Below are 917,097 nucleotides of genomic sequence, written 5' to 3'. Positions count from 1 at the left end.
TAGCTCTCCATTGCATGTTCCTATAAACTGCACAACCATAGCTGATATACAAACCACTTTCTGTCTGTTGGTCAGTTTACTGTTTCTCTGTGTGTGTTGTTGCCATCTTCTTTCTGTCTGTGTCTGCGCTTGTCATGCAGATGGGCAAACTTAGGTATTTGTCAAGGTGACTAGCTGGCACATTGTGATCAAGGTAAGGTTTCCGTTTTACACTTAAGTTAAGATTGATAACTACTAAAACTTTTTTTAGATATTAAAAAATAAACATCAAGGTAATAGTTTGTTTTGCAGGCACGTTATAGCTAATTGCTACTGATTAAAATTCTAACCACAATGAGGAATCTGCAGTCGGTGTACGTTCTGAAGCCCAGGTTTACACAGATCTGCACTAGAGCTTGCTGTACCATAAACATTGGATGCTTTGTATGCAATTAAAAAAATATGCGACTTTCATACTGCTTGAGAATGGTAGCAAAGCATTATCCTTTTTCATAAAGACGGATTGTGTTTGAACAATTCAGTTATGCTCAATTAAGTACAAACTATTTTGTAAAATCTTAATGAGATGCTCATAAAGAACAAGATCTGCTATACTGTAACTTGTATTTCAAAATGCTCTTGTAGACACATTGCTATGATCTGCTTTCACTAGGATTACTTGGTATCTAATACCAGATGTTAAACCATATTTAACATATCAGCCACAGATTTCACGTTCTATGTCAATTTTATTTTTTATTTACTTTTTTAAAATGGTATTGGGTTTGAAGAACAGTTTACAAGGTAAAACACAATCCAGTCAAAAATACAATCAATACAATGTTTCCAAAATGAATTGCATTTTTTAAATCATAATCCTCAGTCTTGCCTGATCTCAGAAGCTAAGCAGGGTCCGACTTGGTTGGGTCTTGTATGGTAGACCAAGTGCTGGCTTGTGGCCGTATCACTCTGAATGCGCTGTCAGTGTTGGTTGGTGATATTGTTTAGAATCTGACATTTTCATCTGAGTTAGACATGAACAGGATTGATGTGTTTTCCCTTTTACTCTGTTAATCTATCAGCATTTCAATATCTGTACCTCTTATTCAAATTTTAAATTTGATTTTTAATTTTCTTAAGTAGTGTTATTTTTTCTTACATACAAAGCACATTTAATTATAATGTTTAGAAACAAAGTTGACGGCTCGCCATTATGTTATGCTAAGTTTGGTCAAATCAGATACCTTAATGACTTTGTTAAAATTTCTAAGAATTCATTAAATTCAAGAAGAACCCGAGGAGAATTTGTCAACCCAGACCCTAAATTGTAAACATTTTAGCTCCGCACATGACCCAGCATATGAACTGATACATTCCTTGACTCTCCACAGGCTCCAGAGCCTGTGATGCACAATGACTGCCACTGCCAACTATTGCCACAGACCTGCATGACCAGGGTGCATGCACAGTTTTTTTGATATGGCCTTAACACTGCCACTTTTTAATGTCTGTGCCCATGCAGTGAGTCTAACGTGAACATGTCTTTGTTCTCTTAGCAAAGATTGCATATTTGTTTTTTATGTAATGAATTGTTTTCACAAAAAAAAGTAACTGTTATTAATTAACAATAAAAGCCATCAGTATTATTAATGTAAACTTTGGAATGAAACTTGACTTGTCATGCAGTATGAATAAGAAATTAAAGAAGTTTAATAAATAAAATCTTGCTTTTGCGCATGCATTTGTTTTTGTCTACACATTATGACTTTATCTTACTTGTATCCACCTAAGTCAGTTCAACGCTACTTGAATTTTGACCTTGCTTTAATGGTGTTTAATATGATGGTGCCTTTCTGGCCTGAAAATTACAGAATTACAACATTACATCTTGCCTGAAGCAGGGGCCTGAGTTGCCTCAAAAGCTTGCATATTGTAATCTTTTTAGTTAGCCAATAAAAGGTGTCATTTTGCTTAACTTCTCATTATTGCCTGAGAATCAAAATGGAATGTGTCAAAACAAAATGAAGCAACCAAGTGTGCCCCGGTCATGACTAAGGGAATTAAACCTGTTAAATCTTCAGCGGAGGTAGTTACATATGGACTTAATGTAGATGTCGATCTGGCAGAATTTATTCAGTTAAAGTAAATCATATACTTAAAGGTGAAATTTAGTAGGAAGTGCATTTAAGAATGAAGCTATAAAGCACTTCTTCACACAAAGGAAGTCTAGAAGATACTGCCAAGACATATCTTGCCTAGTTTTAGAAATCATCTGGAAGCGATGCTGGGGCAGCTTCTCTATCAGTTAACCAAATGTGCTTCCCTGATTGTGTGGTCTCCTTCTGCTTGTCAAATATCTAGGGCCTCATGTATAACGGCGTGCGTAGAATTCACACTATAACATGATGTACGGACAAAAGCAGAAATGTGCTTACTCACAAAAAAATTAAGATGCAAAAATCTGTGTGTAAGCTAACTTCCACACTCCACACTTCCACACTCTTCTGCTACATAAATCCCGGTCAGTGTGAAAAGTAACGCACGTGCACGCGCCTGTTGTCCCGCCCCAACTCCTCTCAGAATTATACCTCTTTGAATATGCAAATCAATATAAATAGCCCTTAAGCTCAGCCTTATGTGAAAGACAATGGCAAAAGCACGGGGGAAAATAGAAGAATTTCAGCGAATACCAAGTGGAGGCAAAGAAAAACGTACTATTTGTTGGTTTAAACAGTGATATAATCAACAAAAGGAAGTTGATCGAGTGACATAGCTTGTCGGAGAACTCGAAAGCTCAAGTTCACAAAGTCGCACAGTACCCAAAATAAAAAAGAAGTTGTCACATACCAAAGTCGCTGTGAAAAGGCGAGTTGTAGCCCACCATCTGAGTGTCATATGAAAGCTTATTAGGGTACAGAGGAAAAAAAAAAGGCACACAGTGGGGAAAAAAGCACGAAATGTCAACTTTAATCTCGAAATTTCCACTTTAATCACATAGTTTATTTTGTCATTAAAGTACAACATTATAAACTTCATCTTAAAATCATTTAATTTACTAGTTTCTCAAATCCCATCATAACTAAAGTAGCACATTAAATGCTTTGTTTTGTATTTGATCTTCTATGTGCTCTATGTGTGAATCACTGTGTGCTTCCGGGCTTTCTCTTCCTCCGACAGGGCACAGAATCCATTACATTCATAATATTACAGCTCTCTGAATAATTAAAATACTGAGATGTATATGTGATATCATTTTTATGATGATAGGAGTTAAAGCATGTTATTAAACATGGGAACACGGTGGCGCAGTGATTGTTCATGTCTCACGCAAGATGTTTGCTGTGCCATGCGCGACCTCTGATGAAATACTTTATTGTAGCAGTACTGTCTCTTTCAAACGTACTATTCCCCAATTCCTGTCCTTACTTTTCTTTCTCCAAATACCCAATCGCCACACAATCAGCTGTGTAATAAACGTTAAGCCATCTGTAAGCTTAGAACGCCTGTTCTTCAAAACTTTTAAGGAACATTGAAATCGCGTTAGACCCAGCAAGAAAACAGCGCGAGGCAGGAAAAATCCATGAATGGAGTGCCAGATCCTTGCTAGCACAGCGATACCGTGTTCTCATATGTTCAATTATTAACAATATAGATTATTTAAATGAAGTTAAAGTTTTATCTGTAAAATATAATAAACATATTGTGCTGCATTTCATCTTAAAAATGATATCGTCATCATATGTAAATACGTGCTTTATAAAGTGGCTCAGGTTGTGCAATATTATAATTGTATCGCAAGTTTACAGTGAGATAATTGTACTTATAAGTACAAACAGTTCTACAAGGAGCACTTGATGGACTGATTGAGTGCGTTTATAGTTCTTGGGATGAAACTTTTTCTGAACCGTGAGGTCCGTACAGGAAAGGCTTTGAAGCATTTGCCATGTGAGAGCAGTTCAAATAGGCAGCATAGCTGAGGCAGCATGTGCTTGATGCTGTATACCGATAATTCTCTGCTGTAGATCTGTGATTCCCAACTCAGATATAGTGATATAAATACTCTGAGTGGTGCAGTGAGAGTAATATGGAAAAAGATGATCCACTGTGGCAACCCCTAATGGGAGCAGCTGAAAGAAGAAAAAGAAGATGCAGTGAGAGTAACAACGCTAAAGCAGCTATGGTATTTTGAATAGTTTGGCTATTCCCTGGACCATTGTATTGTTACAGGTTAATTACAATCAGATGCATTACACTAATAAACAATATGCAGTTTAATTCAAAAACTAATAAACAATACGCAGTGTATATGATAAAGCCGTGTCAGGGATGTGGATCTAAAAAAGTAAGGGTAACCACACAGGAACAGTAGAACTGCTTTGACACTGGGTGCCGCCAGTCTGCAAAACCGTGCGGAGAACTTGCATACGCCAGGGTTGGAGCTACCGTGGAAATGTGCGTGGCTTTACGCCAAGTTTAGATTTTATACATCGTGATTTGAGCATGGAAACGTTCGTATGCAACATTTTTGTGCATACGCACCGTTTATATATGAGGCCCCTGGTCATCCTGTTATCGCTAAAGGCGAAACTAACAAACTCTTTGCCTTCTTACACTCTTGGAGTCATTTTTGGCCCAGCTTTAAGATTGCGAAAGTAAATAATCTGTTCTCAGTAGTAATTTCTTCAATGTTAGAACTCAGGCTAATTCAAACTATTTCTTTCTTTGAAGGACCTACAAATAGTTTTGTATGCTTTTATTATCTTGACTATCATAACTTGGCACAATGGAGTTAGTCAATCCTCTGTCTCTGTCCTACAACTTGTTCAAAGTGCAGCTGACACCCTTTTTATTCACACTAAGACGACAGATGGTGTTTTCCACATACTGGTCTCTCTTTACTGGTTTCCTGCTATGTAAAGAATCCATTTTATGATCCGTCTGTTTGTTTTCAAAACACTACATGGGCTCACCCCACTTTACATCTCAGATATCATGTCTTTATCTCCAAAGCTCTTGAGTGTTCTGATCAGATGTTCTTGTCAGTCCTCATTAAAACGTAACACTGATGGTAGCTTTTCCGTTGCTGCTTCTAAACTGTGGATAATTATGTTCCCTTTGTCCCTTTGAGCCTCTAAAATCATAACTCAGGCATCTTTGTGGCCGGCAAAACCAATATCAGCATTTTCACCAAACTCAAAAGTAGGCTTTCACCTAAACATACTGTGAAGGGGGAAAAAACCTAAGGGATATGCCAAATATCATAAGGGAAGAGGGGCTACAAAAGCAAAACAAAGTTCCAGTCTATAAAGAAAATTATTTATCCAAAGTAGACAATAACCAAAGCGAAAGTGAATGAAAAAGGCAAGCCAGAGCACACAAAACCCTTCCAGATCTAATAATCATAAACCTTTAAACAGAAGTCAAAGTACAAAAACCAGAAATAGTTGAAGCAAAGATAAATCCAATCCAGAAGCAAAAACATTTCCACAAATGTCAATCCCACAAAGACATCCCTGCTTAGAATTCCTACACAACGATGGCTCAAGACTCTTCTTTATTTACTAAGTACTTTCCACAGCAACTAGCATTGAGTGTGCAGGAAAATCTTACAACCTCTCTGCTGCCAGTTGTCGAAAGATCGACCAGCGTCACAGACTTGTCTGGTATTCACAAACCACTGACTCCATTCGTGCTGAGGTTTCCAGCTTCTGTTGTCATCAGTAAGATGGGCAGTTTTGCAGCTTATTAGTATAACAAAAGCAGTACTTGGCAGGAATGCGAGATATTTAATATGTGCAGACATCTTGGTGATAACCCCTTTGACGACAGTTTTCACTCGTAAATTCAGAGCCTGGAAGTGCACACATCTGGCATGTTCAGAACCTGAGTTGTGTAAAACCTGCTTTATAAATACACACATAAGGAACACCATAAATAGTACTCAATCAGTTTGCTGTTATATTACTGGTCAAACTTGTAATTATGTGGGCATTTGTGCCTTGCATTCGACTGGTATCCCATACGTATTATCAAAAGGTAGGCAGTCAGGTTATCTTCACCATTTGTAAATGCGTAACAGTTAACATTAATAAAAGTGCATTCAAATTAGGCAAGCAAAAAGACCCAAACTTTTTACTTTGATATCTCTGGACTTCTTAAGTGATATATATATATATATATATATATATATATATATATATATATATTTATTTATTTATTTATTTATATATATTTTTTTTTTTAATGAATACATATTTAACAATAATACAGATAACATTAGGCCTTCCTGAGCCAAAGTCAAGATCATCCTATCAATGAAGACATGCCAGTGAATTTTGTCAATTTCCCCTTGGGATTAATAAAGTATCTATCTATCTATCTATCTATCTATCTATCTATCTATCTATCTATCTATCTATCTATCTATCTATCTATCTATCTATCTATATTTGGATTTATTCACTACATTTCACATCCATTCTGTGATGTACAGCTTTTATATTTACTGAGTTAACCAACAGCCTGTAATTTACACATAAAACTTTCCTAATTTGGGTAGACATCAATTATCACATAACCAGTAACGGCTCACTGCACGATAACATACAGTGAATACACTTGACTTATAGTTTTCATACTCTTTCTCTGTACGTTTAGCATTTGTTTGCTCAGAGGTTGATGCGCTTGCTGCTTCCTGAGTAGCTCTTCTTTTATCCACCCTAGCGGCCCACTTCTTCTTTTCTATCGTTGACATCTTTTCACATTAAAACTGATTAAGTCAGTGTTTGTGTTGCAATTACTTAGTAGGTTTTCTTTAATTCTTCACTTAAGCTGGCACAAGTCTTCAATCTGCCCCAAGAATGATTTAAGATATGAAGAGGTTGGGGAAGTGACAGCGAAGGTGGTGGGGATGAGAACTTTGCTTGTACACATGTGTGTCACGGCCGGCCTGCTGGCCGCTGCTGAGATTTGATTCTACAATAAAATAAACATAAAAAGAGGGATAACCTTGGAGGTCAATCATCACCCTGAAAGCGGACAGTAGACGTCATGTAGTATATGTGTACCAAATTTCAGGTCAATAGGTCAAACAGCTTGTGAGCTGTAGGTGATTTAAAATCCTGGACAGACGGACAGCCACGGTAGCATATTATATAAGAATAAAGTAGATGACATTTCACAATAAAGAAAAATAAATCTTCATACTTGTATTATCTAGAACTACAGTAGGGCAGCACTGTGGCACAGTAAGTAGAACAGGGTTCACGGCCCGGGTCTTCGTCTGTGTGGAGTGTGGCTGTTTTCCTCATGTCTGTGAGAGTTTCCATGCGGTGCTTCAGTTTCCTCCCACAGTCCAAAGACATGCAGGTTAGGTGGATTGGCAATACTAAATTGTCTCTAGTGTATGTTTGGATTAAAGGCCAAAAGTCCACAAGACCATCATCATCAAGTTCTTCCATGTGAAGCCTGAAAACCATGAGCACTGATTGAGATCATTTATGTTAGGTAGAATGCCTAAAGGGGGCTGGGCGGTCTCGTTGCCTCGGAACCCCTGCAGATTTTGTTTTTTTTCTCTAGCCATCTGGAGTTTTTTTTTAAATAAATTTATTCTTTATATTTTGTCTTATTTCTCTTTCTTCATCCTGTAAAGCACTTTTGAGCTTCATCATTTGTATGAAAATGTGATATATAAATAAATATTGTTGTTGTTGGAGTGTGTGAGTGTTGGCACTGCGATGGACTGGCGCCCTGTCCAAGGTCTGTTTCTGCCTTGCACCCTATTCTAGCTGGAATAGCCTAAACCACCACCCCACCATCCACCAACCCTCCACAATGCTGTACAGGACTAAGCAGGTTAGCAAATGACTGACTGACAGAGATGCAGTACAATACAATACAATTTATTTTTGTATAGCCCAAAATCATACAAGGTGTGCTGCAATGGTCTTAAAAAAACCCTTGTAGGGAAAAAAAATTGAAGAAATCTTGGAAAGGCATTTCAGAGAGAGACCCCTTTCCAGGTAGGTTGAGCGTGCAGTGGGTGTCAAAAAATCAGGTAAATACAATACAATATACAGAACAGAACACACGTAATCCTCAATATAATACAATAGAATAGTAATAGTACAAGAACAGAGGAAAATTCAAGAGTAGATGATATCACATAAGGGAATTCCGATTTGTTCAGAGTCCTGGAGAGCTCGGCCAATAAGCTGCCTCCCCCACTGAGTCAGCGCGGGGCCAGCCAATCTGATGAGAGGACCCGATGATTCCAGTGCTCCTATATCAGAGATGACTTTTCCTTAGACTGGCAAACAACTTGGCATTAGAGCAATGGCACCAAGTGCCACATGTGAGTACCAAGAAGAGAAACAGAATAAATTAGGGTTAGTAACAAATTATAACTATTTCTGTTCCTTGGGTCCACTGTCCATCACTTCATCCAACTCACTCCAGAAATCTTCTTTCTCATCCATCGCACACCCAATTTGCGGGGCATATGCCCTAACAACATTCCTCATCACATCTCCAGTTTCCAGCTTCATAATCATTACTCTGTCTGACACTCTTTTCACCTCAAACACTCTTGACATACTGTACTGTTCCTTTAGAATAACCCCTACGCCATTTCTTCTCCCATCCACACCATGATAGAACAATTTGAATCCACTTCCGATCCACCTGGCCTTACTCCCCTTCCATTTAGTCTCTTGCACGCACAATATATCAACCATCCTTCTCTCCATCATATCTGCTAACTGTCTCCCCTTACCAGTCATACTGCCAACATTCAAAGTTCCTACCCTCAGTTCCACTCTCTTTACCTTCTTCCTCTGCTCCTGCCTCCAGAGACGTCTCCCCCTTCTTCTTCTCCTTCTTAGGCCAACAGTAGCCCAATTTCCGCCAGCACCCTGTTGCCCAACAGTACTAGTGGCGGTCGTTGTTAACCTGAGGCTCGACCGATCCGGTATGGAAATCAGTATTATTGTCCGCATATTGATTTGGCAAAATTTTATACCAGATGCCCTTCCTAATGTAACCCTCTCCATTTATCCGAGCTTGGGACCACCATGAAAAAATATACTGCTTTGTAAATCCCCTGTGGCTGGGTTAGAAGGCTGCTTCCCTATTAAGGATCAAAAATAAAAAAATAACATCAGATTCATAATTGCTGACCTTGAAATAGTCTAAAACAATACCCCACGTGCTTATAGTTGAAATTTGTCATTTTTAATCTTCTGGGAGTGACTCCTAAAGGGCTTGGGCCACCGGTAAAGAACCAAATATCAAAAATATCATATTCATGATCAGCAAATTCGTAATGTCATAAAATGACACTCCTTATGTCTATATTACTGATCCCCATTTTTTCAATGTTTTATGAAAAGGAGTTACTTTGACACCTCATATCGCATTAGGGGATCGGTTGATGTGGCATACACAACTTCACGTCCTTATGATCATTTTTGCTAAAGACATCCATTAGCTTACTCTTTATCATAAGAGTATTATTTCCTGGTATAGGAATGGCCTAAAATTAGGGGGTTTTGGGTCTACAGCGCCAAAAATAGTGGAGGAACCCCCAGAAAGCTCAATGTCCCTGCATAACTAGCCATTGAGACAAGTCGACGGTACATCGGTTTACTCATAGCGGGGATTGTGGGAATTGAATTGGTTCAAAAATGTGACACTCACTGAGCTGTCTAATTGTTCCCACCCACTGGTAAGCACTTTAATTCACTCCTGGTTGTCTCCAGAAGTATATTTTATATGTCTGCCTCCGCAAGACTAGAGGTTTAGTGTGATCCATCCACTTCTTTTCTGTTCAAAAAGAGTTACTGATTTTTGTTTTAGAATGAGCATTATTCATCCAGTAGTGTGAAAATGGAGGTGCCAACATCTGTGCATTTGTATCTTTAATTGAATTCTTCAGCTTCCTAGCACCCGGAGGCCGAGTTCAGATCCCAGCCACTTGCTACTCTGACTTTCCTCCTGCATTTGTCAGGCTGACTGGTGACTGTAAATTGGTATTTTGTGGGTAAAGCCCTCCAGTGTTGCTAAGCTGATGCTGCCAGGGTGGATTCCAGACCCCCATGACCCTGGGCTAAGTGGGGTTGTGAATGTGATGCTATATGTTTGATCATTTGGAGGAGAAAGTAGTGGTTGGTTTGACTTGAGCTGGTCTGATGCTGCAGTAATGACTCCCACTTAATGTGCTTTGTGGCAGCATGGCCTGTCCTCCGGGCGTCCAAGGGGCTGGATGAGAGAAGGATAATGAGCCCATATATCGAATTATCACCAACCATGCAAAAAAAAAAAAAAATAATAAAAATAGATTGCAATTTCAGAATAGTAAGTGGCCGCTGGAGTCTGGCCGTGAATGGCATTACTATGGGCAACAGATTAAATTTCTCTTTGAAGGAAGGCATTGGCGTCACAGAAACACTCAATGCATTAGCAGCTTAATGAAAAGCCATATTTTTTGAGAGTGCCAATACAGACATAAAAATTCCCCAGATAACAGGAGTGCAGGAGAGTATGATTGAACTCACCTCCCCAGAGTGAGCAAGACCTGAAATCCACACTGCCACAGCATTGAACAGGAAGCTGAGACCTGGGAAGCGGGCACTTAATTTATCAGATTGAATTACTGTTTGAAGTTCACATGAACAGAGAACCTGCACAGATCTAGAATGTGAGCCTGATCTGTAACCGACTGGGACGCCATTAAGGAAACCGGGAGGAATCAATCAGCAAGTGGACTTCAATTTATTTTGCTGAAAGGTCCAAAATCTCTGGAAAACCTCAAGTTGTATTCTTCAAGCACAGTAAAGACCGGTCATTTTTACTTCCTTGTCTTCCATGATTTTTTTTTTTTTTTTTTTTAATTTTTTCGAAGGACACTCCTTCATTCAGCACCTCAGTGTGCAGCTTATACAAGACATGAGGCCAAAAATCCAAATGTAGCTGCAAAGTGTTTATTAAGATCACACAGGAGTCACAAGTCTATCACATTTTAACAGAGCCCCCCCCCCACGGCTGCATTTCAGCACACTTTCCCCAGGGTCACTTTAGTGTTTTCTGCTGTAGCTTCAGGAGCAAATTGTTCTATTTCTTTTTTCGGCTGTTTGTCAAGTCACGTATTCACTGAAGCTACGTAAGGCGTACAGGACTGAGGTCAGCTTTTGGCTGCTTTTCTCATTCTTCAGCAATTACTCTCACGTTGATGAGAATCAGCCCACCAACAGCTTCAGCGATCCTTATAGTGTCCATCATCGCGTCAGGGCCTGTTTATTCTGTGTTTAACATTTCTTTTGTACGGCCTTCCCACTCCTTCAACTTTATATATACACACTGACTTTACAATTGAAGACACGCTTAATTAGCCCTTTTTTTATACTTTTATATTTTTATTTTTGGGAGGGAAAACATTCTACTGGTTATCCAAAACAATGGTGTAATGGTGTAATTAGAGTTTCTGTGGTGTCCAAATTGAAAACCAAACCAACCTTACCTGACTTTTTTCTGTCTGATGATGCATGGAGGGTAAAATGGATCGAAGCCATCAAAAGAGTCCAAGGTCCAGAGCTTGTTGTGGCACTACGCATGTTTGTAGCCATCACTTCTTGTTTGATTAATAAATTTGGTTTATGTGCTGCCTTCAAATTGATGTTGTGCTGAGACTTTCTAGCTAGAACAACTCTGGTGTCCTACAAACACAGAAATCATCTTTTGAATGAGTGTTCATGTGCGAGAGTTTGCACATAAATAAATAAATAAAAGATACCATAATTTTTTTTATTCTTCATTTAATTGGTGGCAGCATGTCAAAGTGGTGCAGGAAATACTATTGTTATCTTACTGCTTCAGTGTCTGATCTTGGCCTGATTGCTGTCAGTGTGGAGAAACAGCAACTTGAACACAGGGAGAACTTGTACATTCCAGGAAAAATGTCCACAGCTCTTCTCCAGACCACAAACATGTTTTGTTTGTGTATTTGTTGTTCTTGTTTTCTCCTGTCAACTGAGTGTGCCAGTGGTGGATTGACCATCGTCAAAGGAATACTCCACCTAAAAATGCTACTTACCTTGAGTAGTTTGTAGTGATACCTGAGGAAATAACTCAATCTCATGTTTTTATGCAGCTCAGAGATAACGGTTTGATATATCAGGCGTCTGTGGTGACCATCGCTGGACATCAGCAAACAATATCAATCTCTCATTCCTCATGTCGTATAATCCGCTTGTGAAGTCATCTAATCGCATGCTCACAGTGCCCCAAACACACATATTCCTCCTTATTCTTAAATAAACCACATCTGCTTTTGAGAATGAAAATGAAGTGCGCTTAAACATGCTCCAGTATTTCAATTTTGGTCCAGCCCAGTAACGGCTTATTCATTGAATAACACTGCTCATCATGTGATGTCAGCAAAAGTGTGCACTGGGAGAGGAGCAACAAATACAGATCAAATGTGAAAGAAAAGCGAGTGCAGACATTATGAGGAAGACAATGTGCCTCGTATTTGTGCGTATCTAAGATGCCTCAACAAGCAGGAGGTTGACTCACCCGTGCAGTTTCAAAGCCTGATCCCAAGGCACTGCAGTTGTCGGTATGAATGTGGACATAGCGATGGAATGCTAGTCTATACTTGTTCATGTCCAAGCACCTTCCAGTTTTCTTCATGAGAACATCTTCCGGGGGTTGTTTAAGTTAAAATGCATGTGTTTTGCACATTGTGAGCATATGACTGGACTTGAAGAACATGTGACATGAGTAATGTAAGATGTTTTCCTTGGACTTTTTGAAAGTGTTTGCTGTTGTCCAGTATTGGTCACCATAGACTTATATTGCATGAAAACATGAGATTAACATTTTTTTTGGCCATCACTGGTGGTAAAAAATATTACTGTAGATACTCACGTATAAATCGGGTCTTGAAACCCAAAAAATCGATCATAAATTCAAACCCCGACTTATACATCCATTCAAAAATACAACACTTCATTTTTGTTTTTTTTACATCTTCTTGCCTTCTCCAATCTCACATTAGTTTCTCAGACGCATTGAACTTTGTTACAGCAGCACATTTACCAATTTCTTTCACCACTTCAATGACTTTTAATTTAAAACCAGCTTCATATTTTCTTCTGATCAAACGTTCCATTGTAGAAAAGGGATGCTCTTACAATAAAGGTGTGAGACACACAAAACAGTGCAAACGTTGCTTCAGAATAGTTTGGGTATTACCATATGGTCACGTAGGCACAATATATATAAAAAAAGGATTGTTCGCCATGGTTACTCTCTCAGGTGGGGGTTAGCATATCATAGTCCCTTGGACCAATAGCGTGAGTTTTCCGCATTCGACTTATACGACCGACATTATAAAATACCAAAAATTATACAGTAAAATCAAGCCTCGATTTATCCGCGGGAGAATATAAACGCGAGTATATATAGCATATTCCTTTAAGTGGATTTGTTCATTGATGGATCATATAAGTAGAGTTTAACAATGTGTGTATATTTTTTACTGCAAGCAGTCAATGGAGCCTTTAATTAACATGTGCAACAATGATTATGTTCTGGCAGCCATCACCATCAATCATTTATTTAATCAGTTAGCAATCTGAGCACATTAACAAGAATGTTTATGGCCTTTGACACCTAACATGTGTTTGATTCAGATGTGGGCTAACAAATTAAATTGGCTCAAATAGACATTAAAACGCCTGTCATTGTGTAGATGTCAAGAAAGCTCAAACAGATCCCGGGTATCAAGATGGTGCACTAGTCAGTGTAACTGCAGAGTCGGCCCATTCACTCACTCTGGACTTTCCATGTTCTCCCAGCATGCACTCCTTCCCGGCCTCCAGGCTGATGCAGACTACTGTAAGCTGAATGGAGGAGTCTTAGGCTAACTGTGTAAGTGCCCTGAGCGCATACACATGTCAAAATGGATGGATTGGGAATTTCTCTACGCTGTTGACCACCCCTCAAGTAAATTAGTTACCAGCCAGGGTCAGCTTAGCAACATCATAGGCCCCCTGGGCAAAATAATGCACTGGTCCCCCCGTTTTGAAAGCAAAGCAAAAACGTACAAAGGCATCAGAAACATTGGGGGGCCCCTATGCTCCTAGAGCCCTTGGCCAGTGCCCATTGTGCCAATACATTAAGATGGCCCTGTAATGACAGCAGTTCACTTTACTTTGTAATTGTCCACCTAATGGCACTTATGTGTTGGACACCACATGACTATAAAACTTGGGAGTCAGTGGTGGTGTTACAGCGTCTCAGCTCCACAGTCCTACGTTCAAATACCAGTCTGGCCATTGTCTGTCTGCCTGCAGCTTTTATGTTCACCATGCGTCAGTGTGAATCGTCTGTGTCCCATAACATCCCAAGGACTCATAGATTTGACTGAATGACCCACTAGACAAAGATGAGGAGTATCCCATCTTGGACTGGTTCCTGTTGTATGCTCAGTGCTGCCAAGACAGGCCCTGGTCCTCCTGACCATGAACTATCTGAGATGAGCTCAAGCTCGGTGCTGTCAGGTCGTCTCTGAAAGCCGATAAACAGCAAGACCATCAGACCTTGCACATTCAGCAGCCCGGGTTCAAATCCCACACCCATGTTGAGTTTGCATAGTCTCCTCAGGTCCTTTTCTATCTCCAAAGACGTCCATGTTAGTTTATTTGGTTAATTAAATTGTCCAGAGCTGCCCACCACTGCCAGGACAGACTTTAGTCCCCTCCAATCCTGAATTGGAATATGCAGGTTTGAGAATGTTACATTAGGTTACAAAAGAGTAATAAAAAAAGCAGCAAATGTTAGAGGCTATCTTACCCTGCCTGTACAGGGTAAGCCTCTCCCTGTCACACATTTAGGCAGGTTTGTATCTTCTTTGTCATATCTTGTCTTCTGACTCACCAGCCACCTCCAGACTACACACTCAGTGGGTCGGTAGAAGGAGCTTCTAAGCCCCACTTCTGAAGAGCAGCTTTCAAAACATTTCCAGGGTCAACAATGCGCTCTTGAAACACCTAGTGGGGTCCTTGTAAAATTCGATGTGGAACGCCTAGATGTACCTGCAGTCACATATAAGGTGACTTTCTTGCCACTGGTTGGATGAGTTCAAAGCCCCCAAAGGTCTTGTCCCAGGGCTATTTACTCCAGGAGCATCCTTTGCTGCCCCCAGTGCTGGTAAACTATTGGGACAGTGGGATATGTCATTCAAAGCGTTCAAAGTGTTTCCTAACGTTGTCCTTGTTCAACATATTGATGCATGTCCGCTCCTTAAGTCGCTGTTCTCTACACTGCTGGCTACAGGGAAATCCTGAAGAAAACTGCAGCGTGACAGTCTGATTATAATACACATCATGCCTGTGTCAGCATTTACTGTACGCCCCCCTGCCCTCCCCCAACCATGAATGTGCCACAGACAATGTTGTGCTGTTTTATTTCACAAACAGCCCAAGTGACACCTGCAAATAAATCAGTGCAGCTCGGCATGAGGCACACGTCTGAATTAGAGTTATTAATGAAGAGAAACAGGCCGGGTGGCACGGAAGGGGGCAACGCCGCATACGGTTACAGGGGAGAGCGAGCCTTTGTTCAGTAGGGGAAAAGCATAACATAACGTAACATTTCTGAAGCGGCTTGCTCCAGGAGTTGCAAATTGAATTTTAAAAGGCAAGCCTCTGAAGAGACGCTGGAATGTGGGAGGCTGCATATGACTGGCAAATTAATGATTCATCTTGAAAGCCAACCAGGGCATTTATGTCAATCCATTTAGAGCAGGAGAACTTAAAGACGATGGAAGACAATCTCTGAAGAAAGCTGCTTTAAAGTTTGGTATCAGTCGAATGAAAATATTTAGAATGTCATTTGAAATTAATTTATTTTAAATGAGTTTATATGCACTCAGTGACCACATTATTGAGCGCAACTGCCCGTTAATGCAAATAGCCTGCTCATCCGAACAGCCACACCTGTGGGCTGTAACCCGGTATGTGCCGCAAGCCGACGGAGGCAAGGGGTTTGGGTGTTGCTTAACAAGACATGTGAGCTACGCCAGTTTAAGCATAGAATGACTGGGGCGTAGGGGGTCTACGGCTCTCTTGGGATATTAGTGCTTCACAGTAAAAAAGTGAGATCAGACAAGAAGGGCCATACTCAGTCAAAACTAGTCAAACGACAACACTTTATAACAATGGGGGGCAGACGGGCATCTCTGTATTTATTTATTTAAAGAGCTTCTGTAAAAGATCTATCTATCTATCTCTGAATGCACAATGTGTTAGGCCTTGACGTGCACGATGGGCTACACTAGCAGAGTAGCATACCGGGTTCACTCCCGTTGGCTAAGATCCACAATATGAGGCTATAGAGGGCGAGTAATCACCAAAACTGGACAACTGAAGGATGGGAGAAACACTGTCTGGTATGACAAATGTCAGATTCTGCTGTTACATGCAGAAATTGGAGTAAGCAGCTTCAATCCTTGTATCCATCTTGACTTTTGTGAGTGGTACAGGCTGCTGGTGATAAGAGTTTTACATTTATTTGCTTAGCAGACGCTTTTATCCAAAGTGACTTACAAAAGAGGTCAACATAATCGAGTAAACATCAGCCTTAGGGGACTGTTTGGGAACAAGTGTTAAAGGACAAGGTTACAGAATTGATCATCAGAAGTGAAGAACTCAAAGCAAAATACAAGTGAGTTACAATTCCTAAGTTATAAATACCAAACAGGTTGGTTACGCAGAAATTCACCAAAAAAGAGAGTCTTCAGATGCTTCTTAAACACATTGATGGAGTCAGAATTCTGAGGAGCTACCCATGAAAAGAGTTTGGACCGAGATTTGATATCATGCAGAGGTAGCGTCACCAGACACTGTTCATCAGCAGACCAGAGTTGTTGAGAAGGAGTGAAGAACCTCACAAGTGTTTCCATATATATAGGTTTTGATCCATGACTACTCTGTAGGCAAGCATCAAGGATTTGAACTTAACACATGCCGCTACAGGTAGCCAATGTAGTGGTCTGGCGAGAGGAGTGACATGTGCACACCTCATTTTAAATCTGCAGATAGTTACAGCAGCCAAGATATGTCAAGACCAAAGCCTGGACCAGGAGTTGTGCTTCAATCTTTGTCAGATATGGTCTGGTCTTGCAGAAATTGTGCAGAGTGAATCTGGAAGTCCAAGATCACTAGCAACATGATCACTGGAGGACAGCTGGTCATCAATCACCATCCCAAGGTTGTGTACCATGTTGACAATAATAAACCAAGTTGAACAGAGTTGGTGTGTTGAAAGGACAGGTGAGCTGTGATAACAAGCATAGTTAAAATTCAAAGATAGTGTTCCTTCATCCATGTTTTGATATCAGTGAGACATGAGGAGATGCTAGCTATTACCGTGTGGTCCTCTGGAGGGGACTACAGGTGCACCTGCATATTATGGGGTGGAGGATGTAATGGGGAAACCAAGAGAATATGAGGTTGGCTGCATGGAAACGTGGCATAATTGCATAATGCTGTCATTCCTAAGGAATGTTTCTTGCACCTTCTTGACGCAATGCTTTGAACAATTCATGTGGCTCTGAAGGGAAGCAGGGACCCTTTGGATATTATATATGTAGGTGTGTCAAATAAAGTGGTGGACACTGACATTTCAAGAAAGTATATATACTGCATATATACCACTTGTTACAAATTTTAGAGCACTCCCTTAATTGAAATGTAAGCAGTTCAAGTTGTCCAGTGTCACAAAAAAGACATCAAAAAAAGGTTTGGGGAACCACCCATAAAATATGCCCTGGCTACAAATGGGTAAATCTTTGTGAGATGTTCAGAAGTCAGAGTCCAAAATAGAACTGATGCTGGTTAACAAAGATGGCGACTTTATGTGCTGAGACTGGAGGCCCCAACACCCACTACCCAAACAAATCCCCCAAAACGCCGTCACACACACATCCCCTGGGACTGGAAGTGACATCATCAGAGGCGCCGGAACATTGCGGGATTTCCCATGGATGGTCTGCAAGGCATTGAGAAAGAAAGTCAGTGCACCTCACCGCCCCCTGATCCGGCATGGAATTACTATTATTCAGGCCCTTTAGCTGTCTCCCAATCGCACGTGTGTGACACCAGTAAACTCCTTGAAATGGTATAAAGGTAAGCAGTAAAGGTTAAAAAATAAATGTTTAGATTACCTAAAACTGAAAAATAATGCAATTTGTAGTTATACAAAAAGTTTTTATCGAGAAGCAACCAATGGGTCAACAACTTACAGCTTTTCTGCAGCAATGGAAGTTAATGAAGTCTTGACAGTTGACAGAAACCATTCCTCTGAGTGTCCTGACTTGTTGATTACTTACAAACCCTCTGTCTGCATAAAGTAGAGTTGGAATACACTGTGTGACTACACTCTCTGAAGTATAATTTGGACAATATTGCACAGTATATTGCCATGATAATGGCAACAAAAAAGCAATTAACAAAGGAAGACAGAGAGACCATCACAACCCATAAAAGTGCAGGTCTTTTCTTTAGAGGGATTGCAAAGAAAGCCAACATGTCTTAGGACGGTTTCCTACACCAGCAAAAGGAACACAGAAATTGGAGGAGCAGATCTGGCAGACCCAGAAGACAAGTATCTGAGAGTCAACAGCCTCACCTCACAAACCCTGATCATTTTATAATATACTAGTTCTGTAAGCGTGTGCTGGTCCTAGAAACTATTAAAATTGTCAGAAAAAAAAACTGAAATGTAGAGATGTCCGGTAATTGAAAGGAACTGCTGTGGGTGTCTCTTTCCTAGGAGGATTCATTTTGCCAATGTGCTCGCATCGCTTGTGTATTAGCGGCGGGAGGAAAAATAAAAGGGGTACCGCTTTGTCAATATGCTCACCTCGCTTCTGTATTAGCGGCTAAGCGAGTGACTCTTTCTTCGGAGGTTTCGTGTTACCGACATGCTGGCCTTGCTTGGGTATCCTCGGAGGTGGAGCCCTGACTTCACCTCTCACTTCCGGGCCTGACAGACAGACACTCACACTTCCACACGTAGACATTTATACATACGACTAGCTGCTCCACCCATGTAGTAGTAAAACAGGACAAACTTTAAAAATCAATAAACAACAAGGTAACACTAGCTAAGCGGAGGCAAGTTATGCTCCAAAACACAAAGGCAGACTGACTCCCTACTCCTGACATCACACTTCTCCCTCCCCTCAGCCTGCTGCATGTTTCTCGGATTTGCGTAAATAAACTGGTACCACAAGCGGACTATGATACTTAGTGTGATGAGAGAGGTCACAAAATCAACCGGAATGTTCAAGAAAATTATAGTAAAAAACCCGTTCTAAATCTGTTAAGTCATTCTCTCTTGAAATGCGGACAGAAAGACAGACAGACATTGGATTTTATATATATAGAGAATATAGATTTGAACTAGGCTAGTGTGACATCGGAGAATGTTCATCAAATGAGCAAATGAGTGCTTCGGAACGGTTTGGCCAAATTGCATCTTCTCAAAAGGGACTCGCCTGAGCTGAGTTCATTTTGCTTAGCACCCAAGGGGCCTCTATGGAGGTGTTGCCTGGAGGGGTAAAGGGGATTTCCTAGTCTGAATGGCCGTGACTGACCTGGAGCGGGAGGTAACCCTTTCAGTTATAATAACAAATGGGGGGCAGGTTAGAGATGTGGAGCTGGCTGATATTTATGTGTAAAATTTGTAATACCTCGTTTGTTCATTGGGTAGCACATCTGCCGGAGACTGCGTTCAAATCCCATGCCTGACCACTGCTTGTGTGGAGTTTTCACATTCTGCCCCTCTCCCACCACATCTCAAGGACACGTGTGTCTGAGTGTGAATGAGTGTGCCTTGTGGGGGGGATTGGTGCTCAGGCGGGGTTAATCTCTGTTCTTTCACCAATCAAACAAACATGTTTTACTTCTTACAGCTCCTTGCTATCAGGCAGCATGGTGACACAGTGATTAGCCATGCTGTTTTTAATATTTCCTGCACGTCCCCCCTGCATCCGTTTCTCTGGGTATTCCAGTACTCTTCCTGGCTGACGTATGCATCAATTCTTCGTATCTGACTGTACCATGCAACAGACTGCCACCATCCCCACAGTTTGCTCCTGTCTAGTGCCTGATTTTGATTCCAAACCTGTGATGGCTGCACTCGAGCAGAAGCCCCTTGTTTTTAATACACTTTGTCATCTTCACCTTCCTTGTATGTTGCTTCCTACCTGTAGTGTTGCACCCCATATTCAGATAAGGTCGAACGAAAAAGTAGCACTGTTAGGTCCCCTCACAGCCATCGAGTGGCACCCAGTCCTGGCAGGAGACCCTCCTTTGTCTCTTTCGAGCAGGGATGTGTGGTCAGGGGAGGCAGAGCCCTGTCATCATGAAAAGTACAAAAACTAATAATGACAACATAAATTTGTCCACTGGTCTGTGCTATAAATTTGTTTTCTTTATGATTCCAATAATTTTGATCATTTTTATGGTCAAAATCACTGAACTGGAGCATTTTCTTTTCAAACATGGAGGAGAAACACGAGGTGCGGTAGCAATGAGATGAGCCTCACCTCGGACTGCGCTCTCCCTCGGACACATGCAGTTGGCGCTGCCTGCTGCTGTCTCTCTGTATGTCGCCAATATACTATTTGCAGACACATTTATTATACACCCTGCCTTTCCACAGTCTGGCTAATATCTTTAATGAATGTTTAGTCTTGTTGATCGGACATAAAATCGCAGTGAACAGGCACACGGTGAGGCAGCCAGTTCCGTGCCGTCCCGAAGAGGGCGCCTGTGAGCCCAACAGGTGCGCCTTGCTGCTGTTCTTCTATGAAGACACGCCATTAAGTTGGAGATATCAGAAAGTTAAGTGCACTGCAGTGGTCCATTCATTTTTATTTTTTGTTTCGACTGACTGCCAAAATGGAAGATTAAGATTTTTAAAACTAAAGGAAAATAAAGAGGACTTTTACAAGAAAGTGATGGACATTGTCGTGGAGAAGGATATGCGCATGGACTTCATTTACAAATAAAGTGTAAGACCATAAACGGTTTTCAATTTTATAAAAAAATGGGATCAGACTAAGAAAAAAACAATCCAATATTTAAAAACTAAAATTTGACCTTAAATAAAATATTCTTTTGTTTTTCTCGTTATTCTTTTGTTGAACAGTCTGTATTAAAATTGATTAAAGCATCAGAATTAAAAGCTTTTAAAAACAACTAAATTTTTCAATTAAGGTCAAAATTGAAATCCGTTTTTTTTTCTACACCACTCTATTCTTTCATTTGTATTGAATGAGTATGAATTATGGAATTGCAACGGCAAATTTAGAACACATGGAGGGTGCGGAGAGAATGTGTTCTCTCTGATCTCTCTCGCCGCTATAAATGTAACGTCCTTTCTTAACCAAATATGTACCTTACCTACTGTATGTGTGTGTGTGTAAAGAATGATGATGAGAAGTGAAACATAACCAGTAGACAATGTGCATGCTGGCTGCCAACTCAATAGTGAATTAGCTACCCTTTGGGGTTCATGTATTTGTAAATCTGACTCTAAAGGAGTCCGTGCCTCATCAGCCACGAACATCACACACGTCACTGCTTTCGAGCCGTTAAGGATGAAGACCTGATGGATGACCTCTAGTTTTTCGTGAACACCTGGCTGGAGGGGAGTGTGCTTTTCTGTTTCCTCTCTCTGAAAATCCCCCCCAGCTCATGTGCTTCTATCGGCCGCCACGTCATTCTCACCCTGCCGTTGTATGGTGCTGTGGACTCCGCTCAGTGCTCTGATAGTCAGTGCTGCTTGGCTTATTTTGACGTTCACTACACGACTCCGTTTTTGTTGACATGACAGCATGCATTCCGTTTCTTTTTTTCTTTTTTTGCAAAGGGCTGTAAAACAAGCTTCGAAAAGCAAAGCCTATTAAAAAGCAAGTTAGTGCCTTTGTGCAGCGGAGTGCATCCCTGTGATCACAGCTGAAGGATGCGGAATTTGGAAAATACAGCACTGAAAATCTGAGCATTCAATGTGTTGAATATTAATTATACAACACTGGCACGGAATTGATGAATTAGGCTCCCGCTGCACAAAGACAAGCGGAGAGTGGAGAGCAGCGTCTGCTGAATCCAAGCAACCAGACCATCTGATCTGGAAAAGGAGGAGACGAGTGTTTGGCGCACAATTATAATAATAATAACCTCGTCAAGTCCTTGATTTATTACATGCCGCACTCTCTTATTTTAAGTTAAAAACTGCAAGGCGCTCATCAGACACCGGCAGTTTCTTTACAGAGATTATTTTCCCTTTTTTTCGCACTGTAAGTGGTGTGTCACCCCAAAAGCAATCACGCTGCCAGCTCCAGGCCACAATTAGCCATCGTCTGGCTATAAAACGAAACCCGGAGCACATAGAAGACGAACAGACATGGCAAACTGGCACCATCGGGCTTGTGATTCAACACCGTCTCCCCATTCATGCGACACAGAGAAGGCTGGCACATGCAGCTGCTTACTCAGAGTAAATGTGCTCTGACAACTGCGGCTCACACCGACAGAGAGCACCTATAGATGTCTGCCAGCCATGTCTGGTGGAAGCTTATAAGCACCGCGAAAGTGACTCACGTGTGACGCAGCTGTAGAAAGAAATTCATGGCAGGCAGTCAGCAGTGAAATGAAACACTCATTCAAAAAATCAAACGAGAACAGGCTTTTTATTGGCACATGCGTAGCAAGTACTGTGTTGCCAATGCTTTTTTCTCAATCACTAGACAGCAAAGGAGACATTTAGGTATTGGAAAGTAACTGTTCTGGATTTTCCACCCACATCTCAAAGATTAATTGGCACTTCTAAACTGGCCCGATGTGAACAAACTGGGGTGTGCACACGAGTCTGCCATGACACGGACTGGCACCACATCCAGGCTTGGCTCCTGCATTGCACTTAAAGCTGCCAAGACCTCCTCCTTCAATACCCCCTGACCCTGTAATGCGGAGGCGTCCGATAAACGTGAGTTCTCCTGACACTTGTTCATGGATGGTTCACAGGTGTCCCCTAAGCATTTGTGCTTAAAACCAGTACTGGAAAAGTTCCAACGCCATCTGGCAGCAACTTGGCATTACTTAGAGCCCACCCTAAATCCACAGGGAGAGAGCAGATTGGATAGTTCCGGCGTTAGCCTCAGTTAAAATGCCTGCTAATCAACGATAGTAAGGCCAGGCCACAATGTGCCAGTTCAAAAACACGACTGATCTTTTTTACATTAGAATACTAGGGGGCTCTGCCCCCTGCTCGCTTCGCTCACCAACCCCCGTGCAGGCCCTACGCGCTTAGTCATTTCACGGATGTGCCGCTTGTGACGATTCGTGCCCTGCTTTTGGATAAACGCGAATATCAACTCTGTCTTTGATATCTCAGTCTTTCAAAACTATTATCGCTGATAATTCGTCACGTTTGTTTTATTATATATGCAAGTGTGATCTTTCAGATTCATATAGAAATCCAAGAAAACTTCTTTGTCCGTGTTTTTCAGATAAATTTCATGTAAAGTGCTTATACTTTTGGACGTATGGATTTGTATCCATTATTGGCTGTAGAATTTCTAATATGTCCGATCGTTTAACTCTTTTGATTCTATGTTACATCACTTCTCCGTGATCATAAATATACACCTGACTGAATTGTGGTTTCTTTGAAATTAAACTTGTAGTAGCTTTAATTGTTGTGGGACCACAGATTCTCATAGCTTATGGTCCTGAATTGTGTAAATCTACGTTTTGAGCACTGAATGATCTGAACGTGAACAGATTATTGTAGATTCGGATATTGTGCCTGTAGTGTTTGTGGTTTTCACTTTCACCAAATAACAAATCTTTTATTTCTTGTGGATACGCCTCTTCATTGGGAAGAAACATTATTTTTCCCTGATGGCAACATGAATTAGACGATCTACAAGTTTTCAAACAATATCTACATACTTCTGTCTTTCACCTATGTCCATATATTTGATCTCTTTTCGCTGTTCCATTATTTCACTGACTAATAATTTTCGTTTATTAACGCTAATGCAATCTTACTATCAGTTTTCTGAGACTTTCGAATTTTAGTACTTTCATAATCTCTAACCTGCTCTGCATGTGTATTGCACCAAAGTTTTTGAACCTCTTTACGATGTTCTACTTTGTTTTCTATTCTTTGTCTTTTATTTCCGACACCCGCTTAGACCTGTTAAGTTTTCAATTCCACTTGTTCTGGACTGATTATAACTTTCCTTATTTTCCGAATTTGCACTTAGATTATTATTGTTCTTTTTTTGGGCCTCTTTTCGATGCACTGCCCTTTCTTCTTCGCTTAGTCGTTGACATTTCATCTAGAACATATAAAATTATTGTCCAGAAAAAGACTACATCGCAGGAAACAAATAGATTGTATGTCTTGTATTAAAATGAGAAAAACATAACAATTTATAAGAGCTGAGAGCACAGGAACTGTGTCTGACAAAAGCATTCACACAAATGAGAGGTGAGTGGACCATGGGCGTGATTAAATCTCCTGGCACAAAGTCTCATCTCGCGGGACTTGAAATTATCTCTCTGAAAAAGTCTTGTCTCGTCCCAGGATTTTTTTATATAATAGAGATAAGAACAGGTCATTCAGGGTAACATGCTTGTCCATCCTATTCTCAGTAGTGGTGGGGTGTTTCATTGACTAACTAAAAAGATGAAATGATTTGCTAACAACCTGAGGAAGGGGCTGAGTTGTCTTGAAAGCCTGCATATTGTAATCTGTTCAGTTAGCCAATAAAAGGTGTCATTTTGCTTGACTTCTATTCACATGAATTCTCTAAAACAACATTTCTTTAATAATTTTTTTAACTGTTACTCTCCACAGTGGAAAACTGTTACAGGGTTTGTTGTCCCACATGCAGTTTGACTCAAGTGGGGCGCTATATGGTGTCTCTGCTCAGCTGCTCAATTTGAGTCCCAGCCGTCAGATTACAGAATGGCCTTTTCTGTCAGCCTTCCTAGGAGACGTAGCCAGTCAGGCTTCTAACTGTGAGACTGACCAGGTTCTTCAGTAACAATACAGGGGCACAACTGTCAGTTTGTTAGGGATAAATTTCATAAAAAACATTGCAAAGTTTTTCTTTACACAAAGGACCACAAACATATACTAATTAACTACTGTCTGTAAGATGCATCTTCCAGATGTCCTGGGACCCATCTTCAGTGATGGTCATGGTGATGGTCTTTCAACATCAGAGACCCTCACCCAGGTGACCAAGCTGGGGTTGACCCGACTTGCATCCCAGCAGCAGACACCCACAGATCAGCCCTCTTAATCCAAACCCTCCTGGTGGCTTTCTCTACGGCTTCACTCACAGATTTAATGGCCTTCCTCTTTGCCTCTCCTATAATGCCCAGTTGATTGAGAACTTTGCGGAGTGAACGTCCTGCAAAACCTACACAGCAAATTTCTATGAGCTCAGAGAGAGTCATTCAGCCTCTGGCCTGGCCTACTCCACCAGTTCCTGGTACTTTACACATTTTTTTTGTTTGTTTCTTCCATACACTCTTCTCAGGGCACTGTGAGTTCCAGCATGATCAAGTGTTTTGTCACCTCAGAGATGATGATCCTGTCTGGCCAGAGTGATGTCATGACAATATGTTGTGGAACTCTTCAGTTGTTTGGTTGTGGGCAGGGTTTCTCTCCAGCTTTCACAAAGGAGATCTTTATTTCGTGATGGTACTAGCTGGACCTGATCACAGTGATTATACTCTCAGCAACTGCCCTGAGCACCTGGTCATGGCACCATCAGTAGTGACCTTCCCCAAGGGCCTTTGGGCAGCTACTGAGAAAATGTTCTAAGGAATCTTTTCCAAAGCACAGAGGACAGGAACGTGTCTTGCTTTTGCCTCAGAAATGTAACTTTGCTGGGGCTAATTATGGCATTGTAGACAGCTTGCACAAGGGACTGGACATGATGGAAGTCTTCACACATGTTGTTAGACCAGTGTAAGTGTCACACAGGTTGGATGGGCATCCCGACCAGGAGATGGTTCCTTACCCAGACAGGAGGATCTTAGCAGGCAGACAGGCCAAGGGAGAGAAAGATGCCAGACCTGAAAGAGACTGCCCAAGTGGATGGATGGACAGCCCATCAGAAGGAGATGGCTTCTTACTGGGCTGGGAAGCCTCAAGTAAATGAAGAGGCATCCTGCTTGGACATGTCTGTGGCCATACTAAGGTACACAATAAAAACAGATTACAGATATGTAAAACTGTTAAAGCTTACAAAAATGGAACTGACTGACAAGTCACAAATCATATTACGTCTAATATCAGTTCTTCTTCTTTCGGCTGCTCCCGTTAGGAGTTGCCACAGTGGGTACCTTAAAATACTTGCTTGCGTGCCTTCTGTTGTGCAAAAGTTCCAACAGTGCTTGGCGCGTCAAGTTGTCTGGCACGCTTGTTTTCGTTTGAGAGTACAGCCAAGCCACTAAGTCTGTCTCATGACATGGTGCTTCTGAGGTACTTTTTGATGAGTTTTAACTTGGAGAACAATTGTTCACACGCAGTAACAGTCACTGGTGTGGTCAGCATTAACATGTAAGCTGTGCAAATGTCACTGAAAGTAGATGACAGTGCACAGTGATCTATCAGCAACAGTTCAGCTACTTTGAAAACAGTCGACTTGGTTGATAGGATGGATTGAAAACATACATGAAATAACAACAATTGAGTGGAAAACAAAAGTGAAATGTCGGTGGTATAGCGTTCAATCAGAAGATCTGCTGCAGCATGCAATTCGTCGTCAGCCATCGAGGTCAGAGTTGATGGTAACAAGACATTGAACATTGAAGCCACTGCATTGAGACTGAAACTGTTGTTTTAGTTAAGTTATAAAAAATAATATATGTATACAAAAATTCTATGGCCCGAGTGGGCCCCCCAAGCTCGTAGGCCTTTGTGCTTTGCACAATCTGCACAATCCACTGCTATGCCAGTGCAGCACGGAATTGTAGCCCGGCAGTGCAGCACTTCCAGGGTCTGTGGGTGCCACAAGAGGGCTCTGCAGGGAGATGTGCTTCCCGGTAAGTGGGACTTCCATGTGACCCAGAAGTACTTCCAACGGGCAACAACCCTGACACCAGAAGTACTCCTGGGTCCTCAGTAAAAGGGACCACGCTGCCTTATCCAAGTGAGAACATGACTGAAGGAGACCAGTGTGGTGCAGAAAAGAGAGGAGATTTTAGAAGAGACAGCTCATGGTTTGATACTTTTGGAGGTATTTATGTAGATAACAACCCTTTCTTTGAACCCGGGACTGTGTTTGTGTAGTCGTGTTTGGAACTCTCTGGTGCCCCCTTGCTTTCACACCAGGTAATCCTGCGCAACAATACACTTGACCCCCTTGTCTGCGCTCCCTGCTGTCTGAGTCCCAATGTCCTGCTCACCCGCTATTTCTCCACGCCTGCTCAAACCTCTTCCTGGATAAGATGATGTCTCTTCATGCCCTGAGCCTTGTCACCCTGCATCTTTGGGAAGTATCTAACACTCATTCTGCCAACTTCTATGCTGCCAACAGCACTTCTTGCCTTAGGTGTGATTCTGTCACCTCCACTACTTTCTCTGTCCTCCATTTTTGTTGCGTCCTTACTTCAATGGCCGCTGATGACACCTTCTGGTCACTGGAGTCTCTGTACTGTAGGTTCTTCTCTTGTGCATTCAACCATAAACTCTTCTATGAGTACTGTAGAGGGTAGGACTTTTAAAAAACTTGACTCAAAGCTATTTTGTAAAATTATACAAATATAACCGGTGAGCTTGTGGGAAAAATGGTATGTCGACATCAAAATATATTCTTTGTTACAACCACAGGCTATCTTTCACAGCCTTGCACCGCTTGGCCCTGTCGTTACATTCAGCCTTACCCTATCCTTGTCACAGCACCATCTGTCACTGCTAAGGACCCTGGGTGGCTGCTGCTTTGGGCGTTTTCATTTTCTAAGGACATCAATAGTCATAACCAAGATGGAATACATTGAATTGGGACACAAACAACAAGTTATGGTGCACAACTGCAAAGTGTGTTTATTCCTAAAAACAAAACACAATCAGGAGAGTCCAAAAAGTGTGGTGCAATTTGACTCTTTCAACAAATAATCCTCGGTGTACAATTGTGAATTTAAAAGCAATTAATAAATAATTAAAAACCAAGACTAACAACCAAAGATTGGCGGCACAGTGGCGCATTGGGTAGCACTGCTGCCTCTCAGTTAGGAGACCCGGGTTCACTTCCCGGGTCCTCCCTGCGTGGAGTTTGCATGTTCTCCCCGTGTCTGCATGGGTTTCCTCCGGGTGGTCCAGTTTCCTCCCACAGTCCAAAGACATGCAGGTTAGGTGGACTGGTGGTTCTAAATTATCCCTAGTGTGTGCCTGGTGTATGTGTATCCTGTGGTGGGCTGGCGCCCTGCCCAGGGTTTGTTTCCTGCCTTGTGCCCTGTGTTGGCTGGGATTGGCTCCAGCAGACCCCCGTGACCATGTAGTTAGGATATAGCGGGTTGGATAATGGATGGATGGGCTAACAACCGAAGACAGAATCAGTTCTCTTCTTCTCCTGCCTCTCGTCTTCAGTACTTCTCTCTCTCTCCCCTGCAGAGCTGAGGTGCAGGTGAACATGGCCCCCTCTCCTGCTCCCATTCCAGCTGAGAAGTCCAGAGCTGTCATCCTGGCACCATCCTTATGTGACAGCAGGATGACACTTGGAGCACTTGGTCATTCCTGCTCCTCCTAATGCTCAACAGAATCAACCTGCACCCTGGAGCGCCGCTCTTCTCACTCCCTCTCGGGGCCACCCATCTGCCTTGCCCCCCTCAACTTTGGCTCAACTGTCACATTTTGCTCTTTCTCCCTCTCTAATTTCCTTTCAGTTTTCTCATCTCTGACTTTCGTTATCGTCAGACCCCTTTTATCTCTGTGGATGTAGGTGCTTTCCATAATGAGCCATGGAGCATCACTGAGGAATAGCTGTGTTTATCACACTTGCCCATGAATAAGCAATGAACCAATTCTCCCATCAAACACTCCGTGGCCACAGAGCTTTCCACCAGTACAAGCCTACACCCACAAAGCTTGAACCGCACTGTTTTTAAAACCTTGCACCACTACAGACCCTAGATACGCTGTTTTGTGCTCACTTCGCACTGTCTGTGCAACACGGCCACAAAGAGCTTAAACAACTCAGCATATCCACATCAAAAAGGCAAGGGTGAGCTTTCTTGACTGCTTTTATTGGACGTACCTCATTATAAACTGAAATATTTACCAAAGAAACATACATGTATTTACAGGTGTAGAACCAAAGACAATAAATAATGATGTACAAAGCAGACAATATACATTAAACATCCATTCATGCATTATCCAACCCACTATATCCTAACTACAGGGCCACAGGGGTCTGCTGGAGCCAATCCCAGCCAACACAGGGTACAAGGCAGGAAACAAACCCTGGGCAGGGCGCCGGCCCACCGCAGGGCATGTGCGCACACACACCAAGCACACACACTAGGGACAATTTAGAATCGCCAATGCATCTGACCTGCATATCTTTGGACTGTGGGAGGAAACCCACACAGACACGGGGAGAACATGCAAACTCCGTGCAGGAAGGACCTGGGAAGCGAACCCGGGTCTCCTAACTGCGAGGCAGCAGCACTACCCACTGCGCCACCGTGCCACCATACATTAAACAATAAAGCTTTAAAAGACTTCACGGTTGGATCAAGACAAAGAGAAGTGAGTAGACAGACCCAGGGGTTCATATACCTTAGAGATATGCTCTGGACGTGACCGAACTAAGAGATTTCTACATTTATAACACCAGTGTAAGTGTGGGACGTGACTGACAGGTGTGTTAATAAATGATAAGACAAAGGGGGAGCACAGCTCAACAAATAACAGTAAGGGCTTGTTTATACTTCATGCTCAGAACGTGTATGCACACGCATCATGGCTGCCATGCATTTCCAGTGTTCATATGACGTGCCTTCTGAGCGGGTCCTCAGAAATTAATGTGATGCAAGTTGCAGTACCAGCAAAAAGTCAGGGGGTGCAATGTGATAAAAGTTGGAATGTGACGTCAGAGTCTCTGTTTACTATCTACATGTGACAGAAAGCCACTCTGAGGATCCTATGAGATCGGTGTGCTCGCTTCGATGTTTGATGAATGGTTCAATGTGGTGAAGCAAAATGCCGACATACTGATGCATTCGTGGTGCTTTTATATTCAAGCGTCGCATATTACCCATCGTAATGACACGAGACATTTTAAAAGTCTTACATGCCATCTTCTGTGCATTTTTTTTGCACCTTCACAACAGCAACATAATGTACAGTGCTGTATTTGAGCCGCAGAGAAAAAAATTTAGGACATGGTGAAAACGTGTATTTTGTGATTAAAGTCGAAATTTTGGCTTTAATCTCGAAATGTTCACTTTAACCTCGTAGCTTACTTTATCATTAAAGCAGACCGTCATAAACGTCATCTTAAAACCGACCCAGTTGTTAATCGTTACCTACTTCCTGGGCTTCTTCCTGCATTGACAACAGCGTCCGGCAGCAATCGCTACACAGAACACACTAAATTTATGATATTCCGAATCTGCACATTTAGAATCCTTAAATTTATACTTGATATCACTTTCATGATGAAATGCATTAAAGTATGTACGATACATTTTACAGATAAATTGTTAATTTCGTTTAAATAATGAATGCTATTAATAATTACACATATGGGAGCGGCACGGTGGCAGAGCGGTAGCGCTGATGTCTCGCAGTAGGGAGTCACGTCGCTGGTGTTCCCTGCATGGAGTTTGCATGTTTTCCTGCTGGGTTTCCACACTGTGCTCTGTTTTCCTTCCAAAGACATGAAGGTTTGGGGATTTGGTGACTCTAAAATGGCGCTAGTGTATGTAAGTGCTTGTATTCACCTTGCGATGAGCTGATGCCTCGTCCAGGAATTATTTCTGCCTCGTGCCCAGTGCTACCTGGAATGAGCGCATCCCTGGATTGATGGATTTAAACATTAAACATCCATCCTTTTCAGAGATATTGAGGCAAGGTGTCCTCAGAACTTAATGGGTGTTTCAGGCAATTCACAACACAGAGAAACCGAACCTGTTCTCACCATTCTCACTCACACTGCCACCTGACAGAATCCTCCAGATTTACGTAAAGTACACGCGCAAGTATAAACAGTACAATAGTAGAGTCCGCTGGAGCATGTGTCACGTCGCATGAAGTATAAACCTGGCCTAACATCGAACAGCATGTGAGGCAGAACACTTGTCCTCCTACAGATGGCAACAGCATAACTCGGATTACAGAACAGTCCTTTTGCCAGCTGTGCTAAAAGAAAACTTGGTTGAATTTGTCATGGAAAATACTCAGTAAATAAAGAAGTGTTCTGAGCCATCATTATGTATGATCTCCAACTTGGATGTCCTTTATTTATACCACCTGGAGGAGTCACATACAGTATGGTGTTGTTAATGCAGCATGGCAGACTGAAGAAATCTACCAGAAAACTTCCTTTAATCAGCTAAGTTCATTTACATATAATGACTGCAAATCATTTCAAACCCACCAATCAGCATACAGATAAATGGTATAGTCCAGAAACCCACCTCTCCTATGAAGTATTATATAAAATACCAAAATAGTTAATTAAGAGTTGTGGCTGGATACTTGGTTAAAAGAAATAAAACTTCATATATGTAAATTGTTATCAGAGAATAGAATATAAAATTAAATGTATTGTGCTGGTTGAGAGAAGAAGGGACAACAAAGCCAGGATTAGTTTGTGGTGCCCTCCCTGTTTAGTAACAAGTTCTTAAACAAGTGAATGTTCAATGGCGTGTTAACGATAACATAACAAATGCCAAGTAGCCAAGTGGTCTCTATTCATTAATTACTGATGGAAAATTATTCTCTAACTAGGAGCTCCTCTCTTTGGTTAATGACGCCTCCTTCCAGATGGTCGTCCTTTTGAAGCTCCAGGCCCGGAGAGGACAGGGTCAGTTGCCCTAACTGGGGATTTTCTCCAGGCTGTGGATGAAGAACATGACAAGGCTGTTGGCGCCAGCACCCCCTCTCACCCTAAGGTGGTCCTACATACCTGGGAATAGCTTGACCCTCAGACGCTCACGCATGACAATATTATGTCATTTTCTGATCTGGATGTGCTGATACAAATGTCAGGGTGTCCTAATTGAACAGGCAGGCAGTTTTAAGTACATTTTTCTCTTACAGTGTTACATCCGCAAACAGACAAGGTTTGAGAGTTAGCCAGGAGATGAAAAGGCCAGAAAAATGGTCAAAACTAGGAGGTTAGTAATAACGAGTGACTAAAAATAAGCTAAAACGTGAGACAAAAAATTGTGGTCAGAAAAAAACAGGAATCAAAGTTAGAAAAGCTAGCAAAAGCAATAAAAAGCTTGGGTTTTGAATCCGCAGCTTGGATGAGGAAGTGTTTTCATGGGTGACCTGTTATATCATTGCACTGTGATCGAGGGTCACAAGCTCCAAGGACACAGCCTGACTACAAGAACCCAAAATAATGGTGACTGCAAAATGACAAAATGGTTGATGCAATGATACGAAGAAGATTTCATAGTTAAAATGAAAATGAATTGAGAAATTTGGACACTAGAAATAAATTCAGTGATCCAAAAAAACCCTAAAACGAGGGCAAAAATATTGGAATATAAACAGGAACTTCTATAAAGTTAAGACAAAAGGGAACACACTCCAACCACTTTGTGAAGTTAATGTGTATGGCCTTGACTTTGTAACACACCGCCACTGTTTCAGGGAGGTTTTGTCACCTTGCACAAATTATTGAGCAGAGACATTTGGGCCAATCTTTCCCTTCCAACAATCGGACAGAAGACATCGGTTCCATCCAAAACAAGTGCTGCTCTGGTGTGTGAGCTGCTGGGAGCACAGCTGGATTAAGAGGACTTGAGGATGGATGGATGGATGGTTGCAGCCCTTTTTCCTGCTCATGTAGAGTTTTGTGCGAATGTGTCCTGCAGCACTGAGGAGGAAGTCCTCTCACAACCCTGTCTGTCCTCGAGGAGGGCTCCCTGTAATGAAAAAAGGAAATACAGTGCAGGTAAATCATTTTAGATTTAAACAAATTTCTGATCTCCCAGCACTTCGTCACCAAGGCTTGGACCGAAATGTGAATTTCTTATTCAACAACCGCATGAAGCTTACATCACACATTAATCTTTCAGCTTTCCTGCCCAGCCCAGTGATACATAATGGTGGCTTCTTTTAGAAGTGACTTGCCTCAGTCGATTCAGTAGTCATGGGCAAGGATATCAGCCTTCAAATGGATTCGATAAATCCATAAAGTGAAGAGCAGCACAATTTTTTTCCTTTTCTGCTGCTGGCGGCCCGGAGCGGCTCCTTTGAGCCGTTTCTACTCACATTTTCACAGGGCAATTTGTGCAGGCTGTATGGATGCCGCTCTTGTCTGATAGATCAAAAGTGGCAGAGTCCTTCTTCTGCTCGAGATGAAAGGGGAGGCTTGAACAAAGCAATTAATTCTCGGGTGACAAATGTGAAAGTGAATTGCACTAAGCGCTGGACTCTGCCCCTCTCTTAGCTGTTGACCGCTTCTGCTTAGTTTTAATAACATATTGTAACATTCTGAAACCCGCTTAGTCCAGTTCAGGGCCGTGGGGGCCGAAGACTGTTGCAGGAACATGGGCTGAAGGGCAGGAAACAGTTCAGGACAGGACGTCAGTTGCTTTTATGAGCTCTCCAAATTATCAGGCCATTTCCCCCTTTGAAGTAAACACACATAACAAGGCTGCCCTTTGTTGAGCCTCCACGTTTCTTTTCATTGATCATCAGTGCTCTCCCTGTGAGAAGCAGAATAACAATCCCAGGTCCCTGTTCCTTTCATTAGTGGAATACCTTTATGTAAGTATCTTATCACAAATCCAACTGATTTACCACAGATGGAATGATAATTTATGGACTTTCACATCATCCCTGGCGATGCCCCTGTATCCATTCCTCCATTTTCTATACTAGAAATGCCCTAAAAATACCAGGTGCAGGGCAGGAACCAATAGTGGATAGAATACCAGGCTGTCTGAAGCCCATCTTACATCTTTTAGGACTGACCGAGTTCAAAAGTTGCATCACTGTGACACAGAAGGAGCCAGGCCTGGCTATTTCCATAGCTGCAGATATTCATTCCTTTGAAGATCTGTCACTCTGGATATAGGAGTCTGTTAAATTGTCAGAAATCCACTGATCTAATAATTTTTCTAACCAGATGAGGACTGTGGGGAGACTAATCTGGTGATGTTCAGTGTAACTAACCAGTCCATCTTCGGCACACATCCTCCGTCTCCCACTGGCCAGCTCTGAGCTGCTGTTTAACTTAGCTTGCAGGTCTGTGGGACGTCGGATTCCCTAAATAAAGACTCAGGTAGACATGAGGTGAGCAGGCAGTCTTCATAAAGGCAGTTTCCAGGCCAGTGCCCCCCTTGTCATCAGGTCATTGTTTTCATGCTGCTTGTCTTGGTGACAACATGTTGGTCCGGACTAGTCTGGCCTGTTCATCCTTCATCTCCTCCCAGGCCAGTCATGAGATATCATCCATCCAGTGTGGCCAGGGTCCACTCCTCAGTGTTTTCCCATTGGGTTGTGTTTGGTGGGTTTGGCACATTTAACTACAGCAACGGGCTCCTCATGATGGACAGCCTTCCTACTCCAAGCTTCTCGCCCTTTCATGTAGACTGAGCCCGGTCAGTGACAGGGAGGAAGGGCACTCCACCACCACATTGTCCCTTAAATAGAAATAAATGCTGTCTATAATGCAAAAAGAACAAAAAATAGACTTCTTGCCTTAGCTGAAAAAACAAGCAATCAAAATGTCTTCCGCTGTCAGTAAGAGTACTTTTTTGATTCAGTCTGCTGACATTCAATGTACTGTTTCATCCTCTTGGTTTGGAGCGGCAGTCGCTGTGAGTGATCTAACATGAAATACTGACCGACTGATTGATTTCATAGACAGCCGTGGTCATGATGTCTAGGGCTGCTTACAAAGTGAACTTGTGGGCACACAAATGACAATCTGAGCACAAAATAACAATATGCTGGGATGTCTTTTCTTCTGCCACACCAAAGTACGGCCAGCATCCTGAGCGTCCTGTCTGCTGGCTGGTGATGTACTAACTGGAAGCCATGTCCTGGTCTATCACAACTGATTTAGATCCTCTCTCCCGTGGCGGCACATGAGACGGATGACTTTAATATTGTGAGAGGCGCCGGCCAGGGGTCGCTGGAGGCTGCTCTTTAGATGACGTTCGCAGCACTGAGGACTCAAAGCGCCTGCTTGTTTTAGTTCCACCAGTGCTGTAAATTCTCTAAACTGAATAACTGTTTGCTTCTTTACAACTTAATTATTTTTCTGTTCTGAAAGACCTTTTTGAGTCTGTTACCCTGCCAGTTCACCTTTCACTCTCTCCCCCATCTAGGACGTTGCTGGATTCCACTTGTGCCCTGTGCCATTCTGGTCTGCCTGCAGTCACCCTGTTCATTGGACCGCTCATCACAATATACAGCGTCTATAAAATGTTTTCTCTCCCTTGGGAGTTTTCCCATTTTGTTGTTATACAGAGTTGAATCACCGTAGATTGAATTTAGCTTTTTTGACGTTGAATAACAGAAATAGATTCACTAATATCTAAGCGAAAACAGATCTCTGCAAAGTGGCCTAAATAAATTACAAATATAAAACAAAAAGTAGCTGCATAAGTATTCATTACTTCAAGTCAGTATTTAGTAGATGCACCAGTGGCGGCCATGACAGCCTTTACTCTGACTGCACAGGCAGATTGGCACACCCCATTCCCCATTTTTCTTTAAAAGACCACTGAAGCCCCGTCAGTTTGCATGAGGATTATGAGTGGACAGCCTTAACCAAGTCCAGCTTTAGACTCTCAGTTGGATTGAGAACTGCACTCTGAGTCGGCCACTCCAGGACTTTAATATTGTTCTGTTGTAGCCATTCCTGGGTAGCTTTGGCCTTATCTTTGGGGTTGCTGTCCTGCTGGAAGACAGATCTTCTCCCAAGGTGCAGGTTTCTTGCTGACCACTTCCTCCAAGATGTCCTTGTATTTTGCTGAATTAATTTTCCCCTCTTCCATACCAAGCCATCCAGAGACTGATACAGAGAAGAATCCCCAGAACACGATGCTGACACCTCCAGGCTTGATGAGTGGTGTGTTTAGCTCGAAAAGCTTAATTTTGTTCTCATCAGATCACAGTACCTTTTTCTATCTGACTTTGGTCTCCTAAGTGCCCACTGGCAACCTATGGCTGAGATGTCATATTATATGTGTGTTTTTATAACAATGGCTTTCTCTTTCCCACTCCTCCATGAATCTGTGACATGTGACGCACCAAGGCAGCAGGTGTTGTCTTCACAGCCTCTCCAGTCTCCGCCTCTGTAGCTTGTACCTCTTACTGAGTGCGCCTCTTGGTGGCCTCCCTCGGTAGTTTTCTTCTTGTGGACATCAAATTTACGGCTGTGCCACACTCTTTCCATTTCTTAATGACTGACTGAACTCCCAAAGGCTATTCAGTGACTCGGATGCTTTCTTGTCTCCATCCCCTGACTTGTGCTTTTCAATCACGTTTCACTGAGTTGGTTGGACTGGTCTTTTCTCCTCATTATGTAGGTCAGGTCGCCAAACTGACTCACCAGAAGTTGGACCTTCCTGATATGGAGCATTTCTACTAAAATCAATCGAAACCCCAGACAGATGATCTCCATTGAACTAATTATGGGGCATCTAAAACCAATTGCCACACCAGTGATGATTTAGGTGGGTCATATTATACTTATGCAGTGGTATTTGTCACTAATTTAGACCACTCTTCTTAGAGATCTGTTTACATTTTGACATTAAAGAGTGTTGTTCTGCTGCTCAGTGTCAATAAAGCCAAATGATTTAGTGTCACCTAACAAAACAATATAAAAATGTCTAAGGTGGTGACTGTACACTGTGACCACTAGGGTGCGCTCAGCAAACCAACACTCAGCACTCCAACCAGCCATGATGGAGACCTTCATTATGAGCTCCATGCTAACCCTTTAGCAGCACTGCCTTAATCTCCTGTCGGGGTGCCTGGAGCAGCCCCCAGGCTGGACGTTATCATCCAAAGAAGTGTAAAATACTGCCCTCCATTTTCCTTGATTCTCTTTTATAGCTCTTGGGTGGCACTGCTACTCAGTCTAAAGCTGCCCAAATGCTCTTTAAACTGCAGTTTCTCCTTCTGGTACCTGACCGGGTCTTCCTCCAGTCTCAGCGGATTCACAGTAAAATGCACCTGAATGGAGACTGTCGTGCTTATAGTGGCACCCAGTTGATCCCATTCCAGTGTGGAGGCATTCTAACTGGGAACTAGTAGCTCAACTCCATTAAGCCAGGCCAGAAAAGACAGAATATTTATTACAGTTGAGCATTGCTTTAGCTGTGTGATGTATAGTATATGTGGTCCTGATTTGGGTACAAATAGCTGCTGTAAATAACTGGGCCAGCCTAATGTGGCAGGGCTTCGATAAAACATTGATTTTTTTTTTCTTCTCTAAGGCTTGTGAACAATTCATTACTTGACAGCACCTGACGGAGAAGGCAGTCTGCTCTTACTTAACACTCCCTTAAATGAGTACTCCAGGATAAAGCTCAATCGATAGCACATTAGTTCATTTTGACACACTTTATAACACTTACTACAGGTTCAAATGAATTCAGAAAAGTCGAGCAGAAAAGCCTTCTGGAAAAACCATAAACAGAATGTGGATCCAGGAGACAAAAATCAATATTTCAGAAAATTCAATGCTGTGATTATAGTAGGCAGCTGTTGATCAAGAGACCGATCAACCGTTAACTCTCTCTCCTGTCTCAGGCTTCTTGAAACGAAAAGTTTCACTGAGCCAACTTTTGTATGTTTTGGAAAAATAAAAATGGGTATTTTTATAAAAAAAAATCATTGTCTTCATCTAGCAGATCCACACCGCTGGATGCCTTCTTTGTCAACTTTTCAATGATATGCATGTGCTTGAACTTTCCTGCCATATCTCTAAGCTGTGTGTCTTTGATTGACTGATGGTTTTGAGTTGGCCCTGTGTGTCTCTGAGGTGGGCCACTGAAGGCCTGTGTCCTGTCCTGGGCTTACAGCCAACATAACTTGAATTATCTTGTGCCACCTATGATCCAGGGTTGAGCATTTTGGATGGGCAGAAGATAAACTCTTAGCTTTTGCGAAGTGTTGGGGTGCCAACCGAGTCGCCCCCTTGGTTGTACACAAAGTAAACAGGCACTCGATGGCACTGAAAAAAATGTTAATTGCCCCAATGGCTACAGCATTTGCTGTGTTAGAAATGTCTGGGGAGCTCCGTCCTTCTCAGAGGTTCAGGTCCAAATGAGACGGCGACATTCAGAGGTGTCTCCCTTTTATACCATTCCCTCAAGAAGGGGTGTGGTCAGTTGCCCACAGGGTGCTGAAGAAGAAAAAGGAGACAAGCCGGATAGTGGCAGAACCCCCTTTAACTCCAACAATGTATTACATACCTGGGATGTAATTGGCCTTTCCAGAAGGCTTTTCTGTTTGACTTTTCTGAAATCATTTGAACCTGTAGGAAGTGTTATAAAGTGTTTCAGAATGAACTAATGTGCTATCGATTGAGCTTTATCCTGGAGTGTTAAGTAAGAGCAGACTGCCTTCTCCATCTTTGAGGTGTCTCTCAGACGAACATGCGTGACAACATATGGAAAAATAGTTCAGTAAGTCAAAATCTGTAACAAAGATAGCCAAGTACTTTGTTTTCATCACCGATTTTCACGTATCAGAGGTGCTGACACCTCTGACTCTCTAATACAGCACTGAGAGGACAAAGACGGAAGGACGGAAAGGAGTGCCTCTTGCTCCAAATGCCAATTCTGTCCTGAGAACAAATTCATTTAACATATCGGTCATCGTCAAACAACTTATTCAGGCAAATTCCATTCCTCTGTAACCATATAAGAGAGAAGCTTAAAGGTATAATTAAGTCAGCTGCAATGACTGGACCGTGTCAAGTGGATGTTGATTTCTATACAGAGGGAAGCTTCCATCTCTTGGAGTTAAAAATACATTTATGAATCACAGTCACAAATGACTATTTGAAATTAGACTTGCCCTCGGAGACTGAAGCTGCATCATCAGATCTAAGAGCAACTGTCACTTTGTGTCCTGAAATAATACGGCTGATGTGTATTTGCACAGGTTCTTGTGGATCCTGAAACTGCTGAAGACTAAAAAGAAAAAAGATGAAGAATTGCGTGCAGAAATTACAGGATTTCAATCAGCGTGCAGCACTCATGCAGCTCATCAGTATGCCCGTCTGATTGAGTGCTGGAAAAGTCAACTATTCATTAGAGAATAAAGTGGCCTTCCTTTCTTGGTTACCTTTGTAGCTTCATTGATCCAATATCTAAGCAACCTCCGTTTGATGCAGTGTTTATTGAACTTCCATGTTTAAATATTGTGCAGTGTTTATTCTTCAGAGCATTTTATTCCATACTGATGGTCTATTTGAACTTTATGTCCCCAATCATCTGTTACCTCTACCCACTTTGTCCAGTCTATAGATACTGGAGGCCTGTGCTAGCAGTATGAGCCCTGGACACAAAACAGGATCCAATCCCAGCTCATGGTCTTCAGCGAACTTCACGTGCAGTGAAAACCCGACACAGACAGAGAAGAGCATTCAAACATGCAGTGAAGCTGAACCCAGCCCACAAGCTTAATGGCTCATTTCTTCCTGCCTGTAACTCACTGTGTGGCCCTGAGCAAAGAAGTTAACCTGCCTGAGTTTAAACTACATCTACGGATTAGGCGGAGTGTGACAATTTAATTCCTGGAATTAATCTGTAGGAAAAATGTGTGCATATCTGTGCACTGGCAGCTGCTGTCACCTTCGAAGTAATCTCCTTCTGCAGATATGCATTTAGTTAAAGGACGTTGCGATTGCTTGAAACACAACCTGGGAATACCTTTTGAGTTTCTTTGTTACATTATCTTGGATATCAGAAATGTCTGAAAATCTTCATTCTTTCATGGCAATTTTTAGATATGTCCACATACAATGCACAAATCACCTTTTGTGAAAGCTAATGCCTGTCTGTCTGTCTGTCCACATGAAACAACATGGAACACCATGAACCGATTTTGTTGAAATGCTGCATACTTATTCTTCAAGGAAATTTCTCAAGACCATTCAGTTTCCATTGAGATTGCGCTGTACACAATTGTAAAATTTCAAAGTCTCCCATTGAAATGCTCTAGGGAGAGAGTCACCCTATACTTTACCAGCAGAGTGCCACATTCACCTGATATCCATATTGGTGAGTCGCCATAATACATTTTGCCCTTCACTTTGGTTTTTCTCTCACATTTGTCACAACCGAAAAGCTTTGCAAGTCCCATTTTATGAAAGGTACAATAGCTAGACATGCTGTAGCAAAGAGGGAATTACTGTAATTACAAAAGTTTTTTTGTTTTCTTTTATCTCAGGTCAATTGGCAATTGCAAATTGTGGGGTATATTTATATTTTTATGTATGTGTGTGTGAGTGAGAGCGGTCACCTTGATGGACTAGCCTGTCCATGCCTGTTTTCAGCCTTTTTCCTATTCCTGGTGAGACAGCCTTGGCACTCCCAAACTCTGAAATGCATTGAGAAGGTTCTAGAACTGACCTACTAAACGCAGTCCATTGGGGGCCTACACAGTTCTAGAGTGCTCCTGAATGTTAGGACATGCATTTTCTAACATGTTATTTTTGGGAAGAGCCAGAAATCACAAAGGGCAAAGTCAGGTGAAAAGGGTGGATGAACCAGTGTGGTAGTTCATTTCTTAGCTAGGATGTCGAGTGCATCATGGCTTAGGGCATTGTCATGATGGATGATCTACAGTGGTTCTGGTGTCATCTGTCACATTTTCTTGCCCCTCCCTGAACCTCTTATGCCACTCAATGACGCTTTTCTTCTCAACGTACACCAGTTTCGACAGCTCTAACGTTTCAGTAGCACTTATACCGATCTTCACACCAAATTTGAAGTTAATTCACTGCTCTAAATTTCAATGCCAAAACTCATGCACAGAGTTGGACTGCTGGTATTACTTTTGCAAGTTGATATGAGAGAGGGGTCCGTGGTGGCACAAGTTTTTTAAAAACACTGGTACTTGGGCTCTGTAGGTGCACGCACGGTCGAGGAGCTGGGCTCACACAAGTGTTCTGTGTGGAGGCAAGAAGCACCCTGAAGATGAGAAATTAGGCCACCGCATCTACATGTGTATAAAAAGGAGCCTGAGCAGGATATGAAGGGGAATAAGAAAAGTAGAAAACTGAAGAAGTAAAAGGCAGAATTGGGGGGAGTGAGCCAGTGTGGTGGGGAAGAGGCAAAGCAGGCAGTGGCCCTGCAATGGAGCAAGAGGAACAGCACTCTGAGCAGGCAAAAGGAGTTTGGGTGATCATGAAGTAGACTTCCATGGATCCTGTAGACACCGACGAGGGCATGAGGATTACTGAGGTTCAACTCAAAGCATCCCATGCAGACACTGAACGAGGCAGTTGGGGCAACAATTGGAGAGGACGACCATAGCTGTTGCCATCTCTGGTCAACTGCAAGACACACTGGGTGAGCTGAGGAGATGAAAGCAAGAAGATGCGCTGGGCTGACAGTTGGCAAAGAAAAGGGAACCCGAAGTCTGCTTGGTTTTAGTGTTAGATTTTCTAAAATGTATTTATTGTTGGTTTTAACCTCCAATAAAGAGCACCTATTTTTATCGTGGATTATTTATTTATTTATTAGGAAGATGGCACTACACTTAATTGACAAACTGCTGTTTGAAATAAAAGCACTTGAATCTTTTGCACCTACACTTGTCTTCTTATGTGCCTTCACTGGTCAGCTCATCTCGGTTATAACTATTGATGCTTCTGGGTTCAAGGGAGTATGGCAGTTGGAGCCAATCCAGACTGTCACACAAATGCTTACTACTCACTGGTGTGGGGTTTACTCATGCACTAGTTGATCAGACAGGCATAGGCACAGGATTCTGTTTGCCTCACTACACAGGTGACACTACACAGCCATTCCAGGAATTAAACTCATGTGTGAGGACAGTGCTAATGCATCTTGATCTTGTAAGCCACCTTGGATAAAGGAATCAGCTATGTACAGTGTGACACCTGTATGGGGCATGCCAGCCACCCAACCGACACAGTCAGACACAAGAGGCACACTTCAAAAACTCACACTTATATTTCTTGTTCTTTTTCTGCACTCAACGCCGTACACAGTGCTCCAATCACCACAATAACTCAGACCTTTCTTCTTCTCTGTTTTTTTTTCTCTCTTCTTCTGCCAGCTCTACTCCTTCTTTCGCAAGCTCTGTCGTCCACCTCCTGACTCTGGCTCTCTGAATGGACTGATGTGATGCAGCCCCTTCTATATTGTTCCTGGATGTGCTCCCTAACGATCTTCCTGCAGCACTTCCTGGTGTGTTGGCACACCTGCAGTCAATGGCTCCAGAATTGCCCAAGTGCCCTCTTGTGTCCCGGGGGAGGTATTGCCTCTCTCCCAGTCTTCTCATCCTCCAGGCGTCCCGGCTGGGCAAGAGCCCCAGCCGTTTGCCACAACAGTATATGAAATAACTAACTATTGTGCCATTGTGCTGCCCTTATTGGGCCTTTTATTCTGTCTTATTCCTGGTGCTCCACTTTTAACCAACATCACTCTGGCCCAGACGTCCTCCATTACAGAAAGTACAACAGTCAGCATTCACTGCTTCTTCTCTGATGTTGGTGGCCAGTGTAGTGAGTGCAGCAAATCTGTCAAAGTCGTGGACACAAAGTTATTAAGTGTTCTACATGTTGCCCTGAGTGAAAGAAAATTATTATTGGAACAGTTATTAGAAAATGGTTTTCAGCTTTGCACATTTCCCTGTATGTGTGTTCATTTTTCCTCCAGGTGCTGTAGCTTTCCTCTCACAGACTCGATTGACTGATGACTCTCGGTGGCCTACTGGTGGAGCTCCATCCAGGACTGTTTCATTCTTTGTGCCCAAGGCTGCTGGGACAGACTTCAGCCCTCCTCAGAGGTCTTTAAATCATCACATTCCAAATATCTCTTACTGCGATATAGACACAGCCAGGATTTATGTGTGTTTTCCTTTATGCTGTTTTTTTGTTATTATTTTTTATTTATTATTTAGTATTTATGTATTGTGTATTTAGGTATATTTATGTTACTTCTGTTTTGTGCGTGGAGTCACCATGCTGTCATTACTGAAGGACCACCCTCATTCTTTATATCGAAGGTTCATTAACATTTGACTAATGCATATTGTGATTATTGCTCTTCTGGTTGTGCATGTATTGCTTCTATTTGACTTTTGGTTATTATTTTACATGTGGGATTTGTTTGCTCTGGCTTGTTTATTTTAAGGAAACCATTTTTTTTTCCTTTTTTGGAATATCATATTATTTTTGGAATATTTAAGGTATATAGTTAAAATTTAAAAGCCAGGGCCTGACAATAGGGCTGTGCAGGCTGAATCCTGCCTGTAGGTAGTGAGGGCTGGCTGCTTGGCGTGAGGCTATATATGTGCCAGCTAGTGAAGGGCCTAGCATGCTTTGTGAGGCTTATATGAGGCCCCAGACTGTTTCACCATGTTTGTGACACCCACCCATACCAACACTAGACTGAAATCCTGTCTACCAATTCCTGGTGTAATTGTACCCTTGAGCCTTTCACTGGTCTTAAATAACTTGGTCCCCTAGACGTCAGGTCCTGCTCTACCCACCATTTCTCCAATTATAAGTGTACCCAATTGCTGTTGGTTTAGAGCAAGTGTTACATGTAGGGGACGTGTCACCCACCTAAAGGTGCCAGTATGTGCCCAGATTTCCCCAGTTCACCTTCACAGCCATAAACAGAGCAAATTTATATACAGTAATTGCTGAAACTTACCTTGTTTATTGATATCATCTGCCAAAGTGTGTTTGTTTGAGTGATTCCTTATTTGTTGAACTCTTTCATAGTTACCACTGAGCCATGCGCTGCGACTCCTCTCTCTTCCTGTTTTGCTGTATGGTTGTGAGACATGGATGCTATCCAGTTGAAACGAAGACTGGACTTCTTTGGTTCTGTGTCTCTCTGGAGAGTCCTTGGGTACCGTTGGTCTGACTTTGTGTTGAATGAGCAGTTGCTCATGGAGTCCCAAATGAGGCACACTACCTGCATTTTGAGGGAGCATCAGTTACAACATTATGGCCATATGGCGCGATTCCCAGAGGGTGATCCAGCTTGCAGGATCCTCATTGTTGGGTATCTGAGTGGCTGGACCAGGCCAAGGGGTCACCCACTTAACACCTGGCAGATAGAAGGTCATTTCTGGAGGGTGGGACTGGACTGCATGTCTGCCTGGAGTTTTGCCAACTGGGATCCCGCGCTGTTTCGTCGTGTGGTGGGTGTGGCAACGCACTGTACCAGTGCATGCTCCCCAACTTGACTTGACTTGACTTTCATAGGTAGCACCCAGGAAAACAAAAGGATAAAGGTATTTTAGCAGGAGAACCTAGTGGCCTTGTTGGAGTATTATGGAGCAATAAACTTTGACTTCCGGTTTGAGTGAACGCTGGCGGGACTGGTCGCCGCTGCTTGCCGGTAACTAGACTATGTGATTTTGCTAGACTATTGATTTTGATGGTATTTTTTGCCATTTTGCTGACATCTCTGCGTGGCTGTATATGCTGTGTATGCATTTAGCTTCAGCCTAACCTCCACTTCGTTTGAAACTTACCGGCTTATTCTCTGGACATCTGAGCTGCCTGTGGCCTCCTCGCCTACAATGTGGACTGGTAGGATATTCGCCTGGTTAATGTTTGTTTGGAGTCTTTTGTCGCTCGTTATCCAATCTGCAACTGGCCTCCAGCTGCTGAGCTTCTTCGACTGCATCTTCTCCAGTCTGTGCCTCTGCTGTCGGTGCTGTATTTCGACCCGGACATCATACTTCTCCCTCGTTGGAGATACATCCACCGTGGGTCCCGCCGGAGATTCCCGAACGGACATCTTGAAAGGAATTAACTCTTTTTGGTCTGATTTTCGGCACCCTCCACATAACACAGATAGGAACGCTGACCATAGCGTGTTGGCCAGCTTAGCTCGGTCGACTAACACCACTGTCAAATGTGACAGCAACATTGTCAGCTTTGGTCTACTGAACATCCGCTCACTCACGAGCAAGGGACATCTCATTCAGGATCTCCTCATTGATCGTAAGTTTGACTTTCTCTGTTTAACTGACACTTGGCAGCAACCTCAAGACTTTTCACAACTTAATGAATGCACCCCCCGGGGTTTGTTTACACTTGTCAACCCCGTGCCTCTGGCCGTGGAGGAGGTGTCGCGATAATTTATCGCGAGAAGTGGAAAGTCCTGCCGTTGTCTTCTCCTGCTGTTAGCTCTTTTGAATCAACTGTGTGTCAGTTGTCTGGGCCAGTTCCTACCATCATTGCAACTGTCTACTGTCCTCCTAAGTCAAACAACAATTTTTTGAACGATCTTGCTACCTTCCTTACCCATTTATCTGTAATTACTCAAAATATAATTCTGCTGGGGGATTTTAATATACATCTGGAGAATATCAAAATCCCTCTCACTAGAGACTTTTTATCTTGCCTGGAGAGTTTTGGATACCAGCAGCACACTGATGTTCCTACTCATTGTAAAGGACATATCTTGGAACTGATCTGCTGCTCTGGTGTTATTCCTCTCAATCTTACAGCAGATGAACTCACTATAACCGACCATTTTCTCCTTTCATTCGATGCCAAACTTACTTTTTCTGTTCCTAAGCTTCCACGTCTCATAGCCTTTCGCAACATTAAGAATATTAACTTGAATTTGCTGTCTTCTAGAATTGATTCCCAAATGGACTTTTATAATTTATCCACTCCCATAGAACTGGTCTCATATTATAACACTTGTCTTAATGGTATTCTTAATTCTCTGGCTCCGCTAAAAACCCGTTCTGTTTCTTTTTCTTTTTCTTTTTCTGCCCCTTGGTTTACGCCTGAACTTCGGCTTCTGAAAGCTAAGGGCAGGCAACTTGAAAGGTTTGTTTAAAAAATCCGGACTCTTTGTCCACAAAGAGATGTATAAAAATCATCTTCTCTATTACAAGGATTGTATAGCTGAAACCAAATCTAATTATTACACTCAGTTAATTACTCGTAATACAGGTAACACCAAGACTTTGTTTTCTTTACTTAATAATGTTACACAACCTCCAGACTCTTTACCATCTCACCTTTACTCAACTGCTTTCTGTAATTCTCTTATGTCTTTTTTCAATGAGAAAATCCAAAAGATACATCAGCACCCTGGTCCAGATCCTCTCTGTATTCCTTCTGAACTACACTCGCCTATTCACTCTTTCTCTTCTTTCCAGCTTCCCACTTCCTCTGAAATTTCAGATCTCATCTGCAAATCCAAGTCATCTACTTGTCAGCTGGATCCCCTGCCTACAGTTCTGGTTAAAGCCTGCCTCCCCTCTCTAGTCCCTCTCATTTCTGCCATCATTCACTCTTCTCTTACTACTGGTATTATTCCCTCATCTTTCAAAACTGCTGCTATAACCCCAATACTAAAAAAACCTGGTGCTGATCCTACTAATTTCAATAATTTTCGCCCCATTTCTAACTTGCCCTTTACCTCCAAAATTCTTGAAAACATAGTAGCCATCCAACTTCACACCCACTTATTTCACAATAATCTATATGAAAAGTTCCAGTCTGGTTTTCGCCCCCTTCATAGTACAGAAACGGCACTTGTTAAAATTACCAATGACCTCCTTATGGCTGCTGACTCCTGTCTAATTACTATTCTCATCCTCCTTGATCTGAGTGCGGCCTTTGATACTATTTGTCATACCACTCTCCTTAATAGATTATCTTTGATTGGCATTACCCACACTCCACTTGATTGGTTTAGATCCTACCTCTCAGGCCACACTCAGTTCATACAGCTTAAAACCTTCACATCCCAACCCACCGCTGTTACTTCAGCTGTGCCCCAGGGCTCTGTCCTGGGGCCTCTTCTTTTTATTATTTACCTTTTTCCCCTTGGCAATATTTTTCGCAAATATAACATTAATTTTCACTGTTATGCTGATGACACCCAGCTTTACCTTGCTGGTAAACCCACCTCCTCTTTTCCACCACCCTTGCTTATTGACTGCATTTCTGAAATTAAATCCTGGTTTTTTTCGAATTTTCTTAAATTAAACAGTGACAAAACTGAGGTTCTCCTTATTGGTTCAAAATCATCATTATCCAAAACCAATAATCTTTCTCTTATTATTGATAACTCTGTTGTTTCCCCATCATTTCAGGTCAAGAGTCTGGATGTCATCCTCGACAGTACTCTGTCTTTCCAATGTCACATTAATAACATCACCCGGTCTGCTTATTTCCACCTGCGTAATATTAATTCGCCCCTCCCTCACTCCTCATACCACTGCCATTCTTGTTCATAGTCTTGTCACTTCTCGGCTGGACTACTGTAACTCACTCCTCTTTGGTCTCCCTAATAAATCTCTTCATAAGCTTCAGTTAGTCCAGAATTCTGCAGCACGTATCATCACTCGAACCCCATCTATTCACCATATTACTCCGGTCTTGCAGCAGCTTCATTGGCTCCCGATCAAGTTTCGTATTGATTTTAAGATTCTGCTATTAACATTTAAGGCCATCCATATCCTCGCCCCTCCATATCTGTCTGACCTTCTTCATGTTGCCATTCCATCCCGTAACCTTAGATCCTCTTCCTCCACCCATCTGACCGTCCCTCCCGCCCGTCTAACCACCATGGGGAGCAGAGCTTTCAGCCGTTCTGCTCCCAAGCTCTGGAATTCATTGCCTGCGGATCTCCGAAATATCAAATCATATTCATCCTTCAAATGTAAACTTAAAACACATCTGTTTAAAATGGCTTTTTCTTTTTCCTCCTGATTATAGTGGTTTTGTTTGGTTTTAATTTTTAGATTTTCTGATGTTTTAAGTTGTTTATAATTGTGTCTTTTATTTATTTATTTATTGTTTATTCGGTGTCCTTGAGTTCTCTGAAAGGCGCCTTGTATAAATAAAATGTATTATTATTAACATTATTATTATTATTATTATTATTATTATTATTATTATTATTATTATTCAAGTGCAAGCTGAGCTCATTCTGTTAGATTTGTGTAGTTCTTTCAAATATAGCTACCTGGGAAGTCCCGGCAGGAGCACAGCTCTTGACTTTTAGTGAAATAGTTTGAAAATGTAGGGTTAGCAATTCGGGTGTCCTGACAGGAGTGCAGCTCATAAGTGGAGCAACTTCTGGCCCTTGCTAAGGTATTGACGCTGAGGTAGCTGGCCTCAGCCCTCGGTGAAACACTCAAACGGAGGTAGCCAACCTTGGCACTGTGATGAGTAAGTCACATATGTAAGTATTCCAGGGAGTATACAGTATGTAAATAAAGGCTAATAATTTAGGCTTTTGCAGTATTAACTTGTCCACCCATATAAACAGAATCCTAAAGGTTAAAATGCCTTTCGTGAACACTTTTACATGACAAAACAAGCCACCAAGACCACATATGGTGATATTCTCAGTTCTTCTAATCTCTTTTAGAATTGCTAGATTTGCCACATTGTTCTTCTTCTTCTTCTTCTTCTTCTTCTTCTTCTTCTTCTTCTTTCGGCTGCTCTTGTTAGGGGTTGCCACAGCAGATCATCTTTTTCTATATCTTTCTGTCCTCTGCATCTTGCTCAGTTACACCCATCACCTGCATGTCCTCTCTCACCACATCCATAAACTTCCTCTTGGGCTTTCCTCTTTTTCTCTTGCCTGGCAGCTCTATCCTTAGCATCCTTCTATCAATATACTCAGCATCTCTCTCACTGCACAAGTCCAAACCAATGCAATCTCGCCTCTCTGACTTTGTCTCCCACCGTCCAACTTGAGCTGACCCTCTAATGTACTCATTTCTAATCCTGTCCATCCTCGCCACACCCAGTGCAAATCTTAGCATCTTTAACTCTGCTACCTCCAGCTCTGTCTCCTGCTTTCTGGTCAGTGCCACCGTCTCCAACCCATATAACATAGCTGGTCTCACTACCGTCCTGTAGGCCTTCCCTTTCATTCTTCCTGATACCCGTCTGTCACAGATCACTCCTGACACTCTTCTCCACCCTGTCTGCACTCTCTTCTTCACCTTTCTTCCACAATCCCCATTACTCTGTACTGTTGATCCCAAATATTTAAACTCATCCACCTTTACCAACTCTACTCCTTGCATCCTCACTATTCCACTGACCTCCCTCTCATTTACACACATGTATTCTGTTTTGTTCCTACTGACCTTCATTTCTCTCCTCTAAGAGCATATCTCCATCTCTCCAGGGTCTCCTCAACCTGCTCCCTACTATCGCTACAGATCACAATGTCATCAGCAAACATCATAGGCCATGGGGACTCCTGTCTATTCTCGTCTGTCAACCTGTCCATCACCATTGCAAATAAGAAAGGGCTCAGAGCCGATCCCTGATGTAATCCCACCTCCACCTTGAATGCATCTGTCACTCCTATCGCAGACCTCACCACGGTCACACTTCCCTTGTACATATCCTGTACAACTCTTATGTACTTCTCTGCCACTCCCAACTTCCTCATACAATACCACAGCTCCTCTCAAGGCACCCTGTCATATGCTTTCTCCAGGTCCACAAAGACGCAATGCAACTTCTTCTGGCCTTCTCTAAACTTCTCCATCAACACCCTCAGAGCAAACATTGCATTTGCGGTGCTCTTTTCTGCCATGAAACCATACTGCTGCTCACTAATCATCACCTCAATTCTTAACCGAGCTTCCACTAATCTTTCCCATAACTTCATATAAATTTTGGGTGGACCTATTTAGCTGAAATTAGGTACATTTATTCTTCAAGGGAATTCTTTTGGGATGGTTTCATTTTTATTGACATATCTTGAATAGAGTGCATTGTACATATATTTGGAAACTGAGTTCCATTTAAGAAGCATTGGTTATCAAAATCATCTCTCTTAAAACATTGAACATACTGAAAGACGGAAGCTACCCAGTCATTTACTGATTCAAATTTAATTTGAAAGATGTTATTTCAAGTTGTGTATTTTTTCTCTTTTATGTGTCCATTAGCTTCATCTGATAGCAAAATAAATCCCTAATACAACTTATTGAAATCTGCTGTCTCTGAAAGACACCACAGGCCTATTTGATATTGTAAAATGTTACTAAAAACACATGTGCTAATACAGTACACTAAATTTCATTCTGTTCTCACTGTTAGTTTTGAAGATGACTCACTGTTACAAAACATTTAACAAAAAATGTGATAAATTTTTGATGAACTCAACAAACAGAAATTAAAAATTCTCCAACTTTAAAAACAGCAAAGTTCCCAAATGCACCTGAATGGTATGCCATTGGAACATTTTCTAAGTTGTTTAATTGATTTTTGCCTTTTCTTTTGCTGACATCTCACTGGAGCTGTGACACCATTACCTCGAGGAGGTGTGGGCCAAGTCTGTAATGTCATGGGGTCATGGCAGTCATCTATAAAGGACACATTGGCTAAAGAATACCATTTTCAGGTAGGTTAAACGATAAGTATGTAATAATTCAAATCGAAGTTCTATTTTCACAATCATAGTATATATTAATTTGCCAGTTGAGACTGTGTTCTAAAGTGATCCATGTTTTTATAAATCTAAAAAATATCTTGTCTGTTCTTGTAGTTTACACTGGGACTAAAGGGTACCATGGCCCATAGGTGCAAAAAAAAAAGGCCTTAAAACTTACCAAATATGCCCACTTTGAAGTGGCAAAGGTTTCACTTTAAGAAAACTTGTCTTCTGTGTTAATGTGGCATCCTTATGATAACTGAAGTAGACCAGAAATAATTATTTTCTCACAGATTCTTGGTTCTATTTTCTTGGCATAAGGATACATTTCTTGCTCATCTGTTTGCTTACAGCAGCCATCCTGGGTGGAGCTGAGACAATCCAACACTACCCCCCCACCATTTTACAGAGCTGATAGAGCAAGATGCATGTCGACTGGGGGCGAAGTGAAAAGAGCACATCTGAGTTCCATTGTATGTTGTACACAGAACAATAAATCTAAACTGAATTGATTACGGGCGCCACGGTGCCGCAGTGGTAGCGCTGCTGCCTCGCAGTAAGGAGACCTGGGTTCACTTCCCGGGTCCTCCCTGCGTGGAGTTTGCATGTTCTCCCCGTGTCTGTGTGGGTTTCCTCCGGGTACTCCGGTTTCCTCCCACAGTCCAAAGACATGCAGGTTAGATGCATTGGCGATTCTAAAATGTCCCTAGTGTGTGCTTGGTGTGTGTGTACGTGTGTGTGCGTGTGTGTGCGTGTGTGTGTGTGTGTGTGTGCGCGCGCCCTGCGGTGGGCTGGCACCCTGCCCAGGGTTTGTTTCCTGCCTTGTGCCCTGTGTTGGATGGGATTGGCTCCAGCAGACCCCCGTGACCCTGTGTTAGGATATAGCGGGTTGGATAATGGATGGAGGAATGGATGAATTGATTACACTGCATTGTATTTTTATTAAAAGCCTTAGATTACTGAAATAGCCTAGCCAAACTGAAGCACCACAGATGAATTTTCATTTTTTAATGCGTGATGAGTCACTCTTGATGACGATATGGTAATAAAAGAACTTGCACAATGTTTTTGAATAAGTAAGTTCAGACTCGATTCAGACTGCAGCTTGCAGATTCAATGTAGAACCGTTTGCCTTAGTTAAAACATCTGTACTGAACTTACTAAGGTGGCACGGTGGTGCAGTGGGTAGCGCTGCTGCCTCGCAGTTGGGAGACCTGGGGACCCGGGTTCGCTTCCCGGGTCCTCCCTGCGTGGAGTTTGCATGTTCTCCCCGTGTCTACGTGGGTTTCCTCCGGGTGCTCCGGTTTCCTCCCACAGTCCAAAGACATGCAGGTTAGGTGGATTGGCGTTTCTAAATTGGCCCTAGTGTGTGCTTGGTGTGTTTGTGTGTGTCCTGCGGTGGGTTGGCACCCTGCCCGGGATTGGTTCCTGCCTTGTGCCCTGTGTTGGCTGGGATTGGCTCCAGCAGACCCCCGTGACCCTGTGTTCGGATTCAGCGGGTTGGAAGATGGATGGATGGATGGATGAACTTACTAAAGTTCCAACTGATTAAACTTACATAAACTGGCACTGCTAAACTGGCACTTGTGAGACTGGCCCGGACACCATCAGACAGAGACTGCATCTTTACAAAATGCACCTTTATTTTCTGCTCTCCAACACAACACAGTCCCGCACAACACACTGTACTCCTCGCCCAAATCACCTTTTCACCAGGCCTTTCTCTCACTGTCCGTGGGCCATCTGTCCTCTCTCTCCAGGAGCTTCGTCCTGCTCCTGCTTCAGACTCCAGCTACCTGATTGGAGGGAGGCGGCCCCATTTATCCTTACCCGGATGAGCACCAGGTGCTCTGCCTGACGTCACTTCCCGGTGTGGCGGAAGCGTCAGGAGAGCACCCGGAAGCACTCTGGGTGTCCCCGGAAGGATCGTCCTCCAGGAGTGTGGCGGAACTAAATATGTCCCGGGCTCCATGAGGCTCAGGGCGCCCCCTGGCGGTGGATATGGGCCCCAATGGGTTTGAGCCTCCCTGCTTCCCTTCCGTGGCACCTCTTCTGCTCCAGGGCGGTTGCCCTCTCGTGGCCTGGAGGACAAATGCGCCACTCGGTCCTTCCAGGCGTCCCGGCCGGGTCTGACCCCCAGCCTCCTGTGACACACTATAGTATATGCGTGTTTTTGACCTGCGATGGACTGGCGCCCTATCTGGGGATTGTTTCTGCTTTGTGTCCCCCCGATGATTCCTGGGTAAGGCTCCAGCTGTACTGCAACCCTGCCCTGGATCAGGATAGATGCTTATAACATCTGTTCAGTTCTTGTCACTTGATTCCATGCTATGTGCAGTCCTTGAAATGGAAACAAATAAATTTTTGGTAAGCTGCTTGGTTCTACTCATGGTGTGTTTCAAATTTTCTGCAATGTCTCAATCAGGAAGGTGTGGGAGGTCCCTTTTGAGTTCTGAATGTGCTGCTAGAAGTACATGATATCAAAGAGCAGGCAGAGGGAGGGCACAAGGTCCTGCAACCATTCAGAGCAGGCACTCCATCACTGAAGCAGAAAAATCCAGGTATGGCGTACCACCTCACTTCAAGCCCTGCCTGTGCGCCTGCTCAGTAGTCTCTCTCACTGAAGCGCATGCACACTTTAACAATCCAGCAGCAGGAAATAAAGAAACATGAAAAAATATAAACAATCACATGACTTTTTAGTGATTATTGTCCAGTTGTGTGTAGAACTGAGGCAGCAATACACATCTGGGCATCAACAGACAATGTCAGTAGCGATGCTCGGCGGTGACTTTGTGAGGTGACTCCACTCCTCGCTGGCTCTGAAAGGCGACGCACTGCCACAAAGGAAGACAAACGTAGCAAGGTGAGGCATGGAGCTGGTCTCCTTTTAAAATGGCTGAATCACACAATAATTGTTTTCTTTTTGCTTTGTTGTAGTAAAAACAACATGGATTTGCTGTTTTGCAATATATGTGCACTCTCAACATCCAATAACATTTTTGCCATTTTGAAAAATGGATGTATTAAATAAACTTTAGGACTTCATTACATTGAGACTTCAGTTCCTTTAGCTCCATTATAAAAGACAAGAATGGGATATCTATTTTTTAACAGTTTAAAAATTTATTTTACTTTAGAACACATACTAATATATATACTATGACCATGAGGAAATAGCTTGAATTGAAAAATACCAAACTTATCCTTTAAGCATGTTCTCGCTGGCTCAAAGCAAGGACATTGTGTTGGTGCTTTTGAACAGCACACACTCTTTTCTTTGTGGGTCTTCCAGTCATTGCTCAAATATTTGTACACTGAGCCACTAAGCTTGACACTGATGTCTTTTTCATGCTTCGATGATCAGGAAACTTTCCAATGATTTCTAACTCTTATCAGTCAATGCAGCATGGAGACAATGTATTGACGTTGTCATAGTATTTGTAATGTTACACACATTGCCTTTGACATAAATAAGATGTAGATTGCAACAAAGAACTTCCTGGGCAGTCAAATAGGTAAGGCAACATCTCAACATCTGTACTGTAACCATCCCAAGATCATCTGTATCACAAGAAGTCCATACTGTACCTCTGAGTGGAGGCAGATACCCTCTGGCTTCTCAAGATGGGAGCACACAATAATAGCCTTTACCTCATGAGACATATTTTGCAGGACAATGCAAGTCATTAGATAGCCGCAGGGCAGCTTCTGCTGTGGCTTGAATTCTGACAGCATGTTTTTAAAGAATATGCTGCAGCCTTTTGTATATCGCTCTTCACTGTGGCATCTGTTTAATCTTGTAGTGAGGTTGGTTGTGCTACCTGAGTAAAGTACCTCAATCTTGCAGTACCTGCCTATAGTTTTAGCTTTGCCAATGTACAGGCAGGGGTGTAGCACAGACTTCTGGGCCCATAAGCAGTCTTTGTGGGCCCCTTCTTCTCGATCCATGTCTGTCACACGTCCTTTTCATTCCAGGCTTCGAGGCTGGATCATTAAACTACGACACCCATGGCACGGGCTACATTCATCTACACAGCGGTCTCACTAGAATATTGGGCAGGCCCTACTGCAAAAAATAAATTAGGTGAAATTAAACCTAATTAGCAATTAACGCCATAAAAAAACTGTCCGTAAAAACCCTATATTAGCTACCAAGGTTCTTTATTATTGGTGAACAACAAGAAATGCCCCTGTACTGACCTTAAGCTTGTTAATCTTATTTACATGCACACTCTGCAAATGTAACCCCTGGGAACCTCAGCAAAGGCAGGCTGTACGCTTCTGGGACTGCAGATCATGTTCTGCTCCTAGTTTTCCACCACTAAAAAGACTAAACAAGAACATCTCCCTGTCACCCTACAGCACTTGGGGTTTACACAAACACCTCTAAGCCCTGGCGATTGCCAGGGTCAATGAGCGTTAAGTTGTTCCAGTGAGATAAAACTTTATTTCATCTAAATGTGAGTTTATTTTCAAAAAAGCTATATACGGTATATCAAATACTGGGAGTTTAAATGGATAAACACATACAACCTGAACAACTGAAATCAAAGTCCTCACAGCAAACTTCTTATTAGATGGGTAGTTGGCTTTGGTGTTGAAGTCCTTTCTTAAACCATTAGAGACGTCTGTGAACGTTGAGTGTCTTTTCTTCTTAATCCAGTTAAGGTGTTCATTTTAAACAAACTATTATTTTAATCTTTATGCATACTGTTAATGAGATACAGTTGAACTTAAGCATATATGTCACATAAAAGGTCAATAGTTATAATTAAACTGTATGATAACACCCTTAACCCTTTTATTCTGATATCAAGTAGCCAAGCATGTTTGTAATCAACCATCCAGTCACCACGGGACTCCCCAGCTCACTTGCCCTGGTGCAAATGCCCCACCTGCACCCCTTATCATTACACACAAAATCCAAAGATGTTTTATACAACACTTCATTTTTTCTTCCGTCAAAAGTCTCCAGTATTTTTATTCGCCATTTCATTGTTAAGTGGGAATGAATGCCTATGTGATCAGAAAAACAGGATAATGGACGTCAGTTACAGGTCATTATGTTCTTGCGGGCACCTAGTTCCCTGCCGGAGAGACAAGATGACGTCTCAGCACCACACCAGTTCTGATTCCCAACAGGCCTGACCCCATTGGCTCTCCAGCAGTTTTGACTCTGGGCTCCCAAAGGCTTTCCCCTTTCCCCTTCATAATGTAAGTAGCCTTCCTATGTGTGTGTCTCTTAGGAGAATCCTTGGGTACTGCTGGTTTGACTTTGTGTCGAATGAATGGTTGCTCACAGAGTCCCGAATGAGGCACATTATCTGCATTGTGAGGGAGCGTCAGTTACGGCACTACAGCCTTGTGGCGCGATTCCCTGTGGGTGATCTGGCTTGCAGGATTGTCATTGCTGAGGACCTGAGTGGCTGGACCAGGCCAAGGTGACACCCATGTTACACCTGGCTGAAACAGTTAGATGGTCATTACCAGAGGGTTGGACTGGACGGGTGTCTATGTGGGGGGTTGTCAACCAGGATCCCGAGCTGTTTTGTCGTGTGGTGAGGGCAGCAACATGCTGTACCAGAGCATGTCCCCAACCTGACCGGGGCACCAAGTTCTATTAACAGCTACTGAACTGAATGGCTAATGGTAGATGCAAAATACGAATTTCAATTTTCAATGTATTACTACTTCAAGACTGAAGAATTTATGAATAAAGCAAAGTGCTGATCAAAAATCTTATCATCTGCACGTTTTGTGTATTATCAGTATTTTTAATTTCATGTGCCTGTTTGTCATGACAGATGAAATTTCTCCAGTAATTTGACTCGAAATGTCTCTAGGCATTTTGTTTTTAAGTGACCTTCTTGAGATGTTCTGCCACATTGAGCCTGAGGATAAGCAAATGCCCAGCTTAAGGAGTTCTAAATGTCCACAGTCATGCCTGTTCTCACCAAAGTAACCTTTATCCTTGTCCAATCCCCGACGATTTACCCAATCACAGTTACTGTGTTTACTGACACAAGACACGCCACGCCACGTTGCCTTATCAGCAGCTTACTATATCGATTTCAACTTCGACCGCGCGCGTGTAAACGAGTTATTATAGGCGCTGACCGTTCGCTTTCCTTCTGGCAGGTCGTTTTACACGTGCCCCTGTTCCATAGCGGCTGACTCTCGGGATGACGGAGGCATCCCCAGTAGCTTGCGGTGTGGTAAACCTCCCGCAACACTCCTTCCAGGACGGACCGCCGCCGGTGTGTTTCCAGGGCTGCTATGAGCGTCCCGCGCACCAACCAACCAGCCCCCTGCTGAGAGAAAAAGTAAGTGCACTCTTTAACTATTAACAACAAGGGTCAGTCTATAAACAGTTAACTCTCATCCAGCTGTGATGGAACCCGCGGGAATATAAAACAGCTGCATGGACGCGAGGGGGGGGGGGGGGGGGGGGGGGGTTGGGGGCGTCTTAGTGAGGATCGAGGAAAGATGCGCTGAAGGGAACCTCCGGTTTACTCAGTGTGGTGGTGCGCTGGAGGACAACTGCTTAGCGTTACACATTTCACTATAAATAATATTTAGTTTTTGTTTGTTTTTGAGTTCCCTCATTTGCAAAGAACTTCCTGGACTGATTTAATTGCTGAAGGAAGAAACCCTTTTTTGCTCTTTTGACTTGTTTGGACTTTTAAGTGCAGAACATATACTTTGCTGTAAATAGTTCATTATTTTCCACCTCCAGTTTGGACTGATTATTTTCAGAGTGCCATTTATGGACAAAGACTTTGTACAGCATGACACCCATGTTTTTATTGATCATTGGTTTTTTGTACTTTGCATAGTGTTGTAATAAAGGACAGTTCTGTTTGCACCTTTTTTAAGTGTCTGTGTGTGTCCCTCACTGACTGCTATTTTTGTTTGGGTTATGGAGTCCACAGTCACAGGTCATGCTAAGGGTCCAGCAGCAAGGGGCTTCACAGGCATGGCAAATCATGGCAAACTCCTTTTGAATCTTTAATATTAACTAGGGGGCACCTGCTCGCTTCGCTCAAAACCCCCCCTTCCGCCAGCTCTATGCACCGTTGTGAAGTGCTGGGCTGAACGCACCTCAAGGAGACGCGGCCCCTCCGCCGAAACCCCTCTTAAATGGTGATACAATGGGAAACAAATACATTTTTTTAACTCCTCTTTGCTCGATCAGCTGTTGCCATGCCGTGTGATTTGCACTTGGCTCGCATACCAATTCTTCCCATCCCCCCAACCGCCGTTGTGAAGAGGGGGGCTGAACGCACACCAAGGAGATGCGGTCACTCCTCCGAAGCCCCTCTTAAACGGTGATACATTTTCCTTCTTCCATTATCTCTAACCTGCTCTGCATGTACATCACAGGACTTGCTTTCCAAGGTTGTAAGTATGATGTGATTTGCCCATCTCGCGGGGAAGTAAAAGCGTCTCTCTGTCTCTCTGCAAAAGATTACGTCTCGTCGCCAGAAGTGTCTCGTCTCAAGATTCATCCATCCATCCATTATCCAACCCACTATAGACCTAAGTACAGGGTCACGGGGGTCTGCTGGAGCCAATCCCAGCCAACACAGGGCGCAAGGCAGGAAACAAACCCCGGGCAGGGCGCCAGCCCAACGCAACTCGTCGCAAGATTTTTTTTATATAATAGAGAGACATAATGTGATATGGGCTGAATTGCAGAGGATATAATGAACACTTGTTTAAAGATGATGCGGTTCACCTCAAAGCTGATTCCATCTCTAATGGGTGATATTTCAGAGGTTAAGCTGTGCTCCAGAATGACAGACATGTCAGCTTCTTTAATGGAAAGGTGACTGGTGAGCTGGAGATGGGCCAAGTTGTCACAGAGGCCACAGTGTTGAAGCCTCAGACTAAGAGAGGCGCTGAAAGACTATTCTGGAGTTTTCAGTGATTCTTTGGGTCTGATTCACTCCAATTAAAGTAGAGCAAGTCTGGCTGCATTTACATCACTATGGACCCCATGAAAATGATTTTTTTCATCAGGTAAAGTTTCCAATTCTATTTTATTCTCTCTACCTCTAGATCCCTTTATATGAGTAGCAGATGGATGCCCCTTGATGTGACTCAGCCTGCAGGGTTTTGGCACCATTAACAGAAAAGCACTGAGGAGTTTTGCATTTCATTAAATCATTTTTTTCCCCCTCTTTATGACAACCCGCATCATTTAAGGAATCCCAGAAGCAGTTTTTAACTTAGTCGCATTTCGCCAGCTATGAAGTCATGTTTTTTTAATGAGTCTATCAATGGTATTTTCAATTCCTCTCACCCACCTAAGCTGCTGCTCCTCACAGCAGAATCCTGTATGACACATTTACACACCTGACGTGTGACTGTGAAGTATGTGTCCCCCGCCTGCTGTGACACATTCTTGGAAACTAATAAAAAAGTCAAGTTCCTTCTGTTCTTTGTATGGGTGCACAAAGAAGCAGGCATCGAAGAGGTATAGGCCTCAGTGAATAAAGAAGCCAAGGCATTCAACATGGTCATGACCAGTGGGTTGGCACCCTGTCCTGGATTGGTTCCTGCCTTGTGCCCTGTGTTGGCTGGGATTGGCTCCAGCAGACCCCCGTGACCCTGTGTTCGGATTCAGCGGGTTGGAAAATGGATGGATGGATGGATGGTCATGACCAGGTCTACAGGTGTCTTCAGGGGGTAGGGTACATGAGGCCCTGACGAAATGTAATGAAGTAGAAACACCGGGACACCACTGGAGACCAGAATGTTCTAAGCATGTGGGACAGTCAGCCAGCATCATCACTTGGGTAATGGTCCTCAAGATTCCTGTGAACATCAGGTTGAGACTTGGGGGAGAACCTAATCTTTGTTTCAGTGTATAAATACACCATCCTTCTTATGTGTTTGGATAATTAAGTGATTTCTGCCATATGCATGGTGGTCGAAAGATAAAAAATGTCCTGTCTAAGTTGGGCAGTTAATGCGAGGAGCAGGAGTTAAAGAGTCGAAGAAGTTTTCAAGAAAGTTCAATTAAGTGAAAACAAGCCAGCAAACAAACCAAAAAAAAAAAATCAAAATTGAAAGTCAGAAGGTTGGAGAGAGATTCCTAACCATAACTAAGATGACCTTTTACTAACTAAACTACATCTCAGTTGATTATCATGAACTTTGCCTTTTCGAAGTACAAAAAGCTTGGATGCTGCCTGCTATACACCATCACTTTAAATATCATGATAACGTCACACACAAGTTAGCAAGAGGTATTCCTGCCAACAACTTGGCAGTGTCAGTGGTGCAACTAGAATTTGATGGGCCCTACTGCAAAAAAAAAACTCCCCCATGTTAAATTTAATTACATCAAATTAAAAACGAGCACCATCAATGAAATACATCAAGCATATAAGCAGCATATATTTATAAACAACCTACAATGGTGTTTATCAATCACTGGGTCGTGGGCTGACGTCTGTGGGTCACAAGTTGCTATTGTTTATGATGGTAGCGGGTTGCGCAGTGGGTCGTGGTGGGTTTGCCTGCAGAGGATCACACACATCAGTCCCCATACCCACTTTAATATTTGTGCCCCAACATTTCCTCACATAGGAAAAAGTGGGTTGCGACACCAGAAAGGTTGAGAAACACTGACCTATGAGACACATCTGTTATGCGGTGTCTACAAAAAGAAAGGAAACTCATCAGTGACCCCAGCCACCTGAGTCATTGACTGTTCACGTTATTACCTTCATGCGGGTGATACCATAGTATCAGGCATCAGGCTCCAGAACAGCTGAATTCTAATGACTGGTACCAAACCTTCCTCCATTCATGCTGCTCCACACTCCATTGCACCACAACTATTTCGTTATTAGTGTTCATTGTACGGTGTATGAAGTGTCGTACATGTAAGTGTCAGCTTATGTAATGCATTAATTGTGGCACAGTGTGTGATTGTGTGAATTGATATTGAAATATATTTATTATGTGAATGCTCTATTGCTGTTGGGGTCCTTGCACACAAAGTTTTTCCCTCACTTGTACAATCATGTCATAAATAAGCTGTATGGAGTCGTGATTTCGTTAACACCATTTACCTTTCTAGTCCACTGTCCAGTAGGCATGCATGTTAATATTAAGGCCTTGTGAAACAACTACCGTGAAGACATCATGGCTTATGGTGCAACCTTCACTGCCTCCAGTCACACCACTGGGCAACACCCATTCAAAAACAACTCAAAATGGTGACAGAAATGGGAAAAATCCATTAGAAAAAACCTGTCCTTTTCTCTGTACGTTTGCCCTGACATCTGAGTTTTGTGTGATCAGCAGATTTTAACACTTTCTTTCTTACCCCACAGGACTTGTTGTTAATTTCTGTTGCTTTACAGTTTTTACGTACAACTCTGGCTGTTTCACTTTCTCCACCGGCAGCCTTTTTGCTCATCCAGTGCTGGAAGTTTGCTGGTACTCACCAGTGATCCATTTTGGCTGCAGTAATTACTTTATTTATTTCTTTATATTGATTTTTGTTAGTTTATTATCATGTGAAGTTGATGTGTCTGAGTTTTGTTTTGTCATGGTAGAGTAATATATTACTCTACTTTCCCCTTTTGTATTCTTTATTATGTAGCCTTTGTCAGAATGCCTCAAATCTCACAGACTTACCACTGTTTATAAAGTATTGTATCATATAAACTCTCCCCACCTTCCCTTCTAAATTTATAACCTCAGGCTATTAGGTGTAGTAAAAGACAAGCAGGAGTTAAGTTACAATTTAAATAATGTATTATTGATAATATTCATAAATAATAACAATAAGCAAAGTACATTTGAATACTGCAAACCATGCAACCTGATAAATGCTGATGTGTAGTTTCAGGCGGCACACAGACTTGTTAGTTACTTAAAATGTCTCTAGTTAAGACATCATTTTGTAGTCAGCTTTCTTCAAAACAGGCCGCATGCCTGTCTCAATATGGCTGCCGAGCTGTGCTCTTCATTGTGTTGTCCTTTTCAGTTCATGGTGTGTGAGATGCTCTTTCATCAGATGTTTGTAAGAGAGAGAGGGTGAAGTAAAGCAAGCAAATTTATAGATTCTCTGTCCAAAACATACAGCCAATAGGGCGTCATGGTACTTAAAGGCTTCTGATACAAGCCAATTCCAAACAGTCATACTTCAGACCAATGGGGCACAGAATACCTTCACACCTGCCACCCCCAAAAACCATTTGTTGAGCTGATGCTGGCTTTCCTGTGGGTGCTGATTGAGAGAGACCTCCAGAGAATCAATTGCCAAACTGGTTTGAGGCACTGCCCTCGACCCTGTTGTAAAATTACAAAGAGACTTAGTCCTTAAAGGGGGTAGGGGTACTTAACCATACAAATAAGGACATACAAGATATTTATCAATTTACAGTAATCCCTCGCTATATCGCGCGTCGCCTTTCGCGGCTTCACTCCATCGCGGATTTTATATGTAAGCATATTTAAATATATATCGCAGATTTTTTGCTGGTTCGCGGATTTCTGAGGACAATGGGTCTTTTAATTTCTGGTACATGCTTCCTCAGTTGGTTTGCCCAGTTGATTTCATACAAGGGACGCTATTGGCAGATGGCTGAGAAGCTACCCAACTTACTTTTCTCTATCTCTCTCTTGCGCTGACTTTCTCTGATCCTGACGTAGGGGGATTGAGCAGGGGGGCTGTTCGCACACCTAGACGATAGGGACGCTCGTCTAAAAATGCTGAAAGATTATCTTCACGTTGGCTACCTTCTGTGCAGCTGCTTCCTGAAACGACATGCTGCATGGTGCTTCGCATACTTAAAAGCACGAAGGGCACGTATTGATTTTTGGTTGTTTGTTTTTATCTCTCTCTCTCTCTCTGCTCCTGAAGGAGGGGGTGTGAGCTGCTGCCTTCAACAGCTTTGTACCGGCGGTGCTTCGCATACTTAAAAGCCAAACAGCCCTATTGATTTGTTTGCTTTTCTCTATCTGTCTGACAGTCACTGCTCCTGACGCGCACTCCTTTGAAGAGGAAGATATGTTTGCATTCTTTTAATTGTGAGACGGAACTGTCATCTCTGTCTTGTCATGGAGCACAGTTGAAACTTTTGAAAAAGAGACAAATGTTTGTTTGCAGTGTTTGAATAACGTTCCTGTCTCTCTACAACCTCCTGTGTTTCTGCGCAAATCTGTGACCCAAGCCTGACAATATAAAAATAACCATATAAACATATGGTTTCTACTTCGCGGATTTTCTTATTTCGCGGGTGGCTCTGGAACACAACCCCCGTGATGGAGGAGGGATTACTGTATATGCAAAATTTCACACCATAACAGTTTCTGACCAATTTTGGCTGTTTTCACAAATTTATTTTTTGCACCATTTTTTTGTTTATGCGGCGCAGAAGACATAGCATGTGACCATGATTGGTGCCGTAAGTAGTAGTGACACTATAAATATGACGGTGGGTCTGTGTTTTCATATCTCTTGGTTGGATAATCTTTAAAGATCTTTAGTAGTAACTAGCTAAAATACCCAGGATTGCCTGGGAGGACAATAATGTTTTGTTTTTTTTAATTGTTTGAGAACAATATAATAAATTAACAAACAATGAAGACTCACTAATGTGCTTGTCTTGCGGTCTTATATGTATGTTATCATTCAGCTGATGTTCCGAACCGGCCAACTTTAATTTCAAAAGCAACAGGGGCGCGGTGGTGCTCAAACATAAAGAATGCTGGCAGTCACCTCCAGTTCACCCTCTGATGGTCATTCTGAGTGTCAACTGGATGATAACATGCATACAAGACCGCAAGATCACCCCCCATCCTACCCAGAAGGGGGTGGGTTAGGGCTGATTTCACCCTACAGTGTTTTTAGTCGACAATTGAGAAATTTTCACGAACATTGCTTCAGTCGTTCGGAAGTGATGCTGGAACATACATACATACACACACATACATTGACTTTTATATATATACTGTATATGTATATAGATTAGTTTGCAACTCAAGTAGGCCAAGTGCTAGGTTTTGTTTAGTTTTTTGACTCCCTTTTAACTTAGACTGTGATTTTTGCTTTGCCTCAGTGCTTTGTTCATTCATTTCTTTTTAATTTGAGGGTTTCAACCTGGCCTGGCCCTAACTACGGTTCTTCCCTTGCAGTATTATCTCCAGGTCTTTTCTTGTCTCTTACAGTAATCCCCAGAGAGCTGTCTTATAACACTGGCACTTCTTTGTTTTACCGTTAGGAGTATTGGCAGTTAATCAATGTGTACTGGTGCATGCTGGGCACTTCTCACATATCATGTCCAACTACCAACTCGTATTTAGAAAGAAAAAAAAATTTTCAATTGAGCTTTCAAACGTCCAATTTCCATTCCCCAAAGCAAAGCTGATAAATTTGCTTTGCTAAAAAAATTGCTTCCAGCAAAATGTGTGCCATTGACAGAAGAAGAAAATCATGTAGTCTGTCTAGAGGCATTTATTTTATATTCTTTAATTCCAGAAGTTTTAATCTGTCATTTAGCATTGAAATAAAGGTCTCTAGTTAAAATAGAGATCCCAGACTCATCCCACTTTGCCAGTTATGATGATGTTCTTGGCAGAAAGTGGATATCCTCAACCTCTTCTGCAGGAATGAAGGCATACATAGAATGGATGTCCCTGCTGTGCACAGATTACATGCATTATGGAGCTGCAGAAAACAACACCGGTGAACACAGAAGAGTGAGTGAGGCTTTAGGCAACAGTACTGTATTCCTTTTTTTCAACCAGAAAGATACTTTTTTTTTTTTTTTTAAACTGAATTTTATTAAGGGGTAGGCAATTCGATGTACAGAGGAAAACAACACTGTTAAATTATATATTACATAATCACACAAAAATGAGATTATCTCTATTTATCAATGTTAGCCAAAACATTCATTAAAGGGAAAGTTAATACATGGAAATTACATAGAACAGTGAACCGTGAACTAAATGAAAAAACTCTTCATTACTATTAACATATGCAGTTACAGTAGCGAAGGAACACAAAATAAAAGGAAAAATAAAGAAAAGGGGGGGGGGGGTAGCCTCACCTTTTCAGACCCACTGAATACTTGTTAATGTGTGCAATCATAAAGTTTAGTTTACAGTACCTAATTAAAGTAACATTTTAATTTAATATATGGGCTTTTATACCAGAATGACCAAGCCTTTCCATATTTAGGGAGGGTATCCTTTTTAATTGCAATCATTTTTTCAAAAGAAGCACAGAGGTCTGTTTCTTCCAACACGTCAGATATTTTTAAGGCGATAGGTGGTTTCCAGTATCGAGCTATAATCAGTCTTGCTGCAAGTAACATTTGTAAAATAAAAGTGTGACAATTTGGTTGATAGTGGTCTATCCCCAATCCAAGGAAAGCCAAGTGAGGGTTTAATTTAATATTCAGTTTTAAAGAGTATGAGAGAAATTTCTGAACTGCCAGCCAATAATCATAAAGTGATTACAAGACCACCACATATGTATAAGAGTACCATTTCTGCCACACTGCCTCCAGCATAAAGGGGCAGAGTTTCAATTTCACAGGAGTAAGATGCCATTTATAAATTATCTTCAAGCTAAGTTCTATATGTTTAATGCACTGTGTAGATTTGTATAATGTAGTCCAAGAGCTACTGCTGATCAGAAAAAGCATGGTTCAGATCTCTTTCCCATTTTAAGATAGATGTATATTTTGAAAATTGATTTCTGTTATCTAGTAATGAATAAATTCCTTTTTTGTAATTCCTTTACAAAAAAAAAACTTTACACTTCCAAAAACTCTTTTTAGTGAGTTTCATTTATCACAATTGCAAAAATTCTTACAAAAGAAAATGGTATCTGAATTGAAAGTGGCCTGTTTTGCTTATTACTACCTGCAACCTATCTCAGCAGCACTGGGTGCCAGGCAGACACAGCCTGCTTTTACCTACGTATCGAAGGTAATTCTTTCTGGGTTTTCTGAATTTCTTGCCTCTCCTGCCTGTTGTGTCCTGCTGTAACAGAACAAGTCCATTTTAAATATGCATGGGGACTTTTCTGGTTCCAGGGTCATAGATATAAAAGGTGTGTAACATATGAGAGTTATAGCAGGGATCTGAGGCATTTTCTTTAGGTCTACATAATAAAGAGTGTAAAGGGGAGAACCTCAGGACCTCAACAAAACACATAACAAGAGTAAATGTATTTAGCATTACAATATACAATATAACAGCCATTCCAATTTATATACATTGCATGAAAACACACATATTCTGTATAAAACAATCTGACAATGCAGAATTGCACTCTTGCCCTGTTCTATATCATTAAGCCCTGATACAGTAAATATCATTTTGAGATCAGGAAGAAGCAGACCTGAATCAGAGACAGGGCTTAACCAGAGTGACTGCAATAGGAAAGAAGCCCTCTGTGTGCCTAGTAGCACTTACTTTTAGTGGCCATTCTGAAATGGCTGCCCCGGTGAGTGTAGTCTTTAATTATATGAGGGGCATTCAAATATAAACAGGAATTTATGAGCTACACTTTATTCATTGAATACAATGAAACGACTTACACACTTGTGCTATTGTCTGTTTACCCTTTACACTTGTCAAGTTCGTTATTGGATTGGTCTACTCCCGCACCCTAAATAATAACACACACACTCAGACCCTAACCACAACAGTGCCCTATGAATGACATACAGTACACACAGCTGGCTAACCTTTAGCACTTTAAACCACACAAGTGCTATAAGAATAACACAACTTGTCACTCTCTCAGCACATCAAGAGACTTATTTATAATCGGAACGAACAACATACGATGTTTGAAATAGATCTCAGATGTAAAGATTACTTTTGGTCTCCAAGAAAATATTAAAACATACAAAGACTCAGCATCCTTGACTATAGGCCATTTATCAGCCAAGAATGCCTTACTTTACGTACTGTTCCCTACTATTGAGTGGAGCTCTCACTCGCAGCCTTAATAAACCTCGCAGCACAGAGGTAATGGCAAAGCTCCGGCTGCACCAGGTGCTCAAAGAAATCTACCTTATTATTTCAGTCACTCTATAGACATTAAGACAAAGCATAGAAAGATGAAAACAAGTTACTATTTATTAAATAACAATAATATGCAATAGAAAATAAGATCGATAGTAAAGTCTGGATAAAATAGTCTTAAAAAAAAGCTTACTGAAAGGAATCAGTGATGTCAAAGATGGAAGTCCCAGGGCGGCATTTGATTTAGCAATCGATGTTCATGAGAATGCTGTTAACTGACGATCTGATGAAAACTGGTCACACGTGTCTTTGTTTTCTTTTCTGACATCGCTCTTTCATCGTTGTTGTTTCTCTTCTTCTGACGCTGCTTTCAAATGAGGCATATTTATTATAAAGTTTCATACCGTGGTTTCACAACACATAATTGTTGCATGCACCTGATTGGCTGGCTGTCAATATAATGGATGAATTTTGCCCAAACTCTTTAATCTATCATTTCCCAGATAATAAAGTTTTTTTGATGTTGTCTAAAACATTGCCATGTCCGTCGTTCCCAGGCTGTAAACCAATTGTTGTCCCAGATGTCCATCCATAAAGTAATCAATAGCCTTGAGGTATTGGCTCAGTCTTCCTTTCCCAGGCTGTAATACCAATTTAGCACTATGCTGTGAACAACTGTTATAAAAGTGAGGTGTAAGGGAAGAGGATATGCCTTTTTTATTATAATGCCTCCTACAGGACATCTGAATTCATCTTGTTGGGATTAAGCAAAATATAATAATAAAAATATAGAAAATAATTTGTAGATTTTATACACCATAACAACACTATTTTTCTATGCAGTCTCCTGCCACTGCAATCCACTTGTTCCAGTACTCAGGAAGCTTCTTAATCCCAGGAGAGTAGAAGTCTTTTGACTGCATGTTGACCCATTCTTGCACAGCATCAATAACATCCTCTTTTGAGTTGAATTTCTTCCCTCCTAAAAATTCCTTAAATGGACCAAACAGATGACAGTCCCTCTCTGAATGACTTGCACCATCATACACTTTCGACTGAGAGAGACACTCATCCCCAAACTGAATTTTAAGTCTATCTATTATAAAAGGAAATCCTGAGACAAGACTTTTTCAAAGAGATAATTTCAAGTCCCACGAGACGAGACTTTGGCTATGAGATTTTTTCAAGTCCCGCCCTCCTCTCAACCATATTCAACCACGTACATGGCCCTCTCACCTCTTATTCATGTGAATGCTTTTGACAGACACAGTTCCTGCTCTCTTGGCTCTTTTAAATTTTTATGTTTTCCTCACTTTAAGTTCCCAATAAAAGAAGACTTATGTCAAAATCTTATTGAAGAATTTCATGCCGAAGGGTTATCAACAGAAGAAATGAGTACATGGGAAATCCTAGCACAGAGAAACGATGAAGTCAAACGAATTAACGTGAAAATTGTCGATCGGTTACAGGGCAAATTGGTTAAATACATATCAATACACTATGCTGAAACAGTTGGTGGTGATCATGCGGAGATGAAAACATCAACTTATAAAATCCCGAAGAATATCTACAACCATTAACACCGTACGGTCTTCCCCTGGCCAAATTACTGTTGAGAGAAGGATGTATCCAAAAAGGTAATGTAGTACATCTTCCATGGATAACATTACACAGCAATGGAGATCTTGATATGCCATTCATTTTAAAACATTATTTCCCGTTAGAATAGCTTTTGCAAAGACAAATAACAAATCACAGAGACAAAAAACATTAGAAAAAGTCGGTTTATTTATTAGAGAGAAAGAAATCAAATTTACTCATGGGCAGTTATATGTTACATTGTCACAATGTAAGTCCAAACACAGAATCAAATTTCAATGTGATATTGACAAAAATTTAATTAAAAAAATTGTTTTTACTGAAGTTTTACAGTAAAATTGTAAGTTTAAAAAGTATTTGTGTGTTAATTTCAAAATCCAAACAGAACAAAATCGTATAACACAACAAATAACATGAAACATAATTTACTTTCAAATTATTATGTTTTACTATTTTTTAATATGGTTTATTATTCACTGTAATGTAAAATAGTTAGTTCTTTTATACATATGTAACAATTCCCATGAAAATAACAATCTGTTTAAATTGTACATCCGCTTCCACATGCACAAGTGGCAGAAACACAAAATGGCTAGCGCATATTGCCAGCCCGGGGATTGGCGAGCAAAGCGAGCAGGGGGCAAAGGCCCCTAGTCTCAAATAAATCTAAGATGGAATAACTCCTTAATTTGTCAAAAATGTAATAATAATGCACTGTGTAACACTACTGTGTACCTCCTTCTCCGACATGTTGATTACAACTGACAGGAAAGGGAGTAAGAGCAGCTAGCACTACTAACGACAACTTCAAACATGCATGTGTTTGTCCAAGGAGTCAGGTCTACCTTGCACTCTTCATAAGAACAGAGCATGAAAATTCCTGTTTATTATTGAACACCCCTTGTATTTCCAGCACATTCTTTGACACCTGATGTATAAAAATCTTCAGCAGGTTCCAGTTTCAGACCCACAATACTTTCCACTGACTGAGTGACCCATTGCAGTTTTGCACTTAAACTGGATTTTTAATTATTATCTGCTTCATGTCTGTTCCTTTAGTTTATGTTAAATTCTTTTGGTTATGCCATACTGACTAAACAAAGAATGTCACATCGGTATGTTTTTGAACTGTATCCTTATGTTCAGCGTAAGTCTAATTTTCATTTAGCAGTGTTTTTTTGTATTTTTGCTAATTATATACAGTGTTTTCACAAGCAAATCCTTACTGCCCAGATTACTAGCTTTACAAATAATATTTTGGGTGGTCAAGACCTTTTCACAGTTGCTGTAGATGATCTTACCATTATGGGAATTGAAGTAGCACCAGAGCAGCAGACCTGATACATTAGTTCTTAGTCCCCTGGTACTGTCACGTTTGCTACGTACTCCACTGCCACGATGGACTTCATTTTATTGAATACTAGCAGCAGCACCCGCCATTGCTCACATGTGTCATTTTAAGGCAGGACTCTCTAACGTCTTTAAATGGTGTTTCTTAAAGTGTACCCTCCAGGGACCAATTAAATTAATTTATTTCAAGGCTAAAATCCAGGAAAAGACACTGTCTAACTCGCTATATCAAAAAGGAACCCCCAGGGTCAAAACTTTAGGCTCCAAAGTAGTCTTTTGTCTCTTCCTGACAAAGTGGGATATGTGTTGAGATTGGACCTTTTGAGCTTTATAGATTAGATAAAACTTAACTCGGTGTACCTGGCATTCAGTAATGCTCCCAGTTCATAAAACCTCGTGCAGACCCCTCAGAGGAAAACTGTTTTATGGATTTTCATCACTTTTGGTGTTTTCCTGAACATGGGAAATGCCTACTGAATGATTTTAAGCCACAGGACCAAGGAAATATAAAGGCAGATCAGTTCAGGCAAATATCAAGAAAGGAGTGACTGTAACAAAAAAAAAAGTTTAAGGCAAGAAAGACGAGGGCCAACTTTCAGATAAAATTTGGTTAACTCCGTTATTGTTCATTTTAACTGAAGAGCAATTACAACTGGCCTGGAAACTGGTTTCAATGTGTCTTGCTTTTCAAAAGCTTGTTAATATTATCAGAAATATGTGCATTACATGAAACACTAAGTCATGAATTCAGCAAAAAAAAAAAAAAACTATTAAAGTCTTCCGAGAGTTTCTACCTTAATTACAGCTCTCTCTCACCATTTAAAGAATTGAGACCAGACACCTGGGTTGTTGAGTCACGCTGTCTTTGTGACGGCTCCTAGCTGTTATTTTCTAATTAAGATGAAAACACACACTGTAATTTTTCACAGCAGCAGAATTTCTTCCTAATTTGCTGTTTGGCCGCAAGCCCTCTTTAAAAGTAACTGTTTATACCCACATCTCCGACAGCAGCAGGCTATGAATCAGTAGGCATATTCTGAAATGTTGACTATGTTTCCTTTGATGCTCGGGAACACTAAATGAACACATTAAACCTTTAAAACGATGTGCAGAAAGAATAGTGATCCTAAAATGGCATACATGAAATGATTTGACTTAGTCAGAATGCTACACCTTTCTCCCTTAGCTGGTGGCACTTAGTTTTAAGTGTCCCTTTGCCTACATTAAGTCTCATCATTAAATAAACACTTAACTGAATATTTTTTCCTATTAACACAATATGTCAGAATGACTAATTCTCTGCTAGCCTGGGATGTACAGGACCACTGCCCTTCAACACACTGACACCATTTGGGTCTGGTGATTTATGGCCTGTGACTTTAGAAGTGACAGGTCTGACATGGCTATCTGACTCAATGGTAATGCTAAGATGACAGAAAATGAGAATGGGAATTTTGGAATCGTTAGCACAGTCCCCTCTCATGTAACCACCGCTGTCTTCATGCTTGGCTGATGCCTCAAATGACAAACATCAGCAAATACATTGAATTTCAGAACTAATTTTATGGCTTTTACTAAACTTGCAAATTGGGTAATTGTAAGATCTTTAGGTTATCCAGGCTAATTTGGACAAACAGACAGAGAAGCGAGTGATTAAACAAATGTAGCGACAGGCTTGTGCTGATTGGAAGATCGTTACGTAATTATGGACAGAAACAAAGAGGCATTTTAGTCATTCACAACTTTTGTTTTGCAACCTTTCCCTTATTCATGTCTTCCTTAATATTGGAAATGTCCATTTGTGTGGTGTGAGGTGATGTGACTTAAACTTCAAAAAGTCAGACTGTAGCACCACCATCCGCTAACTGGGTAACAATCGGATAAAATGAGCTGATGCCTTCTTGACATCTCCTTATTATCTTCCATGAAGGCTTAATTTCCTGCATTTGTTTAGGAGTAAGGATGATTTCTCTTCTTCTCGCATTACTGCTGTCTGATGTTCATTCTCTTATCCTCCAGTTAGAGAACCTGAACCTTAAACCAAATGGCAGCTAATTCAGTCCCCGATCCACTGAGTGATCCTGAGCAAATCACTTAACTGCTCAATCTGTAACAGACATATTTAAACACCTCTGTATGGAGCTGTGCCCTGGAATGTATTTGTTTGTCATAAGAACTTCAGACACTGAAGATTCATGGAGAAGTTGTGTGCAAAGTACCCCATGGTAATCAGGGGCTTCTGTTAGTGCCCCAGTGTTGCCTGAGCACCCAGCCTTGCACTGGTATTAGATTTCATGTATAGAAATAAAGTTATATATATGTTATTTTTTATTATTGGTTTAGTTTATTTTGAGTTAATATTTTTCATGTCATTAAGTTGTTATTATTGATTTCATATGTGGCTATGCGTTGGTGTACTTTCATTTTAAATGTTAGTATGTTCCATATAAAGTACTTTGCGGGTGGAACCCACAAGAGGCGGGGCCACCTGTCAATCTCTGTTTTAGGACTGCCCCCAGCCCTATAAAGGTGATGGAGATTGGCCGTTCAAGTGCAATTGGAAGCAAAGCACCACAGAGTGTAAAAACTGCCAAAAGAAAAAGAAGAACAAGTTCAAGTTTGATTCATTCAATATTGTGAACTGCATATACTGTGTTTTGGTTTGTGGTTTCATTTTCTGTTTTTTTTATTATTATTTCAAAAATGTTGATTATCAGATTGTTTTGTTTGGACTTTTTCAGTGTGGATTGCCTTTTGGTCAACTCCTTTAATGAATCTCTTTGTTCTGTGGAGCTTTTTCTTTATTTTTTACTACTTTGGAATAAAAAGCCCTATACAGTACAATTTCTCTTAACTGGCCTCGCATTAACTGGAGGACAGATTAACCAGGCCTGTTAAGATAAAATAACATTTTTTTTTTAATTCTGAGTTGTTCTTTATATTATATGTATGCACTTCCTTCTTTCCTGGAAGGTGAGAGGGCTCCTACTTTCAGAGTGATTTCCGTTTACATATTCCTTTATGAATTTTCCACGGTTCCTTCTTCTTTTTCCCATTGGGCTTCGCAACAGGGGAGCCACTCTACCTGCAGGTGCAGCTGCCTTCCACACTGGTCTGGTAGCCCTCTGATCCCTGGCTATATCAGGCTCCATCCGGACCGAGACTTGGGTTCTTTACCCAGCGGCCAGGGTACTCACACAGGGGCTAAACCAGCCCAAAGCCTCCACGACTGCCGCTGCCTTTCGACGGCCAGTCGTCTTCAATACCGGTCACTCCAGCTCTGTGATCGTTCAGCTGGAACAACCACTTTCTTCAGCCCCACCGAGTGTTGGCCAAACACTCATCTGCAGGGGTTCACCTCCCAGCTGCCTGCCTTTGCTCCATCAAGCCTGCTCTCTCTCTCTCTCTCGCTCGCTCTCTTGCACCGGCTTTCCTCTATCTCCTTCCTTCTCCATTAACCTCCCGTTCTTTCCTGTTCTCCTCCTAGCTGCCTCGCGCTTCTATTTATCACGGGGATGTGGATCAGATGTGGCAATTAGCTGTTCCCGGGAACAATTACGGACAACTCCTCACCTGTGCACTTAAGCTAGGATTGCCCGCATCACAAATTTCCCAGGAACTGATCGGCCACACGTACTCGCTAAGCCGCAAGTGCGGCGATTATTTATTTAAAAAGTGGCCTTTTTGACTTGAGCTGTGGACCCACTACACCACACTGTCCAGTCTTTGTATGAGAAAAAAACCCGTGTGCAAAATCATGGATGAAGCCTTGTGGATATGATTTCTTTAGGAACGATGAAGAGGTACAGTACATACCTTAGAAATATTTTTCTACATGAAAATAGGTATGCGTCGGATTAACCGGCCAAAACGGCAACCGGCCATGCATGAATAAAAGGTAAAGTACTGCTTCCGGTTAATGGAAATATCCCAAAAGTTGATAGAAATCAATGTTTTGTACCCAATACTTATATGCAAAATTTGGTTGACCTAAGTGAAAGCGTACTTGAGTTATCGTGTTTACATACACATACACACACGCACACACACACACATAGACATTGGACTCAGGGAGATCTAAAATGTCGAGATTCATCAAAATCTCGACATTGAATATTTGGACAATTACAATACTTTCCCTACACTTCATATGCGAGAAAGTAAAAAGGTGCGCAGCATCACTGTCCCTTCTCTTGGAAGGCGCTGTTGTCTACTTGCTCCTGCTTACTAGGTAACAAGGACGCCATTTCACAATACATTTGTCATGGTTTTACAGGTGTCTATGTATTTTATTGTTATTTTTTGAGTTATTATGTTTCATTTTTTGTATTTTCTGTGCACTGTTTAGCTTCAATGTATCACTGCTTGTCCTGCTGTATTCCATGTGTTTTGTTCATGGTTCCTCAAGATGTCATTGTATAGGGACTGCCCTCCGCCCTATAAAGGTTGGAATAATGAGCAGTCCCAGTGGTTCATTGAATGCATATTGGTCATTTCGGTGAGTTGTAGTGATGTATTGTGCTTTTTGAATGAATGTGCCCGAATGAGGCATGTTTCCTGTGCTGTGAGGGAGCGTCAGCTACGGCACTACGGCCATGTGGTGCGATTCCCCAAGGGTGATCCAGCTCGCAGAATCCTCATTGTTGAGGACCCGAGTGGCTGGACCAGGCCAAGGGGATGTCCACATAACACCTGGCTGAGACAGATAGAGGGTCATTTCTGGAGGGTGGGACTGGACCTTGTGTCTGCCTGGGGGGGGTTTCCAACCAGGATCCCGACCTGTTTCGTCATGTGGTGGGTGCAGCAATGTCCTGTACCAGTGCATGCTCCCCAACCTAACCTGACCTGACCTGACCTGATGCTGTTTTCAACCATTGTTTCTGGATTTGTGGTTTGCGACTTTTTGCTTCTTGGAGCTTTTTGTTAAGAGCAGTTTTGTGAAATAAAAAGTTTAATAGATTTGTGTCTGCCCTTTACTTTCACAAGCTGAAGGCTGACAGATCCTTCCACTTGTGGAGATTTTTGCTATAGTTTGTTGGAACTTTATGCTGAGGTACTCCCAAGTTTGTGACAACAGTGAGCTGGGCACTGATGTGTTTGGAGTTTGTTTCTTTTGAAGTGTGTGTAAATATAAAATAAATTATTACACTTCAAGTTATTAGGGGATTCCATGTTCTGGTATGATGGTGGTGTTGCAGTGTTCATTTAAGGTTAATTTTGCTGTAGTGAAGACCCATTATGTTGAAGAGTTACTTATGTGTTGATGGCTACCATTTATTTACTCACCAGTGAGTGAATGTTATTTATGTGTGCAATATATGACCTTTGTTAATATTTTCTTACATTTAGCTATGGTAATACAACATCATCCAGCACGACCGGTTTGGTGACAGGTCAGTGATGGTCTAGGAAGGCATTTCTTTGGAGGGTCACATAGACTTCCATGTGCTAGGCAATGGTACCCTGACTTCTGTTAGGTACTAGGATGAAGTCCCCAAAGCCATTGTCAGAGGTTATGCTGGTGTAGTGGGCTCTGGGTTCATCCTAGTGAAGGACAATGCCCAACCTCATGTGGCCCGAGTGTGTTGGCAGTTCCTAGATGACAAAGCCATTAATGTCATTGATGCCATTGACTGGCTGGCACGTTTCCCAGACCTAAATCCAACTGAGAACCTCTTGGACATATTGTATCTGGGCATCCCCCACTGCCAAGCAGCACCACAACCTGTCCAGGAGCTCACTGGTGCCCTGATCCATGTCTGGGAAGAGATCTCCCAGGACACAATCCACTGTCTCATCAGGAGCATGCCCAGACATCGTCAGGATTGCATAGAGGCACATGGGAGACAAACTCACTACTGAGTCACATTATGAGTTGCTGTGATGAAATTCACACAAGTTGGATCAGCCTGTGATTTCCAGTTTTGACTGATTGTTGGTGTGATGTTGAATCCAGCCCTCAATGGGTTGGTGATTTTGGTTTCCATTGACTGTTGTTACATCATTTTGTTCCCAACAAATTACGCAATACTGCTCAGTAAAGATTTTCCACTTGAATATTTCATTCATCAAGATCTGATGTGTGATTTAAGTGTTCCCTTAATTTTTTTGAGCAGTGTATAATGTTATTAATTTAGTAATATCTCACTCATATGTATGATGATTTATTAAAGTTTGTTTCCTGTCTTTCAGAAAAAACAAATAAAGCTGTTGTATCTTTGTTTGCATATAAAGAAGAAAAGGATTCCTTTTACCAGTTCCAATTAAGTTTTAACAGGGTAGTAAAGAAAATAAACGGATTAATATGAAAGATTTTTCATGTCTCCTTGTCTCTGACCAGATAACTGCAGTGAGTTCAATTTTCCTGACACAGCAGCACATTATTGTGAAGGCTGCCCACTGAGCAATGCCATTAATATTAGAATTAAGATATGGCCAGTTGACAATGGATGTAGTTAACTTTTCACACCTCAGCTCACATACAGTACATACTCTGATTCATTCATAACAGGCCAATTTACGGTCAAAAATGAACCTACTCGGCTTATCTTTGGAATGTTTGAGGAAAATCAGAATACTGGGAGGAAAAAAAATCAGAAAGATACAGGAAGAACATAAAAGTGTCTTGAATCTGTGAGGCAGCAGTGTTAACCACTGTGCCACCAAACTGTAGATACAGAAACTGGAAATATAGGCTGTTTCATTTCGTTTTGATTTAACGCTGATGCAAGTGTGAACAACAGGCTGGAGTGGTGCCTGAACATACACAGCTTACAGCTCAAGTCACATGCAGTAGCGATTTGTTTTTTTGTCTTTCTAATAATGCATTTTAAAATCATCAGGCTTTTATCAAGTTGGTCCTGTGAATTGCAGTCTCATATCTGCTTTTGGTTCAAGCCAGAGAATTGGGTCAGCTAAGGACGAGTTTAAATGTTTTAGCCTCCTCAGTTTCCTGATTTGCAGCTTTCCTGTAAAGGCAGGCCTAGTGATGGTTAAGGTTAAGGTTTCTTTATTTAGTCATGTTTACACAAGAAAACATGAAATTTGCCTTCTCAGTTGCATCTAATAACAGACAGAATGAAATAAAACAGACAAATAGAAACAAGAAAGGTTAAGGTGAGGCAGTTAGATAATACATATTTACACAAAAGAGTCCACACTTGAAGCCATCATCTTTAGCTATTGTGCATACCATCAGGTTATAATACTAAGGTAATTTTCTGATTCAGTTTCAAACATTTCATTCAGATCAAACTTAGTTATAAAGTCCCCAAGTGTCTACCTGCTCTCAAATGAACAGACAGAGCTTTATGTTTTCCCATGCTGAGGAATTTAGCTTTTACGCAAGCTCAAAAAATATTATAACAAACAACAACAACAACCCTCCACAAATACACACAAGAATTACAGAAAAGAATAAAACTTCTGACTTGGCTTAAAATAAAGGAGGAGACACAGTTAGGCATTATAAAAGCATATTGATATATAATACCTCAGTTTTTAAAAACTGGCTTTATTAAGTTAACTTCTTCCTATTTCTGGATTCTGAAATGAAACAGGAACTAAAAAGGAAGGAAAAGTCCTATTGCAGACTGCATAAATGATATAATCTGGTGTGACAGGTAAATGAATATTTCAAGTAATAAAAGCCTAATTCAAAACGTATGTCACCTCCTTCCAATCTCAATCAATACTGTCTCTGTAGAAACCTGTGTTTATACCAAGACTATATCTGAGAAGTCTCTGTATATACAGTATAGTAATATGAGGGGTGCCATAGCAACCCTGCCTACCCACAGTGACACCAATGAAGGAACAATAATTTACTGAAAATAATATATACACACACACACACACACACACGTAGGGTAGGGATAAGTTGAGGCGAACACAAAGAATAAAAGACGTCAGATGACAAAACACTCTATGGACTGTCCGGATCTTGTATGATGTTGATCCCTTGTCTATACAGTGGCCTGGCATTAGCATCTCTTTTTCATCTCTTGTCTGTCTTCCTCATGCCCTGACAGATTTAAATCAACCCTTGAGCCCATCTCAACTGCCTTTTTGCTTACAAACAAGGAATAGAAAAACACCCAGACCTCAACAGGCAATTACCTTCTGCCTTGCCCAGTTGTAGGTGGGTATGGGGGGGGGGGGGGGGTTGGATCTCTGCTTCACCTTCCAGTCAGGATGCCAGAACTATGATGAGATCTTTACAGTTCATGAAAGAAGTTTGTTAATTGGCGAAAGTATCCATTAAATTACTCACTTTCGCTGTTTGTGGTTTGGACATGGTGATTGACTATTTTTCAACAAATAACCCAAATACACTTGTTGCAATAAACCAAATTATAAAAGTTATCATAACAAAAGGATAACAGTATAGTAATGTATACAAGTATGAATAGATATAAAGACAAATACTGCATGGATTTTACATATTTTCTCTGTGACCTTCCCCCCAAGTGCTCCAGTTTCCTTCAGTCCACTAAAATGGACCCTGATGTATGTCTGTGTGTGTTCACCCTATGATGGGCTGGCGGAATGTCCAGGGCTGCCTTCTGGCTGATGTTTTCTGGGATATGCAGGCTCCAGCTTCCCCACAACACTCCTCTGGATAAATCCATTCAAAAATGGTTGGATATGAAATGGGGAGAGATCATGCTGGTACTTAAGTACAGTTAATATCAGATATTTTAACATTTCTACTTGAGTAGTTTTCTCATGGGCAAATTTTACTTTTACTTCAGTCACTTTCCAGAATGTTATCTTTGCTTGGCAGCTGCGTGTCTTATCGTGATTTAAAATGTCCAAACCCTATAAATCATTGCACAGATGATTGAGAGAGTACTTCTTCTTTGTAGCAACATCATTGGGTATTTGCACAATGTTTTACTGTGTTGGTTTTCTTTTACCATTAAGTTTCTGACTGGGTATTTTAGACTAAAAGCACCATAATTCCTTGGATAGTAGTACAATACAGAAAGAATCTACACATTTATTTAGGTTATAAATTTGGGTCTACAAGAGAGGATGCTTTCGATGTTAGCTTCCCCATACTTTAGCTAGTTAAATTGCCTTAAGGGTTCTTTCAGCTCTTTTGTGAATTGGTTCATCATATTTTATTTGAGCACAAACAAAAGCTATTGTAAGCAGTCTGTGATTTCAAAAAATGAAGATTTTATTCTCCAGGACAGCACATAACTTATGAATCCTGATCTTTGAATTTATGAGCTCAGGATGGATATGCTCTTAGATAGTTATTGAGTTTCTAGTGTCTGCACCTTGATAGTGGTATTAATTTCCTCACAGCTAGACTGCACTTGTTTATCTCCCCTGACCCCCACAACTCTTCTCTGTGTGTGAAAGAATCTGCTCAGAAATTCCTGCTAAATTTAGGAAGAGAAACTTGTAAAAGCTAAATACATATTCTTCTCACTGCTCACTACTTTTCAGTTACAGTGATACAAATAACCAGAAAACATTAGCTGGCTTTATTCTGATTACTGAGTTACAACCAATAGTTCTCAGTATCAAAGTAGCTATACTTCTGGTTTGGTTCTTCTTGACCCCAGGTGTAGGTGATGCTTTGTTCCAATTGTTTTGGGTCAGCTTTCTCTGACACACATGAACGGATGCTCAGCATGCTCTGTCTTTCTTTCTATTCTTTCTTCAGGATCTTATCCATCTTTTCTTTAGTCTCACCTTGCGGTTGCTGGTGGTACTACACTTTGTCTTTGAGGTTTCACATACAGTGATCCTCTTCTGCTAGCGTAAAATTTACGTCTGCTGGGTAGTCAGTGATCAATTGTCTCCTGTCTTTAGCAAGACGAATGTGTGGCTTTACATAGGTCTCTCCTGCTTATGCACCTTACTTTACTTTAGCAAGGTTTAGACTAGTGGCACTCTCATCCAACTATATTTGCAGACAGTCTGCCACTCTTACAATCCAGCATCAGGTTATCCTTTGGAGTAAAGGGGATCATGTCAGCCTTTGTTCTAAGCCCTAGGTAAAAGGGGTCCTGCTATGTGGTGCAGAAGTTACAAATAAGCAGAAATTAGGGAGAGCATATGTAGAGCGCAGATCTAGTGCTTGCAATGGGTTATAAAAGAAGGAGTTTCCATTTTACCATTGGTTTCTTGAGTGCACATAAGTCCATCCATCCACAACTGGTGCATAATTGTGTCCATCAAGGTTGCCAATCATTGAGTTATGGTTTGTTGTTCACTAATCAAGTGTTTAAATGGTAGATTGTGGAGACATCTCTGGATATCACTGTTTGTTATTGATCAGTCTTATAGATAAGATCCAGAAAATGCGTTCCAAAAAGGTCCTGTGACACTTGAGCTGAAATTAAGAGTGTCTGGTAGCTGCCTCTTCATCAAAGGACTTGTATGCCAAAGCAAACCAAAGTGGGTAATGCCAGTCTGTTCTATGCAGTACTGCCATGAAAAGTTCTAGCCACTCACAACTCTGGGCCAAATTAGGCAGGTTTGAGATTGTGATGAAATGGCTTAATATTTAACAGAGTATCACTTCCAATAGAAAAAAAAAACAGATTGCAAATAAGAAGGCTAAAAAGAAGAATAAATGATACTAGATAAAACAATTCAAAGGTGAAAATTACACAGAAACATACACTTTAAACTGAAAAGACTCAAACAAAAACTAAAATTTAAAACCCTCATGGTCAAAACTGTAGTCACAATCTAAATTCCCGAATACTATAATTAATTTTAACTCAGAACCCAAATCCAAAAGTTTTTTTCTCATATCCAAAAAATGCTTAAGCATTAAATATGACCAAAATAAATAATTTATAAATCAAGAAACGGATCAGCCAGAAATCAAAGCTTCAACTAGACTCTTGAGATAAGCCCTCTTCACAATGCCTGAGCAAATAACTGCAGCTTGAGCAAGTCCTGTAATAGGCCTCAGGTGGCTGGCATAATCAGCAGCAACACCTGAGTGCGTGGCAATAATTGGATGCCCCTCCCCTTAGGCTCAGATCTTAATAAGAAGACAAAATAGCAATGAAGAAAAATGTTAGGGAAAGAAAACCAAGAAAGGAATGAAGAGTAGAGTGGGGACAGTGCTCTAGTCCTACTGGAAGCATTTGATCTGGAATCATTTCTGCAATTCACATGTGCCATTCTTAAGAAGTTTCCTAATGCCATCATCAGGCCAGAGGAACAGGGGACACTAACAAACTCTTGTCCCAAACAAATCAGCACATTCTTCATTTCTCAGTATTCCATGGGTTTACTTGTCCTCTAAAATCCCTGGAATTCATCCAGAAGACAACAATCAGTTGCCAATTTTTATGTAGTCTTGTGGGGCCAGATGTGATTCTTAAAAGAGAATACACTTATGGGGACAGGTCAGGTGAGGTTGAGGAGTATGCAATGGTATAGTGCATTGCCACACCCACCACACAACAGAAAAGCTCGGGATCCTGGTTGGCAACCCCCCAGGCAGACACGTGGTCCAGCACCACCCCCCAGAAATGACCATCAATCTACCTCAGCCATGTGTTATGTGGGTGTCCCCTTGGCCTAGTCCAGCTGCTCAAGTCCTCAACAATGAGGATCCTTTGAGGTGGATCACCCTTCTGGAATCGTGCCACATGGCCGTAGTGCCATAACTGACAATGCAGGTAATGTGCATCATTCAGGACTCCGTGAGCAACCACTCATTCAACACAAAGTCAAACCAGCGGTAGCCAAGGATTCTCCGAAGCGACACAGTACTGAAGGAGTCCAGTCTTCATCTTAGGTCACTGGATGGTGTCCATCTCTCACATCTCACAACCATATAGCAAAACAGGAAGCACCAGGACCTTTTGACAAGGTCAACATTCTATTCACAGACAGACACACTGCTGATGGCTGGGCCCAAGAAGTCATTAAAGGCCTGGATCTTGGTTTTTATCTAGGATACTCGCAAGCCCAGACACTCAGACTTCTCGCTCAGTTCCTCGAGAGCCCTGATCAGAGCCACCATTGACTCCGTGAAGATCACAGCATTGTCTGCAAAGTCAAGATCAGTGAGTCTTTCTTTGCCAACAGATGCCCCACAGCTGCTGGATCCCATGACCCTGTCCAACATCCAGTCTGTGCAAGCATTGAACAGAGTAGGAGCAAGAACATACTCCTGACAAACCCCAGAATCAACTGGGAAAAACACAGAGGTTCAGCCTCCACTCTGCACAGCACTCACAGTACCAGTGTACAGGCCGGCCATGATGTCCAGCAACTTTGGGGGGATCCTGCAAAGTCTCAAGATGTCCCATAAGGCAGCACGATCAATGAACACTGCAAAGAAACTCTGCCAATATTTGGGTTTGTGCTCCACGACAACCCTCAGTGCCAGGAAGCAGTCGATGGTAGACTTCTTAGGCGTAAAACCAGACTGCTCCGGTGGCTGTGTTTTTAAATGAAAACTTAGCAGTGTGTTACATTGTTGGTTTAACTGGCCTCAAAGGGAGATACGGTTTCAACACCCAGGACTGAGCCTGAGCTGTCCACCTGCTACCACATTTAGTTTAAGAGTTCAACATCAAACTAAAGGCCCTGACTTCTAACTCTTTAGACTGTAGTTCCTTGTTAACGCAAGTGGACAAAGCGCCTTAATTACCAAGGAGGAAACTGAAGATCAAGCTCCAGTGAGACAGACGCTCCACTGAAAAAGCTTAAAATGGTTATGGTCTGGCCTAAGGGCAGGCCTAATTAGTTTATCTTCATTTACATCAGCCACCGAACCTTGAAAGCTAAATGCATTGAGATAATTAATAAACTGCTAACATGGGACCTCTGAGAAGGCACTTGTGCCACAGTTTTTGCAGGTCATTAGCAGTTTTAAAAGCTAATCAAACAATATTTAATTATTTTAAGTGAAGCACTGTTTATAGTGAAATAAATCCTTATTAGAAATTTAAAACTGTGAGCAACCTTGAAGCACAATAGCCATTTATGTAAAATACATGAAGCAATATGGAGGAATGGATTACTAGACAAAGTTGTCAACTTTAAAAGAATCATGCCCTGCTGCAGACCTGTTAGAACACAGGCAAAGACTTGAATTTGTTTGTGGTAAAAATGCAGAGTCTGCACTTCTCTGCACACAAATGACAGGAAACTTCTAAAGAGTAAATACAGAGGTTATTGTTCATGGTTCATTGCAGTTATCAGTGCTGCTGCCAAACAGACCCTGGGTTCAAATCCCACACATGGTTGGATCTGTGTCGAGTCTGTATGTCTTCTGGTTTTGTCTGACACATGTGCAGGGAAGGTCATCTGATGGTTCCAAATTGGAAATGGGTGACTCTGGGTTTAGGGGTGAGTGGGCCCTGCGATGTGCCCTAACATTAACATGCAAGAGACCACACAAGCACTAATTTCTGCACATTTGATGAAGTAGCACAAAATTTTGTAGGTTTTCGCTGCAGAGAAGGGGTACTCTCCCACACGTGTGCAGAGATTTATGGAGTTGGGACATTTCAATGCATGGTAAAACACAGCACTGCCAAGGAGAGTGGCTTATTAACAGTGTTCTATAACGTAGTCAGCAGCTAAACTTGAGTTAAAGCAGAGATACCCTTCTGGAAAATGATTTTGCCCATGAGAAAACTACTCAAGTCGAAAATTTTAAAATGCCTGATATTAACTGTACTTAAGTACAAGTGAATATAGGATCTCTCCCCATTTTACAGTATATACATTTTTGAAACCTGCTTATCCAGAACAGTGTCACAGGGAAGCTGGAGCCTATCCCAGCAAGCATCCGGCACAAGGCAGGAACAAGCCCTGGACACTAGATCAGCTCATCGTAATGTGAAATCATTGAGATGCACATCAGCTCACCTTACCTGCTTGTATTTGGATTGGAGGAAACTGGCATAGGTGGAGAGAAGAGCCTAGGGAGAACATGCAAACTCCATGCAGGGAACATCCAGGACTTGAACCCCAGCCTCCTTGTTGCAAGGCAGAAGTGCTACCGCTGCACCGCCATGCTGGTTCCTGTTTTAAACATATATATTCCAATAAAATTCTTACAAATATAAAATAATTCAGGCTAGATTCTTTTTGTGTGTGTGAGTTATTCCAGTCACTAACATATGAGCTAAGTGAATGTGACTTGAAGCAGTGGCATTCAGCATGATTGTAGCGGGGCAGGCACTAATAGGAGAGGTGTACAGGCATTCCTGGAAACTGGATTGTAAGGTGAATTTTTGTAATGCAAACACCTATTTACAAGTAATTTAAATTGAAAACCTTTAGGGTCCCCTGGCACCAAAAAGTTTCTTCATTTTTGTTCAATTAACACTGAATTACATAAAAACTGACAATTAGTTTAATAATACCATCAAAACAATCCCTAATAAAGCATTCATCCTCATTTCTATTGTGTAGTAAATCACTTAACCTAGACAATATCACTTCTAGTTTCATATTCAAATGAACAGCCTTTTGGTTTTTCCTTGGGCTATTCTAGCTGTTTCACAATCTGTTTTAGAGTCTTGATGCCCAGAATGATGTGATATGAAAACAAAAGCTGCTGTGGAAAAGAGGATTATAGCAAATGTTGATGAAAAATGAAAAATCCCCTCAAGGAGGCGCTCTCTTGGAGCTCTTTTAGCCACAGGCTCATTCCACCTCGGTGTGCTAAGAAGCGCCACTGGGGGTCTTTTCTGCCCACTGCTATCAGGCAATTCAGTGCTTCCACTCAATGTTTCAGTTACATTTATTTTTATTTAATGATTTATTGGCTGTATTATGTGTCTTGTGTGTCTGTATTTTTTATGATTCTGCTGTTGTATGCATTTGAACTTCACCATGGGATTAATAAAGGTTTATGTTAGCACCACACTTACAAGTGTGAACCACAGCATGTCACTGCACAAGTGCACCTCACCAAAGCCTGCAGATCAGGCCTGTTGTCAAGTTACCAGGAAGACAATGGAAATAACCAGGGTTACCAGGTCCTGCAAAATGTCCCCAACCAATGACAGCTCAAAACCTGCCTAATGGCGCAAGAAACCAGTGCAATGAATTAATATGACATTGAAGATCCTCCCATTTTGTTGTTTCAAGCCCAGTGTTATACATATATGACATTTGACACTCAACTATTTATCACCGCGTTCTCTTCTTTTGTAGTTGCACAGCCTCTCTTGAGTTTAACAGAATAGTAGTGGTGTTATTTTTTACTTTTAGAAATAGTCCAAATTACCATGTTGTTTTTTAAAAGAAGCCCAAAAAACTTCAAATTTTTCTTTGTGTATACCGATCAAAAATAAATCAGTTAGGCAAGAAAACTGCAGACCTGGAAACAGTGGAAATATCTGAGTCTGGGATTGTATTCTTCAACATCCAGCCCTGCCCCACATGTCCAAATGACGGTCAACTTTAAACAGTTGGTAATTGGATGAATACATTTCTGATTAACGTACGCTAACAATATAATTTGCCGATGTCTTCGATAGCAACAATATGCTTTACTAAATTCAAGTTTGATTGGCAGTTATCCTTCTTTATATCGGCCCGTAATGTCTCCAGTCTACAGCAATATCTAGTTGGATAATGCGTGCCACCAATCTCAAGCCCTGCCTTATTCTGTGAGCTGCGGTGAGGTGTACTTAGAAATTCTGACTGCCTAGATGGTTGGGTGTTAACACTTGTGGAGCACTTTTGAAAATTGTCCCAGAATCTTCGTATACATGATTCTCCCAAAGTGGAGCGAAGCATGTATGTTAGATATTTGAGTAAAATGTGCGTGTTCACATAGCCGTTTTGTGTTCTGGTTTAGTACTGTAGTAACAAATGTTTCTAGCAAAATAAATTGGAGCAAAAGTAGCTACTTGCATTTGAAATTGTACTGAAGTAAAAGAAGGCAGAAAATGTTATAGTTACGTAAAGTAGAACTGTTCTCAAACCATATTGCTGCTTTGTTACTATTCAACACGGCTTAAGAAGACTGACTCAGAGAATCAGGAGACATCAGAGGATAAGTAGATACTGGCTGAGTTACAGAGCTGAACCCCTTTCTGCCATTTCTATTGCAGTTGTGTTTTCCTCATCTAATTTTTGTCTTTGTGTTTCACTTCTGTGCTGCTGTGATCTCCAGAGAGGTTTGTCCCCAGCCACGAAGACAACCTGCATTAACCTGGACCACAGCATGTGAGTGTTATCTTATGGATTTTGTTAAACTCTTATGAATACAGTGGAATCTCGGTTCACGAACGTCTCGGTACACGTACAAATCGGTTTACGACCAAAAAGTTCACCAAACTTTTGCCTCGGGTCACGACCACACACTCGGTATATGAACAAGCCAGTTTCCCTTTCGGTTTGTACGTGTTCAGTCTCTCCCTGTGCATTTCCTGTGCAGCGAGCAAGAGAGAGAGCGAGAGAGCGCGACACACACACACACGCACACACACACAGAGGCAGCACGAGAGAGACAGACGCACACACAGGCAGCGCGAGAGAGAGACACGCACACACACAGGCAGCGCGAGAGAGAGACACACGCACACACAGGCAGCACGAGAGAGACGCGCACACACACAGACAGCACGAGAGAGAGATGCGCACACACACAGGCAGCGTGAGAGAGAGACGCACGCACACACAGGCAGCACGAGAGAGAGAGAGACACGCACACACACAGGCAGCGCGAGAGACAGACGCACACACACACAGGCAGCGCGAGAGAGAGACAGACGCACACACACACAGGCAGCGCGAGAGAGAGACAGACACACACACACAGGCAGCGCGAGAGAGAGGGCTGGACGCATAAGGTAGGAAGGCAGTTAAAGAATGCACTGGGCTTGATTTTGTTTTCACTTCTGTTTACAGCGATCGGTTCGTAGCGTGCATTGTTGCAATGTTACTTTTCTTGGTGGTTTATTAAATTACGGATTTTTTCCCTGTGCTTAAAATTCATTAAAAAAAAAGTGTTTTTAGCGAGCGGTTCGTAGTGCTATAGCGCGAACTATTGCAGTGTTAGTTTTCTCTGTTGTTCAAGGTTTTCTCAGTGTTATTCAATGTTTTTACATTTAGTTTACTATTACGCTGTGCATTCTATGGTTTAATTAACTATATTTGTGCTTAAAAACTTAAAAAAAAAATATATTTACATACAGTTCATATGGTCTGGAATGGATTGATTGTATTTACATACAATCCCATGGGGGAAATTACTTCAGTTCACGACTAAATCAGTTTACGACCAGAGTTTTGGAACAAATTATGGTCGTGAACCGAGGTTCCACTGTATCATTATATGGCAGCATCAATAGCCTCTGAGGCATAACTAGAAAATAAAGCTTGTGAAATGAGTCCCCCCTAATACGAGATGCTAGTTGTACTGCTGCTGTTACTGCTGATGTTACGGAGAGATTTGATTTACTGTAATGTTAATGGTAAGGCAACACGAACTGTGTGTACTGTGTCAGTAAATATGTGTACAACTTGTGGTATGAGGTGAAGAATGGTGGGTTGATCGCTTTCAGTTTTTGGCCCTGCTTTTGTTTTTATGGCTTGTAAATGTTCTCCCAGTGTCCTCATGGGTTCAGCTGTGCCCAGTGCTGCCAAGCCTGTACTGGAACACATGAGTCCAAAAGCCTGAGTAAAAGATTTTAAAATTAGAAATTTACAAGGCCCATTTAGCTCAGTACTGTGTTGAGTTTTTGCAGGATGTGCACATAGTAGATGTACAGTATATGTTCATTATTTATTTCGTTTTCGTATCAATCATTCTTGGAAATGAATCAGTTGTAGTTTTTGCTCAAAAAGAAAAATGATGTTGATTATTTACATATTAATCACCATGCTGACAGCAGTTGTAACAGCAAACCACTCCTGTCAGAAAAATAATTGATCTTACCGCTCAGAAGTAAATGAATTCAATATTTCATTCCTGTCGATGACTTGTTCCTCCGGTGGCAGCAGCTACTCTTTCGTGTAGCAGTAAGCCTTGATGGCTTCACAACCCTCAGCACACCGGCGCTTGGCCCGCTGGCATTCAAGACGGTGCCTGGCAAGCTGCTCCAAATTGACTTTTACACACTATTTATTGAATGCATCTTTACCAAATGTTTAGTCACTGGCATCTTGAAATCAGGCCTTTACAGCCTGTCTAATAGAAAGCTTAACTTCAAACAACTAACGTGAATTTTCTTGAAAATTTTCCAAAAATGGGAGTATCACAGGATTTGTGGAACAGTGGGATTTTAGAATCACAGGTATAGAATGTCTTTCTCAAATCTAAACTGGACAGTGTACTAGTTAACACAACCTTCTCCCTCTGTCCACACATCAATCCATCATTTATCTAACTAATTAATCCAATTCAGGGCTGTGGGGTCCAGAGCCCATCCAAGCTGTCTTGGATGTAAGGCAGTGACCAAGATGCCAGTCCACCCCAGATCAGGCTCACTATCTGGACCAAATTCAGTGGGCCAGTTACCTGAAGTACCTGAAGAAATACCATCACACACAAGGAGAATGTGGAAACTTCACACCGACACTGACTGGACGCGAACAAGTGTGATGCTCCCAGTCACGTAATACTCCAAAAATTAGTTTAGATCTGAAGCACACTGAATTTTATTTATGTCATTTTCAGCTAGCAGACAAGCCCCAGTCGGTTTCCCTGGTGCTGTGGAAACCTCTCTATAAAGGGATTTATATTTATTTGAATTTATGTGCTTAGCAGGTGCTTTTCTCCACAGTGACTTAAAAAAAGATGTCAATATACTGTAGTTGAGTAAACATCAGTCTGGGGGACAGTTTGGGAACAAGTGTTACAGGACAAAGGTAAATAAAATTGATTATCGCAAGTAGAGAACTCAGAACAAAATACAAACTAGTTACACTTCCTATGTTATAAACTAACTAACTGAAATCAGTCAGACAAACATTTGTAGAACAAGAAAGTCTTCAAATGCTTTGTAAACATATTGACAGATTCAGAATTTCGAATAGAGGTGGACAGCTTGTACCATCAACCAGGAGCTCTACATGAAAAGAGTCAGGATTAAGATTTGATGGCATGCAGAAGTTACATCACCAGATGCTATTTGTCAGCAGACCCGAGTGGTTGAGAAGGAGCATAACACCTCACAAGTGTCTCCATATACAGTATAAGTGTTGCCCTCAATGGCTACTCTGTAGGCAAGCATCAAGGATTTGAACTTAATAAGTGACGCTAAATGGAGCCAATGTAAAGATCTGAAATAATGAGTAACACATGCCCAGCTTGGTTGGTGGAACACCAGACGTACTGCTACATTTTCAATCATCTGCAGTGTCTTGGTGACACATGCCGATTCCCCTGCCAGCAGAACGATTCAGCACTTCAGACCTGAGAAGACCAAAGCCTGGACTAGGAATTCTGCTGCATATTCTGTCAGACACAATTTGGACGCCCCAGAGGTAGTAGCATAGGACAGAATTAAAATGAAACTGAGTGCCATTATGAACAATGCTACACATTGTCTCTCTGGCATACTAACACGGAGGACTTTCAGCCAATGAATCATTCAGCAGAAGTGTGTCAAGAAACTCTAATGGGGCTCCTTTATCCCAACAGGCAATATGCCTGCATAATGCCTCACTGTGACTGGGACTGCCAAGTCAGATGTTTTCTTTTATTTTTAGTCATTCTGTTGTGTTTCTGGACCATAGTGTGTGTGTATACAATATACATTTATTTATCTACCTATTTATGTATTTATTTATTTAAAAGCTTCTGTAAAAATCCAAGTTTCCCCTTCTTCCTTTCTATCGATTGATCAATTAATCTGGACAAAATGTAATCTTGTGGATGTTGCAACATGGTTCTTGAAGATCAGCTGATCATTAATCACTATCCCGAAGTTGTGTACAGACTTGACTTTGTGTTTACTGTAATGAGTCGAGCTGAACAGATGGATGTGCTGGGATAACAAGCAGGCCCATCTTTGCCAGGTTGAGCTGGAGATAGTGTTCCTTCATCCAGGTTGCAATATCAGTGAGACATGCAGGGATTCTAGCTGATACCATGTGATCCTCAGGAGGAGGAACAACAGGTACATATCATGAGAATAGCATTGATTACAGAAATCACGGGACACAACAAAAGAGCAGAGTAAAGAGGTTTACCGAAAGAAGAGGAGAGGACCCAGCAGCGGGGCAACCCTGTGCTTTCCTGGTACACTCTTGACAACTTTCCATGGCAGGACACATGATAGGATTTGCCCAAGAAGTAGTACTCAAACCATCTGAGGAAGATGTGAGGGAAAAGAGTCATGAGGGGATGGAGATGATAGCAGCTCTGTGATTACTCATGTTCTTAGTGTGAATCTTCTGGATTAGCAGTGAACACAGCATGGCTAAACTGTGAATTAAGTAAGAGTTTCATTCTGAGGCACTCATGTCTGGTGGAGTGAGGGTACACCTCTGATTTTTAAAGTGGACACATCTGAAGGGTGGAGGCATGGACCATCAACTCACTTCTGTATTTCTGAAATCATTTCAGGTAGGTGGGAGTTGGCACAGTGGTTAGTGATGTTGCTTTGTTCAGATGTGAATTGCACTGACTTTGTGAAGTTTGACGACTTTCCCTGTGTCTATGTGCATTTTCCTCTTATTACTTTGATTTTTCTCCACGATGTGCAGTTAACGTTCAGTGGTGACTCTTAATTGGCTGTTTGTGAGTAGACATTGCAATGGACTGGCACTACATCTGGGGTTGGTTCCTGCCTTGCAACCAAATGCTTCTTCCTGGGTTTGTGAACTGGATAAAACCAGTTAGAGAATGCTGATATTTTATTCCTAGAAGGGCTGAAAGATGGGGTGAAATTATAACTCCTGTCATCTCCTAACTAGGCATCTGAAAGCTACAGGACACTCAGAGGGTGTCAGTTCCAGCTATAGGGTGGTAAGGGTACTCTGTTGCAAGGCAAGTTTCATTCATTTTCTTCTACTGTTAAATGAGACATCTTTTAGCACAAATATATTGGACAAATCCTGACCATTTGAGGACATTTTATACAATCGTATGATGCATGCCAGGTGATGAGGCTGGATTAAGTTTCTAGTCTGAGCCTGCTGAATTAGCTGGATCAGTTACAACATGGACAGGAAATGGGATACTAAGATTTGATATGAGAGCGCTCCAAGGGCACAGGATGATGAAATCTGAGATGATGGGAACTCGAAGAGATGAAGTTGCAGGATACTAAGATCTGACAGGATTGGCCTTTAAGGGAGTAGAGTGGCCGGATTCTCCTGTAGATACCAATTGTGAAAATCCGCCACATTCAAAGATCTAAAAGAAGTCAATGAGATAAAGTGAGGGTTTAACAACATGCTGTAAATCCATTTCAGGAATGGTCATCATCCACACTTGGTCTGTCCATGTAAGCTGACAGACCACTTCACAAGACTTTAGACAGACAGAGTCTATCAGAGAATCCCTACAGGAGTCAGCCCTGGATGGGATGGCTGACAATTTCAGCCACCCTTGCGCACAAATACTCAAACTCTTTATTATGAGCCAGCTTGCTCAAATTCTTAAAAATTTGGGAAGAAACTGAAATATTCAGAGTAAACCCTCGTGGGCACGGTAGGAATCTGAAAGCCCATGCAGACCATGACTTGCATGGTAACTGAACCTAGAGCAATGTGTCTGTGACTCACAAGTGCTAAACACTAGGCCACCATGACACATAGTGGATGGCCGTTAGAATAAAGCCACACAAAAATATTTTAAAGGTACACAAAAATCTGCAATATATTTATCTTCCCTTATTTATGTTTCTTTTGTCTGGGTTAAACTAGTTAAAGACAAACTCCCCATTGTCCTGTATGCGAGCTTAACTCAGACCAACACAACTCTCTGGCACTTGTTCTGTCCATGGCGCCATCCAGTTCTTCAAATGCTTTCCATAAACGATTGGCAGCACATGAAAATAAGATAATTCCAAACTGTAGCCTTTGAATTCTTCATGGTCCAATCAAATTTCCTCAAAGAAGCTCATGCATGGTGGGAAAAATCTCCAGAGGACAGGTTACTGAATATGAACCACTGCTAATGGTGTTCAATATCGGAGGTCCATGAAAATCAATTCTTCCAGCCTGACCTTTCATGAAGACTGACCTCAGTGAAATGAATGCCAGTGGATGTGGACTGTTTTTCATGTCACTGTAATTTTATTGGCCATTTTGCCTGTAATTTGTGCACAGGATTTGTCCTATCTGTTAAACTCCTCAGCTGCTCCTTTGACACAAAATTAATCGATTACAAGGATAAATTGTAATTGATAAATTCAATGCTGATTCCTACACATCTCTTGAACCTCAAGAAACAATTAACAATTCTTAAAAAAAAACAAAAAACACCAACTAAGCACTTGTCCCTCACCTCATATTGTGGGTCTTATGCGTGTAATTCCTGCCAATGGAAATATTTCCTTGTTTTTCTTCAAATGTTTGTTTTCCCTCTCAGTCTTTTCTAGGTCACTTTTTGGATTTACAGTTCAAATGCTATTGCTGTGTCAGCAGCTGGCCAGCTGTTATCATCCATGTTGCTCCTGCCTCTTTGCAACCTGATTTTTTTTATGACAGAAAATGAATGCTTCTGTCACATTTACTGACTACATGCCAACCTTCCAGCACAGTCATGCTCATCTCTTTTTTGACAGCCAACAGCGTTGCTGTGTGACAGACAGGTTAACATTTTTCTTTTTTCTCTCATTCTGTTGTGGTACATAAAACATGAGACATCAGACAGACAAGCTTCTTTTATGTATGTGACGTAGAAAGCACCCATGCTCCTTATTCCTCATCACTGCCTCCTATACATTGTACTTCATCATGAGCATTCATTGGTTGTCAGCTCTCTGGAACACATAGCCTGCCACTTCGACTAAAGGCAAAATCAAACCTGTTTGTTTTTGTCGGAGTGAGTCGTGAGTCGTGGACTAGTTGAAGTGAGTCACTGGATATGTCGTTACTGGCTTCATGGGAGCACCCCACCTACTGCCTCTGACTCACTTAACTTATGTAATCAAAGGCTACAACTGAAAATCACTGGAAAACTCATGTAATGTGACATAACTTTAAGATACACAGTCAGAGGTGGAGGCTGACTGTATGACCATACACAAGTCACTTGGGACAGGCCTCCAAAAATAGAAATAGTTATATACCATATCTGTACTGGATAGTGTTGACAGTAAAAAGGCACTGTATTAAAAAAAAATAGTAATTGTGCTTGATTTATGTTGCAGAGCACCACACCACTTTGCCAGATTGACTCGAGGTTGGAGGCCTTCAATTTCACGTATGATCAGTCATTTCCATACTGATATTTAAAATAAGTCAGATCTATGGAGTGTTCTACGTCACTTAACTCCATCTAGACCGATGCATTACAGTGGCATACAAAAATTTGGGCACCCTTGCTTAAAATGTCTGTTACGGTGAATAGTTAAGTGAGCAGAAGATTAACTGATCACCATTAAAGATGTCACATTTCTTTTCAGCATTTTATGCAAAATTAGTGTGTTGATTTTGTTTTGTACAATTGTACAGTGAAAAAAGGAAAGGAGCACCGTGCAAATGTTTGGGCACACCAAGATATTTGAGGTCTCAGATAACATTTATCAAGGTCTCAGACCTTAATTAGCTTGTTATGACTGTGGCTTGTAAACAGTCATCGTTATGAAACCTCAAGTGAGGGAAATTGCAAAGCTGTATAAATATTTGGACTCCTCAAAACTTCTCCCAATGATCAACAGTCATGGGCTTCTCTAAGCAGCTGCTTAGCACTCTGAAAAATAAAATAATTGATGCTCACAAAGCAGGAGCAGGCAACAGGAAGATAACAAAGTGTTTTCAAGTAGCTGTTTCCTCAATTTATAATATTATAAAGAAATGAGAGGCGAGATTGCGTTGGTTTGGACATGTGCAGAGGAGAGATGTTGCGTATATTGGGAGAAGGATGCTAAGGATAGAGCTGCTAGGCAAGAGGAAAAGAGGAAGGCCTAAGAGAAGCTTTATGGATGTGGTGAGAGAGGACATGCAGGTGATGGGTGTAACAGAGCAAGATGCAGAGGACAGAAAGATATGGAAGAAGATGATCTGCTGTGGCAACCCTTTACGAGAGCAGCAGAAAGAAGAAGAAAGAAATAGTTAACATGAATGGTGGAGGTCAAGGTGAGGCCTAAAACACCAAAATTTCTGAGGGAACTGCTTATTGGATTGCTAGAAAGGCAAATAAAAAACACCATTTGCCTGCAAAACACCTTCAGGAAGATCTAGTAGACTCTGGAGTGGTGGTGCACTGTTGTACTGTGCAGCGAGACCTAAACAAATATGACCTTCATGGTAGAATCAGTAGAAGAAAAACTTTCCTGCATCCTAGCCACAAAATTCAGAACCTGAAGTTTGCAAATGAACATCTAAATAAGCTTGATGCATGTTAGAAACCCTGTGGACTACTGAAATCAAAATAGAACTTTTTGCCCATAATGTGCAAAGGTATGTTTGGAGAAAAAAATTGCACAAAATTCCATGAAAAGAAGTGGGGGTAGATTGATCATGCTTTGGGCTTACGTTGCAGCCAGTGGCGCAGGAAACATGATTGGCATAGGGACGAATGGATTCAAATAAATACTAGCAAATTCTGGAAGCAAATATCACACCATCTGTAAAAAAATTGAAGTTAAAAAGAGGATGGGTCCTACAACAAAATAATGATATCAAACACACCTCAAAATCTACAGTGGAATACGCCAGCTGGTGGTTTTGCCATGGCCCTCACAGTCCCTCAATTTAAACATAGTTGAAAATCTGTGGATAGATCTCAAAAGAGCAGTGCATGGTAGATGGACTAAGAATCTTGCAGAATCAGAAGCCTTTTGCAAGTATGAATGGATGAAAATACCCCAAGTAAGAATTGGCAGAGTCTTAGCTGGCAACAACCTGTGATACTTGCTAAAGGGTGTGATACTAAGTACAGTAATCCCTCGCTATATCGAGCTTTGCCTTTCGCGGCTTCACTCCATCGCGGATTTTATATGTAAGCATATTTAAATATATATCGCGGATTTCTTGCTGGTTCGCGGATTTCTGCGGACAATGGGTCTTTTAATTTCTGGTACATGCTTCCTCAGTTGGTTTGCCCAGTTGATTTCATACAAGGGACGCTATTGGCAGATGGCTGAGAAGCTACCCAACTTACTTTTCTCTCTCTCTCTCTTGTGCTGACTTTCTCTGATCCTGACGTAGGGGGATTGAGCAGGGGGGCTGTTCACACACCTAGACGATACAGACGCTCGTCTAAAAATGCTGAAAGATTATCTTCACGTTGCTACCTTCTGTGCAGCTGCTTCCTGAAGCGACATGCTGCATGGTGCTTCGCATACTTAAAAACTCGAAGGGCACGTATTGATTTTCGATTGTTTGTTTTTCTCTCTCTCTCTCTCTCTCTCTCTCTCTCTCTCTCTCTCTTTCTCTGCTCCTGACGGATGGGGGTGTGAGCTGCCGCCTTCAACAGCTTTGTGCCGCGGTGCTTCGCATACTTAAAAGCCAAACAGCCCTATTGATTTGTTTGCTTTTCTCTATCTCTCTGACATTATCTGCTCCTGATGCGCACTCCTTTGAAGAGGAAGATATGTTTGCATTCTTTTAATTGTGAGATGGAACTGTCATCTCTGTCTTGTCATGGAGCACAGTTTAAACTTTTGAAAAAGAGACAAATGTTTGTTTGCAGTGTTTGAATAACGTTCCTGTCTCTCTACAACCTCCTGTGTTTCTGCGCAAATCTGTGACCCAAGCATGACAATATAAAAATAACCATATAAACATATGGTTTCTACTTCGCGGATTTTCTTATTTCGTGGGTGGCTCTGGAACGCAACCCCCGCGATGGAGGAGGGATTACTGTACTGACCATGTCAGGTACCCAAACCTTTGTTTTAGACATTTTTAATTTTTTTGGCATTTTTTACCTATGGATGATGGAAATAAAAATGGAAAATGTCTTTAACTTTAAGCATTTTGGTGAGCAGTTCATCTTCTGCTTACTTAACTATTCATAGTAACAGACATTTTAAGCAAGGCTTACCAAACTTTTGCATACCACTGTATGTGCAAGGCATGTACCAAGGCTGGATGGGACAGACACATCTGTTCTTATTTAGTTGTCATGAAAAAAAAAAGTATTTTTATCTTTATATTTAGAATAAGTTTCTTTTTGCATTTTCTTTTTAATATAAAAATACACTTTATTTTTATTATTCAGTTTAGTATCATTATTTAAATCATACACTATGTTATTCTTATCCATCCATCCATCCATCCATTTCAACCAAAGGCTGAAACCAATCCCCAGATGGGATATGGGTTCAGTGCGGGACACACTCACACGTGGTCATAGCAAGCAGTTTAAAGTTAACAACTAAGCAGCCTTCTGGATATGTGCGCCATACCTCGTCATTGTCTGTGTAGAGTTTACATCTTTTCACAGAGTCCCCTGGGGATTTTCCTCCAAATACTCAGATTTTCCTCACACATCCTCATAGACGTGTGTGTGTGTTAGGTTAATTGATAATTCTAAATTTGTCTTTTGTGTTTCCTCTTTCATCCAGTAATACCTAAACAGGCCTGGCACACCGTGAGTTTTTGATGGCATGTTATGCCATTTTTACTATATTATTCAACAAAACACACTATGCAATTGTATTTATTCATACAAAAATAAAGAATGACTAAAACATATAACATGAAAACTTAAAGACTGAGCACCATTTTTTTTAGGATCCAGTTCATGGTAGGGCCAGTTGTTGCCTACCTCCTTCCATTAGCCTCTGACTGGTGAATAAGCTGTTTGAATATTAGAAAACTGTAATGAGGAAAGGCCATTCAGCCCAACAGGCCTGTCCATCTTATTCACTTAGATTGTCCAAAATAACATAAACTCAATATTTGAAGGTTCCCTAAAGTCCTACTGTCTACCACTCTACTAAGTTAATTTATTCTGTGTCTATGGTTCATTACATGAAGAAAAACTTTCAACTTTCTAACATTTGTATGAAATCTGTCGTTAACAAGTTTCTAACCATGTCTTCATATTCTGGTTACAGAATTTATTTTAAAGTAACAACTGGGGTGCCATTTGTGCGGTAAAGTGTTGCCTACAAAAAAAAAAGACAGCGTGACAGCTCACAGTTCAGGGTTATTAAAAATGGAGTGCTACACGAAAGAACAACGCGTTTCCATTGTTGAGCAATATTTTAAAATAATGAAGGTTTGGCAGCTACAGTTCGCAATTTTCGTACAAAATATGGTCGGAATAGTGATTTAACTTCATCAAATGTGAAGAGATTACTGCGGTGGGTTGGCACCCTGCCCAGGATTGTTTCCTGCCTTGTGCCCTGTGTTGGCTGGGATTGGCTCCAGCAGACCCCCGTGACCTTGTGTTCGGATTTAGCGGGTTGGAAAATGGATGGACGGATGGAAGAGATTAATTCAAAAATTCAGGGAGACTGGATCAATTAGTGATCTTAGACACTCTGGCCGTCCTTCAACAAGTCGTTCAACACAAAACATCGAAGCAGTTCGTGAGAGTGTTGCTGAGAGTCCAGGAACATCAATTTGGCACCGTGGTCAAGAATTGAACATTTCCAGAAGCTCTCTACAGCGTATTCTCACGAAAAATTTGCATCTTCATGCTTACAAAGTTCAATTGAGTCAAGAACTGAAGCCTACTGACCACGCACAGAGAAGAGAGTTCATTGAATGGATTTTGGAACAACAATAAGTGAATGCCGATTTTTTGAACAAAATCACCTTCAGCGATGAGGCTCATTTTTATCTTGATGGCTTCGTTAATCATAAAAATTGTTGCATTTGGGGTTCAGAAAATCCACGAGTGATTGTTTGAAGTCTAAGGTTTATGCCATCAAGCCCACGACCACCCACGCCTTGAAGGAGGAAATTGAGCGCTGTATCAAGGATTCAGCCACATTTATGCAAAACGGTCATGTAAAATTTTGACAAAAGAGTGTGTATGTGCCAGCAAAGCCATGGAGGCCATTTACCTGATATGCCATTCCATACATAACCCTATACTGTATACTTTATGAATCAATTAAAAATTTACAATTTTTAATTAAAAACCTGTGTTCTCTATCAAAATTACTTCTTGCATGAATTTTGGGACACCCTATAGTTTTAAACACTTAAGTCATGTCACCTCTTTATACCATTAACTGAACTGAAAAGGTTCAGAGGTGTAAAGTAACAAAGTACAACTACTATGCTACTTTAATGAAGTCCACTTTTCAGCTATTTGTACTTTACTTGAATAAATTGAATTCACGCCTGCTTTTACTTCTATCCTACTACATTTTTAGGTGAAATAACATACTTTTTACTTTGATACATTTTCCAGCAACTCCTTGTTACTTATTTGGGGTGGATCTACGTCTCCTGGGTGGGCGTCCAGGTGCCTGTGGAAGCAAAGGGCCTTTTCACCAAACGATCAAGTGTCCACATGCTGAAATCATCATGGGGGACCCCAACCCTCAACCCTCTGCTGGAAGAATCGATCAAGTCTCTGTGTGCCTAAACAAGAGTGGAAAATGTCACACTGAATTGATAGAAGTATGATCAACTCTTTGTTAAGGAGTTCTAGCCATTAAGTCACCCAAGAGCCTGTAGGAGTCTTAATTCAAGCTGGCTCCTTATACTGAGCAAACTATTAGAAATTCATAAAAGAAACCCATCAGGTCTGTTGTAAACGTATGTTATAGTTCAGTGTTACTCAGACAGAGCCAACAGAACCCCGTTAAGCATTCATAGCTTGCCTTGCACTGCACATTCAGTACGTCAGTCCAAAGCTTCGCACTCACAGTTAAGACATGGAAACTGAATGTACATTTTCCCCATGGTCATATTTGATTGCTTCGCTGAAATTTGTAACATGCAAATGTGATTCATATATAATGCAGTGCCTTCTGTGCCTGCCGGCACCTGAAAAAATCTCCTCTTCAGATTTAAAGAACCATGTTGAGGTGTTTTTTTTTCCTTTTCTTAAGCTATCTTATTATATGGAATCCCTGAAGTCCTAGAAAGCGGTGTCTTTTTATTCATTTGCAAACAAGATTTTAGGGGCACAAGTAACACCTTGAGAACACAAGTTAAGTATTGTTCATATGTTTTACGCCCAAGAGCCTGTTGCGGCTTCTTATGAGCCCAATTACTGAAATGCTAGAATAAACCTGACTGTAAAAGTCTCTGATTCACTGGACAAGACAGACTTGAGGTTCAAGCGAGATCTCATGGCCTGCGAGGGGTGACAGGAGTGGCCCTGTGTCTGGACACCAAGGTCTTACTGTCCCGTGCTGTCCCTTGGTATGTGTGTGCTAATAAAAGTGGTGTCAGCTTTCCTACAAGCAGAGAGAAATATTTTTGTTACTAGCTTTTGGAATTTAAGCTCAGGATATCCCGACCAGAATCTTGTCTGCAGTACAGACATGGTGACTAAGGAAAGTACAGGTGACTTATTAAGTGAATATTTTAGTTTTACATACAAGAATGAGCTTTGAGCAGTGACATATTTTGTCTTTCTGCAGTGGGTTGGCACCCTGCCCGGGATTGGTTCCTGCCCTGTGCCCTGTGTTGGCTGGGATTGGCTCCAGCAGACCCCCGTCACCCTGTGTTCGGATTCAGCGGGTTGGAAAATGGATGGATGGATGGATATTTTGTCTTTGTAGATTACTAGACAATTACAGCACATTATTGCACACTGACTATCAGATTTGTTTTTGCTATTTAATTATGTTACATTGAAGTTTATATTTTTGTAGTGTGATATTAATGCAAGATGGCGATATGCATGGGGAGCTGTTATTCTTTAGCCTTTAAATTGTCTATTGGAGAGTATTAAAAATATGAATATGTATTATGAGACAACTGCTATACATCTGGTTAGGTTGGAGAGTTAATAATTTGCCCTGAGGTTAATTATGGTTAATTTGATAGTTTACATAAGTGCTCAAGAGAGTAATTTAAACATAAAATTGAGTACCAAGCTGAGCAAAGGAAACTACAGCTTTCTTAAAAGAATTCTTGTTAAAGATAAATCACAGTTTAAAATTGAATGTAATAATTGTAACCCTTCTTAAGTCTGTCTTTACTTCAATGAAGTGTAATAAATCCAATCTCTTTTTATTTTCTGTTAGTTTTTATATTTTGTGTATCTACTCAATTAGTAAGGTTGTGAGATGTTCACTTAATTTTTTATTCTCATTTTTATATTTTATATTCTTCTTCTTTTCACTCTGGAGTGGGAGCACCTCATTCATTGCTGCCGGGTGTCTCAGTAGGGGAGGCACAGTGTAGGGAATATCCATACTCACTAGTATCACACTTTAGGTTATCGCCCTGACGCTAATCAAATCCTGGTGGCATGTCTGAGGAGTTCAAATTCTTGTATTATGTCTTTTTTGTTTATTTTTGATTCTTTGATTTATGGTGTGTGAAGATTAAACACAGACAAATCACAGAAATGAATTGGGGGAATTCCCGGTATAATGTTTGGTGGACAGAGTAGTCAAAAAAGACTGGTTCACTGGTGAAAAATGAAATATACAGTACATATGACATTGAAGAAATTTTCACACAGGTCTTTTATGGAATGGCAGAAGGAAGGAGGTCAGGAACGGAAAGGAAGCAGAAATGGTTTTGAAAGAAGTGACGTCACCATGAAGAGCCGGAAGTGATGTCATCAATGAGGGACCAGAAGTGACATCATCAGAATGGCCAGATGTGACGACACCATGAGGAGCCTGAAAGTGATGTCATCAAAGGTGAGTCTGAAGTAACGTCCTTACAAAGAGCCTGAAGTGTTGAGTGGGACTGGGGTAAAAGAATAATTATTATACTTCTGCTGGTCTGTTGGAAGAGGAAAAAAGGTGTTTAGGGCTCCATTCCAACCAGTTGTCTTTTGATATTTCACATTCACTTGGACCCTTTGGCTGCCCCCTAAGTGCACTTGTGTGACAGTTGATTATGTTGATATTCCTTTTGTTGATTATGTGCATTATACTTTGTCTTTGATTTTGTTTATGTATGTAAGCTGCCTGTTTTATGTTCTATGTCTTCTGTGGGTGGTTCAGTCAGTGACCACCAGGTACTGCCCTCCACTTTATAATACAATAAAATACAATACAATACAGTTTATTTTTGTATAGTCCAAAATCACACAAGAAGTGCCGCAATGGGCTTTAACAGGCCCTTCCTCTTGACAGCCCCCCAGCCTTGACTCTCTAAGAAGACAAGGAAAAACTCCCAAAAAAACCTTTCTCTGGAAAAAATGGAAGAAACCTTGGGAAAGGCAGTTCAAAAACAGACACCTTTCCAGGTAGGTAGGGCATGCAGTGGGTGTCAAAAAGAAGGGGGTCAATACAATACAATACACAAAACAGAACAAATCCTCAATACAGTATAAAAATAAAATTTTTTTAAAAAGTATGGAGCAGAATTTAACAGTAGATGATATCACATAATACGATTTGGATTTGTTCAGAGTCCTGGAGACCTCAGCCATCAAGCTGCCTCCCTCATTTGGCCATTCCACAACTGAAACAGTGCTGGGTCAGCCAATCCGATGAAAGGACCCATCTACCCCACGATTCCTGTGATCCTCCATCAGGGATGACTTTACCTTATGCAAGCAAAACAACTTGGCAGGTGGGCCGTGGCACCAAGTGCCACATTTGAGTACCAAGAAGAGAAACAGAATAGGTGAGGGTTAGTAACAAATTATAACTATCATGTTACTTATGTTTTAGTGCTAATGACTAACAACAGAGATGCAGTCGGTACAGTTAATCAGCAGCTCTAGTCAGGATATGCTAAACTGAAGTAGCAAGTCTTCAGCCGGGATCTGAAAGCTGAGACTGAAGGGGCATCTCTTATAGTACCAGGCAGACTATTCCACAGTTTAGGGACCCTGTAACTAAAAGCTCGACCTCCCACCGTTGTTTTATTAATTCTTGGAATCATAAGCAGACCGGCATCTTGAGATCTTAATGTGCGCTCTGGTTTGTAAGTCATGATAAGTTCAGACAAGTAAGCCAGACCTTGGCCATTTAATGCTTTATATGTTAAAAGTAGGATTTTGAAATCTGCCCTAAACTTAACCAGGAGCCAGTGTAAGGATTTAAGAACCGGAGTTATGTGTTCGTATTTTCTTGTTCTTTTAATAATTCTTGCAACAGCATTTTGGATTAACTGGACGCTGTATAAAGAACAGTTTGAACATCCAGTGAACACTACATTGCAGTAGTCAATCCTACTAGAAATAAATCTCGGGTTCTCTCTCACAGTTCTTAACGATTCCTTTTGAATGTGCATGGGAATGGTGAGTTTACTCGTGTTTTGCTGTGCTTATTGTAATTACGAATTTTTTTGACTTCCCGCTCTGGTTTTGACTTTCCCTTTGGATTGTGTTTTTGGAATGTCGTTAGCCTGGGATTGCCTTGCTGGCAGCTCCTTTACACCTCTTTGTGAGCTTCTTAGTGAGACAGAGCATTTTTGTGATAATACAGTAAATCTTTTTATTTTTAAAGACTCTATGTTTGCCCTAGTTGGGATTTGATGGTGGTTTTCACCTTGAGTGGGTGTTTTTAGAAGTGCTTTTCAAACCTATTGAGACTTATGTGCTTTGGGACTGCTAGTCCACGACACCTGGAGCCACAGCTGTCTGTACACCAAGTGTGTACAGAGTGAATGTGAGGCAAATAAGTTAGGGTTCAGGGGCTCAGACCCTTTAGTGTTCCATTTCATTCACAGAGTTTGGGTAATTTATACACCTTCTAAGAGTTTGTAGCACCACTCTCTGCTTTAAAACATCTTTCTTGTTTACTGTTCTGTTTAAAAGAAATAATTTGTTTTAATTGAATTGAACAGTAAATATGTTTAATGTGGATGTAAGTTCTATATTTCAGTTTTCCTGAGTTTGTGTAAAGTATTTTAGCTTATCATATAAACAATATTTTTGTTTGAGGAAACTAGAAACAAATTTTGTGGCCAAACGATAATATATCGGGTCTACAATATACTGCTCTTGTTCCCACAAGATAATAAAATGTGCATACAATGCACACATCTTGTTTACACGATACATCACCATAATGTAGAGAAACTTTGAAAATAAAAATGATTGTATTTAAATGAGATAGCATTGCATTTATATGACATCATGATGTCTTCTAAACTAAATAGTATTGCATTGTATTGTACTCTAATAAAAAACTGCATTTCAGTGAGACAATATTGCATTTAAACTCAGTAGCAATGTAATGAAAAATAATCTGTATCTTTGTCTGCTTCACGTCACATAACAATTAAGCACCCAAGCACAGTAAATAGTTTTAAACTGAATACTGTATAGAGCACATTTCATTAATTTCATGTCTATTACCAATTGACGCTGTCAGTTTATAAATCATAAACTTACTTTTAGGTCACAGTAGAAATGCATCCTATTCCGTGTCCACAGTCTTTCAGCATTTTCTCCTTTGGAAAGGAAGAAATTTGTGGAGACTCTTTACTATTTTAAGTAGAGAAAGGATTTGTCCAGTGGCTACTGATGTTTGGAAATAAAAGGTTCTGCACTGTAGGGGTTTTATTTAGGCCCAGACGAGAACGCCTGACCAGCAGGAATTTTGAAAATCAGCTGCTAGTTAAGCTACACAGAAAGCTTATGAAGTGGGTAATGTGTTTTGTTTTCAGGAAAATTAAAACTACCTCAGACTGCAGTTATGTACTGACCAAAAACATGATTATTATTATTAATATTATCACAAAAACCTTTTTAACTTTTATACTGGAGTACAGTACTTCTGAAAGCAGAAACTTTTTTACTTTTACTCAAGTACTTTTTAACTGAAACACTTCTTACTTCATTGAAAGTAAGAACTTTGATGAAGTATTTCTACTTTTACTCTAGTGTCATTTCTGAATACTTTTTACAACTCTGCTCATACCACTCAGTCCCACAACCAGCCAAGTCTCTCTCCTCTGGGCTTTCTCTAGTGCTGTTATATTGTTTTTGCAATATGAAAACCAAAACTGCACAAAGTACTTCAGGTGAGGCCTCACCAGTGTGTTACATAAAATACTGATTTGTATTCCACACATTGTGATATATAACTTAACATCTTATTAGCATTATCGATCACTTATGTACACTGTCTGGATGTCGGTAGTGATAAGTCTACTATAACTCTTCTCATAAGGTGTACATTCAAGATGTAAGCCTCCCATTGTGTATTCAAGTTTAACATTTTTACTTGATACAGAAATTCTTTATATTTACTTCCATGACATTTCATCTACCAGAAAGCTGTCCAAGTCCCTCCGTAACAAATCGGCCGATTCTATATTATCTGCCCTTCCTCGTAGCTTAGAATCATCACCTGCAAACATGAACAGCTTGTTGTGTGTGTTCTTATCCTTATCATTTATGCATATTAAAAAAGCAGCAGCCCCAGCACTGATCTGAGGGGTGCCACTTTTAACATCTCCGAATTCTTAAAATGTTCACCTCACCATAACCCTTTGCTTCCTGTGTTTGAGCCAACTATACACTACACCCTGAACTTCCACTTGTTTTAGTTTGATCACTAACCTTTCATGTGGTACCTTATAAAAAGCCTTGTGAAAATTAAGATCAATTATATCATATGCACCTCTTTAATCATATTCTTTTGTTGCTTTCTCATAGAATTCCATGTGACCATATTGGCCTTTCTCCAGTGTGACCACATTGGCCTTTCTCTCTGGCATGCCTTGCAATGTTATATGCTGGAAAGTAACAACTACTTCATTTGGTAAGCAATTAGTAGTTTGCAATTATGTATGTCATGGGGTGAACTGATAAGGCACTATATAAAATGGAGATTGGAGGATTGGGGATGGCCAGAGGCCCAGTCTACTTGCCATTTTGATGAAAGCCAAAGCATCTGGAGACAGACAAAGGGAGAGAGTGAAAACACCACAGAGGCAGAGATATCCACAGAGGCTGGGATATGAACACGGTTTCCTGAAGCCCTAAGTCAGGCACTGTGTAGCTAATCTAAATTCTATACATTTTGATTTAAATTTCTTCAGTTAGGTGAACTGATGTTGCTTAACTTGCCCCTGTGGTATATGTTTGTTTCAGAGGCAACTCTAGAGACTGTGGGGGCCTTAGGCAGAAACTTTCATGGGGTCCTTCATCTCGCCCAACATGGTAAAATTTATTACTATTATTTTAGCACAAGATCATAAATTAATAAGATCAACAGAAAGAATTTAATAAACACAAATCCTTTTTTCTTAATTTTGTGAAAAACAGACTATATAAATGAAACACCACAATAAATACATTTGTATATAGAAAAAAAGCAATACTAATAGAGTAACTTAAATTTAAAAAATGTAAGTGAAAAATTAAATGTAAGGTTCACATGGTAATAAAAAATAAATACAAATTGCACATTGTAATTTAAAAAAATGTATATGTGCACATAATAGAAATTAAAACAACAAAAAAATGTCTCATAAAGTTAATACTGGAACTTTCAAAATTGCTGTTTCAGGGCTTTGGCTACAGCAAATGCAGCCGCTGCGTCCTCCAGGCCTAAAGACCTTTGAATGTTGTGCTCTGTTGAAGTTAGAGCTAGGGCTGAAGTAAGATTTACTGTATATACTTGTGTTTAAGTTCTATAAGTCGGGGCTTGATTTTACCGTATAATTTCTGATAGTTTATAATGTATTTTTTTCCTCCAACTTGGTGCACCTCTCCACTCAATCTTTCTCTGTTTTTCACTCCACATGCCCAAACAATCTTAGTCTAACAGCTCTCAGTACACCACCTACCACTTCCACACCAAGTCTTTGTCTTATCTCAGCATTCATCTTCCACTTGCTCCGTGACATCTCACACATATCCTACTGATCGTTCTTATTTGTGTTCTTTACAACTTGGCTTTGTGTTCCACTTTCATCAGTCATTTCTGATTCCCATCCTACTCTTAACCCAGCTTCTCCTTTCAGTGCCAGAGAAGGTCCTTTAGAAGTCACAATAGGATAACTCTTGGAAATTCTTTCATGGACCACTCACCCTCAGTGTAACTGCTATTCCCACACCTGTGCCTGCATTCAACATGTCACCGAAGTAGCTGAACATTACTTTCTCCAAAACTACTCCATTGCCAATATCTAAATGTACACTTATTACATCAGTATACTTCACCTGCGTCACACATACATTTTCTGTTGCCCTTCACACCACTACATCTTTAATGCACGAATTTCCCAACCACCTGCACAGTGGATTGAGTTTCTCCTAATGCTTGTACCTCTCATACAACACTACCAAGCGCAAACCTTTTCTATGCCTCCCAGTTGTTCATCTCCTGCCATCTCCTTGATCTTTCCTGCATTTACCTTTCATCTGTTTGCTTCCAAACTAGCTTTCAATTTCAGTATTTTATCCTTCAATCCCACTTCACTTTTTGACATCACTGCTACATTACTCAAGCACAAGAGCATCTCCCATGGCAGTGTTTCAATGGTCACCACCTTCATCACTATCATGAAAAGTTACGGACTCAGAGTGGATCCCTAGTGTAGCCCCAACTTCACCTTAAACAATGAAATAATAAATCTTTCTTTTCAAGGAAGTATTTCTTAGGACCTAAACGCAAACATGCAGTATTGACATTATTATTACAGAGGATAAATCTGAACAAATGACCAGGGGCCTCATGTATAACGCCGTGCGTGGAACTCACACTATAACATGGCGTAAGCACAAAAGCGGGATTGTGCGTACGCACAGAAAAATCCAGATGCAGGAATCTGTGCGCACGCATACTTTCACGTTCTTCTACTACATAAATCCCGATTTGCGTGAAAAGTAACGCACGTGCACGCGCCTTCTGTCCCGCCCCAACTCCTCCCAGAATTACGCCTCTTTGAATATGCAAATCAATATAAATAGCCTTCTGTGAAAAGACAATGGGAAAAGCACAGGGGAAAATATAAGAATTTCAGCGAATACCAAGTGGAGGCAAAGGAAAAACGTACTATTTGTTGGTTCAAACAGTGGTATAATCAACAAAAGGAAGCTGATCGAGTGACAGAGTGTCGGAGAAACTCGAAGGCTCAACTTCACAAAATCGCACAGTGCCCGAAATAAAAAAGAAATCACATATCAAAGTCGCCGTGAAAAAGCGAGTCGTAGCCCACCGTCTGAGTGTCATATGAAAGCTTATTAGGGTACAGACAAAAAAAAGGCACACAGTGGGGAAAAAAGCACGAAATGTCAACTTTAATCTCGAAATTTCCACTTTAATCACGTAGTTTATTTTGCCATTAAAGTAGAACATCATGAACTTCATCTTAAAATCGTTTAATTTACTAGTTTCTCAAATCCCATTGTAACTAAAGTGGCATATTAAATGCTTTGTTCTGTATTTGATCTTCTATGTGCTCTATGTGTATGAATCACTACCTGCTTTTTAAACGGGCTTTCTCTTTCTCCGACAGGACACATAATCCATTACATTCTTGATATTACAGCTCTCTGAATAATTAAAATACGAGATGTATACGTGATATCTTTTTCATGATGATAGGAATGAAAGCATGTTATTAAACATGGGAACACAGTGGCGCAGTGCTTGTTCATGTCTCACGCAAGAGGCTTGCTGCGCCATGCACAACCTTCGATGAAATAATTTATCACAGCAGTACTGTCTCTTTCAAACGTACTAACCTCCAATTCCTGTCCTTACTTTTCTTTCTCCAAAAACTCAATCGCCACACAATAAGTTATGTAATAGACGTGAAGCCATCTGTAAGCGTAGAACTTCGATTCTTCAAAACTTTTAAGGAACATTGAAATATCTTAGTAGTACGTGTTTAATTATTCTATCCGTCTATCTTTCCAGTGTCGCGTCAGCACCAGCAAGAATACAGCGCAAGGCAGAAACAATTACTGAACTAGCTAGCGCTGCGGCACCGTGTCCTCACATGTTTAATTATTAACAATACAGATTATTTAAATGAAGTTAAAGTTTTATCTGTATAATATAATCAACATGTTTTGCTGCATTTCGTCTTAGAAATGAATACCGTCATCACATGTAAATACGCGCTTTATAAAGTGGCGCAGGTTGTGCAATATTATAACTGTAGTGCAAGTTTACAGTGGGGTAATTGTACTTATAAGTCCAAACATTTCTACAATGACCACTTGATGGACTGATTTAGTGCGTTTAGAGTTCTTGGGATTAAACTGTTTCTAAACCGCGAAGTCCGTACAGGGACTAAAGCGTTTGCTGTGGCTCAGGCAGCATCTGCTTCATGCTGTGTACCGATAATTCTCTTTCCAATCAGCTGCTGCTGTGATTTCCCACTCAGATACAGTGATATAAATACTCCGAGTGGTGCAGTGAGAGTAATGTGGAAAAAGATGATCTGCTGTGGCAACCCTTAACGGGAGCGGCTGAAAGAAGATGCAGTGAGAGTTACAACGCTAAAGCAGTTATAGTATTATGAATACTACGGCTATTCCCTGGACCATTATATTGCTACAGGTTAATTACAATCAGATGCATTACACTAATAAACAATATGCAGTTAATTTCAGTGTATTTATAAAGCCGCGCCAGGAATGTGGGTCTAAGAAAGAAAGGGTGATCACACAGGAACAGTAGCACTGCTTTGACGCTGGGTGCCGCCAGTCTGCAAAACCGGGCGGATAAATTGCATACGCAAAGAAATGAGTTACTGTGGAAAAGTGCGTGGCTTTACGCCAAGTTTAGGTTTTATACATCGCGATTTGAGCGTGGAAAGGTTCGTACGCAACATTTCTGTGCGTACGCACCGTTTATACATGAGGCCCCAGATGAACAAATAAAATAAAAAACAGAAAGAAAAAGTGGCCTAGAATCACTGGGCAGAGTTCACAAAAGCATTGAATGGGTAACACAAGATAAAAATAAAAGCTGTTATGATGACAATGAGACTCCTGGCATCAAGGCTTGACTGAACTTTCAGGATGAAATAATGCCTTCTGGGAAAGATGTAGATCATGTAGCTTTCATCTCCATTACAAATAATGCTGAATCCTCTGCTCTGACAAACTAAAACCGCTGCGGCACAAAGTAATCAGTTCATTATGACTGTGTGCTGCGATGTTTGAAAAATAGCCTGGGACATTGCCATAGCTCCAGTCCATCCCCCATATTAGAGGCCACACTTGGCACTCCAGAACAGGTACTTCACCTGACGCTAAGCCTGTTTGGGCCTGATCAGTACACGGAAAGGAGACCATCTATGAAAAACTTGAGTTGCTTTGGGAAGAATTGTTGCTGAGGCAAGCAGGGTGCGTTTACCCTGTGGTCTCTGTGTGGATCCTAATACTCCACCCTTCGGATGAGATTTAAACTGAGATCCTGACTCTCTGTGGTAATTAAAGTTCCCATGGCATGGACCCTCTGATTTCCTGGATACATTTTCCACCATGACCTGGTCATTCCTGTCTCTAATTGGATAACTATCTCTCTCACGATTTCACCACCTAATAGCTAATATGTGGTGAGCGCTCTGGCACAAGGATGGCTGCTATTGCATGTCCAGGTGGATACTACACATTGGTGGTGATTGTCTATCTAAAGAATTTTGAGTAATTAAAAAAGCTTATTTATTAATATATGCAGTCATAGGGGAGCAGTGATGGTCGAGGCTACCAGATAGTTGCACCTAATCAAGGCATCATATTTTTATGATAACCAAACCAACACAAGATTCATCACGCTATTGTATGATGGTGGCTATTTAAGAGTGGGATCCTCACAAAACTTCAGCAAATAAATGGTAGGCAAATGAGAAGAAACACTTGACAGCGGAGAAGACAGGACCGTCAGATTATTGAGAGAAGAAGATGTCTTAGTAGTGTGCATTACAATGGATAGTTTAAGGATGAAAAACACCAAAGAAGCAACGTTACTGATCCAGACCACCATGTAGAGGTTTGCTTGTTCTCCCTGTGTGCCTTTTCTCCTTCTTTCCTCCCACATCCCAAAGACATGTCTTGGATTGTTCATGTTGAAGATTCAGATATGAGGAGGTATGGGTGTGCTCATGAATATGCCCTGCAGTTGGTGGCCCATTCAGGGTTGGTTCCCACTTTGAACACAGTATTTCCAGAATAGACATCAACTCCATGTAACCCTGAAGTGTGTAGGCAGCTGGGAAATCCTCAGACTGATGGATGCCTTAGGGCTAGTGGCGTATTTGTTTACTTCTGTTTCTGCTCTTCTTGTTGTCAATGTCTATTAAGCCATAGATCCTTTTTTAACAGTATTTATGGTCTGCGGTCCAGTGGTCTGCTTTGATGTCCTTTTGGAATTTCTGGGGCACTGGATGTGGCATTGACATCAATCTCCATCTCCATCAGCAAATTTGAGAGACACCATTCCAGTATGTTGTCATTGACAGTTCAGAATTAACTTTTTTTTTTGTACCTTCTCATGTTCCTCTTGTGCTTGTGATTACAGTTTCGGGACTTTATAGACTTTATTGGGATGGGAAAGTAGGTGCAGTGTATTTGAAACTGTTCATCTCCAATGCTTCACCTCATTGTAATTTGAAATCACTCACGGCACTAATAAAACAATCCCAACTTTGATTTATCAGTTAATCCATTGCCACTTCACTATGCTTATGGATGCCAGAGTCAAACTGTGGTCAGGCAGTGAGTCTGAATGGGGCACCAGTCCATCTACTTCACGCAGGGTCGATACATCTTTCAGATTAGGAGAACAGAACTTTCAAGGTGAGATTGTTATCCTTACTATTGTTGGCACTGGAGAGTGGTGACGTGTTGATGAGCACATGAAAGTCAGAATTTCACTATACTGTACTCTGTACACGTGACGGTGCATTTACATGCGCATTAATAACCCAGTTATTCACAGAAACCCTTATACCAGTTAGAGAATCTTGGGTTAGCACATGTAGAGTTCTCTGCAAGTACTCTGATTATTTGGCCATGTAAACCTTTAACCAGGTTACAGTTAAGGATTTTGTAGTTTGTGCATATCCGTTGCATTTTGTTAGTTTTGCACAACCTGCCAGCAGTCACAGGTAGAAGCGTCCACAAGATAAATTTCTTCAGGCAAATGTTTGGGCGATTGCATTATTTCATCTCCTGGTTGAAATAATCTACCTCAATATTTCAGAAATTGGTAAGTTTATGTTGATGAGATGATCATACAGTGCTACAGTTGCAACACCTCTGGAGCACTTGGCTAGCCTGGAAAGCATCACTGATTCACAGAAAGGAAAATTAATGTTGATACATGAATTACTTTAAAAAATTTGGGAACTCAGATGGATATTAAGCCCTAAATTACTCCGTACATTACACATGAGAAAAAATAACACATTCACGAGAATATCTTATGATAAAGAATAATGTACTAAAGGACAGCAATTCAGTATTCTTGCAAGACAACAAAATAATGCATACTGCCCCTTGACCAAAACATAAAAAACAGAAATAACAACAACCAGAATATGAAAATCTCAGTCCTTCTGTTCAATGAATTGGAAGTGTTCTAGTGTAACAAGTCCCCAACAAAACAATACAGTTATTTGCCTACCAGATGGTCTGACGCAGGCTTTTGTACAAGTGACTTGTAAAAGAAAAGATAACAGGTCCTCTTTTTCCACTTTCCTCGCCTTTTAACGCACTCTGATTTCTAAAGGCCACGTTGCTTCTTCGAGATTGACTTGTATATCACCAAGCTCCTCATTGATTTCCTTACTTTTTTCCTTTTCTCTACTATCCACTTCCTTGTTATTGTTAGTTTTTCCACTAGTCAGCCCTTTCCCAAATAATGCTGGGTAATTCCAATAAGGTCATTGATAGCCAAATTCATTAAGGCATACTATACATATTACAAACCCCTGGGAAATACACAACAAACATTTGGCAGGCACACCATATTGGTGGTAATGCTACACAGTAGTATGACTACTTTTTAAAGTATTGAGTAATGTAACACAACGCTTATTTTATTTAAGTAAGAATACCTGTGTTATTATTGTCCAAGCAGCACTGTGGGTAAGGCAAGAAGCACATGTACTGGTAAGCCAGTCCTTTGCAGGGCTCAAGTGCACAATCCAGTAGAAAAGAGTGTGCTGTGTGCAGTCCGGTAACAGAAACCTAGAAATAAAGTGTCAGTTTAGTTTTAATCCTGTTATTTTCTATAGATATATTAAAGCAGTGTGATTGGGTGGTGTAGTGGCCAGTGTTCATACAGCGAATCATCGGTGACAGAGGTCAAGGATGTAAAAAGGGGATGGATGTTATTTACTTCACAGCATATGAAAGACTAAACTTTGTTTATAAAACACAAGAGAATTATCAAAAGATGCATTCCTGTTTTTGGATTCACTTTGGCCGATGACATTTATCTATTTTTTGGGCAGTTTAATGACATCAGAGCATTTACCCAAAGGAGACCTCCAGACGTGTACTTCTGCATATAAGTGGAGATTTTTAAGAAACCAAATTATTGCCTTAACCAAATTACTAACCTTAGCCCAATTTTTTCTGTGCACGTAAACATACTAAGTAATAACCCTGCAGACTGGCTATGTAACCTAATGATAAATTAAACCAGAGTACCTGGTGAAAAGCCCACACAGGCACATGTAGAACTTGTCACCTCCACACACACAGTCTAGGCTGTGGTTCAGATGCAAGGCCCTTTCTCACTTGGTCTTTTTTTGGTCCCGGGTCTTCTAGAGCACTGTATCAACAGTTTATTAATAGATAACCAATTTCAACCATTCCTAATAAATTTGGGTCCTAGAATGGCTGACTATGCTTCCAGGTGTGATTTGGTTTCAATGGAAGAAACTTCTGAAACCCAGGCCACTAAACAAGACCTCCAGACTCATCTGGCCAGAGCGGAATGAGTGGAAACAGCGCTAGGCCATTCTAATGCTTACACCAGACCCTGATAATCTGATATTCTCTTCTGTTAACTTCAGAACTGTCAGCAAGAGGTGAAACAGTGAAAAGAAAAAAAAACATAAAGTAGCAATGTAGAATGCCCAGGGGGGTGGCCTAGTGCACAGCCTGATGGATGACATTGTATTTCTTCCTTTAGGAAAGCATTTTTCATAGTGCAATGACAGGACCCAACATGTTTCTGTGGCGCCTTTCGTTCTGATGATGCCACTTCTCTGGCGCGTGTGCGATGGTGGTGGGAGAGGTTGTGTGGGATTTGAAGCAAAAGCACGTGGTCTGGCCTTTTAGCTATTAAATGAATCTCACCATTGGGTCTATGGAGTTTACCTGAACTTGAATCATTTTTTTCATAACGAATGAAGCTTATCATTTGCATGACACACTAACAGGATGGAAGGATGTTGAATTTTAAAATATGGAATTAAATATCCAATGCCAGTTCATGTCAAGATGCTGAACCTGCGACATTCTAAGAGTATTCATGTGCATCTCACTGGTATTTACATTTACATCTGAAGTGCTTTATGAGTAGTGTTCAAATTGTAAGGCACTATATAAAAATAAAAACTTAGGCATGAATCCATCAGTAGGGGTGGCACAGTGGTGCAACTGTATAAACGCCTGCCTCACAGCAACTTCAAATCCTGGCCTTTGTGCTGTGGAAATGAACCCTGCATGTTCTTCCAGCATCTGCTGGAGTTCTCCTCCCATATCCTAAACACAAGCATGTTAGGTTAATTGGTCACTACAAACTGGCCCAGTATGATGAAGTGTGTGTGTGGATGTGATGTGTGTGTGTGTCCTGTGAAGGACTGACACCAACGTCATATGCAGTGCTGCTGTTATAGTCAGTGGGGCCTTGTGACATGAAGTGGATAAGCAAGTTAGAATAAGGCTGGTTAATTTATAAATGATAGATACATTAATAACATTTAAACAGAGCAGAGGTCCTGTCCAGCTTTTGTGCAGTCCATTTGAACACTGGAAAGAATTCTTTATCTCATCTCATTTCATTTTCTGAAGCTACATTTGCTGATGAATGTTGCAGTAGCAGCTGGCAAAACAAGTCAGCTTTTCCCCAGCGACAGCTACCAGCTCTTCCAGGGGAGCTCCAAGGTGTTCCCAAAACAGCTGAGAGATATACAATATCAAGAGCATGTCCTGAGTAGCACGGTGTCTTCTGTGAGGGATATGCCTGAAGCAGCTCATGGGGGAGCCGCCTAGGGCTATCCATGTGTCATTCCCTAACCACCTCAGCTGGATCCTCTTAATCTGAAATAGAAGCAACTCTCTTGTGAGGCTCTCCTGAATTGCTGAGCTTCTCAACCTATAATGGAGTGTCAGCTCAGCCACCCTGGGAAGAAACCTCATCATGCTTGTACTCATGATGACAGGGATTTAGATCAATCGGTAAATCCAGAGTTAGTTCTTAGTCAGAGGTCCCCCTTAACCACCATGGACCGATACAATGCCTGCAAAACATCTGCTGCTACTCCAACCTGCTCATCAATCTCACACTCCCTTTTTCCATCAGTCATGAAGAAGATCCCGAGATGCTTAAACTCCTCCACTAAGGGCAGTTCTCCCCCTCTCACCTGGGGAGAGCAATCCACTCTTTTCTGAGAGAGAACCATGACCTCAGATGTGGAGATGCTGATCCTCATCCCAGCCACTTCACATTCAAGTGCATGCAGAAGGTCACAGTCAGATGAGGCATTGAGGACAACATCATCTGCATAAATGGTTCTACCCCTGGCATCCCCAACAGGGCACTCCCACATCTTTGACTGCACCTTCATATTCTGTCCATGAAAACCACAAGAGTGGTGACAAGACACAGCCTTGATGGAGTCTGATACTTACAGAATCATTTGGTCTTTCATTTAGGCCACACAGGGCAACACTGGGTTGAAGGAGGACAAAGTCTGGCATGGTAGGAGCCGGCCTTGAGTGGGGTACCAGTATCTCATAAGGCATATTCACTTCATCTTCCGTCTATCCATCTTTCCTGGCCAGTTCAATTAGGGATATTGAGTGCATAAACCTGTTTCTACAGCATCATCTCAATTTTGGATGTGATGGTGGGTGAGGTACCACTCAATCACAGAGCTCTCTTACTTATTTTTCCATCCACACATTCATTCATCTTCTAAATCTGCTCAGTTCAGTTAAGAGTTAAGTGCACCAGAGCCTATTCTTGCAGCACTGACTGCAAGGCAGGAACTGACCCTGGATGGGTCGGCCACACCCCCTCATACAAGGCCAATTTAGGGTATTCAAGAACGAAATTAGTCCATGTTTGGGGAGTGGAAATAAAATTAGTCCCCCATGACATGTGATACTCTGCACTGACAGAGATGGGAATCACAAATCTTCACTCAAGCACAGGGAGAATGTGCAAACTCACAGCATGGGCAATGAATAGAATCCAGGTCCTGGAACTGTGTAGAAGCAGCTCTAACCACTGTGCTTATATGTCGTAAATGACTTTTAGAAGAGTGTACTGTCTTTTGCTTTAATATAACATAACATCTTCAAATCTGCTTTGCCCAAGTATGGCAGGGTCTGAGCTGGCAGCAATGGAGTCAGCTCCAGACAGATCATCAATGAGTCATTTCACACTGTTGCTGGTGAGCAGTTGTCTGGGGTCATATCCCTCTTCACTTCATGTCCTCATCCAGAGTGGCTGGCAGTCAACCTGGGGCCTCCAAGTCAGAAGTATATGCCACTTATCAGCTGAGCTAAATGGGACACTTCGCTCCCCACAGCTAATCAAACAATTTTGTGGCTTCGATGCTGAAGCCGGGGGGGCACCATATTACACAGCATCTATACACATCCACAGACTGGCTATGCTAGCTTACAGTCACCAGCTAGCCTAAACTACATGTCCCTTTGGGGACGTTGAAAGAAAAAAATTGAGACACACGGAGAACTCTGCATGCAACACTGAGGAGCAGACGTTGGGTCCATGAGGTGGCAGCACCACTCATAGCACCGTTCCTGGTTTATCCTGCAATATTTAAACCATTTGCTTGGCATGACCGGATGTTGACAGATTGATTAATCTGAGATTTCTTTCACGGACTTCTCGATATTATCTGCTGTTGTTGAAGCTGGGATTCAAGTAAAGCCTATATTATCAGGAATGTCATGATTTTCATTTCTCATGAAAACGTGAGATCAAAAGTTTTTCTCAGCCATAACTGCAAACAATATAGGGCATGTAATACATTAAAACAATTATTTGTAATGGAGTGTTTTTCAATGTTATGTCTCACGCTTCTTAAACTGCCAGGTACTGCACCAGGCAGTCCTGTTTTTGAGGGGGCCTATGAAGCCAGAATATAATTTGAAGTCCCCTCCCACCTGGCTGAATATCTTCTGGGAAGATTTTCCCCTTGGCCCACCTGAGCGTCTGTGTACACTGAGTCTACTCCCTTCCAGAGAACTGGCTGGCACCAGAGTAGATGTGTCTGCCCCATGTAACCTGGGTGCAGGCCACCATCTAGTGGTCTTTTTCTTATAACAGTTCATCATCACAGCTGTTTGATTTTCACTAATCAGTCTAGTTGTTGGTGTTGAGTTTTTTGAGATTGAGGTCTGTGTGTCTCAGATGTTCTGTCATACTGTAGATCTTTACGTGAGACATACACCTCAGGCTCCTTAACAGAAGTGTACAGTATAATAAATGTTTTCATTTGATTATTAAAATGTTTTTCTTGGAAATGATTCCTCATTGATTTTTCAAAATAATCACGTTATTTTTACATACTTTGAAAATGTTTAGGAGCATTTACGCTGGCCTGGTAAAATAAACCACTACAAAATTTTCCTATGTGATATACAGTGGAATATTCTAGACAAGTGCATCATGCAAAGTACCTGTAAAATGACAGACAATGACTGGGAAAGCCTCTGAAATAACAAGCCAGTCTGAAGCATCCTACATTTGAAGAATCATGGACACTGAAGGCATAGTTTGCCTCTGGGGGACTATTATGGACTATGAATTAATGGTCAATTTCCATATACAAGCCTGTGTTTTGTCTCATGTAAAGGTTTCTTTACTAGTCTTATGAGCAACTTGTGCTCTAATACTGTTCACCAGCTCCTGAGAAGCACAGGAAAACTAAATAAAGACAGACACAAGACTAGCTCTTGTAAATTAGAGTGTTTGTAATTTTGTAATAATGGTGTGAGAAGTGGGATAGATGAGTTTTAGAAGAAGAAATGATATGGATAAATGGAGGTGCTATATGGCTCATGAGTAAAAGGTCAGTCTTGAGCTGACCCTCCTCTACAAACTCAATGATTGAGAATTTCAGAGAAGGTTAAACCACAATGCTCAGTTAAGGCGCTGTATTACAGGAATAATATCAGACTGCTTGACCCTTCTACATACCTGTAGGTGCTCTCAGTTGTTCTAGTCATGTTAGAAAGAAAAGTCAGGTGTTTCCTGCATCACAAAATGACATGTCATTGTCCATTTGCTGAAGAGGACCTGAAGGGTCAGGAGAACGCAACAGGGTAAAGGACCACAGAGCAAGCAGTGAATTAGCGGAAGCCCCAAAAACCGTAATGACTGAATAAACCGCCAGCTTCAACTGCTTTGTTTTATTCTTCTGTGTCTTCTGACGTACAGGTTGTCGACTTAAGACCTATGCATCTTGCGACCATTTGACTTATGACCGCTACCGGGTCTCATGGGCAAACGATAGCTTTCGCCACGCCAGCTCCATATGATGTGACTCATTCATCTTGATCTCAGTTTATTACCTGCAGAGGTTTCAACTACATTCAGTTAAATTTGTCTTATAATTACAGGAAAAAAGGCAATTGATCCTGACACAAAAATGAAGGTGATCAAGCCATATGATAGAGGAAAGAAAGCGAATGCGATCGCATGTGACTTTAAGTTATCCCATTGTAACTGGTGTTAGCCATAAGTGCTGTACTACTGCACTTTGGCTTTCAATCTGGTTAACCTACGAAGCTTCTGCATTGTCACTCACGATGTGAACTACCACGAAGGGGTAATGAAACCACACTGAACTCCTTTACCTGTTAATGTTTATTATTAACAGGCCGAAATATTTAAACAGAAAAAACAGGAGTTCTCAAATGCTGTCAGTACAATTCCTCCTCTCAGAGTTAACACAATGAACACTGGGAGAGGTGAACACTGATGATGTAATATAACACAGACAAAGAAAGGATACGTGAAGCACCCATATGTGAAACAAAATAATAAAGTAAAAAAGTTTTTTACAAAAAAAAATGATAGAAAATCTATACAATATGCTAAGAATGATCCATCCATCCATCATCAAACCCGCTATATCCTAACTACAGGGTCACAGGGGTCTGCTGGAGCCAATCCCAGCCAACACAGGGCACAAGGCAGGAAACAAACCCCGGGCAGGGCGTCAGCCCACCGCAAGCTAAGAATGGTGATAAAAAATATATGAAACAAACAATATGACTTATTATACAGTACTATACATCCAGTCAGGTTTGAATACTTATATGTCTGTCTTACGTCCAAATTGACTTACGACAGGTCCATCGGAACTGAACGAGGTCATAAGTCGATGACTACCTGTATAGTGCACATATGCTTTATATGTTTCATTCATACTTTCTTATTTCTATAATTATATTTAATTCTTGCTTATTATGTGATATCATCTACTGTTAAATTCTGCTCCGTACTTCTAAAAAATTTTTAATTTTTTATTGAGGATTTGTTCTGTTTTGTGTATTGTATTGTATTGTATTGACCCCCTTCTTTTGACACCCACTGCACACCAAACCTACCTGGAACGGTGTCTCTCTTTGAACTGCCTTTCCTGAGGTTTCTTCCATTTTTTCCCTTCTAGGTTTTTTTTGGGAGTTTTTCCTTGTCTTCTTAGAGAGTCAAGGCTGGGGGGCTGTCAAGAGGCAGGGCCTGTTAAAGACCATTGTGGCACTTCCTGTGTGATTTTGGGCTATACAAAAATAAACTGTATTGTATTGTATTGTAATTCCATACCATCAGAAGCTTGGGCGGAGTGGTGCCTCTGAGGCTAGGGATTTGCACTGGTAATTGGAAGATTGCTGGTTCAAATCCTGTCAATGCCAAAAGTGACTCTACTTCATTGGGCCCTTGAGCAAGGCCCTTAACCTGCAATTGCTCCATCCTGGGTATGACGTTAATCTGCATCCAGCCCTGCATGTAGACACTCCAACCTGCAGGGAAAAACCTGGGCACTCCAGCCACCATAAAAAACCTCACACTGGTTCCATTCCATCTGAACTTATGTGGTGCTGAGGTGTCACCTGTTGCATGGCTACACTTGTGTCCCAATCTGGGATCCAGAGTTGGTTCATCATGTGGTGGGTGCGGCAATGCGTTGTATCAGCAGCGCGTGCTCCTAACCTCTCTCCTCATTAGAAGCACTCTGAGCTGGAGTTGTACAGTATATAATACTAATATGTGGCATTTACAGTTTCTCCCATGGTGCTGTCATTTGGCAATGTTGAAGAATTCCTTTATACTGTGGTGCCCCACTTCATCTATAGTGGGATCCTCCCCATCCCTCCTGTAGGCTGTAGACTTCTGTGATTAAATGGATTTAAATCTCTTTCCAGGGCCTCTTCTGGGGTAGCCTTTAGTTAACTATGCTTTTAGGGGGTTTAGAGAGTCCTAGGACACTGGCATTACCAACAAGCAACTCTTGAGCTTCCACTGCCTAAGAGCAGCCTGGCTGCTTACTTGGCTCAGGAATGTGATCCACTTAGTGGGCTACAAAGAAATAACCAGTGTTTTGCCAGTTCTGCCAGAGTCCACCTTTAAAGGGAGTCACATGGACCCACTTCTGCTTACTTAGAACCACACAATGCCCTCTACTGGCTATTCTGCCCCACTGCCAAGCCCTTCACAGATGACCAGGCATTCCTGGCATCTACTATTTTGCCTGCCTTCTGGTGCCTCAAGGTAACATTGTATGACTTGCCCTCAGACCCAAACTTCTTTTCACTTGCATGGGTGTTGGTGTTGTGACAAGCAGAGTCCTCAATCAGTTTAAAAGTAGCATTATGTATACCTATTTTTGCTAATCATGTTCAGATAAATAGTTACAACTGAGGTAAAAGCAACTTATCTGTTTTTTTAGCTCTCCATCGAGAGAGAAACATGGTGGTGGAGCAAAGCCACATCGGCGTCCGGTGTCTTCTTACTAGTTGCCCTACTAATTTGGAGGCCTGCAAATCAGAGGGCTTCTCTGGGCTTCAACCAGCACTAAGCAAAGGTGTGTGTCCGATGCCCCTATATTATCCCCAGGCGTGCTTTCGAATTGGAGTGGTCTATCAACAAAGCACATGCCCAAAGCTGCTGCAGGAAGGAAAGAGCAGAAGGATATGCACGTATAAAAAGAAGGGTGAAACGATGGAGTGAAAGTTCACTACGTAACTTTCTTGAGCAGCTGGTTACAAACTATCATGCATGTGTAGGGAAAGGCTGAAGTTTAAAATAATAAAACAGCACCTAATCAGAGAAGGACATCGGGTGCGTGACTTGACCTCATTTACTATTGGGGGACACCGACTGGCTAAACAAGATGGCTAACTGTATAGAGCTGAGGTCCAGACAGCCAGGGGTTGCCTATTGACTGGTCTTCGGGCTAGAGTGAACTTCTTTACTGTTGAGTGAGTGGAACAGAGAGAAGAGTGCTTAAGTTTATATACAGTATATATTCATATGGACAGTTTACTTCTGAATTATATATATGTTTGGGTGGGATTATTGTGTATTTTGGGTGCTCATTTTTTCATTATTGTCTTTGTATATAATATTTTCACTTTTTGTTTCTGATTATATTCCAGTCTTTGGAAAAAAAGAAGGTAGAAAAGGTTTTTGCTTGTCTTTTTGTTGGATTTTCTCATCACTTTTTGCTTTGGGGTCATTGTAAATATTGTACCTAGCATGTGCATTTTATTTTTTTGTTTTTGTTAATGTTCTTGCATCAAACTGTTTATATAACTGTGAGACATTACTCTAAATCAGGGATCCCCAGCTCTGGTCCTGGAGGGCCTCAGTGGCTGCAGGTTTTCATTTTAATCCTTTTCTTAACCTAAACCTGTTTTTGCTGCTAATTAACTTCTTTTGAATTAATTTTAATTAACTAGTTTTTTTAAGATTTGTTCCCCTGATGATTTCTCTGAATTGCTTTATTTCTTTCCTTAAATGGCACCTAAACAGAAATGAAATGTGATGTGAGTGAGCCAACCGAAGACCAACGAAGTCAGGGCCTCAAACTCCAACCAGTTGTTTAATTAGGTGCCGAGTCTTGTCATTAATTAAACCTGTTCTTTAATTCCATGGCTTATTCCTGCTCTTATTATGCAATAGCATATATTTCCAAAATTATTGATTTTCTCTTTTCTAAGAGCACTGTTAAAATGTTTTGTGGACCTGAGCAGATCAGCATTCCTGATGCCTTCACCTTTCTTTATTTTCAGATACTGTATGACAGACGGGCGGCACGGTGGCGCAGTGAGTAGCGCTGCTGCCTCGCAGTTGGGAGACCTGGGTTTGCTTCCCGGATCCTCCCTGCATGGAGTTTGCATGTTCTCTCTGTGTCTGCATGGGTTTCCTCCCACGGTCCAAAGACATGCAGGTTAGGTGGATTGGCGATTCTAAATTGGCCCGTGGGTGTGTTTGTGTGTGTCCTGCGATGGGTTGGCACCCTGCCTGGGATTGGTTCCTGCCTTGTGCACTGTGTTGGCTGGGATTGGCTCCAGCAGACCCGTGTTCGGATTCAGCGGGTTGGAAAATGGATGGATGTATGACAGTTTGCCGGTCATGTTTTGGTTCATTTTGTATATTATTATTGTTTGGCTGCTAATTAAGGAAAAAGAAACAATTAAGAGGTCTGAGTCTTCAAGAGCAAGTTAAATAAAATTAATTCAAAAGAAGTTAAATAGCAGCAAAAACAGGTCACTAATTAAGAAAAGGGTTAGAATGGAAACCTGCAGCTACTGGGGCTCTCCAGGACTGGAGTTGGGGACCCCTGCTCTAAATAGTTATTGGCACATATGGAATAAACTAGGATTCTGTTTTTTGAACAGTCATGTGTCTTAATTCTCTCATCTCCAGGTTTTTTCAGTTACGGCTCCAGGTGCCCAGAGTCTGAAATTGTGCAATGGTGCCATTGCATGGGGCATCACAGGTGTCTCTCACTGGGCACTGAGTATACATGCCAGGCACAAGCCCTTTGACAGTGCCCTTCTCATCCTGCCGGTACTTATTTTCCTTTTGCTTAAATGGCCTTGTTGGGCTCTGACCCTGCCCACTTTTAATCTTTCCATCTTGTATAGCAGGTAGTTGCTTAGTTGAAGTTTGCCAGGATTACAAACAACACCAAGCAAAAGTCCTGAAGGAAGCCATCTCAAGGAGAGAAAGAATGCATAGTGGCATATCTGCATGGGCAAAAGTGGTTACATGCAGATGAAACTCCCCAGAGCACATTGGTGAGAAAGGGACAGTGGTGCTGTAATGATAAGGGCATGAAAGGCTAAGAACTCCAGCAGACAGCATAGAAGACTCGCTCTCTGTTCAGAAAGAAATGAAGGCCATGGTGGTCTCCCAAAGGTCATGAGACATTTGAGCAAAGGAGTTGCAGTACACAGTCTTAAGGCAGGCAAGCTGAGAACATGCTTCCATTTAAAGTGTGAAACTAGGAGCAGCCATTAGGAAGCTTCATCACAGTTGCTGACTGAAATATGCCACACTGTGTTTGACTTTTATATAAGACTGGCTCTCCAAGGGATCCTGGCATGTGCTTGAGGAAGCTGCAGCCTGATGTCCCTGCAGACAAGGCAGGCCACCACTGAAACCACTGTAACACACGTGCTCATGGGAGTCAGCTAAAGGGCTTGAGTAAGGGCAGTTCCGAGTCAGACCAGGATGTGGTAGAGTGCACTGACTCTTTTTCTCTTTTTCTCCATTTCCTGTAGACCATTCACGGGAGATTCCACCTGGCCCTCTTGACGTCACTTCCGGGTCCGAGCCTATGGAGGAAGACCTTGCTGGCTTCAGCCCCTGTGATGTCAAGTCCAGGCTAAAGCCTATAGCTGAAGACCCTTGTGAGCCCGACCCCTTTGACCTCACTTCCTGTCTATCCCTTTAAAAGCCTCCACCTTTTCCCTATTCCCTCAGTTCTGTTTAGGACTCAGTTTTGTGCACATCAGTACTGTTTACATTTTTGCAACTTTGCAGCCAGGATACCAAATATACGGGTGGCTGCCCCAAACCTTGCTATGACTCAGAGTGGAGTTTGTGACAACACCTAATGCCACAGCCAAGATTTGTCTGAAGTTGGGGCAAGAATTGGGAACAGAGAACCACAACTGGGATGGAGTAACCAGGGTGGTAAGACAGAGAGATGCAGGAGTGAATTTCTTAGTATTTGGGTTTACCACCTGATAGACGGGGCAACCTGCCGCCTCATCTAATAGATGGGGCGAAGTCTATTAAGGGATGTAGGAGAAATGAGTTCGACATTTCTTTTGTCATTGTGCTACACGTTATTCTAACATTCTGTTTCTCTGTCCTCTGGTTACTTCACTCCTGTCTAATTCAGTGGGACCAGAGCCAGATCAAACACAATGAATGTTAGTCTTCTGTCTGTCATAAGACACATTCATGCACAGGCCCACTCAATATGGGGCAATGTGGAGCTAGAAATTCACAAGAGAGGGCATGTTTTTGGACTGTGAGTTAAACCACATAAACTGAGAACATGCAACTTTCATGAAGGCAATGCAGCCAACAACTCCATCTAGGGCCCCATTACCCCGAGGTAGCACCATACAATCATGCTGACTGCCCAGTGCTGACTGTGAATTTGGGGTCATAAATGTTAAACAAACAGACAAATGAGTCCTTTAGGTTGTGTTTAAGCACAGAGCCTTTATGAGATCAGGGTTCTTGTCTGCTTTACAAGTCTGAAAATAGGTAAAACCAGAAATTATCTTCCAGACTCTTCTCTGTTGGAGGCTTCACAGGAGATTTATTGCAGTTGATAAAGCACACGGACCACTGCAGGTTGCTAAGGCTACTGGTCATAAATGAATACAACAGATGCTTGTTGTGATCCATGAAAAATAACCTGCGGTTATTGAGAATGCCACTTGTGTAAACAGCTCCTTGCAAAATCCCCCTTCACCCCGGCTCATTTGTAAACTGCTTTAGATAAAAGATGTGAAGATAAATCAGTGAGTATAAGCAAATGGAGTCTGAGAGGGGCTGTGCTATAGGGGTGGACATGATCATGGCCAGAATTACATGGCACCAGACGCTTGCTGCTTATACTTGAAATTTGGAGGATCTGCAGCATTTTGGCGTGAATGGCAGGCCCCTTAGTGCACTGGCACCCTCTATAGGCTGAGTTAGGCATTACAAGCATAATAGTAAACATCAATAATAAAATGCACCCTTCTTGTTTTTTTTATTTATAATGCACTTCCAAAAGTGTTATATGAACAAACCTTATGGATCATTATGAAGTTGTTTTTTCTTAGCTTCTGCATTAGAAAGTTAATCATTGATAGAAGCCATCTGATGTACTGCTCTTTTTATTGCTGAATAAACAGTACAGACAAGCAAATTATCTGGAGCTTTTTACCAGGTTAATAAATTCATATGATGAGAGTATGAAATATGAGTAGAATGACAATATAATTTTATGGATGAGGGAAGTTCCTCATCAGAATGAGAAAAGGGCAGCTGGCACATGGAAGCTCTGTGGTCTTTGACCTGCAGACAACCACCACCTTGTCACCTGCTTTTAGAAGGCAAATTTATTTTTTATTAGATATTCCTTTCCCTCATACTACTGTGGCATAAAACTGCATATAAATGTCAACCAGTTACAGCTGGCCTGTCCCAGTACTTGACCGGCCTGGCTGTCCCCTCCTGTGCTTAATCACTGGGATTCAGCAGTATCACGCATCGGGGTGTGAAAGTCAGTAAGGTAAAAGCAGAAGAAAACTAAACTTGTACGAGTAGGGTACTCAGTCTAATGAACTGAGCATCTACCATTACTGGGACCACACGGACTGTAGGTTTGGTGTCTTTGGGGTTCCATAGGACGCTGTACATAGTCCCAGGCACAGTCCATTATGACCGTTACAAGCATTGCTAGTTTACTGTATATGGCCAAAATTCTGCTAAAATAATTTCTGACCTTTCTGGCTTTTTAAAAGTTTTTTTAATAATTCTTGTAGAAGTGCCACAAGGGTTTTCATCTGTGTTGAGGTGATGTACATCAATTGTGTTCAGCAATGTAGTCTCACATACAAGATTAACAAAATGCAAAAATCAGTATAAAGAAGCCAAACTAAAGTTGACATGAAGATGTCTGAAGGTCAATGAAATGTAGACTTCAGCTTACAGAAACTTTAATTTGTGAAAGAATAAGCCAATATGAGGTTTGACATTCAAACACAACTTGGTGAAATTCTCCAACCACGATACAAGCTTAATATGATGTTCAACATAAAAAAAACATCAGCCATGTGTACCTAAAACTCATAGTAGATCATCTTGAAGGTATCAATGCCCCCAGTGTACCCTCCATTGCTTTATAGGATAACACTGGTTTGAGCAATTGAGAAGTAAAAAGAATGAATGCTCATAATTAGGTAGCACGGTACAATCAATATAAATGGTTCTGGGTAATCTGAATGTCACTGCTTTGGAAAACAATATGTATTTTGCTCTGCATGTGACCATTTACAGTAGCTAGTTGAAATTGCCCATCAGTTAGAAACTAAGCATTTCTGTCCTGTACATTGGGGCCTCTGTACCCTAAGCTGACAATGCGATTCACAAATTAAACACTGTGCACAGTATCACACAACCTGAGACTGTACAGTCTCCATCGCAGCCCAAGTATTGTGAAATATAGTGCAGCAAATGCCTTTTCTGACATGTCTTTTGCTGTGATGTAAACCATTTTCAAAATCAACACGCTTAACAGCCCAATAGGAAATATGGTACAAATCCCATATTCAATTGCCACCATACACTTGACCCAAGATATTATCACAGTAGCCCCTCCAAAATATATCCTTAATGGCCCTTATGTTCCAGTGAGCCCTGCCTTCAAGTAGTGAAGCAGTGTACTCAACAATAACTGATTATTAGCTGCTGCACAGCCTTACACAAAACATGATCACATATTTAACAACATAGCTGAACTTATTATGCAAATAAATTTGAATACAGTATGCAGTTGACTGATGGGTAACATTGAGCCGAATGCTGGGAGAAAAATTAAAAGGTATAAATATAAAGAGCACTGATGATGAAGGCAATCTTATAGTACAACTGGAGGGTTTTGTGCCTAATTGTGCAAAGTGCAAATGCTGCCGTGTGTAAACAAGAGTGAACCTCCATGTGCCAAATATGTGCTCTGTTGGACTTCTTTAGAGTTGAGTCTTGAATCTTTTAGGCTCCAAGGAGCTTAACAACTAGGACAATTCCACCACCTGAAAGAAAAAAACATCTTGTATTAGCCAACAAGAAAACAAAAACGAGTGTAAATGTTTCCAGTGTTCACTTTGAAAGAAGCACACAGGAAAAGAAGATAGCTACTGCACCAACCATTCATTGCTTACACTTATGAAGTGTGTGGTGTCATTCTGAAGGGCATGGGCACTTGCACCCAATGGGTTGGGAGCTGCTACTTCTTTTCGGTAGCATGTTAATGTGCTCCCCTCCACCATCTTTCTCATGATGTATGTCACAGCATAGCATTTAGCTACATGCTGTTCAAATTTCTGTGAACCCACTGATTCACCATTGCACATGGCAGTGGTTCCTTGGCGACACCATAAATTTAAAATTGGTTACTCTGTGTCTGTTTATGCCACCTGTCAACGTGCAGACTGGATGTTTGTTAGTGTTTGTCTACCTGTGTTGTGGCTTCCCTAAAATGAACTTGTTTTATCTTTGGAATTTTTATACATGTTTAGCTTAGTGTTTGTTTATTGTATATGATGACATCATTGTGGCACCGTTTCTGATTTTTTTGCATATTGGCACCAATTTAGTATTTCTGTGTAGGTATAGCCATTTTGTTTATGGTTGATATGCCTGTTGCTGGTCATGTGACATGGAAATCACCCAAACTATTAAGGCACTAACATCCCCACCTGTGTAAGATGGTAGTGTGCAGTTGTTTCCAAGGTTTGGATCAATTTTGAAAAAAATAAAACAAAATCAATGCCAATCAGTGTTAGGATTTTCCATTGTGTGACATACCAGTTTTGGCAGCACGGTGGCAGAGTGGGTACCGCTGCTGCCTCACAGGTAGGGGACCCGGGTTCGCTTCCCGGGTCCTCCCTGTGTGGAGTTTGCATGTGCTCCCCGTGTCTGTGTGGGTTTCCTCCGGGTGCTCCGGTTTCCTCCCACAGTCCAAAGACATGAAGGTCAAGTGCATTGGTGATTTTACATTGTCCCTAGTGTGTGCTTGGTGTGTGTATGTGTGTGTGCCCTGCGGTGGGCTGGCACCCTGCCCAGGGTTTGTTTCCTGCCTTGCGCCCTGTGTTGGCTGGGATTGACTCCAGCAGACCCCCATGACCCTGTAGTTAGGATATAGCGGGTTGGATAATGGATGGATGAATGGATGGACATACCAGTTTTGGTAACTTGGTAACTTTTTTCTCATGCTTGTCTCAACCACGTTTTAATTTTCTTCCATTTGGCACAATCTATCTCCTACTAGTCTTCATGCTATTTAAATTTCTTATCTAAACAGCTCTCCATTACCAGTATAGTGTTAAAGTGGCCATCTTTGATGGAAGTGAATACACATTTGTAGGATTAGCTACAGGTTCACATAGGCAGACATGTTGGTCATCTGACCAGTCTCTGATCAAGCTAATATAGACTCATTTAAGACAACCAAGTTTAATTGTCAAATTAATAAAATACTGACTGCAAAAAAACACCTTGTTCCTAATTTCTGGAGACATACCAAAAGACCATAAGGAAACTTATGATGAGAACCTCTATTGTTTTAACTTACGCAAACATTGAGATTTGAAGGCCTCGTTCTACTGCTGCATACCACACTACCTGGTAACTCACTTCATGTGTCTGTTGTTCTCTGTGCGAAGAAGTATCTCTTAATGTTCCTAATGTGAAATTTTAGCTTCAACCAGCTTCCATCTGTTTCATTATTCTTGCTAACAAAACCCATTATAAAGTAACAGCTGCCATTTGCCCTGCTAATTCCCTTTAACACTTCCATGTTAGCTTTTAATCCCAGTTTTCCTAAACCAAAAATATTCACCTTCTCCAGTCTTTTCCTATAGCTCTTAATATGTCTGTGTGATCTTTTTTACTCTTTCTCCAGCGCTGTTCTGTCTTTTTGTAATATTGGGACCAAAACTGCAGACAATAATTCACCTGAGGTCTCACACAGCTGTTTTACAGTTTAAGAAAAAATGGCCTTGTACTCAACACACCATGTAACCAGCATTACCTTTTCAACTATGGTTTGGACATGGACTCCTATGTTGATCATTCCCAGACATTTCTCATAAAATGACAATTACTTGTTGCAAAAACAACACTGCTTGGATTTCTGCAAACCTCCTTTAAGCAAATTATGGTAGAGTGAATCTTGAGCCCAACTCGGTAAGCTACATTCTCCACCAAAAATCTGAATAAACAAATATTCTAATATACCATCTATATCTGAGCATTTAAACCGCATATCTCACCTGTTATTAAAATCTCCTTGGATCTGTCCTATTATTCAGTTTTAAGATTGGCTTCTATCAGCTGTTAGGGTTTCATTTTAGTTTTGTCTTTTATAATACTTTGCAAAACTTTTCCATGCTGCCTTGTGTTTGGTTTATCTGTTTTGTTTTGTGTTGTCTTTTCATCTCCACTCGTCACCTTAACCTTTGTCAATTAGGACTCTCAGGCACTCCATTAACTCAATCTCCTGTTATTCTATAGCAGTATTTGTTTTTTTTTACGGATATTAGAAGGGCCTACGAAACACCAGGGGGCGATGAGTTTGATTTTATTTTGAAGCCAGTCATATCTCCATTAAAGGGAACCTAAAGAAATGTGTCTGGCTGTTTCATTGCACCAGCAGGATGTGACCATTTAGGGCTGTGTAGCTTTGTAGTCTCATCACATGCTGTCCTGTTTAACACTTAATGGTCACGTTTACTCTAAAAAGCTTAAAACCATAGCTAAATGCTACTATTGACCAATGTGTCTCCTCTCAATTATGTGCTTAGTGTGCGATAGCACAGTGGTGCACTGTGAGAGTTATCCATGTGTATTGTGAAAATAATAGTGTAGTGTACCTGGGTCTGAACCTGAGAGGGAGAAACTCCTCAGGTAGTCAAGATCGGTATGAGGAGGACAAGATTACCTGAAGAAGATGGCATAAAAGCAGCTCCACAATCTCTACTCGATCTCTACTCTTTGGGCACAGGACTTAGAGCACTTTGGACACGTCTCCTGACTGCTAGAGTCCATCTGCCTGGGTGTGTGATCACCAGTGAGCCTCACAGCATTGGTGGATAGTGGGCATATGAGCTTTCTCTGAGGCAGAGAGGGACACGCAAAGGAACAAAGCAACTAAGAGATGCCACCAAAGTACTCACTAAGTGTCATGTCTGTGAGCGCTAATCTTGGAGGTGCTTTTTTACTGGTAGTTCTACCCCTTCTGACAGTTGAGCACGTGTATGAGATTTAATATTTTTGTGGTTAGTAAGTTAAAAGGTTGGGAAACTCTCATCTAGGGGCATATATACAGTAAGCTAACTGCTGCCACATCCATTGGTTTGCTTTTTTTGCAGCTGTATTTTTCGACTTCTGTGAAATTTTGTAGTCTTTTAAGTATTTCGACTATAGTTCTGTATTTTGCATTTTCCATTGACAATTTTGCCTTGGAATTTGTCTCAGTTTGATGTACTAGTTAATTGATTTAAATCTCTTAATTAGTAAGTTATGAAAGTATTGTGTTCAGCAAGGTTCTTCATGGCTTATCCTTCCTATGTGGAAGTGCCCTAAATGAAAATGTGTAACGCCTCAGTTGGACACAACACACTGGTTTCCTTTCAGTGTCTGATTCATCCTCATTCTTCTCTGGTGTACATTGTAAAATGCCTGAAGTTATTTCTCCTCACCTCCATCACTTTGCTCAAGAATAAAGGAATTATCTGGCAAAGAAATGAATGACCACATGATAATAGTACCCAACTAATAGTACCCAAAAGAACTAATCCCTTCTCTAATATACCCAAATGAAGTCTGCATGTAGTACCTCAAGTGATGTTTAATCTTGCATCTTAACTAACATCGTCAGGGGATATCTGGTTGCTTTTTTACAAATTTGCAGTCATTGGATGATTCAGACTCTAACCCCTATTGTTTAATTTCACCTGGAATAAGGAGGCAATATTTTCTGAAGAGGCTACACTGATACATTTCATTTAGCTAATCGTAATTGTGAATAACCATAGTTCATTTATGGAAATGATGTCTCTGCATCTATTCACACTATGATTAGATAATCTAATAGTGTTTTCATTTCATGTTCTCTACATCTGTCTTAACTCTTGTGAGGATAAGACCTGCCATTTAACTTTTTATACTACATATGGTGCCACTTCCTCAATGATGTGAGACAGATTCATCTGTCCTAATGTTGAGGCAAAATCATAGCCACTCAAGAGTCTGATCTGCTGAAGTTGTTAATGCAAGCATCACTAGAAAAGTCAAGTTCAGGTTATTATTTTGGGTTTAACTACCTTTTAGAGTACGGTCCTTAAAGAATAGAAAAGATCAAGGCTACTTAACATTAGAAATAAATTTAAATGTACTAAATTGACTTAAAAAACGTACCGACTGCTGCAACACCAGCTACTGATCCTACCACAATGCCTGCAATTTCCCCATCTGACAGTGTGTCTGATGTTGAGGGTGATGATGATGGTGATTGTGGAATCAGGCAAATGCAGTCCTCCAAAATGCTAATTGTACACAGAGAGACACAGCCTGTAATATTTAGTTCTGATTGATCACAGATAGAAACAGCACAGTCTGTTGTATGGTTGCTTGTATTATTACAGAAAAACGGGCAGTCTTCCACTGAAGTGCAGTTAACAGTGCAGTTCTTGAAGGTGCCATTACATGGCATTGTGTAATTCTCGGGACAGGAATATTCAGGAGATCCATCAGGAGTGGTTGATTCCATGGTAATTGGTGCAGGTCGAGTGCTATCTGTTTGTACCATTGATGTTGACTTTGCTGTTTCCAGCTTTGCTGTGGTGACCAACTCAGTTGATGCCAAGCTGTTTACTGATTTAGTTGTGCTGCCTGCTTCAGATGGAGTTGGCTTCGTTTTCGAGGAGGTTTCAGTTGTCAAGGTGGATGTGCTGGTTGTTTCAGTTGTTGGGGTGTAAGTGCTGGTTGTTTCCTTTGCTGAGGTGATGGTGGATGGAGTCGTAGTAGTGATTGATGTTACTGTGGTGAATGAGTTGGTGGTTGAGGAGGTGATGTCTGGAGTTGTGTTGGTTGTTTCAGTGGTTGGAGAGACGCTTGTTATAATTGTTGTGGTATTTTCTGTTGATGTTGTTGCAGTGTTTGCATTAGTTGTTCTAGTTGTTGGGGCAGTGCTGCCTGGTATTACTGTGGTAGTTGTTTCAGTTGTTGGGAGGATGGTGGCTGTTGTGGGGACAGTTGTTGATGATATTGTAGTGGGTGTTTCAGCTGTGCTAGATGCTTTTGATGTTGGTAAAACAGCTGAAAGAAATAAGTAACAGGCATCACAGCAAAAATATTAGAGCACAGCCACTTGAAGAAGGTCTTCTTTGAATAAAAATGACATCAGTTTCCTAGCTAAACAGCATTTAACAGTCTGAACAAAATGCTGGGTAAAACTGGAAAAATACATTAAAGATTTACTGATATTTGATTGTCTTAATAGTTAAACAGCAGCCATGATTATTAGTTATTGCTTTTAGGTAAAATCTGCACTTGTACTTGCATGTGACAAAGCTGCAGATTTCGCTGTTTGCAACTAAACTCCTCAGGCCAGAGTACCCCTTTGCTTTACTACCACAAAGCATGATCCTCTTGTTGTAGGATTCTGTAGCTTGATTTCCTATGCAGTGGGTTCTATTACTTCTAATCATAATATCCTTTCATCCATTCATTATCCTGAAGTCAGATTTTGTGATACTTTATCCTGCAGAATTCCCTCTAATGGGCTCCAATCTGCCTCATGCGAATGTCCAGCAGATGTATTATCAAGATGGTCATTGTGTCTTTAATTCTGACCTTGTTTTGCTCCTTTACCTCATGATATTTACACCCATGGAAGTTAGAAGGTCTTAAAATGAGTAAGAGTTATAATAACCTACTTTACACACTTACCTCAGATAACAATTCCAGTTTATGTACGTGTTGAAAAAAGAAATGTGAAACATGTTGTTGGACTGAAATTTCAACTTTAATCGCATTAAAAAGAGAATAATAGAAATGCAAAACAGTACAAAAAAAACTGAACATAAAGAACAGTCGTCTTACAGTATGACTGCTTCTTGTAGCCTCCACTTATGGATACCTTTGGTGTACAGAGCATGATAACCCATAATATCCTATTCCAACAGAAGAGCCTGATGAAACTGATGGCCTTTGACAGAGAGGGAATCACATGTCTGGGTGTTGCAATCCAGGGCATCCCAAATGTGCTCTGTGGGGTTGAGCTCAGGAGAGCAGGCAGGGAAAGGCAGCACCTGCATGCCAGCATTCTTTAGGAAAGCTGTGACCACAGCGGCTGTGTGTGGCCTGGTGTTGTCCTGCTGTAGGGTCAGATAATGTAGGAGATGCAAGTAGAGGACTTTTGGCAGGTTGCCTTTGCTCTAAGGCCCTCAATATGCCTAAACGTTTGTGAGATCATGGAAAGAAAAAGTGGGGTATAGAGCAGACATTTCACATGTGACAGAATTCTCACAATTAATTACTGTGGCTCTCTAATATGTTTGATGATTTGTGTGTTTCTATCAAAGCTCATAGTTATGTGCAAAGGCAGCTTAAAAATGAGACAATGATGAAAATGGGATTAAGGCCATGGTTCTTATTCATGATCCTTAGGACCTCTTGTGGTTTCTAGTTTTAACAGAATGCGTCATTTAACTACTAGATGGATCATTCTGTCTCATATTTTGCTGCACTAATTCCTGTGCATTTCATGTTAAAATTCTTTGCTGGGAAAATCAGCCAATGTGAATTTCTTGGTTTGGGATTTTTTACTATTTAACTTTCTTTTCTTAATTGCATCTCATTAGGCAGCATATAGGGTCTCAGAATTTTAATAAGCAAGCAAACCAAAATGAGACTAGAAAGGATACCTGTGCTTTAAAAGATTAGCCTATTTATAGAACTCATACTTTTGGTAATTTCAGAGACTGCAGACTGAGCCATCTAATTAAATGATAAAATCGAACTATCAGCAGATTGGCTTCTAGTAAGGACATTCATTGAAATGAAAACCAGTAGCCATGGTGGATCCAAAGATTCAGGGTTAACATGAAGAGAGCCTTTGTTTAATTGGGATTTAACAAAAAGAAACCTTCTGAATAGTAATACTTACTTCACACAATTAATAAGTGTCTGCTGATTTAAAAACACGAGCTTCATGAAATCGGTTTGTTATATTGAAAAGATAATTATACCATCATAGCTTCAAGCAATTTTAATGAATATACAGAATCTACAGGAATACATTACAACATAAAGAAAACAAGAAGAAACCATTCTCTCCGATATACTGCAGCCTAACAATTCCTATTCTCCTAGTATTTTCAAAAAGATGCTGACTCAAGATTTAATGGTCCCTATAGTGCAACTGTGAACCACACCACTAGGTAACTGTAAGGCTGGGTTTATTCTTAATGCAATGCGATGTGTGCACCTGTGGTTGCTACTGCTACGCAAGCATTGTACTGTTTATACGTGCGCGTGTACTTTACATAAATCTGGAAGATTCCACCAGGTGGCACTGCAAGATATAATCATGGTGAGAACAGCGTCGGCTTCGCTATGTTGTGAATTGCCTGAAACACCCATTAAGTTCTGAGGACATCTTGCCACAATATCTCTGAAAAGGATGGATGTTTAATGATTAAATCCATCAATCCAGGGATGTGCCCATTCCAGCTAGCATTGTGCATGAGGCAGAAATAATCCCTGCATCAGCTCATCGCAAGGTGAATTTTAGTGTCACCAAGTCCGCAAACCTGCATATCTTTGAAGGAAACCAGAGCACACTGTGGAAACCCACCAGGAAAACATACAAACTCAATGTAGGGAACACCAGCAACGTGACTCCCTACTGTGAGACAGCAGTGCTACTGCTCCATCACCGTGCAGCCCCCACATGTGTAATTATTAACAGTATTCATTATTTAAATTAAGTTAACAATTTATCTGTAAAATGTATATATGTGGGCAGCACGGTGGCGCAGTGGGTAGCGCTGCTGCCTCGCAGTTGGGAGATCTGGGGACCTGGGTTCGCTTCCCGGGTCCTCCCTGCGTGGAGTTTGCATGTTCTCCCCGTGTCTGTGTGGGTTTCCTCCGGGCGCTCCGGTTTCCTCCCACAGTCCAAAGACATGCAGGTTAGGTGGATTGGCGATTCTAAATTGGCCCTAGTGTGTGTTTGGTGTGTGGGTGTGTTTGTGTGTGTCCTGCGGTGGGTTGGCACCCTGCCCAGGATTGTTTCCTGCCTTGTGCCCTGTGTTGGCTGGGATTGGCTCCAGCAGATCCCCGTGACCCTGTGTTCGGATTCAGCGGGTTGGCAAATGGATGGATGGATGTATATATGTACATACTTTAATGCATTTCATTTTGAAAGTGATATCATGTATAAATCTAAGGATTCTAAATGTACAGAGAGCTGGAGTATCATAAATTTTTTGTGTTCTGTGTGGCGATTGCTGCTTGCCGCTGCTATCAAAGCAGGAGGAAGCCCCAGAAGCACATAATGATTAACAACTGGGTCAGTTTTAAGAGGACGTTCACGACAGTCTACTTCAATGATAAAATAAACTACAAGATTAAAGTGGGAGTTTTGAGATTTAAGCCAAAATTTCCACTTTAATCACAAAATACACCTTTTACTGTGTCCCTAAGTTTTTTTTCTCTGTGGTTCAAACAAGCTGCCGTACATTCTGATGCTGTTGTGAAGGTGCAAAAAAAAAAACACAGAAGATGGTATGTGAGACCTTTAAAATGTATCATGTCATTACATTGGGGAATATAAAAGCACCACGAATGCATTTGTATGTCAGCATTTTGCTTCATCACATCGAACCATTTATCAAACATCGAAGCACGCACATTGATCCTGTGCGATCCACAAAGCGGCTTCCTGTCACATGTAGATAGTAAACAGAGACTCTGACGTCACTTTATCACACCGTGCCGTCCGACTTTTTGCTGGTACTGCAACTTGCACACACATTGCGTTAATTTTTGAGGACGTGCTCAGAGGATGCTTCATATGAACGCTGGGAATGCTTGGCAGCTATGATGCGTGTGCGCACACATTCTGAGCGTGAAGTATAAACCGGCTCTAACTGTGCGGGTTGGCCCCATGCTACCACGTTACACTAATTTCCTAGCTCTGGACACACTATACCACAGTAACTGGTCTTTTGTGTTTGTATTTTCCAATTATTGCAGAAACATCTTGATAATATGAATAAATGCAGGTGTTATGCTTATAAACATGCTGGAGTCAAAACCAATAGTAGCACCAAACCTAGTAACCAATAAGTAAACCAAAAACAAAACACCAAATTCTGTAACCATTTGACTTGAACCACACCTAAAAAACACCACTAAAGTCTTTTATTGATTTTGAGAGTTTATTGGCAATCCCTGATGCTTCGTAATACGGCTTCTAAAGCGTCTCATTTGTTACTTCACAAGCATAACTTTTCTAGTCATGCATTCTTCTAATAATTGGCCATAGTGTTTTGGTAAACAACCAGTAAAACTGCCATTCCTACGAATAAAGAAATTAGCAGTGTGGAAACCATGAATAGTAATGTGAAATAAAAGTCAATTCTTCCAAGAGCAAAATTATATTGGAAATAATCATCCTAAAGGGTTCCCTGATGTTTAAAACCAACCATGAAACATATATTCAGATCACAAAAAATGAAATAATAGCAGAAAAATGTATAATGCGGGCGGCACGGTGGCGCAGTGGTAGCGCTGCTGCCTCGCAGTTAGGAGACCCGGGTTCGCTTCCCGGGTCCTCCCTGCGTGGAGTTTGCATGTTCTCCTTGTGTCTGCGTGGGTTTCCTCTGGGCGCTCTGGTTTCCTCCCACAGTCCAAAGACATGCAGGTTAGGTGGATTGGCGATTCTAAATTGGCACCTAGTGTGTGCTTGGTGTGTGGGTGTGTTTGTGTGTGTCCTGCGGTGGGTTGGCACCCTGCCCGGGATTGGTTCCTGCCTTGTGCTCTGTGTTGGCTGGGATTGGCTCCAGCAGACCCCCGTGACCCTGTGTTCGGATTCAGCGGGTTGGAAAATGGATGGATGGAAATGTATAATGTAAGCCAAATCACTATAGCAGGCTTGTACTTAAATTTTCTTTACTGTTGAAGCGCTATCTTTATAGTTCGTTTTTCTTTCCTTTAATTATAATACATACAAACTAAAAAATGCTTACAGTCTTTACACCTTTTACAGAATGTACTGGAGATAAAGTAATTTACAAATATTCTGTGGACATCACGTATATTAACAATTGTTTTACATACATTTGTTTTAACTGGAGCACAGGTAGGTAAACAAACTTGTTTAGGGTCATGAAGTGAGTGATGGGAATTTAAACTGGTAGCCTTTGGATTTAAGAGCTAAAGCCTTATCCATTGCACTAAACTCTGTATTGGTGAATTAGTTTTCCAAGAAGCAAATACTACATGAATACACCGTGTCAGCAATCTGTAAAAGAGGCAAGTACAAGCAGGATTGGGGAGACCAGTCACAAGTTATAGATTAGAATATTTACGGATTGATCAATCCTGTTGACTGGGTTTAATATAGATATCACACAGATGAACACCTTCTGAATAAAACCTTCTCTGCTAGCTAAAAGAATGTTAAAAATATAACAGAAGCGTGAAGCTGAACATGCTGTACGTTAGACTTCCACAATCAAAGAAACTGCATGCGTCTGATTTCAGTTTTCTGTCACTTTTAATGCTTGGTATGAGTTAAGCTGTCATGGCTTCTGTGATCAGGGCTAACGGTGTCCAGTATCTCCTCCTACTTTAACAGGACATGCTCAACAAAACTTTTGATGGCAACTAGTTAAGTCAATATCAAAGATAATAACTATTGCATTAATCATTCTCAGATTAGACTGGCAAAACACTCGTAAACAATTATAGAAACATCCAAAAACATATCTGTACTTGCACAAAGAAGCTGTTAAAGTAATAAAGGTAGAAAATACATGTACACAAAAAGAGTGTCACACTTCTGTCAGACTGCCAAAATAAACGTAATAAAAAGGTTTAAATACAGACCTGCGGTGAGTAGTAGGCATAACAAGATGCAATGAGCTTGAAACATGATGGAGGCCTCTTCTTCACTAATGCTAAGAATAGGAAAAATAGAAACAAATAATACAAAAAATCTACAAAACACAGGTATCAATGTGTACAAAAAACTGTTACTCAAAATGTGTAAGGAGTCAAGTATTTTAAATGGAAAAGCACTTTATATTTTATACATTCTGGCTTTTTTTTAAGGTAACTACTAGATTTTTTTCCTTGTTCCACAATAAAGATGTCAAGTCACAAGCTGAAGAATGCTTGGCGTCTTTCTCTCACCGGGACTTTATACATACACTGTATAAACATGCCAACTTAGTGGGTTACCGAGTTGTCCCAAATATCCCATCCTGATAATTTCAGAAAGTACTCAGACCCCTTGACTTTCTGCACAATGTATTGTATTGAAGATTTAATTTTAAATGGCAACATCTGCAGTTTTTGCAAATCTAATCTCAGTAACCCATAATGACAAAGTGAGAACATGTCTTCAGAAAGCTTTGCAAATGTATTAAAAATCAAAAACTGAAATCTTTCATTCGTAAATGTGTTCAGACCCTTTGCTGTGGTCAGGTGCATACTCCATGCTTTAAGTATCGTTGCAATTTGCATGAAGTAGAAGATTCTCTGGTCTGAAGAGACAAAAATTGTACTCTTAGGTTAACACTGCAAACACTATGTCTGTTGAAGACCAGGCTCTGCTCATTACCTGCTAATATTATCCATATGGTGAAGCACAGTGATGGTAGAATTGTGCTATAGGGGTGCTTCTCAGCAGCAGTGACAGGGAGGCTGGTCAGACCTGAAGGAAGGATGAATGCAGACAAATACAGAGAGGTCATTGAAGAAAACCTGCTGTGGAGTCCACACCACCTCAGACTGGACACCTTTTAACACAGCAATGATGTGAAGCCTTTGGAACAAGTCTCTGACTGTCCTTGAGTGGCTCAGCCAAAGCCAAGACTTAAACTCCATAGAACATCTATAGAGAGACCTGAAGATGGTAGTTTACAGATGCTTCCAATCCAATTTAAAGGAGCTTGAGAGGATCTGTCTGGAAGAATGGGATAAAATTCTCAAATCCAGTCAAAATACATGTGTGAGAGAAGCCTGTAGTGACCTACAAGGCTCAAAGTTGTAATTACTGCCAAGGGGACATCTACAAATGTCTGAATTAAGGGTCTTAATAATTGTATTTTTCTAAATTTGCAAACCTTTTTAAAAACATGTTTTTCATCCATCATTATGAGTTATTGAGTGTAGGCTATTGAGCAAAAATGGGAAATGTATCCACTTAAAATTACATTTACAATACAGTAAAGTGTACAGAAAGTTAAGGAGTGTGAATGCTTTCTGAATTCACTGTAGGTATAATAGGTAAAATACTCTAAAATATGCAACTGTGCATATGTGATGAGAGTTTGCTCAGCAATGGACTAATGATCTTTCTGATATCACTCCAATACACTCCAGTTACTGTATGTTACCCTAAAATTGGCTTAAATAGGATCAGAATGTGACTGAATTAAAAAATGTTATTTCTGGACAATAACGTTCACTCATTCATATTACTGGATGAACAATAATATGATGGCACAATGAATACAGATGTAATATCACAGTGACGGTGTGGACTTTAACATTTTCCCCAATGTTTACAGGATTTACTTTAGAGGCCGGGTTAGGTTCTCTCTCTGCATGGACCTTACTAACATAGCGGAAATCAAAAATGACTACAATATGATTAAAAAACATGCTGTTCCAGGTCAGGCTAGGGAGTCTTGTTATTGGTGTTTCATGGACTCAGTCTCCTCATGGTAATACTTCATCACATAAAGATGTTTACATTAAAGATAGATCCTGTGTGGCCTTAATTTAGGCATGGTTTAAAAACACGCTGCACTGGTGGCCAATATACTTCTTGAAGGATAATTTGTCTGTTAGTCTCAGACTCAGTAATACTTGTCTGTTCCAAGCAGCAGAGGGACAGGCATTGTGGATTGCCAAGCTCAATTGACTCTCTATCTTTATTACATTCTTATCTAACTGCTTCTGATAATAATATATCCTACAACCATCCTGAATGTACACAGTACTGTAATCTGGCAAGGTGATACAAGATTCGTCCGACATTCAATAATAGAGAATTCTGGTAAGTGAAGCTTGCTAACTTACAGATACTGATGCCCTTCCCTGAATCTTAAATTCTTTCTCTTTTCTTCTGCCTGTTGGTTTTCAGCCACTCCTTTTTCTGTTTTGTTCTGCAGTCTTCAAAAAGTTTTTCTTTTTCTGCAAATAACAGTAAAGTAACATATATATAACAGTATACATGGTATAGTCATCAGGTATCCAGAGTATCCTGACAGCTTAATGTACTCATTTCCTCATTGGTTATCAATCTAATTATAAACCTGCGACTGTATTGTGTGTTAATTAAATAAGGACTCACTTCAGTCCATCTCTTTCAATAAGTACAAATGAGAAGTCAAGCAAAATGACACCATTTATTGGCTAACTAAAAAGATTACAATATGCAAGCTTTCGAGGCAACTCAGGTCCCTTCTCATTACATCCAAAATGGCTAACATGGTACAACATCCTAGTACAAGTACACAATTGTAGTTTATTTGCATGACTGTTCTAAATGACTGACCTAACATCAGCTGATCATTATTTTGAGGGGACTATAAAAGACACTGCAAGTTAATGAATAAAAGTCAAGGACACAAAAGGAGCCATCAGAAAGAGAAGGCGGCAGCAATGCAAGAACTGAACCACTCTGTTCAGCATCACTGATGCCAATAATAAACGCTTATTACATCTGTGACCAACAGTCAGAGCCAGTCAATCCATTAGGCAACTGCCTTGAGGAGGAGTGCCATCTGAGGAGTGCCATTTATGAAAGTTAAGGGGTATGCGCTCCAGGCACCAAGGGGGCCACAACAGGTCATTGAATTCTAATAATTCAGACAACCCACTACACCCCTGCCCAGGGCTCCAAATGTGCTTTGACCAGCACTGCCAAAAGTATAGTAATGGCCTTACAGTTTTATAATAAAAAAAAGAGAATAGGTGTCATTCTTCTGAAATACCATGTATGCAGCATGATAAATAATTTTAACTGCTTTATAAAAAATGAAAACTGGCAAAAACAAAGAGATTTAGACAAAATATAACACAATACATTCTACTCTACATTATATATACAGTATATATATATATATATACTGTATATATATATGGATGTTATATTATTATTTAGACTGCTTTTCTGATTTTATCCCACGTTTATACTGTTTTCATCTCAACTGGTCATTTTTGAAGTTCCTTTTCCAGCTAACATTTATTCAGCATCAAATCCTGTCCTACCAGCAATAGACACATGACAGGTACCAAGTCAAACTGTTATATACCAAGTTCCAAACACTTCCACAACCCTCACACCAAATCACTTTATGCGTGTGAGCTCAGAACATGCAAACCTCATTTGGCAGTTCAGCTGTGAATTGGGATGATGACCAAGTGCTATGCGACTTGATCACAATTTTGCCCTTTTCATGTATTTTGATGTAAGCTGTCATTGCAAAAAGAAATGAAAGAGACAAAATTTTAATATAGCACCTTCCACTAAAGGAGCATTAGAATTCCAGTTTTATCTATGTGACTTTTATGATAATACTGTAGTGAGCATACCTCTGACTTAATGCCCCCACTACTACAGGGACTATGCTGCCCATTTTATGCTCTTTATTTTTTAGTGACCTTACTGTGTTCCCACCTTAATGCCTCCTTCTCCTTGCTTTGCAACCCACAATTCCTTCCTTTTATCTCAACTGTTTTTGCAAATGTTGCATCCCATCTTGACTCTTCTCTTTTGATTCTGGCCACCCCTCAACCCTCAAATCTTTGAGGACTCTACAACACCTTTACCCACCGAAAACATTCACATTGCAGGGCCTTTGGTCTACCCATCAAAACAAAGCAAAATCCATATACATCCATCCCTCCATCCATTTTCCTAACCGACTTGTATAGGGTAGGGTCTTGGTGGCAGCTGGAGCTTATCCCAGCATCCATTGGTCTCTAGGCAGAAGCAACACATGGGCAGGTTGCAAGTCCATCACAGGGCGAACACACTCATGCAAACATAAGCAATTTAATGACAAATTTCAATTCTAAATCACCTCTAATCTCATATTCTCTTTTCAAACCCATATACAGTGTTTCCCTAAAATTGGACTAAAGCCCCTTTTAAATACTCCAATCCCTATTTAAAAGACAATTTCCAGGAACACACCTATTCCTCAATCCCCGATATCCATAAGCCCTTCCTTTACTCCTTAGGAACTAAAAATTCCCACTCTTCACATTTCTCCTAACTTTCCCTTCCACCTCTTTTTCCAAGCACTTACCTTCTCTCTTGATACTTGTTCTTTAGTGTTGCTCGCACTTTCAGATCTCTGTCTTTTGTTAATTGTGCAGTCCCACATCTCCTGCTGTAATTTCACTTTGATGTCACTCTTTATGCACAAGCCGTGCTCTTTAGTGCTACATGCCCACATTCTCAGCCCTAGCGTGATAATGCTGTTTGCCCCATTCCTCCTACTCTACAGTGACTATGTTCATCATTCCCCTTTTCATGGTGACCTGGGTATATTAGGCCCCCTGCTTGTCTTACCTCTACTCTGCAGACACTCCTGTAAGCCTTGCTCTTCTGATGCTCGTTGTCCTCTCCTCTCCTTGATTATGAGACTACTGGGTTTTATACTGGAATAAGCATGGTAACCAAGAGGTTAGCAAACAAAGCCATAAGATATAAATCAGATAATCTGTTCCTCTTATGTTTTCTGGTTTTTAGTAAATATAGCATCATAAAATGGTGTAATAAGGAAATTATGACAATGGGGCAGTGATATGGTAAGTGTACTGTGTGCAAAGTTCAGAAGAGTGTGGTAACACCTCACATGTTTCCATCCATAACATGATGACTGACAGCTTGTAATCATTCACACATTATATGTAGACCCATGCCATCACACATCTGTGAGAAATTTGTAATTTATTCAAAGTAAGGAAAGACACTTTGGGTTTAAAGCAAATGCTGCCATAGGAAGCTCTCACTCTAGGCAGCAGCAGGAACATAAAAGTCCTTTTTTATGACTTTAAAGGGGCTGCAGGCTCAGGACGTCAGTAATCGCCAACTTACCCTGTCTGCATGCAGTCACTTCAGAATCTCTTTGACGCCCTAAAGGTTGTTAGCTGTCTTGCTTATATCCTTCAGAGCTCTGATTTTGCATTTTTTTCCATAAAGGGACATTTCCATTAATTATGAATGCACATAAAAATAAAATAAAATAACTTTTCATAAGGGAACAGGAGGGCCATTATCAGTTTTTGCATTGCCTCATAGCAAAGAGCTGAATGTAAGTAATACCCTAAAAAAAAGAGTAGGATAATCATGATACCTACAAAATAACACGAAAATAAGAAAGAAACAAAAGCCTCAGTTATTAAATAAAAGCTGATAAGATACAAAGGAGGCTGTAAAAGAGCAAAAATGTCCTCTCAGGTTACAACTGAGCAATAAAAGAGCATTTAAAAGCCTAAAGGAAAAATAGAAAACCATTCTGTAAGAGAAGCTAAATGAATTTGTTAATCCTCCCAGTGTTATATCAGCAAAAGACCCTCAAGGATTAATTTAATTCAATTTCATTCAAGTTTATTGTACCAAGATGGAAATTCAGTTTGTTGGCAGGATTTTACAGAGAGACCAAGAAATCACATTACAAATACAGAAAACAAATACTCAGCCATCAAACCTAAACTTTGTACAAATAAATAAAATACAGTAGTGTACATAATATGTATGGTATACATAACATCATACCTTTTACATATATATATATATATATATATATATATATATATATATATATATATATATATATATATATATTAAACCAACATCAGAACTTGACTAATGATTGACAAAAAATGGCCATTGCAATTTAAGCTTGGGAGGGTTTATTAAAGTAAAACTCTTTTCAAAGTTTAACAGCAGTTGGGATGAAGGAGTGTTTGAACCAGCCGCTGTTTGTTCTCAGACACTTGAACCTGTGGTCTGATGAACTGTGAATGTAGGGTATGAGTTCTGCCTGACAGGGTGTACTCTTCTTTCCACAGTACTTATGAAATAGGTCTGTTAGACTTGACTGTTGCATCCTTGTTATTTTACTGCTCCACTGTACAATTTGATTTGTTGTGTTTTTGTTGCTGACATTAAGATTTCCATAGCAAGCCATGACAAGAATAAGTTAAGACAGACTGAATGAAAGATTTATAAAAATAGGTTTATAGAGTCATCATTCTGAAATTCCTACATGCATGTTCTATGTCACCATGATTTGTGAGTAGAACAACGTTACTCTGAAGAACATAGTGGAGTGCCCAAGAATTACTACAAGAACTTTAAAAAAATAGGAGATAATATGGGGAAAAGGATGTGGTCAGAGACAGTGAAAGAGTTGGAAAAGTAAGATCAAGCCAAACCAGGTTTAAGAAAAGGACAAAATGAAATTCGGAATAAAGCAAAGCCAAAACCAAAACCAAAATCTCACCACTAGGAACTACTTGAAAAATAAGCCAAGTGACACTAAGGAGTTTGAGTTAAGGGTCTGTGTACTTTTTGGTATTTGAAATTTCATTTCAGAAAACATAACTTAAAAAAGAAAAAGAGACACTTATTTGATTTTCAACTTAAAAGGGAAAAATGAAAAACGCAAAACAGTTACTTTTTTCCTTTTGTTCTTTCGCACATCAGAAAAGAAAAATGCAAGAAACGACAACGAGAAAATGCCCTTTATTTATTTCATAGTAAGTAACAACAATAATGTTCATAAAAGAACTGCTACATCAATGAAGCAAAGTTTGTAAAGCATGTATTTACCTGAGAGAACATCATATTTGGAATCCTCATGGGTCAAAACCAAACAAATACAGAAAAACAAGCATGAAAACTGTTTAATATTGCACTTACCTTGAAACATGCTTGAATGAAGAACAAATAACTGAGAATGAACAGCCAATTGCATAACACTCTCAAACATGTTTAAATCCAGTTCAGAATCATGGAGGGTCAGAGCGTATCCCAACAGCACTGGGCACAAGGCAAGAACCAACCCTGGACAGAACATCAGTGCATCATAAGGCCCACTTATACATTTTTAGGTCGTTTGGGTTAAATAGAGAATTATGTATTTAAGAACAATGGTGGAAATTAGGGCGAAGTGCATTTAAAATTAAAGCCAAGAAGCACTTCTTTACACAAAGGTTTAATTATTAAGTTGGGCAGTTAAAACAGAAACCTTGATAGGCTTTACAAAGTATCTGGAAGGGTCATTATATATCACCTAATTAAATGATCTCCTCTTGTTTGTCAGATTTCATATGTTCAAAATATATACTCACTGTGCAAATTATTAAGACCACTATACCAATAATGAGTAGGACCTTCTTTTTGCTCTCAAAACAGCCTCAATTCTTCATGGCATGGATTCCAAAACATGTTGGAAACATTCCTTTAAGATTCTGGTCTGTGTTGACATGATTGCATCACACAATTTCTACACATTTGTCAACTGAACATTCATGCTATGAATCTCCTGTACTATCACACCCTGAAGGTGTTCTGTTGAATTCAGATCTGGTGACTGGGAATGCCAGTGGAGAACACTGAACTCACTGTCATTTTCATGAAACCAGTTTGAGATGACTTTTTCTTTGTGTCATGGTGAATTATCGTGCTGGTAGTAGCCATTAGGAGACTGGTTAATTGTGGCCATGAAGGGGTGCACATAGTCAGCAACAGTACTCAAATAGGCTGTGGCATTGAAGCAATGATTGATTGGAGTTAACATGACCAAAGCGTTCCAAGAAAACTTTCCCCCACCATTACACCACAACCACCAGCAGCCTGGACTATTGATAAAATGCATGTTAGATGCATGGATTCATGCTGTTGGTGCCAAATTCTGATCTTACCATTTATGTGCTTCAGCAGAAATTGAGATTCTTCAGACCAGGCTGTTTTTCCAGTCTTCCTGTGTCTACTGCAGTCTCCATTTTCTATCCTTGCCTGACAGGAATGGAACCTGACATGGTCTTCTACTATTGTAGCCCATGAGCCTTAAGGTTCAACATGTTGTGCATTCTGAGACGCATTTCTGCTTACCACAGTTGTGCAGAGTGGTAATCTGAGTTACCATAGCCTTTCTGTCAGTTCAAACCAGTCTGGCCATTCTCCTCTGGCCTGTTGCCTCATGAAGGTGTTTCTGCCCATAGAACTGCTACTCACTGAATGTTTTTTGTTTTCGCACCATTTTCTGTAAACTCTTTTTAAATACTGTTGTGCATGAAAATCCCTGGAGATCAGCAGTTACTGAAATACTCAAATTAACCCATCTGGCTCCAACAATCATGCCACGGTCAAAATCACTGAGATTACATTTTTTCCCCATTGTGGTGTTTGATGTGAATGTGAAATGAAGCTCCTGGCCTGTATCTGCATTATTATATACATTTTATTGCTGCCACACAATTGGTCGATTAGATAATTGCATGGATAAGCTCATGTACAGTGACTCTATATAAAGTAGGGTTGTGTGATGTCTTAAGAGTTAATTGACAATGTTGATACCATCGTGAGGGGTTTTGGAGAAATGCTTGTGGATTACAAATAAATAGCTGCTGTACCCACGTACTGTGGAAAATGTCCAGACTGCGTGGAGAAGGGAGTGGTGGGAGAATGGTGGAGTGCGTTTTAGTTTGGGACACAGTAGTTTTGTTGTATCACAGATTGTTGTATAAAAAATGGTATTTGGTAATGTTATTAAGATGATTCAAAGGTGTTTACTTACATGTTCATTTAAAACTGTTACAAATCACAATGCCATATTGGCACAAAACTCTAAAATTAGATCTGCCTCATCATAAAATGAATTTGAATAAATGTCTACCAATAGGAAAATAAAATTTTCTAATTACTTTTCCTCACTCAAACATGGAGTCTTCAGTTGTTCACTTTCTACCATCTTCTAATCAAGAAAAACAACTTGGTACACATTACAGAAAAAAAATCATAGTTTGTTGTGTTTCATTGTTGCTTGGCTATAGCACATATTTTGCACCACTTCACTACCACTTTCCTTGTCTGGCACCCGAATCTCACTGCATAGGTTATGTAAAATATAACACCACAAGGATAGGCTGTAGCTGCCCCGGCGCCCCTACTCAGTATAAGCAGGTTAGGCTAAAAGATGGTGAATGAAAAATAGTGTAAAGTTGAGGACATGCCGCATTACCCTGGGGGTCAATCACCCACCATATGAGTTGTTGTTCCATCATGCAAATGGGTGGCTTCAGGGGACCTTTTAAAAAAGGGAAAACCAACCAAAAGCGATCATTTTAAGAATAGTGAGCTACCTAAAAGAGTGAAGTAAAGAGTACGGAAACCAAGGCCACTCAGTGATGAAATATAACGGTGTGCATCCTATTCAGACTTTGTGCGTGACACACTGGCCAGGCTGCCTTCGCTCAGCTACAGCACACTCCTCCTAAACTCGTGAATCTCATGCGCCTCCTGCTTGAATATGAGTGCCAAATACCTGCCTTGTGAAAAAAGTGAAGACTGCAGTTTGGTGCTTTGAGGAAATTTTTTCAAATGTTTGGCGCCAATCAATGATGTTTAATTACGTCACTGTTATGCCCAGTCAATCAGTGATGGACAATATCATCATGTCAGCCCTAATATAAACATTACTTGTATAAATGAAATGTGCAAAAATCCTAAAGTATAGATTTAATACAAATGTGCAGCTTTACAGGGTTGGGCCTACTTTCCAAGAACAGCCCTCTCATTACAAATACAATACAATACAATACAACTTATGTTTTGTATAGTACTCTTCACTGAGTGCATGCACAGAGTGCTGCGAGCAAATCTCAGTTAAAATACAAGTATTGATGATACTGATTACTAAACAGAGAACTGGTACACATATAAATGCAGATTTGTTAAAACACACAGAGAACAAGGTAGAAACTGATTAAACAATAATGGAAACCAACAATATCCATCCATCCATTATCCAACCCGCTATATCCTAACTACAGGGTCAAGGGGGTCTGCTGGAGCCAATCCCAGCCAACACAGAGCGCAAGGCAGGAAACAAACCCCGGGCAGGGCGCCAGCCCACAGCAGGGCACACACACACACACACACACTAGGGACAATTTAGGATCGCCAGTGCACCTAACCTGCATGTCTTTGGACTGTGGGAGGAAACCGGAGTACCCGGAGGAAACCCACACAGACATGGGGAGAACATGAAAACTCCACACAGCGAGGACCCGGTGAAGCAAACCTGGGTCTCCTAACTGTGAGGCAGCAGCGCTACCCACTGCGCCACCGTGCTGCCACAAACAATATCTGTCCATTAATTAATTGAATAACCATGGCGAGTTGAAAGCAGAGGAAACTGGAATTAATCTAACTAATGTCCAGTTTATAAAATGGACTGAAAACTATCCATCCTTTTTCTGTGTTTTTTCTTGCAACACTGAGCAACCTTGAGTAAATCCACAGAGATGTGGACAGAATGTGCAGTTGAATGTAGGTGTCCTTGTTGCCCATAGTGCTGCCAATAACTGAAGACCTCCTCTTCAAGCTTTCTATATGGTCTGAACGCTGATCTTAAAACACCTCCTATCTTGACTTATTTTACTGTCATTGACAACCATTTTTTGCAGTCTTCACCAAATGGGAGTAAATCATCCTTTAGGTTCAGATCTACACTGCAGTTACACCTCTAGACTTATTCTTGGGGTTAGTCTAAGCCCAGTCCTCCAGCTGTGTCTGCAGCAGTAAAGCCTAAGGAGTCACAAAAGGGGATTTTGGGAGAATCATACATCTATCTGCTTCCTTCACAGCTTATAAGTCACTGACCCTGAACTGCAGCCACACATTTTAAAAGAATATAGGATTGAGGAGCAGAGAAATGCTGCCGTCCACAATAGATCTAGGTAGCGTGTTCTAATGTTTACATGAAATTTAAGCTTATCCACCTTCAGTCTGTTCCTTATGTTTTGGTTGAGGATGGATTTTAAAATAATAACAGGCATTTGCCCTACTTATTTCCATCACAGTTTTCTTTAAATTGAAATGATTCAGCTGTTCCATCTTTCTTCATAGTTCAAATCCCACAGACCCAGGAATAAGTCTTGTTGTCCTTCCATTGATTTTCTAGCATTTGTTATGTCCTTGTAACAATGAGTCCATAATGATAGTGTGGCCTTGCAAGCAGCACATTATTTATTTATGTTGAACCTCCCTTGACTTGTTCTGGCATCTTATCAATTTTTAGCTGCTTCTATGCACTGTCTTGTTGTGGACTCGGTTTACTCCTTTAGGACTGCTGAGAATTCCTCATTTTATTTCAGTAAGTTCTCCCATTGTGTAGTTAGATCTAGAAATTTTTAATTCAGGGTGTAAAACGTAATGTGTATTTACATTCAATTTTACCAGTCCACCCAAAGGTGAATTTTGCCTAGGCAGATCAGTACCTTTTTGGGATGGGTAAAAATCAAAATATATAATGGTAACAGTTGATGTAACTAACTTGTTGGTTACATTTTCAATGGTTTGTGACTGGGGTGTGGTTAAAGGTGGGAGGGGATAAGCAGTGCCCATCCAAAATAGTCATCTGTTCACTCAACCAAAATGAGTTAAAATAAAGGTTTAGCTAGGTTTGCCATTTAATTGTCTTTCCCACCTATCCAAATGTCCACCTCAGGATGACACTATAGTGGTGACACCGTTTGTAAATCTATTACAACAGTTACTAGAAAAGAAATACGAGACATTAGCAGGCCAAACTTAACCTCTTAATATATGGATTACATCATTATTAAATCAGGTTTAGTTTTTTCTTAGAATTGGAGGAAAAGTAATCTCAGAGTAACCAGTCTTAGCTAAAACATCAAAGACATCAATACTGTCTTTAGCAGGCAAATTATTAATAGTATACTGCCTTAAAAACAATGACGATATGCCATGTGTACCTGAAAAATCCCACACGACACAAAAGGCCAAACCTGATTGAATCTAAACAGGCATCATGTCTTGAAGTAAAACAGTCTGAGCAGAAGCAACTCTCTCTTCATGAACCAGACTGCACAGGTTTGCTTAAATCATCACAATACCTGGGCTGAACATCACCAGGAGAGGCCGCCTTGCCTTCTCAGAGGGATTCACTTTACCTCAGTTAGACTTCTGCCGTATTACCAATACGGGGCTTGCCAACAAAGTATGATCTTCACTGGGAGTTGAGCTTTCCATTAACAAGTTGTCACCCACATGCTGCAGCCTGAGCAAATTCAGACAATCAAGGCCAGAAAACTCTGGAAAAATCTGTTGGGCTATATGAAAATTGCAGAGACAGAGGTATCAAAAACAAAACTAAAATTGTAATAAAAAAGTTTTGAGAAGCTAAAAAAACAAAAGACAAATCAGAAAAAGCTCCATATAATGAATTGAATCTGGAAAAAATATCAGAAAAAGGATTGGATGACAACATTGAACCTCAGAAAACTGCCGCATGACACTAGCATGGCTAGCTGCTGTAGCTTTTTTAATATATCGTCACCACGTATGATGATCTGTATGTCTTGTGATTCTAGATTGTGCTTTACTTCTGTTGACTCAAGATTTACAAAACTTGTGGAATAACTTAAAGTAATATCAGTCTGTCCACTTTGTTAAGCCACTAATCCTTTTCAGAATTGGGAGCCTCCATCAACATGCACAATGCAGTAATTAACCCTGGTTAAGAAATGTTCACAATCACACACACTGGGTTAATTTAAAAGGGCCAAAATGCATTTCTTTGGGGAGTGGGAGAAAATTAGAGTAATCAATAGGATACCACAATGAACACTGAAAGAGTTCACCTAACATTCAAAATGTCACTATCGTTTCATCACAGTTCCTAATGGCAAACCACACAATTCAATGGAAAATCCTTCCATCCTGTTCAATCCACCTTGAAGCACCGGAAATTGTTATATCCATAACTGATCCTAGTTATTCCACTACAGCAGGACTATTCAAGTACAAATTCATTTGGGCCAGATTTTCAAACTAAGAAATTTAGCTGGGAAAGACATTTTCAGCAGCCAGTAAGCAGCAGGTAATAACAAATTTTAAACCAAATGAATGTATTGGGAAAGCAAGTCATGTTTAGTCATAGTTTCTCTTTGAAATTTGCTCACATCTGACCCAGGCATGTCAACAAGTGCATAAAAAACAAAAAAAGCTATAACTGAACAGAATCTGAGGTAGTAGTAATACTTTTTTCCACTTTTGAAATAAAAAATAAACATTTTGGTCATATCTGACCCAAGCACATCTCAAAGTGCTTAAAATCAAAAATGTGCACAGTATTACCCGTAATATTTGTGTTCCTTTTGAAATACAATAAACATGTTCTGCTCACATCTGACCTAGGCACATCTCAAAGTGCATACTATCAAAAAAGTGCATAGTATTAGCAATAACATTTGTTTCCCTTTTGAAATAAAATAAATATTAGGGTTATATAATAATAATTCTTTCTATGTACGTTTTTCTCACTACTTAAAACACTTTACACCCCACGCCAGACATGAATCCAGTATCTTTTTAATGCAAGGCAGCAGCCCTCTGACTGCACAAATATGACCCAACTCCGCACATTTAACAGTCATTTAACAGAATGATAAAAACTATCAGCGCTATCAAAGCTGCCAGTGCATAAACCCATAACAAGTGATAACAGTAACTAACACATACGTTACAACGTCTACAGCACAATGAGGAAACACAGGGTCGTTTTCAATCACCACGTGTGTGTTGATATTGTGGCATGTCTCGCTGCTGCGTGGGCTCTGGGGGTAGAGTCTTGGGGGACAGCACTTTGAGCGAGCTTAGGGCACCTCCCTAGAGAGAGATGAGTGACAGAGTCAGGGTGATAGGGGAGTGAATGGAAAAAGAGAGAAATGGCTCCTTTGGCAGGTTGTCACAGTATCATAGACCACTATCACCTCTTGTAGACACACAACAACTTTGTGGGTTGAATGTTGCTGGACTACGTGGAGTATAGCATTCAATGGAGGTACTACTGGAATTTCGGAAGGCTTGCAAAATGTGTTTTTCTCAATTTTTCAGGTAGGATCAAAGGCTGGGCCACTTGGAGGTTGTCCCTGGGCCACATATTGACCATGGGCTGCCATTTGAATAGGCCGGCACTACAGTGTCACAGGGTGCCAGATCCTATTGCAGCACCACTGAATACAAGGGAAGAACCAGCACTGAAAATGGTGTCAGACCCCGCGCAGGGCACCCTGACTCACGTTGTTAGTAGTCTTGTCCTGTATGTATCTGAGATATGAGAAGAAACCTGATCACTTGGGGTGGGGAAACTGCAAACCCACATAAACACAAGGAAAATGGTTGAGATCTGAGTGAGCTGCCACGACTGCACTCACACAGTTAGAATTATCGTTCTGATTATTTTGTTTTGTAACGTGATATACATGACATCTTTTGCATTACCATTTTGAATATTGTTTGATTTATGAGTGATGCCATTTTTTGTGGTTTCTTCATGGTCACAGCCATATTGTCTATAGCATTGAATCCCATTGCCGATCACTTAGGTGTGGCATATATTATCAAGCCATGGCTATTTACAATAGGACAGAAAACAAAACAAAGCAAACTTTTAGTAGACTAGGTAGGTAAAGAATGTTTAGTTTAGGATTAGAGATTTTTTGCTAGGATTCTTATACTTTGAGTTTTGGTTTGTATTCTGAATTTTTTCAGGTCTTTTCATGCTTTCAACCTTCTGCCTGGCCAAGTTGATTCACCCCTAAGAAAGCCCTACAATTCTTGGTACTTTTATTTTGAAAAAAACTTTATGGTGCATCATTACTTTTTCTATTGTGGCATAACACAAAGAAAAAAACTCACATTCAGTTTCCTATGACAGATTCATTCTCAGGTGAGTGCCATAGATGCCTGAGGCAGTGGGCATAACTGATCAAATGTTGTTCAGTAGAGTGGGACAAAATGAGCCATCTTCTTTTTATAAAGCGTTCTCTTAGTGTACATTATCACACTACCACTGAGGTATAATTTGCAGTTTCTGTCCGTGCTTGGTATGTGCCCCATCCAAGCCTGGTTATCGCTAGTCTTGTGGGGCCAGACATTATTCGCAAAAGAGAACTCACATTTGAGGACAACTCATTGAAATGTCTGTAGGGTATCCATTGATGAAAAGGCTCCGCCCACAGGGGGTTCATCCCCTAATTTTCTTCAGTCTGTACTCTTTACATATTCATGGTTGCAGTGTCTCATATCAACTTATTTATTAGGAGAATACATAGAATAACAAGGAGAGGGAAAATGAAACTGAACGAAAGATTCAACCCTGACAAAACAGAAAGGTAAATTTGCTATTATCAATTCAGGAGCACAGTAACACAAAGTAACTGAAGCTTAATAATTAATTTGTATGTTGTAACAAGCATGGCAAGAAAAGAAACGGACACACACATAGTCCACTGCAGATCTAGCCCCATGAGTCTGAGAGGTGATTCTGTTTGCTAAGATATCCTTCTGTCATTTTGACTGTTGCATCACTACATGGCATAACAACAGCAAATAGTGTTTACATAAACAGTGTGGTCTGTGCAAATAATTTATGTTAAAATGCTGCGGCTATATTCTGGTATAGCATGTTTACATTTCCAATTAGATAGTAAATTATTTGATAAGATGTGGAGTCAGAAAGTGAATGATGTGCAGCTTCATCTCTCCATGGTCCTGCTGGAGTGGTGGCAACGTTGTTAGGCCCATTTCTTGATTCAGGTGTTTTGAGTACCAAAATCTGCTTCTCTTGTGGCCCTTCCTTTTAATGGGAGTGACACTACTTACTTAGAATACATATTTTGTAATTCAGATTTTTATGAATGAAGCTAACAATTCTTTCCACCTTACATCAACTCCCACACTGTCACCATAACTGTGAACAACAGAGTGTATGCACAACGCCTGTGATGATGTGTTGTTCATTTTTACTACTTGATATCTCAGCACTCCAGACTGCAACTAAAATGGTCACAAATAGGCTTGCTGATTATTATTTCTACTTCATTCACCAGTGTCGAAGGACTTCATTGAAACATCCATCCATCCATCCATTTTCCAACCCGCTGAATCCAAACACAGGGTCACGGGGGTCTGCTGGAGCCAATCCCAGCCAACACAGGGCACAAGGCAGGAACCAATCCTGGGCAGGGTGCCAACCCACCGCAGGACACACACAAACACACCCACACACCAAGCACACACTAGGGACAATTTTAGAATTGCCAATCCACCTAACCTGCATGTCTTTGGACTGTGGGAGGAAACCGGAGCGCCCGGAGGAAACCCACGCAGACACGGGGAGAACATGCAAACTCCACGCAGGGAGGACCCGGGAAGTGAACCCGGGTCCCCAGGTCTCCCAACTGTGAGGCAGCAGCGCTACCCACTGCGCCACCGTGCCGCCCTCATTGAAACATCTACACTAATTATACTGTAACAGATGTAAAAGACCATTTTTTTTATTGTTGAGCGGATGTGCTATTAACGTAAATGTTGGGACGGGGAGAGATTCCCCCTTGCAGATTCGCGAACTGCATTTACTCAGGTAGTGTTTTCTAGGGGAAAAAACATTTCCACAGGAAAGGCTTTGTTGTGGAACTTAAATGTCACTTCTGTCATATGAGTGATTTAAACCATGTGAAAGAAATAGTTTAGGTTCGATCAAAAAATACCTTAAATTAGAGGAGGATGTTATTTTCATAGCAAGTATCATCATCCTATAAAACTCATTGTCTTGTATATTACATGCACAGTTGATCATGGCAGATTAAAACTGATCAATTGTTTAAAAAAAAACTCTTAAAAAGCATTAAATTGTAATCTTTATCTGGTGTGCCCCCTTGCAAAATGAATGCTGGGTAGTTAAAATGGTGTATAGTATCTTTAATAAGCCTCTCAGACAGTCTTCTGTAACACGATTATATCTACTGTGCCCCCCCTCTAGGGGACACTAATTTCACAATGAACAGAAACGTTCCCCCTGTAGGCTGCATGCAAAATGAACACTGTATAGCTAAAATTGTTCAAAGTGTATTTTAAAAGACTGTAGATAGTTTTCCATATCAATTTCATATTTAATGTGCCTCTCCATCCCATCTACTGGAAGAGACACTCATTTCCACAGCTGAGCCTTTGTCGTTGCAGTGCTCTTCTGTTTACAGAATGAACATTGGACCGCTCAAATTGAGCTGAAGCAATTTAAAAAGACTCCAGGAAGTCTTTTTTCTCCACTTTGCCCTTTTGTCTCATCCACTGGAGAGGACACTTATTTCCTCAGCTGGAGCAGTAGAACTGCGTGCCTCCTGTCTGCTGCTTACAAAATGAACCCTTGACAGCTGATATTCTTCAAAATGTATATTAAAAGGTTTGAAAAAGTCTTTTAAATCACTGTCATGTCTACTCTGGCCTTCTGTCTCATCCACTGAGGGTCACTCATTTCCACGGCTGGTGCAGAGCTGTAGGAATGTGTGTCCTCAGCCTGCTGCTTGTACGATGTATACTGAAATTATAAAATTGTCCAAAAATTATTTAAAAAGATTGAGGGAAGTCTTCTATTTTGCTTTCATGTCTACTGTGCCCCTCTGTCCCATCCTTTCAAGAAAAGTTATTTCCTCAGCTAGGCCTTTGCTGTGGAAATGAGAGCTCCCAGTCTGAACACTGGTCAGCTATAGCTGATGCGGAAAACAGACCACTTCAGCCTCAAGAGAAAGTGTGAGCTGAGAGCGATCAGTGTGAAATTAGGCTGTTCTGTACACACATCTTGAGCAGTGAAGACCCAGTGTTGGTTGCTCCACATTTGCTGGGCATTTTGTAGCAAGGCTACATAACGGACAGTCGGGTTAGCCTTCTGAATTGTCCGTCACTTTATAATGTTGACTGGGAGGGTGTTTTAAATAGCCCTTCAGGCACCTTTGGTGACGTCCCGTTCTGGGAGGATCCCGCCCGAGTACACTTTCCAGCTGCCTGTTGCCGGCGTGAGGTTGCCATAACAACCGGGGGGGGGGGGGGGGGGGGGGCAAGGATTTTCGGCGGGAAACTTTTTCTTTTTAAGGCGAATGGCGGAACAAGTAAGGAGGGAAAAAGAAAAGATAAGGCTGAAGGCATCGCAGCGACTATCCACGCTCTAAGAACTATTCAGGATTTTACTTCACCCAGGGACGTCTGCTATTCATGGGTGGCCACCCCCGAAGAAATATTCAAGGACGAATCCCCGAGTCCAGGGTCTGGTGTTCTCCGGGTGCTCCCGTCTGGTGAGTCGGTTTCCTGAGTTTTATTCTTCGTGATAGTCCGCGGAGAAGCCGTTCCGCCAAAGGACGAGTGTGTTTCCTGCCTTCACGGAGGAACTAAACTGTAGTGTTTCTTGTTTTCCTATATTTTGGACTAAGTAAAATCTTCCTTTTGCTTTCTCAAATAACAGTTTTTCTTATTATTTACTTTTTTTTTTGTCTGTGTCAAACCGGGGGTTAGTATTTGGGCGCTAGGGAGGGCGTCTGGGGAAGGGGTTCACTAAGGAGCACTCAGGCACCGGTCAAGTTAATGTAACAGCAACTGTTAATATATTTTTTCAGTTCCACTTCCTGTTGTGTTTTTATTTGCTGCAAATTATTAAGAAGGGAATCGTGGCAAGAGGGGACGAGAACCGAATATGGTTGTGCTATTATGCTTTCAAACATCGTCCACCCCCCTGTGCGGGTTGTGAGGTGTAGGAATCGCGTTCCCGTATTGTGCGGTTGTTACAATTTTCTCTTTTTCTGCACTCAGATCACACAGGACAGCTGTGCTTCACCATATGGAACAACTGGCTGCAAGCTGAAAAAACACTGACATTGAAAGGAGAGCAAAGCACATCGCATGAAAAATGGAAAGATTGCCTTTTGTGGCATTTTGTCACTTTCTCCATGACTTGTTTGGTGAAATCTCAAAGTTAAGCGTTGACACTTCAGAAGAATTCTTACATTTTTGCTTCAAGCTGTAGCAGCTATTGACAGTTGTGTTCTCACAATCAAGAGGATGTCAGACAGACCATTAAGGAATGGAAAGTTGCAGGAGTTTCTACACCACACTGGACTAGAACCACTAGGCTGGGTTAGAACCAGCATAAAAGTATGGTACCCCAGGATAGCACACAGATAGCAGACTGAAAACTAAAAGGCAGGGAAAGTCAGTGAGTAATCCCAATACAGGACTCACCTTTCAGAATATCCAACTCAAAGGCTCAAGTCACATCAACTTTAGGATTAATCTTCAGATGCATGCCGAGAAAACAGTGGAGGTCACAGTCAAGGAATTGGTAAGCTGGTTTGAAAATATGAGGGGTAATACACAGCAAGGAAGCTCACAATCATTTGTTTTTTCTCAGTCTTCTATCATGATTCATGGCCAGATGATTTAACCACTTTTGGAGAAAATGAGAGTAACACTTTTAATTAACTGGTATCAGGAAGTATTCTTGTAGAATGCATATATTATCAGGGCTGTACAAATGGAATGAAGATTGCTAAAAAAAAACTGATTAAAAGCAAACTCTCAGACAAGTCTTATAATAGTTTGTGGGGCGTTTTTCTGTGGAATATTGTCAGTTCTCCACAATATTCTACATCTTGTTGAGATCATGCTTGTTGTGCCTTATACCAGCAGCTTAGTGTGAACATGACATTTCAGGACAGAGCAGAATAAAATGAAAAGTGCAAAACTATCCAATGTGTCAACCTTGGAGGATTTAGTCAGGATCAGCATAGAAGCCCCATCACTTGAGCCGTTTAATCCTGGATTTTTGAACATGTGCTCTGTTTTTGACTTCACCTTAGGATTCTGTATTGGGTCTGTGTTTGCTGTGAACTGCCTTGCCTTCTCAGGCAATTCCTTTTGTGCTCTAAGGAGCTTCTTGTGCTTCAGAGCATTTTTGTTAAAATAAATGTTTTATTTTGTAAAGATTCTTCAAGGCCCTTCTTGTTTGTAGGTGGGGTTTCGACGGTAATCCCCACTAGAGAGAAACTTTAGAAATATTTATGGGACTTATGTGTCTTTGGGACTCCCAGTTCTTGACATTTTCCTTTGATAGTCTGTTCAGTTAAAGAACCTGCTTAGGGTCTCAAAGTGAAACAGAATTGGGGAGCAAATATTCTTGCAATAGCCTAGCCAATCAAAAGGAGGCAGCAACAATTCTGAGTCAATTTGAACCTTTTTTTTTTAAGTTTAATTCAATTAAATTTTGAAAAACAGCATACTTAAGTATTTTCCAGTCTGTCACAGGTACACTCAGACACTTACCCACACTGACTCATACCAGGTCAGTAGAAAACGAGAAATTCAGACATAGAGAGAGAGCATGCAAACTAACTCTGTGAGGCAGTAGTGCTAAACCCGGTGCCACCATGAAATTGACATCAGGAGCTAGAATTCACTGTGGAAACCCTGCAATGTTTAAGTGCAAACTATTCACACTGAAACTGAGTGGTTTGTGTGACTCTGGGATTTATACTATAAAAATAAAGACATGGTAGAATAAAGAAGTGACCGGGAAAGAGCAGCCACATCTTCCTGATCTATGGTAAGAGAACAATTCAGTAAAAGGGGAGGTGGGTGTTCGCATCAACCCCCCCGTCCTTTGGTAGTCTTTTAGGAAACAACTGGAGGAGTTGTCTATGATCAGGTTAGTCTATGAGTGACCTCACTGGCTGTCCTTCTCGTGTTCATTTGTATTGTGGTCAAAGGTGGTAAAGATAGGCTGGTCTAAATGATAAACAGACAAGCTAGATAGAAAACCAAAGGCAAAAATCAAAAGAATGTTCAAAGAACTAAAAAGGTTTGGCACCAAAGAATCAAAAAAACAGGCCAGTGAACAAAAGTAAAACACATTAGAAAAATCAGAAGTTAAAGAAGAAGCATTTACCTAACTAAAGTTTGCAAAGGAGTTTACAAAATCCAAATATTTAGGTATTGCGTACAGCACGCTGCTATCTTCAGTAGGGAAGATCAATGATGTCACATTCATGACAGTGTCCAACCAGCAATGGGGCCATTGTTAACAACAACATGGCACTGCCTGTAAAGCCTTGTGAATGCCATGGAGGACAGGCAGCCATCCCGGCTGGGTAACAGCATGACCTCTTGCCAAGACGGAAGGTGCCAGGGGAATAATGAGCAGAAGCCGGAAGCCAGGAGCAGTTCCATCCCCAATATGTTAGGTGGCAGTAGTCCACTGGAGGCATCCCAGCTTGGACACCTGCAGGGGTGCATGTAACGTGGAGTCTGGAAGTACAGCCCGGTTGGGGTCCCTGGGTGCCACAAAGGGGCGCTGTTGGTGGGGGACAGCCCTGGTTCCCAATCAACCCAGAAGTGCACCTCATAAATCAAGCTGTGTTATTGGCATAAAAAGAGCCCACTGCTTTGCCTTGAAGAGTCAGAGGCGGAAAGTAGTAGGTGACACTCAACAGGAGGTGGAACGAGAGGAAAGGTTTTTTATTGTTTTTGTGTGATTATTAGCTCTGTCCATTATATAAGGTGCTTGGAGGATTAAAAAACCCATTACTTGAACCCATCATTGTTTTGGATGTTTTTAGGTCTGGAGGTTGTGTCTTGGTGACGCCCCCTACTGGTTCTAGCCTATAACCAAAAATCTCAGCAATTTGCCATTAAGGCATAATGAAAACGAGAAAACAATCTAAATAATAATTTTACTGAAAAAGAGACAAAAAATTAAGACAGAGAATTCCAAACATATTATAAAATTTAGGACCAGTTCTTACGTTGGTTTATTTGTGTGTTTTTTTGCCTGCACCCCCCCTCATTCATTGGTCAAGAGTCCTGTCCTCAATTTAAACGTGAGGCTCCGTGTGAAGGGGCTCCTTGTTTGTGGACTACTTTCATTTTCAGGAGTTATTAATTTAACCATATTTTAGTCAACAATACATGCTTTGTGCATGAATGACTCGATGTGTGGATTATGAGACACAAGTAACGTAAGATTTTTTCCATCATTGTTTTTATATTGTTTGCAGCTATCTAGCATTGGTCACCATTGGCTGTCATATCTGTTCTCCATGCAAACATGAAATTAATTTTTTTCATCTGGCCAATGTACTACAAAGTACATGGACTAAGTAACATATAAAAAATATATAATTTTTGGATGAAGTATTCCTTAAATGATAACCATGCAAAATGTTCAGGATCAAAGAAGATCTAAGACAAATATATAGAGTGAGCTTCACTAAATGTTGATTCAAGAATTTCTCTTTTCTTTAACCTATTTGTCTGCATTTATTCAAATTCTTCTTTATTTGAAGGCACAGACTAAAGGCTTTTTTCTCAGGAAGGTTGAAGGTCTGATTTTGTAGGCTGAAGGCCAAATGCCTTTTACTTTAAACCTGCTTCTTGAAGGAATAGCAGCCGCTCACAAGTTAAGTGCATTTTCTTTGGCAGACTCTTATTCTCTCTCTGATCTTAAGAGTTTTCTGACTGTATGCTGTTCATAGATTCCTTACCTACAATAACAGACAGTAACCTTGAATAAATGAATGAAATGTTTGCTTATGATAACTTCTTCCTTATTATTTGTGGGCTGCAGAGTTGAAGCCAGTAAGAAAGCCACAAAGTCCTTTTTTGGGAATCTTTTTTAATGAAGTAATTTACTACCCACAAATAGTTTAGATTAGAAACGTAATTCTTTAGCAGCAAGACAAAAGTGAAGGTTGCATCTACACAATAAAAACAATCAGCTAGTGCAAAGTCTGCTCATTAAACTCAGCCTTGCTACCTAAAGCAACATTAGTGATCATCTGTAATCAAAGTTGTGCCAGGTAAAACAATCAGCACCTTAAGAAAGGGTTCACATGTTAAATAAAAGTCAAATTAAGATTATTTATGTGAGATAAATGGAGTCAATTTGTTTTAAATGTTATTTAACAATAACAGTTTAATGTCTTGATTTGACAGTTATTCAATGGTGTTGAGCTCAAGGGTGTCCAGGTTTATTATGAAACAACTCTATAACCTGAAGGAAGAAACTTCAATTTTCTATCTAGATTTCAGTTTAAAAAAAATGTAATAAGAAGTCAGGCGAAATGACACATTTTATTGGCTAACTAAAGAGATTACAATATGCAAGCTTTTGAGGCAACTCATGCCCTTTCTTCAGGCAACATGTAATGATGAAGATGCCTTAAGAAGGGGCCTGAGTTGCCTCGAAAGCTTGCATATTGTAATCTCTTTAGTTAGCCAATAAAAGGTGTCATTTTGCCTGACTTCTCATTTCATCTATAATGGCTAACATGGTACATACACCCTAATACTACAGTTTAAAAACAAAAAAAGAAACAGGGTTCTGTATCAGGTCCCACTGTCGAAAGTGGTAATGAACAAAATTAAATTCAGTTAAACTTGCTCTTCTTGCTGTGCAATAATAAACAAATTTTGTTTTGCTTCCAGTGAAAGTTATGCCATTGACATGAGACAGGTGTTTACCTCCTGTCTGGACGTGCTTACATGTGTTAATGTTGCATTTGTGTGCGCCTGTCATTTAGTATTTAAGTAAAGATCTCTAGAAAGTTCAGTTCCTGCCATGTGTAGACATTTTGTTGAGCCTCTAGATGTGTTCTGGTAGTACAATCTCCACTTTCCTAATTATAATGACAATCTTGGTGACTGCAATCCTAAAGATGCACAGCAGACAGAAGTGAAATTTGCAGCTCTATTGCGCTTCGAGACTGCATATCCTCAACCTCTTCTGCAGGAATTGAAAAACAGTAAAGGGAGTTTGGCAGGTAGCGTGGGGGGGGGGGGGGGGGGGGGGGGGGGGGGGGGGGGCTTACTGTGCAATGAGTTTTTCCATGGCGAAAACAGATATGCACAATGGTGCATTTTAGTGTGTCTCTGTTTGGAAAATATGCAGCATGTAACCTTTTCAAAAAACTCTACCACAACATAAATAGAACTGACTTTACTGATGATGGATAGATGGATTACATGGACTGTAGTACGGAGCTGCAGGAAACAGTTTGTTTGAAGTGTCTGAATAACATTTCTGTCTCTAAAATCTCCTGTGTATCTGTGCAACTCTGTGACCCAAGCGTGACAGCGTATGTGGATTTCACTTTCACCAAACAACAAATCTTTTAATTCTCGTGGATATGCCTCTTCATTGGGAAGAAACACTACTTTTCTCTGATGGCAACACGAATTAGACAATCTGCAAGTCTCCAACTTAAAGTTTAAATCCAAACAATATATTCGATCTCTCTTCGCTGTTGCGTTATTTCACCAAGTAATAATTTCCGTTTGTTTGCGCTAATGCGATCTTTACTATACTTTTTTTGAGACTTTCAAATTTTCCTCTCTATTATCTCTAACCTGCTCTGCATGTGTATCAGGCCAGCATTTTTGAATTCTTTACATTCTACTTTGTCATCTACTCTTTGTCTTTTATTTCTGGCCTCGGGCATAGTTAAATCTCTTGGCACAAAATCTCATCTCATGGGATGTGAAAGTGTCTCTCTGAGAAAGTCACGTCTCGTTTCTCCTCCCAAGATTTTTTTATTATAATACAGAGATATAAACGGTGTCTTCAATTTAATGAGCAAATTCCTGTTATTTGTAGTGAAACTCATGTCAGACATATGTCTGATTCTTGCCGTACCAATAGGACTAAATGTCAGGTTTTGAAACTCACTCAACGTGGGGTTATTCCAACTTGTAGTGTCCTCTGATACTGATCTTTGTTAAAGGAGCTTTAGAAAAATACATTGACTTGCATGCAGTGATACCAAAACTCAACATCTATTTAGTTTTATTTACAAAACCTTATGTCTTTCCCTCTGCTGTGCTAATCCAGTTCAGTGCTGCTGAGAGGCAAGTTGCAAAACATCTGAAGGAACAGTCCAAAAGACACACAAACACTGATACGGAATGACAGCAGTCAACTGCAAGATTTGAAATTATACAAGGACACCCAAAGTAAACCTCTGCGAAATAAACAGGGATAACATTAAATCTTCACAAAGGAGGAGCCCAAGAATGCACCAGTGTCACAGTCCCAGCAAGTTACCTATTTAGAATACAAAGTATAAAAGAATACTGTACTCAGGTCCCAGTCAAGGTGGTTCATCGTGTACTATCAGCGCATGCTCCCAACCTCATCCTCCTCCTCTTTCCATTTTGAGTGGAACAAATTTTCAATACACCATCTCCTATCTTGACACAAGCAGGAAGAGCATATTCATTATTTTTTGATAAATTGTTTTCTTATCTTCCTGCTGTGTCACTTAAAGTAAGTTCTGGTACATGTACAAACTGGTCATTGACTGTAAATTTCCAGAGTAATAAAGATGGATGTTAATGATAAGTGGCTATTAGACACCCTGTTACTACACAATTTGAATTATGGTATTTCATCCTCCTCTCACCTCTGGCTCTTCTATTAACTTAAAAGCAGTTAAACACTGACTATAGTTTCAAAAGGTGTACAAATGTGTAACATGCAGATCAGCTCAAACCCGTGAAACCTTAACAGCCCTTGGTAAGGACTTTCATGAACTTTCCTTTCCTGAGGTTATTTCCGCTCTTCGATATTAAATAAAATTCCCCATGATTTGTCAATTTATAACTTTGGATACTTCCCAAGCCCTTGGCATTCTTCCCTACCCATTAGTGAACTCTTTACTTCTATACAATGTTAAATCTCTATGGAGCAATTAGGTCATGTGCACTCTGCTCTTTAGAGGAAACAACCAGAATGACGATGGGTTTGTACACCAGCTTTTAGGATTATTATGTTTTACTGAATAACAGTGTGAATGAAAATATTTCATACTGCATTCCAGTTTTAAGACAGGAATAAAAATACTGAACTGCCACCTGTTTCAGTGTGAAACACTAGAGCTGTGCCCTGCTCGTTGGTCAACTATTGGCTTATTATTAATCCAAACTCACTTTGTGGTGTATTATCATCCTTCTAAAACCTAACATTACTGGTGTTCACTTGTAAATACTTCATGCAGTTACCAATTTGTATAATAGTTCTATTTTTTTTTTTTTTTTTGCATTTCTGGACAAAAAAAGACATTTTGCCAAATTATAAACATTAGAACCTGTTCTTGAAAACATCCCAAAGACAGTTCAAGGACTTCAATGAGAGAGATTCAGTTTTAATATTCACATCCGTAATCCTATCCAGGGTTGGTTCCTGCAGTGAACCCAGTACTGCCAGAATAGATAGGCACAGACGCTAACCTGGATAGGCAGGTTGAAAAATGATTGGTTACTTGGTTGTTAAAATTGCTAGAACACCTCCTGGAGTGGGATTTCAGTACCAAATTACAGTGTTTGAAGGGACTAGCTAAACCCTGAAATGCATCAGTCCCCGGTTCTGCTGTGGACAGAGGAACATCACTAAGCATGGACCATGACTGAAGGCAACTTCAATAGCTGACTTTCCTGACTGCTGTTTGCCTCCATGTTTTCTTTTTTACAGTGAAAACTAAAAATGCTGTAATTGATATCCATTATCCTTTTCCAGCCTATCTTCAAGTATACCTCTGTGTGTGGAGTGCTTGCTTGTCAGCCACAGCACACTCACATAGGCACACTCACATGGACATATTTTATTTAACATACTTTGGGAGGCCTGTCATGAAATTTTAATAGTGTGTATACATTAATATATGTATAGTTCAAAACAATGATTTCTTCTAGTGCCATCTACATTTTAGTAAAAGGCGTTCCATCATCTTATCTATCCATCTTGTTTGGATTTTTTGGTACATCTGTTAATATTTTTACACACAGGGCCTTTATATACAGTATATATGAATAGGTTTATCACTTATCGTATGTGAAGCAGACCATGTGAGCAGTTCAGTGTTTGAACTGTGTTTAGCAGTGAGCGTGAGCTGCACGAATGGATCAAGTTCAGTCCTGGGAAATACACTGTGGATGGTTCTACTTACAGTACCATAACAAAGCCATAACAGCAACAAAATAACCTCAACAACAACAAAAATAATTTTATACTTGGCTTATAACATGTGTAACGGTCATCTGGAATATGTGTGTGTCCCTGTAAGTTTGTACCTTTTCCCATTCTTGTTTTAGTGGTATGCCTTAATTTGTAAGGCCTGCCCATTGTACAAGGGAAGGGGAGCACCTGGCTTGGAGGGCCAACAGACTGTACATGGAGGAGCTATCAGTATGTAAATAGGTGGCGGGAAAAAAGGAAAGGACAGAGCTAGGTGAGAGGAAGACGCCATCACGGAAAAAAAGCACAAGGGAAAGGATTGACACCTCATGGATATCGTCAGGTGAACCCGAGTTCATTTCCAGACAAATTATTTTTACTTTCGGGAGGAAGGTATGCGAGAGAGGACCTGACAGGCCAGTACAAGGAACAGTTAATCTGTACGTTTCCCGGAATAGAAGGTATGGTCGGCGCCTCATTCCCCACTGCAGACTGAGCTCAATGATACCATACAGATAAGATTTAAAGGACTATAAATCCATTGTTTTTCTTGTTTTGTTTCCCTTGCTCAAATCTGTATTAGTAATGTATGTTTTCAAGTGTGTTGTGTTCTGAAATGTGTTGGTGGGGGGTTCACTCGCATCCTGTATTATTTATTTTCTTTTTCTTTTGCTGCCTCTCAAGGAGGGCAGCATGTATTATAATCATGACGGTTCAGAGAACGGTACAACTAAACAATCATTAAATATACAGTCCACATCAGACTTTACCAGGAGACCACCATTGTATATCGGTGTGGTGGTGTTTGGCAAACCAATGTAGTATTTTGTCACTCTTTACTGGAGATGAAAGAAAAATCTATTATACTAACTTCTTAAAATTTGTCATCAGTAGTTTTAACTTTCATATCAAATGAAGTAGACTGACAGTCAACTTCACCCAACAAAATAAAATGTGTCACATACCTGTATGGCTTTAGTTAAAAACACAGCTGCCTTTCACTCAGATTATCGACTATTTGATATGTGAATTCATTACAGGCATTACAATTTGACCCTGTGATATTCCTGGAGGTGTTCCTGTGGCCACTGCTTGTTGGATAGGCCCCAACGTAGTGGGTTTGAAAATGGATGGACGGATTACAATTGGCTTTTTATAAAAACCCATTATTTCAAAGTCAAAGTGATTGTTTCATCAAAACCCATTATTTCAAAGTTATTGTCATCTCAACCATATACAAGTATACAGATAGACGAAATTGCGAAGCTCAGGGTCCACAGTGTAACAACATGACATGCAAATAATAATTTAAAAATAGAATTAAAATTAAAATTAAAACACAAACAAGACAAGACATTACGCAAAGACAAGACAAAGAAGTAGCAGCAATATTGATGTGTAAGATGTAATATAATAAATAAATAATATAGATAATACAGAAATTATCAGTGTATGATAATAGTTGTTTAAGACATGTGTAAACAATGGCAGGTCAGAATGTTTCACAGCAGAAGGATAACAAGAGTGTCAAAATACTTAAAGGTCAGTAGGAGATTTTTTTCAGTTCTTCTCTACATGCACACTCGTCTTTGCAGGACAGTGGCTCACATGTATAAAAGTTCTGTTTTTAGAGGTGGTTGAGGCCATGTGGAAGGTCCCAGGGGGCAGCCTGGTGTTAAGAAGTCTAACAGCTTGGGGGTAAAAACTCTTCTGCAGCCTGGCAGATCTGGCTTTGATGCTGCAGTATCTTCTCTTGGATGGCAGAAGTGTGAAAAGTCCATGTGAGGGGTGTAAGGGGTCCTGCACAATGCTGCAGGCCTTGCGGACACTGCGTCTGTAAAATATGTCGTGTAGTGAAGGGAGAGGCACCCCAATAATGTTCTCTGCTGTCTTCACTATCCTTTGCAGGCGCTTGCGGTCGGATATGTTGCAGTTCCCATACCAGAGAGTGATACAGCTGGTCAGAACACTCTCAATGGTGCCTCTGTAGAACATGGTGAGGATGGAAGGGGGAAGACTTGCTCGCTTCAGTCGCCTCAGGAGGTGTAGTCTCTGCTGGGCTTTCTTGTTTAGTGATGAGGTGTTACGTGTCCACATAAGTTCCTCAGATATGTGCACACCGAGGAACTTGGCACTCCTAACAGTCTCCACATCTAAACCGTTGATGCTGAGTGGGATGTAGGCAGGACGTGATTTTCTGAAGTCCACGATTATCTCTTTTGTCTTGTCACATTGAGAGATAGATTGTTGTCTTCACACCATGCAGACAACTGTTCCACCTCATCTCTGTATGCTGTTTCATCATCCCTGCTTATCAGTCCCAGCACCATTGTATCATCCGCAAACTTGATGATGTGGTTGGTGTTGTGCGTGGCTGTGCAGTCATGAGTCAGCAGGGTGAACAGCAGTGGACTAAGCACACAGCCCTGCGGTGCTCCAGTGCGATGATGCTGGAAGTGTTGCAGCCCATCCGAACTGACTGGGGTCTCTCTGTCAAGAAGTCCAGGATTCAATTGCAGAGGGTGGTGTTCAGGCCCAACCTGCTCAGTTTTACAACCAGCTTTTGAGGGATGATTGTGTTGAAGGTAGAGCTAAATTTCACTATGTTTGCTATTACGGCAGGTTCTCCTTGTTCATATCATACACTGCCACTTCAAACATTCATTAATACAGTATACACAGTACTGATTTACAGTACTAACTTTTTAAAAATAGCTTCATGTATATCCAAATTTGAAAATGCAAAGGTTACTGCTGATGTGAAGAGGAGGAAAGTAGTATGGGGACAAACATCCCTGAAAACAAGTACTGTTGGTGTAGAACACAATATTAGGCTTTTAAAATTTGCTGCCAACTTTTCTGAAATGTATATAATTTTAAAATTTTGATAGGAGCTTTTTAAATACCAACACTTAGAAACCTGATATTGTGGTTTCAAAATTTGATCTCATACATTGAACAATTGATATCAAGGGATTAAAGTTAGATATCCAACTCCAGATAAAAAGTTTAATTTGATTTCAGTACTTAATGTTCTGATATTAATGTTCTAATATGTGATATAAGCATTCTTGTTTTTAACTTTGATATTGATGTTCAGGAATCTGATATTATCGTTTTAAATCTATATATATAAAATTCTTTTCGCGTTTGAAACAGAAATTAGGTATGACCACGTGATATGGAAATTACGTATGAAACGGAAATTACCTATTACCACAGAACATATTATAATACAGGAACTAATCACTTCGTTTGTGGATGCCATTTTTATATCGTCTTTACGAATTGTTATTATTTGTGTGAGAGTTATTTTACTGATATTGAAAAGAAGTAAACACAAAGACGCCGATCTATCCCATAGAACTGCGGCCTGTGTCGCCCTCTCCCAACCCTCCTGTCTGGACTACAGCGCTGAGCTGTCCGCCGCCAGGCGCGTTCTGACAGAGAAGTTTTATTTATTCGTCCATGTGACTGTCGCTGAAACTGCCACATTGTACCTTTTTTTCAGTTGTCAGTAGTTGATAGTAGAAGAGATGAGGAAAACAGCTTTGCGTCTTTCTACTTTTTAACTGCGCTGAGCTGTAAACAATGTGAAGACGAGACTGCCTTCAGCTGCGAGGAGTCGTGGGAACAAAGTGGACGCTGGGAGGCGCGGAATGTCGGGCTGCTCTGCCGAGTCGAGAGCTTCGCAGTTTTGGGCAGCGTCCTCTCTTCTTGCACTGTTTGTGACACTTCAAGTCCCCCGTCGGCTCCTGGGAGTGTGGAAATTTTTGAGAATGAGTGTAATCGGCGCCATCAAAGCGGGACTCTGTTTGTAAATTGCCCTGCACAACTACTTACTGTCCCTTAAGGCAAGTTCGGCTCACTAAAACCCCACAACATTCAAGGTTGCTTTTGTGATTAATTATTTTAACAAGTAAATCACAGGCATGTAGTGCAAGGTTGGCAGGCAAAAATTTGGACGATCACATAGAAAATGCAATTTCTATACCACAGCGGTCGTGTAGCGCCTTTCACAAGGGATCTACTACTTACCTGTTGTGTTATAATGCCTTTAAAATGTAGTTTACCTGAAACCACTCCAGTAGTGCTCATTGTATCTTTACTTCTTAAATATTAAATATTTTACTGTTTAATAACTTATAGACTACATTTTATTTTTTTCCCTTGCACTCAGTGAGTGAAGCCACTGGGGAATCAACTAGTATTAATATACAATTTTCAGGTATTGATATCAACTTTTACATTTTGATGTTGATATTTTACATTTTGAAGGTTGAAATCAAAACTGTTGTGATAGCACTTTTTTTATCATTTTGGTATAATGTATTAACCACTGTTTAACTAGGAGCTTCTGGAAACAAAAGACTTTCTTTGCTTTTGTAATTTCAGCGCCCAATAAATATATTTCAAAGGCTGATACAGCGTAATAATGAAAACAAAAAGCAAGAATATATAACAGAAAGGAAGCACCAAACAATGTAACAAATAGAAATAAAATCCATCCATCTTTTCATTTTCTTAACATTCTCCTCCAGGTAGCATTGCCGAGCAGTGGGAGCGAGGAAGGAGCAACCTTAGAAGTAAAATATACAATATATGACTGTAAAGCCCATTAAATGCACAGTCCATAGTGTTAATTAAACTTCACCACTGCCTATATATTGTTGTTGGAGTATAGTCAAGGTTTAAAGTAAACTATGTGTTTATTTCATTTTAGATTTAATTATACTTAGAAAGTAATTTACATATTATGCTCAGTCAAAGTGCACTTCTGTAATCTGTATTTAAGTTACATTCATTTTCATTAATGTAAATTACCATATACTAAAAGACTACAAATCAGGTTGGTGAGAGCTCTTTCTTACACTATCAGTTATAATTATTAAAAACAGTTTCTTTGATTAATTATTTTTGAAATAGTGTAATTAATCATAGGATCACCGTTATCCATATTCCATTCTAAAAGCATCAGGGACAAAAACTGAAACTACCCTGGATGATGTATCATTGTATTGCACAGCACAATTTTGCACATAGTTATAAGGTGACTGTTTTGAGTAGGAATTAACTAAACATACAGCAGGAGGAATATAATGTACACAGAGTAAACTCAAAGAGACAGGAAAACTACAGTCATTAACAGAGTCAGAGATGAAAATATAGAGCTACGAGAGAGCAATACTAATCACTGCACCACTGTACCATCCTACTTCTGCTACAGGATAAACCTTTTCTGTTTTATATTTAAAAAGATGCTTAGTTGTGATCAAAGTAGTTCAGCAACAACACGACTATCAATACTCAGAATTAAGCTTGTGCAGATGAGAATGCCTCAAAAATAGAGGATGAAAGTTTAGTGTCAGCAAGGCACTCCAAAACACCTCTATTAAGGACAGATTTGTTCTTTTTTTGCAGAATTTAAAACTTCCTTGAATTATTTCTTCTATTAATCATTTAAAGTTGTACTTGTAAACATCCACTCTCCCTTTTCTGGACTAGCAGGTGATACCTACTTAATTATAACTGTTCATTATCTGTGAACTTTCAGCATTAGCTATTTGTCCTCTTGCTCCTGTAACATCTAATTAACTGTGTATAAAATCATCTAAAAATCATTTAAACTAGTAAGATAATAAACAGAAAAAGGCACAAAGAAATTATTTTTCTACTTTTAGATATTAACCTAAGAATGGGAAAAGAAAAGACTAGCCCAAAATAATAAACCAGACCAGTAATATCTGCTGGTTAAACAGAAAGTCTTTTATGTTTTACATAAATAAAGATTACCAAAAAAAGTATTGATGGAACAAACAACATGATTACATAATATTTGAATATTTCTCTCTATATATAAAAAAAAATCCTGGAAAGGAAATTTATAGGGCGACGATACATGATCTTCTCGGAAAACATTTAAAAGACCCGCGAGACAAAAATACTGTAGACTGGCCACCAAGCATCTTGCGGGGACCATAAACATGAGACTTGGTGCCAAGAGATTATCCCAGGGCAGGCTCGCGAGGACGTGGAACATGAGATTCTTGCAAGACACATCCTTCTTATCAAATAAGAGCACAGCCAGCAGTAGCACACACAGTCACTGTTAGGTCCGATTTATGGAGGGCGGGATACAGCATCGGAGACTGATAGCGGGGTACCGATTGATGCAGTAAGGGGGGTGGGGGGTGGTAGAAAGTTGTGTTTGGGGTTACAAAGATGGCGAATGTTCAAGTAGAATTTTTGTGACACTTTATTATGTCAGTCGCTACAATCTCAAAAAAAGATGGTAGAGATCGTATATTAGCACAAAAAGAGGTAATTAATCAACAGAACCAGGAGTGATTGAAAAAATAGCAGGACAAATCGAGGTCAGAAATAAAAGGCAAAGAGTGGAAAAAAAAGTGTGTTCGCCTTCGGATCATTCAATGCATAAAACGTGGATTTACACAATAATGGAACATACGCTATGAGAATCTGTGCTCCCGCACTAGTCAAAGCAATGACATGTTTCATTTCAAAGAATACACAATTCGGTCAGGTGTATATTTATGATCACAGAGAAGCAATGTAAATTTTAACAGGCGACAAGAAAGGTAATGTATATATTCCGCGAATAACAATAGACACAAAAGGAGATCGTGATATGCCATTTGTATTAAAATGTTTACAGTTTACCGTGAGAATAGCTTTTGCTGTGACAATTAACAAATCACAGGAACAAACATTAGAAAATGTCAGATTATTTATTAGAGAAACAGAAACAATATTCAATCACGGGCAGTTATACATTGCGTTGTCACAATGTGTCTCCAAAGACGGAATCAAAATGCAATGCGATATGGAAGAAAAGGTAATTCCAAATATTGTTTTTAATAAAGATTTAAAGTAAACGCAGTAAAATTTTAAAGTATTGTAGCGTCCAAGCCAAGTTGAAGCCTTTTTTGTTTTAAGTGACTGTTACGTCCGATTGAGGGAGGGCGGAGTACAGCACGGAAGACTGATAGCAGGGTACTGATTGATGCGGTAAGGGGGTGCGAGACCCGGGAGAGGAGGGGTTGGAAAAAGTGCTAGAAAGTTATGTTTGGGGTTACGAAGTCGGCGATTGTTCAAGTAGAACTTTTGTGACACTTTATTACGTCAGTCGCTGCAGTATCAAAACAAAAGATAGTAAAGATCGCATTAGCGTAAACAAAAGGGAATTAATCATCAGAACCAGGTGTAATTGAAAAAATAGCAGGACAAAGCGAGGCCAGAAATAAAAGGCAAAGAGCAGAAAACAGTCTTTTTGCCTTCGCATCAGTCAATGCAAAAAACATGGATTTACACAATAATGGACCATACGCTATGAGAATCTGTGGTCCTGCAACAGTTAAAGCAACGATTCCAAAGAAAAAAAAAAAGCTTTTAAAATTGTATATCCGATTAAACAAAACACAGGGGTTGGCGAGTGAAGCGAGCAGGGGGCAGAGGCCCCTAGTTAATAAAAAATTTAAAACACTGAAAGGATTAAAAATAAATATGCTGTGCGGATCTTACCGATTTCCTTCAAGACCTGAGGATGACCAAAACAGGAGGAGGAGGAGGTTGGAAGCATGCATCGATTACAGCACGTTGCTGCACTCACCACAAGGCAAACAGATTAAATGAAAAATCAAAGATGCAAATGAAGAGACATACACTTTTATTTTTAGAAAACAAAAATGAGACTACAAGAAAAGACCTTAAAATAAACCCTGACATTCTGTGCATGTGACAGAGATTAAAAACGGTCAATCTTCTGAAGGAGAGTTGTGCGTTGTTCTACAATTGGCAAGTTTTCAGCAATGGACTTTAAAAATTGTCTGGTGTTAGCTCTGCTAAGAAAGGAGAGATTACCTGCTGCGTCCTTTGCTGTTGATTCATATTCAGACAGAACCTCCAAAGAAGCCACGTACAGTGGTTCATATGTCTCTTGAGGCATCATAACCATAACATGTAGAAGGTGGCAGAACAACTGCACCAATACAAACTGGACTTCTTTGTTCAAATCTAGACTTTCATCTGTGTGGTGATCTAGATTCTTGGAAGCAGGCACATTCCTTTTTAGAGAATCTAAGATTCCTCTCACAGAGGCTGAATAAAGTCTTCCTACATGCTGCCAGCCATCATGAGTCAACCAATTAGAGCAGCTGGAACTACATAATAATTGAAAAACTCTTAGAAGTAATATGGAATGCTGAAGATCATATACAAAAGGTCTGAGGTTGAGCATTGGCATAAATTCTACATACTCTAGTGTGTATGGTACATGTAGGATTCCATCTTGCATAAGTTTGTCTACCACAAATTTTAAACGTTTCCACTCAGCAGGACTACACCAAGGCATTGCTTGAACTAGTACCAGCATAAAGCCTTTGCTGAACATGTTGATCTCTTCTGCACTCTTTAAGTTGACAACCAGATACTCCAACATGTGATCTCTCATGGTATCGGAGAGACAGCAACACTCAAGCCATGCTAAAAGCCCAGTTCCAGGCCCATATTCTGGAATGTCAATCCCTGCATACTCATGTTCTGGAAGATTGCAAACAGTAAACTGAACTTCTGGAACCTCCTTTTTGAAGTGATGCTTCCATACACTCTTGAGCCGTAGACGAACACTCCAGTCTACGGATTTAACTTTGTCATAAAGCCAGAAAATAGAACGGGACCACGTGCCTGGAGAAGATTCAATAATTTCACCAACCACATCACAAAGCATTTCAAGCGTGTTAATTAGGAGGTCTTTTATTTCCAGACTGACTTTGGTAGTGCTGAAATTAACTGTGTTCTCCTGCCAAAAGCTTGTGCATGAATCTAGCAGCTGACAAAGAGAATACAGAAGGGGGAAAGGTGAGCAACCCAAAATCCAGTGCTCTGTAATGGTATCATCTTGTTTGTTTTTTTGTGACATAGCTATATGAAGAATTTTCAAGCAGAGCTCAAGGTTAAAGGACTGGTCCAACAGACAAGGAAGAACAAACGCCTTCACTATATCTGCTGGTGGTAGTGATTGGACCTCTTCCTGCCCATTGTTACTGGTAACATGATGTGGTTCTAAGAAGGCCTGAATGAAGTCTATAAACTGCTCCTCTTCCAGTGAGGAAGAAAGCTTCCTCCACACAGTGTCCCGGAGACAATCGACAAAAAAACTACAAGATGACTCTGACAATGAATCGCCAGCATAAATCAAACAAGGAAGATTTTTCAAAATGAGGCTGATTAGTCTGTGAGAGCCACGGTTGACCACAGCTAAGTGACACGCTCTCTGCAATGTAGCTTCTGGGTTCTGAAAGGCCACCATGGCCACACTAGAGACAGCATTCTCAAAGTGGTGCTCAGTTTCAGTCCGAGTGATGCAATTGAAAGCCAAGTTAAGCTCTCTCCCAAAACCAGCAGTCAGTTCGCAAGGCAAGCTGCCACACAAACCTTTACGACCCCATTTGGAAAACACTTCTCTAAGAAGCATATTTTTCTGACTGAGGGAGAGTTCAGAAAACAGACTCACAATAATTCTCTTTAGCTTCTTCATTTGCAATAAACTTTCAGTCATGAGGTTAGATGAACATGCCTTCACCAGTGTTGAAGCTAGCTCAAGTATTAGGAATGGGTCTCTGAATGCATCCTGATTGCTTTCTAAACATGTTATCCACTCGTCCCCAGCAAGTACCCAACTTTCTTTTGATGAAAACAAAAGGCATGCTTCTTTATCCCTATCCAGATGATTATTTATGATGGCTGTTACCACAAGACGTAGCATTACATCACTAACCAAGCAAGAAGTGCTTTCAGGAAATGGACAGACTGAATGCCACTCCTGTAAATGCTGAATCGCATCACATACTAACAACTTTTTGGATGGTGGCAATGCATCCAATGCTTCTTGTACTTGAAGAATACCTTCTTCTAACCTGAAAACTATTAATGGATGACAATTCTCCATGGAGTACTGGGCATCACTTGTGAGGCTCCATAGCTTACGTAGCTCTATAAAAATCTTTAAAAACACTGGAAGAGAGGAATTCCTTGGTTTTAAATGGGATGGCTTCAGGGAAGGTGATAATTCTCTCTCAGCCTCTTTTATAATGTCAGTCAGTTTGTCGATTCTGTGACTTTCTTTAGAAAAACCCTGTATTCCCACATATTTTACAATCTTCTTCAAATAAACATCCATGGGAAGGACAATACTGCTATCTAGTAGAAATGCCGTGTACAGACTATCCAAGATATTTGCCATGGCCATGCACTGAGTTTCAAATGTGGAAATGCGACCTGCCATCACCTTCAAAGCATCAAACAGTAAAAGAAATGCACACTGCGGCTCAGAGGCATCAGGGTCTACCTTGAACCTTTTAGAAGGCTGCAAAGATGACTCCTCAGATATGCATTTCAACACTTCAGAAGAGAACATTTGTGTTACATGGTCCTCTTCATTGACCTTAGGCCTGAATCTCAGTAGTTCCCACCAGCAATCCAAGAAAAATTTCACATCTTCAGTGGAAGTGTCACTAAGTATATGATCCACCCATCTTTTGAGTGCTCTGTACAAAGCTTCCTCTGGCAGTGCAAAGAGAAATTCAATAAACAGCTTTGATGCCCATAGAGACCTCAATAGCTCAAATAAAAGAGTGTAGTTTATTGCTGGCAGTATGTTATCTATAGAGAAAAAAATGTCTTCCTTCCATCTCTTGTCTAGATCTAAACTGCTGTCTGGCCCTTTAGACTTCAGAAGTTTTATCCACAAGACAGCTACAATCTTCTTCCAACATTGTGTCCCACTTGAGCAGTCCCGATTTTGCGATCGGATAATCTCCTCTACAGATTGCACTATTGGTTGTCCAACAGTCTGCCAGTCACTTTTTGTTAGTGTGCATAGCAACCTGGGATGATAGTTCTTCTGAGAGAGCAAAAATCCACCATGGAGAATAGCTATTTTTTCACAGCTTATCCACTGATCTTAAATGAAAAAGAAAAACAACATTGGTCAGAATAATTTATAAAAAAATAGGATGCTAAAGAAATATTCACGCTACATAATCAGCTGGAAATATGTACAGCCATTGTATAGAGCAGGGGTGGGCAAAGTCATTCCTGGAGGGCCGCAGGTTTTTGTTCCAACCCAGTTGCTTAATTAGAAAACAATCCTTGGCAATAACTACATTTCATGGCTTGTTACTGCTTTAACTCAAGCAAGTCAAGTCATTCTCATATCCTAGATTTTTTTTCCATTCTAAGGATATCATCCAAATACTTGAAGTGTAAAATGGATGGGTAATTCTCAATCCTTCACTTTTTTTCTCTTCTCTTTCCTTCCAAGTATTTAATTAAACCAAATAGTGCACAATAAATGCACACAGGTCTAAAGGGTAACAAGCAAACATGGATAACTGCTGGTTTCTTTTGTCATTTGCATCTTATTGCTAATAAGGAGCAATTAAAAACCGAGAATGCAGCTGTTTAAGACTTAAATAAGCAATAAGGGTTCAAAATCTTAATGAGGGAGATAATTAAAATGAAGCACAAGTGTTTCTAGAGCAATAAGTGCTTCTTATTAAACAATTGGGTTGGAACAAAAACCTGCAGCCACTGCGGCCCTCCAGGAATTACTTTGCCCACCCCTGGTGTAGAGTAACAAATGTCAATCTTATTATGCCATTTACTTATTATTTTTTAGCTATGTTGGACTTCGCCACTTAAGGCCACGTCTGTAGTTTAAGGACAGTATTGTCACTCATTAAAGACAGATGAAAGGAGCTAAGAGTCAGATGCGAAATTAGAAGGGAGCAGGGACACTAGCAGACCAAAAAAAATACATATTTGGACAATCCCATAAGCAGAGTAAAATAGGGGTGAGGAGTGCAGTGCAGTGTAAGTGTTTTTATATTATGCCTTCAATACAGAGGGGCATGCAAAAAGAGAACAATAGTGAATAAATAGAACATGTTTCAATACTGTCTGTGTAAGGCAAAACAAATAGCTTGTATTAAAGGATAACTGACTAGCTATTAGAGCAAGAGCTAGCCAGTAACAATGCAGGACAATATATCAGGTCAAAGAGTGAATTACTTAAAATAGTAAGCAGAGAATGAATTTAAGTAATCTATGTTAAAGTAACAAAAAAAAACCAAATGCCACAGTATGTTAAATTACAGAAAATATAAAACGAATGGAGGGACAATTTAGACTGCCCAGGGCTGCATAAAATGACCAGCTAGCCTATATCTGCCCGATTGTGAAAGCACCTCTAAGTATCACTGGCCACAGCATCTTAATTTCTCAACTGTCAAGTAGGGTTTGCATGCTTCAAGATGTTAACGAGCTTGGGTTTTATATATTGGAGAGCATCTTACTATTAACAGATCCGTAATATTTGATGTAAATGTGGTTCGCTGAAGGTCAGCTGTAAGAACATTTTAAAGACTGCTGTAAATAAACCTGTGCCTCCTTAACACTGAACTTAAACAATTCCAAGCTCATGCTTTACTCACCTCTGTGGCTTTGCTTAAGACACCATATTGCTAAAAGTTCATTCAACTTGTCTGAATGTACAATATGATGAGGCTATTTATGAACTGTTGCTGTATTAGTTTTTTATCTACTATGTGAATACAGTCAAAAATAAGTACTCCAATGTGGTTCATATAAGGGGTGAATAACACTATGAACAATCTATTAATTTTGTGAAACTACTTTTTACAGAGCATGGTCTAGGCCAAGTTCAGTCGCCCTGTGGCAGCAGGTTTTTGTTTTGACCGATTTCGCAATCAGCGTGTCACTTTATATTTCATTGACAATATTGTTTAAGAGAAAAGTATAGTAGTGTAAGATTTACATTTATATGAAATATTTCTATTTTTTGCTGTATCTTTCAATGTTTAATTATTTGTCCTTCTCTTTTTCATTCAATTTTCTGTGGAATATTCCCTCTTAATCTTATTTGACTAATGACAAGCAGAGCAGATGCCAACAAACACAATGTGTAATGCTTTGGTCACCTTTTCACTGTTCCCCACTTGCGTGCTTTTTAGCTTAACAATATCATTTATTTATTTATATAGCACATTTTCATACAAAGAATGTAGCTCAAAGTGCATTGTACAATTTCGAAGAGAAAGTTACAAGAAAAGAAAAAAAAAACAAGATTAGGTAAGAATATTAGTGAATAAGTAACAGAGAAAATAAATAAATCCATATGATATTATAAAACATAACATTATATAATTAGTAGAAATTATATATCATACACTTAAATAACCAGAACTTTAAAAAAGAAACAAAATACTAAAAAACAAAAAGAATGAATGTATACCCATCCAGCACACAGGATCTTGCTTACTTACCTCTGTAAATATTTAGCATATTTAGTTGGTAAGTTTTCGATCAATATGAGAAAAATATATAAATTGGGAACTAACAGCTTACTTAATTAAGGTAGGAGATTGCAACTAAAAAAAAGAAATGGGTTGAGACAAAAACTTGTAACAACAGAGAACCTCTGGGCTAGGCAGTCAGAACCTTTCCATGAAACATTGGAGCCACATTGGAAGCAAACTTGAGTCGAAGAAACATTAGGGTCACATGCGATAGGGACAGCCATAGAAGCCAAGTTCGTGAAGATGCAAGGTCAGTGTTAACACTTGGCCCAATTCAAAATAAATATCAACTAAACTTGAGACACTGAAAACAGAAAGCGAATAATTGACAGCAACTGCCAACATTACGGCTAATTTCTAATGCGTACTTTTTCCCGATAAAGATAGTCAGAAACAAGAAAGTAAGTGTAAGTGCAATCAATCATTAAGTATGGGAGTGCGCTTGAGCATCAATAAAGTGCGGAATATTTAAATCCACTAACCGAACTCCATTGCTGATAACTTCTCTTCAGTCATCACTGGCCTTTTTTGCAGACTCCATGCAGCTTCACTTGAAATGCCACGGATTGGGAATCAAACCGACAGCACGAGGACTGGTGACAGCGCAGCGAGCAGGCGGAAAAGGCCGCACAAGAAGTGGGGGGAGCCACCGCTACTACTGAAAAACAGTCTTTTAGAAGCTGCTTAAAAGGAATGTCTTGTTTTCTCTAACCATGACTTTGATTTAAGAAATATCGCGGCTCCTCCGTTTACAATATGCTTATTTATTTATTTAAAAGCTCACAATCCACTTCGGTCAATCTTTTAAGTCTTTCGTATCAATGCTGTTGAGCATTGGCAAGAACCTGCCAATCATTTTTTATCCGTCCAATCATTTGTCTGACGCGCAGCATTTCCTTCTCGACGTGCGGAAGAAAGAGTGAATCACACCGAGCGTGTGAGAGCAGCTTGAAATACTGCAGCACCCCTACAGGACAGTATGGATGAAAGCAAGTGCCGGTCGAAGACCATGTGGAGCATCTAAACTAGGCACGGTTCCTGCAGGCGAACCTCACCCCATAAACACACACCGCCAAGCCAAAATAAATGCACAAACAGTAGTTGTAAAAAACATAGACGTTATAGTTAAAAATGTGTAGTGTGCACGCAAACTAATGATAAATAATAATAATAGTAATAATAATAATATCTTCATTGGGATCCTTGAGGCAAATGAACAAAACATATATGAATGTGAGAATAAATTAAGAGAAAACAATTATCTCCAGAAGTTATGTGCATTATATCACAATAATTGAAGAGCTTTTTCAACTGACATTTAACAAAATTTAAGGACTGGCATGACATTGCCCCAGACACCTGAGATGGTACTATACAGTGGCACAGTGGTAGCGCTGCTGCCTCACAGTAAGGAGGCCAGGGTTTGTGTCCTGGGTTCCCCTTGTGTGGAGTTTGCATGTTCTCCCTATAGTTTTCCTCCAGGTGCTCCAGTTTCCTCCCACTGTCCAAAGACCTGAAGGTTAGGTGAATTGGCAATACTAAATTGACCATGGTGTGTGTGTGTGTGTGTTCACCCTGCAATAGATTGGTACCCTGTCCACAGTTTGTTCCTGCCTTGTCCCCTTTGGTAGCTGGGATAGGCTACTATGACCCTGATCTGGTTTACTCTTGTTACAATATGACATGACAGTGCTATAAAATGCACCCGAGTTTCTCTGTTGCATTTAATTATGATATTACTGACCCATGTCACTGACTGATGCTTTTAAATAATCATGAATATAAACAAAATCAAATCCTTTGGTATAATCCTTGTTGGTTTAATATTGCAGTGTAGGCATGCTTAGTAGGATTAATTAGATAATTATTATGACATTTAAGTAACTTTAGGCGGAATGTACAACCTTTACCTTGAAACCTTTCTAACCACTACAGAATTTGGTGATGTCCAGGATGTCTGTATAACTCCATTATGCATATGAAGGAAAAGAAATACAGGTAACTAAATAGAAGCAGGTAGTTAACAGCCTGCAGGCTACTTTGCACATAAATTAACCAGCATAATTAACTTATTTGGCTTACATTTGTGCTAATTGTAATAGTGATGCAAAAGCGCTGCAGCAATAAAACAAATACATTTTATGCAATTGCAGAATTTCCTTACCACTGTGTTTAGTTTGCCTCTCCTCTTCTTCCTTTTATGTGGTATTGAGCACCTGATGTCTTTTGCCTTTTCATTTTGAATCCTTCTTTGGTGAATCCTCATTCTCTCATTACTGCTTCACTTACAATGCATTTTTAGTGAGGGTAGGTGTGGGTCACACCAAACTAACGTAGCAGTGGCATTGACACCTTTCCCATCTCCCCAATTCACATAGCTATTCTATGCTGGCACCACAGAAGGCATGTGTTCTTAAATGGGCATGTAGAGCATGGGGTGCACTGTCCAAAACAAAGCAAATCTGGCTTGCTAAATTAGTGCCGCACCCAAGAAGATGGCACCCTAGGTGACTGCCTATGTTGCCTAATGAATAGATTGGTACTACATGAGCGGACAGAGCATCAATCACTGTTTAATTTATATAGCATCCTTAAATTCACACACTAATCCCAAGGGTCTTTACAGGGCTAACAGCCGAACAGTGCAGTATTAAGAATAAACACTCACATAATATACAAGAAACATGCCAATGGTAGGAGCCTGAACATTTAAACATCTCCTAGAGTGAGAGAACTCAATCTTGCTCACTTTCTTTGTAAGCAGACTCTTAAATGGAGGTTAATTCATGTCTAAAAAGAAATCGCCCTTAGAGTTCAAAAACTCAGGGAGCAGATGCCTGTTCTAGATAGATAGATAGATAGATACTTTATTAATCCCAATGGGAAATTCACAACATAAAATAAAGTGATAGGAGTGATCAATAAATAAAAATAGAAAAATAAAGTAGAAAAGTACACATACACATACAGTCATACACGGAGCTGCTGAAAAGGCTGCCACTCTCGGCGCCGCCGGATGTAAGGATGTTCTAGCAGCATTAGAAACATGGCAAAAATCAACTGGGGACAGGGTGCCAGTCCATTAAACACCTCTGGTTCCTTTGTACTGCACAAAGGTGGTGGGGGTCCACAAAATGAATATATGGTGGCTTATCAGATAGAACCTTGGTTTGATGAGTGGCTTGGGGGCCTTTTGTTTAAAGTTACATCACAAAATGGATGAATAAATAACAAGTCAACTTTTGTTTCAACTTTCTGTGGCCTTCATATGTTTGTTTGTGTGTATCCTGTATTCTTCCAGAAAGAAGAGATATACTATTAGGTTAGTGGGAGTGAGTATAGGTGGATGCACAAGTGTCTCTACCTCTGGACTGTCATTGTCCAGGGCTGATTCTTGTCTTGGTGGACTTAGAGGCTCTGGAGACGGAAAGATGGTTTAGAAAATTGGTTCAGGTTCTTTGTGCAAATTGTACTGCTTTAGTACCTTGCACACTATATTTTACACCACAACATTGTCAGTTCAGTCACTACCTCTGATTCACTGTATATACAGAACATCTCCATGAGAAAGAGTGTATAAAAATATATTATTATTTTATGGTGTTTTACCTGGACAAGAGGCAATGTTCTTTAGTTCTGCAAGACTGTGAGAGTGAGGAATGGGGTCTGATGTCGAGACTAAGGACAAAAACTGTTTTAGTTGTAAAGGTGTTAGCAGTGGGATATATTTATTAAATACTGAATTTAAGTGGAGAGGAGTGTAGCAGATAATCGGCTACAGAGCCACCAAAGAACATAACAAGCCTTTCTTTGGGATGCTGTCAGAAAATTGATGTCCCTGAGGGTAGAACTTATGTAGACACAACAGAATATGCAGATTCTACAAAGACCGAGATCAGGTCAGCATTCAAAACCAGACTACTGAAGCTGTTTTTAGGAAAACTGCCCATTTTAGCCCAACAAAGTTCTTCAACGCCATTCACCTAATCTCTTCAAAATTACATCAAGTTGATTTCTTCACCTATGAAAACTTCAGAAAAAATACTTACATTAAGTTACTCCAAATTATATGGAAGTAGCTCCTGTGTGGCCCATTTTGAGGGGTATCTTCTAATTAGGCTATATGTGAACCTTTGTTGGAAAAGGAACATGGGTGGTTTACTTTAATTTGGATAAATATTGTAAACATTTTGTGTTTACACACAGTCATCAAATTTGTAAAGGCTACTGTGGAGCCTTTGTAGAGCTCACCATTTATACGGAAAACCTGTAAAATAAAATTGCTTTTCATGGCTGGATTTTCAGGGTGAGGTAGTCTTCTTCAGAATGTCCAGACTGCTGCAGGCTTCCAATTACCTGGGCAGTTGGTGCTAAGTGGAGCTTAAAAAACTCATCACACATAAGACACAGATACCCCTAATGTCCACTTCCACTTTGGGAGCTGAACTGGTTAGGTGGGAGATCCTCTCAGTTGATTAAGATGAAAATTAAACAGAATGGAAGGCGTGATGGTCAACTTCAGAGGTACAGTATGTGAAAAGAATTATCTGTGTATGCAGAAGACCATGAATAAATAGAAAATTCCTGATAAAAATGGATTTAGAAAAGGTTCTGTAAAGGTCAAGTTTGGTGTCTTTCAAGTCGAAATTATTTCTTCACAATCAAGGTATATATTAATTTGCCACATTAAATTGTGTTCTAATCTAAAGTGCAGATTTTTCTTTTGAATAAATTTTAAAAAATACATAGCCTGCTCATGCATTTCACAATGGAGGTGAAGGGTAATGGAGTCCCAATGTGAAAGCAAATGCATTAAAACTCACCAAATACGTCCATTTTTCAAGACAAAAATATCAAGTATTGACCTGCATCTTGAGATTACACGCATATTACAAAATAAAGTATGTCATTTTAAAAAGAAAAACAAACAAACATAAAGCCTGTTATCATGGTGTTGGAGAGTGGGGACGTATTGCATGGATGGACACGAAAGTAAGAATTTCACGGCACTCTGTGTATACAATAGATTACTTCTACTAAAGTTCTTAAAATCTAAGGAAGACTTGGGTCTAATGTATCTTAAAGTTAGACGTCCAGCTTTTGGTCTTTTAATAAAGCTACTATATGTTGTACAGCAAACATGGTGTAGCCACTACCTTCCAGTGTGGACAAAACTCCAAGGGGGATGTGCTTATCAATGTGATGTACAGTACATTTAAAAACACGCAAAAAACTACAAGAGGGAGTCTCCAAAACCAGCGTTTTCAATTTATCTCTAAAATATTTTAAGAGCCATATTGTAGCTTTTGATTATAAAACTGTGTCCCATTTTAAAACTATGAAAATCTGGTTAGCCTATTTAAAGCATTTTCGAAATGCAGAACCACAGACGTCAGGGGAACTAACTAATTTATTAAGGCCAAGACTTCATATGTATCTTTTTCCAAACACCATTTTTTATGAATTCCAAGTGGAGGCAAACCTGTGAAACCTAAGTTTATCTGTTTGAAGTCAGGGCCAACTCTAGCATTTTTGGTATTGGATGAAGCTGTAAATGGCACTTCCAAACATATATCCTTACATAAAACGCCTTATGTGCAAATAAATAAGGAGCAGTACTCGCTTTTTTATTCGGCATTTTGGTCTTCCTTCCGATGCATTGCAAATGTTCGATTCACGATTTCTCAATCGAGCTTTCCCCCTTGGAATCCCGATCACAATGATAAATACGTACATTAGCCCAGTGAGCGCAACTGGGGTGGGGTCGGCCCCCTTGGTTTTGTATTAAGTCCGGGTGTTTGTAAGTCAGAGTCTCTAATGTCTTGTTTTTTTTCTTTTCCTTAAAAAAAAAGCCCTCCTACTCAGAATTTGCCTAAATGGTTACACTGGCTTTATTTTCAACTGTCTGTCCTGCTGTTTTACGTTTCGCGTCTTTATTTGAACAAAGCCTCGTTATCGCCCCTATCAAGTCTCATTTCCAATGAGACTAACATTTTCTACTAGATTGACAAGACTGTTGTCCAACTGTCAAACGGGATGGAAACTGACCAATAGGAAAAATATACTTAGAAAGTATTTCCAACATTTAAATTCGGAGTATTACTGTTCTAATATCGAGGCATCCATTGTGTATACTGCAGTTCATATTGTTAAAACAAATCAATTTTAAACGGTTCTTTACTGCTGCTGTCATTGTGGTCTGTTCTAAACATCAGTTTTCCAGAGGTGTCTGTAATCGAGACAAGTCAAGTCAAGTCAAGTCAAATTGGGGAGCATGCACTGGTACAGTGCATTGCCGCACCCACTATATGATGAAACAACTCAGGATCCCGGTTTGCAACCCTCCAGTCAGACACGCGGTCCAGTCCATCTGACCCTCTATCTGTCGCAGCCAGGTGTTACATGGGCAACCCCTTGGCCTGGTCCAGCTACTCTGGTCCCCAACAATGAAGATCTTACGAACCGGATCAACCTTGGGGAAGCGCGCCACATGGCCATAGTGCCGTAACTGACGCTCCCTCACAATGCAGGTAATGTGCCTCATTTGGGACTCCGTGAGCAACCACTCATTTGACACAAAGTCAAACCAACGGTACCCAAGGAAGACACACAGTACCAATGGAGTCCAGTCTTTATCTCAGGTCACTGGATAGCATCCATGTCTCGCAACCATATAGTAAGACAGGAAGCACCAGGACTCTAAAGACTTGGACCTTCGTCGTTTTGCATAGATATCGGGAGCACCACACACCCCTTTCCAGCGACCTCATGACCCCCCCCCCCCCCCATGCTCTCCCAATCTGTCTACTGACTTCATAGGAAGAGTCACCAGAGACATGAATGTCACTGCCAAGGTACGTAAACCTCTCGACAAGGTCGACACTCTCTCCGCAGACAGACACACTGCTGATGGCTGTGACCAAGAGGTCATTAAAGGCTTGGATCTTGGTTTTTATCCAGGATACTCGCAAGCCCAGACACTCAGACTCCTCACTCAGTTTCTCAAGCGCCCCGGTCAGAGTCTCCATTGACTCTGTGAAGATCACAGCATCATCAGCAAAGTCAAGATCTGTGAATCTTTCTTCACCAACAGATGCCCCACAGATCACGGATCCTATTGAGGAAGACCCTAGCAAGGACCTTACTTGGCACCGAGAGCAGTGTTATCCCCCTGTAGTTGCTGCAATTCAGGCGATCACCCTTCCCTTTCCAGATAGGGATGACAAGTCCCATTTTCCAGTCAGTTGGGATGATGCCAGTCTCCCAAATGGAAGCAAAGATTGCTTGCAATGCCAGGAGGACAGCCTTACCACCAGCCTGGAGAAGTTCACCCCGGATACCACAGATTGCTGCAGCATTTCCTCCCCTTAGCTGGTTCACCACCTGTGCAATCTCAGTGATATTGGGTGGTTCACAGCTAATTGGAGGATCAGCCTCAAGGACCGTGGGCCCAGAAATATCTAACATCCTAGCCGGAGGATCACCTTTGAACAACTGCTCAAAGAAGCCAGCCCAGTGGGTCATAACTGCGGTGTCATCTGTAAGGACCGTTCTATCAGCCGCCCTGACTGCGACTCTCCGAGGAACAGATTTGGATGTATGTGCGTAATGCTTCAACTCCTCTGTAAGGAGGACGTGGGTCGCTAGACGACAGATGGTGTGTCACTTGCTCACAGATTCCTCTAACAAACACCTCCTTATCTGCCCTCAGAGCCCTTGCAGCCATCCTTCTCAGTTCCTGGTACAGACCAGAGTTGCTATTGAGCCGTGCGCTAAGACTCCTCTCGATGATATCCAGGGTGTCTTGCAAGATGAAACACCTCCTTCTGGGAACACCAGTAGCACCAACACAGCCCTCAGCAACCTTCAGGGTCTTGTAAAGGAAGGTCTCCCACATCACATTAGGATCGGCAGTTGTACCCAAATCTGCAAGTTTCTCACACAAACTGCGTGCAGTTTCATTAGAAACAGCCTGATCTTGGAGTCTGGCCAAGTCCAGGCTCATTTTCCTACAAGGTGGTAACCCGACTGGACCTAAGCTGGATCCTAAGAGTAGCAACAACAAGTCTGTGGTCAGAATTCACAAACTGGGCACTTCTGTAGACCCTGCAGTTTCACAAGAGCCTCCAGCGTCTGCCCACGACGATGTGATCAACCTCCTTTGCTGCACCACTAGTATTGGAGTACCAAGTCCAACAATGCGGTTCTGGGCGCTGGAAACAGTATCCAGCGATTTACAGCCCCTGACCTTTTGCAAAGTCAAGGAACATGGAGCCACTTTCACCACAGTCACTAGACCCATGGGGACCAAGATAATCCTCACAGCCAGCCCTGTCAGTGCCAGTGGCTGCATTGAAGTCTCCCATGACCAGAGGAGTGTCACCTCGTGGGCACCCATCAACCACCGAGCGAAACTGCGAATGTTTCCCTCGCCGAGACATCACTCACTGTGCATACACTGAGACAACAGACAAGGCACACTGGGTGCGCCGTAATCTGAGTGTCATAATACGCTCGTTGAAAGGAGTGACATTGGACACCATCGGGAGAAGCCAATCCGCTACAGCAACAGCTACTCCCCGAGTACGACAGCCATTAGACCGACCAGACCAATAAAAGGTGTACAGTATCCACCTACAGAGATCTGGCCAGTCCCCGGTCTGCGCACCTCAGAGAGTGCCGCCACTAAAATGCGGAGTTTACGCAGCTCCTCCGACAGCAGTGGAAGATGATCATCTTGTCCAAGAGACAAGACGTTCCATGCGCCCACGCGTACGGGCCGCCTCAAATTTGACCCAAGTGCTGCCGTGCAGCGGGCGACGCCTCAGCACCACACCAGTTCCGATCCCCAATAGACCTGACTCTTTCGAGGATGGGGCTCCCAATGGCTTTCCCCCATCCCTTTCATGATGCGAGCAGCCTTCCTATGGACTGCTGCTACTCCGCGGAGAGCAAAAAGGAGTCTTTTCTGTAGTCTCGGAGCTTTGTGAATTTTTTTTTTGGTGACTGGAGTGCCAATCCTGCCACCAACCCCCATGATTTCCTTGCAAGTTGGAGGACTGCGTGCAGAGCCGGATGCAGTTTAACGTCATACGCCGTTGAAATAATAAATGAACATTAAACAGACGCCGCCTTTTATTGAGAAGGCCAGTTCCTTCTCTGAATTTACTGAAAAACGAAAGTGAAAGAATCGTGCTCGCGTCTGTATAATGCGCCAGTAGTTCCGCGGCTGCCTTTGCCAGTCAACCATGTCCACGCTGCGTATCCCACTGCTTTGTCCGTGGCTGCTGCTCGCAGGTAAGGGTTCAAACCTCTCCCCCCACCCACCGTAAACGCAGAGAATTGCGGTAGCACGGTGCTGTGCGCGCACTCGAGTCCGTTTGTTTCACGGGTGTGTAAAAATACAAAAGGAACTTGACCGCTCGTTAAAATAAACGAAATTAACGGAGCAAAACACCACGACTTAAAGCAGTACACAAAATTCAGGACAAAGAATGACCTGAGGTCTGAAACAAAAAAGCACCATAATCTCTTGTTGTTTAATTTAAAGTAATAATGAATACCCACAGACAGGATGGCATTTTTTCACTCATCATGCGTACCTGCATCATTGAAGTGTTAGGACGTGGTCGTGACTTCAGTGGGGGAGATAAAGAAACCTACACAAAATGGGACACTACATTGAATTACCACAGACCTGACAGCATGTCCTGCAAACTTTAGTACAATTACTTCGATTTTTTTTTTCTGGTTTTGGTTGCAGGGATGGTAAGCCCACTAGCAGTTTGAAGTGTAAGGCAGAGATGAGCACTGAATTGGATGGCAGTCCATTGTATGCCATGTAATCACTGTATTTTGATGTGTAGTCAAAAATCAACATAACTGTATTCTGTAGACCAGGGGTCTCCAACTCCAGTCCTGGAGAGCTACTGTGGCTGCAGGTTTTCATTTTCTTTCTTAATTAGTGACCAGTTTTTGCGTCTAATTAACTATTTCCCTTTATTTTAATGGACGTTTCTTGAGACTGACCACTGAATTGATTCTTTTTTCCTTAAAAGGCACCTAAACATAAATTTGATGTGAAGTGAGTCAACAGATGACCAACTAAGTTGGGACCTCCAACCAACTTCACTTAATTTTGTTTCTTAATTTGAAGCCAATTCTCGTTGCTAATTAAACCCGGTATTTAATTCCATGTCGCATATTCTGCCATGCAGACATTTCCAAAACTGTTGATTTTTTTTTAAGAGCGCTCTCAAAATGTTTTGTGGAACTGAGCAGATCAACATTACTGAGGCCTTCACCTTTCTTTATTTTCAGTTATTGTGTGATGGACGCAGGTTGTTGTTTATGTGTTGGTTCATTTTGTGTCTTAATATTGTTTGGTTGCTAATTAAGGAAAAAACAAATAATTAAGGGACCTGAGTCTTAAGTTGTGCATCAATTAAAATTAAGGCGAAGAGTTAATTAGCAGCAAAATCTGGTCACTAATTAAGAAAAGGGTTAGAATGAAAACCTGTAGCCACAGTAGCTCTCCAGGACTGGGGTTGGAGACCCCTGCTGTAGACTATAAGAGTCCTTGGTGGAAAACCACAACAACAAGGGTAAAACACGTAGACCCCATACCGAAAATATTTTAGATAACATTAAAATGGATACCTGAGAGTTGTGAAGTGAGGACTGTCCCAACCTCATCATACCAACATGTTGCCCAGTGTTCCAATTAAGTTATGTTGATGGTATGGAGAGCTTTTGTCAATTCATTCTCATATAGCATAATACAATTCAAGGGAGCTTAATCTAATGGCAATTGGTGCAAGCCAGAAAACCACCCTGGACAAGGATCCTGTAAATCACAGAACTGATGCACACACCACCATAGGGTCAGTTAATTAAATCTGTTCAACTTTGGGGATGAAGGAGTAAAAACATACAGACATAGAAAGAACATGCAAGCTCCAGACTAAAAACAAAGCACAGGATGCTGGATCTACATGAGAGCATTGTGACCCTACATGCCAACATACAAGTCACTTTCAGTTCAAATGACATTTATTTTAAGTAAACCTAGAATTTAAATTGATAACACACTGGCTCTTTCTGTTCCAACTCGGAATTAAAAAGTAAGAAGATGGTTTATATAAATTTTAAAGGTAACCTGAACTCTCTTGCTTTTAGGTGTGATTTGGCACAGTGAATTCTCAACATCAGCCACGCTGAAGGAAATCCATAAAGTACATTGTACATTAATTGAAGAACACACCTACTCTGGTGAAAAGGGGCTAGAAATAGAGTATTTACGAAGGAATGCTATGCTGCTACTGAAAAGCCCACTTACTGAGGAAGACTGGCGAAGGCACATGAGAGAAACTGAAGCGGCAAATATCATCTCTTTTGTTGTGAAAGGTACGAAACCTTTTTATTAAAATTACATGTGTGGTTATGCAGAATTTCTTGGGTGCTGGAGTGTCGTTGCCATTCAGTTTTTATTTTATATGGTACTCTTTCCGTACACGTCATCATTTCCTGCTTTGCCATATTAGTATACTGTTTATTTAAAAACAAGAACATGGGGACAGATCACGTCAAGTTGGCTCTGAGGCTAGGGATCTGCACTGGCAATCGGAAGGTTGCTGGTTCAAATCCTGTAAATGCCAAAAAGGGACTCTGCTCTGTTGGGCCCTTGAGCAAGACCCTTAACCTGCAATTGCTGAGCGCTTTGAGTAGTGAGAAAAGCGCTATATTAATGCAAAGAATTATTATTATTAAGTTTATGGTTGCTTGTATAGTGTGCAGGATTATTAGAGACCAGCTTTGTAAGTGACATACTTGAAGGGGTTAAAAACTTAAGCAGGTCTTATTTGAGGGGTGCATAAATAGAGTTTGCTGATACTTAGTAGCCTGAGGAAATAACTAAATAATGCACTTTGAAAACACATTTACAACGATGTCATCTCCTGTGTTGCTTTGACACTGGTTCTGGAATTCCAAAACGTGTGTGCAATCTGCAATAAGTCAAAAACAAAATAATATTAGCCAGGCAAAACAAGGTGTTCTTCCAACATCCGATCTTTCCTTTTGCATACAATTGAAAATGTTTCAAAGTGCACATAGTAAAACACATTTATCTGTCAGTCATTTAATCCAAAATGTGGTACATAATATAGTGTATGAGCAATTTTTTCTTGGTAGAGAACCTTGTAGAGAGCACTATATTCTAGATTTAAAATGTAAAAAAAAAGGCCTGGAATATATTATCATTAATTTTCAATGTGACTTGTAAAAACAAATAACATACTGTATGTTACATATTATTGACTCAAAAGTTTGTGGGTGACTTTAAATCATTTGTTTTTATTTTTGAATACAAATTAACATTTCACTCTATTTGAATCATTCTATAATGGTTTATTATGTCTGCAGAGGTTGGAGACATGTTGCATATTGATTGGATATGTAGGTAAGAATTTCACTGTACTCTGTGCACATGTCCAGATTTGTTGCCCTAGGCTTGTGAGCATGCACTGATACAGCGTGTTGCTGCACCCACCACACAACGAACTACCTCAGGATCCCAGATTAGGACCTGAGAGCAGTCGTGTAACAGGTGACACCTCAGTACCACACTAGTTCAAATGGAATGGAACAGTGTGAGGTTTTTTTTTTTTTACAGTGGCTAAAGTGTCAATTCTGCCACCAACCCCAGAGTTTTCTCTGCAACTTGGAGGACCTGTTTGCAGGGCTAGATGTAGATTAATGTCGTACCCAGGATGGAACAATAGCAGGTTAAGGGCTTTGCTCAAGGGCCCAATGGAGTGGAATCACTTCTGGCATTTACTGGATTCAAATCAGCATCCTTCTTATTGACAACATAGATCCGTAGAATCAGAGCTGCTAGGAAACGGTAAAAATGTTGCACCCAAACCACACAGTCTTCAGGGCAATTGCTACACATATATTGCATGGAAGAGAGTGAGGATTAGGTATACTGATTGAAGTGGGGAGTTTTGTGCACGTTGTAAAAATTTATATTGAATCAAAGAGTTAGGTGATGGGGCTTTTCTGATAATGTGTTAATATAGCATAGTTTGTACAGCTTGACAAATTGCCACCCCTCAAACCTAGGTCACAGGTGCTGAACTCTGGGCCTGGAGGGCCGCAGTGGCTGCAGATTTTCATTCTAACCCTTTTCCTAATCAGTGATCAGTTTTCACTGCTAATTAGCTCCTTTTCCCTTCATTTTAATAGCCCTGTTTTTACGGATTCAGTCATCTGAATTGTTTCTTTTTTTCATTAAGTGGCAGCCAAACAGAAATGAGATGTGAAAAGAGGCAACAGATGACCAGCTAAATTGGGATTTCAAACTCAACCAATTTCACTCCAACCAATCTCTTAATTAGAAGCTTGTTAATTAAACACGTTATTTAATTCCACAGCTTGTTACTGCTCTCATTCTGCCACAACAGACATTTCCAAAACTGCTGATTTTCTGTTTTTTTCTAAGAACACCGTCAAAATGTTTTAGTGACCTGAGAGATCAGCCTTACTGAGACCTTCACCTTGCTTTATTTTCAGATATTGTGTGATGGGCACAGTTGAGCTGGTCATGTGGCTGCTTGTTTTGTGTCTTATTATTGTTTGGCTGCTCATTAAGGAAAAAGAAACAACTAAGGAGTCCCAGTCAAGTTAATTAAAACTAAGGCAAAGGAAATTTATTAGCAGCAAAAACTGGTCACTAATGAAGAAGATGGTTAGAATGAAAACCTGCTGCCACTGTGGCCCTCCAGGACTGGAGTTCGACACCCCTGCCCTAGGTGATCACCTAGTTTGCCTAGATGGTAGAACCGGCAATGCACATGACAATACTACTCCTACTAAATTCTTTGACATTGGCATATTTATTATCTCATATAGTATAACTGTTTCGGACGCACCTAATGCAGTCTGGGCCACAGGGGTTCAGATGCCATTCTTTGTTATACTGTATGTTAGAAGAGACCCAGGTGAGCAATCATTGGGTCTGCAATGGGGTGGCATTCCAGCAGTGGAGCAGGGACAGTTCTGCTGGTTCAGTGACTTCAATGAGAAGCATAAATGTTAGCTCAAGTTTCAGGAATTGGAAATATGCAAATACAGCTAGACAGAGCTGGCTGTTTTATGCAAATCTTCCAGTGCATTTTGACAACTATGATATTCCTTCATCATCTAGTGTTACATCACATCCATCCAATGTCTCGGCCTTGGGGAGACAGAGTTTATCTTGACAGCTTCAGGCACAAGGTCAGGGACAGGGTGCCATTCTTTTACAGGGCCTACTAATGTACTCACAGTCAATTGTTTTGTTCAATTTTAAGGGGGAAAAGCGCACTTGGTCTTGGAGAAGATATGCATGATTTGCACAAAGAGTGATTGGGCCAGGACTGAAACCTTGTGATTGAGAAATTTCTGTGGGTCTCTAAGACGTTTTTTTATTAGGACTGTGTATAATTGGTCATTATAATTTTAAGAATGTTTTGTTACTAGTTTTAATGGATATACAACTTGTAATTGCGTTTATTCAAAATTACATGAAGACCATATTCTTTATATGATCCAGGAAGACTGGACAAATTGTATTCTCTTTGATATCCTTTAGCTGCTGCATTTTCTGTATATCAGTCTTTTTGACCGAGGTTTCTCGAATCCCCTTTTCAGCAGCGTCAAAAAAACCTGTAGTGAAAGTACTTCCTGTTCTCTGTCCACTCTTCAGGGGAGACTTACCCTTGTTAGTCTCTTCTTTTTTCTCTGTGCTACCTTGTGGAATATGTTCATACACATCTTAGCCTGGTGATGTAGAAAAGTAGCCTAGTTTCAAAATTTATCTCATAAAGAGTATAGGAGCTTTGAGAGTATCGTATGAATATTTGGATGGCTGTTGAATTCTTCACGGCTCCATGCATATGTCATGGCATATATACAGTTATCAAGAAAGGTTGCATAGTCTCTCAGGGATGCGCCATCATCCTGCTTTATTTGAGGCCATTTCAACGGTTTACCCATGTATGCATCAGCTATGAATACTTGGTCACTATAGTAACTTTCAAGTTGCTTTCTGGCCTTTGTATAGCCTTGACTTGGTGGCAGTCGTACATAGCCCTTAACCAGTTCCTGGGCAGGACCTCTGGTATATTGAATTAGATAATCTAACTAATCTTGAGGGTTCTCTAACACATCTCCTACAGCGTGATCAAAGGATCTGATAAAGTCTGCATAAGCCAATGGGTCACCTGCGAATAAAGGGACCTGTCTGTGTGGTACTTCACCACAGGGTGCAGGAGGTACAGGAACCTCCTTTTGTTTATCTTTTTGTTGGGCAAACACTTTAGCAATTTCAGCGACTGTTCTCTGACTTTCAGTGCCTGCTCTCTGACTTTCAAGTTGATTCTGTGTGAGCAGCGCCACCAGATCTTGTCTGAGTGCCGGCCCCTGCACTAGTTATAGTTCGTTCCTGACTTTCAGACTCGAGTTCGTCAAGTCTTTGTAGGATTCTATCGAGCGTTGATTGTTCAGTTAACACTGCCGAAGAAGGTGATGATGCCACAGTGCTTAGCTGGGATGACAAGCCACATTTACTACTGAGAGCGTGCTTCAACTGAGAAGCTTGCACGACTCTGGGTTTTGGGTGATCTCGATCTTGCAATTGCATCTCTCTGAATTAATTAACAAACTTCATCAGGTGGGCATGCTAAAAGGCTCTTCGTATCTTTAAGCCATGCCATTGTAGCATCACTAAATTTGTCACAAATCTTAGAGTTTTCTGGGAGTGCTGTTTTCTGTTTTTTAGATAGATAGATAGATAGATAGATAGATAGATAGATAGATAGATAGATAGATAGATAGATAGATAGATAGATAGATACTTTATTAATCCCAAGGGGAAATTCACATACTCCAGCAGCAAAAAATATTAAATTAAAGAGTAATAAAAAATGCAGGTAAAAAACAGACAATAACTTGAATAATGTTCAACGTTTACCCCCTCTGGTGGAATTGAAGAGACGCATAGTTTGGGGGAGGAATGATCTTCTCAGTCTGTCAGTGGAGCAGGACAGTGACAGCAGTCTGTCGCTGAAACTGCTCCTCTGTCTGGAGATGACACTGTTTAATGGATGTAGTGGATTTTCCATAATTGATAGGAGCCTGCTGAGTGCCCGTTGCTCTGCTACGGATGTCAAACCGTCCAGCTCTATGCCAACAATAGAGCCTGCCTTCCTCACCAGTTTGTCCAGGCGTGAGGCATCCTTCTTCTTAATGCTACCTCCCCAGCACACCACTGCGTAGAAGAGGGCACTCGCCACAACCATCTGATAAAACATCTGCAGCATCTTACTGCAGATGTTGAAGGATGCCAGTCTTCTAAGGAAGTACAGGCGGCTCTGTCCTTTCTTGCACAGAGAATCAGTATTGGCAGTCCAGTCCAATTTATCGTCTAGCTGCACTCCCAGGTATTTATAGGTCTGCACCCTCTGCACACAGTCACCTCTGATGATCACGGGGTCCATGAGGGGCCTGGATCTCCTAAAATCCACCACCAGTTCCTTGGTTTTGCTGGTGTTCAGTTGTAGGTGGTTTAAGTCGCACCATTTAACAAAGTCCTTGATGAGGTTTCTATACTCCTCCTCCTACCCACTCCTGATGCAGCCCACGATAGCAGTGTCGTCAGCAAACTTTTACACGTGTCAGGACTCCGAATTATATTGGAAGTCCGATGTATATAGACTGAACAGGACCGGAGAAAGTACAGTCCCCTGCGGCGCTCCTGTGTTGCTGACCACAATGTCAGATCTGCAATTCCCGAGACGCACATACTGAGGTCTGTTTGTAAGATAGTCCACGATCCATGCCACCAGGTATGAATCTACTCCCATCTCTGTCAGCTTGTCCCTAAGGAGCAGAGGTTGGATGGTGTTGAAGGCGCTAGAGAATTCTAGAAACATAATTCTTACAGCGCCACTGCCTCTGTCCAAGTGGGAGAGGGATCGATGTAGCATATAGATGATGGCATCTTCCGCTCCCACCTTCTCCTGTTATGCGAACTGCAGAGGGTCAAGGGCGTGTTGGACCTGTGGCCTCAGGTGGTGAAGCAGCAGCCGCTCCATGGTCTTCATCACATGTGATGTTAGAGTGACAGGCCGGAAGTCATTCAGCTCACCAGGACGTGATACCTTTGGGACTGGGGTGATGCAAGATGTTTTCCAAAGCCTCGGGACTTTCCCCTGTTCCAGGCTCAGGTTGAAGATGCGCTGTAGAGGACCCCCCAGCTCTGATGCACAGACCTTCAGCAGTCGTGGCGATACTCCATCTGGACCTGCTGCTTTGCTGGCACGAAGTTTCCTCAGCTCTCTGCTCACTTGCGCTGCTGTAATTGTGGGTAGGGATGTCTCTCCTATGTTGGTATCAGCAGAAGGATGTGTAGAGAGTGCAGTACTCCGAGGTGAGAGTGAGAGTGGGTTAGGGTGGTCAAACCTGTTAAAGAAGATGTTCATTTGGTTTGCTCTCTTCACGTCTCTCTCGATGCTGGTACCCCGCTTCGAGCTGCAGCCAGTGATGATCTTCATCCCATCCCACACTTCCTTCATGCTGTTGTTCTGCAACTTCTGCTCCAGCTTTCTCCTGTACTGCTCCTTCGCCGCCCTGAGCTGGACTCGGAGTTCCTTCTGCACGCGCTTTAGCTCATGCTGATCACCGTCTTTAAATGCCCTTTTTTTCTGGTTCAAAAGGCCTTTGATGTCACATGTAATCCATGGCTTGTTGTTAGCATAGCAGCGTACAGTTCTTACTGGAACTACAGTGTCCATACAGAAGTTGATGTAGTCAGTAGTGCAGTCAACAACCTCCTCAATGTTCTCACTATGTGATCCCTGCAGGATATCCCAGTCTGTAGTTCCAAAACATTGTCTCAGAGCATTCTCAGCCTCCGGGGTCCACTTCCTGAATGATCTACTTGCACTTTCTTTACTTAGCATTGATATTATTCTTCCATTCAGCTCTTTGACCTGACTACGTGTCTTGCAAAAGGTTTCAAACTGCTGCACTATGTCAGTATAATTTTCAGGAGCATCTTTAAGGCTTTCAATTTCAGTCATAAGCTTGGAAAGTCAATCTTGCCTTTTCCTTATGTGATCTTTAAGATCCCTCATCACATTGTCTTTCTTTGAGTCTGTACTCTGATCAACCTTGGTAACTTCACTTGAGCTATGCTTGGACATTGACATGTTCAGAGCAGTGCGAGTCTCCAACAGCGTGTTTCCAGACAGAGTGCTTCTTAGCAACAGTTACGTCACAATCAAGATGCCCGAGCAACACAGGCAGCTTCCTTTCAGCCAAGCCTCCTTAACTGAGGCAAAAGCACAAGCGATCGATCATTCAAGATGCCTTATATCACAGTCTCTTAAATCTTCTCAAATTCAGGTACGGTGACCTTACTTTCATTTACACTCATTTTAGAGATAGAAAATAAGAGCACAGTACCTTGCAGCAGCTCAGTTCCTTTTCTTTCGTTGACAAGTTCTGGAGCTCAAGTGTCCTCAGATGGTAGTTTCTAATTCCAGTTCAACACCTTCAGATGACAAGTTTTCTGATGAAAAATTGTACCCGCATTTATTCAAAATCACCAAAGTTCTGCAGCTTTAGTTTGCTTCATGGATTCAACAATAGCTTGACGTGTTGAAATGATTCCACAGACAAAATATCTTCATTTTTAAAAGCTTTAGTAAAAATTTAAAGTAATACAGTTCACACAAAATAGAGAAAAAAGTGATATAGCAAAAAAAGGTTCTTGTGTAAGAAAAGCTAGCAGGAAAATTCTATCTCATATTAACTTAGAGGGGATAAAAGACTATACTATATTCTAATAGCTATTCTTCTATAGGAGTCAAGCAAACACTATATGAATTTAAATTTAAGCAATTAACTTTCTAAGATTGGCTCTTACACAACCCATATATCACATTAAGCACATTCCTGTTGATTTTTTAAATGCAATTAAATATTTATTTCCTACTTTAATAAATTGCCATACTGATTTTATTGTATGTCAGTATTTTATTCAAATTGTATTTTTTATTGGCTTGTATCACATTGCAGTAATTTTATAAATTCATTTGCTTCTGACTTGATGTTTTTGTGAAATATTCTTACTAACATTGTTACTAAATTTAATAACATTAAATACTTCTCTATAAGTAGCACATAAGACACAGGTGGGGCACATATTTTTATAGTTCACCTATTGGACCCTGGTAGGTTAATTGACATGCTCAGGATCAAACAATGTGGTAGTGGTGAGGATTAGTCCCGAAACCTTTTGTTTGCACCAGCCATACTTTCAAACTGAGTTTGCTATCAGCAGAGTTTAATGTGCAAAGTTCATTCTGTGTGTGCTTTCTCAATGTACTCTGTGGCCATTCTGCAACAATGGAAAATCTGGAGAAAGCAGATAAAATGTCTTAGATGAGCAAAAATAATTAAAATTTTGAGGAAATATGGATGGAAATCAAATAGGGATTGATTCACAGAATAGAATATTTTTTTTCCATAGAATAAACACCTGAAATTACAGGATATTTCTTCAATTTATTGGTGGAAACATACATTTTATATAGAATCAAATTGATCACTTTCCATGCTTTAAAAATAGCTCAGATATTAAAGTAAACTAAAGGAGTGTAAACAGTACTTTTTTGGATAGCAATACATTTGGAATAGAAGAACATCCCCTTGCCTTCTGTCTAAACAAAAATAATGATAACGTAATGTAATATTACATTTCAGAATGCGTGTAGTCCAACTCAGGGTCTTAGAGGTTGAAGCCTATCCCAGGAGCATCTGACACAAGGGAAAAACAAACTCTGAGCTGGGCCTACCCATGTCCATGCCCACACTGGGCCAGTTCAGAGCCAAGAGTTAACCTGAGTATCTCACACTCACATTTTTGGTATACAGAAAGTAGACTGAAGTAATGAAGGAAACCTTGCATTGACTCAGGGAGGGAATACAAACTTCTCAGAAACAACCTGAGATTTGAACCTAGGACACTAAAATCCATGAGGGTGCTGGCAGAAACTGGGCTACTGTTGGCCGAAGAAGGAGAAGAATAGGGGGGGGGAGATGTGGCCGGAGGCAGAAGGAGAGGAGGAAGGTAAAGTGAGTGCAACTGAGGGTAGAAACTTTGAATGTTGGGAGTATGACTGGTAAGGGAGGAGAGTTAGCTGATGTGATTGAGAGAAGGAAGGCTTATACTGTATGTTGTGCGTGCAAGAGACTAAATGGAAAGGGAGTAAGGCCAGGTGGATCGGAGGTGGATTCAAATTGTTCTATCATGGTGTGGATGGGATGAGAAATGGAGTAGAGGTTAATCTGAAGGAACAGCATGTCAAGAGTGTTTTGGAGGTGAAAAGAGTGCCAGACAGAGTAATGAATATGAAGCTGGAAATTCAAGGTGTGTCCTGCGGTGGGTTGGCACCCTGCCCAGGATTGGTTCCTGCATTGTGCCCTGTGTTGGCTGGGATTGGCTCCAGCAGACCCCCGTGACCCTGTGTTCGGATTCAGTGGGTTGGATAATGGATGGATGGAAATTCAAGGTGTGATGATGAATGTTGTTAGTGCATATGCTCCGCAAGTTGGGTGTGTGATGAATGAGAAAGAAGACTTCTGGAGTGAGTTCGATGAAGTGATAGGCAGAGGACCCAAGGGACAGAGAGTGGTGATTGCAGTGGATTTCAATGGACATGTAAGTGAAGGATCAGAGGGGATGAGGAGGTGATGGGTAGGTATGGTGTCAAGGAGAGGAATAAAGAAGGTCAGATGATAGTGGATTTTGCAAAAAGGATGGACATGGCTGTGGTGAATATGTATTTTAAGAAGAGGGAGGAACATAGGGTGACGTACAAGAGTGGAGGAAGATGCACATAGGTAGGTTATATCCTGTGCAGGAGGGTCAATCTGAAGGAAACTGAAGACTGCAAAGTGGTGGCAGGAGAAAGTGTACTTAGGCAGCATAGGATGGTGGTCTGTAGGATGACGTTGGAGATCAAGAAGAGGAGGAGAATGAGGGCAAAGCCAAGAATCAAATTGTGGAAATTGAAAAAGGAGAACTCCAAGGTTGTGTTCAGGGAGGAGGTAAGACGGGGAACTGGGTGGCAATGAAGAGTTACCAGACAGCTGGGAAATTACAGCAGATGTAGTAAGGGTGACAGCAAGAAGGGTGCTTGGCGTGATATCTAGACACAGGAAGGAGGAAAAGAAAACTTGGTGGTGGAATGGGAAGGTACAGGAGAGTATACAGAGGAAGAGGTTGGCAAAGAAGAAGTGGGATAGTAAGAGAGATGCAGAAAGTAGATAAGAGTACAAGGAGATAAGGCGTAAGGTGAAGAGAGAGGTGGCGAAGGAGTATGATGAGTTATATGAGAGGTTGGACACTAAGGAGGGAAAAAAGGACCTGTACTGATTGGCCAGACAGAGGGACCGAGCTGGGAAAGATGTGCAGCAGCTTAGGGTGATAAAGGATAAAGAATGGAAACATACTCACAAGTGAGGAGGGTGTGTTGAGGAGATGGAAAGAGTACTTTAAGAGGCTGATGAATGAAGAGAATGAGAGAGAAAGAAGGTTGGATGATGTGGCGATAGTGAATCAGGAAGTGCAATGGATTAGCAAGGAGGAAGTAAGGACGGCTATGAAGAGGATGAAGAATGGAAAGGCCGTTAGTCTAGATGACATACCTGTGGAAGCATGGCAGTGTTTAGGAGAGATGGCAGTGGAATGTTTAACCAGATTGTGTAATGAAATCTTGGAAAGTGAGTGGATGCCTGAGGAGTGGAGAAGAAGTGCACTGGTACTGATTTTTAAGAATAAGGGGGATGTGCAGAGCTGTAGTAACTACAGGGGGATAAAATTGATGAGCCACAGGATGAAGATATGGGAAAGAGTAGTGGAAGTTAGGTTAAGAAGTGAGGTGATGATTAGTGAGCAGCAGTATGGTTTCTTGACAAGAAAGAGCACCACAGATGCAATTCTTGCTCTGAGGGTGTTTATGGAGAAGTATAGAGAAGGCCAGAAGGAGTTAGATAGATAGATAGATAGATAGATACTTTATTAATCCCGATGGGATTAATTAGTTGCATTGCGTCTTTGTGGACCTGGAGAAAGCATATGACAGGGTGCCTCGAGACGTGTTGTGGTATTGTATGAGGAAGTCGGGAGTGGCAGAGAAGTGTGTAAGAGTTATGTAGGGTATGTATGAGGGAAGTGTGACAGTGGTGAGGTCTGTGGTAGGAGTGACGAATGCATTCAACATGAAGGTGGAATTACATCAGGGGTCAGGTCTGAGTCCTTTCTTATTTGCAATGGTGATGGACAAGTTGACAGACAAGATTAGATAGGAGTCCCCATGTACTATGATGAGTGCTGATGACATTGTGATCTGTAGCAAGAGTAGGGAGCAGGTTGAGGAGACCCTGGAGAGGTGAAGATATGCTCTAGAAAGGAGAGGAATGAAGAAGGTCAATAGGAACCATAGAGAATTCATGTGTGTAAATGAGATGGAGGTCAATGGAATGGTGTGAGGAGTGAATAGAGTTGGCAGAAAATAGAGTTGGTGAAGGTGGATGAGTTTAAATACTTGGGATCAACAATACAGAGTAATGGGGATTGTTGAAGAGAGGTGAAGAAGAGAGTGCAGGCAGGGTGGAACTGGTGGAGGAGAGTGTCAGGAGTGATTTGTGACAGACAGGTATCAAGTGTGAAAGGGAAAGTTTACAGGATAGTAGTGAGACCAGCTATGTTATATGGGCTGGAGACAGTGGCACTGACCAAAAAAATAGGATACAGAGCTGGAGGTGGCAGAGTTAAAAAATGCTAAGATTTGCATTGGGTGTAACAATGATGGATAGGATTAGAAATTAGTACATGAGAGGGTTGGCTCAGGTTGGACGGTTGGGAGACAAAGTCAGAGAAGCGAGATTGCATTGGTTTGGACATGTGCAGAGGAGATATGCTGGATTTATTAAGAGGAGGATGCTAAGGATAGAGCTGCCAGGCAAGAGGAAAAGAAGAAGACCTAAGAGAAGGTTTATGGATGTGGTAAGAGAGGACATGCAAGTGATGTGTGTAACAGAGCAAGATGCAAAGGACAGGAAGATATGGAAAAAGATGATCCACTGTGGCAACCCATAATGGGAGCAGCCAAAAGAAGAAGAAGAAGTCCAAATAAATATTTAAAGTAAAGCAATACAAAATGAAAAAAGTGTTTAACTGTTTTGCTGGGCTTTACATAAGCAGGCTTATTTTCTCCCATCTGCTTGTTGGGATAGATCGCCGACTTTTCTATCATCTGCTTATCACACAAGCACCCATTTTCTCACTTTTCAATACTTATGCCGCTCTCTCTGTGTCTACTGAATTGTCTGTTCCTTGGTGCCAGTGAGCATTCACCTAACTCACTTCCCAGCTTTAGACACTGTAAACTCATGACCAGGGGTGTTGTTCATGTACCATCCTGGGCACGCTTCTGGGCCAAATCAGTAATTAATACTGCTGTCAGGAGCTTTCTTTCACAGTGCCAAGGACAGTAGGTTAGTCCCATCTGTAGTGGGCCCTGTTGTTTGCGCAGCCTTGAAAGAGCTGTGTCTCCATGTCAGCTTCTAGCTTACCTGGTCTTTTAATTGTGATTTTTAGGGTCATCTACTGCTTTTTTGATATGTGAGGGACTTGCTCTGGTCTCCTGTCAGCTGTGACATTTCATAGCTTGTATCGTCACAAGGTGCTGTATGTATTAGTTTTATTTGGTTACTCGTGGTATGCTGTTGACACTTGCTTATTTCCTTTCATGTTGGGTAAGGTGTTACTGCAAAGATATCTGAAATCATTTTTGCTGTGAGGCCTGCGTGTGCCAGTATGTGACGTTACAGTAATCAAGGTTTTTGGGGGATGCAGATCTACACCATGGAACTTGTGAGCTTTTTCCTAATCCTTCTTGAAACCACCGAAAGCTGGTTTCATGACATTCCTTGTGGTTATGCTTTTGTTGGTTCCTTCTGGTTATCTTATACTTAACTTTCATGATGTTATTTTTTTCTGTTTTGGTATAAATGTATTTAAGTGCTGTTTGTCATGTAATTGGAGCAAGTTAGTGTGGGGGCAGCACTAGGTTTGTAGGGCTGGAGGGTGAAGACGTCACTTGAAGATAACTTTATAATGCAGCCATTAGCTTTTCCCTGGAGGCTTAGAGTCAGAACTTGTTAGGATGTCCCTGTAATTACAAACTAATACGGAGCAGCAGTACTACTTTATTTGTTTGTGCTAGCTCATTGCAGACAGTCTTGCCATAATCTTTATCTTGGGGGGATTAGTCACATTAGCTGGATTTTGTAGCCTTGTTTCATACTGGAGAATTATTGCAGACTTCCACCTAGGACACTTTCAGACCCATTCTTTCTCTCTGTATTTCTCTTTCTCTTTTTTTGTCTTGGCCTGACAGCCTGTGAGGTTTTGCATCTTGGGCATCATTCCTCATGAAATAAGTCAGCCACCAATCTAGCTGGTCCTGTCTGTCCAATGCAGCACACAGAGGATGCATGCAATGCCAGTATGAAACTCTTAATTCTTGGAACTATTTTTGAAACTATCCGTGGTCCTATGCTGTCCTGGTGATAGCCAAAAGAAAGCTGTAACTCCTGTGAGGGCCGCCCAACTTCAAGTCTCACTCTTGCTGATTAGTTTGCCCTTGTTCAGAATGACAGCATGAAAAAAGTGGACAAACTGTACTAAATTAAAAGAGACTTACCTGTGTATTGGTATTATTGAATAATTTGTCATGTGTATAATCATCCTCTCTAAGGTTTTGCTCGTAAGGAAGGTAAGATATCTGTTTAAGTTAAAAAAGAGACTTCTTCAAGGTAAGTTAGTTCTGTTTACTAGCCATGTTTCTGGAGAGTGGGAATGTGTTGTGTATTGATTAGTCCATAAAAGTAAACCTTTCCCTTAGAATTTTACATTAAAAAAGGTTACATTTTTAATGTTTTTTACTTTAAACCGACATCAGTTTTTGTGATGCACTTCTTGTAAGTAATAATTAGAAATCCGTGCAAGTTTTTCAGTTACAATAACAAATACTTTGCAGGTGATGCCCCCAAAATACTGCTGTTTGCAATGAATTAGCTGATGTAACATTTCATACAGATAGAAGTGTAGCAATATGCCCAGAGTGACTCCAAGGTGATTGACATAAGAGCAGACAATTTATGAATTAGTCATGTTGTGCTTGATCCCCATTCCATTAAAAAAAAATCACTGGCAAGGATTCTTCAGCATGTGTTAATCATCTCAAATATTTCAGAAGATACGACTGAAAAATTAAAAAATTAAATTAAAATTACCGTAATTAAGTGTGGTGGCATAACCTGTGCTGCCATACAGTGTTTGGTCCCCTGTTTAGTTCTTAGCTGCATTTTTGATGTCTAGGGTTTGCACATTTTCCTTTGGGCTTTTAGACTGAAACTCTGACATCTCCCCAAAGTTCAAAATACTTGCTTTTAGATTAATTGGGAACAATAAATTGTCATTTTAGGAATGAATTAGCCCAGTGACAGACTGGTATGAAGGAAAACTCTGTAGCTACTTGTGATTCTGCATGAATTACCTGTGTATTTTTTGAGTCAAGATACCTTGTTCTTTGTGCTCTGTTGAACAATCTGTGCTGATCAGTAAAGGGAACCAGGAAATGGTGAGAAAGTGACTGGTTAAGAATATATATGTGTAACAGGTTAGGCCATTTTAATAAAAAGCTTTTCTAGAGATCTGTTTTATTTTAGTCATTTGTATTTTATATATTTAATTTTTCATCAGTTGATCCCTTTTATGAAACAAAGAAGCCGTCCTTATTCACCTTTCATAGTTCCCTGCCAGATTTTCAATAACGCAGTCTTTTTGTCTGAAGTCTAACCTGCCAGCTCAGTATTTTTATTTTGTGCTACGAGATACCACTGTCAAAACTAATGAGCAACCACAGAGGGTTTTGAAGAAGCACAGAATTAAGTATTGTACATTCAGCATTGTTTTCTAAATCCTTACTTTTGACAGCTGCTGTTGTTTACGGCTTACACACTGCTTGCTTCCTAGAGGTCATTGAATTTAGTGAAAAATAACATTTCTTAAGGTTTCTTTTTTTCTGCATTGCAATTATTATATTGAAGTTTCTTTTTTTTGTTAAATGAATACCACATTGTTCAAAAATATAAATCCATCCATTTTCCAACCCGCTGAATCCGAACACAGGGTCACGGGGGTCTGCTGGAGCCAATCCCAGCCAACACAGGGCACAAGGCAGGAACCAATCCCAGGCAGGGTGCCAACCCACCGCAGGACACGCACAAACACACCCACACACCAAGCACACACTAGGGCCAATTTAGAATCACCAATCCACCTAACCTGCAAGTCTTTGGACTGTGGGAGGAAACCGGAGCACCCAGAGAAAACCCACGCAGACATGGAGAGAACATGCAAACTCCACACAGGGAGGACCCGGGAAGCGAACCCAGGTCCCCAGATCTCCCAACTGCGAGGCAGCAGCGCTACCCACTGCGCCACCGTGCCACCCAAAATATAAATCTCCCTTATATTTACTGTATATTTAGTGGAAAACAAATCAAAAAGAGTTTTTTGCAATTCAGTCTTTCTGTGTAACGTAGTTAGCTTTTATCTTTAAGGTTAGCCCCTTTGACCTATAGAGCTTTGAGGATTTCCAAATCAATTTTGACTTTTCAAATATTCTTAAGTCTCTTTGCCTCCACTCCTTTGTTTATTTCAGACCTTGCAATCCATTGAGTAAATGTTTCAAAACTTGTTTGTTGTGATCTTTGAAAGAAGCTTTGTGGTTCTGTTATGTAAAATGGGAGGTGGTCAGCACATAAAATGGATGCATTGCTAATTCCTATGCTTTGTCTCTTATAGATGCAGCAGTGGATATCTCACAACATGCTGATGATGACATCGACAACCTTCTCTGTGAAATAAAGAGGTACTCCACTGCAGGAATCCAAGTTCACTGGCCTGGGTCAGCCACCACAAATGACAATGTGGACTCCTGGTTTTCTTGTACCATCAAGCACAAAGATGATAAATTCATTGTTACATCCTTCCTGAAACAGCTGCCAAGCCCACTGGACCAGAGTGAGGAAGATACAGCAAAGGTCCAGGATTACAACAGTGTGAAGCCTATCAGAGATCACGACACTTTGGTCCTGGCAGGTGACTACATTCCATAATTAGCACATATGTCTGATATTCTAAGTGTTTGCTACTAAAGCCTACAAGAAGAATTCCATTTTCTAATTCTTCACTTAGAAGCAAATTAAGTAAAACCGGTACTATTATAGAAAGTTATTACATTTTTCCCTCACACTATTTATTCTAATTAATGACTAATTTAATCTACCAGCCTTTTTTTTAAATGAATGCTACTAATTTGGCACTGCTGTTTTATTAAATGGGCGGCACAATGGCCAATGCTATTGAGTCAGCGCTCCAGAATGTCCAATTCAATTTCTGGTCTGGGCACAGTCTTTGTAGAGTTTGTACTTCCTCTGAAGTCTTTCCTGGTACCCTGGTTTCCTTCTGCTATAAGGAGACATGCAAATCAGGATGATTGGCATCTCCAAATTAACTGTTATTTTGGGAGGAATTGGAGGTGGGGGCACATTATGATTGACTGGTGCTTCATTCAGGCCTCATCCTGTTTTACGTTTAATGCTGTTCCAGCCAAACTATGACCCTGTTTTGAAAGAACTATGTTTGAAATAATTAATTGATATTTTTTTGCTGCACAGAATGTGCTTTTTCTGTGTTTGTAAGACACTATAACAGATAAGACAGTCTGAACAGAACTTCTTTGCTTATACCCATCTAGCGGTTTTTATTGTGTACACCCGCACTCCTACAATCCAGCAAAGCCTCACGAGAGATGCAACGCTGGACTGTGGGTTTGAAGTGGATCATTCACCAGCTGATGTGATGGTGGAGTGGCGTTTCCAGCATAAAGGAGAGCGGAAGAAACTTTTTTCATATTCAACAAGAACTGGCATGGCAGAGACCCTTGCGAAGGGTGTCTCAGTGTCTGTGAAGAAGATTCCTAAAGGTGTGGCCTCACTGCATTTATCAAGCATCAGCATTGGGAATGAGGGCGCCTACGTTTGTTCGGTGTATGTACCACCCCTGTATGGAAGCCATGACCTTCAGCTGGAAGTCATAGGTAAGATTAAGGTAGTGTGCAGAGATGGAATAAATAACACTTATCTTCAATTTCAATGTGTGTCTGTATAGAAGTCTTCACATTGACCAGGTCAGAGCACTTTATGCACTTTAGGAAATGCTCAAAAGTAAACCAAACTGTACGTACTGAGCAGCAATTCCCATGACATGTCATTAGAAGATCAGTATCTATTGCATCTGTTGTTGAATTTCACCACATTTATTGCACACAGCAAGAGAACAATACCCCATTAGGATGTACTGCAAGTTCTCAAATGATGAATTTGCAAGTTTATGAGATTTTGAGTAAACCTTAATAAAACCTTTACAGTCACTATGAGCACACGCTGTGTTTCAAGAAGCATATTGTAATGAAAACATTTTACAGCTATAACTAAGTAAGTGCTACAAAGGTTAAAAAAGACTCCTATCTCTAAGTTTGATGCATTTAAAGGTGTACTACATACTCTTAACTTATATAAACATAACATGACATAAAATAACATAACATTAACACTTGTTTGCTCAGTAAATCTAAAAATGTTTACTAACATCCCGTACCCATTCTCATTATTACAGTGGCCACTGCAGCATATGTTCGCCTACATCTTATAATGTAACTGCAGACATAATTGTTTTACTTTTGAATTACTCATAATATTTTTATTATATTATTATTAGAATATTTTAATGTGAAGTATGTTAACGAACAAGTTTAATATTTTTGAAGCTCAGGTTATTTTCACCATCATATCGTGGCATAAATTAATTTCTTCAACAGTTTGCATTTTTAAACAAAGTTGTATTTAAACATTAAAAACGAACCATGTCTCCCAGAGTAGTGTAGTATTACAGCAAATAGGACACTAGAAGAAATGAGAGAAGCGACAGTTAGGTGATTTGGCAGTTTAGTAAAGAAACATAAATTCAGTTCATTCAGATCTTTTTATGACCACCGGAAAGTTTCTTAAAAGTCCAGAAAGATTTTTTTAAATTGAGTTTGAAGAGATTTTTAGGGACTTTACAGAGAGGATGTCAGATGTTTGCAAAGCTGAAATACTATAGGTCAGTAGATCACTAAATTAAATGTTAATAACAAAAACAGAATAATAAAAAAATATTCCAGTCTAATGTTTTTTCTCTAAGTCACATGTGTCACGTGACCAGCAGCCATATAGTATCATAGCAACCAGGCACATAAAATTCCAGTGTTCATTAAGGCCAAAAACACGAAATAGTGGAGATAGCCCATATATAAGAAATAACAGAGTCATTTGTTTGGAATTTGGCTAAAAACTCAGCTGTGTTTTAATCACCTCTGCCAACACAAATCTGACTAATTTTCCCTATAGAAGTGAATGTGTCAGCAGTCGGGTGCTGTGATGGCTTTAGAGTGTTTTGAGTGGTTTGTTAAGATGGCGGCATTTGTACCAGTTATTTAGAAATGTAGTTTAAGTCTTTCTGGGCAAGGTTGACTCCTTTCCAATAACTAGGTGTCATGGTCTGGAGTATGATTTACATTCTTTCAAACTGTCCTTGACCTCTAACAAATATTTTTTATGGTTCCTATGGCTGAGTAATCTAGTGGTTATATTCATTTTTTGTTTTCTTGTGTGTTTAACATTGTTAAATATGATTCATATTCTCCCAAGGCACTGTCTTGTTTTCTTTACGCACGCTGCCATGTTGGAGACTGGTTGCAAGGACGTCACTCCCACTTGCCAATCTCGGAGGTCGCACATCATGACATCTCTAGTGACATGTTTTCAAAGCTAGCGACACACTTACTTGGTCTTCCAAGGTTTTTAATTATAGTCTTCCCAGTTACAACACCTGCATAAATTTTAATATCACCATGTAGTACTAGGGTGTTGTACTGTGTTAGCCATTATGAATGTAGAGAAAAGCCAAGCAAAATGACACCTTTTATTGGCTAACTAAAAAGATTACAGCATGCAAGCTTTAGAGGCAACTCAGGCCTGAGTTGCCTGAAGAAGGGGCCTGAGCTGCCTCTAAAGCTTGCATATTGTAATCTTTTTAGTTAGCCAATAATATCACAAAGTTATATTCTGATTCCATTCCTTCTTAAATCTCCTGTCATCTTGTGCAAGCAGTACACTAGGGAATGGTGCATAGAAACTGGGTCAGTAGCTTTTCGCCTTCTGTGATGTTGAGGGTACTGTACTGCCTGCTTTCTGTTTGTAAGGGGGCTTCAGTCCAATGATCTCTGTTGAGTTTTCTGTCTGTTCCGAGTGTATGTGTGCAGGTACAGAACTGTGGGGAGACATCTGACAGCACTGAGTCCGGCCAGAAAAGAATGGCATTTATGTGGTGCACCTTGAGTTTAGTGAAAATGTACTCCATGACAGAACAGCAGGTGTATGTCATCTGTGAGTCCCTGCCATTAGATCTATGTAGTCCCTTTACTTCTGTGGAATTTCAGCAGCAGTTTCTGTGCTGTCAAGAATGTTTCTCCATGTTGTTTTATCACTGTCATATGCAGGCATTTATCCAAAGAGGCGTTTATTTCTGTCAGCTTTGATATTGTCAGCCTCTCTCCTGGTGCTGGAGTTTAAGCCTCCATAGGGCAGGATTTTTACTTTGCCTGAAAAAACAGTTTTTTGTCTGTTATTTCGGTTAAGGTCTGTGTTTATGATTCTACACTTAGAAATACGCTAGGAAAAAATGGGATCTGTGCCATAGCAGCAAGGAAGAAACTAGCGGTCATCAGGATTCACGGGCTAGTCAGGATCCCCAATATAACGTATGGTCAGAAACTTTGGGTATAAACTCGCATAATACAATTTTGGCAGTGTTTGGAAAGTTTGAATAGTTAAATATTACATGTTGCTTTCAAAAAAGGTTATAACAAGTGTTATATTAAAAATATTTAAGCATATATATATATATATATAAAAGTATGAAACTATAAGAAATATTCAGCAAGCAAATCCTTTAAAATAATACAGTACGTACATCTGGAACTGAACAAGCACAAAGTAGCAGTTATATCTACATTTCAATATAATTACAAGGCAATAAATAGATAAAAGGCATATATTTTAGTTATTGGTCTTAAATTAAATGAACACTTCTGAACTGGCACACAAAAGTGTCCTCATTTTTGTATATCAAAAGCAGCTAATGTTGAAGCTGTTTATTATGTAATTGTGAGCTTTTCAGTTATGTGACAAGTTTCCTACTTTTTGCAATCAAATAAAATTTTACCGAGTCAACAAATGTAAAAATGAAGCAAAAATATTATGCTCAAGTCTTCCAAAATATCTGGGACCTATTTGTCCATATTTATTCTTTGAAACAGGCCTTATTATACACCATAAGGAGACGTTTTTCAAAATGAATATCTGAAAAGCTATTTCTCTTTGATGTGAGCTGAGCGGAAGACTTCCGTAAATGAACAGTCTTTTGACAGAAATGCTCGAAGAGGCTAATATATTTTAACATAAGAAGCCTCGATAGAGGCATTCCACATTTGTTGCAGACTTCAAATAGTCCAGGATTATGAAGTATCTACCTTGTCAATTTCAGGAACAAACACACCATAGACGTGGTGGCCCCAAATGTGCCTGCAAGCAGTTGCAGCTTTTTTGCAATGTGTTTTAGAATCGATACAATAGACAGTAATTCACAAAAAAACTTTTATTGTGAGCAGTCTAAATGCTGTGCTGAATATAAACTGGACAACCAGAAAAGTCAGTTTTATTTCACATTCAATTTTATTATTAGCATCATAAAGATAATCTGAATGCAGCTGAGACTCCACAATAGATACGAGCTGCGAATCCACTGCAATATTCAAAGCAAGGGTTGTGTAGCAGAGAGGATGCAATAGCAGACTTGCTTTGAACAGCGGCATCTGTATTTTGTTGTTTTGTGACTAATGATAACATATAATAGAACAGTACAAGAGTAGAGCCTGCTGTTGGTAATACTTCGGAAAACGTGTGGACTTTAAGTAAGTTGTTTACAGAGTAATATTTATTACTTATTGTTCAAAAGGAGTATGTTATATTGCTCTTGACACAAAAAAGTAATATTATTACATAAGACGCTATATTATGTTATGTAAAGCACTTTGAGCTACTTTTTGTATGAAAATGTGCTATATAAATAAATGTTGTTGTTGTATTAGTAATGTGTTACTCCCAACTCTGGATTTTACTGAGATTCCTTTGTAGGCTGGCAGGGCTCACTTTCAGTGACAGGGTGTACAAATGAACAGTCTGAGATGTTCTTGAAGTAAATCCCCACTTGTGATAAGGTGTCTTGATCAGCCTGACCACCTTGATGCTATGTTGTCACCTCTCAAAGATATGGCCCATTGAAGGGAGACCCAGGAAATAACGGTGTGATAGGCCCTTTTCACAATTGTGTATTTTTTTCTATTTTTTTCTTCCGGGAGGTGTCAGTGATGGGTGAACACTGTTCGGGCAGAGGTTCTATAGAGTCCTTCTGTGTAACAATTGCGATAAAAAAATTTATCCAAATTTATGAAAAGAGACATAGGACCAAATTTGGTTATATGTGGCGCCAGCAGGTATGCTCGTAGTCAGTACACTAAGTCTATGCGCTGCCTTACAATTGATGCTATGTCTAGCCTTATTAAGTGGAATAACTTTGGTGTCCTGTAGACACAGGAATCAGCTTTTGAAAGAGCTAAAGCTTATCTTGGAGCTGATGTGAGAGAGTCTGCGCTAATGGAAAATTGGACACCCTCTCAATGTAATATGCCTATGTGACTGCATTCGCTCCTGGTTAGTTTACAAATTTTACATAACTTCATTGTGAGTAAATTTATGTTTTTCTGACTAACAATATGAAATTTAAGTTTATATCCACATCTAAATAGTGGTAGTAACTTAATAACTCCTTTGTACTTTATAGTGACTACAATTACATACAGCCTGACTTTTATTAACCATAATAGCATAAATTTTATCATGTTTATCTCTTATTGCAAGATACTGACTTCTGTCAAAACTCAAATAAGCTCAGGTTTAATATACAAAACTGGTTTGGTGTAACTGTTAGCATAGTAGCAAGTTAACAAACTTGACTTGATATTTATGAAGGAATTACACCAAGATACATGTACAGCTTTTGTGCAGCTTTAATAAGTGAATTTCAACAAGACTTCTTACTTTGTTAAAATCAGTCTTTGTACTTTAAAGTAGAGAGGTGGAATAAATGTGATCCATTGCTGCCTAACAGGAAGTATGTTTACCTGCCAGTGCCTCACTTCTATATTTTATATAAAGGGCCTATAATATCGTTCAGCAGGGCTTGGATGATGTGGGATTTCCTTATGTTCAAATAGAAAATGTTGCTAGAGGGGACTGAGTGGCATACAAAATGAAATGAAATGTGATGAGATTGTAATGTACAATATGTTCATTCCTGTCTTTGCTTCCTTCTCTGAAGGTATTTCAGTTAGTTAAAGTACCAGGATGCTTTGCTTTGAGAAAGAGTGCAGACCTAATACTTAACTACCCTTTTCATGCACTTGGATTACAGAGAGCCCAATGGTAACCATCCATTCGTCCAAAGAGCTTGTCTTGCAGGAAGGTGACATAGAGAAGCTAGTGTGCGAGATCAATGGATACTATCCTCTAGATGTTGAGGTGGAATGGTTACGAGAAGTCCCTGGCAAGCACTTGCTTCCTTTTGTGGTAAAGAATATCCTGTTCACAAGCCATCGCCATTACAACAATGGCACCTTTGGCATCTCAGCCTTCTTTCTGCTGCATGCTTCCCTGATTGATGATGGGGTAGTGTACACTTGTCGAGTGTCACACAAGTCCTTGAGGGTCCCCATACGAAAGAAGATCACTGTACATGTGAAAGGTAAGCGACAGTTTTAGAGGAATGAGGTGAGTTATTGCTTCTTGTTTTTGTCATGTTGAAAGTGACTTAAAGTAATGAGGAATTGCGACAGATAAACATGTTTGTGCCCTTACTAATTACAAAATACTTTTTCTATGCCAGTAGATGAGGTCAAAAAGCCTGGATTCATTTACTTGTCCCCTGTGGGAGGTTTCACATTTCATTACAAATCCTGTTGATCGTTTTCTCTGTATTATTTAGCAGGTCACTACCGTTTTCTAGCTTTAGCCCTCCTTGTAATCAGACTAGTATCTTGAGCAACTCAAAAGTTAATTTACTTGACTTTGGTGAATGCAAACTGCAGTGGTTGTTTATCTGGGCACACAGGTATTTCAAATTAGAAATTTTAGACATTTTTGTGGATGTGCAAATGCCAACAGGGGAGAGGTCCATTCTCTTACCTCCTGCACATTTTTGGATTCGCCTGTATAGAGGTTAAACTGAATTACAAAAAACAGCAGGGATGGGCTGTAACTTTAATTTCATTTTGATTGCGTAAGTCAGATGTCTAAGCACTCATTGTGACCCTTTGTTTTTGCAGCCTTGCCCTCCTATTTTATGGTTTATGTGGTGATTGTTTTAATCATCCTGGTGTCTCTGCTGATTTATCTACTAAGAACCATAAACAAAGGTAATTTACAAATGGATCATTCTTGCTGTAATGTATGGTGTGGCTAGCGAAGTGATGGCTTACAGAGTGTCTCTGGCAATGAAATCCCCAGTAGGGTTATAGGGGAGAGTGAGGGGTTTGGCTTTCATGTTACCACCTGTTATGACACAAGATGCACTGCACTGCCAAATGAACATGTCAGAGTATCGCCATTCAAATAATAGTCGGAATGTATTTGGGACCTCATGTCCATCTATCAATTTTTTTAACCAAATTTTTCAGTTCATTATTGTATATTTAATAATAATTCTTTGCATTTATATAGTGCTTTTCTCACTACTCAAAGCGCTCAGCAATTGCAGGTTAAGGGCCTTGCTCAAGGGCCCAACAGAGCAGAGTCCCTTTTGACATTTATGGGATTTGAACCGGCAACCTTCTGATTGCCAGTGCAGATCCCTAGCCTCAGAGCCACCACTCTGCCACAACACCTTCATTTAACACAACTTACCGTACATGATGAGAATTTATCATAATTGTTTAAATACTGTACATGTGAATGTATATACAGTGCATCCAGAAAGTATTCACAGCGCATCACTTTTTCCGCATTTTGTTATGTTACAGCCTAATTCCAAAATGGATAAAATTCATTTTTTTCCTCAGAATTCTACACACAACACCCCATAATGACGTGAAAAAAGTTTACTTGAGGTTTTTGCAAATTTATTAAAAATAAAAAAATTGAGAAATCACATGTACATAAGTATTCACAGCCTTTGCTCAATACTTTGTCGATGCACCTTTGGCAGCAATTACAGCCTCAAGTCTTTTTGAATATGATGCCACAAGCATGGCACACCTATCCTTGGCCAGTTTCGCCCATTCCTCTTTGCAGCACCTCTCAAGCTCCATCAGGTTGGATGGGAAGCGTCAGTGAACAGCCATTTTAAGATCTCTCCAGAGATGTTGAATCGGATTCAAGTCTGGGCTCTGGCTGGGCCACTCAAGGACATTCACAGAGTTGTCCTGAAGCCACTCCTTTGATATCTTGGCTGTGTGCTTAGGGTCGTTGTCCTGCTGAAAGATGAACCGTCTCCCCAGTCTGAGGTCAAGAGCTCTCTGGAGCAGGTTTTCATCCAGGATATCTCTGTACATTGCTGCAGTGATCCTTCCCTTTATCCTGACTAGTCTCCCAGTCCCTGCCACTGAAAAACATCCCCACAGCATGATGCTGCCACCACCATGCTTCACTGTAGGGATGGTATTGGCCTGGAGATGAGCGGTGCCTGGTTTCCTCTAAACGTGACGCCTGGCACTCACACCAAAGAGTTCAATCTTTGTCTCATCAGACCAGAGAATTTTCTTTCTCATGGTCTGAGAGTCCTTCAGGTGCCTTTTGGCAAACTCCAGGCGGGCTGCCATGTGCCTTTTACTAAGGAGTGGCTTCCGTCTGGCCACTCTACCATACAGGCCAGATTGGTGGATTGCTGCAGAGATGGTTGTCCTTCTGGAAGGTTTTCCTCTCTCCACAGAGGACATCTGGAGCTCTGACATAGTGACCATCGGGTTCTTGGTCACCTCCCTGACTAAGGCTGTTCTCCCCTGATTGCTCAGTTTAGATGGCCGGCCAGCTCTAGGAAGAGTCCTGGTGGTTTCGAACTTCTTCCACTTACGGATGATGGAGGCCACTGTGCTCATTGGAACCTTCAAAGCAGCAGAAATTTTTCTGTAACCTTCCCCAGATTTGTGCCTCGAGACAATCCTGTCTCAGAGGTCTACAGACAATTCCTTTGACTTCATGCCTGGTTTGTGCTTTGACATGAACTGTCAACTGTGGGACCTTATATAGACAGGTGTGTGCCTTTCCAAATCATGTCCAATCAACTGAATTTACCACAGGTGGACTCCAATTAAGCTGCAGAAACATCTCAAGGATGATCAGGGGAAACAGGATGCACCTGAGCTCAATTGAGCTTCATGGCAAAGGCTGTGAATACTTATGTATATGTGCTTTTTCAGTTTTTTTGTTTTTAATAAATTTGCAAAAACCTTAAATAACCTTTTTTTATGTTGTCATTATGGGGTGTTGTGTGTAGAATTCTGAGGAAAAAAATGAATTTAATCCATTTTGGAATAAGGCTGTAACATAACAAAATGTGGAAAAAGTGATTATATACAGTATGTGTATACAGTTTTGAAATTGAGCTTTCTCTGAGTGGTGTTACTGCATTTAAGGTAATCATTACTGTTAAACAGCTCATTTGAGAATCTGTTTTCTTTTTCCTGTTGCAGCCAAAGAAGCACAGAAGGTGAGTATGGCAGCAGTGATGTATTAAACTGTACTGACAGTTATTTCTTTCAATATAACAATAAACAGCATTGCTATGAGAAGCAAAACGCTACTCTAAAGCTTAGAAAAGTTCATTTCATTTGTGGAGGTTAATTACCTGACATTAGCTCATGGGTGCTGAATGGTCATTCTAAGAATAGAGCAAGTATTGAGTTTTAAAGAGCTGCATCAACAATATGCATCTACAAAAGAAAACAATTTAGAAAATGGATGCATAGTCTAACATTCAGGTGCATCTGGGGACTTAGTTAACTGTTTTGAAAGTTGAAGCTTCATTAATTTTGTGTTTATTTTCTTCAAAGACAGAGGTATCGCACATTTGGTTATTAAATGTTTTTTAACAATCAGTCATATCCAAAAACACTTCTTAGAATGTAATTAAGTGTATTAGTAGCATACACATAATTAATAAAGTATTTTTAATAGAATTTTACAAAGTCAAACTTACCACAAACAGGCTTGAAGACTTGAAAAACAGCTTTCATAGACACCAGTTCCAACTCAGGTGATGTAAGAATTGCATTGATTGACATAATGTTGTTAGTTATTGGTTGTGGAGAATTTGAGTATAATTGTAGTGCATATTTCTTCAAACATAAAATTTTTTGAAAGAAGTACCTGATGGTGAGTTATAAATGTGTGTTGAAGTCCTCTGGTTCTTGGTGTGCAACTGTGCTGGCATTTAAATCACTTGTATATTGGACCTGATTTGCTCTCAGGCTCTCAGGCATATTAAAGAGGAAAATGTACAAGCTGAATTCACCTCCCTCTAAGTCAGGGGTTCTTAACCTTTTGATGACTCCAGACCCCCAATGGATTGTCCAGTATGGTCCCATACCCCCTTTACTTGACTGTCAAAATAATCATCACCTTTCCTTATATTAGTTGTTAGAATGAATGGTGGCGCTCAGTCGCCGCCTTTATATACAATGCAAAACGTGCTTCTAGAATCTTCAAGATATGTACATTGCCAATAAACGAGTAAATACACGCTTCTTCAGTTAATACACATTTATTAAATTTAAATATTAAAATTAAAACGTATTAAATTTAAATTTAAAATTAAAATTGTAGTAAATACACACGTGTAAAATTAAATACAATGATTTGCAGGAAATGTTGAATGTTCTCGAAGATTCTATCACGTTCCATTCACGTACTACCCAAGTATAAATTAATACATTAAATAAAATAAATACCAGTACCAAGAGATCGAGTCCCATATCCCCAGCATTTGGTTCCCATACCCCCAAGGGGTATGGATACCCCTAGTTAAGAACCCCTGCTCTAGGTAAATCTGAAACAAAACAGTCATATGAAAAAGCAAGTTCATACCATGCTGACTTTTTCAACATATTTGAACAGGCAAACTTTAGATCTCGTAGCAAACTGTGCCTATAGATAAAGATGAAATACCTGAATAAAGAGACATGGAGAATTAATCTTTTCAATAATTTTTCAACAAAAATGTCTACAGATATAATGGACTACTGGGGAAAAAGTAAGTACACCCTTGGCCTTAGAAGCTGGTATTGTGCCCTTTAGTAGGAATGACTTCTTGTAGGTGTTTTACATAACTACCCAGCAGTCTCTGACACAGGTTTGGTGTAGTTTGTGACCACTCTTTCACACAAAATTTCTTCAGTCACAACATGTTTGTGGGCTTTCTTGCCTGCACTACCTGTTTCAAATTCCCCTCACACCAGTTCAATGGAGTTGAATCAGAGCTTTGATTAGGCCAGTCCGGAACCCTCCATTTGTTCTTTTTGAGCCATTCCTTGATGGATTTGCTAGTGTGCTTTGTGCCATTATTGTTCTGAAAATTTCAAGTTCAACTAAAACTTTTGGAAAGGTGGCCTCAACCATCACCTTAAGCACACTTTGATATGATATAGAATTCATAGCTGACTCGATGACTACAAATTGTCCAAGCCCTGAGGTATCAAAGCAATCCCAAACCATACTCATAACATTTCCTACACTATGCTTCACAGTTGCTGTAAGGTTCTTCTCTTGAAATGCTGTGTTTCGTTTGGGCCAAACATGTCTACTGTTACTGTAGCCGAACTCTATCTTTGATTCACCTGTTCAGAGCACATTGTCCCAGAAGGCTTCGTCTTTGCCAATATGTTCTATGGTAAACTGTAGTTTTGCTCTAAAATGTTTTAGGCAGCGAAGGCTTTTTCCTGGCACACCTCGTATTTGTGCACTCACATTCTCATTGTAGATGCACTTTGAGACCAACTTTTGCAAGAGTTACCTGCAGATCCTGCAATAAAATTTTGGGGTTTTTGGAGACTTCTTTTGATATGAAATGGTCAGCTCTTGGGCTGAATTTGCTGTGCTGCCCAGTCCTGGAAATTAGCAGTCATTTGAAATCTTCTACACTTGTAGATAATTTTCCTTATGTACTATAGATGACTATTATATAAATGATTATTTAAAAAAAATATGGCAAGCTTTCTAAATCTCTTGCCTGACTCATACGCATCCACTACCTTATTTCTGGAAGCCTTACAGAGTTCTTTTGATCTTGGCATGTTGACACCACACACATCAATAACAAACAGAACACAGACCCTAGATATCTTCAGTTATATTAAGGTAGGTTCCACTTACGCACTCCCTAAGGAGATTCTCTGATCATTGGTCCTAAACTGGAACCCTTTATTCTAATTTTATGGATATGATAAATGTAGGAGTGTACTTACTTTTTCCACATCACACATCTTCATTTTTATTAATTTAGATTATGAGAATGAATACACCAGCGGTTCTCAAACTGTGGGGCGAAGTAACAAAAAAGGGGGCGCGAAGATGAAAACTCGGGTCGCAAATACTTAAAGGCTGAGAAATGCTGGAATACACCATGTCAATTGTACGTGTCATTTGTTCAAGTATATCACCTTTATCTGTAGGCACTGTTTGTATGAAGATCTAACGTAGATAGATAGAACTTTATTTGTCCCCGGAGGAAATTTGGCTTTTTTACAGAAGCTCTTTAAATAAATAAATGCATAAATACATAGATAAATAAGTAAATAAATAAATACATATACACACACACTTTGGTTTGAACACACATCAGAATGAATATAAGCAAGAATTTTAAAATGAAAGAAAAGTTCTGACTTGGCTGTCACAGTCACAGTGAGGCATTAAGCAAACGTATTGCTGTTGGTGTAAGGGACCCCCATACTGTTTCTCGACACACTTCTGCTAAATAATTCATTGGCTGAAAGTCCTCAGTGTTAGTGTATCAGAGAGAGGATGTGCAGGCTTGTTCATAATGGCACTCAGTTTTGTTTTTATTCCCTCGTTTGCTACTACATCAAGGGGGTCCAGCGTGTTTTCTGTAACTGAGTTTGCCCCTTTAATTAGCTTGTTGATTCGGTGGGCCTGTATTGAAGTGAGGTTACCAACCCAGCACACATCAGTGTAGAAAATCACACGGGCCATCACAGAGTTATAGAAGATGTGAAGGATGTCACTTCCCACATTAAAGGAATACAGTCTCCTAAGGAAAAAGAGCCTGCTTTGCCCCTACTTCTATTGTTCCTCTGTGTTCCAAGACCAGTCCAACATGTCATTAATGAGGACCACCAAGTACTTGTAGGAGAGGAACACCTCTACATCCACTCCCAGAATAGTGACTGGACATATAGAAGCTCTTTGGTGCAATGAAAGTCAATCACCAGTTCTTTGGTTTTGCTGATGTTAAAATGCAGACAATTCTCTTTGCATCAAGAAACAACATTCTCCATCTGATTCCCATACTCTGTCTCATCCCCCTTATCAATATACTCCATACAATAAGTGCAGAATCATCTGAGAATTTCTGCAAGTTACATGACCTGATATTATATTTATAGTCTGAGGTGTGAAGTGAATAGAAAATGAGACAGGACTGTTCTTTGTGGTGCTCCAGTGATGTTTACATCCGTATCAAGGATCCTTGAGTCTCACAAACTGTGGTCTGCCTGACAGATAGTCCATTATCCAGGACTCCATAGGCTTCCTTTAATGGGGATGGCTGGGTGGTATTGAATGCACTGGAAAAATCAAAAAACACAATCCTCACAATGCTGCCACCTTTTTGTGGATGAGACTAAGCCTTGTGGGACAGATAGATAATCACATTCTCCACTCCAATCTTTGTCCGATAGGCAAATTGCACTGGGTCCAGGTGGTCTACCACAATATTTGCCTATTCAAATATGCTGAAAAAGTCAACAATTTCCATGGGAAGTACTTGCTTTTTCATGTGACTGTATATGAATCATCAATTGAGGTCATTCAATAATTCATCTCATTCTCTAACTCACTTAATCCAGATCAGGGTCACAGGGGGTGCTGGAGCCTAACCCAGCTAGGGTGTGAGGCAGGAACAGACCCTGGACAGGGCATCATTCTATTGCAGCACTCAGAATGTTTCTTTGTTTTAAGAGATGATTTTGAACATTTGTCAGTGTTATTAAGTGGGAGTTTTTCTAATGACAAAAATGTGTACAGGGTGCTCTGAGATATTCAACCAAAATAGAACTTTCTTGGCAAAATTTCCTTGAACAATAAATATGCCAAATTTAAGCAAAAATGGTTCCTGTGAACCAAGTTGTTTCATGCAGACAGACAAATAGATGTGGAAGTGCTTTTTACATTTTATACAAACATCTTTAAGAAAGATAATGGGTATTACCTTTCTGAAAAATAGGACGGTACAGGTGCAGCATTTTGAATATGTAGTCTTTTTCATTTCTTTTCAGCAGGGGTATAACTTTTTACATTTTTTTCCTAGAGTATATATGTATAGAATATGTAAATAATTCTCACAAAGTCTTATTTCTGCTCCTTTGATCAATTCATGAAGGGCGTGCCAGTTCTTTTAATTATTCATTTCAGGGCAATAGTCCATTAGTTGTTTACTGCAGTTTATCTATCCATCCATTTTCTTTAAAGCATTTTACTGGTCAAGCCTTCCCCTTGAATAAAGCGTACTGCACAGTTAGTGACTTTTTATTGTACGCCAAGTAAATCTCGGGGTATTTTCATACTTACCAAGTGTCGAGGTATCTCAGCATTGAGAGGATGTATGATCACCACACAGAGGGCATTTCAGCTTGGAATTGAACTGATGATCTAAATGCTGTGAGGCAGGTATGCAGTCTGCTTATCCTTTATAATTTAAGCTGTGTAAGCAATATTGAAAATACAGTCCCCACAGTATCACTGACTACATAACACACACACAATTGTGTTCTTTATAATTGTTTGTTTTCCATCCTTTCATATCCCAGACTTACTCACACCATCTGAGCCTCTGAAACAAATCCCAGCAGTGGCAGACATGGGGATTTAGTTGATTTGATTTTCAAATTGCAGAGCTCATCAGGAGACAGTAATTAGCATGGTGGAGATTTATGCACAGCTAAAATGTCACTTTATTCTTTGCTTCTGATTTTTCATTCAGGTCACTGAGGCCACAGTGGAACAACTGAAATGCTGTCTGGGTGTATTTAGTTCATACTGAATTCAAAGTAAAAGTCACACAACCCCCTTTATGACAGTCGGTATAAGAGGGGGATTCACATCATAGCATCGCTTCATATTACTCACAGGTTCTTTGTATACAGATGTTGTTAGTGACGCCTGTCTGTTCAGATGTTGTGTCAAAGCTCTCCTCTTCTATTTTTTTGCAGAGAAAACCTTACTGATGGTTAAAGGAAGGTAAGAGGAAAGGGCTTGTTTTTGGTTGTCATTTTGCCAATGTTGAATCTGATTTATCCATCTTATCATACTATGGGGTCTCTAAATGTGACAGAATTCATTTTAAATCCCAATTTTAAATTTCATTCATGTTTTCAACTGTGACATGGCATCCATAAGAACTAAATCATGGCTTGTTATCCTGTGTAGGAGAATAGCAGAGATCTGAATTTAAATGCAGTCTATGAAGAGCGTACGACCCCCCGTGTTCCATTTTGCCATTCTCTGCTTTAATTTGTGACACAGCTTCCTGCTCCTCATTAGGCTTTTAAAATTCAGTTCTGCATAATGTAGTCATCTGTCGACCTTTTTCACTCATTTCTATGTACATGAATTGTCTTGTAAAGCTGTTTAATGGCAGTTTGTGAGGTACTCTGGTAATAAAAAGATTGATCATAAAAAGAACAGCCAATGCGAAGACCTTAACCTTTGAGAACTAACAATACCAGAAGGAAGCAGGAAGATCGTTGAGTCCTGAGAGAATCTCCTTGAACATAAAAAATACAGTATATGGGAATTCTTTCAGTGAGCATAAATGGTGTGCTGTTAACTTGTGGTAGAAGTTTGAGAGCATTTACGTGAAAGCTCACATAAATATTATGTTCATGTATAGGCACTCGGATCTCACTCGATTTTTGTCTTGTTGCAGTAGGATGCAGATTTCAGCTGGGGCAGTTTGACTGAGGATTGTGGATTTCCAGGGAAGTGGACGCCCTTTTTTCCTTTGAAAGGATGCACATCCTGATTATGGAAATTCTTAATGTTAACTCAAGTTGGCAGAGGCATTGATTATGCCTCCAGTATCTCTGAAAAGCTGGAAGCTATGATGAATTAGAAACACTAAGGTTAAAAATGGGACGTGACAAATTTTACAACAAACCTGCCGCATGCTGTACTGAAGCAAAAAGAAAACAAAGGCCTCGCGGTGCTGTTCCTGCAGCACTGAAGTTAATTAGAAGCTTTGTTTAAAGATGCAGAAGATGATGCTTCAGGAGAGACGCAGTTTTGTTAATTTAATTTTGATTTTTAATTTTTTTTACAGTTTCTGCATTTAGCATTTACAGATCTTGAGAATTATAATTGGGGTGGGGTGTGGTTGTTAGGTACGACTTTTTAGACTTCTACACAATTTGTGCAGAATAGATTTTGAGAAAAATGTTTGCACTGTGAGATCTGAAAAAATAAAATTTCTTTTAAAAAGATTGTGACTAGCTTCCAAAGTATGCATATTTTGTTATGAAAAGGAAGGCATTTTTATTATTTATGAAAAGGAATAATCCTGCCAGAATTAATGACTTAAAGGTGGACTTGTGCACTCATTTTGATGAATTCAACAACAACGCAGTGTTGTGACTGTTTTAAGCTTCATATCAAAGAGTGGGGTTTTCAATAAAAAGCTCTTCTTCCAATGGAGGTGCTGCCTTCTTTTATATTAAACCTTTTTTCAAAAACAGTAAGGCTAAAATGTTCCTGAGCAAAATCTGTGAAAAAAGGTAACGGACTCCTCAGACTTTTACACAAGCACTACCTATGAGATGTGTATGTCTAAGGCATTGTGGCTTTGGAGTAAAAATAATGCAACAATTGTTACATTTAAAAATAACGAAAGAGCACATGTTGACACAAAATACAACATTTTATTATTTATAGCAAATTCTGCATGGACACATTGGATAATACCAAATATACATATACATGATTCTCTCTTTTTAATTTAATTATCTCTTCTTATATGTTTATACAAGACAACAACAGAATGTGGCATTTTGCCAAAAATAACAATAAATTAATTGATATATACAGTACATCGTGTGGATTTGGGGGGCAGCAGCACTTTTGCACACTGCCCAGGTTTTCCTTTTTCTTTTGAGACACATCCCACTGTGCCTCTTTGCTGCAGGCTGCCTCTGTAACTCCCCGAATGTGCTCAGTGAAAGTTGCCAAGTCTGCTGGAATGGGCCTTGGCATCTTGGGCAAGTTGCAGGTGCTACTTGACAGCATTAAGGGTTATTCTTCTAAAATGTGCAAGGAATTTACATTTTGTCTTCCCTCAGTGTTGTTATTAGTGCATCTACTTAAGCTGTGTTTAACAAATGTTGTACATTTTAATTTGTCTTTCTTCTATTCTTGACTGGTTAAATCTCCATTTATTACCCAACATGTTTTTGGCTGTTGACATACATCTCTGTTATAAAATTGTGCCCCAGCTGGGGTCATTGTCACGTGTCTGTCACCAGTAGGGAAACCCTCCCTCCCTGAATGGTCAATTCAGTTCCAACAAGAAACTCTTGAGATACAACTAGTAATTGGAAACTACACAGCACAAGAGACTAGTATAGCGGCAGGCTGTGAAATGTTACAAGACGTTGTACATTTTGAGGATAGGAAGGCTGACCTGTGGGGACACTGGTGCACTTTGTGAATCTACTGTCTGAAAGATTTGGCTATGTAGGCACTCTAGGGATTTGAAACCTTAGAGACATCGATAATTCTACAGAATCTGAAGCATGACAAGCCGAGTATTCTGGCCACAGGGATCACAAGTACTATACACGGCATGAAGAATGTGTGGATGCAGAGCTTGAAAATGCAGCTCAACAGCTAAGTGGACTCTTGGCAGGCTATCAAAGGGCTTCTGCCACCAGGAGACTCAGCTTGTACCTACACTACAGTAAATCTACTTAAGAAAGCTGGCCTCACGCAGGTAGTCAAGTACGTGTTGTTACCGAGGCTCCAACTGTATGGCCTCTCATCTAAGAGTGCATTTTGACACAGGCTTGTGATTGGCAGAATATAATCCACAAATAACAGGAGAAATCACACTGACAAATCTGCTCCACCTACCCAGCGCGAAAGGGAAACTTGGACTTCATCATACAGATAGTCAAAAGCAAGGTGAACAGAATGGATATGAATTTAAAACTGTCTTTATAGAACATGGTCTCAGATTGCAGCATTGTGTTTATTTCAGACTGGGAGAGATGGGCAGGAATAACAACCAATCACAGAATCAGACATTGATTTGTGTAGGATGGAGGTAAACTTTAATGCCATTGAAATACATTGCCAGCTACCATGTTTACACTGTAATCTGCGTGTCATTGGCTTTCATTCTTGCCAAAGACAAATGTGTGAAAATAAATTTGAGACCAATTCACGACAAATAGGGACACAGTGCTAGAGCATGCCCACTGTTTGTTGTCAAAAGTAAAAGAATGTTTCTGATTATCTTGCAGGAAAGCAACCCAACTTCAGGAGTTAGGAAAATTTGAGAAAATCAGGAACACAGCTGGAGATTAACTAAAACCAACAGGCAGGAAGAATATTTAGCAAGTTGTCTAGGCAACATGCTTCATTTTCAGGTGGCATCCATAGGACCATCCTTCCTCCCCCTCCTTTTTGTGCCCTTTGATTGATAAGAGAGGCTGATAAGCATGCCAATTAGCCAAACAACAGGAGTGTCATAAACAGATCTGTAAGGAGGATACACGACAGCCAGATTGAATGTTGCCAGGTTCAGTTAGGGTTTGTAGAGTAGAGGCCTTAAGGCTGAACTGATGACATTACTCTCCACCATAGTATGAATGGTTAAACGGGGAACACCACAGAATAGGCAGACGTGCCCCACAGTCAAGATTTCTTCAGAAAGAAAGAATGAATATAAACCCAGATGAAAATGTTTCTGTTTTTCACATTCAGCACTGAGAAATGTGGTAAACCCTTCTGGAGTTCATCCATAAAATGGGACTTTTCCATAGTCTGAAGAAAATGACACAAGCCAAAATCTTCCTGGAAGCCCTTAAGGGACTGATATGTGATGTGTGTTGATTCTGTTAACACCTACTGCTATATTTTCTTACAGGCTTTGACTTTAGATGTATACATCTTAAACATGTTATGGACTTCGAGCGGTTTCATGGTGGCCACAGGGGCCAGGTTGTCTCCAGTATCATCTCAAGTTTGCATTTGTGATGTGATTGTGCAAACACCTTCCTGAGTTCCAGTCTCTTCTCCATATGTACTTAAAACAGCCTTGTATGCTTCTGTGCTACACACCTGAACCTCTCCGGTTATGTGTGGAAACAGCAGCAGGCAGATGTTGTTGTATAGAAGGCGCAGCAACGACAAGTTTATTATGGATCTTGCACGACCCAATCAAATTCACTCATTCAGCAGTCTGTAATAACAAAACACAAATATCTGTCAACAGAAGGCTGCATATGCCTAGCATGGCAGTATCTAGAATGTGACTAAATATGAATGCTACACTTGTTCCATCACTGGAAAAGAGAAGTTTGACTGACACCTTCAGAGCTTCAAGACAGCTTAACACAAAATAATCAGAAATTAAATTTGTGCAGAGTCTGCAACATAAGTGTTACTAACCTTGATTTTTGGAGACATGCCTCCAGCAGTCCGTGCTAGTGTCCCTGTGAAAGACATAAGCAGCAGGTCAGTCAGGCACCATCAACACATGCAGCGGGCACCCAACTGTACAATAAAGCACTGGCACCTCATTTTGTACTCCCAGGCTGTGGAAAGAGATCCCCCACAATCATGCATACTAATCCCTGTAATAATAAAAAACACATGCTTATTCAATGTTTTTGTTTTTTGGCCTACAGATCAATTTTTGAGGTTTAATTTTCATATGGACTCATTTTGAAAAAGTTTATTTTTCTTACCATTTTTGTGTTTCTTTGTTTAAGCGATGCTACTGAGATGTGTTACATGACCTTATGGTTTCATTTATGACACCTTGATTATAATCCTATAAATAAGCACCAGTTTTAGTATGCATTACCCCTCGGTGGGTGAACGTATAGTTTGTCATAGCAGAGTTAGCTGATTTTCTAAGTAGGCCCTAGCGTTAGGTTTGTTTCTTGGTTTCTCACTCTCGTTTTGCCCAAAACATCTGCTCTTTAGTCCTGATTTTATCCCTGGCTACTACTTTGTCTAAGAAAACCGTCTCTTGGTCTTTTGTTTACACACAAGAAACCTTGGGACACTTTGTGTGTCTCATAACGCTCCCAATTTACTGATGTTGTGGCGTCTCTTGCAAACACACTTCCTTAACAAAGCATCTTGGGAGGGCTCAGACCTTCTACTCCTCTGCTCTTCTCCTGGAAATCTGAAGCTGTTTTCACCCAATTAGCCATTAAGCAATTTGAGTTCCTTTTTTGAATTCTTATTTTGTGACTAATATAGTACTACAGCCTGCTTTATTGTAAATTTTAATTTGGTCTTTATGAAATAGGATTTGCTTAAAAATAAAAATAAATTAACAAACAATGAAGACTCACTAATGTGCTTGTCTTGGAGTCTTTTATGTATGTTATTATCCAGTTGATGCTTGGAACCGGACAGTTCTATTTAATTTCAAAAGCAGCAGGGGCGTGGTGGTGCTCAAACATAAAGAATGCTTGCAGTCGCCTCCAGTTTGCCCTCTGGTGGTCGTTGCGAGTGTCAACTTGATGATAACATGCATACAAGACCGTAAGATCACCCCCCTCCCTACCCAGAAGGGGGTGGGGTTAGGGCTGATTTCACCCTACAGTATTTTTAGTCGACCAATGAGAAACATGTGTACTAAGTTTCATGAAAATCGCTCCAGCTGTTTGGAAGTGATGCTCGAACATACATACATATGCACACACATACATTGACTTTTATATAAATAGATTGCTTGCTATTTTAAATGTTATCACTTAGAATTGAATTAAAAATGTGTAGAGAAACCAAAGTGCAGGGCAAGAGTTTCTGATTTGTATGTTGAGCAGCATACCCCTCCTTGAACCGCCACCTTATCGTGGTGGAGGGGTTTGTGTGTCCCAATGATCCTAGGAGCTCTGTTGCCCGGGGCTTTATGCCCCTGGTAGGGCCACCCAAGGCAAACTGGTCCTAGGTGAGGGATGAGACAAAGTGCGGTTCACCATAACCTCCTATGCGCGGCACAACTGTGAAACTGCTCTGCTACGGGTAACCAATGATTTGCTTATGGCAGCAGACTCTGGACAAACCAGCATATTAATTCTGTTAGACCTCAGTGCAGCATTTGACACAGTCAGACATGACATTCTACTGTCCAGAATGGAGAACATGCTGGGTATCTCTGGCACTGCCCTCCAGTGGCTCAAGTCCTATCTGACTGATAGGCAAGAGTTTGTTAGTCTTGGCAAGAGCAGATCCAGCTCAGCGCCAGTCACACAAAGAGTCCCTCAAGGCTCTGTCCTCGGTCCTCTGCTTTTCTGTATTTACATACTTCCCCTTGGCTATATCATCCGTAGCTATGGACTGGGTTATCATTTTTATGCAGATGATACTCAACTCTACTTCAATGTTAAAAGTGGAACTTCATCAGAGCTTTCTCAGCTCACAACCTGCCTTAGTGAAATTAAAACCTGGATGGAGCAGAACTCTTTAAAATTAAATTGCAATAAAACTGAATTCCTGCAAATTGGGACTAAAATGCAACTTAATAAAATGAGCTCCTTCCCAGTCTATCTTGGCGGTGATCTCATCAGACCTGCCTCTACTGTAAAAAATCTTGGTGTCATTTTTGATTCCTCCCTCTCTTATTCCGCCCACATAAATCACATTAAGAAATTTTCTTACTTTCACCTCCGTAACATATCCGTGTTTGCTCCTTCCTCTCCTTCTCTAATGCTGAGAAACTTGTCCATACTTTTATCACATCCCGCATCGATTATTGTAATTCCCTACTGGCAGGTGCCCCTTCTATTCTTATATCACAGCTCCAGCTTATTCAAAACTCAGCTGCAAGAGTCCTTACTCGAACCAGCAGCAGCGAGCACATCACACCCATCCTGCTCCATCTTCACTGGCTCCCTGTGTCCTACAGAATCGAATATAAAATCCTACTAATAACCTACAAAGCCTTAAATAACCTCGCGCCAAACTACATCAGTGACCTACTCCATCACTATGTGCCTGTCCGCCCACTAAGGTCCTCTGATTCTGGCAATCTTGTTGTACCCCACACTAATCTACACTCCATGGGTGACAGGGCCTTCAGCTGTATAGCGCCCAGACTCTGGAATGACCTACCAAAATTAATCAGGTCAGCTGACTCCATGAATTCTTTTAAAAAACAACTCAAAACTCATCTGTTCAGGAAGGCTTTTAGCTCTACTTGACTTTATTACCCTTCTCTCAGTTTACTTCTCTGTTAAGATGCTCATGTAACTTGTGTGTGTGTGTGTGTGCTAGACCATCAATTATGTTGTCTGTTTTTTTTTTATCAGAATTCACTGTCTTAATCTTCTTTATTTACTTATCTGGTTTGTACAATGCTATATACTGTACTGTAATCATGGATTGTCCATAACGAACACCATGTTCAAGCATAGGGGTGTTCATATGTGCACTTGGCATCAGGACACCCTAGGCCTCAGTTCGATGATCGACTTTGTGGTCGTGTCGTCGGACTTGCGGCCACATGTCTTGGACACTCGGGTAAAGAGAGGGGCGGAGCTGTCAACTGATCACCACCTGAGTTGGCTCCGATGGTGGGGGAGGATGCCGGTCAGGCCTGGTAGGCCCAAACGTGTTGTGAGGGTCTGCTGGGAACATCTGACAGAGCCCAATGTCAGAAGTAGCTTCAACTCCCACCTCCGGCAGAAATTCGACCACGTTCCGAGGGAGGTGGGGGACATTGAGTCCGAATGGGCCATGTTCCGTGCCTCTATTGTTGAGGCGGCTGACCGGAGCTGTGGCCATAAGGTGGTCGGTGCCTGTTGTGGCGGCAATCCCCGAACCCATTGGTGGACACCGGCGGTGAGGGATGCTGTCAAGCTGAAGAAGGAGTCCTACCGGTCCCTTTTGTCCTGTGGGACTCTGGAGGCAGCTGATAGGTACCGGCAGGCCAAGCGGAATGTGGCTTCGGTGGTGGCTGAGGCAAAAACTTGGGCATGGGAGGAGTTTGGGGAGGCCATGGAGAACGACTTTCAGACGGCTTCGAGGAGATTCTGGTCCACCGTCCGACGTCTCAGGAGGGGGAAGCAGTGCAGTGTCAACACTGTATATGGTGGGGATGGTGTGCTGCTGACTTCGACTCGGGACGTTGTGGGTCGGTGGGGGGAGTACTTCGAAGACCTCCTCAATCCCACTAACATGCCTTCCAATGAGGAAGTACAGCCTGGGAACTCGGAGGTGGGCTCCCCCATCTCTGGGACTGAGGTCACTGAGGTGGTCAAAAAACTCCTTGGTGGCAGGGCCCCGGGGGTGGATGAGATACGCCCGGAGTTCCTCAAGGCTCTGGATGTTGTAGGACTGTCTTGGTTGACACGTCTCTGCAACATCGCATGGACATCAGGGACAGTGCCTCTGGATTGGCAGACTGGGGTGGTGGACCCCCTCTTTAAGAAGGGAGACCGGAGGGTGTGTTCCAACTACAGAGGGATCACACTCCTCAGCCTCCCTGGAAAAGTCTATTCAGGGGTTCTGGAGAGGAGGGTCCGTCGGATAGTTGAACCTCAGATTCAGGAGGAACAGTGTGGTTTTCGTCCTGGTCGCGGAACAGTGGACCAGCTCTACACCCTTAGCAGAGTCCTGGAGGGTGCATGGGAGTTCGCCCAACCAGTCTACATGTGTTTTGTGGACTTAGAAAAGGCGTTCGACCGTGTCCCTCGGGGAATCCTGTGGGGGGTGCTCCAGGAGTTTGGGGTACCGGACCCCCTGATAAGGGCTGTTCGGTCCCTGTACAACCGGTGTCAGGGCTTGGTCCGCATTGCCGGCAGTAAGTCGAACCCGTTTCCAGTGAGAGTTGGACTCTGCCAGGGCTGCCCTTTGTCACCGATTCTGTTCATAACTTTTATGGACAGAATTTCTAGGCGCAGCCAGGGTGTTGAGGGGGTCCAGTTTGGAGGACTCAGGATTTGGTCACTGCTTTTTGCAGATGATGTTGTCCTGTTTGCTTCATCAGGCTGTGATCTTCAGTTCTCCCTGGATCGGTTCGCAGCTGAGTGTGAAGCGGCTGGAATGGGAATCAGCACCTCCAAATCCGAGACCATGGTCCTCAGCCGGAAAAGGGTGGAGTGGCCTCTCAGGGTTGGGAGCGAGATCCTGCCCCAAGTGGAGCAGTTCAAGGATCTCAGGGTCTTGTTCACGAGTGAAGGAAGAATGGAGCGTGAGATCGACAGGCGGATTGGTGCGGTGTCCGCAGTGATGCGGGCTCTGCATCGGTCTGTCGTGGTGAAAAAGGAGCTGAGCCATAAGGCAAAGCTCTCAATTTACCAGTCGATCTATGTTCCTACCCTCACCTATGGTCATGAGCTATGGGTAGTGACCGAAAGAACGAGATCGCGAATACAAGTGGCTGAAATGAGTTTCCTCCGCAGGGTGTCTGGGATCTCCCTTAAAGATAGGGTGAGAAGCTCAGTCATCCGGGAGGGGCTCAGAGTAGAGCCGCTGCTCCTCCGCATCGAGAGGAGTCAGATGAGGTGGCTCAGGCATCTGATCAGGATGTCTCCTGGACGCCTCCCTGGTGAGGTGTTCCGGGCACGTCCAACTGGGAGGAGGCCCTGGGGAAGACCCAGGACACGCTGGAGGGACTATGTCTCCGGGCTGTCCTGGGAACGCCTCGGGATTCGCCTGGAAGAGCTAGAAGAAGTGGCCATGGAGAGGGAAGTCTGGGCATCTCTGCTCAAGCTGCTGCCCCCGCGACCCGACCTTGGATAAGTGGAAGAGGATGGATGGATGGATGTTGAGCGGCATTTTTTTGTTCTCCAGACGTGCAATTTTCCCATTTCAGATTGCAGAGAGTCGCATATTGGCAACGTTAGATAATACAATTGTCTGTCTGTTTCATTCTGAGTACTTTATGTGGAGAGTCGCAGGCCTGTCTGACAGGCCAAGATTAAGAGCCATAGAAATGCATGGTTGCTCATACCAGGACAATTCAGACATGCCAATCACCCAACATTTTGAGAAGGGTAAAGTAACTGGGATACCTGAAGGAAGCTCATATGGGCACAAGGAAAACATACGAAGTCCACCTGGGCATTGTGAACTCAATCAGGGTCCCTGGATCTGGGAGAAAGTAATGCTAACCACTGTGCCACCAAGCTGCCTTCAATGAGAATCATCTAAAATATTGAGCTCACAAAGATTATACCTTTTTGACAAGTAGGTAACAACATATTATATCACCTGGCCAGTGCCACTTTGCATGACATTTGTGTGAGGAGAACAGGCAATAAATCTAATGCAGACTGTTAGGCCTCCACACAGGATTCTAACTTTAACCGTGTAGTTTCTTTCACAGTAGGAAGTGTAACACAAAACAATCAAACGTCATGAAACACTGACATTTTGGGCAAACTGCTGTCTTCTAAAATGTAGCACATATTCCGATAATGGAACTATATGCTATGGCCTTCTCTAGGGAGAGAGAGGTTGGGAGCATGCACTGATACAGCATGTTGCCGCACCCACCACACGACAAACCATTTCAGCATCTGTGAAGTCGTGCAACGGGCGACACCTCAGCACCACACTAGTTTGAATTAAATGGAACAGTGTGAGGTATTTTAAAGATGCCAATCTTGCCACCAACTCCCGAATTTACCCTTGTAAGTTGGAGGACCTCCTTGCAGGGCTGGATGCAGGTTAACATCATACCCAGGATGGAACAATTGCAGGTTAAGGGCCTTGCTTAAGGGCCCATCGGAGTGGAATCACTTCTGGCATTTATGGGATTCGAACCGGTAACTTCCGATTGCGCCATTCTCTAAATACATCAAAATTTATAATTATATTAAATCTATGGCTCTTTAAGAACAGCTTTTTATGAGAGTATTTTTCTCCTCTATTAAAATCATTAAAACCTGGACAGAATCCATTGTGGAGGAATGGTGACTGATCCCTGCAGACCTTTTTTTAATCTCCATCAGTGCTGCTCTGCCCACTTCTCTTGAAACACTGCCATTAAGTTTCCATTTTTTTGTTACTATCAACATGTAAACAGTCCAGTGAGTTTTTGGTAAATTTGGCCTTCAGATGGCAAAGGGATACTCACGCTGCCAGAGTGGGATAGCTTGTCAAATCTGAACTTCAAATTGGATCTTGGAGAGGTTTTGGTCTTCCCTTCTACAATATATAAAAAAATAAAAAAAGATTCATGGAGGGAGTAGGTCAAACACTTCAAAGCCAAAACATTTCTCCTCTGTTGTCTTTTGTTTCTTGTATCTTCTTAACCTGCTCCCGACACCAGTAATTTACCTTATGGTGCTCCTACACTGATGTTTGTGTAACAAACAAAGCTGCATTAGTATTAATATTATCATTTCATCATGGCTGTGTGTTAAAGATGCTGTATTAACATAGGTAGGAGATGCCAGGATAGGTCATCATTTTGAGACAGTCTCTTCCCTTGCACACTCACCTGTGGGACTACGACACATGATGACTGGTGTGAGGGGTGCCGGACTTTCACTGCTCGAGGGACTGTACACAAAGGTATCAGTGCGGAACGGGGAGGCCACTAATGGTTGACTGTTCTGGAAGAAAGAGGAAGGATCATTCAGTCATGGTAGACATGCACTTGATATTTGTCAGGTATGTCATTTTCTGTCCCGGTGGACACCCTACAATTAAACTCGAGGGAGGGAAAAAGCATTTCATGTAAATTGAAAAAAGTCATTCAGACACACCTTGCAAGGCTAAAAGGTGTATGTGCACCTTACTGCTATGCAGGGCAGTCTTTAGAAGGTATAAGGGGAGCAAGAAGGAGAGTGGTGGATCAAGTGAAGAGACAATATGCTTGAGAGTAAATTTTAAAGTCGAAGGCAACACAGCATCCACACCGTTGAGAAGGGGATTGAGCCGGCTTTGTGGAGCTGCCATTTATTAGCATAAGTGTGTGGTGGAGGAACGTAATACAAGCTATAATGTGCTAGTGAGACCTCAATATACAAAACAGTACGCGATTCTGGTCACTAGACTACCAAAAAACAAACCCACACTAGAAGATATGAGAAACTTTAAGGGTATGAGTGACTTGACTAAATGAAATAAATGTGTCTGCCAGTGCGTTTGAGAGGGGAATAATTGACACACAGCTTAACTTACTTTCTGTTAATTTCTTTTCTATCCATCTTTTCCTGAAAATCAGACATCTTGAATGTCAAATTTGCTGGATTCCAAAGCTGACAGATCTAATGATAGGCTAGAAGATCCCAGAATTTCATTAAAAGCAATGAACTTGGCTTCTGTGTCAATGATAACACAACTGTACACTACCCAGGGAGGTAGGCATCTTACGTGGTTCCCCAACCCAAAGTACATCTGAAACTATAACACACATGTACAGCAGCCATCACATTGGGTGTTACAGGAAATGATGGAAAATACTTTTCAGTACTGTCTTTTCCCAGTCCCCAACACACACAACATTATCTTGACATTGCGCTATGATTCTAAAGATTATCCTAACTGATAAGAAGTTGCTTGTCCCTTCCGCCCTGTGTTAAGATAAGTGGTGTGAGATGTAATTACAGACTGAATTGGGATGCCGCCTTCAAAGAATATTTGTTAATGTTAGGAAATAATAAATCTCATTTCTTGTTCCTGGTCCACATTTCCTGGCAGTCACACGCCTCATTTTTGTGGTTAGCTGTTACACTGGTTTAAACTTCTGAGTTACACTTACTATTATCTCTAAATAGGATTGACCTCTTATTGCTTAAGTTTAATGTTAATGGTTAATCATGCCCTCTTGTTACCTACAGTGGCCTCATATTCATACAAGTCTGACTCATTGTGACTGTAGAGCTGCCATTTTCTATTGGTTGTCAGACCAGGCTCATCTACAGTGATCATTTGTGTATGGGACACCATTGATAAAAAAAAAGTCGTTATAGGACAAGAAGACATTTAGTGTATCCTGTGAAAGCAAAAATGCATATTTCATAAAAGACAAAGGGTTCTGTGAAGGGGGGACCGAAAGGGGAGCAACTTGAAAAGGATTCATCACTTTCATAAGGTGCCTTATCATTTAATTTGAATCCAACCACTGCACATGTCAGACGAGTAGGCCTGATGTTGTATTCTTATATGGGTTTGTGAGCTGTGCCCAGTCTCAGAACTTAATATTTTCTTATATATTTGGTGTATTGGTTGTGGTAGTAGTAGTAGTAGGGTTACCACTTGTACAGATTATAATGATGCAGAAAAGATGGTCTTTCTTACTCATGCAAGGCTTATAAGCCTAACTGTCTTTGGTTAAAATTGACTATAATCATGTCGAGACAGTTACGTTAAGTATGCAGTGTTTTCTGGGATTGCTCATAGTTAAAAGTGGTTGCACAGATGTCTGCTAAGAAAAGAATAGAACATTGGGCCAGAGTTGTAAGCAAGTGGTTTGTCATTTTAATGGACTCTTATTGAGTAACGTCTCTGCTTTAGCGATTTTTAGAACCTTTTTTTGCATATCTTGCTAAAGTTGCATTATCTATAAAAGAAAGTGCCCTTAATTAATTAATAAGAATTGTCTGTCAACCTGCCATGGCTCCTTAATGCCTTTCTCCTGTAAAGCTGTTACATTGATTAATTTCGTATTGGTTCCAGTTCTTAGTTGTTTAGGGTGGAGTGGTGGCTGTGAGGCTGGGGATCTGCACCAGCAATTGGAAGGTCACCAGTTCTAATTCCATAAATGCCATAAGTGACTCTACTCTGTTGGGCCCCTGAGCATCGCCCTTAACCTGCAATTGCTCTGTCCTGGGTATGACGTTAATCTAATCAACTGGCAGATTAGGTCCTCCAACTTGAAGGGAGGATTGGCACTTGAGGATTGGCACTCAAGCCACTGTAAAAAAACTCACACTCACAGTGTGTTGCTGAGGTGTCACCCGTTGCACCATTCCACTCAGATCTCAGTCCAGGTGGTTTGCTGTGTGGTGGGTGTGGCAATGCGCTGTAATCAGCGAATGCTCCCAGCCTCTCTTAGTTCTTTAAGAAAGTGAAACTCTTACATGCATGTCTGACAAATAGTGATGTGTGAACCCTGCTGAAGTCACTTTGCTGCGCATTCAGCGAAATTGCAGAAATATTCAGGAACTTCGCTAATTCCACAAAATGCACTGACGTCAATGGGGAGGGAGGAACTAAACTAGTTTTGAGTGGATTATAATGGTAGAATGGTCTTTTAAGTGTCCCTGCAGTCAACTGAAGAGTCTGCCAACTATGCTGGACTGCTCAGTGGGCAGAGCTGTGGGGCAGCAATACTAAGCACTGCACGCCCCTGCCTCAACAAACGACGCAGACAGAACGATGACCACAAATAAAATACAATTGGCCACAATAAGTAAAAAGATACATTATATACACTGTATATTGTGTGTGTGTGTATATATATATATATATATATATACACACACAGTATATATATGTTATAAATATAAATATGTAGTGCAAGCCAATCTTGGAGTACCAGCAGCCCTATAAGGGAAGAGGGCTTGACCTTACAGTTTAAACCATAAAGCTGCACTGGAAAAAAATGTTAATCTAGGGCAAATTCCCAGGAAAATATTTGGGGAACAAGATCACTGACAAACACACCATATTTACTGCAAAAAATGCTTTAACGAATTTTGCTGATCAACACTACTGACCAACATGCAACATGTTGCCAATCTTTGGTCATGATGAGGGTGGGCTCATGTTTAGTGCTGTTGGTGCATGCACACATTTCTTTGTAGCTTTTCAAAACCAAAAAGAAAAGCAGCTTTTGAATACAGACCTGACTTAAATGCTAAGCTGGTACTAAATTAAAAGGGATACAAAACAAACTTCCTTTATAATGCTGATCCTTTACAAAATATTTGTTTGATTTCTTAGGATATTCCCATTATTATTATTGTTATCATTATTGTAAATTGAGGTGATTTAAAGGATTAGGACAGGGGTCGGCAACCTTTCAGCGGTGTTGTGCCAAACCTGTGTTACAATGTTATTCCATGTGCTGACATAATTCTACCAATTTTGTTATATATGGTATCAAAATTGGTCCAGTTATAATAGGCTTCAAGAGTATATACTTTTGAAGCCCATTATAACCGGATCTTATATTATTGCTCATTCAACATTTTAAAATACATGGGATCATATGTGAAAAGAATGTATTGTCAAATGTATGTATGACTACATTCGGTGGCTTTATTTTTGGTTCCAATTATTTGACTAAAATAAGTAGTTTATTTCTTAAAGCCAGAAACAGCCCTTTTTATAGCTTCATTTTCCTCATCAGAGTTTTTAAACATGGACTAATGTTTAGTTTGATAATGTCCTACTTGACGTACGACACATGACACTTTCGCAGCACGATCCTTTTGTTGTACAAATCCATATTCATTTGTTCAAGAGTCTTGAAAAGAGAGAACATCAAGTTTTTGTCTTTTATGAGTCATTTTAGGGCAGTATGTTACTTACTAATAATGAGGTTTGTTTTAACGTACCACAGCCTGCACTGAACACATGCTTTCCCTTTACATGCGAGTCGCATGCGCAAAACGTAGGTGAGGGCACAAAAGTGTGCGCTGTAATTGAAATGTTTTTTTTACTATATTTCAATTCAACCAAAGTGCCATTGAAAATCGTTCTGTGTGGCACGCATGCCATAGGTTGCCGACCCCTGGATTAGGATATAACTGTTTACACTTATTGTTTTACTTTACTTAAAACTTACTGTTTTACTTTTTGACAAGCAGGTCACAAATGATTGAATTGGCAACCTTGGATTTTTAAATCCAATACTACAGCAATTACACTGTCTGACTAATCAGTGACTTAAACGAGTCTTCCATTCATCCATCATTCATTTTCCAAGTCAACTTTCTTTCTATTAAAGCCTGTGTGGACAGCACTAAACACAAAGAAGGACCCGACCCAGGAGGTCCACATTTGCTTGCTTTTCGGTTGAAGAAGAAAACAGAATGCCTAAAAAAGTGTATACAAATCTCACCCAGTGACGGGGCCAGGGGTTGAACCAAGTCTTCTGAAGCAGTGAGGCAGGAGTGTCAAACAGCTTTGGCAGCCTACTGTTTAAAATGATCCAAAAGTCTTATTGCTACACAAGAGGATTGCACTTACTATATAGGAGGATACACAAACTACTGCTGAACTGCCATACTTGACCCATATGATAGTCAATGGGAGGCAAAACAATCCCTTGGCAGTAATGGGTACAATTGAGGAGTATAGCTGCTTCTATAACAGTGACTCAACACTTCGGATGCTGGGAGAGAGGTTGGGTGGGCAAAAATGCCATTGCAAGTTAGTTTGTACTTGCCTAACAAACTAAGCATCATGTCATCTTGACATCAACGCAAAGCCAGTCTGAACTCAACTATCTTAATACCCTGCTGTGTTTACGCACAGGTGCCATTCATCCTTCTCATCCCATTCCACCTCCGTGCATGTTTACATCCCTCTTTGCAGTAAGGTGCACCTACATCACATTCAGCTTCACTGCTGGCCCACTCAGCACTCACCGCACTCTCAAAATCCTCAAGGTTCTCCCCTTCTCCAGCCGCACTGCTGAAACTGCTGGTGCTTGATGAGGATCGGGAGATGTTTGTCCGTCCTGTGTCCTTCAATTTGATATTGGTCCTGTGGAGATAAGGGGGAGATGGAAGGAGTATTACGGGGTGTCACAAACCCAGGTACAGTTTCACTGCTTTATAATGATGCAGTATGGGCAGGGCTCCAGTTGTTATTCTAACTCACCGCTCCTTTGTTGTGCAGATTTCTGGAGAGCTAGGGTTAGACAATGTTTCCGATTTGAGCTCTAGAGGCACCTGGCTGCCATCGGGGGTTTTCTGGGTGTTGGAGAAGCTGTCACTAGTGAAACACGAAAGATGAGTGTATTTAGTCTAGTTTTTTTTATTTCCTGCTTGACATCACACTACTAAAGTCAGCTCACACAAATGTCATTGACAAGCCAGGGAGATCAGCAGAGGTGGACCTCCTGCAGATAACTACTCATCCATATCCAGCAGTCAGTCACCAGCTCCAGTGGGGGATTATTAACCTGGCAACACTTAGAGTACTGCAAAGCAATTTAGCAATGCTCAGCTCACCTTCGGTGCCTGGTGTCTGCTTGATTGTCAGATGAGCTGTAAAGGCGATTGAAGAGCCCTGAACGGCGCTTTGCTGGGCTTCTCAGTGGACTCCTTGCTGATATGACAGGGGGCTGTTAAACACAGTATTAAATGTATGGCTTCAGTATGTTCAGAAACAAGGTCTGTTCATCCATTGTGTTCACTTTTACTGTGATTTTTAAAAATATAATCCTTTCCTCAATTGATTTGCATCTCCACACGTTCCTCCCCTTGCTCTGTGTGGCTCTTTATCTCATCAACATATCTTAAGTTTAAGTTGAAGTCTATCGTCACACGTACAAATCACAATGAAATTCTTACTTGCATTTTTGACCACCATGCAACATATCACCTCTCTCTGACACCGTGATTAGTAAGTTATTACTAGTTAAACATGAACCTTACAGAGAGTGAGGAGGAAGTATATTTTTCAACACAACAACCCAGTTATATAGACAGGTCAGGGTATCAAATCCAGTCTTACCGTCCTGTGTAAGTGGCTTACGCACTGTTTCACATTTACCATTCTACGTTATTTTAGCTCTTTAATTTAAGAGTTGCCCTAAAGACAACTGGGCCATGACACTGGTAATGTGCCTTCACCTGCAATGGTTACTCAGGCCTTCCATCTTACAGACAGGCTTTTGTTCCTAACTCACCGAGAAAGTGGTCTTCGTACACTCTGAGCTGTTCTGCGATATAACTCCACTTAGGCTGCCAGGAACTGCTGTGCTCTGTTGCTTCTTGTGGCTTCCCACCATGGTCTCCATAGAGTGACTTCTCACACGAATTGCTCTCTGAAGAGAAACAAACACATATAACATAGTACGAACGTGATGTTCTGAGACGTGATTAATATTACCAAAACACCTCTAGAGAGACATGTAAAAGCTCCTAGCGCTGGGAGTGTTTATATTGGCCAAGATCTTCTGAGGCTATGACCTGATCAAAACTGAGAATGTGGGAAATGTTATACCATGTAGGACAGAAAGAAGTCTCTCCAGGAGAAGCCCTGGCAGAGGGTATATGGCTACTTGCAGTATGTGGCATACCAGTGTAACTGGACCTGCCATCTCCATGGTGTGAAGTGTAGGGTGCTATGGAAGAGCTAGTAGTAGTGGCACCCATATCAATGCTGAAGAGAAGTCAATTCAGTGCTTAAAATACCTGGTGAACTGCTGTCAAGAAAGTCTATGCTGCCATGGAGGAGGAAAAGGAGGAGTTGGGCGCATGCTCTGATTACAGCATGTTGCTGCACCCACCACACAATGAACCACCCGGATTGGGATCCAAGTGTAGTCGTGCAATGGGTGAGTGGTACAGAAATCTCCAGATTTAGGTACTCCTATGGCGGAGGTATAAAGTAAGGATGGCAGGGGACAGCAGAGAGTTAGAGCGTTAGAGAGCCCCCTACTCTGATGGGGGCAGCACTTCCAGCTATCTAATATGTGGCCCATTTTTAGTATTACATTAGTCAGCCTACCTGGAGATGGCTTAACTGTTTGACAGAGAGCTCAGGTTTGGGATTCCAGGGATGTCTGGAGCTCCAAGGGGAATTTTAGATGGATAATGCCAGATCTCCTGGGTCTACTATCAGTGGAAAGTGCCTGGAACTGGTTCATGAATTAGGTTTAAAGCTCCTTTAAGACATTCCCTGGGAAAGCCTGAAGTTGGGAGCATAGATGTACATAAGAAAAAGGCAGAAAGACAATAGAGAGAAGGAGGGGCCACTGGAAGAAATACGGAGGTTGAGAAGTGAACCAGCAACTCCACTTGGTAGTTTTTAAATTTATATGTCAAACACTAAGGATGATGGTAAAAAGGAAACAAGTAGATGAGTCTTCAGAGGCCCTTTATACTTTAAGCATCTCTTTTGATAAAAAGCCTCAGATAAATTAATACTTTGAAGAAGAAGGAAAATAAAGACATATTAGACTGATGACTTTCAAGACATTGTTTGATTTGAAACAAAGAAGAAAATGTCTTTACATACTTTGACTTGATTGATTTTCAAAAAAAAAAATGATTTTATTGTTTTTCATCAGTGTTGCGTGGGGTTCCATTAAGGACTCCATTTAGCCCACTAATGACCAAGAGTCTGTTGAGTGTGTGTGGGCAGCTAGTGAGGGACTGGCATCCCACTCATAGTGACCACCTGCCTTATGCCATCTGCTGAAACAATAGAGCCTGGTGCCCACACAGCCCACTTAACGTGGGCATGAAGATAAGCACTCATGAGATTTAACTAACAAGATCATAGAGTCCATCAAGCTTGTTTGGTTAGCTAATCTGCACCTTGTCCCAAAATCTCATCTCTTCACAAATCTCATGGATTTAAAAGTTGATAGAGTGCCTGCTTCCTCCTGCAATTGACCCAATAGTTTCTATAGATCCTCTTGACTCTTTTCTGAGAAGAGCTGCTTCCAATTTCTGTAATTAACACACTTCACCTCAGTCTCCCCAGTGTACAAGTACATGACTTACTATTTAACTCCTAGTATCTGGAAGATCAACTGTATTGATTCTTTGAAGAACTCTGAAAACCAGGATTAGGTCCCATCATAGCCTTCAATGTTCAGGGCTCAAGAGGTTCATTCCAGAAACATGGCTGAGTATGATGGACTCTTTGGTCCTTTTAGGTTATCTTCTATAAACTTCTTCTCATGCCACTGTGTTTTTTCTAATGTGGTGTCTAAACTGGAAGGTGTGACTTTGCGGACAACTTTAATACTTATTTTACAATTAAATAAAACTGTTTCTATGATGTAAATGACAATGAATGGAAATTCAGGTTTTAACAGTCATCTTTCACGTGGTGCGGCTGTTGGTGAGATTTCGAGTAAACTTGCATTCACCAGTTTTACTTCAAACAGCAATATGTAATTTTCCAGACACTTCAATTTAAATTTTAACTTGGCAGTTGTCTGTGTGACATTTGCAAAATCTCCACTTGACTTTACTATGGGAAAAGTACCTTCAGAAAATAGATGGCTAACTTGTCTTGTACCACATTATCAGAGTATGGTGGAGGCCACTTCCGCTAAGCTCTGTAACTTCGAGACTAACTGTCCACCTACTGTGAAGTTTCTTTTGCCTTATTTTCTGATTTTTAGGAAAACAGTGGTGATAATTCTGATGGAAGTTTGAAGAAAAGGTCTCATAACTAAACATTTCAAAGTCAGGAATTTGATTTTCAATAATTTAACACCAGGGGGAGCCACATACCTGTGCGTGATGTCAATTTTCCAGTTTTTTTTTTTCTGTGTATTTTACAAGAGGTTATTCAGATGAGTAAAAGGCAACAACTGAAATATCAATGCTATCTATTTGGTGCAAAGAAATGGAAGCCAGTTCAAAGTCAACAACACCTAATTTTAGAATCATTCTAAAATATTGCCCTGTGCACCTTAAATACGATAATAAAGTTCAGAAACTCATAACCTTTTGTGTTCATTTAATGCAATAGTTTTTAATGAACACCAAGGCGATGGTCCAGAAGGTCTGTGAGCTCCCTTGTTTGTTTCCAGATCAACTTCAAAGCCTTAAAGTGATTTTTGGGAAAAAAATATACAGTATATGATTAGATTATGGTGCATGGGGAATACTAAACTACACTCAGTACATCTCTTTGTGTTGATGGTCATTAAAAGAGAGGACACTGTACATAAAGGAAAGATTTAATGGCGACAAATGAAGGATCCTTAAAAGATCTATTGCTTTTGAAGAAACCAGTGTGATTCTAAATTTGAAATTTCAACATGCCATTGTGCAGATTACTACATTTTTGCAGTGATTGTTAGGATATAAGAACTTAACTGTGTATGTGAACAGGTGTGTAAAATGAAATCCAGAGTACAAAAGCAAAATTTGTGTACAATATACTTACTGTATGTAAGAAGTCTTCAGTACACAAGAGACAGAAAAGTAAGAACTTGACACACTATTTACATACACCGTCTACTGTACAGGAAATGGACATTAATAGGGTCTGAGATGTGTGTAACAGGAATGCAGGAGTGACCCTTCTACATACGTGCAGTATACACTTTGATAAAATTGCATAATAAAGACATGGAGGTGTAATAATCCAATGTACAATAGGAAAGGTGTCTCAAAATCTAGTTTATATATTGAGTGGGTTTACAAAATTTGAGTGCCTGAGAGGTGGGAGTGAAGGAGCTTGACACACATAGAAAATATCTGCTAGATGAGAGCAACAGATACATAAATAGTTGAGTACATATATAGACAGGTGCACACCGGGCTCAGTACTTGGTGTCTGTTACAAAGCTGTTAAAAAAAGGATGGCTCGGTAAGAAATAACCATGTGTATAGGAGGCAGCGGTGTGCAAGACTCAGGAGACAAGTGAATGAAGCCCAGATATGTGAATACAAAGCTGTACAACAGCAACAAGCATTTGAAAACCTGCTTTTCTTACATATAATAATACATAATACACTATTTTATATACATAATAATACATATAAGGGTGAGCAGAAATACTGAACATAATAGAGCGATGAGAAAGAAGTTAGGGTGTGTGTAAGAAATTCTCGGACACAAGAGCAAGTGTGCACAAAATGAATACAGCACATACTGTACATAAATAACCAGGTGTAAAGAAGCAACTAGGATCTACACCTCTAAAAGGATAACTATATATAACAATTTACATGTGACCGGGAGTGTTACTAGATCAGTGTACAGGACAGATAGGAATTTTAATTCCCAGGAACCCTTATTAGCTCAATTAACAGGCATTCAGACGAGATGCGTGTGCATCACAAGCAAAAAATATTGCATGCATAAACAACATATGTGCAAACGTTTGAAGATTACAATTTAGAATGAGTGCCAAGGAACTCTTGTCTACCTTAAATGACTCCAATAAGCCTCCATGGCTGCCATTCTCCAGTTTGTCTTCATCAGGCCCCAGTCCCATCATGGCCTGGGTGTGATTGTGAAGCTCATCATGGAGCGCATCCAGCAGGGCAGCACGGGTTCGACCCTTTGTAAAGAAAGAGAAACAATTAGTGAGGAAAGGCAACAGCACATGCCATGTCCAGTAATGCCCAATGTGTCTAGAAGGTGGAGTCAGTTAGTAGTCTATAGCTGTTAGTAGTTCTTTACATAGTGACAGTCTTCTCCACTTGTCAGTTTTAAATTAATTTGATCTTTGCGAACAAGTGTGTGTGCAATTTGTTTGTTGGAGGAATTCATTGGCTGCTGTGTTTCATTCCAAAAGAGTTCTTAATCAGGAGCCGGTACAGCTTTCTGAGTGAAGCTTTGCATTAATGACACTCTCTACTTCCCAGTGTTCATATTTAAACATTTCTTTCAGTGTTCTGCTCATTCTGCTTATCTCCAAGTTAGCACAATTATATTGTCTCTAAATTTCACCTGCTTAGGCAACTGCTGCCTTATTTATCTTTAAACAAATTAGCAGATATAGATGCATTTGACAGAACAGCCTACATTTTTATAGCAACATTTGCATCCATGTGTGCCATTCAGTAGCTGGCTGCCCTTCTTTTGCTATTTTAAGATGAGATGATGATGATACATTTAACACATTTCCTTAAGCTTATTACAGAGAATATTACACATTATATTTTTCTAGCCTGTTTTGAAACAGTTGGAGAAATTACTGATCCTGAAATGTCACTGTCTGAAATCCCCCCTCCCCCCACTGAATTAGAGCGTTAACACTCTTAGGCCAACAGAAAACACATATCCAGTAGCCATAAGTAAGGAGGTCAAATTAAGCAATTAAGGAATTGAGTGCGGCTATAAAAGGAATCCTGTAGACACCATGGCAAAAACAACAGCCTGTTTGACATCCTAGGCCACTTTAGGTCCAGTTTCTATTTGGCTGGTAAATACTAAACAAAGCTGGCTGCTTTTAATTTTTGGTGTTCAGCTGGTATCATCCATAAACATTCCAATAGCTAGAAAGTAGGCACATCCTGGTATATGCTAGAAGGCTGTGTATTGTTGAACATGTCTTTAAAAGAATATTTCTTATCAAGCCAATGCATTACTCTGTGTCCTGCCATCCTGTGTGTTTCATTCTGTGCCCCACCAGATGCAGCGTGTGCTGACTGCTCAAGAGTGTGACTGCATCACCTTGATGCAAGGCAACCTTGACTGTCTCCCTCAATTCAGATGATGCTTTGCTTGGAGACGGGCCTTTTATTTCAGAAGAAAGGGAATCGTGGGAAAGATGAAGACTTCAGTTCTTTCTTACCTCTAGTTTGGCAAATTTGTCTGACTTGTAGCAGGCATTTTCAGCGTTGATCAGTTTTGTGAGAAGGAATTCTCTGAAGTCCAAACCCTGCGGAGGGGGAGCAAGGTTACAAAGTGTAGTTTTATTTATTTAGTTAAACATGATGCCAGTGTGAACTGAGCTGTCTCCTAAGTTGCACTTCATTTAGTGAGCCAAATTACATCTGGCCACTTTGATTAGACGCATAGAGAGTGCAATTTAGTGTTGTCAGTAGTGATTAATGTTGTCCTTCATCTCTGATGTGTGCCCATTTGACTATGCTACCTTTAAGAGGGCACTAAAAACAAGATTATTTTATTATCTAGCACTACAATTTACTGACCTTATCTGTTTGTGAGGGTTACTCTAGGTTAGGGTAGGGGCAGAAGACAAATAAAGCATGCAAAAGTGTGTATGTGTGTGTGCGTGTGTGTGTGCACAGCAGACAGAGGTGCACAGATTAAAAAGGAATACTCAGCAGAAGAGAAAAGGTTAGAAATTGTGATGAAGCTGAAGTGCTTCAGAGGGATGTCACCTTAACGCAGCTGAAGTCATAGGGAAAGGAATTATGGGTATGACTGGTGGCCAATGTTTGGTTATTCAGCCATCTCTGGATTTGTTTTGTGCTGATTGCTTGTATTTGTGTGACTGGCTAATTTGGCTTCAATTTCAACCTTATTAGGCAACTTTCACTACAGTCAAATACACTACAATCTGGACATCAGAGAGCATTTTCAGCAAATCCAAATTTGTGCTTCCCATGGTAATTGAATCTAGTTTCACACACGTGTGCATGGGAGACAGCTAAAGGGCTCAAGAGAAGGTAATTCCCGGTCAGACCAGGGGGTGGCAGAGTATACTCATCCTTTCTTTTATATCCCCACAGACCAAATGTGGGAAATTCTGCCTGGCACCCATGACGTCACTTCCAGAGCAGCAGAAGAGCCCACCTCCTAATGACGTAATTTCCACATCCCAAGAAGTCACAGCCCGATGACCTCATTTCCAGTTCCAGTCCCAAGATCCCTCCTCTTCCTGGTTTTCACCTCTATATATCTGCCATATTTCCTTACCTATTCAGTTCTGTTGTGGACTTTTGTATGTAAAGACCTTTACATCAACCTATTTTCTTGCATCAGCAGCCAGTTCTCAATTATACGGGAGGCTGCCCCAAACCTCTGTATTGTGTCAGGGCTTGATTATTACCACACTGAGCTTGTTAACCTGCTCCCTCAAATAGTTTAGCAATTCATTGCCATGACATCCCATTCTGAGCTCCACTGCATCTCAGGAGTGGCCTTTGGCTTATAGCCACTACTACCATAAAGCTCCAGGTCTGAAAAATCACAATCCCTGCACTGCAGCAACTCATTCAGATCTCTAAATCTTCTGCTATTATTGGTCAGGCACTCCATGGTGAGGGTACCTGAATGTCTTTTCTTCGTATGCTCACATGAGTGCAATGGCCTGCCTCTTTAATTGCCTGGGTGCTCCATAGTGGAGCCCCCTGATCAGTCCAGTGGTCTGTCACACAAATCACCAAATGCCCTGACCTCTCCCCAATTCTGGCCAGCCCACCAATGCCATTAATGAACCCAGACTGTGTTCTTTAGCATATTATTAACAGAAAGTTTGATGACAAAGCAGCATAAAGCACCATGGTCCAGGGTGGAACCTGACAGTCATTGGAAGTGGACACTTGTTGATTCATTGATCTATCTATCTTTACCCACTGTGTTAGAAAAGCTTTGCTCTCTGTTGTACTTTGGTAGTAGGGCTTGGAAGTTCAAAAAAATGAATGGCACTGTTAGAAGCAGAGTGGTTAATTTTTACAAGAGAAACAATGCATTTTTAATTCTCTGCCTCCTTTCTTTCCTCATATCTTATCAATTATATACATTTGCATTGTTACATTATGGATTAAAACAAAGATCAGTTCAGTCAGACAACAGTATTCCCTTACCTTCTTAAACATGGATGGATTTGGCAGTGGTGGGCCAAAGCTGGGTACATCTTCCCGCGCTGTTACTGCCACCTGTCAATCACAGATATGGCTGTTGCTTAGTACATTTGAATGACTATAATTTAAAAGTAAACATCAATGCTGCCATAAAAAATTGAGTATATCCTTTTCACTCCTTTTTCATCGCCTTATCCTCCCATTTCTATGCTTTGTTTAGAACTGTCAGCGCTGGACTTTCACAGTAGGCCAGTTGGACAAGATCGCTTCTTACTGCCATTTTTCACTGAAGCCTGTCCAATTGGATTGAAATTAAGGCAACAGCAAACAGACTTCTCCTTCAGGGGTATTTTGTGACCATATTGCTTAGTACTCCAAAATAACCTTTTAAATATGATATCTTCCAACTCAAAGTAATCTGTAAGCTGGCTTGATCAGATTTTGATGACAGACGGGAAGAAAAACCTATTTATTTCCCTGTCCTTGTTACCTATATATGCTGTCAGGAATTATTAAGGGGTTTGTATGAGATGAGCTCTGTGAGAGTGCTCAGCGTGTGCACTGATTTCACAGGAGAGGAAGGTCAAAGAATCGGCTACAAGAATCTTCCTTTAGCTGAATAACTTTACCTCTGGCTTTGTTACACCCTGAGGAAGGGAAGATATTGGAGCAGTTTAGGTAAATGGGGTTTGGCTGGCACAGTAAATGCAAAAAGGGACCTGTTAGAGACCTGCCCTCTAGAGGATGGCAGCCCTGAGTGAGACTTGTGAAATCTGGCAACCCATGACAACCTACGTGATAAAACTGGGGCTAAAGCCTGTTAAATGTGTCAGAAGTGCAGAAATGGCTGGGGTGTCCAGGCAGAATTACTCTACATTGGCTTATTTTGTAAATTGAATGGTTTATAAAATATGCTGGTAAACATGGAGATAGGTAGAGATAAAGACAATAAGGTAGACTGCTCTTTGATTAACTGCTATTAAGAGTTTAAACCAAACAATACGTTGGGAAATTTAATTAAGTTGATGATAAAGACTTGCTTTGAGACCTGTTTTTCAGTGAAACTGACACTTGAGGGCACCATTTGAAATACGTGTGAGATTGTTTTACTTTCCAGAGGCAGAATAAACTACTTCAGGAAAAAATGTTTCAGTGCAGCTACAGTACATTTTGGGATGTATTTTGAGTGAAAAGATGATGAAGTTTGTCGTAAACTGTGGAATACTGTTCTGAAATACAAAAGCCGCATCATCTATAATGTATCACCACATACAAAACAAGCACACAGCCTGTGAGGTCGGACTGCTGCAACCTGCTCTATATATCGGGGGCAAAAGCAAGAAAAAACTCATGCCCAGCAGTCTGAGGAAATTACACAGAGAGTGGGAACAATGCTAGAAAAAGACATATCGTCAATCAATGTGTCTGATGGAAATGTTTTCGCTAGCTAGCTAGGGTAGTACGTTTCATCTAGAGGCTCTGCCAACAGCTGCATACAAAAAAATGGTTTAAAAATTGAAAACGCCGCTAGCCATGCCCAATAAATAATTTACTTTTTGCCTGGGATAAGAACTAAGAATTATACCACCATAATGTGCCACTGCATAGATGAACACTGACAGACGGAACTGGTAGTTATTACCGACCCAACATTTTGCCAAGAAGATTACTGCTACTTTGAAGACATAGAGGCAGAGTGACTGTGTATGTTCACGACAACGCAAAAAATGGTGTGGCTGCTCATTCACCTGCCTTGTGAAACGAGCCTTGGTTTACGCACATACACAGTAAGTCATACTCAGTGACAGACTGAACGTGGACCTTAACTGTGGTGAGTGACTACCTGACCATACCGAGGACACTGGTGCCATTAGAGTTAGAGTTTTCAACTGTGGACCTAGTAGCTAAAAAGCTGCACACATGTTCCCCTATTCCTGAACAAAAAGGCATAAAATTCTTTTCAATATTGTACAGAGGCAATCTGCAGCATGATTTCACTTCATGTTAACCTGTGTAATGCATAAAGAAAGCTTTTTCTGGGAAATATATCAATGCATTCTTTTATGTTTTAATAAGCAGAAGTAATAATTATGAATTAAGTAAATAATTTTTTTAAGTAGAATTCCTATTAAATTGAATTACTTATTGATTATAAAATGCAATCAAAATTTGTAATCCCTAGGTGGAGGTCCAAGAAACAGTTTTTTTTTTGTGAAAAGCCCTAGAAATCTCCTCAAAAAACTCTCATTGTGAGGCCTACAACAGTGAGCTCTATTAGTTTTTTTGCTTCTTGTTATTATGGTGAACAACACTCATGAATGATTATATAGGAGACTTGTAGAAATGTGGGAAGTGTAAAAAGAGAGGCAAGCCAGACAGTCCACGGTCTCCTTATATAAAATTCACTAAATCTTCTACTTAAAGCAACACAAGCCAATCAGGATCTCCACTTGATTTTTGGAGATACATTACAAATCTGGCAATTGTATTTAACTTATCAGACATAACTTCACCTTCTGACATGACAGCTTGTGAAATTCCTCTGTTTAGGCCAGCAATTCTTAACAGCTAAGGTGTTATTGAAAGACTCCCAGGGCCACCCAGTGTCTGAGATGGCAGCCTGTCAGAAGCTCTCCTCAAACACCAGCCAGCTTCATGTGCCAGGGCCTCTTGAGTACAAGCCACTAAGTGGTAGCACTCGGCTTCTAAAGCAGCTCTTGTCTTTGGAGTGCATCTTCACTTCACAGATATCAGTCAGGTTTGGGTACCTTGTAGGTGGTGTTTTCAGTGCAGGGATCCTTTACTTGCACCACAATGTAAGCATGAAGGAAGTTCGAGGCAATCATGTCTGGGACAAATGGTGTGTTCTCTTCCTGAAACACCACAGCCACAATGTCATTGCCAATGTGTCGTTTTCTCTGCAGCTGTATGAAAACAAATGGACAAACACTTAGACTTCACTAATACAGAAACACCATGTGTATCTCCAAAATACAAAACTACTGAAGCACCTTCTTCTCATTACTAACAATGTGTTCAATTTCAGGTCTACCCTTACCAACCTGACTTCAATCCCCCCAACCCTCCCAATCCAAACTTAAGTAAAAGGACCCAAATACATACTACTATGTTCACATTTAAAAGCATACATTTGTCTATGTTTTCACCTTTCGTTCACACTACGCCATTGCTTTTGACCCCCAAAAACAAACATTTAAAAATGTTCTCTAGAGCTGGTTATGTGTTTTGTGAAAACAATACTCTAATTGCACCCTGATTGGTCCATGCTTATTTTGTGGCCCATCTCTGATTGGATTGTACTCATTACAATGGCTCATTCACTGATTGGTCACCCTTCTAACATAGTGGCCATAAAAGAGAGTTGCTTTTCCTGGTGCTTGTGCTGTGGTTGTGCGCATCTAAATTGCATTTTCTATATATTGAATGCTGTCATAAAAGACAAAAGTATTTACCAGTCACTATGGCTGCTAGCATTACTGTTATAGTGAAAAATTCAGAGTCTAGTGGAAATCAGGTTGTAAATAACTCAGTTGACAACCTCTAATTAATGTTTATTACTTAAACTTTATCTGTTCAATAAGGAAGAGCTCATTCTGCAGCAAAATTAATAACAAGGCGCTTAATGAAGTGGATGGGTGTAGAATGCACCGGAGCTCACAATAATACAGGACAGAGAGAGACACAAAATCGTAATGCCATACAGTGAAGATATAGGCCTAGATATTTATATGGGTATTTATTTATTTCTACTACTGAGCTGGTTTTACAAATGTTTGGTACAAGATGCACTTTGATTGCTGATAATCAATCCTCTGGTGAATGCTAATAAAGATAAACAATTGTTTTTTATGTGCCAATTTAACATCTGTGGCATTGTCTTTTAAAAACAGTTCTGAAGACACATGGTTCAATTCGCTACGGCTCCTTAAAGAGTTGTTTTCTTTTTCTAGGCTGTGAACGTGCAATCAGATTTGCAAGTTCATAAAGCACATGGGAATTTGATTTACACAAGGCTCTGAATTTTTCACTACACAGTCCCTTCACTGAGTTTGCCGTTAATGTGCACATGCCCGTCATAGATAAAAAAAGTTTTTGCTTAAAAACTCAAGTTTGGTAACAGACAATGGCGGGGAACCAAAACAACAACACACTTAACACCCTAACAGTTATCCAATACTCAACAGGCCCAAACAAGATTTTGCGTTAGGGAAAACAACCCTTGTTGGGATGCCCATCCATCAACATATACTGTACATGCAAAAATGCCAATTTAGAGTTGTCAAATAACTTTGCATACATATTTCTGAGGATGTAGGGAAAAAAGTAGTACCTGGAAAAAACAAAACAAAAAAAACTATGCAGACAAAGAAAGGATGGGCAAAGTCTGCACAGACTACAGCCAGGTAGGGGATTCTTCTGACCATAACTCTGTTTTCTGTGTTTGAGCCCATTTTGCACTTCTTTACCCAGCGTTACTTTTTTTCCCCCACTTAGTTTTAGTTTGATCACTTGTCTCTTACATCGTACCTTATTAAAAATTTAGTGAAAAAAAAAGATATTGCATGCTCACCTTTGATTAAATACTTTTTTTTTGCTTCCTCCTAGATTTCTAGCATATTGTTGAAGCACAATCTCCTCGTTTAAATCCTTGTCGACTAATCATCTATACTCGATATGTGTTGCCCAATCTTTTAATTTCATAATTTCTTCCATTACTTTACTTTACATTAAGCTTATTGGCATATAGTTAAGTACATTTTTCCAAATATTTTTTACATTTCATAGCTTCCATTCTGCAGGAATTTTCCCAGGGTTCAGCAATGTCTAAAAAAGTACATGTGAAGGATTTGTCCATTTAATCACTAACTTCCTTAAGCACTGTAGGATAAATGTTATATGGCCCTGGTAACGTATTTGATTTCAGGCACTTCAATCCTAGTAGCCCTTCTTTCTCCCTCTGTTATCTCCAAATCGCTTAGCATCTTCTTAATTGTCTTTTCTTGCTATTCAGAGATTATCACTTTCTTCACATAAGAATGTTTCACGGAAATACAAATTTAGACCATTTACTGTTTCAGTTTTGCATATTTAATTCCGCTCTTACTGGTCCCAACACACTTCATCTCCTCCTTGACCCTTCTTTTACTATCAGGTTACCTTTAGCATTTTCTTCCTTATTCACCAAACGCCTTTTAGCACTTCTATGATCTTTGTTAACTGTTTCCCTGAAGTTTAATGGCTACTTTTGGACTCCCTTGAGTGTGTTGTACTGTCGATACACATTAGATAACATCAACTTACCCTAATACAGGCAAGCGCACTTTGCCAGTTTTCTCTTCAGATGAATTGATTGACTTTGTGCACTAAACACTAGTTAACATTTATGTGTAAAAATGAGAAAACGTTACCTTCAGATGAAAGCATATGGACTGGTATTTGGTCATATGTAAATCTGGTCCATTGTCATTTTCAGCCATTTAGGCTTTAAGCATGTCAAAGCTTTACCCACAACTTGATTGTCCCCAAATTTACCACTAAGGAGACTTTGAATTGGCTTACCTGTTGGGCATCTCCTTCAGTGAAAGGCAGTTTTGTTGATACATGAAACATGATCTCTTTTTCCCTGAACACAGTGTAAATAGACTCGGTACCCGTCTGACCGTGAGAAACATCAAGTCCTCCTCGAAATCTGAAAAAAAGGAGATTTCAGTGGCCAGTAGGCTTAAATAAGCAAATGTGATTCATCTGATCAATAACTCCTGACAGTTTGGATAATAAAGACTGGCGGTAAGTGCAGAAAATCTCATGTCATTGATGCTGGAGCTAATTTGTTTGTAAAGCAGAAAGGATGTTGTAGCTTGTACAGAGAGTTTCAGATTCTAGCTTAGAGAGTAAATTATTGTCTTCTACTTTTTAAATATTGAAGCTAAGGTGTTGTGAAACCAGGAGTCTTTCTGTGCTGCTGCTGATTGTTTTATTATTTTTTAAAATGAACATTTACAGCATAATGCAGTGGTTACCCAGCTTGCACTAAGCAAGCAGTTGTGAACCAGACATCAGTAACAAACATGCATTTGTAGCAAGGGCCATATTTAATGGAGACAAGCCAACATGGATTGAAAGCAAATATCCTGAAGGTCAATGCAGGAGCAGGGTGGTCACCAGGGGACAGTAGACCAGCACTGCATGATTGGTGTGGAACTCTAAAGAAAAGGCACTGGGTAAACTGCTTTTTAGGACCGGTGGGTTTACTGATATACTTATGTAGTTTTTCCTTTTTTAAAATGTGATTCACATTTGTTCTTTTGTGATGCAACACACAGACAAAATAAAGACATTTCTGTGTCTAGGACTTCCAAGGGTTCCCTGGTGTTTTATGTTTTTTTTTTCTGCTTCTTATATCAGTACCATTTTGTAAAACATTCCCATCATTTCTGAATATGCAGAGGCGTACTGCTGCTGTTGTGCCTATGAACCCATGTTTCTGTGGCCTACCTCTTTCATTAAAACAAAAACACATTGGCCTCTCCTTGTTCATTTCACCTGAAGTTTCAGGTACACTATGTACAATCAGTCTGCTGGACAAATTGCCCACTGCGTCAGAAACAAGTCTTTGCATTTCCATGACAACCCAACACTCTGTTAACATCTCACCTTAGAAAGTGAGAAATGTTCTCCACAAGCTTGCTGTCTACTATTCTTGGATCTTTATAAAAAAACTGAATTGCAACAAGGGTGATAAACACATGCTGGTGTATAAATTTGTTCAAACTCTAAACGGTCTTACTTAAAAATCAGTGTGTTAGTGTGCTTTTACTGCACAGTTTACTATAAAAGGTAATGAGACAGGAGATGAAGGATGGCGATTCCCAGCAAATTGCTATTGGGCACCCGCAAATTGAAAAAGACAGGCACAAGTTAACTTCTGCTATCCATTTATACAGCGCTACCCATCTAACACAGTTGAAATCTAATCAATCAACACAGATCTCAGTGTTAACGTTTGCAGTGCTCCATCTTTTGGAATGTATTTTGTAACATGTCACTGAGATAAGCCATTTGGTATGGGATTTGTAAAAACAGTGTTACTGTTTGTGGAAAGACAACTGCAATGCATTTTATTACTACAAATGTTTGTGATACACAAGATATTGTCACACATCTTCATGGTCCTGCTAAGGTAAGTGGTGCCACTCACCAATAGCTCTGAGCAGATGCCCAGTGAGGACACCTAACCCCACCTGGAGCACCCAAAGCACACCTAAAATGCTGACCACTGGAAGATGGTGTCTCATTTTTGACCAAGAACTAATGATGGACAGAGATTCAGGGTGATATGTATTAAACGCATTTCTGACCAAGAGTCTTTTTGTTTGGGCCCTTTAAGGTTATCCACTATGTTGTGCCACAGTGCGCCCTTTGTTTTTTAGGTGTTCAATGAAATGGGTGTGGGTGTGTGTGTGCGTGTGTGTTGACCCTGCAATGGACTGGTGGCCTGTCCAAGGTTTGTTCCTGACTTGTGCCCCTCGTGACCCTGATTTGGATTAAGTGAGTTACAACATGGCATGAAATTAAACAAGGTCATGTAGTTGGTACCCTATATACTGTATATATGGAAGATGGTGATAGATAGATAGATAGATAGATAGATAGATAGATAGATAGATAGATAGATAGATAGATAGATAGATAGATAGATAGATAGATAGATAGATAGATAGACTTACTTACCCTTTAAAGTCCAAAAGTTCAACTTTGTCTCCTAAAAGATCAAGGAACTCTACAAAGGCAGGGCTCTCCTCATTGTTCCCAAAGAGTTCTTCTTCTGTTACCTGGAAGAATTGACCAGGATGCGATGTGAAGCAATTAAAGAGTAGCGTAGAGTAGAATTCACATTTAATGTAATAATAAGAACAAAGTTCTTGGTATAAACTCACCTGCCCAAATTTCTGATAAATAACTCCAAATTTAAAGGTGTCATTGAGCTCATGCTCATCATAGGCAAGTATCTTCTGAGATGCCTAATAATACATCCACAAGAAGAAAATATATTAACCATCAACCACTGCTGCTCACCCAAAGCCAAGGTTAAAATACATACACAATGTAAACCATAAGCAAGACACTTACTCTTGGGTAAAGCACTGGGTTGAATTTTACACCCGTCACATCATCACATAACACCTGCCATTCCAGGAGAAAAGCGGAGAAACAGTTAACACCTCAATGTGCTGACTGAGACGACACTGCATTTAGCTCCCAGCGCTAGTAGTGAGACAATCAAGGTTATTATAGTTAACGAAAACAAATATCAAAACTGAAACTATTATTAAAAAAAACATTTTCGTAAACTGAAATAAAATAATGAACAAAACTGAAATGAAAAACTAAAACTAAACAAAATTATTAAAGCTGCTGGAAAGACTAACTTAAATAAAATAACTAACTGAAATAAAAAAACTAACTGAAATAATTTACTAAACATAATTTTACTTTTCATTTTTGAATTAATTTTCTTGTTGTTAGTTTTTAACCCTTATAACATTTAACTCTAAAACTGAAAGCAATTCACCACGAGCAGCCCACACTTATTCATCCAGTGAATGGCAGCTGGTGACAAAGGGCGGGTTTTCACACAGCATTTGCAGTGACAGAGGAAGCTGAATATGGGCGTGTAAAGTGCGTGGAATAGAAAGTGATTTACGTGCTGCCTTTCTTTGCACTTGTTGTATATCAAGATGTAATTCAAACGCCTGAAATTGGAATGTGGTGCTCAACAAAACTTTACTGTATGGACTGAAAAATCACGAGTGAGTAATGTTTCAGTTTATTTCTCAGGTGCCTTCTTTGTGTTGACAGTAATTCACCTGCCACTTCACACTCGAAGTATACAAAGTATAGAGAAAGTATACTAATCATGAAAAAAATTCGACCTCGACATTTTGATGAATCTTGACGTTTTAGAATTCCCAGAGTCCAAAAATACCATTTTTTGGAATTATGTGTGTGTGTGTGTGTGTGTGTGTGTATAAACAAGATATCTCAAAAATGCAACCAGATAGGTGGATGAAATTTGGCATGTGGTTGTTACACCAAAACTGTACATCTGTATTAACTTTTGGGCCAAATCCATTAACCGGAAGTGATACTTTACCACACATACACATACTCGATCTTTTTTTTATTATTCATGCAGCTGCAGAGTCCGATTTATTCAACTTTACTTTTATAATAATTGTTCAATATATTATTAATTTGATTTGCTGTTGATGGTTCTTTAATGTACATAATATAATCATTGTCTTGCGGTTTACTCCTCAAATATCCACCCCTATTTTTGAAAATAAAAAAGGCACTGATCGAGAGACTGACAAGGTCATTATATAAGATCAGCATATTGTTTCTGACCAATCACTTTTGCTTTAAAAACATTGTTTAACAACGAAGGGATACAAACCTTGTAAAATTCCTGAGTTGGCAATGTCTCTACTGAACTACAGGTAGGTAGGTGAAGAGAGTCTGCCAAGTGGTGAAAACCTAAACATACTAATTTGTTTTTGTATTTATTCTGTATTTATTAATTTATCTTTTTTAGTTCATATTCAAAATATCTGATATTGTGAAAATAATCCAGTAGCATAATTATGCTTTAAAATATCTGTCCCCATTTGTTCAATGTTTCTCTCTCTCTCAAATCAGATAGTTGAAATATCATATTCTTTTTGTTCTTAACATCGGCCATATCATACATATTGCATACCAGGGATTTTTCCTGCCTTGCATCCAAACCTGCTTGGGTTGGCTCCAGGTTCCTGTGATCCTGCTCTGGATAAACAGGTTTAGATAATGTATAAATTGTTCTTAATCTCAGATGCTGTCTCTGTCATTTTGTGCCTGTCCATACTCTTATTACCTGCTCATGCTCTGCTCATTAAGGGTTTTACCATTCTTATATATTGGCTATTCAAGTCTCACTGTCCCTAACCTTCACACTACATGCTTGTTTTTCTTTGTTTCCTTCAATACAGTTAAGTAGGGTCTGCACACTCATTCAAGCCTAACAGCCCTGTTCTTCCTTAACCTCTGTGATTTTCATGGTCACACCTGTCAAAACACAGTAGAACCTCTTTTCTTATTTTTTTTGTATCTGTCCAGGCCCTCAGGTGCAAAAATCTGCCTATAAATATAGAATCAGAGATCAATATGGCTGGAAGAAAATAACAAAGCCCAGTGTTTGAGATTTTTGAATGAAATTGAAGGCATTCATTATAAGCACATTGTCGTCGGAGCAGGATATGTTGTGTGTTGTAGACATTTAGAGTAATTAATCTTCACACCTTAAAATTCGCCTAAAGTTCATTACAAATTGGCCCATTCTGGGCAATAAAAGGAAAAGAAAAAAGTGCCAATAGTCACCGCAGATTTCTTCAGCACAAATGACATAGAAAATATTTTAAAAATATAAAATTGTGTAAAATTGTTCATATTCAGTACCTGGTTTTGATTATGCTTGTTTTTATCAGACAAAAACAAAACCAAATAGTAAAGTGTGTTGTGTAGTGTAGCAAGCTTCCACTAACATTAAATTCATATTATATCCAAATCTGTTAAGTGTATAGTTCTGTCTCATTGTGACACAAAAACTAAACTCCATAGTAGCTCTTTAACCATACTATAATTACTAAAACTAAAACTGATTTATATAAAAATAAAATAAAAATGTCTTTGTAAAATAAAAACTAAACTAAAATTAAAAATACACGATGAAGGAAAACTAAAACTAAACTGAATTTCCAAGTAAGGTCAGAAAAAATATAGAAATAAAAACTAACATAAAAAGGCAGAATTATAATAACCTTGGTGACAACGACCAAAATCTCTAACAGGCAAAGATAAGCAACAAAAGGATATAATAGACTGACCACCTGTGAGTAAAGTCAAAATGGCACAAGATGAGGCGCCACCTGAACATGGCATAGGTGACAAATGGAGAAACAATACTAACTGTTCACGCCATTGCAGAGAAACAAGAACTGTCAGAGAATGTTCCAGAACACAGCAACACACCCTGGATTAGGTGAAAGCCAGAAGCATTGCACCAAAACACTACAGAGGTGAAAGACAGGCCTACATAGATATTGTCAGGTTCCTGATTAATATAAATAAGGTTCCAGGTAAACATGTAATCAATAAATGGCTCAGTGGTCATTTTCCTTCACAGGACCCCCAAACACCAATAAAGACTAACAACTGTTTAATTTTACATGTTCGTTCAGAACATGAGATGTAAATGGTCAATCCCTACTATCTCTGGTGTTGATATAGTATGTGAACCTGGGCCACTGACTCTCTGGTAGAGTGGCCAGAAGGAGAGAAAAGCTAGTGAAATGAAGATTGGGGTTGGGGTTTGCCATCCCATCTCATTAGTCTAGGTACTGAAATATTTTATAGTAAGGTCCAATGTAGAAGAAAGGTATTATTGTTTTGTATCTACAGGTCGGATACCCAGTGTCGTTTCTGTATTAATTTCTCCAATGGGTCTTTCCAAAAAAAACATTTCTATTTAATTGATATTCCTCTTGACATTTTAAGGAGTTGCATATACAGTTGCTATTAAAAGTTGTAGAAAAACAACAAACAAAAGCCGATTAGATTAAATGGACTTGGGAGACAAAGATTGTTTGAAAGGCAAAGATCAACACTCTTAGTTATGGGACGCTTGTTTGGAATTGGAAGTTAACTTTATGTACACATCTCTTGGGATGTGGGAAAAGACGCTAAGTACAGACTCGACATGGACAGTGACTGGGTGTGGGATTCAAATCCATGATGATGGGCAATATACAATACAGTGCAATAAAAACACATAAAGATGAAATAGTTAAATAACTTGAAATCTTTTTTTCTGAGGAAACATGGAGGGGTGGTGGTAGTTTTGTGGCTGTGGAGAGGTCAGTGTGGATAGTAAGGAAAGGTCTAGTTGGCTGGCTATGTCACAATCTGCAAGACATCCGAGAGTGGATGCAAACATCAGAAACAGACATATCATAAGGTGACAAATGAAAACTTCACTTAACATATTTTATAAAATTTGAAGCAATTCTAAGAGTGTTACTTACTTTTATGAAATCACAACACATTTTATGTTTAATGCCTATTAAACAACTACATTTTTTGGGAAATATTGAGTAATTGTATATAGACTGTAGTTATTATCAAGAAGAAATACCAGAACATGAATATTTGTAAGCAGCTGTAAGAAATGGGTGAACATACCTTGGCAATCTGTGGAATACTAGGACATTTACCGTGTCCAGACAGCTGGATTCTGTCATGGAGTGTTTTAGATTTGGATCTGAAAAGAAACACAAAAGGAGATGAGTGACGGAAATAAGGAGCACCACAAGCAGTAAAATAAGAACAAGGGACCAATCGGGTAGTTACAGTACAATGATAATGACGTAGCCCCTCGTCTTAGTCAGAACGCTGTATATGGCAGAAGGTGGGGGAGATCCTTTAAAGCATATTGTCCTGTTCTTCATATGATATTGAGGGTAGAGTCCATGTTGTAACTGACTGATCAGAGTTATTTGAAAGGGTGGAGAGAAAATGTTCCAAGGATTTGGTTTTGGAGGGATGGGGGCACCATGGCAGCCCTTACTGTAATACATCTTTTGAGTCTACTTTAGGGGTTAGAAAATGGTGACATGTCTTGTAATCTGTATTGTTAGAGACTTAAACCTTCTCACAGTCCAGGTGTAGTGTTTGTTAATATTAACTTACAACTCCCAATAATAAAATGCAACGCATCAATGTTTAAATAGAAAATCTCTGATGTTGAGTAAGCCAGCATTAAAAAAAGAAAAAAAAAAAAAATGCTACAATGACCTGCTCTCAGTCATTCATTTCCTGTCTTTATCTGGTACAGAAGCAACCAGTTCAAGGCAAAAAGCAGTTGTGGATGGGATTCCATTGTGTGTCAGTCAGTTACAGAGCAGGTTCACTCATATGGGTCAATTTGGGGGGATCAATCAACCTACCAAAATGTCTTTGGACTTACAGAAGGAAACTGAAATCAATGACTACAGTTCAATTCCTGCACCCAGCACACTACCCCATCATCCCAAAGTCATAAATAACACATATATGATGGTTCTTTAATGTACATAATATAATCATTGTCTTGCGGTTTACTCCTCAAATATCCACCCCTATTTTTGAAAATAAAAAAGGCACTGATCGAGAGACTGACAATGTCATTATATAAGATCAGCATATTGTTTCTGACCAATCACTTTTGCTTTAAAAACATTGTTTAACAACGAACACATATATTTTTATATTTTGAGCTCGAACAAGTATCAAACAATAGAAAGATGGTTTGACCCTCTTCTCATGAGTCATTACCTGAGTATTATCCTCAGAAACTCTTGGGGTTCTGTTTCTTCGTGCTTAAGGGAGAGTATAAGATTTCCAAGGCTGCTTCCTGTGCAGTAAAAATTCAGATGTTCCTGAAGAGATTAAAAAAGCACGACTAATTACTTTTTTTCTTTCTAAGAAAACTATGCTTGAGTCATTTCAGCTATTCTAATGGAACAGTTCTGTGAAAAGCTTTGGAGCCATTAACTACAAATATATCTCTGTCATGTTAATTTGGTTTATGAGAGAGCACACTAATGGAAAAAAAACAGATTCTTGTAGGTACACACTTTTGCATCATTCCATCAATAAATTGGATAAGAATTTCGTCATCAGCATCACATAAACAAAGATAACAGCATTTACCAGGAGAACTTAATTATATTTACCGACATAAAGCAGTTTGTTTTCAATGTCAGAATGCAAAATTTGTAAATGTAAAGAAGAATTGATTGACCTTCCAGCTCATTTAGCTAGCTCATCTGGTTTGCTCGGGAGACAATTGTATGACTGTGGACATTGCCACAAGATGGCAATGTTGGTAAATATCCTCAGAATTATTTAGGGCACTCTTGACCTGGGAAGAGATTCCAAGGTATAGCCTGAAAGTAACCTTATGTTGTGTTCCATTTGCAGTGGGAAGTCAGTGTCAGAGTTCTTAAGTCGGAATTTTCAGCTGGAATGACCCTACTAGTCAGATTTTCTATTCAGAAACTCTGGCCTGGTTTATCAAGTCTGAGTTTATCTGACTTCAGATTATGACATCAATCTAAAATGGTGACATACACCTCCATCTTTTGTGAAAGCTGTATTATTCTACTGTTTATTTGCACTCCTGTCTATTTGTGTCTTATTAAACCAGTTGCACACACAGTACTGTCCAACTTCGGTCTGTGGACATGTTGCTCCGGTGTTTGGATGCACAAAATACCGCCTAATGCATTGTTCACTAGTTGTCAGGATTCCAAACTAGCAAGCACAACAAAGGTTTTCCAGGAGGTGTCCGTATTGTTTTTCCAAATGTTTTATTGGAATGTGTTCAACTTGGGTATAACGTCATTCCCAGCTTCGACATCTGACTTTGGAGGTAAATGGACGGGAATTGAAGACTACTCCCAGGATGCAGCACACTGAGTCTAGAATTGGAAACTGAGAAGGACAAAGACTCAGAGGCCATAGATAAGAGAAGAGGGGAGAATTCTGGTCTGGTTGGTCAGGAGATGGACAATCATCTTTGTGGTCAGGTCCAGTGGGGCATTGCGTTTAACTTTGTATTCACACTGTGATCAGCCCTCATTGACTCACTTATTTTTTGTTAAAATAAAACATCTAATTGGCACTCTTTGGTAAATTTTTTCTGTGTTTCAAAAGGCACTAGAGTGATGAACGTTAGGGTCCGTGGCAGTGTGCAAGTTTTAAATAAAAACAGTGCGGCTCAGGGTGTGTGTGTGTGTGTGTTTGGGCAGGCTAGGGCTGGTTGTGTTTGCATGTGAGGGAACACTTCAATCCAGTTTTCTCATTGACTCTAAGCAGGCTGTAATTAGGATGCAGTGCCCACAGAGTTATGAATTAAGAAGATCCTGAACAGTAAACAGGAAAACAGAGAAGAACAAAGGTTAAAATGAAGTGAAAGGAAATGAAGAAGCAGAATCTTGGAGGAGCCAGTGCTGTTGAGGAGGGGAAGCAGGTGGTCGAGAATGTGCCTAGGAGGAGCATGCGGCTGCTGTTCGAGGGGCAGAGGTCACTCCTTCCTGTTGAACGCACTAAGGAGCAGGAGTGACCTACCACTTTGGCCAAGAGAAAGGGGCATAGCTTGGTCCGGCTCTCTGCTGAATGCCTAGGATGGTGGCAGCGACCCAAACCTGTTTTAAAGGTTGACTGCACCTGTTGGTGGACGAGAGATCCCTCTGGCTACAGAGACTCCTAAAGAGTAAGCGGAGGAAGCATCACCTTTAGAATGTAAGCACCGTGACTCAGGATTATTTGTAAGGAATGGATTCTGCCAGTGATTTTTAACCTTGTTTTATGACTGCATTATTTATTGACTTTTTTTTTCACTTTTAACCTTCTCAAGTGCTCCTGATCATATAGGATTTTTAATTTATTTTTAACGAATGGAGCACTGCACTATTTTGCACTTTGACTTTATTTGAGTTTGTTGGAATAGAAGCACAAAGCACTCTGCACGGTCTCTTGCTTGTTCTGAGTACCCATTACATTGGCTCATTCCTGACATGACTATCGGCAATTCCTAGTTCAAGAGGGACATGGCACCTGCAGCCAACCTGGACCGCTCCTATCCATCTTGCTGTAGCGGCTTGTACAGACTCTAGGCCGTGTTGTAGTCTGCAGCCTGTCTCCAAAGATGGCAACTCACCTTGCCCAGGAAGTGGTTACGATACGCCCGCAGAGTGCTGTTGCATTCCAACTTGTATCCGCAGGTACCAGGACTTAATCCCCCTTCTTCATCATCATAAAAACTGCTTTCTGAAGATGTGGGAGTGCCAACGTTTTCCACATCCTCGATCCAGTAACCACCAAATTGAGGTAGAATAATCGGAGGATAAGGTCCTCCCTTGTCTAATATCTTAAAAAGAAAGAAGCAGAGAACATTGGCTTGGCACCTAGGATCAAATGCCACCATAGACAGCACCTGGAATTTGAGTAATCCGTTTAAATTATTTTTTAATTAACTAACTTATTGTTCAAAAAGGAATTCTGGGTGCTGACAAGTGAATGCCAATTCCAATACTTGGTAGTTACTGTACAAGGTCCCCCCGAAACACATCATGGCTCAGTGCTGAAAGGACAGGCACAAGGGGCCTTTAGGCGGGCTGGTCACAAGCATGGCTGCAGCCCAGAGTCGTTTTAGCACTAGAAGAACCAACTCCTGTGTTACTTGAACTCTGCGTTTCATTTTTGCAAGTTTCATTAAAAGACTTTGTCTTTGAAAAATGTAAGAAGTTACCGCCTAGAATCCACAGAGCGAACACTTCACATTTTCCTAATCACATCATTCTAAACGAGATAAGAAATAAGAAGAATGTTTAACTGGAAAAAAATGTGTAGTCATCAAATGGGATAACTTACGTCTTCAATTCGGGGGTAGGGAATGTAGTCATCCTAAAGGGGAAAAAAAAAACATGTTAGCATGGCATAAGGAAAAGAATGGAAGCACAGCAGAGGCTATTCAAAAACTGAGGTGCTCACACTGTGTTATGGATTAGATAAATTGATTAATTGCAAAATGATGTTAGCTGTATTAGTTCTAGTATCAAACATGTTGCATGAGGGTTTGTTATAAAAGTAAGAATACAAAGTCTCTTTCCAGTAAGCTCAAAATGCAAAACATGGAGGCGGCTTTCAATAAGAGAGGAGGAATGAACCTATCTGCTGGGCCATCCAACAATTGTATGTCAACTAATAACTTTTTTTTTTCCGTATCTTTTTATCCGTTCATTTTTTTCCATTATAGGTTCCTGGAGAGTCAAAACGTATTGTGGTAACATTGAATTCAAGGCAGTAAACAAGCCTGCATACGATGCTAAGGCACACTCACATAACTGAGCTCGGCATTCACAACTTTGAGAGAGGCCTGGAATAACTTGAGGATGTCTGTGCAAACATCGTGATAACATGAAAACTTGACATTTAAAGTGGCTTGGCTGGAAATGGAGCCTAAAGTCCCCGGAGGCATCAGCACAAAGCAACACTGCATGATATACTGGAATTGGGCAAGTGTACAGCTCCTGACTTAGGAATCTCAAATGCTTGCTTTTTCAATACGACATTTTTGTTGATTTCATAATCTCCATGAACCTGAACTCACAAAGAATGACGACTGCTTTGTTATTTTTTTGTTTGTTAAGGAAATGAATAAATGCAGGCACTGTCAAGTTGGCATCAGATTTAATCACTGCTGTTGCTTTCATTGGCACAATTACTACTATGATGAAACCCGATATGTTCTGAGCTTGCTGATGGCATCTCCTAACTACAACTAGTTTTAACTAGTAGGATTTTACTAGAAGTGACAGGCTTGGTATTCTTACTTTATTTAAAGTATACAGACATCCTGGTAGAGCATCCATCCAGCTGATAGCACAAAGATGGAGCGAGTGCATAATATCATGACGCCAAAATGGACCCTGTCTGCAGGTGGACTGAGTCCGACAGCTTGAGTTTTGTCAGCAGTTCCATAAATCAGCAGCATTATATCGATATTTAGATAAATAAAACAGCTTTAAACAATATTGTACTTTCATACAGTAAACAACTTACATATATTGTAAAATGGTTTCCATATTGTTCAAATAAAGGTGTTACAGAGCAAAGGGTTTTAAAAAGGCCAATGCATTGACCACTAGGCCATGATCCTGCCACAGTACATCCTCATTTAACTTACAGGATAAGTTCTCTTTTCATGTCAAAGTTATTTCTTTACAATCATGTGTTTGACCAGCAGGGGGAGCCACTGAGCCCCAAACACCAGGCACAACTACACAACAAAGTCACCAGTTCAAATACAGCTTTATTTAAGCCAACATGTGTCCAATTTCCTCCTTTTCAGACAATATAACAAAGTCATAAACTCTTTTTTCTCTTTCCAAATCTCCCACATAGTCTCATTAACCTCCTCCTGACTCTGACTTCTGAGGCAGGAAAAACTGGCTGCTTTTATGCCGGACCCGGGAGTGCCTCTAGTGCCACAGCATTGCATGTTGGAAGCAGTAAAATTCTTCAAAGGAGGGATTAGTGCTCCCCTGCAGCTCCCTCTGGTGGCACCTAAGAACCCCGACAGTGCTGTCCCACAGCACAACAATTCCTAGCCTGCCCTGCGGATATCCATATGAGGGTTCCACTAGTGGGATACTTCCATCGTGTGTACTGGGGGGGGATGTGGGGGGGGTGTGGGGGCATGACCCTGGGAAGAAAACATGGAACAAACCCTCAGTCTGGTCGGGATGCCCATCCATCTACGTTTTTTCCATTCTGGCCCCTCTTCCTCATAAGGAAACATCTTCATCCCAGTCAGGACATCAGACTGACAAGCATGGCACTCATAAATGATTTATATTAATTTTCCTCATAACATTTTTATAAATTTTAAAAATAAAAAAGTTGTTGCAACTTGCAATGAAGCTGAAAGGTAACAGGGTCCACACATGAAAACAATGTCCATTTTTCAAGGCAAGAATGTAATTGAATATTAACCCATGTCTTAAAGCAGTGCATCCACATCACATTAGAAATAAATTAAAAAGTAAACAAACTATTTGTGAGATTATGCCATTTTAAAAGAAAACCGGCTCTGCACTTCATCTCGCCAATCCTTTGCAACACCGCATGAAAGGCAAGAAACGTTAGCACCTGCCCATCACAGGAACATGAGATGCACAATCCCATTCATGCTAACCTGAAATCGCCATTTCAAATTATCTTTATGGCTTTGGGTGTGTTAGAGAGAACACTACACTTAGTCTGGGAGAATGTGCAAACTCCACACAGACACTGACCAGGCATGTCAGGCCTGAAAATCTAACATTCTGTTAGCCTTCTTAATGGCTTCCCACACTACCAACTGCCAGACAGTGTTCAGAAGACATTAAGAAGGCTAACAGAATGTTAGGTTATATAGCGCCCTGATGTGTAGAGTACAAGTCCAAGAAGGTTCTGCTCAAGCTTTATGACACACTGGTGAGGCCTCATCTGGAGTACTGTGTGCAGTTTTGGTGTCCAGGCTACAAAAAGGACATAGCAGCGCTAGAAAAAGAGAGAAGAGCGACTAGGCTGATTCCAGGGCTACAGGGGACGAGTTATGAGGAAAAATTAAAAGAGCTGAGTCTTAACAGTTTAAGCAAAAGAAGATTATGAGGTGACATGATTGAAGTGTTTAAAATTATGAAGGGAATTAGTACAGTGGATCGAGACTGTTATTTTAAAATGAGCTCATCAAGAACACGGGGATAGAGTTGGAAACTTGTTAAATGTAAATTTCGCACAAACATTAGGATATTTTTCTTTACCCAGAGAACCAGACACTTGGAATAAGCTACCAAGTAGTGTGGTAGACAGTAGGACGTTAGAGACTTTGAAAAGTTGATTTGTTATTTTAGAAAAATAAAGTGGACACAACTGGCGAACTTTGTTGGGCTGAATCGCCTGCTCTCATCTAGATTGTTCTAAGCAGCACCATTAATGATTGCTCTACCTTGCCACTCTTCATAAGAGCTACTCGCCTATACTGCATCCAGGTTGTTAGTAAACACCATGTCCATTGTTAATATTGAACAGTTCTAAATTTTAGCCCGCTTCACTTACAGATGCTGTGAAATCGATCACCTGAGGTATGTTTGGAACTTCAGCAGGTGTCAATAATGGGCAACCATCGTGGACTGCAAGTAGTCATTCATGAAGCTGTGACTGCTACAAACTCACAGATCTGCTTTTAATACATCTTCCATTTGAGTGTTCACATCCAGCCTAAGCAAGACAAGCTATAACTTTCAGGTATCTTGATTGCTTCAGGGAAGTTGATGGAAACTGTATACTCTTTTTTATAAATTTTTGTTTATATCTTGTTTATATTTTGTTTTTATCACCTCGAAAGACAAAATTGATCTAAACAGCTTCAGATATGTGTTTGGTTTCATGCTGGTTAACTTCCTTATTTAAATTTAAAGTTCATAGGTGATGGCGACTGTGAGCAGACAAGTGAACAGGAAATATATTCTTACCTCAAGAAAAATATTTACAAGAACTCTGTGATAAAATAATTATTTCTTATTTCCTTTCATTATTACAAAGATGCCTCATAAATGTGGAAGACACAATTTCTTAAGTTGAAACCTTTGCTGCTTCAAAGGGAATGCATTTGGTAATTTTAAGGCTGTTTCATTCACCTATGGACCCGGTACTCTTCAGCCCTATTGTAAACAGGCAATTTATTAAATTTATAAAAAAAATGGTTCACTTTTAAAACTCAATATTATGTGGCAAATAAATATACACCATGATTATAAAGAAATAACTTCAACTTGAAAAAAGTGAAACGTATCCTTTAAAATCTTTAAGTGCCTTACTATTGTGAACTGATTGCACTTTTCAAATATAGACCAATTGTTTCTGTATTTTGCAGCTGGAGTAGTGGCACTTTGAAGGGTCTCCCTCAGGGTCACACTCTGAGTGAGGGTAAACAGCAGTATGAATACAGTGGCGCAGTGATAGCACTGCTGCCTCGCAGTCCTGAGACTCAGGTTCGCGTCCTCTCTCGACATGAGCCATATTTATTTAGGGGTGGAGTGGTGGCTCTAAGGCTAAGGATCTGCGCTGGTATCCCGAAGGTTGCCGATTCGATTCCCTGTCATTGCCAAAAGAGATCCTACTCTGCTGGGCCCTTGAGCAAGACCCTTAACCTGTAATTGCTCCAGGGGCGCTGTACAAATTGTATAAGGTGAAATAAAGAACAAAAAAAAAAAAAAAACAGCCCAGTCCAACACATGAACCACTAGGCTGCATTGTCAAAACTGCACTTTCCACAGGAACCCTGATATAAAATGTATTTAAATTGAATTTAACATAAGAAACTAGCTGGCACTTGACTTCAGAAAACTCATTGTGCGATGAGGGAAAAGCCTCATATTCGATAACTTTGTGTTAGTTCCCAAAACATTAGTAGCACCTGATTGAAATAGTACACATCAGTATATATAGTGTTTGGTTATTATAGATCGTACCACATTACCACCACCATGAAACAAAAGTGAGAAGACTGAACCCTGCATCAACTGGCCTTAATGTTCACTGTGCTGCTGTCTGATGAATTAACGATGAGAGACAGTGAAGAGAAGTTTTACTCCACTGCAGAAGGGAATGTGGTTGGCATAAACACCGAGTCAAAATGCGAAGGCAGACCATAAAACATACCATCACATGGCACTTCACAAAGCACAAGGAAGCGATTCACAGCAGCATGTTAAAGTGCAGCACTGAATGAGTTCATTTGCTTGTGTTAATGAACACAAAGGCCAATGAGAGCACTGCATTTGATGATGGAAACAGTCATTGCATGAGGAGGTGTAAACAAAAGACTAAAGGAACAGATGAAGACATACAGTACATAAATCAGAAAAAGGAGATGGCACACATCCAAGGCTTTGAATTAGAGAAGGAATGGGTAAATGAATATATAAATACGCTTTGAAAGAAAAAAATGAATGAATGAAAGAGTGTCTGCTCAGTCAATAAGCAGGCAGCACAGAATCAATGAATAGGGCTTTACAAACACAGCAAATACAGACTTAAAGAAGAAATTCAAAAGAGTGTAAATAATCTAATGTGCATATGGAAGACATGGATACAAGAATCAGCTAAAGTAAAAAAAACTCCAGAAGAATAACAAGAAAATTGAATCAACCTGAAAAGTACAAAGGGAGGAAAGAACAGAATGAGAAAAGCTGTACTAACCATTCATAAATAAACCAAGGTTAAGTGAATAATTCAATGAAATAAGGAATAACCAAAAAATAAGGTCAAGTGCATAATGAGTGGGAAGAGAAAATTAAAGCAGCAGTTAATGGAAATGTTTGAACTGAAAAAAGGGAGTGATTTAATTAAGGAATTATTACAAACAATGAAATTCGCACTTTGGGTTAAAAACAAAGACAGGATATAAAAAAGGGTAAGAGGTGCTCAAAGGGTTTAAAGCTGGTAACAGAATAAATGAAGCTCCAGGGCCCATGACGGGAGGAGATGGGAGTCTCGTATGAACAAATGAAGTCATTCATACTGATTGGCAGCCCCTTCTGACAAATGACAAGGCAAAATAATGAACACATAAGGGCAAGGTGGCATTCATAGGAGGACGGGTTGATGTGCGCACTTTCAGGTCAGGGGAACAGGCTGACCTTGTTTTTCTGGGTCCCACTCTTCTGTTCTTCTGTTTTGGAGACCTGGATTCGGAGACAGAGGGAGAATCACACAGGGCACTGAGGTTTGTTCACATGCAGCAGCGGGCAGAGTGCTGAGTCAGACATCGTAGTTCACTTGGAGAAATTCTATTCACTCGTAGAAAAGCCCAGAGGATCAACTCACCTTCAATTCTACATTTACTTTCAGTGCTTGGATTTGAGGTCTTATATAATTGGGCAACACGCTCGTTATAGCATTCCATTTTTGTGGATGAGCGTGCTACTTTACACTCTAATTATACATTAATTAATGATGAAGGACACACTCTATATTGATGGGTCACCATGATTATGTAGTGACTTTTAACCTGAGACTTTGGAAGGAACAATGACAAACCTACCATCAGTTTGTGTCACATTACATTTGTGGACACAACAAGCTGGACTTGCTTTAGTTAAATGTGAAATGCATTTAAGTGTAAACCTTTGGCATAGCTTGATAGATCTGACCATAATCTACACCATCGTACACCCACCTACAAGCCTATTATTAGACAGGGCAACAGATCTTTAATCATCAACCAAGCCACACGTTCTTGTGTGTGTTTGGAGGGGTTGTTATTTGTCATGATATTTCTGTATTTTGGGATTCTGTAAAGTATTAATTGCCCTTTAGGGATAAGCAAAGTATTATCTATCTATCTATCTATCTATCTATCTATCTATCTATCTATCTATCTATCTATCTATCTATCTATCTATCTATCTATCTATCTATCTATCTATCTATCTATCTATCTATCTATCTATCTATCTATCTATGTCCGTCCGTCCATCCATTCGTCTAGTGCAGTACAACTGTGTATTTTTCAAAGGCATTTAATAGCTTTTTCAGGTTTAATCACCCTTCAAATGCTTATAAGTTGACAGCTAGCCATTTATCCATCATTTTTATTAACAAACAAGTTAAGAATGCCTGCACAGAAGGCAAATTCTTATTTCATTTCACATGATATTTTTGTTCTGCAATGCAAATTCCAAAGGAGGAGGACTTGAGTCTACTCCATTGAAACCTACAGTCTCCCTCTACAGTGCAGAATGTCCTATTCCATTACAACACAGATAACTCCTCCACCCAGTGACAACTGGACATTTTGAAAAAAGGGTTAGGCAGTGATTTTAGGCAAATGCTCATAAGCTTTTACATCCTGGACACTGCAAGTACATGTGCACAATCGGGACTTGGCCATCTTTCCATATGCATCTTCCATACCAATCTCTATTCACAGGAGATGTGACCGTGAGAAAGCAATGTCACAATTTCTGTCAGTGAAGGTGGCAATCAAAATAGCTTTATGTTAAAACAAAACTCGACAAACATGTTCTTTAAGAGTCACACTTCCTTGAACTCTTCTGAGGGAACTTCACACAGGAACTCAAGTACTGTACTGAAAAGGCCAAGCTGGCCAGGAAGCTGCCTCTGTCTAGGTGCTTCGCTTTTCTTCACATCCTGAAATCTACAAACATTTTCCTCTCATTTCACACCTCTCCTTTTACTTCTTTGGAGCCTTCTTTCCTCCCATTATTTTGCCTTTGTCCATTCACTTTATGAACGTAAATGTCTTCCAGGTATCACGTTTTAGAATCAATTCCAGTATGATGAGCGTCTTTTTTAAAAAACAGCACTCCAGAATAGCCCCTTGATTACTGACGTCACTGGGGAAGTATTTAAATACACTTAAGGTGTGAGGGATGTTCTTACAAAGTTCTGGACCATCATGATAGAGCGCTCTCTGCTGGCCTTAGTATATCCAATATTTAAACAGCTGCACAACCAGGACATTGTAGTTAATTGAACTGATAGAAGTGGTGCATTGCTAGCCTCCCACAGCACATTTTATCTGCTGGTGCTTTTGGGAAACTTCTCTCCAGAGCACCTTCTTACCATACTGGGATTCAAAGAGTCTTGTTTGTCTGCTTTGTTGGGACCCGAGTCCTCTGTCTAATTCTCCTTTTGCTTTGAATGAACAGGTAAGATATATTAAACTACCGCCACTCTACAAGGCATGATTCACACTGGGAAGACACCAAAGTTCTGCTCAAGCCTTACTGCTTGTAACATACACTGCTCAGCCACAACATTAAGACCACCTGCCTAATATTATGAAGGTCCCCTTCATACCTGAAAAAAACAGCTCTGACTCATCGAGGTATGGATTCCACAAGACCTCTGTAGGTGTCCTGTGGTATCTGATACTAAGACGTTAGCAGCTGATCCTTCAAGTTTTGCAACTTGTGAGGTGGTGCATCCATGACATTTTCCAGTGCATACCACAGATGCTTGATCAAATTGAGATCTTGGAAATGTGGAGGCCAAGTCAACACCTTGAAATCTTTACCATGTTCCTCAAACCATTTTGGGACAATTTTTGCAGGGTGTCAGGGCACATTATCCTGCTGAAAGAAGCCACTGCCATCAGGGAATACCGTTCCCATGCTTGTATGTAAAAATCTTTAGATGGGTGGTAAGTGTATGAATGCCAGGTCCCAAGGTTTCCCAGCAAAACACTGCCCACAGCATCACACTGCTTCCCCCAGCATACCATCTTCCCATTGTGCATCTTGCTGCCATTTCTGTTCCAGGTAAACAATGCATACACACCTGACTGTCCACATGATCCAAAAGAAAAAATGATTCATCAGAACAGACCACCTTCTTCTTTTGCTCAATGGTCCACTTCTGACGCTCACTTCAGAAGGCACTTACGGCTGTTGATGGGGGTCAGCACAAGCACGCTGACCCGTGCCTTTGACTACACAGCCCCATAAGGTGCAAGCTGTGTTTGGACACCTTTCTTTCGAGGCTAGTATAAAGTTTTTCAACAATTTGTGGGATCTTCTGTGGGATCAGTCAAGGATGGCTAGCCTCCCCCCACACGCATCAATGAGTCTTGTGCTCCTAATACCCTGTTACTGGTTTCCCTGTTGTCTTTCCTTGGACCATTTTTGGAAGTACTAACCACTGCATACTGGGAACGCCCCAAAACACCTTCTGTTTTAGAGATGCTTAGACCCAGTTATCTGGCCATCACAATTTGGCCCGTGTCAGAGTCACTCAGATCCTTACGCTTGCCCATTTTTTTTGCTTCCAACACACCTTTAAGAACTGACTGCGCATACGCTGCCTAATATATCCCACCCTTGACTGTTGGCATTGTAACGAGATAATCAGTGGTACTCTCTTCACATGCCAGTGGTTTTAATGTTGTGGCTGCTCAGTTTATATGTGTCATGGTGTAACTCACTCAAGGGCAGGATTGAGCCTGGACAAAAGAATCACAGATCAAAAGGAGAGCCCAGCCAATGATGGCAAACTCTCAATGAATGTCACTGGAAGTCAACAGGAAATGTTGCTGAAGGAGCGACACCCTACTTTGATGCTAATTGCAGATTTTTGTGTTTATTTAGACCCAGTGGAGTAGGTGAGTTTTTATTGTATCTTTGCTCTAAGTCTTTGTATCAAGCCCTGTTACAGATGAAGTCTCTGCTTTTGTATATTGCCACTTTGTTTACGGGAAGGGTTGCCAGTAAACTGTATTAATAAGCATTTACTGTATATAACAAAACTAAATTAAATTAGTACAGGTCCAGAAAGTACTACAAAGATTGATGAAGTGGGCACAGAAAATTACTGCCTTCTGTTCTTTTTTTTTATATTTATTAATTTTATTGTAATCATTCCATACAAATAGATAAATTTATAACAAAAAAAAAATTGAAGATAAATCAAACCCCACCCCTGAGAAGGAGAGCTTAGCCAAAGGAGAATTGCTTAGGGCTTTTTAATAAGGCAACAATAAACAAAAGAAAGGAAGAGATATATATAAAGGTAAATAAAAAATGGAGAAGGGAATTAAATGTGGTAATAGTTATTTCTCTTATTCTAAAATAATATTGATTAGATCCTGCCAGGTTTTAAAAAAATTCTGTACAGATCCTCTAACTGAGAATTTGATTTTTTCCAAATTCAAATAATATAAAACATCGGTTTCCCACTGACTTATAAGAGGAGAATTAGGATTCTTCCAATTTAACAAAATAAGTCTGCGTGCCAAAAGTGTAGTGAATGCAATCACCGTGTGCTTGTCCTTCTCCACTTCAAGTCCGTCTGGAAGAACACCGAACACAGCTGTTAATGGGTTAGGAGGGATTGTGACCCCAAGGCTGTCTGCAAGGCACTTAAAAATTTTGGTCCAAAATGATGTTAGTTTGGTTCAGGCCCAGAACATGTGACCCAGTGAGGCAGGAGCTTGGTTGCAGCGTTCGCAGGTTGGATCTTGCCCTGGAAACATTTTGGACAGTTTTAAGCGAGACAGATGAGCTCGATATATAATTTTTAGTTGAATAATTCTATGCTTTGCGCATATGGAGCTTGAGTGAATTCTCTGCTTTGCTACCTACCACTCCTTTTCTGATATATTGATTAAGAGATCTTCTTCCCAATGTCCTCTTGGGTCTTTGAAAGGTAACGACTCTAATAAGATTTTATATAATGTGGAAATGGTGTTTAATTCCTTGAAATTGAGTAGTATTTTTTCCAGCATGGTGGAGGGTACGAGGTGAGGAAAATCGGGCAGTTTCTGTTTAACAAAATTTCTAATTTGAAGATAGTGAAAGAAATGTGTACTGCCTTCTGTTCTGTTACTACCTTTGAAAGGCAGAGACTGAATGGAAAACAGCAGCTATGAAGAAACCCTTTACTCCTTCAGATCTTTGACAGGGTATGACTAAATGACATTTTCCAGGTCTACAAATTACATATGGACAGGACTGTCAAAATCCTACAGCTGTAAAATATGAGAGTTCGTGCACCAAAATGAAATTCGCATTAGACCTCCTGGATCTGTGCTTCCCATTCCAGTACACTGGCAAAGGCTTTTTCTAAAAGACCGAGGAGTGTAATCCCACTGTAACTGTAACATTCACCTGCTGTAGTACCACCACCACATTTAGACATTCTCAAGATACTATGCCTTCCTTCCACACAACTCTGAAAAGGCATATAAACCATGACACCCACAGTATGAAATACCATCAACATTTCCATCTGGATCTGCTCTCTTGCCGCTTTATAATCAATGCAGTGATGGCATCCACAGAAATGGACATAATTAGCACTAAAGCTCTATCACTGCCTTCTCAGAAGAAGGTGCAGTTCCAGATACTACAACAGCAACTGTCTTCTGAAACTGTAGTTAGGTTGTAGTGCTACCACTGAGATATTTTTGATAGTAAATTTTGTAGTAAGTTATCCTCATTATGTTAAGTAGTTACAGAGTGGAGAGGCTTCCTCAACATGAACTACAGTTGTCTAATACACAGGCTCTTTAGAGTGCTCTTTATCTGATACTAGCTGTCCCCCGCAGCTCCGCCCATGTAGTAATGAATCAGGACAAACTTTAAAAATCAATGTAAAAAAAAATGTAATTCTGGCCAAGCAGAAGGTAGGTACACTCCAACGTCAAACGTTGCCACTGTATTTGATCGTGTTAAGCTCTGACGGGAGAGCGTCCCCCACGTGGGAAGAAAAACACGTGGCAGTGATACCTCTGGCAGTCAGCAGCTACCCTCTAAAACAGACGTAGCCCTGATCTCTCTCTCAAAAACATCAAATGTTACTCCTCAACAATCTGTAGACGATAATGTCTGCTGAACAAACAGGTATTGCTAGCTAAGCAGAGGCAAGGTCCACTCCAACACGTGGCAAGAGGTAGACTGACTCAAACGGAGGTTGGCGCAAATAAATTAGTACCGTAAGCAAACTATGACACTTAGCTTGATGACAAAAGTCACAAAATCAACTGGAATGCTCAAGCAAGTTATAGAAAAAATCCTGATCTAAATCCGTTATGTAGTTCTCTCATGAAAAGCAAACAGACATACAAACAGACGTTGGATTTTATATATATACTGTACATAGTGTCACACATGTGCAAGTAGGAGGAAGCTGTATGGACCAAGTGAAGGTAATTCCACACCAGGCCAGGGGGAGGCAGGGTGCACTAAACCTTCTTCTGTTGTCTCTACAAATCAAACATGGGAAAACCTGCCTGATTCAACCTTGAAGACATCACTTCCGGTTCAGGCACCCAGAAGAACATCACTTCCGGGTTCTGCCATGTCACTTCCGGTCCTGGCCTTTAAAGCCACCAAGTTTGGAATACTAAGGCAGTTCAGCGTGGAACTTGACCGGTGCACATAGTGCTCTTTCATTTACCCATTTTGCAGCCAGGGACAATATATGAGTGGCTGCCCCAAACCTTTTTCCTATGTTGAGGCTGGTTCTTTTCACAATAGATATTTTGATTTTGTTTCCTAAATTGATATGACGTGATTTGACATGAATAGTGTACTCAGAGAAATCAGAAACAAATTCTTAAATATGTGTCCATCTATTTATCACTTTTAAGAAGAATGCATAAAATTCCCCCCAGTATGCTGGAATTGAACCTGGGTCCTTGACACTACGACTTCTCACCATGCTGTCCTGTATATGTGTGGACATTTCCTAGCTGAGAATTAGAACAAGTCACTTGCCACAAAGCCTGCATGAAGCCACAGTGACAGCCCTGATGTTCATTCTTGGCAGCCTGTGGAATGATATAGACCTTTCTTCTAAAAGACTACTGAAGTGGAACAAAACAGCAGAAAACGACACAAGAGTGTTGCTGCAGGAGTCAAATGTTTTATTTGCGCTAGTCTCATTCAGCTACTGAACCTCCCAGCTCTGCTGCCTAAAGAAATATGAAGCCCAGGAATGCATTTTGGTTCCATTTATGTATGAAGGTGAAATGAAGTTAAAAATCCAGCTGCATGAATGTGCCTGCACATATGCTTGTGTCTTGCTAACATCAACAGGTTTCAAGATCTGAAAAAGTCTCATATGCTTTTGTCTGGACTCAGAAATGTGGACTTCGGGATCAAATGCGCTTCTAAAAAGGGGGGATAGAAGAGTAAAAGGCTATAGAAGAAGAAAAAAAACATGGTTAGTAGAAAACTGACCACTGTCCACATCTTGAGAGCCACAAACCAGACATTCTGCCCGAGGACTCCCTGATATTAAGTCACTAAGTGGGCTGCATCTAATCCCACAAGTACTGCATAATAACATGTGCCATAGATTCTTGTTGATGAAATGTACCCTCCGTTTTAAAGTGACTGTTTCTGACAGTTCAGCAGACGACAAGGCGCCACTCCATACAATGAACCATACGCAGCTCAGCTGTGAACAGCCACTTTTAGACATTCTTACAAGGGGTGCACCCTGCCTTTCAATGAACACCCTGCTCCAATGTGTTTCGGGATACTGGACCATTTTTATCTGTCAAGCACTTTTTATTCTATAGAGTGCTCTACAGCAAGGGCTTCCATTCAAAAGATGTACTATTCATTTTTTAGGTGAATTGTAAGAAATGAAGCAACCTTTTGAACCTTCCTTTAGAAGAAGCTTATCACTTCTGAGGACAAGTGACCTCAACCGGCATGCAGAGCACTGCATATGCACAAATCACTTCATAAATCTCACCAAATTACAGCTTAAGGCCATCGTTTTGTTCTAATGTGACAAGATAAAAACGGTTCCTACCTGCATCCGCTCCAGCATATCAAAGAACTCCGCAGACTGCAAGACAAAATGAAATAAGAGCCATTAGTGTTTTTATTTTTGGGAGCACATTACGTCAACAAAAAGGAGAGAAGGGCTGGGAGGTGAGGTGCGCACTGTGCTTCTAGCTTGTTTTTCTTCACATTTACACAGAAACACATTTGATGTATTAGCACATTATTGAGATGTTCTATGGTGGTTGTTCATGTCTGATGAATGCAGGCCTGTGGATTTTGAGCTGATGCTTTACACAGAATTCAATTTCTTCACAAAATGATTCCCATTCAGTTAAGTCTTGTATACAAGTTTATAAAGCCTCAGTTATGTATAATGCCATTAGTTTAACGAGATGTTGGCCAACTCCATAGGTGTGAGCATTAAGACATAAGCTGAATGAAAAAAGATGATAAAGATACTGCAAACCAGTGGCCAGGAGCAACCTGAACCGAACTGTGGACTAGAAAATAGTGCAAGGAAGCAAAGATAAAGTCATACACCAGAGACATCAGAAACACAAAAGGCCGTTGAACACTGCACTGAAACATCAAGAGAGAGCAATGCCTTAATTAACAAACACACTCATACTGCAACTCCGTCACTTGCCCAAAAATGAAAACATGGCGATTACTACTGATGTTCTTCTGTTCTGCTTCTGCTCTAAGTCTTCCGCTTTGGCGTTGGCTGCCAGGGCTACACTGCCACGTGATGAGTCCTATCCATGGAAAGTGACACCAGAGACACTGGGAACCTTCTCATTCCATCTGCCCTTTTTCCAAGAGTCTAGCACATCCTGAAGGTGTTGCTTGGTGTCAATGGAGGGCAGCCAGTTAAGCCAGGTCAGAAGAACTGAAGACCATGTCTGTTATAACCAAATGTGGACTCCCAGAGGTTTATTTTATCCAGGAATGTTGCAAACTGGAGTTTTGGTTTTTTATCCTCCATTATCAATTGACAATTCCTCGGATTTAGTGTTTGAACTTGCAGATGACATTCATTCTGTGTTACATTGTGCACAATGAGATTTGTGTGTTTATCCAAGTATGTAGATGCCACATGGCTTAATAATTTAATGGTACATGAAATCTATTTGTAAATATGATTAAAATCTCTGACACTCGGCAAAGAGTGATACACAAAAAAATAAATTAAAATGAATAGAAACCAGAGCAAGAAAAGTAAACACTTCAAGCGATGGAAGATGCATCTTGCTAAAAACAGTGCTGAATGTATTTGTTTAGACAATGTGGTCGCTGAGGGTATCGAGAGGGCAAAATGAGGGCTCAGCTGGTCAGGTGCCACTGCAGCAATCGACCCCTCCAGTAGCTAATGTGGGGTGACATTTAAGGGCTTTGTCCCATTGTGTATTATTGGGGTTCTTGTGGCAGAACTCAAGGAGATTCAAGAAGGAGCCTGGGGCTAACAAGTAATAGAAGTAGACCTTTGCCCACTGTTGGCCTAGTTGAGATGCCTGAGTAAAATATATAGAGATTAGATGGCAATGGCTGAAGATGTCAAATTAGTTCCTCTGTACCAGGCCGAGCAAATGGTTTTAGTGCATGAGACATTGGCTGCAGTTAGGCACCACCACATTCAGGTGTCATTAGGATTGGCATTTTAGGAGATGACATTGAGGACAGATGCAACATCTGAGCAGGGAGTAGACTTTCAGAAGGAGACAGTATGGCCAAATTTGAAAATGTACAGAGAAAAATAATCCTATTTAGGGCTTATTATCACTCTTCATCCATCACTGCCAGAATAGGCACCTACTGTGGAGCAAATTATCAAGTAATGTGGTAGAGAGCAGGAGTTTAGGGACTTTCAGATCTGAACTTGAGGTGATTTTGGAGGATTTAGTTGGACAGGATTGGCAAGCTTTATTGGGCTGATTGGCCTGTTCTTGTCTACATTTTTGTAACATTAAAATGAACTAAAATAGTAGGTTGTAAAATGGATGGTGTGTTTTAACCAAGATGAGTCATGGCTACCCATGTCTGATTAGTGTCGATGTGCAGATGTTTCAACACTTTACATAAGTTTTTTTAAGAAAGTTGTTTTATCAAGTTTCTCTTACTGGTTCTGTTGTAGTGAGCAGATCAAGGCTGAGGCTAGAAATGCGGAAAGTAGACTAAAACCTATAAGCTTAATGACCTTCTGGTAAAGTCTTAGATATACCAAAGGGCAGTAATGTCCCCAAGTCTAGCCTGTAGTTTCCAGATGTGATTTAGCTGACTTATGGGTACTGGGCATATGAGTGGTAAAGGGAGCAGAGATGGAGTAAAGAGAAGTAATCGAGCTTCAGACTCAGGGCAACACAGTTGGCCGTGTATGTGGAGAATGGAGAATGTTCCCCATTAAAATTCTGAGCAGAACCTGGGCATGTCAGCTTTGATACTCACTATCCCAATTTAACACAATTATGAGGGGCAATTTGTGCAAGTTATAAAGTGCAGGCCTTTTGTGCTGCTTGTTGGCCGGAAAATTTGCAGAGATGAGCTGAGTGCTGAACACTCAGGTCTACTTCACCTTTCAGAATCCTGTGACCATCCAACATAAATGTGGCAGAGCAGCAGGCTGTTAGACTTTAAACTATAAGATTGCCATTTCCAGCCTCCATACTAATAAGAAACTCAAATAACCAGCTTGTATTCCTGTCATAAAAAATAAACAGTTCTAAAGTATATTGATATTGTAAGTGATCTTGGGTAAAACCATCAGGTAAGTAATAATATCAATCAGTCCATCCACTCTGTGAACCTGCTTAATCTGGCTTTAGGTTTTCATGGGGCTGAAGCCCATAATGTGTCACAATGCAGCACAGATAATAATAATAATAATAATGATAATTATAATAAGAGCAGAGCACACATCGTTTGTAGTCTAGGTACCTTCTAGGTATGTTTCACTTCATAACCATTTGCTGAGCACTTGATTAGTTATTCTCACTAATAAAAATAACAGTGTTGCCTTAAACTGAGACTGGGGCACATTTTTGTTACAGTCAAACCAATTGCAGATTTAAACAGGTTGTCTTACATATTAGTTACTGAAATGATACTCAGACCAATAGGCAGAAGAAAAGAGCTCACTTACAGAGGGACCTACAGGCAACCTAAAGGAAATAGAAATAGTAGAAGAAGACAAAAAAATAACCAGGCAGTATCAGTAAGGCTTGTCAGCGGGGCTTTTGCATGATCACACATTTAGGTGGCTTGCATGTCTAAGGGGTTTTCAGTTTAAATCCATCAGCTAAAGTAATCTTTGTTAACTACTGATAAAAGCAGATTGGCTATATGGAAGACTTATTTATTTATGGATAAAACTCATGCTATGATATTTATGCTGCGGTGGGTTGGCACCCTGCCCAGGATTGGTTCCTGCCTTGTGCCCTGTGTTGGCTGGGATTGGCTCCAGCAGACCCTCGTGACCCTGAGTTCGGATTCAGCGGGTTGGAAAATGGATGGATGGATGATATTTTTTATGTATTGTTACATTCATTCAAGGCAGCAGGGTGGCACAGTAAATAGTAGTAGAAGCCCGAGTTTAGTCTGCTCACTTGTTTGTGTTCTCTGGTTGTTCTTATCGGTTGTCATCGATGACTCCAGTTTCTTCCCACCCTCTAATGAAATACAGTATGATTAGATTGCTTTTAGCGGGCCCAGTGAGTGGGAATGTGCCTTGTGAAAGCAAATCCACCAATCCTCTGGATACTCAATTTCGGCTCAGAAGAAGTAAGCAGCAAGCGATGCAAAGCAGGGGACCCAACAAAGTGGGAGGTCACTCCCTTACTGACTGCGTCAATGTGCATTCTATGGGCCCACATTGAGTAAATAAAGTGCAGGGAGTTTGGGAGGAAGCTGGATTCAGAAAAAAACCCATGCAGACACAGAGAGCACATGCAAGCTCCAAAATGAGGATAATCCATTAAGAAATTTAGACCCATGAGATGACAATTATACACTCTATCATTATTATTATTATTACATAAACTGTAATTTAAACATTATTTCATTATTTTTTTTATTTACCTCACTTTATAAATTCCATTTCGGTTGACTTGAATGCACATATTGCAGATGCAGTGACAGGAATTTTATCAACAGTTGGCACTTCTGCCTAGGCCTACTTTATGTGCTCAAAGATACTTGGCGTAACAAACACAAAAGTCCAATAATAGGAAACCTCAAGACTGATATGTTGGGAAGCTAGATTTGACAGAAACTAGTCGGAAAAGGAATTCTGCTAGGACTGAACCTTGATAGTAAGACATTGTGATAGATGGTATGTTATAATTTAGAACAGACACAAAAAATGGATCACATTAGAATGGAAATCTCAAAAGCGGCACATCACAAACCGCAGCAAGGGAGAATAAGTAGCAAACGGTTGTGTAAAAGTCTCATACTTAGATTATCTAGATTATTACTCATTTCAAAACAGTTCTCTGTCTATAACGCATTAGAAAGATGAAAACTGGTGTTTCACAGGTTACTATGGAAGACGTTTCTTTGTTGTGACTTCCTGAAACACAAGGCCTCTTCTTTATGGGCAGTAAGCACGAACTCTGGCACACCACACTGCATAGACGGGTAAAACAATGCTGGGGCACTTAATATTATTCAGCAAGAAAGACAGCCATTTTAGCAAGAGGGTATACTAAAAGTGATAGGGTAGATTTTGATATTACTTTCCTTGTTGGGAATTTTTAAATAGTTGAGTATTTTATGTCTGCCTGGCACATATGGTAGTGATTTCAAAATAAAATATACACAGAGTCCCTTGATCCTATGGTTCTTCTCTTACTCTGGAACTTGGAAATCACCCCCTTCATGCCCAACTGTTTTAAATGATTAACAAGCTACCTGTATACTTAAAAACAGCAGAACAAAGAGAAGGCTTCAGGCTGATTGTTTTAATAAAGCAATACTTTACAGTTTTACATTGAGGGCTGCAGCACAGACACTCTGTCAGTTTGGATCCAACGGCAGGTCTGCAGATGCGGATTACCAACCACCATGCCCCATACCAACTGGCTTTATGAATGCACTATAACCTTTTTAAGTTGACAGGCTCCACCCACCTGTCACAGCCCAGCCAATAGGAAGAGAAGCTGGTAGCTGTTGGGCAGACAGCTGTGTGGCCTTGTTAACTCTTTACAATTCTTGGTTGACTCTGGAGGAGTCAGGGGCTTAAATCCCCTTCAGGAGGAGCATAAAGCTTTCTCAAAGTTTGGGTGCACTGCAGAGCTTGCACACTTTGACATATTCTTTCCATCTACACTGTCTGCTTACATTACCAATCGTTCGAAAGTCACATGGCACACAGTCTACTACACCCATTCCTGTCTTGGATTTCATCTGGTCAAACTGGTTGTGAATTCTCTGGGTTCCTGTCATACATGACATTTTGAATCAGCGAATGTCTCGATAATGTCACTGAGAAAGCTTATCTTCTGTACAGGTTCATTAAAACACAGAGAATAACAACACTGAAAGAAATCAGCAAATGGCTGGTAAGAAATTTGTTGTCTGCCATACTGTCTAATAAATATGCTTGAGAAATGTAAAGCTGCCCAAGAGGAAGAAACCAATTACAAGGCTGGAATTGATTGTAAAAAAGGCACTACTAAATATTGAATGTTTGTGTGATCAATTGTTTTGTGTTTTTAATTCATTTAAACCACTTTGCAGAGATCTGTTTTCACTTTGGCATTAAAAAGTCAAAGTCATGTGTAATAATAAAATGTGAAACCTTTCTAGGGGTGAATACTTTTTATAGGCACTATGTATTTATGTATATTGTCACGCGTGTGCGCGTGAAAGACAATTCAGGGGGCTCTTGTGATGGTAATTACCCACTGGACCAGGGGTTGGCACTGTGTACTAATGCCTACTCTTCTCATCCCTTGGCAGAACAGAAGTTTGACAGCCACTCCATCTCTGTTGTTACTTCTGTGTCCATCCGCCTGGACTCTCTCCTTCCTGCCTCGTCAACTCATAACCCCGAAATCGCCCATCTTGAGTCATTTCTGTTAAGTACTTGCATCTGTGAAGACGTTTCCACGTTGCAGGTTTTCTTTTGATTTAAACGTTTTAATTATATGGGGTTACCAAGGTTGTGCCCCAACTCTTATCACTGTGTCCTATTTTACACTATGTATTTATTGCCTGTATACTGTATATTGTGCATTGGAGGACCCCCTTCTGAGCACATCAGAGGTATGTAATACCACTCCAGGATGACAGGGGGCGCTGTCACTTACATTATCACCAGCTTCTGTCTTTACAGCACCAAGAGATTGCCTAGTGAGGGCAACTGACACTGCCCCTTCTGGGACAAGTCCTGTGAATCCAGGCATCCCTGGAAGGAGACATCTCCTTTAGTGTGCATTTGCAGACCAAGAGAAGGCTATAGCCTGTATTTCTGTTGTTTAACACCATTGTGCGTTTGTTTTGTTTTGACTTTATTTGTTGAATTAAACGGGATGACCCAGGTGTTGTCCCAACATTTCTTTTGGACCCAATTCTTACTCCTGTTCGACCACTACAACATATATATACAGTATGTGTGTGTGTGCGTGTGTGTTCAGTATATATAGGATATAAATATACAGGTGGAATCCCATTATAACAAAACTCATGGAACCATAAACATATTTTATTGTAATGGGTTGGCAGGGATTGGCTCCAGCAGACCACCGTGACCCTGTAGTTCGGATATAGCAGGTTGGATAATGGACGGATGGATGAATGGGAAAAATATGTATACTATAATCACTGGGGTCGCCATCTCTAATGGCAGTAGTGCAAGGACAGCTCTGTAGCTGCTCTGCTGCGTCTGGTAAACAGTAAACCAAGGGCAAAGCAATTGGTTGTCCTCTGCAGGATCAGGGTTACCGCTTACCGTGCTTGTCACACAATGTTCAATATTTAACACCAGGCTTTGATCTGCTCTTCCTCATACTTTCCTGATCAGTCTTCTCCGGACCACATCTGCCACAGTGGTGGTTCTGAGTCACTGGTGTCCTTCTAATCTGAAGATGGGAGCTAAATCAGGACGATTGCCTATGTTGCAGTTCCTAACAGCTCCTATTCTGAATGAAGTCTTGAGACTGCCTTCTCTATATAGTAATAAAGTACCTGCATTTTCCTTGAAAACCTGGACTCATCTTCCTGACTCTTGTGCAAGTCTGTGACCCAAGCTTGACAATACCTGTATAAAAAACACTTCTTAAACTGCAAAAAATATCTTGCTTGAAAGTGAGACATTAGATGAAATTTTTTTTTATCAAAATACAGGTATGAACACAGAATGAAAATGAGACTTTAGATGAAGATGAAGGTATGATTCACGAAAACGTTCGCTATGTCATTTTCTTCATTCCAGAATCAACTTTTTCTAGGATTGATAATTTTTTTTCAGAGTAAACTCATGCCATTTCTCACTTTTTTTGTACGTCTGAAAGAAAACTTTGAGAACAACAACAACAACATTTATTTATATAGCACATTTTCATACAAACAATGCAGCTCAAAGTGCTTTACATGATGAAGAAAGAGAAAAATGACAAAGTAAATAAGAATTAAAATAAGAGAACACTAATTACCATAGAATAAAAGTAAGGTCCAATGGCCAGGGAGGACAGAAAAAACAAAAAAAAACTCCAGTCGGCTGGAGAAAAAAATAAATTCTGCAGGGGTTCCAGGCCACGAGACCACCCAGCCCCCTCTAGTCATTCTACCTAACATAAATGATCAGAAGCACTATGAAACTCGAACAGTACAGTATCCACACATGACACAGCTACCCACCACTAAGTGGAGTACTGACTCTGAATTCAGCTATACCTGTATGATGTCGCACCTACACTCTCACCAAACCTCGCCAAAACTGCATGAGACTGGAAATTTCACAGCAGACTAACTGTTTCTTTGAGACAGCCTGTTGAAGGGTTCCTGAGTCTTGGCATGGAAAGTTCAGGTATGGCATTAAATATTTTTTGCATCACATTATTATCTTTGTGTGTCCATTTCTGGTTGAAAACATGTCGGTTATACTGAAATTTACATTTCGTTAAAACAAAACTTGTTTAACATGATGTTATATGAATGTTGAACATGATGTTCTATGAAGGCAGTTCCTCCAGGAAACTGACAAGGGCCACAAAAAGTATTCATTATTCTGAAAATTGTGTTACTTCGGTATTCGCTATAACATGATTTGACATGTATACAGTGTATTTTATGTTCAGTATATTTTGAAGTATTTTGTATGCTGTATATAATATATTGTATACAGGTTGTATTTAGTATTTAATATAAAAATACATCACAAATAAAAGTCCAGCAACAGTCAGAGAAATAATAAAAACAGTACAAGACCATATTATGGACTGGCGCCTTGTCCAGAGTTTGTTCCTGCCTCGTGCTCTGTGCTGACTGAGTTAGACTCCAACACCCCCTGTGACCCTGTTCAGAACTAAGCGGGTTACAGGATGGCTGACTGACAAGACTATATTAGGGATGGCATGGTGATGCAGTGATAGTGCAACTACCTTGCAGTGTGGAGACCAGGGTTCACGCCCTGGGTGTTCCCTCCGTGGAGTCTGTATGTTCTCTAAGTGTCTAGGTGGGTTTCCTTTGGGTGCTCCAGGTTCCTTCCACAGACCAAAGACATGCAGATGATTTGAATTGATGATGCTAAATTGACCCTAGTGTGTGTGTGTGTGTGTGTGTATGTGTGTGTTCACACTGCAGTGTGCTGGCGCCCCATCCAGAGATTGTTTTTGCCTGTGCCTGCTGCTTGCTAGGACAGGCTCCAGTCACCCTGTGACCCTTCTCTGGATAAGTGGACTTGGAAGATGAATGGCTGGATAGAAGCCCTTCACGCCCCTATCACCAATCTAGAAGGAGAAGCTAAACATGTAGGCTTTAGGAGTAAACTAGCAAGGGTTTACTTCATTTGCCTATCCCTACCTACGGAGATGTGAGCGCCTGCCTTCAACAACTAGCTTGCAAAACATATATATAGCACCACAGAATACAAAAATGTAGAAAAGACAATGAGAAGAAAATAGAAATGCTCTAGAAGACTGAAAAAATTATGTGGGCAATTCACAAAAACTTCAAAAATGTTGCTGTAAAAATATCTAAAGGCTTAGTGTACAAATACCAATAAAGATGATGCTTCTTTTGTATTTCCTAGTCTGTTATACAAAGTGAAAGATGGCCGTTATGATTCTTCACACCAGCATATGTTCATTTTTTTGTGTCCAGGTTTTTATGGCTTGTATGTTTGCTGCCCAGTAATAAAACTGAAAATTAGGTAAAGCCATGCCACCTTCTGCCTGAGGTCTTTGTAGGGTCGCTCTTCGGATACGTGAGTGTTTTGAGTTCCAAATAAATGAGGTTATAGTTGAATCTAATTGCTTAAAAAACGATTTATTGATATATATTGGAATGTTTTGAAATAAAAAAAGAAGTTTAGGAAGGATATTCATCTTAACAACGTTAATTCTTCCAGCTAGAGTGAGATGAAGGGTTGACCATCTATGCAAGTCTTGCTTAATTTTTCCATACAGATGGCAAAAATTTGTTGATAAAGAGCTTTATGTTTACTTGTGATATTTACCCCTAGGTATTTAAACTGATCTGCTATGGTAAAAGGTAGGGTGTCCAATCTAATATTATATGCTTGTGAATTCACTGGAAAGAGTATACTTTTATTCAGATTAATTCTAAGACCAGATATCTTTTGAAATTCTGTTAGTGCTGTTAGAACTGCAGGCACAGTGTTTTCTGGGTCTGATATATACAAAACCATATCATCTGCAAATAGAGAATTTTCTGTGCCAGTCCTTCTCTGATAATCCCCTTTATCTGATAAGAATTTCGACAGTGAACCACCAGTGGTTCAATGGCGATTGCAAACAGCAGTGGTGACAAGGGCATCCTTGTCTGGTGCCACGTTCTAGCTTAAAGTAGTCTGAACAAATGTTGTTAATACAAACTGAAGCTTCTGGATTGGTATACAGTAGTTTGATCCATGCACAAATATTCGGGCCAAACCCAAATTTCTCCAATGCAGTGAAAAGGTAGTTCCATTCAATCATATCAAATGCTTTTTCTGCATCTAATGATAGTAATATCTCTGGGGTGTTTGACTTTGCTGGTGAATATATTACATTAAACATAAATCCAGTTTGATCCTGTGATATTACTGAGGGCAGCACTTTCTCCATCCTTCTAGCTAGAATTTTTGAGAGTATCTTAACATCATTATTCAGGAGTGAAATTGGACTGTATGATGCACATTGTAACAAGTCCTTATTTTGTTTAGGAAAGACGGTGATTAATGCTTGACAAAAAGTTTGAGGTAGAATCTGATTGTCTCTAGCTTCTGTAAATGTTGCCAATAAGAGGGGAGCTAGCTGAGTGGAGAATTTCTTATAAAATTCTACGGGGTAACCATCAGGGCCTGCTGATTTCCCGCTTTGAAGTGACTTTATAGCATCTAGTAATTCTGATAGGGTCAGAGGTTTATCCAGTTCCTCAGCACTTAAAGCATCTATTTGTGGTGTCTTTAATGTATCCAGAAATGCATTAGATTTTGTGTTGTCTTCTTTGAACTCAGTAGAATATAAGGATTTATAATAATCTCTAAATGTGTGCATTATATTTTTATGGTCAATGATTTCTTCTCCATTCGTGTTGGTGATTACTGTGATTGCATTGCGAACTTCTTGTTTGTGAATTTGTTGAGCTAAAAGCTTATTAGCTTTCTCTCCGTGTTCATAGTAATGATGTCTAGACTTATAAATAAGTTGTTCAGTTTCTTTAGTTGTCAAGATGTTGAATTCTGTATGCAGAACCTGCCTTTTCCTATGAAGAGCTTCACTTGGACACCTGGCTTGTTCTTCATCTATTCTAGTAATTTCGCTTCTTAGCTCTGAACTTTCTTGGTTTCTAATTTATTTCTGTGGGAAAGATATGAAATAATCTGTCCTCTTAAGAAGGCCTTTAGAGTTTTCCAGAGTGTTCCTGCAGAAACCTCTGAGGGTGTGTTTGTCTCTAGGAAGAAGCTGATTTGTTTGGATATAAATTCTGTGCAGTTCTCGTCTGCCAATAGAAGAGGGTTAAGACGCCATCTGCGAGGTGAGGGGCTTAGTGATTTTAGCTCCAAGACTAGAGGGGCATGGTCGGAGATAACAATTGTGTCGTATTTGCACGATTTAATCTTAGGCAAGAAATTATTATCTATAAAAAAATAATCAATTCTTGAGTAGCTATGATGCACTGGTGAGTAGAATGAATATGTTCTTGAGTTTCGGTTAAGAAACCTCCAAGGGTCTGATAAGTTGTGGTCGGTTAAAAACTGTGTAATTGTCTTTGCAGTGTTAGATGTCGTCCCCCCTGTCACAGGAGTCCTATCTAAGAGTGGATTTAAACCACAATTAAAGTCCCCAGCCATTATAATTTTATGAGTGTGCACATTGGGAATGGATGAAAATAGATTTTGCATGAATTCCTTATCATCGACATTGGGTGCATAAACATTTATCAAAATTATTTTACTGTTAAATAAGTTTCCCATGACCATCACATATCTCCCTTCAGGGTCCGATACTACATCTGATGCTACAAATGGGACTGTTCTGTGTATGAGAATTCCCACACCTCTAGTTTTCTTTGTAAAGCTAGAATGGAACATTTGGCCTGTCCAGTCTTTTTGTAGTCTGGACTGATCCTTGCTTAGTAAGTGGGTCTCCTGTAAAAATACTATTTTAGCGTTTAAGCCTGTTAGGTGAGAACATACTTTCTTTCTCTTTAATTCGTGATTCAGGCCTTTAACATTCCAGCTCACAAAGTTAACTGTCCCGTCTTGGAGACATTGATTCTGAGTTTTTAATGTCATTTTATAGTCTTAACTGGTAGTGAGGCAGTTTTAATCTTAATTTCAAATTTCCCCACGAGTTATTACCATATAGCCTATTGTTACATTGATATTTATAGTTATAAGGATTAGAAGAATATATTAGATATAGCCTGCTCTCCTTCTCTCCCCCCTTTATCCCCCCCCCCCATTTTGCCTCCCCGCATTAGGCTTGATCCCACTTTGCATTGTCCCAGTCCTCTGACATACAAAGAGACAGAGCACGTTCAAAACAAAACAAGCCAAAGCAGCGGCGTTTGAGAATTAAAACAAAGTAGAGATATCTATTGCAGCTGAAGTCTAAATACTATCTGCCAAAAATATAATCATTAACAGTCTTTAAGCTTAAAATAATCTTCAGCAATTTTAAGATATTAAGATAATAAAATAATGAACCCTGGGAATGATTTTAAAAAGTGGTCTAGGATAAACATAGTAGATCCTAATGCAATAGTAGAAATAGCAATAAACCAAGGGTATGAGTTTAAACAGTCTACTTTAACATAGTAAAAAAAAAACAAAAAAAAAAACCAAACCCTACTTTAATTACTTCCACACTTCCACACACTCACGTCTATAACTGTAATTAAGACATAAACATATAGTGTCCAAGTAAAAAAAAGGATGTATAATTATAATACCAGTCTCTTTAAAAGTGGATCCGACAGCAGATGATAGGTCCTTCCCATGCCATGACAGAATACGGCTCCTTATTAATTTTCAAAAGAGTGTCGGGAACAGCTTCTTTAATTCCTTTTCAGCTTCCTCCTTGCTTGAAAATACATAATATTGGTCTTGAGCTTACACTTTCAGTTTGGCGGGATACAAGAGGCTCTATTTGATATCAGCTTTCTGTAGCAGCTTTTTTAATGTTAAAGTAGGCTGCACGTTTTGCAGCTGTTAATGGTGAGAAGTCGGGGAAAATACGGATAACATTATTTTCAAATATAATCTCTTGCTTGTGTCTGAGAAGTGCCATCACATCAAGCTTACATCGTAATTGCTCAAAGCGAACAATAAAAGACCTAGGTTTAAAGGTGCTTGATCTGAGTATGTGATAAGCTGCTGCTATCTCGGTATCTAAGTCATCTCCAATTATTTTAGAGAGTAATTCTATTGCAAATTTCACTGGGTTTGAGCTTTCTCATTTCTCAGGTATACCTTCAATTCTTATATTATTTCTTCTGCACCCATTTCCATGGCCACAAGTCTGTCTCCGAGTTTTTTGCATTCGGAATTCGCAGCTGTAGCTTTTTCATCGGCGTTAGACGCCAATTGTTCCGCTGTTTCAACTTGACCCGTGAATGCCTGCTTAACGTCCTCCAGCTGATCTGTAACGTCATTCATCTGATCGGCAAGTTTTTTCAGTTTGGATCTATTTTCTTCAGTGTGTTCCTCTAATTTCTCCAAGATGCCTTTAAAGGTTGCGTCAAAATGTTTAAATAGACGCATTTCCTGGTCTTTGTTATCCTTCTTAAGCTCCTTCTTAAGCTCACTTATGGCTGTAGCCGTGGCAGTGGCCAGTGTAGAGATCATCTCTTTCATCATCTCTCTCAGTTCAGACAGTTCGCTTCGGCTGTCGTGCTCCACGAGTGGGATTGCAGCTCCTGTTACAGCAGATGCTGCGGGCTCGCGATGAGTAGATGAGAGCACGTACTGCAGGGCCTTTTCTAGTCTCGAATGATCCTCAGAAATCGGTGATCCATCGTGACCTGTATCACTTGCACCTTCACTCCCATTTTCACTCTCGACTGGAGACGATACAGTGGAGCGGGGTCCTAGGAAATCTGCGCATTCATCTGCCTGTTCCAGGTCAGTCTCCGAGAGGCCATACCTTGTACTCGGGCCGGATGTCTGTCCAGACTTTGAAGCGGCTTTAAGTTTCTTTTCCGGTTCTTTCTGACTTCTCTTCTTGTTACTCATGCTTATATATTGTAGTGGAATTTCCTTGGGTTGGGTTAAATACAGGATACCTCTAAATAATATGAAATACGTGGGAAAATAAAGCCGCTGCTAGCGGAGCTCTGCTTCAGACGTCCATCTCCTGTAACGGACGAGACCAATATATCTGTTATTTCACCAAGTAATAATATCCGTTTGCTAGCGCTAATGCGATCTTTACTATCACTTTTTTGAGATTTTTGAATTTTAGTACTTTCATAATCTCTAACCTGCTCTGCATGTGTATCACGCCAACGTTTTTGGACCTCTTCACTACGTTCTACTTTGTCATCTATTCCTTGTCTTTTTTTTCCGACCCTGCTTGGAGCTGAGAGCGCAGGAACTGTGTCTGACAATATCATTTGCACCAATGAGAAGTGATTGGACCGTGGGCGTGGTTATAAATGTTTGAGAGGAGGGCGGGACTTGTCAAAATCTCTTGGCAAAATGTCTCGTCTCGCGGGACCTGAAATTATCTCTTGTGGAAGTTGAAATTATCTCCAAGAAAGTCTTGTCCCAGGATTTCCTTTCATAATAGAGATATTGCTAGTAGACTTGCAAGTGCCAGCACCACTCAGGTTGACGGGTACACATAAAATCATGCCATCACCAACCCAAAGAGTCTCCTTGACTGCCTGCACAAAGAAGCTGCAGAAGTAAACATTTTGTGGTGGTTAATGCTGCATTAACAACCCCCCGAGTCTGTGCTGAGATAAAGACTGCATCTCCTGGTCCTTTATCTACTTTTGCCCTTGTGCTCTACCAGCTTACATCTGTGGCAGAACATTAGGTGACAATGTGCAGGATCAAGATGGGGGAAACCATGGCAACGGCAAATTTAATGAACTTTATATTTACGGTATAAACGTATTTTGTTACATACATTAGTGTTTCACAAAATAAGGCTATAAATCTGGACAAATCAAACAATAATTCATAAAGTACGTCCATTGCATACAGTAAATCCACAAAGGAAAGAGAAGGTGAATATCAATTTGAGTGAAAATGAAGGCAATCCAGAACACTGCATCTAAGTGTACTGAAAATAATGAAATTTGACATTCATAATTATGAATCCTAAAAATAAATGGATGGATGAAATCAGAGAAATGAGGGATGCATTTTCATTTTGCATTTGATTACACTTTAAAACAGACACACAGAGAGAGCCCTAGCTTTGCTTAAAAACGCTACATACAGTAAAAGTACTTCAGGCGCTTGTGATGGCTCCCTAATTTATTACTGAAACTGTTATTTGCCAGAAGCAGATATTGTCAAAACTCAAGTCTGTGTAAACAAACTTCAACCATAATTATAATTCATCTTTTGTAAATGAATTGGTGCTTCATTTCATTTCATAATAAGACACAATGGGCAGACTCCAAATGGCACATTAAGGCTGAGAATGCACTTAAGAGTGTGCTTCATAAATTAGCACCCAGTTAAAGTGCAAAGCTTTAGTAAGTTGAAGGATACAGAATGAGAAACAGGAAGGAGGCAGTATGGGCTCACGGCCATTCATTCATTCACCCATCATGCCAAGGTTGTTCTTGGCGGGGCGGCTGGCTAGCATAGATTTTGGCAAGTGGGTCTGTTTATTGAAGGAATGGAGGAGCTACATATGACAGGACATCTGCGAGTTTCTTTTCTTTACTGCGTATGTCTGTGCGCCATTAGAACTTTGAATGTCCCTGCTGTGCAGAGCCAAACAACGCTTCTGGGAACTGGAATCCTCATTTGAAAAATGAATAAATGTTTTGTCATGGCAGCACTGTGGTAGAGGAACGTTACATTACTTGACTTCATATGACTTTCATTTTATAACAAAAAATAGCAGACTGGTCCACTCTGCGTCATCCTCATCTCACTCCCAGAGGAGTGTCCAGATAAAAGAGTTGAAGAACTAAAACTAGCTACAAAGGTAAAATAAAAGTGACAAATCTATGAGAAGCACTCTAGCCACAATGAAAGACAGGAGAATCTTCTGCAATAACTTGACATTTAGCCTCCATATCTGACACCAAGGCAGCACTTTTGTGGAAAATCCTATCTGCAGCTTAGCTTCTATCCAAAACCGATCCACCAGGGAGTCAGGTGGCTTATGCACTTCAGAAATGCTTACTCTGGTGCTGGCGGAAGCGGTAAGACGTCTGATATAAGGCCTTCAAATCACATAATTTAGAATGGATGACAAAGGGGGACTGTTTGAATAGCTGCAAGCACTCTCTCAGTCTGCCACTACCATATTGTATTTCATGTGAGGAAAAGTGACGTGCAGGCCTAGCATCATCTGTAAGTTACACCTTAATCACTTAGGGAAGCGGACCTCCAGGATTCGGGGAAAGTCCTGTGGCCATGAACAGTGCACTTGATCTCTGAAGGACGCACTTTGTGCCCTGTTTTAATGTATCTGGTGTCTGTTCGTTGTAAAGCTAGGCTCTTAAGGCTTTCCGAGCTGCACACTTAGCCACACAGTGTCAGACATATTTAGCACACTGGGTAGTGCAAGTCACTTAATTGTGTAAAAATTCCAAATGTAGCATGAAATCTCTTTGGTCACTGGGTTGAACACTTCACTGCTTGCAGATGGAGTCCATCATAACATTTAGAATACTCCTACCTAACTTGGTAGACAGTTTCAGAAGTAACTTATGGGATGCCATTGCTTCTCTGTGGGGATATGGATGAGGTTCAGTTACCAGATATGAGCTCCTGTATTCGACTTGCAGCTCAGTCAATGTGCATGCCTACCCACGCTCAAGTGGGCTTCCTCTAAATCAGGGGTGGGCAAAGTTAGTCCTGGAAGGCCGCAGTAGCTGCAGGTTTTTGTTCCAACCCAGTTGCTTAATTAGAAAATAATCCTTGCTAATAATTTAATTTCATGGCTTGTTAATACTTTAACTCTGACATGTCAGGTCATTCTCATATCCTAGATTTTTTGTTCCTTACTAAGGATATCATCCAAATGATCTGAAGTCTAAAATGGACGAGAAATTCTCAGTCCTTCACTTTTTTCTCTTCACTTTCCTTCCAAAATATTTAGTTAACCAAATACTGTAGTATGCAATCAGTACACACAGGTGTAAATGGAAACAAACTAAATGGACAAATGCTGGTGTCTTTTGTCATTTGTATCTTATTGTTAATAAAGAGCCATTAAAAACCAAGAATACAGTTGTTTAAGGCTAAAATAAGCCATAAGGGTTCAAAATCTTAATGAGCGACACAACTAAAATGAGGGTGGCAAGTGGTAGCGCTGCTGCCTCGCAGTTAGGAGATCCGGGTTCGCTTCCCGGGTCCTCCCTGTGTGGAGTTTGCATGTTCTCCCCATGTCTGTGTGGGTTTCCTCCCACAGTCCAAAGACATGCAGGTTCGGTGCATTGGTGATCCTAAATTGTCCCTAGTGTGTGCTTAGTGTGTGGGTGTGTGTGTGTGTCCTGTGATGGGCTGGCATCCTGCCCGGGATTTGTTCCTGCCTTGCGCCCTGTGCTGGCTGGGATTGGCTCCAGCAGACCCCCGTGACCCTGTGTTAGGATATAAGATATAACTGACAACTAAAATGAAACAGAAGTGTTGAGCAATAAGTGCTTCTTATTAAGCAGTTGGGTTGGAACAAAAACCCGCAGCCACTGCGGCCCTCCAGTAACGACTTTGCCCACTCCTGCTCTAAATGAAGTAGTTTCCACATGCCAAAGAGGTGCATAAGCAGTTGAGTGGTATCTGAGGGAAATGGGCTCTCATTCCGTGCTGCTTTGTATCCCTTAGTTGATGTTGCTGAGATAGGCTCTGAAGCCCTTCAACTGTGCATTTGTTGAATCAGTTCATAAGATGGATGGGTGGAATCAAGCAGCAAGAAATTTACATCTAAAAGATTTGCAAGTGAGAGGAATGTTGAATAACAAGCAGTTAAGTAACTAGGGGGAGCCCATGTGCCTGTGTTAGATGAATCCACCTTTTTAAAAGGATAAGTGGCTCTATGTCTGTGTGTCTATCTGCTTGCTAAGACAGATGGCGCATCATAAACATTAACACTGTTTTTACAAAACCTATATCAAGTGACATATAACAGAGACATATGCATTGCATAGTGCACTACAAACTTTAACACAGAGGTCTCCATTGATTACTGAGATTTCCACCCATCTTACAATCTAGTAAATAATACGTTAGCAATGTAGAATGCTTTCACTCAGGATATTCATACTCAATTAGACAAATAATATCAAACGTGGAAATGCAATCTGCAAATAAAAGCCGCACCACCTTGTAACTTCTGTCTAGCATCATGCAGATCTTCGCTTTTGATGACACAAATAAACGTAGAAGCTGTGTATGCAGTTCCTAAATGGCTGCTTCATCATGTGGACTGATTAAGATAATTGTACGCCATAAACCAATTCACCACAATACCACAGACCAGCATTGCAGCTCTGGCTGGTTAAGCGTACCAGAAGGCACAATTGTGTCATTTTGAGGGTAAAGAAGTGCTCCTCTGCAATGGGAACACTGTTGGCATCATGGTGTCAGCCGTCTTTGTCCCTTTCTACTTTCTGCTGTCACGCTCTGCAGGCCATGGCAAGCACAAGTAAGTCTCCATTTATACTTTTTCTCTGAAAGTCTCTGTCCTGTTTCTTAAATCCTCTCAAGGCTTTCCATGTGTTCCTTTTTCTTGCTGAACAGGGTGGGCTGCTTCCAGGCAAGTTTTGAGCTCTGACCATCCTCAGATGTGGTCAAAGACAATGGCCTTCTCATATCACCTGGGCAGAGCCACCTGCTGGCTGCTATGCTGCTGGAAACTGACTGTTATAATACAGCAGCATAGCTTGAAGAACATTTTGGAGGATTCCTCCCAATATTTTTTACTTTTCAGGCTTTCAGGAGTTTAAAGAATTAATGGGGAAAGGGGCAGAATTTATCACCTCGTGTTACATGGCATTAAAATGACAGCAATGCAGTGTTATCAAAGGGAAGAAATCGCCCTCCATTTGCAATGAATACACTATGGCATAAAAAAGTTAATAATTGAACATACATTCACTTCTGAGACATTATTAGTCACACCTGTGAAAGTGAAATTCCTGTGCATTTCGGCCTATTGCCAGCACATAACAAAATGAAAATGCCCTGTAGGTTATCATAAACAGCTTTCACTCTCAACGTCCATCCATCCATCCATCCATCCATTTTCCAACCCGCTGAATCCGAACGCAGGGTCACGGGGGTCTGCTGGAGCCAATCCCAGCCAACACAGGGCACAAGGCAGGAACACATCCCCGGGCAGGGCGCCAGCCCACCGCAGGGTGCACACACACACACAAACACACCAAGCACACACTAGGGCCAATTTAGAATTGCCAATCCACCTAACCTGCATGTCTTTGGACTGTGGGAGGAAACCCACGCAGACACGGGGAGAACATGCAAACTCTCAACGTCCATGTTATATTCAATTAGAGCTGACAATCCACACCAAAAAACTCCCCTCTGCACCTAATGTTACTGCTCTGAATGAGAGATGAGCAAACAGAAGGCAAAAAACAATAACAGAACAACACTTGAAAAAGCTGTCCTGTGCCCCTTGTGTGGACATCAGCATTGCTACATCCATCCATGCATTATCCAACCCGCTATATCCTAACTACAGGGTCACAGGGGTCTGCTGGAGCCAATCCCAGCCAACACTGGGTGCAAGGCGGAACACATCCCCAGGCAGGGCGCCAGCCCACCGCAGGGTGCACACACACACACCCACACACACTAGGGACAATTTAGAATTGCCAATGCACCTAACCTGCATGTCTTTGGACTGTGGGAGGAAACCCATGCAGACACGGGGAGAACATGCAAACTCCACGCAGGGAGGACCTGGGAAGCGAACCCAGGTCTCCTAACTGCGAGGCAGCAGCTCTACCAATGTGTCACCGTGCCTCTCGGGCAAGGCTACATGCTGTCTGTAATTTACTAATGCAGGGCATGAAACAACAGCATGGAGCCTAAACAAATGACTGTCAGGAAGAAATAAAAAAAACTGCTCTTTCTACCAAGACCCCTACCAGCCCTCCCTCTTTTACAGTCTTGTATTGCCTTTTCTCCCCATCTTTGTTCCACTTACCTCTATACAAAACCTCATGTCTTATTCTCAAAGCACAAGGCACAAGCAGAAATCTACTACATGGCAGCCCACTTAGTGAACTGGCAAATGTTCATCTGCTGATTGTAACTACCTACCATGTTCACCCATGCCAATTCAGAGGTGAAGATGGGCGAGCCCGAGCCTAATCTTTGCAGCAATAGAGACAAGACGGGGGCAGATCTTTGAGCCAAATCCATCAATTTGCGTTCAGAAATACAATCACAAATATGCTTATATTTTTGCAGTGATGTGGCATACTAGTGCCATGGTTAGTTCCACTTCCTCATGCCTCCAGAGTCCTGGGTTCAAATTCTAGGTCTCCCAGTGTTAAGTCTGCACATTCTCTCCATGTCTGTGTGAGTATTCCTCATCTCGCAGGTGAGTGTGTTAGGGTAAATGGCAATTTCCTATATTAGTAAGTGTAGGTAAGAGCACCTCATCCAGTGAGATAGACTGGCACGCCATCCAGTGCTGGTTCCTACATTGTGCCCCATGCTCCTAGGATAGGTGCCAGTTCCCCTGATCCTGAACTGTATGAACACACATGAGCAGACCCTCCAAAAACCTAACAGTAAGTCTTAGGAGGACTGTGACAGGGACCAGGAGTACTCTGGAAACCTCTGAAAGTTTCAAGCAACTTTGAACTGGAAGACATGTAACTTATGGAAATATGAATGAATTATTGTTATTATTAGACTTCAGACAGAACACTCCAAAGTACACACGGTGATTAAAATGAATCCTTCAATCTACATGCCCGTTGCATTTGGTGTTATGGAACAGTGGTGACAGAAAGAAGAAGACATCTAATCAAACTACCACAAAATCTTTCATCCAATCAAATGTGTGATGTTTAATTTTATTTGCTGGTTTGCAGACATTAGCAATACACAAAAATGTGCAAGAACAACACTTAGCAGTAAAACCCATGGTTTCTGTGTCAGAAATACGTTCCAAGGGAGGCGAGCTCTGTTCTGTCAGACAGCAGCCATCTTGTGTTTGCTGAGTTTCATTTGTTGCCATCAGGTTTAGATCCTCAAGACTCAAGAACAATATGCTATGGCTGGCGGTTGGGGCCCTTACCAGGCCGAGACGCCTCTATAGTGGAATGACTGGAGGGGAGAGTATATTAGGGGCATTACCTCACCCGGAGTGATAGATGGCAGCCCCCCTGGGTTACAGTGGTGCCTCTGACTCCCACAGGGCTCCATGGGGGTTGGAGTTTGGAGCAGCCCTCTTGGGTTCTATGGGTACCGCCAGGGGGTGTTGCAGGAACAGCTGAGTCCTTTGGTGCAGCACTTCTGCCACATCTGGAAGTGCAGCCGGAAGAAGATCACCGGACACCTGGAACACTTCTATATAAGGAGCCAGCTGCCACTACTCTGGGAGATAGAGTCAGGAGGAAAGGAGATGAAGCTTACCAGGAGGAGTGGAGGTGGACAGAGAGGAAGAGAAAGAGAAAGGAAAAGAAGAAAAGAGTGTTTTATGCTGTGCTTTGGTGCTATGAACTGTGCTGTGCAGGTGGGAAATGGGGAAAGGCATTTCCCACAGGAAAAAAACACAAAAAAGCGTATACAGAACTTGTGTCCTGCATCTGTCTGTCAGGTTAGGGCGGCAGGGGCACCCTCTGCAGGCCACAATGTTTAAGAACTCTTTTACTTGCAGAGCTATGAGAATTCTAAATAACTATTGTGCACAGCTACCGTTCAATACTCTCATTGCAGAAGTCCTATGAGTGTGTACCTGTTGTCACAATAGTTGTCACTTGTTGTCTCTTGGAGTGTTTTCTTGGATCTGTGTAACAAAATCTTATGTTTGTACTTTTCCACCTGCAAACAAGTTACCCATTTAGATAATAAAATTTACCTCCATACCTACTGTATATTTACAAACATGCACCAGGAACTGAATTTATTCTCTCAAACATTCATCAGGTGAAACTGCCATATACTGAAGAACCTCAACAGCAAATCTCATACAGCCACACTATGCACCTTTCACTCTCGTCACTTCAAACATAACCATTGTGTTTCAATTTTCATGGGTAACTCCTGCATCGATTGGCTTTGAGGTCTTTCTGTTCAATCACCTTCTCCTGAATTATATTTGATGGACCAATATAGGCTCCGATAGTTAGGCTCACAGGAAACTCCATAGCCTAATATTACATTCTCAGCCTGATGCAGTCAGATTTAGGGTCATGGGGGCTGAAGCCTATTTAGGCAGTATTGGCCACAAGTCAAGAAAGAGCAGTGAACAGAGCAACAGTCCATTGCAAGACCACTCATTCAGTGCCAGTTTGGAATTGTCAATCAGTCTAACCCGCATGTGTTTGGGGATGTGGAGGGAAAAATCACATGGACATGGCAGAAATGTGCCAACCCCACAAGGATTAGGGAAAACTGCTAGGTGTAAAGAGAACTGGATGCACAGGGTGACACATGTATTTTCAACATTGTTTTTTTTGCAACTTGATTAAATCTACAGACATATTTACCAAGAGTTAGATGGCTTCAGGCTATAATGCCAACATATGCCAACATTCTTTTAATAGTTGTAAGAGCCTACCAAGAGCCAAATAAACTTATAAGCCTGAAGGGCATAGGTTCAAATACTTGGATGTAGTCAATTAAGGCAGGTGGCAGAAAAATACAGAGAGAAGAGAAATGTTATATCAATACTCTGCTCTAGACGAGGCATGGCATGGCCTCCACCTACATTTCTACAACTGGAAAGTGGCAACTCAAGCAGTTTACTCAGGATCAAACTGTAGGGTGTGGATCAAACTGGCAGCATTGCAGCATAAATGTTATGATTCACTTTATTTTAAATATATATGTTTTTACTCAGACTTTTATAGTCAACAGTCTTAATTTCAAAATCAATCCTTGATAAATATTTAAGGTAGTTTAAAATGATCTATACACTACCACGACACCATCTTGCTTTGGCATGGCACTGCTGAGTTGTGCTGCTGTTGTCATGGTAGTTGCTAGGGGCGTGGCTTTATAGTTGCATCACTAGCGGAGGATATAAAAGCCTGCATGCAATTAAGAAGTGACATCCTAGATTGTCTGGGCTACTCTAAAAGCTCTGTCACTGCATTTTCTATCGATTTCTTGGTCTTTGATCTCTTTCTGCTGTTTTTTCACTTCATACTTGCCTGACATTTTGGTTTTGGTTTCCTTTATAATAGTTTTCTCTTGCAAGCTTTAAACATCTCTCTCCTTGCCTTGTAGCAGAACATCAAACTCGCTAAACTAAACTTTAGTTTGCTCACTAGGAGATCACTGAACTACAACTCTGTTCCCCTGTGTTGCCCAGCTCTCATTTTAAAACCTCACCGTAAATTTCACTTTACACTTGACAGATTAAAGAAAATGTGGAGTGTCCTCCTCTTGATTCTTCTTTGCATTATGCTCAGAGTTGTCAAAAGGATGTAACAGGTTGATGTGGAGAAGTGCAATGATTCAGCTCATGTATTTCATCAGTCTTATGTTTGAAGTTAGGGCCAAACAAGTCCAAATATTAGATTTTTGCAAAAGGGTGCATCATTTATTTAATACTTTGAGCTTTTATAATGGGAACTTTTGCTGACTCAATTTTAACAAAAATCAAAATCAGTTTTATCTAGTTTTAAATACTTTGACAGTGTAGAACATGAACGGACAACTTCACTAGAATATGATGCATGGAAAACTTACAAAGATGCAAGAAAAGAAGAAATGTAATGTGACAGCTATGGATCTCAGCACTGCCATTGTTTGCACTCTAAAGAAAGTATATTAAACAGTTTATGAGGACCAGAATGCTGAACATTAAATATTATCACGATTGTCTACAAATAAACTCATAAATTAAAATTTGCTGATTCAGTTAATTTTAATTAATTACACATTGTTCTAATGTTCTGACTTTTAATGTAATAATATATGCAGGTATGCAAGAGTAATAAAATGATAGATCATGCTGTAGTAGTTCATGACTAGTTGTTCCACCCCCCAGGGTGACATTAAGACACAACATAGCAGACTTTCTACATTTGACTATCTATGGGATATTGTCCAGTTTCTAAAAATATGTGCAGCCTTTAATGCATGAAGCTGGGACAAATACAAAAAATACTGTAAATACATACAGTAAAGTTGGCAGTTAAGTTTTCAATTTTTATAAATCAGAAAGCACTTGGCTTTAATTTAATTAATTTCATTAATTTAATTAATTACATTAATTTTTCTCCCAAGTTAAATTTTAAAACTAAACCATTTACACCTTTACAGGTAAAGCTGTTCTGAATTTTGTAACCGATTACACACTTGCAATGAGACTACATAACACAGTACATAAACACAGCATCACAAAATTACCAAATGAAGCAAGGGCAATATTTACGTCTCACACCGTGGAGAAGGAATAGTTGTTTTATTGAGTTTATAATCTGGGTAAGACATCTGTCATACTTTATTAATGTAAACTTTATTAATATTAAAGTCCTTGATAATATTATTAAATACATACACACATACATTCTGAAACCTGCTTAATCCTGAAAAGGCAGAAAAGTACCCAGAACAGGGTGCCAGTCCATCAAAGACCTGACTCTTAAACACACACACACACACACACACACACACACACACAGGCCCTGTGTGGCATCACCTCCTAATCAAACCTACATAACTGGGGAAAGTGGGAGGAAAACCCATAAAGATATGGAAGAGCATGCAACTGACATGGACACTCAATCCAAGAAGCAGCAGCTCTACTCACTGTGCCACCTTACCTCCCTTCTTTTATTATTTGTCATCCTTTATTTATCTAAAGCCTTGACTTGAAAAATATCAACTTAATCCTGCATGGATGAAACAGGCCAGTGAAACATTAAGAGAAGGATGAGATTCTTAACTGTGCTTACTGATTCTGCTAGGCTCTCTGTGTTATCTGGCTTTGCCTGGGTATTATTTAAAAACTTCACTGTAAATTGTAAAGTGGGATTAATGTTACAATGCTTACAGTAAATATGATCAGCTATCCCAATTCATTATGAGATTTGACTTGGCTGTGGGGTTACAACTACTTGAAATCTCTGGCAGAGTTTGGCATCAAAAGAAACAGAAATTAGTGCTGGTAAAGTCGGATGATGGTGTAGTGGTTAGCAACTTTCAAGGAGTTGTTCTGACTTTCCTTTCATACTGATCTCTGGCCTTTGCACTTTACTTTTGTTTTAAAGACCACCCCCCACACCCCCCACAACTTCCACATTGGGTAAAGCAACAAGAGTAGAGTGGCATGCTGGACCAGAGGTTAGAGTTGCTGCCTCCTGGAGCCAATGTTTTTGGTTTGAATCCTGTGGTTGGTTGGCTGTCTTGGTGGAGTTTGGAGTTCTCCTCATGTCTGTTTATGACTTCTTCTGAGTACACACTCCTTCCACTCCTCATGCAGTTTAGGTTAATAGACAACATTTACCTTGTGTAAGTGTGTGTATGTGCGTGTATTTGCTCTGAGATGGACTGTCTAGGGTTGATTCCCATCTTGTGCCCAGTGCTGTCATCACAGGATCTCACCACATTTAGGTTTGAGAATATACGTTTTGTGCAATTGCAAGGAATATCCTGTAGTACAGTAAAGGAGCTGAGCTGTAAGATGCTCTGGTAGTAATTGCACTGAAAGCGGCAACATTACCAGTGACACAAGGCCACCGTTAATAGAGGTGCTATGCCCCAGTGTAATAGTTGGTGTCCAGGAGTTAACTAGTCCTAGGAAATAAATGAGGACAGTGTGACACAACAGGGCCAGGAGACCCCATGCCATTAATTAACAAGTCTCACTGCTGCCATCTAACACATGACTCCATGGTGGGCTCCCTAGCCCTTTAGGAGAACACTGCAGTCGTGAACTGCCAGGATACCTGGGGTTACAAAAGGGAATTCTGCTCTACCATGACAGCCCACGAGCTTCCTTGGCTATTTCTAACCCCAGAAATAATAGCTTGGCTACCCTGGAAGTAGTTCCTGGCTGGGGCTTAAAAACTCCTTCTGGTCAATAGTTCAGAGGTTTGGCATGGACAAGAGCTAGACTGACAGGAAGGAGAGTGGTTAGAGAGACGAGAGGAGGCAGATGGAATGAGGAGAAAGAAGCTTAAGATGACATGTCGTAAAATTCGTAAGCCTGAACTAGATCACTTTTGGGGCTGAAGCCTAACCCAGCGAACACAGGGCGCAAGGCAGGAACAATCCCCTCGATAGGGCACCATCCATTGCAGGGTGAACACACCCCCCACACACACACACCCACACGCACACACACACACTAGGGGCCAATGTAGAGACAGCAGTCCAACAGGTAGTGTTGTTTTCCCTATTATTCATATTTCAGACTCCACTTCGCTTCTATTATTTTATTATGTTTTGCAATAAAATCTTTTTCTTTAATTTACTTTGGTCTACTTGGCTTTATTTGAGTATAGGGTCAGCTCAAAAGGACCCTTATGGACGACAGTACAGAGACTGGATTAGATTGGATATCTACTTCCAAATACAGACCAGGATTACAAGGTGCTAAAACCTGTTGTGGTGGCAACATGTAGAAATCTGGAAGGACACAAGTTCACAAATGAATACTGATAGGCATAAAACACACACACGCATAAGCTGATATCACATTTGAATCATGGGAAGAAACTCACATAAACACAAGAAAAATACTTGCAAAACCTCCAAACAAGAATGGAACCTGAACCCCAAGTGCTGAAAGCTGAAATTGCTATGACACGAATGAGTGTATCTGTTTTATTATTCTTCTATCCTGTCCATCCATCCATCCATCCATCCATCCATCCATCCATCCATCCATCCATCCATCCATCCATCCCTAATCAGAACCAAATCAATCCAATTTAAAACTGCAAAGAAAACGGAGACAGAAAATTGCTTTAAAAAGGATGCCAATCGACTCCATTGCATTTTTATATTATGATAGTGTGATGTTTAGCACTGCTGCCTCACAATTCCATGGACCTGGGTTCTTTACCCGATCTGTCAGCGTTATGTGTAGTATTTGCACATTCTTTACATTCTTATGGATTATCTTTTAACTAGCAACTTTAAATGGACCCAATCTGAGTAAATATGGCTTTGTACTTTTGTTTGCCATGTGGAAAGTTACCATTCAACTTGGTGTACAGATGGTTTCTGCACTGTTACCTAATGCTGCCAAGAATAAGAAAGGGAGCAATCAAAAATGGCACCAAGATTCCTTGCATCAGAAGAAGGTCTGGTGAGATCACCATGAAGAGTGACTGAGAAGGAGCTCATTTTCTTTAAGTTGCGTTTTACTGCCAATTTGCAGTAGTTCAGTTTTGTTGCAATTTCATTTTAAAGAGTTCTGCTCCATCCAGGTTTTAATTTCACTAAGGCTAGTTGTAAGCTGAGACAGCCCTGATGAAGTTTCACTTTTAACATTGAAAAAGATTTGAGCGTCATCTGTTTAAAAATGATAACCCAGTCCATACCTATGAATGATATGGCCAAGGGGAAGCATATAGATACAAAAGAGCAGAAGGCCAAGGACAGAGCCCTTGTATGACTGGCACTGAGTTGGATCTGCTGTTGCCAAGACTAACAAACTCTAAGACTTAAACTACTGGATGACAGTGCCAGAGATACCAAGCATGTTCTCCATTCTGGACAATACAATATCATGTCTGACAGTGTTGAATGAAGCACTAAGATTTAACAGAATTAATATGCTAGTTTGCCCAGAGTCTGCTGCCATAAGCAAATGATTGGTTACCTGAAGCAGAGCCGTTTCACAGAGGTGCTGCACCCTGAAACAAAACTGAAAGGGTCCCATCAAATTATTAGAATGTCCACAGTTGTCATACTTTTGGCTTTATTGACTGTCCATAAAGATCTATCTATCTATCTATTCATCCATCCATTTTCCAACCCGCTGAATCCGAACACAGGGTCACGGGGGTCTGCTGGAGACAATCCCAGCCAGCCAGCACTGGGCACAAGGCAGGAACCAATCCCGGGCAGGGTGCCAACCCACCGCAGTCTATCTATCTATCTATCTATCTATCTATCTATCTATCTATCTATCTATCTATCTATCTATCTATCTATCTATCTATCTATCTATCTATCTATCTATCTATCTATCTATCACAATTACATTTAAGACATATCAAGAAGTTCACTGTCAACAACTTTCATTACAAATTGAACAATAAAGACATGGACATCAACAGCAAAAATTGGCCTTTTGCAGTTGTCAGCACCTGATGCTGAGCAGTAACTTTGTTTGATGTGTTTAATGCCTGACAAAAAACACTATCTGTTGCATTTCAGTTCTTTCAAAACTGAAAAGTAGCCTGACCAAATAACCCATTGCCACCTTGCACTTGGAAGGGTTCAAATCATACGGTTTAGGAAGTAAACACGTAAAAGGCAACTAATCACATGAAGTTCACTTTCGGAGCAGTCCGCATGTGAACATATTAGGCCACTTCCCATATTAGTCTAGTTCTCTTTGCCTGCCCTTTGAGATGACTGAAATTGGAAATGCCACAGGTGCTTTGGTGGTTTGCCCTCTGGATGCTGGTTATCTCTCTATTATAAAAAAAAAAATCTTTCAACAAAACGTAATCTTTTGAAAAGAGACAGAGAGACACTTTCATGTCCTGCGATAAACGTTTGAAGCGCTACACGAAATGCAGATCACGTGGCAAGCCAGCAGCTGATCGAACAAAGAGGAGGTAAAAAAAAAAGTATTTGTTTCCCAATGTATAACTGTTTAAGATGGGTTTTAGAGGAGCGTCCGTGTCTCCTTGGGGTGAATACAGGCCCCCTTTACACAATGGCGAGTAGCGCTGGTGGGGAGGAAAGGGATTGTCTAGCGAAGCGAGCAGGGGGTGAATGAAGCCCCCTGATATTATTATATAATAAAGCGCATTACACAATTAACTTCCATACACCAAGCTATCCATTCATTGTATAAGCTGCCTGTCCAGTTCAAGTTAGTGATGGATCCAGTATCTACCATGGTAGAATAACCCACACAGGTACATGGAGAACATACAAACTTCACACAGGCAGTCACCAGGCCCGGGATTTGCACTCAGGGGTCTGTCCTCAGTGCTACCCACTGTTCCATCCCACAGTGAACGTAATCATTTCCAACTTGTCATTTTCCTAGCAGCAGTGGAAACAATCCGAAAACCAGTCCATGGCAGGACCCACTCACAAACACATTGCAAATGTGGAGTCACCAGTCAAGCTCATCAGCACATCTTAGGCCATGTGGGAGGTAAACCTACAGTATGCAGACATATGCAGTCTACACAAGCACAGTGACCTGACTGGGATTTGAATGCAGGGCTCTGAAACTGAGGCAGCAGGGCTAACCATTGTGCCACTCCGCAGAGGACTAAATCATTTCAAAAACAGTGTACTGAAACTAACTACCAGTCAATGCAGTAAAGCCATAAAACAGATCATCCGATTTGTTTATTTATTAGCTTCGGCTTTTAATCCCACTGTCATGATCCTGCATAGCCAGTCCTGTAGGAGATAAGATTTATAACTGGTGTGTGTGTGTGTGTGTGTGTGTGTGTGTGTGTGTATGCAATTAACAGACTCTATCTATCAGTTCACGTACTGATCAGTTACAGTAAATTGCACTTCGGAAACTAAAAGTTACAGTAAAAGTCAAATAACATAATTACCAGGCAATGCCTAATGCACAAAGAAACTGTTAACATTTGCTTCTTTTGATTTGGAGATCCTTTGTGATGATTTAGCTGCAAGACCAATCTGCTGTCATAATGTCGCGCAGACACTTATGCAGCTTTTCTAACACACGCCACTTGTGCATTTTGAAGCCTTGGGCAGTAAACATATAGATACACTCACCGCGGACCTGAGATAGGACAGCATGGTGCCAGGTCACCGTACGCAGCCTCCCATCCACTCGTGACTGGTCCCCAGAGGGCAGTGAGACGGGAGCGGAGTGTCCAGCTTGCCTCCTTCACGAGCAGTCCCTGCCTCAGTCGTCAGGCCCCAGTGAATGCGACTTTCAATTCCTACATTACCCTCCCTTTGTCAACTTTCTTTCAAGCTTAACAATAATCACAGGTGTCTCCTACTTCTGTACTTTTTTTTTTCCCCGTCTCTAAAACAGGAAAGTCAAGTAGATGAGGTGTATTAGTCAATTAGATAAACAGGTCAGACAAGTGCATGCTTTACACCATTGGCTCAATAGTGAAACTTTTTCTTTGCAATCTTGCAGAGATTGGAGGAAGACAGGAGTGCAAATACACTCAAGAGATCACTTAAAATAGAATATAAAAAAAATGAGATGCATTTCCTCAAAATGCCAGTGAGAGTCACCCTCAGGGGTGGAAAGTTAATACTTCTGCTTGGCTAAATAACTAAAAATCCAAAGAGACCATTCCCAGGCGTCCAGTTTACAAGATTTGCTATACAGGAAGGTTTTATGTTGAATAATTGCAGTCACCCAAGTATACTTGGAGAAAATTGTAGGGGAAAAAAAATGTTAAAAAAGAGAGAATGATATAAGTGCAGGGAGAAGAAAGGGAGAATGATATAAGTGCAGTTTTTGGAGGGTAGCATGGTGGCTCAGTGATAAGCACTGCTGCATTACATCACGAGAGAGCCAAGTTCACTTCTCAGCTTGATTCAAGTGAAATATACAGGCACATCTGTGGTGGGCGGCACAGTAGTGCAGCTGCCTAGCAGTTAGAAGACCGGGATTCACATTCTGGGTCCTCCCTATGTCTGGGTGGGTTTCCTCCCACCATCCAAATACATGCAGCTTAGGTGAATTGGTGACACTAAATTGGCCCTGGAGTGTATTTGGTGTGTGTGTGTGTTCACCCTGTCCACGGTTTGATCCTTCCTTGCTCCCTATGGTAGCTGTAAAAAGCCCCAGTGCCTCCCTTATGACCCTGGTTGGGATTACAGTATATACTCGCGGATAAGTTCTCAAGCGGATAAGTCAGGACTTAACTTTACTGTATAATTTCTGGTATTTAATAATGTCGGTCGTGTAAGTCGAATGCGGAAAACTCACACTATTGGTCCAAGAGATTATGATATGCTAACGCCCACCTGAGAGAGTAACCATGGAGCACACCGACTTCTTTATCTATGTTTTGTGCCTACATGACCACACAGTAATACCCAAACTATTCCGAAGCGAAGTTTGCACTGTTTTGTGTTTTTTGTATCTCACACCCTCATACACGTTTATCGTAAGAGCATCCGTTATCTAGGATGGAGCATTCGATCAGAAGAAAATATGAAGCTGGTTTTAAATTAAAAGTCGTTGAAGTGGCGAAAGAAATTGGTAACTGTGCTGCTGCAACAAAATTCAATGCGTCTGAGAAACTGAAGCGAGATCGGAGGCAAGAAGATGTAAAAAAAAAAAAAAATTAAGTGTTGCATTTTTGAATTGGCATATAAGATTTTATGATTAATTTTTTGGGTTTGAAGACCCGACTTATACGTGAGTATATATGGTAAGTGGGTTAGAAAATGACATGACACCTGTGGTGAAGTACACTAAGGGTCAAAAGAAATCAAATTTTATTTGTCACATATAAATTCTACAAACAGTACAATTTGCAGCAAGTGCTTAGCTGCTCAACTCCAATGACTGTTCCTTGAGATGACTATACAATAAATGGACAATAACAATATATAAGTATATACTGTAACTTTCGAAGTCTGTGATGGAGCAGGAATTCTTGTTTTGAATAATGCAGCTCAGACTCACTGGTGTAGGTGTCCGCTAATAGAGTAATGGAGTAATCATTTACTCTCCTGCGAATATGTGACTTGTGCGCCCATCCCTCATTAGCAGTTCTGTAAGTCAATGAGTCTACTTAAGGGACAAAAGGGAGTTTACTGTAAGTAGTTGGAAAGGAAGAGAAATAGAAAGAGAAAACAAGGAAAAAGTTGAGAGCAGGATAGAGCTAGGGGCGGTGGGGAGGACAGAAGGCAAAGTAGTAGGGTGAGCCCCTGGTGGGGCGAGGGGTATGGCACTCCAGGGGTGGATCGTCCTTGCTGAGCTGAGGAGCTGAGAAGCAACTGAGGTTTGTGTAAACCTATAGATGCAAAAATGATGGCAGCAGAAAGGTCCCATCTGGTACTAGACTAGAGGGAACAGGAAGGTTGACTGCGTTTGCTGGGGTCTCAGCCCTGCTGTGATATCCTAGGAGAGACAAGAGAGACAAGAGGCAAGGGAGGAGAATATCTCGACTGTGTTTGAATTCATGGTTCTTAATGGAAATATTTGCTGGTTTTATCTTCATGCACTATTTTATAGAATATTTATGCATTATTTGTTGAAGATTCACTGTTTTGACATTACTCATTTGGAAATTAATTGTGTCCTCATTGCACTAGTCCATCCTGTTCATGATTATTGTTGATGCAGGTTCAAGAAGATGCCAAGGCTGCAGGCACCTGGGCATCACAACATCTTGGATAGAAAACTGGCCAGTGTGTGCAAATCACAGCTGTACACTCCTTACATTTAATAATTTTGTCTTCCACAGTTCTCTACACATTTTGAAATTGGCTGACAAACTTTACCATCTATTAATATTTTAAGACACCTAATCAGATTTTATTGTTGCAGGAAGTTGTTGCTAACAGTGGGTGCAAATCAGAAGCTAATCCATTGCAAGCGAAAACTATTTGTGCTTTAAATTTATTAATATGATTAATTTCATGTACTGCATCAGCACAGCCAATAGCACAATTGCCTTACAGCTCCATGGACCCGAGTTCCATTTCTGGTCTGATGAAAATGAATAGAGAGAGTGCAAGAACTTCTAACCAGGAGCCAACACTGGCCAGTCAACTGGATGGGGAAAGCAAGAAGGAGGAGAAAAACAAAACAAAAACTATAAAAGGAATGCCTTTGACTTTCTCCAGTCCTTGGGAGCCCCCATCTCTGACAGCGTTTATAATAAAACTGCCGATCTTCCCTCTCTACTCCCTACTTTACCAGAGCATAGAGCACTTTACATAGCCCAAAGAATTTTAAGAAAAATAAAAAAAGATGTAGTTCCATTTCAAATTACTGTATGTAACAATGTTGGGACAACCCTGGGCGACTGGCCCTTGAAACAGTGGACCATATGAAGGCTGTGTTCCTGGATGGTCACGAGATTTTGGAGGTAACCCTCGACCCTGAAAGTAAGTACAGTGGGGGGTTTCAACAGGGGTAGTGCGAGTGAAGGCAAGCACAAGAGATGAAAGTCTCTGGACAGGAGAAAGAGTCGGCCAGGATTGGCAAGGTCGGGAAAGAGAGAGAAGGTGAGCAGGAGATGAGTGTGGAGAAAACACAGAAGTGGAATCAGTTGAGCAACCTCCAGCTAATCTGTGTGCAGTGTTTTGTATGGTCCATATCACCTAATTTATAACTGTCTTCTTCATGTGAAATCAAGACCTTTATATTGTAATTGTTTAAAGTGCATTACATGACAAGGAGATTGAACTGGCTGTTACTCAAATACCCTTTAATGGAGGTGAGATACATTTGAAAGATAAAAACCAGACAAGTTCACAGCTCTCCTATGAAACAAGAGGTGCAGTTCCATTAGAAGAAACTAATTTGTGCCTCACTGATCTCTGTGACAACACAGGGCTCTGAACCTTCCATAAATCTGAAATGTAAATTCTGATGATGTCGGGTCTGACTTCTTCGAGAGCCATTACCTCAGACAATGATCAAAGAAGCAGGCTTTGCAGCTCAAGTCAACTTGAATGGTTACAATGCACACAGCACTCACTCGGAAATTGTTCAGGTGGGTTTAACAGACAGTTGAAAACATTTTCATGCAGCTTTTGTGTATTTCAATAATAGACTTATTTTTCTTTCCTACTGCAACATTGAGCTGGCATTGTCATGTCTTTTGGAGTTCTTAGATGGCCATGCTTTTATAATGTCATTCTAAGAATCGCTGCACTCTTGCACATTGCAGCAGATGAACATGTTTGCTTTTTTAAGTGTGTATGATGCTACAGAGGTCAGCCTTTCTCATTAAAAAGAGCCTGAAAAAATAAGAGAAACTGCCTGATGTTCTGCTACATATTAGAGAGCCAGTGTAGGAAGCAATGAAGTTAAATCAATATTTAATATATCACTGTGGTTTGTCTATTTAATAAGCTTTGCACTCATTTTCCGAACCTGCTTATGAAAAGCTATTTTTTCACAAATAATGTATATTTTATTTTTAATAATTATGATTATTATTACTAGGTAACATTAGTTGACTTGAATTTTTACTTTATATATTATACATTCTTGCATTTTGTTTTCACTATTATGCTCTCTGCAAGAACACATATCTTGGTGTCTGTCATCAGAAATACAATTTTTTTTTTCTAGAGATTTCTAGCAAAAGTTGGCAAAGCTCCTACATAACTTGAGTAATCGGTGGCACAAAAAAATCATAAAATTGAAACAAGTGTTGCTGGACACAGCCAATCACATTCTGGTTTCTTAGGTCATTTTGTGTATTATTTTCGGAGAGATCGATATTTTTGGAAGGTTTGTAGCAGTGCCTCATCCTGGGGTACGTTTTTCATTCTTTTTTGTTTTCCAAAGTTCCCTTGCTGTACCTTTGGCTTGTTTTTATTTTATTTTGTATTTTTGTTTTGCCTGGCCCTTAATTGTGGTCAGCGTTCTACAGTGGCTAGGCTTGAGTTAGGATTAGGACTCTCAGGTGCTGTGAGCAGTAGAGCAGTCATCACCCGAGGGGACCATTTAAGACCCTCACCTGTCCCGCAATTTGCCATTTCTTTAGCATATGCCAGAGGCTGTGTTTTTGGCTCCTTTGCACTCTCATTTTCATTGCTTCTTGATTTCTTTGTGGATTATTGTTATAGCTTGTTTTATGATGTAAACGGAAATTCTTGTTTGGCAGGAATGTTTTGTTTTCTTTAGATGTTTGGCCCCACACATGGATTTATATTTTTGATTGCCCTTTGGATTCTATTTTTAGTAACTGGGTCTTTTAGTGAGTTTGATCAATCTTGATTTTTATTTCTTCAATTTATTGTTTTTTCATTTCTGTTTTGGAAAGATCTTTAATTTTCTATGAATAATTTAATACATTATTAATTTAATATTTAATAATTTCATATTTGAAGAACTTCTTGAAAAACCTCTTTAATTTATTATTTTTAATAAATTGATTGAAAATATTTTGGTCACTTTTTTGAATTTTTGGAAGGATTTTGATTTTGGTTTTCTCATTTTGGGTGAAATATAACAAAATGTCACAGCCAAAACAACATTTATTTCTTCCTTGAAGATGTTTTCAGAAAGTAAAAAAAAAATAGCTAAATGCCATGACACTATCTGGTATTGTATATGGTTGCCATCATTTTATGAGTCCTATTACTGAAATGCGGCTCCCGATTGATGGGGGTGTAGTCTTTAATGCAACCGTTCAGAACTGGCGGCCAAGTTCTCATCCTAGATTTACAGATAATCCTGATGTTGGTGTGCAATTCATTTGCTAATAATTTGCTAACTTCCTGGTGTCATGTCACTGTTCCTCCTTCATGTTTTATGTCTGGTTTTGATTCTTGTTTTTATGTTGATACTACTTTTCTTGATTATGGGCATTATTCTTTGTTTTTTTATATACGTAAGCCACCTGTGTTACGTTTCTTGTGTTTTGTGGGTGATTCCCCAAAAGGTGGGGCCACTGGCAAGGAACTGCTCCCGACCCTTTAAATCCAGAGGGTTTCCCACAGTTCATGGTAGTTCATTTCAGACGTGCTTTGTAGCAATGAGTTTACTTGTGCCTTTTTCTGTGCTTTTGTGGATTACTGAATTTATGACCTGTTTGCTCTGCTTTTGAACCTGCTCTGGATTTCTGTATTGGGACCTTGTTTGCCTGGATTGTCTTTTGTTTTAGGGAACCCTGTTTTGCCTTTTGTGCTCTACGGAGCTTGCTTTTGTTTCAGAGCATTTTTCGGATAATAAACCTTTATATTTTATAAAGTTATGTGTTTGCCCTTGTTACTAGCTGGGTTTGATGGCTTTCCCCTCTTGTGGGCATTTTTGGAAGCACTTTTGGGATGTATGTGCTTTGGGACTCCTATGTTTTGATTCTGTATTTGGCTTGTTCCCTGACTATGTTTCCTCTCCTGATCCTTATCATTAAAACCTTTACTGTCTTGTTCTGAGTCATTTTATAAACTGATCAACAAGCCAGATGGGCTAGAAATTTTAGGATTTAATTTTCAGTCAATAACTAAGCTGATGTATCTGAAAGAGATTCAGCCAATGCCACAAAGAACAACGAATTCCCGAAAAAAGGGTACTTAAGCCTTACATAAAGACTCATTTAAGAGTGCCTTACAGAAATCTCCAGTGCCTGAGGTTTTGTCTCCAGTTACAAAGTATTTGGAGCCTGAGCCTACAGAATCTGCACAACCTGAGCCTTCCCATTTGGGGTAAAACCTAGAAAAATTCTATTTATTCTCATCCCTTTGTGTATGCATGTATGTATTTCTCTAACTTTACTGCTTTCTCAGCAGTGTGCTATTTCTTTGTGCACTTTAGAAGCTAGTTGTTTTTAGGCAGGAGCTCATAACTCATCATATAGTATCAGATGACTAAGGTAAACTCTTTCAGGCTTCCCAGTAGACCTTGTACCATTGTTTCCTTTATCAGCTAAGATGTTACAGGGACTAACAACACATGTTATTTCTTGGAAGTTTTACTGTCAGAGCTACAACCATGGAAACTCAGAAGCACATTTTTTCACCTCTTTAAAAATGATGTGTTTGCTTTTTTGTAATGGCTGCGATGTAACGCTGCTACATGAAATTAACATAGATTGACAAACTGAACCCATGACCTTGAAGAGGGGAGATGTCTTACGTAGGCGCTGAAAACAACAAACTGGAAGTCATACCAAAGGAATCCCTAAGATGCACTTGTAAAGGCATATCAAATGACAATAAATAGATAAGTGGGTAAAAAAGAAGCATTACATTTTGTCATTTCACATCACACTCTTTGCTGCTTATTTTTATTTTGTGCATTATATCTTGTAATAAATGGCAAAAATGTACATGAAACTCAGCAGGTCAATGGTACATTTTAAGAATTTTTGCATTGGACTTTGGGTTTATGGTTCTCAGAGATTTCAAGAAGGTTCTGATTGAGCAGAACCTGTACTTATAGTATTCAGCTGCTTTTTCTTTTCAAAAGACAGAACATTATAACTGCATAATACTCAATGAAACAGTAATACCATAACAGATCCAACAATTTACTTCACAATCAGTCTTTATATCTACAAAAAAAATGAACAAAGAGGCTCCTTCTGATTGGAAGTGGAGGCTCACTATGTGACCAATGAGAATGTCACTCCAAAAAGAAAACAGTGTGTAGACGGTTATTGTTAATTTATTGTTAGTGAATTTATGAACCAGAAGTTGAAATCTAAAGGCAGGTAGGGGCTGATGGATTAAACATTCATTTGTAAAGGGGTGAATCATGGTTGAGAGAATGTTTTAGCTGTGAACCTGAGTTTCTTAACAAAATTTAGCTTTTTATTTTTTTGCAAAAGGCCATTTTCCTTTTCTGTTTTCAGTGAATTTCAGATAAGGAGTAGTCACAGCACTTTGGTCCTAATTAACATGACAAACACAATGTTACAAAGTGATCGTACCAGCACCATTGGCCTTTCAATAAGAGAAGCGGTTCTAGCAACCTAAGACACAATCTTGTATGATGTCAATAAGTGAAATCTATATAAAAATGTATTTTGAAAACCCAGGTAAGTAAACAAATCTAAAATATTCTAAAATAAACATAATTAGAAAAGCAAGTACTGGGTCACAAGAAATGCATCAGCAGCACTGAAGTGAGCAGTTTTAGAACTCTGTCCCTATGGTCCCCTATGGATTGTGTAGGGTAGTTCAGACTTCTGTAAGCCTCATTCCCATCTTCATTAGGACAAGTCAGTAGGATTCCTTGGATTCCCAAGAGTCCTTAATATCCATGGATGGCTTTGGTTTCCAGCAGCCATCCAAATCATCGTCAGATGTCTGTGGCCTGTTCTGAATTTCTGAAAGTCCAGTTTCAACTTTTAGCTGTCAGGTTGTTTCGGAATTTCAAGTACTAAACCAGTTACTTGTAATTCCCCTCATGGTCTTTACAGGTGAAGTCCATGGGCTGCTTCAGCATCCCAAGATTTAGCTTTAAGCCATCACTGGTCGGTGTCATTTGATGAAGATGGCTGGCTCAACTTTGGGAGGTATGGGGGTGCCTTCCCAGTAGATAAGCTCAATGTCTCCTTTCTCTACTTGCTACTGGCAGCATAAGTATTTTGTATTTATGGTTCTGCTTTTCCCACTATTACTCATATTCTCTTTATTATTTTTAATGAATGCAATAAGTGCGCAAGCTCATAAGTGTTTATTTATTTCTCATGACTTAAGGCAAATAAAATGGAAAGTGAAACAAAAATAAACTGATAAACTGTACGAGGAGAACAAGGCACTTAACAGAAATCACAGCAGTTAGAGCACAAAAAACACACATTAGGCCAACACCTTCGGCTTTAATGCCTACAACAATTGTGTTTTTGTTAGAAGAGAAGAACTTTTTTTCCTCAATGAAATAGTAGTCTGTGCTGTGCACCATCAAACGTGTGTCAAAACAATTAGGCAAGCTATTGAGCACCTAGAAGGAACCTCAACGAGAGGTTAGTGAACGTGAATTTGTTTCATGCTGCTGGTCCATTGTTAATCTCCACTCCCCATCAACCATGATATTGCACAACATTTTAATGAAAAATGTCTTTGCTGTCTAATAAAGTGCAAGCAGCAGGTGGGAGTAGGCACCTTTTTTCTTCAAATAGCACTTTGCTAGACAACACCTGCCTTATTTTGTGATGTGAAGAGAATGAACTCAAGCAGCATGCAGAAGGGACACTTAGCTGGCTGCTCCCTGAATACTAAGAATGTAAGCAGCACCATCTTTTCTTAACAATGTTTGTCAGTGTGCTGTCAAACGTCTCTCAAGCACTACATAACGTTTCAAAGGGAGGTCTCTCTGAAGGGAATTTACAGTGCAGAAAGTACAGTATATTAACCAAATCCTGACTGGAGAGTTAATAAACCTTCAGACACACTGCAAAATGCATACAATGGCACTGAACCCATACCAATATGGGTCTGGCACCACATCCACATGGTCACCCAAGCACAAATGACTGGAATGCTGGAAAGCAAACAGCGTGGAAATGTGGGGACTGCCAGGTGAGTAAAGGATCCAAGACATCAAAGATTTATTTAGGTGCAGTTAATAGCAGGGCCAGAAATGGTATGCTGGTCTTGAAAAAAATCAGTATTCAAGTCATGTTCTGTGTCATAATTTCCCATTACTTAGAATTATTTAAAAAATTGGATTTGTTTCCTTTTCTATAATTATGTTTTATGTCTGTTTTGTCACATTCTGGATTGTGTCATCTTATTTGTGTTACGCTAGTTCCAATGGGTGACTCTGCCATTACAGTGCCAACAGGCCACCATGTTGCTGACCATCCCTGTCTGAACTTCATCTAAACAATTCAGGAAAACCCTCCCAAAAGTAAAAGCTTTGTTTTACTAAGTGCTGTTGATTACTGTTGTGAGGGAGTTCCGGCAGTATATCCCGACCAACACCCACAAGCCACAAGATGGAGCCATCCCTGCAACATGGAGGGGCCCCGAATTCCAGTAGGGCATCATGGAACTTGGAGTCTTTCGTCACAGTCCTGCTGGATAACGTGGGGGCTGCCAGGGGATACTGCAGGGAGGCCCAGGGACGTATATTTTCCTTATAACCCGGAAGTACTTCCCAAGCGAGGGGACAGCAAGAATGATGTACTTCTGGGCTGAAGAAAAGAAGAAGTTTTCACCTGACCCGGAAGTGTTATAAAGTCACATGGACTGAGGGACAGAAACACTTCCGGGTTAAAGACTTTAAAAGGACTGTGGGAGATCCCAGCATTGAGCTGAGTTGGGAGGAAGGGTGACTGAGCTGCTTGGAGTGGAGGAATAGTGTATTATTGAATGATTATTGATTGTTTATTGTGGATTATTGTGGAGTGGGGGTGCTTTGTGCACAATATTATTATAATAAATATCATTATTGGACTTTTATCTGGTGTCTGACGTATTGTCTGAGGATTCAAGGGGACGACAGCGCCCCCTATCTGTCACACTTTTTAAAGCTTTCTCTTGACTGTGTTGCTTGTATGTCGTGTTAATATTGGACCAGACTCTTTCTTAAGATGATTGTTAGACAGTAAATGCTGGTTTTGTAGTAAATTTGTAAATGGTCATCATGGAGTAGGAGGCAGGGGGTTGATGCCCATGAGATCAGGAGTCACCAGTAACAAAAACCAAAATGTTAACTAAAATAGTCAAAGCCAAAAAAAATCCTATTTTACCTAAAGTTCAAACAAGTTATTGATGACAGTGTGATAACATCACAGACCATGAACTACTTGACTAGCAACAGAGGGCACTTAACATAAGCAATATGCTGCACCCTTACAAACAACTCACAAAATGGCACTGCCTATAGCAGGTCAGGTCAGGTCAGGTTGGGGAGCATGCACTGGTACTGTGCATTGCCGCACCCACCACACGACAGAACAGCTCGGCATCCTGGTTGATGACCCCCCCAGGCAGACACACAGTTCAGTCTAAGGAAAATTACCCTCTATCTGCCGCAGCCAGGTGTTTCTTGGGGTCTCCCCTTGGCCTGGTTTAGAGGTGCAACAATGAGGATCCTGCAAGCCCGATCACCTTCAGGGGAAATGCACCACATGGCCATAGTGCTGTAACTGACACTCCCTCACAATGTAGGTAATGTGTCTCATTCACGACTCCATGAGCAACCACTCATTCGATGGAAAGTCAAAGCAGCGGTACCCAAGGATTCTCTGAAGAGACACAGTACCAAAGGAGTCCAGTCTTCGTCTCAGGTCACTGCAATGCCCATAGCAAAACACCAAATAAAGGATACATGACAAAGTAACAAAAATAATGCTAAAACATTTCAACAGCTTAAATAACGATAACTATTACTTAAAAGAAATATAGAGAACAAAAGTAATATATGAGTTTCTGACATTGTTTTGCTTCATTATGAAACTTCACTCTGTCAATTAACTCCAATTTATTTATAGGTTTTGATTTATTGCCTCAGTTTTTAACCTCAGAAAATACAGAAATAAATTCAGACATGACCATCAGTAGGCTACCCGAACTATTCTATAACATTTCAGTAATTATTTAGCACTCTGATGCTGATTTTTCTGATCATAAAATAGGTCATTACGATAGCAATTAACAAGAAGAATTCATCAAAAATTACAGAATGACAGTATTTGAGGGTTCTTCTAGAGTGCCTCTTTCTCTTGCACGATTTGGCTCAAAAACCAATCAGCACATCGTCATCTCATAACAGGCTTAAGTTTCGAGTTTGGTATTTTTCCGTCCAGCCGTTTTAGCTCCAGGCCATCCTCAGGAAACTGTGACACACAGAGACAGAAACACACCCATCATTGAGATATCAATGTTTTCAGTATCAGAGGACCCTATAACGTTGAGATCCATTGAAAACTGGAGATAGAAATTTTTGATGAATCTAAAGCTTTTGCTCCTCTCCCATAGATGATAGGTTATGGAGAGGGAGGGCACAAAGCAAAAGACAGAAATAATGATATATTTCTTCTGTTCTGAGTGACATTTTCGTTGGTCACAATTTGGCAGCTTAAAATTAAAGGCATAACTCAAACATTAGAACAATTTTGATGAAAACAGCCCATTCAGCCCAACAAGCTTGCCAATTTTTTTTTTATCTGGATTCTTCACAATAACATCAAGTGGAGATGTAAAAGCCCCCCAAGGTCCTTCTCTCTACTACATTACTTGGTCATTTATTCCACATGGCTATGGTTGTTTCTGTGATGAAAAACCTTCATAACAATTGTGAGAAATCTGTCCTTGTCATGTGTCCCCGTGTTCTGCTTGAAGAATTTATTTTAAAGTAACTACAGGGATCCACTGCACTATCCTAATTTCTTTCACAATTTGATCATGCCACTTAATCTCTGTTTGCTAATATGGGAAAGATTTTATGTCTCCTGTTTCTTCATCGCTTGTACCTACCAGTCCTGAAATCAGTCTTGTCACTCTTCTCTGGGGCTGCCATGTCTTTTTACTTTCTCGTATATGAAGTATAGGGTATTGTAATTGTCCAAAAATTTGATGTTGAGATTTTTATAAATCCCAATGTTTTAGACCTCCCTGACTGTCAAGTATATGAATTATAGGGAATTATATTGGAATCGTCCCAAAATTCCATATCAAGATTTTGATGAATATCAAAGTTTTAGACCTCCCTGAGTCCAAAAATACCATTTTTGGAATTATGTATGTGTGTCTGCCTGTGTGTGTGTTTAAGTAAACACGATAACTTGAGTACGCTTTCACTTAGGACAACCAAATGTTGCATACAAGCATTAGGTGCAAAACGTAGATTCCTATCAACGTTTGGGCTATTTTGGTTAACCGGAAGTGGTACTTTACTTATTATTCATGCAACTGCAAAGTCTGATTTATTCATATATACTTTACTTTTAATAACAATTAATAATTGTTCAATATTTTATTAATTTGATTTGATTTGTTGTTGATGGTTCTTTAATGTACATTATATAAAAATATAATCATTGTCTTGCGGTTTACTCCTTAAATATCCATCCCCATATTTGAGTATACGAGAAAGTCTAGGAGAGACCACTCCTGATTTTTTTGTTATATGGAGATCAAAACTGCACGCAGTAATCAAGGTGAGGCCTCACTAGTATCTTATATATAAACATCTACACGTGGAAATGTGTGTGTCTGTCCAGCACAGAAGTGAGAGGTGGAGTCGGGGTAAGGGCTCCGCCTCCAAGGAAACCGAAAACTTGCTTAGCCGCTAATAACACAATCAAGACCAGCACGTCAGCAAAATGAAACCTCAGGAGAAAGACAAAGTTGCTTAGTCGCTAACATCAGCAAAACAGTATCACTTACTTTTCCTCCCGCCGCTAATAGACAAGCGATGCGAGCATGTCGGCAAACGAATCCTCATAGAAGAGAGATGCCCAGAGTAGTTCCTTTCAATTACCTGACATCTCTACATTTCTGTTTTTTTCTTGACAATTTCAATAGTTTCTAGGACCCCAGGCTTTTTACAACACGGGCTTACACAGCTAGTATGTACTAAACTGTAACTTAAACATAACCTCCCTTGACATGTACTCCACAGATGGTGCTATATAACCTAACGTTCTGTTAGACTACCTGATCGCTTCTGAATGCTGTTTAGATGTAGATAATACTGGGTCCACTATGTCTCCTAGATCTTTCTCATAAGGTGTACTCTCAAAGCTTGCTACCTGTCATTGTGTAATCACTTCTGACATTTTTGTGTCCTACGTGTAATGCTATATATTAAATTTCATTTGCCCCAAATGTGCCCAAGCTTGTATGCGGTCTAGGGCTTAGGCTTTTACATTATCTGTCCTTCCTCTTAGTTTATCATCTGTAAACTTGATCAGCTTGTTGTTTATGTTCTTATTCAGAACATTTATGTACATTTGCATATAGTAAAACATAGCGGCCCCAGCACTGACTCCCCGAGGGACAACACTTTTAACATTTGTCACACCACTTTTAACCTCAAAAGGACAATTTTCAGTGATTGTTGGGCACCCCTTTTGTGTGGCCCTGAATAAGGGAGCCAATTTAGAAACTGACCTTAAAAAGTGAAAAGATGCACTGAAGTGAGTTATGCTAGGGTTCTTTCTGCTAATGGCCAAATGAAAAGCTGTTATTTGAGCTCTTGACACTTGAACTGTAGATAGCTGGGGTAACCAGCAGACAATAAAGAATGGTTCCTACAAGCCTTGCAGGGTGATTTGTGAACAGTTCAACTGAGCGATATGGTACGAAATGTGAAGATGGGACTCAAACTGTGGTGAGAAAAGTGGGACACGACCCAAGGCTTGAGGAAGACTAGAGTCAACAGGATTATCAAACTGGGGCAAAGGCTCAGCAAGAGAAAGGATATTTGGTTATGTTGAGAGATGGTGAAAAGGAGTAATCTGTTTAGGCACAGAAGCAGACATCCTATGTGATAATGTACTGTATATCATCACCATGTAGTGGAGCCAGCATTTATTAATTTATTGATCCATATTTCTGTTGTTTCCCTATATTCTTTCTTTAGAGTTTGTAAATGTGCTGGAAAAACAGACCGACAGATGGATGGATGGATCTGTCTCAGATACATTACCTCATAAATCTCAAATATCTGCACCTCTAATACAGACAGCCTTGTGTCTAACAGTTGAAGCAGAACAAAAAACTTCACTGGCTGTAATGGAGGCACGAATCTCTAATTTCCTGTTGTGGAATTTTTGTACCTTTTCTGTGGGACCTCAGCTACAGCATTTGAGAGTTACTGGTTTCTACTTTAACTATTTGTAAAGGGGAAATTACCTTTTTATTAACCAACTTCTACATTTGGAGCCCCATCTTAACCAGGTGTAGTATGTTTTTTATACAATTTGGGTCCACCTTACAGCCAATACTCTGTAGTCTACACACAAAGGGAGCTTAAATGCACTGCACTACTTACTGTGAATGTAAGCTCATTGTTTCGTGCACATTAACACCACTCCCTACTGTCACATTCCTGAAAATATACTGCACTTGACAAACAAATAATTAACTGTCTGACCTAACAGTTCCAAACAAAGTACTAACGCCAGAAACAGTGCATGGATTTCCATGTCAGCAGGGACGCCAACTGTGTACAGAGTGAGCTACTGTGTGCAAGGCCTTAAAATAATATGCCAGTGCTATACCAGGCCTCACCTTCGACACACATCGACAGGATGTTCTCTTCTTTGTTAATATGTTACATATTTCACTCAGTAAATACAGCACACTCGGCCACTGCCCAGTCCCCACCCCCTAAAGGACTACTATTTCAGGGTGGTCCCTTACATGTGGCCTCACCTTGATATACTGTATAAGATCCAGATAGGTTAGATCATCATGCTTTACCAGAAGGCAGGAAATGATGTGGGCATAGGAACGCACAGAACTAAAAACTGTGATTGCAAAAGCAAAAAATGACTCAGGGGAACCAAGAAAAAACATAAGGAAGTAAGGAAGAAAGTTTAGTGACTAACGTCAGGCAATGAATTGAAATGTGCTGTGAGGCAGATGGCCAGCACCTTTTCCTGGCTGGTACACCTTCTTAACGGAAGGACCGGGGATAAAACGTGCTTAGGGCATTATCTCTCTTGGATTGCTAGATGGCAGCCCCCCTGGGTTGCTACAATGCCATGGATTCCCACAGGGCTTCATAGGAGGTGGAGTTATGTGACTCAGCCCTGTTGTGTCCCCTGGGTGCCACCAGCGGGTGCTGCAAGGACTCCTGAGCCCTACTTCGTCAGGCTCCTGTCTCACCCGGAAGTGCTTCCAGACCACGTTAACAGACCACTGGAAGTGCTCTCGGGTGCAGCATAAAAGGAGCCATCTCACTTCATTATAGGAGCCAGAGTTGGGAAGAAGAGGGAAGAGAGAGAGAGAAGACAAAGTGCTGTAGACTTTATTATTGTGCTTTGTATTGTGCTCTGGTGGTGGGAAAAGCTTGGGAAGAGTTTCTCACAATAATAATTCTTTACATTTATATACTGTAGCTCTTTTCTCACTACTCAAAGCACTCTCTACACAGTGAGGACCCAGGAAGTGCACTTCCACTGCACCACCTGCATACAGAATAAATGTCTGTATATTGCTGAACTTGAGTCTGCATCTGTCTCTGTATTGTTTGGGGAGCTGGAGCGCCCCCTGCAGGCCACAGCTGTTATAAATTTTGTTGAGAAGGTTAAATAAAGGTGAATACTTCCATCTATCTGTCCGTTTACTGAACATACTTCTACAGTGTTCAGGTTGCACAAAGCTGGAGCTCATCGTGCTAACATCTGGTGCAAAGTGGGAGCCAACACTGCAAGGAACAACAACTAATAGGTAGACATCTGAATAAAACTGTGTCTTTATGAAGAATAGCAGAACAGAAACACAGTGATGGATCAGGTAAACAGAAGGGCTGAAACTTTGCTGGCTTGTCTAGGTGTAATTTAGGAGTTATTCTTTCATCTGGGTTTTCCTTTTTATATATTTGTGTAGTGGTCTTCAGGCAACCTAACATATAGCTTAATGCTAAGGAAGCCAGAATATATAAAAATGGCTATATTTATTGATAAAATAAAAACAAAAAGGAAAGAGATTAACACAAGAAGGAATACAGTATCAAAATAAATAGACAAAATAGATCCCAAACTGCCCCACTGGACCCGAGTATATAGGTCTGCACCTTAGTGACATGACATAATATAACTGCTGTGCCAGCTGCCACTTACGGCACTTGGGGAACAGTGGCACCATTATTTGCCGTGCCCCAATGTCCTTCCATTATATGCTTTTCTCCTGAGAAACTAATGTCAGATCAGCACTCACATACAATGGCTAGGCAGTTCAAAGCCTGACTGTTTATCTTTAAGCATTTGAAGCCCAAACCATACCGCCCCAACCCTGGTGCAAAAGGGATCTTGCTCCATAGTGTATGAACACATGAAGTGCTGCCCAGTAAGCATAGTTTTGACAGGAAAGGAAGGACTTTCAACACAGCACTGGAAAAGGTATTAGTGAGGCCCTAAAAGGGAAAGAATCGGGCAGCAGACAATACTCTCTCAGGGTTCAAAGGGGTGGGAGATACCACAAAGTCAAGAGATGTTTGAACCACCTCCTTATATTAGAAGGACATCTTGAAGGGTTTGGTAGGGAGTCAGAACACATCCCGATTTACAAAAAGCACCATATGGTCCCAAGAATATGATCCCAGGATGCTAAGGGGCAGGAGATGCCACAAAGGCAAGAGATGTTTGAACCTCCTCCAAATACTAGAAGGACACTTTGAAGGGTTTGGCAGGAGATCAGAACACCTCCTGATTTATAAAAAGCACCATATTATCCCAAGAATAGAGAAACTGGATCGTACTCCCCTTCTAAATGTGAAACTAGTTGGAGGCCCTTTCAACCCACTAGATACCCACACAAAATCCTGGAGAAAAAGGAGTGGAAAGTGAGAAAGTTTATTCTGCAAAACTTCTGGCTGGCCTTTCTTTCACCTGTAAGCCTTTGTTTCTTCTGATCACAGCACATAACAAAAACATGAAACTGCCTTAATTAGCTGTGCCTGGCAACTCCGGGGCTCTTTACACCACCAGGCCAAACAGCCCAATCACAATGCCAGGTCGGCGGATCAAGGTCAATGACCAGGCTGAATGGCTCTAATGATAGAAGAAAGCTGGTGCCAGGCTTTAAACTGCAAGAAGCGACCAACAAACAATTTGTACCATTACAGGAAAGAACAACAACAGTTAAACATCCCCATCTGGTGGACGGCAGGAGTTGCACAGGAATAAAAAGGAATCCATTTTGAATTGGAAATTAAGGACTTTATTTTTCAGGATTAGGGTGCTCTGTGTCAACAACAGTTACAATGACTTTGAATGTTAAACTACACGTTTATACATAAGTTTATTTTATATGGGCTCATTGTCAAATGTTGCGAGTTGAAAAATTTAACACTGGGGTTCTTCTTGGGTATCCTTTCAGAGAGGAGAAAACCTCAGCAATAGAAAACACAATCCATACACTCTTAGGGTAACACAGGACTAGATCTAAGATCTGCTCCTCGGCCTTAGTAGGTGGCCAAACACGGAGAGTATGTCTTAGACTGTTTACCTGGCCTAGCATGCAGCAAATTATGGAGCCCAACAAGGCAAGCAGCCCAGCAATCAAACAGAAGCAAAAACAACAAGTTGGGAGTTCCACAAAGGCATCTTACCTCCTTGTGTTGTGGGACGGCTGTTGGGGACAAATAACTAAAAGATGCACCTTTCTTAGGAGCACACAATAACAAAACTTCATGACATAAATACATCTGAAAGCAATGCGCCCAGCCTCATAAGGTGGCCGTTTAAAACAAGACCCAACCTAAATCAGGGAGTAGATGTTGAAAAAGAGGAGGCCGACAGGTAAAACTACAAAGCAGGGTGAAGAATGCATAAACTTGCTTATTGTGAGTTGACTGGGGTGCTTTAGCTTTTCCAAAAAATTCAAAACTAAACACTTTTGGGTACTCCACAGCCCTAAGCTAGAACATGAACGGACGGATATCTCACTTTGGAACTGCAAGCTTCTAAATATGTTCCAATCTAGGGAAGCTTTAATTAATAGACTTTTGAGGAAATTTTAATGATATTTTTACTTTGAAATGCACCCTCAGATGTCACTGATAGGACCCTTTTCTCTTCATATGGGCAATGCCAGTGCAGTGTCGCCAACTATATTTTCTTATTTTTCTGGGCAAGGCAGAATTTCTTGATGCTTTGTGACCCTTTTTCTTTCCTGTGAGATGTATTGCTTTGTGTTATTATCTAAAGCCCTTGATGGGAAGGAGTTCACATTTTGTAATTTATTTCTGGGCAGCAAGGCCACCACAAATAATGTTAACTGTGCTAGCAAATACCAAAAAACCTAAACTGCCTAAAGTCTGTCTGGAAAAACAGACATCCTATGTCGAGGTCTGCCCATATTGTTGAGCTCCTCACCCTGTTAAGAAGAATAACACCACCAACCTCATTTTGGGGGCAGCATGGTGGTACAGTGGTAGCGCTGTTGCCTTGCAGTAAGGAGTTCTCACCCCGGGTCCTCCCTGCATGGAGTTTGCATGTTCTCGCCCCCGTGTCTGCTCCAGTTTCTTTCTACTTTCCAAAGGCATGCATGTTAGATGAATTGGCGATGCTAAATTAGCCCTAATGTGTGTTTGTTATGTGTGTGTCTTTGCCCTGCAATGGACTGGCACCCTGTCCTGAGTTTGTTCCTGCCTTGTGCCCTATGCTTGCTGGAATAGGCTCCAGCCCCACCATGACCCTGGTCTGGAATGAGTGGATTATAAAATGACATGCCATGACCTCACTTTGGCTGCTGGTACCCATGATCTTATTTTTTCTGTCAGTACCCAGACTTTTGAGGATAAGGCTATGCATTGAACTGAAAGTTTGTTTGAAGACAATTAAACTCCAAAACAGCAAAATAACTACAGTATATACTTCTTATAACAGCAAACAATACAAGAAATGACATTATGAGTATTGACCGACAGAGGCTGGCAGGGGCAAGGGCACCAACACTTTGACACAGAGCAGGTCCAGGTGTTACAGACAAGAAGAAGTCACACAGACAGCAGAGTGAGAAAGCAAGAGTCACTAAAGAGGAGTAAACCTTGCATATATGCCAAGTGTCACAAAATGCAAGAGGCAGTGGGCACTAGCATATGTGGGAGAAAGAAACAATTTAATATTTTGCCAGGACACAAGAGGACTGGTGATCTAACAGTTGCTGGCATTGTCAGGGCCTCTTTCTAAGGGAGAGAATAAGACCAGAGCAGAACTAGCAAAGATGGTAACCTGCCCTGGATGCCGAAGGGGCATATTGCTCCAGAAGAGAATGCAGGAGACAACGGTACACCTCTGAAAGAGCTGGTACCCGAGAAGTTGCCTTTTAGGACCTGGCCATTTTAGAGATGGATCTAACTGCAGCCTGCAATCTTTCTTGGCATTGAAAATCCAAAAGCTATTCATAAAATTCATCAGATTCACCTCCACAGACCACTTTAGATGGTTATCACTACCGCATCTACTGGAGTCTTGATGCAATGCAGAAACTGATTTTGTGTGGGTATGAGAACCGACAAGAGATGGAAGCACTGCCCCTCTCTGGTGGGTACTCCTTTGGTATGCTAATAGTTAAAATTAACATAAGGAAATAGTAAAGCATCTCATGCCCAGATAAGATAGGCACTGCCTACTGGGAAAAGAGGAACCAGGATATACAGGCCGGATTATACTTAACATCTGGCCCAAGAGCGTTTGGGAATTCCCCAGCAGGTGTTGGAAAAATTGAAAAAGGTGATGAAGATGACAATGATGGTTATTACAGTGGTGCTTACCTTCATCGATGGAGGAGCAGTGTGTGGAGGCGACGGGGGCCGATCATTTGTAGATGCATCTGAGTGCTTCAGCAGCTCCTGCTTTCTGCAAAAGCAAGAAAGACAAACAAAAATGAACTTCCAGTTAAACTATAGACACAATGCACCTGCGAGCAGGGACCATCTGTGCTTTACCACTAACACACGCCCATAATGCACTTCAAGATTAATGGTTGTGCTTTAAAGCAGAGGTTAATCAGTGCAGCCTCTTGAATAAATTCTTGGCCCAACTTTAATTCCTTCAGTCATAACGTTACTCAACAGGCACTCTTAGTGACAATACATGTTCTTTTATATGCTGTACATTGTATGTATGTGTTACACTCTGAGTATATTGTAATACTAGCAAACACACAGACTACTGGTCCTTAAACAAAGGTAGTTCATGTAGAGCAAGCTGAACATTTCCATTTTGGACATACATTCTTTTATTTCCAGAAGGACAAAATACAGCCCCACGGTGAGCCTCATCAGCGATCTAACTTTGAAAAGTAGTGCTTCTCAACCAAATATTGATGTGACGATGTAAAAGCAATGTTTGCATGTGAAGTTCTGAGTATTTGTGAGTTCTCAGTGTATATCGTGGCATATGTGTGGCATGTCAATTAGCCATAGTATCAGGCTGCTGCTCAATGGTTCTATATTCAGGCTGACCTCTCCTTGTTCTTGTTGATGAAGCGCTTGCTGGGTTGGGTTTGATGCTCAGGAGATGTCACCACTGGAGTTCTTTTGCGATCACGGTGCGCAGCACAGGTCAGTTTGTGTAGCCATTTGTCTGTTTATGTCACGTGTACATTCTGTTTCCTGTAATGACACTCAGGAGATGGTGCAGCTGTTCTTCTTCATATGAGCTAGCTAAGCAATACGCTTCATGCTCAGCAGATGTCACCCTTTGCTAGCCATAAAAAAAGACATAATCCACAATAACTTCATAAAGGCTGCCGCTACCAAAATGTCTTGATTCATCAGCATATATCGTGTCATAAGATTTCAATTAAGGCCAAGGTCAAAGTTCTAACCTCAATGGCTCATAAGCAATCATGTGGCAGAGGGCCGCAACCCATAGAATGTTATATAAATAGCTTCCTTGCCTTTTTTTTGTCTGTTATATCTGCTGCATTACTGACATTAATCTGAGGCCAGCATACAAGTAAGAATTTTATTGTTCTATATATACATGACAATAAATGTGAACTTGAAAACTGATGCTGAATACAAGGAAACAAAGCAGGCCGGAGGTGCTATTTAGTGCATTAAAGAGCCCTGGACCTGGAGTTTCAACTATGTTTACAGAAAGTCTTTAGACACCATTTTTTAGGGGTGCAGATTACAGTATTGGCACAACATTCCTTTGTCTGTCATCCTGTGGTTTCCTAGAAAGACAAAAGTTGACTGGTAATCTTTGCTTATCATGGTGCCAGAAAGAGTTAATGTGTTGCATTAATCACCCTTCACCATGCCACACATGCATTAAATTAGTAGCAAATTCATACAAAGCCAGACTGAAGGCACAACTATAAAATCCTACAATATTAAGTTTTACTTTTCTACATACAATACAATACAATTTTTTTTATATAACCCAAAATCACACAAGGTGTGCCACAATGGGCTTTAACAGGCCCTGCCTCTTGACAGCCCCCCAGCCTTGACTGTCTAAGTAGGCAAGGACAAACTCCCCAAAAAATGGAAGAAACCTTGGGAAAGGCAGTTCAAAGAAAGACCTTTTTCTTGGTAGGTTGGGTGTGCAGTGGGTGTCAAAACAAAAAGGGGATAAATATGACCCAATACACAGAACAGAATACAAATAATCCTCAATACAATATAATTACAAGTACAGAGTAGAATTCAACAGGAGATGATATCACATAATAAGATTTGTTCATGCTTTCTGTAGAATACACGAGCTGTACAGGGGATCATGTATGCTGAACAGAGAAGGTTATAAATAGTAAAATAACTAACGAGAAACAATCCTGTGAACCATTGAATATCTACTTAGCCCAGCTGATTTTTTTTTCCTTCCTGGCTGCCAGGACTCAGAAGTGCCAGTACTTCTTTTTACTGCTGTCTCAGGCTGATGCTGAGAACTGAAGACTTACAAAATTATTTTGTGTTATGTAATGATGCATCTATCCCTTTTGGAATCCACAGTTTCCATTCTATGATATCAAGGCACTGGATTACAGTGGATTACAGCCATTGTAGGAGCTGCATTGACCCATATTTGCAAATAGTTATGATGTGTTCTAGTTTGGTTTCTAAATCCCCTTGTGGAAAGTGCATTAAATTAACGCCAAAGAACATTTGCTTAATCCATTTCAGGGTCACGGGGGCCCACAAGGCAGTCCAAGGCAGGATGCCAGTCCATCAAACAGCCCGCTCACACACGCACACACACACGCACACACACGCACACACGCGCACACACACACACACACACATACACCTGCACTGAACCAGCATGGAGCCACCAGTGAACCTAACACACACGTCTTTTGGGGATGTTAGTAATTAAACACACAGATACAGGGAGAGTGGGCATCCTCTACAAGGACAACAGCTTGAAATGAGGTAACCACAGTGCCACCCTTATTAAATTACCATTTTGATGTTCCTAATTTTTTTCTATACATGCATATTGTTATGAGCTTGGCGTCTCAAAAACATAAGTCCTGAATGTAAGTCCTGAACAGTTCCAAAATTGCTCACTAGAGGGGGAAATCGTGCCAAAAGACCCAGGGTAGATACAAAAAGGGTCAAGTAGAATCTTTATAAAATAAAATAAAAATGTTTTCTTCACAAAAATGCTCTTCAATAAAAATGAAGCACAAAGGCAATAGGATTTTCCCCAAAATAATAAGGTAATTCAGTGCAGCCAAAGTTCAAATACAAAAAGCCAAAACAAAGTCAAAGTTCGAAAAGTGTGCAACGTAGAAGAGTATCTCTCCACTCCCAACCACTTTCAAATGAACCACCAGGAACTGTGGGAGAACTCAGGGTGGAGAGAAGTTCCTGGTGGTAATTAGCTGGTGGCCCAGCCTCTTGGGGGCAAATCCACAAAACACATGCAACAGAACACAGGCCAAGACAATGCATGAGATAATTAACAAAAGTAACATTAGCATAAATAAATGGCTCAAGCAAGAAGATAATGGGCATAAAACATTAATAGTGTTAAAGTGCCTAGTGTTTTGATCCATAACAATTAAAACACAATCAAGGGTGTCCAAAAATTCTTCTTTCAAAAAATGAATCCAATAAAAAAAGTTAAAACCAATAATGGAAGTCAGAACGGACTCTCTTCTACCGAGCCCCTGGTGCTTCTCCCTCTCTTTCTCCCTCCCTCATGTCTCACTCTACTCACCCTTCAGGTCTTTGCAGCAGGGATGGAATGCCAGTGAATGTTGTCCACTTTCTCACTTTTGTCCTAACCAACTACCCTAGCGTCCATGGGTCCCATCAGGCCCGGCACCCTCGTCCTGCCACCTCTGTTGGTCACTACAGGACCCTCAGAGCCCTGATCCTGTTCCACAGAGCACCGTTCTAATCGTTCCATTGCGGGGCATCCAAACTGCTTCAGCTCCTTTCCTCAGCACTGGCTCAATTTGGCCCTCTCTCACTTTCTCTCTTGTTTTTAAAATTCTGCACTGCAACAGACCCCTGACATTCTGCATCACACATATTAGTCACTATGGATCCTGAATTCTCCAAAATAATAATTTTAAGTATGACCTATGAGTTGGACTACAGTACATCAGTTTATAGTTACACCAGTGAGCCGTGGTGTGACCTTGAGTAATTCAGTTAACCTGCCAATGCTCAGACTTTACAGGAACAATCATACCTTAGTGATGTGTAGATCTCAGTTTGAATAAAAGATCAGTGAAATAAATAAATTAATGGATAGAAACTGAAAGTGTGATCGAATGTTTCACAATTATCATTTCCAATGATAAGTGTACAGAGACTTCAATGTCCTGATCTTAAAAATATCCCATAGCTGATAATAATCTTTTCAAGACAAATAAAATGTGCCAGGTCTCTTTATTTCAACACATACAGCATCAGATAGTCCATTCAAACTTTGAATTTTAGGTTTAGATAATTCAGTGTTTGTTATTAATATTTCTTGTAAGGTTGAGTCAATGTATGCAATGCCCCTCTATTTATGATATTCTTTAAGGAAAAAAAGTTCTATATTTATGATATTCTGTAAGGAAAAAAAGTTCTATATTTTTATCAGATTGATTTTTTTCAAGTGTAATATTTGCACTAATTACTTTTGCTGCCGTGTTACTGTGACTGCATATCATAAATGAATCCTGAACCTTTGTCTCTACATTTTTTTCTCTTGTATAGACAACCAAGAAAATGCCCTCAGTTAATAATTAGTCATGAGTCTGTGGCAGACATCTAATGATTGCTGCACATGAGGTATCTATGAGGACATCTCTTATAATCAGCAAGATGTTCTGATGGTCAGACATGTCAAATAAAACATCTGCTCTGTAACTATATACTGCTGTATTTATTATGAAGAGCAGCACTGGCTTTTGCAGACATTTCAGAGATGCTCGGGGGACCAATGTGTTCTGTAGTTTGTGCAAGTCTACTACTGATAGATGCCGAGCTCTGAACATGTCTCAAACACTTGTAAGCAGCTACAAGTAGAAAATTTGACAATGGGATATGATGCATGGATCTTATATCTTAAACAGAACTGAAGATGCAAACATTGGAGATCAACCGCCAAAAGAAAGAGCTGATGCACCCCATCTGTGAGGACATATACGTGTTGGATGAAAACAAATGATGATGGCATAAAATTAGCTAAGTGACTGCTTGGGGCCCCAACCCACACAAAAAAGAAGTATAAAGAGGGATGGGGTCCACAATTGATACACTGCTTGAAGTCTCAAAACAACTAGAAAATGCACCCCTGTTTATTTGCTAAGTAGGTGAGGGCCTCCTTTGCTGCTAGCCTGATGCACAGGCAACATCCACACTACTACGTTTTCATCAAATATGTATTTAAATGAAAATGATCTCTATTCACATTAACTTTCATAAATGATATGAATATGCATTTCTGTCCAAACTAAAACAACCAAAAATACATACGACACAGACGTTCAGCTATACTGAACGTGCACGCATTGGTGGAAAAATCCGTGAAGGGATGCTAACACTGCTGGCTACAGGATTTATCACAAAACTGTGGTCCCCGGTCATTTATTTGCATTTTGCTTTTAAACTGCATGATATTGGTCAATAACAGTAAGCAACACAAGAAGCGTCATGGAAATCAACTCCTGCATGTCCACAATGTTGGAGTATATTTTGATTTTGTGCAGGGTGACCAATTAGAGAATGAGATGTTGTAATGAGCACGATCCAATCACGGAAGGGCTACTTAATAAGCACAAACAAATCAGAGCGCGAGTAGAGCCTGCGTTTTCAAAAGTATATGACTTTGGAGAGCATTTTAAGAAGTCTCCATTGTCAGGAATTAAAAAGGCCGGGGTAGTGGGGGCAAAAGGCAAAAATGAAGAGTAATGTCTGCGTTTGTAAATGAAAGCATAGCAGTATGGACATAGTAGTAAAGCGTGGACATCGCTGCGGTTGCTGTTTGCTGGCTACTGCTGAGCACTTTTAACTTTATTTATTTGTGGTTTTGGTTTTCAGCTATGTGTGGTGAGTGACTGCTTCACAGTGCTCTCTAAATGAGGCTAATTTTTATTAGTTTAATTTATGGCAATAAGACGGATGTCAAGATTAAGTAAGGAAGCCAAGGCAAAAGTAAATATTAGGGAGAGGTAAATGTAAATATGTACAGAGCAATGTGTTGTTGGTTGAAACCAGGTTGGGGGATACAGTAGTTATTTCCCCTTATAGAAAGAGTAACCTTAAGTAGAGTTGATTTGGTAAAGCCAAATGGAGTGTGATACACTATGGAAAGTTTAATCGGCACTATTAATATTTTAGTAAGCACATTTGATCAAAATATGAATTACTGTAAACAAAGGTCCTACACAATTAAAAATCAGGAAAAAGGAAAGGCAGCAATTTTATTATTATTATTATTGGCTTACAACGGTAGCCAAGGCAATTTGTCAAGATAAAAGTACATTATAAATGTTATCTTTTACAGTTGGGGCAAAGGCAGGTTAAGTACCTTGTGCAATGTGACAGAGTGAGGCAGACTGTAGAAACTGAACCAACCACCCTGTAGTCCAAATTCAGTGCCTCGGCCATTGCGTTACACTGCCTGTCTGTGCACCAGGAAAGACAACAGGAGTGGGGCTCGTAGAGAAACATCTACATTCCCCATTTCCCACAAGTACAACACAGTTCAGCACACAGCACAAAACTCTTCTTCTTTCTCTTACTCTTTCTCTTTTCTTCTCCACTCTTCCCGGCCAGCTTCGTCTACCTCCTCCTGACTCCCGGAGTAGTGTCTGCTGGCTCCTTTTATACGATACCCAGAAGTGCTCCAGGTGCTCGTTGACACATTTCCGGCAGCACTTCTGGGTGCACTGAGCTGCACTCAAGAGCTCAGCAGCAGCTGCAGCACCCCCTGGTGGTGTCCACAGACCCCAACAGGGCTATATCAAACTCTAGCTCCCATGGAGCCCTGTGGGAGTCCGAAGCACCCGCTGCAACCATGGGGGACTGCCAAATAGTATTCTAGGGGAGGTAATGCTCTGGATACACTCCCTCCCCCGGTCCTTCCAGCATGGAGGTGTACCGGCCAGGCAAAGGCCCTGGCTGTATGCCACACAAAAAATGCAATGGAGCAGGAATCAGCAGTATGGAATCAAGTCTAAGCATAAGACCAAACATGCTGTCCTAGGCTAAGCTCCAGAATCAGGTATTCAGCCAATTCCTGCTTGTTGTGTAGGTGGATGGAAACTTGAACAACCTTGTAGTGCCTGGCAGTGAGTACCCCTCAGGCCAGATCTAAACCCACTGCCAGAAAGACAGTAGTGACAATAGTCAGGACCTCAAATATTAGATAAACACACAGCACAGTAGGTGTGTACCAGAGACACAAAGTTTCGTAAAGTGTGAAGACATCTCTGGGTGTGATAAGATTGTATAGCTTGGTGCAGATATGAATCCAATTGTCACTGTCCACACTGCAGCAAATGACATAAGTAAAGGATAGCTGCCACCTCTTTGTGACGAAGAGTAAGGTGAAAAGTTTGAGACAGAACTGACAAGGCAGTCTTCTCACAAGGTCTGTGTAATTTATTGATCCAGGTGTGACAGAGGTGATCAGAAGATTAAACACATAAGTGTGATCTTAGTGTCAGATACATGTAGAGTGACGCATGAAGAAGACGTTTTAAGGAGGTCACACTTGAGGGACTAACAGCCAGGGGAGGATTGCAGACAGATTAATTGGACAGGTCAGATTTAATAATTCAAATAATATACTAGACAGCAAAAATAATAAATATGCTCTAAAACTGAAACCTGATAATGGAAATAAAATATTCATTAACTCATTTATTTTTCAGACTCCACTTATTTCACATCACGGTCATCCAGGACAAAAGCCTATCCTGGAACAACAACAACAACAACAACAGTTTAGTATTATATAGCCCAAAACCACACAAAGAATGCCTCAGTGGGCCCTAATAGGACCCCCAGCCTTGACATTCTAAGACAAGAGAAGACTCTGAAAAAAAACCTTGCAGGAAAAAATGGATGAAATCTTGGGCAGGGCAATTCAAAGAGAGACCCCCATCTAGGCAGGTTGACTGTGCTATTGGTGTAAAAAAAACAGTTTAAAAATACAAGCTACAAAATGCTAGGAGTCCTCTTCTCAGAGCTAGATGGCCAATCTGTCATTGCCACCTCAGAAATATAAGGCAATAATACAAAATAATTTGTTTTGGCACAGCACACGTCACCAAGTGCAGGCACAAAGCGGCACGACAATTCCCAAGGCAAAATGCAAGAACAGATTATACCAATCATGAAATACTAAAGTTAGCACATATCATGTACAATACAAGAACCAACCCCAAGTGCCATAATATTCATTTATGTTTGCAGAAGAGCTTCCTGTCTCTTAAAAAAAATTAAAAAAAAGAAGTCAGGCTACATACAAAGAAATTACAACAAAGAATTAGCCTCTGGTTAAGATTTATGGCTCTCCACAGACCCAGTTGAGAGGCCTTAAATTAAAGTGCAACATCACGGGTTGAAAGCTTTGGCAGTCTGTAAAATAGATAACATAGATAACATTTACATTTTTGATTACTATTTTTATACAGCATTTCCAATTTGTGTGTCCATTTCAACAAAATTTTATAAAAAAAAATGATGTGGTCCTGCTGTATTCCAGTATTAGCATATTGTCGTAACTTGCTTACGACAAGAACGCTGCTAAGTAACAAGTTGAATGCATTTATCATTTTTTTTATGATTTTGATCTGCATAAAATATGTTGTCATGCATGCGCGCCAGAGGGTCACTCTCCAAGTTCTTCCCAGGTATGTGGTACCACAAAGGATGGAGAGGGGGCGCTGCCTCTAACTGTCTTGTCTTTTTCTTTCTCCAATGAGAGCAATTGACTCCGCCCCTTCTGGTAAAAACATGACTGCCTGGAAGGAGGTGTCACTTTTTTTTCCAAGCGCCCAAAACAAAGGAGCTCCTCAATCATCTGACGGCACATTGTTATTCTAGCCATATTATTAGGGTGGCCACAGTTTTGTTTCATTTTAACACCATTGGATGATATTTTTTTGTTCACGCTGTTAAGTAAATGGGGACAGCAGAGTTGCTGCCCCAAAATTTATCCTTGTTTGAGCCTGTCATTCCCTTGGATGACCACGGTGTTGTACATCTGTTTCCCTGTGTCCTGAGTCAAAACTTAATTTTAAAGTAACATCCACCTTACTGACTCCAACATAACTTTAGAAAGCCATGCTTCCTTGTAGTATTTGCTAACTTTAGACGGGATCAGTTCCTTCAATCCTGCCTTGCACCTGATGCTGCTTGAATCTATGGATTAGGTGGATTTGAGAATGTTATGTAGTTGCCAATTGTATACATAGGGATAAGCAATGGACTGTGTTCAGCATTCATCCCGCCTCCTCACCTCTTTTTGTTAGTCATGGACAGTTTATCAAACTTTTGAACTTTACTGTAGAGATTCAAATCACTTTTTGCCACACCTGAAGATGACCCTTGGTGCACCTTTGAGAAGCCATTGATAAAGAGGCACTTTTTAGCATACCATGGAGAGCGCCTGTGGCAAAGAGTGCTCCAAAAGAGGAGATGGAGGGGATGGTTCATGATGGCATCCAATTTTGCCACCATTTTCTTATAACAGCTTCCAGTGTGTCCAGGGTTAGATCTGTGATGGAGCAGGCATCCTGATCAGTTTGCTCAAATGCCAAGGATTGTGAGACGGACTAGTGGAGTGCAGCATCAGCTACATTACTGTTAGGTATCTGTGTTTTTAAATAGACATATTAGGTGACAAACTGAGGGTAGGAGGGCTCTCCACTTTAGAACTCTGTAAAACTGTGAGGAGCTTAGCAGTTCTACATAAGCCTGCAATAAAGCTGCTGCTCTTCCAATGTGAGTGGAAAAGGTGAAGTAGTCTTGGGTGACTCCTGCTGGAGGTGACCAGATAGAGCAAAGCAGTAGGAGACTCCAGGGAATTTCACATGCAACTGCCCTGGAAATCACCCAGTAAGACATGGGTACTGTTGCAGGGAAAAGAATAACCAGGTTGTCGTTACATCAAGACAGATGGTCTTGAAAACTGATGGGTAGTTAACGCCTGGCATTAAACTTCCCATTACCTATGCTGGTCCGATCATTCAGAAGGCATGATGATTAAAACTCATGAGATTTTGGTATGAGGGCAAAATCGTGAGTCTTCAGTTTAACAAATAATAAAATTAAAAAGCAGCAATAAAGCAATCTGGAGGGATTTTAAGTATCTGTATTAATGTCCTCTTGGCATCCCACAAACCCACGTTGTTTTCTAATCAAACAGGCGTATGGACCTGCAGGCTGGTGGCCTTCAGAATCGAATCAGCAGTGATCTACACACTAATGTCCTCGTTTAGGCCTGCTTATTAATGCCTGACTTGAAACTCGGCGATATTTAATAGTGACAATGCATTCATTTACATCCGCCTCCAAATTTTCCGAAAAAAGCAAATGATCTGTGTTATAATTACAGCCTGATTAGTAGCTGCAAGTCACCAACAGCCGAGAAGTTTAAATAGTCTGCTAACACATAAGCGTCCTGTCACATTTTTTTTTCTTCAAAGGTGACAAATCCATCTTAGCATTCTGTGTAACTTGCAAATTTTTTTTTTTTTTAATTTTCTTCTTGAATTAAAGCTCCATTGCAATTTTATAAGCTCTCATTCTCATGGGACAGGGCAAATTGACTGAAGGGCTGGTTTAGTCATGGCAGGCTCAAATATCAGACCGGCCGTATATGCCAAGCACAACATCTCAGCTACGTGACCCTCTGTTGGATTTGTTTAGCTTTGAAGTGCTGCACCTGTGACGTGTGGGCCCAGGCTAATTGTGAATTTGAATGCATTTCACTTCACCCATGAACTACTGCATAAAGAGAACGGCAGGAATTAGTAAGGGCAATTAAAGTCTCCTAATGGGAGTTGTCCAAACACAACATTCTTAAACCCTCTTAATTCAATTTAGGGTCATGGGGAGCAATAATCTATGCTGACAGCACTGGACATATGGCAGAAAACACTCTACAGTAGGATGGTGAGCTAGACCATGGCAGGGCTCACCCACACATACTGTACATCCACACAGGGTCAATTTGGAATTGCTGATCAGTCTAATACAGGGGTCCCCAGATCCAGTACTGGAGGGCTCCAGTGGCTACAGGTTTCCATTCTAACCCTTTTCTTAATTGGTGACTTGTTTTTGCTCCTGATTAACTTCTTTTAAATTAATTTTATTTGACTTGTTCTTGAAGACTCAGACCGCTAGATTGTTTTTTTATTTTGCTTAATTACTAGCCAAATAATAACGAGATACAAAATGAACCAAAACATGACCAGCAAACTGTGTCCGTCATACAATATCTGAAAATAAAGAAAGGTGAAGGCATCTGGAATCCTGCTCTGCTCAGGTCCACAAAACATTTTAACAGTACTCTTAGAAAAGAGAAAATCAACAATTTTGAATATGTATGCTATTGCACAATGAGAGCAGCAACAAGCCATGGAATTAAAGAACGGGTTTAATTAACAACAAGAATCAGAGCCTAATTAAGCAACTGGTGAGAGTTTGAGACCCTGACTTAGTTGGTCTTCTGTTGGCTCACTCACATCACATTTCTTTTCTGTTTGGGTGCCATTTAAGGAAAGAAATGAAGCAATTCAGAGGAATGATGAAGACATTCAGGGAAACAAATCTTAAGAAATGAGTCAAATGAAATGAATGCAAAAGAAGTTAATTAGCAGCAAAAACAGGTCACTAATTTAAAAAAGGGTTAGAATGAAAACCTGTAGCCACTGGAGCCCTCCAGGACCAGAGTTGGTGACCCCTGGTCTAATACAAGTCTTTGAGGATAAGGGAATTTAAGCCAGGATGCTGGATTCTTGAAGAAGCAGCACCTATCCCTGCACCACACCGAAACTGTGTTCAGTAAGTGATGTGTTAACTTTTTCACTCCTTGCTTTACTGAGCCCCAGGGTACTTAAATATGGAAAACAACGTGACCTTCCACAATTAGTTAGCATGCTATGAAGAAATTATAATAAACTATATTTCATCTATACATCCAATTCCAAAATGCTTACCCAGGGGACCAGTGCCTATTCTCTCCATTTTGGGTGCAAGGTGGGGACCATAAATAGGACATCAGTTCCTTAAGATCAAGAATTTAAGTGTGATTTTAACTTTCATGCACACTTTTTCCACTATGGTGGAACAGTCTATCCTGATGGAGTGAGACCAAACCACACTCTTAAAATACTGGTTCTGTAAGGGCATTTCTGGTTCTTTACTGGTTTGTGTGGTTCCTATTGCTTTGTGAATTTCCCCTTGGGATTAATAAAGTATCTATCTATCTATCTATCTATCTATCTATCTATCTATCTATCTATCTATCTATCTATCTATCTATCTATCTATCTATCTATCTATCTATCTATCTATCTATCTATCTACAAATCACCATTTCATTCTAGGAAGAGTTCTTTGCATATGAAATTTCTTCTTCATGTTTTGAAAAACTCCCTAATATGTAGAAAAAGCTGAAATCTCTAATGTTTGGTAGGCTACCTAGCAGGACACTAACAGATCATGAAAACCTGGACTTAGCCTGTGTTATTGTAGGCAGTAAGACTCCTTTTAAAATCAGGAGTCATTGGTGTTTCACAAATCTGTTACCATCTATTCATGTTGTTTACTGTATGGAGTTTGTTAGAGATCTAAATAAATAAAAGTTCTTTCTAGATCATTCACGTAGTCTTTTGGGAACCAAAAATGGTTCCCATATGGAACCTGGCACTTTTATTTTTAAGGGGGCAGAGTGCCTCATGAACACATCAGTCAAATTTAGAACTACCAATCAACCTGATCACATGTCTATAGAAAATGGGTGGACTACAACCTGGAGTACTATGGTGCAACAGTGTCACCCACTACAATGTGAATCGTCTGTGATTTTATAAACAATATTATTTTTGTAAGGCATCATAAGGTGCATGGAGTCATAAGTCTATGGTTTGATCACTTTCTCCTTACCTAAAGAAATATGCATTTCTCTATATTGTGATGTTCTCTTAATGTTAACTCTTAGAGTGATGTAGTGTGTCTATATCAGTGTGTATATCAGTCTGTATCAGTGCATATCTCTCAGTGTGTCTTTCTGCGGAGAGAATGTCAACCTCGTCGAGAGGTTTATTAACCTCAACAGCGACATTCATGACAGCATGGGGGGTCATGAGGTCACTGGAAAGGGGTGTGTGGCACTCCTGATATCTCTGCAAAAGGACAAAGGTCCAAGTCTTTAGAAACCTGGTTCTTCCTGTCTTGCTATATGGTTGCCAGACATGGACATTATTCAGTGATCTGAGATGAAGACATTTGGTATTGTCTCTCTTTGGACAATCCTTGGGTACCACTGGTTTGACTTTGTGTCGAATGAGCATTATCTACATTGTACGGGAGTGTCAGTTACAACATTACGGCCATGTGGCGATTCCACTAGGGTGATCCAGCTCACAGGATCCTCATTGTTGAGGACCTGAGCGGTTGGACCAGGCCAAGGGGACACCAACGTAACACCTGGCTGCGGCAGATAGAATGTCGTTTCTGGGGTGTGGGCCTGAACCGTGTGTCTGTCTAGAGTGTTGCCAACCAGAACCCCAAGCTGTTTCATTGTGTGGTGGGTGTGGTAACGCGTTGTACCAGTGCATGCTCCCCAACCTGTCCTGACCTTAGAGTGAAATCATTCTAGTGGTATCCTAAAAGCTAAAGCTGACAGACTGTTATTTTATTAAATATTAAGCTGTATTAAAATGTCTTTTTTGTACCTCATGAAACCTTAGAACAATAATATATGTTGTTTTTATTAACTAACAGAAAAGCAGTTGGAAAGGACTGGGGTGCTGGTGCTGTATATTTCAGGACAAGCAGCAGAGATTCTCAGTATATTAGTTGTGACACATAGGGAGACACTGGGTGGCACAACTTCTCATCCAAGAAACTACATCTTTCTGGACAGCAAACAAAGCATATGTCTGAAGCTGCAGTTGTCACTATAGGGACATTGGCCATGGGAACCTTGCTCTTCATCTACCAACATGAAGCACCAAGGCCAGAAAGTTTCTGCACTTCTACAAAGGTTTACCCTACACTTGTCTCTTGTAGGATGCAGCCAGCATATCCACGGAGAGGAACAAAGGTCATCGAGGAGCTTTGGAATATTTTTACTACCAGGCATAACAAAGTGGATAATCCCTGTCTGTAGCCAAAGGCCTATAAATGACAATGGCCTGCCAGAGATACATGAGTTCTGAATCAGCTGGTTGACATACAGCCCTCTAGCCCTATGTCGGCTGTATGATGACAAAAAATGGAAATGCCACTCAAACTTCCCTATGCTTGTTTTTTTTCTTCTTCTTATATCCAATGGGGTTCAATATATAAACATTCTCAGTTTCAAAATTCTGTTTCATAGCTTCATAATTTGATACAAAATCAAACAGAAAATATTAATTACTTACAGTCTACATAGAAATCAATGAACTTTTAGAATAATGTTTCAGTTATGGTCTGGTCACTTCAGTAGAGCAGTGGTTAGCTTGGCAACTCAAATTTCATGGACTTGGATTATATTGCGTGACCAGTAACAATTATTTGGCATTTGGATGTTCTCTCTTTGTCCCCATATATTTTCTTTGAATTCTCTTGTTAGCTCTCATTTATCTGGTATGTTATGTTAATAGATGACTAGTATGCATGACCCCTGGCTTACTACAGAGAGCTTCTATGTGCATTGTAATGAACTGGCATCCTGTTTGGGTTGGTTTCTATCTTGGTACTGAAGCTGCAAAGATATTAAATTAATGTTAGTAGATCTGCTTCACTATACCTGAAGTTGCGAAGTGTTGATCAACTAGCCTGCAGACATTTTTAACATCACTCTAAACCAACCTGTTGTTTCATCATGCTTCAAAGTTACCTCTATCGTACCGTTACCATAGAAGTCAACTGTGGCATACCTCAAGGACAAATGCCTCATAGCACACACTTCCATTAAGGTGAAGTACTTTGAAAGACTGGTCAGGACCCACATAATATTCAAACTCTCCCCCACACTGAATTCCCTCCAGTTTGCTTTCTGTCCTAACTGCACCAAAAAATGACACCATAGTCAGTGTATCCACCTATGATTGGCACATCTGGGGGGTAAAGACACATGCTATTCTTAGGCTCTGCATTCAAAACAATCATCCTTCAACATCTGCTAGACAAACCTGTCCTCCTGGGCCCAGAAACATCCCTCTGCAAGTGGATATTAGATTTCCTGACAGACCCTACCCCTAACCCTAACCCCAGACAGTTTAAGTTGGAAACACTACATTGAATACCATTCTTCTGAACACTGGTGCCCCCCTAAGGCTGTGCCTTGAGTCCTCTACTCTTCACTGAAATGACCTATGACTGTTGTGCCAAGTACAGCACCAATCACATCATAAATTTCGCGGCTGACATAACAGTGATAGGCCTCATCTGTGGTGATAACGGCACAGCTTATAGAGTGGAAGTTAAACAACTGGTGGACTGATGTAAGAGCAGTAACCTGACCCTGAATGTTGACAAAACAAAGGAAATCACTGCTGACTTCATGAAGAACCATGCTACCCACCTTCTCCTCTCTATCAATGGCTCATCTGTGGAGTCAGTCAGGAGTACAACGGTCTTGGGAGTGAAGGTAACTAATGATCACTCCTGGATGCAGCACACCGCTCCCCTAGTCATTAAAGGACAGAAGCAATTGCACTTCCAGAGGCACATGAGGAGAGCTAACCACTGCCCTTCCACTCTCACCTCTTTCTACTGAGGCAGCACAGAGTGTGTATTGACCACCTGTATCTCTGTCTAGTATCGGGGCTATAATGGCTCAGACTGGACTTCCCTGCAGAGAGTGGTGAGAACAGCTGAGAAGATCATTGGGACGTCTCTACCCCATTGAGGAACTCTACAGCAAACACTGCATAAACAGGGCCACCAACATTATTAGAGACAACACCCACCCTCACAATGGACCATTTGCCCTTCTGCCCTCTGGCAAGCGGTACCAAAGTATATGATGTAGAATTGGCAGATATAACAAAAGTTTTATCCCACAAGCCATTAGATTCTTAAATAATGATTGGCCTGTTGAAGTGCCATATGAGAGTGTCTGGCAACCCATACAGGAAGAAGGGTGGTCCCCTTGCCAGGAAGTGAAGATGAAACAATGGACTGGCATCTTCACCAAGGCTGGGAATTGATAACTTGCCTGGAAGTGAGGCCAGAATAATGAAGGGATTAGGGGAGTTAGCCTGATTGGAGTATAATACTCCCCCAATATGTCAGAGGACAGCATCCATGTGTTGCAGGCTGTGAATCACAGTACCGTGGACACTGCCAGGAAAGGCTGCAGTGATCGACCATCTCTACTTTATGAAATGTCCACCTGACCCCGAAGTACCTCCTCCAGAATTTGCCCAAACAATGGACATACTCCCAGAGTCTGGCTTAAAAGGAGATGGGAGGCAGTGGGCAACACTTGTGTGGAGGAAGAGGAGTAAGAAGGAAGGGAAGAAAAATGAAGGATTAACTGTAATGTATATACAGTGCTCTGTAAATAACTTGGACAAAATAAAATCTTAATATTTGAACCCATGACTGTGTTCATGTCAGTTGTGTTCAGGGTTTGGGGTTCAGTGATGCCCCCTATCTTCAATAGTCTGTTATTACAGTGCTAGTCTGTTAACACAGTGCAATATATAACTTACCTGTGCAATATTAACTTCCGTTATTGTCTGCTAAGTTTATGTGGAGGGTTATGTTGTGTAGGGTGTTTGTATGTAAGTAAGTACAGTAAGTAAGTACTGAGGATTCTCAGTTGTTTATTCTTGTCCATTTTCATTATTGCTTATTTTTTGTTGGTCACTCTTGCACATAATTTCGGCTGGGTGGCGCAATTTCATTGCTGTGTATGGTGTTGAATGAAGAGTGGACTTCATTTTTTTGATACGGAGGAGAAATGGTGGATGTTTTTGCATCCATCCATTTTCCAACCCGCTGAATCCGAACACAGGGTCACGGGGGTCTGCTGGAACCAATCCCGAGCAGGGTGCCAACCCACCGCAGGACACACACAAACACACCCACACACCAAGCACACACTAGGGCCAATTTAGAATCGCCAATCCACCTAACCTACATGTCTTTAGACTGTGGGAGGAAACCGGAGCGCCCGGTCCCACGCAGACACGGGGAGAACATGTAAACTCCACGCAGGGAGAGACCCGGGAAGCGAACCCAGGTCCCCAAGTCTCCCAACTGCGAGGCAGCAGCGCTACCCACTGCGCCACTGTGCCGCCAGATGTTTTTATAAAACAGTACTTAACACCAAACCAAACTCTTGGTGGCTATAAGCACAAGCATCCATATGTCTAAAATTAACAATGTATGCATTTTTACTAGTGTTGTTTACTAGTGTTTAAAACGTCGTGTTCTGATGTATAAGGATTAATCACGCTTCAAATCATTAAGGTAAATGACAGATATTATGCTGTTTAAGGATGCTGCAAATACGGCCTTCAGGAGACAAATTTCTTTTTAAAGATCAAGCTAATCTAAAATCTCTCTTTGATGTGATACCAGCTGCCAACTACTGAATATTTCCCATTGCCCACTGCCTAATCCCTTTATTTCACAAAAACAGCTATCATTTACAATGTGGCATGATTAGAGATAGATATTAGATGTGCTTTACCAATGGTTTGTAACAGTCCTCTTTCCATCCTGTTTAGAATTTGAGGCTGATTCACAGTGCTCGGACCCCTAGAACATATACAGTATTTATAGCACGTTGTGTGTTTACATGCTCTCTCAGTGCCCATGAATGGTTTTCTTTGGAAACGCAGACCAAAAACACACACTGATAAAAAGATTATCAAATCTACAATGGCCTGCTGCCAGTGAGTGTGGGTGTGCTCCGCAGAGGACTGGTAGCTTATTGCAGTCGGTGCAAAGGTTCAATGACAGGTGTAGAGCACTGATGGATAGATGGACCTACTCTACCCTTCATGGAGAGCTCTCTTAACACAAAACACAGTTTTAACCTACTGTGACTCTTTCCCAGAAATTCTCTTTTAAATGCCTAATACACTGCAACTAATGCTTCTAAAGCATGCATGTGTTTTTTTATAGCAGATATGGCTGCATAGTAGTCGAGATGTTGAACTTTAAAACCCTAAAAGCACTTGTTCAATCCCCACCTCACCTCTTTGTAAGTCCCTGAACAAATCGCTTAACCTGCAAGTGCTCCAGTTAAGCAATGTATCTGTACTTCTGAAGGCAACTAGGATGTTGTTTGCTCTTCATTAAAAACGGACCATATAAAGTGAAGTTCATTTATCAGCATTTCAAATTCTTCTCGGCCTTTTTTCGTCAGTTTTTTTACTCACTTTTCTTTTTGCTTGTATTGCTACATTTTGCTTCATTTTGGGGATGTTGTATTATGCTGAATGCATGGTACACACACAAGTGCACCCTTCAGAAGCATTGTGATTGTTCTCACACACATGGATACAGTAATGCTACATTTAAATGCAGTTCACTTGAACCAAACATCAGTTTTTTACAGGCATGTCATTTCATAGTCCCAACACTAAACTATCCATAAACATCTGAAAAAATGACACTTGGACTTGGACACTGTCAGCGAACTGGCAGATAAACGTTAGAGAAAAAAATGAGAGATGTGTGTAATAAATAAAAAAAGTGAAACAAAACCGAAGCCGAATACAAGACACAACAGTTGTGATAGAGATAACAAGAGGGGCAAAACCAAAAGAGCACAAAGATTAACTTTGAATACTTTGGTATCCACAAATTGGACAAGGATTTGCACCCAAAGCCGTCCTTTTATCCCATTGTGTTGATTACACGTGGGTCCCGACCTCAGAGGCCAAGCCCCTAATAATGCTAGTGAACAGTGGTGACCTTTGAGGACCCAAAATGATGACAGACTCCTATGAAGCATAGACATCATATTACCTGATTCATGCTCGGAAAATGACGATTAGTTTAATGAAGCTCTTAAGATCTAATGGAGAACTCCTTGATTTGTTTATGTTTTGAAGGCAAGGGGGTACAACAGAGAGCCCCAAACACAAACACACAAGACAGTCCCAGGTTCAAATAAAGAGCGATTTAATATGCAATACCTCACAAATGAAGCACAAAACACTGTTATCCCGCCTCCAAATCACCTCTCCTCTCTCCACCGTACTGCCATCTTCCTATCAAGTGTTACTCGTCTTTCTCCCAGCTCCGACTTGCCTGAACAAGGGAGTGTGGTCCCTTTTATTGAGGGCTGTTGCCCATTTGAATTACTTCCGGATCACATGGAAGTCCCAGAAATATCTCCCCGCTGTGCCCTCTTGCGGCACCCATGGACCCCAACAGGCTGTGCTGCCAGAATACAACTTCTGGCATTCCCTGCTGGTTCCTGAATGGGTGCAGATATTGAGGGCTGCTGTCATCTAGCAACCAGGGGGAATAAACATCCCTCAGAGACAGTCCTTACATGTCTTCCTCTTCTATGCCATCCAGGGAAGGTGCTACAACTATGTCGAGTCTGGACACTTGTCCATTTGCCTGAGGCTTCCCTCCCAAGTAAGGAACTGCCTTCTCTCTTGGTCGGGATGTCTGTCCATTGTCTTGTCCGGGTGCAAAATCCTTCCCACTCTCGGCCGGGATGCCTTTCTGTTCAGTAGGGGCCTCCCGTCTGGATAAGGGATCTTCCCGACTCCCTGCTGGGATACCCGTCCATCCCATTTGGCACTTACAATGTCTAAGCATTAAATGAAAAAGAAAAGTTCATGCAGGATTTTATTTAAAAGCTTAAACAGGCACAAAAATAAACGGTCCCCTCTGACAACGTGGGTATAGCTTGGGCATAGCAGTGACTTTTTGTCCATTGGCAGATTCTGATACTGTAGTTTATGTGTAAAAAAGCCCTTCAGCTGCCGACATTTGGAGTCAGCATTACTCTGAAACATTAATTAACATTATCTACCTAATCCCTACCACAAGCCAACCGACCTTTCAGCGAGAAATGAAATAGCAACTAAAAGTCCTCCTCAAATGCAGCACAGGCCGCCCTTCTGAAAGAGCAAATTACTTGTATTGTATTCTTAACGATGGCCATTTGCAGGAAATAAATAACCGTAACCTCAAAATTTGAGTCTCCTTTAATTGATCCCAAGGTCTTGCGTTTTCTTGGAGAATTGCTATCTTGACGCAGCTTTGAGACGCTGCATTTCCTGAGGTTTTTGACAAGGTAGACAGTATGGATGCCTTCTTTTTTCTCATTTCCAAAATGCTGGTCCTGGATGTGTCACTTCGATGAAAGTTTTTGGCAGGTAGAGTTGATAAATATCGAGGAAGGAAATGTACAGAATTAGAAATCAAGCACAAAAGGCTGAAAGAGAAATTCTCAGCATGTGGGCATTTCTTAGGCTACATCCACACTACTACATTTTTGTTTAAAAACAATCTGTCTATACTAGCATTTTCATACTGTTTACTGAAGTATTTGTATCCCCACTAAAAAAACACATATGACATTGACATTTGTCTAAACTGGGCATGTGTGCATTGGCAGAAAAATCCTTGCAGGAACAGTAATGCCACTGGTCAAGGGATTTATCACAAAACTATACGGACTGGTAAATTATTTGCCTTTTGCACATGTATGTACCATTCAAACTGTACAAAACACAATTTCAATGCATACAGATAAGAAACACAACCAACGCAATGGAAAGCAACTCTTCTGTGTCCTCAATGTTGAAATATAGTTTCTACCATGAAGGGTGACCAATCAGGGAATGAGATGTTGTAATGAGTAGGACCCAACCAGGAAAGGGTTACATAATAAGCACAAACCAATCAGAACAGAGTCTGCGTTTTCGCTCATCCAAACCACAATGTTGAGGTTGTGTTTTCCTAAGTATATGGCTCTGCACAGCATTTTCAAAAGTCTCTGTTTTTGGGGTGTCACATTTGCATGCATGGAGACCACCCCTCAGGATCTAAGAAGGTAAATAATACCACCTTGAGACGAGACAGGGACCTGGTGCTAACACATTTCTTCTATCTCCATTGCAGTTCTGGGAAGATGTGCAAGGACAGCACTATGTCCATCCACAGTGCCCGGAGAAAGCTCCTGCCCTTCCACCTGGTATGCCATAATAAACAGGCAGTTCCCAGTTCATGTTGGACGGTGATAGAGCTCCTGCTAAAGTGCTACACCTTCTGGCTGCTGAAACCCCTATAATTCAAGGGTTTTTTTTTTCTCTTTAATTATATGGGGTTGCCAGGCTGGCACCTCGCCCTTTCTTCTGCTATCTCTGGTCAGTTCCCAATGTCACAGGGGTTTGGAAATGCTGGGGTAGTCTGGATGAAAGGCGAAAATGGAGACTAATATCTGCATTTTTAAATGAAAATGTAATTATGTGAACGGGTGTAAACTTACATTACATTTATTTATTTGGATGATCCTTATCCAAAGCAGCTTACAGACAACAACAGTACAAAGTTCCACATTTCTAAAATGACATGTCTTAAGTAAAGGCATAATAACTTAACTGGCCATCTTGTGGTTTGCAGTGTTCAGTCACTGGGCTACACTGCCACCATCCTACAGCTGATTATGTTAGTTCCAAGTTGTTTCTTTTAGAATTGATTGACACAACATTAATAAAGTGTATTGTGTTCATAAAAATCAAATCCATAGCTCAAACAAAACAATATGAATGAAAAACAAAAACCCATCTTTGACCCTCATATATCCACTCAAAAACACAGCTCTCCAGTAATTGATATTATTAAATAGATTGCAGAAGGGCTGTGCTGGTTTTCCGTAGTTCTGCGGCTGAGCACGTTATAAAAACAGCACAAGTACGGTACATTGGCTAATTTCATTAAAATGATAAAGGAAATAATCCTGAAATGACTGGATCATCCATCTTTCCATCCATTTTCTGAAAGCTGTTTTTGTAGCTCTGTTAGGAATCTGACCTGAACGTGACACCAACAGTATAATTAAACCACAAATGAATATTCATTGGCTGCATAAAAACACTATACTTAGAAATAAAAAGTGTGCATATCGTGAATGATTTTAATTTTCAGAGATGAAAAAATCACTTCATCATACAGTAAAGATAAGATAATCAACAAAAGCAAACAATTCATTTAAAGTGTGACCACATGATGGGTTAGTTCATCTTTATTTGATAAAGCACAATCTATACATGGATTAAGGGGGCTCATCAATGACCTGTCACAATGAACATTTTTGTAAGAGGTTCCAAAGCACAAAAAAAAGCCAATATATTATTAACTTATCGCGGAGCAGATAGTCTTGTAAATGACATCCTCCAGTGTCTTCTGTACCTTTGGGCAACCTATTTATTCCCAGACATGCTGTCAGCTTAAGCAGCATCCCTAAAATGCCCCTCTTAGGAAGGTCACCGGCAGGATGGCATGAATCCACAATTTCTACAGCAAAGAACTGCCTTGTAGCATTACAAATCAATTAATTTTAATATTTATTCTGCACAACACCTTTCATTGCGAAACACCCCAAATCTTTGAAACCAGTGACTAATCCAAACCATTATTTCAAAGTAATCTGCGGATAAAAATAAAATGCGAACTATGCAATTAATCTTATTAAAGGCTTCCTTTTGTCATTAAAAGATCCAGCAAACATAACTTTTTGTCAGGATCAAGACTAAGGAAGACATCAAAGAACAGTGAGCTCCAGGTAACTGACTGAGGAGTGGCTTTGAAAATTTGTCCTGAAATCCTTCAGAGTATGCATGTGAAGTCAGTCCAGCAATGATGATGCCACAAGAATGAAACCAAATTAGCTTTTTAGTTAGGTGATTTAAAGCAGTGAGAGTCATTTATCATCTCGGCTGATAAGGCAGGCCGGCTAAGCCAGACTTCTTTTTTGATTGTAGCGTACTTCATGCAGATATACAGCCTGCATTTCATAGGCTCAGGTGGTGTATCTGCGGACATCTGAGTCATCACTGCAACACTGCAGACACACACGCACACACACGCACACACACACACACACGTACACACACACACACACACAACACATGGCAAGATGAGAATGGCCTTCACTGGCTGGGCAGCAAATGGTGCAAGTGAGAGCAGCTCTGATATGACCATCACGTCATCACTGCAATAAAGTAGCAAAGCATAAAGCTTTGAAAGCTTATTGCTAAAAGAGGCCCTCACAAATTCAAACAATTTGATCTTAAATAAACAGATAAAAGTATTCAAAAACACACTTTTTGAGTATGCTTACTGAAAAAGACAGTGGTTAACACTTTTACGCTTCAGGGACCTGGGTTAAAATCCAGAAATGGCAGGCTTTTCCTACATTTTTCCACCCACTAACCAAGCAAGTGCACAACAGAATAATAGTTAAGTCTAAATTGTTGCATGTGTGCCAATCTGCTCTGCGATAGACTGGCACCCTGTCCTTTGTCAGTCGTTGAACTGCACCCAAGATTGCTGGGATAAGCTCTGTCTTCCTAAAATGCTGAATTGGAATAATCAAGCTCAAAAAGTGGAATCTTCAGTACAGAGGATTAACGTAACATTCTGAAATGCGCTTAAAGCAGGAACCAACCCTGCACAGTAGGACCAACTCAAGCACAAGCCCACGGGGGTCAATTTAGAATCACCAATTAATCTGAGAAGCACATCTTTGGGGTGTGGGAGGTAAACCAGAGCACCTGGAGAAAATACAAACAAACACGGGGAGAACATACAAATCCCACACAGATGCTGGATCTAAGAGGTGGCACTGATGACCTAACTTTCACTTGCACAATATGCATTTTTAGTAATCTAAGAATGCATCATTTAACATTTGATTTAGCTTTAAGTATGACTATGAGATTTTAAAAAATGCAGGCGTCTACACCTGTAGGAGAGTGGGAAGGATATCCCTTCAGGCACCTAACCACAGGAATGCGGGCAGGTTATCTGGCAACTATTTTCAACAGAACCAATCATGAGTGATAAGGAATTTTCACAGTTAATTAGATCTTTTATGACACCCCCATCACCACATATGATTGGTTGTGCTGAAAATGAGTGATAGATACCTGCCCACCTCACACTCCGAGCCTACAGACTCACTGGGCAAGAAAGCCTACAAAAATGATTTGCACCAACTACGATAGGAAAAACTTGACATTATTATTAGCCTAAAAGACATCTATTCCTGTGCTCTTACTAAGCTACCATGCCTTTAAGGGGCACCAAAAAAAAACCCAAAATGTAATATAGGAATCCATCCATCCATCCAGTTTCCAACCCGCTGAATCCGAACACAGGGTCACGGGGGTCTGCTGGAGCCAATCCCAGCCAACACAGGGCACAAGGCAGGGAACCAATCCTGGGCAGGGTGCCAACCCACCGCAGGACACACACAAACACACCCACACACCAAGCACACACTAGGGCCAATTTAGAATCGCCAATCCACCTAACCTGCATGTCTTTGGACTGTGGGAGGAAACCGTAGCGCCCGGAGGAAACCCACGCAGACATGGGGAGAACATGCAAACTCCACGCAGGGCGGACCCAGGAAGCGAACCCAGGTCCCCAGATCACCCAACTGCGAGGCAGCAGCGCTACCCACTGCGCCACCGTGCCGCCTAATATAGGAATTCAATTTTAAAATTAGAACATATGTACACTACTGGTCAAACGTTTTAGAACACCTCAGTTTTTCCAGTTTTTCTCAGTTGAAATACAATGAATGACCTAAAATGGTGAAATGGTAAGCAATAAACTGCCAGAGGTTATATTTTAAAGTTTAGGTTGGCAAAAACTGAAAAAAAGGTAATTTCAGAATATTACAACTAATAGATTACAACCTACAGATGTTCTTTTTCCATTAAAGTAAATTAAGCCTTGCAAGTTGAAGCAAACAATTTGCACAGGTGTCCCAACCTCTGTTGATTACTCAAACAACCCTGTCTGTCTTAAAGCAGAGTTGGAACAGACTGTGTAGATAAAGGGGATGAGACAGAGTAGAGGAGTCAGGTGGAGAATTTTGTTTCTTGGTGCAAAGAGAATTGTCTGTATCTTAACATCAGCAAAACCAAGGAACTGCATATTAACTTTCGAGGCACCAAAGAACCTCTATGTCTGGTCACTATTCAGGAGGTGGAGGTAGAGGAGATCCACTCCTACAGGTACTTGGGGGTTCACATTAATGACAATTTGGACTGGTCTTGGAACACAGAGGAACTATAAAAAACTATGTAACAAGGAATACAGCAGGCTCTATTTTCCTTAGGAGACTGTGTTCCTTTAACGTGGGTTGGGACATCCTTCAAATCTTCTATAACTCTGTGATGGTCAGTGCAATTTTCTATGCCGTGGTATGGTGGCCTGGTAACATCACTTAAAGAGATGCCCACCGAATCTACAAGCTAACTAAATGAGCAGGCTCAGGTATGGGACACACTCTGGGAAGGTTGTAGCAAAGGAGAGGATTAAAACAAAACTGAGTGCCATAATGAACAATGCTGCACATCCTCTCTTTGACACAGTAAAAGTGAGGAGTTTCAGAAAATGAATTTTCAGCAGATGTGGGGCTCCTTTAAACCAACAGCAAAATGTCTGCATAATGCTTCACTGTGACTGTGACTGCTAAGTCAGAAGTTTTCTTTCTTTTGAATTTTCTTTCTTTATAGTCATTCCGGTGTGTGTTCAGACCAAAGTGTGTGTGAATATTTATTTATTTATTTACTTACTTATCCAACTATGTATGTATTTATTTGTTTAAAGAGCTTCTGTAAAAAGCCATATTTCCCTTCTGAGCTTTCCTTAAGGGCACCTTTCGGAGACAAGTTGAAGAGGTGTTGGTGAGGCCAGTAGGGGGCGCTTACCCTGTAATCTGTGTGTGGATGCCAATGCCCAAGTACAGTGACACTGCTGTAAAACATGGTGCTGTCCTTCGGATGAAATGCAAACCCAGGGTCCTGACTCTCAGTGGTCATTAGAGATCCCTGGGCATCTTTCAAAAAGATTAGGGTGTTTCCCGATATCCTGGCTAAATTGCCCACCACAGACTAATCATTCTGGCCCCCTTATCATCCCCTGTCCCTTATTGGCTACACATCTCTCTCACCCCTTCACCACCTAACAGCTAATGCATAACGAAGATGCCTCTAACAACAGAGTTTTCTTTTTCAAAAAAAAAGGACAAGAAAAATGTATTTCCAATCTCTGAGATGATGGCTAACAGGTTGGAAGAATAAAAAGACTGGTGTTACTTCTGAGCCCAATGGCACCATCATTCACCTAGGAGTTCTAAGCCTTAGATTAGGATCTGTAAAATGTGGCAGTTTTGACAGCAACCATGATTTGTGTCATCACAAACTTGTAGAGATCGATATGGAAACTGGATTATCTCAAGAGATAGACACATCTGAAGGGGTTTAGCCATGCTGTGAAGTCTGTGTTTAGTTTATCTCTGAAACAGAATCAGCTTAGAGAGGCCAGGGCAGGGACAAGTACTGTTTTGGAAGTTTATTTATTGCTTTTTTCTAACTTTACAAGTGTAAGATGCCACCATTGTTTTTCAGTTTTGCTTTGTTGTTTTTGATTTTTTAATGAGATATATTACTTACTGTGGGCTGTAAACAAGGTGGACTTAAAGGGTAGGGGACCCCTGGGTTTGAACCATTGTTGGGACTATACTTAGCTGTACTGAGGGAACAGCTCAGGTTGGGAAGAATGCACTGGTACGGTGTATTGCCGTACCCACCACACAATGAAACAGCTTGGGATCCCGGTTGGCAAGCCCCCAGGCAGACACACTGTCCAGTCCAACCCTCCGGAAATGACCATCTATCTGCCGCAGCCCAGTGTTACATGGGCATCCCCTTGGCCCAATCCAGCCGCTCGGGTCCTCAACAATGAGAATCCTGCGAGCCAGATCACCCTTAGGGAATCATGCCACATGGCCGTAGTGTTGTAACTGAGGCTCCCTCACAATGCAGGTAATGTGCCGCATTCAGGACTCCATGAGCAACCGCTCATTCGACACAAAGTCAAACCAATGGTACCCAAGGTTTTTCCAAAGAGATACAGTACCAAAGGAGTCCAGTCTTCCTCTCAGTTCACTGGATAGCATCCATGTCTCACAACCATATAGCGAGACAGGAAGCACCAGGACTCTAAAGACTTGGACCTTCGTCATTTTGTAAAGATATTGGGAGGGCCACACACCCCTTTCCAGTGACCTCATGACCCCCCCATACTCTCCCAATCTGTCTACTGACTTCACAGGAAGAGTCATCAGAGACATGAATGTCACTGCCGAAGTAAGTAAACCTCTCGACAAAGTTGAGGGCACTATTGAAAAAAATGGTGTTAATGCTAAGGAGTAGACGTGGCTTGAGTAAACACTACATGAGAAGGGCAAGTAGTGGGAGAGAATGTGATAAGTGTACGGACAGCCACAGAAACCTCAAAATCAGCATCTGAGATTATGAGTGATATGTGCTTTTGACACCATCCAGCCTGCCAGAGTGGGGAGTAAGCTATCGGCAATGCAGGTGGATGCTCCCTTAGTTTCTTGGACAATAGACTATTTGACTGGAAGGCCACAGTATGTGCGGCTACAGGGCTGTGTGTCTACACTGTGCTGTGCTCCTCTCACTGTTCCTTTTCACCTTGTACACTACAGATTTTCAGCACAACACAGAGGGCTGCCATCTGCAGAAATTCTGTTGACTGTGCAATAGTGGGAAGTATCAGGCATGGTGACGAGACGGAATATAAGAAGGTAGTGGACAGTTTTGATGACTGGTGTGAGCTGAATCAGCTCCAGGTCAACACCAGTAAAACTAAAGAACTGGTGGTGGATTTAAAAAGATCACGATCTCCAGTTACTCTCCTATTATATTAGGGATGTGGATGTGGAGATCATTCAGGAATACAAGTATCTGGGGGTGTATATGAACAGTAATCTAGACTGGTCCAAGAACTCATTGCCCATATATAAGAATAGTCAAAGTAGGCTGTATTTCCTATGAAGACTCAGGTCTTTTAGGGTCTGCAACACTATGCTGTGGATGTTTTGTTAGTGTGTGGTTTTCAGTGGTATTTTTTTCACTGTGGCATGCTGGAAGTGTGTGTGTGTGTGTGTGTGTGTGGGGGGGGGTGTTGATGGCAACATTTTAGTGGTAGACATTATTAGGCTAAACACACTAATTCAGAAGGCTGGCTCTGTGATAGCTTGCAAAGTGTGGCAGCTTGGAGAACGTTCTCAGTCTATTATTGAAAATGAAGTATTATTATACTTCAGTCTATTATTGAAAATGCTAATCACCTGCTTCATAGTGTTGTGGATGGACAGAGGGGCGTTTTCAGTAGTAGACTGACTAGCATAAAGTGATCCACTGAACACTACAGAAACTGTTTCCTCCCCACAGCCATCAGACTCTAGAACTCCTCTTCTAGTCAATCACACACTATAAGCTGCTTCCTTTTTCTCTAATGGATATCCCAGTACAGTTTCAACTACTTTGAGGTGGAATAACTTGTTCTTTTCACATTAATAACGTTTTATTCTCAGAATACGCAGTATTTTCACTTAATGTGCAATATTATTTTGTGAGATACTTCAAGCTCAGTATAATATTACTGTCTAGTATACTAGAGATTTTATAAGATACTCAAATGCACAGTATTTATTGTATTCATTACCATGTACCTGTAGCGCTTAGTGAATTATGATTTATTGTACTTTATTTTGATATTTATATTCTATGTATATTTTTATTTTACATGCTTATTTTTTATACTTGCTCCTAGTGTTACTTGTACCTTTGTCTATGTGTACAGTTATACCATAAATAATTTCCCTTGGGATTAATAAAGGTTTCTGTTTCTGATATATCATAAACTACAGAGATTGAGAGGGAAAAAAGGACAGGCAGAGTATGCAATGTCAGAGATTAAAAATATACTTGATAGCCATCACTGCACAACACAAGAACAGCAAAGACAGTATGACATATCAAATGTGAAATACAAAAACGGGTATGAACCTTTAACTATGCATTTTGCGAGAGAGTAGAAGAGAAAGAAGGAGACTAGGAGGGAAGTATCTGCATACATTATTCTGGCACAAAATTATTTTCAACAAGCCAGGTATATTCAGTTATAAAGGTAAAACTAGGAAAAAATGAAAGCAAAAATAAAAATAAAAATAAAACAACATCAGCAGGTTTAGTTTTTGACCAGTTTCAGACTCCAAGCACTTTTGTGAATCTACCAATAAACATACAGATTATTCAGTGGAGTTATGGCAGCTCAGTAATTGTACAAGATACTTTTTACTTTGCTTTCTGAAGCATAAGTGATTCATGAGCAGCAACATTCTGTTCAATTATATAAACTCTAGCAAATCTCTCTGTTGGTGTGTTTATTTTTCAAAAGGTAAGTTGTCAAAAAAATGCCAACACCTAAGACGTAAGTAAAATATTTTTCACTTGTAAACTGCAGACTATAAAATGTTTCAAGCAAAGGTTTTGTTGATAAGCACATTTCAGCTTCGGGCTTTTGTATTACACCTTAATGCTGTATATAAGAAGTACAAAGAAAGCATTACAGCTCCTCAGAGTGGACATCAGGCCACACGTGCACCCCGTACTTTAGTTTCAGTGCAGACTGCTGGATCAGTTTCAGTACACGTCATCTGGGCTCAGTCACATTTATAATTCTGAACAAACTGAAATGCTGTACTCTACCTGATATATCTGTCCTGCACCCTGGAGATCCATTGAATGGCAGCTTTGAAAGTTGCCCAATACTCTTATGATACCAAATGACCTCATAGTCTATCGTTTAAGGAAAAATCATCACCCGCATTTGCTTTACTATCACTGGAACTAGAAGTTATCACTGACACTGGCCATTTCTGAAGAACTGTCACTATTATGACAACAACAGTTTATTTCTTGAATAGCCTACAATCACACAAGGAGTGCTGCTATGGGCTTTTATAGGCCATGTTTTTTGCTAGCCCCAAGCCTTGACTCTCTAAGAATGCAAGACAAAACTCCCAAAAAAACCCCCGTAAGGAAAAAAAAAATGGAAGAAATCTTGGGAAAGGCAAGTAGGTTGAGTGTGCAGTGGGTGTCAAAAATACAATGCAATACACAGAACAGGACACTAGTAATCGACTTCACAGATCTAGATGGCCAACCTTTCCTTTACATCTCAGGAATACAATACAATAGTACAATAGTAATGGTACAAGCTACAAAGCAAAATGCAAGAGTAGATTGTATCACATATGAGGATTCTGATTTGTACAGAGTCCTGGAGACCTCGGCCAATAAACTGCCTCCTCACCACTGGCCATTCCACAACTGAGTCAGTGCTGGGCCCGCCAATCTGATGAAAGGACCCTTCAATGGAATGATTCCAGTGCTCCTCTATTAGCACATGATAAATCATTTCCTTCTTTACACACTTTACACTCCAGCAGCAGGTATTCAGCTTGCCCTGCCGGTACAAATGTCATTCCTGCAGCCAGCACTCCAGCACTATCTGCTGTTAATCGAAGAAGAGTAAGCCTGGGGGACAAACATGTGTGCAACTAGCTGTGGACAACATGTCTCAAGAAAAAAGTAAAGAGGTTAAAGAGGACTCGATCGGCAAGTCTGGCAACGGGAATATTTCTTTAATATGTCTTGGGTATGACGATAATCTGCATCCAGCCCTCATGTAGGCCAGGGGTCCTCAGTTACAGTCCCGGGGTGCCGCAGTGGCTGCAGGTTTTTGTTCTAACCCGGTTGCTTAATTAGAAAGCAATTCTTGCCAATAATTTAATTTCATGGCTTGTTAGTGCTGTAACTCTGCTATGTCAGGTCATTCTTATGTCCTGGATTATCTTCCCTGTTCTAACGATATCATCCAAATGATTTGAAGGCTACAATGGATGAGTAATTCTCAGTCCTTCACTTTTTTCTCTTCACTTTCCTTCCAAGTATTTAATTAAACCCAATAGTGCATGATAAATACACAAGTGTAAATGGTAACAAGCTAAATGGAGAAATGCTGGTCTCTTTTGTCATTTGGGTCTTATTGCTAATTTGGAACAATTAAAAACAAAGAATACGGCTGTTCAAGACTAAAATAAGCAATGAGGGTTCAAAATCTTAACAATTGAGATGACTAAAGTGAAGCAGAAGTGTTACTTGAGCAATAAAGTGCTTCTTATTGAGCAATTGGTTTGGATCAAAAACCTGCAGCCACTGCGGCCCTCCAGGACATTGATCGAGGACCCCTGATATAGGCCCTCCAACCTGCAGGGAAAAACCTGGGGGTTGGTGGCAGCCACCATAAAAAACCTCACAGTGTTCCATTCCATTTGAACAAGTGTGGTGCTGAGGTGTCACGTGTTGCATAGATCCTGAGTTGGTTTGTCATGTGGTGGGTACGGCAATGTGCTGTGTCACTGCGTGCTCCTAACCTCTCTCTATTTTGATTAATTTCAGCCAATTTAGCCCATGGATAAGTCCAGCCGTGGATATAAAGCAGCATGGACTCCTATATGGGAGAAAAGCCTAACTTAGGGTGGGAGCACAAGAAAAATTGCAATTCAACTGAAATAAGAAGGAAATACTTTCAGAAAGCTGTCTGAGAAATAAAGTGTCCTATTAACGGCACAGTTTCATTGTAATCTAGGGAATAATGCAATTCACAGCTACCTAGCCTCAGATACAAAATTGCCAGAGAGTGGCTCAGGGGGTTTAAGTCAATTGTAAAAACACTGCAGGATTGCTAATTAATGCACAGTAAGCTCAGGATTGGGTAGGTGGCCTCGTACTGAATACTCATTTTGGGATAGACTGCCAAATAGTTTTTCCTTTTTTCTTTTTTTTTTAAAAAACTGGGGTAGTCAAGAGCCTTTTGAATTTGCTGTAGTTAGTTTTGAAAGAGCATGACATTTTGGCAAAGACAAACATTTTCTTCCCAGAAAAAAAACACTTGACGCTTGGCATTTCTTCTTGCTGCTGATTGCACCACCGACTGGTGGGATTGGTTGAAAGGATGGCCAGGCACAAAGAGAGCTGAACTGAGGGCTCTGGCGTAGAAAAATCTAATTAAAATCAGTCTGTCGCTAGACCTGGACACAAAAGAAAACCCATTATTTCACATCTATTAGAAGTGATCTGGAGCAGGTTATCTACATCATAAAGTAATTCTTTTTTTTAATGAAACATGAAAAGAAGGACTTGTCCTGCTTTTTTGATGCTGTATCTCATCTCTTTTAACAACAGAACAGAAGAAAGAAGCAGTGTGAGTGATGGCGTACCAAAAGCCAAATTCTAGTTGAAGACGCCCCAGGGGCTGAGGCTAAAGCAATAATGTCTCCAGTGGTAATGTTAGGCATGTGATTCTTTCTTACTCTTTTCTTGTGAGGGGTCAAACTACTCTTCTGTTTTCCCATTATAACATATTTTCGTGTTGGTCTTTTTATCTTCTAATTGTTGGGTTAGTGGCTTGGAATTGGGCTCAAACACATAAGCATCTTGTTCTGCGATTCTGAGAAAATCATCAGCTTGCTTGTGCTAACATTATTCGCTGAAGTATCTGTGTCAGTTCTAATGTAAATGTGCCATATATTGGAATGGTGTTCACTGAAAAAGATGGCACATAATAGAGATGGTAAGCCAGGCACCAGGCCTCTATTTGAATGGTAGGTCAGTTCTTGATGACTATACATTTTGTAAAGGGAGTTTTTCTTCTGGTGTTTTTGTTTGGGATATGAAGGCCTGACTGACCGGTGAGACAAAATCATCCATCATAGGAACACCTACATTTACTTTTTAGGCTGGCACCTTTATCCAACGAGACTTACAACATTTATGATACAATTGGTTACATTTCTTTTTGGTTTTTCCAATTAGAGCACAGGCAGGTCAGGTGACTAGCTAAAGGTCACACATGGTGTCAGTTGTGGGATTTGAACCCACAACCTCTGGGTTTGAAGTCCAAAGCCTTAAGTACTACAACACACTGTCTTAGCTAGGGGTTGTGCCATATCCAGATTTTAAAATCAGAAATCATCAGATATACAGGATGATCTTTACAATTATGGTAGAAATTAATAGTGTGTCAACATGACTTTACACCTACTACAAAGTGTAACTGAAGTATTCCATAAAATGAAAAGACTATCAAACGTAACATTTTCCTTTGTTACTAGTTGCACCAAAAAATCAACTTAAAATATGTTCTTTTAGATGTATGTTCTGTTTAAAGCAGGGGTCCCCAGATCCAGTCCTGGAGGGCCCCAGTGGCTGTAGGTTTCCATTCTAACCCTTTTGTTAATTAGTGACCTGTTTTTGCTCCTAATTAACTTCTTTTGAATTCATTTTAATTGACTTGCGCTTGAAGACTCAGACCCCTTAACTGTTTTTCCTTAATTAGCAGCCAAACCGTGAGACACAAAATGAACCAAAACATGACCAGCAAACTGTGTCCATCATACAATATCTGAAAATAAAGAAAGGTGAATGTCTCAGGAATGCTGATCTACCAGTGCTCTTAGAAAAGAGAAAAATCAACAGTTTTGGAAATGTACGCTATTACACAACAAGAGCAGCAATAAGCCATGGAATTAAAGAACTGGTTTAATTAGCAACAAGAATCAGAGCCTAATTAAGCAACTGGTTGGAGTTGAAAGCCCTGATTTAACTGGTTTTCTGTTGGCTCCCTCATTTCACATTTCATTTCTGTTTGGGTGCCATTTAAGGAAAGAAATGAAGCAATTCAGAGGAATGATGAAGAAATTCAGGGGAACAAATCTTAAAAAACCAAGTCAATTAAAATTAATTCAAAAGAAGTTAATTTTCAGCAAAACAGGTCACTAATTAAGAAAAGGGTTAGAATGAAAACCTGTAGCCACTGGAGTTGGTGATCCCTGGTTTAAAGTGATAAAATGTCTGTACATATTCTCTGGCTTCAGCAGGGTACATGAAAAGTCACAGCATTTTTCACTGTATGTGTTTGTACCCATTGAGTACCAAGAATAAAACCCAAAGAGACACGGAGAAGACAACCAGGTACTCAATTCAAACCTAGACTACTGTATCCATGGGGAAGCACTGCTACTCACTGTGCCACCCTGCCACCCTAAATAAATCAATCAGTTAATAAATATACTATGGAAGCAAAATGTAATAATGAAGACAACATGAACAAAATGTCAAACGCAGCCATAAACCTTGTCATGGCCAAAAAACATTCAGATAGTACATAGATAGTTTTTGTTTCCATTTATTTTTATATATATTTTTTTTATTGTTTATGATTCCAGTTAGCGGCCTGACCATTCTACCCTCATTTTTATTCACTTTACCATGCTGATATTACCTATTGGTTTGGTTTGAACCCAAATGAAAAACTGCAGCAATTGGCTTATATGTTTTGTAGACGTGCGAGTTGACACAAGCACTCCAGCTGCAGGTTTCCCAGGCCCTGCCATCTTCTGGCACAGGTAACATAATGTCATTGGCTCTGCCAAGAATCCTTTGCCTCCAGAAATGTGATGCCCTTGACAAGGTGGTCAGAAGAGCAGATAACAGAGGCTGTTGACACTCCACTGAGCCACAGTTACTGCACTTCTTATCAAAAAATAGCAGGGATGGACCCCTCCTTCACTGCTCAGGTCTGTACAGCCCATGAGTGGCAACGGTTCATGTACTTGACAAATGAAACACAAAACTGGATTTTCAGCACTAAAGGGATTAAATCACTTTTACAATTGTACTGTACTTATCAACAAAATTGTGACAACAAAGACAACAATACCCGGTTTCATGCAAGGTTAAGGTGATGGCCGGGTAATAAACTATTCAGCTTGAACGCATAATCCTATAAAGATCCAGAAATCTGAGCACAGAGAATCTGTCCAGACTTCACCTTCACAGCCCAGTTATTAGTCAGCCACATTTGAATGCGGTCCTTTGACAACACTAATTACAACCTGCACCACGAACAATAATGGACAGAACAAAGGATCCAACCAGATAGCATTACAGATCCCAAGACCCATAAACATTGGCCATTTCAATAAGCCTGGCAGTCCTCCATGTCCAAAATGAGAACTTGCAATCCAGTCCAAAACTGCTTTGATTCCTACCTGATAAATAAAAACAGCCATGTCTACAAAAATAAATTGTAAGACCACTGATTTATGCTAATTAGTTTCAAGGCATATTTTAAAAGGAAATTAACCTTTTAGATAATACCACATACCTTCTTAGCATAGCCTTGGAAAGAGCATAAGCCAGCCATCCATTTTCTAGACCTACTTCTTCAATTATAGAAGCACAGAAAGCCAGAGTTTCCCAGTGGCATTAGTGGCAAAGCAGCAATGAAGCCTGGAGAGAACATTTGTCCATTACAGGACAGAGGGACGAATTTAGGGTCATGCAAGAGGTGCCCCAACAATGAGGAGCTAAACTGAGGGCTTTTTATTGTTTGTTTGAATATTAAAAAGCGGACCCTCATCCACTTCTATTCAGCGAGGAGACATGATGTGGATCATGCAGCCTCACCCGACCTGCCTTGAATGTCACTGCAAGGTAAATTTGTTGTGTTTCTGACACGGGGGCAAAGACAGAATCCAAAGTCAGGGTCAGCTGCAGTGAAAGCACAATTATTCAGATGGCTTGCTGGGTTCACCTTCGATAAGCTGTAGTTGTTATTACAAAATGTGTTACCTTCAACATTTACTTGCACTTCCTTATTCTGACTTGGGCCAATGTCATTTACAAGGAAGAGGTTTGCATGGGAATGTATTTTAGTTAGTTAGTTTTTATTACTGAGTGATTGCTCTTTTTTTGTATCTTTCTAATTTGCTTGTCGTGTGGAGAGTGTGGCAATGAGCTATCAGTGCATGCTCCTAACCTTCTCCTCCTCCACTTCCTTCTAATTTCCTCAGATAAAAACAAGCAAAGTTAACATAAGAGTGTTGTGTAAAATAAGAGAAAGAAAGGAAAGTGATGTTTACTTAAATTATCAAGGTTGTGTAAAGTTCATTACACTTAACTAAATCTAAATCTCCGACGCTTGCCTACAGAGTTTCTAATGGGTTAGCCCCTGAGCATATGCAGACCCTGTTAAAGTGCTGTGTTCCTCCTTGCCCACTCAGGTCTGCCAGTGAACAGCATCTGGTGCATGGTATCAAGTCTCAGTCCAGCCTCTTTTCCTGTGTAGTTCCTAGTTGGTGGAACAAACTGCCTACAAACTGCTGACTCCCTCAATGTTTTTAAGCAGCAACTTAAAACCCATCTGTTCTGTGAATATCTGTTGTGAGGGACAGCCAGGGCCCTTACCTGGCCAGGACGCCTCCACATTGGAAGGACCAGGGAGAGAGAGTGCGCTCAGGGCATTATGTCCCCCAGATTGCTAGATGGCAGCCTCCCAAGCTTGTGGCAGCACCACACTTTCCCACAGGGTATCATGGGAATTGGAGTCCTTTGATTCTGCACTGTTGGATGCCATGGGTGCCACCATGGGGTGCTGTGGGGACTGTTTTTTGTGGGGCTCCAGCCGTACCCAGTAGTAATCCTGGGCCAAGCCTTCGGGGCACTGGAAATACTTCCAGGGATTACTTAAAAGGAGCTGTCTACCATTGCTCCAGGAGCAACAGTCGGGAAGAAGAGGGGAAAAGCTTGCTGAAGGAGGAGTGGAGATGGAAGAAGAGACAGAGACAGAGAGAAGAGGAAGAAGAGAAAAACATTGTTGTGTGCTTTACTGTGTCCTCATACTGTGCATATTGTGTGGGAAACGATTGGGAAGAGTTTCCCACGGCAATTAAAAGCCTGTGTGTTGTGCTGAACTTGGGTCTCTGTGTCTGTCTGTGTCGGGTTGGGGACCTGGTGAGCCCCCTGAAGGCCACACTATCTAATTGATTGAAGAAGAAAAAAAACCTTTGCTCTGTGATCTTTCCTACTGTTGGTTGATTTGTAGATACATGAAACAAATAAAAGCAAATGTAAATATTGCCTTCTCTTTTAAATATTAAATTATATACAGCATATTATTTTTTTCCTGTGACTTGTTCTCTTTTAACTTTTAACTATTTAATATATATTAGTTGTGTCTCTATTATACTGTTATAATAGAGTATAATAATGTATTTTTACTATATACCTCTACAGTCAACTCATTAACAAAGTAATATGAAAACAGAAATGTATTAATTTGTGAATAAAAAATCAAAGAGGTCTGCTATTTAAATATGTTCCATGTTTTTGAGATAATCATTACTTAACCCAACTGAATTCCCCAAAAGTTTCAAATACCTTTTCACTTATCAACTATCAGTTAACAGAATAAAAAGTAAGTACAGTGAAGCATGGCGGATAGATAGGCAATCGAAACAGTTCAGGTAGATAAAAATATCTGATGTGAATAAAAGAGTGTATTTTTAAACCCATCATTAGTAGCATGTTAAATTATTCATTCAGTGCTGTGAAACAATTCTGCATTAACGAGATAATATATAATTGTTACATTTACTTGGCATGCATATTTGTGACAAACTGATGCTTCACATTTACTTGAGAAGGTGAGTGGGGTGTGTTGGGGTGGGACTGGGGAACCACTAGCATTAAGGCCGGCTCTGTACACAACCGTACCAGTTCAATGAACAGTGTAAAGTGTACAGTATACTGTATAACATCAACATATTTGGGGATCTTGCAAGAAACGAGAATACCTGATAGAAAAGACAAAGGAAAATGTGCAAACACCGCTAAGACAATGACTGGGAGAGAAATGCAGGTCCTCAGAGCCAGGAATAAGCTATGCTAACCATTGTATCACCATGCTGTTGACAGAGCAGAACATTACAGTAGGTGAAGAGTTTTTCCCGTTTTGAGCTGTTTGGTAGCACAGGAGATAACATTTCTGTATCTCTGTTTCAGGAATCTGATTGTAGTTACAGTTCCAGCATCTTTCTGTGCAGAGTTTATATTATTTACCTTACTTAGCACTTCTTGTGTATGAAAACAGTGCATCTTAAGTTAAATGGTGACTCAAAACTGAGCCGGTGGAATTCAGTGGGAAGGTCTGATGGTCTTGGGCTGGTTCCTGTTTTATGCTACATACTGCATGGCTCAAGCTCCCCCTAAAAGTGTATCTGCTTCAGAGGGTGGGCACTTTGTAAAATTGTTTCTACAGTCAGCAGATTAATTGTTTTCATCTGCATTATTTAGTGAATTCATTGTTGGCATATAACTGGTAACCTTATGGTTTATATTGTAGTTTACCACCTACACTAGGAGGCCAACATATGTTATCTCCCGCAAAAGATAATTTCAGGTTCCATGAGGCAAGACTTTTTGCCAAGAGATTTTGACAAGTCCTGCCCTCCTCTCAAACATTTACAAGTACGCCCACGGTCCACTCACTTCTCATTTGTGTGAATGCTATTGTCAGACCCAGTTCCTGCACTTTCAGTTCCAAGCGGGGTCGGAAATAAAAGACAAAGAGTAGAAGACAAAGTAGAACATTGTAAAGAGGTTCAAAAATGTTTGCGCCATACACATGCAGAGCAGGTTAGAGATTATGAAAGTACTAAAATTCGAAAGTCTCATAAAACTGATAGTAAAGATCGCATTAGCGCTAACAAATGGAAATTATTACTCGGTGAAATAACGGAACAGTGAAAAGAGATCGAATATATGGACATAGGTGATATGACAGAAGTATGTAGATATTGTTTGGCTTTAAACTTTAAGTCGGAGACTTGTAGATCGTCTAATTCGTGTTGCCATCAGGGAAAAGTAGTGTTTCTTCAATGAAGACGCCTATCTGTAGTGCAGGCCAGGGGGGTTGGAGAGCGAAGCCCCCTAGTTATTCATTAATTTTCTGAGTTATTCCAAAAAAGAATCATGGATAACCAGAACCTGTACTGACAACATAGATAGATAGTATGGCGGGCCGGGACGCCTCTGCTGCATATGTTCATGGGGAGCAACCATGGGCAACTCAATACCTCCCCTGGGATGCTTGGTGGCAGCCTCCCTGGCTGACGGTGGTGCCTCAACCTCCCGCAGGGCTCCATGGGAGATGGAGTCCTCCACAGCCCGGGGGTGCTACATGGATTCCACAACCCAGCTGGACAAATCTTCAGCCCCACCCAGAAGTGCAATTGGAACCAGGTGGTCTAGCACCTGGAACACTTCCGGGTGGGCTATAAAAGGGGCCAGCCACCACCACTCCGTGGCCAGAGTCAGGAGGAGAGGACAAAGCTTCAAGGGAGGAGTGGTGGTGCCAGAAGAGCATATTAAGGTTATGTGTATTGCCTGTGGGTCTCTGGGAAGACATGCACCCACAGGGGAAGAATAATAAACTTTGGTGTTGTTTTTATACATGCCTCCGTGTGAGTCTGTGCTGGGTCGGACACTATGGAGCGCAATTGTTACAATAGATAGATAGATAGATAGATAGATAGATAGATAGATAGATAGATAGATAGATAGATAGATAGATAGATAGATAGATAGATAGATAGATAGATAGATAGATAGATAGATAGATTATCTAACTATATATGTTGAATAGATAGATAGCAATGAAAGGCACTGTACAAGATATACTGTATATATAAATCCATATAAAAGACACTGTACAAGACAGACTGATGGTTAGATAGACTTCTTGTAAAAGCCACTAAACCAGTTCATTAATGTGGCTAAATGATTAAAGCAATGGTCTTAAAACCAAAAGGTTTTTGGTTTAACCCACATCTCTAACCCCTTACGTGATGCTAACCTTGTCACTTGATCTGTCTATACTATGATGAGCACTGTGGTAAAGTGTCACTTAAGAAAGGTGTTGTATTCTAAAAAAAGAGACAGAGAACTTCTGCTATTGTGGTTCCAGTTCCTTTCTGACTTTCTTTGCTCCTGCTTACATACAGTAACTTCATTCTGTTTCAGCGTGTTCAGCTGAAACCTTCAAGCACTAAGGAGCACTTAGCTCATTCCAAGTGTTAAATACCAAACAGGTTTTTATTCGGTGGAGCTGAGAAAAGTTACTATCTATACAACATAGATAAAAATAGATACGGTATGAAAGGCACTATATATCTTAAAGGATTTATTGCAAAGGAAAAGCCAGTCCATCACAGTACACATTTACAATCAAATCAACAATAAATTTGAAGACATCCATTAGTGTGAACATGAAATGTAGGTTGCAGGAAGAAATGTACGTGAACACAAAGAGAATGTGCAGCTTCCATGCAGATATTGACAGGGCTGGCCAATAAACCCATGTCCCTAAGAGCTATGGGCAATGTCAACTTCACCACTATTCCAGTAATAAATAAAGTAATAAATAATAAATAATTAATACTAATCCTGTAGGCATTATTTTTTAAAGAGCTGTAACTACGGTTCTTGCGTAACCTTTTTTACTGATTTGACAAGGCTTTGATTTTGCAGATTCAGTTGGTTACTGTTCTTCTAATGAATCAACATTTTCTTTTCTCTACTTTGTATACAAGTTCACTATTTTTCAATTTCCCTAAAATGACAGTTTTTCTTTTCTGTTTAGGTTATAAACTGGCATAAAAATAAAGGTACAGTATAAAAAGCAAGCAAGACTTGCTTCTTCTCCTCTTTTTCACTGTTTTCATTCCCTCTTTCATAATATTATACATTATGGTTCCCTTTATTAAAAAATGCAGGTTTCAAAACACCAAGAATAAAAGATTCTGTGATAAAAAATATTTAAGCAGAGTAAATCCTAAGCCATGCTTGTCCTCACACACATTTTAGCTGCTAGCTCTGCTAATTCAAAGGCACCTTCACCCACTGAGCATGCAGAACTTACTGATTGGGTGAAGATCAAAAGTCTCCGAGATACACTCACTCGTAACAAAAAGGTCTGCCTAACAATTATGTGCATGAAAACAAGTCTGCAAGGGGCAAGACAGCAGCCTCATTTAGAGAAGCCTCCAACAAATGAACCCTGGCTTATTAATACGTACGGTATTTTATCACATTTCTTGACATCTAATTTCAATGCTGAGATCCCATTATGGAATTCAAAATTTCCATTTTCTAAATCAAAATAAAAATTCACCGTGGTAGGAAACACAACCTTCATTTGAAGGGCTATTAAGACTCGAACACTGGGAGGTCTAAGAAAAAAAAACAAAACACACGGTTTACACAAGCATCAACATGATAACACCCTAGCAAAACTAAAGTACAATCAGGGTGTCCAGTGAATAATTCCTACAAACCACAAAATTCCTTAAATATAATGTTGGGATCAAAGGGAGGATTCACGGAATGCAGTAGAACTCCAAAGTAAGGGGAGCTGGGCATTTACAGTTTCATTCTAGAAGAAACACAAGCAGTAAGAAGAAGCACTTGGCAAACTGAGTGGCCACAAAGGGTTAGTAATAGAATGAGAAAGCGGCCATATTCTAAAAATACGAGACACATAAAAGTCAACCCTGAGTCACTCCTTTTAAACTCTCATTAACATAACAAAAGCACCACATTAGGTGCTGAAACACTTTGTTAAGATATGATATAATGGAGGAAAAAAAGGGAAAAAAATGATAGAATTGTCAAAGTTTTATTAACCATCTGTAAGATGGTGTGTCACCTCTCCAAATACCACATGGGATGATGTTGGCCATTACTGTATTTTTGGTACAGTTACTAAGAGAACAATGGGGAGGTCCAAGTCAAGAAATGCACTACAGGAAACAGTTACAGATGGCTACAGATTAGCAGTCATTATACTGCAAGAAGGATTGAGGACTGGAAATGTGAAGAGAACGCCTAACCTGAAGGACAGCATAAGGTTGTCCTGCTTGGTCACATAAAGAAACCTAGTTAAGTCTACATACAAGATTTTGTTACCATCACACTAGTTGTCACTGGCAGGAGTGTTCAATATTTGTGCGCTTGGTATTACGATATTGTGGTCACATGGTTAGGGCAGCCATCCTATTCAAGGCCAAGCTGCTGGCTTTATTAACTGCATGCCTTATTTGAAAATAAAAAGAAAGACCTGTCTTTTAGGTTTGGGCTTTTTTGGCATATTTAACAACTGTAAATTTGTTTTGCACTTTTAAAGAATCTCTGCTATTCACTACTAAAGTCATGCTGAGGATCATGGGTAGCAGTACCCAGCCATGCTTTCCAGGCCAGTCCATCACTGGGTACTCTCAGCCACTCTCAGGTTCTCACGCAGAGACAATTTAGAGTCTCCGATCAGCCCTCACGCACAAGTCTATGAGATGTGGCAGGGAAAGTGAAGAACTCGGAGAGAAATGTGGATGTAGAAGGAAAGTGAAAATGTGTATCCAGACCAGAAAGTGCACTCTGACCTCTGTTACGTTAACTGCTACACTACTGTGACGCCTATAATAATTCAAACATCTACTGAGCCAGATTAATCAAGTTAAAGGGTTAGTTATCAATTTATTTATATATTTTAAATTGCTTGATAGTTATTGTTTAATTTTTCATGTTTAATATTGAACAGTGTTTTTGTATATTCAAGCTTTACTTGGCAGTAATGAGTGTGCAGGAATCAGTGATGTCTCTGTGGAGCATCTGCCAGCTTGATGATTGTCTTCATTCAGTGGAGACTCTTTAATGTGGTAATAACAATAATAATAATTAAAAACAAAACCCTTTTGTGCCACAAGTTATGATAATTTGCATGTGGCATTGGTTAAAATCTAGATGTTAAGCTAATTTACTTAAATACAGACTTTGTAACAGAGGATTGAGTCACTTGGCTCCCTGTCCCCCATTATCTACCAACACAGGATAATTAAGCTTGTGTGTCATGTAAAATAAGGTGACATATTACTTTTAAACACTCTGGAATCTCTGCCATCATGGCAAAGATAAAGCAGGCATTTACAGTATACATTGTCATAGGTCTTCAGTGATTTAGATTTATGGCCACTTGCGTGAAAATGTACTCCGCATGAAAACCAGTGATCAGCCATCCAGCACTCTACCTGAGCAAGTGAAAGCCTCTCTGGAACAGAAACCAGTGGGATTATGGGATGTCAATAACATTCTGTGAAACTAACATTCAGCAGTTATTGCAAGGGTAAATTAAAAAATAAAGGCAATTGAAAATTATGTAGTAACCACTGACGCAATACTACAAATTTGTGATGGCTTATGGGTAGTTCAATCATGCACAGCGCAGTGCTCTGTCATCAGTCTAGCGGAAGCCAAGGTCAAGTGAACATGGAGGTTCTGCTGTGGGATTGCACCTTTGTTGAACAATGCACCGTAATGAGATTTCTTTGGGCAGAGGGAGTGACACAGCTGAAATTCACTGAAGGATGTTGGCTCAATATGGAAGTGAAAACATCATGAGTCAATGAAAAGTTTATGAATGGGTAGAAAGGTTTAAAGAGGGAAGAACAAGTGTAACTGACGAAGCTGGATCTGGCCGACCATCAACATAGTGTACACACAAGCCCCCATTGACATTGCGAATGCCTGCATTAGAGAAGACGTGACCCTTTACATTGTTGGCTGTTTCACATTTGGATATCAGCTATGGATCTGCACGTGCCGTACTGCATGAAGACTCAAGGTACTGTAAAGTTTGGGCAAGATGGATGCCCAAACAGCTTACTGATCTACACAAGCTAACATTCTTCGATGGATTTCAGTAGGTCTCACTCCCTCTGCCCAAAGACATCTCACTACAGCTTGTTACTCAACAATGGTGCAATCCCACAGTGAAGCCTCCATGTTCACTTGACTTTGGCTTCAGCTAAACTGACAGCAGAGCATTGCGCTGTGCGTGTTCAAACTACCCAACTTAACAACTTAACATTTTACTTGTCTTCTGTAAGTTAGTGTCGTCCATTGTATATTTATATTAACTTCTCCTTTTACCATAAGTAGCACCTCTCATGTTTCTACATTAAACACTGTTTCTGTTTTGCTTTTGTGTGCTTGTGGGACTGTGTTAGGGCTGAGGGACACGGGGAAGACGTGGCCCCCAGCTGAAGAGAAAATAAAAATTTGTAAACTTTTTACGTGTGCCTCCATTGTCAGTCTGTGTCTGCACCTTATCACAACACGTTTCCAAGTGTTGGCCCAGTTTTGAAGGTTGTTTTTGCTGCCCACTCAGTATTTCCATTCATTCAATGGATGTTGAAAGTTGTGACCTGACCACAGCTCTTAAGACTCATTGTACCAAAATAAATCTAACTTGGGAAGGCTGGGTTGGGCAGGGAGCAACACAAAAGATTACAAATAAAGCAACAAAACATATACTGTATGCCTTGTCCAGACCAAACTAAGGTGGTGGTTCTCGTTTTAATTGAGGAGGCAGCTGGCCTGCCCTCATCTCTTTCTCTCATTTTCCTTTCACCTCCCATCAACACCTGTATTTCATTCCCCATTACCTTCTCATCTGGGATCAAGCCACTTCTACTCCTTGTCAGAAAGCTGTTGTCTTCTTCTACCAAAGTACCAGCTCAGTCAACTCTGGCAAAGAACAGACATTTTAAATCTCACTTAGGGTTCAGTTCTAAAGTAATGGGGCCACCAGAGGACAACATCATTAAAGGGCCAGCCAGCCAGGGTTGTTTCTTGTTCACCCATACTTCAGATCCCCAGTAGCTTTTTTTCTGTGTAATAGCATGGAGACCATGGAGAATATGTCCCCAATGCATCCAATCTCTGTTGAACTGAATATTAATTATAAGACTACCAGTCTCTTTAATCTGGTTATGGATGTGTTGAATCATGGGATAAAAGATCAATCCCCCTCGTGCATGCTTTTTGCTGATGACTTCATGTTGTGCAGCACCAGAAAAAGAGGACATTGGAAGAATCGGAGAAGGGCTTTGGAAGATAGAGGGTTGAAGATCAATAGGAAGGGGACAGAATATATGAGGTTTAGTTATGATGAGGATTCTGAAGTTAGACTGCAGAGAGAGCTATTGAAAAGAGTGGATACATTTAGATATCTAGGATCAGTAGTAGCCCCAGATGGAAAACTACATGCAGAGATAACCTATAGAGTGCAGTGTGAATGGAACAATTAGAAGAAGGTATCAAGAGTATTGCGTGATTGAAGAAATAAGGCAAAGTTTAAATGTTGAGTTTTTAAGACAGAAGTAAGACCAGCAATGATGTATTAGGCTGAGACCTGGGCAGTAAAGGGAGCGCCGGAGAAGAAGTTAGATGTGGCAGAAATAAGAGTGTTTAGATAGATGTGTGGAGTTACAAAATAGGACTGAATAAGAAATGAGACAATCAGAGGTACAACAAAATTGGGAGAGTTATCTAAAAACAGTACAGAAAAGTAGGTTGAAATGGCATGGACATGTGATGAAGAGAGACAAAGGATATGTGGTCAAAAGAGTGATGAGAATGGAAGTACAGGGGAAAAGAAAGTGAGGTAGGTCAAAGCGGAGGTGGATGGATAAAGTAAAAGAAAGATCAGAAGGAAAAGAGCTTGACTGGCAAGGAGGAGCAGGACTGAGCTGTTTAGATAAAGACTAGGGGGCTCCGCCCCCTGCTCGCTTCGCTCGCCAACCCCTGGTGTTGGGAATGACAAAGAGCGTGATGTATGAATGAGATATAGAATAGTGTGACGGTGTAGATGATGCAAATAGAAAGCAAACAATAAAGTGTGTGGCACAGTGTAAAGGTTTATTTGAAAATTTCTTTGTACAGTACACGCCGTAAAAGGTAATTCCAGCTCAGAACTTGTAAGGTCATTTAAGATGGTTATTGTTGTGATCAGAGTCAAGTTTGTCAGAGCTTAGAAAGAGTTGTGTCTCTCCAGGAAGTAATGGAATGACTTGGGTATTAATGTTTTCCATATTAATATTTTTTGGACATAATATAGTGCGTTGTGTTAAAAGGGGCATTTGGTCTAATGAGATTGCTGTTCGAAATGTCTCTGTAACTAAGTCGTCGCAGATAAAGGCTTGAGGAATTGTAATAATATGTGGCTGAAGTCCATCTGTATTGGTGAGTGTACCATCTCTCAGTTGTAATAAGCAATTGTTATGATCTGGTTCTGGACATCTGGTTCTTTTTTACTAACTGTATCTTTTGAAAGCAATGCCAATTGTCTGCGTATTTTAAGGTGCACTGAACAATAGCTGAGTGCATGGCATCTGGAAGAATAGCTAATCACTGTCTAAAATCTCCTCCTCATAAAAGTACCTTTCCTTCAAATCGAATATTATTATTCATAAACGTTTGTAGAAGTTTATGAATGGTGTTGAGTAAGTGACTTCATGCCATTGAACATTCATCAATAAACAACATTTTTTCAAGACGGATGTCACGTGCAGTGCCACCGTTAATGTTCATAGTGGATACCGATTTGTAGGATCTAATGTAGTTGATAAAGATTTCACTTTCAGGTACATCGTCAGTTATAAGCCTCTGTAGATATTCAGTATATGAATGTAAAGAAGGCAGTCTAATTTGACCCTTTTGACAACAACGTGTAAATGTATAACTTGTATTTCCAGTTGTTTCTTCAGGGAAGTGAACTGAATGACAATGATTGCAAATGACATTCATTAATCCGAATGAATTTTACTGGTGTATGTTTTTCTTGTGCTGTTTGAGAGGCGCGTTGTTGCATGTGTAGTATTTGGGACGTGTTGTTTTGGAGCTGTAATCGATTTGCCTGTGCTGTGTGAGAAGCCCGTTGTAGCCTTCGCTACCATTAACGTATGTCTGAGACGGGAGGTGTTTCGTTTTGAATCCGTGCCTGTTGCGATGCAGCACTTTGATTGATAGTTTGCGTCATGTGGATCTAGGATGTAGATTTGTGCATATTTGCGTTGTTGATTTGTTTCAGGGTGCACTGTCCCAATGCGATGCAGTATTTGTGCACATATGCGAAAGTAGTATGGGCCATTGCCTTTTGGTGGCCTGATATTTACTCCGGTATATGCAAAAGCAAATGAACCATTGTAGGATCTAATGCAGTTCATAAAGTTTTTACTTTTAGGTACATCGTTAGTTAGAAGCTTTAGTTGAGCTTTGCGTTTTTGGAGTCGAGACATTTTTTCTTTTAGAAATATGGATAAGTAATAAGGAGAATTGCACTCACTGTTAATATGGAGCCTTTTCTGCGGTTGAACGGTTAATAGTGCCTTATTGTAATGAGATCCACCTATGCTGCATAGCCGTCTATTTTGTTGTTTCTTTCGTTTTCGTGTGTTTGTTCCTGTTATCCTTTCCTTTTCGTTTTGTACCCGTGACCGTGTATTCATGACTTGTTTCTTTCTCAGCATGCGAAATATGGATAAGTAATAAGAAGGATCGCAGTCACTGTTAATATGTTTCTTTTTCTGCAGTTGAACGGTAATAGTGCTTTATTGTAAGGAGATCCACCAATGCTGACACCTATGCTGTCTAGTGTGAAGGTGTTGATGTTCACTTTAGAATATGTGGCTCTGGGTGTCACTTCTTATGGATGTGTGTGTGTGTGTGTGGGGGGGGGGGGGTTGAGGATTGTTGTCGCGCGAGCGTCTTCTTTCTTTTTGTGTTCCTGTGTCTTGTTGAATCCCCCTCTTTGTGTGTGTCCCGTCCCTTGCTTGTAGGGGCTGTGGGGTGGTTTTGTGTTCTTTTTTTTTGTGTTCCATGGGCTTGTTGAATCCCCCTCTTGGTGTGTGTCCCGTCCGGTGCCTGTAGGGGGGGGGTGCCTTGCTGTTGTGCGCGAGCCTCTTTTTTTTTTTTTTTTTTTTTTTTTTTTTGGGTCTAGTTTCGTGTGCAATGTGTTTCGTGCTTTGCTTGCGTTTGAATACTTTTTTATGTGCCGTTTCCTTTTTTCGGTGCTCTTTGCGCCTCATTTCTCAATTTTTCCTGTGCTCACTCCTTTTTTCTGTGGTCTTGTCCGCCTCTCGCGGCCCCTCATCCGCCTCTCTCGCCCTCTTCTATCCGCCTTTCTCGGCTCCTCAGCCGACCCTCGCGGACTCTTTTTGCGCCTGCGCAGTACGTCTTTTTGCAGCTACGGCCCATTGCCGGATGTGCCTGCGTCCATCATCCGGTTTAGCATTCTCGGTTAGTAATATGGATGATCAAGACCCCACATAGAAGAAGAGGAAGAAGAAGCAGTCTCTGATGGTAGTTCTGTCATCCCAGTTACTCAGGTTGAGGTATTTCAACACGAAATAACTCCACTTCATGCACCATAACATTAGCTTCAGTTACCAAGGATCTTCGTCTGATCTTTCATTCTCTCACACGTATGGGCAGATTTTTCTTTCTCCTCTGCGTCAGAAATGTACCCCCTTGTCCCATCACTTCAGCTGATCACCCCTCTACAGAAGAGTTTGCATGTTCTTGAGTTCATGTAGGATTCTTCAAGCAAACATAAATCCTAATCTCCTTTTGAAAGACTATACTTAGGTTCACTTGTGACAATACGTTTTTGGCCCGGCTTGTTACTTCAGCTCCCTTCAGCATTGAACAGGAAAAAGTGAAAATGGCAAAGAAACAATGGTTGGAATTAATGCTGCGCATTGTCCACTACAATACCTAAAGTAAAGGTAAGGGAAATGAAACTTAAACTTGAACATTCTAGAAAGCTGATTCAGTTCATCTGGACATAGCTCTTTTCCAGGGAGATATGTTACATCACTCATCCAAGTGACTTCCTTGAGGAGACTGAGGAAGTCACTTGGATGAGTGATGTAATGTATCTCCCTGGAAAAGAACTATGTCCAGATGAACTGAATCAACTTTCTAGAATTTCCTTACCTGGATTATTGAGCATGCACGAGACATTTTGACTTAAAGTTGAACACCATATTGTTCTGCTAAATATTTCAGTTTTGTCATTCCACAGAGAGTAAAACCCTGACTGAATAATGAAAACATGTTTAGCAAAAAGGTTTTTTTTTAAACACTGGAAAGTTGTGTAGAAAGGGGTTTACAGTCATGTCATTTCCTAACCCACTTAATCGAGACCAGAGTCTGTGCTGGAACCCGTGCCAGCTAGCAAATGGCACAAGGCAGGAAAAATACTGAACAGGGTGCCAGACCATTGAAGGGTGAATATACACACATACACACACACACACACACACAGCATCCCCAATTCACCTAATATGCCTTCGGACAGTGGAAGGAAGTGAGAGCACCTGAAGGAAACCCACACTAACACAGGGAGAACAAGAAAACTCCACGCAGGGATGACCCAGGATACGAACCTTGGTCTACTTACTGCAAGGCAGCAGTGCTACCACTGTGCCACCATGCCACCCTTAAGGTTTACAATATGTTAGCTTTAAACAAAAGTTTCAGTTTGCCTTCTGCCATTGACAGATGTTTTGTTATTTCTTTCAATTTGCCCACCCAGGAAAGGTCCCCACACTACAGAACAAATGGTTCAATAGACCATTTTCACTCATGCAATGATAAATGATATTTCAAATTGAATGAGACTAAGAACCATATTCTCTGGTAAAGTTTTCCTAATGATAAGTGTGGCAGTCTCATCATTCGAAAAAAAGTGTTTGTATTGGGGTGGGGTGGGGGGCATTTGGAATACTGGTTTGACAGTTCTCAGGAGAAGGGACTTTAGTTAGAGAGTGGTGCATGGAGAATTCTACAGAAAACATATTGTGATTATGTGGTGCACATACAGGCTCCAGTTCTTTAAGTTCAACTGGCATACGGTAATCTGGTACACTAACCTGTCTTTCAGTTGATGTGGTATTTCTGTTAATGCAGACAGCTCAGGTATTGCTAAGTTACAGATATATATATATATATATATATATATACCAAAACTATCAGTAACACGTCTTAAAAGAGACAGGACATAAAGGATAATAAACAAATTGGGACAAAATAAAAGCAACCGAGGGGATGCTCCACAATATACTTGAATGTGTAATGTTTAATCTAGCAGATTTCTGAGAGGACATGCCAGGAAAAATGGGATAAACTACTCAAATCAAAGTGCAAAGCTTGCAGAGACTTACCCAAGATGACATGAAGCTATAATTGTGGCCAAAGGGGTTTCTACAAAGTACTGAATTTAGGGTCTGAATACTTATGTGAATGAGAGATTTCACTTTTAGATTTGACATTACGGATTATTGAGTGTAGATTGATGGACAAAAACAACAAACGTATTCAATTAAAATTAAATATACAACATAATTAAGTGGGCAGAAGCTAAAGGAGTCTGATTACTTTCTGAATCCACTGTGTATATATTTTGTCAAGCATGTGTGCCTGGGATCACATTCCTAGGTCTGCAGAGGTAAGCGACTCCACTAGGGATTAGAGGGGGTGCTGTCATTGACTGTCAGTTCCAAGAAGTAGGCCATGAAAGACACTTAACCCTGCCCAAAGCAGGATCCGCCCCCACTGCTTGAAATCCATAAAAACGTGAAGTTCCCGAAAGGTGGTGTCTCATTTGGACCCAGGCTTCACAGAGGTCAGAGCTCTCAAGTGACAGAACCCTTACTTGTTCCTGACGGAGTGCCATTTGTTTGGGCTGACTGCAGCCAGCTTTTTATTATGCCTCTGTGCACCCTTTGTTTTTGTTTGTCAATTATATGTGGTCGCCTGGTGCTCCAATACTCCTTTATGGATCACTTTACATTAAAATACATATATTGAAAAAAATACTTTTGCCAAACCGCTTTTTCCAATGCAATATTTTAGGCCAATTCAGGCAGCATATAACATAAGGCAGGATTCTCTTCCTAGGGCAGCAGTCTATTGCAAGGCACAATCAAATACTCATCTACACGCATTTATGCCCGTATAAGTTGAACAGAACAATTAACTTAACATGCACATCTTTGGAACTGTGGTGAAATGGAAAATGAAATCCATCCATCTGCTATCAAACCTGCTTAAGCCATCTCAGGATTGCAGAGGATGAAGCCAATTCCAGTAGCAGAGGGCTCAAAAATGGCCATCCATACACATCTCTCAGCCTCCTTCAATCTAATGTCAGAACCTACAGAGAATGCAGTTTGTTGTGCTTTTGCGAAACGTGGCTAACTACCACCAACCCAGATGCTAACGTGGAGCTACTCGGGTTTAGCACAGTTAGAGCGGACAGAGATGTAAGGGTTCTATTCAATAAGGGCGCGCACAAAAAGGCGACCTTCAAAAGGGCGACCTCAATTGGGCGCGGCGAATAAAGGCGCACGTAAATAAAGGCGACCTTTAAAAGGGCGACCTCAATTGAGTGCCGAATAAAGGCGCCCGTAAATATAGGCGAGCTTCAAAAGGACGACCTCAATTGAGCGCCGAATAAATGCGCGCGCAAATAAAGGAGCGCTTCAAAAAGGTGACCTCAATTGAGCACGGCAAATAAAGGCGTTCGTAGATAATGTAGTTGAAATGGCTCTGGAATATGGGAAGAGCAACAAAGGTGCAGATCTACTCGTAGTCGAAGGCTATACATTCAGAAAGGAGAAAACTATCAACGGGAAACACATCTGGAAATGCACTGAATATAGGATTGCACATAATCTACAGCTTCAAGTGTAACTTGCTTTCACCATTTTATACATTCAGTCATTGCCTTAATCTAATTTGAAAACAACGAAATATGTTCAGTCATTGCCTTAATCTAATTTTCTGTAATTTTGAAAACAACGATATATAGAGAGCTTTAGAAATAGTTCGTTAGAAGTAGTTCGTCAGAAGTTCATGCATTAATTAATTGGATGTTTTAATATTCTTGCTTTCACCTTTTTATACGTTCAATCATTGCCTTTATCTAATACATTTTCTGTAATAATTTTGTTGCGTTTGACTTTATTCGCTGCGCCCAATTGACGTCACCCTTTTGAAGCACTCCTTAATTTATGCGCGCAGTTATTCGGCGCTCAATTGAGGTCGCACTTTTGAAGCTCGCCTTTATTTACACGCGCCTTTATTCGGCGCTCAATTGAGGTCGCCCTTTTGAAGATCGCTTTTATTTATGTGCCCTTTTATTCGCCGCGCCCAATTGAGGTCGGCCTTTTGAAGGTCGCCTTTTTGTGCGCGCCCTTATTGACGGATACCGATGTAAGTACCTGTGGGAAGCACAAAGGAGGTGGACTCGCTCTCTATGTTAATAAACAGTGGTGTAACTCTGGACATGTTAACGTCAAAGTCTCCACTTGCTGCAGGGACATCGAACTGTTGGCCGTAAGTTTGCGTCCCTATTACTTGCCCAGAGAGTTTGGACACGTCATTGTTGTCATTGTGTACATCCCTCCTTGGGCAGATGTGGAGACAGCGAGTGACATCATCCATTCTGCTGTTGCTAAGTTACAAACGCAGCACCCTGAGGTGCTTGTGCTAATCACTGGAGACTTTAACCATGTGACGCTGGACAAAATATTAACTGCCTTCTCCCAGTATGTGGACTGTAACACCCAGGGAAATAAGACTATTGATTTACTGTATGCAAACGTTAAAGACGCATACAGCGCCACCCCGCTGCCTGCGCTTGGGAAAGCAGATCATAACCTGGTTCTGCTTCAGCCTCACTACAAACCAAAAGTGAGGGTCCTACCTACAACCACACAATCATTCAGGAAGTGGACCCCGGAGGCAGAGAAGGCTCTGAGAGAATGTTTTGGAACTACAGACTGGGATATCCTGCAGGGATCACATAGTGAGAACATTGAGGAAGTTGTTGACTGCACTACTGACTACATCAACTTCTGTATGGACATTGTAGTTCCAGTAAAAACTGTATGCTGCTATGCTAACAACAAGCCATGGATTACAAGTGACATCAAGGGCCTTTTGAACCAGAAGAAAAGGGCTTTTAAAGGCGGTGATCAATATGAGCTCAAGCATGTGCAGAAGGAACTCCGAGTCCAGCTCAGGGCGGCGAAGGACCAGTACAGGAGAAAGCTGGAGCAGAAGTTGCAGAATAACAGCATGAAGGAAGTGTGGGATGGGATGAAGATCATCACTGGCTGCAGCTCGAAGTGGGGTACCACCATCGAGAGAGACATGAAGAGAGCAAACCAAATGAACAACTTCTTTAACAGGTTTGACCACCCTAACCCACTCTCACTCTAACCTCGGAGTACTGCACCCTCCACACATCCTTCTGTTGATACCAGCATAGGAGAGACATCTCCACCCATAATTACAACAGCGCAAGTGATCAGAGAGCTGAGGAGACTTCGTGCCAGCAAAGCAGCGGGTCCAGATGGAGTATCGCCACGACTGCTGAAGGTCTGTGCATCGGAGCTGGGGGGTCCTCTACAGCGCATCTTCAACCTGAGCCTGGAACAGGGGAGAGTCCCGAGGCTTTGGAAAACATCTTGCATCACCCCAGTCCCAAAGGTATCACGTCCTAGTGAGCTGAATAACTTCCGGCCTGCTGCTCTGACATCACATGTGATAAAGACCATGGAGAGGCTGCTGCTTCACCACCTGAGGCCACAGGTTCAACACGACCTCGACCCTCTGCAGTTTGCATATCAGGAGAAGGTGGGAGCGGAGGATGCCATCATCTATATGCTACATCGATCCCTCTCTCACTTGGACAGAGGCAGTGGTGCTGTAAGAATTATGTTTCTAGACTTCTCAAGCGCCTTCAGCACCATCCAACCTCTGCTCCTTAGGGACAAGCTGACAGAGATGGGAGTAGATTCATACCTGGTGGCATGGATCGTGGACTATCTTAAAGACAGACCTCAGTATGTGCGTCTTGGGAACTGCAGGTCTGACATTGTGGTCAGCAACACAGGAGCACCACAAGGGACTGTACTTTCTCCGATCCTGTTCAGCCTATATACATCGGACTTCCAACACAACTCGGAGTCCTGCCACAAGCAAAAGTTCGCTGATGACACTGCTATTGTGGGCTGCATCAGGAGTGGGCAGGAGGAGGAGTATAGGGACCTAATCAATGACTTTGTTAAATTGTGCGACTCAAACCACCTACACCTGAACACCAGCAAAACCAAGCAGCTGGTGGTGGATTTTAGGAGGCCCAGACCCCTCATGGACCCTGTGATCATCAGAGGTGACTGTGTGCAGATGGTGCAGACCTATAAATACCTGGGAGTGCAGCTGGATGATAAATTGGACTGGACTGCCAATACTGATGCGCTGTGTAAGAGAGGACAGACCCGGTTATACTTCCTTAGAAGGCTGGCGTCCTTCAACATCTGCAATAAGATGCTGCAGATGTTCTATCAGACGGTTATGGCGAGCGCCCTCTTCTACGCGGTGGTGTGCTAGGGAGGCAGCATTAAGAAGAAAGACGCCTCACGCCTGGACAAACTGGTGAGGAAGGCAGGCTCTATTGTTGGCATGGAGCTGGACAGTTTGACATCTATGGCAGAGCGACAGGCGCTCAACAGGCTCCTATCAATTATGGAAAATCCACTGCATCCACTAAACAGTGTCATCTCCATACAGAAGAGCAGCTTCAGTGACAGACTGCTGTCACTGTCCTGCTCCACTGACAGACTGAGAAGATCGTTCCCTCCCCCAAACTATGCAACTCTTCAATTCCACCTGGCGGGGTAAACGTTAACATTGTATAAAGTTATTGTCTGTTTTTACCTGCATTTTTATCAATCTTTAATTTAATATTGTTTTTTGTATCACTAAGGTGCTGCTGGAGTATGTGAATTTCCCCTTGGGATTAATAAAGTATCTATCTATCTATCTATCTATCTATCTATCTATCTATCTATCTATCTATCTATCTATCTATCTATCTATCTATCTATCTATCTATCTATCTATCTATCTATCTATCTATCTATCTATCTATCTATCTATCTATCGTATATTATCCAACCAACCTAACAGGCACATCCTTGGGATAATAAAAGGAAATCTCTTCAAAAACAGTACCCAGCCAAGATGAAAACCAAGCATAGCCATCCACCCATCCATCAGTTTTCTTAACCTGCTTAACCTGGGATGGGAGGGATGGGGGTAAACTGGAGCCTATCTCTGCAATCAAAGCGTACAAAGCAGGAACAGGGAGCCAATATTAAATGAAAATTTTGTTTTCTAATGAGTTGCCTTTGACCATTGAGTGTGACTTCCATGATGTAAAACATAAAAGCTCTTTTCTCATTATAAAAATAACCTATTTTTCCCTTCCTTATGAGATCGACAAAGATTACACCAGCTAGCCAATACTTCCTGCTGTGACTAATGATTCTACCTTGTTCCGGGAGTTCCCCACTGTCTCCTGAGACATTACCTCTTCCTTAAAATATTTCTGTGACTAACGGCATTAAAACTATAAAGCATCTACCATAATGCTACACAGGCACTTGTGTCTCCACATCCACTTGCAATACTTACACTCTCCTTGTCAGGATTGCTAGATGACTAAGTGTTTCTAGAAAGATGCGAACCAAGCACAAAAAGCGTGAAGTCCAACCCAAGTCCACTGTGGAATAGTGGATGAAGTGGGACATCACAAAATCATCAGTTTTAAATTACGACGTGAAAGAATACACAGTGTATGGAAATAGTGTTCCTATATACTCACTTTTAAGAATTAATACAACACTCTGTAACACTTTAGTTTAGGCACTGCAAAAATGCATCTATCACTGATTTACTATTACGTAACAAGACTTTAACAGACACTTCTTTGAGTCTTTATAACACATACAAGGCATCAATATAGTGTTTATTCATCTCTGCAATGTGACCTTCTAATAAAATGTCACTTTGGAGTGGTCTGAGGTGGCTTAACTAAGACATATTTCGCTTGATATGACATATATGAGTATAAGACCTGTTAATTCTTCATATTTACAACATTTTATCATCAAGTCAATATGCCACCCTGCACAGAGTTGAATAACACATTTACTGATGCTTTATAAGTGTTATGAAAACCAAAAGAAGCCTTTATCAAGGTCTTGTTACGTAACAGATGCATGTTTGCAGTACCTAAACTTAAGTGCTACCCACCACTTTAACAGCTCATTTGGCACAGGAGACTTTGCTGTGCAGTCCACAGAAAAGAGAACAACGTGGAGCGCCAACATATTACAGAGCCGATTGAGATACTGAACTGAACTAAGTCCAAGTCTTGTGTGATGGGAATGCTACCTGTTAAACCACCATACCCTCTGGGATCTGTTTTTATCCAGAGAGCTACTGGATCTAGAGATGCTCTCTGGTTTTGAGTTTTTCATCTGGGTTTGTACTATTTACTCCAACTGTCAGACTTCCAACTTGAGTTCTGGCCATTCATTTTTCAAACTGTGAACATCGAGAACTGCATATTTATTGTTATTGTCTTCACAGTAACCTGTGCTGTGGCCCTTCAAACGGTAGCCCAGGTGTCTTATAACATGCTCCAGCCATTTTCAGAAACTGATAGAAAAGACACTTAGAAAGCTTCCATCGAGAGGCCAGGGCTATCTTTGTAGCTGAGGTACCCAATGAAAAGATCTGCTGAGTAGAAGGAACAGAAAGAGAAGTGAGATCTAGGAAAAGAAATTTGTGGGGCGAGAAAGTAATGTTAGCTGAGAGGATCGAGGAAAGAGAATTAGAAATGAAAGACTAGATGGAGGGGATGTGGGGCGGTTGGCTTATTTTTAATGCTGGCCTCATTCTGAAAGTTTGCATAGACACTCATATGCTATTTTCAATAAAAAGCATTCCAATAGTTCTTTAAGCCCTTCAATAAATAACTTGCACTATATAAACACATTAGACCAGCCCCAGCACTTTATTTTTGCTACCTGGGAAATGGCAAAGGTCTTGCACTCCCTAAGGCCAAAAATACCTTTAAATTATTTCACTGCACAGTCCACAGTCACCAGGCCGTGTTTGTTCAGATTGAATGCACTCTGTACTTTAATTTTTTTTTAGGTTACAACATATTGTTATTGACCAGCTTGTGATTAGGGCTCAGTACTAACATGTATTGTCTAAATATAAATGAGAGGCAGCATAGAATTAATTGAGAAACTTTAGAAAGAATGATTCTTGTAGCTGAAATTTAAATATAGTTTATACTTATACTTGTGTTTTGATGATGCATGTTGGCCTGTGATTAAAATCAAATTTTAAAGCCTAACCAGTATGCTATTTTTATTAACTTCTGTATCAGAAGATGAAGAACAAAAATCAGCAATTTTCCATTATCATTCTGAAATTACTTTCGTATTTGGTGCTACCCACCACAAGTGAAAAGTAATCTTGTGGACCCCCATCTCTGGATGAATCTAAACTGCTTCACTTCCTCTGTTTATTACTTGTTGCACAGAAAGCTCCCCTAAATAGACCTGCACGGTCTCGGTAGTATTAGTGCAATTAAATTCACAGTAATGAAGACGCAGTTCACAGTTAATAACAAGCTTTCTATTTAAGCTTCCAATCTGGCTCCTGGGAGGAGTGATCCGCTAAATACGATGTAGATTAATAGCGGTGAATGCAACAGCAAATGCAACTTTTTTTTTTTTTTTTAATAAAAACATTTCAATGAATAAGCTACTATTTAAAATTATTGACATCTCTTCGTTATGAATGTACATGGCTGACAGAGTTGTTACCTCTCTGGCTCTTCTGTGATCATAATGAGAAGTATAGTATTCCTGAAAGGAAATGTTGGCATCTGTGAGAGAATAATTTATTGGTAACAGTAGTTAAGTATACAGTTAGGTCCATAAATACTTGGACAGAGACAACTTTTTTCTAATTTTGGTTCTGTACATTACCACAATGAATTTTAAATGAAACAACTCAGATGCAGTTGAAGTGCAAACTTTCAGCTTTAATTCAGTGGGGTGAACAAAAACGATTGCATAAAAATGTGAGGCAACTAAAGCATTTTTTGAACACAATCCCTTCATTTCAGGGGCTCAAAAGTAATTGGACAATTAACTCAAAGGCTATTTCATGGGCAGGTGTGGGCAAGTCCGTCGTTATGTCATTATCAATTAAGCAGATAAAAGGCCTGGAGTTGATCTGAGGTGTGGTGCTTGCATGTGGAAGATTTTGCTGTGAACAAACAACATGAGGTCAAAGGAGCTCTCTATGCAGGTGAAAGAAGCCATCCTTAAGCTGTGAAAACAGAAAAAACCCATCCGAGAAATTGATACAACATTACGAGTGGCAAAATCTACAGTTTGGTACATCCTGAGAAAGAAAGGCAAGCACTGGTGAACTCAGCAACGCAAAAAGACCTGGATGTCCACGGAAGACAACAGTGGTGGAGGATCGCAGAATCATTTCCATGGTGAAGAGAAACCCCTTCACAACAGCCAACCAAGTGAACAACACTCTCCAGGGGGTAGGCGTATCGATATCCAAGTGTACCATAAAGAGAAGACTGCATGAAAGTAAATACAGAGGGTTTACTGCAAGGTGCAAGCCACTCATAAGCCTCAAGAATAGAAAGGCTAGATTGGACTTTGCTAAAGAACATCTAAAAAAGCCAGCACAGTTCTGGAAAAACATTCTTTGGACAGATGAAACCAAGAATAACCTCTACCAGAATAATGGCAAGAAAAAAGTATGAAGAAGGCGTGGAACAGCTCATCATCCAAAGCATACCACATCATCTGTAAAACACGGAGGAGGCAGTGTGATGGCTTGGGCGTGCATGGCTGCCAGTGGCACTGGGACACTAGTGTTTATTGATGATGTGACACAGGACAGAAGCAGCCGAATGAATTCTGAGGTGTTCAGAGACATACTGTCTGCTCAAATCCAGCTAAATGCAGTCAAATTGATTGGGCGGCGTTTCATGATACAGATGGACAATGACCCAAAACATACAGCCAAAGCAACCCAGGCGTTTATTAAAGCAAAGAAGTGGAAAATTCTTGAATGGCCAAGTCAGTCACCTGATCTTAACCCAATTGAGCATGCATTTCACTTGTTGAAGACTAAACTTCAGACAGAAAGGCCCACAAACAAACAGCAACTGAAAGCCGCTGCAGTAAAGGCCTGGCAGAGCATTAAAAAGGAGGAAATCCAGCATCTGGTGATGTCCACAAGTTCAATACTTCAGGCTGTCATTGCCAGCAAAGGGTTTTCAACCAAGTATTAGAAATGAACATTTTATTTCCAGTTATTTAATTTGTCCAATTACTTTTGAGCCCCTGAAATGAAGGGATTGTGTTCAAAAAATACTTTAGTTGCCTCACATTTTTATGCAATCGTTTTGTTCACCCCACTGAATTAAAGCTGAAAGTCTGCACTTCAACTGCATCGGAGTTGTTTCATTTAAAATTCATTGTGGTAATGTACAGAATCAAAATTAGAAAAAAGTTGTCTCTGTCCAAATATTTATGGACCTAACTGTATATTAAGTATATTTGAAAATGTCGTGAAGGAAGCTACTGAAGGAGGAGGGTGGAAGGTTGATGTTTTACACAAAATGTACTAAAAAGATGACTAAGAGGTCAGCAGATGTCCTGTAAACAAGAAGACTGGACATTTGTTACATAGAAATTTCAAGGGTGGTGGCTCAACCCAAAGGATATGAGAAGAACAGGAATGTAATAAAATAGACTTTTATTTTTGATAAGTCATTTGGGTGTAGACCAGCAAACCAATCAGAGTAAACGTATGCATTGATTGACATTGTTATGTAAATTCAGTTGCTTACAAAATAGACCTGTACCCTTACTATTTTGACCATTCTGATCCTGCTGTAACAGACTGCTGTGATGGATGCTCCCTCTTCAGCCTGGTGCTGCAAGAGTAGTAAATGACGCAGAAGGCCAGCTTTCTCCTGACTCAAGTGGTTTTATCAGACTTGTTCTAGTAGAGGATAAGTTTCTTTCTTTAATCAATATGTTTGATTTCTACCACACATGTTGGTAATTACACAGTTAGGGCACATCAATGGATGCTGAATTTGGTAACAGTGTGCTTATAAGGGATGAACTGAGTATACCAATGAACTGTATTGTGTCAGCCATGCTTGGAGTGTTCCAACATTTGGATAATACATGCTGCCCCTGTTGTCATGTTCACATTTGGGCTTCATCCCTGGCTGTTCTTTCTCTCCTTGTTTGTTGTATCCATGTCCCTTTCTCTGATTTTTGTTAACTACTCACCATTTAATTTGGGATGGGGCCATACGTTAATTGGTTTCCTTCAGGTGCTGCTGCAATTATTTATGCAGTCACACGAGAGAGATTTAATAGTAGTGGTAGTAATAGTGTCATGCATACAGAGTTCAGTGAAATTCTTACTTCTTACAAATCTGTGACACGTCTTCACTCTCTGACACTGTGATGTATTAAAATACAAAATTTCATGTTATTTAACAGCTTTTGTATATTTGGAATACACCTTAATCCAAGATGTTCACAGGATAAGTACCTGGGTAAATCAAAAAGTAATGACAATTTGAAAATTAATCAGTAACTACAGTGTACAGAAGCTGATGCGATACAACATGTTCACGATGGCTTATGGGTAATTCAAACACGCACAGCACAGCACTCTGCCATTAGTCTACTTGAAGCCAAGGTCAAATGAACATGGAGGCTCTGCTGCAGGATTTCACCACTGTTGAGATTTCTTTTAGCAGAGGAAGTGACGTTGGCTCTGTATGGAAGTGAAAACAGCATGACTCAACGAAATGTTCATGATAGGGTAGAAAGGCTTTAAAGTGGGAAAATATGTGTATCCAACAAAGCTCAATCTGGTCGACCACCAACATCGTGCACACAAGTCCACAAACCCACATCAACATGGCAAATGCCTTCATTAAACAAGACGTGATTGTTTATGTTGTCGGCTGTTGCTGCATATCTAGATATCAGCTATGGATCTCCACATGCCATAATGCCTGATGACTTGGGATACCGTAAAGTTTGTGCAAGATGGGTACCCAAACAGCTTACTGATCTGCACAAGCCAGCATCCTTTGGTTAATTTCAGCAGGTTTCACCCTATCTGCTCAAAGAAATCTCAGTATGGCACATTTTTCAACAATTGAGCAATCATGCAACAGAGGGTCCATATTCATTTCACCTTAGCCTCAAGAAGATAGATACAGTGCTGTGGCTGTGTGTCTTCAAACTACCCATAAGTCACTGCGAGCGTGTTGTATCGAGTCAGTTACTATCTTGTGCAGTTACCATGTAATTTTCAAATTGCCATTACTTTTGGATTTGCCCTTGTAATAATTGTTTATGCATATTTTTCTCTAACTGGGACCGCAATCAGACAAGTAACTCGCTCGGGCTCTCACAGAGAAATTCTTGTGGGAGAAGGCCAAATGCCTTAGTCACACACCATGCTGGATGAAAGGATGAATTCTTTTTTTTTCTTTTTAGACCCCACACTAACATGGCTTCTCCTTCTTTATTCTTTATTTCTTTACAGTACTTAGAAAGAGGTTTCCAGTAATGATTATTTTATTAAGAAATTTAATTACAGCAAACAGTTTCAGAGTTACCATGAATATTCCTTGCGGTGAAGTGCTTAACAACACCCAGGAGTAATGTGTCATAACAATCAAAGGCACGGTATGGACACAAACATAACTATCAAGGATTTTAATTGGGATGTTATTTTCAATTTGTAAGGATATCACACATTTTTTATGTATTCTCTTTTACTGCTACTTTCTTTTTTGGTTGTCTCTCCTAATGAATTACTGAATAGGGGTAATCATTAATAAGATTTAATTTTGTATTTTTAATTGGTATGTATTTAGGTACTGCTGCAGAGTGGACAATAATCATTTTGGGACTGCAGGCACCATACTAAAAGCAAGCTGCAATCAAACGGACTGCGATGAGCTGTAGATGGACTTGCTGCACACAGAGCAGTGCTGTGAAACCCTGGCAGGAGCTATGCTATAACTGGCACTGTGAGAATATGTTTGCTTTTGTTTTAATCCTATGTATTTTGAATATTTTCCTTTTTTATTTTATATAAACAGTAGAAGGACCAGGCAGCCAATAATTTAAAATTTCGATGGGAATAAAGGAAACTGGAATACAACAGATAAATTCCCTTACCAAAATAAGTGTTTTTCACATATTACATGATCAAAGCTTTTAGGAAGAGCTATCCATCAGCAGATTAGTTAGCCACTTATCTGTGAGTAACATCATGAGTTACCAAACCTCACATAGCCATTTAGCGTAAAGAATTGTCTATCCATGACTGATAAGAGCGGCAACAGAGATATCAGAGAGACAAACTCCATTCCATTAGAGAGATCCATCCACCTGGATACCGAAGACAACATCCACATATCAACACAACTGCTAAATCTAAAAGCCACCTAACAAGATAACTTCACCTTTGACACAGATGTTACCTTTATCTTTACAGTATGATATATTATTTAAGCTTCCTGACTTTGAAGCAAGGGTGTATTTTTATTAGGACTTTACATCAAGACTTAACTATTATTCACTATTTTAATTTTTAATATATCTGTAGTACTAGGGTGTTGTACCATGTTAGCCATTATGAATGTAGTGAAAAGTCAAGCAAAATGACACCTTAATAAAAGGTGTCATATTGCTTGACTTTTCACTAAATTTTTAATATAATAAATGATAAATAATTGTTACATTATATGACATAATTTTTAATAAATATTTTAAAAACAGGGGTGGCATGGTGGTGCAGTGTTAGCGCTGCTGCCTCGCAGTTAGGAGACCCAGGTTCACTTCCCGAGTCCTCCCTGTGTGGAGTCTGCATGTTCTCCCCGTGTCTGCGTGGATTTCCTCCCAAAGTACAAAGACATGCAGGTTAGGTGTATTGGCAATCCGAAATTGTCCCTAGTGTGTGCTTGGTGTGTGTGTGTGTGTGTGTGTGTGTGTGTGTGTGCCCTGCGGTGGGCTGGCACCCTGCCTGGGGTTTGTTTCCTGCCTTGCGCCCTGTGTTGGCTGGGATTGGCTCCAGCAGACCCCCGTGACCCTGTGGTTAGGATATAGCGGGTTGGATAATGGATGGATGGACTTTACAAACATGGCAGTATTTAAATAAAGAATGCTAGCTTATAAATTTCTATTCTTTGTTAGCACATCTTGAGTGATTAAAGTAATACAATAGACACAGGTCACCTAGTATGGGGAAACTGCCGCTGTCTTTCTCACAGCATTCCCAGGCTGAGGGGGGGATGCCCTGAACAGAGGACCACTACTTTATTAGCTACTAAGTAACATTTGCCCAAAGTATATCACAGTAACAGACATTTTAAGCAAGAGTGCCAAAACTTATTTGAATGCCACTGTATATTTGTTTCTTACACACCATTTTGGAGAGGGGGTTTTAAGAAGGAGAAGATGACATTGCATTTATATAGCGCTGTTTATGGCACACAAAGTGCTTTACATAGAGAGGGAGGAGCAGCTTCAACCACCATCACTGTGCAGCATCTACCTGGATGATGTGACGGCAGCCATTTTGCACAGTGTGCTCATCGCACATTAGCTATTAGGTGCTGAAGGGATGAGGGAGATAGCCAATTAGAGACAGGGGATGATTAAGAGGCCAGAATGACCAAGCTCAGTGGACAATTTAGCCAGGACATCGGGGTACACCCAACTCTTTTCAAAAGATACCCAGGGACCTTTTATGACCATAGAAAGTTGGTTTTACAGCTCATTTGAGAGATGGCACCATTTTACAGCACAGTGTCCTTGTCACTGCGCGGCGGCATTGGGATCCCCAGTTGGCTTTACCAACACCTCTTTCAACAGCAACCCAAGCTTTTCCAAGATGGTCTCCCATCCAAGTTCTGGCCAGGTCCAAACATACTTAGGTTCAGGGGACAGAGGGCATTGGGACTATAAAATACAGTTAGCTCAGATCAATGAGTATGTGTTACAATAGGTAGGCAGAACTTCACAAACAGGATTAATTTGACTTGGGGGTATAGATTCACCATTTTCTGAAAAATTGCCACATAGAAATTCTCAATTAGCAGAACATTTTCTCATTTAAAACCTTCCTCACATAATAATAACCCAGTGTATTTTAAAACTCTTGAATGATTTTACAAATCATGATGTATGACTGTTAAACAGCAAACACACATCTATCCATATTCATTGCCTTTACAACATTCCCAAGGAGTTGTTCCCCACTTTAGGAGTTACACAGAAGGAGAGTCTTAACTCCGTCTTGGTTGCTTCTGTCATCCTCTGTTTGCCTTTGGCCTTACCAATCAGAATCTGCGGCTCGGCAACATTAATCATGTTACTTTCATGTGATGGGTGGAGCAGAGTAAATATAAAGGTGAGCTTGGCTTCTCTCCAGTGCTCTAATCTTTCCAATGTGAAAGCCATGTAGTACAGTGGGTTTGCTTCAAGTTTAGAACTCACTTTGTTTTTGTTATTTTGGCCTCTGTGTCTGGATCCTGTAAGCCTTAACATGGCTTACGGACATACTTGGTTAGAGTTCTCATCTAGTTTGTATACTTCAGTGAAAAAAATGCGTATTTTTTTAAAAATGGATTTTTCCCCAGCCTATTCATGATTCGTCTGCGTCTTTCCGCTTACCCAAGTCTGAAGTAAGCCTTTTGCTCACATTATCACCTTAGTTCTACATGGTGTTATTCCTCTCAATGTCCTTGTGGCAGACTTCCCAAGTTGTAAACACCAACGTTAGATGATTGAAACTGAATGAAGGTGTAGTCTGTTCAATATGTGCCTGATGATTTACATTGTGTGTCAGTAAATTCATCTCTTAAATTGTTCCTCTAATGTTAGACTTGAAAGTTGCCCTGAATGACAAGGTACCCTTTCAAGTTGATCCTTAATTCGTTATTCACAGTCCTTAAAAACGGGGACCCAAAGTCAAAAAGGGTAGACACTATGGATTTGGTAAAAGATATCAGAGACAAAACCATAGAGTCCACAGAAGGGCAAGATGCCACCAGAAAATCAAAGTGGGAGGTGAGAAGTGTTGAGTGTTTGTGCATTGTGAGAAGAGGCATGTGGGTGGCCAGACCCAAGGTGTGCAGACAACGTTGACTTTTGTAATGTTAGGCCTGGATGCCACTGGTGAGAGATTTTCCTTCATCCATTTTCTGAAGCCTCTCTGTCACAGCAGGGGTTGTGTGTGTGGACAGTATATATCCCTCCTTGCAATGAGCAAAGCAAAAATTAACACTGCATAAAATGTGTACCTATTACATGACTTCTAAATACAGGAATGGGGACATTTTTGCTCCACTGTTTGCTATTCTACAGCTTAGCATCCAAGTATATGGAAATTCTTGTGAACCCATTAGGGCTGCCATGATTAATCAATGTAAAAATGTTAGTCAAATTGTATTTTCTTAATCGACTATTTATCCCTACCCCTCTCCCAACACTGCACTCAGGCCTGCACCGACTCTCTGTACTGTTTTTGAGCAAGCTAATCATGGAGGTAGTCTTACCACATTTAGCAGAAAAGGTTCTCTCAAATTTCAGGCAAAACTCTCCTCTGTATGGAAATGTTTCACCCAAATATCTGAGAATATGGTTGTTCATTAAGTCAAAATCAGACTGTGTTCCATACAAGTGCTAGCGCAGTGCAAAAACACCTGAGGAGGAGCATGCTGGAGGTATATGGAAGGACAAGACAACAACATGGTAAGTAAATCCACTTACACTTACTTAGAGCTGTTTGACGGTAGTTACTTTATTGTTTTGAAGCTGGTCAACTTGACAAATTCATGCTAGTGACTATCTCTGAGAAGAATCTTACAGCTCTGGTATTTCTCCGGACTGCTGAATGCACTTGTCACTTGCCACCATTATTACTCACAAGTGCACAGAAGTAATATAATGTTTTATTACATGGGCTGGCTAAAACCAATAGATTCGTCTGTGAAACGCACTAACTAGCTTCATTTTGGGTACAGTTGCATCTTCGCTCTTTGCCAGATATTTAATGCCAGGGCTGGCAACTCTAAACTATCACCTTGTAGACCTGAAAGAAAACTACTGATCAAAACTGATTAGCAATAGCACTCTATGTAAACATACAGGGTAGCTCAGCTTTATAAAGTATTTTTATGAATTTTCTCCAATCATTCCATAAGTCATCTGGTTGACTCAGTAAGGTGTATTTTGGTGCAGTTGATCCAAACTGAAAGAGATTTAAGGCGCAGCAACACACAGTTGTCCACTCTCAGCTGAGTTTCTGCTGGTGGGAAGTTGGATTTTTTGAAGAGACAACGTTTCTGCTGCAGTTTAGACTGCCAAATGCCCAGGCTGTAAAGCTTAGCAAAATCCTGGCTTTAATGTTAAAAAGGTATGAAAATAAGCACAACCTAACTAAAATCTGTCTTATGTCAGTGCTGAAAGACTGTTGACTGTCCCATCAGCCTATCCTGTTTACAAAATAATCATTTGTGGCAGCCCTTTGACCCATTAATGTGAAGATTCTACTAGAAGGAATGATCAAGTCCTTCTCTACCACCCATCTATTTGCAATACTCCAGTGCATACTGGGGATTCACTTCTAAGAAGGCTATCTAGTCAAGGCCAAGGTTTTGATCCCTGACTAGCGTTTCTCATTGGGACTTCGAGTTGCCACTTCTCCTCAGAGTTATGGAACAGACAGGGTTTCATCCATATCTCAAGCTATTTTTTCATTTATTATAAGTATATTGTGTATTTTGTTATGCATATTGTATTGTTTAATAATTATTTAGTATTTGTTTATTATATGAATGTCATATAGTGATATACTATGTGTTTATGGGTTGAACTTTAGGAGGTGGGTCCACTATATGTCACTGCTGAAGATTGGCATTCAGCCTGTATATTCAGGCTGAGCATCAAGATTGGGAATTGTGGAATCAAGATCATTATTGTGAGTATCGTTTGTATTTTCTAGTTTTTGGACATTTACGTTCTGTTTTCATGGGTTTAGGAATTGGATTATGAACTGTCCTTGTCTTGTTTGGCCTGTTTTTGCCTAATTGTTGCTTTTCCTTTCTGCCTTGACAGTTTCTAACTATATTTATTCCTTTGATTTTTTAGCAACTTTTTAAAGGAACTTTGTTTAGTTTATTCTTACACCACAGGTTTATGGTCACCCTCTCCTCTTAAAAGAGTATGTTTTGAACTTTAAAAGCCTTAGTCCTATTTTTGGGCTTGTGCAGGCCTAAAGCCTATCCTTTGAATTGGGATTAGCTGTCTGTGGTGATTTCTGTCAAGTGGGTCCAGACCTGGAAAGAGGACAAGTCTGGCTTTTAATATTTTTTAGAGATCTTGTACCCATTTTATACATGTGTGTGTGAAATCCCAACATGCGGCTCATCTGCAGTCCACATTTCACTCTAGAAGGTTCCATTCCTAAATACAGAATCTCTTCAGTCCTTAATATATTTATGACCCTCTACCTCTGTATCTCTTCTTGGCAACTCATACATCTTCATGAAGCTCTACCAAAGCACAATAAATACCCTGTGCGACTACCAGGTTTTTTAAAGACCCTGCAACCCCCTGGGTACTATTAGAACACATATTCTACTAGTTTGTGTGTTTGTGTAATTCCCAATTCAGTTGTACACCTGATAAGAATCTCACCTGGGAAGGAGGAGAATTTTCACCTGGCAACAGCTGAGCTCTTTGAAAACAAGCAAGACAAGATGACACTTGTGTCCACCTCCTCCTCTGCCTCCCCCAAGTGAGCCAATCAAGCCTGAGACTTAGTGACTGATATTGTGCAAACGTTTGTGTTTTGTAGTCCACACACATGGTCACACATAAAAAGGCACACTTTGTCTATTTTACTAAACACATGCTTGCAATTCCCTCTCCCTCCCATCCCAATTTTCACATTTTGCGCACCTGGTACTGTCACTCCATCAGCCGTGAGCTTTCTCTCTGAATTACCTCCTTCCTGTGTATCTCTATCTATAATTGAGTTTGAAGGATGCACACCAGCTGAGCGCTGCTCCCTGGTCAGGCTCTCTGGGGTGTCTGAGGAGGCCCACAGCATCATCTCTGCCACCTCCAGCTTCAATTAAAATTCTGAACACCATTTCTGTCGTCACCCATCTGCAAACACATGGTGGTGAAGGGCAGCACTTCAGGCACTCGTCTTCACTTGATATTTTACTTCCTTCAGTATCATTCAAATCCGCACTGGTACATCAAACTATCTACTGAAATCTTACAAACGTTCATCAGATGCCAGGGCACTAGTCAGGTGATGTGAGCACAGTGGGAGTCAGCAGTAATACTGGGGCTAACATTGATCATTTCGATTAAATGCAAAATTCCTTTCTCATACTCTGTTGCACAGTAGTGATCAAACAACCAGGATACTTTTAAGAAGTTGAAATTTTGTATCAAAAATACATTTGTCTCCAGGCCAAAATAGGGCATTATGCACTCATCTCCTCCTTCACATTAATTCCAAATCATCTTTCCATCTTCCTTGGCTCCTTTCGTATTGTCTCATTGTCTCTAATATTTTAATTTTTGTTACCTTGGGCTTTCATTAAAGGCTCCATTCATAGTATCCTCAGAACGTCCTGTGTATCTCCCTCATAGGACTGGAGGAACACCTCTGAGACACTGGTGTCTTGCTATGTGAAGATGAAAGTATATGGCTTGGAATCTGAAATACTAGCCTGAGCATTTAAGGGCAGGTTCATCCTCTTAAATGCAGTGTTGTCAAGGGTCACTATAAGACACTGTGACTCAGGGACCTTGACAGTATATACAGTACATTTGCCTGTAACCCTGGCTTATTGGCCAGAAACAAAACAGGCCACTTAGAGAGACAGAGACAGAGAAACAGAAGATGAAAAGGAGCCTAAAGTGGCACTGGGAGTCGGCGAAGTCACATTCAGTGACGGAATAAATTAATAGAAAGGTCATTTTCCATGTACCTTTTCCAAACGTTTTTATTCACCCTTTGATCATTCCTTCATGGTTTATCTAATAAATTACACTTTTGACAACTGGGGGTACTCTTGGCATTTTACTCTATGTTAACTGCCATTTCTTAATTGACTTGATGTGGGTATGTGCATAATTTGAGATGGACTGACCAAATATATGTCATATGCAGGGTTCTGACCGGTGCAGAAAATTGTTGAAATAAACTCAGGGCCCTGTCAACCTGCATTGAAATAAAAGGAGATAGATAGATAGATACAGTGGTACCTCTGGTCACGACCATAATTCGTTCCAAAACTCTGGACGCGACCTGATTTGGTCACGACCCAAACATAATTTCCCCATAAGATTGTATATAAATACAATTAATCGGTTCCAGACCATACGAACTGTATGTAAATATGTATTTTTTTAAGCACAAAAATAGTTAATTATACCACACAATGCACAGTGTAATAGTAAACTAAATGTAAAAACATTGAATAACACTGAGAAAAACTTGAACAACAGAGAAAACTAACATTGTAAGAGTTTGCGCTAGACCCTTATGAACCGCTCGCTGTAAACACTTTTTTATGAGTTTTAAGCACAGGGAAAAAAAATTAAATGCCACTTCTCTTGCAAAACTTTTCAAACCATCCTCTACTGGCTTTAAATCCCTCACCATCGCCACTCAAAGAAGGATTTTATTTTTCAGTAAATTGCCATGAATCTTCCTGGCTTTCTCATTTACGATCGCCTCACTTACGCTATTCCCTGCATGTTGCTTCTCATTCAACCACACTAGCAACAGTTTTTCCACCTCTTCCAGCACTTGAGGCCTCTGTTTAGTTAACATCATAATTCCTTTTGCAACATCAGCTGCTTTGTTAGGCCTTGTATACGCAAACAAAAGAAAATGGGAAACGGAGAATGGGAAATCATTGGCGCGTACGAACGCACGTGGCCACCAGTGTTTTTGTTCGCCACCAGAGCGTGTGTTCGTGAATAGATTGCAAAATTTTGGCAAACTATTTAATCATAACCCGATTTGTACGTGTTCGGAAATGTTCGTGACCAGAGGTTCTACTGTAGATAGATAGATAGATAGATAGATAGATAGATAGATAGATAGATAGATAGATAGATAGATAGATAGATAGATAGATAGATAGATAGATAGATAGAACTATATAAGTTGAATAGATAGATAGCTATGAAAGGCACTGTAGAAGATATACTGTATATACAGATCCATATAAAAGACACTGTACAAGACAGACTGATGGTTAGACAGACGTCTTCTAAAAGTCAGTTCATTAATGTGGCTTAATGATTAAAGCAATGGACTTAAAACCAAAAGGTTTTTGGTTTAACCCACATCTCTGACCCCTTACGTGATGCTAACCTTGTCACTTGATCTTTCTATACTATGACGAGCACTGTGGTAAAGTGTTGTATTCTAAAAAAAGAGACAGAGAGCCTCAGTGTTTGACGTGGGGATCTTAATATACCATGAACACTATATGAACTTCTGCTATTGTGGTTCCAGTTCCTTTCTGACTTTTCTTTGCTCCCGCTTAACATACAGTAACTTCATTCTGTTTCAGCGTGTTCAGCTGAAACCTTCAAGCACCAAGGAGTTGTTAAACAGCTCATCCTAAGTGTTAAAGACCAAACAGGTTTTTATTCAGTGGAGTTGAGAAAAGTTGCTTTCTTGTCAGTGTTAGTATCTGAAATGGTACTGCTATTCCACGGGCTCAGATATGCTAGCACAGCTGAAACCTGGAACATCCATTAAAGGCAGAGTACAGGTTTACTCCAACTTGGATCACAGACTGTACAGTATGTCACTGAGTGATATGGGAGCAGTAACCTATATAGAAGAGGGCTTAAAAATGTATAAAAAATATATAAACATTCCTACAGTGAATTTCCCATTGGGATTAATAAAGTATCTATCTATCTATCTATCTATCTATCTATCTACAGCTACACCAAACTGAATTCTCCAACAACAAAACTGCCTTTGACAAATGCAAAGCAAGCAGATCCTGGTGCTAAGTATCATACATTGCAATCTTCATAGTCAATAAAACCAGTCTAAAGGATATTCTGTCATCATGTTAAGTACAGGGAGATGGCATTTGGACTAACCTCAGATGCGCAATTTATATAATGTAGTGGTGAGCTGGATTGCTTAAGCTCAAAAACTGACAAGTGCTCAGCTATAGAGGCTACAATTTAGAAAATATACATAAAAATAAATCCACAATGTATAACCATCCATTTTTGGGACCCCTCTCCAAAAAGCACAATGCTTGAACTAACTCTGAATAGTTCATCAGGGCACACTTGCGCACACAACCTCAATGGGCAGATTTAGAGAAGCCATTTAATCCAGCTTGCATGGTTTTGGAACATGAGAAGCAAGTGGAGAATTTTAGAACATATACATACAGTAGTCACATGGGGAACGTGCAAACTCTTCACAGATATTGAACTTGTTCTCCCCTCCTTTAGCTATGATACCACTGTCCTATGCTACATTCATAACACAAAATTAAGTTAATTAATTCCTTTATTCTTAATACAAAATACAAAAGGCAGTCTTCATGTTTACAACATCTTTGTGACTGAGTGCTATCACAAATATCTTGAAGCTATCAAAGGCACAACTCTTGTATTTAAAAGATAACGACAGAAGAGCATAGTTACTGATACCGTGTGAAAAGCCGTAAAAAGTCGGCAGCTACATCTGGAGCTCGAGGGTCATGCCTCAGCCCTTTGTCTGATGAAGCCTGAAGTGGGATTCAACGTTTCAGTGGAAATCACTTATGATTCAAAATGTGTAGTATGCTGGATGAGTGTGCACATTTAATTACATTCTGAATGATCAGGGTTGGGAGGGTAGCACATAATTATAAGGGAGAAAAACAAAAACAATTAGTCAAAAAGAAGTCCACACCAAATAAACATTTTGCTTGGCAAAGCAAAAAAAAAAAACCCACTGTGTTTAGTGTATGGCTTTCTCTGCCTAAAGCAGCACATAATTTTAGACAAAGTATTTTATTGAAATATATACTGTGCATTGTCACACTCATGCACATTGGGGACAGTTTAAGGGTTTGGATAATTGTAATCTTCCCCTGGAAAGCCAGAGGGCGTTGTTGACTAATGCCTCTTCCCTTCCTCTGTCTGTAGACCGGAAGACTGACAACGATAACACTTTTGACGTCACTTTTGGATTTCTGCCCGCCTGGACCCACTTCTTTCTGCCAAGATCCATTTTTACCGGAAGCAACCCCATCTTAGCTAGTCTGCGTTATGACGTTTATTTTCTTTTTAAAGCACTTTACCCATATTTTCTTTGAATATATGGGGCTATCCTTCTAGGTGCCCCAAATATCCTCAGTCTCTTTGTGTCCTTTTTGTTACAGAATTATTTGTAACTGTGCCACAACCCTTGGGGGCAGAATTAAATAGAGATGTGAGCTCATATTTGTTCATAAACTTGATTCCACAGAAAAGACACAATAACTCCACCTCAACCTTTCCTCCAACTTCACCATTAAGATCATCTCCTAGATATATTCAGGGTTGCAAAGTTACTTACTTGCCTTCTGGTTTCCTCCCTGTGACTGGAAGAAAACAAGTGACACTTTCTTTCCAAGTCATACCCTTCCTGCAGAATCACATATAAGAAGCTCTGCCACTGGAACTTGTAGTAGTTAGTGTGTTAAATGCAGAAGATATGGACAGGTGTAAAGACCTGAGTGACTTTGAAACAGGCCAAATCTTTATTTCCAGATGACAGGGTCAGAGAATTTCTGAAATGGCAAGGCTTGTAGGTTGCTCATGGCCTTCTGTCGTGAGTTCCTACTGATAGTGGTCCAAGCAGGGAAACACTATAATCTGCTATCAGGGTGTTGGGCTGCCAAGACTCACTGATGCAAGAGGTTAATGAAGGCCCTCACGTCTGGTACAAACCAACAGAAGGGTAAATGTGGCAAAAATCACAAATAATTTTAATGATGGTCATGGGAGTAGGGTGTCACAACACACAGTGAGTGCATTGAACACTGCTGCATATCAGGCCTTGCCAGTCAAGAGTGTTCGTGCTTATCCCTGTCCACTGCAGAAAGCGTCTACCATAGGAACCTGAGCATTGGAACTGAACCTTGGATTAATGGAATGACATTGCCTTGTCCGAAGAAAACTATTACTGTTGCATCATGTGGACAGCAGGGTAAAGTGTGCATCATTTACCTGAGGAAGAGATGGCACCAGGATACACAGTGGATTGAAGTCAAGCCGTTGGAGGAAGTGTGTTGCTTTAAGCAATGCTCTTCTGGCAAACCCTGGGTCCAGGCATTCATGTGGACATTAATTTGATCCTCACCTACCTAAACATCACTGTAAACCAGGTACACCCCAGAATGTCTACTATATTCCCTTATGAGAGTGGCATCTTTCAGCAGGATAATGAGCCCTGAACAACAGCTGAATTGTTTGTGAATGGTTTGAGGAACATAACGAAGAGTTTAAGGTGTTTCCCTGGCCTTTAAATTTCCCAGATCTCAATCCCATCTGTGTGATATATTAGGACAACAACAGCAATCCATGATGACTCCACCTGGCAACTTAGAGGAGTCAGACTAAATGCTGCTATCATCCTGGTACCAGATACCACATCTAAGACCTTCTTGTAGATTCCATGCCTAGGTGGGTCGGAGTTGTTTTGGTGGCATAAAGAGGAGCAACAGCATTTTAGGCAGGAAGGCATAATGTTTTAGCCTCAATGTATGCATGTGTGTGTGTGTGTGTGTGTGTGTGTTTATATATACTGTCATAAGAATTGACAGGAGACATCAAAAGGTTTGGAGCAGCCACCCATGTATTATGCCCTGGCTGCAAAATGATTTTTTTTAATGAGTAGTGTTCAGCTTCAAGTCCAAAACAGAACTGATTCAAATGTGTAAATTTGGTGGCTTTAAAAGCCAGGACCGGAAATGTCATCATCGTGACCAGAAGTGAGGCACCGGAACCGGAAATGATGTTGTCATGTGCACTGGAAACCAGAACCATGTGGGATTTCCTGTAAATGATCTGCAGAGGATTGAGAGAAAAAGTCAGTGCACCTCGCCACCCCCTGGACAGGCATGGAATTGTCATCATTCAAGCCCGTTAGTTGCCCTCATTCACACGGGTGTGACAATACGCATACTGTAAATATAAATACACATTACTATATAGGTAGTTATTGCTGTAGAGAAAAATCTACTGGAGTAATTTGCTCAAAATCAATACACTTCCAGTGTTTTATTATAAGAAGAACTGCTCTAAGGTTCATTTGGGTTGAATAACTTCTGCAAGCAGGTCCTCCAGCTTACAGGGAAAATGTGGGGGTTGGTGACAGGAATGGCACTCCAGCCACCATTAAAAAACACCTCACACTGTTCCAGTGTGGTGCTGAGGTGTCACCCACTGCACTTGGGTCCAATCCAGCTGGTTCATTGTGTGGTGGGTGCAGCAATGCATTATTAGCTCATGCTCCCCAACCTCTCCCTCTCTCTCTCTCTCTTTAACTTGTCTTTGAGTTATTTTGTAAACAGCCTCACGTCCGTCATACAGACACAGACGTCACTCTGAAAGTGGCCAAATCATGTTCGAGGATGAGTAAAAGTCGGGTATCTATTTAAAGCTTGAAAACAATGTTTTGAACATGTCACAGTACTATCCCTGCATACAGTATGCTGTATACCTATGGAATATTTAACATAACATCTCAATCTCAAGAGCATGTAATCTACTTCTGGAAACCAGAGCCTATGCATTCAGCCCTCGGCACAAGGCGCCAGCTCATTGTGGAGCCTATTCACGCACACATATACTGATTTGGAATTGATGAATAATCTAATACATCTTCGAAGATGTGGGAGGAAAACATGGGATATGTAGAGAAAGTAAAATGGCTGAAACTCTTAAAGGTTTCTAAAACAAATGAAGATTTAAAAAAAGCTGCCTGAAAATAGTGAACCATGAAATCAGCTCTAAAAGGTTGTAGGCAGGAAGGATGTAAAATAGACTTGAAGTACGCTTCTGCAATTCCAAGTTTTTGCTTGGAGCTATACGGGGTTTCATAGCGGAACTGGCACAGACTATGTAATGAGGTCACAAACTGAAAGTGTTACCTAAGGCTACGGCAGGTGGGTTTTCCTGGCACGGTGGAGTTTTATGTAAACCGGCACTGTGTGCTAAAGTGCTCCTTCAGTGTAGCAGATCTCTTTTAATGCCTTTCACCTGCTCTGGCTATTCTTATAACTTATTTAATGGGAGTAACTTGAGTATTCATGAGGCTTGCAGGTTTTAAGATCTCCTCTAAAAGAAGTACTGTACAAACATTGTCTAAAGGGCTGAATGTCTTGTCTCTGTTGGTGAGATAGGCTGGAGAAATGAATCCTGGGAACTGAAATATCTTTTCCCTGCAGATGGAGATTGCAAAAAGATGGCCCCAGAAAGCATCTTTTTGCAGGTAGCTGCAGTAGAAGTGAACACTAACCTACACCTGTCTTCTTGTGCTTAGTTTCTGAAAATGTCTCAGTACCTCTAAAGTCGATGAGAACAAATTCAGCTCCATGTTAAACTTCACTTGACAGAAATTTCTGGACCCAGACGGTCAAAACTTGTTTCATAAAACTAGAATCTGGTGGGCTGATAAGCTTTCCTTTCTTTGCTCCTCTAAGGACAGCAGCAAGCGTGCAAGACAGCACACGGCCAGGGGAGGACAGACGGTGACAGCCTCTCTTTACAAGCTTTATTGAATGCACCTGAGGTCAGGCCTGACAAGGCGATCACTGGGGTCAAAGTCACAGGTGTGTACAAAGGTGTTGTTAAACTGGGGCATCACAAAACATAATCTGACATGCAAGCCCTCTGCTGAAAATCCAGGTGAGAGTTTATTACGTGCGACCAGCCTGAGCGCCACAGTGGACTTGAAGAGCTTTACACATCTGACATGCAGGGACATGAGGGGACATGGGAAGCAGAAAAACAAAGATGTTCGTGTCTAAAAATAATGTGCTGCTTGTGCAGGGTCTGCTTATCCAAGGTTAATTAATTTTGGGGTCCAAAGAAAGAAAGACACAATCTGTCCTGTTTAGCTGTCTATTGTCTACAAGCTACACCTATAATAGCACTAACTCTTTAATCCTGCATAAAGTAAGTTATGCCTTTTTACTTAATCTAACCTAACATCTAAAACCCAGGTAATACAGTTCTGGGTCATGGGAGGTTGGAAATAATCTAGACTATACAGGATGGGTCAAGGCACCATTCCATCATAGGAACCATTAAGACACACACCCACACTTTTGACAATTTGGAATCACCAATTTATCTCACCTGCACGTGTTTGAGAATATGGGAGATGAACAAAAACCCACAGAGACATGGAGGGAATGTGTAAATTTCACACTGACCAAGAGCAGCGTTTGGGGTGGCAAGTAGGGCGACTGCCTCAGGCCCCGCGCCTAAGGGGGCCCTGCTTTTGAGGTCCACGTTTCCCGTTCGAGCGGATTTGTCAAGTTATATTCTCCAGTGTATATATATATATATATATATATATATATATATATATATATATATATATATATATATATTTATATATATTGTCACACACGTGCGCATGGGAAGCAGCTAAAGGGCTTGAGGGACGGCAGTTCTGATACATGCCGGGAGGTGGCAGAGTGCACTGACTCTTTTTCTCTCTTGCCTGCAGACTGTTCCCGGGGGATTCCACCTGGCTCTCGTGACATCATTTCCGGGACCGAGTCAATGGAAGGAGACCTGACTGGCTCCGGCCCCTCTGATGTCATGTCCGGGCTCGGTCCAATGGAGAACGAACACATCCCTGATCCTTATGACCTCACTTCCTGTCTTCCCCTTTAAAGCCCTGCCCTCTTTCCTAATTCCTCAGTCTTATCCTGGACTCAACTGTATGCACATCAGTGCTATTGATTGGCTTTCAACGACTTTGCAGCCGAGGATTTTGAGATTATACGGGTGGCTGCCCCAAACCTTTTTCTGTCTCAGACTCGTTTTGTGACAATATATATATATATATATATATATATATATTGAAGAGATGCTTCTAAGAGGAGCCCTTTTAAAATCCCTCTTCAAGGTCAAATTCCATACTTGTACGTCTTTGAAAACATTCCATAGTCTGAATATTAATGCACAAAAACATGTATCACTAGTGATAACCGGCTGACATGACATCAACGTGAGTTATGACTATGACATCCTGCATATCGAGACTCAGAGTATATTTGCAATTTGGGTACTTTTCTAGAAGAGGCCCTGCTAATTTCCACATGACAGCGCATTGCATTTCGCACTATCGTGGTATTGTCATGAATTATGAATTGCACTTTTTTAATAGATTATATTGTTATATTTTGATAAAGTCCGCGTGTTATCTTGCAAAAATTTAGCTGAATACTGTAATGTGAAAATCCGGTGTATGTTAACATTATTTTTATTAAATTTGCATGCAAGTTTACACAGTCCACACATACCGGTAACAGCGTTTGATGTAACCGGCCCCACGTGGGGTTGCTCAGCCCTTGGTCCTGCACACCCCTAAGGGCGCATGTGACACTGACAAAGACTAGTTTGGGGAATTTGCACCCAGGACACAGGGTCTATGAGCTGTCCATGTGAACCAATGTGCTGCTTCTTCTACATAATCTGTTGCTTTGTAATTCAAAATTGCTTATGTTTCAAAGTAGAGTGGTCTTTTCATTTAAAAACTAAAGATCGAGAAGTGAAACTAACATAAAAGCTACTTCATTATGAAGTAAATATCTTCATATCACTACAACGTTAGCCACACTTTAGGTTAACACTACTCTGCTGAGCCTGTTTGTGCCTGATGGAAAATCAATTCAGTTCAAATTTATATAGCAACTTTCACAAGCCTTAAGAACACAAGCAACAGCAGTACCTGTTCTGGCATGATTTTAGCACAAGGCTGACATCTGAGATATCTGCCACTCTATTGATGTGATGAGAATCGACATTGGGATGTGAGCCTCATGAATCACAATAAACTCATGGACCATGGGAAAGAATCAGTCTTTCACATTTCAAATTAACAAGGCATCAACATTCAAAGACAAAACATCAATGAAGGAGGTCAATCAATCTGTCTACCGTATCTGGTTAGCTACTGCATACTGACAGTTTTTATTCAGAAGCCACTTCACTGATGACTGGGTCTTCTCTTCAAACACAAGATGGGGCAATTTTTTAAACTCTCCCCCACTGGGCAACTATTAAGGCAATCAAAATACTTGATGTAAATAATCCAATAGTGTGATTTACCACTTCATATAAATGTTCCTGTGTAGTCCTTCTTATAGGCAGTCTAAAGCACTGAGATCTCAGATCAGGTCAGTTAAAGAAGCACAAACTATCAATTGGCTCACTTAGCAGTAGAACGTCACTTTCAGTGAATATTTATGTTGTAAAGTATTTTGAATAGCAAGCACCATTCAATAGATGCTTTAAAAGCATACAAAAATATAATACAAAGCAACGTAACAGAATGAAGAAGATAACAGAACAGCTGGAATATGAAGACAGTGGGAAGCACCTGCAAATGTGCTGCCATCAAATCAGAGTTACAGTAAGGGCTGAGTGACAGCAGAGTATGCGATGTATGGAAGAATCAGTCAAAAAAATAAATAAATAAACAGGGATGTCAATCTTCAATGAAAAATCAAAAAGGTGAGATTTCAATTTGTTTAAAGCCAAATTAACATATTATCATTATACATTACATCACAATAAAAAGCATTATACTAGTCACACTGTAGATAATACAGTCCTTAATAGAATGAAACAGCAAAATATACTGTAAGTTACAAAAAAGGTTACTACAAATAAAAATGATAGATAGATATGAAAGGCACTATATGATAGATAGATAGATAGATAGATAGATAGATAGATAGATAGATAGATAGATAGATAGATAGATAGATAGATAGATAGAAAAGGCAATATATGATAGATAGATAGATAGATAGATAGATAGATAGATAGATAGATAGATAGATAGATAGATAGATAGATAGAAAAGGCACTATATGATAGATAGATAGATAGATAGATAGATAGATAGATAGATAGATAGATAGATAGATAGATAGATAGATAGATAGATAGATAGATAGATAGATAGATAGATAGATAGATAGATAGATAACAATAAAACAGTGAAATTGAGTTGCTACTGCAAGCTTATTCTTATTGAAGGGGCCATGTTCCAAACCATGTTCACAAGCCAAGCAGATGAAACTTAACAATTTACCAATCTGGGTGTAGAAAATATTTGATCATTAAATGAATGACATTAAATTTTCAGGAGAGATTTGTGCGCTATGACTAATACAATCGCCCAGAAAGAAAAAGCACCAAGACAAAGTGCAAGTTCTATCTCCTGTTACATGCTCTCAAATTCTATAAATCACAAGAACAAATGACTATATAGCCTTTCCGGTATAAATAAACCTGTTCCTACTCATGGTCACAAAGAGGCCACTAAATATGCTTTGTGGCATAAAACCCACCAGTCTTAATGCCTTCTAGTGTGCAGAATTTTCGCTCTGTAAAATTAATATGTTTCCAACATTCCGTTCTAGAGAGAAGGTCCTGCTCTGTTGTGCTCAGCTCTCAAATGGACACTCTGGTGTCTCCCTGTTTCTCATATCCCAGAATCTTCCAAGCACTTCCTGATTTATTTTACCATTTCTGTGTTGTTTGTTTAATGTATCATTTTTGATACATCTTGTAAGATGTTTGATTTGTGACTGTATTTAACATGAAAGGCAGTACATGGAATAATAATAATAGCAATTAATTACATCTATATGGTGCCTTTCTAATCTACCTACAGTGGTTTACATTGACAGTGGAGAACCATTTCAAATACCACTAATGCGCAGCATGCTCCTGAATGATTCAACAGCAACCATTTTTGTGTCAGTATGCTCACCACACATAAGGGATGAGAGAGACAGTTAGCCAGTTAGAGATGGGGATGACTGGAGGCCAGAATGGACAAGGCTGTGATGGGCAATTTTAACCAGGGCAATGGGGTACACTCTACTCTTTTTGAAAGGTGTCCAGAGATCTGTTATGTCCATACACAGTCAAGACCTTGGTTTAACATCACATCGGAAGGATGGAAAACAACAGCAAATGGACTGAATAAGCTGTGAAGGGGCTGCTGCACTCGTAATATTTCTGAAAATAGGACCAGAACTGATGAAGCTAATTTCAAAACTGCAGCTAGCAAAACCGCTTCTCTTCTTGTCATCCTACAAACAGTAAGAGACAAGGAGATGGTGCTCTCCATAAGAATGAAAAGAAACCCCAAAAAATAAACTCATCATCCAAGTGTAACCCATTCAAGGGAAACATTTCCTCTATTCCAAAACTCCTGTTTATTCTTTCACTATTTTTCACTGTCCCTTATTGATGCTGTAATTTTCAGTAAAATCCCAACAGATCTCCTCTCATTGAAAATGTTGTATGCACTTTGTCTGAACAGAAATAAAAAAGATCATTTTTGAGTGCCATGTGGATGGAGTCAATCAAGAGCCTGAAATGCCTTACTATGTATTTAAACAAACACAAAAACAGGATCAATCTACCGAAGAAAACGAAGCTCCTTATAGCCGCTCAGAAGGCTCCCCTGCTGCCTGCTCTGAACGGGAGCAATCATTCATACAGCCTGTTCAGCTACTTCTGAGAAAATTGGGCTTTTCATCACTTAGTCCAGTCTGCAGCTGCTAGAAATGCACACTGACATTTTAACCCACAAAGAAAGAACACAAATAAAAAAACTGTAGTCAGAAAACTGCATGTTTTAACAGCAATGAACAGGTACCTGCATTCTGCCTGAACTTGCTATCTTTCTTCCCTTATAATGAAAAAGATCACGCATTTGTAGAGTAGTGCAGGCTGGGGCATCGGCAACTCCACCTTTACTTCACATGACTAAAATAGGGCCAACAAAAATAACAGTATATTCTTTCTGATATGAAAATAAAAAGGCTGGCAGCACAATTCACTCAAATCATTAACTAATTTTACTAGAGGTGGCAAGCTGGCATACTTGGCTCACGGCTCCAGAGCCCTGGATTTGAATGAGATCTGCTTGTGTGAAATTGACTTGTTCTCCCCATGTTTGTATACTCTGTCTTTTCTGCCACATCCCTGCTGGTGACTCTAAAGCGACTCCATACGACTGTGTGTGTGTGGGTATTGATAATGAATGTGCTTTGCAAACGTCTACCACTCTGCCCAGGGCTGCTTGCTGCCTTGTGCTGTGATGGCACAGAGACAGACTTCCAATCCCCATTGTCCTGCGGTTGATTATGCTAGTTCATTATTAGATGTACAGATGCACTATAAATAATAACTCACACTTACCAAAGGCACTACTGAATCCACACCAGTGGACACATTGGACACCGAAGTCAATGCAGATCTTTCCTATCGATTTCACAATCCCTTTTTAACCAGAGAATTAAGAAAGAAGATAAAAAGACACACTGCACAATTCATCAGGCAGTATATTCATTCTTCATCTGTTTACTGTACATCTTAGTGCTCATTAGCAGACTAACAAGACTAACACAAACATTTCATAACACGCTTCATACAAACTGAAGCCCAACTCCAAGTCAAGGCTAGCAGGGGAACAGCTCCATATTATATGATAAGCCATAAAGCATTTTGGAATGCAAGGACCACTTAAAGGTCACTCACAGGAGAATAATACCACAACCGCATGGCCATGTCTGCTCTCTTCAGAAACAGATGGAACATGAAGTGTCAGACAGTGAGTGGAGTACATTCTGTCTGGAAATCTCACACCTGGTCTGTCCATGAGGTCCCCTCAGTCCTAATGTTCAAATAAGCACAGATGAGTCGCCTATTCTGTTCTGTTTTCTTGTGTCTAATTCCTTTGAATATGATTCCGTACACCGTCTTTCAACGCTCCTGTCCGTTCAGCACTTTGCTTTACAGTTTGACCGAATGCCAGGACCTCTCCTTTCCTTATCGTTTCATTTGCTACAATCAGCCCTGTGATGTTGTGAGTTGCACTGTGCTCAACACACCAGAGTTTCGGCTTCAAATCCCTCTCCATATCTATTTGTTGTGTCCATTTCCTACCTATACTCACATGGGGTCCTGATCCCCCCATACCAAAATAATCTGCTCCCACTTTAGAAAGACTAGTTTGACCACTGACCTCCTGTGTGAATGTGACCTCCTGTATGAATGTGTGTGCCGGCGTGACTGGGTGAGCCCTGTGACGGACTGGCACTCTGTTTAGGAGTAGTTCCTGCCTTGTATATAATGCTGCCAGGATAGACTTCACCCAGACATGAAAATAAACTTAAATAAATGTGTTTCAGAAATACATGAATGAATTTTTTGTAATGTGCTTTGATTTTAAAGTGCCTTACTGTGGTGATATTTCAAAGGTGCTAAACACAATAAAAAATAAATAGCCTGGAACTATTATTTAGGTATTAAATGTATCCCAGAGAGATCCACACATGTATCATATGACACATTTTTGCTAAGCAGTTCCTAAAACAGAAAAAGAGCAATAGGAACAAAAAGTACAACAACAATAAAAAAAGCTTTATAAATCAATGCTTCAATTTCTCCATTTCATGACCTGCTTAGTCAGTTCGGGATTGTCGGATGTCAAAACCTATGACAGGACAAATGGGCACAAAAGAAAAAAGGTAAACACAAATGATCATTAATCACTTTTCACAATACTACATGGCTCGAACTGCTGAAAAGATCATCAAATACAAAAGCTAGAATCATTGCATAAAGTCATTCATATTTTGAGTGACAGTATGCTGAGTTGTCCCATACTGGCACTCTGTTCAAAACACAAAAAGTGACGAAGCATTATAAACAATAGCCACCTGATCAGCTGTCAACGGTATACCAGCATACAAGTTAGTAATCTGTGACTGCACAATGCAGTAAATAACTCAGACGTAAACTGACCTGCTCCGTGTTCATAAAATGGAGATAAAGAGAAATCATTATCTGAGAGGCCATTTACTGGGTCCACATAATAGTGAATAGCAGCCTGCCAGTCAAAACAAATGCACATAAGAACTGAAACGTATACTTCGTCTCCTTGAGAGCGCTACAGCCTGCCCTCATTTGTAAGTGGATGGGTTAGAGAGCATTTGTGAACTTGTGAGTAGACATGAATTTCAACACTTTCTGTACTGAACACTGCTCTAGATAAGAAAAACGATTGAATCATCAAAAATGGTGATTATAAAAAATATATGAATGGGAGTGTGTTACATAATTATTGCAGTCTGGTGGGAAGAGACAGGAAACAGAAGGCATTTTTCAAAGTAATCTACTCTTAAAAATTCAGATGTGAGCGTCAGTAGGCTTTGCACCCCAGGAACCAAGTTACCTGAACTATTCAAAACATTTCGATAATTCTTTACTGCTCTGATGCTGATCTTTCTAATCATAAAATAGGTCATTACAATAGCAATTAATGAGAAGAATTTATAATTAATTGCAGAATTCCGGTATTTAAAGGCTCTTCTAGAGTGCCTCTTTCTCTTGCACAATTTGGCTAAAAAACTAATCAGCACATCGTCATCTCATAACAGGACTAAGTTTTGAGTTTGGAACTTTTCTGTCCAGCAGTTTTAGGCCAAGACCGTCCTCAAGGAACTGTGACACACAGACACACACAGACAGACAGACAGACACAAACACATCATCGAGATATCAATGTTTTTGGTATCAGAGGATTCTAAAATGTTGAGATCTGTCGAAAACCGGAGATTGAAATTTTTGATGAATCTAAAGCTTTCACTCATCCCCCATAGATGATAGGTTATGGTGAGGGAGGGTGCAAAGCAAAAAAGCAGCGCTAACACTTTTCTTTCCAAAAAAAAAAATACATAAATGTATATCCATCCATTTTCCAACCCGCTGAATCTGAATACAGGGTCACGGGGGTCTGCTGGAGCCAATCCCAGCCAACACAGGGCACAAGGCAGGAACCAATCCCGGGCAGGGTGCCAACCCACCGCAGGACACACACAAACACACCCACACACCAAGCACACAGAATCGCCAATCCACCTAACCTGCATGTCTTTGGACGGAAACCGGAGCGCCCGGAGGAAACCCACACAGACACGGGGAGAACATGCAAACTCCACGCAGGGTGGACCCGGGAAGCGAACCCGGGTCTCCTAACTGCGAGGCAGCAGCGCTACCACTGCGCCACCGTGCCGCCCTAAATGTATATAATACACCATTTTTCAAAATAGCTTAATCCAATATCACGATAATACCAGTACCACGTACAGAATAGAAACTAACCCAGTGCATTACAGGGCACACTCATACTGAACAGTTTAGATTGAACAGTTAACCTAAACAATCGGATATGGGAAGAAACTGGAGCACCAGGAGAAAACCATCACCACGACCACAGTGGGATACAGAAGGACATCTTTGGCCACACAATATCTCAGAATATCTTGAAGTAGATGGGCTACAACAGCAGAAGATCATCAGGAAGATGATGCCACAGTAGGCATAGGATCACCAAAACTGGACAATCAAATGTATCTATGGCCATATCTTAATTTCTCTTTTAACCTTCTGATAGTATCCATGAAAATCTGTAAAAAGCATGAATCCACTGACCTATCCTGCCTCATATTCATGACACAGGCTACTGATGGTAGTGTGGTGGTGTGGGGAATGTTTTGTTAACACCAGCACAGGGTCATTTGAATGCTACACTGTACCTAAGCATTGTTGCTGACCAGGTGCCATCATTTATGGCCACAGTCTACCCATCCAGCAAGATAATTCACTTTATCAAAGGGCACACATCACCTCAAGCTCCTCAAACATCCCAGCAACTTCAGTTAATTTATGGTCTGTACAGACCCCAAATCTCGAGGTGCAGCATATGGTTCACAGCACAAATGTTTGGCCATTCCTCCAAAAATATTAGGTATTCTGGACATAGAAAAGGTCTTCAGCTTTTAACCACATAGGTGTAGAACAGATTTCTAGTTGGACAGAGGAGAAACCGCATAGAATAATAATAATAACAATAGTAACTTTATTTATATAGCATCTCATCATACATTTAAATGCAACTCAAGGTGCTGTCCACAGACTAATCAACAAAGACAAATATATACCACATTTACTTGGATTATTATCATTAATAAATACTATGATCATTTATAATAAATGTAAGTATACTAAACACAAAATCAAAAAGGTAATGCTAAGGAAAATGTAACCACTAAATTGCAAAGCAAACGTTCACTCTTATGAGAAAAAAGGTTTTCTAATTAAAATATTTATATATTAGAGTTGAAAATAGAATAAACAGATCTAATTAAAATATGTATAAAAATAAATATATATAGTATATATGTACATTTTACATAGGCATATGTATATGGCAACACATTGCGTGGAAACCATGATACCAAAGTAAATAAAACAGTCCATAGCGGTTTCGGTTGATTTAGGATGTTGATGGAGTTTTTGTTTTTCTTTTTTTTATTCCTGGATTTGATGACTTGACAAGCTGACATGGAGGAAAGGAAAACAAAAAAATAAACTCTGGATGGCCACAGTCAAAAGACAGAAGCGAGCAAATAAAATAGCTAGAAGAAATCTCTAATCTAGGCCAGTAATTGGGGTGACTAGGACACTGCTAGGCAATGCTGGCCCCATTTCATCTATTCTTGATCAAGAAGTGCCAGTCGAAGCCCATATGGAGCCCTAGGCTCCAAGGGAGTGTGCGTCCCTTCAATTACCTAAATGGCACCCCTCGGTGTCCATAGCACAGCACTTTGGTAATTCCAGAGCCCCATAACTTTCATAAATGGCCCCCCTCACATAACAGGTAGCCACCTATGTCACCTAATGGATTGACTGGCCTTGTGACCAAGAAAGAATAAGGGACAAATACTCCATACGGTTAAACATACAAAGGAACCTTTTGGTTTTACATTTTTCTTGTTTTGTCCTTTAAGAGCTTCTTAAAATGCGTATTCCTATTAATCTCATTGGAAGGCCACCTCACAGGCCATATGAGTGTTCACACAAACATCAAGAAAATGTTTATTTGTCTTCTGAAGCACTATTGACAACAGCAGTGAGCTAAATGCAAAAATATTCTCCAGTGTAACTATTCAGATAGCTAAGTTTAGACTTTACATATAAAGTGAGACCAACAAAGACACTGTATATATGAATAAAAGATACTGCAGAAAACATATTGGTGCTTGCGAGCAGCCTCAGTCCATGGTGCTACTGCTTTGCAGAATACTTCAGCAGTACTGTGCAACACTGACACTCCAAACATAAATGGAGGTACTCTGGCATAAAACCAAAACAGAAAATTTAATAGCCACGTTATTTGCAATAAGAATCGACATGACCATCCTTCAAACAGATGCAGCCACGTGTAATACTGGCACATTATCTAAAAATAAATCCTAAAAAACACAAGGAGACTAGATATCCACAGTCACACTATCATGCCAAAGCCATAACCAATCAGATAAGACTCTGAGCACATATGTAATGCATCTTAAGTTGCATATCCAGTAATCCTGTAATTTTCAGACTCTCTGTGGCAAAGAGCTGATTAAACTATCTTTCAGATTTACTTTATTCCAGTCATGGTGATAGCAGAACGGAACTGCGACTGCAACTGACACCCCAGAGAGCTGCCAGTGCATTGCATGTCCCACTTAGACACAGTAAAACAATGGTGGTGGTGGTGGGAGATTGGGGGGGTATACTTGAGCTTTGCCAATCAACATGGCAGGAAGGCAAAGGCAGCATAGGAAACCTGTGGGGCAATAGTAATTTCTCATAGTTTTGAATCCTTGCATCATGAGGTAATAAAGCTGTTTGCTGTGCTGCCTAACAATACCAATCATCACTGTCATTTATTATCATTAGTACCGCACAGCCGTCCAGAATGTACTTCCCACGTATTTAGTATACATTAATAACAATAAAGACTAAGCTATTGGCAGCCTCAGAGCAAACCTTGTATGTTTATTATCGTGTTGATATGCAATTGATTAAATGAGCTGACAGCTTCATACATTACAATCTCAGCCACTATTTATGTAGATCCTCGTAGTCTGGCGCCTTTTACAACAGCAGCGGCTGTTCTCATTTTCATTATGTCCTTTTCACATTGCACGCTCACTCCTTGCTGAAGCGATTCTGAGACTTTGCGCTACTCATTTCTAAATGGTAACTAATCTCTTCTGCACGCCTGCCCCTGATCCCAAGCAGATCAGTACTGGCTGGAGTTTAGTAAATATTTTGACGACTAGTTGGAAATATTTTGCACTGGTAATGTGTGTTACTTTTAAGAACTGTATTAAGGAGTTTTATGTTTTTATTTACTGATTAGTTAAGTGTAATCTGAGGTGCAGGACAAGTATGCTAAACAATTCTTCATCAGAAGACCTTGCTTTTTTAAAAGTAAAATCAATCTCTTCATTGATCACTTTATGCTCGAGGAGACTCACAATATTGATGAACAGTGTGGCTATAAACAGTAATTGTTGGAGATGTTATAAATGGAACAGAAGAAGAAAGCTTGGTGTCCCTTTCAGGACTCATAATTAGCAGCTCACATGCCTGTTGCATGATGAGCACAAGCTGTAAAATGACCACATAATTAATTAATTAATAATCATGTAGCACTTTTCTAATCTACTCAAAGTGCTTTACATTGACAGTGGGGAACCACCACCAACGTGCAGCAATCACACGGATGGTGCAGCGACAGCCATGCTTGTGCCGGACCGTTCACACCACACATTAAATATTAGATGGCAAAGCAGTGAGAGAGAGAGTTAGCCAATTAGAAACAGGAGAGGATTAGGGGGACAGAATGGACAAGGCCAAGGTAGGTAATTTACCTGAGGTACACCCAACTCTTTACGAAAGATGTTTAGGGCTCTTTTGTGACCACAGTGAGTCAGGACTTTGGTTTTACATCTTACCTGAAGGATAGTGACAATTGTTATAGCACAGTGTCCTTGTCACTGCACTGGGGCATTTCAAGTTAACCCTAACCCTGCCAGACTCACCATCACTTCTTCCAGCAACAACCCAAGTTTTTTTCTAGATGGTCTCCAATCTAAGTACATGCATCACATAACATGTAGTAATGTATGTGAATCCATAATCCTATTTAAGGTCATAGAGGTGATGGAGCAGCACCATGCTAAAGGCAGGAATCAACCCTGGACAATTATTGGAGGGCCCATTCAAGCAAGTACACCCAGAATCATAGATAAAGAAGCAAGTTATAAGTGTCAATTGAACTAACCAAACATGTGGGTGAAAACACAAGAAAAACGTATACAAAGCCAGGGAGAAAGTGCAGACTTCATGGATAACAAACAGCTGGATTCTGAATATAAAGACGACACATTGGATTGGAGGGGTGGCACAATGGTGCAGTAGTAGCACTGCAGCCTGGCAGTAAGGAGACTAGGGTTCACATCCCGGGTCCTCCCTGTGTGGAGTTTGCATGTTCACCCCGTGTCTTTGTGGGTTTCCTCTGGGTGACATGACATTGGATTAAGATTAAAGAGTTCTCCTCTACCTCAAATGATTCCTGTTACACTGATGTCTACTGGTACTCTTGTTTGATACATTTTACCAGCACATTCAGTTGAAGGGCCCTAAATCAAAAGCATGCTGAAATGAGAAAACAGTCTGGAAGTTGTCAAGGGTGTCTAGTATAAAACACAGCTTCTTCTAACTTTGCAAAAAGTGAACTATTTCAGAAACCACAGTCAGGTAAAGAATGAAAGGCAGATACACAAAAGGGAACTGTGGGATGTGAACTCTGTGTTTTTGTTCCTATGTATTGCAGTAGCAGACATTTAAGACTATTCATCACAATGTTGTTTTGTGCAGCACACAGCTGAGCTCACTCACAATGCATCTGAATTTAGCAAATGATGAACTTTTCTAAATATTTTGATCAGATCTGCTTTTGTTCCTGATCGTAAATATATTAAAGGCAGACTTTTCATTCTCTTGCTCTTCGTTTCTGGTCCTTTCATTATGTTGTTTGCTACTTTGTATCTCATACGGTGTATCCCAGCCTATTTTACCAGGAGGTGCATGAAAAAGTCATCCACATATCACTGAGTTCACACTGACACAATCTTCACATAACACCCATCTATTGTGAAAACCACTGAGTCAGTTTGTGAGGTCTTCTTTCCATATGATCTGTGATGCCGTCGACAGTCTCTGAGGTATGGACAGAAGGGTTCCTTGGTTGAATTGTGCATTTCACAAGACGGGCCTATCCTATCTGGAGCTGGATATAGCCAACTCATTTGCAGTTTGGGCATTTCACTTCCCACTCGTCTTTCTGTTTTCTATGCTCTTGTGATTTGGTGGTCAGTTAAAAGACTCCATACTCCAATCTTTTAAAACAAGGCTGTTCAGACTGGTGATTGCTTCATCTCTTTTCCATTCTGGGTTTATCAGAATAGCAGCACACTTGGAGATATTTTTGATGGTTCAGAACAAGTTCTGTTTCCCCTACCTTCTTTCTTCTTTACCTCTGGCCTGCTCAATCATTGTGGTATGTGGAGTTCTACCATCTTCACCTTTTCCCTTCTACTATTTTTGATTTCTCTTGCTTTCTATCTTCTCATACAAAGCCAGCTTCTGCTGAATTTGCTGCTTTATCTAAAGCTGAATACAAACCTTTACCATTACACTGATTTCTCCAATCTCTCCTCCTACAGGTACAGTATATTCTGGAATAATAGTTTTAAAAACATTTCACTCTCCTCCGAATATTCTGATCATAGTCATAATCAGTGTAAACATATGCATCACCTATACCTTAAACCATGAAAGCTTTATGTTATGGCACTGCTACCGTGTTTCCCCGAAAATAAGACCTACCCCGAAAATAAGCCCTAGCATGATTTTTCAGGATGCTCGTAATATAAGCCATACTCCGAAAATAAGCCCTAGTTACGATCCGGTGCAGGCGCCTTTGGATGAGCGATAAATGCCTATCGCTACTGCATGTACACAAATGAACAGGAAATAATACCAGTATTGTATTTTGACCCCCCAACAAGATGAGTGCAAAAAGAAAGAGCTATTCTGTTGAGTACAAGATAGGAATTGTGGAGGAGTCCAAGGGCAAAAATCTTACTGCTTTCTGCAAAGAGAAGAAGTTGGATATCCGAATGCACTACGAGCAGGCTACATGAACAAGAGGTGCTCATTTAAGGAAAGCTCTATTGCTAGACAGGAGAGATTGGGGCCAATTGTTCTAAAGGAAATGGAGTCGCATGAAATTCATAATGGAATTCGGGGTTTGGAGAGTTATGATGATGTTCCAGAAGATGATGACATGACTGTATTTGAATAAATGTAGATTTTTGTTCAAGAATACTAGGGAGTTGTGCCCCTGGCTCGCTTCACTGGCCCACCACCCCGGGGCGCGCTGCACGCCAGCCACTTCACATCTCTGCCACTCACGTTGTGAAGGGGGGGCTGAACACACGGTACGCGGTCGGATTACCCCCTGTCTTACTGCTGCCGAGCTGCGTCTTCTGCCTGTCACGCTGCGTGTCAATCATTTAAAAGCTTGTGCAGCAGCTGTCCTTTTGTCTCACTGCCTTGTCTTGCAGGTCGTTAAAGTGTCTCCGAGAAAATCACGTATCATCTCCTTCCAAGCCTTTCAAGATTTTTTTTTATAATAGAGAGAAATGTAGATTTTTGTTCAAGAATAAATGTAGATTGTTGTTCATGGAAAAACAAGACATCCCCTGAAAATAAGCCCTAGCGCATCATTTGGAGGATAAATTAATATAAGACCCTGTCTTATTTTCGGGGAAACACGGTACTGACCCTTACTGCCACTTATCTCCTCTAAATGCCCATTGGACTTAATTCCACATGTTTTGGAAGTATCCTGCTGTCTCCGCTGTTCAGTTCTTCATCTTTGACTCACTTCGTTTGATCCTCTCCATTGATGTACCCGTTTCTTCCCACATCGTTCTACTTCTAAACCGTTCTGCTCTTCCTCTCACTTCTATACAGCAGAGGATTTTTTTCCACTGGGCACTGAATGGGCCAAGATGGAGCTCTGGCCTCTCGTTAGAAATCCCTTTATTCAAGATCTCCTAATTTCTGCAAGTCAACGTTCTACAATCCAGTCCTTCTTGAACTCTTTGTATTGTGGATTAATGGGTCATGCAGTTCTAGGTCCTACTGCCTGATGTCTCACTAGTTGGGAGCAAACAGCCAGTGAGCAGTGACTTGGGGATCTTTTAAATCTTTCAAACATTCCTCTTAGTGTGTCAAAGGTCTCTCTTTCAACTATTTGTTTTAAAATAAGTTGTAATTGTTCACTTCCTCTAACTACTGAATTTAATAAAGCATAACGATAACTTCAGAAGATATTAAGAAAGGGAATATGATGGGAAAAGCTGCTCTGTAGTCATCTGTGTAATCGCATCCAGGAGATACTCACTTCAACTTCCCAGTGAATGAAAATGATAAGAATGATGTCAACCTCTGCAGGGTTTCCTGACGGCAAAGTCAAAGATTTAGTGCAGTCTTGTTGTACAGGACTGACAAGACCTGTGACAAATGCAAAATAATACAAAGCAATTTACCTGTTGCTCCAAGCGTTAAGAAACAAGCTGTGTTTATTTTATTTATTGCCAATAATGCAAACATGGCCTTTGTCCTTCCATAATACTGATTGTCTAGCTGATCAGGCACAGCTTTACAATGAATCCCAAATCCAACCCCCCAACACCAGCATTGGGCAACCAGATGCACATTGTTATTGCCATGTGTTAAATGAGCGCTTCTGCCTAGGCAACCTCCTCGTGCTGTTTTCACTGATAAGACTGAAGGCTAAAAGCTCATTTGCAGCTTTTCCTTTCTTTTCTAAGTTTAGTGGAACAGAGAAAGAATCACACTTTGCAGGCAAGAAGGGGTCAGAAAAGATTGGGTTTCTCTGATTATAGCTCATCAAAGCTGAGATACAATTTAGCAAAACAAGAAATGTTGAAATGAACCTTTTAATGATTTGACATTAGTTTTTCACAGTTACATGACTATGGTTCCCATCAAAATAATAATAAAAGGATGGCATATCCATCACACAGACAGGACCCCTCACATACTGTATACTGTACCAGTGCAGCCCCTGCATGCGCAAGAAGAAAACACAAAGACACTTGTGGTCATCTTCTCTAGGTCACACAAACTATGAAACGCAAATACTCGTGACAAATGGAGCTGATACCAAGGGAGCACAGCAGTCAATCCTCCATTTCAAGTATTCTATAACATCTTGGAAAGTGAACACTATTTGGAGTGGCTACACTGCTGAAAACACAGAACTCTTCCTCCCCAAGCAACAGACCACAAAGCCGTGCCCCATAAATCACCAGCTTAGGCGTTAGGATCCCATTAGAGTACACCCTGACTCAATCTCTTTAATTATTTATTATGGCCGCTGCTATTTTTTTATTATTTGACATGAGCTCCTTAGAGAACATCTTAATTTATTCTAGTCCATTTCTGGAATTATTATTATTACTATTTTTGTTCTTACTAATTTTTATTGCTATTTTAATGACATCACTGGAGTGCCATTTTGTATTGGGTTTTCAGCAGTGGTGCTGTTATTTTCATGGGTGTTGTCATATTGTTTTACAGCAACAACATCCGGTGCTAGCCACATTGGCTCATCGCATCTCATATATAAAAGACGGTGGTGCACATCAACATATGTTCAAGCTTTGGATTATCAAAGAAAGGGCCTTTGATAGCTTAACACTAAAGGAGCTCAACAAATAAGTAAAAGACATCATAAGTATATTTGGTTACCACTTTCATTTGTCTTTTGACTGCAAAGTTTGTGTAACATTTTGGTTTTAAGTCTTCTCACCTTGTTTCTGTCTGTTTAACTCAAATTCTTTTGAACATCCCTAAAACATTCATGATTTGTTTCTGCTATTCAAAATATTCAAGTTCATTTCAAAACAGACTCCGTAATTAAAATAATTTTTTATTTGTTTTGTTTAATTTGGTGATGTGTTACTCTTGCTTTTAATATTTTAACATTATTTCAGAGACATAAATGCATTACCATTTTGTGCAGTTTTTTTTTTCATTGGCACTGCCGTTTTGTGTGTATTGTCGTTATGATTCTGCTTGATTACTAGGACGTGATGCACTTGACATGAGATCCTCATGATGACAATGACGTATATGAAGCATTAGGCAAGCATCTAAACTTGGGCCCAACAGAGGAAAGACATTTGTCAGATATTGAACACTTATATACAACAGAAAAGTATACATCACAATTACTTAAAAAAGTTTCCTGGTGATGACTCTTGTATTGTTACATCTTTGACATTGGTTATGTCGCTGAATGGTTTGGAAAACTATCTAAGAAAAGCAGAGTGTGCATGTTCCTGGCATGAATGTGTTCATTTAGTGCCATATCTCAATGATCTCCAAGTTAGCCTCATAAACAAATCTAAACTAAATCTAGAGTGAGCGAGACTTGGTTTCTATTTTTTTTAATCTAGTACTGCTGGGATGTGCCTTCTCTCAATAACCCTGGAATTCTGATGGATATATTAATAAAGTTAGCTGTCCTATGCCACAGTAAAAGGCAGCATTCCTTCTACTGTATCTGTGGTTTGTTTTGCTGCATAATGATGAAGAACTTTTTGATTACAACAAAGAAAAGGGGAACAGCGAGAGTGCAGCTTCATATAAATAAAACAAATACTGGGAAACAACTTCTACTTTCACAAAAACACAACCACCCAATTGATAGGTGCATTTTTGGCTGTTATTATTATTGTAAGCATACTGCTTGAGAACTTCCCACTTGAATTTCTACAGGTCTCTTAAATGTTACTGTTCTGTGTAAATGTAAAGGGATTTTAACCCTTGTTACCAGAACCAAGAGGAGCAATTGCAGGAGAACACCTTGTGAATAAGAAACGTAGAATATCCAGCAAGCAATCAGTTTTGCAATTTAGACATACTGTAAAGAGGTTTATCCTGCCTCGGCAAAAATATATCAAACAGTTTGGAAAATATGTACAAAATTATTTAAGAGCCCTGTTAAATGATTTTGTTTGTTATATTTAGATTATTGAAGTCAAATTTTGACATTGTCACATGCATGGGCATTTCACTAGCCTTGCCAGGTCCAATTTAGAGGGGACACCAGGGAAGAATGTTCTTCTTTTTCTTTCTTCTGCCTTTTCCCTTATCTGGGGGACACTGCAGTGGAGGTGTTTCTCTCTTTTTCATTGCATTCAATTTCCTGCCATTTCCTTATTAAACTCCTTATTTTGTCACTAACACATCCTTCCATCTGTGTTTCTGTCTTCCTCTTTTCTTTCTCTTTCCAAGTCCACCTCCAACATTCTCCATAACGCACTGTTTTCCTCTGGTCTCCATAACTGTCCAGGACGCTTGAGCTTTATCTCCATCATCTTCTACCATATCCCTTTTAACTTTAAGTCTCCACTAATGTCAATCCATTTTGTTCATGATACACATTTTAATTTCTTGAAATTCTTATTTTTTTCAGTCTTCCTTCTAGTTGTGCCTCAGATTTCTAAATTATACAACACTGTAGGTCTTGTTTTGTATATTTTGCTTTTATCTTAACAGCTATCCTTTTAACACAGTGTATTCTGCTACACTTTCTGTAGTTTTCCATCCTGCTTTAATTCTCTTTACAATCTCCACCTCTAACCCTCTGTCCCTTTGAATCATTTATCTGAAATACTGAAAGGAGTTCATGTCTTCTAGCTCATCAGCTCCCAGCTTCAGTTCTCCATTCTTACCCTCTCCACTATAGCTGCAGAACATTATGCATATTGAGTTTTTGATTTACTTATCTTCACACCTGCCCCTCTAGAGTACCTCTCCAATTCTCTAACCCTGTGTCCAGTTCCTGCCTTGTGCCTTTGCACAACTCAAGATCATCTGCAAAAGGCATGGACCATGTAGGCTCTTCTTTCTCTTACCTGCTGATCTTATCTGATATTAGTATAATCAATGGGCTCAATGTCCTTCCCTGATGTATTCCAAATCTCACTTTGAAGTATTCTGCTTGACTACCATACTCCGTAAAGCCTGCATATTTTGCATGAATGCTATGTGCTACCTCAAGCTCCACCAACTTTCTTCTCTTGTTTACTCTATCTTAAGCTTTTCAAGATCTGCATTCATGGCTATATCTTTCTGAGGAAGGATAGTGAGGTAATTAGCCAGGAGGACCTCAGTTCTGAAGAGTTCATTTGAGCCCACCTTTGATTTGCAAGCAGCTTCACCCCATTTGGTCTCCAGAAGGAGAATCAAGATGGCGTCAATAGGGATCAGCAAGTTACAAAAGCACAGCAGTTTAAACAACGCACAAGCCAACCAAATTGTTAATATTTCTCTATCTACTTTTTGCATAAGACCACTCATCCATTAATTTCTTGAACCATGTTCCCTACCAAGTTCATCGTCACAGTTTCTACATTTCACAGATTTCAGTTACTTAGCGCTTTCAGTTTCACAGGTATTATTAAAAATGAGAAGGATTCCTGTTCCATCACAATAAATGCGTAAAAACAGCAGAAAACTTTCTTATTTATACCAGGGGGAGACATCATATGTAAAGTCTTTACTAGCAGTGCCTCTCCACATGTTTTTTTAGTCTGATTTTCAAACTTACCACAGATTTCCAACTTTTTCTTTCAACTCTGTAAGATTTTAAGTCAAAATTACTGTGTCTTCATGACAGTCCCAAATGGGGTGTGCATTTTTGTATATTTCCTTCAGGGGTCTTAAAGAACAGCATAGCAAAACAGTTAGGAGAGAATGCAGCATTAAAGTTTTTTGCTGGAATGGTAATTTGTTTCCCAAAACACGCTAAGCCTAGGCAGGGAATTCAGTCGTGTAAATCACACTACTTACACCATTTCACCAATTCACTGTGCCAGTGCTGCACACCCAACTAGTGAATGTACGCTTGTTTTTGAGTCTTGGTGTGTCAAGGGCTGGAATCAGCATTAAGATAACACAACACCCTACTTTATGACACTGTAATAATTTTTTTCACTAAAATTTAGATTCTTGCTTTAACAGTCACTTCCCCAGTTCATATTCTTACAATTAAAACACAGAAAACATCCAACATTAGGGTCAATAGTGGGTCAGTACTCAACAGCAAGCAGTCAGACTTCCCAAACCCATGAGGGATCTTCGGCTTATGTAGGCCCAAAATTAGGAACTGGTTTACAGCATTACAATTTCTTTTAGTTTCCCAAAAGCTATACAATATGCAAAAAATGCCCTTGTAAGGAAAGGAACCATACTTCCTTTGGGTAGGAAGGACAAGCCTCAGAGCAGAATCTCTATGAAAGTGAGAAGCACAGAAAGTGGCAAAAATGCGAAAAAACAAAACAAAATGGAAACTGTGAGCAAAAAGATTCAAATTCACATTCCAAATAACAGTATCCACAAGACAAGAAAAGCAAAGAAATCCAAGAACCAGAACTCCAATACTTACGCTCAACACAACTTTAATGAACTACTGAAGGAATCGCTCTCAGCTTTGGAATATAAAGGCTGAGGAAGGTCCTTCAGCAGTGATGTCAGTGTGGCCCCGCCTCTTGGGGGTTCCACCCACAAAGTAAGATGAACATAGGAGATCAACTAATTACATACAGTAAATAATAAACAACTTTAAAGGGACAGTACATAATCAATGAATAATAAATAAACCCAGCAGAAATAACATAGAAACATATAAAATAATGATTCAAAACAATAAAAAACCAAAATAAATACAAAACAGGGAATGAACCACAGTGTAATATAACCTCCTCTATTTGATTTGTACAAAATTAAACATTCTGAGCACAGAAATAAAGAAATAAACGGTGAGGACCACAATTGCACAAAAGAATAAGCAAAACTCTTCTATGCCACTGCACCTTACTATACAGGCTCTGATAGTGTCTCCCTCACCTAAAAATGAAGTTCTTTCCACCTGTTCTGGTTTGCCATACTTCATTCCTACCAGTAAGTTTTCACCCAAGCTCACATCCTGGCTCTGGAGATGCCCAACCTGCAAGTGCTCTATTAAGTCAATAATTGTTCTGCGCAATATTTACTCAGTCAGTCAGTCAGTCAGTCAGTCAGTCATTTTGTAACCCGTTTAGTCCTGAACAGGGTCATGGGGGTCTGCTGGAGCCAATTCCAGCTAACATAGGGTGCAAGGCAGGAACAAACCATGGAGAGGGCGCCAGTCCATTACAGTGCACAATAGTCATTTGTACTATGTATAACTTTGAACAAAAACATTGGCTAAATATAATGATATGAAAGGTATACACAAAGACTGTGGGTAACAGGTGAAATATTGGATCTCATCCTCCAATCACAAATTTCCTCAGATCATACAAATCTCTTTCTGGGACAGTGAAGTCTACCTCACCTAACTTTTACAGAGAATGCCAGAATGATTAGTATAGGATGTCCTAATGGATTACAGTTATCTCAAATCAGCTCTGGGTATGTTACATCTCATACTCCATTCTGTATAGAAAGGGTCAAGCATCCATCTTTTCCTTATCACTGAAAACCCTAAATTGTAAGTAGCATGATCTCATTATTATTTTATTGGAATGCATAATGCCATGGTTGTCTTGTCAGAACCTCTGTTATTTCTATTTTTCCAGTGTTAATTTTAAAAACGTTTTGCAGGACACGCATCCTTCCATCTAAATTTCCAACCAAGATAGTGATGCCTAATTGGCGACAGCAGCATACTGCCATCCTCTTATCCACACAACAGCAGAATGAGGTTCTTGTTTTACAAGGGTGGGTGCTTCCACATGAACCCACTAACAGTTTGTTTGTTGGCCTAGTGTCCACTAAAATACATATAAATATACTTAAATAATGTGCTGTATGTGTGTATATGAACATTACAAAGATATGTGCATTTATGGCTTGTACATAATGCTCATGTAATACACATGCTTTACAATACATGACACATATGGCATAAAAGTATACGTACTATACATGTATACCTCTATATATAACAAATGTACATCAATATACAGTGTATGTTGTATACACAAAAATAAGCATATACATACCTACATACATACTGTACAATACTTCCTACAAACATATTAGGAAATGCAGTTATATTGAATAAATACTATCCAGTACATGCATTCTATATAGTACTACCATTCATAGATACATAAGTGCATATATACTGTAGATTGCATGCAATTTTTATATTTATTAAAAATGTATACAGTAAATGGTGCATATATGCTCTATCTGCTTATATATACTGTACATATATATATGTGTATAAATGTGTGGATATTTTCTATAAAGACTGCAGAGTTCATGTAATCGTATATATACACATGCTGAACAGTACACACTAGCTATGTACAAATATATGCTGCACGGAGATACTGTAGTACAGTATAAGTATACCAATATACAGTATATAGACATTATTTTCTAAATACATGCATTCTTTCCTAAATGTATATATGTGTATGTGGTACATAACTAAATACTCTAAAAATAAATTACATTTATATGTATACAATTAGTTTATGTATTTGACTGGCAGCCTCACTATCCCAAACCCATGAACACCACCATAACAACAGGATTAAGAGCCATTATCTGGATTTATCCTAGTTTACTGGATGCTGCCCCCAAAACTGGAGTACTGGCATATATTTTTACAGCTTAACACACTAGCCTAGTCAGACGTCCTTCCTTGACTTTTTACACGACCAGCAGACAGAGACCACATTCTGATGAATGAAGAAGACTTTGAATTCCTGCTATGTACAGAGATATCCGAGTGAGGTGTCCGAGACAGGAAGGTCGACCATTGGTAACACATATCACTTCTTATCCAAAAGCGAAGTGTGTGAAGAGAGTGCTCAGCACATGCCGGCTCACTAATCACCACCCTCCTCCTGCTCCTCTCCTGTTTGTTTTATTATAAGAATAAAATGCTTTGTTCATTAAGCACAACAACTTTTTCTCACACACATTTGTGGTATGGTACATACACAGAGACTGAAACACATAGTGTGAGATTCTTCTCAGGTGTTTTTTTTTTATGCGAAGAGAGAAATTCAAGTTTTCTAATAGCCGCCTGTCATCAGCTCAATACTCCAAACAAACATCTGAACAGATTTGCTTTCTTTGGCCTCCCTGAAGTCAGCATGTTACACTTGACACGGTTGCTCTGTTCACCTCCAGAATAAATTTACTGTAAACACTAAAAGAGATTAAAGACCACACATACAGCAAAACTAGCAATTGTGAATTTGCTAATGGAATGAGATGAGCGATCTCCGGTAAGTCACTTCTCTCATGTTGCTGCCACTGTTTACATTCTGCAGGCAAACAGCTGCTAGAGAAAAACTACACTGCAGGTAGCTCAGCGTGCGGTGTGTTTCAAAGCTGCATACACGTCTCACTGAGCTCTTTCACAGAGATGACCACGCCACTCTGTTCACCTCTGCTCCTGTCCCATTCTGTCCCAGCCATGGAACTCCATTCATTAAGCCTTGTCTATCTGATGCACAAAGCCTGAGGGCAAGAAAACAAAAGAGCGTAGCAGGTTCCGCAGAAAAGCATTGCACAAAGCTTTCTGTTCTCTGAGCTTCTAAGGATTTTTAAGCCCTATCATGGCAGTTTTCACAGATGCCTTACAGCTCAAATGACCAGGTGCTAAGACTTGACCTTAGCAGATACGGTGCCAATACCTTCAAGACATCCCTCATCGACTCAGTGGTGTGGACAGAATGAGTCATTCTCAGCAACAAAAACCTTACTGGATAACTCGTTGAATCCACACTTTTTGCACTTTTGCTAGGATTCTTTTACACTTCAAACAACCATTTAACTCCAGTGTCCATCCCATTGGGAACACAGCAAAAATCAGCCCAAGCGCAACAGGAAAGTTTAAAAGAAAAGTTTGAGGCGACTGGGCTCTGTGGACCAAGTCGAGCATAGCATGAAAGCGAGTGAGTTACCGCTCTTTCTGCCTCCGAGATTTGTGGAGCAATCCAATAAGAATGACAGCCGCCCGAATCCCTGCCTTCTTGGAATGCCAGCGGCTCCCGGGCTCTGACATGATGCCTCCACGCTTGCAGCCACTAGCCAAGTAAGGGTCTGCACTCCCTGGCAGCGTGCATGTCTGTGCCGCCACCTCTTGCTGCTTTACCACGCCTGCTCCAGTCTGATAGGCAGGGCTGCTGCTTGCATAAAGTGACTGCTCACTCCCCCCCTTCCCCCCATCTCTCTCTCTCTCTCTCTCTCTCTCTCTCTCTCTCTCTCTCTCTCTCTCTTTTCATTGACATTTAAAACAGACTCACATTGAGCTCAGGCAAAGTCAGTACAGCTGATATACCATAGGTGACACAATTCATGCAGTGGGACATGCTTGCTGGCGGAAAACAGCTCGGCCAGCTGTTAGGAGTTAGAACACCTCCAAGAGACAGAACTGTGAGTAAGCAGTCATAGCAGGGTGGATAATGGTGTTGATTTGCATACTCATGTAGTACATACAGGCTTAACTCATCAGACGCCCTGAACATGGAGATAAAATATCCCATAGCATTTTAAGCAATCAGCTCAGTTATGAATTTTATACACAATAGCCCAGTACAGCACCAGACTGGATCAGAGTGTCCAAACCTCACTAATGAATCAGAATACTCATACTGTACATATACAATCTTGATAAGACCAAAAATAACAAGCTGGTTTAAACTAGAAGGAGTAATGGTACATAATCCAGAATCTTTTATTAAAGTTGGACAAGCACAGATTTAATGTATATGAATGCATATAAATGTAAAGAATTACATATAGAAAGTAAGAATGTCAGATATGAAAACAATGGGAGTGTGGAAACTTCAAAATATAACATGAGAAGGCCGTAGGAGTCATAGTGGACTCATCACTATCTACATCCAGACAGTGTACAGAAGTGATCAAAAAGGGTCATAGGATGTTAGGTTATACATCACTATGTGTGCAGCACAAGTCAAGGGAGGTTCTGCTTATAAAATGCACTAGTGAGGCCTCGCCCGGAGTACTATGTGCAGTTTTGGTCACCCAACTACAAATAAGACATAGCAGTACTAGAGAGAGTGCAGAGAAGAGCGACTAGGCTGATTCTGCAACTGACAGGTATGAGCTGTGAGGAGAGACGAAAGGAGCCAAACCTTTCAAGCAAACAGAGATTAAGAGGTGACATGATCAAAGTGTTCAAAATTATGAAACAAATTAGTTTGGTGGATCCATGCTGTTATTTTAAATAAGTTCTTTAACAAGAATACGGACCACTAATGGAAATTGGCAAAGGGCAGATTTTGCAAAAAATGTAAATAGTTTTACTTCATGTAGAGAACTACTGACACATGGAATAAGCAACTAGTGTAGTAGACAGTAGGACTTTAGGGGCTGTAAAAAAATCTCGATGCACGTTTTTATATATTATATGAATGCAACTGGCAAGGTTTGTCGGAGTGAATGGCCAGTTCTCTTCAAAATCATTCTAATGTTCTAAATAGCAGGAAGTCTTGGCAAAAGTGAATTGGTCTTTTCTCCTGGCATACTTCTTTAGCAGATTTTGAATGCCCTGTTATCATGTGTATACCTGAGGGTCATAAGACACAGGTCCACAGTGAAATAGGTACTCTATTAACACTAACTCAGTAGCGTGTAAACGTGTGTAAGGGCATGTTGACAACTGAGTCAACCTTGAGATATTCAATGCAGATTTAGTCAAAGAAGGGTCATCACAATTCAAACCCTCTACTTCACATGCTGATCCCGAGGAGAACAGGATCAGCAGCAGCAATGGCTCAGATAATTTATGAAATTACATCTTTCAGAAGGTCATAGCAAATATACCAATTTCAGAAGTAAGTCGGCATACTTTTTAACGTGACTGCCTCCTGCATTTGACTTGTGTACCAAAATGAATACATTCCTTATATGAATGATGTCGATATGATTGGACATATTAAGGCATTAAGATGACATTTAAGTGTACAGGTAATTTGTAATTTGTAATTTTGTAATTTTTTTTCTTTTGTAATTTGCTTTGCACTATATGATCTGCTAATTGTACTGTATTATTGGTAGAAAGCTAAAAAAACTAATTCTAAAAAAAATAATTTATATAAATATATATATACACATATATACATATATATGTATACATACTGTATATATTGTGACGGGTGGCTGGGGCCCATGACCAGCCGGGATGCCCCTGCAGCATATATTCCAGGGGAGCAAGCATGGGAAAGGTAATATCTCCCCCCTGGACACTAGATGGCAGCCTCCCTGGGTTGCAGTCTTCATGGGAGTTGGAGTTAGGTGCAGCCCTGTTGGGTTCCGCAAGCGCCTCCAGGTGGTGCTGTAGCAGGAGCTGCTAGCCCCTTTTGGGCACTAGTTTCGCCAAACCTGGAAGTGTAGCTGGATGTCAGCAATCAAGCACCTGGAGCACTTCCGGGTGCCTAATAAAAGGCAGCAACCACCACTCATTGGCCAGAGTTGGGAGGAGGAGGAGGACAAAGCTTGGAGGAGGAGGAGGAGGAGTGGTGGTGGAAGAAAAAGAGGAAAGGAAAGTGTGTGGTGTGTTTTTGGTGGTGCTTATTTCACATTTGGGACTGTGTTGTGCCTGTGGGGATTACGGGGAAGACGTGCCCCACAGGTGGAAATCTGTGTCGGATAGGGTGCTTATATAGCGCCAGTGCAAAGTTGACTGACTCACTCACTCACTCACTCTGTGATGATAAATATAAACCTGACCAAATTGTGGTTTCATTGAAATTAAACTTGTTGTTCTGTTATTTCATTGAGTAATAATTTCTATTTGTTAGTGCTAATGCGATCTTTACTCTCAGTTTTTTGAGACTTTTGAATTTTAGTACTTTCATAATCTCTAACCTGTTCTGCATGTGTATCACTTCAACAATTTTGAACCTCTTTACGACGTTCTACTTTGTCTTCTACTCTTTGTCTTTTCTTCTTCTGCTGTTTGTCTTTTATTTCCACCCCCGCATGGACCTGTTAGGTTTTCAATTCATCTCTTGGCACAAAGTCTCGGCTCGCGGGACTTGAAATTATCTCTCATAAAATGTCTTGTCTCATCTCTCTAAAAAAGTCTTGTCTCGTCCCAAGATTTTTTTAAATAATAGAGAGACATATACTGTATGTGTATATTTATAAATCCTCATATCTTGCAAATACACCTACAAACATTTACATTCTCCACACCAGCTACATCACAAATATTATAGTGTCACCATTTGATAGTTTTGACTCTGGACTATACACACATAATCTGTGAAGATCTGACATTTTTACATATTAATATTTTATCTTTGCTTATGGTCACCAATTCAACTGAAGCATACATAAATTGTGGAATATACTGAATGTGCTGAGTTATATACCAGCATGGCGGGAGACTGGCTCTCCACTCCCCAGTTTACCTTCTACAATTCTGCTTCAAAAACATTCAGCTCCATCTCCCATCTCCTAGTTTTTTATTTTGTGCTCCTACTATATGGTAAAAATGTAAAACTATGTAACTCTATCTAGGGATATTTTTAATCTAATAAAAATCTTGATATAATAACCAAGTGCTCAACAGTTGTTTGTGTTGTGCCTCACTCTGAAATTACAGCTGGCTTTTGTTTCAAGAAAGCAGATACAAAAGAGTCGTTGAGAAATCCAACCAATGCTCCTGAAATTAAATGAAAATCTGTCTAGGTCTATTTGTGTGAAGCTGTACCAAATACACAATTTGAATTTTATTTATATGCTTCAGTTGCATTAGATATTGTGTTCTGTTTTAACTATATATTATTTGCATAAGTGTTCTGCACTCCAAGATTCTCACCCTTTACATTGTCTACCACCCAGTATACACAGGAGTGTAGGATTTCCAGTTTAGGCCTTTTTGAAAGAAAAACTTATCAAAATTAAAATATGATAATTGCCAAAAAGTAAGTAATCACAATTTTCACCAACATCACTATATACATACCTCACAAAGGCTACAGCACCTTGTACTTGTTGACTGGCCCACTCTAACCTTCTGTAGAACTCACTGAGCTAAGCCTTTACTGTGCTGCCTGACCAGTTCGGAAAATGTGTAATTGTCTTTGTTAATATACAGGACACAGTAAGGGAGCATGGTTGGCACTGGGGTTGGGATTGCAAGCTGAAAGTGGAGCTACAAGAGTGAAGGACGGCCATAACATTAGAGGTCTGGCATAAACAATGCTCATGATCATGATGCTAGCAAAGAATGAAGATTACCATCCGGGGACAGCAGACATGGCATTCTTTGATTTTCTAGGGGTACTGAAGTAGGAGACTTACATTTTGAATTGTTGGGTTATTTAAAGTAGTCTATCATACTGTACTGTTTGTACATCCTTGCTACGTGTTAGGCAGACTACCTGGGCCCTTAGAAAAAGAGCCGGAATTTGAAGCTGCAGGAACATCAGAGGCCAGAAGAGGGAGCTCTAGGTGGCTAGCCCCACAGGGTTATTATAGAGGGTAACCCTAATAATAATTCTTTGCATTTATAGAGCGCTTTTCTCACTACTCAAAACGCTCAGCAATTGCAGGTTAAGGGCCTTGCTCAAGGGCCCAACATAGCAGAGTCCCTATTGACATTTACGGGATTCGAACCGGCAACCTTCTGATTGCCAGTGCAGATCCCTAGCCTCAGAGCCACCACTCTGCTCAAACCCTGACCACAGAATGGTCATGGTCATTATTGTAGAAGCTTTACTAGTCTAATGTTCCTGATGTTTATGCTATTACTGGTTAACAACCCCTCGATACAAAACATACAGTCTTCAATGAACATTACGGAGGAACATCTACACACTTCCTAACTTTGCATAGTCCTGTCCAAGGTCAAAACAGCATGGTGCAAAAAATACCAGAATGCCCAAGCACTGCCAATAGTTCTCTTCTGGCGCTGCCTGAGATGTTTCATCTCACCAGTGTATTCTCGGTCTCCAAGCTCTGGGTTGTGACTACAAGGTGTTGTACATAAACTCTGCATTTAAATGAAGAGCTTGACAATCCAGAAAGGCTTCATAGTAAAGCTGCTGCTGCTGCTCCTCATCAAGGAGAGCCAGATAGGGTGGTGAAGGCACAACTCCAAAAGAACATAATTCTGCTGAAAGTGACCATGAGTTGGCTTGATTTCACCCTTTAACTCATCGTCTCTTTCACTGAATATTTTCAACTACCTCACTGTTTTGAATCTAATGTTAATGCTGTTAAAAATAAACATATGCCTAATGTGCCTTCATGCTTTTAATGATTATGTCCGTTACTCTTGGTAATGATGTTGTTTGCTAGTTTTGAAATTAATTTCCTGCTGCTCACTATAGCTGAAAGGAAAACATTTCTAATATATTTACATGGGTTGCAATTGATTTTGTATCTTATTAATGTTTATTTTTCATTTTTAAAATTATCTGTTATTATTTTCAGTGACATTACATCCATTTTCTATGTTTGTTATTCTATATCTGCCACCATTTTGTTTGACTTCTGCATCAGTCATGCTATGCTGGTGCATGGTAGAAAGGCATATGATGAAATCACACGTGACCAGAGACATCCTGGCATCCATGATATATATGTAAGAGATGGTGTCTGAACTTAAAAGACAACTGAAAAGATGTTAACTCAAACAATAATTACTTCAGGGAAAGATTTCTGGTTTCAGTCAATGGCTTCATTCTGACCCTGCTTTTGCTTTGCTCTTCAATCATTGACAACTGATCTCTGTTAGCAGCATCCGAGGCCATCCTTTAGGATCATCTACTATCTATGCAATATCAATGTCGGTCACTCAGTGCCCAGTCTAAAAAAGTGTGCACTAGTGTAAGCCGCCCTACTTTGGGGTGATCATAAGAAATGAAGTACATAATAAACAAGAATAGTGGTGTCAAATATTAAAAAAATTGAAATGTGGGCTTCAATTTAAATTTTTAAAGTCTAAATGCTGTCAGTTGTAAATGAAATTTATAATGTTTCTCCCTCTGATAGGGGTCTGTGGAGGGCTAAATCCCTAAGAAAGGATCAGAAATGAGAAATAATTATATTTATAATCACTGACTTTGAAATTGTCTAAAACTATAACCAACATGCTTATGTTTGAAATTTGTCATTTTTAACCATCTGAGAGTAGCTCTTAGACAGTTAGGACCACCAGTAAAGAATCAAATATCAAAAATATTACCATATTTGTGATCAGCAAATTCTAAACAGTAGAAAATGACACTCCACATGCCTATATTGTCAGTCCTCGTTTTTTTATGAAAAGCAGTAACTTTGATCCCTCATATCCCACTAGGGAGCAGACCCCTGAGGTCAGTTGATGTGGCATGCACAACTTCACACTTCTGATCATTTTTGCTAAAGGATTTAGTTTACTCTTTATCATAAGGGTGCAATTTGTTGCACAAACTATGGTCCAAAAATGGCCTAAAAATTAGGATTTTTTGGATCTAGAGGGCCAAAAATAGGGGGAAACACGGACAGTTCAGTGACTTGCATAGGTTGACATCACGAGGAGTCAAACAGTATATTACATGTGGGGATTTTCTTGCACCAGTGAGTCAGGAGGCACCAGACAAAAAACAGTGTTATTAAAACATTCATAAGTAACTCTTACTAATGCAATATTGTTTTGGTTCTATTAGTATACCACAGTGTGCAGGATTTTCATACATACAGTAGCCTCTTTTTGTATAATTTATATGTGAATAGCTGAGATGGGATCTCGAGCACATTTTATTCTGGAACGGGGTTTGTGGATAATGGATGCTTTCAAGAGATTATTGATACTGTATATCAATAAGTCACGACTTGTTCCTAATATGTGGCAAATGGCAAATAAATCTAAAAATTAATGATATTGTCGTGCCAGTTATCAGATTTGCACCATTAAGTACTCTAATATTAATTTTACATTCAGTTATTTTTGTAGCAGCAAATTCATTCATGGTTTATTATTGACTTAACTGTCTGGTATATTTTTACACATTTCTTAGACATTTTCTTGCTTTAGCCCATTTAAGAAACAAGATTCCATAAAGGGAAGTCCACAGGAGTGCCAAAGTGGTGAAGGCTAATCCTCATGGTGGCTCAGTGTCACTTACAGTATACAGATTAACGTAACAGCTATCTAGAAATCATAGTAGAGTAATATATTGTTCTGTGTCTGCTTTCTCTAGGTAATATGGAAGAATGACACCCAATGTGGAATCAGGATATTTCAGAACATTATTATAGCTTACGTTTTGCTGAGAAACCCAAGTTACTCTGTACAGACATATCCTGGAGGCAATGAAAAGCCGAAGTGTCTCTCTATGTGAACAACATGGCCTAAACACCACAAGAGCCAAGCCTTTAAAACAGAGGTCACATGCAATGGGTCCTGTTTGGTCATCAGCCCCGTCAGAACCTCAGACCAGATAGCAGATTTACATGGGCCCTGCCTCATGAAAGGACAGCCAAACCCTCGAAAAGGCAGAGTTACCACACTACAGCAGGCCAACGTGGTGCATAGAAAGGCCCGTAAAAGCAATAGAGAGAGCAACATTGTATGTGAAAGCAGTGAGATGTACAAAGCATGGCGGCTCAAATGAGCCTCAAGACTACTGGGGAATGAAGATTTTGGATGGTTTATGAAAAGTGGATATTCATTACAGGGAAATAATTTAAAAATGAGAGCTGGCCTATGCTGTGCGAGGCAGGGCTCAGGCCTCTCTGTAGAAAATGACAGCTAACTGCATAGAGTACAATTCCTGAAAATTACCTATACAGTAGATATTAGTCTATTATGGCTATTATTACATTTTCGACTGACAGCGCTCAATGTTTGTGGTTTAGCTGCCCCAAATCGCCACCATTGCTGGGCAACAATAAGGCAAAAGTAAAAAGAAGTTTACGCAAAGAGAAATTCAAGCTATACTAAAAACATGAGAAATCAAAGCACCACAAAGCTGGATGAGGCAATGTGCCAGAACATGGCTGCTCGCTCAAGCTATCACAATCCTTTGAAAGACATGCACACCATCAGAACAGAATGCTGGGCAACATCCCCATCCAACCACCCCAAGATAGTCTTGTGGTGACAGGTACTTAAGACTGCCACTACCCAGATGGTGCTGGCATTGCTGACATACTGAAAAAGATATACAGAAAACCTGTGGCTTTTTCCTGATGGCGTGAATTCTGCAAGCTGGCATGTTTCTTGCACAAGGTTCCTTGCCTTTTCCTCCGCGGCCCAGACTGTCTGTGCTGATTGACCACGCAGCTTCATTTCCTGCGCCTTCCACCTGAGCACTGTGCTTCAGAAGGGGTGGATCATATGCATATGACTTTAGAACATAAACTAACCAACCCCCCTTCCATCCAGCTGCTTTGTCACCTAAGTAACAAGACAATGGCACAATCCCAAACCTCAGGGCACACATTTCCCAAGCAACCACGCTCAGCACGTTTTATATAGTGCAGTGGCTCCTCCGGGTAACCAAAGTGCACTGTCGCTGCGCACCGCTTTGTGTCTTGTGACCTTTTGATGCAAAGAACACAAAGCTTCTTCTAAAGAGCGTCTCTGATTGAATGCTAGTCAACAGGCCCTTCATTATTTTGTTATTGATTTATCTGTTAGCAGTTCCAAAGTGAGATGGCATCTTTCAGCTCACTAACGATGTCTCTCTTCCAGCAAGACTGAGCGAAGAAGGGCAGAGTAATAAGCAAGTCATCATTGCAGAGCAACAGGCCTGGAAAACTACAGAAAAATGGACACGTAACACTGGAATAAGAGCCCATCTGACTAAATTTATTGATAAGAAGATCTGAAAAGTACCTTTGAAAGCAATACAATAACAACACAGGCAAAGACACAGATGGCCACAATGTCCAGAAGCTCTTCAAAGGTTTCTGCCTAAGGAGGACAGCTGTAGTAATGTTCCCACTTTCACCCATACTCATGCTGGAACAATTTAAAGTCACCAGTGAACTCATGTCTTCAGAGAATGGGGTAAAAGCAGACAAACCTACTGGAACACAGGGAGAATAAACAAAGAATAATCTCAATGCCACCCAAGAGGTAACTGAACTGTGGACCAGCCACTATGAGGTAACAAAACTGCCAGGAGGACCACTGCCCAAGACCGAAAACTGCCATATTCCTGATGATGTTAGGTAGGGAAAGTCACCATCATGAACAGGTTAAGAGTGTAAAGAAAATGACTAGACCGGGGTGGCCAACTCCGATCCTGGAGAGCCGCAGAGGCTGCAGGTTTTTGTACCAACCAAGTTGCTTTTGTACCAACCAAGAAGCCAATCCTCACCAATAATAGATCTTACTTAATTTCATGGCTTGTTAGTGTTTTAACTCTACCATGTCAGTTCATTCTTAAGTCATAGATTCTTATTTCCTTTCTAATGATACATGTATCATCCAAGTGATTTGAAGCCTAAAACGGATGAGTAGTTTTCAGTTCTTCACTTTCTCTTCAGTTTTCTTCTGAGTACTTAATTAAACCAAATAGTGAATGATGAATACAGACGGGTGGAAATGGTGACCAGCTAGATGTAGAACTGCTGTCTCCTTTGTCATTTGCATCTTACTTCTAATGAGGAGCAGTTAAAACAATGATTATAACGGTTTAAGACTAAAATAAGCAATTAAGGGTTCAAAATCTTAAGAAGCAAGACAGTTAAAAATAAAGCAGAAAAATGTCACTGGAGCAATAGGGACTTCATCAGCAATAAATGACTTCTCATGCAATTGGGTTGTAGCAAAGACCTGTAGCCACTGCGGCCCTCCAGGATCGACGTTGCTCAGCCTTGACTTAAAGGATCGGAGTCTTAAATAGCAAATAAATTAAATTAAATTAATTAGTAGCAAAAATAGTCACTAATTAAGAAAATAGTTAGAATGAAAACCTGTAGCCACTGTGGCTTTCCAGGATTGGAGTTGGCCACCCCTGGACCAGATGGATGGATGGATGGATATACATATGTCTAGTGTTACATAACATTTCTATATGATTCAGATGGTCATGTGGAAGACTTGTCTACTCATTACACTATTCTAAAAGGGAAATATCATTCACATGCCCGAGTATGCTAAGTATCCTTTTAAGCAGTATAAAGAAGGATGTGGATGGCCAGATGGTTCATGGTACCTTTTTCTGACCAGAAGGCCATAATAATAGAAGGACAGAGGGAGGCTGTGTCACCCAGTACACTAGGTGGCCGCATCTCTCTGGTATGGCCCCCATTTGGACACCCACAGGGATGCGTGGGAATTGTAGTTGTGATGAAATACTCTATTGGTATCCTTGGTTGGCGCAAGGGGGTTCTGCAGGTGGCAGGCGCCCCCATTCTCAAGATGTTCTGCCTGACCCATAAATGCTTCCTGGAGGCAATATAATTGCATTGGAAATACTCCCAGTTCTGGCTTAAAAGAGACTCCTCCACCACACCCAGAGGAGTCAGAGTCAGGAGTGAAGTAGGACGAAGCTCACCTGGAGTGGAGGGAGAGGACAAGAGAAGAAAGAAGAAAGGATTGAATTGTACTGTTTAAAAAATATATATCTTCAAATAAAAGGCTTGTGTGAACCTGAGACTGCCTCCAGAGTAGTTGTGTCTACGGTTTGAGGTTGCAAGAAACCCCCTGTAGCCCACACTAGGTATCGCCATAGCTGATCCCACAGAGTCTCTATATGAAAAATGTTTTACAGGACACCACTTCTGATGGCTAAATGTTCTTTCTTCCATCCATCCATCCATCCATCCATCCATCCATCCATCCATCCATCCATCCATCCATCCATCCATCCATCCATCCATCCATCCATCCTTTTTTGAATGTGTTAATTCTGTCTTTACAGCAACACTGAGTACAGAGCAAGAACCAGCTCTAAATAAAACTCCCATTCAGTATAGGTCACACTCCCACACACACCCAAAATGGCTCAATGTGGTCACCTATCTTTAAGGTGTGGGAAGAAATCAAAATAACCTGGAAAAAACTAATGTGAACTGGGACAATGTGTAAACTCCACACAGACAACGCCTGGGACAGAATTTGAATCCAGGACTCTGGAGCTCTGAAGCAACAGTGCTGACCCCTGAGCCACCTAATAAAACATAGACACATACACTAAAATGCACAATATGCAATGGAAAAGGGGCTTAGAAATTTGATAATCTGTTTGCCCAGCAGATCTATGATAAGAACCGCTGTTTTGAGTCTCCAGTCTAATTTTTGATGCTATGGTATGGTCTGTGCACATAATTTGGGAAGAGGTTTATGCCCAAAGTGGTTAGAATTCTTTAATATGCCCAGATTTATTTTCACATCATTTAGTACAGATCACTAGAGTTAACTGAAAGTCCTATCCTATGCATTTGGAGTAGTGGTTGTCGCTGTGTGGGTGAACTATCAGCCTTATTTTTTTGTGAGATAAATGTCACATTGTGATGGCCCTAGTGACGACAAATTCTGTAGAGCAGTGCTGTATCCCAGTCGTCTCACACTTCCAAAGGTGCCCCAAGTTGATGAAAATGTTTAGTTAGAACAGAGGAACATGTCAATTAGTCACAACAGATCTGAGATCTTGCTGACACTTGCTGGACTACACTGTATGTGTTCATTAATTAGGATCTGCACCTACAAGTCACAATGAAGGATACAGTACTATAGTCTGCTACTTAATAAAAATTTCCATCCACTTTCAGATTCTTTTTAATTTCAAATTAACTGGCAGCACAATCCTATGTTAATAGAGCCTGGTACAAAACAGGAATCAGTTAAAAAAACAGTCAAATTTAAGAGTCAGGTGTCTGAGGCTGTCTCAGCAGCACTGGGTTTAAGACATATAATATCTGCGACAGGAGGCCAGTACATCATTCTACTAATAAAGTCTGTTAAAATACACAGTAACACATCTATCAATTCAGCTACCAGTTATATTCATTATGTTTAAAAATTAGAAGAATCCTGTTGGACAGAGTAATTCTGAGTGGCAGTAATCATTACAGGCTTTCTTCCTGCTGCAAAACAAAAAAGTAACCTTCTGTTGATTGATTTTAACAAAGGTCACACTAAAGTCATCGGATTGTTCAACAAAGTTAGTCCAGAAGCCAAAGGTCTATTCAAACAAAACACAAGTCAAAACCAGAAGTTTTCTCCTAGATTATCTGATGGCTAGTGTGTTTGCTCAAGCAGTCTCTCATTGTGGGTGGCTGTTTCATATCATGGCTGCCATAACGTCATGGGTCACATGGCATGTGCATCAAATGCCTGAAGCCACCAAACACACCAACTGAAATCGAGAAACACTTTCAGGTAAACAAAGACAAAAAATGGTGATGCAAAACCATCCCTAAAGAAATGATAACAATATTCATTAATGAAAATAATAATTTATTACATGTAAGAACAAAGCAAAAAAATGCTGCAAGCATAACTAACATTCCATTTCTGGCAATTTTGGACTCCTTGTTGTTGCTTAAAATAAAATATAAAAGCTTAACCTTCCATCTGTAATAATCATTTAGCTCATTATTCTAAGTATATTTAGTAAGGATGTCAAGTTTAATTATAATAAGCTAGCTGGCGATTTAAAGGGATGTGTAGAGGAATTAACTTCATTTTGATTAAATATTATACAGATACTGAAACAAATAGCAAGTTTAGACATTTGGGAATTTGTTGTGGTAATAATACTGTTAATTTTCTAATTTACCTTTAGCTTCAAAGCAGTAGTAATGTCCAGGTAACTTTTAAGGTGCCTACTTGAGTCAGTAGCTTCTGCTTAGTAATGCTGCTTGACTGTTAACTGGGGCTAGGTGGCAGTAGTGAGCTGCTCAGCCATTTAAGGAGCTGCATTCTTTCGTCGACACACTTTACTGTCTAAGTTTTTCTTACTTTTTTTACCTCCTTTATCAGACATTGTTCTGTTGTTACGTGTTGACTCCAGCAGGTAACCACTACTCTCCACCTGACATTTTAAGGCAGCTGTGTATCAATACCTGCTTATTTTCTGACATTGCTTCTCATTGAGCAGTTTGTTCTTTATTACCTTACACCCATCTCACTTCTGTCACTTGCTCATATTACCAAGCCTAGAACCTTCACGGGTGCCATCTCCATTTCTTCAAATTGGATTTCTTTTCCCCTTTGGTTTCTGGGAGATTGTAGAACTGCTGGTCTGCATCCAACATGTCAGACTTTATCTCTGTTCAGTTTTCTCATCTTTCTTTTGAATTTTTATCTCTAACTAACAGGCCACCTTATTTTTCTCATGGCTTTTTCCTACTATCTGTTGTGATCTAATATTGTCTCTTATATACGTCTTTGCTTTTTTGAGGTATTTTTACCCTTTTTAAGGTTTATTTAGAATTAGTTTCTGTTTGTCAGTTTTACTTCCATTTTTATTTTACGTGAGTATAATATTTTTTTTTACTGTGCCATCATTTTTTTTTCCAAGAGGTATGTAATTTTTGGTCAGTTTTTATGAAGCTCCCGATATCTTTGTAAAAGGACAAAGGCCCAAGTCTTTAGAGTCCAGGTGCTTCCTGTCTATACGGTTGTGAGACATGGACACTACCCAGTGACCTGAGCCAAAGACTGGACTCCGTTGGTACTGTGTCTCTGTGAGAATCCTTTGGTACTGCTGGTTTGACTTTGTGTCGAACGAAACGTTGCTCACGGTGTTCCAAATGAGGCACATTACCTGCATTGTAAGGGAGCACTACGCCCATGTGGCGTGATTCCTGAGGGTGATCGTCATTGCTGAGAACCTGAGTGGTTGGACCAGGCCAAGGGGACATCCATGTAACACCTGGCTGTGGCAGATAGAAGGTCATTTCTGACCTTGTTGCTTCTGGGGGTGAACAGGAATGTGCGATGTGTGATGTCACATCATATTTTTTAATACTGTCCCACTTCCATAACATGGCAGAATGTCACCACTGTTCCACAGACATACAAATCTTCCTTTAATTTCCTTTTTTTCCAATCTTACAGATTTCAACCCACATGTTGAACAACCTCACTGTTACATCATCATGCATGATTGAGCATCATCTTAAGCTTAACTTCTCCATCTTGTAGATGCCTTTTGTTTCTCCATCCACAGACCTCACCATCAAGATACATTAGAAAACTTGGTGCTACTCTGATGGTTTCCTCTCATTCACATAAACTATGTTCTATTCTATTCTATGTTACTGTTATCTTATTGTTTCTTTCTTCAAACTTTCATAAAATTCAACACTTACTCACCAATTGTGCTGCTCAGCTCATCATTCAGACTCTTGATCAGTCTTGGCTCAACTACACAGCAAAATCTCCAATGCTAAATTAACTCTTATAGTGTTCAATTAACCCTTGAAGTGTGAATATTTTTTTATATGTATATGATTCTGTTGGGGGCGGCACAGTGGCGCAGTGGTAGCGCTGCTGCCTCGCAGTTAGGAGACCCGGGTTCGCTTCCCGGGTCTTCCCTGCGTGGAGTTTGCATGTTCTCCCCGTGTCTGCGTGGGTTTCCTCCGGGCGCTCCGGTTTCCTCCCACAGTCCAAAGACATGCAGGTTAGGTGGATTGGTGATTCTAAATTGGCCCTAGTGTGTGCTTGGTGTGTGGGTGTGTTTGTGTGTGTCCTGCAGTGGGTTGGCACCCTGCCCAGGATTGGTTCCCTGCCTTGTGCCCTGTGTTGGCTGGGATTGGCTCCAGCAGACCCCCGTGACCCTGTGTTCGGATTCAGCGGGTTGGAAAATGGATGGATGGATGGATGATTCTGTTGGGCACTTCATCTCATCCTGGCAGGGCTTTCAGTAACTGCTCTGAAGGATCTCTGGCTCCTTTAGCATGAATGGTGTGCTCTGCTCCTTGCTTCACCCAAACCAATCCTTTCTGAATTGCTCTCTTCTGTTAGTTGCAGCAAGGACTGAGTTCACAACTCTTATTTTGATCTACATGCCTCCACAGGGCTCTGCTCCTCAATACATCACGTCTATGGTCCCTTCATAGCCACCTATAGTAAAATCTCCAATTTTATTTGGTCGGTCTGTTGACTGTCCCTTCTCTAATCAGATGTGGTAAAACTAGAAGATGCTCCTTATTTCTCATTCCCATATTGTGTGTATAAAGGCAAACAAATGGAGAAACAGTTTAGTTTGATCATAACTCTATTTAATTTTAGAACATACTGTAGGTTGCACAGAACTGAATGGTGACTGCTTTCCTTGTGCTTAAGCCAGGACCTGATGGCAGTGAGTCGGACTTTATTTCAAATTCAAGGCCATATGAGCACAGTGTGAGGTGTAACCCTTTAACATGATTGGCTTGGGGTGAAGAAACAAAATACACATGTATACAGATGACATCATGCAAAACTGCTGGAGTTTGTGAATAGCAACTGCACATGAGTGGACACTTACAAAGGACTGTCTGTTTTATAATTATAAGGAAAAAATATTTAAAAGCTGAAGAAAAAGTTACAGGGCTTTATATTTCCTGGTTACCAGCCAAAAAGCCAAAAACTTGGAACTCATATGTAGTTTGTTAAGATTCAAAAATGAGCTACGTGTGATACTATTCATATTCGTGTGAGTCAGAATGCGAATGTGAGATTTCATTTACTATATAATAAACTTGATTTTAGGACAACTGTAGGGTGGATGACTTCTCATTTATTAGCAAAAATAGAAAAATACACATATTGGAGGAAATGCATTCATCATGTTGAATAGGATGTACTTAGGGTCTTACCAGCCCAATTTTTGCTTTTGATGAATGGTGGCAATCAGAAGATTCATAATATTTGCTAGAGGGAAGCCAATTAGCTTTTTCACTTCAACTTCAAGAGCAAAACCCTTAAGGCAAAATAAAACAAATTCAGAAAACGGGATCTAAATGAAATTCAAACACTACTCAAAGCCCATGGCCATCTTTGATGATGAGACCGTGATAGTGCCACATAACATAGGCCTGACAAAACACTAGGCCAGAAGCTCCAAAATGGCAGCACCGATGAAACCACATAAAAATGAGACACATAAAAAAAACAGACACAATATGGCAACAGAATGACATGAGTAAGAAAATGATAAAAAAAATTTAAACAGATTAAAACAAAACACATCAAAACAGAGCAGGAGCTATGAAGTAAATAATATTACATCCTTAGCAGGGCTGCCCACCCTGATAATTGGTTTTAAACCACATGCCACTCCTAATTATAATGTCTTCATAATCAGCTTCACTTCAAAGAGATCACTTCTGCCAACCTCACCCATCAGCCTTGCTGCTTACTTAAGTTAATGAATTGGCATTTTAGCATTGGCCTGAATAAAATTGTACCCCTTTCTTAATTATCATGAGGCCACAGCTGCATTTTTTTCACTTTATTATTCTCCTGTTTGACTAAATGCATTATTACACCTGCTTTAATAATATAATTAAAATAATATAACAAAATATAATAATAAATATAATACAGTTTCACTTCCAGTTGCACAGTTCATGAACATAAACAGGTAAATCAGTGTTCAATGTGTTCTTATTGTTTACAGACAAAGAAATTACTGCAGTGTGTTTGTATAAAATTATGCTTTTCCACAATACTGCGCACTTGTTATTATAGAAAAACCAGTAACGGCACACTGCACAATAAAATACGCTTGACTTAAGCATTCATAGTTTTCATACTCTTTCTGTGTACGTTTAGCATTCGTTTGCTCAGAGGTTGATGCGCTTGCTGCTTCCTGAGCAGCTCTTATTTTCTCCACCCTAGTGGCCCGCTTCTTCTCTTCTTCCGTCGGCATCTTGTCGCATTAAAACTGATTAAGTCAGTGTTTCTGTTGCAATTACTTAGTACGTTTTCTTTAATTTTTCACTTAAGGTGGCACTTAAGTCTTCAATCTGCCTTAAGAATGATTTAAGATATGAAGAGGTAGGGGATGTGACAGCAAAGGTGGTAGGGATGAGAATGGCGCCGGTACGCATGTGCCGCATGGCCATTCTGCTGGCCGCTGCCGAGAGTTGATTCTACAATAAAATAAAAATAAAAAGAGGAATAACCTTGGAGGTCAATCATCACCCCAAAAGCAGATAGTAGACGTCACGTAGTATATGTGTACCAAATTTCAGGTCAATAGGTCAAACGGTTTGTGAGCTACAGGTGATTTAAAATCCTTGACAGGCAAACGAACAGCCACGGTAGTGTATTATAGAAGAAGATAATCAGCAGGTAATATGAGAGCTTGAACTGATTTCATAGAGACACTCACCTGCTAACATCTTCAAGATAGGTTACGTCTCTAATAAAAGATTATTGTTCTAAATCAAATTCCTATACACCAGGGTCCTCAAGTCCAGTCCTGCTGGTTTTTGTTCCTGCCATTTCTTGCTTTTGAATCAGTTATAGCTCCAGTAACAATTTTGTGCTTCATTTCAGTTAAGTTGCTTCTTAAGTATTAAGTCTTTAAATTGCCACATTCACTAATTTGAACTGCTGCTTGCTTTCTTAATTAGCCACCAATTAACAATGAAATGCGAATGACAATGGAGCCAGCAGTTCACCATTTAAGTTTGTCTCACTTTTGTCTCACTTACACCTGTATGTTTTCCATTAGGAAATATTTGTCTTAGTAAAACATCTGTAAAAAAAATGGAAGAGAAAAAAAAAGTGAAGGACTGAGAATTGCTTACCTGTTCCAGGCAATATCATTTAGAAAGAAAAAAAATCTACAATATAAAAATGATCTTATGTTGGAGAATGAGGGATAAGGAATAAACTTACAGTAAACAGCAAGTTACCGTATGAGCAAGGATTAACTTTTAGGTCATCAACTGGGGAACAACAAAAACCTGCAGCCACTGGAATGAACGTGGGCAGCCTTTGCAGTGCACTAACAGTCCACCAGCACCTTCCTGTACTTCTGAATGGCAATAAAGATGTTACATGCTGGGTAAGCATGTAACAGTATTTCACGACTCTGTGCATGCTCACAATGTTTCTGTGCAACGTTCAACGGTCCACTTTTTAATATATCTTACATAGGAGCGTGGTCATCCTGATGCAAATATAGTGGAAGGAAGTGGATTGTCAACCAGACAAGGGATAGGCAAAATCAGTCCAGAATGGACGCAATGGCAAAAAAAAAAGTTTAAAATGACAAGTACCTACATGCTAAAACAAGAATATATTTCTAATTAATCTTAAAGGTCTACCTGTTCTCGCTTTTAAAAGAATCTGAGAGTTGTAGGCTGGCATTTTACAAAATATCCATCCAGCCATCCAGTCTCTGGACCCACTTAATCAATTAGAGGGTCATGGGGATTTTAACAAATATTGCCACAAACATCTGACACTTTTAAGACTATAACATCATATTTATGCTTTCAGTCTCTAGCAAACCAGACAGGTAGGTCATTTTTGATGAGCAGGCACCAGTGTGAATGACAAGTGCTAATGAACACGTTCTCATTCACACCGGCATCTGCTCATCACAAATTGGCCTTTTAGATAGAACTGGTATGACTCAGACTGAAGAAACTTAAAGCAGACCAGTAACTTTAACAACAAGGCAACTCTGTGTGAATATTTGCTAGCAGATCTTTGATTTTAAATGTCGAAACAGATAAGCAAGAAGTCTAGGTAACAAAATCAGGCATGCACATGCACACACTTACCACTGACAGGATGCCAGTATTCCTGGAGGCCAGCATTTTACCCACAGGGTACCAGTACTGAGTTGCTCAGGTGTTGCCAGCTGTCAAGACTTGAACCCTGACACCCCTGGTTTCATTTCACAGCTAAGCTGACCTTCTGTGTGGAGACTGAATGCTATAATAACACACTTGAATGCGACAGGATGCTGAGTATAAATGTAGAAGTTTCCAAGGGCACACAAACATAATTTTATAATTTCCCCAAAGTGGGCTTACTTCCCACCAATGATACCAGACTGATGCTGTTGACACAACCCAATAATACTGAAGTTTAATTTATTACAAATACAGGAAACACAAAAGGATTGTTTTCTAATTGTGTGTCCTCTGGCGACTGGAAGACAACCCAATATTCTTTTCATATTGTTAAGTCATTCCTTCCTACAGTCGTATTTTTCTTTCTGAAATGTCAAACACAATTTCATATAAATGGAGCTATTTTCTTACTAGTTTTAATCAAAGCACTATTTTTCTTATTAAAGTGTCAAAGCTAGTTTTACAAACTTCTTTAACAGGTTACTTTTATATTAAACCCAAGATCAACAGCTTGAGGAAATTACAAAATAAAAAATAATTCCAAGATTTAACAGTTTTTCACCACCAGTTTGGAAATAAAAAAAAGCCTGGTAATTATTTAATAATTATTCGCCTCAACAAACAGAAGCCACGCCACTTTCTGTTGGTACTGAAGGGCAAATTACATTCCGTTCTGATTAGTCAAGCCTACAATTATCCCCAATTTTCCGATGCTAATGAACCTCTTGATCACTTTGCACTGTTAAGTGACAGATTGTTAAATTAATCAAGTCTTTTCAGGAGGACCTAGCTTCAGAAGTTAGTTGAGGGACAGACACTGACCTTCTGAAGACAGTTACTTCTTTGCAAATGTAACTTGCAAGGTTGAGTAGGGGGTCCTCAGAATGGCAAGGATCTGCTGGTGAGGTGAAACATTCTGACTCCAAGTGCTGTGGCTCTGGATTAAGAGATGTTGTGATTTATACAAAAAGCCCACACATGCTTTGCAGGTGAAATACTTCTGAATAATGTACAAACCTACAGGAACAGATGGAAAGCCTGGGCAGGACCATCCTCATGACCCAAGGCACTCCGGAAACTGAGCAAATCCCAGAAACTAGTGACATGACGATCCAAAGAGATACTTGTCCCAACAGCATAAAGGAAACGGGAATAAACTTGCCTGTGACTATAAATCAACCATTGCATTTGGATTATTTTGCAGTATATCAAATGTAATAAAGATGAACTCCCAGCTGCTATAATTTTTAAATTCATTTGAACACAGCATGCTACTGTTGAATGTGCCAAGGAAGTCCAGATTAATTATTAATTACATTTCCTGCCATTTTTGCATGACTGTATTATCTCTGTATACCCAAATGGCTGGGATAAGACTCTTCCCAACAAACAGAGGGGATGTGAACAAAACCAGACAAATCCAATTATAAACAGGTAGCACGTGGGTGCACGGTATAAATGAAAAAGCTGAGCAAGCAACACTCACAAGGCAGTTTAAAAATGTTTAAATACATCCAGCCGCAAAAAATGAATTCTGCTTTAATTATGTTGTGAAGAGTAAAGGACACCTCTTCACATCTTTACCACCACAAACTTTCACTCTGAATAATGAATGCTGTACCACTGTACACTTTTTTTTATACTTTACGTTGGATGGGTGGGTCACAAATTTGTAGCAAGCCAAATCCTCATTCATGCTAATGAGACGGAATATGGTGCATACCATTCAATCCACATCACAAACTGTACATGTTAGTCTTCGTATTTTCATAAATGATTAACTAGACTCATACTGGAGGAACTAAGTATTCTATCATTGTAGCTCCTTTAACCCCTAAACTCATATGAGACTCTTGCTATGTAAAGGCACAACTCCATCACAATCACTGAAGATAATGGACAGTTCTCCGTAATGAATAAGCCACACAACCTAAAGTATGAAGTGCACCAGAACTCAGCTACAATTTTCTTCATCGTATTTCATCTCCATGTCAGTTCCATGATCTATGGATGACTGTGTGGTATTCCCACTCTACACTAGATGAATATAATTTCTAATGCAGAGTATGCAGACCCTATACTCGATGATCTTGATATGACCCTTATTACTGAACCAGACCATTCCATTGATGCTCTTTAACAGAGCAGCATCATTAAACATTAGACTTTACATGGGATGAACTAGACTCAGTTTCAGTCACATTCCTTCTTTCAAGCAAATGGCATACTTGGCAAGTGAGCAGATGCCACGCTGGTGGGATTTTGATATTGTCTCAATGAATATGTTGAATTCTGTTCCAATAACATTCTGCAGTGGATTAGTCTATTAATACATCATTCAGACTGACAAGGTGGTGGCATTCAAATCATTCCATACACTGGATCAGCTTTATAATACCCTCTGTAATATTTTTGCAATATTTTTATTTAGAAATATTTGTAGAGAAAAGACAAGCAAAATGACACCTTTTATTGGCTAACTAGAAAGATTACAATATGCAAGCTTTCGAGGCAACTCAGGCCCCTTCTTCAGGCAAGATGTAATTGATTACATGTTGCCTGAAGAAGGGGCCTGAGTTGCCTCGAAAGCTTGCATATTGTAATCTTTTTAGTTAGCCAATAAAAGGTGTCATTTTGCTTGACTTTTCTCTACATTCATAATGGATAACAAGGTACAACACCCTAGTACTTTAGAAATATTTACAAGGCAGAAACTGAAACTATGTAACAATTTTGAGTCTGACACAATAATAAAACGACAGTTTTGCTCACCAGCCTCTGCACTTGCCCACAATGAAACCAAACCCAGCCTTGTATAATCACCAACTTAAGGGTAGTATTTAAGAAAAATGACCCTAGTAGCTTGCTGAAAGGGGAGGTGGACCACAGCCAGCTCCAGCAATCAAGATGAGGAAGCAGTAGCTTATTAGAGTGATGAGAATGGGTTGCAGTGGTGACCAGAGAGCACTTGTCTCTGTATTAATTGCAACATATCACACTGTTTTTTGACCCAGCAAGTTGGATGACCCATTGATCCTTGCTGTAGAAAGTTGCACAAGAGTCGAGATAAAAAAGGACGGAGAGGCAAAACCTACTATTAAAGAAATTGTCCCAATTGCAAACAGCCTCAGCTGGGTGAAAGTAAGTTAAAGAACAGGGAAGTCCAAAAGAAGGAAAACTTGAGCAAGGAAAGTAAAATTAACAGGAAGGGTGAAAGTCAGAAAATTAGAAATGTTAAACCAGAAAGTTAAAACTGAAGATCAATCTCAAAATATGTAGAATGTTGCCTAGTACATTCAGAGATGAGAAATGACAGTAGGCGTTGAAGATCAGGCCCATGGACTAACATTTGGATGAGGTAATATGGGTTAATTTTTATACAGTAAGTGACCTCATTTCAGTCACATACCACACAGGCTGATCAAGACTCCATCCCAGTTCAAAGTCATACTGCATGATCTTAACTGCACTCTCATTAATCTCCATTATGGTCATGTTACATTAAGCCCTCATTAATCTCCACACTGGATGAGCCACACACTCCATATTGGAAGAGCAAGATGTTTTTCCCCATTTACACTTTACAGCAGCTGAGGCAGTTCCCTTCCTCAATGTCACCAAACAGAGGATGGGCTAGGTCGTGGTGCCGTCACTTAATGCAGCACTGGGTTTATTATTCATCCATCCATTCATCCATAGTGAGTTTCTTCTCACTACCTCATTACACACCTCCTGAAATAAGATGTCACCTTTAATTAAATATGACACTCAAGCCGCACACAGCAGAGCAATGGCTTAATTTTCAAGTTCTTCCAGAAATGCATAACTGACAGGTCCCACTAATCCTCAGTTTAGAATGGACATTCTGCACTCCGGCAGGAAGCAGACAAGCACGGCCGCTCCAGCATCTTGTTTCCAAAGCAGCAGATCTAATCCTGCTAGAGGAGGCTGATTAGGGCCGGCTAACAGTTTAATTGTTCCTGTCCTGCCCTGGGGAGATTTGATTTATGTACAATGCTAGGCTGCACTTTGGGTCTTTCTAAAATTAGATGTCTAATACGTCTGTCTGCTCCGCAGTTCAGCAGACTCAATTACAGCTTTAATCAGACGTATAGAGTGACTTTACATATATATCATGAGCTGAGTGTCCTTCGCATCTGGACACTGAGGGGAGGATCTAGAGCTGCCCATTGGTGTATAATGGAAGAAAACACCGGGGTGTTCCCTTGATGTGACTTTGATAGTGCTTCCAGGAGTTTTTCCTTTGACTGTAAACTCCATATATTGATAAATTACCGAAATTGGTGAAAGCATGAAAAAACATGAAATCTTACCTATTTCATGCATACATCTAAAGTAATAAATAAGGCTTTCTTTTCATCAGCATTATATTTCATTCTACAAATGGATTAAGTGATAACCCATGACATCTTTTCTGGAAGCCCAGGAAAAAACAAATTATTGGAAATTTGATATATTTTTAAAAGTAATAATGCTAAATTCTGAGCAACCAAATAATATGTTTATGGAAGACTCAAGACTTGTTAGTTTCTGCTGTGTGAAAGAAATTATTCTCTTTTTTCAGGTTATAGTTCCTGAAGAAGGCAGTAATTTCTAGGGACAAATGGTGCATAAAGGGTGGTGGTACCCTTGGTGGTGGTCCCAAGGCAGGATAAATAGAGAGGGTTAGTGTCAGGAAGGACATCCTGTTGTAAAACATGCTTAAAGAAAAGCATTGCAAAACACAGAAAGGCTTGACTATGGTGTTTATTAATTTGGAGAGGGCTCGTGATAGTGTGCCACATCAAGAGGTGGTCTGGAGGCACAGGAGAAAGAAAGGAGTACCAGAAGTGTATGGGGGAAATGTATGAGGTACATGGATTAAAAGCAGTGTTGGGGTAACAGACAGGATCCTAGTTACAGTAGGTCCACACCAAGGATCTTCATGTCCTTACCTCTTGATCTGGTTATGGTCTTGTGAGATAATAATAATAATTCTTTGCATTTATATAGCGTTTTTCTCACTACTCAAAGCACTCAGCAATTGTAGGTTAAGGGCCTAGCTCCAGGGCCCAACAGAGCAGAGTCCCTGTTGGCATTTACGGGATTCGAACCGGCAACCTTCTGATTGCCAGTGCAGATCCCTAGCCTCAGAGCCAATCTGCTGCTTGCTTTTTGCTATTGACATTATATTATGTAGCATTAGAAAGAAGGAAGTGGAGAGGAAGAAGACAGAATATAAATAAGAAGACTGAATATTTGAGGTGTAATGATGATCATGATTCAGAAGAGTGGAAACGTTTAAGTATCTAGGATCAGTGGTAGCCCAGGTTGGAGAATTAAAATGGACATGATTCTGTAGTGTAAATCACTGCATGGACTCAGGAACACCTCCGAAAAATCATTGTCTGTGAATACAGTTCATCGCTGCTTCCACAAATACAAGACAAAGTTCTACCATGCAAAAAAGAAACCATATATAAACATGATCCAGAAACACCACCATCTTATCTTGACCAAGCTCATTTAGGATGGACTGAGGTGAACTGGAAAACTATCCTGTGGTCTGACAAATCAAAATTTGAAATTCTTTTTGGAAATCATGGATGCCATATCCTTCAGGCTAAGGAGGAGAGTGACCATTCAGCTTGTTATAAGCACACAGTTCAAAAACCAGCATCCATAATGGTATGGGGTGCATTAGTGTACACGGCATAGGTACCTTGCACATCTGGAAAGGCACCATTAATGGTAAATGATGTATACAGCTTTTGGAGCAACATATACTGCCATACACATGACTTCCTTTTTAGGGAAGGACATGCTTATTACAGCAAGACAATGATTCCAAACCACATTCTGAATATATTACAACAGCATGGCTCTGCAGTAAAAGAGTCCGGTTTCTAAACTGGCCTACCTGCATTTCAGACATTTACAAAGTTGTTAAATGAAGAGGTGATGCCACACAATTGTAAACATGCCCCTCTCCCAACTTTTGTGAAACGTTTTGCTAGTATGAGCACATACTGTATTTTTCAAAAAACATTTCTCAGTTTCAACATTTGATATGTTGACTATTTTCAATTAAGTATGAGATTTTTGATAATCATCACATTCTGTTTTAATTTACATGTTACACAGCATTTCAACATGTTTGGAAATGGGGTTGTAGATGCAAAGATAACTCAGAGTGAAGTGTGGATGGAATAATTGGAAGAGGGTATCAGGAGAATTGTGTGATAAAAGTGTTATGACAAAGGTTAAAGGTAAGTTTATTAAGACAGTAGTAAGACCAGAAATGATTTATGGAGCTGAGACATGGGTGGTAAAGGGAGTGCAGGATAAGAAGTTAGATGTGACAGAAATGAAAATGTTGAGATGGACATGTTAAGTTTCAAACAATGGACAGAATATGAAATGAGACAATCAGAGGTACAACCAATGTGGTAGAGACATCTAAGAAAGTACAGGAAAGCTGGCTGAAGTGGTATGGACATGTGATGAGGACAGACAATGAATATGTTTTCAAAAGAATCATGGGAATGGAAGCACTGCAGAAGTTAAAGTGAGGAAGACCAAAGCAGAGGTGGTTAGGTAAGGTAAAAGAAGTTCTGAAGGAAAATGGCTTGACTTGGGCGGAGGTGCAGGACTGAGCTGTTTGGAGAAGACTGATAAGGTACATCAACCCCTGGGGAAAAAAAGGGAAAAGATGAAGAAGAAGACGACCAAATGGTAAATGCTTGACTGCCTGCACCATGCTTTTTGGATAAACTTCATTACATTAAGGTACTCATTTCAATCACCCAGGCCCTTCTCTTGAACTATTACATTCTCCATACACATAAATCCACTTAATGTATAAATAAATGCAGTCTTGTGGTGTTAGAAAAAAAACATTCATTTCACACTTGAAATGACAACTGTCGGGATGCCCAAAAGAAAACATGAAAATAAAAAAAGATGGCCAAATTATTTAAGCAGACTGAGGGAAGCTTTCCAAGTGGAAAATACTGAATTGAGTCAATTTCTTTTCTTTAGCCTTTGAAATTCTTCAAATATAAGGTTTAGCCAGAAAAAAGCAGCATATTTTAAACATTTCTCACTGTGTTTTCCTTTTCTTGAGATGGTGCTATGGGATGCATAGGATGATTAGCTTCAGCGAACACCTTGTCCTTGTGTGTATTACTTCCTCCTCTGTTTGATCAGCTTCTCGCCAACAATACAACCTCCTAGATTGCTTTCCCTCTTCAGTTCCCCAGACCCATATACCAATTTCCTCTACACTTGCTTAAAAGTGAACTCAGACACAGACGCAGTGTGATATTCATTATGCTACACATGAAAGCACAGCAGGACCTACAGTATGTTGGGAGGAGGTCTGAATGTTCCTCCATAAAGTACTACGGTTCAACTAAATAATCTAACACTGAGCCAGAAAATATTTCATACAGTGCCTTTCATGATGAACAGCATCACACCATATTTTACCACAAATTAAAACAGGCCAGAAATTTAATTATTCTCAGCACTAAAACCCAAATAGGACTTCTATACACACAAATAAAACTTAACTTAGTGAAAATCCAGAAGAGCAGCATAATGGTTAGCTCCACTGCCTCATGGATCCGGCATTCTGGGGTCAGAATCCTGCAGATAGTTGCTGACTACGTGTACTGCGCACGCTCTCCCAATATCTGAGCATGGTTTTTCTCTGGTTACTCCTGTTGTCCTCCTACATCCCTAATGATTTTCCAGTGAAACTAACTGGTGACTCAAATCTGGCCCCAGAGTGAGTGAGTGAGGTGTGCCATATGATGGACTGGTGTGCTCTCTATGAATGTTTTCCACCTTGTGCCCAGTGCTGACATTATAGACTCTGGACCCCTGCACAGATTGAATGATGTCACATGCCTCATCATTATGCAGGGTGAAAATTAACCTTTCCCCAAACAGTGTGGGTTTCCTCAATATTTCAGCTTTAATTGTGGATTTCACCAAGGTGCAATAAGAGAGTTGAATACAAGTTAAACACAACTACAAAACACAGGTTATTATAGGATGTGAGGTCTCACAGACAATCACAAGTTATTCCAGAACATTTACACTGCCATTTGAGATGAATCCAGCACTAATGCAGAGCTGTTATACCTTCTGAGAAGAAACCCCTTGGGTTTTTAGACTACAGACCTACTGCAATGGTACCATTTGGTCCAACTGCTAGCGCGGCTGTGACTTATTACTCAGGTACTCATCCATTGCCTTTGCTACCTTCTTCAGAGACCATCTGATACTTGATCCATATCTAGTAATTCTCTTGCAACTCACATTTATACCACTAACTTCATACAAACTTGTCTTTTGCATACAACAGCGGCAGCCATGTTATCCCAAAGGCTACTCTGTGATGCTTTCTTACAAACTGAAGATTAATTAGGCTCAGAGGTTCTTTTCAAATTAGTTAGCCCACTGCGATAAAAGCAAACAAACTAAACTGTTTAACGTATGGGACTTTAGATCAATTTGACAATGACACCATACTGTATGGGATATGCTCTATCTTTCATTGATGTTAAAACAGACATGCTATGATTTAAAAATGTCAAGAGTCATTGAGAAATTAATGTCAAAATGTCCAAAGAAGACTCAAGCCCTCTGCCTTAATACACAGGGTGCTTTGACTAGATCAAGAAGGAGAAAGAACAGAGCATGGATCGGTGTGAGGAAGTTCAGAGTGATACCTGGACTGCTGTCCTGCAAAAGACCTATTTTTTCGGCTGGGCTGCATGTAAGTCAACAGTAGGTGCACAGTTTGTCTGCCTCAGGCAATGACACGTCTCATAAAAATTTCATTTAATTCTTGTATAGCACTCGTCACTGAGGACAGGCTAAAAGCACTTACACAAATTTACAAATACGACATGAGAACAATATGCAAGGTTACAATATTGGCACACATTAATAGAGATATCAGTGATTAAATATAACAAACCATGCTAGTATAAATTCAAGCTCAAATTTAAAATATCAGTGGCCAGCCTAGGTTTACACAAACCAGGAGATGATATTGCTGATAGATACTGTGCAATGGGGGGCATATGGTATTTCTGAAATCTCTCACTCATTTTTTTTTGGCAGCAGCACAGTACTGAGACTACTGAATTATATTTTAATGACTTCAGATCATGATGACTTTTCCATTCATTCCTTTGCATTTACAACTACCCAAGGGAACCTGTTGGGTTTGGAAGGCCAAGGAACGCAATGGGGTCATTTATTTTTTGTTTTGGTACAGGTGCATTCTTAGTAACATTTAAAAATAAAATTTGGAGTTACCGTTTTGTCCGTACTGTTTGGTCTGGGTGCCAAACAGTTGCTTAGTAAGACCAACTAGAAGTGTGCCAAGCAGACATCACCAGGTAAAGCTATTAAGGTCACAATTGTTGCTTTTCCTGGTTGTCCAAGTTTGTGGATACAACAAAGGAAACACTCTAGATTAGTGTTTCCATCTGATTTTTGGCAAATAATTCTTTTGTTAATTAACTACTTTTATCTTACATTTTGGATCTGGTAATGTGAAATTGTTTTTGTTTTTGTTTATTAATTTATGATTTTGGTTTCAAATCCTAGGCTTGTTTATTAGAGTACTATTAGAGTATTGTCTTTCCTGTATCAACATCAACCTTTTTCTGTTAACAAAACCCTGATCTGTCTCCTGATTCCATTCTTTTTTAAATACTAGGGAGTCAGTACACTTAAGTGCTTGCAGTATTTTGATTAGAAGGCTTAATGAGCAGATCATCATTACTGAAACTGCTTTGAAATGATTTTCTTTTAATTTATCAGATTCTCAGCATCCATCAGTGATAAGACATTGTCAGCCACTGTTCCTTCCTGTGGGATGTGACAAGGATTCACTCTTGGGCCTATTTTATTTTTACCTTATATGCCTTCCCTAGGACATTTGTGAATTTCCCATTGGGATTAATAAAGTATCTATCTATCTATCTATCTATCTATCTATCTATCTATCTATCTATCTATCTATCTATCTATCTATCTATCTATCTATCTATCTATCTATCTATCTATCTATCTATCTATCTATTTAATTTGATGTTTCAGTATTTTGTTACATTGTTATGATGATGATGCCCAGCTCAGCTGTAATTTGTCATAAAATGTTACAGCTAGGGCGGCACGGTGGTGCAGTGGGTAGCGCTGCTGCCTTGCAGTTGGGAGATCTGGGTTCGCTTCCCAGGTCCTCCCTGCGTGGAGTTTGCATGTTCTCCCCGTGTCTGTGTGGGTTTCCTCTGGGTGCTCCTGTTTCCTCCCACAGTCCAAAGACATGCTGGTTAGGTGGATTGGTGATTCTAAATTGGCCCTAGTGTGTGCTTGGTGTGTTTGTGTGTGTCCTGTGGTGGGTTGGCACCCTGCCCAGGATTGGTTCCTGCCTTGTGCCCTGTGTTGGCTGGGATTGGCTCCAGCAGACCCCCGTGACCCTGTGTTCGGATTCAGCGGGTTGGAAAATGGATGGATGGATATTACGGCTATAGTAAGTTAGCAAGCCACGTTTATTGGTTTGCAGCTGTTAAAGATTGGAGGTTGTGCAATTTTTGGATATTGAATGAAGACAAATCAAGAAGTCCTTATTATTGGTCTGGCTGATATTTTGATGGAATTGCACATAGTCCCCTGTATCTTGTGTTAAATCATCTGCTGCAAATCTTAGTGTCATCTTTCATAATCAGTTAGATTTTACTTTAAATATCAGGTGAGGTGTTCAATAAAGGTTTTTTTCAGTTAAGAAATATTGCCTAAAATACACATTTGGTCTTTTCAGGACACAGACAAAAAATCATTCACACTTTTGTGCCATCATGTTTGGACTACTGTAAGGCTCTTTTCTAACATCTCAGTCAAGGAGTTGTGGCTCACCTTCTTATAAGTCTGGATATATGGGAGCATATTGCCCCAATTCTTGCCTCTCCTCAATGGTCGCCTTTATGATACGGAATTGATTTTAAAACCCTGGTGTTTATGTATCAAGTGATGCATGGGGAAGTACTTGAATATACTGCTAAATTACTGTGTCCCTACAATAATACAATCTCAATCAAAGGTTGGTTGTTGGTGGACATCAAGAACAAAGTTAAAATTACAGGGGAGATGCTGTGCTTTTTCAGAGCTGGCCTTAGGGCGAAGCGAACGAAGCGACCGCTTCGGGCCCACAGCTGGAGGGGGACCACTGCGCCCAAGGTTTTTTTTTTCCTGTGATGCGACGCTGCTGCGGAGGGCCCAATGGAGCAACAGACTCCTTCACTCCAATCTCTATTACTATTTTTTTATATATATAATTCACGGGCAACATATTCTATCACCTAATTACTCCACGTGGACATCTCCACTCGGCACTCCAATCTTCATTACGCTTCACTCAGGCCCGCGTGCCTGTTGCCACCTCCATGGCTCATCTGTGCCTCTGTCCTCAGTAGGCAACCACTTACGCTTCAGTCAGGGCCTCTCCACCGCACTGCATTCTCGACAGAGCATAAAAGGGGCCCTTCTCTTCGTAAAGCCATCACTTTCCTTCATATCAATATATTTCCATTTCCAAAGAACGTCTTGTAGATAGTAGTTAGGCCTTGCCAAATTTCCACAGTTTGAAATTATTGTATTCCAAATGTCTTCAGTTCCACCGCCAAAGAAATATAAATCAGGTGCTCAAAAACGTAAAGAAAAAGCAGCGAAAGATGAATTCTTCGCTACCCAAAAACAAGCTTTAAAACTGAATAAAAATGTAAAAACAAAATAATGTGGATCTCATCTTCATAAAATAAAAAAATATATAAAAATATAAAAAGCAAAAAAAAAAGTGCTTGCCTAGCTATTTACCTCCATGTACTGCCTGGTGGAAGCAGCAAAAGCTGGCTAAAATGTAGCTTTATTTGTTAATGTATCGTCACTAAAGACATTTATGCGGGCCCACTCCGACCTCCATCACTCATACCCTTCACTCAAGGCCTTGTACGACAGTCTGCGCTGACAGCCTGCGAATTTGGCTCCGGTCAGTGTGTTACGGTTACGGTTGTCAGTGTCAAATGGAAATCGTCAAAAAGTGATGGTTGTAGATGCTGGGAAAACGCATTTCTGCAGCTCAGAATGCAGGAAATCGCTTGGCGGACAGGGCTCTGCCCCAGACCCCCTAGCTGCAGGGGTCGGGCCCCTTATGGGGCCCTCAGTATCAGTTAGCTTCGGGCCCGAAATTGTCTAGGGCCGGCTCTGGCTTTTTCTATATGAACCCATTGCCTTTGGAGTTGAGATTAGGAGGATCAACAAGTGTTTTTAAGGAACTCAAGATACTGTGTATTTGCATTTACAATTCCTTACTGTTCATTAATGATTATTGCTAATGTGTTTATATTGTTTTGTGTCATGTTATTTTATGGTATTGTTGGCATTTTACCTTTTTGTAACAAGGTTTAGATATATGCAATATAAATAAAAATGTACTTACTTGCACCCTGTGTGGTGAGCGCTATGAGTAGTGAGAAAAGCACTATATAAATATAAGAATTATTATTATTATTATCAAAATCCTTGTATATGTTTTTTGTGTGGTTTGTAAAGCTTCTAGTGACTAAGTTTGCCATGACATGTGCTATATACTACTAAGATAAGCCATGTGGTGTATCAATAACACATCTTGTCTGGAGTGGTGTGCAGTCAAATGTTCATTTAACACTCTGGCACACTTTTCTATAATAAGTGCCACTTTTGGCATTGTTCTCTCTTTAGTGTATGACTTGCTGTTACACAAATACAGATTTGAGGATTTGGGGACAATGCTTAGTATCACTCCCCCCAAAAAAACCTGCCTGGGTCAGTCATCTGCTTGCAGATTGCTAATATAAAATGTTCAGGGGTCTAAGTGGCAGATGCCACTGCTGCGGGACACTCACATGACTGCCAATGTTGAATTTTTGTTGCAGTTTCTTTTGCTTTTATAAATGCAAAGCCAATAAAGGTCACCTTGCTTTTTTGGTAAATATCTTATATATTGCTGTGACTGGATTTATAAGCGCAGCCCGTTTGCGGGAAAATTACAGCAACCAGAAACTGCACTGGATCAATCCAAGTTGACACAAAACTGACCAAAACAAGCCTGTCTGGTTCTGCTCAGCAGAGGAGAAAGGCTTTAAGTTTCTGCTCACTAATTCATTAAAAATGTGACTCTGAGTCACCTCTGAGTGGTGCTGCATGAAGGGCTCTCGAACACAGCATGAAGGCCGCAGGAATGATACTGCAGAATATTTAGAAAAGGTCAGCAAATGTACAAGATGTTCACCCAAGAGATATCATGAATTGAAACTCAGGTACCCCACAAGGTGTGGACAAGTGCTGACTGTGGCATACATAGTTTTGTACAGGTTGTAAAATTGCAGAGAGGTGGCCATACATTTTTGTAACTGGCACATGAAAGGGTAAAAACAAGAGAAGAGACAAATTCACAAGAGTTAAGCCGATGTGTGGTGTCAATCTAAAAAAAGCATAAGAGAGTAAATAAACAAAAGAAAAAGAACATGAGAACTAACAGAACTCAAAGACCAAGCACAGATAAGCTGTAGCGCTAGACTTAAATACTTAAAATAATTAAAAAAGGGTTTGAGCTGAAAATGTGCCTTCAAATTTGTTACTGAGGGATGCCGAGCTGCAGAAATGAAGACAAATTTTCAAGGACAGAATATAAAGAGATTCAGCGAACAGAGGAGCATTTCATCAAAATATCAAAAGCAAAACAACCCAAAATCACAGACCAGAAAAAAGCAGAGAGCAAAGCTTTCTTTCTTAAATTATTACTTTTTTAAAATTAAGCAGTTCCTTTATTTTCTGTTAAGGATGGATGAGAAGTTATGTTATGTTTTTTTGGTCATGTCCATTGCGTCAGATCTGCAAAGTTTCTGACTTCCAAAAGTCAAAAACTAACTGGGTGATGTAGTATTAGTTAGAGGCACACATCCAGTCAGTCAATATGTTGTATGCACAGTTCAGCTAACAACCAACAGGCTATCTTTTTAGTTGATACTCAAACTTCTGATTTCAAACAGCAACACAATATTTTCTGGTGTGTTTATATAAGGGAAGTAAAAAATGTTAGCCATGTGCATTCATTCAGAGTCATGAAGCAGCACCATTGGAGCCAAATAGTAGCTCTAGGCAGTGGAAAATGAGGGTAAATGGGGTCTGCAGAGGAGAATCGGGGCTCTTTAATTTGTTTGGAAATGTAAGTCCTGACTGACATTTGGACATGTGATGTAAAAAACACCTGACAGAAACGTTAAAAGTAGTCTCTCACTGCTACAAAATGCATATAGTAATCATCTGTGTCGTTGGGATGTGTTAACTGCAAATTCAAGAAACCTGTCTTAGGGAGACACTGTGCAAAACGTTGGTGTTTTAGCAATTAAAAGGACTGGTTACTTGTTAAAATGTTAGACAGTTGAAGACATTAATAGGAGTTGCCAGTCCAGCATAGACAGGCAAGCCGGGACAAGTTTCACAGACCTTTCTTGGTCCTGCAAATAGAATGATCAACTACTGCCTGTCTGGAGAAGGTGGGTGTGTCATTTCTGTTCCACCAATGGTAGACAAAGAGCAGAACTAACAGCAACAGACGACTTAAAAAAGAAGTGCTGCCTTGCTGCCTAAAGCCGTAAACACCAAGCTCTACTTAGAGTCTTTGACGCCTCACTGTCACATCTCAATGCATTGAACCTGCCTCATGACAAATGCTGCTTCACTTGTTTAAACACAAGGTCAAAATGACAACGTCTCTTGACAGTGTTGCCTCAGCACTAATATGAGACCTGCCTGCTTTCACAGGAGGGCACATTGTTGACGTGCAGTGCCCAAGGTTCCCTGGGGAGCTTCAAAGACAAACATTTTATCATACGAGAGAATAATTAAAAAGGTAGCAGATCCGGCTCTGAAACAACAAAAAAAACAGACAGCTTTGCTCGATTCGAAAGACTAATAATCAAGCTTTCCTAGTGCCACGTCATCAATCATCTTTGTTAATATGAAAGACAACCGCACTGTGTGTCACCCAGCTGTTGAAGGACACTAGAGGAAATAAGTGGTGTTTGTTTTTAATAAAAAGGATTGGTTTTTCAAGATAGGATTTCCTGTCCTGAAGCAGAAGCTGCATCTTCACTGACTTCTATATATTTTAAGGATTCATATGTCCATATATTGTCTGATCCAAGGACTACAGCTGATTAATGTTGCATAAGGCGGGATGGAGACTAGTCCTTAACTGGGTACACTAATGCGTCGTTCCAAATCTCACGAAGGCAGAAGGAGCACTCAGTGACATCTCCTAAGGAAATCAGAGGAAACTAAAGAGTTGGGAAAAAATCCACATAAGCACAGAGGTGTTCAATTAAACAATAAGGTTTATCGTAGGAAATACAGCTAACTAGCTAACCAGTGTGCCACCTACCATCATATGATAATGTATTCTTCGTTTTGTTTTTATTGTCTAACAAACCTGCCTACCCAAACAAAGTTCTTGTTGGATGGACATGGAGTGAACATGTGACTTTCATCTGGGGGGCGACATAGAGGTTGAGATCTAAACTCAGGCCTCTGTAACTGTGAGGTGAGTAGCGGAGTCTCGGACACACTGCTTTAAACAACACCTGCTAAGGAACTTTATAACCATTGAAAACTTTACCAATTATATTAAGGCTAATAAAACTTTGCTTGAGGAGAATCCTAGTAGTGAGCTAAAACAACTGAATCAAGGCCAAATGACAGCAGGATCCAATGTCTGATGCAGACAGGTACATTAATGGCCAATGTATTGACCCCTAAAATCTTTCCTTGACATTGTCTTCTGCATTCCTCTTCAACATTATAAATCTGACTCTTTTCTTAAGAACCAATTACTGTCTTCCTGTAGTTTTTGAACTTTACTGAGTGGAGGTATGGTATGGAGCATTGAAGGAAGTCTGCAGGTCAAACTTAAAAAGCAAGATAATCACACAGAAATTGTTATACAGCGGGTCAGCCGTGGAAACGCAAAGAGACTAAATATGAAAGGAGCACATCACAGCAGAAGGATTTCACATGAATGAGGGGTCACTTCAAAGTCTCGGATGAATTAAACCTGCAAAATCCTTTCAGAGACGTTGCTGATAGTGGGAAAGATGGAGGTTCAGTGGTTGGCACTTCCACATCACACATCTAAGTTTGCTTCTTAGTTAAGTCACTGAATCTGTACTGCCATGTCTGCATTAGTTTTCTTCAGGCATTCTCCTTTCTGTTTTATTCAGTGATATGCAGAGTCAATAAATCTGAGAATTTACTTGGTGAGTGTAGACGTGCGCATGAGTGTGATTGACTGGCATCCAGTCAGAGGTTCATTCAATGTCTTGCACACAATAGTGATGTAGACCACCATCTACCCAAAGCACCATGATGTTCCAACTATGATGGATGGATTAAAAGCCAGAAGTCTGTATGACCATCACCATCAAGTGACTCCGTGAGAACCCTAACTACAAAGAGGACTATTTCATTTATATTAGGTAGAATGCCCAGAGGGGACTGGGCGGTCTCGTGGCCTGGAACCCCTACAGATTTTATTTTTTTCTCCACCTTTCTGGAGTTTTTTTTTTTGTTTTTTCTGTCCACCCTGGCCATCGGACCTTACTCCTTTTCTATGTTAACTAATGTTGCCTTATTTTAATTTCTTATTTTGTCTTTTATTTTTCTTTTCTTCATTATGTAAAGCACTTTGAGCTACTTTTTGTATGAAAATGTGCTACATAAATAAATGTTGTTGTTGTTGTTGTTGATTTTCATAAGCATCTTACAGTTGTGTGCTGAAAAGGACAAATGTAGAAAACAGATGATCGACTCAGTAGCAACAAGGTCCTGAGGTGTGCGCTACTGCAATGTATTGTGGCCACCAGGGGGCGCACCATCTCCCCAGAGACCCGACACAACAGACACAAGGCACAAATCCAGCACAACACACATTTTAGTATACAGTGGGAAATGTTTCCCAAGTCTCCCACCTGCACAGCACAGTATAAAAGCACAGTAAACAAAGCCCATAGCACTTTCTTTCCATTCTATTCTTCTTTCTCTCTTTTCTGCTTCCACTCCTCTTCCGGCAAGCGTTGTCCTCTTCCTCCCGACTCTGGCTCCCAGAATGAAGGCAGGCGGCTCCTTTAAAGCTGCACCTGGGAGTACTCCAGGTGGCTCATTAGGGAGGTCTGGAATCACTCCCGAGGGTGGCAGAAGCTCGACGTGGTAGGGCCTTGCAGCCTCTGCAGTTCCTCCTGCTGGCACCCATGGAACCCAACAGGGCTGCAGCAAACTCCAATTCCCAGCATGCCTTGCGGGAAGCAGCCCAAGGGGGCTGCCCTCTAGTGTCCCAGGGGAGATAATGCTCTCTCCTACGATCCTTCCACAATGCAGGGCCCCTGGCCATCCGCCACAGTATATTTAAATTAAGTATGTGCCATTTAAGAGAGGGTAACTGATCTCAGCTGAACAAGATGTCGTACTGTATATCTTATTGATTTGTAATTTATGTATTGTAATGAAATCCTTTAAGTCAACACAATATATAAAAAGAAAAAAGCATAAACTCAATTGAATGTGGACTGTCTGGTAGAAACTGGGCAACATGAAGGAGCCTGAGTCTGCAGCTTTACACAAGGTCATTTTGTTCTGTTCCCTTCAGGTTAGAGCTCTAAAAACGATGGCCATCAGCAATAATTTATTCAGTCATACACCACTTTCAAGCTCATCTTTATCTCTCTGCTCAGGGATGACCCATAACCTACTCTACAGTACTTAATTTTTCCAATGTGTAAAATCACAAGTATTTTTCAATGCTTTCAGTCCTTGTCTGCAATTTCATTTCCCTTTCATTGTTTCTTAACAATGTGTCCAAAGAGTTCCAAATATTGATTTTGTATATAATATTGATCTCATTTGATTTAATATTAAGTTTAGAATGAACTCAAATCAACTCCACAACCTCTTTCCATCAACTCCAGGGACACCAATAATGTTAATGGCAGACTGGTAACTCGCTCTTCTGACGCAATCAACCAGTCCCACACCGACCCACGTGCTGAGGTTCCTCTCACTCTCTCTCTGGAGACCAAATCACTTTAATTAAACAGGCGGAGAGTCACATGTTCTCCACAATGACACCTTGCATTGCCCCATCATGTACATCTTTCATGGCCTGTACATTCACCTGCACGTTCATGATTTATTAGGTCAATCAATAACTCGATTTCACGCTGCAAGACAGCCGTCGTGTAGGCTTTGTGAGGTCAACGAATGAAAAGCCTGCTCTGCTGACTGCATAAAAAGCTTCAGAATTGATGCTTGCACACTAAAAACTGATATTTCCTTATTGAATAACACAGAAATAATTTTGGTGCTGCTGTGATTAAATTTACTTATAGCAAGAAATAAAAATGACATGTCTGGGCTAAAGGAAAGCTATGGTGGATTTAAACTGACAGTATATGCTTGGGCTTAACCATTAAGGCCCAGCGCATCAACATCTTAGCAGACATTTGAAAGAGAGGCACCTCTCTCCACAAATCTCAGCTTCACGTGACACTACCCTCCTAAAAATACTGTTTCTTTAATGGCACTTTATATTTCTTTACTGGCTTGTGTGGTTCCTTGCTGAACCTTTGCTTGACATAGCAACATTTCATTCTAGGAAGGGGTCTTCGCATATTGAAGTTGGTTCTTTGAAAAACTTCCTAATTTGTAGAAAAAACCTGAAATCTTTGATACATGGTAGGCTACCTAGCAGGACACTAATAGATTAAGATAACCTGGAGTTAGCCTGTGTTACTGTAGGCAGCAAGAGTCCTTTTAAAATTATGACTTACTGGTATTGCACAAATCTGTCACCATATAGTCATGGTTATTTACTGTGTGGAACTTGTTACAGATTTAAATATAAAACAGAACTTTCTGGAACCTTCATATGGACGGGTCTTTTGGGAACCAAAAATGGTTCTCCAATGGCATCACTCAGAAGAACCGCTCTGGCACCTTTATTTTTAAGAGTATATAACAAGGAGAACAGCGCTTAGACATCTTTTGCAATGAGCCCCAAAGTTACCATTTTAAAGCAAATGGGGGGGGGGGGGGGTGTTATAAGGTTAAGCAATAGAAGAACAAAAAGTATTTTTAAAAATGAGAAGAAAAAAGGTCTGCACTCCTGTGGGACTACCATTACAGGTTATTGCCTTGATGGTAACACACCAAAGCACTTCTCCTCTCACATCTCACTCTCTGGTCTTTTTGTACTCTGTCAGTGGGCATACCATACTGGAAATTACCACATACACACTGTCGTCACACTTAGGATCAGAGGCAGATCTATAATGTCTTGAGATTACCAGGTCAGAGTGCCATCTTGCAGCTACACTCCAAAGCTCAGCCTACTCTAAAAGAACCAGGTCTCCTACTTTTTTAAATGGGCATCAGTAATTAATCTACTAAGGATGGGGGCAATCTGCTGCCATATGCTAAGCTGGTGGTATTGTCCGGATCTTCAGCTACTTTCCAATGTTCACTCTCGTGCTGGGTTTTGCTCTGGCCTACCCTTGTTCTGTGCCACCTTTGATCCACCTTTTCTTTTGGAATCTCTTTACTGGCCTGACAACCCTTACGGTCCTTATTCAGTCCATTTGCATTTTTACACTACAGCTACAAAACCTGCCTGTATGCCTGCCCTGTCTGTGTTAATTCTGGGGTGCTGTTTATCATCACCTACCAATCTAAACCTGTGTACATTCCATTAATTGTCCTTCTCATTCTAATGTGATGGCAGGAAGTTTAGTGGCTGTCCTCAGAGTTCAGTTATTGTTTCATCTTGAGACCTGAGGGGACCTTCATGAGATGGTCTCACACCAGAATAAAGCCAGTGTAAACAAGGGAAGAAAAATAGGGTGCTTTATAACACAAAGATAAAATACAAAGATGGCAATCACAAAAGGAGAGTCAAAGTATCAAACACAAAATAAAGCCTATAGTCCCTCTCACCCTACCTACTGTAGACAGAGTTCAGCTCTCTGGCTATCAGGCAAAGTGCTCAATTCACTCGACTACACAAATAAAGTATCAGACCTCCTTGTATCACCTTCTCCCTCCAGAATTCTGATATAATGCTGAACCACATGGCTGAGGGCAAGCACTGTTATCACAAGTGTGAGGTGCAGCCAGACAGACTTATTGATTTTGGTGTGGCATATTTAATTGCACTGAATCCAGTTTATTTTTGTGTAATTTTTAATCATAATTTTGTGTAAGCTCACAGCGCTGCAACAATTTCACAAGAAAAATATAATCATAATGTACTAATTGGACAGCATACAGGTTTAGGCAGATTTGTGGCAAATAACATTTAATGTCAGTAAATGTAAGGGTCTTACATATAGGAGGTAAAAATTTTAGGTTTGTATGTACAATGGGAAGTCTGAAAATTGAAGAGAAGGATTTAGGAGTCATAATGGACTCGACATTATCAACTTGCACATAGTATTCATAAGCTATTAAGGCAGCTAACAGAATGTTAGGTTATCTAGCACAATGTGTGGAGTACAAGTCCAAGGGGGTTCTGCTCAACCTTTATAACGCACTGGTGAGGCCTCATCTGGAGTACTGTGTGCAGTTTTGGTCTCCAGGCTACAAAAAGGACATAGCAGCACTAGAAAAGGTCCAGAGAAGAGCGACTAGGCTGATTCCAGGGCTACAGGGGATGCATTTTGAGGGAAGATTAAAAGAGCTGAGCCTTTACAGTTTAAGCAAAAGAAGATTAAGAGGAGACATGATTGAAGTGTTTAAAATTATGAAGGGAGTTAGTGCAGTGGATTGAGACTGTTATTTTAAAATGAGCTCATCAGGAACATGGGCACACAGTTGGAAACTTGTTAAAGGTAAATTTAGCACAAGAGAACCACACACACAGGGAATAAATTACCAATTAGTCTGGGAATTTAGGGACATTTAAAACTTAACTTTATGTTATTTTGAAGGGATTAAGTGGATAGATTTGGCGAGCTTTGCTGGGCTGAATGGCCTGTTCTCATCAATTTTTTTTTCTGATGTTCTAATTACGTAATGCATTCACATAAACATGCAGGCTAAGTTACACAACACAGTAATAAAAAACAATTACCAAACTGATTAACATAAACTAATTCAGATAATATCTCTCCATGAATTAATTGTTGAACTATGTCTAGTTGACAATGGAGGAAAGGAAAACAAAAACACCAGTCAGCATCATTCCGGAAGAAAATAAATTTCTGATGCTCAATGATCAGTTAAAACAGACAACGTTAAAAGGCAAGTCAGACACAGTCACAGTCCTGGAGTCCTCAGCCAACTGGTCACACAAAGTCTCCCGGGCATTTTACAATATAGAACCCCTAGGTGGGGGTATTCAGCATGGCGTATCGGTATGTTAGTATGGTATTAGCTACTCTAATGGTGAAACACCATTCAGCAAACAAGACTTCAAATTAACTGCCGTCTAATTGTGAGCAATACATACTAGTGCTGCCTGAGCTGCCACCTACAGGTTCTGGGTGGGAGAAAAAAATTGTTGCTGTAAATGTATTATGAAAAACAACTATAACCTGTGGTACATGGCCCGGACACAGACAGGCGGACACCGTAGGTACAAAACCCAAAACTCGTTTATTATACATATTTAAAGAATAAAGTGCACACAACCCCAAAACTCCCCCAAAGTACAGGCCTCTCACAAAATTCCTCTTCCTTACTTCAGGTCCGCCTCCATTCCTCTCCTCCCAAGCTCTGTCCTTCTCCTCTCCCGACTCCAGCCAACGAATGAAGGGAGGCGGCCCCTTTTATCCCCACTCGGACGTGCTCCAGGTGCCTCCCGATAATCTTCCGCCGGCACTCCCAAGTGTGGTGGAAGTACCGGCTGCGAACCCGGAAGCACTCTAGGTGTCCCTGGTCTTCTTCCCCCCAGCACTTCTGGGTGTGGCGGAAGTGCTGAGGGCCAGGGCTCCTCAGGCATTGGGGCACCCCCTGGCGGTGACCACAGGCCCCTATAGGGTTGAGCTTCTAAGTTCTGTTCCCCTGGTTCCCAAAGCCACCAGGGCAGTCACCCCCTCGTGGTCTGGAGGAGGCGTAATCCCTCCTCTAGTCTTTCTGGGCGTCCCGGCTGGGTTCCACCCCCAGCCACTCGCCACAAACCACAACAGGAAATTTGCTAAATGAGATTTGAATGCTACATTTAGTCTTTGTAGCCTGTAGCTATGTTTCACACCAGCAATCCAACATCTAAATCTTGCCTCCATCCTGCAATCTGATTCATTTTATTACATTGCATTTTTCTATTGAACTAGAAATATTCAATAAAAAAAAGAAAGCTGCCAATCCTGCAGAGATTAAGTTGAGCTGGAATCATCCGTTCCCACCTGTCCTAGTATCAAATTTATGATAAAAGACGAGGTTTGTTTGGTCTTCTAGTCAAAACAGTTCATGACCAAGCTCTGTAATCAGGGGCTGAAATGCTCTAAAACAGAAGCTTTCTTAACTAGAATTCTGGGAGGGAAAAACAATTAACTAACTTTTTGAAATTATGTGGGCAAAAAGGTTATGACAGCTGTGAGCCTGTCTTGGTCTCAGAAACCTTTCAAAGCTTAGATGCAGCATTGTTTTACTATTTGTTTAACACACTATGTAACTAAACAGGAAACCAAATTCTAAATTTATGGCTTTTGCAATACCCCATCCAAAGCCAAGAGGAGATACTGCAACGAAAGGCACTTGAGAAGCAAATAATCCACTGTTTGAATAAACAGCGAGCCCAAAGTCTTGAAACCATAAAGAAGTGAGTATGTCAGGAAAGAACTCTCCCAAAATCAAATTCACAACACAAATATGAAGAGAAATCTCTGCTTCCGTGGTCACTGATTAGAAAGCTGGATGTTCTCCTGCCAGCCTGAGGTTCCATCACAAGCCTATGCGTGAGTGAATTTGCTATACCAGGACAACTTAGATGGTACCTTGTAGACTAAATCTTGACTGATGAAGTTTTTTTTTGGTTCCTTTCAGCTTCCTTTTTTCAACATCCTACTGATATTCTAAATCTACGGCTTATTTTATGATAGTCATAATGTGGTGGGAAAGCCAAGGTTGAGGAAGCATCACATTACTGAGTCAGATGTCTGCTGCAGCCAAAGGAGTGACATTTCAAAGCCATAAGTTTTTTTGCACTGGTAACAACATCAAGATTATTTTACCACTAAAATCACCTGCCACCTCAAAAAAACTGGTTGGAGGGATTAAAGAACTTGTATAATTATCTTCAATTTGCAAACTTTTAAAAACACTAAACACCCCATGGAACATTCTTAAAAATCATTGCTGGCCAGGGTACTCTGCTGTGCTGACAGCACGCTCATAGCCTTATCACCTTGAAAAGCTGACACGTCCTTCTTTTAAACTAAACTAAACTCTCAAATGAAGTACTAATGTAATTTCTTGAGTAACATTAGTGTTTCACTTATTAGGGGTGGCATGGTCAAACAGTGGGTGGCTCAGCTAACAGAAAGCTCCAAGGATTTGCTCTGATCACTGTGTGGTATTTTTTGGATTCTCCCAGTTGCTTTCACCATAGTCACTGTGGTTTCCCCTAACATCCTAAACATTCTAAATGGGCCTAGTGCACCACCAGACAGATTTGACCCCCACCTGAATATTTAACACATCTTCATCATATATGTAAATACATTGCAATGCATATTTTATTGCATAATGAAATTATCACAAGACACAAAATGTGTGAGAATTTTCAAAGGAAAAGAAAGACCAGAAAATGATATACACAAGCAAATAATGTGGTCAGGGGAAGCCAAGGGTCAAAACCGGCTGATCAAGAAATAGGTCAGCTAAATTTAGTACTAGGGTGTTGTACCCTGTTAGTCATTATAGACGTACTGTAGTGAGAAGTCAAGCAAAATGACACCTTTTATTGGCTAACTAAAAAGATTACAGTATGCAAGCTTTCGAGGCAACTCAGGCCCCTCCTTCAGGCAAGATGTCATCAAGTCAGGTAACTTGAAACCAAGGGGTCAGATGCTAATCAGAAATCAAAATGGAAGTCAATAGAATCAGGAAACACACTTAGGCTGGGTCCCACTTGGAAAACAAGCTGCAGTTATCATACCAAAAACATCAACATCTAGTTTTATGCAAAGAGGGATAGCGAGTGTTGCCATATTTAAACCATCACATCCTGTGATATCAGCATTGAACTAAAGGCATTCATTCATTTGACAATTCATGATGTGTCACACAAACAAAAGAAAGATGACGATAACAAATGTAAATTTTGCCAAAATAAGTGAAAATGAAAAACTAATCACAAAAACACAATCCCTGAATTAAAATTAACATGAATAAATAAATATACAACAGCGCACATAAAAACAAAAATAATCTGAATACAAATAACTACTTTTGGAAAAGTGCTAGTTTTCCTGGATAGTAATTAACTGAGATTTTGAATTGCATTTTAAAACTTCTTGAACATTCTGCTGCTCCTTTAAAGCTTAACATTTGTCTTTTTATATAATGTATGTGTTTACCTATATAATATCATGCACCAACTTTAGTGCAAATTTACTTAATTTATGATAAATGTTAAACTGACAGTGCTTTAATTGTGCTATTTTAGCAGCCTTGTTAGCCACATGCAGTAGTAAGCTAAGCCACACAACAGCGATAACGTAGTTCTTATGCTTTCATTTATTTTTTATTTTCTGATTTTCTTTTATTTTAATAGATAGATAGATAGATAGATAGATAGATAGATAGATAGATAGATAGATAGATAGATAGATAGATAGATAGATAGATAGATAGATAGATAGATAGATAGATAGATAGATAGATAGATAGATAGATAGATAGGCACACACTTTAGTCTGAACACACAGTGAAATGACTATAAAGCAAGAAAATTCAAAAGAAAGAAAATATCTCACTTGGCAGTGCCAGAGAGGCATTATGCAGATGTATTGCTGTTGTTATAAAGGAGCCCCCTTAGTGTTACTTGACACACTTTGTTGCCTGAAAGCCCTCAGTGTTGGTGTGTCAGAAAGAGGATGTGTAGCTTTGTTCATAATGGCGCTCAGTTTTGTTTTAACTCTCTCCTTTGCTACGACCTCTAGGGGCTCCAGAGTGCATCCCATAGCTGAGCCTGCCCTTTTAATTAGTGTATTGATTTGGTGAGGCTACCAGCCCAGCACACCATCACAAAGGTGTAGAATGTATAAAGGATGTCACTACGCATATTAAAGGAATGCAGTCTCCTACGGAAAAAAAGCCTGCTCTAAACTTTCTTATAAAGTTCCTCTTTATTCCGAGACCAGTCCAAACTGTCATAGATGTGGACCCCCAAATACTTGTAGGTGTGCACCACCTCTACATGTAGTCCCTGAATAGTGACCAGACACAGAGGCTCTTTGGTGCATTGAAAGTCAATAAGCTAAATATGGCAGCAAGCATAATGCAGCAGAAAGCTTTGATCATCTGCACAGGCATGACCTTCTGCTATACACCTCTTGAGAATTCCCATCGAATGCTACAGAAGAAGTGGACAGACAAGCCATGAGACAAGAAATACAAGTTCATACTTGTGGTAAAGTGAAATTCTTGCACATCTGACCAATATACAGCACATCTCTGGCACAATGATCAGCAAGTATCACTAGTCAAATACAGACCTTTAAACCCCTGGACTCTTCCTTTTCTAAATGACAATTTACAAATAAAACCAGACAGTCATAAGTCAGGATTGATGCCACTGGGGCTGCACACACACAGTGAATGCTCTATGGCCAGAGCCATCTTTAAACAGACACCGTGATACACAATCACACTGACTCAATAGAATCTTTATATATAACCCAGCAAAAAAAAATGATAAGGCAAGTTTCTTAATGGCACCTTCTTTTTGGGTGTTGAATTAGCAAAGACAGAGAAAGGGGAAAGTAGTCAAGACAGGCAGAAAGTGTCTCTTATTGATCTTGCATCTCACCAAAAAAAATCAAATATTTGGATAGCAGAGATGATTGCGCCTCGGCCTCATTGACAAACAATAAGACAACGGCCTGTTCAATGCCAAGCGGAACAGCACATACTGAGCCTTTTTTATTACTTTTAAAGCCCATGATAATCACACAGTAGTGACTGATAAAGACATAGCTCAAAGAGAAATTTCTGTTTACCATCCCTCCGAAATCAATCTGTGCAGGCATTGCTTCAAGGCTGCCATTTTCTGGTAAAGTATACCTGGCCAATTAGGCAGGCTGAAAGGCAGCAGCAAATGGGATCAGCCCTGAACAAACACTAATAAACATTAATAAATAATGTAATAAGACAGAGAGCTTATCATCACGAGGCCATCTGTACTGGCTTTAAAGCCATGGAAAACTGGATATTAAATATGAGTAAACATAGAAATAATATTTCTAGACTAATTTAGTTAGGTATGTTATTTAAAAAAGTGAATAAAGAGCCTTTATGACATACAACAAGACCCCTGCATTTGTTCACTTTGAACTTGCAATCCAAGTAAAGCCCCAGGATTGTGCTGCTGGAGACAGAAAAGCCATTGAATCCCTGCTTCTACAGGGTGCCATAAATCAGGGGGAGAAGCTGGAGATTGATCTAGCAGAGAAAAATGTGCAAGTGTCTGTCAGCGTTTAATGTCTGAATATCGAAAATAACTGTAGTTTTCTTGGCAAACTGGATTGGTGGTCTTAAAAGTCTGAATTTTCAATGTTTAGTTATTCTCCATTATTTATGCTCAATCCAAGTCAGCATTACAGAAGCCTACTCCGGCAGCATCAGGAACAGCAGCAGGAACAACACCTTAGCCAATGTAAAATGTCAGTTAACCTGTGTCTTCAGAACGTGACCACAGCAACTTGTTTGAGATGGAATTCCAAAATGTGTCAAATGAAATAAATAAATGGGGGATTATTACAAAACAATCACATGATAAAGTGTTGATATATATATATATATATATATATATATATATATATATATATATATATATATATATATATATATATATATATATATATATATCTACTTTATATATATATATAAAATCATAAGCCTAAAAGTGCAACTATTTTATGTGACTTTTTATGTCACGTTTTTTGTCACGCTTTAAATCGGGCTTATTTTAAAACCTACATATACATGTTTGGTATCATTCTTTTCAGAATTTATTGAACTTTAATGTGAGGTTGCTAGATTTTCAGATTCTTATTCCATTTTTAAATTATAAACTAAAAAATATCAAGAACTCACGTCCCATGAGACGAGACTTAACCAAGAGTGCCAAGAGATTTAACCACACCCGGGGCCGGAACTTAAAGACAAAGAGTAGGACAGCTGCTGTACGGGCTTTTAAATGTTCGAAGCGCTGCGCGAGATGCAGATCACGTGGCACAGCAGCAGCAGCAAGTCAGCAACTGATCGAGCAAAGAGGAGGTAAAAAAAAAACTGTATTTGTTTCCCATTGTATCACAGTTTAAGAGGGGGTTTCGGAGGAGCATCTGGGTTCAGCCCCCCTCTTCACAACGCAAGTGGCAGAGACGTGAAGTGGCTGATGCATAGCACAGGCTGGAATGGTTGGCGAGCAAAGCAAGTAGGGGGTGAACCACCTAGTATATTATATATATATATATATATATATATATATATATATATATATATATATATATATAAATGAGTTATTAATCTGTGAAAAATGCATAATGAAACAAAACCAATCCAATTATTATAAAATTCAGTTTCATAATTATGTAGTTACTCTAAATGTAATCATTGCAAATTTTATTTCAAAATGGCCTCATTTTTAAAGGCTACTATTATTAAACAATGGGACCTTTCCAAATGGCTCATTTCCGAATTGCTCTTCTCATGCCAGCGCAATTTATTTCAGATTGCCTCTTTTCATGATGGAAGAGAGCCAAAGCCTATCCGGTAGCATTAGGAGACAAGCAGAAACCAACTCATGAACTTGAAACTAAGCACTTAAGACATCCATTTGTCCACTTTCATGAAGCTGTCAATATGGGGTCACCAGCATTGTACCAAGTACTCTGTGGTAATAGGGGTCTCTTTAGTGCTTACCAAAGAAATGTAAATGCATAACACAGCAAAACAGAAAATACACAGATATTGACTCAAAGTACTGTGACAATGGCCGGGAAGCTACTGTAAAAAAAGGACCGGAGAGCAAATGTGCACAGGACACTTCCTACCCTGGAACACTAGATGGCAGCTCCTGCAAGGCTCCTAGGGAGTTGGGAGTTTGCCACAGCCCTGGTGGTTCTGTGGAGGCCGCCAGAGGAGCTGCAAGAGCCCTTCCTTGGGCTTCCACCACACGAGAGAGTACTTCCAGATAATTCTGATGGGCCACCTGAAGTACTCCCAGGTACGGCATTAAAGGAGTCACCTGCCTTCATTCAGGAAGCCAGAGTTGGGAGGAGGAGGAGGACAAAACTTGCTGGAGAAGGAGTGGAGGCAGGAGGAGCAACAGAGACAGAGAAGAAGAAGAAAAGGCAATTTCATTTTTGTGCTTCACTGTGCTTGGTGCTTGTGTACTGTGCTATGCAGCTGGGAAACGAAGTAAAGGGTTTCCCACAGCAGAAAATAGTGATGGCTCTGAGGCTAAGGAACTGTGCTGGTATCCAAAACGTTGCCGGTTCGAATCTCCGTCACTGCCAAATGAGATGCTACTTTGCTGGGCCCTTGAGCAAGACCCTTAACCTGTAATTGCTCCAGGGGCGCTGTACAATGGCTGACCCTGTCCTCTGACCCCAAGGGTATGCGAAAACTAAGAAATTCCTAATACAAGAAATTGTATAAGGCAAAATAAAGTACAAAAAAAAATAAAAAAATTTAAAAATTAAAAAAATAAAAAAAATAAAACGTGTGTGTTGCTGGACTTGTGCCTGGTATCTGTCTGTGTCGGTTTGGGGAACTGGTGCGCCCCCTGGTGGCCACAGTACAATATAAGACAAAAGAATAAAAGCATATTATATATACATATATAAAAAATGCCTATATAGGAATCACCCTAGACATCAGCATACAGTTGACTCCAACTTGGTCCCTCACCGCTCTTACCAAATCCTCCCTTAATATTGTGGAGTGTCAGAAAGTACAGCACATGTCCTGTCCAGATCTGGGATCAAGATAACGCACAAGCTGGCAAACACTTTAAGGATTGTCCTTTTCAACGCCAAAAGCAAAAAAATGAGATAAGAAATGCAGTTTACAGCATTCCGTGCAATGCATGCCCAGCGATATACGTGGGACAAACATTTAAACCTCGCAACTTGTATATACATGAACATTGCAATGCCATCAGAAGGAAAGACCCATGGTCTCTGATTTACACACATATAAGTTCCACTGCATGTTTAACTGGGAAACTGTGTAAGTAAACTTCAGGGCCAATACTGAGTGCTAGACAGCTGGCTGGATTGTGGCTCTCCAATGAAAACACCATTAACAGAAATCTGGAATTGAACCCAGTATATGCGGGAACATCTAAAAAGACTTTATGACCAACACCTTCCGAACACCACCTTATTAACCCCCTCCCCCACAACCCCCTCCATCCCAACCCTTCATTTGCTATATATTGCCTTTGAATCCTGTAGGTCTAATCATTTTCCTCTGATGATGACACCTGGTAGGTTGTTGAAAGCTTAGGGATAAAAAAATATTTTAAGAGACGCGACTCATTTTCTCCCTTTGTTGGTCTTTAGCTACAAATATGCAAACCGTATCACAGACCTTCGCTTCCAATCTCTCTCTCTCTCTCTCTCTCTCTCATATATATATATATATATATATATAAAGCATCCAACATTGTGCTTAAGTGTAATGTCATCTGGCATCCACAAGAAAACTGCAATGTCCAATGAACAAAGGTAACAAGGCGCACAAAGAAAGACGAATATAAGGGCTAGCGCATCTGATGAATAGAGATTCATAAATGCACAACATGATCGAACCAGAGAGACTTACCATTCTACCATTGTGACGACTATACTAAACAGGAATTTCGCTGTTCAAGTACAATAATTATTATGCTAAAAAATAAATGTAGTAAATGGATGTTTGTACTTTTTCCCAATGGTTTCTGGATGGAGTAAAGGAAGGGATGTCAGGATTAAGCATTGAAGTGCTTAATTGCAACAACAGCACTTATTACACTATGAATGTAAAAGTCTGTGGCTAAAATAACTCCAATGCCCCCTAGAGGGGATAGGCATAATTGTTTTTTGTCATCATGAACAATTATGCCTATTATTAGATATTATTGCCAGATATTATTCCACAAATTCCTCTCATGTCAGCTTAAAGAAGCCAGTCTAAACATATAGCTCCACAAAGTGAAACATGCAGTTCCAATGAATACAGTATGTCTGCTCTCCAGCATTCCACACAGAAAATGGAGCTAACAGAACAAAACAAGACAAAACATGCATGGGGGCTTTTATGTTTGCTGTTGCTCTTTACTGTGCTTTTTTGTTCACAACTTGTTAGCTTCTTTTATCGTCACTATCATGTTAACCACAACGATGAATACCTAAGTTGTAAGCCAAAGCTCTTTAAATGATCTTGAATCATGTGGTTAAGAGTGATTACTCTGAGTGGACAACAAAAGAAAAAGCCCTGAATTCATGGAAATGAGTCAAACAACATCCTCATAATTGAATAAAAGGTTAGCTGTATTGTGAGCACAAGATCCACGCCAAGGTGAAGTGCCATCACTTATTAGCCTGTCAGCAGACTCGGCGGCTGACCTTTCCAAAGCACTGGGAACAAGTAAGGAGTGTGGTCATTATCACCAGGTAAAGGTGCTTGGCAACCTTTCAATTCAAAAACATTTCCTATAATTTTCCCCTCCAAGATTTTCAGTACTCAGATAGAAGTTGACATTTTATGCATGTCACAGTGTGCAAAGGCTGCCCTTTGGTCAGACAATCTCAACAAATGTGGAGTTCATTACATTTAAAATACCCAGGAGTGTCAGACAAGGTGGGGACTGGGCTCAGCTTGACATTTTTGCCTGAAAAGAAAAGCAGTCATGTTGTAAAAAATCTGGTGTTCTGCAGCCCAGTTTTACTGTGTGGAGACACCGAGAGACATCCCTGGACTGACTATGCAGATTCTGTTGAGTCAATGATCAATAATTACATATTTATTGTTGGGCAATTTTCACATTTAACATTTTTGAGCATCAAGGAAAAGGCCATGCCCGGTAGAGAATTTTGATCTAAGACATGCTGTCTTCTTTTATTTATCAGAAGTCCACTCAATATGAATATTAATGGTTCGAGTAGTGTTTGTCTTAACAAACCCAGCACATATCCTATAATATAAAAAGTATAATGTTTGGTTCAGGAATTGAGGATAGGTCATATTCACCTCACCATTTCTTGTTGACTCTTTCAGTGTGAGACATTTATTAGAAAAGCAGCCACAAGCCAACACTGGAAATAAAAGAACTGTGAATATTAATCTTTTTCTCTTTATAGCCTGACAAAAATTATGCACAATTCAACTTCAACTCTTTTTTCCAGTTATTTGTATGTTCACATATTTACACGAGTGACATGGTAGCATAGGCTATGTTCACATTGCTAAGTTTTCATTTAAATGAAAACAATCTCCATCCACTCTAGCATTCTCACATCATTTATGAAAGTACCTCCATCCACACGAAAAAGAACAAAAGTACATTTGAATTAGTCATCGGCCTACACTGGGCATGCACGTACAGTAACATAGATATCTTACCCAAAACTGGCCATCCTTGAACATTAGAATATTAGCCCAACAAAGCACACCAGTCCTATCCACTTAATTCTTCTAAAATATCACCAAGTCTAGTATAATAATGGTAGGTATAGTAGAACGTTTAGTAATGTCATCAGATATAGGATTTATTATAAGACTGCAATTTTGATAAATTATTTGCCTTTTGTGCATGTATACAGCCTTCAAACTTTACAAAATACAATCCAGATTCACACAGGTAAGCAACACAACATGTGCCATAAAAGCAACTCTTCCGCGTTTTGCTATGTTGGAAAATATTTTTCTTCCATGAAGGGTGACCAATCAGGGACTAAGAAATTATAATGAGCAGAATCCAATCAGGGAAAGAGGCAAGTAATAAGAATGTATAAATATGAACACGTTTGGAGTTTGCATTTTCGAAAAAATGCAGACGCCCGTCCACGGCACAACACTGAGGCTGAATTTTCAAATGAATACGTTCTGGAGACCATTTCAGAAGTGAGAACAAATGTCTGCATTTTAAAACAAAAACAGTAGCATGGATGGGGCCACAGTGGTTTTTGCTGCTGCTTCACAGATCTAGTGTCTTGGGATTAAATCCTACTTCTGGATGTTGCCTGTGTGGAATCTGCACATTTTTGCCATATCTATGTTTTTTTTCTTCAGATACCCCGGCAGAGTTCTCCACTTGACTCATATACTCATCCCCGTTTATCAATACACCCCATTAGGTGCAGAATCATCAGAGAATTTCTGCAAGTGACATTACCTTATATTTATGGTCTGAGGTATATGGAGTGAAGAGAAAGGAGACAGGATTGTTCCTTGTGGTGATCCAGTGTTGCTCACATCTGTATCAGAAAAACAGTTCTTGAGTCTGACTGACATCATCTGCCCAACAAGTAGTCCATTATCGAGGACACTATAGGCTCACCCACCTGCATATCTCTGAGTTTAACAGGGATGAAAACCAACAACAGGGGCCAATCATGAAGGAGATGAACGGTTCAGGATTCACAATTCATCTGGACAGCTGATGGAAACCTCAGAAAGCCGACTGACTCAAGATATACTATATGCTCTTCTACTGGAGGGATGACCCCTTTTATCTTAAACTGCTGTTTATTAAGCTGCCACTTTTAGAACAATCTGAAAATCTGTTTAAGTAGGGCTTTCAATTGAAAGAGCAGGTCATGCAAGGCTGGGACAACCTTATATACACACACAAAATAGACCTATAAAGCTTTGCCACCTAAAAAGGTTAACACAAATCAAAAGGCACAGCTGGTGGCATTTCGTATCTTGTATCGATTGTTCACTTTGAAAAGTGCTCTGCAATAGCATTAGTTATTTAAAGCACTATACCGTACAGTGGCACAGCAGGTACAAGTAGTACAGCCTTATGGACCCCAAGGTTCTGGGTTCAAATTCTACATCCAGTTGATGCCCGTGAGATGTTTGTACATCCACTGTGCAGCTTTTTTTTTTACTTGTTTAGCTATATGTATCTGAATGAGACTGTGGCATTCTGGGTACTGGTAGGCACCCCTAATTTACCCACAATATGTCAGCATCTGCAATTTGTTTTAAGTTTACTCTGGTGTATTATGAATATTTGTTTCTTGATGTGTTTGCTTGACAATTAATTGTAATCTTTTTCATCTTCATTTTGTCACATCTTTGATAATGTTATTTGGGTTGTACTTATTTCTATTGCAGGCCTGGGCTCATCAATTTGTTTACATAGTAGACCAATATTCTTTAAGAATGAGGTGTTTCTGAACTTTATAACCAATAAATATTTAAAATAAATAACTGCAGGTTGCTAACTTTGATGATTCCTGGCTTTGACATTTCACTAATGCTGTTTACGAAGATTCACTCAATTACTTTGAATATGGCCTGTATAACATATCTGATTTTTGGTTAGTGATTTCAAATCTCTGCTAATCAGCCCATAATCACTAAATAGTGGTGATTTATGGATAAATGCCTTCTTTAAACACCACTAATTTAAATACTGTACACCACACAAGCTGTTACTTTAAGGATTAATGGAGTTCAAGCCTATCGTGAGTTTAGATGCTACACATTTTGGCTAAGATGGTACTCATATACTTATACCCAGTCACAATCCTCCATTCACTTTCCAAATACACTTTACCGATGCAGGGAACAAACCAGGCAAACCATAAGAACCAGTAATGGACATTCACCCATACTAGAATAATTAATGTAAGAGTATGGCACGTAGACAGCGGCCTAGCTGAGACTGAGCCCAGGTCCATGGTGTTATATAAATCAGAGAGATCCCATTTTCAGTCAATCCAGCTTAATGTTTATCAGTCATTTTTGCACCAATCACTGTCACAAGGAGCAAAGCTGAAATATAGCTTATAATTGATTAATCTAAGCAGACAGGAATTGACAAGCCATGTAGAGCTGAATGGCCTCATCTCGTCAAACTTTTCTTATTTTCTTAAGCACAAGGTTTTGGTAATCAAGGTCAAAAATCAGAAAACAAACCCCCTTAATGCACCTCTGAATAAGACCACCATTTCTCTGTACACCTACACCTGTTTGACCAGCTTATCTCCCATTCTGATGATGGCCAGGCCAGTCTTTCATCATCTTATTTTAAAATATGAATAATCCAATTTACAGTTTTAGAGTCTGGAGCCTAACCAGTTAGCACTGGACGCAAGGAAGGAAAAAAAAAACCCTTGGACAGGGTGCCAGTCCATTACACAGCACAGTCCAAAACACAATCACACATGGGGAGGACACAGAAACTTGAGACAGGCAATATGGAATTTGAAATAAGGACACTGGATTGATGAGGAGGCAGCGCTACTCAATACGTCACCATGCAGCAACCCAATGTTTTGCTATATTATCAATTTCAACATATCACTGGCAATTTTAAAAACTATAATAGCCAAGGTGTAAATACATTTTTAACACCCAAATAACAAGACAAATCCCCAACAAGTAATGAATAAATAACAATGAAGACAGATCACCCCCTTCTGTTCTGTTACTTAATGTGACATTGGGATGCCAAGACATGCATATGCCATGTCACATGTTGGCAGCCCTCTGGTTTTTCAAAACCCCAAATTTAATTATGCCTTGTATTCAGTTTTCTGCAGTATGTGTTATCTTATAATGTACCACTAGAGCCCATCAAAAACCAAACAGACTTGGCAACAAAGTAATTACTCAAAAAAATTAAAAAGATAAACAGAATATGACCTCAATTTAGAGAAATGTGTTTCACCACTGCCCATATCTTAATTCATCTAACTGAATCATTTTTAAAAGATTGTGCCATTAGGAAAATTAACTATTCACAATAAAAAACGGCATGCAGAACATTTTTTAACTCACCTCATTTCTGTCACAGTTTTCTAACCAGCAACGATGACACATACTCCATTAGCAAATGGGTGCAGTCTTTTAAATATTCAAATATTAGACACAAGAGTAACCTCCACCCAGCACGCACTAAAGGCTAAAATGCTGACTAAGAATATTCATCTGGCCCTCTTTCATTATGTGCAACCAAGGAGCAAAAAAAGACAAAATATGTTAAAAGCAACCCCTGCAGGGTATATAATAAAATAAAAAGGGTTACATTACATATCAATTATATTGATACACTAAAAAACAAACAAACCAATTTCATCCAACTCTTCCCTTTTGTATATGCCTCATTAAGATATTAAAATCAGCACGACACAGCAGATGCCAGTTCATTATAATGAAAGCAGTTCCCTAATGAGTTGGCCATTTTCTATACTAGGAACAAAATCCCAAATCAGATGATACATTAAAAGGGATGGCCGTCTCTGACCGACCCATCCGTACTCTAGAGTCCTGGGGAGCCAGAGCCAGTGTCAGCAGCAATCAGTGCCAGGCAGGAGCCGACCTTGGACAGGATGCATGTTCACTCCTGCACACTCACCTTTCATAATAAAGAAAATACGATAAAGGGTTTGTATTTCAATAAGTTAGAGCAGACACCCCCCAATATTGTGAAAACAGCATACTTCCACCACCCCATCCATTACAAAGTCTGGATCATATTGGGAGAAAAAAGCTGACAAGTGAAAGAAACAAACAACCATACTTCCTAGCTGGATGTTCTTGTTATACAAGCAAACACAAGGTTTAATCACAGCACATGTGCACTAAGAAACCTTTTGCAGAATTATGAAAGAAACAATCCATGATTGATTTGCACTTAATTAATGAACAAAGACATTTCATTATGCGAGACCCAGGGTGCCACAGGGATTCAGCGGTTAGAGCTGCTGCCTCACAGCTCCGAGGACTTTGGTTTGATTCCTACCCGAAATCAGTCTGGGTAGCATTTGCTTGTTTTCCTTGTTACTGTGTAAGTTTTCATGAGATCACCTATGCAGACCAAAGAGATTCTTTTTCCTCCAGTGAGAGCCTTTTTAATTTGTCCACTATGAAGCAGCGTGAGCACACTCTATGTCTCACCTAGGATTATTTCTCAAAGCTGCCAAGATGGGCTCTGACTCCCTGCAAGTCAAAAGTGGGTGAACTGCACCTAGATGGATAGATACACGTGGGACTGAATGCTTGGAAGAGCTGTTACTGAGAAGGAGAAACGTGAGACACAGAGGAAAATCAGGGCACCTACTTCATTAGATGAATGATCAAAAAGACCATCACGGCACTCCAGAGAATGCAGAACACCAAAGTATTTTTTCTTTTTATTTCCAGCAAATGCCTTCTTTTGCCCTCAGTTCATTTTCGTCCTAACAGTTCTGGTTCACAGCACCCTCACTTCCTCACAGGAGGCTGCCCTGCACATGGCTACAGTTAACAAAAGAACCTTTAAGCTTCAGCAAAACTTGTATACGAGCACAACCTAGCGGGAGATCTTCACCCGACAATAAGGAGATGAAGCACTTCTTGGGCATTGCCTCCATCTAGTGGGCCTCGACAGACCACTCCAGTGCACTTTTCTTACTCCCTGTCCTTAAAATATCCTTTGTCAAAATTGTTTCAATCTACTTTATTATTTGTAACTTGGCAAGGCAAACAGTTTTAAATCATACCCTGTACCCTCTAACTGCTAATGGAAAAGAATGCAACTTAAACATGGATATAACTGAAGCATAACATTAAAAAAAACAACTGATATTATAATGTAATTTAGAAGAAACCATTTTGGATGTGTGTGAATATTCCTGATTCATTTTTGGATTTATTTTTCTTTGAATTTCCACTAAAGTTTTGAGAAGTTAAGCAAAATGACACCTTTTATTGGCTAACTAAAAAGATTACAATATGCAAGCTTTCAAGGTAACTCCGGCCCCTTCTTCAGGCAAGATTAAGCACAACGAAGGGGCCTGAGTTGCCTTGAAAGCTTGATCTTTCTAGTTAGCCAATAAAAGGTGTCATTTTGCTTAGCTTCTCACTTCATCCATAATGGCTAACACAATATAACACCCTAGCACTAAAGTTTTAAAATAAACTTTTCCAGAATTCAGATTTTTCTTTGCTTGTGCATTTGACTCAGTCCTTAGCAACTCGGTGGCTGCTCAACACTGGAAACCAAGAAGAGATGCAGCTACAGATATAAATGATTCAAATATCAGGACAGTGTACCTTCTAGTATTTTTGATCACTATAAATGGTGCAGTGGGTACTGCTTAGCTTCATAGATCCAGAATCCTGGGCTCAAATGATGTGGCTGGTTGCTATCTGTGCCGAGTTTCTATGTTCTCTCAATTTCTGTCCTGATTCCCAAGAGATGTCACTTAAGATGACTGGTGACCACATATTGGTACCAGTGTGCGTGGGCCCTCTAATTGACAGATGGCCAGTTTGAGGCTGATTCCTGCCCTGTGCCTGATGCTGCCATTATAGACACCAACCTCACTAACTCTCAACTGCTTGAAATTGGTTTGAGAATGTTATGTTACATTTAGAAGGAAAAAGAAAATTTCTTCTCTTTTTACTCAAATATATTCTTCTTACCTGCTTAGCTTTTAAATTGCAGGCACTGTGGCCTAATCTTAAGTTCAAGTTTAATGTCATGCAGAAAAGAACACAAAAGTTTGACAACTTTCACTGAACATCTATGAATCCAGCATGAATGGAAGGCTGACAAGTGTGGATGTGATAAAGTGAGTGAGCAGTCTGTGGTGGTGTGAGATTTTGTAAAAACAATGTGGCAGTGGAGAGCCTGTCTCTGAAGACCCTAAAGTTGCTAATTACGCTTAACATGCGTAAGATCAGTTGAGCTGTTCCTCATCAAGGCACTGCAGGCCATTTTGCACATCTGCCCTTGCTGGGAATAAAAGGGGTCTGAGGAAGAGACAGAAAAAAAGGATGTACAAATCAAATGAAAGACAAAGAAAGAGAAAAAGTGATCACTGTGGACCAAATAACACAGCATGACATCTTGCACTTCACCAGAAAGGGCAAACTCAGTACAAGAGTCTCAACCGGTGATGGCTGGCAAGAGAATAAGGCAGCGCCAAGTAGAGATAGACAGGTGCTTTGTCTAACTTCAGGTGGTACACAGAGATCTCCACACACATGATATCAGTTAGCTACAAAGATCTGAGGAAACCTCAAACTCACTTTGCGAAGAAATGCAAATTTATAACTGAACTGAAATAATCTGATCAATCACTTATATCATATGGCACACATATGTGGCAGTACCGATTCTGTATTTTATTTTACTTTACATTTTGTTCATTCTGCGTAATGGGTAGTGGCCTTGTATATAAGTGTGCTGTGTGACAGACGTCTGTCATGCCATTCAGGACCAATTCCTGCTTTGCACATGATGCTGTCAGGATAGGCCCCTGTAGTCATGTAATTAATAAAGTGGGTTAAGAAAATTGGTTAGCATTAAACTAGGGTAGGGATGTGTAATTAGATAAATGTTTGTTGATATTTTTTAATAGGAACTACAATATTGTGATATGAATTTTTTATGGAATTGTAATATTATGATTTTTATTGTCTTTGTTCAGAAATGTTCTGCTGTTGCTATTTTTTGTAATCTCTTGAAACTAATTAACATTTTAAGATATGGAAAAATACATAACATACATAACTTTGAAGGGGCAATGGGGTGTTCTAGTAGACAGCATTACTCCCAGAAAGCTTTTTAGTTCTGGGTTCAAATTAACGGCACAGTCTTTGTGGAGTCTGCACATTGTTTTATGGTTGAATGTGTTTTTCCCACAATTTCTCAAAAGATGTGTAAGTTATTTTAGTTAATGGCTCCAGATTTTCGGAGTATTGTTAAAATTGTGAAACTGAATCTTTCAGTTTTGCAGTTTCATAATCATTATCAACAAATGACTTGGCTTTAAACTTTGCTTGGTAATATCAAAATTGTCGGTGCATATTATGTAATTGTATGATAATCAGTTATGGGTAATCTGTGGCAGTCAACCCTTCCTGTTAAGGAGATGGCATCAAATGGAGGAGGCCTTATACCTGGAGACACAAAAAATATGGGCTGACAATCCAGAAATGAAAGCCAAAGTGATAGCAAATGAAATAGTTCAATTTGAAGCATAAAGTCTTATTGGAGATATATTTTAGCTTCCTCTTAAGCTAAAGGAGATTCCAAAGAGTAGAACATATTAGAACATAGGAACAAAAGAGATTTGACAAACGAGAGGGAGCCATTCAATCCATCAGGCACGTTCGTTTAGGTAACAGCTAAGCTGTCCCAATATCTCATCCAGATACTTCTAAAAGGTGGTCAAGGTTTCTACTTCAACTACATGTCTTTATAGTTTGTTCCAGAGTCCCATAATTCATTACACAAAAAAGTGCTTCCTGGCTTCGCTCCTAAATGCACTTCTCCTTAATTTTCACCCGTATTTTCGAGTACGGGATTCACTGTTAAGTTGCTAGAATTCTGCTGGATCTACTTTATCAATGCCTTTGAAAATTGTGAAGACCTCAAATAGGTCCTCACACAGTCTCCTCAGAAACAGGCACGGGGGTCAGAATACCAGAAAGAAGTCAAAAGTTGTAATTATCAAAAGCCAAAACAGAAACAAAATTCAAAGTCAAAAGAAAATAAACAAAAGAGATCCCCCTATCGTGCCTTTGTTTTTACTTAAATAAACCACAAATGACTTTGTTTTCTGAGAAAATGCAATACACGGATAAAGTTCTTGCTGAGCTACTAGCTAAAATAAGGAGTGTGGAATGAAATCGAGTGTAATGATGATGTCTTATCATGTAAGTAGCAATGGATGATGCTGGCATAAAGAACATGGCCACGGCCATGCAAAACCTGCACAAGATAGCAGTGGCCACAAGAAAAACAAAAAATAAGACAGTGTTATATTAATATCACCATCATAAGGATAACATATATTGAGGAGTGCAAAATGGAATCCATCAGTGGAGGCATGGGAAGTGCAAAAATGGTAAACCTGGATCTCAAGATACAGATTAAAGTACTTCGTCCTGTGTTTTTCCATCTCGGTACCCTGTTGTGCTTGCTGTGTCCCTGCATCGTTGTCAGATTTTCCTGCTGGACAGCGTCATTGGCCTGAAGGACCGCATGGTTTACAGTGACTCCAGCATCATTGGACTTGCATGATGTCCTGACTGATAGTGATTTGCATAATGTAACGTGTTAAAATACCCAGGTGGAGCTGGTCAGCCATTGGCCATAGATCATCTACTTTGTACACTTCAACTACTAAAGACCACCAGAGGTTTATTTTGTAAAGGATCTGCTTTCCTGGAGTGTTTGTTTTCCATTTGTTCCTTGCTATATGGTCAAGTCTAGTGTTAAATAATACACTAATGACTCTAATACATCGACAGAATAAAAAGGCAATGGCTTTAACAATCATTTCATTATTCTGATTAATTTATTTATGAATGTTTGTTTTTCTCTTCTTCTCCTTAATATGTTATTTAAATGCAATATATTACTATTATCTATTTGTATGTTTTGTAAAGGAAAATAGAAATCTTGTAGAGTACTTTGAGATGTATGAATTTGCTATATAAACAAATCTTTGAAATAATAATAACAACAATTAAACTAGAAAGTGGTGAGTAGTAGTGCTCTTTGCATGTTCTCCCCATGTCTGTGTTCCCCAGATGCTCTGTTTTTCTCCCACAGTCCAAAGATGTGCATGTCAGATGGATTTGGTGATGCTAAATTGGCCCTGTAGTGTGTGTATATGTGTGTGTAGTGTGTTCACCCTGCGATGGACTGGCACTCTGTCCAGAGATTGCCCCTGTCATGTACCCTGTACTTGCTGAGATTGGCTCCAGTTCCCCTGCGACTAAGCGGGTTTAGAGAGAGAGACAGGGAGAGGTTGGGAGCACACACTGATACAGCGTGTTGCCGCACCCACCACATGATGCACCACCTCAGGATCTCAAATTAGGACACAAGCGCAGCTGTGCAACGGGTGACACCTCAGCACCACATTAGTTCAAATGGAATGGAACAGTGTGAAGTTTTGAAGTTTTTTTTTTACAGTGGCTGGACTGCCAATCCTGCTGCCAACCCCCAAGTTTTCCCTGCAAGTTGGAGGACTTGCTTGCAAGGCTGAATGCAGGGTAATATTATACAGAACAGGACACAAAATGATTTTGGCAGAAAATTAAACATAAACAATGAAAAGAAAAGTAGACCAAAACGAGGCAGACTGCAGCCTCGGATACCAAAACTCAGATTTCTTACACTAGGAAGAAATCTTATGCTACTTATGTTAAAATTCTAAGATTCATTCTGTATGCCCAAACAAAAGCACCCTTCAAAAAGAAGTCTGAACTTAATACTTCAGCCAGAGTTCTGCAAAGTAACTGATGGATAGAATAACAATAATTATTACTATTTTTATTTTTATTATTAATGTGGATCTTGTTCCAGTTCTAGGTTGCCTTGCCTGGTAGTGGAGCCAGAAATATCCAATAACGCTTTGGGAGACCTTGGAGTTTCAATTGTGATGACTGACATGTCAAGAATCAATGGAGGGGGAGGGGATTGTGTTGCCCTCCCTTAAAAAATCTCTTACAGTTACAGGTATACACTTTTTATGAGCCTGTGCAATTCTGAATTCACCACTTCCTTGGGGTGGCATAGCCCCCTCCCAGCATAGCCCTCGATCTGGCCTTACTGTGGCACTGGGTTGTTTGTGCCTTGCTCCTAATATTGCCAGCAGAGACTCCAGCTCTCCATGACCTCACACTGGAATAAGAAAGTTTAAAGAATGAATAAATGAGTGAATAAAGAAAGAAATGAATGAATGAGAACTCAAGGCTCCTCAGGCTTCACTATAAACACCAACCATATACAATAGATATAAAAAGTTTAAATTTTAAATATCTGCTCACTGGGCTTGTTTTTGGTTGTTGGATTGTGAAACAGCACCTCCCAAGTTTCAGTTATACTGCATAAAAAAGGCGACAAAAAGTAAAAACGAAACAGGGTGGTGCTGCTCTGTGGTTTCAGCTAATTTTACAATCATTAATGTGAGAAAGAATTCACATCAGATTAATTATAAAAAAATGTTTCTTAAAAGGTACTTCTTTGTTTCATGACTAACAGATATGTTTTATCTTTATGTCTAAGAATTGAACACAACTCTAACTGGGACCTTAAAACAAAACAAAAAAAAAACATGTACTTAATAATGCAGTGGGAGAGCATAATCAAAGAGAATAATTAGAGTGAATTGCAAAAAAATGGAAATTAATTAGAATTAATAAGAGAAATGTTGACCACGATCCTTTACAAGACCTCAATTTCCTTGCTTTGACTTGAATCAGGCGTACAGAAGAACTGTGTCACATACACTTGACCACTGGTCACTGCCACAAGCAAGATACATAAAACGTTAAGTTATATCAACCTAGACATCAACAATTGAAATGTCTGACCCTCTCAGATCTCAGGGTGACTTTAATTCAGCAGAATCTGCTCTTGACCCAACAGTAAATATTTGGTTAAAAGCCAAGCACAGAGAATGCGTTTTCTTTACCTACCCCAAACTGGATTGTTCTGAGGTTATGAAGAAAATGCAATGTGACAAAATGCCAGTAGGGGGCACTGCCTTAGCAGAAACAGATCAGCATTCCAAGTGATGTGATTTTATGCTAACATCTTCATGACGCTGCTCTGGATGTCTCTGTACTAACAATGTAACAAAGCCATGAGATGCCTTCAATCGGTTGGCTGAGAACCATGCTTATTTGCACAGGTATATTTGTTAAGTATTTCTATCTACTTTAATTGTATCAATAACACCTACACATATTGCCACAGCAAATAAATAAATGGTGTTTAATACAACAAAGAGTAACAAGTGAATGACAAATCCCATATGAGGCCCAGGAGCAAAATTTATTAAAGAGAGATGGGCACACCTGCATTATCCTTTTGTCTAAATTATCCACCATATTAAAAAAGGTAACTGCACACAAAACATGCTGGTATACAAGACACTACGCAGCCTCATATACTGTATGGAAGGCACTATATACTTGCTGTAGGGTGGCGCAGTGGTAGTGCTGCTGCTTTGCAGTAAGGAGACTGTGGAAGATTGTGGGTTTGCTTCCCGGTTCCTCCCTGTGTGGATAGCGCTTTGAGTACTGAGAAAAGCGCTATATAAATGTAATGAATTATTATTATTATTATTAGGGGGGTGAGTTAAGAAATGGATGAATGGCTGCATCTCATACAAGAGGCCACTAACTGCACCTTTTCTACATGCAATATTTTAAAAAGAATGGCATACTGCGTGTTTTTACCGAAATCAGTCAGTAACAAATCAACCTTATATGAGGTTATGAGGGTTAAAAGTTGTACTAGAATCTGTTTGTACAGAATCCTGGGACATGTCAATTTGATGCGCATTCCAGCATTTCATTATAAACTGAACGAAAATCTCGCTGTGTGGGAGTGTTGTTGGGGGGTGCGAGTCAGCAAAGCTAGCTCTTTAGTGGCAAAAAGAAGTTATTGGGAAAAGTGTGAAAGTCAGAGATATACAGCATGCACAAGGACTGACGAGAGGATTCAAGAATGATGAAGGAGAAGCTTACTTTACCCCTTAAAGTATATTTCTTTTAGTAATGCAAGTGTATTTCAACATCTAATGAGATTCATTGAGGGTATTTTAGTTAATGAATTCTGAGTCATTCTAGTTACACTCCTAGCCTTTGAATGCAATCCTCTGTTTTGACTCTCTGAAAGACCTATGATGTGGAGATTTCTATCATAATTTTGAGTATAAATATACAGATAGTAAGTATATGTGTATGTAATGGCATAGACAGATCGTCAAAAGCCACAAGACCTCCTGACAGACAGACAGCAGCACATGGTCTCTGTGCTCTCAACACTCTCACAGCCGGCTGCTAGCTGGAAGAACAGTGGCTGATTCAGAGGAATGCGACTATATTGTCACTTTAACACAAGTCAAAGGGAAACTGAGGCCCAGTCCACACTAATATGTTTTCATTTAAAAACCCAGACATTTTTCTATGTTTTTGTCTTTTTGTGAGTGCCATACTACTGTAAGTGCCCATTCCTTGCCAGAGCAGGAGGCTGTAATGCAAGGATGAGGATGGACTGGCACCCAACCAGGATAGGTGCTGGTTCCTTGCCATGTCGGAAGGCCCATTTTGGAGGGACAATGGATGGCTGCTTCCCGGTGCTACGTTCTTCTCCTGTGCACATGATGGCAGCATCCCACTGATTGAACTCCCATATGAACACCGGCAGGGCAGGCTGGAAATGGCATTCCCATAGTAGAGACCTGTTGGGGTTCTGGGGCGCCACCAGGGGGAGCTTCAATGGAACATTATATCTTCTCTGAAGGGCTTCCACCTGACCTGGAAGTGCTTCCAACATGCACAGCTGTAGCACCAGAAGTACTCCTGGATCAGGCATAACAGAAGCCATTTTCCTGCACCGGTGGTCAGCCTCAGGTGGAAATGGATGAGACTACCGTATGTAGGAGGTGTGGAAAGAGAAAGGAAACCCTATTGCTGTATTGGAAAGGGAAACTGGAAGCCTGTTGAGGTATTCTGTAAATAAAACATATTATATTTATACCCAGGACTATGCTATCTAATTGTGTATTAGGGTTTGGGTAGCTGCTATGCCCCCTGGTGGTCACAGCACACTACCTCGGTGTTTTTAGCTAACAAAAATGAAAACTTTTGAAAACACTCTCCAGAGCTATCCAGCATGGCTTTTCAGTGTGAAGAAGCAAAAAGAAAGATTTCTGAAAACACAGACTCCATTGTGCTCTGGTTGGCTTGTGTTTATTACGCAGCTCTTCCACGACTGCATTAGTCAAATGTGTGAGTTTAGAGAGTGTTCAGCAGGCTCTTCTTGGGTAAATTCTTGGAGGGAGAGTTATGAAGACACACAGTTTGTCACTTATCCCCCATTCTCATCTTTAGAGTGGAGGAGGACGCACCAGTGGACCAGTGATGTCACTTCTGTCCGTCTTGTGTTAAAGGCCTTCATGAGACTGGCATCTTCCAACCCACTCTTTATTTAAACAATGATGCAAATGGAAGTCATTGTTCAATTGAGAACCTGCTTCCAATTAGGAAGGCCCTATACAGAAAAGCTGTTGATTGCAAAAAGCTACTACGATATTGCCCTGATAATATCGCAACATTGTTATTCCTGTTTTCTGCTTTGTTTTTCTTCAGAATTAAACAGGGTATTCCATTGGTACCCTAACTGTTTATCTGCTTTCTGAATGTAGTTTCCACAGTATATTTATGCCATACACTATGTTGTAACATTTATTTGTCTTTATACGCAGTGTTGCACCAGAGTGCTTGGGGAGCAGAAGTACGGCTCTGAAGAGGTACTGTAGGACATGTACCCACAGCGTCATGGTGAGACTGATCACTAACAACCTCTTCTCTGCTCACCAGAGTTCAAGACCTGGGATGCATTGCGACTACACTTCCAGTACAGCTCTGGACATCCTGCCTCTTCTGCTCCAGGAACTAAACAGCAAAGGCACTGGTGCCCATGCTCACTTAGCAAACACAACTCCATTAAGAAAAAGACCTCTCTTCCAAAATGAAAAATACACGGAACATAAGGCATCTATTCCTTTGCATCTTCCATCAATTCATCCATTATCCAACCCACTATATCCTAACTACAGGGTCACGGGGGTCTGCTGGAGCCAATCCCAGCCAACACAGGGCGCAAGGCAGGAAACAAACCCCAGGCAGGGTGCCAGCCCACCGCAGGGCACACACACACACACACACCAAGCACAAAACAGGGACAATTTAGAATTGCCAATGCACCTAACCGGCGTGTCTTTGGCCTGTGGGAGGAAACTGGACCACCCGGGAGAAACCCACGCAGACACAGAGAGAACATGCAAACTCCATGCAGGGAGGACCTTTGCATCTTTTACTTGCATTTTGAGTTCTATGAATTAACAAAGGTACCTGGCAGGACCCAAGCTCTTATTATTTCTCTGTTTCCTTTATTAGCCAAGTTACGACAGACATACCCAATGATGGCTATACAGCTGAAACACCGCATTAACAACTAACAACCATCTTTTTTCCAGTGTGTTTTTCACTCATAACTTTAAATAACTTTTCTAAGTATATACTGTATAGCTTGATATAACATTGCATAAATAATCCTTTTATATCATATAGGCATTTGTAGGGTAGGGGTCTACCCTGGCAATGGGAGTGCTGGCGGCTGGGGGTTTATTTATTTCCTCTTTGAAGAGTTCTCTTTGCTGTGCCTTCCTCACTTCCTTTTGTAATGCAGAACATTTGCTCTCTTTGATTTTTAAATCCATGAATAGACACATACAATGGTTCCCATGGAAACTAATGAAAAGTAAATTATGAAAAGTACGTGGAAGCTCCAAAGGCTGTGGTGCAACAGAATTGATTAATTTAGCTAATAAAGTAAATATTGTGCGCCAGATCACAAAGTATATGGCTAATAAGCCTGTGAATGTGATCAAAGTGTTTAGCTCAAGGAAAAGAAGGTACACTCTGGTAAGTATGTATTTGATGAGGGTTTGGTGGACATCATTTGAAAAAATACACAGCTGTCACTCTGGCAAGTCTTTCATTTATATAACATTTTAAAAAAACTGCTCATAGGCATTTTAAACAAATTACTGTAATCTGACATGTTAACTTCTATGCAGTGCCAGCTTCAAATGCTAGCAGGACAAGGGGTGATCAAATAGATTTAAACCTAAACCTGGAAAAGATATTCTGTAGTGCTGATTTTGTACACATATATAGTCAAAGATGAGCTCTATCTATCTATCTATTATAAAAAGAAATCCTGTCAAAAGGCAAGTCTACGATACGTGATCTTCTAGTAAGACATTTTAAAGACCCGCGAGACCAAAGACACACCCTACTTACAATCTATCAAATAGGACGATAGGCAGCAAAACATTCAGTCTTGTGAAGGATTTGAGCACACACAGATCCAGGGCTCTCAGCGCATATAAAGCGTATAAGGACAGTGCAGTACGTTATAAATTAAATGTTGACATCTAAGTGAAGAAGAAAGCAGTGCAGAGAAAAGAGACTCAAATGCGTTGGACAGAAAAAAGAGCAAAAAAGAATAATCGAGGTGCAAATTCAGAAAATAAGGAAAGTAATTATCAGCCCGGAACAATTGGAATTGAAAAAAAAGCACGTCCAATCCGGCTCAGAATTAAAAGACAATGAGTAAAAGAAAGTAGAACTTCATAAAGACGTTTACAAACGTTGGCACTAAACACATGCAGAGCAGGTTAGAGACTATGAAACCAGGGAAATTAGAAAGGCTCAAAAAAAAAAAAAAAACAGCGCTATACACATGTGGAGAAAGTTAAAGGATATGAAAGTAGGAACATTAGAAAATATAAAAAAAGAAAGTAAAGATCGCAGTAGCGCAAACAAACAAACTGCCTCATTTAACTATGCACCAGCCTAACTTTGGTTTTGCACAATAATTACTACACTATTGCACCTTAACACTTAATTCTACTTTATTCACATAATTTTACTTATTTATTATGTTCTACTATACTGTTACCTTTCAATCTATGACTTTTTGTTAATCTAACTGATATTCTTCTAACTTTGCACAGTTTTTGATAAGCGGATCAGGATGCATTTCACTGCGTGTTGTCCTGTGTAACTATGCATGTGACAAATAAAGAATCTTGAAAATTTCAAAAACGGAGTTTACCGCACATGCATTTATTGGTTACTTTGTTAATGTATATATATTTATCTGTCTGCTTATTTAAAAACCTAAAATTTACCCCAGGAGTCAAAAATGTTCTGTCTAGCCCTTGTACAAAAACCCAGACAAAAGCTGGGGTATCACCTTGGTAACCCCATGTACTTTTGGAACTGTGAGAGGAAAATAGCACGACTTTACAGACTGGAGTCCAGTGCAGAACTCTACTTACTTTGTTACTTTGTAAAAAAAAATTATTAACTGCTGATGATGTAGATCGGTTTGTCTGTGCTGAAATTCCAAACAGAGAAACCTATCCTGACCTCATTAAAAAGATTCAGCATATTGGGACTCGCAAGATTACAAATATTGTTTTTACAGAAGTTCTGAAATAAAAGTGAAACTAATGAAATAGCAACAATTCAAAGAAAAAAAAATCTTAAAATTGTGTATCTGGAAATCCAAACACGGGGTTTGGTGAGCGAAGCGAAAGGAAACAAATATGTATAAAAAGAAAATGTATTCAGAAACTTGATAAAATCCTAAAAGAACAAAATCAAACATTTCTTACTTACTATATCCTAAATTGTTACAGTTCAAGCTTGATCTGTTCATTTAAAAATGAAATCCATTCTTCTTGTTTTAATTTGCGCGAAAAGATCAATAATTTTCTCCTTGATCTCTGGATGACAACTGAGGAAATTTTTCTCCATTGAAAGCAGGGGTCGGCACTACGGGAGTGACTGTGCTCTCTCTCCCTCGCAGCCTCGCGTGCTGCTTCCTATGTGCGCATGCGCACAACAGCCAAACACCACGTCGCTGGAACTGTGAAGCGCACAGTTCCATACAAAGATTTTTGTATCTTTTTCATAAACTGGGGGATGGCTGCTGACATTAAGCTTAAGGATTATATATTGTACAAGTATAAAGAAAGAATTAAAGAAAAAAGGACTCATTATATTAAATGTTATCGATAATATCAAGTGGAAATAGGGGGTGCTGCAGTTCCACAGTGCCTATACGTGAGCCACCACTGCTAAAACATAAAAATCACACATTTCTAGCATGTGCTGTTAATAGTGTATGCTCCTTGTTTCAGCACCAAAAAATCGGTTTGAAGTATCATTGCATTTCTAATGCAACAGAGCAGTGCACCTTTGCAGATGTATTCGCACTAGTCAACCATACCAGGACCCGTCCTCTTCAAAGGTCACAGTTAAGAAATTCCTGAAAAAAACTCACCATGGCAGCACTGCACATCTCTCAAAGGTGACCCAAGGTCTGGTCAGATTTTCACATTGACAATAAAAACAATTTGCTACAGTTGAGTGAATTAAAATCAAGCTATGCTGCATAAGATAACAGACAACATAGGGGTTAGTTTTGGGTCAGCTGAATTCAGTCTTCATGAATAATTAAATATGACCAAGGTGTGTGCATATCAGGTGCCTGTGATTGCTGACTCCTGACATGAAGCACAACCAATTAGAGTATTCCAAGGAGAATCTCGACCTAATGAATCCTGACTGGGAGGAATGGAAGTGTTTTATAGATAGGGTTGAAAACTGGATTCAATGACATTCAGAAGAATGGATGGTTCATGATTCTCCAACACACTAGAAATTCAAGTTCCAAGGCAGTGCTGCACACATGCACACCAATTTTTATGATAGTCAGGATGTAGTCCATATTGATTACATACCTTAAAATATCCATGTAGACAAAGATTTTTTTTTGGTGTTTAAGCTATGAGGAAAGCTGTTGAGTAGCCCCCTTCTGCTTCCCCACAAGGCCTCTGCTCACACTGCATGGTTTGCAAGTGCTGCCCTGCAAAACTATGGATTCAAAGACATTCCATGGCCATCCTGTTCTCCAGACCTGACCCCAACACTTTTCCATTCTGAATACCTAATATCTCTGTGGCCATAATATGCCAATGATGAAGATATCAAGTTAGTCACAGTGGTAAACATTTTATCCAAGTTTCACTGAAAGGTTTTGTGAACAATAGAACAAGAATGTTGACTTGGCTGTCACAGTCCCAGTTAGACAGTATGCACACGTATTGCTGTTGGTATAAAGGAGCCCCCATAGCGTTTCTTGACACACTTTTGTTTAATAATTTGTTGGCTGAAAAGTGTCAATATGCCAGAGAGGGGATGTGCAGCATTGTTCATAATGCCACTCAGTTTTCTTTCAATGTTCTCCTTTGTACTACCTCCAGAGGATCCAGAGTGTGCGCCACAACTAAACCTGCCCTTTTAATTAGCTTGTTGATTTGGTGGGCCTCTCTTGAAGTGATGCTACCAGCCTAGAACACCACAGAGTAGAAAATTCCACTGGCCTTCACAGAGTTGTAGAACACGTGAAGGATGTCACTTCCCACATTAAAGGAACACAGTCTCCTAAGAAAAAAGAGCCTGCTCTACCCTTTCTTATATAGTTCCTCTGTGTTCAACCCATCACTGATGTGAACCCCTAAGAACTTGTATGAGTGGACCACCTCTACATCCACTCCTTGAACCGCTCTTTGGTGTGGTGAAAGTCAATAACCTGTTCTTCGGTTGCAGACAATTCTTTTTCCACCAAGAAACAAAGTTCTCCACCTGCCCCCTATAGTCTGTCTCATCCCCCTTTATCAATACACCTCATCAGTGCAGAATCATCTGGGAATTTCTGCATGTAATTTTCTTAATTGGTCAGGCTCAAAACTGTTTGATCACCTTCATTTAATGCATTGTTTGTTTTGTATGAATTATGTATTATCATTTATTATTTATAATTATTGCAGTATCAGTTATTCTGTTCTAGTATCACTGTGGTGACTTTCACTCAGAAGCATTCAAAAATGACAGCTACATGAGGATGGTGATAAACAATGTTTGGAAGTTGGATTGAATGGCACAAGGCATATATGAAATAATTAATTTGTGTAAAATATATATTCAGAAGAACCTAAGAGTAAAGGGGTAACATTAAAGCGCACTTGGACAACAAGAAAAGGTAAAAGGAGAAGCAATTAGTCTGAAATCAGCAGTCTATGAGAACTGCAAACTCTGAAGTATCAGGACCAACATTGGGGAAAACTGCTGCAAAATTAATCAAAAAATGATTTTAAAATACCAATACAGAATGTATTAAAAGATGTAAGCAGGTATAAATTTGCAACCATGAAACAAAAGAAACACAGATGCAAAGAAAAAGGTGACAAATATGGTAACAAGAGTGTCAAAGAGGAGTTAAAATTAATCCATTTGCGTGTTTTCTAACCTGCTTATGTATAATGAACAAACTAAGAGGAAGATGAGATATGCAATCAAACAGAGAGATGGATTAGTTTTGATGAAAATAGACCCCACGCTGAAAGACTTGAAGTTTAAATGGAAATATCGGCAGCCAAAGAAGTCCAATACTAGAGGGAGTAGAGGATATGAACAAACATAATAAATGATTAATAAGAAAAAAGGAAATTAATACTTACCATAGCTGTTGTGGGAAACTGAAATAAAACTGGGGAGGCATAGTGGAGAAATGTGTAATGGTACTGTATGTGTCTGTGTGTGGACTCTGGTTTAATTTGGGGCTGGGTTGACTTCTGTCTGGAGTTTGTGTATTCTCCCTGTATTTGTGTCTGTACTAGGATTCTGGAGTTTTAATTTTAATGCTTACAGTAATTTGATCCAGTGCCAGTGAACAAGTGAGTAAGAGAATGTACCCTACAAGCAGAGTCCGTTCAAGGATTTTTGCTTCCCTAGATGAAGTTGTAAATGGCACCCAGCCGCCCCCTTTGCTTTGAGAGGAATCATCACTGCACCAGACCTGTACATTGAGATCTGGAGACAGGACTGGGAACAGCGAAGTATGTAGGACCTCAAATTCACAAGACTGCCTGAGAAAAATACACTCTTGAGGGGTGCCATTTCAGAAAATAAGTAGCAATATTGTAGTCTTTATTTGTTGCTTTCACACAGGTGCAGCAGTGGTAGTGCTGCTACCTCTCAGTAAGGAGACCATGGGTTTCACATCATGGGTCCTACCTGCGTGGACAGTACTTTGAGTAGTTAGAGAAGCGCTATATACATGTAAAGAATTATTACTATTATGTTTCTCTAAAGAAAATACTGTACCTTTATTGAACACTTCCTATAATGTCCTATTAAAACCACTAAATGTGTGCCTTTTGATGATGGGGACATTCTACATAGAATTTTTTTTTATTAAACTAAGACATTACCGTAAGATATACATGTTGTTTAAATTAATAAAGTAAACTTAAAACTTAGCATAATGACAACATTCAGTGAAACTAAGAATATAATGATTATCTTTAAATAGGAATCTTTACCCTCTACATGCTAGCCACTTCGCGGATCTGCCACCCACGTATGGAGAAGTGGATTTACAATTTAGACAGATTGTTATTTTCATGGGAATTGTTACATATGCATAATAGACCTAACTATTTTATATTACAGCGAGTAATTAACAATAGTAAAAAATAGTAAAATGTAATAAATTGAAAAAAAATTATGTTTCATGCTGCGTTAAAAGGTATTCATTGCGTTATACGTTTTCTTTTCATTCTGTTTGGTTTTGAAATTAACAAGCAAATACTTTTTAAACTTACAATTTTACTGTAAAACTTCAGTAAAATCAATTTTTTGAATTAACTTTTTGTCAATATTGCATTGAATTTTGATTCCGTGTTTGGATATACATCATGACAACGCAACGTATAACTGCCTGTGAGTGAATATCATTTCTTTATCGCTAATAAATAAACCAACTTTTTCGATTGTTTGTCCCTGTGATTTGTTTATTGTCATAGCAAAAGCTATTCTAATGGAAAACTGTAAACATTTTAATACGAATGGCATATCAAGATCTCCTTTGGTGTCTAATGTTACCTGCGGAAGATGTACTACATTACCTTTCTTGTTACCTGTTAAAATTTTACATGTCATTGCTGTGTAACCAATTGACAATTTTCACATTAATTCGTTTGACTTCATCGTTTCTCTGTGCTAGGATTGCCTGTGTACTCATTTCTTCAGTTGATACAGTAACTCTTCAGGATGAAATTCATCAATAAGATTTAGACATAATACGTCTTCTTCTATTAGGAACTTAAAGTGAGGAAAATGTAAAAATTTAATAAGAGCTGAGAGAGCAGGAACTGTATTTGACAAAAGCATTCACACGAATGAGCTGTGAGAGGACCATGGGCGTGGTTGGAAATGGTTGAGAGGAGAGCCGGACTTGACAAAATCTCTTGGAAAAAGTCTTGTCTCAAGATTTTCTTTTATAATAAAGAGATATAATCAGACATTTGCTTTGAGTCAGAGTGTTCGAATGTCTGTAATGTTAAAAATAATGTTGCGTCACCCAGGGACATTTCTGAGCAACACATTGTGCTGTACATAGTGCAGACAGTGCAGGTGCTGCTGAGGTGCACAACATAAACATTTCTTTGTGTTCCACCCCGGTCCAGACAAATTTTTATAAAAAAAAATAAAGATAGGGATCTCTACATGAGGCTGCAGTAATGCGCCCTGACCATTAGAGTGCGGATGCCTAGACTGCCTATGCCGAGAAACAGCCCTGCCTACAAGGACTGGCATGCCCTCCTAAAGGCTTCAGCCTCTTACGATTCCATGCTGTAAGGGGTAAGCGCAGTAAATGGATGGAAGAAGGGAAGGCTAACAGTGAATATAATTACATGTGGTGTAACCTTGACAAAATAATTTCATTGCCTGTCTTCCAATTGTAAAAAAATAAATAAATAAAAATTAGAAATAAGTATACTATTGCTCTTTAAAAGTAAAGCACATTAGGAAGGTGCCCACTATATACAGACCCATCACAAAACAGTATCTGCTTTGTTTGGTTACTGAGAAATTCATAAATCATATGCAAAACTAAAACTAAGTAAATTAGACTCATCGTTTGATGGCAAAGTTTGGTTAGACAAACTCTTAAAAGAAGATTTCTTCACCTAAGATGACAAAAGTTGACACTGAACGACAAATGTCACATATACCAATGATTGAAAATGGACATGTTAACCTGACAGAAGCTGGAGAACTGGAGAATGAAAAGCCAAAACTTTTCTTTGTTGACAGTAAATTCTTTATGCAATTTTGTTTAAGAAAAAAGGAACTTAAAATAAAGAGAGGCTGAGCCAATGAGAAGTGCTCAAGTGCACAGCAATAGAAACCTGTCTGTGAAAATGTATGTGTGTGTATGTGGATGGAAATTGAATTAGACATGGAAACCTATCAACTGGGAAGTGGTGCACCCAGCCACTGTAACTGGGTGACAGTGTTCAAAGAAGGTCTGTCACATAAAAGGACTTCTGGCAGCAATGCCCACTGCGTTCATAAATGCTGCTTTAAAATGGGCCACTGTTCTCAGCCTGACAGAAATGAGCTCATTCAGTAAGTGCAAGTGAACAGACATTCATATTCTCATGAATGGCACATTGTGTTTTAGACCTCACTTAATTAACAGACAAGGCATCACGGGTCACACAATGGTTAGCACTGTTGCTTAATAGAACTAAAGATCTGGATTCAATACCAATGGACGGTTGTTGTCCATGTGGTGTCTGCATGTTCTCAGTGAGTCTGTGTTGGTTTTCCTTCAGGTACTCCAGTTTTCTTCCAAAATACCCAAAGATGTTCAGGTTAGGTTATCTGATAGTCCTACACTGGCCCCCTGTGTGAGTGTTTGTAAGTATGTGTGGGCTTTGTGATGGACTGGCACTCCATCCAGGTCTGGTTCTTGCCTTGCATCTATTGCAGACTTTGGCCCTCCATGACCCTGAATTCAAATAAATGTGTTTATGAATGAATAAGTAATAGATATCAAGAAAGAAGAAAACCAGAGGGTTGCTTTGGATTTCTAGCTAAAGGAACAGATGTCATTACACAGGTCAGGTTAGGCCAGGCTGGGGAGCATGCACTGTTACAGTGCGCTGCCGCACCCTCCAATTGACAAAACAGCTTGGGATCCTGGTTGCCAACCCTCCAGGCAGACACTCGGTCCATTCCCACCCTCCGGAAATGACCATCTACGTGGGTGTCCCCTTGGTCTGGTCCAACCAGTCAGGTCCTTAACAATGAGGATCCTGAGAGCTGGATTACCCTCAGGAAATTGTGCCACATGGCTGTAGTACCATAACTGACACGATGCAGGCAATGTGCCTCCCTTGGGTCTCCATGTGCAACCGCTTGTCCAACACAAAGTTAAACCAACGGTACCCAAGGATGCTCTGAAAAGATACAGTACCGAAGGAGTCCAGTCATCATCTCAGGTCACTGGAAAACGTTCGTGTCTCTCAACCACATAGCAAGACAGGGAGCACCAGGACTTAAAAGACTTGGACCTTTGATCTTTTGCAAACATATTGGGAGCACTACACACCCCTTTCCAGTGACTTCATGAGCCACCATGTTCTCCCAATCCATTTACTGACCGGAGACGTGAATGTCACTGCCGAGGTAAGTAAACCTCTCGTCAAACAGACACACTGCTGATGGTTGTGCCCAAGAGATCATTAAAGGCCTGGATCTTGGTTTTTATCCAAGACACTGACAGGCCCAGACACTCAGACTCCTTGCTCAATCTCTCAATAGCCCGAATCAGAGCCTCCATTGACTCCACAAAGATCAAAGCATCGGATGCAAAATTAAGATCAGTGAATCTTTTTCAACAACAAATGCCCCACAGCCGCTGGACGCCACGATCCTGCCCAACACCTAGTCATGCAAGCATTGAACAGAGTAGGAGTAATAACACAACCCTGTGTGTATCTGTCTAGCCCTTTTCAGAATCACATTTATTGACAAAGTATGCTCGCATACAAGGAATCTGACTCCATTTGTATGACTTTCCAAGTATAGTTACCTGACAAAACATACATACAACTAGTAAGTACATACCTAAAATAAATACAAGGCAAAGAATGTAAATATATGCATACAAAGTGCAAGGCAGTGCAAGAAATGCATTAAATAAAAACTGACTTCATTCTTAGCTATATATAAGAATATTGTGAGAACTAAGAGGCAGTGTTTCGGGGGGCGCCACTGCTTACTTTAGAGGAGCTAGAAATGAGGAGCTACAAATCCCCAGTTTCACCTGCTGATTCTTAATTGTCAGGAAATTGGTAATCAATTGACAGGTGAAGGCAGGGACAGAAAGCTGGGTGAGTTTAGGGTAGAGGAGTTCAGAGATGATTGTGCGAAATGCTGAGCTTAAGTCCACAGACAGAAGCCTTGCTGGGTTGTCAAGATGTTGCAGGATATAGTGCAGACCCCTATTGATTGTTTCATTATCTGACCTGTTTGCTTGGTAGGCAAACTGAAGGGGTTCCAACAGGGGAACTGTGATATCCTTCAGGTGAGTTAACGGTCAATGGTAAATGCTATAGATGTCAAATCAACAGGTCTCTCTAGTCATTCGGTCTTATTATTCAGAATTTGGATGACTGTGGCATGTTTGAAACATTAGGGACAGCCACACAGCATGAATGATTTCAAGAAAACAGTACTTCATTAATTTTACAACAAATCAATTATTCTATATTTCAACAGCATTTTCCATTGCAATCGATACTAATTCAATGACGTTGCCAGGTTAGGGTCTGGTTCCCTTTGATAATGAATTGGATTAAGTCAGCTTGAGAAAGTTATATTATATTGAATGTTTAAGGTAGAAGGTGAAAACAACATTGAAATGGACTTTCCATAAACATAGTGATGCCAAATATTTCAAGAAGTTTACAGTGGAATGGATTAACAGAGTGTATGAGGTAGTTTGGTGCTATAGTGTTGTCGCTGCGGCATGTTTATATACTATAGCTTATAAATATTTTCAAACATAATAAACAGCTAAGAAAATTATTGGCAGCACTAAAAAAAGGCAAATATCTTCATGAACCAGTGACGTGCAATGAGGTTTGTGGCTGATGAGGCATGGACTTCTTCAGAGTCAGATTTACAAATATATGAATCCCAAAGAGAGGCTTATTCACTATTCACTTGGCAGCATGCACATTGACTACTGGTTATGTTTCACTTCTCATCATCATTCTTTACATACACATAGGTAAGGCGCATATTTGGATAAGAAAGAACGTTACATTTATAGCAGCGAGGGAGAGTGGAAAGAGTGCATTTGCTCTGCACCCTACCTTGTGTTCTGAAATTGCTGTTGCAATTCCATAATTCATACTCATTCAATACAAATGAAAGTATAGAGTGGTGTACAAAAAAAACAGATTTCAATTTTGACCTTAATTGAAATATTTAGTTGTTTTTAAAAGCTTTTAATTCTGATGCTTTAATCAATTTTAATACAGACTGTTCAACACAAGGATAACAAGAAAAACAAAAGAATATTTTATTTAAGGTCAAAATTTAGTTTTTAAATATTGGATTGTTTTTTCTTAGTCTGATCCCATTTTTTTTTTTTTTTATAAAATTGAAAACCGTTTATGGTCTTACCTTTGTTTGTAAATGAAGTCCATGCACCTATCCTTTTCCACGAAAATTTCCATCACTTTCTTGTAAAAGTCCTCCTTAATTTCCTTTAGTTTTAAAAATCTTAATCTTCCATTTTGGCAGTCAGTCAGAACAAAAAGTAAAAATAAACAGACTGCTGCAGTGCACTTAATTTTCTGATATCTCTAACTTATTGGGGCCCAGAGCCTCTGCGTAAAAGAACAGCAGCAACAAGCTGCCTTTTCACTGCGGTTTTATGTCCGATCAGCAAGACTAAATATGTCACACACATTCATTAAAGATATTAGCCAGACTGTGGAAAGTCAGTGTGTATAATAAACGTGTCTGAAAACATATTAGCTACATACAGAGAGACAGCAGCAGGCAGCGACAGTTGCATGCATCAGCCACATGTGTGAGGGAGAGCGCAGTCCAAGGTGAAGTGAGGCGCGTTGCTACCGCACCTTGCGTTTCTCCCCTGTATTTGAACAGGAAATGCGCCAATTCAGCGATTTCGACTATAAAAATTATCAAAATAATTGGAATCATACAGAAAACAAATTTATAGCACAGACCAGTGAACAAATTTATTTTATGTCATCAGTATTAGTTTTTTTGTATTTCCACCTGCCTTCCCTGGCTGCACGTTAAACTACCCCCTCCACCCCCGTTGCCTGAGCCATGCTTCCTATGTTAACTATTCAGCAGTGGCGTTCATGGCACTTCAGGAAGAAGATGCAATGGAAAAGAGAAATGACCTTAACAAGAATGACTCTGGAGACAGGAAGTTGTGCCTGGATTCTTACCTCTGCTGCATGGATGGTCAAGTCTTTTGCTACAAATAATTATAATTCAGAAGACAGAACAATCTTTAATAATAATAATAATTCATTACATTTATATAGCGCTTTTCTCAGTACTCAAAGCGCTATCCACACAGGGAGGAACCGGGAAGCGAACCCACAACCTTCCACAGTCTCCTTACTGCAAAGCAGCAGCACTATATGTGCTAGACTGAAATATGTTGACATGTCCTGCACTTTTATCACTCCTCTATATCTCTGTGTCCCTCTTTCAACCATAACTGCCCTTCTGAGGTTGTCTTGTGGATTTCTAAAAAGCACTATGCAGTAGTCATTGTTCTCGTTCATTGAAGGAGCTTCACTTGTTTGCATCATGAGAGCAGCTACGCAGATGAAATGGACTTTGTAACATTACATAGTTGTGCTCTGAGAGTTACAGAAAAAGAATATGAAGCACCAGAGGTCTAAAGTGTAGACATATACAGTAATCTGATGGTGCGTCTTACTCAGTAGGCAATTCTTGAAGGCAACTGTAAAACAGATGGGACACGGTTTAGGTCCAAGTTTCACTTAAAAGGCTCACAATGGAAGGCTTTTCACAACTACTGATTGAAATTGATTTATTTATGGGATACCTTATGGATTTTAGCAGCTGTGAACTGTGTGTGAAGATAGCCATTTGATTGATCAGTGCCTGCAGGTGCAGAAAGAGGATTAAGACTCCTCCAATTCAGCAGAATGAAGCACAACCAGGTAGCATTATGAAGGCTAACACAAGAGTATGACAGAGTATTCAGTAAACAATGATCATCCCAACAGAAGCCTTTGATTTTTTATCACTCAAACCAATATTATTAATTTATTACACACCAAACCTGTGTAGAATTTTAAAGATCACCACCCCGTGGCTCTTGTCATGCTCTAAGATGTACAGCGCATGTTTGCTTGCTGCTGTAACTGAGATTCCCTTCCCAGCCTATTGTTTTTGGCTTGGGGTGAAAGAAAGGCCTCTGTAAGACCACCTCTCGAACCCCCCAACAGCCAGCCAACAGAGATCTGATGCTTAAACTGAGCACTTAGCACTAATGTGCCATCCTACTCGTTTACGCATGGTCACCCAAATGCTCTTTCAAGGTCGTCCTCTGACTCAAGGAAACAAAATGTAAAATTAATAGCTTTTTAGGTACTATCAGCAAGAGGTTATGTAAAAAATGATACATAGAATATTTATGCATGAACACATTGTAACAAGGTTTGTAATTTGCACAGTCTACAGCTTTGCCAACGCACAGCAGCACAGAGATGAAACAAAATTGTTTAGCCTGTGCAGATTTGGAGAAATGGAGAAATGGGTGCTTATTTATTGCTTCTCACACAGGTGGCGCAGTGGTAGCGCATTGTTGTCTCTCAGTAAGGAAATCATGGGTTCACATCATGGGTCCTCCCTGAGTCGAGAGTGCTTTGAGTAGTGAGAAAAGCGCTATATAAATGTAAAGAATTATTATTATTATTATTATTTTATAGGATAGTCGAATCAATAAAGGTCTGGCATTGACTCTCTCATGCAAGGCTCTTGCTAAAGGCAGAAAGTGTATCCTAGTGGCAATGGAATGGCACCATAAAACCTGAAGTGGCTGAGTCAATTCCCACTGGGCTAACTGTGTGACCCTGAGTGAGGCCCTTAACTTGGCAGGGCTTCAACTGTCAAAAATGGGGAAAACATTAACATACTGTACATTCTGTCCTTTAAATACACATTGGGAATGGTGCTCATTATAAAAGGTCTACATCTTAAGTTTTAGATAATATATATAATAAAATTTCTGAATAATAAATATTTAAATCAGTTCAATTTAAAACAAATTAGCTGATTTTTGCATAGTGCTCCTGAGACTAGGCACAGAGTGCTTACATATTTAAAGCAACAACGTAACAGGAGTAAACTATTACACCACACAGCATTTAAATACTTTAATGGAGTAAACTGTGATGTGTTACACACCCCAGATGGAATGTCAAGTTGTACGTTATCTGGCTGTGAGGATCAGTTAATAAAAGGATGGCAGGGGACTGATGGTGAAGTTGTTTTATGCCACCCAGCCAACTACCTGGCAGCAGCTCTGCACCTTTAATCCACGCTTCTATACAGGGGTCTGGGAAGTGTTTGTGTTTAGGACCAGTAAGCTACAAGATGAAGACATGAATAAGAAGTACTTCTGGGAAAAAATAAGGAATGCACAAGAAGCACTTCCAGGTCCAGGAATATATGGGTTTGTCTGGCCTCAGCCTAGAAGAGCTAGGAGCAGAGAGTGGAGCAGAGGCAATTTTATCATCTTGAAAAATTCACTCATTGTGTTCAACATTTCTAGACATTCTGAGTTTTGTAATAAATTCCCCCCAACATGGGTTGAACACAAAATGATCTTAAACCTATGGTAAAACCAACAGAAATTATTGTTAATGCATTATAGCACATTTATGGTAATAACTATCCTTAAACAGACCACATACCTATAGTTGACAGTCCATTCATCTAGAATAACTTCCACCATCAACACTCTCAAATGTACTTAAAACAACAGAAATTGTGGAAAGGCAGCTTAGCTTTGGCCACTTGCAATCTTCTGGTCATCACCCAGAGTATCCAAAGATGAAGATAGAGATATGGACTGTTTGGTAAATTAAGAATTTACTACCGCAGGGAGATACAACATTCACAAAAATACCATCACTGGATATTTTGGGTCAATTTCAAGATCACCTATATCTTCATCCAAAATAAATTAAACTCACGCACTTGACACAGCTGTTCTTTTTAAGAGAATATGCCATGTTGATTCCAATTTTAAGCCACCTTGCAAGGACATGTTTTATGAACCTTTAAAGTATATTGTTACCTAATAAATGACCGTTTAAGTTCAAAAATAACACACATTTTCTTTAAACCATTCTTTTCCAGGGCTATGACCTCAGATTTGGAAATGCTAACTCTCAGCCTAAGTGTCTAACATTTATCTACAGTACAAACCACTGTTGTGAGCTCCAGAAACCAAAGTCTGATGAGGCCAAGAAGACAACTGCTCTGTTTAGATTAGTCTAGTGTGCAATATCCATACCATATATCATCTGTAAAATATTATTCAACCATCCATCTATCCATTCACTTTCTGAGCATTTGATTAAAATAGTCACAGAGCAAGTCAGGAACCAACTGAGGATGAGATGCCAGTCACACAAACCCTAATTCTCACTCACAGAGACACCAACCAGCCTATAAACACACATCATAGGATTGCTGGGGGATACTGGACCAACCATAAAAATGTAACATGGTACTTCATCTGGGCATCTAAGTGAAGGTAATGTGGATTGCTGTCCTTGCCAGATACAAACATTCAGTTATTTTCTAATCCGACATGTCTCTTCAAAGCTTTTTATCCGAATGGCACAACCATTCAGCCTGTGTAAACTCACCAGCATGACATTGACAGTTACAGAGGTGAATGGATACCACTTGAACTCTTGGAGCCAATGTGACACTACCTCTTCATATTCCATACATTCATCATTTTCTACACCAATTTACCTGCCTTTCTTTAGAAAGATTTGAAAAGATCCAGAAAAAAGGAAACATTTGCAGTGGCAGTCCAGAAGAAAACGAAGAAAACACACACAAAAAAGTGTCATCCAGATACTCACCTAGACCGAAGGGATGCCACAGTGGACTTGTCGATCCTGTAATTAATCAAAAAGAAAGTACGTCACACACAATTCAAAACCAAAATGTCTTGTTTTGTGGCTGCAGACAAAGTACAATTATTGAAATTGCCTCAGGCTCTCACAATTACTCTGATCTTGCTTCAGTGCACTTCTCATTTATTTTTTGATGCATAGCATAAGATGTTATCGCAAAGTACTTTGTGATACAGACAACTACAGAAAACAATCTTGGTTTCTTTGTTTCTACTGTTGCCATAAAAGGTTCAGTGGGCTGACAGTAAACAACACGGTGTACCTTTGAGCATAAAAACTGACATGAGGATTGCTGGGCTCTCCGGCTCAGCCAAAAACCACATTTCCTCCTTTGTAAACCACACCAATTGAAACCAGAAAATGAGAGGAAAAGACATCATCACCCGCTGAATCATCAAGATGCTTAGACAGAAGTGAGTGCACCTGATTTTTTATTCATGTTCATGCTGTTTGAACCTGTGACGATATTTTCACTTACAAGTACGTCCGATTTTCACAGCTCTAGGGACACTTTCACAAGAAAAGAGTTTGAATAGTCCAAACTAAAAATGCATCAGTTTAACATTAATTAGGGCATATGAAAAATTATAATTAGGGCATATGAAACAAAAGAAATGAAGAGGTGATGGGTAGGTATGGTGTCAAAGAGAGGAATGATGGGTGTAACAGAACAAGATGCAGAGGACAGAAACAGGGAAACAGAGTTGGGGTGGTGGAGCAGAAGTTATGAGTTTGTGGGCAGCGTGCCTTGATTTTTTATATCATGGGAAGAAAGCTGGCTTGTAGTACTTGTCATTGTATAATCAGTGTTACCTCATGCCAGTTTCATTATTTTGATCTGAAGCATACTAATCCAAGACAGTCTGCTTGGAGAAGCCAGTGACAAATCAGAAATTGGTTTGTGCAAATTATAACATCTATTCGCAACTGTACAGATCACTGAGCCTGTAGTTAAAACACAAATGTATAAATAATGAATAGGGAGAGGGGGAGGCTCTGGCCTCCATGACCCTGAATTGTCTTAGCACTTCTGAGAATATATAAATACATGTAGACATGAAAAACCGATGATGCAAAAAAGCATAATCATATTGTTTTAATTGGTTCCAAAGAGGCAGCACCGTTTAGCACTAGTGTTTTAATGATCCAGAGGCCAGAGTTTAATTTTTGCCTCAGTCGCTTTCTGTGCAGGGTTTTCATATTCAGCCTGCCTAAATAAGGTCCCAAATACATAATAAAGACAAGCTGGTTAGGTTTTGTTGTGAGGTAAACTCCATTTCCAAAGTCTCAAAGATTTCCCGGGAAGGGAGGAAGCACTGTCCACCCGAACTTGAAGCCATCGCCCCTTATTCCAGCAGGTGTTTTTAGCATTATTGTATGGGCCATATCTGGTTACAGATGGTGGATGGGGTCCTTAGCATTATCAACTTATTACCTGTCTTTCTCCAGCCTCCCCTTGTGGCCTTGTGGATGTGATGCTTGATCCTCGATGCTTGACGCCCTGTAAGCTTTGGATTAGGGTTAGACTCTGAGAAGTAGCTTCCTTGCTCCTAAGCTCTGGGGGTCTCTTCCTTGGCCTTGTGTGTTGTTATTATGAGGGCGACATTTGGGTAAAGATAGTGGATAGGGTCCTTATAGTTATCGGGTTGTTGGCTCTCACATCTCCCTTTTGGCCTTGTGGGTTTTTGAGCTGCAGTATGGGTCTGGCCAAGGAGTCACCAGCACTCATCATCCAGGCTCCCCTATGGGGTTTAGCCTTGGCCATGGAGTCGTATGGCCCTCTTTCATCCAGTCTTGCCACAGGGGTTTGATCCTGGCCATGGAGTCACTGACCCTCATCAGCTACGTTCCCCTGGCCCTGTAGGCTTTGAGTAACAAGTAGGTTAGTCTAATGAGTGGCTCTAAATATACCCAGGATGACTTTGTGTGGGTGTGTGAATGATTGTGCCCTGCAGATTGGCAGCTGGTTTAGAGTTGGTTTGGCATTGCCATTAGGGTAGACTCTAGCCCCCCACTGCCTTACATTGGAACACTCAGGATCAAAAATTAAATGAATGAATGAATAAATAGTAAAACTAACATGAATAGCGACAGATGGATGGAAATTGAGCTAAAACAGACAGTTCAAATTAAAATACACCAAATCCACCATAAGAAGACAAACATCCCCTATAAGCACAGCAACTGAGTGATGCCAAGATGGGCTTTTAATCCAGCAAGAGTCTCTTTTTAAGTTATTTTTAAGCACCTGCTACTAGTACTTGACTACGTGCCCAATCCAATTTACCATAATTCTGTAAAAAGGATTAAATTTAAGTGCATAGGTGATGTAGTAAAAATCAAGCCCAGACACACTCTATATCCCAGAGCATTTTTTTATTCTTTCAGTGCTACTTACAGAAGACTTGCATAGTTCCACTTGTAATTAAAGGTTTTATGATGATCGTCACTGTAAATGGTGTTATATAAAACAAAGGTGTATTGCCCGAATGCCACCACTGTGCTTTACTGCAAGACAAGGAAATCAGTGCCAACCTGCATACCACAAATAGAAAAATTGGTATGTTTAGTAAAGTCTGTATAGGGCAGCAGAGCTTCTTAATCATTAGTGATTCGAAGCTGGAATGGAACCCTCAGGGGCTTTTTTGCACTTCATTAGTAGGTAGCAGGATCAAAGTAATATACATTTCTTCAGTTAAAGTGTTTCATAGAATTTGTGTAATATGTGTCCACATTATTTTGAAAGAATTCAACAAAGTATTATAACAAGAATTCAAATGTAAATAAATGTGCATTCAAAAGTACTAGCTTGTGGCCTAGAAAGAATAAAATGGAATATAACAATATAAAAAGCAGAAATCTTAATAATGCAAAACACCACCCCACTGGTGCCCACCCACTACACCTTTGCACTGAAAAGTTACAAGCAGACAGCTTACTTCTCGAGCCAATGGTCATATAGGAACTGGAGGTGCAGGTCAGCAGGGGTGGTTCTACTAGTAAAGATAGAAATGAAAAGAGAAGAAGAAAATGAAATGGAAAGAAACAGAACTCACAGGCCACCACTGCCCAGTCCTTAGCTAACTGGATTGCATTTATCCAATTATGAATAGTGGAGCTGGGTGAGTGGTTGACCCGGGCACCTGAAAGTTCTAAATGGAAAAGATTATAGGGGAAAATTTTCAAGTGTGGGGAGAGCACAGTTCAGGATGTTTGGAGCAAGAGGCTAACAGCAATTTTGCTGCTAACGAAGCGGACATTATAAACCTCTGCTGGAGAGAAGAGAAAGATAAGCAGGAAAAATCCAGCAGTAGCAACACTTCAGGAGACAGAGGGATATGACAGGAAAGAATTGAGGAGAATCAGCAACGCAGGACCAAAGAGAAGGCATATGGACACTATCCTTGAACATATGGTTAAAGGTTCCAAAAGCACTGAGGGAGCAAAAGTGGCATATTAGATCAGGTTATAGGCCCATCAGATGATGGGTTCATGGGGTAGAATTATATACAGTACACGTATATATTTTGTCTGTCTATTCAGTCACTCAGATAATCACTCTGTATAACTGAAGTGAGCAGAACAGCATCTCAGAATGCACAACACATTAAACCTTGAGGCGGATGCGCTACAAAAGCAGAAGACCACATCTGGTTCCACTGCTGCTGTTATGCACCTCAAATCTGGAATAGTTTACTGATAGAAATTTGCCAGACTAAGAAGATGGAGCATTTTAAAAAAAACTGATAAAAACCCATTATTTTAACATGGCTTTCTCATAGCTACATTTTAGTGTATCCCTGTTAAGCTATTGGTACATTGAATCATCATTTTCAGCAAAGCTGTACTAATCCCTATTATTCTCTGCTGTTCTTTTTCCAGTTTCTGTGGTGGCGATCTGCACCATCCACCACCTGATCAAGGCACCATGCAGTCCCTGCAATGATGGATTGAAGGCAATACTGTAAATGACCATCATCATCAAATTCTTTCACGTGAAGCCTGAATTTACCGACCATTTATGTTAGGTAGAATGTCCAATTGGGGGTTGGGTGGTCTCTAGGCCTTGGAACCCCTGCAGATTTTATTTTTATTTTTCTGTCCTCTTTGTTTTTCTGACCTCTTTGCCATCTGACCTTACTTTATTCTTTGTTACTTAGTATTGCCCAATCTTTTTTATCTTGCAAAGCACTTTGAGCTATATGTATGAAAATGTGCTATATAAATGTTGTTGTTGTTGTCAGCCAAGAACAGAAAGCTGAGACTGCAGTGGTCACAGGATCACCACAACTGGACAAATGAAGACTGGAAAAATGTAGACTATTCTGATGAAACTCGATTTTCTGAGGCACACAGACGGAAGGGGAAGAATTTGTTGCCAACAGCATGAATGCACCCAACCTGCTTTGTGTGAACAGCTCATGTTGTTGGTAATGTTTTCTTGGCACACTTTGGCCTGTTAACATCAATCAATCATTGCTTGAATGCCATGGCCTATTTGAGGATTGTAGCCGACTATGTGCATCCCTTCATGGTCACAATTTTACACATCATGTAATTGCTATTTCCAGCATGGCACAAAGCAAAAGTCATCTCAAACTGGTTTCATGAACTTGAAAATAAGTTCAGTGCTCTTCAGTGTCCTTCACAGTCACCGGATCCGAAACCATTAGAACACCATTGGGTTGTGATGAAAGCGGAGATTTGCAACCTGAATGTGCAGCTGACAAATCAGCAGAAATTGCAAGATGAAGTCATGTCAACAAGGACCAGATTCTCAAAAGAAGATTTCCAAAATCTTGTGGAATCCATACTACAAAGAACTGAAGCTGTTTTGAGAGTAAAAGGAGCCCTACAGAATTTAAGTGTGTAAATGTAAATATAAAAATAAAAATAAAATGTAAGTTGCCTTTCATTTTCATTGGACCAATTATCTATGTTCAAAATTTAAAACTAAATGCTGTTTTATACCTTTCAGTTAGTCTTTCCCTACGTTAAGATCATTCCATCTTTCTTCAATATAGTGAAGTAATTTTCAGCTACGTAAACTATTTTCAGATAAATTATTCAAGAGTGGCACAGTGGTTAGCGCAGCTGCCTCACAGATCTGGTGTGCTTGGTTAAGAAACAATGCCTGGTTGTTGTCTGTGTAGATTTTGCTTATTCTCTCATTTCCTGCATATGGTTTTCCACTAGATACTCCAGTTTTCCTACCATATGATCAAAGATGTTCTGGTTAGATTAGTGTTTGACCCTAAATTGGCCTCAGGCAAGTGTGTGTTGTTAGAGATGGCCGGCAGTTTATCCGGGCCAGCACCCCCAGGCCACTAAATGGAGTCCTCCCTGCAACATGGATGTGCCCGGATCCCCCGCAGGGCATCATGGAAAATGGAGCTCGGCTTCACAGCCCTGCTGGATACCGTGGGTGCCGCCAGGGGATGCTGCAGGGAGGCACTGGGATTGTTATTTTCCCTACAGCCTGGAAGTACCCCCTAGTCACAGGGACGGAAGAACTGAAGTACTTCTGGGCTGAAGAAAAATAAGAGTTTTCATCTGACCCAGAAGTGGTATTGAAACATGTGGACTGAAGGACAGGAGCGCTTCCGGGTCAAGAACTATTTAAAGGACTGTGGGAAACCCAGCAGGAGAGCTGGAGTTGGGAGGAAGAGTGACAGAGCTGCTGGGTGGAGAGGAGGATTATTAATGCTATTATTGTATTGATTATTGATTTATTTGTGTATTGTGGAAGTGGAGGTGCTTTGTGCACATTATTATAATAATTAAAAATATCACTGGGACTTTTTATCTGGTGTTTAGGCGTGTTGTCTGTGGGTTTTACGGGGCAACAGCAACCCCTAGTGTCACAGTGTATAAGTGGGTCCAGCTATAGACTGGCCCAGATTCCAGTGTTGCTTCCTACCCTGTGCCCAATGCTTCTCTTCACAATCCTAAAAAGACAGGGGTATGTTCAACAGACATTTTTCAATGTCATTTTTTCATTTCTTTGTTGATACCCTCTATGGGGAGGGAAAAGATGGGATTGTTAAAAGACATGGAGGGCTGATGGTGAGCAATTCAGAGAAATGTAAAGTGAAAAGAAAGTGTAATTGGCAGGCTTACCTTTGCAGAATTAATTGTACAAACACAGGCTGGTCACATAAATAACAACTGAATAAATGACATAACGTGTAAAATAGATACAGAAAGTCTTGACACCTGAACACACACTAAACAAGAGAACAGACACTTAGACTCAAAGGGGGCAGAAGTAAATAAAGTAAAATGTATGAAGGACATGCTATTACTGTAGAGGTGTCAACTGTGGAAAAATATATAATTAAAGATTGGTTAATAACTGTGTTGTAATTAATACCACATTTAAAAGTGAACATTATTAATCAAAAGAGCAAAAATGAATGAATTACTATTAACCTCCTTAGCATTACATTTTGTCTCAAAAACATGTCAAAGCATTGCATTTTTTAGCTTGAAAATTACATTCTAATTAAATCTCATCTTTTTACTGTAAAACATGCAAAACACTAAAAGTACAAATTCTGATTTGTAAAAAGTATAATCATAAAAATAAAATAATTAATAATAATAATGCCAATACTGTATATACGATCAAAATATGTCTTTGTGTGGTTTATCTTTAAATGGGAAAACTGCTTAGGTGTATGGTCATTTACCCAACACTGCTCAGCATAACAGTTCGTCTCAACAACAATTTCAATCATGTCATCATCAAGAAATAACTTAAAGTAAGTAAGTGGATTTTGGCTGTCAACGTTCGCTTTTATTCCTGGCTGCCCCACAAAATCAAAACAAGGTGGTGCTGGTTTATTTGAAGCAAGGTCAATAAAAACCTAAACATGAGCGTCACTTTCAGATTCATCAGAATCCCTTTCAGCTTCACTGTCCGTTTCAATTTCACTGCCTCAAGGCAGATTCACTTCCGTCATTACTGCTGACGAGAGGCTCCTCAACATCACTGCTCATCTCATTGTCAAGAGCGTGCAACACCTGGGCTTCTGAAAAACATTTCTTACAAGAAGCCATTATGAGGCTAGAAGAAAATTGTTCGGGTAACGCTTGGGCTTAATGCTTACATAAAACATGCCTATGCAGTTGCCCGAGTGACACTTGGGACTAATGCTTTTAACTTTGTTTTCACAGCCTGAGTGATGCGCCCGTCTAATATTAAGGAGGTTAATAACAGAGACTGCATTATGACAACAGGATAGAAAGTTAGATTATCATAGTACCATTACAAAAAATATATAGCGTGGGAGTGAGTGACAAATAAACCCACAATAATACTTAGCAAACTGAATGCATGTTAAGCAAGACAGGAATGAACACAATGTGATAAAGCAACAACAAAAAAAAAAAACAAAACAAAATCTTTGACCCCCCCATTGGGCAACCCACTGTCGTGGCTGTTTTGAGGGGAACTACACAATTACGATTGTGAATTTGATATCCTGTGCCTCTCTTGTTTTCTTCAGATCCTGGCTTCCCTTCATCCTGCCAGTGAACCTTACACTTAACTTACCTCACATGTCGACGCACACCATACTGTAAGTACTGCCTGTCTATCTAAAACTGAGGTAACGAATGGACCAAACAAATGATTTAATTCTGAGGTAACCATCTACAGCCACAGAGCCACTAGGCCTGACTGCCTTCTGGTAGCCTTGCACCTCTGAATGGTCCTTAAAATGCCCAGACCTCCAAGTCAGCTTCCGATTTACCTGGTCTCTCTGAAGGGTCATGCCACAGTGATGGGTTATCTCTGCTCCATGCTTCCTGCTGTCCTCTGTGGCCTCAGCTCTAATCTAATATCCTCTTGAGAATTCACTTCAAGGCAACCAACTGGAGCAAATATTGAAACCACCAGCCCCCTGCAATGAGATGCCAGCACCTATAGGAAACTTCCATCTGTGTTGGTTTATCTCTTTCTCTCTGGGAGTTCACTGTTGAGACTGCCCGCTACCATGTACCATTTTGTGGCATATGTGTCCCTAGCAATTCCTAACAAGGCAGAGCACCCCCTTAAAATAGCTTTTGTCACTCAGGCGTCAAACATATTTGGTTTGTTTTTTGGTTGCATTTTCCATAGAAGTTGATCGCTTGTTTCTGTATTTGACTGTTTAGGATTTTCCCTCAGATTACGAGAAGACACTCAAGCCTTCTTACAAGTCTCCTTTCACTGTGGTACCATGAAATGATAGCTGGACCTACAGTAAGCATAAACTAAACTATCAGGAAGGCCTTAACCACCTGAAGCAGAGGATGAGGAGATATGGTGGAAGCATTCAGAATTATGAAAGGCAATTTTGATGGAAGCTGTTAAATTAAGAAAGGATGTTGAACAAGAACACAGGTGTCAGGAATTCATTATTAACTCTATTTAAGTACTCAACAATTTTTATGAAGGTTATTTTGATGAATGTCATGGTGTCATCATTTTGTGTTTCTAGTCATTACAATACAGTACTGTGAAGTTGCTAATGTGTGTCATGTGACCCATGACATCATAAACAATGGCTCCATGCATTATAATTTTAAAAATCTTTTAAAGTACTTCACTAGAATCTCATACTAACTCTAAATATTTTGGCTCCTAACTCTGTTCCGATTGACATTTCAGACTGAGGACACTAACACCCTGTATAGCACTACCCTTAATGCTAGTTAGCACAAATGTAATGTAAAAATGAATTCGTAAGTTACTCATTTAACAGCAGGGCCTAAGAAGATATTAATATTTTATTACCAAATGAGGAATACAAAAAAAAACAGAAAAAATCTGAAGCAAAAAATGAGGAGCATGAGGGGGATATCAATAATTAATACATCTTTAGTAATAAACTAATTTATTTAATAATCTCAAACTGGATGGGGTAAAGGGAATTTTACAATCAAGAATAGAAACAGAACAAAAGGAAAAGAGAGACAGAAAAAGCAGAGTCCAAATTCCTCACAACTGCTAGTAAAGATATTAAGCCAAAATCAATTATTGAAAAGACAATGAAAACACTGAAAAATCACAAAAGATGTGGAGTTGCTAAAAGATTCAAAAGGAAAATCCTTAGAATCCAAGGTCTTACCTATAAGGGGGCACCCCAATGCAGAAATTGGAGATATCAGTAATGCCTCAGCAAAAATATGAAGATCTACCATGCTCAGTACCATGCTTAGCAGTGCACTCGAGAAACTAATGATAGGTGGAGGCCCCACCCCCTGGGGCTTCAACATATGAAGATGCAGGTGAAAGTCATTAACAATTCAGGGAGACAAACAAAAAAAAAGAGAGGAAAGACAACAAATGGAGCAACTTGACAAGCTCTGCTCTGTGACGGTATTTCTGTCTTATCCCTAGGACAGGTCTTCTTTTAGATATGCACCTTCCAAAAAGAAATGCAGTTATTAAATGGAAGTCTTTCGCCCAATCGATGCTGTCATAACAATGAGGTCACAGATAAAAGTGTCATAATGAAAGATTTACTGCCTTATTAACCAATGTCTGTACATGGCTTATCTGAACACTCTCTGACCATGTTCTTCAATTGCCAGTTAAACAAAGATAAAGGCACCCATGAAGCAGCTGCTGCCCTGTCAGCTGAAACCAAATTAAGAGTAAATTTCACATCAAAGTTACAAAACTGTTTTCCATATAATTGCAAACACACGAAACCTGTAATTACTCAATTTTCTTTTTGTGATCTAATTTTATTGAAATACAAAACCAATACTTCAAAGAGAAACACAAGCCATAATGACACAAATTATACAGTAATAAGGTAAAACCCAATGCTCGGCAATACCACCACCACAAATCCCAACCCTGTTACATTAAAATTGACAGTAATAACAAAAGAATAATGGGGTCCATGAGGACCAGCAAGCAAGGAAACAACACATCACCAACTACATTTAGAAGAACAAAAGCTAAGGATTAGGGCTGCGGCCAGTACAGGAGGCAGCCGTGCTCAGACCACTTGTACTGTATCTGTCTATTTATTAATATAAGTATCGGATGCCCCATTAATCCCAAATGCTGACAACTCCAAAAGGATAAGACAAAAAAGGAAATCTCCTAGAGAAAAAGACAAAAGGAATCAGAAGTCTTCAAGTAAGAGGTAAGGGGAACTTTAGCAGCAATTGTCCCTGATTCCGATAGTCTCTGCTCTGTAACAGATAAGTGAAATGAGGAAAAGTCTAGAAGCAGGGAAATATGAAGAAGCATGGGGATGCTAATAGAGAGTACGGAAGTAAGTAAATTAAACACCCCAAAAACTAAACACAGAAGGGCAGTCCAAAATATATGCATAAATGTACCTGGGGCCTGTTACTGCTCAATGTGATACCATTTAAGAACTATTAATTGAACAGGAACTAATAAGCTACTGTATGCTAAGCTAAATGGCATATTCATGTTAAAACATTTCCTTTCATGCTTATGTTCAGATCAGTGATAGAAGAAAAACCATGTTGATCCCTGGTCTTCAACAAGTTTTACTTTCTCCATGCACCATATCAAGGTGGAGTTTTCCTTTTCCCCTGATCTGTTGAGACATGGACCTATTTTACACTTAGTAGCCACTTTGTCAGGCATATCCATTTAACAGTACACTGGCTCCAAATGTGTCTTTACAACAAGTAAATTTCATCAGGGCATGGACTCAGTAAGACTTCAGAAGTTCAGAAGAGGGATACAGATGCATATCAACTACAGTATGTTCTTTAGTTGTTACAAATAAGTGCTGGTTTGGTGTTCACAACAGGTCATAAAGTCTCATCCTACAGACGCTCAATTGGAATGAGGCCTGCTGAGATAGACGTGGGAACAGAATCAGAGCCAAGTGGTCTAAAGTCCAGACTTTTATCCGCTATGGTGATGGTTTTCAAGTTCAATCCTGGAGGCCCATTGCATCAGTAGATTTCTGTTCCCCCCCAGCTTCACAATCAGTGAATCACTTCACTTCTAATTGATCTCCTGGTTTAATTAGCTGGACTTTTCATTTTCTTTTCTAACTCTGCATATAGAAACATGCAGTTGTGTGAAATTTACTTTTAAAATCAATTTGCATATACTTGCAATTTTGACAAACATTTTAATAACAAGTCTTGTAGCAGTAGAGGTTGTTACTGACCTCTTGAACCCTCAGGTACCACGCCAAGCACCAGGTAAAAGTGTAATACTTGTTATTTTTATTATAACAATGTGCACTAAGCACCCTCCACTCCACACTACTCATACAAACTCAATAATTAATAATCACTACTATATTCTCAATCCTCCTCTCCCAGACACTTAGCCACCCTACCTCCCAGCTCAGCTCAGTGTTCTGGTCTCCCAGAGTCCTTTATATAGTCCATGACCCGGAAGCGTTTCTCTCTTCTGTCCATGTGACCGTGAACACTTCCGGGTCGGATAAAAGCTCCTTTCTTCAACCCGGAAACACGTCGTTTCTCCCGTTCACGTGACTGGGACGTACTTCCAGGTTATAGGGCACATAGCACTCCCCAAGCCTCCCTACAGCGGCTCCTGGTGGTCCCCATGGTATCCAGCAGGGCTGTGTATACAAACTACAAGGTCCATAAGGCCCTGCTGGAATTCGGGAAACCTCCATGCTGTTGGGAGGGCTCCAATATTTAGCCGGCCATCCATCACAGTCTCTTTTGTCAATTTCCCATCTAGTCACCTTTTTCCAGTAGATTTTGCTCCATTAATTGTTTTCTAATAAAGACAATGACAAATGGAGTAGACACCAGGGCAAACCATGCTGCAGCTGCTTCAGGGTGATCCTCACTAGTGTGCTCATCAGTACATAATGGTCTAAATCACAATATCTGCAAAAGCACAATGGAAATCTCCCAAGTTTTTCGAATACAAGATAAAAAATAACACTAAACTATCCCCATATAATACTCAACTAGCTTAAACTGATATCAGTTTAATATATCACAGTGCTGTAAAAGGGTGTCATTGAAATATGAGGCTTAGAAGAAAATTTCTTTCCAAGTAAATAAACCTGTCTTTTATTCCAGACTGGACTGATTTTTGTATCTGTTTGCACTTGCTGGCTTTCTGAAGAGAAATCTGAAGCACATGTCTGTAGACTTTTCTCATGTGGCTATTTTTGCGTCTCCTTTTATGGTCCGGTCCCCATTTAAATGCTTCCTTTATTCTGTAATTTCCTCTTACAGAAAATGGGGTAGGAGGGTGGCATTGTAATAAAAGGCTAATTCAAGCTAGAAGAAACTGGGATGGAAACTTGTGTCAGTTGTCTACTGTATGTGACTTAATGATGATGACAGCAAAAGTATATTCAAAAGACAAATTACAATTACAAAAGGTTAGAACACAGAAGAAAACTATATTCTAAACAGCATCAACAACAAGAAAGGAAGAAAAAATGCATCTTTAAAGTAATGTTTAGAACGACTAGGAAAAAATAACATTTATTTCTATAGCTCATTTTAATGCAATGGATGTAGCTGAAAGGGCTTTAAAAGATAATAATAATACAGTCGTGTGGAAAAGTTTGGGAAACCCTCTCAGCCTGCTGTGGGAAGCAGCCCGGACACAGACAGGCGGACATCATTTTGTCACCCAACACACATTTATTTACAATACTATGTACAGAAGTAAAGCACACAACCCAGTGCTGCAGCACCAATCACCCCAAAGTCCAGGCCTCTTTCCTTAGTGCCTCTCTTCGCCGCCTCCACTCCTCTTCTCCAAGACTCTTGTCCACTTCCACCCGACTCCAGCCCTGAATTAAGGGAGGCGGCCCCTTTTATAGCCACCCGGATGTGCTCCAGATGCTTCCTGGCAATCTTCCACCGGCTCTCCCCAGTGTGGCGGAAGTGCCGGCTGCATCCCCGGAAGCACTCCGGGTGTCCCTGCTTCTCTTCCCCCCAGTGGCAGAAGTGCTGAGGTCCAGGGCTGCCAAGGCATCCGGGCGCCCCCTGGCAGTGACCACGGGCCCCTACAGGGTTGAGCTTCAAAGCTCTGTACCCGTGGCCCTCAAAGCAACCAGGGCGGTCGCCCCCTCGTGGTCTGGAGGAGGCGCAAGCCCTTCTCCAGTCCTCCTGGGCGTCCCGGCTGGGTACCATCCCCAGCCGCGTGCCACACTACAAAAAAATTTACTCTACTTTCAACAAAAAAGATAACAGTGGTATGTCTTTCATTTCCTAGGAACATCGGAGTACTGGGGTGTTTTCTGAACAAAGATTTTTAGTGAAGCAGAATTTAGTTGTATGAAATTAAATCGAATGTGAAAAACTGGCTGTGCAAAAATGTGGGTCCCCTTGTAATTTTGCTGATTTGAATGCATGTAACTGCTCAATACTGTTTACTTACAACACCAAATTGGTTGGATTAGCTTGTTAAGCCTTGAACTTCATAGACAGGTGTGTCCAATCATGAGAAAAAGTATTTAAGGTGGTCAACTGCAAGTTGTGCTTCCCTTTGACTCTCCTCTGAAGAGTGACAGCATGGGATCCTCAAAGCAACTCTCAAAAGATCTGAAAACAAAGATTGTTCAGTATCATGGCTTAGGGGAAGGCTACAAAAAGCTCTCTCAGAGGTTTAAACTGTCAGTTTCAACTGTAAGGAATGGAATCAGGAAATGGAAGGCCACAGGCACAGTTGCTGTTAAACCAAGCAGGTCTGGCAGGCCAAGAAAAATACAGGAGCGGCATATGCGCAGGATTGAGAGAATGGTTACAGACAACCCAAAGATCACCTCCAAAGACCTGCAAAGACTTGCTGCAGATGGTGTATCTGTACATTGTTCTACAATTCAGCGCAATTTGCACAAAGAACATCTGTATGGTAGGGTGATGAGAAAGAAGCCCTTTCTGCACTCACGCCACAAACAGAGTCGCTTGTTGTATGTAAATGCTCATTTTGACAAGCCAGATTCATTTTAGAACAAAGTGCTTTGGACTGATGAGACAGAAATTGAGTTATTTGGTCATAACAAAAAGCGCTTGCATAGCGGAAGAAGAACACTGCATTCCAAGAAAAACACCTGCTACCTACTGTCAAATTTGGTGGAGGTTCTGCTGGAATAGACTAACATACGTCAACTGCAGAATCAAAGACTCATTGGCTCTGTGCCAAACAGTGGTGGCTACAAGATACTGAAGAACTGCAAGATGGCTGATATTAATGTTTACGGCTGTTACACTCATTTTAGAAATAAAGGCTGAAAGTTCAGTTCTACAGCAAGTGTTCTTTTTTCAGTAGCAAATCTGAGCCTTTCCAACGTTTGTCCTGTTGAGATATTTTCTGTTTTTGTGTTTTTTCCAGTTTTTGTTTTTTTAATGACTTTTTTGTCCTCTTGTTTTCCTTTTATTGTTCAGTTTTAGTTGTTGTGTCAGAGCTGGCTACTTTCTTGCTGTCAGGACCTCTCAAGGTCCTTCCCTTGTCCTGTGACAGACCACTCATCCTGTAATCTTGATCCTGACCAGGCACTACTACAGGATTCCTTCAACTTTTTGGCAAGTCACACTTTTTTGATCAAATGGCTTTTCTTTCCTAAGTGGTTATGCTTCCACATCACATGATGATTCAGAACCCATTTTCTGGTGCAACAGCTAATGTTTTTTCAGAATGACTTCAGTGTTGTGGATCCAACCCAAGTTGTCCGATTGTTAGGTTATATTTTTGAGTTTTTAATTTCTGTAAAGCTTGTAGTTTTCTCCCACTTCCCACTTAATTTTCTGTTGTCTGTGCACATTTTTGGTATTTTTTCTAATTCTACCCTTGTCTACTTTCAATATTTTTGGTACTTCACATGCGATCTAAAGATCCTTATTTAATTTTTTGCCTTTATGGTTTTATTTTTCATTTATTGTGTGTTTCTTTTTCATTTTCGACTATACTGTTAATAGTATAGACAGAGAGAAAGGAGGAAAGGATCAGGAAAAGATTTCCAGAGCACAATGCAGAGACAAACCAAGGAGTCTTAAAAGGGGTAGATCAGTCAGAGAGAATCATCTAAGCCCAATATGCAAACTGAAAAATAAATTCCAACGACACACAAGAAAGAAAACCAAAGACTACATTTGTTGTATTTTTGTTTTTAAAAGCCAGACAATTGCACTTCCCAGAAAGGGGGTTTAAATAACACCTGTCACACACGTACGCTTAGGAGGCAATCAAAAGGCCCAGAGGTGAGTGAATGGTTATCAGATGGGGGGTCGTATGATGGTATTAATGCCTCTCTTTCTGACCTTACAGAAATAAAGAAGACAAATAATGAAACAAATACCCTCACAGAATGCAATTCAAAACCAACAATACTTCCGGCTCCAGTTTACCACATCACTTCCGGTCCCCCAGTGATGACGTCAACACCGACCACCATTGATGACGTCACTTCCAGTCCCTCAGTGATGACGTCACCACCGACCACTATTGATGACGTCACATCCTGCTTTAATCATTTCCTGTAGCCATTTTGAATAATTTGTACTATGTCGAATGTCTGATTTAAGTTACTTTATCATCTTGACCAGAAAAAAATATTACAAGGGGCTAATCCCCAAACCTTTATGCTTTCTTTGTGAGCTTAATTCATCACAACTTTGAATGATGATGTTATGACGGTGCGATCTCTGGTGTAAGCTCTCAGAAACTCGTACTTGTATTACAGCAACCTGATCACAAATGACAGTGGCTCTCTGAAGCCAAGACGGCTTTGCAATAAAGATAATAAATAACAAACAAATAAATGAAACTATTAAAATACCTAATGTAACCATGAAATAAAATCAAACTAGCACACACCAAGAATGATGCAGAAAGTTTCAGGGAAAAAATAACCCAGCCATGGATAAAATTCTTAAACTGAGGAATATTTTATATTTTGGGTTTTGACTAAGCTATTGTTCATTGCGTTCATAAGAATTACTTAGGTATATTTTATTTGTCCAGCACCTCCTGACTCAGCTGTACGAGATAATCCCCACATATGATATAGCGTTCGACTTGTCTGGATGTCTACTCATGCAAGACTTTAAGCTTTGGGTCCACTAGATAAGAAAAAGCCTAATTTATAGGCCATTTTGACCATAATTTGTGCAGCAAATTACATCTTTATGATAAAAACCAAACCAAGAGGTGTCGTCAGCAAAAATAATCAGAAGTTCTTGAAGCCGCGCATGCTACCTCAACAGACCCCAGGGATCATCCTGGGATACAAGGGGTCAAAGTTAATCAATAATACAGAAAGTGGAGTGTCGTTTTATACTATTTTAAGGTTGCTGATCACAAATAATTCTTTACTGGTGGTCCTAGAAGGTCAAAAATGCTTTACTAAAGACCAAGCCCTCTATGGACCACTATCAGAGGGTGAAAAGTGACAAATTTCTATTACAACTGAGAAGGGATAGACTTTAAACATTTAAACTGAAGCACACATTTCAATATTTCAAATATTTCATGCAGCTATTCTTGTTTAGTATATTTTTTTACCTTATAAAGTAAATCATTACATTTCTAACGAACACTCCAAATTAGAATGGCTTATGCTGATTCAGACATTTTTTTAGTTTATGGACATGGTTATTTTGAAATTTCATCTTTCTATTTGGAATTTTTTTTTACTTTCCTTGCGAATTTTGAACATTCTGGGGGAGGAGTGAAAGCTTTAGACTCATCAAAAATTTAAAACTCCAGTTAGCGACAGATCTTGACATTTTAGGGTCCTCTGGTATTGAAAACATTGACGATGGGTGTGTGTCTGTGTGTCACAGTTTCTTGAAGATGGTAAAGAGCTAACATGGCTAGACAGAAAAATTACCAAACTCGAAACTTAAGTCTGTTACAAAATGACAATGTGCTGATTAGTTTTTGAGCCAACTCGTGCAAGAGAAAAGAGGCTCTCTAGCGGAACCCTCAAATACCGTTATTCTGTAATTAATTATGAATTCTTCTTGTCAATTTTTACCGTAATGACCTATTTTATGAACAGAAAGATCAGCATCAGAGCAGTAAATAATTACTGAAATGTTATAGAATAGTTCGGGTAACTTGGTTCCTAGGGTGCAAAGCCCACTGACATTCAAATTTGAATTTTTTTTTTAAATTTAACTAAATATATAAGTCTTGTTTATTTGGACCAAAGGGTTCTGTAGTTGTCCTTTCAAATTTTGTGCTTTGCCTTCTCAGGTCTTTTCTGTATTTATGTCCAAGATGTTTTTGACTGCTTATGCCAATGGCCCCCTTTGACTATTTTAGGCCTAAAATCATAACACTTTCTACCATTGCTCCATTAATACTGCCAAGGATATGGCCCTCCCCATGTCTGTGAGGTCCACAATAAGTTACTTTATTCAGGGCCACACTCCTGTTGCTATGTCATTTTCTCAGATCTGCCTCCTGACTCCTATACCGTGTTTTGTCATTTGTTGCCATTCATCCCAGTAACTGCAGTGGTTATTGACACATTTGGTGGTACAATCATAGGTGAAGAGTCAGTACAGTTGCCAGAGTCAGAAGTCTTGTACTTCTGTGCTTGAAATCTAAATCCATGAGTTTTTGTTGGCTGTCTTCACCACCTGGGTCCTACTTGCCAGGAATTCCAGTATCCAATTGTAGATGGAGTCACAGAGAGTAAAAAGTAAACTTGGGCTCACCGTGTCCCTGACACTGGATATTGTACATTAGTTTTGCATATTTCTTATTTGAAAATGCACAAACAGATATGATTCCACACTGTAACAAAATGACACAATATGCAAAGCCTCATGAGTATCCGAAAAGCACAGGGAAGTGGAGTAAAGAAATCTTTATCATTCCATATCTTTAACATATTTGTAACACTTTGTTGGCAAAGTACATAGCCAAAGTTCTCTGTCAGCAATATTTGCTTGGTGCTGAATTCTGAAGGGTTTTTTGTTTCAGATAAAGAAAAAAGTCTCAAACGTTTTGGGATGTCAGGGAGGGGCAAATCTTGTCTTGACCTAATGTCATCCGCAGCAAGCGTCTGCTTTGAAAATGAAAGGCTCTTCTTCAATTTAACATGAGTCATCCACCAGGTAGCTTTTTTCCAGCTTCTTATGAGGGTTTGAGAAAGTGCTCAGTAATCCAAACTCAGCCCACCAAGAAGGCTCTAATTTTATGAAATGTAAAATATTTCAAAAAGACTGAACTAGAGACATTTATACATTTGTGATTGATACATAACAGAATCTTGTATACGTGGTAAACTGGATTGTTTCTGTAGCCACTTGGCCAAAATCAAACAGCTGGTTTCTAAAATGTAAGCAATTGTCGGACTGTGGATGTAATATTTGTCCCATTTTAAACATTTCTGTCTAACTTTGTTTTTTTTTTTACATTAGGATTTAATTTCTGACCTTAGGTTTCACCGTAGTTTACATTTTCTAGGTGCTGATTTTGGCTACTTTTACGCAACGGCATTATGGTTATGCACCATCGTATTCCCATTATTGTTATAGTGAGATATGTATCTGTGATGTCACTGGGACATCCAGTATAAATATGGCAGCACATGGCACATCCAGTATCCCTCAGTGGATACAGTATTCCTTTCATCCATTCACTTAATGTTAATTTGCTTATTTACCAAGTAGGCCCTAGCATTAGATTTCTCTAGCTTTCACGTCAGTTCAGTTCTTTCATGCCACATTCTTGTTCATGCCCCGTTGGTTTTGTTTTCTTTGATTTATTGACTTCTCCATTTTGACTTCTTACTTGTCTCTTGCTTATTCCCTTAGCTTACTGATCTTATCCTGGTATTTATTTCCTTCTTGCTCATAAAACTTCTCAGGTACCTTAGAATTGTTCTAAAATGTTGAGGGTACTGCAGTGGTCAGTAGTGCTGCTTCACATGTCTAGCTTCAAATCCTGCCCCCAGTTGTGTGGAATTTTCATGCTCTTTCCATGATGGGTGGGTTTCCCACTGCACATTCTGGTCTTCCTCCAATACTCTCAAAGATGTGTTGGGTAGGTTGTGATAAGGCGCTATATTGGCGCTGACCTGACACAGGCTGACACCAGAGCCACGGGAAAAATAAACAAAACATTTTATTTTTTCTTCAGCCATGGGACACATCTTCCCTGTGTCCCAATGGCCCTAACACAGTCCTAAAAACAAACAAAAGTAAATCACACCCCAAATCACACTCTTCTTTTCCTCCACTCCTCCCAGGGCAGCCATCCTCCTCCTCCCGACTCTGGCGCTCTGAGTAGTGGCTGCAGGCTCCCATTATAGTCCACCAGGAAGTGCTTCAGGTGGTAATTAACCTCAATTAGACTGCACTTCCGGGTGTGGCTGCGTTGCCGCCCATATGGGCTCAGGAAGCCTTGCAGCTCCCCCTGGCGGTGGCCACGGAGCCCAACCAGGATGAGTTCCAGTGTTGCATGTTACTGGCCCTGATGCAACCCAGGGGGGCTGCCACCAAGTGATCTGGGGGACGTAACATGCATCCCATGGCTGTTCCCCCAAATCCAGTGTTGAAGGGGCATCCCAGCCGGGCATGGGTCCTGGCCATCTGCGACAAGGTGTAAGTGGGCCCTGTTATGGACAGGTTTCCTATTCATTAATGTTTCCGATCTTGCACCTAGTCTTACTAGAAAAGGCACCAGCCCCATGTGATGTTGAATTGGATTATGTATTTCTGAGAATGGTATGGTATGGTATGATTGTTAGACAAAGTGTCTGCAATTCTTAAACCAGGCCATATGATTGCAGTCTCTAAGTGACTGGATCCAAATTTAATTTCATCCATTTGAGTTGGTGTTCTTTGTTCCTTGTAATGGACTGGTACCCTGTCCCTATTAGTGTCACAAACTTACTCTTGATAGCTGCAATCTCCAATCAGAAAAAGCAGATCTGCCCTCATTACTACAGGAAAGGCCTTCATTTCTTAAGGTTAACTTAGCAGGGTAAGCCACTCCATTCCTCCAATACACAAACATGGCAAGGTTTGGAGTGGAGGAACCTGCAATTGGTGTGGAGTAAACCTGTTGTGTTACTAATAGAAGTGTAGTGGACAGTGGGACTTTTGAGACCTTCTTATCTAGACTTAATGCTAGATGAATAGGATGGATGAGCTTCTTGGGCTGAATGGCTTATTCTAAAGTGAGTGTAAGTCCTCTGGTGGACTGGCGACTTTTCCAGTTTTGGTTCCTGCTTTGATCCCAATGATCGGATGTTCTATGTCCCTGAGTCAGATCAATAGGGTTTGAGAATGCTATGTTATGCAGTCCATAGCACCATTAGGTTAATATATTTTCCCTTTTCTCTCTTTGTATCTCAGGTACAAAATCCATTCTCTGTTCGTAACAAGCCTGTGATCCAACAAGCCACATTTGTTTAAAAGGTATATGTCTTTTTCCTTAGTTGTCCACATTCCCAAATGTCCTTTCTTTGTTCCCCTTCTACAGATGCTTCCTCTTGGATACTTAGGCAATGTGTTTCAGATAATACTTGCCAGAGAATCTAACATTTTCCCGCCTTTTGGCTGTTAAGGATATTCCACGCCATCTTTATATATACTTTCAAACCTGCTTAATATATGTTAGAGTTACTGGCTGCCAGACCCTTTCCTGCGCATCAGGAGCAAGGCAGGAACCATTCCTGGACAGGTTGTACTCATGCTTACACACACTCACATGGAGTTCAATTTAACATCAAACTTGCATTTATGTTGGGAAATTGGAGGAAAATATACAGACATGAAGAAAAAATATTCATATTCCACATGGAACTACAACCAGGAATTGATTAAACCTAGAATCCTGGATCCATTAGGCAGCAATTCGAATCACTAATCAACCATGCTGCTTTCCCCAGCATCCATCTCTCTGTTAACCGAGACACGGAGTCGTCCAAATATACAGAACTTGAAGATGTATGGCAATTCAGTCTTAATTTCTAAGACTTTTTTTTGGTATGGCGTTTCTACATTTTTGAGACTGAAAATGACTGGTACTGTGTGTGCAACTTTCTTTATAATATAAATGGAGACAATTTTCTTTTGTGCAGAATTATGCAATAATACTGAACTCTATGATCCCTGATGCAGCAATTCAGCAAAGGCAAAAATGCAGACACGGACGACATGGAAATCAAAAGTTGGGTGACAGTAATAAGAGCCAGGGTCATGATGAGGACATGACAGGGTAACACTACATCTTGGGAACATCAGGCCCATAAACCCTTGCTCAGCAGTTTCAGAATATAGGCACAGGCCAGCTCAAGAAGCTGGTCTGTGCAGATCATCAGATTGTAAGTGAATGCTGGTAGGAGACAAAGGAACAGCTTCATCTGCCCAGATTCTGAGCATGTTGCACCTTTCATTAGGGAGAACGGTGCAAGTAGTACAGGGGACTACATACAACATTGAAAGGGACTTATTCTGGAGATGGGCTTCTTTTACATACATCAGAACTGCACTGCCTTTGTCCATTTTTAAGACTGTTCTCGGAGCTTAATATTAATCATTACCAGAGTGATAAGTATGACAGCTCACCTAACCCAACCCCTGCTCTGCACAAATCAACATGTTTGAGTGCAATTACCGGATAGTTCAGGATAGGACACCAATACATCATATGTCAAAACAAGACTCTAAGGGATAAACAAATGGAGTAATACATTGTAAATGTCAAATAAACAAAAACAAAAAAGTTTGAGACTATTTGTGGGATCCGATCTAATCTATCCAGTTTGGCCAGTACCTGTACCAAACACTCAGTTGAAACACTCCCTTTTCACCTTCCGTTTGCTTTCTCAGAATATCTTGCTATACTGTCTCTTAAAACTACACAGGAATGCTGCACAACATCCTGCACTGTAGCACTCTCTGGAAATTTATAGTTCTAATGTACCATTGACAACTGTGACTATCTTTTAAAAACAACCATGAATGTAGTACCAGAACACTTCCTGACTGAAGCTCTGAGGTACCATGATGCCAATACTCCAAGTCACTTCCATCAACCCGTGCCACCTCAGAAGTCCATGCCAATTATCATCAATATGCTATGAAATCAGTGCCCCACTGCAGCACCTGATTGTTCATATTATCTCTGTGAGGGTTTGTCTATCACTAGCTGAGGCTCTGTTAATGCCGGTCATTCCCCTAGTCTTGTAACCTTTCCTATAATCACTTTAGCACTGACAAGCCATTGCCATCTGGGCAATCAGTCACTATGTACAGTTTATATAGAAACATTAGAATGCTAGATGAGAAGATGCACTCTGGTAGTGCAAACTGGGGTAACATACGTAAAGTGTGCGAGCATCATGTTCACCAAGGAGGTGTAATATGAAAGAAGATTGTAAGGAAAAAAGTCCTTGGGAAATACAAATTAGAGAATTCACTGTATTATTTTAGGAAAACAGAAACCAACAGAAGTCAAAGAAAAAGCTAGCCATGTGCAACAGGCACCAAGAGGCAAGAACTATCGATTCATTTTCTAACCTACATATCCAGTTTAGGGTCACAAGTAAACATTGCCTCTTTCAGGAATTTACCAACTCTGAATGGGTGACCATTTCAATTCAATCACTCACTCACTTATAACAACTGACAATGAGCCAGTTTAGACTTTCCATTTAACTTAACATGAACATCTTTTAGGAGGGGAGAGACCAACAAAATCACAACCTGGCTTTGATGAAAAATCCAAATGTTGTACCTAGATAAACAAATTCATGTGCTGTGAGACTTACTTTTAACAACACAGACTGGGAAATATAAAAGTGCATATAAAAATAATGGGATGAAGTCAAAACCAGAGTGTCACAGAGTCTGATCATCAAAACACAAGATGCAATTCAAGGTTAAAACAAAGCCAAGAGACCTCCTACCTCCTACCTTTGGTTAAGCGTTAGCCACTGTTTCTCCCCTGGCCTATGTTTAAATGCATTTTTTCTAAATTTTTGTTTATTTTTCATTCATAATATATTTTTTCTATATTTTTTGCTTATTTTTCATTCATTTATTACAACCATTAATGTTATTATTTATACGTATTATTTATACAATGTATTCTGTTAACAATTTTTGTTAATTATTTGAATTCTACGTGTGGATGCTTGTTCTGCCATGACCTTGTACTTTGGAATGGCTTCCCAAGAGGTGGGGCCACCTGTGAATCTCCATTGAGGAATTACTCCAAGCACCGTAAAGGCTCATGGGAACTGCAGTCCCTCCGGCAGTACATTGTATAGACTTGGGCACTGGTGAGTTCTCTTTTTGTTAATTGTTGGTCTTTTGATTTTAAGGCTTTTTGAGTTTATTTTTGCCATATTTAAGGATTTCGATTTTTGACTTACTGTATGTTTTGGAACTTGTTAAAAATGGATTGCTTTTTAAGCAAATCCTTATTTGATCTTGATTTTGTCACTGAAATCTTAATTTTATAAAGATTTCTTGTGGGACTGGTCTCTGCTCCAACTGGAGATACACAGGTTTCCCCCTGGTGAGACATCTTCAAGAATCTAAGACTATTTGCTATTTTTTGAACTTTAAAGCATATCTCCATTTTAAAGCCTAGTCAGGCCTTACGCCTCCTATTCTCCTGGGTCAGGCTTGCCTTGGGTGAGATCTTTTTGGTGGACTCACCCTTTAGCTATTTTGTGGAATCAGAGACTCATTACACCTTTTATTGATTTTCTTTAAATAGCTACACAAGCACCAAATTTGCTTATTTGAAAATAATCCATAAACTTGGACAAAGCATGCAGCATATGCTGCTACCATTGTTGATCACACGGTAGCAACGCAGCATGTTAAGTATCAACAATCTACCACACTGCTAGGAAAAAACACAAAGTGGCAGCAATAGTAACCAAAAAAAATAGAAAATGGTGGTGTGGGTTGTCACATATTTTAAGAATAAAAAATGAAGTCCAAAGCAAGAAATAAGCATGAAAATCAGAAATGTTCAAAATGCTAAACTCATGACACCAGCAGACATAAGCAGAAACAGATAATAAGCATGTTAATGTCAATAAACAGACCTTACCCTCAAAACTTATGAAGTATTATAGATTCATATTTAAATACATATTTTAAAAGTTTAACATTTGTAAGAGGGCCTGGAATTGCGACTGGCCTACATTTCATGTGCTGTATTGGCTCACGCCTTTATCCAAAGTAACTAATAAGCTCAAGATACAATACAGTCATTCATGGCTATTTTTAATAGAACACAGCATCATCCAGTGAGTTGGGGCAGGAACTGAACCAAAACTATGACACACTTGCTGCACAAATGTACAAGATGCTGGCTTTCTGGTGAACTACAACACATCACTATATTCATTCATTTTACAGTATGCTTATCAATTTTATGGTGGTTTCTGCCTTTCCTCCCATGGGCTCGCCCTGGACGGGGTGTCAGTCCATTGGAGGTCATGCTTAATGACTTGCTGACATGGGATCATATTGATGCCTCTTGGGCAAGGCTTTTAATTGACTGAAATTCCATCTTGGGGCTGTGGGTTGTGGCTTCGACTAACCTTTAACTATTTTGCATTAACAGTTTAACAGAACATATGCAGTACTGATAGCTTTTTTGCTTCTTTTTATACAGCAAATTGCCTTTGGTAGAAGCCAACATTTGCCAAGAGCTGATCTTCAACAACAACATTAATAACAACATTTATTTATATAGCACATTGTCATACAAACAATGTAGCTCAAATTGCTTTACAAGAAGAAAGAATTAGGAATATATAAAACATAAACCAACAAGATTAGGCAATAATATTATAAAGTGTGATATATGGCCGGCAGTTTATCCCGGCCAATACCCCCAAGCTGACAGATGGAGCCCTCCCTGCAACATGGAGATGACCTGAATTCCAGCAGGGCATCATGGACCTTGGAGTTTTCCTTCACAGCCCTGCTGGATACCATGGGGACCGCCAGAGGACGCTGCAGGGAGACATAAGGATTTATATATGCACTATAACCCGGAAGTTTGTCCTAGTCACAGGGACAGAGGAAATGATGTATTTCCAGGCTGAAGAAAAAGAGTTTTCACCCGGAAGTGTTATAAAGTCACATGGACTAAGGGACAGAAACACTTCCGGGTCAAGGACTATAAAGGATTCTGTGAACTGAGCCGAGTTGGAAGGAAGGGTGACTGAGCTGCTGGGAGTGGAGGATTGTGATTATTGTGTTTGATTGTTTATTGGAGAATTGTGGAATGGAGGGTGCTTTGTGCACAGTATTATTATATTAAATTCATCATTTGGACTTTTATCTGGTGTCTGATGTGTGGTCTGAGGATTCAAGGGGACGACAGTGCCCCCTATCTGTCACAACAGTATGTAACATGGAAAAAGGAATGGTTGGATGGCCAGGACAGAAAAAAAAAATCTCCAGTTAGGCTGAAAAAAAATAAAACTAAATCTGCCAAGGTTCCAAGGCCAAAATACCACCCAGCCCCCACTGGGCATTCTACCTAACATAGATGGTCTAAATCAGTCCTCACGGTTTACAGGCTTCACATGGGAAAATTTGATGATGATGGTCATATAAACCAGGACTGGCTGGAAGGTAAGGGGTGTAAATTGCACTATTAAAGCCGATGTCATGTTATATGGTTTCTAGCCTTAACATCTGTAGGATTTGCCAACTGCAGTTGCTGAACTCATCACTGGACCATGTCAATATAAATGACTGAAAATCGATGGTTCTATGCAGTTTTAGCAACACAGTCATGTTTACCATTAATGTGACAACCAATAATGCTTTGCCTGACATAGCCAGTGCTGTGTGAAGGGTTAGCATGTCTGGCGCACCTACTACCCGTTTTTTCTTTTTTCATTCTGTTGTGGTATGTAAAACACAAGACATCAGACGGACGAGTTCCTCGCCTCTGCATAGTATTTTCAGATTAACATTCTTTGGTTGTCTGCTCTGGTGCACAGAGAGCTCACCCCGACGCCTAAAGACAAAATCTAACCTGTTTGATATTGTCAGACATTTTGTCAGTCACATTATGTGACTGATCTTTACAGAATTATGTCGCAGACTGCCCCTGACTCTCAAAGATTGTGTAAGCAGAAATGTTACATGATGTGACATGGCCTTAACGAACAGGCCTACAAATCAAGCGGAGGACAGGTGAATGTTTAAGCAGACCCAAGATGAGTTTCACTGCCATTACATGGAATTGTACCTCAGGGTTGGAGTGTCACTGTGTAAACAATAAAAAGTAGAGCATAAGAACAACTGGTGTTGGTAGTCTGGGCCTGATTCCTAGGTGGAGCTTTGGTGCTTTGAAGTGAATGTTCCTGGCAGACAGGTGTTATTTACTGTGAGTGAAAGCAGTCCGAGTTAATCTGGGACACGTTTGTGTTATTCTTTGAACAAAAGCACTTTTATCTAAAGGCAAATCACCTCTGTAAACACGCAGACACCATTTGATAATCACGTGTGCTTGTGAAAAGCAGACTATTTTTCCATCTAACATTGCAAGAAAGGACACAGGCAGCAATTATCAAAAAACATTCTGGAATAACATTATTAGATGGAAATTTTTTTTTTCCAGGTAAGTAAACAATCCAAACAAGGTAGGGAAAAGCAAGTGAAGCATGCAAGCAAAAATAATCATTCACCCGTGAGCTTGTCCTCATTTTTAATTTATTTTCCTTTAGGGGTTTTGCAGCCACTTGTAAGCTATGCTGAACACATACCTACAACATAGCACAGGCTGATAAGAGGGATCCACAGGGAACAAGGAACTCATTGACTCATTTTTACGCCAAAGAGGCTTATGTGGACAGGGATAGCATTGGGAAATTTAATTCAAATTAGATTGTATTAACACAACAGCTAAATTGTGTTAGAAAAACAACAGGCTAAACTCCACAATCATACACTTTCAGTAGTTCCAGGGTGGTTAAACCCACCATATGGCAAATCAAAGACAACCCTAAAGAGGATGCCAGTCCATCACAAGGCAAAGTGACAAAAATATTATCACTCTTACAGGGCCAGTGTAGAGTAGCCACTAATTCAAGCACTTACATTTTTGGAATGAGTGTACTAAACAAAAGAAGACATGGGGAAAATGTACAAACTCTAAGCAGAAAATGACCTGGCTTGCATTTTGGATCCCAGACTCTGGAACTGTGAGGCAACAGAGCTAACAACAGGACCACCCTTATAAAAATAGTAAAAACCATATCGGTGAAGGGTGCTGGCAAATTGTTCAAAAGAAACTAAAAACAAAATCAGCATAAACACACTAGAAGTGATTATCTGGGATGGAATCAATAGAGTGCATAACATACGCGTGTGGAGCCTATTAAAATAAATGTTAATAAGATACTGTTGGAGTAAAAGAACATTTGTACCAGTAGAAGCTACAATTCCAGCTGAAGCGAGTGAGTGCTGTCTGAATGGATTTCACTGTTAGATTTCTAGGTATGTTTATGCATAATGCATGAAGCACCTATTGTAATAGCCCATGGCTGTCTGCCCATCTGCATGCTTATGCTTCAAAAAAATTTGTTGAGACGGTTCAATTTTTGTTCAGAAATCTTAAACAGATGACACTGAACAAAGTTTTAAAATTTCAAAAATTTCCCATTGAAAGCATTGGTAAATTTTTAAACTTGTCCATCTCAAAATGGAGGAACGTTCTGTGCAATTACAACTAGGAATTAGTTTACTGTTTCAATTTTTCCTTGACAGTGGTTGCTTTAACTTGTATATTTTGTAGATTTTCATCTTTTACTCACCGGACAGTTGCTCAGATGCAAGTCAGTTAAATGCTGAGATGACTGTGTGAGCATACAGCTCATAGAGCAGCACCTTTTCCCGCAGCTTTAGTTAAGTTAACTAAAGCTTAACTTAGTAGAGTACAGTATAGTAACAGAGTACAAAAAAAGTCACTTCATGGAAAATATATGGAAGGGGAAAGCAATTATGTAAGCACATATAAGATTGAATTGATTGAACAATATCATCTGCAGATTATTATTGTAAAGAACCAACGTTATCAACCTGAAACTAAATGGAGTTTGAACTAATTAATAATATGGAAAAAGCTGCCCTAACTGATATAAACATAGGATAGTGGTGTTGGGAGGTGGGAGTCTTCAATGGCTTAGGATCTCTAAATCAGTTCCATTCCAAGTTCTTATTTATTTATATATTTTAACAGATTTTTGTGTTTTAACTAATATTAATGGCTGGATGGCGAACTTATTTCAGTTCCTTTTTTCCTTTCATAGGGTAATATTGATACTGTTTTTATGCTAGTATTGGTAACCTTGTATTAACAGATATTTTTCAATTACTAATTACTAGATACTACTCTATAGGATATACAAGCATGTTATGTTTAAGAAAACTGAACAACAATTAGTCATAAACCCTCCACCACTAACACACATCAGTCGAGGCCATTTTCACATCACTTGAATTGCAGTCTGCTGTCCATGAAAGCTATTGAGCCACCATAGCCTCTTTGTGCTCTGTTTCTAACTCCATTGTAAAGTGCTGTTTAATGTTGTCTGCTAACACATGGAATTACATTCTATTATCGTTAATACATTTGAATATGACTAATTGTTGCAAAACTATTTAATAATCAAAAACATAATAACTGACTCATGGATAAAGTAAATTAAAAAAATATGAAATGCTCCAACTTCCATATCAGTTAATTTAGTCACTGAACGCACCTGAACGCTACACCATGTGTACATTATCTAACTTGTTATAATTTACTGTTTAGCTCAAAACATAAGAAAACACTAAAAATTATAAGCCAATACTTATATACAATATACAGTGGTTCTCAAACTGTGGGGTGGGCCCCCCTAGGGGGGTGCGAAGTAACAAAAAGGGGGGTGTGAAGATGTGTAAAAAAGAAAATAAGAATCGAAAATATGAAAAATACATCTATTGAAACCAAAACAAATTAACTTAAACTACATTCTGATACTAGAAAAATAAATATTGAGTTAGATAAATGTCGATAAAAGTTAAGTAGGTATAATAAAATATGCATCTATGATATATCATTAATTAAAAAAGACCAAATTGGTATCAGTGGGCTCCTTTCAAAAAAACGTTAGGGGGGCGCGATTAAAACTGTTATGAAAATTTGGGTCGCAAATACTTAAAGGTTGAGAAACACTGCAATAATACATGAATTAAAATGTCTTAAAGTGTCAGGTTGTTAGAGTGAAGAGTGGCACTGATGTCTTGCTCCTTTAAAGTCTGGTTCAAATTCCAGCCTGATCACCATTTGTGTGCAGCTTGTATGCTCTTCCATGTTTGTGTGAGTGTCTTCTCACATCCTAAAGACACACAGGCTAGGCTCACTAGTACCTAGTGAATGTGTGTGTGTGTGTGATTCTGTCCTGTGATGGACTGGTAAGTTGGTTCTTGCCTTGTATCTGGTGCTGTTGGGACAGATTTCAATTCCACATGACAAAATATTAGAATAGGCAAGTTTAGAAAATGGGTGAATGGGTGCCAGAATGAATGCTAAAAAACGGGACAGAAGGGGCACTGTTGTCTCCTCCTGTGTTATGCATGGACATCACCTGTAAGATGCTAATGGCCCAAAGACAATTGAACATTTCAGTGAAAACTGCTACTGGAATTCTGATGACAAGGTGAATAAAATTTCTTCTTATCTTCAACTGTTGGACCAATGACACACTTCTCACTCTCATTAAGTGCAGATCTGTTTTTGCACACATGCACATAGGGAGCACCTACAGGGCTCCTGTGCATGAAGGAAACACAATCACCTTCTTCACTTTGGCCTGCAGACCAGAAAATGAGTCCTGACATTGGCCATGACAACACTTCTGGTTCTACCCAAAGGTCAAGCCCCATCTGCTCTGGGAGCTATTTAACCTCTTTAGCGTTAGACATGAGCGTCACTCAGGCTGTAAAGTGTTGACAGCATTAGTTCCGAGCATTACTTGGGCAACAGTGTAGATACATCTTCTCCTAGCCTCATAATGACGTCTCATAAGAAACGCCTCTCATCAGTAGTGCGGACAAAGTGAGTTTGTTTTCAGGAAGTGAAACTGAAAGTGGTTCTGTGAATTTGAAAGTGCAGTGTGCTGTTCATATTATTATTTTTCCTCATTATTATTATTTGTATCATCATTATATTTTCTACACTTTTTACTTTGTAGTTTTAGTGTTTTGCATGATTTACAGTAGAAAGATGAGATTTAATAAAAATTTTAATTTTTCAAGCCAAAAAATACAATGCCTTTTTACATGTTTTTTTGAGAAAAAATGTTAACACTAACGAGGTTATAAAACTATGGTATCAGAAGTTGGTGTTCACTTCCAAAGAATACGGAGCTTCATGAAAGAGAATTCTTTACTGATGAAATTCGAAAATTACACAGCACTAGCAAGCCTAGGATTCCCTTGACGTGAGATGTCCACGATTTTTTTAGTTGAGCCTTTTTCATGTTTTGCTTTCATTGAACAGGGTAACTGGTTGGTCCCTGATCCTTCACATTCTCTTTCAATCCTTCTCTTCACACTATTGACACAATGTCACTGACATCCATTAACTTATAGATTGTGCTAAAGAGCTTAAAAGACAGGCCTTTGTGGAGATCTGGTTAATGAAGACGGTGGATCAGACATGCATCCTTCTTGTGAAAAAGTCACTCGGCCACCATGCACACTTAAATTCCATACTAATATTATCCTACATAAAAGTAGTTTTAGATGACATTAAAAGCAGAGGGGACTTCTAAAAATGGTAGCCTAGTAGGTATAGTGACACCTTACCAGTTAGTGTTGAAAAATTGCAGCAAATATTAGTTTGCTTGCATTTGCACTGGGTGGACTGTACCCTTTTAGGTATCTTTAACAATGAGTAGTGACCCTACTATGGACTATTTTCAAATGGGGTAATCCCAGTTAATTGTTGCTTTTAAGCTCTGTACTATGGCATCTTAAAGAATAACATTATGGCTGAATGCCTGGGCATACATTTCCGAATGTTGCAGGTGTACTGGTTTTAACTCCAAAACATGTCCGGCCTGGAAATGAACTGATAGCACACGGGTTGGGCCACTGTTTGTGCTTGGCAGCTATGTCTGTTAATCTAAGGAAGGAGATAACAGAAGAACAACTACTCCAGAAAAGCATTATATTTTAATGACAATTACATGATCAAAAGGCACTACAATTCTATGTTTGTATATTTTAAAGACTAGGCAGGCTGACCAAATAGGAAGTCACAGGACAGGACTGAGCCATTAACCCTATGGTGAAAATCCAGTGCCTTAGCCATTAGGCCTCACTGAATAAAAAAATATCAATTTGTCAATGAAGGAACTGTATGAACAATAATTTTTCACAGGATAAATGAGATCTCCATAGGCACCTAAAAGAGCTACTCTAAAAGAGCCATGCAACTGAGGACAACACATCCCTAATAAGAACAACTTCAAGTTTGTTCCAGCACTAAAAGAGCCATTTCTTATTTTATTCCCACTAAAACAGGAGAAAGAAAACTTTTCAAAAGTGACCTACATAAGGACAAAGCAAAGCTCCAGAGCAGAACACGTCTGACACCATACAAGTTCATTTCCCCACTGATTCAAAACTGCATTCGCGTCCATCAAGGCAAAGTAGGCCGTTAATTAAAAGACAGATTTGACAGGAGTGAGAGCGTGGTAACAACTCCCTCGACTGACATTACATTCAAAGTGCTGCATCAGAACCACCTTCTCTTTGCCCTTTTCACTGCCTGTCTTGCATTCGACAAGAATGTGGAACTGAGGAAGCAGTTATTTCAGCTTTTCATCTCTCACATTCAGTTTTATGAATGATCTTCAGTCACGTTTTGTTTCGCAGTGCAGTAAATAAATGTAGGCAAATTATAATCAAAGGCTTGCATAAGTGATGATTTAAAGGGAGGACTTGGTTAAGCCACTGAAACAAGTTACGAAGATTTTTTTTTTCTGTAATAATTAATAATAATAATTCTTTACACTTATATAGTAGTGACCATAGAGTGAGTCACAGTGGCAGACAGTATACATACTGCATGCTGAGCAGCTGCAGAAAACTGGGGCTGAATCCTTGGTGAGGTGAAAACCCTAAACCTAATATAAAGCAGTCTAAACATATTCAGAAGGTGGGATTTCAGGAAACAGCTAGCATGGTCTAGGATAAAAATGTAGACTCTTCACATATTATGTCCAATGGTGGGGAAAAACATATCAGGTTGTGTAAATATGACCACAGCCTAGTCATTCATCACTGCATTGTGTGTGGCCTCTGCTTATCAGAGTCTTTTGTTCTTTTGTTGATATTCATTCAGGAGTTACAACAGGCGACATGAGTGCTTAGCAAGGCCACAGCTTTGACAGATAGACAGAGAATTGCTTTGTGCCACAGGTGATTTATGCAGGTGCCACATCATCATGTTGCCTGTGTATGAACAGCCATTCCATAGCATCCATACAGCATATATAAAATAGTAAGGGTTGTCTGTCTGACACAAAAAAACTTACACACCCCTGGGCTTTGAAGCTTGATCTTGATATCAAATTGAGAGCTTACACAATGGTATGTGTAACATCACTGGTGAACTGTTCAGGTGGATGGGACACCATAGGCATGTAATTCGGCCTCAGGTCCTCTTCACGGAGGTGCGGCACAAACACCTCTGTGACACACATTGCACGGACAACTCCGGGTTACTGACACTGATCGACAAAGTGACATGGCTGACAGAACAACTCTATAATTGACATGTACAGACGCAGTACTATGGCAGAACAAACAGTGTTGACAAACAACTGTGTAATACGAAAGTATAGTGCAAGACACAGTGACATGACAGGAAAGAAAACCAGCACTAGACTGGAGGTCCACTTGTTTCCTAGTAGTATATACAAATATAATTCATGTCATTGCCTAGAACACATTACCATACCATCTTTGCTGTAAAGACTGAGAGTCATTCCATGGCAAAGGCATTTTATGTGGGGACCATGAGTATATCATCATGTTTTTGGATTTTGAACCAAGATTTACACTATGGCATAGGTAATAAATGTAGTGGAATTCCATGGCCACATATGAGACCTGTAAATAGCTCACACTCAGTGTGGCAGTGAAATGTCAACACGTTCCAGAACTGTACTGTGAAATTTAGATGTAGCACATTTGTAATCTTTACTTTATTTTCTGTGCTATGCTAGTAGATATACAAGGAACAAGTGCAGAGCAAAATGTTAGTCCATCTCAGGTCACCTTCACGTGTCCATCCAGATTGTGACAATCAACCTGAGATCATGTTCTGCAAATTTCTGAAAGAAACTATCTTTCACAGCTTGACTGTATAACACGACAGGGCTTTAGTGGCTTGCCTCTACTCATAGAATGACCATAAAGTTAATAAAAATAGCACCTTTATTTAATACAAAATAAAACATGGGAGCAGTGAAAGGCTGAACATAAAATACCTCTCTGGACCTATGCACACAGATCTGGAACCACTTACCTACCGTTCCAGTACCAAAACACTCTCTGCTCATCTTTTGTCTCTAAACCATGGCCTCTCCTCCTCTTGCCAGTCAAGCTTTGACCTCAATATTCCGCTTGCAACTTTAGACTCAAATTCCTTTTACCCATCAGACAGCTTTTAAATCCTGAAAAAGTTCTTGGATGGCCTTGCCCTAATTCCAAGACCTCACAGCTTGAACTCCCACTAGCAGGACCTAGCATCCCATTATTTCTGAGCCTTTAGTTGCCTTTTAATGGAATGGCAATTTAATGGCAGAAAACACATTTATTAGCTGTCAAAAGGGCTGGAACCACCATTTAGGCAAATTATGCATTCACTTAAGGTGCAGATCATAAGGGAGGGGGGAACCCAGCCACACTGGCTAGCTCCCGAATAGTCAGTTGGCGCACTAATAAATTTAGCCTAGGGCACAAAATAACCTCTGGCTGTTAATTATAGTTTTTGAAAAATAATTTATTAAATATTAATATATAATGATAATTCACTTGAATTTAATATTTTCTAATATCAAAATGTATGTTTAAAGCAAAACAGTTATTTTATTCTAAAATAAGATCAGAATATAGCTGCAACTGAACACGGTGATGAGTCAAAGCATCTGGTAGCAGCATGTGAAGCCGTTAGAAGCCCGTCTTATCTCTGTAAGTGGATCAGCAGAGACTCAAATTTACGTTTGGTTCAGAAGGAACAATCCACTTGAAAAAAACAACAGCTTGGTTCCAAAAACATCATCCAACCTACTGTAGCTTGGTTGGTCCACATAGACTGCTGCTACCACCCCTTCATATTAAGCTTGGTTTGATGAAGCAATTTGTCAAAGCACTATCAAAAGATGCCTCCCATTTGTGTTTGTGCTGGCTGTCTCCAGGTCTGTCTGAGGTGAAACTGTAAGAGGGCACTTTTGACAGACCTGGGGCCTCATGTATAAACGGTGTGTATGCACAGAAATGTTGCGTACGAACGTTTCCACGCTCAAATCGCAATGTATAAAATGTAAACTTGGCGTAAAGCCACGCACTTTTCCATGGTACCTCATGCCCTGGCGTACGCAATTTCTCCGCTCGGTTTTGCAGACTGGCGGCACCCAGTGTCAAAGCAGTGCTACTGTTCCTGTGTGGTCACCCTTTCTTTCTTAGACCCACATTCCTGACGCGGCTTTATAAATACACTGAAACTAACTGCATATTGTTTATTAGTGTAATGCATCTGATTGTAATTAACCTGCAGCAATATAATGGTCCAGGGAATAGCCATAGTATTCCAAATACCATAACTGCTTTAGCGTTGTTACTCTCAATGCATCTTCTTCTTCTTTCAGCTGCTCCCGTTAAGGGTTGCCACAGCAGATCATCTTTTTCCATATTACTCTCACTGCACCTCTCAGAGTATTTATATAACTGTATCTGAGTGGGGAATCACAGCAGCAGCTGATCGGAAAGAGAATTATTGGTATACAGCATGAAGCAGACACAGACTCAGCCACGGCAAAACGTTTCAGAGACTTCCCTGTACGGACTTCGCAGTTTAGAAAAAGTTTCATCCCAAGAACTATAAACGCACTAAATCAGTCCATCAAGTGCTCCTTGTAGAACTGTTTGGACTTATAAGTACAATCACCTCACTGTAAACTTGGGATACAGTTATAATATTGCACAACCTGCGTCACTTTATAAAGCGCATATTTACATATGATGACGATATCATTTTTAAGATGAAATGCAGCAAACTATGTTGATTATATTATACAGATAAAACTTTAACTTCATTTAAATAATCTGTATTGTTAATAATTAAACATGCGAGGACACAGTGCCACAGCGCTAGCTAGTTCATGGATTGTTCCTGCATTGCGTTGTATTCTTGCTCATACTGACGTGACACTGGAAGGATAGATGGATAGAATAATTAAACATGTACTACAAAGATATTTCAATGTTCCTTAAAAGTTTTGAAGAATCGGCGTTTTAAGCTTACAGATGGCTTCACATCTATTACAGAGCTGATTGTGTGGTGATTGGGTATTTGGAGAAAGAAAAGTAAGGACAGGAATTGGAGGTTAGTACGTTTGAAAGAGACAGTACTTCTGTAATAAATTATTTCATCGAAGGTCACGCATGGCGCAGCAAGCCTCTTGCGTGAGACGTGAACAAGCACTGCACCACCGTGTTCCCATGTTTAATAACATGCTTTAACTCCTATCATCATGAAAAAGATATCACGTATACATCTCAGTATTTTAATTATTCAGAGAGCTGTAATATCACGAATGTAATGGATTATGTGTCCTGTCGGAGAAAGAGAAAGCCCGTTTAAAAAGCAGGTAGTGATTCACACACAGAGCACAAAGAAGATCAAATACAGAACAAAGCATTTAACGTGCTACTTTAGTTACAATGGGATTTGAGAAACTAGTAAATTAAACGATTTTAAGATGAAGTTTATGGTGTTCTACTTTAATGGCAAAATAAACTACGTGATTACAGTGGAAATTTCGAGATTAAAGTTGACATTTCATGCTTTTTTTCCCCCACTGTGTGCCTATTTTTTTTTTGTCTGTACCCTAATAAGCTTTCATATGACACTCAGATGGTGGGCTACGACTTGCCTTTTCATGGCGACTTTGATATGTGATTTCTTTTTTATTTCTAGCACTGTGCGACTTTGTGAACTTGACCTTTCGAGTTTCTCCGACACTCTGTCACTTAATCAACTTAATTTTGTTGATTATACCACTATTTAAATCCCTGATGTTAGAAAACTGATTTCAGTTGCAGAATTTGAAAGAGCGATGAATAGCTTGGAACAAGATGATCGTGTATCATTTAAAGCAGTTATTTTTGGGTTTTTAGGAAACAAATTATAAGGAAATTGTGAAAAATATGTTAGTTAAGAAACTGGGTTGCAACTTGACTCTCAAAGTTCACTTTTTGAGTATATATTTGGATTTTTGGATTTTTCCCTGAAAATCTTGGAGCAGTGAGTGAAGCGCAGGGTAAAAGTTTCTATCAGTGTATCAAAGACATGGAAAGATGGCACCAAGGACACTAGTATTTTGGTCTGATGGTGGCTTACTGCTGGATGATTCATAGGGACGCACCAGAAAAAGTAGACAGATGTAGGACATCAAAAGAAGTTTTGGATCAAGAAAACTATGAAGTGACAAAAGTTAGAGAAATTATACTGCATGAAAGTTGTTGTTTTCTTTACATATGTTTAGATTGCTTTATTATGTTTAAATTGCTTTAGAACACTATCGTATACATGAGTAAATTGTGTAATTTGTTCAATTTTAATTACATTTTTGTACCTAAATGTGACATGATGGAAGCATTCTAATTACATTTTTTCTATGTTCATGAATACAAATAAAATATATTTAATCAAAATTAAATTATGTTTTAATCAGTAGGTATTCCATAGCTTATGTGTATTTTCCTTTTATGGTTATTTCTGTTGTTTTCGAGTTATTGTTATGTTATGTTTCTTTGTTATTATGTATAATAATCTTGGTAAATATAGTTATATTTATTTGTTATTTAGTATTTATGGATTGTGTATTTATGCTGTTTGCCTTTTTTTTTCTTGTTTACTGTGGGTGGAAACCTAAAGAGGTGGGTCCACCATGACATCACTTCAGAAGGAACGCCCCCGGCTCCATATTTCTGGCTGATGTGTGGGTCCCTCAGAGGTTCACTGATTCCTGTGGTGTGCATTTCGTTTGTAAGGAACTTCTTGTTCTTAAATTTCCTTGCATTGGATAATTTTGCTTCTTGATTCAGGATTTTCTCTTTGAATAATGGATTGGTCTTGTTTGACTTGGATTGCTTTTTTAGGTATACCCTTTTTGCTTTTTTTTTGCTTGCTTATTCATCCTTTGTTTTTCATTATAATGTAATTCATTAAATTAAATGGAGATTGTTTTGTTTTGCCCATTCAATCCAGAACTTCCTTAAAGGGCATTTTTCTACATTTAAAGTGTTTTGAGCTTTTAAAAGCCCCATTTTGGACTTGTGCAGAGCTTTAAGACGGCTATTTAAGCTTGGAGCCAGACTGCCTGAGGCAAGTTCTACTTTTACAGCAGTGAAGTTTTGGTCTGGCTCTGTATTTTTCAGGCCTGTACCCCCTTTAATGATTTCTGAGTGCTACAAATCATACCACCCACATGGCAGATCTGCCTCAATAGTACAGGCATCCCTGCTTATTACGTTCCAGGGCACTCAGCACACATGCAGGGTACAACTACCTTTAGAACCCTTGTGCAGTTACATTGACAGGTGCAGAACCTGTCAGTGCGGTTTTCTCTGTCCTGGAAGTTTAGTGAGAGGCTGATTGCTGTGCCAACATGCTCCCTTATCCCGGGAAGCTCTTGCTACCCAAGCAAGTACAAATTATAAAAAGTCATATACTGTATACATTTGCCTGGTTAACAAGGCATAATGAGGACATGATGACATCACAAAAATGTGACAGGGGCCTGAAAGCACTAGGTGCAAGGCAAAAAGCAAGCCTGGATGGAACACTAGTCCATTGTGGGGCTCTCTCTCTTACACCAGGCCAATAACAAGTGAAGGAACCTGCCCATTTCTGATCAGTGGTAAACAAAAAGTAAATACAGCCTGTCTCCAGGTTACACTAACCTGCATCCATGTAAACATGGTGTCAGATGCAAATGATTTATGCCACTTAGGTAGGCAGCACAGGAAGATCTACTAGTCTTTTGATGAGTATCAAGCACACAGAATAATACAGAAAGGCAGCGGGCAGTATGGCCAGAATTCTATAGCATCCTTTATCTTAAAATATCCTTGCCCGATCAGGTCCACCTTTAGTGTGCATGTCATGGCTTGCCCCACATCATGGATCAAACTCATAGCTTCACAACATAAAGTATATTGTTTACCATATACAGTATTCAGTTTCACTGTTAGGAAGGTAGGTGCAAACAAACTTTGCTTATAAACAAAAGTCGTGATCAACATAGAATAAAAACTATCAAGTTATTAATGGTACATAAGACAAGGTTCTCTAGCTACTACTTGAAGCAACTATGTCCCCTTTCACAAAGAGCAGCGCTTTGGCATTAATGCACATGAAGTTTTAATGGAGGAGAAGGAACCATAACTAATCAGATATTCCACACCAGACAGACTGAATGTGTAAATTAAAAAAAAAAAAAATCAGTAAATGCATGAATGAAGGTTTCAAGAGGTTACCCATCGTAGAAAGAACTGCCTGGAGGAAAAAAAAATGACACCAGAGTACAACAGGCATTCAGTACAGCTTACTTGCCAAGTCACTGAACTTGTTTAAATTCCCACCTCTTGCTCACTGTACCTACTAGTCATGCCCACAACCAGTCTCAGGCTGCTTTCCCTGCTGTCTGTTTCTCTTTCTTTCTTTTTTCCTCTACAAATTTCTCACCTTTTCCATTTACTGAAAAGTAGTTCCTCTGTACGGGTGGGATGGTGGAGCAGTTGGTAGCACCACCATCTCACAGCTTCAGCATCCTGGTTGCTGTCTGTGTGGAGTGTGCACGGTGTGGAGTTTCTGTATTCTTCTGGGTACTTCATGTTTCTTGCTTCATCACCAGTGATATGCTGCTTAACACTAGAATTACCAGAACCTACGAAAAAACTCGTAGATCCGGCCCACCTTAAATCCGTTTGTACCTCTCCGTCAGCATCTTTTGTCCTGTAAATGTTCCCATAAAGACAAGCAGCAAGCAGCCTGCTATTTCATCTCCCCACCGCTGCAGAACGTGCACAAAGTTCTCGCAGCTCATGCCTTGATTATCTGGGAGTGAAGTGTTGGAGTTTTAGAGTGCAAATAATAGATCATTATTTGGAACACATGAATTTCATGTGTGTTCCGTTTCTACAATAATCTGTGTAAACGCATTGTTAAAACAGAAACATTTGTCATATTTTAGTAGTAAATGACAAAATGTAGGCATAAACTATATAATGTGTGAAGCCCAAAGATCAAATAAACACTTTCACAAAACGTTCAAGGACAATACAACAGCTTCCGTGGCATAGCAGTAGGATTTGCTGACTTGTAATCAAGAGTCCCCGGTTCGATCCTGACTGACTCCTGTATTTGCCGTTTTCAGTAGTGAAAATAAAAGTGAAAAAAAAAAACATGGTAACTTTTACAAGTACTATAAATGTACACTGTCTGTTACAGACGCAAACCAAAATGTATGTGTGTACTGTATAATATTAATAATAAGAGCAGCTCACTACTGAAAACGGCAAATACAGGAGGCTACCGGGATCGAACCGGGGACTCTTTATTACAAGTCAGCATCTCTTACCGCTACGCCACGGAAGCTGTTGTATCGTCCTTGAACCTTTTGTGAAAGTGTTTATTTGATCGTTGGACTTCAGGTTTCACACATTATATAGTTTATGCCTACATTTTGTCATTTACTACTAAAATATGACAAATGTTTCTGTTTTAACAATGTGTTTACACAGATTATTGTAGAAATGGAACACACATGAAATGCATTTGTTCCAAATAATGATCTATTATTTCCTCTCTAAAGCTCCAGCACTTCACTCCCAGATAATCAAGGCATGAGCTGGGAGAACTTTGTGCACGTTCTGTGGCGGTGGGGGGATGGAATAGCAGGCTGCTTGCTGCTTGTCTTTATCAGCACATTTACAGGACAAAAGACGCTGATGGAGAGGTGCGAACGGATTTAAGGTGGGCCGGATCTACGAGTTTTTTTCATAAGCTCTGGTAATTCTAGTGTTAAGCTGTCAGGCAATGCCAAATTGTCCTCGTGTGGGTGAGAGTTTGAGTGGGCCCTTCTATGGACTAGCGCCCTGTTCATAGCTCCTTCCTGACTTACTTCAAGTTATGCTTAAACAGGCTGTGGTCTGCCTTGAGCATCATTTGGGCTTGAGAATACTATGAGTCCCATTTGTCCCCAGTAATGTATGGTGTTCTAACCCCAGTTTTTTCTAGTGTGATTTTTATCCATAGGACAGTTTAAAATTTAACAAATTAAATCATACAAAGCAGAAGTAAAGCATAAAGCAACTACTTTGGAAGTGTTATTCCTCCTTACCTAAGATTGCCATAAGGGTGAGAGAACTGATAAAGCAATATTTTTATTTAGTCTTCATTCAGAATTAGATGGGGAAGCGAAGGAAGAATCTACAAGTCACTGAAAATGAACTGGCCTACACAGAGCACAGTGTGGACAGCATGTCTACTTCATTATCCCACTGAGTGAAATACTCAGGTTGCCTTTAATAAATTGCCTACATCTCGGTATCTATAAGTGTGTTTATTTTTTCAGACATACAGTACATGATCTTGTGCATTTCTTGCTAAGGCTCAGTCAAGGTATTTAATAACCTGCTGGAACAAGAGACAGTGCTATCACTAACATTGTTATTTCTTTTCTCCACAGTGCCGAGTGTGCAAGAATAATTTAAAGGTAACCATAGCTAAGTATTTTAGTCTGCAGTGTGTACATTGAAATATATAAGAGTTGGTTTTGGAAAACTACCGAGATGGTCAAGTAAATAAGGAATTTACCAGAAGAAAAGTTGATGTAATACATATTCATCTCTTAGTCATCTTTCAATAGATGTTAAGAAATCAGCTGATGTCATGTAAACAACAACAAAGGACAGTTGTTATATGCACAGAAATTTCAAGGGTAGTGGCCCAACTCAAAGGTATAAGATGAACCAGAAAACAATTAAATAGACTTTTATTTTGAACTAGCCAACCCGCGGCGTAACATACGCTGCATAATTATGTATTGATGGGTGAACACTTGCTGAACGACACAGTTGTCCAAATGGGGTGGGTTTGTGGATACCACTGTGAATGAATGAAAAGATGGACCTCTGGAGAGAGCAACATACAATTGTCCGTGACTGAAAGCGGAATCGTCTGTGACGATGGAGGCCACGCTGGTGAAAGTTACTTCGTCGGTAGGGATAAGTTTCAGCACTTGTTCATTAAGGTGTAGCGAGTCTTCGTTGTTGACGCTTAATATAGCTTGCGTACTGAGTTGTTCCAGAGTCACAGTTGAGAAACACTTTTTTAATGTCTTTTAAGCACAGGGAAAAAAATTAACATGTGAAACATCCGTAATGTAATACGCCACCAATAAAAGTAACATTGCAACAATGCACGCTACGATCCGATCGCTATAAACAGAAGTGAAAACAAAATCGAGGCCGGTGCATTCTTTAACTGCCTTGTAGCACAATGGTAGTGCTACTGTTTTGCAGTAAGGAGACTGTGGAAGATTTTGGGTTCGCTTCCCGCTTTCTCCCTGTGTGGATAGCGCTTTGAATACTGAAAACACTGGTATATCAATGTAATGAAGTATTATTATTCTTATGCGTCCAGCGCTCTCTCTCTCCCGCACCTGTATGCGTGTGTGTGTCGCTCGCTCTCTCTCGCTCGCTGCACATGTTCCTGCAGGCATACCAGTAAGTGAATGAAAAGATGGAACTCTGGGGAGAGCAACATACAACTGTCCGTGACTGAAAACTAGTTTTGGCAGATACATGCACATCTTTTTGAAAGTTTGGCCCTGTGCCTTATCAATTGTCATCGCAAAGGCAAATCTAACAGGAAATTGTCTTCGTGTTAAAGTAAAAGGCAAATTATCCGCGACAAACAAACTGTTTTACAAGCTGCATACCAACCCGCGGCGTAGTATACGCCGCATAATCATGTTTTTTAAGCAGAGGGAAAAAATGAACATTTGCAAAATCCGTAACGCCGCTTTCAGTAAGTACAATGCACACACGTTTAATTTGTCAGCCACTTTTTGCCAGCCGTCTTTTCTGGTTTGGGCTGCTTTTGCAATGTTACCGCTTGTGCGTATTAAATCTTGAAATCCTTCGAGTAACTAATTAACTAACTAACACCCACCCAGCTTGTGAGAAAAAAATGTGCCCGTTCTTTTATCATTTTGTTGCAGCCTATCAAAGACTTGCTGATCATGTTTTCTAGAGTCAATATACAGTGGAACCTCGGTTCACAACCATAATTCGTTCCAAACCTCTGGTCGTAAACCAAGGTTCCACTGAGGTTGACTAATGAAAAGTTAACGTGGCTCAGAGCTGCATGTGGACTGTGGCACAGACAAACAGAAATGACGGCATGTTTTCTGAGGCGTCGCGTCCGAGTTGGTGGGCATGGCTCTGCGAGTTGTCGTCGTATCCAATGGTCTTAGAGTTGGTGGGCGTGGCTCCTTCCTGCGTGCGCCATGGGTGTCTTACTTGTCGGCGGCTTAGTGAATCCACGCCCCTTCCAGCGTGCTTTCTATGGGTGGCTACTTGTCTTCCAGCTTAGTGAATTATATATATATAGATAAGTCATTTGTGTGTAAGTGGATGACCCAACCAGAGAAAATGTTTGACACTGTTGTGTAAATTCCATTGCTTATAACACACACCCATACCCTTAAAATTTCGACCATTCTGACTATGCTTTAACAGACTGCTGTGATGAATGTTCCCTCTTTGTGAGAGATATTAAAGACGCACAGGACACCTCTCCTGCCTTATTTATAATAATCATCTCATCATCATCATCATCATCTCTGCCTGTGATCCCATCTGGGGCCTTTTTAGTCTTGGGCCAGTATCTCCAGCTGTCCCCATATGTGGCCAATCCTCCTCATGTCTTCCTCCAGGTGTTTTTTGTCTGACCCCTCTTCCTCTTCCCTTGTGAGTTCCAGTTGAGGGTTTGTCTTGTGATGCTGGCTGTAGATCTGCATAGGGTGTGTCCAATCCACCTTAGGCATCTTTGAAAGATGTCATCTCCAGCGGGCTGCTGTTTAGTTCGTTGCCACAGGTCTTTGCTGTTGGTCTTGTCTGGCCAGGGCATCTTCAGAATCCTTCTGAGGTAGGTGTTGATGAAAAGCTTGATTCTTTTCATGGTGGTGACTGGTTCTTCAGGTTTCAGTTCCATAAAGTAAGACAGGCTACACAATGGTGTTGAAGACTCTGACCTTGGTGTTGATTTAAGAGGACCTCCAGAAAATCCATTGTCGCCTATTCATAATAATAAGAGGTTCAAATTTTAAGTCAAGATTTCTTGCTTTAATATATCTCTGAATTTAATTTCATCCACACAAGAAGCCACCCAGTGAGAGTAATGGACCCTGCCCCATCCAGCCACCCTGGAAGGAGGCATCATTACTGACTCGAGCAGCCTGCCAGACAGAGCTCTGCTAGAGATACAACCTTGGCTATCCAACCCAACAACCTTTTGTTACCTTGATTAACCCACATAATGGGAAGCTTGCCAAAGAGCATTTTCTTTTGTTTTTTTTTGTTTTGTTTGGTTTTCAGACAATAAATATTCTTGAATAGCAGAGCGGCTATTCCTGCACCCAGCCACACTAGATATATTAAAATCAAGAGAAATGCACATGAAACTGTGGAGGTTCATATTCCAAGGCAAACCCATAAAATATTAAAGAAGTAACCATATTGTCTTCCTACCGTATGTGAATGAACCTCACATAAAGTAATGCATGATGTCACATCCGGTGTGATCGGACGTGCATGAAAAGCTTTGCTTTTTAAGAATAAGAAGGGAAAAAAAGCAATGCTCAAATGCAGAAGAAGCGTAACCTTTCACCTTATAGCACTATATAATCTGTTCATTTCTTACACGTAGTAGGCAACCTGTAACAACAAGTAGATAACAGTAACTTATACAACATCATATGAGACAAAGGACTTCCAGGTTATCTTCCAGTAAGCACTTGTCACATTGGGGGACAAGTTGCTGTATATTTTAAATCATTTTCCATTTCCACTTCTTAAGCAGGTTCCAGGAAATGCTTGGTCTGTCCCAGGAGGAAGACTCAGGACATACTGTACACCCACACCCACATTCAGACTACTAGTGCCATTGATTCTCACGTCATTCTTTTTTAGGATTCCTATTGTGAGACCACCCAAAAAAAGACCATAATAAAATATAAATGTTTAGTGGCTTAACTAAACATGGAAGATTTAGTCAAAAACAGACATTTCATAAAGTGAAGTCCCCTGTCACACTGGTTATTTTTACATGCCGCAGAAGGAAACAGCTCCATGAGTAGTGATGCTGCATTGCTTTCACCTTTCACCTCATTGCAGTGTTGCATTCTTGTCTCAACTCCAAACAAAGCTCCACAAAACAAGTAGGTTGACAATAAACACAATGTTTCACCACTTTTAGTTTTATATTTTATGTTCTTTTTTTTTTAAAGCAACAGGCACACCTTGTTGTGGAGTTCCTCTTCTGTCAGAGGGAGAGCAGAGTGAATGCAAGTGGTAGAGGATTTAACTGCAGAGGCTAAGGCTGATTTTTTTTAGTTGTTTTCCCAGATTCCTAAATATATGCAGGTTAAAGAAACTGGTGACTCCAAATCAGCCCCTGTGTAAGTGTGAATGTAGGTGTAGGTGTGTGGACTCTACAATAAACGGACACTCTGTCCAGGATGTTTCCTGCCTTATGCCCAGTCCTGTCAGGATAGTCTCTGGCCCCCCACAAACCTGAACTGGATTAAGTGGGTGTCAGAATGCAAAATTATGTTATTTTGTTCCCCGTGTACTATATGTATGGAAGAATCAACTTCAAGTGTATAAAAAGTGCTTGACAAATAAATGTAATTCTCATTTGGATTCATAGGAGGCGCAATGTTAAATTTAATGTTAAATTTAATTCAATGTTAAATTTTCTAGCCTCTTTGCTATTCAAACAAACAACCCAAAAATGTTTTAAAATGCTCTGAAGTAGAATGTCCATGATTAAAGATGTGTGACTCACAAGGCTTTAATACTGGCAATCACACATTAGGAAATCAAAAAAAAAGAAAAAAACATTTTCATATACTAGCATTTAACAGTTTATTAAGGAAAGATTTTGTGACGGGTGGCACTTCTGTGAGCAACCCTGATTCAGTACCAAACAATCTCAAAGTCCAGTGCCTTTAACTCTTTCACGGCAGGTGTCGACTTATGTCGACACATAGGGTTAAGGTGGATGTCAACATTAGTCAACATCCCGGGGGAGAGGGCGATTATCAGCTATAAACATCAACCAAACCCACTGTTACATTATAGTTCGATTCTCTTTGCTAGCAGAGTGCTACTTGCAGAATGTGTTCCACTGGTGCTGCTGTTTCAGCCATCTGTTGCTTCATATTGTGGCCGCTGCCACCAGTCACGGGCAGTCGATGGCTGCCAGCTACACAAAGACAGCTGCCCGCGGCTATGGATGGCCACGCAAAGACAACAGCTGACCACACGAAGACAGCTGCCCATGGCTGCAGACGGCCACAGGCAGATGATGGTGGCTGGCTGTACAAAAACAGCTGCCTTCGCACAGTGACAGCGGTCACAGTATGCAGTAAGAGATGTCTGAAACAGCGGCACTAGTGTAACACATTCTGCAAACAGTGTAATGTGGCAATGCACACCATTGGCTGCTTCTAACGCTATCATACCTTGCAGGACTACATAATAGGTAAGTGAATTCACATACTGTAGAGGCTCATGGAACATAAAACACAATGACTTTTGTCATAAATAAATACATTATGTTGATTTATGTGTGAAGCCATTGCTTTGTGTGCTTTTCAGAAAATTGCATTTTTTAGATAAACTATTCAGACTTGGGCCAAGACAGACAAAGAAATAATTAACCCACAAATACACCAATACCAAAGGAGGGATAGGAAGGACATATTTTAAAGCATTAAGCAAATGACTAAACCACAATGAAAAGACGTTCTGCCCCACTCCGCCTGGGTACACAATGGATTGTTCCCTCACTAGTCCAATGCAGTGTCTTTCTTTCTTATCCACCTCTAAACTGTGGTCTCTCATGAATTCTGACCTTTCTACTTCCTTTCTAGAAAGCCTCTGCTCTTAACTGTTAAGGTCTGTGATTATTTTGAGTTTATTTTATGCACATCTTTTGAAATTTCTTTTTCATCTTGAGGTTATGGAAATTTTTATCATGATTTTTATTAGTATTTCACAGACGTTACCATTTTGTGTTTTTTCTTTTGGTCATGGATAGATTGTTTATGGTTGTTTGGGGAATTGCTAAAGCGTGACCAGAAGCTATCATGGCATGATGTCAATTTCTTATTTAAAATGACAGCGTGCTATTGGGTATTGCTCAAGTTTCTGCATAAACACTAAAACTTTGTGGAGCATTTAACTAGTTCAAAATCTTATTAGAGTGTTAGGGATGTGTGTTATTTAGACTATGAATTCTGGTTTGTCTTTTGGGCTTGGTTACTCAGTTTATTTTTGACCTTTGGGTTTTTTGACTTTGACATGTTGGGAGTCTCTTCCTTTCTTCTACAGAACAGACTGCTCAATCCTAATCAGTCAGCCCATTCCACCAAGAATTGTTAACAGGTTACAGTAGGCTAGAGGGAAAATATGTCTTCCATCCTCATTCTGCTACATCTCTAATCTGCTTTTGACATGGTCAACCGCAAGATTCTCCTTGCCATCCTCTCTGACCTTGACATCACTGGGACTACTCTCAGGTGATCTGAGTCCTTCCTCATGAGCAAATCCTACTGTGTGTCCAGGCAAGGAAAGATGTCAAGGGTACACCAAGCAAGCATGGGGGTGCCTCAAGGATTGGTGCTCAGCCCTCTCCTTTCTTTCTATACCCCTGCTCACTATGTCCTCTCATCGTGTTCAAAGGTGTTTCTTATCAGTGCTGTGTCAATGATATGCAGGTGTGCCTCTTATTTCCTCCAGAGGACCACACATTATAAGTTAAAATTTCTGCATGTCTCACTGATATTGCAACTTGGATGAAGGAATATCATTTCCAGTTTAACCTGGCAAAGATGGACCTTCTTGTTATCCCAAGTCTATGTAGCACTCCATCGCTGTTAGGCTTGGCTCATTATCACTAACACATGCCATGTCTGTATTGATGACCAGCTGTCTTTCAGGGACCATGTTGCTATGGTCTCTCAATCTTGCAGAGTCACTTTATACAAGATCAGCCAGCTGAGGTGGGCACACGTCACTCCTCTTTTCAGTTCACTGCATTGGCTTCCTGTAGTGGTACATGCTAAGTTTAAATCCGTGATGCTTGCCTAGAAACCCGTCAATGGGCCAGCACCTTCTGTCTTTCACAACCACTCAGGTCTGCTGATGAAAAGAACCTGGTGATGCCAACTCTGTGTGGCATTAAATCTCAATCCAGGTGTAGCTCCTAGCTGGTGGAATGAGCTTCCCACCTCCATTTGAATTACTTCTGTTTAACAGATCTTATCTGTTATGCTTTGTAACCTAGGAACTTCAACTTACTCATATTTTGTTCTGAGCTCTTCACTTGTGATGACCAATTTGTAACCTTGTCTTGTAGCATTTGTTCCCAAACAGTCCCCCAGACTGATGTTTACTTGATTATGTTGACATCTTTTGTTAGTTGCTTTGGCTAAGCAAATAAATGTAAATGGAGATTTTTGTTTTACTCTATCATAACTTGGTCCATGTTTCCTATTTTTTCTCTTGTGGCCCACATTTTTCTTCACTAGCAGTACACTAATTCACCTTCAAATTCCAAATCTTATAAGGCACTGGCATGAAGCCACATTGACATTTCTTTTCAATTTACAATAACTACAATGGTAAGAATAAAAACTTCTTTAAGGTGTTTTTTCTTCTAATTTCCCACTGTGCAGAAACATCAGTTTGACACATTTCACTCTGTGTATGGTACAGCATTAACTTGATCAAAGCAATTATGTCGAAGCAGTACTTTTACAGTGCTAGTAGGCTGACAGATCTGTGAAACAGACAACAAACATCAATGTGTAACACATCATCTCTTCTCACAGCTGTCTAGCACAATAAGATTTGGGTGTTTTGAAGTTCTGCATAAGTACTTTTCATAACGCTTTCCTTTTACTGAGGACAGCAGTGTCAAAATCCCTTCATAAAGACACATTGTAATTGGGATGATCAAAGGGTAGTAATGTCTGCCAATGACAAGCCAGGGATGCCACGGGGAGTTGTGGTCATTACCAGATTCTCTGCGTTAGAATACACAGCAAACTTGACTAAAAAACACAACTGATGAACCAAAACTGACAAATCCACAAGGCTTTTGTTGGTGATATATTGCATTAACCTCCTATACCTTCACTGTAGGTAACTGCAGACCGGCATGCATATGCATATTTACACCTCAGTTTTTCAACTGCAGATGAATATTTCAGATTTGATTACTCTCATGAGTGAGCAGAAAAGAGAAACAGCAAGCAAATTGCCCTTGTAGCCTGAAGCCCTCTCAGAGAGTTAGTGAAAAGTGTGTGCCTTCCATTGCATCGCAGATACATCCGTGAAACTAATACCCAGCTGAGTGGAGCCACTTACAGTGAATGAGTCTCAGACTATCTTTAAAAATAGCTGCGCTTTGGCAGTAGCAGAGCATTAGGATGGGGGATTAGCTCTCCGCCAGGCAAGGATATCAATAATGTAACACAGTGAAAACTAGAGCAACTTATTCAGGCTACAATACGTTCTTCACACCTCTGGGAAATGCATCACCAGCCTTTACTCATCACTGACTAGAATGCTGTGCAACCAGGCTTTGTGACCCTTGGGTCAAAATCCCATAATCTTATGCATTGTGCCAATGTGCAGCCTTGTATCTACTGTGCTAAAAGCCCAACACATCTGAATATTTCCTTTAAACCAATAGCATGATGATGTGTTCATTGTCATTGCTTGACTGGATAACATTCTACAGAAGCTAAACCAATCATAAATTGAAATTAACTTTAATCATGAAATTACACTGCATGAATTTCAGCATCACAGACACTGCTAAATAATCCAACTGAACAATGCACAGTAATAGTAACATGGTTTGAGCAAGCAAGGCCAGACAAAAGTGAACATAATCTAGCAGTCTCAAAATGAAGTGCCCTCAGATCATGGAGCAAAATATCCATATCTGGATGTCTCTTCATGTCTCTTTGATCTGAAGGATGACCAAAACGAAGATTCACAAGTACACTTGAGGGTGGAGATAATTCAAGTTGATACCACAGAGTTTTGTTATGATTAGACTGGAACATTCATGTGAATGTGTAAATCAACCCGACGCAACCAGGTCCTTCCGGGGGGCCTCTTGAATCTGCTCCTGCCATGCTACCACGACCCACCCGAAGATGCAAGAATAGACCTTCATTTACTTATACGCTTGCTTATCGAGCCGTGAACCTGCCTTATCACACTCCTTCCTCCTTAAAGCTGCCAGTTGCATGGGAAGGCTCCACGCCTTCACCATCCCTATGCAAATGGTGGCTCAGGTCCACGGCATGACCCCAAGATGCACTAAAAAAAATTAATAGATGAATAAATTACCCTACTCTAAAAGCAAACCCAGGCCCCCTTTAAAAATACTGGACTTTAAAAAAGACTAAGAACAGTAAAACCAATCTAATACTATCCATTATAAAAGTGCAAAATCCTTAAAAAGTCCGACTTGGCTTGGGCATGTGGGTCCTTCATAAGTATGGACACCCATCCACTTGCCTGTACTCATTTCTTCTTCATCCCTCACTGCCATTGGCCCATCCCACCGCTACCACCAAATGTGATGGTGCAGGTTGGCCACACACTACCAGGTCCTTCCGGGGAGCCTCTTGAAGCTACCATGCCCCACCCAAAGATGAGAGTGTAGACCTTCATTTACAAATATGCCTGCTTATCAAGCCGTTGACCTGCCTTATCCCAGTTCAACCGAAAGTCATTGTGATAGAATAAGGGTCTCCGATGACCCCTTGAACCCTCAGACTAGACGTCAGACACCAGGTAAAAGTCCAAATATAATATTTATTTAGACAATTATGTGCACAAAGCACCCTCCTCTCCACAATACTCAGTAATAATCAATAATTCCAATAAACAATACAATAATCCTCCACTCCCAGACGCGTTGCCACCCTTCCACCCAGCTCAGCTCAACGTCTGGGATTTCCCATCGTCCTTTTATACACCCTGACCCGGAGGTGTTCCTGTCCAATCTGTCCACAGTTCCTTATCCCTTCCGGGTCAGGGTAAACAGTCCTTTTCTTCAACCCAGGAGCACATCGTATCTTCCTGTCACGTGACCATGACGTACTCCCGGGTTATAGGGCACATAAGAGCCTCCGAGTCCTCCTACAGCGACTCCTGGTGGCCCCCAAGGTATCCAGCAGGGCTGCGTATAAAAACTACATAGTCCATGAGGCCCTGCTGGAACTCGGGGGACGTTCACGCTGTTGGGAGAGCTCCTCCTGGCGGCCTGAGGGTGAGAACCGGAGTGACAGGCCGGCTATATCCCACAGTATTTCCCCCCCCCCCAGCGAAGAACCAAGGTTCAAAGCGGCCAGCCCCGCGAGGGACGTCCTCCTCCAGGAGGATCCATGGGTCGGGCCATGGCTACGTCGTCGAGACTCCTCGGAGAACCTAGGGGGAACGTTGTATTGGAAATCCCTCTGATCCCCCGTCCTCCGAGGACAACTTCGCCATAAGTGGCCCGGCCGGCAGCAGTCGTAGCATAGCCGCCGTCCTCCCGTTTGTAACCCTCTGCGTGACTGGAAACGCCTTGGGAACTCCGTCAACTCCTCCCTTTTCTCCGCCAAGGGAGGTTTTATAGCCGCCTCAGTATACTCCGCCCTTCTCTCTACTGTGTCAGGAGACCCGTATTTTATTTTGGGGATCTCCTGCTTTCTCTGGGGCTTGTGCTCAGCTTGAGGCTCTCTATGGAGAAAAGAGAGCCTCTTTGCTGTTTGCACGCCCATTGTCCTACGCAATTTAGGAGGCGGCGTCATTAGCACCACATCGCTCCGGGTAACAGCACTTTCCAGCTGCCCAGGTTTGATTGGCACTTCCTCCGCCCCTCCAGTACCTAGTGATAACTCCCTCATCACTTTATCAGGAGACTCCCGTTTCTCTTTTAGGATCTCCTTTTTAATCTGGGGCTTTTCCACAGTTTGGATCTCTCTATTAGTAAAAGAGAGCCCTTTTTCTGTCCGAACGCCCATCATTTTTACCTTAATTAGGGGCGGCGTCTTCAGCACCGCATCGCTCCGAGAGACAGCACTTTTCAGCTGCTCCGGTTTGACTGGCGCTTCCTCCGCCCCTTCTGTCATCACACCACAATCTCTTGTAGGGCTCGCAGTGGTTTGGCACCCACTACTTATCAAATGCGGGCCCGTTTCACACTGTGTTCCTATTTCATTATATACGGTACCGGCATTTCCTACTTGTACCGCCAAATCATATAACACGGGACGCTCTCTACCAAACCGCCGTAGGTATTCATCCACCTTTCGTAACAGCGCTTCAGCTGCTGCTCCCAGCTCTCCAACAATCTTCTGTATTGTTGCCACAATCTGCAAGAAACTGTGCACGGGCTGAAGCAACTTCTCCAGCTTGTGCACGTCCAAAAAGTTATTTAATTCAGCCGGAGGTATGCTCAGGAGATTACTAGCCTTACCCTCCGGCTGGGAGCCAATTAGCACGCCCGCTCCTGGCACGTGCTCTGACGGGTTCCGCAAGGGAGCCTGGGATTTGGAGCTTTCATTTTCTGAGGACCGGGTTGCCTTCTTCGGCGGACTGCGGTCTGTCTTTTTTAATTTGTCGGCAGACCGATCAGCCATTTCTCGGCCCTCCTTACCTTTTTGTGGGTCGAGCGGCGCTTCACTCGCCTCCCCCTTCAAACAGGCCAAGACCGTCTTTTTACAGGCGAAGGCAAAAACATCAGGACGCGTACCATCTGTTTCCCCCACTCTTTCCAGGGTGGTCACGTGCCCTTTACCAGCACCCGACATGCGGAAGTCCTTCTTTTTATTTTCAGGCAGTGACGCGCGTATACCATCGTCTTCAGGAGGTTTTCCTGCCTTCCGCAGAGTCTCCGGGTGGACACCTGGGAGGTATGTGCACGGGACAAAATGGGTTATTTTAAAAAGGTTTTCAAATGCTTCCCCGGCACATACCTCTTTGAAGTCGTCCTCCTCCGGATGTCTCTCCCGAGACGCGTAACCGCTCCATGGCTCGTCTTGAGCATAGGCCATATTAAACATAGGACCTCCACTTGGGCTGCCGCTCTGCTTTGTCTTCTTCTTTCCCATGACGTCCTTGGAAACGGAAGGTTTTGGCGACGTTGCAGTGTGTCTGAACGTTGTCTTCTCAGGGTTCTGTCCACAGTAAAATTTATTTAAATTCAGGTCCTCTGCCAAATCCGATGGCCAGAGAATCCTGCCGAGACTACGCCAACTGTGATAGATTAAGGGTCTCCGATGACCCCTTGAACCCTCAGACTAGACGTCAGACACCAGGTAAAAGTCCAAATATAATATTTATTTAGACAATTATGTGCACAAAGCACCCTCCTCTCCACAATACTCAGTAATAATCATAATTCCAATAAACAATACGATAATCCTCCACTCCCAGACGCATTGCCACCCTTCCACCCAGCTCAGCTCAACGTCTGGGATTTCCCATCGTTCTTTTATACACCCTGACCCGGAGGTGTTCCTGTCCAATCCGTCCACAGTTCCTTATCCCTTCCGGGTCAGGGTAAACAGTCCTTTTCTTCAACCCGGGAGCACATCGTATCTTCCTGTCATGTGACCATGACGTACTCCCGGGTTATAGGGCACATAAGAGCCTCCGAGTCCTCCTACAGCGACTCCTGGTGGCCCCCAAGGTATCCAGCAGGGCTGCGTATAAAAACTACATAGTCCATGAGGCCCTGCTGGAACTCGGGGGACGTTCACGCTGTTGGGAGAGCTCCTCCTGGCGGCCTGGGGGTGAGAACCGGAGTGACAGGCCGGCCATATCCCACAACAGATATGAATCAGAGGTGGAAAAAGTACTAAAAGATTGTACTAGAGGAGAAGTACTACTACTTATGCATAAATCGGCTTAAATAAAAGTATATGCTGTGCGAACTACTCAAGTTAAAGCAAAAAAGTAAACTTGGGGAAAAAACTACTCAAGGAATAGTAGTTACTTCTGAAAACATATTAACCTAAATCCGTGAATATCCAATTTTTGCTTTATGCAAGCTTCCGAGGCAACTCAGGTCCCTTCTTCAGGCAAGATGTAATTTAGTTAGCCAATAAAAGGTGTCATTTTGCTTGGCTTTTCTCTACATTCATAATGGCTAACACGGTACAACACCCTAGTACTACAATTTTTGCTTTGAAAAGCATGAGCAGAATATACAGTATATTGTAAGGGATGGCACATATGGAGTGGCATCCCGACCATGGGAGAACAAAGACCAGGATTGAACAAAAAATATTGATCTCATAGGCTTGATATTGTGTTTTGTGGACATAACAGTACAAGATGGTCTTCAAATATATTGTAATGGACAGCACCCATGGACTGGCATCCAAACCAGGGTTGAATAAAGACCCTTGCCCAGATAGAACTGCTGAACATTTTCTCCCCCAGTACACTAGATGGCAGTATCCCTGGGTTGGAATTCCCACACAGAAACCCACAGGGCATGACGGGATCTGTAGTCCGGTGGAGCAGCCTTGCTGGGTTATGTGGGAGCCTCTAGGGGAAGCTGTTGGGATTTGTAGTTCCTACTTTTAGTCAACCTGGAAGTTCCCTGCTACTGGAAGTACTCCCGGGTCATAGATAAACAGAGCCACTCAGTCTTAGCCAGGCGAGTTGCAGTTGGGAGGAGCTGGACAACACTCGCCTGGAAGGAGTCAAACAGAAAGAAGAAGAAAGTGTCTGTTTTGCTATATTGTATGGAGCTGTACTAAAAGGAAGAAACCTGTTAACAGTATTTTTGGTAAATAAAAAATGTTTATTTGTACCTGGGACTGTTTTTGTGTAGTTTTGTCAGGGGTTTGGGTCTTGGTGACACCCACTGGTGGTCACAACATAGCTATCCAATAAATTTTGTCTATTAGACATACTAATGATGTATATACACATACACATATTTACAAATAGAAACAGTGTTCTGCATATGGCAAACAAATTTCAAACTTTTCAAAATGTACAGTCTCTATTTTATAAAGAGTGTGGCCGCTGGTGCCACTACGCCAAGAGCTTCTACTGCATCCTCCGTTGCACAGGTATCTCAGAATCATTACGTCACTGCGTGTTAAATTTAAAGTGGGAGCTTTTACAGTTCATGCTCAGTTCTTGGCCAAAAAAATAAAAACGATATACTTAGATAAACTCACTAACACCACCAGAGAAAACTGTGTGTCTACTGCATTATTTAGTGAATCACTTCATGCTCCAAGATCCTGACCTGCAACATCAAAAATATTTACGTGCAGTTTTATTTTAATTGCCCATTATTTATTAACATAGTCGATCAGTTGTAATTGGCAATGATCCACTTTGAAAAAAGTAAAGTAGAATTGTTAATAAATAATATACTTTTCAAAGAGTAATAGTATTTCCATTAAAAAATACTTTACAAAGTATGATTCCCTACACAATTTACCCAAGTACAGTAAAGAAACTGAATATAATTTGTTACTGATATGTAATGCAAAATGGGAAATTAATGCAATTCAAAGGACTTAGGATGTAAGGATAGCAAGGTCATGTACAGAACAAGGAGGTTAAGAATTACAGATCGACAAATTTGAAGTCAGACTAACAAAGCAAATCATTTCTGGTTACCTAAAGATTCTTTCCCCAGTTTACTTAACCACATGCAGATATAGATATATATACACTTTGTATTTTTATCCAAATCTTAGAAATCAGTGACACTGCTCCGCCATCTTAAATACTGTCATGTAAATGATGAAAGAACGTAATGATGCTGTCCAAACACGTGGTTAACAATGGACGTTGTTGTCATATACAATATAACTGTGCCTATGAAGCAAACAAAATGATGCCACAATGATGTCACAAAAGAAAAGTAAAAAGCAGTAATCATAAAAATATACCATAAATACTACACAAAAACAAGCAAAATCAGATCCAGGGCAGTAAAAACTGAAATGCGCAATAAACTTAACGGAGGTCATTAAGAGTCTGGCTTTAAAATGTCTTGGTTGCCTCATATGGTTAAAGGAGGCTCTTAATACAGGAAGACACTTTGGGGTGCTGGATCTGAGAACACAGTAGGTGAGCAGCAAATCTGAAAACAATTCTTTTGTATGTTGTAATGTCATTGTAATCAATCAAGCTGGGTTCTGGGACTTGGCATTTTATACATACATGAACTGTAAAAGAGACATTACATTCAGTGCCAGTTACTGTACCATATATTACAAATCCAAACTGGCACGGGAACTGTCCACTACACAAGTGTGGAAGCAGACATGTTTGTACAATAACTTCTCATCTGGATCTGAAGCTGCCAGGCAGGATCACAGTGCAAAGGTTTGTGATCCAGATCAAACTTTACAGTTCTGATGTGGACTGCTATCATACTACCCCCCAGTATCAGCATTGTATGCATCAGACAGAGAAAGAAGGAAAGCTCACAGGAGAAAGACGGGCATTGTTAAATATATTTGCTCCTCTTTGGAGATAAAGAAGTTTTTCAGCCAAGAAAGAAAGGAGGCGTTAATGAAGACTGCATAATATGGGAATAGCTTCTTGTGTAAGATATGGAAGTATGTAAATAGGCTTTACTGTATGCAAATCAACATCAACAGATTATTGAATTAAATGTGCCTGTAAACTCTTTACCTTCTCATTTCACACACAAACACAGTCAATAACCTAACGCCAGAAACTTATAACGAGTGTGTGTGTTAAGTCAGTGGGTTCTCATCAAGCAGGTCCTTCATATTTGAAGCACACAGCAGGTCCAGATGAAGTCAACAGGCCAGACGGAGTCACTTTTTCTTTTTGACCCAATCAATGTTTTCATTTGCAGCTCTCCTTAAGTGAAGGATAATAAAGCTAATGTACAATAGTGGACACTCATAGCCATTAGGCGTGCTGAGTGTGGATTCGTCTTAAGTCATTCTCTAAATATGTTTTGATTTGTAGCATTTGTTCTGAAGCCAACATTCTGTAAAAGCACCTAACCAGTGCCCTTTAGTATCAATGTTTAAAGGGGGTGATGGTGAGCATCAAAATGGTTATTTAATGCTTCTTCAGAAGGGAGTATTCTGCAGCACAGTGGTGCAGTAGTAGAACTGCTGCCTCGTAAAGAGACTGGGATTCGTGTTCTGGTTGCTCCCTTATAGAGTCTGCATGTGTTCACCGTGTCAGGTGCTCCTATTTTCCTTCCAAAGTCCAAAGACATGCAGGTTAAGTGCACCACTAAAAATAAAGGAGCCAGAGCGGCTCTTCAGTGTGATGACAGAGAGGAACCCTTTTTTTGTTCCCAAAAGACCCATCCACAAGAAAGTACCAGAAGGAACTTTTATTTATTTAAAGCTGTAACTGCCACCATACAGTAAATAACCATGAATAGATGGTTACAGATTTTTGAAATACCAATGACTCCTGATTTTAAAAGGATTCTTGCTGCCTACAGTACAGGCTAAATCCAGGTTTTCTTATCTGTTAGTGTCCTGCTAGGTTAGCCATACCATATATTACAGATTTCAGTTTTTTTTCAACATATTGGAACGTTTTTCAAAGGAGAAAGAACCAGCTTCGTATGCAAAGAACTCTTCCCAGAATTAAATGGTGCTTGTCAAGCAATAGTTCTACGAAGAACCACATGACTCAGGAACGAACCATAAAAAGCCATTAAAGAACCAGCATTTTTAAGAGTGCGGATTAGTGATGCTGTATTGGCCCTCATGGGTGTGTGGGCGTGTTCAACCTGTGATTGGCTGGTGTACGTGTCCAGGTGTTGTTCCTGCTTGTTCCCTTTGCCTGCTGGGATAGGCTCCAGCTGACCTGCACACTGTCAAGGATAAGCGCGGGTTTAGAAAGTGGATGGTTCCAAAATTAAGTTTTAAGCTCCTAAATAATGCTTAAATAATTACCTACAAAATTAAGATTGTCAGAGGTAAATAGTACCTAATATCTTACAGCAAATGATACAAAAGTAAAATATACTCAATATAACTTGGTAGTCTTTATCTGATTTATGTTTGTGACATTGACATGCTCAATGTGCAATATTAGGTAGACTTTATTTGATTTATTTGGATGTTTAATACATGAAATTTGTTTTTACGTGCGGCTAAATTTACTCAAATAAACGGGATGCTAATTGCTGCCTCAAGTTTTTCAGTAAACCTTGCATCATACTGCCTACTTCTCATTCAGAAACTTCACATTTAAGAAGCAGCCGTAACAAAGGAAATGACGATTTAAAACAGCAAGTAGTAAGAGCGATACGGAGAGAAGAGTGAGTAGCGGCACTTTAACTGTTTTAATACGAAAGTTTGTAGGTGTTGGGATTTTTTACGGCTGATACTTTTCAGCAATTTCTTTACACCTGTCTAGAGTTGCAGAGATTTGCGGATATGTGGATGAGACAGGCTCGAGAACACCGATGAGCAATCTTCACAGAGAAGAAGTCGAACCGGAGTCCTAGTGATGAGAACAAGCCATGCGGTTCGCCAGTCAGTCACAAAATCCGGACTTCTCTTTAGAACTTGGCAAAATAAATTATTCATAGTAGTACATTACTAAAATGTGCAAACTAGGAAACCTCACAGATAACAAAAACGACACGTGACATTGTATTTACGTGAACGAAGACTATGCAAAAAATTCACTTAACTTTTGAAAATGAACAGAGATATAATTGGTAACACTTTGGCGGACTTCCCACTGACCAACTCTCAACTGCACAATATAAAATAGGAGTCGACTGACCCGCTTGCAGCGAAGTTGGGAATAGTAGCGATTGAAGCTTCAGCTGCATAACGGCTTTGTTCATGAAATATCCAGCTGCACTAAAACAAAGACAGCCTGAATAAAAGTGACACTGAATGAAACGGGGCATGCGGTTTATGTGACAAAGACTCGGTCGCATATAATAACCCTTCTGTATCTGATGTCTACTCTTTTCTCGGTCAGCCCTCCACTGGTCACTCTGGTGAAATGCAGCAGATCACTTGTGCAGAAAGAGCAAAGAAGTAAACTGATGTCATGCTGATCGTGTCGACCGACTATTCCACACTTGGATCCGCGGCCGTTAACTTCTTAAACAGCTATTCCCAAAGCAGCCCGGTTCCATTATTGTGGCTGGCTTGTCACCCCGTTCTCTTTCTTTGCATGACCCGACGCACAAGGCAAAGCGAAATGACTGTTTTTTTAGTGTCCTTTAAAGCAGAAGCTGTATTTAGCACAAAGGGGAATGGACTTGCACTTACCAGCCAAAGCCCCCAAAAGACACGCTGCGTTTTCTTCGCAACATCGCTCAGATTCCACCAGCAAGAGGACAGCAGCACAGCGGGATTGCAGAGGTTGTGCTGGTGCAGCAGGTGTACCCAGTGGTTCTCAGCTGAGACCCAGGGCGGGTCTGACTAGGAAACCACAGCGCTGCAGAAAAGACCTGCCCTAAAAACAGGAAAGGCACTCCGACCACTTCCTTGCAGTAAGTACTTTCGTTCTTTCTTTAAAACTTGGGGAAAATGCTGCCTCACACCACACAGCTCTCAGTAATCTTGAGCTCTCTTTATCACGCTGGCTTTTTCTTGCATTTTTATTCTAGCAGACACGCCCACCACCCCTCCTAAACAAAGGTGGCAGAGTACTGAACGGCTTCGTGGAAATGCGCAGCTACAGCAGCGCCCACTTGAAAAAGTCGTAGCCCCTTTTACATTGAGGATGCTCTGTCGGGCTGCGTTTCGTGTTTGAAAGTTAACGAGTGAGATTTCATGTTTAATAAATAGACGTTTGCAACGATCGGGCAAATGCACATCAAGTGGTTAGATTGGCTTTTTTAGTTTGGTAAAAACAAGTTTCAACATAAGTTAAATACGGAAGCCAAGTTTCTCAGATCCAGAACCTGCACCAAGTAAGATAAGAGTCTAACGGCTAGACTTCTGCTTATATGTGGACATCTTTTCTTTTTAAATCTGCCTCAACAGGTGTGCAGGTAGGCAGCCTTTCAAAGCCATGAAGATGCAGCAGAGTCCTTTAAGCAGTACTGCCTATTTATTTGGCAGGCGGTTTACTCAAGGTGAGACTGTAACTCTTTAAATTAGGGGCATTAAAGGCCTAATATAGTGCAACTAGTCACTTATAGCTACTGTATGTAAGACAAAGTGTTTGATAATGTCTTGTTGCATAACTGGGAGAGGCTGTGTAGGCAACCCCTTTGGTGCTTTGTATGCCTTAAGAATGAACAAAGCATCTGTTAAGGTTTTGTTACATAGCAGAATGAACAATGTAGCCCCTGCTCTAAAGTGTTATTGCATCTTTGTATGTCTTAGTAAGACCGCAAAGTGTTGGTTAAAGTTCTAGTTACATAGCACTAACTGACCAACAGAGGCACCTTACACCATTTTGAATTGTTGGCTACAACTGGTTACATATATTTTATACCTGCAGTCCAGGCAGCTGTGCTTGAGGGTCACAAAGTCGGTCAGGGGTCAAAAGTGCAGTTAGCATCCTATTGGTTTTAAAGTCTGGGACCCTAATCTTAGGCTGCCCACAAACACTAATAGCACACCTTTACGGTGACTTGTACAAAGCCAGTATCAAATATAAGTAGCAAAGGCAAATGCTCTCTACAGTTTCTGATTCTGTCACAGGTTTTAACCCAAACTTCTGCTGAATTTTAGGTTTGGGAAGTGGTATAACATTTAAATTTCACCATGGATAGTATAATATGTCCAGAATAGCACTCGGCATAAAAGTATTGCAAAGCTACTGGGATAATATAGCATGAAAAGTAGCAAAAATGTCAATATTAGAAGTTGCAAGTGCCTCGCAGGTTGGAAGGGCATCCTCACATATGTAAATGCTATATATGGCAGCCCTAGCTGTGTTTAGTTCTGGGGTGGGGAACAGCTTTGTGCCCTACTGTGGTTAGATTATTCTCACACAAGCCTGATGGATTATATGAATGTAGCTGTATACTTTTCTTTTGTTGTTTTTTTGGAGCATCAAGTTTGACACCACTTCAGTGGCTAGCAGTCACTAGTCACATTGTTTCATCTTGCCTCTAAAGCTGGTGGTAAAACTACTGGCAAAAATTAAGTCAAGATCTGAACTCCCCATTCTGCAAAGTAACAGTGTATAACAAGGGATTACTTTCACTGTCACAGCCCTTGCTTTTCTGTGCCACCCAAACATTGACCTCTAAAGTCGCCAGAACAGATTAAAAATCTTAAACCCAAATTAAGATCACTCTGATCTTCTCTCACATCAGAAGAGAAGAAAAATCTACTTATTAACATTATGCTTCAGCTGTGGTTCCCCCAGGGTCTGGGGTTCAAAATGCTCTTCTGTGTCTGTTTTGTTTATTTATTATGTTATTCATTATGTACCTTTGCCTATGTGCCATGTGTTTTGTGAGGTCAGATTAATTCCTATGAACAGACTGCTGTCAGTCCTAAAAAGCCTGAGGAAAACCCGTGGTCCCTTGCGGTTCATTAAATTTGCTGGCGTTGCTGAGATTATTCTGTGCTTATTGTGAATGTTCTGGATTTTTGTGACCTTTTGCTCTGTTTTTCTACCATTCTCATTGATTACATTTTGGGACTGTGTTTCCTTTTGGGATTGGCTATTTTAAAGGCATTGCTTTTGTGCCTTTGTGCTCCTCAGAGATTATTTTGTGCCACCAAGCATTTTTGTAAAAATAAACCTTTTTATTTATAAAGATTCTACATTTGCTATAGTGCTTGAAGTGGAACTAAATTACTTGCGGCAATCTGTTTATGGAAATACCTGCTATCTGATCAAATTGTGAGGGAGGTGGAGTCCCCTGTTATGATTTCTGAAAAGGTGCCAGAATTCACTGGGATGTTGAACTTGTTGTACTGTTATGTTCCAATGACAGTGAAGCGAATCCTGGAGGATTCAGATGGGGTCTGCCGTGAAGATTTCTGGAGAGCTGCCGGGTATTCACTGAAAGGTGCCAGTAAGGTAGAATAAAAATTGTTGCATTGTTGCAATATTATGACAGTTGATTAAAAAGAGGATCCCACATTAAGATTTCTGAAGAGGTACTCTATGTACACAAAGGTACTTAACGGTTTAGGTACTCAATGGTACACTAAGAAGAGGTGCCTGCACTCCATGCTGAAACTGGAAGAGGTACCAGTACTCACTTCAAGCACTGATTTTCCCTTTTTGTGACTAGCCAGGGTTTGATGGTTTTCCCACCATAGTGGGCATTTTGAGTCATTGTTGGTACTTATTGTGCTTAGGAACCCTAAGTTCACAACAATAGTATTGTGAAAATGGCCTGGTAAAGCAACACTTCAATGTCATCAAAATGTTTAAATACACTTAAATATCAATATAATTCAAAATGTCTCTCAAGGGAAAAGGAAATATCATTGAAAAAACATCAGCTTGAATGATATAAGAATAGTCCTCCAAGAATCATTATAAATAAAAGCCATTTATTAACAGGAAAATAGCAAAAAGTGCAAAAAAGAAGCAAAATAAGTTGGCAAGAAGGCAATCCAAATAAACCAAATACAACTCTAAATATATAAATCATAATCCAGAAACAAGAGCAGAAGGAAATCAATGAATCATCAACACAACTTTTCCACTACTTTCAAGCTAGAAACTTTGCTAAATTGAACCTGCCCAATTTTCCTCAACTTCCACCTATTTCTTTTTCCAGAAGAAATATTGATCAGTCCTGAAGACTCAGATAGCATCTGCATAATTTATAAAAACATTTTAAGTCCCTTCCTTTCAAAGATGCTAGGGCACAATTGGGAAATGATCTTTCATTTAACATTTCAGAAAAGTAATGGAAGGCAGCCATACACAAAATACAATCTAGCTCCATATGCACAAAACACTCAATTATTCAACTTAAATCTTCAATCGAGAACATTTATCTCGATTAAAACCATCCAAAATGTTTCCATGGCAAGATTCATCCTGTGAACGTTGCAATCTAGCTCTAGCCTCACTGGCCACATGTTCTGGGTGTGCATCAAATTAATAGGCTAGAAACTGCATGGGTACCATGCTTATAAGGAGCCTCTTAAAAGAGGCTTTCCAATACTAACAATATGTACTGTATGTACTAATGCAGCAAGTGTGAGGGCAATAAAGTTTGGTAATACACAATTTCTAATTACATTTTAGCTTCCCACCATCTCTACATTCCCATCTGGGCAATACCAGGTAACACAGTTAGCAAAAGGGAATACCTAGGCATCTCTCGAGTCTGCCCACTGTGCACAATCTTGTGCAGTCTCTCCTTTCCTGGCTGTGGCTCAATTACGTGGTTTACTCATAAATTCTTTACCAATTCTCCTTTTCTGGTCATTCCAAAACCCACCCGCACTCCCCCATTTTGGTCAGAAGGCTCCCATGCATGCCTTAAAATTATGTCCTTTGTATGCAAAATACGGGGAATCGTATGTTCAGAAGATGAAGGTATATTGAACAAAGCATTGAACCTTAGGCCGCAAGTTTTCAGGTTTAAATAATGGCTTCATTCAGTGACTTTGAGAAATTCACTTTCCCCAACGTATAGCCTTCATTAAGGTCTACTTGGCCTCTTTACAGTTGACAAAAATTATGGAGTATACAAGGACTTTCATATTTCTAAGGGTTTTCTCCTAAAAGAATTAATGAAAAAAAGAAAGTGAAAGAACGTTTCCACCATACAGAAGACGCTGGTGAAGGCCATATTCTTGAAAATGTCAACATGGGTGAGCTGAATAGAACACAGAAATGGCCACTTTCCTACTGTAGTCACTATTGTTAACCACAGTCTCTGATTCATCTGTCTGTTCCTGATTTTTATTCTCTTCTATTTAATATAAATTATGTTTATTTTTATATTGGACTTACCTAATATATTACTGGGTGGGATTGCGATTCTACCTTATTATATTGCTTTTATAAAGCTGTGTATAATATATAATAATGCTATGATAGTGTATATTACTATATAGATTGTATATTACTGTATGCTGTTTAATTCCATGTACCTGGATGTAATAGCAAGTGCAATTCCAAGCAACTAAGTCGCATAGCAATAAAGTTCAAATTCTGTATGGTGGGCCATGACACGGAATGGCTGTACTTAATGCTTTCAGGAGAAAGAAAAACAATTTCATCTACTTTTAAAATGGAAGAGAGTAAACAGAAAAAACCCCATAAGAAGCTAAGATCCCATTAATAATTTGACCATTATTATATTATTACTATTATTATTAATGACTATATTATTGTTTTTTGAAGGTAAGTTGCATAGAAGTGTCTGCTTCATGCAGTTGTCACTTAAGGCAAAGTCTGATTACACAGCAGCAGCAATAGAAATTAGATATTAAAATGTCAGTTGGCTAACATTTTGAGTTTGATGAAGGGTCATCTGGGCTGAAGAATGTTGTTAGTGGCCCCTTGGCTCAGTATTAGCAGTCACAATTTAAAACAGAAGTAGAAGGAGGAGCAGTAGAAGTAGTAACACTGTCATGTTTGCAAAGTACAGTGAATATCTGACTTCAGTCTCCAACAAACAGGCAACATGTGGTCACTCCCTGGCGGCGTGATACAAAGGAATGCATTAAAATCAATATCCATCCATCCATTTTCCAACCCGCTGAATCCAAACACAAGGTCACGGGGGTCTGCTGGAGCCTATCCCAGCCAACACAGGGCACAAGGCAGGAACCAATCCCGGGCAGGGTGCCAACCCACCGCAGGACACACACAAACACACCCACACACCAAGCCCACACTAGGGCCAATTTAGAATCGCCAATCCACCTAACCTGCATGTCTTTTGACTGTGGGAGGAAACCGGAGCGCCCGGAGGAAACCCACGCAGACATGGGGAGAACATGCAAACTCCACTCCACGAGGCAGCAGCGCTACCACTGCGCCACCGTGCTGCCCTAACATCAATATTGTAGCTTAAATTAATTTTACTCCTTACCCCCTGATTCTATGCTCCCATTACCAGAAACATTGGGGTATAGCACAGTGCTGACATTTGTGTGAATGAAACAATCATGAGACTCTGGCAATGATGTAGAAAGTTTACGATTCATTGTACTTGTAGACAAAGGGGTAAAGGTAAAGGGGTAAGGATAAAGGGGTGTTGTGGAAAACACAAAAATATAAAAAGAAAAGATCTGGTAAAAAGACTGATGAGATCTATTGCCATAGCATTAGCTTTGATAAACATGAATCTGAATAGATAGGCATGGTCTGTGAGAATACATTTCAAATTAAAGATGCTTCCATAAAGCTACTATACACTGAATAATACAGTATAAACTTAAAGCATCACATGAAAAAACACATTTTCTTCCACCCCTTTAGAGGAAGATCATAGGACACCTATACGAATAGAGACTTGTAATGTTTAATTTTATGAATCTAGTCAGCCATTCATTCAGTTTCTGAACCCACTTGTTCAAATACAGGTCTCCAGGATACTCCATTCAATTCTACCAATGTCAATGTTGCCTTTCATAGTACAATTCCATTTACAAAGTTCAATTCCATGTCACAAGGATGAAGTCCCTCCCAGAAGAGTGGGACACAATACAGGAACCAGCCCTGCAGAGGACGCCAGTCCGTTTCATCACCCAATCAAGCACATGCCCATATAGCACGGGTGTCAAACTCCAGGCCTGGAGTTCATTCTAACCATCTTCTTAATTAGTGACCAGTTTTTGCTGCTAATTAACTTCTTTAGCCATCATTTTAATTAACTTGACTCAGAACCCTAAGTATTTTCTTTTTCCTTAATTAGCAGCCAAACAATAATGAGACACAAAACAAGCCGCCATATGAGCAGCTCACCTGTGTCCATCACACAATATCTGAAAAATAAGAAAGGTGAAGGTCTCAGTAAGGTTGATCTCTCAGGTCACCAAAAAATGTTGACAATGTTCTTAGAAAAAACAGAAAAATCAACAGTTTTGGAAATGTCTGCTGTGGCAGAATGAGAGCAGCAATAGGCCATGGAATTAAAGAACAAGTTTAATTAACAGCGAGAATGGGCTTCTCATTAAGAAACTGGTTGGAGAGAAATTGGTTGGAGTTTGAAATCCCAGTTTAGTTGGTCATCTGTTTGCTCGTTTTATGTCTCATTTCTGTTTGGCTGTCATTTAATAAAGAAAGGAATAAATTCAGAGGGCTGAATCCTTAAAAATATGGCAATTAAAATGAATAGGAAAACAATTTTAATTAGCAGTAGAAACTGGTCACTGATTAGGAAAAGGGTTAGAATGAAAACCTGCAGCCACTGCGGTCCTCCAGGCCCGGAGTTCGACACCCCTGCCATATAGGGTCAATATGGAATCACCAATTAACCTTAACATCTTTGGGAATTTGGGAGGAAAACCAGTGCACCCAGAAAAAATCTGTGCAGATAATGGGAGAATATACACACACGGACAATGAAAAAGGAATGGGATTCAATCTCCCGGATACTGAATCTCTAAGGCAGCAGCACTAATCACTGTGCCAGCATGCTGCATTCAGAGTGCTGTTCAACTTTAAAACTACCTGTCTTCAAACCGGTTTAATCTAAATAGGGCTGCAGGGGTTAATTGGAGACTAATTTACAAATACATTTTAGGGCCAAATTAAAAAGCTAAAAGGGCATTTACTAAAACGTTGGCACAAAAACACCAAAAAGCATACAGTACAATTAACATAAACAAACATATACTTACTGCTTTCTGCCCACTTGATGACTCAGAATTGTCCCAGGGTCTAGGCTTACAATTTTCCTTGCAAATAAAGGGAAGAGTGACAAACTTTCAAAGTTTGATGACTCAAGATACATTTGACACAATGTCTTGCAAACCCAAGAGAGGAAAAAAAAAAAAGAAGATCGTAGCTAAAAGAGCTTTCCATAGGTTGAAGCAGCATTATCAGCGATCCTCTCAGGCTTTTGAAGCATTTTTGCTATTTATAAAAGTAAATTAAACTGGGAGCAGAATCTCCCTAAACACTTTTCCTACTCATCCCTGCCTATTTTGCAAGTGCACAGATAAATGCAGTATTTTATTTCATATACCACTGTTAACAGCCTGCTTCATCACAAGGCACTTTACAGAGGAAACAAGACTGCAGCATAATTCTTTATAAGACAGAACATTGCATTTGTCTTCCTTGACCCAGCTAACCAGGTGGCGTTGCATGTCCACTTTCTTATCAGAGTTAAAGACTCCATCCGCCCCTTGTTTGCTGTGTCTGGACATCTTCCCTGCCAACCTTTGCCTCAACTCTTGGGCATTTATACTCAAGCAGGAGGTGCCTTTTTTTAACTACACTGCCTTTTGAAAGGTTTGCACCATAAACATTTAGCTTTTGTGGCAGACGGCTGGGACCCATGCCCGGCCGGGACACCCCTTTGACACTGGGACCATGGGATACACACTATGTTCCCCGGAACACGTGGTGGCAGCCCTTCTGGGTTACACTGGGGCCACAGGCGTGGGACTTCATGACTCAGACCTGTTGGGCTCCGTGGCCACCACCCGGAGGAGCTGCATGGCTTAACGACCCTCTGTGGGCTGGAATGCAGCCACACCCGGAAGTGCAGCCTAATTAGGCCAATTACCACCTGGAGCACTTCTGGGAGGGCTACAAAAGGAGCCTGCAGCCACTACTCAGGGCACCAGAGTTGGGACGATGACGACGACGACGACGACGACGACGACGACGACGACGACGACAACAACAACAACAACAACGAGATGTGGGGGGTATTTTTCATATGTGGATTACTCGTTTAGCCATATGTAACTGTTGACGATTTGGTGTGATCCTGGATCTGTTGGTTTTTTGAAACTCTTGCTGGATGAGTTGTCATAGCAACACATCCTAATCCTCAAACCTGCTCAGAGCAGGTTTGTTCGATGTAAACAAGAATTAGCTCACACACTTAATCATGCGTGGAATTCATTTAGTCATGACTTCGCCGTTCATGAATGAGCGACCAATTGATATCGGTATGCAAATTATAAGAAGAGAATTTCATATAGAGAGGGTTTTGCGCGATCGGCAAGATCCTTTATTGCTCCCGGAGGAAATTCTTTTCAAAAGATACCACTTTAGCCGAGGGGGAATATTGTACCTCAAAAATTTATTAGGACCTTATATTTGAAGTCAAACTCGACGAAGTCGGGCTCTCACAACCACACAGACAGTATGCATTGCTTTGAGGTTTTTTGCAAGCGGCACTTTTTTTATATACTGTAGGTGATGCGGAAAATCTATCTAAAAATGCAGTTTGCCAGGTAATTTGTAAAGTCTGTTTGGCTCTGAAATATTTCCTTCAGGTTTTCATTGTGTTTCCTGGACACCTGCGTGTACAGACAAAAGAGGCATTTCATGCCATTGCAGGTAGGTAATACACAGGCAAAAACACCCACAGTTCCATAAAGAATCTCACAATCAGCCTAACATTCTCATTACCCAGGATTTTCAGATGTGATCAGGGCACATGGGACTGATCACAGTGGAGTTTGATCAAACATTATTTGAAAAATGTACCTCTCCTCCTGATGAATAATCAGACACAGTGACTTCATCAAATATTTGACCTTTGTCAATATCTCGTTGGTCAGACACAGGTTCTAGGGATATGACATTCCCTGCAACTGACCCAACAAAAAAAGAGGGCTATATGGAACATACCTATGGCACACATTGAGGACAAATACTGTATATGCAATGACCATCCTTTACCTGAAGTGAAGTGACCACTGCATCCTGCCACTGGTTCTGAGGAGGAGCTTCCCCCTGGAATGCCCTCAGAATCTGGGCGATGGGCATTTTGCTGGAGATCCAATTCTTCTGCAGGGGTTAGGTCTGGACCGCGTGGACCTCCACCTGTTTTTTGCTTGTTTGCCTTCTTATTAGCTTTAAAATGAATGTTCTTTACATTATATATGATTCTTTATGTCAACAATTCTTTAAATAGTTATATACCAATATTTATCAGTTTGAAGTATATTCTTGTACTTCACTTTAACCTGTTCCCGTGTTCTCCTTGTGCTCACGTTTGATCTGGAATTATGACATATTAAATAATTAATCTGACACATAGGAAATGAAACACTGCTTTCAGTAAGTACAATGCACATGCGTTTAATTTGTCGGCCACTTTTTGCCAGCCGTCTTTTCTGGTTTGGGCTGCCTTTGCAGTGTTACCCCTTGTGCATATTAAATCTTGAAATTCTTCATGTCCTTCGAATAAAAGGTCTTGCTCCGCTTGTGTGAAAAAAAAATGCGCCTGTTCTTTCGTCATTTTGTTACAGCCTATCAAAGACTTGCTGATCATGTTTTCTACACTCAATATACATGGGCTTTTCACTCAGCGCGGGCGGGCGCATTCATCTCGGATGATTAGATCCAGCTAGACTAATCTACTACACGACTGCGTTTGAAAAACCGACTTATCCCGGATGAGTTTTACTGGCATTAACTCATCCAAGATGAGGCATCTGATCTCGGATGATTTAAGCGACATACAGAAAATACCCCCGTGGTACACTGATACACAAGCGAGGCCAGCATGTTGGCAAAATGAAACCTCAGAAGAAAGACACACTCGCTTAGCCACTAATGCACAAGCGATGTGAGCATGCTGGCAAAATGAATCCTCCTAGGAGACAGATGCCCAGAGTAGGTCCTTTCAACTACCTGACATCTCTACATTTCAGTTTTTTTTCTGACGATTTCAATAGTTTCTAGGACCCCGGGCTTCTTATAGCACGGGCTTACACAGTTAGTATTGTATAAGCCCCTACCTGATATGAAATAAAATGAATGACATGTTTTTCTTTTTTGTACAAACACTTTTTGGACCATTGGGGTAAACAAGAAAGCTGCGCATAATGAAGGAAAAAACAGCTTTTGTTTACATGAGAGACTACCCACTACAGAGAACTGGACAGGAATGTAATTGCTCATGAGTAAAAATCAGGGTGGTATGAAAAATTAAAGTGAAATGTAAATAAATTAAAAATAGATAAATATTGAGGATGTAGTTAGAGCTGTCATCTGTCACTCCAGCTATGTCTGCTGCACTCTTACTCACTGGAAGAAAAGTGGCGAGGTTCAGTCAATAGTCAACATGTCTGATTCTTTAAAGGCTATGCTTCTTGTGGTTTAAACACACATTTGGCCATGAAAGCCATGTAGGCACTTAGAGGTCCAAAGCTAACTACTAACCTGGATCTATAACCCTGTCCGTCTTGCTTGCTTGTTCATTGTTCTGTCACACCAATCCTTCCTAGGATTGTTTTCCCTTTTCTTTCATTTGAAGGTGTTGGAAATGAAGTGCAAAAGCCTCAACTTAAAATGAACCCTAATGAGGAGGTGCTCTATGCTGCTTTGCAGGCGCTCTTTTCTATATGCTCTCCAATTTCCTCTTTCTCATGTAAGATTGACTTTATGGTTTTTTGCAGGTGTCATCAAGCATCCGGTGTCAGAATCAGTCTGGGATTCATGTTCCTTTTTCTCAGAACTATAAGCCACATGTACCCCAAGTAAATCCAGGTAACAAATCAATTAAGGAACCCAGGAAGATATCCAAAGTGTATGTCAGTTGTAATAAAATGACTCGAATTTATCAAAATGAGGTCAGCCTATCCAAGAATACCAATAGTGAAAGTCCTTGGATAAGTTATTGTGTAAGACTGATTCTTAATCCAGACTGGTAAAGCTTACTGCATCTGGAAAGCCTAAATCTTCTGCCTTCTGCGTTTCTAAAGAGTGGCTTAATACAATCAGGGCTGACGGACAAACTAACCTATGCTGGCAGAATTGGGTGCAAGGCAGGAACTACTCTTGTTCAGTGTGCCAGTCCATCAGACAAAGAAAACAGTGCTCCCAGATGTATGCACAACAGTGCCTTCAACAAATAAATAAATAGCTCAATAAATAAATCAATAAAATTGTGCTTTAAAACAAACCAGAGTCTCTGGGGGTCTAATTAAAAAAGGATCCAAGTAAATATGTTAAAATCCAAAAAATGGAGAGGTAAAATCAATATTATTCCTTTCTGCTCTTTCACCTTCCTCATCAGGACCTTGGGTGTTCCCCCGATGTAGCCTGACATATCTCCACAATACACCACATCAAACGGTCACCGTGGATCAGAACCGCCACCTACTTCACTGCTGTGCCCTTCTCCGGATGCCCTGGAACCTTCCTCCTTCATTCAGCTCCCATGGTCTCTCTTCCTCTCGCCAGTTCTGCATTTTTCAGCTGACAAGGGCACATCTACCTAGAAGAGTTCACAAAGCTCTCTGTCCTGCTCTCCACAAACTAGGTAGTCTGATAGATGCAGCCCAGCTCGTCCTCCTCTATCATCTCTCTAAAACCAGTGATTGCTTCCTCTACTACCAAGTTAAATGGGCTGTATTAAAAGAAACACCCCAAACCTTCATTTCCAAACAGATTTGAGTGCCACGTTTGAGCCTCGGCAGGCCAGAAAGCCTGTTTTTTGAGCTTAGGGCTATAGGCAACCTTGGGGAGAGGCCTTTCAAGAGGGCTCAGAACGGAAATAACTGGTTTTGCTATTTGTGTTGCTTTTTGAGGCTTGCCTGTTGCCCATTTTTTGTGGTTCTTTACAACAGACGTCACAACAGTATTCCCCTCTGACAGAATAGCAGCCATTAGAAACAGTAGTGAGATGTCTGAAAGAGGAAAAGGAAAGCATGACATTCAAACTGAAATGAATGCAAAAGCTTCACTTCCCTTGCCCGGTGTATTTATGACATTTGTCCATGCATGCTGGCAAAATCCAGGAGCCTGTAAAGCCATTTATCATGCATTACTCACCACTGCCAATGCTACAAGTTTAATTTGCAATGGCTCTGTGTAAAAGAGCAATTCGATTTTTTTTTATATAAGCAACAGGTGTCTAGGTGTATTTATGTAATTTAAACATCTTTTAAATGCAATTTACAAATCACTCAACACTTGTTTTCATATTTCTGCATTCGGCAGGACCAGGCGGCTTGCTTAAAAACACACAATGAGTCAGCGGTGGGGAGTGGAACAAACAAACCTTAGTACATATTCCAGCACTTTAACCACTGGGCCACATGGCCAGCCATTAAGAAAAATACACAATAAACAGGCCAATAGGTAAAATATGCACGTACACAAAAGGTAAAAATCCGGCAATAAATATTCTTTATCACATATCATCTTTCACTGCACACAGTGTCACAAGTCACACTACAAAAATTAGATGTCTAAAGTATGAATATTGTATTGGTGTAGAAAATTATAGCATTCAGACTAACAGTATATGGAATGCAGAGTTGCAGCACTTTTGATTGGTGGCATTGATTTTGGGCAGCCATCCTATTTTGTAGTCACAGGTCATCAGACATATACTGACAGGATGCTTGGAGCCACAAGACTTTTGTGATGAAGCTGTTCACCTCATCTCTATCTCACCTTTCCCATCAGGCCTAAAGGTATTGAAAGACCATTAGTGATTTCACTCTTATACCAGAATCTTTGTCCTTCAGGGTCTGTATTTGCTGTCATTCTTTGTTGATTAAAAGGAGCTTGTAACTGAGTGGGTTACTTAAGCAGTGATGTAAGCAGTCAAAGAAAGGTTTGCACCAGCATTCACTGCATAGGGCATTGTTTACTGTCTGTATTCACAAATACATTTATATAGAAATGTCCTAAAAGATCCTCTTGTGAGGAAAGTTAATACATGGCATTGTGTCACGAGGCACTAAGTAACTTGGCCCTAGAAATGAGAAGGCAAAGTGATAGAACAGCTGGACAAGAAGCTCAACAACAGAGAGCTTCAGGGGATTTTCCAAATGGCTGCAGATTAGTGCATGGAATCATCATGCTGGAAGTAAGTGCTGAAATTGCATGGCTGTTTTCTGGAATGCTTTAATTAATGGTGGGATTTAGGACTCCACATTCTATCTAGCCATTTTCTGATCTCAGTTTCAGGACAACTGCAGTCAGTCCTTGCAGCTTTAGGTGCAAAGCAGGACAGAATCAGTCCAATACACAGCTCACTTAAAAATTGATCTACTCATACTGAAGGAAGCAATAGATCTAAACTTTAAATCCATGGGATGTGGAAGGAAGTTGGTGCAGTCTGAGAAAACCCTCACAGACACAGGGAGAATGTGCAGCCCCCACACAGACAGCCACTAGACTGGGGGCTGAATCCTTGTTCTTGGAACTCAAAAATAGGCAGTGTGGTATGATGGTTGTGGCTTTGGACCTAGGACGTCAAGGCCTGAGGCTGTGGGTTCAAATCCTGCAACTGACACCGTGTGACCATGAGCAAGTCCCTTGAGCTGCCTGTGCTCCAATTGGAGAAATAAATGAAATGTAACCAATTGTAACACAAATGTTATAAGCTACCTTACTTAAAAGTGTATTCAGATAATTAGTAAGTAATAAAAAGGAGCAGAACTAATCACTTTGCCACCCTTACATTTAACTTTGAATATCCATTATACTCATAAAACATACATTTTGAACCTGATAAAGTGTGTATTTCAGATAATAGTGTTGTCAAACATTAGGTTTGTGTGTTAGCGGAAAACTGTGATATAAAGGCTCCCGTTATGTCAAGGTCCTCAGTACAAGACAAAAAATCAATAAGTGTACCAGCTTTTGCATCAGCTTTATTTATTTATGCTTGTTTCTTGATGTACATGTGCAAATAGCATGCGCACCTCCATGGCCGCATCCAAATTTGCTCACTCAGGTTATAATCAGTGAATACATTGGATCAGTAGCAGATTATGTATGAAAAGAGAAGTGCAGAGATGCTTACAGATATACATAGCACACCAGCTGTGGTTACACTGGTGAGCAAAACATAGGGGACTAGCTGCCCCTCCCTAAAGCCAGAACAATATTGCCATAAGGCATCAAGAGACATGTCTTCCAGTTCATAACATGTACCCTGGAGAGGTTCTTTGTGGCTAAAATGCAGCATACACATTCATGTTTTGGCATCAAAGTCCACTACTGTGGTTTTCAGAAACAAATAAATAAACAACTTGAAAGCCTAACCACCGCACCCATTACATATAAAGTAACGTCAGCATCCGTTTCCGCTTTCACATGGGTTGAGGTCGATCTGCCTTACACCAGATATGAAAGTGGGATGAAGCTGAAGCACAGATGGAGTAGCTAAAGCAGGGTGAGGCTTTCACAGATTCTGGGTGGGGAGGAACAGTTGAGAGGTGAAAGAGCGCTGATCGGGAAGCACTGACTGCACTTAAAAAAAATAACCACAAAGAATAGCCTCTGAATGCCAGCCATCTCATTGTTGAAAACATACAGAGATATTCCAGATCTACATTATTCTCCACATCTGAAAAAACTAATCAGTCTGCACACTCTTCAGTGTTGAATGACTGTGCTTCAATTCTTATTTCAGCTTTCCTTGACATTCTAATGAGATCACTTACTGGTGATCTGCCTACAGATGTACATAAAAGATGCTGGTTATGCTCTTCAGCTCTTTGAAAGCAGTCATTGTCAAGGTCTTAATTGCTTCATTTTCACTATTGACACCACTTAGTTCTTGGTACGAAGTCATTCTCCAAAATAAAGGCCTTCTGGTACTCACACACACACACGCCTTTAACAAATGTTAACAGATGTTAAGAGTTTTAACATTTACTTATTTGGCTGACACCTTTATCCAAGGCTGCTTACAACATTTATGATACAATTGGTTACATTTCTTTTTGGTTTTCCAATTGGAGCATAGGCAGGTCAAGTGACTTGCTCATGGTCACATAGTGTCAGTAGTGGGATTTGACATCCAAAGCCTTAACAACTACACCACACTGCTTCAGGGTTTGAGGAGCAAAGTAGAATGCAGTGCTCTGCCATTAGTCTAGTTGAAGCCAAGGTCAAATGAACATGAATGCTCAAATGTGGAATTGCACCATTATTGAACAACATGCCATTGTGAAATTTCTTTGGGCAGAGAGAATGAATCCTGCTGAAATTCACCAAAGAATGTTGGCCTGTGTTGATCAGTAAGCTGTCTGCGTGCCTATGTTGCGCAAATGTTTTGGTATTCCAAGTCATTGTATGCACTATGGCATGGGCAGATCCATAGCTGATATCCAAATGTGCAGTACTAGTGGACAACGGAAACCATCAGTTTTTTGTGATGACAACATTTGCAATGTCAACATGGTCTTGTGTGTGCAATGTTGATGGTTGACCAGACTGAACTTCGTCGGTTACACTTGTTCTTCCTGCTATGGTACCCGGCTGGGGTTCATGCCCGGCCGGGATGCCCAGGAGGACCGGAGGAGGGCTTGTGCCTCCTCCAGAACACGAGGGGGCGCCCACCCTGTTTGCTTTGGGGGCTACGAGTACAGAGCTTGGAAGCTCAACCCTGTAGGGGCCCGTGGTCACCGCCAGGGGGCGCCCCGATGCCTTGGGAGCCCTGGAAGAGGATTGGGGACACCTGGAGGACTTCCGGATACACCGCCAGAGCTTCTGCCACACAGGGGTGTGGCTACAGAAGCTCCTCAGGATGCACCTGGAGTCCATCCGCGGTGTATAAAAGGGGCCGCCTCCCTCGGAAGTGCTGGGGGGAAGAGGAGCAGGGACACCCGGAGTCCTTCCAGTTGCGCAGCCGGCACTTCTGCCACACAGGGGAGTGTCGACGGAAGAGTGTTGGGAAGCACCTGGAGCCCATCCGGGGGTGTATAAAAGGGGCCGCCTCCCTCCATTCATTGGCAAGAGTCGGGAGGAGTAGGACAAAGCTCGGAGGAGAGGAGTGGAGGTGGACCTGAGAGACTGAAGGCATTGTGTTGTGTGGCCAAGGACTGAAGGGGAGATTGGTGCCGAGGCACTGGGTTGTGCTCACAATAAGTGTAAATAGTAGTGTATAATAAATGTGTGGTGGACTTTAAAATGCTCTCCGTCTGTCTGTGTCCGGGTCTTATACCACACTGCTTTAAACCTTTCTACCCGTTCTACCTGTTCATAAACTTTTCGTTGACTCAGGCTGATTTTACATTCGTACTGAGCCAACATCCTTTGGTGAATTTCAGCAGGTTTCACTCCCTCTGCCCAAAGAAATCGCACTGCAATGTGTTGTTCAACAATGGTGCAATATTATAACAGAGTGTCCATGTTCACTTGACCTTGGCTTCAACAACTAGACTGATGTCAGAATGCTGCACTTTGCATTGTTGAGCTACCCATAGGCCACTGTGAATGTGTTGTATGGCATCAGCTCCTATCCATTGTAGTTACTGTATAATTTTCAAATTGCCTTTACTTTTTTGATTTAACCTCATATTTATTGATTTATCCATTTACATTTGATCTGTCAAATGTAATGTTAAAACTGATGACTGGAAAACTAGTTTTTAGTAACAGATTAGTCGATCATGTCTACAAGTATGCAATTGATTTTTATATGAACATTTCTTGCTGATAAAGGGCCATGATGGGCAGTTAGCTCTTAGTCAGGCCTTTCAAAATATAACAGTAAGCAGCAAGACAATGCATTTCAAACTACTGTATGTAGCCTTCAAGCAGTATAAAAAGAAATTAGTATAGGAGATGAGGGTCCTGTTTCAAAAATTTGCAAGATAAATGAGCTTGGTGCTTACATTTACATTCATTTGCTTAGCAGATGCTTTTATCCAAAGTAACTTACAAAAAAGGTCAACATAATTGAGTAAACAACAGTCTGGGGGACTGTTTGGGAACAAATGCAGCAGTACAAGCCTATAAAGATGATAATCACAAGTGAAGAGCTCAGAACAAAATACAAGCAAGTTTTACTTCCTAGATTACAAAACCTAACAGCTAATATCAGTTAGCGAAAAGGGTGGCACTCAGCAAAGGCGTTTCAGAAGAAACAAACTGCCTGCCAATGAATGTGAAGGTGATGCATTTCAAAAGACACTCAACTACTGACAGATTTATAAATAATTAGATGCATTCTTAACCTATAATTTATATCCACTACCTTAACGTTTCTCATCACGTCTGTTTATTTACCAGCCAGAACTAAACTCTTCTCTTTATGATAAAGTTACTCACAGTGTTCTCTACAGCTCTTGCTATCCTAGACATATTAAAAATATCTTTTCCTTTTCCATTGTGTCTAACATTTCTTCACCTGTGCATTGAGGAAATTGACTTTCACAATGAAGTGCCCAGAATGTAAAATGTTTCATCAGCTGAGAAGATTGACGATTATTGGCCTGACACCAAAGCTGAATCACATTCAAATCTTTTTTTTTCCACCATAACATTCTGTCTTGCCTGCAGGTAATTAAATATTTTTTTCTCTTTTACAGATTTATCCTTTTAGATCGACTCATGTCAACCAGTTAGAAGCCTACATTGCACTACAAATTGTCATGAATTTGAGGTCCCTAAGAATCATACCAAAATAATACAAAAATGCCCACAGTTTGGGTTCTGGATGAACAGTCAGACCCTGGCTAGTCACAAAAAGGGCAAACGTAGAATCTTTTTAAATAAAGACTGTCATGCTTTATTGCTGATTAGGGTGAAACCGTCTCATACTTTATTCAAATAAAGAGATTATCTTCAGCACACAAGCACACAGGTTACAACTGGCAAACGTCCTGCTCTAGCTCCCTTCTTCAGTTTAAGAGAACACAGTCTTCCTCATCAAGCAGGTTCAGGAGTCTGGAGGAGAGAGGACAGAAGAGTAAGCCATTTAGCTGGTCAGGGCCTGGTCTTTTAAATGTTCTAAACACCGTTTGAGAAGCACATTACATGGTAAGCCTGCAAACCTGCAGTTGATTCCGCAGAAGGCCGGTTAAGACTGTAGTTGTTTCCCATTGAAATTCTGTTTAAGAGAGAGTTTTCGAAAGGCAGTTGTATTTCTTTGCCATTAGTTTACTGTTTAACAAAGAGCAAGCGCGCAACCTAATGGAGTATCAGCGTGCGACTGCCAGCATTAAGCGGTGGGAACACGCAGTGGAAAACCTACCGAGCTGTCTTTGAGCAACATCTACAACAGTTGTTTTTGAGCTGTTGGCAAATCGGCAGCAACACTGGTCACAAGATATTTCTTTTTTTCAAAAATCTTTGTGAATAAAGGAGGGCACAAAAGGCAAAAAGTGTTGCCTGAAATAGGATATCCCATAGCAATGAATGTCCCAATACACCAATTGAAATCAACGATGAAGCAATAAACACCAGCACATTCAATGAACCGCGAGGGACTGTGGGTTTTCCTCAGGCAGCCCGACTTCTTGGGGGAACATCCACAAAACACATGGCACATAGAAAAAGATCCATAGACATATACAAACTAAATAATCAACAATGTTACATGAAAAATTAACAAAAGAGACATAAATGAGAAATTTGAATTCCAGCCAGGTGGGAAGCCCTGGCTGAAAGATGTATGAACATCATGTTTACCTCCTTTTGTGCTTCTGGCAGCATTTCTGCGGTTAGGAGACTCTGCACAAAGATTACATTTGATTTCAGCATTGCTAATTATCAGCTAAGTATTTAACCAGCCTTGCTTTTACTCAAGTTGCTTATTAGTTGGTACTTCTCTAGAGTCTCTCTTCCAGCCATTATCTTTTCAACTTCTTTCGCTCTATTGACTAAATATTTTGCTTTTTGGAGTTATTTATGCCTAATCTTAATTACGCCTCACGCCTGGACAAACTGGTGAGGAAGGCAGGCTCTATTGTAGGCATGGAGCTGGACAGTTTGACATCTGTGGTGGAGCGACAGGCGCTAAGCAGGCTCCTATCAATTATGGTGAATCCACTGCATCCACTAAACAGTGTCATCTCTAGACAAAGGAGCAGCTTCAGCGATAGACGGCTGTCACTGTCCTGCTCCACTGACAGACTGAGGAGATCGTTCCTCCCCCAAACTATGCGACTCTTCAATTCCACCTGGGGGGGGGGGGGGGTGTAAACGTTACCGTTATTCAAAGTTATTGTCTGTTATACCTGCATTTTTATTACTCTTTAATTGAATATTGTTTTTTTTTGTATCAGTATGCTGCTGCTGGAGTATGTGAATTTCCCCTTGGGATTAATAAAGTATATCTATCTATCTATCCATCTATCTATCTATCTATCTATCTATCTATCTATCTATCTATCTATCTATCTATCTATCTATCTATCTATCTATCTATCTATCTATCTATCTATCTATCTATCTATCTATCTATCTAATCTGTATGCTCTTGGTGTTCCTGAGCTACCAATACTAGTGGGGGCTACTATCTTCCCTCTAGTCCACTTTGAACTTATTTTCACATAATACTGTTTTTTGACCTCAGCAGCAAAAAAAAATGACTCAAGTCATATTTGGGACAACTTCAAGAGTTAGATCCAGAATTTTTGCAGGATTAGCAACTTTTTGTATAAAGTAAAGCAAGGCAGGTTCCAAGGGGTCAAGACGGTGGTAAATTACACAACAGAACATGTCGAATGATTTTCAGCTGTAGGATTTATTTACATAACTTTAAAATAATCACCGTGAGATGCAAACAGCTGTGGCACACAGCAGGTACCAACAATTGTATAGGCTGACACCCCCATAACCCTTAAGTGACCACTACAACACTACTGTATGTGACTCATTAAGATAACATCCATCTGGTTTGATTTCCAGTAATGAGTCACAAGTCATAGTAATAGGCTTTTGTGTCTGCAAGAGTTAACATACAATGAGCAGTCGGCCAGAAGTACAATGTACCGTCTTAAGCAATGGCAACATTGAACTGAAGAAGTGAATTGAAGAATTTAAAGGACAAAAAAGGAAATCTGAGGGTTTTAAACTTTGAAAATGAAGATCGTTAGATCATTAACACAATTGTGACAATCTTTCTGTTGTTTTGCTTCCTTGTCACAAAGAAGCAGACAGGCTGCAGTAAAGGTGACAACTACCTGCTGGTAGCTTGTTTACTATTGTGTTCTGCCCCTCTTCTTATTCCATTGTACTCCACACAGTGCTGGTGCTAGGTTATTTTGCACCCTAGGCCAAGCTTATTAGTGTGCCAACCGACTTTTAGGTAGTTAACCTGTGTGGCTGGTCCCCCCTTCCCTTATGATCTGCGCCCTAGGCAAATGCCTAATTCACCTTAATGGTGGCACCTGCCCTGACTCCACATTGACTGGATGACAAAATGAGGAAACCTCATAGTGCACTTTCATGTTGTAATGCAAGATTTGGAAATGTGATGAAACGGCATGTGAAAAATGTGTAATAAGTAAACCCTGTGATTCCTACTAATATAATTTGACATCCTAACAGGCAATAAGCTTCAGTAACCACGGTTGTTAAATTTGACATGCTCTCCGACTAGAAGTCGTGTTGAGTCCTATAATGTGATGGCAGCCTTAGTCATATCTCAAGAGAACATCTGAGCAATAAGAACTCTAAGAGATTAGATTGGCTGACAACAAAGCTCAAATCAAAGTAGCATTCCCTGCATATACATTTACTTCACTCCTGAGTGGAGTGGTGGACTCCTGTGACATGTGATGGAGGGCTGCTGCAGAATATTCAAGTGTATAACAAAGGTGTGTCATGTTTTTGGCAAAGGCCCCCAAAAACACAAATGCAGCCCTGTGTTAATTCTGAGGCAGCATAGCAGTTTGGATGATCTTCAACTGTAAGGTCCTTGATTATCTCAAAATGATGCCACAGTGATAGCAGAAATAAAGCATACACTACCATCCCACCCGGGATTCATTTTTGACCTGTCCCTAAAACTAATGCTTACTGAGCTCGACTGAAATCACATTGGGTATAAAATAAATGGATAAGAAAAACTGGAATCAAGTTTTGACAAAACTTATTATCTTTTATTATCATTTATCACATATTGCCCTTTTAAGTATAGAGATAAGAAAAAATACTCCTAAAGCATTTTATGTCTTTAACTGTTCAAGAAACACAGGCGGAGTGGCAAAAGGGCAGATTTAAAATAAAACAGCACTCCCTAAAATTCATGGTAGTTGATAGAAGGAGAATTACTCAAGAAACTCGGACAAATACAGTGAACAAAAGGTGTAAGATCACACTCCATAAGGGTTGTTATTATACAGTTCTGAATCACACACACTGGCTTTGCTATGTGTCCATGCCATTTCTGGGAAGCACATGTGATGCAACAGCAAGAGATTAAAATAGATGTCATCTCTGGCCTAAACAGCACTTTCCACCATGCAGTGAGAAAGCAGTTTTACTGTTTCATTCCATGACAGCTGCACACGTGGACTCACTCATAAGTAGTTCTACCTACAAGCAAGTGCAAACAGCATCTGACTATATAAAACAGCAACAATAACAAGAGCATGAAAAGTCATTAGTTGTTAGGAGACACTTCCTGAGAGGTTAAACCAAAAAGCACAGAGCTTGTACTTGTACTGTATGCTGAATCTTCACAATATCCAAAGTTGCATTAGAAATACAGTATCATGTGGAAAAGCCTTAAAGAAATATACAGTAAACAGAGTAAATTTTAAGGCAATGGAGGCTGAGGGGCAACAGGGCATATTTAAAATAATACAGCACTCTGTAAAATGTGGATTAATGGATAATCAGTTTTTATTCACAGACCACACAATCACTATGTGTGTTACAAATCAGGCAGCACTATTATAAAGCAAATGAGCCTTCCAAAATGGTTGAGCAAGCAAAAAAGAACCTCACTGGGGAAAAGGAGCTCAAAAAAGTGTACGAGAAAAATCATAAAAATCTCTTTGTGAACACAGGAGATGAGATAGTTAAAAAGTAAATCAGAAATGAGAAAACTGAGCTAGAGCAAAATATTGGATAAAAGTGGAAAAGTCAACCTGAATTGATTTACTATATTCACTAACAGTAAGAGAAAGGTGAAGGAGGACAAGAAGGTGAATTGCATTAAGAGCAGCAATGGGAATATAAAATATACAGCTAAGGAAATAGTATTTACTTATTGTATTTTCATTTATGAATAACAAGCTAGACATTACAGAGATCATTCAGATCATAGCAAATGATTTTAAAATTAAACAAAGTGATATTCTCAGAAAAGATCCTTGTTTAGTACAGACTGTAAAGACGTACCTTACATTTAGAAGGTCAGTGCAATCCATGCAGATTTGCACTAAATCGCTAGTCATTAACTTAATGGTGACTGAAATGACCCTGGTAATTAAAAGTCAGTTATTAATGGAAGTGATAATAGAGAAGCAGCCATGGAGTACAAATGTGTTAACAGGCAGTCAGCATGAGTTTAGACAAGAAAGATGGACTTTCACAATTAAACAACAAAAACACTTCTAGTAGAAATTGTGATTAGAGTAGTGGACACTACAAGCATTGCAATATCAAGACCTAAAGTGGACTTTAGGGTTTGAAAATGGACTGAGCTCAAATACTGGGAAAAGTGTGAATAGCCAAATGGTAAAACCAAAACTAGAGCCATGTCAATGAGAAAAATCAAGTGTCCTAACGCTAAATCTTCTTGGGAGCTTCTTGTACACCAGAAACTCTCTGTGTATTTTAGAGTTCTTCAGTCCAATGCACGGATGAGAGTATTGCCAGGGTACCATATTAAAAAGGAACTAACTAATGACAGCCATTCAATATGTCACTTTTAAAATGCTAAAGTTATTAAAAATGCTGCAGAAATGGACTAAAACAACTCACATGATGTAGAATTTCAAAGAGTAGACAGAAAAGATCCAAAATCACTAAAGAAATACAATGACCATCCAATCCCCTCATAACCAGGGCTGGGTTGTGTCGTGATATGGATGTCCTGAAAGCTCAAGTACCAAAAACAATTCCAAAATTGCCCACTAGATGGGGAAATAACTTCAAAATACCCTGACTAGAAAAGGGGGCCAAGAACAAATCTTTATAAAATAAAAGGTTTATTTTTCACAAAAGGCTGTGCAAGCCCCAAAGCTCTAAAAAGCACAAAGAGATGCCTGAATGGCAAGGTGATACACAGTAAACAAAATCCCAGTCCGGAATCCAAAAATTGTGGTCAAAAACAGAGCAGAGGTCCAAAAATATCAATAAGCGCAGTAACAAAAGCACAATTCAAGAGATGAAGTCAAAAGCAGAGCACAGGATTGAAATTTCAGAAAATACAAAGCAAAGCAATAGCACAAAAACTCACCAAAAACACTCCACTCCCAGTGCATACAGTGGAACACCAGGAACTATGGGAGGCCCTCCCCTAAATAGGATGGAGAGCTGTTCCTGGTGGTGATTGGCAGGTGGCCCCGCCTCTTGAGGAGGGCACCTACAAAACACATGGGATATAATCAAGGCCACATTCACTTATTGACACCATTTTGAATCCCAGTCAGGGGAGACGCACTGGCTGAAACATGACAAGTTGCAGAAAAGATGGAGCCTATCCCAGCAATCACTGGGAACAATGCAGGAGCAATACCTGGACAGGGCATCAGTTCATCTCTGGGTGAATACCCAAACACACACACACAAGGGGCAATTTAGCAATGCCAATCCACCCAACCCAACTCTGGGAATAAACCAAAGGAAATCCATACAAAAATAAGAAGAACATGTCAACTCCATGCTGAGAAGACCCAGGACATGAACCCTGGTCTACTTAGTGTGAGACAGCACACTACAACTGTGACACCGTGATGAACAACAAAAACATAGCACATCATAATATCCACCTCGACTTTCCATCACCTTTGATAAGGCGCTTTAATACAAGTTTAATGCCTGTACATCTTGTGAAAGAATTATTTTAAGCAAGGATCTGTTTTGTCAAAACTTTTTTTCTTATGAAAAAAAGCCATGCTTATGAGAATTCAGAGTCACGCTGAACTGAATTAGGCTAGAGTCAATGTGATTACATGTGCTCCAATAACTCAGTTATTTACAGGAGCCCGATTCTAAATTGCCATGTAAACCCTTATTCCTGTTGGAGAAATCGAGTTATTGGTCCCTGAGAAACCTGGTTAACAGATGTACGTTTCTCTGCAAATAACGCAGTTATGTGGCCATGTAAATCCATAATCAGGTTGTAAGATTTAGTAGTCTGCATATGTCCATTGCACTCTGTCAGCCTGTGCATTTGCTCTGAAGAGTCACAGAAGTGTCCACAAAATAAACTTTCAGAGACAAATGTTTGGGTGATCGCATTATCCTTCTTCTGGCTGAAATAGTCAGTCTCAAAATTTCAGAAATCGCTAAATTTATGTTGATGAGTTGAACATACAGTGCTAAACTCAGTAACACAATCACGAGAGCAGTGGACTAAGGTGTTAAAAGTAATGTCCATTAGATAGTCTGATATACTTTATAAAGTAAAATAGTAACCTAATGCAATGCTTATCTTATTGAAGTAAAAATGCCTGTGTTATTATTATTCCAGCAGCACTGGGTGTAAGGCAAGAAGCACACGTATTTTGCAATGCTCAATCACACAGTCAAGCAGAAAAGATTGAGCTGCGTGCATTTCTGTAACAGAAACCTATAAATAAAGTGTCAATTTGACTAAACATATTTATACAGCACTAGAAAATTATCACCAGCGTCATGCTTATTTTCATATTCATGGTGGCCGATGATGACATTTAACTCTTTTTTGCACAGTTTAATCATGTCATAGCTTTTTGTCAAAGGAGAACCCCAGAAGATTACTTGCCCATGTAAACGCCGATTTTAAAAGAAACCAGGTTTCTGCTTTAACCGGGTTATTCATCTTAAAACTGTTATGTGTGTGCATGTAAATGCAATCAATAAGGGTAATCAACAGTTAGGCTGATTGAGATGAGCTGTTTTGGGGTGAATTGAGAAGTGCTCCGTTAATTGAGATGTGATGAAGTTAAACATTACACTGAGCAATCTGTTTAATCAAGTGCTTTTGGGATGAATCAGGTTCTACTCGACCGGAACAAGCTATGTCAAGCCAAAGAGTTATTACAGTACACAAGTTAAAAATCAGTCTGCCCCGGACTGAATAGAGCTACTATAAACATCAAACACAATTCAAAAGTTACAATATAACTTTCTTTATTTTTAATAATAAAACAAATAGAAACACAGGCAATAAAATGAATACTGCTTCGAAAATAAGAGCAATAACATCTCTCATCACAGCAAAGACAGCATTGAGGGCTGTTTTTGGAAAAATGTTCTGTACTTTTTCAAGCTGAGATCGCTCGCTATAAAGTATTAAATCAGTGAAATGGTCAACATAGAAATCATCAGGGGACAGTAACAGAGATATCAGAATTATTAAACAGACACAGAAGCTGATGAGTCAACAGGCTTGAACTGAAAACACTGGAAATGCGACAACACAGTTGGTGCCCTCATCTCTTTGCCAGCTTGGCAATCTACCCAACAGTGATATAGCTCTGCCATCTCCTGGCTCTGAAATGAAACTGCAATGCAAAGCTTTTTTTTTTCCACATATCTACCAGTAATTATTACTTAGAACATTCAGCCTTTTCTTCATGAAAGCTAAAGCTGTAATACATAGAACAAATTACTGTCATTTAAGGTGTTAATCTTCACCACTAGAGTTCAATTATCCTTATTTCATGTTTCCTTTGTTTGGTACGCTTACCAGAGATTTAATGTTACATAACATTCTCAAACCCGCTTACTCAGAGTAAAACCAACTGCTGTTGTAATTTAAGTCAGATGGGAAAACACATGCATATAAATGTTTGAGCTACTGCTGCAATTCTTAAGCTTTGGTTTATATCCGGCCTCTTCAAATGGCAGCCTCGGTCCAGAAGCAAGCTCCAAGTGGCCTAGCCCGTGGTCCCACCAGAATCACAGAGAAAAATTGAGAAAAACACATTTTGTGAGCCTTCAGAAATTCCTATATAAATTCCTACAATAGTACAGACCATGAAAGCAACACTCCATGTAGCCTAGCAACATTCAAACTACAATGCAATGGTTCATTGTGTGTCTAGAAGTGGTGGTAGTAGTCTAAGATACTATGATTTTTTTTTTTTTGTGATGGTATGTGCCAGTATGTTGTACTAGCACCTTAGCCGCAACAGGTGCTGATGGCATTGACTACATATTAAATGATTCTACTGTATAATCAACTGTGTGCTGAGTCTTACTTGTATTCTACTTTCATCAAGTGAGTGTGAATGTGGGTTTTCGCCAGTCAATCTAATTGTTAATTCAATGAGAGCCTCATTACTGACAAGCACCGTCTCTACTCTTCTCTTCATACGATTGGTTGTTCCGTCACTCACATACTTCGTTCCTGTAGATTCGTGGCTGTTAATGAGGACAATGATCAGCCATTGGCACTCTAAGCAAAGAACGAATTAGAAAGACTGCACTTGATGAAAACATGTAAAAGTTTGGCATTTTCTTTAAAACTCAATCAAATTAAGCACTGATTGCTTTGCAGCACTACATAACATTTTTGTAGAATGCAGAACTTGTATATTAATTTGCAGTTGATATTCTTTTATTTTTCAAAATACCATGTTTATCATTTTAAACTATCAAGCACAATATTATACAGAACCCAGCCACAAGGGATGCACAAACCAGTGTGTTTCTTCGTGCTGGTCCCAAGCCCCGGATAAATGGGGAGGGTTACTTCAGGAAGGGCATCCAGTGTAAAATTTTGCCAAATCAATATGCGGACAACAATACAAATTTCCATACCGGATCGGTCAAGCCCTGGGTTAACAACAACCACCGCCAGTACTGTTAGCCAACAGGGTGCTGGCGGAAATTGGGCTACTGTTGGCCAAAGAAGAAGAAGGAGAAGAAGAAACACACAGGCAGGAGGAGAACAGGAAGGAGAACAGGAAGGTAAAGAGAGTGGAACTGAGGGTAGGAACTTTGAATGTTGGCAATATGACTGGTAAGGGGACAGAGTTAGCAGATATGATGGAGAGAAGGAAGGTTGATATATTGTGCGTGCAAGAGACTAAATGGAAGGGGAGTAAGGCCAGGTGGATTGGAGGTGGATTCAAATTGTTCTATCATGGTGTGGATGGGAGGAGAAATGGGGTAGGAGCTATTCTGAAGGAACAGTATGTCAAGAGTGTTTTGGACATGAAAAGAGTGTCAGAAATTGGAGGTGTGATGATGAATGTTGTTAGTGCATATGCGCCGCAAGTTAGGTGTGCAATGGGTGAGAAACAAGATTTTTGGAGTGAGTTGGATGAAGTGATGAATAGTGTACCCAAGGGACAGAAGTAGTGATTGGAGCGGATTTCAATGGGCATTTTGGTGAAGGGAACAGTGGAGACGAGGAGGTGATGGGTAGGTATGGGGTCAAGGAGAGGAATGAAGAAGGTCAGAGGATAGTGGATTTTGCCAAAAGGATGGACATGGCTGTGGTGAATACATATTTTAAGAAAAGGGAAGAACATAGGGTTACATACAAGAGTGGAGGAAGATGCACACAGGTAGATTACATTCTATGCAGAAGAGTTAATCTGAAGGAGAATGAAAACTGCAAAGTGGTGGCAGGGGAAAGTGTAGTTAAGCAGCATAGGATGGTGGTCTGTAGGATGACATTCGAGATCAAGAAGAGGAAGAGAGTGAGGGCAGAGCCAAGGATCAAATGGTGGAAGTTGAAAAAGGAAGACTGCAAAGTTGAGTTTAGGGAGGTGAGACAGGCACTGGGTGGCAGTGAAGAGTTACCAAACAGCTGGGAAACTACAGCAGATGTAGTAAGGGTGACAGCAAGAAGGGTGCTTGGCGTGACATCTGGAAAGAGGAGGGAGGAAAAGGAAACCTGGTGGTGGAATGATGAAATACAGGAGAGCATACAGAGGAAGAGGATGGCAAAAAAGAAGTGGGATAGACAGAGAGATGCAGAAAGTAGACAAGAGTACAAGGAGATAAGGCACAAGGTGAAGAAAGAGGTGGAGAAGGCTAAAGAAAAGGCATATGATGAGTTGTATGAGAGGTTGGACACTAAGGAGGGAGAAAAGGACCTGTACCGATTGGCTAGACAGAGGGACCGAGCTGGGAAAGATGTGCAGCAGGTTAGGGTGATAAAGGATAAAGATGGAAACGTACTCACAAGTGAGGAGAGTGTGTTGAACAGATGGAAAGAGTATTTTGAGAGGCTGATGAATGAAGAGAACGAGAGAGAGAAGAGGTTGGATGATGTGGAGATAGTGAATCAGGAAGTGCAACGGATTAGCAAGGAGGAAGTAAGGACAGCTATGAAGAGGATGAAAAATGGAAAGGCCGTTGGTCCAGATGGCATACCTATGGAAGTATGGAGATGTTTAGGAGAGATGGCAGTGGAGTTTTTAATCAGATTGTTTAATGGAATCTTGGAAAGTTAGAGTACGCCTGAGGAGTGGAGAAGAAGTGTACTGGTGCCGATATTTAAGAATAAGGGGGATGTGCAGAATTGCAGTAACTACAGGGGAATAAAATTGATGAGCCACAGCATGAAGGTATGAGAGAGTAGTGGAAGCTAGGTTAAGCAGTGAGGTGATGATTAGTGAGCAGCAGTATGGTTTCATGCCAAGAAAGAGCACCACAAATGCAATGTTTGACAAATACATTCAACGTGGAGGTGGGATTACACCAGGGATCAGCTCTGAGCCCTTTCTTATTTGCAATGGTGATAGACAGGTTGACAGACCAGATTAGACAGGAGTCCCCGTGGACTATGATGTTTGCTGATGACATTGTGATCTGTAGCGATAGTAGGGAGCAGGTTGAGGAGACCCTGGAGAGGTGGAGATATGCTCTAGAGAGGAGAGGAATGAAGGTCAGTAGGAACAAGACAGAATACATGTGTGTAAATGAGAGGGAGGTCAGTGGAATGGTGAGGATGCAGGGAGTAGAGTTGGCGAAGGTGGATGAATTTAAATACTTGGGATCAACAGTACAGAGTAATGGGGATTGTGGAAGAGAGGTGAAAAAGAGAGTGCTTGCAGGGTGGAATGGGTGGAGAAGAGTGTCAGGAGTAATTTGTGACAGACGGGTATCAGCAAGAGTGAAAGGGAAGGTCTACAGGACGGTAGTGAGACCAGCTATGTTATATGGGTTGGAGACAGTGGCACTGACCAGAAAGGAGGAGACAGAGCTGGAGGTGGCAGCGTTAAAGATGCTAAGATTTGCACTGGGTGTGACGAGGATGGATAGGATTAGAAATGAGTTCATTAGAGGGTCAGCTCAAGTTGGACAGTTGTGAGACAAAGTCAGAGAGGTGAGATTGCGTTGGTTTGGACATGTGCAGAGGAGAGATGCTGGGTATATTGGGAGAAGGATGCTAAAGATAGAGCTGCCAGGGAAGAGGAAAACAGGAAGGCCTAAGAGAAGGTTTATGGATGTGGTGAGAGACAACATGCAGGTGAAGGGTGTAACAGAGCAAGATGCAGAGGACAGAAAGATGATCCGCAGTGGCGACCCCTAACGGGAACAGCCAAAAGAAGAAGAAGAGGCACAATATTATACAGTACAATATACCTACAACGATGGTGTAATAGTAGAGCTCCTACCTCACAATAATGAAATCATGGGTTTGCATCCCGGGTCCTCCCTGCATGGAGATATATAAAGCACTCTGAGTAGTGAATAAAGTAGTATATAAATGTAAAGAATTATACTTGATGATTTGACCATTTCCAATATTAAACATTATGTTTATTCACCAAATAAACAAAATGTAGCAGTAGGACTCTCAGCCTCTATATATCTTCACAGTACCTCAGACTTATGTATGTGTACCGCCACTGTTATGATTACAAAAAAGACACTGCTAATCACACATATGTTGATTTAAAACAAGCCTCTGTTCCCTCAGTGTGCAGCAGACATTGTATTCATGCGTGTTTGTCACTGTTATCACTTGTTATGGGTTTTTGCACTGATAGCATTGATAGTTTATCCATAGTACTAACCGAGAATAAACCGGATATGGACGCAGGGACACGGCGATGGGACCATGAGACGTACTGCGCAGGCGCGCGTCTCATAAACCCGCAAGCGAAGTCGTATCCACCGCGAACGAAGAAGGAGTCACGGACCAACAACGAAAGAGCTCAACTAACATGAATGAGAAATGAAGCAACAACGCGCCCATAGCTAACGACTAACAACACAGCCACACACAAAAGAGGATTCTGCGCTGCACCCCAGAGTCAACCGTGAGAGGCTACGGAGGTCCCACAGGTCCACAAAGATAGAACGGAAGTCGCAGGCGTCACCGCTATAATGTGAGTGGCACTACTGCGGAGTGAAGGTGCAGGCGTCACCGCCATATTGTGAGTGGCACTACTGCGGAGTGAAGTTAGGAATAATGTGCTGCTTGGGATTGTACAAACCGCTGAACGCTTTACACCAAATTCAAACACAATACAGCTCAATGATACAAACACGAGCCCGCCTGGATAAGATCAATGAACGCAGGCGCCTACAACGCACGTCTGACACTGCGGAAGCAAAGCAGGCACGGGTTCAAAACGAACGACCTCGACTGACGGATATACAAACAGGAGCCCGCCTGCATAAAATCAATGAATGCAGGCGCCTACAACATGCGTCTGAAATGCCGCGGGCAAAGCGGGCACGGCTCCGAAATGAACGAGCTCGACTAATGTATATCAGGATACCCAACGCTGGGGGTAGGCGAGCAAAGCGAGCAGGGGGCAGAGCCCCCTTGTAGTTCATGTTGTGATGTGCCTGGGTCATATATGACCAAATTATTTATGTTATTTCAAAAGGGAAACACTATTTGTTTTTATGTATTTTGAAATGTGCTTGGGTCAGATAAGACTCAAATGTTTAATTTTTTTATTAAAAAATCAAAAGTGGAAAAAAAAAGTATTTCTACTAACTCAGATTCTGTTCAGTTAAGGCTTTTTATTGATTTTTATGCACTTTTTGATGTGCCTGTGTCAGATGTGACCAAATTTATACAATGAATAAACATGAATTCTTTTACAGTACATAGATTTGTGTTGGTGTATAATTTGTCTTTACCTGCTGCTTACTGACCGCTGAAAATGTCTGGCCCAGTGAAATTTCTTGGTTTGAAAATCTGGCCCAACTGAATTTGTAATTGAATAGTCCTGGTTTATATTAAATAAAATGGATTTTACTAGTGCACACTTTCAGCAGCTTATGCCAGAGACAGCAAAATCAACCATATCCAGGAGTGCCGGTGTTACCAAAGAGTAGGAGCGACCTCAGTTTGACAGGACTGCCAATTAGTCGAACACTGAATGCCACAACATAATGCAGGCATTTTGAATTTCTACACTGGCTAAATGTGTGACACTGAGAATGTCAGTGAATAGGTCTGTGTCAAAAGCAAAAGTTTGGTCTATGAGTACAAAAAATGGCGTCTTGTGAGTGTATAGCCTCTGAATTTAATTCATATTTCTAAACTTCTTTTTTCCCCACTTAGTACATTAGTAACAAATTTACTGTATTCTTGTTTAAGTATTCTATGTGCTTTTTCTCAATACAGAATTTTAGACTGATATTTTTACTTTCATAATTTATGTTTTTTTTTATTCTTTTTGCACAATTTTGTTTGGGCTCTTTTGACAAAATCACTACCTATTCCTTTTTTCTTTTATAGGTTCATTAGAATATGTTTTATTTTTATTACTGTATGACACATATTTTTAGGAAGTCACTGTGCAAATGTGGAAATTCCAAAGGACTGGAAAAAGCCCATATAGTATCCCATAATATAAAAAGGGTGTCTGGGCAAATCCAAGAAACTATAGGACAGTAAGATTAATGTGCATCACAGGTAAATTAATGGAACAAATTATTAAGGATAAGATTGAGCAACACATGGCAAGTACAGGAGTTTTACTGAACAGTCAGCATGGGTTCAGAAGTGGGAGGTTGTGTTTTACTAACATGCTGGAATTCTATGAGGAAGCAACAAAAGGATACGATCAAAGTGGAGCTTATGGTATTATTTCTCTTGACTTTCAGAAAGCATTTCATAAGGTACCACATGAGAGGTTGGGCATCAAATTAAAATAAGTCGGAGTTCAGGGTGATGTTTGTAGATGGGTGCAGAATTGACTCAGACACAGGAAGCAGAGGGTGATGGTGCGAGGACCCTCATCAGAATTGGTGATGTTAAGAGTGGTGTTCCACAGGGGTAGAATAGGAATAAGTAACAAGATATTGCCAAGGTAGGTGGATTGGCAGATAATCTGGAATCCATTGAATCATTACAGAGGGACTTGGACAGCATACAGGATTAGGCAGATTTGTGACATGAAATTTAATGTAAGTAAATGTAAAGTATTACACATGGGAAGTAAAAATGTTAGATTTTAATACGTAATGGGAGGTCTTGAAATTGAAAGTACACTTTATGACAATACTATTAACTTCCTGACAGTGTTCAAAAGCCTTTAAGGCAGCTAACAGAATGTTAGGTTATATACAGTAGCACAACGTATGGGGTACAAATTCAAGGAGGTTGTGCTCAAGCTTTATAATGCACTGGTGAGACCTCATCTTGAGTACTGTGTGCAGTTTTGGTCTCCAGGCTACAACAAGGACATAGCAGCACTAGAAAAAGTTCAGAGAAGATCTAATAGGCTCATTCCAGGGCTACAGGGGATGAAGTATGAAGAAAGATTAAAAGAGCTGAGCCTTTTCAGTTTGAGCAAAAGAAGATTAAGAGGTGACATTATTGAAGTGTTTAAAATTATGAAGGGAATTAGTACAGTGGATTATTTGTTATTTAATTTAAATTATAATATAAATTATATCATTTATATAATTTGTTATTTTAAATGAGCTCCTCAGGAACACAAGGACACAGTTGGAAACTTGTTAAGGGTACATGCTGCACAAACATTAGGATGTTTTTCTTTACACAAAGAACCTTACTGACATGGAATAAGCTACCAAGTAGTGTGGTAGATGTAGGACTTTAAGGACTTTCAAAACTCAACTTGATGTTATTTCAGAAGAATTAAGTGGATAGGAATGACGAGCTTTGTTGGGCTGAATGGCCACTTCTCGTCTACATTATTCTACAACACTATGGGCTGGGAGCCAGCCCTAGTAGGACATAGGAAGTGTGAGGCAGCAGTGCTAACTACGGTGCCACCTCTATTTCTAAACATTTCAATGTAATAACCATATTCAGGAATTTAAAACATTTAAATAAGTAAAATAAATGGAGAGGAGAATGTGGCAAGGCTAAGACAGAGAGAGATAGAGCCTGCTGTCAATGAAGAAGCACCCTCTCAGTTAGATTCTCGATTGGCTGTTGGGCTGAGGGAGTTCTCCTTTAACTACACTGGCTAAGAATGTTGATCTGTAATCCTTAGGCCCCTGTCATGGTATATACAGCCAGGGTGTCATTCCTGAATTGAGTGTCTTTTCTATTCATTTTTTATTTTTATGGTCTTTTGAATAATATTTTGTATATCTGTCAATGAAAAGTTTTCCATTTGTATTATGAAATTTCTCAAAGAATATTGTTTTTTTTTATTAATGACCTTTTATTTTATTATGTTGCTTATACTCCCACAGTCCAAAGACATGCAGGTTAGGTGCATTGGCGATTCTAAATTGTCCCTAGTGTGTGCTTGGTGTGTGGGAGTGTGTGTGTACACATGCGCGCCATGCGGTTGGGGTTTGTTTCCTGCCTTGTGCCCTGTGTTGGCTGGGATCGGCTCCAGCAGACCCCCGTGACCCTGTAGTTAAGATATAGCGGGTTGGATAATGGATCGATGGATGGATGAATGGATGGATGTTGCTTATATAATTAATTGTCCTCTGTTGTGAGTTAGGTGGTGATATATGCTAGGGTCTGTGGTTGTGTGCAGGTTTTTATTAAAAACAGTGCAGCTCAGGCACCATGGATATGCGTGTTTGTGAGGCCCCCTGGATGTTTAATTAGAGATACTGGAGCTAATCACCCTTCGCACGTGAGGACGTGTGGTTCCAATTTCTTCATCAACTCTCTGTGGGACGTAATTAGGACACCATGCCCAGAGCGGTTTAAAGAAGAGCCTGAGCGAGAGAAAAGTGGAAAAAAAAATGAATCGTGAAAGAAAGAGAAGGAGAAGGAGAAAGAGAAAGGCAGAACTGGTGAGCCAGGGCACTGTACAGGAAGCAGAGCAGTCAGTGGCCCCTCAAGGGAGTGAAAAGAATGGTGTTCCAGGCAAACAGAGGAGTCCTCCTAAGGCTCTGCTAGATATTAAGAATAGGTTGTATGGAAGACGAAGCCCTGGCTCTGAGCATCATGGCAAACACAGAAGGAGATGGAGAAAGGGTTCATAGTTGCCGGAGTCTCCGCCAGCTGTAAAGATCTAATGAGATGAGCTGGAGAGACAAATGAGTAAGGTGCACTGAACTGACAGGAGTTAAATAAAAAGGAAACACAAGGTTTGTATGGTTTTAATTATGGATTTCAGACAGTCAGTCATTATCCAACCCGCTATATGCTAACACAGGGTCACGGGGGTCTGCTGGAGCCAATTCCAGCCAACACAAGGCGCAAGGCAGGAACAAATCCCAGGGCAGGGTGCCAGCCCACCACAGATTATGGATTTTATTAACTTCATTTATTGCTGGTTTTAACCTCCACTTGAAGCGCTGTTTCTTATGGATTATTTATTTTTCTAAAAGAATTAGCACTGCACTTTGTTTTTGCAGAGCACTAATTAATAAAACAACTGAGCACTTTGTTGTCTGTGCTATGTGTCTTCATTGGTCTGCCCAGCTAGGTACATGACTATCGATGGTCCCGGGTTCAAAGGATATTATGGCAGCTGCAGCCAACCTGGACCTTAAATGTTGAGCTTAATAGCTTTTGAGAAGCCCAGTGCCAGTGCTTTGCCCTCAGTGTATAATTATATTCATTTGTTCAGTCTTTGAATTTGTTCCAAACCGAAATAATGTAAGTGCTCAAGATTTTTGTTACTCTGGTTTATGGACTTTTGCTGTTCTTTTTGATTCTGATTGATGGATTGCATACTTATTTTGGTAACTTTTGGCTTGGCTCTGAAGCAACCTTTTTTTCTGCTGGTTTTTTTTTTGGATTTTTGTAATAAACTCTTCAAAATGTTAAGAACTTTGCTTTTTGTTATTTTGATTTCTTTCTTTCTTGTTTGAGTTTTTTCAAGACTCAAATGGAAAAGAAGCCTGCTTTTCAAGTTTGGAGCCAGACTGATTTTCGATTTCCTGTGCCATCTCAATTTGTTATAAGCCTGATTTTGAGATCTGAGTGCCTGACAGAATTAGAAGAGCAAATGCTGCCTCAGCCAAAGTGAGCACCTGAGAGGGGTGCATTACCCTGACTGAATTTTTTAGCAGAGACAATAACCCTTTATTGCATCTTTTCACTATTATTCTTCACTAGCTTATCCAGTTATAGGGAGTGGCGCATTGATGCAGTTTGAATTAGTGCAGATTTTACCTTACATTGGGAGCCAAATATTTAAGAATTTTGTATAGAGACATCATTGTAGAAATGCTAGAAATGATAAACCAATAAATCTTACATGGCTTCTTCCAGACACACATTCCCAGAATTCACTTCATGTTCAAAGCATGGAGATGCAATTAATATAAAGCAAATTTGATTTTCTTTTTTTGAGACAGCACTTGTTTGGTATCTGCTCATAAGCATACTAAACTGTATCGCTCATAAGCTTCCTTTGGAAGCGTACAGTAGAAGTATTACCCTTGTAAATCAATTCATTTAAAGTAGGTAAAGGTAATAATTAGCAATCAACCATCCCTTATTTGATATAAAGCTTTTCTTACAGTCAAGGAACAAATTACACAATGTGTACAAAGTGATTTTTTTCCTCAAGTCCAGCAGAATATAATTTGAATAAAAGTTGGATTTTTTTTTCTTTCTCAGTGCACAGAGGAATTGTTCTCTGACCAGTGCTGAAGCTCAGAAGAGAAACTTGAAGAGGATGAAACCACTCAAGGATGCTTAAACACTCTTGTGTTAATCATTAGCTGCTAATATGGTATCAGGCGGCCCCTCTATTTGAAGAGAAAGCAATGCTTTGTAGAAAATTCAGTTGCCCAGGAAACTAAAGAACTTTATTTAGCACTGGAGCAGGTAAGAGAAGTGGAGATGAGAGATGACACATGAGAGTATAGCTAGCAGCATGCCTCCCTACCTGTCTCACTTAATCCCTTAATCTTTATATGCGCATGATATAGGCAGGCAGCAGCACCAAAGCATCGTCAGTCTGCGGCACTTCAAGCAGCATTCCTATTAAGGAAGACTCATGCTTATAATAGAGCTTTAAAGGAACTCTGTAAAACTGCATCATCAGCAGTGAAAGACTATTTCAGGAAGAACGATGGCAAACAAATGTCGTATTTGGTGCCTTATTATTTGGTAACCCTCTGTTCTCAGTTTTTTGGCTCTGACTACAGTCCATTATTTATGCTTAGGTATAAGAAACACTAGTCTGCTATGCTGAATTCATTTTAATGTAAGTAAGCTGCACTATTTTGCAATTCTTGACACTCCTTTTAATCAAACATTCACCTGATCATGTAACCCCTTTACATGGAGCTAAAAATGAGAACAAAACATTACTTGAGAAGTGATATGCCAGACTGAAGCGAAAACACTGGGGAACAAGATGAGTAAGGAGGATGAGTAAGCTCATGGAGGCTGCCAAATATGAGGGGAGAACAAAGAGATTTATTATTTTGCAGACAATCTGTAGATTACAAAGCTGCCAGTTCAATCCCCAATTCTGCACACTGATCAAGTGCGTCACAGACTCTCATATGGAATTAAATCCTCCATTGTGATTTGTATAGACAGTATAACAGTAGATGAGACACATGACTGGTTTAGTCCCCACTATCATTGTGTGATCACCCAAATTGCATAACATATCTCTGTGCTCCAGTTGTGGAATCATGGAAGTACTTCTAAAACATACCAGCTAAATACAGTAAATAACTCATATTCCTATTTTTAAATCACTTTGAACAAATATCTGTCAGCAGAATAGAGTAAATAACCCATATCTCCATTTTCTATAATGGAGTGGAAGGGAGATGGGTCTACCTTGGTGAAACTGGGGGCAAGGTAGGTTGTAGTTCCATCACAGGGTACATCCAATCTCTAAACCAGATCATTTAATTTTACTTACAAGTTAGGTGCCAGCTCTGAACAGAGCTCCAACCCAGATGTTGCTCACAAACACATCATGCTGCAAAAAACCGAATCTAATCTGTACCATTTTGGGAAGTGTGAGAAAAACTCAGCAAATGGCTAAACTTACAGAAACATGCTGAAAAAGTGTAAACTCTATACAGTGTGACAGACAGACAGGCCTGGGACCCAGCCAGGATGCCCCTTCGATGTGTATTCAGGGGGAGCAGCCCTGGACGGTGCAGTACCTCCCCCTGGATGCTGGATGGCCGCCCCCCTGGGTTGGAGCGGTGCCTCAGTCTCTCGCAGGGCTTCATGGGAAATGGAGTTCTCCACAGCCCTGTTGGGGTCTGGGGTGGCCGCTAGGGGGTGTAGCATGGGTCCCTGAGCCCAGCTGGACTAATCTTCAGCCCCACCCGGGAGTGCAATTGGAAACAGGTGATCAAGCACCTGGAGCACTTCCGGGTGGGCCATAAAAGGAACCAGCAACCACCACTCAGTGGCCAGAGTTGGGTGGAAGGAGAGCAAAGCTGTGGAGGAGTGGTGGGGAAAGAGAAAAGAGAGAACAGTGTTTTGATGGTGTTAAGTGCTGTACAGGGACTGTGTATTGCCTGTGGGGTTCACAGGGAAGATGTGCCCCACAGGTGAAGAAAATAAAAGTTTCTTGGCTTTTATATGTGCCTCCCTTGTCCAGTCTGTGTCGGGTCGGGTGCAATATAGTGCCTTTCTTACAACAGACAGTGATCACCCTAGGAACTGAAGCCAGGATATAGGAGATCTGAGGAAGCACCAGCCAATGCATCACTATTCAATGTGCAAAAAGAATGTAAAACCTTGTGTGCCAAAAAGCCTCATATTTTATCTGCAGTTAATATGAAGACTATAGAATTGTGCAATTAATTGAAACAGTTCTTCCTGTTTGCAAACAGACTTGGCCTCACAGTATGTGCTTGGGACCTCAAAGTTGCAAGTTCACAACTCACCATTGTTTTATTGTATGAAACAAAGTGTGCTGCCTTGCCATTGCTTCCATTATAAAAATACACCTCTTTGAACATTCTATGAGCCATTGAGCCTTTACTTTGAACAGCATGTTTCACAGACAGCAATATCACACACACTGTAAAAAGCAATTATACTGCGCAAGAGGAATCAGACAATGCAACAACTTCACTTAAAGCAACAGACAATAAAATCAAACTCATATCATATTAAAGTGTCTTGACAGGGTGCTTATTGTGAAGAGGGCCATACAAAATAAAGAATGATGATGGCATACAAAGAACTGTGGAATGACAAACAGAACATTTATGTCAGCTAAGATAGATGATGATGATGCAGATGACTGAATTCAAGAACAGCATTTTTGTACAGGAGCTTGGAGTGGCATTCACTGAGTGGTGAACAAACAAGCAATAAAATGATGACACAACAACAAAAGCAGCAGCCATTATCTGGGACTAACTACAGAGGGTTGGCAGTCTTCCCAGACAAATCCCTTCTTCCAATTTTCTCAGGCCTGAACATCCTTAGTGAACATCCTCTCATATCACTCAACACTACTGCCATCCATGTCTTTTTAGGCCTTCCTTTTGGGCAAATTCTGTTCACCCCCATCAGCCAAATTCTAAAGGACAATGAAATGGCTGTCACCATAATATTTTCTAAAGGATGATTGATGACAATGAGGAGGGGACAAATAAGTGTACTTCTAAAGTAGTAGATGTCTATTACTGAAATCAAGGGCTTATGAAATTATATTTTTATTCATGTATCAATTTTAATCATGCATAATCCAGTTCAGTGACACAGGCTATATGATATCAACTATGTATTTCCTGGATCTATACTGTGGTACAATATATATAAAAATAACATTTATAAATGCTAGTGAAACATGCTTCCTAAAATAAACTTCAACAAAAGACAAGATGTAATCAACAGTAAACTCTCCACCCGTCGTTTACAAATGTAAGAACTCACACTTGATTCTTCTTCTTCTTCTTCTTCTTCTTCTTCTTCTTTCGGCTGCTCCCATTAGGGGTTGCCACAGAGGATCATCTTCTACCATATCTTTCTGTTCTCTGCATCTTGTTCTGTTACACCCATCACCTGCATGTCCTCTCTCACCACATCCATAAACCTTCGCTTAGGCCTTCCTCTTTTCCTCTTCCCTGGCAGCTCTATCCTTAGCATCCTTCTCCCAATATACCCAGCATCTCTCTTCTGCACATGTCCAAACCAGCGCAATCTCATCTCTCTGACTTTGTCTCCCAACCGTCCAACTTGAGCTGACCCTCTAATGTACTCATTTCTAATCCTATCCATCCTCGTCACACCCAGTGCAAATCTTAGCATCTTTAACTCTGCCACCTCCAGCTCTGTCTCCTTCTTTCTGGTCAGTGCCACCGTCTCCAACCCATATAACATAGCTGGTCTCACTACTATCCTGTAGACCTTCCCTTTCACTCTTGCTGATACCCGTCTGTCACAAATTACTCCTGACACTCTTCTCCACCCATTCCACCCTGCCTGCACTCTCTTCTTCGCCTCTCTTCCACAATCCCCATTACTCTGTACTGTTGATCCCAAGTATTTAAACTCATCCACCTTCACCAACTGTACTCCCTGCATCCTCACCATTCCACTGACCTCCCTCTCATTTACACACATGTATTCTGTCTTGTTCCTACTGACCTTCATTCCTCTTCTCGCTAGAGCATATCTCCACCTCTCCAGGGTCTCCTCAACCTGCAACCTACTATCGCTACAGATCACAATGTCATCAGCAATCATCATAGTCCACGGGGACTCCTGTCTAATCTGGTCTGTCAACCTGTCCATCACCATTGCCAATAAGATAGGGCTCAGAGACGATCCCTGATGTAATCCCACCTCCAACTTGAATGCATCCATCACTCCTACCTCAGACCTCACCACTGTCACACTTCCCTCATACATATCCTGTACAACTCTTACGTACTTCTCTGCCACTCCCGACTTCCTCATACAATACCACAGCTCCTCTCGAGGCATCCTGTCATATGCTTTCTCCAGGTCCACAAAGACGCAATGCAACTCCTTCTGGCCTTCTCTAAATTTCTCCATCAACATCCTCAGAGCAAACATTGCATCTGTGGTGCTCTTTCTTGGCATGAAACCATACTGCAGCTCACTAATCATCACCTCACTTCTTAACCGAGCTTCCACTAATCTTTCCCATACCTTCATGCTGTGGCTCATGAATTTTATTCCCCTGTAGTTACTGCAGTCCTGTACATTCCCCTTATTCTTAAATACCGGCACCAGTACACTTCCTCTCCACTCCTCAGGCATCCTCTCACTTTCCAAGATTCCATTAAACAATTTGGTTAAAAACTCCACTGCCATCTCTCCTAAACACCTCCATGCTTCCATAGGTATATCATCTGGACCAACGGCCTTTCCATTTTTCATCCTCTTCATAGCTGTCCTTACTTCCTCCTTGCTAATCTGTTGCACTTCCTGATTCAATATCTCCACATCATCCAACCTCTTCTCTCTTTTGTTCTCTTTATTCATCAGCCTCTCAAAGTACTCTTTCCATCTGCTCAACACACTCTCCTCGCTTGTGAGTACGTTTCCATCTTTATCCTTTATTACCCTAACCTGCTGCACATCTTTCCCAGCTTGGTCCTTCTGTCTAGCCAATCGGTACAGGTCCTTTTCTCCCTCCTTAGTGTCCAACCTCTCATACAACTCATCATACACCTTTTCTTTAGCCTTCGCCACCTCTCTCTTCACCTTGCGCCTTATCTCCTTGTACTCTTGTCTACTTTCTGCATCTCTCTGACTATCCCACTTCTTCTTTGCCATCCTCTTCCTCTGTATACTCTCCTGTATTGCCTCATTCCACCACCAGGTTTCCTTTTCCTCCTTCCTCTTTCCAGATGTCACACCAAGCACCCTTCTTGCTGTCACCCTTACTACATCTTCTGTAGTTTCCCAGCTGTCTGATAACTCTTCACTGCCACCCAGTGCCTGTCTCACCTCCTCCTTAAACTCAACCTTGCACACTTGATTATGCATTCTAAATGCATATATGCACCATATCCTGCGGGACTATTGTTAGATGGGCTTGCGGAAGTTATGCTTTAATTACAATAAACTTTGCATCCCATTAGTAAAGTGCCCACTAGGTCGCCACTAACTATTTTTTTGCACTTTCAGTACATATCAGGTCATAAACTTTTGATTAAGACCAAGATCTAGGTTCTAGCCCCATTCATTTGCAAGTAATCACTTGACAAATTGACAGATGTTAGCACTTTCATACAGTATATATAAATAACAGGAGGTTAAAGCAAGCTTTGCATGTTAAGTAAGACAAAGATTGTGATTTACACCACAACTGAAAGGTGCTATAGGAAATTAAGCCTGAAGATTAACATAGCATTGCACTTGCTTCTAAGACTAATGTAGCTTCCCTATTTCGCACTTATTTACTGCTGCACTTTCTCAAAACACCTTTCCTTTTATAGGATTTCAAGGAGACAGAGTCAGATTCAACGACATTCAGCACAAGGTATGAAGCATCTCTGAACTGGACACCTTTACATTGTGGACTATTCACATACAGTCACTCATGCCAGAATCAATTAGAGTCATTGATGTGTTTAACATACATCTTAGGGATGTACAAAGGATCTGGGTCACCTGACAAAAAGGGGAGAACAGATCCTTATAGTAACATTCTACTCTGTCTTCTACATTAAAATACAGATATACAGTATATATATATATATATATATATATATATATATATATATATATATGTATATATATATATATATATATATATACTGTATATATATATATATATATATATATATATATATATATATATATATATATATATATATATATATATATTCATTGCATTCGCAGTCTGTGTCACAATCTGATTGTATGGGTGGTTACCTACCAGGTAACGCATGTGGTTGGTCAGCAAGTCGACTAACATCTGTCACGGTGCCCTCCTTCAGTTGCGAGAAGCAGATCATAGAATGGTTGAAATAGTTTACTGTCAAATAATGCAAAGAGTATGCGACACGTGTTTCGCCCTAATTCTGGGCTCATCAGCCTTACACACTCATTGCACTCCCTTACGGGAATCGAACCTCGGCGCTAGAGGCGAAGCCCCTAACGCTGCGCCACGGCGTGTGGTTCGTTTACTGATGAGCCCAGAATTAGGGCGAAACACGTGTCGCGTACTCTTTGCATTATTTGACAGTAAACTATTTCAACCATATATATATATATATATATATATATATATATATATATATATATATATATATATATATATATATATTGATCTAGGTGTCACACATGCGAACATTGGAGAATGCCTCGCATGTGTTGGTTCAAGTAAAAACAAAGAGAAGGTTTTTATTGTGAAACTGTCACTAACACAGTTTCTGTTTTGTTTTGAATGAAGGAGAACACCATGGAAGACTTTTGATGTCCCTTCTGGTTTGGACAGGATTATCCCCACCCCTTCCACTTCTTTTGCTATAAAGCCAGTCACCTGACAGGAAGCTGCCACTCATTGTCAGCCCACCTTCTGAAGAGGATGGACCTTATCCCTTCCCCAGAATGTAATGAAGCTATCTTCACTTCAGACATGATGATTATTTTATACTTCCTAGCTTTCCTTTTCTTTTTAACCATAACATTAAACGAGGTGTCCTCCGAATCCCCATCTCTTCTTTCAGCTCAACTTGATTTATTCACAAAAGTAATGCATTAATATACCTAAATGTTAGAACTTGTCCATATGACTATTATATTATTATATATATATAATAATATACAGTAATCCCTCCTCCATCGCGGGGGTTGCGTTCCAGAGCCACCCGCGAAATAAGAAAATCCGCGAAGTAGAAACCATATGTTTATATGGTTATTTTTATATTGTCATGCTTGGGTCACAGATTTGCGCAGAAACACAGGAGGTTGTAGAGAGACAGGAACGTTATTCAAACACTGCAAACAAACATTTGTCTCTTTTTCAAAAGTTTAAACTGTGCTCCATGACAAGACAGAGATGACAGTTCCGTCTCACAATTAAAAGAATGCAAACATATCTTCCTCTTCAAAGGAGTGCGAGTCAGGAGCAGAGCATGTCAGAGAGAGAGAGAGAGACAAAAGCAAACAAATCAATAGGGCTGTTTGGCTTTTAAGTATGCGAAGCACCGCGGCACAAAGCTGTTGAAGGTGGCAGCTCACACCCCCTCTGTCAGGAGCAGAGAGAGAGAGAGAGAGAGAGAGAGAGAGAGACAGATAAAAACAAACTGAAAAATCAATACGTGCCCTTTGAGCTTTTAAGTATGCGAAGCACCGTGCAGCATGTCGCTTCAGGAAGCAGCTTGCACGGAAGGTAGCTACGTGAAGATAATCTTTCAGCATTTTTAGACGAGCGTCCGTATCGTCTAGGTTTGCGAACAGCCCCTCTGCTCAATCCCCCTACGTCAGGATCAGAGAAACTCAGCGCAAGAGAGGGAGAAAAGTAAGTTGGGTAGCTTCTCAGCCATCTGCTAATAGCGTCCCTTGTATGAAATCAACTGGGCAAACCAACTGAGGAAGCATGTACAAGAAATTAAAAGATCCATTGTCCGCAGAAATCCGCGAACCAGCAAAAAATCCGCGATATATATTTAAATATGCTTACATATAAAATCTGCGATGGAGTGAAGCCGCGAAAGGCGAAGCGCGATATAGTGAGGGATTACTGTATATATTATAATATATATATATATATATTTGTTTTGTGAATGTGAAGGTTGATGTCAAATTAAATTAAATTAAAAAAAACTGCCTTTTTTTATTTAATGGATGACAGCTCTGTGTTTAGGTGAGACATCTATGGAAGGAAGGGCGAGCACATCCCAATAGAGGACACCTGTTCACTTTGTGACTGTCCTAAAGCCTGGCACAGTGTTGTGACTTTCTCTGCTGGGGCCTCTCACAATATGCACATATTCCAGCATGCTGGGAAGAGATTGGTAAGGGTAAGGGATAAGGAAACACCCAGAAAAGAGTCAAACAAAGAGAAAGCATACCATACTGGTGAATAAGGAGTAGATGGACAGTACATGCCACACCGCTAAAAATAATGGGTCTTTTAAGGCACTTTATGGCTCTTTAGTGGGTTGTGTGGTTCCTCACAGAAACCATTTCTTAAAAAATAACCATTTTATTCTGGGAATGGGTCTTTGCATATAAAATTGGTTATTTGGGCTTTGAAAAGGTTCTTAATACAATGAAAATACATGAAATACAGAAATCTTTAACTTGTAGTAGACGACCTAGCGGGATACAACAGATGAAGAAAACTTGAAGTCCACGATTCATAGGCCCATTTGAATTTTATAAATCTGCTATAATCTACTAATGTTTATGTATCGACTCTGTAATGAATTTAAAGGTTCTTTCTAGAACCTTCATGTGGATGGTTCTTTTGGGAACCATGGGAACCAAAAATGGTCCTCTATGGCATTTTTCTCAAGAAGCACTTTGGCACCTGCATTTTTAAGAGTGCATTGTGGGTAGACAGCAGCTACCAGAGGAGGCTAAGTCCTAAGACCAGTGGTTGAAGTTGTAGTATTGTGGTATTGTTGTGGGGACCACATAGAGATTTCAGCTAAATAATTATATAATTTGCAAGGCACACACAGCAAACAGGGTGAAAGCTAGAGAGCCATTTACACATGACATAATGAAAGAGGGTCAAAAATATAAACTTTATGAAAAAGAATTTGTGCAGCTCTTCTAAACTATATCAATAAAATGGAAAAAAGAGAACACAAGTTGGCGCACATGTCACCCGACACCACCAAGTGAAAACCATACTACATTTAGGATATCCACTATATATGAGGAGATATGCCTAATAGTCACAACATCTTCTTCTTCTTCTTCTTTCGTCTGCTCCCGTTGGGGGTTGCCACTGTATTGGTCTGAACCACAATTCTCCCATACCAACAAAACTGGAGTATTTTATAGATTTAGGTGTACTGAATCCAATTCTGATATTAGAATTTCTCAACCACAAACTGTTTCTGCAAGATATCAGTGAAAAAACACCCTTTCCAAAAAAGTGATGATTTTTTGAAAAATAAGTTCTGTTTGCATTACAGCATGGGTATTTTTCATGCTCAGAATATTATTTGAAGCACATTTTGAGATGAAAAATGGAAGTCTTCTTCATTTTTAAGGTTATTTGAAGTGGAAACAACCCCAAATCAAGTATTTGCAACACATTTTGTGCTCTCCACCAGTTTGTTTTTCTCTCTTCTTCTTATTCCTTTAAAATAGGCAAGAATTAATATTTGGAATGTTAGTAAGATGTTTTTTTTCTGTGTAGAAGAGATAGAGTTGTTGTTCAAATATTTTTTATAGAAAAATGGAAGGTCAGGTTGACCCATTTATTGACTTGACCAGGTAATATATAAGTAAAACAGCAGAAGAATACACACTCTATTTATTTAAAAAAGGGTGTGCCACAATTTCTTGAAAGTACAAAGGTGGAAAACAATGAGAAACTTGCTGAGGAGCCTTCCTCTTCCTACATAGTACTTGGGTGAGACATGTCTTTAAAAATCCATTTCCTATACTCTCATTTGGATTTTTTTCCTTGAAGAACATGGGAGCGGTCTCTGATGAACATGGAGAGAGATTCTGTGTTAGCACATATTTCACTCTGAAGAACACCTTCAGAGGATATGAGGAAATGGTGACAAATTTTTTTAAATTTAAATAATGAATTTTAAAGATATGTTTTTTTTCTTTAAGATTAAAAGTGTTTTTTTCATTTTAAACATTCATCTTTCAAAATCTAAATGTGATGGAACAATTTTGTTGCCAGAATTGAATTCAGCAACATCAGATCTATGAAGACCACCTAAAATTTTGCAAAAAATACCCCAACTTTGTTGCAGACTATTATTCAAGTAAAAATGTGTCTATAACTTTGGTTTGTGTTCATCAAAATTGATTGTGCCTGGCTTTTTGCCTTTAACAATTAGCCATCCATTCTGTAAAACAAAGTTCTGCATTTTCTCCTTTGATGAAAAATCTGGCCGTTCATCAACACTGATGTTATTGTTACCAGTAGCTACATCAATAGGCTTTTTGTCAAGAGCGCTGATAGAAGATGTGCTCATTTGCAAAGACTACGGATGCTGTTGTTGACTGCTCTGTCTCACTGTGTTTCCACTGTCTTGTGGCCCTTTTCCTTCTTACATTGGCAATTATCACTTGAAGCCAGAGACATACTTACCCAACTTGACTTCAGCAGAATCGGAGTACTGAGAAAAACCAGATAAAATCCAGGTAATAAAGGTTAGTGAGGACTTTACTTCTAGCCTAGCCCTGCGACCCTGAATTAGATTAAGTGGATTTCAAAAGCGGATGCTTGTAAAAGAAGCTACAGAAAGAGAGTCTAATCCACCATATTACTTAAAATATTTGAATTGGTTTTCTGAGAAATGCAAAATACACACTCATCAAGAATTTCTGAAAGGGACATAACAAAAAAAGGATTCAGAAATACTGATGAAAGGACATTATCCATATGCTGACACATAGTTAAGTAGTTAGTTGGAATTAAAAGAAGCAGGCACTATAACTCCCCTTCCTCCAGAGACTAATCAAACTGTGGCAACCCCTAATAGGAACAGCTGAAAGAAGGAGAGAGAGAGAGAGAGGTTAGGAGCACGCGCTGATACAGCTCACCACATGACAAATCAACTCAGGATCCCAGATTAAGACCCGAGTGCAGCCATGCAATGGGTGACACCTCAGTGCTACACTAGTTCAGATGGAATGGAACAGTATGAGCTTTTTTTATGGTAGCTGAAGTGCCACCCCCAGGGTTTTCCCAGCAGGTTGGAGAGGCTGGATGCAGATTAACGTCATATCCAGGATGGAGAAATTGCAAGTTAAGGGCCTTGCTGAGGGCGCAATGAAGTAGAGTCACTTTGGCATTTTACGGGATTTGAACAGGCAACTTTCCGATTACTAGGTGCAGATCCCTATCCTCACAGCCACCACTCCGCCACCACTCAGAAAGAAGAAGAATATTCATTCACTCATTCATTCATTCATTCATTCTTGTTTGTGATCTCTTTGAGTTCACCCTACAATGGGAAGAAATGCCATCAAAATGTAGCTCAAGCTATAGGAGATAAAGCAAAATACTGAAAATGTGTGATAGTATAGAGAATGAAAAGCACAGAAAACATATTACTGTCAAATCCGCCCTTTCAAATTTAGAGTCACAGTGAGTCTGGGGCCTAACTCAACAGCACTGGGTACAAGGAAAGAAACAGTGCTAGACAGGGCTCCAGCCTATCACAGGATCCACTTACACACTCGTATAACCAAACAGAACATGCTGCAGTTAAACCCTAATTTTTGGGGAATATGGGAGGAAAACCTACGCATACTCAACATGAACAATAGGGTTTGAATGCATGGATGCTGGATCCATGAAGTGGTAACACTATCAACTGTGCTAGCCCAAAACCACAGATAGCAGTTAAAAAATGCAATCAATGTGCAAATTAACTTTCAAATCATAACATGTTTATGGTAATAATTATAAAGAAAAGGCTGATAATGGTAAATGACTGATCTACTTGAATGAACACAAAACAAATATAGGAGGCCGAGTCAATACATTTTAAGACTGGTTAGTCTGTGGTGCTATAGTAGTGGGAGCCATTGGCACATGCATTTTAAATGTACAGTAATCCCTCCTCTATCGCGGGGGTTGCGTTCCAGAGCCACCCGCGAAATAAGAAAATCCGCGAAGTAGAAACCATATGTTTATATGGTTATTTTTATATTGTCATGCTTGGGTCACAGATTTGCGCAGAAACACAGGAGGTTGTAGAGAGACAGGAACGTCATTCAAACACTGCAAACAAACATTTGTCTTTTTCAAAAGTTTAAACTGTGCTCCATGACAAGACAGAGATGACAGTTCCGTCTCACAATTAAAAGAATGCAAACATATCTTCCTCTTCAAAGGAGTGCGCATCAGGAGCAGTGACTGTCAGAAACAGAGAGAAAAGCAAACAAATCAATAGGGCTGTTTGGCTTTTAAGTATGCGAAGCACCGCGGCACAAAGCTGTTGAAGGCAGCAGCTCACACCCCCTCCGTCAGGAGCAGAGAAAGAGAGAGATAGAGAGAAAAACAAACTATCAAAAATCAATACGTGCCCTTCGAGCTTTTAAGTATGCGAAGCACCGTGCAGCATGTTGCTTCACGAAGCAGCTGCACAGAAGGTAGCAACGTGAAGATAATCTTTCAGCATTTTTAGACGAGTGTCCGTATCGTCTAGTTGTGCGAACAGCCCCCCTGCTCAATCCCCCTACGTCAGGATCAGAGAAACTCAGCGCAAGAGAGAGAGAGAGAAAAGTAAGTTGGGTAGCTTCTCAGCCATCTGCCAATAGCGTCCCTTGTATGAAATCAACTGGGCAAACCAACTGAGGAAGCATGTACCAGAAATTAAAAGACCCATTGTCCGCAGAAATCTGCGAACCAGCAAAAAATCCGCGATATATATTTAAATATGCTTACATATAAAATCCGCGATAGAGTGAAGCCGCGAAAGGCGAAGCGCGATATAGCGAGGGATTACTGTAATGCTATAACTGTTCCATCTATAGTGCCAAGCACTTGGTCACTTGCAGATACACGGAAGTTGTTCAATGACACAAACTAAAAATGTCCACTTTTGAACAATAAGTCAACATCACATTTTCCTAGCTTATTTATAAATCAGCACTGGAAACAATTCAGATATTACAACAGACATTCAGTGGCTATGTACTGAGCCACAATGTTGTGTTTGTATAACACCAGTGGTTCCGAGAAGGAAGAGAATCTCTTGAAACTGATGATCAAAGTGGACATCCAGTAAAGGTATGACCTGAAGAGACACACAGTTGATAAGTTGTCGATAGCATTGCAGTGCAACTCAGCATTTCTCATGGAGGTTGCCGTGTTTTGTTCCAAAGATTCTCATCAAAAACCATCACAAGGAATGCCTGTGGGGACCTGACAACAACTGCTGATGGTAATGATTGTCATGAATTGGATGTAGAGATACTGGTTTTTATTAGTTTTTTTAACTTCAAATATTACTTTTTTGAATTTCTGACATTATGAATTTTCTAGCTTCATTTTCTATAATTTCTTTATTTTTGATTGTTTAGTATTTTACATTTGTCATGTGACACTATCTTGTTTTTTGCATGGTTGTCACCATTTTGGGCAACTATGATGCAATGATGTGTTGTTAAGGAGCAATTTCTGGTTTTCTACAACATCCCAAAGATTTCTAGCCTTTGACTTATCCAAGTGTTCTTCTACCACTCCTTCTTCTTTTTTTTTGCCGATTAGACCACAATATTCCTGGTTCAATGAATGTACTGATTAGTCTTTCATCAAGTTTGTTTGCTGTCTTTGCTATATGTTGGCAAGCATTTTCTCTAAGTACTCCTGTTTCCTACCACATTCTAAAAACATGCAGGTTAGCTTAATCAGAAATTGCACGTTTTTCCTAAAACGTTTGGCTATATTTGTGAGTGAGTATACCCTAATGCCCCAAACACGTTTATCTGTTGGATTGCACCCAGCGCTACTGGGATAGGCAGCTGCCCCAACTTCAACTGGAATGGCCAGGGATGGATGGATATTAGAACATTAGAACATTAGAACACTCTAGACGAGAACAGACCATTCAGCCCAAGAAAGCTCGCCAGTCCTATCTACATATTTCTTCCAAAACATATCAAGTCAAGTTTTGAAAGTCCCCAACGTCTTACTGTCTACCACAATACTTGGTAGCTTATTCCAAGTGTCTATCGTTCTTTGTGTAAAGAAAAATATCCTAATGTTTGTGCAAAATTTACCCTTAACAAGTTTCCAACTGTGTCCCCGTGTTCTTGATGAACTCATTTTAAAATAACAGTCTTGATCCACTGTAGTAATTCCATCCATCCATCCATCCATTTTCCAACCCGCTGAATCCGAACACAGGGTCACGGGGGTCTGCTGGAGCCAATCCCAGCCAACACAGGGCACAAGGCAGGAACCAATCCCAGGCAGGGTGCCAACCCACCGCAGACTATAGTAATTCCCTTCATAATTTTAAACACTTCAATCATGTCACCTCTTAATCCTCTTTTGCTTAAACTGTAAAGGATATTTATCAATCCTGTTGTTATCCCAGTTCAAACCCTCCCATGTAGCTGGTACTGCTGGATCAGGAGTGTGTGTGTGTAGCCTTGATCATTTACTAGAATGCCTTCTGCCAAACCAGTTTCATAAACAAAATCCTTGAAACCATTTAAGTATTAATGTACTAAAGTATACATCTTACAGCTCATGCTGGAAAAAAAGTCTTCATTTGTAAGCCTTCAAATTGGAGCAGCAGTCATTGATTTGAACTTTCACTGGTGTCTCATCAGAGACAGCACTGTCTCTAAAAGCAACATTTCGAAATCTGCTGATAGACCTTCCTCATTATATTTGCCAAAACCTACAATAAAAGGTGTGTGTATAGTTATTTCAAAATCATGTTTCACAATCTGAATTAAATATCTAATGAGTGCTTCATTAAGTGAAAACTTGATTAGTGTTAAGCCCTAGTTGCATTGCCTCACATTCCTTTTCCTGGACGTAACCCCCAAACCCAGCAACATTCAGTGTAAAATAATCACTGTCTGGTAAACAGAGGCCTTTAAAGACAGCAGGGTCATGTCCTTCAAGACTTTTCTGATTAGTGTTAGGACAGCACGCAGATGCTCTCTCATCAGTACACCCACACGCACACCTATAAATACAGATTTATAGCGTTATAAAAACTGTCAAATCCTCCCTGCAGCTTTCATGAACCTCAATTTATCTGCTGCTTTTCTCACCCTGACTACCAGCTTCACTTTAAATCACTCACGGCTGAAAGTCATGAGAATGCGCGCTAAAAAAGTGGATTTGGGAAGTACGCAGCCTGCACAAATTTCCTTCCTTTTTTCAGCGAGCTCATCGTTTACAGATTTGGGCTCATGCTCACTGTGGTGGAAGAGCAAATATGACTTCAAGTAGTCAAGAGAAAGAGGCATGCCAGCATATTGACAACGAAAGGCTTTTTCTTTTATTGATTTGTTCACTTCTGTTGATTCGGTGCATTGCCAGCAGGTCTTGCCGGGCTGTCATTCATTTACAATAAAATAAGCATATTCTTCAGTGCAAGAGTTCAAATGTCTTAAAGTCAATCAATAAGTTAATTACTCCTTCACTTGCATGTCCATGTATTGTACAAGTGCCTTGCATTCTGTACCTGTTGTTCTGTTCAGTTTACTATTTACTATGCAATGCAACAGATTTGCAAAATGTGTTCATGTATAACATCACTGATAGAATAAGATTTAAGTCTGTGTACATTGATTACATGTACAAATATAAAACAAAGATTCTAACTGATGAGTTTCCTGTCACATTTTTGATCAAAGACTGGTGTTGTGCACAGACCAATCCCTTTTCAAACACACACTTCATGGCTTTCTTTTATGTCATAAAATTGTTTTGTATATAAACAGTTAGAGGTAAACAGCAGATAAACCCAAAGTGCATGACAAAGCAAAGCCCCAGCATTTCATTAGGATGAGCATGAGAATAAAAGACAAGATGACAGACATGCATGAATATTTAACAAGTATACATATATTGGAAATCTTGCCTGTTATCCTTGGCAGATCCTTTGCAGGCTTGCATGCTTGGAGCAAACATTTTCCACAACTGGCTGTCTGGAGCATTAGAGATGCAATTTCACAAAGAGGAGAGGAGAGATGCGCAGAGAATGAGAGTCGAAGAGAGACGGAAAGAGAGAGAGAGAGAGAGAGAGAGAGTGTATGTGAGAGGGAGAAGTGGGGAGGGGGGAGTAGCTAAGAAAAACAGGAAAAAACAGCTGTTTCTTCCTGAGGTGAGAACTAAAATCCACATTGATAGAATGCAATTAAGTGTCCAGCTGTATTAATCTTCTGATGCTTTATGCTTATTAAAAAAAAAAAAAACAACAACAGTCAGCCTATTAAAAACACAGAGGGAGGGGTGAAGCTCAAGGGAGGCATCACAGTAAACCTAATGTGACCCCCAAGCCTGAAGGCTATATCATTCAATACCATCAACAGGACATTGTCAGTTGAATTTATTTTTATTTGGCATACTTCCACTAGTACACTCAATGTGCCATACATAACATTACAAATATTGCATGTTTCATAAAGGTCACTACATCACTGGTGCTTTGGTAGCTTTTAGAACACATTTCACAGCCACTGAAAATGCAGATATTTTTTAATTTTACATTTTAACATGGTTTTACTAAATCTGAGTGTTTCTGTTAATATTAAAAAAAATAACTGGTCTAGACTATAGACTTTGACACAGTGGACCATCAGATTTTAATTAATAGGTTAGAACAGTCTGTGGGGGTCCCTGGTTCTGTATTGGACTGGTTTTCCTCATATCTAACTAATAGGAGTTTCTCGGTTAGTCTTGCGGACTTTACATCGGTTACTGCTCCTCTGACTTGTGGAGGGACAAAGGGTTCAGTTCTTGAACTGGTACTGTTTCCTTATGCATCCTTTCTTTGTCTCAGATTATAAATTATTTTAAGTGCATCTCATATCACCTTTATGCAGATGATATACAATACAATACAATACAATTTATTTTTGTATAGCCCAAAATCTGCCCAGGATTGATTCCTGCCTTGTGCCCTGTGTTGGCTGGGATTGGCTCCAGCAGACCCCCATGACCCTGTGTTCGTATTCAGCGGGTTGGAAAATGGATGGATGGATGGATAGCCCAAAATCACACAAGAAGTGCCGCAATGGGCTTTAACAGACCCTGCCTCTTGACAGCCCCCCAGCCTTGACTCTCTAAGTAGGCAAGGAAAAACTCCCCAAAAAATGGAAGAAACCTTGGGAAAGGCAGTTCAAAGAGAGACCCTTTTCTTGGTAGGTTGGGTGTGCAGTGGGTATCAAAACAAAAAGGGGGTAAATACAACCCAATACACAGAACAGAATACAAAAATCCTCAATACAATATAATTATAAGTACAGAGTAGAATTCAACAGGAGATGATATCACATAATATGAATTATAACTTCAGCTTTATATCTCATTTAAACCCAATGAAATTGAGTTAACTGCTAGTCACAGATTAATAATTGGCTTTGTATTAACTACTTGCAGTTGAACTCAGGAAAGACTGAGACTGAGGTTCTAATTGTTGCTCCCCCTAGCCTTCACTCTGAGATTAGTCTTAAGATGGCCTCTGTTGCTCCAGTTGCAAAGTCAAATTTATGTAATCTAGGGGTTATTTTGATCAGTCTTTAAGCCTAGATTCACATGTAAAGTCTATTAGCAGCTCTTGTTTCTTTCTTTTAAGAAACCTTTCTAAATGGAGGACCGAATTCTCAAGACCAGAATTGGACACGCTTGTACATGCTTTTATCTCCTCGCGTCTTGACTACTCTAATGCCCTGTATATTGTATACTGGTCTGAATAAATCCTCTCTTTCTCGGCTACAGTTAGCCCAAAATGCAGCTGCTAGGTTTTTAACTCTATCTAGTCAGATGGCACATATTACTGCCATCTTGTATGAATTGCACTGGCTTCCCGTTTATTATAGAATTCACTTTAAAATTTTGGTGCTTACCAATAGTGCTCTCTGCGAACAAACCCCTGAGTATATCACTAGCCTCCAGCAGCATCATTCAACCTTCTGGGAAATTAGGTCTGGGCAACAGGGCGTCTTAGTCATCCTTCATGCCCAGTTAAACCGATGTAGGGATTGTGCTTTTCAGGCCATTGCGCCAAGGCTTTGGAATGGTCTTCTGCTAGCGCTGCGCACGGCTGAAACAGGTGAATCTTTTAGTAAGCAGCTTAAGATATTTTTGTTTAAGCAGGCTTTTGAACACAGGGGAGTAGTCTCTGCATGGACTTCTACTTTATTTTTACTTTGTTCCTGTTATTTTATTTGCTCTTTTTTATTTTACTTGTTTTGTTATGCTTGCATGGCACTTTTATCTGTTTTACTGTTGTACAGCAAATGTGATGTCATGTCTGTGAAAGGAGCTTTATAAATAAATTTTACTTACTTACTTAGTTACTTACTATAGCATGAGATATATGTTAGGGATCTAATTACTGTTACAGGCAATATAAAAGAAAGAGATAAAAAATAATGGCTGGAGAAGTCTGTCCCAATGTCCCAACAGCATTGGCTGTGGGATACATATCAGCTCGAAAGGAAGGGCAGTCCACAGACCACATATGTAGTAAAAGGTTTTTTCCTTATGGAAGTTCATTTTTCAGCTATGCACTTTTTATCTCTGATCACCAATAAAAGTAGCTATATTGAGTCTAAAGAATACTTCTTCTGTAGAACAGAAAGTTTCTGTCACAGTTGTCATGGTTCAGCCAGCATATTCACCCTGGCTGGTTGTGTTTCTTGTTTGTTTCATGTTATTTTAATGCCATTTATTTGTATTAAGTTTTATTTTGTATATTATATACATTTGTCTTTGTGTTCATTTGTCCTTGGTTATATCCCTTGTGTTTTGTGAGTGGTTTCCCAAGGGGCGGGTCACCTGCCAATCACCGCCCCTCCATCCTATTTAAGGAAGGGCCTCCCATTGTTCCTGGCAGTTCATTGAACTCACTGGAGTGGGGAGTGTTTTGGTGAGTTACTGTATTATTGCTTTGCTTTTTGTTTTCTGGATTTTTGACCCTGCACTCTGCCTTTGACTTCACCTCTTAGATTCTGTTTTGGAGCTGTGCTTTCTGATTTTTGGAACCTCTGCTCCATCTTGACTTTGATTTCTGGATTTTTGTATTGTGACTGTGTTATTTGATTTTTTTTAACCTCTGCTCTGTTTTCGAACACTGCTTTTGGATTCTGTAATTGGGACTTTGTCTGCTGTGTCTGCCTTGCTTCTTTAGGCATCTCCTTGTGTTATTTGGAGCTTTGTGCTTGAATATCCATTTTGGTGAAAATAAACCTTTTATTATATCAAGCTTTGTCTTGGTCCTCTGGGTTTCTAAATGGGGTATTTTGACAGTGTTTTCCCCCTCTAGTGGGCAATTATGGAAGCATTTTTGGAACTGTGCTTTTGAGTGATAAAAATGACTGTTTTTAATGATTATCTTTGTGCGGCTTAGTTTAAGCAACCTTTCTGATAATCAAAACTGCTGTCAATCTTTGGACACAAGTTCTCTAAATAGATGAAGAGCCAGGCCCATGACAAGGAACACTCTAAGGGCAAAATTGAAAACAAAAGCTGTGAAGGTTTGTAAAAGCTGAGTTTGGAACTCCCAGTCCCCAATTAGTCTACTGACTGAAACGGGGCACTCATCCTAGCATGAAAACGTCTTTTATTTTTAGCCTTTGTATTTTCAGGACTTACATTTTAGGACTTTGAGGTCTAGTCTGTCTAGGTTTTTCCTGCCTGTGCCCACCATTAAAGTGGAATCACACCCAATCCTCACCCTTGTCTTACAGGTGGTGAGCTCTGTCTGAGGTCATGGTTCTTTCTCAGAAATGAATGAATTGCAACTGCTCTTAGTGGAGAAGTTCAGGTATCTTGGGTTCTTGTTCACTAGTGATGGAAAAACATAATATTGACAGCCAGATTGGAGCAGGGGCAGGTGTTCTGCAGGTGATGTACCAGTACATGGGGGTGAAGCAGGAGTTGAATCTAAAGAGAAATCTCTTGGTTGACCAGTCAATCTACATCCCTGCCCTCACTTATGGTCATGAGCTGTGAGTAAAATGTGACTGCAAAGACAAACAGCAGAAGTAAGCTTTCTTCACAGGGTGGTTGGGTTGACATTCCATAAGAGGGTGAGAAGCGCAGCAATTTAGGAGAGGTTCAGAGTAGAGTCACTACTCTTCCAAACTAAAAGACGTTGGAGTTCAGGGTGATATTTTTAGATGGGAGCAGAATTGGCTCAGACACAAGAACCAGAGTTCATCAAGAACACCGGGACACAGTTGGAAACTTGTTATGTATACATTTTTCACAGACATTAAGAAGTTTTTCTGTACACAAAGAACCATAGAATAAGTGTGGTAGTGTGGTAGACCATAAGACTTTAGGGACTTTGAAAACTTGACTTGATGTTATTTTAGAAGAATTAAGTGGATAGGACTTTGTTGGGCTGAATTGCCTGTTCTCATCTAAATTGTTCTAATGTATCCAGAAGATAAAAGCTAGTTGAGGTGGTTGAGCGTGTTGTAAAAATTACCCCAGGAGCATCTCCCTAGAGTTGCTCCAGGCACATCACACTGGGTGGAGACCCTGTTGCACACCCAGGCAACGCTGGAGGAATTATATCTCTTGGTTGCCTTAGGAACTATAAATAGCCCAGAAAGAGTTGGTATCTGTAGCTGGGGACAGGGAAGTCCTAGGAAAAGCAGAAAATAAACTTAGATGAGATGATGTGATGTGAGACATTTTAGGACTCTTTTTCATTTTCAAAGAATTTATTTTGTGTTCTTTAGTTTTACCTCAATGTTCTTTTTGGTTTGTTTTTCTTCATTTATAAGGTGTTGTATAAAGGAGTTCCAAACATGGTGAAAAAGGGGTATGAAGCCTCCAAAAGATGTACAAAATAGGCCAGGACCTTCACTAACCTGCCCAGAAGAGGCTCACCCTAAAACAGCCAGTCTCCAACTACTAATTTCAGGCTTTGGCCTAAGCACATCCCAAAAATGGAGAATTGACGCAGAAAGTTCAAAATACAAAGAAAGTCCAAGAAATATATCAAAACACACTTCAAGGGAGAAGGTTACTATAAACCTCTGGCTTCTAATCAAAATGCAATGTTTAATCATTATAAAAATGAAGATTTCCATGAAAGGTAATCCAAAGCAAACAAGTCCCAATACATGATTCAAAGCAGAATTCCAATAAACAGAGCAAAAATCAAACAAAAGTAATACTTGCAAACAATTTCTTACAATCTCAATGCATCACTGCAGGCCTTTTCTTTCTGACTGAATTACATAGACAGAAGAGGGGGACCCAGCATCAGTGATGTCATGGCAACCCACCTACTGGGGTTCCACCCATGGAACACCCAGAAACATCAGAACATCTAAAGAGACAGTTCATAGATGTTAAATCATAAACAAACTGAAGAAGTTACATAAAAAATATGAAAAATAAAAATTTGAAAATAACAATAAAAGAGAGAATACACAAAGCCTATCTGATACATAGCTCAAGGTGCACATAACAATGGTATTAGGAAGTATTTGTTTATTTAAAACCCTCTTTGTGCTGCATGCTTTGATTTTTTTTTTTGTTATTTTGATCCTCTGGTATCTGCTGTGATTGGAGTTTCCTCCAAAGTAGAAAAGGTGAGGCTTCAAAACTTCAGCCAAGGCTTAGGCCAGGATCTTCACTGGTCTACCCAGCAGGCATACACTCTATCCGGCCAGGTCCCAAATACTATCTGCTGGTTTCATCTGGAGCAGGCCTAAACATGTGGAGCTGGCACAAATACTATAAATATCACAAAAAAAGTGAAAACCCCAAAAGAAGGAGGGTCACCATAAACCTTCTGATTGATCACAAAAAGGGAAACAAAGAATCTTTACAAATAAAAAAAAAGTTATTATTATTTAATGTATTATTACACACTCACAACTTCCCAGTTTTGGCCTTTGCTTTTATTTTGACAGCTCTCATCTCCCAATTTGTTTCACTGTTCTTTCTGCTCTCAGCAGAACAACACCTAATAGTATATTAATTTCTATTTTCTAGTTTATCAAGAAGAAAAGAATTCAGTTCTCTGAGGAACAAAGAAGATGGAAATCTGCTCCATGCCCTGAGCTTCAGAACTTTCCGTAAAGGTTCAGTGAACTTTGCTAGGGAATCAATGGAATGCCTTGTAATGTTTAGCAATATGTGACACAATTGTCAACGTGGAATAAAAGAACGTTATGAGGCATTTGCACCCTAGGTTATAGTTGGTTATGTAAAATGGCTTCATATTCCTTGGTTGTTATATGACCATGCAGGGGAAACATCGGACCTAATGATTCCTCAAAATGGCTGTCCATGCTGTTGTTTATTGTCCAACAAGTTTAACAGTTGACAGCAGATATTGGTGGGTTAGTGACATCCTCTGGATGTCTCCAATCGTTAACCCATCCAGATGCAGGAAATAGGGTGAAAGAAGGCTCATCAGACCCTGCAACTTTTTTCCTTTGCTCGATGATCCAGGGTTTGTGTTCCTTACACAAGGTTATATACCTTTGTACAAGAAGTTTTTAAACGGCACTCTGACCATAAATTCCATCTTTGTGGATCTCACAACAAAGTTTTTGTTGAGACTGGGTCACAAAGTTGCTGATTCAACTCATTGGTAATTTCTGGGGCTTCACTGTTGTGACACTTAGTGTCGTCTGCCTCTGGCATTGAATTTTGACTTGTTTCTGTTTGCTAATGCAGTTGGTCTACATTTCATATGTCTACATTCCATATATGCTGACATCTTTTTCAGTCTGACACAGTAATTTTGCAGTATGTGTGATGGCTGTACCTGCAATTAGGGCACTGACTAGTTTCCTCACCAGAACTTTGTCAGTTGCTTTATGATGCTTTAAAAACTCCCAAATCAAAGTGTTAATTGTTAGACCTCCTTTATAGATGACACTTACTGCTAATTGGCATTCAACCTAATATGACTCACCTTTGCAGCCGCATGCGTAATTGTGATTTAGTTACTTCACTGTTAAACTCCTTTTCATGTGGTGTTTCTATAATTGTGTCCATCCAATTGCTCTATTTTGCCATAATCTGTCAGTCTCCCCGGTATCTGATTCCATATAGAGCCTCTCTTATATATGCAACAGATCTTCTGTGACGTCGTACATTACATAACATGTCAAGTACCAACTCTCTTGGCCATGAGCATTCCTTATTGGGGTGCTGTTAATGGCATCATCAATATAATGTCAAAACCAAAAAAAAATTTAAAAAAAGAAAGCAAACGCCTCCAAATATTTACACAGGAGCATTAACATTACTCAGCCACTCATTAAAGATGCTTACTAAGCCCCATTATAAAAACACACATACATTTGCTCACACGGGAACAGCTTACCCTAGCAGCATGTATTGTGCATAGCCAGTTGGAAGAAAAACAGTAGAGAATATCTGGCGAGAATATGAGCAAAAATCCAAACAGCCATTAAAGAAATAAGCCTAAATGCTCGTATGTCATTGCCCCAGCTCTTTAGACACACAGCTAATTCTAGAATTCTTGGTCCTCAGATCCCTCGCCAGCATGTGTCAGTCTAACATCAGAAGCAACCCTAAGGTTATGTTCAGGAAGAGTTTAACAACTAGTAACAGGAAACTGAGAGCGGAACCACCAGAATTCATTTTGAATAGAGGCTTGTCGTTAGTGCTGTTTTTAACATTGGTCTGACTGCTCTTATTACAAGTTAAAGGCTGCAATCAATTTTGTAACTTTCAAGTCAGGAGCTATTTGGGATACGTAATGAAGAATTAAAGGCTTCATCTGGAGACAAGGCCACCTCACTATTTAGGCAAACTAGGCAGTCACCTAGGTTGACAAACAGACCTGTGAATATTCAGACTCAATACAACTGTCTGATTATATTATTTTATATCATCTTTGCATACTAGCGATGTTTGGTCTTAATATCTAATTACTTACACCAAGGGTCCTCAATCACAGTCCTGGAGGTCCACAGTGGCTGCAGGTTTTCATTTTGGCCAGTTTCCTTATTAGAAGGCAGTCCTTGTTCATAATGAAACATGGTATTTAACTATTTAGTTTCCATCTCTAAGAACATTATCCATGTGTTTTGTGGACCAGAAAAGATTTAAACTTAACAGTCCTTCCAATTCCCCTCTCATTTATTTCCAAACATTTTTTAACACAAATACTTCATAGTACCTATACACAGGTTTAAAGAGAAGCATGTTAGCTGGCTAGCTGCTGGTTTATTGGTTATCTGCATGTCATTATTAACTAATGTCTGGTTAAGAAAACAGGCAGCAATTAAAACTTAAATGCAGTTGCTAAATTCTAAACTAGGCAATTAAGGGTTCTGAATTGTAAAAGGGAAGATAACTAAGACCAAAAACATATTGCTTTAGTAGTAAATAAATGGGTTCTAACTAAGAAACGGATTGAAATGAAAACCTATAGCCATTGTGGACCTCCAGGACTGTAACTGAGGACCTCTGATCTACAAAGTAACTAAAATTTTGTGTTTGATGAATGAAAGCACTAACAAGGCATGTAGTTAAATACCAAGTTTCATTATGAGGAAGGACTGAGTTCTAATTAAGAAACTGGCTAGAATAAAAACCTGTAGCCACTGCGGCCCTCTAGGACCACGATTGAGGACCTCTGACCTACACAATCCAACAATAACAGACAACAACAGCAATGAAAATGATAATAATAATAACAATAATAATCCAGAAACAGTAGCATAGAAGACTCAGACATAGCAAAATTAAATGAAATGATCAAAACGCAAGAGGACTGCAGCTTTTGAATGCGATGCTAAAGGCTGATTTAATTCAAAATATAATTATCTGCCAAATGGACTAACATTAAAACTTAGAAAATATCAGAAACTTAGAATATTTCAGAAAATATCATTCTCTCTTGTTTACTTCCATCTTTGAAATTTGCTGTTGGCAGACTATAGCAGTTTTTTATAGTTCATCTCTTGTTGGAAAATTTCTGAGGATTGATTGATTATTGATTGCTGCCCAATTCCTACTTCATTTCTGAAATAGCACCCCTCAGTGGTGTATTTTTCTTGTTAAAGATGTTCCTATAAGTAGTTAACTGCCCCTCTTGACATTCTATAATTGTAAATTAAATGTTTTGTATCCAAACCTTCCAATATTTTGCTCCCCCATTGCACCACTTTGTGTCTCCAGATTTCTATGTATTGATCTGGCTGTGATAATTCCACTTAAAGCAAACCGTGGTAGCAAGGCACCATTTACAACTTTGCCTAAAATGCTAGACTTGACTCTGTCTGGAGGCTCTGCCATACCCACCTAATAGTACTAAAACATTCTTGATAATAACTACTACTACTTTTTTGACTGATAAAGAATAATATTGGAAAACACCTTGATTCACTAGAAGTTACACTAAGAATGTTAGAGATGACTCTGTGTTATAAAATTGCTTCACAGTGTCTAATTCATATGGTTACATCAACACCCTGTGATGTTACACTCTTATCCACAATAATAAACAGGTTGAAAGGCCTTTGAATGGAACTTAAAGTGAAAGTGTAATGAATAAAGCACTTTGAAATAATTACTTCTGAACTCTACATATACACTAATAAGTGAGAAAAAGTAAACAAAACCATCAGGTGTCTCTGACTAAATCTGATAGCAAATCCTTGGCCTGGTTACTGTGTAGTGTTTCCATTTTCTTTCTGTGTATTCATAAGTTTTCTATGGTTAGAATGGTCACATTCTTGTGGTCCCAAATATTGAGGAGTTTGGGTCAGCTGCATTGAAGGTCATGATGGACATAGGTGGCTTTAGAGGTGCTCAGTTGGGTTAATGTTTACACTGTTGCTATTGTGGCAACATATCAGCTGTCATGGGGCAACTACCTGACCTGTCTTCCGAATGTCTATTGGCAGATCACATTTCCTGTTAGTGGATACACCAGTAACCCCGCGATTCTCAAAAGAATCGCAAATCCAAGAATGGCAATCAGTTTCTGTTCCCTCCGATATTTGGAGGGATGCAATATCTTGGAGGATGGGTGCGTCCTGGGATATTTTTCATTTAATTAAATAAACATATTTGTACTAAAGCAGTTTCTTTTGGAGCTGTGACGCATCTGGTTCTGGTGTTTCAGAAGCACGTTGTAGGCACCTTCGTTTATTGTTTTTATCCATGCTGTCTCTTTTTCGTGTTTCTATGGCTGTGTCGTCAGGTAGAAGTTGTTTGCTGACGGCAGCGGATTCGTGTGCTGAAGTGACCATGGCAGCGGATCTGGGCATGGAGGGCTACATTACTAAACGAAGGCGGTATATGTGGTGGTGTGGGCGGTCGCATTCAGGCGGCTGTACAACCTGGCGTGCACGCTTTACCTCAGGTTTAGTTCACAGGTGAGCTGTTTCTTTTTGGAGCCGTGACTCCTTTTCCTGTGCTGTGTCAGAAGCGCGTTGTGGGCGCCTTCGTTCAAGAAGCGCGTTATAGGAGCCTCCGTGTATTGTCTTTATCCATGCGGTCTCGTCTTTGTTTTTCTGTGGCTGTGTCATTAGGTAGATGTCGTTTACTGTTAGGAATCATAATTCAACTTACTTTTAATACTGAATTACCGTTATGTGATTCAAATACGCCACACTGACTGCTGGCACAGTGGATTAGAGCAAGTTTAGTTTACAGGTTGTGTTGTTTGGGTGCCACCTACTGACTCTGGGAAGCCGCTGGGTTTGACTCTGGAGCGCTGAGGCGCAGTGCGCATAAATCCGTCCGTGCATAAATTAAACTGTCGTTTAGTAATATAGATAGCCCAGTTGCGGGAGAATTCTGCTTCACAAAAAGTAGCAACACTACAAATGATTGAAGGCAACTAGCCAGTTATCCCTGTAGTAAATTTTGTGACACTTCTTATATGGCCTATACTCATACTGAAAACCACTATCAAGAAAACTTTTGCCCTTCTTCGCCAGGCAAGGTTTTTGGCCTCCCTAAGCCTTAGAACACCAGCTTATGTGGCGTACATATACCATATTAGTCAAACTCCTCTGTAACCATAGTTGTTCCCACGTGAATATTTGATGCCAGGGGTTCCCTCTCCTGCCTTTATGTGTGAGTGAAAAAATGATAGTGAGTAATATGTGCAATGGGACGTTTACATATTTAGAATCCTGTGCCATAATTTTAAGTAGTTGAAGGCACACTCCCATCTGTCTTCTTCACTTACATTGCTCTTACTGTCCATATGACAGTTCCAGAAATATATCTACATGGTAACTTGACTTTGAAGTTTAACTATGTGCAGAGAAATGCTCTTTGCATTAGACAATGGCTACCATAAATTTAAATTTCTAGAGAGAGAAGGCTTAGGGAGAATATCAACACAGGGGAGGAGCAGTTTGGTTTTATGTCAGGGAGAGGAACAACTTATACAATCTTTGCATTGAGACAGCTCATAGAGAAGCATCAAGAAAAAATAGAAATATTTAGTGATTAGGCTTATGATGGTGTGCCACATCAAAAGGTCTGTAGGTGCATGAGAGAGAAGGAGTACCAGAGGAGTATGCGAGGATAGTCAAGGGCATGTATGAGGGAGTTAGGACTTGGGTTAAAAGCAGTGTTGAGGTAACAGACAAGATCCAGTTAATGTAGAACTGAACCAGGGATCTTCTTTAAGTCCTTACCTCTTTGATCTGGTTATGGATGTGTTGACTTATGGGATAAAAGACCAGTCCCCTGGTACATGTTTTTTTTTTTGCTGATGACATTGTGTTGTGTAAAAACACAAAGAAGAAAGCGGAGAAGACATTTGAAGAATGGTGAAGGGCTTTGGGAGTCAGAGGACTGAAGATAAATAGAAAGAAGAGAAAATATAATGGTAATCAGGATTTAGAGGTTATCTTTCAAGGAGAGCTATTAAATATGTTTAAATATCTAGGATCAGTGGTAGGCCAAGATGGAGAATTAGCTGGAGAGATAACCTCTAGAGGTCAGTGTGTATTGTGTCTGATTTGGTATGATGTTGGGTCCTCAAAGGTTACCAGGTTATTTTCCGTCATTAAGTCCACTTCCAGCATTGCTAGGGAAAAGGCCTCGTAGGAGGGGATCTATGCATAATATACGTGATGAAATAAAAGGACAGCTATGGGTGCAAATCTTTTTCTGATCTATGGATACCAAATCTCTGAAATATTCAAAGTTTTTGACGGTCTTGCTCTCTCAACCATGAATATTGTCTCTTGTATTGGATTCTAGTTTTGTTTTGCTTTATATTTTGTTTTGTTTTGTTTTGCTTTTTATGCACATATGCCAGTCTTTGATCAAAGGATTATCTGCCACTTCACTAACAGAACAGATGGAACATTTCGATGAAGTTATCAGGAGTAATGTGTGATTGAACAAGTAGGGAAAATGGTCAATGGTAAGGTTTTTAGGACAGTGGTAAGACCAGCACAGGTGTATGGAGCTGAGACATGGGCAGTAAAGGGAGCACAGGAGAAGTAGTTAGATATGGCAGAAATACGAATGATGAAATGCATGTGTGAAGATACAAATAAAGACAGAATGATAAAAAAAGAAAATCAGAGGTACAATAAAAGTGGTAGAAATATGTAAGAAGGTAAAGGAAAGTAGGCTGAAGTGGTATGGATATGGCATATGTGGGCAAAAGAGTGATGGAAATGGAAGTCTATTGAAGGAGTAAGCAAGGGAGATGGAAGCAGAGGTAGATGGTTGAAATTAAAGAAGATTTGAAGGAAATGGGTTTGAGTGGAGAGGAGGTACAGGACTGAGCTGTATGGAGGAGGGTGATCAGGCACATTGACCCCACACAGAAATGGGAAAAGATGAAGAAGAGAAAGAAAAAATAGATGAAGAAGAAGAGACGTTGGGCAAGACCAGTGAACCCAGATATGTGGTCACTACGTTTCCTTGAAGGAGTGCTTCATTCTTCAGTTTGAGGTGTATGAATGTCTGCTTTAGCACTAATTGACTAAATACAGTGGTCAAAGGAATCCCATGCTATTGGGAAGATATGCCATGTTGAACAATTTCTGTTAAGGGGCAATAAGCGCTGTTTTAAAAAATTTCTAGGAGGATCTCCTACTTGCTCCTCTCTCTCTCTCTCTCTCTCTCTCTCTCTCTCACACACACTCCTACTTCTTCTTCACTGACAGTTGCAAATGAAGAGTTTATTGACAACAGATGTGATCAATTTTGCCCTGTCATAATATGTCTTTATTAATGAAGGAGTGTCTCTAAGCTCTTCCATAATATATATTTTTTAGAACTGTAGAAAATGAGAGGAAACATGTGTACTCTAAGAATTATATCATTTATGAAAACCTAAAACATTAAATGCACCTATGCACAGTATATTACATTATTTCAGAACAGAAAATGTCTGACGCCAAAGTACTATTTTCTCATCAATAACAATACATCTGTCCCATAAAGTTTTGGAACAAATACCAATGTACTCCATTTTGCCAGAAGACTCAATCCAGAAATGCCTTTACATAAACTGTGGGGAATAAAACTCTTTTTCTGTGCACTTCAACACAATGCAATATCAACAGTCATCAAATTTAAATTTAATTAACTACTTTATTCTAAAGTGTCTTTTAAATAAATATATAAAAACATATTTATATTTGGTCTTATGTATCAGGGAACTTTGTGTAAATTATTGTCATGTTGTTTTCTGGCTCTAGTATTGTGTTGCATATTGTTACAAGTAGTTTTCAACACTGAAGGATCAAATAAAATCTTTTTTCTTTTAATTGAATACTTTGTTTTGAAGTTCATTTTTGATTTTGGACTGTTTTCCGCTGCCATTTTGTTTTTTTTGTTCAGCTGCACTAATTGGCAGTTTTTTTCCAGCAAGGGGCGTGGCTTCAGAGATCGTGATCCTGTCAGTCATTCCTCATCAGATTAAAAGGTACATTCTAGGTTCGCTTCCTTATTTGACTACTCGGATTCCAAAACCTTTCTTGTGCTAGTATTTCATTATTTTGTATTTGTTGTCTTACTGATTTTGATCTCTGCAGTCCATTTTGATCTTTTTCTTGTCTTGCAGTTTTTGTTCTCCTGGTTCAGATCCTTGCTTCATTTATATTTTTTTCTCATTTTCTCTTGCCCTCTGGGCAGAATATTATGTAAGTTTAGATACTCATTAGGAACTAGCTATTAAAAGTCTATAAACTTTTCATTATCTTTGCTATTAACATTAATTAATTACCTAAAAAATAAGACTCTCAAAATATATTGTCACTTTTTAAAAAGGCTTTCAAATTTGCAGACTATTATTAACTGTTTATAATGGTTACCTAAAGTGTGGCCATATCGTTTAATTACATATACATGTAACTGTAATGTACAATGCAGCATTGCATAATTAAATACTTCTTTGTGTCCAGATCCATAGTAAACATTCAAATTAGAGCTTTTATCATGATCTAACGTTTCATAATTATTTGGTATTTTTCCAAGGAATTGTTGCTTCATGGGCGGCACAGTGGCGCAGTGGTAGCGCTGCTGCCTCGCAGTTAGGAGACCTGGGTTCTCCTTGTGTCTGCGTGGGTTTCCTCTGGGTGCTCTGGTATCCTCCCACAGTTCAAACACATGCAGGTTGGGTGCATTGGTGATCCTAAATTGTCCCTAGTGTGTGCTTGGTGTGTGTGTGCATGTGCCCTGCGGTGGGCTGGCGCCCTGCCCAGGGTTTGTTTCCTGCCTTGTGCCCTGTGTTGGCTGGGATTGGCTCCAGCAGACCCCTGTGACCCTGTAGTTAGGATATAGCGGGATGGATGGATGAATTGTTGTTTCATTGTTAGGTAAGCTTCTTCTTACAGAACAAAAAAGTCAATAAAGCATAGGTCAAACACAGATAATTTATGCTGTAAATGCAAAACTGCAAAAAGGCAAGGTCAGAAAAATAACTGAATGAGGCACAAGGTACTGAGAGGAATCGACAAGACTGTGGTCAGGGACAGGCAGATGATTTAAACACAGTGAGTCAAGAGAGAAATTTATCATCAAATCCAAAAGATGATAAGTGGCAGGTTTTAGGAATAAAGAACCAGAAGATGAAAGTGCTAGCAAAATAAAAGGGCAACATCTGTCACCATGAGACCAAAACACTAAACCAAGTTCAAAGTCAAATATTCAGAGTGAAACATTTTAAGTCTGTGACTAAAGTTTGGTCTGTATCCACTGTTTCATATAACCAGGAATTGCAAAGCATTGAACTTTATACCCTCATAATGGTGGTGTCACATGCTGTTCACCGCCAGTCATCCTTGCAGAGCTATGAAGCAGCGTCTGTTAACAACCAACCCACAAAATTTCAGCATCCCTAGAAAGAAAAATGGTTTTCATGGAATAATGTGAAGTAATTCTAACAACTGAAGCCAAAACTAAAAATAAATAGAAGAATTGGAATCAGTGGCATAAAAATGTAAATGATTACAAGAAATGAGGTCATGTACAAAAATGTATAACTGTAAAAATATAAAAAACGTAAACATTTTCACAATGACAACCATAGAAATATGGAATATGTTACCAAGTAGTGTGGCAGACAATAGGACCTTAGGGACTTTTAAAGCTGGACTTGATGTTATTTTAGAAGAATTAAGTGGATCGGACTGGGAACCCAGCCACAGGGGAAGCACAAACCAGTGTGTTTCTTTTTCCATACCGGATCGGTCGAGCTCCGGGTTAACAACGACCGCCACCAGTACTGTTAGCTAACAGGGTGCTGGCAGAAATTGGGCAACTGTTGGTCGAAGAAGAAGAATTCTCAGAAAGATATGGAAGAAGATGATCCACTGTGGCAACCCCTAACGGGAACAGCCGAAAGAAGACAAAGAAGAACGGTGGATTGGACTGGGGAGCTTTGTTGGGCTGAATGGCCTGTTCTCATCTAGATTGTTCTAATGTTCTAAAACAAAACCAAATCATAGCAGTAGTCAAAGAAACACATTTTTTTATGAAGACATTTTAGCTTTTTGTACACTAAAGCAGTGGCATCATTAGGGTTGGTGGCACCCAAATGTAGTAACCAAGGCCGGATTAAGAAACTTGACTTGATGAACAGAGTTCCTTAAATAGAGAGTGCTTTAAAACAATTCAGTGCATGAACACCCAACAGTTTAATGCAGTGTGGTAATTCCCACTATTAAATACCTCTTGTAATTTCAACCTGAAACACTGCACAGTCATTTGGGTGTCTGATGGTGTCACCGGTGTGGTCTGCACCACCATAGTGATGCTCTAAAGACAGCTTGATGTATGAATGTCGAATGGCTGAAGTTGTGTGCCAAACTACCACTATCCATCTCATTAAAGAAATCTGCTGCAATGTAAACACCACCAATTATAACAAAAAAAATTTTTGTCAGAAACCAACAAAACAAAAAATACTTTGAGCTTTACAGCTTCAAATATTGATCTCATAGGCTTCACATTGTGTTTTCTAGACATAACAGTACAAGATGGTGTTCAAATATATTGTAATGGACAGCACACATCTCTGCTTTGGGTTTAAATTTACACCTAAAGTATATTCAAGCATGATGAGACCACAGAACAACTCCAAACTCCACAGGTATTATATACAAGTAAGCCCACGATTCGCTAGCAAATCGGAAATCCAAGAATGGCAATCAGTTTTCTGTTCTGTCCCGATATCTGGATGGATGACATATCATGGAGGGTGGGTGCGTCTGGGGAAATGTCATTTAATTACATAAGCATATCTGTACTAAAGCGGTTTCATTTTGTGGAGACGTGATTCCGTTCCCTTTGCTGACACCGACTGCTGGCAGAGTGGAGCACAGCAAGTTTAGTGTACAGGTTGTGGTGTTCGTGTGCCAGCCACTGAGTCTGGGAAACCGCTGGGTTAGAGTCTGTGACCGTTATGTGATCTATATTACTGGCACAGTGGATTAGAGCAAGTGTAGCTCACAGGTTGTATTGTTTGGGCGCCACCTACTGACTCTGGGAAAGCCGCTGCGTTTTGGGAAGCCGCTGCGTTTGACTCTGGGGGCGGGCGCCACGGCGCATTACGTTGTGTTATTTGGGGCGCCACCTACTGACTCTGGGAAGCCGCCCGCGTTTTGGGAAGTTGCTGCGTTTGACTCTGGGACGGGCGCCGCCGCGTTTTGGGACGCCTCTGCATTTGACTCTGGATTCTGGGGCGGGGCGCCAAACTGAATGACTGTTATGTGATCTACATTACTGGCACAGTGGATTAGAGCAAGTCTAGTTTACAGGTGGTGTTGTTTGGGCGCCACCTACTGACCTCTGGGAATCTGCCGTGTTTTGGGAAGCCGCTGCATTTGACTGTACAGGTTGTGTTGTTTGGGCGCTCAGAGGTTGTGTTGTTTGGGTGCCACCTACTGACTCTGGGAAGCCGCCACGTTTTGGGAAAGCCCGCTGTGTTTGACTCTGGACTCTGGGGCTGGGCGCCAAGGGAAGCAGTGCGCATGCGCCTCGGTTGCGTTCCGCCGTGCATATCTATATTAACTGTGGTTTAGTAAGATACATGCATTTTCCCAAGTTTACATTTCTATACCATGAGACACTGGACATGGAACTAACTGACACACACTGCTTTACTGGTGAACATCACAGAAAGTTTTTGCATTTGTATTTGAACTGAATTTGTTGTCTGGCTTATTTAAGATATGCTTTCTGTTTGATGGATTAGCTGCCATGCATGGTGATGTACTGTCTGAGTCACTTAGCAAGGTGTTTCTGTTCATCTCCAAGGAGATGTATTACTCCATATGTTCTCACTGAGCAAAAGAAACTTGGCATCCTTTTGGAAGTTGCTTCTATCATCTGGACTGGCCAGTGTTTTTAGATTATTATTAGACACACCAAAAGATGGGATTAATATCTGCCTGAAAGCATCAGGTTAAAGAAGAAAAGCCTGAAACAGCTGACACTAGAAGCACATGGAGTTGGGCCTGTTACTGTGGACTTGAACAACCTTCTTCTAATATCAGAAGAGACATCAGAAATGATCATTGTCATCTTAAATACACTCTTGCCAACACAACATCTCAATCAGGGATGTGCCTTGTCACTCTACTGTGACATGTTGTACAGAGTGAAAGATTTAAACCCCCCAGCATGGCTGAAACGGAATTATCCTGTTTGTGCTTCTGGCTCCACTGTGGAAAGCTGCAGAGTTTGCATGCACGCTTAATCAGCTTGCGACCTGTCCGAATAAATTAAATGGCTCCATACTTCAAATGCTATAAGATGCTTTTGACTTGATGTACCAACAGCTTTTAATTGGTAGGCATTCACAGGTTGCCTAGGAAAACATTGTGAAGAAATTGTGAAGTATTGCCCATTTTTGGATCTTTTTGCTTATTGTTAACATGGATGAGAGAGACAAAGAATAAGCAAGTGTGAGGAAATTAGTGAAAGCCAATCTGACCTGAAATGCCATATATTAAAATCAACAAATCTGACAGTGGCAGGTCTTTCAGACAGGCAGAAGCTAGCCAACAGCAAGATAAATCATCACTGGTAAAACAGTAGGCAACCACACAATGGATGTATTTCATGTGACTGGAGCAAGCAAATTGCATAGAAAGTCATGGCTATTAGGAGAAATAAATCACATTATGGCACTAAACACCATTACATAATCTGCTACCAAGCTATACAATTACACAGCGTACCTTTTCTGCTCATCTGCTTATGTTGTGGATTTTTTTTTCTCATACTGCCTTTTTTTTAAATAAAATGCTAATTACTCAAAGCTTGAGGGAGTAGGAGATGCTCTGGAAAAAACTGGAAAAAAGGAAGATAAAGACATTTTTTTTCAACTGCATTGACTTCTCTGATGATAAATCTGGAATAAACGCACAGCAGTGTGGGTACTGTGGCCAGATAACATCACGCCTGGGGCTGCTGACTGCTTTTAAACCACAACGGCGAAGTTGCCGTCAGTAGATTGCAGTGCATGGCCCATCTTAGAGGGTGTAAAACTCAGGTCCTGAAGGGCCACAGTGGCTGCACGTTTTCTCTCCTGCCACTTCCTTAATCCAATTAGTGTTGCTAATGCAACAGACTTCTTATGCCTTAATTTTAATTTCTAAATTTCAGAACTCCTCACTATTTTTTTTTCTTAACTTGCAGCCTAAATAAGATGCAAAGTGACCCAACAGATGACCAGCTTGTCATAATCTGGATGTTATATTTTTCTGATTTTTCTTGCCCTCCAAAAATAATAGTCTTTGTTTGCTGTTTTGGATGCAAGGTTGCCAGGCTATTGCTAGTCTAGAAGGACTGGGAATGTGCCGCAACTGTATACGCTTCTTGACTGTACCCTAACATGGATTAATCAAAACTAAATAAAAACCTTGCATTATTATTGTTTAAACCTCTCTTGGATTACAAATTCTTTTTTGATCTTGGAACGGTTGATTTACATCTTGCATTTTGCTTTGGCTGCGTTAAAAATATTCTGATTACTGACGGTTTCGCTATGTTTATCGATCCCTGATTTTGTTGCATGCCCCTTGTCTTTGTTTATTCCGATTATGACCTTGGTTAGTTATTACAATTTCTGATTCATCTTACTTTAAACTGCTGCTGCCCTACGCAGTCCAGTACATAGCTAACCTCTGCAAATCAAACAGTATCCAATTCAATAAAATATTTCAAAAGGAAAGGGTGAAGGTCTGATAAAAATTGATTTGCTCAGGTCACCAACACATTTTGATGGTGCTCTAACAATAAAATGAAATCAACAATATTAGAAATGTCTGGAGTGGTGGAATGAGTACATTAACTTGCCATAGAATTAAATAACATATTTCATTAACGACGAGAGTTAGTTCCTAATTAAAATGGGTGGCCCTCCAGTAATTGAGCTATTGGTCCTCTGCTTGCTCACTTTGTACCTCATTGTTGCTAAGGAAAATGAAACAATGAAGAGTTCTGTATCTTAAAAGTCAAGTTAATTAAAATGGAGGCAAAAGATGCTTGATCCAATAGCAGCAGTATGAAAATAGACATAATGAAATGTCTATTTTGTGATTAAAGTGGAAATTTCGTCTTTAAACTCGAAATGTCCACTTTAACCTCGTAGTTTACTTTATTATTAAAGTAGACTGTCGTAAACGTCATCTTAAAACTGACCCAGTTGTTAATCGCTGGTGCTTCCTCCTGACATGGACAGCAGCGGGCAAGCAGCAATAGATCGCCTCACAGAACACATTAAATTTATGATATTCCAGCTCTCTGCATATTTAGAATCCTTAGATTTATACTTGATATCACTTTTGTGATGAAATGCATTAAAATATGTAAGTCACATTTTACAGATAAATCGTTAACTTTATTTAAATAATGAATACTGTTAATAGTTACACATGTGGGGGTGGCAAAAAATCTGTAAGCCATTGCAGCCATTCAGGATCACAGTTTGACACCCAATCGCATTAAAGGTTGTGGACACTGGGGGGCACTCCAGCTCCCCAAACACCAAAAATCAAGTTAAAAGGCACAAAGAATCTTTTATTGTGGGAAACTCTTTGAATCAAGCATTTCCCACCACAGCCACAAGTCCACACACAATAAAGCACAATATAGTACAATAAATCAACTCTTTGTCTTCTTTTCTCTCAGTCACTGCCTCCTTCCCTCCTGCTCACAAGCACTGACCCACCTTTCTCCTGACTCTGGCTTGTCCCATGTGAGGCAAATGGCTCCTTTTGTCTAATCCCTAGGAGTACTTCTGGTGACATGACTCTGCATCTCCAAAGCACTTACAGGTGAGGTTGGAGCCCTATGGTGCAGGAACTCCCAAATCCTGTAGTTCACCCTGGCGGCCCCCCAAGGGACCCAACAATACCCGAAATGCCTTGTAGGCACCCATGCAGTGATCTGAGACTGGGCTCACTGCCCATCTAGTGTACAGGGGAGACAAAGCCCTGTGTAAGCTGTCTGCATCTGTCCTTCCACCTCAAGGGCATCCCAGCCGGATAAGAAAGCAGGTCATCCCTCACAAGGTATTAAGAGGAGGAAAGCCCTTATGTGGAAAGGCCTAGGCCATTTGAATTCTGAATTGTTGACAGCAAGATCCAACAATGTTTTATAATTCAGTCACTGTGCAAACCTCTGTCCATGTTACTGGTGAGGTATCAGAAGTGGTCCTCCTATTACCCTCCCCACATAAAAGTTATATAATGGATCAGTGTAGAAGACAATGCCCCCTTTTAACTTTTGAAATAATGAAAACAGACTGTCCACAAAAAAAGATAATATATGAGTTTTGAGCCCTGTGTGTGAAGCAGTGGACCTCTGTGGGGCTGATTCTAAAGGTGCTTGAAGACTGCAGTTTAAAATCCAGACAGGAGAGAAAGACTAGAAATGATAACAAATGTTAGATGAAGGCCGGTTTCATGAAAAGACACATAACCTGAGGTAGGGTTGGTCATCTGCAGATTCCCATTTCTTTTGTCAGAGTAGCCCAACAGGACAAGTATTGGCAAGATTGTTTAATCCATGGTACACAGTGGTCCAGCTGTGACCCATTACAAAATGTTTTCTCCCTCAGAGGTTATGCCTAGAAAACAAGTGTCTAATAATTTTAATTAAAGATGAGATGTTATCCAGTATATCATGGCCATGTCTATAGCCTTTACTGTGTACCCAGTGGAGATAGGTTGGATGCAGGAATCACAATGTGAAATTTCTGAGGCTAAATGACAATGACTGTGACTTCATTATGGGCAGAAAAAAAATGCTGTCATATTGATCCACAATATTTCATTCAATTATTCTCTATTTATAGATTTATTTCATATTTGTTAAGATATTTATATTTCATATCTGTGAAGATAGATATGCATGGGATAATGTCCAGAACAACATACGTATGAGGGAGTCCATCCCTTCTTAGGCGGAACAGGTACTAAGTTTGTCTACAGCTTAGAGAATGTGTGAACCAGCTGACAGATATCTTGACAGACATCTTTAACATTTCCTTGAGGCAGGCGATTGTCCCTAAGTGCTACAAGCCTACGACCTTCATACCTGAGCCAAAGAAGTCCTTTGTCTCTGCCTCAGTATTTATCATCTATAACACTCATACCGGTCATCATGAAGTGCTTCAAGAAGCTAGTCTTGGGCCACCTAAAAGCAGGTCTCCCCGCATCATATGAAACCTCTCCAGTTTGTCTATCATCCAAAGTGTTCCACTGAGGTTGCCATACCATTTAAGATTGTCTGGTCCTATCCCACCTGAACAAAAAATACCAGAATGCCGTTAATAAGTTTCAGTTTAGCATTCAACATCATCATCCCTCAGAAGCCAATAAAGAAGTTGAGTGTGCTAGGTTACAACACTCCCCTATGTAACTGGAACCTGGACTTCCTGATGGACAGAACGCACATAGTCCGCAGTGGAAACACCATCTGTAGTACCATCACACTAAGTTCCGGCACCCCTCAGGGCTGTGTACTCAGCTCACTTCTGCTCATTTTTCTGAGTCACAACTGTATGGTTGCATACAGCTCTAAAAACCATCATTAAGTCTGCTGGTGACATAACAGTAGTGGGGGCTCATCAGCAAAAGGAATAAGTCATCTTACATAATGGAGATGGACTGATTGGTGGACTGGGTGCAAGTGTAATAAACTGTCCTCTTAACATGTACAAGACAGAAGAGATGATTGTTGACTTCAGGAAGGCTAATGCTGTCCATGCCCCATAGCACATTGGGTGCCTGTATGAAGGAATTGGTCAAGAGCACCAAATTCCTTGGTGTGCACCTGGCAGCTGAACCACCTGGATAATTAAACACCACCTTCATAACCACGAAGGTGCAGCAGCATCTTCGTTTCCTGCAATGGCTTAGGAAGGCAAGCCTACCTTTCCCCATTCTCACCACACTCTACAGGGGTACCATTGAGAGCATTCTGACTAGATGCATCACCATCTGGTTTGGGAACTGCAGCATCTTTGACCACAAAGTCCTGCAACAGAGAGTGCATCCGAAAGAAAAGATCATTGAGTCCTCTTTACGCTCCATTAAAGACATCTCTGTCAAGCATTGCTTTCACAAAGCCTACAGCATCGTAAAGAACTGTTCCCAGTTTTCCTATGGTCATTTTGTGCTACTTCCATCTGGCAGCAGGTACCAAAGCATTCAAACCAGTTCTGCCAAGTTCAGCAAAAGCTTCTGCCTCTTTGCTGTCCAGTCTCTGAACTCTGTGCTGCCTGCTGCCCTTCAGATCTGTTCCTAGTATTTTTTAGAATAGACTAGATTGAACTTTATTGTCATTGAATAAAGTACAACTACTGCGACAAGGAGGTGCAGTTTTGCATCTAACCAAAAGTGCAAGTAGCAGTTAATTGCACATAATCAGATACTGTAAATATAAATATTTACAGTAGTGAGGAATTTGTACAAACAAGGATAAGTGAAAGGTATATACAGAATGATTAGTGAGAGTTAAAATATGAATATGAATTTACAGAGTCCAGGGGTGTACATGTATGGTTGTATGGTGAGGTTAGAAGATTGGAGTTGGCCTAGTGCTTGAATTTTATAATAATAACAGTTCATTACATTTATATAGCGCTTTTCTCAGTACTCAAAGAAGTTGCTCCTGAGCTTGTTGGCGCTGGCATGTAAACTCTTGTACTGCCTCTCAGAGGGTAAACAGATCATGGCTGGGATGAAAGTCCATTTATATACAGTACTGTACATCTGTTACTACTTTTGTCTTGATTATTAGTTGTTGTTATTATTAATTTATTCATTACTATTTATTTCAATGTATTATTACCTATTAATTTCCATATTATTTACTCACTTATCTCTTGGCATAGTATAGTGTAGTATAGTTTAGTAGAGTATAGCATTGTATAGGTCTTACTTGTCTTGCACTTGTCCTGTGTTTATATTATATATGTATTATTTGAGCTCATGTTGGGGAAAGAATATTTTGTGCCACGGTATGCTGTAATACCAAGTATGGATGGTATGACAATAAACCCACTTGAACTTAAACTTATATACGGATATGTGACATCATTTTTGATGATACTGCATGGCAAAACTTTTTCAAATTTTGACATCAAGTGATCATTTTCCATTGACTCACCTTAGTTCAATCTTATTATACATAACTCCCAAACCTAGAAAACCTTATATATGCTCTAAGAGTGTTGAGAAATTAGGTATGTATAAAGCATGTGGGCACTTTAATTTTTGAATGATATTGTATTCTGTACAGTATCACCATTTGCTGTAGAGGCTGGATATTCTTCACTACTCCTTTCGCAGTTTCTTACATGGTGAACTCACCTGTTATTTATTGTACACTCCCAGCTTTCATTTCACCCATCTCCACAGGCTAAAAGTCTCAAAATATTCTCTACTAATTCCATAGATAAATCGTGTAAATCACTAAATTAGTCAGCCAGTCTTAATTTTGTTAAAAATATATCTATGTTATTCCAGCTCACCTGATTTTGCCCCTAAACAAGAAAAGGAAGAAGAGAGAGTGTGGTGTAACACCCTTAATAACCTTTCAATATAAGGTTAAGTAGAACATTTGACCACCAGAGACAAGAACAACAATGAGACAACGTTCACTGAAAGGCCCATATTAGTGATACCCACACACCCACTGTATATGTCAGCTCTTGTACCTTGTTGTCCTTGTACAGTATATTGTGAAGATGTTCATTGTGAATGGTTCTATTTAAAATAAAAATTTGCTAGATTGACAAAATAAAAAATGAAAGCAAAGCAAACAGAAACACAGTGAATATCAAGGAGAGAAAAGTACAAAGTTTGCAAAGCTTAATATTGAGACAGATATAATAGAAAGGAATCATTTACTGGTCAGGTAGCTGAAGCTCTGTCCTGCTTACAAGACGATGTTGACAGGGAGGATAAAGCCAGTGAAAGGCCGTCAGTGTCCGCTCCTCTACTTTAAACTTTCCCTCTTTGACGTACCTGCAAAGAAACATTAGCCATGAATAACGTAGGACTGGCAGTTTCAGATTGATATTGTAGCTAAATATATAATAAGTATGGTTTTCAGTTTGTAGATCAGAGTGCTTTCTGTTCCAAAACAAGCTTTAGACGGCATGAAAACAGGTATGTAAGAGGCTTTCTGTAATTGACAAGATGAAAGCACACAACCGTTTTTCCAAAAGCAGTCTTGATTTTTAGGATCTGTCTATCTCAAAGCAACTCTTCAGGCATTGTTTTGCCAGTTATACATAGAAATGAAAATGTACATATCACTCCCACCCACATGAGCTAGAAATGGAATTTAGAGCTGATCTACACTTCTCTTCACCAAAGGTCATGCCCGATATTCACTATCTACAATATACTTTATGACAGTATTTCATATTGTGCGGTCCACTTTTTATTTTACAAAAGATTGTATAAGTAGTCCATTATCTCATTCTATCCTTACATATGTGTGGTACTATAAAGAACTATTTTGTAGATCACTGCATTAAAAGACATTAAATTAAAATGAAAGAAATAAGACACCAAGGGTGAAGCTACATTGGGTGGAGCCAGACCTCCCATTCAGAAGCAAGGCTCCCTCAATCTGAACAGGGGGCTCCTCTGTAACATAATCTTCAACACTGCAAAAAATGTAAGCCAATTGGAAAGTCATTAAATCTTGTTTACCCTATTGTAAGAATTATTGACTTATCCAAAAAATTTGTATTTATGATTATTTAGCTTACATTAAAAATCTTCTCAAGTAAATTTTGCTTACCCCAAATCCATTTTAAAGTTGTTTGTCTAGTTTTTGCATATGCATTTTTTGCAGTGAAGGGGGATCACAAGTATGTTGAGCAGTTGAAAACTACAAGGTAACCCCCCAAAAAAACCATTGTTTGATCGCCAACAAACCAAGCCGTGCAAAACTGCAAAGGGGACAAAGGGAATAGCTTATTGCTTGCCCACCCATTTGTTTCCAGGCCCACCTACTTTACAGTTTCTGGCTTCGCCACTGAAAGACACTATTTGAAATAAATACATTGATTCATATGCCTCAGTACAGGCTTTGTCTATCTGTCAACTAAGTTCTAGAAAAAACATTTTCTATGGTTGGGTGTGTAGAACATATGTAATACTTGTGTCCTTAATCCAGACTTCATTTTTAACCCAGAGGCAATATATGCAAACCATGAACCCCACCCTGAAGAGGACACCAGTCCAACAAAGGATACAAGCGCATACAAACTCACACACACAAATATTCACACACACACTCACAAGGGCAATTTAGAGACACAGCTAGACCAACTTCTTTTTGGACTGAAGACCTTAAAGAAAATCTGCATGAAAACAATAAGGACAGACAGATTCTTGTCAGAAAGATCAAACACTGTGAGTTTAAAATGCTATCTGTTGCCCCATTAATGTTTACACAAGTAAATACATGAATGCATTTATGCTTTGATAAAATGATTAGTGCTTCTGCCTCACAACTCCAAGGACCAGGTATCAATCCCTTGCCTCATAACTGTCTGTGTGTAATTTATATATTCTACCTGCGTCTGTATGGATGTTCTTTCTCCCAAAGATGTATATGCATTCAGAAACACTTATCTAAGACTTTAATGTACAGTATATAACACAGCCATACCCTCTATATTAGATATTAAAGAGTTAGGCCAAAAAAAGAAAGTAGTTTTCTACGCAAATAAACACAGAAGAGACCTTGTCAGGAGGAGATTAAGGACTGAGAGGTCTGAGACAGACAGATGCATGAAGGAAGTGAACTCTTGTCAAGTGCCCAAAAATCTTAATAATAATACATGGAGAAGACTGAAGTAACAGATTTAAAATAACTTGCAATTGTCTGTCTTGGCTTGCTGAAGGTGGCCAATATGCGACACTGGATAGATAGATAGATAGATAGATAGATAGATAGATAGATAGATAGATAGATAGATAGATAGATAGATAGATAGATAGATAGATAGATAGATAGATAGATAGATAGATAGATAGATAGATAGATAGATAGATATGAAAGGAACTATATGATAGATAGATAGATAGATAGATAGATAGATAGATAGATAGATAGATAGATAGATAGATAGATAGATAGATAGATAGATAGATAGATGCGAATATTAACATATAACTTTATTAATTTTTTTCCATTTTATAATCTTGCGTAAAACTGACAGTTCTAAGGCAGGATTGATTGCAGAGATAGAAGAGTTTGAATTAGAGAGTATAGGTCAAAAAAGGCCCATTTATAGAAGTCCTGTTGCAGCTGCATCCCTCTAGGAAAATTGTTTCCGAATATCAAAAAACAAGAGACATCTAAGAAAAGCATGTCTATTTCTATCACATTATTCTCCTGAATAAAAACTTCATTTCCTTACAGAGGGAGCACAAGAGTGGAAACCAAACATATTGTTGAACAATATCCAAGGGGCTGCTGGAAAAATTAAAAGAGAATATTAACCATCGACTTCCTGGAAGGCCAGTGAGTCTTGCATTTGCTAGGCTTGAGAAGCTTGAATCTGAGTCTTTTCTCTTACTCTGGGCCTGGACAAAGCCATATCACAGAGGTTTTAATATATGTGTATGGGCAGTAGTACTGACTTGAGAAAGACTGCAAACACAATCTCTGTGTCACTACTCACAGCAGACATCCGCCTAATTAGGTTTATGTCTGCAGGCAGGCAGATTTAATGTTGTTATCGGGCTGGATAAACATTACATAGCAAATTGCAGCTTGTTAATGAAAACAGAAGCGCTTGCACAATGGATGCTTCCTCAATAACTCCCTATGAAGGTTGCTGTCTCTTTTGCTTTGGCAGGTCAGCAAAGTGGCCAAAGAGTGTTGCTTAAAACCTCAAGGCCGCTGTTTTAAAAATAGACATAACTATATATGTATTGCAAAGGTGTGCTGTACAATGTGAGGCTATTCGACCTGAACGATGTTATATACAAGAAAATAAAAGGTGACTGATCAAATTATGGGTAGGAGGGTGACACCACAGGTGGCCCTATCAGCTGAAGGTCTGTGGGTTTGTTTTCTGTGTGGAGTTTATGTGATTTCCCTGTGTTTACAAGGGGCAGATAGAAAACCTATGTTATGACCTCCTTCTTTCACTCACAACTTCAAATATAAAAGGATACAAACCAAAGAAATATGTCATTCTTTACAACACATCAAAGGAAAGTGTTCAAGCATTTAAAAATATCACCATTGTTGAATTTACTCTTATAGTGTCAAATGAAACCATTTAAAATTAAACCAATAAAAGTGTACAAAAAGAGCAGACACACATTTGCAGATAAAGTGGTAATTTAACACCAGCAATTTTGTTGTGCTGCCTTCATCTACAAGATCATGACTGCCTGCATAACAGAGGTACAAATAGGAAGATTTTAAAATCAGTAATTTTGTGTATGTATACATTGATTTATCAATGGTTAGGCTTATAAAAATTCAATACACATTATAAAATAACAGGTAGATGGATGAATCCATATTTAACAAGGAAAACATAACTTCAAGTGTATTGTGTGTGTAGTGCATAGTGTACATTGTATAATTCTTATCTGCATGGCTGCACTAAACAGTAACTACAATCAAAAGACACAAACACATAAAAATTATATATTGCGTGCAACATACACTCACCAGCCACTTTATTAGGTACACCTTGCTGGTACCGAGTTGGACCCCCATTTGCCTTCAGAACTGCTATAATTCTTCTTGGCATAGATTCAGCTAGGTGCTGGAAACATTCCTCAGGGATTTTGGTCCATTTTAACATGATAGCATCATGAAATTGATGCAGATTTGTCGGCTTCACATCCATGATGCAAATTTTCCGTTGCTCCACATCCTAAAGGTGCTCTATTGGATTGAGATCTGGTGACTGTGGAAGCTGTTTAAGTATAGTGAACTCATTGTTACGTTCAAGAAGCCAGTTTGAGGTGATTTGAGCTTTGGGACATGGTGCGTTATCCTGCTGGAAGTAGCCATCTGAAAATGGGTATACTGCTGTCATAAAGGGGATGCACATAGTGAGAAACAATACTCAGGTAGGCTATGGCATTTAAACAAGAGGCCCAATGTGTGCCAAGAAAATATCTCCCTCACCATTACACCACCACCACCTCCCCCACTAGCCTGAACTGCTCATATAAGGCAGGATGGATCCATGCTCTTATGTTGTTAATGCCTAATTATGACCCTACAAATGTCGCAGCAGACCAGGCAATGTTTTTCCAATCTTGTATTATCTAATTTTGGTGAGCCTGGGAGAACTGTAGCCTTAGTTACCTGTTCTTAACTGACAAGATTGGCACCCGGTGTGGTCTCCTGCTGCTGTAGCCCACCTGCTTCAAGGTTCAATATGTTGTGTGTTCAGAGATGCTCTTCTGCATACCTCAATTATAATGAGTGGTTATTTGAAATACTGTTGCTTTCTGTCAGCTAAAACCAGTCTGGGAATTCTCTTCTAACCTCCGGCATCAACAAGGCATTTTTTGCACAGATGACTGCCGCTCAATGGATATTTTCCCTTTTTTGCACCATTCTCTGTAAATTCTAGAGATGGTTGTGTGTGAAAATTCCACTAGTTCAGCAGTTTCTGAAATACTCAGACCAGCCCGTCTGGCACCAACAGCCATTACCATATTCTAAGTCACTTAAATCACCTTTCTTTCTCATTTTGACACTTGGTTTGAACTTCAGAGAGTTGTGTTGACAATGTCTGCAGGCCTAAATGCATTGAGCTGCTGCCATGTGATTGGTCGGTCAGATATTTGCGTTAACAAGCAGTTGAAGAGGTATACCTAATAAAGTGGCTGGTAAATGTATATACTCTATATATATTGTGGAAAATAGGGAGTGTCACTGAGCCCCAAACCCTGGGTACAACTGACATGAACACATTCACGGTTCAAATATGAATTTATTTCATCCAAGTACATTTACACAGCACTGTATATACAGAAACAGTGAATCCTTCCTCCTTCTCTTCCTCCCAACTCCTCTTCCTCCAGGCAAGTGTTGTCCCCTGCCTTCCGATTCTGACTCCCCGAGGTAAGTCAGAGGGCTCCTGGAGGAGGTACTTATGAGAAGTATGAGAAAGTATGGATGTTCCCCCAGCAGTATCCCTGACACTCAACAGGGCTATAGATAGATAGATAGATAGATAGATAGATAGATAGATAGATAGATAGATAGATAGATAGATAGATAGATAGATAGATAGATAGATAGATAGATAGATAGATAGATAGATAGATAGATAGATAGATAGATAGATAGATAGATAGATAGATGTAAAAGGAAAACTAAATATCACCAAAAACTAAAAAATGCTTTTTCTGCCATGATTGGAATTTGGTGATATTATAGAAAAATTAAACTTTGTTTTTTAATTTGTCGATAATAATACAGTAATACTGTAGGCTATGCTAATACACCATGTACTTTCACGGAGCAGTGCTGAGATAGAGCCTGGAAAGACACAGTGCCCTGCCATTTGGGACTTGCCAGTATATGAAAATGAAGGCAGCTAGCAGAAGTGATAGGAGAGGTATATAAAGAGTGGCACTGACCAATAGGGTCTAGAGCTGAGTGAAGAATGGGCGGTGTCCTGGACAGGAAAAAGAGACAGATTATCATGTGACATGGATAGTGAGGTGTGAAGTGTAAGCAGGAAAGTTTGGTGAAGCTCATGGATGGTGGGGTTGGCAAGCACTGTGAAGCTCAAGTGCCAGTGCTAGTCACTGTGGCTGTGAGTGTAGGTGTTGCTTTACCAGAAACAAAAAGGAAAGGAAAGAGAAGAGAAGTAGAGGAGAAAGCTTTGCCCTTAGGTTCAAACCAGGCTGGCAGTGATGGCATTGCTTGAACATTTTAAACTCTACCACAGTTCAGTTAAGGGGTCTCCATGATCAGAGCAGAGAAGGGGTAGACACTGTACATAGTTCATCATGCTAGTACTTTTCACCTGTTTCTTTGCTGTAAAATCCTTACTTCTTTCATGTTTTAAGTCTCATCCCATCATAAAGTGTTCTTCCCTTGGTTTTCTACATTAGCAACTCATGTATCTTCTTTCCTCTGCCAATGAAGAGGTCACTACATTAATGTACAGCCTGTAAACAATTCAACGGTGATTTGAAGTAAAGCCACATAAATAAAATATTTTTAAAAAATTATAAACAATTAGAAGCTTGAACATACAACTGATGAAATACACAAAAAACAAGTGCATGAGCGAGCAACATAAACACGTGAAAATTACAAACATCTAAAAATAATAATAAAAATAACAATACAATTCTATTTTGTACCCACCCAGTGAATATATGACAGGATATAAATTCAAAAACAAATATAGAGTAAACAAAATAAAAACCCACATCTGAAGCTGAGTTTAGTGCAGTTAGCTTGCTTCAGAAAGAACAACAGGGGATATACAATATTGATTACAAATAATACTATGTGATCGGGCTCAAATGAAAAAAAGACTGCAGCAGAGAAGAGAGACCCTTGCAGTCATATACCTGATTAGTCACTTGAGTCTGCGCTCAACTGTCTAACACAGTTGCTTTCTTCACTCCATGTGGGGTGTGGAACCAAGTTCACATCCTGTGAGCCATTTGAAACATTGTGTAACAGGACTAGGACTATCCAAGTGAAAAGAACCCTGTTACACAATAATAAAATAATATAATAATAAGCTTGAGCATACAACTGATGAAATACACAAATACAAATGATTGAGTGAGCAACATAAATAAATGAAAATTACAAACATCTGATAAGAATAAGAATAACAATACTATTGTACTGCAATCAACCCCCATCACCTCCCCAGTGAGCATTCGACTGGCTATAAATTCAAAAACAAATTCTTGAGTAAACAAAGCTTGCTACCATTTTATATTACATGTGTAGAGCACTGTGCAATTGCTGTACTTTTTATTTCTCTTTCTATAATTTTCCATTTTTTTACATTTATTTGGGGTATATATCAGTTCTTATTAGTTGTAATTTTGGCCCCCCTCTTTTTCTGGAGTAAATGGTTGTTTTCATAGACTAGGCCTGTTTCAATGTACTATATATATTGCTTTTGATATAATGCATCACTGTGATTGCAACTGGCAACTCAGAAGTTTTCTTTCTCTTTAAATTTTCTTTCTTTTTAGTACTAGGGTGTTGTACCGTGTTAGCCATTATGAATGTAGAGAAAAGCCAAGCAAATTGACACCTTTTATTGGCTAACTAAAAAGATTACAATATGCAAGCTTTCGAGGCAACTCAGGCCCCTTCTTCAGGCAAGATGACCAGGTGGAATTCTCCCGTTAATGGTCTGCAGGCAAGGGAGAAAAAGAGTCAGTGCACTTTGCCACATCCTGGTATGTCTCGGAACTGTCCCTACTCAAGCCCTTTAGCTGCCTCCCATGCACACGTGTGTGACAATATATATATATATATATATATATATATATATATATATATATATATATATATATATATATATATATATATATATATATATATTGTGACAGACGACCGGCTATGGACTCCGGTCGTCACCCCCAGGCCGCTAGGAGGAGCCCTCCGGACAGCATATTTGTGCCCCGAGTTCCAGCAGGGCCTCATGGACTTTGTAGTGTTTTGACACAGCCCTGCTGGATACCTTGGGGGCCGCCAGGAGTCGCTGTAGGGGGGCTAGTGGGCTCTGGCATGCCCTATAACCCGGGAGTGCATCCCAGTCACGTGACTGGAAGAAGCGATGTGCTCCCGGGATGAAGAAAAGGACTTTGCCCTGACCCGGGAGGAAAACGGACTTGTGGGTTTGGCTTGGAGCCACTTCCGGGTCAGGGGCTATAAAAGGACTCTGGGTAAGCCCAGACATTGAGCTGAGCTGGGAGGTAGGGTTGGCGAAGTGTCTGGGAGTGGAGGATTGTTTATTAGAGAAGAGTTTATTGTGTTTATGAGTGTGTGGAGGAGAGTGCTTGGTGCACCGTATAATTATAAAATAAATATAATTTATACTTTCACCTGGTCTCAAGAGTGGTACCTGAGGGTTCGAGAGGTGGACACAAGCCTCAACTGCTACAATATATATATATATATATATATATATATATATATATATATATATATATATATATATATATATATATATATAGCCCTGCAATGGGCTGTCACCCTGCCTGGGGTTTGTTTCCTGCCTTGCACCCTGTGTTAGCTGGGATTGGCTCCAGCAGATCCCCATGACCCTGTAGTTAGGTTATAGTGGGTTGGATATTGGATGGATGGATATATATATCCTCCGGGCACTCCAGTTTCCTCCCACAGTCCAAAGACATGCAGGTTAGGTGGGATTGGTGATTCTAAATTGGCCCTAGTGTGTGCTTGGTGTGTGGGTGTGTTTGTGTGTGTCCTGCACCCTGCCCGGGATTGGTTCCTGCCTTGTGCCCTGTATTGGCTGGGATTGGCTCCAGCAGACCCCCGAGACCCTGTGTTTGGATTCAGCGGGTTGGAAAATGGATGGATGGATGGATGGATATATATATATATATATATATATATATATATATATATATATATATATATATATATATATATATATATATATATAGTAAGATGCAACAGGTCGCTGTTACTCCTTTAAATCCAACAGACAGACACACCGTAAACAGGTTAAAAGCACGAATGTGTATTTTTAATTCTTCTCTTCTCTAAAAGTGCTCCCCAAGCACCACAGCCACAGTAAACAGGCAAGTAAATAAGTAATATACAATAATATTCACAGTTCTCTCCTCCACACTTTTCAGCAAGCTTTGTCCACCTCCACCCAACTCTGGCTCGCTTGCTGGGTTTTCAGCAGTCCTTTATATAGTCCTTCACCCAGAAGTGCTTCTGTCCTTCCATCCACGTGACTTGCTAGCACTTCCGGGTCAGATGGAGAACTGGCTTTTTCTTCAGCCCGGAAGTATTTCGGGGCTTCCATCCCCGTGACTTTGGAGTATTATTGTCTATGCAGACAATAAAATCTCCCAGGTCCCCCTGCAGCGTCTCCTGGTGACACCCATGGTACCCAGCAGGCCTGTGAAGCTGAACTCCAGATCCCATGGTGCCCTTCGGGAATCCGTGCCATTGCTATGCTGCAGGGAACTCGCCATCTAGCTTCTTGGGGAAGGCAGTGTCCCAAGTAGCTGCCTTCCCCCATCCTTCCAGTCTTCAGCATCCCGACTGGGATGACCTGCTGGCCGTCCATCACAATATATATATATATATATATATATATATATATATATATATATATATATATATATATACTAGGGATTTTCGCCCCTGCTCGCTTCGCTCATCAACCCCCAGGCCTGCACTATGCGCCAGCCACTTCGTATCTCCGCCGCTCACGTATGTGGATTTCACTTTCACCAAACAACAAATCTTTTAATTCTCGCAGATACACCTTTTCATTTGGAAGAAACACTACCTTTACCTGATGGCAACACGAATTAGACGATCTACAAGTCTCAGACTTAAAGTTTAAATCTGAAAAATGTATTTGATCGCTTTTCGCTGTTCTGTTAATTCATAGAGTAATAATTTCAATTTGTCTGCGCTAATGTGATCTTTACTATCATTTTTTTGAGACTTTCAAATTTTAGTACTTTCATTATCTCTAACCTGCTTTGCATGTGTATCGTGGCAACATTTTTGAACCTCTTTACGACGTTCTACTTTTTCATCAACTTTGTCTTTTATTTCCGGCCCTGGTCGTGGTTAAATCTCTTGGCACAAAGACTCGTCTCACGGGACCTGAACGTACCTCTCTGAAAAAGTCTCATCTCGTCCCAGAATTCTTTTATATAATAGAGATATATATATGTGTGTATATGTATGCATGCATTTATTTACAGAGTGTCTGTAAAAAAACTAATTTCCCCTTGAGGACAAATAAAGTTCTATCTATCTATCTATGGCACAATATTATAGATCAAAGCATTACATTCAAATCTGACTAAAGCTATCATTTTTAAAGAATGTTCTACCAGAGAAAATAGATCTATACCTAAAATTCCTATTATTCCTAGTAATTACCTGTTTCGTTTCAAAAGAATACATTTTCCTGTTAAATTGTGCTTTGCAATGACCATCAACAAATGCCAAGGTCAGTAAACTGTATGTATTCAGTTAACCAATGTCACTATAACTAAGGCCCATTTGTCTTAGGAAATTTCCTTGGCAAAAGAATACAGCTAGTATATATATATAACAAATGCACACAGGGCTTTTTTAATGTTTCAAAATGTCTTGTTATAATTGCCAGTTCCGTAATCTTGCCACCAGTGAATTAAAACTGTACCAGAAATCTACATGTGCAAGTGCCAATGGTCCTATACCATATGCTAGAAGGAATGAGTTAGAAAAATTACAGTGCAAGATGGCTGAGGTCTAAAATGGACAGACAGACAGACAGACAGACAGACAGACAGACAGACAGACAGACAGACAGACTTTATTTGTTATGTCCTAAACATGCTCTTTTCACGATTACTGTACTGTACTGGCTTAATGATATGAGCTATTCAGCATGATGCAGTGGCTGCAGTCTGTAAGTGAGAACCTTTTTGTGCTTCTTCTAAAAAATCTTTCTTCCTATTAATTGTACTTTTGAGGATTCATAGTAATAAGATGAAGTGTTCATCTTTTCTCTTAACATTTAGCTAACCTAATTTAAAAATTATGTCCCCAGTGTATGTTTTGACTCTTTGGTGTACTAAATAGTTTTTTAACAATGCTACAAGGTGGTGCAGTGCTTAGTGCTGATGCCTGTTAGCTTCTGAGATTTAAAATCTAGCCCAAGTCAATGTCTATAATAAAAATAATCTCTCTATTATATAAAAAAAATATCCAGGGATGAGACTTTTTAGGCTGGGATGAGATGTGACTTTTTCAGAGAAATACTTTCAAGTCCCGTGAGACGAGACTTTGTGCCAAGAGATTTAACCACACCCGTGGCCAGATATAAAAGACAAAGAGTAGATGGCAAAGTAGAACGTCTTAAAGAGGTTCCAAAACGTTGCCGCAATAGACATGCAGAGCAGGTTAGAGATAATGAAAGTACTAAAATTCAAAGTCTCAAAAAAATGATAGTAAAGATTAGCACAAACAAATGGAAATTATTACTCTGTGAAATAACAGAACAGCAAAAAGAGATTGAATATATTGTTCGGATTTAAACTTTAGCGTAGGCTGGGGGGTTGGTGAACAAAGCGAGCAGGGGGCGAAGTCCCCTAATAATAATAATAATAATAATAATAATAATAATAATAATACATTTTATTTATATAGCACCTTTGCCATGCTCAAAGTGCTTTACAGAAATTCTGAAAGAACAAAAGGGGATTTACAAAAAAGCCTGCAGCAGAAAAGAGAGACCCTTGTAATCTTATACTTGTTTAATCACTTGAGTTTGAGCTCAACTGTCTAAGACATTTCCTTTCTTCACTCCATTTGGGGTATGGAACCAAGTTCACATCCTGTCAGCTTTTTGAGACAATGTGTGACAGGATTAACACCTTTCCAAGTGAAAAGAACCATGTTATACAAAGATGTTCTCCTTATGTTTGCTTACATTTTCTAAGGGCTTTGGTTTACTCCCACTTATCATATTCATTACATAACATGCCCAAACCCACTTAATCCATTTCAGGGTCTTGGCTGGCTGTGACATATTCTTGCAACATCAGACATAAAGCAGGAATTCACTATGGTTTGTACACCACTCACAAACACAATTAAATTATCATAAACATTTTGGGATATGGTAGGAAAACCAAAGTTATGTGAGGAAAATTTGATTTGAAGTGTGATTCTAACTCAGGATGCAGGTCCCATGACACCATGTCATTCTTCAATTAATTAGCCCCAAATGAGTGAGTGTGGGTGAATGCACGCGTGTGCTCTTTGATTAAGTGTTATCTGAGTCTGTGTTGGTTATGGCTGGTGCCTGAAAATCAAGGTCACTAGTGATTGATAGGCATGGGTACAAATAAGCCCTCCTGACATCACATGTGATGAAGACCATGGAGAGGCTACTGCTTCACCACCTTAGGCCACAGGTTCAACACGCCCTTGACCCTCTGCAGTTTGCATATCAAGAGAAGGTGGGAGCGGAGGATGCCATCATCTATATGCTACACCGATCCCTCTCTCACTTGGACAGAGGCAGTGGTGCTGTAAGAATTATGCTTCTAGACTTCTCTAGCGCCTTCAATACAATCCAACCTCTGCTCCTTAGGGACAAGCTGACAGAGATGGGATTAGATTCATACCTAGTGGCATGGATCGTGAACTATCTTAAAGACAGACCTCAGTATGTGCGTCTTGGAAACTGCATGTCTGACATTGTGGTCAGCAACACAGGAGCGCCACAGGGGACTGTACTTTCTACGGTCCTGTTCAGCCTATATACATCGGACTTCCAATACAACTCGGAGTCCTGCCACGTGCAAAAGTTCGCTGATGACACTGCTATCGTGGGCTGCATCAAGAATGGGCAGGAGGAGGAGTATAGGAACCTAATCAAGGACTTTGTTAAATGGTGCGACTCAAACACCTACAACTGAACACCAGCAAAACCAAGGAGCTGGTGGTGGATTTTAGGAGGCCCAGACCCCTCATAGACCCAGTGATCATCAAAGGTGACTGTGTGCAGATGGTGCAGACCTATAAATATCTGGGAGTGCAGCTGGATGATAAATTAGACTGGACTGCCAATACTGATGCGCTGTGCAAGAAAGGACAGAGCCGGTTATACTACCTTAGAAGGCTGGCGTCCTTCAACATCTGCAATAAGATGCTGCAGATGTTCTATCAGACAGTTGTGGTGAGTGCCCTCTTCTACGCAGTGGTGTGCTGGGGAGGCAGCATTAAGAGGAAAGACGCCTCACGCCTGGACAAACTGGTGAGGAAGGCAAGCTCTATTGTTGGCTTGGAGCTGGACAGTTTAACATCTGTGGCAGAGCGAAGGGCGCTCAGCAGGCTCCTATCAATTATGGAGAATCCACTGCATCCACTTAATAGTATCATCTCCAGACAGAAGAGCAGCTTCAGCGACAGACTGCTGTCACTGTCCTGCTCCACTGACAGATTGAGGAGATCGTTCCTCCCCCAAACTATGCGACTCTTTAATTCCACCCGGGGGGGTAAACGTTAACATTTAACATTATACATAGTTATGGTCTGTTTTTCACCTGCATTATTATCATTCTTTAATTTAATATTATTTATTGTATCAGTATGCTGCTGCTGAAGAATGTGAATTTCCCATTGGGATTAATAAAGTATCTATCTATCTATCTATCTATCTATCTATCTATCTATCTATCTATCTATCTATCTATCTATCTATCTATCTATCTATCTATCTATCTATCTATCTATCTATCTATCTATCTATCTATCTATCTATCTATCTATCTATCTATCTATCTATCTTTAAAGGCTAAATAGCCCTGGTCTTTGTGAACTGAAAGCAGTCTGAAATTTATTAGAGAGAACTAACATGAAAATATTAAGAAGCCTATTTGTGAATGGAATGCCACAACATGAGTGCATCATTTTGTCAGTTTCTGTCTGCACATAGTGAACTCACAAAATGTTTAAACAAAAAATCACATTTAATAAGGAGTTTAACTAAAACTCACAGCAATAGCACAATGAACAGTTACAGCCATTGCAGCCTTTCCCACATGTTGAATAGCTCTCACGTATATTGACCCATGTAAACTATGGCATGAGTTTTGCAGAGAGCAGGAACACAATGAAGCTGCAGAAAAAGTGAAAGATGACCCAAACAGATTCTTTAAGTATTCTAGCAGTAAAAGAACAGTAAAGGAGGGGGTGAAATGTAGTAGGGAAAATAAGGATGAACTAAAATTTGCAGACAGTGAAATAGAGAATGCTCTGAACTTGCATTTTTCTGAAGTTTGCATATGTCAATAAGTTGATAACCTTCCAATAGCTACAGTGAAGTATTTAATAATTTTGAAATTGTAGAGGGAGAAGTGTTGCTTAGACTAAATAGGCTGAAATGTAAGAAATCACTGGGACCAGAAACATTTACTCTAGACTGCTTAAAGATATCTGTGAATGCATATATAAACAACTAACACTTATTTTTCAAAAACACTACACACAGAAGAACTTCATTAGAAATGCAAGACAGAAATATTATCCCATTGTTTTAAAAGTAATTGTCTTGATTTAATTAACTATATGTCAATAAGTTTAAAATGCATCATGGATAAATTGTTGGAAGAAATTTTAAGAAAAAGATTGAGCATCAAATGTCAAGAAAAGGTATACAGTATTAGTAAACATGGTAAACAGACTGGGTTCAGATAGGGGAGATTATATTTCATGAATATGCTGGAATTCTGTGAAGAAACAACAAAGTATACAACCAAAGAAAAAAAATATACAATGCATATTATAATGATCTGCTGTCAAATTATTTTTTTTTGTTGTCATAATTTCACTTTTTATATTTTTTATTTCAGTTTATGGTTTTGTTATCCATGGTATTCATTTTGGTTATTAGTTTTCTGGAATTCTCTTGTTTTAAATGTCCTAAATGTATTTTACATTTTCTCACAATGCCATTTTTGTTTCTCATGGAAGCTGCCATTTATTGCAGTGTTGTTGCTATGGGGTTGCTATGGGTGACGTCCAAGTTCATACTGCATCTGTCATCAGGGGTCAAGGGTGTAAAGGGCAGCTTCATGCACTTCCTGGTATCTGATATTGGAAAACATCTGTGTTGTGTTTGTGTTTGATTTTTTGGTTTAATAGAATCCTTGTTTGTTCTCAGATTTTAGAGAAAGATGGGGCTGACTTTTGGTCAAAGAATCAAGGTCCAGACTTTTGGTAACATTTTATATTCTAGCAATCTACGGTCTTTTCTTGCCTGTTCCTGCACAGGAAATAACAAAATCTCAAATAAAAAAAGAGTGCCCCCCCAAAATGAAACATGTTCAAAGGGTGATAAAGGGATTGCAGGGGTGGGTTAAAGATCTACAAAATCAAATGACTGAACTTGATTCTGACCTGTACAACAATATGTATGACATGCCAAAAGAGAGAAATAAAAACTCCTATAGAGGAAAATGGGACATGTAATGGCAAAAACTATAAGGAACATAAGCAATCTTCATATGGGAGAACTGAGTTTGCATGGGGAACCTAGAGAAAAGTGAACTACTCCCTTAGCACTGAAAAGGCTGATGCCTTGTTATACCTGTATGAGCCAGATGAAATTTTATCAGAGTCTAACCTTTGTCACATGTGCATGCATAAGTGGGGCCTGAATGGCTCTGCTGAAGTAAGTGGTACCACTCCAGGATGGGGGGATCACTGACACTAACAACGTCTCCCATCTCAGCCACAGCTCTGAGACATATGCAGCACAGGACGCATAAGACCTTCCTGATGGTCAATCCAATCCCAGCCCCTTTCTTGGTGTTGAAGTTTTTATTTAGACCAGTGACAGGTAGAAAGTCATCCTTTGGACCCCGGACTTCCCATGTGATGGAGAGGTTAGGAGCATATGCTGATATAGCGCATTGCCCCATCCACCACATGACAAACCAACTCTGGATCCCAGATTGGGACCCAAGTGTAGCCATGCAATGGGTAACACCTCAGCACCACACAAGTTCAGATGGAATGGAACAGTGTGAGGTTTTTATGGTGACTGGAGTGCCAATTCTGCCACCAACCCCCAGGTTTTTCCTTGCAGGTTGGAGGGCCTACATGCAGGGCTGGATGCAGATTAACGTCATACCCAGGACGGAGCAATTGCAGGTTAAGGGTCTTGCTCAAGGGCCCAATGAAGTAGAGTCACAGTGCAAATCCCTATCCTCAAAGCCACCACTCCGCCCCATGTAATGGAGCTCCAGGGGAATTCAAGATGCCTGAGATGAGCAACACTTGGAAGTGAAGCTTTTTGTGCTGTGCACTCCTATTATTTTTGCAAATACCTTTTGTTCATTAAATGGGGATCACCAGGCTGGAGTCCCAACTTTATTTTGGCATTCATCCTGTGTGTATACCATAAGAAGTGGAGCAATTGTCAGGATTTTTGCCCATCATGAGTGAGCTGGTGGACTTACTAATGATCATTTAACAGTTGGGACAACAAGTTACCAGGCTGCAGCTACAGCTAACAGGTCAACAAACAGACATTTCTGAAGCAGAGACCAATTGGGATGCAACCAACACTCTCAGTGAAGATTGAGCTCAGGAGCCATCTCAAGTACTGATGCCTCTTAGACCCATGTACCCTCCCCATATTTGTGTACCTTCTCATATTTGAGAGGTCATCCACTCAACATAAATGGCCCAACAACAAATGGTCCCAGATTTTGCTAGGGTATACTAGAGTGTGGAAGAGCATGCTACAGACATCTATACCACATTAAAAAGTTGCAACATATGATCAAGATGGTGGCCTTCAATTCCCTAATTATTTGGCCCACCCTGTGAGACAGCAATCCTAGACAACAATGGAGAGGCTGATTGTGACCCTCAAGAGCCACAGGGCTGCCCTACAAGCCGTGAACCCAGAAGAAAAGAGGCAACTTAGAGTGGTGCAACCCCTGAAACCAGAATCAACACTAAGGAAGCAGATGCCAAGCACACAAAGATGACAGCAGTCTCCCCTGTCCCTACATTGTCACAAATGCAGGGACCAGGGACACATCGTGGTGCAATGCCACTATATCAAGGAGCCCATGAGCAGTGGGTGGACAAGGAGTCAATGATACAGTATGGCCATTCAACTGGATCAGGACTGGCCGTAAACCAATCTCAATAGGATTCAGCCCGGACTACCAATGAAGCAGAGCCAAGCCTTGAATTAGAGTCTCTCCTCCAAAGGTATCCCCACGCTGCAAATAAATGGGTACTACAGACACTTTGTGGCCAAATTTTTGGAAAGGACCTCAGCCAGAAACAGTTGACATCATAATGTGAAGTCAGGCAAACTCAGATTTGAGAGACCACATTTGAGTTTGTGAGTAGTAATTAAGAGTTTGGGGTGTGATTTCTTTACATTTTCTGAATCGGAAGTGGAAATTGCAAGTTCAGAGTTTTAGTCAAATGCAGCAAAAGTTGATCTTGTTTGAAACAAGAAAACTATAGATAGGCTGACAGCACATCTCAGAAGAACAGTCCCATTTTTTACAACTGGAATAGTTAACAAAGCCCCCTTTTAACAGGCTAACCATTTAATAAAGGTATATTGTTGTATCACGCATACACGACTATGGATCATCCTCCGGTCTCTTGCATCCCAGGTCGAGAGGAGGCGCTGGTGCTAACTTTATCCTCTGCTTCTTCCCCACAGTACCAAGAAGATTCCCCAGTAAGGGCAACTGACTCCACCCCTTCCAGTTTCTCATGGTTCCTGGAAGGAGGTGTCACTCATTACAAGAACGCACCACAGAATGGAGCTCCTCCCTGCTGTGACTTTTATTGATGGCCACGAGAAACGTTCCTGCTTTTGTTTATTTAGTGCTATTGAGCGTGTGTTTTGTTGGACTCACATTTATTATATGGAGATGACTGGGTTGACACCCCAATATTTTCTGTTTTGTGGGCCTACAGTTCTTCCAACTACCACAGTTGCTACAAACATAGATCCAACACAATCTCTCAGTACGGACAAAACTCTGAGATTTAATATATAACCAGCAACTCACACAAAATTTCAACCCTTTATAGACCCATATTTGATCCCTTGATTAATAAGTTGTGTCCTGTTTTGGAACTATGAAAATCTGGTCATTTTAACTACAGACCTCTGTAATGTCATCATTTCAAGGATCTTGAATTTCAAATCACCATTCATGAATGCCATCAAACCTTTATTTGTTAATTTTCTGAATCTACCAATTCCAATACAGCACAACCAATTAATTGCAGGGCATATCATCTTATGAAGGGCAGATATAGCATTAGCCTTCTACCTAATCTGCAAATTTGTGGGAAGATGGAGGAAAAACAAGAACTGTAGAAAAAACCCATGTGGAAATTGGAAGAACGTGAAAACTCCAAACTGAAACTTTCCAGCTCATGATTTGAATGCAAAGCTTCAGATCTCTGAGAAAATCTGGTCATGTTTATATTTTAAAGTGCAAAATAAAATATACCATAACAAACAGAAATTAGATGATAGCAACTGTTGGTACAAAACGTTGCTGCAAAAGAATGAAAAGCACAAATGGTAGAATAAAATGAGAGGGTTTTCAGGTTTAATGTGAACATTATGATCAGCAGAGCCTCACCAACACACCTAGGATGAGACTTGAACTGAGCAGGAAACACAAAGATGAAAAGTGCTTGAAGACAGTTCAGTGCATGGAGGGGAGCTGCTTGTGATGCCACAGGTAACTCCGAGATTGTGACTGTTGGTTTGCTTCAGGAGGGAATAATGCAAATGCTGAACAGCAATATTAACAAAACAAAGAAGGCCGTGTGCAACATAACGACTTCTCTTATAGCCCATTTGGTAATTCTTCCATGAATTATAGGATTGCTAGCATGCAAAACCAATTAGTGGAAAGAACAGTGACGTTGGCACAAATGACTTTTCAGCAGAGTGCTGCAGTATGAGTGACCTCTAACAACACATATAGGAAAGTCACACGCCTGTAGAGCTGCTGGATGAATGCAAATTGAAAATCATCCTGAATTCTCCTCCTTTTGCCCTGAGAATGTCACGAAAGTGAGGCACTGCATCTATGAACATTACTTACCTGTTTAAGGAATTAATGGCTGTTTTGTATGTTTTATATGAGGTCTTTCATGGTTAACATTCTGTGAAAAACAGTTAACTTGAACGATACAACAGTACTTTCTTTGAGAACTGGCTGTGTTATTATTTTGTCAATTAAAAATACAGATGATCACATACAAGATAAAACATTTGCATGTGTGTTTGACAAAAGAATATGTAGCAGAGAGCACAAGTGTGTGTGCCCTTCCTATATTCTGGCATGGTCCTTTAAATAAACAAGTGATGGCAGCGATTTTAAAGGGAGTGAATTAAAAGCATAAATCCACATCATCACACTGGAAAACTGCACTCAGAAAGAATGGATCACCTAAAGCAAGGTGTCTGCTTGATTTTTGTAAAGTTTCAGTTACAGTAGGGTGTGTAAGTCAAGTCTTGAAAGGCTGCAGGTTTTCTTACCAGCCACTTTCTTAATTAGTAACCAATTACTGTTGCTAATGGACCAAACTTGTGACTTGTGTTTTACGATTCAGAATCATTGATTGCTTCTCTTTCCTTTAGCCAGAAGTAAAACAATAAGAAGATGGAAAATAACCCAGCAGATTGCGAGCTAACTCAGGGTTCTCAAACTAAGTTTCCTGGACGGCTGCCATTTTTGCTATTTGAAGCAAGAAGTCTTGCTGTTAATGAAACTTGTTATTTAATTCTATGGCTTGTTAGTGGTTTTATTCTTCTACAACAGAAACAGTTGTTATATTAGCTGCAAAGTTTGCATCAGTACTTGGTTAGTAATTACAAAAGTGGATTGAATGAAAACCTGCAGGCTCTCCTGCCATCCACAATTTGAGTCTGGCACTCCTGACTTAGGGGCTAACATATCATTTAAACAGAGACATGAGAAATAGCATGATTATTTTAGTTTGCGTGTTGAAATTCAATTGCGCCCAATGAACTTTGAGATAAGCAGACCTCACACATATCCCTGCCAGTACCCTGTTACACATACCCAAATGGCCCTTCCTTTTAAGGGCACTTACTCAACAGTGGTCATCACAGGGTCCTTTGGTTAAGCTGAGGTGCCTGAAACCATAAAGTGAAATGCTAAGAATGTGGTCTAATAATAATCATGCAATGTACTTTTGCTTGATTCATGCTGGACTATGAAAGGTGCAATATAAAATAAGATTTGCCTTTAACAAACATACATTCTACAATCCAGTTAATCCGATTCAGAGTTGCATGGGTCATCCAGTTAATTCAATTCAGGGTTGCAAGGGGCTAAGCATATCCCAGCAACACTAAGCAAAGGCATAAAACAACCCTGAGGAGACTCACAACTCAGAATTACCAATTAACATAAAATGCACATCTCAGGGTATGTGGTAGATAAACCCACACAGATAGACTGAACATGGAAACTACTACAAGGAAGAAGCCCTATCCATTAAATCACAATGTTGCCCTGCCTGCCATTAAACCACCATACTACCCTGCCTGTTGCCTCTTAACATTCATAAATTAAGGAAGTTCTTCATACAGTCCATCTCAACTTTGTTTTTATTGATGGCATCTGCAAGAAGGCTGATATTCTAGGAGGTCAGACACAGGATCCACAAAGCCATGGGAACTTGCTAAAGTATTATAAATCACATGCCCTAAATGATGGAAGGAAGCTAGCAATAGGTAACCACCAAATCAGGGTGCATTAGGCTGACAAATTCTGAAATTTGGCATGTTGGGATATGAGAAGTGTACCGATGGATGAGGGCCACGAAGAAGCAGTAGTTTAAGATAGTCTTGGCCCTCAGTTACCAGAATTATGGTTTCCATTTGACCATTTTTTTTAATTTTTGTGTCTGAACATGACCTAAACAAAAATTGACTTGGAGGAAGGATATGCTGTGCATTAGGAATTTGGGAATTTGTGGCAAATGAAAGTCTGGCAAATGATGGTGAAGACAACTAGGCAAGCACGGAGTAAGTAAATAAGTATGTATTACGTAGGTAGTAGTTCATTTTTTTGCACTTACTGTACATGGGTACACATGCTTAAGAAGTGACATTGCTTACCATTTAGAAAGTATAGGGTGCCAAGGTCATAAAATAGAAAGCTTTTGGTATGATATCTGGGATGAAAGGAAATATGTAAAGATTCATATAAATCATGATAACACATTGACATAGACAACAAAGCTGTGTGCTGCATCACATCAAAATATCAAGAAAGGTCCAAACACCTGACCTAAAGAAAACAATATTACACTGGAATTAATGAAATACTCAGAAATAAATTAAAATGCAAAAGTAACATTTAGGAATTGAAAAAAATGGACAAAAAATAGTAGAAGCATAAAGAAGCCACAAATGGTTTCAGTAAGTTATAGCAGAGTGGACTTTAAATGTTTCCAAAAATGCTTTTAATAGAGATCGTAAGTTTCTAACTATACCTGTAAGAACAAAAAATGGATTATATGTAAGATGCTTAACCACTCAGATGACATCCACTTCCAAGAGTTTCCCTTCAATAATTCATTCAATCTATTTTTATTTTATATAGTGTCATTTCTAGTGGGCACTATTACAAACTAGTTAATGGAGAATACAGCATTACAAGATGCATCAAATAATGCTTGAGATTTACATAAGAAAGAAATTAAACTCAATAAGACAGTCTATTTGTGAGGGATAAATATGATAAAGGGAGAAATAATTTCACAGTCAATCCATTTTTTAAAACCCGGTTTAACAAGTACAGGGCAGAGGAAAGCTGGATCTTTTCTCAGCAAATTCAGGCTGAGTTTAACAATGATCTGCTAATAGGACGCCAGTCCATCACACACATCCACTTTAAGTCACACTGGGCTAGTCACAAAGTAGCCAAGCATGCACGTCTTTGTATAGCAAGAGGAAACTGGACTACATGGACACAGCGAGACTCAAATGGACACAGAGAGACCGTTCAAATCTCACACACTCTCAGGGTAAAGAATCAATAACAGGACCCTGGAACTTATAAATATCAGTGCTAACCACTGTGTTGTTGTTTCATCCCAAGAAATAGTATGGATCTGAGCAGATTATAATTCCTTAACATACCATAACACACCACAAGTATGTTTCTCTTAAACAACAGGGGTCACCAACAACATCTGTGTTCTAACTAAAAGACAAAGTGGTGACGGCACATTAAAGCAATTATTATGTATCTTCAAGTGTGACCCAGGGTAGTAAAATAGTTCTGACAGCCTGAAAAGCTGTGTTTTATTCAGTTCTTATGTTAAGCTACTCCTCTGATGTGCTTAAAGCCCCTTTTAAAATCAGCTGTGACATCCTTGAGGCTCTGCCTTAAACAGTGGCTATGTAAAATGGATGGAAGAATAGCACTAACATTCCATGGCATCATTTTTATAATAATTGTTTTGGATGATCCCAGCCTTATTTAGATGGCAAATTAAATTGTGCTTACCTCTTGGCAGGCAGGGATACACTAGCCATAAAAAGAGTCCATCTTTGCCCTACTTTAATCAATGAGCTTCAACAAATTCAGAGGCACACTGATACAAAATGACTCATCAGAACGAAAATGATGAGGAAAAATGCTTGAAAAACAATGGCTCTTCACCTGGCGTCTTCCTGACATGGGTCACAATGTGGCAATGTTCAAATCTGAGTAACAGCAACTATTAGCAGAAAGATTTTGTGTCCTCTTCTTCATGATTTCATTGAATGATTGTTAATATTTCTAACACAATATAATACTGATCATAAAAAATTGACAAGGCTCAGCTCTAATTTTTTAAGTACTCAGATTTAGATCAGATTAGATTTAGATTTTATTTGTTACATATACACACATAGGGGTATACAGTGAAATGCAGCTCAGTGAGCAGCATGTACTGTGCAATAAAAATAAAAAGTATACTTTAAATATAAATATTAAATATTAAAAGGTGCAGATTAAAAATACTTAAGTAATTGTAATTGTGTAGCACATATGCACATTAGATGTATAATAATTGTTAAATAATTATTAAATAATAAAAATAGTTACATTTAAATAAAAGATTGACTATTTTAACCATTTTGAGGAATGCCTGACAAGATGACCATTTGTTATTTTTATTGCCTGGGAAATAAAGTTCTTTCTCTGTCTTACTGTTCTTGATTTGAGGCAATGCAAGCTCTTGCCAGATCTTAACCATTTAAACTGGCCATAGAAAAGGTGAGCGGTGTCCTTTATGTTCCTGGATATCTTGGTAATGCACATTTTTATATATTGGTGTTGTAAGGATGGTAGTGATACGCACAACACTCTGTAACACTATATGGTCCTTATTTGAGCCATTTCCATACCAGGTAGTGATGCATCCTGCCAGCATGCTTTCAATGGAGGAATGGTTCTAAGACTTCAGGACTCTTTTTGACACTCTGAAGTTCTTTACTTGACTGAGATGATAAAGGTGGTGCCTTGTCTTTCTCACCAGAATGTCTGTGTCACTCCTGATGTTGATTCTCATCTGAAACATACCTGAAACACTCAACCCTCTTCACTGCAAAAGAACTGTGCACTTAGTTCTTTGCTTCTCGTTCCAACTGCTGAAATACACTAAGAACTGTTTTGTTTTCCTTATGTTGATGGACAGATTGTTTTCCTGAAACCGTAGTGACAGGCCAGCCAGTTCATCTAGATAGGGCTTTTCATTTTTAGCAGCTGTGGTGTCAGCAAATTTTACAATAATGTTTGATCTGTACCTGGCTATGGAGTCATGTATATATAGTGAATACAGCACATGACTAAGAACACAACCCTGGGGGGTGCCGATGTTTAAGGTAATGGAACTGGAGGTGTATTTTACCACCCTGACTGCTTGGGATCTGGGTAAAAAAAGTCCAGCATTCATGTGCCTAGGATAGAGCTAAGACCCAGATTCTCTCATTTTGTTGCTAGTATGGTGGGGGCATTTTTTAGCAGTGGCCAAGTGAAAAACAGCAGAGAGTAATAACTTAGAAATGGCATCATCTGTGAATTTGTTTGCCCTGTATGCAAATTGAAATGGAAACATGTCTTTGGGAAGGCAGGAGCAGATGTGGTCCTTAATCAGATGTTCAAAGAACTTTATAACTACTGAGGTGAGAGCTACAAGGTCAGGAGTCATTTAGACTGTATGAGAAGGTGTTCTTGGGGACAAGGACAATGGTGGACCTTTTTAAAGCAAGTATGGGCTACAGAAGGGGACAGAGGTGTGTTAAATATGGCGGTAAACACAGGAGCTAGCCAGTGTCACACACACACGCACATAGGTGACAGCCAATGGGCTTAAATAAGTATAATGATACGCTGAACCAGGGAGTGGTGTTGTCCACTATTGCATTCTCTCTTTCCTCCTCTGTAGACTTGCAGAGGGAAATTCCACCTGACTGTCCTGACCTCACTTCTGGTTCCAGCCCTCCTGACTTCACTCCAGAGACACACCCCTTCCTGTCAACTTCCTGTATATAAAGATCATCTTGGTCAATGCACTCCAGTTCTGCTATGAACTCGCTTTTGTAAATGTTATAATATTGTTTCATTTTTGCCTTTTCCAAACCTTCATATTTCTCCTTGTGATTATTTCCACACTAGATAGCACAGAAGTTCACAACCATTTATAGCATAGGGGCCTGCAGCTTTTCCAGTGTTCATGCACATCACAGCTCTCCTCACACTGTGATCAGACACAGAAAAAGGTTAGTTACCTCTAGCAGGGGTAACCTCTAGGGTACCTCTACCTCTTACTTCTTGTTATGTCTGTTACAAGAACAGCAGAAATGTGGAATGGGTAAACAAAAGGAATGTAAGAACAGATAATTGGCAATATGATCTGCTAGTCAGAGTTCTGGATGGTGGGGTCGCATCACAATAAATTCCTTATTGCAGTTGTCTGTGACATCCTAACTACTCCATCTACTTTCTTCTTTTTGGGTAATAAACATATTAAACAGCCCTTGTAACTTGCAAGGAGAGCTAAAGCACATACACAGCTATTATATAAAAATCAGTGGAGAAGTTGTCTAATGAACTGGTGCTGAAAACTTTAGCAGGCACCATTAGCAGTTATGTTTATCAAAGTCAAAGTCTTCAGCCTGTGAGACAGGCCATTCAGTTTGTTACAGCTGGTGCTCGGGCTCTTGATACAATGATGCAAGACTAAGTCAAAGTCAAAGTAGTCCGACAATATAGGTAAGTGGGAGGGTGAAGTTTATTATTTAAATAACTATCAGCTTTGCTTTTGGAAATGCTAGCAAATTAATGAGACTATTGATAACTCTTCTAAAATGATATTCCTTGCCTTTCTCTGTAGATTAGGGTTTTAGCATATAGATCCTATTCATTTTAAAGAAAAAAAATGATACTATTCATTGATGAAAACAGAGATTATAGAAACAGGGTGATTGTTTAAATGTAACAACAAAAGAAATACAAGAGAAACCAAAGAAATAACTCAGAGAATCACCACTTCTAGGTTTGTTTGGAGGTTTTTAGTTTTCCCAATAGGAAATGTCTTTAGTACAAGTCTTTCTTTACAAAGCTGTTTTGTCTGCTTGTGACTCTCACATCGTGTCACATTCAGCAGGCTGTCAGCACCCTCAGTTGCGCTAATGCACAACTGTGACTTAGAAAGTTTGAATTGAAAAGCTTATTAAAACTAGTAGATTTCCCAGCCCAACTAATATTGATTTGCTTTACACCTTATGAGATAAACATTAGCAATAGTTTTGTTGTCTGTTTATTAGCTACAGTATAAGCTGCTTTAATTTACCTTGGCACAGACAAAGCTGTTAAAGTTACCCCAGGCTCTTAATTCTCATCATTTTAATGAGTATTTGATTTAAAAATTATCTTTGATGTTGTGATAGAGAGCATACTCATTTGAACATGTGGCCTTTCATTCCTTTTCATGTTGTTTCCTTTGTCTTCTTCAGCTTGCTTTGTTTGGTGGCTTCTTTGCCATGGGCTCTATAGCCTCTTTGGAGAAAGAATGATTTGTCCTGTGGCACCCAGCTAATGTGAGAGAGATATTGCTATTTTCCAGGATGCACTGTGTGAAATGGTGGTGTTCCTGCCTTTAGGAAAAGTAATTCATTAACTTTCCCCTTGGCCCCTCTCAGCAGATGGCATTGTTTTGCAGTAATCAAATAATTAGTAAACTCTTCCCAGTAATTTAATGTATTGTTACAATGTTTATAGCAAACTCAATTTAGTCATCATAGTCAAATTTTTCCAATTTTTTATGATATGTTCAATACAATATCTCAGTGTTTCCCAGCCTTTTTTTCTGTGGTGGCACACACTGTAGCCAAAAACATCCCAAGGTACACCAGTATTTTACTGACCTCAAACTCATTATATCTCATAAATGTGCTCAATTGTCCAAATGGGTGGGACTACTGGAGGCCCTGGTAATTAAAACAGCGTTCACAGACACAACACTTAGTAAGTACTTTGGTGCCATCTCCCAGCTGCTTCATCCCTTTGCCTGCCCCTTTCTGCCTTAGAGGCAACTCGTAAGTCCACTATCCACCCATGGTGTGAGGCTTGCTGGTGACCACATACCCAGGGCAGATGGACTCTAGCAGCCTGGATACGTATCTTAAGTGCTCTAAGTGCTGTGTCTGCAACATAGCGACTGCGGAGCTACTTTTATGCTGGCTTCTCCAGGTAGACCTGTCTCCTCTGGCAGGTCTCAACCATCAGAGGAGGTTGTCGCTCTCCGGTTCAGAACTACTGTACTACACTATTATTTCCATGGCTCTCACGGCGCACCACTGTGCCATGGCAAACTGGTTGAAAAATACTGCAATATCTTTGTCAAAAAAACTATTTCTTTTTGGACTATGTACATTTTCTTCGTGCCTGGTGCCAATAGCTTCTTTTCTGGGTTGCTTGAACAGGCCCTTGTATCCTGCAATATTCTTAGCATTCATTTAAAATGTGTGCACATGTGCAACATGAACTGTTTAGTTTGGTCTTGGGGCTTGATGGACCTTTTAAGCGACCCATTAGTTGATTTTTTGTGACTCAATTTAAAGCATGCATGAACTTTTATATCTTCTTGTTTTGGAGTACTTGTTATCACTATTATGAGTCCTGTCGATTACTTATGTTTAATAATATTTAGCACTTTGTATGTGATCAAAAATTGGATGTTTATGAATATTCATTTACATTCCTGTTTTTTACTGAGTATTTGATTTTGATTTCGAGATGTTTTTTGGTACTATGATTTGGTACATGTACTATATGACAAAGTAATATGTTGATAGATTTTAATTTTGTGTGATTTCTTTAATTCCATTATTCATTTGACATTTAAGTGTCATTGGTGATGGTAGCCTAATATATCATGAAACAACATATCCCTCTCTTATTCTCTCAGGCAATCTCTGGCTTCACCTCACACCACTCACTTGGAGTCAAAGGCAACACCATCTCCATGAGCCGAACGGATCCAAGCCAGAATCCTCTCCAACATGAGCAGTGGCCACCTATCAAGGTCAATGGATTTAAGCAGAGGAACAGATTTTGTAAGTTTTGTTCTTTAAGTATTTGATTATCTTTCTCACTCTCTTCTACAAACACACACATACACATACATTCACACAATCTGCACAACTTCTCAGGATAGCTCTGTTCTTTGACACAGCATTTAGGTTTCTGTGGACCCACCAGAATTTTCATACCAAAAATACCACTGATTTTAATACTCATTTTTAAGCAAGGCTTTTCTTCATCCTCATGTTGAATTGTGTCATTGGCACAGAACAAGAGCTTTAAAGACAAGAGAGAACTCCACACTTACTGTATTTGTGCACATCTATTTATGGACAGCTATGTTGAGGACTAATATAAATAGAGGGATATAGCTAGTTCAGTGACTGCCTGGGGCCACTTGATACCTGTATCTTTCATGCTAATAAATCCCAAAAGCACTTGCCAACAGTTAAGGCTTTAGAACATAAAATGTTTGACTAATGAGAGGGCAACATTTAGTCTATTAAGTTCATGTGCTTGTTCTTGACCCATTATTTAAAACTATCCCAAAGGAGATGAATTTAAGTCTCACTAAAGGCAATAGATACGTCATCTCACCTGATTACTTACTTCTTATATGAAATTCAGAAAAGAAAACTGAGTATTGGTCTTAAATATAATTTGGTGGTATAGGCTACAGAAAGAACTCAGTTTAGCTCAGGACCTTACAAGTAACTTTGTAGTCTTTTGTTTGCACTGAAATATAGAGTTGCAAAGGAAGGAAGAGCTACCCTTTTGCTAAAAACATTTCTGCATTTGGTTCTTATATCTGCTGTTTTAGTAGGGAAGGCTTTGTGCATTATGTGCCTTCAAAAGCATAAGAAAATGCCTACTTGGTTCTAGCAGGCAGTGATCACACATATTCTGGGCAGGTAGGTAGTCATTTGAGAAAAAGCCACATAGAGGAGACAAACAAGAACAAGAGGAACAGATATATGGACCTGGAATATCAGTGACACATACAGATGCAAGAATCAGGGTGCAAGCCCATCTAAATTGTGGTGTAGAAGTTTGGTGGGTAAACACCATGCATTTCCCATAGTCTCCAAGGCATTACAAATGTGTACATGATGAAGACCATAATAGTCACCAGAAAGGCAGTAGAAAGGGCTTCGATCCATGCATATGATCTGTGCGTAACAATGCCACCAGGACACAAGTTCGCTGGAATGCCACAGTGAGAAGTTATGGTATATGATCCCAAGTTACATCATTGAAGAAAGGTCCAGGAATATTAGATCATTAATTATTAAACTTCAAAGGTTTTGCCATAATTAATCAAATGAAAATGGTATTTTGTATTAAATCCTGATCCAGTCTTCTTTATGTAAAAATCAATTCATGCCAGAGGAAAATATTTATAAGATGTTTGATTCTACAGGGCATGTTTTCATTATATATAGTTTCCCATAGGGCCCTACATTCAACTAAGAGAATGAATGGATGGATGGATGGATGGATGGATGGATGGATGGATGGATGGATGGATGGATGGATGGATGGATGGATGGATGGATGGATGGATGGATGGATATTACTATTCCAGTTTTAATCATTATGCATTTTGCCTCTTAGCCTGTGATGCAATGTTATATAACAGAAGCATATATTAATGGTGAAAACAGTGAATTTTGTTGATATATTAAATTTATTTAACCACTAAAGCCAGTAAGGACCTTGCTTCTGTTTATCAACTTTTGAAGCCTAAGGGAGAAAGACAACTTCAATAGTGCTAAGCATAAAATAGCTATCAAGGTCATCCTAGTAATTCCTCTTGATGAAAGATGCAAGGCTTTCTAAATGCTGTCAAGCACACCTAATCTCCGCCCAATTTTGCCAGCACCAAAAGCAAACACTCCTGTGCTTTTCCCACATTGCTTGTCTATTTTAATTGCACAACATACAAACATGTGGCTGGCGTATATGCACAAGTTCACTTCAGTTTTGCTTCCTCAGAAAGCCAGGTAAGCGGCAGCTGCATACCAGCAGCAGAACATCTACTGACTCCACTTTTATGAGCTGCACCATTAAAAAAGCTAAGCCACTCAAAAACTTCACAATGGCTTTAGGATAGGACACTATTAGGGTACAATAAGTTATTTAACTTCTACACTCAAATATAACTACTGAGCACTAGATCCTAAGTATGAAGACAGATGCATGCTATCAGTTAATTAGTCTTCATTTTATGTAGTGCTTTCTAGAGTGCTCATCACCACAACAAGCTTTTTAAAGCAAACAGCTATTGCTCTGACCAGAATGGTCCACAAAAGCAAAGACAGATAGAAATGTATACATCAGCATGACAATCTCATATAATACAATTGTTTAGCATTATATATGAGTTGACTTAACTTAATGTTAATTTTATTTTTAACTGTATCCTAATTCTGTTCTCATTAAAAATAAACCTAATGAATGTTGTGAGCAAAAAGTCTTGCTACTGGATTTCTGTCAAAACCAACTCCACTCCAACACTCACGCCATCCACAGGTGCTCATAGTCCCTCTTACACACTCATATATTCCAGAATGCATACAAACATTCAAAGACACAACAACAAAGACAGAACAATTCAAAACCACACAAACCTAATCTCACAACTTGGTTAAACAAAGTCAGGTACATGAATTGAGCCCTAGAAGATTGATTTGACCCCTTCAGATATTCACACATTAGGCAGGGTGAACTGCCAGGGTTTGGAAGTTGGTCTCAGTGACACCTACAATTTCCACAAGGCAACTCACCATCTGACGAGCTGCCAGTGTCTGTCTGCCAGCTGCTTCTTTGATGCCATGGTTTTGCAGGGCTTATTTGCAGGATCGGGAGATGCCCTTGGCTTTGCGGCCGTCTGTACTGCTGCAGGGACAAAGAGAGATTGTGCATGCAAGGGCGTTGAGAGAGTGAGAGAGAGGGAGAGGGAGAGAGCATCAGATACACGGAGAGAGAGAGAGAGAGAGAGAGAGAGAGGATGCTGCAGTCGACTTGCTAGCACTGTCAGCACACACCGCCTGCAGCTCCTTAGTGAGGAGAAATGTATTTTTATTTTGGTTTTCAATCTTGCTTTGTCCCAAATGCTTCATAATGGCAATCAATTGCAGGCTGTCACTCACTGAGAAAGGAAGCCATGTGCTGCCCCTGGCCTTTAAAAGTTTTATTTCCATACTCTGATTTGCTGCTTTTCTTTTCCCATTTCAAGTAATACATTAAAAAAAATATCCATCTCCACCTATTGAAAGACACCTTATGATGAATCCTCAGGCAGAACAACACAAGCATGAAAATGGGTGCAACTTACAAATTCATCAAGTGCCCAAATCTGCTAGTTCCTGTATATGGTTGTCTTGGGCACAACACAGGAACTTGTTGTGGAAGGGATACCAAAACATTATAGGGTATATTCACGTACACAGGGACAACTTAGACCTATCAATCAACCTAATATGCAAGGCTTTTGGGATGTAGGGGTCCCCATGGGAAACCCACCTGCACATGAGGAGTACATACTAATACCACACAGACGATGTGTTGGCTGCATTTCTGGAGGTATCAAGTAGCAGCACTAACCACTGTATCAGTTCACAATTTTTCAGATGGTGCATTTATCACACTGCCTGTGAGAAACAGACAAACACTTAAGTGGTAAAATAGGTACTCCAATATACTATAGGCACACAAAAAGAAAAAAACAAAAATTATACTATGATAACATTCATATATATTAGTCAAACGTCATAATCATACATAATCAACTGGTATACACTAGCTGGTTACTCATCACTTGGTAGTAAGCTAGACAATTCATAAACAAGACTATCCAGACAAATTTCAAAACACATTTCAATAAGAAGAACATGGTCTGACATATAAGTAGTGCTGTATACACTTAAGTAGAAGAGCAAACAAAAATCAGGTTTATACATGCATTACAAAATGGATCATTCTACAAGCTGATTAAACCCTAGGTGACCTCAACTTACATTACGCTGACCAAATACGACACAGAAATGTTCAATACCACATCCCTGAATCAGGTATTGTTCCCAGAACTGGTGTCTATGCAACGGCTCCATAGGAGGGAAAGATAAAAATAGCCAAGTGTATAAGTTGAAATAACCAGTGGCACAGGTGAAACACTTCTACAGGACACCAGGAAAAACTGTTACAGTAAATGAAGGAGCATACTGACTTTTAAGTGTATAGGTGCCTTTAAGAAACATGTGCAGAAAAACAGTTTCTAGTGTGGAGACAGCATAAGGGAAAAATCTGTAGAGGGGCATCTGAAATTCTGAGGGGGCGGTGATATTTCAGTTAAAATGGAGCCAATATTACTGTGTAAGTTGCTATTTTATTTGTTATTTTAAAATCAATCAGATTTTTAGATAGATAGATAGATAGATAGATAGATAGATAGATAGATAGATAGATAGATAGATAGATAGATAGATAGATAGATAGATAGATTATTTGTCCCCAGGGACAAATTTGGCTTTTTATAGAAGCTCTTTAAATAAATGCATACATAGATACTTACAGTATATATATATATATATATATATATATATATATATATATATATATATATATTATATACAGGGCTGCCCTTTGTCTCTGATTCTGTTCATAACTTTTATGGACAGAATTTCTAGGCGCAGCCAGGGTGTTGAGGGGGTCCGGTTTGGTGGACTCAGGATTGGGTCACTGCTTTTTGCAGATGATGTTGTCCTGTTTGCTTCATCAGGCCGTGATCTTCAGCTCTCTCTGGATCGGTTTGCAGCTGAGTGTGAAGCGGCTGGGATGGGAATCAGCACCTCCAAATCTGAGACCATGGTCCTCAGCCGGAAAAGGGTGGAGTGCCCTCTCAGGGTTGGGAGCGAGATCCTGCCCCAAGTGGAGGAGTTCAAGTATCTCGGGGTCTTGTTCACGAGTGAGGGAAGAATGGAGCGTGAGATCGACAGGCGGATCGGTGCGGCGTCCGCAGTGATGCAGGCTCTGCATCGGTCTGTAATGGTGAAAAAGGAGCTGAGCCGTAAGGCAAAGCTCTCTATTTACCAGTCGATTTATGTTCCTATCCTCACCTATGGTCATGAGCTATGGGTAGTGACCAAAAGAACGAGATCGCGAATACAAGAGGCTGAAATGAGTTTCCTCCGCAGGGTGTCTGGGCTCTCCCTTAAAGATAGGGTGAGAAGCTCAGTCATCCGGGAGGGGCTCAGAGTAGAGCCGCTGCTCCTCCGCATCGAGAGGAGTCAGATGAGGTGGCTCGGGCATCTGATCAGGATGCCTTCTGGACGCCTCCCTGGTGAAGTGTTCCGGGCACGTCCAACCGGGAGGAGGCCCCGGGGAAGACCCAGGATACACTGGAGGGACTATGTCTTCCAGCTGGCCTGGGAACGCCTCGGGATTCTCCCGGAAGAGCTAGAACAAGTGGCCGGGGAGAGGGAAGTCTGGGTATCTCTGCTCAAGCTGCTGCCCCCGCGACCCGACTTTGGATAAGCGGAAAAGGATGGATGGATGGATGGATGGATACTTACATACTGTATGTATTTACACACGTACACACACACACACTGACACACTGTAGTCTGAAAAACACAAGAATGACTAAAAAGAAAGAAAATTTCTGACTTGCCAGTTACAGTCACAGTGAGGCATTATGCAGATGTAGGCTATTGCTATTGGTATAAAGGAGCCCCAGTAGAGTTTCTTGACACACTTCTGCTGAATAATTTGTTGGCTGAAAATCCTCATTGCTATTGTGTCAGAGAGAGGACATGTAGCATTGTTGATAGTGGCAGTTAGTTTTGTTTTAATTCTCCTCTTTGCTACAACCTCTAGGAGGTCCAGAGTGTGTCCTATAACTGAGTCTGCTCTTTTAATGAGCTTGTTGATTTGGTGGGCCTTTCTTGAAGTGATGTTACCAACCCAGCATACCACAGTATAGAATATTACACTAGCCATCACAAAGATATAGAAGATGTGAAGGATGTCACTTCCCACATTAAAGAAATTCAGTTTCCTAAGGAGAAATACCCTGCTCTGCCCTTTCTTATATAGTTTCTCTGTGTTCCGACACCAAGTCCAATCTGTCATTAATATGGACTTCCAAGTTCTTGTTTGTAGGAGCATATCACCTGTACATTCATTCCTTGACATATAAAGGCTCTTTGGTTTGGCTTTGCTAATGTAAAGATTCAGGTAATTGTCTTTGCACAGAGAAACAAAGTTCTCCACCTGACTCCTCTACTCCGTTTCATCCCCTTTATCAATACACCTCATAAGAGCAGAATCATCTGACAATTCCTGAAAGTGACATGACCTGGTGTTATATTTACAATCTGAGGTGTACAGGGTAAAAAGAAAAGGTAATGGGACTATTTCTTGTGGCGTTCCAGTGCTCCTCACATCCATATCAGAAACACAGCTGTTGAATCACAAAATTCAATCTGCAGTTTGATTAATTTGATTAACTGATATTTCATTATCCTACTGATAACCTATGTGAAGAACAAAAAACTATTATTGTATTTCTATAATACTCTTCAACGTTCTTTATCTACCTGAACAGATTGATGATATTCAGGACAATATGTTTATTAATATTAATGCAAGATGAACATGCTATACCACATTGACCGCCACTTTTTCTGATCAACAAGCTCAATTCACTTGCTAAGCAGAAACAGCCTCAAAAATAACCTAAAATTTCAATGAATGTGTTTTGTTAGGAAATTACAGAAAAAGACTTTTCAAAAACTACAAAGGCTGCTATTGTTATTCCGACTTGTTTCTGAGTCAGTATGAGCTGGACAGGAGAGTGCATACATTGTGCCAATGTGTCGCTATTGGTGAGAATTAATAATTAGTTTAGTTATCTGACCACTGACAATGATGCAAGATAATTAAGATAATTAGGAAAGAGTATTTAAAAATCCTTCCATCCAAAACCGGGGGTGGCATGGAGCAGATTAGTTGAGGAGGACTCCTTTGCGTACACTGTGGCACCAGTACTACTTTAGTGTACTGTGGTAGATGAAGGTTTCGAGCTTGCATTCTACTGGCATGTTATTCTGGAAAGTAAAAAAAAAACATGGACATAAGCGCATAACATATCTAATTTTCCACATTCGCTACCAGCACACACTGGCTAATGCATTGAAATACAGTTAGGGAGTTCAGCTTGGAACATGGTAACCTTCTATTTAATTAATCAGACTGGTGCTTACCATGTGTTTGAGACACTAGGGCAACCTAGGGTAATAAGGGTCAGAGAAAGTTCAGGTCGAGTGAATTGCTCTTTATGAAGAAATAATTTGTGGGGTTGATTTTAGCAGAAGATTTGAAGATGTCTGAAACAGCTGTTCTCACACTTTGTCCTGGGGACCCACTGTGGCTGCTGGTTTTAGTTTCAATCAACTTTGGTTTTTAATTCAACTCCTAGTCTAATTAAGGGACGTGTTATTTCCCATTTTCTGTGTTTGGAACCAATGTGGAAATTAGAAAAATAAGTTTTGTAAATTTTCATTAAAACACAGTTATATGGGGATAATGTATTTTTTTTATTTTAAACAATGTTTTCGTCCTGATTTTCATTCTGCTTTCCTGCATTTAAAACTATAGAAAAAAATAAATATATATTCCTAAATGTCTTATAATCATAAGCATCATATTGTTGCACTCTAATTACAAAATAAGAGAAAATAAAAATGACCAGCTAATTAAATAAGTTAATTTATTATCAATTATTATCACTGATTGTGAGTCTGGTTGGAAAAAACCTACAGTCACAGTGGATCCCCAGGATCCACTGGTCTAAAGAAAAAGAAGCAACTGAAGGGACTCTAAGAAGACCACTAGCTGCCTGAAGTATGGACCATGCAATTATGGCAGAGCACCCTCAAAGTGTATGTTGTTTAGTTTAGACAGAAAAAATGTAGAATAACAAGTTTTTAGATGTGTTCTCATATAATGCGCAAAGATAGCCATGTCTGTTTAACTGTCTGTCTGTCCATCTTTTTTCTGCATAAAACAACGCATCCCCTTGTGGACCAATTCTGTTGAAATGTGACACACTTATTCTTCAAGGAAATTTGTTGAGTCAGTTCAATTTTCATTAAGATATTTTGAACAGATCGCAACCTAGCCACAGGGGATGCACAAACCAGTGTGTTTCTTCGTGTCGGTCCCAAGCCCGGATAAATGGGAAGGGCTACAATCAGGAAGGGCATCCGGTGTAAAATTTTGCCAAATTAATATGCGGACCACAATTTTGGATGATCCGCTGTGGCAACCCCTAACGGGAGCAGCTGAAAGAAGAAGATTTTTTGAACACATCGCACTGTACACAGTTTTAAAATTTTAAAACCTTCCACTGTAAAGCATTGGGAAATTTGCAAAATGGTCTATCTCAGAATGGGGAAGCAATTTTACTGTTTCAATTTTACCTTAACAATGATTACACCCACTTGTATGCTTTGTATATTTTCCTCTTTTTCACCTTTGATAGCCTCTACTGATTGCAAACAGATCCTCAGTACAAGTTAATGAAACACCTAACAGACTGTGTGAGCAGGTTGGAAGTCCTTGTTACTGGCTGCCTGTGGAGATGATCCTCTGTGAGCAAGTCTAGCTGGGCACACAAATAATAATAATAATGATAATAATAATAATAACAATAACATTTATTTGTATAGCACATTTTCATACAAAAAAGTAGCTCAAAGTGCTTTACATAATGAAGAACAGTAAATAAAAAAATATATATGTCACAGGTGTCTGGTCACACTTATAGGTAATCTAACTTAGACACCATTAAAATATCCAACTACGCCACCCAGTTTTATTAAGAGACTGGGAACTCCTGAAATTTACTAATAATAGCACACAGGTTTCTTTAAATTGGGCGGTGAGTAAACACACAATGAAAGACACAACAGTAATTTTAGAAAAAAACAACAGTAAGTTCTATTACACAAAACAATATAAGGTACATTAAAAAGATGAATGAACATAACAAAAACTAAACATATCAGGAATCAATTTCCCTTTTTTTAAAAGGAAAATACACAGTCCACCCTCTAAAAGTCCGTTAAAAACAAGAATTGGAGGATACAACCTTTAGTGGTGCAGAGTCCAGTTTGGGCACTGTGTTACCCCAACACTTAATTGTTCAACTGTCCATGGATGCACTCTGTTCCCCGGCAGAAGTTGTGTCAAATTGTTGACTTCCTGTCAGTATCTCTTCGTTGTTCCTTTTTCTTCCACTCTGGGCTCCTTGTGTGGCTGGGACCTAGGCACGCCTCATTCCTCGTCTGTCCGTTTCGCTTGGTCCTCTTTCGCTGGACCCACAACTGGCGTCTCCTTGTGGAGCTGTCTCTTCCTCCCTGGAAGTAAATGTTGCCGTCCTTGTGCCTCACGTTGTGCCAGCCAGGTACCCTTGTCTGCCTGCGAGCCCCTGTGCCCTGTCTGAGTGTCTTGGCAGTGTTTCCTGTGGACTCTCCCCTCCTGCCTTCTGCTGCCCAGGAGTTTATAGTTACTTCAGTCCCTGCTGTTGTCAGTCCTGGACAAACAGTTTAATCAATGACACATCTAAATTGCCTGGGTTTAACAATTAATGAAAACACAAGTTAACAAAATGTATGGTTACCAAACATTAATAAGTACAGATATGCTGATTAGGAACCAATATTTCCAAGCTAGGTAAATACAGGCATCCTCCAAGGCCAGACTTCAAAGCAGTGACTCCCTTGCAAGACAGCAAACCCCATTAATAAGTACAGATATGCTGATTAGAAACCAATATTTCCAAGCCAGGTAAATACAGGCATCCTCCAAGGCCAGACTTCAAAGCAGTGACTCCCTTGCAAGACAGCAAATACCATTAATAAGTACAGACAGCCTTTTAACTTCTCACCCCCCAGTCCCAACAGTGGGTGCCTAATGGAACCACCCAGTGCACAAAAAAATGTAAAAGTGTCCCCCTCTGACATATATATAACAACATAAGAAATTAAAATAAGACAATATTAGTTAATATAAAAAAAAGAGTAAGGTCCGATGGCCAGGGTGGACAGAAAAAAACAAAAAAAAAACTCCAGTTGGCTGGAGAAAAAAATAAAATCTGCAGTGGTTCCAGGCCAAGAGACTGCCCAGTCCCCTCTGGGCATTCTACCTAACATAAATGAAATAGTCCTCTTGTGTCTAGGGTTCTCACGGAAGGACTTGATGATGATGGACATGCAGACTTCTGGCTTTTAATTCTTCACTGTTGGAACATCAGGGTGCTTTGAGTAGATGGTGGTGGCTTTTCGCCACCACCAAAAGGACACCGGAAAAAGAAACAGAAGAGAGAATAGGAGTTAGTACAGATTTTAGAGATTCCATGGATAGTTATTATAATGAATTGGATATACAGAGTATCAGGATTAAATTACAGTGAAATTATGAGAAGGCCATGTTAAAATACTGTGTTTTCAGCAGTTTTTTAAAGTGCTCCACTGTATTAGCCTGGCGAATTCCTATTGGTAGGCTATTCCAGATTTTAGGTGCATAACAGCAGAAGGCCTCCTCACCACTTCTTTTAAGTTTTGCTCTTGGAATTCTAAGGAGACACTCATTTGAGGATCTGAGATTACGATTTGGAATATAAAATGTCAGACATTCCGATATATAAAATGGGGCGAGATTATTTAAGGCTTTATAAACCATAAGCAGAATTTTAAAGTCAATCCTGAATGACACAGGTAACCAGTGTAATGACATCAAAACTGGAGAAATGTGTTCAGATTTTCTTTTCCTTGTTAGGATTCTAGCAGCTGCATTCTGCACTAGTTGCAAACGATTTATGTCTTTTTTGGGTATTCCTGAGAGGACTGCGTTACAGTAATCTAGTGAATTTTTGACTGAAAACAAACGCGTGAACTAATTTCTCAGCATCTTTCAATGATATAAGCGGTCTAACTTTTGCTATGTTTCTTAAGTGAAAAAATGCTGTCCTAGTGATCTGATTAATATGCGATTTAAAATTCAGATTACAGTCAACAGTTACCCCTAAGCTTTTTACCTCCGTCTTGACTTTCAATCCTAATATATCCAGTTTATTTCTAATAGCCTCATTGTATCCATTATTGCCAATCACTAAGATTTCAGTTTTCTCTTTATTTAGCTTGAGAAAGTTACTATTCATCTATTCTGAAATACAAGTCAGACATTGTGTAATCAATAGAATCGGGGTCATCAGGTGCTATTGATAAATACAGCTGTGTGTCATCAGCATAGCTGTGGTAGCTCACGCTGTGCCCTGAGATAATCTGACCTAACGGAAGCATGTAGATTGAGAAGAACAGCGGACCCAGGATAGAGCCTTGTGGAACACCATATAGGATATCATGTGTCTTTGAGTTGTAATTACCACAACTAACAAAGAATTTTCTCCCTGCCAGGTAGGATTCAAACCAATTTAAGACACTGCCAGAGAGGCCCACCCATTGACTAAGGCAATTTCTAAGAATATTATGATCAATGGTGTCAAATGCAGCACTCAGATCTAAGAGGATGAGAACAGATAAATGGCCTCTGTCTGCATTTACCCACAAGTCATTTACTACTTTAACGAGTGCAGTTTCTGTGCTGTGATTTGTTCTAAAACCTGACTGAAATTTATCAAGAATAGCATGTTTATTGAGGTGCTCATTTAACTGCATAATGACTGCCTTCTCTAAAATTTTACTTAAGAAAGGTAGGTTAGAGATGGGTCTAAAATTTTCAAGAGCAGAGGGGTCAAGATTATTTTTCTTAAGTAGGGGTTTAACTACAGCAGTCTTAAGAAAGTCTGGGAAGACCCCTGTATCTAATGATGAATTTACTATGTCAAATAAACCTTGTTTCTGTTTTATGAAGTCTTCCCAGCAGTTTGACTACAAGTTACGAGTGCATCAGCATTTCACACCTCTCGATGCTTTAAGTCACCTCTCGATACTTTAAGTCATAACAAGTGAGTTAAACGATCTTCCTAACCAAAAGAGTATAACATGTAAGCAAAGAAAACAACAAGATATCTACATATGAATGAAGTAGCATGTATGCTGTTGTGCACAGAACAAGTGAACATTTACTCAGTATTTACCTAACACAGTTCCATTGTCTGCTGATTATTTTGATTCAGTATTTCACTTTCAATGGTATAGTGACCTCAGGGTCCAGACCTCAAAGGTGTAATGCTCCACAGGTGGTGGCAGACTGTCTGAGTGGGAGGGAATAGCTGCAGAACCAGGCTATAAAGTGGTCCACTGAATATCAGGTGGGGTGGGGGTGCAGGTAAAGAGCACTTTGGACACATCTTCTGGCTGCTAAATCCCACCAGTCAACATGCAAAGCCACCAGCCAACCTTGGAGCCCATAGAGACAGAGAAAAGTGCAGCATACGAGTAATAGTGCAGGATATGGGTTGCCTCTGTCCCTGAATGACAGTGCACTTCACACACACCCCCAAGTCATTGCATTGGTGGCAACTGTGGGATAGAACAGACTAATGACCACCATTGACTTAGTACCAATGCTGATTTTCCCCACGATCACACCCTTGACTTCTCGCTTCAGGCAAAGCAGACCAGATCACCTTGTGCCCCCAAATGTCCCAGCAGATGGAGTTCCTGTTAAACATCAACGTTGAGATTCCTGTTGATGACCTCAGAGGGACATACTCCTCAGGTGGTGGCAAACTGTCTGAGATGGCAGGAATTCCTGGGGAACCTGGCCATAAAGAGGTGCCATGAACAGCAGGTGGAGGGGTGCATATACAGCACCTAAAGAGCACTTTGAATGCGTCTTCCAGCTGCTAAAGCCCACCTGTAGACATATATGAAGCTGCTGGCATGCCTTGAAACTCACAGAGCTTGGGAAATGTGTGGCATATGGGTTACATTTGACCACAAGGCAGCAAAGTGAGACAGAGCTGGCATGTAGGAATGGACTAAGGGACAATACAGTTGGGAGTGCATGTCTCTGACAAAACATCAGGGCAGTTGGTGAAAAAAGTGCTGAAGAAAGCCAAGGGCCCTTTCCATGGCTGCACACCAGTGATCGGCATAAAAAGGCTAATTTCATTCCTCCATCTCTTGCACCCTCGGGTTATTACAGCATAGTTTACTAAGATAACCAGATATCCCAGTGACAGGGCCAGTGCCGATTTCTGTCTACAGTATGTGTCTCAATAAATAAGTGAAGAATTTCATCTAATAAAATATTGCTCGGCTAAATATCCAAAACAAATATCCTTACAATATATTTAGAACTATGAGTACAAAACTCTAAGAGGGGCCTCAATACCACCCCCTGCTCCACCCCCTCGATGCAATATACATTTAATAGCACGTTGAAAACTCTACAGTGAAAGCTTAAGTAAGAGTATGTGTTAAATTTGAATAGCATTGCGATAACAACCAAAAAGCAGACAAAAACAGAAAGTACTACCATTTATTTGTGTCTACCGTAAAAGAATGTGTGGACAGATGGGCATCTTGGCCAGGTTGATTAATGGTGTCTTTCCTGGTCGCAAGACCATTGGAATGGAAGGACAGAGGGAGACTGTCTCACAAAGCCAAGTATTCCTTCAAAATGCTGGATGGCAGCATCCCTCTGGTATGGCTCCCGTTTGGACTCCTACAGGGCTGCATAGGAGTTGTAGTTGTTGTGGGTGGCCCTGTTGGGGTCCATATGTGCCACTCCAGGGACCTGCGAGGACAGGCTGACCTGTTAGGGAGAATTTTCGCCTGGCCTGGAAAAACTTCCAGGGGGAAGTCTTGTTGCATTGGAAGGATTCCCAGGTCCAGGTTAAAAAAATAGCACTTCACCTTCCCCAGGTGAGTCAAGAGTCTGGAGAGTAGTTTGGTGAAGCTCACCTGGGAAGTGTGGAGGATTTAAAGAGAAGACAAAGAAAAAGATTCATTGTTACTTCTGGAAGGAGAATTGATTGCTAAAGAAACTTTATAATAAGGAAATTTGTCTCTCAATTATAAAAAAAAATCCTGCAGAGAAACAGTAGGACGTTGAGACGTGATCTTCACGTTAAGATCACGGCAGACACTTAAAAGACCTGCGAGACTAAAGAGATTGGCCACGGAGCGTCTCACGGGGACCTTAAACATAAGACTTTGAACCAAGAGATTGACCCAGGACTGTCTCACGATGACATAGAACATGAGATTCTTGCAAGATACGCCCTACTTACAACCAAATAAGAGCACGGGCAGCAACACACTCAGTCGTGTTTTGGCTTTGAGCACACACAGATCCAGGGATCTCAGCGCATATAAAGCATATAAGGACAATACATTATAGATGAAATGTAGACGTCTAAGTAAAGAAGAAAGCAGCCCGTAGAAAAGAGACTCAAAGGCGTTGGAGAGACAAAAAAGAAAAAGAATAATCTAGGTGCAAATTCAGAAAATAAGGAAAGTAATTATCAGCCCGGAACAAGTGGAATTGAAAAAAAAGCACTTCCAATCCGGACGTTGGTGCTATACACATGCAGAGCAGGTTAGAGATTATGAAAGCAATGGAATTCAAAAGGCTCATAAAAAAAAAAAACGGCACGATACACATGTGGAGAAAGTTAAAGAATATGAAAGTAGGAAAATTAAAAAGTATAAAAAAAAAGAAAGTAAAGATCTCCGTAGTGCAAACAAACAGAAATTATTACTCAAAAAAGGGAAAATAATCACCACGGACCAGGTGTCATTGAAACAAAAGAAGGATAAAGCGAGGTCAGAAATAAAACACAGAGTAGAAAACAAAGTAAAACGTCATAAAGAGGTTAAAAAACAAGGGGGCCAAACACATGCAGAGCAGATTAGAAATAATCCATCCATCCATCCATCCATCCATTTTCCAACCCACTATATCCTAACTACAGGGTCACGGGTGTCTGCTGGAGCCAATCCCAGCCAACACAGGGCGCAAGGCAGGAAACAAACCCTGGGCAGGGTGCCAGCCCACCGCAGGTTAGAGATAATGAAAACTGTAATTCAAAAGCCTAAAAAAAACATAGGTGCAAAACACATGCAGAGCAAGATACAGAATATGAAAGCGGAAAAAAACAACAGTGTCAAAATAAAGAAAGTAAACATCGCATTGGCGCAAAGAAAGATAAATTATTACTTGGAGAAATAACGAAAAGGCGAATAGAAATCAAATATATGAACATAGGTGATATGTCAGACATATATAAATATTGTAAGGCTTTGAAGTTTAAGTCAAGAGAATTTCAAAAACGGAGTTTACCTCACATGAATTTATTGGTTACTTTGCAAAAAAAATTATTAACTGCTGATGATGTGGATCGTTTTGTCTGTGCTGAAATTCCAAACAGAGAAACCTATCCTGAATTATGGTGCAAATCATTAAACACATCTCACGGACCTCATTAAAAAGATTCAGCACATTGGGATCCGAAATAAAAGTGAAGCTAATGAAATAACAACAATTCAAAGAAAAAAAAATCTTAAAAGTGTGTATCCGGAAAAACAAAAATGAGGGTTGGTGAGCGAGGTGAGCAGGAGGCAAAGCCCCCTAGTTTATTAAAAGATTTTGTTTTTCCTCGGACTGCACATGTAGCAATTGGGTGAAGGGTTTGAGGCTTTGGGGTGCCCTGTAGTGGCTACAACACATCAACCATTATGAAGAATCATACATGCTCATTTGTAAATGTGTTTTTTCCCTGTTCCCGGATGCCTCTCTTTTGAAGATGATGAGTTAAAGCAGGCATTAAACAAATACGGATTAGCTTTTTGTGTGGGTATACATGCTACACAAGTGCCCTGGTTTGGGGCTTTGAAAATCTGGCCATCCAATAATTTACTATCAGAGTTCCACAAACACCTTGTATCCATAATAATAATAATTATTAATATTTACATTTGTATTTAGTGCTTTTCTCACTACTCAAAGTGCTCCCCACACTTTCCAGCTTTCTTTTTTAAGGTTATGTTAAGTGCCAATTGCAAATTGCAACTGTGTGCATGTTTGTGTGTAAAGTGTGAGTGAGTGATGGTGATCCCTGTGATGGACTACAGTCCTGTCCCTGACTGTTTTTAGCCTTTTACTCAATCCTAGTGAGGTATTCTTTGGTCCCTGGAACGCTGAAATGGATTTAGAAAGTTTTAGAACTGACCTACATGAACTCAGTCCACTGAGGGATACAGTGCCTGCACAGTCCTCGAAAATACCTGAATATTACACCAAACATATAGTATCTAACTTGTTTATTTAAGATTAAAGAAATGTGCAGTGCAGCCATAAAAATGAGCATGACTACAGCATGATGTCTACAGACTTGATCAAGGTACTGTGCTCAGGCACTGCAGTTATATTCATGAAAAGGTCTGTGATAAAGCATTAGATCTGAAAAGAAAATTATTATCATGCAACATTTAATTGAAAAAATCATTTCATATACCAGGGTCAATACTTTGAGGATCCATAATTTTGGTGAAAAGTGCAATATTACAAAATGCATTAATGTTTTTGTGAAGCAGTTATAGACTGCACATTGCCAAGAAGTGGAGGTGGTTATACTGTAACAATCCAAGTAGCAATAACAAAACAAAACCTAACAATCCTGGTCCCAGTGGGCCACAGCCTATTCCAGCAGCCTTTGATGCAAGAAAGGAAATATCCCTGTAAGGGGCATGTCTGTCAGTGGGTACACTGACATACACATCCACATTCAATATATAATCTATGATTAACCTGACCTGTATGTGTCTAGGGATGTTGAAGGAAAACCCATAATGACACATATGAGAACATGCTCACTCCACACACACAGCAACCAGATGCAGCATTCAAATGCAGGACATAGGATTTACGAGGCAGCGGAGCTAACTACTGCACCTTTGTGTCACCTTTAAATTGTAATATATATCAAAAACATTTTAAATATATATTTTTTTCATGTTATGTTTCAGAGTATTTATCAAAATACACACATTTTATTGGTCAGTTCTGATTCTTGGTTGAGCTATTTTGACACTAAATACCAGACCTCATATGACATTTGGGAGTTCAATCACATACCAGCATTAAACATTCTATATAAATAAAATATATTATTATTATTATTATTGTCTGTGGTGGACTGGTGCCCTGCCCAGGGTTTGTTTCCTGCCTTGCACCCTGTGTTGGCTGGGATTGGCTCCAGTAGACCCCCATGACCCTGTAGTTAGGATATAGCAGGTTGGATAATGGATGGATGGATTATTATTGTAGCAATTGACTAGCAGAAAGCATTCATTGTCTACACATAACCAGGCCTTTTAGATCCACTTAGAGAAAGTGAGGTTGCTCAAGCAGTCTACACAGGAGTTTTGCTTCATCTTACTTTAAAGCCTAAACCATTAAATTACACAAATCTAGAAGGACTCTTTGCCATTGTTACAAACACAGGACACACACTCCATCTTTGCAATATCCGTTTATTTATGTTGTGAAGCCCGGGCACATATAGACAGGCAGGACACACAGTCCACACAGCACACAGTTTATTTACAAGTGAACATTCCAGCAACAAGGTAAAACACAAACACAGTCCCTTTTGCTGCCATTTCCAGTCCTCCTAACAGGCTTTGTCCTCATCCTCCCGACTCTGAATATTGACTCCTAGTTGCTGGCCCCTTATTATAGGGCACCTGGAAGGACTCCAGGTGCCCAACAAGCTTCTTCCGGCAGCACTTTCGGGTGTGGTGGAAGTGCTGCCAAACAGGGCCCAGAAAATGTCTATGCACCCCCTGGTGGTGGCCAAGGGCCCCAACAGGGTTGAACTTCTATGCTCATGACCCGTGGCCCCACTGGAAACCAAGGGGCCTGCCCTCTGTCAGTCCAGGGGAGAAACAGTCTTGAAAATACTCTCTCCACCAGTCCTTCCATAATCAGGGCTTCCAGGGTGGGTAAGGGCCCCGGCCATCCACCACAATGTATATGTACATTTTCTTGACCTGAATTATGGGAGTCAATCCAGGAACCATATGCAGCAAGACAACAAAAAACCCTGGTTGGGATATTACATTGTCAACGTGAGTTCTTACCAACACCTATCCCCAAACACACTCACACAGCATCAATTCATTGTCACCAAATAACCTATCCAATAAATCTTTGTGTTGTGGGAGAAGAAAATCACAAAAGTACAAGGAGATCATGCATGCAGTATGCAACATAAACAGTGAATGGAAATCAGACCGTGATTCCTGGAGATGTATAAAAACAGAGCTAACATCTGAACCACCATTCAACTACCCTTTTACAAAAGACAGAGAAAAGCAAACATCTCATCTTATTTGATTTTAAATAGCATCTTTCACATACAGGCACACAGAGGAAAGCAGATGTCATTCTCAGTCTTTGTTTCATAGTGCACTTTTCGCACACCAACAAACAGAGAAACAAACATAAGCACAAGGGCATATTCATCCTTGCAAGTAGACACATACTGATATACAGTAAGCATGCATTTAGCCATTAAGGCCATTCATCCATATTTGAACCTGCTTACTCCAGTTCAAAGTCCCTGGGGTTGGAGCCTTCCTTGTAGCACCGTGGATAGGATGACTAAATCCTGACTGCTGTAATTAATTGACTTATGTCAGCCTTGGACCTTTCTTTAAAACCTTAATTGTTTTGGAAGGACACACATAAACTGCCCCACTTTCTCCTTTCTTGTCCATTTGTCAATTTCTGTATTTTTTTTTTGTTTAACCATTCTTCCCTTTCTAAACCATTCTTCATACATACACAGTTTTCTACCCACAGCCCATTTTTGACATAAGTACCTGACATCAGAGTTCCTGTAACCAAGCAATTAATATGTAAAGGCCTACCTTCAAAATGTGTGAATTTGAGGAAAATATCCTCTTTTATGCCATTCAGAGGAATTTCCCATACACTGTCACAATATAATTAGTTCAAACTTGAATTTCACTCCCAGATGGAAATAGCATTTATTTAAAAAGGAAATTCCTCTAATAAACTGAAGCCTGATTTCTCCAAATTGGTTGTTTACCTCAGAAACAAATTGGGAGCCCTGTGGCCATACATGCTACATCTCTGCAGCTGCCCACAGAAAATACTAATGGTGTAGTGATGTAAATGCCAATATGTAGAAGATAAATATGTCAGAATTCTGACTTGTTGCTGTAGTAGCAGCTCTTCAACATTTCCACTCTACTGATTCCATTTGTAGGACACTGACCTATTAGGCTTTATCTATGCCACATGCTGATGTGATATCTTGCAGAGTAAGCAATTGCCTTTCAACACATTAACAAACATATGTTATCCACCTAGTGTGACAGTAATATGATTATATATTGGAAGAAGAGAATCTCATGTTTTCAGTATTGCTGAAGTTATCTGAATGTGTATGGGCACCAGGGACTGGGAAAATGTGTAGGAAAAAGATAAAAGACAGCAAGCCTGAAACTAATGAGCTTGTACATGGTTCTATAGCTACAGAAGGAAGCTTCTCTGATGATACCCTAGCAACCTAAAACACCAGTTGCATTATAAACATACATGTAGGTAATTCTAAAAATGCAAAACCACTCAGTTACAGAGTGTTGCATGCAGACTTAGTAAAAGGAATGAGACAGGTGGAGCTTCTTCTGATGTAGGAGGGTAGAGAGATTCAAGGTGTAGGATTCCATGACAATATGCTCTACCATAAGCCTGTTCACTTTTGTTTCTTAGAGGGACACATATGGACTTTAATAGGATAATCAGCCAATATTAATAAAACAGGTGTGGTTTAAAGCATATCACTTTTTGTTTTGTAAAGATAGTCTGCAAATAGTTTAAAGGGTGAGTGTTGACAATTTATAAAGAAAAATGACAGTAGATTACAATTAATTTTGTATTAACCAGTAGTCTACACACAGATGAAGCTATAAGGTAGAGAGGATGAAGTATAGGAAAGAAAATGACATGGCTTTATCACAGTTTCATTATGGCCAAAATAATGCCCCATAAACCTATAAATAGGGCGACAATTCGGTCAGTCATGTTTATAAATGAATCACAGAGAACCAGAGGTGCAGAGTGAAAGAATCATCAAAGAACTAGAAGTTGTTAAAGCCAAAGAATGAAAAAGAGCTGGTAAATAAAACCAATCTGTAAATCAAAAATCAATAGTCAAAGAAGTCATAGCAGAGGTACAAACGTTTACTAATTAAGCTTTTTGATAACTAGATTCAATCATAAGGCACTTAGGAAATCCAAAAGCTTTGACCTTGCATATTGAGTGCTGCCTATTTAAAGGTGGTAATTTCAGGGATAATAAATACTAGAAAAATTATGGTGTGATAATGTGACAAAAGTAACATTAAAAATTCAAAATATTAATAAAACTAAATTGCTTTAATCAAAAAATTACACCAGAATAATTGCATCGAATTTCAAAATGAATATGATAAGCTTGCTTCTCTTTCTCTTGATCTAAGGGCTGGGGGGCACCTGAAAAATCAGACAAGGAACTCTTGATGCATCAGGTTATGTTGTTATAGTTTCCCAGATGGAGATAGAGAATCAGCCTGAGTAGAACACACCCAAGAAGGTCACCGGAGACCTGTGGTCTAAGGGCCACTCACTGAGGGCAACATGGAAATCGACTTGCCCATTTATTCAGGTGACTCAGGGACTGACAATAAAAGGGACAACACAAAGTACAGACAGTTTAAACTTAACCACTAAGAGAGATAGAAATCTGCCAAGCTGTAGCTGTAACAACTTCATGAAAAAACTTACATGCTTCACCCTGGGGGAAAGTGTAAAAACCAGGGGCACAGAGAGACTCTTTAAGGACTCAGGCTCTGGCCAAAGACCAGCAGGCTAATAAACTGAACACAAAGTTTTGTTCATCTTTTAAATCTTGAATTGAGAGTACAACAGAGTACAATATGTTTTGTGGGAGTGAAATAAATCATTTTTTAAATAAAAATTGCATGAAGCAAAAGTCTCTCAACTACAAATCTAAATGTTCCGTAGCAGCCAACCTGCATATTCTCAAGCTTTTGTTTTACAAAATAAAATTTTCCTGTTCTTTTAGTTTAGAAGCTTCACAGGCAGTGAACAACAGGCCTCAAGTTAAATAATCTTTCTCCAGCACCTGTGTGCGAAGCTCTAATTTAACTGAGCAGTCTCAGAGGAATTCAAAGATCTGGAGGTTAGGCTGATTGGCTCTATACATGTAAATAAGAATGTGTTATTTAGGTGTTTTGTGATGGACTGGCAACCAATCCAGTGTTGGTTTATGCCTTGCTCTTTATGGCAGTGACACAGGAAACATATAAAGTCTATGGACCTGGGGCCCCATATATAACGCTGTGTGCAGAATTCACACTGAAACAAAGTGTATGGACAAAACTGGAAATGTGCATATCCACAAAAAAATCCAGATGCATAAAACTGTGCATACCCGAAGTTCCACACGCTTCCCCTTTATAAATTCCAATGAACGTGAAATTTAACACACATGCACATGCCTACAGCCCCAACCCGACTCCTCCCAAAATTTTGCATATTTGATTATGCAAATCTATATAAATAGCCCCTTCCATTCAGTGTTTTGTTAAAAGACAATGGCAAAAGCACATGGAAAAAAGAAGAATTTCAGCGAATATAAAGTGGAGGCAAGCAAAAAAAGTACTACTTGTTGGGTTAAGCAGTGGTATAAGCAACAAAAGGAAGTTGATGGAGGGATACAGCAGAGCGGAGACACTCAAAAGTTCAAGTTCAGAAAGATGCACAGTGCCCTAAATAAAAAAGAAGTGGTCAGATATCAAAGTCAACGTGAAAAGGTGAGTCACAGCCCACCTGTATTACAAAAGCTGACCCCCGTGCCAAGCATGCAAATCCAAATGGTGCTGCTGTGCCCAGCATATCTGGGTGTTCCATACACACCTTGGAAACCGTTGGGTGACCATCTGGCTGTGTGCTGACAGACGTTGTTCTGGAGTCACAAATAAAACAGTGGATGTTGTAAGAGGGGCGGCACGGTGGCGCAGTGGTAGCGCTGCTGCCTCGCAGTTAGGAGACCCGGGTTCGCTTCCCGGGTCCACCCTGCGTGGAGTTTGCATGTTCTCCCCGTGTCTGTGTGGGTTTCCTCCGGGCACTCCGGTTTCCTCCCACAGTCCAAAGACATGCAGGTTAGGTGGATTGGTGATTCTAAATTAGCCCTAGTGTGTGCTTGGTGTGTGGGTGTGTTTGTGTGTGTCCTGCGGTGGGTTGGCACCCTGCCCGGGATTGGTTCCCTGCCTTGTGCCCTGTGTTGGCTGGGATTGGCTCCAGCAGACCCCCGTGACCCTGTGTTCGGATTCAGCGGGTTGGAAAATGGATGGATGTTGTAAGAGATGTTGCCAATGAACTAAGGAATATAAGGGCTGTACTATGTGATATTGACCACAAATTAAATGAATTGGTTAAAAAATAAATGCTATATCTGATTACCTGTTTTTACATTCTGCTAATTACATTCAAATGAAGTTGTTATGCTGTCCGATTTGGCTGATCATTTGGTGGGTTAGGGTCAGGTTAACAGAGTGAAAATACTTTCTATTGACATAAGCAAATTCATTCCCTGAAGGCGCCTTTATTGTGTAGCGTCATAGCAAGCGCCACAATGGATAGATTCTCTGATCTTTACATGTCTCTTTGAAGTGATTCGCTATCCATAAAAAGACTGCTGGCCTTTCACTGTACTAGTTGGAAAAAGCACCTGTGACTGTGCGGAGTTCCCATTTTTATAGGCTCTCCTGCTATAGATAATGTAATTCAAGCTCATTCTTTTGGTGATTCATCCCTGGCTGATGTAACTTGTCTAGTATTGTTTCAATAGCAATTTGCATGCAGTTAACCGCTCCGATCACATTCAGAGAACCAGACATTGCTGCAAATTGTGCTTGATGTTTTCCAGTTTAACCAGTGTTTGGAAAACTTATATATCTGGATGACAAGTGGATAATACCATCCTATACAGCTGGCATGGTGCGACTCAGTGATGTTTGTAAAATACCTGATTAGTCAGCAAGTTCATGATGAAAAGCTCATGTAGCCAAAAACCCGAGAGTGGACAAAACTTGCAAAGGAGCATGTAGAGCACAATTCCTGCTTTTGTAAACCTGGCACCAGTTCAGCACACAGCTGCAAGAGGATAGCTCTTGGAAATCTACATCAACTTAGAAGCCGGTCGTCATCATCTATAAATACATGCTCTCTTCTAATTCTTCCTATTCTGATGTCTTCTAACAATGCTAAAGCAGCTATGGAAGTTGGAACAGTTTGGCCATTCCGTGCACCATTATATTGTTACAGAATGATTACAATCAAGTGAATTAGATTTTTAAACAATATGCAATTAATTTCGGTATATTTGATAAAGCCTGCATCATGGATGCGAATAAGAAAAAGAAGGGAAATGACACAGAAACAATAGCACTGCTTTGGCACTGGGTGCCACAGTTTGCAAAACCAAGCAAAAAAAATGCATACACACGGTGTCAGGCTAATGTGGAAATGTGCATGGTTTTACACCAAGTTTAGTTTCTATACATCTTGAAGTGAGCATGGAAATGGGTGTATGCAACATTTTTGTGCAAAAAATATGATGAACTGAGCAAAATTCATTTAATCAAAAAAGATATTAATATTATGATTATTTATTACATCAATTGAATAAAATATTAACAGAAATATGTTTAATCCCTAAAACATATATTAAGCTTTGTAAATAATGTTAGTTGGATGGAGTGGAAGAATATACAATTAATTTTTGATTATGCTTCTGCATGCAATATTTTGAATGAGACTTAGGCTCAGAAAGGCTACAGTAACTCTGACTACCACTCTGTACAACTGTGGTAAGCAGAAAAGTATCTCACGTCGAACCTTGAGGTGAATGGGCTACAGCAGCAGAAGATCATGTTAGGTTCTTTTCCTGTCAGCCAAGAACAGAAAGCTGAGACTACAGTGGACACAGGCTCACCAAAACTGGACAGATGAATAGTGCAAAAACATATTATGGTCTGATGAATCTTGATTTCTTTTGAGGCACACAGATAATAGGGTCAGACTTTGGTGCTAACAGCATGATTCCATGCACCCAGCCTCCCTTGTGTCAACAGTCCAGGCTGGTGGAGGTGGTGTAATGGTGTAGGTAATGTTTTCTTGGCACACATTTATCATTATAGTTTGTGTACTTTCACAAATAGTTCTAAAATCGATTTAGTTCTTCTGAGCATCAGTACATCACATGCAGTGAGGTAGTGCATTTTGAACATTGTCTGATCAGGCCACACATAGTTGCTACAGTAATTAATGCTGGTGTAGAGATAATGCTTTGTCTTGATTTCCCTCCTAACCTGAACTGCACCCCTTTCTGATAACCCTGTAACATCCTGAGAGATGACCCTCTGATTGCAAATGGTCAGCAACTTCATCAGGCCCATCCCACAACTGCTAGAGGTGTCCAGTCGTGGTGGCTGCAAAGAGATGGTCACACAAGATAAGAAAGGGCTGCAAGATGGCAGTTGTTTAAATTTACTGTTGTTGCTGATTTTTTTTTTCTGCTGTTGAAAAAGTTGTATTTTTTATTCTAATTTCCGTGCAGCACGTGTTGTATTTCTCTGTTTTTCATCAGTGGGTATTTAGCCGCTGATACTGATTGAAGGTTTGCACCGTGAGACAGGTTCCTTGTGACAAATGTCCAGCAGCAGTTTGGGTGTGGCACAAATAAGCATCCGTAGAATTACTCGACTTTCGTTTCACCACCTCATACTCGGGTTTGTTTACTTAGGCGTTGGAAGAGGGGTTGGACCAACTGAGGTAAAGCTCGGGGTTGTAGTGCTTAACCACATCCTTCGGTCCCAGGCACATTCTTTATGTTTACGTATTTCTACAAGGTTTCTGCTAATAACGTCCCCCCCTTCACTTTATGGAATGCCGCCCATATGCAGCCCCGGGCCAGGCCAGCTCGAAAGGCACGTTCCGAACACTGAAAGCCGTGCGTCACTGTTGTTCCGAAAACAAATAGCAGAGGCTTACAGTCGCGGCCTGAGTTTTGTTACAGGCGGCTTTTATCTACCCATTAACAGCGCTTGTCATCGTTTCGAACTCTTGAAATATTAAGTGGTTTCACTTTCTGTTTTCCTGAAGTGAAAATAAGCCGGAAAATGGAGGCAGAGGGCGAAACGAAGATCTGCGAAAACTGGTAAGAGATGATCAAATAAAAGTGTTTCTCAAGCGAAGGAAGAGAGATTTTTAAGGCAAATGAGCAGCGGGCGATCAAGTAGGCTACGATATACTTGTTGGTGCACTTGTTTGTCTGGAATATCTTCGATGTTTTTCAAACCTAAAATGATAAACACTGCACTAGTAATGTCATTACAGGTTTCATTTAAAAAGTAAACCGGCGCAACAAGTTAATCATAATTGGTCTTTTAAACTACAGGATAAGAAACTGGCGAAGCTTTCTTCTTGTACACCTGCAGCTGTCTTTTATATTGTGGTTTTGTTAAACCTGGGAGTTTTCATCAAACCTTTTGATCTCATTAAGTCACGTTGAGTGAAGGTACCTGCCACATAAAGAGTAATACAAATACACCCGCCTGTTGTGCTGCGTGTCTTTATGTCGAAAATAGAGACTCGTCGGTAATTCACTGAATAGCTATTAAAGACTTGACAAGTAGAGGTTCGCGAATTTCATTACTTATTTTTAAATAGAGTAACAAGTTTTGTGTTTGGGGTCTTGAAGGTAAACTCTGCAGTATTTTATTTGTGTTGAACAATTAAGTAATTATGGTATATTTTTACATTGTTAAATAAAAAAAAATTGTTTTCATAACAAAATCTTCAAACCCTTCTAATTTAATTTAGTATCGTGGCGGTTGGAGCCAATTACAACAGGTCTGGTGCACAATCTGCCCTGGACTCTGCACTAGTCTATAATAGGGCCCACTCATGCACTTACATTGAGAGTCAGACCCGGGCTGATTTGAAACTGCCAATTAACCTAACCTAACCCAGTGGGTCCCAAACTCAGTCCAGGGGACCCACTGTGGATGCAGACTTTTGTTCCAACCGACTTCTGTTTTTAAACGGACTCCTTGCCCAATTAAGTGAGTTGTTATTTCCAAGTTTCTGTGTTTCAGAGTCAATGGAGGAATAATAAAACTAAGTTGGGTAAATTTTTATTAAAATGTACAATGGATTTATAGAGGGATTTTTTTTAAACAATTTTCAACATGGTTCTCATTCTGCTTTTCCAGGTGTTCTGATTTTTTTTTTATTTCTTATCTACTAATTAGTGAGTCTGATGCTGATGTTCTTGCTGTGAGCTCTGTTTGTTTTTAATGATCATTAGGATACAATGAAGGGTGCAAACTGAACAAAAAAAAAATAGGACAACAACAAAAGAGATATATTTCTAAATGTCTTATAAATGTAAAAATCATACTACTGTGCTTTTCTAAAGGCAGAATAAGAGAAGGGGAAAAAAGACCATCTAAATAAATTAGATCAGTTATTATCACAAATTGTGAATTTGGCTGAAATAAAAACCTGCAGCCACAGTGGGTCCTCAGGACCGAGTTTGGGAACTACTGACCTAACCTGTATATCTTTGGGATATGAGAGGAGAGCTGGGGTACCAAAAAGAAATCTCTGGGGTGTAAGCAGTAGTGAAGATCACAACAATTTTTTTTTGAAAAGTCTTGCTTCCTGAAAAGTTTTTGGTGATTGTGACAGGTACCTACTGGGTATGCACAAATATAGTTTTGGTTGTACTGCATCACGTAGGAACTTTGAGAAATGAACATTTATATGTTTACTGACAATAATGTATTTAGTCACGTTTATGTTTTTCACATAAGCTATTAAATTCAGCAGAATTAGAAGTGTTTTGCTCCTGATTTTCTTTTGTATTCAATGTCTGGTGCATCACGTTGCAGTGTCCCAACAGTATTCGGCAAACATTGACGGATTCCAGTTGCCCTGGTATCATTTCTCCATCGTAGCAATGTCCTGGTGAAACCTTTCACCGTGTTCGTCACTGACAGCACCGAAATTGGTGGGGAAGAAGTCCAAGTGTGAGTGGAGGAAATTAATCTTGAGTGAAATGTTGCACTTCATTGTCTTGTATGCTTTGAGAAGTTTGTCTCCCAGCTGAATGTGGTTTGGGGCTGTGTAATTGCCCAGAAAATTGCCAACAACGTCTTTGAAGGCTTTCCAGGCAATTTTTTTGTGGTCCAACTAACAGATTTTCAAAAAGCTTGTCACTCATAACATGTCTGATCTGGGGGCCAACACAAATGCCCTCTCTGATCTTGGCATCAGTTATTCTTGGGAATATCTCTCTTAAATAACAAAAACCTTAGCCTTCCTTGTTCAGTGCTTTCACAAAATTCTTCATGAGTCCCAATTTTATGTGAAAAGGAGGCAAAAAATATCTTTGCCGGGTCGACAAGCAATTCATGTGCCACATTTTTCTGTCCTGGAACTAACTTTTTATGGAGTGGCCAGTTCTGTCGAGAATAGTGCAATTCTTTTGCATGGCTGTCCCATTCACAGATGAAACAACAGTACTTTGTATAGCCGAGCTGCAGTCTTAGTATCAGAGCAACGACTTTAAGATCTCCACAGATATTCCAGTTGTACCTGCTATACTGGACGTGCTTCAGCAACACTTCCATATTCTCATACTTTTCTTTCATGTGTGCTGCATAGCCAACAGGTACTGAAGGATAAACATTGCCATTGTGTAGCAGAACAGCTTTCAGGCTAAACATTGACGAATCAATGAAGAGACGCCACTCTTCCGGGTTGTGATCACAACCCAAGGCAGAGAACAATCCTTCAATGTCACAACAGTAACAAAGACTGTCGACTTGTCCAAAAAATTTGGTTATATCATGATGTTGGCCTCGAAACACAGAAATTTTTGTACCTGGTGACAGCAAACACCATTCCTGCAGTTTCGAATCCAGCAGCTCAGCTTTTGCTTTTGACAGACCCAAATCTCTCACCAAATTGTTCAATTCGGACTGTGTTACCAGATGTGGATCGCCTGATGAGCACGGTTCAAAATCCGGGTCAATGTCACTGTCAGTACCCTGCATTGCAGTTTCTTCATCTGGTTCGTCTAAGGTCCAGTCCTCTGGTGGTTTGGAAATTGGAAGACTGTTGTTATGTGGCACGGGTCTCATTGCTGAAGGCAGATTAGGATATTCAATTGACTTCTTGTTTTTGGCAGAGAAACCAGACACATTAGTCAAACAGAAGTAACGGTCCGTCACATGGTCTTTCTGTTCTTGCCATATCATCGGAACAGCAAATGGCATCGTCTTTCAAGTGTCTCTGAGCCAGGCTCTCAGACTGACAGCACATGTCGCGCAGCAAATGTAAGTCGCCCATTCCTTGTCTTCATCGCCAATTTTGCAGCTGAAATACAGATGATAAGCTTTCTTCACAAGGGCAGTCATCCAGCGTGTCTGAGGCGCAAGTGTATATTCGCCACAGATATATTGTAGCAGAATGTATCGCGGCTGTTACAACATTGACGAGACATATCGCCCGACACCAAAATGTCTATAGTATCAAGCTTACTTACTGTTATATTGCTACAGCTACTATAACTTTACTATACATACACACTGACTATCTATATTAACCAAATGAGCAGGATCAGTATATGCAAGCCACCTTTATAGCATGCTGAGACAGCGTCAGACTTGTTCAGACCTGCCCAGGATGTCAACTTCCACAGAACAGCTTCCAGCCTGGCCTGGCCGGACATGCCCAGGCTGCACAAACCGTTGTTAATAAGTCACTTACGGGAGCGAAAATGTTTGGATACAAATATAAGAAACAATCATGACAAAACGAAGGTTTCTCTGAAACGAAACAGCTTGTGGAATATTATTCTTTCATATAAAGTATTTTATTTTTCATTATTATTATTACTTGGCATATGTTTCCATTTTATTGTAAATTCCTGGTTTTTGCTTTTATTATCAGCCAGTCATGTCAATGAGAAAGTGTAGTATTTATTGGGCTTTGAATGGGGAAATGCTGCGAATGTTCTTTGTTTCCAGAGATTACTAGAAAGGGTGAAAACGCCTAATTAGACAATGTTTGGTTTAATGTACCAAAATAATATTAAGTTACAAAAATGTGTTACCACACCTTGGACCTCATGTATAAATGCACTAAAATGTGGTGTACACCTGTTTCCATGCTCACTTCAAGATGTATAAAAAGTAAACTTGGTGCAAAGTGAGTGGTGGCTCTGAGGCTAAGGATCTGTGCTGGTATCCAGAAGGTTACCGGTTCGAATACCCGTCACTGCCAAAAGAGATCCTACTCTGTTGGGCCCTTGAGCAAGACTTTTAACCTGTAAATGCTCCAGGGGCGCTGTACAATGGCTGACCCTGCACTCTGACCCCAAGGGTATGTGAAAACTAACAAATTCCTAATACAAGAAATTGTCTAAGGCGAAATAAAGAACAAAAAAAAAAAAAAAAAAGCCACACACATTTTCACAGCAGCCTCAAACCATTGAGCGCTCTTTTCTGCTTGGTTTTGCAAACTGGCGGCACCCAACGTCAAAGCAGTGTGACTGTTTCTGTGTGCTCTTTCTTTTTAAGATTCATTGTCTATGGCACAGGCTGTATCAAATACACTGAAATTAGTTGCATATCATTTGATTACAATCAAATGAATTAAATTTGTATTCTGTAATAATATAATGGTTCATGGAATGACCAAATTATTCTACCATAGCTGCTTTAGCATTGTTATACTCTTAGTGCACCACTGAGAGTATTTTAACCTGTTTATTGTATTTGTGTGTGGTATTACAGCTGCACAGGTTTTGTTGAGAGTGCAGAGGATAAACCTTCCAGCCCTGGAGGACATTTATAGCACACGCTACCTCAGGAAAGCCACCAGCATTTGCATGGATTCCACTCACCCATGACACAGTCTGTTTGAACTTCACCCATCCGGAAAACGCTTCAGAGCCTTTTCTGCATGGACCTCGAGGCTCAGAAACAGTTTCATCCCAAGAGCTATAAATTTACTCAATCAGTCCATTAAGCGCTCCCGGTAGAACTGTTTTGTACTTATAATTACAATTACCACACTGTAAACTTGCACTACAACTGTAATATTGCACAACCTAAGCCACTTTATGAACCATTTTCACTATCTGCACTATATGTCCATATGTATTGTACTTATGCTTTCAAATTGTATATTTTTTTCATTGTTTTTTATCATATTAGTATTTATAATTTTATAGGAAAATAAATATGGAGGAGTTGCATATTGAGTCTCATTGTATCATACAATGGCAATAAAGGAATTCATTTTAATAGAAGAGGTTGTGTATTTACAGATGAATATGACAGGCTTCTTAGATGATTTAAATTGCCAAGAGCTCTCCTCTTGGAGCTGTGTGCTGAAAGAATACTAGGATGTACAGTATACTTGATATTTCTATAATAAAATGCATTAAAAGTATGTATATTACATTTTACCAGTAAATTGTTAACTTCATTTAAATAATTTATACTGTTAATAATTAAACATGTGGTGGCACGGTGGTGCACCTGTAGTGATGATCTGGTGCCCCATCCATAGATTGTTCCTGCCTTGCGCTCTGTTCTTGCTGGGTCTGACACTGCTCCACTGTGCCCTCACATGTTTAATACATGCTTTAATGCAGTTCTTCTTGAAGAACAGGCAAACATCTTAGTTTTCTAAAATGTTCAGAGAACTGTAATATCACAAATGTAATGTATTTTGTGTGGCGGTCACTGTAAGAGAAAGCTTGTTTAAGAAGACAATGCGGGGATGTAGAAAATTATGGAATACAGCATTTTAATGGGAAAATTGTGAACTTAAGTCTAACACTAAATAGACAAATTATATGCATCTTCTCTGAAAATGTGTTGGTCTAGGAAACCAATGAGAGTTTTGTGTTTTGAATCTCTGAATATTGTTAAGCACATAAATTGTTCGTGGTTAATTCTTGTTACTGTTGTTGTGTATGCAAATCAGAGGGAATGAGTTTTCAAACTGGCATTCTATACCAGGAAAATAATCAAAAAGCATGCTTTGCTTTAAAAAGTTTCAACATCATAGTAGACCTACTGTAGGTGGAGGTCCGGCCTTAGTTTGGAGATTCCCATGGTCCCATCTTCAAGGAAAACCAGGCAAGTACTGTAAATGACAAGTACTTGTGAACTTGGCTTACATGAAGGTGTAACTTTATGCTGATTGTGAGTGATTTTGAAAGATAATTATTTCCTTATACCACGTTATTCATTGTATTCAATTTTTTGATACAATTTAATGCAGTTCCACAGTAATAAGGAGTCAGGCCACATTGTGTCATCATCACGCACAAGGCAGCAGCCTTTAGTTTATTCTTGCATAATGCTTTTTACTGCAGTTAGGTTCAGTGTGCTTGCAAATACAAATGATAGCAGAAACATATTCATGGAGATTGTGCGATTATAAGCATTCAGTTAATATAATAGTAGAAATCTGTAAATCTAATGCAAAATGTGAGAGAAATGTGGCAGTTCATCAATCGGCCTTATTAACAATTAAGGAGAGTAACTAAATTGCACATAACAGGGTCCCTGAGGGGGAAAATAAAAACAGACCCTGGGGAGACTACAGTAATTGGAATATGATGTGATTTTGCTTTTAATTTTTATTAGCTCTACTTTAATTTTAAAAATAATTTTCAACCTTATTAGCTGTTTTTGAGATTAGATTTTAAAGTCACAAGTAAATACTGTTGACAATTTCTTTGTTTTCTATATGGATGTCATTTTGAGAGCCTGTTTTGCTATGACATGGATACTGGTCACATGGTGCAGCATGTGTTTCAGTAGTTGCCGTTAACATTCGATTCCTATCCAAATTCACAGATTTTTCCTGAAAATATTTAAACTGTTTATTTTACCTCTGGATCTCAAAATTTTTGATACATATTTTTGGCTAAAATTTTTTTGTTTGTTTTGTCCTTGGTAGTAGTACTGATTTTTGGCTATGAACTTTGTGCACGTTTTGACTTCATACTCTTCTGATCCTCCTCCCTAAAATACTGTCTGTCTCTCTTTGAGTCTATATAAGGATAGTCTGTAACAGCTTTTCATGGACATTTTCATAGTTTTATTTAAGAAAAACAAATATTTACAGTTTAAAGATCTGAATGTAGATACATTATGAAAAAATAGTGAGTCTTAAATGCTTAAATGAAAGTGTGTTCCTTATACCAGATGCAAATAGTTTTAAAATTTGTGGGTAATATACCAAAAAACTCTTAACTTCTATTTATCCTAAAAATTTTAAGAAGTGTAGTGTCGGTGTCCATTACATCTAAGCATAATATGTATGCTAGTTTAAGTGAATGATATCCTTTTAAACTATAACTCTTTTTTGTAGGATTTGGAGTGCAAAGAGTTTCAGTCTTAGCGCCCAGCTTGAAGGGGCAGAATGTCTAACTTGACACTGTAAAAATGGAGCACTGAATTCCTGCACATTCCATTCCTGCACATTCTGAAAACATTTTGATAAGAATTAATCAGACCATTATAAGTACAGCATTTGACAGACCGTCATTGTTGCTCTCATTTACACAAAGCTTGCTCCTCTCCTCCCACTTAAAGCAAAATTAGTTTGACTAATTGGAATGAGTTGCTGGGTATGTCACACTAGGTAACTGCTGATCACTGGAGTGGGTCACAACTGGTCCACCCTCACTAACATTACGTAAATGAAGGCTACAGATGATAATTGCTGTAAACATTGCATAATGTAATATGGCCATTAGGTACTACAAACCTAGTTCAGAGGTGATCCTTTACATATACAGTAATCTCTCCTCCATCGCGGGGGTTGCGTTCCAGAGCCACCCGCGAAATAAGAAAATCCGCGAAGTAGAAACCATATGTTTATATGGTTATTTTTATATTGTCATGCTTGGGTCACAGATTTGCGCAGAAACACAGGAGGTTGTAGAGAGACAGGAACGTTATTCAAACACTGCAAACAAACATTTGTCTCTTTTTCAAAAGTTTAAACTGTGCTCCATGACAAGACAGAGATGACAGTTCTGTCTCACAATTAAAAGAATGCAAACATATCTTCCTCTTCAAAGGAAACAGAGAAGAAAGCAAACAAATCAATAGGGCTGTTTGTTTTTAAGTATGCGAAGCACCGCCGGTACAAAGCTGTTGAAGGCGGCAGCTCACACCCCCTCCGTCAGGAGCAGGGAGAGAGAGAGAGACAGAGAAAAACAAACTGAAAAATCAATACGTGCCCTTTGAGCTTTTAAGTATGCGAAGCAGCGTGGCGCTTCAGGAAGCAGCTGCACACAGAAGGTAGCAACGTGAAGATAATCTTTCAGCATTTTTAGACGCACCTCCGTATCGTCTAGGTGTGAGAACAGCCCCCCTGCTCACACCCCCTACGTCAGGATCAGAGAAAGTCAACGCAAGAGAGAGAGAAAAGTAAGTTGGGTAGCTTCTCAGCCATCTGCCAATAGCCTCCCTTGTATGATATCAACTGGGCAAACCAACTGAGGAAGCATGTACCAGAAATTAAAAGACCCATTGTCCTCAGAAATCCGCGAACCAGCAAAAAATCCGCGATATATATTTAAATATGCTTTCATATAAAATCCGCGATAGAGTGAAGCCGCGAAAGGCGAAGCGCGATATAGCGAGGGATCACTGTATACCGAATTTTGTGCACTATAAGGCACACTTAAAAGCCTTTAATTTTCTCAAAAATCCACGGTGCGCCTTTAAATTCGGTGCGCCTTATGTGTGCACTGAGTTCCAAAATCTGTAAAAATGTTGTTGTGCATTTTAGTAAGCGCTCCGCTTGATTGACTGTCGGACCATTTCCTGCCAACATAGGGACATAGTAATACATACACTACGTACGCTGGCAGCGATAAACCAATTGCAGAACATAACGTAAAGCCACGTACAGACGTACGCTTACCTCTGCCACGCCTACGGCAGGTAGGTATATTGTACTACTGGTGCGCTGCGAAACAACATTTGTTTGGCTAAGGACCCTGAAAATGGCATCAGAGAAGAGACATGCTTACGATGCACAATTCAAACTACAGGCTATCAGTTACGCGGTTGTAAATGGTAATAGAGCAGCAGCGAGAGAATTCAAAATCAATGAATCTATGGTTTGGAAGTGGAGGAAGCAGGAGAATGAATTGCGCCAAGTTAAAAAGACAAAACAGAGTTTCCGCGGGAACAAGGTGAGGTGGCCAGAGTTGGAAGACCAACTTGAACAATGGATTCTTGAACAAAGAGCAGCCGGGAGAAGCGTCTCTACAGTCACCATTCGACTGAAGGCAATAACGATAGCACAAGACATGAAGCTCGAACACTTTCAAGGAGGTCCGTCTTGGTGCTTTCGTTTTATGAAAAGGCGCCATCCGCGCACGAAATACTGTGGCGCAACAACTGCCAGCGGATTACAAAGAAAAGCTGACCATTTTCCGCACCTACTGCAGCAACAAGATTACCGACAAAAAAATCCAGCCCAACCACATCACCAACAATGACGAGGTCCCTCTCACTTTTGACATCCCCGTGAACCATACTGTGGAGAAAAAGGGGACCAGCACGGTATCCATACGCACCACGGGGCATGAGAAGTCGGCTTTCACTGTTGTTCTTGGTTGCCACGGTAATTGACAGAAACTACCACCTATGGTCATTTTTAAGAGGAAGACGCTGCCAAAAGAAAAGTTTCCAGCCGGAGTCATCATTAAAGCCAATCCAAAGGGCTGGATGGACGAGGAGAAAATGAGAGAGTGGCTGAGAGAGGTGTATGTGAAGAGACCGGGTGGGTTTTTCCATGCATCACTGTCTTTGTTGATCTGCGACTCCATGCGTGCCCATATCACCGATACTGTGAAAAAACAAGTGAAGTAAATGAATATGGAGCTTGCCATCATTCCAGGAGGATTAACAAAAGAACTCCAACTGCTGGACATCGGTGCAAACAGGGCGTTCAAAGTGAAGTTGCAAGCGTCATGGGAGCGATGGATGAGAGACGGCGAACACACCTTTACTAAGACTGGGAGGCAGTGCCAGGTGAGTTACGCCACCATATGTGAATGGATTGTGGATGCCTGGGCTAAGGTGTCTGCTTCAACTGTTGTCCGAGCTTACGCGAAAGCTGGAATCATTGCTGAACAGCCACCCGGCAACGAGACTGACTCCGACAATGACGAGAGGGAACCCGGCATGTTTGATGGCGAACTTGCCCATCTGTTCAATTCAGATACAGAAGGTGAGGACTTCGATGGATTTGTGACAACAGACTGATCAAAAAACAATGTGAGTGTATTTTTAAATACGTAGTAGAATAAGGTTTAACTAAACTCATTGTTTTGCTTCTGTTACCTTGTTTTTGCATGCGCCGAATAATACGGTGCGCTTTATGTATGGCTTAAGTACAGAAATAAGCCCCGCAATTGAGAGTGTGCCTTTCAATCCAGTGCGCCTTATGGTGCGCAAAATACGGTACTTTCTCTTTACCCACATTTTAAAGACATGGATGTTAATACAGTTGTTTCCTGTGATTATAAAGTAGCCTCAATGGCTGTTTTTGTTGAACATATCCAGTTTCCTTCAAATGCATGGCTACATATTGTTGATGAGAAAATGGATGTTAAACAGAAAAAAGCAGTCTGTATTGATGTCTTCAGTGTTATCACAGAAAATGGGTTTAGAGTGCAGTTGTAGATTAGAGGTGCATCTCAATAAATTCGAATATCATCAAAAAGTTAATTTATTTCAGTAATTCAATTCAAAAAGTGAAACTTTTATATAGATTCCTTACACACAGAGTGATATATTTCAAGCGTTTATTTTTTTTCATTTTGCTGATTATGGCCTACAGGTAATGAAAACTCAAAATTAAATATCTCAGAAAATTTGAATATTACATAAGACCAATAAAAAAATATTTTTAATTCAGAAATTTTAACCATCTGAAAAGTATGTCCATGTACACATTCAGTATTTGGTCAGGGCTGCTTTTGCATGAATTACTGCATCAATGCGGCATGACATGGAGGCGATCAGCCTGTGGCACTGCTGAGGTGTTATGGAAACCCAGGATGCTTTGATAGCTGCCTTTAGCACGTCTGTATTGTTGTGTCTGGTGGCTCTCATCTTCCTCTTGACAATACCCTATAGATTCTCTCTGGGGTTTAGGTCAGGCGAGTTTGCTGGCCAGTCAGGCACAGTGATACCATGGTCATTAAACCAGGTATTGGTACTTTTGGTAGTGTGGGCAGGTGCCAAGTCTTACTGGAAAATGAAATCATCATCTCCATAAAGCTTGTCAGCAGAGGGAAGCATGAAGTGCTCTAAAATTTCCTGGTAGATGGCTGCGCTGACTTTGGACTTGATAAAACACAGTGGACAGCTTTGACCTGGTGAGGTATTAGTGGTGTAAAGTAACAAAGTAGATTTACTTTTATTATTGTACTTTTTAAAGTACAGTTTTTCTAAATGCAAATACTTGTAGTGTACTCTTTTAAAAAAGAATATTCTACTTTATTCCTTTTTCAAGTTGGAAATTTATTAAGTATAATTGACTGGCTGTGTTCAATATGTAAACTTGACAATGACCAATTAAAATAAGATTGCACATGTATATTTGTAGGGTTGTACATTATGATCTTGGAGCGGGAAGTGTTTCAGTAATTAATGCTCTGGCTGTGCACTTTTGTCTGGCTTTGTAAGAGGATGTATCACAGCCCAGTGTATTGCAGTATAACATTGCAGCGTATCATGGTATAACAGCCCAGTGTATTGGCTAAGAAGTGAGAATGCACTGTAAGCGCTTCTGCCATCAGTCTAATGTGCAGTGACTTTATGTCTCTGAGATACCTGTTCAATTGAGGGTGCAGCAGAAAGTTTTCTGTATAATGGCAGCAGCAGCACTCTTTATAAAGTGGAGAATGTACCTGGCCACTCTTAGAGCTGTTCAGTCTCCTGGACATAAAAACAGCAGCTTTATTATGCTGTGTAAACACTGTTTTCCCAAAAACTGTGAAGTTATCTGCATGCAAGAAAATTTCCTCAAAGTACATAAAAGTAACTCAAATTAGCAGGGTGTTTAAAATAATAAAGCATAAATGATCAAAATCATTGTTGGTGACATTGAAAAATTCTACAGTAAAATTTTTATAGCCACATAATGTTGCAGCTGAAGATGTCAAAAAGAATAAGCTACAGTAACAGGTGGCATCATTTTAGAAAAGATGTTCCCCTTTCAGTGTGTAATGTACGAGTGAGGTTTATTTACCGCATGGTTATTTCCTAAATGTGTTTTGATTTTATTAATGTACATTGGCAAGTTTGGCATATTTAGCAGTCATTTTCTGTGTAAGATCTTGGTGACTTTTTGGACTTGCCATTTAAGCAATGGGTTCTCTCAACCACCTGCATCAAAAAGCTCCCCACTAAGGATTGTGATGGCAACTACAAACCGCCTGTTCCTTGTACTGCTTCTAAGAACTGACAGTATGGAGGGCTGTTGGCAATAGCCACATTCTTTTACCAGAGACTTTACATTTTATGCCACAAATAACTAGCAGGTGACATAGTGCTGTATTTGTCCAAGAATATTTTTCAAGTCACAATTGAGAAAGTATACTGTACCTGTATACCGTCGATACTTTAGGTCAACAATGACTCTTTGTGTTTGGAAAAAAAATCCTGCCCTACCTGCATACATATTTTTTTCCAACAGTTTCATGTATGTAAGAGAGTGTGATGCAACCACAAGAATTTCAATTTTTAAAAATTGCTTCTATATGTTTATGCTGTGTGTCAACATGACATGATTGTTTGTCAGTACCATTGCATCTTACTTGCAAATCTGTAAGCTTTTTTTTCTTTCACTGTTGTCTTTGTTTTATCAAATTTAATTTATAATTGACAACTACAATGTTAATTGATATTTAGGAATGACCCTGATTACTTGCTTACCATGCATTTGTTGGGAGTGAACATAAAAATTGGATTTTGAAATTTAATTATCATATACAGTACACTTTCAATTTGTATTGTATATGTGTCATTAATATAATATCTAATAAATAAAATCTATTGGATTGCTTTGCATATTCTGAGCATGTTTTTCAAAGTACAACGTGGTATTTACTAATATAGGTTAATTTGATTTATTTTTTTTTATGTGCAGTAACTAAATTGTACTTTTACTGTAATTTTTTCAGTGCCTACACTATTTACTTGGGTAGTTTTTACCTCATATGCTTTTACATAAGTAAATGTTTAACTAATATTTTAATTTGAGTAGAAGTTTTGGTGCACTTTCCATCTCTGGTATCAGTGCATTTTCAAAATAATCTACCCATAGGATTTAAGTTTTACTTTCAGGTAGTATCTTTTCAGAAGGCATTTATGAATATAGCGTCTAGATAGTAAAGGAACTTATGCCAGAATACTGTTTCTTGATTTAAGTTCAGCTTTTAACACCATTGTCCCTGGCTGTTGTTAACTAAACTTCTACAAACTGAACTGAATCCTTCCATCTGTAAATAGATTTACAGTTTTCTGGTAAATTCGAAACAATACATTCATGTGGGCTTCTACCTCCCTGACTGTCTCCACATTAGCATTAGCACAGGTGCCCCTCAAGTCTGTATACTTTACTCCCTACTTTATTCCTTGTACACCAATGGTTGTAGGTCCACTGATCCTTCAGTTAAAATCATTAAGTTTGCTGATGACACCACCATTATTGGACTAATTACTAATGGCAACGAAACACATTATAGAAAAGAGGTGTCTCGTCTTGTGTCTTGGTGTACTTCCAACAACCTAGTGCTTACTCAATACCTCCAAGACAGTGGAGCTGGTCATTGACTTTTGCAAACAGCACTGACAGCATGTCCCACTAGAAATTAATGATTCTGCAGTCAATAAGATGAAATCCTTCAAATTTTGGGCACAACTGTTACAAACACTCTCAGCTGGGACCTTAACACCACCTATATCACTTATTACGACAACTAAAGAAATTAAATATTTTCCAGCCAATCCTTGTTAAATTTCACAAAGACATACAGTGAAACCTCGGTTCACGAACGTCTCGGAACACATACAAATCGGTTTTCGACCAAAAAGTTCGCCAAACTTTTGCATCTGTTCATGACCACACACTCTGTATACGAACAAGCCAGTTTCCCTTTCGGTTTGTACATGTTCAGTCTCTCCCTGTGCATTTCCTGTGCAGTGAGCAAGAAAGAGAGCGAGAGCGCGCCACACACACACACACACGAGAGAGAGAGACGCACACACGCACGAGAGAGAGAGAGACACACGCACGCACGCACACACACACGAGAGAGAGAGACACACAGGCAGCGTGAGAGAGAGGGCTGGACGCATAAGGTAGGAAGGCAGTTAAAGAATGCACTGGTCTTGTGTTTGTTTTCACTTCTGTTTACAGAAGTTCGTAGCATGCATTGTTGCAATGTTACTTTTCTTGCTGGTTTATTAAATTACGAATTTTTTCAAATGTTCATTTTTTCCCCTGTGCTTAAAACTCATTAAAAAAAGTGTTTTTAGCCAGCGGTTGGTAGCGCTATAGCGCGAACTATTGCAGTGTTAGTTTTCTCTGTTGTTCAAGATTTTCTCAGTGTTATTCAATGTTTTTACATTTAGTTTACTATTACGCTGTGCATTCTATGGTTTAATTAACTGTATTTTTGCTTGAAAGCTTAAAAAAAATATATTTACATACAGTTCGTATGGTCTGGAACGGATTAATTATATTTACATACAATCCTATGGGGGAAATTGCTTCGGTTCACGACCAAATCGGGTTACGACCAGAGTTTTGGAGCGATTTATGGTCGTAAACCGAGGTTCCACTGTATTTGAAAGTGTAATCACATTTTCCATTGTTGTCTGGTTTGGTTCAGAAACAGCACACTCCAAAAGTAAATTACAGAGTGTTGTGAGGTCGGGTAAGAAAATAATTGGCTGTATTCTTCCATCGTGTCACTTACCATGTCAAAAGGAACACCACAGACTCTTTTCACTCTGCTCATCACTTATTCCATAAACTCCCCCTTGGTAAATGCTTCAGGTCAATTAAAACTAAAACTAACCGACACCACAATAGTTTTTTTTTCCCCAGATCATGCACTCTGTCAGATACTATATGAATGTGTATGTGTATGTATGTGTGCATGTGCATACACACTACACACTCGCACTTCCTTTATAATTTTACTATTCTCCAAACTTGTATGAAATTTTTCTTTTTAACTTCTGCTATTTATGTATGTGATGATGTGTTCTGTTATAAGCAGCTTCAAATCTACCAAGTCAAATTCCTGTACGTTAAGTACTGGAGATTAAGTGATTCTGATTCAGCCGATTTTTGCTGGAAAAAAAAAAAAGACTTGATCGATGAAAAGGCTGATCACAAAGAGATTTTTCAGACCCTGCTTTTCTAAGCTTAATGGTAATTTAGTTGTAGTGCTCCTGTATGCCAGGCATTATGGTAGTTGAGCCAGCCAGGAGTCTTTTTTTTTCATTTTGCAGCAAGTGGAAGCTTGTTTTTATCAGTGAACTAGAGGCAATTGGTATATTTTCCTTTACTTTAAACAAAAAGTGGAGTAATACACTGAAAAAAAGTAATCAGAGAAGTCTTCCTGTGCAACTTGACAAGGCAAGAAAAGCTATTTTATGGAATTCAGACCTTTTTATTTTGTCCTTTAAATTACAGTGGACACTGTTTGTTTGAGTTTGGACAGCGTGCTTGTTTAAAATGCAGCAGCTCACACTTTTAATTGGAAAAGGAAAAGATAAACATGAATTTGAAATAGTTGTTTAGTAAACAATAGGCTTTTTAAAAAAATTTGTTGTGTTTGTTATTTGTTGCTGTGTGTCATACAGCATAAGTATTGGTAAGAAACAAGTACTACATAATTTAAATGGTAATCCATACTTTAGAATTACACATCAAGAATTACAAAAGTGTAACTGATACACTGAAGAAAAAAACACAGTAAAAAGCTGAAATGATTTAAATGATTAAAATGTGCATTTATAGTTATTTACAAATATCAATTAATTGATTGTGTGAATTGTGTGTATGTATGTATATATAGATACATAATTTCTTTATTGTTAGTGAAATGGTAAAAACTACTGTTTTTAATTAAGCCTTGTTTCAGAAAGGAACATTACAGAAATAAAGTAAATATGAGAAGCATTTTATTTTCTTTTATGTCATATGTATTATGGATAGATATTTTTGTGCATATTTTATTAGTTAAACATGTATTTTAAGGAAGTTTTATTAATTTTAGTATTTTATGGTCACTGAATAAAAAGTCTACGGAATTTAATTTTGTTATTAAAAATAAATAGTTAACACCTGTGGTCTTGTGGTCTATAGTTTAACTATTAAAAATACACTTCCAGTGTAACAAATTTTGTTAAAAAAAAAAAAACTGCAGTCGGCTGATCAGGTAACATGAAATCGGTATCTGCATTTAAAAAAATTGGATTGAAACATCCCTAGAATAAGCCTTATGGCACATTGATCCAATATTTGAACATAAGGAAGTTTCTGTAAAGTGCATTTATTTAAAGGAGCCTGGATGGTTCTGTGGTTAGTGGAGCTGCTGCATCAAATTTTCATGGTATTTGATTGAATCTGATACCTGATTACTGCCTGATTACTAAATTTCTGGAGAATGACAATTTTCCCTATGTGGTTGTGGTGTTTCTTTGTACAGCAGGTTCCTTGTACATCCTAAGAACATGGATGACTCTAAATTGGTCTAATTTAAATAAATATGGGTTTGTATATGTTAATCTAATCTGTGTTGCACTGGTGTCCCCACTGATACCTCCTTTGGGCTACCCTAATAGCCTCTGACTGCCATCAGCATCGTAATGGAAAACAGGTTAAAAAATGGATAGATAAATGAAACTAGTACAAATGCTAATGTACATGTTGAAAGTTCCAGCTGAAAGCTTAACTGAATGTAAGAGCGTTAATGAATAGGATTAGTAAAACTCGGATAAGCAAAGTAGGATGTGATATGAAGGAACAGCATTAATCAGGAAATCCAGACAAAGTCGGCAGATGTAAGAGGAGTTGGTGAATGTCACCTGCCAGCTTGTTGATTCCATCAGGATATTGAAGAATTTGCATCAGAGGACAAACCAATATGGATTTCATGGAAGAAGGTGTGCTACTATTTTAGCTAACACTAAAGAGAGAGGAAAGTAAGGACGAGAGAAATATCGTATAGTAACACTTGCCCTTCAAAATAATGCATAGCTTGGGTAGAGCCCAACATAGGTATCAAGGTTGTGATGGTGATGTTTCTGACAAGGCATTGGGTGAATGGTTGTGATGAAGTTAGCTGAAGTTAAAATATTGTGGCATCTTAACAAAATACAGGTCGAGTTGGCCGGTGCTTAGAAGAACTAAAGCACTGTACAAAAACAAAATTTTACTTTATTAAATGAGATGCTTGTAAAGTCACAGTATATCATCTATCTGTTTATAAATGTTTAGAGTTATAAGAGTAGCTCATTAATTTGCTGGGCCCTTTATCCTTTACCCATCACTAGGGGAAGGTGTTCATGAAAGATGAGCAAGCAGTGCATGAACACCTCCAATAGGACCATTTCCATCTTATATTGTGAACTCTTTGTCTCAGTATTCCATTTATTTTGCTGTATACTACAACACTTTATAAATACCTTTCAACTTGCAAATTAAACTGCAGTTACAAACTGATTTTGGTGCTCATGAGCCACTTAAAGGCTTGGCAGGTTTTATCACATGATAATCTTATGATAGGTTCGACATGCATTCATGTCAGTCTAACTCATTAAAGGTCCTCATGATATTGTCTGTGCATGACCTGGTAGTTTAATTTCTTTGTCCACACAAGCCAAGGCTGTAGTTTTTCTGAAATAATGCATAGTTCTTCACATGGAAAACTGATGTATTAAGTTGTGTTCTGAATTCTCCTTTTATACTTGTTTACTGTACTATTTCTGGTATAGCCAACATGTGTGAATAGGCCTTCTGGGATGTGAGAGAGGGTAGTTTCTTGGATTATTACATGAACATTTGAAATATTATATTTCTATCTGGAAATAAAGCTGTATTCACAGGAAAAGACTGGGGTTTGTCATCACCGTGTAATTAGCCTGTAAGCCTCATTTGACTTAATACACTGTAATTTGCTGTTGCTTTATAATAACTCTTATTTCTCAGCTGTTTACATAATGTGCTATGTCAGGTTGCCCTCTAGAAGCCATGGGTCACCTCTAATAATTGCAGTACAGTTACTAGGCTTGACTTACCAGATTTTTCTTTTTATTACTTTAAAAGCATGTGAATTATCTCATTTATAAACAAGGGATAAAAGACTAAATCAAAAGCATAAAACAAGAATTTACAAAAATGAAAATGTATCTTTTTCTATCAGCTATCATGACATGTACCCTTGCATTTTTACTTCTAGAATTTCTGATACTCCCACTTTTCCGCAATGACTGCTTTGTGGTCCCTAAATTCATAAATATTACATATTCAGTTGTTAGTTTCGAAGTTGTAAAGTGGCATTTCTATTTTATATATGTAGCTTGGCATTTGCTAATCTGTTTGCCAAACCCATCTATTGCAGTGGAGGGTTTTGGATGGGCTAGGCCAGTCCTAGCAGTATCAGGTGCAAGGCAGCAACAGAACATCTGACTATTTCAAGGCACTTTCAGTCAAACTGGACCAATTTAGAGTCTTCAATTAACCCAACCTGCATGTCTTTGAGATGCCTGTGTGCTTTAAAATAGGCTTCACAAACAAACAAATAAAGGACAAATAAAGAAAATGCAAACTCTGTGCAGACAGTAACTAAGCTGAAAATTGACTCTTGAGCTGTATTGGAAACCGCAGTAACTACTATTTTGTCTGTTTGAATTGATGTTGATGACAAAAGTTTTTTTTTTTTTTTTTTTTTTTGAGAATGTAGCTGTTTTGGAGCTGTTGTATTACATATAATTAACAGACCAGCATTTTTGTTAGTAGAACATTTTGTGGGTGCGTGACCAGTGATTGATTCTTGTCTTACCTGTGATGGTACTGGGAGAAGATTCAGTTTCCATGACCCTGAATAGGATAAATCGCACAGAAAATAGTGTGTTTAGCAGGTCCACAGCTCAGATTGAAAAGGCCAGTTTTTAAATAGATAAACACCGCACTTGCGGTTTAAAGAAGGGGGCATGATAGTGTGGCTGGAGCGGTTCCTGGACGCTGCTTGAGGCAGGCATTTTCCTTGCTTATGTGCACAGGTGAGGAATCGTCCACATACCTAATTAAAGCCGGGAGCTGCTAATTGCCACACCTGATCCACGTCCCCATAATAAACAGGAGAAGCGCGATGTGGAAGAAAAGAGAGGACGGTAAAAATAAAGGAAGAGGCAGAGAGCGCAGCATTGGGGAAAGAGAGTGGACGAGCCAGCCCGCTGTAAAATTAAGAGAGGTCAGTGCAGTCAGGGGTCCCAGATGAAGCGAGTGATTGACGCTCATGGAACAGGATCGCTCCCACTGAGGCTTTTGATAGAGTGGGTACGATCGGGGAAAAGACCAACCTAGGGATCCGAGGGATGACTAAGTGTAAGAAGGAAGACTGGAGGACAACCAACCCCGAGCAGTCAGGCAGACACTGGTGGAGGCAGCCATGACAAGGGTCAGTAGAATGAGGATCGCGGTGGCTGAAGTCTCTTCCGCTGAATATACCTTGAGTGAGCTGGAGAGGCTGGGAAGGAGCAGAGCTTGGCTGGTGTGACCCCAATGTCTTTAGAAGGATTTTAATCTAATTTTAGCCTTGTTTTAAATGTCTTGAGATTTTTACCTGTTTTAATGGATTATTTATTTAATGACTGCAACACAGCACTATTTATTCAGACACTGTTTTTGGTTTTGTTTTAAATAAAAGCAATTTGCACCATTCCCTTTGCACCATGAGGTCCAGCTCATCCGGTTACATTACCGATGGTGTCGGGTTTAAGAGCTCCCAAACTGGAGATGGGAGCCTGGAGCAGAACCCGCATCGTCACAAATGGATGGATCGAATCTTCCTAAAAAGATTTTTAAAATACAACCACCGCACAATTGTACCATAAAGCTTTTTGTTCTGCATGTGCCAACCATTTTTTGTAATTTTTAATTTCTGGAGAAAAAAATGAAAAAATAGACCTGATCACTGGCTGAAATCAGAGTAACTTTGGGAGACATTGACATATTGTTTTGGTTTATATGGCTGCTGGCCTCCTAATCAACAAGCAAAGCTCTCGGGTAACAGTAATTTCAGCTGTGAATGACTTTCAATGGATCAAATGATAATATGATGGTTTTTGGTTGCAGTTTACCTAAACTTGTAATCCTTGAATGAATTTTTGGCTGCTCATCTTCTAGCATTTTAAATTGTTTTATGGGTCTTTACACTAAGGAACAAGACAATAAAAAAGTAAAAACAGCAGAATTGGGAAGAAATGTAATAAACCACATTCATTTTTTTGTGTGATAACTTTCACCTTGTGCTTCTTCTCTGGGCATTCATGGTTCCCTTGCCATTCCAACAGTGTATATATACAGTATATATATATATATATATATATATATATATATATATATATATAATATACATATATATATATAATATACATATATATATACAGTGGTGTGAAAAACTATTTGCCCCCTTCCTGATTTCTTATTCTTTTGCATGTTTGTCACACAAAATGTTTCTGATCATCAAACACATTTAACCATTAGTCAAATATAACACAAGTAAACACAAAATGCAGTTTTTAAATGATGGTGTTTATTATTTAGGGAGAAAAAAAATCCAAACCTACATGGCCCTGTGTGAAAAAGTAATTGCCCCCTGAACCTAATAACTGGTTGGGCCACCCTTAGCAGCAATAACTGCAATCAAGCGTTTGCGATAACTTGCAATGAGTCTTTTACAGCGCTCTGGACGAATTTTGGCCCACTCATCTTTGCAAAATTGTTGTAATTCAGCTTTATTTGAGGGTTTTCTAGCATGAACCGCCTTTATAAGGTCATGCCATAGCATCTCAATTGGATTCAGGTCAGGACTTTGACTAGGCCACTCCAAAGTCTTCATTTTGTTTTTCTTCAGCCATTCAGAGGTGGATTTGCTGGTGTGTTTTGGGTCATTGTCCTGTTGCAGCACCCAAGATCGCTTCAGCTTGAGTTGACGAACAGATGGCCGGACATTCTCCTTCAGGATTTTTTGGTAGACAGTAGAATTCATGGTTCCATCTATCACAGCAAGCCTTCCAGGTCCTGAAGCAGCAAAACAACCCCAGACCATCACACTACCACCACCATATTTTACTGTTGGTATGATGTTCTTTTTCTGAAATGCTGTGTTCCTTTTACGCCAGATGTAACGGGACATTTGCCTTCCAAAAAGTTCAACTTTTGTCTCATCAGTCCACAAGGTATTTTCCCAAAAGTCTTGGCAATCATTGAGATGTTTCTTAGCAAAATTGAGACGAGCCCTAATGTTCTTTTTGCTTAACAGTGGTTTGCGTCTTGGACATCTGCCATGCAGGCCGTTTTTGTCCAGTCTCTTTCTTATGGTGGAGTCGTGAACACTGACCTTAATTGAGGCAAGTGAGGCCTGCAGTTCTTTAGACGTTGTCCTGGGGTCTTTTGTGACCTCTCGGATGAGTCGTCTCTGAGCTCTTGGGGTAATTTTGGTCGGCCAGCCACTCCTGGGAAGGTTCACCACTGTTCCATGTTTTTGCCATTTGTGGATAATGGCTCTCACTGTGGTTCGCTGGAGTCCCAAAGCTTTAGAAATGGCTTTATAACCTTTACCAGACTGATAGATCTCAATTACTTCTGTTCTCATTTGTTCCTGAATTTCTTTGGATCTTGGCATGATGTCTAGCTTTTGAGGTGCTTTTGGTCTACTTCTCTGTGTCAGGCAGCTCCTATTTAAGTGATTTCTTGATTGAAACAGGTGTGGCAGTAATCAGGCCTGGGGATGGCTATGGAAATTGAACTCAGGTGTGATACACCACAGTTAGGTTATTTTTTAACAAGGGGGCAATTACTTTTTCACACAGGGCCATGTAGGTTTGGATTTTTTTTCTCCCTAAATAATAAACACCAACATTTAAAAACTGCATTTTGTGTTTACTTGTGTTATATTTGACTAATGGTTAAATGTGTTTGATGATCAGAAACATTTTGTGTGACAAACATGCAAAAGAATAAGAAATCAGGAAGGGGGCAAATAGTTTTTCACACCACTGTATAATATACATATACATATATATATATATATATATATATATATATATATATATATATATATATATATATATATATATATATATATATATATATATATAATATACATACATACATATATATACCAGTCCCTTTGTGAGTATTGAGCTCACCAGTACGTTCTTTCTTCTTGATTATATTCCAGACAGTTGATTTAGGTAATTCTAAGCTTTTACAGATGTCTGTAATTGTTTTATTCATATTTTTCAGCCTCATAATGGCTTCTTTGACTACTGTTGGCACAGCTATTGTCCTTATGTCGAACAATGGCAACTACAGACACCAAAGCAGTCTCTGAATAGAAGCAAGAAACACACCTGAGTAATCAAAAACATGTATGATGCCAATTTTCCCAAACATTGTGGTGCCCTGAAATGACCATATAAAAAGTGTTATTTCAACATGGTGCGACCGAAATATATGCAAATGCCCTTAAAGTCTGCAAAGTGCACTTTAATCATGTCTGAATTGTTTGGTTGGCAATTTTAAACTGGAGCTGAGAGGTAAGTCAAGGAAAAATGTGTCTTTGCCCCAAACATTATAGATGGCACTGTGTGTTATGTGTGTATGTATATACTGTATATTATAGAAAGCGAGAGAGATGGAGGAATTTTTATTTTTATGTTGGTTTGATTATACATACCACTCTACTTTGAAAGTAGGAGCATAAATTATTAAGACTCCTCTTCTTGGCTTCAGATATCTGTACTGTTTCTCATAAAACCAATCTATGAATAATGAGAGAATATTGAAATTTAGAGATTTTCTGTCAAACAATATTCCCAATAGATGAATCAATAGTTTTCCCAGTATCAATTTTAAGATATGTAAGTTAGAAAGTAAAGACGGTGAAACACAATAACACGTAGTTGGACTTTGAAGCTGCAGGGAGGAGATCTAGGTGGTGCAAAATTTAAATACCTGGATGTCTGCCTTATGGATAGACTGAGTTTGTTGAACAACCCAGACCTGTTGTACAAGAAGATACCAGAGAGCGTATGTTAAGATGACTTATTTTCACATTATTGGCACTCCTGGTAAAAATGAGTAAAAAGTGTTGTAGAAAATAACAATTTGGTGAATCACCTTAATCTTAAAACTGAAAAATGAGAGAAATCCAACCTTTAATTGAAGTAAATTTTATTCTGAGAAAAAATAATCCCTCCTCAAGGAATAACTATTTTTAACAAAGCCACATGTACCACACTTATTGGCACCTCTAGAAATTCTTATGAACAAAGTGTAATTGAAACAATTTCCATTTATATCTGGCTTTTTTAATTGTAAAAGTGTGATAAAACATTCAAGAAGTAATCCATGAGCTCCTCTTTCACTGGGATATACATATGAAGTAGCACTGAGTCCATAATACAGTATTCATTCATTAACATGGGAAAGATAGGAGAACGCACAACTGAGATGAGTGAAAAGTGTGTTGACCTTCTTAAGCCTGGGAATGGACTTAAAAATTGTTACTTGCCTGAAAATACCCATATCTACAATTAGGGCAATAATTAAAAAGTTCAAATTAACTGGAACTATTATCAGTTTGCCTGGAAAAGGATCTAAGTTTATTTTGCTTCCACACACAATGACCATGATTGTAAGAGAGATTAAAAAAATCCCCAAGAATCAGTGTTGGAAAAATACAGAAAGAAGTAACATCTTAAGGTCTCCAAATTTGCGATCAGATGCCACATTCATGCCAACAGATTATTTGGAAGGCATGCCAGAAAAAAGCCTTCCTTGTAATATAACCATAAATGTACCGGTAAGTGGCTGGTGTTTGCTAAGCACTATTAGAACTTCAGATTGGAACTGTGTTCTATGGTCAGGTGAAATGAAAATTGAGCTTTTTGCAACAAACACTCAAGGTGGGTTTGGCATTAAAAGAATGATAACTATAAGGGGTGAGCTAAAGAGGAGAGGGCACAGGGAACCATACGTGATCTGGAGAGATTCTGTAAGGAGGAATGGTCACAAATGTTTTTTTCTGCCCTGTGTTCTCCAGCCTCATTCAGTGTTATAGAAGTCTCTGTACTGGCAAAGGAAGGTTGTAAGAAATATTAAATGCAGGGTTGGCAATAATCATGGCACTTCAGGCTTCGTAAAAAAATATTTCCTGATGAGGAAATTCAGTTTCAGGTTGAATTTGACTATTTTTTTTACTGTTAGACTAAGGTAGTTCATCAAAAGGTGATTTTTATAAACATTTTTACTCCTCTTTAGCAGAGGTGCCTATAATTGTGGAGGAGACTCTGTGCGTGCATGGGTGTGTGTGTGTGTATATACAGTATGTGTATATATGTGAGTGATTGATAGGCTGCATTATCTGTCCTGTGAGTCTGTGTCCTTGTTTTTTATTTTCTTTTGCTGTATGCATTTCAATTTTCCCATGGGATTAATAGAGTTAATCAAATCTAATCTAATTAGTAATAATGGAATATGTATGACTATCACTATCGGACTAATACATAGCTTTAACGCTCTGTTTCCATGTAGAATTTCCTTACTTTCCCATTTGAAACTGCACTTACAGTGGGGCAAAAAAGTATTTAGTCAGCCACCAATTGTGCAAGTTCTCCCACTTAAAAAGATGAGAGAGGCCTGTAATTTTCATCATAGGTATACCTCAACTATGAGAGACAAAATGAGAAAAAAAAATCCAGAAAATCACATTGTCTGATTTTTAAAGAATTTATTTGCAAGTTATGGTGGAAAATAAGTATTTGGTCACCTACAAACAAGCAAGATTTCTGGCTTCCACAGACCTGTAACTTCTTCTGTAAGAGGCTCCTCTGTCCTCCACTCATATTAATGGCACCTGTTTGAACTCGTTATCAATATAAAAGACACCTGTCCACAACCTCAAACAGTCACACTCCAAACTCCACTATGGCCAAGACCAAAGAGCTGTCAAAGGACACCAGAAACAAAATTGTAGACCTGCACCAGGCTGGGAAGACTGAATCTGCAATATGTAAGCAGCTTGGTGTGAAGAAATCAACTGTGGGAGCATTTATTAGAAAATGGAAGACATACAAGACCACTGATAATCTCCCTCGATCAGGGCTCCACGCAAGATCTCACCCCGTGGGGTCAAAATGATCACAAGAATGGTGAGCAAAAATCCCAGAACCACACGGGGGGACCTAGTGAATGACCTGCAGAGAGCTGGGACTAAAGTAACAAAGGCTACCATCAGTAACACACTACGCCGCCAGGGACTCAAATCCTGCAGTGCCAGACGTGTCCCCCTGCTTAAGCCAGTACATGTGCAGGCCCGTCTGAAGTTTGCTAGAGAGCATTTGGATGATCCAGAAGAGGATTGGGAGAATGTCATATGGTCAGATGAAAAAAACTCTACTTGTTGTGTCTGGAGGAGAAGGAATGCTGAGTTGCATCCAAAGAACACCATACCTACTGTAAAGCATGGGGGTGGAAACATCATGCTTTGGGGCTGTTTTTCTGCAAAGGGACCAGGACGACTGATCCGTGTAAAGGAAAGAATGAATGGGGCCATGTATCGTCAGATTTTGAGTGAAAACCTCCTTCCATCAGCAAGGGCATTGAAGATGAAATGTGGCTGGGTCTTTCAGCATGACAGTGATCCCAAACACACTGCCCAGGTAACGAAGGAGTGGCTTCGTAAGAAGCATTTCAAGGTCCTGGAGTGGCCTAGCCAGTCTCCAGATCTCAACCCCATAGAAAATCTTTGGAGGGAGTTGAAAGTCTGTGTTGCCCAGCGACAGCCCCAAAACATCACTGCTCTAGAGGAGAGTTACATAGAGGAATGGGCCAAAATACCAGCAACAGTGTGTGAAAACCTTGTGAAGACTTATAGAAAACGTTTGACCTCTGTCATTGCCAACAAAGGGTATATAACAAAGTATTGAGATGAACTTTTGTTATTGACCAAATACTTTTTTTCCACCATAATTTGCAAATAAATTCTTCAAAAATCAGACAATGTGATTTTCTGGATTTTTTTTTTCTCATTTTGTCTCTCATAGTTGAGGTATACCTATGATGAAAATTACAGGCCTCTCTCATCTTTTTAAGTGGGAGAACTTGCACAATTGGTGGCTGACTAAATGCTTTTTTGCCCCACTGTATTTCATCCAAACCTGTAGGAAATGTTTTTTTTGCCAGTATATTGCTCAAGTTTTGACACTTGTTTCTATAAAAAATGTGAAAAAATTGGATCAGTTATTTACTTATGTACTGTATGTATGCATTTATCTTCTGCTACTCTTAGCAATTTACTGTATTTGTTGCATCATTACTGCAACTGTGACGCAAAAATTACGCTATACTCTCGCAGTGTACATGATAGTAAAGATCTGTTATCTCTAATCCGATCCTTTCACAACTTGGTTTGTCATTTTTTCTGTGATTGGTGAGGCTAAGCAAATTGCTATTTATTACTATTCTGCTAAGGTAAAACATTTGTTTTCTACATTTAGTAAAGTACCCCTAATTATTTATAAATGAACCTGAATTTCAGTCAGTGAAGGAAAAAAATTGCCTCTTAAATATTTTTTCCACCCTATCTGTGAGTTTTATTGAAATTACTGTTTCATCATCTAACCAAGTTATATTGCCATCTTCAGAGGGAATACAAATTTGAATTTCCTTCTTTAATTTCATCATTGACCCAGAAAAGTGCAGACATAGTCTAAATCTACAGGGAAGAGGATGGCTTTTCTTGTATCCAATATACAGTAATTCTAAACACCATAGCACAGTGTACAACAAGAATTAATCCAGGTGTTTAAAAATATAGGAAAATACTGTTGGTGGTTCAGGCATTACTCCTGAAATGACTGCCATGACAATGTCGTGTTCGACTGTCTTTCCTGGATATAGTACCTGACATTTGGCTATTCTTTAATTTGGATTTAGTAGTCTTCTTGGTACTTTCCACTTGTTCATCACAAATGAACCCACATAATCTTTAACAACAGGAAAATAAAATGTCCCCTTTTAATACTATTTTATTTTGATATTTGCAGTAAAAAGGAGGTAGCAGTAGCCAATTTCTCCCTCCATATTGTACATTGCCACCGCTTCCTGTCCATTTGCCCACTTTGTGATGAATCTGTTCCAAGTGACCAACTGGAGGAACATCGGGACAGAGAGCACCGGAAGGTAGGGAAGAAACCTGATGAACATAGTTTTATGGTTTGCATTGTAAACAAAAAAAGAAATTTAAATCATTTAAGTAAAATGATTTGTGTCAGAGGTCAAGAGAGAAAGTTGAGCCTGGGACTTTTTGCATTTAAAGAATAAGTTGGATATTTTTCAGGTGAAATTTACTTTTTCCCAGGTGTGTTATATATTAATTTGCAGTTGGAAATTGTCTTCTTAAGTGAAACATTGTTTATAAATTGTAAATAAAATAATACAGTGCACATGTGTAAAATTATTTAGCATGTAATTGCTTTCTATTCTTCATGGTCAGATATATCCCTGTCATATGTGACAGTTTATTCATGTATTTCCTTACAAAAATCCTACTCTAAGCTCTCAAATCTGAAGCATTCATTTAGATTTACACTTATTTGCTTAGCATGCACTTTTATCCAAAGTAACTTACAAAAGAGGTAAACAATCTAGTAACATTGGGCTAGGACATTTATGAAAGAAGCTACAGGAAACCAACCTTGGGGTGATAAATGTAGGTTGCCACAGAGGGGACTGGCAATGAGGTGAAGAGCATAGCCATACTTCTTAAGAAATATCACAATCTCTCAAAAAAAAATGACATTGATAAGTTTTAAGATCATTTGCCCTATAAATCCCATTTGAAATTATAATAACGAAAGCAATATTTTTAGAAATGTATTTAATATACTTATGAGCACAATCGTCTGTGGCAATTGAATGTGTACCATGATTGTGAAATAACAAGTGTGACTTGAAAAATGCAGAATTTTCATTTTGATTAATGCATGCTAAATCTGACCATAACAACACAATATTTTAACAGAAAATAAGTCGAATGTGCATTCTGGACCTGATACTGCTGGCGTAGACCGTGGCTCCCAGTGACTCTTGAAGTGCATTTCACAACTCAGGAAGTTAATAGGCGTTATTTTGTGCAGCGCAGCTTATGTAAAGTACAGTAACAAATATATTAGAATGAATGCAATGTGTAAGCATGTACTGACAGTGTTCAGTGGTATTTAGATAGTTTGATCCATAACAAGGTGTACAGGTGAATATCTAAGTAATTGGCATAAGTGGGCTTTCTGATCACTGAAAAAACAAAAACTCTGCAGCAAGACCATTGTAATTACCTTTATCTACAATATTAGCAAATACACAAAGTGTCGTATCTAATTTTTAATGTAGTTAGTGCACAATTATCACTACCTGTAGAGTTTTTGCCTGTAATAGAAAAACACCTAGGGTCATTTCTGCTGTGCATTATGTTGTTGCTGCGAAATCTGCCTCAGTATAAGCACAGTAGCATCCTGCATGTATTTATAAACATGCCAATTGGGCACAACATTAAAACCACCTGCCTAAAATTGTGTAGGCCCCCCTCGTGCTGGCAAAACAGCTCTGACCCATGAAGACATGGACTTCACAAGACCTCTGAAGGTATTCTGTTGGATCTGGCACAAAGATGTTAGTTGCAGATCCCTGAAGTGCTGTAAGTTGTGAGTTGGGACATCAGTCAATTGGACTTGTTTCTCTAACACATCCCACAGATGCTTGGCCAGATTTAGATCTGGGAAATTTGGATGGCAAATCAACACCTTGAACTCTTTATCATTTTCCTTAAACCATTTCTGAACAACTTTTGCAGTGTGGCACACAATCCTGTTTAAAGAGGCCACTGCTATCAGGGAATATCACTAACATGAAGGAGTGTACATGGTCTGCAACAATCCTTAGGAAGGTGGTACGTGTCAAAGTAACATCCACATGAATGTCAAGACCCAAGGATTCCCATCAGAACATTGCACAGAGCATCACACTGCTTCCTCTGGTTTGCCTCCTTCCCTTAGTGCATCCTGTTGCCATCTCTTCCCCAAGTAAACAATGCACATGCACCCAGGCATCCAAATGTTCTAAATGAAAATGTGATTCATCAGACCAGGCCACCTTCCTCCGTTGCTCCATGTTCCAGTTGTGACTCTCAACTTCCTCCTCTACACAGCAAACTGTGATGTACTATGTGTTCTGACACCTTTCTCATGGCCAGCATTACATTTGTCGATTTTTGTGCTATGGTAGCTCTCCTATGGGATCTGGCCAGATGGGCTAGCCTTTGCACACCATCGGCATTAGTGAGCCTTGGACACCCATGACCCTGCTGCCAGTTAATCAGTTGTCTTTTCTTGGACCACTTTTGATAGATATTAAAGTAGAAAGAAAAATACTTAAAGGTGTATTGCATTACTTTTATGGACTCGATAGTGGACTTCACTTCTACAATGAATTGGTGCAAAAGCAATAGTGGAAGGTGAGGACTGAAGTAAATCTCTACCCAGCCATTCATCCCATTAATGTATTTCAGTAATAACACCTTCAAAATGTAATAGTGATGATCTTTTTTACACTTTACCCTTATTATTTCATTCAACAAAAATAGCATATCACACATTTATTTCCAAGTGAAATTCTCATGACATTTTAAGAGAGGTGGGAAAACCTGACTTCCTACTTAAGTCTACATCTTTTATCTTCTATTTTTAGTTATGCATTTATGATTAATCTCCAAGCCAGGTAGCTGGGCTTCTTTCCTTACTTGTTTACTAATTGAGTTAATTTAATCTCGTTCTGAGACTGTATGTATCATTGAAAATAAAGGGCAGCTAACAATAATGCTGACTGATTTTTCTATTTTACAGGTTCCGTGCATACAATGCAGAAAGAAAATTGAGAACTGCAAACTTGAAATTCATAAGGTAACTGATAATCCTTTAGTCTACAATAGGGCAAAGCTTAACATCTTTACATTTAAGGTGTACATCATTTTTGAAAAAGTGAGTAAATAGCAGGATATTTTACGTTTAAATTACACTTCAGTGCCTTTAACCAGTTATAACAACTGCAGCTGGCCTTTAGATGGGACATTTTAGACCTCTGGGGAAAAAGAGTGTCAGCAGTGATGCTCTAAATTTAGCCACTTTTTTTTTTTTCTTCTGCAGATTCATGTACTATTTTGTCCTTCAGAGCAGACATACAGGTTTGAGGAAAAGTTTGAAAGAGCTTTGACTTTAATTTCCTCCTCAACCTGAATCTCTGTATGTCTCTGAGACAATTCCTCCCACTTCCTTGGTTCATTCAGAGAATGCTGTGTAGGCAAGTGTATAAAAGATTTCAAACCTAAAATCTGACAGTTGAAATTGTCTTTGTATTATTGTAATCACTGTCTGCGTATCTCCAAGAGCTATATCTCTTTTTCCTATCTCAATTATCATAGTTCTATTTCTTTTATCTTGACAACGTGTTAAAAACATATTGAATCTGGAACAAATTTAGAATATGAGACAGCAATCCAGAGTAAAATGTATAAAACCCATGGTTAAGTCACTCCACAGCATAAAAAAAACTCAACACATTTATTAGGTTTCAAGCAATAATTTTTGTAAGGAAAAATACTCATTATTTTTATTTTTAGAAAGTTACTTATTTGTATACTGTTGAAATTTTCTAAAACATGCTAATTAATGCCAAAGTTAATATTTAATCTTTTTGGCATTTAACCAAAAATAAACATTTCAAATATTTTACCATTGAATTGTTGCCTGAAGAAGGGGCCTGAGTTGCCTCGAAAGCTTGTATATTGTAATCTTTTTAGTTAGCCAGTAAAAGGTGTCATTTTGCTTGGCTTTTCTCTACATTTATAATGGCTAACACGGTACAACACGGTAGTACCATTGAATTGTATAATTGGTTATCTCATAAAATACTACATTTTTAAAGTAATAGAAAGGGTCAGCTGTCGGGGTTGATTCCACTCTTGTGCCTGATGCTGCTAGAATGGACTGTTATCAATCCCTACCTACTACCCCCATCCCCCCCCCCCCCCCCCCCAAAAGACCCATAACATGACTATGGATGGTGTGCCGGACAGCTGGCCGGGACACCCCTTCTCTATATGTTCCAGGGTAGCAAGCATGGACTGTGCAGCACCTCCCCCGGACCACTTGGTGGCAGGCCTTTTGGGTGACTGTGGTGCCTCAGATACCTGCAGGGCTCCATGAGAGATGGAGTTCTCCACAGCCCTGTTGGGATCCGGGGTGGCCACCAGGAGGCTCTGCAGGGGTTCCTGGGCTGCCTCCAGCACCTGAAGCAATTCCGGGTGAACTATTAAAGGGGCCAGCAGCCACCACTCCGGGAGCCTGACTCGGGAGGAAGTGGAGGACAATACTTGCCGAGAGGAGTGGTGATGCAAAGAGTAGTGTGTGTTTTATTTTGGTGCTTTTGGGACTGTGTACTGCCTGTGGGACACAGGGAAGATGTACACCACAGGTGAAGAAAAATAAAAGTTAATTTGCTTTTATATGTGCCTCCAGTGTCAGTCTGTGTCGGATCGGCGCCTATATAGTGCCTTTGTTACAATGGAAAGGACCTGTTGACCACTAATTATAGACTATTTAACAAAATACAAAGTCACTGTATTTTATTAAAATATTAGATGGCATAAAAGTTATGTTAGATTTACTTTTTATTTCATACTTTTATGTATAATTATACACTTAAACAGTAATATATCCATCACATGTAAACCTGTCCTATGTGATTTTTCATTACTGAATGAATTTATACGCCTCAAGAATTGATACGGAATTCTAATGATTAATTGATTTTCAGTTTTTATGAACTTCTTATGAAGTCAATATTAAGCCAGTAGCTTTTTGGAAATTTGAAGATTTTATGGAGTGATATTCTACCAATCATTAAAGGGCCTGAGATAAGTAAACTGGCAGACCAGGTTTAGAATGATGTGCAGGCCTTTTAGATCTAGATGCAGTAGTTTTGTTGTGTCATAAATTGTTGCAGCTCAGCACACGTAGAGGTATTCTGTAATGTTATAGTGATAAAGCAAAGGTTCATTTAAAATTGCTACAAATCACAATGGAATGAAACTCTAAAGTAAGATCTGCCCCATCCTAAATGGATTTGAATACATGTCTACCAACATGCAATTAGACGGTTTTAGGAAAGTATAAGTTACTTATTACTTTTACTCACTCAAAAAACACGTCCGCCATTGTTCTCTTTCTACCATCTTCTGAACACAAAAACCTACTCTGCATGCGTCATAGAAAAAAACAAATTGTTGCTTCTGATCGTGGCCTTTGCTATAGCGCATGTTCTTCTTATTATGAGAGCAAACGACATGTCACAAAAAACACACAAAGCTGACTTGATTTGTATTGCCAGCTTCGAATGTATAATCTGCAAGCAGGAGGACAGTGGCACTTTTTTTAATAAATGTAAGGCATTGCTTTCATATATGGTGTAATCGGTAATGACCCTCATTGTTAAAAGAGGAGAAAATTAAAGTAGATTATGGAAATAATAAAAAAAATAAAGGTTTAAGGTTATAATAAAAATTTAAAAAAGGAACAGTGTCTTTGAGTGATGTTACAGTAAGAAACATCCCTGACTGCCACTTCTCCATAGTTATGGCCATGGATAATGCCCTGCCTGTTGCTTTTCTATTTCATACTGCCAAAAAAGCACACCATCTGGCTATCCTGACTTGCGCACTTTTCCTCCTGTTGTTCCCATTAGCTACTCGTTGACACTCCCAGCCCCTACAGCCTGCTCTAGCTCTAGTGCCAAAACCAAATGCTGAGTCGGGCATTTAAGCTTATAGACCTGCCACTTCACAGCCAAATCATTACATGAATTGCCAGCAAGTAGTGCTTAAAGTGGAACCAAATTACTGGCAGTATTCTGTTTAATCAGTGTCTTTTTCCTTCTCCCAATTTATTACAATTATTGGATGTCGAATCATGTGTATATTAGTGAAAGATTTTAAAGAGAAGGGGGGGTGGTGTCCCTTTGAAGCTTCTTGTTCCGGCACACCAAGTACAGCAGGGTGGTGCTACAAATTATACCTGTGCTCCTCCCATTCAAACATTGTGTGTGACGCAGTGATCAGGCTGCCATCCTCAGCTACAGCACACTCTTGCTAAACTAGCTAAGCACAGGAATCTCACATAACCTCCTTCAGTGAATGAGTCATGCCCGACAGCTTTTTTGTGAGGCATGCAAAATTAAAAAAAAAAAAAAGTGATGGCAGCAGTTTGGTACTTTGAGGAATATTTCTGCAAATGTTTGGAAGCAATCAATGATTTTAATTTCCATCAATGTTGTGTTCAGTCAGTTAATGATAGACTTTATAACAGACCATCGGCTCAGCTCTACTATATACTGTAAGCTTAACCTAACCTCCTATTAACCTCCTAAATTGTTCCTGTACACTGTCTGAATATAGATGGTGACAATTCCACTGCAACTCCTAGGTCCATCTCATAAGGCATATTTTTAAGTTTCATGTATTCAAATCTAACATTTTTATTCTTTATGTATAATTTGTTATATTTGCTTATATTAATTTTATCTGAGTCAAATCTCACCACACCTGCATTCTGTCCAAATCCCTAAGCAATAATTAGGCAGATTCTAGATGATCTTGCATTCTACATAGTTGGGTGTAATCTACAAATTTAATTTGTTTTTTTACTTTCTTATCCAGAACACTCATGTATTAAAAACTGAAGCAGACCCAGCACTGATCCCTGAGGGACATCACTTTAACATCACCTAATTCTGAAAAGACTCATGTCACCATAATCCTTTGTTTGCAGTGTTGAAACAAAATTTGTAGCTGTCTGCAAAATGTAACTTGAATACCCACTTTTTTAGTTTAATTACTAACTTTTTATGTAATACCTTATCAAATGCGCCTCTCTGGTCATACACTTTTGTTCCATCCTTTCCAGCATGCAATATGATCCCATGCTGTTTACCAATACAACGTACCTGTTCATAACATGTGATACTTAACCTTTTCTTTAGTCATTTTTTTATTGCTTTAATCAGCTTACCCTCGATGCCTGTTAAACTTTATGGCCTATAGCTACTTGGGTTAACCCACCATTTGTAAATTATGGAATAGTATTTGCTAGCTTCTATTTTTAAGAATTCGTCTTGTGCAGTGTTTTTTGAAAAAAAAAAAAAAAGTTAATGGTTATGTGTATTCATTAACCTCCTTAAATAATCTAGGATAAATATTATTTGTTAGATTGTAGCCTCTATTCTATTCAGCACTTCTTTCACCACAATTTCCAAATCACTAAGTACCTCCTTTATAGTCTGTCTGTTTTCAGAAAAATGTTCAGAACATTTTCTATTTTACTGTTTGCATATTTTCACTACTGAAATACTATAAAAATCTGTTTGGGTCATTTTTCACCTTTTCTCTTAACTGTCCTCCTGTTGTCATGAGCCCTACAGTTAGCACTTAACTTATTTGCCTGATTCGTTTTTTTATTTTACAGCTGTTTTTTTTTTTGTTTTTTTTAACCACCATGGAGTTCTCTTTAATTCCTTACTGTTTTGTAATTGCAGGATTAACTGGTCTTGTATAGCAGTTTTTCAACCACTAGTTTGGGTCGCGAGTTGCATTCACTAGGTTGCCATCCGCTGAAGTGATCCTAAACGCTTTGCAATACTGACCCTCCCCCGCTCTTGTAATCACTTTTGTTTCACCAAATTGGGCATCTCTTCCAATCTCGCTCTATTCACCCAGGTGGAACCCCGAAACCTACCACCCTTCCTTATTGCTGACTGTTGGTCAGCAGTGAACTAAAATAAAAAAAAAAAGTAAAACTGAGTCCTGAGATTGTAAAGGTTGAGAAGCACACTGCTTCTAGACTGACTCCACACTTATAAGCATATATCAATTTATCATTTTTAGATTTTGATGCATGTGATCAAAATTTGTACTAATAATGTTAAACTTAAAACATTTACACTCTATTGTACTATGGCCACTAGATCCTAATGCTTCAATCACATCTACCCGGAAATTCTGTTCTGATTATTACAAAATGCTAAATCTAGACAAGCTTCCTCCGTTGTTAGCATTTTAATATACGGTGTTATGCTATTTGTAAAGCTGGCTTAGTTAATATTTATGTAATTATAGCCCCACAGGTCCTATTTCTTAATGTTCTTACTTTTTACAAGCTATTTGGCAAGGTAGTACTCAAGATTTATCATTGAACCACAGGAGGCAGAATTTCATGGAGCAGGTCTCAAAAATGGGCTGCTGCTGTTGCTACTATTTATAAATGGTTTACACAAAATATGTTACAAATAAGTTAATTTTGCAGATTAGAAAATGTATTTGTGAAAAAAGCATTTGTTTTAATTTATATGAAAGAAAACACCATGTATTTTGGACATTTGGCAACCAAGGTATGTAATGGCAAATACATGCAGGGTACATACATACATCATAGAAAAATATTTTTGACCCATTGATATATATCTGTATTTTAAATGTATTTTTATTATAATAACAACTGCTCTGTTTATATACAATACATACATCCATTGATGTTAATTTAATCAAGGGATTTCAAGGGACATCCATCTATTTCATGCGTTGGGTACAAGGCAGGAACTACCCTAGACAGGTTTTAGGCACTAGTCATGCCTGAAAGACACTTATTGTTTATAACTCCTGGATTGTACTTAAAAATAAATTACACACATTATGTTACAGTTTGATTGTTTACTTGCTTCTTTATATTTCTTTGTTAACTTCTAATTATAATTTTCTCCCTTCATTTGTTGTAACATTATTAATCGTTCTGGTTGGGTAGTCACCATTGTTTATGTACCTTGTGAAAATGTGATAATAGGGTGAAGTTAAAGCTTTGTGAACTTGTTTTCTTTGCTGTTAAAGTAGTTGCTCCTTTCAGCTTATATAGAATCCGCCAAAATGAAGAGAATGTGTGGCCGGTGGCAAGGTTCTTGGACTTTCAACCTTACAAAGAACTAATACTTTGGTTCTTGTAGCAGTTTTTGTTTTGTCTGTCCAAAGAGCCAAAACTCTGAGACTACTTTAAAGCAGCAGCAAGCAGTGAAGATGACCATCCATGATGCAGATAATTTTTCTATCTTGAAGCTTTTGCATAGCTGATTTAATGTTGAGGCCTCAAGAGGTTAGTTTAACTGCTGTTACTGGATGAATTTTTCACGTTTGTACAATAAAATGAAAAGGGACTGTGACCAGTGGATGTTGTTTGGTTAAATACTTGTTGATTTTGGTTTTCCAGTGTGCAGTTGTTGGATATCACACTGCAAAGGCAATTGAGGTAAAAAATAGTAGCTAATTATGAAGGCTTTTGGGGGGCCTGGTGATGTTGTGTGTGTGTTTACTATTATGCTTCACTTTTATATATTTTGGAACAGCAGCGAGTATGGGGGTCTTTCGGGCTTTGGAAATGTCAGCAGCACCAGTATATTGATTGGCTTGCTGCAGCTCAGTGATCTGTTCTAATATGATCTTAGAGGTAGCCGGTAAGTTGCCTGTCATTGAAGATGCTTTTATGCGTACAGAAATGAAGACTTCCAAAGTTCATGTCAATCTCTGTGCATAATAGTGTTGTCACACTGACCAGGGAGATGTTGAAGAATACCAGAGTCAGTAGAAAATATTTTTGAGGATACCCTACAGATGGTCTATCTTAAATTAGTTTAGTTTACTTTGTTTATTGTCATATACTATAGAACAATTGCTTAATTTCTAACTTGCATATAAAATAAACAGTCAGATGCAATGGAATAGTTTTAAAATGTTAACAATATTAGGCTTTCAATATATAACATGACGTGTAATTACTATAATATGTTGAGGTATCATTTTAAAAGGTTTGACTGCTTGTGGAAAGAAGCTACTTTTGTATCTAGGTATGTGCTTTTATACTCTACAGTGCTTGCTAAAGAGCAGGATAAAAAAAATGTAAAATGTGCATGACTAGTCCTTGATTTTTATTCACTGCTTTCCTGAGGCAATGGTCTGTCTGGAAGTTGTCTTCCCATAATAATATTTACTGTCTTTGCTGCACAACATTCAGAATTTACCTGAGTTCAGTACAACTGGTTGGTAAGTATTATTTCATATTTGAAGACAATCAAAGCATACTAGAAGATAGAAAGCGATAGAGTTCATGAGCCCGGAATTAACATAATTAAATCAAGTTAGATTATACAATACAATGTAACTTATTTTTTGTATTCACTGAGTGCAGGCACAGAATGCTGTGAACAATTTTCAGTTAAAATACAACTTAATTTGTATTTTAATTTGTATTTGTATTTGTCATTAATATCCTTTCCCTTGGACTCAGATTTCATTGTTGTTTATCAGAACAAGAGTGGGTGGTGTAGCCAAAAATCCCTATCATAACATAATTGAAATTCTGATATTTGTTTCGTAGATACTGGGATAAGTATACACTTTTCATAAGGAATTGTATTTTTAAGTAACAGTAACAAGTTTATTAATGATTAAATTTACACACAGGTGTAATCATCAAAGCTGTTCTTGCATTTTAAAATGGATTTCATGAAGTAGGAGCCCAAATGTGCAAATAAAAACCTTAAAACTTACCAAGTACATCAATTTTTCAATCCAAGAGTTTTATTGATTTTTGTGTTGAGATAACACACTTGCTGTAAAAAAGTGTATACACATCATTTTACTAAGGTAAAAAAGCAAAACATTTTTATGAGATTCAGCCAAGTTAAAAAAAATCCAACAGTGCATTTCACCTTGCTGAACATCTGCTTCCAGAGAAACCTTTTAACTTCAGGGATATGGTTCCAATTTGAAAGGTCATCTCTGCTAAATGTTTATGTGAACTGCTGCCTTTGCCCAGTAGACAATTAGACAATAACCACCATATCCTCAACATGCACTATAAAATTTGTAGTTTATAACATAAATGGCCTTTCTCGTTTTCTCAGTACTTATTTTCTGTGGACACGACACACTACAGAAATTGCATATTTCTTGGTATTGATTGCTCCTGTCAACTTGGTGTTGATGTATAGGTAGCCTAATATAATAGTTGAAAAGACACAAACTGTGACTGTGTGATTCAATATGTGTGCCGGCATTGCCTATAAAAAGTATGGTTTGAATACACATGGCATAAGAAAATATAATTTGAAACGCACATGCCATGGGGATTGGCTCAAGAATTTCATCCCATATACCTAGTCAACTAGTGTATCTCCCACTCCTATTTCATACCTAGGATAGCAATGTTTTTAACAAATCACAAATTCTTGAGTAAACACAGAGTAAAGTTTTTGGGGATTGCAGTTGTATAGATGGACATTAGCCCACATATTGTCAGTCAGGCTTTAACAATATAATTGGATTGTGTACTTCTCTGTATTGCTGTTTTGGCTATGGAGAAAATGGTTCCAAACGTAAATATAGCCATTGATTAGTAGCCTTTTCTTCTAAATAAAGAAAGCTGCAATATCCAGTCTGCTGGAGAAACGACTCGAGGGCTGCTGAGTTTCGGTACCTTTTTGTCTGGTTGTGTTTTAAAAGTTTTTCCATCCATCTATCTGTCTGTGCATCCATCTTCCAGAGCAGGTTTGCAGAAAACTTTATGCCTCTCTAAGCAAGTATTAGGCACAAGTCAAGAACAATTCCCACACAGCGTGCCTGTTCATCACAGAGTGAACATACACACACACATACCAGGAGCCAGTCTGGCATCACCTATCCTCCCCACCTGCAGATATGTGGACTGTGGGGGAGGATACCAGAGTGCCTGGAAAAAACCCACAGGGAGAACATGCCAACTCAGTTGTCTTCCCAGAATGCTCACAGTGCAACAGAGCAGTTGACAGTAGGATGTAAGTGCATGTCCACATATGCCTGAGCATAGTCTTGCTAGAGCACACTTTTGCTCTGCAGTCCTCTGGAATTTTAGAAAACCCAGTAATAGTGTATTGAAACTAGAATACACGACAGGAGCTTTTGCTATGGGGTGCCTATGAAGTAACAAGACATGTATACCATCTCTGCTTCCTAGTTTACCATAAATACTAGCCAATAGCTAGAAGCCTTTAGCAAGAAGTTGCTGACAGTTTTTGAATAAACAGAAACTGTGTGTGTGACAGGACACCTTCCAGTTGTGTGCCTCTTCTAGTTAGAATCTGTTTTTGAAATTATATATTGTAATCAACATGAATGTACTGGTCATTGAGTGTGTCCATTTTGCTCACTTTTCACAGCTGGAAGAGTGTCTACAGAGGATGAACATTTGCCCATTTTGTGATTTAGAGATGCCATTCTGTAAGCTCCCTGAACACAAAGCAGCCTGTGGAAGCCGGACACAGTTGTGCCCCGACTGCAACAAATACATAAAACTTGTTGATGAGGAGAAGCACTATGATGATTGTCCTGCCAAGCAACAGGACATAGACCAGGAGGAGAATGAGGATGTTAAGGAACAAGATGCTAACACGGGCGTGTATAGTTTTGCAGATCGAGGTGTGTATGGGTCTTGGCTACTGCTTCTATTATAGTCACCTGTAAAGCAGATTAAGGAAACTAATAAGAAAGGTTGTAACATTAATAGAAAACGATGGCTGAGTTTTTGTTGTATATGTCCTAAACATTAGGCAGCTTAGTCTTGATGATTTTCTGTGCCACCTTCACCAACTTCTGCAGTGCTGTAAGGTTTTGAGCTGAGTGTGTCCTTTACCAGGTTGTTGGATTCCACTGTACACCTGTTGAAGTCAGTAAGAACAGACGGAGAAATCTGTGTTTTCCTGAGATGTCTGAGAAAGCAAAGCTGCCTAGGATTCTTTTTTGGCCAGAGACAAAATGTTTTGTGCCCACTTCATTACATCAGTGAACATTACAAGAATTTTAAAACTGCTTACCCTCTCCATAATATCCCCTACAAATAAGATGGGAGTGTGTTCTACCTTCTGCTTTCTGAATAATATGCCAAGCCCTTTAGTTTTGCTGATGTGAAGGGTAAGATTGTTGTCCATACACCATTGTTTCAGCAGATAAACCTATTCCCTGTAAGCTGTCACATTACTGGTGGTTAGGCCTATGAAGGTGGTTCATCTAATTTTAGTCTGTGCACCTTTATGCAAGTGAGCTTTTCAGTTCTTTGTTACAGGTATGAAGGGAAGACTAAAGGAATTGCTGATCCCACCATGAAGTCCACTGCTGTTACAGTTAGGCCATTCATACTTAGTAGCTGGAGGTTACATGGACATTTTTCAGTTGCTTTGAACTGTTATTCCTGGGGAATCTGCTTTGGACCGCTGGATAAAAGATCCATAATAATATTGAGATCCTTTATGGTTTCCTTTTCTAGGCTCAGGTCTAGAACACTCCTGCTGGTACTGTATGAAATCCATCCCTGCCGCTGAGATCAAGAAGCATGAGGTATGTTATGTTCAGCATACCCATGAGGGCTAATAGAATCTGAAATAAGTATTCTGTGGTGGTAAGTTTGTCGCCAAAGTTTAGTCATTTCTGTTTTTTAGTGTGTTTCTTGTTTAAGCATGTCAAAAAACAGAAAATCAAATATTACGCTATCATTGAATTTCTAATGTTAGAAAATTGAACACCACTGGAGATAGATTTTTGCCTAGTCAAAACCTGATAAGTGTTGAGGGTGTAGTCGTTATTAATAAATGGCCAGCATAACTGGTCTGATTTGGTTTGGCATCGGTAGTGGTGGTCAGTCAAGTAAAGGAGTGAGGAAGACTGTCAACCATCTTCCTTCTGATTCATGAAAATGCTGTCACAGTTGCAAAGGCTGCTGTCTAAAACTGCGCACCCAAAAAAGTACAACACTCGCCATATTTTCTACTTGTGACGAACAACTCTTATTCCTTCTCCAATCTAAAGAGCTGTGTCCTTTGGACAGACTAGACCAACGTTGAAAATGTTGAATCCACTACAGAAGAATAGTTGCACAAGAAGGGCAACAAGTTTAATTTGAGTGGCAGAAGAAAGTAAATGTTATAAGAATTTTGTTATTGTTCACAGGGATTATGTTGTAAATAAAACTTGTTTGGTTTTGCTGGAGTTTCTCTTAATACATTAGCTTCAAAGCTTTCCGATCTCACCTTGTAAAGCCCTCCTGCACATGTACTGTAACAACTCAGACCTCTGTTCTCGTACCATTTTTTAGAGGGACTGCCGTACATTCTGTAGTCCAAGTGCTGGTATGTTTGATGACCCTAGGCCTCATTTTGGGGTACACCGATCAACAAAATCACCCCATTTCCTTCCCTGGAGTCATGAGGGGTTAGGAATGCATGAAAATGATAATTCAGATGAGATCAGAACTTGTGTAAATTGCCATCTTGCCCTGCCCACTGAAACACTCAAGTGGCATGAGGTAATTATCATTTTAAATTAAAGTAACAAACTATTCTCTTCAAAAACCACCTTTCTTGTGGGCATGGACACTGCAGCCTTTTCCTTTCTGCATGATTTAAATTGTTGCTTTCTACTTTGGAGTCTTATTTGTTGCCTACATGCTAATTCCTACTCTGTGCTCAATAGGTAGCTCTGTTCTCACAGCTTACAAACTTTCCTCTGTTTTATAAGCAATAGATACTGTAATTGAAGGAAGCAAATGCACCTTACAATAAGGTATTTACCCATTAACCTGTTTTCTCTTTCAACTAGGCTAAATGCTTACGCTATCAAGGACAAAATAATCTAGAGCCACATGGGGCACAAGGTGATGAGAAGAGGTAAGATGGTAGGGTGAGATGGGAAAGAGAAGAAGGTTCTTAATAGTGATTGAAACTTCACTGTTAACTCTTTCTAATACTTTTTGTGATTCATTTCTCTCATGAATAAATGCCAGATAGATTGGTATACAGTACATATTTTAATAATGCCAAGAAGACACTGCAGCACTGCTAGATGCCACCTTACTGCAATATGAACTTCATGCAGTAGGGCAAATATTTCAGACTGTCTGCATTTTGCTTTTAACTTCAGTGTGAGCACGCACCAGACCTTCTTTTGCAATAGAGATTAAATTAATATCATAAAACCAGATATTTCTTATTGTATTATAAAGGATATGAGAAATGTAAGTTTTTATTCATACGTTATCAAGGTAATGTACCACTACTCAGGTTAACAATAGCGTCTCATTTTACAGATCTCTTGAGGAAACAATTTAAGATGACCTCCTTCCTCCATTGATGGGTGTGGGAAATGTTCAGGAGACTCATGATGTTCAACCTGTTTTCATTACTGGGACATTCACAGCTAAGGATGATCTCCTTTGTCACACTGTGATGCAGCACAAGCATGAGTCTCTGTAAATACAGAACTGCAAACTGCACTTGTGCTCAAACAGTTGAATCTGATGGGAGTATACAGTCTTTTTTTCTGTATATACATTTTCTAAAAATGTAATTTGAATGGTAAAAGAATGAAGTGGTAAAAGTACAGCTTTACATTATGTGGGAGTGGGAACTGTCTGTTAGCTTTGGATGGGTCAGATCAAAAATCGTACTGAACATCAGCATCTGTGCCTGACAGTGTCAAACAGTATTAAAAGAACACCCGAAACATTCACCATGGGAGAAAGCTGGTACGCCTAGATCATAACACACAGAACTTTACAAGACAGACATATTCTTCACCTCTTGGTTGCAAAGTAGCTTGTGTAAGTGAAACTAAAGCATATTTCCATTATGTACAGCTTTCAACGTAAAATGAGTATTTGTCGTTATAACATATATTACCTTGTTAGCAAATGAAAGAATCTACATAAGCAACAGAATCATTGCATTTGGGCATGTTGAGTTCACACACCTTTTTCAATGCTGGTTGGTATGGTTCTGTTTCCAAGCACGGAAGTAAACATGATTTCCGAACAGCCAGCCCCACCTCAACTTCACAATCAGCAAGCCTGTCAAAAGGTGATCAGATGTATAAAAGGAACTAATACTCAAAAATTTAAAAAATTGACAATTTCTGAGTTTGTGCTTGGCAATGCTGTGGCTATCACTGCTGCTTTATGGCTCCCAGGATTTGAATTTGATTATTGATTACATTTGTGTGAAGTCTGCAAAATCTCCCAACATTCCAGTGGGGTTTCACCAGAGTTGAGTTTTTCCTTCTGTATCCATAGAAATGTACACTCAATTCACCTTAAATGCTGATTTTAAAGTGGCCTTGCATGGATGTGTGGACAGCAATGGTTGATCTGTACCTTGCATGTAATGCTTCCCTTCATAACGGTATGAAAGATGCAGAGAAACCCAGACTCTGTCTAATTTGATAAAGGAGGTGATTGTGATGATTCACGTCAACTGTGAGGCAGTAGCACTACGCACTGTTTCTATGTTTTCCCGTGCCAGGTACCTAACAAAAAAATCTTCAATGGACTGTGTATTTAAACATTTGTAACAAATGTCTTGTCTTTTCTGAATCCAACTTAATTACAAAATGTACAACCTGTTTAAGAAGCACAAAAAAAAATCGTAATTGTGATTTACATGATTTTAATTAATTTGTGATTTGTTAGTTTTCCTCTCTGGTACTCTTTTCAATATCTTTCAATCATTCAACATGGTAATAATAATCATTTTCAATTAAACTTGTAGGATGTATTTAATATTGTGTGATATTATCTTTTTTACAGGATGGTGCAGATTTTATTTTCTGCTTAATATTGGCAGAACTAGTGAAGAACAACAATTTGCTGTAGTTCAGATGATTAGAACTCAAATGTTAGAGTGCCTTTTCAGTCAGCTGCATAATGATGTAGGTATGATTTTAGATACACTATATGACAAAACGTTTTGAGTTTGGGTATTTCAACTGTACCATTGTTAACGGGAGCATAAAATCAAGCACATCAAACATAGCATAATCATCGGATGGCACCTTTGCCACAGGTCCGTATGTGAAATTTCTGCTCTGCTAGATCTGCTCCAGTCAACGGTAAGCGCTATGCTTGCAAAGTGGAAGCGTCAAAAAGCAAAAGCTCAGCCATGAGGTGGTAGACCACACAAACTCTCAAAGCAGGGCTACATGAGTGCTGAAGCACATAGTGTGTAAGAGTCGCCATTCCTCTTTTGTATCCCTCATTAAGAGTTTCAGACAAGAACTATGTGGCAGAAGCTTCATGAAATGGGCTTTCATAGCTAGGCAGCTGCACACAAACCTAAAATGTGATGTAATGCACGCCACCATTGGATACTGGAGCAGCGGAAACATATTCTCTGGAGTGATGATTCACACTTCATTAGCTTGCAGTCTGAGTTTGGTGGATGCCAGGAGCATTCTACCTTCTGAACAGCATAGTGCCAACGGTCAAGTTTGGTGGTGGGGGATAGTGGTCTGGATTTGGGCCAGGCCCCTTGGTTCCATTGAAAGGATACTGTTAATGCTACAGCATACAAGGGGTGGCCTATACAGAGCCCTGACCTCAGCCCTATTGAACACCTTTGAGATGAATTAGAACATCAACAGCAAGCCAGGTGTTCTCTTCCAACATCAGTACTTGACATCACAACTGCTTTTTTGTCTGAAATTCCCTACAGAAATGCTCCAAAATCTTGTGGGAAGCCTTCCAAGAAGAGTTTAAAGGTATTATAACTGCAAAGTGAAGTGGTTTTGAAATGGGATGTCTAACAAGCTCATTTAGGGGTAATACTCCAGTGTATATGTGCACAAAGAATAGTAATACAAATTACAGTATTACCAATAGTTACAATACAGTCTGTTAGAAAAGAAGTACAAACGAAGACCCATTCAGAAACTAAATGTATACTACAGTAATTCTTTGCAGTTGAGGAATATTGTCGAAGAGATTGATATTCTCCACCAAAGTTCATGGGAATGAATGTTGCCACGATTAAAATAAATTTCAGAGAAATTGATGATATACAGTAGCAGGTCAACTTTAATGACGGTGAGTATCATTCTTCAAATGGACATAAGTAAAATTTGGAGCTGCCCTGAAGCGGAAACTGGTGCAACTACAATGATGCTCCAAACATTGTCTGCCTCCTTAGAAAGGAAAAGAGGGGGTATGCAAAGATTTAAAAGACCCCATCTTAAAAGGTTAATATGAAATAAGAAATGACTGAATAGTGCATTGCTGTCTGCTGCAGTTTGACAAAAGTATATGGCCCATAAGAGTAATGTTCTTTGGGTAGATGAGTCAAAATGGACCCTTTTGTGTGCTCTAACAATGTTATGATTGAATAGTCCTAAAAAGAAAGCACGAAGAGACAATATTAATGGGTAAGCATCACTTTAGTTTTGTGGGTGAAACTTTGGCAGAGTGAGAAGACTACTATCTTATTTGCCTCACTGATTTGAGCCTTGTAATCAGCATAGATTTTTATTCGTGGGTATTTGTGCTGACAGCATTCCAGGGTTTTATGGATGATTTTGTACCTAATGGCTAACATCATTATACCACCTGTGGTATAATGTGATCATGAAGATAACTCAGCTACATCACATTTAAAGTTATAGTATGTTAACACTGACTGAAGGTAATGGTTTTGGAGAGAAAGTAATCCAAACAAGAGATGGTAAATTTGTGACAACAGTCTTCAGTCACCAGTAAGGGGTGATAGAGATGGACTCCGGTGATGGATTGCAATTAGTGAGGTATATTCTTGACAGTGGTTGAAATTTGCATATCAGCTTCAAGCCAATGCCAAGCACTGCACCTCAAGAAACAGTCATGTAATGATCTGAGGCAATCCCACATTCAGTGAGAAGTCAAGCTTATATTGCCCTTGAGATCCCAAAAAGAAGCAGTTCTGTCTTGTTTGCACCATTTACAAAATGGAGTGTACCTCTACCTATCCTCTTTCTATACACACTGGCGTTCTGAAGGACTCCTCCATTCAGCAGTTTGGATAGCTGTTTGAAAGTACTACCTACACACTGTTCTATACCATGTTTAGCCAGGAGGATGTCATCATCAGATGTATTCTTTTAAGAACTGCAACCCTTACTGAAAACAAATTCATTCTCCATTACCTACGGTGGAGCTACTAAGATTCAGAAATACAAAACTAAAGGAGGGAGAGTCGTTGACTTAGCTTCTAATGTTCGCTTTTAATGTTAAGCACCAATGAGAATCTCCTGATTTGCAAGGCATCTTGTAGTCCTTAACCGAGGATGGACTGGGGTAAGTAGTCATAAATTAACGCCATTTATTGTGCTGAATGTTATTTTTTTTATTTTGAAGCATTCATTTTGCAGTATTTTATACTTTTTATTATCTGGACAAAGTTTACTTTTCATTTTGGTTGTTTCTGTCTTTTGTTTATGAGATACATAGGTGTGCAGATGTTCTGCTATAAATATGGAGGCTCTGTAGCATAATGTTAACCCTTGGTTAATTAATGCTGGAAAATAAACCCCTCTAGTGTAAATAGCTTCTATCCAATGCAGGCCTAGAGCTAGTTTTCATTTTGGCTTTGACTTCCTTCCATCCCTAACCCTTCTTTTGATTGACTCTCATGCTTTCCTTACTTGTAATTTTTGTCCTTTCGCTTTAGATATATATTTTTTTTTTTTTAGCTTTTATTGAATTTATTTAAAGCTGGTAACATTCCAAGTCAAACTTAACAAAACTAAATTCAATTCAACCCCTACCCATGCGAAAGAAAGGCGAACAGCCAGAGTAAAACATTTCAGAGTAGTATAGAGGGAAAGGAGTCTTTCTCCCCAATATGTGTTTATTCTACAATATTATTGATTAGATCCTGCCAAGTTTTAAAAAAGTTTTGAACAGATCCTCTGAGAATTTGATTTTTTCAATTTCAAATAGTATACAAGGGTTGTCTGGGTTCTGCGCGGAATCACTCGAAATAAGTAGCCAAGGATTTTTTTTTCTATTTTTCTCATGTACTTCGATCCTTTTTAAACTTTTTCTAAGTATTCACCACCAACATCAATGCACTTTTGGGCTCTTCTGACCCACGCCGCAAAACACTCGCGAAAGGCTGTCTTTGGGAGGTTGTCCAGCTGTTCTTTGACAGCTGCAATCAGTTCCTCTCGAGTTTCGAAGTTGTGGCCTCGCAGGGGTTCTGTCACCTTCGAGAAGAGCCAAAAGTCACATGGTGCAAGATCAGGTGAGTAGGGTGGCGGGTTCAAAACGTTGACACCACTGTCTTCAATGAAATGCTTCGTCGCATTAGCCGTGTGGGCTGGCGCATTGTCATGATGCAAAAAGTGCCTTCGCAAGTTCTTGGACCGGCCTCTAGCCATCGCAGAAAAAACGTCAGGCAGGCACTGAGTGGTGTACCACTCAGAGGTCACAGTTTTCCTCTCCATCAGCGGAATTGACGCGACAATGCCATCGATGCTGAAAAAGATGGCAAACATGGTGCGTTCCACCGAGCGGATTAAACCATCAGAAAAGTCGTAAAAAATCATCACTCGAAAGTCACGCACGCACGGAGTCGGGAGCTTCGCCGCTAGCATCGGCTGCGCACTCTCAGTTCGTTTGCTTCTCGTGTTCATTCTGAAGGAAGAGAGGGAACAAAACATCTGAACAAAAACATGCAACCACTTGAATAATCCCTCTACACAGCAGAACAGGTTTCGACAGGCTGACACTCGACAAACGATAAAATTCTGCGCGGAACCCAGACAACCCTCGTATGACATCAGTTACCCACTGACTTAAATGAGATGGGTTAGGATTCTTTGAGTTGAGCAAGATAAGTCTACCTGCTAATAGTGAAGTAAAGGCAATTAGTTTGTCTTTCTTCACTTTAAGCCCATCTAGGAGTACACCAGACAGTTATTAATGAATTAGGAGTGATGGTGACACCAGGCTGTCTGATAGGCATTTCAAAATTTTTGTCCAGAGATTTTAATTTGGTACACTCCCAAAGCATGTGGACTAGTGAAGCTGGAGCTTGATTGCAACAATTGCAGGTTGGATCCTGACCCTTCATAGGCATTGAGTAGGCAAATATCAGTAAGCTCGGCACCTCCAGTTAGCTTGTTGGTAAACATGAGCAGATGCTCCCAGATTTAGAATTTAGATTATAGGAAATTAGCTTCTCCAAATTTCCAGTTTTAGTTTCACATATCTCTCTCTCTCCCTCTCTCTTGCTTTGCTCGGCAACCCCTGGGCGGGCGCTACGTGCTAGCTACTTCACAAATGGTATGCGGATGTACAATTTAAACATTGTTATTTTCATGGGAGTTCTTACATATGCATAATAGAACTAACTATTTTACATCACAGCGAGTAATTAACCATAGTAAAAAATAGTAAAACATAATAAATTAAAAGAAAATTATGTTTCATGTTTTATTAGAGGTATTCATTGCGTTACACGTTTTCGTTCTGTTTGGCTTTGAAATTAACACGCAAATACTTTTTAAACTTACTGAAGTTTTACAGTACAAGTGTAAAAGCAATTTTTTTAATTAACTTTTTGTTAATATTGCATTGAATTTTCATTCCATGTTTGAACTTACATCGTGACAACGCAACGTATAACTGCACCTGAGTGAATATCGTTTCTTGAAGCTATTCTAACGGGAAACTGTAAACATTTTAATACGAATGGCATATCAAGATCTCCTTTGGTGTCTAATGTTATCCGCGGAAGATTTACTACATTACTATTCTTGTCGCCTTTCAAAATTGTACATGTCAGAATTGTTCGAACAATTTTGAATACAACTAATCTTGTCCTATTGCATAGCTCATCACTCAGACATAAATTACGCAATAACATTACATCCTTCTTTCAACAGTAAATCAGCCAGTGGAAGATCGGATGGTGTTAATGGTTGTAGATATTCTACAAAATATTGTAAGTTGATGTTTTCATCTTCCACACCGTCACCACCAACTGTTTCAGCATATTGTATTGATACACATTTAACCAATTTACCGTGTAACCGATCAATAATTTTCGCGTTAATTTGACTGTCATTTATCGGTGCTAGGATTGCCTGTGTACTCATTTCTTCTGTTGATAACCCTTTGGGATGAAATTCTTCAATAAGATTTGGACATAATATGTCTTCTTTTATTGGGAACATAAAGTGAGGAAAACGTTAAAATTTATAAGAGCTGAGAGTGCAGAAACTGTGTCTGAGTAAAGCATTAACATGAATGAGAGGTGAGAGGACCGTGGTTGAAAATGGTTGAGAGGAGAGCAGGACTTGAAAAAAATCTCTTGACAAAAGTCTCATCTTAAAATTTTCTTTTATAATAAATATATATATATATAATAGAAGATAGCCCGGCTACAGACAGACACACAGACTCAGAATGTCCAGAACACACTCTTTTGTTTATTTACACTGTCCCGCACACAATACTGTTCTCCAATACCCAACTCCACTCAATCCTTTCTTCTGCCACCTCCACTCCTCACTCGCAACCTCGTCTTCTGCCTCCCGACTCCGGCCCCTGAATGGAGTGAGGCAACCTCCTTTATAGTGCACCCGGAAGTGCTCCGGGTGTCCCATGATTAACCTCTGACAGCACTTCTGGGTGTGGCGGAAGTGCTGTATGTCCAGACTTGAGCTGTCCTGGTGATGACCACGGATCCCCAGCAGGTTGAGCTTCTATAATCCAAATCTGTGGCCCCGATGTAAACCCAGGGGGCTGCCCTCTCGTGTCGCAGGGGAGGTACTCCTGGTAGTGTGTCCATTCCCCCGGTCATCTCATATAAAGGGCGTCCCGTCCGGGCAGGATCCTCGGCTGTCCATCAGAATATATAAAAGAGAATCTTTGTACATCTCAACAGTATTTTGAGGATGCCATTCACTGTACTAATTGGCCATTTCTGTACTGTGACCAAATTTAATTCTGTAAAGATTCAAAGTGATTAATTACACTGTATATTGGACTGTAGCTCCACAGGTCATATGTTGTTAACCTTACTCAATACATATTGAAGCATTTAATGAACCTGTTGCTGCCCAGGCATCCTGTTACTGACAACTTGAAAAAGACTTTTGGAAATCCTCTTTGAGTTACCATTGGCTCAGGGTACAAGTCTTGCATTACCAGAATATCATGGTGAAAAAAAAAAACAGCAGTTGTTCTGAAATATTAAGCATGCATGAATCATAAAAGAACAACCCGATAATAAAATGAAAAATCACCCACAGCAAGCATAATGACATCCAGATGATTTATAAAGGTAATTCAGCCAAACTAATTCCTGCATGAAGTTGACAAATAACTTCCTACAGCTGCTAGGCTCATCAATAACATTGCCGAAAACAGAAAATGCACTTGTAGCCTCGTCACATTTCTACTGAATAGAGATGCCTAAAGGTTTATTGCTTCATTTTCAAATGTCATTATGTTAAAATTTGTGTACCTGACATTACAGTGTGGTCAATGGGAACCTAGGGATTCAGAAAGTACTCTCCTACAGTTTTTTTTGTCTGTGGTAATGGAAGACAGCAAGAGATTTGTTCTTGAGATTATTGAATAACATACCAGGCGGCAAATGGAGGAAAACACATCAAAAAAATATAAGGGAAAAATCCTGTGAGGGAGTTCAACAGAAAGTTAAAAGGAGAATGTGACCATGAGTTGATTTAATCATGGGTTCAAAAAAGAAAGGTGACTGATTAGTAAACAGCACAGCAATACAGGAGGAGGAATGTTAGCATGGGAGCATTTTTCTTACTTAGTAGGGTAGGTGAGTAGAGAAGGTCACTGGCTGAAGTGTAGCAGCAGGGAGAATCCTGATTCTTATCCCACTCATCGGAGAACCCATAGACATTTTATAGTTCTGCCTTTTCATGTAGACACTGAACATTTGTTGAAGTCTAAAGCTTTCAGGCACAAATGTAAACAGACTGGAATCTAAAGAACTGTGTAGGACAGAGAGCTGACCTCAGGGGTAACTAGGCTTTACCTCTTACCCGTAGATAAACCAAGGACCCTTTGCCATGGTTAGTCACCTTGTGCAAGGAATCACATGGCTCCCCTTTACCATTTTTAGCAATACAGTAAATAGGTGTTACAATTCATTAGATCGTTCCATAAAAGAGTGAGCAAGAAAGCGTATTCATAACAAGTGAGACTAGTCAGGGCCAGATTAGAATTATTTGTAAAATGACTGCTTTAAATCAAAAAATCATAAAGTCAGGACTCAAAAACCATTAAGGAAATTGCTGAAGACACAAACATTTTGGCCTTTAGTCGAGTCTTTATTCGAAGCACAGACACTGCCTGAAGACACTGCTAGGTCACATGATTCATGGAGTCAAGCTGATCCCTTCTTTAAAATGGCAGTGTGTGAAGATGCCACAAACAAATAAGTCAAGAAAAAAACCAAACCAGAATGAAAATGTACATGTTATTTTGTTCTGGCTCATGACAGTAGTTTCCTATCTTTTATTATTTAACACCTTTGAGGGTTAAGAAGACAAATCTCAAAACCAAAACTGTTTAATGTGTTGGCTACATTTGGAAACATTTTAGTCTCTTCTACTAGTTCCTTCCAAATTTAACATTTGTGGAATGTAAAGGTTAAAATTTTAGTTCTGTAATAAATTATCCTCATTAAATTGAAGAATGCTGAATATTGTAGACACTGCTCATCTATTCTAAAAAAAAGTTGACACTCTGATCATGTGGTAAATTGTGTTGATGTTTGTGTAATAAAACAGTAACTTCTGCAGCTACAAACCAATCCTGATAATTAAAATGAAAAGCACTTTATTAAATGTTTCTTTCCAAACATTCACTACACTATTGAGTATTATTGCAGTTTTAGTGACAATATGTACACTCTGATAAGCCCTTCACCCTCCTTCCCATCATCCTTCTGCTCAAAAGGTGTTGATGGCAACACTGCTCCTCATCTGTGCACAGAGCACTTCATCGATGTACAGCGTATTGGCCTTGACCTGGATGTCCTCCTCTAGTGACAACTGACTTCGGACCAGCCCACGTAGCTCTGCTTCAGCACGGACCAGCGTCTCTTCAAGCCTATGAAACAAGAGGAGTATTGCACACCAAATAACATTTTGTCATTTACCCACAGAGAATAACCAGTTCTGTTCTAACTGTTGAGTGAAATGTAAATTTGGAGAATGGGTTTGGTGATGTTGTAATCCATTAAGTGAAACTTTATTTACTGAAATGGTACATTCTATTAGTAAAATGAAGAAAGCAGTGTTTGAATTTGTATCAAAATGGAACAATCCTGAGATTTCACAAAGAGCACAGTATAAGTAATGTGATCCAAAAACATTGTTATACATGTTTGTAATTATCTCCATCCATCCATCTGCTGTACCACTGTATCTAATTCATAGTCACAGGGGCCAGAGCCTATCCCAATAGCTTCAAATGTTGTACTGCGTTAAAACCACTGGGTGAGTTGGTGGTCAATAACAGGACACACATACACTCACCCATGCTGACTGGTGATGGGGTCATTTTAAAGTTGATAGTTCATCTAATCAACGGACCTTTGGATTGTGGGATAAAGCCAGAGGAAAACCTTTGGAGACTGGCATTGCCCAGGCCAGGTGTCCAATCCAGAGCTCTAGAACTGTCATCCATTAGCACTAAACATTGTACTATCATGCCACTCAACAACACTACAAATTATGACATGTTAAGCTTTCCATTTTTTTGGAAAATTGTTTTTAAATTTTACATATAACAAGTAAACAGCGGTAATGAGGAGCTACAGCCTATCTTACAATATATTAACCATTTAAAACATAGATGACCACATTAACAAAGTCTTAATATATATATTTACTAAAGAACTAAACATCTTAATCAAAAGTTAAAAAAAAACTAGTTCTATACTTAATGAGGGAAAAACATGAAGTAAGAACATCAAGAAGAACAAAGCATCTGCAAGAAAGAAGCAATGTACAAATAAATGTAGAAGTGTATACCTACTATACATGTACTTACAAAAAGGGTGGCTGCCCTTTCATACTGTTTGTGAGACTGCACTTTGCTACATAGTTTATACTGGGCTTCTGTCTGGAATCAATTGCAGATGTAAAAATTACCATGGATAGTTCTTTGAGCTAATGTGGTCACCTAAATTAAAGTCTAAATGTACCATTTTGTTCTCAAGCACAAGTGTGGATCCACATATGCAAAACATATGAACTAGCCTTACTTCTGTCTCATGTACATGTACATATAATGTAAAGTAGAATATAAAATAAACTTTGTCTATTTGAATCCATCCATCCTCTTCCGCTTATCCGAGGTCAGGTCGGGGGGGCAGCAGCTTGAGCATAGTTGCCCAGACTTCCCTCTCCCCGGCCACTTCTTCTAGCTCTTCCGGGGGAATCCCAAGGCATTCCCAGGCCAGACGAGAGACATAGTCCCTCCAGCGTGTCCTGGGTCTTCCACGGGGCCTCCTCCCGGTTAGACATGCCCGGAACACCTCACCAGGGAGGCGTCCAGGAGGCATCCTGAACAGATGCCTGAGCCACCTCATCTGACTCCTCTCGATGCGGAGGAGCAGCGGCTCTACTCTGCGCCCCTCCCGGATGACTGAGCTTCTCACCCAATCTTTAAGGGAAAGCCCAGACACCCTGCAGAGGAAACTCATTTCAGCCGCTTGTATTCGTGATCTCATTCTTTCGGTCACTACCCATAGCTCATGACCATAGGTGAGGGTAGGAACATAGATCGACTGGTAAATTGAGAGCTTCACCTTGCGGCTCAGCTCCTTTTTCACCACGACAGACTGATGCAGAGCCCCCATTACTGCGGATGCCGCACCAATCCGCCTGTCGATCTCACGCTCCATTCTTCCCTCACTCGTGAACAAGACCCCGAGATACTTGAACTCCTCCACTTGGGGCAGGATCTTGCTACCAACCCTGAGAGGGCACTCCACCCTTTTATGGCTGAGGACCATGGTCTCAGATTTGGAGGATCTTGCTACCAACCCTGAGAGGGCACTCCACCCTTTTATGGCTGAGGACCATGGTCTCAGATTTGGAGGTGCTGATTCCCATCCCAGCTGCTTCACACTCGGCTGCGAACAGATCCAGAGAGAGCTGAAGATCACGGCCTGATGAAACAAACAGGACAACATCATCTGCAAAAAGCAGTGACCCAATCCTGAGTCCACCAAACTGGACCCCCTCAACGCCCTGGCTACGCCTAGAAATTCTGTCCATAAAAGTTATGAACAGAATCGGTGACAAAGGGCAGCCTTGGCGGAGTCCAACTCTCACTGGAAACGGGTTCGACTTGCTGCCGTCAATGCGGACCAAGCTCTGGCACTGATTATACAGGGACCGAACAGCCCTTATCAGGGGGTCCGGTACCCCACACAGAATTCCCCGAGGGACACGGTCGAATGCCTTTTCAAAGTCCACAAAACACATGTAGACTGGTTGGGCAAACTCCCATGCACCCTCCAGGACCCTGCTAAGGGTGTAGAGCTGGTCCACTGTTCCACGACCAGGACGAAAACCTCACTGTTCCTCCTGAATCCGAGGCTCGACTATCCGACGGACCCTCCTCTCCAGGACCCCCGAATAGACTTTTCCAGGGAGGCTGAGGAGTGTGATCCCTCTGTAGTTGGAACACACCCTTCGGTCCCCTTTCATAAAGACGGAGACCACCACCCCGGTCTGCCAATCCAGAGGCACTGTCCCTGATGTCCATGCGATGTTGCAGAGGCGTGTCAACCAAGACAGTCCTACAACATCCAGTGCCTTCAGAAACTTCGGGCATATGTCATCCACCCCCGGGGCCCTGCCACCAAGGAGTTTTTTGACCACCCAGAGATGGGGGAGTCCACCTCTGAGTCCCCAGGCTCTGCTTCCTCATTGGAAGGCATGTTAGTGGGATTGAAGAGGTCTTCGAAGTACTCCCGCCACCGACCCACAATGTCCCGAGTTGAGGTCAGCAGCGCACCATCCCCACCATATACAGTGTTGACACTGCACTGCTTCCCCTTCCTGAGACACCGGACGGTGGACCAGAATCTCCTCGAAGCCGTCCGAAAGTCGTTCTGCATGGCCTCCCCAAACTCCTCCCACGGCCAAGTTTTTGCCTCAGCAACCACCAAAGCCACATTCCACTTGGCCTGACGGCACCTATCAGCTGCCTCCAGTGTCCCACAGGACAAAAGGATCCTGTAGGACTCCTTCTTCAGCTTGACGGCATCCCTCACCGCCGGTGTCCACCAACGGGTTCGGGGATTGCCGCCACGACAGGCACCGACCACCTTACGGCCACAGCTCTGGTCAGCTGCCTCAACAATAGTGGCACGGAACATGGCCCATTCGGGCTCAATGTCCCCCACCTCCCTCGGGATGTGATCGAAGTTCTGCCGGAGGTGGGAGCTGAAGCTACTTCTGACAGGGGGCTCTGCCAGACATTCCCAGCAGACCCTCACAACACGTTTGGGCCTACCAGGCCTGACTGGCATCCTCCCCCACCATCGAAGCCAACTCACCACCAGGTGGTGATCAGTTGACAGCTCCGCCCCTCTCTTCACCCGAGTGTCCAAGACATGTGGCTGCAAGTCCGACGACACGACCACAAAGTCGATCATCGAACTGAGGCCTAGGGTGTCCTGGTGCCAAGTGCACATATGAACACCCCTATGCTTGAACATGGTGTTTGTTATGGACAATCCGTGACAAGCACAGAAGTCCAATAACAAAACACCACTCAGGTTCAGATCGGGGGGGCCATTCCTCCCAATCACACCCTTCCAGGTCTCACTGTCATTGCCCACGTGAGCATTGAAGTCTCCCAGCACCCCCTCCAGGGACTCCAAAAAGGGTGGGTATTCCAAACTGCTGTTCAGCGCATACGCGCAAACAACAGTTAGGACCCGTCCCCCAACCCGAAGGCAGAGGGAGGCTACCCTCTCGTCCACCGGGGTAAACCCCAATGTACAGGCTCCAAGTCGGGGGGCAATAAGTATACCCACACTCGCTCGCAGCCTCTCACCGGGGACAACTCCAGAGTGGTAGAGAGTCCAGCCCCTCTCAAGCAGATTGGTTCCAGAGTCCAAGCTGTGCGTCGAGGTGAGCCCGACTATATCTAGCCGGAACCTCTCGACCTCGCACACAAGCTCAGGCTCCTTCCCCTTCAGAGAGGTGACATTCCACATCCCAAGAGCCAGCTTGGGTGACTCTACTTCGTCCTTAACCTGTAATTGCTCCATCCTGGATATGACGTTAATCTGCATCCAGCCCTGCACATAGGCCCTCCAACCTGCTGGGAAAAACCTGGGGGTTGGTGGCAGAATTGGCGCTCCAGCCACCATATAAAACCTCCCACTGCTCCATTCCATCTGAACTAACGTGGTGCAGAGGTGTCGCCCATTGCATGGCTGCACTCAGGTCCTAATCTGTGATCCTGAGTTGGTTTCTCATGTGGTGTGCGCGGCAATGTGCTGTATCAGCGCATGCTCCTAACCTCTCTCTATCTATCTATTTAAGAACAATGGCATAAACCACAGCCAGCAAGAGTTTATAAGAAAATATACAGTCTTAAGAGTCTTGTCTGATCTTTTTTAAAGAGCGAGCCATAACAGTAAAATAAAAATATGTTATTCAGACTTGGATACATTTCAACGAGAAATAGATGCTGAAACACAGTCACTGGCATCAGTGGGATTGACCTGCGACCTGCATAAGAGGCAGGAGAGAAAGAGTACAAAAAAATTGGAATGCTCTAAGTGGGGTTTGTCATTATTGGACCTGTGCAAGGACTGTCAATTCTTCTGTTAATTTTTAAACTTCTATTTGAAATTGAAGAACAGTAAGCAAACCTATGAAATTTGAAGATGATGTTAAAACTGAAAGCAACAAACAAAAAGAAATCAGACAGACCTAGACAAAGTTCACAATCTGAGAAGTTCTGTATGCAAGTAAAAGAAGCATTCATTGTATGTACAAAATCACTGACTTTGAGATGGAAGAAGTAAAATAATTTATGTAGTTACACTGCCACAACATCAAAATGCAAAGGCAATTAAAATATCAAATACAATTATAATAAACAAAATAATTGAAATCAAAGAATATTATGGTTAGACACTATAACACACTAATGAGACCATAATTTGGGTATCGGGAGTCATACTGGTCAAAAAAAATGACTTAACAACATGAAAAGTTGTGCATAAAATAACTGCTATTAGCAGCCTTGACGTGTATGAAAGGCAAAGGGGACTGAACCTATGACGCTGAACAAAAATGGTTACATGTGGAAACAATGAGTTCTTCTAAATCTCTACAATACAGTAGAGATAATCCAGCAGAATTTGTTTGGTTAAATTGTATATCAAAAACTCAAAAGAGAGTACTTAAATTTAAGGGCAAGTGTATTCAAAATGAAAATACATGGATTTGTGGAAATCTGGAACAAGCTAGCAAGCCATCAAGTTAAAGGTGATGTCAGTGTTTTAGGAATGGTCATCTAAATGTGATTAAGCAGGGCTTTACCTTTTACAGTGTGTTTGATACATCAACTGATACAAATATGTATATTAAGACAACCACTGAAAAAAAACCAAAGCAAAATACTTAAAGAAGTCTGTTTTAAGAAATGGCACAAAACTGTCACCAACAAAAAAATATGCTTTTCAATTGTGGGCAATCAGAGAATTGTAACATAATGCAAGCAACCCCCGTAAATGAGCATTATAGGAGAGACCCTGGTGGTTTAGAGAGGTATCTGGGTGAAATATCAGGATAACTTGGCTATTAACGATGCAAATCAACTTGACAGAGAATTAATTTGTCAAATTTCTTCTCTTGTTTTGGCATAATGTTTAAGGTAGTTGTTTTACTGAAAAAGTCCCAGAGATTTGAATCTTTGATTAAATTGTTTCTTTATACAAACAGGTTTGCCTAGTGATACCATGGCATCAGGGCCGGATTTATATGAAAAGAGGCCCTAGGCTATTCCACTTATGAGGCCCTTTCACCTTCCATTTTTAAGTTTGTAAATTACATGAGAGATAATAAAATTTTTCTAACAATTTGAATGTAGGCCCCTCTTGATCTTGAGGCCCTAGGCTGAAGCCTAGTTAGCCTATAGGAAAATCTGGTCCTGCATGGCATTAAAAAGTTAAATATATGTTTCAATCAGTCTGTTTTATATGCTTGTTCTGCTATGTTTGGGATTGTGGGGACTGTGTCTTGTCCCAGCAACATCCAGTGCAAGGCAGGAATCAACAAAAGGCAGAGCACCAGTCCATCACAGAGCACTCTCATTCCCATACACACACTTGGTAACCAGTGAAACCTAATATACATGTCTTTGGCAAGTGGAAGGAAAACAAGAGTATCCAAGTAAAATAAACGCTGACAGGGAGAACAAACAAACTGCAGTCTCCATTTTAAACTCCGTTTTCCTGGCCTTGCAGAAGGTAGCAGTGAAAGCCACTACACTACACTTTCACAATATTTAATGGTTTCAATTTATTATAATTTATTTAGATTCCTAAATATAAACTTGATACTGCCATAATAATTAGATATAGTTTTCTTGATGTGATTCCCAGCCCTGTTACTGTCTTTTTGGATTTCACATGTTCTTCCTATGTCTGTGTGGATTTCTTCATGTTACTCTGGTTTTCTCCCACATCCAACTGATCTCATGTTTGCTGGCAAATCCACAATGGCCAACAATTGTTTCTGAATGTGGAGTACATTCGACACACTTCCCATTAAAGGCCGGTTCCTGACTTTATAGTACGTTCAAGGGTGCCAAAAAAACAAAAAGCTCTATCATTAAAGGAAACGTAGGTTAGTTGAGAGGATGCGATTGTCAACATCAGTGGACCAGAGTGACCGGATCAGAGTGTAATCTTGAAGGATGTTCCCGATGTACTCAAATGCAAAGTCAGTTAAACCTATGAAGGTTAGAAGTGGAATGTAATACTCATTCCTGAAAGCCAAAGGAACTCGGAGTAGGCTTCAAAAACAGGAGTTATGTGCACACTACTGCAAAGCTCGGTTAATATTCTGGCAGTAAAATTCTGAACAAACTAAAGTTGGTATTAAGTAATCACTTTCAGAATATTGAAGATCAAGTGCTTCTTTGCCTGTATTGGTAAAGTTTCTCAAAACATGCTGTTCTTGAATTGAAAGGCAATGGTTTGAGAAGTGATTCAGTAAGAAATCAAAAAAGCCAAGCTGAAAACAATGCCATAATAGATACTATTAAAATAACTGTTACATACAGTAATATGCTGTTACTCTTACTTAGTTTACTACCAGATAAGAGTCACAGGTAAACACACAGAGAATCAAACAACAAAAGGCAAGGCTGATGCTAAATGATGTGCAGGATGTGGTATCTTCTCCCTTGAACCCACGCATAGCTGGGGTCAATACAGAGGAGGCAGGTTCACTCAAAACAGTATTGCAATCTCTGCATAAAATAATTCACATTTTTTCAATTAAATCTTCTTATTTAATACACTACCGTGGCTGTTCATTTGTCTGTCTAGGATTTTAAATCACCTGTAGCTCACAAACCGTTTAAACTATTGACCTGAAATTTGGTACACATATACTACGTGACGTCTACAATCTGCTTTCGGGGTGATGATTGACCTACAAGGTTATTCTTCTTTTTATTTTATTGTAGAATCAACTCTCGACAGCAGCCAGCAGGACGGCAGTGTGGCACATGTGTACGGGCACCTTTCTCATTCCCTACCACCTTCGCCGTCACATCCCCTACTTCTTCATATCTTAAATCATTCTTGAGGCAGATTAAAGACTTAAGTGAAAAATTAAGGAAAACGTACTAAGTAATTGCAACACAAACACTGACTTAATCAGTTTTAACGCAAAAAGATGCCAACGGAAGAAGAGAAGAAGTGGGCCGCTAGAGAGGAGAAAAGAAGAGCTGTTCAGGAAGCAGCAAGCGCATCAACCTCTGAGCAAACAAATGCTAAACGTATGGAGAAAGAGGATGAAAACTACAAGTCAAGTGTATTCACTGCACATTATCGTGCAGTGCGCCGTTACTGGTATTAAATATTGAAAAATCCTTTGTGGTAAAAATTTGGGAATCACCCACCAATGTAAAATATATTGTCATATTCTACCACAATTGAGGGAATATGTATAGATGCACTGTTAAATCAAGGACCAAAATTTGCAAGGTGCTTGCCCTCATTGGCTGCTAGACTGTTTTCCTAAAGGGAAGGACTTGAAAATTTGCATTACTGACACACAGCTCTTTAAGCCATTTTTGAGATGACATGTTTGCATATTCTTCTAGTTACACACTGTATGTATTGAAGAAATCTGTGCATAAGTGGCTAACCATAGGCTTTTAAATTGTTACTTGTGAAAAGTATTACATCTTTAAGATGTAGATATGCACAGCAACAGAAACACGCTTATTCAAGGCACCCTTAAGACATACTATGCCGTTGTATTGTAATAGAAACTAACCCATCATCTTCATTTATAGGGTATGTTTATTTCATATAATGTGTTCGTCCTACTTTGATCCCTAAAATCTGGTCTTTTTGATGCAGGACCTTTTAGGGATCTTGAGGTTCACTAAGAAAGTACCAAACTAGACACTTTTTATTCATTCAGAAGGGGCTGAATATAAAGCAGATCTCTTACCTATCAACATTAGTGGAAATCTCTTGAACCTCTCTGATTAGCCGATAGTGGGCAGGATCATGACACAGCTCTACATTGGGCCGAAGCAGCCTGGTCTCCATTCGGGTCTGTGCCACTTTGATGGGACCCTCTTTCTCAGTAATAGCTTTCTTTAGTAGGTCAATGCTTGTCTCTTGAGCTCGTATCTGCTCCATGACCTAAACAGGAAGAGAGGAAACAAATGTATGTTGACTGCATCTTCTGTCAATATCATCTAAAGATGTTTGCCTGTTGCAATCAAGCTGAGAAGTGTACAGCGGCTTTTGATTTTTTTTTTTACCTGGTGATTAAAAAGCATGTTCTCTCTCATTTACATGTATTATTGTGTTATTTATTAAATTATTACAGAATGCTTTGCCAAGCAGTGCCTTGACTTGGGAATGCTCATTAGAATACATACCGATCATTCAGTCATGAATTGTTTTATCCAATTAAACTAAGGGAACCATTTATCCCATCCAAAGAGGGACACTCTCATTTAGCTTGCTCAGAGCTACCAAAATAAGTTAAGGACTGAAGATATTCAGAATCTTAACCTGCTGCCTAACTCATACAAAGATATTTTCTAGCATTCTGTAATACTTGACAAATTTACCAGTGGCATTATTACAGTCACTAAAATAATGAAGTCCCTAAAAACACCCACTCATTTACATGCCAAGATGTCTTATTATTCCTCTCCAATTCCTCAGAAATACATGACACGGTGCTTACTTCTTCATCATGCATGTGAGGCGCTGGATGAGCACTTCTAGTTTAGTAGTAATATATAGCCCTTACTGACTTTGTCCTTGTAGACAGAAGTCAATACTGTCATTATTTTCAAAGATCCGGTTTTCATTTTTATTAACTGTGAACAAAGTGCTGTAGAGGAATCAAGATAGAGTAGTGTTATAATCACTGTCTTCCTCATGGCACAAGAATAATTCTCCTAACATTAGTTTTTAACATCACTTCTATGTTTGGTGTCAATTAATATGTTATGCTAAGAAGGGTGGCAAATACATTATCACAAGGTGGAGCATGTGCTCATTTGGAAATGTTACAGAAAATGTATTTTCCTCCAGCTATCATTGGACATCGGTAAAATTTTCTGACAAATTTTAGGAAATTAAGCCCTATTAACAAAATAGTAGTCATTGTTTAGGCACTGTTATAAAATTAAGGAAAAGCGGTGGATTCCCCTTGAAACTTGCATGAACAGTATCAAGTAAAAGGGCTGAAGAAATTTACATGTTTAAGTATTTGAGTGTAATTTTAGGATAAAGTGACAAAACTGTCATTCAGAGCAAGTAGTGAAAGAGGCAATAAATCATAAAACAATCTTAAATTAATGCAAAAACAAAATGAAACTTAAAGAAGCTTTTCAATCAAGAATTAAGTACCCTTGGTTACTTGTGTGAACATGGAACTAGTAGTTAAATGTTTGAAGACTACAGAGAAATGCAGTGAGCTCACTTGGTTGAGAAGATTGTTCATCATCCAAGTAACTGACCTACCTTTCCAAGGTGCTCCTCCAGCTTGTCCTTGGTGTTCTTGGTCTCCTGTATTCTAACTTGAAGGGCCCTGTTGACATCCAGCTGCTGCTTGCGCATGTCAGAAGCAGTCTGCTGGAGCAGGTTGTCAATAAGGGCCCGCAATGCCAATGAGCTCTTTTTCTCTTTGTCAGATTTTAGGATATTTGCATTGGAGAATTCTTCCCAATCTCCGGGGGTCACAGGGCTGGAGAAACAAGGACAATCATGTTTAAGCATTGCATGGCTAACCCACTATCCGTATTTTCACCTAAATCAAAGTCACCACATTAAAGCTTTCCAGTATAGTCTTTACTAGATTGGGAGGGGTCAACATAATAAGAACCATATCATTCTTAAATCATACACATTTTACACTGCAGAGAGAGAGAAAAAACATGGAAGATAGAAGGGGGGAAGTGTTCATTTGCAGCAAAGTGCCAGTTACATTGATACACTGATGCAATAGATCAAACTCTGTTACACAAAAGCCATTACAAGCTTAATCAATGCTCAAAACAGACCTTCCTGTTATGGAAAGAAACATTGCTGTGCATATGAATGAGAAAAGAGACCTTAATCACATAGCACTGCATTAGGGTTTCTAGGATACCTGAATGAAGCTTGTCTAATCAGGTGAGTAATGGGGAAAGCCTTTCATATTATGCTTCACCAGCACTGTATTATACTCCTTATTATCTTTTATTGGTTAGAATCTTCTTTTAGCCAAGGCTGTTGAAGTGCAGATATTACATGAATATTAAGTACTAAAACACTTTCTTGCATTTGCATATCTTATTTTAAAAGATTACAATATTCCATTCTAATAAAATGTATTTTAACAATTTTGCATCACTTTGATGGTTTATTTCATTTTCTCTGGAAACTCTTTTCATCCATCCATCTATATTCAAACTTACTTGATCCATTTCTTAGTTGTGGGGTCCAGAACCTATGTGCAGAATTATTGATAGTGCAAAGCTAGTTAGGGTTCTAGGCCATTACAGGCACACACACAAACACCCATACATGTTCACACTTTCCTATACTAAACAAGGTGAATTTAAATTCGCCATTTAACATACTCTGCACATTTTCTGTATGTGGTATGAAAAGAGTAGCACCTGGAGAATAAACCACACAAACATGGGTGGCTGTGTCCAGGACAGAATTCTAACCTAGACAATTAGAGGTCTGAATCAGCAGTGTTAAGCATGGTTCCATCATGCCACATTTAAACCTGCTGTATGCATACTTATTATACGCTTGGGTATATTAAAAAACAAATTGATGTTTTTTTTTTTTGTTTTGTTTTTTGTGTTTTTTTTTTCTTTTTTACTGTCTACACATTTACTATAAATAGACAGAGGAAATAGATTATTCAGAGTAAACATCTACAAGAGCATTTACAAAGGTCTACCAAAAGCAAAATGTCTTAATCAAGAAGAATGCACATATTTCATTCTCCGCTGTAGTGCAGGTTACTTTGTTATGTAGCTGGTCATTGAATTTTACATGGCACAGCAGTGCCTCCTACTGCATGGTGGAAGAAAAGAAAGACCAAGTTATTACAGAAATGGAATGGTGTGCAGGATACATTGGATTTTAAAATTATATATGATATTTTTACAATATTTAAATGATAAATAAATGTAGCATATTACATGATTTAGTCTGTTCATCATTATTAACATTTCTTTTATTTTCTTAATGTATGTTAAGTGAATCAAAGAGTGATTTGTAATTTTCTTCAAGAACTACAGGATCATAAACAGAGTATACTTGTGTTGAGAATAATCAGGATTCCATTGTCAAACTTTTATTGTCTAGACTTGAGTAACCAAGATTGGGCAGCATCCTTGCTTTTAGGTGCCAATGTTTTATATAGTGTCTGTTAAAGTGAAAACCATGTCACCTCTCTTCATACGCAATGCATATCACAGTATTGCATATTCATAAATTAAATGTACTGGAGGCAGTAATAGATTCCTATTTAAATGTGAAGCTGGAGTTAATAAGTTGATTTAACTTCACTTTGTACAAATAAATGAGCTTTTTAAAACTATGTTGTGGGTCGGCAATGCAGAATAAGGAAATTGCAGATTAGGCATAGAAAATCATAGTTTTTATAGTAGGTAGGTAGTAGGTTACTTGGTTATTTTCCAGTTGCCTCAGAGAGCTATGATTTCTTAGGGCGTCTTACTTCAGATAGTAAAATAAAAGATCTGTAATAACATTGAAGTCCTGTCTGGTTTCCTTTACAGGCTCAGGTGTAGAAAGTTTGTCCTGCTATTGTAAGAAATCTATCCACTATGAAGAGTTCAAGAAACATTAGGTTCATATCTTCAGCATATCTACACCAAGTATTTTACTTCTTGGCACTCCTCTAATTCCAGCCTTGCTGCACATATGCAGACTATGCCATCTGTTCTTCTAACTTTTTCTTTCAAACCTGCCATATATTCTCCAGTCTAAATGAAGGCATGCTTGACGACTCTGTCCTTCATTTGAGGAACACATTGAAGTCCTGGGTTTCAATCATGGCAAGGACATTATAGATATGCAGTCCCAATCTTTCTGTTTCCAAAAGCACAGTATGTTTTCATATAACAGATCGGGAAAGGCATTTTATCAGATTAGTCATTCTTAAGGTAGATTTACTAATGTTTTGTAGGGGCAAAAAGCTATAAATAATCATACAAAATGCATGATAGCCTCTATTAAAGATCTGCAAATGCATTTGATATGTGTTGAAAGAGGAAAAACATTTGGCTCCCTTTTCTGGCATGCTACTCTTTATATATTATTGGACACTATGCCCTCATTCATATGTAAGGAATCCTGTGTATCTCTTTAACTCTTCTCCAGTTTTACCTGGTTATTGTACATGATTGACAGTGGAAATAATCTTACTTGCACATATGCCAAAAAATATACAATTTGAAAGGGATAATCAGAATTGAGCACCTTAAATTTATAGAGTTATTTATAAGAGTACAATGAAATTCTTACATGCATGTGCTAATTAACATGTTGGCAATTGACGACACCACTCTCCAGAGTCATGAGTAGTGAGTACAACTACCTTACCTGAAAATTCTTGCCATCCTTATCTGAAGAACCCTTATTTGTCATTGATAAACAACAAGAGTAAAATATGTGATGTGTATAATAATGAGTACAGTATTTAGCAAATGAATATATGACAATAGCAAATTAATATATATATATATATATATATATATACATATATATATATATATATATATATATATATATATATATTGCAGCGGTGCCTCAGATTCCCGCAGGGCTTCATGAGAGTTGGAGTTTGACGCAGCCCTGTTGGGTTCCATGATTGCCGCCAGGGGGTACTGCAGGGACTGTGGAGCCCTACTTTGTTGGGCTTCTGCCTCACCCAGAAGTGCTTCTGGACCACGCTAACAGGCCACTGGATAAAGAGAGCCTGCTACCACTGCTCCAGAAACCAGAGATGGGAGGGAGAAGACAAAGCTTGTTGAGAGTAGTGGAAGCAGAGGAGACAGAGAGAAGAAGAGAAAGAGAAAAGAAGATGACGTGTGATGTGTGTATTTCTGTGATTTTTGTACTGTGCTTACTGTGTGTGAAACCTGGGAAGAGTTTCCAACAGCATGTGTGTGTGAAAGAATGTTTGTCTGTGTCTGTCTGTGTTGGGTTTGAGCTAGTACACCCCTTGCAGACCACTACATATAAATATATATCTCAGGTATTAAAAATGTATACTATACAATAATATACAGGTAACAACAGACAGTTCAAGTAATCAGACTGTCCTATTACAATAACAGTTAATATTATAGTTATTGCCAACAGGTTAGTAATAAACAGGCTTCTCACAATTGAGTTTTTGTCACGGATAAGGTAAAGCTTATGCAGATAAACAGCTAAGTGACCTGGGGGTAAAAACTATTTGCTAGAATACTGCTTGCTGAATGGCAATGGCACAAGCAGTTTGTTGCTTTGGGTGTGTAGAGTTTGAGATAAATGAAAGAACTTTCTTTCAAAACCTCTTTTCATGAATGCTCTTTATGAATGAGAATATGGTCCCATTGAAAAACTTGTCCATTTCAATCACCCATTACTGGCCCTTGCAATGCAGTGTTATCATAACCGACTATGATGTTGCAATTGAATATCCTGTCCACTGGGCAACTGTAGTAGTTAGTGAGGATCTGGATAAACAAATTGGCTTTCCTTTCCCTTTTATTTTTTAAATAAATGGACTGGTGAGCATTTTCAGCAAAAAAAATGTGTGCAGGGACTATATGTGACACTTTATGAGAATTTAAAGCAATTCACTGTTCATATATTGCCTTGGTGATATAAAGTCTCTTTTCAAATATTGAATGCTGCATGTTGAATGTAATCTTAAATGAAAAAGTACATAATGGGAAATTCAGTAATTGGTAATGTGGCACTCTGAAAACAAAAGTAAAAGATATATTTTTGGGTTGCCATAAATAATCCTTAATTATAAAACCTCTTCTTTCTGAAGCAATATCTTAAACAGGTATTGAAAGATAATGATATTAAATACAAACAGAATGACAAAGATATGCATAGTACATGAAATGTTTTTACTAATACTGTATAAGAAATATATAAATTTTAATACATAGCGTGTGATTAAAAAATAAAAACCAAGACTGCCTAATACAATTAACACTGAATTTAATCATGGCAAGTGTCTGCCCTCTGCTGGCTGTCTATGTGAATTGAAGGTAAATCAATCAAAGAAAATGACACAGAAACATCTCTTACCACTTCACAGGTTTGACAATGCTGTTTGAATAATGGATTTCAGGTGTGTTGTTTGTTAAAACAGCACAATCTTCGTCAATCTTTTGGGCATTGAATTTGTTTTCAAGGTCTTTCTCCAGGTAATACTTTATAGAGCGATTCAACCTAAATGATAAAAAAAAAATTCAGAATATATTTGGCGTTTCCTCATACAAATAACTAAGTAATTTACACTCAAAGGTGTATCAATAGATTGCAAGACAAGATAATAGAAATTTTTAAATGTTCAGAAAATATTTTATTTATTTATTTTGCATTTATTTTGTTATATTCCACAATGGTAAGTGATGCTGTCTGGAAATAATGTGATACAATAGATTTTCAAACCATTCTTCAATTCTTCTTCACTGGGAAGTTAATTAACCCTGCACCTCATGTTAAGAAGTTGCTATTTATGTTATATTGCATATGTTGAAGTAAATTGTTTATAGTTCAGAATCTCTTTGGCACCTACCTGATCTGTTCATTTGTTTGCTCAAGTGTGCGTTGCAGCAGAGCTGACACACCTTGGATCACCTCTGTCTCCTTGATGAGCTCCCTTTCTAGATCATCATGCACAAGATCAATGCCAACACGTTTCTCCCTGATATAAGGAGAATTCAAGTAACTGGGTTATAAGACTCTCACATTAACAACACAGCAAAACCAGTTCCATTTTGTGATTAAATTGAGACCATTGTCCAAAAAACACAGACACATTAACATCTGTAGAAGTTTTGTTCTAGGAGCAAACACTCTCACCCAGATATTAAGTCTAGCTACTGTCCTGTCTCTCTGTGTGTTCTCCCCTTTTTCCATCAAAATGTAAAATTTATTTGCATTAACAATTAATGGTCTCCATTGCATGAAGCTTCTGTTACCTCTCTAAAAGGCATTGCTGAGCCACGTTCATTGGCTCCTTGCAACTCTCAATGGCTTTCTCCAGTCGAGTCTTGTACGTCAGCATCACCTCAATTTCATTGACCGTCTCCTCCAATTTAGATTCAAGCTCTTTTTTCCAGAACTTTATATCTTCAATTCTCTGATCTGAAAGGAAATGATAATAATAATAATAATAATAATAATAATAATAATAATAATAATACATTTTATTTATATAGCACCTTTCACATGCTCAAGGGATGATGACGGGGATGATGAGGATACTATGAACTATGAACGGTTTTACATGAGCATTGAAAGAAATACATGAATAAATAAACAAGATGCAGTTTTTACACTTTCAACATATATAATTGATTTAACCAACATTATTAACAATAAGAGACAGTGTAAAACATCTTTATCAAACAAATGTAACCTCATACTACAAAACAATGTTACATTATGAAAGCCAAACACTGTCTCTCAAAGCAACCTTCAAAAGATATCAGCTTGTCTACCAAATTATGTACCAACGAGGCAAAGCTGGAACCATGTTAAAAATGGTAATGTTAAAAAAATCTGGAGTTTTACACTACATGCATAAATAGGTTTCACAGATATTCTTTGAGTATCATACATGGTGTAAGCCATGAGGTTTTGAACAAATATTGTGAATTCCAGATTTTTTTCTGTTTCCTCTACCTGTAACCACCATAGCCATTATTTTGGTTCATCTCACAATGTACTGTGTCTGTACCATGGTTCTTCTTCCAAAATTAATCATCTGATTTATTTTTACCAGTGCTGAATTGGTTACTCATCTCTTTGACTCAGTGTGCATTTTCTTTTTAGGAGGTGAAACAGGATATTAGTTCAGAGCGAGATGTAATGAGGAAGCTTCATCCAAAATTTATGAAGATGCATAGAAACCCTACTCTTTGTGCTTGGTGCTGATTTTTGTTGTACCCTTATAACATCTTTACAATCTCCAGTCCTAAAGGCATATTTCTCTACCATCATGATCCTTGTTCCTATATTCTTTTACATATAATAGACCATATAATCAAGTTTTCTGCTCTTGCAACTAAACTCATTTTGTCAATGCCTCCTGAACTATATATTCAGTATGCCTTCTTGCTCACATCATACATACTGTACCTAATTTTTTGTTCACATCCTTCTGAGAAAGTCTGGTTGATCTCTCAATTTCCTTTACAAGCCGTTGACTTTCCAGGATCAGTTGCTCTGACTGAGATCTCTGCACCTCTGCTTTATGATACTGACTGTGGTTAGAAAGCTGCCATTCTTGGTGCAAGAACTTGGGAGGAGCTTGAACAAGCCTTGACATCCTTCTGCCTTATAGTATCTCCTTGAAATACAACAAAAACAAACAAGGAAGAGCATAAAAATAATTTAAATGTATTGAAAAGATTACATAAGAAACAGGTTAGCTGAAGTATAGCATCAAATTGTCCATCCATTATCCAACCCGCTATATCCTAACTACAGGGTCACGGGGGCATCAAATTGTTTTAAAGAAAAATCTGATTTTCTGTAACAATATTAACATCTGTAGATAGAAACCTAAGAGTATTAAATGTGTGCAGCAATGAAGTCATATAATAATGAATACATGGTGAATACAGCAGTTGCTTTTGTGAAAAAAATGATAAAATTAAGTTTTTAATCAAGAATACTTCTCAAAGATCACTAATGTTGACACTGTATAAAAGCTTTGACAGAGAGTAAATAGTTGTAGCCAAATGCATAGGTACTGTAGTGTGTTATCTTGGCTCGTTGCAAGTACAATTTTTATTATGAGAGTATGAACCGTCTTGATGTATTGCGGGTGGCAAAGTGATAGATAGATAGATAGATAGATAGATAGATAGATAGATAGATAGATAGATAGATAGATAGATAGATAGATAGATAGATAGATAGATAGATAGATAGATAGATAGATAGATAGATAGATAGATAGATAAAAACGGTCCTGACAATTACTCCTGAAACTAATACTACATACCTATCAAGAATATAAAAATGAATCAAAATGTAATCTTATTAAGACATTAAACACATAGAAGCAACTCCTGAAATGTTCACTGTCCGTTAAAAATGTGAACAAAAGGCATATTCCCTAAGTATCAGATTTTATTGTTTTTTATCAAAAGAAAGAAAGAAAGGATATATATTTAGATGTGTTAAAGTTAGTCGTGCTATAATGTTTTTTTTTTCTTTTATATTTCATCAATGTGTTTGTTAAGTGAAAATGTAGAACAATGGATAGATACAATCTTAAACTCCTGCTTAATCTTACGGTTCGAGTACAATAAAAGTCGCTACAATATGAATTTAGTTTAATAGAATTAACTGAAAGCAGTGTCTGTGACAGAGATGACTGTGAGTATCGGCACCTCTTCCAGTTTCAACATTGAGTACTGGCACCTCTTCAGTAATCTTCACAAAGGACGACCCAAACAAACCACCAACCCATCCCATACCGCCATACGAATATATACTCCCTTCTCCCGGCTGTGTAATCATCTGTCATTGTAGTGCAAAGTTGCCAACGTTTGACCGTACCGAAATCTTCACTGGGGACAAATATTTGATCGCATGTCGCTGTATCAACATAAATAGAGTACCACTAGTAATTCAAGTACTGACTGAAAGTACACACATTTCCAGTTGTTTGAGTGTGGAAATTCTAAATAATAATTAATAAAATTAAAACCTCTTTACGCTGGACAGATCGGTGCACTGTCTCACCCAAGATTCTTCTGCTATAGAAACTCTTCCTTATTTTGGATTCTATGCACTCCTAATTCAAGTCTTCCATGCACTTCTTGCTGTCACTGCACGATCGAAGGCAACCATGGAGCTAAACAAAACAGTTGCTATGGCAATGCATCGCTTGCTAGCATGAAAAAAAGGCTGGGCGTCGCAAACTAGGAAGGCGGGAAGATAATACCAATAGGAAGACATATGAGACTCCACACAGCAAATCCCGAGCCAACCTCGCGAGAATAGGCGGACTGCCCAGCAAATATTGAGTACACATCAGACTGAAAAATGTTACTAGGACATTTGTTGAAATAAAAATAAAAATCAAGCGGGAAAATCATTATATTAAAACGAACAAAAAAACAAGCATAAAAGCAATCTGGTACAAAATAGATGCCAATTGTACCGGCATCTTTGTGCGAGTGTACGCGAGATTACCCAGGCGGTCCATTCAGCGATGTTTCCTACATTGTGCCATATAATGTCCACGTAGGCTACGACTGATTGAGAATTTCGAATGAAATATTCGGGTTCCGAAAATGGAAGAGGTAAAAGGTTAAAAATATTTTTCTTAAAGCTAGTGTGGTGCTGAGTTGTCAACCGTTGCACGACTGCACTTGAGTCTTAATTTGGGATCCTGAGGTGGTTTGTCGTGTGGTGGGTGCAACAACGAGCTATTATTAGTGCCATCTCCCTAACCTCTCTGTTTCTATTTTCTGGAAGGACAAAATGATCGAGAAGTGCCCAGCTGCAATCAGGACAGTTTTAGGCCTCGGACATATCGGAGCACCAGAAACTATGAGGTCCATAAATGGACGCCCCCTTCTGGAGCCACTCCCCTGTTTCGCTGGTGAACATACACATATATTACACTCTCCTCATGACGATTTCAATTCCCTTTAGTTCCTGCAATCAAATGTGTATTCAGCATTTATTAAACTTTTAAACTATCGAGGTCTCTCAGTTCTGCATCCGAAGAAGTTGTTTTGGTGTCATATATTAGAAACAAATTGAACAAAAAATCAAAACATTTTGTATTTTATAGTATACGTTTTATATCTGCGTTTGCCATGAGACTGCACTTTTTAATATATTAGCTATACAGTGCATCCGGAAAGTATTCACAGCGCATCACTTTTTCCACATTTTGTTATGTTACAGCCTTATTCCAAAATGGATTAAATTCATTTTTTTTCCTCAGAATTCTACACACAACACCCCATAATGACAACGTGAAAAAAGTTTACTTGAGGTTTTTGCAAATTTATTTAAAAAAAAAGACAGAAATCACTTGTACATAAGTATTCACAGCCTTTGCTCAATACTTTGTCGATGCACCTTTGGCACCAATTACAGCCTCAAGACTTTTTGAATATGATGCCACAAGCTTGGCACACCTATCCTTGGCCAGTTTCACCCATTCCTCTTTGCAGCACCTCTCAAGTTCCATCAGGTTGGATGAGAAGCGTCGGTGCACATCCATTTTAAGATCTCCCCAGAGATGTTCAATCAGATTCAAGTCTGGGCTCTGGCTGGGCCACTCAGGGACATTCACAGAGTTGTCCTGAAGCCACTCCTTTGATATCTTGGCTGTGTGATTAGGGTCGTTGTCCTGCTGAAAGATGAACCGTCGCCCCAGTCTGAGGTCAAGAGCGCTCTGGAGTAGGTTTTCATCCAGGATGTCTCTGTACATTGCTGCAGTCATCTTTCCCTTTATCCTGACTAGTCTCCCAGTCCTTGCCGCTGAAAAACATCCCCACAGCATGATGCTGCCACCACCATGCTTCACTGTAGGGATGGTATTGGCTTGGTGATGAGTGGTGCCTGGTTTCCTCCAAACATGACGCCTGGCATTCACACTAAAGAGTTCAATCTTTGTCTCATCAGACCAGAGAATTTTCTTTCTCATGGTCTGAGAGTCCTTCAGGTACCTTTTGGAAAACTCCAGGCGGGCTGCCTTGTGCCTTTTACTAAGGAGTGGCTTCCGTCTGGACACTCTACCATACAGGCCTGATTGGTGGATGGCTGCAGAGATGGTTGTCCTTCTGGAAGGTTCTCCTCTCTCCACAGAGGACCTCTGGAGCTCTGACAGAGCGACTATCGGGTTCTTGGTCACCTCCCTGACTAAGGCCCTTCTCCCCCGATCGCTCATTTTAGATGGCCGGCCAGCTCTAGGAAGAGTCCTGGTGGTTTCAAACTTCTTCCACTTACGGATGATGGAGGCAACTGTGCTCATTGGGACCTTCAAAGCAGCAGAAAATTTTCTGTAACCTTTCCCAGATTTGTGCCTTGAGACAACCCTGTCTCAGAGGTCTACAGACAATTCCTTTGACTTCATGCTTGGTTTGTGTTCTGACATGAATTGTCAACTGTGGGACCTTATATAGACAGGTGTGTGCCTTTCCAAATCATGTCCAATCAACTGAATTTACCACAGGTGGACTCCAATTAAGCTACAGAAACATCTCAAGGATTATGAGGGGAAACAGGATGCACCTGAGCTCAAGTTTGAGCTCAAGTTTGGGTCATTAGACCCTATATAAAAATGGGATAAGCTAAGGAATAAAACGAAAAAGAATAAATTATATGCTGCACTCAGCTACGATTAACACTACATATTCTTATTGACTCTGAATCGAATAAATCATATAATTTGTGTAAACAGTCAAAATATGTAATACTACGCGCCGGACGTTTAGGAGCTTATTACTGGTGTACAAAATTTTAATATTTATGTTAATGATGCTTTAATAATAATAATAATTCATTACATTTATATAGCGCTTTTCTCAGTACTCAAAGCGCTATCCACACAGGGAGGAACCGGGAAGCGAACCCACAATCTTCCACAGTCTCCTTACTGCAAAGCAGCAGCACTAATTGTGGCGGAGTTTATGCTCCCTAGGAATGACGCACTTGCCCTCAGAAGTACAGAGGTATAAAGTAGTCGTTTGAGTCGCCCAGCTAAGACCTTCTCTGTTTGCCGAGCCGCTTTGCGTATCCATTGGGGATGGCTCGCGACCTCGCAGCAAGTACGAAGAGACGTTTATTAAATTAGCACGACCGTTTATCCTGGTGCTATATTTTATAATATTTATAATAATTATATTATAATAATATTTTTTGCACGCACGTTCAGTTTGCCACCATTACATTTAGCACAAACGTTATACTGTACCGCTAACACGGGGTTGAGAGCGTGGAAAGTGGGTGGAGTCAAAAGAGATGCAGCTAAACAGGGGCGTCATCTTACGAGCTTCAGAACGTCTCAGGTCGCTGAATCTGTCCAAGGCCTAAAACTGTCCTGACTGCAGCTGGACTCTATTGAAATGATCCTACAACTACTTCAAGAAACTGGTATTAAAATTACAGTTACGTAAGGGAGTGCGTATAATGTATTTACAAAATACTGAATAACAGTGATAAATAATATGGTATGGACCAGTCTATCGCTGGACACACACACTTACAATCACGATACGGTAGCAACTATACTTGACAATTAAAAAAAATCAGAGGCAAATGAAAAGGTTTGGTCTATTGGAGTACAATAAAATTCTCTAAAATATGAATTTATTTTAATAAAATTGATTAATCTGTACATTTTAGGTATGAAAAAGTAAAAGCGAAATACCAGAGGAAACCCAACGTACAAACGCGGAGAACGTGCAGGTGTAGAAAGGAACTTGGAGTTTAGTGAATATGTTAATCTCTTTTACATTTGCACATAAATATGACATTGACCCATAAGTCTGCACACATCAGCACAGGAGATTTGCTGTGTAACTTTATTCTTTTGGTTATCCACAAACAAGTGAATTCTGAGAATACTTGTTTCCTTTCACCCTGAGGATATGATCACATTACATCCGAACACAAATGGCACAATTATCTGTTTAATTTGCTTTAGGAACAATTTACAACAATGAAAATTTAAATTGCTAATGTTTCATTATTACGCTTCCTTCACCCATTTGCCGCTACTGTAGACATGGAAAGATTAAAAAAAAGGTATTGATATCACTAATTAACTGGGCATCAGCTTTTCCATTGGAAAAGTAATTCTCGTTTTTTTATTTTGCATTTTGTTATAGTTACGATTATTTTAAGCTGTAGTTGGGAGTATTAATTTAAAACGAGTATCACTGAAAGATTTCTAGGACCCACCAATTTTTCTAGCAGTGAAAACCAGCTCTACACCCTTAGCAGGGTCCTGGAGGGTGCATGGGAGTTCGCCCAACCAGTCTACATGTGTTTTGTGGACTTGGAAAAGGCGTTCGACGGTGTCCCTCTGGGAATCCTGTGGGGGGTATTCCGAGAGTATGGGGTACCGGACCCCCTGATAAGAGCTATTCGGTCCCTGTACGATCGGTGTCAGAGCTTGGTCCGCATTGCCAGCAGTAAGTCGAACCCGTTTCCAGTGTGAGATGGACTCCGCCAGGGCTGCCCTTTGTCACCGATTCTGTTCATAACTTTTATGGACAGAATTTCTAGGCGCAGCCAGGGTGTTGAAGGGGTCCGGCTTGGTGGACTCAGGATTGGGTCACTGCTTTTTGCAGATGATGTTGTCCTGTTTGCTTCATCAGGCCGTGATCTTCAGCTCTCTCTGGATCGGTTCGCAGCTGAGTGTGAAGCGGCTGGGATGGGAATCAGCACCTCCAAATCCGAGACCATGGTCCTCAGCCGGAAAAGGGTGGAGTGCCCTCTTAGGGTTGGGAGCGATATCCTGCCCCAAGTGGAGGAGTTCAAGTATCTCGGGGTCTTGTTCACGAGTGAGGGAAGAATGGAGCGTGAGATCAACAGGCGGATCGGTGCGGCGTCCTCAGTGATGCGGGCTCTGCATCGGTCTGTCGTGGTGAAAAAGGAGCTGAGCCGTAAGGCAAAGCTCTCAATTTACCAGTCGATCTATGTTCCTACCCTCACCTATGGTCATGAGCTATGGGTAGTGACCGAAAGAACAAGATCGCGAATACAAGCGGCTGAAATGAGTTTTCTCCGCAGGGTGTCTGGGCTCTCCCTTAAAGATAGGGTGAGAAGCTCAGTCATCCGGGAGGGGCTCAGAGTAGAGCCGCTGCTCCTCCGCATCGAGAGGAGTCAGATGAGGTGGCTCAAGGATGCCTCCTGGACGCCTCCCTGGTGAGGTGTTCCGGGCATGTCTAACCGGGAGGAGGCCCCGTGGAAGACCTGGAGGGACTATGTCTCCCGACTGGCCTGGGAATTATCACATAATTTTAACTTGTAGGTTGCTTAATCTACCCAATAATTTATTTTTGTTTCCAAAGGAGAAAATCTCACCACCCTCAGTGTTACTGTCACTACTTTTTATTATACAACAATATAAGCATTTTCATAAAGGCTTAAATAATAAGATATAAAATAGTAAAATAAATAGTAATACTACTAATAAAAGAAATCTGAAAAAATCCTGTTTTCTCTTTGTCATTCTGGGGTATTGAGTGTTGCTCGAAGTGAGGGGAAATTAATTTAAAATGACTTTGCATAAAGCTGCAACACAGCAAAATATTTAAAAAGTCTGAATTCTTTCTGAATACACTGGCAGGTGTGGAAGAATAATTTTAGGGTAACATAGCATCCATCTTAAAGAAATAGCATAAAGGGTTAATATATGTCAGAGACCTGTTCAGGCACAACAGGAAACCAGATAAAGGTCAAATGAACAACAAAACATACCCTGAAATATAAGAATTGGGTTAGGAAAATACTGAGATGGTCAAATAAATAATGTACCAGAAGAAAGGTTGATGTAATATACAAAATCTACTGAAGGATGACTAAGAGATGACTAAGAAATCAGCAGATGTCCTATAAATGAGACTGGACAGTTGTTATATGCACAGAAATTTCAAGGGTGGTATCTCATCTCAAAAGGTATAAGAAGAACCAGAATATATATATATATATATACTTTTATTTGTATAAAATATTTGGGTGTAAACCAATGAACCAACCACAATAAAATGTATGCATTGATTGACACTGTATGTAAATTCAACAGTTTATAAAATGAACCTCTATTCTTTGTTTCGCTGACCATTCTGACCATGCTGTAACAGACTGCGTTTGATGAATGCTCCCTCCAAGGCATTTTGCCGAGGAGTCATTAAAAGATACAATGAACAACTTTTCTCCTGCCTGATTATTGAATTGTCCTGTTAGAGGACATTTCTTTCTTTAATGAGATGTTAAATTTCGACCACACAGGGTTGGCCTAAATCGGGCTTAAATGTTAACAGGTTCAAGCAGGGGGTAGTAACCTTTTCACACCTGAAGATTGAATGTTGTAATGCCACATACATCTAACAAAGTAAATAAAAAACATGTTTGTTTCATTGGTTTCTCTGTATTACCTATGACTAAATGCACTGTAAAATACATGTATAAAGGTAATAATTTAAGTAAACAGCAAATGTTAAGGCGTTGATGGAATATTGCAAAGGTCTGATACTAGGACAACAATCTTGATCACAATGGCAGTGGTATCAAATGCCAGCACAAAAACTGAGAATAGGACAAACAAACTGGCTCCCCAACTATCATAATTATTAAAAACTGTAATATGAATAACCTTATTGAAAGCTCTAACAGGAGTTAGTACTAGTAGGTCTTCAATAATTGAAGTTACTTTGTTTTAGAGTCTGAGTACCCAATAGCTCCTCTTTTATTTATAAGTGTAAATTTAAAAAAGGCCTACATCTATCCTGTGCTCATAATTATGCCCTAAGATTTAGGCATTAATAAATTCTGTAAGATGTAAGGAAGATGGTAGAAACCATTCACAACGTTTATTGTTAAGAGGAAGATTTAAAAATCAACTCTAAACTTGATGGTAAACTAATGACAAATTTTAAGTTATGTGGTCTTTCTTCTTAGGTCTAATTATGACCTTTGCTACTGCAGCTGTTAGATTGGATTAACAGTAAAGAATTACAGCAGTCGATCATTCTTAATATAAAAGCTTTTCTATAGCTTTTCTATATGATACATAACCAAACATCAGTTTGAAATAGCTTTAGGTTGTGTAGTGTTGGAATATTTGCATTAAAAATTTGAGCAATGTAAAAAGCTAAACTGAATTCAGCCAAATTAATATTTAAATTCTATGAAGTCCAGGCCATCAGTATTGACTTTCTATTTTACAGATGCCTTGTTGTTTTCAAAACTTGCACCCACTAAAAGAGCTTCTGTTTGTTTCACATATAAGAACTATTAGTATTAAGTACAAGACAAGACACACTGAATTGACAGTCTAAAGCAGGTTATCCACCAAAACTAAGTGTTCATGCAAGAAGATTAGTAAGGGAGACCTATGATATCTCTGAAGGAGATACAAGCTACATTGACTGTGTTTGAAGAGACTGTACTTGCAACATTGTGCCTGGGTGCTTCATCAGTTGCAGCTTTATGCAAGAGTAGCTAAGTGAAAGCTACTGTTGACAAATGCACAAATGAAACATGGGAGACTTTGAAGATAGCTGGAAGAAGGTCACCTGGTCTGATTAAACCAAAATTGAGCTTTTTAGCCATCATACTAAATATCTGAATACTGTAAATGATCAAAAATACCATACTACCATGAATCCTGGTGGCAGCATTATGTTTTCATTACTTGTCTGCAGCAGGCCCTCAATGACTTGTGAGGACAGAAGGTAAAAGGAATGTGGGAAAATACAGGGAAATCCTGGAGAAAAATCTAATGCAGTCTTCAAGAAAACTGCACCTTCGGAAAAGAATTGTTTTCAAGCAAGCCATAGTCTCCAAGTATAAGGTCAAAGCTGCTATACAGGGATGGCTTAAAGACAACAATGTAAATGACCTGAAGCAGAGTTGGAGTTCACCTCCAATTGAGAATTTGTGACTGGACTGAAAAAAGGCTGTTCAATCACACTCCATATGCAAATTGATGGTGCTTGACTAGTTGGCAAAGAAAAATGGGGAACATTGCCATGTCTGGATGTGCAAAGCTAAGCTGATAGAAACCTGTCCATACACACTCAAGGCTGTTATGGCGGCCAAAGGTGCATTCTACTAATACTGTACTGACCTGAAGAGGATGAATACTTACACAATCAATTACTTTGTGTTTCATATTTGCAATTAATTTAGATCACTGCCCAGAGATCTGTTTTTACTTTGACATTGTAGACCTGACACAGACACAAGAGGCACAAGTGCATGCACACATTTTTTAGTTTTCTTTCTCCCTTGTGGGAAACATCTTCCCCATCTCCCACATGCACAACACAGTCCCAAAAGCACAGCACAACACAACACAATTCTCTTCTTTTTCTTTCTCTTTTCTCCTCCTCTCCTCCACACAAGCTTCGTCTCTTTCCTCCCGACTCTGGTTCCTGGAGTAGTGTCTGCTGGCTCCTTTTATAAGGCACCTAGAAGTGCTCCAGGTACTTGTTGATGCATTTCTAGCAGCACTTCCAAATGTGGCAAAAGAACTGCACTCTAGGGCTTAGCAGTAGCTGCAGCACCCCCTGGCAGTGCCCACTTATCCCAACAGAGTGGTATCCAACTCCAATTCCCATGGAGCCCTGCGGGAGTCCGAGGCACAGTTGCAACCCATGGGGGCTGCCACCTAGTGCCCCAGGATAGGTACTGCTCTGGATATGCTCTTTTCCCTGGTCCTTCCAGCATTGCGGTGTCCCTGCCGGGGAAGGGCACTGGTCATATGCCACAACATTAAAAACTATTAAACTATATGAAATTCACTGTGATTCAATGTTGTATAACAATGAAATGCAAAAGAAACTTCAAAGCGTGTGAATACTTTGTATAGGCACTATAATTGCCTCTTATAGTTACAAAATTAATCCGCCTGTGTTTTATATAGCGCCAATAACAACATCAAACATTACAAGGTATTATGTACAGAAACACAACAAAAAAATAAGTAAGCATTTATTAAAGAGATGAGCAAACGGCCTGCCACACCAGTTGGCGCCACTGTCACTCTGTAAAGTACATAAATAAAATAAAATTAAACATAGTGTTAAGGACAACAGAAAGCAATACACACAGTCACTGGTGTCAGGAATACAGACTAATGTACTGTAAATACACAAATATGTTAAAACAAAAGTTATAGCACAGTGATCACAAGACAATTTCGCAGTTTTAAAGGACTCCCACAAAGCAACAGGTAACCTATGAGCCTCAAGCCTTGATTTTAATGTCAGGAAACGATGGTGGCTAGCGAACAGGTGTTGTGAACACTGCATAAATATTCAGCAAAAATGATCGTAATAAAGGTTTATAAACTCAGATATCGCGAAACATTCGATCATGGTTATTTTAACATTAAGTCCTAGTTCGATTTAAAATGTAACAGAGACTCTTGATTTAGTGGGTCCTCAATAAATTCATAATACTGCTAGAATAACCCAATTTAAATGTGCCTGTTCACAATATACATGCGAATTCCTGTTAAAAGATTGGTTTTGCTTTAATTACTAAAGAATTCGATAATGACCCCACATATTGCTGCATAGGAGAGATGAACTTCTCACCCCAGGCTCTCCCCATCTCTTCCAATCCCTTCCACCCAATCACAGTCACTATCTTCCTCTTCGCTTAGCCAATGAACATAAAGACCCTGACACAGACCCATCTGGAGTATCTTTTACTCAATTTGAAAGTCCTTTGTTTGCTTCTTCTTTTAAAGACCCACCCATAACTTATTTCTTAACCAATCGTACAACAAGGCGTACCCAACTCCGCCTGTAAAAAGTGGGGCGTAACTAGACGAACCAATTACAAATTAAATTTACCGTACAGTAACCAATCAAGGTGAGCATCCCGTTTTTTGAGAAGCGTGTTCTCAGTTCGAACCGTGCGTCCAGTCAGATAAAGCAGGTGCAGTAGATTTGTAAAAGTAATATATTTAATAAAGAGAAACAGGGCAACTGAATAAAAACGTGGTGGAGGTAGTAGTGAATTATTCATACGGAATTCTTTTGAGGACCCATGCCATAGAAGAATAGTGTTTTGCAGCATCATGTCTTCCAGGTTATCACCGTTCACTGTCACTGACGGCCCCTGCAGCCTGCGCTCTCGGTCTTTTCTGTCTGGTCCCGTTACGAGGTGTGTCTCGACAGGTGCTGTCTGTGCCGCAAAAGCGGAAAGCGACGTCAGAGCGAGCAGCTGCAGAGTGCTGTCCGCGGCCGCTGCGGGGCGTGAGAAGCTCACACATCCGGGAAAGGCGATTCTGGCAGGTAGTGTAACCAACTGATTTTTACACAAGAGTGTCAAATGCATGAAATGAAACCAAAAATGTTTCTGCATGTGCTACGTTCAGGTCTTTGTTTGGCAAGCTCGGTAGCCTGTCTAGGTTTTTCATTCAGATCGGCGTCATCGTCTTCTTTTTCTTGTAGTTTTCCCAGTTTTGAGAAGTAGTAGTTAGTCTTACAAATCAAATGAGGAATTTTTTTGTTTGTTTCACTGATTATTAAATTTGTGGATCATTCTACACCTTTAATGCTGGTCCGTATTGTCTCTATTGTTGTATTAGCATATTTTTGTCTTAGCAACCAAAAACAGTACAGTAACATCTATATTCTGACCATATTCCCTTCTTTTTTAACATATTGTAAAACACATTTACAGGAGGTAATGTTCATAATGACATATGAACGCAGTGAACTGCTGCACATTGATTCTACACCTTCTCTTCCAGCAAAGACAAATGTCCTTTGTTTTTTTTTTTTAAGGTGGGATCGCTGGTGGCATAGAGATCTGCATTACTTTTCCAACAGAGTATGTAAAAACACAACTGCAGCTTGATGAGAAGGCAAATCCTCCTCGTTTTAAAGGCATTGGTGAGATGAATGCTTGAAATAAGCAAAATAGGAAATGGAAGCTAATTTTTCATCTTGATGCATGGCTTTACTTAATGAAGAATACCTCTTGGTAAATTAACTTAATTTTTTAATATAGGGATGATAATGTAGATTCCAGCAAGAATGTGAAGCTTACATTTTGCAAATGCTTCTAAGAATGTTATAGCAGTTTTCATTAATTAATTCCTCAAACTTTCTTATTCCATTACCAAGCTGCAGATGACTGGATCCTATCCAGCAGTGTACAGTAGGCTATGGGCCAGTAACAAACCATGGATGGGACACTAGGTAAAACAGTCACCATTCAGCCAAACATGCGTCTTTGTGGTGTTAGAGGAAACTGCAGGATTTGGAGAGGGGAAAAAAAAAAACATGCACACTAGGAAATTGTGCAACCTGCACAGTCTGCATGGATTTTTAAATGATTTAAATTCATTATAGAGATGCATCATGAGTTGAGGAGAGACATATGGTTAGTGCAGGTGATTGAGCTTCCTGGAAGTGATTCTTGTGTGTGTTTGTTTTCTGTGTGAAGTTTACACATTCTCTCTGTGTTTGTGTGGAGTTTCCTGCAAGTATTCTTCTTTTCCTTCCACATCTTAAAGATGTGTGTTGAGCTGGTTGGTGATTCCAGATTGAGCCTATGTGGGTATGTACTGTATACGAGTAGATTCTGAGATGAACTGGTGCTCCATCCAGGGTTGATCCCTGCCTTGTATACTTGTGATAGGTTTCAGCCCATGGGACTAAGAATGTATTATTTTCTTTATATTCATCCAGTCCTGTTGATAATATAAATCCTTTCTCTATAACAAACACCATTTACTTTTTATCCAGTCTTTTTGTACTGCTGTGATAAGGGGAGAGAAAACATCTTGCATCTATATCTCAGATTTCATGCCGTTGACCATATTTGAAATTTTCAACCCAGCTGTGTCTAAATTAATTGTTTCTTATTTTTATTCAAAATTAATGTAAAATTAATTTGAATTTATTCCTTGATAGTCTAAGTATTCTGTTTTATGAGATTAATTTTTTTTTTTGCAAACTCTGTAGTTTTTCCAAAAGTACTTCTAAACTCATACAAAGCTGTTAGGAAATTACTTAAACAGCTTTTAAACCATTCAACATGTTCTAAAGCCAGTGAATACAGTCGCTCTTTGGTTTTTGTTGTCTGTTTGTTTTGAAGCTCATGTATTTATTTGCAAATATCCTTCAACCCCTCTTTAATCTAAGACAGGCAGTCCTTAATTTGCCCTCATTTACTAAAACTATACATTTCTTTAAAATTAAAGTTAATATCCAACATGAAATGAAGTGTTTCACAGCATTATTTTTTAAAGCTTGTCTGATGTGTGAGAATTCTTTTCTGTGAGCAGGTCTGTTTTAGATAGTTCTCATCTTCAGCTTTAAGGTGATGTGTTTTTTGGTAGGCGACTGTGTGAAGCTAACTGTACAAGACCATGGCTTCAAAGGCCTGTATCGAGGACTCAGCTCTCTGCTTTATGGATCTATTCCTAAATCAGCTGTCAGGTAGGAATAAAACCAGAATGGAAAACATTTTTTTTGGCTATATGCTGTTCATAAATGCTTTACTGATAACGGTTCTGAAATTTTCTTGCTTACCAGTAAACCTCACCTTAACTTGTGTAGTGAATCTTATCTCTTCATAAATATTTATACCTGGAGGGAGTGTTTAACTTTTAACATGTTCAGTTTTGTCCAAGACACTTTTATCTTCCTGGGGAATGTGACTTGTGTTATTTCAGGAAGCATTAGTATATTCAGATAATAAAGCAAGAATTGTTTGTCTATACCGGTTTTCAGAAATTCTTTGATATTTAGTGGCCTCAGCTTCCTAAACGTGAATTGAAGGATGAAGCCACCCTACATGAATTTGGAAATGGACAGCATACAGATATTTAAGAAAAATCTTATGGACGCAACTACATGTTGATCTGTTGAGCTGCAATTAGCAAAGGAAACTGAGTTTTTCATAAAGTGAAAAATGGACTCTTTTTACATATGAAAACCACTCATTCATTGTTACAGCTGTCTGTAGGTAGCATTATGTATGTCAACCATCTCTGCCTTAAGTGCCCCCATGTTGTCTTCTTTCATCCTGACAGGTTTGGAATGTTTGAGTTCCTTAGCAATCAGGCAAAAGATAGCACAGGGAGACTGGATAACACACGTAGTCTGCTGTGCGGACTGGGTGCAGGGGTGGCAGAGGCTATATTGGTTGTCTGTCCTATGGAGACCATCAAGGTGAGTGCAATTCTAAAATAGGGGTCTAAGTTTCATTCTGAAAGATGGAGTCCTTTGATTTTAGAAGCAGACAAACACTGCACACTACTCTCACTACTGCTTCTTCTGCTGAGAAAATATATTATTCTAACACATATTTATGAAGTAAGTCCAAACACCTTCTGCAACAATCATTTTTAAATTAGTTATTTCTTTATGTGCCAAAAGAATGAGTTATTGTACAATATTTTGACCATAAATGAGGTGTAGACCTTCTATATTAGAATATGGAAAAAAGTAGTGCCTAGAATCCTGAAATGTTTCACCACCTGTAATATTCGATTATTACTTAAAAATGGTGAGATCATTCTTTCATCCTGCTCTAAAATTCTCCACCCCCACCAGTTTTTCTTTTTTCTTTTTTTTTTTTGACATTTCCAGATTATTCAGGGTATACCATTAAACTATTTTGGTCATCTCATTCATCTATTTTAGAAGAACCTCTGAAATGAGTTGCTATCAGCAAACTGTTCCCTTTTTCTTGAATTTGTGTGTAAAGTGTAGTTATCTGTATGCAGAAATAAAGGAGTGAATAAATCTTCATCCCTGGAGGGCACCATACTCTGGGTGAGAGGATTAAAGATGATATGCTTAAATTTGAAGAAAGGAAATTAAATAGCCAATTACACAAGGACTGATTTATTCCCACATCTAACAGTTCTTTAGAAGCCTCAGGGAAAACAATTGTGGTAAAAGCTGAGCTGTGGTCAAAGATTGGTGATTCTGTATGTTAAATATTATGAACCTCCAGGAGATGCTGCATCAAAACACTACCCAATTCATAACTGTGTGAAAGGCCCATCAATAAGGATTTAGTTATATGTCTCACACAGATGTCAGAGGAAACTACGGACTTCTCAAAAAAAGAGCTCAGGCCAGCATTTAAACCCAGGACTCCAGAGCTACGAGGTAGCAGCACTGTGCTTCCAATATAAAGTAGGGGTGTGCATGTAAAGTTGAATACACAGATTACCATTCATGGTGCCAGTATTTGAATGCTGAAATCACTGTTCTGGTATTCTATGTACAGTTTGACTTGTGGAAAGTCAGGAAGAAAATATATGCAAAGGAAAAACTTGTAAAGAAGTTCCATGTGTCCTGTAGCTAAAGCATTGCAGGTTATGATGCACTTGGACTAGCAAAAAACAGTGATAAAAATACATGTGTCTTGTTGTTAACTGGGTTACATGTGATTGTTTAGGTTATGGAAGATACAGAAATATCAAAGTTTGTCTCTCTCTAACCTTAATATACACCCAGCTAAAAACTGAGAACATTCATCAATTCTCTGTTATTTTCTTCTGCCAACACGTTATTGCAGTTTAAACTGGACATTTTGAATTTGAATTATTTAAATTATTAACATGCGTTTCTATTAACATCTGTTATAATAGGTTACTCACTTAATATTTACCCTGAATATACTGTATGCGTGATTTTGTTTTTAGCTCATTCACTTAACTGCACTCAAAGGCCTGAATATAAGATAGAATAAAAGTTGAATAAACACAACTTTTCCTTTTGTTCTTTTGATTAAAGACTCTTTTTTTTGCTTTGTTTGTGGCTGTGTGCATGTGTGTGTGCAACTGTGTACACTTTGGGGAGAGGGCATGGCCCCCAGTGTGTGGCACCTTGAGTCAGGAGCATCAACTCAAAAATTCATCTTGTTACATAGCACTTCTGTGTTCTGTGGTTCTTAAAACAGTTCAGACTCCAGATATCAATACATTAAATATTATTTTGTGTGGATAGCGCTTTGAGTAGTGAGAAAAGCGCTATATAAATGTAATGAATTATTATTATTATTATTTTCAATAGAGTTTATAAAAGTATTCTCACACCGTGAGTATAATGTACACAGCAGTAAGTTTCTTAGGGCAGCTGCTGGATTCGGTAGGATCTAGCCAATATTTACTAATCAGTCTCCAGTGCATTAAGCATCTCTGCTGCTGGCACAATGCTTTCATTTAGGTTCTGAAGTACAAAGAAGAATTATAGAACAGAAGAATTTCCTTTTGCACAAGGCAAATATTGCTTTTTAAAAAAGAAGCTGCATCTTTTAGATGATTCAGATACTGTATTGTGCAATAGTGCAGAGCTTAATTCTGGGAGCTGCTGAGAATTTCTAGCAGCCTGCCTCTTCTGATGATTGACTGACAGTTTCAGTATGTACTCTTCTGGCCAGAACCAGTATTCTGTAAGTTGAAGACAGACACAGTAATGACTTTCGTAATGAAAACACAGTTTTGAAATATCTGGGCTTCCATTAACTTTCTAGGCTGAGTTAATGTTTTGTGAAGGCAAGACTAGATTTTTTTTTTATTTACCAGAAGCTTCTTATATTTTTGTTGGACAGTGTACAGTATTTCATTAAATTTGTATCGGTGGAAAGATTAAGGCATCACATTTATTCAGGACTAGCCGTTCCCTGCGGCTCTACCCACGTAGTAGAGAAACAGGACAAACTTTAAAAATCAATAAACAAAAAGGTATCGCTAGTTAAGTGGAGGCAAGTTACACTCCAAAACACAGATGTAGATCGACTCCCCACTCCTGATGTCATTCTTCCCCCTCCCCTCGTCACACAGCCTCTGTCTTGGTTTAGCGCAAATATATCGCTCCTGCAAGCAAACTATAATTCATAGCGTGATGAGAGAAGTCGCAAAAACCACCAGAATGTTCAAGCATATTATAGAAAAAAACCTGATCTAAATCCGTTAAGTAGTTCTCTCGTGAAAAGCGCACAGACAGACAGACGTTGGATTTTATATATAGAGAGAGATATATGTTAGTCAGATTTTAGTACCAATGCAATTTTGCAATTTTTCTAATTCAGTGGTGTTTAATATAGTACCATAGATTTTCCTCTGATGAAAAAGACAAGAAAAGCAGTGCAGTAGAGGACTTACATTCAGTATAATATAATCTGTACTAGGAGTACGCCAATACGATTTTTGACAGCCAATATTGAGTACTTAATAAACATTGTTGGCCAAAGCAATGATTCTCCATTTTCAAAAACAAATACATGAGATCAATACAGTTTTATTTAAAAAGCCGTTGTGAATGTAAAATATGGCTTTAGTTTAAGAAAGAATATATTAGGGCTGGGAATTGATTAAAAAAATTAATCACATAAATGAATGTAATTAATTGGGATTAATCACATCTAACATTAAAATATGTAACTATAAAATGAATACATAAATCAGGAAGTACAGTAAATACACACTGAATCACAAATTTAATGTAGAATCAACACAAAGGAATTAAGAAAAACAATGGCATAGTTTAAATTTAAACAATGACCTATAACCTGAACTTTTAACAAAATACTACTTGAGCAAGTACAACCTGAATTTCAATGCCTTCCTAAAAGGCAGGTTTAAAAGAAGGCAATAAGAAAGCAAGACCAATGTATTAATTGTCAAATTGGTATAGCATATGAAACACAGCTTTGTCCAAGTAAAAGTTAAACGATCTAAATGACTGTAAACTTGAATTGAAAGAATATGCATCTCTTAATAGGGCATACATTAAAACTTTTGTTATAACTCTACAAATACTAACCTCAATTGTTCATCACCATCAACAACTTGATAATTATACCTACGTAAGTGTTTTTCCAGTGGAAATACCAGTGTAATGCTCCTGGATCCTAACCTGAGAGAGAGACATACTCCTCAGGTTGTCGAGACTTGTCCAAGGAGGACAGGACTACCCAGAGGAGCTGACATAAAAGCAGCTCTGTGATCACTGTTTTACAGACACAGCACTTATAGAGCACTTTAGCAGCCAGGAGATATGTTGGGGGGTCCAATTGCCTGGGTGTGTGTTCACCAGTGACTCACACAGAGCCTGAGGGACAGTGAGCATACAAGTTGCCTTTGACCTTGGGTCAGTGGAGTGATGCAAAGATAGGACTGCCTGTATGAGTGGGCAGAGGGAAGAAGCAGCTGGGAAAATGGTTTCCAAAGTGCTCACTAAGTGCTGTGTCTGCGAATGGCAATCTCCTAGCTGCTTTTTTTTTTGCCGCTCCCCTGTCCCGCCCCTTTTGACAGTTTAGCACGTGTATAGATTTAATGCTTTTGTGGTTGGTAGAATTGTGTTGTGCCTTGGGATTTTTTGGGTTACGGAAAGTGTGCCACCACAGAAAAAAGGTTGGAAAAAACACTGCTTTACCAACACCTTTGCTCCTGGCACGCTAAAAAAGATCTCTGTAGCTGCTATCTCGCATCAAAACTGACACCTTGTATTACCTGGATGATTAAGTTGCATTCTTTGAATAAATTAGCCAATATACTGCAAACTGGAATAATGGGTAGGAATAATCATTACACTTCTGTTTTGTAAAATTTTGTCATTATGTTAGGCCAGTCAGCATTGTAAGCTTCCTGGGAGACCGGCGAGTAAAATCAGAGGTACTAGATGTTTATTTTGGTTTCAGTGCCCCTCAGAAATAACTTATTTAGCACCTATGTAATATGATATTGATTCAGTCATCTTACAGAAACATGGATTGAAACCTTTGCAACTTTTTTCTATTGCACTAGGACTGCCATAAACCCCCCCCCACTCCCCTGCACCTATGTCAATATCTATAAATCAACAAAATGAACAGCAGTGCTACATAGTGGCATGTGGGGTATTGTTGTAAACTGCATAATAGGAAATATTCCATCCATCCATCCATTTTCCAACCCGCTGAATCCAAACACAGGGTCACGGGGGTCTGCTGGAGCCAATCCCAGCCAACACAGGGCACAAGGCAGGAAACAATCCTGGGCAGGGTGCCAACCCACCACAGGACACACACAAACACACCCACACACCAAGCACACACTAGAGCCAATTTAGAATCGCCAATCCACCTAACATGCATGTCTTTGGACTGTGGGAGGAAACCGGAGCGCCCGGAGGAAACCCATGCAGACACGGGGAGAACATGCAAACTCCATGCAGGGAGGACCTGGGAAGCGAACCCAGGTACCCAGATCTCCCAACTGCGAGGCAGCAGCGCTACTCACTGCGCCACCGTGCTGCCCTAATAGGAAATATTAAACCTTTAAATTAATATTTCATTAAATTTTTAAAGTTAGTATATAAATATGGTACTGGATGTGTATGTAATTCTTTAGGTACACACTTATGTGTATTGTAACATCCACAATCAATCAGGGAGAAACAACAGTAATACATGTTTCAGGAGTTTGAAACTGATGAGCTTTTACTGATTTTCCCCAGCTAAACTCTCACTGTTTTGGCCATGGCAGACACCTCAGCTTTTCTACTTGCAATTGGACTCATTCAATTCTTACACTGTTTATCTGTCACTTCAGTGCTACGGTCCCGAAGCACGCAGTTCTTTGATTGTCGTTCACCTCTACTAGATCATTCACTCTACTCTGTTCCCACACACCGTGTTCTTCTTCTGTCCATTCCCAGTGCAGACAAAACAAACACACCTTCCAGCTCCTTCCACCCTTTCTTCTGGGGCCTCCTCCTCCTGCTGAGGTGTTTCATTAGCATATTGCACTGCACCGTGTGCAAGCGTTGTGCGCAGCAGCTGTCCAGCCCCATGTCCCTCCATGTCTCCGGCTGGATCATTACAGTATTATTGTTGCATAATGTTTAAAGCACTGCCTGAGGAGTTTGTCTCATTGCCGGCCCTGGGTGCAAGAATATATTTTATGCGTATGACATTAGACTGCATCCAGCCCTGCAAGCAGTCCTCCAACTTGCTGGGAAATCATGCGGGTTGGTGGTAAAAAAACTTCACATAGCTCTGAGATGACAGATGTGGCTGCTTGCATTATGAAGGGGACGGTGGGGGGAAGCCCTCGTGAGCCCCATTGCCGGAAGAGTCAAAACTGTCAGAGAGCCAATAGGGTACAGGCGTCACCCACTGAACGGTAGCGTCCTATTCGTAGAGTGGTTGGTTGCGGCAACACGCTGTACCAGTGCATGCTCCCCAACCTGACCTGACCTTAAACAGGCCACATTAATCACAAACATTAACATGTTTATTTTCCCAGGCCTGGAATATACATATTATTTTTAATGATATCTATTAAGATTAACAATAACTCTTGTATTGTTTTTAATACTTAACCAACAGTAGATACAAACTCTTAAAAATTAGAATTTCAATTAAAAAACTACCATACTTGTTGTAATTCCTAGCAACTGAAATAATCTGTCTCAATTAAGATTTCAAATGTTAGAGGCAGGTTATTTTTAAAAACAATAATATCTAATCTTGCAAATCTGTTTCTTCTCTTATCTGTAACTCTTCACCCACCACACTGGTAAACAATGCAGACAAAAGCTTCTGTGCTAAAGTAGCCAAGAAAGTGAATCTCGCTATAATATATTGCTTTCCCAGGAATGGAGAACACAGTCTTGGGATATTAGGTTCAGATGGGCATGTGTGCACTTCAAGTTCAAATTTATTATCAAGTGTACATGTATAGTTTTGGTAGTGTACTGACCAAAATTGTGTACCAAACAGTTTTACTAGTTCGTTGTAATTTATTCTTTTACATTTAATTTCTTGAATTGCAGTTAAAAAATAGAGTATATTTATTCATTTTTTGATATATAAGTATTTCATCTCTCTTTCTGTGTGCTTGTTTTAATGTTTCAACCTCATCTCGACTTTAAAGGCTGCTTGCCATTAAGCCCATTTTGTAAATTTTCTTATGTCATCCAACTGATTGTTAGCATGCTAAATTATCATCTGGTCTTACATTGTTTTTAGATTCCTTAATGACTAAATCTGCCCTTTTTTATTTATTATTGTTATTATTATTATTATCATTATTATTATTATTATTATTATTACCACACTATATATTAAGTTCACCTGTTTGTTGTCTGGTACAAATCTTGTAATCAATATTTAACCCACTTCCTGTTGTACAAATGACTTGAAATTTTGCACACTTACTCACTTCTGATGACAATACATGAATCAATAATTAGTTTCACTAACTGAAAAATTAATCCATGTTAATTAAGAAATTACATTTTCATATGAAGAATAGTTCAAGATTTCACCAATAGATGGCACTAGTAACGGATAGCACTAAAACAAACCCAAGGCTAAAAAGTTGAAAATAATATATATATAAAAAATACTTTTTAAAAACCACGCTTATATTAAGTTAAAAAGTGTACTAAAAAGTAAAAAATAAGTCTTTCATACATCACTCGTAAAATAAAAGCGTGGATGCTTTCATCAATCAACATTCAAAAAGCAGTTCTTAAAATCTTAGCAAAAGTGCCCACCTCTTATTTGGAGAGTGATGTACGAGAGACTTATTCTTTACTTTTTAGTACACTTGCTAACTTAATATAAGCATGGTTTTTAAAAAGTATTTTTTTTATATATATATTTTATTTTTGCTTCAGGTGAAGTTTATTCATGATCAGAACTCCACAATTCCCCGATACAGAGGTTTCTATCATGGAGTCCGAGAAATCATTCGGGATCAAGGTATGTGTGCCCATGTGGAATGGTGTAGTACCATATAGATAAAGAGATTACATTTTTCAAGAATTCTCTGATTTGCAGGGTTAAGGGGGACATACCAGGGACTAACTGCAACTGTTCTGAAGCAGGGGTCCAACCAGGCTATTCGTTTTTTCGTTATGACTTCCCTCCGCAACTGGTATAAAGGTACAGTATCTAAATGGTAATTTTCCTCTTTTCCCTTTCATGCTGGTTTAATCAGTTCTCTTTCTTTTTGTCGGCATGAAGGTAAAGTGTACAATGGTTGATGGACTTATGTACTGTAAGTCATCACTTATTATTTGCAAAGCTATATTACTGTTTAATTTGTTTATTCACTTTATTTTCAGTTCATTTTTCAAATGTGCCCTCTTGGAAAAAACTGACTTAAAAAATGAGAGGGGTTTTAAGTAGGCTGCAGTTTTATAATTCAGTTTCATTGAGAAGCACAAATCAAAAGTGAGTTTAATTTTAATTTAGACTTAATGCAATGACAGAGAAACAAATGCACAAAAAATGAAATGTTATTTGTTATTCAACCTGGTATTCTCTGAAATTCTGCATCGGCCAAGAATCTTCATTTTGTTACATCACTACTTGTAATCTTATGACTTGCTCTGCACTTACAGTATACTTGTGATGTTTGTCAAGATGCATGGACTAAGCTCAAGGTTCCAGTTATCATTCATTCATTCTTTCTTTATTTGCCACTTTGACTCACAGACCTCTGAAACTACAGAGTTTTCCTTTACTTTGTTTAATTTTTTCACTTTTGTACTCCCTTTATGATTTTGTTTAACCTTTAAAAATTTAAATTATGACTGTTTATGCATGTTGATGTTAGCTTATAATACTAAAGACCTATTGAACGATATACTGTTTATTGATGGAGAATAATTTTAATTGCTGCCCTCATTAACTCTCATCAGCAAAGCTTGGCCTGACTGACTATTGTTAAGTGGTTAGACAAGACTGTAATCTTTTGTGGGCTTCTATGCATGCACGGTATTGAAGCTGCTTGCCTAAGCATTAAAATAGGTTTGTTACCAGCAGTTCAGGGTAAAATTAAGTCGGTTCCAGTAAACTTGCTTTAAAAAGGTGTTACTTCCAAGAAGGTTAATTTTTCAGGATTTTGGTGAGGTTTTAACAAGTGTGTGTGTGTGTTTTATACTTGCAAGACAAGTATAACAAATAAATATTGCTGAATGGAAGACATTTCAGAAAGATGTCATCCCAGTACAGTGACTCTTTCTCTAGCTATCTGCCAAAACAGGTTCCTGTTCTTTGAGAGAAGTATTTGCGTTAACAATATATAAAGTTGAAAAAGCTCCCCCTCCACTATTATGTACGGTAATTCAGGTAAAGATATACATGGCTATTTCATGTCATGTCAAAGGAATTGATTTTTAAGCTATGTTGTGATGTTCTCATCAGTCATATGGAACTGGAAGTTAGAAATATCAAAAGGATTTTGTACAAAGCTGAACCTCCCTACAGTTGCATTTCTTTAAAATTTTGGGGCAGGGGTTTGCAGTTTAATGCTTTTGGATTAAGAACATAGCCTTGGGTAAGGACAGGTCTTCATCCTTTTTCAGGTGAGGATCCCCACCGAGAGATGAATCCTCTTTTAACTGGTGTTTTTGGGGCAACTGCAGGAGCTGCAAGCGTCTTTGGTAACACCCCCCTTGATGTTATAAAAACTAGAATGCAGGTGAGTATTACAAAGGCACTCTTTAAGGAAAGTTTTTAATTCAATAGGTTTCCTCCGGGCGCTCCGGTTTCATCCCACAGTCCAAAGACATGCTGGTTAGGTGGATTGGCGATTCTACATTGGCCCTAGTGTGTGCTTGGTGTGTGGGTGTGTTTGTGTGTGTCCTGCGGTGGGTTGGCACCCTGCCCGGGATTGGTTCCTGCCTTGTGCCCTGTGTTGGCTGGGATTGGCTCCAGCAGACCCCCGTGACCCTGTGTTCGGATTCAGCGGGTTGGATAATGGATGGATGGATGGAGGTTACCGATCCTTATTTCTACTGCATAAAATCTCTGCTGTCTTAATTTTTGTAGGCCCATCATTTTGCGTGCTGTGGCATGACCGCACTGTTTTTATCTTTAAGACCTTGGCTGTTTTTTGTTTTCTGTTCAGCCAACTGACTGTAACTGTTTTGACTTCAGGGACTGGAGGCTTATCGATATAAAAACACCCTGGACTGTGCATATCAGATTCTGCGCAATGAAGGGCCACTCGCGTAAGTTACAAGAAACAGGATGATGTCATGTGTGTATTACTTCATTTACTTCAGAGACAGAGAAGAGTTGAAAAGTTTACAGAGTTTACTAAAACAGTTGCATTTTTTGTTATTTTTTGTGTACTTTCTTTTTTTTTCAAAAGCATTAGTCCTTATCTACCAACAGATTTTTTTAATTCCAGAGGGCTGGGTGTTCATCTTTCCACTGGGTGATGCTGGGAATTGTAGTTTGTAAAGAAACATTCTTAAATAGCTGTAACTTTTCATTACAAATGTGTCATTCTGGTATTTCTTATGGTTTAACAAATAGTTTTCCCGGAAGTGTAGTTTTATTTGGGGTTGTGATGGATCTCTTATATATTTATTTTGTTTAAGTTAAATAGGTAAATCAGAACTAAATAAACATCTTTTTGCAATTATAGGTTTTACAAAGGAACAGTCCCCCGTTTGGGCAGAGTGTGTCTAGATGTGGCAATTGTGTTTGTTATCTATGAGGAGGTGGTGAAGTTTCTCAACAGATTTTGGAAAACATAATAAGGGGTGTGTGGCCAAATAATTAAACAAAGAAGACCTTAATGAAGAAAATGATGTCCACCCTGCCTTGCACTGCTTTCAACAATTCATGAGCTCATAATACCATTTTATTTTCCATGTTACATCAGTCATACACGGAATTATGCTGTACATGTAAGATGTTTTATATATTGCAATTTGAAGTAGGTGCTGATTCTTTACTATAATAAAAGGATGTGCCAAAATGTCCTATCCTTTCTTTCAGATTCTTTTTAATTCTGACATAGAGTCCATTTTGCCTTTTTTGACAGATGCTGGAAATTCTCAAAGAAAATATTAAAGCAATTCATTTTAAAGAAATGCTTGTCTGGACTTTACTGAGACAGGATGGTACAATACGTCTTTCATCCTGTTGACCACCAAGTTTCAAATTTGTACTTGCATTGTTTCCTGTCCTGTTTGCCGTGTCCTCGCTGAAGAGTGTATAGTTGCATGGCGTGTTGTTAAGTAGAAGGAAAATAAAAACAATATTTGAAATTTGTGAATTTTGAATATTTCATATCTCATAGTTTTTGTGCATAACTCAGTCCAATGCATCAATGTGTAACCCAGGTCTGTTTTTAATCTGTGTGACTGACAGTGAGCTAAAGGTCCCCACTTGTACCTGAAGATGCCCAGCCTACAACTGAATCCATGAGCCCACAAGCAAAAAATAATATTACATTCCTAGGCCAGATGCGTACAATATTAGAGCATAGACATGTTTGCATTACAAAATCAAGAGTTATTCTTCTTTTTATTTCTCTAATAAATTAATAGTTTCCTTTTATAAATAGTTATAATCTTGGGGCGGTCAGAAAGGCTTTCATGGCAGACTATTAAGAACAGCAGAGGGTGCCCTTGAGCCAGCTCAAAGTGCACGTGAGATTTCTACATTTCACATGAGAACACTTTGTTCCTAAACTTGTGAGAACTGCTTCAATACCCACCCCCACATCTCAGTCTGCCAGCTGTTCTTTCCAAGTTCATTTGTCCTATTTTCTCAGAAGGCACCAATTCAAAGGACAGACTGACTTCAATTTTGTGCTCATTACCTTGTAAGTCTTTCTCTTGAGCCTCAGCCTCAGAAAGTTTTGCAGCTGCTTTTAAATGTCACCACTCTTTTAAAAACATTACACGACTAATTTGACCAGCTTTTTAACTATTAATGGAACAATTGTGAGAGATAAGTACCCAATACTTGTTTCCCAGTTTAGGATATATGGTTTGTATTGTTTTATCTTTAGGCCATCCACTTAGTGAAAACAGGGGTTGGAATAAGGCTGTGTCATTTTTCACTCTTTGATGTCAAAAAGTAATACATAGCAGTACACTATAAGTTATATAAATGTAAAGTTGTTTGGCATAAAAGATTGGGGTTAACAAATTAGGGTCCATACAGAAATATATTATTTATTGTATGGAAGAATAATTTTCCCAAAATTCCATGCCTTGGGAAATCCAAAACCAGTTCTCAACGTTCAGTCCTCGGGGCTCCTTCTGACTGCAGGATTTGCTCCAACCAGTTTCTCAGTCAGTTACCTTTAACTGATGTCATTATTTATTTAGCTCACCCATTTTTTCTTTTTATTTTGCATTTAGAAAAGTGCAGTAGTGTTGGATTTACAGTTACAGGAAATTAAGACCTATTTGTATTTTTTCTGGATCTTTAAATGTCTACTTTTTTTCTCTGTTCACTTTTTCTGTGGAGTTTTCTTTCTTAATTGTATCTGAATACAGAAAATTAATGTTGAGCAGAGCAGACACCAGCATGTGATTGAGAAAATGTCAATGTTACTCAGTTGTGTTGTTATTAGTAAATTAATTGTCTAAATAACCAGAACATTAAACATGTATATAAAGAGAAAAATAATTCTTAGCCATGTAACATATATGAAGCCCTAATTCATTCAGTAAAGATATAGCATAACCAGTTTGTAATTTCTAGATGGTTATAAAAAAACATATGAACTGGGTAATAATGGTTTGCTTAATTGAGGTAGGAGTCCAATTAAGAGAAGAACTGGGTATGGACAAAAACCTGCAGCCACAGGGGACCCCGAGGACCAAAAGTTCAGGACCACTGATAATTATTTGTTGAATGATTTTGCTGTGTTGATCTGATTTATTTGACTGTCTGTTTATTACATTCATTTAACTGTTCGCTTTTCCCAGTAATACAAATGTTATCTAACATTCTCTTCTTCCCTTTTGAAGGTTTGTCATATTCCTGAAGTAATGGGAGTTTGTCTCCAGAGGTGGAATATTTATGAACAGGCTATCCTTGTAAATAGCCAGATGAATAGTTCAAGTGCAAAGCTACTCTACAGGTTTGTTTTACAAGATACAGGACCCTCAGGGTGCAATTTGTGAGATTTCTCTTCACTGCTAGGCAGATCTGATTATTAAACCCCATCCACATGTAACAGATTGAACTAAAGCCTCAATTAGATCTCTTTATAATGAAGCATGGCTCCTGGAAGAGATGTAAAGTGAAGGTGGAGGCATCACTGGAACAGCTCTATTTCACATTACTTCTCCTAACATCTTCACTGCTGTCATGCTTCATCTTGTTATATTTTTCTAGCTAGTGCTCATTAAGCAGGCTAACTATCCTAAATGTAATAGTACAGTTGCTTAATAACTTACAAAGAATTTTACACACTGGCAGGTTAAAGGATGATATAATAGTGAGTCCCTAGTTGAGACTAAACCAGAAACATTATACTTATCCAGTAAACTACACTGCCTGGCAGTTAACAGTGAACTGTTTACACTCTCATGGTCACCCATTGTCTTGTGTATATATATATATATATATATAAGTGACAAGTAAGCTGCACTTTTTGGGATATACTGTAAGTAAAACAGAAGCATAAGTCTGTTATTTGTTGGCTATTTTAAAAAGAACACTTTGTATAATATAAATAAGCACACCTGGCTTCCAGGTGTTAAATGATTACATGAAGCCTCCTCCAAAAAATGTTAATGATAAATAGTACATTTAGTGAGAACACAGTATTATGAATGGATTGTGCATATAATTCTACTGTAGAAATTCACTTACAAAGTATGTCAATATATTTTGCCATTTGGAGAAGTCTATTTTACAGCATTACTGCCAACTCGTAGCCTTTGTCAGGGATCAGCATTTAGGTTTTGGCCTATGATGAACAAGTAAAAATGTCCAAGACATAATTCATATATTACAGGCATTTTTTTTTATATTCGCCAGGCAGAATGTAAAGGACAAATGCATTTTCATAGTTTCAGGTAACATGAACACTTCATCTATTCAGTGAACAAAAAATAAAAATAAAATGGTGACTTTTTATTTCAAGCTGCCTTGAGTGGATTATCCAAGTTGGATAAATCCATATTTTTTTTGAAGATGACCATCGGACCCCTTCATGCCATTTAATGAGAGACTTATTGGTCTGTATCTGCATGCTGGACTTTATGGTACACCTGCAGGGTGTGGGATCTTCTTGGAGAGTTCTGAACCTCTCCTGTGCTTTGGAAACTTTTTGAATCCTCTGGTGACTCCAATGGCCTTGCATTCTGATTTGTGCTCCAACATTAGTAAGACGTGAACGTACTGATTCTTGCCCTGTTTGTTTTGCTTTTTTTCTTCCACTTTTGTTTCACCACAGTTGAAAGGCAGCTCCCATCCGTCAAACATAAGCCAGCTTCACTCAAATTTGCGGAGGTGGTTGTACAAGGACTGCACATAGGTGAACACGCACATGGGGTCTGGCTTCTGGCCCATCACAAGCATGTCTTCCACTTCAATCAGCCGATCACAGTTGGCACGCTCCCTGTAATAATTAATTATAATCAAATAAATATAAAGAAATCCAATATAATATCTCACCAATGAATTCCAGAAATCTGCAAACACACAGTGAAATGAATTGCAGCATTGCATTTTTCTTTTCATTTCCTTTTTCTTGATTATGAAGTAACAATAAGTAGCCATATTAGTCACTATAGTGAGTATTTTATATGTGAACATATTTAATAAGCAATTAAAGATTTTCTGAAAGTTCTGTTGGCAGAGTAAGGAGTTTGCCCATTCCCCACATATCTTTCTGTGCATTTCTCAGGATACTCTGATTTTCCGCCTACATCGCATAGACGGCTAGGGTGAGATAATCTGCAATTCTTAACTGGCCCTGTGTCAGTGTGTGTAGGTGTGAGTGCCCTGCAATGAACTGGCTCCCTGTGCCAGATTGGTTCCTGCCTAAAACATTCCTTCCTTAAACATATTAAATGGGATTATAAAATAGATGTGCAGCATACCGATGTCGTCTGACCACTTGAAATCACATCTCTTTGCCAATAATGCAATGGCAGTCTAGATGATAAAACACTCTCTACAGAGAGTACATTTATTTATTTGGCTGACTTACAACATTTATGATGCAATTGGTTACATTTACTTTGGGTTTCCCAATTGAAGCACAGGCAGGTCAAGTGATTTGCTCATGGTCACACAGTGGGATTCGAACCCATAACCTTAGCATTTGAAGTCCAAAGCCTTACCCTCTACACCACACCGGGCACCTTGAAACTAAATGTCAGCTCATAGCAGTGGCAATATGAAGAAAGTTGCCCGTTACAGCTGCCGTTGTAAAAAGGCAGGATAATTCTTTAGGCAGGACAATTCTTTACTTGTAACCCCGATTTTGTAAATTACTATGCCCATTACTCAGTGGCAGCGAGGAGATGACTTTATTTTATATGGAGACCATAAAAGTGGCCACACTTGACACATTAAAGTGAAGGTTTGAAAATGGTAACAAAAGCAAGGAGACACCGGTACTGGTGGTGCTGTCACTCAGCCATTTACGCCTTCCTGTTCAGCTAATAAACGCCCCTCTCCCTGTGGTGACTCACTCCCTGCTGGCGCTGTCTTCCCTTCTGAGATCATTACTCTCCACTGTAGCCAATCATCTTTTTTGTTTTTTCTTCCCCCGTCGTCCCCTTTTTTTATTGTGAAGTGCACTTTTTGTTTTGTTTCATGTTAATTGCGCACCCTGCTGCGTGCTTTGCACATGAGCTAAGTCAGCCTGGCAGACATACTCCGGCCTGGCTGTGATGTTGCTCTGAAGGAATGCACACTTGAGGTGAGGAGAGAGAGCACATGTGGTTTGTGTACTTGAATGTTCACAAATCTAGGGATTTAAGCTATCTGCTAAACTTCTGTATGCCCCAGTGTTGGCTGCGGCCTCATGCCTTCATGCTGCCTGTTATCCACCTTGCAGCAGAAATCCCAGGCAGCCATCAAAAAAATTGCTGGGCAGCACATTTTTTTTTTTACAATCATACTGAATGGAAAGATTGTGCTAGAAGTCATGGGGATAAACGTCATAACTATTACAATAAAACAGTGGTGGTCTTTCTTTGCCATTTGAAAATGAGTGGGATGATGCACAATGAGTGTCATGGACTATTTGGTATTTTCATATAGCAGTTCAAGAGCAGGGCATGCTATGATTATTTTGAAAACTGTGCCTCTGCAGCTCCTTTTTGGTACTTTTGCAGGTTTGAATTTGCTTAAATATACTCAGGGTTTTGTTTTAACATTGATGTTTGGGTGCTGACAGATTGGAGGTCAGAATAAAAGTACCTGAGCTAGTAGCTAGTAGTAAGCTTATTAAACAGGAGGAATAGCCTGTTGTTGTCTGCTAAGTGGAATCAGAAAATGATTGGATGATGGAAACTATGAGACACGCAAGCGACCTCACTCGCTGAGCTGCAGAAGATTTCCTGTTAGCCTGGCTGGCCTAGCACGCAGCATTATCTTTGGAAACCGTTATCAGTACATTTTAAAAGGCTTGCTCGTTGAACCTTTTGTTTCAGTTAGTAAACATTTTTATGGATAGTTTTACTTTTTCATATTTTAATTTTTTTAATGCTAGAACGTTATTTTCCAAATTTTCAAGGGAAAACGTGAGGTTGCTTTGTCTCACTGAAAAAAGGCCTTGACTAAGTGCCTTTATGGCAGAGATGATGTATTTACAGGTTTTAATTACTTGGCCCTCCCTAAACTGTTCATTCTATATAAAATGAAGACTGATTCATTGTGATGAGTTGTTATTGCTGCTAGGATGGATAAATAGTTTGATTATCTTAGAACAATCTAGACGAGAACAAGCCATTCAGCCCAAAAAAGCTTGCCAGTCCTATCCACTTAATTCTTCTAAAATAACATCAAGTCGAGTTTTGAAAGTCCCTAAAGTCTTGCTGTCTACCACACTACTTGGTAGCTTATTCCCAGTGTCTATCATTCTCTTTGTTAAAAAAAAACAAAAACTTCCTAATGTTTGTGCGAAATTTACTAGTAACAAGTTTCCAACTGTGTCCCCGTGTTCTTGATTAACTCATTTTAAAATAACAGTCTTGATCCACTGTACTAATTCTCATCATAATTTTAAACACTTCAATCATGTCACCTCTTAATCTTCTTTTGCTTAAACTGTATAAACTCAGCTCTTTTAATCTTTCCTCATAATTCATCCCCTGTAGCCCTGGAATCAGCCTAGTCGCTCTTCTCTGGTCCTTTTCTAGTGCTGCTATGTCCTTTTTGTAGCCTGGAGACCAAAACTGCACACAGTACTCCAGGTGAGGCCTCACCAGTGCATTATAAAGCCTGAGCAGAACCCCCTTGGACTTGTACTCCACACATCAGGGCGCTATATAACCTAACATTCTGTTAGCCTTCTTAATGGCTTCTGAACACTGTTGGGAAGTCGATAGCTTAGAGTGCACTACGACTCCTAAATTCTTCTCATAGGATGTACTATCGATTTTCAGACCTCCCATTGTGTAATCAAACCTAACATTTTTATTTTCTATGTGTAATACTTTACATTTACTGACATTAAATTTAATCTGCCCAAGCCTGTATGCTGTCAGCAATATTAGGTTTTTTGGGAAAATGTTTGCCCTACTTTGGATTTAACATTAAAAAGTCTGTGCATTTTTTCAGCTTTTGTTTCATTGTACTAACATTTCTTTTACCGCAACAACATGTGAATGACTTTTGCCTTTAATTAAAATTTGTATGGAACAAGGTAGACTTGATTTAAGCAATAATCTTTCCCTTTGCACCTTCACAATTTATTTCATTCCTTCATTTTACAGTTAGAAACAATGATAAGAAACTTTCTGACATTAATAAAGTAAAAGGTGCACTGTTGGCCATTTCTGAGACTGCAAACAGAGTTAAAGTGCTTGCCTAATTAAACAGATTGTTCTTTTAACTGTAAGAATTGGCTTATAATTCAAAAAATAGTTGGAACAAAAAGTTGTTGGCAACGTAGTGCTCTCCAAATCAAAAATACATCCCTAAGGTGTAGACATTGGCCTGTTAAGAGAATGCCTGGGTTGTAATGTTATTAACAGTTTATTCCACACCACTGACAGGTTGACATCCCTGTTCCACTTACTCAGCTTTGGTGAAGGCCAATTCAAAGTTCTGCTTGTGGTTAGCAGGGACCAGCTCATCGTAGTCAAATTCTTCAGGGAAAAAGGAGTGAACGAGGGCACAAAACGCCATTCCATCATTCCAGCTGGATGAAAAGTTCTGAATATCAATTTTCTGGATGAGAGAAAGAGCAGAAAAAAGCAAGGGTGGCTGAGACCACTAACAGATAAAATGAATGTCACTTTGTATGTAAAATCCTACTTGGCTTATCCAGATGAATACATTTTATTCAGACAAGAGAGACCCCATTGATATTTGTGTGTTTCAATCTGTACCTTTCCGTTTCTAAACATGCTGCATTACAAAATTACACATTATTTTCTTTTAAAAATCCATCCATTCATCATTTAATATCCAAGTGTGCTAGTCCAAATTAAGTGGTACAGGCCACAGCCTACCAATATTGGCTGCTGTTAACAAGGCTTTTGGATGGATAAACCAGCGGTTCCCAAACTGTGCGCTGCAAAATATTCCAACATTAGACATCTTTTGCAAACGTAACAAATCCAAAAATAATTCAAAATATATAGAAGCAATAATACCACCATTATAATAACAATATCCATCCCTTTTTCTAAGTCAAGTGTTTCTTCGTTGCTATGATCGTTTTTTTCATAATCAATGAATCACCACTGACGAGACCGAACCGTATCGTTTTCAGAACAGACCCGAATGAACTCATCCGGACGTCAGGTAATAAGCGTAAATGCATAAGAATCATGTGAATATAATAGGCTTGTTCCATTCGTCTTGCATGAACTAGTCAGGGCCAATCAGCTTGCGTAAAAGAAGTCACATGGTCGAAATGTGTGTTTTCTGACTATTGTTTGTACTCATATAGTTAGTAATTGCTGTATATGTGTTCTTATTTATTTAAAATCGAACCTCCTCCATATGGTGTTGTGATCAAAATAGTTTCTAAAAGTTGTTGTTTTTATCCTCCTAAAAATTGATACGTTTTTACTGAACTTTAATAAGCACACCTGGACTGAAAATGAAGAGTATGTACCACAAACGAGTGGCGGGTGTGTGGAGAAGCAGAAGTGTATTAAAGTGTAAAAAGAATCTAAAATACTTTGAATTGAATAAATTACAACGTACGAAAACATCAACAAATGTTTAATTTAAATGGTCCGTCATCGTAGTCAACAAATTCAGAAAATTGGTCTTTTATCAATCATATGGTGCACCTAAGAGAAGAACTGATTAAAACTATTCTAAACATTTGTAATAATTTGTGTTTAATTTTAAATAAATAATCACGCCAAGCCACCAGCTGCGCACTGCAATTGTCAGGTATGTATTACTGTATAGAACTATGAACTATACTATGATTTAACCTGAAGCCCTGTGGAAAAATCTTGAAACATTAAGTGTGCCATGAACAGAAAACGTTTGGGAACAGCAGGGATAAACAATTGATTATAAGCAGAATGTAATGACATCCAATTGACATGACTATGTAAGACATGGCGGCTAGCGCAGCTTCCTCACAACTCCAGGAAACTGAGTTCAGTTCCCTGCCTGTTTCCTGTCTGTGTGGAATTATCATGTTCTTCATGTGTCTGTGGAGCCTAAAAATTTGTGTGATTGGTTAAGAGGCAACTATAAATTAGCTCATGTGGGCATATGTGTTAGTGGGCCCTGTGATGAACTGGCATTCCCACCTCAGTGTTGGTTTCCATCCTGCACACAGTGGAACTGGGATACATTCCAGCAAAGTGGATCAGGAGGGTCCAACAAATGGACAGACGGTTGATTTGGCTGAAGTGCACACAGTCCTTGACAGCTGACTCAAATTTACATTAATTTTGTTTAAGTGAATATAATTAAAGATGGTGCCATGGTTAGCACTGCTAACTTACAGCTCCATAGCCCCAGGTTTGCATCCCTAGACAATCTGGCTGTATGTTTGCATGTTTCCTGCTGTCTGCTTTCCAAAGTTTCTAAAAAAAAATTCCATAGTTTCCAAAGCTTTGAGGGTAATTGACAGTTTAAACTTTAAATGAGATTGCTCTGTGATGAATTGCCCCCATCCAGAACTGGCTCCTGTCCTGAGACCAATGTTTTTGGGATATGATGTGGCCCTTTGTGATCCTAAACCGGATAAGTACGTTACAAAATAGATGTATAGTATAAATAAAATTAAGACCAAATTCTTGAATGGAAATAAAAATTGCTAAATTGAATTTAAAATGAGCATGATAGGAAGTGGATTAAATGTATTCAATAGGACCTGCAAATAAAGTGTATGCAACTAGCCCTAAATGACCTGAATTAAGATCATCTTGTCTGATCCCCATCCCATCCACAGCTGGTTTGTTCTCTGCACCCGATGCTAATAGTATAGGCTCCAGTTTCATGTTTTCCAGTAGAGGTTAAAGTGGTTCAGAAAGTGGATGGACATCTTTGATTAATTAGCATGGTGGGAGATGAAAGTCATACTTAATTGATGGCTTGGCACATACTCCCCAAACCAACTTTAGCAGGGAAAGGGTGGCCATGGCCTTCTGTTTTCTATAGAGAGAGAGGTTAGGAGCACACACTGATGCAGCACGTTGCTACACCCATCTCAAGACAAACCACCTCAGGATCCCAGATTGGGACCCAAGTGCAGACATGCAACGGGTGACACCTCAGCACCACACCAGTTCAGAAGGAATGGAGCAGTGTGAGGTTTTTTATGGTGGCCAATTCTGCCACCAACCCCCACGTTTCCCCTGAAGGTTGGAGGGCCTATTTGCAGGGCTGGATGCAGATTAACGCCATACCCAGGACCAGCAATTGCAGGTCAAGGGCCTTGCTAAAGGGCCCAATGGAGTACAGTCATTTCTGGCATATACAGGACTCGTAAACCTTCTGATTGCCAGTGCAGAACCATAGCCTCAGAGCCAGCACTCTGCCCTGTCTTCTACAACCAAGACTTAATTTCTAGGAACTCTCAATATTTCCCCAGCTCATCATTTCCATGCCTGACTGGATCTTAGACTCCAGCCAAGCCTTTTTTTTTTTGAGTCTCCTATCATTTCCCCTCCTTCTATCTGGATTACAGCTCAGTTTTTCATTGATGTTCCTGCAGACCTCTCTGCAGCCCAATTTAATAGAAAACACATGGGAGAGAATTGCATCATATTTTTCCCTTTTATTTTTTCTAATCTTATACAAGACGGGGCCAAACAGACAGACAAGCAAGCAAACTCATGCCAGAGCAGGACTTGGAAACCTTTCTTTTGGCAAGATGGCAGGTTTATATACACTTGTTTGCAGGCCTTAGGGTTTGTACCAGGTTGAGCAAATACAGGTTGTTCTAAATGCTGACATGTGCCATGGTTTAAACGTTATTTACAAGCACTCGCTTAAAATTTGGATAGACATAACTTTGTTTTTTTATTGTTGATTTGAATTCATACTTTGTACTTTCGAGAGGAGTGGTGGCACTGTGATTAGCCCTGCTGCCTCATGGATCCTTGGTGTTGGAGGTAACTACATCCCAGAGCCATCTGTGTTAATTAGTAAATCTAAATTACCAGTGTATATGTAAAAGCATGAACTAGTGACCCATCCAGGGTTGACTCCCACCTTGTGCCTGATGCTGCCAGGATCAACTTAAGGCTCCCACAACCCTGTACTGTACTGGACTGACAGAGTGTCAGAATGCTATGCTACTTGTCACACAATGGTGCTGTCCAGAATGTATAGTTTTGGTCAAAAGAAGCATTACCTTCATATGACTGTACACATTTTAACAGGTTTTCATTAATGACTTGAGATGAATTCCAGATGCACTCACATTGCAAGGACTGTGATAGTGTGGACAGTGTTAACAAAAAAAAAAAAAAACTGACACCACGAAAGTTAAGGCGTGTGTCCAGTAAGTTGTCCAATTACAGCCTGTTGATTAATAGGGCACTCATAGCTGAACGAAACCAGAACATGCATTTCACATAAAATTTATCACTGTTATGAAGTACTCGGCGTGCTGATGACGTTCATTATAAGCTAAATTCATGCTTTGCTGATAGCCAGGTGCTGCCAACTTTGCCCTTTGACTGTACACAGACATTCTAAGTGTTAGATGAGTTTAATGACAGACCACTGAACACAATTAAAGAGAACTTGAACCAGAAATTAACTAAGACTAAAGATGAACTATTAACAAATATAGAAGTCACACTGCATTGTGACAAACTGAAACAAACATCATATGTGACATTCTTGAAACTTTAAGGGCTTTTTAGCCTTTATTTAGTCTTGAATACTTTTTAACTGAAATATTTTATCTTAGTCTTTTTCTTATTAAATTTTTCACAGGTCAAGTAACAATTTTTTGCTTTCTTTTTTTGCAGATGCATGCTTTATAAGGTCAGAGCAGCAGTTATTGGTTATTAATGTGTGGTCTAATCTTTCCTTCCCCTCTCAGTTGAGAGTCACCTACTGCACAGCATGTGGTGTTCTAATTGTGTCCCAGTTGAGTTACGTATCTGAGCGGACTGAAGATCTGCAACTTTCTTGGGCTGGTGAGTATAAAGAAATCGTCTTGGGTGTACCCGGTGTTAGACTAGTGCTATTAGTTTAATTACGAATACTCAGTTACTGAAAAAGGCTGCTCATGGGGCAAGTGATCAAAGATACATTCAGAGATTAATCTATTAATTCCTCATTTTATTCTTATTATGTAAACATTTTTCTCATTGTTTCCTCTGCTCATAATAATAGTTATCTTGGTAAAATGGTTTGGTGGGAACATGCCAAATAGGGCAGACTAGTCTTTCTTATCCACTCTCCTTCTCTTCCTCTGACATTCTCAAGCATTCCCAAAACATGTAACCTCTCTAATATGTACTGGATCATATGCTACTTTTGCATTCAGTGGACCATGCTCAATATATTTCTGGAAGAAGGTGCTTGGAGTTCATCCTCATTAAGTACATTAACCATGTCAACTATGACTCTTGTTAGTCAGGAGCAGCAGCAATTTTACTCCATTGAACTACTGTATTAACAAGTCCTTCACATCCTCATAGGAGATGAAACAGCAACTCTCCACGTTTTCAGCCTGAGTCCTTTAGGTCATCACCCAGAATGGCAGTGGAAAGTAGACGGACATAATTAATCAGGAAAGTGTTCTGAGGACTCAGCCTTTACTTTACCACTATTGCTGCAGCCCATTGGTCAGACCCACCTTCTCATTATCTTTACTTATGAATATGTCTGTTGTAAAGAACAGCTGGCAGCCCAACCCAGCCAGGATGCCCTAGAAACAGAAGTGCACTTCTTTAGGGCACTGCCACCCCCAGAACAGTAGATGGCAGCTCTCCTGGGTTGCAGCGGTGGCCTGGATTCCCACAGGGCATCATGGGACTTGATTTTCTTTAACTTTTGGGTTCCATGGGTGCTACAAGGGGTGCTGTAAGGACTAAGAAGTTCTATGGCATGGAGTTTTGCCTAACCCAGAAGTGCTTACAGACCATGTCAGCAGAAGAGCAGAAGCACTTCTAGGGTGGCCAACATTAAAGGTGCTGACTTCCTTACAGAGATGTGCCGGAGTCGGGTGGAAGATGGACAAAGATTGCTGGAAGGAGCGGAACAATCAGTGACCAAGAGAGAGGGGAATAAAGAAGAGTCATTGTGTGCTGTTTTGTTTTTGTACTTGTGGGTGTGGTGGTGGGAAATGCTGGTTTGAAGAGTTTAACATGTAACGTGTTTTAAACTTGTGCCTGCTATCAGTCTGTATTGGGTTTAGGAACCTGGAGTGCCCCCTGGTGTCCACAGCGTATAATTCTCCAACCCTTCCTCATTCACCTAAACCGAGGAGGAACAGATCTTAAGATCTGGAGGTGCAAGTTTTCATCCTGACAACATCACACATGATTTTAAATCACTGTGTTCTGTGCTGTATATCAGCAGCAGGTTAGACAAAGAGGATAATTATACTTTAAAATCCTTGAATCCCCAATCTGGATCCCAATGCTGCTTTTTAATATTATGTCCATCAAGGTGATACAGCGTACTTGGCAAAGCCCTTTGCCAACCTTTGAAAAGATTCTTCATAATGGCATGAATGTGGAAAGTTCTTTCCTTTCACAAATAAGGAAATTGAATGGGATCTTACAGGATCCCTGAAAACCTGCACCTCTTACAAGATACCATAGAGCACAAAGTTACAAATGCACTCCAGCTCTACAGGATGTGATAAACTTCTACAACCTCACAGATATCCAAGAACTAAGATTTGTCCATCTCTTTCCATCCTACGGTGTAATCCACATTATTTCTCCTGAATATAAGCCTCAACTCCCGAAACCTACCTTCTGTTCTCCATGCTTGAAAACTAAAATCAGCACCCTAGGATTCAGAGTCCAGATGGTGCAGTCCCTCCTATTTCATATAACACTGAGCAGTGAAGAAATATGTTAACCTGACCGTAACAGTATCCAGCATTTTCAGCATTTGCACTCGATAGTCAATTCAGCATGGAGATTGACAACTGCCTAGTGGCTCCAGCTAAACAAAATACATCAATTCAATTTATTCTTGTGTCACATGCGTGGGGGACAACTTAAGAGTTTGGATAATTATATTACTCCCCCAGAACACACGAAGGAGCTAAGCAATAACAATTTCTCTCCTCCTTTCCCCTCTGCAGAAAGGAAGATTGATGTGGCTCCAATCATGACGTCACTTCCAGGTTCTCTCCCGCCTCTTCCTCCCAGAAACCATCAAAAATGGAAATGTAGCCATCTTGCACAGTCTCCGTTAGGATAACAAGAAATCTTAACAGTTTGCATTTAACGCGCATTTTTAGTTTCGCCTTTTAATATAAGGGGATTGCCTTCGAGTTGCCCCACACCCTTTATGATTTTCTTGCTTGTTTTTACATTGTATATTGCACTTTAATTAAAAAAAATGAAAATACTGAGAACCACCAAATATCATTCTTCATACCACAACCACACTAAATTCCTTCTACTTTCAGTCTGCAGCTGTCTTACTCTTGATCCGTTGATATTTCTCCATTAATTAATTTTACTCAAAACTGAAAATTTGCCAGTTAATCACCAGTGCTGCCATTATGTCCACTGTGCATACAGATACCTGTGACATTGTTGTCTATAAATCTAATGAGAGCTTTGTGCACAAACCTGCAATATTAAAATGGGGCCTAACTTCAATAAATCCATAGGATATTTGAAAATGTCCATAAACAAGTAGTGTGATCAGTGGGGGGCACTCTAGAGCAGACTCCATACCCAGAATGACCCACAGTCATGCCAAAAGTCTGGTAACAAATTTATTATGGGAAATACAGGGCACAGTATATGGAAAACAATAACCGCTAAGCCTCTCATATACAGCTATCTACTTAATGGGCCAGGCACACATATAGTTGGCTGCAACCTGGGAGTAGCTTCCTTGTGGCTGAGAGGACTAATGGTGGTTTCTTTTTGTCCAATCTGGGCAGTGGTAGATTGGCCTCCTGCCTGGACAGTGGTCCCAACCAGCTCCCAGAAGAGAGGAAAAAACCCATACAGTTCACCTCCGTGCAATGCTGACCTTCTTGGTGGCAATCACAGTGCATGTGCACACTTAATGCTGATCAGGATCACTCTAACAACCCATCTTACTGACACCTTTATCATTTTCTTGCCTGTTTCCAATTAGGTTTGGTGGACAAGTTTCATAAGTGATAGCAGATTACAGCTTGACCACAGACTGACCTCAGTGTTGGACTAACATCCAGCTGGTACCTTTTGTTGGACATCACCTTAATTTGAAGCACTTTACCTTTTTCATAATACTTAAATGCCCTAGAAGGTGTTGATTGGCCAGTTGCCCACAGCATCAAGAGCTTGGCTTTTCTGCAGACTTCATATCCCAAATTTACCACAGGTTGGTTCTTTTGGTTTTTATTTCTTTGTTTTTTTTTTTCAGATATTCTAGCATACTCTATTTCTGTATTTTTCACACTATACCAGCCTGTAGCAGGGACGTGCGGTCAGGGGAGGCAGGTGAGGCAGAGCCTCAACTGTCATCATGAAAAGAAAAAAGACAAGTAATGATAACATAAAATAAATTTTTCTGTGCCATAAATTTGTTTTCAGTATGATTCCAATAATTGTAATAATTTTTATAGTCAAAATCATTGAATTTGTGCATTTAATGTTCAAATACAGGGGAGAAACGCAAGGTGTGGTAGTGACAAGCTGAGCCTCACCTCGGACTGCGCTCTCCCTCACACTCTGGGTTGATGCCTGCAATTGGCGCGTGCCTGTTGCTGTCTCTCTGTATGTCGCCACTGTAATGTTTGCAGACACGTTTATTATACACCCTGACTTTCCACAGTCTGGCTAAATATCTTTAATGAATGTGTGTGACATATTTAGTCACGCTGATCGAACATAATACCACAGTGAAAAGGCACAAGGTGTGGCAGACAGCACTGTGCCGCACCGAAGGGGGCGCATGTGAGCCCAACAGGTGCTCGTTACTTCTGTTCTTCTTGGAGATACTCCATTGAGGCGGAGAGACTTTTAAAACAAAAAGAAAATAAGACATTTTACAAGAAAATGACGGAAATTTTCATGGAGAAGGATAGGCGCATTGACTTCATTTACAAATAAAGGTAAGACCATAAAAGGTTTTCAATTTTATTGAAAAAAAAACAGACTAAGAAAAATAAATTCAACATTTAAAAACTTAATTTTGACCTCAAATAAAATATGCTTTTGTTTTTCTTGTTATCCTTTTGTTGAACAGTCTATATTAAATTTGATTAAAGGTCAACATTGCAATTTGTTTTTTTTGTACACCACTCTATACTTTCATTTGTACTGAATGAGTATGAATTGTAGAATTGCAACGGCAAATTTAGAACACATGGAGGGTGCAGAGCAAATGCCCTCTCTCCACTCTCTCTTGCTGCTATAAGTGTAACGTTCTTTCTTATCCGAATACGTATCTTACCTATCTGTGAGTAAAGAATGAAACATAACCAGTAGTTAATGTGCATGATGCCAACTGAACAGTGAATAAGCTACTCTTTTGTGTTCATATATTTGTAAATCTGACTCTGAAGGAGTCCGTGCCTCAACAGCCGTGAACCTCACTGCACGTCACTGGCCTGTAGTGAATGATGCAATATACAAACAACCATTTTTATCCATCTGTTCAGTTTCTGTCCCATGCAGGGCTGTAGGTGCCAAAGCTTGTCTCAGCAGTATTAGGAGCAAGGCAAGAATATCAGTTGATTCCAGAGCACTCTCAAACACACACACCAATACTCACTCACTTATACAGTCAATAATGAAATTAACATCTTTCAGATAGAGGAGAACATCCCATAAAGACAAGAGGAGAACTCAATTTCTTGTAGCTGTGACACATCACTACCAATCATTGTGCCAGCATGCCATACGTGCTAAAAGGAATAAAATTAAATTTGTCTTTTTCTGGTAGAGTCTGTCCTTCATCATTCTTTTCTCATGCAGCCTGAGCATCTTATATTGCTGGGCAACTCTAACTATGCAGCAATTATATAATAACAGTTATGAAGAAATAAAAGATGAGTACACACTTAGTGCTCTTGTGGGCCCACCACCTGCAAGAGAGGCCTTAGGGGTCGGGTGCAATGTGATATGGGTGGTAGCTGAAGGCGGGAACTCTGGCGTTCCGACCCTCGGTTGCTGAAACTGGCTTTTGGGACATGGAATGTTACCACTCTGGTGGGGAAGGAGTCTGAACTGGTGCGAGAGATTGAGAGGTACCGGCTAGATATACACATGGTCTGGGCTCTGGAACGATTCCTCTTGAGAGAGGCTGGACTTTGTTCCATTCTGGAGTTGCTGTGGGTGAGAGGCGTCGGGCAGGGGTGGGCTTGCTTATGGCCCCCCGGCTCGAGGCCTGTACGTTGGGGTTCTCCCCGTTGGATGAGAGGGTTGTTTCCCTACGCCTTCGAGTTGGGGGAAGGACTCTGACTGTTGTTTGTGCTTATGCGCCGAACAGCAGTTCAGAGTACCCAGCCTTCTTGGAGTCCCTGGAAGAGGCACTACGAGGTGCAGCTCCTGGGGACTCTATCGTCCTGCTGGGAGACTTAAACGCTCACGTCAGCAACGACAGTGAAACCTGGAGAGGCGTGATTGGGAGGAACAGCCTCCCTGATCTAAACTCGAGTAGTGTTCAGTTGTTGGACTTCTGTGCTGGCCATGGATTGTCCATAACGAACACCATGTTTGAGCATAAGGGTGTCCATAAGTGCACTTGGTGCCAGGATGCCCAAGGTCGCAGCTCGATGATTGACTTTGTAATCGTGTCATCAGATCTGCGACCTTCTGTCTTGGACACTCGGGTGAAGAGAGGGGCTAAGCTGTCAACTGATCACCACCTGGTGGTAAGTTGGATTAGATGGAGGGAGAGGCTGCCGGATAGACCAGGCAGACCCAAACAAATAATGAGGGTCTGCTGGGAACATCTGGCGGAGGAACCGGTCAGAAAGATCTTTAACTGCCACCTCCGGCAGAACTTCAACCTCATTCCGAGGGAGGCGAAGGACATTGAGTCTGAATGGGTGGCCGGGCTGGGGGTTGCGTCCAAAACAGGGGCTGAGGTTGCCGAGGTAGTTAAAAAGCTCCGAGGTGGCAGGGCCCCTGGAGTGGACGAGGTTCACCCTGGGTTCCTCAAGGATCTGGATGTTGTGGGGCTGTCCTGGTTGACACGTCTCTGCAACATCGCATGGACATCGGGGGCAGTGCCTCTGGAATGGGAAACTGGGGTGGTGGTTCCCCTTTTTAAGAAGGGTGACCGGAGGATGTGCTCCAACTATAGAGGGATCACACTCCTCGGCCTCCCTGGTAAGGTCTGTTCAGGGGTGCTGGAGAAGAGAGTTCGGTCGATGGTCGAATCTCAGATTCAAGAGGAACAATGCGGATTCCGTCCCGGCCGTGGAACACTGGACCAGCTCTACACCCTGGCCAGGATCCTGGAGGGGGCATGGGAGTTTGCCCAACCAGTCCACATGTGTTTTGTGGATTTGGAGAAGGCATTCGACCGTGTCCCTCGAAGCATCCTGTGGGGTGTGCTCCAAGAGTACGGGGTACAAGGCTTGTTGTTACGAGCCATTCAGTCCCTGTATAGAAGGAGCAGGAGGTTGGTCCGCATTGCCGGTAATAAGTCGGACTCGTTTCCTGTTGAGGTTGGACTCCGCCAGGGCTGCCCTTTGTCACCAATTCTGTTCATAAGTTATATGGACAGAATTTCTAGGCGCAGCCAAGAAATGTTCGGTGACCTCAGAATCTCGTCTCTGCTATTTGCGGATGACGTGGTTCTGTTGGCTTCATCAGACAGTGACCTCCAGCTCTCATTGGAGCGGTTCGCAGCCGAGTGCGAAGCAGCGGGGATGAGAGTCAGCACCTCTAAATCCGAGGCCATGGTTCTCGGCCGGAAAAGGGTGGAATGCTGTCTCCGGGATGGGAGCACAGTACTGCCTCAAGTGGAGGAGTTCAAGTATCTCGGGGTCTTGTTCACGAGTGAGGGAAGAATGGAGCGGGAGGTTGACAGACGGATCGGTGCGGCATCCGCAGTAATGCGGGCTCTGCAACGGTCCGTCATGGTGAAGAGAAAGCTGAGCCAAAAGGGGAGGCTGTTGACTTACCAGTCGATCTACGTTCCTACCCTCACCTATGGCCACAAACTTTGGGTAGTGACCGAAAGAGCAAGATCGCGGATACAAGCGGCCGAAATGAGTTTTCTCTGCAGGGTGGCTGGACTTTCTCTTAGAGATAGGGTGAGGAGTTCAGTTGTCCGGGAGAGACTCGGAGTAGAGTCTCCTCCGCATTGAGAGGAGTCAGTTGAGGTGGTTCGGGCATCTGGTTAGGATGCCCCCTGGACATCTCTCTGGGGGGGTGTTCCGGGCATGCTTCATAGGGAGAAGGCCACGGGGCAGACCCAGGACATGCTGGAGGGATTATATCTCATGGCTGGCCCTGGAACGCCTCGGGATCCTCCCAGAGGAGCTGGAGGAGGTGGCTGGGGAGAGGGAGGTCTGGGCTTCCCTGCTTAGGCTGCTGCCCCCGCGACCCGACCTCGGATAAGCGGTGGATAATGGATGGATGGATGGATACACACTTAGTGCTGAAAGCTGCCAAAACATACCCAACTGCATCAGGTGGAATACAAGATGCAACTCATGACCAGATACCAATTTTATTGTAAAAGCATATTCTCCCACCTTCAAGGTCATTAATCATGATGAGCCACATATATTTAGAACGTCATAGGATCTAAAATACCACATGGGAACATGCAAACTCAGCACAGACATTGAATGGCCCACAAATCAACCCTGTAGTTTAGACAGTATCTCTAAACACTGCATCACCATGCCATCCTTCGAAATAATGCACAAAGCAAAATGAGTTACAGTAATCATAAAGGAACTAGCCAGAGCTTATTTATTTAGAGTGTATTTGGGAAACATTATCCTGATTTAAATTTTATTTAGTTATGTACAATGTTACAGACTGGCATCTGACAGAATTAATCATTCAATAAAAAAGGACATAGCTCTGAATATTGGGTCGGTTAACTATTGGCAGTTTTACATATGGTAGTGACCTAGAAAGGAAGAGTTATGTCAGTTCTTATGATGTTACTCCCATTTATTTATATTGCTGTCCCAACTTATTCCCTCAGAGGAATGCGAGAGTTTGACACACACACAAATATATTGACTCTCACACATACCAGGCAAATTTCTAGTCATCATTTACAGATTTTAATGGTAAGAAGAAGAAGAATGGTATACCTTTAGAATGAAAGAAGAAATTGGAGGACATGGAGAAAACTCACATAACCATACATTACCAGAACCCAGAACTAAGTTGTTGTGCAGCTGCAGAATTAACCACTGTACCCCCAGTAGCTTACCTTATAGCCAATTGTTTTTGATCGGCACCAATCCAGCAGGACTTGCTTGATGCTGCTGGCGCTGGACACCCCAAAGCTTTGGGACCGTTTCAGTTTTGGTTTCAAATCTCCACTCTTTGGTCTGAAACAAAGAGGTCGAGATCAGGATCATTGCAAGGTTGTGTAGAGACTTCTCTATTCAGCCTGCTGGACAAAGTGGCTCCACTGAAGATCACTGACTGGTATTATTTCCTTGCCAGCTGATGTCTGTTTGAAATCTTTTCTGTTGGTCAGTTGCACTTACTTGTTACTGTCGAGGTCAAACTTTTCAAAAATAGCCTTGCGTGCCTGAGCTCCCATGGTGCGAGGCAGGGTCTGAGATCGCACCAACTCCCGCCTCTTCTCTGCTTGATGCTGCAATGATGTGGAAGAGGATGAAGATGGCTGAGATTTTGATGTCAAATTGTGGTGGCCATCCTGAGCCCTGAAAGAAGCATGCAATCATGTTGAGGTGCAGGAAATTTGTCTCTCCAGCAGTGCACTGCAAGCTGCTGAGGCAGAGGTCTGTACTTACTGACACTCACCTGTCTGTACCTGAAGGGGAGTAGCTGGAGGGGGACATGAGCTTCGAGACAGAGGATGGTTTATCTGTTGATAGTAAACAAGAAAGTCACTCGGCAGTCATGCAAGGATCAGTTTAATACAGGAAATGAGGCCCTCCAACATCAGCTACTGTCACTCTTTAGTATTCGCTGCCAGTCAGACCTCTGTCTCCCATTAAGGCAGCTCTTCCTCTGGACAACTGTGGCCTCAGCTGGTGCCTTTAGGGTCGGCACTGCAATCGGTTTTCTTGGGGAGATGTACAACTCTGACTGATCAAACAACAGCTAAGCAAAGTGAAGGTCTAATGTGGTAGGATATGCAATTTATTAAAGCAGAACTCACATCACTGCACTAGAAGAGAAAGAAAGAGTTCTCAGATGTTAGCCATAAATAATAGGAATACCTTGTTGCTTTAGGTCGGCATAGAGTGTCAGCTCAAAGAGAGTCTTGATATGGAGCAGAGTAGCAGCCCTCTTCTGCAGTACACATTCATTTGAAATACAGTGCTCAATCATTCATAGACAGCACGGAGCCAAGAAGCAGCAGCACCTGCTACCCCATGTGTTCTGCACACATATTGGTCAATAAACTAACACAATGTTTGAACAAGTTCGTTCCAGACAGTTATACTTTTAATTTCCAGATGAAGGCAGTGATGAGTGCTTAGGCTCTTGCTAACTGTCTTTTAAGAGATCTCCTCCAGACATGGGTGCCGAGTCCTGATCCTGGCAGACTACACTGGGTACAGGTCTTCATTCTAAAAAATATCTTGGTAGCTCTGTGGTATTGACCACTTATAAATTATCTGCATTTTGTAAAAATAAAGGAGAGGGTTGTTTGTGAGACAAAATTACCTTTCTGAACAAAAAATGTAAGGACCTTAATTCAAATTTTAAGGTTTTGCATTTCTAGTGACTTTTGAGTGCGCTTTGCCTTTTTATTTGGTTGCTTACATTCAGTGCTTTAGTACAGGGGTGGGCAAAGTCATTCCTGGAGGGCCGCAGTGGCCGCGGGTTTTTGTTCCAAAACAATCCTTGCCAATAATTACATTTCATGGCTTGTTAGTGCTTTAACTCTGCTATGTCAAGTCATTCTCATATCCTAGATTTTTTTTTCATTCTAAGGATATCATCCAAATACTTTGAAATGTAAAATGGATGGGTAATTCTCAGTCCTTCACTTTTTTCCTCTTTCCTTCCAAGTATTTAATTAAACCAAATAGTGCATGATAAATACACACAGAGGTGTAAAGGGTAACAAGCAAAATGGATAACTGCTGGTTTCTTTTGTCATTTGCATCTTATTACTAATAAGGAGCAATTAAAAACCGAGAATGCAGCTGTTTAAGACTTAAATAAGCAATAAGGGTTCAAAATCTTAATGAAGGAGATAACTAAAATGAAGCAGAAGTGTTTCTAGAGCAATAAGTGCTTCTTACTAAACAATTGGGTTGGAACAAAAACCTGCAGCCACTGCGGCCCTCTAGGAGTGACTTTGCCCACCCCTGCTTTAGTATAATAATTCATGGTATGTTTAGACCTGTTTATGCCATATACCCTTATCTCTGTCACTTACTACACTACTGAGGAAACCAGTGAGATTTGCAGGTGACACCAAACGTTGAGGTTGTACTGTATAAACATTTGGTAAATATGGAGATGTTACTCAAACTTATGCTTTTGAGATTTTTCACATAAGGAATCATGAAGTATCAAGGTAAGGTGGTTAAACTCACTGATGCATGTCATAATGAGTAGCACATGCAAGTAAGAATTTCACTGCATTCTCTACATGTGACAATAACCCACCTTAATTAAAGGAGAGGTGTCTATGTGTGTTTCTCTGTATCTGTTGCTATGTCTCTGTTATATGCCATTTGGTATGGGATTCAAAAAAGCAGTGCTAATGTTTGTTATGCACCATCGGTTGGAATGAAAAATTACTACATGCATTACAAAATACATTCCAATAAATCATGCACTTCAAATGTTATTACTGAATATGCTGATATCTACATTAATTACTTAGATTTCAACCATTTGTAGGCAAGCAGCACAGCTAGTCACCCAATAAACCTGTATAAGAAAAAAACACTGGTTTGATTGCTTTCTTTGCTTGGAACTCATCTAGAATTGTGTACCACAAGATAACATGTTCTTACTTCTTAAAAGGAAAGCATAAACATCTGTATCTCCTAAAAGCCTTTTACTACAACAACTCCCACAATGCAGTTGTCAGACCAAATATATAGAATTCTCACCCACCTGGCACACGGGATACGCCCATGGTCTTGATGGGACTGGGATCCCATACTTTCACTAGAGGTAGGAACAAATCAGAAGAAAAAATGTAAAAAATAACATGAGGAATGCTAACAGCCAATTTATTAAACAAAATAAAAGTTTGTACTATTACATTTTTGCTTATCATGGCACTAGAGAGCATGGCATGTAGGCCGGACAGGCAAGAAAGACTTTCACAGTAATCTGTAAATGTGGCAGTGCTAATGTTTCTACTACCATTATAACTACTATTTGTATGATATTAAAAAGTAAAATTCATTAACATTATTTTGGTTTTATTTTTGTTGTGATCAGGTTTATTGGAACCTCTGCCTTTATTTTTGTCCTTTTTTGCATACTTTAATTTTTTTTTGTGCTTTTTGAATTATTATATTTTTTGTTTTAGTGATGCTATTTTGTGTTCTGTTTTTTGGACACTCACCACCGTCCACAGTCATACTGCTTACAGTCGTGATTGTTTTGTTTCAGTCAAGGGTTCATTCCTGGCTCCATTATGTTTTATTTTATTATTTTTTGTTGTTTTTTTGAATATTTTTATACTGTGTATTGTGTTGTTAATTCTGTGTTTGGTTTTGTTTTATTGTATTTATATAATATTGTGATGTATATTCAATGTTATGTTTTTTTTATATTAGCTTTCATTGTTTTAGTATTGTTTATTTACCCTGACCCCTTTATGTTGAACCAAAGGAGGTAGGACCACCTGATTAGGCAGCTGGGGTATCGCCCCAGCTTGTATTTAAGGCAAAGCTGCAGTTACACCAGAGCTTCAGTATTATGTTTGGCTTTTGACTTCTGTTCATGTTCTTGCTTTGTTTTTGATTGTTGAATTTACTGACTCTAACCACTGATTTGTTTCAAGGTACTGTTTATTTGGTTTGTTTTTATTGGCATTGTTTGCTTTTAGGCAAACCTACTTTTGCTCTGTTTTTCACCCTTTTTTTTTTTTTTTTTTTTTTTTTGCATCTTTTGAACACTTCAATAAATATTGAAATATTCAGGGAACTCTGTTTGTTTTCATTTGGCCAGAGGCTGTTACATTTTCCTGTTCTCCTTTTGATATTTGTGGATATTTTGTTATTTAGCCTCATTTCTGGGCTGGCGCTGGCTAGAGATAGATAGATACTTTATTAATCCCAAGGGGAAATTCACATTCTCCAGCAGCAGCATACTGATACAATAAACAATATTAAATTAAAGAATGATAATAATGCAGGTAAAAAACAGACAATAACTTTGTATAATGTTAAATGTTAACGTTTACCCCCCCGGGTGGAATTGAAGAGTCGCATAGTTTGGGGGAGGAACAATCTCCTCAATCTGTCAGTGGAGCAGGACAGTGACAGCAGTCTGTTGCTGAAGCTGCTCTTCTGTCTGGAGATGATACTATTTAGTGGATACAGTGGATTCTCCATAATTGATAGGAGCCTGCTGAGCGCCCGTCGCTCTGCCACAGATGTTAAACTGTCCAGCTCCATACCAACAACAGAGCCTGCCTTCCTCACCAGTTTGTCAGGCATGAGGCATCTTTCTTTTTAATGCTGCCTCCCCAGCACACCACCGCGTAGAAGAGGGCGCTCACCACAACTGTCTGATAGAACATCTGCAGCATCTTATTGCAGATGTTGAAGGACGCCAGCCTTCTAAGGAAGTATAACCGGCTCTGTCCTTTCTTACACAGAGCATCAGTATTGGCAGTCCAGTCTAATTTATCATCCAGCTGCACTCCCAGATATTTATAGGCCTGCACCATCTGCACACAGTCACCTTTGATGATCACGGGGTCCATGAGGGGTCTGGGCCTCCTAAAATCCACCACCAGCTCCTTGGTTTTGCTGTTGTTCAGGCGTAGGTGGTTTGAGTCGCACCATTTAACAAAGTTAACAGAGGCCTATACTTTGAGCTGGGGTGAAGCTGCCAAAGGTTAGGCCAATCCAGTAGGTCAAGACCAGAATCAGGTCAGTTCTGTCCATTTAGGTGATTTGTTTGAGGGCTGCTTCTCTTTTTGTTCTTTGTGGAGATTAGAATCCATGCCTGTTATATCACCAGATCCTACATAAAATGGTGACACATTGCTTCTGGAATCTGCATATTAGATCAGTTTGTTTCAAACCCTTAACCTTTCTTATTAGTGTAGGTAGAAGCTAAAAGATGCTCCAAAGAAGAGACTTTATGTGCTACGAACTCTTAATTGCTTACTTCTGGCTCTGAATCCTGGTATATTGAGTTTTTGCCAATCATTATCTTGACTTCCTTCTAGTTTTTGGACTCTTTTGCTTGTTCCTGGCCATGTCTCTGCTAGTTCCTTTTGTTCCTGCAACTCCAGGTTACACATTTGTTCCAAGTGTCAGAACTTTACTTAATAATTCATATTTTGTTTTTTTTTAGCAATATTGATAATTTTTGATAATGCGTCACTATTTTGTGTATTTGTTTTTCGTTTGTGGCTGCTGCCATTTTGTGTGTCTGGTCACACAAAAATGGTTGCCAGAAACACAAGGCCTCTATCATGTGACTCATGACATCATGCTGGCCATGATATATAAGATGGCCGTGCACACTGAGGAAGCGTCTGAACTCATGAAAGACGAGCACTCATGTAAGGTAAGAAAAATGATCGAAGAAGATATTTTCTGGTTAAGAATTCTTGTTTGGTGTTGACTGGTGTGTGTCTCATCGTTTAAACTTGCTTGCACCTCTGTAACTCATTTACTTGAGTACTGAGAAAAGCGCTATATAAATATAATGAATTATTATTATTATTACCTGATAATGAGCATAACATCACTATGCTCATGCATGCATTGTTAAATTGTGAAATCAAGTTGGCTGTTTTGTGTAACGCATCAAGTGCTGCAGCGTTTCCCTGTCTGCACCTGATGTAAGCTAAAGGAAAGGTGAAATTCTGTAATTTTAGTAGGCAATAAAAAACAGTTGCCAAATTACACGCTTCTTCCCACAATTCAACAAAATACTGTTTAAACTGTGCGAGTGTGGATGCCAATTTTGTCTCATTCATTTTGCTTTTGCTGGGCTCGGCCCTTACTCCAATTCTGATCAGGGGTTCAGAAAATTGATGTAAATGACTTAAAACAGATCAGTTACTGATCACATAATACCACTATAGCTAAATGTTTGATTTTCTCGTACCTGATTGGCTGCTGCTCTCAGACTCCTTTTGGTTCAAGCCAGTTGCTGATTGACTCAAGTACTCAGGTTTAGCCAGTGGTGATAAAGGAGGCGTTTCACCGTGAAATCTCTCTGGGGTTCTGTTTATCCCTGAAATGGGGGACTCTGGGCTGCTCATGGTCCCACTTTGCTCAGAAGCCTTGGTTGTGGCAGAAACTGGCAAATGTAGTTTGCATGTTGCCATTGAAGGTGTGTGTTCCTGTGAGGTTGATGTTGATGAAGAGGCTGCATCTTGTTGGGCCCTGGAATTGTCTAATTGAAGAGAGGAGAATTGTTTATGTGAAAATTGTAAATGATCAGATGCAAGACATGACATCAGGATATTATAGACACACTATAGCAAAAGCTGCAAAGAAAAGGCCTTATGTGATGGTCAACTGATTGCTTACCAGGGTGGAAGCTATGTCCATTTGCCATGACCCTCATGCTGGACACTGAATCTGACTCTGCTTCATTTGCTTCCTCACGATCTATGCTCTGTAGAGAAAAAAAAATATCAATTTTACCTCAAGGATCATTTTTGTTTATATTCCCTTTAGTTGGGTCTTTATGCAGCACATGTTTGGCACTTCTGATAAAGTTCACCTTCTTCAAATCACATACAAACTTTATCTTTATCCCCAGACCTGTTAAATCCAATTTGAGATCTCAGAGTTTCATGCACTCACACCAGGTTATAGTTTAGAATGATCAGGTAACCTAAACTGAATGTTTTTGGGGATGTGGAAGGAAAACAGCAGATCTTGAAGAAAAAAATCACACAGATGCACCAAGAACATGCAGAGTCCACGCAGACAGTGATGTGTCATGGAAGTCAAACCTAGGACTCTAGGTCCATAAGTCAGCAATGCACACCATTACTCCACTATGCTCCAGAGTAGGGCTCTCCAACTCCAGTCCTGGAGGACCACAGTGGCTGCAGGTTTTCATTCTAATTCTTTTCTTAGTTAGTGACTTGTTTTTACAGCTGATTAACTTCTTTTGAATTAATTTGAATTGATTTGTTCCCCTGAATATCTTCATCATTCCTCTGAATTGTGTCATTTCTTTCCTTAACTGGCACCCAAACAAAAATGAAATATGAAGTGAGTGAGCCAACAGAAAACCAACTAAGTCAGGGCCTCAAACTCCAACCAGTTGCTTAAACAGGCACCAATTCCTGTTGTTAATTAAACCCGTTCTTTAATGCCATGGCTTGTCACTGCTCTCATTATACAATAGCATACATTTCCAAAATTGTTAATTTTCTTTTTTCTAAGAGCGATGTTAAAATGTTTTGGGGAGCTGAGCACATCAACATTCCTGAGACCTTCATCTTTTCTTTACCTTTATATATACAGTAACATGCTACCGTGGCTGTCCATTTGTCTGTCCAGGATTTTAAATCACCTATAGCTCACAAACCGTTTGAACTATTGACCTGAAATTTGGTCCACATATACTACGTGATGTCTACTATCCAGGTTCGGGGTGATGATTTACCTCCAAGGTTATTCCTCTTTCTGTTTTTATTTTATTTTTTGTAGAATCAACTCTCGGCAGCGGCCAATAGGGCAGCCGTGCGGCGCATGTGTACTGGCACCTTTCTCATCCCTACCACCTTCGCTGTCACTTCCCCTACCTCTTCATATCTTAAATCATTCTTGAGGTAGATTGAAGACTTAAGTGCCAGCTTAAGTGAAACATTGAGGAAAATGTACTAAATAATTGTAACACAAACACTGACGTAATCAGTTTTAACGTGAAAAGATGCCGACGAAAGAAGAGATGAAGTGGCCGCTAGAGTGGAGAAAAGAAGAGCTGCTCAGGAAGCAGCAAGCACATCAACCTCTGAGCAAACGAATGCTAAACATACAGAGAAAGAGGATAAAAACTATGAATGCTCAAGTCAAGTGTATTCGCTGCACGTTTTCAGATATTGTACGATGGACACCAGTTGTTTTGGCTTATTTTGTATCTCATTATTGTTTGGCTGCTAATTAAGGAAAAGAAACAATTTTTTTTCTACAAATCGAAAGCAGCATGTCTGGTCATATCTAACATAAAGAAAATAATAATCACCTTTTTTGACATTAACGGATTTGTTAATAAACAGTTTTCTTGCGAATAGACTGTTAATCAATGACTTTACAATGAATTGCTGAGGCAACTGCAGTTAAGTATCAGAAAAAGAAACATCTGGAGCAGTGGCACACACAAAATTACATTTTGCACCATGACGGCGCAAATTCACACCCTACTGCACCATAAACGTTTTTGACCAGAAATAATATGGTCGTTTCTGCTTGCATTCACCAAATCTCACTTACTGTGACTTCCAAAATTAAAATTGAGACTGAAATAAAGATAACTTGCTAACATATTAGAAATCCACGAAACAATATGCAAGAAGTTTGAGAACTGTTAACAAAAGATGAGTATAGGAAATGTTTCCAGGAATGATAGAAGTGCTGGGACAAGTCTGTTGTATCTTGCTGTTTGTATTTTGACAGTGGGAAATGGGGAATTGCAGTAAGTTGTATAATAAAGTTTTCTGTGAATTTTGCCCCTCTCCCCCCATATCCTGTTAGTGTTAATTAAGCACAATTGACACAAGACTTGTCAACTACATACAATTACTATCAAGATATTATTCTGCCTTTAAAATAGCAGAGGCAGTTATTATGAGACTGATCAGAAGAAAAGACACGGTCAAAACGTATCAAAACATCAAAAACCGTGAGATCAATATTGAGAATTCCACAAGGATTTTTTAAATAGCAAAACTGTATGCAAAGATTGGGTTTATGCAGAACTCATATACAGAAACGTAGAAAGAATTAGCGCAGAGGTTGTGAATTTTGTAACTATGCCCCTAAGCAACCGCTGAATTTTCCAAAGGTACACAGAATGGAACCTCCCACAAAAAACAAAACTGCATTAGAAACAGTTCAGAATAAAAATTGTAACCAGTGGACAGACTGCAAAGAGCCAGGAAGAATAGTTGGGGCTACCCCAATTAACTGTAGGTGTAATGCCAAACAGAAAATAGCAAAATAAAGCACCTTAAGGATAAGGCATATTAAGCCACAAAAGTAATCAAAATAAAATGCTAGCTAGTGAGAGCTCCATCTGTGTTGCCTGCTAGTTTTGGAATAGGTGGCCATCCTTACAGGGACAAGCTGTTTTTATAGCATTCCAACCAGTCTACTCAAGGCTGAAGGCGAGACTGGGCTTCTTCTATGGACCCTCTCTAGGTACTGCTGGTGAAAAAGAAGACTATTTTAGCAAGAGAGCTCCCTGTTGTTCCTGGGGTGGTACTGCTTACTTCAACAAAACCAGGAAGGAACCCCCAGGCACACATACATGATTAAATATAAAAAACAACCAAAACATTGAAACATAATACTAATTACAAAAATAGTTTTCTTGCACAAAATTAAAATCACAGAAAGGCGTTTAATTAGATATCAATATCAATAAACAGAGGAACAAAAATAATTAACCCAATATCTCATAACAAATATGTTTTTATTTGTAATTCAAAAATATAAACTGAAAATTCAAAATTCAGGAAGAATAATGCAAAGTTTTCAAATATCACAGACAGAAAGGCACAAAAGGGATAGAAAAATACAACATTTACTAACTGAAGCCATAGCAGACTGCTGATGGTTAGCATGTGTCTTATACATGGTTCTCAGGTACTTGCAGTTCAAATGACTACAGCCTTTGAGAGTCCTAAAAACCACTAAGCCATGGTAAGGGACCATGTCAAAGCGACCAACACAAAAGAAAACGAAAACTGGATAACAGCAAGAGAGTGGTAGAAAATAAAAAGTATAAAGAAAAACAAAAAGAGCAGCAAGGCACTACAGTAACCTTAACAGGTTGGGGTGCTAGTAAACACTGCAGCTTCACTCATTCATTCACTCTGTCACAAAATGACAATTTAAAATTGCAATTCTCTGCTGCAATATTTACTTCTATGGATCAAAGGCAAACAATCTATTTGAAATTTCGATTAGTGTTGATCAGCGAATTTTGCCAAAGTGTTATTCGCAGAAAATTGGCTATGTTCATGTTCACCTTTGTTTGTCAAATTATTTACTGATAATTCTGACAATTCAGGAGAACTTTTATCCCCAGTGCCCCATAATGCTTTGCTAGGCCAGTGCGACATCCCCAGAGCTGTAACAACCAGCCTTTTATGGGACCAGCCCCCAGGTCTATAATGATGATCAGTTGCGTTACTCTGTGGGACTTCGTTAGTAGTAGAACAGATAAGTAAATAATGCGGGTTTTCAACATTTAATTTTATGAAACATATACAGCATAAATAACTTGTTATCTCTGCTTGTCACCAAATGTGCAGATCAATCTTCGATTTACACATCTTTATAAGAGAAGTAGTTGTGTGCCCTATGCATGCATAATTAGCCATGTGGAGATAAAGACAAATCTTAAAGGAGCCTGATGTGTCCCCCCAGACACAGGATACTCTATGAAATAATAATAACAAAGGATTTATTACTATTTACAAGATGTTTCTATCTTTTTGATAGAAGAAAAAGTGCAAAGCTTCAGCACAGACAGTTTAGAGAGCCTTCAGCGTGACTTCAAAAAATAGACCAAGCCAGCGGTTTCAATCATGACACACCTTTTTGAATTTTCTGCCTTTAAAAGCCATACATATTTTTTCTGACTTTTGACTACGACTACATGTTTTGACAAAATATATGATTGTGTCTCTTTGACTGTGTTCTTTCTTCTTTGATCTCATGGAGGCACGGTGGTGCAGTGGTTGGCATCACTGGCGCACAGCTCAGGTCACCATTTTGGCCACAATAATAGGTCCAGTATAGTTGGCAGACATTTCCCTAGGCCTCAGGGACACTTTAAAGATGACTACACCATTATAATCCAGTCAAATCTAGTTCAGTTAGCCCTTCCTCAATGACTTGAATGCATTTCACTGAGTTTGGCGATATTTGTGAACACTTCTGTGATTTCTGCAAACTCAAGGCAAAGTGCTCATCACTAGCAGTGATACACTGAAGAGACAAACAAAAATAATATTAATATTAAAAGGTATCACAACAAAACTTTAAAGAGTTAATTGGAATCCCGACCTCAGCATAATAAACATAAAGCTTGTTAACTTTATTGAGATCACAAAGATCAAACAATCAAGAAATGTTCCAGTCTAAAACAGAGCAGTCATATTATCCATCTCATGACTCAAAAGGCAGAAACAAACTCTGGTATCTCTAAGCATGTCACTGATTTGCCAAAAATGTATTGTTTTCTGTTCAAATCAATTCAGATTATATTTGTGCTCTTAACTGAGTGGTAAATATATCTACAAACTTTACAACTTACTTATTTTAAAATGAGCAAGCATAAAGACACAGATTAGTTTGAACACACAGTAAAAACAAAGGAATTTCAAACTGAGTCACATAATTGGAACCTAAAAATTTACACTCACCGGCCACTTTATTAGGTACACCTGTTCAACATCTTGTTAACGCAAATGTCTATTCAGCCAATCACATGGCAGCAACTCAATGCATTTGAGCATGTAGACATGGTCAAGATGACCTACTGAAGTTCAAACCGAGCATCAGAATGGGGAAGACAGGTGAATTAAATGAATTTGAATGAGGCATGGCTGTTGGTGCCAAACAGGCTGGTGAGAGTATTTCAGAAACTGCTGATTTAGTGGGATTTCTATGCACACCCGTTTCCAGGGTTTACAGAGAATGGTCCAAAATAGGGAAAATGTCCAGTTTTTTACATTGCAACTGAGGTATGCAGAAGAGAATCTCTGAATGCACAACATGGTGAATTTTGAAGTAGATGGGTTACAGCAGCAGGAGACCACACTGTGTGCTACTCCTGCCAGCTAAGAACAGGTAGCAGAGGGTACAGTTTGCACGGGCTCACCAAAATTGGACAATGGAAGCCTGGAAAAACATTGCCTGGTCTGAGTCTCGATTTCTGCTGCAACATTCGAATGGTAGAGTCAGAATTTGGAATCAAGAACATTAAAGCATGGATCCATCTTCCCTTGTATCTATGGTTCAGGCTGGTGGTGGTGGTGTAATGGTGTGGGGGATATTTTTCTTGGCATACTTTGGGCTCCTTAGTACCATTTGAGCATTGTTTAAATGCCACAGCCTACCTGAGTATTATTGCTGACAATGTCCATCCCTTTATGACTGCAGTGTACCCATGGCTACTTCCAGCAAGATAACGTGCCATGTCACAAACCTCAGATCATGTCAAACTGGTTTCTTGAACATAACTTAACTGGTTTCTTGAGTTTACTGTCTCAAATGGCCTCCACAGTCACCAGATCTCAATCTGATAGAGCACCTTTGGGATGTGGTGGAAAGAGAGACTCTCATCATGGTTGTGCAGCTGGCAAATCTGCAGCAACTGTGTGATGCTATCATGTCAATATGGACCAAAATCTCAGCACCTTATTACAGCAGTTCCGAAAGCAGAAGGTCGTCCAACCTACTAGGAAGGTATACCTAATAAAGTGGCCGGTGAGTGTATGTCCATTAATATTACTACTGAGATATTTCTAGTTCACAACAGAGGAGCGAAAACAAAAAGTCCAGTCTGTCAAAAGACATTATTTACATTAAGACTTAAAAGGAAACTTACATGTGGTGCTAAAGAAAAATAATGCTAGTCTGAGCAGCGAGAGTCGGAAGAAAAGATCTTATGGTTGAGTCTACAAGGGCTTGCTTCGCCTACCTGACTCTAGCAGGAGCGCCTCTCTATAAAGACTAGCTCCTATCAAGCACAGGAAAATCACAGTGGTGAAACAAAAAGCAAAAATAAGGCACAAAAATGTGTTTCAAGTGTCTAAAGTCAATTCCTAAAAATAATGAAGGGGGAAAATAGTGCCGCATGGAGATGGTCCTGATTTCTAATAAAGATGTAAAGACCTAAAGAGCTTCTGCATGCCTCCAGGGCTTTACATACAGAGGTAAAGTGCCATTGTGACATTACACCCTGGTGCACATTGCTACTGTCACTACATCACATAACCACATTCACTCCATGATGTAACAATTTTAGTGACATCTTGGATCCCAGGTAACAACAGATTATTTCTAATTGCTAATTATTGACCCCCGTGACCCTGTAGTTAGGATGTAGCGGGTTGGATAATGGATGGATGGATGTTCTTTCTGCTATAGGTTGATTAGATGCCCATAACTGTCACTCTCTGATATATTTCCCTTTAAATCATAACCCCACATGCTTTAGGAATGTTCACTTGGACTATTTTTAGTTTTCTTGTCTCTGCTTCTTTATTGTATTTAAGTGTTCTCTGACTTTGTCACTGTATGCTCTTCTTGTTCTTATTTTTAATTTCATCACAACTGATTTCCCTCTCTTGCATTTTCATCCTTCTGTTCATGTTAGCCTGATTCATTCATAGTCATAGTCTCCTATTTTTTCCACATTTATATTCACACTATACCTTTAAATTTCTCAAGTAACATCTGGTGTCTTTTCTGACTTTTTGTCCACATTTGAGATGATGAACACGTCTTTTAAGGATTTCACTGGTGGTGTGTTCTCACCCTGCTGAACTCAATGTCTGAGTGTCCTTTTCATTTTATTAGTGATGATTACTTCATTTCCATGCCTTTTGTTCTTGGAAAAGATCTGGGGTAGTTTCCCATTGTTCTTCTTGCCAGCTGTTCAGAGCCTTCATTCGGTGTATTAATCATTTGCCTAATCTTACAGCGCTCCATCATTTTGGAGAGTGACGATTTGCCATCAGAATTTTTAAGTTGGATTTGTGACTGCTCTCTTTCAGAGCCCATTCCAGTTAACCCCCTCTTCTCCCTTAATAGGCAGAGTCTGTAGCATTAGGAGATACTCCACTGCAGACACTTTCAAGGATGGTTAAAGGACTTGGTTCATCCTATGGTTTTTCAAAATGCATTTTATGAATACACACTTTTTGTCATTTGTATCTAATATAAACAATGCATTTTTTTACTCTCCTTATTCTTTGGTATATGGTTCACAGGATTGGATTATTCTTGATCTGGAGTTTTGGTGTATCTGGAACCTGTGCCTTACAGAGGATACTGTCATGCCATGATCCATTCTCAAGTCTCAGATTATACTTCTATTGTCAGTTGCATGAAGTCTACAATTACCTGTCAAGAAGCTGTTTTTGTTGTACCGGACAGCTGGGGCACATCCCAGACAGAATTTCATTTCCCAGGAAAGATGCCACAACAAGAGGTTCTCACTTAGGGATGCACTCTGAATGCTTAGGCCACTAGTGGGAAGGTGCAGTATTCTTCTGCCATGATTCAGGTTTCCTCCAAGGGTCTTGGTAACTTTACTTTTTGCTGAATTATTTGTGAAGTTTATCTGCAGGTTCTTGTTGCTGATGTAATTATTTAGCAAGAAACTCAGTATGAAAGCTTGTATTGTAGAGGACCATTCTGACTTTGAGACTTAGGCCAAGAAATTTAGCAAACATCAGATGTCGCTGAAGATCTACCTGCATCAAATGTGCAGTTTGAAAATGTGCATAAGCAATTCAAGCTGTTGACCTTTAAGTGTGAATTGCATTTTGATGCCACATGGACCCTAGCCATAGTGAATGAGCCTAGACACCCCTGGGCACCATCCAAGAACAATGTTCGAGCATATTTGTACTTTAAGTATGGAAAATAATATTTTAATCACTGCAAAGTTGATTGTAATGTATCTTTCTGCATTTTAAGAAACAGGACATTCAGTGAATGCCAAGTATAATCACTTTACCTTCTCACTAAGAGTCACCTGAAATCAAGCACATTTCTCTACGTCATTTAAAATGATTTACTTCATTTCCTTTCTATTTGTGTGCCAAAATCACTTTGCCATCTTCCCTTCATTACAGAGCAAAATGTTGCAGATCCCCGTCTTCCTTGGCAACGGCAGCAATAAACAGCTGCGTCCTCTCCTCTCCCAGCACCTGCTATTACCCGACTCAATTTCATTAGCTAATACGTGACCAGAAGAGGTCATAAATTCCCCCAGCTGTTCCCAGCTTTCACTTATTATAGTTAACGGGAAGATACAGACAGGACTGCCTTCTCGATCAACTCTTTTATTAAAGGATCTACTTGAAGATATTCTTAGATTAGGAATGCAAGCATTAGGACAAACAGTTAGGCCATAGCTCCCAGGTGTACTCTACTCGGGACATGGCTGGGAATGCTGAACAGCTGGCTGTATAATATTTGTGGTTTTAGTCTTTCTTTAATAGTCTGGATTTATTGGACAAGTGTTCACCATAAGCTTGAGTGACCTGTTTCTAGCCCACCCTGTCAGAACGATTTCAGGCTCTACTGTCTCTTCTTAAGGATGTTCATTTTGCAACAAAAGCAGTGCATTGGAAGCCTTGAAAAAGATGCATCATGTCACTTGAGATACAGTATATACAATACATCGTGGACACATTATTATTATTATTCATGATAATATGAATCTAAGACATTGAAGCACAGTAATAGAAGCAGACTGTCCAAATGAAAGGGAATGCACAGCGTCTGTCTATTGTAATGTCTCTTTTAGCAAAAAAACCATCATGCAACATAGACTGTGATCGATCAGTCCTACTGGCCAGCTGCTATGCCAGGACTATCAATGCTCTCTTCTCATCAGCTGTTTATAAATTGTGCTGGATCACCTTTTCTGTTTTGGCATGAATATGAGACTTATAGCCTCTTCATTAACCAGACACATTTAATATGCTGTGTCTTGGTATGTGGGGGCCGCAGTGGTATCTGAGACTAATTTTAAGGCACATTTGATACCGAAGAATGTAGTCTCTTTTGAGTTTACAGAACACGGTCACCATAACAAGTGTAGCTATCTAGATGAATTAGATCAGCTAAAGACTAGAAGAGGTGGATGGAAATTAGCAATCAATGTTGTAGTGTTCAGCTTTTAGCTACCTAGAACGTTGGGCCTTGACTTCACTTAACTGACCAGAAAAGGCCATTTCACTTATTTTTACAAGTTTCAGTTAATTAAAAATTCCTAGTGTGTATGATTAGCTGATGGCATGCCTACCCATCTCACCTCTCTGACCCAAGGATACTCACCAGTCTGCTTGGTCTGAGGATACTTGCTAACCAGTTTAATCTATAAACTGACTCCCTACATCTTTGATGAGAACATCTTCTCTGAGGACTCCTTCTTATTATCATAGTTTGCACTCAGGTTTACCTTTTGGTCTGGCCAACGTTGGCCTTTTATAATCTAAATATCTACTAAAGTCTAAACTCTGGCATTACAAAGATTTGCTGTCCTAGTCAGTTAGGTTGAACTCTTCAAGGATTTTGATATCTTCTGTCCAGAGCCCTTCTTAGGTGGGCAGCATAATGTCACTTAATGTTAAATTATCTAATGGGCTGGGCCCTGGACTATAAAAAAAAAAGGCAGTGCCTAGTGGCATTACTGTTATGGCCCAAGATTTACAAACAGGCCAATTCTTTATGTAGCATTACGGGTGTGCTGCTTGGCCCACATTGCTGCATTTCTGTGACTTCTTAATGTTTTGCTAGCCTGGCAATTTAGTTTTTTTTTAATTTTTTGTTTCTTTTATATTTTATCTTGCCTGCCTTTGAAATTTATCATTTCATTTATTTTGTTATATTTGCATTGGTTTAATGTCTTTTGATTCATTAGATTAGGTCATTGCCCTCAGGTGCTGTAATAAGGTCACAGCACGGTATTGTAGTTTGTCCTTGCTCACCCTTTTTGACTCATTTTGTGGTTTTGGTTGTATGCTTTTGCGTCTTTGGATTGGGACCTTTTTAGTTTTGCTGTTAGATATTGAATTAGTGGATTTTTGACTGAAGTGTCGTTTTCTAAAATTTTCTTTACATTTCTGTGTTTGTTATTTTTACTTTGTGCATTTTTGTACTTTTCTGAAATTAGAATTGTTGTATTTTTAATTGAATCATTACCCTTAGTTGTTACCTTTGTTGCAAAAAAATGTCACTTGAGCAATAAGGCCTTCATCAGCAATGAATGATTTCTCATGAAGTAATTGGGTTGTAACAAAGACCTGCAGCCACTGCAGCCCTTCAGGATCGACATTGTTAGCTGTGATTTAAAGGGTCTAAGTCTTAAATAGCAAATAAATTAAATGAAGTTAATCAGTAGCAAAATCTAGTCACTACGTAAGAAAATAATCAGAATGAAAACTTGTAGCCACTATGGCTCTCCAGAATGGGAGTTGGCCACCCCGGCCTAGACATTTATATTGAATTGATGTTTGGTAGTCATTTGCACAAAAATGCAAACATTGCAATCATTATGAACTTTTACTGACCTTATTTTATTATGTTTCTCCTCTTGGTTTCCTGCCGTGCATATAGCACAGCTGATATATATATATAATCCTAAGCCTATAAGTGCAATGATTTTCTGCAGTGATTTTATGTGACTTTTTATGTCACGTTTTTTGTCACGCTTTAAATCGGGCTTATTTTAAAACCTACATATATATGTTTGGTATCATTCTTTTCAGAGTTTATTAAACTTTAATGTGATGTTGTTAGATTTTCAGATTCTTATTCCGTTTTTAAATTATAAACTAAAAAATATCAAGAACTCACGTCCCACGAGATGAAACTTTGTGCCAAGAGATTTAACCATGCCCGGGACCGGAAATAAAAGACAAAGAGTAGGACAGCTGCTGTACAGGCTTTTAAATGTTCGAAGCACTGCACGAGATGCAGAGCATGCGGCACAGCAGCAGCAGCAGCAATAGAGCAGCAGATCGAGCAAAGAGGAGGTAAAAAAAAAAATGTATTTGTTTCCCATTGTATCACTGTTTAACAGGGGGTTTCGGAGGAGCGACCACATCTCCTTGGGGTACGTTCAGCCCCCCTCTTCACAACACGAGTGGCAGGGACGCAAAGTGGCTGGCGTGTAGCACAGGCCTCGGAGGTTGCAGAGCGAAGCGAGCAGGGGGCGAACCCCCTAGTATATACAGTATATATATATATATATATATATATATATATATATATATATATATATATATATCTATAATAATAAAAGGCAAAGCCCTCACTGACTGACTGACTGACTCACTCACTCACTGACTGACTCACTCATCACTAATTCTCCAACTTCCCGTGTAGGTGGAAGGCTGAAATTTGGCAGGCTCATTCCTTACAGCTTACTTACAAAAGTTAGGCAGGTTTCATTTCGAAATTCAAAGCGTAATGGTCATAACTGGAACATATTTTTTGTCCATACACTGTAATGGAGGAGGCGGAGTCACGTATCGCATCATCACGCCTCCTACGTAATCACGTGAACTAAAAACAAGGAAGACATTTACAGCACGAGTCACACGCGGGAACGAAGGTAAATGACGTTAATTTTTGACTGTCTTTTAATACTGTGTGAGCATACATATTAACACATGTGCAATTAAACGTGTGCATTTACGGGGTGATTTCTGAGGCTTAAAAGCTCACCTTTTATCAAACGTGGGAAGAAAGGTAACTGACGTTGTTCACTGTCTTTTAATACTGTGTAACCATACATATTAACACATGTCCAATTAAACGTGTGCATTTACGGGGTGATTTCTCAGGCTTAAAAGCTCGCCTTTTACTAAAAAGGTAAATGCAAAACTATTTTCAATCAGTTTATTGAAACGCTCCCGTTAAGGATTGCAATAACATATTCGCGAGATAAAAGAACGAAGTAGGGGGAAATGGAGGAACAGCCGCAAACAGCGAAGAGCAAAAAATTAATTAAACAATTGAGAACGGAGCGAGTTAAGCATACAAGCATGTTCATAAGGGAAACAAAGCACGGTGTAAAACGTAACTTTAAATGAAGTTTATAGAAACGCTCCCGCTGCGGATTGCAATAACATATTCGCGAGATAAAAGTTTAATGAGAAGACACGAGGTATAAACGAAGCACACGCCGTGGCGCAACGTTAGGGGCAACAGTTTCAACCATTCTATGATCTGCTTCTCGCAATTGAAAGACGGCACATGGCGGATGTTAGCCGACTTGCTGACCGCAACGTTAGGGGCTTCAACTATGGCGCTGACGCAACATCTCAGTGCCAGCACTTTGCAGACTGTACTTAAAAGACACGCCCTCCTCACTGGACAGTTAAAAACACCAATCAAACTAACGATGACATCAAGTATTACCCAATCAAAAGTAGGAAAGGAGGCATCTTCATAAAATGCGTGTGGGATGATTTGCATGAGACGCTGCTTTAAAAAAAAAATGATAAAAAAAATACGGGATAAATCCCGTCCAGTATTGATTCAAAACGGGACGCGCAATTTCATTCTCAAACGCGGCACGATTCCGTATTTTAAAGGACGGGTGGCAACCCTACAGTGCCAGGTAACCACCCATACAATCACATTGTGATTCAGACTAGGAATGCAATGAATGTAATTACCCCGATCTACATACAAGGCGAAAGTCTTGCAACATTCAAAGATGATGGTTTGGGATAATTAGTACTTATTAAGTACAACATTGAACATAAAAGAGCTTATGAAGCCTTGAACCGAAAAAAGCAAGATCTCAGAGATCGTAAAAAAAAAAAAAGGAGGTAATGTCGTTTTACTCGCTGTAGATTTTAGTCAAACATTACCAGTTATTCCACGAGGGAGACCAGCAGATGAACTCAACGCGTGTTTAAAATCCATGCTTCTCCCACGGTCGGTTATATGTCGCGTGTTCTCGGGTAGGTACACCAAAAAATGTATACATTTAAGCATGTAATGGGCAAAGACAAAATGAGGTATACCCGAAGGCACTGCAGTAGTACTCAATGTAACTTTACTTCTTAAATGTTAATGTTTTACTGTTTAATAATTTATACGCTTCTTATATATTGTTCAAATTCTTTTATCAAAATACCAGTGACAGCGCAATGCACGATAACATGGACTGAATACACCATACGCATCTGCCCACGGCCGCCCTGGTGTGCGCAGATAGGAGTTGATTGTAAAATAAAATAAACATAAAAAGAGTAATACATTCATCACCCATAAAGCGGATAGCAGACGTGACGTATTATATGTGTACCACATTTCAAGTCAATACGTGAAACGGTTTGCAAGCTACAGGTGATTTAAAATCCTGGACAAACCAACGAAAAGCCACGGTAGCAAATTATAGAAGAAGATTTTACTGTTTAATAATTTATATTTATATGAAATGTGCTTCTTATATATTACTTCATATTCTCATATGATAATGATGTTAATGTTGTTTATATTGATTTCTATGTTATTGTAAGTGCATCTATGTGTGTATATGTATGTATGTATATGTGTATATATATATATATATATATATATATATATATATATATATATATATATATATATAAAAAATATATATATAAAAAATATATGTGTATATGTATATATAATATATCTGTATATGTGTGTATATGTGTGTGTATATGTGTATATGTATATATATATGACAGCAACACTCATAACAATGACAACACAATTACATTGACAATGATGTTACGTTATTTTTAAAATGTTTCCTTTACTTTTTCATAACCTCTTTAACACACTACTTCTCCGCTGCGAAGCGCGGGTATTTTGCTATATATATATATATATATATATATATATATATATATATATATATATATATAGATAGATAGATAGATAGATAGATAGATAGATAGATAGATAGATAGATAGATGTGTATGTATGTAGATATACAAATATGTATATATATGTATATATGTTTATATATATGTAGATATACAAATATGTATATGTATATATATGTATATATGTGTATATATATGTAGATATACAAATATGTATATGTATATATATGTATATGTGTCTGCATGTGTGTATATATATATATATATATATATATATATATATATATATATATATATATATATATATATATATATATATATATATATATATATGTATGTGTATATATATGTTGATATATGTATATATATGTGGATGTGTATATGTATATATTTATGTATATACAGTATGTTTATGTATATATATGTTTACATAACCTCTTTAACACACTACTTCTCCGCTGCGAAGCGCGGGTATTTTGCTAGTTTACACATATATATATATATATATATATATATATATATATATATATATATATATACTGTATATATATATATGTATATATATATATATATATATATATATATATACAGTATATACTGTATATCCAAGCTGCTACTCCAGTCCATGGGAAGTGACGCAGATATGGCAGGGACAATGGAATCCAAAAATGCAAATATTTCATTTTCATATGAGACTACCTAGAATATGGCCTTTTTTTGTAAAATGCATGGGATGGGTGGGTAACTAGTAAGCCTAGGTCTTTGCAGCTATGACTTTGTCTCTTAAAGACCCCACAACAGCTGTTAACTGGAGTTTTTAACTCTCTTCCATTGTCATCTGGACTAAATTATAATGTTAATGGCCTTATAAGTTTATTTTATTAGACTGAAATTTGTTTTGTTTGATTGTGTGTGTGTGTGCTTGTGTGCAAGCGTGCATATATACTTTTTTCAATTTTTTTTTTAGTTGGAAATCTGTGTACACATGCTAAGCCCATACTCAGTGGAAAGCACTGTACAAAAATAAATTGAATTGAATGATTGTTTACAATGAAGATGAAGATATTAGTTAAATTAATATTTAGATACAGTGCCTGTGCAGAGTTTAGCTCTGAATTGTCGTCCTTTTATATTTGACAGGAACTCAGCATGAGACACTTATCTGTCTGATTTGAGTGATCTGCGGATGCTTGCTAGCTTTCCCGGTTTGTTAACATCATTTTTGCCTGTTTCATCTGAGGATATCATTCTTGCATATCTGCTCTGATGATTTTTAACTGTTTTACGAAAGAGTGATTTTGTTTTTACTTCTCTTGTGAAGATGTGTCTCATATCTCTGTTTTATCATAAGAAACCATTTAACTTTGTGATATAAGGCCAGTGTTCTTACCTGTCTGATTTGAGGACACCTGTCAGTCAGTTTGTTTAAGGTCCACTCACCTAAACTGTCTGCTCTGAAGTTTGGCGCCTGCTTCTGTAATCTGACCATCATTTGCCTTTAGCCTTGTCTGACCTGAGAATGTGTCTCAGCTGAAGATTACATCTGCCAGTTTCTTAGCTGAGAAATGTCATGTTGTGTTCTTGATCTCACTTGTTTTCTCTGTGAATGAGCCCCTGCCTGACCTGTGGACTGCAAGAGTCTCTTTTTTCGAGTATATGAGTAGGACTTTGTGGCCTCTGTCTTTGGCCTTGAGACTGGTCACTCATTTTCTACAACATGCAGCTTTTTGCTTAATTAGTAGGCCGACTGAATCTTGTTTTCATTTCACTAGTCCTATGTTAAGAAGGCTTTTCCTACTTCGTACTGATTGATCTGGCCGGTTTCAGCCTGTTAAATAAAAAGCTTTCTTGGTGAACATTGGTATCTGCTTCCGGTTACTAACACTGTGACCTTCACAGCAAAGGCAGAACTTGTCTTTGTAAAAATCATGAAGAAAGTGTAAATAATAACATACAATGCCTTCAGAAACTATTTAAACCCCTTCACTTTCCTCACATTTCATTATACTGCATTCTTATACTAAAGCTCTTTAAATATATTTTTGCCATCATCAAGCAACACTGAATAAATACTACAGAATGACAAAGACAAAACATAATTATAGAATTTTTTGTAAATTTATTCAAAATAAAAAACTGAAATATCACATTGACACAAGTATTCAGACTCTTTGCTGTGACACTTCACATTTTGCTGCAGAGCATCCCATTTTATTGAACATCATTGAGATGTTTCTGCACCATGTTTAGTGTCCACTTGTGGTCAATTCAATGGATTGGACCTGATTAAGAAAGGCACACATCTGTTTATATAAGGTGCCTCAGTTGACATTGTGTAACATAGCAAACATTAGTCCATGAGGTCAAAGGAATTGCTTGCAGAGCTTAGAGACATGATTGTGGTGAGACGCAGATTTGGGGTGGCCCTCAGTTACAAATTCCTGCAGCACTGAAGGTTCCCAAGAGAACAGTGGACTCCATAATTACTGAATGGAAGACGTTTTGGAACATCCACAATTCTTCCTAGAGCTGGCTGTCCTGCCAAACTGAGCAATCAGAAGATAAAGGCCATGGTAAGAGAGACAACCAAGAACACAATGATCACTATGAGCTCCACAGAACCTGCGTGGAGATGGGGGAATCTTCCAGAAGAATAACAGTCATGCAACACTCCCCCAATCTGGGCTTTATGGCACGTAAGCCTCTCCTCAATAAAATACATACGAGAGTCTTCTTGGAGTATCCAAAATAGCAGTTAAAGGTCTATCAAACCACGAGAAATAGGATTTCTCTGCTTTGATGTAACCAAGATTGAACAGTTTGGCCTCAATTCTAAGTGCCAGGCGCAGCTCATCACCTGCACAATACGATTCCAACAGTAAAGCATGGTGGTGGCAGCATCATGTTGTGGGGTTGTTTTTCAGTGTCAGGGACTAAGAGACTAGTCAGGGTAGAGGGAGCAGAGTACAGAGATATCCTTAATAAAAGCCTGCTGAAGAGTGCTCTGGACGTCAGTCTGAGCCAAAGGTTCAACTTCCTTCAGGACACTGACTTTAAGCACAAAGCAAAAACAAAACAGCAGTATCTTAGGGACAATGTTATGGATGTCGTTGAGTGTCCAAGGCAGAGCTTGGTCTTGAACCCAATCAAATATCTCTGGAGTGACCTGAAAATAAGATGTCCACCAATGGCCTCCATTAAACCTGTCAGATCTCAAGAATATCTGCAGAATAGAATGGCAGAAAATTCCCAAATCCAAGTGTGCCAAGTTTGCCATGTCATAACCAAGAAGATCTAAGGCTATAGTCACTGCTTAGCACTGAACAAAGGGTATGAATGCTTCTGTCAGAATTTTTCAATATTATTAATAATATTATTGAATATTTCAGTTTATTTTATTTTTAATACATTTGCAAATATTTCTAAAATCATGTCTACACTTTGGCATTCTGGAGTACTGAGTGTTGCTTAATGACAGAAAAATGAATTTAAACCATTTTAGCATTAGGCTGAAACATGACAAAATGTGAAAAAAAGCAAAGAGACCTGAATGCCTTCTGAAGGCACGGTATATCATTTTTTGTCCTTGTGAATAATGAGACACTCTCACACTCTCAGCAGTTAGGTGTAAGTCTCTTTTGCTTATGCTGAAGCAGTAGAGGACATACTTAAGCATTTTGAATTCCCCTCCACAGCAGAATGTACGACAGTGCGACCTCTCACTGTGACCTGTTGCAGGCAACAATGGATAAAGGAGGGATGAGGTCATTCCCCAATGGGAACCAGTTTAACTGGTAACCATAGCAATCAGAAAAAATACTCGGCTGTGTCTGGTACTCATTATTCTGCACAGCAAGCGGCCAGCAGTATTGGAGGTTGAACTGCAACTTCATTCAGTGATGTACCTGCGCTAGTGTCCTGCCAGGGCCAGGCTGAATAACACCAACATTTATAGTAAGTGTGCTTCAGGATGAAGAGCACCATGAAGACATTAGAAGATCACCAGGTCAGCTAGGGCTGGCCACAGTGCTTTAAGTGACAGCTCCACTGTGATGCCCCATTTCAATTCCTTCTCCACATTTCACTGTTTAAAGTGGTGGACTTCATTAGATCACCAAAGGTGAAAAATTGTACTTGCTTCCTGCACCCAGCACCAAACCCCACTGCCATCGTTGACCTGAATACATGTCAGGTGGCACACTGTAGCCTTCACACTTGCTTGACTACCTTGCTACACTAAAGCACTCTTTCTTTCTCATGATTCTAAAACCTTTCTTATCTCTAGCTGAGCCTTCACTCCAATTTTAGACTCCATCACAGCGTGGCTACGAATAGGCTTTACACCCAAAGTTCTGAGTCACTTCTGGGAATGCTTTGGGTCTCAAAAGCCTCAGCTGCACTAAGAGACCACTGCACTCCTGAGCCTTCAGTAGCCTTTACAGTGCCAGGTCTCTTGTGCAGCTTCATACCAGAGCAATGTTAGGACAGTGTCTATGTCTCACTCCTGCCTTCACTTTTTTGCGGTACTGTTAATTTTTCCCTTTTCCAATTATCTGTCAATAATCTTCAATTCACTTATGAGCCAGGGGGGCATTGCTTAATTCAAAATGAAGATTCTAGACTGGCTGATAGGATAACTTTATTAATTGTGTTCTTATTATTGAATAATAAACTATATAATTCAATTATTCTTTTTTGAGTTGTGGAGAAAACATGAAAACCCCAAACAGACAATAACTGGGCCGCCATTTCAATGCAGTCTTCTGGATCTGTGAGATAGCAGTGCTGACAATAAACCAAAGAGAGGCTCACGCCATCCTTCTTATAATCATTTATTTCTCATTACAAAGAGGCTATTTCCAAAGTCGACAACAATATGTGCAAAAAGTGTAGTCCTAAAATGAAACAGAAAGTACACACATGGTGACATAAGTAAGTTGGGGCAATTTGGGGACCTATCAGTGTACTTCAGTACCTGGTTGTTATCTATGGTATTGAGAAAATATCTATAATATACTGTAGAATAAAACAGTGTGAGTGTCTGGTCCCTCCAAATAATCTGATTGCTTGGTTTTGCTTTGGTTGCTCAGTCAAATGCAATAGACAGAGGTAAGGCCAGACATGAGAGGTTGACTCACATGAGGATACCAAGGTGTAGGAGAAGCACTAAGAGTTGCCTCAGGAAATATTCACAAGAATATGAAAAATCTTTTCATAGTGAGTAAAGGGGGTCTGTCTAACATTGATGGTGATCAAAAAAGTGACAGGAGTCAAGTAAAGTGCCAGGAAATGACAGAGTCTGAGAAGCAGGCTTTATAGGAACGAGTTTGAGAGAAGGATTGCTGGGCAAGAGAGGTTAAGACACATAAGGATGCCGAGGAAAGGCGAACACTGACAGTACACATAAGGCAAAAGATGTCAAATATCAATTATTGTTTAATTTATTCTATCATCTTCAACAGGTAACATAGCTAGAATTTATATAAAGACAGAGTGCAAGGCAGAAACCAACCAACCAGATGGGTCATCAGTCCATTGCAGGGCTCATTCATGCATACACTCAAGCCAAATAATTAAATGAGATAAAAATTAAGAAGAGATGGAATGAACTCCTTCATATTGAAGTGAGGACTGCAGTAAACATCTTTCTGAAGTTCATGAAGGCATGAACCCCACCTGGAAAGAGTAGCAACAAGTCATCTGATACACTTTTAACAAAACAAAGTTTTTGAAATTTTGGAATTGTTTGGAATGAAAACTGATGACCTCTGAGAGTCCAAACAACAGAGATTCAGAGCCATTGCTCTAACTAATCATTAGGGGGCAGTGTGTAAAGAAAAATCTGTTATACAGTAGTGCAATATATAACAGAGCCTGGGAGTGTAGGTATAATAACTGCCTTTGTGCAGTTTTTGTCAATCTTCAAATCTCCTTAACCTAATTGATTTTAAGGAGTCAGAGCCTGTCCCCCCACACTGGACACAAAGCAGGAACCGGCCCTGGACAGGTCGCTAATCCATCACAGAGCATACTTGCACACATCTGTACTGAAAATGTTCTTGAATACATTTTTTGCTTTGCCCTTTTGCCTTGAATTACTGTTTTGGTACAAGTAACTTTATAATTTGTCGTGTTCCTGTGGTAATTATTAAACAATTTCTCAACTGCCTTAAAAAGCACTGTGAGGACCACAGAAATTTAAAAAAATATATGTAGGGTGTAGTCTAGTGCCTTCATTTAAGGGACCCCCTGCCACCTGCAAAATAATTTAGTCTATAGAGTGAATAGAAGGAAGCTTTTGTATATTACCAAGGTGCTGATTTATTCCTGTGTGATTCCAATGGACTGTTTCACACCCTCTTTATCTGGTTGAGACAGTGTGCTTCTCTGTTAATGCAGGTAGATTTCAAGCCTTATCCAAGTAAGAACAGCCCTGCCTACTTTCTATATATTTATAGGGTACGACCATTTAAAGCTACTCCATTTAAAGCTACTAGCTCCCATCTGGCTTATTTCTTAATATTTGTGTTATTTCATTTTGTTTACACATTTTTTTTGGTTATGCATATTAGACATATATAAACAAAAGACCTGTGTGTGTATATGGAGCAGTCTGCTCTGCTGACGCTCAACCACAGCCACTAGATAGTGCATGTGCATGCACTTTTACATTTTTTTGGCACTTGCACACACCTCAGTTCTCATTATGAAAGATGTGTGTGTCTGTGTGTGTATGGAGCAGTCCGCTCTGCTCACACTCAGCCACGGCCACGGGCTGTGAATTCTATGAAAGATGCAGAAGCTTATACAAATGTGACTTGAACTTGGTGAGATGGCGCATGCATTCACTTTTAAATTTTTTTCGGTGCTTGCATGCACCTCACTTCTCATTCAGCCCAAGCAGACAAACTCAGCTTTGTGGTACATGCATGTTGTCCGTCCACACAATGACCTACCTTGCGTTTGTTTGCCTGAGACTGCCTGTCCTGCTCAATTTGTGCCACAGCTGCACTCGACTACACGTCCGTCTCGAACAAGATACAACCTGTCCTGGCCCACTTAGCTGACGATTCTGAAAGTTCACCAATATAGTAAAACTGCTAGGGAGTCTTTGGGTTATTTTTTTGTCTCAAAGACCAGATGCAGCTAGTTGTTTATAATTGTTATCATCATTTTTGCAATGTGAACACAGCGTCATTTCATTTTCTTTATTGTAGCCACCTCCATTTTGTACATTTTTTATGGGTGCTGCCATATTATGTATAGAAACTTTGGCTGCAACTGCTGCTGGCCCCATTTGTTTAATGCATTATGCCACATGGGTGTGGTGTGGGTGATATCATCACATCGCTGTATGAATCTTGGCAGGACACATCAGCCCGCAGACCGCATGAATACACAAGAAATCCGAGAGATGAAACAACAAAAGGAGTAAGGCAAACTTTACGGCTGACGAGCAAGCAGGGGTCAGAATGCCAGAGAAGCAAACCAAAGTAAGTGACAAAGACCACGGAAAAAAAAACCACCAAAAGCCCTAACACTATCTTGGGTTTTCAATCTGAAATTATTGCCACATGACTTGAAGGAGAAGTCAGCCTACATACTGCGTCTACCAATGACTGCATTCACAACATTCAAACTATCCTTTGTGCCTTTAAGGAAGGATCTTAGGATGAGCCTCAGAAGAAAATCTTTGCACTATTGGCCGTATGATACACTTACTCATGAATGCATGGTGAGGACCCCATCAGTACTAAAGATTGATAGCAATTTTCTTACAGCTACTTCTCCAGTGTAGCCCATCAGGGTTTTGCACATATATGTTGTCATGAACAGGATTTCTTTGGATCCAAAGTACACTGTGCTAATGTGCCACTTCATAACTGTGTTCTAACCAGCAGCTGTATTTTTTATTGCTTCTCTTTTTGGGGGGGGGGGGGGGGGGGGTTATGCTAAAGCAGTCAGATACATGTTGTGGATTGAAATGCACAGCTGTTGAAGGTCTAGGATATGCATAAATGAAGGTGGCTTATCACATTGACTTGTGAAAGTTTAGCTTGGGGATTTTCACTCACTTGGTTTGTGCTCTTTAAATCAAACTCTTCAAATGGGGGGGCTTATTTTGAACCCCTGTTTCATTACACCCCCAATGTTGATATAGCAAATGAAATGAACATCAAGGAAAAGCCCTCAGCTACAGTATCTCACCCGCAAGCAGTCCTACGGATTAAGGTTTGTTATGTTTTTGCTTTAAAGGAGGGGGCCTCACCTTGGACATTGATGCCAACACCCTCATCTGGCAGGCACTGCCATCACTTTTAAGCCCTACTGCTTGAAGAAAATGAAATGGTGGAAGGGGGCTGCACCAGCTGTTTTCCAGACTGCAACATAATTCTGAACAAGATGAATCAGGCTTTTTTAAAAACACTTTCACACATGTTCAGTTGAAACCAAATATATGACGTAACTGTGATCCATGGATATTCAGCTGGGGCTGTTATTCCAAAAGGTACTGGCACTCATTCCCAGTGTAAAGCTGTACATTTCTGGTTAACGATTACCTCAATGTGACATTCACAGGGCCTGTTGCTGGAAAAAATTTGATCCTTTAAATTGGAAATATGGGAAAAAGGTAGAAGGCAGACTGCAACATGTTTAAGTATTCAGTTCTGTTATGTGCTGTTGTCAGACTGATGACAGGCTGAGCAGAAACAAAAAAAAGGTCCTGTGGGGATCCCCTGAATTCAAACTTCCCACCGGGGACCTGCAGCTGTCGGATGCAGAAATGGAGCATAAATTAGAGAAGCTGCTTGTGGGTCAGAGTGGTAGATGCCTTTCAGTGAACCTTGACTTCATCGGGACAGGGGTTGCTGAGGCTTGACCAGATTTTCATTTAAAAGGCATAGATCCTGATCAATGGTGGTGACTTTCCCAGAGTACTTTGTTCAGGTTGATGGCAGCTGAAACCAGATTGGATTGATGAGGTAATGACCCTCTGGATGAGCATTACTAGTCTTTGTCAAGTTTCTACTTCAATGAGTTTTGCATTGTAGACATCGCACCAATCATGGTTGACACCGTCACAAAGAGCTTCACGCCTTTAGGACATTAAGAAAGTTCTAGTTTTGTTAACAATTTAGGCTAAATTCTAGCGGAATGTTAAACTTGTGCTTGCAATTTTTAACACTGCTATGTTCGTGTACTTTGTTTTGTAGTACATACATACATACATACATACATACATACATACATACATACATACATACATACATACATACATACATACATACATACACATTCTTGGATATACTCAATCCACTTTGGGGTAAAGCTAGGCCAGAGCCTATCCTAGCAGCACTGGACACAAAGTGGGGCAGTAGACCTGGACATGGTGCCAGACTATTGCTGGGCTCACTCACAATGGGAAGCTGCCAATAACCCTAAAATGTACTTCTTTGGGGCGGCACGGTGGCGAAGTGGGTAGCGCTGCTGCCTCGCAGTTGGGAGATCTGGGGACCTGGGTTCGATTCCCGGGTCCTCCCTGCGTGGAGTTTGCATGTTCTCCCCGTGTCTGCGTGGGTTTCCTCCGGGCGCTCCGGTTTCCTCCCACATTCCAAAGACATGCAGGTTAGGTGGATTGGCGATTCTAAATTGGCCCTAGTGTGTGCTTGGTGTGTGGGTGTGTTTGTGTGTGTCCTGTGGTGGGTTGGCACCCTGCCCAGGATTGTTTCCTGCCCTGTGTTGGCTGGGATTGGCTCCAGCAGACCCCCGTGACCCTGTGTTCGGATTCAGCGGGTTGGAAAATGGATGGATGGATGTACTTCTTTGTCGATGTGGAGAGAACATGCAAAGTACACGTGGACAGCAACTGGCTGTGAAATTTGAACCCAAGGCACTTATCACTATGTCATCCTTTTTTGCACTAACAGACAAATATTTCTAAATAATAATATTTCCTTTATTGCACCAATATTATTCAAGGCATATTAGGCTAGATGCTTAACTACGTACGTTTTAAACTTACAATATTCCTACCTTTTATAAAAGGTTTGTCCATCAGTCAATCCATCTGTTATTTAGTTCACTTAATCCATTTCAAGGTTGCCTGCCCTGGAAGCAACAAGTGCAAGGTAAAACTAAGCCTGGATGGGAGCGTAGTCTATTGAGGGCTACACTCACATGCACAGCCACAGCCTCACATATGGAGTGATTCATCAGTCAGCTGAACACCCAAATGTCTGGAATGTGGAAGGAAATGTGGCAAAGGTATTAGACTTTCAACAGCATACCTGCAGGTGGCTGTATCGATGAGAGGATCTCAGGTTCAGTCATTGAGGCCCACTGTGGCTGAAAGTGTTTGTTCCCACCATTTTCACAATCAAGGTGTCAATTTACCTTTAACTAGTCAAACACATGAACCTCTGATCACATGCATTTCTCCATCTTTGTCATTCTTGCATGCTGTTTCCTGCACTTGAGGCTCAGCAGATGGCACTGCTCTTCCTCTTCTTCCTATTACAGTATTCCTTATCATGTTAATGGCTTCTGAGATTAGTTTGACGCTTAGCAGATGTTGCTGGTTTTCGTTTTCTTTCTGCCATGTGACTTCATTTGCCTATCACTTTGTCATAATAAATACAAGAGCGCAGATCAGCTTGCCAATGTTGCCACTACTTCAAATATTTACAATTTCCAGAAGGTATCAGGTCACAAGCTTTCAAGACCAACACCAATTCTACATTCTAGCTCCAATTGTTACACACAGACTTCCAGTAGTATAGATTTCTGTGTGTGTGTTGTTTTTGCATTCTGTATCTGACACTCAACATTCAGCAGATGGCGCTGCTGTTCTTCCTCCTATTATGGTCAGTCAGTCATTATCCAACCCGCTATATCCTAACACAGGGTCACGGGGGTCTGCTGGAGCCAATCCCAGCCAACACAGGGCACAAGGAAGGAACAAACCCCGGGCAGGGCACCATCCCACCACAGGGCACACACACATACACACACCCACACATCAAGCACACACACTAGGGACAATTTAGGATCGCCAATGCACCTAACCTGCATGTCTTTGGACTGTGGGAGGAAACCGGAGCACCCGGAAGAAACCCACACAGATCCTATTATGGTGTTCTTTGTCATTTCATCTGCAATTTGCTTGATGCTCAACAGATATCACTGCTCTTCTTTTCCTTCTGCCATGTCACTTCATTTGCCATCACTTTGTAGTAATAAACATACAAGGTCAGTTGGCCGAGTTTGATGCTACTTAAGATAATTTGAATTTCCAGAATGTTTCAGGTCATAAGCTTTAGATCAAGACCAAGATCAAGGTCCCAGCCCTCCAGTCACATGCATTTCTCCAACTTTGTTGTTCTTACATTCTGTATCCTGCACTTGACATTCAGCAGAAGACGCTGCTCTTCTTCTTTTTCTTCCTAATATGGTGTTCCTCATCATGCCAATGGCTTCTGCAATTTGTTTGATATTGCTGGTCTTATTTTTCTTTAGGCCGTGTCACTTCATTAGTCAATCACTTTGTCCTAATAATCCCATGAGTGCAAGTCACTTTGCCGAGGTTGCCGTTACTTCAAATTTTTTGAATGACAAGAACATATCAGATCATAAGCTTTGGATCAAGATCAAGATTCTAGATGGTCAGACCTTAGCATTTTATACATATAGATTGAACTCCTTGTTTAATTAGCATTCAGTGGTATTTGTTCTGATGTCTACTCCATTCAGCCTTAGTTGTCATTAATAGGACACAATCAATGGAGCAACTAAACAGAAAAATGTGATTGAATAGGAAAATAAAAAAGTGAGGAAATTAAAAGTATGGCAAACATACAGATACTGTACTTTGAAATTTCCTATGAAAGTAAATACCACAGCACTACTCTTTTCTGAATACAAAAAGAATAAGACCAGCTAATTAAACAATTAAACCAATTAGAGATAAAATCACTAACTGATCATGAAACTGGTTATATCAAAAACCTGCAGCAACAGGCTTCTCCTAGGACTAAACTTGGAAAGCACTGGTATAGATAGTTTTAAAATATGTCACATGAGAATTCCATTTTCATATTTTGTAATAAGTGGCTTCTGAGGCCAGCGCCACAATAAAGAGACATCAGAAATTTCTTTTCATGACTTTCTTTCTCACCATTGGTTTAAGTCTGTTTTAAATTGTGGCCTTGGTATCAACTGTGTGTTTTCAATATTATCACGCAATTCACAATGAATCAAACCTTAGAAAATTGAAGAAATGGAATTAGTCCTATCTAGCCGACACAGAAGCTGCATGCAGAGTGTGACATGTAGCAGCATAAGGCAAAGAATGGTGTCACCCTGCTTGACAACTGAAAAGAAAGAAAGAAAGAAAGAAAGAAAGAAAGAAAGAAAGAAAGAAAGAAAGAAAGAAAGAAAGAAGTACACCAAGCCATTCTGAACTGTACAAAATGACATGTTAACAAGGCTGGGCAGCCATAGGCAAATGACATTGTGAAAGTGACACCACCCCATCACAGATGACAATCAGGCCTAATCACTTTTGAGTCTTTGTAGACAAAACAGGTTCAGCAAAATGATGGACGGGTGGACGATGAAATGCCATATTTTGTATTTTTCAAAGCTTGTTTTAACCAGTGTGTTATGTTCCCACAGACCATTCGCTATAAATAGTTCTTTGTATGGAAATAGCACTGCGGTATAAACAAAAATAATTAGCGTTGTTAGCTAAAAGTTTTCTATGTTTAGCAGCATGGCAACAACCTCATATTTTCATAATTTTACACTGCACTGTGTAAAAACAAAGAAAAGTCTAGGTGATGGAGCCATTTGTCCAAAACGGGCTTACCTTGCACTCTCATGGTCACCATCAGCTATGATACCCCTGCTTGCACTGTAAAGTATCAAATCATATCTAGCTCATTATGCCAGAGTCCCAGTTTCAAATCCAGTCGGTCTGCCCTTCTGTGGAGGTTTGATTGGACTTGATGGAGTGAATGGTCTCCTCTCGTTTGTCAAATTTCTTACGTTCTTATGAGTGTTAATCATTTAACTGTGTGGCATCTCTTTTCCCCTCCCACAGTTCTTTATGGAAGACACCTGACTGCTCTATGGCACATGCACACGTTCATTATTTGCAGTGATTTCACATTATGTTGCCGAAATTGATTATGATCAACTGTAGGGAAGCAGGTATGGACCTTAAATTATACAGTTCTTAATTGAAAGTTAAATTGTCACTTCTGTGTCATACTGTGTCCTCATGTATACATTTTACGAAAAACAAAAAAACTCTTGTTACAGATAGGGACTTACTGATGAATTTTTCTTCCTGGCAGCCCCAGAGGTCTTTATTTGAATCCCACCCCACCTAAGGTATGTGGAACTTGCGCAGTCTCCTCATGGGAGTATGGGTGGTCTACTAGATACATCACTTGATCTTCCTACATCCCAAAGAAAGGGTAAGCTTAGATGATAATTCTAAAGTGGCCTGATATGAGCGAGTCTGTCCTGTGATGAGAGAAGCCCATGTATAGAGTTACTCCTGACTACCATTCAGTGGTCCTGAGATAGGCTCTGGCTCCCTGAAACCCTGAGTTGGACAAAGGGTGTGTGGGAGGGGGACTTTCAATATAATTGTCTGTTGTACTTTTACATACCATGAATACCTTCATACTATCTATAAAAAACTATCCAGTGTATCATATTTGCTACATTTATACTTGTATGTTCTAGCTGAAAGATGGGTATAATTTTCATTTTCCCGGTGGGATCTGCATTTTTATGGTGGCAGGTTCTATACCTCCAGGACATAAGGGCTCCTAATTTCAAGTTTGAACTGGTGTATCTAGTTTGAAACTCCTTCCTGCTTTCTTCTGTATCGACTCTACTTTTCTTTAATAATCCAAAATCAGCCATGACTTCAGCTGCCATTCAGACTGGGGTCTCATCCCAGGTGAGATGCTAATTTGCACACATGCTATAAGCATTCAGTTTGTACAGCTCATGGTTGAAATACTGAATTCTTGCTGCCATTTTTTTGTATTGCAATGGTTCACTCTACTGCCTCACAGTTTTAGGGGCCTGGATTCAATTCTTTGGCCGGTCAATGTTTGTGTGGCTTTTGCACGTGCTTCTGAAACACACTTGTGGTTTTTGCCAGGTGTTCGTGCATTTCAAAGACATGCATGACAGCTTAGGTCTCTAAATGGGCCAGCTGTCCTACAGCTCCTGGGATTTCCTATGGACATTGCAAGTTATTCCTGAGCTCATAAGTGTTTTAAAAGGGCACACCAATTTAAATATTAGTTGATCTGAGACCTCTAAAGTGACCTAGTGGTGGTGGAGTGTGGCATCACAGACTGCTGCTGCCTCCATGTTTGATCATTATCTGTGTGCAGTTTGCACATTTTAGTTCAGTTAGAAGGTCTAAATTGTCCAGGTCTGGGTGAATGTGGTGCGGCACAGTGGTTAATGCTTCTGCCTCAGGAGTACACATTCAATTTCAAGTTTGGTCTATCTATGTAAAAATTGAACATTCCCTGTGTGCTCATGTGGGTTTTCTAGATACTTTCATAATTAGTATGAAAATATAGTAAAATATATTTTTTAGTTTTATACAGCATGTGAAAAATTGTTATAAAGTGCATTTGGATGGCATTCATTATTAACTGGTGTAATATAAACTTTAACTATCTACCAAACCTACTTTCATTCTGCCCCCATTATTCTCACTACCTGTCTCCATGACATAAGGACATGGATGACCAACAATTTCCTCGAAATGAGCAATAATAAAACAAAGTTCTAATTATTTGGCCCGAAATCAATACTTGAAAAGGCTGACAGTTTTTCTGTTTCAATTGATAATACCACTAAACCCATTTCCAGGCTGGTAAAGAGTCTTGGCGTCATTCTGGACAGCACCCTTTCTTTTTCTTCACATATAAATAACATTTCCCAGGCTGCCTTTTTCCATCTTCAAAATATTTCCAGATTCCTGCCCTCACACAGCATAAGCAGTGAACTTTTGTTCACATCTCGCTTAGACTACTGTAATGCCATTCTCTATGGTATCCCTAAAAAAACTCCTTTGTCGTCTGTAGCTCATACAGAATTCTGCAGCCAGAATAATTACATGTTCTAAGTCCTCTCACCACATCTCTCCACTACTCTTTTAACTTCCCTTTCTGCCAACGACTGCATTTTAAAATATTTCTTTTTAACTTTTACAACCCTGCATATTCTTGCCCCTTCCTATCTCACTACTTTCTGCAGACCTACACGCTCTGCTGCTCCCTCCATTCCTCATCTGCAGGCCTACTTTCTGGCCCAGACATTAAACTCCTCATTGTGCACCTACCCACAATGCACCTGTTATCTGGAACTTTCTCACATCCATCAACTGGACCCTATAACACAATTTTAAACTGCTGTTAAACTCTCTTTAGGTCAGCACACTCTTGGAGTTTATATACTGGGAAGCTCATGACCTGTTTGTTTTATCTTGGTGATATTGCATTTGTTGTTTCTTTTATTTTTTGAGTGGTGACTTTGAGTGTCTTCAAAGATGCCTTTAAATAACGTGTATTAGTATTATTAGAAATAATTATAAAATGTAGATTGAATGATTGAGCCCCCACAACCCTGAAATAAAAAAACAATAGAGTGATAGATGATTTATTACCAAAGCCTGGCACTGAGCCGTCACATTCCCACTTGCTGCTTTAAGCTGCTTAGTTTCTTTGCTACTTGCATTAACCCAACAAACTTGCAGTCACTCTCCATACATTCAGAGCACGGCTGCATGAAGACACACCAGCTCCCCCAATCCAATGAGAACCCCCAGGGATAAAAATAAACTCCTAAACATTTTTCAACTTTGCAGCAGCTGCTGGGTTTTTGATTCCACCGAGACCTTTGGGTATCCTGTCAGAGCAGGAGGTGCAGTTGAGGCCTTGCGTGCTCTCACATAGCATCTCTGGGGGGCCACTGCCAGTCAGGATTAGGGCCTTTATTTCCATTGGATTTCCCAAGGGTGCTTTGGAAGGAGTTGAGCTGGGAAATGAGTCAGCCTATAATTAAACCAGAGAGGGCTTATGTTCCTTTTCTTCTCTTCCAAAATTAATTATCTTTTTGTTGTTTTATTCTTTATTATGTTGCCATTAAAACATACAAAGTTCTTTTCAAAAGACAAGGATAGACTTCAGCTTCCTCTACCCTAAACTGAATTTACCAGATCTGATAATGGATGAGTCAACTAATCCTCATTTATATATATATATAATATATATATATATATATATATACACAAGGGGGTCCCACAAATAACGGGAATTTCTCAGAACATTTCCAAAATTGAATCACCCTCAAAATTCTCTCCCTGAGATACAATACACTTTTTCCATTGTTCAAAACTGTTCTGAAACTCTTGCAAAGTGATAGCCTTCAATGCCTCCGTCGTTTGCTTCTTGAGCTCCTCTACATCCTGAAAAATGCTTTCCTTTAAGGCAGCGTTTCTCAGCCTTTAAGTATTTGCGACCCAAGTTTTCATAACAGTTTTAATCGCACCCCCCTAAGGTTTTTTTGAAAGGAGCCCACTAATACCAATTTGTTCTTTTTTAATTAATGATATATCATAGATGCATATTTTATTATACCTACTTAACTTTTACCGACATTTATCTAACTCTATATTTATTTTTCTAGTATCAGAATGTAGTTTAAGTTAATTTGTTTTGGTTTCAATAGATGTATTTTTCATATTTTCGATTCTTGTTTTCTTTTTTGCACATCTTCGCGCCCCCCTTTTTGTTACTTCGCACCCCCCTAGGGGGGCCCACCCCACAGATTTAGAACCACTGCTTTAAGGTCCCTCTTCCTTCTTGGAAATAAGAAAAAATCGCAGGGTGCAATGTCCGGGGAGTGGGGTGGGCGGGGACCGTTGTCATCCCGTTTTTCGTGAGAAAGTGCCACATACTCAATGATGTGTGAGCGGGAGCGATGTCGTGATGTAGAAGCCACTCGCCTGATCTCCACAATTCGGGTCGTTTTCTCCACACTGCATCATGCAATTGCTTGAGCACTTCAAGGACACACGCCGCTTGGCCAAATGATACAGATGGCAGTCTAGTACACATACTTAGCAGTAACTAACACCCTCCAGCCCCCAGAAAAAAACTCTCGTTATTTTTGGGTCCTCCCTCATATATATATAAAAAAAAACTTGGCTCTGTTATCTTTCATATTGTTGGTTGAGTTGTTGTTACATTAAGTTTGATTGCTTCATCAATTATTAATCTATTATTGTAAGTTTATTAGTCATTACTTTTTTCACTTCCAACCTGTCCTACTACACTTTCTGAACAATCAGGCCCTACCCTAATGTTACTCGATTGTGTTGTTACTCTTTTGTAAGTCCTTTTGGATAAAATCATCTGCCAAGCAAATAAATGTAAATGTAAATGTAAATGTAAATACAGAGCCACCTGCATCATAAATCACCTAATAACCTTCATTTAACCTGGAGCACAGATGGGTTAAGTGACTTGGTTACATTCACACAGTGTGCCAGTGTCAGAGATTGAACCTTTCTGCGCTGTAATCTAGCGTCTTAACTACTGGGCAACCCTGCCAATGATGGCCTCTATACCTCTGTAGCTTGATGGATGGAGTCTGAGAAATGCCATGCAGTGCCATTCTCCCTCTGTGCCTTATCAGTGCCTTCAGCCAGCTGGTTCTATCAGTTCATTGTGGAACTTAAAAAGCCGAGGCCCATGCCTTCAAATCATTCTACATTCACATTGCACATTCTATATTTTTAGATATACTCAGGATTTCAACAAACAGCTAGTGTTTGCTGCTCTTTCAAGAATGTGCTGATTACAGAAGTGAGAAAAGGAACGTCTGGTTTTTGTGAATGACTGTTCTGTACCTTCCCATTTGTCTTCTTCTAATTTGCTAAATTGCTGTTCACAAGACTGACACTCTAACCCTCCTTCGCAAGTCACAAATGATGTACTCAATTTTTTCCCCAAAACTTCCCCATGAATTAAAACAGTACAGTACTCAATTTTTTTTACAGAAACATTTCCCATGAATTAAAACAGCATTTTCAGCCTGAAGCTCCATACTGTGTTTAAGCCAATTGTTTCCTACTAAGCCTTTTGAATTATATCCCTACTGCAGGTGCCATTTTCCTTTACTGTGCTGTCAGTTTTTACTTCATGATTCCACTGTTCTACAGCTCTACACCCTTGGCAGAGTCCTGGAGGGTGCATAGGAGTTTGCCCAACCAGTCTACATGTGTTTTGTGGACATGGAAAAGGTGTTTGACCGTGACCCTCAGGGAATCCTGTGGGGTGTGCTCTGGGAGTATGGGGTACCGGACCCCTGATAAGGACTGTTCGGTCCCTGTACAACCGGTGTCAGAACTTGGTTCGCATTGCCGGCAGTAAGTCGAACCCATTTTTGGTGAGAGTTGGACTCCACCATGGCTGCCCTTTGTCACCGATTCTGTTCATAACTTTTATGGACAGAATTTCTAGGCGCAGCCAGGATGTTAAGGGGGACTGGTTTGGTGGGGTCAGGATTGGGTCACTGCTTTTTGCAGATGATGTTGTCCTGTTTGCTTTGTCAGGTCATGATCTTCAGCTCTCTCTGGATCGGTTCACAGCTGAGTGTGAAGTGGCTGGGATGGGAATCAGCACCTCCAAATCTGAGACCATGGTCCTCAGCCGGAAAAGGGTGGAGTGCCCTCTCAGGGTTGGGGGCAAGATCCTGCCCCAAGTGGAGGAGTTCAAGTATCTCGGGTCTTGTTCACGAGTGAGGGAAGAATGGAGCGTGAGATCGACAGGCGGATCGGTGTGGCGTCCACAGTGATGCGGGCTCTGCATCGGTCTGTCGTGGTGAAAAAGGAGCTGAGCAGCCAGGCGAAGCTCTCAATTTACCGGTCGATCTATGTTCCTACCCTCACCTATGGTCATGATCTATGGGTAGTGACCGAAAGAACGAGAGGGTGTCTGGGCTCAGTTATCCAGGAGGAGCTCAGAGTAGAGCCGCTGCTCCTCCGCATCGAGAGGAGTCAGATGAGATGGCTCGGGCATCTGATCAGGATGCTTCCTGGACGCCTCCCTGGTGAGGTGTTCCAGGCACGTCTAACCAGTAGGAGGCCCCGGGGAAGACCCAGGATACGCTGGAGGGACTATGTCTCGCGGCTGGCCTGGGAACGCCTCGGAATTCCCCCCGGAAGAGCTAGAACAAGTGGCCAGGGAGCAGGAAGTCTGGGCATCTCTGCTCAAGCTGCTGCCCCTGCGACCCGATCTTGGATAAGCGGAAGAGAATGGATGGATGGATGGATGGATGGATGGATGGATGGATGGATGGATTCCACTGTTCCTGTGGCTGCCTTTGATCAGTTTGGTGTGATAATCATTAATATTGATTTCCTTGCTTTTGTCTCAAACTTTTTTTCATCTTGCTGCAGGCCGATCCTCCTTTGTCTTGCTGTCTGTTACAGTGAGAACAGACCAAGGGTTTGTGCTTTTCTGTTGCTGCTTTTTCCTCAGGTTTGATTTTGCAGGTTCGGCTTTTCTGTTGTTGCCTCTTTTAATATAACATTGAATAACATTCTGAAACCTGCTTAATTCAATTTAGGTCCACAGGAGGCTAGAGGTAGCATCACTGGACACAAGACAAGTGTAGTGAGAACGGTGAGTGTAGTGAGGTAAAACTGGAAATACCCCAGAGCGAACAGAAGGGGCCCTTGCACTCAGAAGCCCAAATGGTCACTAGAGGGAGAAGAGTTCTCCTTTAGCTCAACTGGCTAAGATGGTTATTCTTTGCACACTGAATCCAGCGCTTAACTTCATGTGCAACAACTCTGAGTGAGAAGGCCCATACAAATTTCTCACCCACTCACACATGAATTGCCAATCAATTTAACCTACACATCTTTGGGCAAGAGGGATTAACACCAGAGTAGTCAAAAGATTACCTAACATTAAAACTCTCAAGGACAAGTGGGCATAGGATTTGAAGCCAGAACATTGAATCTGCACTACCATCCACCCAATTATGAATATTTGTGGCCAGAATAATCAAAACAGTGACAAAAACAGATGTCAGCCCTATCATCCAAGAAGTGCTGAGGCAATGCCAGCTCCCTGCATACGCAGGGTAGCCCATTTCCTGTTTGTCAGTGATAGTTAACCCCCTTTGGGAATGGGGTCATTCATGAGTGTAGAGGCCTTGGCTGAACATGAGAGAATTAATACGGCTGGTGATATTAGATAGGGACAGATGAGCATAAAATGGCCAGTAATAGTTAACAAGTACATACAATAAAAGAAGGTAAAGATTTGTCCAAAGGTTCAGGCGTGAAGCTGAAAATTCATTTTTCCAAATCAATCTTCTAATCTACAGAGTTGGGTCTTGTCTGTTTTAATCATTGAAATTGCCTTTTCTGTGCCTGCTTATGTATGTGAATGCTGTATGGTTTGTCAGTTTGCTGTTATTGCATTATAGTTTCCAATCACTCTAGCTCTGTACTCAGTGATGAGTCCCATACAAAATAAAATAGGATTAATGGAATTCGCCACTGCCACTCCCAGCAGCATCAGACACAGAGTACAAACCCACTCTGGGTGGGGTGCCAGTCCATCACATGCATAACCAATTTAGAATTTGCAATTTATTTAACTGTGGGAGGAAAGCTGGACCACCATGAGGAAACCTTATGTACATGTAAAGTCCACACAATCACCTCAATCCAGTCTCCTGCAGCAGTGAGGCACCAAGGCTAGCCACTGCTTTACTTTCTTGCATGTAGGGACACATAAAAGTTAACTATGACATGCCATAAATGCAACAAGGACTAAGGCAACGGGCTGAAGGTAATTAAAAAAGTGAGTGCTTGGGAGATATTTTATAGGTGACGTCTCAAAGGATGTTGTGCAAGGCTCAGCGCACATACAGTACACACACAGACTCTTACAAGGGGTCAATTTAGAAATGACAATTAACCTAACAGGTACATCTTTTAGAAGTGGAAGGAAGACAGTAAAACCTGCAGGAAAAACTCACAAAGACATGCAGAGAGCGTGCTATCTCCACAAAGTAAGCAATCAGGAATGGGCTTTGACCACAGAACGGTGGATCTGTGGGGCAACGACATTACTTACTACACTATCATGCAATTAAAAAAAAATGATAGTAAAAATAAACAGGGCTTGAAAAAGTCACTAAAATGAAGTCCAAAGAGAATGAGCGACTGATCACTGAATGGGGATATGAAAATAATGAGGCAGATGATGTTAGGCAAGCCTTGGTGTATACAAGGCAATTGCAATTGCTAAATATACTTGGCAAATACTTGATAATTCGAAGTATGGCTGCACAAAGATTGGGTATGGGAGGCCCGTCTTAAGGAATAGTAATGGTGTGTCCAAAAGCTCAATGTGACAGGCAGAGGCTTAAAAATAAGTGCATCAGATGTGTCAAATAGCCCCAAGGAAATGGCCCTTAAAAATGGGCACAGTAATTATTGCACTCAAACCAAAGCATAATTCAGGCAGACTAGCCAAGGAAAAAATAATCAAGCATACTTGGTATACAGAGGGTTCATTCAGTGCTTGGACTGTAGTTTGTAACACATAAACTTTGAATTTGGTATATTGAAATTAATTAATAATAGATATACAGTAGATGGCAATATATCAAAAGTTATTATTATTATTATAATTGTCATCAAACCTGCATAATGTAATTCAGGGTCACAGGAGACTGAAGAAGCCTGTCGAAGCTTTTTGTTATGTTTTTTATGGATTATCTTTATACCCATATATGGATTTCTAGCACCAGAAATTCAAATATGGTATCAGTTTTGAAATTTAATAAGTAAGTAAAATTCTAAAAATGACTTTGCCCCACTTCAGATGCCATTTTGTTTTGTTTAGGAACGCTGCCATTTTGTTGCTGATTGCCACGGGAAGTGTGCACAAAAATCACAACTCTGACATCATTGACACGACAGATTAAAAGGTCAGTGGTGACATGCTTTTCTGATTCAAGAGTTTCAGGTTAGTAATGTTTTTGTTCTGAAAGTTTTAACCAAAGTTCTTGTTACACGTCCTAGTTTTGATGACCATATTTTTTATCCACCTGGTTTCCACTTTAGCTTTTCTTTCCACTACATCTTCTTTATTGTCTTGTTCTGGTCTTACTCCTTTTAAAGTACAAGTGATCCTCCTGCAGCAGAACACAAAGGGCCCACTCATGCACACACCCACACTTGCACTCACACTCTTAATAATTTGTAATAGCCAATGTTTTTTGGATGTAGTGAGAAACTGGAATATCCAGAAGAAGATAAATTACTATTATTATTTTTCCTGTTGTTCTTATTATTGCTTGCTGTTTAACTTACAGCTTTATGTTCCATGCTTGGTGTTTAAGTCACTATTGCTGTATGTACAGAATACTGGATAACTTATTAAGCTATATATATTGTGGCGGGCGGCCGGTACCAGGGCAGGATGCCCGGGGTGTGGAAGGACCAGGGGAGAGAGTATTTTCAGGACAGTTTCTCCCCCAGGCTGACAGAGGGCAGCCCCCTTGGTTTCAAGTGGGGCCACGGGTCATGAGCATGGGAGCTCAACCCTGTTGGAACTCATAGCCCCCGCCAGGGGGCACATGGACATTTCCAGGGCCTTATCTGAATGTGGTGGAAGTGTGGTCAGAAGAAGCTCGTTGGGCACTTGGGGTCCTTCCGAGTGCCCTATAAAAATGGGCCAGCCTGATGAGGAGTGGAGGGAGAAGGACTGGCGTTTAAGAAGGGACTGTGTGTTGCAGTGTTGGTGTTTTGTGCACTTTTATTATAAATAAACCAATTTATATTGCTAAAGTCTATTCATCTGCCACAAGATTAATCACCAACTACTGGGGCTAGGACCTTGATCTTGGTCTTAATAAAAGGTTTATGGCCTGATATATACTGGAAATGTGAGGTACTGTATCTACAACCTTGGCAACGTGACCGATGGTCATGTGTTTATTATAGCAAAGTTATCGCCATACCAAGTGACAGTGCAAAAAGAAAAGAAGATTAGCAACATCTGCTGAGCTTCAAGTGCAGGGTACAAAATGCAGGAATGCCAAAAATGAAAAAAAAGAATGTATGCTGACAATCGAGAAATAAGAAAGAGTAAAAAGACAAGATGCTGAAGAACATAGACAAGCAAGAAGTAATCCTGAGTATAGCCTGATATGTTCTGGAAATTCAAAAACGTTTCTGTCATGGTACTCTGGAGGCCATTTTACTGATGGCCAGAAAAAGTATATTGTAAAACAAGCATGGTCCCCATAAGTAGAAATGTTTTGCTTGCTTTAGATATAATGGTTATAATGGTTGTACCTGTACATGGTTTTGATTTTCCTTTTATTTTAGGACTTTGGGGGTCAGCATGTTTTGTTAGTTTCATAATATTAGCAGTACCCAAAGATGTACTAGCTAACTGCAGTAATTAGTTCCAGCTCACATATATTACATAATATTACATAATATGGAATTTCTATAAAAATTTTAATTTCCCCTTGGGGACAAATTATGATCTATCTATCTATCTATCTATCTATCTATCTATCTATCTATCTATCTATCTATCTATCTATCTATCTATCTATCTATCTATCTATCTATCTATCTACTGTATCTACACAGAAATTCTTATGTCAGGCCCCAAAGAACAATGGCTATAGGCTTGAAATAAATCCAAGGTATTTGATACAGAAATATATTTCTATATATGTGGTTTTGATGTCATTTTATCAAAAAATCCAAGAGGCATCATAAACATTTGTGAAAAAAATGGGTAAAATGGGGACCAAAATCCAATGACTAGATTTGTAGAATGTCACTGTCATTCAAACGGCTTATGTCATCAGATGTTTATGCTTGGAAGTTTCAGAACTGAAACACTTTGCTCAGGCTAGCATGGTGGCACAGTGTGTAGCATGGCCGCCTCAGCATTCTGTGTTCAAATCCTGTGCCCAGCTGCTATCTGTGTTGAGTGTGCACGTTCTCCTCATATCTGTGTCAGGTTTTCTCTCCCAGCTCAACATTGGGTTTGTTAAATTAACTGAGGATTCTAAAGTGGCCATGTGTGAGTTGACCCTGTGACAGACTGGCATCCTCTTCATTTTTGATGTGTACCTTGTAGTCAGTGCTTCAGAGAGAGGCTTTAAGCCACCACAAACCTGAATTGGAATAAATTAGTATGAGAATGTGCTTTTATAATAACTTTACATACTGTAGATTCTCAAACATGGCAGCCCTGGACACAAGGCAAGAAATAGCCATGGACAAGGTACCAGTACTTTACACGTACGTCGACACAGTTAACTAGCCTGTGGAACTTTGAGAAAGTGGGAGGAAAACTGGAGTATGTAGAGGAGGACCCTCACAGACAAAGGGAGAACATCCAGGCTCCAAGCAGACAACATCCAGGCATGCTTAAGGTGGCCACCCAGGATACTTTTACAAAGCAAAAATCTAGTTTGGATTGAAAGACTTTTATAGAAGCAGAAACTACGGAATATAGATTAACACGACAATAACAATGACAATAATTAAAAGCAGAAAATGCCCAAAACTGGACACACTGTAAGTCCCTAAAGAAAAAAAACGGGAAATAACCGTTTTAGAAAGAAACACTGAGAAGCTTTGCATTGTCCAGAATAATTCTGATACAAATAATGAGAGGAACTGCAGTAGCAAAAAAACAGAAGGCTTTTTGTTTTCTTCAGTAAACCAAAATGCCACTGGCTTTTTTTAACAGTGTATTATGATAATGCATGAACATTGTGAGGCGTTTTTTTATTATGCTGCTGAAATCTGAGCTCCAGACACTGTTACTAAATATTTAGAATTATATTTCACACTTTCAAGCATTAGTCAGATTCATAAGCTGTGCATCTCATGTTGAGAGGCGTATGTTAAATACACTCCTATTCAGTGCTATGGAAGTTGAAGTCAACCCTGGAAGCAACACGCACAAGAAGGGACCTTTAATGTTGGTCTTCAAACGGCAAAACTGAACTTGCATTGCTGCTTCAGTGAGGTGCTGTGTGTATTAAAAGCCCCCAAAAACATTCAAAGCCAGCCCTCAGATATTATATAATCCAACATGGAGGGACAGATATGCAACCAGAACTTTTCACTCCCTGCACTTAACACATGTCTGGGTGTGCCTATAAGCACCTGGCAGGCCACAGGACTAAATAAATGGCTATTTAGAAAGAAAAAAAAGAAAAACAGTTGTAACAAATATGAAATTTTCAAAACATCCTGGTAGCAATCAGATGTGGCTTAAATAACAGCTTAATATTAGTTAATTGTGGCTGAATCGGATTTAAGAGAAGAATGTTTGGCAGAAACAGATGAACTATTTTGCAACCTGAATAGTGCCTGAGACAAGACCCTTCACGTCTCTGAACTGGTGTGGGTTAGCTTTGACAGCCAGACAAACAGGACCTTCACTGTCCACTATGGGTTTCTTACAGCTGTTTAGTTTTGGAGACAAAAGTCTCTATTAGCAAACTTTCATATCCATCCTTGGGTGACCTAACCTTAGTTAATAGCCAGGAATGGGGACTGTCATCATTATGGGCTTAAGTGACATAACTCCAGCTTAGGATTTACATGGTCTGGGAACGTGTCACCCCACGTACATAACAGGACCCAACCTCAGAAAGGATATCAGTCTATCAGCGGGCATATTCATTCACACATGGCTAACTTAAAGTTCCCCCATCCCACCTACACACATCACCTTAACCTGCATTCCTTCTAGAAGAAGAATTAGAGACATGGACATTTGGAGAAGTACAAATTCCATACACAAAGTAAGCAGGGTGGGATTCAAAACCCAGAGCTGTGAGGCATCACTAAGCATGGAGACATCATGCCGCTGAAGCATGAAATGGATTGTGGAAACTGAACAGCCTTACACTGAATTTGTTTGACATCGTGCAGTGGATTGTTTTCAACCAGCGCCATATCTGGCGTTAAGCTCGTAATGCTCCCTACAATGAGCCCTGCATAAACAATTATAATTAATTGGAAAATTATTTATTTGCATAGAATGTTGGGAACAATAGAGTCCCCTCCTCCACGATTAGTTACTGTCACTACATCATCATTTTAGTTTATTTTAGTCTCGTGGGTGTTTTTTTAATGATCAGATATCAATATTCAGGAATGCTTACTAGCATCTGCTGAACTGAAGTTGGCCGATTGGCTTATTAAGGGTTTTAACTTGCTAACGCAGTATTTGGCTTTCTCTTGACCTTGGAAGCTTTCTCCACATACCATATATCACACTGAAGGGTGATTTATATGTTCCATATCAGCAAAGGAAAAAAATGCTGCTGTCTGATGTTGTCCGTGTGGACTTTGATTGGCCAGTGACAGAGAAACGATAATTGAGTTTTCTGGGAGTCATAGTGGGTAAAGATCTAAACTAAAAATAAAATGATTAAAACTAAAACAAATGAAAAAAAAATTGTCAATACCAAAATGTAAACCAAAAACTGTTGTCAAAAATCAATCTAGTATATGCTATTTCCATAAATAATTTAAGACTGTGAGATATTGGCAATGTTTTGAATGCTTTAATCCAAAGTTTGGAAGCAGAGACTGTTGTGCCAGTCTCTTTATCCAGGGTAATCTGCTGAACCACAGAGTGAACAATGCCCACCTTCTATTTTTGGCTCCAGTAGACTCCCCTGAATTCCCAACTGGCAAGAAAGAATGTGTCAATCTGCAATTACAGTGTTAGCCAAACCAGGAGATGCCTGTCTATTCAAAAAACAGATCTGAGAGACAATACCGGAAATCAGAAAAAACACTTCCAGAACCAAGGCACTGAACTATAAATGAAGAAAAATGCCAAAAGTAGATACACTGTTACCGAAACCTAGACACTAAAGTTTAAAGCTGATAGGAGAATAGCTAAGAGTTGGTGACTCAAAGATGCTGTTCAATAGGAGTTCACACACCGAAGCTGTTCAAAGTAAAAATCCTTAATCTCGGACACTACACTGAATGCATTAGCGTAGCATTAGCGACATGGGTATCATCAATCCATTAGCATAGCAGTAGTGACATGAGTATCATGTTTTCTGGAAGTGACAACACAGCCATCACGCAATGGGAGAAACAAACTTCTGTTTTCTTGTATTTAAATAGTAAAGGCAAAACACACAAAAATGTTCTGATGTCTCCAAAAAAAATCACAACAGGTCAACATGAAAACTGTATTTGCAGCAAAGAAGAAAGTAAATAGCAAAGCAGCCCAATTGGATACAGTGGGATTTGCACCACTATCATTTAAACTGGAACTGTCATGACATCACATGCCGTGATGTTGAAGACGTGTCCAGCTATGGGATATGTACCTGTAAAGAACATCGAGGCAACCAAGCTGAGAAACATCCAATATGACAGGGCCAGCAGAAAAAAAATGCGATGAGAAAATGACATTAACATAAACAACTATAAGAAAAATGAAATAAATTAAAAATAAAAGCAGATTGAAATGACATTCTGAGTTCAAAAACAAAATAATAATTGGTCTATTGTTTATTGTGGTTTTTCTTTTCATTTGACAACACTATGAGCAGAAACAAAGGCCAAACTGGATGTGCATCTTTAAGGAGCTCAGGCATTCATTTTTTTGTAGATCATATATCAACATTTATGCCACTTTTCCACTAACATTAAAGGACTAGAATTAGGTTTACGGCCTGATTCTAACTCAAAAGAAAGTTTGCATTGACAAAATTCTGGAATGCTACAAACAAAGCCCATAAAAAAAGCACAAAATGGTGAAGCCCATGACAAAACTAAATGGTATCATGAATAAAATATAACAATACAATAAGCAGTATGTTCAACAAAATGAGATAAAAATCAACATATGGAATCATGATAGCAGAGGGAATTAGTCAAATTAGAGAGCCCACTCAGCAGACAGGAGACACAGCAGAAGGTAAAGATCACAACTAGAAGTCAAAAGTAGAACCTGAATGATTCAAATCAATGTAGTGGAGTCTTTTCAGGGGTAGCGTTTCTGGAGCCGGTTCTGCCCCCGACTAAGGTATTCCGAGGTTCAGTCCTCATTAATAAGGAAACTGAGGTAGCAGCCCCGGCCATTGTGGAGATATTGCAATGTGAATGTTTACTCCTTACAGAGAGGTTAGCCAACCCTTAAGAGGGTCAGGAGTGACTAGTGAAAGTTAAGTCAGCAAATATTGTAGGGTGAACATGTAAACCAAGGCTAATAATTTAGCCATTTCCAAAATTAACTTGCCCACCAATAAAAAGAAACCTGTGGGGTTAAAATAACTTTTGTGAGCACTTTTTTTTTATGTGATTAAACAGGGAGGAAATGAAAAATTTGAAACAATGTTGTGCCTTCTCGAGGAGGCAGCTAAGTGAAACTGTAGCGACCAGAAGACTGACATAGTCAAAATCAAGGGCAAAAGTTCTAAACCAAAATCAATCCTATCTTTTGTTGTCAACACAAAACATAAATCGATAAAAAGAAGTCTGATTTGAAAAGTCAAAAAAGAGGGATTGAAACCAGAGTATTTGAGAAATTGATGTGTCTTATCCACAGACTTGGATAACCAGGGAGTGCACGGCGAGTGACGTCACCTATGTGACTGTTTAAAGGTCAGCCCAGAGTAGCAAAACCATAGCAACCGTAAACAATAATGGTGACACTTGAACTGAATTATGGTGACACGATAATATGTTAACTACTTTTAAAGTTCTTAAATACACTTCAGATAATTTTCCAAGTAAATGAACTGAACTCTTTCTGTATCAAAATTCTCAATGGAAGGCTCTCAAGGGAAACAGGAAAAAAAGTTGAAAATAATTCCAGACTATAAAAGCAAAATTTAAAGAAAAGGGAAGCAAAAGAGTGGGAAAAATGTAAAAAAAAAAAAACTTAAAGCGGGGCAAGGAATTTCCAAAACCCCAAAAGTGTTCTTCTGAGATGATATGGTGCAGGTTTTCTTTTATAAATTTTAAAGAACAGATTTAGATGTTCTATATTGTCATCTTTCTACGTTGCACCTGATGCTGCCAGCATAAACTCCAGCCACATTCCCTTGGACGGGATTAAACAGATTAGAGAATGGCTAGACAGATCATGTCAGTGGACTGCTGTGTTACGATTTGTCATATATATTTTTTATCTTAAATATGCCTGAAGTCTGTTTTGCAAAATATTCTCAACAATCTAAAGTTGTCCAAGTGTATGGATTAGCGTTCAGGATCTGCCATTAGACTGAACAGTAGGAAGACTTCTAACATTTTGTTAATTAGTACTTGGACCTTCTATTTTTATAAAACATCTAGCCAACTGTCTCTCAGGGGAGAGTGATCTGAAGTTCATGGTCTTATCAAGCCAAATAAGTAGGGAGCAGCGAATTCAAAGGACATTAGCATCATTTTTAACTTGAGCTTTTGAGGAGTGCAGCTGCTTGTGAACCCTTGCAACATAAAAACTGTCCCTTTTTTACCATGGAGGCTCATCCCCTTGCATCGAGTAGAGAACTACAGGAAAACATCCGTGAGAATGTCATTGCCATGCTGTTTCACTGACTAATAAAAGAACATATAAACACATGCCACATCTGCAAACATGTTCTCAGTTGATGCTAATCATAAAACAAGTCATCTTAGTCCATTTAATGAAATCCTCGTTGAAATGTTAAGGACTATACTTTTAAAAAAGCAGCAAAATACAGTATGTTTTAAAATGTTATTTTATGACACTTAAAATCTTAGAGAGCCAGCTAAATGTCTCAGTCGGTCTCACCTTAAACTGTCAGGTATGTTGCTTTTTTGTTATCTTAAGCTTAGTCCACTAACACATATGAATTGGAAAAAGACGTTTTCATTCTTGACAATTGGCACTTTCAGTCCACACTAGTGTTTTAAGATTGTTTCCTAAATGTTTGTCGGTGAGGCAAACCAAATCAAAGAAAATCAAAATGCAGATGTAGTATTTGGAAAAAAAACACCAAACTGGACTTTGTGTGGATAGAAGATGAAGCACAACTAAAACAAGTATGAGGAAGCCAAAGCCATGGATAATGTTAGGTAAAATAAATCCCGTAGAGTATCTGAGTGGTTCAAGGCATAGTATCATCTGAGGTAGAGAATTTAGCAAAAGAGCACCCACAGTAAAGAGGAGATCACAAAAAGGAATTAACGCAAGAAAAGTGAAGTCAGTGCCTGGTCACAATAACTATCATTCAATGTTTTCGACACCCACTGCCATGCCAGACCTGCCGCTTTCAGATTCAGACGTTTTCGACGTAATTCATTTTTGGTGGTCAAAAAAACTGTTAAAAGTGTGGAAGGAAGGTCAAAATTAATTAAAAAAAAAAGGTATTCAAATTTATCTGTGTTAGTGTGGATCAGGTCTTAGTCTTACCCACATGTAGATTATCTACTACCAGTAGAGTGCATTCAGAGCCGGAGGAGGACACCAATGCATGTTCTGAATCTTAGGATGAGTTCACAGTAACTGAGAGAATGAGCAGCTGGCTTCTTCACTGTCCATATTGATAAATCTAACAAATACAGAAAGTCTGAGCAGCTCTGGGCAGGGATTATTACTGTCATGAAATCAAATGCCAAGCATCAACTCTGTTTGTCTTGGGTAGTCTGCTTTAAAAAAATGTGCAACCTGGTAATGCAAATATAGCCTTTGTCAGTTCTGAGTGACTCTGGGCAGACCCTTGACCGCCACATAATGAGAACAAGTAATTAATAAGTAATGATAATATTTAATAATATTTTGTATTCTATTCATGCATGTGGTTATTTTTAAATATGTATTTTATTACTAGGGCGTCACAGTGGCATAGCAGTTAGCACTGCTGCCTTCCACATCCACTGTCCTGGGTTGTGTCTCTTTGGTAGTTTGCACATCTCCTCACATCTCTGTGGGCTTTCCTCCAGTTTCTCTGATTATCTACCCACATCTCCAAAGATGTCCATCTTGTGTTTGTTGGTGAATATGTGAGTGGAAGCTGTAATAGAGGAGCCCCCCTGCCATCTACAAACGGTTCCTGCCTTGTACCTGATGCTGCCAGAATAAACCCTGGCCTCCAGAGTAAGTACATCTGACAAAGTTATGCTGTTTAAATCACTAAGTTCATTTTTTTGACCTCTTTTCTTTACCAAGCATTTTAGGGTAAATATGTTTACATAGATTTTAACAATTTAATGTCATCTTCCATGTCACATGACACAAATGATCCTATAATATCACACATGATAACTACAGTAGCTCACAGAGCAGTAAGTCAAAGTCAATACGTAAATGTAGATAATAAAACAACTAGCCATAAATGAACTTTAACGGCACAAAAAAAATGTAGAATCATGCAGTGCTAACAGGAAACAGTAAAAGATTAGGGAAGAAAAAAGCAGCCACAAGTTCAGTAAACCATTTCTGTACAAAGCAGCTGTCTCTGGTAATATGAAGACCAGTCATGTGGTGACATTTGAAACAGAACGCTTGCTAACGTACGTCTCTTTGTGTACCGCAGGCAGTGCATTTTTGCCTTTGTTGTAATCTTTGTGGTGCGATTGCAGTGCGCCATGCTGACGACTCATGGATCCAAGGTCTTGGGTTCAAATTCCACACTAAGTTGTCCATGAGCACTTTGCAGAGTCTCTCTGTGTTTGTGTGGGTTTTTCTCTGAGTATTCTGGTTTCCTTCCACTTCCCCACGGACTTGTTTGATAGGTGATGTGGCGCAGGGTGAGAGTGAGTGTGAGTGTGGACATGTGTTTAAATGGCTGCAGCAGTAAGCTGGCACCCTGTCCAGGGCTGTTTTCTGTCTTGTGCCCCCATACTGCTTTGAAAGCTTCTGTACCACTATGACCCGAAATTAGACTAAGCAGGACTGACAATTTTATGTTATGTTACATTAGTTTTTGATTCTAATATTAGTAAGATCAGTGTATACAATATCACCTCAGCATATACAATATGTCAGGGAGTGGGGAAAGCCACACACAGAATGTTCAAACTTTAATCCCAGTCTTAACAAACAACTTCTGTTTTATATACCCCCTTTTTACAGTGAAAACCATCCCAGGCATCTTTACAGGCACAGATCCATAGTAGTAGAGCTTATATAATGTATATTTTTTACGACAGGTGAGCTTGGGGACTTATTCAGGGTTACACAGTGAATCAGAGGTGGGGACTGAAGCAGCGGCCTTGTGGTTTAGAAGTCAGTTCCATCCTTAGCCACTATGTCAGTCTGTCATTTTGCCCCAGGACTTTGCACCCTCATAAATAAATGGACTGGCTGACTGTGTTAGGGCAGAACCTCTATTTGGGTGCACATCAGGGAAATTTAAGAGCATGTAAATTACACCTTTTCACCTTTCTCACATCCAGACCTGTTCATAAATGGTGCTTAATTACTAAAACAAGAGGCAGGGGAAGATAAGCACAGAATAATGCAAATTCACCCAGGCAGGTGACACAGGTGACATATTTCCTTTTTAGCAGCTACTACCCCAGTCTAAATAAAACTACATATGGGAACTTAAGAAGTGAAGAAGCAGGCAGTAGAATTGTTTATAAGTGTCATTTAAAAATGTCTGAAACAATGTGAAGTATTATGAATATAGAATTGCATTAATATCATAAAGATGCCATTAATATTACCAAGTTATTTTGTTCTGGCTAAGGATGTGTATAGTTAAAAACATCTGTACAAAGTCATGTCATTTTCTAACCCACATATTTCAGACCAGGGTCACTGGTGTTCGGTGCTGGAGCCTATCCCAGCCAGCATAGGACACAAGGCAGGAACAAACCCTGAACAGGGCATCAGCGAACACACACACACCAAACACACACTAGGGCCAGTCTAGTGCCACCAGTTCACCTAACTTGCATGTCTGTGGAATATGGAAGGACTCCGGAGCACCTGCAGGAAACCCATACAGAGACAGGGAGAACATCCAAACTCCACACAGGGAGGACCAGGGTCACAAACCCTGGTCTCCTACTGTGAGGCAGCGGCGATACCACTGCACCACTGTGCTGCTCCTAACTTTACAAAGTATCAAATGATAATATACTTATTATAATGAAACCTGAGGTCATTACTAATAATTGCACATACCGTAAATACTCGCATTTAAGTTCTCCTGCGGATAAGTCAGGGCTTGATTTTACCGTATAATTTCCGGTATTTTAAATGTCAGTAGTATACAGTGGTGTGAAAAACTATTTGCCCCCTTCCTGATTTCTTATTCTTTTGCATGTTTGTCACACAAAATGTTTCTGATCATCAAACACATTTAACCATTAGTCAAATATAACACAAGTAAACACAAAATGCAGTTTGTAAATGGTGGTTTTTATTATTTAGGGAGAAAAAAAAATCCAAACCTACATGGCCCTGTGTGAAAAAGTAATTGCCCCCTGAACCTAATAACTGGTTGGGCCACCCTTAGCAGCAATAACTGCAATCAAGCGTTTGCGATAACTTGCAATGAGTCTTTTACAGCGCTCTGGAGGAATTTTGGCCCACTCATCTTTGCAAAATTGTTGTAATTCAGCTTTATTTGAGGGTTTTCTAGCATGAACCGCCTTTTTAAGATCATGCCATAGCATCTCAATTGGATTCAGGTCAGGACTTTGACTAGGCCACTCCAAAGTCTTCATTTTGTTTTTCTTCAGCCATTCAGAGGTGGATTTGCTGGTGTGTTTTGGGTCATTGTCCTGTTGCAGCACCCAAGATCGCTTCAGCTTGAGTTGACGAACAGATGGCCGGACATTCTCCTTCAGGATTTTTTGGTAGACAGTAGAATTCATGGTTCCATCTATCACAGCAAGCCTTCCAGGTCCTGAAGCAGCAAAACAACCCCAGACCATCACACTACCACCACCATATTTTACTGTTGGTATGATGTTCTTTTTCTGAAATGCTGTGTTCCTTTTACGCCAGATGTAACAGGACATTTGCCTTCCAAAAAGTTCAACTTTTGTCTCATCAGTCCACAAGGTATTTTCCCAAAAGTCTTGGCAATCATTGAGATGTTTCTTAGCAAAATTGAGACGAGCCCTAATGTTCTTTTTGCTTAACAGTGGTTTGCGTCTTGGAAATCTGCCATGCAGGCCGTTTTTGCCCAGTCTCTTTCTTATGGTGGAGTCATGAACACTGACCTTAATTGAGGCAAGTGAGGCCTGCAGTTCTTTAGACGTTGTCCTGGGGTCTTTTGTGACCTCTCGGATGAGTCGTCTCTGCGCTCTTGGGGTAATTTTGGTCGGCCGGCCACTCCTGGGAAGGTTCACCACTGTTCCATGTTTTTGCCATTTGTGGATAATGGCTCTCACTGTGGTTCGCTGGAGTCCCAAAGCTTTAGAAATGGCTTTATAACCTTTACCAGACTGATAGATCTCAATTACTTCTGTTCTCATTTGTTCCTGAATTTCTTTGGATCTTGGCATGATGTCTAGCTTTTGAGGTGCTTTTGGTCTACTTCTGTGTGTCAGGCAGCTCCTATTTAAGTGATTTCTTGATTGAAACAGGTGTGGCAGTAATCAGGCCTGGGGGTGGCTACGGAAATTGAACTCAGGTGTGATACACCACAGTTAGGTTATTTTTTAACAAGGGGGCAATTACTTTTTCACACAGGGCCATGCAGGTTTGGATTTTTTTTCTCCCTAAATAATAAAAACCATCATTTAAAAACTGCATTTTGTGTTTACTTGTGTTATATTTGACTAATGGTTAAATGTGTTTGATGATCAGAAACATTTTGTGTGACAAACATGCAAAAGAATAAGAAATCAGGAAGGGGGCAAATAGTTTTTCACACCACTGTAAGTCGAATGTGGAAAACTCATGCTATTGGTCCAAGGGACTATGATATGTTAACGCCGACCTGAGAGACTAACCACAGAGCACACTGACTTTTTTTTCTATGTTTTGTGCCTATGTCACCACACAAACTATTCCAAAGTGACATTGGCACTGTTTTGTGTTTTTTGTATCTCACACACTCATACACCTTTATCGTAAGAGCATCCCTTATCTACAATAGAGCGTTCGATCAGAAAACATATGAAGCTGGTTTTGAATTAAAAGTCGTTGAAGTGGCGGAAGAAATTGGTAACTGTGCTGCTGCAACAAAATTTGACGTGTCTGAGAAACTGATGCAAGAAAAAAAATTAAGTGTCGCATTTTTGAACAGGTGTATAAGTCAGGGTCTGATTTTATGATCGATTTTTCGAGTTTCAAGAGCCGACTTATACATGAGAATATACGGTAGTTGTGTCCTTAAATATTATCAGTTTTGGGAAATGTGGCAAAACACAAACTGAGAAACAACATGCCATTTACCCAGTAAACAGAAGGAAATGCATGCCCTGCTTGAAATTCTGGCTGAACCAAAATTCAAGTATGTTTTGCATCAAAGCTAGGCCTTCTTGTTCAGCATGTTATAATATATTCACTTCATAGTGTGGGACAGTAGCATTTACACTTTTGTTTCTTTCAAGAGTACTAGGGTGTTGTACCGTGTTAGCCATTATGAATGTAGAGAAAAGCCAAGCAAAATGACACCTTTTATTAGCTAACTAGAAAGATTACAATATGCAAGCTTTCGAGGCAACTCAGGCCCCTTCTTCAGGCAAGATGTAAGAAGGGGCCTGAGTTGCCTCGAAAGCTTGCATATTGTAATCTTTCTAGTTAGCTAATAAAAGGTGTCATTTTGCTTGGCGTTTCTTTCAAGATAAATCATTAGGACTTCATAGTCACTGCTGATCAGTCAGATCTGGCAGACGCTGAGCATCAGCTTGGGGACTTGTCCACAGTAGCAATGTTGCATGCCAAAGCAGCTTGGCAGATGCAGCAGCGCAAGGACACGGGTCTTTTCACATCCACTGTTGCATTGCAACCCCATTTCAACTCCCTACACAATATTATAAAACTCACAAATCATTGTCAAACCCAAATCACAATGCATTAATTACAAAAACACCCAGTTGCACTAGGAATAAGAAGGATGCACCAACATCTGTTGTTCTTGTTTTACCTTTATGTATTAATACATGATGAAGATGTGAACTTGACTTTGTCTTGTTCAGGGCAGGACCCCATCTTGTACCTAATGCCACCAGGAAAGGCTCCAGGTCCCAAGTCCAAATTTGATTAAATGGTTTTGAGAATCGGTTAAATGGGCTTTAATATAATGGGCTTGGAACGGATAGATGGGTCTGAGAATGTTATTTTATGGTGTGTTATGTTTTATATTTATTTGACTCTGTCCTGTCAACAGTTGTTTTCCAGGCCCCAGAAGTCAGAATTAGACAAACGATGTACAGGAAAAAGATGGTTGATTTTGACTCCATTCATCACTTATCTCAGAAAAACAATGTATCACACCCCAGACACTTCAGGTACAGTAGTCTCTTAAAGAACTGATATTTATGCAAATAATCTGCTAAGTGACCTGAAAGCACATATAATGTAAAATAACAAGAAAAGCAAGTGCTGAACGATGCTCCCTCTAGGGTCTCTATCGTTCTGTTGGGGGACTTCAACAGTTACATGGGCAACAACAGTAAAACCTTAAAGATTGTTATTCAGAGAAACGGCCTACCTGATCTGAATGTGAATGGTAGTTTGGTGTTGGAATTCTGTGCTTGTCACAGTTTGTCCATAGTGAACACCATGTTTGAACATAACGGTGTTCATAAATTGCAATGGCACCAGGGTGCCATAGGCCATAGATTAATAATCGAGTTCATAGTCGTGTTATCTGATCTACAACTGTAAGTCTTCAACACTAAGGCAAACAGAGGGCCAGGGCTGTCAGCTATCACTAGCTGGTAGTGAGTTGGATCAGATAGCAAAGACAAGTGCCGGACAGACCTGACCAGCCCAAACATATAGTGAGGGGGACTGGGAACGTTTGGCAGAGGCTCTTGTCTGGGAGATCTTCAACTCACACTTCTAGACGAATTTCTTTTGCATGAGGATCAGTACCTCCAAGTCATCGTTTTTTCAACCAGAAACAGGTGGAGTGCCTAATCCAGGTTGGGCAGGAGGTGCTACCTCAAGCGGAGCAGTTAAATGATCTCTTTTTGAGTGAGGGAAGAAGGGAGTGAGAGATTGACAGGTGGGTCAGAGCAATCAACAGTTATGTGGGCGTTGGGAAGGTAAATTGTGATAAAGAGAGAGCTGAGCTGAAACGCAAAGCCCAGATTTATGGGTCAATCTATGTTCCTAACCTCGCATATAGCCACATGCTTTGGGTAGTGACCAAAATAACTAAATCACAGATCCAAGCAGTGGAAATAAGCTTCCTCCATAGGGTGTCCAGGCTCAACCTTAGACATTGTGTCAGGAGCACAGACATTCGGAGTAGATCAAAGTAAAGCCACTGCTCCGCATTGAAAAGAGCCAGTGGAGGTGGTTTGGGCATCTGATTAGGATGTCTCTTGATGACTTCCTGCAGAGGTATTTTGGGCATGTCCAACCGGGAGGAGACATTGGAGTAGACCTAGAACACACTGGAGAGATTATATCTCTCTGGTGGTCTGGGAAAGCCTTGGTACCCTGACTGAGGTGATGGAGAAGGTGTCAGGGAAAATGGATGTCTCAGCATCTTTGTTTAGATTGATGCCCCAATGACCTTTACCTCAATAAGCAGCAGAAAATAGATGGATGGATGGATGAATGGATAGATGGACACATCCTGAAAATTGCTCTGTGCCACCTACACTTTCAGACCTGGCATCAAACTATTTCTAGGTTAAATAATAATAATAATCATCAATAAATTGTCAAACACACTTAATCCAATTCAGAGTCACAGAGGACTGGAGCCATTGAAGGGGTCACTTACCCACAGAGGTCCAATTGAGAGCCTCAGATTTATCAAACATCTTTGTCTCGGGAATGAAGAAATAGAGTCCCTGGAGAAATACTAGGGGAAAGAGACATGGCAAGAACATGCAAACTCCACTATGATAATGACTGGATTTAAACACAGGATGCTGGAGCCATAGGTGAGCAGCTCTAAGCATTATGCCATTACACCTCCCCTAAGTAAATTAACAATTTTTACCATAAGATATCCCTTAAAAAACATAATCAAATTCATAGTTGTGGAGGCAACATTGGATGCAAGTCAGGAACAAACTCTAGACAGAACAGAGATAATCGATTACTTTTTAATTTAGTACTATTATCCCTTTTAAATGCTGAAATTATTTGAAAAATATGAAGCATTACTCAACCCCTTATGACCCTGAATTGGAATAAAGGGGACTGATGAAATAAATTAATGAATATTTCCTATCTATCAATCCAGTTTAAGTTCTGCTTTTTCCTTATCAGGGACACAGTAAGCTGGAGCCCACTCAGCATCAAAAGACATAAAGCAGAATGAAGCTCTGAACAGATCACTAGTTTTCTCATGAGAACAGTTGTCCTGCTAGCCCTCATATGCTGTTTCTAAACCTGCTGCTGCCAGGCCCTCACTGGGCAATGTGTAATGTGTGTTCATCTTCCTATAAAAATGAAAGCACCCCTTAGCATTTCTGATTGATGTGACTTTAACCTGATGAACATAAACTATGTGGAGTTTTGGGCCCAGATAATGTGATGTCTTTTCAGAGTACACATATCCTCATATGCATCGGCATCTTTTCAGATTGATTTCCGCTCCTTAAATTCAGAATTCTTTTTGCTCACGAAACTGAACTGTTATTTTCGGCTTAAAGTCTTTCAGACAGACCTCCATCAAGAGATGGTTTATTTTTCTTCTGACGTCACTGAGAGTGTCCATTGACAGAACAATGATGAGCCTCTCTGTATCAATGCCCCTTGTTTTGTGACATGGATGCCTCGTGGTTGTGTTATGGAGTGCACCACTACCTGCCATCAGGTCTTCCTGCTGTCTCTCTGTGACTGACCCAATGCCCATGTAATGCTTGTTTGATCTACATAATCTCTGACATGGCTAGCAAGGGAAACATCCTCAATTATATTTGATGTGGAGAACTATTTATCACTCCACATGTTGTTCAGGTCGATAGTTTTTCACATGCTTTTCACATACTTTCTCTGTTATTTAAGTCCATAGCATTTAGAAGCACTGAGAGATGGCATCTGTAATGTGAGTCTATGCTGGTCAACAGTTTGAACAGATCATCAGTCTCTCCTCATATGGGCACTGTGCCACATAGTCAAATATTGAATGATGCTATAAAGATAACTGCTTCATGTGAGTGTAGGGAGAGAACTCAACATGACTACTGTGTCATTCATTGTTTGTGTTTAAGTACAAAATATTAAATCATTTACAAATGGTCATAGAAGGATGCACCCCATGCCAATTAGGAGAAAAAGTGGCAGGTTGTGCTTACACTCAGCTAGCAACTATGGAGCATAGACAGTGTGGAGTGTTCTCTTTCATTAAACCTGCCACCCTCCCCGCAGAAGCCAGAAGATCCTGGCAACCATTGTGTTTGACTGTTACTCACACTTGTCTTGCTGTAGATGGCAAAGGTGGCACGGCTTGCATAGCGTGTTGCTGAGGCCCCTCCTGAGGATACTGTGGCCAGCGATGCTGAAGTTGGTGAGGTGGGAGACAGTGGAGATGCCGGTGAAGCAGAGCCAGTGTTACCATTTCTTTCTGCGGCTGCAGCCCCTGTTAGCAGCTGGACCTGCCTCATCAGTGCTTCCAGCTGCATGCGGAGTTGCCGGTTCTCCTGTTGCAATTCAGAGACGGTGCGGGACAGTGGACTGACCAGACGCAAGGTGTCTTCAATACGCTGCTCCACTCCCTTTTTGAAAATGTTGATGTCCATGTGGATCTCCCTCACTGCATCCCTTAAGGTGTCCTCATAGCGGCCAAGAGCCTCACACACAGTCTGTGCATCTGACTGGTCCAAGTCTGCAATTTCATTGGCTTCCATCCTTAGGCTTTTCAGAGTGTATCACAGGTGCCAGCTGGACAGCAGAGGATTCACAAGGTTCCTGTGAGTTGGAGTGGCGGAGTAAAAGTTTAACTTAGTAAATCACAGGAGCCACCCAGGCAATGTTCTTTCACCTTCAGATCACTTTCAAAAAGTCCCGCAAAAGACCTTCAAGCTCTGTTTGCCTGCACGTCACCTCCTCTTTCTGCCCCACCAGTCACTCAGCAATTGCCTGGGGCCCTCGCTCAGCTGACCCACGGCTAACTGTGCACGGCTGGGTCACAACTCACAAAGTGACTGCTCAGTCCAAGCCTCCAACAGCTTTGTGAAGGCTGTCAAGACAAGAGAGCCGTCCCCTTTGTGAGCACACACGCGTGCGTGCGTGTGTGTGTGTATGTGTGTGTGTGTGTCTGTGTGTGTGAGAGAGAGAGAGAGAGAGAGAGAGAGATGGAATTACAGAACTGGAGGAGGAGTAGGAGGAGGCCGCACTGTTGCTGGCAAAGTCTGACACCAGCAATGAGGTAACAGATAGCAAAATGGAGAGAGGGAGAGAGGGAGTGAACAGCTGTGAATGATGTGCGCCTAGCAAAGAGGTGTGTGTGTGTGTGTGTGTGTGTGTGGGTGTGTGTGGGTGTGTGTGTGTGTGTGTGTGTGTGTGTGTGTGAGCTGTCAGAATAGTTTACCTCATTTTGGGCCTGTGTGTGTATGAGGTGATCCTGCCAAACTAAACATTCCTTATCTGTACAGATGTGAAGTTGGTTGTCTGTGGGGGGGTGGGAGGAGGGTACAGGGAAGCAGAAAGTTGAAAGGATGTAACGCTGACACTGCATCTACACACGTCATATCTGAGGACCCCTCATTTTGTTTTTATGTGTGATTCTTAACTCTGCATCAAAGAAAAAGTTAAAATGTCATAACAAATGCAGTGCTTTTGCAATTCTAGCTTTTTAAAAAAATGGACTTCCCTGGACTGTAAATTTATTTTAGAATTGCTGTCTTTGTTGTCATTTTTAATTGGAAACATACATTTATACACCCTCCCACTTATGTTGGTACACACAAGCAGGTATAGAGTGGGCACACACAGACAGACAGGGGCACCATTCTGAGTCTCACTTAATCTGTCATTTCTGTTTAGCAGCCTCACTCTGGAAACATTTACAGCTGATTAAAGATGACCACAAAAAAATTAACTTATGTGGTGGCTCTGAGGCTAAGGATCTGCGCTGGTATCCCGAAGGTTGCCGGTTCGAATCCCCGTCACTGCCAAAAGGCCACTGCTCTGCTGGGCCCTTGAGCAAGGCCCTTAACCTGTAATTGCTCCAGGGGCACTGTACAATGGCTGACCCTGCGCTCTGACCCCAATGGGTAGGCGAAAACTACCAAATTCCTAATACAAGAAATTGTATAAGGCGAAATAAAGAACACACAAAATTGCTTATAAAAATTAAAATCTGTTCCAGTTCTAGTTAAAGAAAAAGTTGAAGGGGTGTCACTTTTTGTTAAAAGGTTAAAACATCACTTATAATAGCTAAGAAAGTTAAAACTTGAGCCTCTTCTAGCTATCTGTCCATCTACTGTCAATGCTCATTTTGTCCATTTTGGGTTCACGCCAATTTGTCTAAATAAAAAAGTTACAGTCAGAGCTTAAAATTTGTGCTACATTCAAATAAAGTTAAACTTCAAACACTTTTAGAGGATAAAATATAAAATTGTACTTACTTGCCCAGCACTAAGTTATCCATTCATTGTATCTGTACCATCTTTGTGCAATTTAGGGTTGTGTAGGACTTTATTTAAAGAAAAATTCAGAATTTAGTGAGTAAAAGTTTACATTTTTGCCAGTATTAGTTGCAAAAAAATTGAAACAGGGCCAGTTTAAGGTAAACATTAGACCAGGGGTGTTGAACTCCAGGCCTGGTGGGCCGCAGTGGCTGCAGGTTTTCATTCTAACCCTTTTCCTGATCAGTGATCAGTTTTCACTGCTAATTAACTCTTTTTCCCAACATTTTAATAGCCCTGTTTTTAAGGATTCAGTCCTCTGAATTTATTCCTTTTTTCATTAAATGACAGCCAAACAGAAATGAGATGTGAAACGAGCCAACAGATGACCAGCTAAATTGGCATTTCAAACTCCAACCAATTTCACTCCAACCAATCTCTTAATGAGAAGCCCATTCTCGCTGTTAATTAAACCCGTTATTTAACTCCATGGCTTGTTACTGCTCTCGTTCTGCCACAACAGACATTTCCAAAACTGCTGATTTTCTATTTTTTTCTAAGAACACCGTCAAAATGTTTTGGTGACCTGAGAGATCAACCTTACTGAGACCTTCACCTTTCTTTATTGTCAGATATTGTGTGATGGACACATTTGAGCTGATCATGTAGCGGCTTGTTTTGTGTCTCATTATTGTTTGGCTGATAATTCATGAAAAGAGATAACTATGGGGCCTGGGTCAAGTGAATTAAAACTTAAGGCAAAAGAAGTTAATTAGCAAAAAAAACTGGTCACTAATGAAGAAGATGGTTCAAATGAAAACTTGCAGGTACTGAAGCCCTCCAGGACCGAAGTTTGACACCTACTGCATTAGACACTTTAAGTTAGAAAAGTTAAAACCTTTCATTTCTTGTTAAAAAGTTAAAACTTCATTTGTAAACAGTTAAAGTTTAGCGTAAAAAGTTCAAACTTGTGCTGCTTTTATGTCCATTATCTGCACCCACCTTGTCCAATTCAGGGTCACTGATCGTGACTACCTATGATGTACTGGCGCCATCTCCAGGTGTTGATCCTGCCTTGTGCCCCATGACTGCCTGGATGGGCTCCATCTGCCCGACAACCCGGTCCTGGATAAACAGGTTAGCAACATGGATGGATAGGTGGGTGAGCATGACCAGATAAAAAAAGTTAAAGCTTTTACCAATGTTAGTGTAAAAAAAACAATCTTGTGCCACATATGGTCAATAATTAAATGTAAGCAAAATCTGGTCACTAGTTAAGAAAAGAGTTAGAATGAAAACTTGCAGCCACAGTAGCTCTCCAGGACTGGAGTTGGAGACCCCTTGGGTTAAACGGTGACACTGTAATTTCCAGAACAAACACAATAATTCATATATTAGTGACACCTCATAATAAATACAATTGTTATTAAGTCCTTAACAAACATTATTTAATGTTTCTTTACGTTTTTGCAAATTATGTGTTACTAGCCACAGTATGCAATAATTTAAAAACATTTGCTATCTTCTGCCCTCTGTGTACTCTCAGCGCCTTTCCTCTGTATTCACGTGTGTCGTGACCGGCTGCGCTCCTTCTCTCCTTTCTCACCTCCTGTACGGTTTTATACTTTCTGTCCTTGAAGACAACACGGCGTGCGCCTTTACTGCTCCATGTGTGTCTCACACTCGCACTTCCTGTTATGTCACGTCACCAAAGCCAAACTGACCAATCAGATTGCTCCATGGGACTGGACACATAATCCTTAGTGTTTTATTTGTAAATCTGAAATTAAAACTATGCATCCATTGCAACGGTGTATCAATGAAGGTTTCTATAAGTTGTTATTGATTAAGTGACTTTCTTGGCTCACACAGTGTGGCAGTGCTGGTTTTGAACCAGCACTTTATAGTCCAATGCTTTCACCACTTAACCCATTTTGAGGATCATGGTCTTAATTGGGGGGCTTTCTTAAATTTTGTGCACAAATATACAAACACGTGCACACCTACTCAAAACCCCATTGGGAACAGCACATGAACATTCACTGAAAGTTAGCAAATCACACACTCAAATACGACCTCAAATAGCAAAGTTACTGATGCTCTGTCAGTGTGTGCAATGCATGCCAGAACAGTTGGGTGGCCCCCTTTCACCCTTGGAAGCCCCAGAGTTGGGACATTTGCAGGCAATCTGAGAAAAGGAGACTAAAGATGGGAGGGTTCAGCAGGGGATAGCTGACAGTCCATCTTTGTTAATTAAGATCCTTTTGTTCAGCCCTGTAAACTTTGTATGCTGAGCCACACATTTTGAATTTGTTTCTTTAAATTCCATTCGGTAATGAGGAAGGCAAATAGAGGAAGCTGGCAAACACTGGAAGTATGAACATAACTTTGCTGCTAATGCCTGTGCTGGATAACCAAGAATGGGATTTGAATTCCATCTGTTTGCTTAATGCTATTTTCAAATCACACTACTGGACTACCATGAGAAGTTACAGATTCCCATGATGACATTATCCCCCTCTCCTCAAGTACCCTCCTGCCAGATTTATAAAGCCCATCTATTGTTTTGTCCTCCTGAATCGGGGTGGTCCCCACATACTCGGGCATAGTCCTCAACCCCTCCCTCCTATCCACTTATTCAAAGCCATGCAGAGCTGTGACCTTTCCTCTTTTGGAGTCGCTGGTGTTGGCACATCATTAACTCACAGTGGCAGGGGTGTGCAGAGGAGCTGGAGGGGGACACTTTTAAATGCTGAACATCGCTCCATTAGAAATACTCTAAAGCAGCTTTCTGAAGTCTGCCCCCTGCATCGACAAATGGACGCGAATTCCGTTTTGTTTGCAGAAGCCAAACAAAGCTGAATTCCTGTGTTCTGACAGTGCAAGTCAAAATCCAGCTGTCAAATGAAGGGTACCCCAACACACTGGGTAGGCCGCAGTGACCAGCTTTGGCATTCACAGTCCTTGCTGCTCTGCTCATCATCCCAACATATCTGCCACTGCAAGGACATATAACCATAGGGAGCATTTACTGCTCCACCTCCACCCATCTTTAAAAACTCAATGTGAATCCTCACTGAGGCACCAAAGCCTGGCAAACTCTGTTAGATGAGCCCTTGCACCAAGGCATGCATCCCAGCCACCCAACCAACTACCCAGCAAGCACACCGGGCAGAGAAATGTGATAAGTGAATTCTTTCTGTTGACGACTGTTTGCTCTGCTGGGGATGAGATGGGGGATGAGTACCACCTAAAGTTTCAAAGCTTTTGTTTTTTAGAGCATGCTCATTGACACACACTGGGGTAGAGTGAAAAGGTTAAGGGTCACCTTTTTCCCTGGTTGAAGCACAGCTGCAGCGGCTGCCAGAGCAACAACAAAAGCCTGGGAGGCGTCCAACACCACTCCTATCCGAGGACACTTTGGGTCTGAAAATAAACTGGATATATTTATAGCATCCAAATGGGGGAAGTGAAGGGGTGGGTTGGGGGATGGGGGATGGGGGGGGGTAGTATGCAGAGGAAAAGCGTGGAGAACCTCACAGCAGAACACCTGTTGTCCAAAAGGTCCTAGGGGTAGAAGAAGGGCAGTAGACACCTTTGGGATTTTCCCCAAACTTTCTTTTCCTCCCACCTTCGTGCATGAGGAAACAGAGACAGCACAAGACACTTGTAGTCCTGTTGTTGCCAATATGGCACCCTCACACATACACTCTTGCACAAAATAACTAATATTAATGCTGCTACTAGACGACACTCATGGACAATGATAAAAATGAAATAAAAAGGCTTCTGTCAGTAAAAATGTTCAGACTGACATTGATGTAAAGTTGCTTCATTGCACACCCTCACCCTGTTTCACCAGACAGATAGTAGAAGCCATTGCCTCTGTGATCGGAATCATTTCCTCTTTGTCCCAGGCACTCACTACCCTAAAAAGGCGGAGAAGAAGAAACTGATTCAGTGAAATGTGAACCCTGACTTTAACTGGTGCAGGATGCTCAGATGAATTAAGGAAGTGATGAGAAGGAGTCCATTTGTTGGGAGAAAAGAAATTATAAGAAAGGGTCTAAGAGTGGCACCAGGAGTGGCACATGCATCTCTCCTCTGGTCTTACTTGATAGGCTGTTACATGACACATTTTGAGCACTGTGTCACATGGTATATTTTTTACCATATCATAACATTATCATACCCGCCTAATCCACTTCCTGGTCTCATGAGCATTGGGTGCAGTGCACTGGCTAGCGCTAAGAGCAATGCCATTCTACCTCCTTTTAGTCTGTTTAAATGCAGTTTATTAGGTGCACCTGCTTTGTAGGGTGCTGGTCCTGAGTTTGTCAAGTCATGAACTCAAAGTGTTAAAATTGCAAACGAGCAATTCTGATACATGACACTGCCAACGAGTCTTATTTGTGGCTGTTAGAAATAGCGGGCAGTCAATGACAAAGTGGGGGGGGGGGGTTTGCCCAAGGCCACACCCTGATGGAAGGCCCCCTCAAACATCAAACATGACACAAAATACATTAAATAATAAAATGTATTTAAAAACCTTCTGGAGCATCCTAATATAAAGACTATAATGTTCACTCATTGGATTGCAAACTGCACACTATTGTCTGCTTGGCTGTGTGACTGAGGACTGGCATACCGGTATGTGTGCTTCTTGCCTTACATCCAGTGTTGCTGGAATATTAATAATGTCAAATATTTTTACTTTAATAATATAAGTATTGCGTTTGATCATTTATTACTTTAACAAGCAATCAGACTACTTAAAGAATGTTACTTCTAATGTGCTACCCTACTGCTCTTGAGACAGGCAGTGTGGTGTGGTGGTTAAGGTTTTGAATTTTAAACCTTGAGGTTGTCGGTTCAAATCCCGCCACTGACACTGTGTGACCCTCGGCAAGTCACTTGACCTGCCTGTGCTCCAATCGGAAAAAACAAAAAGAAATGTAACTAAATGCATCCTAAATGTTGTAAGTTGTCCTGGATAAATGTGTCAGCTTAATAAGTAAATATAAATGAGATTTTGCTGCTGCACTTAGCACTGTACACTCAGTTCATCAACACAAATTTAATGATATGTGAAACATTGAGACAGATTATTTCAGCCAGGAGAAGAAATAATGTGATCACCCAAACATTTACCTCTGGAAATTTATCTTGTGGATGCTTCCACCTGTGCTTACTGAAAGCGTGGTGGCCATTAAATTAAAATGAATCTACTTTCGCACACCCACAAGCATTCCTTGATCTGCAGAGTGCTGTGGCATTATCCCATTAAAACAGTGATGGCCATTTTGATTCATTGTAGTGATTCAGCTTACTTGAACTGCCTGATTAAGTGAATCAATTCATTTGATCCATTTGATTCATCAATAATAAAAATGAAACCACTCATTCCTCCATTCAATGAATTGTAAATGTATTATTATTTATTCAATTATAATATGTAACATATGTATTGTGATATATGGCTGGCAGTTTATTCCGGCCAATACCCCCCAAGCCACCAGATGAAGCCCTCCCTGCAACATGGAGGTGCCCCGAATTCCAGCAGGGCATCATGGACCTTGGAGTTTTAATTCACAGCCCTGCTGGATACCATTGGGGCCGCCAGGGGACGCTGCAGGGAGGCTCAGGGACTTATATTTTCCGTATAACCCGGAAGTACTTCCCAGTCACAGGGACAAAGGAAATGACGTACTTCCGGGTTGAAGAAAAGAAGAAGATTTCATCTGACCCGGAAGTGAAGGACAAAAGCATTTCCAGGTCAAGAGATATAAAAGGACTGTGGGAAACCCCAGCAGGCTGAGCCGAGTTGGGAGGAAGGGTGACTGAGCTGCTGGGAGTGGAGGATTGTGTATTGATTAGTGTATTGCAATTATTATTATTATTGGAGTATTGTGGAATGGAGGGTGCTTTGTGCACTTTATTATTATAATAAATAATATTTGGACTTTCACCTGGTGTCTGACGTGTGGTCTGAGGGTTCAAGGAGACGACAGCGCCCCAATCTGTCACAGTATTATATTACATACTAGCAAAATACCCGCGCTTCGCAGCGGAGAAGTAGTGTGTTAAAGAGGTTATGAAAAAAAAAGGAAACATTTTACAAATAACGTAACATGATTGTCAATGTAATTGTGTTGTCATTGTTATAACTGTTGCTGTCTTTTTATATATATATATATATATATATATATATATATATATATATATATATATATATATATATATAATATACACACACACATAAACATTTATATACATATACATATATATACATATCTACATATACACATCTACATATATATACACACACATACATAAACACACACATAAGACTTACTGAGTGAAACGGGCTTTCATTGACAATCATGTTACGTTATTTTTTAAAATGTTTCCTTTTTTTTTCATAACCTCTTTAACACACTACTTCTCCGCTGCGAAGCGCGGGTATTTTGCTAGTATATATATATATATATATATACATATACACACATACATGCAGTTTTAATAACACAGAAATCAATATAAACATTAACATCATTATCATATGAGAATATGAAGTAATATATAAGAAGCACATTTCATATAAATATAAATTATTAAACAGTAAAATCTTCTTCTGTAATTTGCTACCGTGGCAATTTGTGTGTCTGTCCAGGATTTTAAATGACTTGTAGCTCGCAAACCGTTGCACCTATACACTTGAAATGTGGTACACATATAGTACCTCACGTCTACTATCCGCTTTATGGGTGATGATTGTTTTAGTCTTTTTATCTTTATTTTATTTTATTGTAGAATCAACTCCTATCTGCGCACAGCAGGGCAGCCGTGGGCGGATGCGTATGGTGTATTCAGTCGATGTTATCGTGCATTGCGCTGTCAGTGGTATTTTGATAAAAGAATTTGAACAACATATAAGAAGCGTATAAATTATTAAACAGTAAAACATTAACATTTAAGAAGTAAAGTTACATTAAGTACTACTGCTGTGCCTTCGGGTATACCTCATTTTTTGTTTGCCCATTACATGCTTAAATGTATACATTTTTTGGTGCACCTACCCGAGAACACGCGACATATAACCGAGTGTGGGAGAAGCATGGATTTTAAACACGCGTTGAGTTGATCTGCTGGTCTCCCTCGTGAAATAAGTGGTAATGTTTGAGTAAAATCTACAGCGAGTAAAACGACATTACCTCCTATTTTTTTTTTTACGATCTCTGAGATCTTGCTTTTTTCGGTTCAAGGCTTCATAAGCTCTTTTATGTTGTATGGTGTACTTATCCCAAACCATCATCTTTGAATGTTGCAAGACTTTCGCCTTGTATGTAGATCGGGGTAATTACATTCATTGCATTCCTAGTCTGAATCACAATGTGATTGTATGGGTGGTTACCTGGCACTGTAGGGTTGCCACCCGTCCTTTAAAATACGGAATCGTGCCGCGTTTGAGAATGAAATTGCGCGTCCCGTTTTGAATCAATACTGGACGGGATTTATCCCGTATTTTTTTTATCATTTTTTTTTTAAAGCAGCGTCTCATGCAAATCATCCCACACGCATTTTATGAAGATGCCTCCTTTCCTACTTTTGATTGGGTAATACTTGATGTCATCGTTAGTTTGATTGGTGTTTTTAACTGTCCAGTGAGGAGGGCGTGTCTTTTAAGTACAGTCTGCAAAGTGTTGGCACTGAGATGTGGCGTCAGCGCCATACTTGAAGCCCCTAACGTTGCGGTCAGCAAGTCGGCTAACATCCGCCATGTGCCGTCTTTCAGTTGCGAGAAGCAGATCATAGAATGGTTGAAACTGTTGCCCCTAACGTTGCGCCACGGCGTGTGGTTCGTTTATACCTCGTGTGTTGTCATTAAAGTTTTATCTCGCAAATATGTTATTGCAATCCGCAGCGGGAGCGTTTCTATAAACTTAATTTAAACTTACGTTTTACACCGTGCTTTGTTTCCCTTATGAACATGCTTGAATGCTTAACTCGCTCCGTTGTCAATTGTTTAATTAATTTTTTGCTGTTAGCTGTTCGCGGCTCTTCCTCCATTTCCCCCTACTTCGTTCTTTTATCTCGCGAATATGTTATTGCAATCCTTAACGGGAGCGTTTCAATAAACTGATTGAAAATAGTTTTGCATTTACCTTTTTAGTAAAAGGCGAGCTTTTAAGCCTGAGAAATCAGCCCGTAAATGCACACGTTTAATTGCACATGTGTTAATATGTATGGTTACACAGTATTAAAAGACAGTGAACAACGTCAGTTACCTTTGTTCCCGCGTTTCATAAAAGGTGAGCTTTTAAGCCTGAGAAATCACCCCGTAAATGCACACGTTTAATTGCACGTGTTAATATGTATGCTTACACAGTATTAAAAGACAGTCAAAAATTAACGTCATTTACCTTCGTTCCCGCGTGTGACTCGTGCTGTAAATCTCTTCCTTGTTTTTAGTTCACGTGATTACGTAGGAGGCGTGATGACGCGATACGTGACTCCGCCTCCTCCATTACAGTGTATGGACAAAAAATATGTTCCAGTTATGACCATTACGCTTTGAATTTCGAAATGAAACCTGCCTAACTTTTGTAAGTAAGCTGTAAGGAATGAGCCTGCCAAATTTCAGCCTTCCACCTACACGGGAAGTTGGAGAATTAGTGATGAGTGAGTCAGTGAGTCAGTCAGTCAGTGAGGGCTTTGCCTTTTATTATTACAGATTAAATATGCTGGTGATTTATATCATATAATACTAACCTGTTTGAAAGTGTAAAGCATGTCAACATAGTGGAAATGCATAATTAAAATAAGACACCAAGTTTGAGAAGTATAAATGAACAAGAATTGTGTGACTCGTTCTTGGGTAATGATTCAGTGATTAACTAAATGAATCAGATGAACGAGAATTATGTGACTTGGTTGCAAATCGAATGAGAATCGTTTCACTCATTCTTGGGTAATGAATCAGTTCAAACTTCAAAAAAAATGTGAATAGTATATGCTAAATGTTTTCAATGAGTGGTAAAAAGTGTAAACTGACATAAAGTTGAAAGCAAATGGGTTTTTAGAAATTAGAATAATATTTTCTGTAAGATTCAGTTTTGTGTGACTAATTTGTTGAATGTACAAAAATAATTATTTTAATATATTATGGAAGATAGGACACCCCTGTGCCACAAGCCCTTGACAACTGACACGATCATAGTCACAGTTCAAATATTTAAGTACCTTTACAGAGCAGAGGGACAGTGAATCCTTTCTCTTTCTTCTCTTCCTCCGAGATGGCTTCCTTTTATGTTAGAGGCAGGAGTACTTCCAGAGTCACAGCCTCGTTAACGCAAGCACTTCTGGGTCATATGGAAGCCTCCTGAACCAGGAGGGTGTATTCCTAACAGCACCCCCTGCTGGCATCCAAGGACCCCATTAGGGACACCCTTCAAAACTACAACTCCCAGGCAACCCTGTGGGTGTCCAGGCTGGGACCAAAAAACAGAAGCACTACCCCCTGTCATACTGGGAGTTGAACTGTTGAGAATCCCCCAGTCCATCTATTATTCGTTTATCCTGACTGGGATAGGAATTAGTAACCATCCCAGCCGAGATGCACCTCCATTCACATTGTTCTTCCATTACGGCCTCACAGCCGGGCAAGGGATCAACTTCCATCACAGTCAGGGTGCCAGTCTGCCATGGCACTTACAATATGTTTATATATTCAGAACAAAACAAATTCTTAAAATAAAATTCTAATAAATAAAAATGACTAATATAAATGTGCTGTTCCTGTATTGTGCTTGTATGATGAATGAATGATCAATGACAGAGTTTTCATTCAATTATGAATCAGACGGGTGTTATTTGCACATGTGCTTTAAACATCTAAATAAAAGAGTCTGATAGCATCACGCATACACTTTACTATTATCATTATACTCTATTGAATCAATTTGTTCGTGCTCATGAGTCGATCCCCAGGATTTGTTGAAAAGAGTCGCTCAGAAAGAATAAATCATTTTTGAATCACCTGTCAGTACAGAAACTTTCATATAGTATATTCTCTGATTTCAAATATGACGGTACCTATACACACAGTAAGCGCAGACCCCTTTGTTTAAAAGTTTATGATGATTCAACTTAAAATTAATAAGTTGCAAGCAACTATGAATACAAACAGCATGAGAAAACACAAAAAGCTGTAGGATATCCATCCAACCCACTATATCCTAACACAGGGTCACGGGGTCTGCTGGAGCCAATCCCAGCGTGCAAGGCAGGAAACAAACCCCAGGCAGGGCGCCAGCCCACTGCAGGGCGCACACCCACACACACACCCACATACCAAGCACAATTTAGGATCGCCAACCCAGTAAGGAGAACCCAGGCCTCCTTACTGCAAGGCAGCAGCGCTACTCACTGTGCCACCATGCCGCCCACTGCAGAATATTACAATTTGAAACAATAACCCAAAGATATGATATGCTCTTATAATGATGAAATATTACCAATTAAAATAAGAAATCAATAAGTTCAAAAATGTTGGCATTATTTAATACAGCGTGATTTGCTTTATAAATAATATTTAGAGCATTAATATTCTCTGTTACTTTCTTAGCACTTTTGGAGACTGACTGAGTCCATTTACATTGCATCACTATAAAAGTATTTTTTTATTCAACAGAGAATTTCGCCCATCCTTTTTCAAAACTTTTTAATCCTAATCCATAATCTTAAAATTAGAACTAACCCTGGATATGGTGCTGTGAAACTGGTGACATTTCTGCATCAAGGGTTAGGTGGGTACAGCACCACCTGATGCCATGTAAACTAAAGAATAAGATTCCCTCAGTAATTTATTATCAAAAAAATGTGTGCAGCTCTCAACTTTGTGTTGTTAAGCATCTGTTTTCAACTTTCCATCATATGCCCAATGTAAGTTCTTAACTAGAAAAATATTGCATCTTGTAGTATATGTAATTATTTTTGTGCTAGGTGCTTGAAGCCTGCTTCTGGCTGATGCCTCTGGACCAATTGGCCCTGCAGTGTCCACTGCTTACAATCCCTCATAAAAAGCCAATTGTGGGTCAACAATTGACTTCACGTGCACCTTTATGAGATGTGGAAAGAAACTGGAGTAACCAGAGGAAGACCCACACAGACTTGAGGAGACAGTGATCAGGCTGGGATTCAGATGGTTTTATGAGACCACTTTATCATTTGCACTTTAATGAATCAATATTACTCAATCAATTGAAAGGCACTACATAAATAAGACTTAATTTATAGGAAAATAGTTGACTTTTAATTGAATTATTTTTAATAAATGATCTGCTTGGGGAAAGGCACTGCATTATAGAACTAAGTACATTAAAGACACGCTAGTAGCAAGATACAATTCCTGTAAAATGGTTTGTAAGAAGTGAATTCACAGACTAGCTGAAGGTTATGTCACATTATACGACTTTTCCATTGATTTTCAGTCTTAGCCTTCATTTACATAATCTTACAGAGTGAGTCAGAGGCAGCTGGCAGTGTGCCCCCCTGTGACCAGTAGTCATGTAATGTGACATACCTCATGTGTCCTTAGTTGTAGGGGTGGGCGCTGTGTTCATGAAAGCTGAAAAACAATGAATGGTCATCTGGAAGAACAATCCATAGAATGCAGCAAAGAGGAATAAGGAAAGGACCTCACAAGCAGAAGAGAGACTCATCTGTTTGACGTCTCATATTTTACATATCACAACATAATGGAATAAAGAAAAAACGGAGCAGAGGTTGTGGCAGAACCCATCATATATGTTAACCATATGTACAGCACAGGCCCTGCCAGGCAGCAGATTATTGGCTGTCAGTAAAAGGGGCAAGAACAACTGTGCTGGAAGGTCAGCAGTTCATTGGCGATTGCGATATGGGCAGAGATTTCCAGTATATTTAAATTGACATGAGCTAGTGACAAGACAACCAACTGCGGCTGGCAAATCTGACCCATGCTAGGAGTGACTTTGTTGACTGCCTTCAAGTCGCTAAGATAATGTAAATGAAGGCTATGACTGAAAACCACTGGAAATATCGTGTTATATGATTGGGGTTTAAGTCATATTCGGAATTGCACAGGCACAGAGTCAGCCCCCCTGGACAGTCCAGTTTCATCTTTGGGATCAATTTAGAATGCAAGTATGGACCACCAGGAGCATACAGCCACCCCGCCCTGACACAGACAGACGTGGGACACAAGTTCAGCACACATGTTTTTTATTTTTCTTTCCTTTTCCCCCCATTTCCCACCTGTACAACACAGTCACAGTCACAAGCACAGTCCAGCACTACACTCTTCTTTTTCTTTTTAACTCTCGCCTCCACTCCTCCTCCAGCAAGTAATGCCCACCTCCTCCCGACTCTGGCTCCCGGAGTAGTGGCTGCTCGCTCCTTTTATAAGGCACCCGGAAGTACTCCAGGTGTTTGTTGACCTACTTCCGGCAGCACTTCTGCCACACACAAGGGCTCAGCGGTTCACCAGGCATAACCAGGTGGTGGCCACAAGCCCCCAGCAGAGTTGAGCTTCCAAGCTCCAAACCCATGGGCACTGCTGCACACCAGGGGGGGCGTCCTCTAGTGCTCCAGGGGAGGTAATGCTCTGGATAGGCTCTTTCCCCCTCAGACCTTCCATTATAGGGGTGTCCCGGCCGGGCAAGGTCCCTGACCATCTCCTACAGGTGTTTTTGAGAACATTTGGGAGAAACCGTCACACAGACATGGAGAGAAGGTGCAGACCCCATACATGGGACACCTGGACACAGGATTTGGTAATGGCAGTGCTAGCAGCTGTCCAGTGATTTTAGTCAGCATGTTATAGTTTGAAGGCACAGTAGAAACAACACACAGCCCACGCGAGTTAATCTGTAGTAAAGTGATGTAAGTAAATCAACTAATTTCTCAAGGAATACACTATATAAAGGTTAACATAACAAGAAATGTTTATAGCAGACTTTTATTGCCAGATGAACTTACTTAACATACTGCTGTATAAAGAAAAAATCATTTAAATTACTACAATTGTGGTAATCAACATTCATCTAATACAGTGCCTTTCATTGTAAGTAAAGTTCAAGATCTTTTAAATGAACAGGATAGCCCAGCTTACAGATCCAGTAATATGCAAGTTCTGAAAGTTAGGGACTTTAGTCAAAGTCAGACTGCAGCATGACAACCTAGTCATGCTGCTGACAGATATGACTGAGATGTTAACAATTATGTTTTCAGGAAACCTACTAGGCAAATAATGATTCAATCATAAGAAAGCATCCATTCCAAATGAGGGTGATTACATGCTGAAAAGCACTAGACATGTAAAGAGTGATATTAGATGATAGCTCAGCAGCCATTTCTTACTTCTGGTGGAGCGCATCAGAATCCTGGAAACGCTGTCTCCTGATAATTACAGGCCTCTGCCGTTCTGAGGCGAAGGACCCTACAGCCTTTTCCCACCTCTCTCCAGATGCTGCGGCTGCTGTTAGTTTCTGGTTTTCTTTATTAATAATGAACGGTGCTTCTGTAGCGAGTAATTGGTGCCAGCAGTGCTCAAAGTGCCTCTTAAACACCCCCCTTTGGGCCTGAGCCAGCTGAGCTTTGATATCCTCTGTCCTGTCCTGTCCTGCAGAAGAGCAAAGAAGGCACCACTGCTCGCCTCTCTGTTTGGGATGGCAGCCACACAGCAGGAGAATTCCAATTTCCTCCTAGGGAGACGGTAAAAGCGGGACTGGAAAGTCAAGGGTTCTAATACTCATTGTTGACACAGCAAGTCATTCAACTTGACAGCCATCCATCGATCCATTTTCTTAGCCCACTTATCCAAGGCAGGAATATACAGCAGCTGAAGCCTATCCCAGTATGCATTTGACTCAAGCTTGGAACAATCCTTGGACAGGGCACCAGTTCATCAACAGGGTGAACACACACACACAAACAAACTCTATGGCCAATTTTCAAATGCCAATATAAGGATTTAATGTTCATTTCTATGTAAGGTACCTAGAAAGTACTTAGAAGAAGTATAAACATGCTCAAAGCACACAGAATATAAATTAAAAATTCTATGAAAGGGACTATATAAATGATTGACTGATTGGAGCACATGTGTGCATGCAGATAGACTCTGCCTAAGGGTCTCTCTGTAAGCGACTTCCGTGATTAGAGGATATAATGGATATGAAGCTGTGTGAAGAAACCATGGGTGGTGAAATCAGGGGAGATTCTTATGTTAGGAAGAGTCAAATGGCAAAAAAATAAAAAATGTGTCAGAGTTAAAATGGTGTAAAATAATTGTTAGGTTCTTCTGATACTCGTTTTTCCACTTTTAGTTTGTTACCAGGCAGAATGGTGCAGCGGCTGAGGCCCGGGACCAAAAATCATAAGGTTGGGGGTGCATGTCATGCCTATGCCTCACTGCCTGACCCTGGACAGTTCACTTAACTTTATATGCTCCAGTTCTAAAAATATCTGTAGATAGCTTTAACATATCCTGATCTCATGAGCTGCCCTGGATAACGATGTCAGCCAAATCTGCAGTGATAGAGGCATTGGAGGCCCACATTTCCCATGCTGAAGCCATCCCCTCTCAAACTTTTATAATATGAATGTGTGGTTTTGAACCTTGTGCTACCTGGGATAGGCTCCGGCTCCAAAATCATCCTGCTCAGTTTAGAAAATGAATGGATGGATGAAATATTTTTAATTAATTTTTTTGAACTTTTAAATTTACTTCCAATTTTTTTACTTCAGGAAGTGCTGCTGCTGTGGAAAACATCCTGCATTGTTCCTGTTCCAAATAAGCCAGACTCCTCTTCACCTAATGACTATAGATCGGTGGCACTTGCGTCCCATGTCATAAAGACCTTTGAGAGACTATGAGTCCTCTTGTGGTAGACCATGAGGACCCACTGCAGTTTGTCTATCAGACAAAGATTGGTGTGGATGATGCAATCATCTATCTGCTCCACAAGGCATATTCTCACCTGGACAAGCAGACAACACTGTAAGCATTACATTTTTTAATTTCTCCAGTGCCTTCAATAGCATCCAGCCATCCCTGTTAAGGGGTAAACTCAGAGATATGCAGGTGGACGAGGTTATAGTGTCCTGGATAATGGACTATCTGTTGGGCAGACCACAGTTTGTGAGACTTAAGGACTGTGTTTCTGATACGAATGTGAGCAACACTGGAGCACCACAAGGAACTTGCTACACCTCAGACTATAAATATAACACCAGGTTATGTCACATGCAGAAACTCTCAGATGATTCTGCACTCATGGGATGTATTGATAAAGGGGATGAAACAGAGTAGGTGGAGAAGTTTGTTTCTTGGTGCAAAGAGAATTGTCTCCATCTTAACATCCACAAAACCAAGGAACTGGTGATTGAATTTCGCCGCACCAAACAGCCTCTATGTCTAGTCACTATTCAAGGAGTGGATGTAGAGGTGGTCCACTTCCACAAATACTTGAGGTTCCACATCAATGACAGGTTGGACTGGTCAGGGAAACACAGAGGAACTAAATAAGAAAGAACAGAGCAGGCTCTTCTTTTCTTAGGAGACTGCATTTCTGTGGGAACTGACATGCTTCAGATCTACTATAACTCTGTGATGGCCAATTTGATTTTCTATGCTGTGGTATGCTGGGTTGGTAACATCACTTCAAGAGAGACTCAACAAATCACCAAACTATTTAAAATGGCAAGCTCAGTTATAGGACGCAATCTAGAACCCCCCGGAGGTCGTGGCAAAGGAGAGAATTGAAACAAAATTGAGTGTCATTATGACCAATTCTGCACATCCTCTTTCTGACACACTAACACTGAGGACTTTCAGCCAACAAATTATTCAGCAGAAGTGCGTCAAGAAACATGGATGGGGCTCCTTTATACTAACAGTGATACACCTGCATAAGGCCTCACTAGGATTGTACAGCCAAGTCAGAACTTTTCTTTCTTTTTCATTTTCATGCTTGATAGTCTTTCTGGTGTGTGTTCAAACTGTAGTGTATGTATATATAATCTATGTATTTATTTATTTAAAGAGCTACTGCAAGAAGCCAAATTTCCCCCAGCTGACAAATAAAGTTCTATCTATCTATCTATCTATCTATCTATCTATCTATCTATCTATCTATCTATCTATCTATCTATCTATCTATCTATCTATCTATCTATCTATCTATCATATTTTTATACAACTATACTGAAGCCCATCACTCTGTTTTAGTCATCTTGGGCTGGTTCACCCAGAGCTGTTAATCTTCAAACACTGACTTCATCCCATAACACCTTCACCTTCCCCATTATCTCACCAACTCCCTCTATTGAGCAATGCATCAGTATCTTCCTATCTTCCACTTAGTCAAAAGAACCCAGCCACAGCCATGCCAATGTCCCATTTATGGTGCTAACTCCCATGATGCAGTAGACTGCTGATCAGAGTACAGCACAGCTAGTGGGATCAGGTTACGCTTGGAGCGATTCACTAGGGTGGAAGAGGTCACATTTTAGGAATAAAAAACAGGTGGGGGTGTGGGGGGTGGGGGGTTAGAAAAAAATCAGACTGCATTAGTGGTAGATAAACCAGCTTTACAGAGAATGGGAGGTGCTGCTGGAAGTCTGATTACAGTGGTGGGATGAACAGAGTTTTGTTGTAATGGTGGGAATGAGGTTGTGCGGGAGACTTTAGTCGGGGGAGTTAGATTGTCCTGCTGGGAGCCAGGATACACAGCCGGAAATTAGACTTAACTGGTGGGAGTCATATTGTGCTGACTGTGGCTTGGCTGCACTGGCAGCAATCAAATGTATCTCTCCGTTTAGACTTTATGAGTGGCAGAAATCAGAACGAGCAACCAGACATCCAAGTTTACAATTAGCAATCAGGGTGCAATCTTGGATCATGGACTACCTGATCGACAGACAGCAATTTGTGAGGCTTGATGTCTGTGTGTCTGAAATGGTGTTGTTTAACACTGGAGAACCTAAGAGAACTGTCCTGTCCCCCTTCCTGTTTACCCTCTACACAGTGGACTTCCAGTTCAATAATACCATGTGCTACCCACAGAAATTCTCAAATGACTCCTCCATCACAGGCTGCATTAATAATGGAGGCGAGTCAGAGTACAGGAGGCTTATGGAACACTTCATCTTGAAGTGCAGGGAGAACGACTTGTTGGTCAACATTAGCAAGACAAAAGAGTCTTTGAGGGACAAACAGCCTCTAAGACCAGTCACCATTCAGGGGGAGAACATGGGAGTGCTGCAGAGCTACAAGTACCTGGTTTGCATAAATATCAAATTGGACTGGTCTGACAACACAGTGGTGCTGTACAAGAAGGGTCATAGCAGACTGAACTTCCTAAGGAGACTCGGTTCTTTTGACGTGTGCAAATGTTCTACCAGTCCATAGTAGCCAGTGTGGTGCTCTATGCTGTGGAAGCAACTTGAGCTGAAAAGATGCACAGTGCCAGAACAAACATATCAGGGAAGCCTGCACCATTGCCGGGTATACCATGAACACACTGGAAGCAGTTGTGGAAAAGAGGATGGTGGCAAAATTAGATGCCATCATGAAAAATCCTCTCCATGCCCCCCAGGAGGTGCTGTTTTGGAGCACATTTAGTCACAGGCCCATTCCACCATGGCATGCTAAGAAGCTTCTCTGGGGGTCTTATCTGCCTAATGCTATCACGCATTTCAGAGCTTCCTCCTGATGTCCCAGACTAATTATTTTCACTGTTTAATTTGCCATTTCTGCACAAATATACATGATTTATTTATTATTTATTTATTTATCTGTCTATTGATTGAATGTATTATCTGACCTCTGAGTCTATATATTTGCTTTTTATGTTTCTGCTCCTGTATGCTTCTTAATTTCTCCTTGGAATTAATAAAGTTTATTTTATCCAATCTATAAGTCATTAAGTACTGTTGAGTGGAAGTCGGATTGTACTGAAAGGAGGCTGACTGTGGTGGTGCTGATGAGGATTCTGCTATTGGGTTTGACTGTAATAGTAGCAGTAAACTAGTAGATCTGGGGGTGACTGTCATGGTGAGTTTACATGGGGCAATGATAAGAGTTTAATTATACTGATGGGTCAGACTGTATTAGTAGCGATCAGATTTCAATTGGTGGGAATCCAATTCAGTGGTGCTTTGGGCGTGAAAAATCTGGTGAGGCCATACTAGAATTGTCCTATATTTGTGCAGAAGTTTGTATTGCTTATATGAACATAACTGACTAATAGCATCTTTCCTTCATTTGCTATTGACTACTGAGACATGTGACACACACAAAGTTAAACAAGGGGATTCTGGTGCCTGGTCTGTTTTGATTGGCATCAGATCATTGTGATACCCGATGACATTTGTGGAAGAAAAATTAGACTTAGGGGTCACATGGTCATTTAGTGCTTTTCTATTTAAAGAAATAGCATAAAGGATTAATAAAGAGAGGTAACATTCCACGTCCCAAGAGCCAGCTTCTGTAGCCGAGGATCGGGCCACCACCCGACTCACATTGCACCAAACCTCCTTGGCCCCTCCTACAGGTGGTGAGCCCATGGGTATGGGGACCCACGTTGCCTCTTCTGGCCGTGCCCAGCCGAGCCCCATGGGTGTAGGCCTGGCCACCAGGCACTCACCATCAAGCCCCACTTCCAGGCCTGGCTCCAGATGGGGGCCCCTGTGACCCGCGTCTGGGTGAGGGAAAACGCCATCCAAAGTTTTTATTCTTCATAGTAGGTTTTCTGAACCGCTCTTCATCTCATCCCTCACCTAGGACCAGTTTGCCTTGGGTGACCCTACCAGGGGCATAAAGCCCCTGACAACAGAGCTCCTAGGATCATTGGAACACGCAGACCCCACCACCACGATAAGGTGGCGGCTCGAGGAAGAGATTAAAAACATTATTTTCTACATACACATATTCTTTCCGCACCAGGATTCTGCACCTTTCTGAAACAGGAATATCATACTCTTGGTATCTTTTCCATAAAATGGAACGAGCACACTAGGCTTCTTTGGTGGCTTTTTCAAATTCAGTTCAGTCTTCCTCAGCAGTGGAAGAAATCAAGTTTGGAGCATAATGTCTTTGAACGATGTATCCCTGACATGGATCTCCTTTCTCTCTCTTGCTCTCACTGTGAAAGCATCTCTTGCATTACACTCGTGTGTTTTCAGTGCTTTTTTGCTTTATTTATGATGCTTTTGGTTATATAAATAACCCCTATCTATTAACCATGGCATCCACATGGGACATCATCACTCCTCACTAAGGTACAGTGAATGCAATTTTAATACAATAAAATTGTACTTACATATTTTATTTATTGTTTTCATGTTTTAACTAATTAAATTGTGCTATTTTTACATTAAACTATGTGTATTTGCTGTTTATAAAAATCAGTTTTGTTTAGGGTCTGGGAATAGATTAATTCACTTTCTATTATTTCTAATGGGGAAAATTGATTTGGACATTTAACAATTCAGAGTTCAAACAATCTCCTGAAACGAATTAAATTCGAATTACGAGGCTTCACTGTATTAGTAGAAGACACATTTATTTAATAATCTGTATTCATGTGTATTTTGTTTGGTTGTTAGTTTTGAATTTTTGTTTTTGAGATTTGTATGTTATTTCTGTCAATTCTGTTTTGGTTAAGCTTCTCTTTAAGTTTGTCCCTCTGGGAATTTAAGCCAGAGCAGAAAAGGTTCAGGATTAAGAGATCATTCAGTTTGTGAAAAAATATGCAGGTGTTCTTATTTTCTTTGGATTTCATGTTTTCTTGATTTATTTTACTTCTGTTCCTGGTGGTATTAGACTTGTTTTCTGTAGGACTGTTGTTTAGGCAACGGCTTGTGCAAATTTTGCTCTTTTAAACAGTTTTGCCTTCTTCATTTTTGTTTTGAAAAATCCTTTATTTATAAACATTCTTGGTTTGACTCTTCTGTGCACAAGCCAAGGGTTTACAGTCATCCTCCCTCTTGTGGGGCTTTTGCTCTATTTTGGGACATTTCATGTCATTTTGCTAGTTCCCCTTGTTTGAGGCCTACTAGATCAGAAGCCTGCAGCTAGCAGTTGTGGAGCTCACTGAATGTGAGCTGAGCCTCATCAGGCAGGCAGGCTGATTTGATTGCAGGATTTATAGGATTTTACACCCACTTTGTTTGAGACTCCCCATCACAATTACATTAAATTGCTGGGATTTGGGGTAACTGCTGATTAGAATCTGCTCATATAGATGAGAGTCAGATTATGATGCTGGGAGTCACAGGGAAGTTTATTGTGACAGATGATGAAGATTGTACTTTTAGAACTGGATGAAGTTCAGGTGTCCTGACTAGAGCCAGTTTCCACTAGTGGGAGTGAGATTACATTGGTATGAGTGGAGTCGGACAGTGCTGGTGGCAGTATGGAGTGCAATTATATTAGTGGACAGTCCCAGTGGAAATCTGTGTTGAAGGTCAGACTGCTGTAAATGAGAGAATGGTGTGCTGGTACTAGTGGGCTGGAGTGTACTAGTGAACCAGTGAGAAGACAGGGTGACTGTCCTGGTTAGACTCAGTTCTTGCAAACGTGAGTCTGATTATGGAGTTGGGTGCCACAGGAAGATTGCAGTGGCTGATTTTTTTCAGACAGAACTGGTAGAAAGCAGACTGCTTTGGGTGCTCTAGCTGGAGTCTGTCTGTATTTGTGGGAGTCGGGCCACAATGATCGAAGTCAGAATGACTGCTGGCAGGCAGACCTTACAGGAAGCTTTCAGGTTTTGTTGATGGTAGTTGTAGGCTGTACTGGTAAGTTGTTATGGCGGGAAGATTAGATTGAACTGGTAAGAGTAGATTGCAATCACGAGAATCAGATCATCTAAAAGGGAGTCAGGCTAATAGTCATGTTGAGAAGATGGGAGTTTAATATTTCTAGGAAAGGTCATGTTGCCAAGAGTAGCGTAAAGCTGTAAAGTTGGCAGTCATGTTGTGCATTGGTTAATTTGTAATACTGGCCGACAAATGGCATATTTTGCTGCATGAACCTGCTGTTTGTCACAGCTCTGGTGGCTTTCCTGCCAATGCCACCCTGTAGCTGAGTCTGTTTCCTGTAGCTGAGACATTGTCTTGTGTGGACGTTTCAGAACAAACATCCGACGCAACTAGGAAATTTAAAAAGATACGTGAGGAGCAGCACTTGGCCTTTGTCCAGACATTTTACATGTTGCTCACCTCAGCATGCAGATCAGGACTGCAGCTTTCCTTTGGTTTTGACTTTATTTGGTAAAGATCACTAGTGTCGGACTGACTGCCACTTCTTAGTTTATCCTCAAAGGATATTTGAGCCAGTCTGTTTTTATTTCCTAAAGATTGTTATAAACCCTGATGACTCATGGTAAAGATTTACAAGCAAAAGGGGAAGAGGATAAAAAGGAATGAAAAGGAGAGATGAATCTGGTCTCCCCTGGCAATGCTTTCATCAGTCACTTTTTCTCATTTTTAACATCTGAGGACAGGTTCTTAATAAGAATTACGACATGAAGCACCATGGAAATGTGTGGAAGAATGCAGGGGAGGTTGGAGGGGGTGCAGGTCTTATTGCAACAGCAAAGATGAGCCTGGCTTGTATCTGTGAGAGAGAGACACGTGGGATAGCAGGGCAACAAGGTGCCAGCTCACAGTTCGTTCATGCTTGGTCAATAGTTTAGACTTTTTTGTATGTCAGTTTGAGGTGCTGTGTTTTCTCCATTGACAAGACATAATGAGAAGGGGCATTGAAAGAAAACAGTCTGCAGTCAGTTTCTGTCAAACTCTTTGCTTTAATGAGCTGATCAAGTGTGGCTCAGTGCATAGGTTGGTTCTTTTATTTTGTACAGCACCTTTCTAGTGCGCACCTTTCTAAAACACTTGACATATGCATTATAAATACAGAAATACATTTGCACAATTGTCACACATGCAGTTACAGTGACTTTTTCAGAGGTAAGTGACCCACCAGTGGGACCCAAATGTACACATTATATACGCTCTCTCCTGACACTGTCCCCTTTATTATTTGCCTTTTTCCAAAAACGTGGCCTCAAGTACCAATGTTATGCTGATGGCACCCAGCTTTATATTAAAGTTAGCCCTGACATGGAGTGTACTGATGGAGTGTATTGATGATATTAAACTCTGCAGGGTGCAAAATTTCCTACAACAAAATGAAAATAAAATTGAGGTCATTATCTTGGGCCCTACTTTTTCTGCTAATGAAACTGGCATTCATTTAGCCTTGTTGAGGGCAAAAATTTGTAATGACATCAGGAAACTGGGTGTCATCTTTGATTCTTCTGTAAGCTTTGACAAACAAATCTCTGTGGTAGTAAAGTCCAGCTTTTACCAACAGAGGCAAATTTCAAAGTTAAAATCCTTCCTTTCACAGAAGGATTTAGCAACAGTGATTCATGCTTTTATTACATCTCGGCTTGACTATTGCAATTCCTTATATGTGGGATTGTCCAAATCTGCCCTGTTGTGTCTTCAGTTGGTACAGAAAGCAGCAGTTACAGTAGATTTCTGGCCAGCACTAGTAGAAGAGAGCAAATCTCTCATGTATTGGCCTTCCTCCATTGGCTGCCGGTGAGATTTCGGATTGACTTCAAGGTTTTAATGTTTGTTTATAAGGCTTTGAATGGTGTCACCCCTAAATATATCTGTGATCTCCTTCATACCCTCTCGAGAACAAGAGTTTTGAGGTCATCTGCTCAATTACTTCTTGCAGTTCCTAGATCACAGCTAATGTTTAAGGGTGGCAGGGCTTTTTCACTTATTGCTCTAAGACTTTGGAATGACCTGCCACTCCATATCAGATCTTCTCTGTCGACTGAAGTTTTTAAGACTCAGTTAAAAACCCACTTTTTCTTCTCTGCCTTCTATGGTGGGTGAGGTTGTTGGGAGGGGGAGGATAGAAATTAAATAGTTTTAATTAGTTGTTTTATAAAAATTGGTTGTGTTATAGTAGCTTTACATGTTTCTTTGTACATGTAAGGCTACTATAACAACGTCTATTGTTTTTAAAAGTGCTTTATAAATAAATTTGATTGATTGATTGATAATGAACAAGTGCTAGTTTTATATAGTGCATCTCTGCATCATGCTTCATAGTGTAATTTGAAATGCTTTGTGATGGATTTAGTTTGGAGGATGCTATATTTAACATAAATTGGTTGATTTCCAGGGATAACTTGTAGTAATGCTTTAACATTTCAGGTAAAACAGAGTGAAAGTCACATATATTAACAAGATGACAATACAGATCCCTCAGATAATGGGCACAATTCATTTAAATGCAAAAATATCATGAAATGACTCATTCTTTGACCAGCCTTTACGTTATATAGCACACTTCATTCCATAATTAGTTTACATTTGTTTTTCTGTCTGTTCCTTTTTACATAAATAAATATACAGATGAGAAGTGCAGCAATATTCTTGTCCTGAAGTGATGGTAATTTATGCGATTCATTGAGTTACACATTACGCCGCTTGGGAATGGATAGAAGGCCTCTGTAATCCATCCATCCATTATCCAACCCGCTATATCCTAACTACAGGGTCAGGGGGGTCTGCTGGAGCCAATCCCAGCCAACAGGCAAGGCAGGAAACAAACCCCGGGCAGGATGCCAGCCCACCGCAGGGTGCACACACACAATTTAGAATCGCCAATGCACCTAACCTGCATGTCTTTGGACTGTGGGAGGAAACCGGAATACCCGGAGGAAACCCACACAGACACAGGGAGAACATGCAAACTCTACGCAGGGAGGACCCAGGACGTGAACCCAGGTCTCCTAACTGCAAAGCAGCAGCACTACCCACTGCGCCACCATGCCGCCCGTGCAATATTCTGTAATATGTTTCTGCCTGGTACAGAAATTTCCACTGGGACATTTTAGAGCCATCAATTCACCTAACTTATCTTTGGGATGTGGGAGGATAACTGGAGTACTCAATGGCATCCCCCTACAAGACATGCCGAAAACTTGCAAACTCCCCACAGAGAATGAGTGGGCCTAGAATGGAAGTTTCCCGGATTTTTGAGGCAGCAGAACCAGCCGTACCACCACCATGTCATTTGTAGGGACTAATAAAGTCAGTAATGAAATGTGTGACCTGTATGGGGTGTTGTAGCACACAGAACCCCAGACACAACTACACAAAAACAAGTCTCAGGTTCAAATACAAGATTTATTACAATCTAGTACTTTACAAAGACTTCTCAAAAGGTTGAACAAGCACAAGTATTCTCTCTTCTTTCTCTCGTTCCTTCCTCCACTTTTCCCTGGTGAGCTTTGTCCTCTTCCACTCAATGCCAACTTGCCTGGGTAAGGCTGAGTGATTCCTTTTATCTATGAGTTGGGAATAATTCCAGTGTTAGGACATTGTCCATCAGGAGCACTTCCAGGTCAAAAGGAATCCCCACAAAGTACAGTTCATGAATCTCTACAGCATCCCCTGGTAGCCACCGAGGAACCCCACAGGGCTGCCCCATGAGACTACAGCTCCCAGCAGGCCCTGTAGGTATCCATGTGGAGAGCCTAACTCAGGAATGGTGCCATCTAGCATATCAGGGAGTGTATAGTCCAAGTGGGTTAACTCCCCCTGTTCTACCATTATATTGGCCCACTGGCCAGGTTACAAACTTGGAACTATTCTGGCAGGGATGCCAGTGTAACCAGTTGCCTTGCTTAGACATGAAATATCCTTCCTCTTTTCCTCCTTTTTCTATTCCATGGTCTCCCAACCAGACAATGGACTGGAACCTATGCCAACTTGGACGCCAGCCCATGTGTGCTGTCCATGTGTTACATTATCAAATGACATTGATATGATCATTCCCATGGGGGAGAGGACAGAGCATAAGCCAAAGTGTTACTACCAAACCCTGCGTTATTAAGGAATATCTCACCTGAGGTGTTTAAGGAGTTTAACATTAGAACATTAGAACTATCTAGACGAGACCAGGCCATTCAGCACAACAAAGCTCACCAGTCCTATCCACTTAATTCTTCGAACAAAAACATCAAGTCAAGTTTTGAAAGTCCTACTGTTTACCACACTACTTGGTAGCTTATTCCAAGTGTCTATGGTTCTCTGTGTAAAGAAAAACTGTTTGTGCAAAATTTACCCTTAACAAGTGTTCAACTGAGTCAACATGTTCTTGATGAACTCATTTTAAAATAACAGTCTCGATCCACTGGACTAATTCCTTTCGTACTTTTAAACACTTCAATCATGACGCCTCTTAATCTTCTTTTGCTTAAACTGAAAAGGTTCAGCTCTTTTAATCTTTCCTCATAATTCATCATCTGTAACCCAGGGAATCAGCCTAGTCATCTTCTCTACATCCTTTTTGTAGCCTGGAGACCAAAACTGCACACAGCACTCCAGATGAGGCCTCACCGGTGCACTATAAAGCTTTTGCAGAACCTCCTTAGACTTGTACTCCACACATCAGGGTGCTAGATAACCCGACATTCTGTTAGCGGCCTTAATGGCTTCTGAACACTGTCTGGAAGTTGACAGAGTAGAGTCCACTATGCCTCCTAAATCCTTCTTATAAGGTGAACTCTCGATTTTCAGACTGCCCATAGTGTATTCAAACATAACATTTTTACTTCCTACATGTAGTACCTTACATTTACTGACATTAAATTACATTTGATGCCTTATCAAATGCTTTCTGAAAGTCCAGATAAATAATATCATATGCTCCACTTTATCATATCCTTTTGCTGCTTCCTCATAGTATTCCAGCATATTAGTAAAACAGGACCTCCTTCTTTTGAACTCATGCTGAGTGTTGAGTTAAACTCCTGTTCTTGCCATGTGTTGTTAAATCTTATTCTTAATAATTCCTTCCATTAATTTTCCTATGATGCACATTAAGATGTCTTTAAGTGGCATCCCCTCTCAAAGGATTAAGCATAATGCCCTAAACTGTGAAATTTTGAAGAAGACTTTACTAATACTTTTCGAGAATGTGCACCACTCCAAAGCTGAGTTAAGTGTGGCCCCATAGTGGTATTGCTGATAAGCTTATCACAATATACCAGAGTGACCCATTTCAGCTCCACTCCCCAACCTACCTGACCAAGTCTGGTTTATCAATAAGCATGAGATAACAAGACTTGTGACATTTCCAGACTGGGTCAACATGTCTATCTAACCAAATGAAGATAACCACTGACCAACACTAGCCCTGCACTTTCACCAATTTTCAAAGCATTTTTTTTTAGTTAGAGCTGGAGCCCATTCTATAGGAAACAACCCTACAGAGGACAGAGGAGTATCACAACGTACACTCAAAGGCACACCCATACTCATACTCATCCAATTTGGGGTCTCCAAATATTCATATTTGTTTGCAATGCTAGAGAAAACCAGAATACCAGAGAGGTCTCATGTTGACAACATGAAGAACACTACAAATCTGCCTAGTGATTAGCTGGCACTTGAAGCCCTGTCTGTAGTACTGTGAGTACTATGCCACAATGCTGCTTTAAGAATTGTATGAGAATGACCAAAACGAGCCTGAATGCTACATTCCCATTGGAGATGGTGGGTACAGGTAAGGCCATCTTACCAGAGTTCCAGTTTTTAATTTCTGAGTACATGCTCAGCCGCAGTCCTCAAGAGTCCTAGGAAAGATCAAACAAATTCCTTACTCTGAATATTTCATGGGTTCAGATTGTATTTGTGAATGTTTACATAATAATACTAATATTTCAATTATATTATTACTTTTATTATTATAGCATAACCCAAGAGGACAGTCATTTATGATTGTGCTATAATTGTATACACTTAAGCAAAGGGACAGAGCAATGGATGTGTCTGAAAAATCCTCTTCTTTTGAGGTTCCATAAAGTGAATCTAATATTACATCTCTTTATTATAAAAAAAAATCTTGTAAGGAGACGAGACGTGATTGTATCAGAGACACTTTCACATCCCGTGAGATAAGTCTTCGTGCAAAGCAATGTAACCACGCCCGGGGCCGGAAGCCCCGCAAGACAAGAGCTTATGCAAAGAGATTTGGAAAAGTCCTGCGTGGTTATGTCAGACACATTTCTGTAGAAAGAAAGAAACTATATTCACTCATGGACAGTTATACATTGCGTTGTCACGATGTAATTCCAAACACGGTATCAAAATTCAATGCGATATTGATGAAAAGGTAAAAGTGATAAGAGATTGAATATATGGTCATAGGTGATATGACAGAAGTGCACTGCGCAAAATGCAGATCACGCAGCATGGCAGCAGCAGCAATCCAGCAGCTGATAGACCAAAGAGGATGTAAAAAAAAAAAAAACTGTATGTGTTTCCCATTGTATCACAGTTTAAGAGGGGGTGTCAGAGAAGCAATCGCGTCTCCTTGTGGTGCGTTCAGCCCCCCTCTTCACAACGCAAGCGGCAGAGACGCAAAGTGGTTGGCGCATAGCGCAGGTGGGGAGGGGGACGGGGGGAAAGGGAGGATAGGCTGAGCGAAGCAAGCAGAGGGCAAAGCCCCCTAATGTGGTAAATATTAATTACTAGCCGTACCCCGTGGCTTTGCCTGCCTAGAAGTGAAACAAGACAGTGAGGAGGGCCCTGCTCGGCTCCCTACTCCTGACGTCACGCTTCCCCCTCCTCTCAGCCCGCAGCCTCTGTCTCAGATTAGCACGAATATATTGGTTCTGCAAGCGATCTATGATTCTTAGCACAATGAGAGAAGTAACAAAATCAACCAGAATGTTCAAGCAAATTCTAGAAAAAAAGCCCAATCTAAATCCGTTAAGTAGTTCTCTTGCTCGCTAGGTAAGCGGATGTAAGATATGCCCCAAGGCTGGCGCATGACTGAGGTGGACTCCAACCCCCTCCCCTCTCCTCGTCCCACTGCGTCTCTCTCGAATTTGCACAAATAAATTGGTACCGCAAGCGAACTATTATACTTAGGGCGATGAGAGAAGTCGCAAAATCAACCGGAATGTTCAAGCAAATTATAGAAAAAAACCCGATCTAAACCTGTTAAGTAGTTCTCTCGAGAAAAGTGGACAGACATACATACAGACAGACAGACAGACAGACGTTGGATTTTATATACAGAGATTTTTTTTTTTATACTTCATATAAAAAGTATTCACCCCTTGGAAGTTTTCATGTTTTATTGTTGTACAACACTGAATCACTTTGGATTTAATTTGGCTTTTTTGACAGTGATCAACAAAAAAAAGACCCATTAATGTCAAAGTGAAAACACATATCTACATAGTGGTCTAAATTAATTACAAAAATAAAACACAAAATAAGTATTCACCCCCTTTAATATGATACATGTAAATAATCACTGGGACAGCCACTTGGTTTTAAAAGCCACAAAATGAGCTCCCTGGAGTTAATGAGGTTTGAATTGATTGCAGTCTAAATGTATCGTATCTGCAAGGGACAACTTGTGGTAAATCAGTATTGTGAAGTAACCCACGCAATGAAGACAAAAAGAACAGTGCAAGCAACTCTGAGAAAAGGTGACTGAAAAGAATGAGTCAGGGGATGGAGACAAGGAAGTATTTGAGTCACTGAATATCCCTTGTAGTTCAGTTCAATCAACCATTAGGAAAAGAAAAGAGTGTGGCACAGCTGTAAATCTGAACAGAGCACGCCATCAACAAAGACCAAGGGATCATGCAAGAAGAAGACTCTGAAAGTAAGTCACAAGCTACAGTGGCTAAGATTGGACAGACTGTGCAGACAACAGCTGTTGCTGAGTACTTCACTAGTGGCAAAGAGAAAGCCACTGTTAATAAAAACCACAGAGAGTTTGTCAGAAGGCACACAGGAGACTGTGAAGTCAGCTAGAAGAAGTTTTGGCCATCAGAATAAATGCCACGTTTGGCATAAGCTAAACATTGCACATTATCAAAAACTTACCATCCCTATACCATACAGGGAAATCCTGGAGGAGAACCTGATGTGGTGTGCAAGAAACTTGCACCTTGGGAGAAGATCTGCTTTTCAGCAAGACAACAACCTCAAGCATAAGGCCAAAGCTACACAGGAATGGCTTCAACTGAACAATGTTAAAGTCCTGGAGTGGCCGAGTCAGTCCAGATCTCAGCCCAATTGAGAGTTTGCATCTGGACTCGAAAAAGGCTGTTCACTCATAATCCTAATGCAAACTGATGGGGCTTGAGGACTTTTACAGAGAATGATGAAAAATGTCCATGTCCAGATGTGTAAAGCTGATAGAGATCTGTGCACAGACTCAGAGCTGTCATGGCTACGAAAGGTGCATCTAACTAAAAACCTGGGGTGAACACTTATTTGATTATTTTGTGTTTTATATTTGTAATTAATTTAGATCACTTTGTAGAGATCTGCTTTCACTTTGACATTAAAGAGACTATTCTGTGGGTCAGTATGAAAAAATTAAATCTACTGTGATTCAATGCTGTATAAAAATAAAATGCAAAAACTTCCAAGGGGGTGAATACCTTTTATAGGCACTGTATACACAGTGATTTCTGTTTACCCCATGTAATATTAGATTCACTAGTAGATACACTTCCTAGCTACAGGAACATACACCATGCTGTTTTACAAATATAAGCATTTTACAGGCCCACTGCCAGTAATGCCTAAGTCGTAATGTTGCACACACACATGTGCTAACAGATGGCCCTTCATTCCCAGAGTCAGAGGTGGAAACTCTCAAATATTTAAAAAATGCATCTGAATTATTATAAAAATGACAATGGTTGTTTCTTCTGTTAATACTCTTACTTTTGCCTGAAATTCAGTTATTACAAAATGTCATTATTAAAGCCAAACATTCATGTGACTAAAGAAACAAATGTCATTAGAATTAGAGCTACATTAACAATATGCCTATAGACATCAACAGTGAAAACTGACGATTATTTCTGCTGAATCAACAAATCGAGATGGAAAAAACCAACCCGCTCACTTTATAGCTTAGCCTTTTTGTTGCAACTTGCTGACGACATTTTAAGAGAAGGTTCAGCTGGATTACATGTAATAAGATCTATAGCATTAGATGATGTGAACTAGCCACTGGTCCTGCTTTCATTTAGCACTACTGTTACTAATCCAGAAATCTGCCATACAAATATTTGAGATGACTTCATGACGTTACATTTATCTCTGGCTCTCTTCTCTTCTTTTTTTATCCTAAAAATGCACCAGCTGGCTTTGCGCTTTTCATAATCGATTGTGATGATTGTTGCTGTTCAATAAACTTTTTTTTTCAGCTAACATAATGGACATGTCACCTAGTTGTCATCGCTGAGCACTGACCCCCAGCTCTGGTCCTACTCAATGATCGTATAAGTGTAGTTGTCATTATTCAATGCAATTCATTTTCCAACCAGCTTAGTCCTGAACAGGGTCAAAGGGACTACTGGAGCCTATCTCAGCTAGCATAGGGCACAAGGCAGGAATGAACCCAGGACAGGGCGCCAGTCCATTGCAGGATGGTAGTTGTCATTATTTGCTATTTCATTAATTAATTTATAAATCAAATTGCAAATTGGACTTTGAACCATACATCAGTTGCTGGGGTACTATTCCATATGCTTGTGTGCATAAAAAAAATAATTGACACATATAGGGTATGCCTTTGGCTAGATGTCATTTCACCAACCGGCACAGCAAGAGAGTTTGAGAACTCTTTGGACTCTTTGATGTAGTAGAGAGAGGAGGAGGAGGAGGAGGAGGTGATAGAGGAAGAGGATGAATAGTGAAAGAGGTGCCTGGCTGCAGCCAGACATTAGTCCTTATGAAGGCTAGTGGGAGCCAGAGAGCCTCAAACTCCAAACACAAATACACAAAGACAGTCCCAGGTTCAAATAAAGGGTGTTTTATTATACAATACCTCAGTATAAAGCACACAAAACGCATTTATCTCTCCTCCAGTTCACCTCTCCTCTCTCCACTGCACTGCCCTCCTCCAGTCAAGTGTTGCCTTCCTTCCTCCCAGCTCCATTTCGCCTGGACAAGGCAGTGCGATACTTTTTATTGAGGACCAGGGAGTACTTCCGGTGCCAGGGCTATTGCCTGTTGGAAGCACTTCCTGGTCATAAGGAAGTCGCACATAGCATGGAGTATATCTCCCTGTAGCTCCCTCTCATTGCACTCACGGACCCCAGCTGGACTACAATTCCAAGCATTCTGTTTTGTCTTGGTAGAGTAATATTTTAGTCTACTTTCCCCTTTTGTATTATTAATATGTAGCCTTTCTCAGAATGCCTCAAATCTCACAGACTTACCACTGTTTATAAGGTACTGTACCATATAACTTCTCCCCACCTTCCCTTGTACATCTATAACCTCAGGCAATTAGGTGTAGTAAAAGACAAGCAGGAGTTAAGTTACAATTTAAACAATGTATTATTGATAATATTCATAAATAATAATAATATGCAAAGTACATTTGAATATTGGCAACCATACAACCTAATAAATGCTAATGTGTAGTTTCAGGCAGCACACAGACTTGTTAGTTAATTAAAATGTCTATAGTTGAGGCATCATTTTGTGGTCAGCTTTCTTCAGAACAGGCCGCATGCCTGTCTCAATATGGCTGCCAAGCTGTGCTCTTCATTGTGTTGTCCTTTTCAGTTCATCAGTTTGGTAAGAGAGAGAGAGAGAGAGAGGGGTAAAGCAAGCAAATTTATAGGTTTTCTGTCCAACCCCTAGAGCCAATAGGGCATCACAGTACAACCCCAATTCCAATGAAGTTGGGACGTTGTGTAAAACGTAAATAAAATCAGAATACAATGATTTTCAAATCCTTTTCAACCTATATTCAACTGAAAACACTACAAAGACAAGATATTGAATGTTCAAACTGATAAACTTTATTGTTGTTTTGCAAATCTTAACTCATTTTGAATTTGATGCCTGCAACATGTTCCAAAAAAGCTGGGACAGGGGCATGTTTACCACTGTGTTATCACCTTTCCTTTTAACAACACTCAATAAGCATTTGGGAACTGAGGACACTAATTGTTGAAGCTGTGTAGGTGGAATTCTTTCCCATTCTTGCTTGATGTACAACTTCAGTTGCTCAACAGTCCAGGGTCTCCGTTGTCATATTTTGTGCTTCATAATGCGCCACACATTTTCAATGGGAGACAGGTCTGAACTGCAGGCAGGCCAGACTAGTACCCGCACTCTTTTACTACGAAGCCACGCTGTTGTAACACATGCAGAATGTGGCTTCGCATTGTCCTGCTGAAATAAGCAGGGATGTCCCTGAAAAAGACATCACTTGGATGGCAGCATATGTTGCTCCAAAACCTGCATGTACCTTTCAGCATTAATGGTGCCTTCACAGATGTGCAAGTTACCCATGCCATGGGCACTAACACACCCCCATACCATCACAGATGCTGGCTTTTGAACTTTGCGCTGATAACAATCCTTTTCCTCTTTGGCTCGGAGGACACGACGTCCATGATTTCCAACAACAATTTGAAATGTGGACTCATCAGATCACAGCACACTTTTCCACTTTGCGTCAGTCCATCTCAGATGAGCTCGGGCCCAGAGAAGCCGGTGGCGTTTCTGGGTGTTGTTGATATATGGCTTTCGCTTTGCATGGTAGAGTTTTAACTTGAACTTGTAGATGCAGCGACAAAGTGTGTTAACTGACAATGGTTTTCTGAAGTATTCCTGAGCTCACGTGGTAATATCTTTTACAGAATGATGTCGGTTTTTAATGCAGTGCCGCCTGAGGGATCGAATGTCACGGGCATCCAGTGTTGGTATTTGGCCTTGCCGCTTACGTGCAGATTTCTCCAGATTCTCTGAATCTTTTGATGATATTATGGACAGTAGATGATGAAATCCCTAGATTCCTTGCAATTGTATGTTGAGAAACGTTGTTCTTAAAGTGCTGGACTATTTGCCCACACAGTTGTTCACAAAGTGGTGAACCTCGCCCCATCCTTGCTTGTGAATGACTGAGCCTTTTGGGGATGCTCCTTTTATACCCAATCATGACAAACATCTGTTTCCAATTAACCTGTTCACCTGTGAAATGTACAAAACAGGTGTTTTTTGAACATTCCTGAACTTTCCCAGTCTTTTGCTGCCCCGTCCCAGCTTTTTTGGAACGTGTTACAGGCATCAAATTCAAAATGAGTGAAGATTTGCAAAACAACAGTAAAGTTTATCAGGTTGAACATTCAATATCTTCTCTTTGTAGTGTATTCAATTGAATATAGGTTGAAAAGGATTCACACATTTGCCTATACTGCCTGTGCCAGGAGCCACCTCTTTAAATGCCATATGCTGTAATTTTGAGCACTTTCAAATAATTTAGCCTACAAATATGGAAATGGTTAAGATATGCATGTAAAAATAAATTGATGCAGTATGTGTTTTTATGTACATGTATGTACAATGTGCGTGGTTCTGTCCTATTTGTGTGTGTGTGTGTGTGTTAAATCAGATGTGAACCTGCCGTACGTGAAAAGCATTACAGAAGAATAAGTAAAACAGAACTTGCTTTATTTTGATTTTAACTTTAGGAAAACCAACCACTTTATAGATAAAAAAGATAAAGCTATATGTATCACTAAACTGCTTAATAATATTTGACAAACAATATTTATACTGTCTTCCAAAATGCCATCTTTGTGCTACTGCAGTGCACTGGCACCGACATAAGGATTGCTTCTTGCCATAAAAGGTTCAGGCCCCCAAAACCTTGAAATGTACTGATTTTGAGAATGTTATGTTGTGTTACCTTTGTGCCTGTGATAAAAAATGGTGGCTAAAGCTTCTGCAAGGGTTTATCAGATGTGCCCTTCTTTGAACTGTGAGCACTTAACCCTCATAGCAAAGACAAGACACCAACAAACTCCATATAGCAGCTTCCAATCAGTTACTTCATGTTACAGTACATACAACTCTCTCATCTCATGTCCATTACAAATCAGTATAAATAAGATGTAAATCTTTATATGGTTATGTCATACACCCAAAGCAGCTAACAGTAAATGTGCAAATAAAATAAAATCGCCACTCAGTTTTGCTTACTCAAGAGTTGCCTCCTAAGGTAAAGCAACAAGATACTGTGTTTTTTTAACCACAAAAATAATGACATCCTAGTGGAAAAACTCTGGCAGCCCTTCCCAGTCTGTCTGATAAATTTAGGTTTAGTCATGTGGTCACAGTTTCCTTTCCCGGGACTTTGGCAAGAGGGCAGACGTGTGCAGTTAGACCTTGCTGAGATCCCACTTTCACAGAAGTGCGTGTAAACCTTAAGACACATTTTATAAATATCGTTTTCATTTATTTAGATGACACTTTTTATCCAAATGTATTTACCAGTAATAACTTTTTGTGGATTTTGATGATATGCACACTTGCAGGCTAATAGATTTTCTCCGAGACAGGTAAGGATTTAACTTACAAGCTTGTGCTTAAAATTACAGTTTTGATTCAGTATGAATTCAGATTTTCACAAAAAAGCAATGTAGGACACATTTTATGGTATAGGAGCTCTTATCTGTTATCCTGTACACAATAATCAACTGTTTTAAGCCTCTCAGACATACTCAGTATGGAAGACAATAGGGATTAAGGGAATAGAGATCTTTATACAGGCAACGTTTTTGTATTTTATGAACAATTATACTTCAGATTCAACATTCCAACTGCCCTCCTTTTTTCCTATATGCATATTTGAAATTTTATTAAAAGAAACCTTCTCAGCTTTCCTCATTCTACACCCAGATCGACCCCAGAGGCCATATTAGCCAGTCTTGTTTATAAAAACATTTCAAAGAATCTACCTCTCACAGATCCTAGGGAATGGTGGGAAACGGACCTCTTGATCGGCATCTCAGAAAAGGAGTGGAACTCAGCCATACATAGAATACACCCCAGTCCTCTCCATAATCCAACTAAAGGTCTTTCATCGATCACATTTATCTCTCTTAAAACTGTCCAACTGTTACCCAGGGTAAGATGCAGCCTGCAAGTACTGCCATCCAACTCCAGCATCATATGTTTTGGGAATGCGCTAAGATATTATCATTTTGGACCAAAATCTTTACATACTTCTCAAACAGCCTCGGTGTTACAATCACTCCAAATCCATTAACAGCAATATTTGGTGTACTCCATGATGGTGAGCAAGTGCACAGAGAAATTGATTGTAATCCCAAACACCACACTAGTATTAGGCAGACTTATCTTGCTCAACTGGAAGAATCCCAGCCCACCTTCTATAACCGCCTTCTTATCTCAAATTAGAAAAAATCTAATTCTCTCTTAGAAGATATGTCCAAAACATTTTAAAATATGGAAAAAACAAATTAATACTATTTTCAGAATAAGCATGCTGGGCCTGTGATTGACACTCTCATATCAGTCGCCTGAGTCTCTCTTCTTTTTCTTTTTTTTAATGGTTGGAGTAAATCTTTTATTTTTATGGGGTTTTTTTGGCTTTTTTTCTTTTACTTTCATTGTAATTAATTGGAAGTAAGGATTTTTCTGGTATTTTATTATAATATGTTTTATCTGTGAGTGCCACTGTAATGTTCTGCTTTTGTAAAATAAGATTAAAAAATAATACAACCAATTTAACATACATACGTCAAACAAAATTCCTTTTAATGTTCACTCTGCTGAGAAAAGTAGTAGTTCAGTTGTGTGTTAGCAGTTGACAAATATGCCTATGTAATGGCACACGCTTACAAACTGTAAAACTGTACAAACATTCAAAATCAGGACTGGCCATCATGCACGAGAAGTCGTATTCCTTCCGCATATTAAGTTAGATCAGTGATGGCGAACCTATGACACGCATTTTGGGTGACATGCCAGCATTCACCAAGACCTGAGTTACCAAAGAAACTGAATGAACAAAAGTTTAAGAAACATTTGACCCTGCACTATCCAGAGCTTAAACTGGATTCTCACTGTCCATATCAGCACATCATCTTTCATCACACACAGTTCAGTTAACTTCTAACCGCTGCACTGGAAGCTTGTTTTCATGGCACAAGTGCGAGATCTGCAACTGCAGTCTCCAAAATGAGCGCCCTGTCGGTTTTTACATTTGTTGCTTCGATGGACTGCATTGAATTATTTTGTGCCAGGAGCAGAATAACTACAGAAGCTCTGAACTGCACAATTAAATAAATTACGGGATAACCCTTATCTCATACACTTTACTAGCAGTGCTACCCGTCTAAGACAGGTTGAAATCTAAGTAATCAATAACGCTGCAGTGCACCATCTACTGGGCTATAATTTGTAATGAATGTACTAATACAATGCATTGCATTTGTCATTCGAACAGATGGCATATCACAAAGATTTGTAGTAATAAAATGCATTACTACAAATATTTGTGAAACACCATCTGTTGGAATAGGCGGAGCAGTGGCTCTGAGGCTAGGGATCTGCACTGGCAATCGGAAGATTGCCGGTTCGAATCCCATAAATGCCAAAAGAGACTCTGCTCTGTTGGGCCCTTAAGCAAGGCCCTTAACCTGCAATTGCTGAGTGCTTTGAGTAGTGAGAAAAGCGCTATATAAATGCAAAGAATTATTATTATATTAATGACAAATGTAAATATGTCTTTGTTATATGCCATTTGGTATGGGATTTGTAGTAGCAGTGTTAATGTTAGTGGTGCGACATCTATTTGAGTGACAAATCCAATGCATTTTATTACTACTGTGAGAGATGGCCAGCATCTCAATCTGGCCGTGATGCCCCAGAATGGGAAGAATGGAGAAGGGCAGCCTTTCCAGGACACTGCAACCCTCAGGACGCTGGGTGGCAGCTCCCCTGGACGGTAACTGTACCACGGATTCCCTCATGACATCATGGGACATGGAGTCCATTTTCTCAGCCCTGTTGGGTGCCGTGGGTGCCACCAGAGGGAGCTCATAAAGGACCTGGGGACTCCTACTTTTCCTACAACCCGGAAGTACTTCGGAGTCACGAGGATGGAAGCCCACAGTACTTCCGGGATGCTTGAGGACTGATGATGTGGAGTTTGACCCGGAAGAAGAGAAGGAGCACTTCCGGGTCAAGGAATATATAAAGGACTGTTCAAGACCCAGCAAGTGGAGCCGGAGTTGGGAGGGTGTGTGACCGAGCTGCTGGGAGTGGAGGATTATTGTATTATTGATTATCGATTATTTATATTGGTGATTTGTGGTGATTGTGGTGCTTTGTGCACTTTATTCAAGAAAATAATTAAAAATTATACTTTTTATACGTGTGTCCTGAATGTCTGTCTGTTGGGTTTCACGGGGCAACAGCGCCCACTAGCGTCCACACTACAAATCTTTGTGATGTGCCATTTGTTAGAATGACAGAGACAGCAACCGAACAGACACACAGATACACAGACACACAGACACTTATCCTTGTATCAAAGTGGATACTTCAGCTTGCTAATGACTTTCTGGTTTTCCCAGCATTGACTGCAATCTCTGTCTCTCACAAATATCTCCTCCCAACCACTCCAAAACAGTTTGAAAATGGACATATTTGGTAGGTATAATAGGAACACTCCACCCATCCACGTATCATCAAATCTGCTTAACACTCATCAGGGTCACAGAAGCACAGAAGCACATAGGGCACACACCAGGAACTGAATTTATATATAAAAAACAAATCAAACCTCACCCTCAGTACCACAGCTTTTGCGGAAGCTAATCAACACTCGCAGCCTTGTGCTACTATGGTAAAGGCTGAAATCCAGGAGCTTTTTCTAATAAGACATTTTTATTTTGTTTTGCAGACTGCATATTGGCCTTTCATCTGCGGTGGGTTGGCACCCTGCCCAGGATTGTTTCCTGCCTTGTGCCCTGTGTTGGCTGGGATTGGCTCCAGCAGACCCCCGTGACCCTGTGTTTGGATTCAGCGGGTTGGAAAATGGATGGATGGATATTGGCCTTTCATGTGTAATATTTCAAAATGCTTCCTTTTGTGATGCTACTAAAAGTTGTAGCCAATGATTATATTTATAACATATGTCTGTATTGGTAGGCTCTTCTTTTGAAAAAAAAATGTGAGTTCTAAAGTGAATTGAATTAGAAATGAAAGATTTTATATTCAAAAATGTTTGCATGAGGCATTTCTCTTTGCATCATCTTGCTTATGACTCCGCTTAAAATATAACAATCTTTGAACAAGTTCATTCAAAACCTGTACATTTTGACAACTCAGTTACAGTTACAAATGCCTTAGGCATTTCATGAAACAAATATTGTAGTTCAATTTGAAAAAAATGAGAAAAATGAATGCAAAATTCGACAAATTCACATCTCAGCTCCTCTTATAAGCTGACATCAACAATTCAAGGTCTGCATTTTGACTTGATGAATTGTATCGTAAACACGTCCACACTGACCTAAACATTGACAGCAATTTATTCAATTGCCTGATTTAAAAAATAATAATTAATTCATCTCTAGAGAAGAAAATGGAAAGACTTTAATAATTCAAATGTTTATTGTGAGTGACTGAAGTCAGGAAAAATGTGAAAATGTGATATTCAAAACAGACACAGACGTAAACTTCAAAAAATGTGAAACTGGAGACGCCACCCATTGAAGGTTGAGTCTGGACTCAAACTAAACGCAGAGATTAAACAGTGAGAGGGAACATTGGCTGGCACCATTGCATCAATGAGTCACAATTTATAGCTGGAGCCAACATATGGCCACATTTTCATGGCTAATTGGCCACTTGCTGTGGTTGGCAACACGATTGCCCTAAAACTGCACTAAAAAGGCAGTATTTGGCATCTTCCATGATGAATACCATCGAAGAGCTCTTAATAAGCACCCTTATAACTTTAATAGGTGCATCCATCCATCCATCCATCCTTCCTTCCTTTTTACCAACCTTCATATCCCATTGCAAGGAGCCCAAGTTTATTACTATAGTATGGATGCTGTGATGGACTGTCAGAGCCATTACCTGGCCAGGATGCCTTCAAAAAGGTAGGAGAGGGGTTGAGAACATGCAGAGGGCATTATCTTCCCCGGAATGCTATATGGCAGCCCCCTGGGGTTGTAGCGTTGCCCTCAGAGTACCACAGGGCTTCATGAGAGTTGGAGTTTGGCACTGCCCTGCTGGATTCCATGGATGATTCCAGGAGCTGCTGAAGGGACTGCGGGGCCCTACTTTGTTGGGGCTTCCACCTCACCGGGAAGTGCTTCCAGACCATGCTATCGAGCCACCAGAAGTACTTCCGGGTGCTGGAAAAAGAAGCCCATCGCCACTGCCCAAGGGGCCAGAGAAATAGACAGAGAGAAAGAAAAAGGACGATAAAGAGAGGAAGACAAAGTGTTGAGTGCTTTATTGTTATTATTGGTGCTTGTTGTACTGTGCTGGCTAATGGGAAATGTTTGAAAAGCGTTTCCCACAGCTAAATAAAAGCCTGTGTGTGCAAAAGAACTTGTGATTGCATCTGTCAGTTTCAGATTTGGGAAGCTGGTGCACCCCCTGCAGGCCACAGTGCAAAGCAGGAAGGAGCCCTGGACTGGACACCAGTCCATCACAGGATTTTTTCTCTCAAAAAAGGCCATGTTAGTATTAAGATTATGGCATTTGCAACATAAATCAGAATGGAAAGATATTTGCTGCAAGAGTGCAAAGAAAGTACCTCTTTCTACAGCACTAAGTATGTGTTATTTCTTCACGTGCATATCTAAATAAAGAAGGAAAGTGGAATACACAGAGAAAACCTACATAGACATCAAAAACATATGCAAGGATCACACAGACAAAGATCTGGATGAAATCTAAATGTATATCTACAGAACTGTGAGATAGCAACTGTTATCATGCTTTAGATTTTTTTTTGCATTGACTTCTTAATTTTGTATATATGGAAATTTATTTGTATTATGTTTTTGCTATTAGTACATCACCAATAACGGCATACTGCATGATAACATGCAATGAATACACCTGACTTATAGTTTTCATACTCTTTCTCTGTGTGTTTAGCATTCGTTTGCTCAGAGGTTGATGCGCTTGCTGCTCCCTGAGCAGCTCTTCTTTTCTCCACCCTAGCGGCCCGCTTCATCTCTTCTTTTGTCGGCATCTTTTCACATTAAAACTGGTTAAGTCGGTGTTTGTGTTGTAATTACTTAGTACATTTTCTTTAATTTTTCACTTAAGCTGGCACTTAAGTCTTCAATCTGCCTCAAGAATGATTTAAGATATGAAGAGGTTGGGGAAGTGACGGTGAAGGTGGTAGGGTTGAGAACGGAGCCCGTACGCATGCGCCGCAGGGCCACCCTGCTGCCGAGAGTTGATTCTACAATAAATAAAATAAAAATAAAAAGATGAATAACCTTGGAGGTCAATCATCACCCCGAAACCAGATAGTAGACGTCATGTAGTATATCCATCCATCCATTATCTAACCCGCTGAATCCTAACACAGGGTCACGGGGGTCTGCTGGAGCTAATCCCAGCCAACACAAGGCACAAGGCAGGAACCAATCCTGGGCAGGGTGCCAACCCACCGCAGGACACACACAAACACACCCACACACCAAACACACACTAGGGCCAATTTAGAATCGCCAATCCACCTACACAGGAGGAAACCCACGCAGACACGAGGAGAACATGCAAACTCCACGCAGGGAGGACCCGGGAAGCGAACCCGGGTCTCCTAACTGCGAGGTAGCAGTGCTACCCACTGCGCCACCCTCATGTAGTATATGTGAACCAAATTTCAGGTCAATAGGTCAAACGATTTGCAAGCTACAGGTGATTCAAAATCCTGGACAGACAAACGGACAGCCACAGTAGCACATTATATAATAATATTATATTATTTTGTTTATAATTTTATTTATCATGGCTGCCATTTTGTTGATAACATTGCACTCCTGTTGCCATCACGTAATGTCAGAATTGTACACATTGTGATGTCGCTTCCATCAAATATATAAGGAGACCCCCTTGGGTCTGATTTGTAAAACTTGCATATGCACAAAAAGAGGCTTGAAATGCCTGTAGGCAACATTCCCTGCAAAAGTCAGGATTTATTAAAGAAAACCTGATGGGAGAATTTGTGTGTATTTACAGAAACTCTGACATACCCGTATGCAACATTTGAGAGAAAATGGGAAATAATGACACCCTTAATAAAGTAGGGAACTGCAGCTAAATGATGACTCGTGGGTATGATTATTCACATAACCAAGCCATTATTATATTGTGCGTTGACAAAACAAACGTATCAAAGCTCAGAAGTGATGAGTAGGATGTATAGACTCTGTTTTAGTTCCCTTGTAGAAGGGCCAGTTCTGCATATTTGCAGTCTTTTTGTTTTTCGTCAGTTTTTATCAGCTGCATGTGTCACTTCTATGGATTAGAATCCTCAATGTAGTAAAAACAGGTATAATTCATTCCCTGAGTATAGACAGCTTCTTGCCCGACAGAATTCATACCCTAATGGTTTGATGCAATAGCCAGTGCCGGTGTTAGGTTATTTTGCACCCCAGGCCATGCTTATTAGTGTGCCAACCGACTGTCCAGTTGATAACCCGTGTGGCTGGGTTTCTCCTCCTTATGACCTGCACCCTACCTGTATGCCTAATTCGCCTTAATGGTGGTGCTGACCCCGACAACATGGCAAGTGTGATGCTGCTTGAAGACCATGCAAACAGTCTTATACAAAAGGAACGAGCTTTTGGGGACAGGCAGGATTTTTCTGTGCATGATGATGGCTGGCTGATTTAAGAATGCCTCAAATAAAGTGTCATTTGTCAAACACACAACAAATTGTAAAAAAAAAACTGACATTTTATCGCTTTTAATAGATCAATGATGACTAACATGGTGCCAGTAAAATAATAGTTGAATCAAATGTGGCAAATTTTTATTTTGAGATATTTGAAACATAAATCAGAATTACAAAGACCTTTACAGCAAGAGTGCAAAGAAAAGAATGTATCTCTTTACATAGCACCTGTGTAAGTCCATGTTTTATTTTTTACTTTAATTTCACAAATTGCTCATAGCCATAGCTTCATTGTTCACATTCCCTTCTTATAAGAAGTTCTTTCTACATTCCCACTGTCTGTAAAACCAGAAAAAAAAAATCCAGGTTTCATTAAAATCTATAAAAGAAAGAGGTATTTTTGTCCGACTAAAATGAAATAGCAATGTCATGAGTTACGACATCCCAGTGGAAAAGTTCTGTCTGCCCTTCCCAATCTGCTTGATAAAATTAGGCTTTCTCATCTGACTCCGCCTCCCCTCCCAGTGAGATCCGGCAACCAGTTCTGGGATCACGTTCTCTTGTTAGTGGGAATCTGACCTTCACAAGCCGATGGTTTAATGGGCTGTTTTTATAGCGGGCTCAGACCTTCTGACCTCAGCTCCACCGCATGGTGCTCATGTGAATTTTCTTTTCTTTGGTGGAGCTCGTAACAGATGCCCTGCTTCTCCTGTATATCGAAGGTAGTGAAGAAAATGAATAGCTCAGTAAATAAAGCCTGTCATGTTGCCTACTGCACGTGAGATTATTGGAAAATTCTTTTTATTTACCCGGCCTCCCTTCTTTCCTCACCAGCAGGGGGTGACTTATAAAAATAAGGTAATGCATTTATAGTGGGTA

At 40.0% G+C, this 917,097-nt stretch overlaps 8 protein-coding genes and 2 long non-coding RNA genes across 24 annotated transcripts; 4 read left to right on the top strand and 6 right to left on the bottom strand.

Moving 5' to 3' along the window:
- Positions 1-124,711: 124,711 nt before the first annotated feature.
- On the bottom strand, positions 124,712-142,413 carry LOC127528971 (uncharacterized). Its single transcript, XM_051930970.1, has 5 exons — positions 142,281-142,413; positions 139,778-139,891; positions 137,576-137,646; positions 130,877-131,776; positions 124,712-126,489 (listed from the first exon to the last, which is right to left on the bottom strand). The coding sequence occupies exons 3-5, from the start codon at positions 137,619-137,621 to the stop codon at positions 126,449-126,451; spliced, it is 987 nt and encodes a 328-aa protein (XP_051786930.1). The 5' UTR covers positions 137,622-137,646; positions 139,778-139,891; positions 142,281-142,413; the 3' UTR covers positions 124,712-126,448.
- Positions 142,414-172,469: 30,056 nt separating this feature from the next.
- gemin4 (gem (nuclear organelle) associated protein 4) lies at positions 172,470-179,108 on the bottom strand. The gene is made up of 2 exons (XM_028806700.2): positions 178,679-179,108; positions 172,470-175,779 (listed from the first exon to the last, which is right to left on the bottom strand). Exons 1-2 carry the CDS (start codon positions 178,710-178,712, stop codon positions 172,565-172,567), a joined length of 3,249 nt encoding a protein of 1,082 aa, XP_028662533.1. The 5' UTR covers positions 178,713-179,108; the 3' UTR covers positions 172,470-172,564.
- Positions 179,109-187,327: 8,219 nt separating this feature from the next.
- On the top strand, positions 187,328-245,782 carry LOC114655592 (tapasin-related protein-like). 3 transcript variants are annotated; one of them, XM_051930967.1, is made up of 9 exons: positions 187,328-187,493; positions 189,375-189,602; positions 205,186-205,482; positions 206,141-206,482; positions 212,017-212,346; positions 212,927-213,016; positions 215,288-215,304; positions 221,042-221,069; positions 245,378-245,782. In XM_051930967.1, the coding sequence occupies exons 1-8, from the start codon at positions 187,445-187,447 to the stop codon at positions 221,054-221,056; spliced, it is 1,368 nt and encodes a 455-aa protein (XP_051786927.1). In that variant the 5' UTR covers positions 187,328-187,444; the 3' UTR covers positions 221,057-221,069; positions 245,378-245,782. The 3 variants fall into 3 exon arrangements, with proteins under 3 accessions (XP_051786927.1, XP_028662532.1, XP_028662531.1); XM_028806699.2 differs by lacking the exon at positions 245,378-245,782 and adding an exon at positions 221,761-222,517; XM_028806698.2 differs by lacking the exon at positions 245,378-245,782 and adding an exon at positions 221,758-222,517.
- On the bottom strand, positions 222,726-674,626 carry rap1gap2a (RAP1 GTPase activating protein 2a). Of its 10 annotated transcripts, XM_028806691.2 has the most exons (26): positions 674,511-674,626; positions 644,245-644,361; positions 507,699-507,734; positions 326,670-326,754; positions 276,446-276,481; positions 268,798-268,842; positions 262,982-263,014; positions 262,269-262,478; positions 259,880-259,983; positions 258,749-258,827; positions 254,603-254,656; positions 254,410-254,493; positions 254,204-254,304; positions 252,032-252,161; positions 249,220-249,375; positions 246,455-246,526; positions 244,474-244,560; positions 243,100-243,234; positions 238,885-239,022; positions 238,205-238,317; positions 237,852-237,965; positions 237,617-237,734; positions 232,513-232,627; positions 232,147-232,217; positions 225,495-225,538; positions 222,726-225,285 (listed from the first exon to the last, which is right to left on the bottom strand). In XM_028806691.2, the coding sequence occupies exons 1-25, from the start codon at positions 674,558-674,560 to the stop codon at positions 225,530-225,532; spliced, it is 2,292 nt and encodes a 763-aa protein (XP_028662524.1). In that variant the 5' UTR covers positions 674,561-674,626; the 3' UTR covers positions 222,726-225,285; positions 225,495-225,529. The 10 variants fall into 10 exon arrangements, with proteins under 10 accessions (XP_028662524.1, XP_028662525.1, XP_028662527.1 ...); XM_028806692.2 differs by lacking the exon at positions 268,798-268,842; XM_028806694.2 differs by lacking the exons at positions 644,245-644,361; positions 674,511-674,626 and adding an exon at positions 619,296-619,425.
- On the bottom strand, positions 358,064-358,941 carry LOC127528974 (uncharacterized). Its single transcript, XR_007935664.1, has 2 exons — positions 358,869-358,941; positions 358,064-358,195 (listed from the first exon to the last, which is right to left on the bottom strand). It is a non-coding gene; the product is annotated as an uncharacterized LOC127528974 (long non-coding RNA).
- Positions 566,756-567,237, top strand: LOC127528973 (uncharacterized). Its single transcript, XR_007935663.1, has 2 exons — positions 566,756-566,850; positions 566,971-567,237. It is a non-coding gene; the product is annotated as an uncharacterized LOC127528973 (long non-coding RNA).
- A 21,938-nt stretch (positions 674,627-696,564) lies between the features above and the next one.
- Positions 696,565-740,939, top strand: xaf1 (XIAP associated factor 1). Its single transcript, XM_028806689.2, has 8 exons — positions 696,565-697,015; positions 724,281-724,416; positions 727,131-727,187; positions 736,573-736,831; positions 737,676-737,746; positions 738,501-738,710; positions 739,004-739,071; positions 739,491-740,939. Exons 1-8 carry the CDS (start codon positions 696,978-696,980, stop codon positions 739,510-739,512), a joined length of 861 nt encoding a protein of 286 aa, XP_028662522.1. The 5' UTR covers positions 696,565-696,977; the 3' UTR covers positions 739,513-740,939.
- An 8,074-nt stretch (positions 740,940-749,013) lies between these two features.
- On the bottom strand, positions 749,014-768,691 carry tekt1 (tektin 1). 3 transcript variants are annotated; one of them, XM_051930462.1, is made up of 8 exons: positions 768,673-768,691; positions 766,342-766,552; positions 765,180-765,345; positions 764,774-764,902; positions 764,281-764,424; positions 759,466-759,688; positions 757,928-758,124; positions 749,014-749,303 (listed from the first exon to the last, which is right to left on the bottom strand). In XM_051930462.1, the coding sequence occupies exons 2-8, from the start codon at positions 766,529-766,531 to the stop codon at positions 749,144-749,146; spliced, it is 1,209 nt and encodes a 402-aa protein (XP_051786422.1). In that variant the 5' UTR covers positions 766,532-766,552; positions 768,673-768,691; the 3' UTR covers positions 749,014-749,143. The 3 variants fall into 3 exon arrangements, with proteins under 3 accessions (XP_051786422.1, XP_028662521.1, XP_028662520.1); XM_028806688.2 differs by lacking the exon at positions 768,673-768,691 and adding an exon at positions 767,959-768,087; XM_028806687.2 differs by lacking the exon at positions 768,673-768,691 and adding an exon at positions 767,924-768,083.
- Positions 768,692-777,781: 9,090 nt separating this feature from the next.
- On the top strand, positions 777,782-791,666 carry LOC114655588 (tricarboxylate transport protein, mitochondrial-like). 2 transcript variants are annotated; one of them, XM_028806686.2, is made up of 9 exons: positions 777,782-778,214; positions 778,710-778,817; positions 780,272-780,371; positions 780,968-781,106; positions 788,559-788,643; positions 788,722-788,826; positions 790,254-790,369; positions 790,828-790,901; positions 791,324-791,666. In XM_028806686.2, the coding sequence occupies exons 1-9, from the start codon at positions 777,998-778,000 to the stop codon at positions 791,433-791,435; spliced, it is 1,056 nt and encodes a 351-aa protein (XP_028662519.1). In that variant the 5' UTR covers positions 777,782-777,997; the 3' UTR covers positions 791,436-791,666. The 2 variants fall into 2 exon arrangements, with proteins under 2 accessions (XP_028662519.1, XP_051786181.1); XM_051930221.1 differs by lacking the exon at positions 777,782-778,214 and having other exon boundaries at positions 778,778-778,908.
- smtnl (smoothelin, like) lies at positions 791,521-873,053 on the bottom strand. The gene is made up of 9 exons (XM_028806685.2): positions 872,232-873,053; positions 818,330-818,417; positions 817,902-818,192; positions 814,713-814,766; positions 812,430-812,493; positions 812,150-812,329; positions 811,867-811,987; positions 798,908-799,059; positions 791,521-795,271 (listed from the first exon to the last, which is right to left on the bottom strand). The coding sequence occupies exons 1-9, from the start codon at positions 872,664-872,666 to the stop codon at positions 795,145-795,147; spliced, it is 1,512 nt and encodes a 503-aa protein (XP_028662518.1). The 5' UTR covers positions 872,667-873,053; the 3' UTR covers positions 791,521-795,144.
- Between the last annotated feature and the right edge of the window lie 44,044 nt (positions 873,054-917,097).

The sequence above is a fragment of the Erpetoichthys calabaricus genome, chromosome 8, assembly GCF_900747795.2.
Source record: "Erpetoichthys calabaricus chromosome 8, fErpCal1.3, whole genome shotgun sequence".
Taxonomy (NCBI): Eukaryota; Metazoa; Chordata; class Cladistia; order Polypteriformes; family Polypteridae; genus Erpetoichthys; species Erpetoichthys calabaricus.
The sequence above is the reverse complement of the archived record's forward strand: the minus strand, read 5'-3'. Positions and strand labels throughout refer to the sequence as shown.

Bases quoted from the DNA above. Each gene is read 5' to 3' on its own strand.
- LOC127528971 (XM_051930970.1), bottom strand. From the start codon at position 137,621: ATGTTTCAAGCTCATTGCATCTTGTTATGCCTACTACTCACCGCAG. The intron at 131,777-137,575 runs GTCTGTATTTAA...TATTTCTTTCAG, and splicing joins ATGCCTACTACTCACCGCAG to CTGTTTTACCAACATCAAAA. The intron at 126,490-130,876 runs GTACGTTTTTTA...TTTTTCTTTCAG, and splicing joins AGCTGGTGTTGCAGCAGTCG to GTGGTGGAATTGTCCTAGTT.
- gemin4 (XM_028806700.2), bottom strand. From the start codon at position 178,712: ATGACTGAAGAGAAGTTATCAGCAATGGAGTTCG. The intron at 175,780-178,678 runs GTTAGTGGATTT...TTTTCATTTAAG, and splicing joins GTTATCAGCAATGGAGTTCG to ATCAGTGGATAAGCTGTGAA.
- LOC114655592 (XM_051930967.1), top strand. From the start codon at position 187,445: ATGTCCACGCTGCGTATCCCACTGCTTTGTCCGTGGCTGCTGCTCGCA. The intron at 189,603-205,185 runs GTACGAAACCTT...TGTCTCTTATAG, and splicing joins CATCTCTTTTGTTGTGAAAG to ATGCAGCAGTGGATATCTCA. The intron at 206,483-212,016 runs GTAAGATTAAGG...CTTGGATTACAG, and splicing joins CCTTCAGCTGGAAGTCATAG to AGAGCCCAATGGTAACCATC.
- rap1gap2a (XM_028806691.2), bottom strand. From the start codon at position 674,560: ATGGCATCAAAGAAGCAGCTGGCAGACAGACACTGGCAGCTCGTCAGA. The intron at 268,843-276,445 runs GTAGGAACCGTT...CTCCGAATCCAG, and splicing joins ATATGCTGGAGCGGATGCAG to GTCTCCAAAACAGAAGAACA. The intron at 262,479-262,981 runs GTAAGTTATCCC...TTTCTTTTTAAG, and splicing joins CCTACCCCCGAATTGAAGAC to ATATTAGACAAGGGAGGACC.
- xaf1 (XM_028806689.2), top strand. From the start codon at position 696,978: ATGGAGGCAGAGGGCGAAACGAAGATCTGCGAAAACTG. The intron at 724,417-727,130 runs GTAGGGAAGAAA...TCTATTTTACAG, and splicing joins GGGACAGAGAGCACCGGAAG to GTTCCGTGCATACAATGCAG. The intron at 739,072-739,490 runs GTAAGATGGTAG...CTCATTTTACAG, and splicing joins GCACAAGGTGATGAGAAGAG to ATCTCTTGAGGAAACAATTT.
- tekt1 (XM_051930462.1), bottom strand. From the start codon at position 766,531: ATGTCAAGGCTTGTTCAAGCTCCTCCCAAGTTCTTGCACCAAGAATGG. The intron at 764,903-765,179 runs GTAACAGAAGCT...TCCTTATATCAG, and splicing joins CAGCAATGCCTTTTAGAGAG to GGAGAAACGTGTTGGCATTG. The intron at 764,425-764,773 runs GTAGGTGCCAAA...TTTATCATTTAG, and splicing joins CAAACAAATGAACAGATCAG to GTTGAATCGCTCTATAAAGT.
- LOC114655588 (XM_028806686.2), top strand. From the start codon at position 777,998: ATGTCTTCCAGGTTATCACCGTTCACTGTCACTGACGGCCCCTGCAGC. The intron at 778,215-778,709 runs GTAGTGTAACCA...TTTTTTTTTAAG, and splicing joins GGGAAAGGCGATTCTGGCAG to GTGGGATCGCTGGTGGCATA. The intron at 788,827-790,253 runs GTACAGTATCTA...ATCCTTTTTCAG, and splicing joins CCTCCGCAACTGGTATAAAG to GTGAGGATCCCCACCGAGAG.
- smtnl (XM_028806685.2), bottom strand. From the start codon at position 872,666: ATGGAAGCCAATGAAATTGCAGACTTGGACCAGTCAGATGCACAGACT. The intron at 812,494-814,712 runs GTGGGTGAGAAT...TACTATCAACAG, and splicing joins GGGCGTATCCCGTGTGCCAG to ATAAACCATCCTCTGTCTCG. The intron at 799,060-811,866 runs GTAAGCTACTGG...TCTCTCATCCAG, and splicing joins CAAAAACAATTGGCTATAAG to AAAATTGATATTCAGAACTT.